This window comes from Camelus dromedarius, chromosome 9 (assembly GCF_036321535.1).
Source record: "Camelus dromedarius isolate mCamDro1 chromosome 9, mCamDro1.pat, whole genome shotgun sequence".
NCBI classification, from domain to species: Eukaryota; Metazoa; Chordata; class Mammalia; order Artiodactyla; family Camelidae; genus Camelus; species Camelus dromedarius.
The window spans coordinates 5,694,808-6,615,181 of record NC_087444.1 but is presented as its reverse complement, the minus strand read 5'-3'; the positions used below and the strand labels follow the sequence as shown (position 1 = coordinate 6,615,181).

Genomic DNA, 920,374 nt, shown 5'->3' with positions numbered 1-920,374 from the left:
CGCGCTGTTTTCCCTGCCTCTGCCGTTGAGTCTTAAACACCAACAAACCTAAGGCACGTTCCCCCTCTTAGGTCTGCTGCGATGGGACGAGAGGAATAGCGAGCCTTTCCCTTCTTCTACTTCCAGTTTTTGTTTGTTTGTTTGTGTCAAATGTTAATGGACGATAAAACCATACGGATTTGTCTAGGATAGGAGGGGTCCTAGCGAAGAGCATGTAAGCACCCACCGAACCCCCAAGCACACTCGGCCACTTCGAAGGACAGCAGGACATGGCAGGAGTTGAGATGCCCAAGACGATGCTGGAAGAGATGATCCACCATGGAAGATACGGGCCGAGGAGGCTCCAGCTCTCAGCCTTTGCGGGCGGCAGACCACGCAGCTCTGCAACGCTCCTTTCCCTCTAGGGGGACGCCAAGGCCCGCCCTGGTGGCGCTTCCAAGGTGGAAGGAGAAAGTGCTGGGGACAAGAATGTACCTGGCGCCCAGAAGGTTCCACGAAGCTCCGCAAGAACCTCCTGGGACAGTAAGACCAAGCTTCCTCCCCGCGTGGTGGCCATGGATTGTGCACGGGCTTCGAAGACTGAATTCCTGAGAAGTCAAAACTGCAGGAGGGGTGGGGAAAAAAGGAGAGAGAAGCCTGCGACTCTCCCTCGCTGCGCTCCCAAGCCAGCTCTAAGCTGAGCTACGCCCCAGACACCTTTTCTCTTTGGAGGACGGGGTTTCCGCGCGACGTGCATGTACCCCGCTGGGTGCCAGCCCACAAGAGCAGCTCTGAGCCCTGGAGACGTTCAAAGCGAAGTGCCTCGAAGGAGGCAGGTACACTCTCACACTTTCCCATCTAGAGTCTCGCCTTTTTCCCGGTACTTTGGATTCCTAGTGAAGGGTACACTATGCCACTCCTCTCCTTGTGCCTGTTTCCACCACACGGCGTCTGTTCCCAGTTATTTTCAGGGTATCTACACTCAGCTTCAGCTTTGGCTTTCAGGGAAGGTTGTTTGCAAGGAAAATGGGTGGGGGCCCTTCTCAGGGCACGCTAGCCCATTTTAAGAGTGAGTCTAGTGGGAAAGAAAAGATACCATCTTTGCCCTCGAAATTCTGTCACTAGCAAGAGAACCTGTAACTACTGTTCTTTCCTTCATTGTTCCAAGAATTACCCCCTTTCTCTAGAGATCCTCTAGTTGGTGATTAAGGGCTTTTAAAAATTGTGCTTGTTACGTAGTTAACAAAATTCAATTTGTCTACTGGTGTCCTTGTTTCACTGGGAAATTGGGAAAGTAGAGAGAAGCTACACAATCCAGTGACTCCTTGGTGATCTTTGGAAAGTTGGCCTCATGCTGGTTGTCAAATAAGTGCATGAGATTTGAAAGGCAGAAAGGGAGCTGAGAACCTAGTGACAGTTTGCAAGAAGTGAAAGATGTAATACTCTGGCATTTGTTGAGAGAATGAGGAAGAACTTTTGAAAAATAAGCTATTGCATTTAGCTCTTTGCCACTGGTACTTTAGCTTATGATTGCAGTTGCTTCCTAGATGAATAATGATTTTTAGAGTGGAATAATTGTAATGCTAGTGATGAAGTCTAAAAGGAACCTCTACTCATCTCATGGTCAACAAGAAGTATTTGATTTTCTTGGTTCAAGTGGCTTAAATACTTATCTCATTGCTTTCTTTGCTTTGCAGAATAATTTTCTTATAAAAGTTTCCATTAGGTGTCAGTCTGACTGAGCTGGTTCCTATTTAAATTTAGAAAGAATAAAAAAATAGGTTTTACCATACTTGGTCTTTTTAGATAAGGAGGAAAATCCCCAAAACTTTATTAAATTGAAATTACTGTAGTTCATTGTTATTGTTATAAGGTAGCTTTTTTCCCTTAGAAAATAGAATTTTAAATTACATCACCACTAGCCAGTTACTACTTTTGCCCTGTTGGTATCTGTAGGCAAGATCAAAGATGTGCAAAGTGATAGTGTGTTTTTCATGCTAGATACAAGTGATTTTCAGTAATCATCATAGTTGGGTTGCTTTTTAGCTGATGCCCAAATACCGGAAGGGTATACATTATTTTTCCAAAATTTGGTTTGCTCTACGAAAGTGATAGACTTTCTACCTGGGAAAAGCATGTGGATACAGCTTAGACTGTTTGACAGTAATATTCAGGGCACAGTGGACGAGGAGGGGGAAAGCGTATGAAAATTGTTTTTGTCTACTATTTTTACCTTAGTTAAGTCTGCCTAAGAACTCATATTTTTATGAACACAATTTATGGCTTTTATAGAAGATTTTAGGTTTCTCATTGAAATTGTCATGTCTGTGAACACTCAGATTTGTAATGTGATATTCATTAATGGGTGTAAGAAACATCCTGATTGATGGTTTACTACTGAGTCTCAGGGAAGGAGCATGATAGAAACTGCTTTTTATAAAGAATTTCCTGATTTTTTGTTTTTGTTTATGAATCATGTTCTGATACTCTTGCTTGAATAAAACTGCAGGGAATGGCGATATTCAGGGTTAAAGATCCATTGGGGGTCATGACAACCCCTGTGTGAATACAAAGAAAATTGTTGTACAGATGATTCTGATAAAGTACATTTTTAAATGAATAATCATGTCCTGGAGGTAGGATTTCTCCCCAAGTCTGCTGTTAGCCCTAGAATGATGGGGATCTTGGTGTCACAGGAGTGCCAGTCTAGAACCAGAACAGAATTGTCAATGAATGTCCAGGCCAAGGAGAGCAATGATGAAGCAGCATTTTGATGGATGGAAGCTTCCAAAAGGCATATTATCAATTTAAAATTATATTCCACATCAGTAATGGTAAATTTTCAAATAGAAAAGTACATACTGTCTAGATGGAGATGATGGGGATATTGGGAAATATTTTGTGCTTTTATGTAGGAAAGAGGAGAAGGACTAAGGACACAGAAGACAGTATGAGACCATCAGGATTATTCACCAACTTTTCAATACCGTAGTTTCAGCTACCACTGAATGACAGAAATGACAGGAGGGTGCTGGTACTACGTTAGAGAGTCATTTAATCTGCTTACTAGACTTACCGTTTGGAAGTAAATTTATTTCGAAGACAAATATTTTCAGTAAGAGTAAAAACATATTAATGACAGAATACTTACAGACTTTCATTATATTTAGCTATTACATTGTTATTCGTAGCTATATACCTATAAACAGAAATGCTAAATATGTTTTAAGCAAAGAGTGTTGTAGTCAAATTTGTTTTTCAAATGTTTTGAGATTTTTCTCCTCTGGCACCTGTATTTTAAATCGTGACTTAGAACTCAAATTCCAATCTACAAAACATTTTGTGTGAGTGTATATTTTAAACTTTTTAACTGAGGAGACATTGCAATTCATCCAGAAAAAAAACAAACTATAAGCTAAAGAGATATTATGAAATTTTAACTTTCTTGAAGTATGTTTGGTACCTGATGGTTAGTTGAATTTGCTGAGTGCAGCCTTCCAATAGAACCAAAGTGTCTCTAATATTTGTGTTGTTGTCCAGTTTACAAATATGTGACTACCTAAATCTTGTTGGAGTTATGAGTTGTGCTATATTCTGGTTAATAATGAGAGTTAAGTGAGACAAGCTGATCTCAAAATCAATGAAAAGTATTATACTATCTACACAAATGTTACGACAACACTTTTCATTTGCTATGTTTGTGGAAATACCCTTTGAGATTCAGTAATAATGCACAGTATTTGAAAATTTATACATATGCCACCTATAGCTAGAACCAAAACTTCAAAAAGTTAGAATTAACTATGAACTTTAAAACAGTCAAAGGATTTTAAATAAGGCTTCCTACATTCATTTTATTAGCTTTGAAACAATACTGAATCTCAATTAAATTTCAAACTAAGAAATACTTATAAGTGCTGTAGTCTATTTACTAATACTAGGTTCCTGGTTAAAATACAGTTTATATCACAGTACACATTTTTTTAAGTTGACAAATTACAATAGTGGCACAATTGCATCATTTGAAAGTAGTGTCTGTTTTTAAACTTAAATAAAATGTGTGCTCTTAAGAGACACTGTTTGTAAAAAACCCTTTTTGTAACAATGATGTAATTTAACTGAAATTTTATATTTCTTGCAATTTAAAATTTATATCCAATACACAAGTGAAAATTAATTGTCTGAGGTCTATTTTTATCTCCATGAGCAAATGTGGCCAATTTCAAAAATTGGTTCAAACAAGTCCCAAGATAAACTAAAGTTATTATTTAAGATAGTTTCTGTATATCTGTGAAATATTCCATTCATTTTTAGACTTCATGAAGAAGGAAAAATGAATGCCTAATATTCTATCAGAAACATACATGCAAAAACATCTTTTCCTTTAAAATAGAAACATATCAGGGTAAGACTCTAGATTATTTTATGCATAACTGCCAGGGAATTAAATTTAAAAGTGGTTACTTTATGGGTCCAATTTCACGCACAATTTGTTTTCATAACTATTATTTTAAACAGGCTTTCACAATGTTTACAAAAACAAAGCAAATTAGAGAATTGAGGCAGTTACATGGAAAACACTTAAATTTTGTTTTTTCCACAATTATATGATACTTACGAGAAGAAAGTACATGCTATGGTGGAAAGGAACTTTGGAATAAAGGCTATAAAATTTGATTTTGAGTACAGGTGCTGTTGTGAACTTGACTAGCCACAGGGCTTACCCAGCCCTCAGGATCTCATCCGCAACAGGGAGGGCTGGGTTTAGAGTCTCTCAAGGTCCTCCTACCTCTTATGACCTCCATTTCCAAAAAACCTTTTTTTTTGGACCTAAGTCTAGTCTTCATTTTATGTGTAGATGGTGAGGAAATCGATACCAGAACTAAGAAAGAAGCTTTAAAGACAAATCTTTCAAAAGTATTCATCAACATATTTTGTCTTGATATCAAACAGGAAATTGGTCTTCAATATTTTTACTTAAATTTTTAAAATATGAGTGCATGGAAGCGTTTTTGTCCCTTCTTTGCCCTTTTTATTTTTCTTTGAAGTTTTAGGAAAGAAAAGCCTCAAAAGAATGATTTAGTGGTTCATCCTGGTGTGCTTCTGTGAGCATGCATGAACATGTATGTCTCTGCATGTATAATATACGTGAGGCTCTCAAACCATGGAGCTACCTCAAAAACGTTTCAACCTAATAGGACCAAATCAGAAACAGCTCTTTTGAAAGTTAATGTATATAATTGAGATGGGTAAAGAATAAACACTGGACCTTTTCAAGTGTTTGGTCTGTGTGTAACTGTTTATACTATTAAATTTTAATTACAATTTTTAGAGGAATGGGGTAATTACCTTTTTTTCATTCTGTTAAAAAGGACCAATATTTGTCTAGGATATTTAATCCTAAAATAGCATAGCAATGGCATAACCTTTTAAAATACTTTATCCAGTGTCTAACACATGATGGATACTTAAACATATTTATTAATCTAGTGAAAGCAACTATATATGCTTTCAAGACATCTTAATACAGAATTTTACAAATTTTTTCCATAATAAATATCATTTTAGAAAATGGCTAATGGCAATGGTTGAACTACATATATTTAAGTTCAGTTTAATGTTAATGTAAATTCTAATTCTCAAATTTGTTTATTAAGAGTGCTCTTTTTCTTTGCTAAGATAGAAAATTCATTTTTTCTGATTTTCTCAGATATAACTCCTAAATAATTGAAAAATCTCTGGAGACATTTCTTTTAATCTGGTGTTCTTTTTGGAACTGCAAGTAACTATTTAATCTGGGATCATTTCATTCTGTGTGAATTTTGATGTAGAAAATGTTACCTAGTATATTTTACTTAATGTTAAATGTATACATACTTGTAAGAATTCATAAGTTATTAAAAAATGATAAATGGAAATTCATTTTATCCAGTATAATAGTTACTGTGATAGATATATTTTCAAAGTTAAGGATCTGTGCAATATTTTTTTCATTATTTACTAGCAAAGAAAATTTACATTACAAGCAAAATAATCTGTAATTTTATTTAAAAAGTGTGACTCTCCTGGATATTCCAAGTGTAGTAAATATAAGTTAACCTTTAGATCACAAAAGAATACACTCATTCTCTTAAAATTAAAATAATATGGTTTGTCAACTATAGTTTTATCCAAATAATTTACATAATGTTTCATCCACAGTTTAATGATGAGAATGACATGTTATGTCCATTTAAAACTTTGAGAAGAGGTTTAGTAAAAGTTCTGCAAAGCTTTCAAAAGCAACTGATTTCAAATAACATTTCTGGTGGTAGGAGTGTGAGATTTGGAAACCATTTACTTACACTTTAATGAAAATATCTCACATTCCTTTCGTTGCTGAATGTGGTTGTCCAAAACAGCTTTGAGATTATTTAATAATATATATTAAGACAGAGTCAAAATAGGAGGATTGGTTACTCAAACAAACATTTTAGTTAGTTGTGGCTTTTATAATAAAAATCAGCATTGGTGTTGAGTTTTGAGACAGTTTCACATTTAGATTCGGAGATTTGTGCAGATAAAATTGAATTTGAAAAGAGAAAAGGGACAGTGATAGCGAGTGAGAATATTAAGGACGTGGACTGTAGAGCGGAGAATCGTGCAGTTCTTGGTGACGTGTTAAGAAAACAATAATGGAATTATTTGTGGCTATTTTATTGGCAGATCTACTAGCTAGTACCAATACACATCGGAAAATATCAATTTTCAGGAACTTTACAAGAGATCTCATTCTTTATATATAGTGCCCTTTTTCCTACTGTGATGGAACGTTGATGATACTGATTTTATATAGTGTATCTATATTGCAGGATTTCTTTCATAGTGCTCAAAAGTTCTTGCTTTTATTTAGATAGAAAGTGATGCTCTAGTGTAGAACTGGTATATAATCAATTAAAATAGAAATAGTGCCTGAGTAAAATGGGTCTAACCTGCAGACAGAAAATTGAGAAAGGCATGAAATCTGGATGTTTCACAGGTCAAAGGAAAGATCATCAGTCTGAAAAGACGGACTTGTGGCAAATTAACCCTAAGGGGAACATGGCTTTAAAGAGCCCTTTTAATCCATTTTTCTATTGGAAAAGACATATGCTATATTTGAATCCCTGCTTTAGAAATAAAGTAACCTGGGGGAATTTGTTTAAGACACTATCAGCAGTATTTTTCAATATAAAATACAGAACGTGTGTCTTAAGAGTCCAGCTTCCCTCTGGACTGCGATCCTAGGGAGGAGGGCTGTTTGCTAATAAACTATGGTAAAGTGATAGAAGGCTGACACGCTTGTTCTTCTCTGACTTGGCTTTTGTATCCAAAGATATGTCATTCCCACTTCATCTTTGGTTTTCCTTTGATGTAATTATTCACATAGGATACAAAATTTCATATCTTAAAATAAGCCAATAGTAAACTCATATGGTATGCAGTTGTTATGATAAATTTTCTAGTTCAGATCCGGTTATTTGGTGTATGGTCTTACTTCCATGTTTTAGCCATGAAATCCTCACAACACAGACAATCTAAATAACTTCCCCGGGGACACACAGTAATATTTGGAACCCATTTTTTAAAGTTATATGGATGTTTTCTTCCTAATACATCATACTAAAACTTCAATATTGAAGTTTTTCTTATGCTTTTACTCTTCTTGGTATCTGACAATAATTATTTATAATTATTCTATGAGTCTTACTAGTCAGTGATTCATCTGATTTAACCTTTTTCAAGCTCAAATATTGTATGTACAGATGTGAACGTGCCAACAGATTCCAAAGTCTATAGCGTAATTGTACTTAGTTTTTTCAAAATCTAAGAAGATTTTATAGGCTAACTTAATATTAATGTAGAAACAAATATAAATCATAATTAAAGGAATAGTTGTAGTTTGCAAATATTGCAGTAAAACAAGGAAAATTTTAATCTCAATTAAATCAGCTCAATTTAATAAGCTTCCAGATGAAAATACTGGCTGAAAGACTGGAATGACAAATATCTGTTATGTAGTATATATTCAACGGAAAATTAAAAATAAGATTAGTAAATAACACTGACTCGATTTTTTTACACACCAAAAAACCAGAAATTGAATCACATTTGTAATATACAAATTAAAACTGTATTTACTCTCTTTCACTTCAGCTTTTAAATATTCAAAGCTATATTGAATAAATAAAGACAGAATGACTCTTGGATTAGAACAGAGTCAAAATAAAATTCTCAGTTTTAGTAAACCCTTGTCCACGGCTACTGTGCTATTTATGAAAATTGGGTGGTGATCAGCCCTGCCACATCTGGGTTACCTGTAATGCTAATCATTTAGGAGCCTGAGAGGCTGATTTCCCACTGTGCAGTCTCTCAACTTATCAGTTAAGGAAATATACTTCTTATACACGAAAGATGAATGTTCTCTTATCAGACCTCACTCACAGCAGTGAGAGTTCACTTGAAAATGGTGTAACTATTATGATTTAAAAATTCACCAATATAGAAATATATCTTTTGACCATTTTGTCCCCATACAAGGTTTTTCCTTTTTCATTAAGCATAAACAGTAGCTGTAAATAACTATGCCCATTATTTTCCTCAGTTTTTAAAAACAAAATGTAGATATAACTCTGATAGATAAAGAGGTGAAACAGGGAGAGAGGGAAGGAGGAAGAGAGAGATGGAGGGGAAGAAAGAGATGAGAGAGAGAGAGGTCTGTTTTGATCTATTCTGGTGCCTAATTCAAGGAAGTACAGTGGCAAAACTGACTGAGAAGCCACACCTAAAATAATCAACATTTTGTCCAAGGGAAGATGTTTTATGGATTCACATAACTTGGTTAAGAACAGTAGGGTTTAAAATTTGTAAAGGATAGATTTTAATCCTCAAATCAGCTAATTAAGCTTCTTCTGTACAACATACAGTTTTAAGTTAACAGTAATTAATATAGCCAGCTTGGAACCTCAGGAAGCTAAAGCCAGCAAGTGCTTTTTGGTTCACTAGAGAGGATGCGGTTTGATTGCTGGCGCCAGTAAACAGGTTGGGAATTGTCAACATTGTAATTAGCAGCAAGTTTCTGGATTCTCAGCCTGCCAGACTAGTAGGCTGATGCTTGGAGCAGTTGCCCCAGGGGGGAGACGGAAAAACAAAGGAAGGGAATTTGAGCAACCTTGCAATGCTCTGCCAGCATATGCCACTGGACCAATGTTTTTCTTGGCAAAGGTCTATTTTAAGACATCTAGCAGTGGTTTCCACAAAATATGAAACTCACCATAGCAACCAAAATGGCAAGCATCTCTAAGAACCTTTCCTTGATTGGATATCAGGTCAAACTGTGTTCAGAGCTGTATTTCCTTATGTACAGTATGGGCTGTACTCTGCACAGTGTAGTTATTAACAGTGTGATTAAAAGGGTTAAAATCTCTTTTGGCAGCAATCCTGTAATCCTCTGCCGTGAAGCCGTCAAAGAATAAGGTTATGCAAACCTTATTAATCCTTCATGTAGTACAAATAAAAAGGAAATGTCAGCCTTAATACCACCAAGAATCCCTTCCTCAGTACATAAATGATAATTTAAATGTAGTTTTCTTAATTCAAAGCCATGTGATTGTCGTGGAGAAAGGTTGTCATAGATTTAAAATCCAAACAGTATCTGCTGGGCCTCTGAGACTAAGGGCTCCATTAATAAAGTTTAAGGGTAATTTATAACCCAAATAAACGAAAATTAGGCTAGCTTTTGGAACCTACTTGATAAAAGTTTGTGCGCGCGTGTGTGTGTGTGTGTGTGTGTGTGTGGTGTGTAAAATTTTACTGATCTTATAGCAGAATAGGATCTGAAACAAGTAATATACATACTGTGAGTAGTTACGGGATAAGTACTAAATCCACCTACCTTGTGACAAAAGCATGACGACAAACACTTTTACTTTCTCTTTAAAGCAGCTCTACAGTCTATTCATTTTACCTTCCAGTCGAAAAAGGTCAAGGTTGCTGAGCACTGTTAAAAGACACATTAATTCCTCCCAAATAAATGTTTGGAATTATATCAAGGGTAGTCTTACAGTCACTTTCTGTCTTTGCCAGAATATGAGGAGGCTTCAAAGAGATAAACAGGATGTAGAGAGACAAACAAAATAGCTTTCTATACTGTAAAAAAAAGAAAGTCTCAAATGGATCAACGTGCTGTATGAAGCAATTGCCACGTGGCAGTTTCTGCAGGTGCATTCTCAAAAGTGCCCAAGAAATGGCTGCGTAGAACTGGCACCCAGGCGTCTGGTGCTGTGTGTAGCGGACTCTTTTGTGGGGAGGATTACTCATCTTTGTTGGAGAGAGTACAGTTCTCCAGTCCTCCACGACAAGAATCCATGTTGGAGCGAACCAGCAACACAATTCTTACCCACTCTCTCTCCTCCACACTCTCTCCACACTCTCTCCTCCAGCCTCGGAGGAATTCTCCACAATTATTTATTATTTTCAGTGGAATTACATGCCTACAGGTGGCCCCATAATGTGCCTCCAGGCATACAGCCTGCTGTAAATTTTTAAGTTACGTGAACTGAGCAGTATGTTGTCTTATAACAACAGTTCGTTCAGTTTACGAGGGAAGGGAGAAGGAAACAGGGAGGCAGTCTTTCGTCTTAAGCACCATCACAGTTCTCTCCCACCCTGTTCTCTTTTCGAAGGTGGTTAAGGGTATTTAGCAGAAGCAGTGCTGCTGCTGTGTTTATGGGGGCTGTTCCTCCTGATTGAGTCAGATGGGGTGTCACAGCCAGCAGGCCTCAGTATGCTGTCCCAGGACTGGTATGTTGGATGTCACTATTACAAACAAAGGCAGAGCAATAGGATTTTTTCTTTCATTTTTCTTTTTCTTTCTTCCTTTAAAAAAAATAAAACCTTTAAATGTTATTAAACATGATTTCTGTTATTAAAGTGTTTCGTCTTTAGTAGGTTTTCATACTGTGTTAGAAAAAATGAGTTCAGCTTTGTCAAGGCATTTGGGTTTCGCAGAGATGACTGCGGTCCCTCCCCGACCACACATCCGGTACACTATGATTGTTCTTCCTGGGCTTTAGGTTACCAGCCAGTGGGACAAGGACCGAACTCCCTCATTAACTTTTTTGCCATTGGGTTTCATGCTCCTCCTTTCTTTGTAGAGATGGAATTGTCATTCAGTGTATGCAGTTGATTCCCCTTGCATATTTTGGGGTACAATTCTGAGAAATGGATTAAAAAAAAAAGATAATATCCAAGTTAATATACTTTAAAAACAGAAATTAGCTGAACATTTCAGGGGCAATATGCAGCTCTATTTAAGCCTCAGAAGTCCCAGTTCTAGGTTATAAAGCTCTTTCTCCACAGCCACAAACAACAAAATCTGGCTTCCACCATCCTAGTCTTATTAAACCTGTAGCTTAAACTACAAGTAACAATAATAACGTGCATGTTTTGAATACGTGTTTTATTTGTGCAAGGTCATATCTACATTATTAAAAACAAGAAAACTTTTAAATGTAGAAACAAGTTTTTATTATAATGCCTGTAGCACAGACATGGGCAAAATTAGTAACTTAAGGCCAGATAAACATCAAGTTTATCTGCCTTAATGCAAGGATATTTAGACCATCTTACAGCATCTGACGGACACGCTGAGATCTGACAACCAGGATGTCTTTCAGAATAAATCAGTAAATGTCTGTTCTGCATGTGCTATTCACAAGGCATGCATTTAGGTCTGTCAACATTTATTAAGCACCTACTATGTACCTGGCATTCTTCTTAATATTGTCCTTAAATAACTCATGCCCTCTAGGACATATCACAGTCCAGGCTCTTAAGCGCTCTGTGGGGTATTCAAAAGAACGTAAAGCAACATCTTCCTTTTAAGAAGCTTATTCGGTTGTGGTCAATATAACAAATATTAAATTGTGTAAAAGTGAATGTTGCTACAAGCCATTACTGTGTTGTCTCTATTCACCAGGAGACACTTACACATCACAGATACAATAATAAAATTCCTTTGTAAAAATGGATTTATAATTTTTTCCTTAAACTATACACAATCTTTCAGAACTGAAGAGATCAAGGAAGCACCTAATAATAAAAGAATAAAGCACACATTTTTTTCGCCTCGAAGCAATAGTTACTCTATTACCGTTTCTAAGTTATTGTAACACCATTTGTAGCTACATATAATTATTTTGCCCTAGGAAAAATTGTTAGTGTATTTACGTTTATCAGAAAATTTATTTTAGTAACTATTAAAATGATGGTGACTACATGTAACCCCCAAGTCCGCTAATAATCTTAGGCTCCAGAGTTAATAAATGTCTCTTGAGAATGTGATGATAGGCTTTCGCGGAGAAGGTGCTAAAAGATCAATGGTTCTCAAAATGTGGTCTCCTGAACGGTACTGTCGGCATCACTTGGGAACTTGTTAGAAACACAGATTCGCAGATGGCATCACAGGCCCCTGCATCCAGAACTCTGGAGGTGAGGGCCTCTGGCCTGTGTTTGAACAAGCTTGATTCTCATGCCTGCTGGAGTTTGAGAACTACTGCTAAAATAATTCACAATTAAAGTCCAGGTTCTAGGCAACACTGACCCAGATAACTTAGGCTCTGTTGTAGATTTATAGTGGTAAGTTATTAATTACTAATACAGCAATATTTTAAATTAAATATCAAGATTTACCTGAATGGCAAATTCTACGACATTTGGGACATATTTTAAATTCCCAAATATTCCACTTTATTTGGAGATCTCTTTATATAGTACTCTTTTTTTAAATATAGTACTCTTATTAGTATTATTTAATGCTCTAAATAGTACTCTTACTGCTAATAGCTTTATAATTATGGTAATATATATTGAATTGGATTTTTGCAGAACTTAAACTTTTCTTTTGATTCATATTATTCTTACTGTAGTAATTCCAATAGCTGCCTAAATTTTACTCTGGTATTAAATTATGTCTTGGTTCAGAAGCAAGGAGAATCAGCTTCATTTTTTAAAAGGCGTAAGGCATTGGATAAGATCTTTAAATCTTGTTTGTGTGTGTGTAAAATTGTTCCATGGATCGTTATTAACAGTTGTCATTCATCAATGACACAAATAATTTTAAAATTCTCATGTAAGAGAATTGCCTGATTAGATTCCTTGAGCATTTACAAAACATCCAGTAATACAGTAATATGAAATAAATTACCTAAATATGCTTACTAGAACTATATTTGATTAAAAATTTTCTTAGAATAGACTATTATGTAATAGTAAAAATGAATGTTATTGGTTAAACAATTAAATTATATCAGTTCTCATCATGCCATCGGAGACTTTCATAGAGCTATTACACATTTTTTGTTTGTAAGACCACAGCTTTTTATTCAAACTTTCATGGAAATGCTAGAAACTTAATGGCCTAAATGTTTAAAATGCAACTCTAAAGTGCAGTGAATTGTTTCTGTTTATATTTTAAATTTAGATTTGAAAGGGCAACTTTAATACTATCTCACTCTGGGTTGTAAGACCTAGACTAGTCCTCCAGTCCATAAAATTTGGCTTCTGTATTTAACACGAAAATTAACATCAAGCCACCTTTGATTTAATGTGAAAGTAACCGATTGGCAATATAACTGGATTTTGTCTCAGTGTTAAGTCTTCTTTCCATTAATAAGACATTGTAGCTGCTTATGACAAAGTATAAATTTAGTCATATGCCTTACACGATGCCACAGTATATAATGAAGAATTAATAATAATATTTCTTAATAAAAATATGACTTTTACTAATATATAAAGACAGGTGATAGCCCAAATATAAAAAAAAATTACCTAATGGAAAATGTGTATAAGTTAAATAATAAATTATGTATTATTTTACTTTATAATTTTAATGCATTAATGTATCCTGTAATAATCTGTTTTCTCAAATTTTTAAAATAGTTATTCCATTACTTGACAGAATAATAGAACTTTCTGTCTCTAAAAATACATTCTGACTATAAACATAGGACTATAAATTCATTTTAGGATACAGTCTCATTTCTTTCTTACAGGAGAGATGAGCAACACTGTCCACACTTTAATACTAAAGTTAAGAGAGAGCGTCAGTGGTGGAACAATTTATGCACACCCAGTTTAGAGAAAATGATTGACAAGAGATCCGTTAGAAATCCAAGTTATTCTTATGGCGGGAAGAAAAAAGTCCATTATTTTGACAGTTAACATTTTAAGATTAAGCACTTCAGATTAGCCAGAAAGGAAAATGAAATCATTTTAGTAAGGTCTGTAGTTTGATGGATTTAGTTATTAAATTAGATAGACACTAATTTAAAGGTTAGTACTTCAAAGCTCAAACAAAGGAGTCTGACTGTAAAAAGGATGCAAAATAAGTACCAAGTAGCCTATATTTAGATAGAGAAGATACTTACAATTCAGAAATGTGAAAAACAGCTTAATTTTCTCTTGTATTTTTATTAAATGTTTCAGCGCATTACTGGTTCTAGTTCTGAAGTTACAGGGTGGGTCGGTGGGCGTTCAGTTATTACATTGCTGTTGATGCTTCACGTGTTCTTTTTTATGTAACAGATGTTACTTTAAACACTTTATAGAGGACAAGTCAGTTTGAAATTTTTGTTAACATTAAAAAGCCCACTGCAGTCTTTTTCAAATGAACAGATAGATTTATTTTTCAGCCGCATCTCAACTGGCTTATTGTGGGCCTGTTGCTCATAATCTGATCATCATGGATTTATACTTAATATAAATTCGTTTGTTGATAGCTGGAGAAGTTATCAGTTGTGAGCTTATAACTTATCAACAATAAAACATTGGTGGTTTATCATCTCTATTCTAGAATACTTGAAGTCTTTTGCAAAACTGACGTATTCACATCTTGTGACCATTTATTTGCAAATTGCTACCTTATGCTACTTACAGAGTTTTTCAATATGCCTATAAAAGCAGATTTTAAACATTTATTTAGAATGTGTTATTTTATAGTCTTTGAACTCTAATTTTTAAATTACATAAGTTTTAAAATTTGTAGTAAATGGAATTTCACACTTATAAAAACTAAATATTTAATCAACTTGTTATAAATTACAATTCAAAAATGAATAATGGACCGCATTAAGAACTATTACTAGGATTTTTATTTATATAATAGGAAATTATTGCAGTTAAAATTATATGGTAACTATACATCTGTAAAGTAATTATTAAGACTAACTTAAAAATAATTTTAATTTTTAGATGCTGGTTTCTGGCATAGGAGTTCATAGTCTTCCTGAATCATGAATTATTTTTTTCTCTCCTAAAATTCTTGAATATTATTTATGTAACATGCAATTTCTTTTAAAAAAGAAAACTTGCGCTGTTTGGCCATATAGGGAAAGACAATTGGAAAAAGATACTAAGGAAATAAAAGTGAAAGCACACTTTGGTCAAGTATTAAGTCCAGGTACTATAAATTAGCATATTAAAATAAGAATTATTAGGTGTAACATATTTAAATTAAATCAAATTATTTCTATCACTCATCTTTTCTGTTCTTTCTTTTTTAATATATGTTGGTTTAATACCAGGCCAGCTCACAATTTTAGCACTTACTTCAAATTACATGAAAATAGAATCCAGAAAGGCATATTATTACAAGGTCTGTTTTCCTGGGTCAAAACGAATTGTTGTACATTGTAAATGACACTCCACGATGTGTTTGTAACGATTCATAAACTACGGGCCTGATGTTTTAGCACAACTGTTTCTGTCAAATGCTAATAAAGCAGGTAAACTGATTGCAAAGTACTTCTAGATGGCGATAAATCAAAGTATTCAAGTAATTCAAATCCTTTTCTACCACTACAAAGCTTTAAAAAAAATCTATAAATACAATCCAAAATATTTTAGTAGCTAAATTAATAGGGATTAGGTGTTAACAAAGCAAAGCTTGGCCATGATCAAAGACCATCACATGAGTAAGTTTTGCTTTTATATCTCTTAGAAAAAAACATGACCACTTAGAAAATGTCCAGGCTTCAGGATGATTCAGTATCTTAGCCTAATATGAAACAGCTGTAAAATACAGCCTTAGCCTTTATATCTATATCCTTTTAAAGTTATGATATATTTTTCTTTAAAAAACTGTGTATCAAATTTTAAATTCTACTCTGATTTATTAACTTTTATTCTAGCTTATCTTGGTTTCTTAATTGTTAAAAAGGAATCCTTCATATCTCACAGGCATATTATATGCATTAGTTAAATTTATTTAGATACATTTAAAAATGTAAAATTGTATTTTAAATAATTCTCACTTAATCATCCTAGCTTATTTGAAAATAAGCTTTGAAAAAACTAGGCTATTGTGTTGAAGAAGCCACTACTTATTTTCAATCAAGAGATAAGAATCCAGTTTGACTTAAAAGATTCTGAAACGATTTCCCAAAATGATATTTGGTACATGGTGATTACTGTTTTCATTTTCCTCTCTTTAACTTTACATGTTGTTTATCAGCAGAAAGAACATTTATGGCAAAAATTTAGAGAAATTTGTTTTAAAAGAATTAGCTTCATTTTGATTTCTCTCCGTTTTTTAGTAGGAGGAATATTTATGTGAATTTGGTTTTCTACATTTTTTATAATCAAAATTGCACTAATTTAAGTAATAAACTTTGTATTTAGAAAAGGCATTTTCTTTATTTTCATTTTTTGCGATACATAATTTGCTTTCTGTGGTGGATTCATATGGCTACAGGAATTCATTATTTTAGAAAAAATTACATTGATCTCTAATATTGAAGTTCCTTCAGTAGCATATTTTTAAGATTTCTGAATCATTAGATGTTATACATACATATCTATGTATTTGATTTGCATTGATTTATGAGGATCACTGTGTTTTCAATTTGTCTTTAGTATGATTATTGTATTTTCCCCCAAGGTACCTAATTTTAACCAGAAAGGGAATTTGTCATTGTGAATTTATTGGTGTAACAAATTTAAAATTTAAACTACAAATAGAGGTAGATGGAAGTACAACTACTTCGTGTTTACTATGGTCTTAATCTCTGAGAATTTCATGCTCACTTATCCCCTTCATCTCTTTTGCGAGTGGCCACTTTGTCATATGCTTTAACTGGGAGAGGATGAAAAGCTCTGAAAGTGCCCTCCATCAGCGTAAAGTGAGGCATTCTGAGCTCTACTCTGCAAAATGAAAGTATGATATTCACTGCAAAGAAGACTCAGAGTCCTATTATCCTGTCATTTATACTTAAAGGCACTTCGGTTTCTATCGTAGGTTAAACAAAGGAAATTTGGAATGGATGTCTCTTTAAAATTTTGTGAAATTGGAATCCTGAGACTTGAAGATCACTGAGTACCTTCAGCCATGTTCCAGACAGTACATGGATGGAGAATAATTTATGATGTAACAAGCTGTAAAAGTGTCAAGATATATGAGCATAAAAAAGAAGCTGGTTTTGTGATTTCACTTATGTCAGCCGCCTAGGGAGCAGGTCAGCACCCTGCAACGGACTTCCCGGTTCTGAACAACAGTGCTGTTCTGCTTCTGGTCCTGAATCTGGAATTTCCTGTTGGAGTCAAAACTAGGTTTATGCTGTCCCGAAGGGTCAGGAGCACACTCGGTTGTGATTATGAAAGCTGTGTCTCTGGGCTCACTTCTAAATCCGCTAATACTTCTGGGTATTTATTTGATTGATGAAAGAATCTCACAGTGCAGAACGTCTCCCCTCCAGCCTCCGTCCTGATGGATTCTGGGTCCATGTATGGGAAGAAAGGTTCTATCTTTGATCTGATGATGGAATTGTTTTCAGAGTTTAGTGCTAGGAGAGACTTAAATGGTCATTTGGCACAATTCCTCTTATTTTAAAGATGAGAAACTGAGCTTTAGAGAAATTACAACTTCCAGTCTTAATACAGTGATGTTTTCTCCAGAAAAGTCCTGCCGATCGTGACGACTCCAGAGTCATAGATCACGTCGAGTTCAACATGCGTGTGGCTTAACCTATTGAGTATTTGCATGGTCGCTGGTAGCATTATGACAAAAAAAGTTTCCCTCACGTGCACTTCATACCTAATTGTCCTATTCTTTACCCAATTACTGGGTATCTTATGAAACTTATTTAATTTATAAGCCATTTCTATGCTTTTATGTAAAGTAAAAATATTGCTCAGACAGGACATGGCAAATAAACACGGGCTTCTTTTCTGCTTTATGAAGCACAGAGGCCAGAAGGACGACTGTATGTCCAGGTACCACTGCTGATATTCACATGAACAGTAAATAGCTGATTTTCACCTTCAGCACATCTTCCCATTGGCATTCCCACAATGGCCCAATCCCCTCCTTTTCTGTGTAAATCTGATTAAGGGGCTGCTCCTGCTGTCATTTTGCTCACAAAACTTCCATTCCATTTCAACAACAATCCTGTTTACACAAGGATTCAGGACTGAACATTGAAAGTACTTAACCATTACTGAATATTGAATCATTCCTCTCCACATAAAGTTGCAAATATGGTCCGAAAGCCAATTTCCCCATTACCTTGGTTGAGTAGGACTAATTACTTCTAAACTGGGTGCAGCCACAGTCTGCCAAAGCCATGCTGGGTTCTTCCAGTGTTAAGTGAGCTCTGCCCATCTGGTGATTGCCTCATACTGTAGAATGCTGGGAGATTACTCATGCTGCTAGTAATGATTAACTTTAAAAAGAACGCCCGTTGCAAGTAATAATAGTGTACTTTATTTGAAAGCCTTCAAGGTGGCAGGTGTGTATGAAGTATTGTCTCATTTCTTTACTTCTGAAAACAATCTTATATGTCAGGTACTATCACTGACTTTTTATAAATAAGAAAACTGAGTTTCACAGGCATTGTCACATACCCAGAGTTATACAACTAGTAAGTTCAGGAGCCTAAAGCTACTTTATATTAAAGCCCTGTTCTGTTCCTCCCACCTCACTGCCATTTTTATGTCTTTTAAAACAACTAATGGAGATGAGGGATGCCTAAAACGAGCATCAGTTTGGGAACCAGTAGAATTGGGTTCTATTCCTGCTTCGGTCACAGCGGAAATGTGACCTTAAATCAGCACCTTCATCTATAGAATTAAGTGATAGAGCTAGCTTCAGCCTTCTGTGCTTTTAAGTAATCTCAGAGAAATTCGTGTGTTTTTCTGAGAAAGAAAATTGAAAAAAATAATTCACAGTAATAAAGCCGTTGAACAATATCTCTCTGGTATTTCACAGGTTCTCATCTGATTTCATGGCTTCAATCACAGAACAGAATTCCTGTTTATATAAAAAGAAGCCCCTATTCTGACCAGATCAGTGAAGCACAGAGAAAGATATGGAATTGATGCATCATGGGTCAGACTCTTACGAAGTTGAATTTAGCATCATGCATAATAAATATATATAAAAATAATAAACACATACATGCATTATATTAAAAAATTAAATGGATGATGTGAAGCAATGTGGGGATATAAGCATAAAGGATGTTTACAGTATGTATGATGAAGCATAAAAATGCACTTATCAGCCTCAAAAAGCAAAATACTGGATATATTCATGTGAAACACCTTAGAACACTAAACATATCAAGAATATTGTTCTTAAATACTTAAATACAGTTACATATTATTCAAGTCCATATATTGACTTAATCATAGCAGCTCTTGAGATTCACAGTAAGCTATGAAAATGATCTATTTAAAATAAGTGAATAAAAATTAATTATAGCACACCAGAAATTTCAGACACATATAGATTCCATTTTGAAAATCTGTGCTTCTGAAATGTTAGCAGTTACTTATGCATTTCTCACAGTGATGCATTCACATCACATATACGGTTTCCTAAACATATTGTATTTTTCTTAGAACATCAAACATCATTATGTCCCATGTCAATTTTGTAATATTTTGAAAGAACAAAATATGGTATAGTAAGCTGACATATTTTCCTTCGTCGAAATATTCTTTTATGTGTAAACTCTTTACAGATTTTTCTCACCATTTTCTCCTTTATCTAAAGTTGACAGAAATGTAAATAATGGCAAAGGGAAAAGAATGATCATTTCCTTCAGCAGTGGTTACCCTGTGCCCTCATATTGGTACTGCATAAATATTGATAGACCGCCACAATTATTGTATTAGAAATAATAATAAATAATTATTCCAGAGAATTTGTAAGCACCTAGAACACCTTGGAGTCATAGGATTTTCACACACACACAAATATGTCATGTTAGGCTATTTTGGCAAAAAAAAAAAAAAGTATGGTTAAGTTTGATTTCACTCATTTATTTATTCAACATGTATTTATTTGAACTCCTACTACGTTCCAGGCACAATGCTAGGTACCGGACTTATATTGCTAAAAATGCAATGTTGCTACCTACATGAAACTTCCAGCATGGTAAGAGAGACCAATGGACAATTAAACCAATAGAGAAAAAAAATTTGCAAATTGTGAAAATGTATACTGTAGCAATAACACTGTGAGGAGACAGAGATCAACTGAAAGAAGCCAAGATAAGGTGAATTTCTGAGATCATGAAAGAGAGGAATGAAACCAGTGCTTGAAGGAGAGTGTCCTAAGCCACAGCAATGTCAAGTGCAGAGACCCTGAGAGGCATCAGAATATTTAGGAAAGATTCTCTGCTTTGTTAGTGTGATTCTCAGGAAAATTCCAACTCTCTGAATAAAGACTTGCTGAAGAAAGGCATTTTTGAAAAGTTGTAGTGATTGAGAAAAATAAAGGAATTACTCCTAAGAAATAGCTTTAAAAATGAGGAGGAGTGAAGTACCTAATACCTAAAATATTATTCTTTACCAGATATTATGTTTTTAAAAACCTGACATCTTAGAGCATTGATCTGTCCTTGGATTTTCTGTTGCAGTAGTCTATAAGAAAGATTAATGTGTTTTTGTAAAGCACAAAACTTATTCTGATAATTTTCCATTCTTAGAGAGTAACGGTTCTTATTTATTTCTTCTTATTTACAATGAATGCATTTGAACCCCAAAATATACACCATATTTGGGAAAGACAGAAAAAGCTAAATTTGTTTGTCAAAAACATCTAAAAATATTTTCACGTGAACTTGCCATTTGAGAAAAAAATACATGGGCTATCTCAGAGCTCAGTTTACTGCACTGTCCTGTCATCTTATATTATACATATACATGAGTACTAGTAAGACAGTGCGTTACTGTATTTTGAAATGTTTATATTGCACCATCAAAAATAAATTAAATACTATTTAACAAAATCATTATAGATTTTTTAATGAAAATGAATTTTAATCAATTTTATATACAAATTCATGATAATAACGTATCTACCTAATGCCACAACAGATTAATAAAAAGTAACAGAAAAATCAATTAAATTGGTTTTGTGTACAAAATGTAAGGACTTTTTTTTAATGACTATTCTGGAATTTGCTTAGATCTAAATGTTCTTAATTGATGAGTACAAAGTGACAAGAATTAAATAAAAAATCAAATTAGTTCACTAACTTTGCATTTCTCTGTCAGATGATTATGCCATTAGATTTAAAATAAATAAACTAAAACTAGAATGTCTCATAAATCTTTAGCTTAGTACTTGGAGTAGGCATCATTCAGTCTTCAGATTATTTCTAACAATTTTAATTCTCATTTAAGTATAATTCTAAAACAGATATCAGTTATATGTCATTGTTCAATCAATTTTGAAATAAATTTAGAACTTAATAGGGAGATAACACATCTCTTGTGATATAAAAGAAACAGAATCCAAATTCATTTTGAAGAAAGTAAATTCTAGAGCAAGCATTTTGCAAAAGTTGGGGATATCAAGAATTTCTCAGAAAAATCTCATAAAGTAAGACGTGTGATAATCTAAACTGGAAGCTAAAGTTTGAAAGTCAAAGCTGCATTCTGATCCCATTATAAAGGTTAAAAAAATAAAGCTTTATCTGGAGAATGAATTAGGCAAGATTCATGAACATCTTTTTCAATTTTAATACAGTATTAGTAAAGAGGGAAAAATTAATTCAGAAACATTTTACACGTGTGTTACACTGATGAGTTAAACTGGAAATTATGTTCCAATTTCAGTTCGGGTTTGCTTGTGGAGGTTTTAAGCTGGCTGCAAGTTCTTCTACTTATACAACAAATGATGTCATTGAACATGCTTCAGTAAATCTTGCATGAAAGATAAAATAAATCAGATATTTATGAGCAGATAGTGATTCAGGAAAACATGAAGATACATTAACCTGGAATCCATCTAGCAGACTACGGGGCTTTCTGTGGTTTCACAACTCCTTACGAATACCTTTTGGTACCCATCACATTTTATTGTAATTATTACTTCACATATCTTTTTTCCTCCTCAGTAAGATTTCCCTGAGTGATTTTCTTTAAATCACCTGTTATCTTTCCTGACTCTCTAAGTAACTGTAAAAGGACAGGATAAATAAATGAATGAAAAAAGGGAATGAGAATTGTTACCAAGATGAAATTAAAAACAGCTAAGCATAAAACAGGAGTTGGTTAGAGAGAGGGGAAACAATCTTTTTACTCCAATCTTGTTTACAAAACCATGGAGAAATGGAGAATGTTAAATGATAAATTAAGAAACTATAAATTTTTGGTGTTTCAAAATTCAGTAAAGATTTGGCATCTTTCAGTCAAGAGGCAAAAAAGGAGGTTGGTAAACCATGATCTCCTTTAGGTACATTTATATTGACATGAGGCTATAGATCATAATTTCTTCACATCTTTATACTCTTGCCTCATATCACATCTTCATGGTATCATTATTATCTGATTCCATTTCCACTGATTGATCCTTATAGTTCTGTTGGTCTGCCTCGTTGTTCTGCAGAAATTCAATCTCCTAGGCTTTCTTATTTCAATAGTTGTCCTTCAAGGAACAAAGATGGCCTATATGTAAGGATGCTATTTCCACTAAAATGGTATCTTAGCCAGCAAAGAAGGATAAAAATAGAAACAATTTTGGATAACTAACACTGAGAGTAGCCATCTGCTTCTCAGAAAGATATGGATGTTTTTTCTTGTTTCTTTTTTTAAAATAATCCATAAAATTTCATTCCTAAAAGCTAAGATTATGGTATTTCTTCAGATAAAATTTCTATTTTATGACCAAATAACTTGCAAACACCTTGGATAAACTTTAAATAACCCATGAAATATTGTTGATGGATACTACATAGAATGATCCAGCAGCCATCTGGAGACCTGTTGGATGATCGAGCTACCATATTCCAGATTGAGAAGGCAATCAAGATGAGGAAAATGGGAAGAGTACCACACCAGATGGGATTCCAGCTGAACCATGCAAGTGTGGGTACACAGCAAATAATGACTACTTTCACCACTCGTTCAAAACCATATGGACATGGAAAGACAGATGCAGGTATCTGAGGGACAACTATTACTTAAGAGAAAAGAAGAGAAGAGAAATCAAGATACTAAAACTACTGTGTTAATTGATGGGAAGTTGTTGACTTAAATTTTGCTAAATTCCGTTATCTAAAATAATTTACTTTGGGATAGTATCATTATGACAGAGTCCTACAACCTCATAAAGTAATTTATGAAATAATAGAATAATAATAGTTTAGAGAATTTGTTGAAACACATTCATTTCAACTGCATTTTTTTCAGATCAAAATTAATAAAAATTCAGACACCCTAAACATTAGGTATTATCTAATATTTCTGGTGTAAATCCCACAACTTTATGCTGAGGTCATAGTCACTTTTTAAAATTTCACAGTTGCAACTTAAAAAATTTAATAAAAGATCTAATATTTAGAACTTATTAGGATTATCATATTAGGGTACCTACACTTAATCCTATCATCGAGAAAAATTCAAATCTAATAGAAACCTATAGAAAGGGGTGTGTGTGTGTGTGTGTGCGCGCACGTGCACACAAAATACAGCAGATGATTTATTTGCTATTATCAGAAAAAGTCTTGGGCAATTTCAGACAAAGCGAGGGGCCATTTTCTTGGTTTTGGCCTCTAAAACGTACGTCAGTGCCAAGTTTACTAATTGTGCACCCACTACAAATATTGGAAAGCTCAGTCAGATCAAGAGGATTCTGAAGTATGAAGTGAATGTATGCATAAAGAGAAAATATAGTGGCATGTTTTGATTTTTTTCTTATGTTAGTTACTTTTTCCTACTATGAATTTTATTATAGAGCTCCTTGGAATGTCTAGTAATGTAAATGATACAAAAGCAGAGATAACTCCAATGATAATTTAACCAATGAAACTGTTTAAATCCATGCTGACTTTTGCAGCATATTGTAGCATGCAATGCTATACTTATCTCATCTACATTGGTGAAGAACACAAGCTACAAGAAACAGATAGGAGGCTTGTAGAGGTAATTTTAGAGATAGTATCTCAGAAACACGTTTAAATGGTTGTTCAGGTGCTATGCAAACAACTGAAATTCCACATGTAAGTTTGCAGAGAAGAAAAAAGTCAGGAATATGTTCTCTCCCAAATGCTGTCAACATTTCTGAAAACCAACACTCCCAAACAAATTGTAAGTAAAAGCGTCAAAACTGCACACTCTTAAAATTTACTGACCAATTTATTTTTAAACTGAGAGTACCTATATTTTAATGGTTACTATTACAGAGCATTTTCTATATGTCAAGCACAGTGCTTAGTTTAAATGGATTATTATTTAATTCTCACAACCATCCTGTGAGATAGGCATTTTTTTTTTTTTCCATCTTATGGATAGAAAATGGGCACAGAGAGGTTAAGCAATTTGTCCAAGAGAAAACATTAGCAGTGTCAGAGCAGGGCTTTAAAAAAGCAATCTGACTGAAGAGCTCTTTTCAAAATTTATTGCCACGCTATGCTGCTTCCCTTAGAATAATCTACCTAAAACATTCTGGCACTCATTATTTTTAGAAATAAAGAAAACTCAAACGACATTTGAAAGGAGTCATACCTCTGTTTGGTAACTAACATTAAGATTAGTTGCTTCTAGGTGAAATTTGGTATAGCAGATTTTTTCCCCTAAGGGTTTGGTAAAAATTAATATGCCAAGAATTCTTGATATATGCAAATCATTTTACCAATTCAATGAAACTTAAACTTTAGTGTTATTTTGCTTATAAACTGGTCAATACATTCCTAAGGTAATTACTTTTCACATGTAGCCTTTCTTTGTAGAAGTATTGCTAATGCCTTAGTCTATGTGAATAACTCATTAAAGATCTGGAAAACCTATTTCAAGCATCAGTCTCAGCTGAAGTCCAGAAAATTAATTAAAATATTGGCAATGATGAATATGTAAAAATTAAGACTTGCCTGCTCTAAGTTTGAATGGGTGAAATCACTTATTCAAATATTAACTCTTCCCTTTCACCTGGAGAGCTGAGTCCCAGGCATGAAGGAAAAGGCAGAGACATTGGAATTCGGTAAAATGAATATTTTTATGTTAATGAGATATTTTTAACACTGATCAATTGAAAAGTCAATTCATGACTTACAACCATGACGTAATATACTTTTTTCATTTATGGACTCTATACTATGTTGAAAAGATAAAAAACAGGAAACATTTTTGTCATATATAAATATTTTGCATGGAGATGCCATAGGTCTGATACATTCTACTTCTCAGCTTGTGACTCGGTGTATTATCTACAGTTGTCATTCATGAAAGCAATTAGGGCACAGGTGTTAGACCTGATTCTCATTTTACAATCTCACAGCCAATTCATTCTTAGCATTCGAGTTACGTAATAGTTCGGTTTAGGGTCTCTCTTCTCTCTCTCTCTCACTCTCTTTCCCTCAAGTTTCTTTATACGTGGAAGGAAATTCCCCAAGATCACATAGGGGAGAAACTTCTTACATATTCCATGTAACAGTTCAATTTTCCTAACCTATGAAAACCAAAGGACTGCTTTTCTGTGTAGCTTTTTTTCTTCCACTTTCCTGTATTGTAAGGTTTTTTCAAATTAGCTGGTTGGTGACGTAAATAATATGCTCTTAATTATTCTTGACATCTATTTCCTTTAATGATTAACAAGTAAATGTCTTTGTGATGCTCGACTGCTCCGGCAGGTGGTATATAAATGCTAAATAATGCTGTTTACACCACTGACAAAGAATGTGAATACACATCGTCAACATCTGCTGGCTTCATGTAGAGACACTTTGAAAAACTCTGAAATATATATTCATATTTTGAAGGTCTCTCAAATTTTCATAATTACTTATTTCTCAGTTACACTAATTCAAATTCAATAACTATTTCAGATGTCTAGGGTTTTTTTTTCAGAGAAACCTTTCCCCCATTCTGTTATAATGTTGATTAAAAATAAATGACGAATTACTTCTAATAATGGAAATTACTTTTTCAAAACAAAAAGAAAAAAGCATTTGAATATTTTTAAACAGTGGGCAGATTTTTAAATTACATATGTATATGTAGATTTTTTTTTTAATTGTGGTTAGAAGACCTAACATGAGATCTACCCTCTTAACACAATGGTACTGTACAATGCAGTATTATTAAATATCGACACAATGTTGTCCAGCAGATTGCTAGAATTTATTCAATTTACATAACTGGAGCTTCATACCCATAATTTATGGATTAGCAAGTCTTCATTTCCCCCTATTCCCATCCCCTGGCAACCACCACTCTACTCTTGGCTTCTATGAGTCTGACTATTTTTGGTACCTCACATATGTGGAATCATGCAGTACTTGTTCTCCTATGACTGACTTATTTTACTGAGTTTAATGTCCTCTAGGTTCATTCATGGTGTCATTTCTTGCAGAATTTCCTTCCTTTTAAAGACTGACTAATACACCATTATATGTATATACTGTTTTCTTTGTCCATTCATTCACTGATTTAGGTTGTTTCCACATCTTGGCTGTTGTGAATACTGTTACAATGAACATGGAAGTGCTAATAACTCTTTCAGGTGAGATCCTGACTTCAGTTCTTCTGGATAGACAGCCAGAAGTGGGATGAGTGGATTATATGATAGTTCTGTTTTTAATTTTTTGAGGAACTGCCATACTGGTTTCCATAGCAGCTGCACCATTTTGCATTCTCACCCCCAGTGTAGAAGAGTTCCAGTTTCACCACATCTTGACCAATACTTGTCTTTTGGATTTTTTTGGATAATAATCGTTCTAACAGATGTGAGGTGATATCTCATTGTGGTTTTATTCTTCATTTCTCTGATGATTACCGACATTGGGCATCTTTTAACATACCTGTTGGCCATTTGTATATCTTCTTTGGAGAAATGTCTATTCAAGTCCTCAACCCTTTTTAAAAAATTGGATTATTAAATTTTTGCTATGGAATTGTAGGAGTTTCTTACAGATTTTGGAAATTAACCCCACATCAGATATATGGTTTGTAAATGTTTGCTCCCATTCCATAGGTTGCTTATTCACTCTGTTGATTGTTACTCCCTAAAGACTCAAAAAAAAAAAAAAAAAAAACCCTGTTACACTAAAAACAACTTTAGTAAAGTTGCAGGATACAAAATCAATATAAAAACCCAGTTGCATCTCTATACACTACCAATGAACTATCTGAAAAGGAAATTAGGAAAATAATTTCCTTTACAATATCATCAAAAAGATTAAAATACTCAGGAATAAACTTAACTAAGGAGATTAAAGACACTAAAGTCTACAAAATCTGTTGAAAGAAATTAAGGAATAGAACCACAAACAAATGGGAAAATATCCTATGTTAATGGATTGTAAGATTTAATATTGTTAAAGTGTCCATACTACTTAAAGCAATCCACAGATTCAATGCAATCCAAATAAAAATCCCAGTGACATTTTTTTTTTTGAAATAGAAGAAAACAATTCTAAAATTTGTATGAGCCAAAACAATCTTGAGAAAGATTAACAAAGCTGGAGGCATCACACTTCCTAATTTCAAAATATATTACAGAGCTACAGTAGGGTACTGGCATAAAGTCAGACATAACCAAGGAAGGGAATAGAGAGCTCTGAAATAAATCCATACACATACAGTCAGCATCTTCCACAAGGGTACTAAGAATATATAACAGGGAAAGGATGGTCGCTTCAGTGATGGTTTTGGGATAACTGGATATCCATTTGCACAAGAATGAAATTGGATCCCTACACTATGCAAAAAAAACAACCCAAAAATATCAACTCAAAATGGATAAAGACATAAATGTAAGACCTAAAGTTGTAAAACTTCTAGAAGAAAACGTAGAGCAAAAGCTTCATGACATTGGTCTTGGCAGTAGTTTCATAGATATGCCACAAAAGCAAAACCACGCAAGTGGGACTACATCAAACTATGTATGTATATCCTGAACATACATATTCTTATCAAATAAATATATTCCTAATATATATTATATGTATTATTCAAAATGTAATTTAACCTGTGGTAATAGAGCATTAACGCTGTATTCATGCTTGAAGTAAACTTGTAAAATAATACAACATGAAATTATATTCTCAAATATTTTAAAAGTGCATGACCTATATTGCAAGGATTAGGAAAATAAGTCTTTTCACTTACCCTATAATCAGATAAAATAGCTGCCTTTTTTTTTTTATTAACTTGGAGTAATTAACTTCAAATGTAAAATGTGTAGCATGTGATATTAGTAATTAGCAGGGCTTATTCATAGCCACTAGATCAGTTTTCCTATTAATTCAAATATTTTCCCACAGTCTGTGTTCAACATATCTAGAGCATTTAGGTATGTGCAAATATAAATTATACAATATCATATATTTGGAAAGAAATACACATTTCTTGAGAATTTCAAACAGAATTATACCAAATGAAAAACAATTATGAATGCGTTGGTTTGTGACAATGAGGTTCATATTTTCACTTATTACAGAATTGAGAAATCCTGGCAAAAGTGTAATTTTATGAGAGTAGGGCTTCTAGGCTAGAAAATCTTAAGGAGATTAAGGTTATGACTATATTACAAGAATAATTACTGACATAAGCTCCTTCAAAATATGTTCATCTAGATGCTCCAATATCACTTAGTTTAGGGTTGAAAGTTAACTTCAATCTGTAAGATTAACTCTCAGTCTTACCAATATATGAGGCTTCTTTACTTCAGAAAAGCTTTAAGAAACTGATGGAGCAGTTTTAGGAACAGGAATGGAGAATGGAGAATGGAGAGCTGTATCCCTCTCTATGGTTCATGCTTTTGTTTTCAAGTTCAGGGTTGTTTCCTGCCCCAAGTCGTTTTATGTGTTGAAATAGTCACAGAGGCAGTGTTGAATCTCAGGTATGCTCATTTGCTGTTTCACTTGTGGCTGCCTTCTTTCACTCATTCAGCAAATACTTATTTCCTGTTCTAGGGACCTGGAATCCAGATACATATAAAGTTCATACCCAACTGTGGACTTTAATGTGGATAGTAAATAATAAGCATGTAATAATAACTCCTCTGAAAAAAATAATGTGGGGTAAGGAGAGAGAGGGTGCAGAAGAGGGAGTCCTACATGACATTTGGTCAGAGAACTGACTGATAAGAGAAAACAGACCATTTGACTTTCTGCAGGACAAAGTATTCCAGAAGGCAAAATCACAAGTGCAAAATCCCTGAGATGAGAATATGCTTGCTTTGATCAAGGATTTGATTCATCAGATCGGTTATTTTTCAACTTCATGTTTTGGTCCTTGCTGTCTCCCTTGCCTGGAAACCCCTTTCCTACCACTTCTCCTATTATTCATCCTTAAGACTCAGCAGCATCTCTGCCACTCTGTCAAGCCTTCAGGCTGGTGCAGATGCCCTTCCATCTCTGCTCCCATAGCGCCTGCACAAAGCTTGAACGAATTAGTTTTCAAATATTGGCATTTTCTGTTCTTGTGTCTGTCTTCCCTTCAAAAGCAGGGGCTTTCTGTAATTAATTTTGGCTGTCCCAGGGCCTGGAACTGTGCTCAGGATGTCACAGCCCTCAATGAAGAAAGATAATAATATTTTAAATTATTTTATACAACTGTTTTCCTTTCGTCAGCTTGTAATTGGAAAACCTTGACTTAAGTCTCATCCTCAGGCAAAACCAAGTAACTAGATGTCATTATGGAAAATTCCTGATCTTAAAAATCAGCATTTTTCTGGGAAATTTTATTTGTAAAAATTCTGAAATGAGGCTAGACAAAATTAAGTAAATATTCATAAATAAAACAGTATATTAAAGACTATTTCTTTTGTAACAGGAGACGGCAAATGACACTAAATGGAATAAATAGAAAAAATTTAAAGGAGAATCAAAAGAAGAGAGCTACTCCAGATTGAATTCTTGCTTCATCAGATTTTCATAATTATAACAATTATCAAACTAAGAAATGATTTGTCTAGACCTGGTATTTTATTATTTAATATTATAATAAGAAAGCATGTTAACAGCATGAAGATCATTAAAAGATAAATTAGTGGCATACAGTTATAGTTTATCTTTTTGAATGCACTGACACAACCTAAATTACATATTTGGTTGAGTTCTGTAATTTATGCATCTTTCAAGAATATTTTATTTGCATTTTTTAAAGTTTGGAACATTGCTGCATTATCCTAAATGTTTTATTTCCTCTGGATATGAAACACATCTGGTTGGATCATTTTGACAAAGTACTGCCTGGTAGGCTCAGAACAAACCCAATCATATGGTCATTGAACAAATGGCCACTGTATTTCTTGGCTTTGATGCAAGTTTACTCTCCAGCGCAGTTGCTCTTTTCTCATTTGGCAGTGTACTGTCAGCTCTCAATTAACTACACATTGATGTTCTGTATATGCTGAGTATTGCTGGCTCTCAGCTTCTTCTTCCTTCCGGAACAGTGTCCACCTCACCTCATCGTTCCTTTCTCCCAGATGGGCATTCCTCTCCATCTGGTTCTCTCAGCTCTGTCAGAAATCCAGTGGATGTTTAGTCTTCTAGGCACTGTGATATGTGCTGGGGATACCCACGAATGAAAACATGTCTCCGAGTGATGGAGAAACCAGTGTAGACACAAGCACATGAATGAATAGTCTCGTTACAATGAGACAGCATAGGAAGTCTGTATAGAGTGCTGGGTAGACTCAAGAAAAGATGCTCCACTCTCCTTGGCAAGGTTTCCTGGAGAAATAACCACCTGAGCGGAGTCTGGAGCAAAAATAGCCCTTAGGCACAGAGATCACTTAAGGGCGAATAAAAGATATCTGCAAAGATATAGCAGAATGAAAGGAAAGTGAATAATCAGAGGACTATCTGATCAGAAATAAAAGTCTTTACATTCAGAAGGTGGGGAGTATCTTTGGAAGGAACCTTATTTGTAACAATGCTTTATTTTAATCTCTGTTAATTCTATAATCTGCATAAGTAGGCACTCAGTGAGTATTTTTGTTTGACTGAAGGAAGATTAAATTGCCCTTTTAGCAAACTCAAATCTGTCCATTGTTGAAACTAAGAGAACTGGTAGTAAAGGATATACCAAAAGGGTAGTGCACTTCTGATAGTTTCAATTTTTGAAATCTGAAGCTTCGAAATTTCCACAGTAACATTGCTTTTAGTATTGATCTGTTTCAGTTGAGAAATCCCTTCACCAGAAGTTAATCACCTTTGGTTTTGACTCCCTAAGTGCCTCTCTCTTTTGAAGACCATTTTCCTCCCATAAAGAAACTGTTGTGGCTTTTTTTTTTAAAACCATGCTCAGTGAGATGCTGGCATGCAGAGAGGGGGAGAGAACAACAGACAGCACCGGTGTCCAGTGAGTAGCTACACCCACATACTAATGGAGAGATTCTCTTCACATTACCAGAGTTGAAAAGAATTCAAATTTTAAAGTTCAAAAAAGATCACAGTTTTTAAATGCCATAAACTTTCGGGGGAGTTCATGCATAGTCGAATTTCCAATGGTACATCCATAAATGGTGAGCATCTGACATAAATGACAACGTTCACATTTCCAGAGTCTCCCTAGGTATTGTTCCTCCTGTTGCCTACTTAGCAGAATTGTTAAATCTCTCAGTCCTTAAAGACTGCTGAACTGGAGAGAAAAGTCCTGAATCCGTCGCCCTCCTTTTTCAGCTACTCTCGTTCACACTTCCATTAGGCTAAATACCCTAAATTGACTCAACTGCCATACGTACAGGCAAGTTTGCAGTATGTGAAAGTGCTCTGGAAAAAAATAAAGTGCTCTAATATGACCCAGGCTGCGGAAGGGTGAGGGACACGTCAAAGAAATCTGAGCTGTTTTTTTTTTTTTTTCATGATAATTTAAGGGACTCAAAGTCCTCCTAAATCAAATCAGTTCTCTAATATACGCTGTGCTCTAAGATGCAACAAAGCACTCGGAATAGAAATGTAGTATTACATTTATTAGCCAACACAAACGATTAAAACATGATTAACTTTTTTCTTAAGATGAAGCCTCCTTCAAGGTCCTATAGAACTATTAAAGGTTTAGAATAACTAGAAGTACTGTAACCTACTAGACCATTTTAATAATCATCACCAGACTGAAAAGACCAGAAAACAAAGAATTGTAAACTATAATGAACTAAAAGTTTTGCCCATTTAGGTTTTGCTTGTTTATATTATTGTTTCTAATTACAAGGTGATATATTTAATAATACTAAAATAAAGAGCATAAAAAGGAAAATTGATCTTCATCCCATGCCCTGCCTTTTATCTTATACACAATTAATCTTAAAAATTACATTTACTTGTGGACGCCTTATTCACCGAAATACTCCTGGGCTTTGGGATTTGATTTCATAGTCCTCAGAAGGTGCCTGGCTTCCATGCTGCTTCACTAACTGTCTACAGGACTGATTTGCCTTGACCAGGCTAGAATTCAAGTCTTTTCTTTCTCCATAGCCAGACTGGCAGGAATCTAAATACTTAAACATGGGATTTTTCTATTTGTACTATTCCTTGGGAGTCAGAGCAGCCTCAGTGACTGTGTGTAACTCTAACCCACGTTTTAGAAGACGTGATTTCACTTTAGATTGCAACACATGATGTATTATTAAAAATAAGAGTTTCTTAAAAACTCTTCAAATTTCCAGAGCAGTCTGGTAGGGTTACAGCTGCCAACAGGGGACAGGCAGGTATGGGGAATGGGTGAGATGGGTCTGCGGGGGGCTGTGCTGAACTGGAAAGTCCTGTGTAAAGGGGACAGCTGCTTCTCAGTTCAGCCAATTGTTGCCACGTGAGAATATGGGCCCAGTGTTGTCAGAGCTTCCAAATTTTCAGGAGAAGCTATTAAACCAGAGATACTGTAAAAATATATATACCCTAAATACTGTCTTAATTTTTTTTAATTGTGCAGAACAGAATATATTTACTGGCCAAATTCAGTCCTCAAGCAGCCAGTTTGCAGTCTCTGTTACCCATCTGTAAGTGCAACTTGGTTCATTTTATCCACTGATGAGTTTATAAGTCACATGTTTGAGTGCTGATCCAAATGTATCTGGGGGCGGTCTCAATAATCTGGATCAGCACACTTCCATTCATGTCAACTATTTGCCAATGCTGCTCAGTTTTCATGATAAAAAGTAATTTGCCCTGCTTACCTTGGATGTGGAGGTGTGTTTTACCTTCCTTTTAAATTCCAACCTCATTGAAATATTCTGATAAAAGCTTGATTGAGTAAATAACCCTTAAAAAACTGATGATGGGATGTAAGGATACGTTTGGCACCGTTCATCACAAGCCGGTCCTCCACCAGGAAGAGAAAGAAACATTTTCTTAGGAACTGAACACATCACTACCTTAACCTAGTGTTTTTCAAATTTTCTTTCATGGAACTTAGAGGGTCTGAATTTTCTTAGAAGCTACATCATGGACATAACTGAAGGCTGTCATTTTTAATGTAGACTTTACTCAAAACGTTTGCTAATATTTGTTCATCAGACTATAGAATTTAAAATTTGATGTGTAATGAAAAAGTTCTTCAGATCAGTGGATTCCTCAGTGTCCATAGAAGTGTTTCAGAAGATCCATGAGCCACCTGATATGCAAATAGACTTGCAAATGGCATGTTTTAAATCTCTTTTTATCATATTCTCAAAGGAGTGTGTGGACTTATTTAGATATTTAGGTATTTAGAATAGATGCTTATATGTGTTTAAAGCATGGAGTCTGAAGTTAGATCTATATATGTGGTTCACCTGGGACCAACTGCCAACTTTTTAAGCCTCTGTTTGCTCATCTGTAAACTAGAAATAAAATAACATCTGCCTCACTGTGTTGCAGTGAGGCCTGATCAGACAAGCAACATAAGGGGCACAGCACAACGCCTCACGTGCAGGAAGCTCTCCAGAAACGTTGACTGTTACTGTGGTTGTCCTTGGTGTTATGGTTTGGCAAACTGAAGCTCGTGGAGAAAATGTCACAAGACATTAGCGTATACTCTCATGTCTGTAATCAAAGTGACCTGGAAGCACAGGAGGCAGAATGACTATTGCTTCTTGGATGAGTCAGCATAGAATTCCGGAAGATGTGCCATTTGATCTGGGTCTGGAAGACGAATAGGAGTTTTACCAAGACAAAAGGTGGGGGAAGACCTTTCAAAGAGGAGGCAGAACAGCCTGGGTTAGACAGAGTGTGCACAGGGATCGGAGAGTTCAGTGAGTGGTGAGAAGGTTGCTGCAGTCTAATCAGTAGGAGCCAGGAGTGAGGAGGCAGGAAATGAGGTTAGAGAAGTCAGCCGGAGTTAAAATACCCAGGTGAGTGTGATTTTTAAGCATTGTGACGTCAGTGCAGAGTTTCAGTGGGAGAGTATGATCAAAACTTTAAAGGAAGATCATTCTTATGGGGTTGTCTGAGATAAACTGAAGTGAACAGGTCATTAAAACTTGTATGTGTTTAATATCTGCCAGGAATTGTATCAGACAGTAACTTTCTTAACGAATTTGAAATGGTCCTATTCTTACTTCATGTCACACATGAGAAGCTGAAGCTTAGAGCAGTGAGCTCTCCATGACCATGTAAGTAGGCAGTGGTGCAGCTGTGTTTTAAATCATTTTGAAAACTTCCAAAGCCCCTTGTATTTCACTCGTCTACATAGTAGGGAGATGGGATATGAAATTGTTGCCATTCATCGAGATGAGAGGTGATGTAGGACTGAAATAGGAAAGTGACAAGGAGGATTGGTAATCAGAAGCCATTTCTAAGGAAAATAAGCAAAATTAAAAAAAAAAAAACAAACCAAAACAGATTCAGTGTGAAAGAAGAAATGGAGAGCACCTGTCAGGGATAACGTAGAGGTTATGAGACTGGGAAAGCAGTCACACAAGTGGCAACATCCAAGATCAGGAATCCAGGAGATGAACAATGACTGGGGGGAAGTTAAAGGACCATTGGTTCAGAGAAAAGTTAATGTGTGACACGTTGCGTTTTGTGTCTGGAGAACATCCAGAGAGGTTCAGTTAGGAGCTGAAAATGAGAAGTGTCGGGGTGGGCAGTGCACGCTGTGGCTGAAGCCTTGAGGATCGGCGAGACGCCTCGGGCAGAATTTGTACAGGAGAGAAGCGTTGCCGTCATCCAGTCAGAACGATAGGTTTACGTGCTTTCTTCACTGTTAAAGGTCAAGGTCTTCAGGACACCGCCTTTTGAGTACCTCAGAGATTTCCACTCTGTAGTACACATAGTAAATACTTCACAAATGCTCTTTGGGTAAATGAGAAGAGCACCAAAAAAAAAAAAAAAAAGAATCTAAGGAATGGGAAAAGGGAAGGGACTCAGAAAGGAAACTGAGAAAGATTGGTTGGGTGATGGGATGAGAAGGTAGAAGAATGGAAGCCAAAGGAAAGAGTATTTCAAAATACAGAGAATTGTCCCACAGTCTGAAATACTTAAGAGCAATCAGCTGGGACAAAGACTTAAACTCAGCCATCACATTTGACAATAGAACACTGGAAAAATGTGTTTTCTATTCTAAAGTGATCACTGGAACTAATCACTGGGATTTCAGATTACATCTTATGATGTGCTGGGAGTCAATCTGTGTAAAGCCAGTTTCCAAACACGATTTAGCAACATAACTGATAGTATAGAGCTAGTGCGGGAGACGAACGGGCAATTAACTGTGCTGAGTGTCATTACAGGTGTCCTAATTTAAAGTGCTTCCTGCTGATAGGACAGACTAAGTGGATATAAAAGGGAAAAATGAAACAAAATATATTCCCGTTGTAATGCCTTAATAATTAAACACCCCAAACACATATTATCTAAGAATGCATTGATTTGCCTAAAGATTTCAAAAAATTGGAGTCATTCAATACCTTCTCACAATGAAAAAAATAAACTGAGAATGCAAATATAAATAAAAGGATCACAATTCTTTGAAACAACATCTTGCCTTTCATATTTCTGTTACGTTCCATGCTTCCAGTGTATCTTTCCATGACAAGCAAATAGCCATTTGAAAACTCAGTCTAGTAAGAATCAATATGCCGTTCCTCGAAAATTTAAGACTCATAAATATGCTATACCTTCCTCTAACTCAAATATTTTCATTATTCTTCCTAATCAGGTGGACTTTCTGGATAACAAATATCCAGATATATTCAATTATGTATGAGATAGTGCTGTTATAATATTACTTTGAAATGCTTTGAGAGAAAGGCACTAAAATCTAATAATAAGTATATTTGAATTGTGTTGTTTTAGTGTTAAAAAGTAATGATAGAAAAGCAAATGTGATTTCTTTACAAAAATTAGGGTAAATGCCTTCTAAGCATCAGAAACGTAACAGTGCTTTACAATTTTATTTAGATAATGTCTCATGAAGTCCAAAAATAACAACAAAGATTTTTTTTTAAAACCCACAAGAGAATCTGATATCTATGAATTACTCAGCAATCATTGACCAAGAACGAGCCTAGCCTCTTAGAGCCCGTGACAGCTAATGGGAAGACGACCTATGGGGTATAGAGTTAGGGATTTTAAAATGTCAAGCAACACTAATAATTCATGCATCCTGGGCCCATAAAGCCAGCAGCGTGTCAATAATAATGGCGTGCTCTTTGGAAAACAGGTGAAATTAACATGCTAGTGTTTTAAGTTAAGAGAATATCACAGAACCTTGGTGAAAGAAATCATTTCCCTGGGACAGGAGGTTGCTGATTTGTGCTCTAAATGCTGCTGCTCCTTATTGCGCCTCCTGGACATCTTCCCCAAACACAGAGCTACACAGACTGTCAGCTGACAAAGGGCCCGACGTGGCGTAATAGCAAAATGTGTAGGCAATAAAAAGAAACACACCAAATAAATATCCGTACACACACAAGTCATGTGCACTAGAGGATCCAAGGATTTCACCTGCAGGAAGCATCTAAGAAGAGGGATGACAGCATAGCGAAAGATACCTTCAGGAAGCCCTACTCTTTTGTTAAATAAAATTCGCTGAGATTTATTGTTTTTATTTTTATTATTTCAAGACAGCCTATTTTAGAAGCTACACCATGCTTAGAAGCAAGACTTCGATTCAGCGCTTTAAGAAGCTGCTTGGCTCTTCAGAAACTGTGTGTGTGTGTGTTTTTCCCATAGTCTTCACTTTTGAAAGAAGCCTTAAGAAAAGCTGCATTTGAAGAGGAAGGGAGTACCGGACGCGAGAGAAAAGAGAAATGGTGTTTTATTGAGCGTTTTTTTTTTTTTATTACCACTCTGGGAACCAAAAAAGGGATGACATCTATCAAATAAGTCTCCCTCAAAAAAATCTTTAGATCAAACTTTAATGAGAAAGAAAGCGTGGGGGGGGGGACGTTCACCCAGATCGTGTGTTATGCACACAATTCTGTATCTTTTCCTAACTCATTAATATGCTCATGGTTCTTAACTTTAGTATTTGAATTAAATGCCCAGGAGCCTTGAATGACATTCACTCACCCATTAAAGGACATATAGATCAATTACGTGGCATTGATGAAATCCTTGATATGATCTGTGACCCTTTAACTAACGACATTTCCTCTAAAGTGACAAAATCACAACAAAACATAAAAAAAGAGCGCCTCATTACAAAGGAACCTGCCATACATTATTTAAATCTTTCCCTCTGAGAGCGGGAGCTAGAATGCATACTGAGTAACTGCTACTCAACATGAAATGACTCTTTTCCATGAACTCAGAGTACTGATTTCTGACTGGTCATTATGGGAAAAACAAATACCATCTGCAAATAATAATTAGAATGTAATACTATTTAAGCTTCCAAAAAGAACATAAAATATGTATATAGAGGCTCTGAAACTAATAAAAGTATAATGCAGATTACTTCAAAGCATTTCACATCTGTATTGCTCAACCACTAATAAAATGAAACAATGTTAAATCCACTTTCTTAAGTCCTATTAAAAAAATCTCTATGTTGAATCAAGAATGGTTCAGCCTGTTTGAAGTGACAGCCTGGTTTGGGAAAACTGCACTTTACTGCTCTTCTATCGATTTTTAGCAAATTTAAATCTGTCACTATCTGCTGATTTTGCTTATCCTTGAGTTTAAAACGTCCATAGTATTTACATAGCACTGAAGAATTACTGTTTCGATGTATTGTGTTTTTAATGCAGCTCTATTTTTGTGCTGTGTATAGCTAGCTTGCTACCAAGAGGACACTTTGATGTCACCCTCCTTTGTAGCATACAATGAAATCTCGTACTTATCTTTAATCAGCAATGGCATATTGACTGAGAAATAAAACCATTTCTCATTTCTTTCCTTTACTCCCTCTTTTTTTTTTTCCCTCAGTGATCAGTGTTTCAATTACTCTGTGTTTGTAGTTTTCCATAAAACTCATACTTAATATTACTGGGTAGTTCAATACTTTAAAATTATTTGCAGACAAATAGAGCGTCATCTTCAAATCAGCCCAAGCAGGTATATCAAAGTTTTAGTTTCTTAGTTCGCTTAGTGGCGAAAATTCCACCCAAAGATAAATACAGTATTTAGTTTCTGTTACCCATAAAAGCCACATACATAAAATACACATAAAAATCAGATCACAAGGCATTTGTTGAACGCTCCTCGCATCAATGATGCTTCATTTCCCTATAATTTTGCAAATGATTTATTCAGAAGATGGGCTTGGGGGATGTTTAAATATCTTGGTAAACAGTTAATGCACATCAGCCAGTATAAAAACCAGATTTTTTTCCTAACTCCTGTTGAATCTGATTCTTTTCCTATATATAGGAAATATGCATTACCAAGCAAAATATACATTACCAAACAAAAGCTATAGACTTAGTCACTAAGCACCCATTAAAAATGTAGTGGCCGCGTGTGATGAAAGTCAGGTCACTGCGGCAAAAATGAAATTTGCATTCTTCATGCAAGTCCACCTGCACATGCAGCTCTCAGTGGCACAACTATCGGGGCGAGCCATAATTTTACTGTAATCATGAAAACATATTTATGGGGCTATTATTTAGGCATTTATAAAAATTTCCATTTTCCTGATATTGTAACTAAAAACCATAATATTTTGCCTACCATTTGAATTTACTCTGGAGATTTAAAAATTATTTTAAATCTTGGCTTGTACCCTGATAAATTCATTTCTGTGCGTTTGCTTTGTCATTGCTTCTAACGTGAAATCTTCCAGGCCACACTGCTGACTTGAATTTTTGACTCAGCTCAATTAAGAAAGAAACAGAGATGAAGGAGTAGAAATCAGGGTGCATTAAATGCCTATCATTTTTTCATTCATTCACCATTCTTTTCAACTTGCTCCTTTTGTGTACGGATCACTGCGCTATCGCTTGCCTGCTGCTGGGTAAACTTCATACATGTTAACTCGATGCAATTCATTCATAAACATTTTCCAAGCCTATCTTTATTTAATGAAAAAGTGCTGAAATAAAGATGTTAGCTGTGGTGTTTACTGTGAATAAAAATCATCTCATAACATCACTGTTCTTCCTCAGACCTCTGTTACCAGGACCAGAATGAGCTATTATGCCTATTTCTAAGTGATTCCTGTCCTAGGACCATTCTTCCATGTCTGTAGTGACCAGCTTGGTGGCAATAAAACAAAACATAATAATTGTTAGTACTAAGGTGAAGACCCTTAAACAACTCTAAGACTAGCTTTGAAATACCCTAAATGAAATTAATAACCTCCTATTAGTTTCCAAACATTACAGATTCAAGTTCTCCAAAGTCAATATTGTTTATAAAAATCATCTCCACAGGAAAACATTAATTTTATAGTATATTTAGTAAATTATAACAGTCTTGTTCTGTATGATTTTAGAATTATTTCTTAGCTATTATTTTCACACCTTCCTTGGGATTTTAGAAAAACTCTCAACTTACCCTTATTGTCTTACACTTGAAAAAGGAAAGTATTGAAAATTTGACTAAACATTAAGCCGTGTGCCTCAATTATTAATAATAATTATACATACCGAGTTATCAAATATACCCCAACTGTCACCCACAAGTCAGTGATGAATGTTTTAGTATACAGGGACCATTTGATAGTGTTTTTCTGTGCTGTCAGACCGGGACACATCAGCTGACGAAGGACATTGTTTTTCTCCACTACCAGGGGCTCAGTCTATTTTTTTAAATAAAATTTTTTGTGGTTATAAAAATAACATCATCTAATTTTATGCAATTTTGAAAACATGTAAAAGTGTAAAGATTGTCAAAGAACACACAGGATGGGTTTCATTTCCTCCTTGAAGGTTGTTATGCATTTTAAATATAGTTAGAGAGATGCAGAAAGAGGTACCAAATATAGGTATGCACTTACACGCGGATACGATTCCGCATACATTTATGCAATCCTGTTTTAATGGTTGTTTCTCAATTGTCCGTTTTTATTTATTTTAAGGCATTTTCCATATTATGAACAGTCTTATAAATAATTGTAACTATTTGTATTCTCTTTTCCTCATCTGGGTGCATAATACTTTATTTACCCAGCTCCACTGTACGGAATGTTGGCGTTGTGCCCATATTTCAGTATTACAAATGTCACCATCAGAAAAAACCTTTCCAATACAAGCTTTAGTCAATATTCTAGCTTTTCCTTATGATAGGTCCCCAGAAATAGAATTCATGGCCTCAAATGATACAAATATTTTAAAGTTTCTAATGCATTTGCCAAATTTATTTTTAGAGGGATTGTCAATTCATTCCCACTGTCTATGTTTTAAAGTGTTGATCGCACTGTACTTATATTGTTTGTGTGTTCCAGTTTCAGTCAAAAGTTTCTAATTTGATAGCCAGGAAGTGGCATCACGCAGTGTTTAAATGTGTATCCCACATCAGCTAAAGAGGAAGCCAGACTGCGTGAAAGATACGGGTTCACAGCAGATGGTGCAGTCCCACAGGTGACCCGACCTGGCAGGAATTTCTCACTAATAAATGTATAACTAGACTTTCAGGTGAAGCTCAGCGCTGGGCAACTCTGGGAATTTTACACAGCACATGCTGTGGACTTGACCTCTAAACAAATGACCACTTTTGAGGTAGGAAAAAAAAAAAAGAAGAACTTCCCAAACCCATAGTCCAGGGTGCACCCCCTTTGTCTTCATGTCTTTAAAATATGGACTTTGTATTAAAATATACTCATCAGTTTATAAATTTATAGATGGAGGAGATTCTTCAGTAGACAAACAGAAACATTATCTATTCATGTGATAATAATTTTTTAGATGTAATAGTGATCATTATCTTTGGAAAATGATTTTCATACAAAATAGCAGTGTTCTGAGCAGCTGCCGAATGATCTGGAAGGAACCTCATGGGACTGCCTTTAAAAAAAAAAAAGCATTATCTGTAACTTTCCTTTCCTTTATATAGCTTTAAGTATAGTGGCTGGTAAGAACATATAACAGTGTCACTAATAATCAGATCAGAAAATCAAAATTATATAAACTTTTGACTCTCATGAACAACAGTTCACTTATCAGTCCATATATTCAGCTATTGGCATCAGTTAATTAAATGGGTGAATGGAGCTGCATTTCTGAAATTAAATTTTGTTACCTAAACTGAACTTATCTTAACAAAAGGTCATTTAAATGAATTCCATATGATGCCACAATAAATTCTTTCAACTTGGTTATTGAATTACAGACAAAACCTTGGACATACCTAGCAAGTTCATAGAAAAGGTACTAGTGTAATTAGCTGATAGTCCAAATCAAGGATCTAAAAAAATAGCAAAGACTGTTGGTCAGATTTAGGAAATATGTTCAATTAGCGCTAGTTACAGAAGAGTCATAACTCAGAAATGGAATAATTTATATCAACTCAAAATTGTAAAATGGCTTAATAGGAAACATGAGTTAAAAGTGTTATGGAAATAAAGTTAACTATATATAAATGTATTCATGAGTGAAAGGTATTTTCCTCTGGGCATCTGGAAATTTCTTCTCTAAACAGAACTTCAGAGGTTACACATGAGAAGACAGATCTTCCCCCCTAAATCTACTGGTGCTCAGGATTTAATTAATTATCAATTTGGAAATATCTGAGAGTAAGAACAATTTCTAGATAATGAGTGTTAGTTCCAACTCACCTTATTATTTCTCTAAATGCTATAGAATAATAATAGTATGTATTTCCTAAGTGTTCAATAATTTTGAGACATTTTTATTATGCTTGTATCAATTCAATGTTTGCAATAAAACTAATAAATACTGAATATATTGGGTAAACTTAATACATTATGTGCACAATTATTGAGGATCACTGAAAGTAGTATAAATACGTTAGAGACAGTTGATATATAGGTTCATGGCTTCTGCATTTCAAAATGATGAGGGGAAACTGATCCATCGTGCCCTTGAGAAAAATCCCATTGTTTATCCATTTGACGCACAAAGGCAAAATCAAGGGACACATATGTTGAAACCAACAGTTTTTCCAAAGCTTCTTAGAAGTATGAAGAACTTCAAATAGACTTCAATACGTTCTTCAGAAAAGATTTGATGTTAAACAGTCTTCTTAAGTCATTTTAAGTACAAGAGCTACCGTTAGGATGTCTGAGACAAATAGTTACAGACTGGGTATTTTTCTGTAATTGTGATCCAATTCCACACTGATTGTAAGGTCACAAAAGCTCAAAGGGTATTCCTGGTACATGATGTCAATCTCTAACAGATGAGACCAGCCCTCATGAGTAGATGTTGCAATGCGACTATCTTCAAAATTAAAGAAATTATTATGGAAGTATATAAGCCAGATAATGTGTCAGGAAATACACAAAAGATCATTAATAGAGCAAAGTGAATACAGGAATCAAGTGCTTAAGTGTCACAGGTTACTGACATCACCACCATGACATACAACTTCTTTTTAGACTTCACTTGGGTTTTTAAAAGCTTTTGAAAGAAATACAATTGACCTAATCTATCATGGGTACAGACTCGTGATTCTTTTCTTCTGGAAAACAAGGCAGACTTTTTTTTTTTCTTTAATTTTCCACTATTGGATACTATTTCCAAAGTTTAAGGGCCATAGAACAAATGGAATAGCTTTCATTTTATAGTTCTGTCAACACAACCTAATCACGGTTGTAGAGCTGGTTATTCTTTAACTTCTCTTACACTCTTGGGGCCCTCTGCCCTTCAAGACATAAAAAGAGAAAACGAAGCTGCATTGGGGTAGAAGAGATTAAAGCTACATATAACAATTTCTAGACAGGAGGAGTTGTTAAATTTTGAACACACTGAGGGAAACTGGTAAATCTCTCTCTCTCTCACCATCTCTCATCCTCACCTCTCTAATCGCTTCAAAGACATTTGTTTCTAAAGCTAAACTGGTTGGCATGCTTAATTCTGTTTCAGATATTGTCATTATTATACCCAAGTTAGATGAGAAACATTATATTTTAAACTAAAAAATAAAAGATATTTAAAATCAAATAGATCAAGTGGTGCCGATATGCCGCCTTACTCTTCCAAACCATTAATAATTACCTTATAAAAAACTGCTCAGAAATCCAATTCACTACTTTGAACCACGTGTTTTTAATTGAAAATTTCGGGGGCAAAAAGGAAAACCCACATCACCACAAACAGATTCACATTTGCTAATCGCATTTATTTGAGACGGAGCTCAAATGCTCCCTTCCCACCATCTGCACCATTGGGATATTGGAAGTATCCAATCCAATGGAAAGCTTAGATAAACAAAGACAGAAATAACTCCTGCTAAAGTTTAAGCTTAAAGAAACAGGGGGGGAAAAGTGGAACACGTAGTCTTCTTTTTTTTTTTTTTTTTAATATCTTTTTATGGGAGGACGTAATTAGGCTATTTATGTATTTCTTGATGGAGGTACTTAAGCCCGGGACGTTCTGCATGCTAAGCAGGCACTCTGCCACTGAGCTATACCCTGCCCTCCTTGAACATGTTGTCTTTTTAATGTTATCATTTCTTCCAAATTGAACGTAGTGCCCTGCTACACCCTGTCATGTGCCAATGGCCTGCGGGCGTGGCGCGACAGGGATGCCTGCAGCCCTCGGGGCTTCTGGGTTGGGCCTGTGGCCGGGGCCTTCCCCAGCTTTCAGTCTCTGCTGGAAGATGGCTTCTCTTTTTCACCCTGTTGTGCTGTACAAATACTGCTTTCAATGAGTGCTAGGATGTGGGAAAATGTACGAAACGCTGCTGCACAGTATCCACGGTAGATGGTGATGCCGGTGGTGGAGTTGAGACTTACCCTAATTACAATGATAAATACGTAAGTGTGGGGCTCATAAAACCCCTGGAAGGAAGAGAGGTAACTTCTCTTTTTAATCTACTAGTGTTTTAAAATAGTGTTCGATGCAATCATCTTCAAAAGATCCCAGGTAAAATGTGAGCTGTAAAGGAACCTACTAAATGCTTTAACTCTCTTATACTTACAGCGTGGTGATTAGCACAGATCTCCCTCCCTCTGATAAATAAAACAAAAGGGATATTTATTCTGATACCCTGGTTTTCTACTTTCATAAGTCCACTGCACCACTCAATGGACTTGTAGACCACTGCTAATAAAGACCATTTTCTCCATGTTCTGTATTTACAACCACAAGTGGAATTTCAGGGAAATTCCAAAAGGAAAGTAGTTCATTTGCTTTCTGGTGGATGTATTGTCTACGTAAGAGTCCATGCTTCTTAATTCCCATTTAATGACCAAGATATTTCTTCTGGTCTTTGGAAATACAGCCACAATAATCACCATGTCATTCTTGGCTTTTGTTGAAAATTCATTTTCCAAAGCATCCACACCTATGGAACTGTTTTGTCTAAAGACAAAACTCAAAAACCTTCATGCTTATTATTTTGTTTTCAGTTTTTGTATGTACAGAGTTCTATTTTTAAATGGAACTTATTTCAATATGGTCTTTTATTGCCTTTAGATTTCATTTAGCAGACTTTGCCTTTAAAAGATTTTCCTTGTGAAAATGTAGCAATTTAATTTTAATGTTACTACAGAGAAATGAAATACCAAGAAATCTAAGTCTTGACAACCACACAGGATTTTTAAAAAATAGCAGAGTAGAAAACATGGCCTGTCTCAAGGCCATCATTTAAACTCCTCACATTTCATAGAAACATTAGGTGTACTAAAAAGTTGTCAATGTTTGAAAACACTTTCATTATCATAAATACTATTTGCAAGTCATCTTAGCTATCTCTGATCTCTGTTTCTTAACATCCTCTAAATTGCAGATAAACGACACAGTCATTTTAACATATAGATATTAAATGCTGGTCAATGTAACACTGTTTTGCAACTCACTGAATTTCACAGCCTGTGAGGTAAGAATTATTCTCCCTACTTTCCTCCCCACCATCTGGATTCTATAGCTTGAAATATTTGTAGGGTTATCAAGGAGGGCAGAAAAATGCCAGCTCAAAGGATAAAAATAAGAAATACAATGTATTTTTACTTAAAATGTCAAGGTAGTCAGAGACTAAAGCCCAGGCGTACAGTGAACTCCTTCGTCAAGACATAAACGGGTTTCACTGGGTGAGATGCTGTGCCTGATAAAACGGATCCAACTGTTACACTTTCCGTTTTCAGTCAGACCAAAAAACCTGGACACTTATTTTTAACAAGGATAATGATGGCTCTTTGGGGATGATGATTTTCAGTTTGCATAAGAGCCAAGTGGCTATGAAAACAGCTCTTAACTGGAGAGTTCTGAAGACAAGTGTGGTGAGATGGGACGGATCACCGCAAAGAATGCGGAGATTATGTGTGTTACTGCTGTATCTCCAACGCCTAGAACTGTACCTGGCACATAGCAGGTGTTCAATAAACGGTTACTAAGTGAATAAGCAGACTAGCAGGCTAGAGAATGATTTCCCTTAGAATCCTTTGAAATTGGTCATAACTCCAGATCTGATGACACCAGACCCAGGCACTTGTCCCCAAGCTCCTCCTGTCTGCATTTGGGTACATCTCAAGTCAATTATCTGCATCTACACATGTGTACACTAGGACCTCCACCAGAATCACGGTTCCTCAAACTTCATGGAAGGGAATAAATTTAGGGTCACACAGCCCAACTTCCCACCCTGAGCAGCCATCTAGTCTCCAGATACTAACTTTCCCAAAGCTGCCTGAAATGAGAAGCAATTAGAGCAATTATTAAAAAAAAAAAAAAAAAAAAAAAGATTCTCAAGTTTTCCTTTGGAAATTCTGACTCCAGAAATCTTCATTTTAAAAACACAACTCAGATAATTTTTAACAACAGGCCAATGGGTTTAGAGCTTTCCTAAAGCATCCACCTGCATTTTCAAACAATTCCATTAAAAGCCTCTATGAACTAACACTCCTGCCCAAATTTTAGCACAAGTGGACTACAATAGCCACCTTCATCTATTCAGTCATACCGACTTTATTCAGTAACATTTAATGAACATCATATGTGGAAGCACTTCAGGGAGGAAAATGAAAAGACAGGACTTTTCATACGCTCCTGGAATCAAGTCTAGGTAAAATAACACGGGAATCGAAACTCACTGAGACTTGAAGGGCAGGCCCTGAAGAGTTCTGAGTGTGAATGTGACATAACCAGATTTGAGTGTTGGAAATGTCACTTTGGAAATGAAGTCAGACATAGAGTGGGTGGGGACATTTGACTTATGTCAAGCAAGCAGTAAGAAGGTTATTTCTGGAGTCCAACCAAGACAGGAAGAGAACGTGGACCAGAACAAAAGCAGTCCAGTTAGAAGCACCACACAGGACTGTTTCGATCCAGTTTCAGCAAAGAATATTAAACTGAGACGATCAGCCACATTGAAAGTCATATTTATAAAATAAATAAGTAGGTATCAGCAAGATCTACTATTGATGAGTTACGCTATTCACTCCTTCAAAAATATTAATCAAGAACCTCTGCACTTGTGGTCAGGATGGAAATCCAAGGGCATAGACAGTGACTCTGAGTTCCCTTAGAATCCTTTGAAATTGGTCAAAACTCCCCAGATCTGGTGACACTGGACCCGGTCACTTGTCTCCAAACTCATCCTATGCAGAGACAATATAGTAACATAGTATTTAAAAGAAGGGCTATAATGCTATTATTAAAAAGTACCATGACATTAGGGAAGGGGTGCATTTAATGTTTTAGAGAATATTTATATGCAGACATACTAAATAAACAATCCTTTCATAAACTGTTATTTCTTGAACAGTCTTCTGTAAATTATGGAATGACTTCATACATTTATTTACAATCCATTCTCTTTGAAAAGGAGTGGTGGGTGGCAGGGTGATACTCCTGGTCACAGTAAACAAGGAGAGGCATACGACTCCAACAGAAGAATTAAATCCATAAAAAGTACAGAAGACTTCCCAGAACATTATTTACAAAAATCACCATGTTGTGGATCAAACTTCTATTTAAAATTGCTTTTCAGTATTACTCTACTGAGGCTTCCTACTTAATGAGATGTCTGGCAGGGAAGATTTGGAGAACATTTATTTAAAATGCCAGAACTGCTTTCCACTTTGCAAAAAGCTTTGAAAGTGGCAACACATTTGCAAGACATCATTGTCAAATTTCCCCTAAAGGAACAAGTGAATAGATGGTAAGAGTTCCGTGAATCAGATTGTCAATGTCGAGCTTATGCTACTGAATTTCCACGAGCATGTTCCTAATTTCGCAATCACTTCTCCATTACAGGAATGAATTCCACTCTTTGAAGTGAATTCTATACTATTACTTTTACAAATGTTTAATCCCAAATGATCCTTTATCCTATCACCCCTCTTCTTCTATCATTTGTCCCACTCCTAGATAATATGCATATAAGGAATTAAAGCAACTTAAAGATTAGCCAGTCCGACACAAAAGTTGGCAACTTCCTTGGCAACAATCAGAATGCATTCCAAATTGAAACAGAAATAGCATACACTGTCTCCCAGTTTGGATCATCCATTGGGCGAGGCCGTCTTTCTGTGACTTTACCTTCTTCTGACAGATCTGACTGCATTGTAATGGTGTGAGTTTGTTTTCACACCCAAATCCTCTATCTTTCTTAACAGAGCATGTGATTTTGGAGGGGACTTACTATGTCTTTTCAATTTTGTATTTACAGAAATCCCTGGCACAAAGTTAGGCTCCCAATAATGTATGATGGATGAACTGACTGACTGACTAAAATGAAGGAGATTTCTTTCTGTCTGACCATTTGTATTGGGCTTCTGCTCTTTTATTTATATCAGTTATTCAATTATTGGATTGGGATAAAATCTGATTTGAAATTCTTTAAATTTATGTGATGTGAAAGCCTCAATAAACATATAAATACTGTATTAAATTTTTTTCATTCTAAAAATGAACAAATCTATTAATTGGTTCTGAAATTCATGAATTTTTTAATAGATAATATTTATCTGAGCACTAGCACATGCCTGGAATATTTTTTCAAACAGGAAGGAAAAAATTATCCGCTATAAGCTTGAAAAACTGTCATGAACAAAAAATAGTAACCAGAGTGAAAATATGTGAAGGTAAGAAGAAAACAGTCACTGACTTCCAGAAGTAATACAATTACTCAGTAATCCCTTTCCAGTATTCATCCATTTGTTCAACTGCATTGTCTTCCAATATTCTCCGGAGGGTAATTAGGTAAATACTTAGCATTCTCACAATAATAACAATAAAAAGGTGTTCTGCTGCTCAGAGAAAATAAACAATCTAACAAGGGAAAGAATACTGAAGAAAAGAATAGTCATGCCAGATCTAAGGGGAGAATGAGCATAAAAGAAGCAAATAACACAGTCAACAAAGATGTCAGAATGTAAATCAGTGGAAAGCATAATTGTACTTTAATCTATAAATAAGACAATAGCTCAAGATAATTTGTACTGTCTCTTCACGATCTCTGTTACCATTTACACTGAAAATAATGAAGTGTTGTCATTTGTATAGGAAGATGGCGCTATGGCGCATCAGTAGCAAATCTACAAAATTGTTTTGTTTGGAGAGTAGAAAGGGTTGGCAGTAAATTCACTCACACTCTCTCCTCTGGTCCTCTTGTGAGCAATGGTGCACGTTGGCAAGTTGAAGTTACAGCTGCAGTCAGAGAGCCTAGAACAAAACAAAGCAAAACAAAACAAAAATTCAGTGAGTGAAAAATCAGATTGTAATTAGTGCATGGGGGAGACTGAATACCCTAACCTGACATATTAACACCGAGTCCTGAACAACTAAGCTTAAGTACCCATATGGTGTCGAATAATGCAATTGCATTTAATCCAAATTTTAAAATAAAGTGGTGTTGTTACACCTTGATGAATTTCAGAGAACAGCCCCAATTCCTACTGTACAGCCTTCAGCCTGCGTATTATAAAGAGAATGTCCGGCGTCACTTAATACTATAACTATGAGAAAACAAGAGGAAAACGCTGTGTACGTCTCAGCCTTTCTTGGTGGGAAAACACAACCCAAGAAATGTTTTTGGTGGCTGGCTCAAATGGGCTAGCCCAGTCACTGACAGGTGAGTCTGGTGTTCCCACAAAACAAATAAGTGGGGATCATTACATTTCGTTGACTGAATGCCTCTGGTGGAATGTGGTAAGGAGGTATCGGCCAGTGCAGGCTTTGTAGCCAAGCACAAAGAGGAACTGTCTCTGATTCGGAAACCACCATAGGCTATGTGCTGCCCAAGTTCTTACATGCTGCTCTTAGTCCTAACAATAGAATTGTGTGGTATTATCTTCATTTTCTAGGTAAGAAACTAAATCTTGGGGTAAAAAAAACTTGTCCAGGGTCAAAGATAGTGAAAGCTTCAGAATATGACCACAAAGACTTAACTCCATGATCATTTTTTTATTTAAAATAAAGATAATATAAATAAAATCGAACAATGTGATAGAATTCATATAATTTGTGTTATTTGAATACGAACCAATGGATATAACTATTTGACCCCCAAAACCCAAGTGGAGAAAATAGATTTTCAGATAACCATAATTTGTAGGGTTTATAGACACATGACACATTGACAGAAATACCCTATTTTCTCAGTTATTGTAATTTTATCTTAAAGACTTTGCTAGACTGGCAGAATTCCTGGGTAGTGACAGCATTCCAGTGATGCTAATGTTTTAAGAGATGGTTATAACACAGAAACTAAACATCTGTTAGGCTAAAAATAAAGGCATTTCTTTCGTTAATTTAGCCAAGACTTTTTAAAATGCCACTATCAGCATGCTTTATCAAGACCCTTCTAAATACAGATAGCCCAGTACACATTGTATTAAACCATACGCTCCAAGCCCAATCAAAGTAATTCTAATTTACCATTCTCCAGGAGGTTTTTCTGTTTGAACAAACTTGGGAACATCATTTTATGTACCAATTAGGTAGAACTGAGAAAGAGTAAAGCTATTTAATATATATATATATGTATATATGCATGCAAACTTTCAAATAATTGATGTGCATATATGTAAGTGAATCATAGTGAAACAATCATTTCAAAAAATGGTTGGATGTTTGGTTTAAAGGCTCTGCAACCCCATGACCTTCTGTGAATTCTACCACCTTGTTTATCATGTTGTATTGTCAGTGCCTTTCTCCCTAACCAGAGTATGAGCTTTGCAAGGTCATAGACTGCATCTTTTTCTCTATGAATCCAGTGTATAAGGCAGTTCTGGCATTCACTGTTTATTTATTGAACAGGTAAATAAATAATATAAAGTAAAATAGTAAATTACATATTGGAATCTTTGGTTAATCCATATTTGTATCCGTAAATGGATCTGATGTCTTCATAGTGCCCTTGAATGCTTGGAAATACATCTTTAATTCACCCAGGTACAAATTTTATAGAAGAAAGTTATATTTAATCATGTATAGATGAAATGGAATTATTACTCAAAAGCAACAGGAGCCACCTATAGTGCCCGTGACAGAAGCTGAAAGGAGTTGACTTTCCTTGAATTCTAAGCAATTGTCACCTGCTGGTCCCTGGACAATAATACAAAGCTGGTAAAGTTTGTATTTGAGCTGACCTTCACCCTCCAGTTTTTGAACTTCTCTGACCTTCTGCCTCTGTTCCCAGGCATCCAGAGCCTTTGGGATGTGCTCTGACTGTCAAGACTCTGATGTCTTAGAAAGAGCACAGGCTTTGCCTCCACCCAAACCAGGTAACTGGCTTGGGTGTGAGTTAATTTCTCTGAAACTTAGCCCCCTCTTTGTACATTTAGAATAATAATAATGTTCCTCTGAGGGAAAGGGTGTAGGTCTATGTAAAAGGATGCAAGTGAAAATGTTCTGTAAACTATGAAACACCAAATAGATATTTGATGTTATTTAAAACAGCCTTAAAAGTGGGGAATTTCTAATGTTCTCTCTGCTTTGACGTGTCTATGACCTAAATAACTTCATTCTCTTCCCCTCTCCAAACTCTCATCTCTCGGTACAACTGTTGAGACAGGAAACAATCTGATTGTTGCCCGCATTTATTCACGTTATGCGAAAGTGCTGGATAAACACAAAGCCACCCTAGCTTGTTGATAGTATTAAAGAGAGGATTGTGAATCCAGTTATTCTGGAGGGTGCTGGGGACAAGTCCCACGTTTGTCTGCTCAGACTGCTAATCCCCACCCTGAGACACAAAGGGGTCAGGGAGGTGACACCAGGAAGCAAAGGCTATTCGTCTCAATTTAAGGCTCGAACGCATAAAAGATGGTAATTTAATTTCCTGAAATGCGCCTGTCTGAAAGTTTAATTAAGAGAAACCAAGACACTAAAATAGTTTTGTATCAACTATATAGATTAGTGGTACTTAACTACTAGATGACTTATGTTTCTATAGTGATTGTTAAAATTATATTTATAAAAGAAACCAAGTGTAACCATCTTAGCAATTCTAGAAAGGCATACTCTAAGAGGTAAAATTAAAATTAGGGAAAATGAGACCATTTATAATGAGTCGTTATGACTCTGAATAACGATGATTATTGGTTCTGCTTAATAAAACTGTCATCTAACACAAAATAGATATTAAGCTAAATTACATTACATTATCACTCCATGATGCTACAAAATTCAATGCAAAGCTTTTTTTTAAAAAAATAAATAAATCCACAAGAAAACAGACCCAGTATTAATCTTTTCTACCTACTTCCAAGTGGTTTTAATTAATAAAGGAATCCATGTAAAGAATTTTTAAAAATCAGATGCTGTAAAATGCTGCTTTTTGCTATAGCTGTTGACCAACCATTCGTTATTTGTGTATTTTTTCAAAGGATCTAGATTTGACATAACATTTCATGAGGCCAGAATTGCCCTTTCTCAAAATTTTGCTCCTGTTATCCTGCTGCATCCTTCCTGTCCGTTTCCACCGTCCCCTCCGCTGACTGAATCTTGTATCGATACCATTTCTCAATCTGATTGCACTCAGGTAATATTTCTCTTAAAGATGCTTTCTGTGCTCCAAGAATCAAAATCAAACATGTGAAAATACAGATTTCTAGATATTTTTCAAGACTTACTGAATCAGAAACTCTGTGGCTAGCCCTCTGAATCTGCATTTTAACGTTCTCCCAAGGTTTTTCTTAGTATCTCTGGTTTGAGAACCATTCTACTTGAACTACTGACAACTGGAAAAGACAACCTACTAATGCTAAAATACACTACTGCGAGGTTTAACACTTAGTTGGTGTACATTTAATCCATTTACTGTGAACGTTTATTAAGAGTATACAATTTGCCAGACTGTTAACCAGGTCCTAGGGCTGCTAAGATAATGATACAGCTAATCTCTCACACATCTTGCAGCTTAATCACAGGGTTTCCCTCTCTGGAACTACTCTCTCAATAGTACAGCAGTATTTATTCAAGACTTAGTATAGAATCTTGCGTTCCCTGCTTCCACAAGCATACACCAAAAAAAGCTTTCAATCCAATAAAACAATACAGTCATTAGAATAAAACAGTAATGGAAAGTATATAAAGTAGACTAGGCACAGATGAGGAGAACATGGGTGAATAGCGAGGACTGGAGCGTGAAAAATGCAGCACAAAGAGAGAGAGAGAAAGACATTAAAGAGAATTTAAGAGACGTGAGGACAAAAAAATCAAGTTCTGAAATATGTCTAATGAGAATGCCAGTAAGAAATAATAACGGAAATAGTTGAAATGATGGCTGAAAAATTTCTTGAACTGAAGACCATGATGAGTCTTCATGTCAAAAAGCTGGATAAAAATTTTTCTAAAATTATGCTTAGTCACTTTGTAGTGGATTGTGGAACATCAGGGACTAAGAGAACATCTTGGAATCAAACAGAGACGAAGGAGAAATACATTTTGCTCCTTATTTTCAAAGGAACAATCAGACGGAGAGCAGACCTCGTCAGCGTTAGGAGAGGCTAGAAGAAAACGGAGTCGTAGCTTCAAAGCGCTGAGGAAATGACATTCAAGAAAGGTAAACATTTACAAGGGAGGGTAGAATAAAAAAGTTTAGAGACAAACAACGACACACAAAGTTTTCTGCCGTCACTTGAAAGACATACTACACGAAAGGCCATATTTCATTAATAAATAAATCAATCCTAGAGATTCAAGAAGACACTGTACAAGTAAATGGGTAAAATATACAGTTAAATCTAACTAAGTTTTAGGTAGAAATGACAATCACTTTACAAACACTCACTTTTATTGTTTAAATTAAAACTAAATGAAGGATACTGCAAATCTTTCTTGATAAGAGATTTATAAAAATAGATTGTCTAGGCAATTCTAAAGCTTAAATTAATTTGAGGTGATATCAAGAGTCACTTGAATTAACATTAAATGCATAATTAAAATCAGTTTATTTTCCTTTACATCATCAACTTAATAGCAACTTAAACTCTATGAATTTAAAAACAGATTTTATCTTACTCTCTATCCCTAAAAGGATGGTTTTCCTTTAAGCAATAATTCATTTTGTTATATAGTTTTGAATATATAAAATATATCAAACATGTAATTGTTAAATGATTAGCTCTTCACAAAGGATAAAGGTCCCTGTCTTAAAAACTATTCTACTTATCAGAGAGAGTCTGGTTTTTCAAGTTACAGACATTAACTACTATCACAGTAAACAGTGTGGCAAAAAAAAGTGGCTTCTGCGGCAGAAAAAGAGCAACTTGTTTATTATATAATTTAGAAGACTTTTTCTGGAGTTGGACTAGTGTGCTGCAGATTAATAGCTCTCATTTATATTGTAGCTGTATTTCAAAAAAAATCATATGCTCTTTTAATTTTTTTCAGTTAGTGTAGTGATTTCCCCTGAATGCAAGAATCACCACGACAACAACAAATTTTGACAAACAGTTCTCCATAAAGTCAAGGAGGTAAATTCCTTTTTTCTCCTCTAGGACATGTTTGGCCTTGTTTGTAAGAGTTTCTTCGAGAGAACAACAAGGAAATAACATGAACTTTCATATTTAATGAGAAATTCAAAGTATAATCTCAGTTCAGTATTTAATCAAACAACATCACCGGCGTGACCGGCATCTGTACACTGTGAACATCCACTGGCAGTTGTCAAACATTTGGTTGGTTTGTTAAATCAGGAAAAAAATAGTTACTCAATTCACTGAAAAAATAATTAATCGAATCATTTTGGTGTGGATAACGCTCTTTAAATCGTTTTGTATGGGGTGTGTGAAAATAAACTGATTAAAGTTTTCTTTTCTCTGCTAATTGCTACAGAAATACAATTTTTGGTCTTTTTCCCTAAATTTTTTTTTTCTTACTACATTTCCATATAATTAAGAAAATGATCCCCTTATTTCTTTCTCCACAATTAATGGGTGCATTCTTCTTCCAGACTCTGTAATCTCATGTCCCTGATAAGCAACTCTCCGGTTGTGCCACCATGACTTCCATTCCTGGTGCAGGTTGTAATTATGAAACACGAAGACAGAAGTAGCCCTTTTATCTCTCATGCTGCAGCACTGGGTTTTTTTTTTTTTTCCTTCTGTACAATTAAAAGGCTAGAAATACACTGAAAGTGCCAACAATTAAAAGGAAAACTACTACGAAAAAGTACAAACGTTCTACACATAAAATGTTCAAAAACAGACCCCCGCCCCAAAAAGAAATCCTACTATTAATTGGGCTACACAGAACTGAAGAAAGCAAGTCAGTACAGATACTGGGATCATATCGAATCTTCTTGCAGTAATAATCCAAACACATGAGACATTCTAACATATCTAAGGTAATCCATGGTTTAAAAAAATTAATTTAAGGAAAGAATGAAAAGAAATTCTGGGAAATCTTAATTTGTTACAGTTTTATGTGGACGCTAGAAGCTGAATGGAGCATGAAGAAATAGTTAAGAAAAAGAGAACAGGTTTAGGAATTCCACGGTGATAAAAAGGCACTACTCAGTTTCATTTGTGAGTGAGTGAGTTATGCATTGTCTCAGAAAACCTGGGTATTCCCAATTCTTAAAAATCAGTGATTCGTATAAATCTTAAAAAGACATTTTCTTCAGATCTGAAATAATGCTGTTTGCAATGTTACTATCTCCTTGTTAAACCTTGGAGCACATGTTCTAACGTGGACCTAAGATCGTAGACTGCCTTATCCATATGTCATGAAGATACTCGGATACTGTAATCAACTAGTTTATTATTCACTGATATTTGCTTGTAGGAAGGTGATGCTATACATTGCCATAACACAGGAAGCCGGAAAAGTATTCCAAATGCGTTAATAAGAAGGATTCTGCATGAATTGATAAATTTTATCACCTGTAAAGTACTTACCACATCTAGGCACAATAACAATACATTTGCTGCATTATTTGTTCTCACATTGAGAGAACAAGAGATTAAATTCTAAGCACTGTGGATTTAACTATAAGCAACATTTTCTTAGAGTTGTTAATTTTTTTTTAAGGTACTCATTTGTTTTAGCTGTTTTAAGGTTGTTGTAGTTTTTCTTTTCTGGAAACAGAACATGTGGACTTAGGTCAATTTTGAACATGTGGACTTATTTAGGTCAATTTCAACACAGTAATTCTTCATCTGACAGGTTCTTAGTCGCCTTTATTAAAAACAGATTTTCTAAATAATGGCCATAGTCAAACAAAAAAGTTCATCACATTTAGAAGGTGATTTCTGTTTCACAGTCCGATTGAAACCATATATGATACTCATGACTCATTAAGATGGTCTTTCTTTGTAATAATTTTGTAGTAAATTGTTTACTTATATAAACTTCCAATTTCTGATTTAGTGTATTATTGAAGCATTTTTTTTTCTTATCAAATGTAAAAGTCTTTATGAAGACAAGGATAGACTAACTGGAACGACAAGGAATGGTTGCACATGTTGCTGACTGCACAACTCTAGAGGAGCCATTCACATTGTATACTTTGCAGATTTAAGTATTTATTACAACAGTTTTCTGCAGATGTCAGTATGGTGGCTTGTTCTAGTAAAATTAGTTTATTATGACAAATTCCTAAAGATGGACACAAAATATCTTGAAGAAGAGTAACTTTTCTAAATTGCACAACAATGCCATGTGATTTAATGGCTGGCAGCCCTCTTAGCTCAGATTGTTCAGTGGCTGGGCACATAGAAAACACTGGGGAAATGCTTGGATGGTCAATGAAGATAATTTTTTTTAACTTATTGAAGTATAGTTGACTTACAGTACTATACCAGTTTCAGGTACAACATAGTGATTTGATATTTTTATAGATTAAACTCCTTTAAAAGTTATTATAAAATATTGGCCATGTTTCCTGTTCTGTACACTACATTTTGGTATCTTATTTATTTTATACATAGTAGTTTGTGTCTTTTAATCCCCTTCCTCCATTTTGCCCCTCCCCTGACCCCTCTCCCTGCTGGTAAACTCTAGTTTGTTCTCTGTATCTGGGAGTCTGTTTCTGTTTTGCTATATTCATTCTTTAACTTTTTAGATGCCACATATCAGTGAAAATATACAGTATTTGTCTTTCTCTGTTTGACTTATTTCACCAAGCATAACACCCTCCAGGTCTGTCCATGTTGCTGCACATGGTAAAATGTCATTGTTTTTTATGGCTGAGTAACATTTCGTTGTATATATATTTATACATGACATCTTCTTTAGACACTTAGGTTGCTTCCCTATCTTGGCAATCAACGAAGATGACTTGAGTACAAGGGGTTTAACAACAATAATTAAAGTTTACTGAGTTCTTATATATAGTATTATATTTAATATGTAGGTTATTTCATTGTGGCTAATTTGCATATAACTAAATAAATCCACTGAATGTAAACAAGTCTTAAGTGTAATCTGACTGAGCTTTGAAGATATTTTATACCCATTTGTACTATTTGGTTAAATGTAAACTTCATCCTTAACTCTAATTTTCAATCGGTAAATTTCTGAAGTCACCAAGTACAGTTTGCTATTAACTGGGTAGAGCATTAGATAACTGAGTGGATTACTATAAGAAAAATGAGGTTTTTATGGCAGCAAACTCCCCACATAGTGAGATATCTCATCTGATCGCAGGTTGGGAGAAAGATTACCATGCAAATCATTGTTTAAAAAATAAGTTACATGCACTGTCACAGAGGAGTGGTCAAGGAGAGGCAAAAGGCTGATGATGGAGTAATGAGACTGGAATGAAGTGGACACTGTGGACCAAATCCACTTGCAAGGAAGCCGGGATCAGCCTCAAACTGAAGGCCACCTCGGAAGGGAGCCTTTAAAGTAGGTTTTTCCAGTAAGACAAGACAAGTCAGATAAAGTAGGGGCAGCTCCATGAACCATCACTAAAGACCTGAGATTTCTAAAATGTCCTATTCTTATCCTACGGACCTCGATTATGCTCTCAGAACTCACTGTGTTTCCCCTTTCTTAGTATTTGCTATTTTATACTGAAATACATGTTTATAGTTTCTCTCCTTGATAATTATGTTCTCCAGTTCAGAAGAAATACCCCCATATCTAGCACAGAGCCTGGTATCACTGATTCGTTGAATGAGACTGACCTCCTTCACCACACCATCCACAAGCCCCTTTCCACCTTCCCTTAATACCCAGACAGACTCCTTGTAAAGCACTCCCCACTTTGTGTTCAATTATTCATGTGCTCTTTCCCTAATTAGACTGTAAGATCCTTGAGGGAAGCAATTAGATACTATTCACAGTATGATTGTCCTTGACTTGCCTGGCACACAGCAGCATTCCCATTTGATTTTTCTTTTTTAACAGTGAACTATCATTAAGTATTTAAATATTACCAGAAATGCTTCTGCTATAGGTGGGAGTGAGAGGAGAGAAGATGGAATAACATTTGAGACTGGAAAAATAGGGGGAAATTCATTGTTGGGATTAACTGATTAAAAACGAGGGGCCCAGGATGACTGCTGTGTTTCATGTGATGCTAGTATTTGCCAAGGTAATTTGTCTAGCTACACCAGAAGAAAAAATTGGAGAGATAATGGGTTGAGACATCTATGGAACATCCAGGCGTCTAGTAGAGTTAGATACCTGGGTCAGTACTCAAAAAATTGGGAACAAAGACAGATGCATCCATCATGAGAGGCAATAAAGAGTAATAATAATAAGTAACCATTAAGTGCTGGTGTTGTTCTGAGTGCCTTGCATATATTATCCCACTTAATGCTCACATAAACCCTGGGAGACAGGCATAATTATCTCCACTGTATAAATTAGAAGCTGAGACACAGATCTATTAAATGGTTTACCTCAGCTCTCACAGCTCCCAGCCAAGCAGGACTCAAACCCAGACCGTCTACTTCTAAAAACCACACGGTACTAATCCAGTGTGGAGATTCAGATTTCCAGTCCTTCCTTTCCTATCTATCTGCTGTGCAACCTTTGTTATGTTACCTACTCATTCTGTGCCTGTTTTTCAATTTGCAAAATGAAGATAATATTACCTACCTCCAAAAAGTGTTTGGTATACAGTAGCATTCAATCAATGTTAAGTCATTAGGTTTATTAGCTTATCAATGCACGTTGAAACTATGGAGAAAAAGGAGCTTGGGTCAATGTGAGGAATGAGAAATGATCCTTTAAGGGGTGGTAGCTAGACAGGAGTGTACTACGAAGGTTGTGTGATTACCCCAAGAGAAAAGCGAGGCTTTTAGACCTGGGGCCTGGGCAGGATCTGGGAAGCCAGGGGCAGTGCAGGGGGCAGGGGTGTGTGTGTTCCACTTATCAGAAGCACTGTTTGGCACTGAGAGGATAAAACAGGAGCGAAGATGCCAGATCAAAAGCTTGGTATGCCGTCCAGGTGTAAGGTCTATGTAAAGGGATGGAGCAAAGAAAAATGAAAAGGTTCAGCTTAGACGGCAGGGCGCCGAGCCTGGAGAAGCGAGGTAAGCGGGTGGCAGGGTCTTTCTAGGATGCCTGTGACCTGGACCACTGGCCAAAAGACAGCTTTTAAGGACAGTGGTCTTACACGAGCTGAGTGTGGAGAGAACAGTCTAGATGGGAGGAGGGAATGAGGATGAAGCAACATCACAGAGTCAAGGGAGGAAAAAGATGTTGTGAAGACACGGGGAGCCGGGAGGTTTGAGTGAGACCGTATCTTCTCCAGCATGCTCAGCTCAGCTAAACCCCTGCCATGGTTTTATGAGGTAGGTACTTCATTTATCCCCATTTTTTATGGTTGAGGAAAATTAGGCACCATAATTGCCGATATCTTGCCTGGGGTAACACAGCCAGTGAATGCCAGAGCTAGGATGGGAACACAGGCAAGCTGGCTCGAGTCTTCGCTAATAACCATCTGGTACACATTCCTTACTCCTGTCAGCTTGGCTCTCTCAGGTGGCTCACGTTATTCCATCCCTTTTATATTCTGACAGGAGATAATCTCTTTATACCACTTCCCCTCCATCTCCACGCCCAACAAGCCTGGGTCGGGGTGGCTGTGGCACATTTAAGTTTTAAAGGAATTTCCCTCTCAAATCTGTATCTAGACTCTTAAGTCCTCCACATAACTCCAAGTGCTTCAGGTTTTTCACAGCCAGTTTCAGAATAATAAGAAACAAAACTAAATGTTTTTCTGCATTTACCTCTATTATCCTGAAATATTGACAGTTTGGGAGCAGAGTTAGGGTAGAGGAGGGAGGGACGTGGTGCAGGAGGAACTTATTAAGAAAAAGCTTGGTTAGCATTCCAGAGCTAGTTAATGAATTACTGAGTCACCAGGGATGGTGTTAGAAAAAATTACTTTCTAAAACAATAAGGGTTAGATAAATAACACTGCTTGGCTGCTTGGTGATAGCTCAAACGTAAAACATATTTCCAAAATAGGTGTTATATCTGTATTTAAAGAGAGAGCAAGTCAAAATAATGGAATGTGAAAACCTCAGGAAAACTCAGTAATTTATACCTAATTGCTCTTTAAAGCTTAGCGAAAGGAATCAAAACCCCTAGTGAGCTTGAAGGTCTTAACAGGGCCCCAATAACTCCAAAGAGAATCAGTGCTGTTAATGATCACACAAGATGTATTAAAGATCAGTAAACTCTAGCATTTATAATAGCCTGATATGGAATTACTTCCGTACAAATTAAAGTTGCAATGATAAACAACCAAAACATAACTGAATATTAATTTTGGTTAAACAAATAGATCACTGCATGCATAGAATAAAAGGCCCCGGCATAAATTTGATGCTTTGCTTTCTGGTCTTTTGTAACTCATTCTTTTTGGATGGTGTAATCTCAGATAATTACCTATAGGTTTAAAAATTCTAATTTTCGATTAAAATTAATTCTTTTTTCTATAGATATGTTCCATTAGCTGTAGATCTATTAAATATCAGATTCTGACACGAGAGCCAGTGAAAGGATTCACTTGGGTGGATTTTATTGTTGGGATAAATACAGTACGTGAAAATTTATCTTAAACTAAATTGAAAAGTCAAATTCTCCCAGACTCCTCTTACTCTCTAGCTCGAAAGTTTTTAACTTTGGGCGTATTCCAGATCGCCTGGGGAATGTTTAAAAATACTGTTGGACTGAATCCCACCCAGGATAATTAAATCAGCCTCCAGGGGTGGAGCAGGAGTGTTTCTCTAAATCTTCCCTGTGGTTCTAGGGTGAATCCGGGGCTGAGAACCACCGCTCCGGTCTTTTTTATTAGCCTGATATAAGAGAAGTCTATTGCTATTCTGGGATGTTAGAATTTCCAGGATGAAGAGGTGGTGGGTAGGAGCTACTTCATTCATTTACTCATTTACTATGAAAACATGCATGTTGAGGTCCTAGAATAAACAGTTGCGTGAATGTCTAGGAGACACATAGACAAATAACAAATAACTAAGCTTTAATTCTTAAGAAACTTACAGTCTATTATTAGGCAGAAAGCACAGGGGGAATGTGTCTTAAAAGATACAGAATTTAAAAATAGTGCTAGGTAAGTATATGTGGCCAAACAGTAGACATGATTGAAATTTAAAAATAAGTAACTTAGAATTCTCATAAAATCACTGGAGGTTTCAGAACATGATCAGTTATGTTTTACAAGAAAGAAATGAATATAGAGAGTCAAGTTAAATAATTATTTTGATGTTTTAGATCAAAGTTAAATGAGAGAATAACAGCAAAAGTGAGAATCTGCAGCGGGAAGCAGCTGTTAGGAGAATCGCGGAGGCAGAATCTACACAATTTGTAAACTCAAGACATCTGGTGAGGAGGGTGAGGTGGGGAGTCAGACCCCAGTCAAATACTCCTGTCTGGTTTTCTAGGATTATGGTCTGCTACTCGAGAAATGGGGAAGTGTGTGGTGAGAGGAGAGAGAGGCTTTTGGATGTGCTGGGTTTGAGGTGCCAGTGGCATACCAGGGTGATGTCCAGTAAGCAGCACGAAGTAAGAGAGGGTGATTTGGGAAGAAGCCTCACAGAGATTAAAGTAGGAAGACAAGAACTGCACTCAACAGAAGATTAGAAAAATAAAGAAAACAAAGAAAGCTGATCCTTAGGAAATACCTGCATTCCAGGAGGAAAAAAAGAGATGAAGGCAGAGAAGTAGTCAGAATTAAAAGAAGTCAAGGAAGCCAAGAGAAGTGCATTTTAAGATGAGAGAGATCAATAGTATAAAAAAATCAAAAGGTGATTCAGAATTAATTTTGAGAAAAGGCCATGAGTTTGATAACTAAGCAGTCTTGCTGGGGGTGGGTGTAGCTCAGTGGTAGAATGCCTGCTTAGCATGTGCATGATCCTGGGTTCAATCCCTAGCAGCTCCATTAAAAAAGAAAAACAATAAAGAAAAAAATTAAAATAAATAAAGAAAAAAGTCCTTAAAAAAAAAAAGTCTTGCTATCTCTAAGCTGAAAAGTGGCTGAGGAGCAAACTGCGTGATAAACAAGGCAGTACATATTGACCATTCTGTGAAGAATCACAATCTTTAAAAGAAAAAGATAATTTTTCATTTTCTAAGTTATATGGTTATAATATTTTTTCATTATGGGACTGAATCTAACTGCCTCTTCCCAGAGGAGTTTATGAAAAGGAGGAACTAGTATAAATAAAAGAAAGTAAAAGGAGAAGCTAGCTCACTGATTAAAAATCATTTTAGAACCATGATCTCCTCACCACATCTTTTCTTTAAAAGAGTCTTCAGGTGAGATCAGCTAGTCTGGCTTGATTAATATTGAACTTCAACTGGACAGGCAATTAATAGTAAGATAAAATGATCAGGCTAATGCTGTAGGTAGTTTACTTAAATATTGTTAAAAGGGAATGAAAAAAAGCAAAATTAAATAGTTCATACAGGTCAAATACAAACATTTACAAACACATTACAAAGAAAAATGCAAGAAGAAATCATTGTGAATATATAGCATGTGAATATTAAATATAATTTTAATATAAATCATATTTAATTAATAAAAGTATTAAAATAAAATGCTAGAAAAAATGAAGAAAATTTAGTTGTTTAAGACAAATTGAAAGTAAAATAAAATTATTTGGCTTTATAAATTTGTGATCTTAAGAGGCAAAAGCTTCATTCAGTCTGTTCTGTTGTATCTTTTCTAACTGATCGGTAAGCTCTTGCCACAGCTACATGGTCTGGGAAATGCTGCAGAAGTTATAAACTATTTCTACACATTTGCCTCTAATTCTTTCATTTTCAAATAATTCTACCTCTTGCTTGATAATTTTAAGATCTTTTTATTACCTTTTTTTCTTTTCAGGAGCTGCAGTTTTTAACATTAGGAGAGAACTACAGTTTTGATTTCTTTTGTTTAAACATTTTCAGTTTGTCTTTACGATCTTTAATTTCATTCCATGTACTCAGAAATTCCTGTGCAGAGTCAGCTCTCTCACTTTCAGTACTGTCTTATTTATATGCCTCCAGAGTAGGATGATTCATGCACAGCGAGTTTGCAGCACAGTGATGTGTTTGCTCACTGTATTAGACAGCGACCACTTTAGAATTAGACCATTTTTTGGTGTGCTGTTTTTGTATAAATGGAACAATTAAATAGGTGATTTTAATCTCATAATGAAAAAATTCAGAGAAAAAATAGAACGATATTATGCAAACAAAATTACTGGTATCTTGGTCCTTCAAATTGGTGTCATGTAGTTGAATGTGAAATACCAAAAACCTGTATTAAAATCACTAAATTGCATTGCTAAAAATGTTCTAGTTTTCATGTCTTAAAATAATGGCATTCATACTCGGTGGACTTTTCTAAATGAGGCATGATATTTACCATGGTTCAAATTTACCTAATGCTCTATAATACTCTGTAACTGAATTATTATGACCCTACTGTAAAGTAATAAAATTGCTAAGGTTATAAAGTTGCTTATTAGGGAAAGCAATTCTCTTGCCATTCAGATTTTTGTTCTTTATGTTAGACTGAGATGCCAGATGTCCACAGGGATGTATACTAATATTTTAATAATTATGTTTTTATTCTTTGAATTGTTTATGAGATTTTTAAAAGTTATCAAAGTATTATGTTTTACTTGAAGAAAATTATGTTAAATTATTTTGCACTTCTAACATTTGCATTTAACATGAGACAGTAAATGATACAAATGTAAAAGCAATTCTATTTCAAGTGTTCTAGTTTTAATAATTTAATATCATGCCTTAGATGGGGAAAACTACAAAAAAAATTAAGATTGCCTATTGCAATTTGATTTTCAGAATTTTAAATTTTATTTACTTTCTGTTTTTAAATCCATTTATTCTGACATTTATCCATCTACCTATCTGTTGGTACACCCCCAAATATCCACACACATATACATAGATGTTCTGACTCTACACTTCTGTTTGAAAGTTTTGTTCTGCCTAGAATAACCTACTTTGTCCTTTCCACCTTTCCAAATCTCATTTATTCTTTAAGATACTGTACAAATCCTGTAATTCTATACATTTTCTTTAATCAATCATAGCATGAAATTCTCTCTCCTCCCTTTGAATATCTTTAGGCTTTAATGTTTATATCATAAATTTATTAAATATGTTCTTCTTTATTACAATTCTCAGAATGTTACACTTAGATATTTTTACTTAACTTTCATTTACAATCAGCTAAATTGTAAAATTACTGAGAACAGGGTGCTTCCTGAGTAAATATCAATTTGATCTCTAATTGCCTTTTGCAAAAACTTGCAAATACAACAAAAACAATCAATTAAATCTCCACTGCCACCACATCTTATATTTTCTGTGGGAAAGTTGTAAGATATATTTGTATAAATATATATGTATATATATTTGTACATAGAGAGTTTAATAACAATGAGATATAGTAACTTAATTCTGATTAGCCTATTACAACTTTTCAAAATTTATCCTCATGTATTATCTTATGACTGATAATTATTTGGGAAGGTGAGTTTCCTTATAGAAGGAAACTGATATTCAGAGGAACACAATTTGACTGCAAAGATTTCATCATTATTTCTTAATTAGTTAGGGGGCACCATAATTAGAACTAGGAGTCTTGTAATACAGTGCGTCTCAAGATATCTGTAATGATAAGTTTACCGCCCACTCTCAATCTGTCACCAACCATTATTTTTGAATAATATAGTATAAATGAATCACTAGAAAAAGAAACAAAAAAGGCATACAAAACACAAATCCAATTTTTTAAAATTATTGGATTCATCAGCCATCAAATGACTTTAGCAAATAGCTGTAAAAGTTCTGACATGGTTATCCTCAGTGTGCTTATCATTTTGGATGGTTAACAAACAGCACATAGACCAGCTCCAGTCTCTGGACCACACTTTGAGTACTGTCTGTGTCAGTCAGGACATATCCCTTCTAAGAGAATCATCCTCATCCAGAACATCTGCCACCTAAGTGGTGATGTTTACTCACAATTGATCTCTGCTTCCCACCATTTACAGCTGACTGGACAGGGACCAAAGGATAGGCTGGCCAGAAATCTCTGAACTGTGGCCAGGCTTGAAAAGAGCTGGGACCATCAGTTTTTCGGTTTTGGGATTGTTTTGTTTTGTTTTGTTTTGTTTTTTTGTCTCTCAACATAGATCTAATAAATGAAAAGAGGATTTTCTATGGCAGCACAAAGTTTCATACATGCCTAAAATACGAGCTAGCAGAAACTCTGAGTAAGCTATGAAAGTTGGATTGGGGCAGAGAAGAAAGAGGAGGAAGTGAAATACAGCTGAGTCATATCAAAAGTGGCTCACTAAAGATTCAAAACCTGCTGATGCTGAGGTACAAAAAGCTGCCGTAACTCTAGAACGGACTTTTAACTCTAATATCTCTAAGCCCCAGGCATGGAACATCATTTTCTTTGAATGTCCCTAAGATACAGATCCCATACTTCTTGTAATGTACGTATGTATCCTAGTTGGCATAAATGGGTCTGAATTACAAAAGAAACTTAGCTTGCCTAAGACACAGTCCAAGGCTCTTCCCACTGTTCCAAATAAGCTCATTTCAGAAACGACAGATGCCGTATTTGAAAGACAGTTGTTAGTGTACATGCCTCTAACTGGCTTTCAGTCTGCAGTGAGATTGTAAACCAAGGGTTGATTTGGTGGAACTTTGTTTGCTACCAAACGTCTACCTCCTATCTACATGTCTACTTTTTAATGTCTTTGTTTCTAATATATTCCTCCCAAAAGATCGCTTAGGACATTTTTCATAGTTAATTAGAGTTAACCTGATTTTTCTCTTAAAATGTATACGAACTATTTTAGTGATGGATGAGCTTCCACAGCTTACCTGTTTGCAGAGCTCTCTAGAACCAGACCTCTGTCTAATGGACCAGGCATGTGCTTTTAGTTTGTATGAACCCAGACACATATCCTGTGTTAGTGGCTTTTGGAATCACCCCAGGAATCAAAGGTGCAGTTTTGAGATTGAGCGCACAGTGATTCTCAAAACATGTTTTATGGCCCTGATGCTTGTTTTTATTTTTTCACATTAATATGTTCAGATTATTCTTAACTCCTTTGCTACATTAAAATAGCATATTTGCTTTGTAATTTTAAAAAAGTATCTTTTAGTATAAAAACAGAAACATAACTTCTTTTATTATTCTCCAATAAATTCTAAATTGTAAATTACTGCTAAATTCAATGGTTTATGTCAGAAGGTAACAATATCGGGTATTAGATTAAACAAGCTCCATGTAATCTTATTGAGCCAGTAGGACACAGAAATAAGAGAAAATGTGTCTGAATCACAGGAGAGAAGGGATGTTGGATGGATCTGTAAAATACTTTATGTTGTAGAATCAGCTGATTGATAGCAACGATTCTCAGAAGGGTTCCGATATTATGCCTTTTAAAAGCTGGAGATTAGTGCAACCATGGTGAACAGCACAGCGACACTCTGGCAAAGAAAAAGGGTCAGGGCTGGCGAAATGTGGCAGGTGTCAAAATAAAAGGTTAGGCTCTGTGCCTGGGGACCCATCTGTCAGATAAAAGTATGATAAGGCAATTAACGTATTTATTTATATTGCTCGTGACAAACCATGCACTCCACAGAAATGGTCAATTTGAACATTCTCGACTGTTCTCTAGAAGTTAGAATTAATATGAAAATAAACCATTCAAGACAAAAAGCAAAATCTAGTAATCAGATGGCTTGTTTATATACAGATATAAAGGTTTGAGGAATTAATTATCTACATTTAAGGATAAAAACTGTTAGATATAACATCTTGACAATATAGTGAGTATATTAAGGACCTACAAAACCTATGTTTATGTTGCAAGATAATTTTGGTAGCATCCTTTGTAAGTTTGGCATGCTTATTATTATTCCATTAGGCTAGATTTCATAATCCTCAGAAGAGCTATGAGGAAATAGAAATTTAGAAATCCAAGTTATGTCTTGCATTTTCTTTAAATGTTTTGTTCACAACCTTGTCATTATTAGAGCTTTCATTTTCACTCTGTGACTAATCCTGACTCCTGTTTAATTTGCTTATTATTTATTTAGCTTTCTCACTACTTCTGCTTAACAATCTGTTTAAACTAAAGTATGTTTGGATTCAATATTCATCAGTGATACACTTTTACTACATAAAAATGATCACAAATGTTTTAAAGGTCATGTTATTTTACTAGTCAATAAAAATCAAACCCACAATTATGAGAAAAATGAGATTTATTACAGTTCAATGTTTAATGCAAAAACTGACCCTCCCATATTTTCCCCTGAACAAAATAAAGTTAAAACTCTCAATTGTCATGTTTTAATAAGTGAAGCTCACACCTTATGGTAATACCAAAATTTGAAGAGAACCAACATGTAAGTCTGTAGCATAGTATGTTATATGGAGGGAAAATTCAAGTTATTTAATTACAGGAGGAATAATGCCAATATGACTATATTATTGCCAAGTTGCGCATTCTGTCTGCTAAGCAATGAAATTTAACAAGTAGAGCCATTTGGAATAGGGAAGAGAATCATTTGGCTTTGGAAAGAACAGAGGTCCTATGTTCAATAGATTTATTTTCTTTATGTTGATGCAGCATTTATGCCCTCATCGGTACTTTCAATTTATTAGGATATTGGTTAAACTTTAAGTAGATTTTTCTGCCCAGAATTCCCTTCTAGCCCCTGCCATTACTGCAGCCTTAAACTATCTTCTATTGTTCATATGAAACTTGCTTTTCTACAGTATAACAGCTATGTTAGATTAGAAGTGGAGGAAGGAAAAGGAAATTAAAAGATATAATACATAAACTTTGTTACATGTTCCATTGAATGTTCTGATCCATAACTTACAAGTTATATTTGAAGTTTAACTGTAATTAACCACTACTTAACATCAGACTCACTCATGGCTTCATTTCCTGATTCAGGGTTCAGTGTGGTTCTATTGCCACTTTTATTTTATTTGAACTTCAATTCTCTAAATTAGCTCTGTTTCCTATCTATTGATTTTCATTTGCCTGGATGTATTAGAAAACACATCAGGTCAAAAAAAAAAAGAATACATTCTTATTCACCATTTGGTACAACTCTTCAAAACTCTAGGATATGCTACATAATTAATAGTGATTTCAAGAAATGTCAAGAAAATCATGGTATCACTGAATTTTGCCACAGAGTCACAAGAATAATACGTCAAACAGAAGGTAAGTTTTCTGTTTTATTACTTGACAGTGAAAATTATTCCTTTTAAGTTAGCTCTTTTGCAGCACATATTCTGTCTTTATGTGGGAAGAAAATATATAATGGGGCTCATTTTATAAAAAGAAAAGTCACATTAATTTTTACTTTTATTTTTCTACAGAAGTATATGAAAAAAAATTTTTGCTGGGCATCCACTTCAATTCAGCCACTTGAAAGAAATTATGAAAGTGCTGACGAATGCTAAGATTCTCCTTTGCTCTGGCATAGCATAAACATGTACTGAGCTAACATTAGAGGTACGCTTTCATAAATTTCCCCTTACCGATCAGATACGAATTCATACCAGTTGCAAAAGTGTTTTCTTTATTTTTCTTATAGCTTAACACCTATAAGAATATTTGGGGGAGAAAAGTTTACTCAGTTGTCATTCTTTCCATCCATGGTAATGGTAAATGGTTTTCACGAATACCTTAATTATTTTAACAAAGGATGAAAATTCTTGGTATAAAACCTGTTACATGAAGTAACCAAGTAAAATTTATTTTTGTTGTGAAAAAAATGCTATCACTTTCAAAAGTTCTACTGTTTACGAATCTTTGAGATGTGTTCCCATGAAACATCAAATGATGTTATTCATCAGCACAAAATAATGTTGGATCTCACTCATTCTCAAGGCACCATCTGTACCCCCATCTCAGGGACCCTCCATGTTTGTTCTTCCTACAGTTCCTGGCTTGTTTGTTTTTTAATTGATCAACCACTCATACATCACAAGGTAAGTACTATTTTTATCCCCACTTACAGATGAGGATAGCCTGGTATGAAAAATGGTTAAATAATTCCTAAAATGTGAACCCATCTTATGTTAGTAATTGGACTTCTATTCAACTACCTACTCGCTCAAACAAGGAATGCCAGAATGTTGAAAAACTTAAGAGCAGAAGTATGAAATTTATGCCATAAGGTAAGAAAAAATTTAAAAAACTATACAAAGGGAAAAAAATGCAGTCAATAGGCTGAAACAGCAAAATAGTTTGTTGGGGGCCAAGCATAAGGATATTAAGATGAAAAGTGGCAATGAATATGAATAAGAAGCAACACTAGAAAAATTTATGAAAATTTAAGATAATGGAAAGGAAAGAATAATGGAAATGGGGAGGGAAGAAGCAGACAGTTTTTATTGGCCTCTAACACATGATTATTGAATAATTCTGAGAGAATATTTCCTATATTAGACCAAAACAGAATAAAGAAACATCTATGTTTCTGGGATTAAAGATGTTGTGGACATTCATGATTGTTTGTAATCTGTCAGTTAATAGTTTATTGTATCAGAAAGCATTTCTATTATGACGGCTTAGAGGATGCACTTTGTAGACAACCAGGAGCTCAAATCCTGGCTCTCCGACTTCCTGTTATGTTTCTGATCTTGGCAATGGTGTACCAGAGTCGCCTCCTACTGGTTCATGGTCGCTGACTATGTGCATCTCTTCTCAATGTCACGTTTGCTGACATCACACTGGTAGTTTGAAATCAGCCAGTGGAGACTAGTTACATCACAAATATTGGCAAACACTATAAATTAGGGCTTTTTCCCCCCCATGTGCCAACTTACCAGCACCCCCTGGGACCTTGGGCAAATTCCCTCATCTTTCTGAGCTTTAGGTTTTTTTTTTTTTTCTCACCTGAAAAAAAAAAAATAGTATGACAGGTCCTCATAATATTCTGCAGACCTTTCAATGAACAATATACTTCACGTGATTCCTGGTACCTAGTGTTTAGGACTAAACATCAATAATAATAGCACTCTAGTAATTTAAGTCAGTCTGTTCCACAAAACATCGAACCATCTTGCTTTCCTAACACACTGGAACACATTGCATTTAGTTTATCAAAATTCCAGGACAGGGGGATTTGCAAAAATTATTTTACTGACTTTACAGATGAAATGATTTCTCCTATATGTTACTAGATTTTGTAAAGAAGACAATTGTTAACGCTTGCACGGTAAATTTCTTCTGTATGATTAATTTAAAAAAACTTCTGTTTCCTACAGTGACTCATATAGAAGCTCAAGGGCATCCTTTGGGATTTTAACCCAAGATCCCTAAATTGGATTAAATCCATGGCTTTAGTTCTTCAAAACTTCTTGATAAGTTAGTACAAGGACTGACGCTGGCTATAGACCCCACTGTTTGGAAAGCTCAAACAGAAAATTCTGAGCCAGAGGCCACTATGTCTATCAAGATGACAGGCAGTGTGTATGCCTTGAAACTTTAAAGGTAGGAACAGCAGGAAATGAGGAATTCAGGAAAAGATTAAACAGTTTAGAGATAACTGGCTAGTCTCCTACCTCACAACTCTCTCATCTGGGTAATCTTCAATATGGATTTATTCCTAAGATCCTTGGTTCATTTCTCTGGTCTTGGAACATAATCCTTCATAATATTTTAAGAAAAGTTATACATACACACTTTCCCCTATAGTTCACAAAGTATGAAGACAGTTTTGCTTTTAAAAACATCAAAGTTGAATTTTAATGTCCTTTAGTACTTCAAAGACTTTGTAGTAGATCGTCGACAAGGATGGCTAAAAGAGCCCCTCCTATCTCTGTCTGCACACAGCTCTGTGTTGTGACTTTACTGTTCCTCTCATCAAGAGGTAACGTTTCTCTATTTCTTCCATCCTGGCTTTGTCAAGGGGCTTGCTTGGGCCAGTAAGACAGCAGCAAACATGATGAAAGCGGAGGATTGACAAACACTTGCCCAGCTGGGCTTGCCATCATTGCTGCCCTGAGACTGACGTGTGAATAACCTCGGGCTAGCCTCCTGGAGGATGAGAGGCCGCGTGGGGTGCAGAAGAGTCACACTAGCTAAAGGCCCCTGGACCAACCAAGCTGCTGAACACCAGACACATGAGAGAGGCCATTCGAGATTATTCAGCCTTAGAAGACCTGTCTACTAACTGGGCAACCAATTTATCATCCCACTGAACCATAAGCCAAAAATAGAATAGTTGTTTGAATCGAGGGGTCAGCCAATCTGCAGTCCATGGGCCAAATGAAGCACACCACGTGTTTTTGAAAATAAAGTTTCATTGGAACACGATCACACTCATTTGTTCATGCGCTGTCTAAGGTTGCTTAACACTACAGTGGGATAGTTGAACAGTTGGCAACAAAGACCGTATTGGCTGCAAAGTCTGAAATATTTACTGTCTCCTCTTTCACAGAAAAAAAAAAAAAAGAAATTGCTGATCCCTGTTTTAAGCTGTTAAGTTGAGAGGGGCGGGGTTTTTAAGCAGCAATAGAAAAATGATACAGATTTATTTTCAAAATAATAAGAACATGTCTCATTTCTCACTAACCTAATAAAGCCTTATGCTCATGCAAAAAATACATTTTTGTCAGGGTCAACAATCTCTTTTACGGCAAAAGCAGTACTATTTCCGTTTGCATTTCTAAATACAATTATGGGGATGCTAGCTGTGCACCGATATCTGTTTTTTTCCTTTTTCCCTAGTCATATATTTGGACGTGGACTTATAGCCGCTCCGTCAGAGATTATGTTCACAAGTCCCATTCTCAGTTACATGTGACCACAGAACAAGGTTTTCACTCCTGGATTATGAATGGAAATTATGTATGCGTTTATTGGGCTCTCCTCACGTTCTCGGTCCCTTTCCCGTTCCATTTCCCTGGCTGGAAAACCACAGAAACCTGGTTTACCATGCAGACAGGGAGAATGCCCTAGAGAATGGAGGAGATACAATGAAAGAAAACGTAGTCACTTAAAAACTGTGTGGAGCAGAGTCACACCGTCCAACTTGGACCACCAGTTAATGTTGGACTATTAACATGTGAGAGAAATAAACTTACACCTTCTTTAATCTTTAAGCCATTGAATTCTCCTTGAGAGTCTTTTTTTTTTTTTTTTTTTTTTTGCAGCAGGCTCCTCTTATCCTAACTAATACAATAGTTTTATGCAAGATACTTTGGTGCCAAAATGGTATAGTTCGTAGAACATTGGATCTAAGGTCAAAAACTCTGGAGTACTTTGATAAACTTTGCCCCAATTTTCTGAATTGGCCAGAGGCTAGTCACTTACAGTAACTGTGATTTTGCTTCCCTAGATAAAAATATACAACTCCACATAGGCTAAGCAGGAATTTTGAAAACTGACCTTTCTAATTCCTATTTCTACCAAGCAAGAGGGCCACGATCACCGGTGATTGCCCTAGGCACGGGCCATTTCAGTCCCAGGAAGTGCTCATATACCAACATAGGGCTTTAGGTAACATAATGGGAAATAATCAAGGTGAGTTTTTGGCACTTGGACAGATCGGGATGGTTTTCCTTGAAAAGACACATATACTCCATTTCAAGGCAATTAGAAGAAAATTGGGGAAGAGGATTTTAGTTCCATTCTGAATATACACTCAGTGATGGCAGCAGCGTGTGTGAGGGGAACTTGTTAAGCACACAAATTCTAGTTCTCTTTCCTCCTCCTCACACTCTCAGAGGTTAAGTTTCAGTAGGACCAGGGGCGTTGCCTATAATCTCCATATTTAAATACCACCCTCAGTGATTCTATGACAGCAGGTCAGTGACTCTTCTTTGGAAACCACAGGCATAGCACAAATTATATGAACATATTAAGACTCAGCTCCAGGAAGTGCAGAAATCTAGATGCGGCAAATAAATTCTGGAGTATAAGAGTAAAAATCAAGGTTTCCAAAAGAAATCTTCTAGGTTTTTAATATTCTTTTATGAATGATTTTGTTGAAAAACAAATAAGGAAGAATTACCAAATACAACAGTAAAAATGAAATTGGCCCATTTTGCCTGTGAACTTCCTACTCAGCATCCAGAGCCAGTTTAAAAGTAATCACCTTTGGAAGTTACACTGGGCGTCTCTGCCATGTGCTTTCATCATACGCCATAATTTCTGGATCAGACCCAGGATTGCGCTGAGTTTTAGTTATCTAGTCGCATGTCTTCCCTGATGGACTAAATACTCTTTAAGGAAAGAAACTGTCTCTCTCTCGCTCACCAAATTATCCCCAGAGCTTGTAGGATGCCAGGAATATGACAAGTGTTTAACCAAAATTTACTGAAGGACTGAATTTCTGGATGGAAAACAGCAGGTTGATTTTACCAACATGGGAAACAGACACAAACAGTAACAAGACCAGGTGGAAATCGCTTAACGGGTGTGAGTGTATCAGACAGATCATCACTTAAGCAATACAAGCGCATCAGAGCTATATTCAGAAGACAATGCTGGGTCATGATGCCTTGAGGACATTCTAGTTTGGAGAAGGGAACAGATTTTAGTGCAGGGCCAAGGGCTGGAGATAAACCATTATGGATCCTAATTGTTCGTAAGAACAATCTCCCTGCAAGAACTGTCACAGCTTCGGGGAAGGGAGTGAGTCACTGTGATTTTCTGTTCTGTTATTCTATAATCACTGTGTTTATTCTTCTATGTTATTAAATATTCTTTTGGATAACGTTGCGGATGGTGTGCTTGTGAGGAGTGGAGCTGACATTTGGATTTCCCAGCTATCAGAGAAGTAGTCATTCTAGATATAAGAATCCGAACTTCAGCAAGCAAACAATCACACAAGTGAAAAGCAGAATCTAAACAAAAGTCAAACTGATAGAAGCAGAGAGTGAAATGGCGGTTGCCAGAAGCTGGGTGGTGGCGGAGATGGGGAGATGTTGGTCCAAGGGCACAAACTTTACGTTATAAGTTGAATAAATCCTAATGTACAGCATGGTGACTATAGTTAATAACACTGTTATGGTATACTTGAAATTTGCTAATAGAGTAGACCTTAAGTGTTCTCACTATGAAAAGCAAAAACGGTAACTATGTGAGATGACAGATGTATTAATTAGCTTGACTATGGTAATCATTTTACAATGGATAGCAAATCATTACATCTTACACCTTAAATATGTACAATTTTATTTGTCGATTATAACTCACTAAAGGCAGGGTGGGGGAGCACAGCTGACTTAAAACATACTCATCTCTCCAGGTGATGTTTCTGACAGACTCGTTTAAACGTAAGCAAAATATATTATTAGTTTGCTTCAGAATTCAGGTTTTAAAGTTCTGTGTATGCCAGAGAAAAAATGAAGGACACTACTACATTAGAGGAGAAGCGGAAAGAGCTTGTGAAAACTCAGGCTGAAAAGCGGCCAAGCCGGTCCCAGCAAGCCGCCAGCCAGCTGCATGAACTGGAAAAAGTCACTTAACCTTTTCTCTACCTGGATCTCATTAGTAAAATTAGGAGGCAGGATGAAATAATTTATAAGGTTGCTATTAGCTTTAAAATATTTATGAGTTCAGAGCCTTTAAAAACTTGGTGTCTTCAGCAAAAAACAGCACTGTAAAAAATTTTTTTTCAATATTCCTTTTATCTATAATGGAAACAAGTTAAAAATAATAGCCCTAATGTTCAGAAACCCATTAAATATTTACTGGTTGCTCTCTTGATGACCATTTTGATTCAATATGTATGTATAAATCATCAATATTTTTAAAATTCAAAAATGTGCACAAAGGAATTTTATAGCTTCTCTGATGGCTTTGAACTGCAGCGTGACACACTTTCTTGTTTGGGTAAGTGTTTTTTATGCTTATCATTTGTCAGTAAGCCCTAGAATCTAAGTATAATATTACATAGACATGCTAAGTGCTTAGTTTATCATTATAATTTTCCTCTTGAATTGCAAATTGTGTAACTTTTTTAGAGTTTCCTCATTTATTTTTTAAGTGTTAGTGTCCAGGTAACAACCAAAAAAAAAAAAAGGAACTTTTCCAAACTACGTGGTGTGCTAATACTGAAAATAAAATGTGTGCTATTTACCTTGAGGGAAATGTAATTAAGGATAAAGAGGAGATATAAATAGATAAGGACATATGTTTATACACAAATAACGTGATAGTACTATTTCATAATTCTGTGCACTTTCCTTACTTTAATTGAATCAATGTCCCTGCTAATTTTTTATTTTTAATACAAAATTATCATTTATTTTTCTTAATAACATATTACTATCTTTTTTTGTATTTTCCCCAAATATATTTATAGAATAATTCTCCGTCCTAGATGTTGTACAGTAAATATTTGTTGATTGATTAACCTTTTCAGTGCTGCTTCCAACACCTCCTTCCCATCCTCAGAGTGACAAACGCTGTCCCTGCCTGCCTCCCCAGCCTTCCACCCCCGCTTCTTCTAGGGGCACGTGAGGCTGTTGTCGCCAATGCGACACAAGACAACATCCTCTCAGAAGATTTTTTTCTTACTTTTCAGACAAAAGGAAGAGATGCCTTTTCATCCAACCTTTGAATAGTCTTTTGAGAAGCTATCTGGAGCTGCTGTAGCCTTGTAAGGCTGGAGAGAGTCACAGACATGTTGAGGAGGGCAGAAAAGACAGATCTGAACTAAGCCTGTGCTACCCCACATCTGTAAAAGAATTCTTGATACATGACATAATACATTTTCCTGATTGTTTAATTCACTTTTAGTTGGGTCTCCTGTTTCTTGCAGCTGAAACTGATTAACACTCATTCCTGTATTTCCAATCTCTATCTATATAAGCATGATCCTCTTATAAAGCCTGCCTAGTCTGAAATCGTGTCAGAGTAAACTAGCACACGAGCACTGTTTCCTTTCAGAAAGAAACCGGTCACAGGTGTTAAGCACTACCCTAACCTATAATAATAATAATGATAGTAACTTACAATTATTGAGCACTTTCAATATAAAGGACATTGTGCTATGAACTTTACAGACAGTATTTTATCTCTACAGCAAACTTCTAAACTTCTAAATTGGGGAATAACATTATCTCTTTTTTAAATGCAGAAAATATGGCAGAGAGATAAGTAACCTGCCAGAGATCCACAGCTAATAAGTGAATTAACGGAAGGTCTGATTACAATCAGCTAGTTGTCATTATGCAATTTCTTACTGTATGCGTGTTTACGGTATGGGGCACACGTGGACTTTTGGCAGCATGTAGGAATAAAATAAAAACAGACTGGCACATCATCTTGGTGTTCTCTACGCTTTTGGGGTATATTACAGCTCTGTGCATGGACTGCACTGATGGTTTGCAGGCACGGGAGTGGGGGCATATAGCCCTATGTGTATAGCATATGTAATTCGAGGAAGAATATTTAAATGACATCTAGCAATGCCGACATTTGTCTACATTAAGAAAAATTTACATGTTCACTGGTAGTTTCAAAGTTATAGGCACACCACTGAACACAATCAGAAAAAAACATGCCAAATTTCCCTGGATATACTATATACCTCCTCTGCACTGAAAAAAATAGCAAAGTGAATTGGAAAGCAGACCACTAAATTGAATAAGAGCTTATTAGTTTAAAAATTACTCTTTTCTTGATTTTGAGAATCGAAGAGACTTAGAATATAAAGTGTGATTTTTCTTTTCCTGAGTTGACCACAATTCAAGATCTATAGTGAATAAAACTTGGTAATAAAATTATTAAATCTCATTTTCCCAAATAATTTTATCAGTAACTAATGATAAACCTTGCTCTACTCAAAAGACATGATATTTAAAACTAATTTTTAATTTCTACATATTTTTTATTATATAGCATTTGATATATAAAAATTAATATATATCAACAAAATATTTGATACATAAAAATCATGAAACATGAAAATAAAATGTCATGAATCTCCCAGTCAGCTCTCTCAGAAAGCAGACTGTCACCCAGGTCACTGAGGCTGTATCTGTGCTTTCCTCCAAATCCCATTCCCCTGCCATTTCCAAAAGATAACTGATCTCTTGAATGTTGGGTTTATTGTTTCTTTGCTTTTTCATAGATTCTATCATAAACATATCTATTTCTAGATTTTGAAGAGTATTATATGACATTATGTGGTTTGCAACTTGCTTTTCTCACTCAAGGCTATGGTTCTTCGATTTATCATGTTTATCATGTAGCTACAATTTGTTCGTTTTCATGGCTCCGTAATATTCCACTGAATGCCTATACGACAATTTCTTAATTCAGTCACTTATCAAAGAATATTTCGCTTTTTTCTAGTTTTTAAAATTGCTATTAGAAATATATTAATTGTATTATCTCTACTTTAAACTACCTCTATATTGGAATTTCTTTCTTTTTAATGTAACAACAATTGAAAGAGGTGACTGGAACTCTCCGTCTATGATTGGGGATTTGTCACTATGCTCTTGTTTCAGCCATTTTTGCTGTATATATGTTTTACATGCTTTATTAGGCACACACAATTTAATTATTTAATTTTTCTGATGAATTTTCTGCCACTATGTATTTAGCCACTTTATTCCTAATTATGCTGTTTTAGTCATTATTATGTTCATTTTATCTTTAATAGAACTACGGTAGATTTTTTATATTAACATTTGCCTACCATATATGTTTCTACACTTCCTTCATCTTTTCCATGTCTTTATGTTTTAGTGGTGGCCATTTGGATGGGGGATTCTAAAAATACCTTTTTAGTTGGTTTAGTCCCTGTTTTAAATAAGCTTTCCTAGAAAAAGGACCTTGAAGCAAAAGCTTATGTGCTACAACTTTCTTGGGGTGCAGTCCTAGAGAAGCAGGAGCGAAGGAAAAACTGATGCCAATAAGGAGTGTATTTCTGAGCAGGTCACAGCTTTGCATCACAGTTGGTTGTTAACTGTTGCAGGAAGTCTCCAGAAGGGCTATATATAGTTATTGCACTTGGAATAGGCCATTGAGGAGAAAGAAAGGAAAACAATTTATTTTTAGGATTTTTCTCTTTTTTCTCCGCCCCACCATGCGGTACCAACTCCCAAATTTCTAGGTTGTGTTAGCTGGCTCCTCCAGGTATATACTAGGGAAGACAGAGCTTCCAGGCACCCAGCACAGCCAATAGGCAGATGCAGCATCTTTATGTCAGTTGGTACAATGCGTGGAGGCTTCTAATGTGGCCATGGAGGTGGCAGTACCTGTGGCAGTGTTCAGGGCTTCCGAAACTGTAGAAGGTGTGAGTGTTTGCTAGAACTTCTTTCCCTCCACCCCAGCACTAGAGAGGCATGTGGCCAGGTCCTAAAGATGTAGGTGGTTGAAAGCAGATCTCAGGCAGTGCACAAACTGAGCAGAGCACAGTCCATCCCTGCACCACTTGGATCAGCTTTCAGTCAATCTCACGTCAGGACAGGTGCCCACACTTTTTCCTCTGAAAGCTGAGGTGCAAATCCAGTCTGTTTAGGAGGTAGTGAATTGTAGGAAACTGAAAAACTTACAGAGTTCTAGCAGATCACAGTTACAGTCCTCACTGCTGCAGCCGGTCCAGTGCTATAATTAAAGGATTTAAGGAATAAAAAGTGGAGAGAGTAATAGAAATGCAGAGAGAAAAAAAGATGGCATTATGCTAGGTTTAGAATACTTAAAACTTGCACGGATTCAGAAATTATACCATGTCTAGTTTTTTCTTATTTTCATCCCCCCTCCCACTAACCAGATGTCAAACATTTTTCACTTATTATGGAATTGATCTTTTTAACATTTACCCCTTTATGAATACTTTTAGAATGAAAAATGCATTTTTTAACTTCTCCTAAATGCGGTGAGAATGGATTTGTTTTGTAATTTCTAAAATTGATTCTACTTATGAGTGGTCCACCATGCAGCAGAATGTCAGTTATATAATGAAGTTTCTCACAATTCTACTTGAATTTCTGAAGGGGCTATGAAGATTAAGCCGCTGTAAAAAAATGTAAAGACAAAACAGAAAGCTGACTGCTCTACACCCAATATAGAGTATATATTTAGTTAAAAATTTACTTTGAAATGTTAACCAGATTTTTCCAGGTACAACTTGATGGGATATAACTTATTAGTAGAAGAGAGAAAAGAAAGATAAATATATTTTAAAATAAGCTTAGTGGAAGGGGGGAGGGGCATCACATTTTACGACAAAAAGATATTCCACACATACGTGGAACTCTTCAAACTTTGGAAGGAACAGAAAGAATAGGAAAACAAGGAAAGAGGACAAAAGAAGTAAAACCACTGGAAAATTCTGTAAAGAATTCCCATGACACTCTGCTTTACAAGGTAACCATGAACGCAAGGCATACTGTGAAAGAGGGACTTCAGCTACCTGAACCTTCTCCCAGAGCAGAGTATCTGAACACATGCTAATTATGTTGATGATAAATGTATGCCTAGAAGGATGCCAGGAAAGTAGTAAGATTTAGAATATCAATAATTGATTTTTGTCGTTGTGGAAAAACCTATTGTTGATACAAAAGTGACAGGACAATTAGAGAAATGATGGCCATATATTAAGCATGATCCCTGTGTGCTAGTTTTGTACCTGCTCCACTGACGCCTCACAGCTTCCCCTTCCAGCTAACAAGGGGATCGAGGGCAGTTCCTGGGTGGAGTTCTGTGAGACAGATCTGATCACAGGAGTAGGGTAAAATTCCTTCACAGATTGTAGAACATGGAGTAGAGAAACATTAAAAAGTCAAGATCCAAGGGCAGGCTGGGATCAAGCAAAGCACTCTAGTCACATCTCCATCTGAGGAAGATGGGCTGAGATGTTGAAACTGGGACCAAGTAACAGACCAGAAATCTGTGCCCTTGCTAGACAGGCTTTTGAGAGCATTTCTAGAATCACTGAGCTGGGAGAATTTACCTTAGTCCTGCAGGATGTAGCTGGTTCAAACATTGCCTAACTCTTAAATTAGACTTTTTTTTTTTCTCTTAGGATTTTATTCTTTTTGTCTTCTCTTATTGAAAAAAAAAAGTCATTTCAGTGAGTTTTCTTATCCATACATTTTGATGACTCAAATCTTTATCTGCAGTATCATCTTTCCTGAATTCCAGATCATATTTCCATTTGAGAATCTTACAACTAATTTAGAGGCAAATTCTCTGAAGTTATCTTAGAACCCAACACTTCTTCATCTACTTAAAATCCAGAGCTTTTAATATCATCATCTACCAAATATTCCAAGGGAGAATTATTTTGAGGATTCCTTTACTTTCATGGTCCTCACATTTAGCTGATCACCAGTTACATTTCATGAACATCTCTCAGATCTTTCACTACTTTTTATTCTGCTGTTTTCAAACGTATCCCAAATCCTAGTCACATTTTGTCTTTAATATTAATTTTTGCCTTCATAATTAGTCTTTCTTCCCTCCAATTCACTATCCATATCAGTCTTTTCTTTCTATGATACCAATATAACTGGATCAAAGTCTGCTTTTGATGATTATTTCCTCTTTATAGGAAAACCGAGGGTAAAGAATCATTTAAATTGCGTAGATAGTATTAAACTGTATGTCTATGCCATATTGATTTACCCATTCTACTGTTGATGAATATTTGGGTTGTTTCCAGCTTTTGGCTAAAGTGAATAGTGCTGTTGTAATGATCAGAACATATGTATATTTCCTAATGTATGTTTTCTTTTTTAGGATTTTATTCTTTTCCTCTTCTCTTGTTGCCAGAAAAGAAGCCATGCCAATGACTTTTCTTAACCATACATTTTGATGACATATTATGCATATATTTTTTGGTGAAAAAAAAAAATATATATTCTATTGGGTGTATATCTAATATACATATATGCTGGTAGTGCATATATGCAGCTTTAATAGATACTGTCCAACCACAGTCCAAAGTAGTTGTTAGCAGTTTACATTCACACTAGCACTACTTGGGGTTTCAATTGTACCATATACTCACCAACAGCAACATTGTCCTTTTTTTTTTTTTCCCCATTTAATCCATTCTGGTGGGTAAGTAACGGTATCTTAATCTGGTTTTAGCTTGCACTAACTTGATGATCAATTAAATTAAGCATGTCATCATAGTCATGGGCCATTTGGATGTCGTCCCATGTGAACTGTCTATTCAAATCATTTGTGTATTTTCTCCCTGGACTATATGCTTTTTTCTTATTGATTTGAAGATGTTCTTAGTATATTCTAGATAAAATTGTTTTGTCAGATAACTGTCATCTCTCTCTCTCTCCATATCTATAACTATCATCTATCTATCCATCTATCCATATATATATCCTTTATCATTGTGTCTTGGTTTTGATTCTATTAATGGTGTTTCTGATCAGTGGACATTCTCAATTCTATGTAGTAAAACTTACTTAAATATTATCCAATTAATCATTTTTCCTTTATGTAAACGTAATGCTGTGTCCCGATGAATAAATCTTTGTCTTTTCCAGCAACAAAAAATCCATTCTGTTTTTTTCTTAATCCTTAATTGTTTTACCTTTAATACTTTGATCTACAGTCCTTCTGACATTTACTTTTCTGTATGGTATGTGGTAGTTGTTGCATTTCTATATAGTAACAATGAAGTCTCTTAAAGAAGAAATAAAGAAAACAGTTCCATTCACAGGAGCGTCAAAAACAATCAAATACTTAGGAATAAATTTAACCAAGGAGGTTAAACTACAAGATTTTGGTAAAAGAAATTGAAGAAGAAACAAAAAATGGAAAGATGCCCATGTTCATGGATTGGAAGAATTCATATCTTAAAATGTTCATACTACTCAAAGCCATCTATATATTCAATGCAATTCCTATCAAAATTCTGATGGCATTTTTCATAGTTATAGAAAAAAACTCTAAAATTTTTATGGAAACAGAAAATGCCAATTCAAAGCAATCCTGAGACGGAAGAATGAAGGTGGAGGCATCACACTTCCTAATTTCAAACTGTATTACAAAGTTACAGTAATCGAAACAGTGTGGTACTGGCATAAAAATAAACACATAAACCAATGGAACAGTATCAAGAGCCCAGGAATAAATACTTGCATATAACAGCCAACTAATATTTGACAAGAGAGCAAGGAATAGTCACTGGAGAAAGAATAGTCTTTTCAGTAAGTGTGCTAAGAAAACTGGATAACTATAAGCAGAAGAAAGAAACTGGACCCCTATCGTACACCGCTCACAAAAAATTAACTCAAAATGATTAAGATTTAAACATAAGACCTGATACTGTAAAACTCCTAGAAGAAAGCATAGGGAGAAAACTATGACATCAGTCTTAATGATTTCATAGATATGACATCAGAAGCACAAGCATCAAAAGCAAAAATTGATCAGCTGGACTACTTCAAACTAAAAAGCTCTGCACAGCAAAAGAAATGATCAACAAAATGAAAAGACAACCTATGGAATGGGAGAAAATATTTATAAATCATATATCTGATAAGGAGTTGATATTCAAAATATATGAAAGACTCAAACAACTCAATAGTAAAAAACAATCAATTAAAAATTGGCAGAGGAACTGAATATTCATTTTTCCAAAAAAGACGTACAAATGTCCAACAGGTACAGGGAGAAGTACTAAACCTTATTAATAATCAGAGAAATGAAAATCAAACCACAGTGAGGTATCACCTCACATGTCAGAATGGCTATCATCAGAAAGACAAGAGATAAGTATTGTCAGGGATGTGGAGAAGTTGGAACCCTCCTGCACTGCTGGCTGGTGTGTAAAGGCGTACAGCCAGCATGGAAAATACCATGGATGCTCCTCAAAAAATTAAAAATAGAACAACCATAGAATCCAGCAACCCCACTTCTGGGCATATACCCAAAGGATATGAAAACTGATTTTTGAAGAGATATCTGCACTACTGTGCTCATCACAGGAGTATTCATAATAGTCAACATATGGAAACAAACTAAATGCGAATGACTAATGGAAAGAGATGCAATACACATCTCTCTATATTTCTATCTATCTGTTATCTATCTATCATCTATTTATCTATCTATCTACTGCATATTAATATCACATACACAATGGAAAATTACTCAGCCATGAGAAAGAAGGAAATACTGTCATTTGTGACAACATGAATGGATCGTAAGTGAAATAAGTCAGACAGAGAAAGACAAATACTGCATGATATCACCTATATATGGATTCTAAGAAAACTCAACTTTTAAAATAAGATGAATAAGTTCTGGGGATCTAATATGCAGCACTGATGATTATAGTTAATGATATTGCATTATATACTTGAAAGTTGCTAAGAGAGTAGATTGTAAATGTTCTCACCACAAGAAAAAATGGTAATTATGTGATGTGATGAACAGTGTTAGCTAACGCTACGGTGGTAATCACTTTGCAATATATAAGTGTATCAAATAAACACACTGTACATCTTAAACTTATACAGAAGTACGTGTCAACTATATCTTAATAAATCTGAGGGGAGTTATCTTTTTTTTTTCACGTGGAACCAGCACTCCTAACCCCCCACTCCCTGCTCTGTCATCTTTGTCATATAAATAAGTGTGAGTCTGTTTCTGGATTCGCAACTGTTTCTTGGGCCTGTTAGTTGCCAGTACCATGCTGTTTTCATTCCTGCAGCTTGACAATAAGACACTGTAACTGGCACTGGAAGTTCCTCCACTTTATTCTTCTACAAGATTGTCTTGGCTATTCTGGGACCTTTATATTTTTGCATACATTTTAGAATCAGCTAATCAACCAGAAAAAAAACCCAACTCTTCTTGCATTTTAATTGGAATGCACTGAATCTACAGCTATTTATACGGGGGGAATGGCCATCTTATATACTGTTATATCTTCCAAATTTAGAGCATATTATAGCCTTTAATTTACTTTGGTTTTTAATTTTACTCAACAAAGTTTTCTAGTTTCCAAGATGCAGAGTTAACACATATTCTGTTAGATTTCTTTCTAGATAGTTTGTTTTTTGCTATTTTAAAAGTTATCTTTAACATTTTTATTTTATTTTATATTCTGTACCGGGTATGTAGCTATGCAACTGATCTTTGATATACTGACCTTGTATTTAGTAATCTTGCAAAATTCACTGTCCACTGTTATTTTATAGCTCATTCAACAGTGGCCAGAAGCATATACTCTGTATTATTCCATTATGTGAAACTTATAAAAAATTCTTTTTATATTTATGCATCTTGTCAAGTTTAATTTTTGGTACATATTCAATATGCATTTAAAGATAATGTATATTTCATCGTAACTGTAGGCACTGTCCAATTTATGTCAATAAGTCTTTGCTGTGTTGTTCACATCTATATTCTTAAAATTTTTTGGCTGTTCTATCAGCTATGAATAGTGGTGAGATAAACTCTCTCATATGCTTGTATTTATTTATTTTACTTGTGTCAACTTTTGCTTATACCCTTCCATCTTCTATCTATTTATCATAATATATATATGGTACGTTATTGGGTGTACACAAATTTATAATTGTACATTCTGTTGTTGGTTTATAAGTATAAAATATTACTTTTTCTGTATGAATTCTTCTAGCCTTAAAATCTAACTTATCTTATATTAATGTAACACCCAGTTTCCTTTTGAATACATCCTTTATGATACATCTTTTCACATCCTTTTACAGTCACTCTTTGTGTCCTTATATTTAGGATATACCCCTAATAAGTTGTATAGTTAAGTTTTATTTTTTCAATCTTTTAGTCAAAATATTTAATTCCTTTTTATTCAATGTGGTTACTGATAGGGGGGTTGATAGATTTGTTTTCTATATAACCCACCTGTTCTGTATTTTCATGTCCTTTTTAACTTCTTTAGGATTTTTTTTTTCCTAATCTGTTTCCCCACTATTTGTTAGTTCTGTGCTCTTTTTCCTTCTTTTCTGTTATTGCCATAGTTATTAACATATGCATCCTTGACTGTAAATGATTGCTTTTTTACTGCTGAGACAATGCAAGGATCTTGGAATGGTTTGCCTCAATTTATCCCACTCTCCTCTTCTGTGTTATTATTATTTTTTTCTCAGCTTCATTAAAGTACAACTGAGTTATGAATAAAATTGTAAGATATTTAAAGTGTGCGATGTTATGATTTGATACATGCACACATTATGAAAAGAATATCCTCATTGAGTTAATTGTTCTGTTATTATGATACACTTAATTATATATACATTGTCAAGGCCTTAAGACATTACTAGTATTACTTAACATAAATATTCATTTATATTTACTCACATACTTACCTTTTCCTTTCTTAATTAATGTTCCCTTCTGTGATTATTCTCCTGCTGTCTGTAGCCTCTCTATAGTTTTTTTTTCCCCCTTTTTTTTTTAAGCTTATCTGTGCTAGCAACAAATTCTATCAGCATTTATTTTTCTGAAAAACTTCATCTTAGTATTTGGAGGTTATTTTCTCTGGAAATAGGATTCCCTTTAAGCACTTGGGCTACTCTTTCACTGTCTTCTCATTTTATTGTTTTTTAAAGAATGCACTACGGTGGAGGAGGGTATACAGCTCAGTGGTGAGAGTGCATGCCTAGTATGCATGAGGTCCTAGGTTCAATCCCTAATTATCTCTCCTGTCCCCGCAAAGAAGAAAAAAAATGTACTATCAATCTTGTTGCTCTTTTAAGGAAATGCTTTCTTAAAATTTTATTTATTTATTATTGTATTATTTAGTTATTTTATTTTGGCAGGGGAGGGGAGGTAACTAGGTTTATTTATTTTTAGAGGAGGTACTGGGGATTGAACCCAGAATCTCATGCATGCTAAGCATGCGCTCTACAGCTTAAGCTATACCCTCCCCACTAAGGCAATGCTTTTATAATTTTACTTTTGTCTTTAGATTTAGGCAGTTTTACCATCATGTCCTTACATGTGGTTTTGGTAGTACATAGCTTTCCCAGATTTGGAAAACCTTCTGAGCTGTATAGTGGATGTCTTCCATCACCTTTGGAAAATTTGTGGCCATTACGTACTCAAGGGTTTCTGCTCCCTTATTCTTTCTCTGCTCTCCTTATGGGAACCAATCACACGTATATTAGAAATTTTCACTATGTCATACATTTCTCTTATGCTTTTCTGGATTTTTATTTTTTCTGTGCTTTAGTCAGCGTGATTTCATTAACTCACTTTGCAGTTCATTAGCCTTTGTGCAGCTGTGTCTAATCTGCTATTGATCCCTCTTTAAAGTTCTCAATTTATTTTATTTCTCAGATCTAAATTTTCCTTTTATTTTTTACATAATTCACTAGTAAAATTCTTAATATTTTCACATATTTCCCCCTTTTCCTCTACTTAGTTTAATATATTAAATATATTTACTCAAAAGCTCTTGCCTGGTAACTTCTAGTATATTTTTATCTGTTATTCTCCTTTTTTCAGTTTTTCATTCTATTTTCTTTGTCTTTTGCATGTCTAGTAATTTACAATTGAATGTCATTTACAAATTTTTGATACTGTCCAGTCACCGTTATGACATTATTTTCCTGAAGAGAAGGTTCGTATTTTCTTTTGCCAGGCAGATAAAAATGAGGACTTGATTTAATCAAGAAGTGAACTAAGTCAAGGTAAGTGGTAACTTTGGTGTGGTTTTTCCTACTTCTGGTTTGCTTCCCTACTGTGTATCTATCTACTGTTTCCAAACTAGATCTTCGTTTGTTCACTTGAGTTGCTTTCCCTAGTAGAGCCAGAAATACTACTTTTGTGTTCCCATTTTGACAAGAGTGCCAAACCACCAGTAAGTTTTTCAGAAACTAACTTCTTAGCTCTCACCTGTGTAGCTTCAGAAACTGGCGAACATCTTGCAGGGAAAACTGGCCACGTGCAAAGGTCAGTTTTCTACCCCTCCTTTCTCCCTAGGCTTTTAGCCCCACAGGTCCCAAATTTCATCTTTTAACCAGGGAGGCTGCCAAATGCTTCCCTATTTTCTCTCTTCTGAGTTCATTCTGCATGAGGAAAGCCTAGATTTTCATATTCTTATCCTGAGCTCGGCGTTGGCAGATATCCTCAGAAAAACCTATCATGGTCTATGAGCTTACTATTCTTAACTCTCCCTCTGTCCAAAATCTTGTGTCTCCCTAGTCCTGCTTGCTTCTGTGTTTCACTGGTACTTTAAACACATATTTTTTTTTAATTAACAGATTTTATTTTTTGAGCAGTTTTAGGTTTACAGGAAAAGTGAGCAGGAAGTACACAGAAGTCACATGCATTTTTAAAATCTTCTTCCATTGTTCTCAACAGGAATGTTGGTTTACTGCAAGATACCCTATCATACCAACAAGTGAATGTACCTCATAAGCAATACTTCTTGAAAGGATCAATGTATCAAAAAAGAAACATTAACTTAATATCTACATACAAGTTCTCCCTATTGTAAACAGTATACTTATATATTTAAATAAAAGACTGGGAAAATATTTTCAGCAACTATAAAAAGGCTGACTATAATTATACAAAGAGCTTATAAGCTGACAATTAGGAGGATACCTCAATAACTAGCTGGATAAAGGTTACGAAAGTTTTAATGAGGAGGTAGATTTAACAGATTAACATTTAACCTGTTAAACTGATTCATTTACCGAAATGCAAATAAAACTAAGTATTTTTTGCCTATTAAATCAGTTCTGATATATGAAAGACTTCGCAGGTATTGGACCCTGTCCCTTAATGCTAGCTGTTGCTCTAAACTGAAAAACAGTGTCTTCAAATCCTGGTGCTACCATTGAGCTGACCACAAGAATTACCACGATCCTGTAATCCCTGCTGCTCTGCTGCAACCCACTAGCGAAAGCTGAGATGTTATTGTCAGAAGAAAATCAAGCCTGAGCCTGCCATATCCTCTTCAACTATGATCTGGTTTGTTCACTCCCCTCCTTGGTGCCCCCTTATAATGAAATGAATTCCCTTATGCTTTCCCTCCTCATCCCTTTTTTCCCTCTCCATAGCAAAGTCCTATTATTACTAAAATTAAAGTACGTACGGGTTATAACAATATCCACCGTTTTACAAGAGAGTGGTAAAATTGGCAATTTCAAACATTTTCAGCGTCAGAGCAAGCTATTAGGCTGTATTAGGAAAGCAGAAAAATATAATGAAAGCAACAAAATATTCAAAAATAAGAGAATGGTTAGGGAAATTATCAGTTTATATATTTTTACACAGTCAACACATTAATATGTATACTATTTTAGGAAATATTTGGAACATTACAGGTGTACTAAATACGTTAAAATAAAAAAAAAATTAAGAACTTAGAGAAAATAAAATTAGAGACAAGCTTAGTACAAAAAACATGCATTGGTTTTATAGAGCTTGGGAGGAAAAACTGGCCTCTGCTTTTTGAGCTTCTTACAAACCAAAGAGGAGAGGAGCAGTCAGTTATTAGAGGAGTGTCTGAAAGATCAAAAGCAAAGCAGCTATGATTAAGAGCAATACAATCTGTCCAGAGATCCCACCTAGATACAATAATTAAAAAAAAATCTTTGAGCAATAGACTGCTTTTTCAAAAGTGGTTTTATACAAATTCCTGCTATTTGAAACAATAAACTACATTAAATGGGCCCACTTAGATATACGGGACCTGATAAGATTTTCTTGGCAAAGTCTTAGAATGAACAAAAAGGTGCAGAACAGTGGGAAGAACATCCTCTTTCAGGTTAGGCAGACTAAGCCGTGCCGACACCATTTCAACCATTTAGGTCATGAGACTGAATGAACTACTAACCTCTTTGAATCTCAGTTTCCTCAACTTTGAAAGGCAGTAATTCCTCCTTACAGGGCTGTGAACCTTAAACAGATGAGAAAAAGTAGGTGAAACACTTGGTATATAGAATGTGCTGCAAAAATATTGATTTCCTTCCTTTTTCTTTGCTTTTGGTGATTCATATTTCCAATACATTAAATTGATTTTATTATTATAACAGATTTATGTATTAATTGCTTTATAGACAAAAGTTTTTTGTGGGCTAGAGTCTATCAACTAATTAAAATTAAGGTCCTGATACTTGCGTCAGGTGCTCACTAGGTACTAAGTAATGATAGAAGCTTATGATGATTACTTTTCCTCTGAATCTGTGGTTACATTCTCTCTTTCATACATAACGTAAAGGGCTTGCTACTTCCTTTTTTATTGACTTGTATTTTCTGCAGTTTATCTCTTTTAATGGTCTTTTGAAGAACCAGCATTTACACTTATCATTCTACTGTTTTTTCTCCTTTATAAATTATTAACCTACAATTTTATCCTTATTAATTTTTCCATGCTTTTCTTATGCTCATTTTCAAGAATTATCTCTAGCTTCTTCACTTGAATGATTAATTCATTTATTTTCATTCTTTCTTATTTAATGTAAGACCATTTAAGCATTAAATTTTCTTCCGAGTACAGGTTTGGCAGTATCCCACCAGTTTTAAGCGTGCTGTAACTACAGTTTTGATTTCATCTTTTGTCTGAGGTAAGAGAATTTTTTTCTTTGAGATTGGCCAAAGTGGCTGGTTGCCACAGCACCTCAGGATCTGTCACCCCCTTCTTATGTGGTTATATTGTTTTAGCTGAGCACACGGTCACCGATCTGCAGACTACCTCTTCCCAGCTGTTCTGGAAGCTTGGTGCTGCCACATAGCTTAGTTCCACGAGGAGATGTGAGCGAAAGTGACATAATGGTGAAGTCATGCAAACCCTCACTCTGAAAATGAAAGAGTCTGCCTTCTTCTTCTCAATGCCTGAAATGCAGACCCAAAGGAGAGAGTCACTAAAGCAGCTGACTTGGACCACGACGTGGAAGCAAAAGATTAAGGTGTGTAGAACAAACAGAAGATGCATGGCTTCCTGACACCAGGAACTGCCCTGTCTACCCTGATGGTTAATGACAGAATTGTTTGTGAGACAAAAATAAAAGTTCTGACTCATTTAAGAGCTGTTATTTTGAGTCTCTCTGTCAGCAGCTGTAATGATATAAAAACTAAGACAGTTAATAATTTTTATTTCATTGCCTTGTTCATAGGAACATAGAAAGCATAATTTCTGTCCAGAATATGTTGAGATATTTTGGTTGCCTAATAAATGATCAGGTTTTGTAAATATTATATATATTTTGTTAGTTTTCAAAGCTATATAACTGTACGTATGTGTAAGTTTTTCATTATATTTATATTTATATATTATCCAAACTACCTAATTAATCATATTACCACTTTTGATATTATGCTGTATAAAATGCTACTTCTATGGAATATTAATAGGTCCAGATCAAAATAAAAAGTTTAATGGTCACTATATGCTCTGCTTCCTGTCTTTATTATAATGATAAATAAGCAGAATCAGATTCAGGTTATTTGACTCTTGGCTTCCTCAATTTACAAGTTATGTGAACTTGGCAAGTTATTTAATCTCACTTTCCCTCACTTTCCATGTTAGCAAAATAGGGAAAATAATAGTACAGTACTTATATCTTAGGACTGTTACGAGGATTGTAAGATGAATATATTCTCTACAGAATACTCAAGACAGTGCCTGGTGGAGAGTAAGCATTTTTAAGAATAGTTAGGTATTGATAAAATTGTAAATAATAGACTCTGAGAATTAATGAAGTAATGGAATCTGGTTAATATTGCTTATCTGAGCATTTCCCAAACTTGAGTATGGGGTACTTTGGTCCTCGCCAGTTGGGGAAAAATGTACTCCGTGGAACACTGGTTTCGGAAATACTGAACTAGATTATTCAGATTCACTGCATATTGGGAATTCTTCACCTTAACGTGGGGTACATGAATGCAATTTGCATGGTCTGTGAACTTCTTTAAATTGACTTTTAGGTGTATATATGCATGTGTACATATTTCTGGGGAAAAGATCCATGGAATTAATCTTATTCTCAAATGTCTTCATATGGTTTATATGTTTAATTGAAACACCAGAGACTAAAATAGCAAAAGTCAGCTTTTGTTTTATTTTTCTTTTCTTCTCTTTCTTGTTTGACCTTCTCAATTTTATCTTCTACATCATCATTAAGCTTTCCGGAGTCTCAATGGATTTTTATTATTTTAATATAATGTTTAACTTCTTAAACTGTTTCTTAAGTCATTCCTTTATCATTTCATCTGGACATTGTCCTCTAAATGACTTTCTCATACCATTTTGTAAAAAGCAATGATTCCTTGTATACTTTTTTGAATTCTGACTGTTTTCTAATATTTCCTTCTAATCATTTTTAGAAACAAAGCCCTTTCACCAAGTCATCCAGACGTTGTTTTCAACAGTGATTTTGAATGATCTTTTCAGATGTAAAGCTGATGGGGAGGACTATATATATATATGATATATATACACACATACCCCATACACTTCACTGTATCTATCACATTTTGCCTATTATTCCTCCCTCATTTGAGAGAATCTTTTTATACCCACAATTGATCCTCTGATACTTCAAAATAATTCAAATAGCTTTGCATAAAATATAATTGAAGGAACTCAGTTTATTAGATTGGTATTGCTCTGATACACGTACCAAAGACATTATAAGAAAGAAAATTTTAGACAATATTCTTCATGAATATGGATACAAAAATCTCTGACAAATAGTAGTTACTAACATCTTTTTTCTTTTATCTGTCCTAACATCTATGTGATTGCACAGTATTTTTGTTTCAGTGTCTGCAACATCATCTCCCTCTGGCTTTCCATTCTTTCTGTTATTGTCCTATTTCAAATTTGTAATACCTGTCACCTGGATTATTACAGTAACTCTCTTACTTGTCTCCACACCTCCACTGTAGTCTCTTCACCAACCTCTACCAGAGTTTTTTTCCTAAACCCAACATCTCATCATGTTACACAACGATTTGAGCATTTGAAGACTTTCAGTAGTTTCACAGGATTATTTAATACAATTAGTACATCTTACCCCAGCATTAGAAATTCTCCATTACTACAGTCAACCTACTTTTTTTAGACTTTTACACCATTATACACACTGCACAGTCAGTCAGGGCAACTCCACAATCTGTTCCATCTTTCTTACGTTACTGCCTTTGCTCTACTATTTCCTCTACATGAAATCTTAGCCTATTAAGATCCCATTTTTCTTCCCCAATTTTAATCTCTCTACCTTTTATGCTACTTGGTTTTAACACTTACCACATTCAACCTTATGATACAGCTGAATATAGTGTTCATTGTTTGTTACATATGTTTGGAACATTGCAGATGAGATACGATCTTATTTTCCTTCTATGGGTGTTTCCTGGATTTCTAATAAGATTAGGAAGTGTAAGATTCTTAACCATGTCCAATGATTCTCTGCTTTCTTGTCATGCACCATAATACTGTACATATACAAGTGTTAGATTATAAATAAACATGTGATGATAGTATTAGGTAGATCTAGTGGTGGATTAGAGTAAAGCCTTAAACGGCTGCCCCTTTTTCCAGATGCAAGTCTCGTCTGGAAACATTTGAACTTGTTTCTCTTCTATTTAGCAGCATCTTTTAAACTGGAACTAAATCACACATGTCAAAATATGTAGATTTTCTGCATTTCCGATTCTGTAATTTTCTTGTCCAATGAATAATAAAAGTATTTCCACACTTTTGGGTAGTTCACAGCTACCCTTACTTCTGTCCCTGTTCATCATTGGTCCTCTTCCTCTTCACCCAACTCCAAGCTTGCTGTAAACACCACGTCTGCTACACAGGGGAAAACTTCCTTAATGTATATAACCATAAGACTGATTTTAAATATGTAAGAACATTTTTTCATTTAATACATACACAACTTGCAGCACTAAAATTCTCACTCAGCCATAAGAAGTATCATTTATTTTCCCACTTATTGTAAAATATACACAATACTGACCCGAATACATACCTATTCATATACATGGAGGTAACTCATTTTAGTATAATTACTAATGCTGCCTAGAAAATTCTTACCTTCAGTTTGAGTGGATGTAGCTTAAGAAATACTCCTCTAAACATTTCATTTATTATCTAAACATTTTTACTCCTTCTTTTATTGCTCAGATTTATAACTTAAAAATACATGTTCAAGAGACATTATTAAAAAGATCAAAGTATTTGATACACAGAAAAACTGTCCTTAACAGCTTCTAGGAATCAGATATTTGTACACTAGAAATATAAATATTGGGTCAAAATGTTGTAAGTCACAAATTTCCTTAATAAAATCACCAAAAATGGCATCAACATTCATATCACTTTACTGTGTCCAATCCATAAGATAGAAAAATAAACCATATTTTTTATTAAATTCAAATAAGCAGTATGCTCAGAAGATTTATAATTAATCAACATATTTGCACTTAGCATTATTTAAAAAATATCTTTGACTACCTACTATGCATCAAGCATTTTTGCAGTGGAAGGTGAGTGGTTTCTTAGCAAAAGATACCAACAATTTCAGTTTAATTTTAAAGAGAATACTTCAGTGAGAAAATGTAATCAATAATTTGTCTCTCAACCTCAGAACAATTAAGTTGTCCCTGTTTCCAAATAACCAATTGGAGAGTTTCCAACTTCCCTACATCTCTATTGTATTATGAATAATGTTTCTAGCTCACTAATTTTGCTGCTAATCAAATACTAAAAAGAGATTCTTTATACTTTCAGATAGGCTTTGAAAAAAGCCTTCCAACATATGCACAAGGGAATTATAAGTTCATTAGTATACAGTTTTTCAAATCTTAGATTCATGGTTCATTATGTTACCTTAGAGATAAAAATACAATTTTACACTTATATGACAGTAAAAAGAATTAGAATTAACAACTGATTATGAGTTTTAATTTTTTGAAATTAATCTACAGGCATCTCTAATTTAAATATCTGAAACCAAAAGCTACCTTTAATATTTTATCACAAACAACACTTGAAAACTAAATTGGATCCATTTAGTGTAATGCTTTCCAAAAAACACGCAGTACTTCCAGATTTTAAAAGAATTTCCATATTTCATAGTATAGATTCTAATACAGACAAACCTAAAAATACACGCAGGCTTTGCATTTCAGAAACATTTGCTATGCTTCTTATTAGACTCATTCTTTATTCAGTTAAAGTTAGAGGCTACATATTTCAGTGGGAAATGGATTATCTGTAATCCAGTAATCCGACACAACACACTAAACCACAGAAGCACATACTACCTGAATTCTGGCCAAGGAAAAGTCTCAAGGTGTTATTCCATGTCACTGAAGGCTGAATTCGCTCTGAGACCAATCCAGGAAATTCAGCTAAACACTAAGTCCTCTAAAAAGCTTCACCTAATTTGGAGCAACTTCTACCAATTTCTACAAAGCTGTACAGAACAGAATATCCCAGGTGTGTGTTAGAAGAAATCCTAACACAGCTCATCCTCTTGGAACTGTGCATTGGACAGACCTCCTGGACCTGCCTTTCCAGCACTAACTCTACCTATAACTGGACAAAAGCATGAAGCTTGCCCTTAGAAGAGTATCTGGGCATAGATACATTCTTTGGTTACCAAGTTTATAAGGGTAATAAATTCCAACAAGATATCTGTCTCAGTCCTTGTGATGTTCCTGCGCAGTTACACATAACAATACGAGGTGTAGGTACACACTGGCATAGGGTACTTGGTGATACTCTGAGAAATATTTTAGACTACATTGAGAATTAGGGGGGATATTTTCATTTATTTTTTATTCTGATTCAATTATTCCTTTAGGGACTAGCTGATTTTTTTTTGTCTTTAACATCTTTTCTCATCACAAAAAAGACGTACACATTTATTTTAGTGACATTTAAATATGTAAGAAAACACTCTGCTGTTTATTGTTCTGTCAAAACTTAAAAAAAGAAATCATGTCCAGAACAAAAGACTGAAACAAAAATACATTTCTACATGTACACGCATGATAAAGTTGCTAAGGAAAGTCAATATAAACAAAAACTGTCCCAGGATGCCAAAAACTATCCACCTCTTTATTTAATGTATCATGGAATAGCCCAGGCTGGTCATCAAAGTCATAGGACCACAGAATTAAGTTTTTGATTAAGAAGATATGGTAGTCTTCCTAATCTGCTGTTATTATGACATTATATTAAAGTATTTGACTAAACTGCAAAAGTATTTATTACTGTTTAATGTAATTATTTTATATATATTTTTTGTTTTTAAAAGCCTCTTTTGAATGCTAGCAAAAGCTGCTGCAAATACGGGATATCAGTAAGATTTACATGATTTTTGTTAAATCTCTCCCTCTTCTACTCTGTCCTGGGAATTGCTGCCAAATCCGTAAGTCTCAAACATGGCCCAATCATGTAATTTCCTGGCTAAATCACCTTTGGGTAACTTAACAATCCTCTTAGCCCGTCCAGTACGATTCTAAACCAAGTCTTACGCAACCTTCTAACATGGCAGCTTCCCCCATGCCACTGTGCCTCAGCGCGTGTCACAGCTAATTAAGAATGTCTGTCTCGTTCTGCTGTGCCTGGCTCTTTCCACCTCTTTCCTTCCTAGCCATTCTAGGTACCAAAGTGGCTTGCGTCTTTCTTGAATTGCCCAAGTAGGTCCACATTTCTCCCTTGCCTGAATTACTGCAATAATTAAAAATTATACTTTGAAACACTGCATGTGATGACACAGGCAACACCCAGCAAACTAATGTGCTCCAGAAGCTCATTTATAAGTTACTTATTAGAAGCTGAAACTTATTCGCCCACAAAACTGCTAAACATAATTAATATTCCATGCTATATTTTGGATAATCTAAAATGTAGCTGAAACATATTACTGACAAAAAACATAATTTCCAAAAATTTCAATGAAAAGATGTATTCTATACTCAAGATTAGAAGCTCAAAACCTGGAAGTCAATTATAAAAGGTACTTAAAATGTCCAAATTCCCGGAATCAGAGTGGAATGGCGGTAGCCAGTGGCTGTGGGGAGATGGTAGGGGAGTTACTATTCAACAGGCATAAAGTTTTAGTTAAACAATATGCGTAAGTTCTACAGGTCTGTGCACAACATTGCACCTAGAGTCAACAATACTGTATTCTGTACTTAACTGTTAAGACAGTAAATCTCAGGTTAAGTGTTCTTACCACAATAAAATAAGATCAAAATAAAACAAAATAAAATAAAAATCTGGAAGTGAAACATCCATCACTGTATCATCTGCTCTTCGTCCCTCCTTGGCAAACTATGCAGTGTTGGATGGGCAGCAGGTGGATCATCCATTGCTTTAAAACTAAATTCCTCAAAGCTTACTGGCTTGAAACAACTACGTTACTTGCTCACGAGTTTGTAGTCTGGGCTGGGCTCAGCTTCCCATTCTCCTGTTGCTCGCTTTTGTGGGTGAATCCAGCTGGCAAGGCAGCTGTGGGCAGCAGGGCGGTGGAGAGGGGCAGCCGTCTCTCTCTTCCCCTGCAGTCTCAGGGCCTCTCACCCTCCTTGCTGCTTCTTCACATGGCCTTTCTAGAAGCATAGCTGAATTTCTTGTCTGGAGGGTCAAGGTGCCCATGCGTGCAAAAGCCGAAGACTGCTAGACTTTTTAAGGCTTAGGCCTGAAACTGGCACACCCACCTTAGACATTTTGTGTTAGTTAAGCACATCATTAGCCAAGCCCAGATTCACAGAGAGAGAGGACTGCCCAAGAGGACAAATACCAGGAGAGTGATACATCAGGGGCCAGCAATGGAACAGATAACCACAGGGCTGACTCACCACTCACTGCATGGGCTGCGACTAATATAGAACAACGTACTGTAGACTCTTCACACTAGGGAAGAACTCATTTCAGCATTTTGGTAACATGCAAAATTCAAGTATTTGGAAATTAAATGCTTTAATATGTACAGAATGTGACTTCGTTTTCCTTTTGACAAAGTTCCACTTCCTCTGGAAATTTGCTTCCTAATTCCCACCAATGGGAATTAAATTGAGACGTTTTCACTTTCTTCTATGTTAATTCCTGGCTTATAATGTTGAATGCATTACTGAAATACTAAGTACCACACAGTGTGAGTAAACTTGCAAAGTATTGGCTTTTTTCCTCCTGCCCAATATTTAGTTTGAAATTGGCTTCCATTTCATAATTTGGAATGTCCCCAGAAACCAATTTAGTAAAATCACATAGAAAAAAAAAATTTACTAATCAAAGTATCCCAAGTAATGAGTTTGCCAGGTTAATATGTACCAATACCACAATTACTTGTCATGTTTTAACCACAAAGCAAATATTAGTCTTAACCGCTTATAACAAATAACTTCAGAGGAAAGCAAAATTCCCTTTTCAAATTCCACCCTCTCCATATATTTATGGGGAAAAAAACAAACAAACAAACAGGTGTGCTAGTCAGCATCTGTTGATTGCAAAAACCAGACATTCACCTAGGTAATCTAAATCATGTTAGGCAGGAAGGATGAGGATGCAAAAATATAAATAAAGAAAACAAGAATCGAAAACAACCCAGGGGTTGTCAAATAGCATAACATTCAGTTTCCAGAGATGACTTAAGACTCAGGACAGCTTGGGGAGGATCATATCACCTCCAGGTCCCAAAAAGTTGCTGTTAACCGCCGCTTCCTTTCCAAAGGTGCTTTCAACGCTTGCAGATTTTGCACTCTACCCCTTCCTTTTCCTGCCTTTCCGCTAACTCGTACATAAGGCTATTCACTTCACGTGGGGTGCGGAGCGACATCTAAGGCAGGGCATTTCTTAATTCTGCAAAGCTGTTTCACACACGGCACACTACTGACTGGGCCTCGGCTTTGTTACCACCGAAAGTACCCCAGTACTTTGCCAAGCTCCCCTAGAGGGCGACGTCTCTCCTCCTCACACTCAGGGAAGAACTACACGGGACCATAGGTGCTTTCTGCCTCCTCTCTGGCTAACAGCTAGTTGTCGTGGTGCGTAATAGGAGTTTTCCCACAAATACCAGTTGCAATTCGTATCATATCTATTTGATTGAATAAAAATATAAAGACACCACAGTCTTAACACATAATCCAACAGCAATGCTTCTAGGTATCTGCCAAATTGACTTGAAAATTATGCTCATACAAAAATCTGCACATGAAGTGCAAAAAAATATGCTCAACATCACTAGTCATTAGAGAAACGCAAATCAAAGCCCCGGTAAGATGCAGCTTCCTATCCCTTTGATGTCTTTAATAAAAATAATGTACAATAGCCAGTATCGGAGAGGATGCAGAGAAACGGAAACTTTCATACAGTGCTGGTGGGAATTTAAAATGGTACAACTGCTTTGGAAAACAGTTTGGCAGTTACACAAAGAGTAAAACACAGAATTAGCATATGACCCAGCAAATTCACTCCCAGGTATAGACTCAAGAGAATGAAAACATATGTTCATATAAATATTTATAGCAGCATTATTCTTAATAGACAAAATGTAGAAACAACCCAAAGGTCCATCAACCGAAGAAAAGATAGACACAGTGTGCTTATATAATGGAATATCCATATAATGGAATATTATCAGATAGAAAGAGGAATTAGTATTGATACATGGTACAACATGAATGAACTTTGAAAACATCATTATGATTATATTATATTATATTATGTTATCTTTCTCCAGTGAAATGAACCAGGGATCCCTGGAGAAACGGTTGCTTCCAGACTGTGCAGGAAATACACACAATGCACTTGCGGCATGTTGCAGCGCCAGAAAGTGCTAAAACACACGCACACCGTTATGAACTAAATGTCTGTATCTCCCCAAAATTCCTATGTTGAAGCCCTAATCCCCAAGGGGATGATATTTAGAGATGGAGCCTTTAAAAGAGATGATTAGGTTTAGATGAAGGTGGTACCCCATGATGGGATTAGTGTCTTCAAGGAAGAGGAAGAGAAATCAGAACTTGCTCTCTCTCTCTCTCCACCACGTGAGAATACAGTAAGAAGGCAGTTATCTGCAGAGCAAGAAGAGGGCTCTTACTGAGGAACTGGATGCACCAGATCTTGTTCTTGAACTTCCCAGCCTCTGGAACTGTGAGAAATAGGTTCTTGTTTAAGCCACCCAGTCTATGGCACTCTGTTACAGCAACCTGAGTGGACTCACACACACACACTCATTCACACACACATTAATGGAATCTCAAAGCAACACAGGAAGCCAGCTGAAAGCTGGAACAGTTTGAGCTACAAAATAAATAAAGTGGTATTGGATTAAAACTAAAGTGTTAAATAAATAGCCATGAGTCTATACTGATATAAATATATTATTGAATAATTAAATACATGCGAGCGAATTCTAAAATCTTCCATGCAGAGGAATTCCAGATAATTTACATGGATCCTCAGCCCTCAAGCGGGGAGTGGGAAGCATAACTCCTCATCTTCTGTTCCTTCTGCCTTGGTAAACTTTACCTCTACTTCAAAGCATAGATCAAACTCTATTTTATATACTTCTCCACTCACTCACCCTTCCCCACAATCATTGATTTTCTCTTTTCTAAACATTAAGTGTGGGCTTTTATAGTGACTTCATCCCCCTCACCTACAAAAACAAACAAAAAAAAATACAGCATGGAAAGAGAGAGAAAAAGTGTCACTTCACAATGGAGAAACCTGAGAAACACTATTTCAGCCAAGTGATCAAGCTTAATAACAAAAGTGATATCAGATTGATACCACATACTCTTGATATCACACAACGAGAATGGCGCTTTTCCTCTGTGGTCTCCCTCCCCAAATCCTTACCCCAGTGTAATTACAAGAAAAACATCAGACAAGTCTTCATCAAGGGGTATTTTACAAAATACCTGACCAGCACTCCTCAGAACTGTCAAGATCATCAAAAACAAGGATTTCTGAGAAACTATCAGAGCCAAGAAGAATCTCAGGAGACATGTCAACTAAATATAATATGGTACAGTGGATGGGATCCTGCAACAATAAAAAAAAATAGATAAAAACTGAGGAAATATGAGTAAAGTATGAACTTTAATTAATAATGGTAACCAATATTGGCTCATTAACTTGCTATGTGTATCACACTAATTTAAAATGTAAATAATAACAAAAACTGGGTGTGAGAAACACAGGGACTCTCTGCACTACCTTTGCAACTTTTCTGTAAATCTAAAAGGTTTATTAAAAAAGGAGACCATCTCGGGCCTACACAAAGTCACTATTAGTCTTTGAACTTCCACTATCCGCTCTATCATTTTTTATCAGAATTCCTGCCCGGACAGCATAGTGCCTTTGATGACTGTAGCTCCAAAGGAAGGCCAGCTGTGGGGGACACTTGCCAGGACCCTCAAAACTGTGAAACTTAGTGCTCTGTCTTTTCAGGCACTCCTGGAGCCTTCAGCTTCTCAGACCCTGTGTATTCAGAGGGCCTCTGCTCTGTGGAAGCTGCACTCACTTTTCATTTTTTTACGCTGCTTCCCATTTCCACTCAGGACTGGGGACTAACCTTCCTTCCCACTCCACTCCCAAAACATCAGGCCTCTACTATTCCTGTCCCTTTCTTTCTCAAAATATGAATTCCTGTCTCAGAAAGTGCTTTTTCATCCAAAAAGTCCTTCACCAGGATGACAACAAAATCTATGTGCCTAAGTTTGCTTGACAGGCAGGAGGACTGGAAAAGAATTCCTTAGAAACAAGACAGAGCTTCCTCCCCAGGAGCCGGAAGCAGGGAAGAAGGGAATTCACAACTGATTCACAACTGAGAATTCACGTTCACAATCACTGAATCACCCTCCTACAGCGATAGACAAAACGCTCGTCGAAAGCAACAGCCGACCAGTAACAAGCAAACAGCAGCAATCCTCTGTTTACCACGACCACTTCTAAAATTATGTTATAAAATGCTATTCCTGGGAACACCTGAAACTCTAAGTAAAATTCTAAGTTTGAGAATATGATTGAGCCACAGATTATTACAGGAAAATTTTGGCTCCAGGAGCCCAGATAACCACTAGACAGTCAGGATTTATTAGATAACATAACAGTTGCTTGGTACAGAATACGGTCAACTTACACAGAAGAAACCAGCTATTAGTCAGCAGATTACAGAATAACAGTTTGATAAATTGGTAAGCATTTCCCTTTCCTCATTTTTTGCCTTTCCTCTGTTTATTCAGTAGGATTATAGCCTGAAATGAGGGTTGTAAAACACAAATAAAAAAAGTCAAATTTTTATCTTTTTCATTTTAAAAGCTGAGATCCAGGAACAAGGTAATGCTATATCATAACATTTGGGAAGAATGTGTGATCAATTTCTACATTCCTCATCTTTCCTACTAAGGATGAAAAATGAGTCACTTGTGGGTCTCTGAGAAAAGAACCTGAGCTCTGCCTCATCCCATCCCTGACACTCCCAGTGTGGCTACAGCAGCAGAATAACGCGTTCCCTCTGCTCCCCAGGAGCACGGCAGTGATGGAGAGAGGACAGGATGCTCTGGAGGTCTTGTCTTCGGGAAGGAGAAGCACTTACGTGGACTGTACTTACACGTGTGGACAGTGAGCAGAATGGATGAAGGCCATCTCATCACTTATCACAGAGGAACATGACAATGACTTGAGGACCCAGTGTCCACCCTCCTTACTAAAACACACTGGCACTTTGTCAACTGCTTAGAATTTTGAAGCAACTCTCTGTGAAAGGGACAAGAAGCCTTAAATTGGATGAGATTTTGGTTTTGCCATTTGACTGATTAAGGATTCAAAATAAAAATTAAGTTCTGTTAAAGAATAAATTAAGTTACATTTCTGGTCAATGTAACTAAGTCTGAAATCTAAGGTTAGTAACTACTACATTTCTAGCAACACTTGAAATAAGGAAAGAATGCCTTTCTTGATAATCATAACTTTGAGAAATCTTCGTTAAATAATAAAACTGAAGGAATTATATTAAAGGAAGAAACTGAGGAGGATTCATTATATAAAATATTCCATATGTCTCCTTACAGTTTTCAGCCCCCTTACAATTAGGATGGTACCATAACTTGTTTTGGCTATCGGACTATGAGTGGAAATGGACATGTGTTATTTCTGTTTTAAGTATTTAATTGCTGAGATGAAAACTTCTTGCATCTTTTTAATGTGCTTGCAGTAACTGAGGAGGCCACATCTTCCAAAGATGCAACCAAAAGAAAGGGAAATATATAGCAACTAGGTCCCAGAGTGACTGCATGAAGCAGAGGCTCCCTGTCAACCCACATGGGAAATACTGCATGAGCAAGACATAAATCTTCGTGGTATAAGCCTCTGAAATGTCTGGAGTAATTTGTTACTGCAGTATAACCTAACCTATACTTGTTAATGAACACTCAAAATTTAGAATAGCATGAATCTCCTAAATATCATTTTTTGTGTTAAGTGAAGCAAAATCAGATCTCAAACTAAAGTCTTTAAAATAATTCCAATTGTGTAAAACAATTGTGTAACTGATACAGATTAGAATACTGATGGTGGAATTATGAATGTTTATGTACTTCCTGCCTTTTTTACATATTTCTTATCACATATTCAGAAAAAAAACTGTGAATAAAAAAATGATCACATATCCTTCAAAACCTCACTAGTACATTGTATACAGTCTTAAGTACCATAATAGGAAATACAGTACATTTTTTCTTTTGAATTAAAATCAAGATTTGCAGGGCACAAACTTCTGGATTGCCATAACTTGGTAATTTTATTAGACTATCAGTTCAAAGCTATCAATATTTGTTGAGCATTTACTCAGTGCCCAATAATGTGTTATATCTTTTCAAAGACAAAAAGTCAAGTAACTGATACCAAGCAAGGTCAAGAACGAGACAAATCGAGGATTATTTGGAGAAATATCATGCAGAGGGAAAAGGAATGAGTGGAATAATTTGAAAGACTAGAGGAGGCATAGAGAAAGACAGACAGACAACAATCCAGATGAGGGCACCAGCATGAACTACGACGACTGAGGTAAACGAGACTGGTTTGTGTTGGGCTAGTGAGGATGCTGCCCTAACTCTGTCCTCATTAGTCCTTCGAATCTCTTAGAATTGTTAACACCGTGGCCATTGAGAATGACAGGAATAGCTATTTGGTGACAAACGGACGTGGCCACAAAGAAATGAGCCTGAGAACAGTGACACAGCTCACAAATGCTACAAATAACCACCTTCAGCCAGTGGAACTCCCCACCTGTGCCAGGCTCAAACTGACGACCTTGAGGGGAAAGGTTTTATTATCCCAGCATTTCCGATCACCAAGCTTTCCATGTTTCTTCAACTCTTTTCCTCAATATTCTACAGTGTGTTTATTTTCATAGCTATAAAGTTGCCCTCAGATTTGCAATGATATTTACTACCATATTGCAGAGTATTTTAACTGATGTTAGCTCAAATCAATTCTGGAGAAACTTTCCAGCCAAGGGAATTGCAAGCTAGCTGGTTGACATCGGAGGTCAAATACTCCAGGGTATGGGTCTCAAATCACTTAATTCTTCACAGCAAATTAGAAATGGGACTCCAGCTGGTGCTAAAGCGTAAGACAGACTTGCTGTATAAGGACAAGCTGCTACTTGGATTTCGAGTCTTTATATTCCTAAAATAAAAAATATGGGACTCAATTTCCCTCCCCCAATCTCATTCTTTCAGAGCGAAAGCTTTCTTAACAACAGCAAAAATCTGGCCAACTGATTTCAATACATAAATCTTGCCAAGGTATAAAAATAAAATATGATTTAAACAGCAACCTGTAATCTCCTGTTGACGACCAGCTGTGCCTCCTATTAGTATTAATGGAAGTTACACAGGCATAATAAGAAGGAGGAGAAAATGCCACCTTATGCTTTTTGCACACCTTAACATTTTTACAGCAAGTCTGATTACAAGGGTTTACTTGAGCGGCAATTAAACACTGATTGATTACTAAGTACAATTTGTATTCCAGGCAACATGCAAATGGCAATGAAATTCTCAGATAGGGACTGGAATAAATTCTCCTCACATCAGAGAGAGAATCACGTTTTTTAAATAGCAAACATTTTCTTACATGGAGGAAAGAAGTTCACTGTAAGTTGTTTTTTTGTGTGTGCGAAAATAACACATTTTTATCCAAAGACAATAAGCCTTGATTTATTTCAGAAAGAATAAATGATATAATTTCTGCAAATTGTACTTTCCAGTTCACCTTCAGACTACATCTCTCCCTCCATGATGACAAACCATATGCGTGAAAAGCATAATATTCAGTCACAAGTGTACTGACTTCCGCTATGGTCACAAGTATAATCAGTAATTTTTTCCCATCAGATTTTGGCATTGTGGAAATAATGTCTACTTTTAAACTGAGAGTGAAATGAAAGGTTGATTTATTAAATGTCTATCATATACCAGATACTATAATAGGGGCAGGCAATACAACAGAGAATAGGAAAGAAAGCAGGCCTTGATCATAGTACTTACGATACAGAAGGAGAAATTGACACTAAACAGGTATACAAAACAGATATAATGTCAATGAGAACGCAACAAAGAGGGAAGTTCAGAAGAAAGAGACAGACATTGAGGTGTATGTGCGCCTCTGCATGCTCCACGGAAAATGGCAGAGAGACAGAATTTAGAGCATTGTACTTGTTCCCTGTGTATGGAATATCCTGATCCAACACTGCTGAATGGTCACCTGCTTGGTATCAGATTGTTGTTAATCCAAGGACAAAGAGTGGCGAGAGCCAGGAAGCTGGTGCGTTGAGTAAGCAGTAAGGTCAGAGTGGCTGACGTGGTGCGAACTGGAGAATGCGAGGAGAGGAGATCAGGGACACAGGGATGTTCAGCTCCTGCCCATCAGGCTTGTAGACTATTCTGAGGAATGTGGATTTTACTTTAGTTTTAATGAGAAGCATTGATAGGTTTTGAACAGTGAGTGTTATGACTTAAAACTGCTTTTCAATCATCAATCCAGGCGCTATATGTATGCAAGGGCTACATGTTAAGTGTGCTCTCCCTCGGGATCTGCATTTTTCCTGAAAAGCTAGCTGATATAGGATTGCTTTCACTGCTTGATAATGGACTACAAAAAAGAAACTGCAGTAAACAGTCTCATAGTCAGATGTATTTCAAAATAAAAGCCAGATATTGTTCCTACTTATGGTGCTGGGATAAATGGCAGGGAGAGATGCAAGAGAAGTAAGAAAAGAGTTATGATGTTTATGAAGTAGGAACTTAGAAAAGACTACTTGAGAGCTTGCTGTCCAGTAGTTTGTCCTTTAGGGGAAGCGTGGTTGCTTATGTTCTTTGCGCAGATTTCCAGGTACAAAGACTTCACATCTTCCTCAGGAGCCCCTTCTGATATTTCATCACTTTGACATAAAGGTTATTTTCCTTACGGATAATTACGTCCTTGGATAATTTATTAAACTCATTTCCTGATATGAAGACAAAATAGAAAACAACTGCTCACCATTCTTGTTAAAAAACCTAAATGTAAATCAGTTTACTCAAACTTAGCAAGTTTTGTCTTCTTTAGGCTGAATGATCTCAGATTCCTTCATCTTTCTCCATTTTTATCGCTTTGGCCAATGTTTTTCTTATTCTCAGAACAATCTGAAGTATGAATTGCTTTTTGTATTGATGCAGCTTATGAGTTGTTTTGAAATTTGCGTTGTATGTTTAACAATTTAGCTTAGTGCAAATGATGGGAGAAAGATGGCGTAGTATTTAACACCTTGTATTTGTATGAAACTACTATATGTATCAGCCACAAATACCTAAGATGTGGTTGACAGATATGGCCACACATGAGACTTATATGTAGTCATACATATATATGTACACACACATACAATATATACATATATATACACACACATACATATATACATATACTTACACACATATACACATACATATGTCTGTGTATGTATATATAATGTTTGTTTCTTATTATAGCACAGAAAAGCAACAAGTAAGACTGTTTCCCAAACATCAGGATTATCATAGGCCACATACTAGACTAGACTAGACAGAATGATACATAGTTGGGAAGATGGGGAGATTCTGCAGGGGAACACAGGCTACTATTACTCCATTTCAAGATAAAAGGTACATTGAATGAAGGAGTCCTGGGCAAGAATCCAGGATATGCCATCTATCAGTCTTGGGAAGATACACAGTTAACCTTACTAAGCCTGTTATCTTTACACTGTATAATTAATATAAAGTCCAATATACTGCTTAGCAAAGTAGAAACTTTAAAAGTGGGTATCATTCTCCATGAAGAAAACTAAACCTGTACTTTGTAAATTACACTGGATTTACAACAAACAAATAAAATCCACACATTTTAACATTGTTTTAGTGACTTCTACCAACAAAAAAATCTAGTTATCAGAAATTCCAATAAAATACATAAACATCAGTTTCTCTATCTTTAACTTCTGATTATTGTGATGATTAAATCAGAAACTACGTGTACTGTCCTAGGCATACAACAGGTGACCCATAAAGGCAGGTATTTTTATCAGCTCTAAGTAAAGTTAATGACTAAGCATGCATGGTTCAACAGAGGACACAACACAGCAATCGATGGTAGTTAAGGCTAGTACAGATGGGAGGGTGGCTCTGTCCACACATTCGAGTCATTCATTACCCAGCAACAACAAATGTGGGCCAGGAAAATCTTTCCTGAGAACAATAGTGGATGCCAAGATCCTAACCATTCAATACAATCTCTCAGAAAGAAACATTTGGTGGCCTTTAAATAGAAGTATGATGCCAAAAGAATGCTTTTGGTTCCATATTTTTTAATCTCCAAATTGCAAATAGTTGTGTTGGAAAATATTTCTTGACTGACATGGTATTCTTTAAGGGGGTCAAAGTCAATCCTGAAATATATTAATGTTGTTATAGTCAAATGATGGTGCAGAGGGGGAAAAGAAAACAAAAAAAAAACAAACAAAAAACCCCGAAAGCCCTTAAGAAACAAACTTTTGTGTGTGCGACACAGATGGTTGGAATAAATTATGGGACTCAATAAAAAGCAGTTCAATTTACTTAGTTTTAAAATCCATTTGGACATTTGTCAAAGATCACATTGTGAAATGTATTTGTGCTACTTGAAAGAGGCATACTAAACAACACCCCTCACCTTCCTATTCTATTCAAAAAAAAAAAAAAAAAGGAAAAGAATAAGACAGTAATTAAAAGAATTTCAGTGGCACAAACATGTAATATATTGGTGTCTCTAAGAGTGTTAAAATACATTAGGAATAATTATTCTGCCTAAGATACAAACTGTTGTTGGAGAGGAAGAGATTTTCCTCTACCCTTCTAAGTTCTTCTGGCTGGTCTAAGAATGAACTTAACATGAGACAGACTAACAGGAAAGAATCAAACAAAAATTTACTAGCATGGATGCATGGGAGACACCCGGAAAAACTGAGTGATTTGCCAAAATGGCTGAAGCCCTAACCTTAAACACCACGTGTGGCTAAAGACGAAAGAGGATTTTGCGGTGAGGAGAGTCAGCTACCGGAGGTATCACGAAAAGCACAGTAAACGGGTGATTGCGATGCTGATTTCAGTTTTTGCCTTCTCTACTGATCAGAATTTCTAGATACTTTGGTGGTCTTCCTTTTCCAGGCACGCAGGGAAAGACATTCTTACAAATGGAGATTTCCCTTACAAATGTAAATGTTTCTTACAAAAGGGAAACTCCTACTTGGTTTTCAAAGCTCTTTTCATGTCTGCTGTTTCTCAGAAAATAACCAGCTTAAAACAATTAAAATGCCAAAGAGACATATTTTGGGGTGGCAAATTCTGCTCCCCAGCATTACCAAATAATTGTTCCCTTGTACTCTGCAAACCGGATGCAAATTTTTAAAGCATAATTTGATAACATTTTCAACAGATGGAGAAAAGATTGCTCAGGATACTTGGAAAAAAAAAACAACTAATAAAACCTTCTGAATGTGTTTAAGTCATGAAATTAGAAAATGAAAAGTAGTTTCAAATTTATTAAAAATCCTGCTGTAGGAATTTTACACAGAAGACCGTATTTATCAAATATTGCCAAGTAAGTTGCTAAGACAAGAATGAGAATAGGAAACCTGTTTAGAGTAAGCTTCTAGCTTGGAGTTTCTCTGATTGGAATACATGATAAATTTTAATTTTCAAACATCTGAAGACGCACTGGGGCAAGTGCTACTGGGAAAACATACAAACATGCTGATTTTTAATCTATTTGTTCATTCAGTCAAAACATTTCTGAGTACATCTACTTATTTCTAGATACTATGTAAGCTAAAGATGCAAAGATTAGCAAGACATAGTGTTTGCCCTTGAATAATTCCCTCTGGTGGGTGAAACAGACATATAAGTATACAATGTTGAATATTAAATGCTAATACAGAAGTATGAAAAAATGATAGGGGACTACAATGTGCTGGCTGTTGTAGGGGGACACGGCGGGCCAGTGTGAAGGTGGTAAAAGAATTTCCAAAGACAAAGGGAAGTTTAGGAAACAAAGGAAAACTTAAACAATTACGCTGCTACAGGCCAACAGCGGGCCACACAGAGGAGCGGTGCCTGTGTCAGCACCAAGGGCTGGTCATGGGGGTCTTTTACAAGGCAGGGTCACAAGATGCCTGATCAACTTGTGTCCAGGTCTCTGATTGGTTGTAGGTAAGAAGTTTAGGGTCCTTTAAGGGTGGTGGGGTTTATGACTCTGATAAGGTGGGCTGAAACAAACCAGCTCAAGCTATTGTGAGATTAGGCATTACCTAGGGCTGTTAGTTGGTTAGGGCAAACACACCCAGTAAAGATGTACTTTATCTGTTGAGAGACTGAAGGCAGACACCCGAGAGCCCAGGAATGGGAGGAGGGGGGTCCTTGGACTTCAAAGAATGCCAGTTGGCCCCACAGCTGTTTCATGCATTCATGCAAAATATTTCTTGAGCATATACAGTGTGCCAGGCAGTGGTTCAGACACTGAGTGTACAGCAGGGTACAAAGCAACCTTACAGAACTTACATTTTAGTAACAGAAGGGAGATGGTAAATGAACACATAATTAAAACAAACAAAATGCTAAATTTCAGTAAAGCAGGAAAGGGGGAAGAGTGCATGTGATAAGTGGAAACTATGATTTTAAATATGGTACTCAAAACAGACCTTTCCAAAAAGGTGAACTCTACCTAATGTTTGAAACTGTTGAGGGGCTAGCTGTTAGAATACCTGGTGGAATATCTGGTGGAATTGCAGACAGAGGGAACAGCAAGCAGAAAAGGATGTATGAATGGACAGAGTTGAAGTGAAGATTAGGAATTAGAGGGAGAGAGAGGAACCAAGCAGACAGATCATACATGTCCTATAGGGCACTAGTGGTTAGACTTTTTCTACTGAGTAAATTTGGAAGCCACGACAGGTTTGGAGCAAAAGAATGACGTAGGTACCTATTATAGATTAAATACATCAATACATTCAATCAATTATTTTGTAATAGGACATTATTCAAATATTCAGATTATTTTGTTTAGTTAGATAAGGCTTAAGTAGTGTTCACTATTTGCCACTTTCTATAACTTAAAAAAATTATAGTTAGGACTATGATGGTATTAATATTTCTATTTGCCAGTTTCTCTAACTCTTAAAATGCTTTCATTCAGGAATATGATGATATTAATAATTTTTTTCATTGAACTGACTGTAGACACATTATGAGTTCTCTGTATTGGCTGCACCAATTTACATTCTCACCAACAGTGGAAAGGGTTCCCTTTTCTCCACATCCTCACCAACATTGTTACTTGTGGTCTTTTTGATAACAATCCATTGTCCATTTTATTGGAATATGATTGATTGTAGTAATCTCTAATGATCGTTTTTATTTCTGTGGTCTTGGTTGTCACTTCTCCTATTTCACTTCTGATTTTATTGATTTGTGCTTTTTTTTTTTCCCTTGATAAGTCTGTCTCAAAGTTTATCAATTTTGTTGTTTATCTTTTTAAAGAACCACCTTAGTTTCATTGTTCTTTCCTATTGTATTTTTAGTCTCTGTTTCCTTTATTTCTGCTCTGATCTTTATGATCAACTTTCCATCAACTAAATTTGGGGTTTGCTTGTCCTTCTTTTTTGAGATCCTTTAGGTGTAAGGTTGGGTTGTTTATTTAAGATGGTTCTTGTTTCCTAAAGTCAGCCTGTAAATTTAAACTATAAACTTCCCTCTTGGAATTGCCTCTGCTGTATCCCATAGATGATGGATTTTTGTGTTTTCATTTGTCTCCAGGTTTTTAATTTTTATTTCTTCTTTGATTTCTTCAGTGATCCACTGATTGTTTAGTTGCTATTGTTTACCTTCCATCTGTTTGTGGTTTTGCATTTTTTTCTTGCAGTCAATTTCTAGTCTCATAGAATTTGTGTTGAGAAAAAGATGCTTGATATGATTTCAACTTTCTTAAATTTACCAAAGTTTGTTTTGTGGCCTAGCCTGCGTTCTATCATGGAGAATGTTCCACATGCACTTGAACAGATGTGTATTTTGCTGTTTTTGGATTTAATGCTCTATACATATGTCTACTAAGTTCATTTGGTCTAATGTATCATTTAAGGCCAGTGTTTCCTTATTGATTTTCTGTCTGGATGTGCCCATTGATGTAAGTGGGGTGTTAAATTCCCTACTATTACTGTGTTACTGACAATTTTTTGCTTTGTCTGTTAATATTTGCCATCTGTATTTAGGTGCTCTTATGTTGGGTGCATACACATTTAAAATTTTTGTATCTTTTTCTTGGACTGATCTCTTGTTCATTATGGAATGTCCTTCCTTGCCTGTTGCAGTCTTTGTTTCAAAGTCTATCTTGTCTGCTTTAAGTATTACCCCCGCTTTCTTTAGATTTCTTTTTTGTTCCTTTCTTTTTCTTTTGTTCTGTCCTTATGAATTAGTGACTATATTGTATTACAGACTTTTGGTTTGTGGTTACCATGAGGTTTACATATAGGCACCTCTCTATATAAAATTATTTTAGGTTGCTCATCTCTTAATTTCAAATACATTTTAACAACCCTGAAGTTTTACTCCCAAACCCCTCACTAGGACTATTTTTGTCATTATATTTTACATCTTTTTTTGGTGTATCCCTTAATGTCTTATTGCAGAAAGAGATGACTTTATTACTTTTTTCTTTTAATCTTCCCACTAGCTTTGTACCTGGTTGATTTACTACCTTCACTGTATATTTGCCTTTACCAATGAGCTTTTTCCTTTTGCAATATTTGTATTTCTAGTTGTGGCCTTTTCTTTTTCCCTCAGAGAAGTTGCTTTAACATTTCTTGTAAAGCTGGTCTGGTGGTGCTGAATTCTATTTCCTTTTGCTTGTCTGTAAAAAATTTTGATCTCTCCATCAAAACTAAATGAAAGCTTTGCTGTGTAGAGTATTCTTCATTGGAGTTTTTCCCTCTCATCACTTTCAATATATTATGCCATTTCCTCTGGTCTGCAGAGTTTCTGCTGAAGTCAGCCTTATGAGAGATTCCTTCTACAAAATTTGTTGAATTACCCTTATTGCTTTTAATATTCTCTTTATCTTTAATTTTTGCCATTTGAATTAAAATGTATCTTGGTTTGGGCTTCTTTGGGCTAATCCTGTTTGGAACTCTCTGTGATTCCTAGACCTGGATGTCTCTTTCTTTTTCCAGGATAAGAAGATTTTCTGCTAATGTATCTTCAAATATGTCTATGCCCCTTTGTCACTCCCTTCCACTGGGACCACTATAATGCAAACATTAGGACACTTGATGTTGTCTTAAGTCTCTCAAACTATTCTCATTTCTTTTTTCTGTTCAGCTTCAGTGATTTCCAGTACTCTGTATTCCAGATCACTGATCCATTCCTCTGTATCATTTTATCTACTGTTGAGTCCTACTAGTGTGTTTTTCATTTCACTGATTGTATTCTTTATCTCTGTTTGGTTCTTTACATTTTCTAGCTCTTTGTTAAAAACCTCTAACTTCTAACTTTGTTCATCCATTTTTCTCCAGAGTTCTTTGATCATCTTTACAATGGTTACTTTGATCTCTTTATCTGGAAGGCTGTCCATCTCCACTTAGTTCTTCACTTCTTCTTTTAACATGTTCCTTCATTTGGAACATGTTCCTCTGTTGTTTCATTTTGCCTAAGCTGATGTTTTGATTTCTATGTATCTGGTAGTATGGCTGTTTCCCAACCTTGGAGAAGTAGCCTTTTGTAGGAGATACCCTCTGAGTTCCAGCAGTACACTCCCCTCTGGTTACTAGAGTCATATGTTCTAGGGTGCCCCTGGTGAGGGCTGTGTAGGTACTTTTGCTATGGCGGGCTCTGTGTAGTTGATCCCCAGTCTGTTTGGTTAACCGGCCGTGTCTTGTGTGGCAGCTGCTGGCCACTGGTCGGTGGGGCCATGTCATGAGGCAGCTGGCTGCAGAACCCTAAGGGTTGAGGGGTTCAAGGGCGAGTGCTGACTCACTGGTGAGCAGAAGTAGGTTCCGGGGTGGGTGGTTGCAGGGTCATGATTCTCAGATGTAGTGCCAGCCCACTGGTGGGTGGGACAGGTTCCTGATATGGCTGGCTGTGGTTTCTGTTTTCCTGAAGCTGGTGCTTGCCCACTGAGGAGTAGGGTTGGAGGGGGCAGAATCAATACAACAAAACAGAAACAGATTCACAGATATAGGGGCAAACTAACGATTACCAATGGGGAGAGGGAAGAGGGGAGGGGTAAGACAGTGGTAGGGGAGTAAGAAGTATACATTACTATGTATAAGATGTCTACCCTACAGGGAGATATTGCACAGCACACACTATATTGGAACATAGTCTATATCTTATAATAATTTTAATGGAGCATAATCTATAAAAATTTTGAATCACTATGTTATACATCTGAAACTAATATAGTATTATAAATCAGCTATACCTCAATTAAAAAAGAGACCTGCTTTTGAATTGCTACAAAATGACAAACTGACAATGGCATTGATATCTGGTAGGAACTCACTATTTTTGTTTCCATGATAATGGTGACTATCACCCAGGCTAGCATGTGGAGAAAATGACTGAGCGCATCCTTAGAAATCACTTGCCTTGGTTTATTTTCACATATTCCCTCAAGTGACTTTATGAATATGCAATTACACATACACTGCAATCAGAGTAATACTTTAAAATACATATTTGATCATGTATTTCCTCTGCTTTAAAAAACTTCCATGATTTCCCATCTCTTATAGGATAATATTCAAAATTCCAAGCTGAGACTAAAACACTGCAGGGCATGCTTATCTCTACAGCCTCCCTCTGGGCCACTTTCCCCCTGGCTGCCTGAGCTCCGGCCATCAGAGCCCTCCTTCCCTTCCATCAGGATTCCACTGCCCTTGGTTTCTGCAGAGCTTACTTCCTTGCCTGGAATGCTTCTGATCTCTTCTTTTTTGCCTTCATAACTTCTATTTTCCTTCAGAAATTAGCAGCTAGGTCATTTTCTCAAGGAGTCCTTCACTGATTTCCCAGCCCCTCTGATATAACAGTTCTGTTTCTGCCCTGATATTGCTATGCACAGTAAGCATCGTATGTTTGTGTGATTACTTAACAAATGTTCGTTTCCCAAACTCATCTGCAAGCTGCATAAGCACAGACTTCATTTCTTTTTGCTCACCAAGGTGCCTCTGGCATTCTTCCCTGCACCTAGTATACCTAGTAGGCATATAGTTATTTGTGATATGAATAAATAAATGAGCAAATACAGGACTATGTCCAACTACTGAAATAAGTGATAAGACTTTATTATAAGAGTCAATTTTTTACATCCAGATGAAGGAGTAGGAAATGAACTAACCTCCCTGTTGCTAAAACTGTTTGCTGACTTTTTCTAAGAAATCCTGTGGTTGGCTTTCTCTCCCTTACTGCTTTTGTGCTAAGCAGCCCCTGGACTTCTCCCTTAAGTTCTTTACTGAGAATAGTTTCAATCCAGAGGCTGTGCTCCAGGAAGGAGGTATGGGCTGCTCATCTCAGAAGAAGGGACAGACCTTTGGGCGCTCCCCCAAGACTCACGGAGGTTAAGAGGAATGTAGCACCCTGTAAAGCACCCTGATTGTTACCAACTTTTGTTGTTCCATCCAGTTTTTCTACAAAACTTCAAGACCCCAACCCCAAGATGGAGTCACAGTCTCTCAGGCATTAGCCTGTTCCCTTTTGCTTAGCAAAGTAATAAAGCTGTTCTTTTCTAATCTTCCCAAACCTCTACCTCTGAGCCTCAACCTGTTTTGGGGGTATAAAGGCTGGTTTTCTGGCAACACAGACGTAGATAATTAAGTACATGTTACATGCTATATATTCTATCAGTTAAATAATATGCAGTGGTGATAATGAAACTTAGGACCCCTGAAAAGTGGACTATGAGATGGAAATGTGCATGCGGAAAGTTTATTCATTGGGCAGTGCTATCTGGATGAGGACCGGTGGGAGAGGGGAATGAAGCAGGATGGGCAGACAGAAGAGCTGAACTCTGGTAATCCCAACGAACTTCTCAGATGATCCCTCCAGGAGCCTCTGAAGTTGGGATGGCCCTTCAAAGATATCTTGAATTGAGGCACGTGCCAGGCCTTTGTGGCCCCACAACGATCAGCTATTAGATGCCCATTACCCTAGGAAGAAGCATGACCCTTAGGTAAACAGCTCTCTTTAACCACGGGAAATTTCCAGAGTGTGACTCAGCAGGGAGCTGCCAACCAGCAACATGTGCAGCAGCTGTGGGCATGGCTACCTCAGCCCTAACTTGCAGGAAAAGGTGGGCTCTGTGGGGCACCTCAGGCACGCACTGCCGTTGACCAAAAGAAACAATGAATAATTTCAGCAAGGTTCTGTCTCAATCCCAAATATAAAAGTACCTGAAGCTATGAAAGAATAAAATTCTAGCAAGAAAACCGAGAAACAGCTGTAAATGCCAGCAGCTAGAATTATGGTAAAGTTTGACTGTGAGACAGAAGCAACAAGCCTGAGGACCAGACCCTGAGGTAATGAGGGAAAGTCAGAGCACATTCATTATAGAGGATATTTTTTCCCTACTGTAAGTCAGCTCAGTCTGTAAACCTCCTACTCACATTGAATTTTACCCCAAGTCACTCACAGTCAGTCGTACATCCATGGCGTATTTCCTGAACACGAGCATTGGAGAAGATCTCCTTAAAATTTTAATGTCTAACATTACATGACATTTTGCAATTTACAAAATACTAACATACATCTTGCCATTTAAGTCTCACAATCAGCATCCGTTCACACATTCATTTAAGCCACTTACTCAAAATCACTGTGTGACACTATGAGGTTTTGAGCTAGTGGCTTAATTTTTGTCATGACAACGCCTTTGTCTTTATTCCACCCTGAGGTATTACTAATGCCTATCTCAATGACTGAAACAACAGCATTCAATAAGTAACTAACTGTGGAATACATTTTTGATGGGGATTTGTCGCTTCTCTGTCATCGGTGCTTTTCATGGCATCACACAACGTATGTGCATGTATATATCATCCACGTGTGTGCACATGCAGACTTACTTACATGCAGGGCACATGGTATATATAGTAGAATAAGCTGTACATGTTTAGTCTATAAAATAGAACCAATATATACATTATTACCTATTTTGAGCAGGAATACTTGAAATATTTGAACCCAGCTGATTTTTAGTCATTTTCCTCTTGGTCAGTTTGGCTAGGTGTTAATCTGGCCTTAGAAAATCAGATGGGGGAAGAAAGGTTTTATGATCAAAATCTCTGACTTTTGGGGGGAATATCACCTTTCCAAGAGTGCTTAAAAATTACTTAATGCTAAACTACAAAGAAGAAATAAAAGCATATGGAAATCTAAATTTTTATTGTGTTTTAAAATTTGTGGTACTGAATAACTTCCCAGAAACGAAAGATGACTCACAAGCTTTCCTTCTGACTGTGGTAATAAAAATAATATTCATTTGTGTAATGTAAATTATTAGGCTGGGCTGCATTTTGGTAAAGTTGTACACTATTAGATGAGCTGTCTCTCCAAAGCTTACAAAAAATTAATGTGGAACACCTGATATTTGACTGTGCTTCCAGATGGAGGGACAGCTTGACAAATGCCATCATAATTTACAACTTTAAAAAAGTGTAGTGTGAATTCATTTGCAGTAGGCTTTTAACAGCTTGGATTATTTACAGGTACAACTGTGTTTAATGTGGAATTTCAAAGGATTTAAAATATTATTAGATTCAATCACTGATCATGGAGTATAGGTGTGGCATGTGAGCAACGTGATTAGATGCCTTCATTAAATATCTCAGAATAGGACACATCTGTTTGGTGAGGTTGGGGGGATGGTAAAGTAACATTTAAATTTTACATTTGATTATTAAGTGTCATTGAAGAAGCTCTCACCTTTGGAAAGAGCAATATTTTGGTATTATCTTTCATGGTAGTTTATGAGAATAACAGTCACATAAAATAAATACAGACATATAGTGTCTAACTATTAAGAATAACTTAGACACTTGTATCCATAAAACTAAAGTATGAATTGCTAATGGATAAGATTTGCATTAGCATGCAACCTAGAAGAATCCATGTCTATAAATGGTGGTTAGGAAATTGACTATTGAAACTTCATGGTTAAATTGGAATCATATGCATTATAATTACATATGCATATATGTATATATCCTTTTTCTCTCCTTCTAAATATATCTCTATGTATATATGATGTGTGTGTGTGTGTGTGTGTGTGTGTGTGTGTGTATATACACAAAATATCTCTAAGAGGATATGGATGACTTTGGAGGCGAGTAAGGTATGGTTGTAGGAAGATCAAGGAATATCTGACTTTGGAACATTTGTTCCATGAAAAGGAAAGTAATTAGTTTGACATTTTTTCTTTTAAACTAGAAAGTCGTTGATAGATGTTATGATTTTACTTCTCAGGAATAAGTGGAACATTGAGAAGGATAGTGAAACTAAAGTTTCTAAAATGAACTGCTTAGTGCATAAACCAACTTTAGGATCTACTCAATCGATCACTAAGTACTTTTGGTCTCTTATGTTTCAGTCCTGGCTTAGGAACTGAATAGCCAGTAGCCAACCAAGCCGGATGTGGAGCCTCTCTTCTTGGAGCTTACACTCTAAATAGAAGACAGATATTACACAAACCACAGTCAAATAAATTTGCCAATAAAATCTGACAGGACCAAGATAAAAAAATAGGGCGCTATGGAAGAGAATGATGGAGACAGGGTGGGTCTAATTTTGTTGGTGGTGTGGATGGGTCAGGGTAGCTCCCCTGGGACCTAAAGGATGTGTAGAATGGAGGACACGTACAAAGGGAGAAAAGTGGTTGGAAAACGGGAAGATTTGCTTTGTGGTTCTAACATAATGAGTCATGGCAAGAGTGGCCCTAGGTGAGGTTGGAGAAGAGGGGAAGGGCAAGGTATTCAGAAGTCACTATGGAGTTTGTATTTTATTAGGAATGCAGTGGGAACCACTGAAAGATTTATGGTGTGTGTGTGTGTGAGAGAGAGAGCGAGCGATAAGCCAATTAATACATTTTAAAGCTCAGTCTGGCATGAAGAGGGATAAGTAGAAGCTGTAATACCAGCAGCAGCTTGGACCTTGGTGGATGCAGTAAAGATGGAGAAAGGAAGGAATCTTCCAAGACGCATTTAGGACGTTGAATCCTGAGAGCTCAGGGATGCATTTAAGGTGGGAGAAAAGGGGAGTCAAAGATGATTCTAAGGTTTCTATATGAGTTTCTAGTTTCTCTTAATGTACTCTTTGATATAAGAAAAACGTGCCTATCTCCTAGTAAATTCCAGGTTCTGGAAGGTAATCTGATGGGTTGTTTCAAGAAAACTTCCCAACCACTCAAGGTAGTGAGCACTCACAGCTCAGTTATTCTGCCCTAGTCCTCTTTTTTACCTTCCAAGCAGGCATCACAGTCTCCTTATGAGTTTGTTTACTTGCTTACTCTGAGCATAATCTCCATGAGAGGGGTATGTCTTCCCGAAGAGGTTCAAGAGCACCTAACACAGTGCCTAGCAATGGAAAAGGTTCAGTATTTGTTGAATAAAATGATGAACTATGAAAGAATAATGATAAGGAGGAAATACTAGAATCCAAGGTGCCCACTATCTGGCCAAGAGGATAAAGAAGTGCCATAAAAGCTTTACAAGATGTAAGCAGGAGTGTTATGGAAGGAGAGAGGCCGATGCACCTGTCCAGCTGGAGGGAGAGAGAAGTCTGGAGTACAGACGTACTCAAAGATGAGATGAGTATTTTCTAGACTGAGAGCATCTCTACAAGAATCGCCCCCCTCTCCCCGGCAAGCTCTAGCACAAAACATGAAGAACAACTCTTCAAAAGAGCTTCACATTTTAGAATAATTAATTTTGAATACAACAGCAGCCATTAGAATTGTATTGCTCTGTAAAAAAAAAAAAAAACCTAGATTTTGTACCACCTACAGCACTTATTATTTGCCGCTTCTCTCTGTGGCAATTTTTGCTCGCCTCCATCCCCGGCCCCCTTTCTCCCTGCCCCCCGCCTCCACCCCCCAGGGGCCATCAATCCTCGGAAGACCCGCGCCCTTGCCTTCTCCCGCCTATTTGCCGGCTGGCTGGAGGAACATTTACTACCTTATCCCCGAGGAGTTCCTGAAGATGCAGTTGCAGACAATGTTTCTGCACCTCGCAGGGCTCCTCGGGGAGGAAAGAAAAGGAGTAATTCGTTACTTAGAGCGCCGACTGCTTTTACCTTTAATCCTGCGAGTCTCTCACATATAGTTCCCGCCTCCCTAGCCCGGCCTTTCGCGGTTCACAGAGCGAGGCCCGCGCCCAGAGCTGCAGCGCGGGCGCTCCCTGCCTTCCGCGCCGAGACGGAGAACCCGCGGCCGGGCGGGGGCGGGGGCGGGCGCCGGCGCCGGGCGGTGCTGGGCGCCGGGACCCGCGGGGCCGAGCGCGCAGCCCCGCCCCGGGGGCGTCCCCGCCCGGTGCCCGCCCCGCCCCGCCCCGCCCCGCCCCGCCCCCACGCCGCCGGCCTTCCGCTTCCTATTTCTACGGGCGCTCGGGGTCCGCTCGGCACTCCGGTCTCCGGCGGGAGCCTGAGGACGCGGCGAGGGTCTGTCTCTGTAGGACTCCAGGCTGCGGGCGCGGCCATGGCCCCGGTGCTGAGCAAGGACGTGGCGGACATAGAGGTACCGACAGCGCGCGGGCTCGCCGGGGGCGGGCGGGGGGCGCAGCCGCTGGGCGCCGGGCTGGCCGCCGGGGCCGCCGCCGGGCCCGGGACGCAGGGGGGCACGCGGGAAACTTTACCTCCGCGGGGGCGCGAGGAGCCGGAGCCCCGCGCGGGCCGGCCGGGGAAGTAGTGGGGGGCCCCGCCACTTCAGGGGTGTCTTTTGGTTGGGACCTGGGGCTGTTTTCTTCGGAGGGGGTGTTGAAAAAACCTGTCTTGTCCTGTCCTGAAAGGCTGTGCCTGAAGAAGCCCAGGAGTTCCAGAGAGATGGACTTTCCCATAGGAGCGCTCATCTCTCACCCAGGCTACCCCGCACCTCCCCTTTGCCCCTGTAAGCGTTTCGGGACACCTGTCTGCTGCCCCCACCTCCTGTCCCTGACTTCTGAATATTTGCAAAGGTGCAGTATAGAAATAAAGATCCGTATGTCAGCGTTCGCAGTCCCCGTTAGCCGTAGTGTTGCTCGTGAAAATGATTTCACGTAGGGAAGAATGGGAGAAAGTATCGAGCACATGGAAAATATAGAAATACAGAATAAAGTGTATTTTTCTCTCCTCAGCTGTTTTTGATTCTCTCTTACACTCTGTTTCTGTAAAAATGGCATCTTTCCTCCTGTGGGAAGGTGCTACCTGGCGTGGCATGACCATTTCCCTTGAGTTCTCCCTAGGACCTTTATGTACGCGGGGAGAAGGGTGGAATTATGAACGGTGATTTTAGACATACTAACACTCCTGAGCTGAAATAAACTGCTTTGTAATTTTATTTTGTTGTGTTTTGTTTGGGGTTTTATTTGAATCTCCTGCTCTGGTAAAACCGGTATGTGCACACCTGTGTTTTCTTTGGAAATGACAAAATTTTCCTTTCCTCAGTCCTTTCAGTGGCTTAAGGAAAAGCTTAAAACCACCTGTTTGCAGAATAGCTGCTTTTGCCGTTGTGTTGTCTCTGTCATTGATGGAAGGAACTATGTGTTCTATTTGGGGAATGGTAGTGATTTTTTTTCCCCCAGACTTCATACATCGGTTTGAAAACTCCATTTTAGTAATAAGAACCGAAGTATATTATATGCACATCTCTGATTAATTTACTTGTGGTTTCTTTTGTGGATAGTTTACTTTTTCATATTGATCAGTATGACCTGTTTAACCCAACATTTATTCATGTGTGCACAGGGTAAAAGCTACTTGACTTAGGTCATTGTCCTTTTTTGGTCCTTGTTATTTGACTTAACCAGAACTCCCCCTGCCCCCCTTTGTTAAACTAAGTGAAACAGTAAGCTTTCTGACAGCATTCGGGCAGTCCTGGTGTTCTGATTTCAGAGATAAGAATGTCAGAGGGCAGGTGGCTTTTGGCTTTTGAATTTCTTTATCTGTATCTCTTTTGCAGTTGTCCATGAAATTAGCTCTTAACCACATTACACTCAGGAAAACGATACCAGTGGAAACATTAATGACCAGTTTAATTTCATATGTTGTTTCAAATAAGACCATTTAAGAAGGCCAAACCATTTACTCACTTCAGTGTAACCTTTGTCCTCCTGATATTTCTCATAATATAGAATAGTGGTATTCAGACTTCTTCAGCTTTTATGTAGTTCATATATGCAACACACTTTAATCTGTAACATCTTTCATCACACATAGCACCTTTCTTTTCCCTCAAAGTAATACCCATGATTCATGAGCTAGAGTGCCATGAAAGAGCATGAAATTGCTCATTAAAATGTAATGCAGTGAGGAAAAATGTATTAAGTGTAGAGGAACACATCCAAGCATAGATGTCTCAGTTGATCCGATTGACTCACCAACGTTCATTTTTTTAAGAATCAGAATGAATTATGAAAGTTCAGTTTTCTGTCAACTTTGAATGCATACATTGGGTTTGCCTTTTTTGAATGAATTTATTAAAACAATTGTCTAGAGATTGATCTGCTTGTGACCATTGCCTTAGTCTCAGATACATGGAGAAGCACATAACCTTTCAAAAAATTACCAGTATGAAACAGAGTATGTGTTCAGTTGATAAATGTGAAAAGAACAGAAGGTGTTGGTTACAACTCACCATAATAGTAATTTAATTTTCCCTGTAAACCACCTACAGAACCTCACATTTCAGTGAAGCCGCCAAAAAATATCTTTGTTTCTGGGGAAAAAAAGAGATATACAGAGTTGTTTTGTGTGCTAACTCCATTATTTCTAGCCTCATTCCAATATCACATCTGGGTTGAAGGGTTTGGGGAGTGAAAAACATAGAGTTTTCCACCTGGGCTGGAAGATAGGCAGAGTAAGGATGCATTCCTAGATATCGGATAGTAGGCAATAGAACCTAGCTCATATACTCAAAAATTGTTTTCATAGTAATGGTAGAAGTTGTATGAGAAGTCAAGCTTTTTTCTAAACACACTGATGTGGTTCAGAGCCTAGGATCTGGAGCAGACTGCCTGGGATTGAGGCCTAGTTGCATCCATTTTTAGATAGGTGACTTTAAGTTACCTAGCTTCTCCCGGTCCTATTTGCATAATCTGCTGTGTAAGGAGAAATAATCACAGACAGGATAATGAAGAAATGTCACAAGTTCACATCTAGCTTGTTTTTTAACAAAACATGTTAAAAATAAAAATATAGAAAAACTCTTAGAAAAATCACTGCCTATAAATAACTACTATTTTAAAGTTCATTAATGGTAGCTATATCCTTTTAAAAGTTATTTTACTTTGTGGGCTTGCTTTTTGAATACAGCTGAATTTTGTCAAAAATGACTTTTGAGTGCAGATTTTCCTGGGAAGATTTCAAAAAAGGTGAATATCAAACATTGATCACTTTCTCTGACCTCAGCAGTACCTTTACAATACTTCATTTAGTTTGAATTGACAATTGATCTAATGTCAATATCTGCATTTTTAAAAACAAAGTTAAGAATGATTTTTTTTAAGAGTTTCCTTTTGTTCAATGTCTTGTTCCCCTCCAGTGACATGGATAATTGAGAATTTACTGTGAGTATAGCTAAAGGAAAATATATGCAGCTACAGTGAGCTTTTAATTAACTCTTTGAATGTTAGTGATTCTGGTAAATATTTATAGTCAGACTAAATTGCTGCCTACCACTCTACTGCTTCCACAATCCCAAATCAAGATCTATTAGAATTATCAGTTAATGACTCTTAAGGGGTTATAAACTCATTTCAAATTTACCCTGAATAAAAAAAAAAAGGATTTCAGTGCAATGTCCACAAAATCATAATGTATTTAGAGTCAAATAGAAATGGTTTCTGAGTTACTGATACTATGACTTCTGTTCATTTGAGAAGATAATTGAGAATTTTCTGTGTTTATTAGGTAAGAAAATAAGATAATAAAATAATGGCTTTGGAAAATGGGGGTATAATGGAAACAACTTGGAGAAAGTAAATTTCAAGGAGCATTTTGAAAAAGACTTATGGATTGGTAGAGATGGCAAAAGATATATCAGAATGCCCTTTCTCATAACTGCTTTTGCTCTTGGGGAGGGAGGAGGGTCATGGATCCAAATGAAAGAATAAGGATTCAATTCTGCAGAAGCTTTGGGTTATTTATTTATTTATTTGAACTTAGATGTTTTTTATTCAGTCCATTCTTGTCTCCTTCCTTTTACTGATTGGCATCACGAATCTCAGGGAATACTAGGCTTGCCAACGCTTTTAAAGCATTAAAAAAAAACTCTTTAAAAAACAATTTGTTTTGTGAGTTTGAGTTGTTAAAAATATCCTTGTCTTCCCTGTTTTAAGCTGTCCCATGGACAGTACTTAATTTTATTTTTAAGTGTTTCTCGGGGGAGGGTATAGCTCAAGTGGTAGAGCACCTTCTTAGCATGCGTGAGATCCTGGGTTCAATCCCCAGTACCTCCAAAAAAGAACACCACCTACAACAAAACTAATAATAAATAGACCTAATGATCTCTTCCCCCCAAACAACAACAACAGCAACAACAACAACAAATAATTTCTCCTTTCTAAGGACATTAGCTGGGCAGTGGAAATGTGTCTGATTATGTGATTTGGAAAGTTACTCCAAATTTTGAGAGTTATTCCAATAATAGCTCCTTGTAGTTTTAAGGTGCAATACACATTTCTAAGCGTGGTCTTATATATATTTCATTACAGTTTTATAAGCATGGTCATATATATATATATATATATATATATATACACAAACATATATATATACACACACACATATATATATATTTCATTACAGTTTTTTAATTCTACCTCCTACACATTAATTCAGATGGCCGGTTTCAGTAGTGTAATTAAAAACTGTGAGATTAATGACTAATGATGAATCCATCACTAGGGAGATTTTTAGATTGGATCTGCTTAATCTTAATCATAGCAGATAGTGTTGACTGATTGCTTAATTGTAAAAATGTGCTGAAATTCAGTAGCCGCCTTTCTTACATTCTAGGAGGAAAATCCAGTTTTGGAAAGCTCTACATTTACAGTAAAGAATTAACAATAATGCCAAGAAGATCTCTAGTCAGAATGCTAGGAAAATTGGATGATTATTGAGCAATCATGTCTTTCCTTAACTATTTGAATATAGCATTTTACCAAACTCAGTGTATAAACAGGCAACACACGAGCTGAAAAACAGACCTTCCAGTAAGGTGACCATGTGTGGTCACTGTGGGAGAATTCTAATAATTAGCATAAAGGTAAATCACAAAATTAGAAACACTAAAGTTAAAGATAATGAGCCTGAAACAAAATTGTCGTGAAATAATGTGACAGAAAATATAAGAGATTTGTTATAGTCTCGGCTCCACTGTGGCTAAAGAGATTGAGAAGCAGAATTGGCCAATTGCTTTTCTGCCTCTTAGCTAAATGGACACAATGACAAGTCTGAGCAAGAAGTCTTCAGTCCTTAAAACTGTAAGGAAAATTCTGTGTCATTTAAATCCTGCCTTAATTAAAAAATGTTCATAAGTCATTCTAAGATAATAAATTTGTCTACAGTCAGGATTTTGATTTTCAGATGTGACATGCTTGCCTTCTGGACTTCGGTTTGCTCTTATCCTCCGTATCTAGACAGAAGGTGGCTTTTGGCCTCAAACATCAATGATGTGGGTGTTCAGAGATATCCTGGAGCCAATTATACCACTGATAACTCTTAATAGGATTATGGCTTTCTTGTGGCTTATAATTATTACTCCTTCCATTGCTTGTAATTAAAATGTTATACTGGTAGATAGGAAACATCTGTATTTAACTCAACATGTAACTTTCTTTTTTTAGACTCTTCACCACCGTTATCTATATATTGATATATAGGAACATAGTACTTTTGTATAAAATTGTTGCTTTTGTATTTCACAAAATCAAGCTTCATTTCATGGTTAGTTTAAACAACAACAACAACAACATTGTATTAAAACAGACCTGGGTTCAAATTCTGGCTCTGTTATGTTTTTATTTGTGTGATTGAGGTCACATGTTTCCTGGACTGTCATTTCTTCCTCTGTCAGTTGGATTTAATCTTAATTTATTTAATGCCACAACTATAAGGGTTAATTGGAGTCATGTATATATGTAACACCTCAGACAGCATCTGTCAATTAAAATATATGCTTTTTAAATGGTAGTTAGTAGTTATTGTAAATACTGTGATTGCGTATATCGTGTGTTATGTAAATGTCATTTGACTGGAATGTTGTTCAACTGCAAGAATTAACTAGTGGTATCAAAGGCTGTTAAAACATGTGAGGAAAGGGAGAGTTAATGAAGTTAAAAAAATGAGGGAGGCTCATTATAGATTCAAAAATGTTGCAGATAATGACTTACGAGAAAATTTCTGAATTCTTTTTGCCAGTATTACCAATGAGATGGGGAGTTTTTGAAATTCAGGTCCACTTAAAGAGACCTTCTCCAGTTTGCTTTTTATTTCTATTTAAAAAAATATTTTTAATACCCACTCTACTGCCAACCCTCTAGTGTAAACTGTGGGAGATTCAAAGGAAGTGTGTGGCACAGGCTTTGTCTACACAGGATTATCCACATCTAATACACTGGGGAGTAAGATTCAAACCCTAGGTTGACTCCTTCTGCCCCCAACCCTTACTGTTCCATTTCAGTGTACATGTGGATTGATTCTTTGGTGCTTTTCTGAGTGTTTTTGTGACTAAATCAGTCCCAATGCATTGGTGAAAATTATTTCTTGGCATTTTCAGTGATATTTAGAAGGGATTTGGTGTGATCCTTTCCTGAAAAGAAATCCCTACACAATTATTTTTCAAAAAAAAAATGTGTTCAATTCCATCTCTCTTTGTATAAACTGGGCTAAGCTTATAGATTCTCTAGACGGGCATATTAGCTTCAAAGAAAGTTTTTTTTCTGGACTTCTAAGCATCTCTGCACACACTGTATTTGTATTTATAACATGTTTAGCTCCATGGAAGGAGGGTGTTGGAGACCAACCTATTTTGCACCAGGAAAAGGTGAAATGTGCCCTTTCTGAAAGATGACCCAATAATAAACTTTTTATACCAGGTTATAATAATTAATTTCTTTGAGGATTTCAGCTTGGTTGTGTAACAGCATTCTCACTATCCTCTATCTCTATCATAATAATTAAAGAGACAGTCTGTGTCTCTACCTCCCAGGTGCTTGGAAATTGATACTATGAGTGCTTATGAATGTCCCCTTGAGGCACTCCTGACTAGGCCACTTTGAAGAAAAATCTCTTCATCAATAATGAAGCCCCGAGGGCCACTTCTCAGGGGACCCACACAAAATTACATGTCAGCTCCAGGCCTGATTTATGCAGATGGTGCTCATGGATGAAGCTGGACTGTACTTCCTCCTCCCCCAATGTTTTATTACCTACTGCACTCTGCTGACCCTCCCCGCTCCCGTCCCTACTTTCATTTCTCTCCCCAAATTTCTTCCTCCAATATTCTCCTTGTTTTATCCACCCAAGATTGACTCACGGAAGTAGATACATTCATTTCATCTTTGTGAAATCCTTTGAATGGTATTAAAAATTGACTATGGTCAATTAGCCAGTAAGATTAATTAAAGGCCACGTGAAAATCTTCAGCGAAACAGTAGAAGGTGTGTATTTTATATGTTAATATGTATTTACTATATGTTAATTAAAATAAGTGTCTTGGGATAGGGGACAATCCTGGGTATATTTTCGCTGTACAAGTCAGATCCCTTGCTCTCTGACCTCCTGGAAATCATTTAACCAATGTGAAGAATTTGCTGATTCCTCAGTTTGCTATTGATCTGTCTTTTAAGGATGGTTTATAATAAAATATGGCAATAGTGAAGTTGTTTGGAAACGTGACCTGCTGAGTGATCATATCAAGGAAATGCAAGGTGGTGGTGTCATAGCTACTCTGTTGTACATGCTAGGTAGGATCAAATGCACCATTCATAGCAGGTGTATGGACTTAATATACTTATTCACCTGATTTTTAAACTTTGTTCATGCTTGCCTGCTTCCTTTTCTTTTTCAATCGAATGAATGAGTTAAGTCTTAATCTCTCCTGAGCTCACAGAAAAAGTCCGATCCTTCTGTGTATGGCTGGAGTTGTGTGAGAGTGATCTGGAATTAATAAACTTGTATTTTTGTGTGTCTATGGGATGATACTGTCTTTAACTAGTAATTAATGCTAGCTATTCTCAAAAGGACATAGGACTCTACCTCAGTTTCTCCAGTGTGCTTTTTCATTGGTAGCTGTCAGTGGAAACTAGGGTACAAATGGTGAAGTCCCCAGACCCACAGGAAACTCAGGTTACCTTTCTCTGACTGCCTGCACCACAGTGTCCTCAAAGTTTTGGGGATCTTCTTCCAGATTTTCTTCTATGGCAAATATTGGGAAACTTGTGTAAAACGTTTGAAATTCTCTGTACTTCAAAGAAGAAAGTCATTCAGTTCCCTTCACGGATGCTTAGAATTAAAGATAACAACTTTCACAGCAAAATACTCTTTGGGGGGCTATTTTCATTAAAATTTTTTTCATTTCTTTAATTTTTAAATAATTTTTCATGATCATTATGGAAGATTTAAGTTATACAAAAAAAAAAGGAAAAGAAGATCCCAAATATACAGTTATACCATCCAGAACAGTCATGCTGATAATGACTTAGTACTTTTCTTTTCTATACATGAAATTTTTTTCTAAATAGTTTTATCCGTACTTGTCTTTTTCTGCCTGATTTATTTCACTCAACATAATATCCATCCATATTGTTGCAAATGGCAAAATTTTGTTCTTTGTTATGGCTGAGTAGTATTCCATTGTATATGTACACTACATCTTCTTTATCCGTTCATCTTTTGGTGGACACTTAGGATGCTTCCATATCTTAGCTATTGTAAATAATGCTGCTATGAACATTGGGGTGCTTGTATTTTTTCAAATTAGTGTTTTTGTTTTCTTCAGATACACACCCAGGAGTGGAATTACTAGATTATATGGTAATTCTGTTCCTAGTTTTTTAAGGGAACTGCATACTGTTTTCCACAATGGCTGCACCAATTTACATTCCCGTCAACAGTGTACAAGTGTTTCCTTTTCTCCACATCATTGCCCGTATTTGCTATTTGTGATCTTTTTGATGATAGACATTCTGGCAGGTATAAGGTGATACCTCATCGTGGTTTTGTTTTGCATTACTCTGATAATTAGTGATGTTGAACATCTTCATGTGCCATCTGTGTGTCTTTGGAAAAATGTCTGTTCAAGTCTCCCGCCTATTTTGATTCAGTTGTTTATTTGATGTTGAATTGTATGAACTGTTTATATATTGTGGACATTAATCCCTTATTGATCATACCATTTGCAAATATTTTCTCCTATTCAGGAGGCAACTGAAGCTTATTCTGGGGGCATAGACACTGGCGGTAGCCATTTTGGGGAGTTCCCTCCACCATGGGGACACTGGTGCTGACAGGCACCATTCTGGAATCCTCCCTCTAACTTACTAGCCTCAGGACTCCCCCTGCCGCCGCCCTCCGGCCTGTAGGCTCCAATACCTAGCAGCAAGTAGGCTGCCTTAAGACCTCCTGAACCCACAGGCACCCCTTGACGTGACCCTGTCCACCGGAGGGCCCAGGCCCCACACACTAGTGAACAGACACTAGACCTGGGGCCCCTGGGGCCTTGCAGCCAGAGACTCCGGGACCCAGCTCTTCCTGACAGTGTGCAGGTACCAATCGCAGAAACCCCTGGGCTCCAGCCCCACCAACCAGTGGGTGTACATTAGCTCCCGGTCAACTGCAGCCTGCAGCCTTCCCTGACAAGACCCAGCCTGTCCCCTGGCAGAGCAGCTCTAGCCCTGGGACCCACTGGGCCCTGATTTCTTCCACCAGCAGGCCCACATCAGCTCTGAAACACCGTGGGCCCCTCAGCCAACCACTCCAGTTTCCAGCTCCACTCACCAGCAGACAATACAAGCCTTAAGATACCTGAAACCCTGCAGTCCATGTGTCAGGAACCAGCCCCACCCACCAGTGGACTAACACCAGACCTGGCTCTGCCCACCAGTGAGCCAGCACTAACCCGGGATCCCATGGCCCCGGCCCCACCTAGCAGTGTCTGACACCAGCCCCAGGCTTTACCAACCCCAGCCCCACTCACCAACAGGCCACATCAGCTCTAAGGTATCTTGGACTCCTCAGCCAGTTGCCCTGGTGTCCAGCTTCACTCACCAGCCCACCAGCACCAGCTTTGGGACACTGCAGAAACTACAGCTAACGGTGCTGGAAACCAGCTTCACCCACCAGGAGGCCGACATTAGATCCAGGAACCACAACCCTGTAGCCATGAACCCCAGAACCTGGCTCTGTCCACTGGTGAGCCAGCACTAGCCCTGGGACCCCCAGCCCCCAGGGTTCTGCAACCAGCTGCCTTGTAACTTGGCCCCACCAACCAGTGGCCAGCAGCCAAGCAGACTGAGGGCCGGCTACCCACAGCCCGCCCCCCCAAGAGTGCCCGTGCAGCCCACATGGGGGGCACCCCTAGAACATACAGCTCTAGTGACCAGAGGGCAGTGCACTGCTGGGGCTCAGAGGACAACTCATGCAAAAGGCCACTTCTCCAAGGTCAGAAAGTGTAACCAACCTACTAGATATATAGAAATAAAAACATCAAGTTAGAATTCAGAACCACCAAACCAGCTTTACAAGAAATGTTAAACGGACTTCTCTAATGGAAAAAGAAATGGTCACTTAGAAACATGAATATTACGAAAGGAAAAGGCTCATTGGTAAAGACACGTATACGGTGAAGGTAGTAAGTCAGCCAGGTACAAAGCTAGTAGGAAGGTTAATAAAAGAAAAAAGCAGTTGAATCATCTGAATCTGAATAAGAAGTTCAGGGATACAGCGAACAAAAGATATAAAATACGATGTCAAAAATAGTAGGAGTGAGGGGTTGGGAGTAAAAATGCAGGGTTTTTAAAATGCATTTGAAATTAAGAGATTAGTAACATAAAGCAATCACGTGTATATATGGATTGCTATATATAAGCCTCATGGTAACTATAAACCAAAAAACTGTAATATGTACCCACACACAAAAAAGAGAAAGGAATCATATACAACTTTATGTTTGCTTTTTTATTGTATCAGAAATATTTCCCTATAGTCTTAGTAACTTTTTAAATAGTTTTAAAGAGCAGCATGCACATCCCTGGGAGTAGAGATACCAGAGTTTAGTCACGCCTACCCTTTTATTATCGGACATTTGTTTTTATCAGTAATTATTAAAAATAATGCTTCAACAAATCTCAGCTTGTAATCTTTTTTTTAAATATTTTTTATTGAGTTACAGTCATTTTAGAATTGTGTGTCAAATTCCAGTGTAGAGCACAATTTTTCAGTTATACATGAACATACATATATTCATTGTCACATTTTTTTTTGCTGTGAGCTACCACAGGATCTTGTATGTATTTCCCTGTGCTCTACAGTATATTCATCTTGAATGAATACATGCAACGCCAGCTGCAGGTATCCCAACATGTGAGCAAGGATGGAGCTTTGATATTGTACCTCCACCCCTGAAATCAGCCCGAAGAACCAGATTCTCAAAGGATCCTGTCACCTTAGGTTTTTACATTAGAAGTCTGAGTGGTTGTGTGTGTGTGTGTGTGTGTGTCTGTGTGTGCACACACAAGCACATGGGTGTTTGTAATTTTCCTTTTTCTTTTCCTCAGGGTACTTGGGAAGAGGAAAGGGGAAGTAAACTGAAACTACTTTTGACTCATCAGTTTTCTCACAGTGACAAATTTAATAAAGCAAAACTTTTTTTTTGTCTTAGGTATATTAACCAAAATAACTTTTGATTCATTCTTCGTTTTAAAGTTAAAATGTACTTACAACCTGAACTCTACATATTGGTATGCTTAATTAAACCCCTATTTTATTTTTTTTTTTTGAAAATGATAAAACCTTTTGAAGAAGAAAATTCTTATATGGTTCAGAAAAACTGGCCATCATTCCACCACCTGAAGACTAGACAGTAATAAACAAAGCCTTAAAATATTTTTTGCACATATTTAAGACCACGTTATCATGAAAGGATTCTAGAAGAGAAATTATCAACCACAGGTATGACTGTTTTAAGGGTCTGAAATATTTTTGAGTGGTACAAATTCATAGAGCCGCTATCAGTGTATGAATATGTATGAAATGATACCTTTTTAATGTTAGTGTTTTTTTATTTTTATATAAACAATTTGGTGAAAACTGGTTTAATTTGCATTTTTTTGAATATTGTAAAGTTTGAACATTGTTCCACATTTTAAAATAGTTGAGACTTTCTTTTAAACAAATTATGTTAACAGAATTTTAATGTAAGAGTAAAATAAGAGAAAAATAGACATAAGAAATATAAGTAAGAAGAGTAGAAATAGCATAGACTTTAAGAAAATTACATGTTAATGAAGTATGAAATCGGAACAAAACTAGTGCTATTTTGGAAACATACCACCCACTAAAACTACCCTCAGATAAATTCAGATACGGCAATCGACCAGTCAATTTAATCTATTAAAATGTTTATTGATAGTGGGTAATGGATCACTATTATTTCGTTTAGTTGTAATGAAAGGCTAGCATGGATTGGTGGTTAAGAGACGAGGCTCTGGAACTGGAGAGCTAGTGTCCATACCCGTCTCTGCCCCTCACTGGTTTCTGACCTTAGCAGGTAACCTTCTGTCTCAGTCTCTTCTTGTGGGGGCAGTAATAGTACCTATATTGTAAGATTATTGGATGCTTGAAAGAAGTACTACATATTCAACACTACGTTTTTTAAATGGTTCTAACACATAGCAGCTGTGCAATTAATGTCAGCTATTAAAATATTAGTAATGGCCACCAATTATTGTTTTGACTCTAATGGGCTTTCTGTCTCTTTGAAAATGTGTTGTTTTGATGTTTTAAGGACATAGAAATTTACTGTAAATGGTTTTGTTCATTTAAAATATTTGTTAATTTCTTATTATGTGCTAGACACTGCACTGGTTTAGATTTTAGAAACACACCTGCAAACAAGAGTAAAAAGTTTCTGCTCTCAATAAAGTTGCATTATAGTAGAGGAATAATAGACAGTAAAAAAAAATTAAAATATCTGGTAATTTTAGATACTATCATGAGTTTCAGTAAAAGTAAACTAGAATAAAATGATGCAGAATGACTGGTATGTCCTTTACATGTGCCAGTCAGGGGAGACTTCCTTAGGGAGGTGACATTGAACTCAAACCTGAAAACCAGAAGAAATCTACCATGGCTTTTGAATTAAAAAAAAAAAAAGAAAGAAAGAAAGCTAATCAAAGTGGAGGATTGTACTTAATTTGAGGAGCAAAAAGAAGTAACTGATGTGGGGGAGATACAAGTGTTATATGTAATGACATTAAGTTTGAAATTCCCATTTGATACTAAAGCAAAGCTGTTGAATAAACAGCTGGAAATAAGCATTGGAGATCAGTGAAGAAGTCATAGCTGGAGATGGATGTTGAAGAATTACGGAGTTAAGGCCACTTAGAGATAGTGGAGCGGGGCAAGGGGCTGAGTAATCTCTGGTCTCACAGAAACAAACGAAAAAGGAAGTTCTCATTGCTTTTGAGAAGGTAAGATGAGGGTATATAGATTCATTTTTGTTAACATGGAGAAATTGTGAGCTTGGAGAAATGGCTAGCTTGGAGGAAGGAGCCCAGTAAGAATGGGTTGAGATAAGAATAGGATATAGGGAAGTGAGACAATGATGCTAGGAAACACTGGGGAAATTTTTGTTGTAAGAAGGAACACAGAAATAGGGAAGTACTTGAAGGGGAAAATGGAGCATGTACCATGTTAACGGAAGCGATTCAGTAGAAAGAGGCACCAGTGTTGAAGTACGTAGAGGGCTAATTACCTGTATAGAAGGGTGCTTTTGGTGAGAGGGAGTAGGATTGAAGGGGTAAGCTCTAGAGTAGAATGAAAGGCAGACAGGTGGTATATTGGGTGGTGGGAAGATAAGGGAGTTCCCGTCTGATGGCTTTTATTTTCTCAGTGAGAGTACGAGGCAAGATCATTAACTTGAGGGCAAGAGAAAAATTGAATACAATTTGAAGAACAGATGAAAGTATGAATAGATTTTCTGGAAAGTGGGAGAATGAAAATAAGAAGAAAGTACAGTAGAATTGTTGGGGACTGTTTCTGTTCCATTCGAAACGCAGTATTTAGCATGAGAACCGTGAACGTAATTGTGGGTTTTCCAGCCGGTTTTGGCTGCCTGGGTTCAGACAGAGTAGTTAAAGGGCTTCGTTGGGTTGATGTTTGCCTGGGCAGTAGAGTTGGTGCGAGCGATGGGAAGGTGGTTAAAGGTGTTGTGAAGATGAGGGAAGTCAAAATCCTAGGGAAGGTTGGGTAGTGAGGATACCAGGGTGTGCTCCATGCATTGGCGGTCTCAATAAGGTCAGTGAATGTTTCTAAGGTAGAAGAGTGTAGGAGGTAAAGATTCGAGTGGTGTGTTTGAAATACAGCTTTTGGAGATGGTGCAGTAATTAATAACAAAAAAGTTAAGGGAGGTGGTGGCTGAGGTGGGTGGTATGGAACTAAAAAAAAAAATATTGGTAGGGAGTTTGTTGAGTCAGAGGCAGATGCTGGATGATCCAGGTGGCTGTCGAAGTCACTGGGACTGCTGAAAAAAATAGAGGGTAGAGACAGAGCATGCGATGTAAAATTCTCTCTGAGTTTGGGCAGAGGGTGAAGTGGTGTGATCGAGGGGTTGGTAGATGCAGGAGCACAGAGTTTTAAGGTGTAGAACACGGAGGAAACGTGATGTGAAGACCCATGAGACAACACGGCCGTGTGACTGCAGAGGCCAAGACCGAGGGATGCTTCTCCAAGCCACGGGATGCAGAGGATTGCCTGCACACACACAGCCTCCAAGAGGCAACCTGCAGGTTTCCGAGGAAATATGGCCTGGCTGACACTTTAATTTCAGACGGGTAGGCTTCAGAACTATAAGGCAATAAATTCCTGCTGTTTTAAGCCACCCAGTTTGTGGCAGTTTTTCTATGGCAGCCCTAGCAAATGAATATAGATTTTAATATGAATTGCAGAAAAGCTGGAATATTTGTGGAAGGACGGGAAGGAGGGGTGATACCTTGAAAGTAGAGATAATGAGGCTAGGGATGTCTAACGTTTGTAAGAGAGAAGGTTTTTATTGAACATAAATTCATAACTTAAGGAAGTAATTAGAGTTAAATATAATAGTATATCTTAAAGAGTCCTAAATATGTTATTAAAGTCCTATTTTTGCCACTCTTTAGCTTTGTCAAATTAAGCTCATTTTCCTGTCTGTGAAATGGAGACCACGTTACTTGTCCTGTCTGCCTCATAGTGTTATTGATTGGAGCAAGTGAATTAAGAAGAAATGCAACTGTAAGCTGGTATTGTCGTGAAGGTTTTTAACTTACAGACACGTACAGCCTTTGGATGAGGGGGAAATATGTTTATGATCAGATATGATAATGAACCGAGTAGGAAAGTTCTAAAATCTCCACTAAAATTAAGTATCTGCTGTATCCTGCGCCCTACATTGAATACTATGTGGCAACTGGCTGAAACAGTAAAGGCTTCTCCCCTAAATGATTTTATGATACCAGAACGGAATTTGAGGCAAATTCACAAATAACGACAAATCGAGACAGAAAGTGAAAAGGGCTTGAGGGTGATGGTTCAGAGTTATGGTGTTAGCATTAAAGTATGCATATTGTACATTCACATTCACTCACCTTAACCATGTAGCTATCATCATTTGATTTAGTATTCCTTTACAGTGATTTACTATCACTTAGAATACTGTGATTTTCATTTTATTTAATAAGTGATAAATTCATTTAAGTCTTGTTACAGTCTCCTCCCACCTCGACTCGAATCTCCTATAATTGAGGGGCCAAAAAATGACTCAGGTGTCTGTTTCCAGGGGCAGGTAGAGGAGGGCTGTCCTGGCTGAAAAGGGTCAGGTGTAAAAGGTGTAAATGCAGGAGTGGGCGGAGTTAGTGTAGAGGCCAGATGCGGGTCTGTGCTCTCACGGCATTTTTTTTCCCTCCTACCTTGCTTACAAACATGTTTCCAGCCTTACAAAGATTTATCAGTTTCAGAAATGATGAAGCCAAGGGCATAGAAAGGTTAAGTGGTTTGACTAAAGTCAGCAAAGACCTGGAAACTAAAACCTATGAATATGAGCCCAGTTTTATGTTGTTCTTTATTCAGACATTAAAATACATGACATGAAAATGAGGAATCAAAGAAGTACAGGAGTGGGAAGTCCTTCAAACGTTACCTCATATTTTTTTTTTTGCACTGTATGCAGTCACAAAATTTCTCAATCAGTTTTATATTCAGTTCTTCAAGGAGTCCTTCACATGTGTAAATGAAGCGACGTATGAATGGCTTCTAATCCACAGGCCAGATGGTTGCAGTGGAGGGAGCTTTCATCACTCATTTCTCAACATGGTGTTAACCGATCAGTTCTGCCCTTTGTCCGGCTACTTCAACCTCTGACAAGACACATACTTTATTTGTTGGAGAAATTAGGAAAAAGAAATAGGCAAGGTGGACTGCAAGACTGGAATTGGTTTTGGGATTTATACATATATATGTATATGTTTCTGCACATTTAGACATATGTTATAAAACTTTGATTCACTGGACCCCTTGACTGAAGGACATTTTTTTCCATTCTGCTTTATAACAAAAACGATGTCACTGTCAAGACAGTCCCTTCATATTTGAGCATTAGAAAAAAGTCATTACAAAGGCATGATCTGCAGTTAATTCATATTAGCCTAACCATTGCCTCTTTTGCATCTTTAGTATTGTACGTACAATTTTGAATTAATTATGCTACAATGGCAAATACTTAGATGTGCATATTGTGTAATTATAATTTGCTCTGCGGTGTTCAAAACAAAGCAATTTGTCTAGGTCTCAGTTAATCTGAAAATGAAATAAATCAGAAATCTATGTAATTTTTTTGTTTCTCAATTTTAAAATAGTATATACCTCCATCAAAACCTATGGTTTAAAAATAAATATGACACTTGTGTTCAATAACTTTTATTCTTTGAGAAAACTTTTCTGGGGAAATTAACATTAGCTGGTTATGCAAGTTCTCAGTGCCATTTAATACCTATGGAAACTACTTGGGTTTAACGTGGAACTTCGATTTCTTTCCATTATTATTAAGGTATTGTCACTGAAATCATTACCTTGCTTCCCAGTGAATCCTGATAATCTCTGAATTATCCCTTTGTCTTAATAATGACATCTTTGTTTTTATTAGTGAAACAAATGCACAAAGTAAAAATAAAAGTAATAAAAGCTTTTAAAGAAATCAGTGGTTCTCTTTACTATTCCTCCCAGTGGCATGATGGTAGACAATTAATTCTGAATCGGGAGAGGGGCATGGGGAGCGTGGCAGCCACGATTTGTGATGTTTGTTGGTTACCAAGGGGTAAATAAATCCTCCGAGGAAGATTTTAAACCCTAAAAACGTGAAGCTGGGAAAAAAGACTGCCTGTGGGCTCTGCAGTGCCCCCTGGAGCCGGGTCCGGCAAACCGCGGCTTCTCTGCACCCTCTCCATCTTCTCCCGGCTCCTTTTCTAGAGGCAACGCTTTGAACTGTTTCTGTTTTTAATTCATCCTCTAATGTGGTTCCAACTCCTATTCATCTGTCACACTTCTGTCTTTTTCCTTTCTGTCTTTGGCTATTTGCCTAGCAGTTTTGGAAAAGTATACTTTTTTAAAAGGCCACCTAAATTTCAAATTAAGATTTTGGAACACTAAATATTTGAATCTCTGGGTTCCTCTAGTATAGTTTAAACTGCTTTAAGTTACCAAATAATGGGCTAAAGAGTGGAAAACATGAATTGTAAGATAGTACCAAGAAAAGTTTTCCAGGGAATAATTTTAAAAAGATATTATTGATCCTAAACATGTTGCTATGTTAATTAATTTAATAACCAAAGGATATTCCTGCCACCTGGCTCATGTTAGATATTGCTTTGCTAGACTAATATTTTTTGCCTGTTTCAAGATTCTGCTTATGTCAGAAGCTCTACCTTGGAACTGATTCATGAATTGTGAGAAACATCTTTTTGTGTATATTTAAAAGTTATTGAATGTTTCATCCAGTTACATTACCTGCATTTCTAGAGGTTAAATTTCATTTTAATTCAAACTTTCTTACTTTTTGCAATAAAAATTATTATGTTCAATGTAAAAAAGTAAGGAGAATAAGTTTGTCCTTTTTTTTTTTTAGATTCCACATATGAGTGGTATCATATGGTATTTTTCTTTCTCTTTCTGGCTTGCTTCACTTAGAATGACAATCTCCAGATCCATTCATGTTGCTGCAAATGGCATTATTTTATTCTTTTTTATGGCTGAGTAGTATCCCATTGTATAAATATACCACAACTTCTTTACAAAACAGAAACAGACTCACAGATATAGAAAACAAATTTATGGTTACCAGGGGCGGAAGGGGGTGGGAAGGGATAAACTGGGAGTTTGATATATGCAGATACTGATATATATAAAATAGGTAAACAAGTTCATACTGTATATAGCACAGGGAACTAAATTCAGTATCTTATAATATAGTGAAAAATAATATGAAAATGAATATATGTGTGTTCATGTATGACTGAAGCATTGTGCTGTACAGCAGAAATTGACACAACATTGTAAACTGCCTACACTTTAATATAAAATGCATATATACAAAAAAGTAAAACAATAAATCTGAAATATTACATTCTTTGTGATATTGTTAAACAAATTGTTTCTAGTTTTTTAAGTTTTTATTTCACTTCACAGTAGGTACTACAAAAGATGTGTGAACTATCTAGCTTTTTGTTTCCTTAAATCTTAGCAAGTGTGTAAATAATACGAATGTTGCTCACAATTTGTTACGTAATTATGTGGCAACCTTGTTAATTTCCATCAGAGTCCTACCTTAAGTCGTTCTCTTCTGACTTACCAATACAGTAACTTTAATTGCAAGTTAATATCTGTCATTTTTGAGGAAAGTGTTTATACCTTTGAATAAACTTAAGTGCCAGGAAGGCTTATACAAACTATGTGGACCTCTACAGTGATGGGAAGTGCCTTTTATCAAACACCTGGAAGTTGTTACTGTTATTTAGATTGAAATGGAGAATAATAGCTGATTGTTTCCGAATGGTATGCCCCATTTGAGAAAAGTCTTAAAAGGTAAATGGTTCTGGTTAGTATGCTCCTTTTACAAAGCATTCTATGAATACAATAATAAATCTCACTAGGAGCTGAATTCCACTAATTTGATAAAATTATTATTCATTACATAGCAATGTTAACTCTGCTTAAAATTTATTTCCAGTATGAATCTGTAACATGACAGCTAAAGTGTAAGAAGCTTTGTATTGAAAGTGACAGTGATAATTTGCTCATCTTGAGATGAAAAGTATTTCATGGCAGTGGAAAACTTTTAATGCTTGAAGAATCATTTAAAATATGGGGATCATGTAATCTTTCCTGTGCAAGTACAAGAAATCTAGTTTTATCCGATCAGTCTGAAGCACTGAACTACTGACCTGTTATGCCTCTCTCTGGTCTTATTATTTATACATCTCTTGATTCTTGCTCTATTTCTACTTTTATATATGGCTTACAGTCAGAAGTAGGGTCAGAGGCAATATAGAGTAGTGGATAACTCAAAATACTTGGTAGCTTCTTTGTAGTAATATTTTTATATGAATATGGTGATGTAATGGAGTCAGGAGACTTGGTCTTAATCTTGGCTGCCTTTAACGTGGGTTGTCCTCTCACCTCGCTAAATAAGGTCCTCTGTAGATGGGGACGTCCCTTATGGCTCTAACAGTCTAAGCAGATGCAACTGAATTCATTGTGAGCCTCCTTTATATTGTATTTATGCAGGGTGCTGAAGATGCTGAGATGAGTGTTAGCCAGTCATTATGCTCAGTGAGCTCAGTTCTAGTTGGGCAGACAGGCACACAAGCAGACATTTTTTCAACAGTGTGGATTTCAATTGGAACACACGATCTAATAATGTATGTAAAAAGTTTATAAATTGAAAGTGTTAAGCATATAATTTCTGTTATAATGGAAGTAGTGTTGCTTGGCATTTCTGAGTTGTAAACTGTATTTTTGGTACCAGAGCATCTGTGATTTCTTTACAATTAAGGAAACATCTTAGCTTTTCAGATAAGATGTCTGGACTTATTTCAAATCCAACAATTGAAAGGCACTGGTAACATGCTGTATTTCACTGTCAATTTCTGTTTTTTTTTTTAGCCTATGTGTCACTTGCAAGATGACACCAATACTCAAGTGATGTGCCAAAAAGAATTGATCATTTTTTCCTGAGCCAATCCTCTGTATCAGCTTTTATTTTCTGTGGTTACCCTTCCCCTCATAATCACAAATTGTTGACATGGGAAATACATTTATTTTTCTATCTCTTCACAACCTTTATTCATTATCAACAACTCCTGCCAGAGTTTCCTTAACAATATTTTTAAGATTTGCCTCTTTCTTCTTATTTAACCCAAAACAGGTAATAAATGTGTACCAGGTAGTTTGTTAGATGCTGTGGCTAACAGATGATAGATTTTTAAGTCTGACTTACCGTGACTTGTTTACATTCTCATATGTACTAATGCAAAACTTACTTCATTATTGACAATGAATATACACAATCCTTGGGCTACATACATTAAAAATAAATATGAAGCTAATATTATTCCTGCCCACAGAGGAAGTACAGAATAGTGATTGACAGTATAGAATCCGAAGCCAATACACTTGGCTTACTTTTTGGACAAGTTACTCAGCCTCCTCGTAATCTTGCCTCATCTAGAAACTGGCAGTGATAATAGTGATGGCATCATAGGATGGTTATGATGATCAACTTAAAGAACACTTAGAAAGGTGCCTGGGGTACTAAATCCTGGTTCATCATCAGCTATGATAAACGGTCATCCATTGCAAGCACATTAGACAAAAATCTAAGTATTTTTTTCAAACAAGAAACATAAAAGTTTTGAGAAAAAGGAGTTAAACTGTCTTCTTGTTTGAACTATACATTAGGCTAAGAACAAATCCTGAAATTAAATCAGAAAATACTGATGGAGTGTATCTTGGGAGCACAGACATGTATAATCTACCACCACCTGGTAAACTGGGTTTAACACAGCTTGGTTGGGAACTCAATTGAAAGGGCGGAAGTGTGCAAAGGATGGTTATGGAACGTTTCCAGAAAACAATTTATGCAGGAACATTGGGTAAATTGTTATTCACATCATCATGCCATATTGTAAAAAATTCATGTCAGTTAAAATGGAGAAACCTATTAGCAGTCAATCAATGGAGATTAAAAAGAATCTTTTTTCTTTTTCTGTGCTGGCACAACAATATTTCCATTGATCATTTTCTGAAATGAGTGATTTTTGGTTTAGGACTTTTGACAAGGTGATGGATTTCAAGAAAAATACTAACTTATGCTGATGTGATTTCCCGTTTGTCTTTTAAGTACATAAGCCAAGTGCTTTCATTTTGATGTTTATGTATATTCTGGCACTGAATATTTTATTTGTTGATGGAACTATCAGCTCTTCCCACACCTAGCTGGCCACCAGAATCACCTTGGGCGCTGTAAGAACCAGTTTATGAGGCATATTATAAAAAAAAATTTATAAAAGTGGCTTAAACAAGACAGTAATTTATTTCATCCTCATGTAAAGAAGTCTGGAGAAATGTTTTATGGGGCTTGTAGCACCTTTTTCTCGTCTACAGGTTTATTTGTGTCTTTATACTCTGATATCCTCAAATCCACCTCATTGTTCACTTGGAACTCTAGAGGGAGGGAGGGAGGGGAAATAAGGATGCGCTCTCCCTTTAATGAGACTTCCCCAAAGACCCACACTTCTAAATACATCTTACTGGCTGGCACTTAGTTGGGTGTAAAAGTGGGTCGATGAATCACTTTATTGGCATTTTGAGAATTTTCCTTTTTTTTTTTTTTTTTTTGTCAAGGTGCTTTACAATATTAAGTTGTGTGGGACAGAGTGGCCACTAAAACATGGTACTCTCATCTCTACTTCTGCTTCTGCTCAAGGTGGAGTACATTTTGTGTCAAGGGTCCCCAAGATCATGTTCAGGCTCAGAGATTCACTAGAAGTATTCGCAGAACTCAGAAGTTGTCATATTCATGGTTACAGTTTATTATAATGAAAGATAGATTAAGGTCAACAAAGAGAAAAAGGCACATAGGTCTCAGCCAGAGGGACCCCAGCCCAAGCTTGCAGGTGTTCTTTCTCAGTGGTGTTGCATGGGACATGCGTAATTCCTCCAGCAGCCATGTGTGCTAACATGTCAAGTGCTGCCAACCGGGGAGGCTGAGCCAAGCCTCAGTGTGCAGGTCGGCGTGCAGTGCCGCATGGCTGCCTTCAGTTACTCAAGCTCCAGACCACCAGAAAAAAAGCAGATGTTCATCATTAATCACATTGTTAGCTTAAACCATCTAGTCCAACCGGTCCAAGGCCTTAGGCATACAAAAATCTTCGAGTCAGAGCATTCCCAGCAGTGGGTCAAGGGCCACTTCTGAAAATAGTCCTTTTCTGGGAACGTGTAGGATTTGAGCAATTCACACCTACCAAATTAACCCTTTCCTGCACGTTCCCACCTGAAATGGTAAAATACAATACGAAACAATAGTTTTCAAGAAAGTAGCTATCAGGCATCAAAAGATTGTGATCCCTGAGAGAGAGAGATGACAAAGGGGGAGAGCCCCAGTATTTCCCCAGCTTACTCTCTTGAGAGAGTTTATAAGCTTTGACTCAGGAAATGGGAACCCACCCAGAGCCTGGTGGACTCTGGGGAGACCAAGGCAGCTGACAGAACAGAGGTCAGAGACAAGAGCTTCTCAGAGAGATCTGAAGCTCTGCAGAGTCTCCCCCTGAGTCATTCACAGAGGAATGATCGGCACATGGATGTGAGAAAGATGACCCAAAGCAGGGTAAAGAACAACATGAGAAAACTCGAAGGAAAAGTGCCTAACCTTCACACTGGTCTGGAAATAGTGCCTGCTCCTGCTGGAAAACTTCATGATTCATAGGACATTGGGTACTTGCCTCAGTAGTGGGAAACAATTAACCCCGGACTAAATGCTGTTCGAATACCATCTCACAAATCTTAAAAGCAAGACCTGAAAGGATCAAACTATTCCCGCGTAATTCAACTATGTCTTAGAACAAAATTCAAGAATATGTATATAGGAATACAGAAACATGCTGCTCTGTACTAGGTGAAATCCACTATACCTGGCATCCAATTAAACGCTGCCAGACGTGACTGAAAGAAGTATAAAATAGAACCAATAATGAGGATGAAAATCCATGAACTGAAGCAAACTCAGCGCTGACAATGTTAGGATTCGCAGAGGACACAAAGTTGTTATAATGTATACTGTGTGTTGAAAAAGTTACAGAGGCACAGAAGCTAAGACTAGTGCTGAATTGAACTTCTGGAAATTATAACTACAATATCTAAGATGAAAGATACACTGGATAGGATGAAAAACAGATTATATAGTGCAGAAGAACAGATAGTGAACTTGAGGACATGGCAATAGGAAATATCCAAAATGAAGCACAGAGAGAGGGAAAAAAAATGAGCTGCAAGTTGGGGGACAACTTCGAGTGACCTAACATACATGTACGTGGAATCCCCTAACGAGAGGAATGGTGGAGGGATGGGAAGACAGAAAAAAACATTTGAAAAGATAAACCCTTGAGTCCAAAAAGCCCAGTGAAGCCAAGCAGAAGAAATAAGAGGAAAACCAGACTAATGCACATCATAATCAAATTGCTTAAAACCAGTTAGGAGGAGAAAACCTTCAAAGCAGCCAGGGGAGAAAGAAAGGCACACAAGGTACAGAAAAACAAAGATAAGGTAAAAACTGATTTCTAGCTGTAAGAATGCAAGTGAGAAGACAGCAGAGCCACATATTTAAAAAATACTGGGGTGGGGGGGAGCGGAAACAAACAACTCTCAGCCTAGAATTCTATACCCAGTGAAATCAGCACTCAAAAACCAAGGTGAAAAAGACATACAAAAACTGAAAGAATGTGTCAGCAGCAAACCTGCACTATAAGAAACGTTAAAGAAAGTCAGAAGGAAAATGATACCAGCTGCAAATATGGATTTACAAAAGGAATACAAAACTGTAAAAATAGTAACTACACGGGTAAAATATATGATTTTTTACTTATTTAAATCTCATTAAAAGATAATAGTTTAAGTAAAAAATATGTAGTGTGAGGTTTATAATATATATAAAAGTAAAATGCAACTTGGATAAAACATTGAAAACATCGTGCTAAGTCAGACAAAGCAGTTACAAAAGCCCACATATGGTGTGATTCTGTTTATCTGACATGTCCAGAATAGGTGAATCCATCCAAGAGAACAGATAATCCAATTAAAAAGGCAAAGCCAAACAAACATTTCTCAAAGGAAGACGTGCAAATGCCAGCAGGTGTATGTAAAGGTGCTCAGCATCTCTAATCGTCAGTGAAATGCAAATTGAAATGAGAGATTACCTCACACTGTCAGAATGGTTATTATAAAAAAGACAAAAGATGAGTGCTGGCAAGGATGTGGAGAAAAGAGAACCCTTGTACACTGTTGGTGGGAGTGTAAATTGGTATAGCAATTATGGGGAAAAGTATGTAGTTTCCTCAAAAAATTAAAAATAGAACTACCATATGGTCCAACAGTCCCACTCCCGGATATATATCCAAAGGACAGAAATCAGTATCTGAAGAGAAGAAATCTGAGCTCCCATGTTTACTGCAGCACCATTCACAATATCCAAGATACGGAAACAACTCAAGTGTTCGTCAGTCGATGAGTGAATAACTGAAATGTAGTACACACACGAAACGAACTATAATTCAGCCATAAGAAAGAAATTCTCTCATTTGCAACACCATGGATGCATCTAGAGGAAATTGTTAAGTGAAATAAATTGGGCACAGAAAGACAAGTATAGGGGATGGGAGGTGGGAGGAATGGAGAGATGAGGGTCAAGGGGAGCAAAGTGTCGGTTATGCAGGGTGAGTACATTCTAGAGATTTTATATGCACAGCATGGTGACTGTAATTAACAACACTGTGTTGTATACTTGAAATTTACTGAGAGTAGATCTTAAATGTTCTTCCCACAAAAAAAAAAAAGTAACTGTGAGGTGGTGGGTATATTAATTAGCTTGATTGTGATAATCATTTCATGATGTGTATGTATATCAAACCACATTATACATCTTAAATGTATATAATTTTTATTTGTCAGTTATACTGCAATCAAGCTGGGAAAAAAGATCAGACAAATTCTATTCAGAATGTAGATTAATGATTGTCTACAGCTGGGGGTTTGGGGGAAATGGGGAGTAACTTTTTTTTTTGAGGTAGGAATTGATGCAGTGTTCTAAAATCGATGATGATGGTTGCACAACTCTGTACGAAAGATAATTGAATCACATGCTTTAAGTGGGTAAATTGGTAAGTGAATTATATCTCAATAAAACTATTATAAAATTATTTGAAAAAAGCGTAAAAATATGAAAATAAAAGTGAAGTTATGACAACAGTAACACAAAGAGAAGCATTGGCAACTTGTCCATCATCAGAGACTTGACAAGAGTATTTCTACTAGTGATCGGAGCAGAAATCTACTCACAGTGAGGACCCCAGGGGTGGCTGAACATTCCCCTTAAATTGGAAATACACATGCATTTCTCTGTGAAGTGCTCATGCCCCTTTCCCTATGTACCTAGTAGCATTTTCTTGTTTTCTTATTAATTTGTGTAAGCTTTGTATATATTACAGAGTAACCCTTTGCCATATTTCTTTGGTAAATTTTATATGATTCAGTGAGTGTTTGGAGTAGGATTTCTGAATTAGGATGGGAAGTCAAATGTTAATATTAAAATCCACTCCAACTCTAATACACTAAATCCTAGAGACCCTGAGAAGATGCAGAGAGTTAATTTCATCTATCCCTGAAAGGAAATCAGTTTAGTTCAAGTAGTGTTTAATTACAACTGAAGAGCAGTAAAAGAGGCATCGTTTCTTCATACCTTAATTTAGGTTTAAATCTAAAGTATTCAGAGTGAGATGTCTATGCCCCTACATTGGAATCACTAGGTCGTGTTTGTTCAGGACTGAGATATCTTGATTTGACTTCATACTGTGTATTTCCCACCAGCTAACACTACCTTCTAAATGGAGGCCATTCTCTGTGTACAAAGGTCATTAATTAAGAATACAAGGTATCGTTTATTAATTAAGAAAAGTGGCTTAAGTAGTAATATATACATATACATGAATTTTATATTATTTACAAATAGTTATTTTATACAAAAAATAATATTATAGATTTGATTTCTTCTCCTTTTAAAAACTTTCCATAAGTATGTCTCCACATCAGAAAATATCTTTTTTTGGAGATGGGGGGGAGGTTTACCCTCCCCTTCTAGAAAATACCTTTTAAACATGATTTTAAAAGGTATTTATATTACTCCACTGTAGGCATACCATAATTTAACTTTTCTCTTCCTGCCAGGTATTTTCCAGCTTTTTGTAGTCACAAATAACAAATCATACTTTAAGAGGATCCCCTTTTTATTTAAAGATTACAACAGAAGCATTAAAAAAACATGCTTCAAATCTGGCCTCTCCTAGCTTACCTTCTGGGCTGTCTTAACACCCTGTATTACTCTGTGAACATATATAACCACTCTATTTTTATTTTTTCACGTTTACTTCCTCCAGTGGTCTGCATCTTCTTTTGTTGTAGGCACCATGCCTTTCATAGGTTGGAGATGTCTGTGCTATATAATAAAATCCAAAATTTTGACCCTAGAACATTTTCAGAATAGACAACAAGTAATTCATTTGTCTTCCTGTCTGAACTTGTTGCTGGCATCATGTTATCACAGGTTGCAAGGTTCAGTTCAAAGTGTTTCACTGCTGCTTCAGCAAGTGAGTTGCATGATTAAACCTTCCAATGAAAGTAGAAAAACACTGACCTCTCATTTTGGAGTAGTTAATGGTTATAAAGCTGAAATTCTTTGTAACTGCTGACAAATACTGAATGGTGTTCTTTGTGCTCTGCAATAGAATGAATACTAAAGAAAACAAAACTCTGTTTCTTTTGCCAGCATTAAAGTCCTTGTATTCTTCAGTGGAAGTTTCTTGCTTTTTGTGACCGTCTTGCTAAAGTACTTTTCTCACAGTTTTTTTTTTTTTTTTTTTTTTTTTTCGTAGTTTTGCTAATGAAATACTAAGCTTGGTTTTGAGGATAGGAATATCCATAAGGTATATCATTGCTTTTGAGTGTTTTACTGACTAGTTTGATGACAGATGGCATATATATTAATGATTAGTTGGTATCATATCCAATGTGTCTAATGGCAGTGGTGGCTGTAGGTTACCTAGAAGTTCATAGGTACTATCTAAACAGAGGAAGGGTAGTTCTTAATTTTTTGAGGAAATAGTTCTTAGATCTTAAAGAAAAATTACCATTTATATGAATGTAAATTGGCTGCATCCTAGACATAGGAAGTGATGTGAGCAGAGGTATGGATGTAGGATACAGGATCAGTAAACAACAAGTAGATGAGAGTGAGAGTAGGTAGGAGGGGCAGGTGGACCCAGACTGAACTGATAGCATTTATTAGCATTGCGTATGTAATGGGGAGACATTTAAGCTTCATGGTGTGTGTATGTGTGTGTGTGTGTGTGTGCATGCATTCCTATGTGTGGATGGAGGATGTCTGTGATATATGAAGGAAAGTATAGACTTGAGGTGAATAGTTTAATTAGGAGAGTACTATTATATTATGTTCCGACTGTACTGTAGTAAGGATCCACAACTTTTTGTAGAAATAGGAAATACAAGGGACAGGACAGATGTGACTCACATTGGTGCCGTACGGGATTAAGGAACAAAAGAAGCAGTAGTTACAGGTTGACCGTGATGTAAAGTCCAGTTTACTGGAGAAGTGGTGGTATTATTGACAGAGGTCAAGTGGAGTTAAAAAGTTTGGAAGGGGGGGAATGCATTGCTTTTTGCTGTGAAGTAACTGAGATAATGATGGAACAGGCAACTGGGTTATTTAACATCCAGCGAAACAGATGACTGTAGATCAAGAAGAGATCTCAGGGTTTGGAATGTGGATAATAAGACTCAGTTGTGGAAAAGTAATTATTGTGCATACAGTAGAGGCCCAAGGGCCCTTAACTGTGGTCAGGAGGGCAATGGAAGTCACAAACATAGAGGCAGCAAACAGAAAGGGAGGTTCTTAAAGGTGATGCCAGGGAAACCAAAGAGGATGTGTTTGTTTCTGGATAGAAGAGAGAATCAACATATTGAAGACTGCTTAAAAGTCATGGAGAGTTAAGAGCTAAACTAAAGCTTATAGCATAATAATAAAAATATTTTCAAAAGTTGCATTTCCTTGCTTTTAAATAGTCCAACTCCCCAGCTCACCATACCCTTCCTTGCCCCACTCATCATATCCTTGCCCTGCTCTTATCCTTCTCAAAATGTTACTGATGTGCTTTTGGATCCGAGGGACCCCAGCTGAGCCCTTTGCTTGTCTGGGGCCACTCATGCCTCCACATTCAGCAAAGCAGAATGTTGATCAAGGAATAGGGATGAGAGAGCGCCTGCTCTGATGACTTCTCCTCCCCAGTGGGGGGCTGGGAGGGAGGTGAGAAACTTTTAAGGGGTAAGAGGTGGTACACCATCAGAATTTGGAAAAGGGGAAGCAATTTCCAGAAACAGCCAGAGCCTGAGCAGTCCTTTGCTGTCTTTTTACGGGGCACAAATTGTGCCTAGCGGAGTTCAACGCTGCCCTCTTTGGGCAGAGGTCTTGGCATGGCAATGAGGCAGGGGCAGCTGTCTGACCCTTTGGATCTCATCTGTGCAGGCGCTGACCCCGTGGGCAGGCTGGGACAGTTCAGGGCAGCTGGCTTGGGCTGGTTCTGTGGTTTTACTCCTCTGGCCTCCGCTTTGGGTTCTGCAAAGTAAGCACAGTTGTGGGCAGACCAGCAGATGGTGGTTTGGGAAAAAAAAGGAAAAGAGGTCAGTCTCTGTACATGTGTGGGTCTCTTCCCTGTGACAAAAATAAAAAGTATCAAAAGATAATTCTTCATATTAATAAAATACAAAAGCTAATAGGTCATTTGTAAGGTCATTTTCGTTCTTATTTCTGATATAAATCACTTGCTAGCCCATGTAGGCTTCCTCTTAGCTATTAACCAGATGGATGAAGGGCAACTAGTAAATCTTTGACTTATTACCACTTTGTGATCCTGAAAATGATGCAACTTGCTCAGTTTAGTTAATTTTTTAAAAAATCTAAACTCAATTAGCCAAGGTCCCATTCTCTTCTTTCTCCTTCAATCTTGTTTTCTAACTTTTTCATTTGCTGGCCAGTGTTGCTTTCTTTGTAGCGTGCTCGTGTACCCTTACTCTCTCTTGAACTAAAGTGAACCTTGGTCTTGTAAACACAGCTCTTTTGAGAAACAATATATCTTATGTACAGAAATTAATAGATTGAAGTAAATTGTAATGGTTTTCACATTACTTTAAAAGATTCTCTAAGGCTGATTTTACTTTGAGGCCAAAATATTTCTGTAAAGCAAGTTTTGAGATAGGTACCATTTTTCCTTGAATGAAAAAAATGTGTAAATTCTAGAATGTGAATTTTCTTAATTACCAGTAAACTGGTGGATTTTTTTTTGGTAGTATATTAATCCTTATCAATTCTCTTCTTCATTCATAATTTTATCTTGAGTTTCTGCATATACATTCATATATATGTTTAACTCTTGCAAACATAAGATGTTATTTTAGTATGGATTTTCATAATAATGCCTTTTTCAAATATTGTTTTTTATTTAAATATATACTGCACAGATACTTTGCAACAATATATTAAATAAAAATAGTTTATAATTAAGTAGTGAAATATTTAAATAAAGCAGTTGCAGTACAGTTTCTCATCTTTTTTATATTTTTGATGCTACGTTGTAAATGTTTGCATGTGATACTTTATTTTCAATTCCTGTAATAAAAATATATGAACAGTACATAAACTAGTATGTATGTTATCAATCCTTTGCTATTCAAATGGTTTAAGGAATAAAGGAAAATACATAATTAGTGGCTAGTGTTAATTTCTTTGTTAATACCATTTTTATTTATTTTTTTTAAATTTAGGTAATACCATGTAATATCTCTTTTGTTTATTTTGAATCAGTTTTCTTGATAAAATAAAAGTGTAGACTCAATGTAGTACCATTTGCAATCTTAAGAGAAAGCTATCTTTTAAGTTAATACCCAGAGTTAATAGCATTTGCTTAGTTCCGCAGATGGTAGAATCCTTTCCATGTTGGTTATGGACTGAATACTTGTGTCCCCCTTAAATTGTATGTGTTGAAGCCCTAACTCTCAGTGTGAAATTATTTGGAGATAGGGCCTTTGGGTGGTAATTAGCGTTAGGTAATGTCATAAGGTGGGGCCCTCATGTTGGGATTAGTGCCTTTATAAAAAGAGACACAGGAGAGGTCTCTGTGTCTCTGCCCTGTGAGCACACAGCCTCTGTCTGCAAGCAAGGGAGTGGTTTCTCACTGGTAAACAAAAGAAGACAGCACCTTCATCTTGAAATTCCCAGCCTTCAGAACCGTGAGAAAGACATGTCTGTTGTTTAATCCACTCAGCCCAGGAGATTCTTTTATAGCAGCCCCAGCTGCCTAATACGATGTCTAAGCCAGAACCAGGCACCGCCTTTGACATGCTCTGTTCTGTATTAAGAATTATGAGATTAATATCAGATGTATAAATTCTGGTTTCTGAATTTGAGTTCTCAATCTTTTCTGAAAGACTTAAAAGATTTTTTTTTTTCAATTAGGGAGCACGTAGGTGCCTACTGTGCGGTATGTACTTCGTAAGTGGAGGAGAGTCACACACCGGACCTTGCAAAGGCAGACAATAGCTTCAGGTGGCAGACCTTTGCTTGTTGAGTAGAAAGTGACATGATGAATGCAGTGTTTTAAGACACATAAACTGTTTTATTTGTATTAACTGTTGGTTCAATAGACATGAATCAAATTTCCCAGGCAGTATGACTGGCATTCTGAAGGGGTTCATTCATTTCCAGCTGATGAGTTTTTTTGATGTTTTATAAATTCATCACTTTTGATCTACACTGTCTTTCTCAGAAAGGAAATATAATGTGAATTCAGCTCGACATGTTGGAACCTTAGGTCCATGAGTTATATACAGTTGCATGTATTATAAAATGGTATCTACATTGCTGTATATATGTAGTGGGTTTTAAAAATCTGTATTTGAATTTCATGACCCTTCACACTCCCATTTTAATTTGTGAAGAGCATATTGCATTTTCAGGCAGTGTGCCTTTGAAATTGCAGGCTTAGGGCAAAGATGAGTTCAGGGACCAATGATTTGGTTTCACCTGGGATACATCTCTGTTTTTCTTACTAGCTCATTTATAGTTATATTTTCACCTGTTGCCTTCATTTTTTTCTATATTCCTGTACTTTAAAAAAATCATTCTCATGTCTATATTCAGAATTGACAATATGAGAATATGAATATTCACTGGTTGAATGGAGTCCAAAATATAGTTCCATAACATCCTATTGAGCGTGTAAATAACACTTACTGCACACCCCATTCTAAACAGTTTTAAATATCATTTCACTTAACCCTTGGAACAGCTCTGTGAAGTAGGTACTGTTTCTAATCACCATTATATAGTTGAAGAAGTAGAAGGAATTGAGAGTTTAAATAACCAGTAAAATAATAGAGCTAAGATCTAAGCCCAAATTTAGCCTCAAACACTATGCATGTTGCTTAGTAAATACTTAAAACAATGAAAGTTGTAAAATCTAGGACTGTCACAGACTCCATCCTTTATTAATTATGTGTTAACTGCAGTGACTTAGTCATTGCGCATAAAGGAAGAATCGGTGTTTGTACAGAGGTAATACAATGAAAAATATGAAAGATAAGTTATTCGGAAAGAGAGTCCAACCTAAAGGAAAAGCATAAGCCTGGACAAAGAGTGAAAGTGCATTTTAAAAAATTAGGAAAATCTGAGAGTTCTTGACCAGGACTGATTACCAGAGATTTCCAAGGTTTTCAGATTTTGAGGATTTTTATATCTGAAGTGTGGGTGTGAGGTGCAAAATGGAGGCTACGTTCTCTCCTCTTCTCCTCCCAACCCAGCTGGAGTTCTGAGCTTATCCAAGAACCAAATGCAGCTTTGTAACTTCTTAAGTTACATACTTAACCACACCTTACAGTGTAGCTAGTGATAAACTGTGGGAAAGGGTGGGAAAATTGGCTGAGATTGGGGAAGCAAGAGACTGTTCCTCAAGAAAGTAGTGAAAAATTCAGTTCTCCATTGATCAACATTTGTTAGATTGTTACCTGGATGAAGCAGCAAAAAATGAACAAATGCATTAATCAATAGATATTCCTCTTTTTCTGTTAGCTGAGAATATTTATTGAGGAAAAGAATGGCAGCACAATACAGTGTTTTATTGAAATCAAGGTAATTATATTGACTGATGAAAAAATAAGAAAAGCAAGTTTTTAGTTTCTATTTATTTATGTTTTACCTGATGCAATGGAAAGTAGGAGCCATTTATAGAGAACTCAGGATAAGCCATCGATGACAAAATTTAAGCATAATTTAAATAAGACAAGATTTGTTTCATTAAGTTCAGACTGTAAATAAAAAATGTCAGTTTTTGTGTATCATTTTAATGGCTCAGAATTATAGTAAGTAATGACCAGTACTGAAAAGGAAACATTTGCTTGTAATTTCAAATGCAAAGGATGAAGGGAGCTTAATGGTGCATTATGTTTGGATAATCCATATTGTGATATAAAACAAAGCCATGTTTTTAGAAAGAGAGTATGTTGGCCAGGTGGCCTCCTGCAGTTGGAATTCAAGCTCTCAGTACTTAGTTCCAGTTATTTTTGGGCTAAGACTTAATGCTTTTGTTTGTGACTTGAGGGCCTGTGATTGTGGTCAATACGGGCTCTTCTTTGTGTTCGTGATGGCACTACAGAAGGATGCTCTGCAGACAGAGAATTCTGGTTTGTGTGCTGTGGCGTTCCAGCTGCTTCCCCAAATAGCACTGACAGACAGCACAGTGACAATACATTCCTCTGATTTGATCTCATGTATAAATCTGTCTCTGGATCATATTCTATCATTTCTTAAACTGAATAAAATTAGTGCAATGAAAATTTCTCAAACTCTGTTTTTCTGCCTCTAGAATCACCGGGACATTTTTATTGTGTTACTGAAAATGACTGGGAAAGCCAAAGGCCAAATCCTTTGCATTGGAGAAAGTCTCCCTTTATAAGTAATGTGCTTTATGTCTGAAAGGGTTAATAGGCCTCTTAAAGTGCTCAATTTATCCAGAGAGGGAACCCTGTGACCCTGTTAGGACCTGGCTTTGGTCATTTCTTAGGAAGAATGCAATTTAGAACTCTCCTGCAGTATTCTGCCAGCTGCTTAGTTATTGATGATATTGACTTTTAGTTTTAAAAAGTCCTGCTTTGGAAAATTGTTTTTAACAGCTCTCAACCACTCATGTCTTGTATTTTTATTTTATATCACTTTTCATTTGGGATATTATTAAGTCAAATCCTTGGTAACCATTCTCTACAATCCAATTTATTTTTTACCCAAGATCCATTGAATTGAACTCACTGCCTTTTTGCAAAAGGTTAACCCAATATTTCATGTTGCGTTATACTTTCTACTTATACTGTGTAAAAGAAAAGTCACTGTGATAAGCAGCCAGTAGATTGCATTCAGAATGTTTATTCTCGAAAGTTACATTAGTATGCCGACATAGATAAACATAATCATTTATCACAATATGGATTGTGGAAGTAAAAACTAAAAGAAATAGGGCCATCTTTCTTGCATGTTACCTAGTTTTCTTTCTTTCTCTCTTTCTTTCTTTCTTTTTTTTTTTTTTGCTTTAAATAATGACCACAAAAACTACCTTTAAAAATGTCATATTTTTACTTATTAGCTTGAATCAATGTATGAGATTAGTAATGGTTTGGATTGAATAATGAAACAAACAAAAACTGCATCTGTTTTATAATAAGAATGTTTTCAAGTTTTTTGTATAAAAGTGAGTTACTTACATTTTCTAATGTTGGCTCTTATTATTAGGTTGCTTTGGCATTATCTCATCACAAGGAATAAACATTTTAAAACTCATAGCTCTGTTGTATGTTTCTTGTCCAGAAGATATAGACATCTAAATTGGTAATTTGAAGAAATATCAGGTTCATCATTTATAGCAATTTCTAAACACAGTCTTCATTTATATTGGGCTGACAAAATATGCCCCAATAATGTGTATTAGAATGAATGCAGTATACAGTGAAATGCACTGAGTGTAAAATTTAATGGTTATTATTACTACTATTTTTTGGTAAAAGCTTTCTTGAGATATAATTCACATACCACACAATTCACCTGTATGAAGTGTAGAATTCAAAGGCTTTTGGTCACAGAAACAGACACACAGACGTAGAAACCAAACTTGCAGTTACCAGGGGAGAAAGAGGGTTGGAAGGCGTAAATTGGGAGGTTGAGATTTGCAGATACTACCATGTATAAAATAGATAAGTAACAAGTTTCAACTGTATAGCACAGGGAACTTCATTCAAAATCTTGTAACATGTAATGAAAACGGAGTATACGTATGTATATGTATGACTGAAACATACTGTACACCAGAAATTGACACAACATTGTAATCTGACTATATTTCAATAAAAAAGAAAAATAAAATAAACATATGATAGCCAAAAAAGAAAAGAAAAAAAAAACACAAAGGCAATTAGTGTATTCATAGTAGTGCTACTATCACCAAAATCAATTTTCATCACCCAAAAAGAAACCATAAACTCTTTAGCAGTCCCTTTTGCCCCTAATTCCCCAGCTGCTGGCAGCCACAGTCTACTTTCTGTCTCTGTAGATTTGCCTATTTTGGGCATTATATGCAAATGGAATCATACAACATGTGGTATATTGTAACTGACATCTCTCAGCACAGCACAATGTTTACTATGTTCATGTATGCTGTTTGTGAATTTCCCAGATTTCTTTCTGTTACTGTTATGTAATTGCATTCCATTGTGGTTGGAGAACTGCATTGTATGATTTAATCCTTTCAATTCATTGAGGCTTATTTTACAGCCTGGAGAATGTTTTGTGTACACTTGAGAAGAAGAACATGCGTTGGGTGGAGTGTAGTCATAGATATCTGTTAGGTGTAAGTGGTTACAATGTTGTTCAAATTTATTTCCTTTTTGTTCTTCTGCCTTGAGTATAGGATTCTTAGTAGACTTTTTTTTTTTTTCTTTTCACACTTTGAAAATCTCTCTTACTACTTCCTCACATATGTTATTCTTGATGAGAAGTTAACTGTTAAACTTATTGGAATTTCCTTGTACATATGAGTCATCTTTCTGCCTTCAAGATTTTTCTCTTTGGCGTTGACTTTTAGCATTTTTATTTTAGTATGTGTGCTGCTGAAGCGAGCACTAGCATTTTTATTAATACGGTCTATGTGTGGACCTCTTTGCATTCATCCTACTTTAAATTTGTTGAACTTCTTGGACATAGAGTTAAATTTTTTTTCTGTCTTTTTTTTAAATCGAATTTTCAGCCATTATTCTTCTTGTATATTTTCTTGTCTTTTCTTTTCTCTCCTGATATCTCATTACATTTTGGTATGCCTAATGATGTATTTTTAAGGCTCTGTCAATTTTTTAATAAACTCTTTTTTTTCTGTTTATTTGCTAGATTGCATAATTTCTTATGATTTCTTTTTAAGTTTGTTGATTCTTTCTTCTGAAAATTCAAATATACTATTGAACCCTTCTAGCAGATTTTTCAGTTATTATAGTTTATATTTCTAGAATTTTAAAAATAATTTCTATCTTTGTATGAATATTCTCTATTTGATGAGTTACTGTTATTGTGTATCTTTCTTATGATGGTTGCTTTGAAGTTTTTGTTAAACCTTATACCTGGACCCTCTGAAAGGCAATTTCTGTTGTCTGCTTTTTTTCGTGTATGGATCACACAATCCTGTTTCTTTGAATGTCTTATAATTTTTGTTGTTGTTGTTAAAAACTGAACATTTCAGTTAACAACAGCTGAAGGCTGCAGGCAGAGAAAGCCCTGGATTCTTGGCTGTGCTCCCCTGAGGAAGAATTTCTGCCATGCTGCACTGGGAACATGGAGGGTGGGGACAGACTATATACTTCAAATGCCACACACCCTCCACCATTCTTACCAAGTTTTAGTAGATGTTTCTTGAATAAATATTTCTTCATTTGCTCTTTGACTTGAAGACAGTTTTGAAGACTTCAAAGGATTATTTTTACTAGTTTTTATCAGTTGTATTTGTCCTGCTGGGGCGTTAATCTGCAGAGGTCCTCAAACCACCATTCTGGAAAACTTCTAGTGGTTATGTTTTAAAGCCTTGCTTAAGACAGGGCTTTGAAATTAACTCTCTGTTGAATTACTCAGATGCTGCTTTACCCACGTGGTTAAACAGGTTTTCTCTTGTGCTTTATATCGCAGAGAGTCACAGTGGAGTATAGACTTCATCTTGGGATGAATTTGAATGTAAGCCCAACACTCAAAAGAACTGAGTCCTAATTCAACCCCTTCTGCATATTAATTGTGAGGTCTTGAGCAGGTCACTTAACCACAGTGGATTTATTTGCTCACCCAAAATTTTGAGACACTAGTAGCTGTTTGTAAATTATATTAGATAATGCATGTGAAAGCCATGCGTACAACTTTAAAAACTTAAAGTAGAGAGTGTTATGACTAGTTTAAATCAAATCTGGAACAAAGTGCCTCTTTTCTGATTTCATTCTCATCTAAGAATACTAATTATAAAATTTATTAAAGATTCATTTATTATGTTTTACACGTTTTTGAAGTCCTTCATATTATCCTTAATAAATAATCTTATAAAATCAGCCAGGATGTCACCTAGTAAATGATTACTTTAGATAAGTTTATTGTGGAACTACAATAGTAGAAGGAAAAACAGTATTTTTTGGTATATGTCTTTGGGGTATGTGTGGAGAATCTTAAAGTAAAATTTGAGTTTTTAAAAATGCCAGCCTATTTATATATGTTTATTCTTTGTCTGCGTTGTCTTCAGAGTATCCTGGCTTTAAATCCTCGGACACAGTCTCATGCAACTCTGCGTTCCACTTTGGCAAAGAAATCAGACAAGAGACATTGGAAAAGAAATCCTGATAAGAACTGCTCTGTAAGTACCACTGATACATGCTTTCATGCTGAAAATAATCTCATTCCATACACTGTATGACCTGATTTTACATGTACTTAGAAATATAATTACATATATGTAAAATGCAGCTGCATTTAAAAAATATTTTAAATATTTTATATTTGAATAATCTCAAAAATGTGTTTAATTTTACTCTTTAAGATATCTATTAAAAAAGTTAAAACTCATATAAATTTAGTTTGTTGCCGAAATTTCTTTTCTCAAAAATCTATAAACTTTTTCTTAAAAGTGTTTTGTAATGACACAGTGATGCAGAAGAGTTTTCCTGTTACAGATATAATTCAACTGAAGGAGCGTGTACTGCTACATACGAACTGTTGTACAATATGCTTTTGAGGAACAGGTGAACACTAGGTGTTCAATGTGAGCATCTTATATTCCCAGGGGAGGTTCAGGAGCAAAAATCTCTGAGGTTACTGGTTTTTGGAACATATTTAATTGGGGCTGTGAAATGATTACAGGGCTGGGCTTGTTCAGCCATAAATGCAGGTTAAGTACAACCTTGAAGGCAATGCTAAAGATGCTATCTTAGAGGGTAGACATCTTTCAGTTGGGAAAGTAATTTCCTTTTCACCTGATTTCCCAAAATTAATTTCTCCAAAAGTAATTTTCTCAAAGTAAGTAGCAAGGCAATTAATAGTATTAGCTTATTTACCAGTGGTTCTTTCAGTACTTTGTTTATATATACTGTTTAGTATAATGATTTTAGTTTATTTTTATGTACTTTTTTTTCTTTCCTACACATGAGCTCTTTCTGGATAGGAATTGAGGGTATGTGCACATGTGCATTTGTATATATCTGATTTAATTTTTTTTTTTTGTCACTGACCAACCAAAAAAGGTTTTTGAATAAAAAAAGAAATAGAAATATAGAGAAAACAACATGAGCTGGTAACACTGCCACTTACTCTCAGACCTGGATTTGAAGTTCAGTCTCCTTGCTCCAGTACCCTGGGCTTTGCGTTCTGCTGTGCCACTGTACTAGAGGTCTCTGGAAGGACACTCCTGTGGTCCAAATTAGATAAAGGAACAGACCGACTGTAAGTCATCATCCTGTATAATGATGTGAACAATTGAAAGGCACTGAAAAAAGAATCATGCGATTTTCAAACTTACAATGCCCTTAAAGGCTATCAAGTCTAAATCTCTCATTTTAAAGGTGCAAGAACTGTGCTCCAGATAAATTAGATAAATTCTCTAAGGTCCCATTTATAGATTTTTAAACTGTTTGTTTAGGAAGAGAGGCTTTCTCTATTATGATTGTTGTTTCTGTTATTATTATTATTTTGTGGAAATTAGCATTTTTATTCCATAATATTACCCTGTAAATTCAGTTCAGTAAATTACCCTGTAAATTGAATTGTAAATTCAATTCTTATTTTATCATATTCCATATAATTGGCAGATATGGTGAGATGGGCTTTCTCCATTAAATATATATTTATTGGTGCAAATTCCTAGGGAAACAGTTTGACAGCACCTTTGGCAGGATCTTTGACAATATTTTTTGATACCTGCGTTAGTTTGCCAGGGCTGCCTTTACAGAGGCCCACGGACTGGTGGCCCAAGGAAGAGAAATTATTTCTCAGTGCTCTGGAGGCTGGGGGTCTGGCTGAGATCAAGGTGTCAGAAGGCTGATTTTTTTCTGAGGCCTCCCTTTTCATTGTAGATGGCTGTCTTTTCCCTGTGTCTTCACGTGATCTTCCCTCCATCTGTGTCCAAATTTCGTCTTACAATGACACCAATATACCATGGAGAGCCCACTCAAAGACCTAATTTTAATTTAATTACCTCTTTGAAGGCTGTCTCCAGATGCAGTTACATTCTGAGGTACTAGGGGGTCAGGACTTCAATATACGAATTTGAGAGAGTGTACATACAGTTTACCCTACCGAGCTCTCCTTAGATTTTTTTTTTTTGCTTAATTTTTTTTTTCCATAGCACTCATCACCAATATACTCAATTTTTTGCTCACTGATATGTTGTCTTTTTCCACTAGAATATAAACCAAAAGGGCAGAGATTTCTGTATTTTATTCGTCATATGTTTTGTTTCATAAGCTATGTCCCCTGCTTCAAGAAATGTTGGTATTCACCAAATATCTGTTGAATGAGTCTGACCCTTATGTTACACAGTCTTTACACACTGGGTAGAAGCGTTGTCTGTCTGCCTGTGTAGCGCTGTGCAATTTGAAGGGTACCTTTGCATGTTGCATTTAGTTTCTGCCATGATCTGAACGGACAGCTCTGATTTGTTTCTTCATTTTACTGATGAGGAGGATTGTGCTGAAAACGTTAAATTATTTACTTAAACTCATTAAAATTACTTAGTGTTGCAGCCGTGTGTAGAATTCTGGTCATCTTGAATGTAGTGTCCTTTTGAAATAGGGCAAGACTGTGGGGCCCTCCTGGGTACAAATCCTTTTTGTGTCCCCCATTTCTTGTTTGTAGGAAATAGGTTTCATTCAGCCTCTTTGACCTTCTCTGAGTTCCAAAGGGTAGATTCAAACAATGGCTTATCAGGGAAGGGAGGGAATGCAGAAAGGAGAGAGGAGCAGTCAGGAATAATAGTGCAACCTGGGGCAGGGGCCTGGTTCCTCCTCAAGGGATATATGTAATAATACCTTTGAGTTCTTCTGTAAGAACCAAGCTCCCCCTTTCCCCAGGTAGAGGATGGTAACTCCAGGCTGAGCACAAGATTTCTGGAACACTGTCCTGTTATCTCACCACTAACCAGTCATAAAAAAGTCTGCATACTGTGGAAGATAGCAAAGAGTCTGATCCCCTACCCAAATGATTCTCCCTTTAAAAATGCAGAATCTTCAGAGTTGTTTTTGGTGATGAATCCACCATATCCCCAGGTAGCTGACTTCCTGAAAAAAGCAAGCTTTCCTTTCCCAGCCAACTCTGTCTGTTGAGTATTGGCTTTCCAGTGGCAAGAAACCAAACCTGAGTTTGGTTACAGATCTTTCCAGTACCTTACCTGGCCTTCCTAGCAACACAAATAAAATTATTAGAAAATAGACACATCACAGTTAAGGAAAATGTAGATTGTAATGGTTGTCACATTTGTGAGCAGTGATCTTCCATCATTTCTGAAGACAGCTAAAAAGTTCGTTTTTTCAGCCAACTAACTGACCACCAAATATAAAGGTCCTATTTATGTATATTTATTGTGTTTGAATCTCTAACTATTTTGCTTTGGCTTTACAGTTTGCTGTTTTGATTTGACCCAGGTAATCATTAACTTAGCACTCTTTGCATTTCTGCATCAGAGTTGTGAGATGGGTTGAAGTCCTAGGGTCCTCCATCTGCCTCTCTTCTTTGTTTCCACTTTGGTCCTGGAAGCAACTGTCTATCAGGCACTGTACTGAATGCCACTCAAAGGTGAATAAAATCTGCAACATAAGTAGTCTAAAATTTTCTAATAAAATAGATCACATTTAGTCTTAACAAAATATATTATTTGTTTATGGATGTCTTAGGAAATAGACATCTGTTTGGCCTGTAAAATCACCCTAAGAATGTCAGTTCTGAATTTTTTTACCCAAGGATTTCTTTCTTTGCCAAGTTAATACCATTCGAGTAATAATTAGAAATTCTGAATTCAGTAGGGGATTTAAACTGGCAAATGTGTTTTTACTGGTTAATGAAGCACGGAGCATTTATTTCCAGTATCTTTTAGGCAGGTGTTCCATAACTGCTGTTTACTGTTACCATTTTTGAAAATGTTGAACTGTCCTAATTACATAAATATTTTATACTCATTTTCCATTAGTAATTTTTGGAGACCAGAAAATGTTACAAATTGGAAAACTAATCCTGGGTGAAAATAAAAAGGCAAGGCAGTTAAACACAGCCAATCATTAGACATTTGTTTTTGACAATTTTAGCTAATTTGTTTTTTACCCATGGCACATAGTAGGTGCTTGAAGTAAAAATAAATAAATAAATAAAAATAAATCATAAGGTATATTAAGAATTTGCTGAATGCAGTTATGTTTCAAGTGCTTTCTATGAAGGAGCTCATTGAAGCTTCAGAACCACCCTGTGAAGTAGGTGCTATATTTTATCTCCTTTCGTAGACGAGGGAAGCTTAAGAAACCTGTCCAAGGTTCCACAACTGAGCAGTAGAACTGGGGGTTGAACCCATGCAGTCTGGCCCCAGAGTTCTTTAAACAGACTTTTAAAAATAAGTAAGTAAAAATATATCATTGACTCTTTTCCTTCTAGGAAATGACTAAAGTAATATATAGGTTTTGATAAATCATTTTTTTTCCCGTGTGTGAACTTCACAGTCGTAGTCCCTACTTTGCTTCTGCATTTATTGCCTGTTTACAGTGGGCCAGGCGTTGTGCCACTTAGCATTCTGGAATAAAGAGGAATATGATATAGGCCTTGCCAAAAAGGTAATCTATTTTTTTAAGAAGACAGAAATATCAATGAATAGTAATCTTTCAAAGAATCCATCATGAAGGAATTTTAATTATCGATGTGAGTTGGTCAGATTTGCCTTTAGCTGAGTCAGTCTAACTTCCAGTGTGGAAGTTGGGTTTAAGGAGGAAGACGGGAGGCCAGGATTCTGGGACTGGTGTAGACAAGGATGGAGACCAGGGGCAATGGGAGTGCAGGAGGGGGAGTAAGCCCGGACACATTCAGGGGTGTCTCAGTCTATTTGCGCTGCTGTAACAAAAATACCGTAGACTGGGGAGCTTAAACAAGAAACATTTATTTCTCCTACTCCTGGAGGCTGGAAAGTCCGAGATCAAGGCACTGGCAGATTCAGTATCTCGGGGGGGCCTGCTTCCTCATTCGTGGGTGACTGGCTTTTGGCCGTGTCCTCACATGGCAGGAGGCATGAGGGCGCTCTCGGGAGCCCCTTTGACAGCACTAATTCCATTCATGGGGGCTTCGCCCTCATGACCTAAACACCTCCCAAAGGCCCTTCTCCTAGTAACATCACGTTGAGGGTTAGCATTTCAGCATGTGAGCTTTGTGAAAACACAAACATCTAGTCCGTAACAGGAGGTAAAATAAATATGACTTGGGAGTTGACTGTGTGCGTTGACTTGTTTGGAGGATAAATTGAGAGAAATAATATATTCAGCTCGGGATTTTTTTGAGTTTCTTATACCTGTAGGACATCTTGTTTAGTTTAAAAGTTGTAGCTCAGTAAAGGGGTCAAGAATGGAGATGAAGAGTTTTGAATAATCAGCATATATGTGGGTGATTAAAAGCCTGTGGGTAGGGTTATCCAGGAAGAGCGTGGAGGGTAGACTTTGGGGACCTTTGGGCAGGAATTAGGCAGAAGCAAGTGAGGCACTGGCCTCAGGTGAAAAATGTAAAGGGGCACCAAGGGACTCAGAAATCAAGGTAAAGGATACAAAAATACAAATCGTACAAAAATATATAAATAATACAAAAATATGTAGCATATTCTAAAACATGCGTGTGGAAATGCACGCCACTTTCCTTTTGCCCCTGGCGCAGCTTGGCACCGAGCACCAGCACAGCAAGGGCGGGCGTAGACCGTAACTTCGCCAAGAAGCGCTCTGCGGGCGAGATGAGGACCACGGGAGCGGTGGGAGAGTTCCTGCCAGGAAGGAGAGGGCAGTGTGTTTTCCCTCTAACACCTGATTTCTGAATGTGGTTATTTTTCGTACTTTGGAAATTATCCTTATAGTTTGCCTTTTCTGCTGGATCCATTTTTCCTTCTCAAATTTGCATGACTATTAAGGGCTGAAATCCGCATGGGTAATAAAGTTATTACTCATCTAATCTCATTCAGACAGGGAAGGTGGAATCATTCTTGCTCGGATACCCAGCCGCTTGGTTCTGTTAAACTTGATGTAGAATGCAGGTCTCAATGTTGGTACATATCAAATTCACAGTATGGATTTCTGTTTCTAAGCTCCAAAATTAAATGGGTTTTTGACCAGATTCACGGTAAGGAAGCAATCCCTATTGTGCCCTGGCCTCTTCTTATACCATATTTTAGAACAACTTCTCAAGCTTGAGCTTGCTTTCCTGATTGCTGACAATAGCTTTCTTCCAAAAATAGACTCAATGCCTGAAGGAGTTTCTGGAATAATAATAAAAAATAACCAAAACCAAAATTCTTTGCAACTTAATGCTTTCTTCAGTGAGTGAAAAATACATTGTTTGTGTAGAGAATACACATGTCAGACTAGAAACTCAGGCTTGCAGGAAATAGAACTTTCTTATTTTCCTATGACTGAACTTAATTTTCATTTTGAGCTTCTTGAAGAGTGGAGGTGCAGTCACTGTCACTGTCAGGATTCTTCTTTCCCTGTTTGTCCCCTGTTCCCCTTTATTTCTCTGAGCTGACATCTGAGTTTCCGGGGATTTGGTGGCAGATGTGGTAGATGAGGTGAGCCCAGCTGATTCTTCATGACATCTTTCTACTAATAACCATCGTGGGCCATGTGGAGTCATCCTACATTCTCATTCACCAGGTCCCTTCCCGTCCTCCACCTCTCTTCTACTTTGAAGCCACTCTGGAACACATGACAATCATTCCAATGTTCCTCTTAACCCTGGCGCTTGGGGAACTTCATGGTTCGGTCACCTCCTCCCAGGGCTTCATCTAGTTAGTGAGTGACAGGTCCTCCAGCCTATGATTTTCATGCACCTGGCTAGTGTGTGTCATCCCCCTGTGTCCAGCGGGAGGAACCCAGCACTGATCCTGTTTCTCTGGGATCTGCTGACATTTCTGGACCTTTCCCTTTCCTTTTGATTCTCATTGTGTCTTTTCCATTCTTAAAATATTTATATAGTTTAGATGGGAAAGAGGGAGTGGAGAATAAAATTTTCTTTGAACTCATCACACATTTCCTCCTAAATCCACTGCCTGTCACTCAGGTTCTTCAAGTTTCCTTGGAAATCTGACTTCGGACATCCTGTGTCTCATAGAAACTCTGCATCGCTGCTTTCTGTGCATACGTCCTTTCTTTTAGGAAATGAAACCCAGTGTCTTTGCTGCCTGACACGTGCAGATTTTAGGAAGAAGGAGGAAGAATTACGGTAAAGCATCCCCTATTTCGTCAAGTCTGATTTTTGAATTTGGATTTAACAGAGTTGATGATTATCTCCCATTCTGCATGTAGCAGGTTCTCACGTGAGCTCTTTTGGGGCAGGAAGACAGGGTAGGGTAAGCTCCTATTTTGGGTCAGAGAGACTAAAGAAAGAAGTGTGAGGCCAGGCAAAGCCACGCAGAACCCTGTGCTGGGAAGCTGAGACAGACAGTACCTGCAGGACTCTGAGAGCCAGTGCCTCCTTAAGTTTTGTTCCGTACACGCCTCACTTACCTCACCCCAGCACTGGCCCTGAAAACAGCTGCTAGCGACAGGGCTTCCACTGTCCTGGAGGTACCAGCGCAGTGTTTAAACTTGGGTAGCAACTGCCAGTTGGCAGCAGGGACTCAGATGACCGTAGATGGCACAGTGGCCCCAGAACTGGCTATCTCACTGGGTGAACTTCCCTGGTCATTACATTCATTTCCCAGTAATGCTGCCACATATTATGCATTATTGGATTTTTTTGGGAATCATTAATCTGGTATGCTTTTACCATTTATATTTTAACAACAGTTATCCTGCTGCAGTTCTTGGGAACACTGTAATGAATTAGAAAAAATAAGTTTGTTTTTAAATAAGTGTATTTTAGGTGATCTTTATTGGATAGTCTCTTCCATACTTCTACCAAAGTTAAAAATTATTACTGTATACATTTAGTAATTAATATTTTGTGTGGTGTTAGGAGAGACATTAACTGTAAGAAGGTATTTGACCTTTAAAAGAAAATGCAAGCGTAACAGTTCAGAGCATAGGGAAAAAATTGACAGAGAAAAAAATATACTGTTGAATGTGACTACATAAAAATCCTGTTGTCAGAGTATAGAACTTCAAGTAGAACAGGGATTCTGAGCCTAAAATCTTGCCTGTGGTCATTTAGACTTATGCAGACCTTGTAATTTTGAAATTGGAGTAGGATCTTCTGCCATATAAATTCTGACACAGAGTGTTTATTTTAATATGGTAGCATACTGCTTATGGGCAGGCATTTTTGATAGAAATCTTAAAGTGTAGGTACAGATTTCAAAAGAATTTTGGGTAATCGCAATTTCTTTAAGAACACAAAGTATACTCTGAATCTGTAATTAAAATATGAAATCATTGATTGGTTTCTGTATATGAAGTATGAACTCTATAAAGAGCATATCCTGACCATTTGGGGACATTAATCCAATGGCTGGAAATAAGACACTTTCTGTAGCAGTGAATCTTTTAAAGAATTAATATATTGCATCACATTTTTCCTTATTTATACAACTCTACTACAGATAAATTATTTTACCAAATATTTATGGTATAAATATTTGCTTGAAATCTGAATTATAGTTTCATTACTTACAAAACATTAACGGAAAATGTAGTATGTGCCAGCCACTGTGAAAACTGGTGGAGAAAGGGACACTTTTCTTGCCCTGAGAACTTGAAGTCACTCACACAGGCATGTAACTTATTCACAGCCAAGCGTTGTGCGTGTAGCCAAGCACAAGAATTGTAACTGAAGTATGTAACCTGGTGTCGGGATTTAAGATCGACCTCCCTGAGGAACAGAATGTAAGCTGAAAATATAGATGAAGAAGAGAAAGAAAAAGAAGGATCCCGCCAGAGTGCACACCGTATGCTGGGAACACCTGAGATGAGGGAAGATGTTGAACTAAAGGTATTTGAACAGTCTTAGCGCTGCGTGGCTGAAGTGCAGAGAGTGAGAAGTACAACGTGATGTGACAGAAGGTTTCAGCAGGGAGTCGTACAAGTGGCAATGACAGTGATGCTGTGAATAATTACACTTATTAAAAAGTTCCGCATTCTATTTTATTAAGAGAAGTGCATGTCATCTCAGTAAGAAAGCACACACTGCCACATGCTGTAATTCAGAATTTTGCCATATATTAGGTTCTGCCTTTGAATATATGTGTTTTCTTGGTCATTCCACACATAGTATTGTCAGAGATTTATTCTCCAGGCAATATATGTAATAAAATGTTAATTGACTAAAAAGAAGAAAAGCATTAACTCTTGATTTCCTGAGGCTGCTACAAGAAAGCTTTGCTTTAATTATTTATTTCAGACTGATCGCAGCTTTCTTCACATCCACGTGACACACAAATTAAACTCGTTTGTGATTGTCAGCCATCAGCCCTCTTACTTTTATTTTGCCCTTCTTTAGTTTGAAATTTTATGATGGTTAAGTGGTGGCTCGGTATCTTGTTTTTAACCAACTTTATTGTTACTTATAATGGAGTATAGTTATCTAGTCAGGGTTTAAACTGAACTGGAAAAACTTCTTCCTAAGTGAGGTATGTTTCAATTAGCTTTATTCATAAAAGAAAGAAAACTTTCCCTTTAAGGCGAGCTTCCTTATCTTTGAGGTTTGGTTTTTATGAAAGAAGACAGTGGAATTAAAAGCTTGGTTAAGAGTGAGTTACAGAGATAAACTAATTGGGTTCAATTATTGGCAGCTGTGTGACCTTGAGTAAATTCCTTAATCTCTTCCTGCCGCATTTCGTCTTCTATAAAGTGGGGATGGTATTAACATCTACCTGATATGGTGGTTGTTAGGATTAAATAAGCCAATTTGCATACTATACTTAGTTCCTGGCATTTATATGTGTATGATCCTCTATAACCGTTATGGTTTAGCACTGATGGGTTGATGCCATGTTTCTGTTACTGCATGTGTAGGTCCAGCATGACAGTGGATACAGACCAGAGTAACTAAATATTGAAAGAATATAGAAGGGTAATAAACAGGAAGATATTAAGGATGGTAATGGAAAACAGAGCATTTTCTGCATTGCCCAGAAATTTCCTGGCAGCAAATTTGGGTGTGTGTGTTTGTGAGAGAGAGAGAGAGAGAAAGAGAGAGAAACACAGAGACAGAGAGAAATGGAGACACCAGGTTTTTTGAGCACTGCCTAATACATGGATAAAGTTGGAATACATTATCTTCCAGTGATTTTTTTTTTTTTCTGCCATACTTGGCTTTCTCCAAAAAGCTTCAGTATTACACCTTGGTCCTGCCCGGTTTCATCAGTCTACAGCTCTTCGTTGTCATGGGGACTTCACCCTGGCTGGTGCTGCTGTGTGAGCGACTGCAGGGAACTAACCTGAGATAAGCCCCCTCCCTTAGAGTGGCTCAGGAGTGAAACATTTTTCCTCAACCTTTGACAAGGAAGTTTCTCTTTGGAGAAGTTGTTCATATGAATTACGTATTAGTCCAAGAATATTGAGAAGGGAATCCAAAAGATTGGGGACCAACATGGATTGACTTGTTTATACAGAAATTCTTTGCATAGTCATAAATATTAAACTGGAATTGTAAGATGTATTGTAGGTCAATAAGTACTATATAATAAAGCAGATGTGTGTTAAGACTATCTCTAAAAACAAAGTATGTATATTTTAAAAGATATTAATGAAGCATATTACTGTATTTGCAAATAAGAAATATCTTTGCATATGGGAAAATAGAATGCTTTGAACAAAAGAAATCAGCTAAATTGTCTTTCAAGCCTAATGGTATATTTTACCTTTGCAAAACATTTATTTGGTGCTCATAGCAAATAAATATGCGAGTTTTGCTGTTTTCCGAATGGGCATACAATGGCAGCTGTCTTTCTAATCGCTCCCCTATTCAAGCACTAATCGGTGGAACCCACGTAGAATGCTAGCCGTCTGAATAGGTAGACAATGGCAGCAGCGTTTTTAATCACAGTCCTATTCAAGCACTAATCGGAGTGATGATTAAGGGACATTAGAGGGAGCACTTTGACATCTGATCCTTTGAACTGACGTCTGTGCAGGCTGCACTCCACGGAGCTCACTTGGCCAGACTGATTTCCTTAAATAAAGTGCCATGATTTCCAATGGAGGAAATATTACATTAGAGCCTATTGAAAAGATTAGGGATTGAGGCGCTTTTCTTTTAGCGGGGATTTGGTGTATGCTGTATACTCTAAAAACGAGAACGTTAATGTTGCACGCACTCTAGGGATCGGACTGTAGAGAAATAGCATGAAAAAGATCCTCCTTCAGTCACACACTTACAGTTGAATATGAACAGACTCTGCTTATGGGAGTTCATGAATGTAAGGCTATTTGGATTTTTATGTGTTGATCAAGATCAGCACGTCCTAACTGCACTGCATTTTTAAAATTTGTTTTCTTTAAACCAGGGTGTTTTAGTGTTACTTCTCTTGAGTTCCTTGAACAGCATGAGCAAAAAAAATTGTGTTACACCCTATCTGCTTAGTCATGCTTTGATTCAGTAGTCTTTAATGGGACAGAATGGAATCTTTCCTTTTTCATCTCCCCAGAATTTCTAACACCTATTTAGATTTGACTAACCTATTCTCCAGAACATTTCATATGATTAATCCTGAAAATATTAATATTTATTCAACATTTACAGATTGGATTGGTGATTAAAATTTCAACATCAACATTTGATGATATAGCTCCAGGTATCTATGTATTTCTGTATCTATCTAAAGATCCATATTTATATCCGTAAAGGAGAAAAAAAAAAACTTCTACCCTTTCACATTCAGTAATTGAGGTCTGTGAATTAAGCTGGCAAAAAACATTAATAGGAGGAAAAAAATACAAATTTTATTTGATGTTAATAGCTTATTATTATGTGCATAGAGGCTTAGAAAAGAAGTGAAGACCCAAAGAAACAGTTCAATTCATGGGCTTATAGACCATTTTAACAAAGGATGATAAGTTGTAGAGAAGTGACAAGTCCAAAGGAAAAGAGATTTGGGCTTCTAGGGGTGGTCAATAGTGAGGAGGTAAATATATGGGTGAAACTAACGGACGATAGAGTTACTTTAGACAGACTGCTATTAGACAGATGAGGGAGGGCAGAGAGCCCTTCCTGCAGTTGCTTTTTCTCAGTTGCCTTCAGTGCAAAATAATCTTTATGCTCAAGTAGCATATTTTGGGGTAGCGTACTCTGATCACCTTTATGTGTAATCTCAAGGGATTGAGTTCCTTGTGTATAAATTTTTTGTTCCTTTGATACAGGATTCTTTTCTACATGAGACTAATATTTATTGTAAGTTTTGTGATAAATATCACTGTGGTGTATACTTTTGTGGGTATCTGCCCCCCCAACTTCACAGGTGTGTAGGTTTGGACCCTTGAAGCTGCCTTTGTACCATCTGGCTCTGACCTCAATTCTGGTGCCTTGATCTGATTGAGAAAATTGACCCAAAGCAGATTCTCTCTTAGAAATCTGGGACAAGAGATTTTATTCCATTCTGGGCTATTTGAACAGAAAAAAATGAAACCTGGGTGTTGTAGGGTGGCCATTTTCTATCTGCCAATTATATTAAAAACAGAAAAAGCCAGTCTGAAGAGAGAGAAGATAGGGGTAGATGCAGGTAAAAAAGCTACCTGGGTTACACATGGCCTTTCTTCAGGAGAGTTTTGCAATTTTGTGTTTTGTGAGATACTCTTGTATCCAAATACAGCCTCCCTTTTTTGGCTGAAACTATGTAAGGTGGGTTTCAGGAATAGACAACCAAAAAAATCCTAAGGCACACAGTGGCATATGTCAAATTCAAATGACTTAGAAAAGGTGTTTAATTTTTAAGGAATATGTTAAATTATAATCAAGTAAGAAAAGAAAAACAGAATAGAGAGTAAGGATAATTAAATTTTATATGTTGGGTGAGGCAGTAGAGTGTAGTGTAATCAGCTCCCACTTAAGAGACAGACTGCCTGGGTGCAAATTGTGTCTCTGCACTTCCTGACTTGATCTTGGGTATGATTCTTCACCTGTGTCAGCTTGCTCCAGTTTCCTTCAAAGAAAAATAGAAATACTAATAATTATGGCAATCTAATTAAATTATTTTTAGGATTAAGTGAAGTAATGAATTTTAAAAAGGTACAGTACAAACCTTAGCATATAGTAAATGCTCAATAAATGATATTATTTTATTATTTTATTTTTATGTGGATATGGGGAATGTGTCATGGTTCACATGATAAAGCACATATCTAGGATTTCTTGGAAGAATTTTACATCTTTAGTAATAATTTACAGACATTAAAAATTGAGTAAAGCAATATGACATTTTTTTTATCTTTAGTGTGACTTGTTTCAAATGTCATATTTTTTTAAAAAGTTGAGGTAAAACCGACATATAACATTATATAAATTTCAGGTATACAGCATTGTAATTCAACGTCTGTCTATACTACAAAGTGATCACACCAAAGGTCTAGTTACCATCCATCACCATACCGTTCATGTACCCCCTTCATCCATTTGGGTATTTGGTAAACAAATCCAGGCTGATGTATCCAGATGACGTTCATGACTAAACAGACCTTTTGTCATAAACGCTTTCAGTCTTCCTTATTCTATAAGAGACAAAACTTACACGTATGCAGTATTTTTAGTCTGTTTCCATGTTGCATGAGGTGCGGTAGTGGGTTACTTTGGATTCCCTTTGTTTTTCCCCTCCCTCAGCTCCAGTAAGAATGCAGGTGGCATGTATGACATGGCTTTGCCCTGATGATATGTTGGTTCACCCATTTTTGTCCATTTGCTTTTGGGTTTATTATGTTTTCTTTGAAATTACCTCCTACATGTTTTTGAGAGTTGGAATCTACGTCTGTACCTTTATATTTACTTGTCTATTTGTCTTTGTCTTCATCTCTAGATCTGTGTCGATATGCCTTCTTTTTTTCAGTGATACTTTCTGGCTTTAGAGCCAGCAGCTTTGAGAACTACGAATCGACAAGTAGTCCATTCACGTCCCCACAGCACGCCTGAGGAAGTCTGACAGTGTGAACGCCTTGCACATGTTTGGAACAATTTTTCTGTCATCTCTAGACTTTTGCCATGTTTTTGTTTAGTACAGGATTTTAAAGAATGAATAAAAGGAAGAGGGCCAGGAGGTCCAGCAGGGAGAACAGATGTTTGAATGTGTAAAATGCATAGGATCTTTGGGAGGCAAAGAACCAATATATAGTTGAGGTTCAAGGAGGGATTCCTGTCTGAGAGCAACAGAAGAAGAGTTTTAGAAGGAAGAGGGGAGATGAAAATGTCTAGAAAAGAAGATGGGATTGAAATTGAGAAAAAAAATTAATACACTTCAGGGATTTTGAATCTTTTTCTTAAGGCCATAAACTCATGATCTTGACTAGGATATTACCATCATAAAAGTAACATTTTAAAATTCATAAGTGATCTTTAGGATATTACTTTGGAACCTACTTTTTAGTTCGAGGTATCAGTAAAGACGACAGTTATGGGGATAGAGAGAATGGGGTTACGGATCCTTCAGACATTGTGAAAATTATTTAGCAAGAGTGAACAAGTCTTGGTTGGAAAAAGATGAAAAAATTAAATAAAATGTCATTCATCATTCAATAAACACATACCGAGTACCACAGTAGGAATTTAAGAAGGGGTGTGTACCTCTTATCAGGGAGACACAGACAGCAGGGGAGCGCAGCCCTGGCGTGTGGGGGGAAGTGGCAGCTGTGGTACCACCGTGGTCGCTTGCCCCCCCAGTGGGCACAGTGCCTGGCGGATGGTAAGCACTCAAAGATCGCTGCCTATGATTTTCTTTCTTGATAGATTTTGTTACCATTGTTGCTGTTTTTCACTCTTATTATTGCTCTTATTAGAGGTATTTGGCCGTAAGGTCTCCTCTTTCTAATTACTGGTAATGTTAAAACCTCTGTGGTTCTGACTGTACCAGAAGTGCCTCTAGGCAGAGATGAAAAAAAAAAAACAAGTGGAAGAGAAGATAACTTTAATCCAGAAAAAGGTTGAAGGAATTTATCAAGCCTCAAGCTTTTGGATGTATATTGGGCACGTTATCTATGATGCAAGGTTTAGGCTTTATCAGCTCTACTAAGCATAATTAAATTGAATATCATGCCCTTTCTTACAATTTTTTGATAGTAAGTGTTCCTTTGAATACTCTTACTTATCTTCCCTGTAACAACATTATTTTTTTTTTACTGCATTTATCTTATACCTTCTTAGAAAAATAATTGATAGTACACTTTGTCCAGCACTGAAGCGTTGCTTTCTTTGTGATGAATTATAGTGCCCTGGTTTTAATCTTTTGAGTGGGAAATATTATGAATCAATTGAACAGATAACCCCCAAAGAAAGAAAGAAATGGAAATGTGGAAATGGTGGCATTCCAGTCTTCTTTTCATTCATTCAGCAAACTGGGTTTGGACTGATGGTAAAAAGATGAAGAGTAAAGAAGGTCAAAATATAAACATTTAGATTTTTTAAGATAAATTTTGAATAAACTCAAAAACAGAAGAATTCTAGAACATTGAATAATGGTGGACCTTCTATAAGTATTTATGAAACAAATAACCGGGTAATTATGAAACAGTCACCTTTGCCAGGAAAGAGGGCAGTGATAACCTGAGAAGATGGTGGGGGATTTGAATCTGGAATATGCAGCAGGGTGGGAAAGAGAAGGGGAAGGGCAGGCAGAAGGGCAGCATGTGCAGCCTCACGGGTCATGAGACGGGTTCTCGGTGGACCTCGGACACCACGTTATCACCAGGATAGACAGGACAGTAAAGGCCTTCTGAAGGCCTTGGAAGGTATATTACTGTCCACTCTTTTAAAAGAAGAACTTAAACAGAACTTATTTAATTTCCACAATAATTCAGTGATGTAAGTACCAGAGTTTTCCCTGTTTTTTAAAGACGAGGGAGCAGAGGGCTGGAGATGTTAAATTCCTTGTCCAAGTCGTGCAACTGGTAAGTACAATATTAACATCTGGGGATGAAATTGGGCATCTGCAAGTCGTAGCACACTTCAGAATATATAAAAATATATTCGTATTTTTACAAAAAGAAATCAAATGTTTGGAATATTTTGACTAAATTGAAACAAGACAGGAACAGATGTTACATTTACCCGCTTTTTTTCCCTGTTGTTTTTGTTACCAAGATACTCAGTCAAGTTTTACTAAGTTTCTCCAAAAATCAAATGAAGTTTTTCCAAAGAAACTTGGTTTCTGAGGCTTGCATTCTGTTTGAGTCTTTCTCTGGCCCTGTTAGCACAGTGTTGGTATCAGCAAATAATCTAGACGGAACATATACTCTAAGAAATGTTGGAAAACTGTCATAAATGTGACATCAAGATAACAATTCCAGTTTGTGTTTACAGAATGTTTTCCTCTAAGGAACTCAAAACACTTGACATTTGTCTTATCACCCTGGTGAAGTAGTTCTGTGATGGGTACTGTTGTTCTGTCATTCCTCTTAAGAGAAAATACAGAGAAAGTGTCCCGCGGTTGTTTTTTTTTAACAGTTACCTAAACTTTTTTTTTTTTTTTTAATAGCCAAATAAGTCTCGGTAAATGACAACTTTATCCATTTAATTCCTCTGGCCAAAAACATTGAATTCTTGACATTCTTCTGCATTTTCTAGGTTCTCCTGGCTGGTCTAAGAATTAAATTGACATGAGACAGATCAACAGGAGAAAATAAAATTTAGTAATGTGGGTTCCATGAGATTATGGGCCCCAGGGGTAAGTTAGGCAACTGAGGCTTAATATGCCATCTGAGAGGAGACGGGGGTAGAGTTGGAGACTTCAAAGGCAGTTCATGTGGAGATGGGAAAACAGATGTTTGCTGTGCCAGAGACAGTGAAGTGCAGAGAGGACTTTGGCTCCAGCCCCTGCTGCGTTCCCCCTACCGCACTTAGCTCATATCCTCTGTTGTTGTATCTCTGGTGACAGTCCTCTTACTGGACCAGGTCCTTTATACAAATTATTTTCGGCAGTTAAGGAAGTAAAAACTCTTCCTAGGTCTTTTGTTTCTTAAAAACAATCAGCCCCAAATAATCCTCAAGCCGAACAGACACATTTTGGAGTGGCTCATTTTGTTTCTCTGCAATTACAATAACATGTTTCTGGAATCATGAATTCTGAAATCTTTCTTCTGGAAAGGAGCAAGACAGTGAGCTCTTGGCACTACTAGAAAATGATGCAAGTATTGAATTTATGCTATCTGTAAGGAAGGACTTTAATTTTCTGTTGTTTACTTAAAGGCTTCTGCAATGCAAACCCTCCCTTCATTCCAGAGCAGTTTTCGTCTCATATGTGAGTAATGGCTTAACCCACACTTATTCTTAATACTCTCTCTTTTTCAAAGACAGGATGGAAGACGTAGAGAAGTGTTCTCTGGAGCCAGGATGGTTGATTACAAGGATGGCTATCTAGAATTATGATAGAGTTTAGAACTGTGTCAGCTTCTTATACTAGTTTCAGAATGACAAAAGCAGGCATTTCTTCCTTAACAGATTTATTGTGTGTGTCTGTGTTTGAAATATAGAGGTTCTTCAAAGTGACCGTCTTGCCTAGATCTGAAGGCAATATTGAACTTAAATATTCTCCTATGTGTTCTTGTTTTCCCCTGGTCCTCAGGCATTAAAAAAGAAAACAAGCAAAAAAAAAAAAAAAAAACAAAAAACAAAAAAGAAAATCACCCTATATTATTATTATCTTGAAACATTAATTAGAGCATGTCTTTTCATTGTCTTCCCATCACATTCAGGGTAAAACTGAGTTCTTGTGCAACCTGCAACGCTATCCCTCTTACTCCAGCTTCTGTTGTTCTCCTAATGACTTACTCTGTTCTGACCCCCTTGATTTTTTAAAGCATTTTTAAGTTCACAGCAAAATTGAGGGGGAGGAACAGAGATTTTCCGTATATCTACTGCCTCCCAAACATGCCCCCCTCTCTCATGATCAGCATCTCCCGTCAGAGTTATATCTGTTATACTTGTTGAGCCTTCATTGACAGTCATTGTCACCCAACCTCCATGGTTTATATTATGATTGACTCTTGATGTTGTGTATTCTGTAGGGTTGGACAAATGTATAATGATAGTACCCACCATTTTGGCATCATACAGAGTGGTTTAACTGCCTTAATAGTCATCCGTGCTCTGCCTGTTCATCCTTCCCCTCCCCTACATCTCTGACAACCACTGATCTTTTTACTGTCTCCGTAGTTTTGCCTTTTCCAGAATGTCATATCGTAGGAATCATACAGCATGAATGGTTGGCTGCTTTCAGTTAGTCATATGCATTTAAGATTCCCAAATGTCTTTTGATGGCTTGATAGCTAATTTCTTTTTAATGCTGAATAATATTCCATTATCTGTACCATGATTTATTCATCATTCAGCTACTAAAGGCATTTTGGCTGCTTCCAAGTTTTGGCAATTATGAAAAAAGCTGCTCTTCACATCCATGTGCAGGTTTTTGTGGACACACGTTTTCAGCTTCTTTGGGTAAATATCGGGGTGGGGGGTGATTGCTGGGTCATGTAGTAAAGGTATGTTTAGTTTTGTAAGAAACTGCCAGATTGTCTCCCAAAGTGGTTGTATGATTTTGCGTCCTCACCAGCAACAAATGAGAGTTCTTGTTGCTCTGCATCCTTGTGAGCATTTGGTGTTGTCAGTGTTCCAGAGTTTGGTCATTCTAATAGTTGTATCTCCTTGTTGTTTTGATTTGCATTTTCCTGATGATATATGATATGGAACATCTTTTCATATGCTTATTTTCCATCTGTATATCTTTTTAGGTGAAATGCTTGTTGGAATTTTTGGCCCTTTTTAAAATCAGGATGTTTCCTTTCTTATTGCTGATTTTTAAGAGTTCTTTGTATATTTCAGATAATGACCCATTATCAAATACATTTCTGCAAATATTTTCTCCCTGCCTGAGACTTGCCTTCCCATTCTCTTGATACTATCTTTTGCAGAGCAGAAACTTTTAACTTTAACGAAGTCCAGCTTATCAGTTATTTCTTTATAAGTGCTTTCGGTGTTACGTCTGAAAAGCCATTTCCACACCCAAGATCATCAAGGTCTTCTCCTGTGTTATCTTCCAGTTTTATAGTTTTGTGTTTTGCATTTATGTCTAGATCTAGTATGAATTAACTTTTATGAAGGATATAAGGTATATGCCTCGATTTTTTTTGAATGTAGATTTCCAGTTTTTCCAGCACCCTTGATGAAAAGTCTGTATTTGCTAAATGGTATTGCCTTTGCTGTCTTGTCAAAGGTCAGTTTCTGTGGGTCTGTTTCTGAGCTCTCTCTTCTGTTCCTTTGATCTATTTATCTATTTTTTTTTTCAGTACCACACTGTATTGATTACTGTAACTTTATAGTAAGTCTTAAAATTGGGTAGTGTCAGTCCTCCAGCTTTGTTCTTTTTCAGTGTTGTGTTGGCTATTCTGGGTCTTCTGCCTCTCCGTATAAACTTTAGAATCATTTAGTACTTAGTACCCATAAAATAATTAGCTGGGATTTTTTACTTGGATTGCATTTCATCTATAGATCAAGTTAAGAAGAACTGACACTTTGACAATATTGAGTCTTTCTCTCTGGGATCATGGTATATATCCCCATTTATTTAGTTCTTGTTTGATTTTGTTCATTAGAGTTTTGTAATTTTCCTCATAGAGATCTTGCACATATTTTGTTAGACTTACACCTAAGTATTTCACTTTTTTGGCTGCTAATATAAATTATAGTGTGTTTTAAATTTCAAATTCAATTTGTTCAAGTATACAGGAAAGCGATTGACTCTTGTTTGTTCATCTTTCATCCTGTAAGCTTGCTATAATGACTTACTCGTTTCAGGAGATTTTTTTGGTCTGTTCTTTCCAATTTTCTGCATAGATGGTAATATCATCTGTGAACAAAGACAGCATTACTTCTTTCTTTCCAACCTATATACCTTCTATTTTCCTTTTCTTGTCTTATTTCATTAGCTAGAACTTTCATTACAATGTTGAAAAGGAGGGGTGAGAGGAAGTGATTAAGATGGGACATCTTTCCTTTGTACCTGATCTTAGTGGGAAAGCTTCAACTTTCTCATCATCAAGTATGTAAAATGTAGATTTTTTTTTGGATACAATGTTCAATTTGAGGAAGTTCTCTATTTCTAGTTTACTGAGAGTTTTTGTCATGAATGGATATTGGAATTTGTCAGAGGCTTTTTTATGCATCTTTTGATATGATTGTGTGATTTTTCTTTTTTAGCTTGTTGATGTGTTGGATTGTATTAGTTGATTTTCAAATGTTGGACCAGACCTGTGTACCTGGAATAAATATTACTTGGTCATGATGTATAATTCTTTTTATACACTGTTGGATTTTATTTGCTAATACTTTGTTGAGGATTTTTACATCTATGTTCATGAGAGATACTTGTCTGTAGTTTTCTTTTTTTTATAATATCTTCGTCTTGTTTTGGTATTAGGGTAATGCTGGTCTCAGAATGAGTTAGGAAATATTCCCTCTGTAGATTGTAGTGAGTGGGTATAATTTCTTCCTTATATGTTTGATAGAATTCACCAGCGGATAGAATTCATCATCTGGGCCTAGTGCTTTCTGTTTTGGAAGGTAATTAATTATTGATTAAATTTCATTCATAAATATGGTCCTATTCAGATTGTCTTATTTCTTTGTGTGTGAGTTTCGGCAGATTGCATCTTTCAAGAAATTGGTCCTTTTAATCTAAGTCATCAAATTTGTGGGTATAAAGTTGTTTTTAATATTCCTTTATTTTCCTTATAATATCCATAGGATCTATAGTGATGTGCCCTCTTTCATTTCTGATGTAAATAAATTTTGTCCTCTGTCTTTTTTTCTTAGCCTGGCTAGAGGCTTAGCCATTTCATTGATCTTCTGAAATAACTGGCTTTTGGTTTAATTGATTTTCTTTATTGATTTCTTGTTTTCAGTTTCATTAATTTCTTTCTTTTTCTCTAATTTTGCTTAATTTGGTTTTCTTTTGTTGGGTGGAAACTTAGATTATTGATTTTAGATCTTTCTTCTTTTTCAATATATGTATTGAATGCTTTAATTTCCTTTCAAACACTACTTTCTCTGCATCCCATAAATTTTGATAAGTTGTTTTAATTTTTATTTAGTTTAAAATGTTTTTAACTTCTCAAGATTTCATTTTGATCCAAATAAACTAATTTTTATTTAGTTTAAAATGTTTTTAACTTCTCAAGATTTCTTTTTGATCCATTTCTTTTTGTTATTTAAAAGTGTATTGTTCAATCTCCTTGTATTTTACAATTTTCCAGTTGTCTTTCTGTTATTTATTTCTAGTTTAATTACACTGTGGTCTGAAAGCAGACATTGTATGTTTTCTATTCTTTTAAATCTGGTAAGGTGTGTTTTATGGCCCAGAATGTGGTCTGTGTTGGTGAATATTCCATGTGGGCTGGAGAAAAATGTGTATTCTCCTGTTGTTGAATGAAGTAGTCCATAAATGCCATTTATATCCAGTTAGTTGATGTAGTTGTTGAGTTCAACTATATTATTACTATTTTTCTCCCTGATGCATTTGTTCATTTCTGATGAGGGATGCTAAATTCTCCAACTATGAGAGTAGACTTAATTTTTTTTTTCTCTGTAGTTCTGTAAGTTTTTGCCTCCCAGAGTTTGACATGCTGTTGTTAGGCACACACACATTAAAGATTTTTATGTTTTCCTGGAGAATTGACCCTTTCATCATTGTGTGATGCACTTCTTTTTATTTATTTATTTATTTTTAATGATTCTCCACTTCACATTAATTAACAATCCATTACCTCATATGTTTACTTTATTTAGTTATTTATAGAAACATTTAATTTTTACTTTTTTTTTTTTAGCAGATTTCAATTATGTGTTACAGTATTATCAATTAAACTTACCATGTTCTACATTAGATGTTCAGAACTTACTCATTTTATAATTGAAAGTCTGTACACTTTACTAACCTCTATTTACCCCACCCCTGACAACCACTTTTCAACCCTCTGTTTCTATGAGTTTGACTTTGTTTTTAGATTCCACATATAAGTGATACTATGTGGTATTTATCTTTCTGTCTGACTTACTTTACTTACCATAATGTCCTCCAGGTTCATCCATGTTGTTGCAAATGACAGGATTTCCTTCTTTTCTAAGGCTGAGTTACTATTCCATTGTATATATATACCACACTATGTTTATTCCTTCATCCATCATTTCCATATGTTCTCCACAGTGGCTGTACCAGATTACATTCCCACCAGCAGCGTACAAGGATTCCCTTTCCTCTGTGTCCTCTCCAGTGTTTCTTACCTTTTTTCCTTTTTGATGATAGACATCCTAACTGCAATGAAGTGATATCTCAGTGTGGTTTCGCTTTGCATTTCTCTGATGATTAGTGAGATTGAGCACCTTTTCGTGCACATGTTGGCCATATGTATACCTTTGGGAAAATATCAAAGTCCTTTGCCCATAAATTGGGTTATTTTTGCTATTAAGTTGTAGTAGTCTTGTATATTTTGGATATTAACCCATTATGAGATATGTGGTTTGCAAATATCATTTCTTTCCATTCTGTAGGTTGCCTTTTAATTTTGTTTATGGTTTCCTTTGCCGCGCAGAAGCTTTTTAGTTTGACCTAATCTGACTTATTTATGTTTGGTCTTGTTGCCTTTGCTTTTGACTGCAAATCCAAAACATCTTCCAAAGACCAACATCAAGGGAATTTTTCCTTTGTTTTCTTCTAGAAGTTTTACAGTTTCAGGTCTTATGTTTAAGTCTTCAATCAATTTCACGTTGATATTTGTGTAAGATAGGGATCTAGTCTCATCATTCTACATCTGGCTTCTTCTTCTGTGATGACTGTCCTTGTTTGGAAGCCTGCTCTTTCCGAAGTTAATGTACCTGCTTTTGGAGGAAACTCTCACAATGTTTTGGGGGGTTCCTTATAACTGGTTCCCTTGGAGACTTTCACTCTCAGACTTGTTCACATTGAGCTTCCATCAATTTGTCAGTTACAGCTCAGCTTTTCCTACCCCGGCACTGGTTTTCATGGCAGTTTCCTCTTGTTAGTCTCTACACAGGTAAGCTGTGACTCCTTGTATGCACCTGTCTGTCTTTCCAATCTTGGGGAAAATGGTTTGGTCCAAGTCCTCTCTTCTTTTACAAGCCTAAGAAGAGTTGTTAATTTTTCAGTTTTTTCAGCTTTTTACTTGTTGTTAGGATGCAGTGGTGACTTCCAAGCTCTTTACATGCAGAATCAGAAACTGGAGGTTCATGCCTCCTTGATTTTTCATGAAACATTTTATAACTTACTGCCTCATGACATTTACACTGTCTTTTCTTTCTGTCTGGGATGCTTCTTTCCCAGATATCTGCACAGTACACTCTTACTTCCTTCAGATCTCTGCTCATCTGCCATCTGATTGGCAAGATCTTTCTTGACACCCAAAGTCACATAGCAACATCTCCCATCTCAGCATTTCTTATTCTTCCTAACCGTACTTAACGTTTTGCTATTGTATTTGTTATCCTCTATATATTTGCTGGTTTAGTTGTTTACTGACTTTCTCTCTTTCTAGAATGCAAGTTTCTTGAGGGCAAGGATTCAGTTTTGTTCACAACTGTATCCTCAGGGCTAAGACAAATACTTGGCAATAGTATATACACAAATTAGTGAAACAGAGCTTCTAGAAACTAAATCATGCTACTATCTCAAGTCTAATTAATGAAATTTAAAAAATACAGCTACACATATATCAAAATTGAAGTTCACATCTAAAGTTTGGTTTTTCAAATTCATTTACTTCTTTGAACACCAATATTTTCATGTTGTATCCATTTTGAGGTGGATTGAAATTAGAAAAATTAACCTCTGGGGCATTCAATAAAAGCGTCTGTGGTAGAATGCCTAATTTTCTCTTGCAGGATACCATCTAACAGAATCATTTAGTGAGCAAAATGATTCTCAGATTTTATAAGTAAATACTATAATACAGGTGTCTTCCTGGCTTTTCACTGAAAAGGCTGTTTTAGATCATAAGGAGAAAAATATCAGATAGCTTATATCTTTGGATTGTTTTGATGAAAAGGTTTTTATTTTTGTCTGAAATTATTCTCTGTAAAGGACTTGAAGAGGAGCATATTATGATTTTTCTATGAAAAAGGATTCCAAAATGAAATCAGGAATAATATTTCTTACCCTGATGCACTTAAGACCTGGACTTTTATGAAATTGTGAGATCCCTTTGAGGCATACTTTGTAATATTGTTTATAGGTTAAAATTTCACAAACAGAATAACTCAGGTGAGGAGAGCACCACCTATTTTACTACAAAGATGTACCAGTTTTCCCATCATTACAAACTGAGTGATCTTTTAGTGCAGCATTTCCCAACATTTTTTTTTCTTTTGTTTTAGAACACCATGACACATACAGATACGGATAATATATGCATGCCTCACTGAGGTACCAGGGCATCATATAAGTAAATTTAAATAAATAAATATATAAAAATGTATAACATAAATGTCAGTATATAAAATTAATGTAGTAAAAATCAAATACAGAAGGGATCAATTAAGTATTTGTAATTTGTAAAAAAACTTTTAAAGGGGATGTTTTTGAAATTATTAAGATCAGGAAATAGTTAACAGAAAGACCTATATAAATGTTGTTTAAATATATTTTCAAGTGTTGTAAATTTTGAATGTGTCCAAATGACTCAATTTTTATCAGTATAAAAAATGTTATCACTTTACATCTATCAATATGTCCTGTCATACCTCTAAGCCATTCACAGAAGGCCAGTTGAGAAACTCCATTACGGAAGTCATAGTGAGAGGCCACCACATGTGTGACAGCTATGCCCTTGCCCTCCCGTGGCATCTTTTGATTGAACCAGGTCACTTACGTGGTAAATCCAAGTATAGCAAAATAAATGTAATGTTATTGACTCATGCTCATTGGAAATCTAACTCTTAATACTATAACACACACAAAATAACTTTCAGCAAATATCTCCTGACAATATATTGTGGAAAGAATGGACCTATGTAGATAATCAAGAGAGTGAAGGGAGAATGGCAAAAAAGAAACAGAAAAAAAATAGATTGAGAAAATAGTAGTGATGGAAATTCTATGGTAAGTTTCCGTTATATGAATGAATAACCCAAATCAATAAATTATGAATTTTAGGCCTCACTCATATTCTTTGGAATAAATGATTTTAAAATATCCCTGGATCTATTTCAATATTTTCACAGATATTGTCCTAGAACAACCAAATGCACAGAGATATAAAAGCTTGAGGATACTTATGGAGAAAAAAATTAAATGCATTTCATATAGTTGAGTGAACAAGCTTACTCTGCTTTTAAAGTTGTTTATTTTTCTTTTCAAATCCAAATAATAGGCGGGCAAATCTTTACCCCAACCAACCAGTGTCAATAAATAATTTTACAGTGTTGAGTTCTTAGAGCTCCTACTAAGAAAGTCCAAAACCCTATGGAAGAAGCTAATTTTGAGTGCAGTACACATTTTTTCCCCCTCTGCCTCTGTAGCAATATTTTCTCTTCTAAATATAAACACATAGCCTAGGTTTTTCACTTTAAGAAATAAGTTGAAGTAAATATATTATAGCAAGGTATTCACACATGTAACCACCTAAATAGTTAAATCTCTTTCATCCGGAATCAGATCTCAAAATCACTGCCTGTTTTCTGGAAATGCCAAGCACTCATTTCCTTTTTACTCCCAAACTCTCTACAGTCTGGTTTCTACTTACTGTGCTTCAGTGAAATCACACTTACCAAGATCACAAATGGCCTCAGTGTTGTTGAGTCCAGAGAACATACTTCCAATCATTTTTCTTACTGGAACTCTCTGTGTAACTTGATATGTGTACCAAATGCATTCTATCTGTCTGTCTGTCTGTCTGCCTATCTATCTGTGATCTATCAATTGGACATCTTCACCATGGACACCCCCACAGGAACATTAATTACAAAATGAAACAATATTTCCCCAGAAATCAATTCCACTTTTATCCGTCTGAGAAACCTTCTATTTATTTGATCAAGGACCAAAGATAATCTCACACCATTCAAATACATTCACTAAACTCAGTCTTTTCCTTCAGGGGTCAGCTAAGGTTTTATATATTTTGGGAAACCTTCTCTGATTACTCCCCCACCCGCCAGCACCCTGAACCCACCTCCAGAGTAGCCAACCTCCCTCCTTTCTGCTTTCTCTTTTTTCTTTTCTCTCCCTTTCTGCAATCAACTAATCTCTGTTGAGGACTTACTAACTCCCTGGCACTGCTGTAAGCAGTTGGAATACAACTAAACAGACAAAAATAATTTCTTCATGGAACTCTCATTCTAGTCAGGGGAGACAGATGATAAAAACTTGCAAGTAAATAAGTTATATGACACTGTTAAAAATACTTACATTATATTTACATTGTTTGTAATGCACCTTGTATTTTTGTTTTGTACTTAAAATTTTTTATTATATCTAGACTTTGCCTTTCCCACTAATGGGTGAGCGCTTTTCCCAAAATAGCCTCATCTCCATTCCTGTATTCCAGGGTCTTACACAAATTGACTTTAGACTAATGCCTCATTCATGCTTTACTGGGACCCTAAGACAAGTGTTCCCTGAACAGATCTGTATTACTGTTGCATGCATTGTTATTTTCTTTTTATTCCAAATTGGGGGTTTGCTTTTTATTGATTACCTCCCAGATACTTAATATTATGTGTAATCTTATGTAACTTGTAACTAATGTTACAGTGTATTGATCATCAGGAGGTTATAGACTTTTAAGAAGAGCCTGCTGTTAGTTGCTGCATATGAAACAGATTTCACCTGATTCCTAGGCAGTGCATGTTGACTTATTTCATCAATTTTAATGGCTATATAGTATTTTATTAAGTACATATGTAATTATATATTTAGTCATCCTTCTTTAAAAGGACTTTTAGTTCTTCCCATTCTATACCATTACAAACCATGCTGCTTCTTCTATTTACTTGCTTTATGCGTATCTGCATGTTTCCGTAGGATAACTTTCTGGAAGTGAAATTGCTCCTAGGTTCTAACAATGAATACTGACACATTTTCCTCCAGAAAATGTTTACCAGTTTATACTTCCACCAAAGGTGTAACTGCTGTTTCCCTTTTTTTTCCCCATAGATATTTCCTGTGTAGATGTGTGTGTGCGTGTGTGTGTATTTAGTTTTCTCATCTTCTGATGATCGTATGGCATTTCCTTATGAAAGGAAGGCAAGTTTGCCCCTGAATCTGTAGCCTAGCTATTGTGTCTGCTGAATGCCCTCATAGCATAACATACCACATTTTATCCTAATTACCAATATCATTACTGTTACATTTCACTTTTTTTTTTACTGTCGTTCTTGTTTTGTAAAGTTATAACTTCTTGAGTTAAATATATCATTAAGTTAACAAATAATAATTTCAATTGGATACGTCTTTACATTTTTCTTAATTAAAATTTTTTAAAATGATAATTTTACCTACTAGATGTTCAAGAGAAAGGTTAGTGCTTTTATCCAAGTGATCCTGTTTTCCCTGTTGCTGTGTTTGTTATCATTTTCTTATTATGCTGCATTGTAGTGAGAAACCCTATAGATAACTGCTCTTTAGAATTGACTGTAAAGTATGATTTTTAAATTGGTATAATCTTAGGTTATTACTTTTTAATGTCCTAAGAACAACTGAAAGTAAAGCATATCTCCTAACTATGGGCTGTCATGTGGAATTTGATATGTATATTTTTAATTAAACAATGTTATCAGATAAGATAGGTAAAATACTATGTTATCTGTTTAAGCAGGACTGATCACATGGTGTGTATAATCTAATTAGGGAAGGTGACCAGTTATTAACTAGATTAAGTTTTGGGTACTGTGCATACAGTGTGGTGAATCTAAGTAGAAGGCAGTGAGAAGCGACTACACAGGGAGTTCAGGCTGGGTGGCCTCCAACACAGAGCATTTAAGCTAAGCTGCCATGTATTCTATCATGTGTTGAAACTAAATTTAAATTTTTGCTTTGTATTTTCCTTTATCTGTTAGTGTATTATTGTAGCTGTTTTATTTTTGTTTGCTTATTTACTATACTTTTCTTTCTAAAAAGTTTGTTTCTGTCTTGTTTGGTTTTGGCTGTTTTTTCCTCCTAAATAGAATTTGTTTGGATTTAATTACTATTCATAGTGAAAAGCTTTGTTTATTATTAGTGAGTGCAAACCATTTAAACTTACGATCATGAATGATAAATTTATTAAATGTCTTCTGTGTTTTGGTTTTAAAATCTTTCTACTGTTTTTTACTTTTTTAGTGTATATACTAAGCTATAGTTACCTTGATGTTCAGCAATAATTTGGTAGGAAAATTCCCTTTATTGGGAAAAAAGGGTATTTTAATACTTTACTATATTTAAACGTAATTTTAGAAGTCAGCAATTGAATAGAAATAAGGATGTTAGTACATATATTTTGCTCTATCCATGAATATTTGCATTGTTCTAAATTTATTACTATTACGGCATTACTGATTTATTTATTTGTACACATTTCTCCTGGTACACATGTATATAAGATTCTCTGGAGTATATATTGGGTGATACAGACTGCAAATGTACGCCAGAACAAGATGATGCCAAATTGTTTATGCCATTTGTAATTCCATAGCAATATTTTAGAAGTCCTGTAGATCCACAACGTCTCCAGCAATTATATTGTCAACCTCTTAATTTTGGTCCATATAGTTCTGTAAAATTATATCTTGATACATTCTTAATTTGCGTCTTTCCTGGTTACTTACGAGAGATGACCATCGTTTTATGCTGAAGGGCAGCACATTTCCTCTTCTGTGCTGTCCCGCTTTGTGCATTTTGCCCATTTTTCTGTTGGATTTCCTTTTCTTACTGATATTGGTGAGTTCTTTGTATATCACAAATAAACTAATTTGTTGGTTATGTGTGTTGCAAATGTCTTCTCTCAGTTTGTGGCTTATCTCTTCACTCTTCTTATGTTTTGTTGAACAGATGTTCTTAATTTTAACTAGATTGAATTTATCACCCTTTTATTTTACAGGAAGTGATTTCATTTCTTATTTAAAATTCCATGAAATTATGGCTAACTATGAAATTTTACCACTAATTTTGCAGGAAGCGTCATATGTCTTTTCAATTATGGAAAATGTCTTTTTTCCCCAACTGAGGAGCATCTTTTGCTGTGCTTTTTTACTGTTTCTGCTCTGTTGTATTTCACTGTTTCTGGGTCTCCATTATCCATAGGTTGGATTTCCTCTACCAGAAAATAATCTATGTTATTTTTCTATTACTTTATTTTACATTTACTTCTTTTCAGTGTTTTTTTTGAGAAATGATAATGTCAAATTGGTGTTTGATATTAGTAAATATGTTTTTCTATCTGTAATTTCAGTACTGTTATCTATTGCATTCAAAGGAGATTTTCATTTCTATTATTGTATTTCAGTTTTCTCTAAGTGCCATCACTTAACCCCATTCCCATCTTATTCAGCTCCATTTTAACTCAAAAACATGCCAGCTTTTAAAACTACATATATAGTTGTAAAATAAATATATATTTTATTTTATAACATATATACTTATTTCATTTGTATCTATTATATATATAAAATATTATGTGTATATATAATAGATATATTTATTTAAATAAATGTATGTAATAAATAATATGTTTCTTGTGTATTTTGAAGTCCTTTTTTTAACTTTTCTTTTCTTTTATAGTTTTTTCTTATTTAAAAAGACCAAATATTTTATTTTTCTATTATTAAATATTTTTAGAGTAATACTTTCTTTATGATGATTTTTGGGCGCTATAATTTTGTTATCTATATCTTGGTTTTAATGATTTAGGTAAGATATACTTTTGAAAAGAATGATCTACCCATGCCCATTTTTTCCTAACTGACTTTTTATCTATTTTGTTTGTTAATTTCAGTTTCTGGTGTGCCATCTGTGTAGTATTACCGGTTTGCTCTGAGAATTTCATTGGTTATAATTTATTTTATTTTAACTGAAAAGTCTATATTCACATACCCCATGTTTACTGGGATTTATATATTTAAATTTTAATTTTGTGTATAACTCATTTTTATTTGTTGGTTTACATTATAGGTATCTCGTTTATTTTATTGTTTTAGAAAAGTTCTTAGAGTCTTATGTCCCACATGAAGTTAATTTTGTTGTTTATGTTGTTTTCTTTCACACTTTTGACTAAAAAATACTTACACATCTCCTTGTAATTGTTTTCTAGCTCTAAATATGATATTTTAAAATATGATCTCATAAAAATATTTAAATTATATCTTCCATAATTACGAAAACCTAAGGCTATCTCATTTAATCTACCAAAGAGAAGTTGAGAAACAAGATTAAATTGTTACAAATACTGATATTAATAGTGGAACATATCTTTGTCATTTATATCTTTTTCTTGTTTAGCAATGAGTCGAGATACAGTGAAAGAAAGGTTTTGCATAGTATACAAAGAATCAGAAAGGGAAAGAATGCTTGCTACTTGCCTGTGTTGAAAAGGGCAGTGAACCCTATTGTCAGACAATACAACACTTCCATAGGGAGCACTTTCTTTTAACTTTTTTATTTTTTGGTTTAGAAAGAGTACTGCTGGGGGTCATTTGGGTTAATAGGCAAGCAGATATATAGCTGATTATAGAAAGCAAAGATTACAAAAAAAATAAATCGCTTGATATTTTCAAAAACAAAGAAATGATCCAGAAGGGTATAAAATGATTAAAAATTACTGTAGAAAATAAACAGAAGGGAAAAATATCAAGTAAAAGTTAGAAAAACAAATAATATCAAACATTAGCTGTAGATAATTGTAAATTCTTAGAACTGTAATACAGCATGTATTTTGATTCAGAATTAAGAATTACAGTCACATAGTATTTGTCAAATACATTCTGCATTTGGGGTTAAAGATTTCATATACATATTCATTAAGCATATATTATGACTGGTGTTAAAATTGTTTTGACAGTAGTGTAGATTTGATAATTCTTAATTGAAGTACTAGACAGTAATGTCTGTTTTTCTTTCCCAAAGACCTAGATGTTTAGGTAGTTTTTTTTTTTTTTTAATCAAAGTTTATTTTGGTAAACATGTTAGTTTTCTCAATACATTAAATTTAATTTCTGGTTACAGAATGAAGTTTGAGTTTCAAATGTCTGGGTGGCAGGAATTCCCTTGTAAAACTCTTACTACAGCTGATGTTTGGTAAGACTTGTGAAACAGCAGAAGAGAAGTCCTGTCTTTATACTACCTAGAAACTGAAGAAAAGAAGCCCTTTACCCATGAAATTCACTTAAAAAATTTTTTTTGAAGGGGAGGAAGTTAGGTTTATTTATTTATTTATTTTTAATAGAGGTACTGGGGGTTGAACCCAGGACCTTGTGCATGCTAAGCATGCACTCTACCATTGAGCTATTCCCTCCCACCGAAATTCACTTTGAAATAGGCTTCATTTATAAAACATTAGTCTAAGAATTCCAATCCTATCAAATTTCCATGATCACTTAAGTGCCATAATACAAAAAAAAAGGAAAAAAAATACATTTATTTTTTAAGAAAGACAAAAAAAATTGCTTCATTTTTGGATTATTTTAGTGTATTTAGCTACGAAAATACTGTAATTGAACTACCTACAACTTGAATAAGATAGAAGCAATTCACTTATGATTCACATTTAAGTAACACAAATTATAAAACATTTTCCTATGGGTTATAATCAAATCAAACATTCATTTGAGCCATTGTGTAATCCCTTAATAGTTTAAAAAAAAAGGGAGAGAAAGAGAAAACAAATCAAAATTCCTTTAGTAAAGAGAGAAAAAAAGCATCTTGCTGTGGTCCTGCGTCTTCAGAAGGAGACTCATGGGAAGGTGGTACCTACTAGGAAACTGGCTTACTTCCGTTTTCAGGCTGTGTGATCAGAAGACAAAGTCCAGTGCTTGGTTAGGAACCTTTCCTGCAGAAGAGGATGTACTGGGTGAGGGGAGTCCTTCAGGGAGGGGATTCTTCACGAGGGTCATCTTCACCTCGTGGAACTGGGGAAAGTCAAGGGTTGCTTCCCTTTGTGCCTGTCCTTGAGGATCCCTCTGTAACATCCGGCCTCTGACAGGATAGGGTAGACTCAGGGCGCCAGAGAATGGACTGGCAACTCCACGTCAGGTGGGAGAGCTGAGCTGAAAGAAGGTCCAAAACATCTGTCAGTGCAAGGTCAGCTTTGCTTTTGTGGAGGACCTCCTCTATGAGGACAGAGTTGGCTTGATGGAAGGCCGCTGCTATGTGGCTCTAACCCTGGGGGAAGGTGGCATCTCATCCACCGTGGACTTGAGACTCTGCCTCTGTATGGTGTCACCGCAGCTTGATGTTCCTTCCTCCCAGAGAATGGCTCATCCAGAGCATTCCCAGAGAGTCCTCTTAGGCCTCTCCCACATGTGCCTCTTGGAGTACCCAGGATGTTTGGATACTTTTTAGAATATTTAAATTCTTCATAATTCATCTAATGTGTAGGGTTTTTTAAATCAAGGTTTCTCTCAACCAACAGAACTCTCAGTCTATTATATGAATTTTTTTCTCATGGAAAATAAGCAGCCTTTGAGAATAGCTGATTTTTTTTGGAAATTATATCTGAAAGTCTTTGGGCTGTAATTTTATGTATGTCTGTCTTTTCACAAATATGGCTGATTTTTCATCTCTTTTGGAAAGCTCTATCTTTATGGAATAAATTCACTCTAAATTGGATATTTTGTGAAAATGCATTTTTTTCTTTCTTTTCTTTTCTTTTTTTTTTCTTTTTTGATTCTGTTGAGGAAGGACTTGTTACTTCCATCAGAGCTTTTGCTTATTCCTTTCTCTGTGTGTGTGTGTGTGTGTGTTTTCTGACTGCGATGAAGCTTTGTCATTTTGAAGACTTTTGATATAATCTGTATGTACATAAATTCTGTTATCTTCTCCAGTTAATTTAGTTAGCATTTATTTATTTTATTGAGGTGTTAAATAAGTAGCTCAGCTGCATTAATTAATTTCTTCAAAATGACTTTTAATTCATCTTCTAGGAAGTCTCAGTTTTCTGATACATTCTTTTTTAAAAATTGTGGTATAGTTGGCTTAAAATGTTGCATTAGTTTCAGATGTATGGCATAGTAATTCAATATTTTTATAAATTATACTCCATAAAAAGTTATTAAAAATATTGACTACATTTCCTTAATACTCCTCCCCTCTGGTAACCACTAGTTTGTTCTCTGTATCTGTGAATCTGTTTCTGTTTTATTGTATTTGTTCATTTGTTTTATTTTTTAGATTCCACATATAAGTGAAAATATACCTTACTTGTCCTTTTCTGTCTGACTTATTTCACTAAGCATGATATCCTTCTGGTCCATCCATGCTGTCACAAATGGCAACGTTTTATTCTCTTGGAGTAATAGTCCATTGTGTGTGTGTATGTGTGTGTGTGTACTGTGTCTTCTTTGCTGATTCATCTGTTAACAGACACTTAGGATCTAATGCATTCTCTGTATTGAATTCCAGGTCCCACCATCCATAGTGTCTTTTCCAAGGGCAGTATCCCAATCTCTCATCTTCAGCTTGTGTTCATTCCAAGACTTGATCTGACTTTATCTCTTAGAATTTGTTTCATACATGCATTAGAGTTTTCTAACATTTTATTTTGTTTAGAAGTATATTCCCTTTCCCTTTTCCATTCTTGGCTTCTTGTGAAAGCAGCTTTGTGCTTCCCTGAAGATTAGAATTTTTATCCAATGCACCATTTAGGTCATTCTTAAGACTTTGCTGTATTTTGAAGGCTGTTTTGGTTGCAGCTACATGAAATTGGTTGTGTTTTGATATGTCTTCCAAAGACTGAAACTTTCTTGGAACCTCAGCTACCAGCTTAAATTATTCTCAATGTTTATATTTTTTCTTTTTTGGGTTCTTCTTTCAAAGGAATTTTCCATCTGCTTATTAAAGATTTGTAGTTTGTGTATTTCTAATGGTTTTTTCTTGAATCTAGCTTCTCTTCAGTTGATTCTAGTACTCCAAATTCTTTTTGAATCGTATTAATTTTATTATAAATTTATTGTCTTTCATCCAGAAGGTTTGCCCATCACCAAACATTGCAATTAGGATTTTTTTTCATCTTTATTATTTCGCATGTATTATTCTTTTTTGGTTATAAACATTTTTTGTGAGGCTATTTGCCTCCATGTGGCATGGTTTATTATTGTAACTTTTTTTTTTTTAAGATAGTTTCATAAAACAAAGCAGTATAGGAAAATGGAAGAAGACTGATAACTACTCAGTCCTAGGCAAGCCATGTGACTCACATATTATCTGATGATCTCTTGTTACCTGATGACATCCTTCATGTCTACCCTGTAATAAACGTGTATCCTGAAGATAATTGAAGATGGTGTGTAAGATATTTTGAAAGAAAAATTAAATATTAAATAAATAGGGCTGTTTATTTACACAGCTTAATAGATTTATTAAGCATTTTTATTCAGATAGGGTTCTAGTTTAGACTCTAGGCCAGGTATGATGTAATATGTCTCATAGTTGGATAGGAAAAAATAAGCCTGAGGTTATACTCAGCAATTTTGTAAAGGTTGCTCTTCACCAGATATGCCCACATTTGGCAGCAAAATCTTAGTTACTCTTTTCAGAGTGATTCACCTAATTCAGAAACTTAAATATGACAATGCCCAAGGAATTTATTGAATCAATAATTTTGAAAACTGCACATGACTAAACTAACAGCGTAGAAGTTTCTGAAGAGTTGATTTAAGTATAAATCAATCACTAATTAATCCAGTAAATGGATATTGAGCACCTACCATCCACCAAGCACTGGGTTATGCACCAACATTTATACACAGAGGAATGTTTAGTCAGATGAGGGAGAGACCCATCGATGGAGGACTAAAATACAAGAGAAATAACCTGGCAAACAGACACTCAAGAGCTAGAAAGCACTTCTGTGAAATCCTTAGTTCAGAATGAAATTAATGGGTTTTAGAGAGACTGCGGGTGATGTCAAGATACAGAGCGCATTGTGGGCTTTGGGTATTGACAGACAGCTGGTTCTCACCAGTAAACTGGTGAAGTATTTTTGAAGGAAGTATATCTGACTGGTTATTGCTAAAATCACTTTTAGTGTGCCAGTTTACTAGTTTATAATGAGGAAAACAACTCTGCCATGTATCAGAACACTTTCATTGCTATGAACATTATTTTCCTCCAGTGTTTGAGCTACATGGGGTATCAAATCGTTGTCAGCAAGATGCCCTTAATTTGTCCTGAGATATCACCATCACTGAGAAGGAGGCTCCACTGAAAGTTAAATCATAATTAGAAGGCTGCTATGTGAACATCAGATCAACTGAATTTGGAAGGTGAATAGAAAGCTGTCGTTCTACAAAGCAGTTTCACAGTGGAGGTGACCTTAATAAAAAATGTAGATGTTCAGCGCTCATTGACTACAACTACACTTTTACAATTTGGATAACATCATTAATAAATGATAATAATTATTATAATACATTACATGCATTTTACTGTGTGCTCCATTTTAAAGATGGGGAAACTGAGTTGAGGAAATTACTTACTCTGTGATAATAGGGAAGATATTTCCACTGTCTGGTGCTTGATTTTCTCATCTATGAAATAAGCATGACTTGAATATATACTAATATTACTAATACTAACATATGATAATAATATTGTTAACAAATGTAACACTGTATTTATAGCACATAGCAAGCACTATGAAAGACATAATTACACTCTCCTTAGGTATTACTACGACTAAGAGAAAACAGAAAATTAAAACAATTTGAAGAATTAATTTTTAATGTATTTCTTATTTTAAGAGTCTAGCTAATAAAAGTTTAGTCCCTAATGCTGATCCTTGAATATTTGTCAAAACTGGCCTAATTTCCACTTAATTTCCCATTCTTTCATTTTTTTTTTCCTTCAGTCATCATGTAACTGCACTTGACTGGCTTAGAGATGCGAATTTAACAACTCAGTTTCTTTCAGGTTTACAGTCCTGACTCACCCGCGTTAATGTGCTTTACAGTTCCATAAACATCATGTTCATTTGTTCAGATACTTATTTTTCTTGCTACTGGCACCATTAGTCACTGTGAACATTATAAAAGTAGGTATGGTTTGGTTGGATATTTGCAGAGGTTTTGGGACTAGAGTTGAATATCTAATTTTGATTTAGGGTCAGATACTTTATTTAAAATAGTGTATATATGTGGATATCTGAAAAAGACTACATAAGGGAGGTCCAAATATCTTTGAATATTTGAATTATAATTACTCCTTCTTGATTTTTTGTGATGGTATATTCTTTTCAAGTGTTTTGCCTATATTTAGCCTTGACCTTATTTGTAATATTTATACTTCGGTGATTGAATATATCATAGTTTAGGTGAAAAGAACAGTGGATGAGGTGATATATTACTCTAACTTGAAAATAAGGAGGATCCTAATTAGGCCTCATTATAACCAATACTTTGAATAAGAATATTAAATAAGGTGCAACAGAAATGACATAGATATTGGAAATCAGACAAATGAAAATTTATGTTCCAAAATTTTAACTTGCTAGAGACATTATTTTTTAAAATTTAAATTAAAGTGTTCTTCTCTATGTCTTTTCTGTTACTATAGATATGGCTACTTCCTTTGTCAAAAATTACTCTTTAAGCATCATTGCTTTGTAAAATATAAAATAGGGATATACTTAGGAAAGATGTTAGATGAAGTTATGTTTTGTTCTGTGTTTTCCATAAATTGTTTATTTTATTACACAGAGAATTTATGAAAAAGAGGGCAATGCATTTTTCCCTTTTATTATCAGATTGACAAGGAATCATGGCAAATATATTCTAAAAAAAGACATGTATTTAAAAATCATCATTGATTTGATTTTTATTATATCATTTACAGGAGAACAGATGGTAGAGTTAGAGTTATAAGCAGCGAAATACAAAAATCATCTAATCTGATAATTTTTAGTAGGCAGTTTGCATGATCAAATTAAGTTGGAAAAATTGGAGACAATTCTATAGATGGCATTATTGGTAGTTTTATTTTCCCTGCAATCTCATGTATTTCTTATCTCATGGTTGCACAGCACCCCTCATATTATTCCTCTTCTCATTTCCCTCATATTCAGTCACTCTAGTATTCTGAAGCTGAATTTTTAGAGATTTAACACCAGATTCTGGTGTGCAAATCCATTTGTGTTAAAGAATTTGTCTGAAACAAAAGCACTATTGAATCAAAGCACAGAATAGTTCATTAAGAAGCATTGTGGGAGTGAATAATGTCCTAATAAGGACTTTCAGAGTTCATTTTCATAACTAAAAATTTAGTTAAGCATATCTGAATTTACTTCCTTAATTGACACCTACTTTGTAAGTAAAATAACAGAGAAAACTGGAAATTTAACCTGCGTGTTACCATTTATAAGACAAGTGCAGAAATATTCTATACCAGTTCTAGTCGTGCATGACTTTAATCAGGTATTTGGAGAACTATTTCAATTGCCTGCAGTGTTAGCTATTCAAACTCAAAATATTCTGTGAGATTCCCTTATAACTTGAGAACCAGATGACTCATTTCCCGTAGACAGCTCAGCTTGTGCAATTTTGGCTGTGGAGAATGAGCTGTCCATTACTCTTTATCACCACTCTCTGCTGAATGCATTTGCTCTTTCTTCCTTTCCAGTGCTTGTGTTTGTTTATCTAATTTGGATTATTAGCATGCCATAATGGTCTATAATTTTTTCCCCTCAGTCGTTTACTTCTCAGGCAGGAAATTTCTTAGTGCTCCTGAGGACAACAACAACACGTGATATTTTGTTTTCCTTAAAGGAAAGTCACAAGATGCAAAGTTTGGGAGAAACTCATGTCTTCAGGAAAAGCTTTATGCACACATTGCTGCAGAATATTTGCCTGTTTTCTTTTTTTTCTGTAAATGTACATTAAAGGAGATAGAACTGATTTTGGTGATAAATGCCCAAGCGTGGCAATCCTTAAATTCATCGTTTGTTTCTTTAATTTTTAATGTAACTACGATAATGCTTTGGGAATTATGAAAGATGATTCTGTTCTGTGGTGAAATGCTTAGAGTGCGATGAGGTCCTGCATATCTGTAAGGCTGAAATCTGGCTGCTGTAGGTTTCTACTCAGGAAACCTTATGCAACAAGTTATTTAAACTCTGTGGCTCATTTTCCTCATCTGAAAAAATGAATTTAGTAATGATTCTTTCAGGCCTGTTGTAGGATTTAAAAGATTTAAGACATATAAAGCACTTAGGACAATGCCTGGTATAGAGCAAGAACTCAGTAAGAGTTTTTGAAGAATTAAAGAATTTTTGATAGTGTAGAGAATTGTCTGAAATATATATATATATATATATATATATATATATATATATATATATATATATATACACACACATACATACAGAACAGAGAAAGATGGAATCACTTGAAATCCTACCCCTCAGAAATAATGCCATGAACATTTTGAAGTGTGCTGTTTCAATCTTAGCCTGTGCTTCTGTATTTTTATTAAATATGGGATTATAGTATACATCTTAGTTTGCAACCTCATTTTCTTCACTTAAAATAACGTAAAATTTCCATGTAATCATACATCATACTATGTATTATTTAATATGTAGTATTTAGTATCACAGTAATATGATAGTTTATATATTCAATTCCCTAGAGCTGAACATGAAGTTTTTATACAGGTTTTTTTTTCCTGCTGTCAACAGTAGTGCAGCTGGTGTTGATATGATGACCATTATTTCGCATATTTGCATATTTAAGATTATTTCCTTATGATACATAAGGAATTCCTCTCTCACATCTAACCTTCAGTTATTTGTTATAAATTAAGCTGAAATTGATGCCATTTCAAATGTTTGGAACATATGACTCATTATCTCATAATACACAGGAAAAAGTCCTTAACCTTTCTTCATTGTTTTCCTCTGAAAACTGTTCGATTTTTATTTGAGCTTGTCCAAGACAAACATAGCACTCAAGATGCTGAGCAATGGTATAGGACATATAGGACGTTAAAGGAGATGCTACTTGCTGTTAATGATATACCATGGTTTTCTTTTATAAGTATGACATGAGTAACACTGATTCATATTTAGTTAGGCATAGTTGTGTAAGTTAGTGATTTCATGTATTATATATTTACATTAGTATTTTTAAAAAGGCAATTTAAATGTGTATGATACACATATTTTAAATGTTCCTATAATAATGGTACTCGATATTTATATGCTGTATACTCATAAACAAACTTTTTTAGGTGATCTCCTGTCCAAATAGCAAAATATAATTGCATGTTACAGTCCAACTTTCTAGATCCCGTACAGTGACATCCTCTTAAAGGATGAACAGTTTTGTATTTGTTTTATTTATTCAATATGGCATTTTTAGAAGAATAGTCATAGTCTTTAATGGTTCTTAAACAGAAATGATATTTTTTTGTTGTCAGATGGAGAGGTATCTTAAAGTTTTCCATTGATATTCACTATTTTAAAAATACTTTAAATGTTATGTTTCCATCTTAGTTTCCTACTATTGTATCTTCTTTGTGGATTTTACCATTTATCAATATAAAAGAATCTTCTGCTTTGCATTTGCCTGGCCCATCCTTTTACTTACAATTGTCATTTGATATAGAGGTATATCTTGTTATTTTTTTGATTCTGAGAATGTCTTTTAACAGAGGAGTATATTTTACATTTATGCTTAATTTGCATATTTGGACTTACATTCATATGCTTAGTCCCTGACCAACCCTCATCCCATCGATATTTCTTTTTCTTTCTTTTTTGCTGAAATTTTTATTTTTTCTCTATATTAATAAATCTTACACTATATTTTCTATAAATGTACATTATTAAATTTTTAGCATATTTAAATTACTTGACTTCTCTATCACAATCAATAAAGACTAGGATCAATAAATGGAGTCAATTTCTCTTGAGTCCTTTCATTTAAGCTGGTAACTATAGCATGGTTTTATTTCCTGCCTAACAATTCCTTCTGTTATTTTGTTAGGGTAAGGTTGTGTTTAAAATCTGATTTTTTTTAAGTACTAGTAAACTTTTATTTTAAGAATAGTTTAAAATATTTTCATTAATCTTCATAGATATGTTAAGGACACATATTACCAATTGCTTATGTTTTCTACACTTTTGTTCCTCATGCTTCTGTATCTTTATTTTTTATGTTACTTTTTTTATACTTAAGAAATAAATGGAGAGAGTTCTTATTTCAATAATTATTTGAGTTTTTTGGTAGAAATTGTATTCCTACTTTTCAGCAGTCACTATATGCCTAAAGTATTTGGTTGTTTCGGGGGAGGAAAATAATTCATATTGAGGAAAAATTCAGAGTTCAGTGTTGTACATGTTGTATGACCTAACCTGGTCCTAAATTCCTAGCAATAAGCTGGAAATATAACACTGATTCTTCAGTGAGGGATCAGCAGTGCAGGTTAGATGCGAGGGTGACTAAAAATGATGACTAGGAGAGCCATTCATCCCTCCCTTTTGTTTGTCTTCTCTAGACCCACAAGGTAAAAGGTAATTTATCTCTTGTACTGTTTTTAGAAATCTACACTACTCACTGAATGTGTGTTACAGAAACACGTAATGAATTAATATTGTAAGAAGTTAAAACATTAGCAAACAAGGAACAGTGATTAAAAAAAGAACAGTAACAACAAGTAGAGCACAGGGAACTGTGTTCAGTGGCTTGTGATAAAACCTATAATGATGAAAAATACACACGTGTAACTGAATCACTGTGCTGTACACCAGAAACCAACACAACATTGTAAATCAGCTATACTTCAATTAAAAAAAATTTTTTTAACTTTGTCTAATTATAGAAAAAAAGATAATAAGAAAGTATGATGTGATGATTTTCCTGTGCTTCTAAGACAGTGATACTAAATAACGGCTTCCCTGTGAAGGCTTTATGTTGTAATTCCAATAAATTACAAGCCCCTTACTACGTTTTAGCAAGGTTCTGTATGGTCTGGACCCTATCCACCTCTCCTAGCTTCTACCATTATGTCCTTTATTTATCTTACTTTAAGGAACATTGTCTTTTTCACTTGGAATTAACCAAGCTCACAGCCATCTCAGGATCTTTGCAGTTCCTTTTTCCTCTATCATGACCTTTGAAACTAGGCCTCCCCTGGCCATTCTGTTTGCTCTGGGTCCACATCTCCCTCTCTGTCCCATGACCCTCTTTTCTTTCCCTAAAGCATTTAACACCGTCTGAGGCTATAAGTGTTAAATTTTGACGTTTGAAGTGTGTATTTTACTGTATTTTATATAGGTATTTTAAGTATTTGTGTGTGTGTGTGTGTATATATATTTGTATCATTTGTCCCTGTCCATTAAAATGTAAGCTTTTTAAGGGCAAGATAGCTAGACTATTTAGAATAAATTCAAAAAGTATTGTTAATTTATTTCTAGTAAATCCCATACAAATCAAATTCATACAAACGATTTATGTATGTGAATATTACAGAGTGTCTATTTCAGAGTATCGATCACTCAAGAGTGAACATTTGACTTTTTAAGGAAAGAAGTGTGGCTATCATTTAATTTAGTTATTACACTAAACAGGGTCAGCCTGATAGTATGCTATGATCAGTGTTTAAAAAAATCAAGGGTACATTTCCAACTTGGCTGAGGAAATAAAAGTTCTCGTGCAGCCAATATCATAACGTTCATTGGGAATTGTCAGAAGGCTCCATAAACAATGGGTTTGGATCAGACAATGGAATTATTCAAATTCACCCTATAATGGCACATGGGTTTCGTTTTTCCCTCTATTTTTGTTTTGTCTTAAAGTTATAGTCAGTTTATGTCAGTTAGCTTATGCTAAGGAAAATTATGATAAAACTTTACTGATAATACTGAAGGGAAACATGATTTGCGATGAGGGAAAATGGCTTCCGCCACTAAATGTGTGTATTCTAGTTGGTCAAAGTGTCATTTTAATTCCTAGGAACATCTAGATTATGTGGTTAGAGAGACAGTTATTGCGGTAGTAAGAAGCTGTAAAGTAATATTTTGTAGTTTTATGTTCAAAATTGGTTAAATGCATAGAACAGGCTGTCCAGTGTTGAGTCCCACTAGTAAGGGAAGTCGAGAACCTGAAATAGGTTCCTGAGAGGAGCACATGTGTAAATTGAGAGTTGGAAACAAATGAGAATGATGGAGCACGGATAAAGAGCTGGATTGTTCAGGCTTGAGACTGTAAGAGTGGGGAGTTAATAACAGTCTTTGAGGATGAAGGGTTCTTACAAAAGAAGAGATGACTAGCTGTTTTCCATTTCCAGTGAGTGCAGAACAAGAGGATGGGATTTAGCAAATATTTATCGAACATCCCCGTTGAGTGCAGAACAAGAGGTTGGGAAGCATGAGGGCTTTAGATTAGAACTAAAGAATTTCTTAAGAGTGAAGATCTTAATTCCTTAAGAGGTTGTGAATTTTGTGTTTTGATAGTCTTTTAAATAATATAGATTTTCAGTTCATAACTACCAGTAGGCAGTAGTGTCAATTCAGTTCAGCAAACATTTATTGCATTCTAAAGGTCCATCCAGGTCAGTGATCTCAGAAATCTGTCAGTGTCTGGAACGCTAAGCAGATCTTTGTGGAACTAATAACATTTAAGCTATTTAAGATAATAATAATAATTATGTTAATTATGATAATAACAATTTAGTGAAATTAGTAAAAGTATACAAGTAAAATGTATTAATAGTATCATTTAGTGGAAAATTACATAAAATTAGTTCCTATATGAATTGTAGCATATGTATGTATACATAGTATATGTATATGTAATATGTATGTAATGCTTAATTGAAGAATTAAGATATTTGGACTGTTTAAATATATTACATAGTTGTCTTCTAATAGAAATAAATAGTATATTAATGAGAGAAGAAACCATCATGAATGGCAGTGTAGTATGATTTTCCTTAAAAATGTCTATTTGAGAATTGAGCTCTAAAAGAATGTTTTCATCTTTGCAATTTTAACATATTCACTGACAACAGAATTTTATTATTCTTGTTATTCTGTTAATGATTGCAGCCAACAATTTAATTACTCTAACAAGGATGACAAGATAGCTACCTGGTTTATCAAGCTGAAATATTTACTATGCTGGATGGATATATTACTTTACAAAAATTTAAATGATACATTAATTTATGTGTCACTAATAGCCATTAAAAATACAAGTAAGATAAGCTTGTCATCTTCCCTTGTGAAGCAAGTCCATTTCTCAGAACTGTATCGGTAAAGCAGTGCTTATCAGAAGGAGCTACTGCAGACTAGACACGGTCTGGGCCTTTAGCCCAGGGAAAATGTGTATAAAGTCTCTCTTTTGTTTAATTTTAACATTTATGCAGATTTTGCATTCTACATATAATACGATTTTTATTCATTCATGGGACACCCGTTATGGGTCGGACACTGTTTAATGCCCTGGGAACACAGCAGTGAACAAAATACAGGAAAATTTATTTTCTTGTGGAGATTGCAGCCTAGTTTGAGAAAATTAATAGCAAACAAATAAGTCATATATACAGTGTGTCAGATTATTTTAAGGTTTGTTCATTTTGACATTTAAATATTTGAATTGCTTAAGCTGAGGAACAGCATCTTTCCCCCAGCTATTCCTTTTGGGTAGCCAGTAGGGTACAGCTTCAGTGGTCCTGTCGGTGTCAGGAAACTGGGTTAAGTTAAGCAGTACTTATGTCACACACTCATTTCAGCACCGTGGTGATTATCGGTTTTTTTGAGCCTCCCCAGCCCTGGAGAGTGCGCATAGTCATGTGAGGGAGAGATGCCCTCACTTCTTCCTTCACCGCTTACTAAGTACATCCAGATAATCACTAACAAGAGAGATCCAGAGTCAAGTCAGCCAGGCAGGTCAGTGCAGTATTCCCAGGCTGTGCTGATGGAAGTTTTGAGAAGTATATTTTTGATGACAAGTTAAGCCACTTATGGTTTATGATGGGATGAAAGGTCGCTAATCTTTTGGTCCATCTTCTCTTGTCTCTATGATAATCTCATAAAAGGACTGATTCAGGGGAAAACGATGACTGATAATGCCCTTAATTTAAAAACTGATACTGTAATTTTCATCACATGTAAATTATCTGAGCCTTGTAATCTCCATAATCAACTCTCTTCATTCAATTTTCAAATTTCATTTTTCATTGCAGCATTTTGGTCATATACCAAAATACACGGTTGTCCTTCTAATTTTTTTTTTAATGAATCATGCCCAAACTTGTAAAAATGTTTAAATAGGCCAAATTTGCAAATCTCTGTATTACAGTGAGCCATGAATCTAAGTTGATTTATATTATTTCAGTTTTAACCTCTGACAGAGCATTGTTTTTCCTTCATGAAGAATAGTTCTTGGACCCACAGTTTCTTCCAGTGAAGTGCAGCAGAGAATGCCATACACATTCTTGTCTATTTCCTTAAAATTATCTAAAAATGCAATTACTGATACTTCAGACTTAAACAAAACTACTGCTGTGTTACTCAAACCCAGGAAGGGAAAAGAGGCAAGCTCTTGGAGGGGTATAATTTGGGAATAAGGCTATAGCTCCTGGAGCATTCAGAAAGTGGCATGACCCAGATACAGGTGAATCCTCCTGTCTCTCTCGGTTGGCATCATTGTACACATGACTCCATTCATTTTTTTCTAATTAACACAATATTTGTTCAATAATGATAAAAATAAATAAAAAGGGGAAACCTCAAATAGTCTACTGAAATTTTCTTCCTGGTTATTTTATTTTTAAATATTTGGAAAATGAAAACATCATCTTGTATAACAGGGTGAAATAGTGAACAGGGAAATAGTAAGGAAATTAGTGATTTTCACGCTTTCCTCCCTCCAAAATACAATATTCGGTTAACTCTTTTCTCAACCAGTTATTCAGATGTCATTTGAATATATTAAATTTTGTGGTTTAAAACGAATAACAATCCCATTTTCTGTTTGGATGCTTCTTTTTGACCCAGAGCAGATTCAACCAACATATTGTAGCGTTGGGCTTCAAAAATTTACTCCCATTTCATCAGACCAATGGGGAGGGGTTCTCTTCTTTTTCTCTGTTAGGTTGTTTTAAATAATTAATTTATAATTTGAATATTTTATTCATTTGTTTCTTGTGTCATTTATTTTAATGCTATAAAGTTCCCTCTAAAAAATCTATTTTAACTTCCTCTTATAGAGTTTATGTCACTTTTGTTATTGTTTTTAATATACTTTAAAAACAAGCAACAAACTGACCAGGAATGATTATGTGGCAAAATGTCCCCTAAACAAGTCAAATAGAAGTAATTGTCTGGAAATGTATTTATAACATAAATGATAAAGAAAAGTGTCAAAGGATATTTTGACAGTATCTAACAGGGAAAATATAAGCAGCCAATAAACACATGAAAATATGCTCAAGCTCATTAGGAGTCAGGATTGTAAAATGATTTCCAGCCTTAAATTGCTAAATGTGTAGGAGATTAATAATATCCAGCATTAGCAGAGTTTCAGTCACTAGGCATTTTCATACAACGCTAGTGGATTGTTACTTGGTGCAAAACTTTTGGTGAATTACCTAGTAATGTACATTAAAATAAAAAAGAAAAATCCTAACATTTTCACTGTGAAGAATTTATCTCACAGTAAGAAAAATCATCGTTACCCACGTACAGTTGTACATGTTATAGCATTATTTTTAACAACAAAATGAAGGATAAAAACTATATTTATATAATTAATGAAATTTTTAAAAATTAGGAAATTTTTTGCAGTTTTAGGAGTTTCAGAGAAATATTTATTGATCTCGTAGGCTATCCACATATTCATGTTACATGAAAAAAGAAACGCTGACTTTTTAAAAAGGTGGACCCTGTTGAAAAATAACTACACCCAGAAAAAGTACAACATAAAGATATGTTTGTGTGAGTATGGAAAACTCTACAGAAAAATAGTAATTATGCTTCAGACGGCTAGTACAGAGGATTAGGTGTTAGATTGAGAGTAGGAGATTATTAATTTTATATAACTTTATATTTTTTCCAATTTTACAAAGAGCAAATATCATTTTGTAATTTAATATCGAATTATTAAATAAAATCTGAAATTAAAGAAAGATTAATCTTAAAAAAGCTAGTTCACTTACGCAGAATTGTCCACATGTTTTTTCATATTGGGGAATATACTGAGAAAAGATGGAGGCTTGATAATGTGTTTTACCTGAACACTTGTAAGGAAGTTGTGGGAGATGTTGATGTATTTTGTGGGCAAGAGTTTTGTCTGTTGGTTGGTTTAACTCATGAGGAAAGAACTCTGGTTTCTAAGGTTACAAACTTATTTTTAAGAAAACTGGCTCATAAAGATCTGCTGAAATCATGGATTCTGGCTCCTACTCTCCTTTTGGGGCTAACAGTGGTCCTGTTAATTTGTTGTGACTGCAGAGTTTATAAGGTTAACTTCCATAGTAATACACAGTTTCATTATTTACCAGTGACTGCAGAGTTTATAATGTTTAATTCACTAATAATACTCGATTTCCATTATTTACCAATTACTTAAAGCACATAACATTTTCCCCCACTCTGAGATTTCAGGGAAATTACACAATATTGAGTAACATGGAAAATGTGACTCTATTGATTATGGTTGATGGGCAAAATTTCAAAACTTTCCCCCAGAATATCTTTCATGACATTTAATCTTCCAGAAAAATGCACCCTTTTTCTCTCTTGTCTTTGAAAACTCACAACTTTGAGTCACATGCCTTTAACTATTACATCCAGTCATTTTGATAAGTTACAGCACTGATGTATTCAGAAAAATGGAATTTTTATCTTTGCTGATTCTAAAATTCTTGATATGGTGAGAATATACAAATATACTTACTGGGGTTAGCTATTCATTAACATAAATATCTAAGATTTTGATTTTTATTATGGTTACTAAGCTTATATCAAAATTCCATTTTTTGGTCTAATCTGTGTAATCAGAGAACATCAAAACACTTATAATTTACGACTGTTGGAAGAAAGGGAGAGAATTTTTTTTTTTTATTTCATCCCTTCTGAAATTAAGGTTGTATTTTTATAAGAAAGACAGAAAATTATATATTGACAAATAATAAGTAATTTGATACACATTTCATTACACAAATACTGTATTTCATGTGCATCTGCTGTTGAAATAAAAAAGTATGTATGTCTAAACATTTCTACTTACATCTATACTTCCATGTACCTGTTATCTGCTATGTTAGATTTTTACCTATCAATATTTAATAAAAATATTATCACATCCAGATGTTTAGTTCCTTAAAGTGAAGTGTGAGGGTTTATGAACACTGAATTTTTTTGTCCATGTTGATCCACTATTACTGATACTTAAATTTTTAGGACTGATAATTACTTACTATTCCAGGGAATATAAATTATTTAATCAGTTCCAAACTTTTGAAATAACTGTCTGGTGTTTTAGAAACCAGAAACAAGAATTATAATAGGAGTTTAGACTATAATATATTGCTGCAAGGATAATTATTAAGGGAAAACACAGCTGACATTTTCTGATTTATGCACACAATCAGAGATGGAGTCCAAGGACTGTGACATAATTATCTTCATGCTAACAATTTTTGTAAATCTCTTGACAGAATTTTAGCTAATTTTAAAGTGCCTTCTGAAGATTAGCACTTAAAATTGTTGGGGAAAATAGCACAATTTATTAGCAAGGGTATAATTGTAAACCTTCTAAATACTCATTGTGAATATCATTTAGACAGTAACTCCTGCTTTAGCAGCTGGTATATAAGACACCAGTTTATGGAGTCTTGAAACAACAGAGAGTGGAACCTAATTAAAGAGGATTACATGCCAACAAAAAATTATTAAAAACAGACTAATAGACAATTGTTATGAATTTAGAAGTCTCTGCCAACTTCTCTTTTTGATACAAATTTATGTAAGTAACTGTCAAGTAAAAGCATTTATTTCTTCAAAACCAAAAGGGTATTAGAAGGCCTTTTCTTTTGTGACTTAAAAATGATTGCTTTCCTGAATTTTAACTTAACACAAGAACCTAAATGATTCTATTAATCTTTTCTCACATATTTAAACAGACATGAGCTTTTAAAGATAATGATTAGAAATACTATTTTAGGGTGTTTGTTTGTTTGTTTGTTTGTTATCTATGTAGTACCAAGCATTCCATAACTGTAAATAGGGAAATCTTAGGCACATGTCTTTATAAACAAAAATCCGTTTATCAGTATAAGTACTGTTTATGGAGGTTTATGTTGAATTGATTTTCGTATTTTTCTTTGCAATGTACATTAAGAATTTTTGATACACTAGTAATTGTTAAATTTCAGTATTTCTGTTACTGAATTTCTCCTTCTTGTTAGAATTGACTCAGTTTTTGTTTGTTGTGATCCCAGGGTTTTATTCCAAAGAAGATAATTGAAATAGCTTAAAATGATACGTAGCCATTTTTAATTATTTGTTAAATAGAATTTTAACCTAAGTGGTCCTTCCCAGCACTAGAGAAAAGACTGTGTTCAGATCTGTGCATTTCCCTGGTGTCTAACCTCACATCTTACATGCTCCCTGTGGTACTGTTATAATACAGTATACATTGCTTTGCACAGCCATATAGTCTAAGTAGATTTTTGTAGATTTTGACCAAATTAAACATAGTAAATTTAATTGTCATAATTAACAGAATATGAAAGGCAGATTCATTGTAATGGACTGACAAAATTAACTTTGTTAATTTGCAAGAGTGAATAACCAAATTTCGACCATGGTGTAGTCATCAAGTTAAGGTTACATGGAGGGTCTCTTGGAGGAAAGATAGCTAGCTGCCTTCACTGACTTTATTTTGCACTTTTAATTGAACCTAGCTTCTGATTCATGTATGACTAGACTATGTAAAAATTCCTAGAACATCCATTCAACAAACCTTTAATGGTTTACTACTGTGGAAATACAGCAGTAAATGAATAATTTAAAAAAAAAAGAAACCTCTTGCCTTTATAAATACAGTCAATATTTATAAATAACAAAACAATCTATCTCTTGCTTTTGTAAATACAGTCAGTATTTTAAAGATACTATAACATGTAATATAATGTTAAGTATAATAAATGTTATGAAGAAGAACGGTAAAGTAGGGAAAGGGGGCCGAGAGTGAAGATAGGTTCATTGTTAGAGACTGCAGGGAAGATGTTTCTAAAGAAGTGACATTTATTTTATTAATTAGAAAAAAAATTTTTTGCTGTTTTTTGGAGGGGAGGTCATTAGGTTTGTTTGTTTGTTTATTTTGTAATGGAGGTCCTGGGGATTGAACCTAGGACCTCATGCATAAAAGCACGCCCTCTACCACTGAGCTATGCCCCATCTTCCAAGAAGTGACATTTAAACAGAGACCTGAATGAGATGAGGGAGTAAGCCCTGTGAATGTTTTGGGGAAGAACATTTCAGACAGAAAAGAACAGCAAGTGCAAGGACCCTGAGGAGAAAGGGTGCTTTTGTGTAAAATGAACAGCGATGAGGCGCTGTGACTGGAGCAAACTGAGTGCTGGAACCCTGGTAGCAAATGAGATGGGTCCTATCATACTTACCGTCTCCCTGGTTGAACTAGTAGATTTTCATTGTTTAAATTGCTCTTTGAAAGCCTTCCCCTCTTCAAGATTAAGGGAATCAGTAAATACTAATTACTCCCCAAAAGCAAATATTAAGGTTTGTGTAGTGATTTGAGATTGGCAGTGCCTGGCACACAGTGCTCCACAATATTTGTTGAAATAATGATACTGTGTTTTAGTTGGTTGTCGTGTAAAGTCTGTGAAACTCAATCAAAACATGACCATGCATTATGTAGAGGACTATGTGGTAATTTTGAATAAGCAATAAGAACTAAAAAGTAAATACTCAATCTTGAATTTTGTTGACCTCCTTTAGATGTAGGAATTAATGATCAGCAGGTAAGATTCTGCAGCAGAAATGTTTTTATTTTAATTTTTCCTACTTTGGGAAAGTATGAAAATATTACTTAATTCTTACCATGGGTAAGAGTTAAAATCTTAAAATACTCCAAGGTAAATATAACTTAACAACATTTTGATTTAGACTATGAACCTGGAAATGAGATTTATTTTTTTTCATTTAAAAATGTACAGCAGTATCTGAATAGCAGTTTCTTGTTTAGAATATATTTTCACATACATGATCTCATTTAATTTATCATCACAACAATACTTAAAAGTGGGTATCATTATTTTTATCATCTTCATCAGTACCTTTATTTCGTGAGGGCATATTTGCAGACTGAGATGTTAAGCATTTTCCTAAGACTATACGAGCAATTTAGTTTCAAAGCTGGAACTTAGAAACAGATTTCCTGTCTCTGCAGCTCCTGCGTCTCCTACTGCATTATATTCCATTTCGCTGTGGCTTATATGAGATTCTCCTAGACGGGACCTGATTGTAAGCTGGCCACCATTAGTGAAATGACATTAGCTAAATATGATTATGTCTTAATGTTCCCTGAAAGGATTAGACTAGTTAAGACATACCGAAGGGAAAAGCAATTACCTATTGAAATATGAATCTCTTGATTAGAACTGGAAGTCATATATTGGTATTAGGATGTTCATCTGGAATGTAAAAAATTCTGAATGTCATTATTTCTTACTTCACTTGTAAAGAACTTCAGTGGGGCTGGTTTTGAGGCTTTTTGTTGAATATCAAGATTTAAAATATAACAGTTTACTAGAAGAGTAAATTCGTTTAATTGACTCATTCTTTAAAGGAGCGTAGACCTTAGAAATGTTTTTATTCTTATTTTTTATTGAAGTGTAGTCGATTTATAGTGTTAGTTTCAGGTATACAGCAAAGCAATTCAATTACACATATACATACATATATATTTTTTTTTTCAGTTTTTTTTCTATTATGGCTCATTACAAGAAATTGAATATAGTTCCCTGTGCTATATAGTAGGTCCTTGTTGTTTACCTATTTTATATATAGTAATGTATATCTGTTAATCCCAAACTCCTAATAATCTACCTCCTACTCCCCCACTGGTAACCACAGTTTGTTTTCTTTGTGAGTCTATTTCTGGTTTGTAAATAAAATATGTATTTTTTTAAATTTAGATTTCACATCTAAGTGAGATCATATGATACTTGTCTTTTTCTCTCTGACCTATTTCCTTAATATGATCATCTAGGTCCATCTATATTGCTGCAACTAATGTAAGAAAGACTGGATGCTGTAAAATTCCTAGAGGAAAACATAGGGAGAACACTGTTTGATATAAATCTCAGTAATATTTTTTTCAAATCAACTCCTAGAATAATGGGGGGGGAAACCCCAAAATAAACAAATGGCACCTAATTAAACTGAAAAACTTTTGCACAGCTAAGCATACCATCAACAACAACAACAAAACAGCCTACAGAATGGGAGAAAATATTTGCAAATGACACGACTGACAAGGGACTAATTTTTAAAATATACAGATAGCTCATATAGTTTAATATCAAAAAACAAAACAAAACAAAACAAGCAACCCAATCAAGAAATGGGCAGAAGACCTAAACAGACATTCTCCATAGAAGACATCCAGATGGCTACAGGCACGTGGAAAGGATCTCAGTTTCACAAATTATTGGAGAAATGCAAATTAAAACTACAGTGCGGTATCACTTCACACTAGTCAGAATGGCCATTATTAAAAAGTCTACAAATAATAAATTCTGGAGAAGGTATGAAGAAAAAGGAACCCTTGTACTCTGTTGGTGGGAATGTAAGTTGGTGCAGCCACTTTGGAGGACAGTATGGAGATTCCTTTAAAAACTCAGAATAGAGTTACCATATAATCTGGGAATCCCACTCCTGGGCATATATGCAGAGAAAACCCTAATTTGAAAAGGCACATGCACCTCAATGTTTATAGCTGCACTATTTATAGTAGCCAACATGGAAACAACCTAAATGTCTTTTGAGAGATGAATGGATAAAGAAGTTATGGTTATATATATATATACATACATACAGATACACACACACACATACACACACACACACACACACACACACACACACACTATGGAATATTACTCAGCTGTAAAAAAGAATGAAATAATGCCATTTGCAGGAATTTCTAACTAGATGAGAAACATATGCACTGGTATTATCTTTTCCCTGTTTACCTTACTAGGTAAAGAAACCCATTAGATTAGTCAATGTTTAATTGCCTTAGAGTTGTAGCAGTATAACTTGCAATGTGCTATTTTACTTAAATTCCTCAGATTTTAAAATGTGAATTCACAGTTACCTCCATAAAACTTGTGGCCTCCTTGGTGATGATTCCCTATGGATCTTTCAAAATATGGTATCCTGTAGGCTTTTAATCATCTGTGATATGTTATGATCATATCAATACATGATTAATACATGGCAATGATTTTTCCACTGTATTTGGGACATGCTTACAACAGTTTCCGTATTGCATTGAAACTCTATTTTTTGAAAATAAAGAGGTGGATTTTTTTTTAAGCCTTCATTTCCCCAGTAACTTCCATGTATCTGGCACCTATTAGAATCTAAATAAATATTCAGTTAATGAATGAGTGTATGACTGGCTTTCACTTTTAGCTTGGCAACAGGATTGACTTCTGCATAATGTTCTTTATTAATAAGTTGAATGCTTGACTTAAGCATTACTATCAAACATGAGTAGAAATTTGCCAACTATTGGACCCCTTGCTTCTCCAGGTTCTTGGATAACTGATTTTATTTGTAATTTTCATTTCTGTGTCATCTAGGTCCATTGCAAAATCATCCTTCCTGAGGTTAAAATTTAATTAGCCATAGACATAGGGCCATAAGTGGGTTTTAGGGGATCTATTGGCTCATTGAAATTATATATAGCATATATATATGTATATATATATATATATATGAATTTTTTGTGAATAATTTTTAAGAGGAAAAGATATTTTTCATTATATTCTCACAGGGATCTTATGATCAAAAAGTTAGAAATCTTTATTTTTTCATAAAGACTGTATTTATTTTGCTTTACTATTCATTAGAATCACTTTAAAGACATGAACAATGCACATTTTTCTACTTTGTCCCATAAAATCCAATCCATTAGGATTATGGTGGAGTTCATGAATTCTCTTCCTCTTTCTTCTCCTTATTCTTTTTCTCCTTTTCCTCCATTTATTGAAAACCTTCTATTTGTTCAATGTACTAAGTGATTTAGATATATTATCTTATTTAATTCTGCGGGCAGCCCTAGGAAGTTCAAGTATATTGTTTAGAATGAACTAAGTGTCCTGCCTAAGGACATGTAGCTAGTAGGCAGCAATGCTGAGGTCGGAAGCTAGAGCTGAGTCTAGTACCTTCGCCTTCTCTCCCCTCGCCAGCACCCCCTTAATCTGGAAAATTTTGATTCATTTCAAACATGTTCAGAAACAATGCATAGACATCTCTGCTCTAGGAGAATTAAATTCCTCTCCTCTATATCATCACTGGACTGTGATCCATATGGGGGGTCTTTTGTTATTTCCCTTTATATCCGTGTTGCTTAATGTGATGCCTAATAAGTAATAAATATTCAAGATTTTTCTTTCTGAATTAACATTTAATTGATTAACTTCAGCTTTTGTTATTTAGTAATTCTAAGACTAAAGTTCTGGTGGCTGTGCTGTTAACTGTCTGTGACCTTAGTAATATAGAACTGGGTTTACTCATTTATTAAAATTAATTTTCTAATTAAAAAATTAAGGTAACTCTATAAATTTGAAATCCAATCTGTTTAGTTCTAGTTATTGTGATTATTTCATAAAGGAAATGCAGTCCTAATGGAAATTAAGCCCTATGGTAATACCATCATTCCTTTATTTAATAATGTAATTTGCTAACTTTTTGCTTCTTTCCTGCCCCATCCAGCATATGAATCAGTAGATATTGGGTTGAATGTGTTATTGCTTGGTATAGTTTAAGCAGAAATCACTGTTGTCTTATTTACATTTCTCAGCATTCAGAGATCTTCTTGTGTGTTATTTTGCTCCCCTGGTGCTGTTGATAGTCTACTGATTTGCTATATTATACTTTTATATAATCCTTAATACAGATGAGATATAAGACAGTATAAAATCTATCACAGTTGAAACTCTAGACCTTCCCTCAACCCATGGGGATTCATTTGGCAGGAGGCCACCAAAGCCAGTTCTTTTTGATGCTTAGTTTCTAGTTTGTACTTTAATTGCTGCCAAAATCTGAGCACTTGGGAATTTAATTGCTCATTATATTTGTCACAGTGGTGTCACAGACCCAAATAAAGACTGTTGCATGCAAAATATTTATGGATATTAATTTGCCCTAAACATGTGTATATTGGATTCCTTATTTTTCTACATCGTAAAGTGTAGCACATCTAGAAAGAAATGGGACAGAATTCTTTAAGAATTTTTGTCCCACTTTACTGGGAAACTATTATCCGTCCCGCCAAGTATCTAAATTTAACAACAAACAGCTAGCGGAGGACCTGTTCAGAACTTTATTGTATTTGCTTTGTTCAGTTTCCTCTTTTGAAACAGTCTCTGAGGGATATGAGTCTGGCTCTGAGGACAGACTCCTTGGATTCAAATCCTTGCTTTATACCTCGCTAGCTATGTGACCTTCAGCAAGTTGTCTTAATCTCCCTGTGCCTGTTTCCTCATTTGTAACGTATGGATCTCCATGGTTGCTGTGCAGATTAAATGGGTAAAGTTCCTAGAAAACCGTCTAATACAGGGTAAGCCCTCAATGTTAGCTGGTTTACTATAATTCATCCTTATTTGCCAAAAAAACCTATAACATTTACCTTGGTTGTTGATATGGATTTCCAGTTTCCTACTAATTAAGTAGAAATAATCTTTGCCTGTTGTAGCAAATGGAATGTCTGGTCAGCACTGAATTTAATATTTTTCATGTCCTTTTATCTTTCCTGTGTGTTCTCACTTGCCTGCTCTGTGGTGTTTAGGCTAGTGGGCCTGACTTTTTGTTCCAGAGTTTTTGTTTGTTTGTTTGTTTGTTTTGTTTTCTTGCTAATCATTGATTTTTCTTGTTCTTGTGCTTGCTAATCTGAGTAGTTTGTTCATTCATTCTCTCTCTGTGTCTGCTTTTCCTTTTTATTTTCTCTTTGCCTTTCCCTTCCTTCTTTTTTATAAAATACATTGTCCACCTTGCTTCTGCTGTGATGGTTGCAGCTTTCTCATGTAACTATCTCATGCAATTATGAAGCACTTGAAAAATAGGAAATATAAGTCATAATCATGGGCAAGATAATTTTTAGAACTGTTTGGAAGTTTTTTATATCCTGCAAAATAAGTCCACTCTGTCTTATTTATTCCTGAAATTGTGTTCTAGAATAGTCCTACACTAACATATAGAATCCCCTAGAATTCCAGAATGCTTTCATGTCCCCAAAAAGAAACCCCAGTTCCACTGGCAGTAATTCCTCCCTTTTCTCCAGCCCCTGGCAAGCACTAATCTCCTTTCTGCCTCTATGGATAAGCCTGTACTGGACATTTCATATAAATGCAATCATACAGTGCGGCCTTTTGTATCTGCCGTTTTCACTTAGCATAACGTTTTCAAGGCTCATCATGTTATAGCATGTATTAGAACTTACCTATTTATGGCTGAATAATATTTGATTGTATCAATGTACCAATTTGTTTATCCATTTATCATTTTATTGACTTGGGCTTTTCCCACTCTTTGGCTGTTGTGAATAATGCTGCTAGGAACATTGGTGCATATATATTTATGCAGATACATGTCGTGATTACTGGAGGTTTACAGTCAGTTTTGAAATCAAAAAGTATTAGTCCTTGAACTTTGCTCTCCTGTTTTTAAGAAGCTTTTGGTTATTCTGGGCTCCTTATATTTTTATTTGAATTTTAGGATAAGCTTATCAAAATCTGCAAAAAAAAAAAAAAAAAGCTGGGACTTTGACAGGAATTGCATTGAATCTTTAGATCAATTTAGGGGGTAGTACCACCTTAACAATATTAAGTATTCTAAATCCATGAACATGGGATGTCTTTCCATTTATTTTGGCCTTCTTTAATTTTTTTCATAATATTTAGTACTTTTCAGTACACAAGTCTTATGCTTTTTGGTTAAGCTTTTTTATGTCTTATAAATGGAATTGTTTTCTTATTTTCATTTCTGGATCATTCACTGTATCTTTGCTTAGTTTTGAACTTCATGTAAGTGGAATAATGTTGCTATGTGCTCTTTTGTGTGTCCCTTCATTTATTCAATACTATGTCTGTGAGATGCCTCCATGTTACTCCACGTAGCTGTAGTTTGTTCATTCTCATTGGTATGGGGTTTTCCATTATATTAATATAACACAACGTATTTATATAGTCCACCTTTATGTGCATTTGACTTGTTTCCAGTTTGGGGACATTTTGAATAGTGTTGATATTAACATTCTGGTATATGGCTTTAGGTGAACATATTATATATTTGTTCTGGGTGTACTCCTACACATGAATATTCAACTTTTGAAAGTACTACCAAAAAGCTTTACAAAGTGATTGTAACAACTTACAGTTCCACCAGCAGTGCTTCATTTCCTTTTTATGCGAAAAAACAATTTTCTATCATTTATCTTTTTCATTTTAGACAGTTCCAAAGTGTGTAGTGATATCTCATTATTTAAATTTGCATTTTGCATGACTAATGATATTGAGCATTTTAAAAAAATTATCTCTTCATATTCTTTTATATAGTGTTATGTAAGTCTTTTGACCATTTTCCATCGGGTTATCTGCTTTTTCATATTTCTTTGTATGGGTTCTTTATTTATTATAGAGATAGGTAATTAAAAGAGTGTGATACTGGCACAAGTATAGGAAATTGAGCAGTTGGTCATTATGGACTCCAGAAACAGACCCCCGTGGGTACTGTGTCTTACTTTATGGAAAGATGAATTAAAGTGAGGAAGTGACGGTCTTTTCAATAAGTAGTACTGACTTAATTGCTGAGTTAAATGGTGTGATTTCCTGTTCCACCCCACATACAAATATCAATCCCAGATGGATTACACATCTAATGTGGAATGCAAAATAATAAAGCTTTGAGGAAAAAGTGTAGGAAAAAAATTTTATAGCCTTGAAGAAGTTAAAGATTTCTTAAACAGGACACAAAAAGCACTAACCATAATTTTAAGTGATAATAAATTCGACCTTATTAAAAATAAGAAATTATCTTTATTGAAAGATACTATTAAAAAGTGAAAAAACAAGATTCAGAGCAGGCAATGTTTGCAGCTTACATATCCAAAAAAGGACTTTTATTTAGAATTCAAATTACTTTAGACACATTTTGGTAATTTTCAAGATTTTCATTGTAAAAAGCATATAACTATGTGTTAAAAAGAATTTTTACCTTAATTTGCCTGATCTAAGAAAATCAAGGTAAGATAGTGGTACTTATATCTCAATAGGTTTTAAATCAGTGAATTCGTACACATTGGAAATTATTAATCTAAATTCTATAATTTTATAAAATCCAGCATACTTATTTACAATTTAAAGTAGAACACATTAATATTTAAAATTTTATTTAGTTTTTCTTTTTGTTAAATTAACTAAAATGCTAAATCCAATTATTTTGTTAACAAAATGCCACTAAATTGTACATGAAATCTGATGTGCCAGAAAATTCACATGGATACATTTCTTAGTCTAAAATTTAATCCTATACACTATGTTTTCAAAACTTATTAGGGTCAGGTACGATTAAGTTAGTTTTACACATAAAGATATAGTTAAAACTGGAAAAAAAAACCTCTTAGAAAATTTAGTTCAGTAATGATAATATAATGTCACTTAATTTTAATGATTGGACTGACTTATTTTCATATATATATTTGTGAACAGTATATATACAATTGTTAAAGATCTCATTATAAAATTTTGATTCCAAAGTATTAGCACTTTTATTATTATATTATATCTGAGCTTTATCTTTCCATGTCAGTAAATGCTAATTTTTTTTGAACTAGGTGTTTATCATATATGGTTTATTGTGATTTCATACTTACTCTATTGATTTTCCCTTTTCAATTCAAATTTGCTTTGATATACTTGAGATTATTTTAGAGAACTAATTTTTAAACCTCAAAAATCTAGAAGTTATAATACTTTTATATAATATTCATTTCTTCTATTTACCCAATTTTGAATTATTAATAAAAAGACCACTGTGACAGCTGTATCATAAGACGTTTTTATTTTGTTACTGTTGAATTCAGTGTCAATTTTAATGAATCCTACCCAATTAAAGTGGTGTGCATGTTTTTCGAGTCCATAATCAATATAATCAATTATATTTTTACATAATTGCATAGATATAATTTTATCTCAGGATGTTGGAGGATTAATGCATTTTTCTAATATGTTGCAGAATTGCGAGAAGCTGGAGAATAATTTTGATGACATCAAGCACACGACTCTTGGTGAGCGAGGAGCTCTCCGAGAAGCAATGAGGTAAGTCTGGGTCACCATAGCAACAGTCACAGATGTGGTAAAGAAAAAGTCATTCTTCATTATTGGGGGAACAAATGAGTTCATTGCCACCATTCAGCTCTGTTCTCTAAGGTATTAATTTGTCAGTGGAGAGACTTCCCTTGAGGCTGTACTTTGGTTTTGAAGCTGCATAAATGTTAAGCCTCAGTGCACAGTAAAAAATGTAAATGTTTAATTTGTTACTTAAAATGCTTAAGGGGTGTCTTGTTTTATATTTATACTAAACTGTATGATTGAATGGAAATATTGTTCATCTACATTCTGCCTGTATAAAAAAATAAATAGTATAATGGTGGTTTAACTGAATAGTATTTTCTCCTAATTAATATTTAATTAAAAAAGAGGTACTTAAAATTTCATATTCTATTAGGTTTTAGAGGATTATACCATAGTGTTTTTAAACAGATAAATATTTCCATACTATTATAGAGTATATAGATTAACTTTTTTTCAAATACAACAGTTTATAATGAACTCAATATTTTTTTTCACTTTTTAGCATTACTGTTTCTAAATATTTCTCTGAAATCTCCCCAAACTTAATACCTTTTTAATAACTTTTAGGAAGCAGTCTTTAAATCCATCTGATCAAAATCAAAGAAGGCTTTTTACTAGACATTAAAATGTGTGAAGAATAAAACTCATCATCCTTACAGCTGGAGAAATGACAACAAATGATATTAATCTTAAAAGTTCTGAGCTTGAACCTTCAAGTGGGATAATTTCCAATATATTTATACAGAAATCGTATATTTACTTTTATGTAGACTATGAAACTAAAATTGATTTTTAAAATATATCTTCTTCTATCAACGCTCATATTTTTAGGGGCTTAAATCAAGGCTAAAAAAAATTTAAAATAGAAGAAAGGATAAACCTGTGAGGCTCCCTAGAAGGGTGGTTCGGGCCCAGTTTTGTTATTGCTGGCACACAGTTACCATATACTTTAGTCTAGAAGCTGCTCTCATTTAGTGACCTCCCTTTTACCATGCAAGCAGCAGGGGAAAGTAATTAAATTTAATAGAAGCTGCCCTCATTTTGAAGCCACTTCTATTTAAAACCACAGGGGGAGGTAATTAAATTTAATGGAAACAGTAGCTTCTACACAAAGATACATGGTACTTCTATATAGATGATTATGATGTCACAAAAAGAGGAATAATATATTACTAGTACTGAGAAATTACCAGCTGGAGCAAGTGAGCCTATTTTATTGTTAATGTCTTTACTAATAAAAAAAGAGGGAAAAATAAAACTGGGTCCACAACAGAGAATTTGTATTTATATAAAATGCAATTGGATATTCTCAGAAAGTTGGTTACTGAAAATAGTAGTAAATTTAAAATAAAATGTAAAATATATTGTGGAAAAGGCCAGTGCAGTATTTATGTCTAAACTGCAAGTTTTCAGTGTATTCTTTATATCCTCTCTCAAACTACCACAGCTATAAATTGAACACATTATTTTGTATATGCTTATTATAATAATTTTGAGTATATTAAGCATACACACTGAGAATTATTTAGAAAAGCACAGTTATCTGTGTTTTTATATCTATTCGGTTTGAAGTAAACACATAGGCACACAGGGAGACAAAGAGAAGGCCACTTCTGAAGCTTTGAATAAAAGAACTGAAGGCCAAAAACACAGAAGGAACTGCAGAGCGGCAACGGGAATGAAAACAGGTGCGAGTGAGGGAAAAACAATGAACTAGGAAAGGACGTGTAATTCGTATAGAAAATTCGTCATCAAGAAAGAAAGAAATTGAATTATGGGAGAACTCCGTATGAAGAGAGGATTAAATTCTCCCAAATTTTGTATACTTGCTATTTTAGAAAATACCAGGATATTCTGCTTGTAAAAAGGTAGAGATGAACCAATGAGGAAAACAAGTACTACCTGGCTAGAGCCACCTCTCAACCACTCACGCTGTGAGATAGAGCAGTAGTTTAGGTAATTTAAACCGGCGTGTGACTCTATGGTTGTGTAATGTACTTTGTTTACAGGGGATGCATGTTTTACTCACACACACATATTCGTAATATTTAGCTACCCTAAACACCAATAATCTAGTACCCAAAGCATTCAGCAATTTAGTATTCTTTGGGTCTGGCGCTTTTTAAAATTTTTGTTGTTTGCCTTTAGAAAATGCAGCAGGCGCTCATTCTTGTATGTGAGGTTATGAAAGCATATAAACAAAGAGTTATAATGTGTGATGAATAGAATAAGAGGAGAATGTATTAAAGGGCAAAAACTAATTGTTTCCTTATCTGTGATCGTATTTTGCCTTACATGAAGGGTTTTAAATCAATGGAAACCATAGAATAGGAAATTTGATCTTGGCCTTGAGAGCTGACTGGTTTTGTAGGCAGAGGGTGTAGTACTGAGCAAAGGCACTGGGCTGAAGGTGCAGGATCTGGTTTCAAGAACAGTAAGAGGCCTGATGTAAAGCACATTTTTTTCAAGAATTTTTGAAGATATGTTTTTCCGCAAAATTCACACAGGCTGAATTTTTCAGACAGTAATATCTGTTCTTATTTGCCAAGAATCCTTGGGAGTAATAAAGCAGTATGAGGTTGGCAGGGATGATGGGAACTATTCAGAGACTCAGAGTGTGAGAGGGGGCAGTGGGAGATGGGTATGAATAATTGACCAAAACCCTCAGTTAGCTCAGGGGCTGGTTTCAGAGTCTGGTTGGACATGTGTTTGTTACCATAGTCTAGACGTCAGTTACAAAGAGCCTAGCTTGCTATGATGGGTACTTCATATTGCTTCAGGGGGTCATTGTGGTTTTTAAGGAAGAGGATGGCAAGATTAAATACAAAAGCTATGAAGATTATTTTACAGCTTTGTAGAATTCTAATAGAGTATGAAGATGCAGTGTACAAATAGGTACATTTATTTATTTAGTTATCATTTATTGGAGTTCTGTAATGGGGTCACCGATATGAGTAAGAGAGCGTCCCTGCCCTCCAGGAGCTAATGGCCTAATTGGCGAGACATACAGATGCTTGGTGTGAAGACTCAGGGCTTCAGTACTTGAGTCTTTTCCCTGGTCTCCAGAATTCCGTGGCATTTTTCCTCTTGGTCCATGGGCATGACGTGGGTTGGCTATGAGAGCATCTTTTGTCTCTCACTAGCTTAAGTTCTGCTCCAGCCCTCAGGTGGCTGCAGGTACCCACTGAGGTGTCCTCTTCCAGAGTGTGTCTAGCCCGGAGAAGCTGAAGTGGAACTGGACTGAGTCTGAAGACTGACATTCGTGGCTGCTGTGTTTGGGCCCCTTCACCAAGTTGGGTATACCTCCTTGTTTATTAAGGTTCTGCTACTTCTATGAGCTTAGAATGAAAAGGAGAGGACCCTTGCCTCTCTCAGTTCTCTGCCACCTCATCCATCCGTCTTTGTGGCCAGCCTTGGCCATGAAGTCCTGAACCTGTTCTTTCATCCGTAACACAGCTCAGCAGTCATTACAGGGCCTTCTTGTGCTTCTCCGATCCCACATGTGAGGACCCGTGGCGGCCTGTGTGAAGTGCACAGGGGGCTACAACCTACTCTAGAATGTGCTGGCTAAATAAAACAGGTATTTGATTAGATTTTAACTCATATCCAGAGTGGGAAAAATAATTTAAAAGTTTCTTTTGGCAACAAAGTGGAAGGTGCAGTGGAGGGAAGGAGAGAGCTAGGGAAATCAGTGACCCACTAAGATAAAGGTAGAAGAATGTAGAGGTCAACAGAGGAGAGTGTGTTTGAGAAATGTAGAAATATTGAGAACGTAGATCTGATGAAACTTTGTGACCTCATACCCTCAAAAGTCATGAATTTGATTAATCTGTGTTGTTCTGTTAAAACCTTTTAAAGTTTTCTTATGCTTTTAGAATAAAGTCTAATGTATTTGTGTCTCCTAATAGTAAATCCCATGAGGGTGGGAGGATTGCTTTTTTGCTCCCTGTTGTGTTCTTAGCCTTACCATAGTATTAGCATACAGTAGGTGCTTAATCACTATTTGTTGAATTATTGTTAAAAATAAAAGGTAAGAAGAAGGATACTTATCAAGGGCAAGTCAAAAATACTTTTTAACTTTCTGGTCCAGTTTTTTTTTTTCCTTTCCAGTTTTACTGAAGTGTAATTGACATGCAACATTGTGTAAATTTAAACTCATATGTTTTCATTTGGAGTATTTGGATATTCATTAACTGCGGTAGGGAAAGAGAAAAAGAAGAGGATAAGGAAGAGGATTTCGGTTTTCAAATGAATTTGAGATAGCTGTGGCAAACTCGTGTAAATTTGCAGTAGGCAAAGGGAAAATGCAATTCTATAATCAGGACTTGTTAAGTATTTTGATACTTGTAGCTGTAGGAAAGCATGTGATTTCCAAGGATAGTGCGTTGAACCAGAAAGGAGGGAAATCTAGGCAGAAGCGTAAGTAATGCTGGGCTTAGGAAAATGTGTGTCAGAGAAAAACATATTTTGGCATTTAAACATTTTAAATAACCTTCTCCAACAGAGCAAGTTGGGACTGCAATATGGTGTGCCTGAGAAGACAGGGGTGGTGGTGTTGCTGCCCAGCGCTCTGTGGCTCGTGGAGACGGCCAGAGCAGTGCCTGCTCAGCAGAACTTCCCGCACGCGGGAGGGAAAGGCTCCCGCAAGCGGGACGCCAGGAGCTGCTCAGTACGACAGCCGCTGGCCACGTGTGCTTACCGAGCACCAGAACTGTGGCTAGCGTAGCTGAGGAACTCAGTGTTTAACTTTATTTAATTTGTATTAATTTGAATGTAAATCATTGCATGTGGTTAGTGGCTGTGGTTTGGACAGCGTCGCCCCAGAGGGATGTTTTTAAGCTGCTAACATGACATTCTTCCACTTCTCACCGATGGGATTCTCGTTGGTGGAGAGCTGGGGTAAGGCTAACCCACATTCACACACATCACACATGCGCGTCACATACACTCTATCACTGTCAAGAAATGAAGAGTAAAAGGTAGGTTCATAACAGTGATGGATGGAAAACCAACATTAACAAGCATGACTTTGTATGGAGGAGACAAAGTAACTATTATTCTTTAAAGACTTGACTTATTTGTAGAAATCTCTGTAGAATTAACAACAAAAACACCCTAGAAATTAATAAAAGAATTTAGTAATGTGCTCAGTTTTAAGGTAAAGATGGAAATCCATGAACTTCCCTGTGTGTTACCTACAAGCAGTTAGTGGTTGTAACTCATAGATCCTGTGAAGATCCTGTGAGGTGGTTATATTAAAGAGAACCCCAAATCACTTCAACAAGAAAAAACGGTCCAAGAAGGAAAAATGATTCATCAGGAAAAAATGGTATGAGTCAGCTGTTTTGGCATTTGAAACAAAGAAATCACCTTAAATTTTCATGTCATATATGCTGAAGGAAGTTTCATGTATATTAAAGTGCTAAAAGAAGTAAATGAGACACCCAGAGTCCAGCAGACCAGGGAAGTGACTGTCTCTGAGGTATGGGTGGGGAAAGAGATAATGAGCTAAAAAGCAGTTGAAGAAATCACTAAGCTTTGGCTGCATTAAAAAGCTTCTGTACATGGAAAAAAATTAAAAAATGGAAAGACAGTATCAGTATTCTGTATTGTTGTGTGTAAGGGATTCAAAAAGATTAGGAGCTCAGTGGTTAATTGGCAAAGTATGACTAAGAAACCCTTGAAAACATTCAACTTTAGTAGGAAACAAAATATAAATTACATATAAAAATACCAATTTCTTGCTTATTGACATTACTGCAGTTCAGCGGGGAGGAGATTTTTAAGTGCTGGAGGTGGAATGGTAAGACAACCATTGTCTCATTCTTAGAGCTCAAGGAGTTGTGATTACTGCTGGGTGTAACGAAAGGAGCATGCCAATAAGTATGAAGAACATTTAAACAGATGTGCCCTTTTTCATATTAATTTAATTTCCTGAAATACACTATGCAGAAGACAGAAATTATGAACAATCTGTTTCTTAAACTGTAGAATAAAACAGTAAACAAACTGAATGGAACCTAATTGTCTACTATTAAGAAGAAAATGAAGATTTTAGATTATAAAATCATATGTATAATATACTATATATGCTTATATATTTATAAAAATATATATGTACGCATGCACATAATGATAAATTATGGCATGTTTAATTATGATCTTTAACACAGTGTTTTTAGTGACCCAAGAATCCTCATGTTATACTGTTTAGTGAAAAATATCAGGAAACAAAATTGCATGTAAAAAATGACCTCCATTGAATATAAAGAATGAACCAAAAAAGATAGGAATAAAATATAGCAAAATAGCTCATATCTATCTGGGTGATGGTTTACACTTTTTTGGAGGCTTATAATTTTCTGTTCTTCTGAATTTTCTCCAATGGGAGTGTATCATGAATGATTAGAAAAATAATAAAGTAAGAAATGGAAAAATGGTAAGAATAAAATAATATAGGAATACTGGGACAAGGAGCAAAAACAGATTTTATACTCTGTCACTTTAGGGAAATTAATCTTTTTACTCTAACTTTTTTGTAAGATAGGATTAAAAACTTAATAAGAACAACAATAGGAGAGAATGCTTTGTAATATATGAAACATTAATAAAATGAAGATACAAAGCATTGTAATGTTTGTATACATTATTTCCATTTAATGGTGCCTAGTGCTGTTTCAGAGAAATGACATATGTCATACATAATGGAAGTGACTGGCAAACTTCAACATGGTTTTAGAAAGTAGACTATCAGAGAAAATATGTCTTATCTAACTTAGAAACCCCATTGTTGTTCCACGGTTCTGTGGAAGTATTGAACATTTCTGAAAACGATGACATAAAAAAATTTAAGGACAGAAAAAATGTATCATCTCCAAGTGCAATCTCTGTCTATAGTATGATAATAGTGAATTTAGAGGCGATATTCTCAACTTTCATCGTGTTTCTCCTTATCACTGCCAACTCAACCCTTTTATCATTGCCAAAGTGATTTGATTTTCATATTATCATATTTTGCACCCGTCTTAGCCCCTGTAAGACATTGTAAACATCAAGGGGAAAAGTGGGACTCTTTTAAAACATTGTGTTTCTTTGTCCCCTTTTCAATTCCAAAGGCAGTAGTGGGCCATGTGTATATGAAATGAAAGGTACTTGAATTGAATAACTTGAGAAAATTGAGTGTCAAATTCTAAAGAAGAGGTGCATATAAAATATAGTTCATCAAGAAAACAGTGTAAAAAGCCGCATGAAACATGTTTACAATGACTTAATGCACAAAAATATAAATTGGTGAGATCTATGCATATTCCTCTATGGTAAGAATATAAACTCATTTTGGAGTACAAACATTGCCGATTAGGAGTTAGTATTTTATTTGTAGAGTCAATCCCGTGCAGTGAGAGCTGTAACACTTAGATCACTGTTACAGAGGTGAACTACCAGGACATTGTATCTCTGAAATCTGTTCCTTTTTGCTTGGCTTCGTCACGTGTTAGGAACTCTGTCACTAGATGGTGATGTTGAGTTGCACAGTTTACGTTCCCGGCTTTTTTTCTGGTGTGTGTAATAGTAGTTGTTGGTGCATCACAAACCCAGCCATTCACACAGAGCTAAAACTGAAAGTGTAACCATGTAAACTAGGAAAATAGTTTTGAGAGATACAGTACATTCTAAATATTATTTAAGACAGAAGTTTAAATTCTTCAATATGCTTATTTCTTTGCTTTAGACTCATAGACTTTGAGAGGTAGAAGGAATATAAATAGCAATCTAAACTTTTCATTGAAAGAGTGAGATCTGAAGACAGATCCATAGGCATTAAAAAGAGATATTTTTTCGTTTTTCCCTTCTAGATATGTTAGTCTATAAAGTATAACTTTAATTTCACTCCTCTGTTAATACCCAGCGGTACTGGGGCTGTTTGCCATCTGATTTAAGGGATGTATCTCTCCTGAATCCTAGATACTGTTTTACTTGCTTATTGTTTTATTGTTTTAGTTATATTAATCTTGCATCCCTTGCTAAGCATAATGTGTAAACTACGTTGATGTTTCTTTAACCAGTGCTTATACATGAACTGGAGTAAAAGACTGTCTCTGGGAGTAATTTTGTCCATCTGAATAAGATTTGAAGATAAGAATATTGTCGCTATCCTACTTAATCTTACTCTTGCAGATAAGTGTGTGTGTGTGTGTACAGATATTGTATGAGTGTAAATATGTCTCTTTGTTTATATATATCTATATATGTACTGTATCTGTATTTCTATTTTTATCTCTATATAAATCTCCCCGTCCCAGTCAAGGCAGTCTTGCAGTGTGACAGCATTTGTAATTTGAAGATTCCTTTTGCTTTTCAGACATACCCATTAGAATTACAAAGTTTTATGCACAATGAAGGTCAGTGAAATTCTTCATAGTTAAAAAATAGGAGGGGGAAAAGGCAAACTAAATATTTATGAATAATGAATTGAATAGGTAGTTTAGAAAGCAAATAAAAGGCATGAGAAAATTTGGAGTGGCATGGAAAAAATATAAATAAAATGATAAATTATTAAAATACTTCTAGTGAAATCAGCAGGTTGTTTAATAGTATAGAAAGTAAACACAACTTTCAAAAAATCCTGAATATGTTATATAATGATATCAATTATTATATATGATTTAATATTATTAATATTATTTTGTTTTCCAAGTTTTTAAAATGAACATAAGTTACTTTTACAATCATAAATGCCCATGTTTGTGTCTCTGAGTGTGTTTTAACTACCTGAAAAGTTTGACCTGTGAAATTGGATTCAGAGTTGATGTGTAAGCTTCCTGTTTTAATCATATTTCTTGATCCTTCCAAAATTATATTACTGCAGGTTTTCTTTTGCTGAATGGATCAGCAGGAATCTTTGACAAGCTCCCCCACCACCAGTCAGCAGGTTACAAAAGTCTTCTCTTTTCTTCCACGGGATGGAGAACATGTTGTCTTTATCATAGAGAGGCACACACTCCACCAGGCACATAAGGACATGTGGATATGTTTGTGTCACCCAACACACCAAGAGGGCAACCAGGTTGAATATCTTCAGATTTTGTAAAATCTTAAGACAAAAGCACACCATCACTTTTTCTAGATAATGATGATGGAACTACTCGAATAAACATTATTGAAATGCTTAGAAAATATGTTAGGCATTAGCAGAATGATTAATTACATAGAAATATATGTAATTAATTGCATTTGATTATATACTCTGTAATTTAGTGTATGTAATTTGTATACTGTAAGTGTATATGTATCCACATTCTACACATATGTGCAAACATGCATATATACATATACACGTGCACATACGTTTGCTATTATCTGTACCCCGTAAGTTAGGAATACTACTTTCATTCACTCCAGGGATGCGTGAATGCAAAATTTGTCATTTAGCTTCAGATGAGCTAAAGTTAAATAATTTTTTTCACCATTCATAGGAAATAGAAGAAAAGTCCTATATTTTTCCTCATTTGTTTTGAAATACTGTTAGTTTACAATGTTGTATCAGTTTCTGGTGTACAGCATAGTGTTTCAGTCATACGTATACATACCTATACATTCCTTTTCATATCTTTTTCATTATAGGTTACTACAAGATATTGAATATAGTGTCCTGTGCTATACAGTAGAAACTTGTTGTTTACCTATTTCATATATAGTAGTTAGCATCTGCTAATCATCTCCCAATTTATTTCCCACCCCTTTACCCCCCTGGTAACCATGTTTGTTTTCTATGTCCGTGGGTCTCTTTCTGTTTTGTAAATAAATTCATTTGTGTTTTTTTCTTAGATTCCATATATAAGTGATATCATATGGTATTTTTCTTTCTCTTTCTGCTTTACTTCACTTAGAATGGTGAGCTCTAGTTCCATGCATGTTGCTGCAAATGACATTATTTTATTCTTTTTTATGGCTGAGTAGTATTTCATCATATAAATATACTACAACTTCTTTATCTAGTCATCGGGTTGATGGACATTTAGGTTGTTCCCATGTCTTGGCTATTGTAAATAGTGCTGCTATGAACATTGGGGTACATGTATCTTTTTGAATTAGAGTTCCCTCCAGATATATGCCCAGGAGTGGGATTTCTGGATCACAAGATAAGTCTAATTTTAGTTTTGTGAGGACTCTCCATACTGTTTTCCATAATGGCTGCACCAAACTACATTCCCACCAACAGTGTAGGAGGGTTACCTGGAAAAGTCCTATATTAATTCTCACTAATGTTTAATAAGAACAAATATATGCTTAGTATTAATGTTTCTGGATTATTTATAGATTTGATAGCAATTGACTTATGCATATTAAGAACTATGTTGATTTATAGTCTTTTTCTCTAATTTGAACTTGAACTGGAACTTGAATGTGAGAAATACTGATAACATACTTATCAATTATAAATTTTGTGAAATTACACAAATAAATCAGGCATGGGCTAATTCAATTATATATTTATAAAATTCATTATCATATTTATTAATCTAAGCATTGTTCTTTCAACCTGGTGCCTGCTATGTACTAGACAATATTTAAAAGTATTTACAGAGAAAAAAATTAATATTGTGACTGCTGTTTTGTGACAACTTGATACATTTAGAATGATAAAACCAAGAAAGAAAATATGCATTATTGGTATATTGGATATTTCTATTTAAAACAACAATATTAGCAACAACAAATATACATAGCATTTAACCAAAGTTAAAAAAAATTTTATTTTTCCCTTGGTAGCAAAAATGTGTATTAAAGACTAGAAAGAAAGGGATATAGCTTTTGTTTTACTGCTAAAGAAAAGTGCAGAGCTAAGTCTTACTCTTGAATGCTTATCGTTTAGATACAGACTTTGAATGAGCAGCTAATAGCTAAAATTATTTAGGAGATAAAAATTGGGACTGTGAGGATTAGCTTTAATTTTAAGTATCCATAATTGAAGTGCCACATTATGATTTTAATGTTATGATAATCTTGTTAACAAGCTGTTGTGTATATACTGTCATGTTTTAATGTAGTTGCAAAGCTTAAGTAAACCATAAAGTAAATTGCTTTTTGAATCAGGCTTTACAAGTGGAAAATTAGTGGTTTACATGTTTTGAATACATATTTTGTAATTATATTTGGCATTTTCTACAACTTAAGAAGAATAATAGACTAGGCTTATAGGTAATTCATTATTTTTTATAAGTACATTAGTATACTTTGTTATTACTCATTCTAATTAATTTGGGTTAATTCTGTATATATTATAATACAATAGCTGATTCTGTGTTTTTTCCGTAATATTCTTCTCTTCTGGAAGAAATACATTTACAGTTTAGTTTTTCTGTTTTTCCTTTCTCATATATTAGCACATTATGTTTAACAGAAAATTAATACATTTTCTTATGTATTATTTCTACAGGTTATTATGATGTACACTAAATTCCATCCTTTGGAAGTGATTGTGTTTTATTCTGTTTTTTAAGAAAAAAAAGTGTCCCATTCTGACAGGTGGTGAAGATAGCTACTAAGTTAGATACTAAGGTACTAAGAAAGCTACTAAGTCCAAAGAGTAAATCCTTTCAGGTTTCTGGGTCATATGGTCCCTACTGAAGCTGTTCAGCTGTGCTGATACAGTGCAAATGCAGCCGCATAGACAGTATGTCGACTAATGGATGTAGCTGTGTTGTTGTGGCTGTGTTCTAATGAAATTTTATTTATGGAAATAGGCAGCCAGCTGGATTTATCCCATGAGTCATAGTTCACTGACCCCTGGTTAAGAAGAATCCTGACATAAACCAATTAAAATAAATTTCAAAGAATTGTTTGGTGTGTGTGTGTGTGTGTATATATACATATATATATAATAAATGAATTTGTGATTTTCTCTGATAAATTAATACTAAAATGTACTATGAAGCTCTTCCGATTTTATTAATAAGCATGACTGTAGAACATTTACTGAAGTGTCATATCTCCCAATTTCTGGGCTGTTCCTTGCAATTGAATAAGTTATGTTTCCTAGATTACTCATGCGAGTAAACAGGCATGATTAAGAATTAGATCACCAACTGTGATTCTAAAATCACCAATGTTCAATGCCACTGAATCAGCTAGCATTAATTTGTTATGCTTATGGTTTGTAGTCAAATAGTGGGCTAACCACTGAAGAACCATGCACGTTATGAAGCAGTATAATGTTATTCTTCAGTTGGACACTAGTTAACCACAATGTGTTACCAATAAAAATACAATATTGTGATATTTTAATTTATCAATTATTTTTATAAATGAATGAAGAATCCTGGCATCTACTGAAGGACATACATGCTATCTGATATTGATTGGAAAATATAGATTGTGATGTGCTCTCTAGTCCATTATTTTAACTCCTTTATAAAGTTTTGTACCTTTGGGTCTATCCAAGGTGTATCTTCTATTTCAAAAATTTAATCAATTAGTGTTTATTTAATAAATCAATGAATAATGAATAAACATTTTCTTCCAGTTTACAAAGAATATTTTTTTCTAGGATTCAGTGATTTGCTATATTGGATACTCTCAACTTGTTTTTAAAAACTGCTCCTGATGTTTAAAGTTCCATCTACCTAATATCTTCCAAGGAGCCTCCTAAGAAATTTAGTGAATTTAGTACATGTCCTAACTTTCAGCCCTACAGTTCTCTCCCATTTTAAAGGCCATTACTTTGGCTGGTAAACAGAAGAAATGATACTAGTTATTTTATTTAGAAGTCTTCTGTAACATCAACTTCCATCAAGTTTTAATGGAAATGGATGTTTGTCATTGGACCGCAGAGGTGATACTTTTAGTCGATATCTGTACGATGTTTACAAACCAATTATCTTGCCAGTATCTTCCTCTATCTTCCAGGAGAGTTTAGAGCAATTTTTTTTTTTTTTTCTGATGGGGAAGAAAAATGATTTACAATAAGGTTAAATTACTTACTGGTATTATATTTGTCATTGTCATATTTTTCCTTCGTATTTCATTTATTCCTTCGGCCCATGTATAATTTCACATTCTGTGAGGGAGTATTGCTTGGGACATTTCTCACCCAGGGCTGAGAATTGTGTTGAAATTTAAGCAGTTTAGATGAAAAAGCTGTTTGAGAATAAGATTTTTTTCTTTTTAATAGTAAAACAAGATTACAAAATTTTTTCACTGTAAAGAAATAAATTACTAGGTTTGACACATAATTATAGCTAAATGATTGCATATGAATAAAATATTTTAAATAATTTAAAAAGCAATAGCCAGTTTAAGCCAGTTAGTACCATTAATTGAAAGCTGAGATCACTCCATTAAAATTAAAGTCTATTTTTATTTGGTAAGTAATGCAAGACTTGTCCTGCAACTCGTATTTCTTAAGGATTATACTACTCATCTGAAATTGTTAGAGAATCAGTGCTTCCACAAAAATATTTTCCTGTTTTTAAGGGTCATGACATATTTTTGTCACATATATGGGTGATATAATTATTCCGTCAAGATATCTTGATGGCATTAACCCTAATAAATACTATTTGCAACCTACAACTGTATAAGCAAGCTAAGGTTATCTGGACATGTCTAAATTATTACATGCTTCTGGTTATTTATTATTTTTATCTGCTTATATATAATAACATCTACATTTTAAATATGATGATGCATAGAAATAGTACATTTAAATAAATTTACAGTCAATTTAGGCTATGAATGTATTCCTTAACCTAAATTTTATATTTTATATCCTCATAAGTATGTAACATGGTAGATTATTTGAACTTGACTCAATCCAGGGTGATTTGTTAATGTTAGGTACACAGGTTTTAAAGTGCACTCTGGAAAGAAACCCTCAATGTTTGAAAACATATAACTATTAAACACACACACACGCACACACAAAGCATATACTTTACACGTATACATAGGTCTTGTAGTTTGATTCAAATTGAATAGCCTTGAATTTCTTACTTCATTCCAGGTTTATCTTGTGCTAGGGAAAGTGATTATAGTTTCCATATATGTTTACTAAAAACAAAAGTAGGCAAGCCTTTTTCTGTTCTCGATTATTCATATCAGGTCAGTTATAGGGCCTGCCAAGTACCAAGTATGGGCAGGGTGCCAGAGTAGAAGGGTGACAAGCCCTCACTCTGCTTTCAGAGCATAATGCCCAGGAATAGTTCTACCGGTGAAAGAGATGGCTTTTAGAAAGTGTTTAGATAGAATCCAGTAATGTGCATAAAATTGTATAAGTCATTAGTGTGTGTTTATTAATTTTAACATCATAAAAGAAATTAAAAACCAGTGGAGAGGAGCAATGGGTAAAGCTGAAAACCTGGAAATAGTCACAGTTAGGGGGTTATTGATAAGGAAAGAAGGAAGTTACTGTCAGGAAGGTATGTTTTTGTTGTAGTGATTTTTAAGATTTCAGTTTGTATTCAGTGATTTTCTGATCTTGATTGGTATTCTTGAAGTATGTATGTATCAGGTTTTTTTCTTTTTGGTTTTAATTGATTTCTTTAAGTTAGTGACCTCAGGCTCCTCATGTGTGATTGGAAAAGAAATAGTGTTAGGGTTTATAAGGAATGTCTGTAGCTGAGAATTATAATGAGCCTTAACATAAACTTTGAATTTCAATCTGTAATTTGGAGATTATAATTTAGGATAAATTATATATATATACACATATATACATAAATATTTGCAACATAGTTGTTTTCTTTTTTAAAAAATGTTTATCAGTAAAGCTTTTTATTTTTTGTAGTTATGTTTTCTAATAGAACTTTTAAAATTTGTGTGTATATTGGGTGAAATTCAAAATACTGATTGACCAATATTTTGTAGTAACTGTAAATTGAAAATAACTTTAAAATGGTATAAAAGTAAAAAAAATTAAAAGTACTAATTGATAGTACAACTTACTGAATTTTAAGAATTAATTTATATTTTATATGCAGGAGCCTTGGATCTCATCTATGACATTTTAGAGAATTTAAATAAGAAAGAGGGCTTTGTTATCACACTAAAATATTTATTGTTCTGAGCAATGTTTATATTTCTGACCACAACATTTTTATCTAAAAGGGTGACTCTAGTATAATAGATTCAAGGTCACTGAAAGAACAATAGCACTGAAAGTTTGTGGAGATAGCTACTCATGCATGGTTCATTTTTCTCAAATATTTATTAAGTTCTTAAGTGTGCAAAGCACAGGTTGGCATGAGAGATATAATTACGAGCAAATTTTCATGAGCGTTACCATCATGGTCTAATGAGAGAGGAGGCAGGCATTTATCAAATAAATGTATATTAAACTGTAACTAAGATAAGCCTCCAAAGGAGAATTGTGTTGGTAAGACTGTAAATTACAGGACATTTGACAAGGAAGATTCCCCAAGGGAGTTAATTGAGCTGAGATCTGAAAAGGGGCTAAGAGGCTATGGGCCAAGAGAAGAGCTCAAGGCATTCATGGGAGATCACTGTGGTACACAGTTCTTTGGGAATGTGGTGCAAAAAAGGAACCTCAGCCACTCATGACCTCCAGTTACCACTAATTCACCTTGTAGTTCAGCAGAACTTAGCATTACCAAACGTTTACTTGGGTCATTCTCTTCTCTTGTTTTCTTCTTTTTTCTCATATACTGCATTCCATTAGAATCCATCAGAAAATATTGTTGACTTCCTTTAAACATTTATCTAGAATGATGTTCAAACTTAGTAGTTCTGAACCTTGGATGTACATTGGAATCATCATGGGGACAAATGGAGTTTAAAAAGGTCAAATTTCTAAGCCAAATTCCAGATCAATTTAATGAGAAATGTGTATGTGTATGTGTTGGGGAGGCTTTGGTTAGCGTCAGTATTTTTAAAGCATCCCAGATGATTCCAGAATGCAGCCAAGGTTGAAGACTACAGTCTGTTCTCCACAAAGCAGCCAGACTGATCTTATTAGTTTGTCAGATCATATTTCTTTTCTGCTCAAAATCCCTCAATGACTCCCTACTTCATCTAAAGTAAAAGAGAAAATTCCTACAATGCCGTATATAATTCAGATTCTCTTAACTGCCTCCCTGACCTTATATTTTATGACTCAATTTCTACTTACTTACTTCCAGCCAGAGTGGCCTAAGTATTTAGAAATTAAACAACAAATTTTAAAACAACCATGGTTCAGAGAAGAAATCACAGGGGAAATTAAAAAATAAATTTTTGAACTGAAGAATAATGAAAATAAAACATCAAAATTTCTCAGATGCAATTAAAGCATAATTTAAGGAAATTTTACAGTTACTTTGGAAGATAGTTTTATAGTTTATTATAAAACTAAACTACCTTTACCATTTTTACTGTATTTGAAAAAGGATTATGGATATATAAATCATTATTTTAAACAACAAAAATGTTTTACAAAATTGTATAACTGATATGATTCAGAACAAGGCAAGAATGTCCTCTCAACACTTCTTTTCAATACTGTAATGGAAGTGCTAGCTAATGCAATGAGACAAGAAAAGGAAATAAAATGTATACAGACTGGTAAAGACTGGAAAGGAAGAAATAAAACTGAATTTGTTCACAGACAACATGGTAGTCTAAGTAGACAATCTGAAAAATATTGACAAAAAACAACAAATTATATAATTCCAAATATATAACATTCTTGAAAAGGCAAAACTAGAGACAATAAAAAGGTCAGGAGTTGCCAGGGGTTTGGGAGGAAGATATGAATAGGAGGAGCACAGCAGATTTCAGGGCAGACAAACGGTTCTGTGTGATACTATAGTGGTAGACACATGTCATTAGACTTTTTTCAAAACACATAGAATGCAAAACACTGAAGGTGACCCTTAATGTAAACTATGGACTTTGGCTGATAAAGATGTGTCAGTGTTGGTTTATCAATTGTAAACCATGCAATAGTCTGGTGCCAGGTATTTATATTAGGGGAATCTGTATGTGTGTGATGGGAGGGGAAACTCTTTACTTTCTACTCAGTTTTGCTGTGAATCTGAAACTGCTCTAAAAACTGAAGTCTATAAAATATTTGTAAATAGTAGAAATATTTGGTTAAAAGATATCACAATAGATGGTATACACATATCCAATAGGCACATGAAAATGCTCAGCATCATTGATCATTAGGGAGAAACAAATTAAAACAATAGTGAATACTTACTTATACAAACTGAAATGACTAATATTAAGCAGACTGACAGTAACAAAATTTTGGTGAGGATGTAGAACAACTGCCACTTTGATTTGTTGGTGGAGCTCGATTAAGTTTTATTGTTATTGACTCCCAATTAATTTCTATTATGTCCAGAAAATAAAATCTCTAAGATGTTAATCTTTGAAAGTTGGTTTTTGTCTTAGCACATGGTTTATCCCTGGTGAACATTTCATGTGCACCTGACAGGAAGGTTTTCTCTCCAATCGTTGTGTGTAATGCCCTAGAACGTCAATTAGAGGAGGTTTATAGTGTTATCTAGAGCATCAATACCGTTACTGATTTTTATTTATTTAAATATGTTTTTCTGAGAGAGAGTTGTTAAAATCTTCAACTATAATTTGAGATTTATCACTTTTCTCTGTTTGGTTCTAACAGTTATCATTCCATACCCGACTCCGCACCCCTACCCCCTATTTTTTTCCTATCTGCCTTTTGGAATTTTTTAGCATCACTGTTTAAGCCACCCGCATACCACTAGAACTCTGCGTGTGTCCAGTAGGGAAACAGACATGTGTCTGTCCTCTTAATTTTCCAGTTATAATCCCTTCCCCCATGCCAGTGATGCCTGAAAGTTTTGCTGATTTCTCCTCAGCTCATCTTGAAAACCTTCTCCTTTCTCGGGAACTTTAATTTGTGTAATTTTCCTTGCTTTTTAGGATCTCAACTGCCTCTAAAAATATGATGTTTGTGGTTTATACAGCTTTTTTCTAGTTTTTGACAACAGGGGCATTGATTGTCCTATGGGACCTACTACATTCTGCCTAGAAGTTTGGAGTCCCTTGCTGTCCACCTTAACACATTATTTTGGTGATCAAAATTATGTACAGGTTGAATATAAGCAATTATATGTTATTATAACTTTAAAGGAAAACAAACTTGTATTTTTGGTTTGTTTTATTTATTTCAAGCAGAATATTTAGTCCACTGTTTTTTTTTTTTTTTTTAACTCTAGTTCTCTCTGCAGTACAGGCATATGAGCTTTCATTTCAAGTTCTCTTCTCACTTACATTCATGCCTTTAGTGACCTTACCTAGTTGTTTTGCTTTTATTCATGGTCTGTGTGTTAGTGTCTCCTAAGTCCGTATTATCTGCCACGTCACCCTCTTGAGCCCCAGGCCCATAGCTCTAAATGCTTATTTGACATTTGCATATTTGCCAGGCACATCATACTCCATTGTCTAAAACCAAAATTCGTTTGCTTTGCCTTTTAATTAGTCTCCTGCCCTTCCTGTGTTCTATTTTGGGCTCTGTCCCTAGGACTGACTGTAATTTTTAGTAAGTTCTTTAGCCTTTATGAGCCTTATTTTTCAAAACCCTTTTCAGTTTATATTTCATTTAAATGAATCGAAATAGACCTGGGCCATTGCCTATTTTCCCAAAATATTTTAGCAAATGCCAAGTTCATATTTATCTTTTTCTTAAAACCAAAATAGTATACGTTCAGATTACCTCACATATAAATGAAATAATTCACTACTTTGATAAGAATTAGTTATTAATTGGTCAAGTTAAACAAGGAACAATTAAGGATAACTTGGTCCTCAACTCAGTTCAATGCTCAAAATGTAGGTTTAAAATCCTAAGAAATCAAGCTAAGTTAGTTTTAATTGGACTTTTTATATGACCACTTAAGCAGTTACTTTTCCTAAAGTGACTGTTTTTTTTACAACTAGAATATTCAACCTGTTATCCTCTAATTTCTTTAATTCTCTCAGGGAAGAGTGCATACCATCGAGTGTGCTACACCTGGTTGAACACAATCAAATGGCTTAGACCTTGGTGTAGAAAGATTAATACCAATGAGATTCTGTAGAGATGATGTCCAAGACACATTGTAGGATGTGTCTAATTTAAGTTTTATGAAATAAATGCACTTATTTATTTTTCTTAATTAATTTATATAGCATGTTAAAATCCTCACAAATAGTGAGTTTTAGGACAGAGTTTTAGAACATCATACCATAAGATGTAACTTGCAAAATCATGTTTGGTTCCTTTCTATTTTTTGTTACTATTATATTCACAGGTGTGTCTATTCCTGAAGAAATTCTGTATGTGCTTTTATGTGAAATGAAGTTTTTTGGTGTCCTTAAAATCTGATCCTTGGTCAATGCTGGTAATACTTAAGGAACAGGTGTTATTTAAACAAAGCTCAGTTATATTCCATTGTATTCACTCATTTCTTCTCGCTCAAAGATGTCTGCATTAAATGAGAATTAGGATTAAGAGAGAACATTTAACATATTAACAAATTTGGTTTTTTTCTAAATAGAATGTGGTAAGTCTTTTTATAAATCAGTAGAAATGATATTTTATTACTATTAGGACAATTATTCATAAAGCTAATCCAGCTTAAAAACCATTTAAATTAATTTTTTACTTCAGTGACAGAATTCACTTTAAAGATGGTCTTAGGGGATAGAATTCAGGGAGAGGTGCAGTGGCATTTTCAAGCATTTTCTAAAGATCATTTTTAATTTTTTGACAAAGATTTTAGCACTTTTATAAAAGTTACCTATTTTGACAAAATTGACAGTGGAACACATGATAATATGTAAGCATCAGTGAATATACCAGTAAATGACAGTCTGCAGACATAAATTTCAAAACTACTTTGTACACATGGAGACTGCTTTTTAGCCATGTTTTATTTAATAACTTAAAGGAGAAAAAAACCCTACAGCTTTGTAATCAGGAAGAGTACAATATATGCTGTTAATCATTTTTTAAAACATTGGAGAAGACACTTTTTTTCCCAGAATGCTTGTCATCTCTCCATTTCTATGTAGTTCCATTTCTATGTAGTCCCATTTCATAGATTTTGGATAGTATGCGTGCGCATATTTCCATTATCAGAATATACATTCAGTCATGTTATCGGGAGCCGTTGCCATTACAAGTAGTTCTAAAACACCTTTTGATTAATCTCTTTGAATTTTTTGTCCTACTATTTTTACCCCTAATACAAAATAATACTTCAGGAATCCTTATGTTGTGTATGAAGGAAGAACATGAAACGAGATTGTTTTGGTAACTCAGTGATATATTATAAAGAAGAGTATTTCCTGTAGTGTAGTCCAATTACAAAATAGTAAAACAGGAACAAAACACAATAAAGTGTTTTTCTATTTGTTTCAGTGAGTTTAGCACAGCAGGAATTGTGGCATTCCTCCTGGCTGGTGCGCCAAGTCTGCAGTTTGAAATGTAACTGCAAATGGGAGTTATTTTAAAGACATCATATATAAGCTAATAACCTTAGCCATATAAATGAGATAATTATGCAGCATTTAATATATTTAATTTGCTTTTATTGTAATAAATTCACACCTTTGGTTTGCGAAAATAATGTGTTTATTTGAAAAGAGTAATAAACTAGTATGTTGAAGACATGTAAGAACAAAACTTTGAATCATTTAAATGCTGCTTTTGCCTGCACCAGATTTTTTGCAGATGTCTATTTACTTGACTATATATATCTTGATGAACCAATTCAGTTTAGTTTGAGGAAAAAAAATGTTACTAGTTATGTAAATTAAGCAACAACAACCATAATTTTTAAAAATAGATGTAGGATCCAAAAGAACTTTTGAAGAAAAAACCTGAAGTCATTTCAGAGTTACACCTTGGACTATAGCCTGAGAGGAAAAGTATGTTCGTTAGAGAATTTTGTAGAAATTTAAAACATACATATTTTTCATGGTAAGAGGTCTAGATTTCAGAAAGATCGGCCAAGGCAAGAAGGGTAAGTAGAACTCTGACATCTACACTAACGAGATAAGATCCCAAAAGTCAGGGTCCCAGACGGTGAGTCTTGAAAAGATAAAGCTGGTAGTCTTGATAACAGAAATGCCCGAGGAATATATATGGGACACCCAAAGGGCTGCGAACGGTACTTTAGTAGAAATTGCTTCTGACCCAGGGGCTCCTTGTATATTTCTAGACCACGTCCAGTGTTCTTACTGGGGGAGAGATGGCCTGAGCCTGTGTGAGAGTGTGCTCAGTGGTTCCTGGTAGGATGGCCCATTGTATGTCAGTGTGGAGACTGTAAGTGAGTTTAGACAGAAACGTTTAGGCGTGCCCTCTGACGTTTTGGCAGTTCTTATTCAGGCAGAAGAAAAATTTGTCTTAATTAAAGCTTATGTTCACAAGTTCATAATTAAATAGTTTAAAAAACCTGAAAGATTTCACTAAGAGCCAACTGTCAGAATCGTGCTGTATCCAACTACAGATTTATCTGAAGGGCATTTCACTGCCAACCTTTTGGAATATGTAGTCTGAACAGTGTGACTCCGTGTCTTTCCCTGTCAGTCATACATCTACCCACTACGATCTGGCTTTATTTGCATCTATTTTTCTATTAGCATCAAAGTAAAAGCTCAGTTGACATACCGATGTATTTTAATTTGATTTATTTTATTTATCATTTACATTCTGCTTACTTCTAAAATAAATTAAAAGGGGGGCTGTTTGCATGAACATAAGACGCTGCTAGTCAAATAATAAACAACACTTATTGCTTATTGCAAAGTAAACAATTAAGAAAATAAGAAATTTTAAAAAATGCTAGACAGTGAATAGTTATCATATGTGACTGAAAATGTGATCAGAAAAGAAGACAAACCATAGCGCAGGTTCACAGGACACAGGGAAACAGGGAGATAAGAGAGAAGACTCATCCTCTGCATTTGCTGCTCCCTCTGCCCCCAGACATCTGTGTGCTTTGGTCCCTCTCAGTCTTCACGTCTCCTCTCTGAGGAACTGGAATGTTACCTTCTTAGGGACACCTTCCGGGCTGCTATCTAAAAATACCCCACCTGACAGCATCAGCATTTCTTGTCCATCTCTCCTAATTCATTTGTCTCCTGAGAACTCATGCCTGTCTGATTTACTGTCTGTATTACTTGCGTATATTTAATGCATCTCCCGTGATAGAATAAAGTTCTATGAAGGCAGGAAATTTTGTGTGTTTGTTCTCTGTGTATCCCTAGCATGTAGAACTATTCCTAGGGCATTGCAAATACTTAGTATTTGTTGAATGAGTGAATAAATGAATAGATTTAATTATTATATTTTACATACATGCCTACAGATAGGGACAGAGGTAGGCTGTATTGCAGAAATCTGAGAATGCAGGACATACAGATGATAAATATGAAGACATAATTGAAGCCATTTGTAGAATGAAACAAAAAGATCACAGTAGGATCTTGAAGGTCTCCAATATTTAACAATTATTTATGAAAAGTGATGGGAAAAAAAAGAGACTGGGGAATGGCCAAATAGGCAATGGGAAAATGTAGGGTTTTCAAAGTTGGAAGAGAGTGTTTTGAGATGCAGAGGGTAGCCATCTTTTATTGAATGTTTCTGAAAGTTCAAATAAGAGGAGACCTGAAAAAGTATTCTCTGGATTAAATGGTGTGGAGATACTTAATAACATGAGCCATATCCGTGGAGAAGGAGGAGCAGACGCTAGTCTGGAATAAACTGTGGAATGAATGAGTACGTGAGCAGGAGAGAAACGGGGACAGTCAATGCAGACAACAGATTTCTTTGGCCTTTTGACTTTGCGTAGGAGGGAGGAGATGTAGGATTCAGGGAAGCATGTTACCAGACTGGAGTGATGGAAAATTATTAGATGCTCATAAGGATGTTCCAGGAAATAAAAGAACAGGTGAAATGTGAAAGCATGTGACTTTAGAGAAGTCTACACAGAAGGTGCTGGAATCTACTGAATTAGTAGGGGTTATTCCCCTCTGGTAGGAAGAGGGCCAGAAATATCATCATGAGTAGGGGTGGGAGGAAAGACAGTTGTTATTACAGACAGGTTTAGAGAATTGGTGGCAGTACTCCTGAAGGCTTTTATTTTGTCACAAAAAAATGGAAAGAAAGGTTATGTGCTGAGGATAAAGGAATGGAACAGAAATGGCTTAGAAATCGGGAAGAAAGATGAAAGTTTTGAACAGTTGCTCCCAAGAGTGGGAAGTTGACGAAAGAAATGTGTTGCATTTCTGTGGAGTCTTGAGAGCTCAGTTACCTGGGGACACCGGCTATATTATGATGCTGGTTTTCTGCATGTACGTATGTTTTTCTCTGTGGACATGAATGTTTTCATCCAGAACATGAATTTTCTAAGAAAAGCATATGGAAGAACTGAGTAACAAGGAGTTAGGCATCTTTATAAATGGTTCTTTAAATTGATTAAAAATGGAGTTCAAGCCAAGTCAAACAAGGGGTAAACTAATAAAGAAAAGTTGAAGGACCCAATAATAGTAACAGTTGTAATTTGTTGCTTATTTACTGTACGTCAAGACATTTTTTAAATACTTTACATACAATTACTCACTTAATTCTTGTGACAATCCTATGAGGTAGGTATTATTATTAAATTCAAAGTATTATTCTCACATTAATTGTACAGTTAAGAGAAGCATGCCTAAGGTCACGCAGATAGTAAAGAGCAAGTCACGGACTTGAACCATCTGATGGTCCAGTTCTGGTGTCGTCACGTGAACCACTTTGCAGCACAGAGTATAGCAGAGGTCTTGAACAACATTGAGACCAATACTAGTGGGGGAACTGAGCAATCAAAATGAGAGGCTCAGAGATTCATGTTGGAATTGAGGGATGTTTGGATTAGGAAATTCAGAGGGAATACGCTTTAAAGTGAAACAAGGTTCTGGTTTTGGCATGTGAATTTATATTTTTTCCTGCTCTCCTCCAACGGAACAATTCAACACTCCAGGTATAAAATACTTCCGTCACACTTACTGAAGATTATGTTTTTCATGTATCATTCTTGAAACATAGGAGTTTTGATAAGTCACTGAGACCCTAGTAATTTGTTATGGATTTTTAAGAAACTGGATTAAAGTATGCTCAGTGAAAACTCCATGGGAGAGCATCTTGAGGTAATAATCTCAAGAGATGGGTCAGACTGGGATAAAGACCAAAATCACAGAGTAGCAATACATGTTTATTTCACGTTATGATGGATCACATAGTTTTTTACTTCACCTTTGTTATTTCAGATAACTAGTTTGGACTTTCAGAAGGTAATTTATTTTTTCAGGATGAGAATTTATTCATGCAGGTATAAATTTGCCTTTAGAAGTTACTGTCATATACTCAGTAATTTTTGTGGAAATTTGCTGGTTGATCACACAAATCAGGGCCACATTTTATTGCAAGGTTAGGATAATCATTAGTGATTCTTAAGAAACACTATAGTTACTCAAATGTATGAACTTCCTGGGAACCTAATTTTAGTTGATGTAATGTGCCTCTCTGACCATTGCATAAATCCTGGGCCCCATGTTGATGTCCGTGGGTGACGAGGGGAGGGGTACCACTGAGGTGAAGCACACGAGCTCCCAGGGCCGCCAAGCTTGGCATGTTTGAGGACTCGGAAGAAGGTAGTGTCGGTGGCGCTGGGTGGAGGAAGATGAGCTCTAAGTGTGTATACGACCTGTTGGCTATGGAAAGAAGTGTGAATTTTATTTTACAACAATAAATAACAAGTGGACACTTCTAATCTCTATTCTTTTCTATAGATAGAAAATTAAGATTCAAAAAGTTTCAATCATTTGCAGGTGGGAATTCTCTTAAGTGACAAAGTTAAAACTTATACTCTTGCCTGCTTGACACTAAAGTCTGCTATTTTTTCAGTACCACCTTTAGTTCCTGGTACATAGAAGATTATTCAGCAAATGTTTGGAACGTATATGGGCTGTATGGTATGGCGGGTACAGTTTAATTACTGTAATGAATATGTCTTAAGTTTTTTAGAGGTGTTTATTTAGTAAAATCTAACAATAACAAATGTTTATTGTGATCTTCCTGTTTTTCAATACTGTGCTAAGTACTTTGCATGGATCGTCTTGTTTCTCCCTAATAATAATCCCGTGATATAGGTGCTATTATCATACCCATTTTCTGTATAAGGAAGCTGACATTCAGGCGGTGAAGACACTTGCCCATGGTGTACACTGAAGGGGTGGTAGATGCATAATAGCAAAAACTATTTCACCATTTATTGGACTGTCACGGAGAATTCTGTTAAACCATGGTTTATTAGCTTAGTCTGTGGTTACCCTAAGTGTGGTTAGTTTTTATAAAAATAAAATAAAATAAAATGAAAGCCTCTAAATCCTCTTCTCATTGATCTTTTCCAAGATATTGCAGAGAGACGGCTCAGAGATCTAAATGAGGAGAATGGCTCTGGAGAAGTAGATGTCAGAGGGGATGGTCTAATGTCGGTTAGGACTATGTCCTTATTGGGAATATGGCCAAATAAGGATTTTGAGAATATTTATTCAATTATTCAGCAAATATTGTAAACCTACTATGTACCAGGTACTTGGGGAGAAAAGGGATTGGTGGATAGGAGCCAACTCACATGACTGCATTTCTGTCTGCTATTTAACTTTTCTTCTGAACTTGTCAGAACCGAATAGTTCCCAAAGTTAGTTGTTTTGGCTGACATAAACCTCCGATACGCCAAATAAAAGATTTTCTAGTAACTATTAACCTTGCGTTCCATATATAGGGAAACACTACTCATCAAAGTCTTGTCATAAATCTTAAGATGCAGTTATATCTCTAGGTACAGTTTGATCACTTCCAAAGTAGAAACAGATTTTTAAAAAGACTTAGTGAACTCTGAAGGATTCACATCTTAATTTCCTATCTGAAAAATGGCAAAATCATGCCAGTCTCATGATGCTTGGTTTAGCATAGACATGTGAGTGTCAGCGAACCTAAACTGTATGCCCAGCCAGTTTCTCATCATTCTGGAATGATACTCAGCCTGGTTGGTGTTATGAAAAAAAAAGGGGTGCGCTGGATAATCTGGCCTCTGCCTCTGGGTTGTTAAGCCACCCAAAGCATGGGATGCATGGCTTTTAAAACACACACCTCTAATTCAGAGTTTCTTATGATATCATGTATTTATGCTTTTCCATTTTAGTGTATGGTCTCTCTCATATTTCATGGTAAAGAAGAAAAAGTAGAAATGTAAGCTGCTATCCTTCTGGCCAAATGCTCAACTTTTCCTTCTGTGACTTTGAAGGTGGTAGACTGCAGATGTAACAGATCTTCCTTCTTAAATGAATTTCCTTAAGCAAAATTGTTTTAAAAATACGTCTGTTATCTTTGTTTGTACCTAAGGGCCGCATAGCTATCTGCTGCTTGCATGCTTTTCATTGAAGCGTGTGTGTGTGTGTGTGTGTGTGCATACATTTGTATGACTTCCAGTAGCATAGTAATAATTTCAGAGGAGGAGAGAGGAAAGAGAGCAAGATAAATGTGTTATATTTTTGTGCTTTCTCCTTGCAGTTTTTTTTTTTAAGATAAGAAGGCCCTGTTGCTAAATATAAACTGGTAATTTGATCATTACTTGCTATTTATTTGAACTAACTACAGTCAACAGATATGGACAGTGAACAGAGAGAACTCTTTTGGTGAGCCATGTAGTTTTCCCAAGGCTGACTGCTATGCTATGTGTATTTAGATAGAAGCTTCCCCCTGTATAATCGGCTTGCAGCTGTCCATTTTACTGCCAAACATTCCTTCTCTATGGTAGCATAATACTGTTACCAAGGGAACAGCTTATGGCCAACACTTACAGTAGTGCCACAAATTAATTTCACAGTTATCAGGATACAGGACGGTAACAGTAATGTGAGGTGCTGTGAAATTACCACTGTTCCCATGGAGTTACAGTGTAATTACCACTTTTGTGGTAACTAAGCACATAATTCATATCACTGCAGCTGGATGCTTGTTCTCCCTGTTTCTCTGCCTCTTCCTTCTTACCCCTCTTTCCCATCATCTCTTCCTTTACATTCTCCCCTTGTTGGCGCAGAATCCCCTTGACGCCTTTTTTTCACAGGTAGCAACATGGACTAATATTTATACTGGCATTCAGGAAGAGTTACAGTGAACTGGGGTGACAATATTTTTCTGTATAAGTCTTGTCCATAATTAGGTTGTTTATTTACATCAAAAAATACATAAAGACTAAAACATAGATTCTCCTGGAGTATTAACAGGACATTTTAAATATGCAGTGAGTGTGGAGTGAGATATTACAACCTTATTTTTCATAGAAAATTAAATCCATATGTTGAATAGAGGGGTCAGTTTAATGTGGTTAAAAGTACTGAGGAAAATGAATGTTACCCAACTTTCTTAACTAGCTGTGTGATTGACATAATCAAAACAACTTCCTTAAGCCTCCATATTTCCGTCTATAAAATGGGGGATAGTAATAATATCTACCTAACAGAATTGATCCGTAGATTAAAGGAGAAAGTGAATTTTAAGCTGTACAATAAAAGTTTTAATATGTTATCATCGTTGCTATGTCTGTAATGGGGCCTCCCTTGATGAAATACTGCCTTATTAGCAGAAGAAGATTTATAGGGAGACTTTAAAATAACAATAGTAACACAGGGAAAATCATTTTTATTGCATTTTATTAGAATAAGAAATCGTATTTCATTATGTCTGTGTACAACAAACTGAGGCATGAAATCACTGTTATAACAGTAATTGTTAATAAATGAATTCCTCAGAGAACGAAATTCATATTTTATACTATCTTTGTTGAGCATGTATATATATTAAGTAAAAGTTAAGCACTCCTATACATGAATATATATACTATGCTCATTATTTTAAAAAACACTACACTGATGAATGCATGTGAAATTTTACTTGTTCACCATGTCAGAAAGTGTAGTTGTTAAGATTTCATACGTAAGATTTATATACAAAAGGTAAACGTATATAAAAGAACGTCAAATTTATGTAGGAAAATTTGTTCTAGTTATTTGCTGCAATGTACACTATTCTCCATTCTACTTTAGTTTGCTTTTTAAAATATTTTATATATTCTATTACTACTACTCACATATGACTTACAGTTAACATTTTTAACTAAATGTTCAATAGTTGATTGTATGTTTATTTATTATTCCAAAAATGATGCATGATGGATAAAATAATTTGATGCATTGGTTGTCGGTAGGTATATTTGTTGAATGAATGAATGAATGATGATGACTGTGCTTTAAAATGCCTCCAGTGGCTTAATGTCTTTTTAGAGAGGATGAGAAATTACGAATGGAAACTTTTTTTCTCCCCTGTCTTTTTTCTGCTACCCATTTTGAGGTTACCCAACACTGGTAACTCCCACGAAGAAAAAGAACGTTAACTGAGCCTCAGGCTTACTTTATTAATCACCACTGTTCTGTTATATTTTGATGGCGTTTATGGGTAGTGTGACATCATTGAGGCTCAGTGTTTCTTTGCTGGTAAAGCGGAGCTGCTGCTGCTGAAATGCTGTGAGACTAAGTTAGAAAGTACATATGGAAAATATTTAGAACAAGAAAGATCTGCTGCTGCCTGATACTTTTTTGTCTCTGGGAGCTGGGCAAGGCCCACGACTAAGCTGGTGTCAGGAGAGTGTCTGTGGTGAAGTTCTTTTTACAGTACAGTCCTTTCTGTCCAGTGGGCCTACAACAAACATTAGTTGAAGTATCTTTACTGCGTCACAACTGCATTGACAGAGATTAGCACAGGAAGGTTCTGTTTGACTTTGAGCTATTAAGGAGCATGAAATCTATTCCCTCATTTAAAAAATACTTATAATTTTTGAAATCAGTTTCCTAAGCCCAATATAGTATGAGCACTGTGTTTCCTAGAGCAATTGAGAATTGAAAAGGTTTGTTTGTTTTTTTTTTCTTTCCCCATCACTATCTCCTCCTCTATATTCCTATTTCCTTGTCTTTCCCCACAATTTAACAAAAAAGAAAGATCTAATAAAATATTGATGTAGCTGAGTATTTAAGTGAACAAATTTCAGTGATCAGAATAGCTTTACACATGTCTGTAAAGTATTTGTTTTCCTCTTGTCCACAAATGTGGGTTACCGACTGCAGTGAATTAGTTTAGTGTATCTTTTAAATGTTCTTCTCAGAGAAAGAGGACTTTGAAGTGGTGAAAAGAACTGTACCTGGGGCCTGTTGATTCATTTGCAGACCGTGATACAGTTACTCGACTTAAGCATGGTTTTTCTGTAAGCTTTCTGTATTATCACAGATGCAAACTTCTCACTCCTTCAAAACTGTTGGGCACAGCTCTGCTATAAATACACACCAGACCGTAGGGCTTGTTACAGTGCTGCTAGCGCCACAGCTGCAAAGCGGATTACTGTGGCCTCCAAGTTAAGCAGAGGTTTCAGTGGTTTCAGTTTTGTGGAAGATTTTTATTCCCTCCTTAATTACAAAATGAATCTGGTAGTTCTTAACTGGGGAGCTGGCAATGTGGGGAGGCGTTTTTGGCTGTCACAGTGATGGGTGGTGCTTTGGCATCTAACAGGAGGGCATCACGGATGCCAGGTATCTCAACACACAAAGAAGTCGTTCCTTTCAAAACGTGGCTGGTGCCTCTTGAGAAACTGTGGGTATAACTGATCTGTCCTATTGAGTATTTATTTATATTGTATATCAAGCTCATATTTAGACACACTTTTAAAAGAAGTATGTAATTCAGTGGGTTTTACTGTAGTCATAGAGTTAAGCAGTCATCACCACAATCAACTATAGAACATTTTTGTCACCCCCAAAGGAAACCTGTACCCATTAGTCATCCTTCTCTGGTCCCCCTCTCACCCCAGGCCTGAGTAACCACTAGTCTATATTCTATTTCTATGGATTTGCCTATTTTGGATATTTCATATAAATAGAAGTTATAAGCTCAATACAGTAACTTAACTATTTATGAAATATATGATGATAATTTAATAGATAATTGAAAACCTATTTTTGATTGAAGTTTGTACTAAAGCAAAGAAGGACATGTACTATGTAAAAATTGTAGATAATCCTTAATCATGCTTATAACTCTGATTAAATGATGAATTGGTTTTTTCTAACTGAATATTTTGAACTCAACAGAGTGTCCTCTGTAGTTATTCTGCTTTTTCCAGTATAACTGATCATATATGAATCTAATATTTTGAAGAATTCTTAAGAAGGGTAAAGAAGAGATGTAAAGAGAGTAACAAGTAACATTCAAATAATAGGAGAACATAGAAAATAATCACACTGTTTTTACTTTTCCAACATATATTATTATCCACATTTTGCCAAAAAATAGAATGTATTCAGGCAGTTGCTCTGAAACGAATGTCAAAAAAGCAAGGGAACCATATAAATCACATTGTTGCAGAATATTCTGTGCCCTCCGTGGAAACATGGTATTTTTGTTTGAAATGCATAGATTCTCTAGGAAATCCATTCTCTCCTGGGTCCCCAAGGCAGGATCCCTCCAGGGGTTGTGCCTTCCTTTCCAAAATGTTTAAGAAAGAACTTTTAGAGACTAGAATACTAATATCATCGCTCTCCTTCTTATGCAAGAAGAGTGACCTCTTCCAGCAGCACCTTTTCTGTTTAAAAAGAATATAATTCTGCAGCCAGCTGGGTCTGTGAGTAGTGTCTGTTCTGAGCCCAGACTAACTCTGAGACAGAATTTACCACGTTTCTTCATCACCAGCAAGAGTTCTCTCTTAGGAATTGTTAGCAAGCAGTGCGGAAATTACTGAAGATTTCCTGAGGGAGGTGGGTGAGGTTCACAACATAGGTACCACCTTCCCGTTACTGTGGGTCCCAGTCACCTTGTTCTCCTCCAGAGGCAGAACCCCCAGCCCCTGCCGTGCGTGAGCCTAGGTACCACCTGGGTACCGCCTGTGCACTTCTCTTCTCCGTAACTTGGTTTTCTCCCTTGCACTGTTGAAGGCCTCCCTCCTTGATTTTTCAAAAACACCCATCTCTAAGTGTATCAGAGATTTAAAGCAGTATTTTTATTAATCATTTTGTGTTAAAACTTTCTTGCTAATAGCTAGCTGAGACCAGCTGTACTCAGAGACTGAACGTGTTGGTATGGGGGAAAGAGTTGAGTGATCTGGGGACACGGAGTCCTTTGGGAGGTATATCTGAAAAGACACATTTATGTTATACTTAATTTTGTTATTCAAATATTGCTTTTCTGGGGAATTGAGAAAATTGTGAAGTAGCAGAAGGAACTCAGGCCAGCATGAGATCCCATGGGCTGAGAAGGAAGTGTGGGAGGTGAGAGAAAAGCCGAAAAAAAGAAATGGGGCTATTTAAAATTTTATTTAACATCCATAATAAAAATATGCTTTATTTGCTGGGAAGAAAAACCTAAAATTCATATTCATAAACTATTTTCCCAGAAATTAAACTACTAGAATTTAGCATGCAGGTTTTTGTATCCTAGTAATCGATAGTAAGTATGTGAGTTATAACTTATCATTCAGTTTTACAAAAAAAAAAAAAAAAAAGAAATGCTGTTCAATGACTGATGCTCCCAGTAAAATCAGAAGCCATATCATTAAACCATAGCTCAAATAAAGCAATTTTGAAGGAGGCTCAGCTTATATGGTCCTGTTATGTTAGTTTCTGAAATGTAATACATGGATAGCCCTTTCAAACTTTTAATACTGAATAGTTAGCAGATTAATTGTAATATTTCAAATTGGGGCTGTCACGTGAACCTTTGCCAGATTCTGGCTCAGTGTGAATTTATTACTGAACGACGGTACGGATGTGCACCACTGATGCAGGTCACCTCTCGTGTTGATTAAGGTGGTTCATAGTCAGTCAGGATCTTGTGTTCAGCTGGAGGACAGAGCTCGTGCTTTGCCTTTAGACTGTGCTCCTGTCCTTGGTGAGAATGCAGGAGTTGGCTTTTTGCCCTTTTCTAGCTGATTGTTCTTGGGAAAAATCAGGTTAGGTTCTAAAGGCATATGAACTCTGTGATTACTTTTTCTGTATTTTTGTATCATTTATCCATTGCTGTATAACAAACCATCCAAAACTTCTTGGCCTAAAACAACAGTTCATTGTTTCTGACAGCTCATGTGGCTGCACTCAGCCAGCTCGTCCTGCTGCTGGTCCTGCTTGGGCTCACCGGTGCGGCTGCGTCCCCGTGGGGCTCAGCTGGCGCCTGGGTGACCGGGCGGTCTTGCTCACGCGGCTCTCCCACAAGGCCTCTCACCCTCCAGTGCCCAGCCTAACATCACGTAGCACGGAGCTGGATTCCAGGAGAGCAGAAGTGAAAGCTGCTAGGCCTTGGTTTGGAACTGATAGAGCGTCCCTTCTGCCACCATTTCACCGGTTACTGGAGGTCACAAATGCAGTCTTGATTCAAGAGGAAACAGACTCTGTCTCTCAAAGGGAGAAGCAGCACACACACACAAGGATGGGAGGGATTGTGGCTCCCTCTGAAGATCTGTCACCTATTACTAATAGAGCAGTTGTTACATTGTGTTACAGTTATTGTTTCAACCTATTAATGCCTATCTTCCCACTATGGTATGATCTTCCTAGGGCAAGACTTCTTATTAAACTTCGTCTCTCAGGTGTGTGCATTAGGTGACCAACGATGGTCAATGGCAGAGTGAACTCTGTGCAGATGTATTGAGAATGATGATATCAATGTTAATGCACATGTATTCTGGCACTTAACATATGAAATATTTTCTGTTCTTAGCAAAGAACATTTTGAGTCATTAGTTCTATTTTTAAAAGTACTTTTATTACTACAGCTTTACTCAATTGAACTTCTGTTTGTTCAGAATTTCCCATAAGACTTTAGGGTTTTTTTTTTGTTTTTGTTTTTGTTTTTGAGGTAGAGGACATCATAAAAATTGCAGAAGGATCATTATTTTGAATTTTGTATCTTAGACTTCTAGTCTTTGCCAAGAATCCTTCTTGAAAGTGTTCGCTACTTCTGTGCCTAAGGCTAAGCTGAATCTTGTAAATAGCCCTCTTTCTTCTTCTCCATGCATCACAGCCTAGCAGGGGAGCCTTGCCATGGAAGACTGCCACTATTCTAAATGAAGACTAGAAATGCAGGTTGACAGTTTAAGCCAGCAGTTATGATATAGTGTCTTCAAAACTTCTTTCTTTCCAAAGTATTGCCATTATGATCAATTTCACTGTTTAGGAGGAAAGTCTCACTTTTCCATTGTACTTTAGACATAGATGCAATTATGGCTTATTAAGTTATGCTTTCAGGTGTTATTACTGCCTATATGAAGTATCCTACTGGGAAATCTGTAAAATGAGAGGGGAGACTTTATTTTCTTCTTGCATTTAGGCATTATTTGTGTGTATATATAAGTTGAAATTTGTAGTAGTTTTTTTTTTCCTGTAATTGAAGAGAATGTTCAATTTTCTCATTACTATTGTATGGAGAGTAGAAGGCAGCATGAATATTTTAAGTCCTTAGTTCACAGTGACCTGTGTATTCTTTGCTTTTCCCCAAAGCCAGGGGAAATAAAGCATAAAATATGAAGCTGTAATTAAGTAGTCTAGAAGTTAGGAACTTCCATGCAAGAAGAGAACAATTTACCCAGTTTTCCTTCTCAGCAGTTATGCCAGCATGAGCTTTTTAGTTCCACCCAAATTCTTGCAGGTATATGCTGTATTTCAACAAACTTTACCTTTGTAAGTTTTTGCTATTTTTAAATCAAGTAAAATAAGTGATAACTGCTCGTTGCCAAGATAGCGAAAATCAACTCAGTGGCCTCAGAATGTGTAAATTAGTAGCAGTCCGCAGAAATCACTCTCTTCAGCCCTGGAAGAATGCTCCTCTTCAGGTGTAAGCTTCTCTGGTGTCCATTCTAAGCTTCGTTCAGAGACGAGCTAATACAGTGACTGGTACCAATATCTCCTCAGGTAGGGTCCTGATCTTGGAGGAGCACATTTCCAGGATGAGGAGGATGAATATTTCATGGATGTTCCCTTGGTGTAAAATAAGATAATCTCTGACAGATGGTGGTTTTAAATGAGAACATTACAATAATTTAGAGAGGACTGGGCACATTTTATCTTTATGCTTTATTAAAAAGTATTATTTACAAGGGTGATGTCTTTTGTGGAGAAGTAAAAGCTACTTACGAATCACAAATGTAAATATTTTTATATATCACTTTTTTTTTTCATTTGTATTTTAAGAGAAGGTATGGGTTTCCTTAGAGATATTGTTAAATATCTTTGGGCACCAGCTACCATGTTTAGTGGGATTGGTAAGGTAATGATTGCTAATAAATGTGTTGTAAAAGGAGAAGGGAATGCTTTTTTTAAACAAATGGCTTTGTTCTTCTTAGAGTAATAAAATTTAAATGCCATTCATCTTCTATGAAGTTGTTTTAAATTGAATATTTTTGGAGAAATGCTGTCTTTTTTTCCCTTTTTCTTTTTTTAATTTGGCGGAGGCATTTGGTGACCTAAGATTTAAAGGCCAAACTGGGCACACATTATTTCAGTCAGGAGGCAGTGACCTATAAGGAAAGGTCATCTTTCTCTTCCAGCTCTCATAAAGATCTGTTAATAAACACTGAGGTATCTGGTGTGCTTGAAACTCACTGCATATTTACGTTCCCTCTGTGTTTGGAGAACTGCTCTAAAAACATATGGCTTGAAAGACTATTGATGGATGGGTGTCATTGCCGAAATGAAAGCTCTGAATCACAAATGTGTGTGTAAGTGGTTATTTTCTTCCATTTGTAAAATACTACTCTAAATATATATTTGAATTGAATAATATGCATAGCATAAAACAATGGCCCAGATTGCTTTGTGTGATAGGAGTAGAGGGGACGTGTGTCCTGTCTGTGATACATACTCCAAAAGACGCATTTTTGATCTTTCTCATATTCAGTAACAGCCCTTTAAAATGTGGTAAACGTTATCACAACGACCGATGAAATATGCATATTAATTAAATTAAGTATTTAATGGACTTTGTGGTACTTGACGCTTGTTGGAAGGGTTATTTTCATTGTGCTGCTCTGTTTTCTCCCTTCTACAAAGTCTGAGTTAGCTATATTCTCATTTACTGTTTTTAGTAAATAAAGACTAAACAACAAATATTTTACAAATGTAGTTGTGTGTGTTTAAGTCAGAACTCTGTGTACACCATAGCTGCACATTATTTCCTGACACAGAAGTTACCAACACAGGAATTCCTTCCCCAGCTTCTGTTGCTGTTAAAATTCTGGACACACATTTTTATGTATTGGCTATTTTTGTTCATATGTACTCAACACTACAAATGATGGCGATATTAAGAAGTTGGTGTGATGACCATCTAAATCACAGTCTCATAACAATGCCACTTTGCACAATGTCGTCAGCCTAGTCAACCTGGTAACATGAATTCCTCACCTGTTTTTCATAGAAGTAGATAGAGAGGACGTTCTGAAAGGCGAGCAAAGAGAGGGGCCATATTTTTGAACATGGACCATCTATGAGAGGCAGGGCTTCCCTAGAGCCCTTATGAGTCATAGGAAACATAACCTGGTTGGTTAGTACCCTGTTTTATTAAGTGAGAACCTCCCTGAATACATATGTGCTCCACTTCTTGAAGACAATGGCTTAGTCTTGTAAAATTGTGTATGTTTACATGTTTCTTAATAAACTTAGAGGCTTCAGGGTCTTCTCTTGTCCTTTTCCTCTGAAGTGCTACTTCATAGATTCCGTGGAGCTTTTTGACAGGGAGGCTAACTTCCTGCATAGAGATCAGTACTTTCAACTGTTACTATGAAGAGCTGAAAATTTGGTTTTATTTATCCTACAGGAATAATTTTTAAGAAAGGAAAATGGCTCGTACCTAAGGAAACATTATTGTTGGAGAGATGATGGTCACTGTGATTTGAGATGCCTTAGTTTTACTTTCACTTACTGTTCCTCCCATATCGAACATTTTTTATCTCTTAGGAATAGAAATTCAAATGAGATCATGGGTTGCACAGCGGATTGGTTGCCCCATAAAGTGACTCACGTTCTTGTAAACTGTTACTGCCATCACTAACAAGAGACGTAAGAGGATGACAATTTCAGCAAGGTCTCAGTTCTGCTCCTTAAACCAAACCTATGTTTATTGTTTCTACTCTGAGCTTTCTTCTCCTGAGATAGTCTCTGTTGCCCTGGGAAACATGATTTTATTAAAAGTACGAGCAATTGTGTGGAAAAGCTGATGCTTTTTATTACCATGACATGGGGACAGGCCTGGGGTTCAGGGTAAAGTACTGATACGAAGAGAGGAATGGTCTTCCATTGAACAAGTTGTCATCTTATTCTCTCTTCCTCCCTTAGCTTTGTAATCCCCAAAAGTGATGTCTTCTTATTCTTGCCTGACTGTAAAATAGTGTAAATTCCTGCCTTATTTATTAACATCATCTCTGGGGTGACAGTCCCTTGCCCCTCAACCCAATAAGGAAAGCACATCTGATTTCCTATGGTCTAAGGCAGCTTGTATAAAACTATTTTTAAAAATAAGATTATCAGTACATTGGGCCATGGAGTTCTTTACATTGTAGAAGAAACCAATCATTTGTAGTCATGACTATTCAAAAATCATTTTGTCATGATCAAAGTTTTCTCTTCTGTTTTTGTGTTTAATAGCCTTGATTCTATAAGAACTTGGAAGAGAATGAGAGATAGGTAACATAAAAATTATAAATGTTAACATTTTGTGCTTCTCCCCAAGAAAACCCTCCCCCTCACTCTATACAATGGAATATGACTTTATTATACATTACACTGTATATAATGGAATACTGTTCAGCCATAAAAAGTGAAATTTTGGCATTTGCAGCACCATATATGGACTTGGAGGGCATTATACTAAGGGAAATCAGTCAGTCAGAGAAAGATAAATACTGTATGATATCACTTACATGTGGAATCTAAGAAATATAACAAACTAGTGAATAGAACAACAAAAAAAGCAGACTCACGGATACAGAGAACACGCTACTGGTTACCAGTGGGGAGAGGAAAAGGGGAGGGGCGATTTAGAGTAGGGGACTAAGAGGTACAAACTACATTGGGTGTAAAATAAGCTACAAGAGCGTTTTGTACAACATGGGGAATACAGCCAATATTTTATAATAACTATAAGTGGAGTATCACCTTTAAAAATTATGAATCATTACATTGCACACCTGTCGCTTACATAACATTGTACAGCAACTATACTTCAATAAGAGAAAAAGAATTCTTGAGTGTCTGCCACGTCATTGCACATTTCTCTAGGATTGTGCCTTCATTACGTTGGCTCACGTTTTACATTTTGAGTCACAAAGAACCATAGCAACACCCTGATGATACTGCCAACTGATATTCAGGGAATATATTCTCAGGCCTGCTACATATGGACAAATGCAGAAAAGGAGTTTGGTCATTTATTCTGTTTTCCAAATGTAGCCAAGGAAAATAGTTTACCGTTTATAAATTACTTAATTAATCCTGTTTATGCTAGAGCGGGTCTATGTACAACAGTAGGTACGATTCTGTAGCGTGTTTCTGGGGGGCCCGTCCCCACCCCCGCCCCCTTGCCTTTGCACCACGTTCGCTTTCTGTGCTTTCCTGGGGAGGCTTCGATGTGAACAGGCAACTGGGTGAAGTGGGAGTGCAGCCTGGTTGCGGGGGGAGAAAAGCGAGTGTGCGTGGCAGTGTCCCCAGCAAATGGGTGATTCCCAGTGCAGACGTCCTACCTGAAGACAGTCAAGGGCTCTCAGCGGACAGCTTGCATCTCCAGGAACCAGGTGGCTCCCGGGCACAAGGCCCTCCCGTACGGCCCGCGCCAGGCAAGGCTGCAGCCACTGCCATCGTTTGTGCCTCTAACCACGTCAGCTGTCTGGTGCCACAGACGGAAACAGGATGGTGGCTTGAAAAGGAAGGCGAGGTGAAATGACCTGTAAAGGAGTGAGGATGATAGAAGTGGCGAGTCTGGGCGCCTCTCCTGCGGTGAGCGCGGTGACTCACAGAAGCCGGGCAGCGCGAACTGTGCCGCCCGCGCACAGCTGCTTCGCAGCGGCTCTCTGTGCATCTGTTAGATGAAGAGTGAAAGCAGGAACCAGTGGCTGGGCTTCTGGCCTCAACAACTGAAGTTTAATTTTTCTGTCCCTTAGTGGTTCCTTTACAATGTATACAAAAGAACACATTCTAGCATTTAACTTTTCTGCCTAGAAGCCTTATCAGGGAATAAGGGGCTGGAATGAGACATGGGCTGGACACAAACAGGAAGCCATTCGTCAGGATCCCAGTACTCTTGCTTTCCGTGTGATCTCAGGCAGCTCTCGGAAGCGTTGTGAGGCTCAGCTTTCTCATCTGTGGGAGTAAAGATGAGTGTTCTCCGTGAATGATGTGGTCGTTGAATTTAAATAATGTGAAATTATAAGCATTTGAAAAGTGGATAATATTATTAATAAAATACTGTTTAGTGTTGATTAACCACATTAAGATGTGTTATTATTGGTATAGAAGAATGAGAGTTGACTTTGTAAAATCATTTATGTAAGTCTTAGGCTTTATATAGAAGAAAAGCAAAAAAATCTGTGTCATTAAGAAACTGCTAAGAAATTGTTTATACCACAGAGTTTTGTGAGACATGCTATGAATGCTCACCGGGATCCGGGGATCTGGCACTCCACCATTAAGACATCACACCCAGTGGAGTCTATTTATGACATGATACAGGTTCTTGATACAGATCAGTCCATTTTAGATTTGGTAGAGTATTTTTCCTGCCCTAAACTAGACTCCGGCTATTAAAGGAATGCTAGTGATGTTGAAGGGATGACCCGATGAAAAATGTGTGGTGTATGTTATATAGTTAGGTAATCAACAGGTGTCTTTATGCAGGCATAAGAGAATGGATGGACAGATGAACGCATTCCCAGTGGCATCCTTGAACTAAAGCTTGAACTCTGGATATCGAATAATTATATGTCCAATTTTATGAAAGGCATCTTGTGATCTCAAAATCATTAAGTAATTTTTGGTAGCAAACTACATTACAAAATTACTAGTTCCTGATCTTTGTACATGTTAACAATTAAATCTGGCCACAGTATATTTAAAATTATTGTGGTAATTTCATATAATGGATGGAGGCAGAAGTCTGTAATGGAGATACAGAGGGAGGTTTAGCCATACCAGCACAGCTAGGATTGCTGTATCATGAATAATGCTTGTTTTCTGGATTTCCGTGGCTGTGCGCGCCACGCGGATTGCACCATTAGCTGTTGTGAGAGATGGCTAGTCATGCTGCAGCCATGGTCATTCTGGACATTCAGCTTCCAGAATGATGCCTTTAATTTCTTTCTTATGATACTATGTTAAGGATACAAACACATTCCCGTTGACTGTACATTTATCGTATTCTCTTAGAGATCCGGTATCGTCTTTACCTGGAATAGCATCAGGCATCTTTAGTTTATTTAAAATGTCAGTGAAAGTATTCTGAAAATTGAACGGCCAAGTATTTAAAGCTAAACACACAGAGACCCATGCAGTACGATTTATAGTAATTCTTTATGTGCAATTTGACAAGTTGCATGTTTCCATCTGGCTTCTTTTCAGTTAAAAGAAAGGACAGAATGAGGTTTTGTGGAGTACTACTTGCTTGGTGGAACTTAGAATTTACCTCCTTCTGAGCTGACAGCTGCTGCAGTATGTTCAAGAAGTATCCATGATTTCTTCCCCGTGGCGTCACCAGGTGCTGTGGTGCCTAGAGGAGCTAAATGTGGCACTAACTTTTACAGATGTCTCCACTATTATCCACATGTAAGAACTCTCTTGATTAAAACTTTGGGCAAACAGCAAATCAGTAATTAAACTAAGCGTTAACTAATGTGTTATTGTACACAAATTCTTTCCTGAATTTTTGTTCCTTTGCATATAACTTTTAAACAAAATGGAAAACTTTAGTGAATTGTCAACTTAAAAAAAACACAAAACTATAATGCCAAAGTCTTTATTGCATTGTTTATTTATTTCCTAGTTCTAATTTTTCTCCATTCATGATTTAACTTCAACTGAGCATTTCATTGAAATATTTTTGTTTATAATTCTGCTGAGTTCAAAAAGAACACAAGGGTGAGTATAAAAGTACGGTGCAATAAGTTCATATTGTGTTTCCTAGATTCTAAGACATCACTGATTTAAAAATAGCTTTTTTTGGAGAACATTATGTATTCATTGTAACTATACATTATAAGTTGATTTCAGAAGCTTTATTGAAATAAAAAATGTAGAAATTAAGTTATATAAATAGCCATTACATATCAAGCACCAATAAATGTTACATATCTCTAGTCATTATCTCTAATCATTATGATAATTATGCAAGGAAGGTATTTTAGCCCTAATTTATGAATATAGTTTATCCTAGAGACGAAGTAATTAATCAGGACCTGCAGCTAGTAAAAGTCAGAGCTGGCTCTGGTGGTTCAGCTTCCAAAATCTGTATTCATTCCATAGGACCAAGTATATACACAAAAATGGAAGTAAATGGTACTGTCAGGCCCAAGGGAAAATAAGGCAGAAAAGTAAGACGTAGCCAGGAACGACAGCAGAGTGTAAAATGCTTGCGATGACTTCTCATATACCTGGTCAATATGAACCATAAATTCGTCAGTAAGTACCTTAGGAGCTAATGCAAAGAGGGGAACAGCCCCGTACAAGCGTGGCTCGCTGGATCCACAGAGAAAACTACGCAGCTGCCAGATGCAAAGCTCCACGTTTTCTGCTACAATAGAAATTTCTGCTTTGGACACTCAAACAGAGGATTCTGTGCAAACGGGTGCTTTGATTGGTAGTAGTAACAGTGTTTGTTTTGCTTTATTGTAAATTTCACACAATAAGGAATTTATTCAGGTGTACAATTGTTTCTTAATTTATTGTCTCTTTCCCCTATACTTCCAGTCAGAACCATTGCAAGTTTTATATCTTTTGGGGTGTGTACGCAGTAATATAGATACAGTAAGAGGCAAATGCTTTGGCTATAACTTCTAAAACTGTAATTGGAAAGTTCAACCAAAATTTAAGCCCATTGACAGCATATATGTATAATCAGTTATATCCTGGCCTCTTGAGTTTAAAAATCTGTATGTCATGTCATCAAAATCATTGTGTTATTCAAAAATCTAAAAATAATCTCTTAAATAGAGCATTGTTTTTTCTCAGTCTGCTTTCAGTAGAGCTAGGGATTTTTATTTATTTATTTATTTTAAATTTCAGATAATTTCTGGATTTCATGGTCATATTCCTGGCAGTTTATTTTTTAAAACAGAGTTTTCTGAAAATTAAGATATAAAAAGAATTGTCATAAGGTGGCAGTATGTTTCAATGATAACCATCAGTATAGAAAGAGAGCTTGTTGCACCAAGGGGCTCCTTAGCCAGTGTTGTGTTGTGTTGTTCGTAAAAATTCGCTGTACCTAAGGTTTTTTTTTCTTTTTTTTGAGGAAAATTGAGCAGCTATTTCTTAGTGTGTGGAAAATTATCGAAGATACTACTCTTCTGAGTCTTGTTATTGCTTACTCCAAACAGATTTCAGTGTTCACGGCTACGTGAAGGGAACCTTTCCCTTCACCCTGTCTGTGCCCACATACACTGACGAACAGTGAAAAGGAACGCATTTTGTTATAATCACTGACACATTTCAGTGAGGGGTGATAACTACGTTGACACTGCTTAAGAAATGTATTCTAGTTGATAGTAATTTTGAATGTTAAGTGTAATAATTATAATTTTCATTTTGGTGGTATTGAATACAGGAGTTTTTGGACATGGTTTAATAAACAGCATTCGTCTGTGGAGGAGTGATAGAAAGAATTTAAGCTTTTTAATGAAATGCACTGTTTAATTTCCTGCCTTCCCACTCATTAGGTTTGAGACATTGAGGCAGTTACCTTGCCTCTGAGATTTTTCTTATTAGTAATTTGGAGAATACTAATAATGCTTACTAAATAAGGCCGCTGAAAGATTAAATGAAATGATGTTTTTGATGTGCTTACTAAACTTTGAGATATTTTGTTAATTATTCTTATAATCAAAGAAAGTATTTTTTATTTGTAAGTATTTTTTGATGTGACCTTACTTGAGAGAAAAATTTGAGGCTTGTCACAATTAGCTGTCGCGTTATTATGATACGGTACCTAATTGCTACTTGACCATGCAGTCGAGCTGCAACAGCAACAGACAAAGAAAAGCATGTCTTGCTCCGCATCCATCGTGTATCAGCGCCTCAGCATGCTCTACTTACACCAACATTATGAGTGTGAAGGAGGTTACTAGGACAGGGAGGGCACGGTCTCTGTCCTTCGGCGCCTTCCCATCTGGCCAGAAGAGTGAAACTGGAAAAGAAATGATAAGCCCTGTGTTCTAGCCTCAGTCCTGCCATTAGCTGGTTTTGTGATCTTGAATGAGTCTCTGTGGTTCTGTTCTCTCATCTGTAAATTGAACTTGATAATCTGCGAGGTCCCTTCTGGCACATCGATCTTAAGAACATTTCATACTCAGAATTTGCAAATAATTAAGCAGTGAATTGCGTGTTAGTGAGTGAACGTGCGGTAGAAGTTCAGAGGGAGGAGAAATTAGTGCGGGCTTGGGTGTTTGAAGTATCTTCGAGGCTATTTTCAAGGAACAGATTTATAGTTGCTCATAAGCAAAGGGAAAGCCATTTTCATGACTAAATCATTTTTTCTATATTGCAAGTGAAAAATCGGACATACATAATATGAAAAAAAGCCTGGCATGTATTAATTTTAAAATATTATTAATGTTTTAAAAAATCTGGGTTAAAAATTAATCAATTTGGATTTTCACTACTAGCTGGTAGGTGGCAAATAATGAGTACCCAGGGAAGAAAGACATACAATAAATATCAATTGCAGTTAGTAGCTTAATCATGGTAAATAATACCCACATTTCATATCGTATTTTAGATAATTTCATTAGAAGTATATAATATCTGTCAAAAACCTTGGCTACTGCTTTAATTAAAATTTATATAATGTAGCTTTTCCCAGCACTTATGAACTCTTGAAGAGATACACTAAAACATGTCAACCCTTATAAAAACACTGACAACTACGTCTGATGGGCAATCTGATAGTCTTGAAGAAACACACACTATGCATAAATCAAAAGGAGTTCTGCTCAGAAAACTTGGACCAAGTTTCGTATTTTTATTTTGCCTCGAATGTGTGTCATAAAGTAAAGATGGCTTGAGACTGAGGGAGGAGAATGCTTCGTTGCTCTACTTCCGACCTGGAGACCTTACCCTTCTGGTTAATGAGGAAAACAGGTGTGAGCTCCTCTGTACTCTTCTGGGACTTCTGTGAAACGCAAGTGACTCTTGCTGCTGTCTCCACCATGCTTCCTTCCTCCTCCTGCATGCAGGCACATCTTGGAAGTCCTAGGGAAACTAATCAAGTCACAGGGACTTCCTGGAAGACAGTCCCAAGCCAGGCACAGTACTCGGTCGTGGGAAGCAGATGAGCCCAGGTAGCGATGCCTGCAACTGTTAACCCATTATCTTTTACCTAAAGATAAGTGCATAGACACACATACACCTTGCAGAATGTAAGGACCTCAACACAGCCATGAAGGCATGCCATCGGTGAAAAATGAGAGGAACACAGGAAAAAATAAGACAAGGGAAAGAAGTAAGACAATTGGTAAGAATCTAAAAGCGAATCCCACATTGGAGGCAGTAATGAGTAGAATTAGGGCTAAAAAAATTAAATTGATGATAACAAGGACAGATTTTTATCAGCTCTTAATAATGCAGATGTAAATGGTAACGGCTGAAATAACATGAGAGAAAATCAATTGTTTTAAGGACAAAGTGATGACCCAACACATATAATTTCAGTGATTCACTCAAACATATTTCTATTCTAGCCGTGCTAGATCTTGTTCAGTTCTCTGGGGTACAGCAATAAACAGAGCAAATACTGTGCCTACTCTCACAGAGCTGACATCCTGTGGAGGGATGACTGGCTGTGGACCTGGGAAGTTTGAGCTACGTAAGGTAGGAAGGATGAACACTTTGAATAAAAAGAGCAGAGTAAGGGAACAGAGAGCAGGGGGCAGAAATAGATGTGCCTCAAAGAGAAAGCAGAGTAAGTGGAAATGAGATAATAATCAGAGGCATAATAGAAGAGTATTTACTTAAATGTGTATCTTGCAGTGATTTATTTTTCTATTTTGCTACTGTCTAGTCAACTTAATTGTGCTACAATAAATAAGAAAACTTCTACCAGTATCCAAGCCAAAGAAACAGATAGATTACCAAGAAGGGGGAAAAGTCAATTGGCTTCACACATTTTATTTTCAATTTCATATGTCAGAAGACAATGCAAAAATTCTAGCTATAGAATTTTAAGGAAAATATATTGTAATGTAATAGTTATATTTTGAAGAGCTAGGAGGTTTGTGTATGGTAGTGATTGAAAGATATTCTCAAACATTCAAGTGTTCAGAAAATGTAACGTTTAATCTATTAGGAAAAATTACTGGAAAATGCTTTCCAACCGAATGAAAAAAATTAAGAAATTAAGAATGGAGTTTAAAATGTCTTGTGTACAAGTGAATGTGAAAGACAGATATTCTTCAGATAATAGATTATACTGTAAACGTGTCAATATAATGATGATAATCTGCATGTAAAACCCCAGACTGTAATAATGGAGATTGAGTAATTATGGAGTAGGGAATTGAAAGTAAATATGTACTAAATTCCCTGCATCAAAGTCAAAATATACAATTTAATTCTTAACTGACCAGGAGAAAAATGTGTTCACTTTTGCTTTTGAATAACAAACAAAGAGAACAATTAGAAAAATTCAAAGCAGTAAAACGGTATAACATTAGGGAGACAAAAAATATAGAAAAGTGTTACATACTAATGCTGCACTGACATTTATAATGAGAAAACTATTAGAATCAGGGTGCTTAATAGAAGCCCAGCAGTAGTGCAGAGTTCATATGATAGCGACAGGCAAGAGAGTAAAAATTAACTAAGATATCAAACAAAGAACAAAAAAAGTGATAATTAAATCAAAGAGTGGGTTTTTCAAATAGACAAACCAGTTATTTAAATAGAATAAATCAACATGGATAAAAATAAATGATATGAAACATAAATTCAGAATATTAGGAACAAGGAAGGAGATCTACCCATCGATGCAGAAGAATTGTAAGTCATTGCTTTATAAACTCTAGACGACTCATATTTTGAAATCCCAGTAGAACAGTCTTTTAGGAAAATATAAATTAATTAGAAAATGGACATGAATTACACAAATTCAGTAAGTTAGAATGTGTCACTAGATATGTAACAATGGAAGAATTTTGAAGAGGGGAAGCAGATAGAAAAAGTTAAAAAAAAATCTGATCAGCAGACTTGCTGCATGAATACACTTTTTCAGGTGAGCTGTACCAATACTAAGTAATAATAATTATTATTAATTATAATTAATAATACCTGTGATACTTACACTGCTCTAGAAGATGGGAAAACATGAAGAGCTTTATAATTTATTTTAAAAAATTATTGGAATTGAGCTTATGTATATTGATATGAAAGTTTAAATAAAATTAGGAAATCACATCTAGCAGTATGTTAAAAGAATCATAGTAGTCAGAGGTGTTACTCTAATTGTTTAGAAATGGGTACAGTATAAGCATTTATTAGTTCATGTGTACCAGTGGTAACTTTTTGTTTTATGTATATGTGCATATAAATTAGTTATAACTATATATATATGCTACATCTACATACCTAGATATATGTAGGATTTATTCCTAAACACACACAGATAACATTGTGTGTGTGTATGTATATATACACATACATATATCTATATAGAAAGAGAGTTCATTGCTGACTGTGTGCCAGACGCTGTTGTCAGCCTTCAGCATTTATTAACTCATTTAATCTTCTCAACAATTCTATGAGGTAGATGCCATTATTATCCTCATTTTACTGGCCCATAAATTAGACACAGAGAGGTTAAGCAACTTACAGAAATTCACAATTATAAATTTTAATTTCAATTAAGTATTTGAAAAATAAAGCTAGCAAGGGTGGGTTATATATTAGCCTTAAAAATAGTAAAATTCTTTGGAAAGCTATAAAACTTTAACGGTAGGGGTCTAAAAAATAGAGCTCAGTGGAACAGAACTAAAGGTATGTGATATTTTATACACTATAAAATTATAAAAAAGAAACTCTGAATGGCATAATATGACATATGCAGTTATGTATAAAAGATTGTTTCTTACAATCTTATTTTGATTCCTTCATAATTGCAAAATAAAGAATGGAGAAAAACAGTTCATATGTCCTACAGTGGAGAATTGCCTAAATAAATCTTAGTCAAGCTGTTTAATGAATAATGAGCAATCATTAAAAATTATGACATCTATTTTTGACCTGGAAAAATGTTTCAGTATTTTGGAAGTTTAGAAAGCAAGTTTTGAAACAGATAGGGTGGTGTCTTTTTGTAATATATGTGTTTGTGTGCCTATAGTCATTGAAAGATTAGGAAATATGTGCACGAAAACCTCTGTGTGGCAGACGTTAAGAATGGCTTTGATGATAACCAATGATATTTTTCTTTGCACTTCCCTATGTTTTAAAACTGCCTATATAAAAACCATATTACTTTAAAGGCAAACACACTAATGTAGGGTTGAAAGTTTCAAGTACTATATTTGTATTATCTATTTATTTCCTAATATGTCTTGTGAAAATCAGCTCAGAGGAAATCCCTATTCGTGATTAAGATCATAAATTCTGTATTGACACATCGGTTCCACCACTTGCTGACTTGTTTTCCCATCTGTTAAGTGGGCTAATAATGGTGTCAGCCTCCCAGGATTGGTGTAAGAATACATATGGTGCTCTGGTAACCTCGCAGGGAGTATGGCTCATGATAAAATCTGCATATTCTAGAGCTACTGTTATAGATAGACTAAAACCTTTCACTTCCTTTCTTTGGAATTTAAAGAGTTAATTTAAACCAGTTTTTATCTTCTTAGCTAGTTAATTTGATTACTGAGTTTCTGTTTACTCAGGAGAAGGATGTTCACTGTCCAAGTGAGTCTCCTTCGAAGGTCATGAAAAAATCATCTTCACCAAGTTCCTTTATTCAGAGACCATCTATCCTCTTCATAAAATCTGTCCTCTCATCTTCCCTAGACCAGTAGTCAAAGAAATATTCTGTTTACTTTTTAAGTTTACTTTTAAAACTATGCCTTCATAATTTTACCTCTGTCTGAATTTTGATCCCTCAGACACACGCTCTTATTTTGGGTATCATTGTCAGTTCCTCTTTCTCCTCTGCTTACCAATCGTGCTCCATCACAGGCATGTGGGTTACATTCTATACGAAAATGCTTTAGCCTGGCGTTGCTGTCCTCCCTAGTTACTGTCCGATTTATCTTTTTTTCTTTCACAAGCCAACTGTTTTGCACAAATCTGCTTGTAAAACACTGCATCTGCTTCCTCATCAAATACTTATGTCTTAACCCTGAAACACTTTCAAAATGCTCTATTAAAATTACACTTTTGAAGATAACCACAGAGTTCTCCAGATTCAAATAGCTTCTTTATATTTTTCCATACAAGATGGAATAAGAGGAAAAATACTGCTGGCATTAACTGTGAGCAACCTGGATGACTAACTTATCTTCTAATAAGAAACAGAGAAGATGTATAATTTTGAATTCTATAAGGTCAAACAGGGACTAATCATGTCCACTGTTGCATCCCCAGGATCTTGTACAGAGACTTGGGAACATGGTGTAGGCACTTAGATGTTTATTATACATAGAGGGCCTTGAGAAGAACTTCTCGTATTTTCTTCATTTTCTTTATATTTATTGGTAAGAATGAGGAAATATGAGTGTGGTGTAGAGAGAGATCAAAAAAACTGAAAGAACAGCATTGGGTACAAAGACTGAGAAGACAATAAATAAATATTTATCACTAATTTTTGGTATGGTAGAATGAAGAACACAGAAAAGAAGATAGCAAAAATAATTACCTTTACTTTTTTTTTCTATTTATTTCATTTTATAGGCTATCCGTTATTTTAGTATTAGTATTAGTATTTTAGATTGAAGTCTAGTCAATTACAATGTGTCAATTTCTGATGTACAGCACAATGTCCCCAGTCATGCGTATACATACATATGTTGTTTTTATATTTTTTTTATTAAAGGTTATGACAAGATATTGAATATAGTTACTTATGCTATATAGAAGAAATTTGGGGGCTTTTAATCTACCTATCTATCTATCTATCTATAGTAGCTAATATTTGCAAATCTCAAACTCCCAAATTTATCCCTTCCTACCCCCTTTCCCCTGGTAATCATAAGATTGTTTACTATGTCTGCGAGTCTGTTTCTGTTTTGTAGATGAGTTCATTAGTGTCCTCTTTTTTTCTGGATTCCACATATGAGTGATATCATATGGTATTCTTCTTTCTCTTTCTGGCTTAGAATGATGATCTTTAGGTCCATCTGTGTTGCTGCAAGTGTCATTATTTTATTCTTTTTTATGACTGAGTAGTATTCCATTGTGTAAATACACCACAACCTCTTTATCCAGTCATCTGGCAATGGATGTTTAGGTTGTTCCCATGTCTTGGCTATTGTATATAGTGCTGCTAGGCTATCCCTTATTAATAAATATAAATTAATTAAGGCTAAGAAAGGACCATGTGGCAGATAATATTTTGTTATGTATACAGTATTTTGTAAGATGAAATGAAGTATGGAGCTTAAAGTCATTAGACTATGTCATCAAGCACATGAGTTATCCAATTTAAAACAGCAGTTGCTTTCCTTTCCTTACCCACTCTATATAAACATTATTATTATTATGTAGAAAATCTTTAGAGGTAACGTACTGTCTGCTTACCATATTGATAAGGGAAATTGGAGGCATTCATAATCTCCAAAAATGGCCCTTGTAGCTAGTTTTAAAGGGGGCTAATGCATTTATCTACCTTTTTAAAAATAGTATGAAAGGGAATATGATGTTATAAAATATTTCTTTTCAAAATCATACAATAATTTTAGATTTTGTTTTGGAACTTGTACTTTTGAATAAAAGTAGTGCTATTTAGACAAAGAATATTTTTCTTTGTTAATTCATTCTCCACTCATTTGGAATAAATTTATATGCACATATGCCTCTGTATAAATGTGTGAATTACTCTGTAGGATATGTTCCTAGTGGTGAACTTCTAGGTAAAAGGGCAGGAATATTCTTTTATATAAATTTCAAATAGCCATTTAAGTTGATAACTGAGCATAGATTATTAATGTGCTTATTTCCCATTTACTTTCCAACATTGGGCACTTTTTAATATCTGCCAATTGGATATGAGAAAAGTAACATTTTGATTTAATGTTTAATTTTTTTTGATAAGTGTAAGAATTTTAAGATATATCAAATGGAGGGCCATTTGTATTTTTTCGCAATTGCCAATTTATAGTGTTTTTGGGGTTACTATCTATATTATCTATGTACACACAAATAAGTAAATCCTATATAATAGATATATATGTGTGTGCACACATATATGTACATTATAAATGTCATAGTTTAAGATATAATAAATAAACATGAGAAATGGAATATTTGAGTGGGTCTTGTGCAGTAAACAAATTTTTACATTACTATTTTGGGTAGTGTTATCTCATATATTTCATGTTATTGACTATGTTTGATCTAACATTTATAAAGATTTATTTGCAAGAGTTTTATGAAGTTTCCTGGTTTAATAAAATAGAAATGATTGTTATATTATCCAGTGAGCCTAGGTAGAGCCTGTATCAGAAAGTTCTCATGCAAACATAGTGTGTTTTCTAGTTACTCAAAATAGTATGTTCTCATATGAGGTGTTAGTCACGACAATTATGTTATTTTTTCTTTGAGTTGAACTATGGTTGCCATATAATGTATTAGTTTCATGTGTGCAAGATAGTGATTCTACATTTAAATATATTATGAAATGATCACCACTGTAAGTCTAGTAACCATCTGTCACCATACAAAATATTATATTATTGACTGTATTCCTTGTGATATATATGACATCTCATGACTTATTTTATAACTGGAAGTTTGTACCTCTTAATTCCCCTCATGTACTTTGGCAACCCCTGACCTCCTTCCCCTCTGGTGACGACCAGTTTGTTCTCCATATAAGTGATTCTGTTTCTGTGTTGTTTTGTTTGTCCTTTTTTTTCTTTTTTTTGGATTCCATGTGAGATCATACAATATTTGTCTTTCTCTGTGTGACTTATTTCACATAGCATAATTCCCACTAGGTGTATCTGTGTTGTTACAAACGTCAGGATTTCATTCTTTTTTATGGGTGAGTAATATGCCATTAAGTGTATACACCACATCTTTATCCATTTATCTATCAGTGGACACTTAGGGTTCTTCTGTAATTTGGCTATTGTAAATAATGCTGCAGTGAACATAGGGTTGCTTTTAATTACAATGAGTATGTTCTCATTCACATGTGTAACACTAATTATGCAAATGTGTATTTTTTATATCCTAATTTGGAAATTTTAGTACTCATAGAAAAAAAATACATGCAGAATTTTGAAAAAAACTTTTAAAAAAGTTCTATTATGGAATTCATTTCTTAAGTATATTGGGCATTTCATTGTTTACATAATTTAAATTAAAAGTTTTAATATTTTACTAATAGCTAAAATCAGTATACACCTGCATATTTCATACTCCTACAAAAATTGTGTTTTCATTAACTAACAGACTTTTATTCATCAACTACTGGGAATGTAGAGTTATACCAATAATAATGTTCATATAAAGCAACTAAGGCAATGTTATCTCTGAACTTGGGCAGCTTGCAGTTTAGTTATAGAGGCACAGCATGTGTGTGTTAATGAACAGTGATTTATAGAGACTCTCGCCAGAATGCTCTTCCTCCCAGGTCTTCCAGTGGCTGGCTTTTTAATGTCATTAGGACTTAGTTTAAATATTGCCTTTTAAGGGAAGCCCCAACTACCTAATCTAAATGACCCTTGCTCTTATTAATCAATCTCTGTATCTTTTGTGTGTTTTTTTCAAAGCACTTATCAGTAGCTGAAATCATATTGATCATTAATTTGTTAACTGATTTATTCCTATATTTTCCCAACCTCCACTCGCATTCCAAATGGAAGGTTTCAAGTACAAGGATGATAACAATTTCCTAATGTCTCACATTTTCTGCTTTATTTCCCCACACATTGTGTTATGAAGTTATGAAGAAAAATAGTGTTTGCATGTTTTTAAGTTATTGTCCCATGTGGAATAAGCAGCTAATATGTTGCAGAGGTTTGAGAATACATGTTATTTTCTAAACTAAATTTACATTTGACTTTGAAATATTTTCGGCAAAATATTTTGAGGGATAGTTTTGAGAGCTTGTCCCACACTTTGACAGTGTTAAAAGTTTTCTAATCTGAAAAAAAGTAATGATTTAACATTCACAGTCTCATAATGGTTGAAAATGAACACATCATTACTCAATGACAAATGTTTTCCAACATTGTATGTTAAATGTTCTTTTATAACTCAAATCTATGGTGGAGATTATTCTTATGTTGAAGATTGTTGGTAAAAAAAATGAATTTTTTTAAGGTTAAAAAAACCTATTATGACTTGGTTGAAAATTGGTCTTCTATTGCTTTAGAAAAGTTTCTATAATTGTATCCAACTCTTGCATTCTTTGAGCATGAAAATTGTTATACCACATAATACTTCATGACTTCCAAAAAATCCTTTTCCTTCATGCAGAATAGTGGCAGTGAATGGAAATCAAGGCTAGACCAGCAATTTTTAGATAGTTTGTAAGAATCTGGGACATTCTGTCAGTGGAAAGATGAATGGCTATAGAAGATCCTCTTACAAGTTATACTCTAGTAAATGTGCTTTTTTGTAATTTCATATGAAAAACTGAATAGGGTTTTTATTTTTAAAATCTAATGCTCTATTTTTTTATTCGGGGGATTATGTGATATATCATGGTTAATATTACAAATATCATTTTATTTCTCATCTCTTATATTGCTATAGGATGGCAAATATTTATTGTATCTTGAAGTGATATTTTGTGAAATTTATTTGACTTAATGTGAAAGAGCTCTCATTTAACCTTCCCTTATATGGAAGACTGATAAGGATTTTTTCTTCTTAGGAAAAGATGCATTTTGAAATAAATATTTGTGATTTTGGAAGTCTTACAGGCATGAAGAGTAGCTTTACTTACAGGAAAAAATGGTAAACATCTATCCCTCTTGTAGCAGGAATTTAGCTTTTGTAATTGAAATATTTCAATTTTTCACATGGTAATAACTCCTCAGCTCTCTAAACTACAAAAAAAAAAAGAGCCTAAATTTAGAATGTGAGCGGATACTTGAAATGTTTACATTATCATCACAGATCTTAATGTGTCTTCTAAAATGCCAATGAAAAGGATGGATACGTTCCTGTTACTGTCAACCCATGATTTGTGTGAAATTCTTGCCTATGAAATGTTTGGCAATGCTTGCAAAAAGCATTTAGAATCAGCTGACACTGAAATAAATACTGATAAGGCCACGTTCAGGGTAAAAGTCTGTTTTCTGCCTCTCAGGCCCATGGCCTCATTATAGTGACTTTTAAATAATTATGTTAAATATACAAATAGATACATGGCATATTTTAGGAAACTGTAGATTATGTCTCCTGGCATTGCAGAGTCTTGAGTTTTTAAACGTGGGAGGACCTGGCTTGCTCAAGAAGCGCCATAATTAGAAAGGGGTAGATGTCCGTATTTGAGAGACTTCTTCTCAGATTCCCAAAATGCTGGAGGAACTGAGATGGAAGTTGGAAGTCCTCGAGCGGCTACGTGGCATTGCCTGCCGCAAGTGCTTGTCCTCCACAGCTGGTTCTGTGTCCTCTGAGCTTGCACACGAGTTGCTCAGATGTCCTGCCTTCGAAAAATGGCTGTTGAGTGTAGTTACCTTGAGGTGGCCGATAGCCTGTCTGTAGCCACAGCTCATAAAAATGCATTAAACACAGATTTCTGAAGACATGTTAATCTCTGTCTCTCTGTTCTGTATGTTATATGAGTTCTCCAGTACCGCATGACAGTTGACTAAATTTCTCTCTGATTGTGTCTACTCTAGATTGTATCCCTTCCACTGTATTTTCATTTCAACGGCAAAGTTTCCTATTTCCAGATTTTCTATTTGATTCTTTTCAATGTTGTATCTCTCTTTTATTTCTCCTTGTTTTGTTTCAAACATTCTTCTTTTGTTTTCAAGGTATTTATTCCTTTATTGTATTTTACTTTGAGGCTAATAGATATAGTAATCCTAAAGACATTTTCAGATTACTCGGTATTTTCACTTTGTAATGAATTCAATTCCTTATTACTGGCTGTCTTTTAATGTAAGTTTTTCCTGGTCTGTTTTTAGGAATTTTGTGTATTTGAGTGATTATTGTGCTTTTTGTTTTTCTCTTGATGTTAGCTTCCTCCTGGCTTTCTTTGGCATAGAGTTTACATAAATCTTTACCCAAATTAGCATGACTTTCAGTGTTTCTCTTAACTTCTTATGTGGGAAGGGGAGTCCCACCCAACCAGGCCATGATGTTAAGCAGGAAGTCTTAATGCCAGCCCCCCACCTCAAATGGGGCAATTTTGGTCTCAGTTGTACCAAATGAGTTGATTCTAGGCTATCTGTGCTCACTTCGGAGCCTGGAGCCCATTGGGCCTGTGCTTTGGTTCTGCTTGCTGCTCTGTGTTTTTGTTGAATATAATGTGGCTAACTGTTTGAAGTGAAGATGAACTCCAGATCAAAATTTTATAATGTCAAATGTTAGCCAAAACTCTTAGAGGACTAGTAGAATTTAGTTCTAATCCAGGCTAGACTTCTGGATTTTTTTTTTCTTTTTTTTTTAGCTACCCCTTTTTTTTTTCTTTTTTTTAGCTACCCCCTCTTAGGTTCCTGTTATTCTAACTTCCTGAAGAATACATTTTCCAGGAATACATCATACCTGTTTATGTTTCATGTCTTTCCTCATTCTGTTTCTTCCACTCGAATATCCCCCTTTCATTCTCTCTATCAAAGTCATTATTCTGTGGGACCAGGTCAGAAGCCACTTTCCATAGAGCACTTCTGTTGATTCTGCCCACTATAAAGTTACGATTCCTTTCTTTATGCTTCTGGGAACATTTTGCACAATCTTTTATCTCATCTTATATACCCATGATAAGGTGTTTAAATATTTGGTGCCCAACAATGTGGTTATTCTGTAAAGTCACAGATCACATTCCATTCATCTTTGAAACCCTTGTGTGTGTTCATCACATGGTAGGCACTTAGAAAATGTCTGATAAATAAATATCTAGTCATTGCTAAAACAAATCAAATTAGAGTCATGTCTTGTCTTAATAGCATCTCAGTTTAAGGATGTGAGCTTAATGCAGTATACATACGTATATTATAAATTTTTATATTACATATAAAAGATTGTAGAAGATGGCAATACAGAATAATTGTGTGTCTCATTCATCTAAGACAAAAGACAGTTTAAAAATTGTATCTAGCATTTATCCAAACACTCAGAGAGAGTGGTGAGGTTAGAAGAAGCCACGTGGATACCTTTGTTCTATTACCTAAGAGTGGATGAGAATAATATTAAAAGCCAAAAGGGCAGTGAAGACTCCTGTCAGGATTTTAGCAATTTTAAGAAGCATAGAGTAGGAAACGGGAGAGAGACAGGACAACAGGAATACAAAATCCAACCTAAGGAGTGGTGAACAGGTGTTTCAGGGCTTTAGGACAGTTAGGGAAATAACGTCTGAATACCAGCCCAGCAGAGGTGTACCTCTGCGGGACTCGGGGATGCCGGCTTGCAGCGTGGGCAGCAGGTACGCAAGCGGCTTCGCCGCGGAGGACGCGAACGCAGACGTGCGTTGCGGGAGGCGCCTCGTGCTTCCGCGCTGCGTGCGCGCCTTGCTGCTTTCTCATGACTTTGGGGTAGGTATTATCGCATTTTCCAGATGCAAGAAGCTCGGCATGGGAAGATTCGGTGGCTTATGCAATCCTCACAGCCTCCAAGTACCAGGGACAGGAGATAAGCACGCATTTTCTGGCCCCAGTTTTCTTCTGATACGCTTTCTAGAAAAGAGCTTGATGAAAGTTTCCTGTGCAGGAGGCTAAAACGGCACGATATAGATAGAACTCAGTGGGAATTCTGCCTGTAGTGTAGGTAGAGGAGGTCAGTTCCTAACACTTAAAAATGGAATCAAATGGCTTTCTTAAGGACTTTTTAATCCAAAATTAAGTCAGACTGCCAAGATACAGGGTGGAGGAATTGGAAACTTTCTATGTCCTCATCACTTAAAGTAGCCGAACATTCGGACCAGAGGAAGGTTGTCAAATATGTTACCATTTTTACTGCTGTAGGGTGGATTCCTTTCAAGCTCTTCACATTCCTTTTAAGATAAGGGTTTCCGTGCCACTAGTGAAGTTTTAGGAGTGACCTCACTGTTAGATTCAAACTATGTTCCGTTTATTGAAAGATTTATTTCTCTCATTTAAAGAAAATCTTCAGGGTTTAAAATTTTGGTTATTCTTTATAAATTCCCCCCAAATTGAAAACTGAGTGTGATGTTTATAATTTTTTTTTTTTTTTAAGATTTTTACTCTCAATTTCTCATAACATTTGAGAAACATGTGAAGAGAACATCAGACCATGGCCGTTTTATGTTAGCAGGCACATTAGAGGCCACCTAATCATGCATCTGTTCCTTAAAGGTGAGAAAGCTGAGGCCTCATCAGGTTAATGATGTGATCAGGGTTATATAATGTGTTCCTAACAGAAGAGGAGCCAGGAAGCGCTCTGCCCAGTGTTCTTTGAAGGCAGAGGGACAATTATGGATTAGATTCTTGAATTTGTCTGCCCCTGATGGTTTATTTTTAGGTGTCCTTACCTCATGACTGAATCACTTTGTGATGGGAAATGTCTATAAATGAGATAATCAATAAGGGGCAGGTGTTTCTTTTTCTTAGGTGGTGTGTATGATGGGAATTCAGTAGTGCGGACAAAAGAAATGGTTAGTGCCAAGCTGTCTTTTGGGACATTCATTCGGTAAGGCTGTGTGGAAAATGATGATCATTTTTTTCCTTAAGAGATTATAGAATTTAAATCTTCTTGGAATCCACAGTGAGCCTTTGTAAATATTATAAATATTTCCTCTGGAAGCAGATGTATGTAAGATGCCTATTTTTCAAGTTAGCTGTATCATAAATACTTTATATACTGTATTTAATTCTGAATTATAGCTCTCTAAATTACTTTTAAATATATAAAAAGGGGAAAGTCTTAACAAGGCAAAACTTTTCCTGTTTGTAGTAATGGGAAGTAAATTATCTTATAAAAATTTTAATTTTCCCAAGATAGGAATAATATAAACCCTCAAAACCAAGCAAGTGTATAGCCCTCTTTTTATTATTATTATTATTCGTTGATTTATTCAGCGAAGATGTTTTGAGCACCTGGTATGGCTGGGAATCCCAGACTAAGGCCAAGTCCCCTTTCCTTGTCAGCCTCCTCTCTCCCCACTTCCTGCTTATGCACAGGCTCCTCCTTCACAGCCTACAACCTCTGAGCCTCGAGCCTCCTGCCGGCTCATGGCATTTGCACATCTGTTCCCTTTGCCTCCTGTCTCCTCTTCTCACTTGGGGTAACTCCTACTCATCCTTGATCCCCTGGTCCCACTGCTCTACGCTAATGTAATTTATCTTCGTCTACAGGTAAATGTTTGTTTGTTTAACCCTAAGCTACAGAAAGGAAGTCTCTGTTTTTCTAGCCATAATTTTCTAATGGTTTTATTCCCAGCAGGGGCTCCGTCAATATTATTTGAATGAGTGAATGCCCTCTTGAGATGTGTCAGCTATTTGGGGAATATAGTTAGTTTGAAAAATAATTAGAGTACAGTGTGAAAATGTGGGGATATGAAGTAAACGAATAACCTTTAAGGGAGGAGAGAAGGTCATTGAGGACGTCTTCTCAAGAGGAAGTGATACCTATGCTGCGTCCTAAAGGAGACCCAGGAATTTGCCAGGTGGAGAGTGAGTGAGGACACTAATGAGCTCATCCACAAAACAGACACAGACTTGCAGGCATAGTGAGCAATCTTATGGTTACTGGGGGAAGAGGGTGGGAAGGGATACATTTGGGAGTTTGAGATTTGCAAATGTTAGCAACTATATATAAAAATAGATTAAAAAATGAATTTCTTCTGTATAGCACAGGGAACTATATTCAATATCTTGTAATACCTTTAATGAAAAAGAATATGAAAATGAATATATGTATGTATATGCATGACTGGGACATTGTGCTGTACACCAGAAATTGACACATTGTAACTGACTATATGCCAATAAGAAAAGGGGAAAAAAAAAAGAGTGAGTGACAGAATCATACATTTTATATTGAGGGAAAAGTAAAAGCAAAGGCAGGAAAATAGAAAGAATATGGCATATTTAACTAAAAATACTGCTTTCTGTATCAGCATCACCAAAATCAATACTAGATTGTCATCTTACATATACAACTTTAACACCACCTCTTCAATAAAAAAGGATTTAAGTGCCCACTATACTGGGAGAACAGGTTCACATCTTCCAAGACTGTAAAGCAATTTCCTCTCTGTGGGATTGTTCTGAAAAGTTCACCTTAAAAATTATCAAGAAGGGAGCAGGTGGGACATTTCACAACTTGAATGAAAAGGTAGTGCCTAAGAAAAAAAATTCTCTAAAGATATTTTTTTGAAGCTTTTTTCCTTTCTGTTTACTTAAAGTAGAAAATTTAGATGTCTCAACATAGGAAATGCATTCATGCATTGGAAAAATACCCATTTTAGATGTGGGGAAAGAAGAGGCAAAAAGTTAGACCCCTGTCAGAGGTGCTTTCCCCGACAAAGCAAGATTCATTTCCCTCGCTGCCTACTCTGGGCCCCAGCGCCTCTTCTCATTGTTGACATACAAATTTGCCTACACTAACTACCCAAATGCAGAATTGGTTACTAACACGGTCTCATCAAAACTATTAATAGTGAACCAAAGAGATCATTTGGAGAAATGAGGTAATGACTGCCGAGTCACTGCTAAGTGTGACCCGTCATGCTCACAGGGTGTCAGTGGAGGTCAGTTTATGTTTGGCTTTGTTGTGTGGCTGCTCCTTTCTTTGTAAACCTAATGGGTATGCTTAACACTTACATACTTTATTCTATACCCTCTCTCATAGTTACACATTCTGTTTTCACTTCTGTATTCCACAGACTGCCTTGAACTGGCTTGGAAGATAGTTTTCAAAATGTTTCCTAGTTCTCATTTATTGAACAGCTCCTATGAGCAGGACATTGTTGTCCTAATGATCTTACTTAGTTTTCACAGTCACCTGTATGGCAGTCATTAGTTTCATCATAACATTGTACTTCCCAGCAGCTATGGAGAAACAGTGCTCACCTACTCCATTGCATTCACCGTTGTTCCCAGGTGGTAATGTCTTACAACAGTGATTTATATCACTGGGCATTTATTATGTGGCAGACACTAAATGTTCTACATGCATTAACTTATTCAGTCTTCCCTAAAATGGTATGGTGTCCAGCCTATGATTAGTAAGTTAGATAAGGAAGCTGGGGCCAGGGGCCAGAAATTATTTAAATAACTTTTCCAAGATCAGAAAACTTAATAGAACTGGATTTAAATCCAGAATCCATCAAACTATGTTGTCTCTTACGGTATTGTGCTGTGATGGGTACCTAATGGCTGGTTAAAAGGAGAGAGATGAGTTGAAAGAGAAAATCTGTTTATGATCGAGGTAAATCTAAAAGTAATTAGGCAGAGAACTCCAGGCCACTTTCAATAGATAGTGGTAAATATTTCTAGTTTCTTACTTTCTACATCTCCCTCAAGGCCTGTATTACTTGGCCTGTCCACAGGACACATCTACACACACATAGACACACACACACCCTAAAGACACAAGTCCATTCATTGTGTCTTTAGCATTATACTGGGAATTGAACATAGAGCAGTGAACAGAATGGGGCACCTCTAAACTGGGCAGGTTTGTGCATCTCTCCCTTCTCCATCACCACACCTTCACATCATCTGAAAATGTGTATTCATTTGTCTCACTTTTCCACTGTGAGCTTCTTGAGGGGAGAACCCAAGTTTTACTAATCTTGTTTATTCCAGGACCTTGCAAATTACAAATCCTTAGCAAATAAGTGCTCTATAGATATTTGTTGGTTGAGGAAAAAGGGAAGGAAGGAGGTGAACTAAAGAACAAAGGAAATAATGTGTTAAGATTCCATGGACCACAAACACATTTAAGTTCTGTTACTTTCACTTATATTCTTCATTTAGCTTACAAGGAATGGTGCCTGTGACATACCGTAATAGCATTGTCAGTGTTATAATACCTTCCACTAGAAGCGTATTCAATGGAATTTTCCTTTTTACAAAAATATATGTGATTTGCCTTTAGCTTTTTTATTTTCCTGTTTTTAGAGTTTAAATAATATTAAGCTGTAGGCAGTTAATTTTGATGACAATGTTCAAGATATTATTTCTGAACATTGTGTTCTTTGGCTCCTAGGCTGATTTTTTTCAAAATATTCTGATAACGATCAGGCCGTCATCACATTAGTTCATTTCCAGTCAGTGCCGTTGCATGAAACCTTGGTCCACCTTAAGATATGAATTAAATTAAGAAGATTAAAATTTATATTCTTATCTGTTTTTCTCCCATATTCATTAATTTCCTGAGATTTCTGCATATTCTTCATGTGCAATGTCAGCATCAGCTCTTAGGCATTAAACTACTGGAGACTGAAATAGTGTTTAAATCACTTCACGCAAAACCTAGTGGGAAGTATCAGTGGTCTGTACAGCGTCTTTAACGCAGCAGTTTTGATCTTAACTTTATCTTTTGCCACAATATATAATGTTCCAAATGCTGTATAGTGACAATCATTTTAGGCTGCTAAGATGTTGAATATATTTTTATTTTATCTATTATGACGCATATTTGTGATATCTACAAATTGTTTCTAACTGCTTTGATTTAATCTGTCTGGCATTTCTACTAGAAAGATGGATCTTAGAGATTTCTGTAGGTAATGTATATATAAAAAATGCTTTGTAAAGAATAGTACAACTTGCAAGCATCATTGCTGGGTACCTCGCAAAGCAAATGAGTTTTGCTAGATTGCTTTTAAAGTCAGCCATGTATGGACCATATTGTATAATAATGACTATAACATACCTGGTTTTAAATTGTATCAGAACTTTCTCAAGTTCTCTGGGGTCCTGGCTATCGTCACGAGAACCACAGCAGAATGAAATGGTCATACTCACAGGCCGGGCTTTGGAGAAAGTCAGACTTGGATGAGTCCTGAATCTGGCTTTTGGAACCTGTGAGGCAAGCCCTGGCATCACCACATGCTATTAGGATTTTAGAATGAAGTAGAAGAGAAAATTGGGAATCACAGACCCTTAGGAGATGTCTGTTAACTTGATGATCACCGGGATCACAGAAACAGGCAATAAACTATTTCAAGCCTAAATCAGAGAAGAAAATTTTGTGCCTTAATAATATCTTTAAAATGAGAATAACAACAGTATCTACCTCATCAGGCTCTTATAAAGATATAATGAGTTAATATTTATACCAACTTCATCAAGTGATTAGGAAGATTAAATGAGTTAGTATTTATAAAACACCTAGAATATTATTAGCATATAGCAATCCCTACATAAGTATTTGTTGAATAAATTAAACAAAATATAAATATTTTTCATTATTAGCATATATTATTTACATAAGTTTGAAGAGCAGTTATTAAAATAATTTTCCCCAAAGATTAAAAATAACTAACTGGAGTATTCCCAAAAATCTGGTTGTCTTTTTAAAATTTAAAACAAATTTAAAATTTAAAATTAATCTATTTCCAAGCAGGTCAATAACAAAGACAAGGAACCCAACCATTTTCTCACTGGAGGAGGAAATAGTAGAGAGACCAGAAAAGTGAATCACCTGTTACAGTCCAATGTGATAATTGCTTCGATAAAGGAATCCTCAGGGTGCTCGGGGAGAGCAGAATGGCGAGCCCCAGGGGGTTCTATGAGAGGCTTCCGAGATGAATTCTGAAGCAAGCTCGAGGCGTGGCTCTCCTAGCAAAAGAAGAGCACGTTAAAATACATAGAGGTTAGAAAATGATTTGACCTGCTCAGGGCAGTACGGACAGAGTTCTAGAGTGGGGCAGGTGTCGCAGCTGGAGCTGGAGGAATGAAATAGGCAGGAGCCAAGTTCAGAGGTCATTGTATGCTCGGTCTCCCTTTAACCAGGACAATATTATGATCAGATATGGGGTTTTTAAAAGATCACCAGGATCATGTAAAACACTTAAATTTTTTTGTGCTAAATATAGTTTTCTTTTACTTGGAATGATCAACATAGATTTAATTAAGTAAAAGCATTGAATATTTAAATTTTATTTAATTTTTTTGAGGAGGGAGGTAACTAAGTTTGTTTGTTTGTTTGTTTTTGGTGGCAGTACCGGGGATTGAGCCCAGGACCTTGTGCACGCTCTACCACTAAGCTATACACCCCCCCTCCTAAATTTAAATTTTAAAGTGTGTTTTAAAACTTTCACTTTTCAGAAAGGGGAGTGGCATCATTTTCATAGAGTAAAACTTTTAGATAAATCTGAGTGGGCTCCACACATGAAACTGAGTAGTTCCAACTGGAAGAAAATCCAGACGTGACTATTTCTTTCCAAGTCTGTTCTTTCAGCATCTAAAGTATTGCAGTCATTATTGCACTTACAAAGGAAAAGAAAAAAGAAAAAAACTAGGAAAAAAAAAATCTCTTTTACATGAAGTTCAATACATTTTTAAGTCACCTTCATCCAAATAAGTTTCAGTAAATCTTCTCTTTCACCAGCACGGAACTCAGAACATAGTGGGTGTTTAGTAAATAATTGTTGGTTTAGTTATTCCTACATTCCTGCTGCACTATAACATCGAGGTAGCTAAGATTTGGGTACATTTATTTGTTTCTAAATTCTATTATTGGCAGATACTATCTTAAAATTTTAAGACCAGGCAGTTTTTTCCACTGTTGTTTTAACTTAATTAATGAGTTCTTCCAGCACCTGTGCTGTCACTCACTCGCTGTTTTTTTCGGCCAGACCTGACCCTTTGTTCTGTTAGCTTCGTAAACCACCAGCTACTCAGAAGTATAGTTCATTGTGATCATCCTGTTAAAACCCTTAATTGGCTCCTTTGTGAGACTTAAAGAGAATATGGGAGCGTCGTGGGTTGGCTTTGACCTTGCCAGTTCAAATGACCAAAATGAAAAGATAAATATTATACAGGATAATGTGATTTTAGTTGCCAGTCAACATCTAAGTCTTTTTTTTAAAAATTATGTGTTATATTTGCACATTGCAAAAATTCAACCAATATAACGTTGTAAAAAATAAAATCTATCCTAAATCTTAGTTCACATGCACTTAAGAAGGTTTACATATTTAAACTATTATTTGTTAAAATCAACATATCCCACACATACAGGAATTGCACTGCAATTAATAACCTACTTCATTTATAAATTAAACTACTTGTTTTTGTTTCTCTTTTATATCTTTATTATAAATCAGATAAAGATTTGTCAGTATTACTATTATTATTATATTATTTCTGAAATTGCCTACAAGTAAGTCATAAAATACAAAGCCTTTTCAGTTTTGAAATTTGCTGAAAAATTTGCTTTTAAAGCATCTGTGACAAATATAAATTACTTTTTTTGTTGCCCTTCCTAAAGGGGCTTCATTGACATTAAGATAAACATACAACAGGTGTTACAAAATTTGCAAAGATAATTTGCACAGCATATGGATAGGCTACGAAAAATAATGTCTTCTTTCTAAGAAGCCTGGAAGGATTCTCAATATAAATCAAAGAGTTTATGACACAACTGAGGAAATAGTCCAGGTGAAGTAAGATTATTGAGTAGTGTAGGAAAGCTGTAATAAAAACTGTCAGTACTGTCACCCAGTTCTCTTGAAGGTCTGTAAAGGATCAGAAGTGTATTGAGCATCGTGTAGCAGCTGTCTGGAATGTGAGGGGAACCGCAGTGGTGGTGCGCATCAACATGCTGGTCAGAAAAGAAATTACCCGTGGCTTGTTGTAGTTACATTAAAAGTGGTAGGTTGGACTATACAATGTATGTGTTGTAGTTACATTAAAAATGGTAGGTTAGACTATACAATGTATTGTGAAACTTGGGGTTTTGAAAACAGCTGCGCTAACTAAACATGTAACTGAACTTTATTATGGATGCAGATGGTCACATGCCTATAAACTTATTCAAGTTAAAATGGTATATAAAATACAGATATTTTCTTAATTGTAAACAATTGCCTAAGGGAACATTATACTTGTGCATAGATAGCCTATTTTGTCAGGGCAAGGTACTGCCCTACCCTTGAGGGCAGGAAATACTTTGTCACTGTCTCACCAGGTGACCGCAGTCAAAAAGGGGAAGGGAGAACTCTGCCTTATATGGGCATTGGAAATACAGAGGTACTAGGGTGCAGCGTGTGGGGCAGGGATGAAGGAAAGCCTCTTTCATTACATGCATTCTTGTATTTGCTAACTGCTTCTGACTGTGAGCTACTTACTCAACTCTACATCCATAATAACCGTCAGTTACACTTTTAGTTAAGATAATAGCCATTTTTCCGAAGCACAAACTTCACAGTATATTGTGTAGCCCAACCTAGTGTCTTTAATTTTTAATCTCTGATTCTCCTGGGGTGGAAATATTTTTTTCCCCTTCTTCTGAGATCACATAAGGGAAAAACTGAAGACATAAAGCATGTATTTATGTTTGTCAGATAGCCACAATATTTAACATGTATTTACCGGTAAAACATTATACTGACTCTTCACTGACCGCTTTCACAGTAAAGGAGAGAAAGCAATACATAACTTTCAGAGTATTTTGAGAATTATAGAGAATGCCTGCCAAGTGATCAAGTGCATACTATTTGGTGTAAGTATATTGCCATTTTAAAATTCTCACAGCAAACCTCTGACGTACAAACTATTAGCTCCATTTGCATATGAGAAAAGTGATCCCCAGGGAGGTGAAGTCATTTGCCTGAAGTCTTAAAATCAGTAAAGTGAAGTCAAGAATTAAATCTGGGCAGTCAAGCTCCAGAGCTTGTCCTCTTAACCTCTGTGCTCGGCTTTCTGCGTTCATACACTTAAAGGCTTTGCACAAGCAAGTACATTCGAGTACTTAGTAATTAGTATCAGCATGCACGTAAGTCTGGATGTGAGCACGCACACTCTGTATGTCACACCTACATACTGTGTGTTACCTGGCTCATTTATACTGGCTGTACCTAGTATAGCCAAACTTTACAAGTAACCCTATCCCGCTCATTACTGCAAGACAGAGGAAGATCTTTCTCTTTCTGTTGAATCTGGCCATCTTCGTCAGTCCCTGTGAACACTCTCAATCCCCATCATCTTTAAGGTGGTTAGAGAATGATTTCCTGAGAGCATGCTGCCTAAAGACCATGCTTGCAGGACACAGAGCAGAGCCTTTATCTGCAGTGTTCCCTGATTTTCTTGGTTAACGTTTACCTCGATTGTAGCTTCAAGTGACAGGGATCCAGTTACATCTGAGGATTTATGTCCTTGATGCCTAGTGGGCAGAAAAACATTTAATAAGTACTTTGATTTGTTCTGTATTTACTGATTTTACTGTGTTCCTGTGTTTTTGACATATTAAAAACCTGTGAATGTGTAAATTTAATTATTTCTAATAGTTGCAATATGATAACTTATTTTTTTAATTCCATTTCAGCAATTCAGTTTGTAAGACATGAGCTTGTATCTTCAGATAAACTTGTAGCAGAGAGAAACTGAAAATGTGGGTGCTCTTCCTTCAGTGCTGCAACTTACATTTAACAAATCTGTTTTCTTTAGCTTTTGGTATTGATATTTAAATCTTGGCTTATTATTTAGTATGTCTATTTCTAGTTTCTTAAAGCCCCAGTAGATTCTGAAAACCTTAAGGACTGATCTCACTTCCTTTAATCATACTTGGTTCTCTTTTTATACCTAATTAGTTCCATCTTATGCATACATTCATGATGTGTGTTTATTTTCTTTCGGTGAATCTTCCCGCAGTTTCAAATGTACGCTGATTCCATCACACTCTTCTTAGTCCACCTCTGTACGACAAAAACGTATTTTCAAGTCTCATAGTCTCTCGTAAGAAAGAAAAATCTAAGTTTAAGAGCAGTATTCTTCAGATACACATGATGATACACTCTTTGTGTAATAAAACAGGACAATATGTTTGTTTAAATTTTTCCAGGAGGTGATGTGTACTAAGTTCTTATAGAAGTGTTTTATTTGCTTTTCAGGACAAGATGTATGAAAGTATGTGGCTTCTTATGCCATCAAGGTTTTTGTAACATACATTTTTTTAAAAAATAAGAATATGCTCAAAAAGTATCTTTCCAGTAGAAATAGCTATACCAGAATTGTTTAAGATTGTAATAGAAATTAGCTTTTGAAATTGTGTACTGTTGCAAAACTCTAAGGTTTTCGTCTTGACTTGAGAAGCCTCTTGAGGAGACAGTTAAGACTACCTATGTTTTTTTTTCTTAAACTAAAATTGGACTCCAGGGGAGAGCATACTGTAGCCTTTTTCTAGCTGTGACTTACTTCTTAACTGCTTTTTTCTCCGTCTTCCAATTACTCTGGCAAGAAGGCACTGATGTTACCAAGAGCTGAGATCAGTAAAACATCACTTTTTAAAATTGTAACCTGTATTCGTACATGAATGGGACAGTCCTGAGTATAAGATGGTTAATATGCTCCAGCTGTTTCTTCAGCTGCCTTGACCACTGGTCTCATTATGCTTCTGGGAGATGTCGGGACCCACAACACTCTTACCCATGAAGTAGAGATAAAGAGGAGTCATTAATTTTTAAGAATCAGTTATATATGAAGATCAAAAATGAGTATTATTTTTAACTTTAAGTCCCTTCATTTAATTCAAAATATGCAAAAAGTGTAAAATATACACTTATCCATTAGTATCTGAAAAAGCCAAAAATTTTCTGACACAGACTATAGGAAGGCTGTGGAAAAGGTGGTTTTAATTATGCTGTATTTCAAGACTCATGGCCATCCGGCAAAATATTTTGAGCCCTGGGTGTGAATTGTGTACCATTCTAAATTTTGCTGCTTTTGAATTGTCTTGGAGCACCTACATGTGAATGGAAATTTCTGGTGGATAAATAGCTTTACTTAAAAACTGTTTTGTTGTTAACCTATAAATTCAAGTAAATGTGAAAAGTCTTAAAATAGGAACATCACTGGTGTGGCTGAAAGGCAAAATTTTGTACAGGATGAACAAGTCAGTTACTGTAAATGATGTTGCCACCGCTTTCCAGCCCAGCAGAAGTTAGAAGCTGGGCCCAGATGCATATTAGGAATATCCAAAGTTAGTTCCAAATACCCTTGAGCTAGTGAAAACCTTTGGTATGATCAGAGAAGCAGAGTCAGAAATTATATAGGAGAGGCTGTTAATGGAATATTTAGAGAAGCAGAGAGAAGTATGGGAAGCTGAGAGTGGCTCTTGAGTGTTTAATGTATCAGAACATTGGATTAGTCTCATCATGTTTTAAAGATGCCAACCATCTTTCTTGGGTCCTTTTATTATGACAGAATCTGGGTACAAGTGATGCAAGCTGTGGAGCTCAGACATACGTGTGACACGGCTAACCTCCATTTTTTGATTCACATGCTTTCCATTCATCCTGGTACTCTGTTCTGCCCAGTTCCAGTAGAAATATTGCCAAGTTGGGGAAAGGTATTAGACTGTATATTTGCCTACACTGGTGATTACAGGGTAGAGAATTTAGATCCTATACACATCTGCTGCATCTGAATTAGTCCTTCCTAAGAAAGGTACTTGAACATCAAAGATCTGAGGAAATACAATATTAGGAAAGTAATTTTTAGTGTAAACACTAACTTGCCCAGTTTGATTATCTATAGGCTAAACTAGGTTATAAGTAACCTGATGAAACAATGATGGCTTGATTGAACCAAACTGTAGCCAAAACCAGAGACAATGCACTGTGAGGCTTTAAGTCTTGCAGATAGATGTATGTGATATTTGAACTGAGAAAGAAATTATTTAAACTCATGAGTTAGAAAATTCTTAACAAGCATAGGCTACTGTTCCAACTGCTTTGAATGCTTAACAAAAAAAAAAAGCAGGTGTCTGTTCTCAGATGTGTGAAGAATGAAATGCTGCTTATTTCATTACTCACTATAATATTTTCTAGTATCATACTATGGAGTAAAACTGTCCAGCCTCACTGATACGTGGGGAGAGGAATCACTGCTCTCTTTCCCTAGAGAAAGACCCTAGATAAATATATTTTTAATAGTTTTTGTTCCTTAAATAGCGTTACTAAAGTTTTTGTACATTTTTTATGTTCATGTCAATCATGAAGGATTAACATTATTAAAGATTCTATATTTTGCTTTTAATGAAATCCATTGTTACGCTCTCTATTAAATATGGAAATGAAAAAAATTCATCACTAGTAAGAAATCTAAGACATTTTATTGCTTTAAAATAATTTGATATACTCTCTATAAATGTAATTATTTGGGGATTAATAATATTACATAAATGTTTATCTGAATTAACTTCTGCCTTTTACAATGCATTTAAAAATAAACTGCACTATAAAAGAGTAACTTTGAAACATAAAAGGAGAATTAACTGACTGAAGATAAAAACAAGTGTAATTTAAATGTTACTTCTAAGGAAAAATTTATGTAGAATTGTGGTTTACAATAATTGTTGACATATTCCCCTAAGTACTGTGTCTGTGATTTTTCATGGTATCAATCATTTAAAGCAATTTAGGTAATAACATTCTGACATGCATTTCTGCTATTTTATTTACACCATTTGCCTACATCATTGTAATGCAGTACCTTTCTGATTTTGTACAGTAAATGCACTCCGTAGTATCTATTATGGCATGGTCAGAGGATAATTTATTGTCAAATAGAAAAATAGGTCAACACTAATGTCACTTGATGATCAACCCCCCCCCAAGTTTAATAAAACATCTCACCAGCACGCATTCCAGGGCAGTGGCTGGTGTTTTATTAGGACTACCTGGCTACGGCAGTAGTGTAATTACTGAGCTGTCAGAGTGATAAGTGGGATTAATGGCAGCCTGATGCACTTTCGTCTGCAGAGCGCTTAGAGAATTGCAAGATGGTATTATTATCAGAGTCTGCCCATTCTGGCATATTCATGGCACCAAAGAAAAAAAAAGAACGCTGCAATTCAGGTTTGCGTTGCCCTCCCTCATTAACATCTGACATTTCCAACAGCTGTTACTTGTGAACTAGCTCAATAATAAACGGAGAGTTATTTGGTAAAGAGACTTAATAACCACAACGAAAAATCCGTACGTTGTCAGTGTTAAGTGAATCTGTTTATGTTGAAGTTAAGATTTCTCTGGAAGAACAGAAAAATATACCACGCGTTAATTTGGCTCATTCATACCTTCTAACATTATAACTTGATTTTTTAATTGCCTTATTATTCAAGTTGGGTGTTAGAAAAAAGAAAAGCTTCTGACCTCATTAGGGGTAACCGGAGTCCTCTGCCTCTCTAAATGTCTACCTATCTGTCTGTCTGTCTATGTCTGTCTATCTGTCTGTCTATCTAGCTATCTAATATCTATCATATTTGTTGCTTTGTTCTTATGGCATGGCCGATATTTTAAAAAACTGTTGAATTTTTTTTTACAAATCAGAAGATATTTAAGATCACGTATTATTTGATAGCTGTTTTTATTTTAGCTGTTTTACCACATGAGAGGAAATCCTTTCAAATCACTATTAACGCTCAACGTATTCCTCCACGTGCAGAAAACACACAGAGGTATCAGCTCATTTCAACATCGACAGCCCAGTAGACCGCGCGTTGTTTTCTCTCTGGGTGGTTGTGTGCTTCTGATCGCACTTCCACAGAATTCTTTTGAAACTCAGTGATGGCGTTTTAGGGAAAAAAAAAAAATCATACGTATGAGAAGATAGGAATTCAACTAAATGATAGATGTGAATCTGACAATGACATTTAGAGAAATGATAGGGGAGAGGCTTAATGACTACATTTCAGAGAGGACAATTGATTATGAAAAGCCTTCGGTACTCATTGTGTAAAATTTAATTTAGAGAGAAGGCTAAGGGCACAGACCAGAGAAAAGAGATCAGATTTAAAAACAAGATATTAATTAGGCACTGAGGAATCGGTTCAGACAATGAGGACTCTCCAACTCACAGAAGAATGACAAGGAGACTGGTATTGTTTTCTCGAAGGAAATGAACCAACCTCTTTTCACATGGAAGTGGACAGAAAATGAGCTGGCTAGTCACCTTTGTCCCTGAGCAGCATGGGGCTCATTCTCAGTGAAATTCTCGGAGAATCCTGGTCTTTTGACAGATGTGACAGTGGTATATCTTAAATTTTAGATCTCCAGCATGATTTTTCTTTACTCCCACTCTCACGTTAAGCCAGACCCAATCTCATTGGTTCACCTACCCTGTCGTGTTCTTTTCTCTCCAGGCCTGGGCACAAACCGTTTTGATTCTTTCGTCGTTTTCTTGAGTGACCCTGCACTCCAAACCCCACCCTCCTTGGCTTCCCTAGTGCTCACGCATTCTTCAAGCATCCCTTACAAGTGTCGCTCCTCCCAGTAAGCTCTTCCTGACTCTCTCCCCTCAGGACTGCCGTTCCTCTGGTAATGCTCCCTTAGCATCTGTTCTCACCCAGATTCACGGTGCCCACACTGCCTACGACAAGTGCCTTTTATATGTCTGAACTGCCTCCAAACAGCAGGGTCCATGAGAGCAGGACCATGGCGATCATGTCATCCCAGGTTCTGCCATCTAACAAGGGCTCATTAAACATTTATTAAATGGACACACAAATATGTGCACGGATGTGCAAATCAAAGACCATTCTAGCCAGTGGTTTCAGTCCTGAAGTGGTAATTATAGAATTGTGATTCTCACTGTGGGGATCCAACCATGTAGATCAAAATCACCTTAAAGATTTTTTTTTCCAAAATGTATATTCTCAGGCTGATAACTCAGACTCAGGAGGGGCTTCCCTCTGGAAGCAATGACACGTGCCCCGCTTCCCACGTGGTTCTTAGGCACACCAAAGTTTGCACCTGCCTCCGGTCATGTCTCCAGGAAGCAGGTTCTGAGATGAGATTAGTATGCAGGAAGTTTATTGGACAATCCACATCCTTAAGAAGTGAAGGAATCAGGATTGGGCAGACACAGCCACAATAAAGGCTGCATGGATCCCTGCAGACTTGTTCCCCAGGTGGAGACAAGGTGCCGGGCCTCTGCCGCCTTCACTGACCTGTGATGGGAAGCTGACTGCCGCTGGAAAGGGGACATGGCCTTGGCGCAGCCCTGCATTTTCAGCTGAGGGCGCAGCAGTTGGGGGGATAAATGCTTCAGCCTGGAAGGGGGTGGAGCTGGGCTGTGCACTGAAGCATCTACTCCAGAGTCCAGTTGCTTTATGACTTAGTGTGTAGGTTAAGAAAAATCAGAAAATTGGAGGAAGGGAGGCAGAGAGGGAGGGAGGATGGTAGGGAAAGGATGGGGGGAGAGGTAGGTGGAAAAGTGGGAGGGATGAAGAGAGGAAGAAAGGATGTCACACGCTGTAGAATGAGGGCGCTTACCTTTGCACTTGTATAACTGTGGCCTAAAAGGCATGCACAACTTTTGTCGCGAGAGACTGCATTCTCTAAGCTTTGTCAGTATAGTGAGGGATCTGAATAAGACTGACTTAGTAAATGAATGAATGATGTATCTTCAATAATTGTGATCCTTTAAACTCCAGGAGGGACGCCAAGGGGAAGGGCGGTTTTCGGCCCTCGTGGTGTTATTTTATACACTTTGCAAGGTGTGCAAAATGTGAAACACAAGTGCTCTGTGCTTACTCCTTAAAGAAAAGATTTTGTGCCTAAAAATAGTACAACTTTACTTGTTCTTACCAGACAGTGACTCTGGATGGGTGTAAGGTGGAGAATATATGGAATATTCTCTGACTTTATAGTCTCTCTAATCCAGTTATTTTATTCCCTAGATGCCTGAAATGTGCAGACGCTCCCTGTCAGAAGAGCTGTCCGACTAATCTGGATATCAAATCGTTCATCACGAGCATCTCAAACAAGGTGAGTTCAGACTTAGCTGCAAGTGACAATTAATAGCAGCACTGGCTCCTGTTCTCTGTCTGTTAGGACCTATGATGAAAGCATGAAGTTTGTCTTCGTCAATTGGGTTAAAGGCTTAAAATACGATTCTATAGGCAGGTGAAGATGTGGCACATTTTATTAAGTGGTCTCTTACAAGCTGTGATACGATTATTGTGAAAATGTGTGTTCTTTGTTTATTGTCTTAAAAATCAGTTTATGGTGAATTAATCATTTTTTAACCCTAGGCATTCACTGAATAGATTAATTCTAGCTTAAACGTGCTAAACGCTTACAGGTAGGAACTGTCATTGATTATCAAAACATATTTCAAATTTGTGAAATATCTTTGTTTTAAAATATGCTGTGGTATTGAGTCTGGCATGCTGAGACAAATCAAGGAAATTTGATGAAGATTTGGAATAATTGATAGAGACTGATAGAGTTGTAGCTAAACTTCCCCTCCCCAACAAAAAAAAAAACACAAAATAGAAAATAGGATTTTATGTGCATGAGTATAAAAAGGAATTTTGACTTTTAACTTTTTTTAAAATTCAGTGTTAAGCTTAGTTTTTAGTCATTATGAGAATGGCTGACAGAGTGAATGATTAATTAGTATCTTTTGTTTGCGAAAGGAGCCGTGAGCGCTCCAGCCAGGTGTCTTATCCTTTAACTACTGAGAGAAGCTGAAGGAAGCCTTTCCGTAAGGATGTGGGGAAGTTTTCTTACAGAGTTTGACACTTATGTTCTAAAATACTGTAAAAACCAGTAAGTGCTCCTTTAACTGCCAGATACCTTTTTCTGTATAAAGAGCATTTCTCAGTATGTCAATGATTAAAAAAAATATTGTAGGAGGAAAATAATACGTTTATATAGCGTTAGGATTTCAGATGAATGAAAGGTTATGACAGGGTGTTAAGAACATGGTACAGGACATTGTATTAATCTGCATGGTCAGATTTATTAGAATTTGAAGTCCAGGTTGAATTTTTAGGTCAAATACTTATTGTGAACTCAGGGAAAATTACTTATCTCCCTACTTTCATTTAAGAAAAAAAGATGGCATCTATCTTACAAGATTGTGGTAGGAACTGAATAATATTTGTATGTGAAAATCTCTAACATGGTAATTATTCAGTATTTTTTGGTAAGGAATTATTAACTTCCCTCTTCATTCAGTATGGTAAATGCTATACAAATGATTCCTATTTTTGTAGCTGGTGTAATGTATTGAACACCTGCTACCTACCAAACACGGTGACAAGTATTGGGTAAGAGAGGGCCCTTGCTATGACCTTGCCTTTTAGAAGCTCTTCATCTAGGACCAAAAGCAGATACATGAAGAAACAAAACAAGACAAGACAAAAGCCTGGGCAGAATTCAGTGTGGTTAGTGCTGCAGCCTGTGCAGTTCAGGAAGAGAATTCAGCATGAGAAAAAGCAGGAATGCGGGCATGTACATGGCAGGTCTGGGGACATATAATAAACTCAGTGTGGCTACAATGGAGCCTACGTTACACGAAGAGCGATGTGAAAGAGACAAGGCAATTCGATGGGGATTAGGCTGTGGAAATTTTTGAATTCTGTGCTCAATATCTGAGGCGTAATATTAGGAACTCACCAATGCTTTGTACTTGTTTTGTAATTAATAAGATGAAATCCGAAAAAGAGATCCCATTTGTTACATTTGTGGTCTCCCAAACATTTATCATCACAGGACCCCTGTATCCTATGTGAAAGTAAAAAACTTAAATGAAGCATCTATTAAGAATTCTTATTTATTTAATTAAACCTCATGAGAAAAAGAGGGAAATAAAATGTCCAAAGTTTGAAGGAGAAAGTGTTTTGGCTAAAATTATATTTAAAGTAGCACTCCTGACTTTGAGCATGAGGCAATATTAGAATTACGATCCACGCTAGCTAAAATTTCCCCAGATATTCCAAAATTCAGTGGTGATGTTTCGATTGTAATTAGTGCATAGCCCACTCGTTCAAGGTCTGCAAAAACTTAAAGGAAATAAAGACAAAAAGAGAATAATGATATCTTTTGAAAAGTTTATAAAATGTCTAAACAAAGTCAGAATCATCTCTATTTTAGGAAAACTTGGATTCACTCATTTGTCCATATTATTTGCATATTATTGCTCAGATTTCCATATAGAGAGAAGATATTTTGAGGTATTTAATAGAAAATGTAATCTTTCCCCAGACATTTAAGGAACTCTATTGTAGGGAGTGTTTTGTTGAGGAATCATGGTAGCAATCATGAAAGGTCAGGGATTGTTGTTCTTTAAAGCCTGCAGCTTTTTAGATATTTACCAGCTGTGTACAATGTAGGCTGTCCCACATCGCTCTGCCTGTGGACCTCAACTCAGGAGGGGGGTTCTTTCCAGGTTGAGAGGGTAATTGAATCACCAGACTTAATGAGCCTTGAGCCTTTTTGAGAAAAGGATGTCACTTGTGTTGTATTGTGTTAGGTTTCTATGATTCAGTGGAGTTTAGGCCAAGACTTCCATTCTTTATTTTCCTACAAACTGGATTACAGCTCTTGTTTCCAAAGGTATGCTCGAGTCTATTGTACCTCCTCAGTCAGGTTTTCTCTGTTTCGTTCATGCAGGCTGTTGTTTGCAATTGTATCTCTCAATCGGAAGAACAAGCTTCAGATTCATCAAACTGTGAATACTGGGTTACATTTTTTGATAGTTTTCTTTTGAAAAAATGGTACTTTATATAAGAATGCGTAAGGTCACTATATAAATATAGTGAAAAGATAACAATTTTGTTAGTTTCATGATGATTTATTTTAAACAATAGTTATTTTTTCTTTCAAAATTGCACATTAAATTGTAAAGCATTGATTCTTCAAGATATTTTCATATTTTATAGAATCTGTGTACTTAGATTTGTATGGATTCTATATGTAGATAAATAAATTTAATAATATGTATCAGAAAAAAGCTGACTCAATGACTCAAGATAAAGGACTCTAGCTTATCATAGATTCCTCCTGAAAGTAACTAGAAGTCAGAGGAGCAACAGAATTTAACTAACAGAATTTTTGATAAATATTAATGATAAAATTATTTTTATACCAAAAAGTTGTCTTGATATATGTATGTATGTATATGCATGTGTATATACAGACACATGCAAACACATGACACAAAAGTTACAAAGCAGATGTACAGTCAATAGGTTTAGTCCATCCTCCTTATTGGTTTGCTTTTCAATTTCAATGGCTTAGTGGTTTATACTTCTGTCAAATAAAATGTTGATCATTTTCAGAATAATTTTCTAAAATCATAGCTCTAATTATATTGCACCCTTGTTCAGAAAACTCCAGTGGCTCTCCATTGCCTGGAAACTAATGTCCAAATACATAACCTATTATGTAAGCCAATTGGGCTTCCTCCCACTACTATGACAGAGAAGTAAGTAGACAAAAATGTATGAGAAAGTGCACAGTTTATTACCCACTATTTTAAAAAAATTAATATATTAGATAAATAAAAGAAAAATGTAGTGATGAGGTTCCCTTTGGTACCCAAGGCTAGTTTCCTCACTTTTATTGCCAGATAACTATGAGCACCCCTCTCCATCCCAAGAGAACTGACAGAAAACTTACTCCTGCCATAAGATGGTGTTCAAGTGAACACAGCTTTTAAAAACTCTTCTAGAGGACTAACAAGCCATTACCTGCAGGTATAAATCTGCCATTTGGTTTAAATAAATAATTCTGAACTTGTGTGTCAGTTTCCCTTACAGTTGAGATGCCAGTTTTTGAGTAATGTGAAGAGATGTATTTTTTTTTCCCTAGGACTGAATATATTCTAAACTTTACAACAGTTAAATATTATGGGTCTGTGTCTTTTGGGGACCCAGTCTGAGTGGGTCTTGTGGCATAGACTAGGTACTATATTTCTAATTAGCTCTTCCCTGTCTCATAAGATAATGTTTTCTGTATATTAATTCTATCCTTTTAAAACTTAATCAGATTGTATTGTTAATGCTTTATTAGTCAACACTGGATTAATGTTACTCAAATTTTTGCCAGTTTTCTTTAGTTTTTTTTTTTTTCCCCATGTTGGGATTTCCATGGGAAAGCAGCTTACTTTCATTAGAATAAATACTTTAAATCTTCCTTTGGTAAGGATATGTGTTGACCAAACCTTTTAGTTTCTGAAACTGTTTATGTGTTTCTTCACTCTTGAAAAATGCCTTGATTATATATAGAATTTAGGGTTGGCAGTTATTTTTTTCCACCTCTCAGAAAATATCATTTTAATGTCTTTTGTCATGCACTGATGCTATTGGAAAGCAGCCTAATTATTGCTCACTAGAGAGTAATAATGTCTTTGGAGGGGGAGTGATTTAAACAGCCTTTTATCTTTGGTGTTGAATAGTTTTACAGTGATTTATCTAAGTCTGGGTTTCTTTTATTTTGCTTGATTTTCATTGTGATTCTTGAATCTGTAGATTGATGTCTTTCATCGTTTGGGAGAATTTCCCATTGTCTTTTTCCTCTTTATGGAGCTCCCTTTAGATATGCTAAACCTTCTTACTTTATTTTCAGTGAATCAACTTATTTCTCAAACTTGAATCTCTTTGATTTTTAGTGGTTACATTTTAGATAATTTCCTTCAATTCTACTTTCAAGTTACTACTACCTTCTTCACCAATTTAAAACATGTCTTTAAAATGGTCCACTGAGTTTTGAGTTATAATTTTATCTTTCATTTCTGGGAGCTCTTTTTTTAATATTAAGAAAAATCTCTGCTTTTTTTTATTCATTTTTCAAGTCTACCTGTAATTTCTTAAAAAAATACATACAATTACTTTTTTTTTGTACTCTGAGGATTTCATTATCCAAAGTTTTTGTGAGTCTGATTATATTTTGTGTGATGTCTACTGGTTCCGCTCGTAATATTTTGTTTCTTTATATGTTTGATTTTTTTTTTTAACTCTGGTTGTTCATTTTCTTTGAGGCTTTATCTGTGGAAATTATGGGAGAACTGTGATGAAAACATGTGTCTTTAGAAGGAATTTACATTTGCTATGTTATGAAAGGCTCTGAAAATAGAAGCCTCTGTTTACCTGGTTTAACAAATGCCCTTAAGATGAATCCACTTATTTCTGTGGCTTGCTGGCTTGTCATTTTTAGTCCCCGGACATGAAAGCTCATGGATGCATTCACAGTGATTTTTCAAAAAAGTACTTTACATAAAATTTTAACTTTTTGAATTAGAAGAATCATACTAGATAATTATTTCATAACACGTGTGGAAAAGTGCGATAAATATTTAAGATAAATGGGTAGTCTAGAATGATTGAAACATACATTTTTGTTGGTAAATACTGAAATAGTAATTGGGAATGCAAATGAAAGAAAAAAACTTTTGAAAAATAACACAAAAAGATTTGCTACATCAGTTATTGAAACTTACTATAAAGCTACTACAATTAAGGCAATACAGTGTTGGTACAGGAATACACGTTTCTGGAACAGATCAAGGTCTGTGAACCAAGAAAATACGAAAACATAGTATATAATGAAGAGGACATTTTAATTCAGTGGAAAATGATGAATTCTAAATGGTTCTGCTATTAATTTGACTCTACTTTTAGAAACTTCCATCACATCCTCTAACATAAATTTTAGGTAGACAAAACTTTTAAAAATAAAAACAAACAGATTTCAGAATAATTTTGAAGCTGTGAGCTATGTGAGAGAACATTTGACTACACACATTTTAAAATGTATTTAAAAATAAAAACTAATCAAACTTGAAACCAAGTGAATTTTTTTTTGTTCTGGATGTTCAAGCTAAGTGGTAACTTCTAAAGTTCCTAAAAATTTAAATGAGAACTGTAACCCAATCCTATATATTCACGGACAGTTATAAACATTAGAAATAGAGCTCATGCAAATGATTAATAACCACATTAGCAATATTCCACTTCCACAATAGTGAGAAATATGCACCTCAAAGGGTGGGGCACCAGTTTTCTCTCATCAGATTTTTAAAGTTAAAAAGTTAAATAACCTCCTATGATATTTAGCAGGAAGGAAACAGGAAGTCTTGTACAGTGGAAATATATTTGAAAATTTCAAATATACATACTAGTCTGCCAGCAGTGCTTTGCTACGTGTTCTTCCTAGAGAAATAAAAGCACTACCATGTAATGGCATATGTACAGTGACGTTTATTATAGCAGCTGCAGCATTGTTTGAAGTAGCAAAAAGCTTGAGACCATTGTAGTTCCCCTCATTAGGAAAATGGTCAAATCTGTCAGGCTCTGTTTATGTAATGGAATGTTATGAAACTATTCAGCATTATTATATTTAATGATCCAGAGGGATATCCCTATTAAATGAAAAATTAATATGAGTAGCATAACACTATCTTTAGAAAAAATTCTAATTTATAAATAGACTAAACATGGCATAGAAGGATATAACTTAAACTTTGGATTCCTCAGTTGACTGAGGTTGAGGGAGAGGTAAAGAGAGGTTACTCGCATTTTTCTTATATATCTCCATATTATTTTACTTCTATAATGAGCATGTACATTTATAGTAAAAATAATAAATTAGAATTCAATAGTAAAATGAAGTAAAATAAAGCTATGGGGTTACAGAGTAACATGTGCAGGCCTTATTCTAAGTTTTTATCTTGGCGTAAAGAGTGAAAGATTCAGAGTTTTTTTTTTTTTTTCTAAATGACGAATAATTCCAAATCTGTTTCTTGAATAATATGTTTTCCCACTATTCTGAAATGCCACATCTATCATATACTTAATTCCATATTTATTTAGTTCTATTTCAAACCCTCTATTCGTCCTATCAATCTGTCTATCTTTGACAGGACCAGGGTATTTTCATATGTTGTGTAATATACCCTGTCATTGATTAAGGTCATTCCCCTGATACTATATTTATTTTCAGAATATCCTAACTTATTTCAACGTGTAAAAACTAGTTGTATGAAATGGAGAGAAGCTCTACAAAATAATTACTGACTGTAATAACATTAATTTCCATTTATTAATGCAAATGTATGCTTATCTTACCTCATTTATTTATCAGTTGGTATAACATTAACTAAATTTTCTAGAATTCAGCCTTTAATTTTAGTATATAACTTCTCAGTTTTGAGTCTGGCAAATGGTAGGATGCTAAATTTGCTAGTGCTGAAGACAACAGAGTGTAATATTATTTTCAAAATGTCCCATCTTTTCTAATGTATTGTGCTGGAAAAGGTAGATGGATGTTACATTGTCTGTTGAATCATTAATGCTTATGCAAAATCTGTCCTGTTTCTGTTTTATAATGTGTGTCTTCGGGGCTTTAAAAGGTTACATTTTTACTTTTAATCACAGCCAATGTGTGTAATGGTAACTGCTTTTCTTCATATTTACTTCAAAAGATAAGCATTTAGTTCTGAAAAACCTTCGATAACATAAAGTGTAGCTACTCAAACTATTACAAAATGTTAAGCAGTATAAAATCTAAAGTAATGTAAGTATAACTAAATGAGAAAAAATATTGTACATATCAAGCCAATTTCATATGAAACAGATAAAACGACATTGTTTGTAGTTGTGTATATGTTTAGGCACACTCAAACATGTGCCATTGTAAATACTATAAAATTTTAATTATTTTAAAAACAGAACATTGGTATAGAGTCTACATATGTATATGTAAATTAAACTGGAATGACAGCCTTTTTCTTTAATATAATCAAGACAAAGAAAACTCTATATAAGCATGTAAGATACTACTTAGAATATTTGTGAATATTAGTAAGTAAAGTACAATAGCACAGAATCTAGACAAATGGAATTTTAATCTAATTAACCATCTCATTATATAGAAAAGAAATTTGAAATCCAGCAAGGCTAATGGCTTATCCCAGATCACACAACCCCTTCATAATGTAACTGAATTTTCCTGAATTCTTGTCCCGTTTGCTCTTGTGTGCATCAAACTCCACTATTAGTGAATAAAGTGTGTATATGAAGAGTTATTATTAAAACATAAAGGGCTAAATAAGTAACACATTTGGCATCATGAGTTTTATAACTATTACTATCATCTTGAGTGGTGGGCAGAACGTGTAACACAGTAGACTTAAGCAAATCTGGGTTTTATTTTTTGAAAACTATTTTGATAAATTGAAGAATTTCAAGTAAATTATTATAATCAAAATTAATTGTAATTTTGAAAGTCGTAATGGGCTTAAACTAATGCACTTGGAATGGAGACTTTCCTGGTTAATCTATTTGTACCCACTGTACAGACTGTGGCTGACAGTTGGTTTTATGAACCGTATATAATAACATATTATGGTAGACAAAAAAACACCCTGTCAGTTAAGAAATCTCTTATTTCTGTCAGTGAGGCACAAACCTTCACAAAATAGTCTGACTTTATTTTGTTTGAATAGAAGAAAATGGAGTGTCAAATCATAGTCTACCTCTAATAGCAAAAGAGATAAATTCTGTCTTAAGTTATTATTATGCATATGTGTATGTATGATGTTCAACAGTCATTGAGTTTGTTTTAAATTTTATTAGGGGGAAGATTATTTGGAGTGACATTATTTGAACTCTTTCTTACCTTCAGATGTTTATATTTTAATTTTGCTGTTACACATCTGTGTCATTGAGAATACAAATTTATTTCTAAAACTTGGCCAACAATTTAATGAACTTGAGTTTTTTTGCCTTTTCTAATAACAATTTTTAAAAAGCAAACAAACAACAAAGCCGCCACGGTTTTTCTCTTTTTAGCCAAGTATTAGTAACCAGTATATTTAAATTATATCAGAGATGGAGTAGGTCTCAATTATTTGCTGAGTAGGCAATCATACATGTGATGTAGCTTTGTTTTTAGTATAACATCTTTCAGAAGAGGAAGAAGACATATGAAGTGCAATAAGACATCCAGACACCAAATTTCTTGTTCAAACTTTTAGACACCAGATGCCCTTTTAGTGTATAATGTGTGTACGGTTTTGTTCAAGTAAAAATAATCCTATTTAAGCCATATTTCTGTTTATCTTTAAAAAGATGCAGTTTAGTTGGGTTGTAAGGAAAAATAATCTCAATGAAAAATAAAATTTATAATATAAAATTAGAAATTGTTTAGCATTTTTATGTAGTATATGAATAAGGGATTCTAGCAAATTAATTTTACTCTACCTTCAATAATTTCTCAAATTAAAACATTTCCATTTGCTTGCAAGTTATACAGTTTTTATAAATGACACTTGTAGATTTCTACTTTCACATTTCTTCTTAGCTTTCATGCTAATGTTTTGATGATGACTCTAACATATGTGTTTCTATATTTGCACTGAAGTTTAGATGCAGAAAGGCATCTTATCTCCTTGAAGAAATTATATGAATTATAGTATATTATTATATATGATCTCTAGCACACACTAAATGAAATAATTTTGTATTCTATTGTTTATTTTTGTGTTTCTTAATATCTAAGAATGAAAAATTATATCTCTATAAATTTCTTACAAGATCTATTGCACATCTTAGTATTTTATCTGGATAAAGTGGCCTTTTAATTTTCACAACAGCTATTCACATTATTTACTTTAAATTGGTCATTCAAACCTGTGAAGTAATTTATACTTTTTGAATTTTATATCAATGTTTATTTTTGATATTTAAAGATAAATGCCAATCAGTTGAGTTTCTAGTAGTATATTCTTCTGCCTGCTCAGAGGTAAAGGGTATAGATTAGTCAAGATTTCTGAGCTTGAGAAAAATTTTTAAATTAATAAAATTCATGTGTCAGAAAAATATACACGTACTGTAAATTTATATTAACAAATACAGTGATCAAAAGAGTTCAGTACAAAGAAAGGACATTCTGGCATCATGCTTCTAGATGGAAAATAGTGAAAAACTGATAAAACTTTTTAAAGGAAATTTTATTTAAACAATGATATCAGGTATGAAAAAGAAGGACATCATTATAGATGAAAATTGGATTCCATTTATCTAAAACAATCTAGAGGCAAAAATACTAATTCTTCATGCATATCTCGTGCTTACCAAAGACCTCTCACATAGTAGATGCTCAGTAAATACTACATGCTTGGTGAACTGAATACAGGTACACACTGTAAGTTATCTTAAGTAACTCATGGGGACAGTTATAAGTTCTCAGGTCAATTAAATAGAGAAAAGTGGCCAGGGTGCAGAAACTGAAGCAGAAGTGACATTTTTATGTTTCTCTACTGTGTATAAAGAATTATGCCTCTATTTACATGCCTCCATGCTGTTTCTTTTTTATGAGTTAGTAGATTGATGATAGTTTTTCTTTCTATACATTTTGCTCTTTTGCTGTCTTTCTTAATCTACTACCGTATGTGAGTTTTCTTTGATAAATAAATGTTCATCTTAAACTCTTAGAATTAACATTTTAAGAAAAAAATTCAGGGAGGAAAAGCCTAGGGTGTGGGGTGGGACTTAAATGTATTAAATTATTCTGTGCCCCATAACGTACTAGACATCTTATCTGTGTCAAATGTTTTTTAAAAAAATTACTGTAAATATGACTAATTAAGAAGGAATTTTGATCTGCAGTTCTTAAGTGATGAAGCTGAGGTTAAGAGAGACTACATTTTCCCCCAATCATATGGTATAAGCATGATTCAGATCCAGGGGTGTATGGCTCCAAAGCCCGTGTGTGTGTGTGTGTGTGTGTTCTCTAGTTTAGGACCTTAAGGTCAGATAAAAACTTTATTTTCTACAAGAAAAATTTCTTTTTATTTCCTGACACATTAGTGAGACTAAAATAAATTCATAGTTCTAAAGTCTAATCATGTAAAACTTCTCTAAAATGTAATGTATGTGGTATTTTGAAGGGAGGATTTTTCAGAATAAAACCAGCCAAGCTTATTCTTTGTCTCCATTTGCCTCCAGAAGCAGGTGAGCACTGTGAGGGCAGAGATTTTTGTGTATTCTGTTCGTGGCTCATCCCCCTCTCTCCTTTGCAAATACGTGAAGATCTGTAGGTTGTTTACTGAGGGATGGGGCCAGCCTGGCAGAGTGCTCCTGTGCCTGCACTTTTTGTATGTGCTACTAGAGATATTTTCTATTTAATGAATGTACATCATGACACTCACCATTATATAGCTCAATCCAGAAATATAAGTAATGTTAATTCACCCTTCTCACACATGCAAACTTACTGAGGTTTAGCCCAAGTATTTTTTAAATGCAACAGATTGGAGTTTATCTTGGAAGGGTGCTTCCATCTGTGAAAACGCTCACTGGAAAGAAGGAAGAACACTTGAAAATAAATCTACCAGCTGTATTGATAATGCCGTAGTGACATGAAGGCCTGAATATGATAGGACTATTTGTTAAAATAGTTATACCATATGAGAGAATTGGTGGCTTGTGAGTTTTTCATGTTTCTTGATAACAAATTTAAAAATTGTTAAAGTGTAGAGGAATGACACTGATGCAGTTTCAAGCTATAACTTAAAAAAACAACAACAAAGAATCAAAGTTATCTTAAAATTAACTCACATAATAAATAGCACATATTGTACCTTAGGGTGTGCTTTCAAAACTCCAGTGAGAATAGAAACTTCAATGCCAGCAAAATGTTGGGTAAGTTTATGGATTGGATAACATTCAATGCCTATTCTTTTGTGTTCATATAAAAACAACAAACATATCAAGCATCATTTTTCTCTTTTAGATTTTTGTTCAAAGAAGGGTAAAAGTTCTCATGCCTTATGCATAAAATAAACCTGTGCAAAAAAAATCACATATTTATTTTTCATCCTTGCTAACCTAGCCCTGTACATTTTTTTTTTCTCACAAGACTGAAATGCTTGTGACTGCATAACGTGAAGAAACCAGTTGAAGTCGTTGTGTATTTTCTAGAAGGAGACTGCTGAGGTGTCTTTAAAGTACCCTTCTAAATTTAAATTTTATAACCTTTACTTTTAGGAAGTTTAAGAGCTCACGGAATAGGAGTCAAACCTCTTGTTTAGACGGAGGGCTCAGGAAGTCGTCGCACTTACTCTGAAATAATTGATATTGATCTTGGTGTTCTTGATGGAAAGAGTCAAGGAGGTGTTCCTTTCTAATAGGTTTCTGAATGTCTCCCACTTGGAGTACCCAGATCGCTACACGTGGCATCACCCACCATTTCTTCAGAGTTATTTGTGAGAAGTGATTGCAAAGGTGACTTCTGAATCATTGTTGAATGTTGGCTCAGCCTGTTTTCAAAACCATGTTTCTATATTCTGTGATAATTTTTTTTTTTTGGTTTCAATTGTGTCTTCTTCACATTCTCTATATTTCCACTCCCTTTCTGAGAATTTCCACATCATCCATACAGTAGTCTTCCCAGCTAGTTCCTTAACACTGGCACCCTTCTATTAAAAAGCTTCAATTAAATACCAAACCCTTATATTGGCAGTGAAGAGTCTCCATAATTTGGTCAAAGCACATTTTCCAAAAATATCTCCTAATCATCATTTCCTATGTGAATGAATGAGCTACTGTAGCCAAATTGCCAAGTCGTTGTGTCAAGATATAGTCTGACTTCTTTGATTACTTGCTCATATCGATCCACCATGAATTGTGTGTTATTCCCTCTCATCTCCTAGTCCTGTCTCCTCCAGAATCATTTCAGTTGCCACCAGTTTTAAAGTTGATTCTAAATCTTAGCCTGAAATGACTTCTTATCCAGTAGCACAAGCATTTTGATGTCAGGGAGCATATGTTTGCCTTTAAAAATATTCTCATGATGATTTTTTTATTTTTATTTAGTAAGTCTTATTAATTTTTAAAAAAATGTATAACCTACAATTTTATTTTGATGTGAAGGTTGCACTTGGAGTCATGAGCATGTTGAAGAATCACTAGACAGCTTCATTGTCAGTGATATTCTGTGATAACTTGGGCCCTACCAGCTTGACGGTTATAGCACATCATGAACCGGAAGTGTAATTGTAAATGTTTTACTTGTTGCATTAAAAATATGTATCTATTTTTCTTCTTGTGTCATTATTTTATGTGCAGTCTTGAAACCCAATTTGGGGCTCATAAAAGAATCACTATTTTTTTGGAAAGATCTTTAGGCTTTTGATTAGATTATATTCTTTTTGTACTGTTTTTTTTTTCCCTCAAATATCCTTAGACATTACCTACAATTGACATTTTTTCCCCATGATACTGTTTTATGTTGTAAAGACACTTCTAATTATGCAATAGGAGTTTTTTGTCAGTGAGTCAGTCAATGAATATTTGTTCATCAGTCATGTCAGATGTTCCTGAGGTGTCAAGTAAGATGAGGAAAGAACACAGACAATGACTTTGAGATGTTCTCTAGCAGTGATTAACTGCTTGCTTAGGTACAGATGTTGAGTGAGGGGACAGTGGATTTAAGCAGGAACTAAGGATGTTTGCTTAGGAATAGATCAATTAATTTTAAGTTAATTGTTCCTTATGGCCATTATTAAGTAAAATTATCCAAAACCAGAAGCCAAAGCCAAGGAGGTAAATCTGTATATGTTTACAATTATCATACTAAAATATTTTTTAAATAAATAAGGTGACACTTAAGTATTATTTAATTTGTAGGGAAAAAACTAACTTTTGGTTAAAATTTCAGACTGCAAATTTACATCTTAACTTTTAGATTTGTGTACAATAGAGATACAAATTATTTCCGTTCAGTAAAAAAGATAACTTCAAAAGTTATGTTTTATTGCCTCCTAGGATATTGTCCAGTTCCGCATCTAATTTAGCAGTCTTATTCAAATACCCCTTTATTTAATTGCCTATATAATTCCCAGTCCTGTAAGTATACTTGTTAAAGAATAACAGCTTTACTGAGATACAATTCGCATCCCCTACAATTTGCTAATGTAAAGTGCACAGTTCAATGATAATGAATATATTTGCAGAGTTACAGTCATTACCACAAATCGAGCATAGTTTTATCATCCCCAAATGAAACCGTGTGCCCATTAGCAGCCGTTTTCCATTTCTTCTCAGACCCCCAGCCATCGGCAACTACCAGTCTGCTTTCTGTCTCTTTAATTTTGCCTATTCTGGATATTTTCTATAAATGGAATCATATGATATTTAGTTTTTTGTGAATGGCTTGTTTCACTTAGCATCATGTTGTCAAGGTTCAGCTATACTGTGGCATGTATCATTACTTCATTCCTTTTCATTGCCAAGTAATATCAATTGTATGGATATCACATTTTTTCAGTCTTTCATCAGTTGATGGGCAGTTGAGTTGCTCCTGTGTTACGGCTTTTAGGAATAATCCTGCTGTGAACATGAGTGTACAAAGTTTTGCACGGAGATATGTGGTAATTTTCTTGGGTGTACAGCAAAGCGTGGAATTGCTGAATCTCATGGTAACTCTATTTTTGAACCTTATGAGGAACTGCCAAAGTATTTTTTCAAAGCAGCTACATCATTTTTCCAGTCCCATCAGCAGAGTATAAGGGTTCCAGTTTCTTTACATCCTTGCCAGCACTTTTCATTATATCTCTTTGACAACAGCCATCCAAGGTACAGCAATTCAGCTTCACTCTTTTGCGTGTGGTTATCTGGTTACCACAGCATCACTTGCTGAGAATTTCTTTACCTGTTGAACTGTCTTGGAACCCCTTTAAAAAATCAGTTGAACGTATATGCAAAGGTTCTGTCTGGACTCTCAGTGCTACTCCATTGATCTACATGTTTATCCTTACGCCAGTACCACATTGCCTTGTTACCATAGCTTTGCGACAGTTTGTGAAATCACAAAATGTGATTCTTCCACGTTTGTTCTTATTTTTAAAGGTTGTTTTGGCTACTGAATCCCTTGGATTTTCATATGAACTTTAGAGTCAGCATGACCATTTTTGCAAAAACATCAGTTAGGATTTTGATAGAGGTTTCACTAAAGCTATAGATCAGTTTGGGAGTATTGCCATCTTGGTAAGCACTCTTCTAACTCATGATCATGTTTCCCCATTTAGTTAGGCCTTTAGTTTCTTTCAACAGTGTTTTGTTGTTTTCAGAAACTATACTTTAACATTTTTTAGTAAATATATTCCTAAGTAATTTATTTTTGATGCTCTTATAAATATAATTATTTTCTTGATTTTATTTTTGGTTTGTTCCTTGCTAGTGTAGAGAAGCACCAATTAATTTTTATGTATTAATCTTACATCCTGAAGGTTGCTGTGTTTCTTTTTAGTGCTGTATGAGGGTTCTCCAGAGAAACAGAGTACATCATACATATACCAATGTATATATATGACACCGATGTCCCAGCTCAACCAGGCAGGCTCAAAAAGGGACACATTTCTCCTTCCTCCACCTTTTTGTGCTATTCAGGTCCTCAGTGGACTGGACAATGTCCACCCATATTGGGGAGGGCAATTTACTAAGTACACCAATTCAAACTAATCTTATCTGGAAAACCTTCACATACACACTCCAAAATACTGTTTATTCTGGGCACAGTATGGTACAGTTAAATTGACACGTAAAATTAAACATCACAGTGTTAATAGTTTTTTTTAAATAGATTTATTAGGATATTCTCTGTGCATGATTATTTCATGATAAGTAGAAATAATTTTACTTCTTCCTTTCCAATCTGAGCGTTCACTTCTTTTGCTTGCCAAGTTATCTGGCTAAAACCTTCATACTGTGCTGAATAGAAGCACATCCTTGTATTGTTCCTGATCTTTGGGAGAAGCATTCAGATTTCAGCATAAAGTAAGATGTTAGCTGTGGGTTTTCCATAGAGGCTGTTTATCAGGGAGAATCAGTTGCTTTCTCTTTGTGGTTTGTTGTGAATTTTTATCATGAGTTGTGTTGGATTTTTGTCAAATGCTTTTCTGCATCTGTTGAGGTGATTGTGTGATTTTTATCCTTTATTCTGTTGATACAGTGTATTATATTAATTGATTTTTTGGGTGATAAACCAATCCTGCATTTCTGGGATAAATCTGATATGTATATTTTGGAAGTATTTGTGAAGAATTGATATAAATTTTTATTCAAATATTTTGTAGAATTCATCGTTTAAGCCAAATCATCCTCAAATGCATTTTGAATCAGCTTTGCTATTTTAATGATTTCTTAATTTACTTAATGAGTCAACTAAAATCTTTGGCACATGCTCCTATATATGTAAGACAGTTTTATGCTAACTTTTGAAAATCATACTTTGTCAGTTTAGTGCTTTATTGTTGGCCCTTATTAGTGACACTAACAAACTGTCAGAAAGACATTGGTAAATATGACCAAATTTAGGGGAAGAAGTAGATCTTAATCTCTTGAATTAACAGAAAAAAGATTTTTACCTTATAATAACTTTTAATTGGACTGACAGAAAGATCAAAACTAAAGGAACTACAAACAAAAATCACGTGATGAAGTATAAAGCATAACTAATGTTGGGCTAGCTGCCTCCCCTACTATTTATAGTGAAAAAAGCTGTGTGTATGTGTGTCTTTTACATTGAGATATGTACTGTATGTATAAAAGAAACGTTTACATGTGTTAGATGTGACTGTTCATTGCTAAGACACACTGAATAAGAGAAATATTGTTGAACTACCAGGAATGCTGTTAAAACCAAGCATTTAGATTTATTTTAAAATGTTTCAGTCAGTTATGGAATGCCAGTTTGATTCTTTTTTTTAACAGATTACATACAGTATTCTGATTATGTTTTTAATTTTTTCATCTATTTTGTGAGTCTTTTTTTGCCTGAATTTTGATTAAAATTATTTTAAAGTCTTTTTAAATTAACTCCACTTTCTGGATCACCTGGGGCTCTGCTTCATTTATTTTTTTCTTTGATTATTAGACATTTAATTCTATCTCTTTTCATGCCTAGAGATTTTTAATTGAGTGCTGGACATCTTATATAAGATGGTTGGTGATAAATATTAAAGAAATTCCTCACAAAGTACCAGGAATACAGTAAACAGTCAACAAATAGTAAAGGTTATTGTTGCTGTTTGTTATTATTTGTATTCTATATAGAAATTTGTATTTTTGATTGAAATTAGTCATGGAAACAATGTATATATTTTCAGACCTTCAAAAGTACTTTAAACAAAAGCCAAAGGAAAAATAAACGTATTTATTTCATGTTGTTATGTACATTCTACCATCTCTTTTTTAAAATGTATTTTTAGAGCAAATTTATATTTATAAAAAATTGTGAAGATGGTACAGAGAATTTCCATATATACCTGTACACAGTCTCACTTATTATTAACATCTGACATTGTATAGCACATTTGTTACAATTAATGGAGCATTATTAATATATTATTATTAACTAACATTTATAGTTTCTTCACATTTCCTTTTTTTTTTTAACCTCATGCTCTCTTTTTTGATCCAGGATTCTATCCAGAATAACATGTTACATTTAGTTTTCACATCTCCTTAGGGACTTCTTGACTGTTACAGTTTCTCAAGATTATCCTTATTTTGACAAAATACTTGACAGTTTTGAGGAATACTGGTCAGATCCAATTTTTAATTTTCATTAGAGAAAAAATGCTTCTGAAATATTCAACTTACTATTCGTTCTTGATTTAGTAAATAATGATGTATTTGTATAATTTATGAACAAGTTGGGTTCTAAAAATTCTTGATAAAATTAAAATTGTAAGTTATTCTTTAACAGTCAAATGTGCGGACAGGAGTGATGAGTGATGAACTTGTCAAGGTTTGGTCCAAGAGCGCCTTTATAATGAGGTTTGTCTGCATCTTTGGTTAATAGGATGTACTGAAGGATGAAACTGAACACAGTGTTATAATACACAGTATCCATGGACAGGCCAGATGAAATGAAGGGAAAGAGAACCCTGGCTGCTTTTAATTTAGTTAAATGGAGGATAACCTGGAAGACCTGAGCATAATCTTTTTTTTTTTAACTTTTACTTTTAAGGTTTAGGTTTTAAGCCTGTTCAAGCACTCTACCTAACTCACTTTTGTTAAAACTGAAAAGAAGAATTTATGGCAGAATAGAGTTAGATGCCTTATAAAAGAAAGTAGTTACAGGGCATTTTTATTTTAAATTTCAATTTTCCAAAATTGATTAATTATTCATATATTAGTGTAGCATATATAGAATACTCCTCTATGTTAGTTACTTTCTAGTTACTACTTTATGACTCCTGATAGTGAACAGTATTATAACCTCTGCATCTTATGTACACCTTGACCCTCAATCCAATAACCTAATAGAAAAAAACTTAAGTCATAAACTGAATGTTTAAGAGGTACATTGTTTCACTAGAAATTTTTATTTTGTTTTCTTTTTGTAGAACTATTATGGAGCTGCTAAGATGATATTTTCTGACAACCCACTTGGTCTGACCTGTGGAATGGTATGTCCAACATCTGATCTTTGTGTAGGTGGATGCAATTTATATGCCACTGAAGAGGGACCAATTAATATTGGTGGATTGCAGCAGTTTGCTACTGAGGTATGTAAGATGTACGTATTGTCTTTCCCCCACCTAACCCACAAAAATCTTAAAATAACTTTAATCCTTGATGTTTTGTTGGTGTCTAACATTTTTAGTGTGATGTACAGCTAAAGTGTGTTTTGTGCCATTAAACAGTATTTTTATTCAACAACTTGGCTTCAGAAATGAAATTTTATAAAACCATATGTCAAATTAATTATAATCCCAGAAGTTTATTAAAATACTTTGAAAATTATGTAAATTGGAGGATCTGAGAATAAAAGTTATTCACTAACTTTACAGTGGAGTGTGGCTAGGGGACCCCATTATTAAAAGGCTATCTTGCTTAACTGATTCTTTTCCCTGAAACTGTCCTTAACCTTCACAGCTTGAAATAATACATCAGCATTCTTTTGTAATATTTTTGAGTAATAGGTGTTGTAGAATTATTAAAAACTCTGAAATTGAATAATATCCTTTAACGTTGGATTTTGTAAACTTATCGATTAAAAACAGGTATGTTATTTGGGTGCAAGTTTATAATGAAATAAAATGAAAAAAATTTTTGCCTGTTTATCTCATAAGTTTGGTCCATGTCTTTCTTTTTTCATGAATCCTTTGTAACTGACTTTGATTCTCTAGGACATCATTTTCTCTCTGGGGTCTCCTTTTTGGAGTCAACTACCAGATCAATGCCTGTATCATTTAAATGATCAGTTTATATGGAGGTTGCAGCAAGATTTTGTAATCCTTGGGGTCCAGTTGGCTAGAAGACCAAATTAAATGCCTGTCAACACTAGATTTTTAGTTAATGACTTCCCTGTCTGCTTTCGTCAACTTAAACACAATGTGTTCTTTCTTTTTAGGACCCTTCCCATAATATTCCTCAAGCTTAAATCTCACTTTGCTTTTAGTAATAAATCAGGATTATTCCCTTCCTGCCTTCTGACAGGTTAATTCTAAGGAAAGGCTCCTGGGAATGAGAAAATAGAAACAATTTGAAGTTCTGAGTTGTTGCAATAAATTCTTGGATTTAATTTCTTTTCTTACCAAATTCAAAATTGCATTAGGCTTACCTGACCAGTGCAAGGTGTGATCTTTACAACCTGAGAAAATCCTTAGTTGATGGAGAAGCTTCACTTGAATTCTTTCACAGTTTTCTTTGGGGACCCATCTCCTCTTCATTAAACCAGGGCAAGCTTGCAAGGATGTAGTAAATGAAAGGTCACACATTATGTACATGAATGAACACTGCATTTCAAAACAAGATGAGTTAAAATAATATTGTTAGTTTTTCAATGACCTGCACAAGAGAGATGGAGAGAAGGAAAGAGGGAGAGAGAGGGAGACGAGAGAGAGAGAGAGAGAGAGAGAGAGAGAGAGAGAGAGAGAGAGAGAGAGAGAGAGAGAGAGAGAGAACGAGAGAACGTGAGTGAGACAGTGAGCGGAAAAAAAACCGGAGAAAGAGAGAAAGGGAAACACCATTTTTCTGAGAACTCTCCCTTGGTTTTAATGAGGTTACTACCATGGCTTTCCAAAGCAAAGTCTATTTAAGACAGCATGCATTAGGGTGGTATTAAATGCATTTTAAGTGGATCATAGAATTTAAATAGGAATGTATCTTTATTACATTCCATGTATACTTTGTATAATGGTGGCCTCAAATATATTTATCAAATCATAAATAAAAAAATTTCCACTGTAATTATATAGAAAAGCTTTCCATTTTTTTTTTTTTAATTTGGCCACTTAGGGCAGGTTATTTTAGAAAGTTCTGTCAAAGGGTGGTTTACCTAAATTTACCCAGCTTTACCAATTCAAAGCTGTTGTGAATATAAGCAGAAACAGACTCACAGATACAGAAAACAAACTTGTGGAGACAAACAAACAAAGGGGAGAGGGAGTTGTGGGAGGAAAATTAGGGGTACGGGATTAACACATACAAGCTACTATATTATAAAATAGGTAAGCAACAAGGATATACCATATAGCACAGGGAATTATACTCAATTATCTTGCAATAACCTTTAATGAAGTATAATCTGCAAAAATACTGAATCACTATTCTGTACACCTGAAACTAACACACTATTGTAAATCAACTGTACGTCAATTTAAAAAAAGATAAGCAGACACAACGTTGGAAAGTGACTATAACTCAATAAAAAATGTTAAAAAAATATAAAAAAGATAAGCAAAACACAGTGTATTAACTGACTTCCAGTGAAAAGAAAAAGCATAAAGTGCAAAATACTATTATTCTTTCAAATTACTAAACTATTGATGTGAGTACTTAAGTCAAAACAAAACATGATGCAGATAATTTTATGTTTCAGTTGTTTGATAAAACAATGACTGATTTTTGACCTTTGAAGAAATACAAATCTATCTTTCTACCAAATTAAGCAAAGGTTAGGAAAGCAGAGTAAAATAGTATGATATTTTTCAAAATTGTTTCTCCTGTAACTTGTTAGTGATTTTTAAAATATCAGCTCTGTAGTCTGCCATGATTGTTTAAATCTGTATCTTACACTTTTCTATTTGAACATGGGTGTATAATTTGGAGGGGCTGCAGTAGAAAAGGAATAAATCACACGAAGGGCAGCCGGCAGTAGAATCAGGAGACCAGCTACTTCTTTTTCCTGTCCCGTGTTGTCATTATTATTCCATCCTTTGCTGTCCCCTACATCTGCGGTGACCTTGCTGCAGACACTTCTGTATGCTTGTGGCACAAACAAGCCACGGGGTGATTCCGAATCTCTCTAGGAGGCAGTTTTTCCCAGTTCAATTAGGTATAACAATAGTGCTGCAACAAAATAATTTGGGAATAATAACTTGATGTGGATCTCCTTATCAGTCTCGTCAGGGTTTTAAAATTTCTCTATACAAATGTAACCCTTGAACATTTTATTTTGAAATGTGTTTGATCATTAATTGAATTTTAAAGAAATCATCTATTTGTCACATTTAGTGGACCAACTAGACTCTCATTGCCTCTCAAATTTAATTGATGAATTGTTGCAAAAGGATAGTGAAATGAGACTGCATCTTTCTACTCATTTCCTAAAGTTTAAAAATAACTGTAAGTAGATAATTAGGTGCACGTTAAGTCAGTTCCCTTCTAGTGATGTTAAAAGAGGTATAGAGGCGATTTGGAAAAATTAAAATTACAATTCCAGGGTTCTGAAGTTTGATTTTAAACGTTAAAATGAGTGAGGTTGAGAGGAGTGGTACTTAAGACTGCTGCCTCGATTATAAATTTTAGGAATACATTAGGTTATGCAATCAGTACCTAAAAACAGTATTTCTTGTTCACAGTAAACCTTCTATGAGATTATTTTAACACCCATTAAATATAGTGTTCTTGATACTTTTCATTTATTTTTTATACTTTTAGTTAAGAATGGAACTGACAAATAGAATTCCAAACTAAATCAGGTGACTCACTAGGAATAGAATTACTCTTTAGATTTTTCTTTAATTGTATCTCTCAGAGGGTTTTCAATCACCCCTCATTTGATATTACCCAGTTCTTGTACCACCATCATATACTATTTATACACCATCATATGCTATTTGTAGTTATTTCTATATTTTATTGAGTAGACACAGTTCAAATCAAATGCTCATAATATAGCAAAAGTACATTGATATAATTCAAACAGCCAGGTGTTATGAGGTAACTATGTACAATTACTCAAATTACATGAGCATTTTTATTTTGCTCAAATGTTGTAATAAGTAGTTTTAGAGAACTGTGAAATAAGAAGGAATATGATTACTTGAGTTAGGATTATTTTAATAGGACAAATACTTCTACCATATCTTCATCTTGAACATGGAGTCACTAAAAGCCTTAAACTTCTGCCTTCTGCAAGTATATTGGAGAATATAGACACATGTGCAGTACCAAATAAGAGAGTTGCATATCTTCTCTCAAATAATATGTTTTGTGATATATCCCATCTAACAAATAAGTAAGTAGAGACGAAGAAAAAACTTAGGTGCAGCCCTCATATTAACATCAATTATCAAAAAAAAGTACGTAAACTGAAACATGAGATTGGATAGACTCTGTGTGGTATGTTGATTGCTTTATAAGTAAGTTAATCAAACAAATGACTGAGATACTTTGGAGAGTGAATGAGAACATTATTCATCATTAGTTCAGTGCAGCAGGTATGAACCGGGACTATCCCAGGCAAACTGGCTTGTATGAACACCCAGTGTATTAAGCTCCCACTAGGTAAGGATTCAATTAACCAAACAAACATTGATTGAGCATCGATTAGGAGTAAGTGTTGTTGTAGGCTGGTCTATATACGACATGTCCTGAGAAGCATCGTAGTTTCTCAAGAAGTAATACAAGCCAACAACTGAAATGTCATAGCAAATTTAGTAAGACGTAGACATTTACGTTAGCATGCTTGGACGGATAAGCCACTCTTTATTAATTTTTATTTGATATTGGAAGTGATCAGACCTTAGTGCAAAGGATAGGATTTGGCGGGGGGAAGTGCAGAGTTGTAATACACCATACCTGCACGGCACTTCAGTGCATTTTGTACTATCTCACTTTCAAATGCTGATGAACAACTGGTAAGACGTGTAAGCTAGCTAACGTTTTTCCCGTTTTGGACATGAAGAAACCGAGGATCAGTATGATTAGAAAATCGTAGTAAACATTAAACAGACTGCTGTAGTCCTGGACAGTGTTAGGTACTTTCTTAGAACTTGACTGATACTCAGAACAACCCTCCAGGTGAACGTTATCATCTTCATTTTATGTATGAGCAATAGGAGGTTTGCCCAAGTTCACAGGTGGTACGGGACGGGTCTGGAGTGCAAGGCTCTAGTGCCCTAATTTCCACCATTTCACAAACTCTCGCTTGCCCCCACATAATGTTACAAGGCATTGATACAAAATCAGCGCAAACTCCTATTTTCTGGCTGCAAGCTCACAGGGTTACACTTCGCGGACTCAGCCGTAGATCCCTGAGTCACCGCACTGTACAACTCACAAAAGGAGGTCGCTGTACCTCACCCCTGTTAGATGCGGAGCAACTATGTGAAAACAGGTTGTGTAAGATGAACACATAGGCTTAGTCATTTTATTTATTTATACATGTTCCTGAAAAGCTTTTTTTTTTTTTTCTTTTCTCCTTGCCGATGAAGGATTTTGTACAGCCAGGATTCAGGTTTTGTGGGGCTTGAGATGATAAACTTTGGGTCGCTTCTTTGAAAAGTTACACGCAAGTAGTACTACAAATTTAAATACAGGGCCTTAGAAGGGGCCCGAACAATGAGGGGCCCGGAAGTTGAAGCTTATATCTGAAGTTTCATGTTAATGAGAAAAGCCCAAGCCTGCCTTTGTGGTGGTTGGTCTGTGCGTAAATTTAGGAAGGAGTCTAACACGTTTATGATGTGGTTTGACAAACTGGTCAGTTAGATCTGCCAGTTCGTGCACCTAATCTAAAACTAAGGTAAAGTACAATGATAATGAATAATAATCAATATTTATGGCTAATACTGTTTGCAGGTCATCTATAAATAGAATATGGATGAGAGAATAGTTGTTCAATTAATGACACCTCACACTTGCTTTATAGTCCCAACCTTGTATCATCTTTGAGTAAAATTTATCCATAATACTCCTATTTTAAAACAGTGAATACAGTTTGTCAATGCTGTTCATACAAAGGAAAAACGTAATTATTTCTGAGACAAGATGTACATGAAAGATATACATTAAACAGTAATGAAATCAATAGTTTGTGTGTTGATGAAATGTTCTCAGGGGTGCAAATGCAGGTAATATCTGTCCAGGCTTTATTTGTGAGTCTCCTTTTGGCCTTAATGCAGTGATTAATAGAAAGGAATATGTATTGATAGATTTCACTAACTATTTGACATTCTTCGCCAAATATCTTTAGAAATCTATTAAAAATATCCAATGCTGGCACAATGATGGATAATAAAACTGCAGGACTGGAAAAATTGCTAAATGATTTGCATTGCAATATTTTAGTTTATTTTTCAACTATATATTAGTATGTAGAGTTTTAAAGTATACAAGTAAGTTTCAGAGATTTGGGGCAATAACATTGAAATTTACCAAAGCTGCATGGTTGTTAAGATTACTTGCTATGAATGTTTTTTGAATTTGTTTTTTATAAGTTCAAATGTATATACTCTTGTATATACCTTACAGTTTAGAATGATGGACTTCCATTGGCTTGAACCCTAACAACTTAAAAATATGTCTTTTTTTCATAAATATATTTGATGAATAGCATTAGAAAGTAGTAAAAAGCAGTAATATTGTATCAGCATGAATCACTTGTAAGAACCATGATGCTGTGAGTTAAAATTTAAATCACCCATTTGCTCCAAAGTATGATGATAAATGAAATATACTGAGCACACAAGAAAAATTAATAGCTGAAGTAAAAAGAACGATAAATACCTTTTGGAGTCAGAAATAGTATGGAAATTCTCAGCAGTAAGCGGGACTCAGGCCACTGCCTGCTCGGCTCTGCATAAACACTCAGGGCTGCTGAGGAGTCTGGTTTGGGGTAGGAAGTGCCAAACACATTGTGCGTGGTGGAGAACTGGGTTCACCTGCCCCTGGTAGAAAGGTTAAAAAAAAAAAAAAGGCACAGGGCTAGGGCTCATACGAAGCTGCAGAAAGAAGCAGAGGGAGCTGTGTCCCAGTGTTTTGGGCAGGTGCCTAGTGGCACAGTAACTTGCTTCAGTGATAGCTCTTAAATACGACCTGGAGACCAGAGCCCTGGGCTTCCAGTAAGAGACCTGATCTTGCAGTTGGGGGAGGCAGAGGAGTGATGCGGGGTGGAGGCTGTCACGTACTTGATCGAAGAAGCTGGAGGGTAAATGCAAAGACAGAAGCATTTCTCTCAGGATAAGTCTGAGACAAAAAGTGCAGAACTACATTTAAAAAGCTAATGCCACCAGTGGTATAAGATTCAGCCTGCAGATGATTGTATCCTAATGAACCATATAATACCATAAACAAGCCTTTAAAATAAAAATAAACAAATAAAATTCATAAAAATAAGGTAAATTTATGAAAAAAATAGTGAGTTTGGTATGAAAAGTAGTTGGTTGGAAATATTCACTGAAATGGAAACACCGGAAAAATGTTAAATTTAGAACTGGAGCAGGGAGAGCTTGGTGAAGAGCGGCCTTAAAGTAGTTACAGTAGGGATTTTTCCAAAAGAAAGGAAAAATGTAAGGATGTCACCTAGACACAGGACTGCAGTATTGTGAAGGACCAAGGGTCTCAGAAGAATCAGCTCCTAGAAAAGATGGATAAAACAGTTTACTTTTAAACCGAGTGACAGTTAGACTTGTTACTCCAAAAGGGGAAAAGACCTCAGTTCTCTTACCCGAAAGATAGGAATTCAGATGGGAGATGGAGCGTTGTATAGTGAAAGATTTTAAAGGATTTATTAGCGAAGGGAAAGTACGCCTCCAGGAACGGGAGGTGATGGGCTGATCCAGGGGTAGATATCAGCACTGGCCTTGGTTTGGCCCCCTGTCATCCCCTCGCTTAGAAGTGGTCTCTTAACTGATTGACGGTTCTTGCCCCTGGAGTGGTTAGCCATGCTCGTCTCGTTTTGCGCATGTCCTTGCCCATGATGCACGCAGAAAAACCCATGGCGGGAGCCTACACCACAATGCTAATTATATTACAGTGAGCATTGGGTCATGTCCAGTTAGGTCTTTGTTGCTACTGCACAGTTGTGGCTGTTGGGTTCTAAGTGGTTTCTTGCTGGCATCGTTTAGAGGAAGGAAAGCACTTGTATGCTGAAGGCAGACATACTGCTGTCTTCCGCACCATGCTCCCTCTCCTCCACCTTATCTGCGCGGTGCCCCCACTTGTCTAACCGCCTAACCCACATTTCTCATCAGCATCTATAGATGTTAGAAGCCAAGAACACAACATTTTAAAGGACTAAGATAAAGAACTGTATTTCTCTCTTAACAATAAAAACATGAGTAAAGGTATTTTAAACATTTTAAATCCATAGTGGCTTATCCCTCACTTTGTTACAAGAACTCCTAAAAGTTATTCTTTAGCAAAACTGTGACAAACCTGGAATGAAAGAGAGAGAGATGTAAGAAATAACGAGGAGCAAAGAAACCAGCAATATATGGTGGTAAATAGAATTAACTATCGACTGTAAGGTAATAATAACAACTCATTTTGGGGTGTTAGAGATACAATTCTATATAAAATCGACAAGGAAGGTGTCTGGAGATAGGGGAGCACAGGGGATAGTTAGGTGTGCTAAGGGCCGTTTGTGTTAGGAGAAGAGTGATAGTTGATAACTTGGGAATATGTTTTCAAAAATGTTGAAATATCTATGTTAAAAAATTAAAAGGTAATCAAAAAATGTAGAAATACAATCTGTAACTTGCAAGCAATCATGTAAACAAAGAGGGCTGAGTGAGGAGAAAACTTAATCCAATGAAAGACAGGAAAGGAAAAATAAAACAGAAGACAGAGAAGCCAATACAAAAGCATGGTGAGCAGGAAACACAAAGCAGGTAACAGAAATGCATCCAAATGTATAATTACTCACAAGAATGTAATTTTATTAAATTTATCTGTTAACATGTAAGTGGCTCTAGTATGGATTAAAAATAAATGCTCCAAACAACTATATGATATTTAGAAGAGACACTTTAGCAGAAAACTTGAAAATAGGTGGTAGAAAAAAATATACTATGCAAATACTAACCACAAGAAAGTCAGTGTAGTGATATTAATATGTAACAAAAGTGGAAATTTAGGGAAAATGTATTAATAAAAATAAAGAGAAAAATAAACAATGAAAAAAGAATGAATGTCTTAAAAATATAACATTCATAACTTACATGTACATTACAGTATATTCTTACTCAAAATTAGTAAGATTATTTGAATAAAGTTTATTAGCTTGATTTAATAAGTCTATAAAGTTTCCTGAACTCAACTAATGCAGAGTGAAAACAACCTTTTCATGTACCTGTGGAAGAAACATTTATCAAAACTGATCATGTGCTTGGTCAGAAATAAATATATATATATATATTTTTTTTTTCCAAATAAGTACATACAGACTGTATTTTTTTCTACAAGTAAATTAGAAATCAAAAATAAGAATATTATTAAAATGCAGACAATAACAACAAATTTAAAACACATATTTAAATGTATGTCTTAAATAGAAATTCAAAAAAACACATTTGTTAACAGCTCGTGGGTTAAAGAGTTTGTCACTACAGAAATTACAAAACATTTAGACCTGATGACACAGTTTCCATTGACAACCTGTGAAATGTTGCCAAAGCCATTTTTGCATAAAAATGCGTTGTGTTAAGTGTATATAACAGAAAAAAATAAAGATTATGTATAAATAAGCAGGTTTCATCTCAAGAAGCTAGAAAGGAAACGGGTGGAGGAGGGTGATGGTGGTGGTGGTAATGGTGGGGGTGATGGTGGTGGTGGTAAATTCTGAAAAAAACAGAAGAAAGGAAATGGAAATAATAGGAAAATAATGAAATAGATTATGAAAGCAAAAATAATGATGATCTACAAAAAAAAAAAAAACAGAACCTGGCTCTTTGAAAATAGTTTAGTAAATGATGATCTGGCATGTCACTTAATGACTAGCACATTTCAGTTATGGCTGCCTTCTAACTACTGTTCTTTTCTTATTTTATCAAGCTGCTTACTAGTAGCATTGGCTCCATAATTAATCATCACTGCTGTTTCTAAGGAAAATTGTCTTAACCATCGGTTGAATCTGACAGGACGGGGATGGTCCCTCTGGTCTGTCATGTCTCCATCACTCTCTGCTGCCTCCCTGCTATCCCCTTGCCCCCAGCAAGCCGTAACATGGATTCCCTGGCCCCTGGCAGCTTTATCTTCCAACTCCAATATGAACACGTAATTGAGTGACTAGGTGCTAGGCAGTGTCTGGGTGCCAAGGATACAGTGATGAGCAAGACAGGAACGGTACCAGTCCTCAGAGAGCTTATTGCCTAGTGAGAAAAAAAGACAATTAAGCAAGCAACTTACCATATAGTGCTGGGGGCGGGGGCAGTCAGGCAGGGCTGTGGGAGCCGGCAACTAGGACACCCAGCAGATAGTCTAGCAGGGAGGGGAAGCTGAATTGAGAAAGTGAAATTTAAATTGGGTCCTGAAAGATGTCCATTAAGTGCAGTAAAGTCAGGAGTGGGTGAGAATTTAAGCACAGAGAATAGATGAGTGAGTCCTGAGGGCACATGAGTTCTTGTCCTGGTTAGTTTGAACCCACATATGATTTTGGATCAATAAACTGACTCATAACCAAAGCATACACACCTGTTTTCAAATTGTGTTTTGTCAACTTAACCATTTAATCCAATCGTAGCCTTAAATCACAAATGTAACATCATTTAGTTTAATCATAATAAAAATATGAAAATAGATAAACAAGGACCTATTGTAAAGCACAGGGCACTATATTCAATATCTTGTAATAACCTATAATGGAAAAGAATCTGAAAAAGAATGTATGTGTCTAATATATATATATATATACATATATCTCACTTTGCTGTACATCTGAAAGTAATAGAACATTGTAAATCAACTATACTTCAATAAAAATTGTGAAAATAGTAAAAAAAAATATGAACTACAATGTAAGAATAGTAATTTAGGAATCAGCTCTGTTGTCTATAAAATGAACGATCATGCCTAACTCTGAAGATTCTGAGGGCTGGGGATGTAAATGGTAAGCACCTAGGAGAGTGCCTTTTCAAGAGAAAGTGTTAATCCCAGAAGGTTGTCATCAATGATTCATTCAGTCTTCACAATCAGTTGCTGAAGTAATTATTACCCTCTTAATTTTAGAGCTGACATTTAGAGAGGTGAAATCTTCTCCACGATAACGTGTCATTTTTTAAAGATTTGGCTCAGGTGTTATCTTTCCTCCTTTCTGGGATAAGTTTTCTTTCTCACCAGCTCCAGGAGCACCATGTGTTAAAATGAACCCTACACATGGACAGATTGCATTGTAATAGGTTTTCTGTATTTAAGACACACACGCACTCTGTTACTCAGAGCACTACTTAGTGGAAGGTCTGTGTCTTACTCATTCTGGTGCCTGGTGCATAGAGGGCACATAAAGCTATTTATCAAATTAAGGTGGAAATTGGATGGAACAGAATATTCTGATTTCAAATTATATAGTATTTTTACCATGCCACAGATGTCTCACAATAATATCTATTTTAATAAGAAGAAAATAATGAAACATTTTTAAGAATTGGTAATGCATTAATAAGGTTGATAACTGAAAATTTGCCATGGAATGAAGTTTTTTTTTTTTTTTTTAATTTCTGATGTGTTTGAGACACAGTTCCAATTTTTGGCACCCCTTGTTTAATTGTTGTAGAGAAAACTGTCAGGTAGCCCAAGAATATTTCTTTTCAAAGAATGAGTGCAGTGAATAGTATGTACTCAGTATTTCCTTTGACTTCTTTCACAAAAGGAAGCAAGTTACAAAGAAAATTACATAGAAGTGTCTCCTAGAAGGCATGTAATTTGAGGTAACTTACTTTTGGATGAACAAATAGCAATCTCTCTCCATTCAAGCATTCAGAAGATAACCAGACTGTCATATTGTTAATTAAATAACTCAAAGAAACTGAAACCAGCAAAATGAAAACCAATGTATTATTTTTATTAAGGTTTCTCTTAGACCTATACTGATGAAATATCTCTTTAGAAATTACCAGCAATTGTGTTTTATTCTGTAATAAAATTGAGTTAAATACCTGAAAAAATACATACCTCTTATGAGGTATACAGAACACAACCATCCTTATGCAATATATCTTTCAACTAGTGGAGATATTCTGAAATTTCGAAGGATATTTAATTTGTCATGATTTTCCTGTAGTTTATGTTTGCTCCTGTGTGGTTCATTAAGAAGAAATGGAGTAATTGAGGAAAAATTATAGCTACCAAACATTTGTGTTTATTTTCACTATGTACCATTTTAGAAAGTAAGAAAGCTAAAAATGAGAAAAAGTTACTCTCAAATTAGAATTGGTAAATATCTTTGCATTTGCTGTCTTAGCCCGTTTTCATTTAGAGAGCACTATATAAATATTAGAAAATTATACTGTTTCTGTCTCCAGAATGTGAAGAGGCTTGGGGGAAAATCCCATGGCCCCTCTCTGTGTCTCAATCTTTCCATTTTTAAAATCAGGATAATCTCTCTCTTGCCTCAAAATAACGTGAAAAATTTGGACAAAATGTTAGTAAAGTCAATTTGGAGTGATGAAAAAATGCACTTTCTAGATGAGTGAAAGTTCAGAAATCACAGGGGGATTATGCAAGGAAATCTATTTTAAATGCTCCTCGAGAAAAATAGTCACTTGTAAATAATCTGTAAATAACCATTTTTTTGTATCACTGAGGAAGAATTGTGTTTCCTTGGTGACTGTTACTCATTTGTTGAAGCCTATCACTGGAGTTCAGGAATTTTGAAATTCATTAAAATCTTGCTGGATGCCTACTATGTGATACAATTCTAGTATGCCCTGGCATTGCAAATGAGGGAGGGAAAACCCTCTGATTACTTCATAATCTACAGGGAAAATCAGCTTGTAAACTCTGCTGTTAAGTGAAAAAAAAAAAGAAAGAAAGAAAGAAAGAAAGAAATGTAAAGCCTGCAGGAAAGTGCCTAGAAGACAGTCAGTACTCCGTTACTGGTAGCTAAATACAATTTCAACAGCAGTAAACTTGTGATAAACCCTCGGCTTGAACTTTCAGGGCTATTTCAAGGCCTTCTTCGCTGTTTTCTATAACACAGTGCTTGCTATGTGGTAAGGCTCTATAAACGTTTGTTATATACTACTAATAGAAGTAAAATAATCTTAAAATGCTCTACGTGCTACAGCATGGGTAGGGAAGGGAACACCTTTCAACCTATATAAATATAAAATGTTTTGATGCATCACAAGATCGTGATGCAGCTGACTCCCAGAGTTTCTCAAGTTGCAGAATAGCATGGTAGGAAACCAAGGGTGTAGTGCCATGTGTCCCAAACACTTTGTTAACCATTGTTGGCTTGTAAATGTAATTTAATTTGTGAGTATGGCAACCAGCTCTCGTTGTTCATAGATTGACTATGACAAGTGTAATAGACTTTGGAAAGGTAAATTCATATAATACTTTTCTTTCACTTATACATTTCCTATTGAAAAGGTACGGGTTGAAATGATTTCCTACTGAAAATCACTGTAAAAATTTGACAGCGTTGGTGTTTAAGAGTTCAGGCTCTGAAAATAAAATAACCTTGAGATAAAATCCTTAGTATGGGAACTTGGCCATAATTTCATTATCTGGGAAGTAGAAATAATAATTGTACCCATAATAGGACTGTTGAAGATTAAATGAGATCGTCTATACAGAGACTTAGAATAAAACCTGTTGTAGAATGTGCTCAGTGAATACTGACCTTCTTAGTACTGTGGGAGTATGCATGCAGGGTACACTGGGTATACTTTCCATGCTTCTTCAAATACTTGAATTAGTGCTTTGTGATACTGATTAACCTGTTTGTTTCCTTTATTGCATTGTTTTTGGCAGTTGAATCTTGGACTTAGAAAAAAAATTACATCTTAGAAAATTAATCAATGTTCTGGCAACTAAAATTTGTTTAAAGGAAGGGAATCTTTCTCACCTGAAGAGCTTAATTGTCTTGGATTAAGTTTTTGTTATGTTATGAAACAACAGGAAATATTCTCCAAGAACAACTATTAGGAAATACTCTTTGATATTGTAAATAAGTGGGTTTAATATAGCGTTTATGTATAATTTATTTGTAATTTTGTTGCATTTATTAGAAGACTAGTTTCAAAAAATGAAATGAAAAATCTGCTTTATTGCTATTTATTTTAAAAATTCTTAAATTTTATAGATTTGTTTTAATTTACTAAGATTTAGGACAGAATTCATGCTGTCTTCTCAATAGTATTAGTTACCTTTTTTCATTCATACTATGGATTGGTAGTATAAGGAAGAATATCCCAATATTCTAAACACAGTGCAGTGTTTGCTTTATTAGAAATATTAATTTGCTTTTATAAAATGACACTTCTTTTGTATGCATAAATGATTGATTTCATGTCTCACAGGTTTATAAAGTAATTAGATCTTAATAGATCTTATCAACCCCCCTCCACCTTCCCCCCCCCCACATAAATATTTGTGGAGCTATTTGACTTCTTGGCCAATTTTTTTTTTTCTTTAAACATTTTCTACAATCAGGCTACATTTATAGAAGCATACTCTGTACATATGAAATTATTCCCTAAGTATATTTCAGTTGAAAAGGAATTGAGTACCACTGTTTTAAAGGGATGGAGTATCACTTATTCTTTCAGATCTTGAGGAAGTTGGAAAGTGTAGCTGATACATCTCAAAATTCGGGATGGATGATGCAGCTATCTCACAGATTGAAAAAATTAAATCAACCGTCACATATCGCCTAAGTTCAGTAGTGTGTTGAAACCACATTGACTCAGCCCTTGGGAGGCTGTTTAAATTTTCAAGAATTTTGTGTGCCGGCTGTTTTAAATACAACCACTATGAAAAATTAAATTATATAACTTTATAATGATATAAACCATATTAAAAACAAATGTAGCAAGTACTAAAAACTCATTACTTCATAATTATTTATTTAATTTTTACATTAACTATGCCCTTGAGTTTATTTTGCCTCTTATATCATAAGTTGTGAATTCTAATTTCTGAAACAGTGAAAACATTCATAGTACATTAGCTACTAGCTACCTGTAGCGACTGAGCACTTGAAATGTGGCTAGTGCTACTGGGGAACTAAATTTTAAATTTTATTTAATTATAACAGATTTAAATATAAATTTGAATAGTCACATGTGGCTGGTGGCTACCATGTTGGACAGTACAAGTTCAGATAAACTCTGTCTCATGGAGTGTGAATACTAGCTGAATTGAGAAGGAACATTTACTATATGACCAGGCACTTTTCTAAAGTGCTTTACATGTATTAACTCATTTAATTCTCACAGTAGTCCTATGAGATGAATATTATTAACTCCACTTTATAGTCTGAAGAGACTGAGGCATGGCGATGTTAAAGGACTTGTTCGATACCCTTTGTGATAAAGTTTACAAAATTGTATTCAAATAGTTACTTCATAAGGAAAAAATACCAAGGTTGATTCAACATACTATAAAACTAAGGGGGAAAATAATAAATTACAATAGTAAGTTACAATATAACAGAACAAAACAAAACAGGTGAAAGACTGTTAATCCATAGATTAATATCTTGAGCAAGATAGTATACCGAGCATGTATTAAACAGCTCATGAGCCGTAGAAGCTGGGGCTGCACGGCTCAGGGGTTAATCATTCACATCCCATTGCACGTCCAGTGGTGCTGTGTGCTGAGAAGCACGCTTACTTCCATACTGAGAGCCTCCACCTCCGTGTTTGGCACTAGTGGGGATTTAGGAAACTTATTTTTTAGTTCAATATTTTAATTTTGACAGTTGTTTTAAAAGAACACTTAAAATTTTATTAAAAATAATTAAAATATTCTTAAGTGAAAATTTATACATAATGTATATTATTGGATAACTGGTGCTTTATTTGTACACCACTGACTAGACTTCGTGTCAGATATGATTAGTGTCTCAAAACTAAACTGTCTCTCTCTTTCTTTTTTTTAAACTAAACTATCTTTTATTTCTGAGTGAATGAAATAAGACAGACATTACACAAATCCTATTCTATTTGATTGTCACATATTAAAATTATAAACTTCTCAGCATGTAAAAATCCTTAAGTATTCACATTAAATTATCTTTTGTTGTATATGCCAGCAATAAATGATTCTTTAAAAATTGTGTTTTATGCTTCTAAAGTTTATTAAACTGTAATGTTAATTTATAAATGCTAGTAAATTTCAACATGGGTAAGTTTTTAGTTATTAGTTTGCAAATCTAAGTACTCAACTGAATATGAAAGACACTGGCATTTATTTAATCCCTAAATGAAATTAGCTGTAGCTCTCCCTGATCATGTAAAATGAATGTTTCAAATATTGATTGGTGAAAAGTACATGAAAATTTTGTGAAAATATAGAGTAGATTTCAAATACATTTTATTAATGGTTCAGTAAAATAATGTATTAATTTAGAATTAAAATTATTTCCTTTTCGTATTGTTTAGAAAAGAATGAAAGGTAAAAACATGTATTCATTCAAAAAATAATATGAGAGAAAAATCTGTACTATTTAGATAGCAAAGGAAAGAGCAGCAATATATATCCGTAACTTGTAAAACCCTAAATTGTGCTGGAAAAAAGAAATGGTAGTAACCAATTTGATTTAAACTTTTTATTAATTAACATGTACACCTTCTATATAAAAATGCTAGAAATTCAAAGATAAATTTGAAGAAGGTGTCTTCTCTTAAAGATCTGAGGCTCTAAAGGAGGAAACAGATAAGTCAGTAACATGTGATAAGTGTTAGGATAGAAATGACAAAATTCTGCGGGAACGTTTGTGAGGCCCATTAGCTCAGATTGAGAAATTAGGTCTTGTAATACTTGTTGCTCATACTTTCTTTAATTTTTAAATGGGATCATTTGGATGTTCCTTAAATATTTTGAATGTCAGACTTTATTCAGAGTAGTTGGTGCTGTATGTGGGAGGATTTCCAGAAAACACCAAGGTCTGTCTCCTCGATTCCATACTCCCAAGAAAAACTGCCATCTGTTTTTTTCCTTTGCTTGAATTTCCACGAGAGAAAAAATGTACTGCTTTGTCCTGTTAAATGCAAATAACCCTGTGAGGTAATCCATTAAATATTATAAATAATTTATCCTTAATATAAATTTATTCATATTCCATTTCTATCGATAGTCAAGTTTTGATCAAAACAGAATAGTGAGAACATGTTGATCTATTTTTTCTACTTTAGTTCTGTCAATTTCTCCTTATAGATTTTGAAATTAGAATTAGTTACCTATAGATTTAGAATTGTATAACCTTGCTGGTAGATCGACCTTCTTTAACTTCAGTAGTATGCCTTGCCTTAAAGTCTGGTGTCTGATACAGTGTACCTGTACCAGCTTTCTTGTGATTAATGTTTACATAATACAACTTTTTTAGCCTTCAATTTTATCCCTTTCTGTGTTCTTATGTTTAAGGTATGTGTCTTTTATAATTTTTGTCTTTTAATTAGAATTTTAATTTATTTACATTTAATGGAAAGACTCATATGTATGTGTTTATATTCACCATCTTACTGTTTCCTGGGTTTTTACCCCTGCCCCTACCTCCTTGCAACTATTTTCATTAATCTTCTCTCATCTATTTCTTTTGTATTAATAAAGTATTTTCAGTCCATTCCCCCCCTCCAACAACTTGGCTAAATATCCTTTTCCTAGTCTTTTATTAGTATCATATATATGTGTCATATATGTTAGCACTTTTACTACTTCCTAGATAATGCTGTGGTCTTTTGTGCTTTAACTCAAACTAACCTTGCTTGATTTATATAACGTGTATCAGTTTTAATTTGTCTTAAACTCCTCACGACATTATTACTTTCTACAGTCAATATTCATGTACATGTGCCCACATATTTATACATTTCAGTGCTCTTTATTACCTCCTGCATTTCTGTGTTTCCATCCGGGATAAAACCTTCTTCCTAAAGAACGTTATTGTTCTTCAGGATTTGTTTTACTGCTGCCAACAAATTCTCTCTGCAAATGTCTTTATTTCACCTTCACATTTAAAGGATATTTGCCTTCTGAATAGAATTCTAGGTGGAAGTGTTTTTTTTCTCCATTGCTCAAAAAATAGTTTCATTGTCTTCTAACTTCCATCATTCCTTTTGAGAGGAAAGCTGTCAGCCTTTTTAGTTGTTCGTTGGTAATACTGTCTTTATTCTTTGGTTGTTTTCAAGGCTTTATTTTTCTTACTTTAGTTTACAGCAGTTTTACTGTGATGTGCATGAGTTTCTTTATATTTAACTTAATTAAGGGTTTAGAATTTCTTGAATCTCTTCATGTCGCTCAGTTTGGAGCAATTCTTATTCTGTTTCACTTCAGATACTGCTTTCGCCTCATTCTCTCTCTCCTTTCCTTTCAGGATTTCAGTTGTGCAGATTCTATATCTGTTTGTGTTGTCCTTTTTGTCTCATGTTCTTTTCTGTATTTTCCTTCCTATTTGCTTTCCCAGATTCAGCCTAGAGAGATAGTTTTTACCGACCCATCTTCAGTTTATGAGTCCTTTTTTGCTCACCTGCTCAAACTACTGTTAAGTACATTTATTTAGCTTCTAATTTTAATTTTGAATTTTTTCTTTTGTAAAATTTTTTTTTAAACAAATTCAAGTTTCCTGGTGAAGTTCACATTCTTACGTATTTTTTGAACATATTCATTATAATTATTCTGAAGTCCATCTTTAATAACCATATTTACTGGATTATATATGCATTTCTTTCTGTTTTCTTAGTTATTGGCAGTTCTTAGTTCTTAGTTATTGAAAGACCTGGGCTTTAACTTCTTTAATTTAGATTCTTAGCCTTTTGTCCTATGCAGTGTAAGAATTAAGCTTTTCTGCACTTTCTTCTGCTTCCAGTTTCTGGCCTCTTATATTCCCCCAAACCTGTGTTTCTCTGGTTCTAGAAGATTACCAGAAATCTCTCTTGCTGTCTCTTCTGAGCTGTGGTCCTCTTCAGGATTCATAGTTTTCCTCACTCCCTCAGGGCGAAAGTAACCCCTAAACTGTCATCTCGCTTCTCTGCTATTTGTTCCCTTTTCTTTGCGATCTTGGCCCCTCTGGTCTGGCTTACTTCAGTAGCTCTCCAGTGTTTCTAACTGATACTTGAAATGTTATCCATCAAAAGCTAATTCAACCAGAAGCAGATGTCAAAAAATTATTTACTGAATATCTATTACGTGCCAGGTTAGTGCTCACTGCTGGTCACACAATGTTGTCATGTTTCTAAACAGATTTAGAACAAGTAGTTAATAAGTTATATGTGTATATCTTCACATATGACATATTCTCTGACTCAGCAACTAATGTTCTACTGACTAACAGGGAAATGTGACACCAGATATAATGGTAAAAGCCTGGGTTAGTAGCGTACGAAGCGAGCTCGGAGGAGGAGCACTGAACTTCGCCCAAAGCTGGGAGCAGGGAAAATGAGTCAGGAATGCTTCCTAGAGGAGGTACGACTCCAGACAGGAATTTCAGAGATTGAGTTAGTTAAGCATAAGTTGGCATTGACTTGACCCAATATAATTTCTAAGTAGCTATATTAATACTTAAAATGTACCGCTTATTTCTATTAAAAGCATGACTGGATTTGAAACATTAAAAATATGTTTGAAGATATAAAAGTTGGTTTAAAAATTGTAACCACTCCAATTGATTTCTCCTCAGGTGTTCAAGGCAATGAATATCCCACAAATCAGGAATCCTTCTCTGCTGCCCCCGGACGCGATGCCCAAAGCCTATTCTGCAAAGATCGCCCTTCTGGGCGCTGGGCCTGTGAGTATAAGCTGTGCTTCCTTCTTGGCCCGGTTAGGCTACTCCGACATCACCATATTCGAAAAGCAAGAATATGCGGGTGGTTTAAGGTAATGTCGACTTTATTTCATGTTCATAGCGTCAGAAATGATGGGGCAAAACAGTTACGAATATTGTTGGTTTGTAACCATATAGGAACTTCTGGCTCGCAGGTGGTATTGTTAAATGTTCTTTTTCCAAATGCTCAAATTTTGATTTCATTATTCACTTTAAATTCACAGTTGGCTTTAAGCAATATTTATTTAAAATTTTATCTGTCCAGTCCTATGAATTTAAGAGAAATCTCAGCAAAATATTTTATGAAAGAGGAACCAATCATACGAAAACTTATTTCATCCCTGAAAATCTTTCTTTTAATGGAGATATATGTGAAAATTATGCAAGTTAGTGATGGGGAAACCTCCTTCCGCAGAATATTGGACAATTCATTTAGTCGTGTACGTGGACGTATGTCCTGCTCACATATTTTCAGTCTACAGTCTTTGAAGTTTTGCATTTTATTACAGTTATCTTAGAGTCTACTAAAAATGTTCCATTTCAATGTATGTTTATTTAGTACTTATCTTATAAATACCTTATTAGTATTTGCTATTAATCAGCATCATTATTGTAAACCAGTATTCAGTCACATAGTTTTTTATTCTCATGAAGATTCATACATTAAAATGGAAAATGTATACTTTGTATCGGTGACTTTCAGATATTTATACCAAGCTTAAAAATTGGATGGAGTTCGCTTTATTTAAAATGAATGAAATTCTCTAGAATACCCAATGGAGAAAAGGCAGTCTCTTCAACAAATGATATTAAGAAAGCTGGACAGCTACATGTAAATCAGTGGAATGAGAACGTTCTCTCACACCCTATACAAACATAAACTCAAAATAGTTTAAAGACCTAAACATAAGACGTGACACCATCCAACTCCTAGAAAGAAACATAGGTAGAACACTCGTTGACATAAAGCATAGCAACATTTTTTTTTTGGATCCTAAAGCAAAGGAAATAAAATAAAAAATGAACAAGTAGGACCTAATTAAACCTTAAAGCTTTTGCACAGCAAAGGAAGCCATCAACAAAATGAAATGACAACCCACAGAATGGGAGAAAACATTTGCAAATGATATGAACGACATGGGATTAATATCCAAAATATACAAACAGCTCATACAACTGAGTATCAAAAAAGAAACAACCCAATCAAAAAATGTGCAGAAGATCTAGACATTTCTCCAAAGAAGACATACAGATGGCCAAAAGGCACATGAAAAGATGCTCAGCATCACTAATTATTAGAGAAATGCAAATCAGAACTACAATGAGGTATCACCTCACACTGGTCAGAATGGCCATTATCAAAAAGTCTACAAGTATTAATTGCTGGAGAGGGTTTGGAGAAAAAGGAACCCTCCTACACTGTCTGTAGGGATGTAAACTGGTGCAGCCACTACAGAAAACAGTATGGCAGGTCCTCAGAAAACAAAGATAGAGTTACCATATGATCCAGCAATCCCAGTTCTGGGCATATATCCAGAAAAGATGAAAACTTTAATTTGAAAAGATACACGCATCCCAATGTTCATAGAAGCACTATTTACAACAGCCAAGAGATGGGCCGACTCAGGTGCCCATCACCAGATGATTATTTTAAGAAAAAAAATATATGTATATACACATACACACACAATGGAATATATTACTCAACCATAAGAATGAAATATTGTCATTTGGAGCAACATGGATAGACCTAGAGAGTATCATATGAAGTGAAAAACAATCAGAGAATAATATTATATGATATCACTTATATGTGTAATCTAAAAAATAATACAAATGAATCTATATACAAAACAGAAGCAGACTCACAGACATAGGAGACAAATTCTTGGTTACCAGAGGTGAAAGGGAGTGGGGGAGGGATAAATTAGGAGTCTGGGATTAACAGATGTAAACTACTGTGCATAAAATAGATAAGCAACAAGGATTTGCTGTGTAGCACAGGGAACTATATTGAATATCTTACAATAACCTATAATGGAAAATGATCTGAAAAAACATATGCAAAATAAATGAAACTCTATAGTGGACATATATTATGTTTAGGATCATAAGGAAATAAACTTTATTTTAAGTAGGGAGTGGATATCCCTTAAAACAACTGATGTAAAAATGAGAAAGAATCTAGGTGGTAAATTAATACTGTTACTCAACTTATTGTTTTTTTCCCTAAATGTGTTACCTTACGTCAGATAATCATGGATTATAAAAATACAGCCATATGGCTTATCTGTTGCTATACTTAGCATTTAAGTTTTGATGGCTACTGAACTATTTTAAAGCAGCAAATTAGTCATATTTAATAATCACAGAGAAAAAATTTAATCAAGTTGTGACTAAAATTTGAGCTTAATCTTCTTTTACATTTTATGATACCTATAAATACGTATCAGTAAATGTATAAATTTTAATATTGGTCCACTGGCAATATGCTTAACTCAAGGTAAGTTATCATTAATATAAAACTATATGACTATTTGACTGAATCATCAAGCAAAAATGTCACATAGTAGGAAGGCCCTTTAGAGAGGATCTGAAGCATAAACTGAAGAATAAATAGGCTTATTGCCAAGAATAATTATTTTTCTGCATTGATATTTCACCACTATGAGTTTTAAGGTATTTCATATATTTTATAAAAATGTCTTTCCTAGAAAGTAAAATACCTAATACATTATTTTGCTGAAATTATTTAGACTTTCTTTTTTAATGGCATTTTACCACAGCTTTATTAATTAGGAAAAGCATAATCCATTAGCAACATACGTATAAACATTGTACATTTTTTTCAATTATACACATCAACGAGTATGTGGGCTAATTTAAAAAATATGAACTTAATTGTTGTGGAGCCTAGTAGAGTAGGAAACATCTTTTTATCCAGTAATTGCATTTTCACAAGAAGCCTAAGATGGAAGAAGCCCTGTTTGTGAATTATTGTGTTGACAATTTTGGTAGAAGGTTATTACGGTCATTAGCATCTCTATTTTTTAACTCAAGTACAGGATGGGCATTCTAAATCATATAAATTGGCATTAAACTTGTGTTTTTATGTATTTGCTGAACCTATTTTAGTGGGACAGATTCCCCTGGGTTAATGACCAAGCATGTCTTTTTAAAACTGTTTTTGTTTTATTTTCTTTCCTTTGCCTTTGAATCTTCCCAGTGTCCAGGGACAATAAAAGTGTTTAATCAGTCTCCTTTGGACTGCCCCATGGTAGTGGCATTATGTGTCACTGTTAGAGGATTATAAAGACTGGCACTGGAACGTAGCCAGCATTACAACCACAACACTTTTCTGTTAATTTATTTTCTCTTACAGATGCCTCTCATTCTCTTGTATCTTCAAAGTGGCTAGAAAAGATTAAATTAGCTTTGTATTTGAAATCAATTGCTTAAAGAGGTGATGTCAAGTTTTATCTTTCTTTTTCCTTTGCATCCAAACAGTTGCTTTTAAACCTGGTGTATAAGTATCAGAACCACTTTTTAAAAACATCACTAGAGTTGGTGAAAGATAACCAGGACTTAATCCCTGTTGTATTGAACACAATCAATTGATTGTTTGTGATGTTGCAATGAATTTATAAAACATTCAGTAGCCTTGCTTTCTTTCAACTGTGGCTTCTTTTTTCAAGATACGAGTTTAAAAAAGTTAAAAGACTTGATATTATGATAATAAAGGTATATCAAGATGCTGTTAAGAGACTCTAAGTGTGCACGTATATATACATATACTTTCTGATTCCCTATGCAATTAATATATGTGAATGATGACTTTTTATTAGATAGGGCAGTTAGAACAATGATGGCCTTTGCTTTAGCTGTCTCAGACGTTATATTTTCACTGTGTCTATTGTATTTCAAGTTGATTGACAATAAAGAAATGGGGTTTAGATGAAGTAGTTGTAGTAATAGGAAATATTTTGAGAACATGTGTGATGCAACACACATTGAAAGTGTGGTATGTATGTCATGATAAACGAAAGTAAAGCTCTATCAAAGTATGAGAACTGTGCTTTGGAAAGAGTGAAAGGGGGTTGTTACTGGTTAATTCCATTTAGATGAAAGAAACATGAATGTACAAGAGACATTTTTTTTTTCAGATTATCTGGGCAACCCACTGACCGTACTAAAGGATTTATGGCCACATGGAAAATTTCTTCCAAAACTTTAGATTGTTAAAAGGGCACTATATAAAGCATAAAACTTTGTTTGTATAAGCACGATAAATTTGGGAAGTAAACACTCCAGTTAAATTCAATCTTCCATCATTTTGCCCCTTTTCTCACCGTGCAGTCTTGAGGGTCATCTCATTTATTTTCATGGTTTCAATTCTCACCTACATGCAAATTATTTAAAAATCTATGTCTGCCCTGGTCATACATTCAAATTCTGGCCACGTCTCCTAAACCTCGCCATACCAATATTGCTCCTTTTCCTGAGTTTGCTGTCCCAGTGATGGCGTCACCAGAACACACGGAGTTGTCTGCATTACTGTTCTCTATCCTGGCACTTGTATTCTGTGACTGTAAAAAATATCCTCTTACCCTTCCCTCTTTGATGTTCTTAAAATCTCACTTCCTGTGCCACTGCAGTAACCTCCAAGTGGATCTCTTTGCTTCCTGTTTTGCCTTTTTCAAATTCATTCTCCTGTAGTTCCAAAATCTGGTTATATTACATTTCTACTTGAAAACTCTCAATAAATCTCAATAACCTAAAAGATAAAGGATCTATCATGGCACAGAAAGCCCTCCATAAGCTGATGTTTACTGATCATTTTCCTTCCCTCCCTCTTTCTCTCCTTCCTTCTTTCCTCCCTGCCTTCCTTCTTTCCTTATTTATTTATCTCCTGCTACATGCTGGTCATTATCTCAGGCACTAGAGCTACAAAAGTGAATAAAACAAAGTACCTGTTCTCATGGGGCTCGTATTCTAGTGATGAGGTGGCGGACATTAAAGCAAAAATAAACCAACTATAGACTGTGTCAGGTGTTTGTAAATGCGTGAGGAGGGTTTAACAATGGCAGTTCAGTGCTGCAACTAAAGCACTTGGCACCGGGAGTAAGAACTTTTTCAAACACGCTTAATCTCTTGTCTGTACAGTAAAGTAATTTTCAATAAGAATCATGTAATGCTCAGTAATTATAATTTTTATTCACTCTAATAAAATCAAATATTAGCAATCAAAATGAAAAATTAATATCAGAGGTATAGCTCACACTGTTTCGCTGTTTTAAATTTTAAATACAAATTAAAAACTTCTTGTGGTCCACAAAAGAATGGGATTTAAGTAGAATCACGTTGCTTCATGTGTTGTCATTTTATCAATGACAAATCGGCTGTTTAAACATTGGAATACGTGATCCTGCAGGGGTGGGGACACACTGCCCTCAGGCCATTGGGATGCGGGATGCTTGCAGTTGTATTAGCATGTGCCAGGGACCCCTGTTTCACTGGAGTTCTGCGTATTAACTTCTTTGTAGAACTTAATGGTTTTTAAAGAATGGATAATAAAAAGGGATCATTGAAAGCTTACACCTGTATTACTGAAACTCTATAGAACTGTAGCAATTATTTAGAATTTAGCTTTACCAAAGAGTTTTTAGAATATTATTGACATTGTTTAGAGTTACCAGCTCATGATGATGATACAAAATGGGCTTATTTTTTGTCAGTTTTATAACTCTTTAAATAGTCTAAAAACAATGTACCTTTTTATGTTGTCCTGTGCCTGGACTTGGTATGATGCTGGTAAAGGAACAGAGTATAAAGTTTAGGGCTTGAGCAACTCATCTGAGGACATATGTTAGGGTGGGGGAACCAAAGTTCAGTTTGGGGCATGATAAATTTGAGATACCTATTAAATGTCCAAGTGAATGTGAAGGTCTGGAATTCAGGTCTGAGGATAAATATTGGGCACCATCACATACAGATGGCATTTAAAGCTCTGAGATAAGGTGAGATTCACCTGGTATCCAGGGTGGTAGGGTTCCTGCTAAAGACTGCTGACAGTCCTCTGCTCCATTCCCCATCCCCTGAGCACAGCATGTACTTTTTTTTCCCGCCTTCCCCTTCTGTTCCTCCTCCTTATCCTTTTCCCCATCTTGAGATGTGTCTTCTTCATTTATCTGAAAGTGATCCTTTGTCACATTTCACTTACATGGTTCTCTCATCCCACAATGCACTTTTCCTCCTTTGAAACGCTCTTGTTCACTTTCGGTGTTTTGTACTTGCCACACTGTACTGTGATTGTGTGCGTGTGCTATTGCCCATCTGTCTGCTGACCTCATCCATTGGTGAATATAAATATGTCACATTTCACATTTATAGCAATCAGTAATCACCTCCCTGTCCCCTGCCTACTTGATTAGGATCAAGTCTAACACTTTTTAGTATCTCACATCACCCTCATTTCCTATTAGGAGATGCTTGGAGATGTGAGCCTCACACATTTATTCATAACACACATGCTAGGGTAAGCGTTGGTTACGATGCTTTGGGGGCAGCATGTGGTTCTGAGCAGAGCTGCTGAAGCTCCTGGCATTCCATTTGCTCTGGTGGCCATTTTAGTTTTCAGAGTTAAACAGAATTTCTCCTTGCTCAAATTTCTTCTTGCTAGGTTGAGTATGGTCTCTTCCTTTCTTTCTGGTCAACAGAAAAATTATTCCTACTTTATTTACCTGCTCTGTCAGAGCTATTTCTGAAATTAGAACCATTAGCCTGAACTACGATAGCTTTTTTTTTCTTTTATGTTGTACACTTCTACTTGGATCCCATAAAAGTCCCATGTCAGAGGAAGGTGCTGAGCCTCCCAGTGTGTTCGTATGTATTTAGAGCCTCACCTTGCTGTGGTTGGTTTAGTTAGCTAGAATTTTTGCTTTCCTGTCCAGCCTTTTGAGGACCTTCATCAGACTCCAACGTTACTCCATTTTCAGCCTCTCCCACAGGCCCCCAGGTCTGTGAAGACTGGGTGTCTGTGCCTATGCATGATCCATAATATTTAAAAGTTTCTCTGCTTGGTCTTGGAAGGTACAGGGAGAAAAAAAAATACCCTCTTTCCTCTTAGGTCAGTAGCTGGGCTTGTGAAATAAACTAACACAAGACAGATTAAGGAGAAAAACAGCGTTTATTAGCACAGGTATTGTTCAAACACATAGGAGACCTCGGTGATGAGTCACTCAGAGAATGGGGGTCAGAAATGAGGTTTATATAGCATCTTAACAAAGAACAATACATATGGCGAGAAGTGACAAGACAGAGGAAGAAGAGTTTGTCCTTTTAGGAGCAGCAAACTATGAAAAGGTAAATATGGGCGGAAACTAATGAAATGTAAGGGTTATTTAGTAAGGTTTGTAAGGCAGATTCCTCTTGGTGCCCATCTCTGGGCTGACAGGATCCAGAATTGTCTCCTGGTGATTTGTCCTAAGAGTTTTGCCCTTCTTGGTATGGGAAAGGGAGACATACCTTTGCAAATTTACATACTGCTTTTTGGCAAAAAAACAGAGGAGTAAAGAGCTTTTCTTGTATGTTTCTTCTCAATTGTCTTCAGCTCAAAATAATCCTGTTCCAAAGTGGTGTGTCTTTGAGGGTCAGATCCTGCTACCCTACAAAGGCAGAGCCCTCCGTGGTGCCCAGAGCGTTATGATGACCTCTGAGGTAGTGTGGGTGTCCACAGACCAGCTTAGGAGGTTCTCATCTCTGACCTCACCCCTAAATCATTCTTATGTGTAATCTTACGCCCTAACTAGATGGAAATCTCCTTTAATATAAGGCCTTGATTCGATACTGTTCAGTACTTTGCATTTTCTGTAGCACTGAGCGTGGTGCCTTGTTGATTGATGTATGGAAATAAATTGAATAATCAAGTTCTTAAGTCACCAAATAATGAAAAAACTACAGATACACTTTGAAAGACCTTGCACTGAATGATCCAGAAAGTTCATCTTCAACAGTTATTTAGTTTACAGATCAGTCTCTCCAATGCTTGGATGTATCTCCTTCATTACACGTGCTACATTCTGTTCTAATGATCTGCTCATGTATCTTTGCTCACAAGAACGAGAGCTTATTAAAAGTGGGAATTTGGCCAAATTTGCCATCGATCACTGCAGCTAGCACTGTGCCTGGGTATTTGTAAATGCTTATTGAATGAATAGTTCAATGAATACATGAATTGCTGTATATTCATGAACGTATGTACCCTTTTTATTGCTATAAGGTATTGAAAAGTTGTTTGAGCTTAGGTGTGAACACTCTAAACTACCAACTGTTGAAATGGTTGTATTTTAGGACTCATGTATTTTTTTAAGTGCAAACAATGAGCACTGATATCAAATAGGATTACTTTTTAATGACTGTATCCTTTTGGGAACTTACTGCTTTCCTAAAAGATTGTTTTACTATAAACATGAAAAAAACATATCCTGTAATATCCTTAACAGCATGCTAATACAAAATTACAGATTTGAATTTGAACAAAGTAGACTTATAGTTATAGAACATACATGTATGTAGGTATATATACACGTATATATGATATGAAACATTATACACTTTCAAGTAATTTTTTTAAGATTTTGTTTTCTTAGAAATTTATAAAAAATTTTAGTAAATAAGTCAACTAAATACTGTGATAGACTTAAAAGTATCGGAACTGCTTTGGACTAATCGTCTAATATTATTTGTTTTTCTTTGTTTGTACTTACTGATTTTCACATCAGTTCCTACTGTTTCTAGGTAACCCGTATCATATTTTGTCAATGTGGATGTCCTCACACTCACGTTATGTGATATGACAATACTCTTAGAAGAGATAGTCATTTCTTTAATACTGATCAATAAAGACATGTTGCAGTTTTAAAACTAGTGATTTTTTCACAAATAATGCTTCCTTTTTTTTTTTTTTTCTCCAGTACTTCTGAAATCCCTCAGTTCCGGCTGCCGTATGATGTAGTGAATTTTGAGATTGAGCTTATGAAGGACCTTGGTGTAAAGGTAAGTGAAAAACAGAATGCTTAACATGTTTATTGCTCCAAAAGAAAGAAGTATGCTCTACACTAAAGATTAGCAGCAAAATGTCACACACTTTAGGAAAGAACAATTAAAAGCTACACCAGGCAGAAGCAGAAAGATGCTTCTCCTTGCTTAGGGCATTTGTCTGTCTACTGTCTGAATGCCACTAGCCTGGAAAAGGGCAATCAATAGTTCTCATCTGGCACGCCTGCATGTGATTAATTGTCTGTAAGAAACAAATTCCTAAATTGCTTTAGGGGTTCAGTGCAGCTAATAGAAGGATTTGGTTTCTTTAGTCATGTTTTTTCCATGCAAGTTGTGTGCACTCTGAAACATTTGTATTTCACAATTTGGAACATAATTTCTTACAGAGGTTTATTTTATTATATGCATAATGTCCAAGTATTAATGTGCTAATTCTTTCTCCACATAAACAGTAAATCAGCAAGGTAGAAAGAAACAGCTTTGTATCTGTGTAACGTGAAATAAATATTGTGTTGTTCTTTTAAACACGGACAAAAATTAACACATTTTATTTTTAGAATATAGTTTTAGATAGTCCGGTTCTTTCCTATAATTTAAAAATATCATACTCTGCTCTTCACTTGAACAAATTGCTCATTTTGTTTCAAAAATTACCTTTCCATAGTAGATAAAAAATAATAGATCAACAAAGTACTATGATTTACATAATACATTCTTTAAGTACACATAGAAGTTATTTTGAAAAATGATTAAAAAACTATTCATGGCTCTTGCATTTAGAAATAAAAATTAAAATAATCAATAAAAAGGGAAGCACTCAAAACAATATTTTTGTGCTTTTACATCTGTAATTACATTTTATCTGGCAGTGGTTGGGTGATGGAACATTTACACAAAATCCCTAAACAAAAAATCTTATAGTAAGTACTCATACTACATGTACACAAATTTATGAAAACTCAGCATTCAAAAAGAGTGTTTAAGATAGATTTAATGGTGGTTATTTGCTTTATAAAAATATATTCTGAGAACATTTTTGAATATACTTTTATAAAGCAAATAATGTTCGCCTAGAACAGTCTACCCAAGCAATAGAAATAAAAGCAAGAATAAACAAATGGGACCTAATGAAACTTACAAGCTTCTGCACAGCAAAGGAAACCATAAGTAAAAAAAAAAACTACAACCTACGGAATGGGAGAAAATTTTTGCAAATGAAACCGACAAAGGCTTGATCTCCAGAATATATAAGCAGCTCATACGACTTAATAAGAAAAAAACAAACAACCCAATCCAAAAATGGGCAGAAGACCTAAACAAGCAATTCTCCAAGGAAGACATACAAATGATCAATAGGCACATGAAAAAATGCCCAGTATCACTAATTATCAGAGAAATGCAAATCAAAACTACAGTGAGGTATCACCTCACCCCAGTCAGAATGGCCATCATTCAAAAGTCCACAAATGACAAATGCTGGAGAGGCTGTGGAGAAAGGGGAACCCTCCTACACTGCTGGTGGGAATGCAGTTTGGTGCAGCCACTATGGAAAACAGTGTGGAGATTCCTCAAAAGACTAGGAATAGACTTACCATATGACCCAGGAATCCCGCTCCTGGTATCCAGAAGGAACCCTACTTCAAAATGACACCTGCACCCCAATGTTCATAGCAGCACTATTTACAATCAAGACATCGAAACAGCCTAAATGTCCATCAACAGATGATTGGATAAAGAAGAGGTGGTATATTTATACAATGAAATACTATTCAGCCATAAAAACCGACAACATAATGCCATTTGCAGCAACATGGATGCTCCTGGAGAATGTCATTCTAAGTGAAGTAAGCCAGAAAGAGAAAGAAAAATACCATATGAGATTACTCATATGTGGAATCTAAACAAAAAAAAAACCAGAAACAAACAAACAAACAAAAACGAACAAAACATAAATATAAAACAGAAACAGACTCATAGACATAGAATACAAATTTGTGGTTGCCAAGGGGTTGGTGGGTGGGAAGGGATAGACTGGGATTTCAAAATGTAGAATAGATAAAAAAGATTATATTATATAGCACAGGGAAATATATACAAGATTTTATGGTAGCTCACAGAGAAAAAAATGTGACAATGAATATATATATGTTCATGTATAACTGAAAAATTGTGCTCTACACTGGAATTTGACACAACATTGTAAAATTATTATTAATCAATAAAAATGTTTATGTATATATTCTGAAAAGTTCCTTAAGTATCTTTTATTTTGAGTACAAGTTCTTGCCTAAATCTCATTAAATAAGGAAATGATTATTGAAACTTCAAAGTAATGTAGTAGGTGATGCTTCCAACTGAAGATGAATCAGAAATTGAAGACACTTCTAAATTCATCTTATAAGCAATTGCAACATTGCATTCAATTTTTACAGTACAAGGTATATTGCATAAATCAGAGTATACCCACTGCTCTTATAAGGAAACTCATCAAGACATAGTAGAGGTCGATGAACTGAGTGCCAGAAAATGTACATTTCACCTCTAATCATGCTACTTTCTAATTTTATAGTCAGATAACCTTGACAGTCAATTAGTGTCCCTAGCCTTGGTCAATATTTGTTCAAAGGTAAAAGTATGCCACTACCATTTGTGTAAAGTATAAACATACCTGCTTACATCTGCTTAGAATAGCTCTGGAAATATGTAAGAATCTGATCGTATAAGTTGCCTTTGGGAAGGTGTAGGAAGGGCTTTATCACCATTTTGCACATTTGAATTTTAAACCTTATGAATTTATTATATTATTAAGAAAAAATTGGAACCTAGGTTAAGGAGAAGGTTAATACTGTCTTGTCCACCCCTCAGGTTGTTTTAAAATGTGAAGGAAATAAAGTATTCAAACTTGCTTTGTAAGTGATACATTCTGTAGACAATTTTGAGAGAGACAGCAATGAGACTCTTCTTCAGCTTTGAGGGCTTGCATCCACTGATGAAGTACTTACATCTTTTATGATATACTAACTTTATTCTTGAATGGATATTAAGTGTTCTACATTTGTTACCACCTTTCCCTCACCGCTAGATTCTTCTTGTAACCTGCCTTCTGTTTTTACCTCTCAACTAACATTATATAAAGTCAACAATAATTTCCTAGCAATGAAATGAGTTTTTCCCTGGGTTCACACTGCTGGCTTCTGTGCAGTGTGTGATGTATTCTATGCATATATGTATAGCTTTCATGATCTAGCATTCTCTTGGTTATTATCTGATTTTTTCCCTTTTTTTCTCTTTCTAATAGGTTTATTTCATTTATTCAATAAATAATTATTGAGGATTTACTACTGCCAAGTAGTTTGCTAAAAACTAGTCTAGAACCATCTTTTGAACTCCAGTCCTATATTAAATAGTTTAGTGAGCACATCTATTATCCAAATAACATCATACTCATCATATCCAGACTTAGTTTAATTCTCTTCCTTCCCAACTATGTTCTTCAGCTAAATTTCTTGTTGAATAATTTCAGTTTATTTTGTATCTAATAACTTGACAGATTAGTTCTTATTAATTCTAAAATGAATTTTTCCAGTCAAATATTGTGTCAGAAGAAACCTATTTGTACAGTATGTAGTACATACATTTTTTCTTCCACTATTTCATTGTCTGGAATCTCTAGTAGTCATAAAAGCAGTAATACCTGGCACCTTTTCAGATCTATGAAATAGCGGTTTTAATCATATCGAATAAATGTTTTCTTTTCTTAGACTTAGAATTCTAAAATTTTCTGTGGTCAACTTTTATTTTTATAAAAAAGAGGTGTTACATTTTTAATTGCCCTTTTTAAAAATTAGGTTCAGTTAACTCAGTTAATGCATTGAATTATATTAATGTTTGCATTTCTGGAATGTATATAGTTTTGCATCATGTTTTATTATACCTGTACATCTAGAACTAGCTATGTTTTCTGAGTCTTTTACAAAATTCTCTTTTGCATTCACTTACTTATGTGCTGACTATTAAAATTGGAAGTTCAGCAGGAAATAGTGAAATACTGTCTTTGTAGAGTTTCAAAGCTACTGAAAGTCTGTTTTTGTGTTGCTTTATTTATTTTTGTTTATTGCCAAGAATTCACAAAGATAACAGAGTTATGCTAGCCTTATAAAAATAAAGTTCCTAGCATTTCATTACTTTCTTAAAAAGTTGTAGACCTTTATCCTACATTAAAGATATCATTATATACATGAAGATGCATTACAGTGTATAAAGAAAGTTTTTGTCAAATCTCAAAGTAGATATTGGGTGGAATTTTGACTCAGAGCTTATTATAGTCAACCCTTCTACTGAAATAATAGTTAACTCGTACACTGAGCTTGATGTGGACTGAATTTTTATTCCATTGGGAAGTTTGAGTACCTAGGACTATATTCCTAAAGCCATTAAAGGAAGGTATAGTATATGCTATAATCCACATCTAAGAAAATCGTGATAGAAAAACATTCCATATATAAAAATATGGAGGGAAGGAACAAAAACACAAACAAAATGAACGCCATGTGACTTTTCTAGAATCATACATATTTAACAAATAATATTAGGACCTCATAGTATGTCAGCCACAATTGTCAGATAATACTAGTTTTAGTTAAGTTTTACACATCTTGGTCTGATTTCCCAAGGCATACTGTAAGCAGAATTTTAACTTGTTTGTCAAAGGATCTTTCTCCTTGTTCTTTCAGAGGATGGGTTATTGGTTTGATGGCAAGTGTTTGGGGGTTCGAGGCTGTTAGAAAAGGGAAGCATGACTAGATTCCTCAGCACAGACAGGGAAGAGTCCTCGTGCTCGTCACTCCACTGATTAATGTTGTTGCTGCTCTGTTCTCTTTTGCACCTGGGAGCTACTTACTGCACAGTGATGGTTACTCTCCCCCTTCCCCACAATAGCTGTCCACAGCGTAGCGAAGTCTGGCTGGTCCCAGTCCCAGGATATTAACACCACGAGTCATGCTACTTGTCTTTCCAGTTTCTGTTGCACAAAAGTATAATTCAAATTTTTTCCTTCCTTAGTTGCACACTATTACCTGCTAGGATGGAAACAGACTGTAGAAATGCAAAGTGTCTGTCCATCTTTTCTGTGTATTGCAAACTCAGAGGCATGTTCACTCTACCAGGGTGGAAAGATTGGAATATTTTCATTCCCGTTTGATAAATCACATAATGCCACTACTCAGCCAAACTACACAGAGCACATGCACTTACATACACATATTGCATGTACACACACGTACACACATGCCCACAACAGCACCTCAAGATGGATGGGAGCTCTTTCTTCAGTCTTTTTGCTGAGTCAGTGAATAAATCAGACCTATATTCTGAGCATCACTTTCTCTGATGAACCCATTGGCAGGGCATTCCACTGCTCAACTTTGGAAATTGCATTCTTATTCAGTTTCCTAAAATTTTATTTAGAATATCTGGACCTATAATTTTCATTTATGTCTAACTTTCATTATATATTGTTATTGAGATTATTTCATAAAATAAGCACTAGAGCTTTCTTTCTTTATGATTAAAAATTAGTTTAATTTTAAAACATCTATTTGAAAAATTAGAGTAATTTATAATCCTAAAGCTTCATTATTCGATGCTTGTAATAGAATCTAATTCTATTAATTCTACTACTTCTAATAGGAATATCCACTATTAGATACTTACTATTAAATGCCTTTGATAATGTGTTTACTTTAATGATCCAGTTCACTTTGTGGTATTTGATACGTTTCAGAGTTCTGGATACTAGTTATTAATCTCACCTCAGTTGTCCCCTGCTTGTTAACTTTCAATCTGCCAATAAAATTATCTGCCAATAAAATTAGAATTATTTTAGGAAAGCAAAAATGTCCCTCTATGTTATATTCCAGGTCATTTTCTCCCCCTAGTTTCTTTCCCCATTCTTTGCTTTGGACTTTATACTCCAGAAACACAGCATTCCAGTAGTTCTCCACATGCAGTGTATTGTTCTGTGCCATTCAGGATGGTGCTGGCTCTGCCCTTCAGTCTCCTTCTAACTTCAAGAGACGTAAGAACACAGCTGTTACCCGTGCTGCTTCTGCAGTTAGACTGCATATTTGAGTTTGCTGAAGGCTGTCAGAGCTCTCTTGTCCCTTAGTATCAGCACGTGTAAAACCAGGATGGTGACGCCACTTCACAAGGCCGTGGTGAGGATGAAAGGAGCCCATTTCTGCAGTGTTTAGAAGAGAGTGGTGCACTTAGTTAAGTACTCTCTGCAGGTCAGTTGCGATTGTTGTTTTATGAATACAATGTTTTCTTGCTCTATGAAGCAGTTTAGAGACTTTTTTTCTTAGGAACATGTTGCCTTGAACCCCCCCAAAACTACCAGGCATTTTGCTTTCTTCTTTATGGTGGTAAATGGGTGTAAAACTGCAGCAAAATCTTTTACTTTGGGGAGTACGTGCTGGCGTATCCCTGACAAGCAGACTCTTCCACTTCGCTCAGGTGGGTGGTCCCTGATCTCTGTAAGCTTCTTCGTCTGCCCCCTGGGGTGCACGCGTCTTCAAGGCTCTGCCCTACCAGCTGCCTCGTGCTTCTGCTGTCCGGTCTGCATGGTGTGCTCAGGGCAATGGGTCACTGTGATGTTCTGAGCTCTCGCCAGGTCACTTTAGATTATGTATGTGACTGCAGAAGAGAGTTGATGCGTTCCTGAGGCAACCCTGTGAGTGAACATCCTTATCTCTCCGCCGTGAGTGAGCACTGTTTCTGATCCAGCATGGGATGAGAGGCGTGCGCTCACCGAGTCCGAGGCCCTTTGCCGCGCACCTGTGGACGCAGTGGCCTGCTCTGGAAATACTGCCGCGGCGGTCACGGGAACGGCAGGCAGGGCTGCCCCTGGGTCAAGCCTGCAGCAGGTTGTAGTCAGACTGCAGGAATCATTTGGGCTTAGCAGGGCCGGACTGGGGAATCAGACAGAAGCATAACATGGACCACCTCCATCTCTCCGTCCCCATCCACCCTAGGCTGTGATACTGTGTGTGATTTACTCCCTCGACCACAGTTTGGAAGTTGCCTGGCCTTCCCAGCTCTTAGAGCTAGAATGGCTCTTACTTTGCAGGCCAGAGACCCAGTGTGGGATTGCTTCGATGGCAGTAGAGCAATTTGGATTATGCACTTGGAGACTTGGGAATAACTGCTAGCTGGGTCTGAGATCCCCTCGGGCCTATTGTGAACCAGACTTTACCCAGGCTCCATTTTTCACCTGGTCTCTGTACGTCCCTGCTCCTCGGGTATCGATGTCAGGGAAGAACCTGTGTCCGGTGTCCTTGAAATGTGTGATTCCCCTTCCCCAGTGCACGGTCTCCTGGGTAAATGGCCGTCGTTCCGTCTGGGGGAAGGAGCAGAAGAATCATTACAGTGTTGACTTGCCGGGTGTTACAGGGTCTTTCTTCCCCGGGACCTGACCGCCTCTTCCGTCAGCAGGTTCAAGATCAGAAAATTGGCTCATGTCTGAGGACTGAGCAAAGTACTGTGACTTTTAATAGGAGTGCCTACCCTCTGACTCCTGGCTTTATTCATCTTCCCTGGACAATGGCTCCTATCAAAATCCTATCTATTTTTTTAAAAAGGCTTTATTGAAATCCCTCTACCTCTCTTTTTTCTCATCGGTATGACTTTAGCCAAAATGAATCTGTCCATCCTCTGAGCTCCTCTAGACGTGCTGAACATATTCTGTTATATATTATATTTATTTATGCACATCTTCTGCACAGATCTTGACTGTGCATGGACGCAGAAACTGTCTCATTTATCATTTTATTGTTTAAAATGAACAGCCTCGTGCCTTGAACATACTAATTAAGCTATGAAAGTTTACTGACTTTGGTTTTAAATACACTAACCTTTTTTCTGCTACTTAATTCAAATACATTTAGTCCTTAAGTAAAACATATGTGTTCTATTTATACACTATTTTGTATACGTAAGCCGATATACAAAACAAAAACTTCTGTGTATATGGAATTACGTATGTGGGTATATGTGTATCGAATTTTTGTTATTTTTGAAGTTGAAGATTCAGGTTTTAATTAATTGAATGCCAAAATGTAGCTACTCAAAGGTGTTTTTTTTTTTTTTTTTTACAGATAATTTGTGGTAAAAGCCTTTCAGCGAATGAAATTACTCTTAGCACTTTGAAAGAAGAAGGGTACAAAGCTGCTTTCATCGGGATAGGTGAGTAGCTTACTTTTAGATATTTTCCTTTATGGTAATTTTTTACTTCCTGACAATGCCCAGGACAATAACTACCTTTAGGCATTTTCATGGTAGATGTTGTATCTTGTTCAGGGAAGAGCTAGAAGAAATGAATGGCCAAAGAAAACTTTCTCTTTCATAACTGGTTGTCGTGCCTCACCTCATTATGGATTAACTTTGGCAAGACAGTTTTATCTCCCCATCCTCTCACGGTACTCTCATCCCAGTGAACATCTAAGAAGCAGAATGTTTTCAAGTCACAGCACAGAAGCTTGGAATTTGGGCTCAGAAATAGCTCGATGCTGTAGCTTTCTCTTCATGATAAAACAAATCAGTTAAGTTGATATTAAGGGATAGAATTGGCTCATTTTCTTTTTCTATTCTTTTTTTCTCAATATTTCCTAAAGACTTTTCATATTTGGCTGAATTTTAAAAGATGTTCAGCCATGGTTCTGAAAGTCACGCGGACGGTGTATAGCTGCCAGGGCAATTCATGTCTCTTACAGTTCCATGTTTTGCCTAAATATCCCACAGGGATTGACTTTGCTAACATTTTCCCTTCCCACTTACTGTATACTGAGGGACCAGAGAGACCAGTTGATTTGACTTAGTCTTTGCCTCATGAACTTTGGACTTATTCTCTCGTATGACCATACTGTGAACAGTTACGGCGTAGACACTGAGTCCACTCCCATGTCTTTCAGTTTGTCTGTCTCCTCTCTAGTTCACACTCTTGGAATGTGAATGTCTAATGAAACTACACAGACGTGAAAACTGGTCCATCTCTAAGTCATCACACACTGGGTAACGCTTGTTTTTGAGCTGCCCTTTTTCATGGTGTTTCCAGAGTAAAGTCATCAGGAGTGCTTCCAAGCCTACCAAGGTTTTCTTACCAGGATGCTGTGTATTCTTTGACTAGATAATTGTTACCAAGTCTAAGACCATCTCTGTCACTCCCTTTATTTAGATGAAAAATTATGGAGAGGAAAATAAATTCCACTGCTTTCTAGCTCCTCAATGTCTATATTGAATCTCTTTTCTTCCAAAAACTTGAGTACCACAGTCATCGGTATTTCCCTGCATTCTGAGTACAATAATCATGTGTAGATAAGAATAGGAGAATGTCTGATACTTTCCATAGGTTTCATTTTTAGCACTATACCTGAGTTAAGTCTTACTGTTCAACATTACATTTGTACTGAGAATTTTATGTAAAGAATTATGGCGAGTATCTTTCAAGTGTATTCTACTAATACCAGCAATTTTGGGTAATATTCTCAACAAATGCTAATTAAAAAATGCTTGGTCAATAAATCAATGAAAAATTTAGGCAGGCAATGGGTCTGAAATGTTGGTAATGTTTTCAAATAGCTATTTGAAATTCCATTGTGGCTTTCTACAGCAGGTTATGTAAAATATATGTTTTCCATTAAGGGAGTTGTATATGCTAATGAAGTTTCCTGTATCTCAATGAACTTTGTCTACAAAGAATCTGTGCTGAAGAGATAGGGACCACATAAATAACCAGTACATTGAAATATCTTCAAAGTAATTGCACAAGAAGCAAATTATAACAAAAATTTGAAAGAGTTGATTGTTTCATCACTCTGAGTGGTTTCAGCCGCAGTATCTTCCATCTGCAAGAATCAATAATGTTTCAGAGTTTCCTTTTATTTCATTCAGTCCCCTAATGTATGTTACTGGACGGTGCTACCGCCCTTCGCAATACTCCACGTGACTCTGCCCCGAGGTGTGAATGCAGCATTTTAAGTGTGCAGCCCTTTCATATTTATGTCACTGTGCACTTTCATGCTGAGAAGTGAATCTTTTGACATTTCGGTGTAGTGATGTGTGGAATGCAGTTGTGTGCTATTTCAGTGTTGCGTATGAAATATATACAAGAAAGTTTCATCTTGTCAGAAAAAAAAAAAAATAGCTCTGTCTGTAGAAGACAAGTAGCCTGATCCTTCAGGAAATATCCATTTGACATTCCTGATCACCAAGCTGGGAATTTATGACCTTTCTGTTACCATGTAACTGCCTGTTCCCCGGACAGCCTCACGTCCTTACGTGCTTTTGTTCCGTAACCATGCTTCTTTATGGCAATTAAACCTCACTCACTTTGCATATCACCTTTTCCCACTCAGTTTAGAGGAGTAAATTTTGGAATAGGAATTCTGTATTTTTTAGGATGTAGGTTTGGCCACTTTAAGAAAGGAAAATAATGGAGGCTTACACAAGGTATGCATTTAGTTCTCCCTCGTTTTAACGATATGAGCCATCTGCAACGTCTGATTTCCATCTTCCGTTCATTGGTGGCCAGTGTTTCCACATTCCTGCTAACAAAAACTGGAAATAGGGAAGGGAGTTCCCTTTCTTTTAAGTTGACGGCCCAGAAGTTGCACATATCACTTCTGTTTTTACCTTATCGTCTGCATCCTGGTGATGTAAACATACCTGGTAGCAAAGGGTGCTGGGAAATACAGCCTTTAGCTGGGTGGACATAATGCTCCGGTAAACTTCTATTCCTTTAAAGAAAGGGGGATGGTAAATATATAGAGAGGGAAAAAATAAAATTCTCTGCTGTAGATGTGTATCATCATTTGTGTTTGACACATGGAATCCTTATTGAGGGAAATTAGTAAAGGAGTTAACAGTAGAGAAGACACTCTGAGAACTTAGGGCGTACATGTTGGTTACATAGGTCACTTAACGGTAGTGGAACGTTTTCTCTTTCCGTAGTTGGGAATACCATATTATAGATCGTCTATATTTGTAACTACTGTCTCATTCTATGTTAGTGTGACTAAAAGAAAAAGTACTTTTTAAAAATTAAATATAACTTATTAAAGATAGCTTGATAAATCCATTGCATTAATAGAAGTGCATTCTCGTGTTTTCTGATTTTTAATACTGTGTGTGATCTTGCTGGTGAGAAGCTGGTCACTTTTAGGTTTTTCCCTAACTAATTCAAACAGAATCCGTTAAGGAAGTTATCTTGTTGTGTATACGTCACAGTGAGACAGAAGGAGTTATGTCTCTTTACCTGTGAGACGTCTCGTTTCTTCCAAGTGAAATAAACGTAGGGTAACGCTCTGGGTCTTACTCAAACTGCACTGAGTTGTCTTTGAGATACTTGGTATTTTTTTAAAAGCCCTAAAATGTTGGTATTTTTATTGAAATTAAAGCACCAGCACAGTGTGTCACTGTCACTGTTCAAAAATAGAGTTAGAACATCCAACTGCATAAGGTTTTTTCAGAGTATTGGTTGCCTCTCTTTGGATGGTGTTGAAATCAGTATTATGGATTGCAGCTGTCATTACTTTTTTTATTATTAAAAAGTGAGCACAAAGAATAGAAAATATCAAAGTGTGTCGTGCGTTGTTAAACGTTATTGTGTGAAAATGCTTTCCCATCGTGTATGCTTTTGTCTCGGGTGTGTGTACTTGCATATGCATACCGCATTATGTGGAAAATGTATTTTAAGATGTGGCTTAACAGGCAGTGCTTGAAAGCCGCTGCTATAGTTGCAAAGACCCTCAAGTAGTTGCCCTTTTCCCGTAGCAAGCTTAACACCTTGCAGTAAGTAGCCGTTGAGTGAATTCAGTAAGTACTGAGTGACCACAGTGTTCCAGGCACAGTTCTATGAGTTAAACATATATAAAGATATCTGAGTTCAGGTTTTAGCTTATTTTAATTTGAGTCAGGAAAATCGTAAGAGATTCAAACAGAACAATCATATCTTACAGCTTACGGAGTGAGATGTGGTAGGATGCGCTGAGCATGAGTACAGTACAGTTTGTTTGGTAAGTTCTTTGGGTGATTATGTTCTAGAGACAATTTAAGCGCCACTGTTCTAGATCAGTGAAGAGCTGAACCCTTAATCTTTGCTTCAAAGGAACCTATTTCTCTTCTCTCTTATGATCATCCATTTGTTTTTAATTTTAATTTTTTAGTGAAGTATAGTCAGTTTACAATTGAGTTAATTTCTGGTTACAGCATGGTCATTCAGTTATACATATATATGTGTATATACATATATATATGTGTGTATATATATATATATATTCCTTTTCATATTCTTTTCCATTATAGGCTATTACAAGGTATTGAATATAGTTCCCTGTGCTATATAGTAGGACCTTGCTGTTCATCTGTTCTGTATACAGTAGTTAGTATCTGCACATCCCGAGTTCAGGATTTGATGTGCATTTTATGGTAATTTACCTCTTATATTCTCACAAAACACGGCAGTGACGAAAAGGCTAAACAAGCATGTGAGGGAAAGAACACCCACTAAGTTACCCTCAGAAAAATGATGATGCTTTCTGTATTCTGCTGACAACGTACTTTTTCCTGAATTTTTGTTTTTAATACTTGGGGGAGAGAGGGAATTACGGGGTAAGTAGCAGTGAAATCTCTTATTCAGTCACAGTAGAGACAGGGAGCAGAGACTGAGACTTCTCTTGAATTCACGTCTCACCACCGCCGTTCCCCTCCCTTCACGCCGCCGGCCTTCTAACCAGTGCCCCAGGCCACCGTTAGCCACACAACAGAAACAGTGGTCTTTCTAAAGTTAGATCTCATCATGCCACTCCCTCACTTAAACCTCCTCCCTCTTCCCCCACCCCTCACCCAGGGCTCCCTATTTCCTTCAGGAAACAGAAAAAAACTTTCAAAAGTAAGACTTACAAGGCCCTTCATGATTTACTCACAGCCGCCGTCTTTAGACACCTACCCATTAAATTGTGTTTCAGATATTTGTTTTATCTCATCTCAATTTGTTAAACTCAGTTTTTATACCTGGTATTGCCTGGACCTAGACCTGTCATTCTTTTCAAATTTAAGTTCTTACGTGTCCTTTTATCTGCTTCATGTAATTCTCTCTACTTGTCATGATCCACTCCCAGCCTTCACTCTTCAACCTGGGTGAATGAAGCCACTTCCTCCCCACCGATCACCACACCGTTAGGTTCCTGTTCCCTTGCTGGATGTCCATACTGGATTTTGTACTCTGTTTTCAGCACCTATTTCCATGTATTATAATTGACTGGTCACACGTTTGTTTTTGCCATTAGAAGTTAAACTCTTGCAGGGTGAAGATTCTATCTGCCTTATTCATTGATGAATCTTCAGTATCTAACATAGTTCCTGGCACAGAGTAGGAACTCTGTATTTTTAAATTACGATTTTAATGCAAATGTTTTGATTATTTGCCCAAGTAAATTGGTAGGATGTTAAAAAATGTTGGCCATTTTGGGAGTATTACAATATGGATGAGACACAAGGGGAAATAGCTATCACATTATTTTAAAATTGTTGTTACACTATAAATGAAATAAACAAGCAGGAGTAGTGACGTTAGTGGCGGTTGATACTGCTAGTAGCAGAGGTGTTAGCTAAAATATTCCACTCTCAAGTTTTAATATAATCTATGTCATTAACTTTTAAAATGGCCCCTGAGGTAGATATTATTAACTCTATTTATGGATAAGAAAATTAAGATTAAGGAAAGTTAAAGAAAACTAGTAAAGAGCAGCCAAAACATGGAAGGTGAGTTTTATAGATATGTAGGAAAAATGTAATAAATGCAAATATCCACACTTCAGCATAAGCTGTTACAGACACAATGACTGAAAACCAGCAAGTTAGCTGAGGACACCTGGCTCCATTAGAGTCCAAATTAATGATCTTGAATATGGGACCTCGTACTCTGCAAGAATTAGGCTTTGTATTTAGCCTCATTTTTCTCATTGTTACTACCAATTGGTTTTCTTCCATTTCCATCAGAAAAGAATATTTTTTAAATGTGATGATTCCCAAATATTATAACAGCTGAAGAAGAGCTAATTACAATTAAGAAAATCCATTGAGAGACTGTGGTATTAAATTTGCTACAGTGTGGCCTTTAGTTAAATCTCTTGTGCCTCCTTAGAGCCAGAATTCTTCACTGCAAAAATTATTCTTAATTAGCTTCTTAAGAAGGAGTTTCTAAATTGTACACAACCATGTATACTTCCTATTCATTTAGAAGAAAATGAGATAGGTTTTTAGACCACCTACTTTACTTCTGTCCACAGATGGAAACTGAAGTTGTTTAAAAATTATGCACAATTCTGAATAGATTAATTTAAAATAATAAACGTGACTTAATTGCAAGCAAAAAAGACATGGATATTTAGCGAATGCACTTTTTAAAAAAATTTGTAATAATGTCTAATTTAGTGTCACTTGTAAGTACTCAGGTGTAATTGTAAGATGGCTCCCAAGAATTCAGAAATGAGGGAAGTAGAATTCCCACTGAGAGTTCATTAAATCAGCACTTAATGAGTTCAAGCAAAGCCCCCCAGAAGGAGATAAAATAGATGTAGGGCAATTAGCCTTTGATCATATTAACATATCTATAGAAATTGCATCTTAATCTGCAGAAGCAGGTAATAGGGGCTGGTCACCTTTACAAGTGTAGAAAGAGGGGAAAAAGAATGAGGAAATATTGGCAGTGTCTCTTTAGAGCCACCTGAATCAATGGACCTGGAGTTATGTGAGCCCTTATCATGAAGATACATAGGTAAGTGTGTTTTAAAGACCTCTAAATCTCCTCGTTTTGATTCCAAGTCCACCAAACTGGCACTGAGTCCAACACAGTTTGATTGTATTAGGAGACCATGCTTATCATGTCAGGAAGAGTAATCCTGGTCCCTAGGATGGTTATCTTTGTTGCCCAAAATCACTGCTTCTCTGAGTAATATGGTACTCTAATATGAAGAACTCTCTCCCTGAGGTAACACTTCTCAGAAACAAGCTCTGCGTGTCTCAGATATGTTTTGTGACTGTCACTGCATTCAGAATAAGTCAGATTTCCTTAGTATGACTTTCAACTGGCTACCATAGTTCTCCAAATATACCCCTTTTGCCCTAAAAATATACCCCTTGTAGATCTCTCCTTCCACCAGTTCTCTAGCCGTTCCTCAGAACTAACTTGTTCTCTCCCGCCCATCATGCCTTGTCTCATACTCTTTCCTTTACTGAGAAAAATGTTCCGTCTGTCCGCATACGGTAAAGTCAATGCTTATAATATTCATCTTGAATACTTCTTCCTACGTGAGGCTTTCATACTCACCCTGCTGAGATAAGTCTTTATTCTGTGTTCACATGTAGTAAAAGGTTTTATATGTCATTTATAGGACTGACTGGAGTTTTCTTCGTATTATTTTTGGTTGTGTGCGTATATCCATTCCCCTGCCCCACACACAGACACACAATATTAAAAACCTGTGAGAGCTGAGATTGGCTTTTTAAATCTTTGTATTCTACAATTTTAGCACATTTCTTGATATACAGTGTATCAATAAAGTCTTTATTTTATTGTTTTTTCTTTTTATTCTTTTTTATCACTGAGTAGTATTCCATCATATAAGTATACCACATCTTCTTTATCCAGTCCTCTGTGGATGGACATTTAGGTTGCTTCCACGTCTTAGCTATTGTAAGCAGTGCTGCTGTGAACATTGGGGTGCATGCATGTTTTTGAATAAAAATTCCCTCTGGATGAATGAACTCATTTACAAAACAGAAACAGCTTCACAGACATAGTAAACAGTCCTGTGATTACCAGGGGAAAGGCTGTGGGAAGGGATAAATTTGGGAGTTTGAGATTTGCAAATGTTAGCCACTATATATAAAAACAAAAAAAACAGATTTCTCCTGTATAGCACAGCAAACTATATTCAGTATTTTGTAATGACCTATAATGAAAAGGAATATGAAAATGAATGGGACATTTTGCTGTGCACCAAAAATTGACACATTGTAACTGACCATACTTCAATAAAAATAAATAAATAAATAAGTTCTTTAAAGTAAAATAATTGGAATAATGAAAAGAAAATAGAAGCAAAGGAAAACTGAAAAACAAGATCATAACTTCCTGAGAAGTTTGAAACTATATTTGATCAAGTAGACGTTTCAAAAGTCACATATTTTCCAAGCATCTTCTTTTTTTGAAAAAATGCAAAGACATGTTCACGGTTTCGATTACTCATTCAAAGGCAATACATTTAAAATTCTAAATGTTATTGTTGTCATTCTTACATATACACCTTATCATTACAAGTATTAAGTATTACACTGCTATGCTGAATATTAGGTATTTTCTTTGAGCATATTTGGTAAAGGCAAAGCTATTTGCTTGAGGATATTTAATAAGTGTTTTATGATGAAGATGGTTATACAGCAAAATCTTTTAAAAAATGATTTTTCCTGCTGGTAGAATCCCTGGAATATTGTAAATGTTCAATAAATATCTATTGAATTAACTATTTAGTTAGTCAGTTAAAATATATCTATTTCTTCCATATTGCAGTCAGAATGAAGTAATTTATGTAGCAAGGGGGTTATTTTAAAATATTCTGTAGTACATGTTCTTTTTATTAAAAATTTATAAAAGAAGGTAAGTTATGTTTTAAAATACTTAACACTTCTTTGGATTTCTTTTGATAGAGACATAGAGGGATTTCTATTATATTTCTAGATATATTTTATAGAATGAAAATATATTTCACTTACAGTAGTTGCTAAAATGAGAGAAGCATATTGTTAAAGCACTGTTGTTTTTAGCTGTTCCCAGTGGTTTATGGATGATGGTTACATTTTTTGACGGGTAAAAATCGTCATCCGCACTTGGAAGGGGTTGTTATAGAACATACACTTCAGGGATCATGGTGGGGTTTTTTTTTTTAAATGTAGCAATCATCCTATAGATATGGGTTGTCCTCCAGAGGTAGAATGTTGATGTTGAAGGATAAGATTTATTTTAATTAACAAAATTAAAAGTCACTGAGGTAGTGGATATTATCACAGAAGCATTAAGGAATGCCACAGTACACAGGCTCCGTCCCCAGCTCTCCAGTTCAATGACTTCGTGTCTGTAATTCATGACTACCTCCAACACGCATTTGCAAACATCGATGGTTTCCAGTCAGGGATAGGGCCATCCTGCTAGACAGCTTTATTCACACAAACCACACAGCTCTGCCGACCGTACCCTTTTGCATGTCACTCTGTGTCAAGGTTGGCAAAATACGGGAGCCCATCACACACAATGAAAGCAGAATCCGTAAGAGAGATGTGAAACTGTTACAGAAATTGCAGAAGTTGAATCAAGTTAGAGAAAACTAGGTGTTTTTTTACGCAGGCTTTGGAGTTCCTTCTAGAAATAATTTTTCAAAAGACTAGAAATGAGAAAATTTGCAGGCTAATTTGTGCCTTACTTATTATTTATTTCCTGTGTATGCAGGCCAGGTAGGCGCTGTCAGCTTTGGCTAGCAGCGCTGGATCACATAAACTAATACTCTTTCCATTGACATTTAAACAACTTCTTTGACATAAATGTTTAAAAGCAAGATAAGTGCTTTGAAGAGGAGACTTCCTTAAGACATTGTAATTTAAGTAATACATCTATTTTAGAAGCAATTCAGTTGAAATTTGTATCAAATCAGTTTTTCTCCAGTTCTTGTCATTGAATTGTTTAGGGAGCCTCCAGCAAAATCATGTTGTACTAAATTCTCCAAGTCTTTATAGAGCGACACAAATTTATTTAAATAAGTAAATAAAAATCAATGGGGGAGAACCTAGTTTGGCTACATTACTCTTTTTTCAATGTCTAAAACTCATATTACTTTATAATGTCATTTAAACATACAAAGAATTAATATATGAGGAAAATAATACTGCAGTAAAGATGAATTTACTTTATTAACTCAAGTCACATAATCCTTTAAAGTATATTTTTAAGCGTATTTACCATGGACATTTAAGAAAAAATTAAAACAAAAGTTTGATTTATTTACTTTCTTATCTGTAAGTATGTGAGAAACTTGTTGTGTGTTATCATCTTCTGATGAACCATGCGGTGCCACCTGGAAAGAACATGGCCCATTAGAGGCTCTGCTCACGCCTCTCCCCCCACCTCCCCCCCAAACACAAACTTCCACAGCAGAAAATGAACAGATGTTCACTTTGCTTTTTTGTTACTGAGATAAATTGTGCATGCAGCTCTTAATTCGTAAGTTAAATTTGGAGAAGATGTTGAATATTGGGTTAATCAGTCAAAGATTATGTGAATACATCCAGTTTTGTGGAAAGAAGTCATATTAAATTGGAGAGTTGCTTCCTTGACGTTTTGAGTTCTTATTTTGTACTCTCCTCTTTCGTTTTTTATATACATGCAGGCTTTGTTTGTTGAACCCTAATATCTATATTTTACTGATAAATTTATCAGTGTTAGAATAGTGTGTTTTAAAATTGACTCCAATTTGTATCTCTATGGTCGCTTCCTTTTTATTGAAAGAAAATTGTCTTCTGTAACTTATAAAGACCATATTATATATAGTCAGGTGCTTTTCTGCTGTTTTTATTCCTTTAATCTAAGCATTGGCTGATTGTGTTTCAAAGTATATTATTAAACTTCTGCCACATATGCTAAGGATTATAGATTGCAAAATAAGTTTAAAGGGTTATGATTCACTTAGAAAAAAACAATAAAACTACTTTAATGCAATTAATAAATAAGAATTTTGTACATATGAATGTAATAAACAGAGTAGCTAAGTTTCTTGGAGTATTGGCTATATTCCTTACATGAATTATTTTAATTATCTTGAAGTAAGTTTGGATTGATATTTTTGATACTTCCATTTCACACATACATAAATTGTGTCTAAAAGAAGTTGAGTAATTTTCTCAGTACTAGAACCTGAATTTGAATGGAGGTCCATCTGAAACCAAAGCCCTATTCTCAACCAATACAATAAGATGGCATTGCTCATAAGTAACGAGTTGAACTTTTTAAATACATTTTTAAAATTGTGGTAAAATATACATAGCCTAAAATTCATTGTTTTAACCATTTTTTTACATGTGCAGTTCAGTAACATTAAGGAAGTTCACCTTCTGCAACCATCACTGTTCATCCACAGAACTCTTTTCAGCATGCAAGACTGAAACTCTGTACCCATGTAACAACTTTCTATTCTCCCCTTCCTCAGCCTCTGGTAGCCACCATTCTTTCTATGTCTATAAATTTGACTAGTCTAGATACCTCATATAGGTGGAATCATACAGTATTTGTTCCTTTATGCTGGCTTTTTTCAATTAATATAATGTCTTCAATGTTTTAATGTGTGTCAGAATTTCCTTTATTTCTGAGGCTAAATAGCATTCCATTGCATATGTATACCACACTTGGGTAGCTTCCACATTTTGGCTATTGTGAATACTGCTGCTATGACCGTAGGTGTACAAATATCTCTTCAAGTCCCTGCTTTCAGTTATCTTTGGTATATACCCAGTGTATATAGTAATCCTATTTTTAATTTGTCAAGGAAATGCCATGATGTTTTGCATAGTGGCTGTAACATTTTACATTTCCAAAAACAGCGCACAAGGGATCTAATCTCTCTACATCCTTGCCAACACTTGTTGTTCTCTGATTTTTTGTTAGTAGCCATCCTAATGGTTGTGAAGTGGTCTACAGTGCTTTTTAATACCTTTATTTGCAACCTGCCTGTTACCAATAGAAAGTTGCAGAGGTAATACAGAGGTAATAAATGTTAAAAATATGTAAGTGCAGAATTAATCAAGAGGATAGATTAGCAGATAAGAATCTCTCTGGGTAAAAATGAAATTATGTTTTATCTTTTTGATGTTATGAGGACCTCAACTGGAGTATATGCCAAAAGGATGAGAAGAGAGGGCCAAATTTAGGAAGAAGTTCAATTTAGAAGGGGCAAATTGGAGAAAGGAATATTAATTTAAATAACTTAAATATATTCTATTTGAGTTTCTAACTAGTGGGGAAAAAAAGTTAAATGAGGAGTCAGCAAAATTTTTCTCTAAAAATCACACAGCAAATATTTTAGGTTTTCTGGAGCACATGGTCTCTGCTGTGACTACCTACGTGGCTTCCTCTGCAGTGCAAAGGCAGGCATAGAATGAGGTGTATGTAAACAAATCAGCACAGTGGCTGTGTGACAATAGAACCATATTGTAGGCGGAAGGCCAGATTTGGCCAGCAGACTGTAGACCAAGGTATTATGTACGAATATTAACTGCTTATAATTTCTTGTAGTTTTGAGACAATAGAAACCTTTACGTGGACGTCCACTTGCGGTGTAAATCAAGTTAGCTTTTTTATCTGATGTCACCTAACCGGTTTTGAGAGTATAGGCCTATTTGTGGAAAACTTTTAAGAACACCAGTATAAGACCTGTCTTTGAAGCAGGAGATACGTGTACATCACTGGTTCTTTGGTGCTAGCCTTTTAAAACAGCCATTTGTAGGAGGGTCCCCACAGTCTACTGAAGCCCCTGGCTTCCTCACATCTTAGTTACTATTTTAGCAAATAGCTTCTCTGAAAGGTGTATCCAGAAATAATGTTCTTCCTGACCCCATGCCTATATTGATTTTTAAAAACATTACCAACAAAGGGAAACCTATTTTTCTCACATTTAATTTTTTATCCTTTTAAAGTAATCTTCAGTAAATAAGTATATTCTTGGCTTCACAATCAAAGAGAAAATAAAAACACATCCATGAATTAAAGTCACAGAAGGAATTAAGTGAGAACTGAGATGAGTTGTCTATGAGGTTGTTACCGGGAGGAGGGGAATTAAAGTTACCTCGGTTCTTAGTCATTCCCGAAAAAGAATTTCTGATGGGAGACAGACAGCGTGATATACACAGATTTTATTAGTGATGTAAAAAGGTTGTAAAGCATAATGCACCCCTGAGAATTGGGGGCCGGCCAACCCCAGAGAGGAAAAATGGCGCCGCTCCTTTGTTTTTCCTGTTTTTATATCCTGGCTTAGGGGGCATTTTCGTGATTGATTGGTTGATTCACAGCTCAGGTTCTTTGAGTGCTCTGGCTGATTGACAGCTCACGTTCCTTGTGCTCAGGCACGCCCATCTTTTTTATGCATATTTTTACCCATGATGCACACAGAGAAACCTACAGGAGGGGGCTCAAACTGCAATGTTAATTGCATTATAATGAGCATTGGGTCAAGTTAATCCGGGTACTTTTCTCTGTTGTGCAGCCACAGCATTCTATTCTAGCTGGCTTCTTTGCTGGCCCTCATTTAGAGGAAAGTAAAAATTTTGGAGCCCCTTATCCTGAGCTCAGGCACACTGTTATTTTCTGGGTTGCTCCCCCTTGCTTCCTCTTACCTGGTACTCATTTCTGTTTAACTGCTTAACGAAATGATTGACAATTCTAAGGGTGAAATCTTAGAAATTGTGATTAGTGTTTAGTTTTATGATCAAGCTTTAATAAGTAAAATGGAAACACACACACACAATAAAAATCTTTGCTTCTAGGCTAGGGCATGATTTATAAAATCTGTCTAATTTTCCTTTCTACTTTATTTTGTTATCTCTCTCAACTTTCCATTATAAATTTAGCCAGGAAGGAACAAAGAGCCATTCAGACCATAGTTCCTCTTATTCTTGGTACTCAGGGAAGTGGTCTGGGCATTATTTGGAACATATCTTTAAATTTTTATGTGAGTGTATCCATCATCTTAATACAAAAGACAAAGTGTTATGTTGCAAAGTTTATTAAAGACTGTAGAAAAAGTCTAACTGGTAAATGAAAAGAGATACATTAAATTAAATACTGAATAAGAAGAAAAATGTGGATAGTGAATAGAATTTGTGATTTTTCTTAATTTTAAAGATAGTATATCAGTTAGAAGTGAATTCTGTGCTAAGTGGTGGAACAAAACATGTTTTATTTCAGTTCAGAATCTGTTTGACTTACTGTGAAAATATACTGGGTTCGGGACTGATTATTCAGTTTTTGTTTTTCCTGAAACTTGGCTTAAACTAGATTTTAGTTTGCCTGTATGCTACTTAGAAAAATGCAAAAAAAAAAAGTAAATTGAAAATCAGAATGCTAACCAAGATTAATAATGAAAAATACTATTGCATAGTTTATAAGGTGAATCAGTTATTATTATATTATTATTATAAAAGAAACACTTTGTGTGTATAGACTAAAGTTATCTTCTAAAGAATATCATTCTGACGCAGTCAAATAAATACATTATTGGAGTTGTGTGTGCATATGTATGTTTTCTTCTGCTACTGATTGTAGAAATATTGGATTAATGGGGTACTGTAGGCACAGCTGGATCATTGCTGTGCATCTGTCCTTTACCCCTTATAGTGTATTTTTGTTGGCTATTGACTAGAGCTTCTGGTGGAAAAAATCTGGGCTATTATGTGGGATCATATGAAAACTGAAGAAGATTGAATAAGTCTCTAATGATTGGTTCAACAATGAGGTTTCCTATTAAAGTGGTATAGATTGTAACGTATGTGTCCCTAAAGCCGTCTTAGGTTTCTTTGCAGCGATTTTTCTATTATATTTAAATGTGCTCTTTTTTCTTCTACATATGTATGTGTTTATGTGTATGGAGACATTCACATTATATATATATACACACACACACATATATGCACATGTACACATACACATATACATCATGAAACCATCCTTCTTGGTTCTTGGCAGGTTTTGGGTGGGGTTGCTTGTTCATTTTGTTTAAATTCTCAGCTTCCAACCTTATGCAATTTAAAATCATCTTTCTGGGAAATGGAAGCTTGAGGAGGCTAGAGTAAGGAAAGAGTAATTTTGTAAAGGCAACATAATCTTAAAGTTATTTTCATTCTGTTGCCCCCCTTTTTGTTTCTGTAGAAGGAGAGTCAGAAAGCAGCCTAGGGGAAGCAACCCTAACTTGTGGATTTTAAAAGTGTTTTTTTCCCCCCTAAGTTTCAAGACCTCCAAGAACAGGGAACAAAATAAGACAAAGGTTCAAAAATGTTTTTACTCAACATCATGTTGAAAATCAGTTTTGAACAGTTTAACACACAAAGCTGTATCTTCTACTTCATGATACCCATGTAACCTGCAAGCGATATTTGAAAAATCTAATTTTTATACCTTACCCTTAGAACCCAACCCTGGCATCACCGACAAAGTATCAACAGACATGTGCTTAAACCAGCGACAGTAACACACGTCCTTCATTCTCGTCATTTTTATAATGCTAAGGCTTTCACTCCCATTATTGCCTTTATCACTTCATTTAGTTATTCATTCAGTAAACACCAGGTTCCTGATCGGTGATTAGTATGTCCTTGCTATCAAGAAGCTTGCAGTTTTGAGGGGAGATGGATGTACAAGCATTTCTGGATTGTTCCCCAGGTAACTCTTTCTTTCTTTCCTAGAATATGCAACATTGTGGCACAGCAACTAAACGTTTTACTCACTTACTTGTATCTGCTTCTATTTATTCATCCTAGACCATCAGTCTCTATAGGAAAAACGCAGATCAAGGAACATGTGGTGGGGCAGAAGGTGAGGAGGATGCCCAGGTATAGGGAACATCGCATGTGACAGCTCCAGCAACAGCCTGGGACATGTGCTGGCAAATAGGGCCAACCGGAGATAACAGAGTCAGAGTCTACAGATGTTGCAAATTACACATATGAGTTTAGTTAGTGTATTTCCTTTTCAGTGTAGAAGATAAAGGACTGTGACAGGAGAGGCAGCAGTTAGAAAGTTTGATTTGGTGGCACTGTGGAAATGGATTGGAAAGGACAAGACCAGATGCTGGGAGATTTTACATTGTGGCTGTTGCAATAATTTAGGTAAACTAAAATTGAGGGTCTGAAGTGGGGCTGTTGAGACCTAAGAGCAGGGAATAAATGTGAGGAAGTGCAACGGGTAAGTCTTTTGCACCTCATTAGATACAGTCAGTGAAGGACAAGAGTGAGAATCAGCAAGGCAGGTTGAGAATTTAAGGAATAGCTGTAAGTCAAGGATATTGTCAATGCTTCTTTTGACCAATTAGATGAATGGTGGTGACAATTGCAAATAGAATAAGAGAGGGGAAGATTATGGGGTCTGATTTGACCTCTTACGTTTGAGATTCCTTGTGACATCCTGGTGGAGAGATCCTCGAAGCCCTCGGGGTGGACCTGATTAGGTCTGCTGGTCAGGTGTGCCATATGGGCAGGAGAGGTGGATTTGCTATCACTAGCTGTATGCTCTAGCAGAAAAACTATGAGCCATAAAGCTGATGAAATTCAGTTAATATCCAACCATTCATGATTATTGGGAGTAATAAAAAATAATATGTCACTTTTTTACTGAAATTGGCATACGGTAGGAGTAAAAAACAAATGGCAGTCATTGGTATTATCAACTTATAATGTGTATTATGTGAAGCCAGGGCATCAGTGACATTACATGTTCGTTCTTCATAGCTGCCCTTTGTGGCGTGAGAAGACTACAGCCCAGTGAAATTGTATGCCTGTCCACACTCACAGAGCGCAGTACTCAAACACACTGCGATGACTATATTCTCCTCTGACATCTAGGGATTTTATTTCAACGTGACTTATTCATAGTGTATTCTTAGTTTTGTTATTGTCTTGTTCTTTTGACTCAAGCATATATTAGATAACCCTATGGTTAGAGGGATCTTTTGTGATAATAGAGAAAAAGTAAGGTTAGCTCACAGGAGAGCTGAACTTCTTTATCGTGATGTTAGTATTCGCTGCTGATGTACAAAGCGAACACTCTCAAACCTGGCTCTTATTTGCGAAGGAGCTGACTTGGAAATGCTAGACATTTGTCATAAGTTTGAAATACTAAATAATTACATGAAAAGAAAATTTGGTGTAATACATGTATATTAAGAAAAGAAATAAATTGAGAAAGAAAACTTTTACTTTATAAAACGTAACCTTGGAGTCCTTAAAAAAGTATATTACCATAACCAGAGTTAACATAGATATAGTTTATGAAATTTATTGGTATTTTTTCCTTAGAGACATGTTTCAACATATAAAGTGAGATGTGAATTTACCAGCCTTTTCTCAATAACCAATAAAATTCTTTTGTAAAAAGAAAAAAATCAGTTTTGCCATAACTTGTTTCTTTTTCAGTTTGCTTCTTCCCTAGAGCATTGTTTCTGGCTTTCTGTATTTTCATTTTACCAAAATATAGTATTAGTATATGACTGAATACATTTAGAAATTCCCTTAATTTTACAACTATTAAATAGACATATCACTAAAATTAACTTTTTACCATCATTAGAGTTCAACATTGTATTCCCCTAACGTCTGGCAAAAAATATGCACTATGTATAATGGAAATGTAAAATCAATTCTCACATTCTGTAAGTTTTCATGGTACAGAATAACTGAACATATGGTCTCCACTAACAATTGTAGGTTGATTGATATAGAAAATAAAAGGACAGGGGGAAATCTTAGGCACGTCTTTGATCTCAAGGTATGTGTTTAACCTCTTGAAAAAATAAATTTGTAATAACGAGTTGCACTAAACTCTACCAAATATGTATTACTACAGACAGTGTATGTTAAATCAAACAAACAGGTCTTTTTAAACGTTAGTAATTGTTATAGTGCTAATTCTTTTTTTCTCAACTTGTCACTTTTTAGAATCCTGGTAACAATGTATATTAACTATTGGCATTCATTATTTGTATTCATTATTTAAAATTACACTGAATTTATTTCTATTTTAAGAACTAATTTTGAAAAAAAAAGCCTAAACTTACTATTAAAATCAACTACCTTTCAGATGAAAAATGATGTATACTTTTCTTATCAAATTGGCTTTTGTGGAGAGCTCCCTTTTATTTATAGTAGGATGCTGAAAGGATTCTGGGATCCTGTGGGAATTTTTACCACATTCCTGATCATTCCATTGACCAGCATCCCTGAGTGGCAGGACAGCTAGTTAAACCAGCCTTGTTGATCACAGATGTGAGCTCCCCTCAGATGGTTACAATGGAAATGAACAAAAATCCTAAACTAAGTCATTTAGAAAATTTTAAATGTCTTTTAAAGAGGCTAGAAAATGTTTCATGAGTCTTTTCATGCAGCTTTTTTTAGGGTTCTGAATCCAAGTTGTGGGAAGCGCCTTTGTTGAGTATTTTGAAAGAGCACTGAAGGCACTATCAGGAATTTGATAAACTTGATAAAAATAAGAGAAAACGATCATTCTAGCAAGTGCGCTTAAGTGTTTTTGAGAATTTTTTTTTATCTAGTGCAAATAAATCACATCTGTCCCATTGTTAATGTCAAATTTGGCATTAGCCACCAATGCCTAAGAGCTTTGCTGACATTTTTTTTTGAATGCCTACTGTGGTTTAGAGGCTTTGCACATTTGACCCCGTTGCGTTTCATGCAAACCCAACTATAATCCCGGGGAGTAGGTATTAATTACGTCAATTTTAATGCTGAAAAAACTGTCTAGGGTAGAAAAGTGGCTTGCCAAAGACATCGAGGTTCTCAAGAACAGAAGCATGTATCCAAGCTTCGTGGGTTTCTTACGGTTCAACAGTACCCCGTCCAATAATCCTGGGGCAAGTGAGGAGTGGGATGATGGCTTAAGGGAAGAGGAGAGGTGAGGAAGTTGTTGTAGTTGTCTTAATAGGAAAATCTGAATACATTTTATGGCAAGGCAAAGAAGTAAATGGAAAACAAAAGTTTGAAATGACATTGAAGGAGACGTGGTGGGGAAGAACAAGGAGAGACCAGGAAAGAACAGCATAGGCACGTGTGTTAGTTTTTGAAATTAATAAGGATACTTTTCCTCATTGAGAGCTTAGTGAAGGTGGAAAAAATTGTAAGGTGGCACTTGACAGCCAAGGGAGCTCACTTTGCTGTGGGTGGGGGTGGCGGGGGACTGGGGGAGAGAGAGAAGAGGGAACCTTACCTCCAGGAAGACACACAACAAAAGATGTTAGATGGGGAAAGGAAACTGCACAGCAAAGCAGAGAAATATAGACAGAGAACATTAAATTGTTACTTAACTACTTTTACATTCATGGTAGGTCTTACCCAGTTTACTTTTATGGGATGGAAGGAAGAAAAGAGTAAAATAAAGCATTTTATTGTAACAGAGGAATGAATAGGGATGATATGTTTATTGAATGTTAGCTTTATTTTTATTTGTATTCAAAACAAAAGTAATATCTTTTGAACTTGTTACAGTAAAATAAGTTATTACTTATTACATAGAATTCTAAGAGACCTACAAAATTATTATCCCTTCAAGCATATAAAAATGAAACCAACACGCAAAGCTGGTTTGAGCCAGTTTGTCCATCTATAAGTTATACTCAGCTGTAAGAAATTAATGGCTTTGAAAAGGAGTTAATTCTATCAGGTAACTACATAACCCCATTAGTAAATTATTATGACAAATATATTATTTTCAAAAATACAAGAACAGTAGTATTTTAGCAAATTATTAGTCCTTAGCAGCAGCTTGTGTCTTGCTTGAGGTGAGTGTTGGAATCCACCACCATGCCATTACAGAGTATTACTACCAGGAAAGATGCAGGGCATTTTATAGCATAGTAAAAAATCGAAGATAAATTCATCCTTAAGCATATTATGCTATTGTAGGCTAGGCTTATGCGAAAATCAGATGATCATGTGAATATACAATACTCATGTATGATGAGGAAGAAATGGAAGAAATGGAGATAAATAAAGAGAAAGAAACAAGAGAGCAAAATAAATTATGTGAAGTTCGATGAAGAACAACCTAACTGAGCATTCGTTCAAAAACTTGAGTTCTTACACTGTACGCATGTATTTCAATTTTAAATAATCTAGAAAAAATACGTTAAAAAGTGCTATTTGCTGATTTGAAAAATGAGCTAATTCATTTTAAGCCAAGAATTTAGGGCAAAACCTTAGTCAAAATAAAAAAGTATTTTCTACCAGAAACTGAATTAGCCATGTGTTAAAGAACAGTAGTTCAATATATATAGTGTGGAAAATATTTCTCATTATGGATTGATTTTTTTTTCAAGAGTGTACCTTTTATTTCTCTTTAGTTTCTTAACACAAAAGACATGTGTTCTATAAATAAAAGGAATTAAGATTTTTCAGAAACAATAAATTGAGAGGTAGAATCAGAATTCCTACGTACTCACATCTCTGTGGCCTAATCTTTTTAAACTTTAACTCTTTAGAATACAGATAACCAAAGAATGTCCATTACTGAATGTTTGGAGCAGATACCACCTGTATACTCACTCAAGAACTGTATTTTGTAATATAACAGTGGTCATTGGAATCTTTCTCCCAAATCTCCAGAGTGTCAATTTACAAGCAGCCTATTTGGACGTATCTAATTATATCAAAATCATATATTAATTCTACCAACATTTACCATGATCTATTTTAGGAGTAAAAACCTTCCAGATTTTGAAGATTCTCAGTGGTCTTTAAAATTCCCAGTCTAATTGTCATCTGGGTTTAAAATTATAGAGGCCATCAAGCAGTGAAGGTTAGGAGCAGGCAGTTCCAGGTTAGAGAGACCTGAATATAGTCCCAGTTCTGTCTCCTGCCAGCTATGTGCCCTTGAGTGAAGTCTTTAACTTCTCACCGTCTAGGTTTCCTCACCTTTCAAGTGGTGATAGTAATTTGTCTCGTGGGAGTTACTCTGATGGTTGAATTAATTTAGCACAGTGCTTGGTGCCAAGGGCTCACAGGTTGTCAGTGTAATTTTCACTGAAATTATGGATTTCCCTTAGAACAAAATCCCTGTGATCATTAGATAGGTTAAAAAAAAAAAAAACTAGTGAGATAGGAAATTTTAAAAATTAAACAAATTAAAATTTGAGAAATAAATTTTACTTCATCAGAATTAAAACCTGCTTTTCAAATGAGATGGCAAGTCACAGATTGGGAGAAAATTTTATATTTATATGTGTATTATATATATAATATATAATATGTATATATTATGGCTAACAAAGGTATTTGTGTATTTCCAGAATATGCAAGAAATTCTTTATGGTATATAAGACAAACAGTCCAATTTAAAAAACGAGGCAAAAGGTTTGAACAGACTCGTGAATAAATAGGACTAGCCAATAAGTACATGAAAAGATGCTAAGCGTCATTAGTCATTAGAGAAATGCAAATTCAAACCACAATGGGAAACCACTTCTCACCCACTAAAATGACCAAAGTTAACAAGAGTAATAACACCAAAGATTGGCAAGGGTATAAGGCAGCTGGAACTTTCATACATTGCTGGTCGGAATGCAAAACAGACTTTGGAAAATGGTTTAGTAATTTTTTTATGAAAACATTTACCTACCCTGTGATGCATTAATGCCACTGCTAGATAGTTAACCAAGGGAAATAAACACCTGTCTACACAAAGACTCTGCCATGAATATTCATATCAGCCCAAAATGGGAAAAAGTACAACTGTCCATTAATAGCTGAATGGATTAAACAAATTCTGGCATATTCACCAATGAAATGTTACTCAGCAGTAAAAGAATTACTGATACATGAAACAAGAGGGATAAATCTTTACAGACATTGTATTGAACAAAAGAAATGGCAGGTACTGCTTTTAAGCGTTCAGTAGAGGGGAAGCATTTTCCTTGACTTTGTGAAGATTATAATCTCACTGGGTGCAAAGTAACATAATCACAGCACAGCGTGGTGATGTGTGTAGTGACTGGGAGATGCCCAGTTTTGTGGGGGATTAATGGGGATCCCCAATGTTATGCACGACACTGATGAAGTTAAATGTAAGGATACTTTACGGGGTGCGGGATGGGAGTCATGGATACGTACAAGAGGGAGTGGCATCTTTCCTGAGCTGAAAGGATGATCAAGAGGTAGCAGGAAAAGAGAAGCTGGAAAGAGGAGATTATTTCTGGTAGAAGGCTCCAGGGAACAAGTGTTTGGTGAACTAGCATTATAAATCCTGAGGACTTTGGTGCTATGGGAGTGTGTGAATCTCTAATTGTCGAATGTCTACGTTGGAGAGTTAGGCAAGAAGCAGACCATGGAAGTCCCGCTTAGCAAGACGAGGAAGTTGGGCTGTTATTCTGTTGAGTATGAAGAGTGACGGAAGGCTTTTAAGCAGCGTCGTCTATGGATAGGGTATGAATCTGAGAGCAGCAAGACTGGACATGTGAGGACAAGCTGGACAGTTGTTGTACAGTGCAGTCAGGAGAGGATTAGAGCTTCAACTTGGGCAGAAATGAGTTAATTAGTATTTAGGTTTAAGGGCTTAGGTCTTTTTTCCTTATGATTTAAAATTAGGAAACTTAATAAGGACACTGGAAAATAAATGACCACTTAATAAGTAGCTATTAGAATTATATATACAGTCTTTTCCGTAGCTTAGGCTTTTCAATGTTGTATTAATCTCTGTGTACATAGGATAAAATCTAACATTGTCATAGCAGAGGGTACAGCTCAGTGGTAGAGTGCATGCTTAACATGCACAAGGTCTTGGATTCAATCCCCAGCACCTCCGTTAAATAAATAAACAAACAAACAAACCTAATTTTCCCCCAAATAAATAAAATATTTTAAAATGGCTAACATTATCGTAAAAATCAAAATCATTATTTTCACCAAATAAAACTATATTGTCTCAACATTGACATTATTGAAATGATACACTTTGATCAGCGTTTGCAGATTACATAAGATTATTCCTGTAATTGGTTTCAAAGCATTTTCTCATATTTATCTCCTGGAATATTAAAGCTCATTAGGAAGTGTATATTTAGATATTCAAGAAGATTAATTTATCAAACTAAAAGTAAACATAACAACTAATTGAAATGCTTAATAGAGCATCAGCAAGTATTAAATTCTGGCATAACCAAACAAGACGTTTTCTTGACTTTGTTCTCATGGTTTATTTGATGCAAACTGCAGACACTATCCGGAGAATAAAACTAATAGAAGCTTGTGAATGGAAATAAACAACTAAGTAACTTTTAATTTCTTTAGGTGTGGGCCTATAGGTATATTTGAACCACTGATTAGCCATAAAAATGTTAATTTTCATATGAAATTTAAAGGCGTAAGCAGTGTCTGTTTTTAAAAGTCTTCAGGAATAATTCTAATTAGCCAATTTTTATAGTTAGATGATCTGAAGAATGATTTCTGAGAATTGAGGGAACAATTGTGTTCAATATTCCCCATTAGTAATATAATAAATATACTTCTAGGTATAATGTATATACTGATGTTAATTTATTCATTTTCTGGTACCACTATTAAAAGAAAAATGCCATGTAAGCTGATTTTTCTGGACACCTGTTGTCCCTTTGTTAGAGAACCATCTTTTATCAGATGTACCTGATGATTTCCAGGGGGAGGGTATAGCTCAACGGCAGAGTGTGTGCCTAGCATACTCAGAGTCTTGGGTTCAATCTCCAGTACCTCCATTAAAAAATAAATAAATAAAAATAAATAAATAAACCTAATTACCTTTCCCCATCCCCCCAAAAGAAAGAGATTCATGAAAAAAATCTTTTAAAAAATAATTTGTAAAAGAAAATGGATTTTTTTTTCATTTATATGCAGTGTATTGAAAATAAAACCAGTTGCCTAGTCCATAATGGCAATAGGATGTGAAGTCATTGGTTAACAGGCGCCCCAACACTGCCTAAAATTATTTGGCTTTATGTTACATTTGCCTGTATGAAATACTGACAACTTTAAAAGTCACAAGAAAGAGGCATCTCATGGGCAAGGCTACAACGTTAGAAATTAGAAATTTAACTTAAAAATACAAATTTTAATACTCTCTAGAATTTTTAGTAAATATGTACAGAAACCCATAGCTGACTTAGTTTGTCTTATGTCTTGCTTGTGCTAACTGTACAGGGAAGGTGCTAAAGAACATAGTTACGCAGCAACTTAAGAAAGTACAGTTGAACTTGAAATCAAACTCAAGTTCATTCTTGGAATGTGGCCTGAAGAGAGAAGAGTCACACCTACAAATAAATTTCCTGGTTCTCTTCAGGTGTTTGAAAAGAAAATAGTAAAGTTTCTCAGAATTAACACAAAGTAAGATATGATACGGAAATTCTTTTTATAATTAGTTCAGTGAAACTTCCCCTTGAAAATGCCAGGCTGAATACAAGCAAATCCTTTTATCTTACCCTGAATTACCACCAAAATAAAAGAAATAAGATTTTTTTCCCCCAATAACGTAAGCCCAAAAGAAAACAGAATAGGAGAGGAAACAGCAATGACACCTTAGAAGCTGAAAAGCAGGTGGCTGTGTGAGGTCAGACTGAGCAGACCCTGGAAAACTGAATCCTGAGCCGGGCAGCGAGCGGTGCCATCACGTGCACTGCTGAAATCTCCTGAGGGTTTCAGCCTTGGCGATGCCAGGCAGCTGTGGGAGTAGGACTGAAGGGGGGGATCTGTCAAAGGTCTGTGAAAAAGCTAAATCTCTTGATCCTCTTGTCCACCTTGATAAGCTCAAGAACCCCATGTGTTCAGGAGAGACTGAACCTAGACTGGAGGAATCAAGGTGGAAGTTTACACTAGTGAAAAAAAAGTTGGATTAAGTGAATTTCTGCGTTTTGAGTGAGCAAATTTCTCTACCACTTGAGGACCTTATTACCTCTTCTCTCACTGGGCTCACAGAGCAGTTGCTTTGTGGGTAGAATATGATAGTTCAGCATGGTTGTTTGTTACCTAAGATGTGTTGTTATGACTTGTAAAGAAATCAATAGCTAATGGAAAATGGTGCATTAGATTTATAAGAGAAATGGAAATACAATAAAGTCAGAGCTCAAGAGATGTTTCTGTCTGGAAAAGTCCCTTCAATTTTCTAAGCCCTCATTCTTACAGAAGTAATAATGATGCTTTTTAGTAATTATTTTTCATTAAAAATTAAAGAGGAAAATGTGCCCTTATGTTGAGTCTCCTAGTCATGCTAACCCTCTTTTCAGCCTTATTTCCCACACCAACAGTGAAAGCTAGATGACTCAAAAAATACTTAAAAGTCAACAAGCTAACACAGGTCCAGGCATAATTATACCAAATGTGCACAATTTTTAGTTTTTGTTTCCTCGGGAAGGAGGCGTTGCCAGTGCTCTGTGTATTCAAGTGTGTGTGTTATGTTCTTTTGACAGCTTCTTCTATAAAAAAAGACTGTTTTAAAATATTTTAACTTTTGTTATTGAGTCTTGAAGGTTTTATTTTCTGTGTTCAAGCTGAGTTTTAGAAGTCAACTTGTTTAAACCAAAACAAAACTAAACTCTGAAGCTCCATAAGAGATTGCTGCTATCACTTTGGAACTGGGATGGCTTGTGCTTCAGCAGGCAGCCCTGAAAGAAACTCACAAAAAGCATCTTCTGAGAGCTGAAACAGTGGTCACAAATGTGTCTTGCTCTGTTTGGGTCTTAACAGAGAGGTAGAATTGAGCTTCAGAAGGACCCTGTTTTAGCCTCTAAGAAAAAAGAGATACATACTAGTTTGTGAAGAACTGGTGTAGTAATTCTAAAATTCAAATACATTGCACTTCCCGGGGGGTCACACAGGGTTTCAGTGTCAAAATGCCTCATTGCAAAATTAATTTTCAAGATTTTTTTCCTTAGGTAAGGCACATGTTCATTCATACTTGGGTATATTCAAGTAGGTCCCAACAGAAAGAAAAGCATTCCCTTTATGATAGCTCATATTTGATTCTGATTGATCATTTTTCAAATTATTTTTATTGTTTGCCATTTATAGTGAAGTATGTTTAACATAGTATGTTTTTACTTATTTTTATAAGATATATTTCTGATAAATAGGAAAGTGTCATTATAAAATTATTTTTCTAAAAGTAAATGCATTTGCTGTGCAGGTCCAGTATTACCTGTTAGTGATTCTGTGCAGGAAGATTTATAAGGATATCAGGATATGTCCATGTAAAGGTGATCTAAAGGATATAATAATATATCTCATAATCTTGAAAATTATATGGAAATGTCTTATTATGTTATTACCCTTCCCTAGACGTCTCTGAACAGTAAAAGGCCAAAGAAAGAAATCTACACCTTTTGTAAAAGTCACTATTGAACATTGTTTGTTATACCGGTCAGTAAACTTTTATATATTGATTGATGTTACAAAATTCCTTGAGGAATATGTCACAAAATTCCTTGACAAAAATAGTTTGCTGCTTCTGATGAGCTGGCAAACTTTCTTTCATTAGATACTGGTATCTATGTATTTTATAAATTTCATTTTTACTCCATTGCCAGGAAGCTCAGAGTTAATTTTGCTGTTCAGTCATTGTGAATTCTTATGCTAGATTATTCAATTATTATGCTAGATTATCTTAAATATTAGATTATCTCAAATACATTATGGAAGGAGAAGAATATATATTATAGCTCCGTGTCTGTAACCTATTTGGCCTTACACAGGTTTGTGAATGGCATCTCTACTTATTCCATTAATTTTTGAGATTGTTGGGTTAGTTGAGACAGGATGGGGGTTATAAACTACAGATGACACCTTGATGAGTTATTGTCACCCTATGGAGAGCACACCACAGTGTTGGTCACCACTAGACGTTAAGTTCAGACTTAAATAGAGGTCTCATTCTGATTTCTCTCCTGAAACACTTTTAAGCCGAAACACAAATGAAGGCTTATTATTTAGTGTGAGGACAACATCGTATGCTTATCCTCAGTGAAATGTGTGTGTGTCTGGGAAGAACATAATTTTAGCATTATCACTTGTTTTAAGCCTAATACAGAATTATTTCAGATCCTTTCCTTGTAGGAAAGTGAAAGGACAGAATTCATAGAGAAAGTAAAGGCAGGGAGGAATTGATCTCATGAAAATGTAAGGTAAGAAAGTACCAAGGCATAAATAAGAAACTGAAATTCTTACTGCTGAGGACAACTTTTACCCATTTCCATTATTTTATCAAATTGCTGGTCGTATTTTTAACAACTGCTCTTGGTCCAGGCACTGTACTGGTCACTAGCAATTCCATCATCATTTAGCATACTCTCTTCCCAAAAGATCTCATCAAGTTTCAAAGAAAAAAATTACTGTCTGAAGTACAAGGGAGAGCAGAGAAGATATCTAGTGACCATCTGGCGGCTGAGACTAACTTGGTAGAGTGAGAGTTTGTTAGATGGAGAAGTTGAAGCAACTCCATCACTGGCAGAGAAGATAGTGTTCACCACAACCAGAGACTTGAAGGAATGGAGTGAAATTTGAAAACTGCGGCAAGTATCTGTAATGACATGTTCCTGAGATGCATGCTGAAGGATGAGACGGTATATGACAGTGGATAGGGCATGAGGGTAGGGCGTGGATAAATTGTTATGGGTCATGGATGAGATTAAGAAGTTTATGGAATTTGGATTTACCCCGCAAGCAGTGGGGGGCTTCGAGATATCTGGGCTGACATCATTGGGAGACCTGCAGCCTTCGGTCTCCATGCGCAGGAGTGTCACTGTACCAAAAAAAAAAAAAAAAGAAAAAAAGAAAAAAGGCCATGGTGCTGCTAGTCTCCGCCCTGCCCTCAAATTAATATTCTGTAAGGTCAGATGAGACCTGAGTGACATCATGGTAACGTCTTTTCGTGTCACTTTTCTTACTGACTTTGAATCCCTCAGATACTGATCTGAATAAGGAACTTGCAAAAATTCACGTAATTTTTATTGTAAGTTTACTGGGAAAGGAACCATATCAATATGTATGGCTTTTAACACCATACCTTAATGAGAGAGGGTTTATGAATAATCGCTAATGATATCGATTCGTAATGGCAAAGTGAAATATTTATAAAGCATTTCCTTTATGTTTAATTACATGGTAGTCTGCAGTTCATTAATTCATTGTAAGATCAATTTGATCTTGGAGTTGGCTTTGAGTTCTCATTGTTCAGGACTTGTTAGTCAAAGAGGATGAATAGTAGGAGGCTATGTTTTTGAAAAGAAAATGAAAGCGATTGCTGAAACTCTTTTCTGCAGTATCTGTATTATTGGACTATTTTTAAGGCAGTAAAGAAATGCAGTTTACATCTGTTGTCTGTTCTTTAGGTCATAAGGATGTTATGGAGTGTCTCCAGTGACTCATGATCCATAAGATCATCTGTAATATCTTGTATTACAAGTTGATCCATTTTCTGTAATATATTTCCTTAGAGAGAAAAAAAAAATTGGGGAAAGGTTTTACAGTTGTCTCTGACTTTGTTCAAATTCTTTTTGTAGGCTTAAAAATTGCTGTAGGTAGACGAATTGTCCTTCATTGTCTTCTGAAATGATTTAAATAGCTTAGGTTAAATTAAAAAAAAAAGTATACCCCTGCATCTGTGTTCTAGAAATTTGATATGTTAGATATATTCATAGAAACACAGCTCCCATTATAAATTTATTATTTTTGTGGACCTAATTCTGAATGGATATTATGACTGCATTCATTTGCCATTTTGGATATGTAGTGTGATTTAGCTCAGGATAAAGCAATACAAAATCCAAAAATATAATACCATTTAGGATTTTTGCCATAAAATCTATTACACCGTAGGAGGTTTCTCATTTCTAAAATGCAGGCAATGAGTACTGCGGGGTCAGGGACTAACCAGTGAATGAAAGTCAGAACTCAAAATGAAATGCCTTTTCTGTTTAATGCTGGGCACTGATAGAAACTGATAATGTTTGATTAATGAACGGCAGCCTTGCAGCGGGTGAAAACATCTGCAAGAAGTGATTTATTATTTCAGAGGTATTGGAAGCTTGCAGTATCTTGCAGATTTAAGTATGTGTGCCTGAATAAAATAAATGAGATGCAACATGTGAAAAATGAAAACACATTACTTGTAAAGGATGTGTCACAAGCAGGGTATTTTTGTTCAAGTACACTTTGTCATGGGGACTTTTAAAGCTGTTCTGAATACAAATCATTTAACTGGTTCATAAAATCGCCTCAGTTGGACTTCTTGCATCTATCATCCAAGACGTAAATGAGGGTTAAACTTAATGTGGTGTAACATCCCTTAAATGTTCAAATTTTGCATCATATACAACTATAAAAATTGTATATATGTTTTATGTATAAAGATGAATAAATTGTAGATACTTAAAACAACAGTCCCCAAACAGAAACAAGGTTTGAAGTCTTGAGGTCTTAATTGAACACATCAAATACTAAAGGTTAAGGATTTTACTGCAATTATTGTGGCTAGACATTTGAATAATCTATCATTTTATGACTGAACAATTTTTAGTTAGGTGATGTGTTGTATGATAAATAGTAGAATGCAGTGAAGGGAATGGTACTATTTTAAGGACTGCTTTTGGAGCTGTGTGTGTGTGTGTGTGTGTGTACACACCTTGAATCATCCACTGCTGCTTAGGTGAAAGTCATACCTTTTCTATAAATGTAGTTACCTTATATATCACATATACCACATAATTATTTCAGAAAACAAAATTTTAAATTCTTTCAAGTCACTAATAACCTAATAATAGTCATAGTGAAAAACAATGTGAAAATTAAGCTTGAAACAATAGGAGAGTTACGCCATCAGGACTACTAATTCCTTGTTTCGTAATTTGCGAGATGTATGTGCTTGTTTCAGTTCCTCCTAAAAAACAGTCTTGCAAAGATGGGTGTTGTCACCATGAGGAACATATTCTTCAGATCAATAGGATTTCAAAAAAAATGTAGTCACCATCATAAGCAAACTAAATTCTATGAAAGAAATATGGGACTTTTTTTTTAATATTATGGGACTTTTTGCATATGCTATTCTTAATGAATTAGAAACTGAATTTGGGCAAGGTTTTTGCTTCCCTTTTGACCATGATAGCCTGAGGACTCAGCATAAACTACATCCTTATTAAATGCTTTCTTGAATGATTGAATAAATGACAGGATTAGTAAAGAAAATAGTGTTCACTGCAGTCTTACTCAGTCTTTTAACAGAGTACTGGAGAAGCTGCTCACGCCAGCATCGGGCTGGTTCTGGAGGTCTAAATGCGAAGGGAACACAGGTAGTCCCTGCTCTTTAGGAGCTCCCGAGCTGGTGGGAGACAAACACGAAATACACCACATAGTGAAACAATTTGAAAAGTGATGTAACGGACTGTAAAGGGCTGTGAGGCCGCGTTCTGAGAGAACCCCCCCCCCGCCCCAGGTGGGAGACAAGGGCGGGACCATGCCAGCTGAGCTTGGAGAGAGCGAAGAAAGGAGACTAGTGGCCGGAGAGGCCCTGTAGCTGGGTTGGGAGGTGAGATGGTCAGGCATGCATTTTGAAGGGATCACTGGCAGTTGTGTGGAGGGGAGGGTAGAGGTGGGAAAATCATTTAAGAGGCTTTAGTAATGCGAACACAAAATGATGACATTGATTCTACTCTTCTCTGGAATACAGATTTCTGCCTATTGGGGTCTCTCGGCCTCTCCCGAGTCTCTCATTTTCTCTGTTCTCTGCGAGTGGTCATGGCCTAAAAATAAGGGTCCTTTCATCATTATTTTTTGGTACCTCTTACCTCCTCCATCATATTATTTAACTTAGAATCATTTATGATATCTCAGCTACCATTTAAATTAAACACAGGGGTATTTGTCTGGCAACAGAACATTCTCAAAAGGATTTTCGTTTATTTTTTGCTTATTTTCAAAATTTTGGCTTCACTGAAATGTCAAAAAATTTAAATACCATCTTTTTATTACCAAATAGTAATACATGATTAATTGCATTGTGATCAGTGATCAGATTTAACTGCATTGCTATATGCAGCCAATGAATTGTTCAAAATAGCAAAAGAAACATTATATTGTAAGTAACTTACTCATGGGCAAACAAAATTATTACTAGAATAGGAAATACGATGGTTTGGTAATATTCATAGAAAGAATTTCTGTAATGTTTCTATTTTCTAAAATTTGCTAACCTTCATCATCAGGAATATTTTCCTCATCTTTTTTGCTTATAAGTCAGTTTTTAAGTGGAAACAGACATGATCATCTTGAGAGCTCCTTCAATGAAAATCTTCATTAAATTGACTTCTCCAGGCTGAATAATTACAGTTCCAATTAATTAAAGACTGAAAATTGCTTCCTCAATTAAACTGAAATATGTAGGCAAACATATGAAAATATAAACCTTCTAGATTTAAGAGTTTTCTTAGAACTCCTTGCTAAGATGTCAAATATTAATATAGCCTAACATCCTTAACATCAAAGAATATATAGAGATATGTTCTTCTTCCTAATTATGTAGATATAACATATGTAAAACAAAATTAAGATCCAGGGCACACTTGGTAGGAATCTCATAAAAATTCAGAATAAATGTAAGTTTCTGATTCTTTCTATCTTTAAACTGGATCTGCAGCCCTGGACAATTCGCACCCTTCCCAGGCCCTAAATGCAGGGCTGATATGATGATGAAAAGAAATAGCACATGTGAAAACTTGGTAATTATGTGTCAGTCTATAATCCTTTTAAATATTAATTGTTGGTACTCACACTGATTCTTACTTTTCATCTCCTATAAAATGGAGTGCAGTTTCAGGCCCGTATAAATGTCATAAGCAGGCTCTATGTCCATACATGGGCCTTTCCTAAGAAAATTTTAACAACAGCCAATCCCCAATCCCACCTTAAGATTATTTTTCTCAAAGTTTTCTATGTTCAGCTTAACATTGTGGAGGCATTTTTTAGGCTGGCTATGGGGACAGAAGGTAGCATGTGGTGATTTAAACAACTAGAAGCAATCAGTATTGAGAGATACTCGTAATGGACGAAAATTAGACAGTTTACACCTTCAGTAAGGCTTCTGTTCTAGGAAAGAATCCAGGGTTACAAGGGAAAGAACCATAGTTTATATGTTATGTTTTAATAAAAGTGTGAAAGAAATGAATACATGTGAAAGGACCTTTGTGCTTTCGTGGAAGATAGTTTAGAAACTGATTATGGGCAGTGAATATTAAGTAACTGTATTGAATAACTATTTGAATAGTCTTCTCCATTCCTTCCTATATATACACACATATAAAGCTGTCACTTCACAATAATTTGAACTAAATAAAGAATATTGGGATTTGAAGAGAGAAGTCAAAGTGACTAACACCCCATGGAATCATTATATATATATTATATTATATATGTATATAAAATATGTTATATACATATGCCATGTATACATTATTTTATACAAACACATACACATATACCCACACATATAGAGAGACAGAGACAGAGAGAGACAAATTATGTGGTATAAGCCAACATGTTATAAATGAGAGTTCAGCCCAAAGGACTTCAGAAAGTATTGAAAGGTGAAAGATAATACAGGAGAAACAAGATAATAATTAAGATATAAAGCAAAATATCAAGAAACATCTAATTTAAACAAACACTGTCAGCAAGCAGATTATGAAATTGACCAATCAGGAAGAATAACTAGGTTGACCAATTTTCTGAGGGATCTTTGTGTTTAAAGTGTGTCAGGTACCTATTGCTGCATAACAAACAGCCCCAAATGTTAGTGTCTGGAAGCAGCTACCATTTATTTGTTTCTGGTTCTGCAGGATGGCACTTTATCCTGGGCTCAGCCAAAAGTTCTGCAACACATGTTTTCATCTGTTTTTACGTGAATTGGAATCAGTTGGGAAGTTGCTTAGAGGCTGGTTGGCTTAGAATGGGTTTCTCACATGTTTCAGGTCTCAACTGGGAAAACTTGACTTTTTTTTTTCTACTTGTATCTCTCTTCACATGTATGTCATCCTTAAGGAGGCTAGCCCAGTTTTTCACAAGGGAGGCTTGTTCCAAGACAGTAAATGTACAAGGCTTAGAAGCCACACAGTCTTACTCTCACCTAATTATTTCGGTCAAAGCAATTGTCACAGGTTAACTCAAATGCAAGGGGAGGGCAATAGAGTCCCCTTAAATTTTAAGAAGAGGAACTGCAAAGTCATCTGCAACAGGCATGCATACAAGAATGAGAGGATGGCCTTCTGTGCAAACAGTCTACGAGGTACAGATTGTATGTTATATCAAGAAAAAAGTAGATTTTGGGGGTGATTTCTCTTTTAGAAGTCTTCCTACATGCACATGGCTCTGTAAAGGATCTTATCTGACTAAAATGAGATAGCAGGTGTCATGTGCTTATGCATATTTTCAAAGAATCACACATTCCAAAGGATTATGGTTGAGGATTCCAGAACCATAGTGCCGAGGCTGAAACTTAGGTTGTTTTTTTTTTTTTTTTGAAGTGAACAAGTTACTCAATAACTCCTTGTTTCAATCTTCTTAACTTTGTCTAAAAAATAATATAATTGCCTCATAAGATCATAGACAGGATTAAATTATTTGGTACAGATAAAATGTTTAGAATAGTGCCTGGCATAAAATAAATGCTTAACATGTGTTAGCTGTTATTATATCTTTTCTCCAGTTCTCAATAGTGAATAAAACCTGTGTCCTTATAATACATATCAGCGTAATCTCTAGTTCTAATTTTATTTCTACCTGTTTTCTTTTACTTTTTATGTATATAAGTACTTTATTTCAGTAATTATGTTCTAAATTTCATTCTCCAAATACTCATTACCATAATCACATAACAGAAATAAAAGTTTATTCTTCAAGTAGCTGGTTTCCTGTCAAGCACAAGACATAATACCTAGTGAGATGATCCACAGACATTAAATTGCTTCTGTATCTCCGCTCCCTCATTCCTTTTCATATTATGTTCACTCAGTCCACAGCACCTGGCCCACTTTTATCTTAGTTTTAGATTAGTTTGTCTATAATGCCTTAGACATTTACTCTAAATGCCAGGCCGTTTTCCACAGTCCTATCAAAAATTGGGTTTTCTGGATGACGGCTGCTACTGGATTGAATCCAGGACGCATCACACCACCTAGATTCCTTACCACTCTTTCTGCCAGGCCAAATCTGTACTGATAGTTTCAAACCATCACTCAGTAACACCTGCAGCTAAATCCAGACATGACATTCAGTAGCCTAGTTGTGATTGCAAAGTTCCTTTGAACAATAACTTTTCACGTTCCTATGAGGCTGTAGTCAAGGTGAAAGATAATGAAAATTTGATTCGGTTGTAGCAGCAGGAATGACGATGAGAAGATGAATGAAAGAGAAAGGGCAGAGTTGAATCATCAGTAATTGGCAAAATATCAAATGTATGAGTTGGGAAAAAACAAAGGAGAGTCTGAGGAGACTTTTTTGTTTTGGTAAATCCTATTGGACATGATTTTAGTTATGATGTATTACCTGACAGTGTAATAAAATTAATATTAGGAAAATAAATGTAAATTTTTGTATCTTTATTTTCAGAAGAAGTTATATAATTATATGAAGGTGTTTTGCAGATATAGTCTGATAACAAACAGTTTAAGATAAGCTTTTTCTGGCTTATGCGTAGAAATTATAAAGATGTAGAATTGTTGAATGAAATTCTCAATGGTTTATCACACATTATAACATGCAAATTTCCCACTTTGAAAACATGTATGATCTTTGATTTAAAGTTATCTGCTTTTAGTAAAAAAATACATAATTATATATTCTGTTAGAAATATGTATATAATTATGTATTATATTAAGGATTATATATTATATCAAAATATATAATTGTATATTATATTAAGAATCAAACCTGTATATTATGCTGTTTTATTGTTTTCTTCGTGGTTCTATACATAGTATCTCAGCTCCAAGGAATTTGTCTTCCTTTTCTAATCAGATAAATATTTGAGCTCTGTACTTCCCATTGTTTTGGGTCACCAAATATAAGATTTACTTAGAATAAACTGTATAAACATATTAAAATTTAAGAATAATGTCTGTGAATTTAATTTTCTTTGTGAAAAGGGAACCAAAATATTTAAATTTATATTTTTCTAGTAAGCTAATTCACATTTCTCCTTAAAATCAACAACAACAATGTCATAAATATCCAAACACATTTTTTAAAGTAAAATCAGAATATAAATATAGCTGGAATACTCCACATTTTAGGAGCTGCCAAAAGCTGCTTAAATCAGACAAAAACTGTAGATGAGAAATGAAAACAAATATTAGAGATTCTTGGCAGAAGTGGCAGATCTCAGAGAGCATGGCATTCTGCCCTTCTTTGCAGGAATACGTGTTAGAACTTGGATGGGCAATGCTGGTAGGAAAAATGAAAACAAAAACAAAAAGACCTTTCTGTACCTGATTTTGTTCAGAAAAACAGAGTAGATAAAATGAATCAAGGAATCCCACACAAATGTACAATATTTGCAGAAAGCAGTCTGTGTGTGTGGCTACAAAAAGGAGGGAACCTTTGGGTTAATAATCTTCAAAGGCTATCATCTCTCTTCCTAACCACCTCTGCAGGATCAACTTGTAACTAACCGTCCTAACCAAAATCAAACCATTAAGTAACGTGTAATAAGATATTCTTGTGGCATTAAAACAAAAATGCTATAAGGAAAATTGTGGGAAAAAGCAAATACTTTTACAAATAGATGAATCACACTCCCCAGAAATATATTGCAATTGAATATATAAAAATAATGTCTAAATGTTTTGCTTTGTTTACAATAAGAAAACTTAGTGTACTATCATCTCTATGAGTAAAACCTATAAAGCAAACCGAAGCATAACTAAAACCAAGGCAGAAAAATAGGGAGAACTATAAAAATGAGTTGGCAGAAAACAAGAAAGATAAAGACAAAAAACAACATAATCACTGAAATAAAGACAAAATGGAAGAAGCATAAAAATGAATTAATATTGCAAAGCACTGTAAAGGACATTTAATATATGAGAAAAGCAAAAAAAAAAAAATAAAGATATGGATAAAGGGAAGTAATAGGAAAAGAAAATGCCTGTAAGAAATGTCAAAACTGATCTAACATACACATAATTGGAGTCCTTCAGAAGGAAAGTGTCTTCCTCCGATGGAACTGAACAAAGATTTGAAGTAACTGAGGAAAACTTCTATGCATGAAATTTAAAAAAAAATAAGTTATACTTTGAAAATCTTGCTGGGAAAAATTGCCCTGGAATGCTTAAGACTATGAAATATCCTAGGAAAATTATTGAATTTCAGAGAATAAAAATTTCTTTGGCTATGTAAGGGGAAAGATCATGTCATATTTAAGAGAAAAAATAATTGACTGGCTTCGTAGTTTCTGCAGCATTATACCAGAATGGAAGGCAGTGAAGCAATACCTACAAGATAGTGAAGGAAGGAAAGTCTGAGCCAAGTATCTCACACTCAGCCAAACTGCCCCTCAGGTATCAAGTCAGACAGGTGATTTTGAACATTGAAGAACTCAGGAGAGGTTGTTTTCAGGACACAGACCATTCTTGGTGAGACTCTTAGAGAACAAACCTCAGTTAATCAGAGAAGATGCTGGACACTGGGCCAGAAGTGTTATTTAGCGCTGCAAATGTTACTGAAGAATAAAGTCTAAAACAAATGTGGGGATCATGGGGACAGAGCAGAATGTGATGTATGCTCTGCTAATGCTGAAATGATAAAAATAACAAAAATGAGGAGGAAAGTGGGAGAGAACGTGGGGCTTTGTTTTTAACAGCTGGACGATCATTTAAAGCTGACCAAGTCAGTTAATAGAAGTCTGAGCACATTGAACAGTGCAATGGAAAAACAAACAGAAGGATGGAAATACTCTTTACTAAAGGCCAGTGGTGGAGAATGAGTGTTAGGAGAAGAAATCTTATCATTTTTCATGTTAGGGAACTATAGATGCTTTTGAACATATTAATAAGTTAAAGGTATTACATTATTTTTGTAAAAATATCGAAAGAACTATTCATTTAAAAATTTTAAAAAGCAGCAAGCCAAGTGGTAAAATATGTATAAACTAGAAAAAATAGCATGTGATTGTGTAACTGAGTCAACCAGCTATGCTGACTATATCATAAAAGGTACAGAACAAAAACAGAGCCTTGAGATCACATCTCAGATCGAGGCCCAATTCTATGCTGTATTTAATAAGACACATCTCAAACAAAATGATTTGGAAATGTTGAAATAAATGCTTGGTAACTTTGTACCATGTAAATTAAAACAAAAGTAAAGCAAGAGTCATGAGGCTGTTAACAGACAGCATGAAATTCATTCAAAAGCAATAAAATGAGAAATAGAAGGGCACCGTCTAATACCAAATTCTGAAAATCACAGTGAAGATACAGTAGTGATGAAAATCTACGCACTGATAGCAGCATGTTTCTAAAAGGCATACTACTCGTGGGACGCTTAAGTCACCATTCTCAGTCCAAGCAGATCAAGTTGACAAAGTGAGATAGACTTAAATAACATAATAAATTACTAAGACACATAAACAAAACTCTGCATCTTGAAATTGAAAATGCATCTTCCTTTAAAGCACCCATAGACAATTTTTAATGAACATATATGACACTGCGAAGAAAATCTCAGTATTTTCAGGAGTAAACATAATACTGGTCACATTGAAACAATGTGTTGGCATTGGCTAGTTGATCACGATGGAGTAAAAACTAACAAACAATAGAATCACTATATCAGAAATATGAAGAAAGAAATTTCCTTTAAACTACTTTTGGGTTAAATAGGAAATAACAGTATTTGTAAAAACAAACAAAAAAAAAGGTTGGGGGGGGATGAAAACTCTACATATAAAATCCTGTGGAATACAACTAATTGTTGCCTTAAATAACTTTATCAACAAATAAGGAAGAATAAAACAAAGATTTAAACTTCTGACCCAGAAAGTTAGGTTAAAAATAATAATTTAAATTTGCAAAGAATGGAAAGAAGTAATTTAAAAAAACAAATTCAGAAATTAATGATTTAGAAAAACAGAAAAAAAAAGAATAAAAAATAAATTGCTAGTTTGGATGTAAAACCAAATAGCCTAATTAGGAAAAGAGGAAAAAAGTGAACAAATAAAACTACACAGACTACAAGCTCTGAGTACTAAATATAAATAACAGAAAAAAATTAAGGAAATCATAAAACATTCTATATAAAACTCAAGGCAAATACATTTGAAATGGATAATTCTTTAGTAAAATAATGTTTATCAAAATTTACTTCAAAAAGAGAGTGGACTGATTTTCACAAAGAAACATAAGAATATATCACATTTTCCCTTACAAAAATAACAGGTCGAGAAATTTTCATAAAAGAGCAAACAATTCCATTATTATTTAAATAGCTTGGAAAATAAGGAACACTTTTAAAGTTTTTCTTATAATGTTCCTAACTTTTATGCCAAACATGACAAAAATTGCCCAATTCCCCAAGAAAGAAAGCAACCTGTGTACCAATTTTACCAATCTCACTTAAAAATATCAATGCAAAATGCTAAATACAATTTAGCAAGCACACTCCACCAACACATTTAAAGAATAATACATCAGGAAACAGGGAGGGTTGTTTAGCATTAGAAAAAATGCTAAACATTTTTAGCATTTTAGCATTAATAGTGCTACGCCATATTAATAAGCCTAAGGAGAATATGATAATTTATATAAAAATTGGGAAGTCATTTGACAAAGTTCTGCAGTCATTATTGATTTTCAAAGAAAAAACACTGTAAGTAGAATGAGATGGCTATATTCTTAACACAAATGTATATACCTGTGCTAATGCAGATCTCACATAGCACTTCTCTAAAACAGAAACAGTAGCCTCATTCTCAGTAAAGTTAGGATCAAGACAGAGGTGTCCACTATTATCATCGTTATTTCATATTCACTGGAAGGAGTAGTCAGGGCACTTAGGGAAAAGAAAGAAGATATAGATGTAAGCATTTTATTGGTTGAGAAAAAATATTTAATTCTAGATGAGTACCAACTGAAATCAACTGATGATCTTCCACAAACAAATTCCAGTAAAATGGGATTTCAAAATTTAGGATACTGAAATCAGTAGCTTTTATATATGCAAACAGCTAGACAATTCTAATTAACTTATTGAAAGATGTAGTGAAAGGAGAGAATGTATTTATATGAGCAACAGAAGTTAAAATCTATTGGAGTAAACCTAAGACATCATTAAACCTCATCAATTAAAATAATACGGTATTAGTGCATTAAAAGACAAATCAAAAGAATAGATTAGAAAAACCCAGAAATAAGACATACATGCACACAGGAATTTAGTGTATGTAAAAGGTAATATTCCAAATTAGTGTGGAAAAACAAATTACTCACTATATGGTATTGGTATAACTGGGGTATCCTCTGCAGTAAAGTTGGATCTGTGTTTCACATCCTACACTAAGAATATCATGTTTCACAGAAAAGGAAATAAAGTAACTCTTAAACAGTTGAAAAAATGCTGAACTTCACTCACAATAAAAGAAATGCAAATACAGACACTCCACTGAGGTACCGTTTTATCTGTGAGACTGGCAGACTGTTGATGAGGCTGTGAGAAAACACTTCTGTAATGCTCATGTAAAATCACCAATTTCACTTCTAAGAAATTATTTTACATTTATGAAATGATCTGTCTACTAGTTTATTAACTGCCATGTTTTTTATAATAGCAAAGTAATGGAAACAACCTAAACGTCCATGAGGAGAGCCTAGCTAATAATCAACAAATAAATTATGGTATATTTATACAATAGAATATTAGGAAGCTTTAAATAATAATGAACATCGTTATATGCCAATGGGGAACATCTCTGAGATGGACCAGTAAAGTGAAAAAAGTTGGTGTACAACAGTATATGCTATCATTTGTGCAAAAAATAGGGGCAATAAGAATCCTTGTGCATGCATGAAAATTTCATATACACAGCGCTGTCCAAAAAAGTTAAAACAGAGACAATAGAAAAGGGAGACTTTTTACAACATATTTTTTGATATTTCATCTTTGAACTATGAATGTATTACATATTTCAAAATGTAACTTTAAAATATGTTTCTTTAAAAATGTGGTAAGTTTCACTCTGTAGTGTATTATCATCTAATACCTATCTGTGTATCTCTCACTCTCTCTCTCTCTCTGTACACCCCCCCCACAATATTTGCAGCATGTAGAGCCCTGATAACTAAAGGTTGAAAGCAATGGGAAGACACTGTAACATGACCTTTTGGTAGTTATATGAAGCTATAATTTTGTTTATTACATCTTAAAGATGGAGGAGCTTGAGATTTCTGGTTCAAATTCTCCCACTTTATAGACACAGAGGATCCTAATGATAAATACGTTTGCCGTTGTTCTCAGCGGTAGTCTTCCTTGCAGAAAGCCACTGCAGCTCAAGTAAAGGGTGGCTCACAGTAAACGTAGGACATGAGATGTTGCCAGGCTTTATAGGAAGTGGAAAGCATCAAGAATAGGAGTACGTTCTTCATTTCTTGGTGGCCAGACGCTTGTGTATATCTGATTTGTCTCTTTTTGTTTCTGCTACCTTCAACCCTGCTTTCTCTGCAACTTCACATGTGCTTGCCGTGCATGTCTCCAAAAGAAGCCCTCAACCTTCTACGTTACAGGTGTCTACCAAACGCCCCACTTGGGACTGAGAATGGTACCCGGGTGGATTGGTCAGGGGTTAGGACCTGGATTAAGCATTCACCCCCCCCCATCCATCCAACTATTTGTGTCCAAAGAAAGGATCGCTTGGTTTATTCTCAGTGCCAGACTTGGGGCAGGCTCTAGGCCTTGCTGTATGTCCCTTGTATTCCATGCATGTGTCAGCCAAGCAGTCACAGCCTTCACTGAAGAGAGACAGGGAACTCACTTGTCAAACTGAGAAGGAAAAATGAAGCACTGACTTTATAATAACCATTTTATGCCAGAAGGCCAGCTGCTGGGATCTATCTCTTTAAGGGGATTGAGCTCTTAAAGTCATAGCAGGCAAGAATAAACAAGACATTTAAACTAAATTTCAGACCTTAGAACCAGAGCACCAGAGGCAAGGATGAGTCACCCTTTTCTGCTATCACTCCGTTGGCCTCCGTGACTCCTCTGTAAAAGTGACCACTGTATTCACCCCGGGAAAATTTCCATGGTGCATGGCTCATGTGAAGGGTGAGGGGCCTCAAGGCAGTGACAGTTGTTGTAAATGTGGGCTCTGTCCTAACTTCTCCACGTTTACCAGGGAACCACTCACAGTGGTTGAGCCATGGTGTTGTTTTGCAACCAGTACAATTAGAGACCCCGATAATCCTTTAACAGGAAATAAAGATGTACATAAAAACATCTCTGCCAGAGGCTGAAAGCTATATTAAAAAACCTTAAATGCCTCAAGGGGAGCTGGAAAATGCCCTTTTTCCTCCTTAGGAATTTCTTTCTGAAAACAAATTCAGTGAATTTGTACTCTTTAAATTCTGCAAGTCACTATGTAACTTGACTTCATTCATATATATTTAAATATTTTGATGAGTTGTCAGTTATTTATGCAGATCAGATAAAGAGAGAGATTCTCTGATGACTGTGTACCCTTGGGTTGCTTTTGCTTTGATAGTTAACTCCTTATTTGTGATGTCATAAAAATACTGTTTCTGCCCCTATATTTCAATTAGGTGGAGCAGAATAAGAACCAGCTTCCACATGACTGTTGACCTTATCAGTGTCACTCAAAAACCATGCTGGCTTGCACAGGGATGTGAAGCATCGTCTAGTGATGCATACATGTGTTTGAGGATCTAATTTGGTTATATTTTTTTTAGTGGAACTTATGCCTCCAGTGGGCTTCTTAAATTAACAATGAGATAATTGGAATCAATGTCATAGCTGAAAATCTTATTTCTTTGTTTACCTACCAATTATATGAAATTAAATACACATACATACACCACTGAAACTCAAGGACTCCACTTCACAGACTCTTTGTAAGACTATCTTGTTTTTAATGAGACCATTGATTATTTGATATAGCACGTCACTTTCATGATCGTTAGGAAGGAAGATATTTTAAACCTTCAGAAAATTCAACTGTTTCCAATTAATACTTTTCAGAATGCATAATGCATGCAATTTCTTCTTTCCAAAATTTATTTAATACATAAGAAAAAGGATGGAAAGAAACAACCCAAAATATGCACAAAATAGCAGTTAATATTGAGTATAGTACAGTAATTTTGTTCAGTGTCTGAGCCATGGGACAGTACATAACAGAAGGTACTAGATCATCATTCTTAATTCAGTACACATACATTTATTTTATAATAGCTGTGTCAATAAAGGGTAAGGAATGAGCATTTATGAAATGTTTATATATACATACATATCAGCCATATATCTTATGTTTCAAAGTCATATGTTTTATATATCAAATGCTTATATATATGTGTGCCTTTTTAAATCATCGTGGCACCTGGAACAGGTGATATGAATGGGGAGAGCAGCAGCTGCGCCCCGGCCACCCCCCGCCCTTGGTTTGCAGCCGTGTCACCCCAAGGACGGAACAGTAACCAAAGATGAGGCTGTGGCCCAGGAATCAGGCTCAGGCCTCTGGGGAAGGGAAATCCAGCCTTCTAAATGGGAGGAGAGGAAGTGTGGGGTCCGGGGGGCACACAGCTTAGGCTCCACAGAGCACCTCACCCCTTGGAGAGCAGCCAGAGAATTACGAGAGCAGTGCCTTCTCAGGTCTGGGGTCAGGACCCCGGACAGCCGGAGCCTGATGCTGCCCCAGCAACTCCCTTCAGAAACGTCTCTCCTGGTGCTTTGTGCCTCTTCACTTTTCTGAACACTCCATCTAAGTAAACAGAGCATGGACTGAGCACATTCTTTCTTCCTGGTTATTTGCATTTTAAGCCTTTTATCTCTAGCTATAGATTGAAAGGCTTTGTCTCCAGTTAAAGGAATTTCAGGCAATTGCAACTAGATGGAGGAGATTAGATTTGGTCCTGAGGGGTTTCTCATTGTCCCTAAAAATCCTGCTCTTGTCAGTTGTACTACACCCAGACGTGAGTAGGTTTTGTTCCAACACTATTGTATTAGCCTTGTAGAAACGCAGGTGCCCACTTTGGCTGCCGGTATTGAATACTGTAAAATACTCACTTACTGTTTTTCAAATAGTGCTTCTCTATTTTTCTGTTTTATTCTTGGAACTTCAAAGACATCTGTTGGTATCTTTCATATCTTCTACCTCCTGATTGATCGATTGATTGATTGATTAATTTTTCCTCTATCTTGTGGATGACTTTTTCAGTGTCCTTAACTCATTATCTTTTTGACCTTTTCAGAACAAGAGTTATTTTTTCACTTATTTTTGGTTTTTTAGTTATATTTTATTTCCATCATTTTATATTATTTTTTAAAAAATCTATTGTTTTATATTTAATTTCCCTCTTTTTATATCAACAGTTGGTATTTTGTTAAGAAAAAGCAGTGTGTCATTTTCTATTCTGAACATCCTGGATATACTTATTGTAACGTTTTTGTCAGTGTTCCATAAAATTAATTTAATTTTTGTAACTCATGTTTCACATATTGACTCAGTTGATTTTCTTTCTTAGCATTACATGATTTGAGGTTTTATTGCAGATTTATTTTTAATAGGATTTAAACATTTCGTGTTGGTTTACTTTTCTCTCTCTCCTCATCTCTCTCCTCCCTTCCCTATCTAGCGGTTTTATGTTTCCGCACCTGTTCCTCCAGGACTCTGTCTGGTCTTGAATCAGGTCTTTGAGGGCAATCAGAATACGCTACCTCCAGATATGCCGCTTTGGCATAAGGACGATTTTGTGTTGGAAGCAATTAAGAATCGCAGATACAGGAGAAGTACTCTGCCCTCCTCTGATCTACTGAAAAACAGGGCTTCTTTTTTTTTCTTTTTTTTTTTTTTTTTTGGTCTTAGAATTTTTATTTTGATATTTGTTAAATAAGTCCGTGTTATTTGATAAATAAGTTCGCCTCTCTGTCACGCCCCCCTGACCCCCACCCCCACCAGGAAGGGAAGGAAGGGAAGAGGGACCCATCGCTGAAGACTGGATTCAACACTGGGGATGAGTTTTCATAAACAGACCTTCCTAAAATAACCCTTATCTTTCTTCCCCCCCCCCCCATATATTTCCTAGTCATTTTCCCATGATTTATCCTCCCTGGTAGCCCGAATCCCCTCTTCTTTGTTAAAAGAGTATATAATCCCCCAAATCTAACTGCTTCTTTGAATTTTGTTTCTTTTCTGTGAACTCTCATGCATGGAAATATGAATAAAAACCATAAGCCTTTTCTCCTGTTAATCTGTCCTTTGTTGGTGAATTCGCAGGCCCTGGAAGCTGAACCTGAGAGGGCAGAGGGAAGGTTTCCTCCTTGACGTCTTCACAGTGTGTCTGGGGGCTTCTTCCACAGTGGTCTGATGTCTGAAGTGGCTGATGTCTTGATTTGACTAATAGTGAACGGGCTGTGTTTATGCCCAAATATCCTTTCTGGGCCCACATTTTAAAATATCATAATTCCAGTCAGCGGGTTGGCAACAGTTTTGTCTACTTTTCTCTGACTTGTTAGCCCAACCCCAGACCTAGACTTTCAGGGAAAACCTGGTTCTAGCTCCTCATCCCATTTTCCGGCCCCTTTACTTGATGAGAGCCTTAATATTGCTTGCTGTTTGACATTTCTGTCTCATTTTCTGGTTCAAGCTGGTCTTCATCTTGTATATCCACCAAGTCTTTTCTTGTTTATTTTTTTAATGTACTTATCATTGTGGTGTATCCCATCTTGATTCAAAATTCTTACTAACATGTTTGACTTCACATTTAGATTTAACTTTCAGATCTCTTAAATATTATTAATATATTTTTTTAAAGGCTCTCAATCAACAGCATGTAATTAGCAAGAAAACCAAGAAGGCTATGTGGCTTCAGCAAATTTCTTAGTGTTAAAAAAGCATGTCCCATCCTTTTGTGTTAGAATTACTTGTATTTTTTAAACTTGGAAAGAAGCCAAGGACATTTTTTCTTAGTAATGTGCATGTTGTTTATATCCTTAGGCTTTAAAGACCAAACTAAGAATAAGCAGAAATTTCAAAAATGTTGGCTGCTCTAAAACAATTCTGTATGTTTCACCCTTACAAGAAAAAGAAAAAAAAGCTCATCCTCAAACCTGGTTATATAGTTTATACAAATGAAAGTAATGACCCCTGTACAGATATTACAAATTCTGGGACCATCGTTTTAAGACTAATTAATGACAGTGAGCAACCAATTCAACAAAGAGCATATTTCCCAACATCTGTATTAGTTGAAATTGTGTAAGTCACTGGTAAGACTGGGGCCATTATTTGGCTTAAAAGTTTCCCAGTGAGAGTCAAACATGAATAACAATGGACTTGTATAACTCATATGCCAAGAGAGATTTTTTTTTTCACATGTTGTGTGTATTAAAAAATTTTCGTTAATCTTATTTATGTCCAGCTTTTGAGTAAGTTTGGCAGTATATCTGAATATCTGTAGTAGTATGACTAATTATCTCTCTATGCATTTATCATTAAATAAACCTCACAGGAGACAGCAAGACTGTTTACTTAAGCAGTATAATACTGGGGATGGTAGATAGCTCTAGAACACAAGATTGCATTGCCAGAATGGCACTATTTATTAAGCTATGATAACGCTACTGTTCCTCTTTGATGTATAGCATGTGCGACTTCAGCTGAACTTGTAGAGAGCCTTAAGGATGTTTCATTGAACATTTAGTATGGCAGCCAGCCAGAATACATTTAGCCCAAGCCCAGATGACGGGCTGGTAATGAGGTACTGATTGATGACCGCAGCTTCCCTATGAAAACCTGCTTGATATGCTGGGGGGGAAATGCATTGCCAGCTCTTTTCATTTCCCTCCCTGTTATATCAGTTATTTTTACTGTGGAGGAAGTTACGTGGGCTTGAGCTTGTGTGCTGTTGGCGTTACTTTTGGGTTACAATTGAGTGATGGTACGGAATTTTAGAAGTCCAACCCTGTGGCTATATTTATGTGTAAGTTAAATCTCAATTTCAAAGGGGTCTTTAAAAATCATTGTAAAAAACTATAACTGTGTTATCCATAAAATGAGCTAATATTCTTATTTTGCATCTTTCTAGTGTTATGTTTCTCTGATTCTTTTTAATCCCACTACTGTATTATAAAGATCTCTCCACAAATGTTTTTTCTTACCCCCAAAACTTTAAGAGCAGACATTTGTCCAAAGTTGCAAATTATGTTTTAAGAAAATTCCTTTTTCAATTTTGTATATTTTAGTAGCGTTTGCATTGTGTCCTTTTCCCCGAATAAAACATAGGCAAATGATTAATTCATATCTGTTTTTACACATGGAATTCCTTTGACTTAGTTCTGAAGAGAGTGTTCCTTAGAAGCACATTTTTTTGGTCCATCCCTTTATTGCTTTATGCATTTGATCTCTTACTCTTTGTCAACATAAATCATTTCTCAGATTGGTCTCACATAAACGCTTATGATTGCAAAATGCCACTTGCTAGAATGGCCACTTTCGTTGCCTGCTGACCTGGGACAAGGTGGAGCAAGGCCCAAGATTGACATTTCACCCTCAATAAATCTTGCTTGTTGAAATGCCAGCAACAAATGAGGTTTGCTAGATTGACAAGAGAAAATAAACGATGCTCTGAGCTGGCTCGATAGTGGCTGGCTCGGCTTTCAATTTTGCCGAGCAGAAGAGAGTTTGTGCCCTTTTTTTTTTTTTTTTTTTTTTTTTTGACTTACAGTCTTTTTAGCTTGGAGTGACTAGCGGAGTGCCCAGAACTCTTGATCCCAGTCCCATCGTTGGAGCATCTCAGACAATGGCAGTTTGAAGTGACTGGGAAATCCTTCTGGGAGCCCTGCAGCCCACGTTGGGTATGGTATCAGCAAAATGAGAATTGATAGGCTGCTCTCAGAGGCCTGTTCCATACCTCCTTTTTTGTTGTTGTTTCAACGACCTCCATTTCTTCAGTTATTTAAATTATAGAACCTAGAATGGAACATATCGAGACAACAAGAATATTAGTGTCCCACTGAGATTTGGCTTATCTCTTGAAGCTTTTGACAATACTGCCTATTGACAGGCTTTCTGAAGGGCAGGAAGCTGTATTACCACCATAATTCTTTACTTTGCTTCCCATCAAAAAAAAAAAAAAATAGTAGCAAACAGTGTTGTACCAAAGTGAAAGGCTTATACTTTCCTATTATAGAACTTTTTTATTAATAAGTTGCTTACCCCTATTACCACCAAACCATACTTTCTTACAGGAGATAAAGAAACGTGTTATTTACTGGGAAAAGTTTCTAGTAGCAAAAGCATGACCTGAAATGAATTATTTACAGGCTTAGAAGAAAGACTTGCTAAGTCAATGCTACAGTTGAGAAATAAGCCAACACTTTCTCCAGAACAGCTTGAAGCTGACAGAACACTAAGCTCCAAGGTCCTAGAGAAGCAGCAGTTCAGGGTCTTGTTAGCTTCACGGCAGGAGAGACGGTGCTGGCAGAATGCTCAGAGGAAGGAACGAGCCCCCCCAGAGGAGGATGTGAGGAGAGCTAGAAATACAGTCACTGAGAAGTCATGGAGAAACAGAGCAATGCCAGATTGGACACGTGAGAGGTGGTGAGGCACAGAGAGTATTGGAAGAGACTTAGGAAGCAAACAACAGAAACAAAACAGACAGAAGGGTAAGTGGTTAAGGAAGGAAAGTGGAAATGAATTTAAACAAACTGTGTGGAAGACTTTAGTACAAAATATTAAAAAGTGTGAAGTATAAGGGTATTGTATTTGTAGTACATTTGAAGAGTGCTTTATAGCATATTTGTATTATTTTATTCTGTTCTCACACCCTGGGTATAGATTTTATTACCTCCATTTTATAGGTGAATGATAAAATGGAAAAGAGTTGTATAAATCATAGTGTTGTCTGGATCTAATGTCTAAAACCCATTCATAGACTCTGCTGAACATATTGATCTTGGACAAATATTACCAGCATCTGGAATACGTTTGTGTCTTTTAAAGGGAGTGGGGCACTATTTTAAACAGGATTATCAGAAATGATGTCTCTGAAGAGAGTCATTTGAGTAATTGAATTATGTGAGGGTGTCAGTCATGCTGGCTTTCCTGCATTTGATAAAATATGGCTGTATCATTCTGAAGTAAAGGGCCAGTATGAGATGACAGTGGAGAGGCAAAAAAAAACAGTGCCTCTGTGAGCAGCCTTCAGACTATGACTGGTATCCCCCAGGTGCTCCAGTTACCTGACCCCTGGGGTGGAATAGCTCTGAGGCAAGTGTCCTGCACTGGCTCTGAGAATTGCTAGCAGATCTGAGCTCATTACTCATGAGTTAACTTTTTTGAAAACATCCTTTGTTTGCATTCTTCCCTTCCCTGTCTCATGTCCTCATCCCCCAGCTCATGTTTCCTGGAATCACCCCCCCAAGTAAAGTACTTGCAATTGATTTCTTGTCTTGGGCTCTGCTTCTGGGAGAACCCAAAACCAAACCAAGTGGTAGCAACCTAAGTGGTGAAAAGATGTCAGATCCAGCATGTGACTCAGAGGTGGGGATTGACAGCGTTTTACTGCTAGGATAGCTATGGTGTGGGAGGAAGACAGAAGAGCAAATAGATCAGTGATGTGCTTTTTTTTTTTTTTTAAGGTAACTATTAACTTAAAAGAAGCAGTAATAATATGTAATGTATGTGAGGGTTTACTAATTGCCAGGCACGCTTCTAATTCTGCTACACATGTTAAGTCAAATGAGTTATGCTTATATCCCCATCATTGTGACTCCCAGTTGAAAAGTCATCCCAGTCCTTTATTTAGTACATAGTGGGTGGGATTTGACCCAGGTGTCTAGTTTCAAAGTCCGAGCACATAACCACTATGCTCCTTTGCATTTAGTACGTGGGCCATAAAACAGCACAGTCATACATTAGTGTTTACTAGTTCTGTTTGCATATGATAAAATGATAGTCCTAAATTTTTATTCTTCTGACCATTTTCTTTCACATGTATAAATCATTTTGTAAGTCCCAACAGAATTTGGCTATCACTTCACAAATCATGGCCATTCTCATCTAAAAATTATAAAGAGGTGCTATTATTATCATTATTGTTATTATTGGCAAGATTTCTAAGTGGTACTAGATTTCCTATAATTAACTGTTATTTGATATAATTGTTTGAGAATATTGCTATGTGCTTGATCACAAGACCTAAAACAGCAAGCAAAACATATATGATGCCAAAGGCATTTTTTCTTATTACTAGCTGACTCTCAAATTATAATTTAACCATTAATGTCAGAGGTTTTTTTTTTCCTCTTTGGCATACACAGTAAGAGAGTCACTGTGCGTACTGGGTGATATGTAGGGATGGAATATGTATCAAGGTACAGAGAGGAGTGGTGGGTCCACTCGGGGGTGAGCTAAAGCAGGTTGTGGAAATGGCTCCCTAGTGTGTAAATCAGGAGTACTGGAGAGCTGGGGCAGTAAGATGGCTAAACCCAGGAATCAAGTACCCCTGAAGACTTGGTCGATGGAAGTCACCAAAGTTGCAAAGATTTTTTTCTCTCCCTTTCCTTTCATATCCAGGCAGTTTCCATATCCTGAGGAGTCTACTGCTAAGTGTCTCAGGAATGGGTCCCTTTCTTATCATTCTTTAGTCCAAGCACTTGTCTTTTTGTTACGAGATAGTCACAGCTCAGCTTGCAAACTGGTCTTCCTCAGGGTAGCATCCAAAGTCTTGAGCATGGCTCACAAAGCTCTTTATAATTTTGCCTTTTTAAACCTAATAGTATTATAATTATTGTGATGTATTTGATTTGTATATATTATATATGATATATATATATATACACACATAAATATGTATAATTAAAATTAAATGCTGTTAGCAATGTAGTGTCAGATGATAATCAGTTGATAGTGGTCAATCCCCCTAGGTCATCCAGGTTGGAGAAATGTTTCAAGATACAATACTTGGAGAGAAGGGGATACGTGTCATTCAGAGCAGGATTTTCCATCAGGCAGGTTGAGGGCAGGGGAACTTACAAAGTTACTGGCCCTGTGACAGACAAAAGCATAGTGGGTAAGACTACCCACTGTGTAATTACAATTAGGATCGTAATTAGGAAGGCGAGGGGACATACACTTGTTGGTACTTGGAAAGCTGAGAAACTGAAGAACAGGAGTGTGATCTGGGGAGTACACCTGAGTCAGTGCGAGTCGCCACAGGCTGGCTCCTCACGGTGAACAGGCAGGGAACAGCAGTTTACTTAATCTGTTGGAAGAGATCATCAAAATGATTATAGTTATTAAATTGTTGTTAATGTTGACATGTAAAGTTTCATTAATCCTGAAAGGCAGGGTGTTGTAAGTGTGTAGGCTTTGAATCCAAATCCTGTATCTGCTGCTTAGTGAGCATTTTACCTTGGGAAGTTTCTTCAATCTATTTAAACTCCAGTTTCCCCTTAGATAAACTAAAAATAATAATGTATTTCACTGAGATGCTGTGAGAATTGAGTGTATGTCACCTGGAAAAATACCTGGCATATAATTTGTATTCCAAGAATTATGGTTCCCCTCCAATCTCTTCCCTCTCTGTATATTTTCATTTTGACAATTGTCAAGCTCATTCAGAAGGAGGCATGATAAGACTTGATCCTTCTCACCTATACAAGTCAGGCAAATACTAGCAACTGATATCAATTTAGCATTGCTTTAGATGACTACTGTTTATGTTGGGAATATATACATCATATTTAGAAACTATAGAGTGAAATAGAAACGTGAGCGAGAATACAAACCCATTTTCCGATAGGCAGAGGTTTTGGGAGGAGCTTGGAAGCCATTGCTCCCCCCCACCCCCCACCGTCATTTAGAGAAACCAATTGTAGGTATTGAAAGTATTCACTTCCAAATTAATTTGAGATTAAAATCATCTTAAACTAAAGTACCTGAAGTAGCTGGATATTTGCATGAATTTTCCCATTACTTTAATAATTGTTTTCTCATTTAAGTTTTGTTGGTGTCAATGACATTTAAAAATAATTGCAACTTTGACTAGAGTTTAAAACACTTTTTCCTATTAATTTGTTTCAACGAATGTTAGTGAAGTACCGACAGATGCAAGAGACTCTGGGCTTGGCACTGGGGGAAATATACATTCATCCATTTAACAAATATTTATACACTTCCGGCTATGTTTCAGGATCACCTGGCCCTCAGGTTAGTAAGTACATGAGTCAGGAGGACGTGTTTTCTTATCACTGATTTTTCAAATGACACAAAGAGGGCAGTGGTGTATTTGTACTGAGGGATTTATCATCTGCCACAGACCACATGAGCTCCCTCCTCCACTTCCCCAGTTACTTTCAGTGATGTTCCATTAGGTTCTGATTGTACTAGGTTGCAAAACTAGTGATTGAACTCATACCCCGTCCTAACACATGAAGTATAAAATAATATAGAAGTACCAGGTAGATATCATATTTCTGTATTACTCAAAGTAACCAGAAGAATGATAAATTTATAGTATGTCCTCAATGTTTATGCTTTTGATAGATTTCCAAAATAGTCGATATTTTATTACACTCAAATTCAAATTTATCTGCTATCCAAAAGACATTGTAGTCTCTTGCAGTGCTGCCATGGCCATCATTCTGAGTGTAGGTAGACTTACACTGTAGATGCACAAATCTGCCAACTATTAGACAGTTGAGTTTGAAGTAAATATGATAGGTCTCTTAATGTGATGAAAACATCTAATTATCCAATTTCATATAAAGCTAAATACATTTGCAAGTGGGAGGCTAATTTTTTTATTAAAAAATGATACTCAAAATGAAACCAGAAGACTAATTACAATGATTAGATGGAGGTAGAAGTATGAAGGAAAGCTAAAAAGATTAGACTTACACGTGTTAGGACACTGAAGAATGAAGGGGCGTATGCTAATAAAAGTCATGCAGTAGTGAACAGTAGAAAAGGAAAGATGGATTTCTGGTCTGCTATGTGAATATTGCAAGCTATTTGAAATTTAAGTGAAATAACTTTTGGCTGATTAAGTTTGCCTAATTTTAAGAAGGTGATATGGAAATTGTTCTCAATAATTCATGAAGTGTTGCTGGTGAGAAATCTAAATATTTTCAAATGAGTATGGAGACACCAATACGTAACAGGACTCTAAGATTAATGTTCTGTATATCCCTTGAGATGGTGATGTAAATAAATTTCTTTGGAATCCAAGTGTGATCCAGGGGAATAATTCCAGAGTTCCCATATTTTTTTCACTTGTAGTAGTGAATTTTGGTTAACTATAAAATTAAGTAAAAAAAAAAATGACTAAATCAGTTCTCCTAGTGTTTAGCTATTTTGTATTTAGAATCAGTCGTGACAATCACACATGTTTGAATTTGATTTAACTTCCCCAAATCTATTTTTCAACATAGAAAAAGCTGTCAAACAGTATAGGAACAAATGCCACTGGCAGTACTTTAAAAGGCTTTTAAGACCAGAAAGTAATGTTTCCATATTAAAAATATTTATTTTAAAAAGTTGCTTCCAGATTTCCTAGAAACTGAAGTTAAAGGGTTTGTATATGTGGTAAAAAATACAAAAGACACTAAGAGTAAGAAAGAAAACCAACACTTTTTAGAGGAATAAGAAACGTAACTGTTGGTTTGTTGATACTGGTCAGTATTGTAAAAACAGAACCAATGGTTCTGACATCATTAGTTAGCTTCTCTTGCATTGATTAAAACATGGGTATGGATTGAATATATGGAATACACTGAAAGAAAAGTAAATTATTCTTTCAGAATTCTCATGTGACATTCTAAACGATTAAGTACCAAAGCATGCTTAATTCCAATTTTATGGATAGCAGTTAACTTGTTATCTTTACATGTTACTAAGTGCTAAAGGCAACTGAACCAAACAGAACACTGTATTTTATTCTTCCAACCAGGATATCCATTTTGATCATAAACCAGTAGTTGTCAGCTTGATATAAATAAGATGCTTGAATGTAATTTGGTATAAATTGTTTAGGAATAATTTTAATAAGCATCTCTAGCAATTCTAAAAGAAATGAAAATATGTTTTGACTACCTAATTGATTAGAAACCAAGCAATTGATTACATTTCTATAGAACATCTCTATTGAGATTACTTACAAGTTGTAGAGCTGAGACACAAAACTACATCCTCTCATGTTTCTGGTACCTTATTTCTTCTATGTTACACTGCCTTTTGATTGGACCTGGTTCATTGACAAAAGCTAAGTACTGGTCTATAAGCAAGGAACCCTGTGCTCTGGGCTGAGCTGTGACTTTTCACGGGTCAGTGATGGTGCCGTGGTTCAAAGTGCTGGTTCTGAAGCCTGACTGTCTGGATTCAAATCGACATATTTCTGAATAAATACCTTTGACTACCTGGGTTCAGATTCTGTGTGGCCTGTAGCAGTGCCACTGGCACTGCCATAAACATAGACTGGTGCTGGTCTCTGAGCTGGCCAACGATAAGCCCATGTGCTGACGGACCAATTCCGTGTCTGCTGAATCAAACAATAAAATATCAGGGCATACCTTTGTATGCTTGCTATTTTTTCTCAATACATGTTTCTAGTAATTTATTTTTATATTGTTTTACCAAAATAATTTTTTGAAATGGTTTAGAATTAAAGAAGACTGGTCCCTCACCCCGGAAAGTTTAAGAAACCCTGACCTGGAGCGGCACTAAGCAGTGCTTTAATTTCCTCGTCAGTGCAATGGGACAAAAAGCAGAGCAGGGGAATGACTTTTCTGTCATTTAGGCGACAACATTCAAAAGGATCTACTGTAGCGTCCCCAAATTTCTTTCTCTATATACTTGCCTATTTGGTTTCTTGTGCAGTTATCAGACCTGCAGCAGGTCTGGCTGTGGTATGATCGACCTAAGTTTCAGCGGGACCAAGGGGCAAGCCAGGAATTTTTCAAGAGAAGTCAGGTTGGGACTTTTTCCTTTTTTTTTCATAGAAGTTTATCTTATTTCAGAGTGATAACTAATGGTTTAATCGTGCTCCTCAAACTTTAATGTACATGTGAATCACCTGCAGATCTCTTCCAGCTGACTCAGCGGGTCTGGGGTAGAGGTCCAACTCTCTGCGTTTCTCACAAGCTCTTACGTGATGCAGATGCTGCAGATTTGCAGACCTTACTTAGAGAAGCGAGCATTTAACGAGCCTTGTTTCTCAGGTACCCACTCCCACCTAGATGCCCGACAGCAGACACGCCCCCCACTCAGAGACAGAATCTCCCTGCAGATACTCTGTAACTCTCCCTAGGTCGCAAGGCAGGTTTCACCCTCAGCCTGGCCTCATCCTCAATAATGATGTTTTTCACTGGACATGTAAACCACCAAAAGTCCAGGATCCAGCAAAGCTAAAGGTCTGGGAGCTCTAGTGTAAACCTAACTTTAAGTTTAAATTGTTGGGTTTTTTTTAATGCTAGCTTGCAGTTATGAATAGGACAGTTTTATTGGTCTGTCCCAGTCACTGTATCTTAGTGATCTCTAAGCCAGGTGAGGGGTTACAATTGTGCCTGGTGACAGAGGCTTATGTTCTGCCTGACGTCAATAGCCCATTTTCAATTAACTTTATTTTAGTGTGGATTGATTTAGTGTTCTTGCATGTAGTCATTTTCAAACCTGACTTCTGTGGAGTCATGGTCTTGTGGGTTTGGTGAAGAAAATGTAGGAGTTGTAAATATGTAAATTTGTGTGTGTGTGTGTGTGTGTTTTTTCATTGTTAAGCCTCATGTTAATATGTAGGAATTGAGTCTTTGGATCATTTATGGATTATGAAAGAAAAGCAGGAAGTAATGGAGGAAGGGAGGAAGGAAGAAAAATGGAGGGAGGAAGAGAGAGAGAAAGAAAAAAGGAAAGAATATTTTCATAGCTTTAATTTTAGAACAAATCTCCGCTCTAATAAACAGGAATTTTAATACAACAGTGGATTTATTCATTCTTTAGGCTTTCTTTTTGGTCAGTGGCATTAAAATTGAAATGAAGAACTATATTAATTATTTTTAGTCTTGTACGAATCATTCACCTAGGAGATACATACACGTGCGTAAGTGTCACCAGTTATCTAAGCACCTAAGTAATTTGAGCTGATATGTAGGTAGTGACAGTCATTAATATGTCTCATTCTTAGATTTATAATATCGCCATGCTTGGAAATCTTGGTTTTAGCACAATATCCAAATTGTTTATATGAACAATTAAGTGAACAATAGGTAACTATCCAGAGTCTCTTTATTGTCCCTCCAGTCTCTGAATAGTAATCCCATCTTGTCTCAAAAAGATAATATTTTGAAGAAGAATTTTCTTCTTAAAGTAATTTCTAATTTCATATCCTAAAATTACATTTGGATGCTTGAATATTAAAAAAAAAAAAAGGACGAATCATTCACACATGTAGGGAGCCTTTCTTTTGTGATGGTAAGAAAAATGTGAAAGTGAAAAGTGAACAAATGACTGAATTTACCATTTTCATTGGACTAATACTTATTGACTACCTACTGTGTGCTAGACAGAACATGTGCAGAGAATAATGAAGTGGGGGCTTCTCCTTGAAGAATTCACATGCAAAAAAATAAGAAACTCATTACAGTGCAGTGTAAAGACCGATAAAATAGACTCCAGCACTGGTTGTAATCATAATAAAAAGGGGTGTACAGGGAAGGAATCTGATCTCAGTTTAGCGCACAGGGTGACACTGCTTTGTAAATCTTCTCAGAGCGGTTAAGTTATCATTTTCTCCTTAAAGACAAGGTGAAAAATAACCAGGCAAAGAGGGAAGGCAGGGCGTGCCAATCAGAGGGAACCGATCATCTATGGATTAGTGCGAAGGAGTGCTGTGTTCAGGGCACTGCACAACGAAATTCAAACTGGTCTCTCGGAAGTGACGTGTAATTGTTAAGAGAATGGGAGAGATGAGGGCAGAGCTTGAACAACTCGAATAAGGGCCTCGTGTTCCATGCTGAGGAGCTAAACACTGGGGAGCCCTGATCAGTGATACAGCTAATTCTTCATTTCAGAAAAATCAGGAGATAGTAAGGGCCTAAACGATGATAGTGAGATTGAAAAGGTTAACTTGAGAAATTATTAAGTGGAAAGAATAAGGTTTTGTGATTTAACGAAAGTGAGGTTTGATGAGAGGGAGGTGTTCGGTGTGTGACTCCTGGCGTTCTGCTGCTCTGACGTGAAGGCAGTGGCCGTCAGTTCAGTATCGGTCGTCAGGGGTTCTCAGCTCTCAGCACACTGTCTGGCTCATGGTAGGTGCTCTGTAAATATATTTTGAATGAATGATAATTTTGTTCATAAAAAGGGAAGGTGGGATCAAGAGTACATTTGGGGAAGAAAAGGATGGATCAAATTTTAGACATGTTGAATTTGATGTGTTACTAGGCCAACCAGTGGGAAATGTTTAGTAGGTGGTTGGATGTTTGGATATATGGATTCATGAATTTTTTTGAACAAGAATCATGTCTTAATCACTTTTTTATTTACCAGAGCCGTGTTATATAGGTCTTTAAGTGTATGTTAACTTGAGTCATAGATATCAACAATATTCAAATAGTATTGCAGAGTTTAATGGTCTAAGATAGTTCTTTTAGGCATATATGAAAAATTAGAAATGGCTTTAGATTTTTAAAAGCCTGCAGTCTTTATCTGTTCATCCGCTGACGGAGGCTTGGGTTGTTTCTACGTCTTGGCTGTTGTTAACAATGCTGCAGTGAACGTTGAAGTGCAGGTACCTATTTATAATAGTGATTTCATTTCCTTTGGATATATACCCAGAGGTAGGATTACTGGAGTATACAGTAGCTCTACTTTCATTTTCTGAGGAACCTTTATACTGTTTTCCAGAATGGTTGTATTAGTTTACAATATCATTAACGGTGTAAAAGGGTTCCTAAAAACACGCGATACACACACACATACACACGCACGCCCACACACAATGGTATAGTATTCAGCAGTATGAAACTAAAAATAAAAAAATTCTGCCATTTGTGATCAGAAGGATGAACCTGGAGGGCATTTTGCTAAGTGAATTAAGTCAAGCACAGAAATATAAATACTGAATGATTTCACTTGCGTATGGAACCTAAAAACGTCAAACTCATGGGACCAGAGAGTAGAATGGTGATTACCAGGGACTGAGGGTTAGGGAAAATGGGGGAGATGTTGGTCAAAGGGTACATACTTTGAGTTATAAGGTGAATAAGTTCTGGGCTTCTAAAGAGCAGCATGGTGACTATAGTTAGAAACACTGTCTTCTATGTTTGACATTTGCTAAGGGAGTAGATCTTAAGTATGTCCACCACACACACCACATACACACTCACAGCTAACTGTGAGATGACGGAGGTGTTCATTTGATCAAGCATTTCACACTGTATTTATATATTAAGTTATCACATTTTATACCTTAAATATATACAGTTTTTATTTGTCAATTGTACCTCAATAAAGTTGAGGGGGGAAAGAAGACCAAAGCCTGCTAAAAAAAAAAAAAACAAAAAACTTCCATCATTGAATAAATAAAGCAGCAATGAGAGACAGCTCTGACTGTGAGAAGAGCATGGATATTTGAATTAACCTCTAAGTCTTGGTTTTGTCCTTAGCTAGATTTTGGCAGCTAAATTCTTAAAAAGCTTGTAGGCCTCATTTCCTCACTGCTTTGAAATGAGGCAGTGAGATCTGACGGTACCCAAGGTCTCTTCAGCCTCTAACATTAAATAATCCCATATATTCACATTTAAACATCATTTAAAAAAAATACATCGAAAAGTGGGTGTTTTGGTGAGTGGAAAAGATTTACTTTGGTGAGTAGTCATGATGCTTTCATTGCTAATGAAAATTTAATGGCCTGAGAATTAAGTAACTGGGTTCAGGCCCCGGCATGGTCACTCGTTGGTTGTGCGATGTTGGCTAAGTCAAGCCCCTTCTAGGAGCAGATCATCCCTGAAGTACCTTTTATCTCAGTTTTCTCTGGTTTTATAAAAAGTTTCTATATTTGATTTTACTGTCAAACTAACGGGAAATCACCTCACTGTGTTGTAAATATGCAGCAATATCTGCTAAGGTTTTCTTGATCTACTGAAAGCAGAGTGAAAGTTTAATATTATCTGGCGGAATCATTGATGGTAGATTAATTCTTCTAGTCCCAAGTCTCTACCCTCAACACCTTACCTGCACCTTTGTAATTTTTCCTTTGTAAATAAAATCTCCTGGAGGTATTATCCTTTAAGTGTGAAATGTGTTTCTTTTGGGAAATTAATTTGATATACCTGGTTATAAAACTTTTTAGAAAAGTTTAGATCAACTTTAAAGATTAGGCTCATTTAAAACATTAAATTTTAAATCGCTGTATTCCAGTGCCATGACTGGAACTTTGTGGGTGCTGTATACAGTTTCTGTAGAGCAGTTGTTGGAATATCAGCCCCACGAGAGATACAGCTGTGATTACAAATAAGATCCAGCCTCTCTGGCGCTTCATGAGCCGGACTGTTAGAGAAAAAGATGATCTAGCAGCGAAAAATCAAAAAAAAATTATAATTTTGTATGTAAAAACAAAGTAAAATACTTTTGACCCTCAAGCAGTGTGGGAGTGAGTGAGGGGGGCCAACCCTTCATGTGGTTGAAAATCTGAGTGTAACTTTAAAGTCGGCGCTCCACATCTGTGATTCCTCTGTATCCACAATTGCTTCGTATCTGTAGCCGACATCCTTGGATTCGACCGAAACTCAGATCATGTAGTACTATAGTATGTATTACTTTTTTACATTTTTTAATTGAAGTGTAGTGAGTTTACAATGTTGTGCCCATTTCTGGTGCACAGCATAACGTTTCAGTCATACATACACATCCGTGTATTTTTTTTCATAGTCTTTGTCATTATAGGTTATTACAAGGTGTTGAATATAGTTCCCTGAGCTATGCAGTAGAAACCTGTTGTTTATCTATTTTATATATATTTTATAACCTGTAGTTAGTATCTGCAAATCTCGAACTCCCAATTTATCCCTTCCTGCCCCCTTTCCCCCGGTAACCATAAGTTTGTTTTCTATGTCTGTGAGTCTATTTCTGTTTTGTAAATACTTTTATTAGTGTCTTTTTTTCAGACTACACATATAAGTGATATCATACGGTATTTTTCTTTCTCTTTCTGGTTTACTTCACTTAGAATGGTGATCTCCAGGTACATGCATGTTGCTGCAAATGGCATTATTTTATTTTAATGGCTGAGTAGTATTCCATTGTATGTATATATAAATATATGATATATATCTATCTCACAATTTCTTTATCCAGTCATTGATTGATGGACATTTAGGTTGTTTCCATGTCTTGGCTGTTGTAAATAGTGCTGCTATGAACACTGGGGTGCAGGTGTCTTCTTGAATTAGATAGAGTTCCCTCTGGATATATGCCCAGAATTGCTGGGTCATATGATAAGCCTATTTTTATTTTTTTAACGAATCTTCATACTGTTTTCCATAATGGCCTCACCTCACACTGCATTCCCACCAACAGTGTAGGAGGGTTCCCTTTTCCTCACACCCTCTCCGGAATTTATCATTTGTGGACTTTTGAATGATGGCCATTCTGACTGATGTGAGGTGACTCCTCATTGTAGTTTTGATTTGCATTTCTCTGATAATTAGAAATATTGAACATTTTTTCATGTGTCTGTCTGTTGGCCATCTGTAGGTCTTCATTGGAGAATTGCTTGTTTAGGTTCTTCTGTCCATTTTGGGGATTGGGTTTTTTTGGTTTGAAGTTGTATGAGCTGTTTGTGTATTATGGAAATTAAGCCCTTGTCCATAACATCATTTGCAAACATCTTCTCCCATTCTGTATGTTGTCTTTTTGTTTTGTTCATAGTTTCCTTTGCTGTGCAAAAGCTTATTAATTTTAACTAGGTCACATTTGTTCATTTTTGTTTTTATTTCTATTGCCTGGGTAGACTGCCCTAGGAGAACGTTGCTAATATTTATGTCAGAAAATGCTTTGCCTATGTTTTCTTCTAGGGGGTTAGGATGTCTTGTCTTATGTTTAAGTTTTTAAGCCATTTTGAGTTTATTTTGTGTATAGTATGAGGGAATATTCTACTTTCATTGATTTACACGTGGCTGTCCAGTTTCCCGAGCATCACATGCTGAAGAGACTGTCTTTTCTCCATTGTATAGTCTTGCCTCCTTTGTCGAAGATTAATTGACCGTAAGTATGTGGGTTTACTCCTGGGCTCACTATTCTGTTCCATTGATCCATATGTCTGTTTTTTTTACCAATACTATGCTGTAGTGATGACTGTAGCTCTGTAGTATTGTCTGAAATCTAGGAGGATTATTCCTCCAGCTTCATTTTCTTCAGTATTACTTTGGCAATTCTGGGTCTTTTGTGATTCCATATGAATTTTAGGATTGTTTGTTCTAGTTCTGTGAAAAATGTCCTGGATATTTGATAGGGATTGCTTTAAATCTGTAGATTGCTTTGAGTAGTATGGCTGTTTTAACAATATTAATTCTTCTGATCCAAGAGCATGGGACACCTTTTCATTTCTTTAAGTCATCTTTAATCTCCTTAATCAATGTTTTGTAGTTGTCCACATATAAGTCTTTCACCTCCTTGGTCAGATTTATTCCTAAGGGTTTTATTTTTTTGGATGCAATTTTAAAAAGGATTGTTTCTTTACTTTCCTTTTCTGATATTTCATTGTTAGTATAAAGAAATGCAACTGATTTCTGCATGTTAATCTTGTATCCTGCTACCTTGCCGAATTATTTTATCAGCTCTAGAAGTTTTTGTGTGGAGCCTTTAGGGTTTTCTATTATAGTATCATGTCATCAATATATAGTGACAGTTTTACCTCTTCTCTTCCAATTTGGATCCCTTTTATTTCTTTTTCTTGACTAATTGTTATGGCTAAGACTCCCAATAATATGTTGAATAGAAATGGTGAGAGTGGGCATCGTTGTCTTATTCCAGATTTTAGTGGGAAGCCTTTCAACTTTTTACCATTTTGTATTACGTTGGCTGTGGGTTTATCATAAATAACTTTTATAATGTTGAGATATGTTCACTCTATACCCACCTTGGTAAGAGTTTTTATCATAAATGGGTGTTGAATTTTATCAAATTCTTTGTCTACATCTACTGAGATGATCACATGATTTTGTCCTTTCTTTTGTTGATGTCATGTATCACATTGGTTTGCGTACGTTGAACTATCTTTCTGTCCCTGGGATGAATACAGCTTGATCATATTGAATGATCTTTTTTTCTGTGTTGTTGCTTTTTGTTTGCTAATAATTTGTTAAAGATTTTTGCATCTGTGTTCATCAGTGATTTGGCCTGTAATTTCTGTTTTGGTAATGTCTTTGTCTGATTTTGATATCAGGGTGATAGTGGCTTCGTAGAATGAGTATGGGAGTATTTCTTCCTCTTCAATCTTTTGTAAGTGTTTGAAAAGGACTGGTATGGGATGGTTTGATATTTCTTCTTTGTATGTTTGGTAGAATTCCCCAGTGAAGCCACCTGGTCTTGGACTTTTGTTGGAAGGCAGGTTTCTTATTCCTGATTCTGTTTCACTTCTAGTGATTGGCCTGTTCAAATGATCTATTTCTTCTTGATTCAATTTTGGTGGACTATATGTTTCTAGAACCTTGTCCCCTTCTTGTAGATTGTCCAATTTTTTTGCCATATAGTTGTTCTTAGTATTCTCATGTGGTCTTTTGTATTTCTGCAGTGTTGGTTGTAATTTCTCCATTTTCATTCCTTATTTTGTTTATTTGTGTCCTCTCTTTTCTTGTTGAGCCTGGCCAGAGGTTTGTTTATATTGTTTACACTTTTTTTTAATTAAAAGTTTTTTTCTAAAGTATAGTTAGTTTACTTACTCTTTTAAAAAATCAGCTCTTGGTTTGATTTTTTTTCTATTGTTTCTTTAATTTCTATTTTATTTATTTCCTCCCTCATTTTTGGTATTTCTTTCCTTCAGCTGACTTTAATTTTGTTTGTTCTTCTTAAAATTGCTTTGTATGGTAGGTTAGGTTGTTTATTTGACAGTATTTATTATTGAAAAAAGATCTGAGTATAAGTGGACCTGCACGGTTCAAACCCATGTTGTTCAAGGGTCAACTATAGTGTAACTGCCATTTGTATGGTGCCTGTAGTTCCTAGTTTGGTGCAATTGTGCTCTTTATGTTCAAGGAGTCTAATTTTCTTTTCTTTTCTATACTTGTGCCTTTACTCATTATTGGTGTTTATTGACATGCAATGATACCATTATTATTTGTTTAATATATTCCTAGGTCATGTCATTTGGCATAAAAATTTATAAATTGGAATATATTTAATATGTGTGTTTGTATTCATACCCTAGCTCTCTCAACTTGTAATTTTAATTAGGAAATGTATATTAAATAAATGAACAGATTTAGACACATATTGGCAAATCAGGATTGGTAACAAATGTTTTGGAAGTCTCACCAACAGCTGTCAGCATGTTTGTCCTCTGTCCTCTGCTCCTCCCGTACTTCCTCCAGGATCAGGAGATCTCTCCTCCTCCAGCTGACTCCTCCCTCACTGTGACTTGCTACACAGTGAAGGACATTGATCACATTTGCTTTAGGTTATTCAATGAGAAATGGTACATAATCCAAATTTTTAGATATAGTATCTAAATGTTAACATTTTGTGATAGAAACTATCTAACAGTTTATGTAAAACAGGTGATAAGCATTGTGTTAACAAAAGATGAATAAAGATAAAGAACTTATTGAAGATTTTAATGACATTCCCATTCTTTCCTAATTATTTTCAGAGCGGTATGATTGATTTCTATGAGCACACTGAACAAAGTGTTTGTCCCCTTGGATTATCAAGACATACAAGAGTTTTCCTTTGAAAGAGGGTTCTCAGACTTACAATGGAAATTATGCTTTGTGCAAATAGACTTTACCTTCAATTAATATATGATTTAAAACAAATTTAGATAACTTTTGCCAGAAGAGAACAAAACCTATCATATCAAGGCTGCTTAATAAGTATTTATTGAAGGAAGGAAGGAATTAAGGGAAGGAGAGAAGGAAAGTAGGTTGAGAGGGATGGAAAGAGGGACAGAAGGAAGAAAATACCTGCTTCACTTGGCTGTAGCCTTTTTTTCTAATGTTTTGCATTTTAAGGCAGCAACAAAAACCTGATTCATAACATTCCCTAGATTATTCAGTACTCTACATTAGTCAATAAGAAAATGTCAAAATTAGATACAAGACTCTTAATAGAAAAACATTCATATTCTGTTGTCTTGCCCTTGATTTTCTCAGTATTTCAGAGAAGTACATGCTCACAGAAAGGAAGCTTGAGGTAAATTACAACCTAGTTTAGCACTAGGGGTGGATGGAAGGTGGGGGGTAAAAGAAACAAACCCTATCGCCAAGACATAATTTGTCCTAGGGCTTTGGAAGGCATTTTCCGTATAATCATCAAAGCTCAAATTAAAGATATATTAAAGCCAAAATTAAAGACATAATTTGTTGCTTGATAAATGATATATGTTTTATAACTTCATTAAGGATGCTACCTTCCTTAATTTTTGCAGACCATGAGATTTTCAGTGAGGTGCATATTAACTGCAGAGATAATAATGTTTCTATATGTTAATAATTCTGAATGAAAAACACTTGAGCTATTTTCCAGCCACATGGGAGGAATCATTTACATCCTTAAAGGCTTATTTTACCATTAACCCCTTCATTTGAGTAGAGTGGATAGCCATATGTAAAGTATTAATTCTTTTTACATTAGTGCTAATAGCAAGTATTTTAGACCCACTGGTGTGAGAGGATTAAAAGCCACAACATTAGGCATGCACCAACATTTCTGAGATTAATCCTTGTTAGAGCAACCTAGCGGGAATATGTAACTTGATTTTCTGTTTATTGATCAGATGCTTCTTGTTTCTTTTATCATGTGAAATGAAACTCCACAGAGACAATAACATATTGCATTAATATGATGAAGTTAAAAAATGCAACATAGGATTAAGTCAGTGTCTTTTAACCCTTACTACTTTTAATGCTACTTACCTTAAGTGCAGGTTTTAAGGGGAGATCTGTGGAAATAAGATACATCTAAATATTTGGCAGTATGGCCCAAATAATAGATGAGCCATTCATGCTTTTTCTAGCTATAAACTAATGCTTGAAAGTCATATTAACAATAAAGCTTGGGGAATATTTACTTCCATTTGGTAGAAGAGGGGATTACGGAGTCAGTGAAAAATAGATGCACTTTGAGATTTTCTTTTTATTTTGAAAAGAGGAAAAGAACCAGTATTTCTGTGTCTTCTCGTTTCTGTGTAACTTCTAATCCTACCCTATCCTACTCCAGCTTGTTGCTGTGTTAGCATAGAAAGTATTTCCTGGCCTCTCATCCTCATGTTCACTTTAATTTGGCTGGGTCCCAGGAGTGACTTTCAAATATTGACTAACCAGCAGAGCGTGGGCACAGACCAATCACGAGGGACATCAGCTGTAAAAGACTTGGTGGTGAATGACTTGACTGTTTGGCTAAAACTTAGCCTGGCATGGTGGTTGGCTTATCTCTGATTTGTCTGGGTTTCTTAAACCACCTTGGATAATCACAGTCAATGGATTCTTGGTGATTTCTATCCTATAGGAAGGTTGGAAGAGAAAGGACGGAAAGGAGAGAGGTCCTTGTACCTGGAGCAGCTATACCTGTTGATTCTTGTGAATGATTTTTGAGCTGGTAGAGGGGACCAGATAAATCAATTAATTGTCTAATTTTTGGAAAACCACACTATGTTTATTATTAACAAATACTTCTAAAACACATATAGCTAGATAAGTATAAATCTTTCTTATGTACCTTGTGTACCTGTGAATATATTTGTATGCATATAATATATATTATACATACACATATACACACACATGCAAAGTCTATCCTCAGTTAGCACGAGTTGGGCCTCTTAAAGTTCTGTACATAACTTGGCATTTACGTTAGTCAATTTATAGCAGATTTTTTTGTCAGAGAGTAGAGTATTTTTAAGATATCTAAAATAAATGTTTTCAGTTCTATAAAAGCTTTCCTGGACCAGTCAGTGTTTAAGAAGTGCTACTTTATTTTGCTCTAAATACCAGTGTCTCTCCCTCTTTTCTGCCCTTTGCCAGTCTCTGCCAGATCTGGACTCTGAGTCTCATGCTCTTGAACCTGCCTCTTGGCGTCTTTTATTGAACACACTGCAGTTAGATTTATCTTTCTACTTACCACTTGACTGGGTCTGATATCCACCAATTTCTTTTCCATTGAAGATGCTGGTACACTTCTGGTTTCTTTCTCTTTATGCCTTTAATTTAAGATGGCATTACCTAGGGAAAAAAATGAATGGTTGGTGGTATTACTTTCACAGAACAGCTCATTAAAACCGATCAGCTTTGAGTCTACATGGAACAGAATTGGACTAAATTGGCACACTGGATGGGTTAAAATGTTACTATCCTTTTCAAATCAATATATGTTTTAACTATCCAGTATTCATTTAAAGAGACAGAATACATATAATTTTCCATTACTAAAATTCACATAAAGAAACAGACTCCATTACTAATTCACTTCTGTTGGCTGAGGTGGAGTCATTGTTCTTAAAATAAAAAATGTCAAAATGATCCCCACTTTTGTTTTCTTGTTTTCTTTTCATATTTTTCAAACCAATCAAAATATCATGGGCTGTATTAAATGTGTTTAAATCAAGTGATAAAATAAGTCACTCATCCCTGGTAAATAGCACCATATCCCGTTTTATTGGTTTTAGAATATCAGTTGACTGCCATTGCCAGATTTAGACCTTCTGAACTGTAAACCTGTTACACAATTAGTAAACAGAGATAAGGCAGCTCTTGTGAAGAATCTACATTTATATCTCGTTTTATGTCTATTCTTTACATTTTCACTGGATGCTTGTTCCTATATGGGAGGAAACAGGACAAATGCACTTTTTGCCAGGACCTCATGTAAAACTTCGTTACCTATTATATTTCATTTTTTTTAATCTATAAGTATTTTAATTTTACTTATAAACATGCTCTGAGCTGTTGCCTGATTGATTCAATCATTTCTTCTCTGCCTAAAGCATAGCATATATCCATCTGTCCATCATTCATCCATTCATTCATCCATCCATCTGTTCATCCATCCAATTAATCATTCTTTCATTCAGTAAACATTTATTGACCAACCCTATGCGTAGCTGGTGTTATGATTGACACTTTACATAATTAATTTAATTTGATCCCTACAACAGTCTTTCAAGTCAAATATTAATATCTTAATTTTGTAAATAAGAAGGCTGATGTCCAAAGGTTAAACAACTTGCCAACATTAGATTTTTTTGAGTGTTCTGCTCATCTTTGTTTCGTAACACAGTCCTGTAACATATGGAACATTTATTGATTATTTATGAAGGAATTAATGAATGGGCCAGAATACATTTTACTGAAGCTAACACCTATTTTATGCCCATAAAGTACCAAATGTACTTCTCTGTTTGCCTGTATTATCTCGTTTATTCATTACAAAAGCCCTACTAAGCTCAGCGCTATTAATGATCTTAGATTTGTTTCCTAGATGAGGGACTTGTGGCAAAGGTGGTAAACTAATGTGCTCAAGACCACACAGCTGGAAAGTTGTAGAGTTGGGAATTGAACTCAGGCTCTGCCTCTGGGGTCCATGCTCTCCACCACCTTGCTGGGTGCCTTTGTCTAGCACAGTAAATGATGCATCATGAACGCTCAAAAACCGTTTGCTGCAGAGATGGTGGTGATGGTGGAATGGGTTTTTTTTGTCTGATGTATTGAAAACACTATTTTATGTTAATTATAGAATTTTCAGATTATAGTCACATGGATTGTCCCTGTAAACTGCTAGAACACCTTATATTTACTCTGCTTTTAACAATAAAATCCCTTATTTGCATTCCTTATAGAAAAAAGAGAACATATCTGCATTTGTGTGCAAGGGCATTTTCGGATACATGCATGTGCACATACAGAGACATAGGTATAGATACAGTGATATGAAACTAGTACTTAAACTGGTGATGTATTTTCTTTTTCTATCAGTTTGCAGTTTAAAGTCCCCCAAATGTAACAATTTACCCAAATACATGCAACCAGAAACAACTAATCGTGATTTTAAATGTTTTTAGTAACTGATGCATTTGTTAATTGCTTAAAAATAGAGATTTTCACACAACGAAATTTGACATAAAATTGTAATCTTTATAGGGAAATACAAGATCGAAAAAGTGATTCCACCTTAATTCATGTAGCAATAAAACAGTTCACTATGTCTGTTTCTGTTTTCAGTTGCGCATATGTCCACAAAGACAGCTTTGATTTTTAACCCATTGCATACACATTTTTTAGTATTTAGCTCTGTCGATAGAGGACCCTGGAAGCGGGGAGGGTAATGAGGAGGAATGATAGTTCAGATGTATTCCTTCCTGGAATGCCAGTTGAATTAAATCTTTCATTCCCACTGCAGACATACAAATCTATAATCTCTTTTCAAGAGGAAGCCAGAATCAGGGGTGTGCATTCTTTTATTCTTGGTCAGGAGATTAAAATTGATCACAGACCACACAAGGGAGTCAGCTCGATGTGGTTAACGAGGACAGCGCTCTCCTTCTGTTCTCCTAACCGCGTACTTACAAGTTACAAATGTGATTGATTCCAGAGGTCAGCTGAGGCTGTGTGACTTGACAATATTTTGCTGTTTTTAAGGGATAAGAGCTATGAGCCCTGATAGCAGCTGGGACAGGTAGAGTTTAAATTTGACAAATGAAGATGTATACTTTTTTGAGCTAGCAAAATCCTTCATGTAGAAATAATGAATGAAAATTTGAGAGTTGATTTAACATAGGTCAAATGACTTGCAGTGAAAGAAGGAAAATAATGCTTTCATTATTACCCTTTCAGCAAAATAAATTGATAATAGGTTTGTCATTGCAGATCTGTGCTTTAAACAAATGAATAATGCTTAGAATGTCCTTTTACACGACATCATTTAAATTTAAGTAGGCATCGTTTGCCTACAATCTGAGAAAATGTGGAGTAGGTGGGGTGATATGTGAATAATTACCTACTAATATTTAGAGCATGTTTTTCTCTTTCTTGTGAATAAAAATTCTTTATTAAAATTCAGAGGATTTAAGGTGCCGCAGACTACAGTATGCTAAATTTTCAAAGACATTAACAAAGGTTATGGTTCCTTCCTTTTTTCCCTAAAAATAAAGATTATATGATCTCCTAAATATATATTTTATGTAATGGTGGAAGAAACGCTGCATTTAAGAGCTTCTGCTGGATTAAATCTAGCTTTGGTACTTATTACCTATGAGACTTTAGAAAGGTTATCTCACTGCTTTGAACCTCAGTTTGCTCATTTTTTCAATGGTGATAAAGATGTTTAGCTAGTTAAATTGTTGTGGGGCTCACATATACAAGAAATATTTTTAGGTTGTAAAACACTCTAGAATGTAAACTCTTAAAATATTTACTGAGCTCATATGAAGTGGAACGTGTATTCAAGAGAGTTGGTGGTGAAGAGAGCTTCAGAAACACATTCTTCTCTTCTTTATAATCTACAAAATGCATGGGCAAGACAAATTTAGAGTTAAGAAAGAATCAATTGTGGCTGAAATTTAAAACTGATTGGATTAGATTCAATTGCTGATAATGGTTTTACATGCACCATGCATGCCCTAAGAAGCAGAACTCAAAGAGCTTAGCATTAGAATATGGCTCTGAAAAAAATCTGAAAATACTTACAATGATGAGAAATGGCCCTGAAACTATATATCAAAATAGAAATCACCTGTTCAGAAACTGAAGCAAAAAAAGGATCAAAGCATTGGATGCTCACTTCATTAAACCAGAGGCATTTGGGATAGAATTCATTATTTTATGTTGACTTTAAAAAGTGTGAGGTTTTTATTGATACTGTGAAGATATATGTTCTGTGTGCTGTGGTTACAGTGGTTCAGGTGCTTCTGAGTATAATTTAGTTTTTGATTCTGTGTATGTTGTATAACTCGTAGGGAATTTGCATACCTTCCAAAGAGCAGCCCAGAATCTCAGTTTTATCTCCCTGATTAATTCACCTTCCACTGCTACTATAGTTCCTTCACCTGTAGTGGTGAAAGAGAGTACCAGATTGTTTGCCTATGTAATGGACTCCATTATAATGAAAATACTTTCAATTATTATTAATTAAATGTCTCATGTCTGTACAATGCTTCATGACTCAAGAGTTCTTGACGAAGCTCAGGGGAGGAGGTGCTAAAAGCTTCAGTTTACAGAAGGAAAATCTAAGGTGCAGGCAAGCAGACTAATGTGCTGCCCATGGCACAGCTAATAGGTCCAGGAACTGGCGGCAAACCTAAGTGTCTCTACCTTGACCATGTGTTTCAGCTGCCTGAGGGTCTTTATTAGGTTTTGCTTTCAGAGAGAGATCAGAACATTTGTTGCAGGGTGAACCGCACATGAATGGGCCCTTTTATAGGATTTCTAAACCTACTAAAGGTGGAACAACAGCTCCCTTATTCAAAGTGTCAGTTTTGATGAAATTCTTTGGGAGAAATTCTTTAAAAAGCCCTTCTAAAGGCTGTTTTTAATCAAATTTTACACAATCTTAAGTTGTATCCACTTTCTGTTATCTACTCAGAATTTAATTGATGTGGAGTTGCCACTCTTGATTAATTCTTTCTTCTTAAGAAGGTGCTTTAGTGTGAGTACAGTCTCCATTAATACCGATTCCTGGGAAGGCATGTAGTCTATTGCTCTCCTAGCAAAATCTGCCCATATCTAGGCGGGCATTGTCACTAGAAGACCTTGCAGTGTGGATGTCAGTGGAGGGTTTCTCGCATTTCCTCTTCCTCTTCTGATTTGCCTCATTTAAATTGATTCTCGTGGTTACAATAGCATATAATTTTATCTTGCTGTTTTTGTTTTGTTTTGTGTTCTTTCTCAGCGAATCTCCTCTAGTTACACGATTTCCAAAATTAATTGTAAGTCAGTGACCTTGTACTATACTTAAAATTCAAGAACAGTGGGTCTTAAAATCAGAAGTACTCTTTAAACACCCGTTTCTTGGTATATCTTATACACCGGAAAGAGATGTATATATAGTAAATTTTTTCTCCTGCAAACAAGAAGGTTGGACTCATCCTCTCTTCTCTTGGTTCCCAGCATAGCACTGTCTCCTGCCTCTTCTTTCTGACTGATTCCTCCTCAGCTTCCATTTGTGCTCCTCCTCCTCTTTCTCCCTTTAAATGTTGGGATGTTATCTAGGGGTCTATCTTTGGCCTTCTTTTCCTCAGGATTAGCTTCTTAGTATTTATTGCTTCCAGAACCATCTCTCTGCTGATAATGTTCCAATCTGTTGGTCCAGCCTGGATTTCTCTCGTGAGCTTCCGGCTTGAATTTTTACTTGTTTACTACCTTGAGGACAACTTGTCTGGATATCCCACACTCCATTAAACATGTTCCAAGTGGAACCATATTGTTCCCCTAGAGTCTTCTCTCCTCCACTGTCATGGGCTACAGCCAAGCACACCACTGTGGAGGTACCCACCAAAACAGAAAGGCTCAGCTTTGACCCTGCCTTTCCCTCTACTCTCAACCACGAGGGACCCAACCCTGTGATATTAACCCCCAGATATCTTCAGGATGTGGTTTTATCCTCCTGTGTTCCCACTGTCAGTATCTTAGTGTGAATCCTCTTTTTCCCCCACTAAAGTTATTCTAATAGGAGAAGAAATTGAAAGCGTACCTCTAGGGAATCCAGAGGCACAGTGTCAAATTCCATACACAGAATTTCTTTGAAGTATTAAAATTTCATTGAAAATTTGCATTTTGTTCTGCAGCATCTCCATATTTGTCTTAGTATAAACACCATAATTTAAATGACTCATCTTTGATTGAAATTGTTGCCCTAGGAAAGTAGGCTGTGTTTGTTCTGAGGCCGTGGACACTCCCTGCAATGCCGAGTTAGTAGAGGTTACTAATAGTCCAGGTTGAGAAGTACAAGGTAAATGTGCCCTTCTTACCTGGATTTACACAGCATCCATTTATATGATCTAGTTCCTTCATTCTCAGTGCCTGCAAATCAGTTCTACACACTGCCACCAGTTTGTCCTTGTTAATATACAAAGCTGGCTCTATCGTTTCCCTGCAGGGTCTCCTTCAGATAGAATCCAAACTCTTCGGTGTGGCTTGCATGGCCTTTTATGGTCTGGGGCCTAACTATCTGTCAAGTTTCCGATTTTGCTCTTCCCTGCACCCTCCTATCTGCTCCCTTGACCACACTCTAGTTTCAGTCCGGTTGGACTTACTCTTTCATACCTTTGTATCTGCTGCTCATTCTTCCTCTTTTTCTGCCATGGGAAACAGTCACCTTTCAGGACTGAGCGTGAGTGTCATGTCACCAGCCCAGGTGCAGTATGTCTTCTAAGGGCTTCTGTGCACTTACTGCGCATCCTGTCGTAGCTCTTATCTTGCTGTGTTTTAAGTTCCTGGTTGTATGTCCTTCTTCCACTAGATTGGAGGCTATTCATCTCTGTATCCCCAGTGTCTAAGGCACTAGCTAGAACATAGTAGGCCCTCAATATGTATTAATGGATAAGTGCTTAAATAAGTGAAACATTTAAGATTTCTATTGCCAACTGATCTGAATCACAAATACCACAACTTATATCCAGATCTGAAAGTTGAAAAGGATAGACTGTAGTTTTGAAAGAGTAGGAAACTAACAGAATGGCTTCCCTGATGCTAAAGCTGTTTGCTGACTCATTCTGACTTAAAATTCTTGCAATTTGGTTTTCTTTTTCTTTTCTCTGACAAAGCCCCATCTCTGCTTCACCTGCTCACCTGCTTTTGTGCTTAACAGCCGCCAACCATTCCATTAAACTCTCCATTCCCTGTACATTCTTTATCCAGAATAGCTTATCTTTTAACACAGAAGCTGTATTCCAGAAAGGTGGTGATGGGCTGATAGCCTCAAAAGAATGAACAGACCCTCCGGAGTTTCTCCATGATGCCAGGTGGATGCATCGAGATTAAAAAGAATACAGCACCCCAGAAAAACCCTGACTGTTGTCACCTTTCTGTTGCATCTGCTTTTTTGTGTAAAACCTCAGGACACCAACCCCAAGATGGATTCACAGTCTCTAAGGCATTAGCTTGCTGTGGCTCCCCTTTGCCTGGCAAAGCAAGAAAGCGGTCCTTTTCCAGTTCTTCCAAATTCTGCCTTCAAGTCTCAGTTTGGCTATTGGGGTTCAGAGGCTGGTTTTTCAGCAAGAGGTTTGCTTGGCTTTTTTATGGAGCAAAAATTTCAGAACTAGGTATGTAGTGAATATACTTTGACTCTTGCAAGTTTCGTATGGTTAATTACCAATATCTAAGGAAATTTTAATTGGCACTAAGTTTTAAAAATTGTCTGTAGTTTTGCTTGTTGTCATGGTTATTGTGGTGTTTTATATTAAAATTATGTTAAATATTAAGGAAGAAAAATATTAAGGAATAGACACGAATGAACATAATAGAATTTTGAAAGTTAAAATACATAAAGCCAGTTCATTTACTAGCATTTGCCCTTTGCCAGTCCCTGTGGTAGGCATTCATCATAGTATTGAGAAATATTATCTCAGTTAATCTCCTTGATGTCATAGATAAGGAAATTTAGATGATTATGTAGGTTATACAGCCAATATATAGTGGAGTAGTGATATGAACACAGTTATTTCTGATGTCAAAACTATTACTTTCTTTTCATCAGACCTAATATACTTACAAATTCTTATATATGCTGATATTCATTCATAGCATATAGTGATATTGTCAGGTGTCGATAATTACATTGCATTTTGGCATTTAAGACCACACTCTACGTATGGAATGGCATTTGGATAAATGGTTTAGGATAATTGAGCTAATCTTGATGAACAGGGTTCTTTAACCATTTTTGAGTCAGGCTTCTTAGAGGATGTAATGAAAGGTATGGACCCTCTGCACACATACACCATAAAATGCATACATATATAAAGATAGCTTTTCATAGTCCTGGATTCCTTGAAAAATCACGGGCAAGGTTCAGAACTTGGTTTCTAGATAGTCTCCCTCTTTTGTGGATGAACAAACTGAGATTCAGGATCAACCACATATTTCTGAAATGGTTGACCATGTCTGTCCATCAAGAATGTCTTTTAGAAAGTGATGACTTTGTGGAATTTTCTGAATTCCTGGAAAAGTATTCTCATTTCAAGACTTTTACTCAACAACATGTCAGTAATACTAAACACATTCCAAGTATATTGGAACGTGGAAATAATTTCATATTTTTCTTATATATATTTCTTGAGAAACATCTAATGAGATAAGTATTTTCTTGCAAGATTTATAAGATCACAGTAGTGATTTAGAGTAAGGGAAACAAATTTGCACAGAAATGTATAATTTGAGTGAAGTGCAAAATGCATAATTCAAATGAAATTGTGCTGAGTTTTGAATATCATCACAAGGTAAAAGAATTGGTTAGCAAAACCAATACCTATGATTGTGAATTTCATCTTCTACCTGTAAAATTAAGTTGCTTCAGCAATATTGAGCTACATCATGCTTACTTGTCCACATAATAGTTCTATAAGGAAGCACACTTTGGTGACTCTTCTAATTTTAAAGATGAGGAAACTGAGGTTTAAAATTTAATGACTTAGGCATGAGCTTATAGCTAACAGCTAAGAGGGACAGAGTCAGGAGTCCATTAGAAGTCTTTTGATTCTGAACCGAGCAGCTCACCATTGTTTCGCAGACATGCCTGGGGAAAATCAAGTAGATGCAGAAACAAGTTTCAGCTGTTGAGAAGGTCACCAAGCACATCTGGTGTGCGGTCTTTATTTTAAAGCCTGCAGCTTGCTTCCTCGGGCTTGCATTGTTTCACTTTGCAGAGCTCTGAAGGCCAGAACATACTTGGGTAATTCAGAATCCATGACCTCCACTCTTGCATTGTGTTTCACTCATTTTATTTCAGTGCTGTGGCAAAGATTAGTTTGGCTTTAAAGGAAACAGTTTAACTGCATAATCTAAATGCATGTTCCGTTAAAATTTTTTACATAAAGTTTTTGATATACAGAGTATGTTAGCCTCACAATAGAGTCGTAAAATTCATTATGAAAATTATAAACCAAGAGGTTACCCGTGCCTATATTTAAGAATTTCTTTGAATAACAAATATAGGCGTACAATTAAAAAATATCTTTGAGAAAGTAACTAATGCAACACAACGAATGTGTGGTACATTTACTGGTGATTAACACATTAGTAATACTTTGGGATTACATTTTTAAAGGCGTCCTCTGCCTTCGACAGAATGTGTGTTTATGGTGGCAGCTTTAATGCTATTTCCTGCTGTGCAGTTCAATAGAGCATGTTTTTAGGTGGTTAGTTGAGGGTTTTTTTCGTTATGTATGTCGATGGAGATAAGTGTTTTAATTACTTTTTTAATGTCTGTGCTTTTGTATTTTTCTCGTCTCTTCTCTTTTATTTCCTGCTGTTGAGATTACTGCCTTGTCTCCACAGCAGGTGGCTGTTGCAAATTTGTTTTCTTTGTAAGCCTGGTAGATTTATTTTGTAATATAACTGTTCCTTTTCTAGTATTTTTATTATTAATGATTTCTTTACTTTGGAATATAGTGTACTTACGTAGTCCTAAATAGTAATTGTCTAAGACCATCTAAGAATTCCAACCATTAAGGAAAAAACCTTTGCCTGAGGCATATTGTTTGAATTTTTTTTGTTTACCCTTACTTCATAATGTGATGATTAAAATGTAAGGAAATTGTTTTATAGCAAAAGCCAAATGAGAATGAGAAACAGAGAACAGAGAAGGGAGGGAAATAAAGAAGAAAGGCCCAAGAGATAAAACACACTTTAATAAATAATACCAAAAATCAAAGGGATAGGTATAATTCTGTGACAGAAATAGGAAATTACATTAATGTATCTTTTCTAGAAGAGGGGTTTTAATGAGATCTTAAGTTTATACTGAAATTAAATTTTAATTATTAAAATAACTTCTGCTAATTATAAGAAAATTGGATTACAAAAATATAAAGAAAAATAGTTCATCTTTTTTTTCTGTCCAAGATTTTGTTTTGGTTGCTTCACATGTGTCCCTCTATATAAAAAAAAAAACAATAGATAAGATGGGTCCTGAGTGTAAAAGTTATTTGTCAGGAAAGCTAAGTACACTCAACATGTGGATATTTTATCCATCTTTGACTTCTTCGACATTATTTTGTTAATTAAAATAAAGCCTCTCTCTCTATTTTTTTCCAAATGTATAAAAGGAGTAAAAATTATGAGACTACAAATGCATGATGAACCATACTCCCATCTTGTTATGTGAAATTGCTCTACACGTTTTATTGAAGATTAAAAAATCCTCAGAGAATTTTAACTGCTTAGATTCGGTTTATTTCATATGTGTTGTTCTTGTAAGTACGTTGCTTTATGAATGTTTCTGTTGCTTCTCACCCACACAAACTCTAAATTGGAGCCTGATACTAAGTTCCAGTAAGATGTTCTATGAACTGATCTCATTGGTGTAACAGAATTTATGCCTGTTTTCTCCATGAAAGCATCAAAGGCAACTGAAATACATTTCTGACATTGTCGGAATTATTACCTTTGTTTATTTTATTCTCTTCTCCAATGGTTTTAAAATGTTACTGTTTTTATAAATTAACTACAAAAAGAAGACCTTAGTTCAGCATCTATCCAATTTTCAAAGTTGTATAAGTGAGCACCACTCCTCTTAGTTCTGGATGTCATTATTGTTACATGTTTCTGTACAGAAAAACAGCTCGTGAAATGGGGAAAAAATATGATCTGAGGTGGTGACTCCATTCATAACATTGTTGGAAGTCTTCATCTTGTCATGCTCTAACGAGTTATGTGATCCATACAATTAATGCTTGTGGTCACACTGAGAGAGAGACCACAGAGCAGTTATACAGGACAGGTGTTTAATGGGGATCTGAAAAATCAATGAAATGAATCCTATTGTGATGCATGGTGATCTGATTTCATATGTGTTGTATTGAATCAGTCCATTCTTTCTGAATTCAGTCTGAACACTGAGAGCTAAATGTATTTGCAGTGGGGTGTCAGAAAAGAGGTGGGGAGTTTTATTGAGAAAAGAATCACAATAGGGCATCATCGATCTGTTCTCTTTCTAATCAATGTATAGATCCTAGAATGATAACCCGTATGGCACTGTTGTTCCTTGGAAATAAGATATAAATCCTTTGAGTCGTACAAGTGCTCTTTAAGTGACAAGTGAAGAACTTTATAATCCATTGTGGAACTGTGGAATGCTTAGATCCTGGAAAAGAATGTTTTACTTCCATATTGCAATCTCAACTGTTTGGGCTTGGTATTGAAATAGTTTACCTTTTCTAATAAGTATATAAATCCATCCATCAACACACACATATATATATGTATATGTATGATTGACACCTACATTTACACACCTATATACGGCCATTTAAATGACTTCTTATGATTAATTGCAATAGCTTCTGTTTTTGAAAGTGTTTACTATGAATCTTTATAATTTGAGTCTTTATTTTTGATAGTTTTTATGTTTTACCCAAGACAGTAATAATGGCTTACATTTGAGTGTGGTTTTAGATCTACCAGAGTGCTGGTGTGTGTACTTTTCAACCTAATTTTCAAAACAATCCTATACATAAGCCAGGGGTATCTTCATTCTAAAATCAAGGCAATTAACTCGACTTGCTGTGATGATCATTTTGTAGTATAGACAGATATTGTATCATTATGTTGTACACCTGAAACTAATATAATGTATGTCAGCTAGTTATACCTTAATAAAAATAAATAAATAAAAGAGGGGAATCTGAGGGCCATATATTAAAAGTCATTTTACCCAAGTACAGCTGGAAAGGGGCAGCCATGAGACTAGAACTCAGATCTCCAGACTCCCAGGGCAGTCGGTAACTAACTGAATGATCCCTTAACCATTAGAGGGTCTTAATCTTGCACTTCCTGGTCTTGAAGCACATACGGTTTGAGTTCATTGTAGTCTATAAAATGAATGAAGTTCGAAGAATCCCCTTGTCTTGCCATGGCCTTTCACTCTAAACAATCTGTCCAACCCTGACCACTTAAAAGTGCAATGATGTTAATTGTACACATCATGCGTTAGATTAATCTATGTCTCTCCAAATGTATCATTTCATTATATCGAGCAAAAGCTTTTAGAGAGAGAATGCAAATAAAAGGGAACCTTTATTTCACATCTATGCAAAGAGCTTTACATATATATATATTGCTTTTATTTTACTCTGCTAACGATCCTACGATGAGGCTGCTGCTGCCCGGAAAGAATAATTGACTTGCCCATGGTCATAATAGCTAGTAAGTGCCAGATCTAGAATTTTAGTGGGGAAAGTCTAACTTAAAGTTTTCACTGTTAGTCAGTACACTCTGTTTACAAATGATAGAAATAAGTCAGTTGGCATTAAGATATTTTTAAAAGATTTAATAAACAAAAACAAAGAAAAGCAATGGTTACATGGGGACATTTCCTTCAAAGACACAAGTGCATAGCTGTGCAGATAGCCCAGGGTCCCTCAGTGAGAGTTTGTTGAATGAAACCATGTTTAATCTTCACATGTTAATGTTCTTCCTCATGCAGCACCATTCTCCAAACCAGACTTAGCAGTGAGGACCGAGATCGCACAACATGCTTTCTTCTTTGAGAAGAAAGTGAGATCTCAAATACAAAAGTACTTGGAAAAGTGAAAAACTTAGGACACTTGCCATCCAACTACATTTCCCAGCCAGGACACTTAAGAGTAGGACACAGTCAGTGGGATTTTATGTGTCTGCTAAAATCTTCTTATTGAAAAAGCGCTTGTGTGAAATAACAAGACGATGTACCTGCGGAGAGAGTTCGGTATACTAAAGCATTGCCCCTTCCCGTAAGCTGCAGCCTTCTGCCAGGCACTGGAGGCAGTCTCACAGTGCTCTGTGCTGTCTTCTCCACTTCCGTGGGCTATGTGAGGCTGTCTCCAGTGACAGGTCTATCTGATCACCGTCTTTCCCATGGTGCTTAGCTGTCATTCAACTGGATGCCTTCAAGAATGAGAGGCGTCACACAGATGCTTGCTCAGTTCAGCTAACACTGAATAAGTGACACAGTGAAGTAACATACACGGACGTTATAAAATCTGAGAAATTCTTAAATGTGTCCTACAATAGCCATGAAGACGCAGCTTTAAAAGCTTATTCCTCGACTATTACCAGATGATAACATGCAGCAGATATTTAGTGTCTTGCTAATGCTCATCGAAGTTGTGCAGAACTTAATATGAACACAAAGAATTTACTACAGACACTGCTGTTATTTATTCTGTAGTTGTTCCAGAGGGAGGTGCTTTGGAAACAGAGCAGAGATACAGATTTCAAAGAATATCAAATATTGAAAAATAACCAGCGGATATCCAAGGGGAATGCACTTAAGAAGGAAAGCATTTCAGAAAAGAATTGTGGTAGAAAAAATAATCACAAAACAAAGATGCAGCCCAGAGAAGCAGCCAGTCTTTTCTCCACCACTAGATTGGAACATTCTGTTTTGTATGCATATCCGTAACCTTGAAGGGAAACTTAATACGTGTATACTGAATGATTAATTTAGAGATCGCTTGTTATGCAGCATCGCATTGTAACAGGCTTAACTATAACCTTATACACGACAAAGGCAGAATTCTGAAGTTAAAGCGTAAACTCTACAGCCAGACCATCCAGGTTAAAATGGATATTGCTACTTACCTGTTCTGTGACCTTCAGCAAAATTACTTAATCTTTGTGTGCCCCGGTTTCCTCATATCTAGAATGCAGATAGTAATATGTGTTGGCTTATAGAGTTGTTTTGAGAATTAAATGAGTTAGTACATAAAAATCATCTATATATCAGACACTTAGAACAGTGCCTGTATTCATCAATACATGTTAAACTGGATTTTCTATAATATAAGCAAAATTTTATTTCTTTTCTTTTCAATGAACATGGAAGTGATAATCTTTCAGTACTTCTTAAGAAGGCGTTCCTTTGTATAAATACATGCTGAAACACCAAAAACTTCGGTGACTATTCCAGAGGAACAAAGAAACTATCTGGCCTTCCTGAAAGACAGAGCACTCTGCGTGTATTATGCTGAGCTGTTTTGTTTGTCAAATCCTTGTCAATTCCTCTTTATTCATGAACCTCCTTCTACCCACTGAAAGGTGAATTAAAAAGCCATTTCAGTGTCATTTTGAAATCATCCTGGTATAGACACATACCTTATTTATTAATATGCCACCTACTCTCAGGGAAATTTTCCTTCGATAGATGGGTATTTGCAAGTTTCATTATCTTTCATATTTCACTTAAGGTTGCTTCATTTTTCTTCTTTTGTAGCACTTTGTTTAAATTTGCTGGGGTTTAATACTTTACTTTGATTTAAGTTTTATTCTTTCCTTGCCACAAAATGTGAAATTTGAAAAAAGAATTATAAACTACAGAATAAATGAACCTTCTCAATGTTAATAGCCAATGTTTACTGAACACTCACTATATGCCAGATCTCAGTGCTTTAAATATATACGTATATGTGTATAGATAGACAGATCAGCGTGCCTTTAAATCTCACTTCTGTGAGAGAAGTCTATTATCCCTGTCTTAGAAACGCAGAGGTAGAAGATCAGAGGGGTTAGGAATCGTTTTAGGGCTCTCCAGAGAGACAAAGCAGTTAGGAGACATATAAGATAGAGATAGAGAGAGAGAGAGGGATAGATAGATAGATAGATAGATAGATAGATAGATAGATAGATAGGTAGATGATAGGTAGATAGAGAGATAGAAAGGATTTATTTCAAGGAATTGGCTTATGCAATTGTGGGAGCTGGCAAATCTGAACTCTGTAGGCCAGGCCACAAGACAGATTATCTTCTTCCTTTGGGAAACCTCAGTTTTGTTCTTAAAAACTTTGGACTGATCGGATGACGCCTACCTAGATCATTGAGGCAATTTCCTTTACTTACAATCAATTAACTGTAGATACTAACCACATCTATTAAATGCCTTCCCAGCAAACCTAGATTAGTGTTTGATTGCATAATTTCGTATATGTACTCAGCTGTGTGCACATAAAACTGACCATCATAGGCACTTACACAAGATCACAATCAGATATATGGGGGAGGGAGAACTCACCCCAAGGTCTGTTTGAAGGCAAAGACCCTGTTCCTAATCACCCCACCCACCCCAGCATCACGGCTCGTGGAGGACAGGGTGCTTCTGCCAGTTCTGCGGGACGACCAGAGCCCATGAGGAAAGCCCCGGATGCCTGGTCCTCATGGGTGCCTTGCTGTCCAGGCTGGGCAGAAGGGCTCCCTGGACTTGGGGAGTCTGAACGTGTGTGTGACCTGGGGTGTGGCTACGTCGGCTGCAGAGATGACCTGGTTGCAGTGATCCTGTCCAGTAACTGGCTCATTTTTCCTCTTCTCAAGCCGATATCTATAGGTCAGAACATCTAACTGGTGCCCTTTTGAACATTTACAGGGAGAAGCTGACCCAGTAAATGTTAAATTCATTACAGTGATAAATGCAGAGTGGGGTGAAAGCACAGAAAACTCAGCTGTCTTTGTCAGTGTCTGATCCAAGTGGAAAAATGGAATTTAAACTTTACAAAAGCTTTTTTCTTGGGAAATAATCTTTGCGAAAGAGGAAAAGCCACCTCTATGGGTCAGGTGGTGTGTTTAATAAGAATGTCTTGCGTTTCTTTATGTAACAGTTGTCTTCTCGGTGGGTCTATAGAAAGTCGCCACAGGCGTAAAGCGCTCCTCTGCCTTAACCATGGCAGGTAGCGAAGAAGCTCAGATTAGGAGTTAGTCAAGGAAGGACGTTAGACTTTATTACCGGAAACTGTGGAAGTCTTATCCACCACTGACATTCTCTGCACCTTGTTTTTGATCTGCCTTAAAGGTTTTTGCTTATCAGATTACCTTGAAATTGCACAGCACTTCACGTTGTTTTTCTGGTTATTTATGTTTTTTTAACAGGAAAAAGGGAACATAAAGCACCATAGAACATACGCTGTCTCCGTAGTACAGCGATATGAGAGGCGAGACAGGTTCTTATTTAAATCTTGAGATATTTATTTATATGTATATATAATGGTATATATTGGTTTGACTAATCAAATGTGGCTCAAACTGCAGTCATCTTTTAATAGTTTTCTAGAAAAATTGTTCTGTCATTAGAATCTTCAAGTACATATTCAGCTATGTGTATGTAACTGTAACCACCCCCACTCAGTCTTTCTAACAGAATTACGTGAATAATCACACATTTATGTAATAGTTTCCATGTTACAAATAGACTAAGGGATATTTCTCTGTGTTGGAATATAAAGAAATAGACTTATCCCCATTTCATTTATAGAAAAGCCAAGGCAAAGACAAGTCAAATGACTTGCCTAGCCTTCTTAGATAATTAAAATGATTAAAAAAAAAAAAAACCTCACATGCTCTTCAAATAATCTAAAAACAAGGGGCAAACCATTTAGGGGAGGGAACGGAGGAGGTGCTGGACAGGGAAGAGAAGTGTTTGATTACTTTGGAGGGATAGCAGTGGCTCATTGCTGTTACGCATTCAGTCCACAAGCATTTTCAGTTTTCAGATCGGGTACAGTATCTACCTTATCTCACACAGCAGAGCAGCAAAGCTCATCCTTACTGCTAGTTGCTCTAATTGTCCACCAGCCACTACCACTGCCCTTCACTGAACTGTAAAATAAACTCCTACTTCTCTGGAGTGGCCTATTGGTAGACTTGAGTTTTGACTAGTAAATAAAATTAAACTGTAAATTTCTCCCTTATGAAACTGAGATGAGGAACTTTCTTCAGGTGGGGTGATTCCTATCAGACTGACTTCATCTGCCGCTAGAAAAACATTTTAGCCTGCTGATCTTCATATTCTTTTCAAAATGTTAGCAGTTATTTCCTAATTAGTTCAGACATGCATAGTGTAGAAATTTTGGAAAATAAGGAAATAATAAAAAAGCAGAATATCTGTGATCCCACCCCAGAAACGATCACTGTTGAGACGTTACAGTTCATGTTTTTTACAGAACTTGAGTGATACCGTACGCAGTGTTTTATGTCCTGCTACTTTACTTAGCACTATATTTTGACCATAATCTGTTACCGCATTTTTCAAATATTTGTTTCAATGGCTGCATTTTGTTTTGTTGTCTTTTTCTTGTATTGTTTGTTTTCTAAGGGGAGGTAATTAGGTTTCTTCATTGCTTTCCACTTGGAGGAGGTGCCGGGGATTGAACCCGGGACCTCGTGGGTGCTGAGCATGCGCTCTTCCACTTGCGCTGTACCCTCCCTCTGTTGTCTTTTTCTTAAAGTGAAACTAGTTTATTCATTCTGTTGGCATTTTCATATTCCTCCATCCTTTCTCTCTCTGCTTTTCTTTTATTTTATTGACTATCTTTGTACATTAAACCTTTATTTGCAGTCTTGTGTTTCCTTATGATAGACTCAAAACTATTTTTTAGAAAATGAGCACCAATTTCTACCAAATTTCTACTGAAAGAGAATAACAAATCCTGCCTTTAATCTTGCCAGATAGTGTAATTTTCTTAAATTCTTTGTGATGGAGGAGAAATAATATCTCTTTTTTTTTTTTTAACTTTCAGTTCTTAAATTACTAAAGGGAGTGAAGGGTTTTGGTGCTTGTAAGCTGTTTATATTTTTTTAATCTCAGTTTTTGTTATCCTTTGTTTGTGTTTCTATTGAAAAGTAATATGTTCCTCACTGAAACTGAGAAACTTCTTTATATAGAACATTTTATTTGTTAAAATATTCTTCTAGTTAATCACTTGTCATTGAATTTGTTTATAATATTTTTGAAGTGGAGAAGTAGCTGAATTTTTGTGGTAAAATACTTTTTCCCTTTGAAATTTTTTAGTCCCCCCCCACCTTAGCATTATCTTCCATGTTCAGGAACTAGATAAATATGTGTCCATATTTTCTTTTAATTTTTGTGATGAATTTTTTATATTTAACACTTTAATACATCAGAAACTTATTTTTATTTATGCATGAAGAAAGACTATAACCTGATTTTCCCCTTAACACTACACGTGTATCCGTATTTCTGTATTTGTATATATGCAGATGTGTGTGCAATTTATGACGAGTGCTTGGTTATATATTAAAGGTGTACTCTGAGGTCTGTTACATTGTGTTATGTACATTCTTTTATGTTAATTTGCTTATAGATTTTTTTTCTTTAAGAGCTGCATTATTTTAATGATTGCAGCTTTCTACTTTCTTCCTAATATCACTCCTTCTGCTAATGATATTTTATAAATTTTTATCGCTTAGGTTTGCCAGAACCCAGAAAGGATCACATCTTCCAAGGCCTAACGCAGGACGAAGGGTTTTACACATCCAAAGACTTTCTGCCACTTGTAGCCAAAAACAGTAAAGCAGGTACCACGTACTGTCTTCTGTTCTCAATGTTGCCTATATTGTTGTATACATTGTAAATTTATATTAAATCCAGGCTCAGTAGGGCATGTTCAGGTCTCCAATTCATACTTTAATAACACCATGAAAGGTGAGAAAAAAAAATCTAATATAGTAGTTAGCTAGAATCATCTATTTGTCCAGCCTTCCAGTCAAACATCATAAGAATTTTTCACTATATTATATACAGGTCTACAGTGCATTACGAAAAGTTGCTTCAAAGTAAGAGTGTCTTTAACAAACATTGGAAGATGTTCTTAAAAGAAATGGCAGGAACTTCACTTTGAGAACTAATTGATTCTGGTTTTTTGTTTTAATTTAAAATAGGACAAATGATTACATGTCTTCCATGATTTGTATCCTCGCAGGGTGAAAGATTCAGTCTATTCTTGAGCCACCACAGTTTTATGAAATTAATTAAAACACTTTGATGGACACCCTAATGCCTAGTCTCTGTGTGCTACCACTTCACATACCCCAGGAAGAATAACCCGACGCTATGCCTGTCCTCTGCTTTGACTGGGCTAGAACCATCGCCTTAGTGATAAAGAAGCTGTAATATATTCTCCCAAAACCTGGTAGCCAAACTCTTTTAACCATATAGTTTTAAAGAAGTCTGAACTTCAGCTATTCCAGCATCTAATTACAAGTAGAAAAGAGAAGACCTTACATTTTTCTGCTAAAATTGAAAAAGATAAGAAATTTTCTCTAGTAGATCAGTCTGCAGAACTTTACAGCTAAAGTTGTGTACCACCTCCAGCCTCTTCCTTCCGAGGGAACGGGTTGCTTGCCACAGAAGATGGTAGTACACGGAGCTTGTATCTGAGAATTATTGAGGGCTAATTATGTAATCCCAAATACAAGCTTTGCCAAGCAGAATGATTACACTGTGCTGTCTGTGGTGCCATTTCAAAATTGTAGTAATTTATCCTGTCAGCAGTTTTATTTAATCCAATAATACGGTGCTACCTAACAAATAGTGAACACCTGCGTTTTACTTTTTTTTTTTTTTAAAGAATCTTCATATGGACATCAAATCTATATATAAGTCCTCTTAAGAAGTGTTCGCTTAGAGAATTATCTTTCTTTTATTGCTCAGGTTTAGAAACAAAACCAGGAAAAAGCAGTAAAAGAGAGAAAGTTTTATTTTAACTGTCTCAAGAAAATAATTCTTAGAAATTCTTTAGTTATTTAAAGAGCCCTTACTCAACATATTAACTTTGAAAGGTTAATAAATATAATTTACACCATAATTTAGAAATCTTATAAGATAATACCTAAACAAAGTGTTTTAATGAAACACTGCAAATTATTAACCAGAGTATAGAGATCACTTTTTTCTCCTAACAAAAAGATATTTATTAAGTTAAAAATACATATTACAACTTTGACAAATAGTTTTAATAGATTGATTCCAGTTTATTATGACCCAAACTCTTCAAAGTGTATTATAGCTATCCTTCCAGAAGGAAAAAAGAAGTTGAAAGTATTGACTATGAAATTACATATATGAGCATATTTTAAAAGTGGGAATAAAACTGTCTTTCAATGAAGCAGAATAATTTGATAGTGACACTCCATCCTGGAAAACTGCAAGATGCAATTTTACACTGCTTTGAGTACAAGTATCTTTTGAGCTGTCATGCAGAAACGGTTTCTCTACTTGAAAATGGGGTTTTCCTTTCATCACTCAGGAATGTGCGCCTGTCACTCTCCACTGCCATCGATACGGGGAGCCGTGATTGTACTTGGAGCTGGAGACACAGCTTTCGACTGTGCGACATCCGCTTTGCGTTGCGGAGCCCGCCGAGTGTTCATCGTCTTCAGAAAAGGCTTTGTTAATATAAGAGCTGTCCCCGAGGAGGTAAAATGGAACCATCAGAAAATGTGGAGTGGTAGTGCAACAGAATTTAGGAGATGTAACTGTTAATGTGCAGTCTCCGAGTTGAAATCATTAGAATGTTCTTTAAATTGTGAAATGCAAATTTTAAAACTTCTCAGCTACCCATAGTTGTTTTTTCCTAGTACAGACATCCAGAGTGAAAGACAATTATTTTATAGGACTGATTTGGATACAGTGAGAAGTTTATCTTTGTCAATACACAAGTGCTTCTTATTCTCAGTGTTAATATCTTTGAAAGGTATTGTGTTTAACTAGGAACAGTGGAATGTGCTAAGTCTTCCGTATCCAACAATAGATCCTCTTCAGAAAATGTATGGATATGAGGAGCATGTGATAATTAGAGACATTTGGAATTTTCCATAAACCAAATTTATAAGCTGCATTCAAAGATATATATGTTTTGGTCATACTTGTAGTCAGTTCATTCTGCTATGAAGCCAGTAGAACAAAGAGATTGCCATTTTTTTTTTTGAAAAGCACTCATGTAAGCATTATTTAGAATTAATAATTAGTTAACTTACTAAAAATGACAGATTTAAAATCATTTCATTGTTACAGGTGACTGGTGACTAATCTTGGGTGAGACATCAGCTGGGTACGTGTCCCACCGATTTCTCAAATTTTAATGTTAAGAAAAATAATGCCTTATAAAGGATATTAGTTCTGAGAACAAGAACCAAATGTATTTATAGAAAGATAAATTACTCATTTTATCCAAATCAGTATTATGAATTTGATTTGCTTTAGAATGCCTGAGCATATTTGGAGTCTCTATACTAGGCAAGAATTATAACTGTAGTCCATAGGTAATTTGTCACATATAGACTAACCACATTACAGATTAATTTCACTAAAATATCTGAGTCACCACTGGTTCATGACTGAGTTTCAAATGTCAACTTTATTTTCCGGGTTTTCTTCCATCCAATCTACGCTTTCAGACTTTTTTCCAGATTCCAAGGTGGAGGTAGTCTTATAGTCAAAGGAGTTTTTTTTCTGGAGCACTTTTCAGCATCGGTTGGTGCCGTCTTAGCATGGTGCAGATAAAGGAAACTAGCCATACTGAAGGGAAGTGACTTGTCTCTGATGAAAGAAGACAGGAGCTAATCGTATGCATCTTTGCATCCCCATGCATAGCGTAGGATCTCAACAACTAATAAGCACTGGGGAAATAGGTTTCGAACTAGATCTTTTAAATCTTGTTCTCCTAAATCTAAAGTCAGTTTTCATTACAAAAGGCTGCACCTTCAAAGTTGGAAGGGCAGAGGACCCTGAATGGCAGTGTCAGTTTACTTTGTACTTGATGCTATGGTCATCTTCCCTTGGCAAGGGTCACTAGAAATGAGTGGTGGCCGTTTCTCCTGCAGCAGGAAGTACCAAAAGTAGAAAACACCAAAAATGAGAACAGATAATTACTTGAGATAGAAGTAGAAGTTTTCTTTATTTGTTTAATGAATCTAAATTTATTGAGCATCCGTTGTATATCAAACATTGTTTTAGGCGGTTGGTATATAGCTGTGACCAAATCAGGTGGGAATGCTTGTCCTTGCCTGTATCTAGTAAGGAAAGGCACTCAGTAACCAAGCAGATAAGCCGTCTCCTAAATGTATGTTGAACAGTGGCGAGGGCAATGGAGGCAAAATTAATTAGCCTGAGTGTATAAGAAGCGTGACTGTGGGGAGAGGGCGTGGTGGCAGAGGGGGAAGGACGTGCCACTTTGCACAGGGTGGCCCAGGAAGGCCTCTCTCAATGATGACATTTGGGTGTGGAGAGGAAGACATTGATGGGATGTAGACACTGGGGAGAAAAACATTCCAGGTCAAGGCAAATGCTTTCACCCTCGATTGAGGAAAGCTCTTGGACTTCTGGGAACAGAAAAAAAAAAGTCCACGTGACTGGAACAGAGTGAGAGAGCTCAGGACGTGGCAGTGTGTGGTGAGGGCTTGTAAGTGTTCATAAGGCTTTTAGTTTTTACTGAGTGAAAAAGGAAACCATTGAACTGTGTTAAGCGGACAAACACCAAGATCCGAATTAAGTTTTAAGAGGACTGCTCTCTTGGTAACTGACTACTGGGTGTTGAGTCAGAAGCAGGGCGGCTAATCAGGGACCAATTGGGAGAGGAGGCTGTTAGTTAATGTGACTCGCTTCTAGGAAGGGAAGGATCTGGGTGCAGGCACAGCTCAGTCAGAAGGCCAGAGCTCAGCGGGATGAACTGTGGTTACCAAAGTGTTGAGAGGAAGCGATGGGCTGGTAGGACACCTGGTCATATGCCTGCAGCGGAGCTCAGTAGAACTCAGGCAGATCTGGGGCTTAATTAAACTAGAAAAGCAAATGTTTGGATGTTTATTTTTACCTTACAAGAAACTAACATGTTTATATGGGTTTAAAACGCCTGAACGGCGAGCTCTATGAGAGCAGGTGCCATGGTCATCACAGGCACAAGGGTGCCACATCCAAAGTGATCCAGCAAATGGGCGGGGGTGTGGCTCAAGGGGTAGAGCACATGCTTAGCATGCACAGGGTCCTGAGTTCAATCCCCAGCACCTCCTCTAAAAATAAATAAATAGACCTAATTACCTCCCCCACCAAAAAAACAGAATATTTATAAAAACAAAGTGATCAACAAGTAATTGTGGAGTGAGTGTTTTCTGGAGAGAATCGGCACCCAGGGCTTCTAGCGTTAAAAGGGCTAGATTCATTGGAGTGAACATTTTAAACTGGTATCAAGTCACTATCACTTTCCAAGTTAGATCAGTGTTACAGCAGTAGGATCTGAAGGTTCATTTGGTAATTTCAGGCAAAATTTTTCAGCATGAGAAAAGGAGTAATACGTAATATAGAAACAGAATGTGTGCAGATGTCAGGGTTGGACCGCTGGGCAGTGATTGTGCGTCTTCAGGATTGGGGGCTTTCAGCATTTGTAGCGGTTCCGTTGTGAGTCCCTCGTGACCCTTACTTGGTATCGTGCACATCGAAGGAGGTCCAAGACATGGCAGTGCTGACGCTTAGGAAACTACTAAGTCAGTATCATGCATCTACCTCCAGATACGGATTTTGAGAGAATGTTCTTGGACAAATTTTTAACCAACATGAAGAATTTGACAGCATCCCCAATCTCTTTGTCTAGCTCCTGTTCCTCCTATGCTTTCTACTTTCAATACACACAAGCTGTGGCCACACCTGGTTTCTTTAAAGTCAGTGAAGATTGAAAAACAGGGACATTCAGCGTTTTTCTCGACTATGTTTATTGTGTGCTGGGCTTGGGCTCTTGCGTGGAATTTGGGAATAACATGGTTTGTCTGTTGGTAAAAGGCCTCACTGCCAGGCGTGCCAGGAAGTATGTAACCAAAGCTGTGGTCTAATCCTCATTTTTCAAGGGAGTTGGGGAGGGAGATATTGAACAATATAAAGTTCTCTCATCCTTTAGTGACAAATATGAATTGTTACATAGGCCAGGTAGACTTAACATGGAATTGTTTGGGACCATGTCTATTACATGGTTAGTGTCAAAGAGCAATGTGATTAGATGCAGAAATGTTTTAATCTGCTAAGCTAGGAGGCTGCCCAGTAGATTCTGCAGTGACAGGCACATCCCATTTCTCTAAGGCAGAGGTTTCCATACTTCAGTGCGCAGCAGAATCACCTGGAGGGCTTGTTAAGTGCAGCTTGCTGGGCCTGTCCCCGTTTCTGATCCAGTAGGTGTGGGGAGGGCCTGAGAATCTGCATTTTGAACAAATCCCCTGGTGCTGAGAGACCACCGAGCCACTGCTCTAATGTGTCATCAGTGTGGTTTCCAGCTGGCTAATCAGAGCCACAAGCAGTGTGCTGTTCAGGGGCGCTTTCCATCTTAGTTAAGAAAGCGTCACTGCTACAGGATGTAAGTTTTGATGAAAGGAAGCTACGGAGGCATCATCAGCATATTGATGCAATTCTGATTCCAAATGTCTCTCGGTCTCCCTGGTGGCCTCACACACATTCTAAACGGGATGCTCCTGACAAACTAGCGCTTCTCAGCCGGGAGGTCCTTAGGGAAACCAGCCAATCATTCAGCACTATCCTCTAAGAAGATGAGGAAAGATCTGTTAATAATTCCCCCAGAACTTTCTGCAAGCTTAAATAGGTGAGATTAAATTTCACAGGATAACAGAATCCCCCCAAATGCTGGTATTAAGAGCTGTTGACAGATCAGATAGAACCGCACGGATGCTGTAGGCAGTTGGGAATCCCTAAAAGGAGGCATGAAGGTCAGGACTCAACAGACCAGCTTGAGTTGATAAACTTAAAGGATAAGGTTTGGGAAGGACTTTGTAGCTCTTATTAATTATTCCTGAGAAGAGCGTGGTACAAAATTAATTTACTAGCACAATCCTACACACAGAGGGGGTACAGGAAGAATCTGCTGTTCACATATTCAATTTCCTGAAAGCTGCAGAACACAACAGATCTTTAATTCTGCTCTATTTTAAATGGACTCTCAATGCTACTCCCTAGAGCCCCCTGGTTTCCCCCACTCACTCGCCAAAATAACTGATTCAACCTTAATAATGCCTATTTCCACGTAGTTTAGCTATTCAGAAGATCAACTATTTTGATAATGTTCCTTATTATTTTTAATAATAAAATAACAGTACTAGAATGCCTGGTCTGTTGGTCAAAAATGTCTTCATCTGTTACTACAACTCAGAAACAATACATCATCATGTGAAAAAAATGTACCTTTTAATTGCCTCCTTCTGGGACCACACCATCCCCGCAAATAGACCATTCATGTAGCATGGTCTGTAGGTCTCCCCTCAGATATTTCTGATACCAAGTGATCGTGTTAAAGCTACATCCACGGATATGTTCACCATCTAAATATTACTGGCTAAACATGTCTCTTCCTACCATTCACTAATGCTTTCTGGTTTTTATTTAATTATAAGAAGTATGACCCTGGGACTACTTTTAGAAAATAACCTTTATAAGCTGGTAAATTTAATTTTACTTAGTGAGGGTGATGCTTGTAACAGTTCTTTAATACTCGGCACCTGCATGTCATTTGAGTTGGTGTTCTTCACGGCAAGTAATCGGGGACCTGTTAGCATGACTGGAGATACGGCGATACCTGCAAGCAGACACGCGCACACCGTGGCCCCCAGGCACCTAGCGTGAATTAATGATCGTCATGGACTCCCCTGGCTCTGTGATATCAAGCGTGCCTGTATTCATTTATGACGATGTGGGAATGACATTCCAAGGATCTATATGTGTTTATGTTTTTGAAAAGCTTGAAAATTCAGTATAATATGAGAAGGTAGAATGGAAGAGTCAAAAAGGAAATACTGAAAGTTGGAGTATTTGGTTCTAGGTTATATATTCTAGTCTGAGTGTGCCCATTTGTAAAACTAGCGTTATAACCATATGCTTCTTCAAGTTTCTTCTAGTCCCCAGTTTCTGTATTTGGAACATTCAGAGAAAGATAGTGTGAGTATGGAGTTTGGACAGGAAGGCTTTAGCTCTTCGTGGAATGACAGCAAGTCTGTACTGAAAATGTTGGGAATAGCTATAAATGGTACGCTTGAAACAAGTTGCAGTTAATGTGGCCCCAGTCAGTTGGTGAGGTAAAATCTGCTGCATTCAAGACATGGATATCAAAGAAGCTGACAGGTGAACTTGTCAGAATTCTATACTACATGTGATAATTCAGATGGTGAGTGTGGAAAAAAAGGACTGTAAATAAGCCAGGAGCCAACAGAAGCCTGTGCCTCTTCAAGATTATATATTCTAAATGCTTAATTATTTTCAGAAATCCCAAGGGGCTGGCTGCATCGTTTTGACTGTAGAGCTAAAAACTAGGTACCTTTTAAAAAGGCTTCCCAACCTTCCCGTGTGTGTGTGTGTGTGTGTGTGTGTGTGTGTGTGTGTGTATGAGAAATTTCTCATATATATACACATACGTACACACAGATTCATTGGAGTGAACATTTTCAACTGGTACCAAGTCACTATCAAGCCGCATTAAATAATGATACTCTGTTATTCCACTATTAAACTTCACATTGTTATTGCTCTATTAACTGTTATGTGATAGTTAGAACCCCTCTCCCATTCATAATATTCGCCTCAGCTTTCTAATATCTTCTTTTCCTTTCTTATAAATTGAAAACATTAAAAATTTGTATAATTTTTAAACACATGTTGATCATGCATGCAATTTAAAAGATAAAAATAAACTAAAAACGCACGTGAATTAATGTAAAAACAAACAAAAATGTCATTCTTTTTAAAAGTGATTCTTTTCTCTTAAAAAGTTGAAATCCTTTAAGGTCTGCTCTGAATATCATTTTGTCTTTGAAGGTGTCCTTGGTTCTGTCCTAATTAGCCTCTCCCCCCTGTGAGGTCCTGTAGCTCTTTATATTTCCTATATCATAGCACTTATCACGTAGACTAGTCTTTATACTCAACCCTCAAGTTAAAGTGCAACTTCTTTCAAATGGATCGGCTCGTTCAGCTTGTGTCTGACTGAAAGTATAGGATGGTGCCTGATCCAAGGCAATAAATAGATCAGTGAAGCATGTTGAATAAACTATTTAAGGGACATTGAAAACCTTATAGGGAGAATTAAAGTGAATATGAAATACTCAAAATACATCATTTATATTTATTACATACATATACCTCAAAATTACTTCTGATAGCTTTTAAATAGGTAGTTATTTTATTTTCACTTAATTATTTACATTTTAATTTAAATTTTAAAAATGTATTACATCACAATATCAACTTAACATTTAAAGTAGATTGAAAAAAGTTAATACTTCCTGGTTTTCAGTCTCTTAAAAGATAGCTGAGCATTAAAAAAAAAGAAAAGAAAGAAAGAGAAAGAAAGAAACAGGGCCAAGCAATATACCAAATCAAAAATGAAGATCTATAAAAGGTTGTAGAATCAAAGAAGATTAGCAAGTGACACTAGAAGACAGAGGATCCTGATTTGTGCAGAATTTATATGAAGACGCATTTCAAGATTGAAGAAGGCACTGCAAAGCCACTGAAGTTACTCAGAAGGTGATTTTGTGAGATGCTTCTACAATAATCAGGAGTGCTTGACTGTAGCAAAATCTAAGATAAGCAGTAATAAGCTAGTCAGATTTTTTTTTAAATGTTGCCAGTCATAAATGAGTAGTGTTTAAAAATACTCTCTTCTTGTTAGAAAAGATGGATTTTATGATACCTGTGCAAAGGCATTTTAAGCCTCTGAATTATTCCGTGTATTGCATTTCTGGTTTTTGCAGCTCAGTCATGACACAGAATAGTTAAGGAGCAACTATATCCAATGTGTAGTACATCTCTCATATGGAGGAACATTTCTTTCTGTTCAAGATTCTCTCATTTTAAAAGCTTAAAGTTAAAAGAAACCAGGTGCTTGTAACACCATAAGAAGTACTAAAAGAGGGAACCTCAACTTGGGGTTTCAGCAAGCTTTTTTGCCTAAGGAAAGAATAATTGCAGAATTAGTGTGTATATTCCAGAGAGTCGTAAGCATGTCAAGATTAATCTGCATTCCACCACAGACTGTGAGTCTGTATAAACCAAAAAGTACAAAGTATATTAGGAATTTAATAATTAAGCATTAAGTAATTTACTATTTAATAAATTAAAGAAGATGAGATAAAGAGAGGGCGGTCAGAGTTAACTGCCTCTTTCTTTATCCTCCTTTGCCTTTTCAGTAACCAAAATGACCAGAAGATTGTATTGTAAAATAAAACTCACATGAATTAGAGGTATAATTTGCATCAAGCTTTATTAATAATTTCAAGGATAGAAGTAAACATGAAGTGTGGGCTAAACAAGGAGAGATGGAAGAGCACCAGGACAGCTCCCCAGGTCCTACCTTGCTGCATCAGGATGTGCTTTTATCCAGAATAATGTAGGGTCTCTGAGTCACACAAGTAGCTCCCTCACTTGCACAAAAGAGGAGGCTGTTTTCACTATAAAGCATCTCTAGTTTATACTCAGATAGTTAGATAATGTATATGACTCTTTGCAGAGAGCCCTGCTGTGAAAATCCAAGGTTCCCAGGTTTTGTCCACCATAGCAGTCCTAGACTAGCAGGTATATCTTGTCAAAAGCATCACACAGGTAAGGGATCTCTCACTTGCAAATGCTAATTGATAGTTTGTTTTCCATTAGCATATAAACAAGAGGATTTAACCAGGTCACTTTCCTTTCTTTCTTGAGATAAACTCTTCCCTTACCAAAGAAGATAATCTATTCCTCATAGAATTTCTCAGTAACTAATTCCTACTCATCCTTCAAGATTAATTTATATGGCACCACCTTTCCAGGCTGCCCTTTCTCCCATCCAGGTACTAACCAGGCCCACCCATGCTTGCTTTCGAGATCAGAAGAGACTGGGCGTGTTCAGAGTGGTATGGCTGTAGACCAGGCTGTCCTTTCTGGGCCTGGACAACTGCTATGTACAATGCCCTTTAATGTGCCCTTAGAACAGAATGCGTTTATATGTTATCACACTGAATATAATTATGGATTTGTCTACCTCTATGAGATTTTTGAAAGTAGGGATTTTTTTTTATTAACTAGCACCTAGCACCATTTTGGCACATAATAGGTACTTAATAAATGTTTGGTAAATTTATAAATTAATGGGACTCATTGTGTAGTATGAATAATTTAACAGTGATGAAATAAAAGAATATTATCCAGGATTATCACTGGCCAAAGCAGACTACCAAACAATTTTGATTGACAATACCATCTCTGAGATCCTTATGTTCACACAGAATTCATAACTTGTTAAATGTCTAGCTATCAGATGATAATCTTTACAAAGTATATTGTTTCTCAAACTTCGGCAATTAGAATTTAATGTATGCTGGTTTCGAGTTCTGCTCATTATAGTTTATACCTATGCTTACTTTGCCTACATGCAATCTAAAAATGAATTGACATCATGCTTTTAATTATAGTAAATTAAGTTGTTTCATAATTTCCACAGTATGATGCCTGTAATATTAATCAGACCAAATCATCACATTACATAAAGTTAATCATTAAAATGATGATCATTATTGCATGCTATAGCACTCTATTTTTATTTCACTCAGCATCAACCACATATCTTCCCTGAATGTGGAGGTAAAAATCAAAGCTAAGAAGAGCGTTTTCTTTTTTTCACTTTTTTCCTACGGTGTGAAAAGAAAGTAGCATTTTGAGTTATTGCACCTCAAAGATGGAACCTTATAGATGCTTTCTCTGTTATTCCCTTGAGTAATTATTGGTGGAGAAAAGGACACGAGACATTTGTATGTTTGCTTCCGTACCAGTTGTCCCTCATGAGAACAGGCTCCATCAAACAAGTAAATAAGTGGTGCGTGTGCCATGAACAGACATGTTCAAATACCAAACTCACAGAGTTGCTGATTATTAATGATCATTAACAAACATTAGGCATTAAAAAGCACTAACACTGACATCTGTGAGCTAATTAGCACAGAAGGCTGATTAATTTGAACAATAAAATATTAAGACCCATTGCATGAGATTAGACCACCGGTCAGTCCGGTCCATTGTTCTCTCATGGCAGTGTCACTGACAACTGGGGAGGAGCACCATTTGCTTTTTCATTTCAAACTCACAGCATAGGATGCTCTGGTCAGGTGACATGTCTTCTGCATGCTCAGTATTCGTTGCTTTGGGATGGGTGTTCAGTAGCCATTGGTAATAGTATATGGTTGTTCTTTTTTAGCTTGAATGTCCTCTGAGTTTTCATATTAGTCATTTGTTTTGGTAAACAAAATGTTATTCAGTGTCTCCCATGTGCCAGTCACTCTGATAGGTATGGACAGGGCTGAAATGCACTTGATGCCCATTCATGGGGCATATTGGCTGGAGTATGTTCTGATTTGCCAGGCATCTGTCTGAATGTTCATTTGCTTGTACTTATCATTTGTTAAATATTTGAGCGTCACTCCTGGACCCTGGGGATAGAAAGTTAAGTGAGATACTCTTTCTATATGTAAAGAGTTTTTTGGAGGAGTTTATTGTCTAACAAATTGACTTTAGTTTCCCACCGTTACTTCTTGTCTCTGCTCTCTGCTTTATGAAGTGGTAGGTCTTTCTTCTACACTTACTCTTCCTCTGGATTCAGGGAATCTCCATTAACTCATTTGCAATGCTAGGTTCGTAAGTCTCTCGCTTGGTTCCTGTATCTCATGACTTCATAGCACCTCTGAACTTGGACTGGGAGCTTGCATTTCCTCTTCCCACTGCGGGCAGCCTTTATCCAGCCAACCCTGTGCTTTTAATTTGCCCTTGGCTAGATCCTTTCCTGTTCCGGTTAGCCTTGTTTGGAGATTCAACAACCAGAACCGTGCAAAGTCTCATTCTTTCAAATACACTGCAGTTGCTGCCTTTGAATAAAGTGAATACCACAGGATTTTGTTTTAACCGTGTCAGGATTTTAGCTGGGCTTTGTCGTCTCTTAATGTACCTTTGGTTTCTCTGAGGCTCAGTTTCTCTTCGGTAGGAAGGAAATAATATTTCTTCCCGCAAAGGGCTGGTTGTAAGGCCAGCAGGCAGCAGTGTGCCTGAGGTTGGGCGATAAGTCTGTAAATCATGGTGGTACTCAGTGTGTTACTGACTTTTAAAGCCACAACAGGGAGAAAAAGTTGGTTTGAAGCTTAATAGTTAAAAAAAAACTGATATATGAGTGTAATAACGTATCTCATTTGTGAAAATTAAAATGAGTTATATGTAGACCACTTAAAGGGTACCTGCTGTATAAGTTTCTATTATTATTTCTATCTTGCCAGATTTTTTTTTTTTAACAGTGAAAGTAAATTCCTCTGTTTTCCACAAATAACTCAAAGGACATATCACTTAACATATGACTTCACTTACTTTGAATTCTCATCTTCCTAATATTTCCCTATGGACTAAGATAAATTCTTTAATTATAATTTTATTTTTGTTTGGGGGGAGGTCATTAGGTCTATTTATTTACTTGTTATTAGTTTTTTATTTACTTATTTATTTTTATAAAGAAGTACTGGGGATTGAACCCAGGACCTCGTGCATGCTAAGCATGCACTGTACCATTTGAGCTATACCTTCCCCCCAGACTAAAATAAATCTTATTATCACAGTTCTTTTTTTCAATTTAATATCAGTACTTCCAAATAATTTACATATGTTCAAGTCATGTCATTCTATCTTTCCTTTAAAAGTTTTCCCCTCTTTTATTTGAAATGGAAAATCTAGGTACTTAGTAGCAAAATTTCAGGAAGTGGTGTGATTTATTCCTTATGCCCAATAGTCTAACCTTACATGTTTGAAATAGTAAGTAACATCTCAAATTTCAAACGCAGAATTTTAGAATAATCTCTTTGGGGGCCAGTGTTCATACCTGCTGACTTCTGTGCCCTGTCAGATATCTGATATAAATACTAAATATTTGAATAGAAGTTATCGACCCTGGTGCATATGGAAAATTATGATGTGAGCAGAGGATATATTAAAATACAGTTTCTTCATGTTCATAAGTCTACATAGTTTTTAGAGCCTCAAAAATCAACAACCATAGAAAGAACACTGCTACTAAAGCATGCTTAAGTTTTATACCATCGATAATCTCATCTTAAATTCGTAAAGGTTTTGATTTGTTTGCAGTGTGCCAATTGATTCTAAATTCAGTGCCAAATTTGTCAAAAAGTGTATGAGATTATCTACAGTATATCTAATACTTAGTAATAGATACTAAGTATTCATATTTAAGAAGAGTAGAATGCAGCAAAACAGACCCTAAATCAGTCTGAGAAATGCTCCCAATATGTGCACCATACTTCAGGATTTTATTTCTGCCCTCCACAGAAAGAGTACTGTTATAAGTACGCATAATGTGTTGATTTATTCAAACCATAAACATTTGGCATTGGTATCCAGTCAAGTTTGGCATTATCATTAAAATTTAGCATCACTTGACATTTTTGAGACACGATAAACTGGTTTATATTGATGAGCTAGAAGACATTACATTACGCAAATGTGACAAAAGGGATACAGCAAGTGTTTCGTATGTTTAGAGCCATATTTATTTTGTAATTTGAAGTATTTACCGGATATTTTGCCTTCCAGACATCACACACTTTTACTTTATAGAAATTTAAAGAGGAGTCGAAGTTTCTTTGGCCTTTCCCTTTTTTACCCTTTGCTTTGGGTTCGCTTTCTGTTGGAGTCATAGTCCTATTGCTAAGTGGTGCCGAATAGGCTGAAGAATGATTTGGGGAAAAGGTGAATTCAGAAAATGGCACCTGAAATAAACTGCATTTATTTTCACCTTCTACACGCTAAGTTCTGCTTCAGGTGTTTTGCGTTTCTGAAATTGCCTTACACGACACCACCTACCAGTCAGTTAGGTGGTGTCCTCCCCTTTTCATATATATGGAACTTGAAGCTGAAGGAGATGCAGGGGCCATCCCAGATAAGCAGTACAAGTGGGTTTAAAAGCTAACTCATGGAGGGAGGGTATAGCTCATGCTTAGCACGCACAAGGCCCTGGGTTCAATCCCCAGCACCTCCTCTAAAAAAAAGAAATAAATAAAATTAATTACCTCCTTCCCCCCAAATTAAAAAATAAATAAATAAATAAATAAAAGCTGATTCAGCTCCACCTATCTCTCTTTTCCTTCTAAACCATGAGCAGTTTGAGATTAACCATTCTGTACACTTACCACCCACAATACCCACATAGTTAGTACTTCTGATATTACTAATCTCTTAATTTTATAATGAAAAAGAAAATATTATATAATAAGGCTTGTGTAGTCCATTTTAAGGCTTTAAAACCAGTATTCAAAAATATTCTAAGTAAGAGACAAATAGCTTTGTGCCAATATGCAGTGCTGATCAGGGTTTCTCACTTTTTAAAAAAATTACTATCCCTCTAAGGAGTCATTTTAGAATTGTATTTTCTAATTACCACCACACTGGAATTTTAACCGCATAGATAATCCATATATCTGTTTATATGCTGTGGCTCTTTGGAGGGGGTGCCGCAAACTATTATGATATCTTAAGAATTTTTCATCCCCCAAAATCAATTTTGTTCCCTTGTGGGTGATATTAATGTCATTGAGAATTTGTGGTCTAGATCGTTTAGCTACAGTCTGAGGTGGTTAGTGGTTCACAAAGTGTCATTTCTGAACAGCAGCAGAACATCACATAGACATTTGTTAAAAATGCAGATCCTCAGGCCTTGTCCAGCTCTACAGAACCAGGAACTCTGGGGGTGTCCCCACTCAATGGTTAGCAAGCCCTCCAGGGTGATTGTGATGCATTCCAAAGTTTGGAACCACTAGTTATGGATAGAGTGCTGAGAGATGGGCCCATGGCTTCATCATAACATTCAGCAAATGTTTATGTCTCAGTGTTTCCATCTTGATGTAGGACAGACAATTCCTGGCTTGAAACCTCACATACAACCTTCTCAACCTCATTTGTCAACTGAGACTCTACCGGCCTTCCATGGGGTAGGCAAAGAATGAGACTCGACACCCTTCCACCTCTTCTGTAGAATGTTTTTACATTTTTTTGAAAAAGACTACTCAACATACTAATTAGGATCCTATTGGCAAAGTCCTGGATTCCCCCAAAAAAAATATTAAGGGGAAAAAAAAGAGCAAATAATTAAATCTTAACATTCCGTCTTGATAGACATCCCATTATGGGCATGAAAACAAGCAAAATCTAGGGTGTCTAACTGTAAGGCAGAGTAAATTGTGTGAGAGATATGGAGCAGCTAGGGATTTGTCAAGAGGGGCGTGCTTGTTTCTCTTTCTTAAAATTTTCATTTATATTTTTAAAAAGTAAGAATAAACATCATTTCTTGGTTTCACAGAATTTCTCTAGTCTTTTCTCCTATCTGCCATTCTAATCAATTTGATGAAGTGGCTTACCGACTTTATGGCTTTTTTCCAGCTTAGATGGATTTACAGCCTGGTAAGAATCAGAAGTATTTATTTTCACATAAGTCATGATTAAAAAGAGAGCTTAACCTGCAGAAATAAAAGCATAAGGAGACCGGGCTACTACTGAGAAGCCTACACGCTGCTGATCACTGAGTGTATACTAGCTAAAACCTGAGAAGTGTCCCGGGATGCCCACGTCTACAAAACTCCACACGACAGCTTCAACCCAAGACCCCTCTGAGTCAGTGATTTACAAAATGTGAAAGGCTGATAACTGAGTCAGCTTTGGTGAAAGGAAAAACTTCATGTTGATTTAGACATCAAGAGCTTTAACGTACATAATTAAATTACAAATCAAATAGGCAATTGAGAAGAAACATTTTCAAGTTTTTCTCTGTTCTGCTTCGTTTTAGATGGAGCTTGCCAAGGAGGAAAAATGTGAATTTTTGCCTTTCCTGTCCCCACGGAAGGTTATAGTAAAAGGTGGGAGAATTGTTGCTATGCAGTTTGTTCGGACAGAGCAAGATGAAACTGGAAAATGGACTGAAGATGAAGATCAGATAGTCCATCTGAAAGCCGATGTGGTCATCAGCGCCTTTGGCTCCGTTCTGAGTGATCCTAAAGGTAAGGTCCTCGGGAGCTGAGAAGTGTTATGCAATTGTCTGTTATTTCACTGCCATAATGGTTTCCAGCTTCAGAGAATTGTTTTTCACTTAAATTTTCATTTCTTTCTCCTAGTATGGAATGCAAGCAATCTTGATTTAAGAGGCTTGGAAATGGGATTTAATGCTTAGACAGAATTATTTTTAAAGTGGTGGGAACTGAAAAGAACATTAATCTTTCTTTTAAACTCATAATCAAAATATGGATTCTATTTTGTAATAACGTTTGCCTTATTTACTCTATAAGAATAGCCTTTTCTTCAGTTAGACCTAGGGTAAGAAAATGTGATAGAGAAGTTGTACCAGCCAGCCTTCAGTGAGTCAAGCAAATTAGGATCTAATGAATAGGCGAAAATAGAATTTATGTTTACCACTATGCTCATGCCAAATCATCACTGGAAACATCAAAATTATCAAATTAGGAAGTTTGAACTCCTGTCATTTTATCTAAATGGCATAAATGGATATGCTAAGAAAGAACAGCAGGCTTAAAAAAAGAAAGATAATGAGAAAAGAAAATGTTTTATATAGCATTCCAGCTGAACAGTAAGTCAATTTTTTTGTGTTATGTTTTCCCCATGCAGTGTTTTTGTGGGCCATTGTAGATAAAAGCTTAGGTACCTCCATGCCTTTATTTTGCAAATCCTTCACCTTTTACAACACACTGTCAAAATGGCAGTTAACTCTTTCATTAACTGAAAGGAAAATAAAAGAAAGAAGTTTCTCTAGGTCACAGATTCATTAAAAACAGCAGCAATAACAACAGCAAAAAAAAAAAAAAATCTAAATCTGATGATTCCTATAACTTCCTACTATACCCATGCTAAAAGTGCATTTTGTATCTGACATAGGAAGAGATACATACATGCAAATGTGCATTTTTATGCAACAGATAAGTAAAAAATGTAACCAGTCGTCAGAATATTTTATCTGTAGGACATCAGACATCTTGGTATTTGGAAACATCCAGATGTTTAATGTCATCAAGATAAATGTTTTCAAATAGCTGGATGATGGCCTGAATTTGTCACTTTTCATCTAGACGTTTATGTGATATGTAGACATAGTCACAATGTGGTTTGTTATTCATTGATGGCTTCAGGAAGGGAAAAAAAGAACAATGAATAAGTTGCATTCTGCTGTCTAAAAACATAACTGTGCTTGTTACTCTGCATATCACCAAAAACTGAGTAAACAGTTGAATCGTATTTATGTTGCAATTCTGATTATTTGCCTATCAAAAAATAATTTATCTTACCCATTTAAATTTATGTTCCACAACTGACAACATTAATATTAAGAAAAATGTATCTTCTCCTGAGCAAACTTTAGTAGATGTGACTCAGATCAGAGAAGAGACATTTTCCAAAGCTATGCTTCTGCATATATGAAGCCTGAAAGATTGAACTTAGTATTTAAAATATGAAGTAGAAGAAAAGAGAATTCGATCTATTTGTGTTCGTTTGATGAAGTCATTTAATAATTCATTTGTGTATTCTATTCGAAAATTTACTGGTGTGTTTCTTCCAACGCTCTACTTGAACTACCCCATAACGTTAGAGAAACCAAAGAGAAGTGGTTCCTCACTTTCCCGTTTCCCCTCCCTCCTCCTGGCTTGAAAAAATGAACTGCCTGGGAAAATTTTCCTCAGATAGAATTACTTGCTTTACCAGGACCCTTCAGTTTTTACGTCAATAAGAGCTACTTTCCAAGTGAGAGAGGGGCTGGAAGGGCTGGAACGTTAACGTTAACGTTAGCATTCGTGCCTCGGCTACGTTCAAAGGATTTTCAATATTGTTTACTGAATGGAAGATGTTTTTTTTAAAAAATGATAGAGGGAATCGGTATTTGTTAGAAGTTGATCAAGAAGATCTTACCCAAATGGCATTTAAAATCTTAAAGTATCATTTCAAAGTCAGGAAACTTTTCTGTGCACACACATATCAGGTATAGTGAAAATCAGTTTATAGGAAGCAAGTTGTCTGTTGGGTCAGAGGAGAAGATATTCTGGTCTTCCTCTTCTGTCCTGAATCTGTCCCATCTTGAGACCCCTGTGATGGGATTTGTGTGCGATACTTTTGCGATTATTACATATGAGATACTATATATTTTAATAGCTTTACCTATAACCTCTTCCTTAAAACATCAGTCTGCCTTTCTATCCTTCTTTTTCCCTCCTTCCCAACTTACTTTGCACAGACTTCCATGAACTGCATACCAAATTCAGTGATCTCTTTTCAATCTTTATTCTATTTTCTGCATTTGACAATGTTAAGTATTTCTTTCTGTTTGACATGCTCTCTTCCAAGTCACTTAACCTTTCTGAGCCTCAGCTTCTTCCTCTATTAAAAAAAAACAAAAAACAAGGATAATAGTACGTTCTCTCCCTCCAGCTCAGGACTGTTGTCAGAATTAAAATGAAATAATATGAAAGTGCTTGGTAAACGAAACACATTATCACTGTTTATGACACTCCATCTTGCTTTTTCATTTAACTGTTCTTTTCCCACTATCACTGACTGCTTTTCTTCCTCTAACTTTGCAAAGTTCAGACTTTGCCCATTTTCTCTTCTTACTATATTTATTCCTTTACTGAAAGTTTTGTCTCATTCATTCATTTTTTTCATCCATGCATTAATTCCTATAAGAAATATTTAATGAACGACTTCTATGTGCCAGATAGTGAGTAGCTAGACTTAACACTACCCACTGCTATGCTTCTGTGTAAAATGACTCTGAAATCTCTACTCTCCCTGTCTCAGAAGACATTTCCACCTATATTTAATCCTCATGCATATAATAAACATTTACTGAGTTTCTACGAATGCCAGGTACCAAGTTGTATTCTGGAGAGTACAAAGATGAATGAGGCATTCCTTGTACTTAAAAATCTCACAAGTTGGGGTCGGAGGTTAGAGAGAGATGCACAAAGTAAGGAAGTGTCACCTCATCAGGTGTCCCTAAGGCAAGTCACCTCTCAATTTCGCTATTATTATAAATGGGTACCATAGTTCTCCTGTCACTAAAGTTAAAAATGGTATCCCAGATTCAAATTTAATTCCAGTTTTACGTTTCATTAAATTCACAGTCCTGATAGAACAGGATGACATTTCTGCCCCTTCCTACTTGAGAACTGCAGCAAATGACTCTACATATACTGTGTATCTTGCTTTATTTTCCACTGTTCCCTATGAAACTATTCTTCACATTATCCAGTACAGTGTGGATTCCTTAGTGGTGAATTCAGAAAGTCCTTGGTAAATGTGTTATATAAAAATATGCTGAAGAATTCAAGGAATGAAATAAACTTCACAGATTGCATATAACATACGGTGATAATTTATTCTCTCAGCATTGTCTGATTGCAATAATATTTTAAAGGGAAATACTTGCAGTGTCTCAATTATATCAATAATATGTATTTGTAAAGGTATACTAAATTGGAAAATTTGAAGAAAATTAAATTTTTAATCTCAGTTTTTTTCCTCTGAGTTGCTACATAACTTTGGCAAGTCCCTTGATTTGTGTGTTTCACAAAGAAGAATATAAAAGAAGTTTATTTGGTATGAAGCCCCCAATATATCTATAATTGTTTCATGCCATGAAAATGGTGAATGCCTCAATAGCTTATGGAAAAGATAAGTATGTCAAATTTATAAAACAAATTTGGATAATATCCTTGGATTACAGTTGCTAATTATTTCATTGTTCCTAAGGCTTGTAACAATTACAAGTAATCATCATTATTTTACTTAATTCTATTTTATTTCCATCTCTCTCTCTCTCTCTCTTTTTTTTTTTTTTTTGGATTGTAGCAGTGAATGAGAAATCAGAACAAAAGACTGCATATTCCTCATCCCCATATGTGTGCTTATTATAAGCATAATTTAATTGAATCCTTCATTAACTACTGTCCCAAATTCTAAAGGCAGTGCGGTGTCCAATTTCTAATTTGATTGGAATAATAAAGTCTTGGCCTTATTTAATATCTTTCCTGTACAAAACTCACAGTGGTTCCACCTTTTCAAAATTCTCATCCATCCCCTCTAAGTATGTATGTAAGATTCCAAATCACATTAAATTCGGTTTTTATTGTTCAAGACTGATTTTAAGGGCTGTCAGTAAATTAAGCACAAGCTACCTCTAACTGGCATATCTACTCCACAAATATTGCCTTTCTGGAAATTTTAAAACATTTATTTCTTTATTTTAAATGTATGTATTTCGTAGTGTAGGAAGCCTCTTCTGCTAAACACCAAGGCCAGTGTTTATGAGATTGAATTTTCTCTCCTTCCGTTTGTTTGGACCATGTCAAGTTTAAGAGACCTTTCCCTTATTTTATTCCCTTCTTTTTCTGCTTGGAACCAAACTGCCAGTGGTGAGGGCAGGCATGGCTTTTCTGTTAGTTTGGAATTGATAAGGAGAATCCATTTTCACTGACCTCACAGTTTCATTGTTCCGATGGCGGTAATGACAGTTGGCCTTGTCCACACGTTCCTAGCAGATCTCGATGGCATAGTTTTATGTGTCCTTGAACATGCTTTCAAACAACTGAAGGAGGGCACGCGAGCCCATCCGTGACCTCGGTGCCTCTTTCAGACGCTGCACCACAGCCATCCTCTCGTTCTTGTGAAATGTCCCTTTGAAAAGAGCTATGTGCTTTAGTCTCCCAGAACCAATTATAATTTATCTTCCAGTTAGACTGTAAACCCCAAAAGGGCAGAGGCTGTTCCTTTACAGAGAGTTGTAGTTCCAATAGTAGCCCATATACAATTGTGCCCACAATGCATGCACAGTATGTATTTGTACATTTAACTTGATTCATATGAAGATATTAATTTTATTATATAATATGAATATTATACCTGGTATAATATTCCTGCTGTGGGGTGGGTTTGGTTTATTTTTCAGAAAACATAAATGTTAGAAAAGTACTTCTATTTTTCTATTGCTACTGATTTTTTTCCAGTTTTGGCATAAATTGTTGCATTCTTTCTAATCCAGTAAATACGACACTAGTTCGAGGCCGTCTGGTGCAGCAGCTTGGGGCAGGGGCTCGGAGCCAGGCTGCCTGGCTGGAAGCCCCGCTCCCTTCGACTCCTTGTACTTCGTGGTCTTGATCTTTTAAGAGGGGTGATTATAGTATCTACCTTCTAGAGTAATTTTAAGAATAAATAAATGAATAATATATGTAGAACACTTAAATATACGTCTAGTACATAGTAAGCATCTCTTAAGTCTTAGGTGTCATTATCCTTGAAGAACAAAATTATGGTTTAATAATTAAGTTGAGTTACATTACACCCTTACTTTCGTATGAATGTTGTCTAGGAGTAAAGCATTTGAAAAATTAGTACTTCTCGAGGGCCTTGCACATCTTTGCAAATCAGTAAAGCAGACGCTCTTTCAATTTATGACTTTCTGAATGAGAACGTTTCCTGTATGGTTGTTTTTATTTGTAGAAAAAGGATTGCACAGTTTTGAACTGTGTCGTATGCTTTAGCAACGTTTTATTATCAGTCCTGATGTTTTTCATACCGTTGAGAGGAAGTTTTCTTTCAATGAATTTTTAGTAGTTAGAAATTTTCACTTTTGGGTTTTTGTAAAGTCAGGTATTTAAAGAGCAAAGGATGTTTTTAATACCTTTGTTTTTTCCCTCTTAAACACGGTGAAGCTGGGCCAAATTTTTGGTTTGCCTGACTGCTCGCTTTCATTTTAAGAAGGAAAGAGAGAAGCACTTTAGAGGTTACTAAGCTTGAGCTTTAAGCACTTGAAAATTATGGGATGAGATAACCGAGATTTAAAACCCTTGGTTTTTTTTTTTTAACCTTTTTTATTGATTTATAATCATTTTACAATGTTGTGTCAAATTCCAGCGTAGAGCACAATTTTTCAGTTATACATGAACATACATATATTCGTTGTCACATTCCTTTCTCTGTGAGCTACCATAAGATCTTGTATGTATTTCCCTGTGCTATACAGTATAATCTTGTTTATCTATTCTACAATTTTGAAATTCCGTCTATCTTTTCCCACCCCCCACCCCCTTGGCAACCACAAGTCTGTATTCTATGTCTATGAGTCTATTTCTGTTCTGTATTTATGCTTTGTTTGTTTGTTTGTTTGTTTGTTTTTAGATTCCACATATGAGCGATCTCATATGGTATTTTTCTTTCTCTTTCTGGCTTACTTCACTTAGAATGACATTCTCCAGGAGCATCCATTTTGCTGCAAATGGCATTATGTTGTCACTTTTTATGGCTGAGTAGTATTCCACTGTATAATAAAACCCTTTGTTTTTCAAAGGGAAGATGGGATGACTGGTGGCAGTAGAACGGACTCAGGAGGGTGCTGCACAGCACCGCGCAGAGAGCGGGCACCAAACTCTGGGTGCAGCAGGCGATGCGCGGCCCTTCTTCTGGGAAAGGAGTCTGTGTGCTTCGTTCACCCAGGGCCTACATTTTCCTCCTGTTCGTCTCACTGGAGACAGCAAAGAAACACAACGCCCAGTTCTTTCTGAATCTGTAATGCAACCTTCAGAAACCAACTTCCTTGCTCGATAGCATTAATTGCAGTTAGTTCCATAAGGGAGGCAATTGTTTTCTGTGTTTTTTCTGAAGTGGAGGGAGGTTTTTGGTTTTTTTTAAATTTTTTTATTTTTAAAAATTGCTTACCAGTTCCCCTTATTAGAAGTCCCTCAGAAAAGTTTTACAGAACCTCATAGGGAAGATCAAAGATTCTGCCAATACTAGCTTCATGTGTCACTTTGATTCAGTTGCCTCCACACTGAGAAAAGATGCAGGCCATGGCTTAATTTGCCTTGTTCTGGCCTAAGTCAGAGCTGGAAATTGCCAGTTAGGCGAAAAATGGTGTGCACGAAGCCGTGGCAATACAGATATTCAGGAATTTTTCAAACGTGCCTATTTTTTCCTCAATTATTTAGATGTTAGGAAAAAACCTAGAAAATGTTTTAAGATGAGCCAGGGGCCCAACAATAATAGTTAACTGTGCTTGAAAGGATGTGGCGTCGGTATGTTTGGTTTGTTTTTTCCCTTATTAACATGTTACTTATATGCTACTTCACTGGTGGAATTGAGGACACTAAGGCACTTTCATAACCATCCCCCTCTTTTCTAAACCAGCATGTCTCATTTTTCAAGCAATAAAATGTCTCCTTCAGAAGCAGGGATTCAGCATTCTTTAAACGGTTGTCCACTCTTTGTGACCTCAGCTTTCATAATTGTTCTTCTGCCTCACCAAAAATAAAGAGCAGGGAGCCAGGAATGGAGCACCAAGCTGAGAATGTCAGAATTGATCAGATTTTCCCTATTGTATGCATTTGTATAAACAAAAATGTTTGCAATATAGTTTCGAATAACAGATTAAGGGATATTGCACTTTGTTGCTGGATAGGAGAACTTTTTGACTGATGCAGAAGTGATAGAGGAAGGGCCTCACAAAGGATCAGTACAACTAAGAATGGATGAGAGAATTGAGAAGTAATCAGTCCAGTGTAACTTACGGTTATGTTACAACAAGAGCTTGCACTAGAATTTTCCTTACTTATATTTACAAATGTTGAAAGGATTTAAAAGATAACATATTCTAGACTCCTAATTTCACAGGTTTATTTGTTTAACTAATAACTTCTGAGGGCTTGCTATTCCAGGCATTGAGCCCTGTTCTCAATGAGCCGGGGACAAAGTGGTGAAAAGGCAGTTGCAAACCTTGCCTCCAGGAATGCCATTTACCCGGGGAGACACACAATTATGATAAATTATGCTAAGAGAGGTTCAGAGCCCTAGGGAAGCGAGGAACACAGTCTGAAGGTTCTGAGAAGCTTCCTAGAGGAAGTGGGTTGTAAATTGAAGGCTGAGTGATGTGTAGGCGTTTCCAGGTGGAACGGGGGTGGAAGGGAGGGAGCAACAAGGAGATTATGCAATTTACTCAACACCACACTGTTAGATTAAGTAGTCATTTTGTAGTCATTTTAAAAAGCTGTATTTAAAAAAAAAGCATGTCTTTAGAAAGTTGTCACCAGCCTACTTATTTCATGCATGTTCTTATCTTTATAAATGAAGGTCTGTTTTGTTTTATGATTTCTACTATTATTTATCATGCGGTGAATTTTTTTTTTTTTTTTTTGATATCCGAATATGTTATAGGCACTTCCCAGGCGCTAAGAATACAAACACGAGTGAAAGAAAGTCTCTGCCTTTCAGGGACTCCTAGGCTAATGAGAGAAACAGGCGTGTAAATACACACATGGCAGCATAACGTGCTAATCTGACAATATTTGGAGTAGGTTTTAGGGCTTGAGTAGGAGTTTCTCTGTTAGAGGAAATATCATACACAAAGTACGAGCTGGTGAATGGCCTCAGGTGACCAGACAGTGGTGAGAGATTCTGTTCAGCTGGAGCAAATGATGTATGGTGAGATAAGGTGGGAGGTGGTCAGGGGGAAGATGGCAGGAAATTTGGTATAAATTTATGTGGAGTCAAGAGACATATGCAAAGTGATTAGTTTTGAATTTTATCCTATAGACACTCAGGTGACAAACAGGGAGGTTTAAATACGGGTGAGATCTTTATGTTAATGCAGTCATTCTGATAGGTGCCCCATCTTCCTTCTGTCTGCTTGGGTTTGAACCTTTCGTTCTGTTCTTCACGTAGCTGGGATTAGAAACCAGGACAGCACCTTTGAAGTGGTTCATATCAGAGGACAAATGTGTTTTCTAGTATTGAATGCCGGAATTAGGCCAAGTTACTCACCAGTCACAGGTATGATCCAACAATGCAGGTCCCCCGATGGGAAGCTGCTCCAGCCAGATTTTCAGTAGGAAGGAGGGGAGGCCACCTGGTACCTCCCAAGCTGTAGACACGCCAAGGGTGAGTTCCAATTTCTTCTTTCAAATCCACTAATTATAATTACTGATTTCAACTGTTTTAAGAGAAGTAAGTAAAATAAGAGAGACTCCATGAGTGTTATGCCAGTAATTGCTTCCCCACAGGGAAAGAGGTTTCAGGGGCGTGGAGTGATAAGCACTTTGCTCCACCCCGGCGGCGGTGTTGGAGAGGTAGCCTGGGATTACCGCGGAGTCAGATTGATGAGACCAGTTCAAAGACTGTCTCCACCAGTTAGTGTGGCTACTGATTCAGGCCCAGATCGAGGCAAAGGTGGTAGAACTGCAGAAGAAAAGTCAGAATCAAGACATATGTTTTAAGTAGACGGTCAAGATTTGGTCGTCTGTTTCATAAGGAGGTTGACCACAGAGTATCTAGCATGGGAATCTGATCAGATGTTCGTAATGCCTGCAGAACCCACCAGTGCAGCAGGTGGAACACATCTGAGGGAGATCGTGACGTGTTTCATTTGGATTTGCTAGTCCATTCAACCACTGTAAAAAAGGAATAGGACTAAGAACATGCGTGTTGAAATGAGACATTAGGGATCATTACGTATCATTTGTCCATCTTTTCACTGTCATAACCTGGTGCCTAGAACGGTGGTCATTCATTGATTGAATTAATGAATGAAGACTGTTACGGCTTATAGTTTAGATACCAGCTTCTTAAAAGTATGATAAAAGAGGACACGTGGCATTTCTTCTGGAAATCCAGAAGGAACTCACCTACCATATGATGGAGAAGAAAAATTCAGTTTTTGAGCTGTACCACACTGCTTTGTGGATGGTAAATATCTTAGGAGGAGATGGCATCAGGACAGGTTTATTCATCATTCTGTGCCTTTCCCCTTTTGCTGATTAGTTCCTCATGCTACCATTTCATTTCTTAACGCCTCAGTAATAAAACATTCCTAAATCCTTTGTATTGGTTGGCCCAGTGATGAAAATGAATCCTTTTTTAATCTTCCCTGTACATTGCTTTGTTTTTAACTGCTTTTTAAGGCAAGAAGCATTCTCAGGAAACCGATAGTAAAACTATGCATGTTTTCTTAAAAACTGCCCTAATTATCAGACACTTTTCTGGCTGAAAGATTTACTCTCTCAATTATAAAATACGCTGTGCGGAGTGAGCATAAAGTGGTGGAATCTAAAGCAAGTACTGGCATTTCTGCAGAAAAACCGTCCAAAATGATGGAATCTTCACACAGTTTTTCTCTGGAGTTATTTTTAAAGGGTGGAGAGGATGAGGAGGGGAGGTCAAACTGATAACGGTGTTGAAAGTGATTTCGAATCAACCTCCCATCACTTACAACCGCCTTAGATGTCCATTTGAAGCACAACATGATATTTCTGTAATTATTTTACTTCCCTCTAATAACTGCATAGGAATAGGTTTGTCTCCCCAGTGAATAGCTCTGTTCAGAGCCTTCCCTTATCTTTATTTTCCAGGTTTCACTGGTGGTTGATATCATATGCATTCTTACAGGGAGACAGTGGATAAATCAGTACTTTTCCATCAAATCAAAGATTACATACAAGAAGTAGAGCGGTGGCATGTAACAAGTTTTGCTGGGGAAAGAAGGTAGAAAATGGAAAAATAACAATTGTTTCAGGGAACAGAAATCTTAAAACGTAACAAAACGTCATTCAGCGTAATGTGAGTTAATGCGTGTCCAGAGCTTAATGGATCACAGCCTATCATATCTGTCTTTTAAATTCTAGTTAGCTTATGAGATGCTAAAAGTTTATTCTGAAACCTAGTGTTCTTGTGAAATGTGAAACTACATTAAGCTGCTCTGTGATATAAAATCAAGACGTAAAATTTAGTCAAATTATAAAGTAATGATGTATATTTTCTACTAATGTTCTTAGTAATTGTATTTTGTATTGCAGATTATTGTTAATTACTTTGCATCTGTGTTCTTGGCTCAAAGCACAAAGAGAAAATAAAAATATACCTATTTAAGATAGTCTTTGGTTAAATTAGACATTGACCTGCATAAATGTAGGTTGTAATTTTCTAAGTTGGAAAATTACGTTGAATCATATTTAATCTATAGCCCGCAAATGTGGAAGCAACCCAGTTCAGATATAACATGCACAGGTAATTTATTAGGTGTCCCAGATGTGCTAGCATTGCTGGAGGAGAAAGCCAGCACTAACTTTTAACATAAATTCAGAGGTCCCGCTCAAGCTTTATATGCTATCCAGTGCCAACTTTTTTTTCCATGCTAGCCATTCTTGTAACATTTTATAGTTATGAAGCTCCTTAAAATGTTTTCAAAGGACTTTCACTGACATGACCATTTTCCGTACAAATGCATGAAAGAGTGTCAAGCACATTATATTCAGCAAACATCCATTGATTTTCCAAGCCCTCTGAGAAGCATATTGACAATCCACTTGGTTTCATATAGCCCGGTGTTTTCCCCTGTGTGTGCACACTGTTGCCAAAGGAACTGCTACGTCACCATATCACTGCATTACTCTAATACTTTAGAGTCTAAAATTATTCTTCCCTGTTGGTGGGATTGAAACCAAATGCTTCAATTTCATTTTGACACCCTTCTAACCTGCCCTCCTTCATATTTGTGGGACCGTATTTCCCATTCTTTCATTCTATATTTATTAAATATACAAGATTCTGCATTAGGTTCTCCTGGGTACACAAAAATGAATATGTTGTCCCTGTCTACAGGAGCTTGCAGTCTAATAGAGGAAGAAAAATGCACATAAATAAATGTGTCAGTAGGTAAGAAAGACTCAAGGAGAAATAGATAAACTGCTAACGTAAAACATAGGGTGAAGAGATGACTTCTAGCTGTGAGAATCAGAGAAGATTTTATGAAGGTAGTGGCATTTTTTAATAGAGCTGAGGACTGGGTAGGAATTAAGAGTAAGAGAGAAGGGAAAGCACTTCCTACTGCAGTGAACAGGCTGGCTACGCACAAGGAGCAGTTCCTTCAGCTGGACCATCAGGTACACGGGGAGAGATTGTAGAAGGCAGAGTAACATAGCATTGCTAATCCACAGATTGTTTAGTGTTGGGCTAAGGTACCTAAATTTTATTCTAAAATTGATGGGTACCTGAAATCTAAAGGGCCATGTCGATTAAATATGTTCCCCTCACACACGGAGGGAACAGATAATTAAATGTGTCTCCTTTTTGGTTGCTGCTCTTCCCCTGCTTCACTCTACGCCCTTTATATATTCTAAATGCTGTTGACAGGAAGACTGCAGGGTAGTTTATTCATATTTTAATCCAAAGTACCCAGCATAGTCTCAGAGGTGCCCTGAATGAATGGATAAATGAATGAATGAAGACGGAGAAATGTTGGGATGATAATGTTGGGATGAGTAGAATGAAATGATTGCTTCATTCTAACTGTCCCTACAGAAAATTCACATGAAGACAAAATTCACATATGAAAGCAGCATTTATGCAATGTATCACATGAAGACCAGCAAGTCCTCCTTCTGTTGAGGGAATGGTCAGATGCTGGACACAATCATTTGCATTGAGAATAGCATCCTCCTCCCTGGTCACCTTGCTTTTTGCTCTTGCTTCGACATAATCCTACCAGAATCAGCTTTACAAACAGAAATTATATCATTTTATCCCCCTGTTCCAAGCCCTCCAGCGGCCCCCCTTCTCCTCTTCAAGGGCGTCAGCTTCAGCTCGTCCTAACTCCTCGGTCACGGCTCCCTCTGCCTGGAGTGACCTGCCTGAGGTCTTCACACACTGGCTCATTCTTATCTTCAATGTTTTAGCTGCTCAGATGTCGTCCCACCACCATGCTCTAAAGCCCCTCTCCTACTTCTCACTCCTCCCACCTTGTGACACTCTCCTCCATATAACTCCCTTCATAGCCATTTTTACTCTCGTATAGTTCACTTACTAATTTGCTTTTTTTTTTTTTTTAATCTTCCGCCAGCTGAAATGTATACCCTGCAAGGCCAGGTCCCCTGTCTGTAGTATACCACCATGCCGACGACTGGATTTAACACACAGTTAGACAGTAAACATTTGCCAAATGAATGAACCAATGTGAGCTAGTGCCTTGTTCTTTTTCCCATGCAATCATTATTCAGCTCCCAATAAGAACACCCTGTATGCGCTTCCTTGCTGTCTTTGCCAGGTCCTTGCTCCTTAACTCCTTTTATTCTGCCTATTGCCTTCATCATTGACCAGCAAGCGGCACCTTTTTACTGCTCGTTGACCTGCAGATCCCCAAACGTAGCTACCTACCCTGCGTTTCTCTTGTATTTGACATTTCTTGAAATGATCACTTCTTGGCTTGTGTGGCTCAGAAATACCTTGATTTTCATGAAACCAATGATTCCTCCTCTGGCTTTAGTTCAGATTGTGATTGCGGCCACTTTAAAAAATAAGTGCTTCCTTCTATTTTTACATGGATTTGTGTTCTTTCTTTAGGAACTGTATCCACCTTTATGACTGTATCTAATCCCCAGGTTCAGGGCCCTCTCCTAAGTTCTGGGTGTTTATCTCCAAGTGCCCCTGCAGGCCGCCGGGCACTCCCAGTTGGTACGGCTGTAGCAGACTGGTAGTTTTGTTCAAATCCTGAGAGTGTGACCTGGGTAGCTCACCTCAGTTTCAGTTTCCTCAACTATAAAATTAAAATAATACCTATTCTGTGGGGTTCCAAGAAGACAATATATGCATTGCCTCATTCAGAACCAGCCACATATTCATAAAGGCACCCAATAAATGTTTTTCATTATTCTCATCTTGAGTCCTCTTGCATATAGCCTTTACCAATACCAAAGATGTTTCTTGACTGATGGTAACACAGCCAGTGCTCTCTCTATATAAAGACGCTGTATTTTTGAATCGTGCATTTACTTATGTGCTAAAAAAATTTTTAAAGAAATTCTACTGTGTGTTTTAAGTTTGCATTGAAGTATGCCTGCAGCCGATTGACAAGGAGAAAAAAAAAGTCATAAGATGGATATCAAAAAATAACATTAATGAGCTGCTAAAGCTAAAATTACAGGAACTTATGAAATTGGTTAAACATAAAAACCATTAAACTGTTTACTGAAGCTTCACAGATATACTGCAGTTAATGAGCATTTCTGCTATTTAAATAAGCCCAAATTGAACACACATTACATGGATACATAATTAGTCATGGCAGTCAAACACACATAGGCTTACTTTTAAAGCTCTATTTAGGGACTCTTTTCCATTTGATTTATTTTGTTAATTAAAATATTTTTCAGTATTCACTTATATTTTAATAATATTGTCTTCACAAGTAGTATAATTTACTACTGGCTTTCTGTTTGTTTTTATTTATGCTTTAAATGCAGCAAATGGGGATTTTATATTAAACGTTTTTAACCCCTTTCGGTAATTATTTATATCACTTGATGGTATCATTCAGCATTTTAAAAAGTTCTTTCACTGAGAAATATATATATATATATAATATTTCAGTAGCCTCTCCACTTTTTTCACTGTCTCCTAATTATCAAGAGGTATTAAGCACCCAAATGTGCATAGAATTATGATGATTATGGTCCAAATCAGATTAAAGGATGATCTATTTCTTCAAGGAGTTTGTAGTCTTAAGTAGATGGTATCATTGAATATAAATAAGCAAATCAAAGTGCAGCGTTTGGGAATCCAACAGAGAATTTGAAAACAATCCCCACATATTTCCTTCAAGGACACTGACCTCTTTGAGGAGATCTCTTCCAGAGAAAATGAAATCAAATCTTCAAGGAGTTTAGTGTTTTAAATAGATGGAATTATTGCCGAGAAATAAGCAAATCAAGGTGAAGTGCTTAGACAATTTTAATTCTGAATTGATTAGTTGGTCAGTTTAGGAAATGAGACTGAGGCTCCCTGTAGAATACAAGCAAAACAAAAGGAGTTGCTGCAGGCTATTATTGACATCCAGCTTTTGTGTTTAACTTAGGGAGCCTAAGCTTGTCCTGGGCATGGAAGGGAAGAAAATTAAACCTGTGCTTTTACCCTGCCTGGATTCTACAAGCATATCCAAACCGAACATTGTTTAACCATAGCAACAAGGAAGTCAGATAGTTAAATCAAGCAAAAGAAATTAACCAAGTGTCTCTTCCTCTCTAGTCCGTGTGTTTGTCACTGCAGAGACATTTTTGGAAGCTTTTTTTTTTTTTTTTAAGGAAAATATTTCAGTTTCCTCTCCACAATGCACTGACTCTCTAACTGTGCAAATGAGACCTATGAGAAAAATAGTCAAGACAGGATGAGTCCTAAATAAATAGACTGGATTACCATTACATTTTCAACCAGAAAACCTCCTTCAAGTTCCTCGTGTGTACCAATTATTGTGCCAGATGCTGGGGAAGGAGCTGAATCAGTCCCTAAACTCAAGGAGTGGTGGAGGGCAAAGCCAGTAACTGAAATAAAGTCACACAGTGACTATTTAACAGAAAGGGGTTGTGATTAATTTAACGAAAAGGAGAAAGAAAAGTTTCCATTGGAAGAGGTGACCTAAAGGTTGAACCTATAAAGCTGATCAAGACTACAATTCTTTACTGTCCCTCCAACCCCCATCTGCTTCATTTTAATTATCCCCATGGTTCCCAGTAGTGAAGCTTTAAGAGACCGTTTCTGGTCCATTTCTGGCTTTCCCTTGACCCCACAGCAAGGGTCAGTGGCAAGGAGGACTCTGGAGTCAGAAATAACTGAACTCATACCCTGGCTTTGCCACTTCTTGGCTGTTTTTAGGATGATAACACCTACCTTAAAGAGTTGTTTTGTGGTCTACATGAGATGACTGTGTGCAAATATCCAGCATTGTGCCTGCCTCACTCAAGGGATCAAAGAATGCTGATCACTTTTCTTAACATTCTTCATGAGGTGAGGATGCTATGAATGAGATGGAAGATGTAATCAGGAGAGAATTTCCTTTGGATAAATTGCTGGAACATGGTAACTGACTGCACGTTGAGATAACTAGAGGGAAAAGATTCAAAGATTACACCAAGATATTTAAGCTCTATTTCTAGGATTTTTGAGAAAGGATAAAAGGAAAAAGCAGCAGTGAAGATTAAAGAGTGATCTTGGAGCCAGGTGGAAAAGCAGAAAACGTGGTGTTATTGAAGCCAAGGGAAGGGGCTTTCGTGAGGAGGAAGTGGTCATCTGTCAAATGCTGCTGAGAAATCAGGGAAGGCAGTGTCATGCTTAGGGTGAGTGTTGCAGCACCCACGTGTGCTTGCACGATCTTGAGCCTAAGGACCTCCCTAAATCTTGTTCTTGGGGTGCCTCACCCCAGGCTGCCCTAGTCCTGGTCCTGAAGTGAGGTGGCCACTGAGAAGAGTCACTGGTGTGGCAAGCTGAATCATCTCCATGGAAAGAGATTCAGTGAAGCCTTGGTCACAGTGAGTAGGAGTCATGAAAAGGCAAGCTTGCTGATGATCAGCTGTGAGATGGGAAAGACCAGAGGAAGCTCCTGAGCTGGGTTTTGGATGTGATGGTTTAGAAGAGACAGTAGAGCATCCACGTTGGAACCTCTAATAGGCAGCGAGAAGGGCCGGAATAAAAGAGTAAGATGATGTTTGAGGTCTTTTCCACAGAGATGAAGCTAAAGGCACAAGAGGACTATAATTTCTGATGCAGAAAAATGTAGTCGACTGAATATTTGAAACCTGGGAAGAGAATAATGATGAAGTAAAGAGGACCCGGATGGAGTCCAAGAAGGACAGTTTAAAAAGAAGGAGAACCCAGATAGAGAAGATTCTGCAGATCAGAGAAGGAGATCAAAACTAATGTGATTCTGCTCTTGGATGCCAAGAAAGACAAAAAGGAGGAGGACTGAGGTCCCAGAATTTGGTGGCCGTAGACAGCATAGTTTCATTAAAAGGGCAGACTGGATGGAGTAACCGGGTGGAGAAAAAGTAGGCAGCCAGTACAAATTTACTGTAAGAAATTAGATAAAGGGCGAGATAAGAATCAGTGAGGAGAGAACCAGGCTAAAAGCCAGTGTTTCAAAATAGGAGAGGAGAGAACATGAGAAAGACAATATTCCAAAAAGGATCACAGGTATTGAGATCCTGGAGGAGTAAGAAGGTATAGAATCAAGGGTAACACTGGAGGGGATTACAGAAAGAAAACGCTGGATCTTCGTTGCCGGCTACGTCGTGGTTGCGGATGGACAGCATATTAACTCAGACACCTAGAGGCAGAGGGAGATGTGAAGGCAACTCCTGCCAACAAGATGCTCATGCCATCTGGACGGACTTGATACTCTTAGTTGAAGGCATTCTCTGGTTCTGTCCCCTCCTTACCCCAGGTTATTCTGTTGAAGGAGCTCTGATATCCTGGCTCTGTAATTAGAATTTATTTGCTATTGCTGAGATTTTGCTTTCAGCTCTGAGTTACTAAGATTATTGCCTCAGCTCGCTTTTTTGTTTCATTGTGCTTCGGTCCTATTGACTAATAGGTTATGTAAAACTGAAGAAGGAGCACATCAATGAATTCATCTCTTTTCAAGATATCATTTTATTATAAATGTTGAAAAATTCTTATTCCCCCCACTGTTTTATAGCATGTCCGACTCTCCAGAGAATACTAGTAACTCTTCTTCATTGTGCTTGCTGTTGTATTCTTTTATTGTTTATGGGAAATTAATTTATATTCATGTACTAAAATATAACATTCTTGACATCTTTTTATAAATACTGAGAAATATACTTGTCATATGCTCGTGGGTTTCTCTTCTACATATATGGCAGCACAGCTACATCAGTTTAATTGACCTTGGCAATCTGCATCTGCTGGTGATGTGTCCCTGAGGGACGGCTTCTGCAATTCTAAGCTGTGGCTTATTGAAGAACTTGTGTGTCACAATACAATTAAGTCTATATAAAAAAAATCGTTTCATGCATAACATTAAGTTGACTAAAAGTTCCTATTTCAAAACCATTTCTTCTTTTAAAGCTACCTCAGAGTGTCTTTGTTTTTTAAATAAGCTCATTCGAACATAGTAGTAATTAAAGCAGAAAATTATCATAAATCTTGAATGTTTGGTATGAATTAAGGATGTTTTCATTCCTTTTAAAGACTGCATAAAATTCCAGGCACCATATCATTTAACACATTTCTCTCCCATTTGCAGAACAGCATAGACTGCGGATAAGCATGTTTGGGGGGTTCTTTTTCAAGTTCTTTTTCTGTTCGTCTGTGGAGCTCTGGAACATATGCTGCAGCCTCTATCAAGATGCAGGCTCGTGGAAATCTGTGGGAAAACTGCATGATCATAGCAGAAAGTCCCTCTCCCCTCACCCCCATTATTTTATAAACAAGAAAGAAAGAAACACAATCCTTCTATTAATATTCATTTAACACTTCATAGGAAATGGCAAGCAGTTATTTGGTTTGCAAATGCAAATATACATTTTTCATTCACTTATGCTTTCTCTCCTTCCAAGCTAGATAAAGGCAGAACAGAAGATAGGCTTCTGAGATGTATTTTTATTATATTCCAAGTTAAATGTATCAGCCGAGATGGAAGGGAGCTGTGAGGAGCTCACAGAAGGGTCCTTACAATGGTGAGGAGGATGAAAGTCTCCCTCATAAGAAGCAGCTAAATAAATGAACTCCTTTCTGACAAATTATGAATAAAAGCACATGGGTCTTTTTTCACTGAATCCTTGATTTATTTGAGTTCTAAGTTAAATACTTTGGGGCTTTAAAAATATGGTTTAATAATAGAAATAACTACTGTATTTCAAAAGAATCATGGAAATCATGAAAGGTATTATTTGGATCCATAATCAGAATAAAAAAAGTTTCAATAAATTAATCCTCTATCTCTCAGTCTCTCCCAGTCTCTCCTTCTCTCATGCTTAAATATTGAGTCCACTGTGCCTACAGGGAAATGATCCGAGTCATCTGATGTTCAAAGTGTGATGATCGGACATTCTTGTGTTAGCTGCTTCGTGTCACTGATTGAAACCGTTTCTGACCCACTGCAGCATTGCTTATATTCTTATAAGTTATCATGTTCTATTTTTGCAATGATCCTTTGTCATTTGGACAGAGGACAAGTCAAAATATTAGATATTAAAATGCAAACAAATTATTTTGATTAATGTAAGCTTTGCTGTACTGTTTAACAACATCATAACCAATTGCCTGACCTCTCATTTTTTCCCAATTTATTTCTTAAATGAAACTATGAACGTATTAAACTTGAAGGCCTCTAAAAAGAGTAGGGGAACAGACACAAGTTACTATACATATAATAGATAAACAATAAGGGCCTACTGTAGAGCACAGGGAACCATATTCAGTTTCTTACACTAACGTGGAGTGGAAAGAATCTGAAAGGAAAATATGTATGTATAGGGATAACTGAATCACTTTTATGTACCCCTGAAAATAACGTTGTAAATCTATTACACTTCAACAAAAAAATTAAAAAAAAAAGTAGGGGAAAAGTTCCGTAGATAATTTTCCAAAGGGGGCTGAGATAATTTTTAATTAGGGAGAAAATTTGTTTTCTGTTTCAGAATACAGTGTCAGAGCGTTGTTTGATTTTTAGTGAGGTTAGTTGCATGTTACAAATGACAGAATAATTAAAACAGTTGATATTCAGGTCCAAGACTTCAAGTTATAACTGAATCAAATATTGAGGAAAGACAGCGTATTTGTAAAAGTAAACATGAGTGTGTATGAATGTTTAGAAATATAAAATAACACAATGTGTATCCAGTGGAGAGACCTGTGAATAGAATGGTGCTTTTGAATTCACAAATGAATATTCTTAGCTTGGCTTATGGTGTTGGTACTAAATATTTTAAGAAACGTAAGAATTCCTTATTAAACACCTAGTAACATCCCTGCCTATTTATTAACTGAGTTAGTGATGGGCTTTAATATTAGAGGGAAATTTGCTACATGCATTTTTAAATCATAAAAAATTATAAAGCATATTACTCAAGAACTTCAGTTTAATTCAACAAGCATTTATCCAGCACCTGCTGTTTATGGTGCATTGTACTCAAGAGTAGATTTGATTCAAGTTTGTGAGATCTGGGGCTTGTATAATATTTAAGGACTTCTCTATTAAAAAAATTACAAATTCAAATTTAGGGACAAGGCCTTGAAGGAGGCCCATGCAAGTAAGAGACCCTGAAGCTTAAGCTTCGATAACTTCACAGTATGTGTGTCTTTGACTCTCATAGCTGCTTTGGGAAATCAAAGATAACCAAGGTATAATCCCTGCCTTGCTTAAGCTTAGAGTGAGTATGTGCTAACCTTTAAGGGTGTTCCTGTAGAAAGTGAGAAAAATGTATGAAAGGGCTTTGATCTCCCAGTGAAATGATTATGAATTCCTTCTCGTTTAAAAATCGTCTGTATTTCAGATCTCTATAGAGCCCAAGTCTTGGACAAATAAGGTCATTGCTTATACAGGAGAATTATTTTTTACCCCGTGTGTGTGTGTGTGTGTGTGTGTGTGTGTGTTTGCACGCGCGCATACCATTCAGTGATGGTGTGTTACAGGTACCATTATTATAATAGGTTGAACTGATGAGCCTTGCTCACCATTGATGCTTTTGCAACTCAAATAACTGTCAACAGATGGTGATGATGATCTGTTATGCAACGGGGAACAAATGATAAAGGTCTCTTTTCTATGTGACCTTTAAAGACATTAGAAAAATCTTCTCAAAATGCCATTCTGCATTGAAAATAATTACATGAATATTTAATTTTACTCTCAATGAAAGGTGAAATTCCATCAGAGATACAAACAATAGAAGATTTTTAAATAAAAACCTGAGCACGATAGCAATGATACATCAACTCATCCATCCATCCATCCATCCATCCATCCATCGAATTGAATGTCTCCTATGCTCCAAATACTGCACTAGGCTAGGGGGCACAGTGTAGGCAGCATGGACAAATTCTTTTTCTCATGGAACCTGCAGTCTTGTGGGGAAAACAATCAACAGTAGTTCCTTATAATAGTTTTCTAAAATTCCAATATTCTTCATGTAAAAGCTATTAATATGTACCAAGGTTGACTTTTTTTTTCGTATTATTGCTCATAAGAGATTGGTTTGAAGTGTCAGAATAACATTTTTCACGTTTGGCTGTTTTATTTTCAACTTGAATTTTTAATCTATTCAACAGCAAACTTTTGTGTTCCAAGATCTTCTAGTGTCTTCTCCTTGAGTTGATGTTGTGATAGTCTCTTTTTAATTGGAGTGAAGGATAACTCCCTTAAGTCTATCCTGAGATGCTGTGCTTAAAATTCATGACATGAATACCTAGAAAGAACATGTCATCTTAAATACTGGCACAGTTAGCTCCATCATATATGGTACCCATCTAACTTCCTTCTCTTCTTCCCTAGATAAACCTCTTCTCTCACTTGCTTTCTTTTATCTCTTCTAAACACCAGGATCATGTGTCTAATCAGTTTCCTTTAGATATGTTTCTTAAAGGAACTCATTCTCTTCCTTTTCCATGACATGTTTAGATTCATTGGAACACAGAATATTTAGCAAATAATTTAAACCTCGTTTACAGAGCCATTTCCACAAGGAACTAATGTTAATGTTTGCATTTCTTGACTTTTACAAAGTAAATGAAACAGAAATTGCTGACTAAATGTAACTATATTCTGGGTCCATTAAATCACTGAACATTATGTGTAAATAATTTGGTGAAAATATAGAAGATTTCATCTCGTTTTGTTTATAAAATGTGCTGTGAAAGGAAGAGATTGGCTGTTGGCTCAAATCCACAATGTAATTTACACCTATGACACACAGGAATAAGTTTAGGATTATATGACTAATAACAAATTTATGAAAATAATTGTTATGGACAAAGTTTTAGAAAATACATTTTATAACCATTAAAATATTTGAAGGGGGACTGTATTTTCCCTCGTCATGGATACCTCAGACCTGAAACATGGCCCGAATCTGTGGTCTTTATGACCTATATGTGAGATGTATTTTGAGTTGGTGAAGCCAGTGCACTTCAAAAGCATTGTTCACCCAGATATTTCATCAACTTTCCATTTTTATGGTTCATTAAAAACAGTTGTGTGAATCCCAAGAATAATAATTAAATCATAATTTTTCTTAATTTTCAAATTATTGTTATGTGATGCACAGATTAGTCATTGCCTGTTGTCTTTTGCTTTTTTTTCCCCAGTAAAAGAAGCCTTGAGCCCTATAAAATTTAACAGATGGGGTCTCCCAGAAGTAGATCCAGAAACTATGCAAACCAGTGAACCATGGGTGTTTGCAGGTGGTGATGTTGTTGGTATGGCTAACACTACAGTGGAATCCGTGAATGATGGAAAACAAGCCTCCTGGTACATTCACAGATACATACAGGTAGGCATTTACCATCAATTTCAGTTAATTTTTTATAATGGATAAGTACTCCTTCATTTCTTTTTGCTACTCACTTATGTGTGCATTTCTAGAAGGCATATAATAATTATATATGAATTATGTCATGTATGTATGTACTTGGATAGAATTTTTAAAATGTGGACTCGATAGCAGAACTGTTTAGTTGATTGAAAATTCATTGTCCATTTCTACCAGTGTAATGCCATGAAGTTCTTCATCCTCTGTGTGCAAAATAATTATCAGTGTTCAAAGACACAGATAATACATTTATCAAATCTAGACGGTACACAGGGTGGTAGGGGATCCGTGTTCCTAATGATCTTACACCATCCAGAAAACTGCGTTGTCTGTCCACTTGGATCAAGTGAGTTCCCATTTACTTCCTAAATTGTATTCACCTAATTGAAAAGAAAACACATATTTTATAAATTTCATTTGTAATTTTTTTTCTTACTATTTAGTTTTATGATACAAATGTAGAATGTAAAAATGATAAAATATGAAGTTAAACATACTGTGGACAGTAACTCTGTGGTCTTGTGGAAAAAGCCATAACTACTAGATTTCAGTTTTCTGTCATTTTGACAAAATGCTTTTTCCTTCTTGCTCTATAATTTCAATGTAGACACAGTGACCTCATTTACATAAAATGTTTCTGGCAAAGTTTGCTCTTGTAAATAAAATCCTTATTCTTTCTTTCCTATTCAGGAGACTCTAAATTCAGTAATATACTTACTGTCTCCCTTTTTTTGGTTTCTCACCTGCTAATGAAATTCGCTTTGTCTTTAGTATTTCCTTGAATATTTTTCTTCCTCTTTGCCATGACCATTTAGTCTCTCCTGGCTGGTCTCCTACCATGTCTGTAATTCATCCATGACTACTTATCTACTAGGTAGGGCCTGGACTTAGTCATGATTACATCGCATTTGTTATGTTCAATTCACCCAACGACTCCCATCCCACCTCCGCATCTCCAAGTAGAAGAGATTGAGATGTTGGGATCTGGGCCAGAATGTGGTGTCCCAGAAATGTGACGCTCTGAGAATGGGTGTAGTCAGCCTACCGGTTTTGTATAGAGTCCAAGGTGTGATTTAGGAAGCAGTGTTTTGGAGAGATGACAAATCTAAAATTAAGAATGCTGTCCAAATCAGTCGTAAATCAAAAGGGACTAGGCTAGGAAGAAAAGGGGGAAAGGAATGTGATTTTAACAGACAGGAACCTGAGAACACAAAGGAGACATGTCAGCTGTGGTGCCAGCTCTAGTCCCTGCATCTTTGGAGAGTCGCCAGGGCTCATACACGGTGGGAGCAGTTCAGGACAACCGCCCAGCGTGGGCTTCTGCTTTGGCTCTTTTTGCTTCTTTCTGTCCCAAGACTTATCACTCTGTACTTTCATTTTCTCCTTCTACCCTTATTTCTTATTTTTGTAGTGTTCTCAAGGCTCCCTGGCACTTCCTCCTGCGTGACTCCCTCATCTGTGTCTCCAGCAGGGCATTCTCTTCCACGATCCAGCACGTGCTGAATGTCTTCACTTACCTAACCTGTGTTTAAAATGCACTGCTCTGCTTGGGTGTGTGTCTTGCCTACGTGTCAGGCTCACTGCTTTTAACCAAACCACCATCTCCTAAAGCTGTTCCACCTCCAGGATTTGACGTTTCTTATTCCCAGAGTCAAATCCCCTAAATCAGTGGTGCTCAGACTCTGGGTTACTCACACTAATAAAACTTTCAAAATCAATTTGGGAACTAATGCAGGTCTGACAGCCTCTTATTTTTCTGAGTCACAGCATTAAAACAAACACTCAAATACATGACATTATAACATTTACTCGCATATATTAACAGGAGAGTTTGTGAGAAAAGTGGGAAACAGCGCAGTCTCAGGATAGAGGTGGTTCCTAAGAAATCAGAATCGGAAGATTGACACTAGCATGTTCACACACACAAGGATGCTTCTCTCATAAAACAGCACCGCTGTACACACCCATACTTACGAGCTATTTAGCTAGATTTTCTTTTCTTCTTCTCTCTCTCATATATGTCTGGTCAATTCTATCCCTGTAAAAAAAAACTTTCATACACTTACTTTTATTTACTTATTTTTTTGTGTGGAATACAACTTTTGGTTGCCGACATCTCACTGACCAGTCTGTTAACTCCTTCAAGAAATGAAAGTTTAATCAGGAAAAGAGAAAAGACTTTTGTGTTAGGCCGGATGAAACCTAGTGAAAATGTGAGTTCACTTTGCAGGAGTGAAACCTGTGGGATTGAAAAACTAAAATCGAGCATAGGCCAATGGAGAATGGCATGTGTTTTTTTTTTTTTCTAAATATTAAATACATGTATAGCTTTTACATCAAAAGACATAGAGAAGGTTTACTATAGTTTATGGTTGTGGTTTCATAGTGCTTCACAATTATTGTTTACAAAGATTCTTTTTTTCTTTTTACTTCCCTGAATCTGATAAGTGTGTAGAAAAAAAATTACAATCATTTTACATAGCTTCCGCTTACTTATGAAAGGAAAGACACAAACCTTTAGGTATGATGAACAGAAAAGTGCATGTGCTTTAAAAATATATACTGTTAGGAAAGATAGCGTTTGAAATATAAAATTTTAAATCTGTGACCAGTACGAATTTTGGATTTGGCTGAAGGATTCAGACTTGTCAAACAAAGTATTAAATTACATTTTAAAAATAGAGTAGAAATGACAGGTAGGTAAAAATCTCTGCCAGGTAACATCAGCCCTTCTACCTTTCTGTGGGGCTGTTGGACGTGACATGCTGAGCAGCAGTGAGACCGAAACGGAACCTGCACCCAGAGTGGATTTTTCTCTCTCTACACTGTCGTTAACTTAGTTCTGGCCTCTGTCACCTCTTGAAATCGCCTCCAATTGCTCCTGTCACATCCAGTGCCCTCATACTGCAGCCAGGGTCATCTTTCTAGAATACAAGTTTGATCATTTCCTCATTTAAAACCCTTCAGAGGATTCGCTTTCCGCTCAAGGCAAAGCTCGAATTCCTGTGTCAGTCTGCCTTCCCCCGGCACACCAAGATTTCCCCTCCATCCGCCCCTTTCCCAACTCCGCCCATTTCATTCAGCTGTGTCCCTCTTGTGCTTCAGATTTTACTTCCTCCTGTGCTTCGGGAACGTGTTCCTCCTTCTGAGCTCTTTAGCTCCTACACTTCCCTGATGGAAGCCTTCCTACTGGTCTCTCCCTACACAAGCCAGTGACAGACTGTTTATTATTATACTCTCAAAATAAAGAGTGCATTCATCTATTAGGTAGGGAAAAGATGTAGAGATAATTGATTTTAAAGGAATTTAAAGAGAAGCTAAGAAAACATGGATTTGTTATGTAAGTTCATTAGCACTGTAAATAAATAGTATTTTCTTACTAATGTAGCATTTGTTTAGAAAACTTTCTATGAGGCCTGAAGAGTATTCATGAATGAAAGTTTCTAACACCTTGTCTTATACATTTGTTTGGGAGAAAATGAACACTAGACAGTGGACTTTAAAAAATGATTTTATACATATTTATAGTATGTATTCATGCATACAATCATTGCAATTAGATATTTAGAATTTTTTTTGTAATACTTTTTTTCAGATAAATGTCATTATTTAAAGACACTCATATTGGGATTTCAGTTATATCCATAGTTGTCTGAAGAGAGCCTCACTAAATTTTATCAGTTGATTTAATCAATTACCTCGCATTGAGTACCAGCTGTTGGGCTTAACACGACTTTGGGACGGTACCAAAGTGAATAAATGAGGAGAGGCATAACATAATAGTTAGAAATTTGGGCTCTGAATTAAACAGACCTGATTTCAAACCCAGTTTCAATACTTTCGAACTGTATGACCTCCAGAAAGTCACTTCATTCCTCCAGGACATGGTCTTCTTAGGAGTAAATAAATTATTTATTAATAAGAAAGCAGTAACAGAGTTGCTACCCTACTGGGTTTCAGGGAAGAATATGTGAGAGAACTTATGTTAAGGTCTTAGAAAGAATCTGAGCTATAAATATTTGTTGTTTGTGGATTACTGGAGATTATTCCCTTTGGACTTTTAAAATGGTATAAGAAACAAAGTACAAAGCAGGAGACTTGGGACAGAAAGCCAGAGTGTATTGTTTGATGGAGAAGGACTGAAAGAGGCTATTGCAGGTAATTACAAGGGCATTTTATTTAGCCGTTCATTTATTCATCCATATGCCATACACATCCATGTATCCATGTAGTCATTCACATGTGGGTTCATTCAATCATTCAATAAACAGTAACTTTTTAAAAAATAGTGCTTTGAAAATAGTTACGTAAACATACATCTAATACAAAATAATGAATGCAACAATAAAAATGTGAAGGCACAATGTAGTAGGGAAGAGATAATGATTGATTCTGTCTGGATGTGGGTATCAGGATGTGGAGTCGGCAAAGACTTCATAAAAATCAAGATACAGGTAAAGAGGGAAGATTAAAAAAAAAAAAAACTGGAAGAATGCTGAGTGATTTGAATTGCTGGAACCTAAAGAACGCTGCTGGTAAGATTGTGTATCTTGCCCGCTGCACAAGGGGTGCCCAGACAAGGGTGCCAGCGGGCTGAAATTCAGAGCAAGCCCCACTCACCAAACAAATGGTTCCTTTGGTTGTGCTGTGTCTAGTCAGAGGCAGGAGTGCCTTCCTTGAGCTTTCTCAAAAATGCTTTCTGCTTCCTCCGTAAACCTTGCACCTGTCCAAAACTTCTTTTTATTTCACCAAAAGGCAGTCTGGGCTAGTGGAGGCCCTGAACATAGGAAAAATGGGAGAAGGGATCCGTTATTATATTGGGTCAGAACACGATGAGGTTACCCAGTTTTGGAATTTAATGTGGGGTATGTAAGGAGGTAGGAATATGGTAGGAATTGTTTGAATAAAGAAGTGATAGTGTCAGGTCTGGAATTAATACAGAGAGGAACGTTTTCTGAGTTGTCAACGTTTCCTTCCTTGTAAGCCATTATTTTATAATATTAAACTTACTCTTCTTTCATTAGTTCTACTGATAAGTGATGCAATATGCCTTCACCTTAACTTGTTTATACTGTTATGATGGTAATGGAGTCCAGGCATAGTTGAGTTTTCTCCTTCCACTAAATGAGAACACTGAATATCAAGGATCGTTTTGACAGTGTACCCAGAGAAAGAGAATGTGACTGGAAGAATGACTTCAGGTAAACAGCAACAACAAATTCTATAAATTTTAAAATTTACTTATATCTTCCTAATGGATTTATGTACTTAAGGACTGTGTGTATGTGGCTGTGTGTGTGTGGATGTGTGAGGACTGATGGACAGATAAAAAGTTCTGTATTAGGAAAAAAGAGACATTAGCCACATTAACCCGTCAACCTTTCTTCTCTAAAGGAGCTTATAATGATGTTTGAATTCAGTTATTTCACCCATGTGAAACAGTTAGAGAAAAATATATGATACGACATAAAGGAAAGTTAAATTTACTGCAACCAGTAAATGCTGAAGTAGTCAAGGAGCAGAAGTCACTGGTGATGGGAATTGTTAGCAAAGACTCACAAAAGAAGTGGTCCTGGGTTTGTATCCTCCCGGAACACGCCTTTTCTCTTTACTTGTCAAAGGCTGAAATAATGGTACTAACTGTTTAGCATGTATCCTGTATTGAGCTTTTTTTTTTTTTGGTTAAAACGACCCTGCTAAATGGGCATCATTATCTTCACTTCACAGCTTGTAAAAATAAAGGCTCAAATGGGAAACCTACTCGAGGTCAGTATCTTGTTAGTAAGGAAGCCAGGATTAGAACACTCAAACGTCCATCTACTGTGTTCCCCTGTACCGAACTACTTCCCTAGTCCTTTTCAACTCTGGATCCTTATCCTTCTTGCCAGCTAGCAGAAGTCCTCGGTATCTTCTCCTACAGTATGTGTTAAAATGTAAAAGTATAATAATGCAATAGAACTTCTCCTGAGAGTTCCTCTGTAGTTTGAAACTGAAATTGGAAGATTGTGCTGTAGTCTGTGTATAACTTAGTTCTGGTTAAAAATAGGCCTTAACCTGAACGATTAAGTGGATAAAAAAGTTCTAGGAATATGAACATTCCGGAGAAAGAAAACAGAGGGGCAGTTAGCTCAGTCAGTATGCTGAAAGACCTAAATCTAATCGTTAGATGGGGAAAAAATGAGGCATGTCATTACATAGGTAAATCCAGAACACCTGTTAACAATAAATTGGTTAAATCCAGAACATTTATTTAAGAACACAAGAGTACAAAAATGTTATCCTATGAACAATAATCAATAATTAGTCAGTTAATCCAAAAAAGTTAAAGTGGGAAAGTATAAAAAGGATCCACACGTACGTTAAGTGTATCATTTTATTTTACAGCATTTAGATACTTTCTCATTTTTATTCCTCTTACCAAAAAAAGCAGGGCCAAAAACTTTTGTATCCAGCCATTGGCATTTGATCATGTTTCTTGTCTAAACTTACCTATAATGTATTTTCTACAACTTCTCGTTTTCTTTTTTTACAGTGAAGCAACATTTTCAAGGAACATGCTAAGCAATTTTATGGATTTTTAAATGGTTGCCCTGAAGTCATTTCAATTGTTTAACCCACACCTAATTTGACAGTATTTTTTTTTAATAACTCACCTTTATATTATATTTTGAAAACATTTAACTTAGTTTTCACAGACTCAAACCTCTTTCTTTTCACATTTGCATAGCTCATCGATTTATATAACTTTTATTTACACTTAGCGCCAAAGGAAATGGGGTAAGGAGCATACAACTGATGCTTAATAAGCACACAACTCAACGGGTGGAGTAGAAAGTTCAGGGGAACACAGAGGTACCCCATCCATTTCAAACATTCAGTGCTCCTTGGCCTTCCTTTGAGTGTTCCTCAGAGGAAAAGGAGAGGAGACGCTAGTCCAGTGAGTCTGTTTAGTGCAGCTAACGTGGTTAAGAGAGCCTGTCCGGTGCCTAAGGTCCTACTTTACCAAGAAGAGGACTTAATCCCAAATGTTATTAATTTACAAAAATACAACCATTCAAAAGATTCAGCACTGACTTTGTTCTAGTATTAACGTATAAACAAAAATTTAGTCACAAAATGTAGAGGGAAACAAGACTGCATGGTATCTCACCATGCTGTGACCTCCTCTGAGAAGTTGGAGACAGAACACAAGCTTGATTCTTTTAAGTCTAATCCAAAATCAGAGGCTCGTTTTCCCTAAAGCAGTCATAGTGATTCTCAGAAAATGATCTTATAAACATGAGACATTTTGTCAGATAAAGCAATCTAAATATAAGGAAATTATCATCTTAAAGCCCACTGGTTTGATTATGTCATTAAAGTGATCCTTTAGTCACGTTACTATTCGGTGACTCAGAATTCTATTTTAATTTCACTATTTCTTAGATGCAACATTAAAAAAAACACAATGTTTATTACTAGTATTGGAAGGGTTTAACTAAATTTACATATTGCTGCTATGAAAGCAGTTGTAGTGATATAAAGATGAATATTGAAAGACCAAAGACAAGAGTTATTAGTGGAGAAATAAATATAGAATGAACAGGTAGGAATAGAAATTCAAATAAAGGGAAGAATTTATATAGAACTTCTTTAACAATAGTCAAGAAATGAAGAGGATAACACCTAAAATTCATTAGAAACTGCAAAGGATAAGGGAGACATTGGGTCATTAAACATTAAAAAAAAAAAAGTTTTGGTTACTGTGTTTACAAGTGACTTTAGAAGTGTCTGAACTTAGTTACAAAATAGTTGAAGTTCAACAGTTACAGATACTGTTTATTGGCAGTCAGCATTTGAGGTCAACTTTCAAAAGTAACAGGAAGCTCATGTTATTATTGGTTTAGTTTCAGCATTCCTTCAGTATCCATGAGTTTGTCCGCATGCATGTTCTCCAATGACACTTTTTCCTCAAATCTTTACCCTTGAATGAATATGCTATATTCCTATCATAAGGATCCATGTTTAAGTGTCTGATACTGTTATGATTATTTCATTTATGATTATTTCTTTATGTTCTTCTTCCCAGTTTGTCAGTCCCCCCTGAAACTAATTCTTGGGGCAGAATTATCTTAAAACATATATACAAGATACACACATAAATATTCTGGTGTCATACTGGATCTAAAATGTCTTTCCTAACCCTGTAGGATCACAGAACACAGGTATCTTTTAAGGTTTAGCTTTCTACAGTGTTACGTACCTCCAGTGAAGTCTGTGTGATAGTCTAGTGAAGGTTACAATGAAGCTCTCTCATAGCTGATGTGTTTCTACTCAATTGTATACAGTGTGCAGGTGTATTTTGAAATAGATGTTTGTAAAGTTCTTCAAAACTATCATAAATTCCTTGCGTTCATGACCTGCTTTTCTACTGCTTGAAGTTTTTTGTGTATCTTCTTTTGGTTTGATTGAGGCACAAAAGAATCCCTGGTTACTGAGGGAACTAGGTATCTCAAGGGGTTGGTAATGAGACACAGAGCCTTTAACCTCTGGGTCACTAGTTCCGATCTGCCCCAGGTCAGGAGTGACAGAAAGTCATTACCATCTGATAGTAGTTCAATAGGCTGGGTGAAACGGATTTGGGATTTCAGGGCTTGGTGGAGAGAGATTCGTGGCGTATTCTCACCGTAGAGTGAGCAGCTACAAAAATGGTGGTTGTGATTTTAGTTTGAAGAGAAAGGAGTCGTCTAGTCTTTGCTAAGTCTTTCATCTTCTCTCTGTGAGCTGGGACTCCTACTGGCGGATTTGTTGATGGAATGTTGTGAGAAAGCTGGACTTGTGTCTGTGTGAATTTGTGATTTGGGGCCATGAGACGAACATCCGTAAGGAATGCCTGTCTGTCACTGTTACTAATGAAGTCCAGTTCAGCATCACTAAGTTCACTCGTAACAAGTGATTTCAGTCTCAGATGGTGATTAGTCCCAGATTGAAAGTTACGTCATTCATGTCTCCTGTTTCTTCAGTGCCTTTCTGCATATCTTTTTTAAATGTTTCATTTTCCTTTTCAATCATATTATTAATTTTATCTACACTTGGACATATGACTGAACATTTAGAGAGGACTGTTCATCCTTGTCAGTCTTTCACATGAGAAATACTGACTTAACGGGCAAGAGCTGAAAATTGTAAGATCACTTTGAAGATGGGCTCAATTCAAAATTGAGCAAAGTGCAGAAGGATCATTGCTATGAAGCTATTGAATTATGTGCCTTCATATCAATAAATGGAATCTTTCCTCCTCTGCCATTTTTAGGATTTGAGATTATGTAAGAGATTTTGTCTTTCTAATATCCTTAGTGAACAGCCAGGTTATTAAAACTTTTTGATTTGGGCATCTCTTTAAAAGGTCTCTTTCTAAAGAGAGAAAGGGCCTGTGTTTCTACTTGAAAGATTTGTAAGATCACAACATTTTTTTTAATAATGAAATATTTACAGTTTTATTCTATGTTGGGCCTTAACTTTTTTCCAAATGAACCTACATTTTTGGATGTTGCAATTTTAAAGCTCTCTCTAATACTTGTTATGATGTGAAAATAAAATCCAAAGAATGGTCGTAATGGTGCTTTGTGTTTAAAATTTCTGCTCTGGACAGAGATGAACGGTTGCTAAAAATACAGCAGTCTGTGATTTTAGAAAACAAACTTAGAAGAACTTATCTGTGTCCAAGTGTCTGTTGCTGAGAAGACCTTCAGTGCCAACTTTAAATAAAAAAGCACTTGTTATCATCAGCATTGCCTAAAATATCACTGTAATTCCACATCTTCAAAGGCATGCTTTTGCCCCGAAATGTACCAGTGGTTTCTACAGTATCTGAAGAACTACGATTTGAGAATTAGAAATTTAAATCGCGCAGGCTTCACATTAGAGTGTTTCCGTTCCCCTTTGCAGGTTTTGAGGCAGCTTATTCGACCTTACAGTCTCACCAGGAAGCTAATGGGAAAGCCTTGCAGCAATCTTCACAGGAAAGTTTCCAAATGTCAAGTGTCATCTTTCCAGCTGTTAGATGAATGGGTAGCCAAGAGGCATTTATTTGGGTGTGCAGCCCCTGTGAAATCTGGGCGAGGCAGGAGAAAAGGCTATAATTTGGTGGTTAGTTTACCAGCATTGGTATAGTTGCAAATCTCCTAGCCAAGCAAAGGACTTCATTTTGTGGCTTAATGATTGACAGCCAACTGCAGTGTTCTCACACTTAAGAGAATAAAAATGCCTTTAAAAAAAGGCATCATCAATATGTCATATTAATTTTTGAATCCTCCACTGCTTCAGATAAAAACAATCTTATCAACAGAGCTGGCTGCTTCTTCTCTAAACCCCTCTCCCACTGAGAGGAGGTAAAGCTTTTCAAATGACAACTGTATTAAAATCTTGAGACCTATTGAAAAAGTGTCCTCTAGTTTAAGATATATTTCAAACTCTTTAATTCCTTTGTTGAGAAGATTGATATAAATCACTGCCCACTGTCAGGTTGAAAAACAATGAATATCAATAAAAAGACAGTTTTAAATCATAATGGATTTAGTTTGAGATAGTAATAGCCTCCAAAAAATAATATTGAAGTATATCATGGCTAAATGCTGTTTCCATGCTAAGTTTTTCCACTTGGTCAGGATCACGGTATTGAGATGACTTCAGCGCCATTTCTCATCGGGAAACTGGACCTTCAGACTGAACGGGAATCAGAAGTGCACGTGATCTCATTTTTATCCCTTTCGATGGGAAGTAGTAAAGTGAAATTTGCTTACAGTTACTGAAAAATGAAGTCCATTTCAAGTGCTTATAAATAAGCATACAATAAACCCCCAGAACTGTCTATAGAATTTGCCTTTTGCGGCAGTAAGTTCATGTTAATTTTTGTTGTGTCCCCTAGTTAATATTTTAAAATATTATTAAGTATCAGAGACAACACATTTTCTATTAAAAATTAAGTTTTAATAATGTGTACATTTCTGTGTATGAAGGTGTATTTTTTATAACATCTATACGTTGTAAAAAGAAATCAACGGAAAAATGAGGAACGGGCCTGTATCTAATGGAGCTATCAAAACAAAACTATCTAGTTGGTGATAGGGGAAGAAAATGCCATGACTAATAAGTAATTTTAATGCCTTTTATTGACTTTGTATAAGGTTCCAAACCTTATTAAATGGCAGTGTTTGACCTGAAAAGTAATTTAAAATGAAATTGTCTCCATAAAAGCAGAATATTTCCTAACCAATATAGCAGTAGATTGCTACTTCAGGCAGATAACTGAAGATTAGAATGGGCAGAAAAAAAAAAAAATAACTGAAAAATCTGATCCATGCCATATAGAACCTGATCTCAGTGTGTGCTTGTGTTGCACAGAAGTTAGCCACTGCAGTGTCACTCAGTCCAAGTGGGCTATAGGTGTTGAGAATTCCTTGCCAAATCTCTAAGCCCTTGATGCTTGGAGCTGTGTGGTGCTGATGGCTATCACAGTAGAACAAAGCGCTGAAAACCTTTAGTTTGCTGGGAGAAATTCAAATGTCGAGTAACTCAGAAATTTCAGCTAGGATTCTGTTCTCTGAACTCAATGAATTAGTGAAGGCTTGTATAAATAGTACAGGATCAGATTGAAATACATCCTGATAGGGGTGATTTAATGGAAGCCTGAAAGTCAAGAGGCCTGGGTTCAGGTCCTGACTTAATTCCCCATTAGCGCTGCCTTCAGACCTCTGGGAACGGCATGCCGCCTTCCGGTTACCTCACTAACGGCGGCGAGGCAGCATGGTGTAGTCACGGAGGTGGAAGTCCCAGTTCCGAGACTTAAAACCTTTTAGAATTTCAGATGCGTTATTTTGAACCTCACTACTTTCATCCATAAAAAGGACAAAGTTATAATTTTATGGTTCTGAAACCCAAATAATGTGTGTTGAAAATAAAGAATCCAGTTTGCTGAATACCCGCTCTACGCTGGTTGTCTTTCTAGGGGCTTAACATTCATGTTATACTTAAATTACCTTTGGAGAAGCCATTTTTCCCATTTTACAAATTAGAAAGCCTGTATTGAAGCTGGCAAGAAGGACTTGGAGATCGTTTGATTCAACCCCTTAACATATAAGGCAGGAATCTGAGGAACAGACTTTAAAAGAGTAAATTCAAGTAATGGGAGTTCACTTAGGAGAACAGAATAATAGAACTATCTGAAAGGGCTTTAAAATGCACAAGTTAAAGATCTTCAAAGCGATAAAGACAGCAGTAACATCCACCCGAAGGAACAGGAGAAAGGTAATGCCATTCTTGGTACGTTGAAACCATGGACCGGCCATGCCGGCGCTTGCACCCAAGTTTTTCCATTCTCAGCCCTGCTGCTCTTTTCAGTAACCATCCGGCTTCTTCCTCACCGTGTTCTCTTTGGTTGAGCTTTAGCTGAGCACGTGGAAGGCAGAACACGCGGGTAAGTTCCTGCCAGTGGTCAGAGAACTCAGCACCAGAGTGGGGATGAGAGCAGTGCTCGTGGACTTCTGTAATTTATACAGCTAGCCCTCAGAATTATCTTATTTCATTTTTGGATCACTTTGCATGTATTGCACAATGACTCCATGCCAGCCAACGTCCCAGAGGAGCGCGGTGATTTTTCTGTCGGTTTTGTTCTGTGTGGTATCTTCCATGCCTAGAACAGTTCCGACCTCATAGTAGGTGGCCAGCCAACAAATGCCTACCATAGGGAAGGCAGTTGATAACTACGGTTGAAAACTGAATGCGCTGAGGAAATGTTTTAGCTTACAGTGCACATGAGGTTTAGGAAGTAGATTTTACAAATTGACTTGGCTCATTGGTGATAAATACTACTTTCAACTGCTGAGACAGGTGGCGGGGCACAACCAGTACGGGAACGGCAGTGGGGAAATGAGCATACCAGCGCGTTACGGTTTTTGTCGTTTGAGTCCCACAACCATCTTTCACAACAGTTGCCTTCAAGATGAGACAAATGAGTTCTAAAGCAGCCTAACTGGCCTGTCGAGGGCTGCGAAGTGACCTCCAAGGGACTGTCCTGGTTTTCTCCCTGCGTCTCACCCCTGCCTTAGCCATTTCTGAAACTTCCCTTCTCTTCCCGGAAATACAGGGGTTAATAGGTTAGCAAAAAAGCAGGCCTTGCCTGGTAGGTTGCTGACTTACAATTGTGAGCTTTTTATTTCAAGTCTTAATATTTAACATTGCTGCTGTCACCTTTCTTAAATGTCAGCTTCTTTTATTTACCTTCATCACTCTTACCTTGATCATACTGAGTCCTTTGTGCCACATGGATTTGCTGTCAGGCACCACCCTGTGCTGGTCACCAGGCTTTTCTTCCTCGAGTCATTGACATCTTGTCAGCAGTGTCACCACCTTTGCCCCTGGGCCTGTGAATATGGCAACTGTTACCTCCTTGATTGACACTTTTGAAAATTTATCAACATGTTATTTAGTATTTGGGGTGGGGAGAATCCTTGGCTAACTTAGAAGCCATTTCTTAAAGTTAAATGACTATTTTATCCTTTTAGTCGACCCTTAGGGTTGTATGAAAAAGAGGTTCTGTGTCATAGTCTTCGTGCAGTTCTCTTAATGGGTAATATTACAATTAGTAGAAGGTGGAAGAAACCAATGTTACTGCTATAGCTTAATTGATATATTGGACCATTCATTTCAGAGTCATAAGAGGGGGTACCAAAACTCTGTTGATACATGCGTGACTCTTTGCTCACCTCCTTCTGGCTCAGATGTTACCTTATTAAAGAAGCCTCTGTGGGTACCAAGTGGAAAACGTCTTTGGCCTTAGCCATACTATTCCCTAACCCTCATAGTCTGCATTCTGTTTCTGAGGACAAACCACTTCAAAACATAGTATTTTGAGTCCCTGAACCCAGTTCCAACATGTGTGTGTGGCAGGGAAGGGTGGTGGTTCTGTACAACACCAAGCAATGCTCGGGGCACCAGATGGGTACTCTACACTTTAACTCTGTTCTTATACTGTGTACCTGGACGTAGTGTCATATCGCACAGGCAAGGGGTCAGCCCCGCAAGACTGCTACGTCCCTCCCTTCTCCCACTTCAGATGCCCACCACCACGTGCGGGTTATCACCTGTGTTTCCGACCAGCCGGAGGTTCCAACGCCCACTCCAACTCAGGGTGCCAACCGCAAATCCAGGTTGTTATCTGCACATCTGGCAGCCTGGCCAGAGGTTCCCGTGAACCCTCCTGGAGTCCAGTTACTTTGCTAGAGCAGCTCCCAGAGCTCAGAGGAACATTTTACTTACTAGATCCCTGGTTTATGTGAAAGGATATCACTCAGAGCGGTATCCCGGGCTGGCTGCGTGCGTTTCTCCCGGTTCTTCCAGCGCTGGTGGCCGGCGGGGAGCTGGCGGAGGGCGGGGCGGAGGCCGGCGAGGGCGGGGCGACCCTCCGTGCGCATTGGCTCCGCGCGGGGACGGCGCGGGAGGGGACGCAGGGCTGGAACGAGGCCCCCTGACTGGGCGGCGCCGGAGGGGCGGCAGTTCTGGGACAGCGTGTGGCCGCGCTTCCGGCCGCCGGCGCGCGGAGGGTGTGGAGAGCTGGCGGCAGAGCGGGCGGTGAAGAGTGGGCACGGGTGGGTGACCCCAGGGGCGCTGCCCCCCGCCTTCCTGCCCTCCTGCCCCCCTGCCCTCCGGCCCCCGGCCCTCCTGCCCTCCGGCCCCCGGCCCTCCTGCCCTCCTGCCCCCCGCGCTCCTGCCCCCCTGCCCTCCGGCCCCCGGCCCTCCTGCCCTCCTGCCCCCCGCGCTCCTGCCCTCCTGCCCTCCTGCCCCCCGCCCTCTTGCCCCCGGCCCTCCGGCCCCCTGCCCTCTGGCCCCCTGCACGCCCGCCTGGGCCCGCTTCCGCGGTAAGACTCCCCTAGTCCGTCCCCTACGTGTGTTTGCTTGGATACTGCCCCGCTCCTCTCTGGCTTAAGTCATCAGTACCCAGCTTCCAACAGGGTCTAGGCCATTTTTTTCTGGAATGTTCTGTAGGTGTATAAACAGTGACTATTCCTAAATATAACTGGGCCTCCTCCCTCCCACGTTTGCACTCCAGACTGTGTACCCTCTTTTGTTAATGTTCTCCTCAGCTTCCAGCTTGGAAACATTGTTGTCTGTGTTTGATGCACGCGCTTTCTTTCCCTTGCTCCCTTCAGTTGCCAAGTTCTGTCGATTCCGCCCTGCGTCAATTCTAGCATCCATCCACTCTCCGTCCTCACTGCCTTCACTTGGGCAGAGTTCTTACCATCATTATCCCCCGGACGGTGGGAATGCGATGCCTTTCTCACTGATGCCCGTCCTCTACATCACCCTCCTGCCTGCCTGCCTGCCTTACACGTAACTGCCCTGGGTTTAGTGATCTTCAAGCACAGCTGTGACAAAGTGGTCGCTGGCTCCCAGGTTGCCTGTAGATTAAGGCCCTCTGTATGACTCTGGATTCAAAACTCTCACTTTATTTACTGCCGTCCTCCTTTCATTCTCCTTTTGCGCATAACAAATCAGGTCATGCAAAGCACCTCCTGGGTGAACTACCATTCCCTTTCTGAAAAGACTCACCTCTCTTTCTGTTGGAATACCCTTCCTCCCCATCATCTCAAGATGTTGAAATTCTCTCCATTAAAGCTGAATGAAGCAACAGGGGGAAAAAAAATATCACTCAGGTTGGGCCAGATGGGAGAAAGGCATAGGGCGAGATATGGGGAAATGGCAGGGAGTCTCCATGCCTTCCCTGGCCTCGGCTCTCACCCAGATCTCCAAGTGTTCCTAACTTGGACGTTCTCCAAATCCTATCCTTTTGGACTTTTATGGTGGCCTCATTACATAGCTATAATTGATTAAATCGTTGGCCATTGGTAATTGATTTAGCCACCAGCCTGTCTCCCCTCCACTAAGGTCAGGGAGTCAAGAGGGTAGGACTGAAAGTTCTAATCCACCACATGGTTGGTTCTCCTGGCAACCAGCCCCCATCCTTCAGTGCTTTTCAAAAGTCACCTCATGGACATAGCAAGGCATTTTCATTGCTCTTGTCATTGAGGGAATTCCAAGGGTTTTAGGAGCAATGTGCCAGAAACAGGACAAAACCAAATACATAACTTTTATTATTAATCACAGTATCTCACTCTCTCTCTCTCTCTCTCTCTCTCTCTCTCTCTATGCTTTTAATTGTCTGCATCCCTCACCCCTCATCGCTCTGTAATGTAAGATCTATGAAACCAGAAAATGCACTTTGTTTCCTACTGTGTTCCTAGCACCTGTCACAATGCCTACCATATAGTAGGCACTTTATAAACATTGTTGAAAATTTGAAAATGCTGAGGGAACATTTTAGGTCATGGGATACAAGAGATTCAGGAAGCACATTTTACGAGTTCACTTGGCTCATTGGTGGTTCCGCGTTAGGTTGCTGTCTTAGTCTGCTCTGGCTGCCATAACAAAACACCAGAAATTGGGTGCCTTAAACACCAGAAATTTGTTTTCTCACAGTTCTGGAGGCTGCGAGTCTGAGATCAGGGTGGCAGCATGATTGGGTTCTGGTGAGAGCTCTCCTGGCTTGTAGAGACGGCCGCCTTCTCACTGTGTGCTCACTTGGTGGAGAGAGAGATGGGGGCACGGGGGAGCCCAAGTGAGCTAGCTCTTTGGTGTTTCTTCCTGTAAGGGCGCTAATCTCGTCATGAGGGCCTCACCTCCATGGCCTCATCTAAAACTAGTAACCCCCTGAAGTCCATTCTCCAAATGCCATCACTTTGGGGGTTAGGGCCTCAACACATGAATCTTGGGGGAACACAATTCAGTTCATAGCAGTTGCTAAAAAAGCTGAAACTTGGCAGTAGGAGTAAAGTTTTACGTGAAAACAGAAGAATTAAGCAAACAGAATGCCAGGTAGAATAGTAAGAGCTGACGCCGAGAGGAAGGTAGAGTTTGGTGGCGTCACGTGTAACTGACACGTGTGGTCACAGAGAGCGTGGCATAGGGTAAGTGTGGATGAGGGCACAGGGCCAGATCATGAAAGCTCTTGTGGGCTATAATAAAGAGTATTAACAAAGTGCATTGAGAAAACCAATGAAAAGTCTTAAACAATCAAATCTGTGTCTTTAAAAGGCTGTGCTGGTGCAAAGTAAAGAGTGGATCCCAGTAGGAGGCAAGGGAAATGGGGAAATCAGTAAGAAATAGTCCCAGTAAGATGTAATTGTGGCTGTGAGATTGGATAGTAGAGCATGGCTTCATATACTTTGGAGAGACTGTCATTAGATTTGCAAGTAGAAGAGAAATGGGGAATGAGAGAGAAGAGATATCAAGGATGATTCACAGATTTTTGGCTTAAGCTGGATGAATGGTGGTGTCATAAAGCAAATGGGGAAAACTGGGGAAGGAAGAGATTTTCTTTGTTGAAGAGAAGAGGAATGTTTGCATGATACTACCTTAAATTGCTTGAGAGCTGGTACTTGGGGGCAGAGGGAGAGTTTAGATGGAGGAAAGACCACACGAATTTGAGTTAATATCATTTGATTTTGTAGGCTTAATCTATGCTTAGGTTACAAATGTCTTATTAAAAGCAATGTGAATATAGTCCTTTAAAGAAGTGAATAAAATGGGATCATTATTTTTTAGAAACTTTTCTACGCCTCATATCTTTTTCTAAAAAATTTATTACAAATAATGGTTTGTCAAACTGGAGAAATGAAATCTGATTTTATGTTATAATTACAATCACTGTACCTAGGCCTTTCCATCACAGGAGCAGTTAATCCAAATTAATTTCTGCTTTGCAAGGTTTTTCCTTCAATAGATATTTCTTCAAAGGGCAAAGTAACTGAGCTGGAGTTAATTAATACATTAATCCAACCTATGAATTAATCTAGCTATAAGTAGCTACACAGTGTTATTTATTCTTTGCCTTAAAATAATCTCAGAATGGATGCTTCCAGAGCATCTGTAGCCCAAGATAGGGACACTGTAGTTATACAATGAAATATAAATAAAACGAGGAAGTGAAAGCTGTTTAATGATTTTAAACTGGATGCAACACAGTGGTCATTATGTTCTCTTCTTCAATCAAATATACCACTGTCAATAGTCTTGCTTTTAACAGGGCTTTTTAAAAAAAATTCGTTCTAATAAAGCGAATTAGGGGAAAATACAGTTGGGATTCATAATTATGATATGATTTGCTTTTCCTCAACAACATAATCATTTTATATGCAAGCTTCTCTGTCTATAGTTCCATGACCCAGCCAGGTATAAAAAAAGAATACCAATGATAAATAATAATAATGTAATAATAAAGCAATAGATCATCATGGTTTAAGATTGTTTTTATTTCTATTCTCAAATGAAAGACATTATGATTGAGTATCTTACTAATATTTGAACGGCATATACTTTTAATTTTTGATAGTAGATTTTTTTTTAGTGTGTGTTTACATGTGTTGTGTGTGTGTGTGTTCAATCATACCACCACGAATAATTTTTAGGTCAGTTTCCTACTTTGAAGACATTAATACTTTAGAAAAATAATGTTTATGTAAGTAAACAGGGCGACTGGATACAGTGTAGGGCGTGAAAGCTCTGAATTCAGATCTTGCTCTGTCATTTATTAGCTGCTGATCTCCAGACAAGCTGTTTACTTTCTTTGAGCCTCCCTTCCCTCATGTTCAATAGGAGAATAATGCCTGACTTGAAGAATTATGATCAAAAAGAGAGAATATGTGCAAAACCCATCACTGGGCCTGGCACAAGTATTATTTGCAAATAGACAAGTATCTTGTTCATTTTGAGACTAAATTAAGTGACCTATTTTTACAGTGATCTTTGAGATTTGGACCATGTGTCTTTGGTTGTCAGAATTGACACCTTACAAGCAGATAAAGGTCTCCAAATGAGCAATTTTTAGAGTCTTTGCCCAGTTTACTTGAATAAGGTAGACATTTAAGATGACAGTGGCTAAACTTGAATGCCTCACTTGAGAATAAGAATTAGCAGGAGCATTCTTATAGCTAAAGACATGATTTTTAGGCCTGGGTGCATAGTGCAATCTCTTGAAGAGATTTTCGAATTAGTGTTGAGTCTCTCTTGCCAAGACATCAGAATTTAAAAAAAAAAACAAAACAACACAAAACAAAAAAACACAACTCTCCAAATGGTTTTAAAATGTAGAGTTAAAAACGACTCGGCTAGACCTATAAAATATCAACCATTCTGGCCGAAGAAGCAGAGGAAGCCGATTTTCAGAGACAGAAGCACAGAGAAGGGGAGAGAAGTGGACACAGCTCATGTGTCCGTCCCTGAGGCTTCCCAGCCCTTCCCAGAGGCCTTGCGGCGTCCCTGCCGGGTTACATGAGATACTTCAGTCCCCTCGTAACCTTCTGAAGCTATTTTCTGTTACTTTTAACGAAAGGAATCCATTTGAATCTGGAAGCTAAAAATCATGCGGGGCAGAAAAATGCTCTTTTTTAACCTGAATCCAGGCAAACTTATGAGGTCAGTGAATTTTTATGTCACTTTATGTGACAATGATAGAGTGTTTGTATTTACATACTGACTTGATTGCTCAGAACAGTTATTTACCATTCCCACTAGATAGCTTGAGAGCCTTTGCTAAATTCAACAGTCTTCCAGAGGTAACAGTTGAATGTTCCTCTACATTAGAATAATAGAATAACGACTTTTTAAAATATCTGGAATACAGTTAATGATTATTTCATTTCAACTGATGATCATTTTATGGGAACTGATGTAAAAAGAGGTTAAGTACTCATGGTCACTAATCTGATGCGTTCAACAAAATTTTAAGCATCTTTTGGTCAAAACTTATGCTAGGTGCTGAAAGTAAATTAGATGGGAGCCATGCACGTGTCAGCAAACAAATGCAGGGTATGATAAGGGAACAGCTTCGCTTGTGGATTGCTGGGGAAGTTTCCTGGTGGACATGACAAGAGTGACTCTTGAAAGATTAGTTGGACATTTCAAAGCAGAAAAACCAGGCAAGAAAGAACATTTTAGGGAAAAATAAAAAGTCAAAACACATAGATGCATGAATGATATTGTTTGAGAAATTATAAGTTGTCTAATACACTGAAACATAAGATGTTGTGAGGGTATGGTAGTGGATGAGATTAGAAAGGGGGAGAGATGTGACTAGAAAGTGTGGGGAAGGGTAAGAGCCCAGATCACAGCTGGGACTATAGAATGCTGCAGAGATGATGCTGTGTTCTTGCAGGTGAAGCTCCTCGGAGGGTTTTGTAGATGGAAATGAAAAGAGAAAATTTAAATGTAATCCATATAAATTTAGGACTTCTCATGGTCTATGCATGTCATGGAGTTACTATTTTTTTTTTAGATTGAATTGTAAGTAACTAAAATCTTTACTGTCTCCTCTGAAAAATTCTGAAGGGGAAAAAGCCAACTTTTAAGAAAGCCATCTTTAGACATCTTGCTCATTTTCAGCATTTCATATGCCTGACAATGGCTTCTAGGAAAGAAACGTTACTTTTTACCTTTGCACTCAAAGTATACTGGACATTCAGTTTTCCCTTAATCTCTGTCTCTACCCTTGTCCTCCATCCTGATCTCAGTTCTTTACTCCTTCAGCCTCTTTATTCTGAGATCTTGTTTTGATGTTTCCATTAAGTGCATTCTGAACAACCAGAGAGATTGTGGTGATGCCCATGTTATAAGATGATGCTTGCATTAGAAAAGGGAGAAAAGACGGAAATTTTAAAATTCAAGTTCTTGTATTTAACTCTCTCAACTGTGTTAGCAGTTTCCTCCATTTCAGAGCATAAAAGGTAAATGAGATACCCAACAAAGGGAAATGAGCATGTTGAAAAGCATCGTGTATTAAAAATAATTAAGACATATAAATTCTTAGGGAAAAAAGTTATTTAAAACATATTTGAGGGTTGTCTTGTGGAAAAGTGATTTTATTTATCTTTGTCTCTATAAAGGGCAGAGTTGCCTTTAAGAGTAAGTATTTTGGATATGATATGATATGATATGATATGATATGATATGATTATACTATAATACAAACATATATAACAAATATTTCAAATTTTAATGGAGGTACTAATTTGAATAGATTATGGTCACTGCCCTCAGAAGCTTACGTTCTGCTTGAAGAGAAAATCAACGTGCACGGCCCAGAGTGATGACTCCTGAGGTAGAGCCATGCTTTAAATTACAAAGTATCAAAGAAAAGAGTCAGCTACATTAGACGAGGATATGGAGTGTGTTAAGGAGATGCCCCAGGAAACATGCACTTGGCTTGAATGAGTTGAGTTTGGAAGGATGATTAGGAGTTTGATGGGTGAAGAAAGACTTAGACTGTATTTCAGGCCAGTGAAAATACATAAAATAATGCTCAGAGACAAGCAGCCATGAGATGAATGAGCCGTGGTTTTAATTTTGTGTTCATTTGGTTGGTAGCTTTATTTACATTTTTCTGTATGTAAGCTCCAGATACCTTGTCTGTTTTATCACTGTTTTTTTTTTTTTCACTTTATTACAAGATAAATACTCCTTCATGACAATATATTATTTCTGTATCATTTCCGATGCCAGTACAACATTCTTTGCACAATAGTATCATTGGGAAACGAATCTTCATTGTTCAAAATCTAGGTTGCGTCTTACTTACAAACACTATTGTTAGTTATTTACTAGCACTATTTATTAATACTGTTGGATGACTGGAAAAACAGTCTTGCTTATTCTTGTTTATTTAAAAAAAATGAAAATCTGGAAAACCTATTCTTTGGAAGGGACTATGTTGAGGTACATTTTGAAGGAGTTGAGTTTGAATTAATGACAAGACATCCACATCCTAAGGTCTTGACGTCTCTTGGAAATAAGAGTTTGGAGGTTGCAATCTGGATTTGGGAGGAGTTAGCCTCGTGGTGAGAGCTGAAATTTGAGATGCTTAAATTCCAGAAGCAAGGCTGCAGCTGGGAATAGACTTTTTAACTTCAGAAAATGAAGCATTCATTAAGGCTTGAGGATATCGTGAGGTTGAACAGACTGGGTTGCTGTAGCACCACACTGTGGTAAGAAGTCACAAAGACAAAATAAAAAACGGCCCTGTGTGTACAGTATGAAAAAAGGACTGCCTAGTCCGACTAAAGATCTTAGGTTACATCACGTATGCATACACATTGGTAGTATTTTTCTCAGTAAGAGAAAGTGTGCATTTTATAGGACGGTATACTTCTCATTTGAAAGAGTTTTGCATGTATGTTGCTTTTTTTAACTTGTTTTTGTTGTTTGCTTTGGCTTGTTTGCTTTTTGATTTTGTTTTGAAGCTTAAGGAAAGTCTTGCAAAGTTTGTCTATATCATTCCCTTTCTAAATATTAAGATAGCAGCCTTCTTTAGAATTTCCAAGCAATGCTTTATTTATTTAAAACCACACAAATTAAGAAATGCAAGTTTAACTACACATACATATCTGCCTCCTTGGGCGGTTGCCTAATGCTGTATACAGACGTACAATTATTGACAAACTGAAATTCATCTGTAAGATTGAAGAGATTTCAGTACGACACCATGAAAAGAAGAAAACTTCCAGCGCCATCCACGCCACCTAATAACGACCATGGTGCCGTAAATACTTCTGCTGCCATCATCAGATGGAAGGCTGTCTGAACTTCCTAAAATCCCTCAAATGTGGAAGGTGCTTCCAGAATTTTCCCGGCGTAAACCAAACTGTGGTGTCAGGAAATTCTTCCTCAGTCTAACCTGAATTTCCTTGGTTTAATTTAAATTGTGACTACTCAGAGCTCAGAAAATCTCATCCAAGGTGTTTGTTTCCTCCCCCATCCCTGCACATGCTCATACAGACCTGCAGACTTGTACACCTCAAACAAACAAGCCTCGAACTATCCCCTACTTCCCTCTATTATACATCATAGCTTTTGCTGTTGCTGTTGCTAATCCTTTTAGTCGTATTGTATCCATGTGAGAACAGGAGGAATTATGCCAATAGGACTGAATAATACTCAGAAGTGTGCCTGGAGACCCAGGCCTCTCCTGGCGGAGGATGCCTGTCATAGCTGAAGTCTGTATGCCATCAGGCACCTCTTTGCAGGCACCAGGGACACATTAGTCTTTCAGTTGACAAGTTTGATGCCTTTTTACATATTAAGTGAACTTTACTTTGCATTATAAATGGTGGAGGTCCAGAAATAATTTCTATGCAAGGCATGGCAATCTTTATCTACACAAGACACACTCCTGCAAAATTAAAGTTCTGCTCAAACAACTTTTGAGTGATGATTCACAAGAGAAAGGAGTTCTCACTTTAGAATTAACTAGACCTATCCATTCAGTAACTACTTTGGCTGAGAAAATTCATCCTTTTTATATTTGCCAGTGTTATTTGTCTTTCAGAGATAAACAGAGAGAGAGGGAGGGAGGGAGGCAGAGAAGGCGAGAGACAGAGACAGAGACATTTTACACAGAAGGCCTGATGTGATCTTTCATAATCTCTGCAGTCAGAGAGGCAATGTATAGCAAGCACCTACTATGCTTCAGTGCGCCATGCACTTTGTAAAGTGTTTTGTTTGAATCTTTTCCATAATGCAAGGTAACATTATTATGTTCATTTAGCAAAGGCAATTTTACAGTTTTAAGAACCAGTTGAAGATTTCAACATTAATTGCTTGGTACCCGTTTGGTTTCTGACAAAAGGAAGTCCTCCACGCACATGAGCACATGACCCACTTTCCAAATTAGATGTCTCCCCGTGGCTTACGATCTCCTGAACTTTCCAGGGTCCCTAGGAGGTAGGAAATTAGGCAACCAGCAATCATGCTACTGCACTGAAAACATAGCAGAGGAGAAAAGGCAAGGAGGTGTCAGATGGCTTTCCTAAAATCGCGTAAGTAGTAGTGAGGTTACTGGAAATGGAATTTAGACCCTCTGACTTGCTGCTGCCCGAACCTCTGAACACTAAAGACATCTCCACAAACGAAGTAGGAAACAAAGGCTGAGTTAATGGGACCAGGGAGATAAATTCTGAAATTATTCCCTGTTGTGTTTGAATCTCAGTGTGTCTTAAGTGTGTTTTTTTGTTCATTTAATTGATATAATTTCTGTTGGTACTCTTCATAGTGCCTTTTAAATTTAAAAAAATGACATTATATGAATGTGGTTCCCTGCTAACTGACTTTTTGGCCAATTTTCATCATTCCAAACAGACCAGTCTAATCTATATTAATTTGGATGCTGTGTTGAAGTGATTTTTGTAGAAGATTATATGAAAAGTCAGATACGATACAAGAAGTATTATTGACCATTTGTTGCTGTTGTTGTTGTTTTTTGCAGTCAACATATGGGGCTTCAGTTTCTGCCAAGCCTGAACTTCCCCTCTTTTATACTCCTATTGACCTGGTGGACATCAGCGTGCAAATGGCTGGATTGAAGTTTGCGAATCCTTTTGGTCTTGCCAGTGCAACTCCGACTACCAGTTCATCAATGATTCGAAGAGCTTTTGAAGCTGGATGGGGTTTTGCCCTGACCAAAACTTTCTCTCTTGATAAGGTAAGAAATTATTTTTGAAGTCATGTTTAAATATCAACCATGTGTTTTAATTGGGGTATAAATATTATAATGGATTTTTCTGACCAAGAAATAATACTTATTAAACTACTGAATGAGACCTATTATTGGATTACTCTTTAATTTCCTCCCATTCTTTCTGTCCCATGGATGGGAGGAGGACATAGATTTCTCACTGTGTTCTATCTAAGAAGCATCAAAAATACAAATGTTATGGAAGTGTCTATTTCATTTAATAATCACAAACACAAATTTCTTATGTGGGCATTATTAATTGTTGTATGATTTCTGGGTGTGTGTGAATGAGAAGATATACCTCAACTCAGAGTTAGAGATACAGTGAATTTGATTTTCATGTAATCCTGGGATCCAAAAAGAATCACTCAGTGTAACATATTGGCGCTGGTAATAAGATTCTTCTAAAAATTTTAAATACAGAAACGTTTCCCAAAATACATAACCTGAGTTTAATTTGACGTGATGACTTTGTACTCACTGCAAGTGGACATACTTGGTAGATGCTAAACTACATATTAAAGTTGAGATCAATTCTTTAAAGCACAGAAAGTGTATAAATAGCATGTTTTCGAAGTAGGACAGTTTATGCCATGGGAGGTTGCATCTTTATATGGTTTTGGATTAGAAAAAAGCAGCAGAATTTAACATTCTTAGACCCTTTATTGATAAAATTTTAAATGTTACACCTATCGATGCATTTAGTACTAACTGGTAGTTAAGTAATAATTAATGTATAAGAATGTGTGAATCCAGTGACTGAGAAGAGTATCATTATTTAAATCAGCCTTATCCTTAGGCAAAGAAAATAATAGAGAACAAATACGCCCCATTAAGCACATTCTCTTCTTTCGCCTCTTACTAGGATCAATAGCTAACATTATCAAGGCTAAAACATTATGGCTGTCTGATTCTGACAGCTTTACAAGATGCTGTGTGTACGGGTGATCAAGAATATCTGGAAAATCCTCAAAAGTTAGAAAACTCGTGCATGAAAAAAACTTCTTAAATATTGTTATGTTTAAATGGCTAAAGAGAGGTTTTTTCCCCCCAAATAAATTGACTGAATACTTAGAAATACTTTGGTTAAACAAAGTGTAAAAATAAACAACATACTGGATTTAGCTTTAGAATATCATTAATCAGTTGTTTACAACCTAATAGATTATTGATATTACATTTGTCTTTGTTTCAGTTCTTCCTTAAAGAATTACTTGGAAGCTATAATCAAATGTTTAATTCATTGGGAAGAACTGAGTCTCTGATACCATTTAATGACTGCTTTAGTTACGCTATTTAAAACATTTTATATGTAAACAGAAATAGGTGGCTAATCAGGTCTAAGTGAAGAACTGTAGGAAAAAAAAAGTGTTTGCTTTAAATTTGCTGTTTTCTTTGCTTGCAGAAATTGAATTCTGATTAATCAGAGACATCTGTCTTTACTCTGTTGGTGACATGCATTGATTTGTGATGTTGTCTCTTTCAGTCACCTAAGAGCAGTTGCCTTTATTAGGATCACCAGCAGAAATAAATGTGGGAGCTAACTTCCTTCTAAACCTCCAATTTGAATTTAATCTATCAATTCAGAAGTCTGTGTTGCTGGTTCAAAAGAAGAGTTATGAACAAATGCAAATTAAATTTGGCACACAAAACATAATGACGGGGTTTTTTAGGAAGCTTCATTTTACGTACTTTGGTGGTGGGTACAACAAAATATTCATGCAAAGACTATTTTAAATATATTTGTGCAGATTGGAATATCATAAATAATGATGCCACCTTGGGCTTATATAATTCTGTTTCCAGAAATGATTATTTCCCGTACGTGATTTTGCAAAGCAGTCAGTTTGCTTCATAGAGAAGTACTTTTTCCCATATATTTTCTCTAATTAGTGATTAAGTCTGTTGCGAATATACAACTATCTTATGAGTTTGCACACTTTCTTACTGGTGAAACGTTGCGGTGTACAAGTTAATGCTATAAACACATTTTCCCCACAGCCTCTTACTAAAGACATCAGTTAAACTGTTGTATGCACTACACATTTGAGTGACATTATAGCATACCAATATAGATGAGCCTTATGATTTATTTTGCCAATTCAAGAATCTACTTAAAATGTATTAAAATTCAGAATCTTGACATTTGAAATTTGGATCCTCTTAATATGACAAAGGTTATTCTATGGAGTTTTGTTATCATACGAAATATTAATATTTCACAATACAGTTTTGATGAAGTACAGTTTGCCGAGCTTGCATATGATAAAGAAATTAAATGCTTATCAAGGGAGTTCAGTAAAAATTAGAGCCCTGCCTGAACATCTGCTGGAAATTTTATTATCCTGTCCTGCTGACAGTGTGGCTCCCTCGTTGTTTTTCTAGATTGACAGCTGAATATTGCACTGATTTCTGCAGCAAATATGTTTAGGTGAACTTTGTTTCCCTTTTTTTATTTTTTTGGGACTTTGGAACATGCCTTTGATTTTCATCCTATATCTGTTTTTTTATACTCTTGACATTTGTAGATGCCAGATTGAGGTCTAATACGCTGTAGCAACGATAGACCATTGACTTACAGTGAAATGCCAGTTGATATCTCAGTAAACAGAAATATTATTATTCTTTACTGTGCAGTCTGTATAAAAGCTGTACGTGCTTTCTTTAGGGAGGCAAATGATCAGATTTTTAATGTCAAATATAAAAAGATCTGTGTTTGCTTTTGTGTTAAATAACATCAAAGATGGCTTTTATTAACTGCATTTTTCCTTCCCAAATCAGACTTTCCTAGAGTGTCCCAAAATACCTAGACTGCTTTTCCTAAGATTCTGTGTATGTTTTATAAAGATAGTATTATAAATACCATTAAAAAAGTGATATTTAAAACATAATTATAAAACTTTTGTGTAAATATAAATTGAGTTCAAGTTTAAATAAGAAAAGGTTGGAGAGAAATCAGTCTGTCAAGCTTAATTAAAGCTACAAGCTTCTCATGACAAGCCAGACTAGTGCTCTGTTTAACTAGGAATATTAGAAATTGTTTAGATTTCACATGAAATAACTTCCTGACCTGTGTTTACATTATACTGATAGGCAATAGATAAAAACATTTTGTTTTTGTTAATTATGTCACAATGTTTTCCCCTTAGGTAGCTGCATATTATATACTGCAAATATATGATAGTAACTTCAGGTTGAATGTGTCTTTATCACTATACAGTTAAACTCAGAAATGTTTATTACTATCTTAAATCAAATTCAAACCTAAGCAGTTCACTTCATTTATAAGCTGTATGGAGGTATTACAGTACACTTGTAATTGATTTTTAATAAGAAAATGTCTTGAGTGCATATCTTTTGTTTTAATAAGTATCAAATAATTAGGTAAATAAATAGTGCACAGATAATGAGTCTCTCTCAACATAAAATACTGAAAACTAAAAACTGAGGAATATTTAAGGGACTTCAATATTTCTTTGGAATCAAAGTATTGATGGTAACTGTTCCCATAAAATGCAATTTGATACCACATAGTGCAATGCCTATATGAGGAGTTTGGAAAGTGGTTGATAAATATTTGTTGGATAAACAAATTAATAAATAAATACATAGATTCCTTGGCAATAGCATATTGAGTTTCTTTTTTTTTTTTTTCTCCCCAGCCATACGAGCAGACAGTTAACACACAAAAAATTGATTCTTCTAAGTATTGATCCTAATCAAGGGAGTAAAGGCCAATTTAAAATGTTCATATCCTAGATCGCTTTTACAGTACATGTGTACATGTCTAAAAATGAAAATGTCAGTGGAATTTCTACATGCATAGATTGTTGAGTAAGCCTTTAAAATACAGAGAATGTTTGAGAAAACAGAATAAGTAGTGTAGAGTGTTAGGAAGGGAAATAAAAATTTTCTGGCCAAATTATCTAAGCTCATATGTCAGTAGATCCAACAGAAGAAATGCATCCTGTTCTTCAGTGCTTTTAGTGACAAAGAATATATTAGATCTTCAGGACAATGCAGCCTGTTACAGGTATAGAGAGATCTGTTTTAGAAATATCCTTGTTCTGTTGACCCTGAATTGGCCTCCTCATAGGTTCCATCCATGTTTTTTTATAGTTCTCCCGTCAGAGACGTCATGACATAAATTAGTCTAACTTATTAACATAAATGAATTGTTGATTTTAAAATATGGTGTTCCCCCCCACCGCCCCCCAAGTAAGTAAATGCTCTAGAAAAAGGCTAACGAGTGTGGAGAGGCAGTGCCATCTAGGGAAAAGAAATTTGTCTGGGTCACCTCTAGTCTCCATCTAAAGTTGTTTCTATATTACTGTCTTGAATACGTTGCTTGAAGTTGCAAATTGCTGTTACAATTATTATTATACACACTATTAACTACCATTTATTGAGTGATTAGGATGTATAGACATTGCCAAATACTTTTCATAAGTTATTTATTGAATCATCACAATATTCGTGTACTATAGATAGTAATTTTTTTGATGAAATACAGCCAACCCTTGAAAACATGGGTATTAAGAGCCCCACCCTGCAAAGTCAAAAGTTCGCTTAGAAGTTCCATGTTTGAGGTTCCACATCTGCAGATTGAACCAGCCGTGGGTCTGTGTAGTGCTAATACTTATTTACTGAAAAAAGCAACATGTAAGTGGATGTGTTGCTGTTCAAACCTGCACTGTTCAAGGGTCAACTGTAATAGACTGAGAAAGTGAGGTAAGTTGCCCAGGACTTGGAACAGCAAGTACTCGTTCGCTCAGTTGTGCACATTGGCAGCGTGGCTGAGCTCGGATGGGAAGTTCTTCTCCGTCTCATGAGGTCCTTTGGGCTCATTCATGCATTTGCAGTCAGCTGGAAGGAAGCTTGGGGACTGGCAAGGTGGCCCCGCTCATGTGTATGGTTGGACTTGCTATGACTGCTGAAAAGGCTGAGCCCTTCTCTCCATCGCTTTGTAATCTCTGTTGCCTCTTGACATCTCATCATCAAGGAAGGCATCTTGGGCTTGTTCCCAAGGTAGCAGTGTCCCAAGGAGGCAAAAGTGGAAGCTGCAAGGTCTGTTGAGACAGAAACTCAAGTCATACACTGTGCTTCCACCATTGCTCTCTTGGACAAAGCACGTTACAAGGTGCAATATGCATGCTATGTTCAAGAAGTGAATATCATCTGCTCACTGATGGGAAGAACAACAAAGTCACATCACAGAGGGGCTTGCACACAGCATGGTAGAATTATTGCAGCCATCTTTGTAAACAGTGCTAAACTGCCCTCTGGTCACAATAATTCACGTACCTTCTGCGTGAAAAATGCATCCACCCCATTCCAAGACACTCAGAATATCATCCAATCGCGACATTGGGCTTAATGTCTGTGATCTAGTGAGCCACATCAGATCCCAATGCACAGAAAGCTGCTTGGGTTCACCTTCTCTTTAGCCAGGATTCTGTGAAATAGAAAAACAAGTTGTCTATTTGCTGTATACCCAATATTAAATGATATGGTCAAGAGAACCCCCGTAGACACTCTCATTCAGATTCAGGAGAAATGGAAGGGACATAGCAGTCACTTGTCCATTGCAGCTTTGAAGTTCATGTCGTCAAGGCCCCTGACTCCAGGGACAGAGGATGCCCCTTCATTAGGATCCAGTTCTCCCCAGGAGTGGCCTCCTAATCCACTGTCCTATCTGTCATTGGCCCCAGCTTCTGTGCTCTTGACTCTGTCCTCTGAGTTTGGTTTTGCTTAGAAATAACCAGTGATGGTCCATGTTGGCAGCTAAGGAGTCTTTCCAGCCAGTCTCCAATCAAAAGTTAGGAATCTCTATTCCTCTCTTTATTTTGAATGATCTCTTGTAATCTTAGCTCATAATGAGGTCATCATAAAACTCTCTTAAAAGCTTTTTGAATCCATTAAGGGCTGACTCCATGCCCTAAAGCCACATCTATACTTCTTTTTGAGACAGACCTCTTCCCATTTTGAGTAAGTCTTGCTACTTTGACACATTGTCCTAAGGATTCTTAGAATCGACACTGTCTACTTGAAACAATCTACTAGGACCGGCTTTAAATTTTTGTAAAGTCCTAACTAGATATCATAGAGCAGCACTCTTGCTGTGATCTTTACCCTGAGGTCATTTCTTACTTTGAAGTTTTCGTTTTTTTTTTTTCTTCCTTCCAGGAGAGATGAAGTATAAAGAATAGCTTTATCTTCCAACCCAGCAAGCCCTAAGTCCCTTCCATGCTCTCAGTTTGCTTAGCAAATCAAATGTATCCTTATGTGGCTCCTTTCTCTCCTGCAGCACCTTATTATGCTTGGGTAGAAACGCTCAGCTGACATTTCAGCACTCTGTCTAGAGATTTCTTTAGTCAGATCCACAAATGCATTATGTACATTTTCCATCCTCTGAATAATCACCAGTGACAGTCTTGCCAATTGTTCTGTCACTACATAATACGGGCCACTCTTTCCCCAGTCTCTGGTAGCAATTTTCACACTGTATTTCAAGCCTCCACTAACAGTTTATTCACCATTCTTCCAGACTTTACTAACAGACTACTCTTGAGTTTTCAAGAGAGGCCTCTGCCTGCGTCTCTCCATCTGAAATCCAGTGCCACATGTTCTTACATATTTAACTAGCAGACACTTCCGTATCGTTTGTCTGTTGTGCATATCAAACCACCCCACAGTTTAGTGGCTTAAAACAATGAGTAATCTGCTCTTGATCTTGGAGTCTGGTAATCTGGTCAGGGCGCAGCTGGGGAGGCTTGCTTTTTGCCTCACGTGATGTTAGTTGTTCTCACTCTTGCATTTGTAGTCGGTTAACAGACGGCTTGGTGACTGGCTGGTCCCTGGTGGCTTCATTCCCATGCTTGGCTCCTCAGCTGGCATGTCCCAGCCTGGATCTGCGTGTGGTTTCATCTTCAGGACACTTCACTGGGCTTGTTCACAAGGTGGCAGTGTTCTCAAAGGGCAAGAGGGGAAACTGTGAGGCTGAGGCCCAGAGACTACACGCTAATATCTCTACTGTGCCCTGTAGGTTAGAGCAAGTCAGAAGGCCAGACTGAGCCCAGGGCTGTGGAAACGGCTCCTCTCGTCCAAAGGCTTGCATCTCCCACAGCAGGATTTGAACCCAGGTCTATCTGGTAAATCCAGGCTCTTTCCCTCTGCAACTTGCTGTTCCCTAGCATGTCCTCTCCGGACCTCAGTACTTAGTCTAAAATGAAGTGACTCCATCAGCGTTCAGAGGTCAGCCACACTGGCCCTCTTTCCAGTCCTTCAACATGGCAGCCTCCTCCATCTCTTAGGGCCGTTTTACTCCTGTTTCCCCTGCCTGGAAGGCTCCGCCCTCAGTCCTTTATACACCTGCTCTTGCTTCTCATTCAGTTTTCACATCAGAAATTCTCTGAGAATTCTTTGCTGAACAATCAAAACTCGTTCTGTCTGTCCCACATTTGCTTGTTTTGGGGGTTTTTTGTTTGTTTTTTAATTCACTGTGCTCATCACCGTGTGAAATTACCATGCTCTTAGTCATTTATTTATTTACTTGTCTATTTTCAGTTTTAGCCATTTGACGTAAGCTCCATAAGAAGAGAGATGTTATCTTTCTTGCTCACTACTGTGTGCGCAGTGCCAAGAACCACGTCTGGCAGATAGGAAGGACGCGGTACACACTTGTTAGATGAATGAATAATTGTAGGATTCTAATTTAAACCGCAATTCCACATGACAGCTCTTCAGTTACTTGGAGACAGCTCTCATGTCCTATCCACAAGCCTTTTTTTTTTCCCTTTCTAAATAGTCCCATTTTCCTTCCTGTAATAAGTTTTGCAGACTTTTCACCATGTCGGTTGTCTGTTCTCCCATGTGGATTTCAAGAGACTTTTTTCAATCTGCATTATCTTAATTGAGAGGAATTTGCCTACATTTGCACAAATTGCTAGCACCTATCAACCAGACGAGAATTAGGACTAGCATTGTCAGGAGCTATAAATGCTAAAAATAATATTTAAAGTCTTTAGGAAAAATTTCACAAATATGTTATGTAATAATATTTTAGAGCCTGGGTAATTCTCTTTGGATTACAGTACAGGAAATCACAGTTTACTCTTATAACTCCTTTTGGAAGGCCTTACTAGAATAAAGATCTGGATCTTTATATAAAGCTGATATACTATATTATTATTGAGTTTCTACATTACCTTATCATGAGTCTATGAAACAATAAATCAACAATAGTCCAGTGCATTATTTTCACTGCTATAGTTCTGGCTTTAAATTTAGTTTATAAATAATTTATTTTCACTGTGTAGTATTGTTCTCCTGATGTGTATCTATGCATGAACCAAGGGCTTATAATGAAATAACTTCAATGTAAACTGTACATTTGGGAGACTTTCAACATGCTAAAGCCATAAATGATTTCTGTGCAGTAATAGTTTGATTTTCACCTAGTTAGGGGTTTTAATTGTTATTTAGATGTACCATATTGAAATTCATAAAACGGACTCATCCTCAAATTATAAAGAATAGGTTTATTAAAAGGCTACAGTTCACATGTAGCAGTCCTGTGGGAGGTTTCATTCCAAATGTTCACTGTAACAGTATTTAGCAAGCCCTTCCCTGAAGCAACTCTGACCTCTTCAACAGCAAGAGAATGGGTGTGTGTGCTGGCATGCCCATCTGTGTGTACAGTTGCAACGTGGAAGCTAAGCCTTGCAAGTTAGAATCTAATAAAAAATGTGCCCTACCTCTCCCCAAATTTCTAAACTAATCATTTTCAAGCCTACCATGTGTGCCCGACTTAGTCTGTTCAATATAAGATATAGATAATGTTTCCAAACAGAGGTTCATGTACATACTTCTAATTTTAAGCATAAATCTTTTCATTGTAACCAAAGCCATATTTTTAACCAGGTACATTATTAAAGTTACTTAAATTGTCCCCAGTCTTTTTTTTTTTTTTTTTTTTTTCACCTTCTATTTCACAATTTGGGCTAGTTGACTATGAAGCAGACCGGTCAATTTTCCAATGTAATTACGTCTTCACCTCTTTTCCGTTTCAGGCTGTGATTTCACACTTGTTAATTAGTTAATCATTTTGGTAGAGTGGACAAGGTAGGACTCAAATAGGCTTTTTAATAATATAAATTGACATGTACAATTTTGATCTGGGTTAGCTGGTAGAAGAACCCAGCTTGTAGTGGAAAATGCCTGTTATTTAGTTCTTTTTTTTTTTCTTTTGAGCAACTGATGTCAAGGATAATGGAAAATTCTCATAATTAAAGCTAATGGAAATTTCCTTAAAGTATAGTCCTTGTGTTGGGAAACTGATTTTTACCTTTGTCGTGTTTCACGTAATTTTTTTGCAAATTTAACTAGTTGAAAAATATCCATATTCTGGGTATACTGAGATGATACGGTCTTGTTTGAAGTCAAGGTGGCTTGAATTCCATAGTGCCCTCCTTGGCTTTGTATTTTCTTTATTGATTTTTAACAAGATTCTAGTCATTACTCAGTAAGGATACTCTTTATCCTTCATTTAAAAAAAAAAAACAACTTTAAAGGTGAAACTCAGTTATTCCCTTACTGTCGAATTTTTATTAAAGACATACCTACATTGGCTATTTTATTACAAGGTCTTATTCAGTTTAAATTGCAGTTCTGTATATGCTCTTTTTTCTTACCTGACTTGCCATGGGCTTCATATTCAATCACTACTATTTCTGAAATAAGGGGTCATAAGATGCTTAAGGAAGTGACTGGTCTTGTAGAGAAGTATTCAGCCAAACATTCTTTTCATACACCAGTTACCTTTACTTCCCCGACTTCCCCATCTGCTTCTTTCATTTCAGCTAAGTCCACTGCCCTTTTCATCCTGCTCTCCTTATTCATTTGCTTTGCATGATTTCCCACAATATCCCATATGTTTGGAACAATTTTTCATTAACTTCTGCCAAATTCACCCTCTATTAAAGTTAAAATTTATCTAAAAGTGTTGTAAGTACAGTATCGCTTTTAGGTACATGGACTAGCCTGGATGTATCCTGGAAGCTGTTACTTACGTATTTAAATGCTTTCTTTTTTACCTCATTCACTCAGCAAACGTTTGCTAGGCACTGACCATTTGGATAGTATGTGAATAAGCGGTCTTTGCTGTAGAAAATTTAAACTCTAGTTCAGAATATACACCAAAAGACGCAGAGTGACTAACTAAATGTTGACATACGGCAACAGAAATTCTTAGACTAAACACGGTACTTCAAAAGCAATATTTTCCTCAGATTTTAAAAAGAAAAATGACTTCACATTTGAGCTGTGTCTTTCTCCTAGGCAGAAGGGCTAGCACATGGACATCCACGGTCCTGAGAGTGCCAGGCATATTTAAGGTTCAGCAGCTGAATCTTAAGTAAGATCCAGCATAATGTATCATAAGGCGGTGAGTGGCTGTTGGAGACCATGGGAAAGGCCTCTTTGCCTGGGAATTTAAATGTGGCTGCACAGACCACAGAGACCAAAAGAGGCTTTAAGCAGAGGTGTCGCATAATTCAGTATGGAAGTCACGTAATCACAGCGCAGTTCCCATTCACCGTTCCAGGAACAACTTCCACTTTCCCCCCCACAGTCTCTCTTTTCTGGTTAAAGCAGTCTAATTACAAGGCTTCCGTTTGCATCATCTATACCTTAATTTTACTGTTCCTCCTTATGAAAACTTCTTGTTCTCTTCAAATATTAGAAGGCCAGTGAGGACCCACACCCTCTGTGACTGTTGACCAGTGTTTATCATCTCTCTGTTCTCTGAGGTTTTATAAAATTCTACTCAGGTGACAGAAGATAGAATGGATTCTTTATGTGTTTGTTTCTCTTTTTTTCCCTTCCTGAGTGTAAGCCTCTAGGAGGCAGGTCCAAATGAAAGAGCTGGAAAGTATCTGTTGTACTATTTCGCTAGTCTCATGGGCAGATGCTGTGTTTTGGAATGTGATACATCGTTCAGCAGGATTGTGAGTATTGCATGGTTGATGTCGCTACTTCATGGTGAACAACTTTACTTTCCTGGATAAACAGAATTTTATATAGCTAGCGATAAGACATACTTTTTAAGGCTCTTTTCTCCTGCTTTCATGGGCTCTTCAAAAATTTCTCCCATCATTAGGGAACGCTCCCCTGTGGTTCCTTTGAATCTCCGGTGATTGCTTACACCCTCCATGAGCCCCGTAAGTCCCTTGGGTTCTTTACCTTTTCCCTGCTGAGACCTCTGTGCCTTTCTAGGTGTCCCTGTTGAGTAGCTTGGGTGACCTCACACTGTCTTATTTTATGTGGGTCCCTAAACTGATCCACAGGAAAATGTTACATTTCCTTTGCCCGACAGATCCTAAGAATGCAAGCTGGTCAAGGTACAGTCGCATCTCTTTCAGTTCATCTTTCAGCAGCGGACAGCTCAGGCTTTACCCTTCTGACGTGCAGACACAGTGAGACGCTGTACACTGGGCTCTCACCCTTCAAAAGGAAAAAGAACTTTCAAGGAGCACGTATCAAGTCTTCCTAGTGCTCTCTTTTCACCGTTCTCTCGGGACTTGCTATGTCAGTGAGACTCATAGCACACCATTAGCGTGCTCCACATAAATCATTTCATAATCTCCAGCATCTCTCACTTTTTTCATTCTATTAGGGGCAAGGGGTATAAGAGTTCCTTAAGCAGATTTTTGTCATCTGCTCAGATACTTCTTCAAGGGGGAAATTGATTTTTGTAATTTATTTCAATCCCCCTTAAGATCTCATCTAAAATTTGCAGTTTGATACTCTGTCACATTACTAGCCTACATCAAATTTGAATTATTGACATTAATTACGTGAAAACACATTATAAAAATTTCTTAAATTTTATAAAATTTTTTCTCATGCTAAGATCTTCTTTCTAGATTTTGTGGTTATCACTTACTTGATCATTCGTTTCTATTTAACATGGCATGAGAATTGTTTTAATCAGTGTCTTCCATGGCACAGCTGCCAGTGGAGGATTAAACACGCAAGCCTTCTATTAGGTGAAAAGCTTGTGAGGGAAAATGTGAAGGAAGGACTTACCTCCGCTAGCACCACCCACAACCAAACTGCCATCATTTCTCACTGAATACTGCCCCAGTCTCCTAGAAGCGCCTCCCTGCTCCCACTCTCCGCTGTCCTACACGCCCACCTCCGTACCCCAGTCAAAGGGGTCACTTGCAACTTAAGTCACATCATATCCCTCCTTTGCTTAAAACACCCCAGTGGCTTTTCATAGCCCTTAAACTACGATCCAAAATTCTTGTACAGATCACTTGATCATACAGCAGCTGCCTGTCTCTCAGACCTCATCTAATTCTGCTTTACCTTGTTGCAGTTAAGTTACAGCCACAGTGGCCTTTCCTAGGGTTCCCCAGTGAGTCAACCTCATTCTCCCCATGGCCTTTCAGCAGTGGTTCTCCTTGCCTAGAGTTTTTGGACCCTTACATTCAAAAAGAAGAAAGAAAACATCATTGCTAGTGGGAAAGTATAAATAATATAGGAAAAATTCTGTTGTAATAAATAGTTTATATTTATTGCCGCTTATCAGATAGAAAATATGGACAACTAACCAACTAAACGATGAAGGAAAGTCATGTGTTCTTTTCTGTTCCTTTCCGATAACAGATGACTTTTTAATCATTCCGTAAAATTCATCTTTAATATTTCTGAAAGAAAAAAAAAGGATAAAGAATTGTTCCTCCTTGGAGCTGCTGGGATCTCGTTAGTTACCAACCATAAAATCCCCAGGAAGTGGAGAGTAGTTTATAAGGGTCAGAAATTGCACTGCAAAGAGCGGTGGATGTTGCAATGATGTACACATGGGCTCAGAGAAAAACATCTTTAAAAGCGCTTTTTCATGGAAAATTAGTAAGTGTTAAAATGTAAATGTTAGAACACCAAGCTGTGATGTGTCTTCTGAACCTCTTCACAATTCACTGAAAGCTAGAAAATGCTTCCTGGCTCTAGAACACCTTCCACCCATGTGTGTGGGATTTGTGTCTGTAACCGCTATTAACATTAATGGGATTTAATCAAGTAGGTCTCCTACACACAGATCAGAAAAGTTACTCAAATTATCACAGGCATAATCAATCATGGACCGTAATTCTTTGTACACATGACTTACAGTGTTTTACATTAGAAACTGAAATAAAACATACCAAGAAGTTGGCCCTGTAGCCATTTCTGGAGCGGGCACTCAAAGTATCTTTAATATTGGACTTCCAGTATTAAGTAAAAGACAAGTTTATAAACAGCTCAATAATTGGACAGACTACATTTAGATTTCTTTCCTTTGTTATATAATATTACCCACTTCTCCATCCAGAACTATGTCGTGCCAGGTTGAAGACTGCTAGAAACATGGTCGCTGTTGTGTATTGGAATGTGGAGAGACAGAAAGGCTGTCACAGCAGTCAATAAGATCTGAGAGGTGTTGACTAATTGCCTGCTAATTACACAGTAAATTGTCTAATTAAGCTGATGGTTAATTAGGGTACGCTTGCACAGCAGTCTTGTGGAATTTGTGTCTGACGTCTGGGAAGCAGCTTGTGTAATTGGCAAACTGGTAAGGACTGGCAGAGAACACGACGGGAACGCTCACTGCCAGTGGGTGACAGAGCAAGGATTTTGTGGAAACAAAAGGGTTTTCATTCTCATGCTGCAACTTTTGTTTCAGTTCTGCAGCTCTTCTGCAGCGAGCAGTTGAGAAATACATCTGAAACCTCAATTCCATGAGTAAAGGAAGGTTTAAAATGTGCTTCAGCACGTTAAATAAGCTGCCTGCTTGGCATATATCAGCTCTGACACACTATATCACATCATATTAGGATACACATTGTGTTTTTACAGTTCCTCCTTTTAACATATGTTATTTGGTGTTCATGTGCAAAAAAAAAAAAAAAAAGAAAATCTCATGCATCTACAGGAATAAAAATCACATATTTTATGAAAATATGAGAAGATAGCAAATATGACTGAATAAAAAACATTTGAAGTAAGAACTTTGGGTTTATTAATTTTTAACTTATGCATCACCATGAACTATGAAATATTAGACATAGTATGGATATAAGTTTGGATAATACTTTAAAGAAATAAAAATTTTATTAGTAATGGGAGAATTTCAGTTTTATTATTTATATAATTTTACCATGCAAAGGCCTTTTGCTTATAACTTAGTAAAATATAAGAGCAGAATATTTCACTGTCTAGTTCAGTGTATTTCATTTCTGAATGCGTGCGAGTAGTGTGTAAGGAATTACCTGCAAAATATTAGCGCCTTAAAAGATGTAGAAGTTTGTTTTGCTGCTGTTTTTTTGTTCTTTCTGGCCGAGGAAGGATCACTTTTCATTTCAGAAAGTTATCTATGGTTGAAATACAAATGTGAAAATTCTCCTTGTAAATATGCTAAATTAATCCATTGAAGGATATGGGCCTGCTCTAAGTGAAGTTAGGTGTAGACATACATCTTCCCTTTGAAGGAGATCTGAATACAAATGGTTGCTTCTTTTACCATTTGCTTCCCAGATTCCAACATTTTTGAGGGTTTTGAAATAAGAGTTTTGACTAGAACATTAGGTTGCAGTTGAAACAAAGGATCAGAGATGCACATTAAACGTTGGATTTATACTTTTGTGTTAATGGAACAAGAGAAAGTTTTAAGTGTTTCAAAATTAGATTTCTAAAAGATAAGAAGGCCTTAATTAAACTGTGGTGTAAACACTTTTTGCTGCTTTCTTAGCAAATAAAATGTGTGCACGCATGTGATTAGATGGATCAGTATGCTTTCTGTTCCCACTGTTTTCCACGGAGAATTTGAAGTTTGTGTATGCTGTATGTTTTTAAATAGGAAGAGAGAATAATACACTTTATGGACTCTAAAATGTCTTTGAAAAAGCATTAACCTTGGAGATACATGCATGGTCGATGAAAATATTTGCTATTTTAACACAAAAGATGTTTTCCAACCTGTTTTAAAGCAATTCTTTAAAATATTGTCACAGATATAAAAAAAAAAAGACATAAAATAAAAATATTCTTTATTTCAAAAGTAAAGAAAAATCATATTCATTCTACTTGGAGTCTTGGGTTATGAAGTCTTTATAAAGAAATTATGCAAGATAGAAGAAAAGTGAATTTACCAAAGGAATACAAGGCTAAACACTGAAATTGCTTATTTAAAGTTGTGTCTCTTGAGGGAGAAAAATCAGATCGAGGTCAGTGTTGCAACTCCAGCCGGTCTACACTTTGATCTACTCAGTTTCTCATTTCATTCCTCAGAGAAATAATATGAAAAGTTTAGTTATTGTAAGTGATGAAAGTTTGCATAAAAAGAAATCAGGTAGATCTGTCTATCATTGTAGTTAGTTTTAAAGAATTTTTACAAAACACAATCTTCAAAAAAATTCCTCCTTTACGTTTACATATAAATTTAATGATTTTTTTCTATTAAGTCAAAATTTAGATAGTTTCCTAATATATAGCTATGAGAAGAATAAATTCTATGTATCATGATCATGTAGTTATCTGTTGATAACTTATAATACTTTACATTGGCATGTTATGTTATGTGTTATATAATATAGATATACACATATATATACACATATACATGTTTGTGTGTCATGTAATCAGAGTTTCTTTTTCAACTCTTTGGAAAGCTTTATCCCTACAATTTAAAAATTCAGAGTAAAAAATACAATATTTAGCAACCTTAGCCACCAACCTCATTCTAGAATTCTTTTGTTCTCTTTTACAATTTATATATCATAAAATTCACTCGTTAAAATGCATATATTTTCATGATTTTTAGTGTATTCACAGACTTGTGTAACCATCACCACTCTCTTAATTAATTTCAGAACATTTCCATCCCTCCAGAAAAGAAATTCCATACCGACTAGCAGCCTCTCCTCATTGCTCCCATCCCTGAGCCCCGAAGCCCGCTAATACACACTCTAGCTTCGTGAATTTGCTTATTTGGGATATTGTATATAAATAGAACCATACAGTATGTGTCCTTTTGTGTCTGGTTGCTGTTACTTAGCATAATATTTTCGAGAGTTTGTCCACATTGCAGCATGTATTGAAACTTACATTCTTTTTTGTGGGTATACTAACAGTTTGTTTACCTATTTGTTGGTTCATCAATATTCGAAGTTTTTTTTTTCTCCTTTTTGTATTATAAGTAATGTTTTGTTGAACATTCATATGTAAATTTTTGAGTGGATGTATGTGTTCAGTTTCCATGTGAGTATACCTAGGAGTGGAACTGCTGGGTAGTGTGGTAACTCTGTGTGTAACTTTTGTTGAATCGCCAAGCTTTTCTCTGAAGTGGCTGCACTAATTTGTGATCCCACCAAAATGTGTGAGGTCTCTAATTCTTCACCTCTCACCACCATTGTTGGCTTTCTTTGTTACTGTTGCCATCAGAGCGAATATAAAGTTGCTTCTCATTGTGGTGTTGACTCTGAGGACAGCTGATAACCAGAATAGTAAACAGATGAAGGCCTAATAATTGCCTTAATAGTCTTCATAGCGTATCACCGTGACGGCGCGTCGTTATAGCTAGCAGTTAACGTAGCTGCCATTTTTCGTTCTTCTCTCTTGTTCCAGAAAGTGTGGTCACCAGGAAAGGCTGATCCACTTTCATTGGAGGCATGACACAAGAGCGAATCTGAAAATAAAAGGTTGGGGTGGGGCGTAGAGGCCGCCTGGGAGGAATAGCCAGTTTATACGGCTCCCTGGCCTTTGGGAGACAGTGTTACAGGATGGCATATATTAGAAGAGTGGTCTCTTACTGTTTGGTCATTAATATAATTCAAGGAAATGAATAAGCGCCCCAAGCTAAATTAGAAGACTAAGGAGAAACATTTAATATACAGTAGGTAGCAAAAATAAAGAATATTACTGTCGGAGTCTGGATCAATTGCTCCTCCCTGCTCTCTGCGGCCGCACTTGGTAACTGTGTCATTCTAGATCCAGCAGCACAGATTATGAGAGTTAAAAAGGCTTACCTTTGGCTCTGGCTCTCGTCTAAGGTGCCCATTTACAGAGGAGGAGTCTGGGGCTTTCCCTAATTAACTAGCGGCTCTGTTCCAGTTCATTTAGATGGTGGTGGGAAGTCTCAAACCATGTACCTGGTAATCTTAGCACTTCGTTTTTAACAGAATTTCATAGTTCCTATAGTTCTTCGTTGTTTTTATGGATCACTTACTGCCAAGCTATGGCGCTGTCCTTGCTTGCAAAGACCTTAACATCTGGCGGTAAGAGGCACCAGTGACCGATGCATATATTTTGTAAAACATGCCATAAGGAGGTAGAAAGAAGGAACTATCAGAATACCAGACCAGGATGGAGGAAAGGGGTGTCAGTAGAAAAAAAAAAAAAAAAAGATGGTATCTAAGAGGAGTTCTGAATAGCGCCTGCCAGAAGAAAGGGGAACTTGCTGTGTCTGAGTAGCAGGTGAGAAGCCAAGCAGGGGGAAAGCTCAGTAGAAGTGGGCGTTGAGCATCTTAGAAGGATGATGATGTAGTGAGAACAGGGGGAGTAAGATGAGAACCAGAGCGTGAAGGGCTGTGTTTGTCCACTGAGAAGAAGTTAGACTTTATCTTAAAGGATAACGAATGGACGTCATGAGAAGAATGACTAGACAAGATCAGATGTGCTTGCTGGACAGATTTCTTCAGTACTAGGTAGAAAGTGTTTGAAAAGTAGCCACGCAAGACTAGGAGGGTCCATATATTCATCCCACATGTGTTCATAACAAGGTGCCCTGTTTCCAAGCACTGTGCTTAGGCTCTGAGGACAGAGTGGTGAGGAACATGGCGAGGAACAGCCTAACTTCATGGAACTCACAGGAGCACCCTACTAAGGAGGAAATGGTTTTGGCCCAAGGTTGGAGCCAGAGTTAGGTGAACCTATTTAAAATGGATAAAGGAGACTGGAGTAGCAGTCTGGGTACCTGCTAGCATGAAGCTAGAAGGGGATGGAGAAGGCAAGAATGCCTCCTGCATCTCTGACTCGGCCGCTGTCTGTGGTTTTCCCGTGCACAAAGGAAGTGAGCACAAGAGGAGAAAAACGTGCTTTCTGTGTTCCATGCCCAGCACTGAAGTAGGGCTTTTCAGTAGCAAAAGAAAATTGTCAATGGGTTCTTGTATGCTCCCACTATAATTACTTCAAATATTTGGAAGGAAAAGGTCACCCTGATAGAAGAACTGTAGTTATTAAAATTGAACTGAAAATGTTAATAATTTTTCAGATGAGATATAGGTACTAATGTAGAAGTCTAAAGTTTAGACTCAATTTAATTATTCTAAAATTAGATCTAAAACTAACATCTACAGGGGAAATGTTAAATAACAGAACAGGATGTTAAATCAATATGATTAATTAACTTGCTATAAATAACTTGACTATTGCTGTGTTTATCTGTAAATCATTTATCATGGTACCAGCTGTAAAAGAAAATCTTAATAATGATGATAATGATGTGTGCCATCCTCCCACCCAGCAGAGGTGTCATGACAAATTGTTAACGAACTGTCTTACAGCACTTCGCAGATTCAGAAGCTCGTGTAATAATAATATAATCAATAATAATAAAATGAACAATGGAACATGTAACTTTGATGCAGCTCAGAAAGAGACATTTATTAAAACTTTGAGTCCACAAGTGAACAAAATACCAATGCAAAACTCTTCATCCATTTGAGTCCATGCTTATGTTTTGACTCTTAACTTTCAAAGAGGGGAAGATGGGGCACAGAGAAAGGCGCCAGATGCGTTTTTACAGTTTATTAAGATGTGGGAACTGATCCGTCTCCCTCTCCCTCTGTCCCTCTGTTCTTCTGCCCCTTTTCCTTCCCTCTCCTTCCTTCTCTCTCTCCTTTATCGAATGGAGCACTGTCCATTCCCACAGAATCAGTTACCAAACCCAGAACAGTCCACACACATGTACCTTCCAACCCAACAGTGACTTTCCTTCTTGAGAGCCTCGTCTGTCCTCACTTAGAACATGGTGCAAACCTCTTAAAAGGTCTGATTCCCATGGTCTCTCCCGATAGAAATAAATGTACTTATTTTCAACCAGATTTATCCCCCGAAAGTATATTTGGGCATGTCACTCCCCTGTCTATCTGCAGGAGAAAGTTAGCATGTCATCCAAGGCCCTTTATCATCTCAATCAAACTGTTTCTTAGCCTTAACTTCCGCCCCACCTTTTCACAAAAAGGAGATTTAAAATAAAAGGCCTAAGATTTTTTTTAAATAGAAGTGCCCCTCTTTTATCCTTATACAATTTCTCAGACCCCACACATTCTTTTTATTACTCAGTCTAGGGACCGTGCTTGTGCGTAAGATTTGTAGACTGCTCCCTGCTCCAGCCACACCTGCCCGAGGGCACCCTGCGTGGTCCCTGGAGATGCTGTGGGCTGCCTTCCCCCTGCACTTGTTTGCACATTGAGCTCCTCGCTCAAGAGCCCTCCCTCCGTAGCTTGCCTATGGGAAACTTCATTCACCCTCAGGACTCAGTTTAGATGTAAGTCTCCCTGGAAACTTTCTCTTCCCGTAAAATTGTGTTCCCATAAACCTTTGGAATTCCAGAACTGCCTGTTTAAATAGGAAGAAGACAAAAATCGCAGTGGAATTGAAGTTCTGCCGCTAACACACTACGTAGCCTTGCAGAATGGGTGGGCGAACCAACTGCTGGCCAGCTCCTTTCCGTTCTACTAGGCTGAACGCTTAGTTAGAACATTGCTTTAGGATTATCTGGTACCAGATCCCTCTCCCTCTGAGAAACTAGCATTGGATATTTCTTGTGTATATGTTATATTTAAGACATTCTGAAAGCCACATCATTTACATTTTGTCTTTTGCTACTAGCAACACGGTACAGTAGATGTCGCAGTCCCCACTGCGTGGATAAACCGAGGCTCGATGATTTCTGAGTCCTCTTGTTCTTTGTGTCTGCCTGCAGTCTGCCATGAACACAGCAGCCACTCAGCAAAGGCCAAAGTCCTCTCTTCTATTTCAATGTAGGGTATTTCATTCTAACCAGATGGAAATATGATGTGATTTGTCATTTGATACATATTGGTCAATAATATATATATATTTTTTGCCATTATTTAGCTACAGATTGAATTTAAGTTGCTCTAGGTTTTTAGGGGAAAAAAATGAGAAACTAGTTGAAAGATTTACTATGGCCCTCTTTTTTAACTATTTTATTTTATGGGACAAGAATTCTCCCTCTTAAATCCCACAGCTCTTGGGATCCAAGTTTGACTGTTCGTTGGTAATCATTTTTTTGTCGGTTTTATCTCTCTGGCCCTTAAAACAGTAAGATGTTTTACATCCCATTAATCACAATTCCCAGTTCTTGGACAAAAATGACCCAACCCCAGCATTCACCCAGTTTACTAGCAGGATTTTATGTCAGGTGGAGCCGATTCAACTCAAGTACAGCCACAGGGAAGGCGATGACCCCAGGCTCACACCTTTACTTCCTAACATTTTTAAACATTGCAAATAATTTTAGAAGCAGTGAAAAAGTTTCTTCTGAATTGAACTCCTCTGGGCTCTGGATTTCCATAGCTTTCTTCACTGCCAGTGTTTTAGCACAGTGGTATGAAAATGAAAACCACGAGCACCAGGGGATTACCCTTTCCCTGGTGCTCTGCGCTATATTTTAAAGGTGTCCTGACATTATAGATTATGCTGAAATAATAGAGCCTGCTTGGTATTGCATTCTGTATTCATATTTACTATAAAATGGATTGCTGTAGCACATTCCTTAACTTCCTATAGAGAAGAATGTAATGTACAACAGAGAAGTGCATTTTTTAGAAACACTGAAATGAAAGTTGTTGATTTTAAAAGACATTTTGTCACAGATGAGTGAGAGAGAAAGAGATCAGACCAGCAAGTCTAGCCAATCCAGGGTTTCATTCACGCGTCTCTTCTGCTTAGCTCTTTCCCCTTCGGTATCATTAGCATTTTCATTTCGAAAAATGACAGTCTGCAGTAGAAGCAGTAAAAATGTTCAACCTGTGGTTTAAATTATTGATTTTTTAGAATATTGAAGCAGTATTTCAAATGGATTTTGTTAGAGATACTTCTGAGTGGGGGGTTTCAAAGGTAATTTGATATCCAAAAGCCTGTATATTTCAAAGACTTCCCATTCTTTGAATTTCTTTAGACTCTGGTTGATTGGATAAAAATGTTTATTGTCTTCAGGATCGTAAGTAGCAGATCATTGCTGCTTGAACTTGAAACATATATTTGTAGTCTGTGCTCTTCGTGATTTATGCTGTATGTGCAGACTATGATCAGCTGACAAAATAAATCTTCATTTGAAAACAGAAGCTGATTTTTTAAAATGAAGGAAAACACTAAGTTTTGCCTGCATAGAAGGTCAATTGTCCAATGATAGCTAATTTATTGTAATAAAACACGCAAGTTGTGGTTCTGTAAGAATGGATTTTAATGAATCCACTCAAATTGTATTATGCTAATAGGGAGTGGAGTGTGGATACAGAGATTTCCCCTAAAATCTCTGTAAGTCTCTCACCATAGTCAACACTCACATATGAACAGAAAATGTTTTGACAAGGAGCAGGATTACTGACTGCTGTGTGTATGCTGTACAGGTAGTTTGCTATTCGCAGCATGTTTCTACTTATGGAAAAAAGCTACTTAAAAAAATTACATTATATCAAAATGGCTTGATCTGCAATCATTCTACAAGTCGAAGCCCTGTTGAAGTCAATGAGGGCTTGGAGTGCAAATTTATGACTGTATCGAGCTTAAAATGTGGAGAGTTGCATCATATTTTGTGATGTCAAGTATCACACAGCAATGGGATGACACAAATTTGAAATAAAACCTGATATTCCCTGCTTGACAAGTGGAAATGAATTAAAAATACAGTATCAGAAGAGATCCTTTTGAGGCACTGAGACATAGAAGCAGAACCTGCTACTGAATACTAAATACAGGAGATGGATCCATAGTAAGTCCTGCTGATGCCGAAACCAGCTTAAAAAGGCATTCCCAATGGCAGTGCCGCCAGGAGGGTGGATTGGAGAATCTGCTGATGTTGCCGCTCTTGGGGGAAAAGATGTTGAATCTGAGGATACAAAACTCTAGGATCAAATCTTTTTGTGTAACCTCCCTTCCTCTAAAAACGTATACAGAGGAAAGTATGACTGAAACAATTTGTGTATTATTATGACATAGATCATCTGATTTGATCTTCATGACAGCTCTTAGAAATAAGAATTTTATATCTTTTCCTATTGTCTCATAATGCTGTAATTAAGGAAACAGAATCCCAAAGAAATGAGTACACTTTCAGGGTCACACAGCTATTAAATAAGTAGTGAAGCCAGAACTCTTCCTCAGGTTTATCTAACTCCAAAACCAATGTTTTTCTTCAACACAACACTCTCCCCTTAGCCTTAAAAATGTTACTTGAAAAATAGTATCAGAAGCAACTGAAATAGAATATGATGACACAGAAGTGCTGTGAGCCCTCGGAGTCGCCGGTGTATATGTATACGATGTTTAATTCTTGTTTCGTTTCAGAGGCAAAGCCATTCATATCTTCTCTCTTCCCCCATTCGTTGGATGCTTCCCTGACTGAAGACAATTCCTGCGTGTTTATATCCCAGGAACTGTTGGTGAATTAACCACTCAATCGCCACAACCACTCTATGCAGTTTATATTAATATTAGTCTCAAACAATGGAAAACGATGAAACGAAGAATGGTTTGCTCTAGTGAAGCCACTGGAAAGTGGTGGAGTAGATGAGATCATATCTTCCCTAAGGAATTGCTATAAATAGTCACTGAGTTGATGATGGTGATGATTATGATAATGAACTTGTAAAGATACTACAATTATCAATACTTTGTAGGAAGGAAACTGAGTCATGGAAATGTTAGTGAGTTGTCCAACCAGTGTCACACAATGGTTGATTTGGGGTAATGATGAAAGTACTAGATACATTTCTTCACATCTAGTAAGTGTTCAAAAATATTAAAGGTATTATTATAAAGGTACATGTTTTGAGCAAGAATAAAAATAATTGTTGAATGATGAGCTAATGAATAAAGCCCAGCTCTGCTTTATTCTGAATCTCCAGCCAACTTTCATGGTTGCACAGTCATTGGGAATGCATTTTTTAAGCTGATTTAAACATCAACAAGACTTACTACAGATAACATCCCATGTATTCAGTAGCAAGCTTCCCTTTTATGTTCCAAGTTGCTAGAGGATTTTGTGCATGTTATTTCAACTCTAAGTTTTCAGTCTCCTTATTTATAAAATTGTTGGAATGAAATAGTAATAACTATAGTTTACTGAGTTCACCCGTGTGTTAAGTACACTTCCAACAGGTAGTAGAAGTAAAACCTTAGCAAGAGCTTAGGACATAGTAAGTGCTCAAACGTACTGTGAAAGAGTAACTATTATTGATGTATTTTTGTCACCTTCATGATAGTAGGAGAGGATTGACCAGGATAGTACCCTCAGGTCAAACCTGTTGTGATGTGCCCCAGAGCAGCTCTAGTGCATGCGGCTGTAAAGGGATAGTCTGAGCATTGCTGAGTCAGGGTTTTCCTTCCTTTGCTGTGATGTCATATGATACTTGTCTTTCTCTAACTTACTTCACTTAATATGACAATCTGTAAGTCTATCCGTATTGCTGCCAATGACATTATTTCATTCCTTTTTATGGCTGAGTAGTATTCCACTGTATCACCCAATGTTTAGAGCTGGGCTTTTGCCTTAATGCCAAGCTAAGAATATGAGCCCAAATCTTTTTTTTTTTCCTGTTTCATTATATTCATTTGTTTGTTTTATTTTTTAGATACCATATGTAAGTGATATCATACAGTATTTATCTTTCTCTGACTTATTTCACTAAATATAATACCCTCCATGTCCATTCATGTTGTTGCAAATGGCAAATTTTTGTTATTTTTTATGACTGAGTAATATTCCACTATATATATTTGTATATAATGGAATACTATTATATGGCACATGTATATGCACCACATTTTCTTTATCCATTCATCTGTTGATAGACACTTAGGTTGCTTCTGTATCTTTTGGCTATTATAAATAATGCTGCTGTGAACATTAGGGTGCATGTATCTTTTCAATATATATGTCTTTTCAGCTGAGTTTTATGTGCTCAAACTGTGTTGCTGTTTTTTTCAGATATATATACCCAGGAATGGAATTGCTGGATCATACAGTAGTTCTATTTTTAGTTTTTTGAGGAACCTTCGTACTGTTTTCCATAGTGGCTGCACCAATTTACATTCCCATCAACAGTGTACAAGGATTCCCTTTTCTCTACATCCTTGCCACATTTGTTATTTGTGGTATTGTGGATGATAGCCATTCTGACATCTCATATAAGGTTATATCTCATGTGATTTTGATTTGCATTTCTCTGATGATTAGCAGTGTTGAGCATCTTTTCATGTGCCTGTTGTCCATCTCAATGTCTCCTTTGGAAAAATGTCTATTCAAGTCTTTAGCCCATTTTTTAATTGGGTCATTTGGTTTTTGATATTGAGCTGTATAAGTTGTTTATATATTTTGACTGTTAACCCCTTAGTGTAGCACATGCCCAAAACTCATCAGTGCCTTAAAAATACACTTATCCTCATAATAATCTCTCCTAAAAATAGGGTTCCTGATATCACCAAGTATAAGTAGTTTCATGAAGCTACGGATTGTCTTTCCAACTAAGTTTTATGTGTTCAAACAGTGGCATCATCTAGTCACAGACACTTTTTCAGACTTTACACCTGGTTCATACCAATTTCTGGTTAGCTTATGAAATATAGATTCAATTTACAGTGCACGCAGGTAATCTTTTGGTATAATGAATCATCTAAGATGGGGGCAGAGATTGACAAATGAGATACAGATTTGTTATAGAACCTGTTCTGAATATCTGAAAGGGATAATGGAACTTAGTATTCATTGTTATCCTAAGAACTTTTACAGAAAATTTCAAAGTGTAAAAACATGCCCATCCCCAGCTACAATAGTTGTAAGTTCATGACCAACTTTCTTCCATTTTTACCTCACCACTCTTCCTATTCCAGATGATTTTGAACTAAATATCAGTTGTTACATGATTTAATTGGTAAATATTTCACTATATATCTCTAAAAAGATGGAGACTTTTAAAATAAAAAGAATACTGGAATGACAACTAAAAGTAATTAAGAGTAATTCTTTAATGTCATAAAATATCTAGTCAGCTTTCATGTTTACTTTAAATTTTTTTATAGTTTGTTTGTCTGACTCAGTGTGTACAAATAAGATCCCTAAATATCAATTATTTGATATTTCTCTTAAATCTCTTTCAAATATTCCATTTATTATAAAGTTTTTCTTGCATTTTTTGTTGAAAAGCCAACTAGCCTGTCCTTAAGAGTTTTTCAAAGCCTGGATTTTGTTGATTGCCTCCCTGAGCTTTCATTTAAAATGGTCCCTAGACCCTCAGATTTACTGTAAAACGGTGGTTAGATCTAGAGGATTGATAATATTTGCTGTCGTTGTTTTGGCAAGAATATCTAATAGGTGTCTACCCTGATCTATCAGGGTATACAAAATAGCCACTTTTCTCTGTTGATGATGCTTGTAAGTAACTGCTGATCCCCTCAAAAGACCATACATCCCAGAGAACCCCAGGCTACCTGTTTTCCCCGCGTCTCACTAGTGCCCTGGTTTAGAAAACAAATTTTATTATTACTGTCTATAGATCTGTTAACTTACTGACATTGCATTGACATGATATTTTAATTCTATCTCACCTTCTCCAACTATTAACTAGAATTCTATAGAGAGTAATTTCCTACCATGGATTAATTAATTATTTTGTTACACTGAGCTAGAGTTCATATAGGAGAAGCCAGGTAAGTGCTGTTCTTTTCCACTTATTTATTAGCTTCCACATGACTCTAATACTGTTTTTTTGACAGCTTCCTTGCTTTTGTTGGGATGAAGTGTTCTAGGCTCACTTTGCTCGCTTCCCGACCTGAAGTAGAATTAGTCATTTCTCTAAGTTATCTGGCCCCACTTACTGACAAAGGTAGTATTTGGAAACTACAGTCTGGGTTCTGGGGCTGCTCATCGCTGCTAGGTTGATCATTGCTTCTAAGCTTTTTCAGTGGACAGAGATCGGAACATTAATTGTTAAAGAATAAAATAAACAATGGTGCTCATTATTTCCAATTAGAATTCAGAGCTACATGATTTTCAGTTGACATGACACAGTTAACATCGTCAATCTTACATCCATACTTTCTGTCATACACACAGCAATACCACTATCCCAATAAATTTAATACCAAAAATATTTGACATATATTTTGTTTTGTTTGTCCCACTGGAAATGTACGAATCACTGTGTTTTAAAATACCTGTGTTATGTAGCACCTCTCCATGTGTTTATGCCACTAGCTGGTTTTAAATGATGTAAAGTTATGTGCCTGGCTCCAGAATCAAATGTGTACAAGGCACAGTCAAAGAAGTCAAGCTTGTGTTTCTGTTTTTTTCACCCTAACTCTCTCTGTCTCATAGGTAACCAGCTCTTTTTTTAAAATGTTGTCATTTATTCCTCCATTGATTTCCATATAAGTATACACATTAATATCTCCTTTCTTGGTTAAACTGAGCATTTTATATATTCTTTTCTCCCTTACTTTTTTGTTAGTAATTTTTTTTTTGAGACAACTGGAGATCCGCATGCAGTTATAAGAAGTAATACAGAGAGATCCCATGTACCTTTACCCAGTTCCCCCAAAGGTAGTATTTTGCAAAACTGTAGTGTAATAGCACAACCAGGTACTGGCATTGCTGCAAGCCTGCAGTCCTATGACTATACCCCAGTTTCACTCCTTTGTGCTTTGTGTTTATATTTAGCTCAATGTCGTGTAGTCACATGTGTAGGCTTGTGTACCTACCGCTAGAGTCGAAACACAGAACAGTTCTATCAGCACAAAAGCACCTCGCCTTGCCCTTTTATAGTCACATCTGCTGCTCCCCTGTCTCCCTGCATACCTACGCTGTGGCAACCACTAATCTGTTCTCCATCTTTATAGGTTTCTCATTGAAAGAATGTAATATAAATTGATTTACATAGTATGTAAAGTTTGGGAATTGGCTTTTTTTAAAATCCAGCTTAATCTTCTTGAGCAACTGGTTGCATATATCAATAACTGGTTCTTTTTTTAATTGCTGAGGAGTTCCTTTTCATTACTGGGTAGTGTCCCGTGGTACGGGTGTACCACAGTTTGTTTAACCATTTGCATGTTGAAGGACTTCTGGGTTCTTTGCAGTTCTTTGCTTTTACAGGTAAAGTTGCTGTGAACACTTGTGTGCCTGTATTTGTGTAGACATAGTTTTCATTTCTCTATGATAAATATGCAGGAGTACAGTTGATGGGTCATATGGTTAAGTGTACGTTTTATTTTTATATGGTATATCCACACAATAAATATATATATATATATATATATATAAAAAACTGCCAAGCTGTTTTCCAGAGTGGCTATAATGTTTTACATTCCCATGAGCAAAGCACAATCAGTCCAGTTTCTCTGAATTCTTACCAGTGTTTATTGTTGTCTCTTGTCCCTTCCTTAAGCCATCTCATAGGTTTGTAATGATATTTCATTGTGGTTTTAATTTGAGTTCCTCTAATGGCTAATGATATGTTGAATATTTTGTCATTTACTTATTTGCCATTTATATATTATCTTCAATGAAATTTCTGTTTCTCCATATGGCTTCTTTTAAATATAAATAGATATTCTAGAAATCACTCTGTAATAAGATATAAAGCTATTTTTCTTACTTTATTTCTACTGATGTACAGTTTTCCATTGTGTGGATATACCATAATTAAAAAAAATTCATATAATGAATTATGTTACTAAACTTGGTTATTTTTAATTTCAGGCTTTTCAATAAAAATATTTATAAGTTTAAGAAAATTAATTTAAGTTTTAGCTTTTTATTTCTTAGAAAGAAGTGAAATATTTGACCTAAGGGTACAGAACAAAGGTTTCTTAGAGAATGCATCTCCAACATGCCCTTATTTTTATTTACTTTTTACATATTTAATCTCCTTTTTTTACTCAACAAATAATAATTATTATTTTACCAGTGCTATTTGTAACTTTGCAAAAATAATAAAATGGATACTTTATGGAGAGAAAAATCTATTCTGCATATACATTTAGACATACACACGAAAAAGAAAACATTTATTTTGTTCTAGGATTTTTTAGGAGATTAGTGTTCTAAATATTAAGAGGTTAATCCATAGAATGAATAAAAGAATAAAAGTTAAGAAAATATCATAATGTCCTTAGAATGTTAGAAATTCTGAATTAATCTTAAATTCATATGAAATAGATTTGGACAAGACTGAGAGGGACATATCTTTCTGTTTTATACAGGAACGTTAAATCTAAAGGTCTCTAAATTCATATGATATTTCTGGATATCAGGAAATGGAATGAGTAACAGTTTATTGTAACATTAACATCTTGTACTGATTTAGATGATTTAAATTATGTACTCTCAATCCATGATTGTGATAGCCTAAACTCTATATTTTTTTCAAGTCACACATTAGAATCATGAAACTCATGAGCAATTTGTCATAAAGTTTGAGATGACTCAAGTTTCACAAAAGCATCTATTATTTCACATGTAATGCGTTATATAAGAAAGTGACAATTTCATTATTCCATTCAACACTTAAAATTATGTAAATCAAGGACTAAAATAATTTAGTAATGTGTTTCAGTAGTTTTGTATTTTTTGATTTTACATGGTTTATATTACAACTTTACTCTTATTAACCATAAACTGTGAATTATCAAAGAAATGTTTTTCTAATTTTATAAATGAATGCTTACTCAATGAACGGACAATAATGTTATGATGTGTCCATAAAATTACTGATTGTTAACATTATCTGGTTAACTGGGACTATATATGAATAGTAGAAACCACTAACACTGAACAGACTGTATTACTTCCTGTTAAACATGACAGTTTAATCACATCTGTTAATCTCCTGGCCTCCACTCCATTTCAATACCACAATAAAATTTCTTTAAGGAAATTTTTTCAAACTATGATATATATGAAAACTCAGAAGGACAAACATATCAGGAAATTAAGCATAACAGACAAAAGATTCCAACAAACTATTGGAAGATGGTAAATTAACTAATAAGTTACTTAGCAAATTAAGGAAGTCTGAAACATCATTGTCCATCTGGGATAGCCAGGTAGTTGCTTCAAAGCAATTCCAGCTGCATAAACTTGCAAAGGATTGGCAATTGAACTCCTGAAGATGCAGCATGAAAAATGACAAGATGCATTTGAAAAAGAACCAAGTAGAAATAGAAATCAACATATGTGATTGTGAAGGTTTTAAAAATCTCAAGGAACTGATTAAGCAGCTGAAGAGAAAGCAGTGAACTGAAAGACAGGTATGAAGGAAGGCTATTGATAATATGAACAAAATATTAAAATATATGGAGAATATAGTGAGAAGTTTTAAACCAGAAAATGTCAGATTTCAAGAAAATAGACAAAATAGGGAAACACCAGTATTTAAAGAGAGAATGGCTTGGAATATCCAGAAATGTTGAGAGAGCTAAATCATAGATTCAAGAAACTCGGTGAATCTCAAATAAATTAAGTGAATAAACTCCTACCTAGATTCATCATAATGAAATCACAGAAGGTCAAAGACAAAGAGAAAACCTTAAAAGTAGCCAGACAGAAAAGAGATGAGAAATTTTTCTACCAAAAAAGGCAGATATTGTAATAATCGAACATAAAAAAATGAAGTCATAGTTACCATAGTAAATACAGGCAGCAGAAAATTAAAAGAAAATCAGTGCAGAGAAGTAATTGAAGTATTACAAATTAAAATTATGGTAGCAGAAAATACGTATTGGGAAAGTTGGAAGGTAAAGCTGTGAACACCTTCCACAAACCAGAACAAAATGACAAAATTGAAAATAGGAGAGTAAAGGTGGGAAAGACAGAGAATGTGCCCAGTAGGCTCAGTATTTTGAGAGCAGAGGTTCTACATGGAGAAGTCAAAGCAAATAAAGAGAGGTTCAAAGCATGTGTTATGTTCAAAAACACAATACAAAGAAATGTCCCAGAAAGAAAAGTATGGCTGTCACCAGTGCATAATGAAATAAAATTGATTTTTTTTATTAGTATCATAATAGTTTTGAATATGGGTTTAGGAAGAAGATCCTAGGAGATTCTAGAAAGAAAATAAGCAAGTCACATGTCAAGAAAGGAGAATCCAAAAATACAACGTTGGAAATTAGAACACGATCTCTGAAAATTTAAGGGAAATTGTTTTAATAGTGAATTCTACATACACCAAAATCAGATATGAAGAGAAGACAGATACATTTACTTTCTGTGAGCTCCTTTTCAGGTGGCTGCTGGAGAACATGCTAGACCAAAATGAGGAAATAAATGAAGGGAACCAAGCAGACTGAAGCCAAAGGAATTTTTGGTGGGATTGCAAAGGAAAATGCCAGGATGAGAGGTTGCAGTAAACCCTGAGAGCTATCTGGGTTCAGGCAATCAGGAGCCTCTGGGAGGAGTTTTCAGGAAACAGATGAAACTGTTTGGTTATCTGACAGGTTTGCCCTTGTAGGAAATTAGATTACGAGCCATTTTATGGAGTTATTGTTGTGTGTGGAAAGGCAGCCTGTGATTCAGGAAAAGCCAAGTAAATGAAGAAAGAACATTTATCCTTGGGTGGGAGTGGGAGGAGAGAACAGCACAGTAAAAGAGAGGGCACCGTAGACCACTGTTTGGTTCTGCAATGACCAATATTTACATAGTTACAAACATAAAAATACTGACCGCAGATTTAACTGAAAATCTGTTCAGATACATTGAGAGGTTGGAGCAGAGTAAGTTTGTGTGAGAGAAAGGTGGTCTACACAAGAACTAAAATCTTAGCTTCCATAATGGGAAGTCGCAGGTGAAGGCAGAGCAAGGTGGGGGACTCTCTCTGCTCAAGGATGACTGGCCTGTTCTCGGGACCCAGTCAACGCAGAAATGCAGACTTTTAGTCGCTATTCCTATTATGAAAACTACATTTGCTGTCTTTGATTCACAATAAAATAATAAAAAGTCTTGCTTCTTATCACTAGTGAAACTGGCCTGTACACATTCTTTATTTATCCAAATTAGTAATTTCAGCCATATGTACCTGAATCTGGTTCAACCCTTATTTGAAGGAAAAAAACCAGTGGAATTTAAGTATATATTTTCTATTAGAGCACTCACATGGAAACAGTATCTTTGCCTCAAGTTCTTCACCCTAAATAATCTAATGATGTCAGTCAATATTTATAGAATTGTAGCCATCTTAAACTCTAATGGAGAAAGAAAAATATAAGTGTCTATGATGTGTGCATTGATTTTAGCAGTTCATCCTTAGTGGAAAATGTAATTGAATACGTGTTCAGGTGGATAACAATACTTTAAAGGAGGAATAAGACAGTTTAATGCAATGGGAAGAACTGGATACATCCACATATTAAGTAACTGTATAGTTCATTGATTGACAGTAAATCTTTATATCTAGATTTTATATATATATATATATATATATATCTCCCCTAAACCATTCTCTCGACAACAGCCTGTGCTTCTTCAACTGTTGTCAAGATGACATGTAATGTCTCTTTTATTACTTTTAACATGATAGACTTTTCCTTTCCCTGGCTACCCCCACCAGAGGAGAAGATAATGCATCTGCTTTAGGAAAAGCAATATGAGAAAAATAAAAATCTTTCAGTGCAATGATGATTTATAATCCACTATCAATGCTTTACCTCTCTTTCTAGGAATATATGTTTGTTTCTAAAAATACCTATGTGTGTGAATGAGCATACATCTACAGAAAGAGGGGAAATGTAGCTTATATAGTTTTCTAAGAGGAACCATTAATTTAAAATATTTCTTATATAAAAATATGTAGTAATGCAGATATCAGTTAAATGAAACAATTGAAGGGACCATGGCTTTTTTATTTTAAAAAATTGTTTTAACTTTATTGAGATTTTAAGGTTCTAATAAGATAGTTATATTAATACATGTGGTTTTACTTATCTGTTTATTGTCTAGCTTTCATAGCAGAATGTAAGCTCCATGAAGGCAAGTACTTCCTTGGTATTATTCACTCATTTAAAAAAAATAGCTCCCTAATCCTCATACTATGGATTGAATATAGCATGATTTATTAACTATTTTTCTTGATGGATGTTTGGGTTTTGCAAATTTTTGTCACTATGGAGTATTCATATTTGGTATTCTGGACTACTATTTCTCTATACTAGATTTCTAAAAGACAAATGCTGTTTTAAAAGTATATATATTATTTAGTTTTGAGAAATTCTGTAGGTTAATTTTCAAAAGTGCCCTAGAACAGTTTATACACCCAATAATGTAAGAGCATCCATCCTCACGGTGACTTCCTGCCCTGAATGTTGTATTTCAGTCTTTTAAACTTTTTGACTGTCAATCTTTAAAACAAGGGAAGTGGTTTAGCCAGCAAAACAAGTTTGGGAATAGCAGAGGAATTGCAATTCAGGACATGCCAAATATGGCTGAACCATAGATAGGTCCAAAGAACACAGCAGAGGAACGTTCTTTTATAAAGTTAATGAGGAAGTTAGGAGGGGCTGTGTTGAAGGAAAGTTAGTTAGAGAACAAGAGTTTATGGCAATGGTGGCTTCTCATTTGTTGAGTGTGGCCATTTCTCATTGGTTGGGCTATTGCTGGGCAGGAAGAAAATCTTCCACCTCCAGGGGTCTGCAAGCAGCAGGAAGTGGTGGTACATGAGAGCTCCCCCTTCAGGGCTTCCCAGCTCCTTTTAAAATGAGGTTTTCTTTGTGGATTTATACCTACTTTACTGCAAAATCCTACAGGTAAAAATGGGATCTCCTAGTTTTCATATGCATTTCCCTGACTACTAGTAAAGTTGACCATCTTTTCACATTATTATTTGTATTTAGCTTTCTTCCTCTGTGAAATGACTGTGCACATCCTTTAACAATTTTTTTCTAACCCCAAGCTTTGTTGAAGAATAATTGCCAAATATTGACTGTTTTTCTATTGAATCATTTGCCTCTAACATCTTGAGGGGTATTTTTGTACATAGGAGGTAGTAATCTTTAACGTATCCATTTTTAGACCATATTTTCTTTTTGCCTACTTTCTATAACTTTTTTTTTAATGAAAGTTTGCTGTTAGCAAAGTAATATTTATGTAAAGTTAAGCATCAAATAATACTAAAAATATTTTTATGAAATTCAGCTGCCCCATCTTTTTATTTTCTTTTCATGCTGTTGCAAAGCAACTACTTCAATTCTTACCATTTTTTAGGTTTTTTTAAAACTATGAATTTAAATAATATATTTACATTACATTTTTAGACATTTTCTGTTGACTTCCTATTATAGTTCCTAAGGATTTCATTCTCAATTATTAAGATTTACCATACTATATAAATATTGTCTATATAAATATTGCTCATTGTTGACTCAAGTGGCGTGCAATGATTATATTTCCTTTGACTTACAAATGTTTGTTCTGCATGGATTTAATAATTGCACCTTTTTAAAAAAGGTTTATTTTTATATAAGTATTAATTTTTCCTATATATTTTTACCTGATTTGATATATATATACATGTGTGTGTGCGCGCGCGCGCATATGTAGTTTTTTCACACTGATTTCCAAAATTCAGTCAGGTTATTCATCTTCTGGAGGCTAACCTCTCCTGTTCTAATCTAGACTCATATTTCTGAATGCTCAAATTACTACTCTCCATGTTTTCTGATGCCTCTTTCTTCTTTTCTTGATTTGATCTCTTATTTTTCTAAAAATCAGTCCTCCAGAGAACTTCTCAGAAAGGGCATATAATAGATGTATTTTTGGAATTCTCGCTGATTTAAAATTTCTCCCTTAAAAATTATTTCTCTGCAGAAATTTGAGGCATTTCTCCTTGCTTTCTAACATTTAAATGCTGCTATTGAGAAATACGTTTTTCAGGCAGAAAGAAGTAAAGGAAAACCAGGAAGGCGCAATATCTATATCAGGAAGCAATACTTTTTCAGAAGTTCTCAGATTACTTCTCACTGAGCAGATCTATGTCAAATGGCCTCCTCTAGGTACAAGCGGATAGAGAGAGGCAACTCTTAACTTGGATACATTGTGCCCAAAATGATATCAGAATTCTGTAAGTAGGAACAAAAATAGGAATAGATACTAGATAGGCAGTGAGCAATGGCTGCTGAATTTGGTTTTACTATAATTTTTATGGCTAGTAACTAATTATTTGGTATTTAGGCCATTTTTAATTTATTTGCTGTTACAAACAATACTATGCATACTACCTGTATACACATCTCTTAGATTTTCTATGACTCACATTTGAAATAAATTCCTAGAAATGAGATGATTTTTCAAAAAGTACATTTTATCACATCTTCTGTTGCTAAATTCTTTCAAGTTTTCTGGTGTAAACTCCACTAACAGTCTATGAAGTCTCCTATTTTCTCAAGCTTTCACTAATGCACAGTTTAATCATTAAAATAAATTCTGATTTGATAAATGTCGACTGAAATAAATGTGCAGCCTTAAAGTTGAGAGTTATGTTTTATTTGGCAGGAGGACTCAAGCCGGGATGACAGCCTCTCAGGTCACTCTGAGGGACTGCTCCGAAGAGGTAGGGGAGGAGCTAGGATGCATAGGAGCTTTACAACAAAGACCGTGTAGTTGGAACAATAAAAGATTACTTGTTATCTAAAGAAAACCAGGCATCTCAAGCTAAAGAATTTAGCTCTTTTCCATGTATAGGAGGGAACAAACATTTGGGCTCATTGAATTCATTCCTTTGACAAGCACCTAGCTATCTAGGGCCAGTATCCTGTCCTTTCTTATTCTGTGTACCCTCAGGGTGCACCATTGTGAGTGGCTGCAGAGGCCGGGCTGCAGGCTTGTCTTCACTGGGGGGTGGCGGCAGCTGCTGCTGACTTGATGGCTTCAGCATTCCTTGTTTACTGATACGGTTTGCAATATTTTTCGTTCATATAGGTATATAATGGAGTATCATTTTAATTTACTTCTTTAATTACAAATGAGATAAAACATTTTTATTTTTTCCTTTTTAAATTTTTCAAATGAATTTTTATTTGGTCAGCTGTTTATTCGTATCTCTTGGCTAGTTTTCTATTAGAAGTGTCATCATTTTCTTAATGGTTTTAAACCCTTTCTGATCGCACTTACATATTTTACTACCCCCCCAGCAGTATTGTCTTTGGATCTGGACTGATAATCAAGCTCAGAGACTCGGTATTAGGTTTGCTTAGCTTTGAAAAAGATCTGGGACAGGTATCTCCCGCATGCAGAGCCACGGCAGGGTGGAAGTGGCATGAGTCTTGGGCAAAGTTTCCAGCATCCACAAATCACTGCACTGGGGACTTGTACAGTTTCTGGAAAAGATGCTGCCCCAGGGAGGATTCTCAGTTTGAGAAATCGTCAGCTCTGGAATAACCTTTAGTCGTTTTCACCTTGCTGGGTCTGTGTCTCCCTCAGGGCACGGTAGGCAGGCACCCTCTGATGTAACGGCATCTCATCAGTTACACAATTATTATTATTTAATGACCTAACTCAACAGCAAGGTTCAGCCTTCCAGTGAGTAGAGCAAAACCTCAACAGGACTGTCATTTAATGTGGATGGAGTAGACATTCTCTGAGTTATTGTTGCAAAGGCCAAGTCTTTGGGCAAAGGACAGCAAACGAAGGCCCTCTGGCCAAATCTGGCCCCTTGCCTACTTTTATGAATAAAATCTTACACTGGAAAACCACCACACCCATTAGTTTATATTGTCTGTGGTGGCTTTCACGGTACATTTGCAGAGTAGTTATGACAGAAACTAACCCACCACGACTGAAGTATTTACTAAATGGCTCTTTACAGAAAAAGTTTGCTGACCCCTAAACTGGAAGAAAAGCCACGACTCAGCTGCTAATCCTTTCCTCCCAATAGCTCAAGAGCCAGCTAGCCATGTTGCAATGTTTTCCCAGGTTTTCATTTGTATTTTTATAATTATATGGTTTGGAAATATAAATATTTAAAACTTTTATTAAGTCTAGTTTGTCCTGTTTGTTTGTTTGTTTGTTTTCATTGCTTTTATACTTAGAAATTTTCCCAACATATAAAATTGAACTACATATTAATGTATATTTTCATCTACTTCCTCTTGTTCATTTGTTTTTATTTTTTAAAATTCAATGACTGTTTATTTTGGTGTATGGCAAATCATCTTTATTTTTAGCTTATTTTCACTAAATTATTTTTAATTTGTCCTAGGACAATTGATGACTAATTCATATTTTCCCATTAATTCACTATTATAGCCGAGCTGTCTGCTATATTCACACATACACTGGCTTTCTGTTTTGCTCCATTTTTCTTTCTGTTTCTTCTTGTGACAAAACCACACTGTTCAAATTATTGATTTTTATTATACTTGTTAATTTTACTAATATATATTATTGCCCTTTTCTTCTTTTTACATTTTCTTAGCTACTCTCACTACTTATTTTTACAGGAAAAATTTAAAATCATTTTTTAATAACTCCAAAAATCAATCAAAGGAATTTTTATTGGGCTTGCATTTTATTCATGATTTATAGAGTTCTATATAAGAAAAATAATATCTGAGATTTGTTATAATTATATATGTCTCATCCAAAATTACATGTCTATATGCATTTTCTACATTATATCCACCATGATATTTTGTACTTATATACAAATAACACATATCTTACATGTTTATCATTCATTTGGGGATTATTTATTAATTTTAATGGGTAGTAACTGGCACAAAGCAATTGCCTTCTATTTTTATTAAATAAATAAATAATAAATATATTTAAAAATCTAATATACAATTACTAAAAATAATATTAACCTATACATTATTTTAAGAATAGTTGACTTAATATCTAAATACTAATCAAAGAATACCAAATATCTAAAAGTTATTAAAGATAGTCCCAGAAATTTGAAGTATGTCTGTCAGAACTCCTAATCTAGACCTAATTCTCAGTGTATCTTTGGAGTGTTTTTATGTATGTAACCAAACCTTGAGAGGATATATGCTTAGGCTGTATTGGCATTTGCACTTAACTGTATTAATGCCCATATTTATACTCAGAATATGAAAGAATTATGTTCCTGTTTTTCTCCCTAAACTGCATTGTTCATCAGTAGAATATTTTATAAAAATTCATTATCTTTTTTTAAGCTTTGTTGAGCTGTAATTGATAACAGAAAAAAAGTTGCACATATTTAATTTTGACATCTTGGTGCGTTTGGACACATGCTTACAGTACCCATGAGTAATACCATCATCGCAACCAAGGTACTAAACGTACTCTCACCTCCAAAAATCTCCTCGCATTCTGTTGTGGATTTTTATTTTTATTTTTTGGTAAGAATACTTAACATGAGATTTGTCCTCAACATATTTTTAAAGTTTTAAATTTTAAAGTTATAGCAATATGATTATAACTATAAGTACAATTTTGTACAGCAGATCTCTAGACCTTTCTCACTTTGCATAATGGAAACTTTATAATTATTACTAATAATCAGAGAAATTCAGATTAAAACCACAATTAGATATTAACTCACACATGTTAGCTTGGCTATTTTTAAAAAAATGAAGATAGTAAGTGTTGGTGAGGATGTGGAGAAGTTGAAACCCTTGTACACTGTGGATGGAAATGTGGAATGGTGAAGTTGCTGTGAAAACAGTATGGAGGTTCCTCAAAATTTTAAAAGTAGAACTATTATATGATCCAACAATCCCAATTCTGGATCTGCGTGTGAAATAATTGAAATCAGGATCTCAGAGAGACATCTGCACTCCCATGTTCATTGTAGCATTATCCACAATAGTCAGGATATGGAAACAACCCATATGTCCCTTGACAGATGAATGGATAAAGAAAGTGTAGTATATATGGTATAGGTGTACAATGAAATATTAAAAATTTAGCCTTAAAAAAAGAAGAAGACTCTGTATTTGTAACAACATGGATGAACCTAGAGGTCATTATGCTAAGTGAGATGCACCAGTCACAGGAGGGCAAATATTGCATGATTGCATTTATGTGAGTTATCTAAAACAGTTAAACTCGTAGAAGCAGAGTACAGAATGGCGGCTGCCAGGGGCCATGGGGAGGGGGAAATGGAGAGTTGTTTCTCAAAAATTCAGTATTTTAATGATTTCAGGACATTTTATCCTATTTTCTTCTCTTTGTAGGGCTACTTGGGCTAATAAAGATTTGGGTAAAAGTTGGAGTTTGTGATAAGACTTCTAAATCCTGCTTTTAAAAATAGATGTTTATTAAAAACAAATAATCACACAAATACAAAATATCAGCTGGAAGGGAACTTACAGACTTACTTGCCATCATCTGCCTGTTTCATCATTGTCAGTTAGCACCCTTCCCAATAAGCATGTTAGATTTATTTTGGTGCCAGCAACTTAAATCCAAGCGAGAAATATATAATCGGATATCTCAAAGATCCCAAACATAAGAAATCAGTTTGTCTGTGGAAGAGAATGTAATTGAAAATTGTAACCATGTCCAGACTCTCTTTAAAATGATTGCTCCTGAAAATCAATCTAAAGTTGAGGGTTGGGCTCCTGCAACCAAGTGAATGAAGGAGAAAAAAGGCAATTCTCAGAAAAGAAGTGCTGGGTAGATAATCCAGGAGGCGTCTGCTACACGGTTCTCAGATACTTCAGTTGAGAGCGACTCTCTAGAGACAAATGATTGCCTCTTGAAATAGCTTTGGATATTAGAAAGGACAGTGAAAATACTTTTGAAGAGTTTCTAATTATTGTGCAGATTTTCCCATCTTAAGGTGTTTTGAGAAGAAGTCTAAGCTTCCTCTATTAACTGTCCTTCAGAAAGATGATAAAAGCTTTTATGGAGCTCTTGTTTTACCTTCTCTAAGCTGAATGGACTCACTTCTTTTAACTGTTCCTCGTATAGTATGATGTTAAATCTCCTAACCATTTTTGTTGTTGTTGTTGTTGTTGTTTTAACAAGTGTTTTTTCCCCCCAAACTGGACACAGTACTCTGAACAGCTCTGCAAAGAGTAGGACAGTCACCTCCCTTTTCTAATACAAATTGACTGTCAGTGTGTTCACTATTTTTTGTGTGTAGTCTCGTTTTCTTTCCAGAGCCATATTGAAATAAAAGTTCCGTAGTATTTCGTTAAGTTTTCAAATTGATGAGCTGTGCCTTTTCTATCTTGTATTTGTGTATTTGGAGCATTAGATCCAAAATACAATTACTCATTATGTGTCATTTTGCTAAATTAAGCCTATCACTCTGGCCCATCAACATCTCTTTGGAATTTGATTCTGTCTCTAACATGTTGGTCTCCCTTTCTGACTCTGCCTTTTTTCTTTTTTTAAACCATGTCTTGGGGCCTCCACCTTGGTGTTTATAATCTCCCTGCAAAGTACATTGTAGGTAGAGACAGTCCAATTTGCTGCTGTTGGGGAAGCTTTATTTATCATTATACACACTTGCATCTGTTAAGTAGGCATCTCGGGCTTTGTTCAAAGTTTTTTTTTTTAAAGGATAGGTATGACCTAGATTTTTTCCACAGTGTAACACTCACAATCTCCAGCTCAGATCCTTTCCCTTTACCTGAACAAGCAGTAGGGCGTGTTATCAGAACTAATTCAGAAATCTTACAATCCTTTTGTGGGTCCAATTATGCCAACTAACATGCAGCTTCAGCAAATTAGCACTTGGAAGGCCCCCTGAAGACGGAGTTCTCCCAGTGTCTTTGTGCAGGTGCACTACTCAGAGCCACGCACAACCTCCCCGGAACCCAATGTCAGTCTCCAAGGTAAGATAGACCATCAATATTGTATTGTACGCATTGGAACTCTGGGGAGGGTGAAGAATATTAATGCACAGAAGATGACCATGGGCCTATGATAAACGTTTACATTGTGTCATGCACTGTTCCAGGCACTTTGCATGTGCCTTGTTTTGCCTTACCCAGAATAACTTCTTGAGATGCCATCTCTGTCTCCATTGATAAATGAGGAAAGTGAAGTGGAAAGAGGCTGTGACTTGTTTAGGTGGCACAGCGAGTATGATGAAAGAGTTAGGATGTGAACTCAGGTAGCTTGACTTTCCTCTTTTAAACCAATTCACTGTAATGCTAAAAAACAACAAAAACAAAAACAAACACTCTCCAAAAAGGCAGCAGGAATGGATGCAGTAGATTTGAGGCAATCGACATTGACCTGTGTCTCTTAATCTGGGTTCTCAGTCCCTTGGAGTACTTTCTTCTGCTTCAGCACATTTAATAAATATGATCCCTGTAAGTCTGTATTCAGGTCTATGTATAGTTATCCATCAGTTATTTATAAAATTGGTGAACATGACTTGGCTGAAGGTAGAGCCCTTTTGTATTATATTAGAAATCCTTTTCCATGTGAATAAGCAATTATGTAGGTGTTTTTTCCTAGCTCATGTCTTCCATCTTATCTAAGGGAACAGTCAGATACTTTACTTACTTGGTTCAGATACTTGGTATCTTCCACATTTCTTTATATATTAGATTTAGAACCATTTCAAAAAAGAAATAAGATTATTTTGAAATTACTCGCATTACAAGATTGATCCAAGACATTGCAGTCCATTTGTAAGATCATTATATGGTGCTGTGGTTAGTATCTGCAGTCTAAGTTGTGAACTGTTAGTAGAACTTAATTTTGTTACAGGAGCGGAAACTTATCAATATGCTAATGAATGAATTTCCACATTCTCTTCTCTGTAACTAGTATTAAACAGTGGTGTCTGTAACTGCTGTTTTATTTTTGCTACTAGCAAGTCAGTAATAATAATAATGACTTTATGAAAAAAATCAACCACAACCAAAAAAATTTGTGAGGAAATAATAGCGTTTTATTTGTGTCCTTTGACTTTATGATTGTAGCTTCCCCTTGGGGCTGTTGTATCACACAAATTGTACATCTGTGGGCCTGCAGTGTGTAAATTACTCATTCTTCAGCCTTTGCTATTCAGAACCATGAGGTTTTATTACATTTACATTTATCAGATGAAAGGCTTCTGGAGATCTGTGATGTTTGTGTTACCCTCACCTAAACCTGAAAATAGTGGTATGTAGCGCTATGAAACGCTACAGATGTTGGCGCTGCATTTGGTTCGTCGTGGAGTCGGTATATTAAGAGGCAGTTCCTTTGTATCATTTCTGCAGGGATAATGTGACAGTGGCAGAGTTAAATACTTCTGACAGAGACCGTATTGCCTGCAAAGCCTGACATATTTATTATCTGACTCTTCTACACTAGAATTTACCTCTGCTCTGGACAATCTTCCTGTCCTTTGTAAGATTTTAAGCTTTTCTTTGGACAGATCCCTCTTCTTTTTGTGCTCTGGACAGATCTTTTTCAGTGCCCTTCTGTCCACTGTGAATTCAAAGGTCCCTGAAGCACTGAGATATAGTATGAAAGTAAGAAAATATTCTATTTTTGTAAGTGATTTATTTGGAGATGGGTGGTCATATATTTGCTTTTATGGATGGTTACACAATCAAAACATTTAAAGACAACTCCTCTTTATCATAATCTAGTTTCTATAAAATATTAATGTCATACAGGAGATTAATTGGCAACACCAGAGAAAAAGTTTCAGAGGCTGATGGGTTTGTGAGATAATTAGTTGTAGAAACTTTGACAGGTAGGTTTAGTACTGGGTATCTCAGAGCCTTTAATATGCTTAGGTGCATCGTGACTCACCAAGAGGAGCTGTTGCTTTGATGTTTTCCCAAGATGATCTGGTCACAGAACTTCCCGTACATACCCAGATATCCCAGCAAACACCTTTGGAAAATGTTCTTTAATTTCGTAGGTTACTTAAGAGTGTTAAATTTTGCTGTATATGAGAAAGCACAGACAATCATGGTAGAGCACTGTACAAAAATCAGCTGTCATTTGGAGATGCTTTCACTAATCCTGGCAGTCACACAAGCATCTAAGTGACTGAATTCATTGCTGCTTAAATTGTATTTATTGTTACTATTATTGTTATTTAATTAATTAGTTTTAAATACACTTGAGGACAGAATGTGATTATAGCTCAAAGGAAAACTGACCACTAGTTTATACCTCCTAACCGTCTAATGATCTCTAAGACGACTGCAGCAAGTTAATGACGGAGTCTCAAATTAGTATTTTAATCAAAGTGATTGGAATATTTTGATGTTAACGTCTCTACCAGAAATCAGTTTATTTCTAGGTCAGCCTATAGGAATGTTCATTTTATGGTTTTATCCAGCACTTCTATCTGCCCACTACTTTTTTGTTATGATTTTGACTACATCTTTTTCAGAATTAGTAACCATCATGATTAAAGTAATTCACTAACTAATTTAAATGGTGAAATTCTACATTTCATACCATCTCCTGAAGGATAGGTAGGCAAGAAAACATACTTTTTCAGAACTGAGTTTGAGCCAGCTGACAAATCCATTTGTAGGGGAGGAAAGGTTTTCCTGGGCCCTCCTAGGGTCCCTGGCTGAGTCTGAAAATTAAACTGACAGAGATTAAGAGGAGACAAGCATACAAACTCTGTTGAGTTTTTACATGCACATGGGACCCTTGACAAGAGAATGAAGACCCAAAAAAGTGACCAGAGCAGGAAGCTTTAATACTGCGAATGAAAAATATGACCTGCCATATCAGTAAGCAAAGGACGGCACTGCAGACATCAGCCATCAGCCACTCCCTCTGCCCCCATGGCCAGCTGGAGGGAACTTGGGATGGAGACCAGCCGGCTGTCCTCAGCCTCTGCAGCCACCCCCAGCGGTGCCCCTGAGAAGAGTCAGGATGGGAAGCAAAGGACAGTGGCCCTAGAAAGCTAAGGTGCATAGCAAAGGAATGATTTCAATGAGCCCAGATTTCACGTCTTCCCGTACGTAGATAAGCACTAAATTTGTCAACTTGAGATATCTGGTTTCCTTTAATTAAAAGTAATCTTTTCATGTTCTGACTACGTGCTCTTTGTTGCAAAAACTGTATATCCTCGCCCCTTCCCTGCCTCTTTGGAGCAGTCCCTCAGAGCGATCTGAGAGGCTGCATCTCAGGCTTGAAGTCCTCAGAAAGTCTGCCGAATAAAATATAACTCTCAACTTTTAGAATGTGCATTTTTTTTTCAGTCAACAATACCTTTTAGACAAAGAAACCATAATTTTGTGAAGAATTGACAAGACAAAAGAGTTTAGGCTAGAGGTGGTAAGTGGTAAAGACATAACTAGGAAGATAAGGGTTAGTTTAACAAGGTTTGTTTGTGCAGATTTCTTGGCCCCCCATTCCCCATCGCTGGTGATGAGGATTTTTCCCTCCTTCATGTACAGGAAGGGTACTTTTTATATGAAAGTTGTAGACACGTGTTTCAAGGAAAAGCGTGAGAGGAATGAGATTGGTGTGACCTTCCTGCTCCTGCCATTAAAAAAATGCCTTCAGCTTAAGGTACTTTGCCAAGGTGCCGTATTTGGGAGTAGCATGTCCTGAATCCCATCAAAGCAAAGACTTCGCCATTCAATTTTCTTTTCTACAAATAATGCCTAATAATTGGTCCTGACAATTAAAATAGAATACTGCTATGAATAACACATTCCAAAGTCCAGAATACTGTTTCTTTGTTGGCTTAGTTATTTGTTCTTGTTTTAATTCTAATTTGTAAAACCTTTCCCTTTAAAAGTGTATTGATCACCCTTAAGTAGAAAATGATTATTCCTTATGAAAAAAACAAAAACAAAAACACAAAAAAAGCACTTAAAAAAGCTAGAGGACTCACACAGACAGGAAGTTTTTCAAATGTCCTTCAGTTTACTTGTTTGCATTTCCTCAAAAGAGACTGGTGCAAAGCAGTTTGGGGTCTAGAATAGCACTGAAAGCATTTATTGTTCCAAGGCTAATTTTAACCTGTGATAAAGATTGCTTTTTGTATTCAGTTGAATGTGATATTCAGTAATTGTTTGTCAAGGCTAAGTGCTGTAGGACATAATACATTTTTTTAAAATGGTGTTTTGTAATTATAATACAAGCATCTTTATGGCCTCGTATATGAAAGAATTTTATTGAGTAAGATTATTAGAAATATGAGAAAATAGACTTTAAACTTTATTATTTTAAGTATTAAATCTCATGGCTGTTTAACTTACATTTAGGGAAGTTTATATATTTGCTCAAACTAATGATATTTTGTTAGCTGAGTGGTTTCAGAGATTCTTGGCAGAAATTAACTTTTTTTTCTCCCTCATACTGTGTCTTCTCATTTTAGTCAATAGAATATTGCGAGGAGGATTTCCTAGGCATGTGTGTGTGTTACCTAAAGTAGATTTAATATGAGTTTGAGATTACCCAAAAATCATAAATTTGTGTCACGGATGGAAAGTGTGCAGATAGCAGTGTTTCCAATCTGAAATGCTTGCGTGTTGAATGTTTTATAGTTTTACAGATAAATGACTTTTTGCTGTTCTAATCAGTGGTGGCAGAAAGCAATGATAGGGATCATGTCATACAACCTCATTACTATGTTGGAGGGACGACTGGATTCAGTGTTCTCTAAAACGTCATTCCGGGCCGTGTATCAACAGAGGTGGCGGTGTTCAGGAAGAACATGCCAGTCTTAGAGTCTCAAACGGCTTACTCTAGAACACTTCCACCATCAGATCTGCATTCTATCTTTTTTTTCCCTGCTTGATACTTTTTTTTTTTTACCATGAATTATAGCATGCATGCTAAAAAAGTATATATAATTTAGATATACACTTTAAGAAATAATGAAGTGAGTATCTTCTTTCTCATTTTGCATGTTAAGGTGCAGAACATAGATATTTCTGTACTTTTGACCCTGTGTGCCCCTCCTCTCCCCTCTAGAGGTAATACTTACAGTTTGGGATAATCATTTTCTTGCTTTTGTTTATGTTTTGCCACACATGTATCCCCAAATAGTATGCTATTTAGTTTTGCCTGTTTTTTGCTTTATATAAATATAATCACACAGTGTATACTTCTATGCAACTTTTTTTTCAGTTCTTATTGTTCAGTCTTTTGTTTTTCACATTCATTTTAGCATTGAATACTATGTTCTCTTCATTCCTTTTGTTTGAGAATGTCTTTATTTTCATTCCTGAAATGAAATTATTGCCAGCTGACATTTCCTTTTTATACAAAGTAGTTTACTGTCTTCTGACTTCTACTGGCACTGCCAGGAAATTCACTATCAGTCTACTTTTCCTTGTAGGTAAGTCTTTTTTCTTTGGTTACTTTTTAAGTCTTCTTTTTGCTTTTAGTGCTTTATTTACTACAGGGTACTAATTTTATTTGTTTGTTTGTTTGTTATTTTTGAAGTATAATTCGCTAACAATATTATATTAGTTTCAGGTGTACCACCTAGTGATCCAATATTTTTATATAGTATAAAATGATCACCATGATAAATCTAGTTACCGTCTCTCACCATACAATGTTATTACAATTTTATTGACTGTATTCCCGATGCTGTACATTACATATTCATGGCTTATTTATTTTATCACTGAAAGTTTGTGCCTCTTAATCCCTTTCCCATATTTCGCCCATTTCCCTACCCCTCTTCCCTCTGGCACCACCAGTTTGTTGTCTGTATCTATGAGTCTGTTTCTGTTTTATTATGTTTGTTCATTTGTTTTGTTTTGTTTTAGACTCCACATATTTTTGAGTTATACATGAACATACATATATTCATTGTCACATTTTTTTTCGCTGTGAGCTACCACAAGATCTTGTATATATTTCCCTGTGCTCTACATATAAGTTAAGTCATACAGTATTTCTCTTCCTTTGACTTATTTCCCTTAGCATAATACCTCCTAGGTACATTCATCTTGTTGCAAATGGCAAAATTCATTCCTTTTTATGGCTGAGTATGGCTGAGTAATATTCTGCTGTATATACATGCCACGTCTTTTTTATTCACTCATCTATCAGTGGACACTTAGGTTGCTTCCATATCTTTGCTTTTGTAAATAATGCTGCAGTTAACATTGAGGTGCATATATCTTGCTGAATCTTTTGTTTTCTTCAGTTAAATACTCAGAAGTGAGATTGTGGGTCATACGATAGTTCTTTTAATTTTATGAGGACCCTCTATACTGTTTTCCATATTGGCTGCACCAATTTACATTCCAAACAGTAGTGCACAAGGGTTCCCTTTTCTCCACATCTTCACCAACTCATGTTATTGTTGTCCTTTTGATAATAGTCATTTTGACAAGTGTGGGGTGATATCTCATTGTGACTTGGATTTGCATTTCCGTGATGATTAGTGATGTTGAGCATCTTTTCCTGTGTCTATTGGCCATCCGTACATCTTCTTTGGAAAAATGTCTATTCAGGTCCTCTGCTCATTTTTTATTCAGATTTTGTTGTTGTTGTTGTTGTTATTGGGTTGTATGAACTCTTTATATATTTTGGATATTAATACCCTATCAGACATGTAATTTGCAAATATCTTCTCTTATGCAGTAAGTTGCCTTTTCATTTTGTTGATGGTTTCTTTCACTGTGCAAAAGCTTTTTATTTTGATGTGGTCCGATTTGTTTATTTTTGCTTCTGTTGCCCTTCCCTGAGGAGACAGATCCAGAAAAATATTGTGAAGATGTCAAAGAGCATACTGCCTACGTTTTCTTCTAGAAATTTACTGGTTTCAGGTCTTACATTTAAGTTTTTAATCCATTTTTTAAAAATTGATTTATTTAATTTTTTTTAAAGATTTTTAGAGTTATAGTCATTTTGAATGTTGTATCAAATTCCAGTGGAGAGCACAATTTTTCAGTTATACATGAACATACATATATTCATTGTCACATTTTTTTTTTTGCTGTGATCTACCACAAGATCTTGTATATATTTCCCTGTGCTCTACAGTATAATCTTGTTTAATCTATTGTGAGTTTATTTTTTGTACAATATAGAATAGTAGTCTAGTTTCACTCTTTTGCATGTACCTGTCCAGTTTTCCCAACAGCATTTATTGACGACACTATCTTTTCTATATTGTATATTCTTGGCTGCTTTGTAGTGGATTGATTGACCATGTAAGTGTGGGTTTATTTCTGGGCTCTCTGTTCTCTTCCATTGATATAATGTGTTTTCCTTGAGATTGTTGGTGTCCCTGAATCTGAAGATTGACATTTTTCATTAATCCTATTAAATCTCTAACAATGTATGTTAAAATATTTTGTCTCTTGATTCACCTCATTATCTGCTTGTGAACTCTAATTAGATTTCCCCTGTAATCCTCAGCCTGTGTTTCTTGTCTCTTTACTTCCATATCATGTTTTGTGTTTCATTTTTCTGTGTTGCCTTTGAGGTAATTTTCCCAGGTGTATCATCAAGGTGACTAATTCTCTTCGACTATGTCTAATCTCTTATTTACTCCAAACTATTAGGATTCTTTTTTTCCCCCAAGTTATTACTATTTTTTATTTCTAGAAACTTTTTTTTTAATTTTTAAAAAATTCTCGTGTAAGTTTTAAGTTCCTTATTTTTGATGATATACTCAAGCCTCTCTTTTATTTTTCAAACATATTAAACTTTTGCTTTATACTTCATATCTGTAATCTCCTTCTCTGTGGTTTTTTGTAGATCTGATTCTGTAGCTTTTTCTCCCTACAGACTTTCACTTACGACGCCTTTGTTTCCCTCTCATTTGATTAGTAGAATTCTACTGTGAGCTCCTATCCCTTGGAAATTTACTTATGGTAATTTTTTGATACCTAGGGTAACAAATTCTTCCAGAGAGGCTTTGATATTGCTTCTGCTGTTTATCTGGAGACACCATGACCAAGAGCCACTTTTAAAACAAATTTTCAACTTTTGGTTTTGGAGCCCACACAAGCTTATATTCTTAGGGGAAGCGTCTTCTTTTGTATCCAGTATTAACTCTCAAATGGACACATACCCCATCATTGCTCTGTTGTCATCCTTCAGCTTACAAAATGAGAGCGTCACTTTTTGTTGGTCTTCCCTTTCTGTGGAAGTTTCTTGTCTCCCTGCCACCACGCTTGGGCCCTGACTGTGCAGCTCTCTCAGGTATTTGTAAGCCATGAGGACTCAGGCCCTAGACCACCTGGCACTGGCAGAAACCTCAAGGGCGAACATCACCCTCTAACAGGTTTGTCCTTGTGGATCTCTGCTTGGATGTCATTTCTGATCTCCAAGAAATTTCCTTATTTTGACTTGTGTTCAGTTGTGCTTCTTCTGCTTTTGTTTTATTCATGTCCTGTCCAGTATTTAAATATGCTATATTGTGAGGGTTTTCTCTCAATATCTTGTTAACTGTAATGCAAAAATGGAGAACTCCTGTCTGATTCTTTTAGATGTTTCCTTCTTTAAATAATAGCCGTTTCATTTACAGTGGCTTCTAGAGTGAAACCAGAGCGTTTATCCCAGTTTTATAAAATGTAGGTTTTTTTTAAAATATTTATCATTTTCAATGAAAGCTCTGCTCTAATACTTGAAGATATTTAATCATTATTAAAACTGGCTCATACTTACACCTTCACAGCTGCTGTTTTGGGCCTTAAAAGATTTCTTCAAAGCATATCACATGATTATCTTACGAGCAGGCCAGCAGAAATTTCTAAGTTAATTACAGTTTGGCAGAGTGTATCCAAAACCTCTTATCTGAACAGTGAACCCAATAATTTAATCAGTCTGTCTGTTGATTAATCACGTTCTAATCCATCTGATATCAGCACTAAAAAAGCTCTTCATCTGTTTCTTGTAAAACTTATCTCTGTGAATGCACAGCTGCTGTGAGCTATTGGTATTAATAACTTGAATAGGAGACAGAACACAATGGATTCTCAAAGCCTGCAGAAAAAAAAAAATTGAACTCCTTAAAACAGTCATTCAAGACTCTAATCTGACCCAAGTCTATACAATCTTCCCATCCTCATTTCCTGTTTCATTCCCGGCTTCAGCCCGTGTACTAGGGAAGACCAGTTGCCTGAAGTTTCACAACTTCTACTTTGTCTCTGAAGTTGGTGAGTTGATGAATGAATAAATATTTATTTATCAAATACTACCTGTCAGGCGTATGCTCTTATTGGGCCCTGTTATTCCATTTAATATCCTATAGCCTCTCTGTCATATAGTGAAGCCATTTTGACAGAAGAAAGAGTTAAAGAGCAAAACAAATTACTTTTTAGTGTCCTTTCTGCAAAGTTGTAAACTCCTCAAAGACGGGCAAGAAGAAAGACAAAAGGCTACAATAGTCTGACCCAGAATTTTACCAGTCAGACATAAGTGAAATACAGAAGATGATTCTCCATACTTGTGCACTGTGAGAAACCGGGTCCTCTGGATGCCTGACACTGTCCGGGAGGTGGGAGACACTGGGCCCAAGGTGTGCACTAGACAGCATGGGAGTCAAGTGCCTTCCTTGACACAGACGTTCAGTATATTTGGTTTGCACTCATCATCCCCTCTTTTCAGCTCAGTCAGGTTGTAAGTTGTGTACCTATTTATTCTAGAGCACAACGTGCTGTCGTTGTTGTTTTGTTTTTCTGCTCTCTTATCCTCTTTATGCAGGGTAGCCATTCGGTCAGTTCAGTCCAGCCCAAGACTGATACTGAGGGTGCCCCAGGCCATTTTGTGTTGACAGGCTTCAGGACACCAGCACATGGGACATACGGAATTCCCAGTGTAGTCTAAAACATGAGACGATTTCAGAGGGTTCTTAGAATTTTGATCTTGCAAGGTTTGGAGCCACAGGGATAACTGTGCTGTCACGGTTGATTCAAGACTATGGAAAGTTTAAATTTCACTAAATGATAATAATTTTGTCTCTCTTGCAGGCATTTTCCTAGTTAATTACACTTTATCAGTGTCCATATCGTATTTTCTTCTAGTCTTGGTTAGAAGACTTGTTCGACTACATGTTTGCTCTCAGTTAATCCATCTTTGTTTGCGTGAGCACCTGTGTGAATCCTAATTAATTCTACCCTACTGGATTCAGTTAGACAAAGGGTTCATTTCAAACCCAAGTTAAGAACATGAGAGACTCTGCCACCAAGGTGGGTGGGCCTGAGAGATTACAAATTTTGGGGAGTGACTGTAACTATAATTTTATGACTTGGGACTTATCCCAGGCATATGTTCTATCATAAGAACTGAGACAGAGGAAGCCCTCTGTCCAAAGAAACAAGAATGAAGGGATATGCAAATAGGAGCAGAGAGAAGAGTCAGAGGAACATTCCTAATTACTCCTTTCTTGCATTATGTGATATATTCCTTTTCCTTAAAGCCACATCCCACTTTTTAAATTTAATTTGTTCAGGTTGATTTCTTTTTCTTGCAACTAGAATCAGTCCTAATTATTATCATATACATCCAAACATTAAGAAGTCCCTAGTAATATCGGTATTTGTATCACATGATTACACATGAATTCAAGTCTTGTCTCTAATGCTACCCAGAACTGTGCGGCAGTGGACAAGTCACTTGAATTTCTCTAAGCCGTAGCTGTAGCATTAACAGCGTGATGACAGAGTTGTAAAGATAAAATGAGATAGTCTGTGTGAAAGATTTATGCCATAAGAAGCTAAATTATTACCGTTTCTGCAATTTCAACTCCACTCTTTCTCTGATAATTTGTTTTGTATTTCTAGGATAACATTGTTATTCTTGTTTACTGTGTTTTCCATGTAGATTGACAAACTTAGAGTTCTCGAAGACAAATGGGTAAAGTTTGAGGATTTCGATTGCTACCTTTGATAAGAGACTAAGATGTAAACTTGATACATTAAGAAAAAATTCTCATCCTACCCATGCCACCCCTCCTAAACAACCAAGTGGAGCTTATTCTGACCATTACAAAGTTTATTTGGGGGAGTAATCAAATATTAATATACTTAGTTTGTGAAGAAAATAAAATGTTAGAGTGTTCTTTCATAAGAGTGGAGTTGCACTGGAAATTGGGCCACTGCTGGATTTTATTTTACATTTTGCTATTCCCGGGGTAGCAGTATGCCAGATTTATAATGATGGAATTGTATTATGTAACAGGATATTTGTTGTTAGATTTATTTGTAAAGTCAGTCTATTCTTTTACAGAAACATGTATAGTTAAACCCTACTTATATAGAAGGTAATATATTTTAGAGGACAGTGTTTCCTGCAGTGCTTTTAGTTATTGAAATTCTAGCTTATAAAACCAAATAATTAAGAGATTTTTTCTTTTGACAGTAACAACCAGTTCGCATCAGAATCTTGGAAATTAAAAAAGGGAAAAAAAAAAATCCCTAAGATTTAATTACAGATTTTCAGGTAAACCAGTAACACTTTATTGATAATTACCACAATAGGCACTACACTAGCACAGAGTTCATTAAACAGATTTCTCATTCTATCATGAGTTTCTGCAGTTCAGGAAGAAAGCTTCTTTAAAACTGTATATAACTAATACTCTTAGAAAGCCTTTGTTGCTTCTCCATCCCCAGTTTCTCCCCCAGGATCTACCTATTCCAAAAAGTAACCACTCTCCTGAATTATTTTAAGTTATTTTCTTTCTTATTTTTGTACTTCATCATAAAAGCATGTTTTAGGCATCATGTTCTATATATTTTCCACATCTTGCTCTTTTCACTCAACAGCGTATTTTTTAAATTCATCTGTTGTGATACAGTAGCTGTGATTCACTCTGCAAATTTTGCTTTTCATTTAAATCTACCTTTCTGGGACCCAGATTCTTTTCCTAGTGTTTTACCAAAACATTTCCGCAGTTTCCTTTTCTGTTCATTGAGGCCATTGTGACTCTCTTACTCCAGCAGTAACCACGGAAACACCATAGTTTTTTAGGATAAGAGAGGTCAAGTAAATGAACTTAAACAAACAAATTTAATCAGCCTGTTTACCATTTAAATCTCTTTACTGCTGAAAAATCACTATCATCACTTCAAATGTTAAGAGGTCACTAACACTCCATTTTATAATGGTAATTACACTATCACAGGAAGCAGAGATATCACCTAATAACTTCCTTATCAATAGACATCAATTTAAAAAAATCTGAATATTGCTAATGCACTCCAAATTAAAACTATGGTATTCTGTCTTCTTTGTTATAGAGAATAAACGCTTATCTCTCTTAACTAGTCTTGACTATGTTTATTTTATTATATTAACTCCCTTAAGCAATGCTAATATGATTTAGCTATTAAATATTAAAGCAAAATATTATCATAAAATCGTATTCGAATTCTAGCATTCCCAGGTCAAATGCTTTAGTAAAGGGTTATTGCCCAATTATTGAAGCTCTTAACTCTAATCAGATAACCAAAGTTAATTGGTTGTATCCAAGTTTTATTTGTCTTTCACTTAATTTAAAAATTCTAACTCCCGTCAGTAGAGAAGGGTTTTGACAAAGCAGTGGCAAACGTAACTGGATTTGGGAAAGAAAACCTAGTCTAAAATTTATATTACTGATTTATCACTGGGAGACCATATTGGAATTCTGACGCTTTAGCTGAGTTTGGAATACGCTAAATTTTTAAATTGCTGTGATGGTAAGAACTGACTCATGGATAGTTAGCAAGTTCTGCACAGTCGATGAGTATAATTCGGGCACTTACGAGGATGCTTTTCCCTTGCTTCAGTTAAGGAAAGAGAAAGCTGACCTGTTGAGAGAAACACTGCCCATCCTAAATCAACATAAAAGCGTAAACAATTCCTGTCATAAAGTAGATAAAGTTTCCCTTTGATTTGCTTTGTACTTCCTGTTTGATCTTGGTTGAGGAGCTCATTGATAATCCTCCCATGGTGTATTTACAGTTTGACATTGGATTATAGAAGAGAAAAATAAAACAACTCCAACATTAACAATAGATTTAACTCACAGTACACAAAGGAAAAGTCTGTAATGGTAGAATTTGAAGTTTTAAGGTACCACTGAGGGATGACGTTTTAAGAAAGAAGCATTGTCTTGCCTGTCCTCCAACTAAATGCTGTCAACTTACTGACCCTTTTGGCTACTGCGCATTCATGGCCTAGTTGTTATTAAGAAGGATACTGTAAAATAGTATGTGACTAGATTTCCTGGGCTATTAAGTGTTTTCTTATTCAGTATAGGTGTGATTCTTCTGTGTGTGTGTGTGGTTTTTTTTTAATTTTATGGTATTAAAAAAATATACACATTCAATGAAAGCATAGGTACGGCCTAGGGCTGGTAGGAAATCATCTTCCTATGAGGATCTTAACCTAAGAAATCTTTTAACCTAAGAAATCCCTTAGGTGGCCCTTGACCAGCTCAGGAATTCATATCTACTTGAACTAAAAAAGCCTAAGAATTGCTTTATATCTGAATGGGGCCATTCTGTTTGGATCCTAGAGCTGAGATAAACCCGTCAACTTAGGGTCAGCAGTCCGGAAGGTCTAGAAGTTCAGGGTGCTCAAGTTCAAGTATGAAGCTTTGTGTCACTGAAGCACTGCAGTAGGCTGGGGCAGAGAGACGTGGAACAGTGGGCAGTCTAGATCCCTGCATGCCAGTCCCAGGATCCAGTCGTCGTAGGGGGTGGGTGGCTGTATTCAGAGAAGGGGTCCCTGGGAGATCATGGGAAGCAAGTCAATGGACTGGTAGGAAGGGATTTAAGCACAGAGCAAGTTCCTGGAGTTTGAATGTAAGCCCAAACCCATGTGTCCAGCAACAGAATGAGGCCAGCAATCAATACCTTATAGTCCCCATGCCTCAAGAAAGGCCTGTTCTAGTGTCTAGGGTTTTAGTCCGGGTTCCTTCAAAAAACATCGTTGGAGCACTTACTAAAGGCCAGGCTAGAAGCTGGACGTGTGATAGCAAGCAAAATATAGTTCCTTCCCTTCAGAAGTTTGCACTTTAACGGAACGTACTCTCAAGAATACAGACAGTCACAATGCAGATCTGAAGAACGCGCAGGAGCAGGGACTCTTAACATGAGTCAGTTTTGTTGAATAAGCAGAAAGTGCCACTTCAAGGTCTAGGGGGTTCAGAACAATCCGCCCCAAAACGTGTCACTTTTGCGTAAGGGTTATTTTGAGTAAAAACGCAATCAAGACCCTGCAGGTTCAAAAGAAACGACGGCCCCTCCCTTAACCACCTGGAAGAATTTGAATGGAGGATTTTTCCTGGGAGCGTGCTCCTTACCCAGGTACCTCTTTCAGTCTGGCAGGGCAGACTCCTCACTGCCGCACATCTTCTCTTCTTATTGTCCTGTAGTGGCCCTCTTCTTCTTAGAGGCCCCAAGCCCCTGTCCCATTCCTTAGCTCAGCACGGCATGTATACTTCAGTTTACCTTTCTGTCTCAGACCCTCTCATGTATGTGGGATCCCTGTACGTGTGAAGTGAAACTTCACTTTTCTCTTGTTAATCTGTTTTATGTCAATTTACTTACTAGACCAGCCTGAGGAACCTAGAAGAGTAGAGGGAAGTTTTCTTCCTCTTCAACACAGGCCAATAAATTAGAAAATGGGCATGTAAAACAGGTGCCCTTTCCTTTGTGGAGCTACCTGGTGCCAGGGCACCTGACTCGGTGAACTGAGAATGGACTCTGTGCAGCTCTTTGGTCGGTTTCTCCAGTGCAGAGCACAGCCTGTGGCCTAGATTGGACTGACTTAGGGGAAAAAAAATTGAGAGTAGGGGATATGGCAGAAGAAAGGAGGACCTCAAGGCTTGGAAGTATGGCTCCCGAAAATTGGAACATCAGAGAAAATCAGCCTCATTTGAATGAATCATTTCTAGAAGTGTCTTCTCAGACCATGACAGCACGAGAGTACCTACCTGGGTGAGCTGTACGGAAGCCACCTGCAGGGATGCAGAGCGTGCATTTAAGCATTTGCCAAGATAACAGTTTGACCCATTAGGCTTGAGCTTCCTGGAGTGACTCTGCTTGTCATTTTACCCATTAAGATCGTGTAACATGGTTCCACAATAGCAAATCAAAGTAAGGCTGGTGACGTTGCCACAGTTACAAGAGAAGTGGGATGGCTTAATTAGTAAAACGCTAACTGCCAGGATTCCTATAAGTAAAAATGTACATATTTAAGGTGGCTTATTGTAACATTTATACCATTTATTTTATAATATACTAATTCGAATGTAAAAGTGAATGTAAATTACCAGAAATTAACATGCAATGGGAAGAAAAGTCCTTTTATCCTCTGCAACTGTAGCATTTGGCAGATTCAGGAATAAATAATCTTTTGTGGCAAGGGTATGCCTTATCAAACATATGCAGATCAGCACTAATTAATGCTAATTAAGGTTTCCTGTCTATCTAGTTGGAAAAACGTCCAAATGTTATGAAACCCAGTTAGTATGCCTATTACGCTAATTGTTTTATATGGGGTGGTTCTTAATTAAAATATGTAAATTGACCTTAATTGCTATATACTAATGGGGGTTCATGTTATCTCACTAAAAATGACAAGATGGTGAGGAGGGGTACTTAAATGACTAATTTTGATAAATCCTTAACTAAATGACCTTTACTCAAAATTAATTTTAATTGGAAATTGGCTAAAGAAACGTTTTATTTCTTTGTGTCTTTTTAGTTTTTAGTAATGTAAGAATGTTCAACTCTTCTTTGTTAATACAGCTTTAGAAGCAGTTGTGGATTGTTAATTACACTTAACAAGCAAGTTAATTTGTTTACTGTTTATAGTTAGCAGGAAGTTATTGATATCCTCATTTCAGTCTTAGCAAAAATAATTCTCACTGAGTGTGAATTTATAGTTTGAATCATATAGGTGAGTTGACCTAGTTAGTTTCTTAGAATGTATGTTAAAGTTTGATGAGCCGAGGGTGCTAATATGTACTCCTTGGCTGATTTATATTGAAATTAGTTTTTAGTATTTTTTTTTTTCTTTACAAACATTAACTCTTACTTGAGTTAAAATCTCATTGGAGATACATAGATTAACTAGACTGAAGTGTACTCTTATATTTTACTTGTCATGTTTTCATTTATTATTTAATTGCAAGCAAATTAAAATGTGTATGCCCAAAATTAGTGTAAGTGAATTTACATATTTTTCCAATATGCTAATCTTACAATTAGAGGGAATAATTTAAATAAAGCTAACAACTATATTGTTTTACTTTATTATTTGAAAGTAGTGTGTGTTCAAGTGTAATTTAAAATATATTAATGTGAGATGGGACTTAGTAGAATATTGTCATATGGAAATGAGCATAGAATAAAGAAAACAGGTTTTCTTTGTTGAAAAGAGACCCAATATCTTTACTCTTTTCACAGGACATAGTGACAAATGTTTCACCCAGAATCATCCGGGGAACCACCTCTGGCCCCATGTATGGCCCTGGACAAAGCTCCTTCCTGAATATTGAACTCATCAGTGAAAAAACGGCTGCATATTGGTGTCAAAGTATCACTGAACTAAAAGCTGACTTTCCAGACAACGTAAGTGTGATTTAACGTCTAAAACAAAAGAATTGGCACAAGTTGGTGGATGTTTATTTAAACATCCAATTCATAGGCTTATAAATATTAATGTGTATAATATATTTTATTAAAGAATCTGCCAGTTGCTTTGCTGATGCATAGAAAGATAAAAAAGAGAGAAAAGCTCAAGAACTCATAAAAATCCACACAATGCGAGGCTTTGTTATAAATGGGTGCCATGTAGATGGAAGAAGTATCTACATAAGCAGGGGGAAGAGAAATGAAATACTCATTTTATTGAGTTGGTTTTCACTGTATGTGGATAGTATTTATGAAGGTGATGACCTTAGGAAGAAATTGCAGACTGTAAATCATTTTAAATATGAAGCTGGGGCAGAAGCAGAATTTCTTATATAGTTTATTTATATTTTTTTTCAGTGGGAAATAATTTACCAAATAATTTTAAGACCTTTATTCTGAATGAGTCAAGTATCTTTTATGAAATCCTTTTTTTCTTCTAAAGCACTGTGCACAAACATTACAGTAAAATCAAGCTTACGTGTAATATTTCATTGCTTTGTGGATTTGTATATGTTGCCTGTAATTTTCTAACCAACAGACAGTATTTTGTCATCAACAATCGGTGAGGGTTTTCCTTACTGTCATTCATTCATTCTCTTCCTGCCCCCAGCTCCCTTCCCCATGCACACACATGCACACACATGCACACATACATATTTCTCTCTCTCTCTCTCTCTATGAGCTGGTGGTGAACTGAGGTTGAGGTTTGGAGCAATGTATGCTTATGTTGTAGAAAAGATTTTTCTACATTGATCCTTCAGAGACAAATGAGAACACTTCAGGTATTTGAATGATAAATATTTTAAAATCTAATGAACTTTGTGGTTGTTTGCCCACAAGCTGATAAATCAGAAAATTTTACAAAGGGACTTCAGATATCACACTCATCAAGTTTCTTTTTCTGTCTTCGACAGCTCTCGTTGTTTCAAAATTCTCTCTTATCTTGAGACAAAATATAATCACATAGGATATAATTTATCTTCCTCAATTCCACCCTTCAGATGTGAAGGGAACTATAAAGGCCATCTGAAACCTGTAGCTTCTGCTTATTAGGAATTTTTCACTTTCTGAATATGATGTTGCAGTTATCTCTGTTTGCACATTATACAGTCAACTCTAATGGCAATTTTGTTGAACTACTTGTGCTTTAAAGAATCTACATTTTTTAGGAAGCTTTTCTCAGAGTGACGAGGACAAAAAGTGGTCACTCATAAAAATAATTATTAATATATTTTTAAACTTAGTCTACAGTGTTAAGTACTATGCTGGGTACTGAACATGCATAAAATAGCAATAACAATAATAATGGTAATAAGTGTGAGCACTTACACAGTATTCACTCTGTGCGCGGTATGAGTCTAAATGCTTTATATATTTTAACACTCATTTAATTTTTCAACAACTTTATGAGACAGCTACTATTATTTGCCCCATTTTATGGATGAGGAAACTGAGGCACAGAGTTAAGTAACATAACCAAAGTTTACAGCTATTATATGGTGAAGCCAGAATTTGAACTTGGAATTTGCTTTTAGCATTCATGCCCCTGTCTAATACTAATGTTCACTTGTATACCAGCTTATATTGCAATATCATTTCAGGCCCTTGAAAATTCAGTTTCACTTAATATTAATGCAAAATAAGAACAGTATGAAATATAATTTCCCAAATATTCCTTCAATAATACTTAGATAAGCCAGTGTCTCTGAAAAAAATTCCTTTTTCTGGAAAGTAACTTCTACCAATGACTTGTCTTAAGCTCACCTGATACTTTTCTAGCCTCCTTGAGCAGGAGTAAGATGTTACAATAATGACCTCCAAAAAAATGACAGTAAGTAGACAAGAAAGCTGAGACGGAACCTTTGCTTTGTGATTCCACAGCCGAGTAGAAAGACTTAAACACATTTAAATGTTCTTTTCAATTTCCCTGGAAACAATTTTCTTCTCCAGAAGCTTTTTCTTCTGAGAAAATAGTACATACTTTTCTTGTTTCTCGTTCTTTCACCAGTTATATTATACTCATTATTCTTTTTCTGTATTCTTAGAACTAATTTCTAACACTTTAACTCCCCATATCAAAGGTAACATTTTAAATGCAATTAAAATGGCATTCCCATTTGAACCAATAGAAATAATGTGTGTGCACATGGATATTGCCACGCTGACAGCAGCATATCCCCCACTGTTTTGGAATTACTCTGACGCCAAAGCCAATGAGCTGAATGAAAGAAGGTGACCCTTCATTTTCCAAGTTTAATTATCACTCTCGCCAGAGTTTTCCCACATCATTCTCGAGTGCGGGGCTGCCACCCTTAATGACAGGGACTGGATAATTCAACCCATTATGGCAGCTTCTAAGCAAGGGCTAACTTCTCTGAAAAAGAAATTGTGCTGGGGGGCATATAGGTCAGCTGACATGAGCAGATAACATCTCTGTTTCCAAAGAGAGCAGGGACCAGCTGACCATGAACTAGAGGAGGCATCTGGAGGAACATCTTGAGTATAAAGACACTAAGACCCGCTGAAATATATTTTAAGGGCTTGTTTCTTAACTGTCACAGAATTACACCAAAGCCTACACTTGTACTAGACTTATGCTTGGCTTTCAAGGTTTCCTTTTATTTGTCTGCAAATTAAATTTGGCACACTGATCATTGTAGTGACAACTTATTACTAAGAGTTTTTTTTTTCCTTCCTAAGCTGAGATTCTGCAGTGCTTATTACGAAATGTTATTGTGTAATTAGGACTTACAGAAATCAATTTTAAAGTGAATCCTTTCATTCTCACTGCAAAATCTTTAGAACTCATGTATTTTAGGCTTGCAAATTTTTTTTTTTTTACCAAAAAATACATGCTGCTTTTTGTCTGAATGCACTGAATTAGCAAGCAAAGACTGACATTTTCTATCATTTGTGGCAGTAAGAGTTAGGCAAAAGATAGGGATTCAGCAATGAATCAGCTGGTGAATATATAGAAAAAGGAGTGATGGCTTTGTTAGAGAAATTGATAAAGGAAGAACTATTGACATGTAAATATACCTCTGTTAGGAGACACCTTGTTTCTACTGAAACCCTTTCTCAGTTCGTTCCTGAGGCATCAGCATTTGTGCACATTTTGTTCAAAATGACTTCAAAGAAGTTGCTCTTCATCGGCATTCTGAAGGCGCTTTCCTGACCAGTAGCCTGTAAATACAGCATTCTTAACTTTGTATGTGTGTCATGGCCTCCGTGGGCACCCTGGTGAAGCCTAAAATCCTCTTTTCAGAGTGTTGCTTCTGAGTACATAGCCCTGAATCCAGAAAGTTACAACAGATTTCCATCATATTAAAGTTTTCAAAATATTTTTTTAAAATATGATACAGTAAAATATGTTACTCTTTAGTAATGCACTAAAAAGGAAGTCTAGGGCCAGATCTAATAACCACTGCAATGTTGATATAATGGTGACTGTCAGTGACACCTTGAGGTGTCTGCAGCAAGTCGACAGTGATTGTCTGTGGTTTCTGTTGGTGCCAAGTTACAGGCATTGATAATGTCACTGTGATTTGTTGCTTCATGCTGGAGGAAGTGTGACATTTCAGTGAGAGGCTAGTGAAAATAAAGATCTAAATTCTTTCCATCCGAGTTCATGAAATTCCTGTTTTCCATCAAGGATTCTAAGGACCTCAGATTAATAACCTGCGTTCAGTGTTTCTCAATTCTGATTGCATGTTAGAATCTCCTGGAGAGCTTCAAAAAGGGTATTTATGATCAGGCCCTATAGTATTCCAGTCATTCCAGAAATTCTGGCATCGATACAGTGAATATATATCTATGTGTGTATTGTGTAAGTATATGCATATAGATATGCATATGTATGTGTGTTTATATTTTTTATAAAGTTCATCAATTGATTCTACTACATTTACAATCAATATCGTTCATGACCCTTGACATATGTCATTAAATATTTATAAAACTCCTATTTTTTTAGAGCCTGTTATGTATGGCAGGAACTACACTAAGAGCTTCATGTATCTGTGAATCAGAGGTTTTCTCCACTTTACAGATGAGGGAACCAGTGCTTAGAGATATTGCATTAAGTGTCCGGACGACACAGCTAGTAAGTGAACGTGCTGGGACTGGAAACCTTTCCATTACACCATGAGGAGGTGCTCTGTTGGCTGTAAAGAACCCGAGGAATTAAGAATAAACATGTTCCAGTCCTCCCTTGCCCACCCACTCAGATAGGCCAATTATATTGAGCTTTCTAAACTGCACACTGTCAAAAACCTCCGAAATCTTTTCTTTTGACAAAGGAAGTTCTGCTATCAGTCAGTCATTATCTTGTCATTAGTCCCAGTCAAGAACATTTTATGGCTCAGCTCTTTCTGCTTTGCAGGGATGGAGCTGTCTGTAGAAAACAGTGTCAGTGACTCAGTGTGGGCCTTGGCCTGCCCTGTTACCTGGCCTCATTTTAAGTTCTGTGTTTGAAAATCGGGAAGTCGAAGGACTGAGTCCGATCCAGGTGCCCTCCCAGCAGGGAGGGTGCTGCCTGCTTATTCAGTGGACGCTCCTCACCTCACAACCCCTGCACAGCCTGCTTACAGGCGCCTCAGAGGCGGACTCAGCAGAAATGGGCATCCTTTTTTCAGAGTATCTATAATCAACTCCAACTAATTAGAAATAGGAGGATTTTGTTGCCAGCTCAATCTGTTCAGAGAAATAAAATTCAGTAACAAATGATACTACAATATAGGTGTTGTCAGGTTGCAATGACCAGTACAAGTTCATCACCTTTGCATTCCTACCACAGAGCTTGTGAAACAGAAACATCCCCTTGGTTCTTCTCTCCCCGTGTCCCAGAAAGAGTATTCACCAACAGAAGTGTAAGAGCCTGTGCACTGGAGGGACTCCTCCTTTGCTCCATCTGAATTATTTGAGCTCACAAAGTCCCTGTCTTTGTCAATTTCTACATGTTCCCATGCCGATGGATTTTAAATAAACTAGGAAACTGCTGGGCCAGACGTTGAAGGGAAGCCTAGTGTGTTCCCAGGATGCTCTTCCCCTTTTACACCACAGCCTAAGGAGTGATTCTGTAATTTTTTTTTTATGAATTCCGGACGACATAAATATTTCCCAACCTTTCTTTTTTGCTAAAATCCAGGACAATTATTTAGTGACATTATGTATTTTTTTAAAGATCCATCTAATCTACAAAAAATAAAGGTCAAAATAAATCGTAGTCTACAAAAAATAAGAATAAATCATAACATGGAAATTCAAAATATTAGAGTGAGTGGGCAAGACAGTCCATACTCAGTTATCCTAAAAAAAAATCTCTGTTTTCACTTTTCTGGAGTAGGTGGTGTCTTGAGGCTAAGGGCACAGGGCTTACAGTCAGATGGATGTAACTCTCAGCATCTCCTCTGACTTGCAGTTTATTTCCACTTAGCCTCAACTTCTCACCAGTATGATAACAATACAACTCTCGGAGTGTATTGTAAAGATCAAGTGAGATATCATATACAGTGGGTTTGACAAAAATTCAATGCCTGGCATCCAATTAAAAATTACATAAGAAAGTAGGAAAACATAACCCAAAATAAGAAAGTAGGAGAGGAAGTGGGGAAATACAACCCCAAATGAGAAGAAAATCAGTCCGAACCAATTGATGTTAGAGTCAGCAAGTCCATTAAAGCTGTTTTCACAACTGTGTTCTGTATGTTCGAAAAGCTAAGTTAAGACATGGAAGATAGTTAAAAGATCTAAATCAAACTTCCAGACATGAAAATGATACTGAAAGAGATGGGAATACGCTGAAAGTCATTTACAGTGTATTAGGCACTGCAGAGGAAACAATTAGTAAACTTGAAGGTGCAGCAGTAAAAACTATCCGCAGTGAAACACATAGAGAGCGGAAAACTGAGTGATCTGAATGTTTCTGAACAGCTGAATAGATCAACAAACTGTATGTATGCATACAGTGAAATGCTACTCAACAATAAAAAGGATTATCTATTGATACATACAACATGGGTTAACCCCCAAATAATTATGCTAAGTAAAAGAAGCCAGACTCCTACCCAAAAAGAAGCACATATTTTGTGATAAAACTATAAAAAATGTTAACTAATCTATGGTGACACAAAATAGATCAGTGATTTCCTCATGGAGGAAGAGTTGGAAGGGTGGGATTATAAAGAGTCACAAGGAAATTTGGGGGCATGATAGAAATACTCATTATCTTGTTTGTGATGATAGTTTCAAAGTATATACACACGTCAAAACTCACAAAATTGTAAGCTTAAATATTTGCAATTTATTACATGTTATATTTGATATAACATATAGTATATATAGAATTGCACTTCAATAAATCTGTTTTAACAGATTCAATAGGTTCAGTTTAAAATTATAAAAGCACTGGTCATGGGATGTGTGCTGGGAATTAATCCCAGGTTGGGTTGAATGACCGAACTCCTGTCTTTCAGCTCTTCAATCCCTACCCCACTGCCCAAGCCTTCTGGTCAGCTATAACCTTCTGTGGAATTTTCTTGTGTTTTGAGAGTATTCACTTTGATATTGAGTCATGGAATTAACATGAGGTGAAAAATGACTTTATGCAGTGTTAAGAAACAAAAGAAATGTAGGGTGGATTTTTAAGCTTCTGCTTTGTGGGCGATTAAAATGCTAGTGGTTTGTGTCATTCAGTAAAGGAAAATTCTTAAGAAAATTCATCAAAGCTTTTTAAATAGTCACATTAGACATACAGCATTAACTGCCTACAACATCCTTTTCCTCAAATTCTCCTCCACTTTGTATTCACCAGGCTGCCTTTTGGGTTACAATATTGTCCTTTCAGTCTGGAAATATAGCATCCAACACATTGAACCATGTTGAAAGAGACCCTGGGAATAGCAATGATGCATTGAATTTAGACTCTTTCTTGATATAAAGCAGCTCATGAGAGAGGCAATGGAAAAAATTTATAAATTATATATGTTTGCTGCATAACCAGACCATGTCATAAAGTAAAAACTAAATTCATATTCAAATAGCTGAAAAGGGTTGTTCAGTGGCTCACTTATGTGATATCTGTCTGATAATATTTCACATTAGTCAGTGTTCTGTTTTTGTGGAAGAATCAGCTCTCATAATGCCTTCTCTTAAAGCATTAGGAAAACTAGGAGAGAGAAAGGATAAAGCCGAATCTCCTGCTCCCCACTTCCCCCAAAACTCTGACGCTGTTAAGAACCTAAAACGTATCTTTTTTATCTTGAAGGGCCCATTTAATCTATTACTTTTTCGTAAAGCACCAATGTTTTATGAGAGGCTAAAACTAGGAGGTTGCTAAATAAAAAGTGTTATTTAATATAAGATACTATAATTATATGTGTTGCATTAACTTTCTTTCAAACTGCTTATCCTTTCCTAGGTTGGTTTTGTTTTTGTTTTTTCTTGTTTTTTTTGGCTTCCTGATAATTACAGTCTTTTTTTCCCCAGCTTCTTTTTTTTCATTTTTTCTTTTTTTCCTTTTTTCTTTTTTTCCTTTTTTCTTTTCTTTTTTCTTTTTTTTTTTCTTTTCTTTTCTTTTTTTTCTTTTTTGCCACAAGGCATTTTATTCTTTAACATTGTACCTTACAGGAAGTATTCCAGACATTTGTTTTTCACAAGTAGCTAATTTCATGCTTCCCTCCTTAGGTCTTCTAAGACATTTACTTGAAAGTATTCTCTTTATTTTTTAAGATACTTTAAAAAAATGCTTAGTATTGTTTTAAAGGTTTGTATACTCTACTTTAATAAATATTTTCCTATTTCAACCATTATTTATGGTTGACTAATTGATTCAGCTTAAGCAGAAATTTAAGGCAATATCTATGACCCACAAATATGATTTAATTAATTGTAAACCATCTAAAAGGAGAATGGGCAGAGAGGCATTGGACTTCTAACTTAATCACCAGGTGGATTTGATATTTTATCCTTAAAATATCACAAATGAGGTTCTTTAAAAGAACAAACATGTATACAATTAACTCTCTACTTAAAATTGTACTCTGTGGGATATGTCTTAATTTTAAGAATCACATTCATGAAATACAAATTAGAATGCATGTATTTGGGTAAGGCTATGTATTAATACAGGCAACTTGTAATTACCGATTTTAATAGCAGATGGGGAAGAACTGATGTATGAAATTCATCAGTAAAGACAGTATTTTTACCAGTCTCTTCTACTTTTCTATCAAAAGTGCATTTCATAACCATGTTAAAAGAAAAGGGAAGATTTTTTAAAAAGGAGAATAAAGGAAGAGAAAGAAAAAAAGCATATCTTTTGGCAGTGAGCCTTTTTCTAAGGCAAGCCCCGAATCTTAAGGGAAGAAAAAGAAGCAAGAATTAACAAAGAGGTTTTATGAATTCAAAACCTAACAACTTACTAATTTTGTATTGCCATTTGCCGTAAACAAATTTATATTTCTCTGAATTGATCTCACAATAACATTGTAGAGAAGGCATGAATATCATTCCCATTTCATATTACAATCTGATATTCAGATGAAGATAACTTCCCAAGGATATTTCTCAGGCTGTAAGTGGTAAAACTTCAGATTTATAACAGAATGTCTGAGGTACATACACTCACAATAGAAAACATTATTATTATTATTTTTTTTTAAATCAAGCTTCAGGGTACTTAAAAATGTCCGCATATGATGCACTTTTTCTCTTCACCTGAATTTTCTTCCCCTTCTGGTGGAGGTGCTAATGCGCAGAGAAGTGGAAACGGCAGTCAGCCACAAGGAAGAGAAGAATCAAAGACCTAGATAATTCACAAACTGGAAAATGAGCTCCTAACTAATCAAGACTGGATTGTAAATAGGATAGAAAGAATTTATGCATCCCTGGTATTGGCCTGAATAGCATTTGTACCCAATCCAAGGAAAGTATTCGTGAATTTCACAGTTGGCTATTTTTTTCTCCCTTTGAGATTTTTTCCTAAACTAATTATCCTTTGTGTACATGAAGCAAAGAAATAACTTATCATTAAAGTCATTTTTGAGGTAGATATTTCACTTTGCATGTTGTTAAAATGCCTAGGGCATTAATAAGGAATGAGTTAACTATTAATATAGTGTCTTTGGGGAGTTTCTGATCTATATACTGATTACCCAAAAGGAAATTTTGTGTAATATTTTATTCATAAAAATTTAGGAAAGTAACTAGATTGACTAATCTTTCCATAATAAATAATTTAATTTAACTTAGTGCTGCTTTTTGCATTTTAATTTTTTTTCATAATGTGTCTTTTAAAAATCCCCAATATTAAAATAATCAGTGACTGTTTTGTGCTTGATGTCGTTTAAATTTTAAAGTTAGTTATGGCTCTTGGGTTGCAAAGTTGGAGAGGGAGAAAGTGTCTTAATACAGGAAATTAACACATTTATGGACTGGAAAAGCTATATGTGCAATAAGTTTTTAAATGAGTTATTGGAAAATAGCTTGGACATCAACATGAAAAATGACATGTAACAATAATTATTGTTGTTACCCAGACTATAATTACACCTCAAATACTTTATATTTAATATACCTTCATACCTACCATTCAGCTCCAGGGTTTTGTGTCATGTTTCAAGACTCAGAGTTGTTACCTTATCTCTGCTTAACACCTTCCAAGACCTTCCCAGCACAGACTCAGCCAGGATAGATACAGTATGTTTAGATCATGACTTTGAATTTCAGGCAGGACTTCTGCTTCTAGTTAGGAGACAGAAAGCCAGGAGAGATTACCACTCCACCCTAACAACCAGAGCAAACCAGTTAAACAGCAAAATTGGATTTTTAAAAACCTATCAGAGGTCTGAGAATGCAGATTAACCCAAATGAACTAAATTCCAGGGAATGATAAGCTCTTCTTAGGAGAGGCAGACTCACTGCTCTGCACCCTAAAGGAATGGTGGGAGGGGAGGGGAGGGGAAGGAAGTCACAGCAGAGAAACCAGGAAATATTTAAAGGACACTTAATGGATGTGTTTGGAGTGGCATGATGTGTGAGAATCCCTTGTCAGACATTAGCAACCAGCTCTTTCTTATGTTATTTCATTGAATTGCCTCCCAAATATGGGGCCAGGGCAGCAGAGCTCAGAGGTTATCTCTAATGGAAGCAAGACCTTCTCTAGTTAAACGGCAGAGATTGGAGTGGGGAAAAAGCCCTAAGAGGAGTTCTCCAAGGCATTCTAGGCCTTCATCTGTTGTGCTGCAATAGCTCTTTTGAAGGCCTGTGGAAGGCAAGCTCAGTAGAAAGGTATTTTGAAGCACAGAAAGCCAGTGTGGAACTAGAGAGCAAAGAGAACTTACCAGCAACACAAAAAACTAGCAGCTAGTCTGCAAGAAGCAAGTGATATCCCATGGTTTGGAAAGTTGGTGGTTGGATTAATCATAATAAAGAGATTCTGGAGTCTTTCTGGGGCTCAGTTCCAAAGTCCTGCTGAAGACAAAGTTCTAATCCAGCTGTCAAGACATTTGAAGCCAGTGGAGAACAAGATCTAGTAAAACCACAGCAAAGCCCAGACTCCGCTTAACTACACAGTTGATCAACTCGGGCTCGTACATTATTAGCAGCCTGACAGTAGAAGGGTGTACACTTTCCTAGGATAACTTTAATTTATTGAAGTCTCTACTATTCTTTCACACAAACTATCTGATGCACAATCAAAAATTATAAGATACGAGAAAAAAATGTGACCCAAGTCAAGAGAGTTTTCTTGCAAGTTTCCTGCAGAAGCAAATCCAGAGATAGAACTGGAATTATTAGATAGAGACTGTAAAATTACCATGATCAACATGAAAGGAAAAACACAAAACAAAACAAAATAAAAACCAGTGGAAAAAATTTATGAAAAGATCTGGAATTGTATTGGTGGGTTGTAAAAATCCAAGTAGAAATCTATGAAGACTAGTATTTCAGAAATGAGGGATTCACTGGGTAGGCTTGGAGGAGACTTGATACAGCAGGGAGAAGAATCAGTAAAGTTGAAGACAGGGTAACAGAAATTACCCAAACTGAGAAAGCAAAGAAAAAGATGTCACAGTGTCTAAGCTCTGAGGGACAGTATCAAATCCTCTAATATTCATGTAATTTTATCTTACAAAGAAATGAGAGATTTGAGCACAAGCTATTGATTCAGATAGTACCATCTTACAATGGCCTCCTTGGCCATCATGTGGAAGGCAGTCCCCTACCACAAACTCCAGTAGTACTCACAACTGTCAAAGTTGTTCCTTTATTTTAAAAATTTTATTCTACCAATATTTATTGACTATATACCAAGTGTTGCAAACTATTTTGGAACACAGTATTCAACTAGACACACAGGGTTCCTTTCCTCATAAAACATATGTCTTCTCTAGAGTGTAACTTTCATAAGGATAGGGACCTTTTTTTATGTCTTCTCATATGCCCCTGAATCTCAACCTTCTAGAACAGTAGCCTGTGTGTAGTAGGAGCTCAATTAGTATGTCTCAGGAAAAATGAATAAGTGAATTTTTCTAAGGGTCAGTTCTAAGGCCCTATTTTATATTGTCTTTCCAAAGATTATCTGGCAAAAATTCCTAAACCTGTGCCTATGTATGTATTATTTCTCTTTTTTTGGTTCTCTCTAACCCCCAGGATCCACTTTTTCTATATTCTCAAAAGGACTGATTCACAGATGGGCAAGTTTTACAGACACAAAAAGGTGTTCAGATGTCAACTAGAATTTTCATAAGAGGAACTAGATATGAGAGAAGGACGATCATACTCCTGTCAGTGCACATGTCACCTTATCTTGTAATTATTTGCATTTAGATGTCTATTCCCTCCAGATAGTGGCTCTTGGTATTTCTAGGGCCAAGCCCCACAATGAGCTCAGTTCAGTTGTTTCTCTATCATATACATCATAATATTTTATTTAATTTCATGTGAGAAGTGGACATTATTTAAATTTTTCAATAATCCGTAAAAATCAGCCATGTAAGTAAAGGACACATGCCAGAAAAGGGTTTTGTTTTCTTTTGTTTTGTTTTGTTTTGTTTAAGAAAAGGCAACCATCAAAATACTTACTTTAAGTTATTATTCTTATTTAAAATCCATGCTCTGTAGGCCATGTTGGCTGAGTCTGAAAAAGCAGGTGACCAAATCTGTCAAAGTCTATCAGTGATTGATTGCATAGACTATATCAAATCACACATTTGAATTCTCCAAGGGTAATATTTCTTTCTCATAGTTCTAACTATGGAACTTCTGTACATCTCCTGTGATGTTCTGATTTATATTAAGATTTACTTCCAGTCACCAATGGAACAGCCTTCTAATCTTACAGGGAAATCTGATAATGGTAGAAGAAATTAGAGTTGGCATTCTTTAGCATTCCCAATAAACACAACTGAATTGTTAAGTCATAGCGTCCTTGAATGCCAGAGAATCTCTGAATCATTAATTATCCAGCATCATCTGCTCAGTCTGTTCACTGGGGAGAAAAATGAAGGGTAGAGATGTGGTCCCAAAGTCGCACAAACTGTTGTTCATTTTGTCCACGTTTATTAAGCATACCACGCCTCTTTTCCTAAATAGGTTTTTGGTTGTTGCTAACCTTCCCTTCCCACTCCTCTCCCTCAAAAAATAAAACACACCCAAGAGAGTAGTATTAAAGCCCAGCTTCATGTCCTTTAGAATTACATGTTGCCAGTGTTTATCAGTCAGGGTATCACAATTATGATGTCTAAATTCATCAGTAATAACTGCCCATCATTGTGCCAGTTGCTATGCTGGGTAACATACATACTTCATCACTAATGCCGGTCACAATTTTAAACACGAAGTATCATTTCCTCACTTGAGAGTTGTGGAATCTAATCCTAAAAAATGAAAAGTACATTGCCCATGATAAAAGCGTTAGGAAGTACAACACTGGGAATTGAACTTCAAAGTTTTCAGTCTCTCCAATTTAAAACAGAATTACCTGTAACAATATCTACCTCATCATAATTCCTAAGCAAAAAGCAAAACAAAACAGAAAGGAAGAAGAAAAAGAAAAGGAAAAAAAAAAGAGGAAGAAAATGCAGACCACCATGGTAGATATTTCTTTGTAGTTTGGTTTAAAGAAGAGAAATGTATGCTAGATGTATTTCTTATATAAAATATTTTTACCAATAATATTATTGATTTACTAAAATTTAAAAGCATGTAAGTTAATAAAGCAAAATATAAAATCAGATTGTGTGAAACAAAAATGAGTTATAAAGCATACCAAGCTTTAAAATCATGCACGTAGTACAATTGTACTGTCTTTATTAACTCAAATTTAGTTTTGGCTAAACATCTAGCATTTCTCTGTACAGTTCTGAAGACTGCATAATAATTTGTAGTAATTCTACCAAAATCCAAATTTATGTCTAATGTCCACTTCTAAAACTGTTCACTCTTTTACTACTTATGCTGCTAAATTTTCCTGATCTGATATTGTAAAGTTATTTGTATCTTTGTAAAATTTTCGAAGTGCTTAAAAAAATTAATACTCTATTTACTCAGCATTTCATTTAACAAAATAAACCATTTTCTCAGTCCAAGTTTATACTGCAATTTAATCGTAACCATATGCATACTTTGAAAAGAAGCCTTTTTTTACTGGTACTCACATAAACAGCCTTAAAAACACCTAAACACACTCAAAAAAAAATTTGAGGACTTGATGGTTCATTTTCAAATTACATGAATCATTTATTTGTGTAAGAGATGTTATCAAGGTTTTTTTGTTTGGTTGGTCTTTGTTTTTTGGTTTTCTTTTGATCTTTAAGGATTTCGTAGATTTCCTTGTTTTGCTTTTAGCTTTTGACGTTTTCTCGACTCATTGGTTGGACTTCTCAGTCTTAGCTGCCTACCAGCACATGAGCCCCTTGTCACTTCAAGTAATGAGCTCAAACTCTGGAACTTCTTTGTGTGAACAAAGCCTACTGCCTTTCTGCCTCTACTGCTTCCATCTTACTAATTTTGTTCCGCAGTGCCTGGCACGTGGTAATCGCACAAGTCAATATTTGTTGACTGTTCAATTCCAATTTTTTTTCAGGCTTACAGTTTGAAGATCTGCTTTTCTTTTCAAAATAATTTCAAGCCACTGATTGAAATAGATTAGGGAGCCTGCAGTTTGGCAGGGGGTGGAGAGGCTGAGTTTGGGGACTGTCATGGAGTGTAAAGGAATAAATGAGTAAGTGCTGGGCCGGGTCTGGAAGAGCTGCAGTCTTTCGCAGCTCTGCTGGCAGCTATATGAACTTGGGCAAGTCACAATCCCATCCATAAGCAAAGAAATTGGGTGATGTTATCACGGCCCTAAAGACACTGCACTTCTGGTAGTGATTTGATTAAAAGGATCTCTCACTGAGGCTGAGAAATTGCTTTTGTACCATATAGCTCACATTGCAGCAGTATGTGTTGCAGTGGGTATTGAATAGTAGAAGAAAGAGCTTTTACATTTTAACTGAACCATAAAGACTTAGTCATTTTTTTAGGCATCTTTGAATTGCACGTAAGAGAAGCCTGTGGGATCTCATGCTCAGAAAATATATGAGATCACTCCAGAGGTGAATACATACCATTTTCTAGTCCCCACTCCATTTTAGTCATATGTAGTGAAATAGTTTGATGGGAGCAACATGGAAAATTACCAAGAGTTTTTATATTCAGAGGTTTCTTGGCTATTGGCTGAGTGGGCAAAGGAGCAGGATTAATATCTACTTCTGGGAAAAAAATTGAGATGGAGATACATTTTCAGAGAGAGATTTTTTTTCTTCTTGCTTCATTGGACAAGAAAGCTTTATCTTGTCTGTGAGGTTAACTATGGGAACAGACCACTGCTGAGAGCTGGGGAACTCACGGCAGAAACAGGAAGGGAGAGAATGCTCTGTTAGTTTCCTGGCTAGACAGGTCACATTGCACTTGGGGCATGAAGATGAGGGTAAGAGTTTTAAATCAGCTGTGAAATTATTTTGGTACCTAGTGTAGAGTGAAGGACTGGGGTTATGTTTTCTTAGTAATTTCCTAGAATAGACAAACAGGAGTTTTGTGTTGTAACTTGTATGTGATGAAAGTACAGATCTTTGGGCACACAAAAATGCCAGTCATCTGACCAAGCAGAAATAGGAGTAGGCTTATGTTGGCTCTAGAGATAATAACCAGAACAAACAACTCAAAACAAAAAATCAAGAGTGTAATTTTTGTCTAATTCTCAAGATTTCCAATATTAGAAAGCTTATCTTTTGGTTGGATTTACCAACAAATAGCTAATTAACTCAAAAAACAAATAAAGGACAAAATCTTGGCTACATGTATTTTCTTTTGCCTCAGAGTATTCCAGGTCAGTGGTTGTTGATAGAAATTTTCTCAAAGAATGTATTTGAGGATTAACTATGAAATAGTGCAGGAACAAAACAACTTAATTCGTATATTAAAGGCTGCATAAATGATAAAGTTCTTCTGCCAACCTTGAATCTGAAGCCTCTCATGCCATAAGAATTTGCAGGAACATCGTATAAAACAAAATCCTGAATAGTTAAAATGGCCTTAATAGTTAATGGCATCTACTGATTGAACTTGCTTCTGATTTTATTCTATAAATCCTGCATCATTGTTGAAGGTTAATTCCTTCCAGTAGGACTTAACTTTGCTCTTTCTTAGAGTATCTTCTTTCTCATTTACTCTGCCCTCTGAAACCCATAGCCTCTTACCTACTTACTGACAACCATAATATTATCCTAGAATCTTGCATCTACTTCTTTGCCTTAACTAAAATATCTCTTTCCCCTGAAAAAAGGGAGCTTTTTTTTAAATGTTCTCAAAAAGAGGTCATTTTTTTCCCATTCTGCCTGCCTACCCTCTGCCCCACCCCGCTACACATTCACATCTCTATTCTTAGGCCACTGGTTGCACCCAGCACTCTTCTGACTGCCCGCTACCTTCTAGTTATCTAGTCAACCATGCCTAGTCTTTGGGCCACAGTCCATGAAACTGAGCCACACTCTTCCCATTCGGTGGCTTTGTGGATCGTTGCTCTGTATTCTCTTCTGTTCTTCCTCCTCATCACCACATATTCATAAGAGTTTTAGCTTATGACTTTTAATCTTCATCTGCCATCATCCTAGGTGAATCTAACATCAGCATTTATGGTCTTTGTTACTATGTGTTAACTCTTTATCCTCTGGATTCTGGATCCTCTGGATCAGGTCTCACTAGCTTTCTTCCATAGACAGCGCCTGGTTTTGTTTCCCCAAAGAACTGTGTCACCTCTACCATCTTGGAACCTGAGGTTCTGTTATCTGAGCAAAAGCCCAAATCTTCTATATCCTCCACCATATGTGAGCGGATGTTTCCGTGAAATCTTGCCTCTTGATTCCTCTCTGTTCTCTCCAACTCTCACCCTACTCCTGGTCCTACAGCCGTCCTTTTCCAGACTGTATTTAGTAAACACTAATTTCAATTAATACTTTAATTTTTATTTTTTAAATGACAAATAATGAAAATGATAGAAAATAATGTAACAAACATCTTTGTGAGTATCATTCATGACTAACACATGTTAAGGTTTTTAATGTTGGTTTTTGGATTGTAGCTGCAAAGACACAGACTTGTATTTCAGTAAGTGGAAGCCAATCAGTATAGCGTGTATTAAGGTGCACGTGTAAGACGCAAGCAAGGCATGAAACTTGCAGAAAAGGGACTAAGAGAGCACTGTCAAAGGTTCCCGTGAGGAGGTTTTTAGAATGGAATGCAGGAGTACTTGACCAGAGTTGGGGGACTGAGATGAAGTCATAGGTAGCATGTTTGGATGAAGGCTGTTTTGTAAAATGTCAGATAGACTTTTATCTCTATTGAATGAGGTTTATCTGTAACCTAGGAGCATAATCATGTGTGAAAACTTACCTATCGTAGACATCTGTTTCTATAAAATGTCCCTTCTAAATTTCCCTCTGGAGTATCAAAGAACTAGACCACTAAAGGAGATTAGAGTTCTCAAAAAAGTTGTAGTTATAAAAAGGGAGTAGAAATCTCTAATTTTCCCTTTTCTTCTATCTTTATAGTTTTGTTTTTTAGGAATAAAATATTCCTGACTAATAAGACAATGTGGTAATTCTGTCACCCACTTTGATAACCGTTGTTTTATAGAATTTTCATGTTATACTGAAATATCTTGATTTGCCTAATTGTGTTCTACCAAAATGTCCTGATTAGGCAAATCAGTTTATTAAAGGTATCAGCTTAGTAATCGATTGTATTGCGTTGTTTTAAGGAGGACACCAGGTCATTTTGCATTTGTTTTTCTCGAGTTGAAATGATTTGGTGACATCTAGTCATCCTGTTGATTTTAATACACACTTAATAAAATAATTAATTTTATGTGCCAGATGTACACGCATTTGTCATCTGGGGATTTCATATTAACCTTACCAGTTTTTTGTAAGGCACTACCTTAAGCATAGTCATCAATCGTATGCTCTAAAAATTTTTAAGGCAGACAATATCTATGTAATTTATATTCAATAAATGTGCTTCTATTATTATAACTTTGTATGTTTTTTAATACAAAGAAAATTTTAAATCTTAAAAAGTGAATTGGTTAGCCTGTGTATTTGGAACATATAAGTAAAAGGATAATGTGGGAAGCTGGCAACGAGCAGTCTAAGAACTCTTTAACTGCTTGGTTTGGATATTGTAGAAAACGCCAAGAAAAAAATTAACCTTCACTAAAAAAGCCTTTGGAAAAGGATTTTGTTCAGGTAGCACAATAATCTAGAATATAATACTCAAGGGCCCACTAGATTATAGACCAATGCCAGTGTCTGGAGAAGAGGAAGTCTCTTTCAAATTGATCTTATGAGGGTGACAGAAGGATCCTGAATTACTGCACCCAGACTGTGTAATGAGCGTCATAGAGAATTTCACTAAAAATATTTGCATAACAAATAATAAATGATGTATAGTTAGTACCATAATCAACTTTCATTTCCTCTTCACTGTGGTTCTGGAGACATAGCTAAACCAGTGGGGCCAAAGGGTCTTTCTTTCACAGTCTAGCAGGTCCTGTTGCCACAGGCTGTTTCCCTTTCTTATCGGAGCCACCTGTCTGTGTTTTCTTTGCGAGTAGCGTTCTGACTGCCATTCCAGGTTGTCTTCATTCATGTGATGAAAGACACATTTCCATCCTGTTTCCATCCCGTAGCACCATGGCTGTTTCTCAGCAAACCAGCCTAGCAGAAGTTCTGGAGTGTCCCCACGTAACCATGGAACGCCCATCATTACAGGGACTACTTTTCCACAGGTCCTTTGACGGAAAGAGTACTCAATGTTTCTCAGATATAATTTGTATTAGTTTTATGAACTGCTGTGGAAGTTTTTTTTTTTTAAGTTGTCTTTGGCTATATACTTTACTAGAGTTGTCTCTTGTACCATCAGTAGATAAAAATAAATGTAATAGTTACTGTATACTAAGCAAGTTCCACACAAAAAGACAAACAGATATGACATAGTGTTGGTCAATTAAAGAGGTACAGATCTTAGAATCAAGATGACCAGCTATATTTTTGGTTGTATGTCTGGTTTCATGGCGGGTTTGTAGGCAAGATTTTGTATTCACAGGCTAATAGAAGATAAGCAACAATATGCTTATCTTGTGTTAAAATCAGTGTCAAAGAAGGTTTTCAGTGCAAAATGCCTGAAAAGAGAGAAGGACTGGAAAGTAAGGGCATGCTAGGCTGGAACCTGCAGTGGCAGTGCTGTGTTACTTTGCAGAAATTCTACAGTGTGTCAAAGGGTTGGTGATTTAATTGTTTGAATGCACGATGTGGTGAGTCAGTTTGGACTGGAGCAAACTGGACCTGTCACTGAAATCACAATGGGCAAAAATGGGCCTATTCAATCTGCCTCTCAATGCCCCACATTCTCCCTGGTTGTAAATTAGGGCTTCTGGACAATACATTAACTCATTCGGGTCACCAGGGTACTACTATGTCAGCTCAGTGCTCGCAATTGTCCATGACCGCCTGTGCATCTCCCCAGCAGGAGGGCTGCAATGTCATTTTGTACTCTCTTCTTCAGGATAATGTCAGGTCTGAGAGGAAAGGAACAAAAGAAGTTGCTGCTTTGCTTTCACCCACCCCACTTAGCCATAATCATACCCCTCCTCCCACTGGGCCCGACGGCGAACCAGACAGGAAATGAGCTCGCAGTGTGGATGTGTGGTTACCTACAGACCTGAATGAAAGCAAGAATGCAGTGCTGTCATGGTCTACGTTATGGTCCTCCGGCTGAGGGAAATGGGCACATCGGCATCATGGGAGAGCTGGAGAGCTTTCTAGCTCACCCCTAGTGAAGTCAGCACAATGTGGTTTCTCTTGCTAGAACCAACATTTGCTGTGGTTACTGCTTGCTTCCTTGACAGCATCTCATTCCATTCCCTCCTCTCGGTACCATCCAGCAACTCCGGTCTTTTATGTATTTAAACATGCCTGGTTCTCCTTGCATCTAGGTTTTGATAGACGATATTCCCCTTACTTGAATTTCGTCATTTTTTCACCCACTAAAGTTCCAACTCATCTGTTAGATTCCCACCTGCAGGTCACTTCTAATGGGAGACATTACCTTAAAGGATGATCTGTATGAAGTCCCCTTTATTTTGTTTGTGTGTGTGTGTGTTTGGTTACCATCACAGCCTGTCTGCAGCCCTCATCACAGTTTGTAGGCACACACCACTTTGTTGTGTTCTCTGGGTGCTTCTGTACCTCACTGGACCATAATCTTGTGTCATATGCTACCATACACTAGTATCATCTGTTTTCTTAACTATTTTATACCTAGGACCTAGCAGCTCCTGGCACATAGTAGGTGCTCAGTAAATGAAGCACCAGAGCCCATCACCTTGTCACGTGCTCAGGGTCTCTATCCTGACCCACAGCACCTGAGGGACTGCCACTGCCCTAACAGCACCAGGGAGGCAGAACGTGAGCCATCTCAGGCTTGCTGTGTTTCACCCTCCTTTGGTTTGCTGCCTTCGTGGTCTTCTCCTAGGTCAGCCTACCGCTGCTCAGCGGGGGGCATGTCATCAAAGGAAGGCTGCCAACGCGTCCTTATCCCCCTCTTTCAGTGGTGTTTGCCCTCTGAGGCTCTACCCAGTCATTTTCACGGTCCCTTGATAAGGACTAAACAACCAAATTGTGAAAACCCTTTTCTTAATTGTAAAACACTCCCAAATGAGTGTATTACGTATTTTAAAATGTACATTTTCTAAACTGCAAATAATTCCATATCTAAGTATTTGATACTTATATTAAGATTGTAATATTATTATTTAAAAATCATCTTTTTTTTTAAAATTGATTCCTAATAACACTTAGAATTAATTGTGAGGATAAATTTGTGTTAGTTGCAGAGAAAAAATAGTGAATCAGAATTTCTGGAGTACTGGGCTCAGAAGCAGCACTCAGTGTAAATACAGAACTCCAATCTCCACTGCCCCCAGACTGCACCTCCTTGCTCCTGCCCTCGGAAGAGCGTGCTCTGCTCTGTCTTACCATTTTAGAACCTCGCCTCTTACAGAAGTTCTTCTACTTCCGCTCCTGGAAACACTCTTCCTATTGCTTCTGCCATCTGGTTTTCAAAGGCTGAGGAAGTATTTCCCACAAGAGATGACAGTTTTTAAGACCCTCAAATTGTTGTCATGCTCTTTGGTGTTTCCTCTCCCCTGAAGAGTTGCAATTATTTCCTGAGAAAAAAGCCTTGTGGGTCACTTAAGGGCCCAACAGTAATTCATATTGATAAGCAGTTGGTGTTCCAAACTAAGGAATATACACTATTCCAACAAATATTAATTTTCCCTCACTGTGTGCTAGACATTCTTGTATGTCTGGTTACAGAATGAACAATAACTGACTGAAAAACCTACCTTCGTGGTTCTCCAGCCACCCAGAGATTTGGGCAGCTATTTGTTTCTTTTGTTTGTCCAGAAATCTTAAATTTCATACCCTTAGGAATTTTAATGTCAGGCCCCAAACCTTTTTACGTTTCTCCAGGACAGTCTGTGGATTTTCATACAAGCAATTGCTCTGAATCTCTTGGAAATGGGATCCTTGTTGGCTCGATACGATACATAAACATTCTGGAGCAAACAAAACCAATGACTAACAGTTTATTGGGTGCTTCGATATACGACTTAGTGCTGAAAGCTTGGCAAAATTAAAACTCAACTTTCAACAACCTTGACAGTGAGACACTATGAGTACATCCATTTTACATTAGTGCTGAGGAAGTTGGAGAAATCAAGGGACTTTACCAAGTACACACAGCAAATTAGCGAAGGCTCATCCGACATCGGAGTCCCTGCTGCAAACCAAAGAGGGAGATGGACGAGGTGAGCTGCTGTGCTCCAGTTGTTCAACAACCTAAAGGGGAAGGTAAGCAAGGAAACAGGTTCAGAAGAGCCACGTTCGGGGCGAAGAGCACGACGTCACATAGAGACTGAGCGCACCACGTGTCTAAGTTCGCCACAAGAGAGTTGCTTGGGAATACCCTTCCAGCGGCGAGGACTCTGCGTGCATCTTGAAGAAGGAATAGGATTTGACAGTGTGGGCAAAGGAGAAGATGTCTTTGTTCACCAAGTAATGTAGTCGCATACAAGCGTGAGAAAATGTTTCACAACTGGGAACTGCAGATGGCTCAGGACTGCTTGAGAGCAGAATACAAACGGGTGTTTGGGGGGTAGCAGGCATGATGGCTGGAGAGGTACCCCCAGACCACAGGGACCCAATTGTGAAGGGACATTTATTCTTGCCTAGGAGTTTAACTTTATTGTGGAAAAGTCAACTACCAAGAGATTTTATGCAGGAAAGTGGCAGACCCCAACTCACATTTTGGAAAGACCCCTGAGTGGCTTTGCAGAAACCTGATGGAAAAAGAGCAAGAGTGGAAACATCAAAACGAGTTAGCCTGACAGAACAGAAATATCCACAGGCTGTAGCATTACACACAAACTCTTTTATCAGTTTAATGTTATAGAAAATGATGTGGTGTGGTTGACATCCTCTGTGTCCTGCTCAGATGCACTCTCTTCCCTTTCACACAGTGTCTGTATCCAGAAAGCTGACCTGCTTCTCTGGGTCACTTTGTCCTCTGGCTTCCAGTTGGGTTCAGTCAGGGGGGAGCAGAGAGACTGTGGAAAGGCACAGGAGGTGGGGTGGGGGGCGCCTGCAGAGACAGGGTGAGGTGGCGATGAATGCCACTAAATATCAGGTCCTGTCTGGTGGCCTTCATCTGCCTTTGGGTCTTGGGATGGTAATGGCTCCCCACTGGCTCCTCTAATATCCTCCATTGTCCCTTCTGGTTTTTCTATATAAACCTATACCTTTGTAAGTAGCCCTTTTATTAATCTTTACTAAAATTACTCAAATTGAGTGTGCCATCTGTTTCCTGCCAAGACTGTGATTAATATACGAGAATATGGGAAAATAGGCATTTTTATACACTGTTAGTGGGATTATTAATTAGTGCACCTTTTTTACAGAACAATTTGACCATAGCAATACAATTTGTGAATGCATGTGCCCTTTGACCTAGAAATCTCTTAATTAAGAACTTACTCAGTGGATATAATCTCTAACGTGTGTGTAGAAAATGTTTATTGTGATATTGTTTAATGGTTTAAAAAAAACACTAGGAAAAATATATATCCACAGAGATTGATTTAATAAATATCCAAGATAAGTTTTGGAATTAAAGTTTAAATGGCAAAACAGTGTGCATGATATGATCTTTTCGGTATAAAAATGTATATTTTTATATAGATAAGCAACATGAATACTGTTCACATTTGTGGAGAGGGCCTACTAGTAGAGGGTAGAGCATTTTAAATAGGTATTGGGTACCAGGTCTATAGAAGGACCTGATGTAGGTAATAAATGGGAACAAACTGAAGAAGGGTAGAATATAGAAGAGGTGATGAGTTTGATGAGTTTCAGAGTTTGTGAGAGCTGGAACTGCCAAGGATGGTGACTATTCATTAGCAAGTGTAGGGCTTGTTGCATAAGGGAAATAAAGCACTATAGAATGATCCTCAGCTCTCATTTACACGACTGTGTGTTTGGTGGCCCCATTCACTAAAGAGAGAATAAAGCAGGAGACATAGATTTAGGGAGGGAGATAATGGGTTTGGTTTCCAGTGCCTGTAGGATATCTAATTGGGTTTCCCAGAAGGCATTTGGACCAGAGCAAGTAGAACAATCTTATGGCAAGTTGACCCTCTATTCACCTTGAAATATCACCCCTAGGGTGGGAACAAGGGGAAGAGGAGTTCAAAATCAGTTGGAAGCGTCAAGAGCCTTTTCTAGAATCTCTGCTTGCACCTTGAACTTCTTTTCCCTTTATCAATATGTCCTCTTCCTTTCATAGTCCTTAGGCGATGAGATGCCCTTGCTTCTTGGCTTTGGCTAAAACCTGTGTCCATTAATGCTATTTATTTCACACCAGCAATCTAAGATACCAAAACATCTCCATAATTTAATGATGCAACTGAACTGCTTTCTTGCTTTCTGCTTCCTCTTTCAATGTATTTTTATACTGAGATTTTCATTCGTTTCCAGCACTGTATATTTGATTGATATTGTCATACTTAGGATTTTTACTTTTCTTGTCATATATTCTCATGGGAAAATGTATGACACTTTTAATATAAAGAATCATCTTATATCCATCTGAATTAGAACTAGAGGCAATTTTAATGCATAACAACAAAGGTAAACTATGTTTTGCAGAACCCTTGCCAAAGCAAATAGCTGAATCAATACTTAATATCTGCTTTTCACATCTCTATGTAATTATTAATACTTCATTCATCTAAAGCCTCAGAAACATGCTTGCATGCAGGTTATGCTAAAGGAAATAAAGGAAGGAGAAGAAAATTTAAGTTATTTATGAATTCCTTCCACAAAGTTTTTTTTTTTAAATAAAGGGATTATAGATCAGTAATGTCAAGATATTCTGCATAGCTTGTCTTTATCAAAATAAGGAATCTTTTTATTAATGCATCCCAGAAAGTGTAGATTTATGGATTGAAGGGAGTACGTTTAATATGTCCGTATCCATCTAGACTGACACTTCCCGCAGACACGAATTTCTCCAGAGAGACAGTGTTACTGGTGTCAGTGGATGGCATCATTTACTTCAATGTTCCATTATTAAATTGATAACAAGATAATTCCTCTGCTTCTCAGAGACATGACAGGGTTTACAATTGTTAACACTCTTATTGCATGGGATTTGATGTTCTAGGTAGCTTTTAATAAGAAGCATGTTTGTATTTCAATACTGAAAAAAAATTGAAAACAACACACTAAAATAAAGTCAGATATACCAGGCAACAGAATATGTCTATTTAAAGAAGATTCCTCTTATTACAGGTAGCTTTGTTTAAAAGAAATGTATTTCTTATGCTCTCTTCAACCACTCAGCTAACATAGTTGTACTGCTTAGAGGCATGTATTATATTATTTGATGAAATGGAACTTTACATATTTTAGTATTTGTGTATAAGAAATACATGTTAATTTTAGATCATTACGGGGCAAAGGAGCTAGCTAATGCTTGCTGAGTGTTTTGTGTCTGTCACTTAGAAATAAAGGTATAGAAGTAGAGATGGAAGTAGGGTTAGAAATAGCAACAGAGACAGATATAGAAACAGACAAATAAATAGAAATGCTTTTTAAGGGATAGTTCGACAGTTCACTAAGGCAGCTAATATTAACCTCATGGTACAGATAAGGAAACTGAGGCTCACAGAAGATTAGTAATGTACCCAAGAAATTATGAAATTTACCAAAGCCCCACAGCTAGTAACGTGGAAGCCCAAGGTCTTCTCACTGTGTCATGTGACCTTCCTGGTAGAGTTTAGGGACATGTTTCCTGTCAGTGCCACCCAGCTAGCAAGCAAGCAGAGGAGACAGTAGTCAAAGATCTGTCTGTACACACCTTAGAAAAGTAAAAATTACTGTTTGTGTGGCTATATTATAATTGAGAGTAAAAGTTGGGAAATAATGATAGGAAAATATGAGTCAAGAAGAATCCTTAGGGCTAAAAATGAAGTCTGGGCCTAACTAAAAGGGGGTTCAGTGAGCACCTCCCAGTTAAAGATATCCCAGAGGGCTGAGATTAATTCTGCCATCCCAGTGATGAGTGGGGCAACACTTTCACATCTATTTTTAAAATTGTGTTGGGTTTGCAAAAAATTTTATAGGTCATGGATCTCTAATGATTTCCAGATAGAATTTTTTCTGTTTCACCAAGAATAATGTGACATTTTGGCAACTGCTAACTACCAGGTGTACTTTAAAAGAAGTGCTATGCCAGGGGCTTCAGAATGTTCTAGGATCCACGTTTGATGGAATCATACCTAAGAGCTAAAACAAAATAGTGTTTTCAACGTTAAAAATTAGGGAAGTTTAAATTTTGATGCTTATGGATAAGGCAAATCAGAGAGTGAAGCATTTACTCGGTCAGTGATTCTGGAAGGATCTAGCACCATGCACAGCCACTGGATGCATTTTCTTCACCTTCTCCAAATGATAGCTCTCCATGAGCCATTGACAAGACAATATGTTTCTGCATCACATTACTTGACTGAGAGACTAATTCATGTGAATTTAGTCCTTGTAGGCAGATGGAATGACAGTTTGAAATCCTTTCAAAGCCATAAGGAGTCAGATTGCCCTCTTTGTAAAGCATCCTATATTGTGACATGTTTTTCAGATTCTCAGCAAAAAGTGATTTAATACCAAATTCTGACAAAAATGAGAACTGGAAGAGTTAATGGTCCTTAAGCATTGATATTTTTGGATTGCTATACTAATCCTTTCCTCCATGTTTTTTTATAGTAATGCAGGTGATATTGAACAGTTCTATCTACCAATCAGGAGCAGAGCTAATACACGTGAAACACTATAGACGGGAAAGTAAAGTATATTACAGTCCTGCCATCAAAGGGGTGTACACTTGGGCAGACAGGACAAACACATAGAAAATAGTTCATTTAAAAGAGAGAGACATTACTTCATAAAGTTTGTATCTTCACAAGCTGTAGATTTTGCAGGAGTAAACACACACACGCATACACACACACACACGCATGCACACGCACACACACCTGCTAGTGTAACTCTGTCATGGAAGAGGGATGATGCTCTCGGGTTGACTGGAAAAACTTTGTCAGTAATACGTCATGGAAGATGTCATATTACTGATAAGTATCTCATTGAAATATAAACAGCTCAGGAAGCATAGTGGTTTTTATTATTGTAAATGAAGTGTTGTTTCATCAAAGATGGCGATTATGGAAAAGATCATCTGGCTAGCTTAGTTAGGATGGATGACTACTACAATATTAGCTTAAAAAGGAAGTGCTTGAAAAATATGTAGATTGATAGTAGTTTTCCCATGTTTTCATTCTATGAGTTTCCTAGAGGGTTTTTTTTTTCCTTAAGGAAGGTTTTTTTTTTTTTTTTTCATCTTCCTCGTAGCTTCAGGAAGGATGGCTTCCTATGAAGTAACAAAAGTCATGCTATAGGCACAGAAATTTTAATGATAAAAGAAAATTTAGTGAAAGTGGGAAAGTTGATGAGTTTCTCTAAGGTGGAATGAGATAGCTGCTATAATATTGTTTAGAGTGGCCTGAGAAAGAGTCATTGACAAATTATTTAAGATGAGCTGAACAGAGGAAGAATCTGACCCTTTAAACCGACCAGAAGCTAAAGCAGGCCATAGAAAGCTTTGATGCCGTTTGTTGTTAGCATGAATAGTAAGGTGCAGGCTGTGGACTTGCAGGCTGTGGACTTAAACGCTGTGCACTGACAGAGACTTGACTCTCAGCATATTTATAGCTATAGCATATTCAGCAGTGGATGCTGTCTCTCCTGCAAATAAATAAGAAGTATTAAAAAAGAAATGGGGCAGAGTAATTCTAGATGAAAAGAAGAAATGATGTGAAGTCATAAGAATTTTTAGAAGATGAGCATCTTGCTCTGCCAGTTAAAAAGCCAAGTTAAGTTTCCACTATTGGTTGCTTCTGATGCACATCAGAAATATGGCACCATGCAACTGACACCAGACCAAAACTATACATGTCCTTTAATGCTTGGAGTGTAGCCACTAACTTGCTTTGAGAGAATTCTTCTGGGAGCTCTTAGAGACCGTAAGTATCACAGGCGTCACAGCACCTGTAGCTCATTTGGTGTAGTATTTCGATACAGTGAGTTCTTTACCAGAAGTTGCTTGTGCACTCATCCAAGGCTGGTGGCCAATTGATAGAAAGACTAATTGTAATAAATTAAAGTTTAAAAAGAAAGACTTTCCTAGAAAGGACAAAATTGTAAGGTTAAATCTGTATACAAGAATTCTTCCTTCCAATTTACTGAATGGGGTGTGTGTGTGTGTGTGTGTGTGTGTGTGTGTGTGTTTGGCTGAGTAATTCAGGCTCATAGATGGCTGATTTATTGTAGCATTATTAAGGTAGTTGAAAAATGGGAAAATGTATGTGTATGTGTATGTATATAATCTATATAGAATTTCTATGCACACATATGTATTTATTATTTACATAAATAATTTGGGGGAATATATTATACATTTAGCCAAGGCAATAAACCTCTCTGGCATGGTGAGTAATATCTGCTGAGAAATAATATTCCAAGTCATTAGAATACATTAAAAGAGGAAAAGGATTGTTTAGCCTGACTCAAGAGGCACCCCTAAGAATATCTTAAAGGTAGAAAAGGAAAAAAAAAACCTGTTAACAGTAACTTCCTACTATATTGTGAATTCTTCCTAAAGAAATAACAACAATCCATATTACTGGGTGCATACTGAAGGAAACATTTACTGCTGGACTGTAGCAAACCGTTCTTTACTAAGCAGAAGGTGGGTTGGGTGACACGTGAGGTCTACATTTGTGTCTCCTTTCCTTCCTACCCGTCCCTCGTTGAACACTTTTGTCTCAAGAAAAGAACAGCATGGTGCCCAAAGAAGCTTCCACTCAGTCTTCACAATTCTGCCTTCATTCTTTTATTTAGGAAAAATGTAAGAGGTTTTTGTTTTCCTTTCATACTTTGTGTTCCAAATACAAGGCCAGGAACCATTTGCCCTTTGTTCTTGGTAGTTGAAAAATGTAGCATATGGTAAACCTTTTCACTGAATAGGCATTCACAATCATGCATGTGAAAATGCATTAGAAGAATTTATGAGACATGTGGGGACACGGGCTGCATCTGAGACGAAAATCCTCATCACAAGCTTTTATGGTATTCTGCCATGGCGGCTTGTTTGGTGGGGGAGGGAAAGATACTTCCCTGTTCCTTCATTAAACGATAGAACAATCAGAGGTGGTTGTAAATAATTCAGAAGGTCTGAACCGAAGTTTGTCTTTTAAATCAAATTATTCTAGAGGCTGTTCTTTGCCTTATTCTAAGTAGTTAAAATAATCAGCACTAGAGTTTTTATAATGCTCTTTGAAAATATACAGTAATTATAAAAACAAAGCATTTGATGACCCAAAATTTCAGTTTTATACGTTTTTCCCAACTCTTAATTGTGTATATCTTTATATAGTAATTCGTAAGACAAGTGTATGCTTTTAATTTATTTTTAAAATAAACTTTTAACTTGGCAAATCTCATATAGTAGGAAAAATGCATAATCTAGCCTTAATGTAGAGGACTACAAACTCCAGCCACACAATTACTTTGTTTTAAAAGGCTTTTTTTCTCTTATTTGTTTTGAAAGTTTCAAAGATCATGTAATTATATGTGGGAGACAGAGAAAAAGATTATAAAACAAACACCTCATTGCTTTTCCTTAAAAACAGCATTGATACCACATCTGCACAATCATGAGCAAACAGGAAGGTGAGAACAATGAAGAAAAGGAACATTTAAGAGAAAAAAATTAATTTTCAAACTTTCAATATATTATTGTGAAGAAAAATCAAATTTTAAACTCTGAGACAGTCCAGAGTTTGCTTTGGATTGGAAAAGCTAATTAATGCATTGATTATCGACAAATGTGACTTTTAGCTCTGCAGCTGAAATAGCTAATATTGATATTAGAAAAATGTTGTGAAATGACTAATTAGAGCAAAGAAATTTGGGGGATTTTTTCCCCATGTGCTTAATGAGATGTATTACCCTTTGCATGCATTGTAAATATTAGCACATATGTATTATCTTCGAAGTATGTGAGTATGGCTTGAATACCATTTCTTGACTTTAATTAGGTTAGGTTGCCTTTTGAGTATCTTCATTTAACAGGTAATGTGAATTTAACAGGGACTTGGTTGTACACTCTGTTTTATTTTTATAGTATGCAAATAAGTTCAAAATGCCAACACATTCATTATGCTGTATAAAGTTTATACCAGAAAGGTTCCGATCTCTTTGAAAAAGATCCTGTCATTATTTCTGCTGTAAATCACCATGCCAGGCTTCTGAGAAGGAACATTTTGAACTGAAATTCAGAATATAGATGAAACCCTAAGATGTTTGCAAAATGTGGAAATATCTTGGGTTGATTCCCAAGTATCAACAGCACATTAAGGCAAGGAAATCATTTATTAATAGTCAGTGACACAATGAATGTTTTATTAGTTGTGTCCCAATCATCATCCTGCAAAGTGAAGCAAGTTGGAGGTTTTGTTTCTGCTACCATTTACCAGGGGCCACTGGTGGCAGATGCGGCAGCTGTGAGTGGAGGAGGTGGAAGCACGAGTTCAAACGTGGAAGTAGCTTTCCATTTCCATTTACTGAAAGGTCTGATTGAGATGAGCGAAACTGCGGTGGGGATGGGATACGATGGTGGAAGGAAAGCAGGAAGAAAGTGAGGATGGGATTCTTTGTATAAAAAGAGAGTGCAAAGGAGCCTTCATTTATGGAGTCTCAGCTAGTTTCCACTCAGCTCCTTCTCTGTGCATGTCTCACTGGGCAGGGGGGGAGGGGTGCTGAAGGAAGTGGTCTCATGGGGAGAAGGGTGATGAATGGGTAATTATAGGAGTGCATAGAAAAAACACAGGAGCAGTGGAAATACTTGTGTCTCATGCAGAGCGTGGGTTAGAAGAACAGCTTCCAGCTTTATGGTTTTGTTTAGAGTGCATACTCTTTAGAGCCCTCTGGGAAAGCATGATTTCTAACTCCTATCCCACTCTGCAAACTTTCTTCATCCCATGTTGCAGCCCGTCCCAGCATGCTGCTCTGGCCTTAACATGGTATCTGTTTGCAGTGTTGGCCCTCTTTGGGTCTTCCTCATCAGGGAAGCATACTTGCCTGGGGCTCACAGTTCTTAGAATTTTTTCTGAACGAGTAGAAAAAAATGTTAATCTCAGTTTTGATAAAGCAATATAAGCCAAGAAACATAATTTAATAGAAGGGTGTCCTAGTGAATTTGGTCGTTATTTTAGTGAAATCTAAAAATAATTTTTAAATATCTATAAAATTTGATTCTGTGGATCTGCCTCTTTTTTTAAACTACATTAATTTATAAATATGCCCACAATGTGACACTACAAAAAGATCAAAGGAGCACATAAAGATGATGCTGTCTACCCTTTCCAATGACCTGTTTTTAAAAATCTTATCTGTGGATATTTAAAACCAAAGAATTGTGCTATTTCAAAATGTCATTGTTTGCAGTCCAACTAAACTGTAGAAAATGGCAAATCTGAATATGACATTATTCTCTTAGCCATAAAACTAATCATTGAATTTCATTAAAAAGTAGTTAATGTCAAATATATAATACCTTCAATTCTCATAATAATCCCTATGAAATAAGTGTGGTAAGCCAAGGTATTCCTATTTTATAGATCAGGTAGCTGCTGCAAAGACATTTAGATGACATGTTAGCCTTTGAATATCCATTCCAGAAGTAAGGGACATCGACAATGTGCCAGTATTGTTGTGTAGCCAAAAATTCTTACTCTGGTGGAACTTAGGTTCCCACTGAGAAGAAAAAGACATTAAATAATATTAAATAAAATGAGAAAATAGAAAGTGCCATGGGAAAGAAAGCGGTGCTGGGAAGGGACGGTTTGCAGTCTTGAGGTGTCCCTGACGCAAAGCCATTTGAGCAGAGACTGGAAGGAAATGTGGGTGTGTGTCAGTGGGTGTCTGGGAAGAATAAATGAGGCTGAGGGAGCAGCCGGGACGGAGTCTCCCACGGGCGGGCAGCGTGTTCTGTGGTGGATTGAGTTTAGACTTCTAGAGAATTTCTGTGAGGTACTAGTATATAGTTGGGAAAGAGGGAGGTGTGTGTTTTTAGAAGCGCTTGACTGTTTACAGACATTGCATTTAACAAATATTTATTGCATTTCAACTATTCTTTTACTTCTTTATTCAACAAATATATTCAGAGTTCCTAGTATATGTCAGGTACATTGTTAAACAGAACAGGCAGCCCCAGCCCACGGGGGATACATGCTGACATGGAAGACACAGCGTGTGTCCTCCAGAAGCTTACCATCCAGTACTGAAAACGCAATGCCTCTAACTTACACAACAGGATTGTCTAATTGAATGTGCATTAAACATGCAGTCATAGTTAATGAGAGCAAAGGAGCTACATCTCATAAAATAATTACAATAACATTTAGTATTTACATAAAATTTTCATTTGGGATTTAAAGTCTTTACAGAAAATGTTTCAGTAATCTTTACAACACCCATGTGCTATATGTATGGTATTGGAAGGAGTGCCCAAACTATTTAATGTAGTGCATCAGTGCATGTAATTATCTTGAGAACTTTTTTTTATTATTATTTTCTTTCTAGCCTCTTTTTAAACCTCAAATTCCTATGTCACATTTTAACACTATTCATTATCAACCTTATTAATTTATAAAGGCAGTTCATTAAAAGAGTATTTGTTACAGCCTCTAGATAGAAGAAGTTTCACATTGAAATATAGATACTTTATAACATATTTCAAATCAACCTCTTTATGTGCCTTTGAAAGGCCGTGTCCCTGAATGAACCACGTCGATACAGGCAACATAAATAAAAGCAAAATCAAACCTCATACACAGGTTTTATGTAGGAAACACCATTTTTGTGTACAGTGAATTCAAATTATATGACTTCAGTTGACTTACTGCAACCTCGGTGAAGGGGCAATGGTGATAGGTCAACAACCTACATACAGTTAGACATCATAAATTAAAGCCAGGGCCACATGATGCTATGAGGCCAGTTAATGGCTTCTAGGTATGAAAATACATGGTGGACTTGGTAGCTTCACACGTGCCTTTGTCACCGTTGTTGCAGCAAGTGCTACAGAGACGAACCAGAATTGTTTTTTTAATTAATAATAAAATGTCAAGAGGTCATCCTTCCTCCTACAGACATTTATTAAATGCACAGGAGGTGCTGCCATGCTGGACCACATGGTAAGAAAATAAAGGGGAATAAAAATTAGCATGCTTTCTCACTGAGTGGAATAAAAGAAGGCAGCGGTACAAATAAACACAACCTGTGATGTCGGGGAGCAGAGGGATGGCCCTGGAATAGAGGCAGGTGCGCCACGCCCGAACGCCACAATCTCTGAGGCCACTGAGAGCGGTGTGCTGGAGGTCAGCGTGTGTTAGAACTTGAAGAGTGAAGGGGCAGTGGGGTGACGTGGGGCCAGATCATTAAGGGCTGACATGCCCTGTTTTCATTTCTTCACGTGTGTAAGTAGTTGGGGAACAGGGAATCATCGCATGGGCCTCTCTCACTTATCTTCCCTCTGACTGGATGATTTCCTCGGCTGTTCCATCTGCCTATCTTGTTTTCTGAGTTACAGGGAAGTAATACATTGAGCAAGAACGTAGAAATAAGGTTAGCCTCTGAGAATGAAAGTAATAAAAATTGACACACATTGAATGAAATCCACCATGTATAAAAATAAACCCACAAGGTTTTCTATAAGCTTGTGATTAAGGAGCACAGAAAAATGATTCAGAGAAGAGAATATTATAGCCAGACAGTCCAAGATTTATATTTATCCTTGTTAGCCATACAACCATGAGTAGTTATTTAACCTCTTGAAATAAGTTTTGTTTTTCCTATCTGTAAATCGGGGTTAATAGTTTGTACTCTATCATGATTAGAGATAATGAATGTGAAATGCTTAACGTGGGCCTTGGCTCATGCAAGTACACAGCAAGTGCTTGTCCTTATTGTTAAGCTTACTAAAGGTGGTATCAGTTAGCGTGGGCTACGTAACAAAACACCCAAACTTAGTTGATTGAAGCAACTATTGATTTAGTTCACAATTCTTCGTGCATGTTAGCAATTTGGACTGAACTAAGATCTGTGGTTCTTCTGATCTCAGCTGGTCTCACTCCATCTATAGTCAGCTTTCAGGTGGACTAGGGGCTGGCTGGTCTCAGGTGGCCTCGACTGATGCCATCCAAAAGGACGGTCCATCCCTTTTCCATACAGCCTCTGATCCCTCAGCAGGATATGCTATCCTGACCACATGGCTGGCAGGACTTCAAGGGAGTAAGCAGAGAGGACAAGACCTCTTCAAACCTTGGTTTGACACAACCTCACTTCTGCCATGTTATGTTGATTAAAATAAGTCACAAAAGCAGCCCATATTCAAGAGGTGGGTAAATACCCCCCCCCCCCCCGATGGGAGTATCTGCACAGTTACATTGCGAAAGGGTATGGATACAGGGAGGGGAACATTTTCTTTCAAATAATTTATCACAAGAGAGTTAAGGACACAAAATCAACTAGAATCTCTAATGTAAATTGAAAGGATAGGAAATCAATAGAGTATAGTCTTGATGTAGTCAGGAGGAACTTGGAGTCCAAAGACCTGAGCTTAATCCTTGCTTCTGGTGCTGATTAACTTGATCCTGGGAAAGGACCTTAAGTTAGCTGTGTTCTTTATTCTCAGTATAAAGTTTCCTAAATTCAAAATTATTATGTGGGATAAATGAAATAATGTATGTGAAAATGTGTATTAAGTGTAAACATGTAAACAAATATAATGGATTATTATTCTTTGATATAAATACACGTTGTAAAATTTGAGAAGTTCTTGAACCTCTTACCTGGTCCCACCTATCTGTCCTTCTCATTCTCTCTCTAGAATGTAGAAATTTACTCGCATTCAGACATTGTAAATGTGATACATTATTTTGGTACTTGCATTACTTGCAATATGCGTTGCTTGCGATTCCTTTTCTCAGCTATCTATTTCAATATTCCTTTGAGACAAATGTTTATTAAATCCCAATTGAATGCAAGATATACCACTAGATGCTAAAGATACAGAGAATAAAAGCTGGATCCTACCCCGCAAAACTTTGCCCATTTTTTTGAAAAACATAGAAACAATGTAATACAGTATAATAAATGTTATGACAGAGAAATGCAAAGGATGCTGTGGGATCTCAGAAGAGGGGTGCCTGACACGAGGGAGGAAAGGTGACCAGCTCGGGCCTCATAGAAAATTTAAGGTCAAAAAGAGGAGCAGGAATTTACTAGACAGAATAATCTAAAATTCAAATCCAAACGTTGAGCTGGTTAGAAACCATTGTTTTAGTCCCCTGAATAAGTGTGGTTCTCACCTGTGCACACAGTTCTCCCGCCAATGAAGGGTAGCCATTCATTTCCCCAAAGCTAAATTGAACTACACAAGATTCGTTAAACAGAGCATATTCCTTAAACACAGCATCCCAGGCCTTTGTTCCTACTGCTGACTACGACTAAAGTACTCTTGGCCTTTTTATTTCTAATCAATTTCCAATAAATACTCATCGATGATTTCAGACTCAACTGAGTTACTTTTCTATGAGGCCTCCTCCGATTCACACAGGTACAGAATAATCACTCATTCCTTTCTGCTCTCCCTATATCCTGGTTCATACACTATAATTATTTTTGTACCAATTTACATATGTCTCCTTTATTATACCATATGCTCCTAGAGCACAGGGACCATGCCTTATTCATTCAGACAAAAGGAATAGACATATGGTCAAGAGAATGCAGAATACATGTTCCATTCAGGAAGCAAAGTAGTTCAGTGTGGTTGGAGCAAATGCTGCACTGTGGTCTTGTATAGCATATTAAAGAGCTGGATTTTATCCCAAAGTTGAATTTGAAGCAGAAGTGTGATATGATCAGATTTGTCTCTTTAGAAGGGTCTGGCAGATGGCATAGACTGATATCAGAGACAGGGACCCTAACAAGGCGGCTGCTTTAGTAATCCGGGGGAATGGTGACCATCGTAACGAGGACAGTCATGCTGGAGGGTCTGGAACGCCCAGAAGAGATATGTGGGGAGTAAACTAGAGCCGAACTTCTCAGACTACTGCACATTAGAACTATCTGGAGCTCCTTGAAAAACCCTGGTTCCTGAGCCAAACTACATACAAATCTTGGGGTGATTTTATTTAACTCTCCAGGTGATTTCAGTGCTCAGCCAGGTTTGAGAACCAGTGGACTAGAGGATATTTGGTAAACAACTGGATGTAAGTAATGAGACAGAAATGAAAAAAATCTCCTCCCAGTCTTCTAACTGGGGACAGAAGGGTGGAGTGTAGGTGTATCTAACTAATGTGGAGAAAAGAGCGAATTCAGGGTGGAGAAATTTAAGTCTGGTTTTGGGCAAGTTGAACTTGGGGGCTAGAAGGAAGTTGAGCATGCTGCTCTTGTACTCAGGAGAAAAATACAGGTTGGAGGTGCACACTATGAATTTTCTGCATAACGGTCTTATCTTAAATCATTGTGAATGTGATGTCCAGCAACACTGAAAGAGGACCATGAGTAGACCCTGGGGACGTCAACATGTGGAAGGTGGCCAGAGGTAGAAGAATCTGAGAAGAAACAGGAAAAATAAGGAAAAAAGGATGTATCTCCAAAGGGTGAGGGAGCAGGGTTTCAGCAAGCTGGAGGTAGTTAACTGTTGCAGTGCTGGGGAGAGTTCCAGTAAAGATTTGGGCTGAAAATTACCTAATAATGTTTGCCAAGGTCACCGGTGGCCTAGGGGAGATCAGTTGCTAGACACAGTGGCGGCAGAAACTAGATAAAAAGACAGTAAGAAGGATAGGAAAAAGCAGCTGAGTTCCTGAGTAGTCTTGTTTTTTTCTTGTTCTAGTGGAAAACTAGAATCTTTGATTTTCTGTGGAAACTATGCACATAGTGTATAACTTTAAACATGACTTTTTAATATTAGGAATAATTGTATAAGCAAGGTTTTTGTTGGTCCCAAAATAAGCAAAGAAAATGATGAATTTTGAAATATTGTAGAAGACAACTTAAGAGTACTGTTCTCATTTGCAGCCATTAAATGAGCAATGGCCGTATAAAATTCGAAGAGCTTACGAGTTTTACTTTTAATCTTCTACTCTCAGTGCCTGCATTTCCGGAAAATCGTACCATTTCTCACTTCCACTACATTTGTACTAAGCTAGAAAGAGCATTTACAATTTGAATGTTGTACAGTTAATTAATATTTAATAAACATATTTTCTTAGTTTAAGTGTCTTTGACAAACACGTGTCCCATGCTGTGTTTCCTCCTCAATATAACATGATGCCAGGAGTGTTAACAAATGATTTTGTTAAATTGTTTGACAAAACCTAACTCAGCTACTTGTAATTTACAATTGTTCACCTTTGTCACTTTGCAGTTTTTCCCTATAAAAAATTTAGGTTGTCTTGAAGCTGAATTGTTGACTGAATTTCCAATGTAGTCCACAGTATGATTACAGAATACCAAAACAGTGTTTCCGAGCCGTGTTTTAATCATAGACTCCAAGTACGTGGGAATTTGACAAGACAGTCTGCTTGTGACCAGCTGGAAGTTTTATGCTGTTCTTCACCTTAAATTCTGACATGCAGACTTTATTATAATTCAGCTTGGGAAAAATACTTAGTAAAGTCATTTTATTTATACCATAAGGAAATGTAATTATAAAAAAATAATTTGACCGTAAACTGTGATTCTTTAATTTGAAAGTTTGGAAGGATGACAGTCGAAGCCATTTAACATGACTTTTTATTTTTCTTGTTGCAGAATAAGTGTCCTGTTTTGTTTTTTTGTTGATTTGTTTTATTTTTTTTAACCTTTGAGTATTTTTCAGGGAGAAACAACATGGAAAATCTGATTCATAAATTATTAGAGTTGGCATTTTATATGCTTTAGGACATTATTGTTTCATAGAAATTAGATGTTTATACAAAGATGTTTATACACTTTAAGTTATATTCATTAGTCAAAATGAAAGTCACAACTATGAAACTTGCAATTTATGTGTTCTCTATAAAGAAGAATTAGATAGAAAATGCCCTTTTAGGGAATATATCAAATTTTAATGACCAAAGCACCAAAAAACATCTCGATAAGATGGGTCTCAACGAGAAAATGACCTGTGAAACCTGCTTGATGGTCAGTCATAGAAAGGGGGGTCTAGTCCGTGTTCTAATTTTCTAAATTATAGTCCTTTTGCTTTAACTAGTCGTATTTTCCAAAAACATTATCAGTCCTGATTAAATGCCCCTGCCTTTGTGGTCTAGTAATCTTGTTCCAATTTCCTGGTGAATCTGCATCCCTGTTTCTTAGATGACTATTTCAGTACTTCCATCTCCCTCTCGCACCGTTAAACCTCTGTCCCCAGTTCTCTACTGTAGGCACGAGACCTCACCTACACTTCAGACAGAAAACTTAAACACCAGGAAGGATTGTTTCACCTTTTCCACACCAAATCTATGAGCTCAACTGCATCCATTTCTATTTTTTCTCTCTTCTCCTCCCTTCCACCTTGTTGAGCTGGAAACAATGCCTCTGCTTCTTATAAAGGTTACTTTCTCTGCTTACGTGCTGGATTCACCATCACCTCTTGCCTTTTCAACACTTTTTTCCTCTTTTCCACGTCATTTCTACCAACAGAGAAACATACTCAAATATGGTCCATAAAAAAAAAATCTCACCAGGACTTCCCGCAGCCCTTCGTCCGCTGCCTCCGTTGTCTTTGAGCTAGCCCACCGGAACTGCAAGAGAGCTTCGTGTATCACTTCGCCCCACTTCTTTGTAGTCTCTTCACTCAGTCTACTCCAGTTTGACTTCCGTCTTCCCTGCTTCACTGACACTCTTCTCGTGAAGGTTACCAGTGGTTTCCACATCACCAAATCCTGTGGACACATCTGTTTTTACACGCAGATTCTCAGAAGAATTCATCACAGTTGATTGCCCCTTACTTTTTGCAACGCCTCCCTCTCTTGGCATTTGTGACATCACATTTTCGTGTGGCTCTAGGTCAACCCTGGTCCCTTTCTTTTTCTGTTTTATTCTCTTCTGTTTGTGAAGTCGCTTAGCCAGGCAGCTTTAAGTCTCATTCAGTGTTCAAGCCTCTAAAATGTATACTTTCATCCCTGACCTCTTTAGTCAATTCTGGACTTGTGTATCCAGGAGCACAATTGATGTCCTCACCAATGGGATGCTTAGTAGACACTGATATGTAACACGTTAAATCTGAACCTCTTGATGGCCCCCAACTAGACCCTTCCCTGGGCTTTGTTCCGTCTCAGTAAAGTGTCCGTGTGCCACTCAAGCCACACTAGGGGTCATCCTTAATTTCTCCTTTTCTCTCACCTCCTGACTCTAACCATCGATCCCATCTTGTTAGTTCTAGCTCAGAATTTTTCACTTCTCAGCATCTCCATAAATATCATGCAAGCCAGATTATTTCACCTGAACTGGTCTCTGGCTTTACCCTCCCACCCCCTCATTCCATTCCCTCTAAAATAGCCAGAAGCATCTTTTGAGGACGCAGGTCAGATCATTTCATCCTTCTCCTTTAAACCTTTCAGGAGCCCCCCGCCCCATCACGTCTACAAGAAAACCCGAACTCGCAAGAGTTTCATCTCCCAGAGGCATGGCTACTGCTTGCTTCTCTCACTCACGCTTACACTCGTCTCGCGTGAGAAGAAACACCATCCACAAAGGCCTTCTGTTCTTCTTAAGTATGCCATGCTCGCTCCCGCCCCAGGCTCTGTGCATGGAGTTCCCTCCGCCAGGAGTGCCGGCTTTCACCCGCTTCCGCATTCTGTTCTGAGGTGCCTTTTTATCTTTTATGTCTCAACTCAGAGAGTCCTTTGCTACCACCACTTAATATGGCTCTGTGCCCCCAGTGATTCTGCATCTTGCTCTCCTCTATTACTGCCTTAATCCTGACCTGGAAATAGTCCTAATACTGCGTTTTTGAATGACTTTTTCACTCCCTAAAATGAAAGCTACAGGAAGGTAGGGACTTTCCCTGTTCTGTTCACTAGCTCAGAGTTAACAGTTACTGATGCATAGAAGGTCTCAAGAATTATTGGCTGAATGTTGAATAAACAAAGACTCTGAGTCAGTGTCTTGATCCCCTTTGCATGTCTTCCCGTGTCTTCCACAGGGGGTGCTCGTTTGCATATTAATTGATTAGCTGGCATTGTTTGACTCTCATAAAAGGTAGGATGTAGTTAAAACACTACATAGCATTTAGTTTTTCTGTGTAAACTCATCCACTAATGTTCTAAAATATGAGCCATGAAAAATGGAACACTAGAGATGACATAAATTAAGTGAAATATAGGAAAATGTACTCTGTTTTAAAAATGTTTCATTGGGTATTCATTTCTAGTAACATTTCATGATGTTTCACAATATAAAATATACATCAATTCTCTTTTTTAAAGGAAAAAAAATAACCTGTCTTCTCTTGCTTGATTAAATACCAAGCCCAGCAAAACACTGAAGGGCTCTCTAATCATCAAAGAAAGATTAAACGATGTCCAGTGTCCTTTTAGTGTTAAAGTCTTTTAGCCTGATTTTTTGAAAGATTCTTATTACCTTTTAATAAAGAATAAAATGATTTCAGGGTCATCTTTATTCCTCAGAAATAAAATGTCACCATATATTTTCACAAACCATCCCTTGGTTTTAGACAAAGATATTTAGACTGCTTAGATAATTTAGCATTTTAAAAATAATGTATAAAGTGATTTTTTTTCCCTTAAATTTACTTGGCAGAAAAAAAAAAGCTTAGGAATTTATTTTGAAAGTGACAATTTTAGTTTTGTACGTAGTAACTGTCAAGACTCCCAGTGACAGAAACCAGAATATAACGTGAATTTTCTTAAGCCCCAAGTGGTATCTGTCGGTTCACGTGTACTGGCCTGTTGGTGCACCTGACCCAGAAGTGGTGGTGACGTCTCCCCACCCTGCACCTCTGCTTTCCTCTGTCTCTGCTTGATTGTTACCTAGTGCGGTGAGCTTTGGGTGGAGGTGGGAGGGTCGGCTGGTTAAGAGTCAGTCAGTGATCACCAGCTGCTCTGAACACATTTCATTCTAATTTAGGGGACCAAAGAGAAAAAAAAAAGCCTTTATCCCAGCTCCACTGAAGGACTGTAATGAGAGCAGAACAGCTGAGCACCCTGATTAACTCTGTTGGGGCCATTTTCCCAGCTTTTGGGGCAAGAAGGCAGAGTCTGTGTTTAGAGATGAGGAGAGCAGAGCAAGGAGGTGCTTGGCTGCTCGGAGCACACAAACGAAACTCGTATCTGCTCAATGTCTTCTGCCTCTCCTGCCTGTGGTCCCCCTGCCCAGTGACAGCCTGCCCCAAACCATGTCCAGCCGCTGCGCATCTAGGCATCTGTTGGCACCAGTGTTCTTGATGGTCAGGACGATTTTCTCAGTGATACTTATTTCTCTCCATCAAGTCCAAGCAAGCTCCTTGGGATTCTTGGGACTTATAGAGCCAATGATGATTTTGACCAATCTTGGCATAGTCAATATATATTTGATGCAAAAACAGCTTTATCGAAATAAAAATTGCCATTTGGTAAAGAGGAACTATGTTAGCCACTAGTTGATAGTGTGCATCAGGTCCGGTTGTCAGTGCTGGTAGACCTTCCTTCCCTGACTGTGGCTGTCTCTGGTCAGCCCATCTGCTCCCTGCACCCTGTCCACCAGAAGGACCCTCCGGATTGTCCCCCAGGGCCCGAGAGCAGCACTGGAGAGGGTGCGGTACTGATTTAGCAGCCACTAGGCTGTTTGTATGGGAATGTGAACTTGGAAATGACTTTGTTCTAACTGGAGGCCTGTTTTGTTTTTGTTTTTGTTTTCTGTCTTGTCCTGATTTGCTTTGAATAATAAAACTCCCTGAAACCCTAAGTGTATTGTTTGTCTCTTCCACCGCAGGACAGGAAGCATCTAATGCTAAAGCTGTCTTTTCAGTCTGCATCTTGGATCTGGCCCTGCCCTTGAAGTTGTACCAACAAGCTTGGGAACGCTGCTTCTTCCCTAAATCCTTAGATTAACCATTAAAAAAGAGTTTGTTTTTTCAGCTGACCTTGAGGCCAGTGAGGACAATAGGAATCTGTCACCTGCCCCCAGCCTTCATCCCGATTGACTGTCTTTTCAAATGAGGCTTTTTTGTTTGTTTGTTTGGTTGGAGAGCTGGCGTCCCCTGTGGTGTTTAGTCCCTGGTCTGGTTTCCAGCTGGGGGGGTGGGGCAGCTTTCCCTGCCATCCGGTCACGTGGAAAAGGCAAATAGACCATGTCTTACTGAAGATGCATGATTGTGCTCATGACCTTTTTTTGTCTGCAAATGGGCAAGTTTGGAATTTGACTTTTTACTTTCTTATAGCCCCTAGAGCAAAGGCCATGGATCATTTTTACATTTTTCTCCAAAATTCTTAAAAGCTGCATCCTCACTGGACACAAAAGTTGAATCCTAAACTCTATCAAAAAATAATCAGGCATTCTTAACTTTTCTCCTCTCTTCATCATCTGCTTTTACTTTCTTTCTTTGTTCTTCTCTCTGAAGAGGAATCTCTCTGACTGTACTGTTTCTCCTGTCTCCCTCTATCTGACTGAATTTCTGAGGTTTTGCTGTCACTCAGGATCAGCCTCTCAGACCTCCTGGTTCTTCTTTCTTAATTGTTCCTTCTAGTTCACAAGTCCGGTGTATGTTGACATCTGACCCTTTTCTCCATCACCCCGACCAACACCTGTAACAGCCCTGCTCACGTTTCCCTCTGACTCATATAATAATTATTTGCCAACAGGTTTCATTAATTGTTTCTTTTTCCCCTTCTCTAACTCAAGATAGTCATTTCTGCTTCATCCTTAAAGGATGAGCTGATAAAGCCACTCCCTGTTTCTAAACCTTTAGTGACCTCATGCGTTTATCCAGTTGGTCTTCCTAAGTGCCAGACATCATGCTGGTTACTATAGACGAAATGGTGAATCTCACAGAGCAGTCCCAGCCCCCAGAGAGACTACAGTCTCACAGGAGAGAGAAAACGGATCCAGCATCAAGGACAGGCTATTCAGTGTTTAGAACTCTCCTATTCAGAACTCTCTCCAGTACGATCACAACTTATTTTCTGTCTCTCTCTTGATGTGAAAAGCATTCAGCTGACTTTTGCAACACATCCTTGTTTTTGTTTTGTTTGTGTTTTTTTAGACATACATAGAAAAGCTGTATGTGGTGAGAGCTCTCGGTGGACTCTTCCACTAGGCTCTGTGACTTTCAGCTTGACACAAACTCTTTGTGTTACAATCTCATAGTCTTTAAATAGCCATAATAAAAAAATAATAACTGACATGTATCGAGTACTTATATTAGGCTAGTGAAACCTAATAGTTAAAAACTCAGGCTCCCAGTCAAATTGCTGGGTCTAAGTCCTGGCTCTGGTCCCTATTAGCTCATCTCAGTGCCTCAACATCTTCATCTGTAAAATGGGGAGAGTAATGTTGGGAATGATTAAGTCAATGAAGTACAAACCATTAAGAAAGTGCCCAGCACGTCATCAGAGCCGTGTGAGTCTTAGCAGTTCTATTAATACTTTTCTGAGCAGGTAGCACCATTACCCATATTTAACCCATGAGGAAACTGAGTATCTTGCCCAGGGCCGCGCAGTCCCTGGCAGAGTCAGAGCTCCCATCTGGACCCCCTGGCTTCAGAGCAAATGCGAGTAACTGCTACGCTCTATCATCTCCATGAGAAGGTTACTGTAAGGCTATACTTAAATAATCAACATTTAACAAAACGTAAAACTAGAATGCACTCTGACTGTGTAAGGTGTTATTATCCATACTATATAATAAGATGTAATTGAAGAAGACACTAATTTATTTCTTTTCCATACCTTGACACCTTTTAGCTATACCACTAATTATGTTAATAAATATTTCCATGGCATTGTGTAATTTAGACAACCCTTTCACATACACAAATTCATGTCGTTTGCACTATCACTTTCTGAGGTTGGCAAAGTCAATATTATTATCTCTGTTTTAAAAATGAGAAGGCTGAGGATTAGAAAAGGTGAGTAACTTGCTTAATATTCAAAGATAGTAAATGAGAACATCTCTAATGTACGTCTGAAGCCCCAAATTCATCCTTTGCGTCACTCTAATACCTTGCTGGTTTTTCATGGTTTCTTTCAACAGATGGAAAACTAATTTTTAGAATATAGCTTACTATCATAAACATGTAGATGTGAGTATTAATATACCGTTGTGTACAATGGCATAACTATTTGAAATAATATTCTTTTTTTTTTTTTTTTAAGATTTTGATTGCTAGCATCATGTGTAGTTACAACAAAAATGACTGGATGGAGCTCTCCAAAAAGGCTGAGGTAATGATTCCTTTACTATATATTTTTGTTTTTCTCTTCTATTTTTATTCATTTTAGTTTTAAATAAAGAGCTGTCATAAAAAATAACCCAGCAGAAGTAAATTTGAATGGAAAATGGTAACTTAAAACATTTCTATTATAATTTGTTTACCCTGTGTTTTCATTAAAATGATGGAAATGTAAATTTAAAAGGAATCTATTCTATAAAAGTGGTCCCTTGGATTTCACACGCTACCTAAAAATCCTTTATTCTTTGAATCTATGTACTCTTTATTTGCATATTAAGCAAACTGTATATTATGATGAATGCCATGATAAAATTTAATGCTACCTTTGAGAATCTAACTTGATCTTACCTTGCCTTTAGGCAAACTAGTTTGACAGCAAGAGAAGAAATTTTGAATATAAAACTCTTGAATATTTAAAATAGAAAAGGCTCATTTCATACTATTCTAGTCTGAATACAGACACGCGTAGAGGGGTAGGACAGAATGCTCCGAAATGGAACACTAGTCAGCGGGTCTCCTGTGAAATCAATTGAATCTTACACAAACGCAAACAACTAACCACGTGCCTCAAATCTGTATTTCGAACAGAAAAATGCATACTTAAAATTGTGCACTTATGTCCATCATGCTGTCATGAAAAATACTTTAGAAAGTTTTAGCTGGGGTTTCTCTTAGAAATATAGAGGTTATATAGAAATATAACCTAAGAGGACTTAGGTTAGCCTAAGCTAACGACTCTACATTATGGAATATTATAAAGCTTTCTGGAGTGTTCAAAATGTTGACTGAACATTGCATTTGGATATTTTGAAACTGGGAAGGCAAAAATTACTTCTGGGACTTAGCAGGGTGAAATTAAACATGATCGGTAATTGGCTTCGTGATCTTTGGTGCTGGGTCCATTTTATACATGTATTTACCTAATGGACCATGAAATCTTCCGCAGAGCCTGTGCTTGGCCTGAGCTCTGCCAATTTGAAGCTGACTATGATGAATGGCTTCATCATGCCGCTTGTATCTCTGCCTTTCTGTAGAATAAAATGCTTCAGCAAAATATTTTCTTCTGTAATGAGCATTAATTTTTAAATTAATTTTACTTTTAAAAAGCCAAAAGCCTTTATTGTAGTAACATACTAACCAACTTCAAGATATTTTTCATGTTTCTCACATAAGTAAGTAAGTAAGTAAATAAATAAATATAAATAAAAGGGAAAAGAAGGAAGGAAGGAAGAAAAAAGAAAAAGATATGCCTTTCATTCAGTCAGAACAGACTGTGGAAACTCTCCACAGGAAAGCAATCTGCATATCAGGAAATTCATTCTATAGATGGTGTCAGTTTAAAAACAGATCTTCCCTGAAATCTTAAAATACAGACCAGCTCAGGATATACCCCGCGAAGGACCTATCCCCAGGTCTCCGCATCCCCCTGGAGGGCAGCAGTGGGTAGCCTGAGTCCATCTCTGCTCAGATGGTGGGCACCCAAAAGGCTCTGTCGAGTCAGTATTTGGTTTTGTTTTTATGAGCACATGCCTCGAAACAGATTAAAACAGATTTCCTTACAATGGGAGAGCCCACAGTAAAACAAACCAACAGAAACAAAAAGTGTTCAAGCCGGCATCACTGTTACTACTTGCAGTGTGTGGTGATAATGGGCAGTAAAGAAATCCAAGCTAGCGCGCCAGCTGTTCTCGCAAGCCACTGGTTTTAAGTTCGGCAAATCACTTAACGCGATGATGGATATACTTTAAATTCATGAAGTTCCTCTCCTTAGAGTAGATTAATTATTGAATTACGCAATAGGGAATTGAGGAAATCTGCTATCAGCTCTTTACTGTTATATCTGAAAACAGAAATGACACGTGTGTAACAGAAGAGATCCAGTTGTACAAAAACACGAAAAAATAAAGGCTGAGAAAGTCTGTGTCAGAATGAAAATGCACACAAGGTGCGCTCGTTATTGTTTGTTCCACTACCATTTTATTTTACTGTTTTGAATAAATATTTATAACTACGTGGGGTGGTTAAAAGAAACAGAACCTAAGTACATCCTTAAAATATCTTAAATTCTACTGAATACTGCTTTTAGGAGTTAACGTATACCCAGTGTATCTTCTTTATCAAGCACATAGTCTTAGAAAGAGAATCATGTTAAACCAGACCTTCCTTTTCACTCTAACCCTACAATTCACAGGCTTTTAATGTCTTCTTTTATGCATTCCTCAACCTGGTTTTAATTTGTCATGTTTTTTTGAGGACCATGAAACAGAAGTTGCCTCTGGAAGAGTGTTTACAGCTTGGCGTCAAATTAGTAGCATTTTTAGGCTCTGCTCAATTTAGGGGGGTTCAGGTATCTAATCACGTGCTCTCCTGCTTTTCTGGGACGTTGATAACCTATTCCAGTCCCACGCAGGGAAGATCTGTGAAGCAGAGGCCACTCTGTGCAGAGGGCCTGACCAGCCAGGACAAAGTGAACGAGATGTGGCTTCAGCTGTGTAGATACGTTCATAGTTTGACTGGGTACACCAAATTGAACTATACTGAAGTCTCACAATATTGAGTCTAAAATAGTTCTGGAACTCATTTTAATACACTATGAATCCATTTCTTTCTTAATGTGTTAGCTTAGAAAACAGAGCCTGAGTCAAGGTTCACGTGAGGATGCTTCACTGAAGGATTCGATCCCAGAGCAGGAAGAGTGAGGGGAGAAAAATAAAGGTGTCAGGAAGGAGGGAAGGCAGGCCCAGGGTGGTGCACTCCAGGGCTGGCTCCAGCTTCCTGAGGAGGTGGGGCCAATGGCTCAGTCCCGTGGGACAGGGTTGGCTGCCTGCCACAGTTCAGGGGAGAAGAAGGGTGGGCGAGGGATCCACTGCTTCCTTCCTGTCTCCTGTCTTTGTTGGTCCAGTTTTACACCCCAGGGTTTGCCTTCCTCTGCACTTTCGGGCTGTGTGTCCTACCCGCTTCCGACAGCAGCGAGGGACGCCAAATCCCAACCCCCGCAGAGCACGGGCCCTCCTGGAGCTCCAGCTTTGACAGGTGCCCAGGAGGCTGTGACAAAACCTAGCCCTCCTCCTGATGGAGCTTTGAGAGCTGGCAGTGACCGGAGATGTGAGGATGGCAGCAGGGGTTCCTTTTTAAGCTCTTGGCAAAAGCTGGGGTGGCAAGAAAGGCAACACATTTGAGGAGACCTATAAGCGGGGTGTGGCTCAGTATGCGCCACCAGCCTCACCCGAGTCGGTCTCAGAGGGCCCCAGTCTGCTTGCCCTCCGTCAACCCACAGTTTTCCCACTACCTTTCTTAAGATACAACTCTTAACTTGACCTGCACGGTGCGGTCCCCCTGACGTCACCTGGGTTTGTTCTTTATATTCCAGCCCCCACTAGCCATCTTTCCCTCCTCCTGCACATTTCCAACCAGAGCCTCTGCTGATCCCTTGGCCTGGAAGCTCCTCTCTTCCTCGCCTCTGAGCTCCCTGACCAGGAGGTTCACCTCCCTGTCCTACTTCAAAGATCCTGTCCTCAGGACCCAGTTTACTATAAAGCAGCTGAAGCTTAAGATTCAGAGCTCTTGCTTGCACAAGCTACTTCCAAACCCTCGTACCGAATTTTGTGTTTGTAATTTTAAAGTTATTTTTATTTTTAAAAGAAGTTTCACCACATTGTTTAAACATTGGGCTCCCTCAAACCTGGATCTACTTCTGTGTGTACCTTTTCTCTGCAGAACCTAATAAAATGGTGATTAACAGAGGTGTCATCAGCTCTGTCACCAGTCTGTCACCCATGGGAGTGTTTAATCCCCAATTTCAAACGCAGGGCTTTGCCGGCCAATGGCTATTCCTTAAATATTTGTTGAATGAAGTAAAATAGAGGCACAGAGCTAGGGTGCTGGCCCGTGACAGACAAAAAGGGAATAATTACAGAATAAGTGGAAAGGGTGGCACTTTAATTCGCACAAACGAACTTGAGGTAATTAAGAGCCAGAGCTGAAGGTTTTAAGTCAGAAACTGAGGAGCGATGGCCAGAGGTCAGCTAGACTGGTCGTGTGAGACAAGGGAAGCCCAGCTGAGAGGCACAGGGGCCAAAGCCAGGTGGCTACAGTATTCCTAGCAGAGAGTCCCAGTAAACCACTTCAAAGCCAGGTGCTCATCATTTTTTTTTACCTGTATCTGGGTTAGCAGTGCATCATAAAACTAGATAAATGTTAAAGTTAGGAGATCTCAAATAGGCTGAGGTGAAAAGCAGAGAGAGGGACGTTACAGAAATATGTAGGGCCAGTTAAATATATCCCTGAACGGTGATGGGAAGCAGGACAGAGTGGAATCAGGAAAGACAGGTACCTAGTTGGAGACAAGAGGTGGCCACTGACTTAGTGTCCAGTGGGGCCCAAGCCAGTTCAGTGTTTACCTGTCCCACGTCTACTCCAGAGTAGCTTAAGATCCCCGAGAACTTGTGTCCCCACTTCTGGGTAGTTGAGACTAGATGACATAGTTGCTACATAGAAATACATTGGACCTTGTGTGTTCTTTTAACAGAAGAAATTAAGAGGAATCCAGGAAGTGTGGCTTTCCTGCCTCACCAAGGGAACACCCTCCCCACCCTGCTGGGGCTCTGAGGTCCTCTGGCTGGTCCCCCCCACCCACGGAAGTCTTCCCTTCCCACTTGGGCTCTGATGCGCAACACCACGCCAGCTTCCACATGTCCGTCCGTCCTTCTCACTGTGCTTGGGCCCTGGCACCCTACACGGGGCCCTCGCAGCTCTTCCTCAACTCTTCCTAGTCTCCTACCTCGCTCTGCCCCAACCAGTGACTTTCGAACTGCATTGATCAGGAAGGAAGGGATAAGTGAGAAGAACAGAGATGTGGTTGACGTGTTGTATGAGGGCTTGCAGTTTTGCTTCCCTAGTTTCTCTGAGAGTTTTGTTTTCCTTGTTTTAGAAACAAGGAAATGGAGGCAAAAAGTTATTAAATAGTATGCCCAAATTCACACAGCTAGGATGTGGTAAAAGTGGAATTCAAACACACGAAGCCTGGCTCCAGAGTTCACACTATTAACATATCATTCTACTTCATGCAGATAAATGGATGATAAATAGATAATGTATGAAATTAGAAACAGCAAATTTTCTATGTCACTGCCTTCACTAGATTACTTTATTGTATAATCATTTAGGTGAGGTAGAGGAAACTCTGGGCTAAGGGACTAAACTGAAAAGCTTGTGACTAACAGGAGTCAGAAGGCACGCTCAGTTTCAGTTAATTTAACATTTCATGCTAATTCAGCAATTAAGGCTTTTTCAGGGCATATAGTTGCTTGAAAAAGAATTAGCTGCCTGTTAAGGTGGTGTACATCCTATGGCAGGAATATGCAAGCGGAGGCCAAATGAATAGTCCCCATCTCTTAGTGTTGGCTTGAGCAGGATCAGCTCAGTTTCGAGGGCTAGATGCTCATTTCAGAGGTCCTTCCAGGTGTGTTTAGGGCTTCTGTACGTCTGTTAACACTGGGGACATTTTTAACAATTAGTCACTGAAAAGACTTTGAACTGGATAGGTGGTTTTACAGGATGTTAATATTTACTTAAAGTTTAGAATCTTTCAGGATGTCATTATAATGTTCTCTCAACACAGTGAAACAACTCTAGCCATGAAATTTGTGATTTCTGATCACTTATGGTAGTAACTAAGAACACAGGCTCTGGTCTCAAAATTCTTAGGTTTAAGACCTATTCTCATTTATAAGCTGTAGGACAATGAGTAAGTCACTTGAACTCTTTGTGCCCCGGTTTTATCACTAGCAAGATGGGAATAATGATCTATCCCACTGCAAAGAGCTCAGTACAGTATCTGGCGTATTGTAAGTGCTCAGTAATCATCAGTCAGTGTTGTGTGCTGTGATGGCTGATGGTAAGCTTGTACTTACACTTCAGGGAATACGTATAATGTACATGTGTATACAGATGTCACCTAAAGCCCATCTAACCCAAAATGTTGTTGAATTGATTGGCTATTAATTTCTGCATTTCAACTATATGAAGCAGTGTAAAGGAAATATTTGGAATAACTGAGAAATAATAAGGAAAGTGCAGTATTGTATAGAATGGCAATTTACAATCTTTTAGTGAAGCTGGGAAATCCCACATGATGCGGTTTTGAGATAGGTCATATTATCTGCAGTTTATACTTGAGTAGATGGAGACAAAGAGGGTAAACTGACTTACCCAAAGCATCCCCAATTCCCTTAGCAGACCTAGGTTTAGAACTCAGAGTTTAGCAGGTTGTCCTTTGTCTAAGCTCACTACCAATCCAGCAGGAAAAAAAAAGTAGCATGATGCGTGGTAATTTTCAAATAAACTGAAGCATTTTAAAATCGAGTTAGAGAAGTAGAAGCCGTCATAAAACCATGTTAGAAAATAGGCTGAATGATCAATTGAACGTTCACAAACGTGCAGAAGAAAAAGCAGACTCACTGATGAATAAAGGTGGTAAGGAAATCAACTGAGAGCTACCTAGAATTCTTAAGTTTGTTGAGTTCCTGTTTAAAATTCATAAAGCAGGAAAAAATAGGCTAAAATTTTGAACATTTAGGAAGAAAAGAGATACTTGAAGGAAAGCTGGAAACTGTTGACCTAAAAAAGGGTCTGATACACTTAGAGAATAATGAACTTTATAAAAAGTTCTTGCATGATGTGATAGACATGTTGTGATGTTGCAGAAACTGTTTCAAGCTTCTAGTTTACCTTACTTAAAAAAACGAAATTGTGGCATTTGAGGAATTCTGGAAGTTAGGTAAAAGAATATCAAAGCTGAATCCTTTCATTTATCTCCCATTCCTCAAATTACAAAGTGTTCTGTTCTTGGAGTTTTTTACAGAAGACTTCTCAAGAATTCTGTGGTTCTCCAATTATTTTAAGAATGCTTAGAGTGGACTATTTTGTTCATTTTTTTGTATACTGATGAATTAATGAGTTAAGAATGATTCCTTTTTAATTATTAAAGTAAGACAAAATTATCTGCACTTCATGTTTCTTAGCATGGACTTCTTAAAAATACAGTAAAATTGATTATCAGTTAACAAACATCAGGGAAGTAAGTGAGGGAGATGAAGGTACAAACTTCCAGTTACAAAACAAAGGAGTAACATGTATGAACTGCACAGTGACGTAGGATCTTTGCATGGTGACAGACAGCGACTAGACTTGGTGATCATTTTGTAGTGTATAGTAATGTATAGCAATGTATAGAAATAGTGAATCACCAGGAACTAACAGGGTGTTGTAGGCCAATTATACTTCAAAAACAAGCAGACTCATAGAAAAAGATATCAGCTTTGTGGTTACCAGAGGAGGGTGGGGAGGGGGAGGGGGAATTAGATGAAGACAGTCAAAAGGTACAAACTTCTGGTTATAAAATAAACAGGGATGTGATGTACTACATGATTAATATAATTAACACTGTCATATGGTATATATAAAGTCGTTAAAAGAGTTAAGTCCTGAGTTCTCATCATAAGGACAGATTTTTTTTTTCTTTTTCTTTTGTTTTCTGTCTGTGTGAGGTGATGTTCACTAGACTTGTGCGAATCATTTTGTGATGCACGTGCTATATCATTGTGCTGCACACCTCAAACAGTGCTGTGTGTCAGTTATATCTCAGTAAAACTGGAAGAAAAGAATTGAAGCTAAAAAGAACAAAACCAAGAAAATAAAGAAGCCCAGTACATATGTTATATATCTGTTTTCTTTTTTTCACCTACAGAGAAAAAGTAGAAAATTACACACTGAATTGTTAACATTGATTACTTTAGAGGTAGGAAATTCAAGGAGAGAGAAGAAGGACTTTTATATTTTTATCTACTTTGGTTTAATTTGAACTGTTACCAAAATCTTGTTTTACCTTTGAATTTTTTTTAAAGCAACAGAACACAGTGAACAGTGTTCCAGTTCGGGGAACTAACACGCTTGAATGCTTCGAAGCACAGGAAAGCAGTGTTAATAAATAATGAACGTTAATTGATTTTAAAAAAGAGCGTTTAAAATTTTACTCGTTTTCATCCACCTAGCCTGCTACATTTTCCTTTGCACGGCTCCTTCCAGTACCGGTTATCCACAATTAGTTAAGATTCGTTTCTATAAAAGTAGAAGCTGTGGAGGGCAGAGGAAACGGGATGTCAAACAGACCTGAGTTAAAAATCTCTGCTGTATCACTTGATAACACAGGTGGTCATTTAACCACCCTGGGCTTGGGTTTCCTCATCTGTAAAATTGGTTCCCTAATAACCCAAAGATTATGAGCATTAGTGGTAACAAATACAGAGCATAGAGCAGTGGGTGTCATCTTGTAAGCACTCAATGAATATTTGCAATTGTTACTGCTGTTGGTGTAGACACACTCGCTCGAGAGTCAGAGTACACCTCACAAGGTGGCTGCGGGAAGCAGAGAGGTTAAAATCCGGCACACGTGACCTAGGCTGAGTTATCCGTGGTGAAAGCGAATCAGTCCGCCAGTAAAGCTTTGCCTTTTCTTTCGTTTTCCTCCCACATCTTAAAGGCTTCCGGAGCAGATGCCCTGGAGTTAAATTTATCGTGTCCACACGGCATGGGGGAGAGAGGAATGGGCCTGGCCTGCGGGCAGGTAAGGACCTCCACAGCTGCCCTAAGTCCGTCTGGGTGGCGGGACAGGCCCCGGTACCGCCGGTGGCTGAACCTCAGGCAGGAAGGCGGGAGGATGAGATGACTGGCTTGAGACTTCTAGGTCCGCATTGTTTAAATATTTAGTGCTTAAACAGTGGAAAATGAAGGAAGCTGGAATTACAGCGACTGTTCAGTTTTATTGAGGAAAACATCACATTATGTGCTTGACAGGAGGTAATATCATAACAAATAGTTTTTAAAAGCACTGAAGCAGAATTAGCTGATTTCAAATGCAGTGTTCTTTATTCATTCCTGGTGCTGATCCAGTTTCCCTGGAGCAATATACTGTACAAAATGCATTGTTCATAGTGATTTTGTAGTAAATGGGGCACAGCGCAAATTGCATTTTACATTTCTTAGCATATGATCATTATTCCCTAACTGTGTTTTGGGAGTTGCAAAAAGACTTTGATGCTGTTTTTATTTTTGGATACAATAAATGGAACCTTCATGCTAAAATACTTTCAAACACCTAATGAATAAAATGTGGAAATATATGTTAATATGTAGAAAATTCTGCATCTTTATGTAACTAGATGCAGTGTTACATGTTAAGGAGCAAGGTAAAAGCTTCATGCTTAAAAGGTGAGTATTTTGCATCTAATTTAGCTTTTAAGTCCAGTGGGAAATGGTGTGAATTAAATCATACAAATTGTTGTAACTTGTGACAAATATCCTGGTTCTGGAAAGTTTCCTTTTATTTTCGCATCCAGCACAGGGCCTTGTGCATAGTAGGCGCTCAATTCTTCTTCTTCTTCTTTTTTTTAAGTCATAGAATTATTTGAATTAAACTGAGAGGCCAGAGGCCCCTAACTTGAAAGGGCAGAAATTTTTGCTTATTCAAATGGACATAGGTTGCTGTTTTCATATGAGCATTCAGGGAGGAGTTTAAAGTACCTTGTAAATATTTAATTAACATTCGGAGTAGATTTGTGACTTGTAGGAAACCATTCTTTCGTAGTGGCAGGAGAGGGTGGGCTAGTCAAATATTTTTTAAGTATATCGTGTGTTCCACTTAGAACAGTTTACCCAGAAGATCAGTAAGTCTGGTAACAGAACAAACCTCAGAATTACCTGTAGAGGGAAAATACCAGTATGTTAAAGCATCATTTTTATAAGTCACATGATTAGGTAACAGTCAGTGTCATTGATTAAAATGAGGAAGGCTCCCTAAAGGACACCTGAAGCAGAGCCTAAGGGAGTCAGGTTTCTCTCTTTACCGCTTTCCCAGTCTCTGAAACTTAAACCCAAAATGTCTTTCAGTTCCATGGACTGAAACAGCTGTGGAAAATTTAAATCTATTGACTAGTTTTTAAAAGAAAGATGCATTTTCATATATATTCCTTGCCACAAGTATGAGTTATTTTGAAAATGTTGCCGAACCTTGAGTTTATTTTTCAGAGTGGACTGTTGCTCTGTGAACACATCTGAACGTATCCAGCTGTTAAGCGTCTTCTGTGTAACCTCTCCAGAGAGTGATTTAGCCACATAAATTTTTGCACAGCCTTTGGCGGAATGAGGATGCAAGTGCTAAGATTTTGCAGTCAGTTATCATTAAGATTTCTAAAACTCATGGAAAACATATGTTCCAAAAACCATTGTATCTTAGGCTAAAGGAAACTTGGGAACATTTTCATTTCACTTGTTAGTTATAATCTCTAAAACGAAAGCAGTCTTTCTATTAGTCAAGTTTAGAAATTTCCTTTTGAATTATATTCTTTTGTAAATTATGTAATTGAAAAACAAAGAAAATTTAATTGTTTTGCTCCAACATAATTTAATGATTACTCTGCCTCAGGACACATGAATGTTCAGTATTTTAGATGGCAGGAAGAAAGAATATTCGTGCATTGAAAAAACCGCTTTACTATAATTCTGACTTTTTAGAGTGGGCCCAAACACATCTGGGGCTCTCATATTTTCCTTTCTTTCTTTTTTTCCCCTTTTTCTGCCTCCCATTCCCATTGCCTCTTCCTCCCTCCCTAAGATTCTTAGCCTTGAACACTTGCAGGTTGATGGGATGGGGAATTTGTATTCCGTGTTGGGGGACTGAGAAGCCACTCCAGTTCCTCTTCCCAGTCACCGTGTGATCCTGAGTTCCACCCGTTGGGAGCTCCCTGTGTGCCAAGCACAGAGCTGTGTGTATGGCCAGAGCCTGATATGTGTTTGCTTCATGAATGAGACAAATTCATATTAGTTCCACGGTTAAAATATTTATCTGTTAGAAACATTCTCTTGTACTTTCACAGTTTCTGGTGTTTCTAGAAATCCTAATTTTAGCTCCTTAAGAAGAGGAGAGGATCATAATACAGTACATTTTCCTCTCTAAACATCTGTTTTTTCTTCCTTTATCTCAAATATTTTCTTGCAAATATGAAATAAGTGAAAAATACTGCCTTTGTACCTAAGTGATTTTAAATTGACTATATATGCGTATATATTTAAGCATATACATATTTATTTAAACTGTTTATAAATGTCCCCATAAGGGACCAAAAATTGTGAAATTCATGAATAGAGAAGGCTATGACCTTTGCAACATACAGACATCATATGTATATTTACGGAATTTATAGAAATGAAGAAAATCTCAAGATGACCTTGGGAATTTGAATCATCTATTTCCTGCAAAGTGAAACTTCATATAAAATCTTAAGCACTTACCATGACAGTTTCTAGCAACCTCATTCTGTATTCTTTCCATCAACCATCTGTGCCGCCTCAACCAAGCCAGCTCACCCTCCTGAAGCATCAGTGTCCATGTCTGTAATACAGGATTGGAACTAGATGATCTCCAAATCCCCTTCCAGCTTTAATATTCTTTGAATGCTAACATCATAGGTCACAGGCTAATATGTTATTTTAAAACTACCTAGAAAGAGCATTGGTAAAACAAAAATAACAAAAAAATAAGCAAACGCATATAATGTTTTTCTTTTCAAAAACATTAATGTTTCCTCTGGCCTGCATAAATGTCAATGTTTTACTTTTTTAATTCTATTTTTTATATCAACCAATGCTGCTCACTTTTTGGTGTATCTTATTTTATCTGATGAATGAATAGCTAAGTAGCATTTATTTTAAAAAGCTTTGGTTTAATCTTGTATTTAACATGGTTAAAATAGAAATCTTGTTCTTTTAGTAGGTCAGCCTGTTCTTCTATCAGATATTTGCCACTTTTTTTTAATGGTGTCGCCCAAAAGCTTGACGCTCAAGCAAAGGTGAAAATCTATTCCAGTTTGAGTTGTGTATACTCTGAAGACTCAGACTTATATTCCATTACAGCATGGAAACAATCTTTTCCTCTTCTTTCTTCTGCTCACAGTAATTCCCTGAAGTACTGTGAGTTTGTATCCCACTTAATAAATTAAGAAACAGGAAACAAACAAACAAAACCACTGAGTTTCCATGTTTCACAAATCTGGTCAGTGGCCACCAGGACCTGAGCTTTAATTAGCATATAAATCTGAATATAGGAAAGGTACTGAGAATAGTTCCTAATAAATTAGCATTTCAGTATTAGTGTTAAATATTATTATTATTGACTGAAAAGTAGGTGCAGGACTAAGTCAGAGCTAAAGTCACAAACAACCCTGAACCTGCTATTTAGGTGTTTGGTCTCTCGGGAATAAGGGAGCTTCTCCGATGTCTTAACATTCAGATTTGAAGTTGTCTACCTGCAATCTGTGTACGCCAATTCCCGTGACAGCACAGCGCGTTGCTTCACAAATACAATCGAACTATGCTAAATTCTGTGAAGTCCAGATGAAGTGGACACCTCTCTGGGGTCTTCTCCCTTTCTGAAATGCTCAGTGTTCATTTGGCATCAAGTGAACATCCCTCTTTGGTTCTTTTAGAATCATGTTGCGTATTTTTACTTCCATCCTTCAGAACCTCCTAACCTAGATTCGTACGGGACCTGCATAGGGCTTGAATCGCTTTCTATTGTTGTGTTTTGCAATTATTACCAACTTTTTTAAAACAGATAGCCGGACAGAAAAATCCTATAACTTCTCTTAAAGCAAGGAAGTTATGGCCACACTTGGCCCGCGTTGCCGTGCAGCACTGACCAACTAGCGCAGAGTGAGGCCCCCTTCACACTGTCTGTGTGCCTGTAAATAGCAGCAAACATATGACCAAGGGTAAGTGCTCATTCTCAAACACGGGTTTGGTCAGTATGGGCCTCTCTGATTTCACCTTTAAGGACTGAAACCAAGCCTTCCTGAGATTTGTGCTGACCCTCTGAGTTCCTGACGCTGAAGAGTCCCTAGGCTGCCTTCCTCAGACCGCAGTACCTGTCATTCTTAGATCCTCCATCAGCTCCCAGGGGAAAAATAGTGGAGGGTGGGGGGCAGGGTGTGGGATAAGATAACTTGCCTTCGGATTTGATCCTCCACGAAGCAAAAAGGAAGAGCGAGAGGTGGCATGTTCCTTAGGACTTCGCAATGCTAGTTACATAATCCTCTGCAAATGATGATTTTTTTTTCCTTGCCATCAGAAAACACACATTTTTAAAGCTTTTTCTTAAGTTCCTTTTCATACCAGCTGTTTTCTCCTTTGCCTTGAATCAATTACGTGGCATAGTAAAACACAGAGTTTCAGAACGGAGAGGAGCCTTGAAGATTTTCCAGCTCAACTTCCTTATTTATAGGAAAGGAGCTGGGGTCTGGGAAGTTATCGAAATTGCCTTAGTCTGAGGTAACCAACTAGCAGGGCCCACGTGGCTAAGGTGACACCCTTATCATTGACCCCCATCTGGTGCTCCGTCCAGGAGTTTTTACTGTGTCATTTTGGGTGTAACCAAATCTTTAGTCAAATTAACCAGTTTCAGTCAATTCCCTGGGAACCTTTTACTCTGTACCTTTTTCAGTACTATTATTCCCTCTGCCTGGAATTCATGTCTTTTCAAACAAACTTATTCAAATAAAAATCATCTGTTTAATTCTATTTCACATGACATCTCATTTACTATTTGGGTATGTCTTATCAATCCACCACATTGTCCCTGAGAAAGGAAAACTGGTATGATGATAGAACCCATGATACATGAATAGGTTACAGGCAGAGAAGCCAGCTGCGTGCTCTCATTTAAATCTGTGGTGACCTAGAGACTGAATCATTGTCAGTATATTTGGGTTTCTTTACTTAACAGCTCTAAGAGGCTTCAAAGGTGTTAGCTCCCTGGCCCTGGCAGGATTCTGGCATTCAGTGTTTTAGACGCTTTGGGTTGCCCTCGTCGTCGTTGCCCTCGTCGTAGGTGTGGTTGCTAAACAGAACACAGCTAGTTCAGTAACAATTCCTTTGGATGGAAACTTCCAAAATGAGAGTGTGTAATCGGAGGGAAGGCTGCTGTGTCCTGAATAAAGATGGCAGTGCCCCCATCATCACCTGCTCTGCTCTGCTGCCTCACAGCGCCTCCTACATCCTGTGTGCAGAATTTCGCAGTACTGGAATGCTCACGCAAACAGCCTTCATGTTAATTTTATCACCAGGAAATACACATACAGTCCTGCTTGTATGATAATTTAGCTAAGCCAAACCAAATGGGTTTAAAAATGGTAAATTTTAAAATGTTCCATGATCTTAAAAAAAATGATTGACTTACATTAAGATCACCCAAAGCAACAGTTTGATATTTCCCTCATGCTCTGTTCTGTGTCCAAATTTAATTTACATAAACTGTTTTTATTAAAAAAAAGAGAGAGAGAGAGAAAAAAAAGGTTTTGTTTCTATTACAACCTGCCAACGTTTTTCATGAAACACAGAGTATTACTCTTCTTGCCAGGGAGCAGATGTCTGTCACCAGGAAGAGAGTCCAAAACTAAGTATGAGGTCCACATTGCCCCAGATGTGCCAGCATCTCCCTTGGGAAATAAAGCCTCTTTCCAGCAGCTGGGTTAACAGACCCTTTATCTCACATGAAATACAAAATCCAGGAAATGATGACCGCAGCCCTGCCTCAGTTTGGTCCCTGTTGGGTATCTGTGGAGGGGACAGTATCAAGATACTTCTTTTAAAGCCAAAACGGCTGACCAGTCATAGCACTTCCTGTGTTTCCCAGAAGGGGGAAATGCAGGAACTGAGGAGTCTGGGAAGCCGCAAAGGTTAGAGAAAGAAGTGTGGGCGCCGCACCAGTGGTAAAATACAAGAAGCGGAAGCCACAGCGACTCCCCTGGTGTCTCCTGGGGGCTTAAGGTGAAGATCACTGCTGAGATAAACTTGCTTTTCGATACTGCCCACAAGACCTCCTCCATTTCAGGTTCTTGGTTCCTCTCACTCCTGACTCCAACCCCTGTAAGAAACACGGGTAGCAAAGTGCTGCTTTATCCTGAGGTCTGTGAGTTGATTGACTAAACATGGGATGGGCTCAGTTGGCCTCCGTGGGTTGAACCCCTGAGACATCACAGGTTCAGAAATCATTACACTGTGAAGTAACGTCATTCCAGGAAGAGATGCGAGAAGTGGCTGCGTGGTCCCAGCTTGTACGGAAGTGGCTGAAATCCGACATTACCCACGTACATTTCACTTATCCTGTCTTCTTTTCATTTCCTCCTGGCGGTATAATTTTGGAAGTGCTTTAAAATAAATTATCAACTTGTCTATGAGAAAAAGCATCTCTGGTTAAAAAGAAATATTTGCTTTACACTATATTATGATGCCCAACTTTTTATTTGATTTTAATTCTCAGCCATTTGCATAGACATGGGTGCGTGGAGGAGCAGATAACTACAGGAGATCTGTAAGAGGCATTCACAGAACTGCTGGTATTTTGCCTGAAGCTGGTTCTCTATGAGTTTTTCAATTTTAGTTATTAATGTTGGTTAATGATATAAAAATGGTTGCTTTCTTTTAAAAATTATAAATTTCTCATAGCAACACCATTTAAATCTAACTGAAATATTAGTTCTAGGTCAGGAAGTATCACTGTTTTTATCTTGAACAACAATCATATATGTGTAAGAAAAAATGTATATGCAGTACAGATAGGCAAACCACCTGATGAATGGTTGCAGGAAAACACCTAAATATGTATTTTTAAACTTAATGTGGTTTTTTAAATTGTACTCATTATGTTATATTCCTGAAATAAAGCATCAATAGCATTTCTTAATGTTTTTTAAATCACTTTCAAATGATCACATCTCAGTGAATTTGAGACGTTTAGCAGAGTTTTCTATATGTCTGTTGACTATAGCATAAAGATGAACTAAAAATATATTTGACCTACAAAGAGAGATGTGAGAATGAGGTGGGAGAGGCTGTGATCTTGGTCTGTGATATCGTGGAGAGTTTGCATAGCACAACGTCACAGCAGAATACACAGGAATCAGCGGTGCAGAATAGAAACAAAGTTGGAAACCAAAATTACTAAGATATAAATATTGGCGTTGAAATGGAATTGGGATCCAACTAGACTAACACTGTTTGGAAGAACCGGCAAACAAGACTTGAGCCCTGCATTAAAACCCACAAAAGGCCCAGGAGTAAAGGACACTGCCTGTTGGGCAAAAAGGCAAGATTGGACCAGAAAACTAGTAAGCACTGGGGAGCTAAGTCAGAGGCAGCGGAGTGCAAGATAGGGCAAGAGAGAGGATGATGGACAAGGCAAACAAGGGAAGGCGTAAGGGGCACCTCTTTCAAAGACCTTGAAATTAAGGCAACTTCTACTTCAGAGGGAAGGTTTTTACTCCTTGCCTGCTGGGCTGGAAATAGTCTGTTAGAGTACAGCCAGTTTAAGGCTTCCAGCTGGGAGAAGGTGAGCCTCGTCAGGGTGGAGGCATGCGGGTCTTCTGACTACAGAAGAAAATATTGCTCTCTCCCTGAAAAGGAAGCCAAAGAAAATAGATTTTTCAAAATCATGGCATTTTACAGCCTAGGAGTATTGATTCAAGATTGAAAACCCTATGACTTCTGGTACCATCATTTGGTAACCACATTCCCAGAGAACTGTTTTGGCCCCCGAGAAACACATGGGGTGGTGCTTATTGGGAATCAGATTGTACACAAACCAGAAGTCTGTCGTGACGTCGATTACATTGCAGAGACTTAATCATGTTTGAAGCTAATGTTGTTTTTGTGCTTTCACCAAAAAAAAGCAATTTATTAAGTAGCAATATGATTCATTAAAACGTACTCTGGAAAAAAAATTGTTTAAAGAGGTAACAGTTTAAAGTATGACTACCAATTTTAGCCACGTTGAGGTGTCTTGAATATCTTTGGTTCTTTCCTAATACTGTTTGCTGTTTATTTTTTCCAGAGTTGACAGTTCGAATGTTTACTCTTCTTTCCCTGTCTGTTCTCACTGGGTGCATTCAGCTTTAAAAGTCTCATAGGTTAAGCTGCAAATTCAGTTATGTTTAATCTATGTTAATGACTCATCAAAAAAGAGCACACAGATTTCTTTCTCTTATTTGTAAAATTTCTAACCCTCTACCAAATGAACAGGGATGTCTGTTGTCATTTTTCCATTGCCAACATTTTTTTTTTGTGACTACACCAGAAATTGTATGGCAACATTGTGAACATGTCACTTCCGTTTTTCCTATAACTGTGTTTTACCCAATGTGGAAGAACGTGGTGTATGAAGGACCCGTCAGCTTCCTTCAACTCCAGTGTCTATTCTCTGTTCCTCTTTCCTGTGTTCACTCCTGAGTCATTTTCTACATTCTGTCACCTAGGTCTCAAACTTCTTAGAGAACAGCCTTTTTGTTTAGGAGAAACAGGTTCAAGAGACCCTCTTTGGCACTCCCCAGATCATCCAATTTATTTTTCTACTTTCATTCGTTCAACAAATATTGAGAGTATCTACCACATATCAAATGTTGTGTGAAAATGCTGAGAATATAATGATGAGCAAAACCCAGCCTGTTCTCTGTCCTTGTGGAGCTTCTCATTTTGTAGAGTAGTGAGACATGGGACAAATAACCCCACGAACAATACAGTGTAACTGGCGTAGGAACATGAAACAGTGGTCCATGAGACCTGAATGTGAGCCATGGCAAGTTGCTGGGGTATTCTGAAAGGCCAGGGGAGGTATACTTAAGGAAGTGATATTTGCTCTGATAACTGAAATATTTAGAGGATTTTTAACTAAGTGAAATGATATGGTGGGTTGGAGCATTCCAGGCAGTGGAAACAGCATAAGCAAAAGCCTTGTGGTTGAAACGAGTCCTCTTGAAGGGCAAGAAAGGAGACTGGGGTGCTTAGAGCAGATGCGTGTGACACAAGATGACTGGAGAGGAAAATATAGTTCAGGCTATGGAAGACCCCTGTCAGTCAGGCCTTGTTAAGCATTTTGATCTTATCCAAACAGCAGTGGAAAGCTATTAAAAGGTTTATCGAATATGTGTCTGGGTGCATGTGTGTGTGCGTGTGTGCACATGTATGTTGTGGGTGGGATGTGACAGTGGTGAGGACAATAGGATTATATTTTCATTTTGAGAGAGCAGAATGGAGGAGCGTGAAATTGGGCTTGAGAAGACTGGCTTCGGTCCCTTGCTGTAAGTAGTTCATGTAAGAAGTATCAGTGGCTTATAGTTTACATTAGGAAAGTGATGGTAGAGAGAGAAATGGGTTTGCCAAAGATAAGGAGTTTATCGTCTCCAATAGCATTAAAGGACGAGTTGGAAGAAACAAGTAGAAGATAGTTCTTAGCTTTCTGGCTTCTGCAGATGGAAGAATTGTGGTATTCTAAACTGAAACAGACATACTAGCTTATGTAACTGGTGGTATGAGGGTGAAGTTGACTTCATGGTTGTCGGGATCCAGGAAAACAGATGATGTCTTCAGCATTCCCACTCTCTCTCGCTTTCTCTTCTTTGCCCCATGGTGTAGTGAATGACTCATTCTTACCACCAACAGACAAGCATTCTCGACTCATCTGATGACACAGCCTCAGACAAATCCATGGTTTATACTCCCAACTATCAGGGGATTGTCCGCTCCTGGGCCATCCCTTGATATGTGATTGTAGTATTTTCAATATACTTTCTCCAATCCCCACCGCTGAACTCTTATCAAATGTCTTCCTCTAAATGGAGCCATCCTTATTTTAAACAATTGAAATTTTACACATAAAACATTTTGAATGTTATACATATCAGATGGCCACTCTCTCTACAGAGATAAAGTGAAGTCCGGTTTCCCAAGTAGATAGTAAATGGATTATATTTTCTGGTGGCTACAATGAAGATACATGTACCATGATATAGTTATATCCCAAGATAATAAATTTGTAAAGGATTTTTATGAAGAGTAGAAACTGAGTTCATTCACTTAGTGCCCATTCTATACTAGGCAGAGTGCTAGGTGTTTCTACATGTGGGATCGAATCCACTCCTTAGTCAACTTTGAGGGGCAAGATAGCACATTATATCGCAGATAAAGGAACAAAAGCTAGAGTACTCACTCTACATTGAATCTCCAGAACTGTTATTTTGACACATGGTAGGTTCAGTAAATAGTTTTTGGACAGGTCAGTAAAGGCATGAATGAATGAGTGAATGAATGAATGGATGACTCAAGCCTTCATACAAAGTGGTGTTTTGGTTTTGTTTTTTTTTTTTGTGCCATTAGCATTGAGAAGATCCTGAGCACGACAGTTTATGAATATGGCTCAGAAAGCAGTTCTTGATTTTTTTCTAAGTTGAGAACTGACGCTTCAGATCATTTTACTTCCCTCTAAAACCAGCCTCAATGCCTTGTTCTGATGTTTTGTTCACCTCAACCAGTTTAGGCTGATTTCTCCAATTTGTGTCTCAAACCCATTCTCAGTATGTTTGTCCAGAAGCACATACTACTCACCTATACGTGTTATTCACAGTTCCCTGTGCCTTGGACAGGCGTCGACCTCCTTTTCAGATATTCCATTTGGAACTCAATACTCACTTTTTGAAAGAATGAGACTATTTCCTCCTTCCTGTAGGAGTTTGGAGGATGAAAGATATCAAAATGGCTGATTGTGACTTCCGCTTGCAAACTTGCTTTCCTATGTAAACAAAGATCTGTACCCAGAAATGGGGGAAGAGAAAGAAAACATACTTCCTTAGCCTGATCTCCAGTGGGATTAAGGACATTATTTTCATCTGTCTCCGTGCCTGCCATGTAATGGCAAAAGTTTCTGGATAATTACAAACCCCTTCTGAACGTCCCCTCACACGTTACTTGAGAGCAGGTACCATCACTCACTGATACTGCCATGCTGTTTGCCATGCTCCGATTCCAGGCCTCCCTCATGGAATGGAATCCTGACCACAGCTCTAGGGTGTATGTACTATTATTATTCCCATTTTACAGAGGGGAGAACAGAGACTGACAGTGTAAGTAATGTGGCTGCAAGTAAATAGCATAATCAGATTGCAAATCCTGGCCAGCTGTCTCAGGAGCCTCTGCTCCCGACCTCAGGCACTACTGCCTCTCAGAAAAGGATTGTGAAAGAGTAGTCCCTGGCTTTACTGACCATAGGGATTGATGCGTATTTCAATGATGCACCTCTCTCTGAAGACAGCGTTGTTTGTGGGAGGAATGAAAGCCTCCTACGTAAATACCGCTGAAAAGGCCCTGTTCCCGAAAGTGAAAACAATTTGAATGATCTTGATTTTTATGTCATTTTAATTTTTTTTTCTGTATCCAAATTCATTTCCAAAGAGAAACCCTGACAGTTCTTTTGAAAAGCTCCAGAAGTAATTAAAATGTAATGCGGTTTTATGGTTATGAATGTTCATCGTCCAAGACACTTTATTTTAAAAATCCATCTTTTGTTGTTTAAAATGGACATCCGTCCTCCCATGAAGGGGGCAATGTGTGGTATCAGGCATGAAGAAACTACTCCTGAAAGATAGTGATTATTTAGAAGCTGAAGAGGGGTGAACCTCCCCCACCCCCACCACCACAGAGGTGCCCCAGAGTTAATTCAGCCTTTCTTCAAACGGTGGAGAGCACTGAAGATGCAGAGCATGGAGCCGCCCTGTGAGTGGCTGCATCCCCGCCTGCCATTCCACAGCCCTGCCCTCTGCAAAGGGTGGATCATTAAGCCATCCAGCGGTGGGGAGTATCTTCATGTAGCTGTTGCCCTTTATAGCAGCCTGGCAGCCACTGACCATAATCAGTTATGCACTGTTCTGTGAGGCTGTGACGCGAGGGACTGGCGGAACAGCAGGGGTGTTAGAAAATCCATTATTTGAAATTTTTGTTTCTTTTTCTTACGAGATTCCATGCTGCTCTTTTCCTGTCATCTCGTTCCTTTTTCTCGTATCTATTGTTTTGAGGGTTTTGTGTCTGACAGTTCTTTTCTGCTGCTGGTTTTGTCCCTTTTGTTACCTTGTTTCTGCCTTCGTGGGCGCCCCTACCCACCCCTCTTGGTCTTGTGCGTTGGGAGCCTCGTTCCTTTCTGTCACGCAGCCATTTGCTTTACTTTTCTTTCTCCTTCTGCCTTATTGTATCCTGGAACGCAAAAACAAATTCTCTTTTTGTCAGCATTCTTCTGCATGGTGTTACGTGGTTGTCATTTTCCCTTCAGGATAGGTACACTTTACTGTATGTGCTATTCATTTTGGTTCCAAGAATCCCACACACGTGTCCAGAGGAGTGCCAAGGCTGATGACAGTAAAAAGCATCCAAGCTTTTTTGAGAATAATTCTTTGAGGACAGTGCAGACCTGTTCCTTCCCGGTAGATCAGCTCACATAGAATCTGATGTTTTTGTTCCTAATTTTAGATTATTCAATATTTTCATCTGTTTTTCCGCCAAGAGTTGGTCTGTTACTCCAAGGTGGCAATTACTTTGACACCATTCCTTGCAAATCTGCCTGTTTGCTTTTCCTTCATTGTTTTTTTCCATTGATGAACACAGCCTGAAAAAGACAGGCCGGTTGTTGGAACACCTACTGATTCAGTTAATTCCCTAGTTATTAGTTGAGCAACTGTTACGTGGCAGGGATTGTGCAGGTGCTGAGGCTACTGGACACCATCAGTTTTGTTCTGCATTTTTGCATTCTTTAGTTAGTCGTGCTCCTTCCCCCAGTTTCTTTCCTCTCTCTGTGGACACAACATATTGTTATTTGTCATTCTGCCTTCTCCATTTTCTCTTCCTTGATCCCTTTGGGACTAGCACTCCTATTTTTCATTTAGATTTATTTACAAAGAACTTCAGATTTTCTGCCTAAATTCACAGCATTGGATTAGAAAGCTCAGATTTCCTTGGCAGTGAACGTCTGAGAATATGCCAGAGTCTTCAGTCTCATTTTTGAGTTTCATTTGAAAACAAACAGAAACAGTACCCTCACCTCTGGTGGAGTATTTGCAGTAGCTGAACTTGATTGCATTAATATGTATATGTATTAAATATCAGTGAATTAAATTAAAATCTACGACAAACTTTTCCTTCCACAGCATTTAGTTCCTTGCTCCTTTTAAGAGCGTTTTCTCTCTGTTTGCTTTGATTTGCTCCCTTGTTTTCTCTTTTATAAACATTCTGTCTTCTAATTTGGTTTCTCCTGAATCATCTTTGATTTTCTGGTTCTATCCCTATTGTGTTTTTATATTTCCTTTCTCTATTTTTTTTTTCGCTTTATTGCAGTCCAGGGATATTGTGGGCCTTATTTTTGTTGTAGTTATATTAAATAAGGCTAGCTAGTTCAGCGCATAAAAGCTAGTTTGCTATCTTCTGCCCCTTAAATGATTTCTTCTATCTCTGTACTTGTTTCTTCTATATTTTTCATCTCTCCAGTCTTCCTCATGTCTTCAAATTTCTAGTTAAATGTTTCCTTTATTCTATGATTTCTTTTTCTCTTTTCTGGCCATTGAATTCTGCCCCTTAATTTTTTTCCTGTATCAGTTTGTTTTGTTTTTTAAGGAACACTGGTCCCTTTAATATCACTTCCCAAAGGCCATGGGAACAACTTTTCCTCTGTTTTTGCTAATCGGGCTTTCAGAATGAACTCTCAGAAACTTGTAATGTAATGCATTTTCCACACCCACAAAAATGTCAGTTGTCTTCTCAGCTTCCAGATGGAATAAAATACTCGTGTTATTTTCTCACATACTTCACGCCTCCAATTTTTAATAATGTCCTTCGTAGTTGGGGGAAAAGAAGAGAGGAGCATATAGAAAGAACTATGAAGATGTTGTAGAAGTGAAAGGGAGATAACAGACTGGAAGTAAATAAGTAAATGTGGTAAGTAGGACACTTGCATCTTTAAAGGATGCCGCAGGGAAAATATTTTTGGTGACAAGATAGAAGATGAGAAGTTCAGGAAACCTCCCACAGATTTGTTCCTAAAAAGCAGGGCTTGTATAGCTGATTCCACCAAACAAAACTGACTCTTGTTTTCAGGGAACCCAGTTCACCCTCTAGAGTTTTATTCATCCCATTGCTTGACTAAGCACTGCTGCTGTTCCGTGTGCCTTTGACACGATGCCCTCAGTTTTAAGAGGTAACCGTATCAATCTCTTTTGAATCTCCTATTGCATTTTTCCAGTTATGATATAAACACTTGAGTCAATGATAGTATTTTAAAACCAACATATAAAACAATCCAAAACAATTATGTCATATGTTTTTAGTTTTCTCCTGGTTTTGTGACTTATTGTAGCATCAGTAATAATTGAGGCTTGGTTCTTCCTGTACCTTGACTGGGGCCAGTTTTAATGCAAAACTTGTCATCTTTATTAAAAAAAAAAGCTCTCCAAACAATAAGCTGTTAATTGATCAGTTAGTTTTATCTTGCTGACCGCTGTGCCTTAAACTTTCAGATTGCCTTGAATTTGTCAAATAGGATAGTTGCCTGCAAAAGTTGTCCAGTCTTATACATAGATGAGAAAATAAAAAATGCACATAGGCAACCCACATTCCAGTATAAGTTGTAAACACAAAAAGAGAGAAAGTAACTAAATATAGAGGACTGTGTTATTTTTTAAATGGTTGTATACAGTGGTACACTTGAGGTTACAAAGCTGTTTAGGTAAGGCATTTTGAGCTAAATCTTGTGATGAATATTTTTTTCATCTCACCACCAATAAGTACTCCAGCTAGTCTTATAATAAAGTTTTAATTTTTTGTAGTTAAAAGGGAAGTTTCAACTTCCTCCTGACTTCTTTTCTTTTCTGGTCATCCTTCCCTGTCATTCTCACCACCCTCTCCAGCTCTCAAAAGCAGCAGTCCCCAGGTCTGAGGCTACTTTGACCTCACTTAGTTCAAAAGTTCTCTGTCATATTTTGCATCTTCTTTTTATTCCTTTAATTATACTCTTCTTTTCTTTTTGATTACTTAGCATTTTCCTTATTTGAATCAACCTTGTGATTTTTTGATTCTCATAGAGTCATCACTACTTCTTTTGATAAGAACTTGTCGGATTGGCTTACACCGGTAGCAACAAATAGCTCTTGTTTTTTGAGAGTTTAATATAGTCCAAGAAATGTGTTAATGTTTTACATAGATTATACTGTTTCGTTCTCAAACAGCCCTCTGAGCTACTGTTACCATGATCCCTATTTTTGCAGATAAAGAAACAGAAGTATGAAAAGGTTAAGCAATTTGTCCAAAACCCTGCAGCCAGGAAACGTCCAGGAGTCAGAGTGTCTTGACTGTAGGCCGACACACTTTACCACTACTCCGTGGGTCCTCTTCTAAAATGATGCCAGGTTATATTAATTTGCTTTTGATCTTGATGCAGGAATAAGTGATTTGCAGAGTTCTTTCATCATTCAGTCTGAGGAGAGCAGACCCATCTCCATGTGGGCAGCCTGAATCCACGGTGCTGCCATCTTGGTCCATAGTCTCCTGGCCCAACCTGCTTCGCTCCTCTCTGCCCACCACCCACGTGAGAGCAGGTTACACATGAAAGTGATTCTGTCCTGTCTCCATTACTAGGGTAAATTTCCCAAGGGCAGGTCCACGTCACATTCTTTTTCACATCCGCCACATTGCCTTGTACATGAATAGTTTCCAAATAATGGCTTAAATCAATAGGCCCTGGAGGATGAGCGTCTCCGAGTGCTTCTGCTCTTCGGGGCTCATCTTATAGCAGATGCATCTTGTCACGATACAGGAAAAAAGAAGGCAAAGCATCGCCCGTCCTTCAGCGTAGGCCAAACAGAGACATCCGAAGTGGCCTGTCTTGCAAGGACGTCGTTCAGCTGTACTCATTTTTATTTTCCTCTTTTTCTGGAATTGGGTACGAAAGAGGAAGCTAGATAGCTCAGCTAAGCCGTTAACTGTGTATTTTGTAGCATCCAAGAATCTCACATACTTGAAAAGGTTTTATAGAATTTTAAGTAAATACTCCCAAAGAGCTTATGTTTTTATTTTGAATTACAATTCGACAACGTTTAATCCCTTGTTGCTTTGTCAGACTTTTAATTATTCAAAACATGAAACAAAAGGAAAGAACTGTAGATAGCACAGTGACGTGAGCAGAACTGCCAGGGTGCTGAGGATTATTAAAGAGGACATTATGTTTGCTAATCGGGCTTTTAATTTTGCTTCTGTTTGTTGGTGGAAAACATCCTCTTGGAAAGAATTTTTTCCAAAACCTTAATTGTAACAATGCCTTCTTAACATCCATGAATATACTGTACAACCAAAAGCTGTTTGAAACCTAATTAGTCAAAAGACTCCTGATTTCCATTTTAACTATTGAATGCCTGACCAGCATTATGGTCAGACTGATCTTTAGTGCCTAGGAAAAAGCAGGCCTTTAAAAAATGAAAAGTGCTTGGAGGAAAGATTTTAAAGTATTACAAACTATAGCAAAAAAAGGAGTACCCTCTCAACTGATTTTATGAGTCAGGCATCACCTCGAAATTGAAAGGTCTGTGTGAGAAGTTGCAAGCTCATCTCACTCATGATCACTGACGCAGAATACCAAACAAAATATGGATGTGTTGAATCCCACAATGCATAAAAAAGACCAATATGGCGTGACCACTTGGGGCTTATCTCAATACAGCAAGACTGGTTTTACAACAAGTCAATTAATATAAATCATCACATAAACAGTTAAAAGGGGAAAAAAATCATATGATCATCTCAATTGCTACAGAAAAAAATGTTTAATGAAATTCAACAGCTAGTCACAATTTGGAAACCATCTTAAAAGACTATGAGTAGGAGTTTCTTTAAAGTGTTCAAACATGTTTGAAAATAACTGCAACACATATCAAACGTAATGGTGAAATGTGGTAAGCATTTCTTTTCTATTTTTAAATTTTTATTGAAGTAGAGTCAGTTTACAATGTTGTGTCAGTTTCCGGTGTACAGCACAATACTTCAGTCATATAGGAACATATGTGTATTTTTCATAAGATCAGTAAGGAAACTAGGATGTCTGCTATTTGTATATCTGTCCTATATTGTACTGGATATAAAATGTCAGTGCAGTAAGACTGGAAAAATTAAAATAAACTGAAAGTATAAAAATTTTAAAAACATAACGGTAGAAAAATTTAAATGATATACATCTTCTGATTATCTGCAATGAAAATCTGAAATAACTCACTGATAAATTATTAGAATTAAAAAGAGTTCAGAAAAATTCCTGGGGAAAAAATCAGTATGCAAACATCAATTCATTTCTATACACTAGCTAGGCCAAGTTAGGAGTGTATTTTTTTTAAGCTATACACTATTGTAGCATTAAAAATATAAATAAATAAGATTCGATTTAGCAAAAGATGTATACAATCATTTTGTAGAAAATTAAAGAATTTGTATTGAAAGACATTTTAAAAAGATGTAACAAATGGAAAATGGAAAATACCATGTTCAGGAATTAGATATCGTGACATAAAGATTTTCATTCTCTTTCCAATTGATTTCTTGACTTACTACAAGTCCAGTCAAAATCACAACAAAATTAGTCGTTGAAATTAACCGACTGAATCCAAAATTTATATGGATGACAAAAAGGCCAAAAACAGCCAAGGCATACATTAATAATAATACAAAAGAATTATAAAGCATTTATTCCATGCTAGGCATTGTTTTAAGCACTTGATATACATTGAGTTGGCCTTAACCACTATCAACAATTCCTATAAAGCTGTAACTCTTAAGATAGTGGTTTTGGCGCAGGTTTAGATATTGGAGTAAAGTTACAGAGTAGAGAACTCATTAAAAAACACACACATATGGAACCTTGGTTTAAGTGAGCTGTATTACAAACCGATGTGGAAATATCAAACTACTAACTAAATGGCACTAGGACAATTGTTATCAATATACAAAACTCAGATACATGTAGTTAAAGACCTAAATATGATAGCAATACTAAAAACATTAAGAAAACAACCTTGGAGAATGTGTTACTGACTTCATGATCTAGAAGCTTTCTTTAAACAAAGCAGAAAAAAGACAAGTCATAAAAGAAAAGATTGACATCAAAAGATGCCATGAGGAAGTGAAAAGAAAGGTACAAACTGTTCAAACTGGGGATAAACATTTGTTCTACAAACAACTGACAGAAGAATAATATTTAGAATGTATTCATTTCTTCAAATTTAGGAGAAAAAGACAACCCACAGAAAAATGGGCAAAATAATTGCCACTTAAGAGAAGCGATAATGTAAAAACTATAAACAACCAAATGTTGCTGTATAATAAAAAGATAGAAAAACGTGTAATGTAATTACAACAAAATACTATACAGCAATAAAAAATGATTGTTATAAAGCTATATGCAAAAAACATAGATGAATCTTAGGAATTAAATATTGAGACAAAAAGGAAGTTGCAGAAGAATAAGTAAAAAAGTATTATTTCATGTATATATAACACAAAAGAATTTAATATTAAATTAATTTTTAGAGATGTAAGTGATAAAATTAATTTAAAAAGCAAGTGAATGAGAAACACTAATATTTTATGTAAAAATATATTTTAGAAATATTCTTTGGTATTTATTCTATTCGAACAATGAAAAAAAACAGAAACAGACTCACAGACATAGAAAACAAACTTATGGTTACCAGGGAGGGAAGAGTGTGGGAAGGGATAAAATGGGCGTTCGAGATTTGCAGATACTAACTACTGTATATAAAATAGATAAATAACAAGTTCATGCTGTATAGCACAGGGAACTAGATTGAATAACTTGTAGTAACCTCTAATGAAAAAGAATATGAGAATAAATACATGCATGTTCATGCATGACTGAAGCATTATGTTGTACAGCAGAAATTGACACAATATTGTAAACTGACTGTACTTCAGTAAAAATACATATATACACACATACAAAATCTCTATTTAAAAAATTCCTGAAATGTGTTGGGAAAAGTCTTGGGAAAAATCATTCAAAACACACCAGCCCACGTGCAAATGATTTCATTGCTACTTTTGTACTTCCATCAGGCAAGTTACATAGAGACTAAAAGCCCAGGTTACAGAACTGGCTTGCTGGATTCAGGCTCCATGCATTCTGCATTATATAAAGCAAGTGACTGCATTCATTTCCTCTTCTGTAAAATGGGTTAATAATAGTATTCATCCTATAGAGTTATAGTGAAGATGAAAATATATGGAACATATTTAGAAGAATAGAGCTGGTTTGCATACACAATTGTAAGCGAGGTCCCCCTCACTTTCCTTTCTGCTGTTTTCTACTTAGCAGCTAAGAGGCATTTTCTTGCATTCCCACAGTCGTCATGGTTCAGTATGGGATATGAGTTATGAGAGGAAGCTGACCGAGCAGCTCTGCTTTGATTCAATTTTTATTTTGAGTTGTGCATGAATATTAAAAGTATAGAAAAATGCCAAGACTATGTTGTTGAATGAGTAGAAAAGATGGCAAAAGAGAATGGACACAATTATTTTATCTCATTGTTGATGCTACTAACAAGACGTATGCCAAAAATATTATCTCTGTGTGGGTAGAAACATGGACAGCTTTAATCTTCTTTTTGCCTCTTTGTATTTTCTAAAGTGAGCATGCATTACCCATGTAAGCAGAGAAAAAAAGTACGTTAGGGAAAAAGAAGATTTCTAGCCAATTAATAAGAAAAAGACAAACAACCCAATAAAAAATGGATAGGCAGTTCAAAGAAGCAGAATTGCAAATGGCCAGTAAACAGGAAAAGATACCCAACTCTTCTGGTCAGCAAGGGGATGCAAATTAAACCAACACGGAAGTTTTCACCAGCTGCATTGCGAATGAGTGAAAACCTTCTGTGCTGTTGACGGTGTGGGGGAAGCAGGCACTTTTCGCATTTTGTTAGTGGGGAAGTAAATCGTACCACTCTTTGAGAAAGTGCTTTGCTGAATCTAAGTAAATTCCGGGGTGTGAACTTTTAGACCCAGTAATCTAATTCTAGGCATCTATTTTGTAAAAATCTTAGCATATACATAAACATATTAAATGTAGTTCAGGGCAGCACTGCTTGTAATAACACAGAAACTAGAAGCAACTTAAACGTTCATCTTTAAAGAAATGGCACATCCATACAACAGGGTACTTTGCCGCTGTTAAAAGCAGTGAGGTAGATCTGCACGTCTTAATCAGGGGAAAAAAATTAACAAACCTCACATGTATCAATGTGTATGGTGTGTGTATAAATATATATGTATTTATTGAGAGAAATAAAAGCAAACAATTGAACTTTTTGTTAAATAACCGTAACACATAGGTGTATATAGGTATGCCTATATCAACATAGGATGAAAAATGAAGAGCATACTAATACTAACACGCCTGGGGTTAGAGAATCTGGGATGGGGACGGGGAAATTACACAATTATATAGGAACAGCCATGACTTTTTTTAACATTTTTTATTGGTTTATAATCATTTTACAATGTTGTGTCAAATTCCAGTGTAGAGCACAATTTTTCAGTTACACATGAACATATATATATTCACTGTCACATTTTTTTCTCTGTGAGCCACCGTAAGATCTTGCATATATTTCCCTGTGCTATACAGCATAATCTTGTTTATCTATTCTACAGTTTGAAATCCCAGTCTGTCCCTTCCCACCCCCCCAAGCCCCCTTGGCAACCATAAGTATGTGTTCTATGTCTATGAGTCTGTTTCTGTTTTGTATTTATGATTTTTTTTTTTTTTTTAGATTCCACATATGAGCGATCTCATATGGTATTTTTCTTTCTCTTTCTGGCTTACTTCACTTAGAATGACATTCTCCAGGAACAACCATGTTGCTGCAAATAGTGTTATGTTGTCAGTTTTTATGGCTGAATAGTATTCCATTGTAAAATATATCACCTCTTCTTTATCCAGTCATCTGTTGATGGACATTTAGGCTGTTTCCATGTCTTGGCTATTGTAAATAGTGCTGCTATGAACATTGGGGTGCAGGTGTCATTTTGAAGTAGGGTTCCTTCTGGATATTGGCCCAGGGCTGGGATTCCTGGGTCATATGGTAAGTCTATTCCTAGTCTTTTGAGGAATCTCCATACTGTTTTCCACAGTGGCTGCACCAAACTGCATTCCCACCAGCAGTGTAGGAGGGTCCCCTTTCCCCACAGCCTCTCCAGCATTTGTCATTTGTGAATTTTTGAATGATGGCCATTCTGACTGGTGTGAGATGATACCTCATTGTAGTTTTGATTTGCATTTCTCTGATAATTAGTGATATTGAACATTTTTTTCATGTACCTATTGATCATTTGTATTTCCTCCTTGGAGAATTGCTTGTTTAGGTCTTCTGCCCATTTTTGGATTGGGGTTTTTTTTTTCTTATTAAGTCATATGAGCTGCTTATGTATTCTGGAGATCAAGCCTTTGTCGGTTTCATTTGTAAAAATTTTCTCCCATTCCGTAGGTTGTCTTTTTGTTTTACTTATGGTTTCCTTTGCTGTGCAGAAGCTTGTAAGTTTAATTAGGCCCCATTTGTTTATTCTTGCTTTTATTTCTGTTGCTTGGGTAGTCTGTTCTAGGAGAACATTTTTTAGATGTATGTCAGATAATGTTTTGTCTATATTTTCTTCTAGGAGGTTTATTGTATCTTGTCTTATGTTTAAGTCTTTGATCCATTTTGAGTTTATTTTTGTATATGGTGTAAGGGAGTGTTCTAGCTTCATTGATTTACATGCTGCTGTGCAGTTTTCCCAACACCATTTGCTGAAGAGATTGTCACGTTTTCAAAGGATATTTGTGTGTTTAAGTACACAGAATATGACTCTGTAGTTAAAGTAACCGTTACCACTGTTACTAAGTTATGGAATGCTATTGCATGGCGTTAGCTCAGGCTCAATGTTGGTCTGCCTGTTCAAAGAAAAAAATTAGGTTTATTTGGAAATACATTGCTCTGCTTCCAAAATTCCTTAGAATGGTTACTAACAAGCACAGGTTAACTTTTGGGAAGAGTTTCTTCATCATCATCATCATCATCATTATTATTATCATTTTAGGAATAATAATCAACAATAAATTACTTAATTTATTTACTTAATCTAGAATTCCTGCCTGTGAAACAGTCCAAAAATGGCTAGTTTCCATCTAAGAAGGATTCTGATTTGATCGTGCTCTATAAATATATAATGATAATGTGTCAATCAATAATAATTAAAATTATTGGAGTAATTTTTACAAATGAGATACTTGTTAAAAATTTTACAGTAGACACAGCACATGAAACTTTATTTGCTATTTACAAATAGGATAAATAGTAAATCTGATATAAATAAAAACAAGTTGAAATCCTAAAGACTTGTAGACTTTTAAAATCTGCCATTGCTTTTATGAAGATTTATAATATCTTACTGGCTATTTTCTTCCTATTTATTGTAGTAAGGGAACTTTATTCTTTCATACCTGCCCACAAGAGAAAGCCATTTGTAGCTTCAGCACTCATATATTAAGGAAGTTGTATGCTTTCCTTTAAAATTTCTCATGGAAGACATAAACCTAATCAAAGCTTTCTCCCCTCTAGCTGGTAACCTCTGCATGAACTAAAGGGTTGAAATATTGTTTAATCATGCTACACACCACTTTTTACGGTTATGAGAAACATTATTTTGCTGCAGTGGAAGCAACAAAACCAAATGTTTTTACTCTGTGCAAGGAGAAATATATTTTTAAATTATTTATTGTTTTAAATGGATTGATTTCTTATGAAACTACATTTTCCTTTTCTGTATTTCAAATATGACTTTGGGGAACGGCACACTTTAAAATGAGGATAACATATATATAATCTGTGGAATGCAGACCCTCATACCGACTTGTGACTCAGAAAGGAACAACGTGCTAATTTCAGTTGGCAATCTTTACTTGATTCCTTCAGTCCAAACTCAACTATTATTAACCTTTGTTTGTGACAATTGAAGAGAATAATGGTTGAATTTGGGGCCTTTAATGTCACATTGAAATCAATAGCTGTAAATGGTAGTTGCCACAGTTCTAACTTATCTGTCACTTTCAAACAAAAGAAGGCCTTTCTTGGTTCATAAAAGATAGCTGAGACAATTAAACACAGACACACACACACACACACACACACACAAGAATCTCAGAAGATCTCTGTAGCAGGAAATGTACTGATTCTCAGTATTTTTATAAGGTGGTTTCTTTTTGTGTTGTTTGGTGTTATTTATGGTTTTGGGGGGTTTTGTGGGGTTTTTTCACTTCTTTGTTTTAATACTGTTTTGAAAATACCCGGAACTGTAAGTCAAATACAGGACAGGTAGCGACTTCAGCCAGACCTCAAAAACTGATCTCTGTCATAAAAATAAATTGAATTGTCCTTCTTAGAGTGGTGACGATGCTGAGTTGGGGGGGGGGCACCAATGATAAGCCCCTGCCTGAGCTGGCAAGGGCAGAAATTGCAAAGGCTGCTAAATAAGAACAACTCAGACCTCTTCGAGCCAGGGCTCTGCCTGCTCCTGACAACCCCCTTGTCATGACTTCGACTCCCAGCACAAGTCCATCTTTCAGACTTCTGCACATTCATCAGAGGTAAACTTTCAGTGCTCGGCTTTGACCTTGTCTTTACCTTTTTTTATTTTTCTGGACATTTTGTGGATGCAAATTAAGGGGTTTCAGTTCATGTCTCAGTACGTGACTTTGATAAGCATTTTGGCCAACTCTGAACCCAATACTGGTTAGAGTCAGCTGGGCATTGATTAATTCCATTAAGGACATACGTCCACTTCTGCTTAGCATCGTTAAGTTGTAGGAAGTAATAAGAGCATTTCTGTGCTTTATCAGAAAGAAAAAGCTTTGATAATTTTTTTTCACATGAAATAATAACAGGTCTCCAAGTTTTATTAAGGCATAATATGAAAAATTTTTATTCACTGAAATGCCATTCTCACCATCCTTTGAAAAATTAAATTAGTTGTTCTTGGACACAGAAACTAGAAAGATTCACTACTACAAGAACATAGGGGATTAAAAAAGAGGAGAATAGACAAGATCATGTTTTTAACTTGCCTTAAGCAAAAGTACTATTTTTTTTCTCAGCTTGTAATTTTATAAGATGACTTTCCAGACTTAATATTTCCTAAAATTATTAGTTTAAGGACTCCATGACTTCTTTAAAAAATTACACTTCTCAGAAATAAATTCATTTACTCAAAAGGAACATGTCAGTTTCTAATGGGGCTTTTTTCTATTTTATTTTTTCCTACTAGAGTATGAGATTCCAAACTTTGTCAAATCAACTACCTGGAGCAAAAGTCAGTGGTGTACTATTAAACTAGCTCAACGGAAAACGAACCCCTGATTTGTAGCGTTTGTTGGTTTCTGTGGCATAAATGCTCCCACTCTGGCCAATTTCTAGCTTCAACCAGATGTCACTGAATATAGTGTTGGCCCCAGCCCGCCACTCGAATAGTTAGGCTTCACCTGTGAAAGACGTAGCTCTCGGCCGCATTAGCACCACTAGAACACTGACAGCAGAGAAAGATGCCGCAGTCTTCATCGAAGAGAGAAACTTACCGTGATCAAACGGCTGACCAGGAACGGAGCTGTCCTGTCAGATCATCATGCTTATCTGCTTTGAGATAAAGGAAATGAGAACCATTAACTTTGTAGGTAAAATGGAAAAGTCTTTCAGGTGAATTTCACCTTTTTAAATGCCAAACCAGATAAGCCATCATTTTGAATGGTGTAGTTTGTGTTCAGCAAAAGAATTTAGAAACTTGAAAATTCCATAGTTTTCTAAGTATATTCTCTACCCCCCAATTTTTTTTTTTATATTATGCCTTTATGGGGAAGAAAAGAAAGGTTCATGAGAAAAATTTAACTTGCCAAGCCTTGTACATATGGATATCTGCATTAATTTAGGGTCTTTGTAATTCAGCATGACATAATAGAAGGTGTTTGTATAAATTCAATATACATGTCTGCGTGTAAGTGTGAAGAGAAGGACAGAGAGAGAACCTAGGGTTATTTGGCCCTTTTTGGATGACAATATAAAAGCTTAAGCCAAAGGAGGGAGATGTTGACTTGAGCCAAACCACAGGGGAAGAGTGGAGACAAGAGCATGATGCCTCCGTACCTCTGTTGAACCCATTTCCCTCTATAATTTAGCTTTTTAAAATTCTCTTACAATCTTAGCAGTGGATGAATGAGTATGGTATGTTACCTACTGGTGTGGTCAATGTGTAAATGTATTGGTTTCTAGTCTAATTTATTCTCAGTGAATAAAACCACTACTTGGGGCGAAGGGGAAACTGCCGAGATGTTCTTTATGTGGCCAGTTGTATGTCCAGTATATTCACATGGCTATCTGAGAAAAATCCATGCACTATGTATGTCACACAGTTCCACGATAATCCATTAAAGCAAGCTTGTTAATTGTATCATTCAAATTATCTACATCATGGCTTATTTTTGAGTCTGGTTGATCAGTCAAAATCTAAGAGACATCTATCAAAATCTCCCATTATCGTGTTTTTATATATTGTCCCATTTGTTTCTGAGAGTCATAAGCCCTCTGCTAACCTTTATGCCTTAAAGTTGTGTTGTATGCCTTACCTTGTTTGCTATGTAGCCGATGCATATAGTTTTGGGAGTCTTATCTGTTATCACGATACAATGTCACTCCTTCAGTAATGCTTTTGGTCTAGATTTTCACTCTTCTTAAAATTAAATCACTATTCCTGCATTCTTTTTTATTTTTTTCTAGTTTAGCTCTTTTATTTCATTTTTTAAACAAAACTGGGATTTTTTTTTTTTTGGATAAGGAATTCAGCCTATTCATACATATAGTAGTAATTGATCTACTTGATTTATTCTTTCATATTATTTTGTGTTTACTACTTGCTTACTTTGTTGAGATTTCCCTCCCCCTTTCTTTTCTTTTCTTCTTTATTCTTCACTCTCATACGAAAGTTTCAATGCTTATCAATCAGTGTTTCAAGTTCAATAAAGTCCTGCTGGAACCACGTACTTGCTCATTTCATCCCTCAACCCCTCCTCCTCCTTTTAGAGACTTTAAGGTTTCTGCCTTCCTTCCTCCTCTGTCCTCTTCTCTCTGCAATTACTGGGTTTTCCTGAGTAGTTGAAAAAAATTTAGTTGTAGGTTTTCATTAAACATTTTATATATATATATATATATATATATATACACACACATATGTATATAAACACACGATTTTAAAAATCTGGTCTTATAACTTCTATTCTAAATCTTGTTACAGAATTGTCATATAAATTAAAACAAGTTGTTTAACACTGTTTCATTGTACTGTCCCTCTTTTCTCTTCTCGGAAAGAAAAATTTGCTTCTGCTTGAATTTTTATGAAGTTGGAAGTACTTCCTTGAGTATTTTCTTCAGATAAGATATCAGTACATGGGTGGCATATTTTCTGAACCCTTGAATGTTGAAAGCCATTGTGCTTTGTCCTCAACATTTGAGTATTACATTGTCTGGTATAAAGATTCTTGGATCATAGTCCTTCTCTTTTAATAGCATAGTCAGATAATCTTTCTTTTGTAAGAAAACTATTTTTTGTTCTGGGTACAAAAAAGAATTTTTTTCATTAGCATTGGAGGTCAGACATTTCCCCTGATTATGTCTAGGTGTGTGGCTTTTTATAAAATTAATCCTGTCTGAGCCCATTCAGTCGAAAGGCACAAGTGTCGCTTCAACTCAGGGATTTTTATTGTATTATTTCCTTGATTATCACTTCTATTCCATTCTCAATTTTTCCCCATCTGGAACTCCTCTTCTTTGCACATTATGTCACCTAGATCCTCCTCTGAGTCTCTCATTTTATTGCTAACCCTTCCCCCTCCTCATCTGATCGTCCAGACAACTAATTCAGGCCTTAGCAGTGGCTACTCTCTTTTTCAATTCCTCTGTTTGACTTTAGATGTCTGCAAATCATTATTGTCAGTTCAAGTGATTATTATTTTTATTTCAGCTCCTTGAGAACATTCATTACATGTAAATTAACATTCTTGTCTACCTAATTCATTAGCTCTTCCTTAGTAGGAGCTACTTGTTGAGCTTGGCCTCCTTCCCATAATTTACAGAGTTTACGAAATAGGTAGTAATTCTTCTTTGACTTCCCTGTCATGCAGGTTTTTCACTCAAGAACAGGCTAGGATTTGAGGTTCTCTTGAGTAAGTGGAAGGTTGTGGATGATGAAGAAGTTTTGTCTCGTGAGCTAGTGATGACACACTGGCACACGTGAACCCCTTCGCTGAGAAGGGTATGAGGCCAGGTCCTAAGACTCTGTAGGTGCATGTGGGAGAAAGTCGGTTCCTTCCTAAATACCAATAGTTGGAGCAGTTTATCCCACCTATTCCCCACCCTTCAACCCTTCCAGGTCTGTCTGCCCAGCAGGATTAGGTGGCCTCCCAGAGGACCACGTGGAATGCTGACGATGCGCACGATTGGAGCATCCCTGGTATACGGTGGCTGAGCCCTCTCCAGCGGCCAAAATACCTGTATTAACTTCAGACCTGCTGGGACCTCTGCTTGACTCCTTTCCCCAAGGTTAATGAAGCCTCACACTTGCCCTCTTCTCTGGGGAACTCAAACCTTCTTTAGATGTTCAGCTGTTCTGGCAACTTTCTATCTTCCCAGAATCTGTTTTTACAGTTTTAAACATTGCCATCAAGTGTAAAGGTTTAACGTTATACAGTTTTTCACTTTCACCTTTATTTTGTTTGGGTTTTTTTCTCCTACTGAGTCTAATTTGACCACTGTGTCAGTCAAAAAATCTTTGGGATTAAACTGTAAGGTCTAATAGAAAACAAACTTATGGTTACCAAAGGGGGAAGGGGAGGGGAAGGATAAATTAGGTGTTTGGGACTAACGGATACAACCTACTGTATACAAAATAGATAAACAACAAGGTCCTCACTGTATAGCATAGGGAACTACATTCAATAACTTGTAATAACCTACAAGGAAAAAAGAATAATATACGTATAGCTGAATAACTGTGCTGTACACCTGAAACATTGTAAATCAACTGTACTTAAATTTTTTTTAAACAGCAGGTAGACTAATGGGATCCCAATGTCCTGCTACTTCATCTACAAAGTTCTGTAACACATGGACTACGTAGTAACTGCCATACTTCATAGATGGTAATGGAGGATCCACCCATTTAGAAAAGGAGAAGAGGGGACTCAAGATAAAGTTATCAGCGGAGCTAAGCAGGGACCACATTGTGCCTGCGGGTTGAGCCGTAACGCACTTCCTGTGAAGTGAACCAGCTTCTTTGTTTGGCCAATCTGGCTGCCTCAGGGTGAAGTGCCGCTGCTGGGAGTAGCTCTTGCCCAGGACTGACAGTGCCAAGCCTGTTAAGAGAGTTATGTGGTGTTTAGCCATTAGGCAGGGCCTCGGCATTCTGCCTGACTCGGAGATCTCTGGCCATGCGGTTTTTCAGAATCCTACTCAGCTCTGTATTAATTTCCTTTGGGCACTCTCAGCTGGAAACCAACTCCAAAACACGTGTTGAATCATAGTTCTTCAACTGAGACCTGCCTTAGTAGTTTCTTAGCAAAATACCTGCGGGTTCAGCCACCAGCTAAGATGTCTTCTGCAGGTCTCCTGCCTGGGAGCAGTGGGAGCCGGTCGGGCTGTGTCCCGGGAGAACTACCAGGGTGGGCACGTTGCGCCGTGGAGCTGGGCCCGTGTGCGGCGTCCTGGGCCAGGTGCGTTAGGGAATTTCTCGGGACAGGGAGCACAGTGGGAGGCGTTTGGGAGAGTCCTGAGGAATTCTGCTTCCTCCTTGCTCTCACTCTCCTGGGAATATTTCTTTCCAGTCAACACTCTCCTCGAACTTGAATATCAGATAAAAGAGTTCTTCCTCCTTTGCAAGACAGACTTCTCTGCTCAAGTGCTTAATCCCGACATGTGTGCTTCTTTACTATCTCCTCTCTTCCCCATATTTCTGTTTTTCACTCTTCCCTTACCCCAGCCCCTTCTGCCTCTCCTTTGTGCTGGAGAAAAATCCTGAGATAAACCTCGTTCCCTCCCCCTCAGTGCATGTGTCCATGTTTCTTCACCCCCTCATTTCCCATCATCTAGAAAGCTGTCTTCACTTCTCCAGCTTTTATACTCTCCAAACTTCTTTTGTCTAACTTTTCTTCCATGTAGTCAAAATACTATTAGAAATATCACCAATAACATTTTCACAATCTTCTACGATCTTATCTCTTGCAGAATTTGACCTTATTTAGAATCTCTTCTTGAAATTATTTCCTATCTTTTAAAGTTTGTATTTTTCTGGTTCATTTCGCATCTGTCTGAGCACTTGTTTTCCCCCTTTTCTGGTCCATTTTCATCTTGTTCGTAAGCTGGGACTGGAATTCAGGTTTCCTGGTTCCTAGTTTAATTCTCTTTCCTTGGCATGATTTAAATATGTCGGGACAGTCATTCATTCTAAAACACTTTCTGAGCACCTACTAGGCGTAAACATCAGCAGGCTTAACTATTGATGGCTTTATTATCCTTGATTGTTTAAATAATTTTTGTGATTTTTTTTTTTAAAGACAGTGCTGCAAAATTTTCAAAATTGATTTGGGCTCAGAGCTACTGCATCCTCCTGTTCAGTCAGGCTTTGAATAATCTGCAAGGTGTAATTCAAGAGACATTTCATAAAGGCTTATTGCTCAAATGGATCTTTCCTACGGTGGTGCCATGACGTCTGGATTATCCATCATTATTGAGTCATCCTGTGAGGTGGAGACATTTTTATGTTGTTGTTTTCTGGAGTTCTCTCTTAAAATGTGACTGTTCTTTATAAGGAAAAATCATTAAGCTGTTTATAACTTCATGACTTAAATTTGTGAAACCAGTTATCTTGAGGTGAGAGAATGAGAATAAGGCACTGAATAAAGAAAATAGCGCACGGGAGCTCAAGGGAGAAAGAAGCCGGGGTAGCCTCAGGTCGCTGGCATGAAGGTGGGGGAAGGGAGGCATGAAGAAAATTAGAAAGCGTACTCGCGTTGTATCTGTGCCTCTAAAAGGCGTGTGGACTACTTCTAGGAGTGCAGCAACTGCACTGTTGCATTTTCCTGTATGCTATTTTAAAATGGAGGGCATTTAGAGTTATCCATGGTCCTGTCTGTTGACGTGGCCAGGTGGGAGGTAACGCAGAAGACTGTGAGGACCCAGTGGGGTCAGAGGGAGCGGTGGTAAGTGCCGTGGGCTCTTGGGTGTTGACGTGTCTGCAGTTAACTCCACAAGGTGACACAGTCCATTATTCTAAGGAGAAATGTACTCTTATCCCAAAGGAGAAAGAAGGGTGCCATCCTATTTGAACAGGTGACTTTATCTCTGACCCCCATTTTAAAGAATTGCTAAGAAAGAAGGTATGAACTTAAAGTTCTTCCCCAGTCATTTCTGAAGATTGGAATCACCTGTGAAACTCTTTTTGAAAAATGCTTGGACCCCTCTTCTCTGGATTATTCCAGGAGTCTGGGCCCGAGGCCTGTGTGAGAGAGTGTGTGTGTGTGTGTGTGTGTGTGTGACTCCACAAGTGGTTCTGATGAACAGCCAGCACTGTAAACAACCAAGCTGGAAATTTGATGAGTTGAGTTTGATTAGATAAAGTGCAACCGAGGAAAGAAGAGGGGAGGCTCTGCTTCCGTGTAAGGAAGCGTCTTCTAATTAAATCTAGGAAGCATCCTCTACAGAAAGCCGACAGCAGGGCTTCCTGTGCATGGTGCAGAGGAAAGCACGATGAAGCCGAAGCAAGAAGCCTCTCTAGACGCTTAGTGCAAAGACGAGGCAACCTGTCTTTCTTCCAGAGCGTGCAGTTTCGATCTGATTTCCCCTCACCCCTCCACACAACCTCCACATTACAACGCTTACACACCCGCTTTCCCCAGTGTGCACCCGGCTTTCTTGTCCCCTGCCGCTCCTCTGTTCGTGCTTGGGCCATGGCATGGATTTTCTTCCAACGTCTCCCCAGTCAAGCCTGTTTGTTCTCCAGGAATGGAGTCAAATATCTCTACTGATCACCGTGTCCAAAGTGACCGTTTCCTTCTCCAAGCCCTGCAGATGTCTGTGCTGCTTATCTTGAGATTATAGTTTATTGAGCTCCTGTTATGTGCTAGGTAGCTGTTGTATAGCTGGTGAGGGACAGAACCAGGAAAACAGGTTTAGTTGATCCCAACCCCATATTCTTTTTAGTATGCCACCTTGCTGCCTCCCACACCCCAGACCAGCCTCTACTATGGTTACTTGGGCCTTTGATTCCCTCTTATACTGTAAACTGTGTAGGGCCACAGACCACAAAAATGCATGTTAGAAATCCCATAATACCTGCCATCATTTTCAAAAATGAGTCAAAAAATGACCAAGCAGCAGGAAGCAGCAGCAGCTGGGGGTGGAGCTCTTAAGCACGGCCCACGCTGGTAGCTTGGACATCTGGAGAAGTTACAGTTTTTAAGGCATCTTGGGTCCTAAGTTTCTAGGCACTGTAGTGTCAGATTTGACAATGACTTGTAAGAAAACTCTGCATCTTCAAAAAGTCTTCCATAATAAGCTGAATAAGCCCAATTTTAGCAATTACTGAAGAATTAACAAGAAATTAGAGGGGGAAAGTAAATTTACAAGCACCAAGACTTAGATGTTAATGAACGATATGTCCCAAGACCTTCTCAAATCCCTAAGTATCACTATAATATATAATTTTCCTCATAAAAAGCAGTAAAGTGTAACTGAAATATTTAAATGATCCCCATAGACCCCTAATGATTCTATAGAAACAGAACTAAAGTCATTTATAATGCTATTAACATAAGTTCTGAATTAAGCGCTGGCTAAAACGTTTTCAAACATCACTTTTTCTTGTTTCCTGAATAGAGCATATGGTGTACTCATTTTTGCCTGAGTCACCACCAGATTTATCCAGAACTTCTATTTTATAAGATGCATCAAGTTATTAAAAAAAAAAAACTGTTTCAGTTTTTCCTTATTTCCATCGTGAAAATTAGCATTTGGCTTTTGGGGGGGGTCACTCTACAGAAAAGTTTTTTGATCGGTTCAAAACCTACTTTGTACTTCTAAGTATAAAAAAAAAAAAAGTCGAGCCTGCCCTGCCATGTAAGTGCTAACTAGAAAAACTCTTGAAAGTTAGGCTCATTCCTGGCCAAGTGACTCACTCACTGATCCAACTTTCTTGTAAAATAATATATTAATATATGTTCCGTGGGATCGTTCACAAATAGCCGAGACCGCCAATGCTGTCTATGAATATCAGAGATTTACTATATTAAGTAGTAGTTTTAATTCTTGCTTCTTTGGTGTGTTTCACTGTGTCCATTAATAATAATGAGGGATTTATTTATTTATTGACCCCTCATTTACAATTTATTTTCCCAGAGCTGGTGATTCATATCACTGCTTATACTCTGCCAGGACCCAATAAAGGGTAAATATTTAGTCTCTGTCATATGATGCAGCACTATTGTTATTTGTTGACAACTATCCTGGATTGCATTCAAATGTAGATAGGGTACTTAGCTTGGAGCCAATAAAGGTGCCTTTAAGACAGAGAACCATACAAAATGGTCAGACCTTCAAAGATAGAATTCCTACTTCAAAAATTTGCCTGTTGTGGTGCTATGCCTAGTCCTACTTTTGTGCTGCTACCACTGTTAATACATTCCCCAAGTGTGTGTGTGTGTGTGTGTGTGTGTAAGAGGTGAAACAGAAGCAGGGGAACTGGCTCAAAGACGTCACGTACAGACGGGCTGTGTCGTCATTTTAAGGAAGCGGCTCAGACCTCAGAGCTCCAAATAGCACAGGAAGGTGAGAGGGGTGTGTCAAAGCCCAGAAACGGCAAGTGTGTTCTCAGTGTTCCTGGGTACACAAGCAGAAGATAATTAATAGTGATTATCTCAATAGCATCTCAGATGGAATTAAAAGGACCTGAAAATACAAAACTTGAAGATGAGAGAAATATAATGTTCTTTCTTCTAATGGAAAAGTTTCAAGATAACAGATAGTAACAAGAACATTCCCTGAGTGCTGTGGAGTTGTGTCCCCCTCTGAGCCTTTGCTCCGGCGTAAGCGTTGTGTGGTTTTAAGTAGAAACTGAATCAAAATCATTTTATTGATAAAAGCAGACATTGGATTAAACTTACACTGTTCTATATCTGTGTCTGAAAAAGAAAGACTACCCATTATTCTTAAACCACACTAAACAGAGGGCACTATCATTTAATTTGTAACAAAAACCAAATGCCTTGAGGTTTCGGAGGAGTGAATTCAGTGTCTGAGGTCTAGTCTTTTTTAGCCTGCCTGTGTGCCTTCTTTCCTTTCTTTCTTCCTTCTTACCTTTCTTTCTTCCTTCTTACCTTTCTTTCTTTCTTCCTGCCCCCCTTCAATCTTATTACCTAGCCATAACCCATTTGAGCATGAGTGCAAACATTTTCAGTTTCAACTACTGGAGAGTGATCTCATATAAACTATAGCAGTACAGACTTTTGCAAGAAACTTGAACCATTCAATGAGGTCAGTGTAAGTGAATCACTTGGCTAAGAATTCGCCTTTTACAAGCTTTCTACCAGCGAACATCTGCATCAAAAGTTTGCTGCTGTTGTGCTATACATACAACTGGGTAATAGAATCAGGTAGTGATCGTATAAAACATACCAACATAGCATTTGCTTTGACATCACATCTCATTCTAATAAAGTTTCATGTAAAGTGATGAATATTCAGTCGGTGATTAAATATGTCTCGTGTGCCTGTAGTATACCAGTATTATGCTTGCCTCTATCGATGCAATTGCATGATGAAAACAATGGTCCCTGACTTGGAACAACTCAAAATCTAGGATTAAAGAAAAAAATTTAACTAAATGAAATTAAAGTAATCTTAAGGTGCTGTAAAAGCAAAGTGATGATTTTGTTGGTCACAGACTACATAAATTTAAATGTGACTTCCTCAGGCTTAACCCAAGCAACTCGTCTCCAGTTGACCATACCCACAGCCCAGTCACTCTTTCTCCCCTTTCTTCTTACCCTGCTGTAAATTTTCTATAACCTGCTTGAAGTTGTGTTGTATATTTCTTTCTTTTTTCTTGATTGTATATTTCCCACTCGAATGAAAACTCCATGAGAACGGCAGCTTTGTCTTATTTACTTTACTTATTTACCCCAGCAGTTGAACAACTATTTGGTGAATGAATGAGTGAATTTCACCAAATAAGGAAAAGATCATTGCGAACTGGTTGTGGAACATGCAGCCCACTGCTGCGCAAATATGGTTGATGATGTCTTGTTGTTTACTGTGGTGCAGGTTTTAGTTATCCAAGCTCACGTCTTCATTGAGCAACAACGGTAACAATGAACAACAACAAAAGGAAAATGGCAGAAAGGAAGACAGACTGATCGTCTTTACAATTGCTTTAGAGCTGGTGCTAACTCACTGACCTGGAACTCACCCTGATCTCTTTTATAGCCAAGAAAATCAGTATTTATCTTTGCGGCTTCACTTTACAGCAGGATGAATTACAGGATATTCAATGTTGAAACAGTTGTCCATTTCCTAATTAAGAAGAGAGGAATATACACAAAATGTTCTTTGTATATTAAGATTTTATACATGTAGCTAATTATAACATTTATACTAAAGTTTGGATTTCAGATTTTCAAAAAGTCTAAATACATCATCATGTGTTCTGGAAACACATAATGTATTTTGGTAATGCAGAAGTTAGGAGATACATCATAGAAATTAAAGATAGTAGTATATATATCCTTTTATAGATTTTAATATAGTAATATCTAATATTTATCAAACTCACAAATATGGTTTAAGATATTCTGATAGTGTATTTGTGTTTCGAATGTAGAGTAAGATATTTATTTAGTGTCCCATTCATGCATGGTGACTCAAAGATATTTCTTCCCCTTACCCGTTAGTAGCCAGCAGATTAATCCAGGATTACATACTGGAAATACAGAAGGTTAAGAGTGCACATTTGTAACTCTGATTACATTCCAAAGAGAAATATACTCAATTTTGAATTTGCTTATAATATAAATGACTCTTACTACTCCAATATGGGTAATTAAAAGTTAATGGCATAATCATAAAAATGAACTTTTGCAGGATGCAATTCCATTGCCTAAAATGTATTTTTTTAATGTTCATTCCTATTCATGCAATTTTAACAAAATTCAGACTTACACTATTCTTCTTCTTTTCCCTCATTCTATAATGGCTATTTTAGGCTATTAAGTTTATCCTACCAATTGCCCAAAAACTTAGGAAGCAATATTTAGCAGTTTTCACTCACTCACCTTGAGCAACATTTTCTTTAATTTATCACACTTTAACCAAATTGTTAGCTTTAATAAGTGAGAAATAAAAGAAAGACAGAAACTAAACGGCCCCTTGATTATGAAGAACTGATACAATAAAATTAACCTCAGAACTTACAAATACCTGTTTTCTGTAAGGATTGACCACAACATAATCACAGTACAATTTCAGCAAAATTTTAAGTAAACTTAATTGTATAGAAGTAAATATATAACTCTTAGATAATGAGCAAAATATTACATAAGGATGCTTTATAAAAACATACCTGTACTTTATGTAGTTTGACCTTGTTTTATTCACTTAGCAGTATGTTATCTTCCCCTTTTTAAACTGATGTGTCTATGGAAATGTATAACCCTATTGACATTTTTTAAAAGTATTTTTTATCATATTATCCAGTTACACAACAAATAATATTCATTCACCCATCTATTGAGCAATCAAAATAGAAGTATATATAAAATCCTAAGAAAAGATAAATGAGGAAATTAACTCTCTCAAGGGCTGGAGCTAATCTGTGTGATACGAATGGGGAAGTACATTGTGGATGGAGGAAGTAATACTCATAAATTCGGGTCTGGTAGTTAAACATAAGTGGGCTAACGTCACTGTCCTAGCATTATACAGTGACTGACTTTGACTGCATATCATGGTTTATGTGTACAGTATAGGCTATTGTCGATCTCTTAATTATTTAGAAATGACTGTGACCACAGTGTAGTAGAATTATCATTTTCTCTCTTAATGAGGATCTCTGTGATATATCAGATTCAGGGAAATCCCATCATGAATAGCACTGGCTTAAATGAAACACTGTGGAGGAACCAAACTGTACATGTGCTGAGGGGAGATCTGTCTGTGAATGAGCCGTGGAAGCCCTGTGTGCTCCGGAGGGAGGCAGGGGGATGGATGTTGAAGGCTGATTGCTTGACTATGGTTGGGCTCTCGTCTATTTTGCATCAACTGAAAAATCCACTTCTTTCTTCCTCACCGGTTTCTCCCGTAATAACACACAGCAACGTGAGTTTCCACTGGCCAGCCCTTCTCACGGGTTATATCTTCTAAATGTCTGTTTTTGTTTGTTCGCTTTAAAAGAATCACATTTTATCACAGCAAAAAAAAAAAAAAAAAAAGTGACAATGAATATGTGTATGTTCGTGTATAATTGAAAAATTGTGCTCTACCCTGGAATTTGACACAACATTGTAAAATGACTATAACTCAATACAAAATGTTAAAAAAAAAAAAGAACACCAAAAAAAAATCACATTTTATCCATAAACACAGCACGTAGCAACAAAAACATGGCAATCGTGAGTACCAGTCACCAGAAAAGATTTAGTCCAATGTTATTTATAATTAAAACTGGAAATATCCCAAAGTGCAAAAACTGGGAAATAAGTAAAATAGAGTATATTTATATGATGAAATATTTTAGGAATATCAAAAGAATATTTTTAAAAAGGTGAATGACAGGATATATACATGGTATCATGTAAACATGAAGGCTATACAACTAAAAATGGTAAGAATTAACTTTTGAGGAATCCGTATTCTTACTTCAAGAAAATATATCTTTTTAATAGTGCTGCTGTTTGGTTCTTTTATTATGAGTAATTTTTATTTTTCTTTGTTATTCAGCAATTTTTAAATAATTTATTCAGAAATTATTCCACAATAATTATGAAATCATCTTTTTATAATCATGGAAAACTTTCTTAAAAATAACCTTTGAAGAAAGATTTAATGTAAGGATAGTGTACAAATTATATTGAACAGTTGTCTTTTAAGGTAAAACAGAAATATGTGATTTTTGATTTGTATCTGGATGGAAAGAGACTTGTGTGAATTTGTTGTTTTCAAATATTGTGAGAAGTGGGCCTACTGTTTCTCTCACTAGGAATAATTTGATGAGAAGCAAAACCTAGAATGATTTAAGCATAATTGAGTTGCCAGGTGTGAGAGCACTTGGTAAATCATTTAGTGTTGTATGTTTGTTAGTTTTAATATGGTCTGAGAATGGTAACCTCTTTAGGTCTTATCTCAGCCTGTGATTTCAATAATATATTTAACAAAGTTCATTATTTAGGTCTCAGACTGTCATTGATTTCACATTGTTAGAATTCAGAGATACTATCTGAACGATAACTGATTCCTTTAAAAAAAGGTCATCTAGTCTCCCTTACATACAGGCATTGCCTCATAACGTAGCAAATGATCCCTTTCACTGTGTCATTAGTTCTAATTGTGACAACTATAAAATGATGATCAATCAACATACTCGTTGCATACACCTTTTATGTCAAGCACAGTTTTAAGCTCTGATGGTTCAGATTAATTTTATTGCTGATTTTCTTTGGCTGTATGCGTCTATAAATAGAACTTCCTAATCCATTGTAATCTGCCTCCATGCCTATTATAGTCTCAAGCTATACGTGCCGTCAGTCGCCGGTGACTCTAGGTGTATAATCTGGTGCCTCCATGTCAGTCCTCATCCGACCTGACTTCTCTGCAGTATTTTATGTCAAGAACTACATCGCCATATTCTTTATTGGAGTTTCTCTTCTTCCTTGTATTTTCCCTCATGGTTCTCTTCTCTCTCTGACCACGGCAAGAATTTCCCAAGACTTCAACCACCAATGACATACAAACAACTCTGAAATCTCTGATCCAGTGATCCTGTGATCCAGATTCCTGTTAACTCTCAGCTGGGTTCTTTCAGGTAGATGCCCTATGGGGACCTCAAACTCATTGTATCTAAAACTCATCATTTTACTCCCAATCTTGCTTCTCTCATATCTCCTTACTTGGTTGATGAAATTGCTCTCCCCCTACAATGACAAACCACAGAATTATTTTTGACTTTCATTCCCCAACCCTAGTTTGTTCTCATCTTGAATGTTTTTAATATTCATCCTTAGAATGATTTTCCAGTCCACCTGAAGTTCTTGATTTTCACTGGCACTCCTATACCTTAGACCTTTCCTCTCTTTCAGATTGGCCTCCCTGCTTGCACTGTAACTCACAGACATATATGGAATTATAATTCTGAAACATGGATCTAAACATATGACCTTCCATGTTTTCTTATTAAAGGATAAGGCACAGAATCTTTAGGAAACTGACTCTAAAATCTAGTTGCGCCATCTAGCCATATCTCCTCCCTGCTCCCTTCATTACCCTTTTTTTTCCTTCCCATTTCCTATCATACCACGGATCCCCATGCTTCAGAGTCTTTCCCTGTGTGTTCCTTATCCACAGGCATTGTCCAGTCACTGCCATTTTGTGAATCCTTCAAGATTCCAAACTGCAGTTGCCTTCATTAGTGTCATCTCCCTCACATACACACACTCTTTAGAAGTAAATAAAAGTAACTACTCTACCACTCATTTCCCATTTTCTTTGTACACACTTCAAGTGGAGCAGATTTGCGGGGAGGAGTGTTTTTATGTCTGTTTCTTATACCAAAATGAAGCTGTTCATAAAGTCTTCATGGTTAGCTGCAGGATGATTGCAAATGTCCAATAAAAATGCTGGTTTAGATTCAATAGCTTTTAGATTCCCACAGATCCCTCACTTAGCAGAGAAAGGACAAAGCAGTAAGAAGGGTGTCACATTTGTGATTACAACTGTCGCATGACAAAAATCTAGGAATATTAGCAACTGGAAGTGTGTGAGTAAAGTCTTCTTTGTAATGCTGGATGCCGCCTTTGTTCCATCTTCTAAAACCCTAATTAAATGCTGCAGCATCTAGATGTTAATTGCATGACCCAGGAACATTCACCCTCAGTATGCTGGTTTTTAAAGAGAAAAAAACATTGCAAAGTTTTAAACTATCTAAATTTAGAAGTCTTTTGGGTACTTTACATTTGTTGAATATTGCCAAAGTAAATACCCATCTGTTTTTAATACTAATATGATTTTGTGAATCAAGCAGTTTGAAGATTGTTCCCCCATGCAAGCTTCATCAACTGTTTTATCAACAATGTAGGCTGCAGGCACCTTAGTAAAGTTGCGTTGGGATAAATGAAAGATCCTTGTCGAATTGGTAATCATGCAGGTATTCAGAGTGAAAGGGAGATCGTATTTTAATTTAATTTCAGTGCCTCAAGGTATTTTTTCTTATGCGCTATATTACCATTCTCTGTTTACATATCCGTCTTTCAAGAAATCATAGCTGCTCTTAATACATTTTAAATCAAGCTTTCCTGTACCTGGATGATATGTATTACTTCCCTCTGGAAGGGTCTCCTGAATTATGTGACAGCCTGCTTGTTATGAGATATACAAATGCTAAATGATTTGTAGAAAAAGAAAGACATATTGTGATCTCAAAGGCCATTTATATATTCTTTTGACTCTGCCAATTTTTTAGTACCCTAAGTGACTCTAATTTAATTGTAAGTTCTTTGAGGACAAAGCTGATACCTTATTTTTTTTTTGTAATTTTCATATTTCATGGAAAGTGTCGGGTTAATTGTTAGCTATTAAGTAAAAATTGTGTTTTGTTTTTGTTTTTGTTTTTTTAACTATACAGTCCATGTAGCTGACTTGCCACACCCCCAGCTCCTTTCTAAAGGACAGTGAGCAGAGGCAGTATGTTGTATAAACGCTGTCACAAAAGCGTGTGTCTTGGCTACGTTGCTTACAATTCATTGGACCAGATATTGTATCCTGAGCAAAAAATGAAGACCTATAGACTAAACAAAAAAGGTCGGCAGCCTGTCAGGGAGCACGGTGCTGTAACTCAGGCAGTAAGCTCACTCTCTACTGAATAGTGGCTAACGGACCATCGTTAGGCACTCAATTGCAAGCAACAGAGACTGATTCTGGCTATCAGAACTGAAAGGAGACATGTTGCAGGACACAAGGTGTCGTGGAGAATCAGGGGAGGCAAGGTTCTCTTCCCTTCCTGACTGGCTTAGGACAGGTGTCACAGGAAGGAACCACGGTGGCGATGTTAGCCACCCCCATTATTGAGGGCTTATCGCAAACATATGTGGAGAAGTAAGAAGGTAAGTGGGATGTTCTGGCAAAGTCCTTGGGGTCCGGGGTGCCTCTCCCTCGTCTTGTAGGACAGCTTGCTTAGAAAATGGGCAGAAACCAAATGGGTCCAGAGAATGGGCAACAGGAATCGTCCAGCTAACATGTAGCCTCAGTCAGTGCTGGTGTCTGCCATGCTGGCATGGGTGGGTACTCCCCGGAGACATTGTGCTGCACACTGCCACAAAGAAACTTGAACCGCTTGTCTGAATGTGAGATGGAAATGTTGGCAAGAGCACCGGATGACCACGCCTAGAGTCGTGTAGTTGTCGGTTGGTTGCCAGAGAGAAGAGAGGAAAATTATCTCTTCAGTACATAGGTACATAGTGGTTACGTAGTGGGGTTAGTTTCTGGGTCCCACCAATACTTCAGACAGTGGGAATTTCTTACCAAGTAAATAGGAAGTGTGTGAAGAAGGGAGAAGAGCCCAAAAAACCCATAAAGAATTATTCTGTTTGTATTGCATCTTCTCCTCTGCGGATTTGACTTTTAAATATATAGATTCTGTGGTAGATAGTAGAAAAATTGAATTGGAGAACCAAAAAGGCAATACAGAAAAAGGAGAAATTGAGTAGAAGTAAAAATGGAGGAAGAGATATTGGGAAGAGCAGGTTCATTAGTATCACAGAGTTTCCAACCCTTAAAGCGGCAGACACCAGCTCCTAAAGGAGAAACAAGAAAGTGAGAGCTGCCCTTGGTCACTGGATTCGCTGGTGGGTCCCCAGAGCTGCTGCGTGTCCTACAAGACGAGTGAGCGGCATCCTGGACCCCAGAGGCCTGGCTCTTCCTTTGCCAGAATATTTCTCTTACCTTCTCGCTTCTCCACGTGCACTTTCAACGCACCCTCCACAGTGGGGTGGGTGACCCCTGACACCTGAACGGCTAAAACGGAGAGTCTCCTTTCCACACACACTCACGCATCTTATGGTGTATACTCTTATAAACCCCATGGGTATAAATAAATAATTTGATACAGATGGAATTAGGTTCAGGTTGTTCAAAATTTGGGGTAAAATCTAACATCCATGAATTTTCTATCAAGGGATTATGAATATCACACTTGCAAAAGGTCATATTTAATATCTTCCCCATCCCACATTTTCACACAAAGACTTTTCAATATAGTCACCCCACTGTTAGTTATCTCCAAATCCTTTCCAGCTCAAAGAGGAAATAAGTCCACAGAGCCGGCAAAACAAACAAAGACCTAGATATTTCTTTCTAGCTCTTACAGCAGCAGTAGGAAGAAATCCCTTAAGGAACTGCACCAGCTTGTTATGGATGAGTTCCCTTTAGCTGAAACCATTCATTGCCAGGGGATTGAGGTTTTCTCCGCTACGTTATTTAAAATTGCCTCAGCAGTAACTCCTTCTTGCTTAGTTTTCATAAAATTCCCAGGACAGAAGCATGACTTCCCTAGACTCTCTTCGTCCTAAATGCGTCCGCACCCTGGGTGCTCCAGGGCAGAAGGCTGTTTTACACTCGCCTCCTCCCTGTGCCGGCTAATCATTCACAGCAACGTGGGATTAAACATACTGAGGTTTTGTGCTTCTGGTTGTTTTCTAACTCTGGTACTCAGAAACATGGGCTCAGTGAATGGACCAACAGATGTGTAAACTATCAATTGTTACACTGTTTACAGTAATGCTTTGCATTAGGAAAACAAATGACAAACTGCCTGAAGTCTGCAAAGAATAAAAACTCCTTATTATACACTTAAATACTCACTTGCCCGTGTCGAAAATGAATCCGTACCCAGTAGTGCAAGTGACTGCTGGCACTTCATCACCCACTGAAGCCTTTTCAGTGTGTTCTGAGCAGTGCTTGCGAAGCCTGCTGAGCTTCAGTTTGGCTCAGCTGGTCCACAATTTTGAAGCCCCCAGTGGTATCAGCAAAGCACGTGCATAGCCTATTTCTCCACATGGTAAGATTTTTCAGGTAACGCTGCATAACCTTGTTAACAAACTATGGACAACACCCTTTTGCATGATGAGTAAGACTAACTTTTGAATTCACAAATAATATCCCATATGTAAGGAAAGATCGAGGTCTCTGTTGCGGGCGCTCAGTGTAAAGGATGCTGCAAAGAATAAGCTATTTGCAAAAATGTTTTAATGAAGAGGGTTTTGAAGTGTCTTAATTTCTGTGAGCTACAGCCAATGTATGGTTCTCAGAGGGCATTTTTTTTTCGTCAGTGAAGATGGACACGTGGAGCTTGTGCAGATCTTGATTTGGGTGGTGGGGGGAGGGAAGGATGACAAAAGCTAAGACAAGGGAAATAGAGATGGAAACACGCAGCAGAAGGGAAGGAAAATCATCCTGAAGCAGAAAGGAATGACTGCCTGTAACTGACCAAGTCGTGGACCGAGTATGGATGCAGGCAGGGCAACTGCAGGTCGGTTCAGGCAGGCGTCAAGACTCAGAGGGGTCCTGTCCAGATAGAAGTGGGCAGAGGAAGAAGTCCAGGAATGCCAGCGCTCAGGCAAACAGAATGGATATGAAAGCAAAAGCAGACTTCGGAACAGAACATTAGAGACCCAGCACACCTGGAGGGAGTTTCCAGGTGGCCTCTCCGTGATATTAGTGAAGGGGCTGTCATCGACTTGCTTTATCGAGGAGAGACGTGAGGCTGGGGTAGGAATTGGCATACACACCGATTCCCCTGGCCATACTCCCCTGATGGGTAGACCTGGATTTTCAGACACAAATGTATCATCCCCTGTAGAATTCTGCACAGTCACTTCCAGTGTCCCACATCACAGCAGTGACTATTCCGGTAGGTTCTGATTCAAAAGATGAAGTAGGTATCTAAACTCTCCAAGAATGTCTCTGAACTCTCTGTAGACAGGGGACACCCAGTCTTTGTCTGCCACCATGTCCCTGATAGCAGTCTTTTTCTAAGGGAAAAATTAGCCCTGCTTCTTAGTATTCTTACCCAGAAGCATATATTGCCCATTCGTGAGTAAACTAGACTTCATTGTTTCCAGGATCTTCCAGAAAAGCTAGGATTAAGAGATTTGTTAAGATTCCAGTTTAGCTTTCTTGAGTTTCTCTCAGTGAAATATCCTGGGCCCATTTGGATGAGTTTCTTTGTCTTCTTTGGCCTTCTTAGAATACTCCTATCACAGAGAAAATCCAAAATCCAGGTAAGGAATTGGCTGTGTCAGGCCTCCAGGAATCAGACACAGATGGAGCTGGAAGTGCAAAAGGTTAACTGGGGAATAACACCTGCGAAAGGAGTTAGGGAGGAAGCAGGTTGGGGAACGGGAGCAGTAAGACCCTGAAACAGATAGGAGAAAAATCTTCTCCAGCCGACAGAGAGCTCCAGGGCAGAGATGGCCTGCCGGAGGAACCCTGCTTTGGACAGCAACAGCTGGGCGCTTGTACCACAATTCTGCTGTCATTGGCTGAGGCCTCCCCAAGAGGACGCCAGCCTCAAGCTTAAAGCGGAGGGTGACCTGAGGGAGCGCGAGCTGGAGGCTGTCAGCTCACCACCCTGCTGCAGCTGGGCACAGGTCTTCTCCCGGGGGAGGAGCTGAGCGGTGCTCCTCTGTGTCTGTCACAATCGCCTGCTTCTGCAGGTACTCATAAGGGCACTTCCCATCCTAGTTAAGTCACCTTGCACCTCAGAGTACCTGCTCAGCGGTTCTGGTGAAAGTGTCAACAATTTAAAAATCTGGTGACAGGTTGTACGATTCTTCAACAGTTTAGAAAGTTGACCCCTCAACGTGCAGATTCTGAGCTGAGCTTCTGCTTTTGTTGGTCTGTTCCGGTGTAATTTGAGGTTCCTAGAACAGAGACGCAGGGCACTTCCGTAGTAAGACAGCAGCAGTGTTGCTAGGAAGGTCTCCCCGGGACGCTCATTGGCTGGAACAGCACCAGGACCTGTGAACAGGGGACGTGCCCTGACCTGGCATTGTGCAGATCCATCTCCTCCAGCCTTATTACCACGGCCAGTCGAGGCGGCGGATTTCCGGTTGGGATTAAGACAGGATCAGCATAATCCTAGGAAATCGGAATCTGATTCCAGAGGGGAAGGTCTGAAATCTGAACAGCTTTCACAGCGGACCTCCACCATTCTCACTGCCATTCGGGGGTCAAGAAGTGAGCTGGTGGGGAGTTGGCCAGAGAAGCAGAGGGTCATCAGAGGGGATAAAAATACTGACTCAGAGAACCCCTACTTGTCAAGAATTATTTGAATAGTTCATGGCAATTCTTAAGCATTTGTTAAAAATGGAAGCTTTTGAGACTAAGTACGTGGGCTTGGGGAACCTGGCACTAGGAATATTAGGTGAATGGTATGCTAGGGAAATGTTGTCTAAATGGAAGGAAAAAAATGCATTAAGCCATAGACACAGGAAATGGTATTTAAAGGAATGAAAAAGGAATGCAAGGTCCCTTTAAGTGGCAAAAATATGGACAGACTCCCTCACCAGGCCCTAGAGACCAAGGATTGGGAATTGAGGCAAGATTAGGGGTGCAAACTCTGAAAAACCTTCAACATCCTAAAGATTCAGAGAGAAAGGGCCATGGGCAGCCTGGGAGCTCAGGGAGGTTTTTTTTGTTTGTTTGTTTGTTTGTTTTAATGTATCACGGGGCCACAGTGAAGGACAGCTGTCTCCCCAGCATTTTCTCTCTCCGATGGAGGGCAGAAAAAGACTGTCTCCAAACTTCACTCTTGTAGAGCAGGAACTCCTAGTATCTCTGTCTGTTCTGACTCCATCAAAGGGAAGGGGCAAATGTTTTCTTGCTCATTGTGGAAAGCTGGTTCACATTTAGGAATCCTCTATTCTTTTACTCAACACAGTATTTATTGTCTTCAGTGTTTCAGACTATATGTAAGGAGAGCAGAATAAAAGAGTAGGATACATCCCTTAAAAGACTAATAGTCTAGTAGAGAGGGAAAAAGAGCAAAACCCCCAGACGGGCGATTATAAAACACTGTGATAAATGAAGTAATAAAGAAACATTATGGGAGTATTTGAAAGGGAGTCATTATTTACTCATCCATTCCGTGCTGAGGTAGAACGGAAGGGTGGTTATCCAAGGGACAAGAGACGAAGGACATCCTGGGCAGAGAGAGAAAGCACGGAGAAGGTTATGGGTGCCTGGGGAGGAGAGAATATGCATGCAGCTCTGTGTCATCCTCTGCTTAGGCACAAGGGGTGGGGAGAAAAACATATATAAAATATTTTATATGCACATATGCATGCATTGCATGTATATACACTTAATGACATTTTATATTCACATTATGTTTGCTATATGCATTTCCCCCCAGATTATGAATTGTGTTGTTTTGTTTTTAAGAATAGGGGTAGTATATTTTACATCTGTAAGTCTCCATTGGCTAACATAATGCATAATGCCTGAAACAGTTATTTACTAGGTTATCTTCGACCCAATAATTTTATATTCTCAGTTTTTTCCCAAGTACAGAGAAATGAGACAGTCGATGTTAATTTATGCAACGTGAGCTCTGCCAGTTCAACAGTGCTTGCTGAGTGCCTGCTGTGTGCCAAACCCTGTGCCACGTGCTCTGAAAGCATCTGAAATAAGAGTGCGTCACTAGGGTCTCCTTTTTCATACCTAACGTCCAGCGTGCATTTCATTCATGTGCCTGGGTTGCCCTTCCTGGTCGACTCTGCCTTCCTCGCTGCCCTCATCTTGGTCTCCAGCACAGGCCAGTGGCCTGTACATACTCATGAAAAGGATAGAATCCACGTTGCTTAGAATGCCACTGGATTTAATTTTTCTATTTATATTTGAATACCTTTGGAGTTACTTTTTTTTTAATTTAATGAAATTTGTGGTAGTAGAATTTACTTGGAAAAAAACACATTTAAGTATAGAATTTGATGTGTTTCAACAAATGTCTCCACCCAAGTAAACACCATCACAATAGAGAGACAGAACTTCTCCATTACCCTAAAAAACTTCCTTATGCCCTTTCTCACTCAGTCTCTTTCCCATCCCCAAACCCTTATCACAGCAGCCCAAGCTCTACTTTTTATCAGCGCAGTTTTTCCTTTGTGAAATGTCTTATCCAATGTAATCATACAGCATGTACTGGTTTGTGGACTTTTTAAACTCAGAATAATGTGTTCCCATTTAAGTCCAAGTTATTGCATGAATCAGTAGATTTTTGTTTTTTAATTGCTGAATAGTGTTTCACTGTGTGGACATGCCACTTCATTCACATCCTAAGGAATGTTTGAGTTGTTCCCAGGCTGGGGCTACTTTGAAAACGTGAACTTCTGTGCGCAAGTCTTTATGTGGATATGTTTTCTCGTCTCTTGGATACATAACTCAGAGTAGAATTGCTGGGGAGATTGGTAAGTGCGTGTCTCCCTCCATAGGAAATTCCCAGATGGTTTTTGTGCCATCGTTAGAACTTTCAGGTCGGGAGAACGGGTACAAGAAGGACCCGTGTTAAAATATAAATTAATTTAAAACATCCCCATCCAATGTCCAATCTTTGCATTCATTAATAATCTACCTGGAATAGTTAACTCTTTCTGTTTTGTTTTATTGACATAGAAGGATACATACATCACGTTTGCCTGTTACTCTGAAGCTACATCTAGTCTTACAGTTATAAATGAAGTAGAAGCCTTTTATAGTTCTATTTTACAAGTGATGGCTGAATTTTACTTCAGGGAGCAATTTTGCTAAAGAAGATGATGGTTCAGGACATGATAATGGGAAAGAAAATTAAGAAGGTGAAATAGGTACTCAGATTGATCTTCTGGGCTCCAGCTCTCTCTATCAGAAAAGTGGACATAATAAAAATGCTAGCTACCACTTGGCATGTCATGTGAATTAAGACTTAGAGGAGTCCCTTAGTGGAAAACATTTCATAACTGGTAACATTTTTCAGTGGATTCACTGAAATGCCACCTTCTAAGAAAGCCATTTTGAAAAGAATTGTACAGAGTGAAAATTACCGAAGAAATTGGAGAGAAATGTTTCTTAAAGTCAAAAATTTCACTTGTAATTTAACTTATCAAGAAATTCTCACAGTCGCATTCTCTAGTGCTTATTTCTTTGTACGGGGCGTGAAATCAATGAGATTTGATGCCGTCAGTAATTGGTGGAAATGCCTGTCCTACAATGGAGAGGTCATCTTAGGGTCCTCAAGAGCAGCAGGGTCCATCATTTATAGAACCCCCTTAACGTGTAACTAAAGACATACTAGCTACTAGAATTAAAAATTATTACCTTGTGTCCCGGACAGAAAATTAAGCTTTTTAAAAACAGCCAATTTGGAACCACGGAAACTTCTGCAGCAAACACTCTGCTCGGCACTACGTTTTCTGGTTTTCACTCTTGTCATTGTTGTTTGGTTTTCGTAAGAATCTATCCCAGTGCATATTAATTGCAGGCAGACACAGGGCTGCTCCTCGTTAAAGTTTTCAGAGAGGCCACATTTCTCTCCGGTTTGCTTTTGTCCTCTTCTTAGCCCTTCCCAAGCTTGGTCTGGTTCCTTCCCCTCATGTAGTTCCCTCAGGAGCACCATTGGCTCCCCATTCATTCCCGGAAGGGCTTCCCTGCTTTCCTGCTTGTGGTGTGGCATCCCTCCGTCACAGGAAAACCCGCTCTGCTGCCTCTCAGCTGCCTCTGGTGATCACATAATGAGCAGCAGGGGTAACAAGAGGGTATTAAAATAGTACACGCACATACACACACACACGTATACGTGAGCCATTGCTACAGGTGAGGTTACAGATCGTGGTCAGGATGGGCATTATGGATATCAGTAGGAAGAGCCAATAAAAACCTCGTGATATCACTTCATGGAATCTAAACAAAAAAAGATAAACTTATTTACAGAACAGAAGCAGACTCACAGACATAGAAAACAAACTTACGGTTGCCAGTGGGGGAAGAGGGTGGGAAGGGGATAAATTGGGAGTTTGAGATTTGCAGATACTAACTAATGTTTATAAAATAGATAATCAACAAGTTTATACAGTATAGTTCAGGGAATCAATCGCTTGTAGTAACTTAAGGTGGAAAAAGAATATGAAAACGGATATATGTATGTTCACGTGTGACTGAAGCATTAGGCTGCGCACCAGAAGGTGACACAGCATTGTAAGCGGACTGTACTTCAGTAAATACATATATAAAACTTCGTGATACAGGTAGACATTTTGTGGACCAGACGCTTTAAAGACTGGCTAAGCTATTCTTTTTTCCATGAGTATCTACTATTTTTCTTCAGATTTTTTTCTGATTTGTAAAGAAGTCTTTATTGATTTCCTCTTTTAGACATTATCTATCGTAAAATATATTTGTGTTTTTCTTAAACCCAGACATAATCTATAAATTGAGGGCTATATAAAGAAATCAATTGAAAGTCTGCCAAGTTTTCATTTATTCTTCTTTTATTAACAAAACAAGTATTTGTGAGTGCCTACAATGTTACGTACCTAGAAGTGGAAAAGCAGTCCAGAATTGCCTGGTGTTGTTTACTCTTTGTTGGTGCAGATCACGTTAAAGTCTCCCTTTGCCTGAGAGATCAGAGTACCTTTGTGAATTTCCTATCCTGAAGATTTGTCAGGGGCGGGGATTAGGAATTGTGTAAAATTTGTTCATTTTAATAAGGTCCTAAAAGCTGGCTCGTTAGGAAGGGCAGCGCCATCTGATGCTATCACTAGCAAACGAGAAGGTCAAGATGCAGAAGCTCTATTAATTGCTTTCAGATCTTGATCATTCGTATCAAAAATGTGAGGAAACTTAAAACGTGTGACTAGTTATAGTCTGTCCTTTAACTCCCCAGAGTATAGAGATTCATTTCATCGTGTTATTAGCTGCGCCACATTTCTACTTGTATTAGAATATTCCCTATTATGCCTGTCAAACGAAACCTTGCAATTCACAGAACAGTCATTAATTTTCACAATCAGGTTGGTCAGAAGTTGTTCTTAAATTTCTCGGGTAATCAAATCGTACTTCAGCTCGGTACGAGGATTAGCGAACAGCTGGCTTCACTGAGTATGGAGACAAGAAAAATATATCTGAACACCGTGAATCTTACGCATAGAAGTATAGGAGGGTCAAACTGTCGTGTCCCAGAATAGGGACAGATGATTCAAGTAAAGAACGGTAGCCAAGGGACCATGTATTTTTTTTTTTTAGACTGAAAAACTTAGAACAAATTTCAAGTTGTTAAACAATGGGTAAAAGGCATTCCTTTAAAGTATTCAACTAGTGAGAATCAACGGGAAAAAAAAATGTGACAGATATTCAAAGTAGATTATAAAGACATGGTGGTCAATAGTATTGAAACCCACTTAGAAACCTGTATCAGATTATTAGTGTTTACTCTATGGGAACCAAGTAATATTTTTAATTTGTCTCAGTAATTCTTATCAGACTGCTTTCCATGTATCATGCAATTCAAGTGATCTTTAAATTATTGTCAAATTCTACATTAAAGAGCTTTCACAAAGGACATGTAATTCGTATCATCTAGACTTACTGTCATTTCTAGGCTAAGTCCCATGGAAATTCATAACTTAAAAATGAAAGTCACAAAGATGCAACTGCCTTCATAATGCCAATGCAGTGGTTATAAATATTTCATGAACGTTGCATGGGCAGGGGCAGATCTCCATTTTCATGAGTTAGAGTTTGTACAGCTAAGTCTCCAGATTTTACTATTCATATGCACAGTATGCCCTGCAGAGCGTCCATATATATATTTTTTTAATATTTATGTTTAATGAAGAAATTACTGTTCTGAAAAGAGAACAAGCCAAACCAAAGATTTCTCGTTAAAATTAGTTTTGCTGAGTAGCAACAATAACAACAGAAATTACCTCATTGCAGTATTTTAGCACACAAACATGTACCTCCTAGAGTAATACAAGATGACTGATCAAGATACATTAAGCCCAAGTGAAAAGGTTCTTTCTAAAGGTTATAACATTGAAATCTCATCTTAAAAGAATTCAAAAGGTTAAAATGCAAAGAGCAACTTTCTTACATATAAAAATATTAATTACAAATGATATGCTTGCCTGCCATTTCATAGTTTAAATATATGTCTGTATTTTTCTGGGTTGTTCTTTTTTAAAAAAAACATTTTAACTTTTGAAGATAATATTACGAAGTTCAATAATGACTTGCTATTGCATATTTTAATGTAATTTATCAAAGCACATTATCAGTACCTGTCAGAATAAATTTTGCACTAAAAGTAATGGAAAAAAGGACCATTGTATGTGTTGAAATCAAAGAACATTACTACAGCTAAGTTATTTTCCATGGAAAGGATAGGTGATTGCCCTCTAAATGATACTTGTCCCATGAGAAAATAGAAGTCTGAAAAAATCACAGGCGCCAGAAAACGACTATTCCTTGCTTTTAAAAATGAGCTTTTGATATTTTATTTCATTTCTGTCATTTTGATCAATTCTTTCAAGTAGATGAATGTTCAAAAGTGCTGCGCAGATCTTGGTAACATCTGCAAAAGTAAGCTAAAGTTCCTGATCCTCTCGTGTATCACCTAAGGCTGCATTAGCCGGCATTAGCATGCGCTGTATATTATAATGAGATTGATTAGAAAGTCACATATTTTATTTTGAATACACTTCAACAAGACTAAGTCTTCTAACAAGGAAGACAATAGGCTTCAGATTTAATATCATTCACCTGGGAGTCAGCTATTCAAATATTTTTATTAGGTTAACCCAACGAGGTCATTAGAAATTCTGTAATGTTTCCCGAATTTACCACCAGAAGTTTATGTTTGACTTCTGATATTATTTAACTGGAAGTGGGAAACACTTTCTTTCACTCGGTTCTTTGTGATTTTATTTCCCAAAGGCTCCCTTGAGGAATTTAACCTTTATGTGATGAATTTGCAGTTCACTTGAAGTGTGTTAGCCTTAATTCCCTAATGAGTCTGGGTGTAAGACTGAGGAGGAGCCTGAGAAATACATCATGTAGCTCATTGTCAAGTCGGATTTGTCTTGCACATCTCCAGCTCCGCTGTTGTTCCAGTACACATACTGATGACGATTCTTTAATTATGTTCTATATTTAACTGACCTATTTGAACAGGATCCAGAGCTGGTGCGGAACATCTGTCGCTGGGTGAGGCAAGCTGTTCAGATTCCTTTTTTTGCCAAGTTGACTCCAAATGTCACCGATATCGTAAGCATCGCCAGAGCGGCAAAGGAAGGTAAGCCTAGATTGCCATCAGTTCCCTCCTTATGCAAGTATGGGCCTACGTTACGTGGCCATACTAAAGTATACCTCTATCCACAAATACGTGTGTATGTCTTTGTTTAAACTTTAAGAAAAGGATTAAGCTGAGCCCTTGATCTCACAAATGAATAGATTCATACTTACACTCAAGCTAGGAAGTGGACTTTGAAGTTTGGCCTGGGAAAAGAAGATCTATCATGTTTTCTTGCTAAACACCTACTTAGACACAAAGAATTATGAAACGAAGCCACATCGTGACCTGGAGCAGCAGACCACTCCAAAATAAATGCACTTATAATGTAAGGTCCAGCGGTAACACTTGGACTTTTAATGAATTTTTTTGAGGATAGCAGCAGCCTCCACAATGGGAAGTTTCTTATGAGTTCCCTTTGTATTCGAGGGGAGCTAGCACACTGCCTTAAACACACACAGTAAATAGCCTGCAACACAGTCAATGCATGCTTTTACAAATCACATATGCTTGTGTTCTGTCCAATGGAAATTGCATTTTGATTTGTAAAGACATTGAAATTACCTCGAAAATAACACCGAATACAAAACATTTGGCATCCACAAATCTGTATAATAATTGGAAAAATGAAGTGGTGGTAATTAAAAAGTTTTATGTCTAGCATTTCAAGCATAATTATAGGAATGCAATTAGTGAATACATTTGAAGGGAGGAAATGTTCTCAAGAGAAAGCAGAGGGTGCATTTTCCGAGGTTGTGTGGGTTTGAATGGGTTTTAACCTTTGTCCCTTTAAGAGCTGCAGATAAATGTTGATGTGTTTTTCACAGGTGGCGCAGACGGCGTTACAGCCACCAACACTGTCTCAGGTCTCATGGGACTCAAAGCCGATGGCACACCCTGGCCAGCAGTGGGCACTGGGAAGCGAACTACATATGGAGGAGTATCTGGTAGGTGTTGCCCTCTCCTTGCGTTTTTGCTTCCTTGGAGGTTGATGAGAAATCAAGAGATCATGTTACAAGCAAGAATATTGTGTCTTATATGATCCCAAATTCTTATAACCAATTGTCAGTCCAAATTCCTAATAGTTATGACAGACAGAGCAGATTGAGCAAGTGACTGAGCACAAGACGAGGCTTTCACACAAATTCTGATTTCCTGTGGTCTGTGCATTACCCAGAATTTCTCATTGCCACAATTGTCTTGTCATTTATTAGTAAAGGCTAATATCAAGACCTAAGAGAAAAATATAAACACCCTGGTTATAATACCTTTTTTTTTTTTTCTTGTTTTAGATTAGCTTCCTCTCTTCCTAGAATTTTGAAATCTACCTGCTTCAAAAAAAAGTCTTACTTGTGCAACTGTCCCAAACAAACCATTAAAACATGACATTTATTGGCTTCAGCTGACAAGATATTTGCACACAGACCTCACATCTTTGCACACTTTTCTCATCATAAAGCACTTGCATTTGAAACAGAAAGAGAAGTTTTAATCCCAAAGTCCCGTTCAGTATCTTTGCCCTGTGCACTCTGTTGCTGAAAACATGAACTTGGTCTTGCAAAGACAATGCTGTGAGGTTCTCAGACTGTGCTGGTATGGGGATTAGTCTCCTTGGTGATACAGACAGGGGCAAATATACATAACATAGCGGTGTCCCACTGTTCAGGAAAAGCATTGCTGAATCAGACCAAGATGTGCTTTTGGAAGAGGCTGCGTAGACACAAATAAAGCTCTCTGCATGCTGAGGTATTATGTTTTGAGAGCATGAAGTGTGTCTCTAAGCCATGATTAAAAAAAAAAAATATTCTGCTTTTAATTGAATGCCATTCCCACAATGTCAGAAATTGGAAGGCTGACGAGGAGCACCTGCTCAGGGTCCAGACAGAACTCTCTTTTATCAGGAGCTATCACACAGGGCCTTCACATCATTGTAATGCAGAGCAACGTGGACCGCGTTAGCGTGGGGCTCAGAAGGAGAGTCGCAAGACTGCAGAGTTGGGCTGTAACGTGCGCTGTGTTTTCTGTCAGCCCATTTCAATTTCTCCAGCCTGCCATGTTGACAGCAAGAGAATAAAGGAGGTCACAGAGGGTGCTGAACATTAAAAATTAATAAAAGAACTATTGCAGCTGTATTTTATATAAGTAACACCATTCACGTTTTCTCATTTAAGCTGCAGTTTCTGAATATTCTCCCATACGATAAGGCAGTCTAAGAAAGCTGTGCAATTACAGCATTAGGAAAAGTCTTCTGCGTTGCAGCCTTGGAGGTGTACACACACTGGAAATCATAGCGGGGCCGGAACACAAGCCCAGCCGTACCTCAAGGCCTGTTACCATTTCCATAAAACTATTTCTAAGATTTACAGATTCATCTGTAAATACTCACTCGGGCTATAAGCTCAACCAGCCCTAGGTGGAACTTTCATTTTGAACAACAAAAAGTCCGTAACGTTTGTAAGGGCCTGTGCCTCATTTCTCATAGGTTCTGTGTTAAGACCCTTCACAGTAAACAGTTTGTTTTGAAAATACCCCCTCTCCATATGGACCAAATGAATAGCTTTTCCTCCTTTAAAGTAATGTTTGCTTTCATTTAAAGGTAATAGAATCTGAAAAGCAGTTGTAACAGGCAATGATAATATACTTCAGGACAGAAGTCAGTCCTGTAACAGTATCTTCAGAATGAGTTATAACAAAACCTAGCCTAGCAAAATATGTTAAATTATAATGAAGTCTTAAAATTTTAGGAGTGATGAAAATATAAAAAAAAGCTAAATGTCATTGCTAGTTGTATCAGTTATGGCTGTCGGGACTTCCAACACTGCTTCAATATAGAAAATCACGCAGGATATGTCAAGTATTTTTACAAGATTAAAAAATAAATTACCACAGCTCAGTCCTAATGCTTTCCCAAGTCTTCTCCCAGAGCACTCCTTTTTTCCTTTGTCTCTTTTTTTAAAAAATTGAAATATAGTTGACTTCCAATGTTGTGTTATTTCCTAGTGTACAGCATAGTGATTCAGTTATACATATATACGTTCTTTTCCATATTACTTTTCGTTATAGGTTATTATACGCTATTGAATGTAGTTCCCTGTGCCATACAGTAGGCCTTGTTGTTTATCTGCTTTGTATGTAATAGTTTGTATCTGCTAATCCGAAACTCCTATTTAATCCCTTCCCCCTTTGCCCTTTGGTAACTGTAAGTTTGTTTTCTATGTCTGTGAGCCTTTTCTGGTTTGTAAATGAGTTCATTTGTATCATTTTTTTAGATTCCACATATAACTGATGTCATGCAGGATTTGTCTTTCTCTGTCTGACTTAACTTCACTTAGTATAATAATCTCTAAATCCTTCCACGTTGCTGAAAAATGGCATTATTTCATTCTTTCGTTTATGGCTGAGTAGAATGGAATATCTACTTATAGAAGAGCTGCTTGAATCATAGTTTTTTTTTTTTTTTTTTCCTAAGTGAAAGCCGAAAAGAGTTCAGTTGTGGACAGCCACCTGAAATAGAGCACGCACTTTCTGTCGCCAGAGAAGGTGTTTTTCTCTTTCAGTGCTCTCTCCCTTTTTATCAGTCTTTGTTATTCTTCCTTAGCACAAGATTTTGGCTGTTTGAAAATGGAAGTTTTGTTTTGTTTAAATGGGGAAATGGTGAGGAACTTGGACTAGCGCACGTGCTATAGAAAAACGGTCCCTTTTCAGTAATGGCCTCCTGTAAAACACGTTCGCTAATAAGGGGGCAGCGACAACGTCCCAAACCGAGCCTCGGCTAAGGAATGCCCACTGGATTATTTCACATGTGACCAGTGTGGACTCTTGAGTATTATAGAGCAACGTTTCTCAAACGCTGGTTCCCAACTCATGAGTGTATTATGGAATCAAGCTTAATGAACTGTAATCAAATTTTTTAAAAAAATGAAATAGAATAGAAAAGAATGTCAAAGTGCTTTGCACACATTTGGGATAAACTCTGGTCAAACATCTATTTCAGTTATACGTATGATACACACACACATATATATACATTTCTGTACTAGGTCATGATGTAAAATGCATTTTTTATTGAGGTCGACTTCCAAAAACATTAGAAAGCTGCTGTTTTAGAGAAAGGTCTCTTTCTTTAAAAAAAAGATGTTATTAAGCCTATAGAAGTCAATAAGTGAGATAACTTCTTCTTGTTGGAGTTTAAAATTTATATCCAGAGGGAGAGTTAGGACTTCATTCCGAGGTCTCATCCTCATTCTGTTATTTGAGAAATTGCATTTTCCAGCTCATCTGTAGGTGATTAGGATGGGGAGGAAAGGGTGGTCAAACATATGAACCAAATTCATAGTAAAATAATTTATAGACCTGAGTTGTAATTGTGGGAGAAACACCTGGCAGGATTCATGCTAGCAGTATGAGTCCATTAAAAGTGATTTCATAGTGAGAACAGTATCAAAAGAAAGCTTGTCCGGTATTCATACGAAATTTTTTCATGAGTCTAAGACGGCTAATTAAGTTCTCCACCATACAAGGACTTGTGTCTAATAAGTCTCTGACTCTAAGAATCCGTGATCTCTACCTTTCCTTGGACAGTAGAGACTTAACACTGACCTAACTTTCATATTTCTGAAATCCATGAAGAAGACTTTTGTAACATCAAACAACAGTCAGTTCATGTATCGCCATACAGTTGAGTAAATTATTGCTTTTGAAGGGGGGGTGGCGGGTGAAATTCCTCGGTTTTATTTATTTGATTAGAAGAAACGCTGATCTCATCAGGAACATTATTTATAAACTCTGTCCTCGAGTGGATGACTCATTATTTTTCCTAGTTTTAGTTTAGTTATTTTTTTCTAGGTTTAGTTTCACGTTGTGACCTTTTTCTTGACTTTGTCCCCAAATAATAAGGACATCTTAAGATCACCCCTAACTCAGTGATTGTTATCACCTATATAAAATGGTGTTAAACTCAGCTGTGGTGTGACATTTTCACATGAATCCTCCCTGTGGATGAGATTCTTTTAGAGGTGGTTGAAAATGAGTCCTGCGTGGCGTAGCTAAACATACGCCTTCATGCAACTGGCTTCATGAGGATAACCTTGATTCATTGATAGCTGCATCAGGGGAAACAGTCATCAAGGAAAGGAGGTAAACTCATTTGAAGGAGGTTTTGCTGTTGTTCCTTACTGTTTTCAAATGCTTCTTTTATTTCATGGGGGATGGGCATATTCCTGAGGTTTGTTGTGTTATTCCACTGTCCTGTACCTATGTTGTTTGTTTTATATTAAATACACACACAAATACCCACGTACAGGGAAAAGTTCTGAAACTTCTCTGCAGAAGGCACTTTGAAATGATGACAAATACTTTAGGATCAATATAATTTACTTCTTACAAGGTTGAAACATTAACTCATTGTTTTCTATTATTTTATTGGCCAAATTTATTTTATCAAAAAGAGGAAATTCTTCTTCTCAATTTCAAATTTTGGATTTTTTTTTTAAATTGTTGATTCTGTATCAACTTACCTAATTAAAAATAATAGTACACTATTATTGTTCAGTATTAATACTTATAAACTGATTTCTGAATAATTCATCAAAGATGGCCTTCCAGATTTGATCTCTGTGTCAGGAACCCACATTTACTGGTCACGTGAAGGATATTACAAAATGTTAAGAAATGATTGTGCATTTCTCAACAAAGGTTAATGCTATACTCCATAAATGCTCTTACATTCTACAAATAAATGATGTATGATTTAAACCTAGCTACGTGAGCTATTCTGAACCCTGAGCTCACTGAGCTCTCACAGCTGTAAGCTTCCGAAAGGTGATTTTTTTGGTAAAATCAACATGAGAAATACCAATAAAAGAAGTTAGAAATTTGCTAGTAATTTGTAACTCAGCGCCAGTGTAGGGCTAGAAATGAGTACAAAGTGTATAGCTTAGCAAACTTGCAGGAATCAATATAGTAGCTTAAAAAAGAACCTTAAGCATTGACTCAAGCATTGCATATTTTATGTTTGTCCTTAAAATAGTTACTTAGGAGTTGCTGGGACCCTGCAGTGATTTAGCAGCATGGACATGACATAAAGACAAATCCAATGTAAGCTCTAATCACAAACTTAAACTTATTTTGATGTATTTATTAGTGATTATTGTGTTAAATGGGGAAGATGACAAAACATACACTAGATAAGAGATTTAGAAGTTTCAGTTCCATTTTGCTCTGAACAATTATGTTCACACAGGCAACCAGCTGAAAATTTTGGCAAGATTGCTTCAAGTTCTTACACTGTATGTTACAATTATATCATAATAGGCAGTATTGGTATTTTTTCATAGGAAGTAGTTCTTAATGGTCTGGGTTTTTTTATGTGTCAATCACATGATTACTGATGCATAAAATCCTTTTAGAAAAACACGCCTACTATCTGTCATAAAATTTCAGCTATCTATTGTAGCCATCTTTATCAATAAGAACTTAGCTTTTAACACTGGAATGTCTGAAATTACCTGATAAAGATAGTATTTAAACCAGTAAAAAATAAGCAGTGATAAATCATGCCAAAAAAGAATAATTAAAAGGAGAATCTTCCACTTTATACTCATTTTATCTCTTTTCTTTTTTTGTGTGTACCGACATAATGCAGAAACTCTGGTCTATTATTCACATATGTAAAAACATTCTCAGGCTATCACAAGTTCCACTGATCAAATTATTAAGGAACTTGTTATATGAATATATGTGCTGTATTTGCAGAATACTCGAAAGTAGGCATATCAAATAAAGACGCTGAATTACAATTTTCATTATAAATGATCAGTTTAGTTGAGAGCAGCTCACCATTAGAACTAGTCTCATTTAAATCATGCTCATTTGAATATATTCACGTACGGATTGACAAAAAAACCCCTTTTGCATTATACTGCCTTTGCTGGAGCCGGAGTTGCTCGCCGGTTGGCCGTTGTCGGTCTATGCAGGAGATCAGAGCCCTAATAATAGATTTTTGACAGTGAGCTCGCCTGCTACCTGCCCTACACAGATCCTCACTGTTCATGTTTGCTTCATGGCAACAAAGCAGACAGAAGGAAAATGCCAAGTGCTGAGTTTGAGGCACAGCCTTGCCTTGGCTTCACATTTCAGCAGAACAGCAATTTATGAGATGCATAATTTTTCATCTGGGACTCAGCTGCCATATTCATAGACGCTTACAGCTCATCGACGGACTGGAGCGAGGGCAGAGGTTTAAAGCATAGATCAAGGTCTACATTCTTTCCTTAGGTATTTTAAAATAACTATCGTCCTGCAGGTAGATGATAAAATCGAATATTATTTAAGAGCCAACCAGTTCATGGATATCTGGCTATTAGACATATTTTCTTTGTGCAAAATTAAGAAAATAAATTAATGTCTGTTACCAGCTCCTAAGATAATATTTGATAGACTTTGTAAACCAGAGGACTCTGACAAGCGTCATAAGAAAACTTACCTTTGCAGCAAAGGTAATGAATTATTAAATTTCTTTCCTCTGTGTGTGTGTTTTTCATAAAGAATGATTTCAAGCTTGAAATTAATCAAAAAATGTTCTATTATGAAAGTAAAACTGGAGAGTGTTGTGTCACTGTTTGAGCTTGAATTTAAATAGTCACAGATTCATGCATATCTACTGTGCTGAGAAATCAGTGTAGGTACACGTCAGTGACTGTTTAATTTAGAGCTACACATCTCTGTAAGCTTCAGAAACAGTTCACCATGTCACAGCCTCATACAGAACAATGGTACAGTACATTGGATTAATTAAAGAAGCCTTGCAGAGAACTGAGTTCTCAGTATGTCAAGATTTCAGTCTTATGTTAAATATTTTCCAAAGGCCAGACCCTTAAATCTCAGGGGCTGTACCAAGCAGCGAGCTGTGAATTTAACCATAGGCTAACTGCTAATGATCAGGAAGAGAGTCCTAGCTGAGGCAGCTGTACTACAGTCATCGGCTATCAATCACTCGGCTCCCTAAGGAAAGGGGGAGACGACCAAACAGTGAAGAGGGAAATGAGGGAAGGGGGGCATGACTAGAATGAGATTCCTCACCCTCTTTATCCATTCGTTGGCTGAAATCCCTAAGCACCAGACCAAGCTCTCCAGCAAACTCTGACTGCAAAGCCGACACATTTATGCGTAACATCTAGAGAACTATCAAAATGTTCTCGGTAGTTCAAGATCTTGAAACCTTCTAGAAGCAAATGCCTGCTCACGTAATAGAGAACTCTCAACTTTGGTCTTGAGATTTATATGTATGATCTTTTCATGTGCCAGGATTCATGTATGTTCGTAAAGGAAATATTTCTATTTAACTTCTAAACTGTAGCTCATTTTTTACTAATGGAAGTCCTATTGGTGAGGTGAGCCTCCAGTAGATCAGTGGATCTCAAACTTCAATGTGTACTGAAACCTGGAGAGCTTATTAGATCCTTCCCCTGAGCCTTGATACTTAAGTCTGGGAGGGCTTGAGAATGTGTCTTGAACAGTAGATGAAGTAAGATTAGTGCAACTGAGCATTTTGGTTTGAATATCTTATTTCTAAAATAATTCCAAGGGCTTTAATCAATGGTAAAATTAGAGAATTAAGATAGTCTATAAATAAATGTAGAATCTCTTCCCACAGTTAAGTATATGAAACGAATTGTCGTAAACAGGGTCAGAATGTATTCCTAGAAAAAGTACAGAACATAGTATTTGAGGTCTCAGAATAGCAATAGTATGTCACCCCATTCCAGATCAAATGCTGAATGCAAACCATTGTTGATGCGAAGAAAATCCATTCTGAGTGCCACGAAAGACAATTTCTGGGTGTTAGAAGTCCTTTGAGGAGGAAACAGGTGTCAGAGGTAGACAAGGGTCAAATTAAACTCATGATTGTGAAATACTGTATTTTTCTTTTTGACTTTGTGCAAATACTAACATACTGAATAACAAGTTTTCTCCTAGGACCAGCGCTTACGTATCATGAGCTAATGATAGTATTTGAAAATTTATACTGCTAGTCACTGGTGTTACTAGCAAAGTCTTTCTGCACTCCTCAGCCCTGACATTTCAAAAACTGCAGCTCTGGGGACTCTCAAGGGTGTTTTAATAATGTGTCCAGCACTGTGTTGAACACTTTAAGTGCATTCTCATTTAAATTACTCTGAGATGGGTATCACTGGGCCCATTTCACAGACTTAAAAACACAAACTCCAGATGGTTAAGTAACTTGCCTAAGTTCACATAGCCAGGACTTGTTATAGTTTGAATTCAAGCTCAGACCTGTGTCCAAAGATGAACTGCTAAGCATTTTTTTAATCAATGTCTTCGTCCAAAATGTGCCACAGTAAGTCTAAATGGTACAAATACGGTAAACTCATTAAATTCGAATAGGCTACAAGTGTCACTAATCTAAAACTTATCCTATCTCGATCTGAAAATCTGTGAGTGTGCTGTTCTGTAAATGTTGTCAAAATCATGTCCCTCATTATCTATATCAATTCATCTCCAAATAGGAAAATTGAGTCAAAGAGGTAAATTAGGGAAAAATTCGTGAATTTATTCCAAAGGACAAAAAAATGACAGGATACATTCAGACATTTTTCTTAAATTGTAAGCATGCAGCGTTTACTTGAAATGAAACTGTCGTCAATATAGCCATAAATAACTTTATTACTGACTTAGATAAACTGTATACGGGCTTAGTCAAGCTGTGATGCTGAGAGCAAATTTGGGGTGTCCTTCTTAATTCCTTCTCTGTGATCTTCAGTCTGTTGCACGCGACCATGTGTTTGTTCCTGCAACTGTCTCACCTTCTTTTTGGACAGATCCATCTTTTCCCCCAGCAGCGGGTATCATCTCCTTTATAATTTTGACTGAGCTTACAAAAAACACTACTAAGTAATTCAGAGATGCTGGTTTTTCATTAGGTGGGGAGAAAGAGAAAGACATTTTGAAAATGGTGAAATGGGGAAGAAATTAGGCCAAAAAACCCAGGCTAAGCCTCTTCTGAAAGGGAAAAAGGAAATCACACGTTTCTCACTTCCCTGGTCTAAAACAAATTATGATAAAATATAATGAAAACAAGAAAACCCTCTTAACACACATTGGGTATGATATGGTCTGAGAAACTTTAATCAGTGTGAATTAATTTGAAAAGAAGTATATAGATCATAAGCCAAGAGTCCAAGAAATGTTCCATGGACATCCTGTTTCATTTAGCACATCTAGTTAATAATTGACCCATTTGGATTGTAAGCTTCTTAAAAGCAGGAGTCATTGCTTTTCCGTCATCACCTCCTCCAGAATGTTAGAAAGTTAGAGACACGTAGTAGACTTGCAAGAAACACCTTTTGTTTCTTAATATTCATTTGTGTACAATTCAGAAGGTTTTGGAGGTCAGACTGCTCCTTAATCTCCGCCATCCATCTTAGCTTGCTGGTGAGCTTTGGTTACTGAGTAAGAAATTACAACAGAACATAGGCGTTCTTTCTTGTACCAGATGCTAAGAGCTTTTCATGTGTGATGTCATTTAATCATTACAACCTGCTCAGGTGGTCACAATTAGTCACTTGTTTTACTGGAAAAGAAACTGCGGCACAGAAATGTCAGTCAAATTCTGTAATGTCACACAGCTGGTATCTAGGTTTACTGGGACTCATGCTGTCTGACTCTGGATATTATGAATTTAACCACTGTATTACAGCAGCTTCCCTACCCCCAGCTCATTCTGCATTAATTTTCTCTATTATGCTTCTGTAATGTTCTTAACATTGTAGGATGAAAATATAGAGAGACCCACTTTTGTATTTCTTTAACAAAAAAATTTAGACCGAAAATTATCTATAAATATACCACTACGATTAATCACTGTTAAAAAAAATCATAGTAATGACAGGTCACAATTATACTGTAAGTGGTCTAGTAAACCTCTCAGTATTCCTATTAACCTCTGTGCTTCATGCATTTCTCATATTAATATACTGAGAAATAACACAAAGAAACATATTTACTTTTCAAGGCAGAAGCCAAAAGTTTAATGGATCAAATTATTTCTGTGCTGGATTTTTATTCACTAGTTCCAAACATTTGGTCTTTCCCTTTAGTCCAGTGTTAAAATGGAATTATTAATTTATCTCTTAAATAGTATAAAATAAAAACATAATGGAAATGAATGGGGCTAACAGTAACAGTTTGAGTAGATGAAATATCTTTTTGCTTTAGCCTTTCTAGCTCCCTAAACCCTTGTTTTAATAGCAAGTTTATACTAGATGAGGGTAATGGTAACATTTTTGTAAAAATAATTGTGTGTGTGTGTGTGCGTATGTGTATGGATTTGGATGTTTGTTTCTTGTCCATTATTCTAAATCATTTGCAAAAGACTTTTCTTTAGTTTCACCATTTTTATAAGAGTTTATAGTAGAGCGGGGATTACCGAAGTCTTCAGTGTGGTACTAGTCACGGAAGGAGCTTCTTAATATACCGATCCCTGGGCCCAGAGAGCATCTAATTCAATAGACCTGAGATGTGGCCAGGAAGATAGCCTTTTCTCAACAGGAATCTCAGAGGATGCTGATACCTCTGACCCTCAGTCCTTATTTTGAGGGAGCAAAATTCTCCATGTGGGGAATGTCACCATTACAAGGTATAATACATTTGCGTAAAAATTTGAGATGTTTTGTTTTAAGGAGAATGAAGTGAGCCAATATGTCTTTGATAGGTTAAATTTAGTCATTGACCTTTCTAATAATAATTTAGATTTGAAATGAGTAGATCCTCAGATGGGCTGCAAAATTCTCACTAAAATGTATGAAGTCATAAGGAGTAACAAAAATTCAAAGTCACAGCAAGAATTTGACTTGACTTAGAGCCGATTGCTGTAATCACCAAGCCGTTTTCACTAACTTCCTACTTGGTGAGCTTTACTTATGCGTATTAAATTTGGGGTGATGGGATATATCATTAGAGGCCCTTCTTTGCCACTCCTACTTTCTGGCCAGGTGTTTTTGAGAATGTGCATATGATTAGATGTAGCAAAAGAGCTGTTTTTATAAGAATCTTTTGGATAAGTTGTCCAGTTTTTTTTGTTTGTTTGTTTGTTTTTTTTTTTTTTTGGTTGTTGTTTTTGTTTTTTTTTCTAAACCAGGAGCAGGTAAAAACAGAGCCGAGAAGCACTTGGCACATTCATACTCACTTTAAGGCAAGCAGGATTGCTGTTGTCTCAGTGCCACAGGATAGACTCCAGAATGAATGGAAACTTCCTATCTCTCTCTGTGAGGGTATCATGGAGTAGCTGGAGGCAATGCCTGATACTTAAGAGCTCTAAACCTCATTAGCTAAGGTCTGCAAGTATAATTAGAGACCCCAAGATTCCTAGTATCTGTTCACTGGGAGTTATGTCGTTTTACATATATTCCATCTGTAAAAATTATCAGAGATCAGGCAATGAGGAAGAGAGAAAAGTTTCCCACTTTAGTTTCACAGACTCCCATGGTCTGCTAGATTCTGCCAATTTGCCTTTGAAATATGAACATCACTGGTGCACATACCTTTAGTCCTGAAGAGGAGATTTGTTCAACCAAGCAGACAGAAAAAGAAGGGGCAACCCCAGTTGGACTGCGATGAAAAGATGCAGAATGGATAGGAAAGTAGTCGAGAAAAGGAAAAATAGTGAAAAAGCAAAATACAATAATAACACAAATAAAATCCACTTTGCTGTTATGACAGAGAAACATTGAAACCATGGAAACTTGAATCAGTGTTGTGAAGGATAGCCTTAGGAATGTCTCCAAAAATGTGAAGAAATAGGATAGAGAAGTCAAAAGCATGAGAGAGAAAGTGATGGACATACAGAATTCTTGATGGAAGCAGGAGGATGGGGTGGGGCAGCAGATAATTAAAAGTAGTAATACCTAGCATTTACTGAGCACTTGGGTGTATGAGTCACTATTCTAAGCTTACTTGCTATATTTTAGTTTCTTTAATAGGCACTTTCCATATGTTAATTCATAATGAAAGGCATATATTTTAAAACTTTCCTAAATAAAAAAAAATTAACTAGAAAGAATTCACTGATTACTAGAAAAATTAGTAAAGAAACTAACCTAGCACGTTCTACAAAATATTTTGAATTACAAGAATAGATGGATAAAATTAGGTGAACCACATATATGGTCTCAACAACACTAAATACGAGGAGAAAATGGAGTGACACATGGCTTTAGGAAAAAGGGTAGTATCATATCCAAGTTGATATTAATGTGCAAAAATTCCCAGATATACAAGGCCTCAGAAAATATAACATATTCTTTAAAAATAGTATTGAAGATACATGTACTAAATAACTTGAGTGATAAATTACAAGGGTGGTTTTCAAATTATAGTTTCTGGACCAGCAGCAAGCATCACCTGGGAACTTATTAGAAGCACAAATGTTTCAGGGTGAACCTCAAAACTTACTAAATAAGAAATTCTGAAGTGTGGGGCCCAGCAGTCTGTTTTAACAAGCTCTCTAGGTGATTCTGACTCACACTACAGTATGAGAACCATTGACTTAAATTACGAATTCAAGAATTAAAAGGGCATTGCATGCTTGTTAAGCTTTTGAAGTATTAACCATATATGTCAGCCTAAACAATTATTGGAAATTGAGTTTTAAAATTAAATGACTGTGTCAAGACTTAATCCTGAAAAAGAAGCCACAAATATTAACAAAAATTTAAAAGGAAATAACACATCTAAATCCCATATTATTTTAACAAAAATTAATTTATGAGAAATAACAAAAGTAAGTGGGTGGGAATTCAAGTGTGCAAAATTTCTTATCCTAAATGGGAGACTTTTTTTTTAAGTTTTATTCTTGACTTAGATAATTTAAATAATATAGGTTGAAATAGCTTTTTGAAGAACTTGAGAATAATTATTATTGAAGTAGTGAAATTTGAAAAGGGCATATAAGATAAAGTGCATAGGAATAAATCTAAATAAGGAATTAAAAGATTTGTACTCAGAAAACTATAAGACACTGATGAGAGAAATTAAAGACAATGCAAACAAGTGGAAGGATATACCATGCCCATGGACTGGAAGAATTAATATTGTTAAAATGTCAATACTACTCAAGGTAATCTACAGATTTGGTGTAATCTGTATCAAAATACCAATGGCATTCCTCCCAGAAGTAGAACAAATAATTTGTATGGAAACACAAAAGACCCCAAATAGTCAAGTCAGTATTGGGAAAGAAGAACAAAGCTGGAGGTACCATACTCCCTTATTTCAAACTATACTGCAAAGCCACAGTCATCAAAACAGTATGATATTGGCACAAAAGCAGACACAAGTCAATGGAACTGAATAGAGAGCTCAGAAATGAACACACACTTAGATGGTCAATTAATCTACAACAAAGGAGGCAAAAATATACATATGGAAAAGTCAGCCTCTACAATAAATAATGTTTGGAAAACTGGACAGCTACATGCAAAAGAAGCAAACTGGACTAACTTCTCATACCATATACAAAATAAACTCAAAATGGATTAAATACTTAAATGTAAGGCCCATACCCATAAAACTCCTGGAAGAAAACATAAGCAGTACTGTCATTGACATTGGTCTTAGCAATTTTTTTGGATACATCTCCTCAGACAAGGGCAACAAAAGCAAAAATGAACAAACGAGACTACATCAAATCAAAAAGCTTTTGTGCAGCAGTGGAAACTAGCAACAAAACAAAAAACCTACCAAATGAGAGAAGATATTTGCAAATGATATATCGGATAAGGGTTTACTATTCAAATATACAAAGAACTCATACAACTTAACATCAAGAAAACAATGTGATCAAAAAGAAGCCCAGAGAAGCTAGACATTTTTCCAAAGAAGACATACAAATGGCCAACAGACACATGAAAAGATGCTTAACATCACTAATCATCAGAGAAATGCAAATCAAGCCACAATGAGATACCATCTCACACCTGTCAGAATGGCTATTACCAAAAAGACAACAAATAAAAAGTATTGGTAAGGATGTGGAGAAAAGAGAACCCTTGTGTACTGTTGGCCAGAGTGTAAATTAGTATGGAAAGCATCACGGAGATTCCTCAAAGAATTAAAAATAGAACTACTGTATGATCCAGCAATTCCACTTCTGAGTATTTTCTGAAAAAAACCCAAACATTAATTCAAAAGATATATGCACCCCATTGTTCACTGCAGCATTATTTACAGTAGCCAAGATTTGGAAGTAATTAATTGCCCATCAATAGATGAATGGATACAGATGTGAGATATATATATATATATATACACACACACACACACACAAAAACAATATATAATGGAATATTAATCAGCCATAAAAAAGAATGAAATCTTGCTGTTTTCAACAATATGGATTGATATTAATATTGATGCTCAATATTAATTTTGTTGATCTTTTCAAAGGACCAGTTTTTACCTTTACTGATTTTCTCTAGCTTTTGTTCATTTTTCTCTTTTTATTTCTTACCTCTATTGTTTCTTTCCTTCTACTTGTTTTGGATTTAATTTGCTCCTCTTAGAACAGAGAATGGATGGATAAATGATTGACTTTAGACACTATTCTCTTTTAATATACACACTTAAAGCTGTAGATTCCCCTCTAAGTGTTGCTTTAGGCACATCCCACAAGTAGTTCACTTATTTATTAAGTTTGTGGCGTGCTGCTAATCACTAAAATGTAAACTTCCCAAGAGCAGAGATGTTTCACTGTTTTGGTCACTGATATTGTCTTCTGTTGCTAGAACACTGGCTAGCATACAGTAGGTGCTCAATAAATACTGCTAAATGAATGAATCTTCAAAATTGGGACCTGACAAAAAGAATGGTGGTCTTGTAATATAATTAGAGAATAATATTTTTGAAAGTCATGGCAAGCAGCATAGTGCTCACAAGCATAGTTTTTTTTTTAATTAATACATTTTGAAACCTTGGGAAATATATATATGCCTGAGTTTCCTCATCTGTTTTGCAGGAATAAGAGTAATGCTTACTTCAGAGGGTTTTCGTGGTGGTTAAGCTGACACGTATAAAATAAATGGTAACATTTGTAAAGTGCTTCCTCTTCACCAGTACTACAAAAATAGTCCCAGAATATTTCTGTAATGGAAAAGTCACTATGAAATTAGCATACTAAAAGTTGATTTTTTAAAAAAGATTAAATAAAAGGTTTGGGTCAGTTTCATTTATGAATCTAAATGTACATTAATTCCTAGGAAATTAAATTCAGTCATACATTAAAATAATTATCCATCTTGACCAAAGAATAATATTCCAGGAATGCAGAGATGGTTTAATATTATGAATATTATTTACGTAAGTTATCTAATGTTCTGAAAGTTATGTGTAACATATATAACATGAAACAAGGGATATAAATTTTTAGAAAATACAGTTAGTTATGTGAAGATGCTCTGCTCATATGCCTAGGAGTTTAAATACAGTTTAGGACAGTATAATGACAACAGTGGCACTAAGGTATCATTCGTAGCAGCTACCTCTTGTGAAAAGGCCCCTGAGTACCAGGAGCTGAGCTAAGCATCCTTTACGAAGAATCATTTCGTAAATGAGGAAAGTTGTGCCAGAGGTACGGGTTCATTGTTATTTGAGGACAAGTCTAACTGATTCTAAAGCCGATGCCCTTTGGGGAGCAGTGCCTGCACGGTACAGAGACGTGCAAATACAAGCTGCTTTCCTACGTTCTAGCATTCACACTAGCAGGAAAAAAAAGCATAAAATACTCGTCCTTAACAAAGAATATATGGGACTGAAAGGAAGAAACAGCATAACTACAGCATGGAGAAACAGATATGAAGAAATGATAAAACAGTACATTATTTCAGTTTAAGTTACAGGTTTAATGCAGTTATAGAATTACAATAAGCTTTTTTCTAAGATATACAAAATTATTTTAAATTTCAGAAGCAAGAGCAAATAGGAAAAAAAAACTAAGTAATATTTTCAACCAAAATAAAGGTGAAAAAGGACATATATAACTGACTTAAACCAATTTCAAAATTATGATCATTTAAAAATGTTTGCTGGCATAAGGATCAATGTCAAACCAAGGAACAGCACAGAAACCCTGAAACTGTATTCCAAAGAACACAACATATTATAAAAGAAGACTCTCTTCAACTGGGAAAAGATGTTTTATTAAACAATAATGAATGGATATATTAGCTCTTTGAAAAAAAATCTAAATATATCCTTTCTTCATGCTATACATCAAAATGTTTTAGATTAAAGACTTCAAGTACTGTAAACTATTGAAAAAAGAAAAAAATCATATGTGAATATTTACCCTATTTGCAAAATGGAGAAAAGCTCTCTAGAGATGAAAGAAATGAAAAAATATCACAATGAAGACATTGAATGTATTTGCATGTAATTTTAAACTTCTATATATTAAAAACATGAACAAAATTAAAAGATGAATGTAAATCGAGTGTTCATAAGAGAATAGTAATGTAGCTGCTTTAGAACCAAGGTTCATGCCTTCTCATTAAGCAATACCATGAAATCTAATAGCTCTGTCCTCATCTAAAGGCTATCACCAATGAGATGGCTTTCTAATGACATTTCTAATGTTTGGGAATTCAGAGCTGTTTTTCTTGATTCAGTCTTACGCATGAGACACTAAAAAGCTGATTGGAAGCTCCAAGTTTGTGAGTGAAGTTGATTAGCAATAGAGTTTAAATGTAGATTGATTGAATAGTAAGCTGTCCTTCTTACTGGAGCTCACAAATGTGAGTATCTTGAGGGCTCTTCTCTAGGAGAAGAATCCTCAAGTGTCCTCTCACGGAAGCACGTGCCTTCCAGTATCAAAGGGAAGGAGGGTGAATGGCAGCCTCAGTGTTCAACATGAAGACGTTCTTTCATTTCCCCACTTTTCATCATCATCCTAATCACAGGCTCCCACTAGTTTTGATATCTGGGGTACTTTGGTGCACCTTCTCCATAAAAGTAGGTCTCTGTTCCCACTGGACCATTAGGAGCCTGACTACAAAGAATGAGAGAGGGGACCTGGGATGCAGTTGACTATATACATACCAACCTTCAAATAATGTTCCCACTCTCAGCACCTTGTGAGCCCTGCAGCCCACTGTCCTGCTGAGTTCCACAGTCCTCAGCCCTTCGAGGAGTTCTACACCATGAGTGTTCATAGGTTTCTACTAAATCAGTTACGACTTCTCAATTCACTTCCTGTCTTCCAAAATTTCTCCTCTACTGAAGATGCCGTCCTTATTTATTCTCTTTGTCTTTATGCATCTGTGCTTATTTCCTTTTAATATTTACTTACTGTCACTTCAGGAAGGAGTGTATAGATGTGGTGAACTTGCAATGTTTAATCAAAATACGTGCTACGTTTTGTAGACTTAAAAACAATCCTTTGAGAAATTTCAATATAAGAGCCTTGATATCTTAGAAAGTCAGCATATTTTAAAAGTAAATTCTTGCCATTCATAAGCTCAAATGTATTATCTACCAAGAACTAAGGAAAAAATGTATAAAATGCCATTGTCTTCGCAAGAGTGCAATGCATTTGTACACATGTTTGTGTACACACGCACACATGCATACATAATTAAAGTTGATAAGTACTAATAAATGTCCTTGTGCCAGGAAAATAAAATTATTCTCTGCACAGAATTCAGGATTTTAGATTTCTCTAGCCTTTTTCACATCATTGCCAAAAGAGAGGAAACTTTTTTGTTCTTAAATGATGCCTTCTTTCCAATTATACACATCAAATTAACCTGATTTGGTTGGCCTCATCTTCTTCTACACAGTTTTGAAACTTTTAGAGGGGAGCAGCGGCAGGAAGTCTGCTTGCGGGTTAGTAATACCACCAGGTAATTCAGCATAATTGGAGCACTGGTCTGTGACTTCCTAAATCTAGCCATTGGGTTAAGAGCATGGAGGAATATTTAACTATTGCAGCTGAGTCATGTGCTAGCATATTATCCACAACAATGGCACATCTCTTTCGCCGTCCACTCACCTGCTGGAGTTCTTGGTTGTCCTGCTCTGCGTTGTAATGTGGCAAAGGGGCAGTCAGGTAGTAAATGGAGCTTTTAGAAGTTGGAACCTCAAAGAATACTGCTGTGTTATAGACTGGTGCACTGCTTTTGGCTTTGACGTCCCTGGGCAGGTGAACTTTCATTGCCATTACTGGTCATTAGATCTTGTTCAAGTCAGAGGGGAGCACATCTCTGAATATGGAAAAAAAAATGTTAAGCCACAATCAAAGAGAAAGAAAAATTCTGATCTTTGCATTTCCTGGAACAGGCTGAGTCATGAGAGGAGTGACAGTAAACACTTATATGGCACATTAGTCAGAGTTAGTTCAGTAAAGTGAACTGGACAATTGCAAACCAAACACATAGATCAGCACTGCCGAAGAAAACATGTTGAAGAAAGTGCATTACAGAGGAAATGCAGAAGGTAGGCTGTTACCCAGGAGTGTCCGGTTACTCGTGGAGAGAAGGTTGGTGGGGTCAGGAAACAGCTGAGCATGACCTTGATCCGAATGCATCCAAATGCTAAGTGTGTGCATTACTTGAAATCAGTTATTCAAATACACTTATAATTCCTATTTTATTAAACATTTCTTAATTGAATATGTATTCAATACATATTAAGTCTTGCTATTTTCAATTGTTTGGGAATAGAAGACTGAACAAGGTAGGTAAGCTCTTTGCCATCACAGAGGTTAATGTTCTGATGGAGGAGACAGGTGATAAATAAATAGATAACTAGACACCTAACGCAATATGCGATTTAGTGATAAGTTCTGTAAAGGAAAGATCAGAGAAGGGGCAGGGGAGGTATCTGATCACAGTTTTAGAAAGCATGGTCAGGAACGACTTGAATGCAGTGTGGGCACAGGCCATGTCTTCACCCACAGGAAGCACAGTGCACAGGTCCTGAGATGTGGGATGCTAGGGAACGGCAGCGTGGCTGTGTGATGTGAAGGAAGGTGCACCAGGAGGGTGACTGACGTGAGATTAAAGGGGTAACCAGAGGTCATGCAGGTCTTCCACGGATTCCGGATTTTATTTCAAGTTTTAGGATAGTTATGGGATCTGATTTCTATTTTAAAGTCAAATGTCACATTGGCTATTCTGAATGGCAGACAGAATGGAGACAGGGAGATCAGTTTGACGACTAATGCAGAAATTCTGGCAAAAGATGATGGTGATCTAGACTAGTATGGTGGCAAGGGAGAGAGTGGTGGGTGGGAAGGTTGCCTTCAGGGTGTGTTTTATAAGTAAGTCAGGCTGATGGGTTGAGTTTTGGAAATGAGAGGGAGGGAATTTATAGGTGACCCCAGGTAGTTTGGGTCAAGCGTCTGAGTGAACAAGGTGATGGAGAACTCCCGGGAAGGAACAGCTTTATGGCTGGAGAGTCGGGAGGAAGGTCCGTAGTTCATTTTGGATGTGTTGGATTTAAGATGTCTATTAGAAACGCAGGTGGAGATGTGTAGTCACTGATTGGATATTTGATTTTGAAGCTCAGGGGAAAGGAAGTGCTCAATACATAAACAGAGCATTCAAACTGTACACAGTGCATGATACTTAAAAATCAGGGGACCGGATGAGATAAACTAGAAATGCATACAGACAAAGAAAGGAGAGATCCAAAGACTGAGCACTCTGTGATCAGGAAGAGTAGGAGGAGCCAACAAAGGAAGCTGAGAGGAGGAAGGTCAGAAGGTGTGATGTGGCAGGCACCTTGTGGTAACTGCACATGTCTGTGAATCCAGAGGCGAGGAAGCTGACTCGGCAGGGACGGGGCCAAAGCGAAGGTTTTCGGGAAGAAGTGATTGAGATAAATCTTCAAGGTTTTAGGCTTCTAAATAATTGGCTAATTACTATTCACCCCTCCTAGAGTCTAAATCTTGTCCCTTTTAAAGGAATGTATTTTCTTATAGAAAATACATGATATATACTCAAATAACTCAAGTAGCAAGTCAGAATTTCTAAAAGACTTTCACACACTCACGATAACCCCGTGTAGCAAATACGTCTGTAAGTTTTGTTACCCAGATTTAATCAGGTTAACCAATATATCCAAAGGCAGATGGACTATTGCTGAGGGACAGTATTGAGAGTAGACCCCTTGCCTTCTGAATCTTACTTCCCCATTCTTTTCACTCTACCACGTACTGCAGTGGAAAATGCGGTGAATGCCAAAAGATCAACTCAAAGGAAGTTCTGTAGGAGCTCCGTGGAGGGAGAGATCACTTCCCTCTGGAAAGATCAGAGAAGGTTTGTGGGAGAAGCATTATTTTAACCAGAACTTGTAAAAGGTACAGGGTTCCAGGGTAAAAGTTGCCTTACCAGGAATTCCCAGAGCACTCACGCTTCCACATCACGTCAAGCTTTCTCTTGCTGATGGACCTACGAACATCCTGTTCCCTTAGACATGGAGGCATTCCTGAATCAGAGCCACTCTTTCATGTGTTCTTCAAGACAAAGTCTGGTGTCTTCCTTACACTCCCCACTTTAGAAGCCCCCTCCTCCTGAGTGCACACAGGCTGTGTATTTCTGCCGTGGTTATGTGGTATTCAGCTGCTCATTTCTTGTCTGGCTTCCTTACTCTGTGAACTTCAGGAGAGGAGGGACTTGCCTAGCATGTGACTGGTGCCAGTCCTATGTACTAGGGTACTGTGGTCACTGGCACTGGTCACTCCTTGCCCCCGTGAAGTTTCTCGTATAGCAATACTTAGCAATTGCTCGTTGGATATTTTGTTATGATTGTTAATGTGTATATATACCTTGTTCATATTGTTCCCAATTACTTGTAGTTTGATGTGCATATCTGAGCTAATGTTTATTTTACTTATTTTTAGTAAAGTTTGTTTTACTTTACTTTATTCTTGAAAGAATAAGCTTCTAAAGTAAAGATTGCCTTAATTTTATGGTGCATAATTCTCCTGTGAGCAAAATGGGCATCAAATAGTAATTCACAGGCTATGATGATAATAATTTAGAGTCTGTGGTTCCTTCAAAATAGATATTTTCTCCAACTTTACCCCTAAAATTCAACAGGAAGATTGAAAAGATGGCTTGTGAACTTGTTGCTGTGTGTATGTTTCATTAGACATTGTCTTATCCCTAGAATCTTATTACTAAATAATTTCGTTTCTGAATTGTGCAACACCAAGAAATTTGGGGGCTGCAGGGTCTCAAATAATGCAAATGACAGATATCAGACAAGCAAGACACTCGCATTTTAATATGTGTGAATTCATGCAAGAAAAAGGATGGGATTGAGAGAGCTGGATAAATGTCTCACCAAAAAAAGCAATAAACACAGAAATCCTCCAGGAAAACTGGAGCAGTAATTTAATCACATATTGACAATATATATTCCTAGATAAATGCAGAAGACCTTCCAATTTATAAATAGCTTACCACCTCCCTCTGTCCTCTCTAGTACTTTTTAAAGCCCAGCCTGGTAAACACAGGAAAGCAAAGATTTACACTTTAAAGCTTTAACTGCCATTTTGCAGTCACTATGGAGGTAATTGTACTATATTAAAAAGTGGTATCTTGTGAGAGGGTGAAGTTTAGTGTGCTGGTGAGTATCAGTGTTGTCCTAGTTGCATGTTAGCATAGTTTATAAACTTCTGTGTTGGTTTTCTGCATTCCTGATTTTGCAAAGATTCTGGGGGTCTGAAAATGTTGAATTTCACCCTTAGCCTTGTTAACCCCGTGGCAAACCATGTTTTGAAAGGCTTGATCAGGTTAAAAAGTTACACTTCTAAAGTTCACCGCTTTGCTGGAGACTACTACCTAATTTGCCTTGAAATGGAATTTAATTCTGAAATTGGACATTATGAATTTCAAATAGTCATCTACAAGTTATTTTTTTTGAAATAACTGTTTTGTATTTATTAAAAGGGAATATCAAGTCTTTCTGTCTTAATTTTGTGATTCCACATGTAAGATGACCTAATTTTCTAATTCTGCCCAGTAACTTCAGGGTTGAAGTTTTGCACAGTGATTTCAGCTCAAATACAATGTTGCTGCTAATTGTTATTCTCCTTTAAAACTGATAAGAAGAGTGCACTTTGTATATTTTAACACAATCGAAAATAAAGACCAGTGGTAGGCCACATGCAATGTATCTGATCTCAGAGACATCTTATAATCAAAAAGTTCAAGGTGTTGGTTGAACTTTCTGGTTGGTGGTTAAATATTCTAGAGAAATTTTCCCCATAAGCCTGGTCAGAGAGATAGCTTGTAGTGAAGTATCTTTTTCTCAGTCAAAAAAAGCTTGAAACGGGTAAAGATCACTACATCATTAATCTACTTAAAGATGAACCTTTTAAACAGCCAGGATTTGTAACATACTGTTCTTACTCAAAACTCAATTGTGTTCAGCATCGTGGAAAGTTTTATGATTGAATATATGTAATTACAGTATATGAAGATTTAAAAATAACTCAAGGGATTGAACAGAGTTTTCCAGTAATTAATCATTAATGAAGATCTTAAATCTGTGCTTTAAATACAGACAAAACTAGTTATAATGGTCTCATTAGTGCCTTATTAAGGTTATCTATTTTAGTGTTTGTCAGGAGAATTCAGATGGAAATAAACTCCTTAACGTACTTGGAAAGAGTTGTTGATCATTTACTCAGATAAAAAGCATACTATAGCTGATTAATTGCTGTGTAAATAAAGATTCAAACTAGAAGCCACAGAATATGCCTCTAGCTAAATGTAACCCTCAAAAAATGTGTCTAAGCCTGTGCTCTCTGCTATGTTTTTGTCTGTTTTTAATTTAGTCAGGAAATAATTTTAAAATGTAGTGGAAGTTGGAGGAGAAGTAGAGAAAAAATAAACTTGTGTGAGTTGGACTTGGAATTGGACTTGGACTTGGCAGAGTGTCCAGCCGAATTGAGACCTTTCACAGGTGTTCGAAACTTGTGCTTTTAAAAGAGAAAAATGTGCTTGTTTGCCTTTGACAAAATCTGTGGCCCTAACTTCAAATTGCAGGGGGAGAAAGAAATCATCTTTCAAACAGAGGCTCACAATTATCTCAGGATACTGGTATGCTCTTAGAAAGGAACACTGTGATATAAGGGCAGATGAAGCTAGGGTCACTGATACAAACACACTTCAGAGAGAAGAATACAGGGAGTGCTGAGTCATAAGGGAGCGTGCTTGAGATCAGTTATTCTAAGTGTGGAAGTGCTTCCATTCAGATACCATGACTCAGTGGTTCACCAAGTGGGAGAAGGGGGAATAAAGACAATTAATTTGGAATGTAGTGAAGTAGAGAGCAGTGATGAGTGGGCAATAAATTGAAAGTGATCTGTTTATTTATGCCCTGGTAATTTGTTCTTTACATTATTTTAATCTGCATTAATAAAACTGATGCTTTTGCAGGGCTTTCAAAATATAGTATCGGTAGAGAGTGGAGAATATGCAGATTTCTTGAAAAATACTGAATTTAGAGCTACAGCCTCTTTGATTTGTATTACAGTTTTATGTTCAGTGCACATTACCTCATCTAAGATGATAAGAGGAGGCTGGGATAAGTGTTACCACATCTGATTGATTTCTAAAGCCTAAAAAAACCCATTTACTTAATGTTTTTCTGAGCTGATCTTTTTTCTTCTAAACCCCAAGACTATCTCTGACTGGGAATATTGAAATAAACTCCTACTTGATTTTACTTCTGTCATTTCGCTCCCATCTCCTATCTGTCCTTTACATTACAGCCAACTTTCTTTAATGTTCAAACTCCTTATGCCCGCAGACCCATCCCTAAGCCCCTGTCTAGCCTTGGTTTTCCCTGCCTGCCCACCTCCCCAGTCTCAGCCGTACTCCGGACACAGGGCAGCACCCTCCGGTCTTCAGATGCTCCAGGGTCCCCATGCTTCTTGTTGTCTCTTGCTTTCCCCCTGAGTGGGGAAATCCCAGTTTTTCTCCAGCGTGTGAACAAATCTCTGTGAACTCTCTAGCTAAACCATATGTTCCCTTCAGTGGCTTCCATGCGCTCTCAGCATGCATCCGTCACAGGACTTTCCATTTGGTGTGGTTACGATTTGCTTACCTCTCTTAGTAGTCTGAAAGATCTTTCAGCACAGAAATGCGCTATTGGTCTTTTTTTTTTTTTTTTTAATCTCGTATTAGCAAAGTCCCTGGGTATGTAGTAGTGGGCACTCAGTAAATGCTTGGGGAATCAACACGAGACAGATACTGAATAAGAACAGAAAAATCTTCCTGACTAAAATTACTGAAAATACGCAGAAGAGTTTGTGAGAGAACTTGTATAACTAAGCCCTTTAAAACGTTCAGCATAGGCAGGGCTGGCTCTTGGAGAACGTAACTAGACAAAGTTTTTGTCTCCCTCACTTTTCCTTCCTCTTTTAGCAAATTCCCGGTGTTCATGTTGCCCTTCCTTGCTTGAGCCAAGCATCTGTCTCCCAAGCCCCACCTTTCGGTAGTGACTGCACATATTCTGAATGTTTTCTGGCCTCACACTCACGGCAGAGTTTACCTGTCCTATGTTTTATCCCCTCGCAGACTTCAGAGCTGTCCATGTGAATGAGAAGTGGTGTAAATGGCTTAGCTAAGTCGCTCCCCCAGATAATCTATGTATATTTTAATTAGATTCTTCTGAAGATCTGTGATTTAACCCGAAGGAGTAGCTCGTATACAAGGAGTGTCAGCACTTGGGCCAGAGATGCAAGCTGGCAGGTTTGGGAAAGGACTTCGAGTCCTGAAGGTCATGACTTAGAGTCTGTAGACATTCTTCCGTGGTACCATTCTGCCTTTGAGCACCAGAATGGCACACATCCCTCAGGAAAGCTAAATCCATCCTCCCATTGTGTATAACTTCAGACTCCTAGTGGGAGATGGTTAAGTGTATATTGATTCCATTGCCTTCCTGATTACTTTTCTCCCTCTTTCCTTTTTGAGAGAAATAGATATGCCAGAAAGTCTGCTGGAATGACACGAAGGAAACACATACAGCCCCAGGCCTTCAAGGTGCTTATAATCAATCTAGTAGGGGAACAATTCTTGAACACGTAGAAGGTAATTGTAATTATGCTAAGTGGAATGAAGAAAACTGCCAGTTAGATGAGCATCCAGCGCCAGTGTGTCAGTGTAAGAGCTAGTGTTGGACACTATTTTGTCTGTCATGTACACACTACGGTTTTTGTGGATTAAGTATCTGGTAACGGCAGTTTATGTCCAAATACAAGGTGCCTATGACTATAAGACAATCCTCCATTTTCCAGTGAGGTGATTAAGAAAAAAGCTTTCAGCCAACTTGAATAAATAAATTGAATGTCTCTGAAGAAAATTTTCAAGTACTTAATAGTATATAATGTCATAATTTCCTTACTCATACATACATAAAGTTGCAGTGTTGTAAAATAATGTGTTGATTTGGAAATAATCTTTCTCAGGTTCATTTCATGAGCAGTCATACTCAAACTCGCACACACATCACCAATAATAGTGATTTATCACCAGTGAAGCTGTTTTTTAATTACCCAATATAATCTTCCCGAAGACATTTTTACTTTCATCTAATACATTTATAGTAAGTTTTGAAGTAATATGTGATTTTGTCAGTGAGGATTTTACATGAAGCTGCAAAAGCCAAATCACCTCAATTTTGGCTTTTTTCTCCTTTATCATATAAGGATACATTCATGATCTTGACAACTTCTACATTTTAAAGGAATTTTTATTTTCATATCCAGCCTTTTCATTTGTGAGGTCACTTCCCATCATGCAAGATAATGATTAAATTATTTTAAAATGTATTTGCTTGCTCATTTAATAATTCTATCAGATAAATACTGAAATATACCAAATATATTAAGTAGTTTCTTTTTCAAAATAAGTTTATTGGGAACGTGCTACATAATTAAAAGACTGTAAGAGCTTGAATGTAAGGTAACTTCTCAGGGAGGTAATTTGAGGAGTTACAGATTATCTAAATTTGAATGTTTATGTACATTTGAGGACTCATATCTCAGTTTCAGTGAATTATTTAGCAATGGACTAAATTATGTCTCCCCCCAAATTCATTAGCTGCAGCTCTAATCCCCAGTGTGTTTGGAGATAGGACTTGTGAGGAGGTAATGAAGTTAAATAAGATCACAAGTGATGCTATTATAAGAAGAGGAAGAGACACCAAAGCTCGCTCTCTCTGCTCCGTGTGAGGACAAGGTGAGAGGAGGCTGTCGGAAAAGCAGGAAGAGAGCGCTCCTCTCCCGAGGAACTGAATCAGTTGGCACCTTGCTCTTGAACTTCCCAGACTCCAGAATTGTTAGAAATAAATTTCCACTGTTTAAGCCACTCGGTCTGTAGTATTTTGGAATGGCAGCCTAACCAAACTGATTTAACACAATGAGTAAATACTCATTTACAGCAGGCGAGCATTAATGGTTAAAGGCAAGCTGTCATGGAACAGCGTCTGGGGGAAAAGGCAAAATATTCCTCCTTTCTGTGCAAAAGTGTAGTGCCCTTGGATGGCAGAGATGGCATCCATCCGTTGGTCCCAGCTGAGGCTGGGAAAGGGAAGAGACTTAAGCAGTGAGTGACAAGACTATCAGTAATGTAACAATTAGCCTTCGTATCAAATCACTCCAGCCTTTAATCATCTCAAAGTCAATGGATTTGACACCTCCAAAGGTTGAAGACTGTTATCTGGATAATAGAGAAATATAGAAAGAAGAAGACAAAAATCAGTAATTCTCCCCTCTGGATCTAACCACCATTCACCATTAATACATGTGTATGCATGTGTACATTATATATATGTATGTGTTTACACACACAAGCAATTTATGTTTATCATCATAGAAGAGCACAAAGTGTTCAATTTTATTCTCATTCTTTTTCACTTAAAATTAGATCATCATGAGTACTTTGCCATGCTGTTAGAAATTCTTCATGATTATCATTTCTAGTAGTTGAATAATATTCCTAGATTGCCTAGACTACAAGAAAAAATAGCAAACACTGGAAAAATAGCAAACACTGGAAAAATAGCAAACACTGAAAAGTTATTATTAGGCACTCAAAGATCTAGCCTTTGGAGTAAGTGGGGGGCCAGCCAGAGCTGTGGACAAGTATGTTCTTCTTGAGGGACTAATGAGGACAATTTCCAAAGAGAAGCTGACTGCTGAGTCAGATTTCTGCTTGGTGTCTTCCGTGTTGACCACACACTTTTTTTTTTTTAGGCTGTCTTATTGATTTTGCACATTTATATTTGATTCTTCTTGCTTGGAGGAAGTAATTAGGTTTTTATTTATTTATGTTTAATGAAGATACTGAGGATTGAACCCAGGACCTTGTGCGTGCTGAGCATGCACTCTACCACTGAGCTGTACCCTCCCCTCCTCAAGCACACACTCAGAGCTCCCTAACAGTTAGTAGGGACCCTGTGTTCAGCTAACAAAGCTGACGGAAAAGCTAAAGAATGTGCCTCCACAGGACACTCAGAGCTCCCGCACTTTCCTGTTTCTTCTCTCATTTAATCCTCCGAGGAAGCCCGGCAGACACTTTAAGATGAGAGATTTAGAAATGGGGCATGGTGTCCATGTATGCTAACTGCATGAGGGTCGGAACGAAAGGACTCTGCTGCGATGTTAAGTACCATGTTCTCCCCCACGATGGAGCTGCTCTTCAGTGGCTCAGCAGAAACCACGCTGCTGAGAAAAGAATCTACGCCTGAACTTTCGGACTGGCGCTGGAGTCTTGTGAAGTTGTATCTAACTCTGCAGTTCCTCAGAACTGACAGACACAAAATCAGGTCTTAAGCCTCCTTATCCTCACCAAAATTGAAGAATGATATGGAATATAATTCTTTGCAGCCTACATCTTGGGGCTACCTTGAAGACCTGTCCCAGCTCAAAGAGAAAAATACGAGTTCCCAACTCCATCTCTCTTTTTAAATCAGCATTTCAGCTACGATGCTAAGCTCTTCAGAAACTTTCTACTGTGGGTCAGATAAATTACTCTGACCTAAATAAAACTCTTGTTTCTCACTAGTCTGCTAAAGGGAGGGACAGAGCCAGATGATGTGGCATTCATTTGAAATATTCACATAAAAGATGGAGAAAATTTCCAGTCCCCTAGAGGTCACTTGACAAGGTGCAGTGGAGCACTGAGTTGAATTGCACGGGAAGGCCAGAGATCCAGGCCCTGCGCCGCAGTGTTACTGAATCAGGCATTGGGTCGCGCTCCTGGAGTCTGTCGAGGTGCTGTCTGTGCGCGCTCTGTCCGTGGTGCTGAGCTTGCCTCTCCTAGCCGCTGAGCACTCTGAGCGCAGCCGCACCATTTTTCGTTCCCTGGCTAGTAGGCTCCCTTGACATCCTAAGCCAGGTGCATGGTGCTGCCTGGGGACATTTATTAATGCCCTTCTGAGCTCAGAGGGACGAATCATCTAGGTTTTATAGCACAGTATTTCTCTGAAATTCATATTCTATTAAAATTATTATGAGCTAATTCTCAGAAACTTAGATTAAGTTCTTTATTTCTGGATATCTCCATCTTTTTATCTTAAAAAATCTGGTAATTGGTAATAACTTTATCCAATACTGCTATTTGTCTAAATTCATATGACTTAAAAGTAATTTTTACTTTAACTCAAAGCACAATATATTACTTTTCTCAATAAAAATGTTGTAGAATACATCTGATATGGAATGTTTAATTTATAAAATTCTGAGTGGAAGAATCAAACTTATACTACAGTAAAGGGATGAGATTTTCATAGAAAATTGATCATCTAAGTGGAGAATCCTAAAATGTTCTGACTCATGGGTAGATAGGTTACATGCTTGAAATTGAGCAAGTTAGTAGGAGACGTGAAATGATTAAAGAATTACTGTGTTTAAAAGTTTAGTAAAAAGATTGAAATACCAGATTTTTTCATAATCAGTCGTGATATTAAAAAATATACTACTTAATAGAAAAGTCAACAATGAGATTGTTTATACATCACAGTGACAGAAATCCTGCTGCAATCAAATTCCCAGAGATGGGGCTGATAACGACAAATGTTATTCCGAAAAATATTTTTGTGGGATGTATTCTATCTGAATGTTAAAGAGATTGATTCAGTCCTTTGTCGTTTAAACATATTCGTAAGAGAGCCTGCCATATGCTGGGTACTGTTCTAGACTCGGAGCATAAAAAGACAGGAGGTGAGGGCAGGGAGAGGAGGAATAAACAGTAAGTAAGGATAATCTCAGAAACTCGTGTTGTGAAAAGAGAAAAACTAGGAGCTATAATTTTGATAGAGACATAAAGGGGTGCAGCTCTAGACTGGGGCTCAGGGTAGGTGTCTCTGAGGATTAACATTTGAGCTGAGACTCGTATGAATAAAAGGTGCCAATCATGCAATAATAGAGATACTTAGAGCATCAGGCAGAGGGAAAGGGGTATGCAAAGGACCTACTACCATGAATTTAGGAATTAAAGAAACAGTAACACTAGTAGGCAGGAGTGTGATGAACAACGTGAGTAGTAAGATGTAATTTATAATCAGGATTCCCAGCATCCAATAAGGCGGTGTTGATCCCATAAGGATAAAAAAGGGATAGTGAATAAAAGTTGATTTGCCATTTTCATCTATTGGGGGGAACCTGAAGTAGTTTCCTAAGAGAACAAGCAACATAACTGAGAACAGCAAGGTTTTATCTTTCCCTAACTAAATCATTGACACGTGCTGAAGAGTAAAGTTTCTCTAAAAACAATTTAGGTCCAGAAATTTCGGTATGTCTGTACAAAAGCTTTGCCTTGATCAGGAAATCTCTGATACATTGATAAAGACAGAGCCCCAAGGTTGTAATCAGCAGACCCAGGTTCAAGTTCTGGTTTAAATACTTGCAGCTTTCTGGTGTTGCCTTGGGCTCCCTTGATTGATCCAAGCCTAGTTTCTCATCTGTAGAATATGGTGGTAGTTATGAGGGTCATCTGACGTTTAGGAAGCTTCAGTTAGGGGCAGTGATGGAAAGATTTATCACTACATACAAGTTCAAACAGAATTAAGAAAGTGTCTCATAGACATTTGTCTTCCCTTGGTAAAACAAATACGATAAATCAAAACTAGTATCGTTTCAATGAATCATTGGAGTTTTCAATTCAGAAATTTGTAGACAGAGAGGAGAAATTTGTCATGTAAGTATTATAGATCAGGACTGTCAGTCATGGCCGTCTGTAGCTAACCAAAACCGGCCGGATCGTAGTCTGGTTCTTCTGGCTGTTTTAGCCTGATTCTCACTATTGCAGCATTGATCTGACTTCATCTTTAGCCATGATTTTGGATGAAGAACTAAGATAGATAATATCAAGGCCATTTTCAGCCATGAAGTTGGCAAAAGTGAAAATTTTGATCACCAAATGAAGGGAGTAATTTTTCATTTATGTAAGATATGTGTTTAACATTTTGTTTTTGTTTTTACTTTTGCCATAATCTTTATCATACTCAATTTCATAGAATGCTTTGTCAGGCTCAATAAAGAGGCAAATGTAAATTGCTAATCCACGTCTATTAAGCCAGAGAAGTCAGATGGTGAAGAGAAATATATTCATTTAGAAAAAAAATACTAATTTCCATAACATGTTTTATAGTTAATCACCATAGAGAAATGTAGATTCTCTTCATTGTAAGTTTGATCCTCACTGTATTTCCTTAAATGTAAAGAAAAGTGGCTACAGAAGCTTAGAAACCTTACTGCATCTTTGTATCAGAAGATCTTAAGTACAGAGTTACTAAAATTGTGAACTATTTGTTTTTAAGTTTATAAGACTCATTACCCATCATCTCATCTGCATTACATTTATTTCTCAATACGGATTAACGTTTTTCCCAAGCTGCTTTCTATATTGTAATCATGGTGAGGAAGTGCTATTTCAAACCACAGATAAAAAGCCTTATAGTAATTTCGTGTGATAGAATTTTATCTGGGTTTCAAGAAATCCTAATGACACCATTTACAATTCTACGCAACTTCTCCTCTCGTTACTGTAGAAGTATGGAAAACACGTTCCTGGTCTAAAAAGCTAAAAGAAAGAAAATCAGCAGTTTAATCTGAGTGTTAGGAAAAGGATCACAAATCCTGATGTAGTATTTTGTATTTAAGCTAGTTTCTGTGAAGGCGCCTGACATGCCCCCTGGGAGCTAAATATTGACAAGCATGCTTTGGCAATCAAGATCAAGCTTGTTGAATTAGCACAGCTCAAGTCTCGCATTGACACTATAACCCAAGACTGAGAACTCTTATCTTACCCTATTTATTTTGGCTTTATAGGTGATACTGTACACTTGAATTAGGGATTTTCACTGTATCTTAAATGCTACAACTGTGGATTAATTTGATTTGAGAATATACTAGTCCTTATCATGTTCACAGTGGAAATTATAAATGAAGTGTAACATTCATTGTTTTCTCTCCCAGCGTGAATCCAGCGTAAAACTGACTGTCCGCCTAAGTCTAATGTTTTTTCTGCTAGGAAATGTCTTATAATTTCCACCTCCTAAAAGAAAAAGGGAAATAAGAATGATATTGTCCTTTCTGTATCTTCCAGGTAAAAGTTAATGTATCCCAAATTAATAATTCTTTAGAGGCTTTGATCCAAAGTTAAGACAAAATATAAATCACAGAGGAAATAAAGGTTAATTTGTTTTTCATCCTGACTCTTCCGACTCAAATGGTAATCTTCCAATGACAGTAGATTTTATAAAACTTAAAATGAATAGTCTTTAAGTCTTGGAGGAAAACACAGTCCTTTTCGATCTTTCGGAAAGTTAAGGGATGAATTTTATTAATAACTGGGAATAATGATGGTGGTGGTGGTGGTAGGAACATTAATGGCTTACAGTGTGGCAGCTGCTTTGTGGAACACTCTACATGCAGCTTCTTGTTTACCTCTGGGAGGCAGGTATTTTCACTGGCCATGTTTAACCCATGAAGAAACAGTCCGAAGGGCGTTTCAGGAACTTTCCTGGCCGTGCTCAGTGTTTCCTGAAGCTTCCTCATATTTTCTTTCCCAGGGCGTTGAGGTAGTAAACTAGATTTTTCTCCTGCCCTTACGGAGCTCATGCCACAAAAGAAGAGGCACGCGTGCATTTGTGCTGTCAGTCAAGGTGATGTCCTGCTAGCGCCAGAGGGACGAAAAGGAACGAAGGCACATTTGCATTGAGGATGGTCCAGGATGACTCCCCAAAGGATGTGACATTTCCAAAGGACCTTAAAGAAAGGATAGGGAAAGGAAGGTGAGGAACATTTCAGGCAGTGGGAACAGCAAGAGAACTGACACAGAGATGGGACTAAACATGATCTCGCCAAGAAACTGCAGATAGTTCAGTGTTTCAGGAGTTACTGGGTGGAGGCCACATAAACAATGCAAAGAACTTATGGAGTTTAAACATCAAAAGCATAGTTACCAGCTGATGACCTCTGCACCTTCACGGGGAGCTGAAGGTCTACCCCAAATCAGGCCTCATGGGGCTGTTAGGAGGGGTACCTGGGACAAGGAGTGCTGAATGCCTAGCTTGGCTGTACTCCTCAAGTCTAAGAACATTTTTATTTTCTCCATTGAAATCATGGACTTTGCAACCTTCAGAAATCATTTTAGAACTACCTTCTGAAACTATTTTTTTTTAAAGTAATAGTCATTTGGCACAAATTTCCTTCTTATTTCCCTCCCTCCTCTAGCACAATAGGAGAGAGATACAAATTGGTTCTGTCTCAATCTAGTAGTTCTTCTTTTATCTCTTTCTCAAAGAAGCTTGTCATAACTTCATTCCCACTAGCAAGAGTCATTTGGTACTAAACTTTCACATGTTTTGCGGTTGGTTTTCTAAAGTAATTTTGAATTGATGTGATTTTAAATACATAGACTCATAATAATAAATGTATTTATAAGGATGGCATATTCACAGTCAAAGCTATCTCTCACAGCATATAGAGGCACCCAGTTAGCTCCCCTTCCCTTTCTGTCCCTTCACTTTTACATTAAAGTCCCCTTCCAAGTCTGCTCAGCGTCACACAGAAAGAACGCTGTGTGTTCAGCCAGTGTCCCATTTGTCAGACTTCCTAGTCATTCTAGATGAAGCCGCCACAACGCAGCATCTGCTTCCCAGTTTGCACCTCAGTGATCATTTTACAGACTGTCTACTCGAGGTGAGCCCTTGCCTCCTTGTTCTGTAAAATCAGTGTATACATATCACTTCCGTGTCTCCTTCCAAAGAATTTCTGAAGTTTGGGATTCCTGGGGTCCACGTGTCTCATTTCGTGTTGTGATGATCACTTTATCTCAGTGCATCCTGGAATTTACCCGCTCCCTGATCACTAGACCTGTCCACTGGGTTTCTTTGGCACTTAGAGATGTCACCTTCTACAGTTATGTTCACTCTGCGAACCCTGTCTCCAGCAAGATAGATTTCGAGTTAGGTTAGGGACCTACTTTCTCTGTGTATTTGAAACAAGATGAAGTTTTGCTTTTGAAAATAAAAATCATGTTTGTTTGTTTGTTTTTTACCAAACTGCACATTCAATAAGTGAACGTATCTATTTCATAAATAGCTTAAATATTTACCTTCGGGTAATTGAAAGATGTATCACATTCTCACTTCAAGTCCATACTTTTGCAATAAATTAAAATGCTCTCAAATCACGCTTTTAGTCATTAGTAGAATGGAGTACTCCTCAGATAAATGACCTAGTGCCACACACCTATCCAGAATGCTTTCATATAGTTCTTGAATCCATTTCTATCCCTTATTTCTTACGTCAGTACAGAGCACTGCATATAGGTTTCATTTAAAAAAACAAGACACAGAAATCTTAAATACTAAATATTTAGAAACTGATGTAACTAGTTATAAAACCATAATTACATAAGAGTGTTCTTTTGTAACAAGAATTCTTCACACCTGTCACCCAGTGTTTTAAAGTCTACCGTACTCATTAGCTGACTATTTCTATTATTACCATTCTACAAGCAACTGCCATTCTTGAAACTGATTGATGTTTAGGAATAAAGCACATTTATTACATGTTGCCAACTTCAGAGCAGCAATCTTATAACCTACAGCGCTTTCTGAGAAGTGATGATACCTTATATTTCTGGAACTAATCACTGCTAAAGAAAGTAAAAGGGTGAAAACATAATATTTTTTTTTTCCTGTGAAGACCTTTCATTGCATTATATGCGATTCAACTATAAAATGATTATAGTGTTTTATCTGCCAAGAATGACAGGGATGAAAGACAACTTTATGTATGTGTAGAGCTATGTGTGCATACGTATCTGGTTATATATGCCGTTGTCCGCATCATTTCCATTTCAGTCTGGCTAGCCTTGGACAGATACGGGGAAAAGATGAGAACAGAAAGCAAGAGTTAAAGCTAGTAGAGTTTTAATGATGTTCATGTAAGTATTTTGTTATTTTACTGCTCCTTCCAAATTACTGTTGTGCATTCTTCAGTCCCCGTTCTGTGACGTCCTCGCCTTCATTACACCACCTTGACTTTTTGCCCTGACCTTGCCTCGGGGATCACTTGAGCCACCTGACCTCATCCTTTAGTCAGTGTCCCCCCTTAATTGAAGACTTGGGTCCTTGGTTCACTGGTCTTTCTATCACTCCAACTTCTGCCATCATCATGAAGGGATAATAATTATAAAAGAACTTAAAGATGTAGCTAGCATGTACAATAAGGGTGATAAATCTTAGCTTTCATCATCATCATCGTACTCATTAGAAACTTCAGAATCCATGTTGCTATATATCCATCAATTTCCAAAGCTATTTTAAAAATGATCTGGTAACTATATTTATGTAACGCTTTTACTGTTTGAAAGCCTTTTCAGAACTTCGCTTGATTCTTACAACAACCTTATGAGGTAGGTGTTGTTAGCTTTATTTTTAGAGTGATTAAAATCCAGCTCATGGCTGCTATTACGAGAAGAATGCAGAATTTATACTGAGGTTTCATGACCCTAAAATCCATAGATGCTTTTTCAAGTGGACAACATTTTAGCAAGTGCTTTCCAGTAGTCAACACTGTCACACCCTTTTTCAGCTCTAGGCTACTATATATAAATAAGACTTTTACAGAATCCCAACTGCACAGTGCGCTGTGCCTGGCAGACCAGAATATAAATAATGGACCGTGTTCTGTGTTCCTGAGTGGCTGAGATGTTTTCCACCTACGTAACCTCAGGTACTGACCTAAATCCAAATTCTTATTCTCTTCAAACTTTAAAAAGCATCATAGTTAATAACTTAACCTCCGAGTCTTCTTGAGACCTCCCAGCCTCTTACTCTGTATATAAAATTAATCACAAGGTCCTATACGGTCCATCCCTGAATGTGACAGAATTCTTCTCTCATTTTTTATCTCGATAACTTTGATTTAGCCCAAGCCCTTGTACTTACAGACTTAATTCTCAAATGACCTTTTAATAATCTCTTCACTTTCACTTTCTTCTCCTTTTAATCCTTATTTAATACTGCAACCATTTATAAAGTCTAAAATATCATCTGATCTGCTCTAAATTCTCAGAAGCCTTCCCATTCCTGTAAGAAAAAGTCCAAAACGCTGAGAGTGGAGCACAGGACCCTTCACAGACTGGCCCCGTTCTGTCCCAGTGTCTCTGTTTGAGTTCTTCTGAAAGCCAAACCTGAGACAAAGTCTTGGACGCAGGTCGTTTATTTGGGAGTTGATCGCAGGAGGCAGGCTTGGATGGGGGGCAGGCATCAGCCAAAGAAGCAAAGGCCAAGTTAAGAGTGTGATTTTGAGACCACAGTTGCAAACTCCCGCGAAGTACAGAGAAGGCAGAAGGCCTCGCTGACCTTCCCCCGAAGGCTGGAGAGCAGAAGCCTTTAACCCAGCTCATGTCCCCCCTCCCCGAGGGCTGCGGGGGGCATTCTAAATGCTCTGCACGCCCGTGGGGGCGGCCCCACAGGCCTGGGAGGCGCTCGCCAGCTGGCAGCGGCCCCGGGGCACGGAGCAAAAGGACGCCTAGCAGAACGTGCAGTGGGCCTGCGCCTTCCTGCCTGGAATGAGGGCTGCCGTGGGACTGGCGAGGAGCTGAGACGGGGGGGGGGGGGGGGGGGGGGGGGGGGGCGGTCGCAGAAATTCCTGCCGCACTCTCCTCCCAGACTTGTCTCCTCGCCGTCCCTCCTCACCTACCCTTTACTCTAGGCTTTCTACCTGCCCCATGTTCCAGGGACTTCCAGATCTGTGACTTTTGGCTCACGCAGTTCTGTCATTCCTTTCTCTGCCGTCTAGAAGGCCACTTACCTTCTAGGACTCAGCCCGGCACCTTCAATTAGAGGTGACCCCGGCAAGCCAAGGGCACTGCACCTCCTCTGAGCGCCATGGCGTTGGCCCAGGTCCCCCGGAGCCGTGAGCAGGTATTAAAGTGAGTTAAATCACTGCCTCCAAACGCTGTGGCTACATGATAGCGTTCAAGAAATGTCTGCTGATTTAATGAACAGAGATGTTTGAGTACTTTAAATGTATAGCTTGAATTATATAAAAATTCATTTTTAATTCAAATTTTGTCTTCCGGGTGATGGTTTGGAACTTTTCTTAAATTGAGGAAAAGCTGGTAAGATATTCATACTCAGATACTATATACATGTATGTGTGTGTGTGTACACACTATACATTTTACATATATACACACTATATATACACACACACAGTTATACATACATACACATATACATGTACACATGTATGTGTATATATACATATAGTCTTTATTTTAGTTCCAGTTGTAAATAATAAAATTTGCTCTCAATAATAGGTCTTAAAAATCAGGTATCACTTATAAAAAAATCTCATTCAACTATTATATGAAATATATGATAAATGAATATCAAAATTATATTATTTAATCTATGTTCCAATAGTAACACATCAAATGCAGATTTTATAAATATTAGTATATAATATGGCTTAATATACCAACTTATTATTTCAAAAAAATCCTATGCCTCTTTTTTGTGAAATACATTTCATGATTTCACTACCCTTTAGTTTTCTCTTTTGAAATGCGAAATACCCCTTTAATGACCTCTCTTAGAATGTGTGTTTTTTTTTTTTACATTATAGTAGGTTAAAAGTATGTTCTTAACACGTCACAGTGCCCTCAGTCTCCTGACTTCTTTTTATCAGTGTTTGGCCTTGAGATTGCCAAAGGGATTGGTTGGTGTTATGGACTGAATGTTTGTGTCCTCCCAAAATTCATACATTGACATTGCAACTCCCAGTGTGATGGTATTAGGAGGTAGGAGCTCTTTGGGAAGTGATTAAGTCATGAGGGTGGCACCCTGGTGAATGGGACTAGCGACGTTATAAAAGAGACCCCAGAGAGGGCTTCAGAATATGAAGTATACGGCTGTTGGATTTGCTTAAAAATGGAAGCATTTACCAGCATTTTTATCAACAGGCCATAGAAAGATCCTGGAGAGAAATAATTCAGTCACTATCAGACATTCTCATTTTAATGATAGACACTCAAACTTTTGTGGGAAGATAAAACCTTAAAATAGACAAAATGAAAGAATCCATAGTTAACTGTCATCAGTCAATATTAATTTCCTATAGAAACATCACGAATTTTGTTTGGCTATCTTATTTACAAAGGAGAGACATTTTCACCTATCTAGGCTGGCCCTGCCTGAAGATGAAGTGATGAACGTGACGATGTCTCAAGCTCACATACCTTCTAGACCGTGGTGTGACACAGTCTGCTGTCCTCTTTCTGAGGCAGCAGCCCAGCTCAGGGACGAGGAGCAAGGACACTGGTGCTAACTGCGTGGGGTGCATTTCTGGTGCCACCACGTACTAGCTTCTCTTGGATAGGTTACTTAAGCATTTTGTACCTCAGTTTCCTCATCTGGAAAAAATGGGAGGAATAAAAGCCCCCACCTCTCCAAGTTCTTGGGAGCATTAAATCCGTTGATATTTGTACAGCACTTAGAAAAGAGCTTGGCACACGAGAAGTGCAGTATAAACTTAATTGTGCTGATGAAACCCTGCATTTATTCGTGGAAGCTTTGTTTCCTGGAGAGTTCGGGTTGTGTCAGATTCTTCTAATAAGTGGAGACATGAAATAGAACATATGTTTTCTTTGTAGAAATACTCTCAAACAGTACATTAAATTTGCAATTTGATGCTCAGGCCTGCCTTGAAGTCTCAAAATTAGTTTAGACAAATGTGGCGTCTCAATGAAGCCAGTGTGGGTGCTGTCGATGGAGGGCTAACCACAACCCTGGAGCTCCGACCAGGTGTGAAGCGTCGAACCTCCCGTCACGCCTTCTGATCTAGCCTCTCCAGACCAAGGGCTCCAGCATCAAAACTCCGATTTCAGCCTCTGTGTCTTGGCCTCTTGGCCTACTCTCAGCAAATGAAATCTTTTCTTTTTGTCTGAGTGAGTCTTCTGAAGTAGAAAGTGTTGAAATAAATGGTTTATGACATGTGTAGTGTTGAAATAAACGTTTATTTTAACACTTCATAAGTCATGAGCCATTTATTTTAACACTTCTCACTTGAAGTGTTTAAATAATAGGTTTTATACAGGGATGTGTCATCCACTCTGTTTAATGTAAAAATGAATATGTAAATATATCCATCTATCTAATCTGGATTTTACACCCTTTGACTGCCAAACAGCCTCGTTGCCATAGTTTCTGGAGTAACCTGAAATGAAACTTTCTGCTCTTGCATTTTCAGCTGGTAGGTAATTTGGTGATGCATTAGGTGATTGGGCTTCACTCCGTCAATGGAGAAATGGCTAAATACATCTATTTTTTTTTACTCAGTAACCTGAAGAAGTGTCAGCAAAGACTAGAATTGACGGTGAAATGCTTTCATAACCAGAACAGCTTTTACTAGCAAATGTCAGGGTGTTTCTTTTCATTTTTAGGACTAATAGCAGCTTGTTTCCAGGGTTATTTTTGAGTATTCCTACAAGTAGCCTCGCACAGTGCCTGGAACCGTATTATGTGAACAGAAGTATATACAAATGTTAACTTTTTGAAGTGAGGCGATGTGGAAAGCAGCACTGATTGGGGAGTCAATAGATTAGTGTGGAATCTAAGATCTTTCTGTTACTGTTACCAGGGCAGGATATTTAACCATTTTGAGCATCAAAAGTAATAGCTTCTAAGGATTTCCTGACATTTAAATGAAATAATTTAAGTAAGAGCCTTAAATCAGTGCTTTTCATATATTAGTTCAATATAAGATAACCATTATTATTGCTATTATTTCTTAATTGGAAATGGCAATTAATAAAGGGGACTATAAATGCTGTTCGTAAAAAACTGGTTCCAGTGTTGACAAGCTTGTGTCTCTGTTTTTGCCAAATAATACAGGCAAACTATTTTTGTAAGAGTGGGAAGAATCCAAGCATTGTATAAGGGATCCTTTTTTTTAAAACAAACTTTTTGTTCTGCACTGATTTTAGGTTCACAGAAAAGTTGAAAAGATAGTACATAGCATTTCCATATATAGCCCCACACAATTTCTTTTATTTTTAATTGTAAGGAGTGTTTTACTTTGTGAATTTACCAAAGTAATATCTTGTGGTAGAAAGTGTCTGCACCGAAGCCTTTATTTTGAAGTGCTAGCAAAGAGTGATGTGAAACAGAGGAAACAAAAACACTGTGAGGTAGGAGGCTGAGACGGTCATGAGGGAGAGAAGCCAAAAGCAGGGGCATAGGCTAAAGGGGAAAGAAAATCCGGCAAAAACCTTAATTCTCCCGAAGCCTTGTCACTTGCCTGGGTATGGAACAATTCCCTGACAAATCTAAATCCGTTGAAGGAGTTAATTGAGACACGAAAGGGCAAATGTTTGCTTTCGCTTTCAGGTACTAGGAAATCTTTTAGGGAATAATTAAAATCTGAGTAGCGAGAATGCTCCAGAAAGAATACAAACACTGGCATTCATTTTCCATTTGACATTTTCCAATGTCTATAAATGCTATTGATTTCAAATTCTAAATTATTTCACTTCTGAACACGCCTTGTAGAGTTATTACAATGCTGTTTGTGTGGGCTTGTAATCATTGATTGCGACATTATACTCTCCATAAACGTGCCATTGTGAATAATTAAACTTGTTAGCATTTTGTTTGCCTACAGTCTTACGAGTGCTAGCCCCTTTTGGCAATCGCAGATACGTTTCTCTCGTTCAGTTTGTGCCACATATGGGACACATATCATTTTTCCTGGAAACTTTTTAGTACTTTGCCATTTTCAAATTTCAGATTTCAAGAACTGTCCAAAACAATTTTGCTTTTCATAAATAAGAACTCTGGGAGTCTTATGATTTATATTCTGGAGTTTATAGATAAACGATCTTCTAGAATGCAAACAGGAGACCTTTTTCAAGCCACTAATTGCCTGTGAGCATACCATTTTTCACACCTTATTTCTTATTGCCTAGGGTAAAACAAATACTGGTGTTAGAAAAAAGATACACATTGTGACTGCTGGCCCAAATTATATCCATTGCATATATACGTGAAAAAACTTGAAAGATTGATATAGTCTAATACGATTTCTTTGAGCTTCTACACAATTACGAAGAGTCTCTGAGCTCTGTTGAGACAACGGTATATGGCAGTTTTGGCAAAGGTTACTAAAAAGTCTCTCCCCTTGAGGCAAGGAAACCACGTTCTAGCCATGCCTCTGTAACCGGGTTTAGCACATCTGTGATGCCCAGCGCCCGACTCGAATGGTCCGATGCTATTTGGCGTCATTATGCACAATTTGAGCATTTGGATGATGAAACACTTATGGCGACAATATAAACTGAATGAGCATCTCTGAATGAGGAAAAACATATGCATCCCATTGCTGCTTAGATATGTGCGTTAGACACTGACTATATATCCTTTTTCCACCAAGTTGGTCTGATAATAGGCTGTCTCCCTTTCATGCATGCAGAAGTTAGCTAAATGCCATTTGGCAAGGAGCTGAATCATCCAGGGTTGCACACTTGCCAATTCAGCCTAAATATCCATGCCAATCGATGGAGTAACAACCTCAATTTGACAAGAGCCCGCAATTTCATCAGAAAACATAAAAGATTGGAAAAACAGCAAATAGGAATAGAATATTTCATTACAAACCCATCATAGACTTGACATAAGCTATAAGCGCCAATATTTTTTAAAGATTCAGCTGGGAAGATCAGCTTATGATTATAAGGTTTTCATAGGAATAACACCCTTGAGTGCACGCTCTTTTGTTTTGGAGAAGTAAAGATATACTCAAATAGCAATTTAGGCATAAAGTGCAGAAACAGAAACTCTCATTATGTGGTAACAATATTTGTAATCAGTTGATGACATTTTTGAAATTTGGCTCCGGGGTTTCAGTACAAGCGTCAGCAAAAGGGCCAGACTGCCCCTGCAGCTTACCGGGGCTGTGTCTTCCTGTGTGGAGCAGTGTTTTGCACGTCTGGCTCATCCAAGGACTATGACTGAGCTCTGCATCCCAGCCATGATACCTGTCTTTATATTTGCATCATTTCTGCACTCCATATGTCTTTATTTTTAACAGCGATTTAGCACTGACAGTGTGTGTATGTTCGTGTACACGCTTATATGTGATATATATGGCTTGTTTAAAAGCATTGCTTTCAAGAAAATTTCATGGAGATTACAAGCATTGAAGAGGCCAACAACATCATAAAAAGTGCTCCTGATGGCTCATCTGCTTCTCCGGATTTCTCTTGCATGATGTACTGCCGATGTGACCTTTGGTCCTATTTAATTTAACATATAAGATTCATCTTCTCACGGATGTAGTTTCCACCCACAAATGGGAAGATGCTCTCATATTTTATGAAATGAAGTCTTTGAGCGGTCTTACCATCAGAAGATTTCTTAGAAGGGGATCCAGATGAGATACGCTTACCTTTGAGATGGACTTTTTTTGCTTCTTCTTCTATGTGTTTTGCATATGAATTTTTTGAATGAAGTGCATTTTACGTACAATAATACAATGCACAGATACTGGGTTCAGCTAAATTAGCATTGGTAATTGTGTACATCTGTAGTAACTACAGTCTGAAATAAGATAGAGAATAGTTCCTTCACAGCAGAAAATTCCTTTGGTGTTGCTTGGCAGTCCATTCCCCCACCATATTACACATGGATATATTACGTGTAGATGTGTAGAGACATGGGCTATTCCTAGACTTCATATAAATGAAATAATATCAGTTCTCCCTTCCTGTCTCTCTCTTTCTCACATCCCTACCACTGTGTGTGTGTGTGTGTGTGTGTGTGTGTACTGTTTGACTTCATTTGTTCAAATAGTATTTTTTATACCCATCCGTGTTGTTGCAGGCGTCAGTAGGCAAGTCGTTTTATGGCTTATATCTTTCACTAAATTAACTGACCACAGTGCGTTTATGCATTCTCTTACTGATGGACATTGGGTGTTCTCTGGTTTGGGACTATTATAAAAATAAGGCTGCTGAGAACATTCTTGTCCGTGCACTTCTGTAATCATGTTTTCATTTCTCCTGGGTGAGAATCTAGGAATGAAATTGCTGAGTCATAGGACAGATGTAGATTTTCAAACAATTATCCAAAATGATTTTCTCATACTCCGACTAGCAGTGTATGCGAGCTCTACTTGTTCCATACTCTTGGCAACGTTTGGTGTTACCAGGCTTCTTGATTTTTAGCTATTTTCTAGTAAGTGTGAAGTAGAGTCTTACGGAGGGTTTGACTTGCATTTCCCTGACTTGGGGCACCCTTTCGTGTACTAATTCCCCGTTAGAAGACTGATGTCTTCTTTTCTGAAATGTCTCACATTTTGCCCATTTGAGTTGCTATTCATCTTGTCATTGTTGTTTTATGGGAACCCTTTATATATTTAAGATATGAATTATTTTTCAAATTTGTTTGTGTAAATACAGTATTTTTTCTAGATTTTGGCTTCTTTATTGATTTTTGATAAAATCCAGCTTATCAGTTTTTTTAAAATTTAGTTAGTGCTTTTAATATTCTTTCCAAGAAATTTTGCTTCACTCCAGGTTACAGAGATATTCTCTGATTTTTTTTCCTAGAAACCTTATAGTTTCAGGTTTTACATTTAGGTCTTCAATCCATCTTGAATTTTTAAAAATGTTTTGTATGAAGTAAGATAGCAATGAAGGTTCTTTTTTTTTTCCTTCTTCTTCTTACAAATATCCAGTTGTTATAGCACTGTTTGTTAAAATGATTTTTCTTTCCCCCACTGAACTGACTTAATGACTTGGTCAAAAATCAACTGACTTTATACGTGGGGACTGTTTCTGGATTCCATCCTGTTGCTGTACTTTTATACTATTGTCTTGATACCGTAGATTTATAGCAAGTCCTGAAGTGAAATAGCATCCTTGAATTTTTTCTTTTTCTTGATTATTTTGGTTACTCTAGACAGTTTGTAGTTTTATATATTTTAGAATCAGCTCATCAGTTTCTTCAAAAAAATTTTACTGGAATTTTATTAAAGATATTTGGGTCTATGTTAATGAAGATACCGGCCTATTTTTAAATTTTCTTTTAGTGTATTTGTCAGGTTTTGGTATCAGAATTATGCCGAACTCATAAAATGAGTTGGGAATTGTTCCTTCTTGTTCTGTCTGCTGCAAGAGTTTGTATAAGATTAGTATTATTGCTTCCTTAAATTTGATAGACTTTACCAGTGAAGCCATTTGGGCCTGCAGTTTGCTTGGTACAAATTTTTTTTTTTTATGAATTCAATTTCTATGATAGTTATGGGGTTATTTTTTGTTTTGATTTTCTGTTTTTTGTTGTCAGCTTCGGTTAGTTATGTTTTACTTGGAATTTGTCCATTTCATTTCAGTTGTTGAATTTATTGCATAAAGTTGTTTATGTTGTTCCCTTATTACATTTCTATTGTTTTTAGAATCTGTCATGATGATGCTACATATTAAGCACTTAATACGTGCTGGTCCCTGTGCTACCTGCCTTACACAGGTTATTCTATTTGATTTTACCTGGTTCTACTTAGATCCATTAGATGTTCGTTCCCACTATACGGTTATCCAAAGTGCTGCTGGTTTCTAACTACCTGGTTGCCTGAGGAGCATCCTTGCTTATAGTCCAGGGTCCTGAAATATCAGGGGCCACACTGATATGCACGTGTTGAGACTAGATGGCCCGTTTGGGCCGACAGCTGCCCCCTGGCTGGTAAAGCGGGTCCACAGCGATGCACGGCCTCGTGGTCTAGCTCCCCCAGGTGTGAGAGCTCCTCTGGGTAAGGCTTTGGAAGACAGTGATGTAATATTCAATTACTTCCTCTCTCCTGATTGCTTGGTCCTGTGCTCTATTTTATGCTTGCTGAAGATTCTTGCAATAGTCATGATGTTTGTTAAGAGTAAAAATGCCTTTATGAAAATGAAAATTTATGATACTGACAATGGTCACTGAGTGGTTGAATGGAGTAGAACTTCTGCTCTCTTCCATTACACTATCTCTCTCTGTTATAAAAAGAGAAATCTTACTGTTTTAATTGTAAGCTTTGTCTCTTCTGACTGATAAAAATCCTACTACTTTTTAAATCAGACTGGAACATAATCTGCATAAAGGCTGCAACCAGAGACTAGTACGTGGAGTATATATTTTCTTTAGTTTCCCTAGAGAAATATTTTTTATTAGCAATGAAATAAATCTGGACTTTTTTTCATTTTATTGTATCTTTTGTACAAACACTATTGAAATTCATAAGAATTGAAGAATTCTTACCCCAGGTCAGTATTTTAAAAAGCATTTTTAAAATAAAATATCACGTAGAAGTTGATGATGATAGCTGGTGGAGTGGGGGAGGGGCTGTCCTGCAGCTCACCAGGCAACACCCCTCCCCACTCAAACACATTATCTTCCAAATCCCAACCTGAGGGTCTTACTTCAGTTTTGCTATTAATGTAAGTGTTTCACAAATGTGATTTGTTCATTACTGTATCTGCAGTTTTGCTCAACTTGTCCCCAGCTCCTGCCGGAATTTGAAATATCCTAGTTCTCAACCCCAGACCTACCCACCCATCTTTCAAGAGCCCAGTTGACATTCTACATTTCCTGCAAAGCTTTCCTGGACCACTTCAGTCTTCCTGGCTCATCCTGTCCTCTGAATTTTGGCACTTTTGTAGTCTACTCCACATAATCAAGATGTGGACATGCATTGCCCATGTTTCCATCACATCTACTAGGTCTCATAAGCTCGCTGAAAGAAGGTACCTCTATTGATGCCTTTTGGCAACTGACATAATGCTGGATACAAGAAATAATTTTGACTGAAAAAGATTTCTCATCTTTGGTTTACCCTATTGAAAGTCAGGAGGAACTTTTATTGTCAGCTAATTGAGAAAGCAGTTACCAATCATTAGAGCAAACGTTAGTCAGCAGAGGCCTTCCTTTCCAAAGTGCCTAGACAACTTGCCAAGAGCATTGGTTCTCAGAGGGTTCCCACAGGGTCCAGCTAGAGATGTCCTCATCCACATTATCATCTTCAATTAAAGCTGTCAGAATGCTTGTCATCAAACATCTACAAATAACAAATGTTGGAGAGGATGTGAAGAAGAGGGAACCCTTGTACCTGTTTGTGTGAGTGTAAATTGGTGCAGCCTCTATGGAAAACAGTGTGGAGTTTCCTCACAAAAGTAAAAAATAGAACTACCATATGGTCCAGCAATTCCACTGCTGGGTATACATACATTGAAGAAAATGAAAACACTAATTTGAAAAGGTACAATGTTCATAGTAGCACTATTTACAAAAGCCAAAATAAGGAAGCAGCCCAAGTGCCCATCAACAGACAAATGGATTAAGAAGGTGGGATATATTCAATGGAATACTACTCAGCCATAAAAAAGAATCAAATTCTGCCATTTACAGCAACATGGATGGACCTAGAGAGTATTACGCTTACTGAAATAAGTCAAAGACAAATACAGTGTATCACTTATAGGTGGAATCTAAAAAATAATACAAATGAATGTATGTGCAAAACAGAAGCAGACTCACGGGTGTAGAAAACAAACTAGTAGTCACTGATGGGGAGATGGGAGGGTGGAGGGGAAAAACAGGAGAGTGGGATTAAGAGACACAAACTACCATTTATAAAACAGAAAAGCACCGTGGGTATGTTGTATAGCACAGGGAACTAAGCCATTATCTTGTGATAACTTTTAATGGAGTATAATCTGTAAAAATACTGAATCATTGTGCTGTCCATGTGAAATTAATACAATATTGTAAATCAACTATACTTCAATGAAAAAAAAATTTAAAAACCCATTATTATCATTGAGAGGTGTCCAGCCCAAAGAAGAGAACGAAGCCTCAGTGCTTGCTGCACAGCCAGGGTCTCAGCAGACTCCGAGGGGCACAGCCTTCCCGCAGGGCACAGAGATCTACACGGGCAATTCACTGCAAGGTGCAGAGAGCATGGGAATAAAAGGAGAGGGTTTACGGCTCGGCAGGTGCTGCCGTGGACACCCTGACCGTGGGGCCGTCCACAGTGCCAACCGAACACAGAGTCTTAGGACAGAAATCGTGGCTTTCCAAAGAAAGACAATATGATCTCAGTGGATGTGGGAACTTTTTGTTATTTTTTGTGTCTTCAAAAAATGTTCACTTCTAATTGTCCTGGGTTCTCTTGGGGCAAAGCCTAGCTCTGGTTGTCAGCATTGTCATCGTCATTGAAACCTTCCTCTTTCTCCTCTTCATGTAACTATTTTTGAATACATGTAGATTGTGAAATTTGTATGTGGTGTGATAACGTTTGCCCTGAACATCCTTATGCAAAATCATATGAGAAATGTTTATACACCAAGTTGGCTAAATCTGTCATGGTTCAGAATCTCTTGGCTAAGAAAATATGTGTATTTTTTAAAGAGCCCATATATTTATATTTATAGATAAATTAATTATATTTACAGGCTGAAAGCACTGCCAGAAGTGCTTATGCGGGAGGGACTGAGGCATATGGTAATCTGGAAATAAAGGAAAGCCCTCAAATTCAAACTCATCAATGAATTTTATGGTCACATTGTGAACTAGTTGCTTTATTGTTGTAATGCATCATTTTACTGCGCAGCCCTGCCTTTCTTACATACATATACTGCTTAACCTTTTCGAGCCTGAATTTCTTCATCTGTAGAAGAAGGATAATGCATTTGTGGCTTGTTGTGAGGATGCAAATTAATAGTGTAGAAGAAGTAATTTAGTGGAGCACCTGGTATTTAGTAAGCTCTCAAAATTATTTCCTTTTTTAGCCATAAAATGATATTGCCATTGGCTATGAATTTTAGTTCTCTTTTCTCATATGAAGACTAACGGCTTAAAAATTGTGAAAGTCTCAGAGAGTTTTATCTCTGGCGACTCAGAAATGCTGGATGAGCCTTCATCAATAGGTCTCAGTAGAACAGGGACCTGAGTAAGAAGGGAGAAACTGAGATTGGCACTCTGCTCCATTTTAAATGCTAAATACTAGCTGAGATCGAAAAGCCGTTTTTTGTAGGTTTTTTTTTTTTTTTGATAACTCTACTTTGAAATTTTGTACCATTTTGTAAGTAAAAACATACTTAAATATTTTTTAAAGAGAGTAAGAAAAATCCCCTGCTTGTTCCTCTTGTGTAGAGGTTACTGAACAAATAATGAGTATATTTTACATATTCATAGATTCATGATTTTAATTGACACCAGCCAATTCCTTGAATCAATTTACAGAACTCTCCATTCTTGCTTCCAAAGAGAGTACATATGTTGTAACATCTATCCTGAAAACTAAGCTGAGTTGGAAAGAGCGATAATGTACTTATGTCAGTAATCCTTTTTCTTTTGACTGTGTGTCTTCCCTCTGTGCTAACATGTCTGCACACTGGATTTCTCTCTGCATCTGAATGTCCTCGCTGGCCATACTGAAGAATGTGCTTACTGTACTATTTCATTAAACTGCTGTGTTATCGGGTAATTGTTTAAACATAATGCCACAGCACGATCAAAAGGAAAGGTGAACTAATGGCATTTGCAAATGTCAGGGATTATCTTAACACTTTTATTATAGTTTATAAAAAAGTAGGTTCAGGGCATTTCATGGCAATTATTTCTACAGAAATTGGTTATTTAAATAAATTGCTAATTATCTGAAGATGACAGTATTGAAAATGCTACTAATGAGTTGTTTAATAAGTGTAGCTTTTGGTGGCCACCTACAGGTTGAAAATAGAAAGAACATATAGATTAATTATGCCCAGATATCACATAGGAATGCCATATAGTTTTCCCTCTGGCAACAGATTTAAGGAAATTTATCTCTTCATGCCATCCTCTGAGTCTTGGACAATATAGTTCGTTTCTAAGGTTTTTCATAGATTAGTGTTTTGTTCTAAATCAAATTTCACTTCGCTTCTATAATTGTCTTTGTCCTATAATTCCTGGACACAATTATCATTATAATTCATCATCCAAACTGGGATACTTTTAGAGTGAAAGTGTAATTACATCATATAATTACAAATAAATACAAGTATGATAAACTGGGACTCTCCCAAGCAGTCAAGGTCGTATGGTCTCTCTGGTTAAAGCAATTACTAACTACTATAGTCTTAACCTAATTCCTAGCCAAGAATTAATATAATGCTAATATTATTCTCGGTTTTGTCATATGTGTACAGCATATCTTTATGCTATAAAACTTGTTAACTCCTCTCTATAATTTAATTAATATACAAACAATCAGAATAGGGAAGGAATGTAGTAATGTGGTTAAAAGCATGGTATTGGGAGTCAAATAGACCTGGATTCAAATACTGGACCCACACTTTCTGAGTGAGTGATCTCGAGGGTGAGATACTTATTTCTGCTGAGTCCCATTTACACATCTACAAATTTGAGAACAAAAAATACCTATAATAATGTCATCGGAACAATGTATGAAATAACACGGAGCAATTAGAAAGCTCTCAAAAGAGGAGTCTCTGTATTGAATGTATCGAATGTCAGAATTTCATTTTAACTCATACATAATCCTTTTCTAAGTTAACTTCATCACTGATATCTATTGGGAAACCACAGAGCATATAAAATAGCTCTTTAAACTACCATGTCAAAGCTCATAGTATTCTGGAATTTTGAACTGGAAGAGATCATCTAATCCAATGTTATCTATACTGCAGAGGTCTTTTCTGTTGCCTCCCACCTGCCACTGTCTGCCAAACACCCGTTTAGTTTCCAGAAATAGGGACACTCCAGTGTAGCTATGTCTGTTACTGAATTTACAACAAAGCAATGATAAACATAACAATAATAAAACCCACAGTGTGTGCTTAACCATTGGTTCTAGTTATCTTTTGAGAAAAACACAGATGAAGCCTTTCTTCATGGTTATCCTTTAAGGATTTGAAGACAGCTATTGGGATTGCTCTCAGCCATTTCATACACACACAGACAAACACAGTATTTTTTTAATTTTTATTTCAAAATCGATTTTATGGCAGCCAAAACAGTGGAATTCACTGTACATAGTAAACTATTTACATAATAATATATGTAATATATAGATGATACGTATACATACACATTTTAAGTTATAGGGAATAGAGTTTATTTTAGCAGATAGTGTTACACAAAACTAAAGTTGCATATACTAGTAGCAGACATAAATGACTTAACATCCTTAATTTGATATGAGTGTGACATATTTTCTTGCTTACCTGTGTTCTGCTAAATCACCTAAGCTTTTTCATAAAGCTGTTGTGCTGAAATTTAGCTTTACTGTTTTCGCTTACAATCTGATTCTAAACAAAGCTTTTCATAAGTTTCTTATATCTCTGGGTCCATCTCATTGTGTGTGTGTGTGTGTGTGAGAGAGAGAGAGAGAGAGAGATCCTTCTATTCAAGCTGTTCTAGATTTATTCTAAGTTTGTTAACATTTTACTTAAAATATTGGCTGTAGAAGCAAATGCGCCCTTCTGAATATACAGAGGGTAGAATCATCACACATCCTGGATATAAAGATTTCATAGCACAGAATCTGAAAATGTTTATTCCTTTATTGTTTTAGGAGCATTATAAAAGATAGTCATTTTTCATTGCAGAAGTGAATCACACTTTCGTAACTAAAAGAATCAAATAATACGGAAGTATAGACATCAAACTTGAAAGTTTCTCTCCAACCTGTTCCCCAGAGATGGTAACAGTTTAAAACTCAGCATTCTATGCATTGACATGCCTGCATACTAAATGTAACATACTTTATTTAACCTGAAATGGGACCACACCATATATACTGTTCTGCTACTTATGATTTAAGACTTAACATTATATCGTAGAGCTATTGCTGTGTCAATTTTAAAGGTTTCTTAGTGTATCATACATGAATGAACTATAATTTATTTAATAGCATGACTACTAGTGATTATTTAGGTTGTTTTCACTGTTTTGCTATTAAAAAAACAGTACTTCAAGGAACATCTTTGTACATGCAACTTTGCATCTGTGTACTAATGGAATAGATTTCTCAAAGTGGAGTTTCTGAATGAGACACATGTATTTAGATATTGTAATTGCATTATAAATCTAATAAAGATTTATTCACACAAACATGCATTTGCAATCATAGATTCAAACTATAATATTTTAGAAATAAAATGACTTAGGATCTCCACTTTTGACATCTAGGAGATTCATTAACATCCTTTAAGTACTAAATGTTTATCCCCACGTGTTTATAGTGAAAATTTATGGCTCTGATCAGTTGTCTCTGGCTCAGCTAGTAACATTAGCCCATGTCTGCTGTGAGCCAGGCACCGTGCCAAGTGCTTTCCACAAATTGTAACATGTAAGACCCCCGAGTTGTTATAATATTACTGTCATTGATGTCGCTGGTTCACAGGTGGGAAAACTGACGTTCTGGGAAGCTAAGGAGCTTGCGCAGAGTAACAGTTGTGTAATGTGCCGGAGCTGAGACTCACGCTTAGTTGGCTGGGCTTCAGAACCGGTGCTCTTGTCATTAGACCTTCGGCGACATGGATACTGATTTTCTCAAAGACAGTACAAAGATGATCCTCTTCCTAACTGCTCCACCGTCGTTTCTCAGCTACAAGTATGGGCTCTGATGTCACAGAGACTTGGTGGTCTTTTTCTGTCCATCTCCTTTAAACCGTCTGACATCAAACAAGATATTTACTCAGCTAGAGATTCCCTTTCTTCCCATACAAAACAGAGATGATGGTATGTAGCTGCCCAGCACTGTCGGGGTTAAATCACACCGTGTAGGTGACGAGACCACCCCATGCACACGCCCTCTGGCTCCTTCCATACCAGCCCCTCACAGTTTTAGGAAGGAAAACCACCCCCTCTCTGGTGAAGAATAGTACTTCTATTGCTTGAAAATAAAATGCCTGGCATGTGCTAGGTCCCGAGTGATAGGATATGAATTGACTACGCACGTATTGAAAATGTTCTGAAGCAGATAAACATAGCTATAAAGATATGAGGATTCAGGAAAAATATCTTGAAATAGTCAACAAAAATTAAATCATCTTCATAAGAAAGTGTTCAGCTTTTCCAATAAACCTAAAATAACAACAGCATAAAACAATTGGTTTTCTTCCTCCCATTTGCCCTCTTTAGCTTTCGTATCTCTAGATATAACCCTGGAACCTTTTAGTGCTTCGGTTTCTGGTTGAATTATGCTAATTTTCTCAGAGGACTTTAATCCATGTGTAAAGATGTATTTTTAAATAGCTGTGCTTTACATATTTATCAGCCTATTAGGTTCATTAACATTTTAAAGTTGTTTTAAAGGATACATTTTTGGTGCTTGATTTATGTCTATTTTACAAAAATCAATCTCTCAACTCCTAAATCCTTGAAATTCTTGATTTGCTAATATTTTCTTTCCTCTGCTTGATGTTAAAACTATTAACAATTAGGCAGTCAAAGTTCAATTTCTAATGAATTTGTTATCCACTTAATTCATTATATTTTAATTAATGTAAGCAAATTAAAACTACATTTCCTTTTTGTATACACAGTGAACACGAGTGAGTATTATAACCCAATTTCTGTTTTATTGCCAGCTAGAGCTATTATCAGGGAGTTTATTGTGGACTTAGCTCCAACAATTAATTCTGTAACAGTAACTGTCCTAGGAGTCAGATGATTAGGGAAAAAACAAACAGAATTGAACTCAATTATTCAAACTTCCAGTTATCCAAAATTAGCATATGCTCCACACTATCTTGCCCATTAAAAATGTCTTTTCTCTTCAAGGATTTAGTCATGCTAAGCAGAGCTTTGCTTCCTTCTCACCAATAAACTCACGTTCTGATGTTGTCATTAAAATTCTTGTATATTGATTTAGTACACGGACTTTTTGATTCTCAAACTAAAACCTTAACTGTATGGATGTCTGCCTTTGAGATTTTTACCATTGGAGTCTGTGAATCTTACCGTCCTTACGATAACCACTCAATGAAGGCTGTGGGAGAGGAGGAGAGTGAAGGGAGAGGTGTGTTTCTGCTAAGGCAGCAAGTGTGATAAAGTCCCAGCATCACAGGCATCCTGCTCTCGTCTCCAACAAAGAAAACTGGCTTCCTTGCGTTACTGAGCACGCAGCAACAACACAGAGGGCACAGAGTAGACTAAACGAATGCTCGTGAAATCAGCTGTCCTCATGGGCTGTGCAGGTCACAGAGCAAACATCTGTGTAATTTTTTATTGTGCATGAGCCCTTTACATACGTTAAATCATTTAATCTTCAGAACAGCTCTAAGGTGTTATATAATTTTATTATTTAATGGATGAAAAAGCAGAGGCACAGTGAGACTAAGAAATGTTCACAAAGCTACATGGCTTGTAAGCAGAGGAGCTGGGATTTGAGCCTAAACAGTTGGCCCTGTTGTCTCTCTGATGTTGTAACTAGTTCGTCCTCAAATTCCCTTCTTTCTAGAATTTCTGTTAGTAGTAATTATAAAACTATAAAATGTATGATGTTTAAATGAATGTGAAATTGTCCTAATGGAACATGTGTACAAATGAATCATTGGACTCATTTAACCTGAAACAACCTCCTGAGACCAGAGGCTGGTGTTTGGGCATCTCCCCCGGCTGGCAGTACGGTTAGAACACAAGCTGATGAACTGGGATTGTCCTTTTAAGCTTTTTGGATTCAGATACAATTGTCTCTTTTTTAAAAGAAGGCATAGCTGCTTAATATTTCTTGAATAGACAAATGCACAGATGAATGAATGAAGGAGGCCTGGGTAAGGAACCTGTTTATGTTATAATACAGTAATACTTACATATCAGTACCTAATACTACTACTAATGGTAGCATTTTTGGAATTGCATTTAAGAGAATGGAGTATCCTTTTCTTAAGAAAATAAATCTCCAGCTTACTAAAACATTTCTTTCTAGACCTTGAATCAATTCATTGTTCTGTAAAGTTTATCTGAGATCTATGAATTGAAATGCTGATTTGCATTTTGAAATGTGACTATATGGAAGGCTAGATTGATTAGATACCAAAAGTTCAGTCTAGTTCCCCAGCTTATCCACGAGGACCACTCAGGAACAAATCAGATCTCTGAGCAGCAATGTTGGAACTCAGACATCTAGTTCGCTTTTTGTTTGTTCGTTTGTTTGAAACTGCAGCTTGTTTCAAAATTTGGGGATTCCAAATGGCTTGACTTTTCATTAGTGCTTCTCACAGAGTTGAAACAGAAGAGCTTTATGTAACTGAATTTCCCACCAGGTTCATCTGGTTACCCCATGCAGATGAGGCTTAATTTAAATTGCACATTGCCTGTTAATTAATTAGTTAGTTAATTTAAGCATACAGGATTTCAATTTCTTGATTTAAACCTTGTTATTTCCTTTAGGATGGAGTCCACATTCAATTCCTTAAGCTTCTGAAACTGGCTTCTTTCTCCCTGGTCTTTGGTCTAAAATCATTAATCGCTGTAGCCGTGATAAAATTTAAAAAATTCTTTTCTCAATAAGCGTGATTCTGGAAATATTTATGCATTTTAATTAACCTATGCACAATCCTGTGTGGTATTGACATATGTATTTCCTTGACAGCAGAAGTTTTATTTTTATATTGAACCTATTATTTCTTCATTTCTGTCATTTTAAAACTAAAAAGAAATTTCTATATAACAATTTAGAAAGAACCTGTTATATACCTTCAAATTCCTTCCAAAAACCTTTCATGATGGGTAAAAGTCATTTCTAAAATCTATTCCCCACAAAAATGCTGAGAACAGGTAGATTGTATTTCATATTAAATCAACTGAGTTATAAAGAAAACCGATCAAATGGACTTTATAATGGAAATTACAACTGAATTCACTATTACCCAGCAGCAGAAGGATCTAGTTCTTCATTTTTGTACCACATTTCCTCAGAGAACATAATTACTCTTAGTTTTTAAAAAGATACCTTTATTAGTTTGAAAGGTTTTCATGTTCATTAGGTAGATTACAAAAGTTTTAGAAAAGGAAGAAAAACATGAAATAGAAAACGTCTTATTGACCTAATTGAACATCTTCAAATGCCACCAAGGATTCGCTGATGTTTTTGAACACCTGTGTAATAATGTTGCCCTTTAAATGTAACTGGTTAAATTTCCAAAGCTGTGTTCTGGGACTTTGCCATTTGATGTCCATTAATACCAATTGGAATATGTGGCCAAATCCCTGTGTACCACTCTGAAATTTTACCCCTTAGTGTTAGTGATAGTTTTCTAACAGTGCAGTGAGACATAAATTATTTATCTGCTCTAGCTCAAATTTCCTTTACTCTCCAGGGTCAACTAAATAAGAAAAAAAAAAAAAAGAATCCCAATGTTTCTTTATTACTTCAAAGTAACGTGTGTAAAGGCGCCATCACCATAGTATATATTGAACGTGTCAATTATATTATGCTGAGGTAACTGTGTGTCTTTCTAAAAGGTTTATTTAAGTGACAGATTTCCTTAAAATGCTAAAAATGCTTTCTTTTAACTTCTACTCTTGGATTTCTTTTTAGTATAGCTAAAGATATGTGTATGTAAATATGTGCGTGTGTGTGTTTTCTGGCTTTATGTTCTCCTATCCACTATGTTCGCCTTTTTTATGGTCAAACCTACAGACTAAGAAGAAGTCACTGATAAATATTTTGAAGTAGGAATAGAATCTGGATGTTCAGTTTCTAATTTGCCCTGATTTACTGCCTTGTGTTTAAATGTCGGTTATGGATTATGGAATTCTGAAGTGTCAGCATTAAACATTCTTGACTAATAAACACTAATATCAAGAAGAAGCTGTTTAAGTGTAGAAGCACCACGTGGACATTTCCAAAAAACGTTTTGGTGTTGAGTCCAAAATCGTTAGTTACACGTAAATTCAGTTTCATCTGAAATGAACAGAAAAGAAAACCACCGATTTTAATGGAAGTTACTTGTGCTTCCTTAAAGTGAGCACAACAAAGAAGACTTATTGTGACACTGGAAGGATGCTTGTCGGGGAGGTGAAGTTAAAATGCTCACTACACGATGCTTATTTTACTGTTCGCTTGTATTGCTGTTTGTGGAGCTCTGGTTTGAAGCAGTGCCACATTCTTGCAGAAACGCAACTATTTTTACTCTGGAAAATGCCTTTTAGTGGGGAGGGTATAGGTCAGTGACAGAGCATGTGCTTAGCATGCACAAGGTCCTGGGTTCAATCCTCAGTATCTCCATTAAATAAATAAATAAACCTAATTACCAGGCCCCCCAAATAAAGTGGTCAGAAAATGCCTTAAAAGACCATTGACCTGTGCATGTACATCAGAAATATCAAATTATATTGCTATGTTATGAGTACATTAATTTACTCCAGGTTGTGTTAACCCTTGAGAGTCTGAAGCAGCCTTAGTACAGTATAATCATGTAAAAAATGACCTCAGAGTATTTTGTCCACCCATGCAGCTTTTGTTACAATTAATAATGTATCAGTAATGTTTGGTTAAGTAAAGTATAAAAAATTAAACACACACTAATGACTGAATTCGAGTAAATTCTCTTTAACTTGGTTGAAATTTCCTAGTGTATGAAAAACTAGATTAGGCTCACTATGTTTCATCAGATTTGGGGAAATCCATGGAAAATGCAGTATGGAATCTGCAAGTTCATGGGCACCTTGCTTGTTTTCACAGTGTCTCTGTTCGCACCAGCTGCTTTACACTTCGCAGAAACACAACAGAGCTGTATGTCTACTTATGCACTACATGCGATTGTTTTTCTTTTTCAAAATGTGCTGGTCCTTGTTCTTTTCAAAACAGATGCTTGAGTGTTCCATACAATGTTTTACACATGCCTGTATATCAAATTGCAATACGTATGTGTTTTATGCAAGAGCTCTAGAATTGCTACACCCACTTCCCTGACATGCCTGCGTGCAATTATAGCATCAGCCCTAAAATAAATACACATCCATTTACACATTAGCATACTTTGAAACAGAACGATGTTTATATATTGCATATGTATACGTCTTAAATAGACATAAAGACATTTGAATTTTGTCTAGTGCAATGCTGCCATTCTATACCATGGCCACACTACACATGCCACCACACTGCCATCAGTGTAATAGTGATTGTAGGTGATGTGCCCAGGTGGTCAATGCGCTAACCGTCGATCATCCCATTTCCTGCAGGCACAGCCATCAGACCTATTGCTTTGAGAGCTGTGACCACCGTTGCTCGTGCTTTGCCTGGATTTCCCATCTTGGCCGCTGGTGGAATTGACTCCGCTGAAAGCGGTCTTCAGTTTCTCCACGGTGGCGCTTCTGTCCTCCAGGTAATACTTGTGTCTGTCTGTCCATTCAACACGCTCCTTCTGACAAATAAAGTGTAACCTATGTGACCATGAATATATTCATTCAGGGTCCCTTGAGGAAGAGCCAGTGTGGGATCAAAACCCGCAGCATTCATTAAGTTTCTGTTATGAGTTGAGCAGAGACCTGAGGTTCACTTCCTGTCCTACTGAGGGCTGACAAACCCTCTATTTTTTTTTAAATGTATTTGGTCACCTATCTGTTTCTACAATAAACGAGATCAGGTACCAAATACATCCTGTACTACCGGATAAAAACCAAATACATGAGGAAATCTGGGTAAAAGTAAAACCTTGTTTGAAAAATAAAAAAGTCAAGGGTAAGGCCAATACACAAAGTTGATGTCATGTGGCTCAGAAGGATTAGCAAACTTGACTCTGAACTTCCTGGTAGCCCAAGCAAATACATCACTGGATTCATCCTTTCAAAATAGAGAAGTAAATTCATTGTTTGCCGTCTTGTGGTACAGAGCTGAGGAAGTTCATCCATTGACTTCCTCAAGTGATACTTTGAAGTGTAGCACATTCCACTCTTATCAGCACCTCTAAAACAGCTTAGAGTTCTTTAGTTTTTTGTATTATTTACACACTTGCTTTTTATATTACGACGTTGCTCAGCATAGACCCAGTGCAGTGTCTCAGCGCATTATAGCATAAGCATTTCTCTGGGGGACAAGATATTCAGGTTTGGGTGGTCTGACTTGGCCCAGGAATAAAATTTTTCATACGATGACTAGGCTGTGACCTCAGAGATAATCTTCTTTTAATATGCCTCCTTACTATCTAGCACTAACAGTAACTGAGAAGCAGAAATGCTTAGCACCACATATATTTTCTGGCAAGAAACTTAAGTGCAGTATCTTATGTTGCCAATTTGACAATCAGAGTTAACATCCTGTTATGAAACATAATGTAAAGTGGAAATAACATGTATCAAAATGCTAACGGAGGCAGACTTCTGCTCCCAAGAAGACGGAGTAGGCGCACTTTCCCTTTGCTTCCCAGTAAGTACAATTAAACACCTTTATACATAAAACTACCATAAAGAGACTCTGAACGGTGGAGGGAAGGCAGTCTGGCGAGGAATCTCACAGGACCCAGGGCACAGCTAAGGGGTGAGTTTCCTGGGTTTTCTTTTGCCTCCTATGTCCCAGACTTGGAGCCAAAGAATCCGTCAACCCAGACACAACAACAGGTGCAGACAAGAATGCCTACTTTTTCCATCCAGAGAACCAGCAAAGGCACAGCCTGGCAAGATAAAAAACTTTTATAGCATAACTGCTCTACTCTAGCCAAATGCCACAGCTAGAAACTGCAGCCTCACACCCATCCACCCAAACAAAGGACAAGCAGGGGTCTTCTATTTCCAGCTCAGGAGGCTGTAACAAAGGCGCCTGGCATTGCTTCTGGGCAATAATGCGCTCCCTTAGGTGGGAAGCCAGGATTTCCACCCCCACTGAGAGTAATGAGCGATTGTCCCCTCTCCTCCCCCACGGGGTAGTGTCGGAGGAAATCTGACAGCGAGTCAGGACGTCTGTCACCACCCAGTGGTAACAAGGTCACGCTCTCCCTCCCCCCACGCCCCTCTGGTGTCACTGGAGGCCTAGTGGGAACGATAACAGGGCACTCCTGCCCCTGCCGGCCAGGGAGCTGTCAGTGGAGGCCTGCTGGGGAGCAGAACCCAGTCCTCTCCCAGCCGTAGCAAGAAATTGTGCTCCCCAGATGGCAGAGGAGGCCAAGTAAGGAACCTGGGTGGTAATGAGGCAGCGTCCTCCCTCTCCCCTGCCAGGATGGTGTCCAAAAACAGCCAACTGAAACAAAAGCTTTAAACAGAGTGAGGAGTCTCTTAACATAGTATCCAAAATGTCAATGTATCAACTGGAAATCTCTCACCATACCAAGACCCAGGAAGAGCTCAAGCTGAATGGCAGAAGACAGTTAACAGATGCCAACACCAAGATAACAGAGATTTAGAATGACCTGATAAAGATTTTTAAAGCAACAAACATGCTTGAAACAAGTGGAAAATATGGAAAATCTCAACAAAGAAATACAAGATACAAAGAACCAAACGGAAACTTCAGTATTGAAAAATACAATAAGAAGCACAAAACTTAGTTTATGGACTCAGCAGAAGAATGGGGAGGACAGAAGAAAGAGTCAGTGAACTGGAAGACAGAGCAGGAGAAATTAAACAATCTGAAAAACAGAAAAAAATACTGAAAAAAAAAAAAAAAACAGTCTCAGGAAACTGAAATTATAACAAGAGAGCTAACATCCTTGTTAGCAGAGTGCCAGAGGGAAGGTCAAGGAAGGAGGTGAAAAAGAAATAACGTCTTAGAACTTCCCAATTTTTGTGAGAGACAAAAACTTACAGATTCAAGAAGCTGAATGCACCTGAAACAGGAGAGGTCAAAAGAAATTCATATCAAAACACATCATCATCAGACCTCTGAAAAGTTGAAAAAGGACCTTGAAAGTAAGAAAGAAATGACATCTTACCTATAGGGAACTAACAGTTCTAAGGATAAGAGATTTCTCATCAGAGACCCTGAAGTCCAGGAAGTGGAATGAAATTTTTCAGTTGTTGAAAGAAAAAAACTATCAACCTAGAATCCTATTTCCTTCAAGAATGAGCAGAAAAGAAGACATTTTTAACTCAAGGAAACCTAAGAATTTATTTCCAGGAAGCATAGCTAAAATATTTTTCAGTTGTTGAAAGAAAAAAACTATCAACCTAGAATCCTATTTCCTTCAAGAATGAGCAGAAAAGAAGACATTTTTAACTCAAGGAAACCTAAGAATTTATTTCCAGGAAGCATAGCTAAAAAGAATGACTAAAGGAAATTCCTCAAGAAGGAAGGAAATGATAAAAGAAGGTACTTTGGGACATCACGAAGGAAAGAAGACTATAGAGCAGTGTCTTCAAGAAGAACCTGGAAGATAATAGATGTCTAGGCTTGAATGTCACCTGAATTTATCTTTGTGAGCATGAAGAAGAACATGGACTTGAGGATAAAAATGGGCTATGAGTGGGTTCCAGAAAAGACTCCTGCTCACGTCCAGACGTGATCTTGGGCAAGTTACACATGGAGGTGTAAGTATTATTGTCTGCCATGGGCTGATTCCAGCAACTGCTCCATACAGTATCTCCATGCCTACCTGAGAGTGAAGCAGCTTTGTACTTCCTTGATTGACATCATCTGAGGCTTGGAGCATGGAAGTGGTGCAGCCAAAGTCACATGACTAGTGCCAGAGCCAGAACTCAGACCTCGAGTTTCACAACCGCAAAGTCAGCGCTCTTCCAACTGGTTACACTCCATCCTACTCTCTGAACTTTTATGATAGGAGTATCAGTAATAGGCAGATCTTGCCCACCTACTCAAAGCTTACATGTTTAGCCTGCAAGTATGTTCTCAGCATAAGGATTCAAAGAAGAGTAAAAATGTGAAAACACAGAAAAAATAAGTCAACATGATACATTCTGAGCTGAGATGTGTACTCAGTGTCGGGACCGCAGTATGTAAATGCATAGAGTACTGGGTGTCCTCATAAAAACACGTGGTGAAACAATCACTCAGATTACAGTGTCTGCTTGGGCTCATCTTCAATTGAGCAGCAGAGAGTCACTCAAACTACATGAAGAAAATGAAGCCTCTTAATTGTGTATATGAGTGGAAACTGGAACTGTGAGAACCAGGCAGGTAGTTCTGGGCTGAGACATCCTTCATCTCTCTTTCCGGAGCCTGTGATTTCTCCCTCGAAGGAATCTAGAGTTCTGTCCACTCTCCTGTCTCCAAGGCTTACTCCTTGTTTCTGCCTCCTCTGAACTTGCGCCTCACACGTGGTCCCCATGCGCCTGCTCCATTTGGTGGTCTTCCAGCTCCAGGTCCTACATGAAATTCCTCATCAGCTCAACATCTGTTGGCTCAGGTTTTCAAAAGAGGAAATCTGTCCGGCTCAATTTATCTTTTCATGCCAGACCTCCTCATAAAACACTGGTCACCTGATGTATTACCTGGTGTATCGCAGAAACACAGGAAATACTTAAATAAATAAATATGCTTGAATTGTGATTTTTTTTAAAAAAACAGATTATGAGGAGAGGATGAAAGGCTCATCCTGCTATTAAAAAGTGGTTGCCAAAGCACCGCCCTTCAGCTCTGGCTCGGAACGGCCCAGAGAATTCCCAGCTATGTAAACTACAGACTCCCAGTTGGTTTCGTTAAAAACGTTAAGTTCCACACATAGGCTTTTGCTGGTCGAAAATTGCAGATTATGTATCAATTCTATCATTAGCTAGAGTCACATTTTTATTCAGCCAGAAAATATTTTTAAACCCATTTTAGCTGAAGTATAAACTAAAATCAGTAGTAAGATATATTTAGGGCAGTTGTGAGTGGGAAACCCTTGAATTTACAATTCTGGCGTGGCAGTTGGATGGAGTAGAAAACGTATAATGCTTCTGTCTCTCTTCCATTGTGACTGAGTTTTTCCCTGTCCCAATCCCCAGTCCTGGGCTGATCTAAACTCTCATTTTCTATGCTTCTGGGCTGCTGGATGTTATTAGAGAAATTCAAGTAACTCTGCCAATTGAATTTACTCCAAATTCGTTTAATGTTGCCTGGGCCTTGGGTGCTGGTGAGCATCAGTTTTTATTCATCTTTTTAAAACAATTTCCCAACAGATTCCCTCTAGGAGTTGGTTCAGATCTTTTTCATACGCCTCAAGGCCTGAATTCCCCCATCATCACCCTCCCTTTTCTCTGTTGCCATTTGTTCCCTGGCTCTTACTGCCTAACTCATTCCTGCTCTCTGGTTCCATACCGTTTCCTTTGAAGGACTCACCCACTTGTATATCTTAAGGTGGAATACTATCAAATCTTTATTTCTAACTATTTCTTCTCAGATATAAAGGATGTACTGACCATATGCACCTTTTGCAAGACATGATCAGGCAAATGAAGTGTATTTAAATGTAAGCGTGATGGTGCTGACATACTAGAGTATAGAAAGAAAACTAATAGGTACAGAAATAGTGATATAAATAAATATTTTTGTTCTGATTTTCTTGATACACATATATAAGCTATATAGATAGGTGAGTTCACTACTAGAATAAGGATTTATACTCAAAGTAGCAATTTCAAATGCAGTTTTAAATGAATTGCTTAAATTTTTGCTGATTGAGAGTTTAACTGAGGTATAAAAATCACAAAATATTTTAGACAACCTTGCAGTTTGTAAAGGGAACTGCCTTTTGGGGTTTCGGGTTGCATTTTAAAGGGCCATTTTTTGCTTTTTGAAGTCATCTTACCATCTTTAGGAATGTATCATCTCTCATTAGCCCTGTACCACCTTACTCTACAACTTGCTTTGACAAGGATGTTAACGTTTCAGTGGTAAAACATGCAATGAACCTACCTTAAAAATGCTTCAGTGATTGTTGAATGTAGAAGCTAAGGATTTAACTAGAGAGAAATTTGAATATTCCAGATCATTTCCCTGGTACAACTTTGGAATGAAAATGACTATTACAATCAAACCAGATGCAATACTTTGGCCAAGAAATTAGGTTCAAAACTGGTTATGTGTTTGTATTTAAGAGTCGCTAACTCATAACTTTGTCAGTCAACTCAACTGACTTCTCATTTATTTAAGGGAACCCCAGTGACTGTGAAATCTTATTTTTCATCTTTTTTGATAGGCTCTCATGAGTTAAAGTATGCAAGCTAGATCTCTAAAAAGTTCAAATGAAAATTATTAGTCAGTTTCAGGTACTGAATACTGAAATTTATAAACACCTCCTTGTGAAATTACATTCTCAAACTCTTCATAAACTCTTGAGGTCTTAAATCTTTTGGGGGGCTACTCTGAAGAAAAGTAGTTTGCTTCTGGCTGCCAATTAGTTATTCATGCAGGGGATAGAAAATAAACAACGTGACTAATTCCCCTTTAAAACAATTGGAAATACTAGTTTAGTAAATTAACACTGGCTTTTTTTTTTAACTTTTAGTTTGTTAGTCCCAGACTTAGCCTTCAGAGTGAATTCTCTATTCCCTTCATCTGTTTTAAGTACTAGTCTACAATTTCTGTTAGTAAAAAACTATTTAGGGATTTGTATTGCAAACGACACTCACACTGAATCACCTCCTTTTAGTGACAGGCCTTGTCACAAATGTTCACTCTCCTCTGTTGTGAATAGATGGAGGGTACTGTGCTACACCGCTCTTTTCCACTGAGTTACTACGGATTTCTGTCATTTAACTTAATGATATTGCCATTACAATCCAACCTTCTAAGGACTTTGATTCAGGACATCAGAAGTGACAGGAAGCCTTCAGTTCATCCACATACAGTTATGACCGGTGCCTTCACTGAGATTGTATGGGTGTTTTTTTTTTTTCTTCCATTTCTTTTGTATGGGTTTGTCACAAAAGTTAATAGAAAATCCTGAAATATAGCAGAAGGAGGGAGCATGGTGGGCATTTGCCATGAGTCATGGTCACATGACTGACACTCACTAGACTTACATGAGCAAATCAATTTTTAACAATAATCAAAGCGGCTCTGATGGAGCTAGTTCAAGCTAAGTGGAATTTTTTAATGTGACCAACAGATGTATTATTTTACTAAAACTGGAGAAAAAGAGGTAATTGAAGCAGCACGATGACACTGTTTCCACGTGACTGCAGATGCCTTACGACATTCTGTCTTGGTCATAATGTACAGGAAGACTTCAGTGCTTCAACTATATTGTTGGAGGTCTTTAAGTGATAAAAAAAAAATTTGTATTCTGTATTCTAAATTCTTATTGGATAGCTGGAAAATATATTTATTCAATGATTGCTTATGTTTTCTTTTATCATTATTCACTTTAAAGTCAGGCTATGATGTATGACAGAAGAGTAGTTGATAGATACCATTCAAAGTCACTTTAAATGGTGTCAGAACTGTTTCACATAGCTAGTTAAAATAGACATATTTTTCTTTCCACCACGCAGTTTCTTGTTTCCTAGCTTTAATGAGTGTTTCATTTACAATTTTAAGAACAATATGCAAGTAGGTATTTTAAAAAAAAATGGAACCCTATATTCTTAGAATAATATATAGGAAAAAACATGCTCTTAGTATCCATTCAAGGAAATCCAAATTACTGAGTCAATTATTACATTATTTTAAATCACTTTAATGGATGGTTACTTTAATGGAAGACGTTTCAATTTTTGAAAAGCATCTGGATTCCAGTGCAACAATGTTGTTTATAAGCAATAGAGAAAATTAAATGGAAACCTGCTAGGCTTTCGAATGATCACACACTCTCCACTTGATAGAAAGATTAACATCTAGATTCAAAGGAAATTAATTGAAATTAGATCTAATCTTTTTGAATGACAGTTTTACTACAAGAAAAAGTAACGTATCACACGATGACTATTTATGTGAGAAAATAACCATGAGGTAGCTAAAATGCTTGCAGATATAGCCATATGAAATTTCTGGTCTTGTATAAACTTCCTGGCTGAACTTGTTCCTGACTCTGGCCAGACCCTTTGTCTTGTCTGTTCCTTTTTACATCATATGCAGTGATACGGTTAACTACTAATTTCACTTCTTCATCAAAGAATCTTCATGTGCCTCACCAAAGTTTTAAACTACTATTTACTCTCTTAATTCTTCATTTAAAAAAAAAAGCCCAGTTGTAGATATTCTAGTTTCACATATTATTTTCCAAACATTGGATTTTCTCTTTTGGTTTTCTCTGAATCCTTCCAATTTATCAATATCATTTGAAATGAATTGTGATTGGATATAACCGATTTTTTAATAACCATTCCGTAACTTATCCTCCCAAGTGACTATTTCTAATAGTCACTTGGGAGGGAATGTATTTTGAACACCGTAAGTAACTACCCTCCCTACTTGGAGAGTGGATTTACTATAAACGAAGCTGAAGAGAGCTGAGTTGAGCGAACAGCGTTGGTTGTTGAACTGAGCTATGTATACAGTCAGGAGTCTCCCTTTCTGTTAGTTCGAAAAGAGGTGAACAAGATTCATTCTGAGCAGTGCTAACATCCACCAGGGTAATTATTTTGAAAAAGCCAAACTCATTTAGATGTATGCAATTGTGTATATTTTTTGAAAGTCCACCTCAATGTTTTATGGGCTCATTTTGGTAGTAGGTTAAGATTCGGAAGTCAGACTGTACAGAGAATGAGAAAGCAGGAGGCCACAGCAAATATACTGTAAAGAGTATTAATGATTTGATGAAAATCACCTTCTGTTTTTCAGAAAGTCTTTTCTAGTTATTAATGCACTTGACTCTTGCAAAGGTGTGGGTATATCACTATTTTTAACCCCATTTTACAGATTTGTAATTCCCTTGAGTTTATCGAGTTGGCTGTCCAGTGTGATTAGAAAGCATGTTTCCTGATTTCTACCCCATGATTTGTCTGTGCGCCTCCCACCATCCATGTTACTGTGCTCAAGAAGTGTGCTGGCAAAATGAAAGAGAATTTCATCATAACAAACATGTGAATTCTTGCTCTGTTCTCTACTTATTAACTGACAATTTATTTTCAATTCTTGAGCTACACCTGTTTATCACAATCTTGTAATTCTACAGGCAAACTGCTTGCTCCTTATTAAAGAATTTTACCTGAATTCTTCGGTTTCCAAAATTACTTTAAATTCGAATCAGTGTTTCCATGTGCTGAGTAAAGGGAATCCTGAGATTTCTAGAAAACTGGCCATCCTAGGCCTCCGGAGTTCTTTTGAGGGAAATATAGAAAACCAGTTGGTCAGATTCTTAAGTAGCATGAAGTAGGGAGACACAGTAGGTTCTGATGTAGGCTCAGGAAGAGCACCAGATACCTACACGACTGATACAATGTAAAAAAAATAAAGCTAGTTATTGATAAATGCAAGGTCCTGTCCTTGGCTACATAAACTTAACTACACATCTAAAATACAAATAACCATGGCAAAGAGAAGATTTTGTGGGAAAACTTTAGATGGATTTAATTAACAATAAGATCAACAAATATAGCATGTTGATGTCGTTTCCAAAAAAAAAAATGCTGATGCGACCTTAGTTGTACTTGAAAGATGATATTTAGTAAAAGGGAAATGATGTGCTCAGTGAACTCTCATCAGATGATATTTTCATTTATCATATGGTGGGCACCCACTATGTGCCGGGCGTGGTTCTAGCCCCAAGGACACAGGGATGTTCTCAGGCAGCTGAGAATGCTCAGGACCTTGCATGCTAGAAGCACCCTCAAAGGAGTGATAAAATAATCGAGCCCAGACTTGAAAGAGTAAACAAAGAGTCAGCCATGCAGAGGTCTGAAAGAAAAGTGTCCTCCGGCCAGAAGAAGAGCAAGATCATAAATACAAGAGCCAGGGGCACAAGGCAGAGCAGTCTTGCCCTGTTTCAGGACTGAGGGACACAGCTGAGATGGGCGTGATAAGGGATGAAGGGGCAGTAACAGGCAGAGGTGGATCCTGGGGGGTCCTGCAGGCCATGATAAAGATGGTAGATGTTACTCTGTGATTAATGGGAAACTATTGAAGAGTGACAAGGTCTTTACATTTTCACAGGCTGACACCAAACCCCTTCTGTCGCCACAAATCCAGGAGCAAATAAATGCTCAGTGGGCCCTTTCTGCTCTGCACTTCCGCAGCACATTGTTCTCTTTTCAATGAATGGTTTTTATCCTCCATGATGTCAATTCTCCTCTCTTCCAGGGCTACTGGCGGCCACCTTCATCCTTGGTTAGCTGCCTTGCAAATATGTTTTGACTGTTCCCAAGGATGATGCTTTCAACACAAATTCATCACGTCTAGAAGGAGTGTATCTCCAAGTACATGTCTGTTAGTGGTAGAACAGTATCATCAACTTCCTATACAATAAAAACATTATTAAATATTAATCAAAAAAATTGGACTAATGCAAACCCCTTTCCAGAGCTGCTCAGTTCTGTCATGTGCTTAATATATTTGACTTTTTCCCCAAGGGTTCAGACCAGAGTAGATTGTTCGTGCCATTCTACATATTTCTCCTACAAGAAAAAGTAAAAATACAGACTACGAAAAGACATTTCACAATTGGTTTCTCATAAGTGCCTACTTCCCTAAGAGTTTCCAATCAGGACATTCAGTTTCATATCCCACTAGTCTGCTTTGTATGTGCTGTCCTAGTTCTTCATCACTTTTCTTAATTGCATTTTTGAGATGACACTGAATTATTAGTCATTATAATAATGCTGTTCCTGGGTTACGGCCACTCTTCTCTTTAAAGGACCTTTCTCTGCCATATTGCTGACTCTCCTTATTTTAATGGGTACACAAGAGATTTAGATTTTTTTTCTTTTATTTTAAGACTGGTTTCTTCAGTTTTTTTTAATGTATCTTGATGTCTTGGAGCAGCAATTTTTCGTAATTATAACAAACCAAACTTTAGAAACTTTTATCCTCCTGGCTCCTACCCGTGTGTGCATACAAGTCTGTTTGTAGCCAGCCTCCTGTGTGGTCCTCACCCCGGCAGTGCATTCACAGCACACCGACCCTCTGAAGTTACCGTCTTCTGAAAGGATCCAGTCATCATTTCAGTCGTGATGCCTTCAGTTGTGGTTTTACTCCACCTTTTCTTCTTTTTTCTCCCTGTTGAGAAACTCCTGACTTTCTTCCTAACTCATTTCTTGTGGAGCACACTTGAAAAAGTCTTATTTCTAACCATCTTCAAAGATTAGAAGTGTGAAGATTTATTTATTCACTTTTGATCTTAATATAGGAAGTGTCTAAGGTAGAGTGGAAAGAGGAGGAGAGAGTTAGGCAGTAGCGTTGAAGGGAGTATCGCAGTTCAGACTCCCAGTCCCGACAGCGTCTCCCTCCTGCTGCCGCCCCCTTCTTGCCCCCCAGCAACACCTGACCCGTCGGGGAGGCTCCAGCACCCTGGCCCAGCTCCCAGACTGGTTGGAAAATGCCAATCAACTCTGATTATATTGATCTCTAATTATAAACTCCTAGAAGGAAGAGTACCAAGATTATGTAATTCGTCATGTAATTGACATTTCTTGCAACAGAAGATGATGATTTACTGAGGAATACAGACTAAGCAAACAAGTTGGATGCACATTTATTTTTACAGTATTAATTATGACTCTTATGCAAATAGTGATTATGAAAGAAATGATAGTAACATATCAAAGTTCTCATAGGCCTAAAACGTTTTTGAAGACTTCGGTTAGATGTCACAGCTATGTCTCCCATTTAGAAGTTTAAAAGATCAGTGATAAGTTAAAGAGACATGAGAAGTTGTAGAGGAAATTGCTGTCAGGGTATCTCTCCAGGTGCAGTGGCTCCTAATTCACAACTCGGAAGCCAGGCTCAGGCCAGATGGCCTGTGTCTAGGCTAGGCGCGTGGTCAAGGTCAGCTCTGGAATACAAGCGTACGCTCTTTCCACCAGGTAGAAGGATTTTTGTCAATTAAGAGTTTGACACAAACATGAGGAAACCTGGATTTTGTCAGAAGTATTCTGTGCAAACGTGCATAAATATTCACTGGATTTTTGCATCTTCTCTCACATTTATACTCAAAAAAAATTACCTCTGAAATATACTGTTTACTTACATGTTAAAAGTTTGCTTGAGGAAAGAAAATCATATCATCAATGCTCCCAAGTAAAATGCTTTTAGGGGAAACTTTTGAATAGTTTATTGCAGACTATTCAGCAAATTGTAATTTCGAATAGAGGACCAAATGGATTTCTGTTTTATTTAAGTTAAAAAAAATCATTCAAAAGCTTGTCTCTCTAGATACGTGTGTCTGTGCCTCGTGTGTGTGTTTTATAGCATCAAAGTTACCGTTCAGTAGATTTCTAAAAGGCTTTTGAGACAGAGACATGAATTTTTACAGATTCTAATTATAAGTTAGAAGTCATCTCACTGTGGGAAATTTCAAATGGAGACAATTAGAGAAAAACTCCAGTGGAAAGAAAAATGCATTATGGAAAAAGCAATAAAAGCACAAAAAATAGGAAAGCAAAATCACTTCTCAGTAGCCTCTATGATTCAACTGTAGATCAATAGTGTGTAGTTAATGCATTGCCGGGAGAGCATTAATTTGCAATTACTGCAGGCGATCTGATCCTCTGTGTTCTGTCCGCGGACACAAATGGCCTTTTGTTGGAAGAGGCTTGGTGGTCATTGTTTTCAATAGGGCGACAGAAGGGCAGAAGGTGAGTGCAGGTCACTTTCAGTTGCAAGTTTCTTACACAACACAGAGTGGGAACCTTTGTGGCGCAGCCACAAAGAGTCACATGATGGAGTGTGGTGAGCCTGAGCCTGGGCACGTCTGTGTAGGGTGGATGTAATGTGCGTGGTATGATGGTGGGTAAAAACGATTCAGGATGAAACTACAAGTGCTCTGAATTAAGCATGAAGTAAGATGGCCCTTTCATAAACCTCTACGTGGGAAGACGGGAGAAACTTCGGTGCAACTAAGCGTGTGTTTTGAGATGCTTTCTTTTGAGCACGCAAGCCAAGAAGACTGGAAGGTTGAGTCAGACGCCCCAGCACACCACACATTCCTGAAAGGAAGTGGACCTCAGCTCTTTAGAGATCATATTCTGATCATAAACGTGCCGCTGGGACCCGAGTGGCCTTGTCCGGAGTCGGCTGCACAGGCAGTGATGTCGACCTTAGAATGGCCAGCAAGACACCAAGGACTGCCCCTCACTGCTGAAGGTTTCAGCACAAATGAAAATGCATCAAAGTGCTTAGAGTGGAATCCTAGCTCTGCTTCCCGTTAGCCGTATGGCCCAGGTTATCAGATGTGTGAAATATTTATGCCTGTCTTGTCTGTCAAGTGGGGATAATAATGATACCTACTTCATAGGATGGATGTGAGGATTAAACGCCATCACACACAAAGCGCTTCGAACAGTAACAGCAGTCAAATACCCCACAGATGTTGGAGATGAGTGATCGCCATCATCCTTGCCCTACTAGTATTTTAATGCACTGACAAAGAACTTTAAAACAAGATGTGCAGCCCTCCCTCTAGCCTAGCTTTTAACTAGCATATATCTTAGGTCAGGTTGATTGAAAACTGAGCCTGAGAAAAGGGTCAAGTGCTAATGTTTTGTCGGAAGGCAAGATGTAAGGTAGCTGGAGTAAAAGAAAATAGAAACGAGACAGAGAAAGATGGGATTTGAATACAAGGTAATGAATTACTGAGCTGGTCACTGCTTCACAAGATGCAGAGAGGCAGACAGTCAGCTGGCCACGTGGATTGTCTCCGGATAGAGTAGATAAAAGACAATCCAGGTCAATCCGTCACGAGGAAGCTGGAAAGAAAATTTATCAGCCATTCCTTTCCCTTCAGCCTTCTCACTCACATTGGCTGAAGTTTATCCTTCAAGAGTGTTAGTTCTCCCAGCCTCCAGGGTGTTATCACCTTGCCAAAGCCTAAGCTTATGTCCTGTTATAAAAATCAAACTAAAAATCTCACATAGAATTAGAATGGGGAAGACTCCAAGAAGTGAAAAACCAGGAAGGTAAAGCAAAAGAATGTCAGTAATGCTTAGGAGTTCTGTTTCTTTAATCTTACTGGAAAAATGAGACATACTACCTGTTACAAGAAGCATTAATATTTATACTATTATTATTATCATCATCACAAATGTCATCAAATTACATAAATGTTTATGAACCCTGCCTAATTGAAAAGTGAGCACATCCAAATAAGTCTGCATCCTTGGCAGAGTCACTCCCAGATTCCTCAAATGTGTCCTATGCATTAAAGTATTAAAATTAGACTATTTTCTTACAAATAAACAGTGATCAGACTTGGTACAAATGCTTATGTCTGATGCGGGTATTTTAATGTTCAGAACTAAATACTATTTAGGAAAAGTTAAATAGATCAAGAGATTGGCTCCGATGGTCTTAATAAGCAACATCTGTTGAGAACTTCAGGCATGAGATTCACGCCACCCGGCAGTGCTGTGCAGTGGTTATAAATAACGCCCATTCATCCTCTGAATAGTTCCTGAGTATTGAGAGGGGAACTGAATGAGAAGATTCACCCAGTCGTGTGAAAGCACGGAGAAGAGCCTCACAGGCAGATGGGGCAAAACCCTGAAGGCAGAAATCAATGCAGGAAAGACAGAATAAAAGGCAGGCCATCTTCTGGCAGGCTCGGAAAAGGGCAGTGTGGCTAGAGCTCAGTGGGCGTGGGGAGGAGAGGTGAGCAAGAACCAGAACACGGTGCTTGACCAGGTGTTGTATCAGGTGTTCCCATTTTTTCCAAAGTGACTTAAGCCATTGCTGGCTTTAAGCAATGGGGAAATACAATCTATTTTATATTTTAAAATAATCATTCTAGTTGTTGTGTAGATAATTAATTGGGGGGTGGTGAATAGTGGAAGATGAAAACTATCCCAACAGTCCAAGTGAGAGATGATGATGGATTTGAGTAACAAAAATCAATGGATGCAGAGAGGAATGGAGAGATTCACAGTAATATATGGAGTGCAGCAACACTTGCTGAGAGATGAGAAGTCTGTGAGCAGGAGTAAAAAGGAGTGAGGGATGATTCCTAGGTTTGGGACTATTGGAGAAGTAGTTGTAAGGAGTGGAAAAATTAAGAATGCTGTTCCGGCCATAGGAGACATCCCAGTAGAGCTGTCAGATGGGCAGTTGCGTCTTCCTTTTTCTATCCTACTTTTCAGACATGTACCAAGCCTTCAAATGCATGAAAAATAACCCATAAATATACGTCTCCTCAGCTAGGATGTATGCTCCTTTCCATTTCTTATGAATGCCTGGCAGTGATTAGGGGAATCTGGCACAAAGTAGATACATGGATACATGCTTGTGGGTAGATGCTGAGAACTGAATGACTGGGTAGATGTCTGTATCAGCGAATGTTTAGAAATAGACAATGAGCATCTGGGTGTTGAATAGTTCAGACACCAGTTTCAGTTAGTCTTACCATTCTCAGGTATCTGTACCCATCTAGCCGTGTATCTGTCTATATCCTGAAGCTGAGTTTAAGATTGTGAGTATTAGAGGAAAAGACTAAAAGAAATAAAACTTGCATCAAATGTATATTTTAAATAACGTAGATAATATAGGAATATTTTAAGTTACTTTATTTAAAGGTATACATTTAAAAATAAAATCTGGAAATTCTAGAAAAGATTTCCTCCCAAAGGAGAAGGAAGGAAAAAACCCTAAATGTATTGGTCTTTAAAAGTGTGCTCATCCATTTTCCTAACTTGTTTTCTTTAAATATTCAGGAAATATTGCTTCTCTGTTGTGTTTAAGGGGTCAGATTTCCCACACATTTAATGTTTTTGTACTCATGAGTCTTTTGAAAACTTTCGAGGCAGACTCTCCTGGCCTGAAACATATATATTCACGGTTACCCACTTCTCTTACTCAGTTTACCACCCCGTGAAATCAGAGGAAAGAAACAAAGTGGAAACTGTTTGCTTCTTTTGTATAAGCTGACAGATCTGAACCGAGAGGACCTGAAAACTTCCTAGAATTAAAAATTGGGGCATGCAAATATAAACCTTCATTATCTCCAAATCAATTATGCTGTGTTTGTAAGACAAAGAGGGTAACATGTCTAAGGATCAAAATATCAAACCTGCCTCGCCTCGCTGGCTTAATCCCACGGTGATAGACATGTCAGATATTATCATATTTAGCATATTTCTTCATGTGGAAAATGATAGGATTTCAGTTGTCATGTTTTAAGGGCAGGAGCCATAATCTCATTATCATCTCCCTAAATCAATCACTGCATCCTGGATATTAACTCTGTCCTGATGGTACCAGATGCAGTAACGTACATGAGGTGAGAGAGAAGTTCCATGACTCATCATTGGGCCTGAAAACAATGATGCAAGCTAAAAATCAATCTAATCACTGGTGAATTTGGTAAGGCCAAACACACCATGCACTGCCCATGCCTGGTTTTGCAGAGCTAAATTAAGAATAATGTTGCATATTCATAGGGCCTGCTGTCTCTGAAACACACAAAGTAAATGTGAGTACTCTAAAGAGAGTTAAAAAAAAATAAGCCAGTTCTATTGCATTTTAGAGCATTATGTAATTAGGTAATGTTCCTTATAACAAACAGCTTCAGGATGTAAGCAAGAGTTTAACTTAGAGTGTGACGTTGTATAGACGAGACTGAAATTAAAACACATAAAAGTCACTTACCTGCTTTTACCTTATTTAGATTTTCTTTAATTTATATGCATATTTTAATTCATATTCAATAAATGATTTAAAACTTGCAGTATATTGGTTTGTGGAGAGGGGACGGCAATCAGATTTTCATTTATGTTGTCCAAGCGTGACAGTTGAAATGCAGTCATTTCTTGGTCTCCCCAGTTTTATCTTCTATATTCATCTGTGTTTGATAAGCTAACTGCTCACAACATAGATGTGATCGTTTTAGTCCTGGGGCTCAACGTAGTAACTTATGACTAGAAATTAGTCATCATGGAAAGAAAACTCAGAAGGCATTAATTTCGCATCGAGATACACTTTTAAGAACTTGAACAGTTATTCTCGCCTCCGAATGACACACCAAGAAAGCATTCCTGGTAAATAGCACTTCCTAATTCTTATCTCATCTGGTTCTGACAACAGCTTTTTGAGGAAGGCTTATTCTGACAGATATAAAACACACAGCCTAGTTGCAGGCTGCTGCAGTCAGAAGTTTGATTTGATAATAGAATTTGAAAAGAAACCAGAGGACTGGTTCATAACAGTATCTTTGCATAAAAAAAATTAGTGAATGAGTAGGTAATTTTTGAGTAATAGAGAAAAACTTTTTTGAAGAAATGATGTCTGAAAATTGCTCTCGTATGATCAAAACTGAGAGTGATCTATTAAACACTCCCGGCTACATCCCCAGCAAGCAGAGAGGGAAGGCCTTTCCTGGGAAGATGCAGTGATTTTACAGGCTGTCTATTGGAGGAGGGCTCATTATTTTAAATGCCCGTATTTACACAAATCTCTTCAGTAGTAAATTCGATTATATACTTCAAACTGTTTAGGATAAGTTGGTGATGTTCTTTAAATGTGAAGGATGAACTTGAAATAATTAAAGAATTATTTGAAATAGAAAAATATTGGTCCTGATCCAAGGAGACAACTGGAGTGATGTGGATATGAGTGTGATACAGAAGCAAAAAATTTAAATAAGAGAATCCAGGCACAGAAGAACATAGAGATCTTTCCCTTAGCTTCTCCCGGCTCTGTCTGATCCACTCTTCACCATGGCCAGCATCTACACTACCATACACGAACACTTCAACATATACGTACACATGTGTGAAAGTGAATAGTTTAGAACTTTGCGTCTATTGGACATAATACACCAAGTTCAATTATTGTTAAATGAGGTCTTTATAGAAAAATGAATCACATATTTATCCAGTTGTTATTAAAAGAGACTGCCAGGAGAGGAAAATCCAATGATAGCTGCTGTCAAGATTCAGGTACGGGTGAGCAATAATTCAAACACAGACTCTGTCGAGGGTGGCTGTGACAAACAGTATTCGGTGTCTCAAGAGGAATGCTGAAGAAGTGGAGTTGCTTCTTTGCATCCTGGAGAGACATTGGTAGACCCAAAGAATGGTTAGGGAAGAATGCAAAGAAGTGAATGTTTGATAGTGCAATGAGTGGTACGGACTCTAAATGCAATAGGAGTTGAAATAAAAATATCTTATTGTGGGTGGGTGTGAATTCTGAATTATGATGTATTTGTATAAGTAGAGGGAAAGAAAATGTATTATTGACCGAAAATGAAGTAGAATTACGCTCGTCATTGCATGGTATTACTATAATTTCTTTACCTTGCTTCATTCATTCATTTGTTGAACAAATCGTATACCGAGCACAAATCTCTACGTGCTAAATACTAAATGCGCGGTGATGAAGAACAGATGTAGTGCCTGTCTGTCTTTTTACGGTGTCTCTGGAAGTTGGTGAATGAGATCCAAACAGTGATACCTACCAACCATACATGTACTGTACACGCTGAATCAAATACTTACATATCTTTTTATTTGATATACTCCTCACAAGAGTTCAATTGAAGATAGATAGATAGATAGACAGATAGACAGACATATATGTGTATATTAAAATTATATATAATGTAAAACTTATTTGTTTATTTATTTATTTATCCCTGATTTCTCATGAGCACCAGGTGCCTTGTAGTGGCTAAAAGCAAGATTACACAGTAGTTATGAGAAAGGGTCTTAGTAGATTGACCCAGGATTTGAAGCTTTGCTCTGCTTTTTACTAGCTTTAGTAAAGGCCTTGATCTTAGTCAAGGCCCTTAACTTCTGACCCTCTGTTTACCCATCTGCTAATGGAAGGAAATAGTAACACTTACTTCGTGGTGTTATTGAGAGGTTTAAATGTGGTGTTACACATGAACTTGTAAAGCACAGTGCTTGGAACGCAATAACCGATAAGTGGATTTCAAAGTGCAGTAAGCCTAAAGGAATTTGGGTAAAGTATAAACGACAGTTAGAAAAGAGCAGACTATTAAATATGTAAAGTACATCAAGTTTTTCGACCCTTAAGGGTGGTTTTGTCTGGCTTACAGGATTCGGATTCGGGGCAGTCTTTCCCTCTTTCTGTTCTTCTTGAGTTCTTCTTATGCCAGAATACCCCCAGAGGCCAAGAGGGCCCCTGGAAGCCTAGGGGTATCTGGTTCAGGTCAGGTGTCCCAGATGCCGAGTCCCACCTAAGCAGTAAAGGCCCTGTGACTTCAATCCAGTGTTCATGCTCTGAGGCCTGTGAAAGTACCTAAGGGCCGGAATGGTAAACCAGTCCAACGTGACAGAGCATTTTAGAATGTGTTCCACGAGGGTGAGTGAAAATCTCCCTCCAATCTAAACGTGCGGGGCGGTGGGGGGCTCTAATAATTAAGAAACTCATGGATCTAGGTTTGTCCCGGACAGTTTTAATTTATGCTGATTGTCCTGGCGTTGTCGCTAACAGTTTCCCCGTTTACTCTCAAGTGTCATAGTGCGGACGGTAAATTACATGATCACCTTTAAATCCTCCTAAAACCTTCAGCCGAGAACTTCAACTGGTGCTTATAATCTTTCTTCAGGTTAGCTGTCGTATTCACACATCACAAAATGTGTGCCCTTTTTGTGAGAAATAAACAGATAAAACTGGTCCTTGCCCTGGGCCTCCTCTGTGATCATACCCCAGCAAGGCACCTTTGGAGGCTGAAAGCCAGGCATTTTGGTTTTAGGTTCTTGGTCTTCATTAATTAAAAAAAAAAAAAAAGAAAGAAAGAAAGAAACCTAGCATCCAATTTATTTCTCTAGTTTTCCCACAAAGTCATAAACTTCGTGAGCTCCGTATTTTCCACTTGTATAGTCAAGGAATCCAGAACAAGTCTTTAATGTTCTTTGTCCTTAGATCTTAAATGTTTAAAAAGAACAAATCTTTTTAAAAAGATGCACCTGTTTTGCTTTGCTTCTCCAGTCTTCCATAGGTATACACAGTGCTTTCTGTATATTAGCTTGAACACTGACGAGCTTTTGTCTGTAACACTTAACCCTGTAAGTAGAGTATTCACCCTTGATCAGCTGAATATTTTCTAACATTTTTGTCCCAGACAAAATTGGCAACTCAGTCAAAGCTGTTGACTCACTGAAAATAGCTACACACTATTCTTGCAAATTTGTGGTTTTATCAAAAATAGATTAACCATACAATCAACCACTGAATTGTAAGTGCTCCGAGTTGAGGTGGACAGTATTATTTGAAATGCTATTTTCATGTTAGCAGCATGTTCCTCATTGCAGGCAAATAATCCTCTTTTCTTGGAATAGGGGTGTCTGCTTTTAGTGTTGAGGAACCCCATACCTTTATCCACCTTCGGGATCCAGAGGAAATTTCCCATGGGATAATTTGCCCAATAGTCATTTCCTTTCTGGGCATTATGACTTATTCTCCTTCCGTTGTCCAAACCCCATGTGGTATTTTAGTAAACGATACTGTAAGTCAAGTTTTCACAGCTGTGTTAATTCTGTTGCAAAAGAGAGATTGCCTAAAATTATGGATGTCAGTCATCGGACAGCTATTGTTTGGCTATTCCGTTTCATTTTCTTGCCCCTCGTCTATCACGGCGGGCGCTGGGCTTGCACGGTGTTGGCGTGAAACCCTTGCACCCCCCACCCCCCGCTGCAGAGTTACCGCAGAGTAACTGAAAATGACTGTGGTAACTGATGCCGCTCCACGCAGTAGCCCAGGACGGGGAGGATCTTTTTAGTAGAAAAATCCTACTGCTTCTGAAGCAGAAGTGACCGAGCTTCTTGAAACTGCAGTGCAGACCCTGCCCAAAGAATGGGCTACCTCGGACCCCGGTGGGCAGCGGACTCCGGGTCTTGCCGCAGTCTTTTGGTCTTGTGTTTGTGTCTGTGGGGAAGCAGGACCGCCAACAGCGATGTCTTTGAAGAGGCAGCACGGCCGTCCTTGTTCTTCGGTCCCACGTGTTGCGCCTGCCTCGCCCACTTCATCTCCGGCCTTGCATGAAAGGTAGACACAGGTGTTGTGTCTCTGTGTGGTTCTTTTTTATTATTGTTTCTTGGTTCAGGTCATAATTGAGATCTGAATCCAGTCGGAACTGACTTTGTAAAGGGAGGGGACGAGGCTGTCTCACCTGCAGGGTACATCCCTTTGACTGATCAGCCCAGGCCATCTTCGCTCAAGTTGTGTCATCAACAAAGTGCCACAGAAAAGATCTGCCCCACAGGGCCGTTCTGAATAATAGTTGAGTGGGTGGCCCAACACTTTTGCTGCCTTTGAGGAAATACTTGGAGAATAGATGGATATATTCTGGTTGGCAAAATGGGCTCTGGATCCCAGTACATTGAAAACACTTTATTCTCTTTAGTCTGTCTTTAACTGAATGTGGCTTAAGAAATTAATCAGATAGAGAATGACCACAGATGGACATTGAAAATTAGCCTTTCAAACTCCATAAAATCCCTTCTTGATGGGGAGCAGGGAGCTATTCATATCCTTACCTCCCTCGTCTCCCTTCTGGCCGTGTGTGTGTCCGAGAACACATAATTTAAGAGGCTGGATAAGAGGACAAGTAATGTAATCAACAGCAAAATACATGAACTATATGAGATACTAGTCAAAACAAATTAAATGCCTCCTATACCTTTCCGATTTATCGATGTATAGCAATTAAAGAACAACTTTGGAAAAGATTAATAAGCAGAACTGCTTATCCATCAGGCTTTTCCTGAGCTGAACCTTTGAATACCAGCATCTGTGGGGGCTATTTTTCTGTTGTTCTTTTTTTCCCCCCAATCCAGTTGGTTCTGGTCAGAACATAGAAAACTGAACTCAGAGCCAGGTTCCTTAATAGGATGGCATTGGACAGCTCTTTTCCTGAGTGATCCTGAGCCGTTTGGTAGCAAAGCTGAAATGAGCCCTCTCCTTTGGGGGGAAACAAGATGGTATTTTGCTGAATGCTAGAATTTTATCACTTTGGGGGAAAAAAAAAAAAGCTGCTTGAGAGACCTAAGAGTATAAAAGCATTTGGGGTCTCCGAAGGAGTTTAAATCAATGCACTGAGCAGATGAAAGAACCCGCTGTCTCAATTGCCGGGAAACCACTTAGAAACTCTCACTTTGATTTCTTCGCGTAGCCCGTTACATTGCCGCTAAATGCAACATACAGGGACACCGCGACTTTGATGTTGTACAGCTCCGACAAATGGAAACTAATATGATAGAACAACGAAGATTTGTGGGTTTTTTGTGGATATACAAATATCTCCCTGTCTAGCTCCCTGTGTCTGTGTATCTCCAGGGGCTGTCTTTTCACCTATAGCCTTATAAAGATTATAATTTTGGTGTTTTATTCATGAGCTCTAGTAGACAATGCCATGTTTATATAGTAGCAAGAACTCATAGGGGGATATTGTTATTCTGAATTATTACTTTAATAATAAGTATTGTATACCACTTTCAAAAGTACAGTGTAGTTTTATACATCTGTTTGTCAGTACTGGTCAGAACTCAGTTCAGTAAGGAATTACCAGTTGCATGCCTTCGGGAAATCTGATGTTTTTAATCAGTGCGTGTGGACAGAGGAACTGGAAACTGTATTATTATCCAACAGCAGTAGAGGTCTGTTTTCCAGTAGCAAACCTTCAAGTAGTCTTCCAATTATTAAGATCCTACATTTTTAAAATCTATGGATTTCTGCCATTATGCATTAAATAATAAACTTGAAATCATTTTGCAATAATGTGCTGCTTCTTATGAAGATTATACATATGAGCACATTTCATTATGTAAGACATTAAAATTAAGATTTTGCAATGTACAGAAATAAGATATAAAACCAGAGGTCAAAAGATCTGAATCTGATCATTGGCTCTTCCACCTGCTAACCTTTTGAGTTGGGGCATAGCATGCAATGTTTAGCTTCCATCTCTTCACTTCCTGAACATTTAATAGCACCTTCTCTGTCCCCCTCTCAGAATTTTTGCATGGACTAAGTGAAGATACATGAGACACAGTGACATAGCGGGAGAGCTTCAGACCAGGTGGGGAGACTGGGGCTGACTCCAACTAGCTGTGTGAGCACACGCAGTTCACTGTTTAACCTTTCTGGATGCCTAATCTGTGAGAAAAGGAGACTGGCCTGAAAAATCTCTCTATTCCCTTTTGTCTTTGAAAACAATAAAGCACCATGTAAAATGTTGCAGGTGTTTTATGTTAAAACAGTTTAATCTTTTATGAAAATAGACTAGTGAAGGGCTATCACAGGATCTTTTTTTTTTTTTTTTCCTTTTTCTGGGAAATCTTTAAGAATGGATGGATAGTCCTCTTTACTCAGTGTTTCATGGGAATATTCTTGAACTTCTTCCAGCCACATAAGACCCTGCTATTAGTATGATTTAGGATGCGATAAACATTGCAGAAGAATTTCCATTTTTGCTTAAATGTAGTTAATATGTAATATTCTTCTTACTAATGAATTCACAGAAGCTCTGAGACTCCTTTGCACTTCAGTTGTGAACATGCGTTTTACTTGCTTATAGCCTGGGAACACACACTGCTAAGACCTGGAGTGTAGTTTGTCCACCTGTGTGATGAGAAATGAAAAGGAATAATTGCAGTCGTGGGATCACCTGAGTTGTGTCGGAGGCTTCCACATCCCTGTTTGAAAACCTTGGCACGCTTCAAGGTACCACGTGAAGGCTGTGCTGCCCTGTTACACACAACAGAGGCCAGCCCCACAGGGCTCTGCCTCCGTGGGGCTCTTCTTTGCCAGATTTCTACCTGGGATTACTGTTTTTAATCCAGTTTTGGATTCTGTTTGCTAGTTTTCTTGTACATGGTCTTTGACATTTCAAGGAATTTGGCTTTTTCTTTACAGGCAAAAACTTTCATTTTGACCTCCACCAGGCACTTTAAATTCTAGATTATCTGATAATGACTCTGAGGTTTAGGTCCCTTCCGGCTGATTGATTTCCAGAGCAGTTCCACTGACGGACGCGCCGTAATTTAATTCTCACTGTAATGACTTAGGTATTGTCATCCACTGGTTTCAGATTGGGAGGTGGGAAAGGAGAACACAAAAAGCTAAAAGACTAGCTTCAGCCATTGAGCGGCTGAAGGACAGAGCTGGGTCTCAGACTTGTCTTCTGACAACAAGACCAGAGCTTTTTTGAGATCATTACTTATTACAAATAAAAAAATAAGATCATGGCCTTGTTCTACTGCATTAGACCAAAAATGTATAGTTTTAAAAAATTACATTCTGCCTACTTCATGCTCTAATGGTTTATTCATGTTGTGAAATTTATTTCTGGTGCCAATCTACCTTACTAAGTACTAGCTACTAGTTCATGCACTTAAATACGTTGTGTTTTGCTTTCCTGTGTGCTAAGTATTTAATCTCTGCTTCTAAGTGAAGAAAGGTTCTCATACATAGGCAGCTAAGATGTAGTTTAAACCGAATTCAGCCTACCTTCTCTCTGCATGTTCTTAACCCCTAGGCTGTCATACTTGATATGGCGCAAAAACCACTCGATTAGACTTTAAGAAACAGTTCCTCAAGTCCAAGCTCTTTGCTATCCTCTCTCCTGCCTAACCGGTAATCTTATTCTGAGTATTGAAAGAAGTAATGTATGTAAAGGAGATTTCTAAAATATAAATCACCATAAATAGATTATTTACTATTAATATGGTTTATCTCATTTAATGAGAAATAATGAGAAAGGCACAGCACCCCACGACCCTCTGTCACCTCCTAAGTATTTACACGGTCGCTTTGCACAGACAGGTTCATTTAAATGTGCCCGCACCTAACGTGAAAATTCAGGGCACTGTGTCAGACCCCTGGAGGAGACTGTTCGGCGGCGGCGGGAGCTTTATGGCACACCTCAAATCAGGCTGCACAGGCGGCCGCCACCCACTCAGCCCCTGCACGGGGCTGGTCCTGCTGAGAATCCAGGGGCCCCTGTTTAAAGCAGCTCACTGCAGGGAGAGTCACGCTTATGGAAATAATTAATGGCGGCAATGATCCTTATAATGGCACCTGATGCCCTGCTGTGAAGGAAGATAAACCAGCCTTCACCATAAAGAACTTACAAATTATACTAAGCAAACATGTTAACCGCTAGTAAGAGCCCTAATCAGAGCTGTTAAACAAACAATTAAGAGATGTCATATAAAATACACCCATTTAGGAAGAGCAGCTACATGTTTGGAGTTTTCAAAGGAACCATCTACCTTTGAGATAGAGATAAAGCCCTCAGGGGAGGTTGGGCAACAACAAGGCACCGTTCGGAGCCAAATCCATTTTCTGAGCATCAAATCCCACGGACAAAGCTCTGCTCTGAGTGGTGTGCTTGAATCCTAAGGTTTATTTTGGGTCTCCTTACTATTTAATCAGAAAATAACTGTAGTGTTTCTTTAAAGGGCCACGAGAATGTTGCTACAATCTAAGAGTAAAAATCAAGAAATTATTTGTCTGGAAGAAATTTGCTTTGCAGACAGCATTTTAGGGTAAGGTGAGCTTCATGCCTACCAGTATTTAAATCCTTGCTATTCTACCTGTGGTCCAGCAGCATCAGCATCAACCGGGAGCTTGTCCCAAGTGCAGAATCTCAGACATCACTTCAAACCTACAGAGACAGAATCTGCATTTTAATAAAATCCTTATATATATAATATATATAATTTTTAAAAGAAATATCAGTGTGAAAGTTTCTGTTATCAGTAATTCTGTCAGAATAATTAATGTGTAATCTTACGGAAAATAAACGTTACATGACTCCCTTTAGGAAGGTGTATAAGCAGTGTGACATTTTTGCCTTACAATGAAACATATCGGAAGTGGTCCCATCTGACACCCGTTCCTGATGGTGGCTTCTCAGCAGGACCAGCCCTGTGCAGGGGCTGAGTGGGTGGCGGCCGCCTGTGCAGCCTGATTTGAGGTGTGCCATAAAGCTCCCGCCGCCGCCGAACAGTCTCCTCCAGGGGTCTGACACAGTGCCCTGAATTTTCATGTTAGGTGCGGGCACATTTAAATGAACCTGTCTGTGCAAAGCGACCGTGTAAATACTTAGGAGGTGACAGAGGGTCGTGGGGTGCTGTGCCTTTCTCATTATTTCTCATTAAATGAGATAAACCATATTAATAGTAAATAATCTATTTATGGTGATTTATATTTTAGAAATCTCCTTTACATACATTACTTCTTTCAATACTCAGAATAAGATTACCGGTTAGGCAGGAGAGAGGATAGCAAAGAGCTTGGACTTGAGGAACTGTTTCTTAAAGTCTAATCGAGTGGTTTTTGCGCCATATCAAGTATGACAGCGCACCATCCCAGCCACGTTTAGTCACCATCTGGTGGTCTCTCCTCCCTCTTCAAGTGCTCTGTCCCCTTCACGTGCTCAGTGTAGCTCCCAATTACGTGAAACACTAGCGCTGTAGAATAAAGAGCACACAAGAGGAGGGCAGAGAGGCAGTCTTTTTAGCCTTCAGCCCTGTCAGGTTCTTCCATAGTTAAAATACACCAAGTCTATTTGTTGATTACTCCAACACCACCTGGCCGAGCCTACTGTATGCAAATGGTGCCATGTTGGTGGATGAAGAGAATTAGTGGCTCTTGTATCTGCTCGTTGGAAAAATTAGGGAGAACTGACATTAAACTTTACCGTTCATACATTGCAGAGTATCTGGAGTCCTTTTAGCTGCAGGTTTTCACAACAGTCATGAACATCCTATAAATTACATGACATGATGTGATTTTCAAAATCTGATTTCTTACGTTCATATGGTGATCTATTTTAAGACTATAGTAAAAGTGTACCCATTAGCATATGCTACAAAAAAATAGAATCTCACTGTGAACAAAGAAGATTAAGTAAAGCATCAGTTGACTTTTACAGTAAAAAAAAATTCTGCAGTGGAAATTATGATGATGTTCTTTATAATTTTTCTGAAAAAAGATCAACTCTTAGGAAGTTATAACAGGCCTAATTAATGCTCAAATTGTCCTCCTGAGAAACAGATTTTTTTAATGTAATATAAATGGGCTTCCTAGAAAATATTCTTGTCTGTGTTTAGTGTTTATTCCATGTTCTTTCCTTCATTGTAGTAACACATAGCCTTTCACAATAGGAAATGAAGGGTTTTTATTTCCATTTCTTGGTTTTGGTTTGTTGTTTTTACTCATATTACACAAGTAAAAAGTAAATAATTTAAAATAGGAGGACATTGACAGTTTTCATCTAGCAGTGTGGGTTTTTCAAAATAACAGTTATATTTGGATAACTGATCATTTAAAATAGATATGTGTGTGTGTGTGGTTCATGGAACTCTTGAAGGAAAAGAGAATCATAGTTACACGAAGAGTTCTTCCTCTGTAAATGTCTGTGCCTTAGCGACCTTAGACTGCAGGGTCATGAATTATGCAATATAATTCACTTTCTAACCATGTGGCCTGCCTGGGGCAAATCATTTAACGTCTCTAAGTCTCACTTCCCTCAACTGTAAAATGGGGCTAACAATGAAATCTACCTCTTAAAGTTATTTTGAGAACTAAATAATATAATACATTAGAAAGTGTTTAACAGAGTGTGTGGCCCGTAGTAAAAGCTCAGCTCACGTTGGCTGTTACATTGTTCTGTTAATAGCATGCCTTCATTCAGCCAATTTGGGCAGAAATTGAACATACAGAAGTCATTCTGCCCTATCCTGAAATGTAACATGGCCACATCCCCCTAAAACCCCCCGATCTCCCCTATAAAAATAAGGTACAAATCCCCCTACGTGTACCTCCAGCCCTCTTCTTTCTTTTACGTGAGCCAGACTTCTCCTAAGAGAAGTCTGTCTTCCTGTCTTCCGATCCTTCCTCCTCATCCATTTCCACTCACTGTAAGATAAGATGGCTTCTGCCCTGATGCAGGGCTCCTTCCCTATAATGCAAATGTTGATCGGTGTCGTTCGATTGCCAAATTTAACGATTACTTTCGTTGCTGACCTTTGTGTAGCCCGTGACATCTTCTGTGATGACACCTTCCGTGATGCTGTCTTGGCTTTCTTCCACTTAGTGTCCTTCATGATCTTCCTTAGCCTTCCTTTTCAGTGCTTGTACTCCCAGAGTTCTGCACATGCATCATGAACTCACTACCACTTCTTGCTGACAACGCCTAGATTTTTTTTTTCTCTTGCCATTTCTCTGTCTCTGTCTACTTCCTGTTCCCTATTGTGGAACCCCTTAGTGTGTTTCCAATAAGTTTTCTCAACCAATCTAGCAAAATAGCTAGGTATTGGGTAGTGTGCAAGGCATGGGGGTTCCAATAAAATTTATTCATTAAAGACTCAGCGTTTGTGCTCCTGTTTTCAAGTATTTCATCACCTGCCTTCACGTACGACATGGTTTCTCTTTATTGGCTGCCATTGCCAGGCACTGTGATACATGGTAAGAATTTAACATCTAGGAAAATGGGATAGAAGTGAGTTTTGCTTTGCTTAGTTTTGTTAGATGGATGGATGTGGAATATAGATAAGGAGAGGTGTTGAATTCCATACTGTAAATTTTGAATTTGAAGTGATGGTGGGCCATATGGGTGAAGAGGTCCTACTCTCAGTTGTAAATGAGTCTTTGGAGTTTATATGTGGCATCAGAATTGGAGAAGTATCTTTGTAAATAGTCAACTCAGAAGTGTTTCTCTAAATCCACTAAATGCAAGCTCTAACTCAAATCCTATCACAGACTCTTAAGTATATTTTTATTTGAAGGATCCTAGTTTCTCAGATTCAAACTTCTTTAACTCTAGAATTAAATCTCTATTTTCTAACAAATGATCACTCGAATTAAAAAAAAAATTCCTGAATTATGCATTCACTCCACATAGACTTATTAAGAGCAGAATAGGTGACAAACTCGGTGCTAGTCGCTGGAGATAATATGCTAACCAAAATAAGTGTGGGTTCTTCCCTCCTGACGCGTCAGTATATTTGGGGAGGGGGCTGTCAATGCAATAATCTTGCAAGAGTTAAAAGTCAAAAATATACGAGTTAAAGAGGCCTTAACCTCCTTTGGGCTCCTGGGGGCCCCTTGAAGAAGTGATACTCACCATGAGACTGAAGAAGTCGTCAACGATCTGTAGAAGGGAAGGGCCTTTTAAGCAGCAAGATCTTATGGCAAAGAAAGAATGTGGGAAATCTGAGGAAAAGAGGAAAGACCCGGGCGACTGGAGCATAGTCAATAAAAGGGAGGACAGTAAGAGGTGAGGCTGAAGAGGTGAGCGGTGGTACGTGGTGTTTGAGTTGAATGATGATCAGCACCCCAGCCTCAGAGTGACCATCTCCAGACGTGAGAACCACCTCCATGCAGAACATCCCAATGGAGGGAAAACAAGAGAGTTAAAAATGTCCATTCTTACCTTGTGTTAAGTTTAACTCCTTGGAAATTCAACTGATCAGACCAAAGTTTTAACAGTCATACTGACTATTCCTGACATAAGGTAAACTGTACATATTTGAAGTGTATGATCTGATGTTTTGAAATATGTGTACACCTGAGACCATCACCACATCAAGTTGATGGAAGTATTCATGGTCCCTGGAAGTTCCCTTGTGCCCCTTAGCAGCCCTTCCCGCCCTCCTGCTCCCAGCCCCTCCAGGCAGTGATTGCCGTGCCATCCTTAGAACAGTGCCTGGCACGCACATTTTGTTGACTGCATGGAAACTGAGTCCATTCGGGGAGTTAGCTCTTGGTTTGACGTTTGCTTGGTTGCGCCATCTTTTCTAGGTATGCAGTGCTGTTCAGAATCAGGATTTCACTGTCATCCAAGACTACTGCACTGGCCTCAAAGCCTTGCTTTATCTGAAAAGCATTGAAGAACTGCAAGACTGGGATGGGCAGAGTCCAGCTACCGGGAGTCACCAGAAAGGAAAACCGGTTCCTCTTATTGCTGCACTCGTGGGCAAGGTATGTGGCCATGTCTCCTGGGCTGTCCTGGAGAACTCTGCCTGGGTCATTTTCTGTCTCAAGTCTTGTTTGCCGTCCCTCCCACCGTCTCACAAACGGAGGAGATGCATTGCCAGTTAGATGTGTTTTCTACAGCAGAATCACTCTGAGGGAGGCTTAATTACAACTATACGATACATCTGCGAGTTACATTTTTATGAACCCATGTAACGCAAGGTCACACAAAAGAAAAAAACTGAAGTTTATAGTGTAAGGTACCTCCCAGCCCTTGCTTGCTGTGGTGACGGCTGGCACTCTTCCCAGTGGGAGGCTGGAGATTCTTTTATTCTTTAATAAGCTCTGGAAATTATAACATTACCTTTCTATTTTCAAGACAATCAAATCACTGGAGCCTTGAATAATAGGATGAAGCTTTTAAAATTTAAATCTAATCCGAATCTTTTGTAACTGCTTCTGCTGTGTGGTTAAACCTGGGCTCAAAAGGTTATGTCCCAACTTTCTCACTAACTGCTATTTTCAGAGAAATATACACTACATTTACATTCTGTATAATACAGTGATTTTTGCAAATCTTTTCTAAAACAACATTCAGCATTTCGCCTTTGTATTTCCTTTGTGTTATTCTAAATAGACAACCATTGTCAGAAGACGCTTCTGGAGTCCTGAATGAGGGGAGGAAAAAATTATAATTCTTAGTCTTTTCAGCTTGTCACTACATCAATAATTAACTTTAAAAAAAGAGAGGCAAGTATAAAAAGATTCTTTAAGGAAGCATTTAATAATTCAAATGAATCTTAACTTGAAACAGGTCACATGAAAAAGAATGGAAAACAAAAACCCTGGGTACTCTGCCTTGGATGGCAGGGTTAGGGACTCAGAAAGAATCAGAGAAACAGCATATAATGACTTACACTTAGTTACTTTTAATGGAAAAATATCACTATTCTTCTGAACAGAAAGCCAAAGAATACGGGCTTCTTGGAGAATGTGTCTGACTCTTAAGTCCAGAAATGAAAAATAAAAGGGAGAAAGAAAGAAAAATCTTACAGTGTGGATTCCAGGAAAATATCATGATGAATGACTCCATGAGTGGCAATCAAACAGCAAGGCTGGGTGACATTAATATTTATAATATTGCAATTAGCAAGACTGTGCTGAACAGCAGTATCGATGTAACTAATCATATTATCATAAACTGAGTCTGCAAGTATCTAGACAGAACGTGTTCTTGCCTTTATCAATGACCATCAACATCGTAAGGGTGTTCATAATTTTAAAAAATTTACAAATAACTGTACACTCAACCAACATAAATACATCAAGTCACTTGTTTCTGACATGATCGTTTTGATAGTTTATCATCATCGGTAAAAGCGTTGTCTCAAATGTATGCGGTCACCATGCAAGCTGACGTGTACACACTGCGCTGCACTGTGCCATTTTGTCCTTAAAGGACTTCCACACTCCTTTCAAAACTTACATATTCAGATAAAGGATGGATAATGATGGAGACACTTGTGTCGATGACATAAGTGGAAATTGATTTTCTGATAGTTTGAATCTAGATTCAGACTTTATTTTGGTAAGCTCAGCCTTCATCAAAATCGTAAGGGTAATTTTCTGCATTATCGTTTGTTAAAAAAAAATTTTGCCTGTGTGATTATATTAGTGATTCATTTCTCAACACTAAAGTGAGGAACAAGCAGACGGTCGGGTAATAGACGGTCTATGCTCCGGACTGGATTCTCTGGGGAGGGCTGACATGACTCAAACAATAGGCAACTATCTCCTTTAGGTTAATGTCACTAATAGTGAACCAAAGTACTTTGGATCCAAGGTGCAGGTGGCTTCTGAACTGTTCCTTCCTAGCGTTGCTGGTGTGTGTGTGTGTGTATCTTTGAAACAATTCGCATTATATTCTCATTAGCTAAAGAATAGGTCGCTGCTTCTTACCGTGTTTCCATGCTCTAGGGAAAACAAGAGGAGATTCAGACCCTTTTTAGAAAGACCTGCAAGAAGCAGCTGGCTTTAGACAGGAAAGATTTGTTTGGAAAGTACAATTGTTACTGAATGTAATCTTTTGCTCAGAGGTCAGGCTAAAATAAATTAGAGTAGAAATTTAGAAAAAACCAATTACAGCACAATGTTTGCAGATGGAAGGAAAATGAGACTCGAGCCATGGAAAAAAGGATTTGACCAAATCAGTCATGTTCTCTTAGAAGCTTTGAAGTAATTAGTATATTTAGTATACTCTCCCTATGCATACCTTGCTTATTGATCGATTAAACTTTCCAAGCAATGTTTCTTCAAGTGGCTTTGAAAGGGCAAGAAGCCAGGCGTTTATAGTTTGCTCTGGTCTCAGGGTGCACGTTGTACAAATCTGTGCCTGCACGTGTGAGCGTGGGCCCCCTAGGAAGAGTAGTCACCAGCCCCGCTCGACACTGCAGAGCTGCTGATCTCGAATTCTTGGTACTTAAAAACCACCTGGCATGCTCATGACAACGCAGGTTCCCAGGCGCCACTCCTGGACATCCTGATTTAGGTGGTCAGAGGGTCCAGGGGTCTGCATTCTTCACATCGTGATTCTGATGGAGGCATATGAGGAGCCGCAGTGCCAAGGGGAATGCAGGAAAGAACAGCACGGAGCACAGCGCAAGCTTCTCGTGATGGAGAAAGCTGGTGAGAAAGAATTCTGAGCTGGAAGAGAAACGACACAGAAAGCGAGTCGGGAGAGGAGATCCAGAGACGCAGCACACGGGGCTCCTGAATGGCCAGCGGTCAAAAATACCCACTGAGCAGCCAGGGGCAGGGAGTCCGTTCAGCAGTTGGGTCAAAGACATGTCAGCAAAAAGAATGATGAGGACAGAGCCAGTTTGCTGCCAAAGACATGACCTTCAGGTCCACGCAGACAGTCAGCAACCAGGAAATCGTGAGGATGAGGAAGCAGGAACTGCTGTGAGAAAGGAACACCTTGTTATTTTATGCTCATTTATCTTAATTCCCACTGCTACCTGGCAAACACCTGGCAACTCAATAAAAGGGAAATAATTGCTGCTGCTCGTGGGACCGTGGTTACCAGCGGAGTTCAGAGTAAGACGGCGCGCCTTCCGTGAGGCTTCCATACTCACCAGCTAAGCAACCTGGACGTGTTAATTAATCTCTTGAAATTCCAATGAAATAAGGGTTAACCATGATACAAGTCCACACTCTCTCATTAAGAATTCTGAGACCCAAAAAGCACTGAAACCAAATGTTTCACATAACTCATTTGGCAGCAAACCTGGCCTCAGCTGATGCAAGGCTATTTATACTCTTTATTTCTCTTAGAGTGAACGTTTAAATGTTTACTGCCGAGAGGCTAATGTGCTTGATTGTCGGCTGCTACCCCACGTCTTGCTGGAGGCATTAGTACAGTGTAGTATGCAGACCATTGTTCTTTCCTAAAGTCTAAGAGAAAAAAAATTCTGAATTCTGAGATACATTTGGCCCCAAGTGTTTGAGATAAAAAGTTGTGAACAATACATAAATGAGAATATAACTGCAATTAGACCTTTATCCACAAATTTTTCTTTCGTGTTGGAAGCCAAGTGTATGTTTTAGTGACATTAGAAAACAAAATGTTAGTATTTGGCATTTATAGGAGTGGAAATAAGAATTAGGTTGAGATTATTTGCTGGAGAAACATGAAAGAAATTGGATACGTCAATATTAGAGCAGCACATTTTACAATCAGAAAGCATGGGAGAAATCTACTTCCCTTCTCTGTGCTTGGGATGGGAGGCGGATGCCGAAGCATGAGCTGTTGAAGAGGAAACAGCACAGGACAAGACCGTTGGTTGCTTGGGGTCTGCATGCATTTTCACATGCTCTTCCCTACATCTGGAATGTCTTTCCAGTCACTTAAGAGAAATTCTCCAAGAATTCCCTTCTCTTTGAGTTACTCTCTGATCTCTCCACCAGAATTAATTCCTCCTTTTCTTCAACCTGAGTTGCAACAGGTACCACATAGTGTTGGAATTTTTGCATGTCTGTTTCCTCTCCTGGATGGCCATCCTCATCTTTGTATCTCTGTTCCTGAACACCCACAGATACTCAGGAAGGACTTCATAAATGATGCTGGAATGAGTAAGTGAATGAATAAATAAAGTCACTGTCAGAACACGGCTAAGCAGTAGAATTCAGTATTAGCAGTCTTCCACTCATGAAGCCACAGCTTTTCTCATTACATCAGAAAGGAAAAAAAAAGTGTAAAAAGAGAAATAACCGCCTTGAACTTAAAGTCCCTTTTGATGCATGAGTCTAGTTTAGTAAAATGAGATGGCAAGAAACCAGAGTGGAAAGAGTGAGGTAGGCGGGTGAGCGTGAGCGCCCTGTGGTCCCTCTCGGCTTGGCAAGCTGTACTAGAGCATAAGCTTCTTGGGGGCCCAGGCCACACGGCGTGTGCCGGTGCCTGAACCACGCCCGCCGTGCAGGAGCAGCAGCGTGGGGACTGAGCTGCTGGATGACGTGTGGCTCACTCATTTCTCTAAGGTCCATCTCCATCTTGTCGCTTCCTTTGTGAAGCCACCTGTGAGTCTCCTCCCCTCCCTCTGGGAATACGGAGCCCCTCCTTTCTCCTATAACTGGTCTTGCAGTTACTACCTTGTCTTCTAGTTACACGTCTTCTTGTCCACCCCTGAGCTCATCATGAGCGGCTTGAAAACAGAGATCATGTCTTATTTGTACTTGACTTTTCAAGCACCTAGTGCCATGCTACAAGTTCATAGAATTAAACTTCACAAACTATCTGTGGTGTCCTTATTTAGAAGGAAAAAAAGAAAGCCAATTATAATTAAAACTCCAGCCAGGCCCTTTCAAGAAGAGTAGGCATTTTAGAAGAAAAACAGTATAAACGTGCCAAATTACTTTCAGTGGGTATTAAAATATGATGAAATACGTATCAGTCGTATTAATAAGTGAACATAATGGGTACTCATTGAAAAGCTTGCATTAGGATAAGCACAGAAAAGCTGTCATGGTGCTTGAATAGTGACTCGTAATACAAGGCTTTGTTTTGATGATAGAAACCAAAATCAGTGCATCCATCTGACCAGATGCATTATTCTCATGTTTTTAAAACCAAAAGTAGTGTGACTGCATAAAACTACTGCCGTCTGGTTGTGGTGTTTTGAATGTAGATGTCTGTCTTCTATTTGTCTCTGGCATGCTACCCAACACAGAGGGCAAGTAAGTGTCCACCAGGTGTGTATAAACCATGAGCATGACCATTACAAAAATCCCAACAACAGTCTCAGAAGAGGAGAGTGGGATCCCCTGCCGACCCCCAACTTTAAAAGTTTGATGTCTTCGTGCTACTTATGTTTCCGTGCATTTTATTTTTCCAAATTGAGGTATAATTTACATAAAGAAAAAATGCACAGTTCTTAAATGAACCATTTGATGAGTTTTGACAACTGATACACCCATGACATCCTTACTTCTGTCAAGACACAGAACATTGCCAGCACCTCCAAGATTCCCTTCTGCACTTTTCCAGTCATTCTCTCTCCCTCCTCCCCACCACCAGATTGCATGAGGCTAAATTTTTTTTTATTGTATTAGTTCATTTCATAGGACATAGAAAAAGGCAAAGCACCAGTTCCTAGAAGTTCAGACTTTTCAAAACTACCAAGTTAGAGTCTGCTATGTAGATATTACCAGGATGTATCCACATCTCTAAATGTCATCCGATGGTTAAGTAATATCTTAGGTGGAATGCTGCAATGCTGGGTATCTTTTAAGAATAGGACAGACACCTGTCTATAAATGGTGATCATTCCTACTTAGAAGCAGAAAAAGTTGGATAAGTTTTGGATAGACCCCTCTCGTAGTTCTGAATGTCTCATCATCTCATGCTGTAGTAAAAGGAACACCGTGTTTGGAATCCATCAGGTCTGGGTTTGAATCCTGGATCAATCCTGGGCCAGCTACGTAAATCCTACAATCCTCCTTTTCTGAAATGACAAAGTGAGGTATTCATTTCTATTTCACAAATGTTTTGTGAGGGTTGAAAATCACATATGTGAAGTGTATAGCACACAGCAGGTGCTGTTGACAGTTATTGTTATAATTAATCCTTCCATAGTTGGCTAGATTGCTAGGTAGGTAGGTAGGTAGACTGGAGGTAATTAAATATGTGATACACTGGTATCCAAAATATATGAATAATATTAGGATAAACATAAACATTTCAGCAATGCTTTATGAGTTGACTTCTTCTATCTTTTGTGTAGATGTGCTAGTTGATACTTGCACGTTATTTTTATACATCCTCCTGGCCTTCTATTGATATCATGATCTTACTACGTTAGTTTTGCTTGATCTGGTTAAAAGCTAGCATCTTTGTCCTTTGAAGCCCTCCCTTTCACACCCACAAAAAGCTCGTAAACAATTCAGAAGTGTTTGTCTTCCATGTAAAATGAAGATCAGTCTGTTAATTTGGGATCTGGGCAGTAAACTGGCATGAGTAGTTCATCACTGGTCCTCAGGTAGGTAGAAGGGAGAGGCTTACTCCTGCTGCTGCCAAATCAGAGTAACAATGTCAGAATGTAACATAAACCATCAGAGGAGAGATGCTGGTAGAAGTCTCTCATGTCACGGAAAGAGGCCGTTTTGCATTGCTTCTAACCAGAACAGTTTGTGCCCCTATAAAACGTCCCAGCTTGTTTCCTCTGCCATCTCGGGGGTAAGAGGGTTCATCGCACAGGGCAATGCTGATCATTTGGTAGCAGTTGCTGGGAGCACTTTGTAGAGGAGAATTCGATCTCAAAGCCAAGCTCACAGAGTTAGGTGAGATCCACTGGCAGTGCCTGCATGGGTACGGACACGGGGCAAGATGTTGTAGAACGCGGCTTTCCACTTCCCAGGTGTGGAGCACGGACGGCTTGCCTGGTTTAGGAATTTGGGCGGCCAGCAGCTCTTGAATTTCTACTGTTGTTACCGCCTCCTTGCAGTCCCTTATTGTATACCTGAAGTAAACATTTTTCTTCTTTTGCTAGCTTTCCATCATGCTTTTGAGAAGTATGGCTCCCTATTTCTTCTCACTCATAAAATTGGTATCTAATTGCCAAGTACAAATGAAATTATTCCCCTTGTCACTGTCATGAAAGTAAGTGGTTAAGTAGAATTCCTCATACTTCATCAAATATACTACTTTAATCAGAATGCACCTCATTAATATTAACTATGTACTTAGAACTTGTGTAAAAGTGCTTTTCATCTTCAACACAACTTACCACATTCATTCTGATATTACTTTTAAGCCAGGGGGAAAAAATAGGATTCTTCTTGTTCTGGATGGGGACTGAGGATTTATAAAGAAGCCCTTACTATAAGCATGTAAGATAGAATTTGAATTCAAATATTATCCTTGAACTCATCCCCTATCCTCCCGCCTAAGAACTCCGCAAAATCAGTGAACATTTATTGCAAACCAGTTAACTTTGTTCCTGATCCTGATTTTATGGAGTAAAGCAAAATATCTCTCTGTAATTCTGAGCTATGCCCCTGAGACTCTCCCCGAGAAAAAACAGGTACGTGTTATATCTCTGTTTAAGCTCATCTGCCCACTTGAATAAAGGGAGTGCTAGATAAAAGATAGAATTTTCTGGTAATTAGAGGAGTCAAAGGAGTCATTTTGATAATGCAAAGAGTCGACAGAAATTCTAATTATATTCAGCTTTATGCCAATTTATCCCAATTTAACATTTGAGGAAGAAAATCAAATGTCTGCTATTTGAAGTGTAAAAGACAGATCTGCTTAACCCCCGTCCCCCAGCCAAAAACATCAAACAAGACAACCATAGTTTTTTGGTTTTGTTTTTGTGCTTTTTACCTTTCAAATTCTATGGCTTGTAACTGCTATGGAATAGCTCTACCAAAACCTTGAAAGTTTCAATGGATAGGCCAAGATGCCTTCAGTTGCACTGAATAATTGGCAATGTCCCGAGTAACTAAAACCATTGAGAAATCCAGATGAAATAAACTCTCCCCTTTTCCTCCTCTCCTAGAAACCTCGTTGCTTTGTTTCGTTGCCCATATTGATCTAATCAACCAGCTGATTGCCAAATATCCCCTCTGTTTCATGCTATATAGATATTGGAAAGCAATCCTATCAGTGTCCAAAATCCATGCCCTCATTTAGTCCGTGCTTCATGGCCACAGGTGACCCCTAGAAATGTGTTTGAGAAAATGTGCCTACGAGCTGCCCAGAGAACATGACTGATGGTGCATCACGAATCCTTTGACTGGCAGCTTCGGGCTCTGTTGGTGGAGTCGCCTCCCCGTAGACTGGAGGCGCCCTGCGGCCTCACCCCCAGCTCCTCACACACCCGACCGGGCTGCGGTGGGCGATTCCCAGCAAACGGCAAACCACGGCAAGACCATGCCGTTTGCACCTTTGTTGCCATATGTTTTGAAAGAATTTTTCTTGTCTCCCTGCTAATCAGTTTTATCCCATTTCATCTCAACTGTAGAACCTTCTCTAGACCCTCTGCTGGCAGTAATTCTCTGCGCGTGTCCAGGCCAGCCGAGCCATGGAGTGCCTTCCATCACTTCAGAGCTGTCAAGCTGGTTATCTCTTGGAACCTAAATGTTACCAAACGTTGCCTAAATGCCTCTTTACATTTAATGTAGGTCATAAGTGAGACTAATGAAAGTAAACATATGGCACTTGTGGTAAGAAAACAGAATTATTCCAGTACTGCAGCACACAGTCCTCCCTGAGATACAGAACCAGCCCACGAGGTTAGCCTCCTGTGTTCATGCCTTCGGAGTTTGCGGTCAGCGTGCGTGGTGCTCACTGGCGCTTTCTGGTTCTGAAGGAGCAGTAAGCCTCCTTGCCTCTAGGATGTTCCGTGTGACTCGATGACTTGCTTTAGGTGAAGCAGTGAGAGTGGAGTGTGGCGGTGATTCTGAGCTGAAGCATTTAAGAGCCAGCCTTGGAGTCTCTGTATTCCCTTCCTTTGTCACAGCCAGCAGTGAAGTCTCATGTTAAGAAAGTGGCAGCGTTAAATGGACGCCCTAGATGGCGGAGACACCGCATCGAGGACATCCAGAGACACAACAGGCTTTTTTTTTATGAGTGAGAAATCAACTTTTATTGTGTTAAGTCGCTGACATTTCGGGGGTGATTAGTACCAGAGTACAACCAGCCGGTGAGGATTAATACAGAATTGCAAATAACTTGTAGCTGTTGCCAGAGGACTGACAGCTCTGTAGCCCTTTGAAAAATTGCAAAATGGAAGAGCTCACCTTTAGTGATCTTTCCTTCCCATTTTGCACCTCTCCCCATGTGCTGGCAGCTGGTTCCATAATGCAGTTTCCCATTAGGTCACTCCACCCTGGGTCTGGTCCCTTGGCAAAATGCCTGAAGATACCAGATAGCCTTTCTTTCCAAACCATACAGCGAAGACATTTAGTCCTGCTTTGTACTTCGTTGTTTATAAATTACTGTAAAGATATCCAGCCACTGGCCTAATCCAGCTGAGGAAACTGAGCAGAATGCGCGCCTTTCCTGTAGCTGCTGTCCTGCTGGTAGCAAGGCCCTGGGCAGCTTGCATGTGTTTTCTCAGCCACCATCTCCTCCTCTGAGGACTTGGGAGAGCAGCGGTACCCCAGAGGAGTGCTGAGAAAAAGAAAGCACAGGGTCTGAGTTTCTTCTTCCTTTCACAGGTCAGGTTCCAGAACACATTGTCTCTACTCCCTGTCCCTCATTCCTTCCTTGCTTTTCTGTCTTCACCCCATCAAAATTAGGTGTCTACCCACCCCACCCCCCAAAATCACTAAAACTGCACCTGTTAAGATGATATGATTTAGTGATCTCCAAATGCAGTAACTCCCCAGTCTTGTCTTTACTGGATCTTGTTCATTCAACAGTGGATCCCTTCTTCATGTGTGGAGTTTCTTCTTTGATTTCAGAACACTCATTTCTCCTGGTTTCTCCCTTACTTTTTATTCAGCAAACAATTGTTAGCACCTAGTATGTGCCAGGCATTCAACAGGCAAGTATTCATAATATAACTCTGCCTTCCCTGAAAAGGTCACAGACTAGCGTGGAAATGAGACCGTTAAGGAGTTATTTATACAATACACGTGACACTTGCAGTGATCAGAGACAGGCACAGGATGGCAGGGGCGGTAGGAGTTTGAGAATGTTTTCCAAAATGAACTGAAATTAAGGTCTAGTAAGTGTGGGAAGAATAGCCCCAAGTTAAGGTAGGAAGTATGGCAGAGGTCTGGGGACGAGCAGCATTTCTGTGTCTGAAGAGAACCTTCTTGGGCTTAGCCTTTCAGGACCCCCCCACCTTTCTGGGGGGTCTGTAAATACTCGCGTCTCCATGTTCATGGCTCTCGTGTTACCGTGTGTGCTCATCAGCCCCATGAAGCCCGTTTTACTCTCCTTGTGGTTATATCCAGATTTCTGCTCTCCCCCGAGACCCCCCTGGGGACCCCACACACCCATCTACCCAGCTATCTGGTGGACTTTGCCACCCAGCGGCCCGGTTCAGCGCTCTTCCTGCAACCTAGGAATCAGACAACGGTGGAGATTGTCGCTGACGATGACACAAGCACTTTCTACTCTGCAGAGCTCTTTGGCACACATTATCTCACCAGCTGCTTCCTTAATGTGATAGCCGCAGTGGGCACCAAACCGCGTCCCTGCCAGCAGCACTCTCCTGACCTTGGGCGCCCAGCCCCAGCTGCTAAACACAGGGGAGCAGCTGGATGGGGGCTGATTAGAGGCTGGGAGCTGACCTTGTTTGGGGACCGGGGGAGTGTGACAGCGGTAGTCGCCACCTCCGCCTTCTCCATCTCTGGAGGGGCCGTAGAGCAAGGCAGAGGTTCCATGGCGAAATCTGGGAGGCTGCGCGGAGCAGCGAGGCTTCTCGCGGGCTGCCTGAGTGCAGGCTGAGGGTGGCAGGCGTCAGCTGGTGGGAGGTTAAGCACTCCCCCACTCTCCCCCCGCTTTTCCGATTTCTCATTTCTTACATGCATTAACTATCATTTTGAAAGTTTCACTGGGTTAATTAAATTCTTCTAGTGTTGATGCTAAGAAAGCTGAAACATTTTCAGCTGAGATTGACGCTACTCAAGACATAGGCTTCACCGATGTTTGTTCAGCAACACTCCGACATGTCACAGGACTGCTGCGAGGACGCCTGAGAGCTGCGATGAGCTAGAAGCCAAGCACAGGGGAAACGTGCTCCAGACTGCTGTGGGTGTTCTCACATCAAACCACGCTTCTGTGAGATGCCATAGAGAGTATTCAGCGGTCGAAGGATGCAACATGAAAGGACAGTTCAGTTGATTTGCACTGTGTTTAAAAATTTTATTTAGCCTAAATTATATGAAATGTGGTGGGTTTTTCCACTTTGAACCAATTAATAAGAGATGCACTTGATTCTAATGAGCTTCAAGGATAATTTCCGTGGGCCAAGGAGGAATGCATTAACTGGTTAGGTCGGAGCCCAGGCCTAGAGAAGGTGGCAGCTGAATAAAAGAAAAAAGGCAGAGTCGTATTCTACAGCCCCACCCCCTTGTCTATAGGGAAGGGGGGCCCTTCCTCTGTTAGCTCTTTGGTACCAAAATTGAGCAGAACTCTTTTAATTAATTCATCAAGATTCTGAGAAGCCTGTCTGTGATGCTTTGTCGATGGTAGTTCATTCTGCCCCTCCTGGGAAACCCAAAGGAAGCTTAGCAGGAGTGGGTCCAGGAAATGTTTTGGTAGATGCATCTTTTGTCATCACCAACTCATATCCCATCACACAGGTGGCTGTGCACATGGCCACAGTTTAGGTGGCCTGGTCGGTGGTTAGGCATGGTACTCTCCGAAGTGAAGGATGCCACTGGGTAAGAGCTGACAAACCTGGGTAAAGAAAAACAGGGAAAAATCTTAGATGACATTAGAAAGTGTGACCAAGCACCAAAATAGATCCCACCCACGATAATGGCTAAAAATAAAAAGAGTGACAACATCAAATGTTGGCAAGAATATGAAGCAGCTAGACCACTGTGCTTGGCCCGCGGGAATGTGCGATGCTGCGGCCACTTGGGGAAGGTCTAGCACTTTCTAATGAGACCCAGCCATTCTATCCCCGGTATTTACCCAAGAGAAATAAAAAACATGCTTCCATGAAGTTTGAAAGAGATGAACTTCAAAAACATGATGTTAAAGGAAAGGAGCCAGACACAAAAGAGTACTTACTGAATAATTCCATGTATGTGGGCTTTAAGTATGGGGAAAATAAATCTATGTTGTTAGAAATCACAACAGCGATAAGTGGAAACTGAAAGAAGGCACAAGGAAAATTTTTGGAGTGATGGAAGTGTCTTCTACCTTGTTTAGGATCATAATTTCATGGATGGATTTATTTTTCCAAATTCCTCTGACCTATATACGTATAATCTGAGCATTTTACTGTGTATAAAGATACATAAATTCATTTTTTTTAAAAAAGTACACAGCTAACTCTGAAAGAATCTAGAAGACAAGCATTCGATAATGTCTCGAGGGACAAAGTAAGACATGTCATTCATATAAGGAATAGTAAAGACATTTTTTATGTCCAAATTACTTTTAATCAGGTAGCCTTTGGGAACTAAAACCTTAGGAATTTAGCCACTGGAAAAGAATAACTGATACCTAGATAACAATCTTGGTTGGAAACTTGCTTAAAGAAGATGGACGGCTGGGGGCGTAAACAAATGCATTTCCCTCTGCCGAATTGCCCGCGGCAGCTGGGCGTGGGACACGCCAGGCCTGGTGCATCAGGACGGTGGCCAGGGCTTAGAAGTCAAGGAGGGGGACATTTGGCTCCCTGCAGAATGACACAGGTAAGGGACGTGGCCCCACAATGAAAATGAGAAGCTGCTTCTTAACGATGGAAAATTTCCATTAGGTCCTTTGGTAGGCCTTCAACTTGCTTTGCTTTGTAGGATCAGCCAGCGCCTGCAGCTTCTGTTAACAAAAGCTGGCCTTGCCCGAGGCCACAGCTCCCAGAACAGAACCTTGAACTGATTGCTGAAAGAGTGTTACATGCAGGGCTGGGCTCTTTTGCCCTAATGTCCTACCCACTCTTACACAAACAAACCCGGTGGGACATTTGTCTGGGAGATTTAAGCCAGATACCTCTCAAATGCTTTAATATATGCATTGACATTTTGTCTTGTAAGAGCACTATTTTTAATGGATAGTAAAAAGATAACATAGGAGTAAAGACAAGACTCTCGAGGGTGAATTTCCATTCACAGGTACATTTTGTGTGTTTTGTGGGGCGTTACAGTAGCAAAGTTGCAAAGACTTCAAAACTATATTTTGATTCTGGTATTTTTCCCTGCAAGCTTTTGCTTCTGTGCCTCCTATTATCTAAGACTCATCTCCGAAAAAAATTATGGCTGGGAACAAATAGCACATATCTTTTCTGAACTCATAACTTTTGTGACAGATCTGATTTTGGGTACTAATTAGAATTTATTTTACATCTCTCTGCCTAGCTCAGAAGCTTTCATTTGGGTTTGGCTTTTAATCATTGAAATATATATCTATTCATTCCACCAATATTGAGTATCTGTTACATACCAGGCAGTGTGGGAGGTAACAGATGGGGTGATGAACAAGATAAAGCCTGTATCATCAAGGGCTAGCCAATTGCAAAAATAAAATAAAAAATTAGATAATAGTAATAAACTCTTTAAAAATGCTTCGCATAATTATTTACACATACACCTTTATGCATTTATTTACATATACGTATATATACCCTCGTTTTTAGAAAGGTAGAAACTGAGGCTTAAAGAGGTTTACTTACTGCTAGTGGAAGCAAAATGCAAACCTAGTTCTGTTCATTGGAAAAACTGTGCCTTTAACCACTTAACTGCATCTCCTTTCAACATAACTGCTGTTACGATATCAGAGTTACAGAAGCAGGAAGGAACAAGTGTCCTTCTCAAACTGGGAGATTAGGAGCAATTGGGAAGGGACAGAGGAGCTACGTCCGGAGAGGTGCAAACAGTACTCTAAGCTCTATGCAAATGTCCTCGTTACTTCCAGTCTGCGCTAGGCAGTGGTGGCAGCCAAGTGATCACTTGTGAGAATTGCTGCATTTTTTATTTATAGTGGAGAAAGGGTTACAAGTCTGCCAGGTCATTAATCTCATTTCCTGATAGGGCTCAGGCGTCATACTTAGCTTGTGCTTTGGGGCGCGGTTGTCTTTTAGCATAACCCCCGTCAAACCTTTGTGAGTTTCGCTTCTGCATTTCCTTCGTCTGTGACGAGAAGATTCTGTTAGCAACCCTGGCACCTTCCATTAAAGTCTACAACTTCCAACTGCCAGGAAGGGATAATGAAGTGATAAATTTAATTTGCTACCAAAATATGTAAGGCAGAGATATCTAAGTGAATTTATAGCGTTAGCTATGTCTTTCCTCTTAGCATTAACAAAAGTTTTATGGCAGGTTATCAAAATCAGTGCGACAAAAACAAATTTATATGAATTTCCAGACACAGAAATCAGATCTATAACTCTGTATGATATCATGTCTTCCTCCTTTCTTCTTAGCTCTTCTAGGCTCATCAGAACTTAATCCAATGAGTTTTAAGTACTTTATTTACTACTTGAAGGATGTCAAAAAAAAACCAAAACAGACGATTTTATTCACTAGAATGTGTACTCTGGAGTTTATAAAATATGAATCCCCTCTCTTACCCTGTCTAGAGATGCTAAAGGCTATGAAGAAAGATGCAACATCCCCTACCTGCCTTTGTGACAATGAAGGTGTTTCAGATTCTTTGGGACATAAAATCTCCTTTCATCTGATTTCTTAACTCTTGTGTCGTGGTCGTAAATACCATTTCTTACCTTGGGAACCTTCTTATACCTTCTGTAGACATTCCCACTCCCACTTCAAGAATTCCTTCATTCCAGTGAACTTCCTCTTCCTTGGTCCCGTCGTTCCATGACTCGGCATTGGGATGAGCCATGTAATTCCCCGGGGGCCAAGGATGCCTCTAGACTGTACCCACTGCGGGGCAGCCTGACTAAATTCTGCTTCTACCATTCAGTGATGTATGTGGTTATCTTATAAAACAAAGCTGAGAGGTCTGTTCATGACTTCAAGGTTATTTGCCCAAAGAAATGTAGAATTAATAACTACCATGGTACAATAAAAGTATTTTCCACAGGTTGTTACGCAGTATTGTTTTGAGAGCTTTGTATGTTACCTACTTTAACCCTTACAACAATCCATATAAGGTTTGAAACCCTCATTCTCTTTTTTCCTGCTGATAAAAGTAAGACTGAGGGAGGTTTGGAAAGTTGTCCAAGTTCCCAAGCTAGTAAAAGCAAAAACGACATTCCAGTCCAGGTATATGTGCTCACAAAGCCTGCACACTTGCCTACCGTGCTTCACTGTCTCTACAGACACAATCGTTGGTTCCAGTGCTTTAGCTCTGATAGCAAATGAAGATCCTGTTACTTTGTGGGCAGAATGGTGAACTTTCCCCCTCCTTTCCAGTGACGTGCCACAGTTGATTGTACTGGGGACAACATGGCACCTGCTGGCTCACCTGTGTTCATGGACTTGAAATAAATCATAGCTTTTAGGCACAGCACCTCCTTTCCCAAGGCTCTTACCCCCTGGCACCCAGAGCCTTGGCCACACTGTCGTCCTGCTGGCGGGGCTGATCCTCGCCATGTGACCTCTGGTTACTGACAAAGGTCATGGGCTTTTCCTTGTTCTGTTCTGTCTCTTCCTTTTGGACTACTTGACTTAGAGCTCTCTACAACAGATCCAGTTTGGATTATGAATTCATGTATTTATTTATATGCATATATTTTCCCCGCCAGTTGCCTTCATGAGTCTAATGTTTCTTGTCTGCTGGTCTATGTCTTTAAGTATGTTGGAGATAAAGAGAACCAGACAGTAATGGAGAAGAGAGAGCCTTCAGACAATGGGGAGAAGCTGGACCCTGAGGTCCACGTGGGCTCCCACGGACTGCTTTGCTCTCCCAGCATTGGGCCTCCCCTCCCGCGGCTGCACTGCTTGTGTAGAATTGTGTGGAGATCTGGTGAACATTCAGCCAGACTGTGAACATTGTCTTCTTTCTCTCTTAAGTCATCTCAGTTCCATATAAAATCAGCCAAGGAGGCAGTAGCTGGGTATTTGCATGAACTCTAGCCTCTCCTATGGTCAGCAATCTCCTATGGGCTTCTGGTGCCCATCACTGTCCAGGGTATTGGGCAATGACTGATTTATATTTAATGATAAGCAAACCCTACTGCAAGCACCTGCCATGAACATTAGAGCATCTCCATTACCGCTCCAGGCGAAACTCCCATTCATACAGTCCTTATTTCAAGCATTGTGATGCACGGGAGTCTGCAGGGAGCCAAAATGAAACCTACAAGTTATGTCTGCAAGTACCCTAGATCTGCATGCGGGTGCTGTCGCCTGCCTTTGCAATGCTTGTGCATTTCTTGCACATACTCCTCTGAGGTTCTCTCTAGAAATAGAGGATACCTGGTCCTTACACTCTTGAACCTAAAAAATTTCCCAGGAAAACGATAAGGAATTTTATCCACTCCTTATTTTTTATTTAGTATTACAAGGTGTAACATGCCAGAGCTGGGTGGGGCGAAGTGAAGCAGCAGCAGGCCTGGGGATGGAGTGGAGAGCTGCAGGGTTGTCTGGGAGGAGGGTCCCGTATAGTGAGGATACAAAGTCAAGCAACAGTCCAATGCAGAGCATCATCGTGCAGACAAGGGTTACGCTGCCAGTCACCGTCTGAGAGTATGTTTGAGGCTTTTATCTATTATGCCAGATATGTATAGAATACAGGTTAGAACAATATAACTTGATTCAGTAGTGATTAACTGCTACAAGTTGGGAATAAAGTTTGTTGGGAGAGGAAAGTGTGGCAGTGTTTCAAAAGTTAACCCTATTTGTCAAAAAAAAAAAAATCTGATCATTACCACAGACAATTGTATGCACATTTTCATACTAAGGGCTTTTTCCCCAAATGTTTTGCCTTGGAAACAGGGATGTTTCATTTAGGAATGTAAGGAAGATGTTGATATATAGACATTTTGAGTTGGAAAGAAAAGAAGAGAGTAATATGGAGGCGGGAGGAAACTGCTCAGTGGTAGAGTGCATGGTTAGCATGCACGAGGTCCTGAGTTCAATCCTTGGTATCTCCATTAAAAAGAAAGAAAGAAACCTAATTACCTCTCCAAAAAAAAAATTTTTTTTAAGAAATTAAAAAATGATAACAATAAAATTTAAAAAAAAATAATAGAGCAATATGGTTGATATCCATCTCATCAGTAACATTCGGTATTTTTTTTAGAGCTGCCAGATGGAAATGGTAGTGATCAGACCATTTCTTCGGAAAGTGCGTTTAAAACTATGAAGTGTTTACAGATGACACACAGGTAGCAGAACTACTCAACTCCTATTTTGTTTCCATCTTCTCCACTAAGAAGGACCATCTCAATCTGGAAAGAGCAGAGCAGAAATCACTAGATGGAGACTGAAGCCCTGTTTCCGTGTGAGCAGGTTGAGTCAGGAAGTACTTATTAACCACCAAATTCAAGTCTCCAGCCCCAGACACACCGTTCCAGGGACCTGAAAAAGCCTGAAGGTGTGATCAGACGCAGCTTCCGGTCGTCTCTGAGAAATTACCACACACGGGGGGAGTGCCCAAACCGAAAATGCACTGGTTCTTCCAGAGGGGACTTCTGAAATTTTCTGAATATAAAGTAGCATTTGGTCCCCTAGAAAATATTTAAACTCACTGGTTTAAATATATATATGATTGTGAAAAAGGAGGAGTAAAAAGTGTTCTTTTGGAAGCAGAATTTGTCTAAAATAATGCTCACAGGGAGGGAGAGACGAAAACTCGGTAAGAACAAGTCATGCCAAGTGAACCTGACTTCCTTTCTGGTAGATTTCTAGCCAGTAGGTGACATTTGCTAACTTTCTCCTGGCTCTCCCTAAATGCCATGTGCTCGGCTGGGCGCCTTACTTCCGTTACCGGATTTAACCCTACGACCTGTGCAACGGCGCTCACTGATACATATTCCCGCTTCTCAGATGAAGAGACCGAGCCACAGCTAGTAAGCCGTCGAGCTGGGATTTGAACCTGGATGGCAGGAAATCAGAACCCAAACCCCTAGCCATTCCACATCCCTCGCAAAAGGGTGAAGAATGGCTGCTGGCAAAGTGCACTTTGATTTTGGAGCATGTTTGGCCCCTGACTGTGGCGGCCCGTCGAGCATTGTAGGGGTGCCTGTTGCAGAGCAAGGTAGGTATTAGTCGTAAAATTCGGATCTCTCTGGGAAAAGTTTAACACTATTTGGAGAACACCACACTTAGTAAAGGGTTGCTCTTCTCAGAGTCCCTCAGATTTGCAATTCGAACCTGTGAACATGTGCCTGAAAGAAGAACTTCAGGCTTACCGCACACTGTAGAAATCTGTCATACAAACCTGAAAACGTAACTCTATTAAGATGTGATCACATGGAATTAAAGTCATATATTTGTGAATATTGAATAAGAGTAGTGGACCTCAGAAAGGCCTAGAGTTTTTCCAGAGACTGGTACTGAAAAACTACGAACTTGCGAATTTTAGACACAACTAATTTAGAACGCAGGATGTTCGTTCGTTGGCGGCCGTGATATACCTTTATGCTATAATATAAAAAGGCCTGTGTCGCTAAACAAATTATTAGTATAAACACATTTCAAGAAACTGTTTAACCTACTTAAGATAATTAACAGCTTTCAAGTATGCTATCAAAATTCATGTGAAAACCAACAATGAGTGTGCTGTTTTAAATGAGCATTTGGTAGCAATTTTTTCCAGTGGATGTACCCGAAAGTGCATTTCCCTCCCGAGAATCTGTAACTCAGACTTTTCACCAACTCAGAAGAACTCTTCACACACTTCATCCGCAGTAGTGAGCTCTCCTGTAGGCTTTTATAGACCATTGAGACACCGTATTCCCTGTGGATATAATTTGATCTCAGTTATGTGGTCGTTGTCTCATTCTATCTGCTTTTACCAGGAATCTCTCATTAGTTGCTCACTGATCTTCCTCTGGAGACCCGAAGCAATTATGTCCAAGAATTGTACAGAGTCAAGAAGTGCTAACTTACAGAAAATGGAGTGATATGGCCTTTAATTTTTAAATCTAATGCCCAGATACTAAATAAATCCAGGGAGTGTAGAAGTATGAGGTAGATATTCCATAGAAGTGTTTATCATGTTCTTCCTGTGGCCAAAATAATTTTAACTTTTAATCTGCACTAAAACTTTGGATAAATATATATTTTCCATTGGATATCCTCTGAAAGGAAAAAAAAAAAAAAAGAATTCCACTATAAAAACTTAAGCAGGGTGGGTATAACTCAGTGGTAGGGCTCATGCTCAGCATGCACGAAGTCCTGGGTTCAATCCCCAGTACCTCCATTTAAAAAAAAAAAAAACTTAATATATAAATCTATTCAAGAAGAGTCTTGTCTAAAACATAATTTCATTTTTTACAAAATCTAAATTTTGTTAGCAGAAACATTTCCATTTTCTAATTAAGCATTAATAGACCCTGTAAAATTATTGAAAACATTAGTGGTAATAAAAACTACTGAAAATAAAATATAAGGACATTTTCCAGAATGCTCAGACTCTACCTTCCATAGGTAATATTCCTGTATCTGCATTAAATTCCGATTTTCTTCAACTTTAAAGCACAAGTTTTAGCCCATGTGGCAAATTTCTAGATTCTTGCATGTGTCTGGAGAGTTCTCAACATAAAATGCAATTCCTGGCAGGTAATTCCTGGTACCTCTGAATTGAGAGACGTCTGGAAGGAGCAGGTTGCTGGGTCAATCAGCTCTCAAAGGCTGAGGGGACAATACAAGCAAACCGCGAGTCATCTTAAGGAAACCCTACAAGGAAAGTGTGTGTTTTTTGCCATTTGCACGAAGACAGTTTTACTGTACAAAGTTTTAACCTTGCGCTTTTTCTTAAGAATCAAACTCTAGGGACCAGAAGCAAGTGAATATCACAACCTTCTCTTCTCAGCCCTGCGTCTAAAGGAGAGCTGTTCATCCAGTGCTATTCACACGACCCAGTGTGTGCGTGGACTTGGGTGGGTGGTGGCTTTCTTTCCACTTGGAAAATCACTTTAACTACACACGGTTTAGATTTCATGTTGAATTTAAAATGAAGGAGACTACTTCTCCGGCTGCCAAATATATAACTCTTTCTGGACTGGCTTAGAAATACCCCTGGGTCCCTCATGAGGGCAGATGCTTTCAAAAGGTGAGAGTTCTTGTTTATAAAGAGTCAATTTACTGGAACATCGATACTGTTATTTCTTATCCTTGTATCCACGTAGAATAATGGTGGATTGCCCCCACAGAGTTTCCGGGCTGTTTTCTGTGACAGAGCTTCTAACATTAAAAATGAAAGTATTCAAAGCTAGTGCTGTATTATATAGTTGGGCTGTTTGAGACGTTCCCTGCAGCTGTGCAGAAAAGATGCTTTATTTAAGGAAAAATCCTTGGAGAAATTAATTGATATGAGCCAGAAGTTGTTCAGCCAATTTAATCGCTAATCTGCTGTTGTTTCTAAATTGCATGAGATACAGAGGAAGTCTGCCTGCCTCCAAATCAGCCAATTCAAGATAGGAACACAGGATGGAATTTAGACCACTGTATGCATTCTAGCCTGCTGGAAATGAAACGGGCTTTGCTTGGGGCGGGGATGAGGGTGAGACTGGCCAAGTTGTTAAACACGCTAATTCGCTTTTGAGGGTATTCTGCCAAGTTAACTAAAGCTGTCCTGAAGCTATTTGAAGAATTAACTGGAGAACAGTGACCAGGTCCAAATTTATGTTTTCAATATTTGTTAAGAACTGGGCTTTGAAAAAAAAATGAAAGCAGTAATTAAAGTAAAGCTTTTATTCAGATTTCACATTAGTGAGTCCCAGTAATGGTGCAGTCTCTTGTCGACGAAGTAAATAACGTGGGTGGCAGCCTTCCAGCTGTGACGGGGTTCACGTGTAAGGCTGTGTGGTCTCTTTAAAATTCAGATAATCGAAGTATGTGACAATAAGGGAAACTTCAAGTACCAATGAAATTGTAATTGACTTTGAACCTGGGGAAGTAGAGAGGGCTAACAGGAGGGTAAGCCTCGTGCACTCTTTCGTTCCTATGTAAAGAGTTAATTTATTTCTCAGAATCAGACACCCCATCATTCGGCCTTCAAATTTCTGCAGGACCTCTAATCTTACCTTTATCAGGTGGCATATTAAAGAGGCATCCATTTTGAACCCTCATCAATATTATAGAAAAGATACAGGGTGTTCATTCAACTGAGGGTGTATACCTAACATTCTGTCATGAGTACGTAGAGAAAACATTCTGTCTTGCATTTCAAGTCTAAGTTCCTACTCACTCTATTCTAATATTCTGAATGGATCAAGGAGAGAAGTTGTCTTGTTATTTTTTTCCTTATAGCCCATTTTCATAAAGTAACTTTCTGTTTTAATTTCATGTCTCTTAAATAGAAGTTATTCTAAAGTCATCTTAGAAAGCCCAGCACTCTACTGTATAACAATTGTGGAGAAGTTAGTTAAATATGCAGTAAGTATAAAATTGGTTTTATACTGGCTATCACAAGAACTCTTGACCCAAATAATAAAATGTCATTTCTTCCTCAATCTAATGATGCCAATAAGAAAAACTACGTTCTTTGTCCTTCTCCAGGATAAAAGGGAGGGAGGAAAGGAGAGAGAGAGGGAGGAAGTGAGAAAGGGAGGGAGGGAGATGAAGGGAAATCTTAGAATTTATTTAAGTGGCATAGCAACTGAATAATGTTATTTTACTTAATTATCTAATAGATAATTCATTCTTACAATACACCTGTTTAAGATTTTAATAATAGATTTAAAGGAAACAAAATGCATTTCTAGGTGATTCTTGTCATTTTCACATTTTTCTATATCCCCTTTGCTACATTTCTCTCCAAACATATTCCAAATTCAGAGCCTCTACATAAAATTAAAATGTTATAAATCTGCAGAAATCCTCTATGGTATTTATTCAGCTTAAGCTTCTCTGGGCTTCTTGAATTTGCGAATGGATGCATCTTGCTAAATTGGGGCAGGATTTGGCCAGTATTTCTTCAAATAGTTTTTGTGTGCCCTTCTTTCCTTCCCCTATCCTGAGACTCTCATTAAACGTATGTTAGACTTTGATATTGTTCCACAGGTCCTTGAGGTTCTTTAATCTATTTATGTTTTAAATTGTTTATTTTCTCTGTTTTTCCAACTGGATAATTTCCACTGATCTCCTTTCATGTTCACTGAGTCTTTCTTCTTCTGCCATCTCCACCATGCTATGAAGCCCACCTAGAGAATTTTTTTTTTACTCCAGACACCACATTTCTCAGTTTTGGAATGCCTTCTTGATTCATTTTGAAAGCTTTTCTTTCCTGCAAGGTTTCTTATCACTCATGATCATTATATTTGTTTTTATAAAAATCGTGAGCATAGTGACAATAGCTGCCTTACAACCCTTGACCTCTGACTCCAATATCTGAATCATCTCAGAATTGAACTCCATTGACTGCCCTTTCTCTTGAGAGTCATCACAATTTCCTGCTTTTTCAGTAAGTCTGGTAATTTTTTTTATTGTTTCTAGACAGTGAGAATGATACATTGTAGAGACTCTGGACTCTATTATTTGCTAACTAAAAGTACTGATTTTTTGTTTGTTTCAGCAGACAGTTAACTTATCTGAATGCAAGCCCCAAACACTGTCCCCTCTGTACTTAGCAGCAGCTGAAATATCTTTTCAGTTATGTCGGTCTTAGCTGGGCTGCTTGGAGTCTGCCAAGCACATGCGTGGCTCAGAGGTCAGCCAGAGATTTGGATCAAATACATATGCAGAATTTGATGCTCTCTGTTTGTAGCTTTCCCCTCCCCTAGATATTCTCCCAGTTTCTAGATGCTTTGATGGTACTGAACTCTGATTTCTCACCCAGTAAGTGTGTGCATTTCTCTCTGAATTTTAACCTCCCTGCTTGGTGCTACCTGAGCCCATCCTCAAGCAAAAAGAATGTTGTCATTCCCTTCTTCTTAATATCAACTTCCCTCCGTTACTGCCTCCTCTTGGGCATTCTTTGGTGCCTTTGGATGACTTTGTATGTGTGTGTGTGGTGACTTACCTGCAGAAGAAGAGCAACACCAGGCACTCTGCCACTTCCAGAGCGGAACTCTCCAGAAGTCATCTACAGCAAATGAGAAGCATGAAGAAGCCTCACAAAAAGAACGTTCCCCTAGATACAAAACTCTCTGAAATTGCAAATTTGCGCAGTTTGAAGACTTTCATGTTTTCCGCTATTGTTGTTTTTAAATTCTCATCCAATGTACTGCTGTCTCTAAATCAGAGCAATGCATTCAGTGGTTGTGAGCAACCTGACATGATTTGTAGAAGCACAAAAGGCCCTGGGGAGTTGGAGTTGGTATTGCTCACTTTTAAGCTAATAAAGAGAAAACCCTACAATCAAACGCAGTGAAGGGTATAATTGGTGTGATACTGCTTGCTCTCAGTGTACTTCTCAGGGTCATTTTTCTTAACTGCAGAATGAAGGAAAACATTCTTAAGCACCCAGCACTGCAGTAAGAATACATACGGTTTTCCTGAGCAGTCAAGTCCAAGACGTGATGCCTGATTATTGTGGAAGCCCCTATTCAACACCGCTCATTGCAAAGAATCTTATTCTCCGGTTGCAGATACACATCACCTGAAATCAACCCATGTCTAGGAAATATATCACTTTTAGCTCCATGTACCATTAAGGGTGAATAAAAGTGTCAAAAATAAAGGAGAGCTTATACACATATTACAGATACGGGAATGTTTATACGACTTGAAAATATATCCATCAAGAAGTGCGGGCAGTTTTCACAGAAAGTGAAATATTTCAGAAGCAATTCTCCATTCTGTGCCTTGGAATACGTCTTCCCTGAGTCTGGAGAAATTTCCAGTCTCCTCTTTTCTGTCTCATGTGCTCTGGCTGATTCCTTGTAATCATTGCTTCTCCATTCAGTCACCATGGAAATGAGAGAAATTTTGTTGTCCTGTGCAGAGAACTGACTTAATAATGGAAACAGGGTAGGGATAACTGGGCATTTGTGTTCCTCAGAGGTCAGTAGCAAAACCTACCTCATCTGAGGGATAAAATCCCACGTAAGTAGTAAGTCTCCCCAATGAGGAAAAGGCCAGAGGATGGTAACACACTAAAAAGGGGTCTCTGAAGTTGAGAAGTCCTGGTATAGATAACGCAATAAAATCAGATCTCAAAGTAAGAAGCGCCTCATGTGTTTTATTTAGTGACATCATCAGAAAGTGAGGTCAAAAGAACACTGAGGAAGTTTGTAGATGGTTATAATTTGGGAGCTACTTCCAATTCTCAGGAAAAGCTAACTTGCACAAAAAAAATCTGAAGAGGTTACAAATAAGGAAGAAGAAATGAAGTGAAATATAAGATAAAGGTAAGATATGAATGTACGAAATAATAATGCCAAATGAGATATTTAATGGACACAACTTAGAAAACAGTATTATTAGGAGACCTGGAGCCAGAATGAAAGTGCAGAACAAATTTCAGCAAAATCAAGCTTTCAGTGTATTAGGATAATAAAAACAGCTAAAGCAAGTTGTGGCCTCCTACCCAGAGACAAATCATAGAAGAAGTGGTTCTTTTTTAATGACTCAGGTAAAAATTCAAAGAGAATTTTTGGACACAAAGCCAAAAGGATCAAGCTTCAAACAGGAGCCAAAGAACAACAGGTTATAAAGTTTGATGGATGAAAAGAACTATGAATCATTTAAATGATGATTCCAAGATCAGACACGTGACAGTGCCTGGAAATATGAAATGTGAAAAGCCTTTGATTTTAGAAAGCATGAAATTCGAAGTATAGTAGTGAAATCAAACAGAAAAATATGTTCCAAGTGTTAATATACACCCACGTGCTTAATAGTACCCAGCCCAGGTCGGGGTGCTCAACTATTCAGGTCAGGCAGACACTCCCCCCAAACAAAATAACCAATTGAGGCTAACTCCCCACTCCATGACCAGGTCTTGAGGAAAAGTTAGGCTAATACAGCTCTAGCTTGTTCCACATCTGTGATGACACAAGCAAAACACATTAACTTACCTAGGACAAGGGTACCTACCGTACAGATGACCTAGACATACACTCTTAATACTGTCCTCACCATGTTCTGCAGCAGACAGCCTGGCCTCAGACACCTGTCAAGCCACGTCACCATGTTGTCCACAAATGTGATCGTGATGAGATTCCCCAGCTGAACCTAAATCCTGTTCTTCTGGATTGTAATTCTGCTCATTAACCTCTAAACTAGTTCTGTCACAGAGGTAATGCAAAAGTTTTTTTAAAAAATAGGCTGTTATCAGTTATCATCAGGTTGACCTGCAGAACACACTGCAGGTTTGCCCTGCAAAAGCCTACCTCTACTATATGAAAATTATAGTTAAAGCACAGATAAATAAATGACTGATTACAAAAGATTTTCTCACATTTCAGAAGCCTTCTCGGTAGGGTTTCTTTTAAAAAAAATGGACTCCTCTAGTGTTTTTAAGTGTTTTACAGATCATTAAGTACATGGCAGAGAGGCAACGAGAAGGGATTTCTAAATTTAATGAACTAGGAAGCACTCAAATTGAGGACAGACAAAAATAAAACAAGTTATATTTAAAATTCTACTTTATCAGTAGGAAAAATGCAATGGGAATCATAAACTTGAAAAAGTATCCATTTCTCAGTCATGGTGGACCTAAGAAAGTGACAACTTGACCAAAGAACTGAGAGTGTAGATATCATATAGCTAATCATAGATACCAATATATATACACAGTATTGCATGTCAATATCTTTTCTATTGTATATGTCAATATCTATCATATGTATGCCTCTAAACATATATTATATAGCACACATCATATATTATATGTATGAATATCTATTAAATATAAGTGTGTATGTGATGTCACACCGTCATCTAATAGATACATTAATTAATATTAAATATGTGCATCTGTACGTGTATGTTTTCATATTTGTGAGTCAGTCAACTAACAAAGTGGAAACATCATTCAAACTTCCTACCTTCACATTTTACACCTAAATTTAATACTGACGTTGACCTTGCAAATCTCATTCATCTGACTATAATGTAACCCAACCATGCATTCACTCTCGGCTTTTAAATTCTTAAATCTCATTTAGAGATGGTTTAGGTCAGGAAATAAGTCAGCCGTAGCCTTGGAAAACTTGGCCAGAACTGCACAGTGTATTTTGCCACCAGAAGTGTTGAAAATGCTTCCTATGATGTAAGTGCTTCGCAGAGTTATCAGGAGGAGCTTCCTGCAAATACCAGCAGAAATGTCCTCAACTGCATTTTGATGGGAAACCAAGAAATCATGGTAATTAATACTTTTTCGTAAAATTAAGTGAGGCTAGACAAAGTTAGTTCTTAAATAACTGTAATATTAATTAAATATACTTCTTTTTGATGGGGAAAGGCTGAGGAGGTTAGTAAATAGTACGAGACAGAGTCAGATAATGTACTGTGGTAAAATTTCTTCATGAATTATTGTAAGACTTCTTCATGAATTAACTGCTTGCTATTAGGTTTTCTTGTGCAATAGTAGAAGATGTTCATTAGAATGTTTTTCATCTAAAAAGCATTTTGTATCTGCTGTATCTGTTAAACGGAGGACAATTAAATAGAAAGAACAAGAATCTGAAGATCTGAATTCTGACTCTACCATTAGCTGATTGCATGGTCATAGACAATATTTCTGAGCCTCAATTTTCTCACCTGGAGAATGGAGACAAATCTTCCTGCTGATTTCACAGAACTATTAGAGACAATCAAAAGAAATTTTATATATATGTAAAATATATTTATTCATAGAATATATATTATATGTAAGCATAATATATGTAATAAAATAAAAATATATATCAAATATATATATAAAATAAAAAGCTCCTAAATGAAGTAAGGTGCTATATAAATACATGTAAAGTATTTTAATGTTTTCTATACCATCAAGTTATAAAAGGAATGTGTTTCATAGAAGAATACTATAAGAGTGTAATGATTTGTTATTCTGAGCATCAGATGGCTGGATTTGATATCAATATTAATTTTCCATATGTGCGCTGACTTAGTTTTGCTGCTTATCTTATGGCAAGAGGCAATAATCCTAGCATAGCTTTATTCTATTGACTTTATTACTTTGTCAAAGCTAGTAATTATGCTTCTAGTATTTCCAGACCAACAACAAAAACACTTGAACATAATGCAATGAATATTGCCATGAAAAACATTTGTTATAATAACATACTAGAATTTCAGCAAGATGTGATATACTTTATTTGTGTATTTCTTACAAATAGCCCTCATTCTGTTTGAAGCCAAAGGAGAACAGGGTGGCAAGTAAAAATAACAGCTCATTCTTCTGAAATAAAATAGAAAATGAGAAAGAGAAGACCTCAGAAAGAGGCATTATATCTCAAACTATCCAGAAAGTTATGATTGTATGCAGGAATGTACTTAGATCTCGGGTTTTATTTTGTATAATAGAAATAAATATTAATATATTCATTATCCTGAGAAAATAGCTTCTTCCTGGGTACAGAGCAGAGCCTAGGACTCCCCCTTCCCCATGCCTGAGTGAGCTGCTTGTATCTCCAGTCACCCAAGGAAATTATATCTTAACTTCATGAAAAGAATAACAACAATGAGAAAAATGTCACTGAGCATTTGAACGGCCTTTTCATTCATTCATTTATTCATTGTCAAGTCCTTTCATTCAACATGTTTACTAAGCACCTGTTGTAAGCTAGGCTCTGTGCCAAATGTTATACTGTGGTGGGTAAGACAGACCGGGTTCTGGCCCTCTTGGAGATTACAGTCAGATGATAGAGAGAAACAATTTTAATTTTTAAAGAAGTTACAGTTTGTGATCACCGTCATGAAGGAGAGAAGGTATGCTTAAGAGACTATGTGGAACTTTGATTTGAGGACCGGGAAGGGTTCTCTGAGGGAGTTACATTTGAAATGAGATCTGAAGGCTAAGGAGTCAGAGAACAGTATTCCACTGGGAGAGAAAAGCGTCTGTACTATAGACTGGAAGAAGGCCTGCGTGGCCAACGCTGGGAAGAAAGGCTAAAAGTGACATCACCAAGAATTTGAGAGGCTGGCAGTGGCCACATCACCTAGAGCCATGAAGAAGAACTTGGATTATATATTAAGTGTACAAAGGAAAGCTGTCAAATGGTTTTGCACAGAAACAGTGATATTATCTAAATTTCATTTTAAATGTGTCATCACACTGCTGTGTGAAAATAGAAAGTATATAAAATCAAAATCAGAATGATCAAGAAAAGACTGTTATCGGGGCCAGCTGTGTATGACCTGGGCCGTCTCACAAGATTTCCCTCTTCAAAAGGGTCCTGCTCATGGCTTAATGCTCTGCTAACTCCATGTTGAAGTCCTTAATCATTTCTAAACAATGGGCCTTGCGTTTGTGTTTTGTATTGGGCCCCCGGATTATGCAGCTGGCACTGGCTGTCACAGAAATCTGGTTGCAAGACCTTGTTGCTGTAGACTAGGGTGATGGCGTGGAGATGGAGTCAAGTGTCCCTCTTCTGCAATGTCATTTTGCCACCAATATCAGCTGTCAGTTTGGTCCGTGTTGTAGCATTTTAATTGTACCGTATTAACTTAGGATATCCCATGCATTTAATTAATACTGGTTTTCAAAAGATTGCTGTTTTTGGTCATCCTCCGTTAGCACATCTGCACGTTACGTTTCTATGATAGAGATGAACTCCGAAGGGTGTGAAACATTTAGACTTACCTTTCTACTCCACTAATATCTACCGAGCTCAAAGCACGTGAAAGGCTCTGTGGTGTGAATGTAGAGTGATGCAGGTGTTACCGATTAAGAATTTATGATTTAGTTGAAATGTAAGAGCTAAACAGCCGTAATACTAGGCAGAACATAAGAGGAGAGTATGAAGGAGATGGCGAGCAGCATGCTGTGAGGGGTTCCATGTGTGTAGAAGGACCATTAGACGTTTTATCAAGTGTTTCTGCTTACTTAACAGGGGTTCAGTGATTTTTGTCATGACATCAAAGTGTGGAATGACATTACTGTGACATTTCATTTTAATTAAAGCCAGATATTTCCAGGGATCTCACGGTAGACATGTTCCAATCTGTAACAAGGCAGAAGATAATCCTGGTATCTTGGAAGATTCCATTTAGAAGATAAATATTATTGAGGTCTGTAAAGAAAAAAAAAGTGAAATATTTCTTATTCCTTACAAAATGAAATAGAGCTGTAAGCAAAATATTTCTTAGTATTCATCATCAGAGTTGAAAAATGAAACCAGAACTTTGAACGGTAGATGAAAATCTAATGACATGAAGAGTGAGGAGAAGCATTCTGGTTACTGTGCAGTGTATCTGTCTTCGGTTTAGGAAGTAACACGAACTGCAGGCAAATACGGATGTTTTCTCACCAGGGAAAAGCCCAGTTTGATGACCAGACTTCAAAGCAAATGTCCCGGAGGAACACACACACACACGCGTACACCCCAAACGGGAGGCATTTGGACAATAGAGGGATGTCTTTGTGCCCCAGAGACAGAGACCTCTGGCACCAAAGAGCTTAGCTTGTCATGCATCACAGCTTTCAGACTCCAAACGTTACATCCCAGGACATTTGTTACACTTTCAGGCTTCTGTGGTTCGGCCGTGGACAGAGCTTCTAGCTTGTATCTCCTGAGACAAACTCAGGACTCTGGTTTGCCTTGCACTTATCTTCCTTTTCAAACCTGTTCCTGTATGATAAGGTAGCTATGCCCCAAAGTGCTCACACGCTTAAACGTGAAGGCGAAAGAAGCCTACGAGCCCAACTAGGCTAGACAGGGTCACGTAGACAGACTCACACTCTTGGTCCTGAACATTCTCAAAGCAGAGCCCAAGAAGTGACACCTGCTCTCCAAACACTGAGCTTGAGCTAAGGCACAGAGAGACGGACACGAAGGCAAGACGGACTGGTGGGCTGAGGACACGGGAGACCCTGAGACGGTATCACGCAGCTTGGGGAGTAGGTGTATCTTACAGCAGAAGTACTTCAGAAAGAACAGGAGCTCTTGGAGTAGCCTCGTTCATCCAACTCAAACATCAGCATTCTAGCTGGGGTGGGCAGGCCCGCTCTCCTGCTCTGTGCTTCTAGGTTTTCTCCTCCCAGCCCCACCCCTCAGGCCCTCTCGTAAGTCATTGCTGCTCTGCTCTTTCCAAGACTCGTTTTCCTGTCCAGAGCCGTCAGTGCTGACGTGATCAACAGGTGTAAGGAATTCTTTCATTTGGCCTTCAAGGCTCTTTGTGATCTCACTACAACCCGCTATACCAATCTTAGTTGTGCTCTTCCTCTGCACATACAGTTTTATCTCTGAGTCAAGTGGTCCCTAAATAGGCCCTGTTCCTTCCAAACATGAGGATGGTACTTTTATAACCTTCTGTCCCTCATAGTGTCTGCTGATTCTAGAACAAGGTTCAGTAAGATTTGTTTAAACGAGGAATTAGAAGAGAGTGGAACAGTGGGTTCTCCTCCCTATTCTAAGATTGTCTTCCAGTCATTGTATTTCTAGCCAGACCTTATGGAGAGTCTGTTGTTTGACTTTTTAAATATTTTATTTGTTTATTATTGTATTATTTAATTATTTGGTTTTGGCAGTGGTGGGGGAGAGGTAATTAGGTTTATTTATTTTTAGAGGAGGTGCTGGGGATAGAACCCAGGACCTCATGCGTGCAAGGCATGCACCCTACCACTTGAGCTACACCCTGCCCCCGAGAGTCTATTGGCTGAAAGCAAAAACAAAATCAAAAACAAAACCCCTTCGTATTTACTGCAGACTGCCTGAAATGACAGCGAGGTATTGTATTCCCCTTGGTCATGGTGAATTTCTTTCACATTTGCCAATCCAAGAACCTACAGTTGGGATAATTGGTGTAGGCCAGTTTACCTGTGACTAACCTGGTTCTTATGCCCTCAATTTTTGATACCCCTTTGCCTTTCATTCTCAAAAGAGTTCTGGTTTAGATGAGAAATTGTATGGCTGCTCTCCCTAAAGACCCTTTTTAACGACAAGTGAAAAGCCTCACCCTCTACGTCATTGTGTTAGTTTTCTTAAACTAGCTAGTATGGAAACTTCAGGTGAATCTAAAAAGCAAACCAGCCACCAGACAGACAAAAAAAGCACAGAACAGACAAACAAATAAAAAACCCAAGGGGGAAAAAAAAACCCAAAAACAAAACAAATCCTGAAGGCTAAGCCATTTGAAGTAAGGAAGGATAAAACATAAGGCCCTGTTTCATTGCGAGAGATTCTCTCATCTTTCCTTTTTTCTGTTGTCTCCAAGGAATTCTTCATTAGACTCAATTTAAGCCTTGAGTTTGAGGTTTTGCATTCTCTGTTGGTAAGCGTACCTATTAAAAAGCAATGTATTCACGTTAAGTCCCTGGCATCAGCAGGCGCTGTGTATTCACCGCTAGCAGTGGACACCATGCCAGGAGAACCTGACTCCTGGTGCAAAAGGATTTTAAAAAAAGAAAAAAAAATTTGAGCAATGCCAAAACAACAATAACAACAACAAAAAACTACCACATAATTCTTTTCTATACTCTGTGGTTTGTTTTACTTAGGAAAACGGCCTGGTTTTACCCTGCAGCTTGCATTCATTACTGTGATCTTTGACTGGCAGATGCAGAGTAATAGGATGCATATTTTAGTGCTTATTATAATACCCTGTCCAAAAACAACTTGACAAATTTGTGATTTCGACAATATCTCATTTTGCTGGCTGCAGTGCTCTGTGATTGTCTGGCCCACGTGGCTTCCAGATTATGCATACCAGCAATACTTCTCATTAAAATGGCCACAGTTCACCAGTTTCGGTAGCTTGGAACGAACTTGGAATGAATTATTATACAACAAAGAGGCTGCTGTCATGCAGAACAAAAGACAAGCAAAAGAGAGCTCTGGCTTAATGAGGCTAAGTGAGTGTCTCCCCTGCATCACAGCTACTTGACGGCCTTTGAGCATGGATTTTTTTCTCCACAGGCCAGAACCTTTGGTCTATTATTCTGTGTTTATGCACCTTGAGGCTAATATACATTTTAATATGCTGCACATGGAGAAAAAAAAATCAGCCATTAGATGAGAACATGTGCACTCCCTGTTAAATTAATGACAACCGAACACAGAGATAAATTTAGGTTTTCATATTTAATTATAGCACACTGCAGTACGTTTAGCAAGGATAAATCGCACTATTATTATGCTTCATTTTTTTTTGACATCTTCTCCTATTAACGGTTGCACACTTGCCCCCCCAACACCCTGTGCCTTACTAACATCTCTCTACAGATCGTCCTCCCCTCAACATCACTGAATCTTAGCCACCATACTGAAAGGTGTATTGTTTTATTTGTTAAATGTACTGCAAGAACGACTGCTATTTTGGCCTATCTGTAGAACGAGTAAGAATGTAATTTGCAAGGAAAAATGGTAACTCACCTAAAACTACTTGAGCAGTCACTCCTCTTCGCTGCACCCGATGATAGTGATGGACTAAAGTTCTCTCTTTCTCTGATCTACCAAAGGGGTGAAGCACAGCACGTGACTCCAGACAGTTGATATTTCGTTATGACCCAGAAGACCCCTGTATAAAGAGGTAATCACAACAGTCTCAAGAAAAACCCCAGTCATTTTTGTCACTCTCTGGAACCTCCCTCTGTTGATTTTAATCTGTTTGCTATCGCGATGAGGACAACCCCAGTACTGCAAGGTTGCAGGGTAGTAAATATCCAGTGGTCTTCAAAAAAAAAAAACTAACAAAGCAATAGCAGAGACTATGAATATTGCTCTCCAGTCTTCTAAGGCCACCGAAGCAGGCACAGACGGCTAATACACCAGAAATGTCAAAATGGACTTTTCATGTGGAATGACCTGATCACTCTTAGTTCTTTCCATTTGAGGGCTGTGCCTTTACCTTGCATGGATTGAGTGTATTTGTTCCCGGTTACATCTGGAACATATAGTTACATAGTTTACTTCATCCACCAGCTAATAGAGTTCCGGTTTGCTGCCCAGAATGTAAAAGATGCGTCTACTGGATTTGTGTAAAGCAGGAGGAGAAGCACTTGCCTCTGTATCTACATAAAAGAAGCATACCTATTTTTCTGTCCTTCTGCTTTGGAAAGTCACTTGAATTATCAAAGACTTTAAAGTCAGAGAATATTGTTCCAAAGTCTGAGAGTCAGAAATTCAGCTCTCAGGTTATCCTGAAATGATCCTTTATTGGACATTTGTTTTGTGATGATACACACTGGAGTTTGACAACCAGAAAAGCAAAGCAGGATTAATGATTACCATGTAAGAAAGATCTGTAACCGGGGGTACTAGACATACTAGGGGAGTCGGGCAGTGTGTCCCGGGGGACAGCTCTTCCTGATGACACAGAAAAGCAGTCTCTACACACTTAGGAAGAATAACTCTTTTTGCCCAAATTCTGGCAGAGTAAAATTTGCAAGATGGCATATAAGAAATGGCCCCACAAAGGTGGGTTGTAAACTTCATTTTCAGAATGCTTTTTGGTTTATAAGTTTACTCATCTCAGAAACTAAACCTGTGAGCTGCCGGATAGCGAAGTTGCCCGGGAATATGCTGTCGTCCAGTGTTTCTTATGATTAAAAAGAACTGTTTTTTAGTCTGTGACTGCTTGACAGACTTAAATTCTGAGAGAGTCCTTGTAGAATATAGATGAAGATTGTATTTACTCTTTCATAGATCTTGACATGGAGTTACTGCACAGAAGAGTGTGCCCAGCTGGTACAGTCACTGGACGATGCAAAACTTCCTTACTCAGGAGTCTAGACCCACTCGTCCCTGAGGTTTCTTTGCACCATGAACAAGAGTTTCCGGTATCTCGATCAGTAATAGCAGTCATTCAAGTCACTTTTCTGGGCTTATTTACTTTGCAGTTCAAACAATTTACTCTAATTTGTCAAGTGTTCTCAGTTCCAAATACTCTGACCATTAGATATTTTGGTGTGTTTAAAGCAAATGCTGAGATAACCTCACTTCTTATATAACTGTTCTACCAAGCAGGATTTCAAAAATATACCTTGTTCCAAACACCCTTGGTAGAATAAAAGTAGCTCCTTTTTAAGATAAATATAATATTTTTAAAATAATGTATACTGTACCTAGGAAATGCTCATCTTAAGTAAAAAAACAAAATCAGGAAACTTAATTATATCTAAATATGATTCCAGCTTTGTTCAAAAAAAAAAAACATGTATATGTGGACAGGAAAAAAAAAGCTATGGTGATATCCATACATTAACTGACATTTCTGAGAGCACGCATTCTGGATGATTTTGGCTTCTTTCTTTTTCTTTTCTATCTTTCCTCAATTTCCCATTGTGAACATATATTTTTTATAGTGACAAAGTCTAAAAATGAAAGTACTGGCTTTAGAAAGTTTTGTATGAGTCTCTAAAGAATATTGATCAACTATTTCATCAAAACAGCCCTGGAAGAGCCGAATCTAAAAGAATCAAGACGATTCAACTGCCAAAAAGCAAAATCAAGAAGGACGTAAAGAACTGGCATTATTTAGCTTATAGAATAAATTAAACCGAGTTCAGCCCAAAAAGAAAGGCTAAAGAAAAACTGCTACTTTTCTTTTTAGAAAAAGATTATTATGTAAAGTTTTTTAAAAGAGTGCAGTTTTCTAACTCTTCCTTGACGAAAGGGAAGTTAAATCAATATGAGGAAGTTAAATCTGACAGAAGGTACGCTTTCCTGAGAATGAGCTATTTGGAGAGGACCGAAAAAAATCCCTAGAATCTTTTCATTTTCATTTACTTGTCTTTTCTCTCTTTTCTTTTTCCCTTGGGTCTTTGAGAAAAAGAGACATTCTCGTGAATCTGTAAACCTAAATGAGTGGAACTGTGTGAAAGATGCTGGTTTCTTTTTCTTCTCTGATGTTACCTGAAGTTTCTTTAAAATGCCTTCAGCAGAATTCTGGAGTTAGTTCATCACACATAACACTGTTAATATTTGGTGAAGTCCTACTGAAGATAGATTTTTTTTATCTTTAATGTGAAGTATGAATATTTTTTTGTCAGAAAAATGGTCCTCTGAGTGCAAGCTGATTTGAAGAACTATCTAATCGAAATTGATTTCATATTTTTTGTCAGAAAAATGGTCTTCTGAGTGCAAGCTGATTTGAAGAACTATCTAATCGAAATTGATTCCATTTCAATTTGTTTTAATTTCCATTGATTCCTAAATTCCTGTCTTCTTTGCATTATGCAGGGATAGCTCTCAGACCTTGGGTACCTCTGAATCAAATTTAGTAGCCCCTGCTTCCAAACAGCCAGGGAGGAACCAAAGGAAGATCTCCCACCTGCCATTTAATTTTAGAGCCTCTTAGTAGTTCCTTTTTTTTCAGCTTTGTTGAAACACAATTGACAAATAAAATTGTAAGATATTTAAAGAGTACGGTAGGATGGTTTGATATTCGTATACATTGCGGAAGGATTAGCCCCATAAAGTTAACACATGCATCACCTCACATATTTACTCTTTTTGTTTCCACTTTTGTGGTAACATTTAGGTCTCACTCTCTTAGCAAATTTCATTTATACAATACAGTATATCAACTACAGTCATCATTTATACATCAGATTCTCAGTCTTTATTCATTTTATAACCGAGTCTGTGTCCTTTCACCAACTTCTGTCAGTTTCCTCCACCACCCTCCCTGCACCCCGATCCCTGGCAACCACTTTTCTACTCTCTGTTTCTACCAGTTTAACTTTTCTTTTTCTTTTTTATTTAGAGTTTACTTGTGATACCATGTAGTATTTGTCTTTCTCTGTCTGGCTGATTTCACTTGGCATAATGCCCTCAAGTTCCATCCATTTTGCTGCAAATGGCAGGATTTCTCATGGCTAAATAATATCCCATTGTGTGGGGGAGGGTGTGTGTGTGTGTGTGTTTGTGTGTGCATATGTGTATATATACACATTACACATGCTCTTGATCCATTTATCCATTGACAAACACCAGTTGTTTCCATACCTTGGCTATTGTGAATGCTTCTGCAGTGAACATGGGAGTGCAGGTATCTCTCCGCAAGCCCCTGAGTAGTTCATGAATGTGGTTGCAGAATACCCAGGATGCTGGGTTTGGGTAGGAGGACATGGATACACACTGCAGCTACTTGCTGTAGGCGTCAACCATTCCTCCCTCACCATCGGTATATGTTTTGTGATGCTTCAAAGGGCATTCAGCTACCACAGCACTGGAACCTCTGGTCACCTCTAGTCATTCTTCATTTGGTTTCATTTGGCTAAAATAACTATTAAATCCCTTCCATTTGCCAGACATTGTCCTAGACAATTAGGATACATCAACGAAAATAAATCCTACCCTTGTAGAACCTATACTGAAGTAAGGGGACATAAAAATGCACATTAAGGATCAGAAATGAGAGTCTGCTAGGAGACAGGGCTATGGCAAAGGGAAGAATGGAGCAGGGCGGGGGAGTCAAAAGTATGGGAGTCAGGAGACAGGTTGCAGTTGACTGAGAAGCTGACATCTGAGCACAGATATGAAGAGCAAGCCAAGTGGCTGTCTGTGAGGGGGTTTCCAGGCAGAAGGAACAGCCAGGGCAGAAGCCTCAAGGAGCAGCCAGCAGCGCTGTGCTGGAGCACGATGGTTAGGGAGCGGCAGGAGGTAAAGTCAGAGAGGCCAGGCAGAGCGGGGCCAGGGCGCCCATCTTCACACCCTGACTTCGTTCCCTTCTAGCTCAAGAACTTCCTGTGTCCGTCTGCCTCATTGCCTCCCAAGCATCAAAGTTCAGTCTGACACTCATTTATCAAACTTCCATTATGTCCAGGACTGTGCTGGAAAATGCAAGTACTCTCTGACATGAAACCAGTCCACGCCAGTGGCACTTCCCATCCCACCCCACTTTGGATTACAGTGACAAGGTCTGCGGGTGTAACACGTTCTCAGAAGACAGCTCTCCCTACCCTCCACGTGTTTACAAAGCTCAGTGACTCCAGGCCCACTCAGCTCACATTTATGTTCAGCCTTGTAGTGGAACAGAAAACTGAACTGATTATTGGAGAAACTGATACTACAGTTTACTGAATGAGCTGCACTTTCAGAACAAGCCAGAAACATCTTTATTCTCTCTCAAACCTGCTAGATTCTATTCTTGCTTTTGGATGAAACCCTGGGCAGATCCCAGAGCTCTTCTGGTCACTGTCAGAATGTTAGAGTTAAACTCCAATTCTAGGGAGAGAAGTTTTAAATACCAGAAGTCCAAGACTTTTGAAATCCATGAATAAAACCCAGTCTCTGGGTTTGGCACTGTTTCGTTATTCTGTTGAATATCTGAAGTTGTATTAGGTTTTTCGTAATGTTTTGACTTTTCTTTGAATGATTCGTCTTAAGAAATCCCTTTGAGAATATATATTTTTATTTGTATAGCTTGTTCTCAGAAGAATGAAAAGTGCTCTGTAGTTTTCTAAAAATCCCATTCACTTGGTCAGTTGTAATTGGGAAGATCTTGGTGTTGTGTCAGAAGCGAGGGAGAGGAATCTGAGGCACGGAGACCTATACAACGGTGAGGGACCAGAAACGGCACCCATCGAAACAGGACCAGTGGCACCCCGGACTCCTCATTTGGCGCTGTCTCAGGAAATTCATCTACGCTTGAACAAGAATTGTGAATCCACAAAGCTTCAGAAGAGACATGCGATCGTGGCAGGTTTCTTTTTTTCCAAAAGGACTACACTCAATGACAAAATTAACAAATTCCTGAAAAAAGTTGAAGTGGAATCACCTTGGGGTTTTATTCTGTGATTAGTGTTACTGTATCACTGCCCACAAGTCTTCGCTGTGCAAGTAGAAGGCATCGGACCAAGTCGGCCGCTTGGCTGGAGTCCGTGAACGCTGGTCAGTGCTACGGCACGCTGACCCCCGCGCGGTCACACAGCCAGACCGGCTCGTGCTTCTCCAAATCCCTGGAAGATGCATTGCCTTAATTAGCAGACACCAACTTGAGTGACTCCCCCAGAGACTCCCAATTAACTAAGCTTCTAGACGAGCATCATTAATACTTCACTCTTATTAGTTCATAAATGTATATATGCACACACAGGCACAACACATAAATACATATACATACCCCCCCACACACATAAATACATATCTATCTATATCTATCTATCTATCTATCTATCTATCTATCTATCTATCTATCTAATCAACAAACATTCTCAACACTTTGTCACCTAAAACCCAAGCCACGTGAATATTTTCCGGGTGTACAATGAGAAGGCATGAAATGAATGTAGCTTATTAAGCAAGTCATCTTAGAAGCAGCACGCCGCACAGTTGCTCCCAAGCTTGCAGATTCCGCGTCCTGCTGTTTTCAGTCACGTCTGTTGGCGCTTGGAGCCGGCTGAACCCACCATGCCTCCTACTGCTCAGGAGCAATGCTGCCACCGTGTCGCACAGCACAGCTCGTCCCGGGGCTCTCGGGGGTCTCCTCCTGGCCATATGCTGTCTTTCAGAATGCTTGTTGAACACCGTCGTTTTCTCCCCCTGGTCACCAAGGCCAGGATGAATCTGTGGAGTCATGCTGGCAGGAGAAATGGCCCCCAGTCAGCAACAACAAACACGCTCCTTATTACTGACCCCGCCATCTGTCCCAGTTTCTATGTGCCACACTCACGTCGGAGCAGGTTTCAGCCAGGCCACATTCAGTGCGCAGCCAACATCCACCAGTAGGGTCAGCTTGAATATTCAGATTGCATCTGTGCTCAGTCCCATACCTAGCTAACATCCTTCATCCTGACTGGAGAGTGGTTGGTGGGCACTGAAAAAAGGCTTTGAAAGCCCCACTGCCAGTAAGAAATGTGTTCATTAACATCTTGGATCACGGATGCGTCCTCAGTGGCGCCATCGGTCTCTCTGTGGGAGAGGCAAGATGTAGGTGTTACCTCCTTCCTGTTAACGTGTGCACCTACCAAGACCACGCTGAAAGGACTGGTGCCTGGTACAGTAACTATTAGCCCTTAAAAAAAATTGTGTAGAATAGCCAGACATAGTCCCAAGATGAAGTCGTTTCTTAAAGGCTTCTTTTATAAAGAGGTAGTTGATCCTACGTGCTCTGCCACTGTGGTCTCAATATAAATCAGGTTATCCTTGCTCGCAGCGTATCCCGAATGCTCACAAAAATCACATTTGGTGACAAGGATTAAAAAAAAAAAAAAAAAAAGCAGCGCTCTCAAACCAGCAACCCTAAAGTAAGTGTGCCAGGAGCACATTAAGGAAAAAACTGATAGAGGTACACAGCTGGGAGAATGTCTGCAGGGGAGAACACGGAGAGAAATTCTTTTCCTGTTAATATCGTTACGAGAAAGCTTAGGGAAAAGTTGTTCTATTAAGTGTTTGTGTTATTAAAAACGATTCCTCTGTCTGGAATTTAAACGCTATGCGATGTACTCACTAGTCGAGCTTCAAGAGAGATGATAAACCCAAAAGAATCACATTACTACCCAAAGTATTGGTCATCGTATGGTGATTTAAAATTTAACCGCCGCATGAAACACCAAGCTGAATCAATAGTAATATTTTCAGTCCCCCCAAGGCAGATGAGTGAACGTGCTGAAAGTGTCGTGGGGTCGTGTGGCCTGGTGTCAGCTGGGACGTGCGTCACGGAGGCTGGCATCCCGTGGAGTCGGCTCTGGGAAGGCACTGTGCTCTTAGCATTTTCAGAAAGCCGTCTAGTCCACGGCTGCAGAAGACGCACCAGCACTACTCAGTCCCGGGGTACCAACAGCTGAGCGATGAATCTGGTTCCAGCTGAACTATTTCCTTGGCATTTGCCATATTTGTCCTTAGGCTTCATCAGAAAAAAAATTAACAGGTGATCACTTTTGGCAAATGTCATCGGTATGGAATGAAGATGAGTGTGTTAGCCGAGACTTTCTCTGATTTGTGCCACCTTTAAATGTTATGCTGTTGGTGGTCCATTTCAGCCATTCTTTCAAGTTTAGGACAGTCAAGCATGCACTTTTTCCTGGTGTTGAGGATGCAATAAACAAAGAAAGGACCCAGCTGCTTTAGGCTTAGATTTCTTTCTTCCTGTCACAAATTTGCTTTCCTACGTTCCCCCAAGGGACTCCCCCATCGCAGCAGCTTCTTTTCGCTGACGTTCTCTCTGGGGAACTCGGACTATTCCTCCCTGATTTGTTCAAGTACTTGGTGTTTCACTGGATTCCAGCACTATTTGTGGCATCATTCCTGAAGCGCTGAGTGTGACTTCCTGTTTTGATGGTGGGAAGTTTCCAGGGAGAAGGCCTAAGTGTGTCGGAATTAGGAATTCTATTAGAGGAGTATTAGGGTGGCCCAGTATCTGGCTTGGGGGGAAAACCTCTACGTATCTACAAAGGAAAGCATGTAAGCGTAGAGTAAGGATTTGGAGGCATTAGTCGAAGTGATGAGAGCTCAGCTTGGTGCTAAGCGTGGGTCCTGCCACTCACCTCCTCATCTGAAAAATGGGGTAAGAATAATACTTGCGCCAAAGGGTTATTGTGCAGATTATATAAAACACTGAAATTCGTTTCACAGAGGACCTGGCACAATGAGTGCTCATGATTTTGTCATGTGTGTCCTGATTCCTAGCACTTTTAAAATGGAGAGTTTTATGAATGGAGATTCTGAATAGGGTTGGGCTTGATTTCAAACCTTAAAATTTATGTAGGTCATTCTCATTGTGTGGGTGTGGAAAGTGATTAGATGGATTGGCCTCAGATGACTCGACTGGAAAATGAGAAGCCTTAATTTCCGTCTTGACTTTCTAATGACTTAGCATGGTACCTTTGCAAATGGTATAAACTCTCTGATCCTTGGTTTCCTAAGCTCTGAAGGGAAGGAACGGGACTCTTTCAAAGTCTCTTCCAATTTAAAGAATGGTGATCCTGGGAATAGTGTCCCTTACCTGTAGAAACTGACCACAGTCCATCGCGGAGCAATTTGAAAATAGTAGAACGCCTCTCTCAGCTCAGTATTTCTGCCATTAACCCATCATTTTTTAATGAAAATCCATCATTAAAAATCTGCTCTAGACATCCTCTTTTAAAAGACAGCTATCAATTAGCCATTTATTGAGTACCTATAAGTGAGGGGTATAGAAGGTATAAATTTGAAATTCCCTTGGAAAGACGAAAAATTTACCACCCTTCTTAAAAAATTAGCATTTAATAAAGGTCGAATAAGGAATGCAGATAATAAATATTTCATTCACGTACCTATTTGTCTTTTAAAGCAGCTTACAGATTTGAAATATTTAAGACAATACAATTTTCTTTAAAGCTAAGATAGATCAGGGACCATTTAGGAAGTAAGAAATACTTGTATCAGAAACCAAAGATAATCTGTACTGCTTGAACAGGACATTACGTTTAGCTCTAAACTTAACAATAATAGCCAAGAAACCAAAGATGCTCATGGACTTCACAGTGCTTATGGTCTGGTAAAAGGGGATGTCTAGGTTTGTCTTAAGAGACAACATTTTGCTCTTGGCCGGCATTAAATACTGGGAAATTTTGTCCCATGAATCCATATTTAAGACACATTCCTTAATATCATGTACAATGCCTACAACTGCTGTTTTGTGAAAGATACAAAAACGTCCTTCAGTTAACTATACTGTATCAATTCTTAGTGGAAGCTAAGGATTAGCTAAACCAGTTCAGCAGAAATGTGTCTGAGCGCAGCTAAGCTAATAAACTCTAGGATTGTTGCTTCATGGTGACCGAACTTAATGCTTAGAGAAATCCAGAAAAATGGTGGATTAATCTGCCTTTGAGGTTGATTTTTTTAAATATCAATTATTTCTGAGAAGACACTTTTTAAATTAAAAAAATGTCTATAAGATCCTGCCTAGAAGAAGTAACCCACTGGCTACTATTCGCCTTTGTGTAAATTATTCCATCAGATCCTTTACCACCTGATCTCTCAACACTGGGGCACTCTCGGCACTAGTTCTGCTGAGAAGAGATCCGTGTCAAAGGCAGTATCGACACACTCCATCATTAGGCCTGAGACTTCTTCAAAAACCAGCACTCTGCTTGTCCCCGCAGAGCTGGGCAGAACTTCCTAAAAGTATGTAGCAAAAATTCTCTACCAAATTGGCAACCACCAACTTCAGAAACTGGTTTCAAAATGGAATATTCAAATAATGAACATCTACTTATATTTTAAAATCTAGCCAAATGATAACCCTGTCTGGGAAGCCTTTGTTAACACATTTTCCCTGTTTCCTCCAAAACTAGATAAAATAATACAAACATTTATTTAATCCTTGTAACAACCCCAGGAGATAATGACCATTACTATTGTCATATTATCTATGATGAAAGTAGTACACAGAGATTAAGTGTTTGGCCCCCAACTGTCCAGCCTGTGAGTAGCAGATCAGAGAACTATACCCAGCCAGTCTGCTTCAGAATTCATGCTCACAATACTAGGTATTGATACAAAATGTAGCCTTATTTTAAACAGATCATTTACCAAAGGAAAGCGAACATTTATATTTAATGAAAAAGGTTATTTTCCTATGGGACACAGAACAATAATTTAGTTTAAAAATTGAAGGTGATGCTCTTCTCATTTCTTAAACTCTCATGTTCAGCCCAAAGCCAACGCTATAAAGCTCCACTATGGTCAAAAGTCATTACCTAGAAGCTAAGGAAGTTGTTATCAGTGTAAAGTTGCTTCTCAGAATCATCATATGCTATCAGTATGATCAGCTCTTAACAGACGATCTGCACCTGTACAGAATATACTTTTAAATTAAAAATAGAACCTAATGTGTATAATAAATTCGGTGAATTCTGTGTATCATAGAAAGTTTCATACAACAGTGGGAAATTAATTTTTTAATTAAAATGTTATCAGATAATGTATAGCAGTTACATAGGAAAAAAAATCTAAAATGTCTCATACCATACGTCAAAGCAAATTCCAAAAAATTAAATAGTTAGCTATAAAAACAAACCAGTGAATAGGTAGAATAAGTTAAAACTGAATATTATCAAATTTCTGTAGGTAATCAGTTTTAAAAAGCAGCAAAGAAGAAAAAGATACCAGCAAACAGATTTCACTGCATGTTGGCTATAAACTTAAAAAAATGTTAGAAGAAAATAAACTATAATATCCCTGTAGGTTATCATTATCAAAAGCAATTTAAAAAATGAAATAAAGATAATACCAAGAATTATAGAATCTATTTACTTGTATAGATATAGATTATAATTTATAGATTTATATGTATAAATTTAAAAGCCTAAGTGCATAATATAGAGCCCAAATTAAAAAGGCTAGTGGTAGATTTAGGAAAAGTATAATAAATGTGGCAGAGTTAATGTCTTTATTTAATAAAAGTTTAAATTAAGGTTTAAGAAAAATATCTTGATACCTCTATAGTCAGACAATTTACAAACAAAAGTACAACTAATAAAGAATATAGAAAACATTTTTAAGCTCACTGGTTTTTGAAAAAAATGTAAAGGAAAAATAGGGTGTCATTTTTATATCATATACCAACAGGGCAGAAAAACTACATTTATATATTTTAAGACAATATCAAGTATCAGTTTAAAACTGATGGTCCCATAAATATTGATGGCTTTGGAAATAATTTCAACTCTTTGGAAAAGAAATCCTATGCTCTAAAGCCCTTGAATTAATTCTAAGGAAATATTCCCAAGTGCATTTTTTAAAGATGTGCACATAAGTTCACTTTATCATTATTTAATAATCAAATAATACTAACTGTAAAAACTTGGAAGCAATCTGGAAAACTGATTAAATGGTGGGTACATCATTGAAGAGAGTATTTCAGTTTCTAGGCAGGGGTCTGGCCCACTCCGCGTGATAAAATGCAAGATGAGCAAACGTATTGAGAGTCATTTTACATGATGATGGCGTGCACGTGAAAAAGACGGAAGGAGGGCCTGTGAGAATAAGAACTTGTATTTACAGGGCTCGATCTGTGTGTCTGTTTTTTTCTTTCACTTTTCCCCACGTGTCAGTTTTTCCTATAGTATTACTTCACCTTTATAAATTGAAAAATACAGAAACAGAATGTCCTGTGCCTATTTTCTGACGCCGTCACGATTTCGGGCATCTGACTCATTCCCTGTCCTAATAAACTACACTACAGCCAAGTGAACGAACGTGGACTAGATTAGAGAAATGATACAGTTATTTTATCTATCTGGAGGGGCATTTCGATACCACTTAAGGGAAAAAATTCTTAGCATTATAATTTTTAATGATTAGTAACAGTTTTGGCACTGAAGTGTTACCTTCAATCGTTACGTTCCTGTTGATGAAAGCATTAGCAGCGATTTGACTGACTGACCTACAGAAAGCTGCGATGTAAGGAAGTCTGATGGGGACAATGAAGGAATTACATTTTTGTGTGTGTGTCTTTAAAAGTAATTTAAAAAAATTTTTTTTTCCTGGGCTTCTTTCTCTATGTCCCGCCTAATTTTAGTTGTCTTCACTCTTAATAGCATGGTAATTGTGAAGGTCACAGAAATCTTTTCAAATGTATTTTAAATCGTAGGCACCTTAGCAACCGTGTATCTTCATTTAAAAAACATTTAAGCAAAGGAAAGCAAATGAATAAAAAGTTTTGTAAGGTTAAAAAAAAAAAAAGTAACCCTAGAAACTAAGATTATGCATTTTTTTATGTTTATTTTTAATTGAAGAGATTGATTTATAATTGTAATATTGTTAAAAATAGCTTGGGGAAATATTGCTATAGTTCATAAATCAAATCTATTTTTTTTAATTGAAGTATAGTTAGTTTACAATGTTGTGTCAGTTTCTGGTGTACAGCACACTAGTTCAGTCATACATATACATACATATATTTGTTTTCATATTCTTTTTCATTATAGGTTAGTGTAAGATATTGAATCTAGTTTCTTGTGCTATACAGTAGAAACTTGTTTATCTGTAAAATTATTCGATTTTTAATTATCTTTCTTCATTGCTAGTCCATCAGAACATAATAGGAAAAATATGTTGGCGGATTTCCATCCTGTTATGACTGGATCTCGTGGCTCGCCGCCGTCTCGTGCTTCAGGACTCTGTGCTTTGAACTTCTCAGTAGGGATCTTGATGTCACCCCTGTATTGAGTCATATGTGATCAGGTCGTGAAGACTGACATTTGTACTCAGGTTTCTTCAGATACTATGAACATTCACACACAGGCACGTGCACAAAGAGTGGTCTCTTCAGCTTCCGCTGCTCTTGACCTTCTCCGTGTCTTTCAGTTGTCTTGCCCTGACATACAGCAGGGACCGGCAATCCATGCTCCTTGCCTTTCTTGTGCGCATCCCAGAACACTGACCTTTCTCAGGCGGGGGTAAGAGAGAGATTGATGTGCTTTTTGTGGCGGCTGGTTAACAGAGTTAGTGGATAGAATGTTGCCTGGGTCTTTTACATGCATGCAAAACACCCTTCTCTTTCAGATCCTCTTCATGAGGATTACAGTAGGGAAAAGTGCCGCGTATGTTGCCACACTCTTGTTATGTAAAGTTATGAAGTACAAGTCCCTGTAAATACATGAGACCCAATAATGATGACTGCCATGTTATTGTGTTCAACTTTCAAAGCCTGTCTGGGTTCCTTCCAGGGACTGATTGCATCTGATCTACAGCCTTTTTCTCTGGGATTTTTTAGGGCTTTGAAATTCTTTGGGCTCAATCAGGAAACTCTTGGGTACCTTCTATATATAGAGTGCTATCTTCTGTACTTTGCAATAGAAATTGCTAGAATATTTAGTCCTCAACTCTATTCATATTTAAAACTTCTTACAATGATTTTCAATAAATAAATAATAACTGGTAAGTAGATAATAGATAGATAAATAATAGAAAAAAATCTAAGGGTAGATATTAAAGTAAGAAAAATAAAACAGAGGGAAGGAATGTAGTTAACAGCCAAGTGTGTATATACACACACACACACACACACACACGCAGTGTATATATATATATATATATATATAGAGAGAGAGAGAGAGAGAGAGAGAGAGGGAGGGAGGGAGGGAGGGAGAGTGAGTGGCCCTATGTTCCCTAATAAAGGAATGTTGAAAATAAGACTCTAAGCTGCCTAACAGCTAATGGAAAAAATGGAGCAATCACGTTTACAATTCGCAAAATCTACAAGTACAAACCAACAGGAGGGAAGCACAGCCTTTTCCGGTAGGAAGCCCTCAGAAATGTCTGCTACATCCTTACAGACACAGTGTGTTCTGGAACCACATCTCCGATACAGATGCAACAGTGGGGCTCACAGTGCAGCCCTTTACGCTGTCCTTCACTCTTGACAGTAGTGAGAGTTTCACAAAGGACCATCTAGTTGAGTGGGTCTCTAAAACTTACATTTAGAGCACCCGGAAATAAACCTTAGAAAGTCTAGAAAGTGGGTCCTTTAACCCTTGAATTCTCCTTGATTATTTTATTTTCGAATCTGCACTTGATCATCACTGAGTGGCAGACAGCATGAGAGTCCGTCTGTAGCCTCCGGTGAAGTCTCCCCATGTTGCTAAGGCAGATCCGAGCTGTTTTATCTTACATGTTAATAAAATTATCTACAGGAAAGGCTGGGGCATTTAGAAATGTCAGGATGTAGACCAGAAACACCCTCATGAGTAGAGGCCATATTTAGGTCAAAGATAATTCTGGGTCCACATAGAACTCACCGTCAGGTGGGTAATGGAGATTACCCACGGTAATTCCAAGTGGACTGCGGAAGACATGAAGACGGCAACTCACTGGGTGCTAGAGGAGTCAAAGTTACAAACTCTAATAAAAAGCAGAATAAAATGCTACAGCAGAGATGCACTAACAGTAGTGTCAGGGAGCAGAGAAGGGGGACGGTTTCTAATTGGAGAAATCCAGGAATGTATATAAGAGCCCTTGAACCACAATTTGACAGAGGAACCGTATTTCAGAGGGTGAGGAAGTTCAAGAGGATTTAAGGTTGGGCAGAACGTGCAGAAGACCCTGAGTGCATCCTTCGCTCAGACGCAGAGCGTGTGGAGCGGTGCAGTGGGGGTAGGACTGCCACAGCGAACGAGGTGGAGACCTGAGTGGATGCTTTAAGCAAACAACGAGGAGGATGTTATTTATTTAAGGGGCTGTTTAAGGCTTTCTTAAAGGAGCAGTCATCCCATGGGTGGCATGTTGGATGGTAATTCGAGAGGGAAAAGGTAGAGTCATTGATTAAGAAATGACTGAAATAGGCTAGGTGAGAGAAAGTCAAGACCGAAACGAGGGAGGAGTAACGAGGATGAAGGGGAGAAGTGGGGAGGGGAGAATTGAGGGGGGAGATGACTGCTTGTTGAGCAAAAGGAGAGGGTAGAGATCATGCTCAGGTTCCTAGACTGTGTGTCTCTGTGACAAGATCCATGACTGTGACAAGGAAGACAAACAAGGACTAGACATAGGGCAGCTAAAAATTTGAATCTAGAGCTCAACACATGAAGCATTTTAAAAATACAAAAGGATCCTTCAGAGCGAGGATCTGTAAGTTTACAGGGCTGACTGTGGCAGCACAAGTTCTCCGAGGCACTAGCTGTGTCCCGACAAAGTCTGGGTAGGCTCCCAGGAGACAGGACAGTAAGACTGTACTTGGTTTTACACCTCTGTCCACATGCTAAATTTCTCGCCTTCCTAACAGAAATTATTTTATGGCATATGAAATTAAAGTATTGTTTCAGGAACGATTGACTTCAATCTCCAGCAGGAAAAACAAAAGAAAACAAAAAAACAAACAAACAAAAGACCCTCTGAAAGCATCAGAACTGGCAGAGTGCATCCCCAGGCTTCTACTCGTTGCGGAGACAGAAGGGCTGTGATCCAGGCTGCGAGAGCCTGATATACTGCAGTGTTCCTGCCATGCAGGCAGGCCGCAACCCCTCCCCAGGTCCCGTAAGAGCACTTTACATTTTCTTCCCATCTTTCAGCTCATAAACATGTTTCTCTTCAGAACACACACCATATGCCACTGGAAAAGGGTTGTAAAGTTTTATAGATATATTTGAGAGTATTATAAGAGCATAATAAAGCAAAAGTAATGCAAAGGAATGGGAAGTATTGAACAATGGAATTAAAATATTGGGCACGGATAACTCTAACCACATTCAGCTTCTGTTTGTTTGTGCAAGTCATAAAGACCCTGAACTCTTGTTTAGTTCAAAGATATGAAGCCTTTGAGTTGGGCTTTTAAAAAAAAAAATCGACAGTGGCTATATTTTATTGAAAGCTTAGAGGCCAGGCATCACTAAATGAGAGCTAAAAAGTACGTTTCTGGATTGTGTTAAGTAGCATATATGAGGCTGTGTGTAATTTGTGGTGAGAAAATTTATTCTTTTTTGCACTTCCTTGGGATTTTTCCACAGGCGTTCCTTTTTCTGAAAGGATTAATTACATTCATTTAATTAGCATTTATTGAGTGTCTGTACCAGTGAGAGTGGAAGAGGATGCAGAATATAAAAACTAATTCCTGTTACTGAGGCACATACATTTCAGCATTCATTCTGTTCCTCTGTTCTTTAAGCACTTATTAAATACCTACTACTATGTGCTTGATTCATTGCAAGATCAGAAATACATGCAAAGTGTATTACTGCAACGTATAGCATCGTCTGTGGGGGTTAATGGCTTCTATCTGATACATTTTTTCCCACAATCCAAGATATCCAAGGAAACCTGGCCATAAGTTGGTGTTTCAAAAAAGAGAAACATAGAGGCATATAAGGCAAAGAAATGGCTTCGGAAATGGAAAAGTTGGAGTCAAAGGTCTCAAAATGGCCAGGAAAATGTGTAGCAGGTAAATTGGAATTGGAAGGATGCCAGTAGAAAACTACAGAAGAGGCTAATTATTAGGATTTTGAACCTGATGTGAGTAATAAAGCTTAATGAGGATAGGGGGAAATGGGCTGACAATGACCTTTCTTGCCGCCTTCAAGTGGGGATTTTTAGAATTGCTTACCATATCATAAAACAATAGGAAAAGGAACTCGAGCAGGATGAGAGGCATTGCTGTCGCTTTGTCGGAAAAACAGACACAAAAATATTGTATTTAAAGATGGAGCAAGACCCAGGAAACCAGTGAGGGATTTTCAGCTCTGCTCATGAGCTTCAGTAGTTCCCTTTGTCTACCAATAACCTAACTCTGTAGCCCAGCATTCAAGAACTCCACTGTCTAGACCCAAGCTCCCTTTGCAACATACTGTCAACGTTGTTAATTTTTCATAAACCCTGAGCTCCAGTCAAGCTTTTGTCTTTGTTCACACGTGCTCTTGTTTTCCTCTTTCTTCTTTGCACACCTTAGCTCATTGCTTGGGATGTCTTTTCTGTGCATGTCATGACGTCCAAACTCTACACATGCTTTAAGACCTTGTTCATGTTTAAGAAGACCTGTCTTATCCCGCCAACTGAGTGCATCATTTCCCTTCCATGACTCTGTTTTCTCCTTTGACAATAGTGTCCTTTATGCCTGTCTCCCCTGCTCGGCTAGACTGTAAGTCTTTTGAGGGCAGCAGCCAGGTATGATTTCTCCTGCAGTTCTTTTTTGCAACCTTGCAAAGTGCTATATATAAACAAAGCTCAGAACCATATGTTGAATGAATAAATGACTGTCCAAGAGAACAAAGCACAAAAGGTCCAAAGAAAACAAAGGATTTGAGGAAATTTCAAGGTACTATTTCCAGGGATTTAAAAAGAACTGAAACAGGTAAATCATGTGCAGAAAAGGTGAGGTGTGTACCACCCATTCATGCTTTCAGTTCATCCTTCAAGGAACTAGCCAAGGGGGAGAGTCAGGTGCTCAGGGTAGTGGAGTAAATGCTACGAATGAGTTAATTCCAGGTTTTATGGAGGTCCGTGTAGACAGGAATGCTTGCTAGAGGAGATAATATCAAAACTGAGACCCAAAGAAATAGTGTGGATTTACCAGGTTAAGAATATAGGAAAGGTATTTTAGGCCAGAGTTGTGTATGTGCATAAGCTGATGGAGAGGCATGAGAGATAATGGAACATGTGGAGATTGAAAGGCGTTTAGACTGGCTGGTGCTTAAGTATGGACAAGTGGAAGGGGCCAAGGAAGCAAGTCAAAGCAAGTGCTTGTTTTGTTAAGATCCAGAGCTTTCAACAGACTTTTAGATACAAATGCTTTATAATCTATAGATAATAAAATTCACTAGAATAGAATCAAGTTCATCAAGTATTCACATTTAGAAACTCTACTCAAGTAACTTGATCAGATTTATGTGTAGGTATTGGAATCTAAAGAGAAGATATTCCCCAACTAAAGCAATTGGGAGGGGAGGAGGTGGGGCGTAGCTCGGCGGCAGAGCACGTGCTTGGCACGCATGAGGTCCTGGGTCCAATCCCCAATGCTTTCGTGAAGGGGGAAAAAATCAGCTTGGAACCTTGTGCTGAAAGTGAAGAAATAGCTACTGCCCTTCAATTTCTCCAACTGCCTGTCCCCTAAGACCACATGTGTTAAAATGCGAGCCAAGAGAACAGTGCTGGGAGAGTCTCACACGTGCAGAGTAAATTTCATTCATTTTTATCCTGAACGTTGAGAATTGGTGACAAGTCAGACAAGAGCAGGGTTGATCATTGTACAATTTTTTCTAGCATGTTCAGGGAATTACATCTCTTAAACCCTAGGCCTATGCAACTATTCAGCATAGTTTTAATAAGCATATGTACCAGAAAATTATAAAACTAGAATTTCTCTTTCACACCTATGTAGACGATCTGCTGTTAAACTGGAATCTACTTCATTTTCTCTGATCAATGAGATGCTTTGTCTAAGAATAAGAATGTCTAAGATGCAATACATTTTTGGCTTGTTAAGAAAAACAATCTTACATGGCCAGGGTAGTTTTCTGAAAGAGATTCATCCACACAGAATAGGAGACATAGTCGTACAGGTTCAGTTTTCCTTCACCAACAATCCAGCCTCACCTTAGACAGGAAAAGGTGATTATTCTAAAATATTTCCTTTTCTGAAAATTTTAATCTAAGAGCTACTTTGGGAAGTTGCTGTTACAAGGCCTTAAAAAATCGCTTAATCCTTCCCAAAACAAATGGTTTCTTTCTTTCTCACTGGTTAGTTTACTCTAAAAGAATCCTTTATAAAGGCTTCAGAATTAAAGCTAAAACAGTTCTGTAGAAGTTATGGTGTTAGCTTCCTAATTCATTTTGTCCAAATGTGATTAGGGTGAAACTAGGGTTTTTCTTTCACACCAAGTAGGAAAAGCAAGCACTCTTTCATTTCCTGACTAATGTTAGGGCTCACAGATAGAGAGTGACTTTCCTAAATTCATAAGACAGAGATTGCCCAGCAAATCACTAAGAGAAGATCACGCAAAGGATTCTGTTTTCTCTGTGGATGCACAGATATTTGGGACAGGAGGTGAGTAGGAGATGGATCGTTCAGGGTGTTCAGAGATGCTGGCAAAGTTTAGTAGCATCTGTTTTTTTCTCAGTGGACTGCTGTCCAGGGAAACCAAATATTTTACCCCTAATATTTGTCCAAATAGAAGGAATAAATTCCAGATGGACCATGGAAACTGTATTTTCTCATCCTTGGGAGACACTGAACCTTGTTGAAGGAAATAATGTAAAATGCAAAACACAAATTCTGATGTGGACACTGACTTATTGAATCTGCCCTTGGAATAGATCTAGTTCTTTGGTTTCCTTTGGCTGCCCGTTGGGAAACTGTGCCTCTCTGTGTTTTTAAAATTACTGAGAAAAGTTACCATAATTATAATGTTCAAGCATCGTGACCCAGTTAACATGACTATTTGCCTTTTCTCATAGCAAAGTGTTAAGAGAAATAAATAACCTATGATTTAGGAGAATTATTTTATTACAGATTAAAATCTGTCTGGTTAAAGTAATGACATATTAAAGTGCCAGAAATATGTGCTATTTGGAGCAGGGTAGGGGGAACCATTTGCTTTGGCAAAATAGTAAGGAAGGAGTTCCTCATGAACGTTTTCTCTGGTTCCTACAGATCAGGCATTTTGTCATTTCAAAACCATAAATCCACTGCTTGATTAGTGATTTTCACACAGAAACTGAGAGTGTAAATACGTCTTCCAAAGTTGTTTAATGAAACAGAATCCAAGGAAAAGCGAAATGCAAGGAAGTCCATGGCAATTTAGAAGGCAGGGTGGGACTTCGCAATGGCAGACCGCATTTGGCAGGAACCCAGATCCATGACTGCACGTTGTCTGCAGGCACTAGGCTGCTTCTACATGCGGGGGGCTCAGAACCTGCACTGTCCTGACAGCTCAGTAAAGGTACCTGCCTGAGCACAGCAGTGGCCGAATAGAAAATAGGATGCTTAGGATGTTGTAATGTGGCTTTAGAAAAATCTACTAAAGATTAGATAGCAAATAAAATAGAAAAATTAGGGGAAGAGGAAAGAAAGAATAAAAACGCAAAAGGAGACGTTAATATGCTTGGGTGTTTATTTTCTTGCTTAATAAGTGCTCTCATCCATTTTTAAAGCATCTAGATTATTTATTTTCTTACATTCAAAGGACCAATAAAGAAAAATTTCATAAATAAGCTAGTAGATAAATGCGATGTCAAGGAGCATATGTATTTTTCTTCATATATTTACTTTGTTTATCGGATTTAGAAAGTAGAGTCCTCTGGGCTGTTGAAGGTGCTATATGTCAAACCCTATTCAGTTGAATTTTTACTGGTTTTCTTAAATTCATTTGATAGTACCAATTTCAGAGGGTAATAAAGGACCAGGTCTCAATGAACTGGTCAAACTCCAACCTTATTATTAGAGGCAGAATTTATTAGAAGAATAAATTTTATCTGCAGGAAATGTGGTAAACTCTGTGTGTGTGTGTATCTTCGTACTGGCTGGTATGTAAGGCAAATATGTTTCTGATAAGTACAAATAATCAATTTTCAGAATTCAAATGAGAACCTGCAATGTAATTGTTGGCATTAAAAATTTTAGCCTATATTTCATCAACTGAAAACTGAGAATTGTACCTTTAAAACCTAAATTAATATGTCCAAACCATGTTTCACTATTTCCTGGCCACGTTTACTCTGAAAATAATGGAGAATGATCTCATTTAACTAGGTCCAAGTACAGAAAAAAGAAAAATCTGAGGGTATAGGCAATCGTATTTAATAAGACTAATCAGAGCAATGCAACTGAGAACTAAAAAGTCAAATCAGTGACATAATAGAGTCACGAAATGGTCATCCACTATTCTCTCCAATGGCCATACTCTTTAAGATACAGTTTTATTGTGAGTCTTCAGACAGAAATATAAAGAAAGGAAAGAGACCTAAGAATTTTGTCTTGTTTTGTTTTGTTTTGTTTTTTAACTAAAGGGATAAAATGAGTGACATTAGAAAAGATTAAAGCAATAGGTTTTTTAGAGAACAGTGGATTACTTCAACAAAATTTACCTCTTACTCTTTCAGACATATAGTAGGCTGACTTTTTGTAACACCGTATGGTAATTCTCTGTATACATATGGGATGAAATCAGATAAAACTGGTTTGGTTTGGAAATAAAGAAGAATTTCTTAACTGTTCAGAGTGCTAGAAAGATTGATGAGCAAGGTTGCAAAGGCTCTGGGAGGTCTTTGAAAACCAAATACATGACTTGATTCTAGAATATTCTTTTCTCACTTAAAATTAGAAGTCGGATGGATCCCATAGTTCTTAAGCTTTATAGTCTGGCACTCATTAATGTTTATTTTTCAACTAATTATGTTTACCACCACCCCGTCACCCCCACAAGAACAAAATAAAACATCCTGTCTAAAGCACCGACTTCTGAAGGAGCCTGTCCTCTCCTTATAAGCTATTGATGGTTCCCCAATAAAATGATACGATGTGTAAAACCCAGTCTCCACTATAATTAGCCACCTGCCATTCTAGAATTATCTCCCATTTCACCTTCCCTCCAGTAAACATGTCTGCAAGGTAAGTGGACCGTGGGAGGCTAGTTGCTGTTCCTCAAATGCATTTTGCTTCTCTTCACATCATTTCCATTGCTCTTAATGCCACTTATCTCTGCTACTGAAAGTATTGCCATTCTTCAGGATTCAAGACAGTATACTCCACGTCCTGCTCTGCGCTTGAAGCAGAAGCCAACGTGTGTAGGGCATAATCTACTTGGAGACATAGGCCATATGCTATCTCCTCCGCAGTGCCCGGCATGGTACCTATGTCATAAGACCCTCACTGGATGACTTTCCTTAAAGCATGCTGTCCCAACAGCCAAAGTCTTGTGTCAAAGTGAAACCAGCTAGGTTTGTCTCTGTAATTCACAAGTCCCAGGATCTGTTTCCAAGCTCACCCTTGGGCTAGATCCTTGGGTTGGTTTAGAGTTGGGCTTCCCCTCCTCAGCCAGTCTCAGTTCTCGTGGAAGTGCTGAGGGTTCTCAGGGCAACAGGTGATTTTCTTCCCAAACACCACCATTCTGAGAGTCAGCCTCCAGTAACCCCTCTACCCTGGGCCTTGGTCTGGGGTGACAACAGCAGTGCAATGCTGCCATTCCCACACACAAAGGACAACTTGGCAGACGTGGCCTCAAAACGTTTCTTAGGGAAACATACTTATGGAGCCCCCACAGTGTGCCAAACACTATGCCATGCCCTGAGGATGCTGTAGGGAACAAGAAGTCAAGACACTTATTTTTCACTTGGACAATAAAAGGAAATAAGTAAATTATAAACAAGGTTGACCGTAATAAGTGCATGTAAGTGGTATAGGGAGGGCTGGGGCATGGCAGGAGGCAGGATACATTTTCAATTTAAGCAGGATGGCTAGGTGAGGTCAGATTTGAACAAAGACATGAAGAAGCAATTCCTTTGACATGAGATTCCTGTTGAAAAGACAGCAGACTCCATCTTCCTTGAGGGGCCTGCACCCTTCTCCCCTCTCCCCACTCATCCCACCACGGCACTGGGTGCTGTGTGGCACTGAGGTGGCCTCCTTCCCCTAGGACAGCATCATGCCCAGAGCAGTGCAAGGCTCCATCTGCAGGTCATTGTCAAGTTCTGAAACACAGAGGGAAGGAGTGACAGCAGAGTCATTTTATGGTGCCCTGACACAAAAAACAGTGTTGCTCATTACTTGGAACTCTCCCCCAAGGATTGCTCATGATTAAACAGCCCCAGTTTACTAAAATGAGCAGGCTTTACCACCACATACACACTTCAGACACTTGGCATCCGATTTTTATATGTTGAGCAAAGCTAACAAACAATGTAGGCCCAGAGTTTTTTCTCCCTGGAGACCTCCACATTTCTCCAACTTGCACTCACATTGATTTCAAAAGAGGCCTTGCACACACAAGAAAATCACAGAGGGCTTAGTACATGACCCATGGTTTTTATAGCCGTGCTATTTAAAAAAAAAAAAAAAAGGAAGAAACTCAAAGCATTTTCACATTGACAGGAATTGGCTGTTTTGACAAGGGAAAGTCATGGCATGGGATTTTTTAGATAAATTAACAGAATGAAAGTGCTAAATTAAAATTGCCACATTGATTTCCTTTTTAGCTCAGCTGTGCATTATATAAAAGGGTCAGAGGAAGGATTTATTATGGGCGGTGACTGTCGCCCACGAAGAGAGACCAGTGTATGAAATAAAGTTGTCCATTTCAGACACCCTTTGTCTCTAAAGAACACTGTCTGGGGGGCCCACGGGTGGCAGAGGCACTGAAAGGAAATGGAAATTGATAATCGGTCCTGTTAGGCTGATTCTCTGCATGTTCAATTCATATCCTTTTAAAAGGAAGAGATTAAGATGAAACCTCATTGAGGAATACACATTTTGAAGAAAATAGAAACAAAGGGTCTGCAGGGCTATTTCAGCCGGTGTCAAATGTGAGAATAAGGCGACACAAACTTACGTGAAGAAAGGGCATTAACAAAATCCCCAGACAAAGCAGGCGCTAATAGCAAATACATGCACCGCCTTTGTGGATGCTCACAGGAGAAGTGGTACAACGTGATTTACAAAGGACCCGGATAGTGATTTGTTACTTGGCGCCAGCCCCGCTTCTGCCTCTGCAGAGGGCAGGCACTGGCCATCTGCGGGTCTTCGTTCTGCTTTTGTGTGGATGAGAATTAGCCACATTTTTGTGTCTGGTAAGCTTTGCATGAAGAGATGTTGGAAGCACTGGCTTTGTTTTGTTTTAAATCTTTAAACTGTTCCCTCAGCTTCGGCCAGGGGATTATTGAGTGTCTAACCACAAATAAATTGAAATATCAGCCGAAGAGAGCGCATGTTGCTCACTGATGGAATAATGGACGGCAGGTGGTGGAGGGTTTTGTTTTCGGAAGAGCACAGGCGGCTGGAAGTGACAAGAGTGATTTTGTGAGCCGCTGAAACTGTCAGGATGAAGTCACGAGGGTCAGTAGTTCCTGAGCTGACCTTTTTAAACAAAGCCTGAGAAGACCTTCCGGTGGGTCCTCACAGCAGCAGAGCCTTCATGCCAGAAAGGTTGCCCCTCCCTTTAGATACTGAGAGTTTTAACACAAAGCGTGTCTTCCGTGATAGGGCCCGTGTTCCGGGCTTCCCCCGGCGGGGAGCCCGACCCTCCCTCTCCTGTCCGCCTGCGGCACGTGATCCTGACTTCTCACCCTCTGCGCCACACGCGCCAGCGTCGGAGCGCTCCCGTAGCACCTTTCTGCAGCTTTTGGTGTCATCTTCCTGTCAAAGCACGGAAATCGAGGGACTCGGCTGCAAAGCGGGAGCTCGCGGCGCTGCCCTGCGCGGGCTTCCCGCGCAGCGCTGTTGCACGGGGCTCCTACCTGACTTCCGGGGCACGCTGAAGGGGGAGATGCGCTGTCGGTGGCAGAAAGTTGACTGCTTAATACCTGGGAGCCAGGGGTGTAGAATGCACCGCGTAGGGCTCTTTTTCCAAGTACTGTTCTGCTTGGTCTCTACTATGTCGCTAGAAATCACAATAAATTACGCACCTAGTTTTCTTTATACTGAAGGATTTTTGTTCAAAATTGCCGGTACCTGAAGGCAAGAAACTTTTGTCTTGAAAGCCTGTGTGAAACAATGGGGGTGGGTTTTTTTTGCCTTTATTACTAAATATTATATTATTTATCATTTCATTTTTTTTTAATGATGATAGAGAGTTTGTCTTAATACATAAGAGGCGCGGTTGTGGGTGCTGAGCTCCTCGCCCAGGTCAGTGTGCAGATAACAGGTTCATCCCGGAATCGGAGATCTCCAAAGCCACGTACCTAAATTTAGAAACTTCTTTTCCATTTGCATCCAGCACAGTTGTCTTCTCACTCAACTTCAATCCTCAGGTAACCTGATCTGAACCACTTAAATGTAAATTATTAAAAAAAACCAACAAACAAGCTTTTATTTTTTTTAAATTGCAGTATAGTTGATTTACAATGTTATATTAGTTTTGGGTGTACAGCAAAGTGTATATATATATTCTTTTCCAAATTCTTTTCCATTATAGGCTATTATAAGATATTTAATACAGTTACCTGTGCTATACAGTAGATCTTCATTGTTTATCTATTTTATATATTTTATTTATGTAGTGTCTATCTGTTAATCTCAAACTCCTAAATGTATCCCTCCCCACTGCCCTTTTCCCCTTTGGTAACCATAGTTTTTTTCTATGTCTGTGAGTCTATTTCTGGTTTGTAAATAAGTTCATTTGTGTTATTTTTTTTTTAGATTCCACATATAAGAGATATCATATGATATTTGCCTTTCTCTGTCTGACTTCACTTAATATGATAATCTCTAGGTCCATCCATGTTGCTGCAAATGGCATTATTTCATTCTTTCTTATGGCTAAGTAGTATTCCAGGATAGATACACACACACACACACACACACACACACATACACACACACACACACACACACACCTCTTTTATCCAGTCATTGGTTGATGGACATTTAGGTTACTTCCATGTCTTGGCTTTTGTAAATAGTCCTGCTGTGAATATTGGGGTACATATATCCTTTCAAATTAAAATTTTTTCCAGATATATACCCAGGAGTGGGATTGCTGGATCATATGGTAAGTCTATTTTTAGGTTTTTAAGGAACCTCCATACTGTTCTCCATTGGCTGTACCAATTTACATCCCCACCAGCAGTGTAGGAGGTTTCCCTTTTCTCCACACCTGCTCCAGCATTTATTATTTGTAGAATTTTTAATCATGGCCGTTCTGACTGCTGTGAGATGATACCGCACTGTAGTTTTGATTTTCATTTCTCTAATAGTTGGCGATGCTGAGCATTTTTTCATGTGTCTTTTGGCCATCTGCATGTCTTCTTTGGAGAAATGTCTAGGTCTTCCGCCCACCTTTTGATTGGGTCTTTTTATATTAAACTGTATGAGCTGTTTGTATGTTTTGGAAGTTGATCTCTTGTCGGTCTCATCATTTGCAAATATTTTCTCCCATTCCGTAGGTTGTCTTTTCAAGAAACCAACAAACAAGCTTTTCAAAAGTTTTGAAACAGATTCAAGTGACCGCAAAATTTACAATTAGGTTGTTTTTTTTTTTTTTTCATTTTGGCACTATGTACTTCTCTAATCTTTTGAGTAAACAATAAGAGGGAAATTTGGTAAAAGATCTCTTAGAGAAGACTTAATTTTTGAGTCTAGCAAAAAAAAAATTTTAAACAAAGACCTAAAACTTTAATCTCCTGATCGATTCCAGACTCAGTACTCTTTTCAGTAGATGCTGCTGTTTCCTAGTACTTAAGCAAACAGAAAACTTAATAATGCCACTCATTATTGCTAATTTTTGATGCCCTTTCCATCCCCAGTTCTTTGCAGAAGGCAAGAAGTGTGGAATCTATTTTAGAATCATCTATTCCTTTTGACGCATGTGCATTTAAATGCTCTGTAAGCTGGGAAGCCAAAGTTTCTAGCTTGAAAAAGAAAGGTTAGAAAGAAAGAGCATGTAGACAGAGGTTAGAAGGAACAGAAAGAAAATGGTTCACAATAGAATCTGAAAATTATAAAGAGAGCTCAGGATGCCGAGAAAAGGGAAGATCAATCTGGGGTGTGGGGAGATACACTGGATCTCCCAGGAATATCCACTTCTCCTGAGTGTCAGCAAATTCCATTTGGGAAATATTTTTCAAAAAATGGAAAAATAAAACAAAAAGCGACATTTGAAAAAAATCAATAAAATTATTATTAAAACTCAAAAAAGAGGCAGTAAAAATATATTACGTAAGAATGAAACCACTAGTAACCTCAGATACAAGAGAATTAAAGAATAATAACGTGTATAACTCTTTGGCAATAAAATCTAGAGAGAGTAGCTAATTTCTCATCTGGTATAAACTACAAAATTTTAAAAATATATAACCAGTTATCATTTGTAGATCTGGAAAGCAAACCTTAAAATTTACTATTAAAAAGATACCAGGCATGAGTATTTTTACAGCTGAATAGCCGATAATTTTGTCAGAGTTTCTGTGTTATTTAGGCAATTCCTGCTCATAGAAAGATACAGAGATCTCCCCAATAAATTTATGAACCGTGATCAACTTTACTACCAAAGCGAGATAATACTACAGTTAAAAAATTATATCCCATTTTCAACTTATGAATAATGCAAAATTCTGAGCCAAATAATATTAGAAACTACATCTTTGACATTGAAATTAAACTGAAAGTTTCATGCAATATTTCTATACAATGGATTAACTTTCTCTTCTAATCTTCTCTGTATTAACTTTCTAGAATGTGGATAAACTCCAGTCTGTAGGTTGAATCAGCACATGAGGAAGAGGATAACAGTGCTTGACCTAGCTTCCTCTACGTGTTCTCTGCAGTTATGCAGCAATAATGTAGATTTCGCCTGTGATTCTGAATAATCTTTTAGTGAAGATTGTTCAGGAAAAATGTCTTTGTTCATCCATACATTCACATATACGTGAAAGTGTCAGATAAGTGAGTGAGTCTTGATGATGATAAAGCATTCAATCAATAAAGGTTGAATTGGGGAAACTTGTAGTGTTAGCACATTCAGCCTGTCATTATGCTTTTTATCCCAGGGGGACTTGAGTTGTTTGTTCTTGCAGCTACTGGGGTAAATATTGGAAGACAATAAGCAACACAGGTAACTCACTGACACTATGAAATGCTGCAAGAAAAAGACTGTGTACAGAAGTGAATTCTGTGAGAACTCCCCGTGGATCCACAGCAGGTCCAGGAGTTGTCATTTCACATCAGCTAAACGTCTGGAGGCTGCCTAAGCTGGTGCCTGGGTAGGATGCAGCTCAGCCACTTTTAGGAGGTGTCCATTGTGCTGACAGCCAGGACCTCCCCACTGAGCAGAGAGTCAGCTAGAGAGATTAGCGCCTGAAAAACTGTAGGTGCTCAGTAAACACTGGTGTAACTTAACTGAACTATCCAGACAGAAGATTATCCAGCTTTCAAATCACTTCAGATGACTCAGCGTTTCCAGAGTTCCCACAGCTACTGTTTCTGAACATCAGTGTCATATATGGTGGGAAAATCAATGTTTTATTGACTCATTAAGGTTTTCCTTCATTTATCTTTTTTTTAGATCATGTGCACATGCCCAGTTTCCCTTTTATACTTATGTCCTTTGCTTTTGAAGAAGATGGAGTTTATATTACAGTTGGCTTCTCTCCATGTGTACTTATGTGTGTGCATGCACCCACAATATATGTCTTTATATATTATATATTTATATACATGTTATATATGTGTGTACAGCAGACCTTAGTGAAATGTAAGTACCCATCTTTAAATGTGAGGCACACATTACCTTATTGGGTCTTCAATGTTTATAAAGTCCCAGCCTTCATTCTGTCTCACCAACTGCTGTTTGCAGACCCTCCCTCTACAGATACCTTATGTTTTTCCAGTGTCAGTGTATTTGCTGCTGTGTCCTCTAATCTATATATAGTCTTTGTTGTGTATTTTTAGAGATCGGTCTTATTACTCTAGTGAAACTTCTCTCATACTCACTGACTTCTACATAAAAAGACTGGCCTACGGAAGACATCACCAACCAGTCAAAAAAAATGGTCCTGCCAGAACTTAGTGTGAGGGTAGCAGTTAGCTTGATGGCTCATCTCAGGTCTACTCAGTGTAGATGATACTCGCCACCAAAGGTCCTTCTAGAGATGCAGTGCTTTTAGGCTCAGGGACATTTGGGAAGCTACAATTGTTTAGGAAGCTCAACTTTGGAAGGACAGAGTTTTATTCTGAGAATTTGTGTGTAAGTATTTTTATATGTGTATCTACCTAAACGTATGTCTTCTCTCAGAAATATAAATGAAAGATAACTCACTTTAGTAAAAGCTAGTGTTAGAGTTTTAATTTTTGGAAAGTTCACATTACAGTTTAATTCTTGGAGGCACATTAATTTGCTAGCACCCCACATAGGACAGAAATTTAGTCGTATATTCAGAAATAAACACCAAAAGCCTCAAGTGCACACACTAGTTTGCTGCAGTGGATGAACATTTCTGATTTAATATGTATTTAACCATATTTTAGAATTTGGCCTGAGGTCTGCTTATCATATTTCTGTCTGTTTAGTTATTACATATGCTTTCTCCCAAAACTTCAATTTGCTTAGTAGCTTCCATTCTGAATTAATATTTGAGGCTTATGATTTTAAAAAAGGATAACAATTTTTGCCGTAATAATAATTCTAATTTTATTCCTCAAAGATTTTTATAGTATTTCCCATTAGTATGCCTTTTAAGACAATATTTGTTTTAATAACATTTTTCTGATTATAGAAGTAATATGTGCTCACTGTAGAAAATTAGCCAACTGCATTGAGTATAAAAAAGATCATCGCTCATCTCACTGCTCAGAGATCCCAGCTGTGTGTGCAGGTGTGTGTGTACACATAGAAACAATAATTTCTCAAACTAAACTAGTATCGTATTTCATCCACTGCTCTAATTCTGCTTTTTATTTCTCTTAAAAATATATTATGTAAGCATTTTCTATACTCCTTGTAATCCTCCTGTATATGATTATCTTTTTAATGGCCATCTAAGATTTTGAGGCATGAATGCCAATTAAGCCAATCCACTATTTTAGAACTTTTAAATAATAAAGTCAAAATCCATTTCGATGGCCAACCAAAGAGCTTACTATAGCCAGTCCTGGCCCTCAGAGAGTTTCCTGTTTATCCTTATCAATAGGATTTTAGGAGTGATGCATCTCTCAAACATGAAATGCAAAACCACGTGAAAGAAGTCAGAGCAGGAGGAGACCCATAGTCGGTACCTAGCCTTGGTTCTGTATGTGGATGTGAAGCACTGCTCAAGGCAAGTGAGCAGTGAGGCTCGCAGATTGTCGTATGTGTCATAGACCTGGACCACTGTGTGATCAATAATGGCTTCTTTGCTCATAATGCGAAGACATCCTATGTACACTAGAGTTCTTTTTTCAGTAGTGAATAGATTACATTTAAATTATAGACGTGGAAAGGAGAGGTAAAAGGATTACTGAGTATGAGAGATGAATGAAGAAGAGCAGTAAAGCCTGTGTGATCAGAAGAATAAGTCTTGCAGTTCATCTGACATAAGAGATGGATTACAATGGCTCTGAAGTGAGGGACGGTTTACTTAGGAATTTAGCGGTAATTTGCATTTAAGGAATCCCTTAGTGCCGTCACATACACAGCTCCATCACTGAATGACTAACAGGAATATATGGTATTTGCTTATGAATTTATTGATTCTAATAAAATATGACATTATCTTTTTGAATCATTCTTACTCAGGGAAGACCTGCTTTCCTAGTACAATTAATTGGCTGATGTAACCCACTCCAGCCATTAAATGGAATAATGATGCTTTATCTTTTGACATTGTCTTGTGTATCTTTCTCCCTGTGGCACATTCTATCCTAGAAAAAGCATCTCTAAGGGGAAGTGCTAGAATTATTCCCTGCACTCTGATGAACAGAAATTTCTTCTAGAAATAACTGTCTATCAACTGTTCGGGTATGTAGCTCATGCAAAGACATTCAGGCAGAAATCCAAAAGTTGAATTTTGCTCTTAAAAAAATGGTCAGATATCATAATTTCCTTTGGAGGAACAGTATCGCTTGTGATAATTTCTCCTTGAACTCACATTAATTTCTCTTTTTTTGAAGTATGGTAATGTTGCGTCGAAGCATTAACTTTTTTTAAGTGGCATTACCTACCTCTAGAGTAGATATGGAGGGAAAATGGAATTCAGGAAACAATAGAGACCTATCTCAGAAGCATTCTGCTCCAGACTCTACCCAGATCAGAAATACCGCCAGTGAGTTCTCCCCTCTGCCCCCTCTTTCTCTGAGTTACTCACATTGTTTTTTGGGATAAAGCTGGACGTGGAACAATGCTTATTCCCTGTTTTTTTCTGATGGTATGTTTTTTGCTGTTGTTTTATACTTCTAAAATGTGGACTCTTATTTACAAGTTGGATTTTAGGAGTGATGGTGTAGTTTTCATACAGCATTGCCCTCAGAATTATGAAATGCCACTGTTCTTGCTGTTAACAGTGATGAGAAGGAAACCTAGAACTGAATCAGTAAGTATTTGGGGAACATGCTGTTTTCCATCAGTTATAAGACATGCGTTTTTTTCATGTCTTAATATCTCTTGCAATTAATTGATGACATCTTAAAATTAGCAGACTCTGAATGTGAAAAAGTTTCATTACTATTTTAAACAATTTATTTTGCTTACATTTTTCCTTTTATTGAATGCATAAGAATGATGTATGATAACATGTTAAATGTGATTTAAATACAATGTTGTGCTCCTAATTTATAATACATGAAGATAAAATTATTCAGTTTGGGGAGTGCGTACAACTGGCATTCTCATACCTTCTCCCAAACTTCACTAGGTAGAGAAAAACACGTTCTCTTGGAACAGTCTTCCACAAAAGGAAATTCAAAATCTCATCCTCATTCTGTTTAAAAAGTCACTTTCTGAAACTAACTAATAGGGCACTGGGCCAGGATGGATTAGTGGGTTCTATAGATAATCCCCTCAAGCTCAATTTATTCATCAGTATGTTACTCATAAATATATTCCCAAAGCTTGATGGGTAACCAGATTCATTAATTTATTACATATCCTTACCCTTCCTTTCTGATGCCATGAACAATGAAGTGAAAATCCAAGGTCAAACAGAAGTAGCACAGGACCCAGATAACCCCAAAGCTGAGTAACTGCTCCTGGATGACAGACAGCCGGCTACGCTCTAAGTCTGTCCATAGAATTCAAAACTTTGGATTACAGTTTGGTCATCTTACATATATTTATACATATGTGTCTATATGTAGTATATACAAACAGGAAGCACACACACATTTAATTACATAGTTATATATATTAAAAAGTCTTTTGACCATTATGTTCTAAAGCCACTACTAAAAAAGCAAGAATTGTACATGTTGAAAATTCTTTCTGATTTAATAGAAATGAGGGAAAACGTTATTGGGCTTTGCAAATTTATTTTAAACAAAAGCTTTAAAACTACCCACTGACCTACGTTTATTGAAAGAAAAAAACAGTCAGCCACAATTGTAACCGTTATCTTGTCAGGGCTTTATTAATAGACAGACGGCTGTCATCTTTGTTAAAACGCTCTGAGTTGACAGTATTTCATTTACATAAATGGGTAGAAAGTCCTTTTCTTACTTGTCCAACAAACTGGAGACAAAGTGCCTGCCAATGTTTTAATTTCTTTTTCATGTTCTGGTTAGAGAGTGAGAAGAATGCTTTCACTCCACAGTGTCATGAATATGATAATCTATGGAAATCACGGGAAGCAGGTACTTAAGTTAAGCATATACTGTACTGTGGGAATCCCTGATGAATTCAAGTCGTTCCTGTTTGGAGAAGATGTTGTTGGCTGTGAAGTGACAGACTGCCAGATGTTCACGGAGCAGCACGGGAATGGGCTCAGATCTCAGCGTCTTCCCCCACCCCAACACATGACAGCATTTACTGTAGGCTACAGAATGGTCTTGCCTTCATTCTTTAAGCACTAGTGTTTACATTTACTTCTCAACTATCAAATCTTCATTTCCGTAATTTTGCTTATTTAAACATGTGAAGCATAAAATTATATAACTATGCGAGCAATCCTTACTTTATAAAGTGTTTGCAGTCTACATGTGAAATAAACAATTTTCCATCGTGTAAAACATGCTTAAGCCATTGACTTCCCTTATCAAAGCTGGTAAAACAGTTTACTGGAGAGAGGGGAACATTAACTCTAGCATAATATTAAGAACATAGCAAAATATGATAAAGCACATGTAAGAAAATAATAAGAAAAATTATAACACCCTGCTAGGATTTCTGTAATAATAATGATGTTGAAGATAAAGACGAACATTTATTAAGTGCCTACTATGTACCAAGCTCTGGGTTCACTTGTATACTTCATGTAAATTATATAATCCTTACTACAATCCTGTGAAATATTCCTAATTTATGAGTGAGGCAACTGAGATCTCATGAAAGTTAGTAAAATTTGACCAGATCAAAAACCTAGTAAATGAATAACGGAATCAGGACTGGAAGCCGAGCCAGTTCAAGGGCTGCACTGTTTATCCTAAATATACTGCTAGCAGGCACACTCATTCACTGGGAATGTACAACGGGCCGGTCGTTGCTTGAGGTTCTGGGAAACAGCCGGGAACAACGTTGACGAGCAGCCTATTCCGGTAATTCATACTTTCTAGAAAGGATGGAGATACAAACTAGATAGATGGATGGATGGATGGATAGATTGATAGATAGATAGATGGATAATAGGATTATTTTTAAAAGAGAGTCGGAGTCTGATTCGGAGGGCATACTCTGAGTGTAAAGTTCCCACGGCTGTGGGGATTTATGCGTAGACTTGCGAACGGCAAGGAGACCGTATGGCTGCAGTACAGTGAGCTAAGAGGAGACTGGGGAAAAAATGAAACTGAAGAGGGGGGCAGGGGCCAGATAAACCTGCATTCGTTGTGAAGCTTTTAGATTTTATTCTAAGTACACTGGGAAATCATTGGAGAACTTTAAGAAGAGTGACATGTTCTCATTTCTGTTCGAGACAATTGCTCTGGCCACCGTGTGGAGAACGCATTAGAGCAAGTCAAGGAGGAAGTAGGCAGATGAGTTAATGGCTCCTGCAGTGTTCTCTGTGAGACAGTGAGGCCTTGGACTAGAGCCACGTCCGTGGAGAGGGCGAGAAGTGGAGAGGTCTGGGATGTGTGTTGGGGGTGGAGCCTAGACGTTTTACTGAAGGATTGATCCAGTGAGGAATGCAAGGCAAAGAAAGGAACCCAGAATAACCAGAGGTGTTTGACTTGAGCAAATGGGTGAGCAGTCACTCCATTAACTGAGATGGGAAGATTGGAAAAGGAACTTATCTGGAGTGAAATAACAAGGAAGCTACTTCAGACATGTTAATTTTGTGATTGCTTTTCAACATTTAATTAAATATGTTAATTAAGGTGTGGGGCTCAGGAGTCTGTGCTCAGTATAAAGAAGAGATCGGGAGCTGTAACTGAAAGCTACACCTTAAATAATGTGAGGCCGTAAGAAGGGAGTACATCACTTGGAAAGAGTATGTCGACTGAGGGGAAAACAAGAGCGTCAGGAACGAGCCTTGGATATTCTAAGTTACAGGTTTCACAAAGAAGGATTCAACCAGCAAACGAGATGCAGAAGTGACGTCTGAGGAGATGTAGGCTAGTATGTTAAGAAGGAGGGAGGGGCCACCTAGGCTGACCGTTGCTGACAGGTGATGTAAGATGGCACAGAAACGCAGCTGTGCAATCTGCACAGTAAAGATGGTTGCTGACCGCATTACCAAAGCACTTCCGTGGCTTGGAATGGAGGACAAGTTCCTGAAAAGACTATGTTGAGGAGTAAATGGGAGGTGAGGATGTGAGAACAGACACTTAATAGTCTTAAAAGAAGTTCAAAGGGCAATAGATAAATGGTACCTGGAAGTGGCTGAAGCATCAAACGAGTTACTTGTTTCATGTAGCTGTTTTCTGGATGAGAGATGAAAGCATATATATGTGTTAATGGGAATTTTAAAAATGAGAGTGAATCATGGGATGGGCAGAGCTCAAAAGTATGGAAGCAGATTCCTTCAGATGATCAGGTGTGTGTGAGATGAAGCCCTCAGTGGATCTTTTGAAAGAACCAGGAGGCTTCCTCTCATAACAGAAGAAAAGATGAGGGAGGTCATGCAGATGAGGTGGATTTATAAAATTCGGAATAGAAAAATTACTTCAAAAATTTTAACCAAAAATATAAGGGTGGTTAATCAACTGTCAATGAAAAGGAGTGACAGTTGAGATTTTTCAGAAAGAGAAGGTATAAAAATGCCATTTTGTAGTGAGGCAGTGGTTATTGGCAAGCACTGGGTGCCCATCTGAGACGACAGTTAACGCCTTTGAGAGCGTGGGGAGCTGTCATATTCTCCAGTCATATTCAGTTCTCAAGTTTAAGTAGAAAATAACTGGATAACAAATACAGGCTAAGATTTTGCCTGGTGAGTTCAACAAAGGGTTTGAAGTTGTTGTCTGGCAGGATTAGACCTTAAGCAAGTGATCAGATAAGTATGTACCTCTGAAAATTGTGATAAATGTTGTACATGTTTGTAGGATTATTTGTTTATGTTAAATCCTATTATGTGACAAACTACCACAAACTCCCTGAGGATGGGGGTCATATCTATTTTTCCCTCTATTATGTCTTCAATGCTTAGCACATAGAGTGAGCCTTCCACAAGAACACTTTTTATTAGGTCTTTCCCTTGGCATCTCCTAAGGCACCAAAAAACTGACAGTAATTTTAGGTGAGGTGGCAGCCAGAAAGCTTGGAAAGGTCATGTCCAGTCAATGCAGAGGGGAAGGGGCTGAGCTTGGGGCCGGGAGACCTGGGTTTGCGTCTCTCTGCTGCTCACTGTTACGTGGCCTTGGACATTAAATGTTTGTCACATCTGTAGACCTCAGGTTTCATCAATTGTATAGTAATTCTGTTGTGTGGAAATTAAGTGAGGCAATAGACAAAAACAACGTCTACAACTGTCAGCACTGTAACCATGTTATTTAGTTTTAAGAGTTTGGTGCTAATGCTTCTTGGGACATGTGATATTCAAAAACTGGCTGATGTCTGATGAAGCTCAGAAAATTGTGCACAGATTGTTCTGCTCCAAGCCTAATGGCTGGTTTCTTTGACCGCTGCCCTCACGTTGTGGTGTCCACCAGCACCAAGCATTCAGCTCGTCTTTGTACACAGAGACTGGCAAGCAGGCAGGGGCAGGGGTCAGAAGAACAGCGGCGTGGACTAACCACGCGGCCTTTGTAAAGCCTGCAGAGGCAAGGCGATTATTCTTTCCCTGAAGCTGAATAGTTAACCTAATGCAGTAATTGCCTAGATTCACAATTGTTCAAAGTAAATTTTCAGTAAAATACTGGTTTTTGCGGTAACTATGGTGTATACACTTTTTCATTGTTGGATTATTTTTGTTCCTGCTATGAACAGGAGATAGGAATCAGTTGATCATGACTGTTTCTTTGATAGAGAACTTTGAGCAAAGAACCTGGAATATACAAAGAGATTGTTTATATTGGGTTCTAAGCCATTGAATCTAAGTTGACTGTTGGAACTGTATCTTACAACATCTTATTGTTACCAAAGCTATTCAGCTACAGGATGTTTTGACAATTCAGAGTGAATGTTACTATCAGGGGTTGGTTTATGTAATATTCTGGACCAGGTCAAATATTATTGTCTGGTCATTAAGCATTAGATCAATCCCACTCTTGGCAAGCGTTGTGCATAGAGAGAATCCTTCCGAACATTTCATATGAAAAGCATTCAGACCAGATTGATTGTTGTCATCATTAAGCTGTGACCACACAAGGTTAGCTGAGATGTCTTATCAGTGTAGATTTTGTTGATTTTAATCCTTCGTTCATTCATTAAATAGTTAATTAAGGCCAAGCACGTACAAAGAACTAAGGGGAATGATAAAGTCTGTTCCAGAAGTGTCCTGCTCCCAAAATGTTTATGATCTACTCAGAAAAACAGACGATGCATATATAATGGTAACAGTTTAGAAAGTGATGCGGAAGAGACAGCGAGGGAAAATCCAAATCTGTGGGGCTTTCAGTGGTGACCCAGCTTCCAAGAAGAGTTTGATGTTACGACTGTTTCCGAACTGCTTGCAGAAGCTGATGTTTACAGAGGACTTTGCCACTTACATAAAACCTTGTTTCCCCATGTTGAAGACTTCCTACTGGTGTGGCAATTAATTATCCTGGAAAATTCTTTTTCTTTCAGCTAAAATCTTGCACTTTCTTTCATTTTCTCTCATGTAGAAATCTATGAGTATAGAAACCCTAAAAATTGACTTTCAAAATGATGATCATTTTTTTCCAATATGTCCTGAAATGTAACTCCAGATAGGGTTTTTGATTGGATCAAAATGTAATCTTTTATGTCTTGTGCCACACTGGAAGGTAAAAAGGCTTGAAGCAGTCATCCAGGTGTTTCGGTGTACGAAAATATTAGGCATCATATTGAGTAAATATGCAAAAAGATTGATTACTCTTCTACTCTTGCTCCAAATGTAGCCTGAATCCTGAATGCTTTTTCATATGTACAGCAGTCCTATTTTCTTCATCACTCCATTCTTCTGTTTTCCTTTGCTTCCATCACATTGCGTGAAGTAATTTTTACTCCATTTTCCCTCATTGGTTTTTGCTCTTGACATTCTATGCAATATTTAGCCATGAAAGCAGTACTATTTTGAAGGTGGATTTCAAAAGCAAATTATTTCATCCAAGTCCTCCTAGGGCATTGGAAAAACTATAGCTCAGAATGTCTTTCTTTATATGAAGCTAATATTTTGTGACATTTTGATAATTTGGCATATTCACTTCATCTTTATATTGTTTATTATATTAAGCATAAATCACATTTATACTCAATATATTAAAATAACATGTTGGTTCTCTACTGCTTTATAGTTCTAAAAATAGTGAAAGCTGGATTTTAATTATCTGTTAGTGTCTGGTTTCCTGTTGGTAACAGGTGTGAGGGGTAGGGAGACAATGACGATCATTGTTCTGTTTTGCACAGTTGAAAACTGAGGCTCACAGAGGGCAGATGACTTGTCTCAGAGATTGTGTCTTGGTCTCCCCATCCTGAGACGAACAGTCATTCTGTATGTGGCACGGCTTTAATAGAAGGCTCTGTTTTCCTTCAACACCCCCAACTTCAGATACACACAAATGCCATCACGTGTGTGTCTGTTTTATTCTTACTCTACTTGGCAATGTCATGCCTGGTGTCACTTGTACCTACTTCTGATACGTGTGTGGTCGATTTTGTGTAGAATGTGTCCCAGCTGAGTTTGTAACTAGACCTCAACTTTGTAAAGATAATTGTAGCATAGTGTTTGCTGTGATCTGCATGGATGTTCCAGTTCATACAGATTACAGTAGTTTTCTTTTTAGTAATTATTTTTATGTCTGTTAATGATCCTGTGCAGATTTCACTGTTTAATGAGATAAAATGGCTGTGTTATCTGTGGTTGTACCTTCACCAGTGAAGCCTAAAATAGTCATGAACTCATCCAGCCTTGGGAGTTTGGTAAACGTTATCCATAATATCCACATTTTGTATCTTAAATAGATTCAGAATGTTCCGTAGTTAAATAGAAGGGAAAGAGTTATGTAATTTATGGCTCAGTCCAACATTTCATCCACAGAGTAGGCGATACCACCTGGGCAGAAACCTTGAGGATTTCTCACTGAATTTGGAAACAAAACAAAACATTAACATGGGAGGGAACCTTATGAATTATCTGGTCCAATGTCCTCACTTGACAGATGAGAAAACTGAGACTAAGAGGGAGGCGCTGCTCTGTAATAAGTCACAAAAAGAGCTGATAGCAGGGCTGAGAGCGGAGCCCCATCTCCTGACTCCCAAGTGAGTGCTGTCTCCATGCACCACACCGCCTTCCCCAGAAGGATGCCTTCCATGGGGCGTTGCTTCCTGAGAATGAACTGTATTAAATTCACATTTGGCTGCTAATCATTTGCTCAGCAGCTCTATGGTATTTCATTACCCGCTGCATGTAACACTCTGGCCTCTCGCCTGTATTAACTTGAGCTCATTAAACTTGAGGCCAGTAATAAACAGGACTAAACTAATACAGATATTTTGCCTGGTGTGTGTTCAGCCTTTGTTTTTAACGGTGTCTACCACGCGAGGCATTTTTCCCTTCACAGCTGTAGGACTGGAATATATGTATAGTCTGCTGCTTTATATCAGTCAAAAATATATTGTATACTCATTTAATAAGGTTTGTAAGGGCTGCAAAGAAATATGAGTGACCACAGCACAGAGTCTAGCATCCAGCAGACTGGGATTTGAATTCTGGCTCTGCCATCTATTAATAGTGAGAATTGGGAAAAGTTACTCAGCCTCCCTGAAGTGGTTTTGTCATCTGTAAGCGGGGATGAGAAAACTCACCCCCACCTCCCAGGATTGCAGTGCAGAAGAGAGAATGCACTCAAGCTCTTTGCAAAGGGCTCGGTGGGCAGCAGCGCCCAGGAAATCTGCTGACTGTGGTGGAGGCAGTGATGACGGTGCAGGTCCTTCCTTCATGGAACTTGGAACCTCCTCTCATTACAGCTGCTGTGGAGGAAGTTGATTTTCCCCCGTCTTCTCTCCTGACCTCATCATCGCCACAGAACACTAGCAAGAGTCCTCCAGAGCTCGAGGAATGAAAGACGAACCCTACGTAACCCCTCCCAGGTGCCCCGCCAACGCCGTTTGTGTCCCTTTTGACTAAGCTGTAACCCTCCTGTCGCGCACAGCCTCTGCAGCCCCCCAATAACACAGTCCCTGTGGGGTTTTGAAATGTTTGCAAGTCTGATGGAGCAGGGGCTGGTGAGAGAGGGGTCATTTGCAGAAAGATGAGCAGCAAAGAGGTAGAGATGGAAGTCTGTCACAGAGGGTTTCGGGGTCAGAAAGAATAAGCAGCTGGGTGGTGTCAGGCAGGAGCCACTGTCAGAGCAGGGGTGCGGCGGTCAGGGCGGTGAGGGGGTGAAGATCAACGCAGTGCTGTCCCAGGTCGGGGGTGTGCTCAGTGTTGGTTCTCTGTTCTCCAGAATACCACCGGATCTGCCAAAAAAAAAAAAAGTGTTATGTGTCGTCTGTCACATTTCTGCTGCAACCAGAATCCCGTCTCCAACATTCTGGACCATTCTCCTCTTTCTGCCACAAGCATCCTCCCCCAGTTCGTCCTTCTTTCTGCCGCCACAGGAATCTGGTCACGTTTTCAAACATCTGGTGATTCCCTACACTCTAAAGAATAAAACCCCAAACTGCTTTGCCCAGAATCCAAAGCTTTCCCAGCTTTACCCACTACCATTCCTCAGTCACTTGGTGTGTTTTAGTCAGATGAGTTCATCCTGTAGTTTCTTAATGCTTCCTCCCTTTACTTCTCCATTCCTTTCTCTCTCTCCCCTTTCCAGCACCCTACACATCACGTCTCCCTTTTATAATCTTTCATCACAGTTTAAATTCTTCCTTCACTAGAAAGTCTTTAATCTCTTAGTTGGAATTAATAATTGATCAAGGTTATAGCACACTGTGCCTCTTCTCCTCTGCGTCTCCCTTCCTTCCCTGTAATTCCCTGTATGACCCAGCTGCCAGCTGGATTGCCCAGCCCCATCCTTCTGCATATTGCTACAAAATTCCTGGCAATTGTGTTCTCTACATCACTTCTGGCAATAAATTCGTACTCTTACGGATTTCTGAATCTCCCTCAAGTCTCGTCTCTCGTTGATTTCTGTTCTTTGCACTGTATGCCAATTCAACCATGAAACTCAACCTTACTTCCCTGACTTTTTTTCCAAATTTCTCTCCACCAGATGTAAGTGTGCAGGAGACACTGTTAAGGTTTGAGGGGTCATAGAGGAGGATTTGGATTGCCAGAACACAAGTGGCTTAAAATAGAATACTAGCGCTTCCTCTTTGTGAAATCCTCCAGCCGTCACGTCGCGTCGCGGGCTCCGTGCCCCCTCTGCCTCCCCTTGCCTTCTCTTCCTGCTCTCCCCTCTGCTTCAGCATCCTTCTGCATCGCTCATGCGCAGTGGTTTGGCCATCTCTTTGGCTTTGTTTCCTTTAAATCCTGCCGTCAGGGCTTAGTCTCCCAAACTCCAAGCTGAAGATACTGCTTGAAAAGTTACCACTTTAAACAATGAAGTTTGTTTCTTTAGAGGAACCTGACAGCCATCGTTTAAATAATACTGCAATGTAAAACAATCATTTTCTCACCTCGATTCTGCGGACAGTGGGTCAGTCTTCCTCACAAGGCCGTGAGCTGCTTTTGGACAGAACCACCTCCTAGTTGTCTGGCTCCAGCACCTGCACAGTGCTTGGCGACAAGCAAGTCTCACCTCCTTCGTCCTTTGCTGGCGTTGCGTTCATGTTAGCTTTTCTTCTCTTGATGGACATTCTTCCTAACGTACACCCCGACTTCAGGACTTCACAACCACATGTGCTCGGCTCCCCCCTCACCTGCTCGCACCTCATTAAACACAGAGCAGACAGAGAGCAGTCTGCTCTCCCCCCAGCACCTCTCCCAAAGCGTCACCCTCCCGGCCTGGTGCTTCTTCCCCCTGGAGGACTGTCTTCCCCTCTCCTGACCCTCGCAGCTCCATCCCCTCTCCTCGCCAGCCTGCTTTCACCTGACCCTTCAGGTCTTAGCTCGCATGTCTTTCCCTCTAGAAAAGCTCTGACCTCTCAGCCTGGGCCAGGTCCACACTGTCACTGCCTACCTAACATCCCTGTCACCTCTGCCACAGCCCTTGTCTCGGGGCGTTGCCACTGTTACTAACCATGGGCTCTTGAAGGTGACAGATTGTCTTTTATATATAAATGGTAAGTGACTTGCACTTTATAAGCTTTTCTTGAGGGGGAGGGGATTTGTGAATCCCAGCTGCTGTGTAAGTGTGACATCATTTTTAATTTTAAAAGAACCTATTTATGTAATTTAATTTCTTTCTGAAAGTGATTGTTGGGGATTGTCTGACATTTCAAACAACCAGTGGGGATTTTTAAAATACATTCAAGATATGCATGCATGCATTCAATCAATATCTTTTTTAAGTCTTGAAAAACCTATTGAGAAAAAATTAAGCAAAAAGCCAAAAACAAGGGGGGAAAAAAACCATATTGAGTAACTATGATATGCTGGATCAAAACCTAACTCTCTAGGACTTCGGAGAAGATGGAGGCGCAGGCTCAGAGTGAGAAGGCAGTGCAGTGAGTGCAAGGATACAAAGTGCCCAGAGGACTCAGGAGCCCGGTGAGGGGCCGCAGCACTGGTAGAGAGGGGAGTCAGTGAAGGGGGCGGATCTTTAGATGCTGAGAATGGCAAGCTGAGACTGACGTGCCACGTGGGCACGGGCCAAGTGAAAAAGACAGGACGGGCTCATTCCTGGCGCGAGCCAGCCTGGACATGCAGAGCATGGTACACAATGCAGCAGAAGCAGTTAAGGCTGGCGGAAACAAATTGGCAGGCGTGTACTTTACAAATCTTATTCCATTTAATGCTTATACCAACATCGTGAGTCAGATACTGTCATTCTCATTTCACTGATAAGGAAAATTAGTAGCAGAATGGTCAAGTAATTGGCTCATAGTCACACAGCTAATGAGTGTAAAACTGTGATTTTAATGCAAATTTGACTTCTAAATCAGTACCCTAACCTCTATGCAAATGTTACCTTTCTGCTTTCACTATGAAGCATGCATTATTATTGCTGTTGACTGATACAGACATCAGATTTTTGATCAGAAGTTGTACCTTTAAATTTATCAGGTTAAACTAATAGTTAATTTCATTAATTTCATATATTTTGCATGTCCACCTTTGGTGTCCCAATTTGCACCACTGGGCACCATGTAGTACTGTGATAACATAATATACAGATGGTCCTCCTCTGTCTTCTTCTTGTTTCCCACTGTCCAAATTGGATAATACTGTGAAAAATTACCTACTGTTCTATCAGTGATTAAGTATTACAAGCCAGTTATTCATGGGTAAAATCTGAGTTTCTGAATGTAAGCCACGCTAAAACAGATTTTGAAATAAACATCAGGGTCACATTGAAGCAGTTGCTCACTGTCATAATTGAAGGAAGAGGAAGAAGAGTAACTGAATTCAGACAGACCAGAGCTCAGACCTCTCACCTCTGTCCCCCATTCTCCCTCGCAGCACACTGAGTGCACAGTGACGGAGATCAGGGTGTGTCAGGAACACACTCAGAGAACCCAGGCTCCCAGCCGTTGTGCAGCCACGTTTTTTATTTTAAATATTCAAAAAGGACTCCATTGCCTTTCTGAGTTTTGTTAAAGGTCAACCCTTTGAAGGCTTATTTTCTTTACTTTCCTCTCTAATTGTTGGTCATTTGACTGAGATCAAATGGTTTTCCAAGGAGTCCCATACAGCATGCCTTTAGGTAACTGCAGTAACCGGACATACTCGGTATCTAATTCAGTCTGACACTAGACCTTAATGAATGGCAAGATACTTACAAAATCACTAACAATGACAATTACAAATGTCATGTATGGAAATTATTTAACCTTTAATGTAGTGAAGGACAGCTCCTGACCCAGAGTAGGCGTTTGATATTGTATTGGTTGAATCAATGACCAAAGGTAAATAGTGTAAGTCTTATGTGAGCACGTTTTTTATTTTTAAAAAAGTGAATTGTTAGTCATGAAATATACCGTGTCCTTCACATCTAATTTATTCTTCAGCCTATCAGTGCATACACACATACAAACGGGTATGTATACCTCGTTTTGTATACGTGCAATTTATAATACACACACATATATATTGCCCTCAGTGGGTGTGTATTCAGTATATGCAATCTACATATACTGCACTCAGTGTAAACCTGAAATCATTTTATCTTTTAACTTATTACCGTTTGGATATCAAAGTAATTACTTTCCTCGCTCTCCTTGTTTCCCGTCAGATAAGAGAGTATGGTTAGGAAAGCAGAGTTGATCTGTTACAGCGCAATAGACGAGCACTGAGAGCCACCTTCCTGCCATTCTCATACACACGGTACAGCTCAAACTGGAAGACACCAGTGCCTGCTTCTGTTAGAAACAAAACCCTCTTCTACTTCATAATATGCTCAATTACCTTTAGATTGATCCATGAATAAATTATAATCCAAATAGAGACTTCTTTACCTTAAAGCTTTGCTGGCTTAAGGTATCACTGTTGATTCATTGTGTTGTCACTTTTCTATCGGCGGTGTAATGCTTCTAATATCTGGACAGAGAGTTTTAGTGTGAGATACTGTTATCTTTAAATGAGCAGGATTTAGCTTTTCTGGTGAGGACAAATTCATCAATGATGAATCCCTGGAGAAACTATTAAAACAAAAATCACATCATTTCTGAGTGGTGTTCAGTTCATCAGTTACACAGCAGCTTCTGAGAGTCCTAAAGAACTTTCTTCTTTGTTTAAGGAATACAGCAGGATGCTCAAAACCTCTCGCTTTGAGCTACCGCAGGCTACAACTTTTTCTGCAAGAAGATAATGAATGAAGAGGCAGAGCTCCTGCTGCTCTGGCGGGCCCTGCTGCTTCCCCGCCTGCAATAGGAAATCAATTAGCTATATGTTCAGGCAGAGATTTGAACTAAATGCTTTATTAATCATTGCTGATTGCACACATAGACAGTGGCCCGCTATGCCTTCATCTTCACTCTTTTCTTATTTTTTATTTTGCGCTGGTTTGTTCCTTTGGCAAAATCAGAACACAAACATATGCCTAAATATAATATGCGTAAAGTTTAGGGATCCTCTGGTGCAGGGGAGAAATGAGCTTTCATATTTGCAGGAAACCTAACTTTCAAAATGTTCAGTACTCAGGTATCCTAGAGGCATGTGAATGCATGCAACGTAATTTTAAAAAGTGCTCAAACTTCAGTACTGAGGCAGAAAGCAAAATGACAGTGGCAGGGGGCTGGGATGGGGGAAGGGTATAGCTCAGTGGTAGAGCTCACACTTAGCATGCAGGAGGTCCTAAGCTGAGTATCCAGTGCCTACACTAAAAACATATTTTAATCCCCCCCCCCCGAAAAAAACAAAACAAAAACAACAACAACAACAACAAAAAAGACTATGGCAGTCTTGAAGTTTTGGAAGCTGGTACAACGTCACCTCTGCCTCGGGGTATCTCCAGATGGCAGTGAGAAACTGCATGCAAATTGACCCTCTTTGACTTGGAGATGAATGGCGAATGGTGGAAAGTTGAGGGACAATCACTGATATTTTGTATGGGTGTGCTTGCAATTTAAATAAAAATTTGGCAACAGTCTTCCTTCTTCTCCACGGATTCCTCTAACCAACACACAAAGAAAATCCTATAGGAATCTTTATGTTAAATTGGAACCTCTCCTTAGGACTAATTATAAAAGATCAACCCATTAGAAACATAGCACTGCTAGTCATGGAAAGGCTGCATGATTTAAATATGGCAAATGTTGTCAACCACTGCAAAAAATTACAGAAAATGTCAGGTGGTTGGAGAACATTCAGGATGAATTCTATTCTGCACCAAGGGATTTTCTATCACTATTACTATTGTTATTATTATTATTTTATTATTAATTTCCATTACTGGAACCGTTTGAAATCATCACAGTTTAAATTTAACTGCTTTATTTCTGTTTGGATAAAGAATAAGTAGGAAAAAATATCTCCCCTAGTCTACACTTAAAAGATCGATTAAAAATTTCCAAGAATGATTCCTTCTGAGTAACTTTACAGAACTTCTGGGTGGAATTAGATGGTGTTAGGTGTTGCGTGAGACCCAGTCAAGGGCTCAGGCTAACGCTTCAGAGTTTCGTAGCTCTCGCCACCAGGACAGATCTGCTAGCATCAGAGGCCGTGTGCTTCGACACCTAACAAGCCTTGATAATCTTCAAGAATATAAGATTAAGATCTAGGTCCCCTTGACGGATAAGAGAAGTGTGGAGAGAGTGATATTCTGACAAGATTTATATCAAGTGGACATGCCTTCAACACCTTATGAGTTGTTATCGGGACCCCAGGGGCATTTCTTCGCACCAAGTGTAATCCCTAACACCTCATCTGCCCCAGGGAAAAAGTCATTTCATAAAAGCATTTGCAGAAAGCATTATCTTTTCTACATTAAAGGGGCTTACATATGTGATAATATCGAGGATTTGTTTTATACTTTAGTTTTTTGCTTTTTCATGAGACAGCATCACTTACTTTATGATAAAAATAGATGCGATATATTCTCTTCCTCCATCATATCATTTCATGTTACTGTAATTACTAAATATTATAACTTAGGAAAGCATTAAGGTGTAGAGATGAAGTATATAGCTCTAGTTTAATTGTATGTAGATTAATTTGGCGTTCATAACATTGTTTCCATTTACTTGCCTTGTTGACATACTTACAGTAAGTTGATAGAAGAAGTTTAACAGTCAGATATTTCCACATGAATATGTTCTGCTAATATAAATTTTCAGTTGCAGTTTGGCTGAATTGGAACATGGTTTAAGTTTAATTCACCTATCCTACTGACATCTGTAAAGGATCAGAGAACTCATTTTCCTGGGGCATTATGCAACCTGGCGGGTAGAGGCCGGTGTTTTGAAACAAGTGTGATTTTTGACGAAAGTCCTTGCTAGGTCAGAGATCAGGACGACCTTGGAGCACTGTGATTTTCCACGCCTTCGTCGGCTAGATAGATGAGCTTTATTCTGCAGGACAGGTCTGGCGGGTAGGCTGTTTTTGCTGTCTTAGAACAGAGACCGAGCAATTCCAGGTTCCCGGCAGACACGGAACATTTGGAATTCAGTGGTGTCTATCGCCAGCAGTGTGTGTCAGTAAAAGTGAAGATCAAAGGTTCTAGAAGAAGAGAAGGACAAAGTGAGGAAAATAATTGTAGGATAATGAATAGTATGAGGCCATCTTCGTGTTAACTTGAAACCACTTAGCATTTTTCCATGACACCCAGGTATCTTTCTAAATGAGCTTTGTAAAGTACAGTTGAATAACCTTGAGATTTAAAGCTCCATAATGTGATTTTGAATACTGATGGAGTTTGTTTAAGCACTGTGATATTTCCTCTGCTTTTCATTTCTATTTTTGCCTCCTCCATGCAAAATAAAATTTATTTTCCGTACAGAAAAATCAATATTTTTGCCATTTTGTTTTTCAGCTATTCCAGTAAATTGCAATCAACATTCGTTACAATCTTTAAGGAGACGTAGTAAGAGTCTGAGCACAATAAAATAGAGATACAGATTAGAATTTTGGCAAAGTACCTTTGCTATTGACAAACGCATTTGTCAGGGACTAGTCTGTGTCTATATTGTGCTAAAAACCTGATGAAGAGGAAAAAAGCATCAATAGGTTTCACCTTCTGTCTGTGCGAATGGAACAAATGGTCCAACTAATGGCTGTTGTTTTAAGTGAATAGTTTTGTTTACCACTGTGAACTTTATTCCATTTATAAATGTATTTTAATTATCATTTGTGTATCTAATACATATATATACGGTAAAGGTATTGTGCTATTGTGTTCTTTTTAATAATTCACGGAGTCTGACACCTAGAAGACCAGTGGTCCAAGAATGAATGAAGACCTTGTTACATTGCACATGAAACAGTCTCAACACACATTCATTTGTTAATAATATTTATCTGTTTATATCCTCACACTTTTTCTTTTCTGTGACCTAACACGCATTTTTATTTGTGTATTTCCCTATTAGAAACTGCCAAGTTTTGGACCCTATCTTGAGCAGCGCAAGAAAATCGTAGCAGAGGAAAAGATAAGACTAAAAGAACAAAGTGCAGCTTCTCCACCACTTGAGAGAAACCATTTTATCCCCAAAAAGCCTATTCCTACAATTAAGGTAAAAATTATGTGGTATATGCAAATAGGTCTATTTTACTGTTTAAATATAGTTTAAGTGTTTTTCCTGTTTAAATGTATCACTGATTTCACTTTTAAAATATATTGAAAGTTTTAATGATTTCTCTATATTAATTTTGTATCCTGCAACTTCACCAGATTCATTGATGAGCGCTCGTGGTTTTCCGGTAACGCCTTTAGGATTCTCTATGCATAGTATCATGTCATCAGCAAACAGTGACAGTTTTGTTTCTTCTTTTCCAATTTGGATTCCTCTTATTTCTTTTTCTTCTCTGACTGCTGTGGCTAGGACTTCCAAAACTATGCTGAATAAAACTGGTGAGAGTGGGCATCCTTGTCTTGTTCCTGATCCTAGAGGAAATGCTTTCAGCTTTTCCCCATTAAGTATGATTTAGCTGTGGGTTTGTCATACATGGCCTTTATTACATTGAGGTATGTTCCGTCTATGCCCATTTTCTAGAGAGTTTATCATAAATGGATGTTGAATTTTATCGAAAGCTTTTTCTGCATCTAGTGAGATAATCATACGGTTTTTATCTTTTCTATTTGTGGGGTGTTTTTTTTTTGTTTGTTTTTTGTTTTTGGCAGGGGCTAGGCAATTAGGTTTTATTATTTATTTTTAGAGGAGGCACTAGGGATTGAACCCAAGACCTCATGCATGCTAAGCATGTGCTTTACCACTTGAGCTATACCCTCCCCCATCCCCCCCAATTTGTTAATGGGGTATGTCACATTAATCAGCTGGCAGTTATTGAAAAATCCTTGCATCCAAGGGATAAAACCCACTTGATCATGGCGTATGATCTTTTTAATGCATTGTTGGAGTCGATTTGCCAGTATTTTGCTGAGGATTTTTGCATCTATATTCATAAGTGATATTGGCCTGTAATTTTCTTTTTTTATGACATCTTTCTCTGGTTTTGGTATCAGGATGATGGTGGCCTCGTAGAATGAGTTTGGAAGTGTTCGTTCTGCAATTTTTTGGAATAGTTTCAGAAGGACAGGTGTTAACTCTTCTTTAAATGTTTGGTAGAAGTCACCTGTGAAGCCATCTGGTCCTGAACTTTTGTTTGTTGGGAGTTTTTTAATTACTTACTCAATTTCTGTCTCTTCCCGGTTCAGTCTTGGCAAGTTGTATCCTTCTAAGGAATTGTCCACTTCTTCTAGGCTGTCCTTTCTGTATGGTTGCTTGTGGTAGCTTCTCATGGTCCCTTGTGTTTCTGTAGCGTCGGTTGTAACTTCTGTTTTTTCATTTCTGATTTTATTAATTTGGACCCTCTCCCTTTTTTTCTTGATGAATTCGGTTAAAGGTTTGTTAATTTTGTTTATCTTCTCGAAGAACCAGCTTTTAGTTTCATTGACCTTTTCTATTTATTTTTAGCCTCTATTTCATTCATTTCTGCTCTAATCTTTATGATTTCCTTCCTTCTACTAACTTTGGGTTTCCTTTGTTCTTCTTTTTCTAGGTGCTTTAGGCGTGAGGTCAGGTTATTTATTTAGGCTGTTCTTGCTTCCTGAGTAAGCTTGTTCACTATAAGCTTCCCTCTTAGAAGGGCTTGTGCTGTGTCTCAGAAGGTTTGGATATTTGTGTTTCTGTTTTCATTTGTTTCTAAGTATTTCTTGACTTCCCCTTTGATTTCTTTAGTGACCCATTGGTTGTTTAGTAGCTTATTGTTTAGCCTCCACGTTTTTGTGGTTTTTGCAGTTTTTTCCTGCAGTTGATTTCTAATCTCATAGTATTGTGGTCAGAAAAGATGATTCTATACACTAACAATGAAATATCAGAAAAAGAAATTAAGGAAATAATGCCATTCACCATCACATCAAAAAGCATAAAATACCTAAGAATAAACCTACCTAAGGAGACAAAGGATCTGTACTCTGAGAATGGTAAGACACTGATAGAAGAACTAAAGACCACACAGGCAGATGAAACAATATACCATGTTCTCTGACTGGAAGAATCCATATTGTTAAAATGACCATACAACACAAGGCAATCTACAGATTTGATGCAATCCCTATCAAATTACCAATGACATTTTTCACAGAACTAGAACAAAAAAATGTTAAAATTTGTATGCAAACACAAAAGACCTCGAATAGCCAAAATAATCTTGAGGAATCACACACCTTGACTTCAGAATATACTACAAAGCTACAATAATCAAAACAATATGGTACTGGCACAAAAACAGACATAAAGATCACTGAAACACGATAGAAAGTCCAGAAATAAACCAACACACTTATGATCAATTCATCTATGACAAAGGAGGCAAGAATATACAATGGAGAAAACATAGCCTCTCCAATAAGTGGTGCTGGGAAAACTGGACAGCTACATCTAAAAGATGAAATTAGAACATTCTTTAACATCATATACAAAAATAAACTCAAAATGGATTAAAGACCTAAATTTACAACTGGATACTATAAAACTCTTAGAGGAAAACATGGGCAGAGCATTCTTTTGACATAAATCATAGAAATAATTTTTTTGGATCTCTGTCCTAGAGTAATGGAAATAAAAACAAAAATAAACAAATGGGACCTAATTAAACTTATAAGCTTTTGCACAGCAAAGGAAACTATAAACAAAATGGAAAGGCAACCTGCAGAATGGGAGAAAATATTTGCAAATGATGCAACTGACAGGGGCTTAATTTCCATAATATAAAAACAGCTCATATTACTCAATAACTAAAAAACAAACAATTCAATTAAAAAATTGGCAGAAGACCTAAGTAGACATTTTTATACACACACACTTATACAATGGAATACTGTTCAGCCATAAAAAGAATGGAATAATGCCATTTGCAGCAACATGGGTGGCCCTAGAGATTATCAGATTAAGTGAAGTAAGTCAGACAAAGGCAAGTGTCATATATCACTTATACATGGAATCTAAAAAAATGATAAAAATGAACTTTACTACAAAACAGAAATAGACTTACAGACATAGAAAATAAACTTATGATTACCAAAGGGGAAAGCAGGGGTGGGGGAGAGATAAATTAGGAGTTAGGGATTAACATATACACACTAGCATATATAAAGTAGATAAACAACAAGACTTACTATGTAGCACACTCTCATAATATGAACTTATTAACTTTCAGAGATTAATCTATTGTTAAATCTTTAGGTTATTTCAGAATTTTTTTTTTAAAATAATGGTGTTATCATTATACAAAAGTCTTTGTGTAGATCTCTTACTGCTTTCCCAAGAGAAGTTGCAGGTGACATTTTAGGGCTTTTGATCCATATTGCCCAATTGTTCTCCAGGAAAAAATGTGCAAATTTACATTCTGTCAAAAATTTTCTTAGACACCCATCGGCAGTGAATTTATTTTTAATTTTAGCTAATATAATAGTCAAAAAGGTATTTTATTTTTTCTTTCATTTCCAGTGTCTAAATGGTAGTGAGACTGGCATGATATATATAATACATAATATATATATTTACCAATTCCTTCTTTTGTGAATTTGCTGCTTATTTCTTTTGACCAACTTTCTGTTGTAGTATTTGTCTTTGTTTTATAGATTTTTTATAAACTTTTTATATATTGCCATTTGTCTCATAATTTGCATGATGATGTTTTTACATATACATACAGTAGGTTTAATTTTACAAAATCATATTTGGCAAAAGTTAATTTTGTGATTTCTCCATTTCTTATCTGCTTAGTTTAGCTTTTTTCTACCATAAGATGCATGACTTACTTTACATTTAAATTTTCAACATCTCAATATTTGCTAAAACTTTCCAAGGGTGAATCAGAAATGGATTAGACAAAGTTCTAATAAGGACAGCCAATTTCTATTAAAAGTATTGTGCCTTAAGTAAATCATTGTCTAATTAGAAAGAGTTTTAAAAAAAAAAGCTTTACAAATAAAAACTTCCAGCAAAATCCAAAATTCTTGGCTATAAACGCCTTACTTTAAACCAAGACCCAGTAGTTCTTTAACATTTCTGTGAAAACAGAAGTGTTTCTTTTTACTACAATGCTGAGTCTTTCCTTTGAAATATGTTCAAAATAATTTCCTTTTCTTCTTGATACTAACCAGATGGAAAAGGCAGGGGAAGGCGGCCCTTGAGGAGAAAACTGATGAGTTCAGGCAGAAGGCTGTAGCTTTACATGACAGAAGAAGGTGCAGGCTGGGGCACAGCAGAAGAGGATGGAGCGAGAACATGAAGACGACAGCGCCGAAATCACCTCTGTTTCTTTCTCTATCATCTCCCTTTATGATTCATCTAAACTGTTCCCACACCTTGACTCAACTCTTCTCCATCCCTACCTCTTTTTATGCATCAGACCTGTGTCACCCGCTCTCTTCTGGACACCTCCACCTGGAGGAGACCATGCAAACAGGGCCATATACTTAAAACAAAACTGACGATCGTTCTTCCCCATCCTGATTCTCCTCCTGAGTCTTGTGTCTCAAAGGACAGCACTCTATCCACCCTCTTACCTAAGCCAGAAACATGAACTTCAGCCCAAATTCCATCCTGTGACTTATCCCATTCATGACTGGGATCATGAGACCTTCACCCGTGTCCACCATTCTTCTCTCTTGTGTCTCCTTCCTCTTCTGCCCCTCTCTACTGCAGGGGCCTCAGTGCAGTCCTTTAGACATTCTTTCCTGGAACTCTGAAATATTCTGCAAACTAGCCTCCCGCCTTCTTTTCTCATTCCTATGCAATGCATCCTTTAACTATATAAAGTATTCTTTTTAAACACGCAAATCTGATTATTTTACCTTTTGCTTAAAATTCCCACATCTTAACCATGGTCCAAAGTAAACTCCTTAGCATAACCCTCAGACCTTCATATTTTAGTTTATCTTGGCCTCAGCGGCTGCAATGGATTGTGAGAAATAGAATCCAGGAGGTGGTAAATTGAAGAATGAATAAAGGTTTCAAGAGTAGAGACAAGGCATATGGAATTCTCCTTCCTGAACCTGAGAAAGATCAGAGGGAAAGTGATAAGAAGAAATGCAGTCGAGGGAAATGTCGGTTTGCTTTTGCCAGGACAGTCTAGGCTTGCCTGTGATCATCTGCTGGGAGGGACGAGCTAACCTACCTGAAAGGGCAGGATTGCGGAAGCCGTATGCTTGGCAAGTAGGGAAGGAATGGAATCCAGACAATACAACGTCATCTTGGATAAAACAGTGACAAATCTTACGATTTCCTACCCACTGCAATGCCATGTGTTTTTAATGAAACTGAATTTGGACTTACCTGTGTCATTTTAGTAAGTAGCTGTGTTTGAAGAAAGTAACCACTAGGAAGTCTTAAGGAGCTGTTTCCTTCATTGAAATACATAGCAAAGTTTGTAAGATTTTAGCAGATTAAATTTCTGATTGAAGCCTGGAACTACTCTGTCACGCTGTTCAAATTAGCGTACTGCCATGTAGCAGCTGCATGAACTTGCCTCAGTTAGCTAACCTGCTAGACAGAGGTGATATTAAGAGTCTGCCTCATGGGGTTATAAATTACGTAATGTGGGAAGTGCTTTTAGCCTGCGCCAAATATATCCTAAATAAGTGTTACCCACTCTTAGTTATTATGTCAGGAGTGGACAGCTGGAAGGAGACCACAGGTTAGGGTGGCTCCCCACTTCCATTATGTCCGATAAAGTGAAGTCAAGAAGGTAAGTAGGAACACAGAAAGCGCTGGAGGCCAACCAAGTTGGAAGTGTTGAAGAATTCCGTGTATTTTTCAGGAAATCTTTACCGCATACCTACCTTGAGGTAAGCAATATGCTAGGCATTGAGCACCTACAATACAATAAATAAACCAGACACAGCCTCTGTCTTCATGAAGCATACAGAACAGAGAAAGAAACAGGCATTAAACAAAGAATTGCACAAATGATCTACAATTATATTTGTAATACAAACTACAAGGGAAAAATACAGAATGTGTGGCATCTCTTTCATTGCAAGACCTGACTGAGATCAAAGGCGACGAGGAAGGCCTCTCTGAGGACGTGGCATCAGAGGAGCCCTGTAGACTGGGTAGTGACTAGAAGAGTGCGGGGGAAAGGAACGTTCCCTGCGTTCCGTCACGTGGTCCTGGGTTTGGTGAGTGGCCATCGTTATGGAAACAGAGGCAGAGATGAAATTGATGAAGTCTCATCGATTCTTCCTCTAAAATTTAGTGACTCTCCTTACATACTGGGGGAGAAGGGGCAGTAAGGAGTTGAAAATAAGGAGACTGAGATGATTAGATGCTGACAGTCCCACTAACTGAGATAAAGAAAAACAAAAGATAATGAATCAGTGTTTTGTTCTTAGCGTTTTTAGGGTTGATGTTCTTTCTGTTTTTCTGATATGGGATGAAAACTTTAGATTTGAGCATGTTGAAGTTAATGAACTCAAGCTAATTATGGGCTTGTGCTGGAGGAGGTACAGAAAGAACTGACATGTTGACTGCCTACTGGGTGTCAGGCACAGGACAGAAGCTTCAACTAAATTTTTTTTTATTTCTTACTTAACCTAATATCCTATGAGGGAGTAGGAAGTTCTGAGGTAGCAAATAGGAACAAGTAATCAAAGAGAATAATCAGAAGGAAAAGATGATGTGGAGGAAAAAAACAAAATGAGGACGTGGCCCGCGGATCAGAAAGCACCGCTCACGTTAGCAGTGACGTCGGGGTATTGTCTCATTCTTTCACATGTAACCACTGAGAGTCCAACCTCCAGCTAGCAATACGTGCCCTATTCCAGCACATCCCCATTTCACCATTCACCCATCGTCCCACAGTTCTTCATGCACTCTCTGCGTCCCAGCGCTGCTGAAGTCGCGGCATTCATAGTGAACAGAACAAAAGCCCCGCTCTCCGGCACCGACGTTTCAGTCAGGAGGACAGACAATAAGCAAATGGACGAGTGAATGCATACTGTGTCAGATGGTCCCAGGGCCCCGGGGAAGATACGGCAGGGGTAGGAGAGAAGGGATTGGCCGAGAGGTTGGGCAGGGGATGTCTGCCTGCTTAAACGCCACAGGAGTAAACACCTTGAAGAGTGAGAGAGTGATCAAGAGACCACGCAAACAAGGTGCCTAAGGACCAGCATACTCAAAACTAAACTGACGATCATTCCATCTGGGGGGAGAGCATTCCATTCAGAAGGAACGGGGGGTGCAGAGACCCCGGAGTAGGGAAGTCCTTGGCAGGAAACCACCGAGGCTTCTGAAAATGAAGAATGACATGATCTGAAGAAGGTTTTCAAAGGACCCTCCTGGCTGCGGTGCTGGTACAGGAGAGAAGCGGGGAGCCTGGCTGGAAGGCTGCTGTAAGGACCTAGTGAGCGGTTGGCGGGACAGAGATAAACACTGGGTGATGTCAGAAAGCCTCAGCTCCGCTGTTCGCAGTGACGTGAGGTGCGTGCGAGCACTGCACAAAGCGGAGTTCGAGTCCCACGTAAGGGGCCACGGTTACCGCCATGTTCACACGAGCCCCCTGCCCCTTGGCCCATTACTCCGGACTCCATCTGGATGCCGCGGCCTGCGGTGGTCCGGTCCCCACTCAAACTAACAGCCACGTTCCCCTCAAGGGCCACTGTCCCCCTGCCCGGGAATCCGACGTGCACGTCGCTTCCCGCGCTGGTGGTGTCTTACCCTCCCGCGCCTCCTCCGCGCGGGCCGCACTCCCCTCTGCTGCTCCGGCATTACTTTTGTATTTTCCCCACAGTGTTTCTTCTGTTCTTGACAGACCATTTTTCCTTCTTCCCTTTTTCCTAGAGGCCCTGGGTTACCTGTTCTCATGCTTAATATTTTCTCTGCCCACCCATCTATTTTCTGTTTCTTCCCTCCTCTCGCCTGGCCTCCATAAGATTCCTCTGTTGAACAGTTTAAATTCCACGACACCGCTTTGTTTATCCGCTCAGCTAGCACAGTGTGTAATTCCCATCTGCGGTAGAAAAGGGCCCCAGGGCCCCACAAAGTTAACTAAGCCCCTCTTGTCTGAACAAGTTTTTCAGTCATGCATTCAAGTTTCTAATCTACCCCCATCTTCCCTGGTTATGAGTGTGGCAATATTATTTCTAAGCAAGCCATGCTCCGTAGATCTCGCCATTTGTTCTTTTTCCCTTTCAAATGCCTCAGATAAGATTTAATGGTCTGCTGCTTCAGAGGTAGGTAGTTTCAATATCAGTCAATCAGTAGGTATTTATTGAGTATTTGCTATGTGACCAGCAGTGCACTAAGGACCGGGCCACTGTCCAGAGACGTACCAGGGGTGGTCCAAGGCACAGGGGTTCTCCCGATCCGGGTGGAGCTGTAGTGCTGACATATTTTGATGATGTACTCACCTCCATCCAGGAATGGTGCTAGAAACTGAGAATACTGCATGAATTTTAAAAAGAAAGATATCCATCCTTATGGAGCTCATAGCAAGGGAGAAAGACACATGTTAAAAATTATTTACAGTTCAATCAAATATGTACAAAATGCTCTGGGAACACAGAGGAGTGAATGGGATTAGTTCTGCCTCGGGTAATTGTGGAAAGCTTCACAGAGATGGTGATATTTAACATGGAGTTTAATAAATTAGTGTTAATTAAGCAGAGAATTAATAATAAAAGCTAATATTTATTGAGTACTTATGAGGTTTCAGGCACTGTTCTGCATACTTGTGAATTAACTCATTTGATCCTCACTATCGCACTGTTGGGTACCCACATTGTCCCTATTTTACTTATTAAGTAATTCATAAACAGATAGGTTGCATAACTTGCCCAAGGTCACACAGCTAGGAAGACATCAAAACCCAGATTTGATTCCAAAATCTGGCTCTAGGTCTTGGGCCCTTAATCACTGTCTCCTGCTGTCTCTCATGGAAAGGAAAAGAAGAAGGAGAAGAAGAAAGTGGCATTTCAAGCACACCAGTATGTTTGCCAAGCATATTGTTCATACATGGAACAGTTTGTAACCATGGGACTTTAAATCCAATACACAGTCCCTGGGTCAACCAGATACTAGCATCGGAGTGGCAAATTCATTCTTTTGTTCAGTAAAATTTCATAGAAAGGACCAAACTGAGAGAAAATAATGAGGAAAACAATCCAGTTTTCTTGATCCATCTTAACATGATGTGAAGTGGGGCAGGGGATGCACTGATTAAACTGCTAAGAATTTCAGATAGAGCCTCAAGCACGGTTATTCCCAGGGTTACACCATGACTAGGGGGTCCCCGAGGACGGGAAGCCTCTGCTAACCAATAGGGCCCGCAGGCTCTCCAGGTTTTCCTTGCCTCCTTGGAGGCTAAAACAATGGTCTTGGCAGCCCCGGCTCCTACACCGCGGTCGGGGCCCCGGCATCAGCCTGGCATCCAGCCCATTTCCTCTCTGTCAACCCCACATCTTGATTTTCATTTCACAATTACACAGCATTCACCATGCGTACTTGCCATATTATGGAGGCGTCGATTGTGTGAAAGAAATTAACAAGGATTGTGAGGAAGAGGAGGGTAATCAAAATTAGTGCTGGAAGGCGAGAGGGAAAGGATGAGATAAAGTGAGAAGAAGAGACCAGGGTCCTGCCGTGGACATAAAGGAATCCTTCCACAGAAGCTCCTGACGCCTTCTGCAGCGTCACCTGTGCTGGAGAAAAGAAACCAGGCGGGGGGGGGGGCAGTTTTGTCTCTGGGCTGAGGAGAACTGAAGTGACAGTGTGCACACTGGCCCTGCTAGATGAGAAACGTGCCGTACACCCAGGCAGCATGTAACAGAGGTTTGAGACCCTGCCAAGACTTACCAAGCTCCCCGACTGCTTCTCACTTCTGTTGATATATATGAGAATGAATTCTCATTCTCTTTATAGAGGCCAGGAATGTATCTCTAACGTCTTTGAATTTCTGGGTAGAAAAATGAATGGTTTAGGGACACTAGTGATGTTTTCATCTCTTCTTCCTGCTGCTTCCAGTAAGAGATAGACTGCATCTCATAAGACTGGCAAGACCGTGTTGGCAGGAGACCAGTCAGCCTGATCGAGTGGTTTATTATTTCAATTGAGTTGTAAGCGGGAGGAGAAGAGTTCTGAGATAAAACTGTAAGGCCATATTAGATACCATGGAGCCTAAAAAGGGATGGCAGAGAAAGAAAAATAGTGGAAGACTTTCCTAGCAATTTTCAAAAGATACCAGAGAAACAGGCTGGGGGCGTTAACATTCCCAGTTGTCTATGTACCAATAAACGGCAGATGAAAGATTCTCAAACTGAAGTTTAAAAAACATGAACAGAACTTAGTTAAAAAAAAAAAAAAAAAGGTCTCCTAAGTTGTATAGGGATGTTTTGATATGTGATTTCTGACTGGAATATGACGGTGTATCTTGTTTGAAATAAATAGGTCTAATCGAAGGGCTGGGGGAGGGGCAGCATGTCAGAAAGATACACACATGCGTGGAAAACCGCAAACCTGAAGGTGAAGCCTGGAGGAGGCAGCTGCAGGAGAGAGGAATGAAAGAAAAGCAGAAATGCTATCCTGGGACTACATCAGAGACCTCGTAACCAGATGGTGAATATGGACGGGCAAGACAGAGCAGGATGGAAGCCTTTACAGACCTCAGATCAAAATCCCACTCCACTAAAGGCAAAACATCGGGAAAATTGTCAAATTGCCTTGTTGGAAATTAAATCTCACAAAAGAGAGAGCAGCACTGAGGGATTCACTGCGTTAGCTTTTTTCTGGCTCCTTATGAAAATCTGTTTGGGGACAAATGGCAGCTAACAGAATTGCAGAGAAAAGGAACCATCCCGTATCATCTTAGAGCTCATTAGGCCACAGAGAAGGGGCCCGAGCTTGGCTGTGCGAGCACACCAGCTTTTGCAAATCTACTTACAGAAGTTCAGGAACAATAGTAAACAGCCCCATAGTCGGAGACTCAAACCTAAACACGGATCAAGAAGATGAGAGCTTTCCCAAGGAGCAAGAAAAGGTCAAGCATTTAGATAACTCAGCATTCAAAGGTCATTTGAGAAAATAGAGATCATATTACCAATAATGAGCAAAAAAGAGTGGCATCAAGAATTAAAAAATGTTCAGAAGTACCAAAGCCTCAAATTATCTGAATGTGGAAAAAGAAAAATATTAGGAAAAATGGAAATGTATTTTGTCTATTAAAAGTAAAAACAAAAAAGTAAGAAAAGAAAAACAAAAAAGAAAATGCACCCACTGCTTAGAGCAGATGGTATACTGTTAACTTACAGTTAGAGCTGTTCAGCGCTTGTTGTCTTTCTAGCACCCCCGTAGAGAACGCTCTTAGAACTGAAATGGATAGGGAGAACGCATTTGAGAGGCGAAGCCCAAGAAAGGTAAGGTGATAGTAAAAGCACGTTACATTTAGCTTCATTAGATGAATTTACATGCAAAGTGTCTGGCAAGAAGTTGCTGCTTTTAAAGCCTGAGCCACCCCGTGTGAAAAAGAATACAGTGATCAGGGTCACAGGTCTGTACTGAACCAACCTTGGCCACACCCAGACGTCCCCCATCTGCTTCTCTGAGCAGTAAGGTCCTTCCCATTCCACCCTCTCCCACCCACTTCACTCCCAGACCTTCCCTTGCTTCTATCCAATCTCTCTCTCCTTTTTTGTATATATATATATTTATGGAAGTATAGTCAGTTTACAAATGTTCTGTCAATTTCTGGTGCACAGCTTAATGCTTCAGTCATACATGAACATACATATATTCATTTTCATATTCTTTTTCACCATAAGTTACTACAAGATATTGAATATAGTTCCCTGTGCTATACAGTAGAAACTTGTTTATCTATTTCATATAGGGTAGTTTGTATCCACAAATCTTGAACTCCCAATTTATCCCTTCCCACCCGCTTTCCCACCTGGTTACTGTAAGTTTGTTTTCTATGTCTATGAGTCTGTTTCTGTTTTGTAAATAAGTTTGTTTGTCTTTTTTTTTTTTTAGATTTCATATGTAAGTGATATCATATGGTATTTTTCTTTCTCTTTCTGGCTTACTTCACTTAGAATGACATTCTCCAGGTCCATCCATGTTGCTGCAAATAGCATTATTTTATTATTTTTTAAGGCTGAGTAGTATTCCATTGTATAAATACACCACAGCTTCCTTATCCAGTCATCTGTCGATGGACATTTAGGTTGTTTCCATGTCTTGGCTATTGTCAATAGTGCTGCTATGAACACTGGGGTGCAGGTATCTTTTTGAATTAAGGTTCCCTCTGGATACATGCCTAAGAATGGGATTACTGCATCATATGGTAAGTCTATTTTTAGTTTTATGAGGAATTTACATACTGTTTTACATAATGGCTGCACCAAACTACATACCCACTAGCAGTGTAGGAGGGTTCCCTTTTCTCCATACCCTCTCTGGAATTGATCGTTTGTGGACCTTTGAATGATTGATGGCCATTCTGACTGGTATGAGATGATACCTCATTGTAGTTTGAATTTGCATTTCTCTGATATTTAGCAATATTGAGTGTTTTTTCATGTGCTTATTGGCCATTTGTATGTCTTCATTGGAGAGTTGCTTGTTTAGATGTTCTGCGCATTTTGCTTGCTTCTCTCACCCTCTCCACCAGTCTACTACTTTATTTCCTGAATTATGCTCTGTCTCTGAGCTCCCAACTCAGCATATTCACAGTGAGTCCTCAGTTACCAGAGTTCACTGAATTTAAACCTAAGACTTCCTTTTCTAATTGTACCATCCCCTTCCCTGTCTCCTAGTGGAGAACATTATATAAGATATCAAAAGTAAGTTGCATGCTATATTTTTGAAGGTATTTTTGCATGATTTTGCTGTATCACATTGCAAAAAAATAAGGGTTGCTCTGGGTTCTTTAGGAAAGGTAAAGGTGAGTGTGACATGGGGAGTGGGGAAAAGATAGAAGTAGATCAGAAAGCTTCATTAAAGATCATTAAACTTCTGACTTGAGAACATTGGTAAAGGGAGAAATGAAGCGTCAGCATAAATTCAGTGAGAACAAACCAGATTATTTCATTTCGTGTTTTGATAGGTTTATGAGGCAAGCAGTGAACTTGGTGTAAAAGATAAGAACCTGTGACACTGGTAATGGTACAGATAAGAAAATGGTAAAGTGATTAAACAGCTATGCCCAAATACTGTAAATACTGGATCTGTTTCTGACAGAAGTCACAGTGATTGCCCATGGCACACTGTCCTTGGTCCTGGCCTTTGAATGACACTTTTTTGCTGGTATCAGTGTGTAGATAGTGAGCTAATCAGATGTGTAGATGACTTAAAGCCAAGAAGAACAGTTAACATACCAGATAACAGTCACAACTTGAAAGTACTTCCATTGTCTTTAAAAAATAATTGGCCAAAACTAACAATACATTATATTTGTATATCACACTCGATATGATACATGAAATATGATACAGCAGGGAGTGGATTGGGGGCCTCTAGTTCCTCACCCTTTGATTCTAAATTTTATATCAAACAGAAATATTGACTGATCTAGTTTTTTTAAAAAAATACTTTTGATTATTCCAAACAAATAATTGATTGACAAAGATATGATTCTGGAATCTGTACTTTTCCTACTACTAATTTCGGGAACACTTGTATTTAAATCAGATGTATCATCTATACTTTGAAGAATTTAGGATCACTTTTCCCACATACACATTCGCACATAAACTTCCCCACTGATCAGGAATGACTGTGGCAGATTGCCCGACCTTTGTATATCTACACTCTGCTTGGAATAATGAATGTGGGTTCCCTAATCTCCACAGATGTGTGTCCAACAGGGGCTAGACTAGCCATATGTGCTTTACTGATTATACGCATCTTTCAACAAACTCCAAATTCCAGAACATGTCCACAAGGGTATTCATAAGTCAGCAGTACTACCTGGAAGCTTTGAGTTTTCAACAAACATACACATTTTCAGCCACGTAGAATAATTCATTTTCTTTGATACTCTTTCCAAAATAATTTAAAATAGTTGTCATTCTTTTATCTTCCTCCAGTTTAAAAAAACATAATTTTCTTAAGAACTATGATGAATGAGGAATGACTCCTTAACGCCATGTGTTAATAGATTTTAGAGGCTCCAAGGACTTTGTTTTATTTAGTTTCACATTAAACAATGATGTTTTAATAAATGACAACAGCAAATCTCCGATATAGAGCAAAAGGCATATTCAATATACACAGAATGTGAATCTGCTTCCTACAATAAATCTCTTAGAAATACACATTGTTTCTTTTGAATAAGACATATAAGCTTGATGATCATCTAGGGAGTTCTCTGTTTTATCTCTTTTGAATATTTGCTGATGATTCCGGTCAAGCTGGGATCTAATTCAATGAAACAACTGTTTTGACTGATTTGTTTACTAGACTGAAAAAATTATTTTCTGGTTTTTTTTCTGATCTTATAGGTGGCTTTATGCTGCATGGAAAAAAAATTATTTTCTGTCACATATAAATAGTCATTAAAGCCAGAGAGGGAACGCATGCATTTACTGTCTAAAAATATTATCAGAAAATATTAAACCTATCCGGATACTTTGACTATGATTTTTTGTATTTAAAGAAGTGCTCAGATCTTTTTGTGATAAAAATATTCAATAAATCAACAAGTAACTATTAGCCCCTAAAACTAGGTGCCTAATATTATGCCGTATATTTAGTATATAGAGAAATGAGAGATCTATTTATTTTAACAAATATTTGAGTGCCCGTTACATTTCAGTGATCTGCGGGAGTGAGATACACCACACGAGACACAAAGATGAATAAAGCCTGCCAACAGACTGCATAGAAGAAGCTAAATATAGAAAATGTCTATAACAGGAAGGAGAATTTGCTGAAGAAATAATGGATGAGTCAGCATAGCCGAGTGGTTGTGATCATAGGATCTGAAGTTAAGCAGCACTGGTCTGAATCATGTATTTTAATTTTATTCCTTGAGCGTCAGTCACCTCATCGTCTATAAAACATGTAGGATTTAAATGAGAAAATGCTTAGAAAGTACAGCACTAGCCTGACACATAGTTAGAACTCAAAGTTATCTGTAATCATGAGTTCCATATAATAGATAAAATACGACAGGCCGTTAGCGGGGAGGGGCGGGGGAGAGGGGAGAAGAGAAAATGGGGACGGGAGAGTGAGACAAGTAAAAAAGGCAGGAGATGAAGGAAGAAGGAGAAAAGGAAAAGAGAGACCATGTCTTCAATTGGTTAGGAAAGCAGAGGGAAGCTTTGAGGAAATCTTCATGACGTAGGGCGTGTGAGCTGTCTTTGAAGGATGGACAAAATTTTTCAAAGTGGAGTGGGGAAGGAAGGGTATTCTGGACAGAGGGCTCGAGATATAATTAAGAGCCAGAGGAATTGACTGACAAGTGTGTTCAGTGTGGGGCATGTGTCCAGTGTAGCTGAAGTGTATGGTGTTTGGAAGTGAGAAATAAGACCAAAAAAGACGTGTTGGTAGAAAGCCTGAAATGCTGGGCTTAAATGGGAAACTGTATTTAGTTCAACAGATTTTTGAGTAAGGTAGTGAGAAACTTAGTCTGTGCTGTGCAGCGTTCAGATGACAACGCTGCACAAGGTCGAGTGGAAAGGGGAGAGTATGAGGGTGAGACTTAGCATGTAGACCCTGGCAACTCCACTGGAAGTCATGGGAGGTTAATTAGTGATGGTTAAAAGCTGAAGTAGACATGGAAAGAGGATCCAAAAGACACTGCACATCCAGAAATCGCAAGACTTGGCAACAAATGAGATACTGGAATAAGGAGAAGCTGGAGTGAAATACAACTCTGACATTTCAAGCCTCAGGGATTGAAAAAAATCCTAACTGTTGATAAAACTGAGGAAATCAGATGGAAGATCCAGCTCTGTGGTTTTGTTGAAAAGTTCAGTGAGTGGGGAATTTGAAGTGCCAAATTCTAATGAAAATATTCGTTATGCAGCTGATAAATGTAGATCTTGAGTTTGTGAGAGAAATTCACCATGGAGATAGTGACTTGGACATCAAGGGCTCCCCTACAAACAGACTGCAGTAGAATCGAAATTATACCTTCAACACACTAACAAGAAAGTAGTAAAAACAGTAACTTTTCTATCATCTTATTCCTTGAGAGATACACAAATGAACTGTATATAATAATGTAAACATCGTTTCAGTTTGAAAGCTCAAAGTCATGAGCACATTGTCATTTACAGCTGAAAGAGGAGGAAAAAAAGTAAAAAAGGGTAACCAAGGTCATAGAAGGAAGAGCAGCAAATAAAATACCAAAGAGATTACAGGAAGAGGGTTTTAAATAGGAGTCAAACCTTGAACATGGACCTTGAATTCAAACAAAAGATTGTCTTGTTAAAAGTTAAAAACAGAAGCAGAAAATCTTGACAGCATACTAATTTGACAAACATTGTTACATTCTTCTGCTTTGTTTTATGAAACAGTGTTGATGAAACATCTCCTGTGCTTCACATATTAAGCACGCTTCCAATTAGTATGAAGAACAAAGCAATGTGTAACGGCATGAAAAATCCTCAGTCGTCAATGAAGAAAGTTCTAGTCCTTTAATAGTAAAAGACCCTCTTATTTAGCTATTAGGTTAATCTAATTAATTAACATAGATTAGAATTTTTAACTAAAGAAATATACTCTTCAAGACATGGCAGGTGGGTATGCCATCAAAGCACCTTCCTAAATGAAAATCTAGAATCCAGATGCAGTGCTCTGAACGCATCGCATTCACATTTGTATTCCCCTCATTCCTAGCAATCTGAAGTTTTCTGGTATCAGTGTATCACCCTTTGTCACTTTTCATTACTTTTGGATCAAAGTCCAAAATTGAAAAGAAGTAAGCCACAACCACTGAAAAGGTGTCATTTCTTCTGTCCACAGAAACACTGATTTAGATCATTTGTAGAAAACCTACTGAATGCGATTAATTAGGTCTCATGTTTCTGAGCTAGATATATATATATAGAGAGGCCATCTTTCAGAAGACAAGTATTTAAGCTACAATTATGAATAGTGTATCTATGAGAATTGTAATATCCAAAGCCTCGTAAGTTACATAATACGAACTTCTATAAAAACAGGGGCGTGTGGACTAATATTAACAATCGCCTGGTAGTGTTTTAAAATGAACACTGTAAGTAATTCAGTGCTTATCTTTCAGGATGTAATTGGAAACGCTCTGCGGTACCTCGGAACATTTGGTGAACTGAGCAACACAGAGCAAGTTGTGGCTGTGATCGATGAAGAAATGTGTATCAACTGTGGTAAATGCTACATGACCTGTAACGACTCTGGCTACCAGGTAAGCATTCTGCTGCAATGAGGATGCTGTGAGGGTTACTTCTTCCGGCTTTTGCAGCAGGAAGCATCTTCTGTCACTAAATGTGGGATTCAGACCAGTCGTGCCAAATATTGCTTCTCAGCCGTGACATCTCTCTCTGTCTTCTCACCGTCACAGTGTAGGGATTTTTTTTTTTTTTAAGGAAGCCATAACTTGTACTAACTATGCCGCTATTCAGTGCACAGTATTGTTTTAATATCATTTCATCACCCATAAAATTGGAAGGAAAAATTCAAACAGAAAGAGGAATTCACACAATTATGGACGTTAGGAAGCTTCACGCTTTAATGCGGAGGGAAGTGGAAAGGAACGACCGTGACTGCCACTCCTCTGGAAGGATCTGCTTCCTTCTACCAGAAGAGAATTCTCCATTCAGTATCGATTGAGCTTTAATTACAGTTAGAAAGAAAAAGCACTTTCCTACCAACTCGTTGTGCAGGTTGGGACCAGAAACCCCCCTGTAGCTGGAAAAGCCAGCAAGTTGTATTCCTTCCACACTCAGTGAACCACAGTCTTCTTCCCAGTTCCTCACCCTTCAGCTGGGAGTCGCCCATGGGACGATAAAGCAAAAATAGGCCTTCAGCTGTGTTTAGGCTAAAAACTACAGAATAGTATTATTTTCATTAAACTTTTCAAGCTATGAAGAAGTATAATAAAGCAAAACACGATCCTTTTAAGTTGATGAATGAATTTTCAAGATTGATAAACCAGCTCATTTTAAAAACTTGAAGGTCGTCTACCTCAGTCAGTGTGGAGGAAGGTCCCATGTTGCGTGTAAGATTTTACCTATTCTTCTGACCGCCTCATAGAGATATGACAGACATAATGTTAATTTTTAAAATTATCTTCCTCCTTATTTTATCACTAGTTCTATACCAAAATTTTTACCAGGTGTATCACTTTTTTTCTAGCTGAAAAGTATCTCTAACAGTTATTTAGAACATGCTAATCATATCACGTTCACTTGCACTTCATCTTTCCTCTAATCAACCAATCAGAGGTAAGTCAGGAAGTTTTGTCAGTAAAATCACAGCCTCAGGGTCCTAACATCTTAAGTCTGAGAGGTTATGACTCCCATCCTGGAATTCTAGCCTTAGTACAACTTAAGCAAAAAAATGTTATGAATGAGTAAAAAAAAAAAAGATCACAATTATGCATTTTAAGATAATTTAAAAGTCCTCCTTTGACTCTTCTACCTCAAAAAGATACAAAATAGAAAATCAAAATCTTCAACTAAATGTAAAGTTTTATATATTTGCAAACTTTCAAAGATTTCTAAGACATTATTTTATTTTCATCAATTGCTTCTTGAATTTTTATTTATAAAAGGATTCATAAGAAAGAAAAGTAGATTTTACTCATTTGGACAGCCATCTGAGATGCTGTTTTACCAAACATAGCAACAATTTGTGTGGACAGATTTTCTTATGGTTTGTCATAACTACAGCTCTTGTGCAGATATATGGTTGCTTCCTTAAAGATCATAATTTTTAAAAAATATTAAGCAGTCTGACATAATTTACTCTAATGAGACTGTTTTTATTTTCATATGCATAAGAGAAAATAAATATAGTTACAAGTAACTTCATTTGGGGGAGGGAAATTTTTAGACAACAAAAATATTGAATTGGATTTTAACATGTATATAACACAGGAAAAAAATCAGAATTCAGTAATTATTTGAAAATGAAAGATTTGCAGATCTGGTCTCAAGGAGTATCTGGGGCAGAGTAGGGGCTTGATGTCTCTCATAATTTTTCTCAGCCCCCAAGCTGAGCCTTCCAAATCAGCAAACAGTCTGAGTAAAAATATTGACTTGCTCTGCGAGACCACCACAGGAGTCCCTGAGTCCCCTCTGCCTCCACACGGCTGCCCTGAAGTTCCCCCGAGGTGGAAATTCTTGCATGTTGTTTCTACAGTTGAAATGTTTCTCTTTAACAGGCAAATAATCATCATTACTTGAATAAAAATCTCAATTGTAAATTTCACACTATTTTAACTGCATAGAATAGATTGCTTCACGTTTAAAGAAAGGAAGGAAGGAGGGAAAGAGGAGAGGGAGGGAGGGAGAAAGGAGTATGTTATTGAATTTCTCGAAATCCTGAGCAGTTTTAGAGCTGGAAGCCATATCCTGGTTCTCTGAGCTGAGGAATGTCAGCCAGGACTGGGAGCCAGGGGTGCCGGCTCCCCCGGCTCTCAGTGCTTTTAACCCTCTGTGGTGGGACAATGCCTAGAATCGACATCGAAATTCTCAAACCTGAAAGCTGGCTCTTGAGCTAATTTATGTTTTCTACTGCCTCGTTCTAAACACTACACGCAAGATTGGAAATCCAGACAAGTGCATTCATTATCCCATGCCACAATGGCACCTTCCCACAGTCCGGAACCAGGCATGTGAGGAGGGAAAGGTGTGAACACGCCCTGCCATCCTCAGGTGGCCGACACCCACCGGGCGGTGACAGAGCTGCAGGGACCCACGCTGTGCTCAGAACACAGGCACCTAGAGAGTTACTATGTTATGAAATATTTCCCTCTCACCAAGCAAGAAGAATACCTCTAAGGAATTTTAAACATTGTGTTTCTAATTTAAAAGGATTTCTTGTCTTCCTCTTTTTCTCCCCCTCCTCTCCAGCAGCTCAGCCGTTGCTATAGTTGCACCACAGCGCTGGGCGTTGCCGCCTGCAAGCGCAGCTCTCCTGCAGTGGACAAAAACGCCGATGCTAAAATGGGGGCATTCTTGACCTCTGTGGGCAGTGACAGCAATGCTCTTTATTTCTGTTTGCAGGCTATAGAGTTTGATCCCGAAACCCACCTGCCCACCATTACTGACGCTTGTACAGGCTGTACCCTGTGTCTCTCCGTCTGCCCTATTATCGACTGCATCAAAATGGTTTCCAGGACAACACCTTATGAACCAAAGAGAGGCTTGCCCTTAGCTGTGAATCCGGTGTGTTAAGGTGATTTGTGAAACAGTTGCCGTGAACTTTGAGGTCACCTACATATGCTGAGCTTTTTAATTGTGATCTTTGTACTCAGCTCTTTCTAAATTAAAACGTAATTTCTAAATAAAATATAATTTCTAAATAAATTTCTAAGTTAAAAAAAAAAACTCTACTGCCAGTGACCATTCAATTAATGGTCATAAAATACCATAGTTCTTTTCTCATAGCAGTTAAATAACTGTGTAGCAGTTAACTGGATGTTCACCATCAGTTGTCCATTGTGAAGAATATTAACATTTTTGTGGCGATCAATGTGATGGTTTCCACATTGCCCTATGCTGTGTCCTGTCTTTGATTTCCAATTGTAAGTGAAATTAAGTATTTTAGAACAAAGTACAATTTCACGTCCAAGGAAACATTTTATAATTCAAAATTACATTTAATTTCAACACTGTCTCTAAGCAAATATTATTAGCTCCACAAAGCTCAAGTAAAGTCAAATAATTACTTACTGTGGCAGGAAAAGAAAACCAATGAGGGTCTGCTAAACTTTTTAAAGACCCCTTCACTGAAATAACTTCTTTCCGGTGCTGGAGGCTACAAGTGAGTGTTTAGTGCCCATTGCTACCGCACTGCGCTATTCACCGCTCATGCCCGAGACAGGTGTCCCGACTCCACCAATGAATCAACATGACAATCTTCTTTAAATATTTAAACTATGTTCATAACAAAGTGAGAAGATAGGATGAAGCTCTAGTTAAAGCCACTCTTTTTTCGCTGTGCACAGATCTGTTCTATCTGCTTCTAACAGTAACCTTCATAATTAGAGCAATCAGTGTTTGAACAAAGCCCAGATTATACAGCAGTGGGTCACATGTTTCATTGCTCAAGAATGAAAAATATAGTATTGGTAATAGATATTAAATGTGCAATTACTGCTTTAATGACTCTACTTTAGTGTTTATGTGGAATTTCAAAAGTAATTGAATAAAAAAGAAATAAATATTTTATGCTATTGCCAAATAATATTTCTGTATTTCTCTATTTTCATAATCAGCAAATAGCATTCTATAAATTCATTTATCTCTCTTTGAGGCATATTTTAATACGAATCCATAAGTAGTAAATCTCTATGTGACAATCCATCGCATATTTTGATGACAAATGCAAGATCTAGAAAAATTAAATGTTTGATTTTGCAGTTTTTGAAATGCACCTTTACCACAAAATCTGTATGATTGAATTAATATCAAATAAAATTTTATAAAGCATTTTAAACAACAGTCTTTTGCTGGCTCTTTTGCAAGTACAATCCCACATCAACCATATAGATTTTGAGATAGAGCAGTTTGGGGTTAATTCTGCAGTAAACGCCAGCCAGATCCAACCATATATATAAAGCTAGTTCAGATCTAAAGAGGATAATGACAGGGTAGTTATTTCAGCGTTTCACCTGCTGTCCCTCTGACCCAGGTGTCCCTACTGACCTCAGTTCGACTCTGCCAGAGTGCGCCTTTCCCTGGGCACGGCCCAGGTGTCCTGCGGTGGCCCACGGGCAGAGACAAATGGGAAACGGCAGCCTCCCGTTGATCGTGACATCTTCACCATGGGAAACGTCCCTGTCGCTTAATATTATTCCTCAGACAGATGTGAAATATTCAGAACTCATATAAACTGACTCCCTTTTCACTCTTGTCAGGGTGGGAACATTTTACCTTTTGGACTTGGTAACAGCTCAGCGGAGAGTTCAGGCTGCCCACAAAAGTTTGCCAGGGCCGTGTGGATGCCGTGGTGTTGCCTGGCCTCACACCTCAATCTGGTGAGAATTTTTCATGGGGCCCGAGTCCTCTTCGAGATGCTGACTGGCAGGCGGAAATTCCCCTAATAGAGGTTAAAGAAAAAAAAGTGATTTTTGACCTTTGCACTCTCCCTTGGGAAAGAGAAGGCACGATGCTTTAGTTCTTGAACTACTTTGGGGAACTGTGCCGGGCCCTCGAGTCAAGCCGCGGCAAGCCACGGTTTCACACGGGCACCTTCCTCACACACATTTCTCCCTGCTTTGTCCACTTTCTGCTTTGCCCAGAGGAGCACATCTAACCCGTGCTGTTTCGAGGGAACGTAGTTCAGTTTCACATGTGTGGCTTGCAGAGAGACTCAGAACAGAGAAAGAATGAAAATCACACGATTCTATCCAGCGAGAGACCACCACAAGCCACAGCCCCCCCCCCAACGTCTTCATGGCTCCGACCTTCAGACACGAGTGAAGACACAGGGCCTGACCAAGGAGTCTGGTTGGTGCGTGTTTCCTTTGTTCAAGAAGCTCTACTACATGTGCGTCAAATGTGATGGTTAATTTTACGTGTCAGCTTGGCTGGGATCCAGTACCCAGGTACTTGGACCAGCATCATTCTGGTGTTTCTGTGAGGTGTTTTGGGATGAGATTCCCATGTAAATCCATAGACTCTGAGTGAAGCAGATCTCTTTCTATAATGGAGGTGGGCTTCATCCCATCAGCTGTTGGCTCAACCAGAACAAAGGGTTGATTTCCCCCAAGAAGAGGGACCTCTCCAGCAGACGGCCTTTGGACTTGCCCTGCAACATGAGCTCTTCCTGGTTCGACGGCAGACTGTCTTTGGATTTAAACTGTAGCTCTTCCTGAATCTCCAGATGGCCAGCCTCCCCTGTCAGTTTCCAGACTCGCCAAGCCTCCACAATCACGTGAGACAGTTCCTTAAAGTAAATCACACACGCACACCCTGTTGGGTTCCTTTCTCCGGAGAACCCTCACTAACGCAACATATATTATCTTACTTGAATGTTAAAATGATCGAAGGTAGGTTCTGTTGTTTTTTCCCAGTTAACAAAAGAGGACCTTGGTTCTTAAAGGGTCTAAGGAACCTGTTACAGGTTACATAGTTATGCTTCTAGGACTGTTGGTTATGTCAGTATCCCATCTGCTTCCCCTTTTTTGTTCATCCAGCCATTCATTCATATTCCACAAATATTTATCAGACAGCTGCCACGTACCAAGCACTGGGCTAAGGGCAGAGGGTGTGAGCTCAAAACACAAAGGTTCCCTACATTCCAGCTGCTTACAATCTACAGGGGAAATTGGCAGGTAGCAGTTATTACGGCAGTGGGATGAGTGCAGGGAAAACAGTCTTGAGATAAGGGCCCTCTCAGGCATACTCCCTTGACAAGATGATAAATTAAGCCAAGTTCTAGCTCATAAAATAATATCCTAAATAGATAACGAGAGAAGGACATCTCCAGCAGAGAAAACAAGAAGGAAAGCACAGAGGAATGAAAAGTCTGGAATGTTCAGGAAAAAAAAAATAAAACTATGAAAGCTTAAAAGCGTACAATTAACTAGAACAAAAAAAAAGATCATGTTGAGAAGTAAGGCAGAGAAGTTTGAATTGTCTCAGAATCCCTCAGGGAATCAGAATCAGCATGTTGTTTATTCATTTATTCAAAGACTTTAAGTACCTCTCCTATGCCAAGCATTTGCTCGTTAATGATGATTCAACTATGAACAAGACAGACTGATTCCTGCCTTACTGAGCTTACATCTTAGTGGGGGATACAAGCAAATAGATAAGCTTCAAATTATGGTAAGTGCTTTGGCAATAACAACAGACATTCTTCCTGTGGACAGAGAAGTCCTGGTGGATGGGAAGGAGCCAACTACATGAAGAATAGGGAAATGTGTTTTCCAGAAGTGGAAAAAGCAAGTGCAAAGGTCCTGAGGTTGAAAAGAGCCTGAGTTATTCAAGTTACTAAAAACATAAACTGAGGTGGGATAATAGAAGGCCATGCCTAAAATCCACAGGAACTATGGGCTAGAAGCTGTCTCCGAGGTGTCCTTAAGACTTCTCCCCATTCTCTGGTGACTGCAGTCACTCCTTCTATACAGATGATGCTAACATCTGTACCTCCCAGATGGACTTCTAGTCAAGGACCTAACCACTTGCTGTATCTAAGTATTTCAAACTTACTTTTGAAAATTGAAATAGTTACTTCTACTTCTTATCTTTCCTGCTTTCATCCAGTCCCTTGCCATGTCCATTGATTTTACCCTTAAAGCACTCCGTAACTCTTTCCCCAGCTTTCCACTGTAGAAACTGCCATGGCTCATTCCTCCAATGTGTATTATCCAGCTCTTGTAATAAACTCCTTAGAGGTTATCCAACCTCCCCTCCCACTTCTCCAGGTGCTCTGCTAGATGACTTGCTAACATGAATGTCCAATCATATTCCTTCACCATCGTCAAAACCTCCAGATTCTTCCACATGTTAGCAAATTAACACAGTGTCATTAAAATGGAATTCAGTACTCGCCTATGAAGGTGCCCCACTACTATTCCAAACATACTCCATTACATTCCCTGGGCTTTAACCAAAGTTGGAAGACAAGTGCCATCTTTGGAGTTTGATATCTGGCTGTCACTTGCTTGTGACTTCAGATGACCAAATCTCAACTTTCTAACCTATAAAATTGGTATTAAAATAGTTTCTAGTCCCTAAGGTTATTGTGTGGATAAAATGAAATAATACAAGTTAATTAAACAACTCTTCATTGAATAAGTATTGAATTATCTTTTCTTATTTAAAAACATCCTATAATGAAACACTTTAGAAAATAAACATATGTTTTAAGTACATAACATCTTCTGTCTTCTCTTATATATTATTATTTTAAAATTAAAATGTTTCTGCTGAATTAGTTGTAAATCTTACTGGTTCCCTTGTTATTAATGAGTTCAATGAAATCTTTAACGTGTTTCCACTTTAAAATATTTTTATACCAGAGCACATTTAATTAGGTTGTACTTTATAATAAGTACAGAATTTCAATAATAAAAAAGACTCAGCTAGTAAGATCTTATCTAATATTGTCTTAAGAGACCATCAGAGGTCTAACTTATACTTTTCATATAAGACCTTTGTCACTATAATAAAAAACCTAAAAATTCATGTTGACTTTGTATATCAAGAAAAAATTACATGTACATACTGAGTGTTTATAAGGCACGCATTTTTTTAATGCAAAACAAATTCTTCTAGCATTGTTTTGAAACTCCATTAACGAAAACAACAGCAAGAAACCAAATTTAAAATGTAAGTAAAACATCTCATTTAAGCACACAGTAACTTGGTCAGAATAGAGGTTATTAGCCCCATTTCATAGATGAAAAATTAAGGTACAAAGAATTTATGCAGCTTGCCCAAGACCATACTTTGAAGTCCATATTTAAACCCAGTACTCCATTCACCCACTACACAGCCCACGGTGCGTGTTCCCCATCTTCACCTGAGCCTTTCAGACCTTCCTAGTGGTATGAAAAAAGTTACTCAGCTTACACGCAGGTTATTAGAATCTGGATCTGCCGCTTGCCAAGTGCATGAACCTGGAGACATTGACTGGACGGCTGATCCTCACTTTCCTCACCAGTAAAATGGAGAAGACAATAGCTTTGCATTTAATAGATTATATATAATTATAATTCCTGTTGCTATTACTTAAGGACAAAAAATTTCAAATACAGTTTAAAGAGATAAAAGGCTACTAACGAAAATCTTCATTTGCTAGGCTCAAAGCCAGACTGTGTTAGTAGTAACTGGTGGAATGACTTCCTAAGCTAACATTCGTGATCTGTCACAATCTGGGAAAAAGACATGCCAAGCAGTTGGAAGATCAAGATTCTCTTAAAAAGAGAGTAGGATAACTAACTCTGACAAAAATGAAAGCTCCCAGTAATAAAACCTAACATATATATATACACACACACACACACACATATATATATAAAATTACTCAATTATCCAAGTATCTTATTTAGAAATAAGCTCAGCTGACATGACTTTCAGGCAATGCCCTCTCTTCCAGATCATTTTGCTATGTATTTTTCTACAATATGAATATTTGGAGGAGCATTATTTAGTTTTGGTGGTTTAAGGGTGCATTTAATGGCCTGAAGAAATTATGTAATAACTACTGTCTGAAAGGGTTAAGAAATGGTCCTTAGAAACGAGCTTATTACCTGGCAGGATCTGATCTACTTCTATCTGATGAAGTTAATTCAATTAACAGGAAAGCTATTAGACACACTATTATCTACCCAGAGCTGTGACTTTTCTTCTTACCCACAGATACACACAATTCAGCAAACTGCCTGCACAGTGAAAATGTGGATTAGATCTTTAATGATTCTGGGACATTCATGTGGTCTAGCTCTCTCTTTTATTAATTAATATGGTAAAACCTTAATTAATATAGCACTTCTTTTATTAATTAATAGAGATTTTCTGCTTAAATTTTTAAAATTACAAACGACGTCTTTAAAGTGAATAATCTCATTCAGGGTGGAAACTTGCACAGCTAATTGTCCCTCTGAGTATGTCGGCCTTTCATCAACTGATCTACGGCATTTATAAACTCTGATATTGCCTATCACTGTGGTCATATTTACTATTCTCCTCATAATGCACTATAAACTGCTGTGCCATCAAAGAAGCCGAGCCATTTTGTCACTGGTAAATAGTTTATAATAGTGAGTCATATTGGTTAATATTATTTGTGCAGTGATTCATTTACAGAATTTTTAGAGTGTTTTCCATATGCTGTGTTCTGCGTGCACCAAGAATCTTCTGTGTCTCTGCCTTCTTTATTCCACTACCAGTGATGAACTCGTTTGTATACTGTTGGCAGTTTTCAAAGATTTGCATTAGTCTACAAATGGGTCAAGACCGCCTCTCTTACCTCCTGTATGTGTTCCTATTGAAAATAAGATTTACCTGCATATTAATAGTGCTGGCTTATTCATCTTTCCTGGCCTTCTATGATTTCTAGAGGGTCCACCTCCATGGAATCCAGCTATTTGGTCGAAGATAAAACACCACCCACACACACAATCACCCCACACGAGTCTGAGAAAGATCTGTGAATGTTAAGATTCAAGATTATTGAAAAGGTTAAGTCTTCATTTTTCTTGGAGGTATGAGAAGCTGAGTTAAGAAACTGTCAATTCAATTTATGTCTTTAGGTAAGAAACTCAGAAATGCTTATTTCCTCTGTCTTAAAAGAGCCTCTTTTGAGTGAAAGGAAGAGGGAGGGCTTAGGGATTTGGGACAGGACTGTCAAAAAGCTAATCAGGAAATTTTTTTATATTCCTTTTCTGTTTTGGGAGACTGCATTTTACTCCTCCTTCTTATAGGCTGTGATGTTTTGACAGGGCTTCAACCAATGTATGTGATTTGGCAGGGGGATGGGGGTGTGTGGAGTACTTAATAATGAAAGTTCATTTCCTCTTTTAACACTAAGAGCATGAGTAATTTTTATGCTACTCCAAAGTCTTGCCAACAATTATGGACCATGACAACTCCTCCTATTGCAATATTATTCTGAGCTAACTCTTAAAATAAAATGCTTTGAAAGTTTCCTGAAGACAAAAACGTGGCAGCTGTATACTCTCTTCTGTTAAAGACAGAAGTACAGGAGTCCAAGGATCCAGCAAACGAGCACCACAGACAAAACAGCTACATTACGGATAAGAGGGAGAAGATTAGATACTATATCTAAAAGAGCTAAATAACAAAGTTTCTACTGTAGAGCACAGGGAACTGTATTCAATATCTCGTGGTAGCCTATAATGAAAAAGAATATGAAAACAAATATATGCATGTATATGTATGACTGAGCTATTATGCTGTGCACCAGAATTTGACACAACATTGTAAACTGACTATGCTTCAATTTAAAAAAAGAGGAAGAGATTAGATTCCAGCATCTATTTGTGTCATCTCCACTTCTCTGAATTTCAAATGTATATATCAGAGTGCTGATTGAACAATGGGTATTTAATCACAAACTCCACCTCCGTATGCCCAAAGTCAACTCATCTCCTCCGTAGTTAATATCTCCCATTCTTCTTCATGTATAATAGCTTTACTCTTCGTCCAGTCACTCAGGATTGATCATTAGAATTACAATAAACTCTTGCTTGCTTTCTTTCTTCTGAAATCAAGTTAAGATGCTTGATTTCAAGTGAAAGAAAACCCAGTTCAAACTATTTTAGGAAAAGAAAGGGGAATTTTATTGGCTCATATACTTAAAAACTCAAGGGTAGTGTTTATTGGATCCAGAGTTTCAAACAATCACATCAGCAGAACTCAGATTCCCTTCATCACTCTGCTCTGCCTTCTATACCCTTATTTTCAAGCTCCGTATGTAATCACTGGAGCTCAAAGTTCACATCATCTTTGTTGTATCACAACAAATAATATTATAGTAGTGTGTGGTAGGCACAATAATGACTCCTCCCCAAGCTGCCCATGTCCTAATGTTTGGAACCTGTGTATATTTCATGCTCCATGGCAAGGAGGAAATAAGATCAGATTGAATTAAGGTTGCTAATCAACTGACCTTAAAATAGGGAGATTATCCTAGATTATCTGGGTGAGCTGAACGTAATCACTTGAGTCCTTAACAAGTGGGAGAGGGAGGCAGAAGAGAGAGTGTCAGAGTGATGCCGTGGAGAAGGACTCAGCTGGCAACTTAAGGCTTTGAAAATGGAAGGGAGTCACAAGCTGGGAAACGTGAGCACCACTAGAGGCTGGAAAAACCAGGAAAATAGATTTTCCCTTGGAGACTCTAAAAAGGAGGGCAGCTCAACCCATCCCCAGTTTTTAACATAAGGAGACATCTTTCAGACTCTGACCTCCAGAACTGCGACGTGATAACTATTATGTAACTTAGTTGCAGTAACTTGTTATAGCAGCGATAGGAAACTCATACTTTCTGCAAGGATCAAGAGCCTTCTGTGGGCTCTGTCTTTCTTCCGTGGCCCCACTATTATCAAATTTGGATGAATGAATAGACCAAAAAAAAAAAAAATCAACTACAGTCTGTCCCACTTTCTTCCTCTTATCCTTTGCCAATTCTGTCAATTCTGTCTCTGAAATAAGAAGTGTTTCCTTATCTACTTCTATTCTCATCACCTCACTTTAGATCCTTATCAAGGGATTTAACAATGATTTTTAAGGTCCATGCTAGTCCATACTCTAATACCTAAGATACGAAGAAAAAATACCTGAGGTAGAAACTTACATGATGTCAGAATTAAAAACTAAGCATTTATTTGTGCCCCCAAAATAGCAAATTAATCTGATATAGGAGATGAGACAATAAAATGTCAAATCTTTTCAAAAGGAAATTTAATATGATATTTTTCTTATATGCTAACTTTATTTGTATACACTTTGTTTATTAAAATATAACACATACAGAAAAGTTCACAAGTCATAAGTTTCAGCGTAGTCACACAGAGAACACCAAGAAGAGAACAATGCTCATTTAACACCCACTCAAGTCAAAAATCTCCCTGCATCTCTGAAACCCTCCTTGGACCTCCTTTTTTCCTCTCCCAGAGTAACCACTGTCCCGACCTCTAACACCATGCTACTTTGCCTGTTTTTGAACTTTATATAAATGGAACCACACAATGTGTATTTTTTAAATGACTGATTTCTATCACTCAATACTATCCTTGGGACAGCCATTTATGTTATTGGATGTAATGGTAATTTTATCAGTTTTATTGCTGTGTAGCAAGCCAGTGCGTTAAGTATGTCATCATTTTGTATCTATGTTATTATTGAAGAAAATATAGGTTGCTGGTAGTCTTTTTCGCTATTAGGAATAATGACACTATGAAGATTCTTGTGTTTGCTTTTGGTGCAGAAATATATGCATTTCATTGGATAAATAACCAGGAATGAGATTGTTAAATCATAGGAATTATGTGTGTTTAATTTTATTTGTGCTACCAAAGTGTTTTCCAAAATGGTTATAGCCATTTACACTTCACCAGCAGCATTCAAGTTCCTCTACATCCTTGATAAGACTTTATATTGGGAGAGAGGGTGTTAGCCATCGGATAGCTATCTAGTGGTAAGTATTTAATGAACAGAAAACAAAAATCCTAACCATGAAGAAAAAAGTTGAAAAATTAGGAGTTTCTTTTCATCAAAATGCCACTGAGAGAATGGACAGGTAAGTCACTGATTGAGAAAATACATTTGTGATTCATATAACTGACAAACGACTCATCTACAAAACATTAAAACTACAAATCGATAATAAAAAAACAGACCACCAATAGAGCAAGTGGGCAGAAGACGTGAATAAACTCTACACAAAAGAGGATACTCTAATGATTAATAAATATATAAGAAGGTGCTTTATCTCATTAAACATCAAGGTATTGATAACTAAAACACTATGATTCCAGAATTTAAGTCTTGAATAAGATATAACACCACTAGACAGGAAAAAAAAACCCCAAACTGTAGTAAACAGAAAATTGCAAAGCTGCTTGGCCCCTAACCAGATTGTGTAATTGAGCAGTTAATAAAATTTAGCCTACAAGCTCCATGCTGAGGCAAAATGAGAAATGAAGTTTCCGTAATCTTTATGCATTGTAAAGGATTTATTTATTTAGGAAAGGAAGTTCATTAATTTCTGCATCAAGTGATGTTTTAATGAATGAATGGCTGTCAATTTCCGAGTGTTTAGAAGATACCTTCTTTAGAGAAGATGTTCATTGCTATAAACAGACCCATATGGAATTTGTCAGGCGGTTGAAAATTTCAGATGGCTCGTTTTTTACAGCAACAGTAAAGAAAACCATACTTTGCATATTAGTATTGCGTCAACCATGTTTACACTCAGCCAAGAGGTGTTTATAAATCAACACGCGTCGTCACCATGCTTTAATTAGCAGAGACAGCTCCACATTTATCAAATAATCATTATTAAGGACTTTCAGGTGGCAGGGCTGCCCAAATTATGAAATTATTGGGCCTAAATGTATACACATTTAGCTTTCGGATCAATTTTATCAGCAGGGAAACCAGATTCTTTTGGGTGCTCAGACTAAGACTTACTAAGAGCACCTCGTGTCCTGGGGCATGGTGACAGGTAGCACAAAGTCTAACTGCGGTGCCGTTACATCCACTCAGACAAGGCATTTGTGAGAGCCTGGACTGATAAAGCAGCAATAGTGAAGGGCTAGGGAGGAAGGAACGGATGGAAGATATATTTAGCAACAGAGTTGAGAACGTATATTTATTAACAACCAGTAGATCTCAGTCACTGTGTAAAGCAATGAGAAAACACGAGAAATACACAATAATTAAACACTCCTAATAAAATGCTGATCATGCTATTATGGAAATAATATAACGGCATCCTTAAGTCCACTGGGGAAGACAAAGGATGCTTCTCAGAAGATACATAGCAGGTGAACAGAATCTTGTGGATTGGGTGATGTGGCATTGGGTTTTAGAATGCAGATTCTGGACTCAAACTTCTTGCATTTAAATCCTGGCTCTGCTTTCTAGAAGGTACTTGATAATCTCAGCCTGTTTTCTCAATTGTAAGCAGAAGGGGAAAGGAGATAACTGATAACAATTAGCATTTAACCAGCTGTCACTACATGCCAGGCACTATTCCACTGTACATCCTGCAATCTTTTTAACCATCACAACGAGCTTATGACGTAGGTTCTATTATAATCACCAATTTAGAGATGAGGAAACTGAGGCGCAGAGCTATTAAGCAATTTGTACAAGCCTCACCACTAATGAGCGGCAGAGCTGAGATTGGGATGGATGCAGTCTAGCTGTGGAATCCGTGCTGTTAACACTCTCTCAGGGGTCAACTTCTCAGCTTTACTGTGAGGTCAAAAGGAGGTGATGCATGCAAGGTGCTTGGCACAGGGCCAGCACATGGAAAGTGTGTAATAAAGATCAGTTTAATAATACCAATATTATAATATCAAGTGTTTTAAAATTAGCTACTCAGAATGATGCCACTGTGCAGGAGAACCTGCTGGCTGGATGTGATAACAAGTACAAGGGAAGGACAGGCAGCTGCCCTGAACATGAGACCAGGACCTCCATTTCCAGCTCCTCTGGTTGCAGCGGGTGGCAGTGCCCATGCTGAGGGCAGGGCTTCCTAGCTGGGTCTCTTTGGGAGGGACAGATCAGAGAGCTGGGTTCACTCCATCAACAATCATTCGCCAAGGACTGGGGTGGGCCAAGCCTTGCCCCAGGTTTCTCGGGGGATGCAAAACTGAAACGATGTCTTCAAAACAAAGTGGTGACTGAAAGCTCAGTTCCTGGAGCAGATTTGCCAGCTTTGAATCCCAACTCTGCCACTCAACAGCTTTAGACTTGGGCAAGCTACTTAATTTCTCTGTGCCTCACTTCTCCTGCCTCTGAAGTGGAGAAAGAGTCAACAGGCCCCCTCGGGCCGTGGCAGATGAAGGGAGCCGATAAGCGCCAGTCCAGAGTGAGAGCTCCTATCCGTGCCTTCTGCTGGCCCCGCCGTCCACTCCGTCCCTCACTTCCAGCCGGAACTGACACGCCTCCCCCTCTCATCATTACTAGAGCAACTGCCCAACCAAGTGCTTTCTAAACTTCTTTATTTTTCCTTTTTTAGCACAGAATTTGAAAAAAAGAAACTTTTATCACAATAAAACACGTAAATCACCTTGATGCTTTAGCAGGTGCTGTTTCCTCGTTCTGTATTACTCTTCACCGTCATCACACAAGGAGAACATTTCTTGCTTCGAAAACTACCTCAAGAAGTTGGGGCATGCTCTCTAGGGCATCCTCAGACATGAGAGTTAATCACTGCCTCCTGATAATATCTTTTCTTTCTATTTATCTGTTGTGCACCATGTTGCAAGCAATTGCCATATTCATCTTTGCATTCCCAGGGCCAGGTGCAGAGCCTGGCATTCAGAAGCCTGCGTACACAATAGATTGTTTGCTATAATAGCTTTGCTGAGTTATAATTCACATAACATGAAATTCAGCCATTAAATGTGTACAACTCACTAGCTTTTGGTGTATTCGCCAACTTGTGCAACCATCACCATTATCAATTTTATCAACCCCCGCCCCAAAGAAACTCTGTACCTACTAGCACCCACCCCTCATTCCTCTTTGCTCCAGCCCAGGCAACCATTAACCTATTTTCTGTCTATGGATTTTCCTATTCTGGACATTTCATAAATGAAATCACACAATATTTAGTCCTTTGTAACTGGCTTCTTTCCCTTTGCAGAATCTTTTCAAGGCTCATCCATTCTTCAGCATGTATCGATACTTTATTCCTTTTTGTGGTTGTATAATATTCCATTGTATGATATACCAATGTTTTATTTACCCATTCATCAGCTGATGGACATTTGGATTGCTTTCATTTTTCTGGCTGTTATTAATAAAGCTCCTATACACATTCATGTACAAATTTTAGTTTAGACCTATGTTTTTATTTCTCCTGGGTATATACCTAGGAGTAGAATTGGTGGGTCACATGGTGACTATGTTTAACTTTTCAGGGAGCTACCAGTTTGCTTTCCACACCATTTCACACTCCCACCAACAGTGTATGAAGGTCCAACCAATTTCTCCACATCTTCACCAACACTGGTTATTATCTGTCCTTTTGATTACAGTCACCCTGGCAGTGTGAAATGGTACCCTATTGTGGTTTTGACTGGCATTTTCCTGAGAACTCATGATGTTGAGCATCCTTTCATATGTGTATTATTTTTATCTCTGCTTTGGAGAAATGTCTGTTCACATTCTCTTGCATTGAATTAGGTTATTTGTCTTTTTAAGATTGAGTTGTAGAGTTCTTGATATGTTCTAGATACGAGTCCCTGATCAGATATACAATTTGCCAACATTTTTTTCTATTCTGCACATTGCCTTTTCACTTTCTTGACAGTGTCCTTTGAAGTATGAAACTTCTAAAATTTTGATGATGTCACTTTATCTTCTTTATTTTGTTGCTGATATACTTGGCTTAATATCTAAGAAATTATTACCAAATGTAGGGCATAAAATTTACACCTATGTTTTTTCTAAGATTTTTATATTTTTAGCTTTTAGATCTATTTTGAGTTACTTTTTATAGATGGCGTGAAGTTGGGGCCCATCACGCTGCTGCATGTGGATGTCCATTGGTCCCAGCACCATTCTTCCCTCCATCATAAAATTCTGAATTAAATGGCAGGCGTACTACCTGGCTGCTCACCTCAGGGAACTCACAGTGCGGTGACTGGTGCCGGTAGGTACTCCTGAAAACCACAGTGCCTCATAACACGATGTGCACCCAGGGAAGCACAAGAGTCAGCCAGGAATCTCTTCTTCTAAGTTTCCAGACTGAGCCCTGATACTGAGCATAGAATTACCACAAATGATGGTTCTCTCTGCCTATGAGCTATGGTTTCAAATGACCCCTGCATAATACCTGAATTTCTGGCATGCACTGGTTTTTCCACTTCATGGGAACATCAGTTAGTAATTACCAAGAAGAAAAGCACAGAGAAAGGTGGAGATTCCTCAGTTTAAAAAGAAGAAGTCTTAAACATGATAGGAAATAGCTAAGAAAGCGGGGCAGGTGCCCCTTGAAGTACGCCTCCCATTTTCTTTCATGACGTCATCCTGGCCATGGTTAAATCGATCCATTCATTTCCAATAGGAAGCCCCCACATTTCCTTTTCCCACCCTCCGTCTCGCTCTCCATTCTGAATCGGGTGCCTGGCTTCTCTGCAGACATTGCTGAAATCACCAAACTCAATTAGGGAGAGGGGCCTGCACTCCCTGCTCTCAGATGTCCATCGGGGTGTCACGAGAGGTCTGGCGAAGGCCAAGAGATTGAGCAGAGCTTTCCAATCACAGCCCTTTATCTCAGAGTCCAAGCTTGGACTGGTTACTGCTAAGACGATAAAGAAGACTTTGACATTACATGACATTATTCATCCAAATGTTGCCATTTATCTCTAAATTACAACAAATTAACTGTTTACTAGAACCATTTTCTTTCCTTAATCTGGCATTACGGTTATGGATGTGCACAGATACATACATGCAGGGTTCCATGGTTATGCCTTTCCAGTAACAAAAACAACCTGTATGATCATTTTTACTCATTGAATAATACAGAGATTTCTAAATCCTCTGGAATTTTACCCGTAAGATCTAAAATATTCTTTGTTACATGCGGAATCCTCCTCGGGGGCTCTTGTTTGCTTTAATGTGTTGGCACTACTTTGCAGATGACCCGAGGAAGATGTGTTTGCCTTGCCAGCATCTGGCCACCTGGCAGACTCCAAAGGCAGCTGGGGAAGAAACTTCAGAGTGGCCTCCAGGTCTTCCACATCATCAGCCTGTTTATAGGCCATCTGGGTTGCTTTGATTTCACCATCACCGTTTCTCTCTTTCTGAGGAACTTCTGTGCGTCTCTTCCTTTGGGGTTAGCATCATGAATAAGTCCTTCCTTAGTCAGGGACGCCGGTTTCTTAATGCGTCTGGCAGCTCTCGGTCTCCCTGGATCCATCTCATCATGAAGCACGCTACAGATCCAAGGAGGGCGGGCAGTGTTTATGTTTGAGAATGCTGTCCTCAGATTAGCAGTCCTCATTAGAAGGAAATTACAGATTTGAGGCTCCCTCATAGAACAGATTCTTAGAAATCCTCATCCAAAGACTTACAAAGGGAGCGTAAAGAGAACTATCGCCAGAAGGGCTGGATTTGATTGAGGACCGCTCCGATGGGTACACAGGAACTACCAGCCCCCAGTGACAGTGCTGGCAGGAACTCGCCCCTCACATGAGTATCTTCAGGCCTCAGGAGGTCGCTGTGTGGACCACTGAGGTCACATTGACATTATGACATAAATGTTAAGGGTGAACCCTCACCTGCCAGCCTACCTACATCAGCCTGTCTTTAAGTTTGCATCCCACCCCCAATTTCCAACAACAAAAGGATTAGCATCAGTCTCCAAGGGGACACAGGCTCCCTACCCTCCTGCGTGCCAGCACTGTGCCTGGAGACACCAGGGTCCCACCCTCGAAACCTGGACTCTCAGCCACCCACCACAAGCACCTCATGCGTCACTAATTGTCCTTCTCCTCTTCTTCTTACTAGAAAGCCTTCCTCTTCGTCTTCCGTCATCAGATCCTGCCTATCCCTAAAGCCTAGCTCAGATCGTGCTGAGCGTGTGAGATCGGCTGCAGTGGGGCCACAGAAATGACTTTTGCTTGGATCAGGTGGCATTAAAGATTTTATTGAGTCAACATCTTAAAAATCCAAATATTTTGCATTACAATCTCGATTTCTAAATCCTTTGGAAAATTCAGATCTGAAGCAACTCTCAGTCCTACGGCAAGGGTTGGCCGACTTCAGCGACCACACCAAGGCAGCCTGATTTTGTAAATACAGTTTTACTGGACCAAAGCCACACTTGTTCACTAACCAGACTGTCTACGGCCACCGTCACAGGTAACACGCTGCGCGGTGAGAGGGTGTTTCGCAGTCACCCGCTACGACAGGGCCAGTATGGCCCCTAAAGTTGGAAATACTTCCTACCTGGCACTTTCCAGGAAAAGTTTGCTAAAACTAGAAGCAACCATCCCTTCTGGCCGGACTTTCCAGGTGGACAGACCTCCCTCGCTGCCCCTCCCGCTGCCTGCCTGGCCCCTGCAGCCATGCCCGTGTCCTCCCCATTTGCCAGTTTCTAGAACCTCTCGATAAGTCTGCTCAGGCCTCTCTCCCTCCCTTTAACCAAGTCAGCCCTCAGTTCTCCCCACTGTCAATCAAACCAGCCACACTTACTGCCCTGGTTTAGCTGCCGAAATGATTTCTTGTGTTTAAAGTGTGTTTGTTTTGCCTCCCCAGGGCAAGAACACCTCTCCCTTTCTGTTGCGTGGGATGAGACAACCACAGACGCTTAGTAAATATTTTTATTTGCCTAATTGTCAACCTGATGCACCCTAACCTTGGATAAGAATAAACAATACTAAAACAGATGTTTGGCTTCAGGAAGAAAACCTCCCGGGGAAGATGCACAGTTCCCATCAGACCACGAGAGAAGCTACCTGTGTTGGCTTCATCTAATCACCTGTCTGCTCTCTGCAGGCAAAGCCAGGGAGCTTCAGGAGAGGCGGCTGCCCACCTACAGGAAGCCCTCCAGGATAGCGGTCTCAGGAGCTCAGTCTTGGGGGCTGGTTACACACACAGCAGGCTGGCAAGCCACTTCCCCTGGCCAGAGTCCCTTCCCTCCAGGGGGCTTTAATGGTTTCTGTCTGTGAGATCACACCTAGGACTCCGTTACTAAACACCCTTCCCATTTACACATTCCTTCTCAGGACTATTTCGGCACAGCAGCCGTGTCCTGCTTAGGCTGGGCGCGTCATGTTTTTTCAGCCTGACTGTGTCCATCTGCTATGATTTGTTATGTATTGATCTTCCAGCCTAAATCTCGGAGGTAGTATCTTATTTTTAAGATGAGAGGAAAGAGAAGGGGAGGCCTCACCCCAGCGCTGTCCCAAGTACTGGCTACACTACTGAAGGCGGGCAAGGCGTGGACAGCGCTTGCGGACAGCAGCTCTCAGGGCTAAAATGAAAGCCAAATGGCTAAGAACCCAAGTCTCCAACAGACAAAGGCCTTACGGGAACCAGAGATGTTAGGCCCACAAGGCCAAATTCTAATCCAGTGGGGAGGTCACCCTTCAGATTGAATTCTGGTTATTCAAATAGTCTCTAAAGTTTGACTTCTGGCTTCAAAAAAGTGGAGACAGGCTGCTTTCTCTAAGCCAAGAAATCCCCACGGTCACGGCTGTGATCTTGGTCTTGGCGGCCTCGCTCCTCTCTGGGAGCCGGCCTGAGCTGCACGGAAGTGAGACATGCCCCACGAGGAGCCAGCCCTCAGGGGTGGGGGCCCGGGGAGGAATCAGGGGATCAGACCAAAGTCAATCTGTGGGTCGGTATAGTTCTTAATCCCTGATCCCCAGAGCTTGGGCCACACGTGTTCCCTATTTCAGAATGTCTCATGTTTTAGGGAAAAAGTGCATATGCCTCTCCTGGATATTGTATACATCCCAGAAAGATCGAGGCAGCTCTCCACACACAAAGTCATTCATATTTCTGGATCAGCGTATTCACTCTCAGGGCATGGTGATGCCGCAACAGACTCACATCACATCAGTCCAGATTCTACCCCCGCATGGGTGCAGATCTGGTTAATTTTGATGACAAATGGTAAGTTACTAAAAAGCAAAACAAAAGAAAACAAAACAAAAAACCCCTGTCGGATTTTGGAGCTTTTCAGGTTTCAGAACCGTGGAAAGGAGATCACGGACCTGTATGGCCAAATAAAGCCATGAATTGATTACCACTAGCTCCTGACTCATCGTCAGTGCCCTCTCAGAGCAGTGGGAGATGCTGTCACGCCCCAGGACCTCGGCTCGGGCGCAGGCAGTCTCCCATGGCAGTCTTTCCCTCCAAGCTGCAAGCCTGAAAAACATACACTGCTTCCTTCTGTTTAGTGAGTAGGACATGGTGGTCTCTGATGCTGGAGGATGCGTCTCTGCAGAAGGGCAATGTCAGTTCCCCGTCACCCCCAAAGATGAATGCTCAGCACTTTCCAACATACTAACTTTACTCCTAAACATCACAGAAACCAGCGGGGACCTATTAATCACAACAAAAAAAGTGGAAAATATTAGTACTAACAATAGGACTGACAGTAATAATAAACATTAATATTTACTGAGCCCTTACTAAGTGTCATCTATTGTCCTAATGGATCATTTAAATAATTTGACTTAACTTCAAAATAAGTCAGTGGCGAAGATGGTATGGTTATCTTCATTTTACTGATAAGGATATTGAGGCAATGATAGGTTCATTAACAAACTGACGAAACTAAAAATCTGTCTTGACTGATGAGATGGTAATGTTACAACTGTGTTAGACCGTGTTAGACTCTGTTGGCTCTTAATTGTTGAGGATAAAATGATGCATCGTTCTTTCTTCCCTCCAAGAACCCTCTTCTTCAACCATTAGGATTTTAGAGGGAGTTACGGCAGAAGGAAAGGAGCCACCTTTCTCCTCAAGAAGACCGCTGATTTCTCCCAGGGCTTTCTGTGTGGAAAGCACTGTTGTCCCTTTCAGAGCTGCCCCACACAAACCTAAAGCGGACAAAGTCCCCTCTTGTCACCACGACTTTCTACAGTAATGCCTATCAACTACTGGAAGAAATGAGGAAGCTTGAAAAATAAGTCTTGTTGCTTTTTAAGGAACTCTATAATCAGTTGCCCGGTAGAAGGACTGAAGGAATGATCGCAAGCCAGCCAGTGAAGTTTAGTCAATGTAACAGGGCGACGCACTGGCCAGATGAAGGGATGATCCCAATTCAATTCAACACACGTAAACAAGCAGTTCAGAATTCAGCAAAAATTAGACAACAGCCTTGGGTTTCCTAGAAATGCACTGCTGTCTGGGAAAGCTAACGCGTATAATACGGGCATTTTCCCTATTTGTCCATCAAAAAGCATTGTTGGTGGTTTTTTTTTTCCCCTCCTGTCTCAAAAGATATTACTAAATGTATCAAGGTGTATATTTCCATCCACAGGTAGTGATTTATTCTCAAAACTGAAGACAGAAGCAAAACTCAGAGGAAAGTACTGTTTCCCTCCTCAATGGAATGCTACCATAAAAGCAAAACCCAAACCGCTGTAATTTCCCATCATAAATGCTTACACGCAAAAAAACCTGCCCATTAAATATTATCATAAAAAGAAAAAATACATCTCACAACTAAAACAGAATTCAGTGTTCAATTTATCCAGGAACCATCCCCCCCCCCCCGACTGCCTTTTCTATTTACACGTGAATGACTAGATAACTAGCATTTATCGTCTCCTGAAAAGACATGTTCTTTATTCATCTCTTCTTGAGACTTCTGCCATCACCGTTTCTGTTTGCCCTTATTAGAAAAAGGTTCAAGCATAGTAACCAGTGATGATGTATCTGAGAGCCGGGAGCGGGTGTTTCACAGGAAACGAGTCAGTGGTGTCACACAGACAAGAGGGCCTGGGGATGGAACCATCCACTTTGATTCCACAGATAATGACATTGCTGTCCCGAGTCTAATGACTGAGGGATACACAGACAACATCTATGCAAAGAATGAGCCCAGTCTTGTTGATAATTAAGACAATTAAACTGACTTGAGACCTGATCTGACTTCTTCTAATAAAGAAATAAAGAAAGGGAGGCAGTTGCAGGCAGATGTCTGGGGCTCCATTACTATTTAAAGATGAACTCTCCTAGGGAAAAAAACAATAATGAAAAAGTTTTATTTGCCTAATCCTTCTTCTTTTGGAAGCCGTCAGCTCTGCAGCGGCCTCGGCGTCCTGGCTCACTTGGTTTGGCCACTCCCCAAAAAACTCTGTGCTGTGAACTTATCTCGGTCTTCCAGCAAATTCTCACTTATTTGGATTGTCTGGTTGACATCAATTAAATAAGCTAAAAGCAAGCAAACCAAAAAATCAAACAATCCCAAAACCCCTCTCAAATAAATGCAGAGTGTACCTGAAACTATGAAACTAAAAAATACAAGGCTCAATTATTATCACTCCATTTCATTCACCGGCACACTTTTTTCAAGTACTTAGTAAGTGCTAGGAATCACGCTGGGTACGGACAATATAGAGAGTCATCCGTATACAGTATTCCTTCTTTTGTTTATTCATTTATAAGCTACTTATTGGCCAGATCTGTATTTCACAGACTCTTGGGTTCCCAGTGCCAGATACAGTTTTGACACCTAGTAGGTGCTCAATAATATTCGGTGAATGAATTCAATCAAATTTTACTGTGCATGGACTGTGTCAGCTACTGAGCCAGGTTCCAGGAATGCAGAGATGAAAGACGCAGTCAGGTGCTTTTCTGTGTCTGATAGATCTTCTTATGTTTTGTTTTTACCAGGATGTAATCATGTGAAAACTTCTCTTCCAAAGAAACCCTATGCAAGTGAAACCTCAAGCCAAAGACAAGGAGAAAATATTACGTAATGTTATGTAACTATTATATAAAACATTATTTAGTATTGTGTAATATACACATAAAATAGAGATGTTTCCTTAACAAATTTTAAAATTCTTACAACCCAAGAAAAAGAGACAAATTAAAAAATGAGCAAAAGATTTGAACAGACACTCACCAAAAAGATATACAGGTGGTCAATAAGCACACGAAGAGATGCTCAAAACACCAGACACAAAAAATACATGCTATAAGGTCTCACTGAAACTCTAGGAAAGAAAATCTAATCTTTAGTAATAGAAGGCAAGTCAGTGGTTGCTTGGGGCCAGGGGTAGCAGTGGGATTGACCAGAATGAGGAGCAAGGGAAACTTCGGGTGATGGAATATTCTTTATCTTGATTGTGACGATGGTTCCATGCTGGTATGCTTTAAAAACATTCATCAAACTATATATTTTAAAAGGGTGAATTTTACAGTATGTAAATTATACGTCAATAAAGCCAATTTTAAAAACTTTAATCACATTGAGCATACTGTTTTCTCACCTGATAGTAATCTAAAAAGATTTCAATAACTACTTTCTGTATCAGTACATGTATATCTCAGGCATAGTTCGTAATGGTTTCAAAATGTTCCATATTGTGCCTATGTCACAATTAATTTAACTCACTTATCTATGGGACATTTAAATTTTGACTGTTTTTTTTTTAAGCATTACACATAACACTTCTTTGCCCACCTTTGAAAATGGGTTCACTTTTGAATCACAAACTGGAGAGCGTTAGATGGAGAAGCAAAAAGAGACATTCAACTTAAAGGAAGAAACGTTGTAAAATGACCCGGACATTGAGAACATGCTGCCCATTTGGAAAGCTTCAAAAGGTCTTCTTGACAAGAGAGTAAGACGTGGGGCATCAAAGGAGATGAGAGCGAAGTCACTAGGGTTAGGATCATGAGGTGCCTTCTAAGAAGGAGGTCCTGCCATTTGCAACAACATGGGTGAAACTGGAAGACATTAAACCAAGGGAAATAAACCAGGCACAGAAGGAAAAATACTTCATGATCTAACTTGTATGTGGGATTTTTAAAAGTCAAACATACAGAAGCAGAGAACGGAATGGTGGTTACCAAGGGCAGGGAGGTGGGGGAAATGAGGAGATGTTGGTCAGAGGATACAAAGCTACAGTTCCATAGGATGCATAAGTCTAGAGAGCTAGTGAATGGCCTGACTAGTTAATAATCCTGTACTGTATACTCAAAATTTACTGAGAGAGGATTCGGGTGCTTTCACTACAAAAAAGAAATGGTAACTGTGAGGAGACGGATGTGTTAATTAGCTTGACTGGAGCAATCATCTCACTACGTGTAGGTACGTGTATCAAAGTGTCAGGTTGTGCACTTTAAATATATACACTTTTTATTTAAAAAATAAAGACAGATGAATACAAAGAGAAAGAAGTTTGGAATTTTTTCCTGAACATAAAGGGAGAATATCTGGAATTTCAAGATGAGTGACACAATTTGATTTGTGTTTTACCAAGATCACTGTGACCTCTAGGGAGATTAAAGTGAGAACCCAGCTGATTATTAAACTAATGCCGGGAAGAAACTATGAGGACCCGAGCTACACCATGGAAGAGAGCGGAGAGGACAGTTCTCGTAGAGCCCCAAGAGGAGCATAGATGAGGAAGACCAAGAAAGCGAGGACCCCCTCCAGCACCCAGAAGAAGTGGAGGGAAGTGGTTGGCAAAGAAAGATGCAGTATTACACGGGTCTTTATCAGAGTCTGGAATTGATCTGCAGTCTGGTGCGACGCCTTCAGCAAACTGTAGTGAATTCACTTTCACACAAACACCATGGAAGGGCCCGGGAAACAAACTCTTTCATTTATTGTGTTCTGGTGAGTTTGAAAAACGGAATCACCTTTGCTGTTGCATTGCTGCTGTTGTGGATGGTGATGGCGTAATCTCAAACACAGTGCATTCCTGCTGGCTGGCTAGATGGTAGTGTGTTTGATAACTACTCTGATGTCCCATTTGAACGTATCTGATATTCTACAATTTTCCACTCCGGAAAGGTTTTTATTTTTGTGGAAGTTTATGTTTACTTTCCAGATCCCCTCTTAAGATTGAGCAAAGGTACACTTCTTTTAGAAGGTTTAAAACGTGCAAACATATATTCCTTTTTACGCTACTGGTCTGTTTATTGGATTACCTGGAAGGATTTGACGTGAAAGCTTAGGATGATATTGAAAACACATCACTTCTATTGTAGCTAAGAAACTCAGCTTTAGAACTGGAGAGACCTCGGATTGGGCATTATGTACAGACCTTTAGCTTTTTTATCACAGCTGTTCTTTGTTGCCATGACAACAGAATTAACCATTTCATTAATATCGCTGAGAAAAGACACATATTTGTGCACGTCTGACTTCTAACACAGGCTCTGTTCAGATTTCAAGGTCTTCGGCATGGTAGGTGCTTGTTTTTACCCCCTAATATTTTGCTTAATGCGTCTATAGGATACTTAAAGCAAAACTTTGTGTTTTTAAAATTAAATTTCTCTTGGCGACATTGGTTTGGCTGCTTTCAGAGTGTCCCCTGAGTGGTCAAACAGGCTTCAGACTCCGAAGCCGGTGAAAGCAATAGGGGAGGAAATTCAACACAAAAGAAAACAGTTACCTGTTATAAGAAAAGTCGCTTGTTTGTTTTTCCCTTCTTTGGGGCTCCACTTGGTAAAGTGGGTGTTCCTATAAATACTGAAGGGTAATCCCTCATCAGAATAGGTGGTCCAGCTGCTTCTGCTGTTGCTGAAAGCAGGTAGTGTGCTGATTGCAACTGTGATGAAAAGGCAGGAAAGAAAAATTTCCTAAGACAAGTAAAGTCCATTATTTGGAAAAGAATACCTGAAGAGAATAATTTTGTCCATTTCCCCAAAGCTCTGATGATTTGTTAGATTTCTTACATGCTTCTACCTACCTTTTCTTTTAAAGGAAAAAAAAATGCACCTTCGTATTGAAGTCTCCATAAATATTCATATTTTTAAAGACCAGTGCAAAAACTCTCTAATTAACATTAAAGTGGCTTGAGGAAACCGATTCTGTTTTCTATTCATGTACTTTAGTGACAGAAATAGAATTATTTCCTTCAGAATTATTATTAATTTCTATCTTTTTGAGCATCCATTGTGCTAAGCAACTTTGCAAAGTGCTTAAACTGAATTCTCTTATGTAATACATGACAGAACAGCTTGTATGGAGCTGTCCCCATTTTACAGCTAAGGAAACTGAGACCCCAAAAGAGAACCTGGGCAAGATTTCACAACTGGTAAGTGGGATTTGAATCTCAATCAGACCTCAGAGCCTCTGCTCCTACCTATTCGGGTGAAGGGCCGCCCCTGGTCTTTGCTTCTGCTCATATAAATATTGTAACAACACTTAAAATATGTACATCCCCCTCAAGGCATTTTGTCCTGGAAGGAGGAAAAAAAGTCTGAGGGAATATTATTCATAATAATTAAACTCATAAAACAAGAAGGCAGATTTGAACCAGTGACATAAAATCTTTAAAAACCAACCAGGTTCTGTGAGACTAAGTGAGCACACATGAAGAGTTTTGAACGTCAAACATCAGACACTGAAAATAAAGGCAAAGGCTTTTTACAGAGCACAGTTGCTGGGGTGGTTTTTTTCTTTCTTCCTTTTTGGGGGTGGCCTTTTTTTTTTTAAGTAGCTTTATTGAGCTTTATTCCAATACCATAAAATTCATCGAAAGAATACAATTCAAAGCTTTTTTAATATAGTCACAGATCTGTGCAACCATCACCACTATCCATTTTAGAACAGCTTTCCCACCCCCCAAAAAGTCCTGTGCTCATTAATAGTGACTCTTCTCCTCTCTCTCACTCCATCCCTCCCTGTTACTCCAAGTCCTAGGAAACCGCTCACATCCTTTCCAAATCTATAGCTTTGCCTATTCTGAACATTTCATAAAAATGGAATCGTACCTTCAGTGGCCATTTGTGTCTGCCTTCTTTCATCTAGCATAATGTTTTCAAGATTTATCCATGAGTATAAGTACTTAATTTCTTTTTATGGATGAATAATATTCCATTGTATGGATAAACCACATTTTGTCCATTGATGGACATTTGGATTGTCCTCCCCTCCTTTTTTTTTTTTTTTTTTTGGCTTTTATGGCTATAATGAATAACCCTGCTATGAACATTTGTGTACAATTCTTTGTGTGGACGTATGTTTTCATTTTTCTTGGGGCTCTGTTTGCGTTTAAGTCAGTCTTATCTTCTAAAAAGATGGAGTTCAAATATTCTCCAATGACTAAAGACCTCATGGAATTCTAAACTGTAATCCACATCAGAGCTTTACTTCCACATCCTGTGAGTTACGGATTTGAGACTGCAATTAATTCAGATAACATTGCTCAGTATTCTTCACCACTCATAACTTTTACAGATAGTCAACTAATTCTTTTCCAAGTGACAATAATCATTTAAGTTCTTTAAAACCTTACTTGAAAAAGTACAAGAAAGCATTTGTGTAAAATAAATATCAGATGGAAATAATCCATCTATTTTTACTTATCAAATGTGCATTTTGGAATCACTACTTCAATGAATCTAAGTGCTTGGAAAAATAAGACCCCAAAAAAGTGGGGAGAGTGTGTGTGCTCTATTTTTTACTTTTAACTGCTAACTTGGGAGGGATTTTCCAAGTTCCGTCTCTCCCTCTGGTGACAAAGTCAAGATCCAGCCTTTAACAGACCAAGAGAAGTAGTTCTTACCTCCTCTTCATTTCATTACATGACTCTGTTTGTTAACAGATCAGAAGACTGTGTAGAAATTAGAGAAAAGCACATCGCTTATTTTTTAACAGGAAAACCCCGTAGGTTCTCCCTGTTGGTGGGCTATTTTCTTATACTGAAGTGAAAGTTTATCTTTGGTCTGAGTTGTATAAAGAAATTATGAAAATACTCATCTATTTCTAAGGTACAAGGTGTCCAAAGAAAGGCTAAGAGTGGCTTCTTGGTGTTTCAAAACGATGACTTGTGGGTGGCAAGCTCAGTACTAACATCTATTTCAGGATCCAAAAGAAATCGCATCATTAATAAAGTAAATGAGGTTTTTTAACAGTTGCTTCTCATCTCTGCACAAGAGGGCAGCCTTTCACCAAAACCAAGGAAACATTTGGGCAGAACTTTTTGTTAATTTGTACAGAGACCCCTCCAATCATAGAACTTCCAAGGAGAAGAGCTCCCTTGATGTAAAAAATGAAGAAATTATGAGAGTTAATACCATACGCTGTCAATCCCAGAAAATGTCTTCACACCTGCATCACCTTCCTGATGTTTACACTTTCAGTGACATTTCGCCTTTATTGTTGCATAAATGTTTGGATTTCTTAAACTACTGTGGACAACTCGTGTGAAATTAATGCTTGAGATGAGGTATTTTTAAAAAACTGCTCCTGAAATCGAATCACTCAACCCTAAAGGATAATACGGTTTTCTGCATCTCACATGAATTTCTTCTTTACTGGTTATCCATAATCAGATTTCATGGTTTTAGAATCAAGCTGCCAAAATCAATTCGAAAAGAGTAATAATTCCTATTGGAACAATTATAAATTTAAATTATAGAATGCAGTCAAAGAGATTTACCAAGAAATTAAGAGAAGCCAAAAAGAGTTGCTGTAAGGCACACACTTTCAGAATAATTAATCACGCTCGACAGGAAATACGTGATTTAGATGTATTATGATGGAACTCAAAATGCTATTTAAAAGGGAACTACAGTTAATTTGTCACACAGGAAGGTACATGTAACTATCTTTATGTCCAAAACTTTGGAATAATGTTTTTGTGAAGTATAAACTAACCACAGTCCCTTTTTTCACTTACAGTTTATGGAACTTGCAACTAAATATTTCACAGGAAATTACTGCCTCCAAGAATATAAAGGATTTTATATGAAGGATGGCGATCAGTTGTTCTCCGAGGATTCAGAGAATCAAACAAGCAGAAATTGGTTTAATAAAGCAGGAGGGATTTCAATTGGACACAAGGCAGGACTTCTGGACTATCATGGTGATAAAGAAAAATGAGGGAACATTTTCAATAATTTTGCAAAGATAGCTGTCAAAAAATATCCAGTGACATGGATGGAAGATGTCTTTACTTCTCTTACTTGTATTTACAAAATAGGGGACTAGACAGGGAAATTAATATGTACCTAATAATATTTCCTCCATTTTATTTATTTTTCAACAAAAGTAGTCATTTCATATGAGTTAATCAGCTGATAAGATAAACAAGGAACAGCATTCCAATCTCCTTTAGGTTTAGTTTTGCAAATTGATACAAGCATCTTTCCCTGCAGACCCAGTTAAGAATTGGGCGGATACCTAACTTTCATTTTCCTCTAGATAACGTTTACTGGTAGAGAGCAAAAAAGATAGGAACATGAAATATTCTTTCCTTCTCCCTTGCTGAACAAATTTAACTAAATTGAGAGCTCTGAAAATGTACAGTAGCTACCAAGGACACTGCCTGTCACAATAGAATCTTAACGTAGGTTTACTGAATTACGTCTCCATAAGTTGCATTTTTTTCTGTTCATTACAGAATCAAACTCTAAGCACTGTGGTCATTTCCATAGATCACAGCTGGACGAGTGACAGAGCTGAAGTCACACTAGCGGTGTGCTCGACTGTTTGCGATGCCCTTTCATGATCTGCGTGAAACTATATTACTGTTAACTTGCTATTTAGCAAACCATCCTAACCACACACTTACAGAGTCTTCCTTTACTGACAGTAAGCTTCATTCGACAATGAATATGTATCTGACACTTGTGATGTACAATTACAATGTGCCAGGTTCTAGAGACAGCCATACACAGGGTAGGGTCAGTTTCTGCCATCCCGGAGCTTAGATTCCAGAAAATGTAAGCAAGTTAAGCTGGCAATTAAGCGTTTAATTATTTAATTACAATTACAATAAGTCCGACAAAGAAGAGGTCCGTCCAGGGTGTTATAAAAAAATATCATGGTTTGGGGCAGGGTGGGGCGGCAATCACGGAACCTAGATTTGGTTGCTAGTGAGAATTGGTTTCATCACCTGAGAGCCGAAGGATGAGACAGGGTAGCCAGGCAGGGAGTTAGGGGAGAGTACTGGGGAACGTTATGTTTCAAGGAGCAGAAAGAGGATACGCAAAGACCCAAGCCAAGGTAAAGCATGGCACTGCAGAGGGAAGAAGATAAAGCCAAGGTGAACAGACATGGAGAGGGAGGGGCAGTTTTCCAACTTCATCGAAATAGTAGACAAAGCGAAAATGAAAGAGATGAACGGCCAACGCAGGGTGCTACCTGCTGGGCAGAGGTTCACTCCGCATTGGTTTCTTCCTTATCCAGTAGCAAAACTGCTTTTCGTCATTCGTCCACAGCTGATTTCTGCACACCCCACCATCTTCCTAACCGCGTGTCAGCTCCTACACTCCAGAAAAGGTGATGTATACTCTAGTGCAGTTGTTTTATGGAATTTATTTGTCCATGGAAGCATCCCTTTGAGGATTTAATCATAACGTGGAACATTCTCTATCAGAGCGATGCTGAAATGGGAGGCATAAATGATGCATAATTCTTGAAAAGCCCTTTGTAGGCTTGGGTCTTTATAACAAAATAAAAGCTCCAGATTAAACTATAAGGCATTACACTTCTGTAAAATAAATTAAATAAATGGCCAGCAGGGGTGTTTTACACAATTTATTGGTGCCCTCTGCAGTCAGTGCTACATCTCATTAGTGGCTCTGTCACTCATGAAAAATGTGGCACCCATCAGCATCACTCATTAGCTTAAAGCATGTGCCCACATATCAAATATATATTTTTTAATTATGGGAACATGCTATAAAGCAGATGTGCGTGTGTGCCATGAACAACAAAGGGCATTCAGACCTCTCCAAGCCTCTTCTCGATTTTTTTTCTTTCTACCAAAATGGTGAATAAGAGACTGATCTCATCCTTTCAAAGTTTTTTTTCCTCTCTACTGACTTTTTCTTCTTGCATTCATTGCAATAGTCCAGGCTTTGCCAATTTTTTTTTTCCTTCTTGACATTTCATTTTTAATTAAAAATGACATTTTAATTAAAAGGAAACATATGTAGAATAAACAGAATAACTCACCAACAGCAGAGAGCTGGGGCTGTCCTGTCAGCACAGCTTTAACCTTTCTGGCTCACGAAAGGCTGGGCTGGGCTTCTCCCCAGGGCTTGCCAAGGCACATTCTGGGCAGAGAGAAAGAAAAAAAGAAAAATTTTAAAAAGATGGCCATTGAACCAAAATCCACCCACATCCAGAAAGCCCTAGGAAGCGTGGAGGGTGGAGAAGGGGGAAGTTACGCCCACTCCAAACTAAATTGTTAGGAACTTTCAGGACTGGAGGAAAAAAAAAGTCTTTCTTCTGTTCAGACTATTAAAACTATCACTTTGGTGAGAGACCCCAGTTTTACAACTTTTCATGTTTACAGATGGCCTGATTTGGCAATCTTAAATGTTAAGGGAATTGGAAATCTGGCAGGAGGTAAGCATAGCCAAAAGTAAAGTATTACAATGAAAACTAACCCCCCTTCTCTGAGCATCTGTGACTGAGGACAGTTTGTGCCCCCCTCCCAGAGCCTCCCAGAGCCTCAAGGCCGGTGCTGGTGGAGCCCACTGGCAGGGACGCCAACCTTCTCCCTGGGGTGATCGGGGACCTTGCACGAAAACATATTGTGATATAGAAGGGATGGCTGTACAACTGAACAAAAGGACGAAGAAAGGAGATAACAACGAGTAAACACTGCATGAGGGGCAGGTAAATGGCTCACTAAACAAAAACTCCAAAAACATTAATTAGCCCAGAAAATTCTCAGAAACCAGCCTGAAGATGAGGATCAATGGAGATCAATGTACCCACTATGACAACATTTAGTGCACATTTTTGGACAGACTGAAATCAGTCACGGACCGTCACTGTAGTTATAAACCAGCATGAAGGAGAAAGGAAGGGAATATAATTTTGTGGCATTTACTAGATGCCAGGCAATTGATTTGTGATTCTAGTTCAAACAAGAATTCCGTAGGTCAGTGTTATGGGTTAAAATGTCCACCCACCCCAGGAAAGATGTATCTGTCCTAACCTCCAGGATCTCAGCATGTGAATTTATTGGGAAATAGGGTCATTGCAGAACTGATGAGTTCAGTGAAAATGAGGTCATACTGGAGTAAGCTGGGCCTCTAATACGATATAACTGGTCCTTATAAGAAGATGGCCACGTGAAGACAGAGACACAGAACACGTGTGCTCCCAAGCTCAGAGACTGGTGTTACCCAGCCGCAAGCCAGTGAGCGCCGAGATCCCCAGCACCCACCAGAAGCCGGAAAGAGGCAAACCCACGGGTCTCGGAAGGACCACAGCCCTGCTGACAGCTAAATTTTGTAGTCTCGCTTCTCAAACCACGAGACAGCCACTCAGGTTGTGATGGTTTGTTATGGCAGCCCTGGGGAGCAAATGCAGTCAAGTATAATTATCTTGATGATTTACAGAGGGAACACGAGCCATGAAAAGCTGAAATATTTTCTCAAAAACCCATTGTCAGTGAGGAAGCACAAAGACCTTCTTCACTGAGTATTACAACCTGGGGCAAAAAAATTAAGTCATATTAACGAGTCGAGGCAAAGAAGACAACCCCAGAAAGGAAATCAAGTAAAAGGATGAGGAAAAAATTGAGAGGGTCAGCTATCAAGGGGTCCAAAGGTAGACAGTGTTTCAACAAGTAAGGAGTGGTCAATGGAGCTAAATATTATCCAAAGGACACACACACGCACACACGCGCATAACAGTGTGGGGTTTACCACAGAGTACACTCCAAAAGAAGAGCTAGTTCAAATCTAATTAATCATGAAATGACCTTACATACTTCAAGTCGATTTTATTGTTCCACAATATACACCATCGACTTGTGGGGCACATAATTCTGACTTCTCAGAGAAGAGTGATCCTAGCTGATAAAGAATGAAGTGGTTTTTGTGAAAATAAACAAACAAAAAATGTTGTCACCTAAATTACACAGTGAGAAAAATAGCTTAGTTTTAATTTCTTCCAACTAAACGTCAGCTTTCCTGGAGCTGTTTAATTATCTCACTTGTTCCGCTGTATTACCTTAAACCCTGGTAAAAGTGAGGCAGCAATGTGCTTTTTCTGGTCATTTCATAATCATCCATTAAAACAGTGGGGTCGTTTCTGCGAGCTGAATTCTCAGCCCCGGTCTCCCACAGGACTCTGTGTCATATCCCTGGCTGCTAAACAAAAAGCTTTTCTCTTAGTCACTTAACTTTCTTTGGTTTCGCTTTTAAGCAAAGGGATTTATCAGGCTCTGGGTTTTGTTTTGCTTTTGAAGCTCCAGCCACTTTATCAGCTTTAGATCTGCTCAATTTGTTTTTGAGTCATCGCTTCCCAGAGAGGCAAAACAATTGACTGAGTGATTCGCCTCCCATGACCAAGCACCTTTTGCTCTCCTCAGTGTTTCTCCTCCCCTACATGGGCAAATACAAAGCAACCATGTGAATTTAAAAGTTGGGGAACTCTACTCAATATTTTGTAATAACCTATAATGGAAAAGAATTTGAAAAAGAACATATATATGTATAACTGAATCGCTTTACATCTGAAACACTGTAAATCAATTATAGTTCAATAAAAAATATATATATATGTATCTTAAAAGGTAGATCACTTAATGGCAGGGGCGTTATGCAGATGCTGCCTGATTTACTGACCTTAAGAAATAATTCTGACATATGCCACATCATTGTTAGTAATCTTGCAGCATCAAGACTTTGTTTAGATGTAAATCAAACTCAGTGACAATTATCCAAAACTACCTAGGACCTTTAGTAGCATTTATTAGTGTTTGATGAAAGAACAAATCTAACTGATCATTAAACATGATAATTGCCATGGAGAAAAATGCTTAGTATATACCTTAAAGAATAAAGATCATCAAAAGCCAATCAAGCAATCATTTAATTGGTATTTTTGGCTGCTCACTAAGTCCAAGCCATTGTACCAGCTGGAGCAGAAGGGAGATGTGAGGGAGGGACGAGAAGTGCTGTATAAGGCGGCCCCTTTCCTGGGACAATTGCTGGTTTGATGCATGACTCATGAATATGATTTCTTTTTAAATGCATTTTAAAGTTTCTATGTGTAATACTACATACAGGTGTGCATAGATGTAAGCACCTAAAAAACACATAACAGAGAACAAGCGCCTCAAGGGAACAGGTTGGAAACCGTATGCATATTTGTACCCAAAATGCTAATCCCAGTGCCTGGCACCAAATAATTTCTTTAAAAGAGTCTGTGGAAAGAACAAATGATTGCATTAATCCATTTGCATTCTTATTGTGGTTGTTATGGTAGAAATAGAAAAGATATTAAGGACAGTTAAGTAATTGATTATCAATTACCTCCAGGAGGGTAGCAGAGACTACTATCAATAAATCCACATCACTGTTTCTCTCCAGGTACCACATTAAGAACATGATGAGGCTAAGGATGTTAATAACAACATTCTTACCCCACAAAAACATTTCTTCCCATTCAGACTCTGTTCATACTTTATATTCAGGAGGTTGTCTGTGGATCTGCTACTAAATGGCCTTATTTGAGAGCATTTTTAAGCTATATAAAATGGTCCCACTTTCAAAGTGCTGAGAGCTTTTATTTTGCTGAAGTGTAAACCACAGGACAAGACTGTGAATGCTTTTTAGAAGTCACTACACTAAAAATTATGATTTTTAATAGCAGAGTGTAGTTTATAGTTGTAACTCGCCTTATACTTTCAATTTTAAGTACACATGAAACAAATGTAATGCAGAGCAAAGTACTACTAGTATATTTGAAATCCATTCAAGACCATGGTTATCCTTTCTAGCCCTTGTAACCTTAGCCAAGTCACTTAACACGTTTCCCCAGCTGTAAAATAGGATAATGATACCTACTTCACAGGATTTGTGTGAGTCTTAAATGAGATAATGTGTGTTAAAGCTCATATTTAATTACATTTAATTCATTTAACAGTTTGCTGGGCAGTGTGTGAAAAGTTCTCTCATTTCTAAAATGTGTAATGTACCATTAATAAGGTAGGCGCTCATGCCATTATTTTAATAAAGTTAAGATAATCAATGGTACCAGAATCATAATATATATTATTCGTTTAAGTAATATAGGAAATTGCTCAAAACTAAAGCTTTTATGTAATATAGTTAGATTAACTTGTGTATTATAGTTAGACTATAATTAGAATTAACATTAGGCTATGTTTTGTGTGTGTGTGTATGTGTGTTACAAGACTTTATTGAAGGTTCAGAATCTGAAAGATTGACAAAGATTTCTTTAGAGAACATGCAAGTGATATTGAAATGAGCCAAACATTGAAAAAAAATCAGAAAACTCTTTTCTTGGCTTCCCTGAAATTACTCCCAGGATTCACTTTCCTTCTCTACCCTGGTAACAAACTCCTTGCTTTCCCTCTTTGGATCACAATCACAAAAACATCGGCCCATTGGCTAATCTAATGAAGAGCTTGAGCCTGGAAGACCACCACCAAACCACATGTTTCATCACATAATGGTGTCCAACCCCTATAACTAACAAAAAAATCTGTCCTTTTGACACCATAATCAAGTGGGATTTATCTCAGGGATGCAAGGATAGCTCAATAGCTGCACATCAATCGATGTGATATGCTACACTAACCAATGGAAGAAACGAATCATGTAATTATCTCAATAGACGCAGAAAAAGCTTTGGGCAAAATTAATTCATTTATGGTAAGAATTCTCAACAAAGAGGGTATAGAAGGAACAATAAAAGCCATATATTACAAGCCTGCAGCCAATGTCATTACTCAGCCATTTAAAACAAAAACCCAGAACTCTCGCTATTGCAACAACATGGATGGAGCTAGAGTATGCCATGCCAAGTGAAATAAGTCAGAGAAAGACAATACTGTATAGTTTCACTTATATGTGGAGCCTAAAAAATGAGACAAACAAATGAAACAAAATGAAAATAGACTCATAGAGAACAAATGAGTGTTTGCCCAAAGGGAGGGGTGTGGGGACATGATGATATAGCTGAAGGGGATTAAGGGGTACAAACTTCCAGTCATAAAAGAAACAAGCCACAGGATTATGTTCAATAAAGAATATGTTCAACAATATTGTAATAACTTGGTATGGGAACAGATGGTTACTAGATTTATCATAGTGATCATTTCATAACGCATGCAAATATCAAATTAGTATGTGGTACACCTGAAACTAACATACTATTGTAAGGCAACTATATTTCAATAAGTAAATTAAATAAAATTGCATATCTCCCCCAAGAAGGGGTGGGATGATTGCATTTTTAATCACTCTGTCTCCATTGACTTCTCCCTTCTGACAATCATTCTTAAATCTATTCTGTGCTTATTTTGTAAAGCTCTCCTTTTTAAAAATACCCTATAATGAATCTTATCCTTGCTCTCCTGGCCCTCAACACCAAACTCTTCAAAAGAACAAGCTTCACTTACTGTCTTGACTTTCGTATGCCTTATTTCTTTCAATTTCATCTGGAAACCACTTTCGTGAATTAATACTGCTGTGAACCACTTATTCAAACATGTCATCGATCATCTTTTTTCACTTTTTTTTCACCAATCATCCTATTTTATATCTCTTGCATTTGATACCACCTTCTGCTCTGGAAAGTCCAGCCTTTCTCATGGTATCAGGAATCCAGCCTTCTCCCAGCTTGTGGCTCCACCCTCTTCTACAACTTCAAAATTCTTCTCAGTAAAACCCTCATCATAGAAAGAAAGCACGAAAAGGTCACACTGAGTTAGCTCTCTCTGAGTTACTTAACCATCCATGGCTGGATTTCTTCACACATGAACTGGGGATAACAATAGTGCCTACAGTATAGGCTTGCTGTGAGGACTAAATGAATAATTTATACAAAGTGCTTAGAAAAGTTCCTGGCTCACAAAAAGTCCTATATAAATGATTACTATTATTTTGCCATTCTTATTCACATTCCACTATGGGTATATTGGTTTTAAGTTTTATCGCAGTCTAATTTCTATCATGGTTAAATGTGTACATGACAGACTACATTGAAAATTTCTTGAAGACTAATACAGTGTCTTATTTATATATCTTACTCAATGCCTTGCACACTGTAGGCTGCAAGTAATGTTATTTAATTGAATTGTTAAACTGCTTGCATTAGTAAAGTTCTACCTTCTATTTCTTTCATTTTTTATACTTCTTGCTAAATTTTGCTCTCATAGGCTCAGATGTAATTCATAAATTGGGGTGACATAAGAAACTGCTGGTTCTTGGAAACTAAGCCCTGGAAGTATTTTAACTTTATTATAAAACTGAGAAGCTGTGTTAATTTTTTCCTATGAAATTAATTCTACCTTTAGATGAGAGGTTATCATAGTGTGGTTTCTAGACCACTGATGGCCCACAAGTGCCCTCTGAGTGGTCTTCTGGCTCCTTGCTTGTAGTTTGCAGGTTTATAATAAGGCACCATCTGTGCTTTTGTTGCTGCCATGATTTCATAATCTATTTATGACGGTCAATAAAATCCAAATATTACTTCAAGGGTACACCATTCATGCCGTTAATTCTAAAATTTATTTTATTCTTATCCTGAGCAAAAGTGGGCAGATGAGGGGGTTCACTGCACTTTAATGTGCAAGAACTGACCTGGAGATTGGTCAAGTGTGCTAGCCATTCCTTCAGATAGCCTCTGGGCAGGAAAGGTTGAAAACCCTTCAAGACTGTCTCACAATTAATCTATCTAATCACAAAGCAAAGGTTTCCTGGTGACCAGCTGCACATAATTGGATCCTTCTCTTTACCTCAAAGACAAAAATAGACATCAGCCATCAGTAATAAAGGATAGAAACCGAAAGTTGAGAGTCATCTGAGGCTACTGATGTATTACCAAGACATGAAATGTGTTCTCAGTTCTGTAGAACCCACCCCAGTAACTCCAACTAACCAATGTCGTGCCTCGTATTATTTATTCCCCCCATTTAAATGTAAGCCCCTGTTACTCTAGAAACCAGCTTGATAATGCATAACATCTCCATTAGGAATATTTTTATGAAGCCCATCGTTATGAATGCATTTGCTATTCACTGTAATAGCACATATCATAATGAATTCATTTAGTATTCATGGGGATAACACAGACACCGTTTAGTAACTGGTTAATGAACTGAGTGGGGCTCCTTATCCTTTCTGGGTTTTATAAGAAACAGTTCTCATTTATTTAAATTATCAACTTCTTTTTCAGCTTCATTTTACACATACTAGCTTATTTTTGCTCCCCAAGGTCCAAATATAATGCTGGAGGGTAACACAGCTTTCTCTGGATAACAGGAACCCAACAACAAATTGCCAAGAGCCATGGAGTTGAGTCAAGTGTAAATTATGGTTTAGTTCATTGCAGGCCAGTTTTGACAGTTCTATCTCGAAAATTTTAAATCATCATAAAAAAAAAAAAAAAACAACCAAAAACTGCTCATGCACCAGGCTCTGAGCTAAGCTAAAAGTGCCGTTTTAGGCCCATTTTACAGATTAAAAGACAAAAACAATGAAGTACAGAAAGAATAAGTAACTTGCTCAAAATCACATAGAAAATAAGTGAGAAATCTGGAATTCAAACCCAAGACACTGTACTGCAGATCCATGGCTTTTACCATGTCCTAAACCACATGCCATCTTGATTATCAGTGTCATAGCTTGCCTGCTTTAAAAAATAATGTCACATCTGTACCTTAGTTAATAAAGTTTCTGTTGTCAATGACCAAAATGCTCCTGAATCAATTTGCAAAATTAAAATGCCAACCCTCTTCAATAACCAATAGTACATTACTAAATCAAGAATTGGCATGAGCCAACTACATGCTGTGGGTAATGTGGCTTAAAGTAATTCACTGTTCTTAAGTAGGGTGACAATGAAGTAATTCAGCAACAATTTTGTCTGTTTTATTTTATTCCAAAATAAAATATGACATATTCTCAAACAAAAGAAAAGAGAAATATATAGAAGAGGAAAAAAAAGATAGTCTTCACTAGCAAAATCAAGAGCACAAGGGAAAGTAGGATATGGGTAGCAGCTATAACTGTAGATTTCTTCTTACCAAATTGCATAAAATAACATCTACAAGCCACGCAGAAACCTACATGCAAAAAGTAGAGGTCTGGACAGGAGAAAGAACAGACTCTCCTCATTCTGTATGTGCGCAAATGATTAGTCATTGATTTCACATAAGAGAAAAACAGAGCCAAAGAAGGTGTATGAATGAAGTGGCATCTGGAGGAAATGAGATCTGTAAATGCCAAGAAGGTGGAGAAGCCAGTGGAGAGAGGAGCATTATTTATTATTATTATTAACTTACTATTATTATTAACATAATAGAATTCCTATTAATGTATACTCTTAGGTTTTCTAGAGAGGATTTAAGGTAAATAGTATAAAACAGAAAAATTTGAATATATATATATACTTTTTAACCCCAGGATCTGCGCTAATAGATTACAGTTAGTAAGCAGTAAAGATCCCTTCAGTGATTAGAGTTGAGATTTGAATTTGACTATAAGTTGCCCAGATGCCAATATGAACTACTGAAATGAGTTTCATACAGGAGCCCCACTGAATAATACAGCAGGCAATGTCCTTCATAATATTCCTGAACAACTAGCACACAGGGGGATTCATAAACCCGTTTCTTATAGCATCCCAGGGCTAAGGGCATCAGACACCAAAACATCTTCCAGTTAAAGAGTCATGCTGACGTGGCCCGTGCCACTGGTGCTCAGGACAGGTAAAACCATCTAGTCCATCTCTTTAGTTGAGAGATAGGAAAAGAGGAACACAACATGTTTAATTTGTTTATTCTCTTCCACAATCCCCATGGACGCCACATGTTGAAAGATGTAATTCCCAGGAAATGCGTGTTTATAAAGTGATTATTTCCCCCCATTCTCTATCTTTCTCTTTTTTTGAATGTAAGACGTTTGTAACTCCTTGTCAGTGCTTCTGATGAGCATGAGCCAGACGGTTTCTCTATACTGAGCTGACCTAATTGGAGCCCAAAGAAAAGAATCAGTGAAGTGCTAGTACCGATCAATTTAAGGCTTCCCTCGGGCTTCTGAAGTGGTTAAAGATCCTTATTCCCAATACAGCCTTTGTTTGAGACTCACTGGCCTGAGTCACAGGCCACGGCATACACATACTATGTCATTGTCAGGAGAATGATAAGACTGGACAACAAAGGAGAGAAAGGAGAGAGGAGAGGAAACTGGACCAAAGTTAAGGCGATCAGGAAGACAGAGAACCAGAAGTCTGAAAACAGCTTTCATTTGCTAAGTGCTTATACTGCGTAGCCAAGCACTGGCCTAGGTGCTTTGTAAATATAGTCTCATTTATTCTTCAGAGCACCAGTTTACCGATGAGGAAACCGAGGCAGAAAAAGGATAAGAAACTCATCCAAGTTGGCACAGCAAGCGTAGAGCCAGGATTTCGATTCCTGATCTGTCTGATTCTGAAGTGCTTTGAAACACCACTGTCATTTTCCCCATGAACTTTACAAGAGGAAAAGGAAGAGGTATACAAAGGGAAGGTTTTTATGAAAGGGGCAGAGGAAGCAGTCAGGGGTGTGCAGGGGCAGACCATAACGAAAAAAGCTCAAGTGTCGTCCTGGCTGGCCTCCAGGTACTCTTCCTACGTCTCCACCTTGTAAGAAGCTGGAGGTTTTCCTTCCATTGGGTAATTGATGGCAGAACATATGGGAATGGACACAAGATGAAGTATCCATATAAAGATAAATATGGTAAGAGGTTTCTGAAACCCGTCTGGCTTCTTAGCTCAGCGCACTTTAGATTTGTCTCCCATTTGGGGCAGACCGTCATGTTCCAGCTCCGTTTCTAAAAGTCACCTCTTCGGCCTGAAAGATGTCCTGGCTTTAAATAAAAATTATGAAAAGTACTTTTCTATTTTATGTGAAATACTCCAGACAAAGTTTATAAAATGCAAGAAAGACACAAAATCCCCTTCTTAAGGTAAACCTGTCATGGAGGTATATAGGACTTTTGAAGGTGGAGGGTAGCAAAACTCTGTCTCTCATCTTAGTTGTGTGAAATAATTCTCTGGCTTGTTTTCTCTCCATAAAAGTCAGGGTTTCAGTGGGTTTATGGTAGCATCGGTGCTTAAAAAGAAAAAAAAGAAGAAGAAGAAGAAAAAAAGCTGTCAAAGATTGCCAAAAATAGAAATAATCCTTCGACAAACTAAAAACATAACCACTGTGCAACTTTTGATTTGGAACATCTAAAAGACAGTGAGCAGCACTGATATTTGGTTAGAAAGTTACTATGAAAAATGTCATAGCAGAGACAAGCTGACAGGATTGGAAATGTTCCACCCCGGTGAGCACACACAGCGCTGGGAGCTGGACAGTAGCTGAGCCTCTCTGTCCCGGTTGGCAGCCTTCTTGGCACTCCATTCTCAGGGTTACAGAACATCTTTTGTCCCAGATACTTCAGATTCTTACAGAGAGAGCTGGTGCAGGAGTTGAGACATGCCTTGGTCAGAGAGGCAAGCTAGTCACTGTCTACCTTCTATCTGCCAAGTCCTGGTGGCTGAAAGTGTAATTGGTGGGCCCACCCTGCATCACTCTACCTTATGGAGATAGTACTCCAGTGAAAAACACAAAAACCTCTGCTCACTGCTTCATGGAAGACCGTTTGTGAGGCTGGCAGGCTGACAGGCTACTCTGCTGTTACGGGCTGAGCTGCATCTGTCCCAAATCATACGTAAACATAACCCCCAGGACCTCCGAATGTGACTGCCCTTGGAGATGAGGTCTTTGAAGAGATGACTGAGTTATAATGAGGCCGATACTGGTGTCCTTACAAGAAGAAATCTGGACACACAAAAGAGACACCAGCAAGATGCAAACAAAGAAGAAATAGCATGTGAGGACACAGGGAGAAAATGGTTTATCTGTAAGTCAAGGAAAGAAGCCTCCGTAGAAACAAACCCTGCTGACACATCGATCTTGGACTTTCAGGCTCCAGAACTGTCAAAGTAAATGTCTGTTGTGTGAACCACTGTGTCTATGGGATTTTGTTGTGATGTCCCCAGCACACGAATGCACGTGCAGTTTTATCCGGGGGCTTTGGGCTAGGTTGCAGGGGAGAGTGGGGGCCCTCTGTCGGTCACCAGCAGAATTGCAGGGGGCGGGTGAACAGCTGGCATCTGGTCTCCCTGCGCTTCCCTCTCCCTTCTCTCCTTCCTCCACTCCGACCTATTCTATCACTATTACTCTAATAACCATTTGTTATTTTGAAAACACAGTGCTCCTTTCCCCCTCATTCTCTTCGATCTGCCACTGTCCACTCTTTTGCACACAGAGAGACAGCTTGTAACGCTTCCAAAAGAAAAAAATAAATCATTCCACCACTGATGAGAAAACTTCAGTTTGGATGGAAGTTTCCAGCTGAACGACAAGTCGTCATTTGCAGGAGGTAAAGAAAGCAATGTTTTTGGCAATTTTTCTCTCTGTTAGGAGCACAATCTGGAGGCACCATCTCATTTCATATGTTCTTGATATAATAAAAATTAGAAGAGCCACACATACGGACATACGCCCACATTTATGTTTTTCCCAGTTTATTCTTTGCCCTGTTCCTGAGGGATTTGGTAGAAACATGCTTTTCTTGGAGTTCGTTGTGTATTTCCTGAAACATTTCCAAAGGATGCAGGGGTAAGACCTCTAGGTTCAAACCAGCTCTAAAATACAGCCTAAGCCATTGCTTCTAGAGCTCCTGCTCCTGCGTCTATGGTCTAGAGAATGGGGGGAAGAGAGACTGGACGTCTCTACCTGAAGAACATGGGTGGAAAGTAAAACAAGGATGCAACTATCCGAAAGTTTTTTTCAAGGTGGCCATATCAAGAAGCTGTGGAGTCCATAACCAAGAGCCCACGGAGATGGTGGGGAGGGGGAATCCCTGGGATTAGGCACAAAATGGTTTATATGTGCAGACCTACACTGGCTGAGGATAAAGTCTACAGCTTTTGTCAGATGCTCAGAGAGGTTCCTGGCCCCCAAAACATCTTAAGAACCAATGTTATAATGGAAAAATCATTACTCTAACACCAAGTCATCGGGTCGCCTATGACAGGCACTTCAGCATTCTGAGACTCAGCTTCTTTATAGGTGGGAATGGAAGTTAAGACTTTGCCACCTTCTATCTTGAGCAGTCTGTTACCATTCCCTGATCAGAGAGTCACCCATGACCAGACCATGTTAAGGCCCCTCCAGAGAGTGCTGGAGCCGGGATTATGACCTGGATGTGGTATGTGGCAGGATGGGAGATTTCTCTGTCCACAAGTGAGAAGGGGGTATCAGTGGTTTATTCTGAAGACTGAGCTATAAATAGCAGAAAACTTTATTAAGCATTTGTTGTATAGCAGGCACTGAGATAATGACATTATACGCATATGCTCATTTAATCAGAATAACCTTATCAGGTAGGTTCTATCACTGCCCCATTCTGAAGATGAGAGATCTGACATGTGAAAGACTGAGTTGTCCAAGGACTCACAGCCAGTGAGACAGGGGTTTTTGAACTTGGACTCTTCAGCCCACGTTCTTAACCAACTACCTACCGCTGTCTTCCAATGGCACAGCGGGTGAAGACTTATAATTCTAACTGAGCAAAAAGCATGCGGGATTTTCCTTCTCACAAATGGTAATTCCAACCTCCTGTCTTCTTTCCCCACTATATAGAATCAATGAGTGATTTAGGTACAGTGACAGTCTCTACAAACACACTTGGTTTCTTACCAATTTTGCACCCTCCTTGCGTTTTCCCCGCTCTGTATCTCATCCCCCTGTTCTCTCTCTTCCCTTTTATACCATCTTGCCCTTTCAAGCTACTGAGAGAGCCTACTATCACCATCTGTCAGAGGTCACATTGGTTCAATCTTAAATTGTCCTTTGAACTTTCTGTGCAAATGCACATGTATGCTCCCAAAAAGTTGCTATCAATTGACATTAGTGTTCCATCATCGTGTTTCCAGAGATAATGGTAGATGAAAGAGATTTTTTAAGATTAAATATAAACCTAAACACAAAGCACATTTTAAAAAAAGAACATTAAAGCTAAAATTTTCCAATATTCATTTTTCCAAATGATGGAGTTCGGAGCTGCTCGTGCCCGTCCACAGCTCACTACCCCTCACACTCACTCAGGCTGATCACGGAGAAAGGCTTTGATCTGACTCCCATGTATTTTTAAATATGTCGAGTCCCATGTGTAAATTTCTTTTTCTCACTTAATGGGAAAGAGAATGCTAAGAGAAGGAAATTGGTCCTTCACATCCTGATTCTTGTTCAAGGCTGACAATGGGGCCTCCATAAGGTCCGAGTCTTGATTACTAACATAATGGCTAAGAACGCTTGTCCAAAGCTACCTTTCCCTCAGCACAGGGACAGCAAGGTGAGGCCGCTGTAGCCAGGCCGCTGAAACCGCCCTGTCGGAAATGACAGATTCTTCTAGGAACTGGCCCAGGCCCATGTCTCAGAATCACGTGACTTAATGTGTTACATGTACTAATGCTATTTTACTTCTTTCATTAAAAATCACCAGGGGGAAGTTACACTAGCAAAAACCCTTCGACAAGTCAGTCACTAAACTTGGCGTGTTCACTTTCATTCTCAGCTTTGTCGTCGTAATTCCAGTCCCAGACTCTTCCAGAAGCCATTCAGCAGCAGGTCGCAGCTGTTCTTCCAAGAAGGGTGTTTCTTATTCCCATCGCCTTCTTTTTTTTTTTTTTTTTTTTTTTACTGTTTTCCATCAAATCTTTAATTTTTTAAATTATTTCTTATTGAAGTATAGTCAGTTTGCGATGTTGTGTTAGTTTCTGGTGATTCAGCTAGATGTATATGCATATTCCTTTTCATCTTCTTTTTCAGTATAGGCTGTTACAAGGTATTGCATATAGTTCCCTGTGCTGTACAGTGTGCCTTTGTTGTTTATCTGTTTCATACATCGTAGTTCCTATCTGCTAATCCTGAACTCCCAATTTATCCCTTCCCACTTCCTTCCCCCTCTGGCAACTGTAAGTTTGTTTTCTATGTCTGTGAGTCTCCCATTGGCTTCTTATTACAATTTTATGTCACTTCAAACTAATAAAAAAATTCAAATTATGGATGATATTATTTACTTTAATAAAATGACTTTTGCTAAAGTATTTATAATAAAAATTTTCCAAATAGTCACTTATTTACTGGATTAAAGCAAATTTGATTTGCATGTCATTTTCCCCAGTGTATTCATCTGGCGGTGTAAAGGAAGAAGTAAGTTTTCAAGTCCTCTGTCCAACAGTCCTTTATAATTTAATGCTAACTTCAAACATGTAACTTTAGCTGAGTTTTCTTTTATAGCCATCCCGTAAGCACTGTCTGTTCAGCTCTCTGTCCCTTCTCCTTGGAACTTCCCCCTTCCTATTCCATCCACATATTTCTATGGGACTGGTACATTTCCATGTGGTCCAACTCCTCTATCCCAAGTCACATTTGATTTGTTTCAGGTGTTGGAATTAACTCAAGTTGGGTCCATAAAATATGCTGTCTTCGATTCTTGAACTGGGCATGAATAAAATGATAAAACTGTCTCCCTTTTGTGTTAAGATATAAAATACAAAACTTGTAAACTATGGTGGCTTGTGTTTCCTGCCATTTGGAAAAAGTCAGTTAAGAGAAAATGAATGAAGGGGAAAGCAGATGAGAACCATGTATCTCCATCAGTGTCAGCTTCCTGTGACTTTCCTGAGGCCCGTGACTTCCCTGCTCCTCCCGGAACTTCACTGTTCAGTAGCCCTTCAGAGATCATGCTTCAATATTCTTTTTTCTTTTCTTCCTCAGGTTATTGAAAGTTAAAATTCTGATACTTGCAACCAAAAGTCCTAAATAATGTCATTTTTTATTAAATAGTCTTTGAAATTATATTTTGATTTTAAAACAAATGGTTGTGTAGTTAAACTGCTCTGGAAAGTAGGCACTGTCTTTTTAGGAATCCAGAATTGGATTGTAAAACTGCTAGGCATTAATTCAAGTGCTTACCGAGGGGACTGACCCTATGGCTGACTAGATGTTCTTGTAGGTCAACAACCAACTTCAGGTGCGAAGAGGAGGCACGTCCTCGTCTAAGGAGAGAAGCGCTGGTAGAAATGACCACTGTCACAGTCACAGCTTGATGGTACAGTGTAGCCACGATCATCTTCTCCGTTTTTCACCAAGCCCAGTAGGAAAGGTACCCAGGTAATTTTCTACTACGTGGTGGTTAAGAGCCTGGACTCTCAAACCAGACTCCCTGGCCTCAAATCAGGACTCAGGCACTTACCAGATGTGTGATCTTGGGCAAATTCCTGAACCTTGCTGTACCTCAGTTTCCTTAACAGTCAAATGAAGATGACAGCACATTTGTCATCAGGTTGTGGTAAGTGGTAAATAAGTTAACTATTCAGTATTAGCATTCTCATCACTATCATCCATATGGTCCCCCTCTACAATGATGACCTAGGATAGTATACGAGCTCATAAGGATGTGGACCACCTGCTGGGTGAAGGAGAAACCTGTGAGGGTCCAGAGAATTCTCTTAGCTGAAAATCGTAGGACCACGCGTGGCCCTTGATCTTTATGTACATCGAGCTTGAATGTTTACGGTATATTTTTCTGGGAAAGGGTCTTTAGCTTTCAGAATCTACTCGGAAAGTCTGACCTACAAAAACCTTGAGAATCCCTATTAACATAAAATAAGACCTAGAAGTATGAAAAATGAGAGATCTTAGAGCTGAGCATAGACTACACATAAGTTTTTTTAAAAGTCTTAAAGTTTCTATTCTCGCTCAAAGAGATTGACAGGGCGATGCTGAATACTGCTCTGCTGAGGGTTAGTGGAGGGGAGAAAAAAGAGAGAGAGAAGAGAGGGAGCAAAGAGAATAAGAAAGAGAAAGATAGCTATTTAAATAATGCAATTAGGCCCGCAGTTTTGGCAATTTCACTAAGTGCGTGGAAATCCTCAAGAGCATTGCAGATGGAACGTGAGAAGCTGAAAATCTGTTCCTTCAGCGCGCCCCGGTTCTTACACGCCCCTCATCATGTCGATATCCCTGCTATGTTGACTCAGACACTGGCGCTTATAGACATACCGTTCATGCGCGTCATGGTCCTCAGTAGAGGGCACCTCCCACCTCTGCGTGCACAGAAATACTGATCTACCAAACCTGGGGAGAAACTGGCGGTGCTGGATCTACTGGGGGGTGTCTCCATCTTTGATGTAGTAACTTCCCTAAGTTTTCCAGAGTAATTTTGATGATACATGTCCTTCATCCTTCATGATCGTATTAGAACTTATCACTTAGAGACATCCCTCTGTGTCCTGACGTGGCAGTGAGCACCCCACATTTGAGAATAACAAAGAATTACTGTAGCATGTTCTCTGTAAGTTTATGTGCAATGATCTTCTGACCTGAGCACCAAGGCATCAGCCTCAGAATGTCACATATGCTGTTTCATCTCCATCTCATAAATACTTGCAACACATGACTCCCAGAGACTCAACAGGGCTAGCGTTGATGGGACCCCGTGGGATGAGATGAAATGATAGTGCATTATTCTGTTAAGGGCCTATCTGTCATTTTACATTTTGTCCTTGACACCCCGTTGTAGTAAGATCTCACAGCACATTTCCAAGAATGACACTTGTCCAGTATTTTTATTGTGTTATCCATTGACAACCTAACCTCTGGCTGCGAAGCTTCAAGCATTTAAGATTTTCAAAGCTTAAATCTGAAAAATCCAATGCTCCTCATCGGGCTTTATCTCCCATCCTATAATCGATCTCAGTTTCCCTTTCATTAGTTATAATCCCCAAAGCCACATACAGTACACAATCTGATCGACTCCGCAGAAAATCTTCCTTCGCAGTATCATAATGTCAACACAAAATCTGCCCACATATCCCAGTTCCCTCAAAGTGAACACTCACCTTCTGAAGCATAAGCTTATTATTTTTTGGTATTGCTTTGCTGAAGAGTATAGAACACATACCATCGATGTACAAATGAATTGGGAATTCGTGTGCTCAACCAAGAACTCACTAGCAGGGAGTCAGTGTTGTCTAAGTTTTTAAAGAAAATGTCTTGTAACTAAGTCTGCAGCTAAAAAAATGTAAAACCAAAACTCATTAAAACAAATATGAAATTGGTATGAAGTGTAATAGTGATTTTAGGAAAGAGTGTTTTTTTAAGAAAAGCCCCAAAAGTGTGTTTTTAAGAAAAATCTATGGTTTATTTCAATATGATAGCTGAAATTCATGTATAACAGAAAATTAATAGAAATGCTAGGAATAAAGTGATTTTTCAACGCTAGCATCACTTAATCACTACTGTGCATCAATAGTCCATGCAATAAAACCAGACGACATTTAGCCTGACCTCCTTCCTTTATGTGTAATTATCACCAGCAGTAAGATATACCTGTGTCAGTTAACAGTTTTAAATTACCTCTATGCGATAATTTATGTTAATGGCATAATAGCATAACAATGATGGATAATGTGTACCAACACTTCCAAATTGGTGGCAATGCATTTCAATTACAATTCTCTTCCTATCTCTGATCAGCAGCAAAATCAAATTAGCAGTGCAACCATTAGTTAGTGAATTATCCTAACATGACGAGTCTTTATTTGGACACCCTTCTGTTTGCAGAGCAGCTCCAGAATTTTAAGTGCAGCAAAACTGGCAGGTGAATCAACCAAATCATGCACCCGTGCTGCTGCTAATGGTTTTTTTTTTATTTATTTTTTTTTGAGTAAGGGGAGCAACAGTGAAAAAAATCAAGAGGTAGCCCTGGACATCCAAAGGGCTCACTGGTTAAGGCCAAAAAGAGAATGCTGTCGACATCACTCCAGAGTGAAATGGATCGGTGGGGCAGAATGATATGAAATGAGCTGAAACAAAGGAACCAACAGCTCATCCCTCTCCTGTGTCCTGGCCACAGGCTAAGGCAAAGTCTATACACAAGCCCCAAGGCTAGAGTTTCAGTGGCCCTTATTTCATTAGGTCCCTTGGGAGTCCCAGCCACTCAGTATTACCTCACATGCTTGCAACATCTCAGAACCTACGGGGACCCAAGACTCATTGGAAGACAGAGCTAGACCTAATAGGAGCAAATAAAACCTTCTACTCAAAGGCATTCCTTGAAATGTCTAGTCCTCGATCAAATGCACCACTTACAGAAAATGTCCTATAACTGTGTGTGAAGCCAGCAAGCGAGAGAGCCAAGCTCCCTCTGGTTGGAGGACCCGTTTCTCTAGGTGCATCGCCAAACGATTTAACTGTAGTGAACACTACATTCCTTTCGAGTGGAATCCTGTATCCTTCATAGGTAAGGTTTAAAACTGTGGATGGTACCAATTCTGGAAACCTCTCTTGATACCACATGTAGTATCTTTAAGCTCTACATAAACCTTTATGTTCATATCTCTTACTAGTTGCAATTTTTTCATGTATTTTACACATTCAGAGTATTTTTGTTGCACAGGGAGAACATATGTAGTTACAATAGATTTAGGATTTTCCCCCAAATTAAGGAATCATGGATACTGTTGCTAAGAGGCCAAAGTAGTCTGAAAAGCCAAGAATTTTCTGTGCCATAAATCATAGGTTTCTTGCTTCTCCTCTGGACTGAGCTGATGTTAGAAAATTCCCTTACTGCTCCTACAAAAACAAAGCTGACTCTCCAAGTTCATGGCTGTAATGGTTAAAGGCACTATGCCTGGAGTGGGAGGGCCTGGACCTGTTTCCCTGCCCCCACTTACTGTGTGACCCTAGGGAAATCACTTAACCTTGCTGTGTTTTAGTGTCCTCATCTTGAAATTGGAAAAATAATAATGCTGCTTGAGAGGATGACAATGATGAAGTGGACTTACACACGTAAAGCCCTTAAAAGCCGTCGAAAATACAGTACCCGGTAAATACTAACTCACATGTTGCTCTACCAAAGAAGTACAGAATATACCCAGAGCAAGGACAACTCAAATATTCCAAACCACAGCCGTATGGTAGATAAATTACAGGACAACGCCGGGTCAGGAGTTGTAGACACAAGGAAACCGCAGGCCTACGGTAGAAGAAGGGCACCGATGAATCTCCTCTCCTCCATTGTTTCTCCCAAATCCAGACTCACTTGAAATCCAACCTGGCAACCCCTGAGAGCCTTGGTAGGAGACCTTGCTCTCTACACATGACACAGAGTGTTCCAAACTACCCGGGCACCGAGGGTAAACCAAGGACACCATGAATGGCAGGCCTAGGTACCCTCACTCCATCATTCTCTAAAGACATTCAGGTCAGTGAACTGGTCTCATTCTTGGCCGATGACTGTGAGCACAGAACACGGGGAGTGACTAAAATGGGCTACACACATCACACACAGGTTCAAGGCTCACCGTGTGATTTCATTATGTGCAAAGTACATACCATCAGAAGCCCTTAGATTTTCGGCTGGGAGAGTTTTGAGGCCCAGATAGGTCCTGACGCCAGTGAGGTTCAATTTCGAAAGCATTATGCCTGTTGAGTAAAGAAAGAACATATTCTGATACAGTCTAGGAAGCGCTGTGCACTCTGCAAGCTTCCTTCATTTATCATTGCTCTAATCAGCAATCCAACGTACACAAGACCGGATTCCAAAACAAAGAATATCCCTTTGAGTCTGTGTTGCTGCCCGAGGAGTCGTTACTAGACTAGAAGAAAGGTCTGGGGTTTTCAAATGCTTCTGTTTTAATTTCGATTCTCAAAGGGATAAATTTAGCATTTCTGTTCATTTAAGACAAAGATTGTTATAACTGTCAAGAAGAGGCAGGAGGCAGGTTTTGCATTTTTATCATGTTTCTCTCTGGATGCTGTGCAGTGGACAGGCTTGGAGAAAACAAATCATACTTTAAAAAGCCAGCGTGGCACGACTAGGGGGCACAGCGGAATTGCTGCGAAGCCGCGTGTGCACGCTGACAGCCGCATCCCGTCGGCACACGGCAGCTGGCAGAGCTGAGTGAGTGATGCTGCGCGAGTAGGAGGACCAGCGTTGTCAGGAACCACAGCCAGCGCAGCATAATTAGTAACCCACTCTGGGTCCCATTCCCAGGTGGAAAGAGAAACCAAAGGGACAGAAAAAGAAAAAATATTTCAGATGCAGGGACAATGCTTGTCGTTGACAGGGCTTTGCTAGGAGGAAGCGCAGCGACAGCCCCATCCGCCTGACGCTGGCGTGCAGCCAGCTGGCGCCCCTGTGGGCTACACGGAGAACCAGCGAATACCACGTGGGCGGTTGTCAACATTAGAAACGAGAAAAATAGAGAGGGAAAAATGCATTGGGAGTTAGAACATCAACTTTCAGGGACTTTTTATTTCTACCCAGATGGCACAAATACTCCTAGGTACAGTACCCACACAATAGGCAACTCCAGGATGATCATTATAAGAGCTTTAAAGTTGACGGAGTACTTTTACACGCACAAGTCGTAATGGAAGTGCAGGCCTCGGCAGCCCTGGACCTGGCGCGGCAGCGGTCAGGTGCGCGGACCTTCTCACACAGCTGCGGGGGGTTTGCTGCCACAGCTGCTGTTCCAGGTGACGTATGGATCAGGACCAGCCGAACCAGTACAAGAGTCCAGTGCAACGGGAACACTGCGGTCTTCCCTTGAGAGTGACGTAACATGCACTCGTGGGATACAGAGCAGGGTGGGTTGACTCCTGTTTCTTGTGTTACAGTGCAACAGTGACTGGTTAGATGCAAATGCCAGATGTCCCTCCTGGGGCCACGTCGGCCTCTGTACCACTGGGGGACGCAAAGCCTTAAACAAACCTGCTTTAAGTCCAGACACACTGCCTCCCGGGGGCAGTTTAGGGTCACGTACGTTCGATTTGTCCTCCTCATTTTCGACAGGAGGACAGATGTAAATCTGATGGTTGAAAAGCTGATATTCATGGGTCACTTACTCTGTGCCTAATTTCTTAATACGTCAAATTTTGTTTTGTTGTATCATTACATTTAGTCCGTGAACCACTCTACACGGTTGGTACTTTATTTACTATTCACATTATTCCAGTGGAAAAATCAAGGCAAAAGGGGACCCAGATCACACAGCGATGCGTGATGCTGGCAAAATTCTAGCGCAGACAGGTTGGCTTCACGGCGCGGACACTAATCACTGCATACGTGGCCTCCCAAAGCCCACTTGACCTGTGTCCGAGGCAAGGCAGGCAGAGGGACCCAGAACGTGAGAAGCTACCTAACCCGTGGCAGCGGTCAAAGTCCGCGTACTTGGTGTCGTTACTGCCTTCGTTATTGTTAGCCCTTCTCCTGTGCTTTGCTTAAGCTTCTCAGAGCAGGAGACGGTGTCTGTTTTAAGAACAAGATGCACTGCAGAATCAGCAACTGCAAGTAAGTCGGGCCTGACAGCGGACCCGCGGCGCCCGCGCAGAGCGGGAGCCAGGCGGGAAGGGCGGCCCGCCGCACCTGCCCGGGGGTGGCGCCCCCCCTCCCCCCAGCAGGGAGGACGCAGCCCCACGGTCACGGCGAGACACACGGGGGGCAGGTGGGCGTGTGAAGGAGGAAGCCTGGCGGGTACAGATGGGAGGAGGGGACCGCGAGGCGCGTGCCGGAAACGTCCCCCAGCGATGCAGCGCGAACAGGACGCGGGGCGCCGAAGGCCCCGCGGGCAGGGGACGCGCAGGCCCAGCTCTCCGCGAGGTCACCTGTAGGCGGCAAAGCGCTAGAAACAGCAGGAGGCGAGCGGCGTTGCTCAGTGTTCCACCCGCGCCGTCTCCTCTTCATGTCTTCTCTCCTCGTGCCTTTAGACTAAACCGGGAGGCTGCCAAAGGAGGGGACTTCCCTTTCCAAAATGCTGACGCAGGTGACATGCAGATACTGTCCTCAGAATTCCTTCCGTGGAGCTTGTAGGGAGCGCGGGCAGGGCCGTCTGCCCCCTCGCTCGGGGGCAACCATGCGGACGTCCAAGAATGTGCTCAGCACCGGCGCACACCTCTAGGCCACCCGTCCCCTCCTACTTTGCCATTTTCCTTAGGCTTATGGTCAAGGAAAAAGGGAAATCAGTTAAGCTTCTACCTCCCTGTCCCAGCTATGCAGGGGACAAAGGCTAGCCGGTGAAAGGCGTACATTCTTAAAACACTTGACTTGCCAAGGACCAGCCGTGACCCGGCACAAGAACACTGTCTATTTGCCGATAGCCCCTACATTTTATCTCCAGTGCAGCCCTCTTTTCTGAATTTCAGGCTCATCTACCTAAATGGCTACTCATCTTGTCCACTTAGCTGTCTGATGGGCAGCTCAGATTTCATATGTGCAAAATGGAAATTTTGACCTTCCCCTCCAAAAGCATGCTCCTCTTACAATCTTACCCACCTCCTTGAAAGGAAACTCCCATTTCTTTATTTTAATTTTTTATTTTTAGAAATGTGTTTATCGAAGTATAATAGATGTACAATATCCTGTATGTTACAGGTGTGCAATACAGTGAGTCATAATTTTTAAAGGCTATGCTCCATATATAGTTATTATAAAATAATGGCCATGTTTCCAGCGTTCTCATTCTTCCATTTTTTTTTCAAAACATACAAACATACACACCCAGTTAATAAAGGAGAAAACAAAATTTAATCTAATCAGGTAAACCTAGATCTAATAGTTTAATTATTCCCCTAGGATAGCTCAGTGTCTTCTGCCCTGTCGCTTTTCAGTATTTCAAACTACCTTATCCTTCCCCTGCTACTTGTAGAAATAGTGTCAGAGTACGTGGAGGCACGTAGCTAATGTGACCCGGTGCTAGTTCTGGGAAGACAGAGGATCCAGGTAATCCAGTGTCCTCTGCTGCAAGTGGTCTGGTCTGTCCTGCTCCATGAACTTGAGCTGCAGATGTGGCACAGTGCTTCTCGCTCACGTATTTTTGAGAGTGAAAGTCTGGTGTTCATTGCCAGAGTCCACAGTCCTACCCACTGAAATCCATTCCCCTCATGCCCAGTTTGAGGTCTTCTGCGCTTTGTGGCCTCCTCATCCTAACTTCTGACAGTCTTCTGGCCTCTCGCGAGCCCTCCGTCCCCACACCAGGCCAGCTTTGCTCAGCCTTACAAAGGCCAAAGGGAGCCAGTGATGCTGCCTCAGCCTCACCGTTAAGATGGCACCACCGTTTCTAAGCCGTACTGGGCAGAGACCATGGCACAGGTTGGGACTGTGATGAGAACACAGCGTCTCCCCACACAGGCCTTTAGCACTCACTTCTCAGGATCACAAAATTATTTGGGTGATCCTTAAGCTTCCTTGTGCCAGTGAGAAGTGGACCCGGCCAGGGGCAGGAAGAGCTCCTCACTCCCTCTCCGCTTGCCTCTTCCCCAAATCCTCCTGGACCAGAAGAGGCCTGTTTCTGGCTTCCTGTTTCCTTGTCCCCGTGGCGTCCTTCCCCAGCAGGGCAGTGAGGCTCGTGGCCCAGCCACGGCAGAGGTGGAAGGGCAGTCCTCTCTAAGGAATAAAAGAAATGCTGTGCTTAAAATCCTCTAGGTTTCTCTTGAAAAGTTAAATGTGGAAACAATATTTTGAAGAGGGAAGGGTATAGCTCAGCAGTAGAGTGCTTGCTTAGTGTGCACAAGGTTCTGGGTTCAATCCCCAGCACCTCTGTTTAAATAAATAAATAAGCAAACCTAATTGCCTTCCCCCCACCCCCAGAATGTAAAATAATGATATTTTGGACGTAGTGGGTTATTTCACCAATTCAAATAGTCTGTAGTTCAGTTAATATTATTGTGCCAACGTTGATTTCTCAGTTTTGGTAGCCCTACCCGGGTCAGGCAGGAGACTAACATTAAGAGAAGCTAGATGAAGGGTATCTGGGACTGTTGCATTATTTTTGCAACTTTTTTAGAAGTCGAAATTTATTCCCAAATATACAGTTTAAAAATAAGTTTCCCCCTGTTTCTTTCTACTTCTTTCAATGTGGCTTCTAGAAAATGTCAAAGTGCTGGCTGCACGGCTCACATCGTATTTCTGTTGGACTTTGGCGCAGAAGAACATCAAGCCATGGGAGGAAGCAGGGTGGCGTCCACACAGCTCTGCACTGTTACCGGCAGGCCCCTGCTTGGAGATGCTTCAGTTCACTTAACAAGCAGTCTTATTGTTGGAAAGCTAACTGGGCCACCACTTAATGCAGCCCCCTAACGCCACTACCCCGAGCTGAGCAGTGGTTTGGATTCACAGCCCATCCAGTCGATCTATGATTCCAAGCAGGAACACACTAAAACTCTTCCTGGAAGACAGCCCTATTCCTCAAAACCTCCTCTGGGCATTTCCCCCACCTCCCTTAGGAAATCACTCTGGTTCTTCACAGCATTAAAGTCAGGAAATGTTTCCTCCAGGCCTTGATAAGTAAATACGGTGACTTTATGAACTTCTATTTCTTTTAGACATCCTAGGGTTGTGAAGAAAATAAACTGCCCCCCCCAAATTTGCCTGAGGGCAGAGAACAGGTTATGCTTTATGTGCTTGCTTGAAAAAAGTGCCCCAGCTGTTCCAGGCCACCCAGATCAGGCCTGGACACGGGAGTGAAGAGGCTGCCTTCTCATGTTCCAACCCCAGCAGACACCAGAGGGGAGGAAGAACCCCATCACTGAGCCCTGTCTGGACTCGAGAATGAAGAGAAATGATAAATTACTGTTTATAGCCACTCAGTTGGGGGGTAGTTTGTTACAAAGCAATAGATCATGGACCCACAGAACTGTTATCAGAGTGCTGTGGGTCACAGGGCCTAACTGCTCCTTTCATTCTAACGAAATCTCGGTTTATTCTGGGAAGTTCATTTCATGGCACAGGATGCCAGTATTTACCTAGCATTTGGGGGACCCCTGGAAATTTAGGGAAAAGGCAACGCAAATGGCAACACTGCCGGCCACAAGCGGAATTGACTGGATGCAGAATCTGAATATTATAATCAGGTAAACAGAGGCTCTCCAGCATCTCAAGATTTGCCACGCTGTTGGATCTGCTGAAGTGTGGTTAGAGATGAATATTCTGGAAGGCAGGTGGATTCAATATTCTGACACACAGCTCCGTGGACAGAAGTGAACACTGAAACACAGCAAGTTGTTTGCGAGTGACAGCCTTCTCATTTGTACCCGCAGCTGCTGTTAAGGACCTCCAGTGTCTCAGCTTGATCCAATTACTGCATGGTGTACCGCCTCATGCCGCTCCGTTCTGCTCCTCTCCCGTCCTGGGATCTGCGCCTCGTTAAGATCAGACCTGACAGGCTCCGTCAACGCCGAGTCAGAGCCGGTGGCTTTTCTTTATTTGGGTACAATTGCGAGTCCCATGGACTTATATCCAGTCACACAAAAGGGAGGCCATTGTTTGCTGGTGAGATTTTAATTTATTCAGCTGTTACTTATCCCATCCTGGACATTTAAGCAAGCACAATTTTCCAGGTTTTTTTTGTTTGTTTGTTTGTTTTTATCAAAAACTTCTCATCCACCTCACAGCCCTTTCCGTGAGGCCAGAGAGCTACTTCTAGGTTAGAAACATCTCTCTAGTGAGCAGGCTCTACACGCAGATGGAGTTTTGTGTCACGGGTTGGAATGCTCTCCTTTATTTTAGAATTCTCGCTGTTCTCCCAAAGAGCTGCAAATGATAATAAAGGATCATACGGGGTCTTGTCGAGGAAATTCAGCTCCTTCACCTTTCATGGGCTTGATTTCCTTTCCAGCCAACAAGGACTCGGTTCCTGACCATCTGCCTTCATTCACACTTTACATCTGCGCTTTGCACAGGCTCAGCGCACAGTCCACGTGGAAATAAGACACCCAACATGTGAGACGGGAGTGCCTTCCCTCCCCGGTGTGAGGGATGCACTGCAGGGACAAGGTCCGATGGCTAAAGATGCAGGAAGACCAGAGTGACGTGAGCAGAGAAAGGACTGGAGCGATTCCCTGATTACTCAGGCACGAACAGCAGAAGGAAAGAGAGGTTCCCCAGAGCCTGGCAGGCTCTGCCTGAATTATCTAGATAGTTGCTTCAACCCTTTACTTTGACAGTGGAGACCTGGACTCCCATCACATAGGCCAACAGAAGTTTATTTAACTTTTTTTTTTGCATATTCCCTTAATAATGACCGAAGCGAAAGTGAAGGCGGGGGGCCACCTGTCAGGATTTAGGTAGAAGCTTAATTCCACTACTGTGATGTTTGTGGGGAATTTGTAGAGCGTTATAAAGGTAAACTCTAAAAGAAATAGAAAGAAAAAAACCCAACTTTAGTAGCCCCGTCTCAGCCCAACCTTCCACACGCAGGAGGGCTCCAGGCTGGGCCTTACCCCCCTTCAATCTACGTTCTCTCCTCCATCTCGCTCCACCCCTGGGATTTTCAGTACCACTCATGCTCCCAAATTTGCAGCTCCAGCCAGGACCTCCCCGAAGAGCACACTGGCAGGAACAGGTGCGTTTCGCCAATCCGACCATGACCTTGCCCCCTCCTCTTCCACCGGCAGTGGGGAGCACTGGGGAGTGCGTGCTGTTCCGCGCACTGTACTCAGCCTTTACGGACATGATCTGCTTTAATTCTCACAAGTCTAAGCATAGAACCTACTATTACCTTTTTATTCTGGATAAAGAAATTGAGACTTACAGAGGGTACCTGCGCTGCCCAATGTTTCACAGGTACAAAGGAACAGCACTCGGACTTGGACGGCAGAATTGCTGGGTTCTCACACCTCTGTTTACCGTGTGCTGCTTCTCTGTTACGTTTGCCATTTCTTCTACACATTTGTGATTTAGCATATGCTGCTCTGTCTTTATTTTTAAATGGAGCTACTGGGGATTGAACTCAGGACCTCGTGCATGCTAAGCATACGCTCTACCACTGAGCTAAACCCTCCCCCCGAGCATTTGAATGGCCATCATCATTATCTTTGTATTATTAAGTCTTGCTTCTTCCTACCCTAACGCCAGCCCTTACAGCAGGGACCCTGTCCAGTGTCTGCGTGCTTAGCTCTGGCAAAGCCCTGCCCAGTATTTTATTACTGAGGTCACAGTTTCACAGAAAGCCAACATCACAATTAATAGCCTGGCTAGAAGACTAAGTCAAGAGGTTTAAAAGAGCATTTTTACTAATCAGGTTTTTAACCCATTACTCAGGTCTCTAAAAAGCCGTGGAGTGTGGGATCCGTGCCGTGTCTGATTTACAGCGAAATAACGAGACTCTGCGGCTTCCTCTCTGGAATACGCTTTGCAGTGATGGAGAGCAACGAAATAGTAAATGCAGGTCAGATCCCTTTAACTCTGCAAATTGTACTTTGGAGGTCACCAGGCCAAAATCTAGGAGGCCAGCCTAGAAAGCCTTTTGAGGGTAGGGATTTACCGTTCGTGGGACAAAAGATGTAATCAAAAGACTTGTTCCTAACTCTACTGGGGATCAGCCTCTTGTCTTAAAGACTGATTTTTTTTTTTTTTTGCTGTTTTTAGCTTTTGTCACATTGTTCTGTCATTTAGTGTCAAATGGGGCAAGTTCCCTTTCCCTTTGTAACTAATCATTGCTGACATGTAGTTAAAAATCTTTTACTCCAGAGAATCTGCCTGTGGTGTTTTAGGTCAAACTCACCCCCAGGTGAAAAGACCGTACATGGTGTCTCTGAGTCTGGGATCTAAAAATACAACACGCTTGTTGTAGGCTGCCTCTTTGTAGTACATCAGGCTGGGCCATCTTCCACTGAGGCCAGTGTGCTGCCCCGCTGTCCACAGCAGGTCCGCCTCTGGCTTTGTTCAAAGTGCTCCTGGATGCGCCAAATGAAAGGGGGCCTCCTTGCCTGGCCACCTCCTGCCCAGCCCTTGGGGAAAACCTCCGTGTGGGATCCAGCCCTCTTGGATTTTTGAGGTGGTTTCTCCGTAGTTCAACACTGTGAAGCCATGGGGTTGTTTGCTTGTTGTGTTTTTTTTTTTCCAGTCATTTCTTGTTAGTGTAAAGAAATGCTATTTTTGTTTAAATCATGGTGACTGAAGTATAATTATTCATATAGCAAAACTGGCCCTTTTTGGTGTGCAGTTCTATGAGTTTTAACAAATGTGTACGGTCATGTAATCACCACCACAATCTAGAGAGAGAATAGTCCCTTCCCTCCAGAATGTTTCACTTGCGCCCTCTATAGGCAACTCCTTTCCACAGCCACAATCCATCACAACCTCTGACCTGGTCTCCGCCCTTACAGATTGTCTTTATAGAATCAGACAATATGTAGCCTTTGAATCTGTTTTTTTTTTTTTCACTTATGACGCATTTGAAATTCATCCATGTTGATGTATGTATGTGTAGTTTGTTTTCCTTTTTATTGCTAAATAATATTCCACTGTAAAGATATACCACAGTTTATCCATTCACCAGTTCAAGGACATTTGGGTTGTTTCCAGTTTGGTGCAATTATGAAGAAAGCCACTACAATGTGTATAGGTTACTGTGTTACTGTAAGTTTTTATTTCCTTTGGGTAAATATGCATTCCTGGGTCTATGGTGAGTGCGTATAACTTTGTAAGAAACTGCCTGTTTTTCAGAGTGGCTGTACCATTTTATATTCCTAGCCATCAGAATCTCAGTTGTTCTGTATCTTCCTTAGCTTTGGTACTATCAGTTTCTTGTTTGTTTGTGTTTGTTTTTGCTTTTTGGTTATGTCAGTTGGGATGCAGTGGTATCTCATGGTGATTTTCATTTGCATTTCCATAAAGACTAATGACACTGCATCTTTTCATGGTCTATTTGCCATTTTTATATTTCTTTGGTAAAGTTTTAGTTCAGATTTTTTTGCCTATCTTTTAATCAAGGGTTAGTTTTCTCATTATTGAATTTTGAACATTCTTTATATATTTCAGATGGAAGTCTATGGCAGTTAAGAGCCATTCAAAAAGATGAAATTTCACCTGATGTTTAATTATACCTTCTCTTTCAGCAGAAGCCTAGCAAAAGCAGGAGAACTTTTCACAGTTACAAGCCACAAAAGTGATCAGAGGTAGATAGGGGCTCTTTTAAATTATGTTGCCTTCCTTTCATCTGGGGGAAGACGTCATTTAATATGGTCAGTTGTCCCAGCGCTCACCTGGTCCTCTTTACTCCATCATACTAATTTGCTTGGTAACCTCATCTGGTCTATGGCTTTAAATACCACCTCTGAGCCAATGATTTCCAAATTTCTATCTCCAGTCTGACCTGCAGATTCATATCTCTAACTCCAGATCTGTATCTCTGACTGCCTAATCGACATCCCTACCTAGGCTTAAATAAACATTGGAAAGCTCAGAATGTCCCAAACCGAACTCCTGATCTTCCAGCCCTACTCTACTCCACTCCACAGCCCAGTGGATGACACTTCATCCTCCCAGTCACCTGGGCCCAATCTTTCAAGTGACTCTTAACTCCTCTCTTTCTCTTGCACTCTCCATCCAATCCACCTGCAATGCTTTTGTCTTTACTTTGAATATACATCAAGAATACAATTACTTCTCAAAAGCTCTGTTGCAACCATCCTGATCTGAGACACCATTGACTGTTGTCTGGATGATCGCAATATCCACTCAATGGATCTTTCTGCCTCCTCCCTAACCTTTCTCCCCAACCTCCACCTTATAGGGGCTACAGTCAACACAGCCACTGCAAGAGTCAATTACAAACATAAGTCAGGTAATTATGCACCTCTACTTAAAACTCTGACGTGGTAAAAGTCAAAGCCACAGTCCTGACAATGGTTAACAAAGCTCTGCATGAACTGTTCCGTCCCCCATTGTCTTCAGATTCCTTTCTAAAAGCAATTTAGGGCTCTGTTATTATCACCAAATTCCAACATCATGTTTTCCATATAATTAAAAATTAAATGGTACAAATAAGAAGGTACATGACTAATGCCAAGTATGCAGTGAGTCAATAGAAGAGCTAAAAACAGAATTGAACACCTTGCCCACTTCTAATACTAATATTCTAACTACTAGATATTTTGTCTTCCCAGAGGCTATAATAATGACCTTGTTAATAAGTGAAAATAGCCGACAATCATCCATTACCTACTGTTTCCTGGGTACTTTGTCTGCTTTAATCTTCACAACTCTACATGGTGGATATCACTGTATTCATTCTTAAGGTGGTGAGTCTGAGACTCAGGATTGCAGGGCACTTCCTTCAGGCCACACAGATGACAACCCAGGGCTAGAGGAGCCTCAGGTGGGCTGGGCTTCAAACTCCATCTTACTCTCCTTTTTTTGCCAAAAGTAGGCCAAAATATGGAGAAAATACACTAAGATTATTTTTCCTGGGTTTCTGATACAAAAGCTGTCAAAAGTAGACAATTCTTATGCTTTGTAATTCTATCTTCAAAATATTCTGCACATGCTTCTTTCTTCCTTTGTTACTTTTTCCTTCTTTACCCAAGCCCGGGGAGGTGGCCGAGGCCTGATAACCCGGGGAGAAGCCCTGATAGTGAAGATCCTGAAACTCTGAAGAGAGCAGTGAATTTACGGGGGATGAATCAAGTTCCCCTGCCCTGGGAACCAGCCGGCCTAATCGATATATAGATCTCCTTAGCTTTATGCACTAAATGCTCCTGAAAAGTTCTCTATAAAACAAATATTTGTATACAAAAATCATATATTCCCACCGCCTTCCTTTGTGAGTTTAGAAATGTGTTCCCACACACACAAAGAAAAATGTTTACCCCAATATATTACAAAATGACACTGGGGAAGCCAAACATGCAAACATTGCAGTGGAAGGAAGAGTCTGACTGTCAACACCACTCAGGCAAGAGGCTCATCAAATGGACAAACAATCCAGAGGATCATTGATACCCTGGCAAAAGCACAACTATGTCAAAACCCACAGCCAATTCCTGCTCAAATATTTAAACAGCCTTCCTAGGCTGTAATGCTGGAGGTTTAATAAAACCCAATAGAAAGAAACGAAAATGCTTTCAGGGGAGTGGTTAGGCATCCCCTGCTTTACAGTTAACGGTTAAGTTTCTATTGCCCCTTTAACCAGCCGCTTACTCCCTTCCCAATCAATAAGAGTCTGCTGACCTTAATGAGCATCTAATTGATAAAAAAGAGATTCTATGTCTCATCCCTGATAAGAACAACTGTAGTGTCACCTGAGATAAGAGGAAGCGTCCTGCTACTTCTGTATAACCCTGAAAACTTTAGAGGGAGATGTCAGGGGTCTAAATCAGAAGGTGGCCTCCTGTGTCAGCTATGCAGAGGCCATTCTGTGCAACTGGGGAGAATGTTGATTGCCTCTACAAAAATGTGCATAGTAGTATCAACCTCATAGAGTCATCCACAGAATTAAACATTAATTTACTCGCGTGTCTTATCTAATTTAACCTTCATCAATCATGAGATAAGTATTATTTATCACAACCTGACAGATTTAGAAACTGAAACTTGGGGATCAAACTCACTTATTTAATGCGTGACAGCTAGTAGGGTCTGAACTCAGTTCTCTCTTATCACCAGGTCTCTGCTCTCCTTTTTAGCAAAGCAGTTAACTTGCTGCAGGCCTTCAAATAAGCTTATACATTTAGTGGCAAATTTAGTGATCAGCAAATAATTATTTGCCCAATGGATGAATGAATGAATACAGTAAGTGTGTAAGTGCACGTGGGTGTGTCCATAATGTGTGTGAGGATTTACACCATGGAAACCTTAGTGCCTGGGACAGCCAGTGGAACAGAATGAGTCCTGATTAGGAAGTTACTGCCTACTATTTACAATGGTCAAGACATGGAAGCAACCTGAATGTCCATTGGCAGATGACTGGATAAAGAAGTTGTGGTATATTTACACAATGGAATACTACTCTGCCTTAAAAAAAGAATAAAATAATGCCATTGGCAGCAACATGGATGGACCTGGAGATTGTCATTATAAGTGAAGTAAACCAGAAAGAGAAAATATCATATGACATCACTTATATTTCTGTATAGCATAGAGAACTATATTCAACATCTTGTAGTAACCTACAAGGAAAGAAGAATATGAAAACAAACATATATGTGTATACGTATGACTGAAACATTACACTGTACACCAGAAACTGACACAACATTGTAAACTGACTATGCTTCAATTTAAAAAAAAAATTACTGCCCATAACAAATTATCAAAGAATTAGAAGAAACAAAACACCACGAATCCTATGCTAAAATTAGCTTCCTTTTTCTTAGGATGAATTCACAGTTTTCTCAAACAAATTTCCTTCATTGAAATAAGAGCTATGGGCTTCGAAAAATTTTCGTCAAACCAGGCTATTCAGTGCAGACACAAACGTTTCAGTCCTCAGCAATCATACTACTTCTGAAAAATAAAGCCATCACAATTATAAATATGGGCAAACATTGTCAAATTTTCTAATATGATGTGAGAAAATGCTTGTATTGTTAATAAAGCATGTGAGTTGTTAACAGATCCATTTTTAAGAGTGTTGACGTTTTGGTTGATTTGAATGGCCCTTCATGGGGGTTTGCATTCTGGCTAGGCTGGCAGGCCAATTCACAGATCCCAGTCCTAGACACTCACAAGCTAGCATGAGTCAGGGCAGAGAATCCCTGCGAGGGGACCCTTTCATTGCCAGCATGGGTGGCAGCTACTGTCTCCAGTCTCCTCAGCTCAGGGGCTCCCTAATGAGGCAAAGATGGAACGGAATGAAAAGAGCACAACTCTTGAGATCAGGAGTCCTTGATTCAAACCCCAGTTTTGTAATTTATTATTCCACTTAACAAATACTTATTTTCATTAAACAGGAACTAGCCAGTTTCCTGGGTGCTGTCAAAAAAAGACATGATTGTAGATGGCCTGATATCCCAGCCAGCCTGCCCTGCTCCTTGCTAACTCCTTCTCTGTGGGGTGGGGGAAGGGGGACTTTTACCTGAAAACACACACACACACACACACACACACACACACGAGTAAACTGCATGGGGCAGGCTCTGACCAAAGGGAAGGAGGGGCCTCTGCATTGCTGGGAGACGGACCAGTGCATGTCTTTGAACAGAGCGGTAGCAGATGGGGAGTGAGCGGCCGCCCGTTCGCTTTGGCTCTGACCGTCCCAGGGCAAGCCAGCGCCTGCTCTGCCTGCAGGCCCCTCTGACCCAGCACGGAGGGCGCGCCCTGCTCCTGACGGAGGGCAGGGCCTGCCCGCAGAGCTGAGGGAGAGGCTCCCTCCGCGAGGAGCACTCACAGTGAGAGAGGAGAGTGAATGCCCATCTTTGGTGGGACGCGGCTGAGGTCCCAGAGGCTGGCAGACGACTGAGCCCGGGGTCTCCAGCCCACCCATCAGCCTCCCTCCTTCCCTTTTCTGTCTCACACCTTCATTCCCTTATTTGCGTTTCCTAAGATCATCTCCCAGATAAGTTAATCATACTTACATCTTTGTCTCAGGGTCTGTTTCTGGGGGATCCAAGCTAAGACAACGACTAAAGGACTTGTGTGAAGACACACCGAGCGTGCTCAGCACTTGTGTGCTGGCGCCCGGTGAAGGCTGTCTGCGAGTCCTCCCGCCCCTCACCCCAGCTCTGCGCTCGGGGGGGAGTCTGCGGAGCCTTCCGACCCCACCCCTCCCGTCCAGGTGAGCAATGGGGTTTGAACTGCACAAGTCCACGTACACATGGGTTTTTTTCAGCAGCAAATACTACGGGGCTACTCGATCCGAGGCTGACTGAATCCATCGACGTGGAACCTTAGGTGTGGAGGGCAGACCATATGTAACACAGGAGAAGGGCAGCGCCCCTAACGTCCACGTTGTTCAAGGGTCAGCTTGTATACCCATTCCCATGAGTTAATTTTCCAAGAGGCTTGAGTTTCACCTGAGAACGAACAGATTAAGACGTGGTGACATTCATGCCAGTTTATGTAAGGAATGTAATGTAGGGGAACATTTAAGGCCAGGATTATTCTCAGGAACCAAGGTCAAAAGTCTGTGAATGAGGAAAATCGGGAACCTGTGCCAAAGACGAGGCGCGGTGTCTTCCAGAGGAGGGCGCCCGGGGGGCGGCGGGCGGGAGGCGTCCCCGCAGCGCCGGCGGGCTGGGGAGGTGGGGACGGGCGCGGCCTGCCAGCCGCAAGCAGGCAGAGGGCGCAGGCCGCGCCGTCCAGCGGCTACCTGTGGTCCGCGCTGCGCGCTTCTCCCGACACCAGGAGGGACACAGCGACTCCGGCACTCTGGCCAGGGTGCTGAACTTCTGGGCGTATTTGTGGGAGAAGGAAGGGAACAGGGACGGTGCTGGGAACCCACACGGGAAAGATCTTTAAAGGGGCGAGAGGAGAGATTAGGGAGAACCAGCGAACAGGAGAGCATCCGCTCGGAAAACCCTCCAGGCCAAAGGCGGCAGGCCTTGCTTCTTCGTGGGGGGGCAGAAGCCACATCACGTCCCCACCTCCAGCCCCCTACTGTGCGATCTGAGGGCAGACACATGAACTCTTCAGCGAAGAACTGCTGCAAACACCCCTCAGCATCCTGCTCTCCCCTGGAAGCCACACTGTGAGCTCCCACGTGGAGAAGGGGGTCGACCTCCGATGAGCGCCCAACTCAGGAACCAACCGCTGGCCAGAGGGAGCTGGACACCCTCACGTGGGAGAGGAAGGGCCTCATCCTCTGAGGGGCTCCAGCGCCTCCTGCGCTGCTCCCGTCAAGGATTTCAGGACAAGAACTTACCTAGCTAACTTCTCCTCCGTCCTACCCCGCCACATACGTGGACATTCATTTTCACGAGTTCATTTTCAAAAAGGCTTGCGTTTCAACCGAAGGAGGCTTTGTAGGGTCAGTAGCATCGCTGTGGTTGTGGATGTGAGGGTCCTGAGGTGAAGTGCGGCGATGGAGTGGGCGGCACCGTGTCCTTCCGCTCCCCCCCACGGCCAGTCTGATAGACAGCGGTCGTGAACACAAAGGGAGGTTAGGACATGAGAGCTGAATTCATAGGAAATGTCATAAGAGTCTGGGCCCACGTGATTCCACGCCTGAATCTAGGTGGCAAAAGTACAACACAGAGTTGGGGAGGAGGTCTTTTTTATTCTTTCTCATGGGTCTCCAGCCCCAGGACGCCCCCAGATTATGGTCAGCTCAGTCTCCCAAAAGGCTCTCGGGGCCATCCCCAGACAACTGCTGTGCCCAGCAGCGTCTTCTCAGGACACTGCCGGGCTGGTGCAGCACCGTCCCGGGAACCTGAGAGACTGACTCCCATGTGAACGTCCCCCGGGGCGGGCCTGCATGCATGACGAGTGAGTCGAGGGGGCCAGGGACTGGGATGCGCAAATGGACAAGTCGGGGCTCGGAGGTGGTAAAGCTCAGGTGGTACCGTTAACGGTCTTTGGATTCCACAAGCAGTGAGGCATTCGGGCACGTGGGACCTAAGAAGCTGTAAGGCGCTTGGTGCGGGCGCCACAGATCCCTGAAAGTCATTCCGCGAAGCTCTCTGGGGAACAGCTCCCACGTATGGAGCCGACGTCGCAGCCTTTGAAACGTCTTCTAAATCGTAGAGACCGACCAGAATAAAATGAAGGAGAAAGATGTGGGGATGGAGTAGGAAATGCTTCCAGGTGTTTTAAGACTGATCGTAAGAGAGGAAGCTTCACCAGCTCTTCATTAGGCACGATGCATAACTCTATGGGCAAAGAGGAAGGAAAAAACTACAGTTGCCTTGTGCTGACGTCACCTGTCATTCTGGTGGTTGCTCAGACATCCTTTAATTGCCAGAAAAGGGCTTTCGAACTATTTAACTGTGCACTTGAGTCTGGTGTCCACCTTTTGGTAAGCCTGGTGTAAACAGATACCTATAGGAAAAGTGAACAGAGGAAATCTATCACTGTAGAGGGGGAAAAAAAAGTGTGATGGCTCACCCAGAACCATCCTTTTGAATAAGACAGGGGTTGACAACTGGCCACAATTACACATCCTGTAAACCCCAAGGAATGAAAACCGTGTCTTTCTGTCCAGTTGGATGGCCCTTTGCTGGAACCATCACCTCCCATTCATCCAGAATAGCAGTAGAAGGGACATTCCTGAAGGACTTTTTTTTTCTGATCTGTTTTGCATCTAGAAGGCTATTGGAATGACCACTGGACCGAACTGAGAGTGATTGCATCAGTTAGCCAAACAGCCCATTTAAGAGTCCTTTCTTTCCCCACCAGCAGCAGCCCCCCCTTCCCCTGCCAAGGAAGTAACTGACAAAATACCTGGATTGCCTACATGGATCGGTTGTTTTACGAACAAGTAGTCTTTGCCTTCAGGCTTGTATCCACAAATACTCATTGCAGATTATGTTGTATTCTATGAGCTGTAAGAGGCACAGTACTAGGAGTTAGGAGTCCAGGGCTCTTATCCTACTTGGCAACTGAAGAGCGAGATGACCGTTTCACGTTTCGGTTCCCTCACTGGCGAAATATGCTGAGCAGTGAGTCTGGTGCTCGCCGAGATGCTGTGGGACCTAACGGTCTCTGATGTCTGATTCTGGTAGTGAAGCACAGAAATGCTTTGGGAAACTGCCACTCCACACATTTTGCACCTTCCGAGAGAGTTTTATGACAAAACTTGTGACTCAGTAGGACAAAGATTAGTTAATGGATTCCTCAGTCTTTTTTTTTTGGTTTACTTTTTTTATCAAGATAGAATTGCCATGGAGCATTGTACTGGTTTCAGATCTACAGCATGATTTGATGTATGTACGTATTGTCAAATAAAGCCAAGAAACTTCCTGACATAAGTGTTACATTTTTGATAAAAAGTTATACTCAAGAAAGTTTCTCTGTAGGGTTCGGACGTGGAACAACGGAAAGCTGGCCTTTGGGCGCTTTGAGCTGGAAAGCACACTATACAAAAGACTAAGCCCAGGAGAACTCTGAGTCCACAGCTAACGTGCATCACAGGGACGTGAGCTGCTTGGTTCAGAGTGGTCTGTAGCGGCAGCAAGCTGATGACCACAGCCACGTCTGCTCACATTGTCTCATTAACCCTTACTGTAAATAAATAAATAACCCTGCGAGGTGGTTATCAATATTATCACCATTTTATGGATGAGAAAGATTCCAACTAAGTGTCAGAGACAGGGTTTAAATTCAGGTATGTCCCAACACCAAAAGCCATGTTTGCCATCTCTACCAATCCTTCAGGACACACACAGTAAGCTGCCAACTTGGTTTTGGAGATCCAAGTCCAGATTGAGTGGTAGTGTTGCCCCAAAAGCGGAAAGCCGTGGTTCTTGTCTTGCTGAAAGGGAAGAATTCAGACGGGAGACAAAAGTGTTGTGTAGTTAAGATTTTACTAGCAAAATGAAAGTACACCTGCAAGCGCAGGAGGCGGGCGGATCTGAGAAAGGATGGCAGGCCAGGTGTTTCTTGGTCCCTCCCGTCTTAGGCACTTGCTTAGGGGCGGGTCTTGATTGATTGACAGCTCTTGCCCTTGGAGCGCCTTCCTGCACGTGTCCTTCCCCATGATGCACACAGGGAAACCCACTGGGAGAGCCTGAACCGCTATGCTAATTATATTACAATGAGCACTGCGTCCTGTCTGGTTAGGTCCTTGTCGCTACCGCAGCGTCGCTGCCGTCCGGTCCCAACTACTTTCTTACCGGCAATCAGTCAGAGGAGCTAAAGCCCCTTATGCTGAAAGCCGGCGTATCACCGTTTTCCAGACCATCCTCCGGCTCCTCCACCTTATCTGCCCGGTGCCCCCACTTATCTAACTGCCCAACCAGAGGGCCACACATTTCCTCACAAAGCCAGTGCTGGCCACATCTGATGCCAATACCATGGCTCAGGGTTACTCGGTGATGCTGAGGGTGTCGGCAGACGTCGAGTCTAAGGGAAAAGGAGGATGGAAGTCAAAGGGCATGTCTTTCAGATTGATTCAGAGTCCTGGGACACCTCCCCCACCCCTCCCCTCTCCACAGGCGAGAGGAAGCAGAGTGCATCTGAGCACTGAGAAACGCTGAAAGGGAAATAGATCAGGAAAAAATAGCTGGAAAAGGGGTTCAACAGGAAGCACCTAATCTTGCATCGCCAGACACTACTCCACGTACCCTCGGCTCCAGTCTCCATCACAGCCGTCTCTCAGCTGCGGGGAGAGAGAAATGAGATCTGCCCACTCTGCCTCCCCAGAATGCTGTAAAAGGAAATGGAAATGAGTGGAAAGTGTTTAAATCTCACTGAAATTGGCTAAATGAATTCAGGGTGCTCTCTGTGTGTATTACTACAGATTATCTTTGGTATCGTAAGCAGCCACCTTTCAGGAGGGCTCTACCCTCTTTCCAGGCAGAAGCTGATCTCTGCCACCCATTCAGCGGCTTCTGATAAAAGTGTCCTTCCTCCTGTAAAGAAACCCAGCAACTATCTGGCTATAAAACTATCTCCTTGGGATTGTATTTGAAACGACACAACGCCAGCAAGTTCCCACTCCATAATATACTGTTGAGTTCTTCTTCTTTAATTCTTCTGCATATTCTCATCTCTCCCAAGCGTGTGTGTGTGTGTGTGTGTGTGTGTGTGTATTTAAAAGCCAGACTCCAAGGACTGAAACAGAACAAATGAATGCATCCTCAGGGGAAATGCTAAATCAGTGACATGAAGGTGATTTAAAGGTCTTGAGGAGCATCCAGTATTATTAAGCTTACGTCATAGCCCTGGCTTCCAAGGAAATAGAGCCAGCTGAAATTAAGACAGAGACAGAAAGAGAGAGGGAGAGAGAGTGTTGTATTTACAACTCCCATGTTAACTCAGAAAGAGAAAGACATTTCCAGAGAGGAAATAATTTTTTTCTAGATTCATTGCGTAGGCGAATTCAGTGCTTTTCTGAAAAGCTCTGTGTAGGATGCTTTTAAACTCAATTTAGTCCCCACTTTAAATTCTATTTCTTGGGGCAAGAGAGCTTTTTGTTTTTTTTTAGAGTAGAGCCAGGTAATAGTCAGCTTCCCAGATAGTCTGAAGCGTATGAAAGTCTTACTCTTGCCTTTCATCTTTCCATAAACCTGTACACTCTCCTGATTACCTCAAATTACAATGTTTGCTCCTACTCCCTTTAATCAGATTTAAGCAATTCTCTTCAGTTAAAAAAAATATCAAATGGCATTTCCCTTTCATAAGGTTTTGCACTTCATAAGAGGGGTGAATTCTGTTATTCTTTGTGGCTCCCCATGAGAGATTTTTCTTTTAATGTTCTGAAGCCATGGTTGTTGTGTATCAAGACGCTCAGTCCTGGCCCCCTGGTGGTGGATTGGATCACTCTGCTGATTTCTTACCTGCAGTGTAAGACTCCCATGTAGATTAGGACTTGGTTTAAGAGGAATTATCTCCTTTTTTTAATAGATCACACACTGAGTCTCAAGCTCCAAATTCAATAGAAAATCAAGCTAATTGTTCATTTCTTCCAGGATATCCCTGAAGGATAATTGACCTCTGCAGAGCAGCTTCTTAGTAGGAAACTAAATAATTAAGTTGGAGGAAATACATTTCTTGTTCACGATTCCCATTGCAAAGGGGTTTTTTGTATGTGTGATGAGATCATACCCCACATGCATTTTATACAAAAGATAAACACACCTTTTCCCCCAGCCTGCTTTGAACTAGTTATTTTAAGCAGGACACACATTCAAATGGTTGTTATGGGTAAAGTCTTTACTTTTCAAGTTATTAAAATGAAATAGTCTCAATCAAATTGAACCTCTCCTCAGCCAATAAATCAAGTACTTCCACATCCACTGGGTGAATCCCTACACTAAAAAAAAAAAAAAAAAAAAAAAGTGACCCGGAAACATCCAAAATAGACAGCTTTGCAAAATTATAGGTTTGGATGTTTTCCCCAATTGGCACATTTACTCTCATTATTTTAATCTACCACACCTATCTGCCCGTCCTATACATGTTTAGCAGAAACTATGATTCATGCTCCCCAAACAATTAAAAGATGCTAACGCCAAACTCCTCATTAGGGAAGAACACAAACCAACATCCTTGATGAGGCAGTTGTATTTCCTATGATGTTTATAAGCATCTCAACCCAAAACATTATAAACATATAGTCTTCTCAAAATAGGATCCTAACATATGTCCCCAAACTCACTAAAGGTGACTTAAAGTACACAGGCCATGACATTTCCTAGAATCAGCCCCAATTTAAATCAGCTCAGTCAATGCAATTTTTAACTTAACAATTATAACCTCCGAAAGGAGCTTCACCATGAAATATTTCAAGGTGCTTGAGAAAAATGGAACAACGTTCCCCAGCACGGCCTGAGGCAAGGGAAACCTTCCCTGGGAGAGGGCCACCTTTTTAGCTCACTGCACATCCCCAGCCACCCCCAAAAGTCTCTAATTTGTAAATTGCTGAATCAGTTTGTGCACATTTGGAAAATTACTGCTTTCCTGCAATTTTCTGTAAGCTATTGCTAAATTGTTCTGTTGAATGTTAGTGAAAAATTGTATTTTTAAACTACCTCTGAATCCTAAAAGCCCATGGCACAGTATTCTGTTTATGTGGGCAATTTAGCTTTATTAAACAGCATGACACGGACCAAGTGAGCTAAAACAGGCCGGCACAGGGCGTGCTCCAGAATCACCAGCCAGAGGAACCAATCAGGTTCCGTCCCGGAAACCGAACAGACACCTGGGACGGAGCGGGCCGGCTGCTCCCCAGATGGGGTCGACTCCCTATTTCATCTTGGGCATTATTAGAGGAATTTTTCTAGACAGTGCAAGTTGGAAGAGCACTTTCCAGAAAGTATTATTTCTGAACTCCTCTGTTTTCAGCATTTTACCAGACTACCAATTATAGTTGGCTTTGCTCAACTTAGGCAATGTGGGCGTATGATTCCCAAATAGAGTTTGAAGCTCTCTAACTCTGAAGACAGAATTTGTCCATTCGTTAAACAAATGGAATCAGGTAACCCAGCTACAAACCCCAGAAGTGAGCAAGAATAGACACATTTCAAATTATTTGCTAACATCACTTTGTCAGACTAAGGGAAGAAAAATGGTTACTGAAATCTGTTAGTGTGTTGGTGCCCTCCTGACTTGTCCTGTCTGCAAGTTTTAGAAAGGATGAATTAAAGGGGAACATGCAGAAATTCAGCGACTCATCACATAATGTGCTCTCATGTTTCACTACGAGAAGTAATATTCTTGCCAGGCAGTTTGTTCCACTTTAAATCTTAAGATACTCAGCCTTCTCTAACTAAGGTCATTGTATGAATTTAGACACACCATTCTGGAAACTAAATTAGCCTGCATTTACTGGGAAGCTGAATGCAGCCAGACTAATGGTGGTGCGAGTGTAATTGGTTCCCAACATGTGTCACTGTGTCTACTTCTCAAGCCCTAGAAAAGATGCATTATGGGACTAATTTTTAAATGTTAATGGGTATTGGACATTTGCCAGACACCCAGCTGTGCACAAAACACTGAGATGGTAAATAGCTCTTGATCTGTTTAGAAACAAATGATGATGGTTTTTAGGATTCCACGGGACTGACAGCGTGGCAACCGGCTCCAGCTCGGAGGCTGACCCCATTAACGGCATTGAAGGGGAACGTTCTGATTTTTTACCATCAAAACTAAGGAGTGAGGGCATTGTGTTAAGGCTCAAATTATTTTTGATTAATATTAAGGAAAGTCTCGTCCCTCACACCTATTAACCTTACCTGTGTGAGCACAGCTCTTTGACAAGTGTTTTGGGTTTGTTTGTCTGTTTTCTAGGGGATCAGGTCAAAATGAAAATGTCTTCCTCAATTAGCTTGGGTGTAAAAGCTGCACTCAGGATGACCCGCTCACCTGCGCTTGCAAAGACAGCCTCACTCTCTCACCAGGCGCCAGCCCCGGGGTCGACAGAGAGGCAACAGGTTGCCTATCACTTGATCGGTTGCTGTTACCATTTTAATTGAAAGTCAGCAAATGGAGCATTTTCTGTAAATTCTTCCTCCAAAAGGTCTTACTAATTGTATGCACTTGGCCAGTCAAGCCTACTAACAATGACTCTTTGTTTTTTTAATGTTGGTGATGAGCTGCTTTTGATTAAAAAGCGTTAGGAGGAAGTGTCATTTTTACCATAAACATAGGAGAGAAATGGATGCTGGGCAAGGCAGCCTACTGTTCCTCTGGAAGGAGACCCACAGGGTGGTGTATTCAGCATCGAAAATGCCATCTGAGGCTATCAGCACAGTTTAAATATTTCATCAGCCAAGGAGAATATGAACATGAGCCGAGCTGGTCTGACATCGTTTCTGGAGATGTGCGAGAAGCACCAGGGGAGCGCTGGTTTGCTGGCATCTCAACAGCTAGCAATTTGTGTGGGGTGAGAGCAAGAGAAAAAGACAAGAGGAGGAGAACGCTGCCGTTTGAATCCAGTAATCAGGAAATAAGACATTACGATTTTTGAACATTTTGAGCAATACTGACGTTTTAAGAAGCGGTGGGGCGAACTCACTCCTGGGGCTTCACTTTGGATAACTTAGCCGAGGGATCTTCCAAGGGGCCAGGTTTCTTTCTTCCTTCTTGTGTTGTTTTGTTCTCCTGAGCAGTAAGGAGGCTCGAGCTGCAGTCTTGGCCCGCTGTCTTCAGAGGCAATTTGTAACAGCAGACTGCTGTCTGAAAAAGATGCAGATTCGAATCCTGGCTCTGGCTTGAGCCACAGTGATTTGAAGCACATTGCAGTCTCTCTAAACTCTGTTTCTTTAACAAGAGAACAATGACTAAGGTGTGTAAAAGTGCCTAGGGCACTCAGTAAGCAGCAGGAAGTACAAAATTTATGTCCTCTAACAAAAGACAGTAATGCCTTGAAAATTTTCATGTTTTGTTCCTAACTATAAATTTCATGAACATATGGATGATTGATGGCCTTCTTTGATATACATTTCTTTTAGAAATTGTCCTTTTTGATGAAAGTTCATTGGGCGACGATGATTGGCAGCTGGGCTGTGGGCTCCTCTCGGCTCTCTCGCTCCGCTGCACCTGAGCGCTGCAGCTTTAGGGGTGAGAACCTAGGACAGGGTGAGACAGGAAGGCGGCAGGGCACAGCCATTCAAGGAACGCTACAGCAACCCCCCTAGGCCTTGAGGCTCAGGATGATGAGAGATTTGACTTCCATTAGACCTGGAGCTTCATTATAGGCCCATTGTAATATATTAACATGGTGAATAACATGCCCACAGGCGCCAGGGCAGTCCCAAGGCTGGCCACAAAAGGTCAAAGGGTGGGAAATGGCCAACTTCCTGGGAATCCCAGCCCCTTCCCCAGGCTACTTAGACCGGTCCTTCCACTTATTAGCATATGAAGCCACCAAGCCCATAAAAACTAGCAACACAGCGCCTCACGGCCACCGCTCCTCCCTCTCCCTCTTTGGAGACGGCCCACACTCTGTCTACGGAGTGTGTACCTACCTTTAATCTGAGCACCCGACCCCCACACCTCATGGCCTTTCTCTTGCCTTTCAATGTACCTCTCTGAATAAATCCACCTTCACTCAACTGTGGCTCGCTCTTGCATTTTGTTCCTGCATGAAGCCAAGGACCCACATTTGGTGGGGCAAGTCCCAGGGGCTCCACCGAAGCCTGAGACACAGCCCTTCTCACGCCCCGCATCCGTTTTCCTGCATCAAGCGGACCCAGAAAGCACTAAAAGTTGGCAGGAGTTGTCTTTCAGAAAACCCATTTTCCCCCAGATCATCAGAGGCTGAATGTCTGATTTCCGTACTTGCTAAAATAGAGAATTAAAGGGCTCAAAAGGAGTCTGAAACAGATCCTCATTTTTCCTTTGAACTGAAGCTGTCATTTGGGGTGTCCTATAATCTGGTTTGAAAAGTAGAGACCACAGACTCAAATATGGCATCTTTTTTTAATCACTTTATTGAGATGTAATTCATGTGCTATACAATTTACTCATTTTGAGTACACAGTTTTGGCATACACACAGGTGTGCACAACCATCGTCACAGTCAATTTTAGAGCATTTTCGTCACCTCAGAAGGAAACTGCATACCCTTTAGCTTTCATCTCTCTAATCCCCAACTCCTTCCCCAGCCCTGGGCGATGGCTCATCTGCTTTTTGTCCCTACAGAGTCCCCTAGCCTGTACTTTCATTTGAATGGAATCATACAATGTGTGGTCTTCTGTGACCGGCTTCTTTGACTTAGCGCAGTCTTTTCAAGGTTCATCCATTGTAACACGTATCAGTACTTCATTCCTTTTTTACAGCCAAATAATATTCTATTTATTTTATCTGCCCGTCAGTTGATGGACATTTGGATTCTTTGTCCCTTTTCTCCATTATGAATAATGCTGCTGTACACGTGCATGCACAGCTTTGTGTACGGACATCGGTTTTCATTTCTCTCATGCATATACCTGGAGGTGGGATTGTTGGGTCATATGGTAAATGTATGTTGAATCATTGGAGGAACTGCCAGATTGTTTTCCAAAGCAGCTGCGCAGGTTACATTCCCACCAGCAGTATATGAGGGCTCTACAGAGACACACGAAGTAAAACTCTAATTGCCAGTAAGTTCTTTCTTACATTGAGCAAGCTCTGGCTCCCCCTTGACCCTAGCCCTGTTCGCTGCAGCAACTCCAAACAGAAACGCAAGTTCCCCTCTCTTCTAAAATTCAGGCCATCTACTATTTACAATCATCAGATCTCACCCGCTGTTCCCCAGGGTTTGTCTTCCCCTTGTGGATGTGCTCTTAAAGGTCCTAGGTACTCTTCATACTTAGCCTGTATCCTCTTTCTTGTTTTACTTGCCAGAATACAAGCTCCCTCGGGGAAGAGACTTTATCTACCTTATTTAACACCTCCCCCATTCTGTCCCCAGCCCCTAAAAGAAGAGCTGGCATGTAGAGTGCAAGAAATACTTGTTGATTGATTGAGTCCCAGTTGCCCTCCCAGGGAGGCACTGTTTGGATGAATCCAGAATTGTGTAATTGACTAGTGTTTAGTGCAATGAGATCGTTTCTCCCCTTGTAGAAGCTTTGGAAACTAATTTCATAACCTAATGCCTCTGTATATACAAGTCTATACACTAGGAGTGAGAGACTCCCTTGCTTTGAAGTGCTCTAATGAAATCACCGTGAGAGAATTTTGTAAATAGAAACGCAGACTGATAGCAGCCAGAATGATGCAAAACTCCTCCTAGTTTATGTTACGAGTATCGGACACACTTTCCCAAGTATTCTGTGGTAACTAAAAATAAAGTAAATAGCCATCTGGCTTAAAGAATCTTAGCCGATTCTAATGATGTCAGGCTATCTAGCGCAACAACATGGGAACTAAGACAACAGACATCTCAATTCTGTCTCTGAAAATGGACAGTGTGAAGAAAACTTAGATGGGAAAGAGAAAATAATTCCACTCAATCTTTACCTCCACCAATATAACAGCGCCTTCAGAATTGTAATCCTTTTTGGTGAATTGGTTTCTGTCTTTAAACCTCAGTGACCAGTGGGAATGAGATCCTTGAGGAAAATGCAGGATGTGGAAATTCTGAACAAACAGGAAGAGAAAATTAAATAAAAGCCCAGCCTTGCCAGCGCTGAGAGATGGCGGGATGAAAAGAAGCCAGAGAAGGGATGCCCGTGCGTTGGCAGGTGCATACAATCCCCCTTCCCCGGCCCCACACATCCTGGGGGCACAGCCCAAGAGGGGATGAGAACTAAAGCCTCTCTCTTACAGGGGAACTCAGAACCACTGGGACCAGTGCCTGCGCGCTTCTCCAGGCTCCAGATCTCGAGGACATCCCCAGCCTTTGGGACCAAGCCAGGTCCCCGTGGTGCAGGTGCAGCGGCACACAAGCAGGCCTGGGAGGAGGCCAATGGATGAACCAGAGGCTGAGAAGAGACTTTAAAGCAGAGGAGACTGATATCTTGTTAACTGGCAACTCAGTATCCAGGAGAGAGGGGACTCATAAGGAAGACTCAGATCAATTATGAAGACCCTGCATTTTCCCAGCACAGTTGTATGCGGCTTGTGTAAATGGGTGACCACTGGTATCTGGATAGGATGTGGTGGGTGGGGAAAACCAAGTCAGAAGAGATTGGAGAAATCAGCCTGTCACTTCAACCATCACCCTTTCCAAGGAGACTTGAGTCCTGGGAGTGTGCCTTCTAACTTCTCTGTGTGGCTGTCCCCACACTGTAACATTCTGCTCAGCATCTCGGTGCTGAGGTTTGTCCCCATGTCGGTATTAATCCAACAGATCCAATCAATGTCTGGATACATAGAGATTCTAAATGTCAACTGGGTTGGGGGTGGGTGGGGGAAGAAGCATCACGGGGCGAAGGGGTCACAGGTTCGCAGTGTGAAGCCGAGAGACAGGTGCAGGGCAGAGCTTTACCGCAGCCTCTCCCGGGAATGCCTCAGACTTCCCACCTTTCCCTACTTCTCAAATGGGGATTCCAAAATCACTCCTCGGTGCCAAGAGAAGCCAAGTTTGGTGCTGAGTCTGTGATTGTAATTTTGGAGGAGAGAGACCTAGGCTTCCTGGCTAACTAGTTTCGTCATGTGCTCCGGTATTGGCAGGACCTCGCGTGCTGACCCGGGAGTGCGCGTCTAAGGGGAAAGTACATATTGTAACGGTTGGTTTTGGGAAAGTAATTTCCGCTCTCAGTTCATTTCCATCAATTTTATCAATTCATTAAGCCGCTTCATCCCAGCGATGCGCCACAATTGAAGCAGAAATGGAAGTGATTTCAAATCTTTTCCAGTGATCACATTCCTGCGCTGAAAACCCAGGCCGGAGGGCTGCACACTTAGCTCACTGTCACAGCGCTGGTCTGCGAGCCACGGGTCTGCCGTGCTGCCGAGCTGAGCGGGTTCCTCCCTTCAAGCTGCCTCTAGTCATCATGTGACGTGACGTCCCGCCCAGTTGTGTGACCACATGTTGCACAGAGGCTAACAGGGAAACAAGTGAATTCTCTGTATGCTGCTCGATTTGGTGAATATGCCCAATACAGAGAAAACAGGGTGGGGGGGAATGCATGGTAGAAAGAAAATACATAATTCCATTTCTTGACAGATTGATACCCAAAGCAGGTTTCACAGATACACTAATTTTAACAAATCCATCTTTGGAAATTTTTTATGTACAGAACTCATTGCTGCCTCCTTTTAATGTAATGAGATTTCATAATGAAGTCCAAATACAATCTGGCAGAGGAAGAGGGCATGTAGCACTGACTCTAATATGCCTGACGGAAATCAATAACGTTGTTAGCTTCCCTGGAACCCGCCGGCTCTGGCTCCCAGAACCACGTTCTGCCAGAGCGCAGGACGAGTGGCTTCTGTTGTACCGGGCGGATTTCTTCCATAAGGGGAAAAAGAGAGAAACTTAAAGAGATTAAGAAATGTTATTCAATATGTCTTTAGGCTTTAAATGATCACAAATTTGTTTGCTTCTCTCTTTTGATCAGTTCTTGGTTTCTGTGGAAATAGCTTGATGCATCCCTGGTGACTGCTCATTTCTCTGCCTGTTTCTTCACCGTTTATTTTGTTCTCTCCTCTCCGGCTTCCAAGGTATCATATGAGGGGAGGGGGACAGCTTACAGGTGTGTTTTGGGGAGGGCACAGGGAAAGAGCCCCGGATCAAGAAACCACAGTGCATGTCTGATATCTCACCAGCAGAGATAGCCTTTCACATTAAGTCTTTGTCTGCTTATAATGCAAACACCTATGGCAGAGTTAGTGGGGCTTAAAATGGAAGAGTTAAGGTTTCTTTTTTTTTCTAAGTATAGTTGATATACAATTTTGCATTAGTTTCAGGTGCATAGCATAGTGATTCAGGCTTTTTTTGCAGATTATATTCCATTATAGATTATTATTACGAGATAATGGATACAATCCCTGTACTATACAGTGTATCTTTGTTGCTCATCTATTTTTCGTATAGACGTTTGTATCTGTTAATCTCATACACCTCATTTTTCCCTCTCCCTTTTCCTCTCCCTTTTGGTGACCACTAGTTTGTTTTCTATGTCTGGGAGTCTGTGTTTTGCATATACATTCATTGGTGTTAGTTTTTATTCCACATATAAGGGATAGCATACGGTATTTGTCTTTCTCTGACTTCTTTCACTAAGCATAATATTCTCTAGGTCCATCCACATTGCTGCAAATGGCAGTATTTCATTTCACTGAGTAACAGTCCATTGTATATATACCACATCTTCTTAATTCAATCATCTGTTGATGGGCACGTGGGTGGGCTCCACGTCCAGGCTATTGTAAATAGTGCTGCTATGAACACTGGGGTGCAGTTATCTTTTTGAATTAGTGTTTTCATTTTTCTCAGATCCAGGAGTGGAATTGCTGGATCGTATGGTAGGGAACCGTTAAGTCTGGATGGTGGAAAGTGAAGAAAGAGGCCTGGAGGTCCATGTGTCCCTCAAGAGGGGCTCGGCAGAGGGTCTCAAACATCCAGGAAGGGCATGGGAACACCAAGGCAGCTCAGCAGTGACAGGCGAAGTGCATAGAGGAAGGAGAACGGGAAGGGGAGAGTGCGAAGATGATCAGTCTTAGTAACAGCCCTCCTGAGTACTTCCCATCCGTCAAGAAACTTTCCAGTTCCTTGCGTCTATTATCTCACCAGAACTTCACCACGCCCCTTGGGATGGGCACTGTTACGATCCTCCTTTCACACCTGAGGCATCAGAGACCAGAGACACTTGTGGTTAGAGTCAGCCCCAGCGAGCAATCCTCTGGGCTCCGTCTCTGGCTCTCCCCTCTGAAATGCCTCCGAGAGTGCGTACCTGTCTGCTGTCAACAGCCATCTCCTGTTCTTGACGTCCATATCTCCATCTCTGTTCTCTCCTGATCCGGGCTCCAGAGGCTCTGATGACAGAAATAACAAGTCCACTGAGTTCATGCTCCTGATAAGACAAGGGGAATTAGGTTTCATTAGCAACCATGTTAAATAAGTCATAAAAGAGACGGTGTGGCCTGGTGGGCCCTGGGCTGGGGATGATGGCTACCTTTATGGGCTGATATTTGCAAGGTAGATCCTGCAAACTCTGCATCTTAGTTAAAATCTTCCTGAATAAAAACATCCTCCTTTGGCCCTCAAGGCTGACTCTCTGGATCATTGTCCCACTGCTGAGAGTTCACAGCCCTAAGCCGTTGGCCCAGTTTTCCGGGCCCTCTGTGTACCTCTGAGGCCCATTCAGTTCCAGTCCCTCCCAGTGGTGCAGCTGCAGACACCTGAGAAAACTTCTGTTCATAAAATTGGAGGAGAGCCTCTCCATCAGTTTTTCTTCTGCTCCCTTGAGGCCAGTTCACGTGCCAAAGGCCAGCTCACATCTTACGTCTATTTGTGTCCTGAGCCTCCCAGGGAGCTTAATTATTTGATGCATATATAACACCTTAAGACCAGCAGCCAACCTTTTAGGCATATTTGATATGTTTCTCCAAATACACTGCAAGCTCCTTGACAAAAAGCACATATTTTAGAGCAGGTCGAATGCAGGATAGTGAAGGTGCTCAGAAAGCACTTCAGATTAACGGGCTGATTAATGACAGAGAGTGGGGCCAGGACCCCACAGCAGTGACTAGTCCGGTGAGTCTGGTTACCTCCATCTATGTTGATATTAGCACAAAATCACACATGTAAGAAAAGATATCTGGATCCTGGACATTTCTCACAGTTGACTATCTGGTTTAAATTCAATTAAACTCAACACAGGGAAATGCCAGAGAGAGAAAGAGAGAACACAAAGCAAAACAGCCTGAGGGAACTTCATTTTAATTTCATTTTTAAACCTAAAATCAAATCAAGCAATGCTGACTGAGTGCCTACTGTGTACAAAGAAGTTGCACAAACAAATAGATGTCTGAGACGGCTGTCTTCCCTTGGCCCAGACACCTGCCAGGGCAGACTTAGAGACAGAACAATGAGTGCTATGTTCCGTATATGCCCCTAGATCCTGGAACAAATTATTCCATACCCTGAGCCTAAGGTTTTTGTTCCTGTTTTTGGTTTTGTTTTATGATGTATTTGAACCTGATAGGGGGGAGCAATGGAGCTTCCCTGTGGAGCTTGGGAATTAAGCGACCCCTGGAGCTCAGAGGTGAAACAGTACAGTTCAATGCATCAGATTTTGCTCGCTTTAAGGAACTGTGCTAGACCCTGTGTTGTTTGACACTGTGAACTGCAACTCCTGAAGCTGTGGCAGCCATTTTGTGACCATGAAGACACAAGCTGAGCATGAATCCAGTGTGGTCTGAGAACAGCAGAGCACAAAGACCATGCCAAATGTTCAGTCCTTGAGGACAGCGCTCTGCCCTGGAGCCACCGTATGCCGAAGCTTCTTGTCGTGTGAGGTATTTTCCTCTGTATTTAAGACATTTTGATTTGACCAATCCCTGCCTTAATGTGAGCTGAGAAATCAGAAAGGAAAAAAAAAAAAAATCTCCTACCTAGAGTATTTCTCTTCTACACTAAAATAATACAGATATACAAGTATGTATATAGACTTGTTAATGGGAGTTAATTACATATTCTCAAAGGGATGGTTGAAAAATCAGTGAGATAAATATGCAAAAAAATACCATAGAAGTATTAATAATCTCCTCCCGTTCCATCACTTTCCCACCACCAGACCTCCCTCCTCTGCTCTCTTCCCAGTAACACTCCCTGCCTCAGACCTGCCTGTTGTCTGCACCTCGGTGCAGGGAGGCAACACAACAGAGTGTCCCTTCAGGACGGAGGCAGCAAGGGTGGAGAGAGCCAGGCGCGGTCAGTGCCTCGGCCGGTGAGGGATAAGCCGGTTAGCGGCTCCCTCCACAATTTTGGAACCCTGTAGCTATTCACCCTGTTTATGTAACAGATGCTAGAAAGAAAAGAGATGTCAGCTTTGAAAGCAGAAACCCATACTAACCAACTCTGAAGTGAGAACTCAAATGAAAGCCCAAAATAACAAAATTCTTTTCTTCGTGAACAAGAAAGGGGTATTAGAAATTCAGGCAACCTGAAACAGTCCATTCAAAACGGCATAAATCTTCCTGTAAGGTCTTAGCATATTCCAGAATGTGACCCTTTCTACACTCAACCAGGCACAATTGTGATGGAAAGCAAAACAGACACTACCGATAAATCAATGATAAAAAAAATATGAAAACAAACAAATTTCTTCTGTAGAGCACAGGGAACTAAATTCAATACCTTGTAATTACCTTTAACGAAAAAGAATATGAAGACGAATATATGTACCTATATGCATGACGGGGACACTGTGCTGTGCACCATAAATTGACACACTGTAATTGACTGTACTTCAATTAAAAATAAAGAAAATATGAAAACAAAATCCCAAACTCTGATTGACCGACCAGTATTGCAGTATTTTCAACATAAGCCATAAAAGGTACATCTGATAGCAAAATATGTCATTTCAATGACATTCAGTGTCCAATCTTGTTTTTATTTCTTCTGTCATCACCACGCATATTTGTAAGGTCTAGGTCTCCCCCACAAAAAAAGAGAATCACGAAAATCCAAAGTTAAACACGTGTCTGTATGGACATACGGGGATAGGAAAATACATTGATTTAATTTTAAATGCCTTGTAAAATTTCTTTTCAATAAGAATATACTTGGAATTTATATTTTGGATGATCAACATTCAACAATAACGTACTTAGATCACTACCGCACAGAAACAGCGCAGGACTTCTTTCTTGCCTTTCTTGCCAGTGATTTGAAGATGTTTGCTGTTGGTTTTTACAGGTCAGTTTTTTGAGGAACAGTTGAGATGTATAAAGTTCTATTGCTTCTTCCTTTTATACATCTGGCCCAGGCTGATGAAAAACGGCTAAATTTCTTTAGTTAAAGTTCGTGAATGATATTTTGGTAATACGTTGGAAATATCTGTCACTCTCCAAGGAAATCTTCAGTAACACTCAGCAG

The 920,374-nt window shown here is 37.5% G+C and overlaps 1 protein-coding gene and 1 long non-coding RNA gene across 7 annotated transcripts; one reads left to right on the top strand and one right to left on the bottom strand.

The window, feature by feature from the left end:
• Nucleotides 1–9,862: 9,862 nt before the first annotated feature.
• Nucleotides 9,863–119,803, bottom strand: LOC105085115 (uncharacterized). Of its 3 annotated transcripts, none has more exons than XR_010382190.1 (5): nt 119,680–119,803; nt 89,657–89,719; nt 70,707–70,776; nt 49,528–49,600; nt 9,863–11,213 (listed from the first exon to the last, which is right to left on the bottom strand). It is a non-coding gene; the product is annotated as an uncharacterized LOC105085115 (long non-coding RNA). The 3 variants fall into 3 exon arrangements; XR_010382189.1 differs by lacking the exon at nt 9,863–11,213 and adding an exon at nt 30,432–31,267; XR_010382188.1 differs by lacking the exon at nt 9,863–11,213 and having other exon boundaries at nt 48,874–49,600.
• A 174-nt stretch (nt 119,804–119,977) lies between these two features.
• Nucleotides 119,978–840,613, top strand: DPYD (dihydropyrimidine dehydrogenase). Of its 4 annotated transcripts, XM_031457506.2 has the most exons (23): nt 119,978–120,118; nt 157,020–157,130; nt 215,809–215,891; nt 287,415–287,502; nt 305,879–306,040; nt 325,543–325,739; nt 334,659–334,740; nt 342,897–342,984; nt 426,422–426,529; nt 428,260–428,429; nt 442,849–443,059; nt 465,195–465,379; nt 489,765–489,980; nt 546,582–546,746; nt 590,452–590,520; nt 599,068–599,151; nt 651,029–651,149; nt 651,974–652,093; nt 708,930–709,072; nt 738,475–738,654; nt 818,888–819,031; nt 836,211–836,351; nt 839,176–840,613. In XM_031457506.2, the coding sequence occupies exons 1-23, from the start codon at nt 120,080–120,082 to the stop codon at nt 839,344–839,346; spliced, it is 3,078 nt and encodes a 1,025-aa protein (XP_031313366.2). In that variant the 5' UTR covers nt 119,978–120,079; the 3' UTR covers nt 839,347–840,613. The 4 variants fall into 4 exon arrangements, with proteins under 4 accessions (XP_031313366.2, XP_064344815.1, XP_064344816.1 ...); XM_064488745.1 differs by lacking the exons at nt 818,888–819,031; nt 836,211–836,351; nt 839,176–840,613 and adding an exon at nt 771,476–771,595; XM_064488746.1 differs by lacking the exons at nt 546,582–546,746; nt 590,452–590,520; nt 599,068–599,151; ... (5 more) ...; nt 836,211–836,351; nt 839,176–840,613 and adding an exon at nt 512,649–513,143.
• Nucleotides 840,614–920,374: the final 79,761 nt, after the last annotated feature.

Excerpts from the sequence above, each read along its gene's own strand:
- DPYD (XM_031457506.2), top strand. The coding sequence starts at position 120,080 with ATGGCCCCGGTGCTGAGCAAGGACGTGGCGGACATAGAG. Across the intron at positions 426,530-428,259 it reads AGCCAAAAACAGTAAAGCAG|GAATGTGCGCCTGTCACTCT; the intron begins GTACCACGTACT and ends TTCATCACTCAG. Across the intron at positions 738,655-818,887 it reads TTGCTGCACTCGTGGGCAAG|AAACTGCCAAGTTTTGGACC; the intron begins GTATGTGGCCAT and ends TTTCCCTATTAG.